The 1153433-nt window shown below is 39.8% G+C and overlaps 7 protein-coding genes across 7 annotated transcripts; 1 reads left to right on the top strand and 6 right to left on the bottom strand.

Annotated features, from left to right (window-relative positions):
- Positions 1 to 1897: 1897 nt before the first annotated feature.
- On the bottom strand, positions 1898 to 12997 carry LOC120528553 (granzyme A-like). The gene is made up of 5 exons (XM_039752732.1): positions 12866 to 12997; positions 12638 to 12770; positions 8080 to 8221; positions 4139 to 4405; positions 1898 to 2160 (listed from the first exon to the last, which is right to left on the bottom strand). The coding sequence occupies exons 1-5, from the start codon at positions 12924 to 12926 to the stop codon at positions 1993 to 1995; spliced, it is 771 nt and encodes a 256-aa protein (XP_039608666.1). The 5' UTR covers positions 12927 to 12997; the 3' UTR covers positions 1898 to 1992.
- Positions 12998 to 30890: 17893 nt separating this feature from the next.
- LOC120528526 (granzyme A-like) lies at positions 30891 to 42723 on the bottom strand. Its single transcript, XM_039752702.1, has 4 exons — positions 42683 to 42723; positions 41148 to 41289; positions 33314 to 33580; positions 30891 to 31158 (listed from the first exon to the last, which is right to left on the bottom strand). Exons 1-4 carry the CDS (start codon positions 42721 to 42723, stop codon positions 31006 to 31008), a joined length of 603 nt encoding a protein of 200 aa, XP_039608636.1. The 3' UTR covers positions 30891 to 31005.
- A 19446-nt stretch (positions 42724 to 62169) lies between these two features.
- Positions 62170 to 74867, bottom strand: LOC120527185 (granzyme A-like). Its single transcript, XM_039750339.1, has 6 exons — positions 74685 to 74867; positions 74245 to 74377; positions 72447 to 72585; positions 66804 to 67067; positions 64834 to 64986; positions 62170 to 62548 (listed from the first exon to the last, which is right to left on the bottom strand). The coding sequence occupies exons 1-5, from the start codon at positions 74743 to 74745 to the stop codon at positions 64837 to 64839; spliced, it is 747 nt and encodes a 248-aa protein (XP_039606273.1). The 5' UTR covers positions 74746 to 74867; the 3' UTR covers positions 62170 to 62548; positions 64834 to 64836.
- Positions 74868 to 163044: 88177 nt separating this feature from the next.
- LOC120527184 (granzyme A-like) lies at positions 163045 to 192854 on the top strand. Its single transcript, XM_039750337.1, has 5 exons — positions 163045 to 163133; positions 163253 to 163385; positions 169827 to 169965; positions 185104 to 185370; positions 192255 to 192854. Exons 1-5 carry the CDS (start codon positions 163076 to 163078, stop codon positions 192405 to 192407), a joined length of 750 nt encoding a protein of 249 aa, XP_039606271.1. The 5' UTR covers positions 163045 to 163075; the 3' UTR covers positions 192408 to 192854.
- Positions 192855 to 207551: 14697 nt separating this feature from the next.
- On the bottom strand, positions 207552 to 230742 carry LOC120528552 (granzyme A-like). Its single transcript, XM_039752731.1, has 5 exons — positions 230558 to 230742; positions 224794 to 224938; positions 216408 to 216546; positions 213096 to 213371; positions 207552 to 207727 (listed from the first exon to the last, which is right to left on the bottom strand). Exons 1-5 carry the CDS (start codon positions 230619 to 230621, stop codon positions 207557 to 207559), a joined length of 795 nt encoding a protein of 264 aa, XP_039608665.1. The 5' UTR covers positions 230622 to 230742; the 3' UTR covers positions 207552 to 207556.
- Positions 230743 to 272193: 41451 nt separating this feature from the next.
- On the bottom strand, positions 272194 to 287178 carry LOC120528551 (granzyme K-like). Its single transcript, XM_039752730.1, has 5 exons — positions 286842 to 287178; positions 280194 to 280335; positions 279089 to 279224; positions 277088 to 277372; positions 272194 to 273011 (listed from the first exon to the last, which is right to left on the bottom strand). Exons 1-5 carry the CDS (start codon positions 286903 to 286905, stop codon positions 272856 to 272858), a joined length of 783 nt encoding a protein of 260 aa, XP_039608664.1. The 5' UTR covers positions 286906 to 287178; the 3' UTR covers positions 272194 to 272855.
- A 200557-nt stretch (positions 287179 to 487735) lies between these two features.
- On the bottom strand, positions 487736 to 1111631 carry adamts12 (ADAM metallopeptidase with thrombospondin type 1 motif, 12). Its single transcript, XM_039750336.1, has 24 exons — positions 1111138 to 1111631; positions 1086657 to 1087009; positions 895281 to 895455; positions 829129 to 829316; positions 828598 to 828681; positions 828362 to 828486; positions 808776 to 808925; positions 808146 to 808289; positions 792412 to 792556; positions 768245 to 768337; positions 740531 to 740676; positions 722490 to 722659; positions 712503 to 712636; positions 683153 to 683273; positions 674308 to 674552; positions 646530 to 646665; positions 632123 to 632249; positions 629267 to 629477; positions 594218 to 595231; positions 574947 to 575099; positions 563401 to 563574; positions 538542 to 538688; positions 525805 to 525958; positions 487736 to 490074 (listed from the first exon to the last, which is right to left on the bottom strand). Exons 1-24 carry the CDS (start codon positions 1111253 to 1111255, stop codon positions 489959 to 489961), a joined length of 4623 nt encoding a protein of 1540 aa, XP_039606270.1. The 5' UTR covers positions 1111256 to 1111631; the 3' UTR covers positions 487736 to 489958.
- Positions 1111632 to 1153433: the final 41802 nt, after the last annotated feature.

The raw sequence follows: 1153433 nt of genomic DNA, 5'->3' as shown, positions 1-1153433 counted from the left end.
ACCAAGGAGCTAGTGGTGGATTTTAGGAGGCCCAGGCCCCTCAATGACCCTGTGATCATCAGAAGTGACTTTGTGCAGAGGGTACAGACCTATAAATACTTGGGAGTGCAGCTGGATGATAAATTGGACTGGACTGCCAATAGTGATGCTCTGTGTAAGAAAGGACAGAGCCGACTATACTTCCTTAGAAGGCTGGCGTCTTTCAACATCTGCAATAAGATGCTGCAGATGTTCTATCAGACGGTTGTGGCGAGCGCCCTCTTCTACGCGGTGGTGTGCTGGGGAGGCAGCATGAAGAAGAAGGACACCTCATGCCTGGACAAACTGGTGAGGAAGGCAGGCTCTATTGTAGACACGGAGCTGGACAGTTTGACATACATGGCAAAGCGATGAGCACTGAGCAGGCTCTTGTCAATAATGGAAAATCCACTGCATCCACTGAACAGGATCATCTCCAGACAGAGGAGCAGCTTCAGCACCAGACTGCTGTCAACATCCTGCTCCACTGACAGACTGAGGAGATCGTTCCTCCCCCACACTATGCGACTCTTCAATTCCACCTGGGGGTTAAACGTTAATATTATACAAAATTATTGTCTGTCTGTTATACCTTTTTAATTTAATACTGTTCTGCTGCTGCTGGAATATGTGAATTTCCCCTTGGGATTAATAAAGTATCTATCTATCTATCTATCTATCTATCTATCTATCTATCTATCTATCTATCTATCTATCTATCTATAAAATCAGGGTGTTATCTGAATATACTAATTGGATTAATTTTGTTATTAAGCAAAAATCAGAATATAAATGTATTTTCAATAAAATAATCTATTTGAGTTACTTTGTAGTTTGCACTTGGAACAGAAAATTCTGTGCCTTACAAGTCAGATCTTGCATATTTCCTTGCAATCGAATGTCACATTTTCTATTGGAATTCGTAGGGGTGAGATGGTAATCATTGGAAAATATTCCAATGGTTTTGGTTCTAAATATGTAAATTATATTTGTGAAACATAAACAGTAGCTAATAAGAAAGAAAAATAACAAAGTGAAAAATTCTGTTTCATCTTGTGACACCACACTGATTTTTCATTCTTATTTCATTCTGTTTACACACGTTACCCAAGCATATGCTTATATTTGGCACTTCCTTTCCATGATACACTAACACTGAGGACTTTTAGCTAATGGATTATTCAGCAGAAGTGTGTCAAGAAATGCAACTGGGGGCTCCTTTATACCAACAGCAATAAATTTGTGTAATGCCTCACTGGGACTGGGATAGTGAAGTCAAGTGTTTTCTTTCTTTTTATCTATCTATCTATCTATCTATCTATCTATCTATCTATCTATCCCTGAGGGGTCGGTGTCCCAAATCTTTTATAGGGAAAAGCTTTGTCTTATGACTTTAGTTGCACAAGAATTTCAAGACATTACATCTTTATTTTTCCACACTATCTATCTATCTATCTATCTATCTATCTATCTATCTATCTATCTATCTATCTATCTATCTATCTATCTTCTGGCTCTACTATCCACAACTGGCTTCATACTGTTCAGTTAGTAAAGAGCTGGTTAGGTGTTGTTCCATGAGGAAGTTTCTCCCACCCACCTTTCCTATAACCCCCCCGAGACCCCGCCCCCTTCACCTTGCACTGCTGTGTGTGTGTGCCAGTTTACTCATTGACTCTTTTAGATGGGGAAGGGTACGGGGTGTGTGTTTTCTTTTTGTTCTTACATAGCCCCCAAAATCATTTATTATTGTTGGCTTGCTTTTACTGTATTCCTGTTTCATTTCATCACTAAAAGCTTGACCACAAAAAATATATATTCTTTAATATTGAAGGAAAAAAACGGTGACTGTATATTGATTTTTGCTTTAATTTTCATTTTATTAAATCATATAAGATGGCACAAACTTCAGGTAAGCAGAGGATCTCAGAAAGTCAGTACATGAATTTGTAAAGAAATGATAGAAATATGTCATCATTCGTAATGCTGAATCGTTTGTTGAATCCACCTGAGATATTCTTCTGTAAGGAGTGTGTACACGCCTGGTTTATGAGCCACTCCACAATTTATACCAAAGGAGACAATCCCTCGATAGATCAAATCACAGCCTTCGTAACACAGCAAAGGGCTTCCTGAATCTCCCTGGAAAAGAAAAGGATGAAATCCTCTAAATTTTGAGAATTTTTCTTTGATTAAATTTATTAAAATTGAAAAGAAAGCATATATAGATCAAATGGGAAGAATAGTAATGAGGCAGTTATTGTGCAAAACTGAATTTGTGGTGAAACAGAGGTTCGCTTTACCAAACATGTCATGAATAGAGAAATTCACACCATCGACGAAGGAAGAAATGTGTTTAGTCCTTGTCTGGAAACACTGACCTACAATTGTTCCTCATGTGCTTACCTGTTATTTAGTGTGCCAATAAATTTTTTCAGTGAAAAATAAAATCATCAAACATAATCATCATCATCATAAAAGTAGACATTTTATTGAGCTGTGAGATGTGTGTTTTCTATACTGGCTTTGAAAGTGGCAGGCAATTCAAAAATAGGAGTGAGGCATAGGAGAAAGAATGCAGTCCAGGCGAAGTGATGGTGAGAACCACAGGTCAGAAAGAGAGAATAGCGGAGCCAAAGTGTAAACCAAAAGGCAGAGCTTTGTTTCAATAACCAGTAATGAAAAAATCAAGGAAAGTGAGTCGCTAATCTCAGATACTGTTTTTGAAGGATATTTATACTGTTATATTGATGACATTACAAACAGTGAAGCCCCAATGCACCATGGAAGAATCCCCATGAAAAAGAACAACATAAAAGCCACAAAATGGTGGCACCCATGGTCCCAAAAAAAATATGGCGTTAAACAAGATGATAAAGAAATCAACTTCAAAATGGAACCTCCAAGTGATATTCTGACAGCAGAACAACAACACTATGATGAATTTTGTAGTGTAAGGAAAACTTAAGAAATATTAAATAAATGAATGAAAAAAATGAAAAAAAGAAAAATGAAATAAATTATAACAATGTGCTTGTTCTGGCAATATGATAGCCACTTTGCCAATTATGATGACAGTTTTAGTGATCCAACCATCCATTTTCCAACCCGCTATATCCAAACTACAGGGTCACGTGGGTCTACTGGAGCCAATCCCAGCCAACGCAGGGTGCAAGGCAGGAAACAAACCCCGGGCAGGGTGCCAGCCCACCGCAGCAGTCTTAAACCCGCTTTGGAGATGGAAAAAGTGTTTGGTACATTCCTCCAAGATGCTTGGAACATGCATAACTTTAGTCTTACATGAATAAATGAACACACAGGAAAGGGCAGTTTGTAGTGACGAGAGCGGGGTGGGTGTCTATGTAGTGTTACTTCCTGCAGGGAAAATCAGTAATGTGCATTAGGGTGCAAAAGTAAAAGAAAAAGACTGAGGGATTAGGGTTAAATTAGAAATAAAAAATAAAGTGTATACAAGAAATACACAAAGGTGTGGGGAGAAATAGCTGAAATCATGTCATGCCATTTTGTAACCTGCTGAATTACTACAATACATATTTACAGTGAAATACAATCAAAAGAAAACATACACACAAGAGCAAAAATATAAGCAAAAAAAAGAAAAAAATGTAGGGCTATTAACCAGATTAAAACCTCTGCTCTTGGGCATTTGCAGCCCTTTAAAGGAAGGATCAATTCTCCATCGACCAACGTACCCTTGCCTAAGAATCTACTGTCAGCCGCATGCAGGGACCATTGAAGCGACTCCACTCAAACTAAACACCACAAAACACAACAGAACACAACTTGGATAAATAAAAGAAAAACAAACCACCAACAGAAACTAACTCTTATCCAAAAAATGACAATAAACTCTGGGAATCCCAGCAAAATCCCTTCAACCAAACGAAAAATGTATCTAAACCAATAGAAAACTCGCCCCATGTCTGTCTTCTGGGGTTTCCATCTGTCTGTGCTTGCATTGGCCAGAGTGCAGCATTTAAAGTCCAGTAGAAGAGAGTGATCATATTAGTAAGCATACATGGTCCAGTAGGCTTATATGAAAGAAGGAAAAATAAAAAAGGAAATGGATAAGGAAAAGGTAAAGAGACTGAGATCTTACCCAGCAGGAGTCTTTTCCTCCTTTAGGGTCTCCAGCACACAGCATGCTCCTTGATATTTCAATTTGTTCATAGTAATCGGGGCCATTGCATGTTTGTCTGTCTATGACGGTTACATTTACTTCTCGCAGTTTGTCTTCCATTTGGTTGCCAAACCTGACAGCACCCCATCCTGCAACACTGCATTTGATTCCTGCTCTGACATCTTTTCCAGAATGGGGTAGTGGAAGAGTTGAAACAAATTTGTTCAAGATCGCACTTTGGTTCAGCTTTTGAAAATACAAATCAGAGGTTTAAATTAATACAAACATTTTATGCATATCATAAAGATAACATTTTATTTTAACATGATCAACCTGAAACAAGACACAGCTTTGTTAAAATCAGGAAGTATGGTTTCTCACATTTATTACATTTTTTCAGTCCCAGAAACCTTTTTTCGATTTAGGTATTGATCACACATCATTATGACGCCTGCAACTAATCCAGAATGCTGCTGCTTGTCTATTGACAAATGTGGCTTTTGTGGTGGCCACTCCCTCTCTTTGGAATTCCTTAACTTATTATATTATATTATATTATATTATATTATATTATATTATATTATATTATATTATTATATCTGCCCCAACGTTTGTTACTGTTAATTCATCATTAAGGACTTATTTCTTTTCACTGGCCTTTAATGTTTGTATGGGTTGTTTCATGTACCTTTTACGATTATGAGTGTGTACTGTATGTGCTTGAATATTTTAAGTGTACGTATATTTTATGTATAGTTTGTCATGTTTGTGATTTTGTTGTGCGTATATATACAGTATTGTCATACGAATGTGCATAGGGTACAGCTGAAGGGCTCTAGTGACTGTAATTCTACTGCTGCTCCAGGTGTTGGCGCTGTGTCCCAATGCCCTTTTCTCTCTCCCTCTACAGACTGAATGATTCACAGCTATAACACATATGATGTCGCTCACGGTGTCTGTCCACCTGAACCCGCCAGAAGCACTTAAAATTGGAAGTTCTGCCATCTTTGTCAGTTCTGTTGTGAACTCACATCTGTAAAGATGTCTCCAAAACAATTTTTTCATTTTTTCAATCCAATTTTACTGGGTGACCAGGATGGTATCCTAACTCTTCATCATTGTTGTTTCATTCTCAAATTTACAATATTTTAATTGTTTCTTATAGCTTATCTTGTTCAGCACTTTGGTTCAGTATGGCTGTTTTTAATGTGCTTTATAAATAAAATTTGATTTAGATTTTTCTATCTATAGAAACCAGCGGGTGTAATTGAATATTTTAATCAATACTGGAATTACTTTTAATGGAGTGAGATTAGGCAGACTTTTGTCAGGTTCAAAACAGCCAAAACCTTTGATGAATATTTCAGACAAAATTAGCTAAATATGCAAATAAAAATGGGATGACAAACAAAATGATATGTGAGCATAAATAAATGTGTGATGAAATATGTTTTTTACCCTTCAATGGCATTGTGTCTGTCCAGAGGCAATATTCCTTATGCTTGCTGGGATAGACTAAAGCGACCTGCGACCCCACTCAGGATTAAACAGGCTTAGAAAATTATATAGTATGTAAATATGCTTTTGTTGCTCATATATGTATGTATTTGTTTAAATATTTTTTAATTATATATTTCAGTGACACTAAACACACCATAATATGGAACACATAAACATGAAATACACCTTGACAAGAAAACTGTTTTCACCCAGCAAAGCTGAGATGGTGGGCTGTAGCAATTGCTGTTTTGTGAATGGTGAATTATATTTAAACATATCCTGAAAATTATGGCTCTGTGCATCAGTGGTGTAAGAAAAAATTTGCCAGAATGACTACATCAAGTGGTTTCTTTAAAGGAATACTCCAACCAAAAATTATATATATATATATATATATTATATATATATTTAAATATGTTATTTATCCCACATCATTTGTAGCGATGGCCAAGAAAACTTTTTACTCTGGTGTTTTTATATAGAACAGTGATAAAAAGAGTTTACAATATAATACAAACCCATTGTGACCAATGTTCTTCAATTGCAAATAATGTGAAAAAGTCCATGGACCAAAGAATAAAATCTCATGTTACTTGTGCCACATTATTCACGTCAGTTATCTAGCTGTATAAAAAATGTCCAAAACACATGCATTTTTATTTTCTAAATTATGGTTAAATCGAGGGTGGCATGGTGGCGCAGTGGTAGCGCTGCAGCTTCACAGTTATGAGACTCGAGTTCACTTCCCGGGTCCTCCCTGCGTGGAGTTTGCATGTTGTCTGCATGGGTTTCCTCAGGGCGCTCCGGTTTCCTCCCACTGTCTAAAGACATGCAGGTTAGGTGGATTGGCGATTCTAAATTGTCGCTAGGGGTGTGGGTGTGTGTGTCCTGTGGTGGGTTGGCACCCTGCCTGGGATTGGTTCTTGCCTTGTGCCCTATGTTGGCTGGGATTGGCTCCAGCAGACCCCTGTGTTTGGATTCAACAGGTCGGAAAATGGATGGATGGATAGTTAAATCAATACTTCCTAAAAAACCAGTGCACATCATAAGCAGGAACCTAAAATCACATTGCTTTGTCTTTTGAATTGAAGAGAGGACTCTTGACCAATGAATGAAGGTGTGAGGTGGACCTGCCATTCAAAAAGGTAATCCTATGTGTCTCCTGTTTATGATATGTGCTGATTTTTCAGGGGTATCTATTTGACAATATTTTAGCAAAAAAATGCACGTTTTGCACTTTTGAGCATACTAGTAGATAAAATTTAAATTATGCAATGCATTTCACATGAGATTTAAAAAAAAAGTTTTTTTCTTTTTTTTAACATTGTACAGCATTGGTCACTGTTGGCTTGTATTATATCATACATTTCCTCTCTACATGAAAATATGAGATTAACATTTTTTCTTTCCTATCACTACAAATTACATGGGATGGGTAACATATAAAAAAATATTTTTGGTGGAGTGTTCCTTTAATTCAAGAAGCTTTGAATTCAGTATCAGAAGTCTGCAATTGAAGTGTCTGCTGAAAATGTGGCCCTTGGTGGCCAAATATTTATGTCCACTCTACTGATGATTCACCAATTTAAACACAATACTTGTTAGAGTCCACCATCTCAACTTTGATGGATGAAAATGGCAGTTGTACTACCAGAACTAAAAACAAAAAACGATTTTTGAAAAGGGCTGGAAGAGAAAACACAACCAGAGGTGCACAAAGTTTGTTTACCAGAAGGCAACCTTATCTTTCTTCAAAACAAAAAGGGCAAACCCAAAATCATAAACCAAAATTTCAAGGAAAGAAATCAATTTAAGTCACAACATTCAAGGAGGTGATCAACAACAGGTTCACAGGTTAATATCCAGTAACAGTTAAATTGGGATGAAAAAGGGCAATCCTTAAATAGTCGCACTGATGATGTCTAACCATACCAGTGAATCATGGGAAATATTACCTAAGTAATGAAGGATACGCCCATTGCTCATACAAAATGGTGTTAAAAGATATCATAACAAATAAGGAACTTTTTAATAAAGCTTTTAGGTAAAACACAAACTGCAAAAATGTCAAACTGCAGAAATGTATTTCTTGGGCCTGAAAAACCCTTAAAGGACATCTAGAAGATATTGATTACTGTAGAAAAGTACATAAAAAATTAAAGAAGAATCCAAAAAGAATCCGCCTTTTTCAAAGGTGACTTACTACATCTGAGACACATTTCTTTTGTTTTTTTCCAGTTGGGGCGCAGGCCGGCTAAGTGACCACAGGAATTATTCAGAAATTGGTGTCAATCTCTTTTTCCACCAGCACTACACTGCCTAAAATTCACTGTCTAATGTATAACCAACCAATAAATATTGTGTTCATTTCACTTTTGTGAATGGAAGCCTTCTAAGAACTGGATAGATAAAATGCATACCTGAAGGAGCATGAGATCATTGGAATATGTTGCAAAGTTAAAGTGAGGATGGACAACAACTGTCTTCACTTGAAATTTCTGTTTGGTGTTTTCATTGTCCTTTCGTGAATGAGCTCCGAGTGTTACTTGAATAGTTTTCAGTCTTAAAAAAAGTGAGAAATGGAAACATAGAATGCACAAAAAGGTAAAATTCTATCTTTTTTTAGCATACCTTAAACAAACTTGCATTATACAGGTGTGTGATTCCAAAGATTCCATCAAATCCTTTACAAAAAGTTTCAGTTCAGATTTGTGGGCCACTAGAAATTAAAATATAAACCCTGGATGGTGGTGTCAGTCAAGTTGAGGAGCACATGTACATACACACCAAAGCTTTATTGTCACCAATCAGCATATTTCCAACAGTACCCAGGGAAGAAGAAGGAAAAAAAAAAGTGGTACATGAAGGGCACATGAAAGAACAAAACCCTACACAGAGCTCACCACATCCAGGAAATGAAATGCAGTTCACTGGAATGTGAAAGAAAACACAACTACTGCTGTGCCACCAGGCTCATCTACAGTCAAAACTTGATTAACTGCATCGTGTTCATTTATGAGAAAAATGAAATACCACATGTTGTTTCAATATTAGTCCTTTGGAACTGATTTAATATGAAGCAATGTCTGATTTCATTTCATCTCCTCGATGATGTCACCCCACCTGATTCAAAAAGAGAGACAGTGGGCTCAAACTAACAAGACATTTATTTAGCTGCTTTGCAAGTGGGACTGGAAATATAAAGTCATCTCTGTATATATAGACAAATAGATTCAATCATATATATGTGCTTTCTGAAATCTGCTTAAATTCAGATTTAGGCAGAAGGTGGGAAACAACCCCGGACAATATGCCATTCCATCATGGAACAGATAGTTAGATAGAGGGATGCTGTCTATCCATTTTCAATATGTACTGCATACCCTCATGAAGTATACCATTAATATAACTATTAAATCATCCCACCAGTTAAACCTTACACGTTGGCATAGAACCTCGGAACACAAACTTAATCCGTTCTAGAAGGCTGGTCGAGTTTCAAACCGAATTTACCCTTAAGAAATAATGTAAATAGGATTAATCCATTCCAGACCCCTAAAGTGATTGCTGATTGCTTATTTATACCTTTCGCAAATGATTGACTCAGAAATACTGTCTCCTGCTAATTTTTTATACAGTTGACACAGGCCTGTTTGGCTTTGTCTCAGCTCTTCAAAGCCGCCTCTTGATCTATAAAAGTTTTATCAGGAGGTTTGTGTTCTGATGTTTTTGATTGTTTGTTGGCAGAAAAAAATCAAACAACCTGTTCATGTTCTGAATGGTTTAAGTCTGGAGACATTTGGGTTCCAAGGTTCTACTGCATATTAAATAGTCACTGTTTGTATTTTGTGTATAGCCCTGTGCTTAACACTTATAGAATAGTTTGCAATTTCGTTTACTGGTTTGCACTATGACTAAATGTTCTATACTGCTAGTGAAGTAAGTGAAATTCCCTTCCTGAGAATTGATCTATCTGTTGTCACGTGTGTGTGCATAGGGGACAGCTAAAGGTCTCCAGTGACTGTCACTCACCCTGAGCCAGTTTACAGTCGCCAATTTACCAAATGAGTATGGGTGCAGAAAACTGGATTATCAAGATTAAGACCCTTTGTAATAGGCATGCAGTGGTTCAGAAAAGTATTCCGACCCCTTCACTTTCCATTTAAAATAAAACAACACAATAAAGTGTGCAGAAAGGTAGTACTTTCTGAACCACCGTAGATGTTTTAACTCCTTAAATGAATTTATGTACTTGGATTGGACATTCCGTGGCATTCAATAATGTAATACTTAGTTTATCTTATTGCATGTGAAATGTTGCTGATACTCTGATGTGTCTTCCAATAGACTGATCTTGCCTTAAGGATGTCCTGTGGCCCATCCCGCCCTTATGTCTACTGTATTTCCAAGAGCACAGTAGATTTTCAAGAGAAATAGCATTGAAAACAACATTAACAGCACAAACTGTACTGTAGAATAGCCAGCAGTAAATACTGTAGGTGGTCAGTTGGAACTTTAGAACATATGAACAGTTGTGACAAGAACAGGCCGTTCAACCCAACAAGCTAATTGCCCAAGTTGGCTGAGGTCTTCAGGTCTCTAACTGTGTCTGACTGTCTTTGATATTGTCTGTTATAACTGATTATGGACCCCTTAGAAGTTCATTTTCTCCAGGGAGGCTTCTGACCAAGTTATCCACTTGAAGCTAAGCATGTTTGGGTTCAGCCAGTGCTTGGATAGGAGAGCAATCAGGAAAAGCTTGGGGTGCTCCTGGAAATGGTGTTGGTGAGGCCAGCAGGCTAGCAGGTGCCTTTATGACATGCCTGTGGTCTGAATGTGGATCCCAATGACCCAGTTCTGTGACAGGGGACACTGTGCTGTAAACATGGTGCCATCCTTCAGATGAGACATAAAATCAAGGTCCTGACACTCGGTGATCATTAAAGATATTCCGATATTTTGGCTAAACTGCCCACCACAGCCTGGTCATTCTCACCCCATAATCATCTCCGGTCTCTAATTAGCTGTCTCTCTCAACCCTTCACCACCTAACTGATAATGTGTGGCTGCCATCTCATCATCCAGGTTGATGCTGCACATTAGTGGTGGTTGAAGTGGCTGCTCACTCACTGTGAAAAGTGCTTTGTGTAGTGAGAAAAGTGTTATATAAATGTAAAAAATTATTATTATTATGATTAATTATAGTTCAACAATGAATTAATGGACATTTATGTTAATCAGTTTTAAATAATATTGTATTCCTGTCTATTAAAACAAGTATGTGTCTTTATGTGTACTTATTACGTAATTAGTAATTTGTAAAGTTTATATTTGTTTATGCCTATGAATTTGTCACAGCACTCTGAGGCTGCACACAGTGAATAGCAGTATATAAAAAAATAAAAAAATAATAAACTAAACTGATTCTTGGAGAGACTCTTGTGCACAACAGAAATGAGAAACAATCATTAAAAAAAGGCTGAATTAGTATAATTCACCGTAATTTGGGGTGTTCATAGGAAATGTATATCGATTTACTGCATGAGGTAGAAGTACATGCTAAAAAACTACTAAAAGTTGTGTTAAATATTTGAAATATTAAAATGTGTGCTTCAGCTTAAAGTTTAAAGTCTAAATGTTGTTGATTATAATAGAGATTTGTCATTTCTCACCCTCTGATAGAGATCCCTAGAGGGCTAAATCCCTAGCAAAGAATCAACAATCAAAAATAGATCAGATTATACTATATTTGTCCACAAGGATAAATTAAAATTAGACAGAAGTTAAAAAATATATATTTAAATAAACATTGAAACAATGACTTCAAGCTTTTGTAATAAGAGAGCTACTGCTGTCAACAATAGGGTTGATTTTGGGAGTAAGATGGTCAAAGCTTCTCAGATGGTAACATCATGATCAGAATCACTGCCCTAGAAATAGTCTAAAACAATACCCCACATGTTTATGTTAGAGATTTGCCATTTTTAATCTTCTAGGAGTGGCTCTTAGAGAGCTATGACCACCAGTACAGAATTAAATATAAAAAATATCATCATATTCATGATCAGCAATGTCAAAATAGCATAAAGGAAAATCCACATCCCAATTTTTTCAAAGTTCTGTAAAAAGGAGTAATTTTGACTGTTCATATCCCATTAGAGGGTGGACCCTTCGGTTCAGTTAATGTGACATACAAAACTTCAAGTGTTTATAATAATTTTTGCTGAGGATTCCTATTGGTTTACTCTTTATCAAAAGGATTTAATTACTTGCATAACCTATGGTCCAAAAAATTAGGAGGTTTTGGATCTAGTGGGCCAAAAATAAGGGGTACCCCAAAAAACGTGACTTCTTGCATAACTAAACATCAAGCCAAGTCGAATAGTAGATGATATGTGAGCGAATCCTAATACCTGTGAGTCAGGAGGTGCTGGACAAAAACAAAAAATGAAACCTGATTTCAAAGCATTCATGAATAACTCTTTTGGACACCAAATAAATGGATGATATTAAAGGTGAAGCCTTCTGCACACATATCCATCAGTTTGTAGCTGTTGGCACCCAGTTAAATGTAACCAAAGTATCACAGAAATAACTGGGAAGGACACCAATAGAATGACCTTAAACAATTTCAACTACAAAAAATCTAATTCAAAATGAACTATAATTACACCAAATTGAGAGCTTTAATCTCAGTATTACGTGTTGCTCATTTTACAGTTCTCTTCTGTGTCCTTAGTTCCCATTTGCTTAACTGTTATTTTATCTTTATTTGTTTGGTCTCCTAACTACCTCACATTCTGTATTGATTTCTTTCTCTTAGCTGGTCCTCTTGTACCTGTTATCAAGACTTTCATTGTAGATCCCCTTGTATGTCCTCATTTGCTGACATCATCCCAAAAAGATACAAGAGTATAATAACTGAAATTCTTCATCCACCCCAAAAACACATAACACCTCAGATATGGCAGTACTCACTTTTTGCAGTGTGCCGCCGACAGCACCCAGTTTGGTTTAATCAAAGCTCCGCCACACAATGTATTAAGGTAAGCCATGTAGGGTCTTGAGTGAGGCAGGACCTCTCTTCCACCAACAATTTCAAAACAATCACCTGTCAAATTGGGCATTTTTAATATTATCAACATAAAGCACCTCTAAATATTACAATTATTCAGCTAGTAAAACATTTAAAATGGACAGACTCACCTTCATGAGTTACAAATGCATAGGCAACAATCAAGAGAGGGAACACAGCCAGCTTCTCCATCGAGTCTTTTTTTTTGATGGTGACCCTGAGGCTGAGAGTTTTGCTGCTAACTGATTGCCGCAGGTGCTACTTTGTCTTTCATTTCATCTGTTGATGGTCAAGATAAAGGTCATGATTTAGAAAAAGATGCCAGATGTCACTAACCTCGTGAGTTTATTTTCATCAATTTCAGGATGTGGTTAAAATGATAGGTGTGGAGCAAGTCAGAAATTTTGCAAAATGCCTTAAAATATTCTAACCGTGTCATCTTTCTCTGGTGCTGCTTTTGCTTCCTTTTAGGTGATGAGTCCCTATGAGGACTCCTTTAGGGTTATCAATTCATTTTGTTATTTAAGCCAAAGCAAACATGTTTCCCATGTTGGAAAAAATGCACGCTGACTTCAGGAGAACATACAAACTCCACAAAGATACTGTAATTGTTAAGCTGGTAGTCTAGCCCAGGTCTCTAGAACAAGGCCAACAGAACTAACAACTGTGCCACTGTAATTGTACATTGCTAAATCAGTGTTCATTTATTTTCCACAGAACTTTTTATGAATAAATAGAAACTAGTTGGAGTGATTCACTAGGGTACATCACATTACATGACATAGAAGTGGGCAGCCAGCTACTTCCAACTTGCTAAGATTATGTGCATGAAGTCTGCAATTGAACATCAGTGGAAAAGTGGCCTATTGTGACATGATCTTTGGTGGACCATGAGGATGGTGGTGGTGGTAGTTGTGATAAGTGGCTTAAATAAGTAATCACACCCCAAAATTGTAGGCTCCAAATAGGGATGGGTGTGTGTGAGTGCGTTTCAGTCCATGGTTAATTGAGGCACTGGTTGACCACGGCACACACGCATGAAGAGGCAGGCAGATCAGTCAGTTGTCTCAATGGTGCCATGGAGGAGGCAGCTTATTACACTTGTGCTCAATTAGAGAGGCAGTATATGAGGAGCCTGCACGACAGAGAGGGGGAAAAACAGAAAAAAGAACAGAAAGAGAGTTATGGGAGCAGTACTGGGTGGAGAGGCAGGACGAGCCAGCCAGCTGGTGTATGAGAGGCAATGCAGTCATTGGCCCTGCAGTGGAGAAAAGGATCAGTGCTCTAGGGGAGGATCGTCCCCACTGATTATTCTAGGGGAGCGGGTACAATCGTGGTTTAAGTCCTCCCCAGGGATCCAAGGCACGTCAGGGGAGTGAAAAGGATGATGGGAGAAAAACGAGTCTGGGTGCTCTGGCCAATACCGCTAGAGGTGGTGAAGAACACGGCCGCTGATGTCTCCACAGGCTGAGTGAGTAATGGGGGAGCAGGGGAGATGAAGAGGGAGTTGTGCTGGGCTCATCTAAGACTGGAAGGAACATTGAGGACGCAATGACTGTATTGGTTTTTACTGTCATTTTAATTCTGGGTTTTAAACTCACAGATTGTCAGTGTTTTAATGGATATTTATATTTTGAAGTTTGCTCTGCACATTGGACAGATTATTTGAATGGTTTTAAATAAATGTACTGTTCACCTTTTTACACCTACCCTTTGCTATGTGTAATTGTCCTTATTTGCCAGACTCATCTCGGTTTAATGACTAACAAAGATGGCGGGTTTGAGAGGCTTCTGAGCACAACAGGAGCATGGTGCCAGCCTGCACAGTTACACTGGTGTTGTGGTTAACTGTCCTGCCTCATGGATTCAACCTCCTGGGCTCACATCCCACACTGAGTGCACACATTCTCATGTAGGTCTTTTTCACAGAGTCCCAGCTGATGCATGGGCTGTTCTCTGTTCTAAATTGTCCCTGTGTGAGTGGACTGACATACCATCTTGGACTGGTGCCTGCCTTGTAGGTATGGGCCATGGTCTCCTGCACTGGGTTAAACAGGTTACAGCAGTGGTTTCAGAGTTCAGTCCTGGAGGATCCTTCTGGCTGTAGGTTTATATACCCACCTATTTTACTATTTTATTTGATCTTTTTTTTAACAAGCTGTCTTTTTCCAAGAATCTGAAATATTTATATTTTTACCAACGCTTAAAGGAATACCTCACCCATAAAAAAAATATATATTTATTATGTATATATATATACGTATATATATATATATATATATATATATATATATATATATATATTGTCACAGATGCACGGGGATACTGCCCGGCCGGGACGCCTGGACAGTCCCCAACTAGGACAATACAGCCGCCCGGGTCTGTTTGGGAGCCACAAAGACGGAGCTGTGATGCCCATGAGAGGCCGTGGCCACCGCCAGGGGGCGCCTGGACAGTTGGAGAATCCTGGATGGCAGCACTTCCGCCACACCAGGAAGTGCTGCTGGAAATAATTCCAAGAAGGCCCGGAGTGCTTCCAGGTGCTTTCCTGACACTTCCGCCACACCAGAAAGTGACGTCAAAGGGAGCACCTGGGGCTCATCCGGGTCATGATAAAAGGGGCCACCTCCTTCCAGACATTGAGCCAGAGTTGGGAGGAAGGAGACGAAGCTTGTGAGGAGGAGGAGGAGGAGGAGAAAGGAGGTCAAAGAGAGAGAGAAAGAAAGAAAGAAAGAAAGAGAGAAAGAAGAAGAGAAAGAGGACAAAAGCAAGAGAGTTGGTGAGAGAAGGCATTGTGGTGCTCAAAGATAAAATAAATGAGTGTGTTTTGGACATCCTGGCATCAGTCTGTCTGTGTTTGGGGATATGGTTTCCACAATACATATATATATATATATATATATATATATATATATATATATATATATATATATATATATATATATATATATATATATATATATATATATAGTGGAACCTCGGTATACGTCCTTAATTTGTTACATGACCTTTGACTTATACCAAACAGGATGTATACCAAACAAATTTTTACTATAAGAAATAATGGGAGAATGATTAATCCGTTCCCATGAAAAAAAAATCCTTTTGCTATTGGCATATTATACATTGATGGGGTTGTATAAAATAATTTAAACACTGCTTAATACTAAAATACATAAATACAAAAGCAATTAGATGAAATAAATGAAAATTTTACATCACTTTACTTTTTAATAACATCTTTGTTGTTCACAATCGTAGATACCGTCGTTCTCGGCAAACGGTATGCAACAGCCATGTCCCGGATAATGTATGCCACCTTCATACTTTTCAACAATCAATTCAAATTTACATGAAAAAAACACAAAATCACGTTGTGATGATGCAGGTTTGCTGTATGCTCCCATCTGCTACTGGGGAGCCCTTGAACCCTACACCGTTGGTTATGTGCCTCACTGCTAACCTCATCGGTAAAGCAAGGGGATGGTGAAAAAGTGCAAAGTGCTTTTATTAAAACAATTAACAAAACAAGGTGTTCAAATTAAAGTGCAGTCTCCAAAGTTCCAATAAATAATCCATAAAATCAGAAGTGAAACGTGGAGGTTTAAAACAATAGAAAAAAGTCTTCTTAAAAACAACGAAGTTAAAATAGAGCAGAAAGCATTCTTTTTACCTGGCGGCCCCCCTGCTTCCCAACCCTACTTGCAGCTGACGTTAATTCTGCCTACTTCAGCTACTTCGCTCGCTCGCTTTCTCTCTCTCTCTCTCTCTCACTCACTCACTCAACCTCCCGTCTGTTCTTTCTTTTTCCTCCCCTTCTAGCCGACTCGCGCTTCTGTTTATCAAGATAAGCAGCCCCAGGAACAATCATGAATGTGGACGGTCCCTCACAAGTGCACTTTGGTGAGAAACGCCCACATTGTGAATCGCCTTGACAACCTTCAGCCACATAACCACCACGCCTCCTCACCAAGCTGCGAGCGCGGTGATTTTTTATTTTAAAGGTAGACTTTGACAGGAGCTGTGGACCCGCTATACCACACACGTGAAAGTTCACAGAGAGTTATAGTTCGGGTTGTTCACTGAATGCTAGCAACTGGCGCACGAACGCTCGTGGACAGTCGTGGCTTTGTCTCGAGAGAGGTAAACAAGGATAGCACGCGAGTCGTATTCCAAGCAAAGGTCGTATACCAAGCAAAATTTTTCGTGTCCAAACAGGACGTATACCAAGTTGGACTTATTCCAAAGCAGATGTATACCGAGGTACCACTGTGTATATATAATATATATATTTTTTTTTTTGCGGTGGGCCGGCACCCTGCCCGGGGTTTGTTTCCTGCCTTGCACCTTGTGTTGGCTCCAGTAGACCCCTGTGAACCTGTAGTTAGGATATAATGGCTTTGTACAATGAATAGATTGATGGATGGAAGGATGGAGGGATGTCTCTTAGTGAGCAAACAAATGAAATGGTATTGAAGCAGCTTCCCTCTTTATAATTTGTTATGTTTGCCCCTGTGTCTGTACTGTTAATTGCTCATTATCAGCATTGGGAAACAATTTGGGGAGAAAACTCAACAGAGGAGGGCAAATTATACAGAAAATGGCTAAAGAAAGCATTTCTAAGCATTTCACTACATATTGTACTGCATGTGTAATTATTATTTGATGAATTTGTTTTGAAGACACTTGAGTGTTTAAAGCTTTTGCAAAGAAGAATTTTCTTAGAAATACTTGTAGGTCAGATAGCTAAACAATGAGATACATTTAAAGTCAGATTGGTGCACTCATCTTCAAAACCACAAGATCAGAGAATATTTCACTAGCTTCAAGTTAAAATAGTAATTTTAAGACTTTTAGTCTGCAATACAATAACGCCATCTCCCACGGAAACAGTCTTTGTATGACTTTGTTTTTCTAATCTTCGTGTTTATCAGTGTCACACAGCACTTAACCAGTTATTCAACATTTAATGTCTAGACGTGGTTAATTCATTTTTGGGTGTCAGAAACAAGTTAAGGCGCTGCTTACCAGAAATGAGTATCAGTGTTTAAAAATGGTTACAAAAAATATAGATGATATCAACATTAAGAGGACATTATTTCTTCTACATTTTATAATGCTGTTTTTAGCACTATGTGCTAATATGTATGCCTAGAAATAATATTTGCACTTTAGGTAAGTTTTTAATGCCAATAATATCTGATTTCAGTGGTGGATGCAGCAACAAACACATTCTAAAAATACAAGGGGATTTTACAGAAAAAAATAATCTTAAGACAAATTTAGGGCAGAACAGATTTCTCTGAATTTAAGCACCACAACAGCAAAGCTTTTCATTCTGTTAATTTGAATTAAGTTTGTGTGTGTCCTACAATAGATTGGTACGCCCACCATCTTCAGTTGGCACATACTTTCTCTCTCAAGTTACCAGAATAACGTATGGACTTTCCTGAAATGAATGAATTTTGCTTAATTTTTATTCTGTGATAATTATAAAATATATGCTCAATGTGACATACCTTGGGAGTCTTCAGTCTGGTCAAAATGTCCTTGATTACATATTGTTATGTTCAGTTACTGAAGATTTTTTCCTAAAATCATTCCAGCCTTTCTGCATGTTTTTTGTAGCGTTGCCCTAATCATTTTGCCTGCTTTCCATTTTCGGAGTCTGCAACATCGGAAGCCTGCAGTTGGCAGTTGTGAGAATATCTGGATTTTGGGTGAGTCTCTTTGGGCAGGCTGGTTAACTTAAGGCCCTGTCTTTATGGTCCTTTTAGGATGCCTCCCATTCATTTTGCTGTGTTTGGGACTCTAAATCAACAACATCTGCAATATTGGATACCAGTTAACCCTCTGATTACTTGTTCATTACCAAGAGCGGTGTTTGGGGGCGGCAACCACCCCAGACCCCGTGCCTATGGAGGCCCTGCTTTTGAAGTCCACGTGTTCCGTTCGAACGGCTTTGTCAAGTTATATTCTCCAGTTATATTTACATAAAGTTTGCGTGTTATCTTGCAAAAATTTAGCTAAATACTGTAATGAGAAAATCCTGTATATGTTAACATTATTTTCATTAAATTTGCGTGCAAGTTTATACAGTCCACACATATTGGTAACAGCGTTTGATGTAACCGGCCCTGCATAGGGTTGGTCAGCTCTAGGCCCGGACCCGCTCACCCCTAAGGCCGCCTCTGCTCATTACAGCGGGTAGAAGGAGCCATCCATCTCTCTGTTATATTCCTTCCACCACAGTGTCTCTCCTGATGATGATTTACGTACTCAGGCACAGCTACACAAGCAAGTGTTGCCAATTCAACTTCCCTGCATCCTCATGCTGTATCATCTGAAACTGCATTCAGGTCCAGCTGGGTCATCTTCCACAAGGTATAGTACTGTGAAAATTGATTTCCTCTCTTTTTATTATCTTTTCAAACCGCTTATTTCATCCTAATAATAAAATTGTCCAATTGGCAATGTGTGAAAAAGTACATGCCTCCATAGCTTAATCACTCCAATTAAAGGTTAATTTATGACCTAACATAGTCAGTCTTAATAAAACATCACTTAATTTGATCCTTAACATCAGAGTCAAGCTCCCAGAACAAAGATTCAACATGATGATAACACCACAATCAATAAATTTTAAATCGAAAGATCAGGAAATAGCTGATAGTTGATATCTACCAGTCAGGGCTACAGAGTGATATCGAAGGCTCTGAGACTCCGCCAAACCGCAGGAAGAGCCCTAATCTCTAAATGGAAAACACCTGAAACATAAATGTGGATCACTGAGATCTTATATTGATTTTTAGAGTCCTAAATAAAGTTGACACTTCCCATTTTGTCATGCTTGACAAGTCGACTGTTTATGAAGTTTTACTCATGGGGTTCTACTATTTCAGTCATTTTTAACAGGGAAATGAGAGGAAAAGTGCATTTAATATGGCACTATTAAATGTCAGAGCTTTAACTAACAAAACGTTTTTATCAACGATCTTATTAGTGATAAAAATAGATCTTATTGCACTAAATGAAACATGGCTGAATTCAGATGCGTCAGTTTTAATCGAATCTGCCTCCGGATTACAGTTTTACTCATTCAAACCGCCAGGGAAAAGGGGGCGGATTGGCTAACATTTACTCGAGCGATTAAAATGTAAAGATGTCAGTTTTGGTAAGTTCAAGTCCTTTGAGTATCTCGCCGTTGTTATTCATGGAGATTCTCAAGTTCTAATACTATCCGTGTATAGACCTCCTAAATATAACGCGTCGTTTTTTGAGGAATTCTCTGACTTAATGTCAATTTTAATTACTAATTATGACACACTCCTAATAGTTGGCGACTTTAATTTTCATATAGATAATCAGTGTGATCTAAAAGTAAAAGAATTTATGAACCTCCTGGATTCTTTTGATTTGAGACAACTCATAAATCAGCCTACACATAAAGCAGGTCATACATTAGACTTAGTGATTACTAAAGGACTGAAAGTTGATATAAAACAGATCATTGATATTGGTCTATCAGACCATTTTCTTCTACTTTTAATATAGAAATAATGATAAAAACACTCATGAGAAGCATATTGTTAAAAACGCTTCTTTGATTCGCAGCAGCTTTAAAACTTACAAACATTTTAAGCAATCAGTCCGTTTATAGTGCCAGCTATAATAGCGAGGACAATGTAAATAGTAAGGTGGAAAGATTTAATTCTAAAGTGAGAGCTGCTGTTGACATAGTTGCACCTGAAAAGACAGTGAAAAAATCTTCTAGCATTGTTATACCATGGAAGACCCAAAGAGTGTCTGATTTAAAGAGAACATGCCGTAGAGCTGAGCGTCAATGGAGGAAGAGTAAACTTACTATCCACCACGAAATATTAAAAGTCAAAATAACAGAATACAATAACACTGTCCGTCTTGAGAGACGCTGCTATTTCTCTAATATTATAAATAACAATGCTAGTAATCCTAGAGTCTTATTTTCAACAATTGATCGCCTACTAAACCCAGGTAGCTCAAAGGAATGCCTCCTAAGTGCTTCCAGTGAAACCTGTGAGGCTGTCGCTGTATTCTTCAATCAAAAATTAATGATATTAGAAATAACATAGTATATCTCCCCAACACTAAGGATCCCCTAAACCCCAACATCCTGTTATAAACAAATTAAACTCTTTCACTAGGATAGATTTACCTGATTTACAAAAATAATATCTCAATTAAAACCCTCCACCTGCGTCCTTGACCCGATACCAACAAGGTTTTTCAAAGAAGTATCAGGCGTGCTAATTGATAATGTTCTTGACATAGTAAATTCGTCACTAGATACTGGGGTCTTCCCAGACTGTCTTAAGACTGCTGTAGTTAAACCCCTACTTAAGAAACATAATCTTGACCCTCAGCTCTTGAAAATTTTAGACCCATCTCTAACTTGCCCTTCTTAAGTAAAGTTCTAGAGAAGGCAGTCATTATGCAGTTAAATGACCACCTAAATAAACATGCTATTCTTGATAAATTTCAGTCAGGTTTTAGAACAAATCACAGCACAGAAACTGCACTCGTTAAAGTAGTAAATGACTTGCGGGTAAATGCAGACAGAGGCCATTTATCTGTTCTCATCCTCTTAGATCTGAGTGCTGCATTTGACACCATTGATCACAACATTCTTAGAAATCGCCTTAGTCAATGGGTGGGCCTCTCTGGCAGTGTCTTAAATTGGTTTGAATCCTACCTGACAGGGAGAAAATATTTTGTTAGTTGTGGGAATTACAACTCAAGACACATGATATCCAATATGGTGTTCCACAAGGCTCTATCCTGGGTCCGCTGTTATTCTCAATCTACATGCTTCCGTTAGGTCAGATTATCTCAGGGCACAACGTGAGCTACCACAGCTATGCTGATGACACACAGCTGTACTTATCAATAGCACCTGATGACCCTGATTCTATTGATTCACTAACACAATGTCTGACTAGTATCTCAGAATGGATGAATAGTAATTTTCTCAAGTTAAATAAAGAGAAAACTGAAATTTTAGTGATCAGCAATAATGGATACAATGAGGCTATTAGAAATAAACTGGATACATTAGGATTAAAAGTCAAGACGGAGGTAAAAAGCTTAGGGGTGATTGTTGACTGTAATCTGAATTTTAAATCACATATTAATCAGATCATTAGGACAGCATTTTTCACTTAAGAAACATAAGTAAAGTTAGACCTCTTTATCACTGAAAGATGCTGAGAAATTAGTTCACGCGTTTGTTTTCAGTCGACTAGATTACTGTAACGCACTCCTCTCAGGACTACCCAAAAGATATAAATCGTTTGCAACTAGTGCAGAATGCAGCTGCTAGAATCCTAACTAGGAAAAAAAAATCAGAACACATTTCTCCAGTTTTGATGTCACTACACTGGTTACCTGTGTCATTCAGAATTGACTTTAAAATTCTGCTTATGGTTTATAAAGCCTTAAATAATCTCGCCCCATCTTATATATCGGAATGTCTGACACCTTATATTCCAAATCGTAACCTCAGATCCTCAAATGAGTGTCTCCTTAGAATTCCAAGAACAAAACTTAAAAGAAGTGGTGAGGCGGCCTTCTGCTGTTATGCACCTAAAATCTGGAATAGCCTGCCAATAGGAATTCGCCAGGCTGATACAGTAGAGCACTTTAAAACACTGCTGAAAACACATTACTTTAACATGGCCTTTTATAACTTCATTTTAATCGTAATTTAACTTAATCCTGATACTCTGTATGTTCAATTCATCATAACAACTATTCATGGTGGCTCTAAAATCGGTACTGACCCCTACTCTCTTTTCTGTTTCTTTTTCCGGTTTCTTTGTGGTGGTGGCCTGCGCCACCTCCACCTACTCAAAGCTTCATGATGCTCCAACAATGATGGACGGATTAAAAGGAAGAAGTCTACGTGACCATCATCATCATCAAGCCCTTCCGTGAGAACCCTAAATCCAAAGAGGACTGTTTCATTTATGTTAGGTAGAATGCCCAGAGGGGACTGGGCGGTCTCATGGTCTGGAATCCCTACAGATTTTATTTTTCTCCAGCCGTCTGGAGTTTTTTGTTTTTCTGTCCCCTGGCCATTGAACCTTACTCTTATTCGATGTTAATGTTGATTTATTTTTTATAATTATGTCTTTCATTTTTCTATTCTTTAATATGTAAAGCACTTTGAGCTACTGTTTGTATGAAAATGTGCTATATAAATAAATGTTGTTGTTGTTGTTGTTGTAATATGACAAGTGACCTCTGTGAATATTTGTTAAAACCACCGGGGCTTTCTAATTGACCTAATATTGTTTTTGGACTCTATCTATGTTGTTTTTATTTTTTTTTTACAATTTTGCCATGGTTTAATTGTTGGTATACATTTTTCTCATTTCTTTCTTGGTATGTGGTGGTGCAGCGGTAGCACTGCTGCCTCTCAGTTAATAGGCCAGGGTCCATGTCCTGGTCCTTCCTGCATGGAGTTTAAATGTTCTCTGCATGTCTGAGTGGGCTGATTCTGGGTGTGCCAATTTCCACTCATCAATTAACATGCATATTAGGTGGACTGGCGATGTTAAACTGGTTCCAGTGTTTGTGTTTTGTATGTGTGTGTTTGCCCTGTGATGGACTGGCGCCCTGTCCAGGCTTTGTTCCTGCCTTGTGCCCAGTGCCAGCCGAGATAGGCTCTAGTACACCCCATGGCCCATTTCAGAACAAAGTGGGTTAGAAAATGACTGACTGACATTATTTACATCTTCACAGCTCTGTTTTGCATCTCTTTTGTCATTTGCACCTTTTGTGTCTTGTTATCCATGACTGTGCCGTTTTGTTGTTAACGACAACACCTGATGCTTGTCACGTGATCTGCAAGTAGCCTGACCTGTTCTGTCATGGCCCCAATGCTATTTAAGATTGCAGACCACTAATTTCTGTGTCCAGGAGGATTTACTTCATTAATACAAATAAAATCAGAAGCTTAGATAGACAAAAGATAACTGTAGTGGGGCTTGTTTCAAAACATTTGCACTTATGAATTTGATGTTTAGTTTTCTTCATGCTCTTTGGTAATCAAACCCAGGCTGACTGCAGGCCACATGAAGTCCAGAAGCAACCTCCAAGTGACCCAGCCCATGGTCTCACCAGAAACGTCGAGAAAAACCAAGAACACATTTCACGATCCTTCAGAAATTCCTACATAAACTCCTGGAGTAGTACAGACCATAAATGCAGCTCTCCGCACAGCCAAGCAGCTTGCTGATGTAACTTTATAGCTAAAATGTGAATACCTGGCCCTAACTTGTATCGACTGTGGTAAACTGTATAAAAGTGCAGATTACCACTGCTTTGGTAACAGGTTAAAGAACAAAAATGACTAAATAAAAGTAAAGAAGCATTTTATTAAGGATCACATTTAGGTACTTAAATGCTGAAGAATCAAGTGTGTTAATTTCAGTGAAAGCATTTATATATTCAAAATAATCTATACTAATAAAAGGCAAAGCCCTCACTGACTGACTGACTGACTGACTGACTGATTCACTGACTCACTGACTCACTGACTCATCACTAATTCTCCATGTAGGTAGAAGGCTGAAATTTGGCAGGCTCATTCCTTACAGCTTCCTTACAAAAGTTGGGCAGGTTTCATTTAGAAATTCTACGCGTAATGGTCATAACTAGAAGCTATTTTTCTCCATTTACTGTAATAGAGTTGAGCGCGAAAGTCGTGGGGGGCGGAGTTTCGTGTGACATCATCACGCCTCCCACGTAATCACGCAGTACGTAGAAAACCAGGAAGAGCTCCAAAAACCGCTGAAGAAAACATACATTATATAATTAAGAAGGCAGTGAAACAATTAGAAGTGAGCGAGTGACATATAAAACCATATTCAGTGGCTCACGTGAACTGACGCAGTGCGCAGACAAAACCAACAGTTCCAAAGAGTGCTGAACAAAAACCGAATTACACTGCTACACTCAAATAGACAAACCACATGCCGTTGCACAATAGTAGAGCCTTCGCTTCTAGCGCCGGCTTCCGGGTTTGATTCCCGAGAGGGGATGCACTAAGTATGTACGCGCACTTCTCGATTCATTTTAGCCTCGCATCCCCTTGGTTTGAGACGTATGAAAAAATATGCGGTAAACGCAGAAAAACAGATCACCAATTGAAGCTTTATGAATAATGGATACTTTATTCGCAATCAATGATTGTTTTGGTAAAGCCATACTTAGTGTATTCATTAGATGAACGGTAAAAAAGTACGAGCGAGGGGAGGATGACTTGTTGAGGCACGCAGGCAAAACCACAATAGCACACGGGCTCGATGTACTGTAGTGCACGTCAACTCGATCTGAATTGCGCGATCATATTTGAAAAAATATATCTTTTCAAGTTCTATTTAGTCCATATGTGTCAAACTCAAGGCCTGCAGGCCACATCCGGCCCGGCGTGTAAATATATCTAGCCCGCAAGATCATTTTATATACTGTATTATTGTTATTAATGGCCCGGGGATATGAAGCGCTGGTAACACAATAAACTACAGATCCCATAATGCAGCGCTTCAGCTGCCTTGCCGAACACTTACTGCGTTAATCAAGTCTAGCTTATGATGCTGCAAGTTATTGTGAAGCTAGCCCACATGATGCCGAAGAGAAAAGGTGATTCTCAACATGGAGCCTTTAAAAACCGATGGGAGGCTGAGTATATGTTTACTAAACCCGTGTGTCTCATTTGTGGAGCTAATGTGGCTGTAATTACAGAATTTAATCTAAGACGGCACTATGAGACAAAACATCAAGATAACCTGAAAGACCTGAATGCAATGCACAAGATACAGAAAGCAGAAGAGTTAAAGAAGAATCTGACACTTCAGCAGACGTTTTTACCCGTGCAAAATCACAAAGTGATTTCAAGTGAAGCTGCTTTTATGGGAGACACAAATGCACCAGTGCAACTTGCCCCACTTTCCCTGTTGCCAAGTAATGTTGAACCAAGTCGGCACAACGGTGTTCCCAAATACGCACTTTGCTGATAAACTGAGCGCACTGCGCACTGAGTTCGCACGGCGCTTTGGTGACTTTCAAGAACAAAAAAAGAATTTTGAGTTGTTTCGCAACCCATTTGCCGTCAATGTGGAAACTGCACCTGTGCACATTCAGATGGAGGTGATTGACCTGCAGTGTAATGGCACACTGAAGGCAAAGTACGATACTACAGTTTATTCACTCCATTCCCGCAAAAATGCTCTAGCTCTGTCTACAGGCTCGTACCTTGTGCATGTTTGGTAGCACGTATCTGTGTGAGAAGCTCTTCTCAGTCATGAAGATTAACAAAACAGCACACAGGAGTCGCCTCACTGATGAGCACCTGCAGTCCATCCTGAGATCTCCACAACACAGAACCTCACACCAAACAAACAAACTTGTTGCCAAAAAAAGATGCCAGGCGTCCAGCTCTGATAAAATGACATAAGAGCAAAGACAACTGAATGATTTGATTTGTTATTGCTGAAAAGAACACATTTTATTTATATTTCCAGGTTTTGTTATGCACCATGTTCATAACAAATGTTCATATTTGAATTTGTATAATTTTGACAGGATATATTTTTATGGAGAGCAAAATCTTTTGGGATATTTAAAATTTAAGTTTATTTTTTATATAAAATTACATAAGAGTAAAGACATTTGAATGTTTGTTCTTTTAACATTTACTTTATTTCTAACTTGTATAATTTAGACAGGATATATTTTTATGGAGAGCAAAATATTATAAGTTATTTAAGGTTTGAGTTGATTTATTCCGGAATAATATTCTGTCGACTAAATAAAAATTCCTTCTATTTAAAATTTAAATAGAACTTCAACATATACGATAGTTGTGTGTGTGTGTGTGTTTGTGAGTATATGTATATATATTAGAACATTAGAACATTAGAACAATCTAGACGAGAACAGGCCATTCAGCCCAACAAAGCTCACCAGTCCTATCCACTTTTTTCCTCCAAGAAAACATCAAGTTGAGTTTTGAAAGTCCCTAACGTCTTACTGTCTACCACACTAATTGGTCGCTTATTCCAAGTGTCTATCGTTCTTTGTGTAAAGAAAAACTTCCTAATGTTTGTGCGAAATTTACCCTTAACAAGTTTCCAACTGTGTCCCCCATACATATGTATGTGTGTGTGTGTATATATATATATATATATATATGTATATATATATATAACTGTATATATATGTGTACATTGGTGTGAAAAACTATTTGCCCCTTTCCTGATTTCTTATTCTTCTGCATGTTTGTCACACAAAATGTTTCTGATCATCAAACACATTTAACCATTAGTCAAATATAACACAAGTAAACACAAAATGCAGTTTTAAATGATGGTTTTATTATTTAGGGAGAAAAAATCCAGACCTACATGGCCCTGTGTGAAAAAGTAATTGCCCCCTTGTTTAAAAATAACCTAACTGTGGTGTATCACACCTGAGTTCAATTTCCGTAGCCACCCCAGGCCTGATTACTGCCACACCTGTCTCAATCAAGAAATCATTTAAATAGGAGCTGCCTGACACAGAGAAGTAGACCAAAAGCACCTCAAAAGCTAGACATCATGCCAAGATCCAAAGAAATTCAAGAACAAATGAGAACAGAAGTAATTGAGATCTATCAGTCTGGTAAAGGTTATAAAGCCATTTCTAAAGCTTTGGGACTCCAGCGAACCACAGCGAGAGCCATTATCCACAAATGGCAAAAACATGGAACAGTGGTGAACCTTCCCAGGAGTGGCCGGCCGACCAAAATTACCCCAAGAGCGCAGAGACAACTCATCCGAGAGGTCACAAAAGACCCCAGGACAACATCTAAAGAACTGCAGGCCTCACTTGCCTCAATTAAGGTCAGTGTTCACGACTCCACCATAAGAAAGAGACTGGGCAAAAACGGCCTGCATGGCAGATTTCCAAGACGCAAACCACTGTTAAGCAAAAAGAACATTAGGGCTCGTCTCAATTTTGCTAAGAAACATCTCAATGATTGCCAAGACTTTTGGGAAAATACCTTGTGGACTGATGAGACAAAAGTTGAACTTTTGGAAGGCAAATGTCCGTTACATCTGGCGTAAAAGGAACACAGCATTTCAGAAAAAGAACATCATACCAACAGTAAAATATGGTGGTGGTAGTGTGATGGTCTGGGGTTGTTTTGCTGCTTCAGGACCTGGAAGGCTTGCTGTGATAGATGGAACCATGAATTCTACTGTCTACCAAAAATCCTGAAGGAGAATGTCCGCCATCTGTTCGTCAACTCAAGCTGAAGCGATCTTGGGTGCTGCAACAGGACAACGACCCAAAACACACCAGCAAATCCACCTCTGAATGGCTGAAGAAAACCAAAATAAAGACTTTGGAGTGGCCTAGTCAAAGTCCTGACCTGAATCCAATTGAGATGCTATGGCATGACCTTAAAAAGGCGGTTCATATGCTAGAAAACCCTCAAATAAAGCTGAATTACAACAATTCTGCAAAGATGAGTGGGCCAAAATTCCTCCAGAGCGCTGTAAAAGACTCATTGCAAATTATTGCAAACGCTTGATTGCAGTTATTGCTGCTAAGGGTAGCCCAACCAGTTATTAGGTTCAGGGGGCAATTACTTTTTCACACAGGGCCATGTAGGTTTGGATTTTTTTCTCCCTAAATAATAAAAACCATCATTTAAAAACTGCATTTTGTGTTTACTTGTGTTATATTTGACTAATGGTTAAATGTGTTTGATGATCAGAAACATTTTGTGTGACAAACATGCAAAAGAATAAGAAATCAGGAAGGGGGCAAATAGTTTTTCACACCACTGTATATATGTATATACTGTATATATGTCTATATTTGTATATGTGTATATGTATATATGTATGTATATGTATATATATATATATATATGATGTGTATATATATGTTTATATATGTGTTTGTCTGTGTGTGTATATATATATATATATATATATATATATATATATATATATATATATATGCCAGCAACACTCATGACAATGACAAAACAATTACATTGTCAATCATGTTACATTATTATTAAAATGTTTCCTTTTCTTTTTACTTCTCCGCTGCCAAGCGCGGGTATTTTGCTATATATATAAATATATAGATATATAGATATGACAACAACACTCATATCAATGACAAAACAATTACATTAACAATCAAGTTACGTTATTTTTAAAATTTTTCCTTTTCTTTTTCATAACTTCTTTAACACAGTACTTCTCCGCTGCGAAGCCCGGGTATTCTGCTAGTTTGATAATAATTATAGTCATGTGAAAAAGTATGTGCACCCCATGAATTGTTTTTTTTTTCAGCCTACTTGGTATCACACACGTGCGCACAGGAGGCAGCTAAAGGGCACAAAGAAAGGTAATTCTACAGGAGACCAGGGGGTAGAGAAGTGCGTTAATCCTTTCTCTCTTTCCACTGCAGACCCGTTATAGGAAATTCTGCCTGGCCTCCATGACATTCCTTTCATTCACAAGCCCAATGACATCACTTCTGGTCATGGCCCTGATGACGTCACTTCCGGATTCAGTCATAATTACCTCACTTCCACTGCTGCACTTTAAAACCCACCATCTCTACGTCACCAGTCGGTTCTGTTTTAGACTCCAACCTGTACATACTTGTACATAAAATCAACCATTTTGCAACCAGGATCAATTATACAGGAGGCTCTCTCAAACCTTTTTTAGCTCCCTTGTCTCATGTTTTGACAAGGTATATATCATGATTTGATCTTCATTTAAACAGTATCCTTAGATGACGTACACGTGCTTTTCCATTTTGTAGCTCATTGTATAATTTAAATAGACAAGATACCGGTTTCACTTTTGGAAACAGTAGGTACAACCCTACATTCATGACAAGGGAAAATACGTAAAATTAGAATCAAATACAAATGATTAGAAGATCATTAGAGCGGATCTTGTGCTACTAAAACCTCAGACATTTTCCTTGGTTTGCCTTTGTTGTTGAAGTGTGTGTTATTACCATACCTACATCGAAAAAACTTTCTGAAACCTTCAAAAAAGAAGGTAACAGATGCTTGTGTGTCTGGGAAGTGATTTAAAAAGATCTCCAAACAATTGGAAATCAGCTATTCCACTATCCGGAAGATCATCTACAAGTGAAGAAGATTTCAACAGGCTGTCCTAGCAAGATTAGCCAAAGAGTAGAACACACCATGCTGAAAGAAGTCTTTACGAACGCCTGGATTTTGTCATGGGACCTACTGGTAGCTCTTGCCACTGTTGATGCCAGGGTGGATGAGTCTGATTAGATGTACATCGGAGTTACGGCAGAAGGAAAACTTTGCTGTCCAGAAAAAACTTCAGGGCAAGACTAAAGTTTACCCATGAACACCCAGGCAAAGACCAGAGTTTCTGGAGCAATGTGCTCCAGTCAGACAAGGCACATAGAGTTAGTTGTCCACAGTATCAGAAGATATATTTAGTGTAAACCAACAGCAGCATTTGGCCAGAAGAACCTGAAACCAAATTGGTGGTGGAAATATTATGGTTTGGGGCTGCTTTGCTGCATCAGTGCCTAGGCAGCTCACCATCATCGAATCTACTGTATGATGAATTTTTCATTTTACCAGAAAATAATGTGAGACCACTTGTTAGAGCCCATCTGAAACTGAACCTTGCAACATGACAATGACCCCACATGAAGCAGCAAATCAACCAAGGAATGGTGGAAAAGAAAGAAATGGAGACTTCTGGAATGTCTGAGTCAAAGCCTGGATGGTGAGAAGTTGTGTTGGGATTTGAGTCAGGTTGTGCACACAAGACACCCCATAAATATCACACTGCTGAAAGAATTATGCATAGGAGATTAAGAAATAACTGATTAGAAGTCAAAGACTGGTAGACAGTTACAGGAAATACCTATTTGAGGGTGCAATGTCAGCTCTTAGATCCAAGGGTGGACACACAGATGAGAATGGCAATTCTGTCCATTTTTCGTGGACTAAATTATTAAAAGATGTTTATCTAAAGATACTGTGTAGAAGAAGATCAAATCGTGAAACGTCCACATATGCGTATGTTAAAAGAGAAAAAATATATTTTCATACTTTGTCACATGACTGTATGTTGCATCAATTAAAACAATAAAAATAATAGCAAGCAACAGCAGCACCATAGAAAGAGAAGCTGATGCATGAAACAAGCATTTACATTTAATAATCCTTAATTTCTTTATGTATCCATCTGAGATACTCTTCTGTAAGGAGTGTGTAGACACCTGGTTTTTTAGGCAGCCCACATTCTCTACGAAAGGAGACAATTCCTCTGTAGATCCCATTGCACAGTAATGGGCCTCCTGAATCTCCCTGCATAAACAACATAGCATTTAAAATGAATGAACGCAGAAATTGACAAATTGCATATATAGAATAACAGTGTGAGAAAGCAAAATGGTTGAGCATACTGTAACATAAACAGTACAAGGTGGACTGTGCATGACCACCTTACTGGTTCATGATCAGCCTTATGTTTAAATGGAAAAGAAGGTACTCTACACTCCTCTTAACTCTAATTGGATTCTGTTTCATAGGCAGAGGATCAAGCATCCTTGCAACTGGCATGGCTACTGGCCATCTAATGTTCCCACAGTGGTCCATACAAACTCTCCATTTCTGACTCTCTCTCTGGTGTCCCTGTTGCTCTTCTGATACATTCAGTACAATGCAGGGATGTACATTTGCCTGGCAGTGCCCTTCTTCTTGACATGGTTTGTGAAATTAGATGTTGACAGTTGGTATATATATATACTTAAGAAATGGTTTCAGCAGGACTGAAGGAATGGAATCTAAGGTAATCTCTCAGATGGGAAGGCAGAATATGGAAAGGAGACTGCTTGCTGGAGCAATAAGTTCCTCCACTTCTGGTTTTGCTTAAGGTTTGTTTCCTACTGGGCCGCATAGTAACTGAAACTGAAACCAAAGTTTAAACCAGAGATCTGTCCAATTGTATGGCACTACCAAAATGCTAATCAAAGAATCTTCATAAGGAGACAAATCAAAGAGTCAGAAAACAGAGGATCTAAAGCACAAAAACTAAACACATACATACATGAGATTGTTTTTAAAGGATATCTACAAACTCAAATAATAATTTGTCTGATGTAGAATGCTTTATATCATCACATCAGTTATGTTAATTATTATATTCCTGGAGATACACTGCAAAGCAAATGTCACTACATTGTAACGATGGCAACTGAAAATGCCGACACCCATAATAAAAAACAAAATTGAGACAGAAATGGTGTAATTAGAACATTAGAACACTCTAGACGAGAACAGGCCATTCAGCCCAACAAAACTTGCCAGTCCTATCCACTTAATTCTTCCAAAAAATATCAGATCAAGTTATGAAATTACCTAAAGTCCTATTGTCTACCACACTACTTGACAGCTTATTCCAAGTGTCTATCATTCTTTGTGCAAAGAAAAACTATGTAATGTTTGTGCGAAATTTACCTTTAACAAGTTTCCAAGTGTGTCCACATGTTCTTGATGAACTCGTTTTATTAATAAGTATGAACAATAAGAGAAGCATAAACAGACACTCAGGAAATGTTATAAGTACACATAATCATCAAAAAAGTTCAGTATTGTGCACTTCCTGGTTGGGGATGCAGTCCAAAAGAAATTAGCATAAAATTAGTTTTAATAATCTTTTGATTATGAATATGCTCTGTCTTTTGACTAAAATTTTGTCTAAAATTGAGGCTATGGTTAAGTAAACTTTGTATCAACTCAAACTATCTTTTGGTATTGATTCCTTTGTTAGTTAAATTTATATCTTCCTGGCCTGGTTTTGACTTAGCTTGTTTTTCTCTGAATATGAACCACATTCTGATTCTGATTTAATTAAAAATTGTTCCTGCTCAGTGCAGTCAATACAAACTGCACTTTGAACAAGCAGCCCTTTTGGACCCTTGGTGCCTCTAGGAGGAGGTCATCACATGCAGCTTCACTGATGACCTGAGTAGCCAGCTGATCAGGAAGTACTTTGGAAGTGGAGATAAGGCGAGAGTTTACCTGTAATTACTGGAGAAATAAGGGATTGAAAATAAAAGAAGAAAGAGGCCTGTATTGTAGAGAACCTGTGCCATAAATGTTTTTCTTTTCCTTACATGTGGTCCATCCAGTTGTGTACTGGGTCAGGGTAGTGCAAAAGAACCCCACATTTATCACCACTATACATATATTGTTATATATACATGTTGGAAGGATCTCCTTATGAACTTTGTCAAGGTATGTTATACCTCGCAAAACTTGTCTTCTTCTTGTACTTATAGCCATAAATGTAATCCAGCTAAATTGCTTCTGTATACAATTTATTTCCAAGATAAATATTAATATCAAGTGCAAATATGGCCACTAATTATATATAACTCAGCAGTTGTAGAAGAAAGGATGATGTCTAAAAATAAGAAAAATGCAACAGAAAGTTCTGAAATTCTGAACAGAGCTTTACCTGACAGGCGTCTTGTTCTCCATTCGGATCACCTGCACACAGCATGCATTTTGTTATTTTTATTTTTCCATAGTAGCTGGGGCGGTTGCACACATTTCTGTCTATAACGGTAACACTTGTTTCTCTCATTTTGTCTACTGGATAACCACCAAAGTAGGTAGCACCCCATCCAGCAACATTGCAGTGGGTTCCTGCTTCGACATCTTCTCCATGTTTGGGAAGTGGAAGGAGTGAAACATATTTGTTCAACGTTGCACTTGCATTCAGCTTTTGAAAATACAAATCAAAGAGAAATGATAAAACTATTATATTCACAATGTGGAACAAGCAGATGACAAATCTACACACACACTTATTTGAATAATTCTGACATATTCAGTGAAAAAGCAGACACATGTCTCAATTTTCAGTCCTAGAATCAATTATCCGTGTTAGTAAATGAAATTCTGCTACAAGGTGTGACACAAAAATAACTGGATTGGTAAAATAAAATATATTTGTTGATGAGTTACAACATTGTAAACATTGTCACCTTCTATATACTCCCCCTCCTGATCTCTACACCACTCCATACATACCTTCCATTGATTGAAACAGTGCTGGAAGTCTTCTTGCTTGAGGCTCTTCAACAGGCTTGCTGTTTCTGTCTTCACTTCATCCATTGAAGAAAAATGTGTTCCCTTCAGATCACTTTTGATTTTCGGGAACAAGTAAAAATCACAGGAAGCTAAATCGGGTGAATAAGGAGGATGATCGAGGACAGGAATGTTTTTATCAGCCAAAAACTGCTTTAAAGCAAAAGCATTGTGCGCGGGAGCGTTGTCTTGTCTTGTCTTCACTGTTTGTTTTTTTTCACGCAATATTGCAGCAGCAACTCGTGTAGCGATTGTTGTGCAAACACTGACTGGTTATTCACAGGATATACCTAGCCAGTCGGCGGTTTGAGGAGGCGTGTAGGAGGGGATATACAGTAGCTCTATGATTCACGTCCAGCTGACCTCCAGACGGTTTTCCAGGAAAGCCCCATGCTCAATCCGGTTATTTTTGTGTCTCACCTCGTATACTTCAGTAAACATAACAGTCTGCGTTCATTATTTAAAATAGTTAACTCATTGGACAAGTATTAAGACTATCTTCACTTTTTTGAAATCCTAAACAGTGCTCATGTCATGGATAAATAACAGACAGGAGTTGGAGTACAGGAAGGTTATGGAAGACCTTGTTTTATGGTCCAGGGAGACCCACCTACAACTCAACATTAGCAAGACAAAACAGCTAGTGGTGGAATTCTGGAGCCCCTGAGACCTGTCACCATTCAGAGGGAGGATATGGAAGTGATGTAGAGCTACAAGTACCTGGGGGTCCACATGACCAACAAACTGGACTGGTCTGACAAAGTTCTATTGTAAACAAGAAGGGCCAGAGCAGATTGTACTTGTTAAGGAAACTTGGATATTTTATTGTAAGCAGCAAGCAGCTATAAATGCTAAATCAGTCTGTAGTCGTCAGTGTGTTGTTCTATGCTGTAATTTCCTGGAAAGCAACACAACCTCTGAAAATGCACAATGCCTGTAACTGTAAAGCTATTGTGGAAAATAAAATGGTGGAAAACTTGAATGCCATCATGAAAAAAAAACCTGAATCCCCTCCAGAGGGCACTGTCTTAGAGCACTTTTAGCCACAACGATGTGCTAAGATATTTTCTGACTGCTGTTATGAGCAGGACCGTCTTAACAGCATTATAGGCCCCGGGCAAAGCATTGTACTGGGGCCCCTACCTACGCAACCACTCAGCAAGTCAAAATATACATAATTAGCATGGGGCTCCTATGCTTGAGGAGCCCCCAGGCAACTGCCCAGTGGGCCCATGCATTAAGACGGCCCTGCAGTAGCTCTCAACTCAATTTTCTTCCCCAGGAGATTACAGTGTAGAACAACACACTGGCTACTGTAGACTATTAAAACATCTCCAGTAGCTTGCTGCGTACATCAAAAGTTCTGAGTCTCCTTAAGAAGTACTGTTTGCAACAATGTGTTGTCAGACCAGTTATGTGAAGCCCCAGCTCTGCACCACTTCCACATCCTCCCTCTGGATGGTGACTGGTCTCAGAGGGTATTTAGCATGACAGAAGCCCACCACCAACTCTTTTGTCTCATTGATATTGAGCTGCAGGTTGTTGTCCCTGCACCACAAGACAATATCCTCCACAAGTTTTCTATACTCCGACTTAACTCCATTATTAATGCAGCCTATGATGGAGGAGTCTTTTGAGAATAGTTATGGGTGGGAAGTGCTGATATTGTGCTACCTAAAGAACTACTCAGGAAGTCACAACATACATAGATTAGCATGGAGCCCTTATGCTCGTGGGGCCTCTGGGCAACTGTCCAGCATGCCCATACATTAAGACGGCCCTGCAGTAGCTCTCTGAATTGGTTAAAAGGAAGTTGAATTTTCAGAATTTTTGGAACGCAATGACTACATCACTGCTGTGTTTTCCCATTTGTATTTCATGTCATGCCATTTTCTAACCTGCTTAATCCAAACTAGGTTCATGGGGGGTACTGGAGCCTATCCCAGCTAGCTTTGGCCCCAAGGCAAGAGCAAAACATGGATAGGGTACCAGCCCATTGCAGGGCAGAACACACACACACACGCCAAATACATACACCAAACACACACACACAAGGTTAATTCACCAATTCATCTAACTTGAATGGCTTTGGATAGAGGAAAGAAACTGGAGCACCCAGCGGAAACCCATGAAGACACTGGGAGAGCATGTGTGGAAGAAATAAATTGGAAATATAGTTAAGAAAGAAATGTGTCCTCAACTAGGCCTCTTTGTGTCAGAAATCAGACAGGAGGAAGCTTGTTCATGCGTCTATAATTTCTCTTCATGAAGAGGGAGCACCCAGTTGAGCAGAGATGTCACGGAATGGTAACAGAGCAAAGACAGAGACTCATACTTGTACACAAGTGAATTTGCATAACAGTGCTGATGCATCATATGACATTTACTCTAATTGGTCTATTAGCTTACACACCCAAATAAACATACCCAAATAAAAGTCTTATTTTACTATCTTCTTGTTCTTCTCAATATCTCTTTTAAGTTCAGCTCTTACCCTTTAATGGAATGTGTTTATGTGACAACTGTCACTGTCAGGTCTTATTGGGTACATGACATCAGCCAATTTCTTAAGCCACCGTAATAGAACACGCTGGCTCTTTATTTAACCCTTTCAGCAGTTCCTTCATGCTAGTTTTGGTAAATTTAAGTCCTTTGAGTATCTCGCCGTTGTTATTCATGGAGTTTCTCACGTTCTCGTATTATCCGTGTATAGACCTCCTAAATATAACGCGTCTTTCCTTGAGGAATTCTCTGACTTAATGTCAATTTTAGTTACAAACTATGACGCACTCTTATAATAATAGTCGACTTTAACTTTCATGTCGACAATCAGTGTGACCAAAAGGTAAAGGAATTCATGAACCTCCTGGACTCTTTTGATTTGAGGCAGCTCGTTAATCAGCCTACACATAAAGCAGGTCATACGTTAGACTTAGTGATTACTAAAGGACTTAAAGTTGATATAAAGCAGGTCACTGATATCGGTCTATCAGACCATTTCCTTCTACTATTTAATATAGAAATAAAGATATGAGAAGCATTTTGTTAAAAAACGCTTCTTTGACTCATCAGCAGCTTTAAAGCTTACAACTATTCTAAGCAATCAGTCCGTTTATAATGCCAACTATAATAGCGAGGATAATGTAAATAGTAAAGTGGAAAACTTTAATTCTAAAGTAAGAACTGCTGTTGACATAGTTGCACCTGAAAAGACAGTTAAAAAATCCTCTAGTATTGTTATTCCATGGAAGACCCAAAGAGTGTCTGATTTAAAAAGAACATGTCGTAGAGCTGAGCGTAAATGGAGGAAAACTAAACTAACTATCCATTATGAGATATTGAAGGCTAAAATAACAGAATACAATAACACTGTCCGTCTTGAGAGGCGCTGCTATTTCTCTAATATTATAAATAACAATGCTAGTAATCCCAGTCTTATTTCAAACAATTGATCATCTGTTAAACCCAGGTAACACAAAGGAATGCCCCCAGAATACTTCCAGTGAAACCTGTGAGAACATTGCTGTATTTTTCAATCAAAAATTAATGATATTAGAGATAACATAGTATATCTCCCCAACACTGCAGAACCTCCAAAGCCCCGTACTCCATTATAAACAAATTAAATGCTTTCACCAGGATAGATTTACCTGAATTACATAGTATAATCTCTCAACTGAAACCCTCCACCTGCGTCCTTGACCCAATACCAACAAGGTTTTTCAAAGAAATATCAGGCGTGCTAATTGACAATATTCTGGACATAGTAAATTGTCATTAGATACGGGGTCTTTCCAGACTGTCTTAAGACTGCTGTAGTTAAACCCCTGCTCAAGAAAATAATCTTGACCCTCTGCCTTTGAAAATTTTAGACCCATCTCTAACCTGCCCTTCTTAAGTAAAATTCTAGAGAAGGCAGTCATTATGCAGTTAAATGACCACCTCAATAAACATGCTATTCTTGATACATTTCAGTCAGGCTTCAGAACAAATCACAGTACAGAAACTGCACTTGTTAAAGTAGTAAATGACTTGCGGTAAATGCAGACAGAGGCCATTTATCTGTTCTCATCCTCTTAGATCTGAGTGCTGCATTTGACACCATTGATCACAATATTCTTAGAAATCGCCTTAGTCAATGGGTGGGCCTCTCTGGCAGTGTCTTAAATTGGTTTGAATCCTACCTGGCAGGAGAAAATTCTTTGTGAGTTGTGGTAATCAAATCTCAAAGACACATGATATCCGATATGGTGTTCCACAAGGCTCTATCCTGGGTCCGCTGCTGTTCTCAATCTACATGCTTCCGTTAGGTCAGATTATCTCAGGTTACAACGTGAGTTACCACAGCTATGCTGATGACACACAGCTGTACTTATCAATAGCACCTGATGACTCCGACTCTTCGATACACTAACACAATGTCTTACTGGTATTTCTGAATGGATGAATAGTAATTTTCTCAAACTAAATAAAGAGAAAACTGAAATTTTAGTAATTGGCAATAATGGATTCAATGAGGTTATCAGAAATAAACTTGATGCACTGGGATTAGAAGTTAAGACGGAAGTAAACAATTTAGGGGTAACCGTTGACTGTAATCTGAATTTTAAATCGCATATTCATCAGACCACTAGGACAGCATTTTTCACTTAAGAAACATAGCAAAGTTAGACCTCTTATATCATTGAAAGATGCTGAGAAATTAATTCACGCTTTTGTTTTCAGTAGACTAGATTACTGTAACGCACTCCTCTCAGGACTACCCAAAAAGACATAAATCACTTGCAACGAGTGCAGAATGCAGCTGCTAGAATCCTAACTGGGAAAAAAAATCCGAACACATTTCTCCAGTTTTGATGTCACTACACTGGTTGCCTGTGTCTTTCAGGATTGACTTTAAAATACTGCTTATGGTTTATAAAGCCTTAAATAATCTCGCTCCATCTTATATATCGGAATATATTCCAAATCGTAGCCTTAGATCTTCAAATGAGTGTCTCCTTATAATTCCAAAAGCTAAACTTAAAAGAAGTGGTGAGGCGGCCTTCTGCTGTTGTGCACCTAAAATCTGGAATAGCCTGCCAATAGGAATTCCCCAGGCTAATACAGTAGAGCACTTTAAAACACTGCTGAAAACACATTACTTTAACATGGCCTTTTTATAACTTCACTTTAACTTAATACTGATACTCTGTATGTTCAATTCTTCATAATAACTATTCACAGTGGCTCCAAAATCCATACTGATCCCTACTCTCTCTTCTGTTTCTTTTTCCGGTTTCTTTGTGGTGGCGGCCTGCGCCACCACCACCTACTCAAAGCATCATGATGCACCAACATTGATGGACTGAAAGCCAGAAGTCTACGTGACCATCATCATCAAGTCCTTCCATGAAAACCCTAAATACAAAGAGGACTGTTTGACTTACAGTATGTTAGGTAGATTGCCCAGAGGGGACTGGGCGGTCTCTTGGTCTGGAACCCCTACAGATTTTTTTTTTCTCCAGCCTTTGGAGTTTTTTTTGTTTTTTCTGTCCACCCTGGCCATCGGACCTTACTTATTCTATGTTAATTAATGTTGACTTATTTTATTTTTATTGTGTCTTCTATTTTTCTATTCATTTTGTAAAGCACTTTGAGCTACATTTTTTTGTATGAATATGTGCTATATAAATAAATGTTGATTGATTGATTGATATTCTCTAACACAAATATTAAATATTTCTTTTTAATGTACACAGCCTACAAAATGCTTCATTCGCAAAAACTATTTACCACTAATCCATCCATCCATCCATCCATTCTCTTCCGCTTGTCCGAGGTCAGGTCGCGGGGGCAGCAGCTTGAGCAGAGTTACCCAGAGACTTCCCTCTCCCTGGCCACTTCTACTAGCTCTTCCGGGGGAATCCCGAGGCGTTCCCAGGCCAGCTGAGAAACATAGTCTAACCAGTATGTCCTGAGTTTTCCTCAGGGCCTCATCCCAGTTAGATGTGCCCGGACTACCTCACCAGGGGAAGCGTCCAGGAGGCATCCTGATCAGATGGTTGAGACACCTCCTCTGAATCCTCTCAATTTTCGGAGGAGCAGCAGCTCTACTCTGAGCTCCTCCCGGATGACCGAGCTTCTCACCCTATCTTTAAGGGAAAGTTCAGACACCCTGTGGAGGAAACTCATTTTAGCCGCTTGTATTCGCGATCTCGTTCTTTCGGTCACTACTCACAGCTTATGACCATAGGTGAGGGTAGGAACGTAGATCGACCGGTAAATTAAGAGCTTTGCCTTTCGGCTCAGCTCCTTTTCACCATGACAGACCGATGCAGAGCCCACATCACTGTGGACACCGCACCAATCCGCCTGTCGATCTCCCGCTCCATTCTTCCCTCACTTGTGAACAATACCCTGAGATTCTTGAACTCCTCCACTGGGGGTAGGATCTCACTCCCAACCCGAGAGGGCACTCCATCCTTTTCCGGCTGAGGATCACGGATTTGGAGGTACCGATACCTATCCCATCCACTTCACACTCGGCTGTGAACCGATCCAGTGAGAGCTGAGGATTGCAGCCTGATGAAGCAAACAGGACAACATCATCTGCAAAAAGCAGTGACCCAATCCTGAGCCCACCAAACCTGACCCCCTCAATGCCCAGGCAGCACCTATAAATTCTGTTCATAAAAGTTCTGAACAGAATTGATGGCAAAGGGCAGCCCTGGCAGAGTCCAACTCACACCAGAAATGGGTTCGACTTACTGCCGGCAATGCAGACCAAGCTCTGACAACAGTTTGTACGGGGACTGAACAGCCCTTACCTTACTCTATTTACCACTTAATGATCCCTTTATTCTCTCGCACATGCAAACTCCATGTAAGGAGAACCCGAGACACAAACACTGGTCTCCTTACTGTGAGGCAGCAGTGCTACCACTGCGCCATCATGATGCCCCATTTGTATTTTGTTCTCTTAATTAAAAAATGTTTCAATAGGCTTTTCATCTGTGCTATATGTGTATTTCTGAAACTAGGATAGTGAAGCTTGCCATGTTTTTTTTACTCTCACTACGTTTCCAACCACTGGTATCTTACTCTTTGGCTATTAAGAGCTCCAAATATCAATATTTAGATTCTATAAATTTGTTTTCAGGTTTAGGAAGACCCTGATTTACATGAAAGCTGGAGAAAAGAACAAAGTGAATACACACCTTAAGAAGCATTATATCATTCACAGATGTATAATTATTAAAGTTAGGATGAGGAACAGCAATCTTCACTTGAAATTCCTGTCTTGTTGGTTCTTTTTCTATTCGTGAATGAGTTCCAAGAGTCACTTCAATATGATTCAACCTTAAAATAAGAATTGAAAAAATAAAATAGACTTTGAATTGAATAACCAGATAGACATCCCCACCCTGTTTTATTTCTAGTGAGGCCAGTGAATAAAGATTTGTGGCAACAGCCTTATGCAGGCATCTCTCCATTGATTGTAGGGTTTTGTTTTTTTTTACATTAAAGAACACTATGAGTGCAGCATATCCCCGGAGCAGAATCAATAAGGCAGGAACTAACAGGATACAAGTCCACCACAAGGCACACTCACAAAATTGATCAAATTCAATGATAAAGGTCTATCGAAGTGAAGAAGGCACAAAAGTCGTTAGGGTTTTCAAGAAACCAGAATCCCAAAAGAAAACCTGCTTGAAAACAAGGATTATGTGCACAGAACTCAGCACAGCCTGGCATAAGAATTTAACTCTGGCTTCACTGGACCTGTGAATTACTTGGAGTGGATGCCAGTCCATCACGGGGCATACTCAGGTACACGGCCATATTGACATTACACCAATTTAGTGTCTGCAGTTAAGCTGGCATGTAAGTCTTTAGGATGTTCAAAGAAGCCAGAATCCTTAAAGATGTCTTAGATAGTGTGTAACTGGACGCTGTATAGAGCCTCACCCGGCACAGACTCACTCTGAGGCACATGTAAAAACACGAAAAGACTTTATTTTTCTTCACCTGTGGGGCAAGTCTTCCCCGTGAACCCTACAGGCATAACACAGTCCCAGTAAGCACTTAAACACCCGAAGCACTCTCTTCTCGAACTACCACTCCTCCCTGGCAACCTTGTCCTCTTCCTCCTGATTCTGGCTCTTGAGTGGTGGTTGCTGGCACTTTTTATAGCCCACCCGGAAGTGCTCCAGGCGCTTGATTACCTGAATCTGATTACACTTCCGGGTGGGGCTGTAGAGTTGTCCAGACCGGCTCAGGGACCCATGCAGCACCCCCAGGCTGCCACCCCAGATCCAAACAGGGCTGTGGCGAACTCCATCTGCCATGGAGTCCTGCGAGAAACTGAGGCACCATCGTCAGCCAGGGTTCCTACAGAACATATGTAGAAGGGGCGTCCCGGCCAGGCATGGGACCCGGCCGCCTGCCACAATAGATAGATAGATAGTAAAGGCACAATATAATAGACGACTGGGGCCGAAAATAAAAGACAAAGAGTAGGACAGCTGCTTTACAGGCTTTTAAATGTTCAAAGCGCAGAGCGAGATGCAGATCATGGGTTGCTTATCAACACATTTTTAAATATTGCCTAACCGGATTTTAGAGATTAACTTTTCAAGAACATATTTATTTATTTATCTGATTTAAGTTATGCCCATCATTCATTCACAGTACATACCACACTGTAGCACTGCTCGGCTCTAAACACGTGGTGTGTGCGGTTCACACTTACTGTGAAGTTCCTTTGTCCTTTTCTCTAAAAAATGACACCATTCTACTCACAGTGAACTCAAAATGGGAAATAAACATTTTTAATTTGTATGACTGTACAATTTAAGTTAGTGACAGTATTTTAGTGTTGCAAAATACATTTAGAAAACCTTCCAAAGCTTAGGTACGTTATATTACCTGTTAATAGAGTTTTTGTCTTACATTCACACTTCATAATGAATAATTAACCCTCTTTTTGCCAGTGGGAGATGTCTTCATTTGGCAAACAATGACTAAATATTTAATCTTTATTTTCTGGAAATGGCAGTACTCACGTTTTGCAATGTGCTGCTGTCAACACCCAGTCTGGTTTAATCAAAGCACCGCCACACCTAGTGCTGAGATACGCCGTGTAGGTTCTTGAATGATTTTGGACTTCCCTCCCACCAACAATTTCCACACAATCACCTGCAGAGTTAAAATTTAAATTGTAAATCACCTCCAGAAATTATAACTATTCTGAAAGCAAAGCTTTTTTATCAGTTTAAATCATTTGGTAAATATTACGAAGCTCAGATGTTTAAAACCATGAAACTTACCCTCATAAGTCACCGACATGAAGGCTACAACTAAAAGAGGAAAACTTGCCTGCTTCTTCATTGTGTTTGCTTTGGCTGGTGGCACTGACTCACTGGCTTTTATTGCTATTGAAGATCCTCTGATAACTTTCAGTTGAATACGTGAAAATTAAGATTGGATCAAGAAAATATCTGCCCATAATTTTTTTATCAGTGTCTGGTTGTGGTTTAGGTAATGACTGCAGCAAGTTAGAAATTTTGAAAATTGTCATGTTGTAGCTAAAGATAGAATGCAAAATTGGTATATGTTTAGATTAAGAAATATCTTTGTTGCTCCTCTACACTTATTCTGATTTTTGTAAGCATTCTCCACATGCGCTCCTTCACTTACAATATAATACAATTTATTTTTGTATAGCCCAAAATCACACAAGAAGCGCCACAGTGGACTCTAACAGGCCCTGCTTTTGACAGCCCCCAGCCTCGACTCTCTAAGTAGACAAGGAAAAACTCCCCCAAAATAAACCCTTGTAGCGAATTAAAAATTGGATGAAACCTTGAGAAAGGCAGTTCAAAGAGAGACCCCATTCCAGATAGGTCGGGCATGCAGTGGATGCCAAAAAAAGGGGGTAAATACAATACAATACACAGAACAGAACACAAGTAATTCTCAATACAATGTAAGTGCAATATTACAAGTACAGGGCAGAATTCAACAGTAGATGATATTACATAATACAATTTGGATTTGTTCAGAGTCCTGGAGACCTCAGCCATCAGACTGCCTCCCCTATTGGCCATTCCACAGCCGAGTCAGTGCTGGGTCAGCCAATGTGAAGAAAGGAACCCTCTATGGGACAATTCTTATGATCGTCCATCAGAGATGACTTTACCTTAGGCAGGCTTCACTTCATCCATGCGTGTTTGAAACTGCCTTTGTCCTGGTCAGAACTGAGACATCACAGCTACCACGGCTTATGCCAGAGCTTGTCCACTTGAAAAAGTGCTGATTGTCCCCAGAAAAGTGATGAAATGAAAAGCGGTTGTCCCCTGTACACCTACATGCCTCTGATAAAGCAAATGTGAAAAAAAGACTAAGTGTTGATTTTTCTACAAAGATATTCTAAAATAGCATGGACATATGTGTCGGTATCCCTAGAAAAGATCATAAATAATTGGATTAGAGTGATTTTTCAAACTAGCTGTTTTCTGTAATTAATATCACGTCTCCAATCCTACACTCAGTCATTTAAAATTTTTTAAATGGAGAAAAGTAGTCACTCTGCTATTTAGTGTCATTGTGTGTCCGACATTGAACAAAGACCAGTAAAAGCAAAGGAGAGAGTTGGCTGAGGGGATCAGAAAGAACATTTTAGATAAGAATGCTAAAAGAAAAGGCTAGAAGACCATTTGCAAGCAGCTTGGAGATAACAGTTGCAAATATTATTAAGAAGTTTAAAGTCCATAGGATTGTAGTCAAGAGGAAAAATCGACCCCGTAATGGGCAGAAGAATGGCGAGAATACAGGAGACAATAAGCTAAGGACAACTTCCAGAGAGATACAAGCTGAACTCCGAGGTCCTGGTCCATCAGTGTCTAATCGCATCATTTGTTGCTTTTTGTGTGACAGTCATTTAATGGAAGAAGACCCAGACTGGAATTTGCTAAAGAGCATTTTGACAAGTCACAATGCATCTGAGAAAATGTCTTTTGGGCAGATGAGAAAACTGGAGCTTTTTGTCAAGTTACATCTGCTCTGTGTTCACAGATGAAAAAAGGAAGCTTTCAAAGAATTGAACACCTTATCTACAGTGACACATGGAGGAGGCTCACTTATGTTTTGAGGATGCTTTGCTGTGTCTGGCATGGGGTCCCTTGATTATGTGCAAGGAACAATGAAATCTCAAGACATGTTGTAGTGAAACGTAGTGCCTAGTGTCAGAAAGCTCTGTGTCAGTTCTCCTGAAACAGGATAAGAATGGATAAGAACAAAACATTGGACTATTCTGAGGTGGCCTTCCATAAGACCTGATCTGAATCCCATCAAGCATTAATGGAATGAACTGAAACATGAAACAGTATGGAGAAGCCCTCTTCAAACCTGACACAGCTGGAGCAGTTTGCTCAGGAGAAGTGGGCCAAACTGCCTGTGGACAGGTACAGAAGTCTCAGGAATCGCTTGATTGCAGCAGTTGATTCTTAACATTGTGTAACAAAATATTAGGTTAAAGGTTCAATAATTTTTGTTCAAACCATTTTCATCATTTGAAATATTCTGTTGAGTGAAAACTGTGTAGCAAAGTCAGATTTTTGTTAAATATGGAATAAACCAGTGGCCTCAAACTCCAGTCCTATAGGGCTGCAGTGGCTGCAGGTTTTAATCCTAACCCTTTTCTTAATTGATGACCAGTTTTTGTTTCTAATTAACTTCTTTTCCTTTCATTTTAATGGACTTTTCTTTTAAGATTTGTTCCCCTGAATTTCTCCATCATTACTCTGAATTGCTTCATTTCTTTCCTTAAATGGCATCTGAATAGAAATGAAATGTGAAGTGAGTCAACTAACAGAAGGTCAACCAAGTCAAGGCCAAATTCCACCCAATTTCATTCCAAGCAGTTGCTTAATTAGGCGCTGAGTTTTGTTGTTAATTAAACCTGTTCTTTAATTTCTTGGCTTGTTGCTGCTCTCGTTGTGCATTAGCATAAATTTCTGAACTACTTGATTTTCTTTTATCTAAGAGCAGTGTTAAAGTGCTTTGTGGTCCTGAGCAGATCAACATTCCTGAGACCTTCATCTTTCTTTATTTTCAGATACTGCATGATGGACAAAGTTTGCTGGTCCTGTTTTGGCTCATTTTGTATCTCATAATTGTTTGGCTGTTAATTAAGAAAAAAGAAACCATTAAGAACTCTGAGTCTTCAAGAGAAATTCATTTAAAATAAATTCAAATCAAGTTAACTGGCATCAAAAACAGGTCAATAATTAAGAAAAAAGTTAGAATGAACACTTGCAGTCATTGTGGACCTCCAGGACTGGAGTTTGAGACCAGTGGAATAGATAATGATGGGTGCCAATTACTTTTGTCAGTTTCAGGTTATTTCATAAATAATTGTGGGTCATTATTTTATGAAGGGGTACCATCACATTTGTCCACATCCATACAGCAGGAACAAACACTTTATTAGACACACAGCCAGCACAGCCACGTCTTGTCTGTTATACCAGCTATTACTTAAATCTGGGTTCCAACTAACATCATACAAAAGAGTGTATGTCTCTTGACTTTCGTAGGTTTCTATAATTGTGAATCATAAGTCATGAGTCATAAGGTTGCTGAACAGTCATAACAAGCATTGTATTCCAGTATATAGTACTTGCAAATACAGGACATATTGTATATAATTGTAGATATATATTGCTTACTATTTATACCTTTTCAAATATATTTTTGCATTGAATTTTTGCCAGCTATTTAGAGGAAATATGCAAGTAAGAGTCTCATTGTATTATGTACACTTGAAAATAATCTTGACTTGACTTGAATGGGACCCTCAACACATATGCCAAAACAGACTGCTTGTAACATTTACGTGTGGCCTAGAGAAGGGATAAATAAATACTGAATGTGCAGAACTTGCAAATCTTGCCCTTTTTGCAAAGATGTTTCTAGCCCAGCACTGTGTTTTATCTCCCCATGTTTTCAGCCTCCTATCAGAATAACCAGAATTAACCAAAACAGAGCTAAGAAAGTTTGATTTATGTGTAGAAAATTGATAAAAGGAACCTTTACCTGGTGCAACAAAAGGCGCTATATATGCGCCAGACCTAACACAGATGGACACGGAGGCACGTATAAAAATAAACAAACTTTTATTTTTCTTCACCCGTGGGCGCACGTCTTCCCCGTGACCCACAGGCAATACACAGTCCCCAAAGCACAACTGTAACTCCAACAATCCTTTTCTCTTTACCACCACTCCTCCACAAGCGTAGTCCTCCTCCTCCCGACCCTGTGCTCCTTGAGCGGTGGTGGCTGGCCCTTTTTATAACCCACCCGGAAGTGTTCCAAGTGTTTGGTCCTAATTGCACCTCCGGGTGGGGCTGAAGATTCGTCCAGCCAGGCTGCTGAGTCCATGCAGCTCCCCCTAGCGGCCATCCGAGCCCCCAACCAGGCTGTAGTCCCGGGTAGGTACTGGACTGCCCGTGGTGGCTCCCCCGGAACATAAGCACCAAGGGCGTCCCTGCCGGGCATGGGACCCAGCTGTCCTTCACACTGGTAAAAGAGGATTAAATCTCTTTTTTTTCTTTCTCCCACTTTTCCATTAAGGAGTCCTTAGGATTTAAACCTGATAACATCAGCCCCAGATCTCAGGGTAAGAAGGAACCCTGAATGGGAGGGAGGACCACTGCAGAACACACTGTGATGGTTCAGGATGCTTTCATGATCCTTGGTTGTTTTCCGGGAGCCTCTTGAACCATCGATAGTCATGAACCGAGATCTATCTATCTATCTATCTATCTATCTATCTATCTATCTATCTATCTATCTATCTATCTATCTATCTATATGATAGATAGATAGATAGATAGATAGATAGATAGATAGATAGATAGATAGATAGATAGATAGATAGATAGTAAAGGCACTATATAATAGATGCCTGGGGTTGAGAATAAAAGACAAAGAGTAGGGCAGCTGCTTTGCAGGCTTTTAAATGTTCAAAGCGCCAAGCGAGATACAGATCACGGGTTGCTTATCAACACATTTTTAAATATTGCCTAATCGGCTTTTAGAGATGAACTTTTCAAGAACATATCTGTTTATTTATTTCATTTAAGTTATGCCCTTCATTCATTCACAGTACATACCACACTGTAGCACTGCTCCGCTCTAAACACATGAGGTCTGTGCGGTTCACACTTACTGTGAAGTTCCTTTCTCCTTTTCTTAGTCTTATTTTTCACTAAAAAAATGACACCATTCTACTCACGGTGAACTCAAATGAAGCATACGAAATGGTAAATAAATATTTTTAATTTGTATGACTGTACAATTTAAGTAAGTGACAGTATTTTAGTGTTGCAAAATACATTTAGAAATCCTTCCAAAGCGTAGGTACGTTATATTACCTGTTTTTGTCTTACATTCACACTTCATAATGAATAGGAACCACCTCTTGAACCATCGATAGTCATTAACCGAGATGAACCGGGGAAATGAGGACACACCTGGTCAACAAGGGATTGGTGCAAAACTGTCCAGTGCTTTTATTAAAACAAAACCCAAAGTGCAAATAGTGCAGTATTCCATCCACTAAATAATTATTAAATAAATAATCCAAAAAAGCGAAGTGATACATGTAGATTAAAATCCCAATAATCCAACAAATACAAAGTTAAAATCACATAAGGAATCTGTCCATCCATATAAAATAAATATGAGCCTCCATGCCTCTCTCTAAAACCTGGCATCTCCTCAGCTTATCACATCAGGATCCTGCGGCATGAGGAGATGCCAGCTGACAGGTACTGTAAAGTCACCCATTAAATCCTGGGTTTTGGGGTCCTAATGCCAGTCTGTCTGTGTCTGTGGTACTCCTTGCTGAACCTTACCCATGTCTCCTTCAGCCAGTCAGTTGTTGTCAGAAGGGAGACACCATACAACGGGGCCACTCCTACTCCTCTCTGTATTTGTTAAGTCAGTGCCCCCTCGCCAGTCCCTCGCTTCACATGGGGCATACTCCTGACCACCTGCCTCCATTTCTAATCGCCACAGGCTCCTCACCATTATATATCTTTTATGTCCTGTAAACCTCAGTACTTTCTCCTCTCTTTTCTTTAATCCTCTTGATCTTTGTTGTCCTCACTCGGCCGTGCAGGCTCCCTTTATACTGCGTGATTGGGTTCAGATGTGGTCCTCTTCCTACACCAAAGTGTGAATGAGGCACCTGACTGATCTCCTTGTACATGAATGCGTGATCAGACAAACTGCCCAATCGTACCTACACCCACACCAGTTTGGAGCCTACACACTATGGGACTCAAATTAGTTATTTAAAAATCATGCTTTGCCAAGGACCTCTTGTCACACACACACAACTATCAACACTTACCCAAATATAATTTCTTTTTTTTTTTTTTAATTTTTATTTATTAATTTTATTACAGTCAATACATAGCAATCAAGTTTTTACAAAAAAAAGAATTATGCTAAGAACAGATCGATCCCCACCCCTGAGAGAGAGAGCAAGCCAAACGGTGTAAAATTTAAGGCTTGTAAAAATACCTAAATTAATAAATTCTCTGTGCTTTATAAACTTATTTTAAAATATTACTGATTAGATCCTGCCATGTTTTGAAAAAAGTCTGTACAGATCTTCTAACTGAGTATTTGATTTTTTCCAATTTTAAATAATATAACACATCAGTTTCCCACTGACTTAAAAGAGGAGAGTTTGGGTTCTTCCAGTTTATCAGAATAAGTCTGCGTGCCAACAGTGTAGTGAATGCAATCACAATTTGTTTGTCCTTCTCCACTTTAAGACCCTCTGGAAGAACCCCAAACACAGCTGTTAATGGGTTAGGAGGGATTGTGAGTCCAAGGCTGTCTGAGAGGTAATTAAAAATTTTTGTCCAGAATAATGTTAATTTGGAGCAGGCCCAGAACATGTGACCTAGTGAGGCTGGGGCTTGGTTGCAACGTTCGCAGGTTGGATCATGCCCTGGAAACATTTTGGAGAGTTGGCCCAAACATAATTTCAAGATGAGAATGAGCTTAGCATTAATCTCTTCGTTTTTTGGGAACTAATCTGTAAAACAAAAATTCCAGAGCAACCTTTATGTTTATATTAAAATATTACTAATTTTGTGTCTTCCAATAATTCAGTCAGTATTCTATAAAGTGTCTTTGACATAAAGGTTTGACACTTGAGTAATGCAGAATGTGCAGATGCAAAAATTAAATTGTGTTATCTTCCAAACCAAATGGGACACACCTTACGAAATGTACACAGCTAGTCTTCCCTCGAACCTGTCACATATTAATGCCAAAAATTAAGGAATGGTCTGGTATGCTGTCATCATTTCTATAGGCCAGAGTCAGTCAGTCAGTTTCCATTTATATTTTCTAACCTGTATAGTCCTAAAGAGGGTTGTGAGGGATGCTGGAGCCTATGCCACCTAGCACAGTGCACAGTGTACAAATGTCTATGAACAAACCCTGGAAGAGGGCACCAGACCATCGCAGACAGCCAAGAGTGCACAAAGTTTAATTCTTGAGGGCTGAGGTGGCTGCTGGTGTTTGAGCAAACCCAGTCGTTTAATAAGAATGGCAACCTCTGTCAACTTCATTTCATTTTATGACTCATTAGTGTTTTCATTTCACCACATGATCTCATTCTTAGAGAGCAGATTTTTTTGTTTATGAGGATATCTTTCGAATGATTGGCAGCCTGATGAAGATCAGTACTTCTTAGTTCTTCATTTTTTTCTCTTCCTTATTATTTCAAATACTTTATTGGTACTAGGGTATTGAATCATGTTAGCCATTATGGATGTAACGAGAAGTCAAGCAAAATGACACCTTTTATTGGCTAACTAAAAAGATGACAATATGTACGCTGTCGAGGCAACTCAGGCCCCTTTTTCAGGCAACGGCAACTTTATTAAAACAGATACTTTGTGATGAACACACACAGTTGTAAATGGGGATCAAGTTAAATGATGACCTGCTGGTTTCTTTGTCATTACGACTAATTGGCATCTGTATGCCAAACAAGGAGCATTACAAACAGTTGTTGAAAATGAAAAGACGCAATTAAGAGTAAGCGAATGAACTACAATGAAGCCCTGCAATGTTGTTTGAGCTTTAAATAGCAATAATTGGATTCTCATAGTACTTGGTTTGATACAAAAGCCTGCAGCCACTGCAACTCACCAGGATCAAACTTGAACATCCCTGTGTGTAGATTTTGCAACATACATTAAAATGCTGATGGTATGGAGTGAAAATAAAAGAATAAAATGTGATTAATATAAAGTTTATGCAATTATGCATAAGCTGTTGATCATGTTTGATTTCAGGTGTAGATCTGATATCTGTCTTGGTACAACAGTGGGTGATAGCAGTATAAACATAAGGTCATTGCATAGAAACTGAGTACCAAAAATACATTTGAAATATGATACACTAATGTGATAAGCTCAGACCTACTAATATGCTACGCTAAGTGCCAAAAAAAGCTTTGATCTGTTTTCCTCATACTGATACATGCAGATGTCAGCAGTTATGAGACAGATAAGCCTTATCTATGCTACACCACAAATTACAACTGAAACGCCTCCTCTGAGGTTTCCATAATTTTGATTTTGTCTGCAAAAGGAAGTTTTTGCTGTCAAAGCAGGCTGCTAAATAGGGCCGTTTTTCTGCTTCTCCAATAGCGCTGGGATCCAGATGAGCAAGGTTAACCTTGATTCAAGTTCTTAACAAGGATAGTGACATGCAATTAGACAGCTGCTGCTATCTCACACTAATTCTTGTTGGTAGTTCTTTTGTATTTGTGCAACAAATTGCTGGGTGCTGCCATTTTAAATAGTGTGAGTGTGGTGACATAATACACCATGTGACTTTTGTGCCACATGACCAGAAAGAACTATAGCAATGGTAAGCAAACAAATGATACAAAACAGCTGCTACAATACCAAACAAAGAGGTGTCACTAGAATAATAATCCTCTTTAATAAAACCCCTGTGTGCGTCCAGGTGTCCATGTGTGTGTGTCTTTTGGTGAAGTGTGCATGCGCGGGGCCACACGTCACGTGTTCAGTCTCTTCCTGTGCATTCCCTGTGCAGAGAGAGAGACACACACAGGCGCGCACGAGACAGACACACACACAGTCGTGCTCGCGACAGTCACACATACACACAGGCACGTGCGAGACACACACACACGCGTGCGCGCGAGACAGACAACACACACACACACAGGCGTGAGAGAGAGACAGACAGACAGACACACAGACAGGTGAGAGAGACACACAGACACAGAGGCGCACGCTTAAGTGAAACACACACACGCGCGCGAGAGACAGACACACACACACACGCAGGTCTTCGAGAGAGACACACACACACACACTGGCACGCGCGTGCATTGTTGCAATGTTACTTTTCTTGGTTGTTTATTAAGTTGTAATGCATAGTGCAAACTCTTGCAGTGTTAGTTTACTCTGTTGTTCAAGGTTTTCTTAGTGTTATTCAGTGTTTTTACATTTAGTTTACTATTACGGTGTGCTTTCAATGGTATAATTAATAATATTTAAAAACAATATATATTTACATACAGTTCATACGGTCTGAAATGGATTAATTGTATTTACATACAATCCTATGGGGGAAATTACTTCGGTTCACGACCAAATCGGGTTAGAATCAGAGTTTTGTAACGAATTATGGTCGTGAACCGAGGTTCCACTGTATTACTGTCAGACAAAATTACAGGCATTTTACGGAAATACAAACCAGTATTACTGAGAGAGAAAATTAAAGGCACACAATACAGTGACACATATTACAGCCACATACAAGGTCCCTTGCCATTTAATATAGACTGTTCCTACTAATGTTTATGCACTGCTGTTCTAGCGCCCGTTATTGTAACGGGCTTAATGTCTAGAATATCATAAAATACTTAATATGCAGAAGTTCCAAAAATGATACAAATCGAATCAGAGTAGTTAAAATGTAGGTTCATGACAGTTTTTGTCAGCTAGTTTACTCTTTCATTTTCTTCTTGTTAATTGTATTTTGTTATTTATAATAATCGTTAAATAAATAGCATTCACATTTTTGTTGGGTTTTATTTTTAGAAGAGTTTTTAAGTGTTTTACATAGCATGTCTTGTGAGTAATTTCATGATAGTACCAGCATCATGCCTAAAGTAGATGAGCTCATTGAGAGTCTGAGCTGATGCCTCTTACAGCTCAAGGTAATATGGCAGAAAGTGAAATATGGTAAAAAGGAGAGTAAGAAAACGATCTTTAGAGCACTCAGTGGGCATTGACTGTACCTCCTCCCCTCATTTGGACCTCAGGGAGCTCAGGTGACTTTTCTATGTAATGTGGCACAATATCTTAAAATACATATAAACATAGTTCAGAATAATTAGACAGTATTGACATTTTTGTGACTTTTGAGGAAGATCCCAAGGTCCATAAAACAATATAAAAAAAACATGAAACCTCTCCAGTGTTCATATTACGTGAAGGAATACATAATATGAACACTTCTATGATGAATGCAGTATTGAATTGGCCAAAACTCAATATATTCCTCCGCATCGAGAGGAGTCAGATGAGGTGGCTCAGGCATCAGATCAGGATGCCTCCTGGACACCTCCCTGGTGAGGTGTTCCGGGCACATCTAACTGGGAAGAGGCTCCGGGGAAGATCTACTGACACGCTGGAGGGACTATGTCTCTCGGCTGGCCTGGGAACACCTTGGGCTTCCCCCGGAAGAGCTAGTAGAAGTGGCCAGGGAGAGGGAAGTCTAAGCATCTTTGCTCAAGGTGCTGTCCCCGCGACCCGATCTCAGATAAGCAGAAGAGGATGGATGGGTGGATGGATAGATGGATGGATATATATATATATATATACAATTTTCATCCATCCATCCATTATCCATCGCTTATTGAGGTCAGGTTGCGGGGCAGCAGCCTAAGCAGGGAAGCCCAGACCTCTCTCTCCCCGGCCACCAGTTCAAAGATTAGATGAACTTGAGTCCAAAAGGCAGGTATGGTCAGTAACTGCCACAAGGCAATCATTGTCGTACGGACATGGTCTTATTGATATGTTATTTCAGAATCAAGCCGAATATCAAAAAGATCAATCCGAATGTCAGAAAGTAATCGCTGAATTGGTTAAATCACTAACTGATCAGAAGATAACACCTGCTCCAGCACCTCCTGCGCCGCGTGGTCAAGTACCACACAGACAGGTCCCTTTATTTTCAGGTGATCCATTGACTTATGCAAATTTCATCAGAGCCTTCGATCACACTGTAGGTGATGTATTAGCAGACACACAAGATAAATTAGATTACTTGATTCAATATACAAGAGGACCAGCTCAAGAAATGATTACTGGTTGTGCACAATTGCCATTAGATCAAGGATATGATAGGCTAGAAAGCTGCTTGAAAGTTATTATGGCAACCAAGTGTTTGTAGTAGATGCGTACATAAGTAAAGCATTGAAGTGGCCTCAAAGAAAACAAGATGATGGAGAGGCCTTGAGAGACTATGCAACCTTTCCTGATAACTGTGTGGACTCCATGACTAAAGCAAGAAATCAAGCTGCATTTAATAGCAATGAAAATTTCTGTACTATACTCTCAAAGCTCCCACATATGTTACAAAATATGTGAAGAAGCGTAGCTTATGAAATTGAAGAAGAAGAAGATGGAGAGATTGACATTCGCGATTTAGCTATCTTTTTACATAAAGAGATGTTTATGCATCCTATTTATGGCAGGACAGAGAAAAGGAAAAAGACAGACAAAGTTAGGTCTCCTTTTAAGTATGGACAGAGATCAGGAGGTATTTTCGCTACGAGTATTTCCGATGCTGCCAAAAAGGGGACTAGAGAAATCACTGCCAAAAAGACAGTTAATGATTCCTGTGTATTTAAAAAGCCTTGTGTATTCTGCAATGGCCAGCATACTCTTGCTGAATGTAATAAAATCAAGGAACTGCCACATGAAGAAAGAATCGACTTTTTAAAATCTAAAGGTTTATGTTTTCACTGTCTCAAACAGGGGCACCTTGGTAAGAACTGTAAAGAAAGAATGAAATGTCAGACATGTTCTTTTCAGCACCAAGACATCCTGCACATCAAAAAAGACAGTGAAGCAACATCTAAAGCTACAGCCAGTGTAGCAACACCTACTGAAAGGAAACAGAGACTGGAACTTGTGCCTTTCCTGGGGCCGGAGAAGAATGCACACTGCAAGTAGTTCCTGTTAAAGTAAAATCAAAGAAAAGTGAAAAATATGTAGAAACATATGCCTTTATAGTCCTCAGCAGTACAGTAACAATCTGCACTGAAAGGCTCCAGAGACAATTAAGCCTTCAAGGGAGAAGAACACAAGTATTCCTCAAAACTATGAGTAACGATGATGATGATTCAAAAATGCTAACCTAATGTTCTGTCTTATCAGATTTACAAGTCTGTGGTCTCAATGATGGTAAATATATTGATTTTTATTGTCTTCACACAGGTCTACATTCCAGTGAACAGAGAAAGTATTCCACTACAAGAAGATATCGATAAGTGGGCATATCTTAAAGAGGTACGTCTATATCATATTGGCTCTGAAGTTGATCTTTTAATAGGAATCAACTACCCAGAAATCTTCGAGCAGTCACGAATCATACCTAGCCAAGGAGGTGGACCTCATGCTATGAAGACTGCACTTGGATGGGTGGTTGGTGGACCATACAAAGAGATAGATGACCCCTCAAAACAAAGTGGTAAGCTGCCCAAACATTCAATCAATCGTGTGTCAATAACAGAGATTGAAGATATGTTGGCTGCAACAGTATAACACAGATTTTCCAGAGCGCAGCTTTGAAGAAAAAGAGGAAATGTTACAGGAGGACATCAAGTTCATGCACTTAGCCTCAGAATCTGCGAGACTGGTAGGTGGCCACTATTGTTTAAATTTACCTTTGAAGGATGAAACACTTAAAATGCCGAATAAACGCTGTATTGCTGAACAGCGTGCTATTGGACTCAAAAGAAAACTGAGCAAAAATTCAGGTTTCCACGAAGACAATAAAGCCTTCATGAAAAACATTATAGACAAGGATTACGCTGTCAAGGTACCCAAAGAAAGCCTGAATTGCAATGAAGGCAGGGTGTGGTAATCCCACATCATGGTGTGTATCATCCAAAGAAAAATAAGATCCGAGTAGTCTTTGACTGCACTGCCACCTACCAGGGGATTTCATTTAATGAACAATTATTAAAAGGCTCTGACCTAACTAACACACTCATTGGCATCCTTACAACCCTTATTAAACATTTGAGTCTGCCTGGTCTGTCCGGCAGCCTCCCGCCGTCTGATCCAACTTACCACCAGGTGATGATCAGTTGACAGCTCAGCCCCTCTCTTCACCCGAGTGTCCAAGACATAAGGTCGCAGATCCGATGACACGATTACAAAATTCGATCATCGTGCTGCGACCTCGGGTATCCTGGCACCAAGTGCACTTATGGACACCCTTATGCTCGAACATGGTGTTCATTATGGACAATCCATGGCCAGCACAGAAGTCCAACAACTAAGCACCACTCGAGTTTAGATCAGGGAGGAAGTTCCTCCCAATCACACCTCTCCAATTTCACTGTCGCTGCCGACGTGAGCGTTAAAGTCTCCCAGCAGGATGATAGAGTTCCCAGGAGCTGCGCCTCACAGTGCTTCTTCCAGGGACTCCAAAAAGGCTGGGTACTCTGAACCGTCATTCGGTGCATAAGCGCAAACAACAGTCAGAGTCCTTCCCCCAACTCAAAGGCGCAGGGAAGCCACCCTCTCGTCCAATGGGGAGAACCCCAACGTACAGGCCTCGAGCTGGGGGGCCATAAGCAAGCCCACTCCTGCCCGATGCCTTTCACCCACAGCAACTCCAGAGTGGAACAAAGTCCAGCATCTCTCAAGAGGAATAGTTCCACAGCCCAGACCGTGTGTAGCGGTGAGCCCGACTATATCTAGCCGGTACCTCTCAACTTGTCAAACATTTTAGAACAAAAAGTTTGTTTTTAGAAAGGTTTCTATGCCAGTCTAATATTGTCCAAGTAGTACTTCAGAGGGTACACAGTAACACTGTCTGTACCAACTCTGCTTTAAGACAGACAGACGGTTTTTAAGTAATCAACAGAAGTTGGGACACCTGTGAAAATATTTTGTGTCAACTTGCAAGGCTTAATTATTTTAACTGCTGTAGAACATCTTTTAGTTGTTCCTTGAAGAATGACCATTTGTAATATTCTGAAATGTCTTTTTTTTGCTTTTTGCTAACCTTTATATTAGGTCATTGATTGCATTTCAGTTAATTAAATCTGAAAAAAAACTGGAAAAACTAAGTTGTTCTAAAACTTTAATATGTAGACTATAATTATAATAGCAGGCCATGTCACTTGCAGAAATTCTTAGGTAATTCTACACTTATGGGGTTGTACTGATAAGGGGGATCTGACATTGACATCCAGAAGAATGGTAGGTTGATTAAAAAAAAGTGTGCTCAGCATGATATCGCGTGTGGATGTGTGTGGTTATAAACTGGAACGGTACCACTTAATGCAGAGCAAAGCAGGCACATTACACCGGGTCATGTATTGCATCCGATCTGACGCCATTGTTTCTGCACGGTGTGCTGCATGCATCCAGACTAAGATTTTTTTTCCGGTATGATAAGAAGTCCCGTCACACAGCCAATCAGATACTTAACTTGAAATCCGCCCAGTTGTCGTTTTAGCCAATCAGAAACTCCAATGGAACCCGCCTATTCTGCTTGAAATCCACCCAGTGTTTTAGCCAATCAGAACAATGCTTTGAAACCGCCCACTGTAATACACTTCCAGTACTTGAAATCCGCCCACTCGGGTCAGCGTGTTCTGCAGAGACACTCTTCTCAGACCACAGAGGCAGAGGTCCTTATAATTCTAGTCTAATAAATTCTCCCAGCTCCAGTCCAGCCTACTTTCTAGTACATGTGGGTCATCTCTGTTCCCTCAGAAGCCTCTTTGAGTGAAATAATGTTGTTGCCTATTAACAACCTGGGGAGATTATTACTGTTGTTGAGTTCCTCCTCACCTGATGACATATGATGGATCTGGCATGTGTACTGTCCCACAGTTCCTATTGACATCTGACTCTCTGGAACATAATTCAAATGGTTTATTAAATGTATTGTTAATCCGGCAACTCCATTTTGTGTTCTGTGTAGAGACCACATGACGCTCCATCTGTATAAGATGGCACAGCTTAACTGCTAATTATCTACAAAGGTTTGTGTTAAGGGCAAAATAAACAAGTTAGCATTAGGAACTTGCTTCACTTTTTGGCCTTCACTCTCCTGGTATTCTGGATAGCTTGGTGCTTAGAGTCCTGCCTCTTGTCGTTAATGTAAGCCTTGGGTGTGAAAGAAATATGAGCCAGTCAGTAACTACTTTTGCCTCTTGTCCCCTTGAGTGGAGAAAGACAATCCTGGTGAACCCACAATAAGCCCGTCCCTTACAGTCCTTCCCATTTTTAAGGAGAAGTGAATACCAGAAGTTGGCATTCATTCTGAAGCCTGCTCTCCAAGATGACAAATCTCCTTTCAAGAACAGCTCTAAAACTGATGGATCATTGGTCATTTGGTTTCTTTCTTCATTTTGTACTTTGTTCCTTTGAAGACTTGCCTCATATGTTGCCAGACTGTTGTCCCAGTTCTTTGACGGTGGCACTCTCTTTTCATTACACTGTTAATCAAAATTAATTTCTGGCTGTACCCTTTAAACCCCTGTCTCTTGATCATTTTCCTTTTCTATAGAAAAATACCTCAATCAATTGCCCATGTGAGATGTTCAGTATTGAATGAAAAAGGCAACAAGCACCAGTAACTAACATATGGACTTCCCAGGCTAAAACCTCTCTGTGGAAACTATTTTATATACTGATTTGTGCATGGTCTCCACTTAGGGAACCAGAATTTACACAGCCATTTTTTTTCTCCAAGCACATATGTTAGATAGTGGATTGGGAGTATTGTATCATGGTAACATCCACAGAAGGTACACAGCAGTACAACGCACCATTTTAGAAGTGGAAGTTCACTTAGGTCTAATGCAATTCTACATGACTGTTAATAACATGAAGATACAAACCTCTCAGTATTAAAGTGGTTTATAATTGTTCAATTTTACTGTCAAGTTCTGGAAGTATTCACCTTGTGGTCAGAACTTGATTGGGAGGAGATGTAATCACACATGCTGGACACAGAGGTGAAACCAATGATTGAAGGAGAAGTGAGAATTCAAGATACCTCAAGAGTCTGTGAACCTTTTTTTAGGAGAGGATGAGAAATACTTCACTATACTGAGTGCAGCACTGTGAGGATGGCGTTTCTCAATTTCTTCAGTGCTTTCAGTACAATCCAGCCATCGATGTTAAGAGGTAAACTCAGAGATATGCAAATGGATGAGCTAGTGGTGTCCTGGATAATGGACTATCTGTGGGGCAGACCACACTTTGTGAGACTCAAGGATTGTGTCTCTGATATGAATGTGAACAACACTGGAGCACCACAAGGAACAGTCCAGTCTCTTTTTTCTCTTTACTCTGTAGACCTAAGACTATAAAATATGAAAGCAGGTAATGTCACTTGCAGAAATTTTCAGATGATTCTCCACTTATGGGGTGTAATGATAAGGGGGTGAGACAGAGGAGAGGAGTCGGGTGGAGAACTTTGTTTCTTGGTGCAGAAAGAATTTGGACAGCTGAGTTATTAGGTAAACAAACAGGCTTGATGGACTGAATGGTCTCATCTCATCTGTCAAATTTCTTGTGTTCTAAAAGTTCTCTACAACTTCACATCACCAAAAACCAAGAAACTTGTTATTGACTTTTGCTTCACCAAAAAGCCTCTATGACATGTCACTATTCAAGGAGTGGATGTATTCAAGTACGTGGGGGTCCACATTAATAACAGGTTGGACTGGTCTGGGAACACGTAGGAACTATATAAAAATATAAGAAAGGACCAATCTCTTTTTCACAGGAGGCTGTGTTCCATTATTGTGGATAGTGACACCCTTCGTATCATTAACAACCCTGTAATGGCCAGTGTGACTTTCTAAGCTTTGTTGAGTTAGGCTAGTAATATCACGTCAAAAGAGGCCCACCGAATCAACCAGAAAATTAAAAGGGCAGGATCAGTTATGGGACACACTCAGGATCTCTCTATCATATAGTGCCTTTCATATCTATCTATCTATCTATCTATCTATCTATCTATCATATAGTGCCTTTCATATCTATCTATCTATCAATCTATCTATCTATTTATTATATAGTGCCTTTCATATCTATCTATCTATCAATCATATAGTGCCTTCCATATCTATCTATCTATCTATCTATCTATCATATAGTGCCTTTCACATCTATCTATCTATCTATCTATCTATCTATCTATCTATCTATCTATCTATCTATCTATCTATCTATCTATCTATTAAATGTCACTATTCAAGGAGTGGATGTATTCAAGTACGTGGGGGTCCACATTAATAACAGGTTGGACTGGTCTGGGAACACGTAGGAACTATATAAGAATATAAGAAAGGACCAATCTCTTTTTCACAGGAGGCTGTGTTCCATTATTGTGGATAGTGACACCCTTCATATCATTAACAACCCTGTAATGGCCAGTGTGACTTTCTAAGCTTTGTTGAGTTAGGCTAGTAATATCACGTCAAAAGAGGCCCGAATCAACCAGAAAATTAAAAGGGCAGGCTCAGTTATGGGATACACTCAGGATCTCTCTATCATATAGTGCCTTTCATATCTATCTATCTATCTATCTATCTATCTATCTATCTATCTATCTATCTATCTATCATATAGTGCCTTTCATATCTATCTATCTATCTATTATATAGTGCCTTTCATATCTATCTATCAATCTATCTATCTATCTATCTATCTATCTATCTATCTATCTATCTATCTATCTATCTATTATATAGTGCCTTTCACATCTATCTATCTATCTATCTATTCTATTAAATGAGCTTCAGTAAAAGGCCAAATTTCCTGTGGATAAATAAAGGTTTATCCTATCTTTTCTTGTCTTGTCTTGCCTTTCCTTTCCTTCTCTTATCTTGTCTTACTTTGTCATTCTATACCCCAGAAGGGCAAGGAAAATTGGAGAAGAAAGTATACCAAGTTTCCGAGTGGCAAAATAGAGTCTAGAGTACTAAAGGGGGTCAATAAGTCATTTACTTTAAACACAATACAACCTCAAGAATCAATTTGCTGAGATCTTTCCCTCCGAACCTTCATTATTACAAGTACAAATTCTGAGCTCGATCACTGACTGTGTGAACTTTGCCTGTGGGCTTTTCTACTTTTGTTCTTGTGTGAGTGTATGCCTCAAAGTAAACCATCTTGCCTTGTTCTATAGAAAAACATACTCTTAAATTGGTAATCTCTATGTATTAGAAAAGTATTAGAAGCACATGAGAAAAGTAGGCACTATATTTTAATAAGTATTAAGGTGTAAGAGCTAGGATTAAAAAGGCTTATGCCTACATATTTTGTATTATCCTGTATGAGGTAGAAACCAACAATAGCTCATTAAGCCAAAGGTTAGACGTGCAGAAGAGCTGGAAAAAGATGGGCCTCTTGCTTAGAGAGGGAATGTGAACTCTTTGGCTGTAAATTATAGTAGCTAGCGGCCAGCTAGGAAGGAGTAAGGATAGACCGTGTCAACCAGAAATGATGGACAGAGAGGAGGCTTGACACCCCCTCACTTAAAAAATATTGTTAGAATTGAGTAGAGGCAAGATTAGAGCAGTGAATTGATAGGAGTCAGATGAGGATGAATAATGGCTTGTATGATAAGAATTGCAATAAATATAAGATGGCTATAGCTGCTTGCTCAGTGAATCTGAATTGAGTCTGTATGTACTTCATACAATAAATGTTGATTCTGCTGCCTGTCCCGAGACTCCAAATGTCTTCTTTGGGGCTGAGGGTGCCTGTGCTGCCAAATCCGCTTCAACAGTTCCAGGTTAGTTCTTGCCTTCTGCCCAATGCAGTGGTAAAAATTGCCAGCCACACTGCAATAAAGGGGTGCGTGTGGTATAAATATGGAAAAAAAATCAAATCATTGCAAAAAAGATTAATGCTGTTTATATATTGCAGTTGAAAGACTTGGACAAATAAACTACAAGCAAATGTAAACATATTTTTAGTTATGATCTTTAAATGGCTGATGTTACATGGTGACTGTTTTTGAAGTTGTTTTCCTGTCTTGTAAGATAAGTTCACTGTATTCAAACTATGAAATTTAGCACACAAAAGAAAGAAAAGCATAAGATTTTTCTGAATTCATAAAAAGAATTACTGTTCAGGCGGATATTGTTTTTTTTAATCCAATCCAGGTATTCATCAGTTAAAAGAGTGTAGATACCGGGTTTCTTCGGGAGGACACAACCATCGCCAAATGACACAATCCCTCTACACCTGATTGGGCCTCCAGAATCCCCCTAAAAGTGTTTAAATACAGATAGTATTATTATTGTTACATTTCTGAACAACAATTTTACACAAAACAACTTACAAAATCATAAACCTAACATAAACTGCTCAAAAAAATAAAGGAACACTTTGAAAACACATCAGATCTCAATGGGAAAAAGAAATCCTCCTGGATATCTATACTGATATAGACTGGGTAATGTGTTAGGAACGAAAGGATGCCACATCGTTTGATGGAAATGAAAATGATCAACCTACAGAGCCCTGAATTCAAAGACGCCCCAAAATCAGAGTGAAAAACTATGTGGCAGGCTAGTCCATTTTGCCAAAATTTAATTGCAGCAACTCAAAATTGTACGCAGCACTTTGTATGGCCCCTGTGTTCTTGTATACATGCCTGACAACATCGGTGCATGCTTCTAATGAGATGACAGATGGTGTTGTGGGGGATCTCCTCCCAGATCTGGACCAGGGCATCACTGAGCTCATGGACAGTATGAGGTGCAGCCTGGTGGCATTGGATGGACCAAAACATAATGTCCCAGAGGTGTTCTATTGGATTTAGGTCAGGAAAGTGTGGTGGCCAGTCAATGGTATCAATTCCTTCATCCTCCAGGAACTTCCTGCATACTCTCACCACATGAGGCCAGGAATTGTCGTGCACCAGGAGCCACTGTACCAGCATACAGTCTGACAATGGGTCCAAGGATTTCATCCTGATACCTAATGGCAGCCAAGGTGCCTTTGTCAAGCCTGTAGCGGTCTGTGTGATCCTCCATGGATATGCCTCCCCAGACAATCATTAACCCACCACCAAACTGCTCATGCTGAATGATGTTACAGGCAGCATAATGTTCTCCATGGCTTCTCCAGACCCTTTCACTTCTGTCACGTGCTCAGGGTGAACCTGCTCTCATCTGTAAAGCACAGGGCACCAGTGGTGCATCTGCCAATTTTGGTATTCTATGGCGAATGCCAATCGAGCTGCATGCTGCTGGGCAGTGAGCTCAGGGCCCATTAGAGGACATGGGGCCCTTGGGTCACCCTCATGAAGTCTTTCTGGTTGTTTGGTCAGAGACATTCACACCAGTGGCCTGCTGGAGGTCATTTTGTAGGGCTCTGGCAGTGCTCATCATGTTCCTCCTTGCCCAAAGGAGCAGATACTGGTCCTGCTGATGGGTTATGGACCTTCTATGGCCCTCTCCAGCTCTCCTAGAGTAACTGCTTGTCTCCTAGAATCTCCTCCATGCCCTTGAGACTGTGCAGGGAGACACAGCAAACCTTCTGGCAATGACACGTATTGATGTCACATCCTGGAGAAGTTGGACTACCTGTGCAACCTCTGTAGGGTCCAGGTATCGCCTCATGCTACCAGTAGTGACACTGACTGTAGCCAAATGCAAAACTAGTGAAGAAACAGTCAGAAAAGAAGAGGGGGGAAAAATGTCAGTGGCCTCCACCTGTTAAACCATTCCTGTTTTGGGGGTCATCTCATTGTTGCCCCTCTAGTGCATCTGTTGTTAATTTCATTAACACCACAGCAGCTGAAACTGATTAACAACCCCCTCTGCTACTTAACTGACCAGATTAATATCCCATAAGTTTCATTGACTTTATGCTATACTCTGATTAAAAAGTGTTCCTTTAATTCTTTTGAGCAGTATATTTTAGGCCTGTTTAAAGCAATTCAAGGATGTGTTGCCCCAGTTCTTTGACGGTGGCACTCTCTTTTCATTACACTGTTAATCAAAATTATTTTCTGGCTGTACCCTTTAAACCCCTGTCTCCTGATCATTTTCCTTTTCTATAGAAAAATACCCCAATCAATTGCCCATGCAAGATGTTCAGTATTGAATCAAAAAGGCAACAAGCACCAGTAACTAACATATGGACTTCCACCTCACTGTGGAAACTATTTTATATACTGATTTGTGTATGGTCTCCACCTAGGGAACCAGATTTTACACAGCCATTTTTTTTTTCTCCAAGCACATATGTTAGATAGTGGAGTGGGAGTATTGTGGACACAGGCATTTGATGACATCGATTTCCCTGTAATATAACTCATTGTAACATCCACAGAAGGTACACAGCAGTAGAACGCACCATTTTAGAGGTGGGAGTTCACTTAGGTCTAATGCAATTCTACATGACTGTTAATAACATGAAGATACAAACCTCCTGTCTTGTCTTTCCTGTCTTTTAAGATAAGTTCACTGTATTCAAACTATGAAATTTAGCACACAAAAGAAAGAAAAGCATAAGATTATTCTGAATTCATAAAAAGAATTACTGTTCAGGTGGATATTGTTTTTTTAATCCAATCCAGGTATTCATCAGTTAAAAGAGTGTAGACACCAGGTTTCATCGGGAGGGCACAACCATCGCCAAATGACACAATCCCTCTGTATATTCCGCTACACCTGATTGGGCCTCCAGAATCCCCCTAAAAGTGTTTAAACACAGATAGTATTATTATTCTTACATGTCTGAACAATGTTACACAAAACAACTTACAGAATCATAAACCTAACATATTTTAGGTCTGTTTAACGCAATTCAAGGATGTGTTGCCCCAGTTCTTTGACATTGGCACTCTCTTTTCATTACACTGTTAATCAAAATTGTATGTGGTGAGCTGCAGCAGTGGGTGCAAGGAAGGAAACAGCCCTGCAGTGGTCTTCAGTCTATGGCAGAGTTCACTTACTCCGTCACACATACGGTCAAGCTGGAATCAACGATCAGTCCAACTATATCGTGGAAAACCCAAGCAGACACATTAAGAACGAGAAAAATTCACATAGACAATGAATGACACCTATGACTCTGAGGCAACACAACCACCCACTACACAATACTTTACAAAACCACGATCAATTAAAACCGTTTACATGCATTTTACCAATTAAATTATAGGATGACATGTTGAGCTGAAATTTGCAGCCTTTGTACTTTAATTTTAACTTTTACACTATGCATAGTGAATAGACTTAAGTGAAATAAAATATTTACTACCATTCAGACTCAAATATAAAAAATGGGTTCTTTATATGTAGTGCCAAACTGGAAATGTGGCAGTCCTCAAGGTTAACTCTTCAGGAGATGACGTGTAATCAAGCCTACCTCTTCGTCAAAACCAGAATGCACATCAAAGTCGAATCAGAAACTTAACTGCTAAGTTGTCTGCCAAAAAACCTTAAACCATTTTTTAAAAATATTTTTATTGATTTTTAATTAAAAAACAGATGACATTCCATATAGTCCAGTCAAATGTAATTAATCAAAGCAAAATTCAACCTCCACTGAAATGTCATCTCACAACCTCTGCGTTAAATCCACTGTACTTTAGAAACTGTTCTGAAATATAATACATTTATATATACAAACTTACTCACTTAAATAGCTTGATTTAGAAACAATTAAATTATACTTACTTACTTCACATGTAATTACAAACACTTTCACAATTAACAAAGGGAGCTTCTGCTCTACTAACGAGAAGCCACCAAACTAAAACTACAATATGCAAAATGGAATGCTCTGATTGGCCAAGTTCCAACTTGGCAGAGACCAACCAGAAAGACTAACAAATTTATTGGGCAATATGACTTTCTTAAAGAGAAACAGCACGTAATAGATGATTGCTATATTGCTGTGTCAACACATTCAATAAAATGAAGATTTGTGTTTTGATAGATTTTAGTTTATCATGGCACCAGAGAGTGGTGATGTGTTGGTCAGACATCCAAGTAAGAATTTCACTGCACACATGACAGTACTACGAATGTTATTACTACAACTGCAACTATAAGAAATAGTGTAGAGCGGATTAAGCATTGTTAAAAGAGCAGAAAAGAACATATTACTAGAAGGCCCCTTTGTTTGACTTTTAACTTAGACACTCAATATTCTAGTACATAGCAAAGACCGTTGGTATATTCATCTTCTCCAGTTCACTGTCCATGGCTATTACTGAAATTGGTCATACAAATGGATTGAGTAGGCTTGGTGGGTTATGCTGGTTAGTGAGGGTGAAAGAGGCCTTAGTGATGCCCACTGGATTATTTTCTACAATGATCCCTTTAATACAGACGTCTTCAATTTCAGTTTTTGTTTTCTAGTTCATTGTTAATTCCTCAATCAATTAATATTTCCTTTGTTTGGTTAAACTTTTTTCCTTACACAGTAATAATTATGTCAAAAAGTTATGTTTAAAATAGGCACATTTGCCTCCTTTGACGGAAAACTTGCAAATATGTTTACCTGACAAGAATCTTTTCCTCCAAGCTTTTCCCCAGCACAAAACATGTTATCAGTTATTCTTCCATTGTAGTAGTCAGGGGTGTTACACAATTCTCTGTTTATACCCGTGACATTAACCTCCCTGAGAACTCTCAACATGTTTTCGGAAGACTGAGTGTTACCCCATCCAGTCACTGTGCATATCTCCCCATTTTTCACATCCTCGCCAGAAGCAGGCAGCTCAAGGAGACTAACATATTTATTCAGTATGGCTTTTTTATTTAGCTGTAAAATATAAAGAAAAGAAATGATACAAAAATGCATTGCACAATAATTGTAAGTAGCACTGCATTACAATTCTTATTTTTTACTGTTCGGAATGTATGCTGACAGTATATTTTGTGCTGATGATCACACATATAGTACATTTGTGATAATATAAACAGATATAAAACTGTAAGAAAACTTGACAAAGACCAAAAGTTTAGGGAAATATGAATATTTATTAACAGTTCATGACAGCAATCATAAACGAAGACAGAAAACTTTATCTAAGTAGATAAAGATGTGGGATATAGCAATATCACTGCTTACACAGTTACTATTTTTACTCCCTTCGAAAAAAGTATTAAGACATTATATTACAACTTTTTCAAAAAATGGCAAATGATTTTTTCAGAATATGTAAAATAATTGAACAATATATTGTACAGTCCCATTAGCACCATGCATTAGCACACGGTTAAACCTGAGCATGAAATATATAAACTGAGCAATACAATAAAAGCAAAGCAAATACCAAAGATATAACATGGCCAGATACCAGGAGGATTTGGGATATGCAGTCGAAAGCAACATTTAAAGTGTTTTATAAAGTTTCCAACAGCCATACTGGAGTAAAAGAATAGATGCCTTGCTGGTAAAGTCAAATTATCCCATGAGCATGCTACTCAAGTAGAAGTTTTAAAGCATCTGATATTAAGTATACTTAAGTTTTAAAATTATAAGTAAATATTGATTTCTAATTTTATGGACAATTAAAAAAGATTCTTACAAACTTAAAATAATTTATGGCTACCTGATTTTTTTGTATGTATTATAATCGCTAGATAATGAGCCAAGCCACTGCAAGTTGAAGCAGTGAAATGCAGAAATTAGATATCAATTTAGTTTCATTCATGGAGGTTTGTAGGAGGAAGTGGTGCAGGTTGGTGGCCATTTGCTTGCTTCAAAATGACTTACCACTGTTGGTCTAGATTATGTATGACTGGACGAGGTTTTAAATTTAATTTTGCTGTAAAACACCTGTCAAATCTGGCAACACTTACTGGATAGTATGTTGTGGAACATTAGAGAAGCGTTTGACACAAAAACTGTCCAAGCAGTCCAGAAGTGGAAGACATTCAAATGAGTGTTGTCCCAGTCACTGGAGCGGATACAGCATGTTCCAAGGCCATGACACCAGGTGGTAGATAGGGTGTACCTTTAAGCCAATACCAGTAAGGGTGCAAAAAGTTGATTCTGTTCTTCTTCTTTATCTAAGATAAAACAGCTTTTTCATACCTTCTATCCTACCTATTGTCTTCTTAAAAATTTAAGTAGGTAATGTCACATATGTCCATCAGAGGGACACCTTAAAAGCTCATCCAAGGTATGCAATACCCCTCCTGGGACAGAGTGGGAGCTACCACTAATAGTCGCGTATTTTTTCTCTTTCTTAGCAGTGAGAAGATGCTATTTGAGGTCAATTAACACTGCCTTCAAGCCAAGCCTGTATAAAAACTTGACGCCATCAATTATCAGTGACATCACTTGAGGGTGGAGCTCCGAGATTCCTTCATGGGCATTAAGTGCTATTCTTGTTAAAGTCAGGAAAGGTGATTTATCTTCTGTTTCACACCCTCGAGCACCTATTTTGTTTATTGCAGAAATTCTCAGTTGATATATATATATATATATACTGTATATAGTAAGAAAGGAAAGAGCAGGCTCTTTTTCCTTAGGAGTAGGCATTCCTTTAATGTAGGAAATTACATCCTTCATATCTTCTACAATTATGTGATGGCCAGTGCAATTTTCTACTCAGTAGAGTGCTAGACTGGTAACATCGCTTCAAGAGAGACCCACGGAATCAATAAGAATATTAAAAGGGCAAGGTCAGTTATGGAAAGCACTCTGGGCCCCGTGGAGGTCGTAGCAAAGGAGAGAATTAACACAAAACTGAGTGTCATTATGAACATTGCTGCACATCCTCTCCATGGCACACTAACACTGATGACTTTCAGACAACAAATTATTCAGCAGAAGTGTGTCAAGAATAAGGAATCCATTCCCGGGCTCCCGAAACTGCTGTAATTCTCGGGAAACCGGGAACTGCCAAACTCGCATATATAGCGTGTAAAAGTGTAAAAATCGATCAAGAAATAACAGAGTTATAGTTGAAAACTGAAGACTTCATTGACGTTTGTCAGACAACAGCTTTGAACAGCAACTTGAAATTGCAATGCGTCAGTCTGTTGCATCCGCATTATCTGTGCCAAGAACTTTGCCATCACAGAATGATGACAAGAAATTGGATGCATCAGTAACAGCTGAAATGGAGGTGTTTCAGAGCAACAGCAAGCGCGGACACTGATTAGAACAAGTGTATCTGTATCTGATGACTGTGTCGCCTACTTCAGTGAAGGCTAAGCGTGCTTTCTCAGCAGCTGGCGTACTCTGCATGAAGTATTCTCTCGCCTGGACGACCGCACGCTGGACAAGTTATGCTTTCTACGCTCTTAATACCGCAACTAACTAGATTGGGGTGCCCACAGTTTTTCGGCTTGTGAGCTACTTTTAAAATGACCAAATCGAAATGATCTACCTACATTAAAAAGTATATATATATATATATATATATATATATATATATATATATATATATATATATATATATATATATATACACACTGAGTATACTTTATACATAAAATATATGTTGTCATACCTTGCATAACTGAACAACCTTTACGGCACAATAACAATTCAATACATTTATGGTCACTACAGTATTTGGATTTAATAATCATCATGTGGGAAAAGGCTGACTCGCATAAATAAGTAGAGCCGAATAATGAAGTCAAGGAGCTTTTGAATTCAGCCGAGTGAAAAATGACGGCTGTCCGATTAACTGCGATTTTAGTTCCCTCTCTTTTCTCTTTCTCAGATCGCTTTTCGGAAGGAAGTCAGTTTCGTAGTTTTTATGAACAGTTCGAAAGTGCCTTTCCACATTTTCCTTCTTTGGAATAGCAATGATAGATTGACAGATCAGACAAACGCACTTCGATTGTGACATTGTGAGAGAAAAGAAATCCTCTTCTAATTCCACATAAAGCCCATAACCTCCCCAAACAATTTTTTTTAAATCCCTTCTTTAGTCGATATAAATTGGAAGGCTAACTAGATCACAGCTGGAGTTTTGCAGTAGCTCACGTGTTTGATTATGTGTGCGTGATAACCCGTGTCTTAGAATAAAGGAGATCTCAGACTGGTTGCCTTGTATATCAATCAAGTGGCAAATGCCATAGGGAGGATATATGATAGACTAAAGTTAAAAAAAAAATTTTTTTTGAACGCAACGTGATATTCCTGCACTAACTTTGCGATCTACCGGTAGATCGCGATCGACGCATTGGGTACCCCTGAACTAGATACATGTACTTGTATGACAACATGAACTGCTTGTAGATAAGGTTAGTCTTATTGGTGTCAACATTTTACAATAGTTTTATTAAAAATAAGTGTTGGTCATTCTAAAACCGTTCACATGTGAGATGCCCGGGCACTGTGTCATCCCCGGGAGCAAGGGATTCCCAGGAATGACATGCAGGATTCCTGAATTCCCAGGAATGGATAAACCTGTCCGGGAATGGATTCCCTAGTCAAGAAACACAACTGGTGTTCTTTATGTCTACAGTAACATGCCTATGTAATGCCTCCCTGGGACTTCCAGCCATGAGTTTTAATTTCTTTCTTTTAGTCTTTCTGGTGTGTTTTCCGACAATAGATAGAAAGATAGTTAGTGTGTGTGTGTATATCTATCTATCTATCTATCTATCTATCTATCTATCTATCTATCTATCTATCTATCTATCTATCGATTGAGCGGCCCGGCTGGCACCTCACCACTACATATGGGCATGTTGTGTTCCTTCCACCAGTCCACAGTTACCACACTATATTTTGAGATGGGTTGGCTGTGATCCTATCCAACAACCAAAGCTGGCATACACTGTGGCTCCACATAATCTTACACTTTGATTAAGAGGTTCAGTCCATGGATAGCTAGTAGGTTGTGTATCCTTGCTACTAAGTCCTGGCCTTCTTGGTGAAGTCTGCATGTTCTCCTAGTCTTTTATGTTTCCAACACAGAATCCATCAAAGTCATACTGCTTGGTTAACTGCTAAGTGAATGTGCCCTTGTTATTTTCTGCTCTTTCTTGCCTGGCATCTTTAGCTAGGTACATATGCCTTTATAGTTCTTAAGTCGAAAAAATAAATTTAAAAAATGAATGGAATTGCAAGTCAATTGAAATAATACAGATAGTCTATGATTTAAGAGACAAGAACAAGATGGAGAAATTAACCTCCAGGTACAAATACTTAAAAGGATGGAAAAGTTCAAATGTCTCACATGAACAATAACAGAAAACAGAGAGGTAGATTTAGAAATAAACCATAGATTGTAATCAGGTCATAAAATAAATTAAAATATATTAGAAGTGTTATGTACAGTGAAGAAACTCTATAAAACCGTGGCCAGACCACATTGTTGCACAGAACAAAAACCTGGGCAGTTGAAAGGATGCTTAAAAGGAAACTGAATGATACAGAAACAAGAATTAACAAGAGGTAAAAATACAGTTAGGGAAATCTCAAAGAAAATACTGGAAAGAGGGTTAAAGTGATACAGTCATGTAACGAAAAGAGGGATAAACAATGTGGGGGAAAGAATCATGCATATGGAGGTGTTGGGACAGAGGAGAAGAGGAAAACTGAAGTATTTGGACAGAACTCCAAGCACTATGTCTGGCAAAGACTGGACACTGCTCATCACCTGCTAAATACCTTCTCGTGGTGAAATATGGTGGTGGCAGCATCAAACAACGGGGTTGCTTCTCAGCAGTAGTAACAGGGAGACTGGTAAGAACGGAGGGAAGGAAGAATGCAGCCAAATACAGAGATGTCCATGAAGAACATCAGCTTCAGAATTCACACGAAGCTTGATGAGATCAGGAATGACAGAATCAGAGGTATAGATAAAGTTGTGGAAATCTCAAATAAAATATTGGAATAAAGGTTAAAGTGATACAGAGAAAAGAGGTGAACAATGTGGGGAGAAGAATCATACATGGAGGGGTTGGGATGGAGAAGAAGAAGATGACCAAAGAGAAAGTGGATGGAATGTGTGAAGAGGGGGTCTAAGAGAGAAAGGTGTTTCAGGTGATGAGAGTTGTGAATGCTAGTCCAATATAGCAAACCCACATGAAAGAGAGAAAAGAAGAAGGAAATAATACACTTTTAGAGATAATTAAGACACATTATCAATTTTGCTAGATTTATTTTAAAGCAGTTTATATATGAAATAATAGGGAGCAGTGACTTGTTTCGGAAAGAAATTACCTGAACGAGCATGATGTCATTGTTATTAGTTACAGAGCTGTATCCGGGGTACATGACTATGTTAGAGATCAGAAGCTTCTGCTGCTGTTTTTCATGTCCAGCCACAAAATGAGCACCAAGCACCACATGTGCATCACACCTGCACAACAGTTATAATTCAAAAGATTCAATGATGTAATATTACATTATATTAACATTTTACAAGACTATATGCATTTTCATTCAAATGTTTGATGTTAAAATTTTTTTACTGATGGTGAATTATACTTGATAAATTTCAATCAGTTGCAATCGGGGGGAAAACATTTACAATTTTAAACAAAACTGTGCTGAGGAAATATTAGAAATAGAGTAAGAGTACATGTACACATAAATGGAAAAAGAAGGTAAGTAATGTTAAAAAACTATGTTAAGAAATAAGAAAAATAAATCAACAGAAGGATATTGTAAAGAAATATTCCATCCATCCATTATCCAACCAGCTGTTCCAAACTACAGGGTCACGGGGGTCTGCTGGATCCAATCCCAGCCAACACTGGGCGCAAGGCAGGAAACAAACACCGGGCAGGGCGCCAGCCCATCGCAGGCAAAGAAATATTTGTGTATATAAATCTTATTACATGTTGAGCAACAACTTACAGTGGATTCAGAAAGTATTAAGGCTTCACTTTCTGCATCCTTTACTAAAGTTGTAGATTTAATTTTAAATGGAGGAATTTCTCATTTTTACCCATCAGTCTCCACTCAAGAACCCATAATGATAAAATAAAAACATGTTTTCAGAAAGTTTTGCAAATGTATTAAAAATCAAAAAGTGAAATCTTTCGGGATGAAAATTCAGATTCAAAATGCTGGACTTGTAAGGCAGCAGTGCTAATCTTCACTTACTATACTGTAACTACAGTATTAGCCCATTAGTGGATATGTGTATATAAAATTCAGGGTGGCAGAAATAAGCAAAAAATCTGTTACATGGGGTAAAATACACTGAAGAATGTAGGTAGTAGATTCTAGGGCTAATTGGACAAATTCATTTGACATTCTGTTTTGCAGTATTGATGGTTAATTATTAAGTCTTTCCTTCAAATGCTGAAATAGGATGAGTTTTTGTAATCAGGAGCATAGCATTCTCATTTTATGTCTGTATGTCTAGACAGATACATGTATAGAAGATAGAATTTTTATTATAAGGGAGTTAAACTCAATAATCATGGTGCCAGAAAGTGTTGGTTTTTTGCATGTTGATTAGCACAAATAGGGATTTCACCGTACTTCACACTACACATGACCGTAATGACCTTATAAAAGGCAAATTTCCCCCTGGGGACAAATAAAGTGCTATCTATCTATCTATCTATCTATCTATCTATCTATCTATCTATCTATCTATCTATCTATCTATCTATCTATCTATCTATCTATCTATCTATCTATCTATCTCTCTCTCTATTTGCCCTCCATGGCCTAGTCATTCTGGCCCCCTAATCATCCCCAGGCTCTAGTTGGCTGTCTCTCTCACCATTTCACCACCTAATAGCTCATGTGTGGTGAGTGTACTGGCATAGAAATGGCTGTCATCACCTCATCCAAGGAAACTGCTACACATTTGTGGCAGTTGAAGTGGCTCCCCACTCATTAAAGCACTTTGAGAAGTTACTTGGTCCTTCAGACCCTTAAATGTGCATTGAGTGGATGGATGGACTACTCATTTCAATACAAAACAACATTAAAATGTAAAATAGAAATTTCATAAAAATCTATAAATCATGCTTAATACTAGTGTTTTTTTTTTGCTTACGAGAAACAGTGGGCAGCTGTCAGCACCCAATCCTCTTTAATCAAAGCCCCTCCACATCCTTTGGAAAAATAAGCCATGAAAGGTCTCGAGTGTGGTTTCACCTCAACTCCACCAACAATTTTGGAACATTCACCTGCAGAGATAATGAAACTGAATGAAACCATTTTATTTCTTTGCTTTGCAGACACTTTTATCTTACAAAAGAGGTTGACATAATAGAGTAAACATCAGTCTGGGGGACTACAGTTTTTGGGAGCAAGTGTTACAGGACAAGGCTACAAAACTGACCATCACAAGATTAACAGTAGAATAAAGGTGTTTTTGTAGTAGTTGGAAATTCTTTTTAAAACTGTAAGAAAAAAAAGGTAATTATAACCAAAATTTAAATTCTTGCCAAATATTTAATGCCACAGGAGAAGAATGAAGAGAGCCAAACTTACCGCCATTATACTGTGCGATTCCAAGGATGGCTGCAATGCCAAGAGCCAGTGCCAGCTTCATATTGCCTCAGGATTCACTAAGCAGTTTGGTTTTAAAGTTCACTGTGCTGTAACGTCTGTGCTCTTAAAATTAAAATGTCAGGTTAATGGAACAGAAAGTGGCGATGTTTAAATAAGGCTGGGCTACTTTATGCAGACAGTTTAAGGGAAGGGGTGGAAGGCTTTTTATTTGATAAGACTTTGCATCTCCTGATTAAATCTTTGGATCAGATATAAAGCTACAGCAGGAATGGTAGCACTTTGTAAACAGTTTCTCAGTATTGCGTTGCATCACACAAGCACAATTACACATTTTAGTGTCTAATTGAATAAAAGAAAGAATTACACTATTTAAATGAGAACTGGGTTAAAACAAAATGTCCTACCTTTTGTAGCAGGTTTTATTCTGCCACACCAGGAATACTGTGTTCAAGTTTAGTCTCAATAGGAGAGCTTAATAGTGTTTTTTTTGGACTCCAAGTATGAGCAATAAGGATAGACTGATAAAACTGAATCAAATTCAAGGTTTACTTTTTTGAATTATGGAGTTGAATGGCAGTTTTTTACTTTAAAAAAGTTCTTTTGGTGAGAACAATAGAGTGCAGACATTAGCTAATACTGCATGAGGGAGGGCGGCACGGTGGCGCAGTGGTAGCGCTGCTGCCTCGCAGTTAGGAGACCCGGGTTCGCTTCCCGGGTCCTCCCTGCGTGGAGTTTGCATGTTCTCCCGTGTTCGCGTGGGTTTCCTCCGGGCGCTCCGGTTTCCTCCCACAATCCAAAGACATGCAGGTTAGGTGGATTGGCGATTCTAAATTGGCCCGTGGGTGTGTTTGTGTGTGTCCTGCGGTGGGTTGGCACCCTGCCCAGGATTGGTTCCTGCCTTGTGCCCTGTGTTGGCTGGGATTGGCTCCAGCAGACCCCCGTGACCCTGTGTTCGGATTCAGCGGGTTAGAAAATGGATGGATGTATGAGGGATGAACTGGGGTCACAGACAGTGTGGACCCAACTCCCTTACCTGGCCAGGAGGCCTTGATAATGGAAGGTCAGGGAGAGAGTGACAATATCTCCTTTCCTTTCCAAGACCCAGATGTGGAAGGCTACTTGGACATTACAGCTACAACTATTGACTTGGGAACTGGGAAGGACAGAACAGTGGGTGACTGCCAGGTGTGGGCAGAGCATCCCCTGTACACTGGGTGGCAGCATCCCATCTGGCAAGCCCCATTATGGATGCCTGCAGGGCAGCATGGGAGTTGTGGTCCCATGGGCCCACCCTGTCAGCTTCTGTGGGGGCTGCCAGTGGGAGATGTTGGATAGTGAGGAGGGGACACTCTTGGACATTCTGACTGTTCTTTTCATTTCGGCTTAAGAGATGCCAGCACTACCACACTTGTATAACTCAGAAATCATTTATTTCCAAGAAGAACCTGATTAATTCATTTAAACAATCCAAAGGTTCAAGAATTAGTGCTGTTGGGGTGGGGTTGGGGAACGAGAACACTCATCTTAAACCCTGAGCTTGTGGGGGCTCCAGAATGGTTTGTGCAGAGATCCATTGTTTTTCGCAATGTCAGCAGCAATAACATCGATTGCAAATGCAGCTATGGCAATTGTGTGGGGCTACAGAAAGTTGGAATGAACAATGGCGTGAAGTGAGCAGGCCACCCTGCAAATCAGCTCCCTGCCTCCAGTGCCCCACTGGCTGCCACAGGATAAGCAACGCAGCCAGATTACAGTTACTCCACAGTGGCTGTCCTAGTGGTCTGAAATACAGTACATGAGAAATTACTTACTTATGGATATCTGATTCTCTCATCTACATGCTCCACAGAGCCAACTCCCACTTGGACAAAGTCAGCACCACAGTCAGGATAATATGTTTTTATTTTTCCAGTGCTTTTAACACCATTTTCCCTCATTGATAGGGGAAAAAGCTCAAGGCTATGCATTTTGATGCCCCACAATATACAGAAAGTAGTTTGTTGAGGATGAGGGACTGTGTGTCAGAAATGGTGTTTGTTGTAATCTTGGAGAACCTCAGGGAACTGTTCTGTCTCCCTTCCTGTTAACCCCTCTAAACAATAGACTTCCAGCACAATATCGGCACTATCCACCCATAAATATTCTCAGATGACTCCTCCCTCATAGGCTGCATTAATAATGGAGATAAGTCGTAGTATAGAAGGTGTGAAAAAGGCGCTATATAGCGCCCTTGAACCCTCAGGGATGACTCCAAACAACGGGTAAAAGTCCAATACTTTTTATTGTGATTCACAGTGCACCAAGCACCTTCCACACTACTCATCCAATAAACTCACTATACTAAACACTCCTCCTCGCCCAGACACTTGCTCCTCTACCTCCCAGCTCAGCTCAGTGTCTGGACTGAGGCACCGTCCTTTTATAGCCCCTGACCCGGAGGTATTCCTGTCCCGACAGTCCATAGTTCCTTACTCCTTCCGGGTCAGGGCAATCAGTCCTTTTCTTTAACCCGGGAGCACGTTGTTAGTTCCTGTCACGTGACCATGACGTACTCCCGGGTCATAGGGCATGAAAGAGCCCATAAGCCCCCCCACAGCGACTCCTGATGGCCCCCAAGGTATCCAGCAGGGTTGTGTAAAAATACTACAAGGTCCATAATGCCCTGCTGGACCTCGGGGCATGATCCTGCTGTCGGGAGAGCTCCTCCTGGCGGCCTGGGGGTGTGGACTGGCATGGAAAGCCGGCAATCCTCCACAAAGGCTTGTGGAGGACTTTGTCTTGTGGTGCAGGGACAACAACCTGCAGCTCAACGTAAACGAGACAAAAGAGTTGGTGGTGGACTTCTGTCATTCTAAAGAGCCTCTGAGACCAGCCATCATCCAGAGGGAGGACGTGGAAGTGGTGCAGAACTGGGGCTTCATATAACTGGTCTGACAACACAGTGGAGCTGAACTAGAAAGGCCAGAACAAACAGTAATTCTTACTTTTGATGTACAGTATGTAGCAAGTTTATGGAGATGTTTTAATAGTCTACAGTAGCCAGTGTGTTGTTCTACACTGTAATCCCCTGGGGAGGCAATTTGAGTTCAAAAGACTTACACAATGCCTGAACAACCTACTTGACCAGGGCTGTCTTAATGCATGGGCACGCTTGGCAGTTGCCAGGTGGTCCCATGAGTATAGGATCCCCATGCTAATCTATGTATGTTGTGACTTGCTGCGTGGTTGTGTAGATAGGGGCCTCAGTGCACTGTTTTGCCCGGGGGCCTATAATGCTGTTAAGACGCCCCTGTTCTTGACACTGTGAGACCATGAGCAAGTCACTTGACCTGCCTGTGCTCAAACTGGAAAATCAAAAAGAAAAATAACAAATTGTATCATAAATGTTGTAAGCTGCCTTGGATAAAGGCATCAGACAAATAAGTAAGTGTAAATGTAAATGTAAGCGAATCCTGCTCTAGCACAGGGCTAACCCTGGACACACAAGTAGCTGTTGTGGAAAAGAGAAATCTGGATGCCATTATGAAAAGTTCCCATCATCCCCTCCAGGAGGCGCTCTTCTTGGAGCAGTTTTAGCCACAGGCTCATTCCACCACCGTGTGCTAAGAAGCACTCCTGGGGCTCTTTCCTGCCCACTGGTATCAGGCAATTCAGTGCTTCCACCCGTGGTCCCCGACTAACTGCTTTTATTCTTTAAATGTTTTTTTCTATTTGTAACAATATACATCAATTTATTTAATGTTTATTTATTTATTAATTTATTTATTTATCTGTTGTGGACTATGGTCGGCAGCTTATCCAACCCAAGACCCCCAAGCCGCCAGATGTAGCCCTCCCTGCAACGTGGAGATCCCCCGAATTTCAGCAGGGCATCATGGACTATGGAGTTTTAATACACAGCCCTGCTGGATAACGTCGGGGCCGCCAGGGGCTGCTGCAGGGAGGCACAGAGACGTTTGTTTTTCATACAACCCGGAAGTACTTCCATGTAACGAGGACGGAAGAAATAAAGTGTTTCCGGGCTGACGAAGAAAATGAGTTTTCACCTGACCCGGAAGTGCTGGGTAATCACATGACCTGAGGGATAAGAAGCACTTCTGGATCCTGGAATATAAAAGACTGTGGGAGATCCCAGACGGACGAGCTGAGTTGGGTGGCAGAGGAGGATTAATTATTGTTTATTGTATTGATTGTATTTATGAGTATAGTGGAGGGTGCTTTGTGCACTGTATAGTTCAAATAAATTAATAATTTGGACATTTATCTGGTGTCTGACGTCTGATCTGAAGGTTCAAGGGGACGACAGTGCCCCCTATCTGTCTATTGATGCATTGTATTATTTGTCCTGTGAGTCTGTCTCTTTGTTTTTTAATTTTTTTTTCTGTTTCTAACAATATACATTAATTTATTTAAGTTTCATTTATTTAATTATCTGTCTATCTATTGATGCATTGTATTATTTGTCCTGTGAGTCTGCCTTTTGTTTTTTTAAGTTTTTTTTTCTATTTCTAACAATATACATTAAGTTATTTAACTTTATTTATTGATTGATTCATTGTATTATTTGTCCTGTGAGTATGTCTCTTTTTTTTGATGGTGTATACATCTAAATTTCCCCTTTGGATTATTTAAATAATTTAATCTAACTGATGTATAAAGAAAGACTGAATGGTCTTGCAATCCTGTCCATCGAATGGGAATCTGACTGACTGTCTGTCAAAGTGAGTTTTGCAAATGTTATTATTGACTTCATAATTGCTAAAGCTCTGTGGTGGACTTTGTAGAAATAAGTGTAGTGAAATACACAGGCCTTGCTATTGACTATATTTGTTTTATATGTTGTTAAAAGGATATTCTGTTGCTTTTGTTTAGCAGTATTAGTACAATTGAGCTGATAATCTCTTGCACTTGGCTTGAAATGTAAAATAGATAAACACTGATAATGTTTGCATTTGAGCTGGAGTGTAGTAATATACACTCACCTAAAGGATTATTAGGATCACCATACTAATACGGTGTTTGACCTCCTTTCGCCTTCAGAACTGCCTTAATTCTACGTGGCATTGATTCAACAAGGTGCTGAAAGCATTCTTTAGAAATGTTGGCCCATATTGATAGGATAGCATCTTGCAGTTGATGGAGATTTGTGGGATGCACATCCACGGCACGAAGCTCCCATTCCACCACATCCCAAAGATGCTCTATTGGGTTGAGATCTGGTGACTGTGGGGGCAATTTTAGTACAGTGAACTCATTGTCATATTCAAGAAACCAATTTGAAATGATTCGAGCTTTGTGACATGGCGCATTATCCTGCTGGAAGTAGCCATCAGAGGATGGGTACATGGTGGTCAAGAAGGGATGGACATGGTCAGAAACAATGCTCAGGTAGCCCGTGGCATTTAAACGATGCCCAATTGGCACTAAGGGGCCTAAAGTGTGCCAAGAAAACATCCCCCACACCATTACACCACCACCACCAGCATGCACAGTGGTAACAAGGCATGATGGATCCATGTTCTCATTCTGTTTACGCCAAATTCTGACTCTACCATTTGAATGTCTCAACAGAAATCGAGACTCATCAGACCAGGCAACATTTTTCCAGCCTTCAACTGTCCAATTTTGGTGAGCTCGTGCAAATTGTAGCCTCTTTTTCCTATTTGTAGTGGAGATGAGTGGCACCCAGTGGGGTCTTCTGCTGTTGTAGCCCATCTGCCTCAAGGTTGTGCGTGTTGTGGTTTCACAAATGCTTTGCTGCATACCTCGGTTGTAACGAGTGGTTATTTCAGTCAAAGTTGCTCTTCTATCAGCTTAAATCAGTCGGCCCATTCTCCTCTGTCCTCTAGCATCAACAAGGCATTTTCGCCCACAGGACAGGATTGTGAAATACTCAGACTGGCCCGTCTGGCACCAACAACCATGCCACGCTCAAAATTGCTTAAATCACCTTTCTTTCCCATTCTGACATTCAGTTTGGAGTTCAGGAGATTGTCTTGACCAGGACCACACCTCTAAATGCATTGAAGCAACTGCCATGTGTTGGTTGATTAGATAACTGCATTAATGAGAAATTGAACAGCGAGCGGAAGCAGAGAGCGGATCAGCGAGCGGAAGCAGAGAGCGGATCAGCGAGCGAAAGCAGAGAGCGGATCAGCGAGCGGCGGCGTCTCCCACAGGCACATAGCCCTTCGAAAGCACCCGAGCAATTTCACCTGAGGTAAAGCCGGCAGCTGACCAGTAGAAATAACCGGCAGTGAGAAATTAAAGTCGATCGCTCAGCGGGTGGTGGAAACTTAAAGCGACGGTGATTCAGCTGAACACGGAAAGCGCCGAAGCACCTATAAAAACGGCAAAGATGACTTCAACACTTAATGTAAGTTCTATCTGCTCTCTGCCCATCGAGGGCACGTTTATATGTTGTGTGTCCTGCAGTATGTACAGCTCAGGTTTTCCGTCCGACAGTGCAGATAGCTTCACCTGCCAAAAATGTTTAGTTAATTTAGAGTTGGTCGGGAAAATACGCAAATTGGAGGACTGCGTTAGGAATCTGATAGCGATTAGGCAAACCGAAAATTGGATCGACTCGGTTTGTTTAGACAATTCGGCTACATCTGATTCGGCTTCAGTCTCTCCAGGTCCCACTGTAGTCAGTGCGAGGCCGAAATCAGCAGCACCAATTCAGCCACAGGGCGAGTGGGTAACAGTAAGACGGGGGTCTAAGAATCCAAAATTTAGTCCCCCAGCACCCAGGTCGCCAATTCGGACCCAGAACAGGTTCTCAGCTCTCCGCAGCGCGCCTGTGAAAACTGAGAATAATAAAGTGCTCATAATTGGCGATTCCATAGTGCGGAATGTTAGAATTCCAAACTATGTTAAACCAGCAGTTAATGTTAAGTGCCTTGCAGGGGCCAAGATTTCTGGCATAAAGGCCGCATTGGACCGTGTTGCTGACGATGAAGTATCTACCTTATTGCTGCATGTCGGCACTAATGATATTTATTTACAGCAATCTGAGGTATTAAAGCGGAACTTCATCTCTCTATGCACCAAAGCTAAAACAAAATGTCGAAATTTAATTGTATCTGGTCCCTTACCAAGATTATATAGAGGGATGTGATTTATAGCAGATTGCATTCCTTTCACTGCTGGCTAGAAACCTGGTGTGCAAATAAAAGCATAGCATTTGTGAACAATTGGGATGATTTTTGGGAAAGGCCTGGATTTTTCAGAAGAGATGGTCTTCATCCTAACTGGAGGGATCTTATGTATTATCCCAAAATATGGCAGCAAAACTGCCTGGTTGACTGATTAGAGCACCATCCAGGCCGCAGTCATGTGATCTTAAATCACAGGCTGTTCTTTATCCCACCTGTTATTTTCCTGAAGCTGTTACCCATAATCCCTGTTGTGGGGCATCCAGTAAATTTAGTCTTGATACAAACCATAAATTAATTGATAACCAAAAATAAGGTGTATAATTAGACCAAGGGATAAAACCAGACACTCCACCAGGGGCATCTGTAATAGAAATTTAATTCAAATTAAAACAAAAAATATATCAGCAGTTCAGAAAGAACCATGCAGTTTTAAATGCTGTTTATTGAACATTCGCTCTCTTGGCACTAAAGCTGTTTTGGTAAATGATATCATATTAAGTACAAAATCTGATCTGTGTCTTCTTACTGAAACCTGGCTTAGTAAATGTGACACTGTTCCCTAGCTGAGGCGTCACCAGATGGATACTCGTTCCTTCATAAGTCTAGAGATTCTGGTCGAGGAGGAGGCCTTGGAATAATTCATTGTAACAAAATGCAAATCACTCCTAAAAATTTAGGCAACTTTACATCCTTTGAGGTATTCATTTTAAATATTAAAACAGATTCCAACACAATTATAGTGCTAGTCTACAGACCACCAGGGCCATATTCATTGTTCATGACTGAATTTAGCAACCTTCTGTCTGATTTGGCTATAAATTATGATCACGTAGTTCTGATGGGGATTTTAATGTACACATTGATGTGGAAACTGACACTTTTAGCAAATGTTTTACTTATTTGTTAAATTCAGTAGGATTTTGTCAGATTGTCAAAGGTCCAACTCATAATCATAACCATACATTAGATTTAATTATAACTTACAAAGTTGAAATTCAAAATTTAAATATTACTCCATTAAATGTAGTTATTTCCGATCACTTCTTAATTACATTTGATTTAGTTCTGCCCATGCCAGCGCACTCACAGATTAAAACAAAGACAGTGCGACATCTAGATTGTAATTCTGCTTCAAAATTTATAGATACCTTGAGTAAGTCGAGTGTAATTGTGGAAAACCATTTAGATCAGTTAACATCAAATGTAAACGTGGAAAACAATTTAGATCAGCTAATATCACATTATAATGTGACCTTGAGAGATGCTCTGGACACAGTGGCTCCCCTAAAACAAAAGTAATCAAAGCACATAGAAACTCTCCCTGGTTTAATGAAAACACTCGAGCTCTTAAATTAGAGTGTCGAAAACTGGAGCGCAGATGGAGAACAACAAAGCTACATGTCTTTCAAATTGCATGGACAGAGAGTGTAATAAATATAAAAAGCCCTCTTTAAAGCTCGCTCAGAATACTATTCTACATTAATAGATAGCAATAATAAAAATCCTAGGGTACTTTTAGAGCAGTGGCTAAATTAACAAATGGGAATTCAGATCAACAGTGCAAAATACCAACAGATATTAGCAGTACAGACTTTATGAACTTCTTCAATGAGAAAATTAAAAATATAAGATCCCAGATCTTAGCATCACAGTACAAACCAAATACTAGCTTAGCAGACCCTGCCACATTGCATTCAGCACTTTAGTAATTTTAATCCTGTAACTCACCAGGAAGTCTTAACTTTAATTACTAAAATGAAGCCCACTACTTGTTCCCTAGATCCAGTGCCAACAAAACTAGTAATAAGTGCAATGGATGTTCTTGCAGCCCTATTCTAACCATTATCAATAGTTCATTACTGCATGGCACGTACCTGATGCACTAAAAGTGTCAGTCATTAAACCTTTACTTAAAAAGTCAGACCTAGACCCACACATACTAAATAACTATAGGCCTATTTCAAATTTACCATTTCTCTCTAAAATACTAGAGAAAGTAGTCGCCAGTCAGAAATTCCAGTCTGGTTTCCGCACTGGTCATAGTACAGAAACGGCACTAACACGGGTTGTAAATGACATTCTGATATCCTCTGATGAAGGAAATTCCACTGTAATTATGTTGTTGGACTTAAGTGCAGCATTTGACACCATTGACCATTCTATTTTACTGCACAGGCTAGAAAACGATGTTGGGCTTACAGGCCCGTGCTCGCTTGGTTCAGTTCTTATTTATCAAATCGATTCCAGTATGTACAGAAATGTGCTGACAGTACTCCATCACTATACACAGAAGTTCAATATGGTGTCCGCAGGGCTCAGTACTGGGACCTTTACTGTTTTCACTTTACATGCTTCCACTGGGATCTCTCATTAGGAAACATAATGTTAATTTTCACTCGTATGCAGATGACACCCAGTTATACCTTTCATTTAAATCAAATGAAGTTTCTCCGATGTTGTCTTTAATTAGTTGTGTTAGTGAATTAAAGGAATGGATGAATGAGAACTACTTGTCTTTAAATACAGATAAAACAGAGATGTTAATTGTTGGAGGGAATGACGCTGATCACAGCAATATTTTGTCGTCATTTAACTCAGTTGGAATCCCAATTAATTTTACTGAATCAGCCCGCAATCTAGGAGTTATCTTTGACTCTAGCATGTCATTTAAAGCACATATTACAAAGTCGTCCAAAACATGTTTTTTCCATCTTAAAAATATTAGGAAATTAAGGCGCTTTCTAAATAAACAGGATTGTGAGAAATTAATTCATGCATTTATCTCTAGTAGGATTGACTACTGCAATGCGGTGTTCACTGGCTGTTCAAACTGTTCTCTATACAGCCTCCAGTTAATCCAAAATGGCTGCAAGAATTATTACAAGAACAAGAAAATATGAACACATAACCCCAGTTCTTAAATCTTTACACTGGCTCCCAGTTAAGTTTAGGGCAGATTTCAAAATCCTCCTTTTAACATATAAAGCATTAAATGGCCAAGGTCCGCTTACTTGTCTGAACTTATCATGACTTACAAACCTGAGCACATTAAGATCTCAAGATGCCGGTCTGCTTAGGATTCCAAGGATTAATAAAATAACAGTGGGAGGTCGAGCTTTTAGTTACAGGGCCCCTAAACTGTGGAATGGTCTTCCTGCTTCCATAAGAGATGCCCCTTCGGTCTCAGCCTTTAAATCCCGGCTGAAGACTCACTACTTCAGTTTAGCATATCCTGACTAGAGCTGCTGATTAACTGTACATACTGCATCTCTGTTGTTAGTCATTAGCACTATAACATAAGTAACATGATAATTATATTTGAATACTAACCCTCACCTATTCTGTTTCTTTCTCGGTACCCAAATGTGGCATTGGTGCCACGCCCACCTGCCAAGTTGTTTGCCTGCCTATGGTAAAGTCATCCCTGATGGAGGATCACAGGAATCATGGGAAAGAGGGGTCCTTTCATCGGAGCAACGTTTCAGCCGTGGCATGGCCAAATGGGGAGGCAGCTAGATGGATGAGGTCTCCAGGACTCTAAAAATATCCAAACCTAATTATGTCATATCATCTACTGTTAAACCGTACTTCTAAAATTGTTATTATTATGCTGTATTAAGGAATTGTTCTGTTCTGTGTATTGTATTGTATTGACCCCCTACTTTTGACACCCACTGCACGCCCAACCTACCTGGAAAGGGGTCTCTCTTTGAACTGCCTTTCCCGAGGTTTCTTCCATTTTTCCCTACAAGGTTTTATTGGGAGTTTTTCCTTGTCTTCTCAGAGAATCAAGGCTGGGGGGCTGTCAAAAGGCAGGGCCTGTTAAAGCCCATTGCGGCACTTCCTGTGTGATTTTGGGCTATACAAAAATAAACTGTATTGTATTGTATTGTATTGTGTTCCTAATAATCCTTTAGGTGAGTTTACATATTGATAATGTTGCGTTAGTAAATTGGCAATATGTTGTGAGGATGAGGCTGAGAAGGGGCCTTTAGTACATATGGTACCAGTTACTGACATGTATTATGGCGCCTCTGTGATTTGAATCCCAGCTTGGTCTTGCCTGAATGGAGAGCTCTCCCTAAATATATTTGGGAATTTAATTTCATCTGCTCTGTTTATTTTTTTTCCCTCAAGGAAATATGAACGTTAGGTGCACTGATGACTCCTATATTGGCTAGTTGTGAGCGAAAGTGTCCTGTGATGAACCTGCGGCCCTGTCAAGTGTTACCGACAGCCTTCCACAAGATAATGTCAGTAAAAGCACTGACCTCTATCCTTCAGTGTGACCCTGAATGGGATTATAATTTATAAAAGATTGGTGAATTCATTGAATTTTAGTATGTGGAAATAATTTTCAGAGGGAATTCATCCAAGGACAAAACATGATTGCTACAGAATGGTGATTTGTTTAAAAGGCATTTTTGGCAAAATACATTTTTTTGTATACAGTATGCCATGTTCCTTTTTACCAACTTGATAAATATTTCAATAATTCAAACCCAGCAGATTTTACTGTTCAACTTTTATCTCTATACTGTTATGTGCTGATCCAGCATAAGACAAACATCTGACATCCTCTAAAAAATGTCTAAAGTTGTATTATCATTGAAAGATAAGGATGAATATCTGATGCTTCATATCAAATATAGTTAATGCTGATTGAGCAGAAAAACAAGAGCCTTGGTAGAATAAAATGAACATAATTCAAGTTCAGCTTGGCATTTAATATTACTACTGTACTTCACTGTGCTAATGTCAAAGATTTGAATCAGAAAGTCTTTGCAAGTCTATGCAAACATCTTTGGACAATCAACTTTACAGAAAAGTTGGGGATACAAACAAGTTTGGCCAGTTTAATTTTTATGAGCGCCCACTGCAAAACACTGGCACCCTATTTTCCATATTATTCTCTCTTGGAGATGCATCTCTAAATGGAAAAAAAGAAATTTGCAAGTAAATTGTTATTCATAATATATAATCTGTGCAATATACAGCTTTCACAGATTTCTGATGTTGAACAACTGTGAAGTTGTTCCATTAAAATCAATCATGAATGCTAGGAAATTTTCTAAACAAGTCAGGATTGAGGTAGTAGAGGATCACAATATAAGAGAACATTTCAAAAATACTGTATGTTCTCCAAAAATATCTTGGAATTCACTCTTCAGAACTGAGATGCGTTTGACTTTATCCACTGTCTCTAAAGGAGTCAAACAGCACGTCAAAAGTAAAGATGAGACTCTCTGGAATTTATATGGGGATTCCTTTAGGAAGAAAATATGGACGTTGAATAATCTAGAAGGAGGCATGGTCCTCTGTGCAGGATGCAAGGAAGAGCAATTTTCTAAAGTTAGTATGAATTATCCAACCAAGTGAAAATAAATGAAAATGTACAAAATACAGTTCCATTCCAAGATTTATTCACGACTGGCCAAATGATGTTTTCTTGGCATTAACCTGCTTGGCGTTAACTCTGAGCATCTCTTGTTCTCAGAATTCTAAGCTAAGACGGTTAAGCTCAAGTGTTTCACAGGTTAGGTTGTTTTGATCCATTGAACAATATTAACATGAATAAAGCACAGGACAGTATTCTGTTTCAATCTACTGGATAAAATGGCGTCATGCTGCAAAAAAATCAGAAATATCTCTATGCATTTTGCCACTCTATGGGAACTCATCAATATTCATGAGTGAGGCAATGCTTTCAACCAAAACACACAATAGCATGTGAACGGGAAGCTGTAAAGCCAGTTATAGAACAAACTGAATCTGAACCATTAGTTGAGTCAAGAGATATTGTTGACAATGTGAATTGGCCATCATACGTCAACACACATAGTGACACTAATGCATATGACACTGTAGGACCAAACTTTTGTGATATGCTTTGCAAGTTTAGTCATGTAATGTAGCATAGCAGTGCAGTATCTATGTGGCCAAAAATCTCCATTAGCACCTCTTAATTAGCGCCTTTTGTTTTGCAAATGTGTCGATCAGCACAAGCAGCAAGCAGCCTGCTATCCCATCCCACCACCGCTGCAGCTCAACTTGGGCAAAAAGTTCTCCCAGCTCAAGTCTGTTTACCTGGGTGTGAGGTGCCTGGAGTTGTGTAGGGTAAGTAATATATCATTATTTGGAACACATGCATTTCATGTGTGTTCCATGTCTACAATGATCTGTAAAAATGTAGGATGACAAGAAATGGGAGGCAAGAAAAACAGAAACTTTTTTCATGTTATGTGTTTATATAAAACGCATTTATATGTTATTTACATAAAAGCCACATCGAATGTTGTTTACCTATATTTATTTACTTATCTTCCTACAGCATATAGTCAAAGTTGACTGCAGAGCTTCCTGTGTTTGATCAACATAGGCATGCTGACAATGCACATGTGCAATGCTTTTCACAAAATTGAAATGAAGGACTTGTGTTTTATGAAATTCTCAGTTTTCAACTTATTAATTTAGAATCTGCGCTATAAAAATGGTATTAAGAGAGGGTGAGATGGAAGGCCCCTTGTTGACCCTGTTCGTATTGCTCGCTGTCCCATCTGCGCTGCCTCTCTATCAATGGCCCTGAGAATTTGAGAATAAGAATTTGCTCCTTTTGGATTCTAGAATTGTGGGTTGTAACCATGAAGGCTGTTATTTCTGGCTAATCTTCTTAGTTCAAGGTGGACAGTTGGTAGTTCTTGAATTATGAAGAAAAGCTGACAAAGCAAGAGTTAAACAACCATTGATTCTTCTTTATGTTGCGCTGTACTTCCATTTTTCATCAAGCCTCACCCAAGGTAGGGTGGAGTGGTGGATCTGAGGCTAGGTGTGCTGGCAATCAGAAGCTTGCCAGTTCAAATCCCATAAATGCCAGAAGTGACTCTGCTCTGTTGGGCCATTGAGCAACACCCTTAGCCTGCAATTGCTCCATCTTGGGTATGACGTTGAATTGCAACCAGCCCTGCAAACTGGTCCTCTAATTTACAGAGAAAACTTGGGGATTGACGGCAGGATTGACTCTCCAGCCATCGTAAAAAATCTCACATTGTTCCAGTGTGGCACTGAGGTGTCTCCTGCTGCACTCGGGTCCCGATCCAGGTGGTGTGGTGTGTACAGCAATGCACTATCAGCATGCTCCCAACTTCCTCTCCCATGCGCAAAAGTGGACAATGCTTCTTTTTATATTACAATAGACAGAAACAGCATGTGACAAATTGAGAATTTGTTCTTTTTGTGTAATTTTTTATTTCTGCTTCACTTGTTTCAAGCCAGATGGGTGCACTGGTGGACAAACTGCAGCACACAGGATTTTTTTAAAAAAAAAGGGATCCCCCCAGTGTCAAAATTTGTGCCTTCCAAAGTAGTTTGCCTTGTCTGTATGGTCCTAGAAAGCAACTATGTAAGGGGATTGTAATACTTTCTCTGAGCCAGCAGGCAACAATGGTGTGCAAACTGAAGCACACAGGATTAAAAACAAATAATAATAAAAATAAAGGGAACCCAATGGTCAAAAAGTATGAGTTCCGAAGTAGTCTGTCTTGTCCGTATGGTCCTAGAGAGCAACTATGCAAAATGTGGTCTAGATCAGTGAAAGGGTGTAGGATTGTAATAGTTGCTCTGATCAGGCAGTTGTCACTGGTGTGCAGACTGCAGCACAGGTAAAATAAAACCCATTGGGACCCCCATTGTCAACATTTTGGTTCTAGAAACCAACCATGCAAAATTTGTTGTAGATCATTCAGAGTGTAGGATTGTAATATGTCCTCTGAGCTGGTAGGTTGTGGGACCCCAAGGGTGAAAATGGTGTGTTGCAAAGAAAGCAGCTATGCAAAATCTTGTCCAGATTGGTCAAAAGTTGTAGGATTGTGTAGGGAACATACAAACAGACAGACAGACATTCTTTTTTATGTATAGTGATATTTTGGGCAGTAAAAAAGTACCAATCTATGACATTTTTAAAACAGTACAATGCCAGCATTGTGGTAAATTCTTTACCAGCACTTTATATAGTTTATATAATGCCCCCCACCACTGCTTTTTGAAAAACTCCAAAACTCAAAAGTCCAAGGGGGGAACCATCCACCCCACCTTGTCGCATGTTCCAAGATTTAATGTGAGTATATAAGTGCGCTTGATAGACTGAGGTGGAAAGCTTGATTAATAAATTATGAGCCTCTGATAAAGGCATAGTGTGGCAGTTGGGTAGCCTTTTTGACCCCAGGGGGTATACAGTATGTGTGTTTGGGGGAGGATAAGGCAGCGTTATTTGCTTCAGTATTATTTTGGTACTGATACTTAGGTACAAAAGCTGGTATTGATACTAACGCCAAAATGTTAGTTATTGATCCAACAGTAATATGTATACATATGGAGGCAGAGAGAAAACATGTATGCATGTGCCTGTAATGTAAAAGTGCAAAAACAACATTCATTACAAGACACATCTATCTATCATGTATACATTTATATACAGTATATGTGTCATCTTAAAATGACAATTAGCAGTATGAAAAGCTGTGTGATTTAAGTTTCTAACTCTCCTAGCAACTTTCCACACCATATAGGATGATAATCTCTTCTCTAGCTTCCCTTTCTAGTCTATGCCTAAATAAGCTTAGAAATGTCTCTGTCTAGGTAGAGCAACTTAAGCTAACCCTGAGTTTACTTGCTACCCTCACAGAAACAGAGCCCTTACAGAATGATTACTTAAAAGAAATCAACAATACTGTCTACCTATCTATCTATCTATATATTGTCACGCACGAGCACATAGGGAGTGGCTTAGGGACCTGCTGGGCGCCGCGATCAGCCGTGCCGGGGGACAAAGGTGAAGTACTGACCTTTCTTCTTTTGTTTCCCTAGAAGGACCGAAACGCCACCGCCATAGACGTACCCGGAAGTCTACAACTCCCTCCAGCTTCCGGGGTCCTTTCTAACCTCCGGTCCCCCAAAGATGACATCATTCTTCCTATCACTCACCACTGCTCTCCCCATCATTTCCTGTGCACCCTTATAAAATGTCTGACCCGGTTTATTTTGACTGTCTGTTGTACTCGATAGAAAACACTGACTGAACTTGCATTTTTTTTGTCTTTTACAGTATACGGGGCTTAAAACACCCCAAACCTTTATGCTTGTCTGTGCTTTTATTACACTATCTATCTATCTATCTATCTATCTTTTTATCTATCTATCTATCTGTAGTTGAAGTGTGTGTACAACTAAAACAATTCTGCACAAAATAAAAGTTGAAAATACAAACAGCAGCTTTACAAAACTCTACAGGTAATTCTTAATGTCAGTTTCTTTATCTTACATAAAACAGTGGGCTGCTGTCAGCACCCAATCTTCTTTAATCAAAGTCCCACAACATCCTCTGGTAAAATAAGCCATGAAAGGTCTCGAGTGTGGTTTCACCTCAACTCCACCAACAATTTTGGAACATTCACCTGCAGAAATGTGCAAAGGAATTTGTGTTTAATTATCATCTAGGGATGGAACAGGCTGAAGTATTTGTTTCTGTTAGTCTAGTTGGAAATCTTTTGGAAATCTTAGAAAAAATGTTTAAAGATGGCAATTAATGTAAAAAAGGTATCTGTTAAAGATACCTGTTAAATAACTGAGAAAAAGAGGACCATCAGAATGAAGCGAATCAAACCTACTATGATTAAACTGAATGATTCCAAGGACGGCTGCAATGCCAAATGCCAGTGAAAGCTGCATGTTACCCCAGGACTCAGGAGTCAGCTTGCTTTATAGATGGTTGTGCTCTGACACCAGCAGGCTTAGATATGAGTTCAGTTGAATAAGAGTGGAAGCGATGCAATGATATTTTACAAGAGGCTGAGGGGTGGAAAGTGTTGGCTTTTATTAAAACTTGCCACTGCTGACTAAATTTTAGATTTGATTAAAATCAAAAGCAGTAATGTTATCCTATGGAAACAATTACTCAGGATTACATTACATAAACTAATTTATTGTGTTAATTAATCTGAATGAGTACATGCAAAACAAAGAGTTTCTTAACAAAAAGTTTAAATGAGTTCTGGGAGAAAAACATATATCCGCTGTTCTCTGGACTTTTTCAAGTAAGAAAAGTCCTTAAGGAAGTCCTTGTTTCAATAGGAAAGTCCTTGTTTCTCCTAAATAACAGGTGCTGGAGTGCACTTGCAGGACAGTAGAGATGAGAACTGAGGAAACACTACAGGAGTTATTCATTTCAGCCTAAGCAAATACAAACTAAGAAGGGATAATATAAATGATTTATGCAGTATCAAACTTGTTTGATCCAATATAACTTGGAATTTGTTATATTTTTTCATTGAATTAAGTTTTTTCTTTTTGTAATCTCAAATAATTCAACCCATTTGAAACTGTCCATTTTTTAAATTGATTTAATAAACTTTGTTTTCCCCTCTGGGATTACTGTCTATTTGCGTGACCTTTGGGGGTTGGATGCAGCACCCATAGAGCAATTTTCAGGTTAAGGGCCATGCTCAAGGGCCCAACAGAGTAAGATACCTTCAACCGTCCAGATAAGGTCATCCAAATTAATCTTTAGGTTCCATAAACATTTATGAAATCACTTCCATTTTTTTTTTTTTAATCTGGTGCCTCCTGATTAATTGGTATGAGAAAACTTCTGCATATGATAATAGTGTTTAACTTGTTTTGATTTGATGTCTACTTACAGTATCTAAGCTGTCGAGCATTTTGGGATGCCCATCTATGATTGGTCCACTACACCCTCATGTTTAGGCTATTTCTGTTCAGGAAATTACACCTTATGACAAAGATTAAACCAATAGTTGTCTTCAGCAAAAATTATCAAAAGCATTTGAACTTATACATGTCACAAAAATAACCCCAGGTGACCATCCCCTTATGGTGTGTGAGGGGTCAAAGTTACTCCTTTTGACAAAACTTCAAAAAGGGGAATTGATCATAAGGCATGTGGAGCATTGTTTTATTTTGAGGTTGCTGATCACAAAAATGATAGGATTTATGATATTTTATTCCTTAGTAGCGGTCTTAGCCATCCAAAAATCACTCCCAGAAGGTTAAAAATGACAGATTTCAAACATAAGCATGTCGCATATTGTTTTAGACTATTTCAAGGTCAATGATTATAAAATATGATGTTATCTTTGATTTTTGTTTGTTTGGTAAGGTCCTAGCCCTCTACCGACCACTATCCAAGGGTGAAAAATGACAAATGTCTACTACAATTGAGAAAGTTTAGATTTTAAACATTTAGATTAAAGCACACATTTTTATATTTCAAGTATTTAAAACAATTGTTTTTGTTTGTTATGTGCTTTGACCACATAGGTATATTTCTCATGAACACTCTGAATTAGGGTGGCTTACACTAATGTAAACTTTAAAAAAAATGAATACTAGCTCAATTTTTGTATTTTTCTTTAGTTTCTTTAGAGTTGTTTTTTATTTTATCTCCACAGAAAATATGTGTATTCTTTTTTGTCACCCATAGCATGCCTAACCTAACTGGAATGGGGTCTCTCTCTGAATTGCCTTTCCAAATGCCCTGTGTTTGTATTCAGTTTAAATTTAATGAACTAACTATGCAAAAAAAAAAAAAAAAAATAGAATAGAATAGGGAACCTCATTTTAATAGTGAGCATAAGGTGTTGTTGCCCCATTGCTAGACTGGAAAATTTCGGTTGCCCATGAGCAAACACACTCGAGGGACAAACAGGACACTGCAGGGCCAATACAGCCAGCCCCATGAGCGAGACACAGGCTTGCAGGACCCAGTATGAGGACAATTTGACAAATACTTTCTAGATAAGAAGCTACATAGAACATATCATAGAAAAATTGTAAAAAACAAAATGCGTGGAGATAATGTTGAGGGTCATTTTAAACATTTTAATAAGTTAAATTACTGAGAGAAGTTATTGTTATAATTTTTTTATATTTATTTTTTGTATTTATATTTTTTTATTTTTTATATTTATCTCTTACTTATTTTTCACAACTGCCACTGCATTAGGAGATAAGTACATTATCTGACAATTATTTGATAACTCTTATCACAGACATTTAATGCTGAATGAGCCGAAGCATAATATTCTTGGAAGAATGAAAATAACACGATAAAACTAATAACAGTTGTGACCAGTACAGGGCATATTTGAGGCCCTAAACCTCAAGACCCAACTACATGACACAGTCCTGGATTCTGCCACAAGATGTTTTTAACCTAAAGTACCTTCACAGACCTTTAAATAGTTTTCCACAACAATATCTTACATATAAACATCTACGCGAGGAAGTGTGTGTGTCTGTGGGCCCGGAAGTGTGAGGTGGCCTGGAAGTATGAGGCTATAGCATGAAGCTCAAAGTAAGCGACTCTGTCGCCAAAGTTAAACCGCCTAGAAAAGAGAAACTTCGTTTAGCTGCTAATGCACAAGCGAAGCGAGCACATTACCAACGAAACCTCCGAGGAGAGAGAAACTTGCTTAGCCGTTGATAAGACAATGGAGGCGAACATGTTGGCAAAACAAAACGGCAAAGAAAACAGAACCTTGCTTAGCCGCTAATGCACAACCAATGCGATTGATTGATTGAAGTGCCACAATCCATGGTTTCTAGGATCCCGGACTTTTTACAGCACTTTTATGCCAGATCTGAGAGTACTTCCAGTGCCACACCATTGCACCTTGGAAGCACTACCGGGTCATGCGGAAATCCTTCAAAGAAGGGGCAAGGTTCCCCAGCTGATCCCAGTAGCAGCCGCCAGGAACCCCAACAGTGCTGTCCCACAGGACTACAATTACTAACCAGTCCTGCAAATATTAACATGGAAGTTCCCTCAGTGGAACGCTGCCACCATGTGTACCTGGGGAACTCATAATCCTGGTCCGTAGACACCTTCTCTTCTCCCGAGCAGGTACCTCATCCTGTTAAGGAACCAGCACTCATCCCAGCCGGTATGCTATTCCATTATGTTGTCCCTCCCAGGCAAGAAGCCATCATCAGTCTGTGTCTGGCACTGGCACTGACATAGTGTATGCTAAAACTGGTGAGATGTTCTCAAATATTCTTTTTCTAGTTAAGATTCTGGCTGCTGCCTTCTGCACTAATTGCAAGTGATTGATGTCTTTTTTAGGTAGTCCAGTCAGAAGTACACTGCAGTAGACTACTCAACTAAAAACAAGACTGTGAACTACTTTTCAGCATTGTATAAATTAATATGAGTTCTAACTTTTGCTTTATTCCTGAGAAAATGCAGACTGGGGCCTCATGTATAAATAATGCGTATGCACAAAAATGTTGCATATGCTCATTTCCACACTCACTTTGAGATGTATAAAAACTAACTTGACATAAAGCCACATACATTTTCACAGCAGCCTCGCACCATGCATACACAGTTTTCTGCTCAGTTTTGCAAACAACGGGTCAGCTTTGTAATTTTGTCTGCAACAGAATTTTACCTTGGCTTTAATATATGACCTCTTCTTTTTTATTTCATGCAGTGTAAGACTTTCTGAACTTGAACTTTCGAGTATCTTCATCTCACTCAATCAACATCCTTTTGTTGCTTATACCACTGCTTAAGCCAACAAATAATGTTTTTCCTTGCCTCCACTGAAATTCTTCATGCTATTGCCATTGTCTTTTACAAAAACACTGAACGGAAGTGGCTATTCATGTTAATTTGCATATTCAAATATGCAAAATTCTGGGAGGAGAAAGGGTGGGGCTGTAGGCAATGCATGTGCGTTAAATTTCATGTTCATTGGGATTTATAAAGGGGAAATGTATGGAACTTGTTATACACACAATTTTATGCATCTGGATTTTTTTTATGCGTACATACATTTCCAGTTTTATCCGCACGCCATAGTTTAGCATAAATTCGATGCATGGTGTTATATGTGAGGCCTCTAGAGATCTGATTAATATGTGATTTAAAGTTCAGAGCAGACTTAATAATTACCCCTACATTTTTTACCTCTAACTTGGCTTTTAAGCCTAAAGAATCAGGTTTACTTTTAAAACTATCCCTATACCAATGTTTGCCAATCACCAAAATGTCTGTTTTTTTTAGTTTGAGAAAGCTACTACTCATCCAATTGGAAATACTGCTAAGACATTGGATCAGACAGCAAAGAGCATCAGGGTCATCAGGCGCCATCAATAAATAAAGCTTGTGCTTTGACATAATCTCACAGCAGACCCAGAATAGAGCCTTGTGGTACACCATATACAATATAATGGGTCTCTGAAGTGTACTCACCCCAACTAACAAAGAATTTTCTACCTGTTAAGTAAGAGTGAAACCAATTTAAGATGCTGCCAGAGAGGCCCACCCACTGTCTAAGGTGATTTTAAAGAATGCTGTTGTCTATGACATCAAATGCTGCACTTAGGTATAAGAGAACAAAAACAGGTATACGGCCTTTGTGTGCATTAATCTACAAATCATTTACTACTTTAACCAGTGCTGTTTCCGTACTGTGATTTGTTCTAAAACATGACTGAAATTTACAAAGAATTGAATGTTGAATCAAGTAATCATTTAGCTTCTTAATTACTAGAAAGGCAAGTTAGAAATTGGTTACAAAGTTATAAAAAACAGAGCAGTCAAAATAATATTTCTTGAGTAGGTGTTTAACAATTGCATTTATAAGACAGTCAGGGAAGACCCCCATATCTAATGATGAGTTTGCTATGTCAAGTACACTATCAATTAGCACATCGGAGACTTTTTTGAAAGTCTGCTAGTCTTGAACACCTGGTTGAGAGGCTTCTGCAAGAAACAAGACATCGGTTTCGTGGACAACTGGCATCTGTTCTGGGAAAGGCCACATTTCTACAGATCAGATGGTCTGCCTCCAAGCAGAATCGGTGCCTAGGTCCTCCCTGACAATTTTTCTCAAAGTTAATACAGTTTATTTTTTTTTTGTATAGCCCAAAATCACACAGGAAGTGCCGCAATGGGCTTTAACAGGCCCTGCCTTTTGACAGCCCCCCAGCCTTGACTCTCTGAGAAGACAAGGAAAAACTCCCAATAAAAACCTTGTAGGGAAAAATGGAAGAAACCTCGGGAAAGGCAGTTCAAAGAGAGACCCCTTTCCAGGTAGGTTGGGCGTGCAGTGGGTGTCAAAAGTAGGGGGTCAATACAATACAATATACACAACAGAACAATTCCTTAAGACAGCATAATAATAAAAATTTTAGAAGTACGGTTTAACAGTAGATGATATGACATAATTAGGTTTGGATATTTTTAGAGTCCTGGAGACCTCATCCATCTAGCTGCCTCCCCATTTGGCCATGCCACGGCTGAAACGTTGCTCCGATGAAAGGACCCCTCTTTCCCATGATTCCTGTGATCCTCCATCAGGGATGACTTTACCATAGGCAGGCAAACAACTTGGCAGGTGGGCCGTGGCACCAATTGCCACATTTGGGTACCGAGAAAAGAAACAGAATAGGTGAGGGTTAGTATTCAAATATAATTATCATGTTACTTATGTTATAGTGCTAATGACTAACAACAGAGATGCAGTCTGTACAGTTAATCAGCAGCTCTAGTCAGGATATGCTAAACTGAAGTAGTGAGTCTTCAGCCGGGATTTAAAGGCTGAGACTGAAGGGGCATCTCTTATGGAAGCAGGAAGACCATTCAACAGTTTAGGGGCCCTGTAACTAAAAGCTCGACCTTAATCTGTCCTTCTTGACTAGGTAAGTTTAGTTCTAATGTTTTTTATAATTCTGTGTCAGGATGGCATAATTCTGTAGTGAGCTCACCTTTAGACGTGCTCTATAATAACAACATTGGGTTGATTGGGAGCCTGCGCTGATAGAGTGTTGCTGCAGCCACCACCCGACAAACCACCTGGATTGGGATTTGAGTGCAGTGGGTGACACCTCTGCACCACAATGAAACAGTGTAAGGTTTTTTACAGTGGCTGGAGAGTCAAACCACAGTCTAAATAAAAACCCAGACAAAGCGGTATAAATGTGAATAACTTAATTACCATTTCACCTTTAGATGTGCACTGTATTAAAACTATAACAGATTATAGATTAAGTAAAAAATCTGCACAAAGTGGTATAAACGCAAATAACTTAACTACTATTTCAAGCTGCCTTAACACTCCCAATTGAGCTCTGCTCTTCCGAAACGTTAAATGTGGATTTACTAAATATTAGAGCGTTAACCACATCTTCATCACTTTCATGTGGAGGGACAGCAAGGTGGACTTGTCTCAAAATAAAATACAAATATGGAATTTATTTCAAAGTATTTGCATGACCATTCCAATTGCTTTAAATTTTTTCCTTTCTCTGAGATATTTTTGCAGTATTACACAGATATTTAGTGATCAATCCAGCCACTACACAAGGCCATCACAGTGAAGCAATCCCAGGCACAAGACAGACAGGAGGTGGCAGTGCATGCAGGAACAGCTGAGGAACAGAGAAGGACAGAGAAGGACAGAGAGCTGTCATGCATCATAACAGTAGGTGAAGTGACAAAAAAAATGGTCTGGCTACTGAATTTTTAAAAACCAAGAGCCTTTTTTTAGTTTTTGAGAAATTGGATAAATAAAATTTGAATAGATGAATGACTCTAGTGTCACAGTAGAAAGTGATTCGTATTTTAGAACAAAAAAATGTAAAGTAAGTTGATATTTTAAAACTCAGTTTAAAATCAGGAGTACTAGCGGTTCCCTGTGGTTCCACCCACATAGTAGTGAAACAGGACAAACTTTAAAAATCAATAATAAAAAAAATTAATTCTGGCCAAACAGAAAGTAGGTACGCTCCATCATTAAACGTTGGCACTGTATCTGATCGTGTTCAGCTCTGAAGGGAGAGTGTCCTCCGTATGGGAACAAAAGCAAGTAGTTGTGATATCTCTGGCAATCAGCAGCTATCCTCTAAAGCTCACATGGCTCTGATCTTTCTCTCTCTCTCTCTCTCAAAACGTTACTCCTTAACAATCTCTAGATGACAATGTCTGCTGAACAAACAGGTATCGCTAGCTAAGCGGAGGCAAGGTTCGCTCCAGCACGTGGTGAGAGGTAGACCGGCTCGAATGTAGGCTGGCATGGGAGTGAGGAGGGCCCTACCACCCTGCCTTCGACTGGCAGCGTCTCTCTCAGATTTGAGCAAATAAATTTATACTGCAAGCAAACTATTATACATGGTGCAATGAGAAAAGTCACAGAGTCAACCGGAATGTTCAAGCAAATTATTGAAAAAAATCAGATCTAAATCTGTTAAGTAGATCTTTCATGAAAAGTGAACAGAGATACATACAGACAGACAAACGTTGGATTATTTATATATACAGTATATATATATTTGTGTAGCAGTGGATATAATGATAAAAGGATCTGAAGTATTTCAATACATGGTTGCACAGATTTAACAACACTATACATCGGTACGAAATTCTCCAGAAAATATTGTACATAGCTATAACTGTCATGTCATGAAAATATTACAATCTGGAAATTTAAAATAAAAGGGCTGCCTGTGGGCACCATTGTTGTAGCGTCACAATATACTGATTTGTGTCATGGCCTCATTTTTTTTCCTAATTGCTAGATGTAGGCTGTTAAATGCAACAAGATAATTAGCTGTTGCTCTTCACTACATTTTTCTGTAGTAAGATGTTTTTAGACAAACATATGAAGAAATGCTCTGTTTTTTGTTGATATTTATATAAAAAGCTTAAAATTAGTTGTTGCCATTCAGTGCCTTAAACGACTTGTATATAAAAGAAATGTTCTGAAATTTTCTGAAATCCTCTTTGGGTTCTTTTATACACGGTATATGGGCCTTTGTGGATTAAATATTTATTCTGTCACAGGACTGGCTTATTCTAGAGTTGAAGATGAAATGGGATCTAATAATAAGTGTATAAGAGGAAAAGAAGAAGTATGGAAAATAAAAATGAAATATGTTAGCAAGAGTTGACATAGTCATGTGAAAAATGGGTTTTGGTGTGCTCTTTCATTTCTAGCAGGACGTCTCCTGTACAGGGATTGAACGTAGTTCACATTTTAAAAAAGAACTCATCCATCAGTTCAGAGACATGCAATCACTAGACAGCCTGAATATGCATGTTCGGTCTGAAAACTGAAAGTACACCTTATGAGAAGGATTTAGGAGTTGCAGGGAACTCAATACTATCAACTCCCTGATGGGGTTCAGAAGATATCAAGTAAGCTAACAGGATATTAGGCTATGAAGCATGATATGTGGAGTCCAAACAGGTTATTCTCAAGCTATATAACACACTGGTTAGGCCTAATCTAGTGCACTGAGTACAGTTTTGGTCTCCAGGTTACAAAAAAGATATATAAGCACTAGAAAAAGTCCAAAAGAGAGCGACTAGGCTGATTCCAGGGTTTCAGGGAATGAGTTATGAGGAAAGAATTAAAGAGCTGAGCCTTTTCAGTTTAAGCAAAAGGATATTAAGAGGTGAAACGACTGAAGCGTTTAACATTATGAATGGAATTAGTCCAGTGGATTGAGACTGTGACTTGAAAATGAGTTGAACAAGAACATGGGGACACAGTTGGAAACATGCTAGGGGTAAATTTCATACAAACAACAGAAAGTTTTTCTTCACTTAGAAAACCACAGACACCAGTTACCAAGTAGTGTGGTAGAGATCTTCAAAAATCGACTTGATGTTATTTTAGATGAGTTAAGTGGATAAGACTGGCGAACTTTGTTGCGCTGAATGGCCTGTTCTCGTCTAAATCCTTCTAATGTTCTAACTTTTAAGTTCAGAATTGAGCATGTCCTGTGATGGACTAATGTCCCACAATAGTGCATTCCTATTGTATGCCTGTTGCCGATGTAACAGACCGTAGCTGTTGGGGATTGAAGGATAGCTCAGTGGAGCATTGAAATTAATAAAGGTAGAAACATTTATTCCATTATCCAGTTAATGTAACTTTGGCTTAACTTTAGAACAGGGGTCTGAAGGTTTTGTTCTTATCCATTTCCTTAATTATTGCTGTTGACGAACTCATTGTTCAATTAATATTTTTATGGATCATTTTAGTGGTCTCGTTTGCTAAGATTCCCACCCTGAATTGCCTATTTTAATCATCTGAAATGGTTTTATTCACTGTTTTTTATTTGCTGCGCAACTGCAATAATAACGTGTAAACAAGGGTTTACTGTATAACTGTGCGGAGAATATTTATAAACAGTGTGGGAGAGTTTCTAAGGGCTTAAAATATATAAAAATAACCATACAGAAAACATATGGTTTCTACTTCGCGGATTTTCACGTATCGCGGTGGGGATATGGCTTCGGGGGGGTCTGGAACGCAACCCCCACGATCGAGGAGGGATTACTGTAAAAGAAAGTAAGTGAAGGACTGAGAATTACTCATTCGCTTCAGGGTACAACATCTGGATAAAATCCTTGGAAAGGGAAAAGTCCATGATTTAAGAGTGACACGGCAGAGTGAAAACATTAACAAGCCATAAAATTTAATAAGATCTGCAAGGTGTGATTTTAAATTAGGCAATTGGATTGGGACAAAAACCTGCAGCAGCTACAGCCCTCAAGAATTGACTTTGCAAAAGAGGTGAGCTGAATGTCTCTGGAAGTTATGATTTAAAAACTTTAAAAAGAAGGCATTGTTCCAAAATCTGTGCAGTTAGTAGGCAGTCAAAAGCAGAACAGACATATCGGAGGGGGATATATGAACAGGAAAAGACTGAAAGCAGTACAAGCAACACCATGCAAGGGCCTGTAGATAAAGTTTATAGTTCTGAACTGAAACCTTGAATTGGAAGAGTGAAGAAGAAGATCAATGTGATAAGACAAGGGGAAGAATACACTAGACAAGCAGCACAGTTCTTGATACAATTTACAATACAATATAATTTATTTTTGTATAGCCAAAAATGGCACAAGAAGTGCCGCAATGGGCTTTAACAGGCCCTGCCTCTTGACAGCCCCCTAGCCTTGACTCTCTAAGAAGACAAGGAAAAACTCCCAAAAAGCCCCAGTAGGGAAAAAATGGAAGAAACATTGGTAAAGGCAATTCAAAGAGAGACCCCTTTCTAGGTAATTTGGGTGTGCAGTCGGTGTCAAAAAGAAGGGGCTCAATACAATACAGTACACAGAACAGAACAAATCCTAAATATAGTATAAAAATAAAAATATTAGAAGTACGGAGCAGAATTTAACAGTAGATGATATCACATAATTTGATTTGGATTTGTTTAGAGTCCTGGAAACCTCATCCACCAAGCTGCCACCCCCATTTGGCTATTCCACAGCTGAAACAGCGCTGGGCCAGCCAATCCGATGAAAGGACCCCTCTACCCCACGATTCCTGCGATCCTCCATCAGGGATGACTTTACCTCAAGCAGGCAAACCAACTTGGCAGGTGGGCCGTGGCGTACCACATTTGAGTTCTGAGAAGAGAAACAGAATAGGTGAGGGTTAGTATCCAATTATAACTATCTTATTACTTGTGTTTTAGTGCTAATGACTGACAACAGAGATGCAGTCTGTACAGTTAATCAGCAGCTCTAGTCAGGATATGCTAAACTGAAGTAGTGAGTCTTCAAACGGGATTTAAAAGCTGAGACAGAAGGGGCATCTCTTATTGTAGCAGGCAGACCATTCCACAGTTTAGGGGCCCTGTAACTAAAAGCTCGACCTCTCACTGTTATTTTATTAATCCTTAGAATTATAAGCAGACCGGCATCTTGAGATGGTTTGTAAGTCATGATAAGTTCAGACAAGTAAGCCGGACCTTGGTCATTTAATGCTTTATATGTTAAAAGAAGGATTTTGAAATCTGCCCTGAACTTAACCAAGAGCCGGTGTAAGGATTTAAGAACTTGAGTTATGTGTTCGTATTTTCTTGTACTTGTAATAATTCTTGCAATAATTCTTGATGAGTTGGTGCTGTTGAATAGAAGCTGTTTGGAAAGAGTTGCAAAACTCCAGATGAGAGAGAGACTGAGCCTGAACAAACATGTGAGATACATACATAGTTATGAACAGTCATATCTTGACCATATCAGTGTTTCCAAAGATGCTGCCTAGCAGAGCATCTGTCAATGGAGAAGCAGAAGGCCAGTATACAGTTTCATACTTGGAGAGATTAAGCCTAAGATCACATAACTTTGGGGTAGTTAGAGATGTTCGATAGACCTGTGGGTTTCAAGAAGGAAATGAAAATATGTGCATCATCAGCAACAAGAGATAAATGAAGCTATGACAAAATAAGAGTTCCTAGGGAGCAAATGTAAAAGATACGATAAGAGATGTTGTAAAGCTGTAAAAAAACAAAATACATAAACATCAAGCCATATACACATGAGTCTTTCATTATGTTTATTTTTGACTGTTTAAAAATCATTTTTACAATCTGGTACAGTAGGACCCTTTTATATTGTTTCATTATAGAAGTCTATTACACTCCTCTCAGTGATTAAATAATTGTATAAAAAAAAAGTACCACCGAGTTAACATCTGTTAAAAGTTACAGCTGATTTAATTTTAATTAATTTTTAGTGTTACCTTGTAATTTGAAATAATTCATTGTTAGTTTGGTGACATCATCACATCACTATTTTGTTTTTCTTTTTTCTTATATGCTTTGCCATTTTCTAGGTTGTTTTGCACAAGCACTGCCATATTGTTTATAGCAAAGACACCCTTTGCTCTCACATTACTTTAAAATATGCTTAGTTATGGCAAGCAGACCTTAGCGTCCAAACTTTAAAAATTATAATGAAAGACTGAGTAAAGAAACAGACAAATAAATGGCTCTTGTCTCTATTTTTGGGTCGTCATTTTGGTTTTAGGGTTTTGGCTAGTCTGTTCCATTCTGTTTGCCATTCTCTCTATGTTGTGACCACAAGGTGGCACCACTGAGTCCCAAATCGAATAGAAAGTCTTTACTGCCATTGTAAAAAAATGACAACAAAATTACGAGCACCACTCCAGCTGGGTACAAAAAAGCAAATGACACTACTTCTGTATAAAAACTACAGCACATAATGCACACAAGTAGAACATCAAAAATATTATTAGTTATTGCACTAAAGGATATTGCACATTTAGCCCTTTTTATAGATAACATTATATTACATATGAAATATATACTTAAAAAGAAATGAAATCAAAGATGAAACCAGTAGTAGTACAATAAATAATAAATAATACCATTTCACTGGGGAGTAGCTGCAGAGGTATGTATGAGTCTATTTCCCAGCACTGACCAAAAATGTTTAACCTGCCTTAATTGCTTATTTTTGTTCAGTGTATTTATGGCCATTGGAAAGAAACTGTGAATGTGTGGGTCCGTGCTTTTGAATATTTATAATGCCGAGGGTTACCAGAGGGTAACAGTTCAAACAGCTGGTGACCAGGGTGTGAAGGATCCTTAATGATATTTGTGGCTCTGGTGAGATAGAGAGAGGAGGCCATGTCTTCCAGAGGCTGTGACTTTTTGTGAGTTTTGAGGTTATGACTCTCAGGAAGGCCTTTTTGTCTTTTGCCATCTGATGTACCATACTGTGATACAGTATACCAGGATTCTCTTGACGGTTGAATGTTAAAAAGCCATCAATAATTTTTGCTCTAAGTTGTTTTTCCTGAGCACTCTTAGAAAGTGTGGTCGCTCTTGTACTTTTTTGACCATTGCAGTGGTGTTTTCAGACTAGGAAAGGTTCTCTGATATGTGAGTTTCCAGGAATTAGACGGTGGGCACCCTTTTCACAAGGTCACTGTTGATGTAGAGAGAAACCGGTTCTGTGCTGAAGTCCAGAATGTGTTCCTTAGTTTTTGTGGTGTTCATCCATCCATTCCTTCATTATCCAACCCGCTATATTCTAGCTACTGGGTCACGGGGGTCTGCTGGAGCCAATCCCAGCCAACATAGGGTGCAAGGCAGGAAACAAACCCTGGGCAGGGTGCCAGCCCACAATGGTTGTGGTGTTCAGTGTTAAGTTATTCAGTCCCAGACAAAATCCAACCTGACACTTCAAAGTTCAAATAAAAATTATTTTATTAATGATGCACTACCTTTTCCAATCGGCACAGCAACACAACACAAATGAAAGTAATATTCAGTTCTTTTCTCTCTCCTTCTGCTCCAACAGGAGAGTGTTGTCCACCACAACTTTGATTCTCTGATAAAGGTGAGCCAGCTTCTTTAATGTTGGACCCAAGAGTACTTCCAGTGCCATTGTAATGCGGCAGAACAACCCATGAACCCCAACATGGCTTCTCTTCCGGTCCCACACAACCCTGCTGGTATCCAACCTGGGATCATGCCAGAGACTTACTGACAACTTACTTGCAACTACTCTTGGGTAGACAAACTCCCCCAGTCTTTCCATTAGACCTTGTCCCCAACTAGACATTATCCAAGCCGGGATGTACCATCATCAGTGCCATCCTTCCAATGCCTGTCCATTCATTATGGCATCTACCGTCTAAAGTCTGCTTTTGTTTTTGGACAAAAATATGCTCTATGTACTACAAACATCTATGGGTTTTGTAAATATGCATTGAACAAATGGAGCATGTGAACATTAATGGATCTACCACCAGGGCATTCTGGGAAAGTACCCAGGGTCCTGTGATTGCAAGGGGCTTTTTCTAATGCTTGATGAAACAATTGAGTATCTGCAAGTTGGAATGGCAATGGGGGACAATGAAGCGATCAAGTCTCAAGTTGAAAACAAAAGTGAGAAATATTGCATTAAACAACTTGGTGTCAACACGCTGCATGATCAACTCTCTTTTAAGGATCTAAGTCATTCAGGGTCTGTAGGGTCTTAGTTCGACCTTGCATGTAAGAGAGAAAATAATGTGTGAGGTATGTGAACCCTAGCTGGGAATTCTGCTTTCTGCTTACCTGGTTACCCTGATGCCCCCTGATGATGAAAGCAACTGAAAGATGTTTTGATCGATAAACAAAAATTTAAAAATCTTCATCAGTGTGCTGTAGTGATCCTCAAGATTCAGGTGTGTCACAAGTTTCTAAGCAATTTATTTATACTTATTCATTTTAAGTCATACATCTCATATGAAACACCCTTACAGCAAATGTCACTTTATAGCTTGACTATGATAGGACAGTCAGAGTCAGTCATGAATTTATATTTAATGTGTGATTGAAGAGGGAAGACCATGGAGAAAGTTTGGGGGGGACCACCCCATATACTTTCAAAAAGAAAAAGAACCGAGATGAAAAATGGCAATCTAAAAGGTACATAGAGTAATCTCTCCAGACTGAGCCTAACATCGACTGATCAGGGTTAAATGCATGGCATTTATATTTGAAATCAGAGAGGAAGAGGTGGGACAAGATGGCTGGAAATGATGTCAGGCACAGCAGTTGATGGGTGTAGCTTCAGGAGGAACCAGAAGTTGTGGTCGATGGTGGAACTTGAAATGAGCTTGAAGGAACTGGAAGTGAGGTTTCAGGAAGTCTTCTTTTCTGAGGATCTGCAGGTGGAGAAGAACAGGCATTATTGCACTTTGCCAACCCCTATCTGGACACACGCCTTGCTCATTTAAGTCCTTTGACTGCCTCCCAAACACACGTGTGTGACAAATGCAATAAGAAAGTGTTAATACTGTATATTACTACCTTTCTACTATAGTCAAAGTCAAAGCTAACTTTATTGTCATCTCAACAGTATACAAGTTGTCAGAGGTGGCGACCTGGCCAGGACGCCCAGGAGGACCGGAGGAGGGCTTGCACCTTCCACAGACCATCTGGGGGCGACCGCCCTGGTTCCTTTGGGGGAGCTTTGAAGCTCCACCCTGTAGGGGCCCGTGGTCACCACCAGGGGGCACCCCCATGCCTTTGGAGCCCTGGACCTCAGCACTTCCGCCACACCAGGAAGTGCTGGGGGGAAGAAGAGCAGGGACACCTGGAGTGCTTCCGGGGATGCAGCCGGCACTTCCGCCACACAGGGGCGTGTCGGCGGGTGATTGACCTGGAGCACATCAGGGTGATGATAAAAGGGGCCGCCTCCCTTCATTCGGGGCAAGAGTCGGGAGTGGACTGAGCTGGAGAAGAGAGAAGGAGGCGGTCTGAAGAGAAATGCATTATGTGGCCAGGACTTTGGGGGTCTGTGGTACACTTGGACTTTGTAAACAGTATAAATAAACGTGTTTGTGGGTGACATGAATGTGTCTGCCTGTCTGTGTCTGGGCCAGTCTGCACAAAGTATACAGACAGACGAAATTGCGAAGCTTAGGGTCCAAAGTGTAACAAAATGAAGTGCAAATAAAAAGTTTAAATAAAATTAAAAATAGAATTAAAATTAAAGTTTAAAATTTAAATTTAAAACACAAACAAGACAACACATTGTGCAAAGACAAGATTGATACAATATACAGTGGTGTGAAAAACTATTTGCCCCCTTCCTGATTTCTTATTCTTTTGTATGTTTGTCACACAAAATATTTCTGATCATCAAACACATTTAACCATTAGTCAAATATAACACAAGTAAACACAAAATGCAGTTTTAAATGATGGTTTTATTATTTAGGGAGAAAAAAAATCCAAACCTACATGGCCCTGTGTGAAAAAGTAATTGCCCCCTTGTTACAAAATAACCTAACTGTGGTGTATCACACCTGAGTTCAATTTCCGAAGCCACCCCCAGGCCTGATTACTGCCACACCTGTTTCAATCAAGAAATCACTTAAATAGGAGCTGCCTGACACAGAGAAGTAGACGAAAAGCACCTCAAAAGCTAGACATCATGCCAAGATCCAAAGAAATTCAGGAACAAATGAGAACAGAAGTAATTGAGATCTATCAGTCTGGTAAAGGTTATAAAGCCATTTCTAAAGCTTTGGGACTCCAGCGAACCACAGAGAGCCATTATCCACAAATGGCAAAACATGGAACAGTGGTGAACCTTCCCAGGAGTGGCGGCCGACCAAAATTACCCCAAGAGCGCAGAGCGACTCATCCGAGAGGTCACAAAAGACCCCAGGACAACGTCTAAAGAACTGCAGGCCTCACTTGCCTCAATTAAGGTCAGTGTTCACGACTCCACCATAAGAAAGAGACTGGGCAAAAACGGCCTGCATGGCAGATTTCCAAGACGCAAACCACTGTTAAGAAAAAGAACATTAGGGCTCGTCTCAATTTTGCTAAGAAACATCTCAATGATTGCCAAGACTTTTGGGAAAATACCTCGTGGACTGATGAGACAAAAGTTGAACTTTTTGGAAGGCAAATGTCCCGTTACATCTGGCGTAAAAGGAACACAGCATTTCAGAAAAAGAACATCATACCAACAGTAAAATATGGTGGTGGTAGTGTGATGGTCTGGGGTTGTTTTGCTGCTTCAGGACCTGGAAGGCTTGCTGTGATAGATGGAACCATGAATTCTACTGTCTACCAAAAAATCCTGAAGGAGAATGTCCGCCATCTGTTCGTCAACTCAAGCTGAAGCGATCTTGGGTGCTGCAACAGGACAATGACCCAAAACACACCAGCAAATCCACCTCTGAATGGCTGAAGAAAAACAAAATGAAGACTTTGGAGTGGCCTAGTCAAAGTCCTGATCTGAATCCAATTGAGATGCTATGGCATGACCTTAAAAAGGCGGTTCATGCTAGAAAACCCTCAAATAAAGCTGAATTACAACAATTCTGCAAAGATGAGTGGGCCAAAATTCCTCCAGAGCGCTGTAAAAGACTCATTGCAAGTTATCGCAAACGCTTGATTGCAGTTATTGCTGCGAAGGGTGGCCCAACCAGTTCTTAGGTTCAGGGGGCAATTACTTTTTCACACAGGGCCATGTAGGTTTGGATTTTTTCTCCCTAAATAATAAAACCATCATTTAAAACTGCATTTTGTGTTTACTTGTGTTATATTTGACTAATGGTTAAATGTGTTTGATGATCAGAAACATTTTGTGTTACAAACATGCAAAAGAATAAGAAATCAGGAAGGGGGCAAATAGTTTTTCACACCACTGTATGGTATTATGCAGCCTAGATACATAAATTTAGTCAATAAATATGTAATATAATAAATAAATAATAGATATAGATAATACAGAAATTATCAGTGTATGATAATAGTTAATAGTTAAATGATAATGTGTAAACAATGACAGGACAGAATGTTTCAAATAATGTAAAAAGTGCAGTGTGCAAAATACTTAAAGGTCAGTATGAGTTTTTCAGTTCTTTTACTGCATGCCCACTCGTCTTTACAGGAAAGTGGCTTGCATGTATAAAAGTTCTGTTTTTAGAGGTGGTTGAGGCAGTGGGGAAGATCCCAGGGAGCAGCCTGGTGTTAAGGAGTCTGACAGCTTGGTGGTAAAGAACTCTTCTGCAGCCTGGAAGATCTGGCTCTGATGCTGCAGTATCTTCTCTTGGATGGCAGAAGTGTGAAAAGTCCATGTGAGGGGTGTAAGGGGTCCTGCTCAATGCTGCAGGCCTTGCGGACACTGTGTTTGTAAAATATGTCCTGTAGTGAAGGGAGAGGCACCCCAATAATGTTCTCTGCTGTCTTCACTCTCCTTTGCAGGCATAAGATAAGCCCCATAAAAACATGCAGTAGTCATGTCATGTCATCTTCTAACCCACTTAGTCCTGAACAGGGTTGCGGAGGTGATGGAAGTAACATAGGGCGCAACATGTAAAAGTATGCAAGCAGTTTAATGATGGAGAAACAAATACATTTTGTAAGTGCCAGCTGATTATAAAATTAAATTGATTATCAATATGGTAAATAGTGTGAAAAGACTTCTATTAGATTGTTATAACTCATCAAAGTGAAAAGCGTGCAGAAACATACTGATGCCAAGTCTCTAAAGCAGTGTGAAGCCACTTATTCACTGGGCAGAATACAACCTGTCAAAAGAGATGATCCTTCAGTAGATGCCACCAATAGAGTCTGACTGCAGGCCTGCTGTGGCAGACCCCTCTGTGTTTGCTCAAGCCTTAGTACTGGGTAGCTGCATTTCACTAATAAATCCTAATATCATACACACACTAAAGAAAAGATCAACAATTTCTGTTGTGAAACTTACTAATTAAAAAAAAGATATATCAATAGAGTCTGACTGCAGATCTCCAGTGGCAGACCCCTCTACTGTTCCAGCCATAGAACTGGGTAGCTACATTTCACTAATAAATCCTAATATCATTCACATGCTCATGAAAAGATCAACAATTGCTGTTGTGAAACTTACTAAGAATATAGATAGATAGATACAATAGATAGATAGATAGATAGATAGATAGATAGATAGATAGATACTTTATTAATCCCAAGGGGAAATTCACATACTCCAGCAGCAGCATACTGATGATAAATATATATATATATATATATATATATATATATATATTAAATTAAAGAGTGATAAAAATGCAGGTATAACAGACAATAACTTTAATGTTTATCCCCCCGGGTGGAATTGAAGAGTCACATAGTATGGGGGAGAAACGATCTCCTCAGTCTGACAGTGGAGCCGGACGGTGACAGCAGTCCGTTGCTGAAGCTGCTCCTCTGCCTGGAGATGATCCTGTTCAATGGATGCAGTGGATTTTCCATTATTGACAGGAGTCTACTCAGTGCCTGTCGCTCTGCCACGAATGTAAAACTGTCCAGCTCTGTGCCTACAATAGAGCCTGTGTTCCTCACCAGTTTGCCTAGGTGTGAGGCATCCCTCTTCTTTATGCTGCCTCCCCAGCACACCACCGTGTAGAAGAGGGCGCTCGCCACAACCGTCTGATAAAACATCTGCAGCATCTTATTGCAGATGTTGAAGGACACCAGCCTTCTAAGGAAGTATAGTCGGCTCTGTCCTCTCTTGCACAGAGCATCAGTATTGGAAGTCCAGTCCAATTTGTCATCCAGCTGCACTCCCAGGTATTTATAGGTCTGCACAATCTGCACAGTCACCTCTGATGATCACGGGGTCTGTGAGGGGCCTGGGCCTGCTAAAATCCACCACCAGCTCATTGATTTTGCTGGTGTTCAGTTGTAGGTGGTTTGAGTCTCACGATTTAACAAAGTCTTTAATTAGATTCCTGTACTTCTCCTCCTGCCCACTCCTGATGCAGCCCACGATAGCAGTGTCGTCAGCGAACTTTTGTATTTGGCAGGACTCCGAGTTGCATTGGAAGTCCGATGTATATAGGCTGAACAGGACTGAAGAAAGTACAGTCCCCTGCAGCGCTCCTGTGTTGCTGACCACGATGTCAGACCTGCAGTTCCCGAGACGCACATACTGAAGTCTGTCTGTAAGACAGCCCACGATCCATGCCACCAAGTATGAATCTACTCCCATCTCTGTCAGCTTGTCCCTAAGGAGTAGAGGTTGGATGGTGTTGAAGGCGCTAGAGAAGTCCAGAAACATAATTCTTACAGCACCACTGCCTCTGTCCAGGTGGGAGAGGGATCGCATATATAAAAATATATATATCAATATAGTCTGACTGCAAATCTCCAGTAGCAGACCCTTCTGTCTGTGACAGGTTTTCATTCTAACCCTTTTCCTTATTGGTGGCCAGTATTCAATACTAATTAACTCCTTTTCCCTTCATTTTAATAGCCCTGCTTTTTAAGGATTCAGTCCTCTGAATTGATTCCTTTCTTCATTAAATGGCAGCCAAACAGCTAAATTAGGACTTTGTTTCACTGTAACCAGTTTCTTAATGAGAAGCCAATTACTCTTGCTATTAATTAAACCCTTCATTTAATTCCATGGATTGATGCTGCTCTCATTCTGCCACAGCGGATATTTCCCAAACTGTTGATTTTCTGTTTTTTTCTAAGAACACCATTAAAATGTTTTGGTCACCTGAGAAATCAGCCTTACTGATACCATCACCTTTCTTTATTTTTAGATATTGTGAGATGTGCACAGGTGAGCAGGTCATATGGCAGCTTGCTTTGTCTCTCATTATTGATTGACTGCTTATTAAGGAAAAAAAAAATAAAAACAACTAAGTTGCTTGGGTCAAGTTAACTAAAACTATGACAAAAGAAGTTAATTAGCAGCAAAAACTGACCACTAATTAGGATGATTAGAATGAAAACCTGCAGCCACTGCGGCCCTCCAGGATCAGATTTCAAAACCCGTGCCTTAGGGACTTCTCCAGCCACAGTAACCTGGCATTGTTTTATGGAAGTAATCACCATATATTTAACATTTTCAGACATTAAATTGTGATATTGTATCACAGAAGTGACATTGCGCTGTAGCAGCCAGTTGATTGTGCTGAAGATGTGTGAGGCTGGATGCCTGATTGACAGTGACCTTTCACACAATGTACATGGAGTGAAGCAATCCACAAGTTTCAGGACTGTTCTTACAACGTTCTACAAGCTGAGGAAGATTCGGGAATGCAGGTAGAGACTTTCAAAGGACTGAACAAATAGCTCTGTGCTAAAGATGAGAATGATCTGGTTGAATGCAGGGAAAGAGCAGAAGATTTGCTAAAATCGTAGCTGCACTACATGACGGGGACAGTGTAAGAGTACCTGTATTTAGTGCCAAGTGTGCATTTGTTATTTTACGAGGCATTTCTTGTTTCCTGTAACAGCACAAAAGTGTGACAAGAGAGGTTGTTAAGTCCATCTTAGTATTTGTTAGAATTTATTTGACATGAGAGTATGTTTTGATATTAGCTAGTTAAATGCACCACAATGTAACTAGTTTTAACACTAGAATTACCAGAGCCTACGAAAAAACTCATAGATCCGGCCCAACTTAAATCCATTCACACCTCTCCATCAGCGTCTTTTGTCCTATAAATGTGCTGATAAAGACAAGCAGCAAACAGCCTGGTATCCCATCCCCCACCGCCACAGAACGTGCACAATGTTCTCCCAGCTCATGCCTTGATTGATTATCTGGGAGTGAAGTGCTGGAGTTTTAGAGTGGAAATAATAGATCATTATTTGGAACACATGCATTTATGTGTGTTCTGTTTCTACAATGATCTGTGTAAACACATTGGTAAAACAGAAACGTTTTTCATATTTTAGTAATAAATGACAAAATGGTAGCATAAACTATATAATTTGTGAAGCCTGCAGTCCGAAAATCAAAACACCACTCACATGTACAGTTATTCCCAGTTTCAAATAAAAACTAACAGTGTCAGATCCCTGGGTTGGGGGGGCGTTAATATGTATCGTGATTGTGACTGAGAGACGCAAACCAAATGTATGTGTGTACTGTATAATATTACCAATAAGATCAGCTCACTACTGAAAACGGCAAATATACTGTAGGTGGAAGTCGGGATTGAACCGGTGACTCTTGATTACAAGTCAGCAAATCTTACCGCTGTGCCACAGAAGCTGTTGTCTCATCCTTACACTTTTTGTAAAAGTGTTTATTTGATTTTCTGACTGCAGGCTTCACACATTTTATAGTTTATGCAGCACAACGATCACGGGACCCCACATGCATCTCATTATGGCATCATATTCAAGCGCTTACAGTATGTAGTATGACAGGTTGGAGCCACCAAGTTTGTGGATAACCTTTACGATACACAAAGTGGTATTATTAGCATCACTCTCACACAGGGCAGCATGGTGGCGCAGTGGTAGTGCTGCTGTCTTGCATTAAGGAGATCTGGCCTCACATTCTGGGTCCTCCCTGTGTAGAGTTTGCATGTTCTCACTGTTTCTGTGTGGGTTTCCTCCCAAATACATTCAGGTTAGGTGGTTTGATGGTACTAAATTGGCCCTAGTGTGTGGTTGTGGTGTGTGTTTGGCATACAGTGGACTGGTGTCCTGTCCAGGGATTGTTCCTGCCTTGTTCCCTATTCTGGCTGGGATAGGCTCAAGCGACCCTGTTCAGGACAAAGCAGGTTATACAATGACTCTTTCTAAGTTTAGATCATTTTGTAAACACATTTATACTTTGATTTCTGGTTAATGTTTTGTCTCAGCCTGCTTAGTTGGATTACTTTGTCTAATTCAGACTTTAGCTCATCTCTAGAGTTTGTTTCTGGCTCCATCTTCTGGTCACTTTTTGTAAATTAACTTTGGCCATTTCTACAGCAATCTTCCAGGCAGATGATAATAAGGATAAGTTGGATGTCCAAATTAGTATGTCATATATGTCTATGGGAAGAAACCTGAACTACACAGAGAACCTTCTAACTTCACAGAGTCAGCACCCAAGACAAGACCAAAGCAACAACAACATTTATTTATATAATTCATTTTCCTACAACGTCTGATGCCAATATTAAGTGCAGATTTTGCTTATTGTGTGTCGCATGCGGCTGGGGGTGGAGCCAAGCCGGGACGCCCGAGGGGACCGGAGGAGGGCTGGTGCCTCCTCCCGACCACGAGGGGGTGACCGCCCTGGTTTTGTTGGTGGCCTTGGTTAGGGGGCTTGGAAGCCCAACCCTGTAGGGGCCCGTGGTCATCGGCAGGCGGCGCCCCGGTGCCTGAAGAACCCTGGAAGAAGAATGGGGACACCAGGAGGGCTTCCGGGTGTGCAGCCGGCATTTCCACCACACGGGGGCGTGTCTACGGAGGAATGCTGGGAAGCAGCTGGAGCTCATCTGGAGTGCTATAAAAGGGGCCTCCTCCCAACAGTCGAGAGCGGAAGTCGGGTGGGAGATGACGGAGCTGGAGAGAGGACTGGAGGTGGCCAGAAGAAAGGCAGAGAGGACTGTGTGAAAGGCCCGGACTTTTGGGGGATCGGTGCTGGAGGCACTGGGTTTGTGCACGGTAAACCGTAAATATTGTAAATAACTTTGTGTAAATAAATGTGTGTTGGGTACATGAGCGATGTCCATCTGTCTGTGTCCAGGGCCAGTTCCACATGTGTTAGCACTAGCATTGCTGGCTTTCAGCTGGATGTAGAGTGGCATGGTGCTCAGGAGACTTCCTACTTCATCCCCAAAAGACTGAAAATCAAAATGGTGTGGAAGTGGGGTGTGTCCCTTGTGGAAACCGGAGCGCTCCAGCTGCCCCAACCCTGACACAGACAGGCACAGACACGAGTTCAGTACTGCACACGTTTATTTACACGCAGGAAACGTGACTCCCTCGCTCCCCACAACAGCACAGTCCCTTCTGCTCTTCTTCCACCCCTCTTTGTCATTCCACCTCCACTCCTCCTCTGGCAGCTCTGTCCTCTTCCACCCGACTTTGGCTTCTTAAGTGAAGTGAGATGGCTCCTTTGATGTTAGTCCTGGGAGTGTTCTGGGTGGCTTGTTAATCAGACATGGAATCACACCCAGATGTGGTGAAAACCCAATGTAGGACTTGGCAGGCCCCCCTGGTGGCCTCCATCGAAACCCTATGGGGCTGTGCCAAACTCCAACTTCCAGCATGTCCTGTGGGAATCCATGATGCCACAGCCATCCAGGAAGGCTGCCCTTTATCATCCTGGGGAAAGTAGTGTCCTGGGGCCTCATGTACTGTATAAACGGTGCGTACGCACAAAAATGTTGCGTAAGAACATTTCCATGTACAAATCGCGATGTATAAAACCTAAACTTAGCGTAAAGCCACACACATTTCACACACGCAAGTTCTTTGCTTGGTTTTTCAGACTGGTGGCACCCAGCATCAAAGCAATGCTACTGTTCCTGTGTGGTTTATCTTTGTTTTTCAGATCCACATCCCTGATGCGGCTTTATAAATACACTGAAATTAACCGCATATTGCTTATTAGTTTAATGCATCTGATTGTAATTAACCTGTAACAATATAATGGTCCACAGAATGGTCAAACTATTCCAAATACCATAAGTGCTTTAGCATTGATACTCTCACTGCACCTTCTTCTTTTTATTCTTTCAGCTGCTCCCGTTAGGGGTTGCCACATCGGAACATCTTTTTCCATATTACTCTCACTGCACCACTCAGAGTATTTATATCACTGTATCTGAGTGTGAATCACAGCTGTACAGCAGCTGATTGGAAAGAGAATTATCGGCATACAGCATCAAGCACACGCTGTCTCAGCCATTCGCCATTTGAACTGCTCTCATCCGACAAAAGCTTCAGAGTCTTTCCTGTACTGACCTAGCGGTTCAGAAACAGTTTCATCACAAGAACTCTAAACGCACTCCATCAGTCCATCAAGTGCTCCCTGTAGAACTGTCTGTACTTATAAGGACAATCACCTCACTGTAAACTTGTGATACAGTTATAATATTGCACAACCTGAGCCACTTTATAAAGTGCGTATGTACATATGATGACAATATCATTTTTAAGATGAAATGCAGCAAAATATGTTTATTATATTATACAGATAAAACTTTAACTACATGGTGCCACAGCACTAGCCAGGAGCTGGAACTTCGTTCACGGATTGTTCCTGCCTCGCGCTGTATTCTTGTTGTGGCTGGCGTGACACTGGAAGGATACAGTGGGATGCAAAAGTTTGGGCAACCTTGTTAATAGTCATTATTTTCCTGTATAAATCAAAATATATCATATAGGAGACACACACAGTGATATTTAAAAAGTGAAATGAAGTTTATTGGATTTACAGAAAGTGTGCAATAATTGTTCAAACAAAATCAGGCAGGTGCATAAATTTGGGCACCGTTGTCATTTTATTGATTCCAATACTTTTAAAACTAATTATTGGAACTCAAATTGGCTTGGTAAGCTCAGTGACCCCTGACCTACATACACAGGTGAATCCTATAATGAGAAAGAGTATTTAAGGGGGTCAATTGTAAGTTTCCCTCCTCCTTTAATTTTCTCTGAAGAGTAGCAACATGGGGGTCACAAAACAACTCTCAAATGACCTGAAGACAAAGATTGTTCACCATCATGGTTTAGGGGAAGGATACAGAAAGCTGTCCCAGAGATTTAAGCTGTCTGTTTCCACAGTTAGGAACATATTGAGGAAATGGAAGACCACAGGCTCAGGTCAAGTTAAGGCTCGAAGTGGCAGACCAAGAAAGATTTGGATAGACAGAAGCGAATGGTGAGAACAGTCAGAGTCAACCCGCAGACCAGCACCAAAGACCTACAACATCATCTTGCAGCAGATGGAGTCACTGTGCATCGTTCAACCATTGGGCACTTTACACAAGGAGATGCTGTATGCGAGAGTGATGCAGAGGAAGCACAAACAGAGCCGCTTGAGGTCTGCTCAAGCACATTTGGACAAGCCAGCTTCATTGTGGAATAAGGTGCTGTGGACTGATGAAACTAAAATTGAGTTATTTGGGCATAACAAGGGGCGTTATGCATGGAGGAAAAAGAACACAGCATTCCAAGAAAAACACCTGCTTCCTACAGTAAAATATGGTAGTGGTTCCATCATGCTGTGGGGCTGTGTGGCCAGTGCAGGGACTGGGAATTTTGTCAAAGTTAAGGGACGCATGGATTCCACTCAGTATCAGCAGATTCTGGAGACCAATGTCCAGGAATCAGTGACAAAGCTGAAGCTGTGCCGGGGCTGGATCTTTCAACAAGACAACGACCTAAAACACTGCTCAAAATCCACTAAGGCATTCATGCAGAGTAACAAGTACAACGTTCTGGAATGGCCATCTCAGTCCCCAGACCTGAATATAATTGGAAATATGTGGTGTGAGTTAAAGAGAGCTGTCCATGCTCAGAAGCCATCAAACCTGAATGAACTAGAGATGTTTTGTAAAGAGGAATGGTCCAAAATACCTTCAACCACAATCCAGACTCTCATTGGAACCTACAGGAAGCGTTTAGAGGCTGTAATTTCTGCTAAAGGCGGATCTACTAAATATTGATTTCATTTCTTTTTTGTGGTGCCCAAATTTATGCACCTGCCTGATTTTGTTTGAACAATTATTGCACACTTTCTGTAAATCCAATAAACTTCATTTCACTTCTCATATATCACTGTGTGTGTCTCATATATGATATATTTAACTGACATTTTGTATTGTAACAACCAACGATTTATACAGGAAAATAATGACTATTAACAAGGTTGCCCAAACTTTTTCATCCCACTGTAGATGGACAGAATAATTAAACATTAAGAAGATATTTCAATGTTCCTTAAATGTTCTGAAGAATCTGCGTTCTAAGTTTACAGATGGCTTAACATCTATTACAGAGGTGATTGTGTGGTGATTTGGTATTTGGAGAAAGAAAAGTAAGGACAGGAATTGGGGGTTAGTATGTTTGAAAGAGACAGTACTGCTACAATAAATTATTTCATCAAAGGTCGTGCATGGCACAGCAAGCATCTTGTGTGAGACATGAACAATCACTGTGCTGCCGTGTTCCCATGTTTAATAACGTGCTTTAACTACTATCATCATGAAAATGATATCACATATACTTCTCAGTATTTTAATTATTCAGAGAACTGTAATATTACGAATGTAATGGATTCTGTGTCCTGTCGGAGGAAGAGAAAGCCGGGAAGCACATACTGATTCACACACATAGAAGATCAAATACAAAGCAAAGCATTTAACATGCTACTTAAGTTACGATGGGATTTGAGAAACTATTAAATGAAATGATTTTAAGATGAACTTTATGATATTCTACTTTAATGACAAAATAAACTATGTGATTAAAGTGGAAATTTTGAGATTAAAGGTGACATTTTGTGCTTTTTCCCCACTGTGCGCCTTTTTTTTCTCTGTACCCTAATAAGCTTTCATATGAAACTTTGATATCTGACAACTTCTTTTTTATTTCGGGCACTGTGCAACTTTGAACTTGAGCTTTCGAGTTTCTCTGACACGCTATGTCACTCAATCAACTTCCTTTTCTTGTTTATACCACTGTTTAAACCAACAAATAGTAAGTTTTTCCTTGCCTCCACTTGGTATTCGCTGACAAAGAAACCGGAAAATGAAACAGAAAAAGAGAGTAGGGATCAGTACGGATTTTAGAGCCACCATGAGTAATTATTATGAGGAAATTGAACATACAGAGTAACAGGATTAAGTTAAAGTGAAGTTATAAAAAGGCCATGTTAAAGTAACGTGTTTTCAGCAGTGTTTTAAAGTGCCGCCTCACCACTTCTTTTAAAATTTGTTCTTGGAATTCTAAGGAGACACTCATTTGAGGATCTGAGGTTACAATTTGGAATATAAGGTGTCAGACATTCTGATATATAAGATGGGGTGAGATTATTTAAGGCTTTATAAACCATAAGCAGTATTATAAAGTCAATCCTGAATGAAACAGGTAACCAGTGTAGTGACATCAAAACTGGAGTAACGTGTTCAGATTTTCTTTTCCTAGATAGGATTCTAGCAGCTGCATTCTGCACTCGTTGCAAACGATTTATGTCTTTCTTGGGTAGTCCTGAGAGGAGTGCGTTACAGTAATCTAGTCGACTGAAAACAAACGCATGAACTAATTTCTCAGCATCTTTCAGTGATATAAGAGGTCTAACTTTACTTATGTTTCTTAAGTGAAAAAATGCTGTCCTAGTGATCTGATTAATATGCGATTTAAAATTCAGATTACAGTCAACAATCACCCCTAAGCTTTTTACCTCCGTCTTGATTTTTAATCCTAATGTATCCAGTTTATTTCTAATAGCCTCATTGTATCCATTATTGCTAATCACTAAGATTTCAGTTTTCTCTTTATTTAACTTGAGAAAGTTACTATTCATTCATTCTGAGATAGCAGTCAGACATTGTGTTAGTGAATCAAGAGAGTCGGGGTCATCAGGTGCTATTGATAAGTACAGCTGTGTGTCATCAGCATGGCTATGGTAACTTACGTTGTAACCTGAGATAATCTGACCTAACGGAAGCATGTAGATTGAGAAGAGCAGCGGACCCAGGATAGAGCCTTGTGGAACACCATATCGGATATCATGTGTCTTCGAGCTGTAATTACCACAACTAACAAAATAATTTCTCCTTGTCAGGTAGTATTCAAACCAATTTAAGACCCTACCAGAGAGGCCCACCCATTGACTAAGGCGATTTCTAAGAATATTATGATCAATGGTGTCAAATGCAGCACTCAGATCTAAGAGGATGAGAACAGATAAATGGTCTCTGTCTGCGTTCACTCGCAAATCATTTACTACTTTAACGAGTGCCGTTTCTGTGCTGTGATTTGTTCTAAAACCCGACTGAAATTTATCAAGAATAGCATGTTTATTTAGGTGGTCATTTAACTGCATAATGGCTGCCTTATCCAGAACTTTACTTAAGAAAGGCAGGTTAGAGATGGGTCTAAAATTTTCAAGAGCCAAGGGGTCAATATTATGTTTCTTAAGAAGGGGTTTAACTACAGCAGTCTTAAGACAGTCTGGAAAGACCCCCGCATCTAATGACGAATTTACTATGTCCAGAACATTATCAATTAGCACGCCTGATACTTCTTTGAAAAACCTTGTTGGTATTGGGTCAAGGACGCAGGTGGAGGATTTTAATTGAGATTTTTTGTAAATCAGGTAAATCTATCCTAGTGAAAGAGTTTAATTTGTTTATAACAGGATGCTGGGGTTTAGGAGGATCCTGATGTTATTTCTAATATCATTAATTTTTTGATTGAAAAAATACAGCGATAGCCTCACAGGTTTTACTGGAAGTACTTAGGAGGCATTCCTTTGAGTTACCTGGGTTTAGTAGGCGATCATATGTAGAAAATAAGACTCTGGGATTACTAGCATTGTTATTTATAATCTTGGAGAAATAGCAGCGCCTCTCAGGACGGACAGTGTTATTGTATTCTGTTATTTTAACTTTAAATATTTCATAGTGGATAGTTAGTTTAGTCTTAATCCATTTACGCTCAGCTCTGCGGCATGTTCTCTTTAAATCCTACACTCTTTGGGTCTTCCATGGTATAACAATGCTAGAAGATTTTTTCTTTTCAGGTGCAACTATGTCAAACAGCAGCTCTCACTTTAGTATTAAATCTTTCCACCTTACTATTTACATTATCCTCGCTATTATAGTTGGCACTATAAACGGACTGTTTGCTTATAATAATAATCACAATAATATATTAAACAATTAATATAAAAGTAAAGTAAAGCAGACTCTGCAACTGCAGGAATAAAAAATTTGCCAGTATAATTTTATTTTGGTGAAGAATTCAGGTAAATTACCACTTTCAGTAAGCAAAAGTGAGTCAAAAGTTGCAAGAGACTTTAGTACTATGCGTAATTTAATACTTGTGCACAAAATTTAATTTACGTAAAGTAAAAACGTTCTCAAATATGTACTGTATGTATTAGCATTTGAACATCAAATGGAAAATTGTGATTATCTTGAAAACCGCTCGTTTTTCGAAAAAATGCAAAGGGACAAAAAATGCTTAGAATGTGTTGCTTTACCATAATATGATGTGAAATTATTAAATTTGTAATATTTTTGAGGAAACGTTTCGGGTAAAGTACCACTTCCGTTGAGCAGAAATAGCTCAAAAGTTGATAGAAATCTACGTTTTGTACCAAATACTTGAATGCAAAATTTGGTTGACCCACGTGAAAATGTACTCAAATTATTATGTTTACACGCACACACACACACACACACACACACACACACACACACAGACACACAAACATAATTTCAAAAATGATATGTTCAGACTCAGAGAGGTCTAAAATCTTGAAATTGAATTTTTTTGTGATTCCAATACTTTACTCCCTATACTTAACTTAGTAAAAATGAATGGCTATTTTTCTGAAGTGACTGAAGTGTAGTGAGTATAACACTTCAAATTTTTAAAAGAAAGTCTTTACATGAATTGTAAGAGCCAATCTTAGAAAGTTGAAGTTTTGAGTTAAACTCATATTAATATTTGCTTAATTTGAATAGAACATAAATTTCTTTCTTAGTCATAACTTATGGTATAGTCTTTTCCCCCTATAAGTTAGTAAGAGACAGTACCTTCTTACTATAACTGAGAAATAATGTGATAATAAACTTAGTTGTGGAAATAACAGGTCCCAGTAAAGAGGGGCTTGAAAGACCCATTTTCTACTCAGAGATGGGATAAGCATACAGTTTTCTGACCGTTTTGAAATGGTATCAAATAGTAACGTTTTGAGATGTAACAAGATTTAAGCTTTGGACTGAACTTTTCTCAACATTATTTTTTCCTTTTTTGTTATTTTAATTATCTTTTTTGTGTGAACTGTTTTACTTTGAAACTTAACTAAACTTTTTAAAATGAAGATATTTTGTTGGTGGAATCATTTCTGCGCATCAGGCTTTTGTTGAATCCCATTTTTTGAGTTAAAACTGCTGAACTTTGGTAACCTTGGGAAAACGCAGTTACATGAATAAAATAACATTTGTTTTACACTAATATCAACTGAATAAAACACCAATGAAGAGGCGTTTTAGGAATCTCTCTCCAAAAAACTAATTTTTACAGTAAATTACCAAGACATTTTAAGATGCACAAGGTTCTTTTGTGCTCCAATCTGTCTGCTGTTATTCTGCTGAGTTTGGATGTTATATTCCATAGCATTTCAAAGTTATAATGTTTAACACAAGGTTTCCCTGATTTTGTAAATACTGTGTCATTTTTTGGAAACATTTAGTCTCCTGCACCTAAGCAATCTCTCAAAACAAGCATTTGCAGGTATATTTATATTTTTTAGAGAAAATATATATATTGTAAACATGAGAGATCATAAAGAGTTGGGGGCACCACAAGTGACCCCACATAATTGATGGAAAAGCAACAAAAAGATTTGCACATAATATAAGCAGACAGGAATCTTCTATTGCCTGCCTCCAGATGCTCACAGCTCTAAGAGGATAACTCTTGGATATCTAAATCAACTTAGATACCGGTCATCATCATCTGTAAATATGTGCTCTCTTCTATTGAATTGAAGTGAATTCCTTTACTGTAATTGTATGCTACAATGAGATTCAATATGAAAATCCTCCATAAACTTATTCTCCTATAAAATTATAAAATAACAATAACAGGTGTGCATGGAAGGCAATTAAACTGCTCAAATGAAGGTAATTCCACACCAGACCAGGGGATGTCAGGGTGCACTGATTTTTTCTTTTTTTCATCGGCTGACCGACCATGAGAAATTTCACCTGAATTCGATGATGTCATTTCTGGTTCCTATCCCGATGGAATCACTTCCCCTGTGTGACTTTAAAACCACCATGTTTGCCTGTTTTTGTTCTTGTTTTTGAACTGAAGTCTGTAAAAAATCGAACCACAACCTTCACTTTCAGCAGCCTATTTGAAGTATACGGACGGCTGCCTCCAAACTTCTTTCTGTATCCTTTAGAGTTCTTTCACAGTGGTGTAGTCGGCAGGATGATGACTCCAGGAAGAATCCTGGAGTAGGGAGTAGGATGTAACAACTCAACTCCAGCCCTTCAGGGTCCAGGTCCTGAGTGGCTGAGTATGGGGTGTGGGTCGCAGGTCGGTAGGACCAGGTGAAAGCCCCATTCCAGGGGTCAGTACATGATACAATCCACAGGAAGTGACATCATCATGGCCGGAAATGGAAATCCAGGTGAAATTTCTCATGGTCGGTCTGCTGATGGAAAAGAGAAAGGATCAGTGCACCCTGACATCCTCTGGACTGGCGTGGAATTATCTTCATTTGAGCACTTTAGCTGCCTCCCATGCGCACATGTGTGACAATATACGAGTTGTGGCAGAAAAGTAATGAGACTGGCAACACTGCAAGTGATCTGGCAACCCTGTGCTGTTGTCCTTGATAGAGCACGTGTATCAGTACCCTCCCATAGCTCAGTGCGAGTTTCAACTCCTTCTGTTAACTACGTGATTTTTGTGACTGCTATTAGCGAAGTTGTGTTTTTGGTTGTGCGTCACGCAAAATGGAACAGCGGAATTTGGAGTAACGATGTGCCGTTAAACGGCAAGTGTGACGTTTGAAAAGTTAAAACAGGCCTATGGGGAACATTCTTTATCCCGAGCTCAAGTTTTTAAGCTGGCACAAATCATTTTGGAAGGCAGAAAACACGTTGAAGATGAACACCGTTCAGGGAGGACTTCAACTTCGAAAACCAATGAAAACATCGAACGTGTGAACACTCTTGTGAGAGCAGACCATCGTTTAACATTAAAATTATTGAGTAAACAATTAAATTTGAACTGATTTACCGTTCATCAAATTTTGACTGATCATTTGCACATGCGAAAGGTCTGTGCCAAAATGGTGCCGAAAAACTGCCCTCTCCATAACAGAATTTTTGACCTCAAAACGCATTCTTGTGGTTCCCCAGCCCCCTTATTCACCTGACCTCAGTCCGTGTGACTTTTTCCTTTTCCTAAACTGAAAAATGCCCTCCAAGGACGTCATTTCGAGACTTTAGAAAACATCCAAAAGAGTGTAACGGACATGCTGAAGACCATACCGGTTGAAGACTTCCAGCGCTGCTACAAACAGTGGGAACAACGTCTCCATCAGTGTGTAGCTGCCCAAGGGAACTACTTTGAAGGGGATAACATTGATGTTTGAAAAAAATAAAAACTTTGGTAAATAAAAAATCAGTCTCATTACTTTTCTGCCACACCTCGTATACTGTATATATATATATATATATATTGTGCTGAGTGGCTGGGGGTGGTACCCAGCCGGGACGCCCAGAAGGACCGGAGAAGGGCCTCCTCCAGACCATGAGGGGGCGACTGCTCTGGTGGCTTTGGGGATCACGGGAACAGAGCTAGAAGCTCAACCCTATAGGGGCCCGTGGTCACTGCCAGGGGGCGACCGGATGCCTGAGAAGCCCTGTGAGGGCCGGCGGAAGGTTATTGGGAGGCACCTGGAGCTCATCTGGGTGAGAATAAAAGGGACTGTCTCCCTCCATTCGATGGCTGGATTCGGGAGCAGAGTAGACAAACTCTTGGAGGAGAGGAGTCGAGACAGGCCTGAAGAAAAGAGAGGCATTCTGAGGCCTGGACTTTGAGGGAGTTTTGGGGTTGTGTGTGGCACTTTATTCTGTATATATTGTAAATAAACGTGTGTTGGGTGAACTAACGATGTCTGCTTGTCTGTGTCCGGGCCAGTGTCCACAACATATATATATATGTATGGATATGTATACAGTATATATATGTTTATATGTGTGTGTGTGTGTATGTATATATATATATATATATATATATATATATATATATATATATATATATATATATAGACAGCAACACTCATCACTCACAACAGTGACAAAACAATTACATTGACAATCATGTTACGTTATTTTCAAAATGTTTCCTTTTCTTTTCATAACTTCTTTAACACACTACTTCTCGCTCTTGCCTTGGTATTTTACTAGTATATATATATACAGTCTTTGGGGTGCGAGCAACTGTTGCTGGGGGTGCCAGAATATTATGAACTATCGTATCTGTTCAAGTTCTATTTAAATTTTAAATAGAAGGAATTTTTATTTAGTCGACAGAATATTATTCCGGAATAAATCAACTCAAACCTTAAATAACTTATAATATTTTGCTCTCCATAAAAATATCTCCTGTCTAAATAATACAAGTTAGAAATAAAGTAAACGTTACATACACACATTATATATATAAACATATATATACATACATATCTACATATATACATATACACACACACACATATAAACATATATATAAATACATATCTACATATACACACACACACATATAAACATATATACATACATATCTACTGTGAACGATAGGGGGCGCTCTCGCTCCCTTGAACCCCTGTCCACAACTCCAGACACCAGGTAAAAGTCCTCAAGTTGACTTTATTTTGTCGCCACAGTGCATAAAGCACACTCTCCACCACAATACTCATAAATCACCAATACAATCAATAAACACAATCTTCCAGCTCCCAGACGCGTTGCCACCCTTCCACCCAGCTCAGCTCATTGTCTGTGAGTTCCCATAGTCCTTTTATACCTCCTGACCCGGAAGTGTTTCTGCCCAATAGTCCACAAGTCCTTATTCCTTCCGGGTCAGGGTAAATAGTCCCTTTCTTCAACCCGGAGGTCCGTCGCTCTTCCTGTGACGAACCTCCGGGTCACAGGGCTGAAGAAGCCCTCGGTCCTCCCTGCAGCTCCCTCCTGTGGCCCCACGGCATCCAGCAGGGCTTTGCATAAAAACTCCAATGTCCATGATGCCCTGCTGGTCTTCTGGGGACCTCCATGTTGCAAGGAGGGCTCCACCTGGCGGCTTGGGGTATCGGCGGGATAAATGGCGGCCATCCATCACAGTATTCCCCCAGCGACGAATTATTATTCGGAGCAGCCTGCCCCTGAGAGGGAAGTCTTCCTCCAAGAGGACGTCCTGTTTGAGCCTTGATTAAAACGAACATCTTGGTCCCTGGAGAACCTAGGGGGAATATTATTCCAAATTGACATCTTGTCCCCCTCTCTCCAAGGACAGTTCCGCCAAATATGGCCCAACCTTGGCACCGTAACACTGCCTCTGTCCTCCTGGTATTCTTCCCCTACGGGACTGAAAACAATAAGGAAATGTTAGGTCCGCCCCTTTTGCTGGGAGAGAAACCCTGCCGCCTCTACCGGTGCTTTTTCTCTTTCTGCTTCTTTTCCTTTGTCAGGAGACCCCCGTTTTATTATCGGGATCTCCTGCTTAATCTGGGGCTTATCTACAGTCCGAGTCTCTTTATTAAGTAAAGAGACCCTTTACTGTTTGCACCCCTTTACTTTTGCAAATTACCGGCGGGGCGTCTTCAGGGCTGCCTCGCTCCGGGAGTCAGCACTGTCTAGCTGCCCCGGATCAATTAGTCCTTCCGCCGACCACTTTCGGTTAGCGTATCGACCTCTCTTGTAGGGTACGCCGTGTATTGGCACCGCAACTTATTAAGCGGGCTCGGATCACACCGCGTCCCTCTATTATGTACGATACGGGTCTCGCTTACCTGTATCACCGCATCATTCATTACGGGAGGCTCCCCACCAAATCGCCGCCACGTAGGCCCTCACCTTCTCCAACGGCTCTCTGGCTGCGCTCCCAAATCCCGGCGATCTTTTCAATGGTCGTCAGGACCTGCAAGACACTCGCTATGGGCTTGATTAGTTTTTGAGCTCCCAAGTTTATATAATTATTTATTTCGACCGGCAGAACACTCACTTCCTTGTTCGCGTTACCTGCCGACCGGGAGCCAATGAGCACGCCTGCTTCAGGCACGTGCTCTAACGGGTCTCGCGGAGGCTTCTGGGACTTGGAGTTCTCAGAGCGGTCGAGTTGCCTTCTTCGGCGAACTGCGCTCTGTCTTTAATATTTTTTCGACATCCCGATCAGCTACTTCCCGACCCTCCTTACCTTCTTGTGGGTTGAGCAATGCCTGCTTCGCCTCCCCTTCCCCGCCGGAAAGACCAAGTCCGTTCCTTGGGCTCGAAGGTGCAAACAGCAGGACGCGGAGCTCCTCCTTCCCAGGATGCACCGGGTTTGCTACCGTGTCCCTCGTCGGCTGCCATCATGCAGAAGTCGATTTCTAGGCGCTCTGGCATCGACAGGAGAAGGCTATCGTCGTCAGGGCAGTCTCCTTTTCCCCTCGGAGCCTCCAGGTGGTCATCTCCAAGGTACATGCATGGGACAAGGTGAGAAACAATAAAAGGATTTTTAATGTCGTTCCGGCCGCATTACCTTAGAGGATCGTTGCTTCCTGGAGGTTTCTCGGACTTGTAAGGCCTCTCCTTAACTCCTCCCGAGTGTCGGCCATTGCACCTACGGCACTCCCGCTGGCGTTGTCGCTTTGCTTGCCCTTCTTTCCCATTTTGGACTCGGTTTTTTCGGGTTTTGGCAATGCTGTGGTGATTCCTGATTCCGTAGTCTTCTCGGGGTTCGTTATCCACAGAAATATTTTATTCAGGTCCTCTGCAAGCGGCGCTAGAGTATCCTGCGGCTACGCCACTGTGAACGATAGGGGGCGCTCTCGCTCCCTTGAACCCCTGTCCACGACTCCAGACACCAGGTAAAAGTCCTCAAGTTGACTTTATTTTGTCGCCACAGTGCATAAAGCACACTCTCCACCACAATACTCATAAATCACCAATACAATCAATAAACACAATCCTCCAGCTCCCAGACGCGTTGCCACCCTTCCACCCAGCTCAGTTCATTGTCTGTGAGTTCCCATAGTCCTTTTATAGCTCCTGACCCGGAAGTGTTTCTGCCCAATAGTCCACAAGTCCTTATTCCTTCCGGGTCAGGGTAAATAGTCTCTTTCTTCAACCTGGAAGTCCGTCGCTCTTCCTGTGACGAACCTCCGGGTCACAGGGCATGAAGAAGCCCTCGGTCCTCCCTGCAGCTCCCTCCTGTGGCCCCCACGGCATCCAGCAGGGCTTTGCATAAAAACTCCAAGGTCCATGATACCCTGCTGGTCTTCTGGGGACCTCCATGCTGCAAGGAGGGCTCCACCTGGCGGCTTGGGGGTATTGGCTGGCCATCCATCACACTACATATATATAAATACACACACACACACACACACATATACAAATAATTAAATGAGCAGGCTATTTCGTATCAGTGCAATACGCTGTTTGTTAAAACGGATGACTCCCGCTCTTACGTGCAAGTCTGCGTGGATATTATGAACTATCGTTTCAGTTCAAGTTCTATTTAAATTTTAAATAGAAGGAATTTTTATTTAGTCGACAGAATATTATTCCGGAATAAATCAACTCAAACCTTAAATAACATAATATTTTGCTCTCCATAAAAATATATCCTGTCTAAATTATACAAGTTAGAAATAAAGTAAACATTAAAAGAACAAACATTCAAATTTCTTTACTCTTATGTAATTTTATATAAAAAATAAACTTAAATTTTAAATATCCCAAAAGATTTTCCTCTCCATAAAAATATATCCTGTCAAAATTATACAAATTCAAATATGAACATGGTGCATAACAAAACCCTGGAAATATAAATAAAATGTGTTCTTTTCAGCAATAACAAATCAAATCATTCAGTTGTCTTTGCTCTTATGTCATTTTATCAGAGCTGGACGCCTGGCATCTTTTTTTGGCAACAAGTTCGTTTATGTTTGGTGTGAGGTTCTGTGTTGTGGAGATTCTCAGGATGGACTGCAGGTTCTCATCAGTGAGGCGACTCCTGTGTGCTGTTTTGTTAGTCTTCATGACTGAGAGGAGCTTCTCACACAGATATGTGCTACCAAACATGCACAAGGTTCGAGCCGCATGTAGGCGGAGCTGGAGCATTTGTGCGGGAATGGAGTGAATAAACTGTGCGGGCCCTGCAGTATCGTACTTTGCCTTCAGTGTGCCATTACACTGCAGCTCAATTACCTCCATCTGAATCTGCACAGGTGCAGTTTCCACATCGATGGCAAATGGGCTGCGAAACAACTGAAAATTCTTTTTTTGTTCTTCAAAGCCACCAAAGCGCCGTGCGAACTCAGTGCACAGTGCGCTCAGTTTATCAGCAAAGTGCGTGTTTGGGAACACCGTTGTGCTGACTTGGTTCAACATTACTTGGCAACAGGGAAAGTGGGGCAAGTTGCACTGGTGCATTTGTGTCTCCCATAAATCACTTTGTGATTTTGCACGGATAAAAACGTCTGCTGAAGTGTCAGATTCTTCTTTAACTCTTCTGCTTTCTGTATCTTGTGCATTGCATTCAGGTCTTTCAGGTTATCTTGATGTTTTGTCTCATAGTGCCGTCTTAGATTAAATTCTGTAATTACAGGCACATTAGCTCCACAAATGAGACACACGGGTTTACCGGCAATGTCAGTAAACATATACTCAGCCTCCCATCGGTTTTTAAAGGCTCTATGTTCAGAATCACCTTTTCTCTTTGGCATTATGTGGGCTAGCTTTGCAATAACTTGCAGCATCATAAACTAGACTTGATTAACGGTAAGTGTTGGCAAGGCAGCTGAACCGCTGCATTATGGGATCTGTAGTTTATTGTGTTACCAGCGCTTCATATCCCCGGGCCATTAATAACAATAATATATAAAATGATCTTGCGGGCTAGATATAATTACACGCCAGGACGGATGTGGCCTGCGGGCCTTGAGTTTGACACATATGGACTAAATAGAACTTGAAAAGAAATATTTTTTAAAATGTGATTGCGCAATTCAGATCGAGTTGACGCGCACTACAGTACATCGAGCCCGCATGCTATTGTGGTTTTGCCTGCGTGCCTCAATAAGTTACCCTCCCCTTGCTCTTACTTTTTTACCGTTCATCTAATGAATACACTGAGTATGGCTTTACCAAAACAATCATTGATCGCGAATAAAATATCCATTATTCATAAAGCTTCAATTGGTGATCTGTTTTTCTGCGTTAACCGCATATTTTTTCATACGTCTCAAACCAAGGGGATGCGAGGCTAAAATGAATAGTGAAGCGCACGTACATACTTAGTGCATCCCCTCTCGTGAATCGAACTTCGGGCGAAGCCTCTACTATTGCGCCACAGCGTGTGGTTTGTCTATTTGAGCGTAGCAGTGTAATTGGTTTTGTTCAGCACTCTTTGGAACTGTTGCTTTTGTCTGCGCACTGCATCAGTTCACGTGAGCCGCTGAATATGGTTTTATATGTCACTCGCTCCCTTCTAATTGTTTCGCTGCCTTCTTAATTATATAATGTATGTTTTCATCAGCGGTTTTTGGAGCTCTTCCTGGTTTTCTACGAACTGCGTGATTATGTGGGAGGCTTGATGATGTCACATGAAACCCCCACGGCTTTCGAGCTCAACTCCATTACAGTATATGCAGAAAAATAGCTTCCAGTTATGACCATTATGCGTAGAATTTCGAAATGAAACCTGTCCAACTTTTGTAAGGAAGCTGTAAGGAATGAGCCTGCCAAATTTCAGCCTTCTACCTACACGGGAACTTGGAGAATTAGTGATGAGTCAGTGAGTGAGTCAGTCAGTGAGGGCTTTGCCTTTTATTAATATATATATATATATATATATATATATATATATATATATATATATACAGTGGAACCTCGGGTCACGACCGTAATTCATTCTTAAGCACAGGGAAAAAATTGAAAACTTGAAAAATCCTTAATTTATACAAAAACTAACCTTAAACAACCAAGAAAACTAACATTGCAGCAAACCGCCATGAATCTTCCTGGTTTTCTCGCATAACATCGCCTCGCTTACACTATCCCCTGTAAGTAGCTTCTCGTTCAACCACACTAGCAACAGTTTATTCCACCTCTTTTTGCACTTGAGGCCTTTGCTTGGTTAACTCTGTAACTCCTTTTGTAACATCAGCTGCTTTAATGGCCTGTTTCTGCTTTAAAATACTTGAAATCGTAGATTTTGACTTCTTGTACTCGGCGGCAAGATCAGTAACACAAACGCCACGCTCATACTTTTCAATAATTTCTTTCCTTAATTCAATTTCAATTTTCTTCTACTGTAACCTTTCTTCTCGCCAACACTACCACTCTTCACTTGCTTAGAGGCCATAGTTAATTGCAAAATGAATGCAAAAGCACACGAAATAGAGCACAGAGTTCACAGCGAATGCATGCACGTCTTACCAAGAACAATGTACAGGGAGAGACTGAACACGTACGGAAATCATCAGCACATACGAACCAGAAGGGGAACTGGCTTGTTTGTCACCCGAGTGTGTGGTCGTGAACAGATGCAAAAGTTTGGCGAAATTTTTGGTTGTAACCCGATTTGTACGTGTTCCGAGACATTCGTGACCCGAGGTTCCACTGTATATATTGTCACAAAACTCACACCAAGTCATAGAAAGGTTTGGGGCATCCACCCGTATAATTTGGTTTCCTGGCTGCAAAAGTCGTTTAAATGAATACTGCACTGATGTGTACATAACTGAGTCCAAGACAGAACTGGGGGGCTAGGGAAAAGGTGTAGGGTTTTAACGGGGAAGACAGGAAGTGAGATCGTAGGGATCGGGCTCATGGTCATTGGTTCGAGTCCGGACGTGACATCACAGGGGCTGGGGCCGGCAAGGTCTTCTTCCATTGGTTCGGTCCCGGAAGTGACGTCAAGAAAGCAAGGTGGGATCTCCCGTGAATGGTCTACAGGACAGGGAGAAAAAGAGTCAGTGCACTCTGCCGCATCCCGGCATGCTTCAGAACCGCCCTTACTCAAGCCCTTTAGCTGCCTCCCATGTGCACGTGTGTGACAATATATGTATGGTTGGTAAGTAAATTATACTGTGTATCCAAATTACAAAACCAATAGTTCAAGATTATGACATAGAAGACAAAAGTTGGCAGACATCCTGGCTGGGGAGCCTTGGTAATGGAAGGGTGAAAAGAAACCACAACCATGGGCCATTTGCTTTACCAGTCTGACAGGTGGCAGCAATTTTCTGGTGGGTCTCCTATATACACACCTGCAGGGTTTTATGGGAGCCACAAGAGACAGCTGTGGGGAGGAGGCTTCATCTTTTTAGGGAGATTCAGCCTGATCTGAAACTGTTTCCTGGATGCAATATGGTAGCACTTGAAGTGCCCAGGGGTATAACATAAAGGAGACTACTCCCCCTCACTCAATAAGTCAGAATTGGGTGAATGATGACAAAGTTCACTGAGAAGGACAGGAACAGAGGAAAGAGACAGAGAAGCAAACTTGTGCAACTTTTGAAGAAGCCAGTGGAAGGTATTTGTGCCCAATAAATCATTTGGTTAAAACCTAGACTTGTGTAGTTGTGGTTGAGTTAAGGGTGTTGCAATGCGCCCTACTGGTCACAATTCAAAAATATCTTAAAAACCATTCTGAAATATAGAAACTGGTAGAGTGGTATCATTTGCAAGCTGAAACAGCCCTGTCATTTAGTAGATAGTAGTCCGGCCGTCAAATTGTATCAGGACATTCAAGAATGCAAACGGGCCAAGGTGTTGCTATGATGCAGCAATTTTGTCAACGTTGAGGGAGGAAACAAAATATTTCAACATGGTATTGAGGTATGCAATAAAGCATTTTAATGGCAAAACACTATACATTAATTACAGCAGTGAGTAAATGAATAATTTTATTCAGGTTTTAAAAAGTTTGCATTATTTTTCGTGGGTCTGAAACAATGGGGCTAAGTTTAAAGCTAAGTAAAAAATAGTGATGTTACACAGTGTGAAACACTCAACTATCCTAACTTTTTTGGAGTACATTGTAGTCATCAGATTTGACATGAGTGTATGTTTAAAAAAAAAAAAAACTATCCACAAGGTAAAAAATCTTTTATGTTGTTGCAGTGTTTTCAATATATAATTTTTCAAACATTATTGTAGACATTTTCCATTGCAAACATGAACCATGTTTTGCACCTTTATTCCTTAAAAATTGAACAACGGTGTGTTGTTATTATATTCATATTAGGAACAAATGAAAAGTGGGGAAACCAAAATAAAAGCACAAACACAGTTCACCTTGGTCCTGCGTGCTAAGTGTAGTCAGTTGTCTGCAAAGTGGGACAAAGTGCTTTTTCAACAGTCTCGCCTTTTTAGGTTTTGTGTTTGGTGTTGTTTTAGTCAGGCTGCTTTACTAAGAAATGTATTTTCATGCCAATATCAAAAATAGTCTTATCTTACGAGTTGTGGCATAGTGCTTCTTGAAAATGCTGCTGTTAATGATTTTGGAGACAAATTAGATTTCCTGAAGATAGGCAGTCCAAAGTGTAAAGGTCAGACTCAACCATAGCAGCATGAATTTCAAATAACTTGTGAGTTTTATTCATGATTTTAGTTTATGAGCTTTTCCTTTATACATAATTAGTAATATTTCCATGGGCATATGGTATAAAATAGCACATTTAAAAGTAATTAGTTGTCACACATGCATGCCAGAAGGTCACCGTCAGCCTCACCTAAAGTAAATAGTACCACCCTGGGATGAGGGGGGGGGGGCACTGCTGCTAACACTCTTGTCTGATTTTTCTGCTCCTTGAGGGCAATGAAGCCAAGGAAGACCCACTTCTTCCAGTATAAAATGAAGATGTTCCCGGAAGATGGCGTTTCATTTCAGACCTGACCATGATAACATGTAATCAGGGCTGTCCAACTCCGGTCCTTGTGGACCACAGTGGTTGCAGGCTTTTACTTTAACTATCTTCTTAGTTAGTGAGCTGTTTTTGCTGCTGATTACCTTGTCTTGCCTTTGTTTTAATTGACGTAACTCAGACCCTTTAGTTGTTTCTTTTTCCATAACAAGCAGCCAAACAATAATGAGACACAAAACAAGCTGCCACATGACCAGCTGACCTGAAAATAAAGAAAGGTGAAGAAGGTCTTGGTCATGTTGGTCTGCTCAGGTCTCCAAAACATCTTGACAGTGGACTTAGAAAAAACAGAAAATCAACAGTCTGCTGTGGCAGAATATGAGCAGCGGCAAGTCATGATATTCAACAACGGCTTTAATTAACAGCAAGAATCGGCTTCTCATTTAGAAACTGGTTGGAGTGAAATTGGCTGGAGCCTGACGTTCCAATTTAACTGGTCATCTGTTGGCTCGTTTCACATCTCAATTCTGTTTGGCTGCCATTTAATGAAAAGGACTGAATCCTTAAAAACAGGGCTATTAAAATGAACGGCAAAGGAGTTAATTAGCAGTAAAAACGGCTGCTGATTAGGAAAAGGGTTACAATGAAAACCTGCAGCCACTGCGGCCCACCAGGACCGGAGTTTGACACCCCTGATGTAGATGGATCTACAGTGTGGCTAGAGGGAGTTGTCCCTCTCAAAGAGTGCCTACAAGTATATCTTTCTTCATTGTTTTCTTTTTGTCTTATGTTGGAATTAAACAGGGTTTGTCCTGTTGGCACCCCAGGCATTTTGGCTTTTGCCCTGCCTCATCATTTGCTCTGCTACACAGCATTAAATATCTTTGTTTAGTGTGTAGTCACCTTAGTGTTATGCTTCCCCTGAAAAAAAAAGTAAGAAAAATTTCTCTTTTCATTTCAAAGAGAAGAAAATAATATTATGTGTAGCTGAAACATATTGTCACACACATGTGCATGTGCATGGGAGGCAGTCTAAGAACTTAACTGAGAGTAAGCTACAGGGACAGGGCTTGATGAATGGTACTAATGCCTTTTCTCCGTCTTCTGCAGACCACCACAGGTGAAATCCAAACTAAGACTCCGCCCATTTTTAAACCCCCTCCCCCTGCAGACCTCATTTCCGGCTGAAATCCCACCCCTTCTTGTCTTTCATCTATAAGAACCTAAGCCTTCACTCTGTTAGCAGTCAACACATGACTCAGTCCTCAACTCAACTCTGTTAGAGTTTTTCAGTTATTTTCCCAAAATTCTAGCTGTGTTGTTGTACTTTCTTTACAATATAAATATCAAAATATTGGCATAAATAGAAAGGTATGTCTAGTGTCAACTGCTGTACTGATCCAGATTTAGTACTCGTTCTTTGTGTGACATGTTTAAAAACAGTCATCAATACATAGTCCAATGTTGCAATCAGGACAGCATCTTTGCACATTTTTTCTTAGATTTTTTTATGTTGCTTGGGCATGAGAGGGTATATAATGCCAATGTCTGAGCCACACAATCAACATGCCCAATGTGTTACTGTAGGCTACCACAGTGCAAGGCTTAAGGACTTCCACATTCTCCATGAACAACAGTTGCAGCGTTGTGACCAGTGCTTATGGAGATAACATTTTTCTTGTCTTTCTACTTGATCACAATCATGTTGCCTTCTTGCCACACACCTACTTGCAAGGTAAACCTTTAGATGACCAAATTCACCTTCAAATCAGTGCTGTTTGCAACGTCTGATGACCAATTCACATTGCCATCGCTATTGTTGGTTCAACTAATGGATACGTTTCAGTTTGTTCTTAAACTGACTTTACAGATTCTCATTTACACTCCATTGTTGAACACTTTTGTGGAAGACTCTGTCCCATTCATGAATATTGATGAGTTACTTTAGAGTGGCAAAACACTTAGGAATATTCAAGATTTTTTGTAGCATTCACTTGATGGCAGTAGAATACTCGAGGTTAACACTGTAAAAGCAGATCATTACTGTAGAAGATTATTTGTGCCAAAATTAAATGCAATTAAAACGTGTTAACTAGATTGAGAAGTAATATTTATGCATATGGTTTGTTTAATTTTAGTAGTTTTTTTATCGGGTCATATTTAAAAACATACCACCCAAATGATTGATTGCTTTTCATTACTCCACACAATTTTCAAGTGAGTTTAAAATGCAATACAAAAGCATATTGCATTTTCAAAAATCGCATGTCATAACTAAAAGCAAAACAAATGTATGGCACTTCACTTAGCAGTAGCTTGAGTGTATTACATTTAATCGTAATTAAATTTTTTTTTGTTTTTTATTTCGCCTTATACAATTTCTTGTATTAGGAATTTGTTAGTTTTCATATACCCCTGGGGGTCAGAGTGCAGGGTCAGCCATTGTGCAGCACTCCTGGAGCAAGTACAGGTTAAGGGTCTTGCTCAAGGGCCCAACAGAGTAGGATCCCCTCTGGCAGTAATGAGGATTTGAACCGGCAACTTTACAGAAACTGGTGCAGATCCTTAGCCTCAGAGCCACATCTGTGCCAGAACTAAATGTAAACAAATGAAAAATCTGCATCAACAGGTGGAGCAAGGGGCGGCAAGAGTTGGGCTAAGAGGCACTCCAGTTTGTAAATATTTCTGTGTTCTGGTGGCAGGCATACGTTTTTTTTAGTGTGGACTAAGGAGTGATTAACCAAAACTGCGAAACATATATTTTAATTCCTTCTGAAAATGTTCACTTTTATGTTATGTTGTTTTCTTTCTATGTACGTTAAAATAAACTGCGTGGTAATATTTTCAAGGTGTAGGTTGTTAGAGGTTTTTGTTAAATACTTAATACTGAATACTTGTTAGCACCACCAAGCTTGGTTTCTTCTTGTACCAGCACTCATCAGTATCATCAGTGTTCAACGACCGTGTAGGATCCCCCTTAACCCTCAGTGGCCGCATATGTTACCTAATGGATTGACCACCTCTGCCTGTTGCCTATTTATAGTGGTCATGCTTTGCTATTGAAGTGAAGCAATTGGCTGTAAGTGTTTTGACACTTCAGAATTAGGTGGAATAGAAAAGGATGAAAAAAAGGAAACAGAGAAACTATTGGATACCAGCACAGACCCTGTAATAAGGCCCCTCTTTAAAAAATGAAATGAATGCTCCATTTCATGGTCCCACACCACATTGGTTGAAGCTTGATTCTGTTTAAAGTTTGTTAACGATGTTGCTTTTTCAGAAAAATGAGGCACAATCCTATGGTAGTACCCTGCTAATCCAAAGAATGTCTGGACTTGCCTTTTGTTTTTAACTAGAGCCATCTTTGAATGGCAGCAATTCTGGACTTCTGAAGCTTGACTTGAGGGAATGAGCTGTTAGGAACTGGCAGAATGTTTTTTTGCCCAAGATGATGACTGGTTTATGAGCCAATTTAGGTTCCCAAGAGCCATTCTCTGACACAGGCTGCCCAAAACTGGCCTCTACCCTTTAATATTCTGGTTTTAATAATGGTTGGCTTCATGGCAACAGGCACCTATCAGAGAGAACTGGCCGACAGGATAGGAATATCTCAGCCAGGCTTCAGCTTCATAATGCCAACTCTGCTGGAATCCATAAATGACTGATGAAGTGCTACATTCAGTTTACGTTTGATGTGGGTGTACATGATGACATAAAAAAGAAATATGCCACTATCTATGGTTTTCCTAATGTAATTGGGGCAATTAACAGCACTCATATCACAATAAGGGCACCTAGCAAGAATGAAGCTGCTTTTGTTAACCATAAGCAGTGACACCCCATTAACTCATAAAATATCTTTGACTCCAAGATCAGACTTGGTGGCCTGGGTCAATCCACGATTCAATTATTTTGAGGCAAAGTAGTGTTGATTCAGACTACTTGCTGAAGGTGTTGTACTTGATGGCTAGCTTGTTGGTAAGATAACTAGCTGATCACTCAGTGTTTCTTATGGCCTATACGGATTCATTGTAACAGCAATCATGTGCTGGGTGATAGTGACTACGAACTCAGACAAAAGTGCCTTACACCATTCTCGGTCCTCAGAGCACAGAGGAGAGGTGCTACAATACCATGAGGAGCCCACCATAGGACTATTCTCCTCAATACAGGTGATGGTGTCTAGATGAGTCAGGTAGGAAGCTGCTCTACCAGCCAGTGGATGTATGCAGCATTGTGATTGCATATGTATGAGGTTCATTAGCATGGCAACCAGGTGGGATTCAAGGCACATTTCACATATGCACATTTACAAAATGATTGTGAGTTATAAAGAGTAAATTGCATTGAAATGTATGTACACCAGGTTTAATAAATCCGATTTTTGTTTTTGGCCTATGCATAATCCTGTTTTTCAATGTAAACATTGTGGACACCAGGGGCGCTCCAGCTCCCCAAATACCCAACACAAGCAAGCTCGGACACAAGTATAAAAAGCAAAGAGTCTTGTATTGTGGGAAACTCTTCCCCAAGCATTTCCCAGCATAGTTATAAGTACGCACAAGTAGAACACAGCACAACTGTTTTCTTCCTTCTCTCTCGGTCACTGGTCACTGCCTCCTCCACTCCTCCTCGTAAGCCTTGTCCACCTTCCACCTGACTGGCTCATCCATGTGAAGCAGACAGCTCCTTTAATGTCAAACTTGGGGGTGCTCCTTGGAAGTGGTCTGGAAACCCCAAGAAGTAGGACTCCCCAGTCCCTGCAGCACTCCCTGGTGGCACCCACAGAACTTAACAGGACCTGAGGGTGTCCCAGCCAGGTAGGGATGTGGGTCATCCCTCGCAACATGTTTGCACACTTAAATCCATGCAAAGTTTTATAAATGATACCCCAGGTTTTTAGCTTTTCCTTAAAGTATTTCTGGCTCCAGTATGCTGCAGTGTCTCTCTAACTTTGTGTCTGCTAATTTGTCCATTATCTACCATGGCTATCTCTGTACCAATCTGCCAAAAGACCTGAGGAGAGTGTTTGCTAAGCAATAGGACAAAAATAACTTTACCATCCAGTCACTTGAGTTTCTGTTACCCTCAGCCACACAGTCATCTTGATAAGGATGTTGAAAGCTGTCACAGCATGATTTCGATTGACCTTCTGAATATTTTTATGTACATTGAGTGTGATGCGATACCAGGGTAGAATTTCCTTTTATACAACTTCATAGTCAGCCATGTGTCTTGTATTCATGTCCAAGTCTTGACTGACTTTAAGACCTCTTCCAATAAAAATGACTCTGGTAAATTAGCCAATTCGTACTGAAGCTAGTGGTGTCTTAGTGCAGGACATTGCTGTACATGGAAAGTTTTTCTTTGGTTTTTTATGTGCCTTTGTCAGATACAGATTGATTCTGCGGATGTTGTATAGAGTGAACCTGCAAGACAGAGAGAGTCAGTTCACAGTTGGCCAGTCAGAGGACAACTGGCCACTGCTCACCACCCCAAGGTTGTGTACTGACTTGATTGGTGTTAGTGATAATGATCCAAGTAGAGCAGAGATAGGCTGCTGAACAGACCAAAGTGCTGGAATAGCAGGAAGGTCTGGCTTAGGCAGGTTGAGCTGGAGATGGTGGTCATTCAAGGTTTCAATATAAGTGAAACATGCAGAGAGTCTAGCTGATATCATGTGGTCTTCTGAAGGGAATGACAGACACAGCTGCATATCATCAGCATTAGCACACTGTTATGAGAACCATGAGACAGTGAGAAGAGAAGAGGACCCTTCTCCGATTCTTGGGGCATCCATGTGCTTGCCTGTTGTTCCTTGACATCTCTCCTACTCAGGACACATTATAGCATCTGCCCACCTGATGGCAATTCCAATGATGTCAAGGTTAGAGAGAATGGAAAGGAGGATCTGATGGATGAATGTGTCAAAGGCAGAGGTCAGATCAAGAAGGATGTGAACAGATGGCATGATGGTGTATTGTGTCAAGTAGAGCTGTCTTAATAGAATGGCCCATATTGAGGCCTAACTGATTAGGCCATTATGTACATGTGACAATAATGACCCCTGTAAACTTATATACACCTGTAATAACTGCAGAGTCCTATTATTTGTTTTCGCCAGCTGAGACATCATGTCCTAAAAGTGTTTTTGCTATATTAGCATTAACTTTACATGTAAGATATAAACTCCCTCAACAGATAAAATGGTTAGTAATTAGTCATCAAAAATTCCAGATAGCCAGGAGATTGTTTAACTGCACAAGCAGATCAGCAGATGACTTCCAGATATTGCATTTGCCATACAACAAAAAAGTGAAAGGCAGGGGCAAAGACCCATAGAAGATACAGCCTGACAGTGCTCGCCTACTAAGTCATGGCGTTTAGACATCTAAAAGTTCCATCCAGGAGCAGGAAGTGGTCATTGCACAGCTTATAATGGTTACGGTGAATACGATTTCAACAATCAATACATTATTTATGTAATGAAGACTTGCATGTGTAAATCTTTCACTCGAAAAATGAAATGTACTGAAATTGGGGCAATTATTTCTTGGAAGTAGCAATTATAGGGTTATGTCAGGAAGGGCATCCGGTGTAAAATTTTGCCACACCAATATGTGGACAACAATTTTAGATGATCTTCTATGGCAACCCCAAACGGGAGCAGCCGAAAGAAGAAGAAGAAGCAATTATTCATTTTTAAAGAGTCAACATTATCTGCCAAAGGAAAGCTTTTCCAAGTAAGATCTTTATTAAGGCAATAATTATTTTTTATTAGCATTAGCAATGAAGTCAAGAGCAATATAACTGCTCTTACCTGCTGCTAGTAAGGTAGTGTCTAAAAGTTAGAGTTGATCTGTGTACATGTTGTTATTAATTTTTAATTCACTATTATTCACCATGCCCTGCGGTGGGCTAGCGCCCTGCCTGGGGTTTGTTTCCTCTCTTGCGCCCTGTGTTGGCTGGGATTGGCTCCAGCAGACCCCCGTGACCCTGTGATCGGATTCAGAGGGTTGGAAAATGGATGGATGGATATTATTCACCATTTGGTATGATCGTATACTTGTTTGTAGGTTTTCTGAGCCAGAGGATCAATTCTTGAATTTATTTCTCGTTTCTTCAAATACTGTAAATTAGAAGTTATGTAATTTTGGCCATCATTTTAAATTCCCAGGGGTGCCACTATTTTTTGTACCCATTGCTAGGTTCATTTCCTGTGTTGTCAGGGGTGTAGCCTTGGAGGTCATGACCTTTTTGTAATCGCTGTAAGGGGTTAAACTTTACCACCCAGTCAGCCGTACGTGCACTTACTTATCCAATCTGTGGATCAAAATTTTCAAAACTTTTTGCTAAAAATTCATTCTTGTTCTTGTTGCTTGGTAATGTCCTTTTGCTTCGACTTTTGACCACAATTTTGTCTTCTGACCTTTTTTGATTTGATACTGTCACACAGTATCATCATGTCAGTACATGTTTAATATCTGTTCTTTTTAATATACATTCATTATTATAATGCATGTAATTTTTTTTATATCATCTTTTCATTGAAAATATGACATTATTTGTCAAACCACGTTCTTTAAGTCAACAGCAAGAAATCTGAAATGATCTGTATAGGCCCAACAACCACTGTGTTAAAATCTGGTAGCAGTAGTATCTGTATTGTTGTTTCTCCAAAACCACTTTGCACCTCCGTCAAAAGTTTACGTGTTACCCTTGACAGTTCGCCTTACTTTGAATCACCTATTAATTTTGCACTTTGGGTCTCCTGTTATTATCTTGGCATCATTTCTTGATCACTTTCCTTCTTATCTTATGCTTTAACTGAAACATTGATCCATACATTCTGTAGCTCCGTTTGTCCCAAATCACCAAAGTTCTGCAGCTTTTAATCTGCTTAACAGCACAGTTCTGGCAATAGTGTGACACATTTAAATAATTAATTAAATAAATAATTCCACAGACCAGATATTTTTGTTTTAAAAGTTTTAGTAAAGTTTCAAAATAATTCACACAAAAATTGATATTAAAAAAACGTTCTTGTTTAATGAAAGTTTTGTTTAAGGAGTTACTTATCTCTTCTCCTGTTTCTCTATGTTTGGTCATACAGTTGTCCTTTCAAATGTTTTTTATCCAAACGGTCAGAAACCTGAATGCCAAACTGCTATTTGCAACCTTATCCAACAGTCCATGCTAGCAATATGACTATTTTCTCACTGGCTAAATTAACACCCCGTTTTACAGCTATACCAAAGAAAGTTCTATTTTGTGTTAACTTTCAGGGGGTGAAAGACTAACCATAATCTAAGTAACAATGAGAAACTGATATTCTATCAATTTAGCATTAACATTACTTTCTAAGATGGGCTCTTACACATTCAATACTTCAAGAGTCAATTATTGCAATGCCCTTTTGCTTTATATTCCTAACAAGCTACTAAACAGGCTTCAGTTGACTCAGAATGCAGCAGCATGTTTATTTAGTTTACATTTGCTATTTTTTTTTGCTTTGCAGACACTTTTGTCCAAAATGACTTACAAAAGAGGTCAACATAATCAAGAAAACATCCATCTGGGGGATTGCTTGGGAACAGATGTTACAGGGCAAGATTACAGAATTGATCGCCATAAGCGAAGAGCTTTAAACCATGCAGAACACAAAATTAGTTCTTCTTTTCTTAGTTCTAAGAACTTATCAAAGTTATCATTATCAATGAGACAAATATTCACAGAACTAAAGAGCCTTAAAATGCTTCTTAAACGCATTCAGAAGGTCAGCTTTTTTGGATGGAGGTAAGAAGTTTGTTCCACCAGCTAGAGGCATGAAAACAGCCTGTACTGAGATCTGATGCCACACATACAACGTTGTAGTTGGCATCACCAGATACCATTCACTAGCAGACCTAAGTGGGCAATAAGGAACATAGGACCTCTCAAGTGTCCACATCTACATAGGACATCAACGATTGACTACTCTGTAGGCAAGCATCAAGGAATTTAACTTAATGTGTGTTGCTAAAAGGAGCTAGTGTAGCGACCTGAAAAGAGGAATAACATGTGCCCATATCAGCTGTTTGAACACAAGACATGCTGCTGCATTTTGCATCCTCTGCAGCAGCATGATAAGAAATGCAGGTTCTTCTTTTAGGAGTGAGTAACAGTAATACAGACATGACAAGACCAATGTCTGGACCACTCCATCAGATATGCTCTGATCTTGTGGATGTTATACAGAGTGAACCGGCATGAATGAGAGACAGCTAAAGAGTAGTCAGTGAAGGACATATGGTCATCAATCACTACCGGAGATTTTGCTCCTTCATCCAGGTTGCTTCAGCAAGACAAGAAATTCTTGACGATATTGTGTGTTCTCTAGGTACAGCTGCGCATCATCGACATAGCACTGATGTGAGAAGCCACGGGACTGGATAATAGGCCATAGTAAAGTGTACAGAAATAAGAGAAATTCTATAAAATTTTAATTGTTCGTTAAAAATTTCACTGCCTGCCAATTAAACATCAGATCAATTCCGCTGGTCAACAAAGATTTTGTAACAAATTATCTTGGGGGTGTAGTGATGTTTTAAAAGTACTTTTTCATGTTGATTTTAGAAATATTTTTCTCTCATCCATGCTTTTGAGTTATTTCTTATTTTTAGGTTATATATACCCTTATTATGATGTATGGGTTTTTTAAAGTTAAGTATCTAAATATTTTTATTGATGTTTGTGAACATTCAATTTTAATTAATTAATTTAATTATTTGGCTGACACCTTTATCCAAGGTGACTTACAACTTCTATGATACAACTGGTTACATTTCTTTTGTTTTTCCAATTGGAGCACAGGCCGGTCAAGTGACTTGCTCAGGATCATACAGTGTCTGAAGTCCAAAGTCTTAATCACTACACCACACTGCCTGCCCACATTTAATAACATTCCAGAGTTTTTCTCTAAAAATCTTGGAGTGGTCAGCAATTATTATGGTGAATGGTTTCATCAGAACATTTTTGAAAATCGACACCAAGGCAAGCGGAGTTCCAGTATGCTTGCTGACTACAGCAGGACCCTTAAGAGGGATATTCCTGAGGCCGAGTACAGCAGAAAATCGTACACTTCTACCTGTTAGGTGAGACACTCCGACATTGTATATTGTCACACACAAGCAAGTAGGAGGCAGTGAACGGGCTCGGCAGAGCGTGGAAAAGTGCAGGAGGGGACTACTAGATAGCGCATTGATGCCTTTCTCTCTTTTTCAGCATGAACAACGAAGATACAAAGCCCATCAAAACATAAACGGACGACTTACCAACAACGCACTTCCACATCAGTCTACAGTCCCCAGGAAAGACTTCATTTCCGGTCCTTCATTGATTTCCTCACTTCCGGCTTTCCACACTGACGTCACCTTCATCACATCTCGCCTCCGTCACCCTCATTTCCCCTACAACTGTACTTCTTCCGGTTTCATTCCATAAAAGCTCCCTCTGGAAACTGTTTTTCTGTCTAACATGTACTTTGTATGCATACAACAGGAACCTCAGCACTACTGCTTGGCCTGAGCTGTACACACTCTGCGGGGACAGTTTCCACCACCCTTTATCGATTCTCCATATATAATATATGGTGAAAATATAAACCGACCAGCCACAACATTAAAAGCACTGAAAGTTGAAGTGAATAACATTGATTATCTGATACAATTGCACCTGTCAAGGTGTGGAATATATTAGGCAGCAAGTGAACAGTCAGTTCTTAAAGGTGATGTATTGAAAGAAGGAAAAAGGGTCAAGCGTAAGATTCTGAGTGACTTTGACAAGGGCCAAATTGTGATGGCTAGACAGCTGGGACATAGCATCTCCAAAATGGAAGGTCTTATGGGATGTTCCTGGTATACAGTTGTTAGTGCAAGGTCGTGGCCGCAAAAGTCTTATTGATGTGCGTAAGGAGTGAAGGCAAGTCTGTCTGGACCAGTCCCACAGAAGAGCTACTATAGTACAAATTCCTGAAAAACCAAATGCTAACCATGAGAGAAAAGGTGTCAGAAAAGACAATGCATTAAAGCTGGCAGCATATGGGACTGTTCAGAGTGCCCATGCTGACCCCTGTCCACTGTCGAAAGCACCTGCAATGGACATGTGAGTATCAGAAGGTGATCTGGTCTGATGAATCATGCTTTCTATTAGGTCATGTGGATGGCTAGGTGGATATGTATCATTTACCTGTAGAAGAGACAGCATCAGGAATGTACTATGGGAAGAAGGCAGGCTGGCTGGCTGTGGCAGGATGATGCTCTGGGCAGTGTTCTGCTGTCACGCATGTGGATGTTACTTTGACATGTATCACCCACCAAAAGATTGCTGCAGACCACATATCCCCCTTCATGGAAATGGTATTCATAATGTAGCAGTGGCCTCTTTCAGCATGATAATGTGCCCTGCCACATTACAGAAATTGTTCTAGAATGGTTTGAGGAACATGACAAAGGGTTCAGCGTGTTGACTTGGCCTCCAAATTCTCCAGATCTCAATCTGATCGAGCATCTGTGGGATGTACTGAAAATCCAATGTCCATGTCCAATCAATGGAGGCCCCCATAATTTACAGGACTTAAAGGATCTGCTGCTAATGTCTTGGTGCCAGATACAAAAGGACACCTTCAGATGTCTTGTGGGGTCCATGCCTTGATGGGTCAGAGATGTTTCGATGGTGCAAGGGAAACCTACACAATGTTAGGCAGGTAGTTTTGAAGTTGTGGCTAATTGGTGTATATTTATTGTAAATTTTAATAGTTTGTCACTTAAAATCCTTGCGTGACAGAGAAAGTCTGATTAGATATTTGAAGTCTTCATGAAACATGCTTTAAGATTCATCTACTGTATATTGTTTCAAGTGACAAAAAAAGTTACATTTTGTTACCCAGTGTTATAAGTTTATCCTACATATAAACAGAGACCTCCATAACATGGTCTGAACTACTTTTTATGGATTTCCTGTAGAATTATGTCCCTTCTCCATTCCTGTGAAGCTGATTTTCTTGCTGTCTATGGTTTCTGACTTTCCGCAATTTAAGCTTTGCTGCTACCAAGCTTTGTAATTCACTTTCCTATTAGGTTAAGTCTTCATACTCAATATTATTGTTTAAAAAGCAACTCAGAAATTACCCTTTTAAATTTTCATTTTCTATGTGTTAGACATTTTACTCTTTTTCTATGATATTTCAAGGCTTTTATATGTTATTTATTAGGGTTTAAAATTTGGTTTGGTGTTTTATGTTTTGTGATGTGTAATAAACAGTATCATCTCCAGACAGAGGAGCAGCTTCAGGCTGCTGTCATCATCCTGCTCCACTGACAGACTGAGGAGATCGTTCCTCCCCCACACTATGCGACTCTTCAGTTCCACCCGGGGTGGGGGATGTGGGGTAAACGTTAACATTATACAAAGTTATTGTCTGTTTTACCTTCATTGTTATCACTCTTTAATTTAATATTGTTTTTTATCAGTATGTTGCTGCTGGAGTATGTGAATTTTCCCTAGGGATTAACAAAGTATCTATCTATCTATACTAATAAAAGGCAAAGCCCTCACTCACTCACTCACTCACTCATCACTAATTCTCCAACTTCCCGTGTGGGTGGAAGGCTGAAATTTGGCAGGTTCATTCCTTACAGCTTCCTTACAAAAGTTGGGCAGGTTTCATTTTGAAATTCTACGTGTAATGGTCATAACTGGAAGCTGTTTTTCTCCATTTACTGTAATGGAGATGAGCTTGAACGCCGTGGGGGCGGAGTTTCGTGTGACATCATCACGCCTCCCACGTAATCACGCAGTACATAGAAAACCAGGAAGACCTCCAAAAAGCGCTGAAGAAAACATGCATTATATAATTGAGAAGGCAGCGAAACAATAAGAAGCGAGCGAGTGACATATACAACCATATTTATGAGTTCTGCTACTTCGGAAAAAAGCACGATGTAAACCTACACTTTAAATTAAGTTCATAGACAGGTTGCCGCTGGCGTTTGTAATTTAGTGCCTGCCCATATAAGGCCGTCCGTCAGCGGCAATCCAATAGCAAACTGCCACTAAATATTCACGGGTGAAGGACTGTGCTTATGCAGAGGAAGATGAGATGGTCAGGGTGGTGTTTGGCACAAACTCAGCGAAACTGCGAGAGAAAGTTTTAAGTGCCAGGACTAAGGTAACATTAAATACAGCCATGGACATAGCAGGAGATGGCACCAGCACAGCTGGGAACCTTCGATGCATGTACACCGGCGGCTCCGTGAACTGGCGAGTGCACAGAAAAGCAACAGTTCCAAAGAGCTGAACAAAACCGAATTACACAATTGAAAAGGCAGCAAAAAATATGAAGCGTCTGATACATACAAGCATATTCATAAATCCAGCTACTGCGGAAACAAAGCACACGGTGGAAAAAGTCAATGTCCGCTAAAGGAAGACAGTGTAAAAAAACCCGTGCATGCAGTGTGTCAGGTCTCAGATAAAGAAGAAGACGAGCTGTTTATTGATGCAGTAAGAAACGAATCGATGAATGAAACCTGTCATCTTTACAGCGATTGACAAACACGGAATGTAACTTGAACACAACACATCCTACAAATACGAACCTGATTGAAAGAAATAATGATAATCAAATCCTTGATGACAGCAACACTCAGTAACACTCACAAAACAAATACTGTATATTGACAGTCATGTTACGTTATTTTTAAAATGTTCCCTTTTCTTTTTCTAGCTTTTTTAACACACTACTTCTCCGCTGCGATACGCGGGTATATATATATGTATATATATATCCCGATCTACATACTCGAATAATGGATACTTTATTCGCCATCAATGATTGTTTTGGTAAAGCCATACTCAGTGTATTCATTAGATGAGCGGTAAAAAGTAAGAGCGAGGGAGGATGACTTATTGAGGCATGCAGGCTGTAGTCGCGTCAACTCTATCTGAATTGCGATCACATTTGAAAAAATATATCTTTTCAAGTTCTATTTAGTCCATATGTGTCAAACTCAAGGGCGGGCCACATCCGCCCGGCGTGTAATTATATCCGGCCCGAGATCATTTTATATACTGTATTATTGTTATTAATGGCCGGGTATATGAAGCGCTGGTAACACAATAAACTACAGATCCCATAATGCAGCGCTTCAGCTGCCTTGCGAACACTTACGCGTTAATCAAGTCTACCTTATGATGCTGCAAGTTATTGCGAAGCTAGCTCACACGATGCTGAAGAGAAAAGTTGATTCTGAAAATAGAGCCTTTAAAACCGATGGGAGGCTGAGTATATGTTTACTGAACCCGTGTGTCTCATTTGTGGAGCTAATGTGGCTGTAATTACAGAATTTAATCTAAGACGGCACTATGAGACAAAACATCAGGGTAACCTGAATGCAATGCAGAAGATACAGAAAGCAGAAGAATTAAATAAGAATCTGACACTTCAGCGGACGTTTTACCGTGCACAATCACAAAGTGATTTCAAGTGAAGCTGCTTTTATGGGAGACACAAATGCAACTTGCCCCACTTTCCCTGTTGCCAAGTAATGTTAAACCAAGTCGTCACTACGGTGTTCCCAAAAATCGCACTTTGCTGATAAACTGGCGCACTGAGTTTGCACGGCGCTTTGGTGACTTTGAAGAACAAAAAGTCCGTCTACATGCGGCTCGAACCTTGTGCATGTTTGGTAGCACATATCTGTGTGAGAAGCTCTTCTCAGTGATAAAGACTAACAAAACAGCACACAGGAGTCGCCTCACTGATGAGCACCTGCAATCCATCCTGAGAATCTCCACAACACAGAACCTCACACAAACAGAAACGAACTTGTGGCCAAAAAGATGCCAGGCGTCCAGCTCTAAAATGACATATGAGCAAAGACAACTGAATGATTTGATTTGTTATTGCTGAAAGGAACACATTTTATTTATATTTCCAGGTTTTGTTATGCAGCATGTTCATATTTGAATTTGTATAATTTTGACAGGATATATTTTTATGGAGAGCAAAATCTTTTGGGATATTTAAAATCTAAGTTTATTTTTATATAAAATTACATAAGAGTAAAGAAATTTGAATGTTTGTTCTTTTAACGTTTACTTTATTTCTAACTTGTATAATTTAGACAGGATATATTTTTATGGAGAGCAAAATATTATAAGTTGTTTAAGGTTTGAGTTGATTTATTCAGGAATAATATTCCTGTCTGTTTTTACCATTCCTACCAAAGATATTTCTGTCGACTAAATAAAAATTCCTTCTATTTAAAATTTAAATAGAACTTGAACAAATACGATAGTTCATAATATCCATGCAGACTTGCACGTAAGAGGGAGTTATCCATTTTAACAAGCAGCGTATTGCACTGATCTGAAATAGCTGTGTGTGTATATATGTAGATATGTATGTATATGTATATATGTTTATATATGTGTGTGTGTATGTATATATATATATATATGTATTTGTGTGTATATAGTGTGTGTATGTATGTATGTGTGTATGTATATGTATGTATATATGTATAGATATGTATATATATATATGTTTGTGTGTGTGTGTATGTAAATATATATATTTATATTTTTATATATATATATATATATATATATATATGACAACAACACTCATCACTCACAACAGTGACAAAACAATTACATTGACAATCATGTTACGTTATTTTCAAAATGTTTCCTTTTTCTTTTTCATTGCTTCTTTAACACACTACTTCTCCGCTGCGAAGCGCGGGTATTTTGCTAGTCTATCTATAAAACAAAACATATATTATATCTACTCTATATATATAAAATCCTAAGCCTCAAAGTGCAACGATTTTGTGCAAAGATTTTATGTGTCATTTTTATGTCACGTTTATAGTCATGCTTTAAATCGGGCTTATTTTAAAATCTACATATATATGTTTGGTATCATTCTTTTCAGAGTTTATCGAACATTAATGTGATGTTGTTAGATTTTCAGATTCTTATTCCATTTTTAAATTATAAACTAAAATATCAAGAAAGTCGTGGTTTTTAATTTCAATTAATCATTATTATTTCAATAATTTATTTTAATAATATAATTCAAAGAATTACATTATTTTTGATCGAGTAAACTTTCTTTCACAGGAACAAACTATTAAAAAAATATATCAATTCAAAACACCAATGTTTGTATTTAAGTTTTTTTAAGTCGAGTTACAATGACTCATTGCATACCACTTAAGTTTTCACGTGATTTTTCCTGTTATTTAAAAAAAAAAATATCTATAAGAATGTCAGTTAAAACAAATCGATATTTTATTTAGTCTCTTATAAATACTTATCGAGCATAGTGGACCTCAGTTCAACGGGAATACTCCAATCGGTAAGAGAGTAAATATTTTATTTTCATTTCATGAGTTTTACTCCATTAAATAATAATTAATTTTTCTTTTACTTATTTATAGAATTTCGTGATTTTGGCTGCAAGTGGGGCGGCCTACTAGGCCGCAACTGGGGGCTTGGCCTCCCTAGTGATAATATAATAAATAATACATTATAAAATAATTCTTGAGTTTGCCATATCTGAGATTAGTCACAAGGCTGTTGCTGCCTGACTGTGTTGTCCACGTAATGCTATTTGACTTGACAGGCCGCTGTATTCTATAAAGAAGGAGGCTGCACGTACCTCCTTTTGAAAAATTTTTAAAAGAAATCCTACATATTATAGAGAAAATGTAATTAAGAAAATGATTCTCATTCACTAAATTACATTTCAGATTTTTTAAGTACAGTAATTTTTGGTTTTTTTTTATCATAACCTTTGTCTTGTCCAATGACATTTTACCAGGGCCTGTTTTTACTTTTTTAGTGTGTTAATGTTCTACGTTACTCTTCCCTTCAAAGTAAAAACTGTTAAGTCACCATTTTATCAGGGACTGCTCTTTCCATGATATTAATTAAATGGGTTAGGGTATCTTTTTTTTTGTGGGTGAGACCATACCTTGCTAATGATATTTTATTGCAGTGAACCTCAAGTTCAAGATCATGTTTATTATAAGTTTTTGTGTAAATAATAATTCTGTTTAACCATGTATTTATTTGTCAATAGTTCTTTTTTTGTTGTTCTTCCCTGGAAATAAAACTACAAGACTTTTTGCAGACCCAAGCATAAATGAGTTAATAGAGGTAATTTATAAAGAGAGAAGCAGCACAAAACTGTGTGTCAAGCCGATGTCAGTAATAAAATGTGAGACTCAGATCTTCCTGTCTGTTATTTTAATTAGTAATTAAAAGAAGAAGTAATCACCAGAATGCATTGATGTGGGTGAAAAATGATCAGTTTAAGAGGCACGCAATAGTCGATTCCAACAGGCAAAGTCGAACAGGCAAAGTCGCAGTATGAAAACTGGACAACTGAACAGAGAAATGTTTACCAAACGTAATTTAACAATTGCTTGACAAATTGACAGACTTGTTTCTTTACTTTTACACAAAGTTTGGACAATGAGTGGTCGCCATGATTTCATATGAATACAGCCAAACATCTCGCATATGTTTTCAGACAGAAACAAAGAGTCTGTAATGGATAGGGACAGACCTAGAAAGTTTTTTTTCTTTTACAGTACCGGTTACATGATAGCTTGCAGTGGGAAATCAAGTAGAATGATGCATTGCGACGGTGCAATCTCTTTTCTTAGCTTCACTGCAATTTCTTTTCCATCCACAAGATGGAGTACACAGCTATGAGATAAATTAAGTGCATGTTTGCTTGTACTTATGTCATTTGTTTGCTGAGGAGGCTCTCCATTACAATATGGTGAATTATGTAGAAAAGACTTTAATGTGGTAGTAGCCTGCTTTGTCAATTTCTCCGTGAATGGAGTTGTAATGAAAGTGGATACAAAATATTTTCATAGTTTGGTAATATTAAATCAACTGTTTATGTTCTGGTTACTCTTTGGTTATTGACCATATACAGTGGAACCTCGGTTCACGAACGTCTCGGTACACGTACAACTCGGTTTACGACCAAAAAGTTCGCCAAACTTTTGCCTCGGTTCATAACCGCACACTCGGTATACGAACAAGCCAGTTTCCCTTTCGGTTTGTGCGTGCCGATGATTTTCGCATGTGTTGCATTGTTCTCCATCAGACGTGCGTTCTTGCACGTGCGTGCGTGCTTTCGCTGTGAACTCTTTGTGCTCTATTCCATTTCCCTTCCGGTTCATACACGTCGATTACTGTATTTAAGCACGTGTTGAGCCGCTCCCTGCTCATTGTTCTCAGTCAGACGTGCGAGCTTTACCTGTGATCTCTTTGTGTATTTTGTGTGCTTTTGCAGTTAACCATGGCTTCTAAGCAAGTGAAGAGTGGTGAGAAGAAAGTTTTGAAGAAAATTGAAATCGAAGTAAAGAAAGAAATTATTGAAAAGTTTGAGCGTGACGTTCGTGTTATTGATCTTGCCGCCGAGTACAAGAAGTCAAAATCTATGATTTTGACTATTCTAAAGCAGAAAGAATCTATTAAATCAGCTGATGTTGCACAAGTAGTTACAGCGTTAACCAGGCAGAGGCCTCAAGTGCTGGAAGAGGTGGAAAAACTGTTGCTAGTGTGGCTGAACGAGAAGCAACTTGCAGGGGATAGTGTAAGCGAGGCGATGTTATGCGAGAAAGCCAGGAAGATTCATGGCGATTTGCTGCAAAACTATCCTTCTACGAGTGCCGAAAGTGAGGATTAGACCGCTGTTTCACTAAGTCTGATCCACCAGCTAAACAGCTAAAAACACCAGAAACCAAAGAAATCACACGAGAGAAAACACCTGAAAGAAAACATCCCTCCATCGCGGAGCCGGACTCTCCCTCAAAACTGTAACCTCCTCTCCACCCAGTTCCTCCTCACTTCATGCCAGAACTCGACTCATGCAAGGTTAGTATTTTTGGTGGTTTATGGTTTTTGTATTACGGATTTTTCAAAAGTTAATTTTTCAGTTTGTAGCGTGAATTGTTGCAATGTTACTTTTCTCTTTTTTCAAATGTTCATTTTTTGTTCCCTGTGCTTAAAACTAATTAAAAAAAGAGTGTTTACAGGGAGTGGTTCGTAGTGTGATTTGTTGTAATGTTACTTTTCTTGGTGGTTTTTTAAATTACAGATTTTTCAAATGTTCCTTTTTTTCCCTGTGCTTAAAACTTATTTTAAAAAAAGTGTTTACTGTACAGTGATCGGGTATTAGCTTGAACTCCTGCAATGTTACTTTCTTGGTTGCTTGTGGTTGGTTTTTAAATAAAGTTTGGATTTGTTCAAATGTTCCTTCCCCACGACCCTGTGCTTAAAACTCATTAAAAAAAAGTGTTTACAGCGATCGGGTCATAAGGCTATTAGCGTGAACTCTTGCAATATTAGTTTTCTCTGTTGTTCAAGGTTTTCTCTGTGTTATTCAATGTTTTTACATTTAGTTTACTACTAGCAAAATACCGCGCTTCGCAACGGAGAAGTAGTGTGTTAAAGAAGTTATGAAAAAGAAAAGGAAATATTTTAAAAATAACGTAACATGATTGTCAATGTAATTGTTTTGTCACTGTTTTGAGTGTTGCTGTCATATATATATATATACACACACACACACACATATAAACATATATATACATACATACATATATATACATACATACATACACATACATATATACACACATACATAAACACATATATATATAATATATATATATATATACACACAGACACATATATATACGTACTGTATATATATACATATCTACATATATATATATATATACATACATATCTACATATATATATATATAGGAAAATCCTGCTTGTGTAAGTACTGCTTTTAAATTTTTATTAAGAAGAAAAGAAAACCTTTTTAAACTGAGGGAAAATATACCAATAATTATTTGTTAAGGATCTCTTGGTATACCACGTTATCAGTTCAGCACTCCGGTTGTAATATGACCAAGCTGTGCGAGCTTACTCTTGAGAATGCAACATATAGTTGTCCAGCAGAAAAGCAATCTTGCCTCAAATTAATGGCAACCTTTTGTAGGGTCTGTCCCTGAAACTTATTAATAGTAATCACGAAGCAGAGCTTTACTGGAAATTGGAGGCATTTGAATTGAAATGAAGTGAATGAAATGAGGTGAATGGGAGGGGAGATGATGACGTGACTCCCCCACCCGCTTTAACTGTCAATCCCTCCACAAATACAGTCTCTCAGATTGTGATGCCCATGGCTTTATTTAATGTTAGCTCAGACCCAGCACTTAAAAGTTTCTGTCGCACTTTTGCTTAGTTTGAGCCAAACATTATTCTATCCCTGACGATCTCAACTCTCCTTTATATAAATCAGTAAAGGAGAGAGGACTAAACACTAAAGAAAAAGAACGGCAAGACTGCGCCAGCTGCAGAGCTCAGCTCGGAGCGAAATGAAGTGAATGAAATGACGTGAATGGGAGGGGAGATGATCACGTGACTCCCCCACCCGCCTTAACTCTCAGTCCCTCCACAAACACAGTCTCTCAGAATTTGCATAAGCACAGTCCTTCACCAGCAATTTTAACTTAGTTACAAAGTGATCAAAACTCTCGTTTATACCCTGCGTCCTCTCATTAAACTTGTATCTCGCGAATATCGTATTAGTCGTGGGCATGACAAACGCTAGTGGCAGTCTATCTATGAACTTAATTTAAACTTTAGGTTTACACCGTGTTTTGTTTCCGAAGTAGCTTCACTCATAAATATGTTTGTATGCGTCACTTGCTTCATATTCTTTTCCTACCTTCTCAATTGTGTAATGCGTTTTTTGAACAGGTTTGATTCATCGAAGTGATCACTCGTACTGCGTTCAGTCAGTTCACGTGAGACGCTCTCTTGTGTGATCTTGCGATGTCCACGGCTTTATTTAATGTTAGCTAAGACCCGGCACTTTAAAGTTTCTCGCTACAGCAATTTTAACTCCGTTACAAACTGATCCAAAGTCTCGTTTATACCTCGTGTCTTCACATTAAACTTGTATCTCGCGAATATGGCATTCGTCGTAGGCATGACAAACGGTTTACAGCGTGCTTTGTTTCCGCAGTAGCTACACTTATGAATATGCTTGTATGCGTCACTCGCTTCATTTTCTTTTGCTGACTTCTCAATTGTGTAATGCACTTTTTCTTCAGCACTCTTTGGAGCTCTTCCTTGTTTTCTACGTACTGTGTTCACAGTCAGTTCACGTAATTACGTGGGAGGCGTGATGATGCGAGACGCAACTCCGCCTCCCACGGCCATCGAGCTGCAGTCTATTACAGTATATGGATAAAAATAGGTTCCAGTTATGACCATTACACGTAGAATTTCGAAATGAAACCTGCCCAACTTTTGTAAGTAAGCTGTAAGGAATGAGCCTGCCAAATTTCAGCCTTCTACCTAAACGGGAAGTTGGAGAATTAGTGATGAGTCAGTCAGTGAGGGCTTTGCCTTTTATTAGTATCGATTAGATGTACATTCTATAGTATAATTAACTATATTTGCGCTTAAAAATCTTTAAAAAAATATATTTACATACAGTTCATACGGTCTGGAACAGATTGATTGTATTTACATACAATCCAATGGGGGAAATTGCTTCGGTTCACGACTAACTCGGTTTACGACCAGAGTTTTGGAACGAATTATGGTCGTGAACCGAGGTTCCACTGTAATGTGTACACTGCAGTCCTGACAGTTAACTGGCAGATAAACGTTTTGAGCAGAACCATGAGATATATGAAGAAAAGCAAAAAAAAAAAAAAAAATCAAAACCAGGAAATCATAACTAGAATCCAAAGCAAAACATGAGAAAAAAATCACAGTTGAAAGAATAAGAAAAGGGTCAAAACTAAAAGAAACACTTGAGTAGAACTATTAGCTAAACAAACGGGACTGAATGGTCTCCTTTCATTTGTCATATTTCTTATGTATGTTTTCGTATGTACAAATGTTTTTGATAGAGTTTTGGTATCTGCTGATCGCATAAGGAGAATAACCTCTAGCCGTCCCTTTATCCTGCCATGTCAATTGCAGACAGGTCACGACCTCCGAGGCCACGCCTCTAGAAATGAACTGACAGGAGCTCAAAATGGAGGCAAATTAGGAAATAAAATGTCATCCAAGATGTTTCTCAAAAACAAAATACAACACCTAAGCCATTGAGAATGTTGAGTAATTAATGACAGAAACAGAATCCTTGACGAAAAAATCTCTAACTCAATACAAGATAATACTAAATAATGAGCAGCAAAACCAAAGACACGACAAATACATTGTAATATTTTTCAAAATATAAAAAGTGATTATACTATATTACATTTTCCACGTCAAACTATTAATTTTGTATGAAACAATTCAACCTTGCATATTTTGACACTGCAAATAGACATGCATCTACAATAGGGAAAATATTGAGTAAATAACAATATTGCAAAGATTCAGTTAATCTAAACTGCTAAGAGTGAAAGTGAAATATGGAAAACCTTAACCATGTTGCTTGACCTTGCCATCACTTCCATCAATGCATTAGGGATGTGTTCAGATCTGTACTAATGTACATTGATTTGGTACAGTATATTGTGGGCATAGGTGCAACTGCCCCCTCAGTGCTATAGTTAATTCCACCTAATCTCTCCCTTCTTAGACACAATACTGGCGCAATGGTAGACCAAAGCTGGAATGATAAAAATGATTTGAAAGTCCATTTCAACTGTGCTTGAATCTACAGTATGCTTTGCTATTGGCTACCTTGGCCAGGCGTGGAAAGAATGGACCGTGACAAATGAGGAATAGTTGGGACACCAATGGGGTTGTCCCTTTTAATTTCTCTTTTTTAACTGAAAGTTAAAGCCTTCTGGTGATAAAACAAAGTGGCCTCAAGGGCAGCAAAATAACACAAATAGTAAGGCTCTCTGTAGCCATTTCTCTATTAGAAAACAATCTCCCAGGGAGATCTGGTTTGGTCAGGTCTTAGTCTCAAAAGGTACCCTCAAAAGAGGTAATTGCCTTCATTGGGCGGTTTCTAGGAGGTGAGGGGAGAGAAGAAGAAGATAGTGTTAGTGACAGCACCACTTTAGCCCCAATGGTTTATCACATAACTTGATTCAGCCAGCAAGGAGATCTTCTGACATGCATGCGTAACACTACTAAGGCTACATTCAAACTGCAACTAAAAGTGACTCAGTTCTGATATTTTGGATCATATCTGAATTTTTACTTGACAGTTCAAATTAATTTTGTTAACCTGTAATTATGTTACCACATTATGGTACAATGCAGCCTTGGTTATGCCCAAGCCTCCACTTTTTTGTTTTGTGATTAGCTTTTCTCTTACAGTTAACTCTGCTGTTTTTTTCATGTATGGTTGAGGGGCACTAAGTTTGGTGTTGCCGTTCATTTTCCTGACAAACAGGTGTGAACAGGCCAAGCCAAATGATTGTGTCTCCTCAACCACATTAGGCCTATTAGGCATAAACTATTTATTATCTATGAAACTTTTGCTACTAATACCATTCACCCTTGAAGCAACTTTGGCCACTCTTAACCAATGTCAGCAACTAGAAAAAAAGGGTTAACAAAATGTCACAATTGCCTGTCTTAAATTTCTTTAGTTCCTCCATTTCCTTGAAATTCTGTAAAACATAGCTTTCTTGGTCAGTAACAGCTTCTCTAAATTAATGCTTCCTTTTCATGTCAGGTTATTGCTTATGTTACTAAAAAGGAATTAAGCATTAAGTTTGTTCACTTTTGAAATTAATTTATATATTCATTTTTAATGTATAGTGGATTTAAGAAAAATTCAGGCCGTTTCACTTATTTCACATTTTGTTATGTTTCAGCCTTTTTCTAAAATCATTTAAATTCATTTTTTCCCTCATCAAGCAACACTCAATACCCCAGAATGACAAAGCAGAAACAGGATTTTAGAAGTGTTTGCAAATTTATTAACAATAAAAAACTGAATATCATATTGACACAAATATTCAAACTCTTTGCTAAGGGACTTTGACTCAGGGGCTTCCCATTCTTTTGATTATCATTGAGATGTTTTTGCACCTCATTTGGAGTCCACCTTTGGTTGATTAATGACCACAAGTAGGAAAGACAAATACAACTGTCTAGAGGAGACATTAATCCATGTGGTCAAAGGAATTGTCTGCAGTGAGCTTAGAGACAAGATTGTATTGAGGCATAGATCTGGAGAAGGCTACAAAATATTCCTGCAGCACTGAAGGCTCTCAACACCACAGTGGCCTTCATAATTCTTAAATGGAAGAAGTGTGAAATAAACACAACCCTTCCTAGAGGTGGCTATCTGTCTAAAGTGAGCAATCTTGGGTGTAGGGATATAGTAAGAGAGGTTACCAAAAACACAATGGTCACTCCAGTGACCCTCTGTGGAAATGGGAGAACTTCCGGAAGGACAACCATCACTACAGCACTCCACTGATCTGGGCTTTATGACAGCATGGCCAGACAGAAGCCTCTCATCAGTAAAAGACACATGGAAGTACGCTTTGGAAGCCTACTTGGAGTTTCTTAAAAGGCACCTAAAGGACTCTCAAACTGTGAGAAACATGATTCTCTGGTGTGATGAAACTTATTTCTTCCAAAAAAATATCAAGTCGAGTTTTGAAAGTCCCTAAAGTCCTACTGTCTACCACACTACTTAGTAGCTTATTCCAAATGTCTATCGTTCTTTGTGTAAAGAAGAACTTCCTAATGTTTCTGTGAAATTTACCCTTAACAAGTTTCCAACTGTGTCCACGTGTTCTTGATGAACTCATTTTAAAAGAACAGTCTCGATCCAGTGGACTAATTCAGTACATAATTTTAAACATTAGAACATAAAATCATAAACAGATTACGCACACTGCATTACGCACACTACACACTGCTCTTCCAACCCAATGACAGCTGAAAACCCGCCTAATGGCGCTGTTGACCTGCCCAGTGAATGAAGCTGTTGATGACCTGGGGGAGTTTTGAGGCTGTAAACATTTTTTCCCCTTTGACGTTTTGACACTATCAACGTCGGAGTTTTATCATTTGGGGTGCCGCACATAACTTTTAAAAATAGCTCAAAAAATCAAAAATATTTGCCCACTCAACACTTTCAAAATGTGCCCAATTTGCTATAAAAAGTCATATTTGGTAACCCTGGCAGCCAGGTGTTTGCTGGTCAGCATTAGGCTAGGAAACAACTGAAAAACTATTTTTTACAAGCATACCTTATCTTTCTGCACCAGGAGGCTGTGCTTTTTCAAATAGGGGCATCATACTTCTGGGGTCTTTTCTACAAAAAAAAGTGGCTTTGGTGGCTTTTTCAAATTTAGGGTAGTTCTCATCAGTGGTGGGTGAATGTCTTGTGAATACTGCATTCCTAATATTGATCTCTTTTCTTTTTTCACATTATTGTGACTACCTTTAAAGGAGCAAATGGCACAGTACTTACTATAACTCTCCTCTCTGGTATGTGCTGCTTGTAAAAAGCTTAAACCAGAAATGCAAACAGACACAATAAAAATACAACAAAAAGAGGCAGTACTCATTTTAATACATATGATGATTTTCAAGCCCCGTTGCTAAGCTGGAAAACACTCAAGCTGCACATGGGTATGCTCACCCACTGCAGTGCCAATGGGTTGGGACCCTCAGCTGGAAGCAGGCTTGCAGCATCCAGCAAGAGGACAACTGCTACATGCTAGAAAAGAAATATATTTCTAGAGAAGTAATTACATTAAGCTTATGAAAGAATTGTTTTTTAAATTGCTTAAGAAAACAAAACAGATTTGTTGCCAAAATTTTAAAAATAAGTTAAATTGCTGAGGTTAAACCATGAGAAACACCCGGTCATTAAGGCAGAAATACTTCTGACTCCATTTCTATAGGTTGATAAAGCATTTTGTGTTACAGAACACAGCAACATATTGATTTTTGATTTCACTCTGCTTAAAGACCTCAGATTAAAAATTCATGTAGAATTGATTTTTAATTCTCTGAAATTAAATAATAACATTTTGCTTATGTGCTTTCCACTAGATTTCTTTTAACTATAGTTACAGTATTTAATATTCTACTGACTTTGTAATAAAAACTGTTTAGGATTTTTGTGAAATTCTGCGGGGTATCAGAGGGATAAAACTGCCATGTTCAATTTCCATTAGAGAAAAAGGGATATTCTGAAGGTTATAAGTTATGTAGTGAGGGGAATCAAGGGGAGGTGGTCTGGGCTTGTGGAGGGAAAGGCGACTGAGTGTAGATATGCACTTTGAAGTACACAGCATAGATGTAGATGAGACCAGTGAAGATCTTAATCAAAATGTGGTGGTGACTGTAACTGTGGTGGAAAGTTTAGTTCACTATAATACAAAGTCTCTTAGCAGTCTTTTTATTCTAAAACTAGCTAAAGTACTCAGTGTTGCACACAGGTGAACAAACGGGGAAATGTTATCTATAGAAAATTCAATATGACTAAATGCAGTTCACAATAAACTGGCAAAACAATGAAACTGATGTCCAGATTAGTTGAAAAGAAAACACTACCTGGGGACTTAAATAAGGTCCCACTTTGGGAGGTACAGAAGCGTTTGTATGCTGATGATGATCTCTTCCTACACAATCCTGCTGCTTGATGGGAACTGCAGTCAATGTGCTACCCCAGATTTTGGGGTTGCCTTCCTCTCATTACAACCCCTCTCCTTGATACACCATATAGGTTAGATTAGATAAACCTTCCATGCAGAAATTCAGATATTTTAAGATAATACCAGTAGCCACACCTATGCAAAATTTCATGAAGATCAGTTCAGCCATTTTATATGGGGTTGGCTGCCAAACAAACAAACAGACATCCAAACAGCTTACAATTTTATTTATACAGATGAAGAAAATAGTTTATTTACATAAATCACTGCACAACTTAGCTTGCCAACACAGACCTTCTGGAACATTTCTGAGCTCTAGACACGTGATAAGTAAGAACACCACACATCATAAAGGTTTGGGGCAGCCACCTGTATAATATGCCCTGGCTACAAAAGATTGAGATTTCAAAAAGAGTTGTTCACAAGACTGAGTCCAAAACAAGATGGCGGCTTTAAAGGCCCATAGAGGAAGTGACGTCGTCAAAGGGGCCGGAACAGAAAGTGATGTTGTCTAGACCGGAAGTGACATCATCAAGGGGGCTGGGACCAGAACTAACGTCATTGGGACCGGAATCTGGTGGGGATATCCCAGAAAGGGTCTGCAAGGAACTGAGAAAGACAGTCAGAGCACCCCACCACCCCCTGGTCTGATGTGGTGTTACAATTACTCAAGCCCTTTAGCTGCCTCCTTCTCACAAGTATGTGACACACTGTTACTAGTGTTCTATAAAGCTCTTGCAAACCTCTTAAGATTTTTATAACTTATAGTCCACTCACAGGAGGTAATTTTAACTGCCAGAAAAGTTTAAGACTCAGTCCTTTAGCTTTCTTTCTGATATTCGGTGTTATGAGCATTTTCTTGAAAAAACATCTAGTAACACTTGATGGAGTTTCTTCTCACAGCATGTCCAAATGCGATCCTCTGACTTTACTTTTGGTGCTCCCTCTGATCCTTTTCTAGGATGTTCAAGGATACCATGTAACTTAAAAGATGTCAGGATCCTGTAGCCTACCTTGACCTCACCAAGTAGAACTTCTAGTGTTCTCAGTGAGTGGTCCCATTCCAAATTGTTCTTTGTTCCCTTTCTGAGGAAAGAGAAGATTTTACCTTGAGGCATCATCCATTTTTTATGGTTGGAAAGAGGAGGAGACGGCTGTAAAAATGATGAAAAACAACTAATGTTAAACCATAAAGTTGTCTAAAGCCACAAAAAGCAGAGGAAGAACATGGAAAACAACTGGCCGTGTTGCATACAGTAAATCTAGATCAGTAGTTCTCAGACTGTTTCTCTCACAGTGTCCCGATAGGTAAGGAAAACAAACTGAGGTACCTCACTAGGTTTGTTGTTACCTTGTCTGTGAAAACTCTGGACGTGAGCTGCCATCTACTGCTATGTTCTTCACTCACGACTCAATCTATTATATGCCAGTTCACATGTTCTCCTTTTCCCACATCAAAAACATGGTGGCTGTGTTAAAATTAATTTTTTACGTACCAGGAATAAAAAACAGTTTTCAAATTTGATTTTTTTCTTAATCACACGTAGTGAAACAATGTGAGTGATTACAAGTATGACATCTTTTCATTGGTTATTTCATAGTTGTCTGCTGAAGACAGACAGTAATTCACATCTGGGAAGCAATATTCAGTATTGTAATAGCAGAAGAGGATCTGTCAAGGTAAAAAGGATATGCAAAATTCAGTAGTCAAGTGTTACTTGGTGAAAAGAGACAGCAATTTATACCTGGGTACCAATATCCAATAGTGTTGCTTTTAGTAGGGTGGTCTTTTGTGTTAAAAAAAGCAAAGAAAAATATCATCAATTGCATTTTTGAATAGAACTTCAGAGTTGCAACAACATAGGCATTTGAAATTTCAGCAGTTTAGGAAAAGTCAAGAAAGGACAGGAGAGTAACATTCACATTGATGAAATAATTACAGAGTTAAAAGCACAACAGCAATTGGTGCTGGCTGTGGCATTTCTAATGCTAAATTATTTTATCTCTCTACTTCTCATGGTGCCCCTTCAAGGAGCTTTCTGTGTGCTAAAGGCACTGTGGTGTATAAATTCACAATTAAAAGTAAATTGCTTTGCTGCTTCACAGCTCCAGCCAACTAGGTTCAGATCCTAGCCCAGTTACTGCCTGTATTGACCTTGCAAACCCACTTCCTACGCTCTTCCTTCCACATTCCAAAACCGTCCATGTTTGGCTGATTAGTAGCTTCTAACTTGTCCTTTATAAGTGAGATTAGATATGTAGGGTCAACAAGTGTCCTGTTCTGGATTGGTTCTTCCTTCTTTCTGATTTTGACAGAATGCTTCAAGTAACCCCAAAACCTGAAATGGACCATTGGAGTCCAGAAAATAAATGGACACACTGTGTTTCTAAAAAAGCATAGCAATATAGCAACAATCTGTGGCTATCAACAGATATCCACTTCTTAGAAACATTAAAGAAATATTTAGAACATTTACTATGAATCTGTTTAGAAATATATATGGCAATTATCATAATATCATGAAAGTATGGTTAAAACCACATCCCCTTTTTTTATATAAAAATGGTAACTGTAAGCAACATTTTAGCGTAAACATGACAGCTTCAATACTTTGTGCCTTGGCCTCGCTTTCCTTTATTCTAATTTCTAAAGGTAGGATAAACCAGGATAACTAGTAACTAATAACTTTTAATTTGTTATGCATTGCTTTATTAATATGCATTCGGCTCTATAATGTTATGGAATAAAGTTTTGTTAATTTATTTGTGTAGGTTACTGTGCAGAAATTGTTGGAGGAACACCATCCATTCCCCACTCCAGACCTTACATGGTTTTTCTGAAGAGTAATTGTGGTGGCACCTTAATAAAGCCTAATTGGGTGCTGACAGCTGCACACTGCTTTACGTGAGTGTTTTTTATTTACTCAAAATTTATTTAGTTTTAGGGATTAGGGGCGAAAATCCCCACAATAGAAAGAAAATGAAAATAAATTGCATTTATGTGAGTTAACACAGTTGAGCACATCTGGTGTCCCCGGTGTGGAGATGGAGTGTTATTAAAATGTGTGAAGGGCATTGAGACACACTTAAGAAACGTGTGGTCAGATGGATTATGTTCTGGTAAGTGTGCCTCTTTAAGTGAGTTTTGTGGTGGACTGATTTCTTAGTTTTGTTATTGACTTTTAGAATAGAGTAGCTTCCAGGGATTGTGAATACTATCAGGCAAATAAAATCCATAAGGAACAAACTGTTAGATGAACTACTTGACTATTTATAGTATATGTGTGGGTGAAAATATTGAAGAATCATTGATGGGTTCTTATAAATCAGTGCACGGATACTTTAGCTTGCTTTTGTTTTGCTTAATCAGCCACTGACTGTGCAAGTTTACTTCAGTTTTTTGCCTAATAGAATCATTTTCCTTCCACGTCGCAAAACCACGCATGTTAAGTTCATTCTAAATTGGTGTGTGTTGATTGTGAATGAAGGTGAGAAGGACCCGAGAAAGCGTTTTCTCTCAGGATTTCTTAGTGCGTTACACTCAGTGCTGCTTAAAAAGGCTCTGGCCACCATGACAATGAGTGGAACTGAAACTGGCAAACAGTATGTGGAAAGAACCTGTAAGAGAAAAGCAAATGTAGGGAGATAAAAATCATCACACGCATTAAAACACAGGACCCAGCATCCGCAAAGCATAGTTTGTGAAATCATTAAAGATGTAGAGCAGGGGAATCAAACCCAGATTGTTGAGGGCGGCAGTGGCTAAGATTTTCACTCAAGTTACTTTTCGTAATTACTAACCAGTTACTCATGACCCTAAACACCTCCTAGCAGCAGTTCTGCTAATTTAACAGACATCTTTTGCCTTAATTATATTTGAATTACTTGTTATTTTTTTAACTCCTTAAATGACAGCCAAACAATAAAGTGGTGCAAAGCAAGTCAAACTGGGGTCTCAAACAGCCTTGGTGGGCTAACATTTCAATCCAATCTCCGATTTAGCTGTTAATAAAACCTCTTATTTAATTCTAGGCGTGGGCGGCACGGTGGCGCAGTGGTGTTGCTGCTGCCTCGCAGTTAGGTGACCCGGGTTCACTTCCCCGGTCCTCCCTGCGTGGAGTTTGCATGTTCTCCCCGTGTTTGCGTGGGTTTCCTCCGGGCGCTCCGGTTTCCTCCCACAATCCAAAGACATGCAGGTTAGGTGGATTGGCGATTCTAAATTGGCCCTAGTGTGTACTTGGTGTGTGGGTGTGTTTGTGTGTGTCCTGCAGTGGGTTGGCACCCTGCCCAGGATTGGTTCCTGCCTTGTGCCCTGTGTTGGCTGGGATTGGCTCCAGCAGACCCCCGTGACCCTGTATTCGGATTCAGCGGGTTAGAAAATGAATGGATGGATTTAATTCTAGGCTTGTTAGTGTTCTTATGTTGCCATACCAGTCATTTCCTAAACTGATTTTCTTTTTTTTCTGTGATTATTATATAAAATGCTCTGTGAACCATAGCAGCTTAACATTTTTCAGACCTTTATTTTTTTTTTTTCAAATATCTTCTTGAGACAAATATTGTATGATACACGAAAGTGAAAACAGAATCTAAGTTAGCCTAATCATCTGTTGGATCAATCTGCATATCATTATTGTTGGGCTGCTGGTTAAAGAAAAAGCAAACTTTTAATACACAAATCAATCGTATAGTCCTCTACGTACAGTAATTATTGGCACCCAGGTAATAGACAAGTAAAACAGTATATAATTAAATAATCTTTTGGAGAATTACCTTAATCTCACACTCTCACAAATAAAAGATACCGAACTGTTAACTAAATAATAAGTAAATTTATTCTGAGAAAAAAATCATTTTTTATCAGGAAATAATTATTTTTAATAAAACCACATGTGCCACAATTATTGGCACCCCTGCACTTAATGCTTTGTACAACCTCACTTTGCCAATAAAACAGCAAAGAGTCTTCTACTTCAGTTAAAGGTTGGTTTTCTCTTTTTTTCAGCGTAGGGTAATCACCAAAAATGTAATCAGTTGAAATGCAATGAATGACCTAAAATGGTGAAAAGGTAAGCAGTAAACTGCCAGAGGTTTAAATTTAAAGTTTAGTTTAGCAAAAACTGAAAAAAAGGAAATTTCAGAATATTACAAATAGGCCTACTACGACAACAACTCATAGGTTACAACTTACAAATGTTTTGCTGAAATTAAAGTGAATTAAGCCTTGCAAACTGAAGCAAACAATTTGCACAGGTGTCCCAACTTCTGTTGATTTCTTAAAAACCCTCTGAAGCAGAGTTGGAACAGACTGCGTTACTACACCCTCTAAAGTACTACTTGGACAATATTCCAGTGATAAAGCCAAGAACACAATTAAATGAATGAGACGGGATCATTATTACCCTTAGAAGTGTTGGCCTTTCATTTAGAGAAACTGACAAAAAAATCTAAAGGTCCGTGAGTCCTACACAATCTAAAGGCAAGTGGCAACTGGAAGAAAGTTTGATAGGAAGAGATCAGGCAGACCCAAGGTCACAATCCAGTCAGAAGACAAGTTTCTGAGGGTCACCAGCTTGTGTGGCAGGCCCCTTACATCAGCACAGCTTCAAGTACAGCTTAACAGTGCAGATCTTAGTTTGTGCTGGGAAGATGAGACATTGTGCTGCAGGTTTGACAGGGTGAGTGGCTGAAAGAAAGCCATTCTTTAAAGGACAAAATAAGAAATCGAGGCTTGCCTGGGCCTACAAAATACCAGCTGAGGACTACTGCAGACTGGAAGAAAGTCTTATGGACCGATGAATCAAAATTTGAAATGTTCTGTTCATCATGCAGGGTGTGTGTACACCATCAAGTTAGTGAAAGGATGGTTCCTCAGTGTGTGACACCAACCATCAAACATGGAGGAGTCAAGTGTGATCATCTGGGGTTCTTTTGCTGGTGGCAGAGTTGGTGACTTGCACACATTGACTGGCATTCTGAATCAAAAGGGTTAAAACAGTTTGGCTGTTATATCAGCAAAAGGTGGCACTTTGATGAATCAAAAAAGTGAATAAAATTCTGTACACTTAATGATTCCTTGACTTGTTTGCCTTTGTTTATTTCTTCTATGGCCTTGATTTCATGAAACATTTCTATAAAAACTGAGGTGTTCCAAAACTTTTGACCGGTATTATATATTGCTGTAGTTTGAAGAGCCTTTGTGAATGAGAGCAAAATTACACATTTTCTCCTAATGGTGCCCATGAAATCAGCTAATGTCAAGGCATCATAACTTCCTCCATTAGCATTAGTAATTAGTTACAAAAGAAGAAAGACTGGAGTTTGGTTAGAGTGACAATGCTGACCCTTAAAGATTGTTTGAGACCACTAAATTAGCTGGTCGTCTGTTAGTTTGCTTTGCATCTCCTTATTGTTTGGCTGCTGGTTAATAAAAGAAGCAAGCAGATCACGTAGGCAAAGGAACTGTTAAATTAGCAGCAGTAACTGGTTACTAATAAGGAAATTGTCTGGAATTAAAACCTACGGCCACTGTGGCCCTCCAGGAATGGAGTCTGAGAACCCAACTTTAAGGAATGGTTTCAAGTTCCTATAATATCTCCTTTGAGCAACCTTTGCTTTAAAGTAACAAAATTTTTAAAACATTGACGTGCCTAAATACTTGTGAAAAACGTGCATAGTTTTTTGCAAATTACTTGTACCATTTCCCTTTAATACATTAATACTGTATCATATTATGCTGTCATACTTTCACTCTATGAACATAAATTACTGTATGCTTTCAAAATAAGTGAGAAAATCAAGTGATACCATGACTCTATGATTCAAATTGAAATCTTTATTTGAGCAAGCAATATGTAGATTTGTTTACCGGTGATTAAAACATTTAGTGACTTGTCCATAGATAATGTCTTTGCATCAAATTTAACTTCTCGTTGCCTAATTCCCTCATCTCCCACCTTTTTCTATTCCAGAAGAAATATTGATCAGTCTTGAAATTTCAGATAGCACCTCTACAATATATAAAACTATTTTAAAGTCCTTGCCTTTTAATGATCCCAGGGTACAGTGGGGAAAGGATCTCTCACTTAACATTTCAGAAAAGAAGTGGAAGGCAGCCATGCACAGAATTCATGCAAGCTCCATATGTGCAAAGCACTCACTCATTCAACTTAAAATCTTTTATCGAGTGAATTTATTTTTCTTGTGCAAAATTGTCCAAAATGTTTTCAGGGCACGATTCAACCTGTGAATGCTGCAATCTAACTCCACCCTCAAATTAATATCATTTTGGACAAAAATCTTTCAATGCCTCTCTGACAGTCTTGGTGTCACAATCCCTCCTAATCCATTAACAGCTGTGTCTGGTGGACTCCTAGGTGGGCTTAAAGTGGAGAAGGACAACAAATCATAACTGCCTTCAGCACACTACTAGCATGTAGATCTTATTTTGCTCAGCTGGAAGAATCCCACCCCACTACTTTTAAGTCAGTGGCTAATGTGAATTTCCCCTTGGGGATTAATAAAGTACACTGTGTGCACAATTATTAGGCAAGTGAGTATTTTGACCATATCATCATTTTTAATGCGTATATTCCAACTCCAAGCTGTATTAACTTGAATGCTTATTGGATTTAAGCACGTCAGGTGATGTGTATTTGTGTAATGAGGGAGGGTGTGGCCTAAGGAGATCAACACCCTATATCAAGGTGTGCAGAATTATTAGGCAGCTAGTTTTCCTCAGGCAAAATGGGCCAAAAAGAAATTTAACTGACTCTGAAAAGTCAAAAATTGTAAAAAGCCTTTCAGAGGGATGCAGCACTTTTGGAATTGCTAAGATATCGGTGTGTGATCACAGAACCATCAAACATTTTGTTGCAAATAGTCAACAGGGTCGCAAGAAACGTTTTGAGAACAAAAGACGCAAATTAGCTGCCAAAGATTTGAGAAGAATCAACGTGAAGCTACCAGGAACCCATTATCCTCCAGTACTTTCATATTCCAGAGCTGCAACCTACCTGGAGTGCCCAGAAGTACAAGGTGTTCAGTGCTCAAAGACATGGCCAAGGTAAGGAGGGCTGAAACCCAACCACCACTGAACAAGAAACATAAGTTGAAACGTCAAAACTGGGCCAAGAAATATCTGAAGACAGATTTTTCAAAGGTTTTATGGACCGATGAGATGAGAGTGACTCTTGATGGACCAGATGGATGGACCTGTGGATCAGTAATGGACACAGAGCGCCACTCCAACGTGGAGGTGGGGTACTGGTAAGAGCTGGTATTTTTAAAGATGAGCTAGTTGGACCTTTTTTGCATTGAAGATGAACTCAAAATCAACTCCCAAGCCTACTGCCAGTTTTTCGAAGACACTTTCTTCAAACAGTGATACAGGAAGAAGACCATGATTTTTATGCAGGCCAATGCTCCATCACTTGCATCGAAGTTCTCCACTGCGTGGCCAGCCAGTAAAGGCCTTAAAGATGAAGGAATAATGACATGGCCCCCTTCCTCATCTGACCTAAACCCTATCGAGAACTTGTGGGCACTTCTTAAACGCTAGATTTACGGGGGAGAAAAACAATACACCTCTCTGAAGAGTGTCTGGGAGGCTGTAGTCACTGCTCCACAAAAAGCTGATCGTCAACAGATCAAGAAACTGACAGACTCCATGAATGGAAAGGCTTATGACTGTTATTGGAAAGAAGGGTGGCTATATTGGTCATTGATTGATTGATTTATTTTTTTTGAAATGTCAGAGATGTTTATTTGTAAGTTTTGAGGTGTTTGTTTATTATTCTCACTATAACAGATGAAAATAAACAAGTGAGATGGGAAAATTTTAATTTTTCCTTTAGTTGCATAATAAATCTGCACACTAATAGTTGCCTAATAATTGTGCGCACATATGTATTCCCCTGATGATGTTCACACTCACATTTCCATTGTGAAACATTCAGGTTTCAGGTTTATTAACATTTTGGATTGACTGCTAGCACTGTGTTTGTTCCATATTAAAATGAATCCTCAATAATACAACTTGCCTAATAATTCTGCACTCCCTGTATCTATCTATCGGTCTATCTAATGGATGTTATATACTATTTGAAATTAGAATAAAATAAAATTCTCACTTAGACGGTCTGTTCAAAATTGTTTTAAATATGGCAGGATCTAATCAGTAACATTTTAGAATTAGCTCCTGCTGTTTTTAAAGATTTGCTCTGGATGTTTGCACTCCTCTCTTTCTCTTGGGTGGGAGTTGAATTTTGGTTTGTTAAAAAAAATGATTTGCTTACTGCATTGATTTTTGCTAATATATTCTGTTCACTTTTCTTCTTCTTAACAGAGTGAATCAAGAAGTACTCCTGGGAGCTCATTCTATTAAATACCCCGAAAAGGAAAAGCAGATATTTTCAGTTAAGAAGTGTGTGAAATATCCACATTACAAAAAGGGAAAATATGAACATGATATCATGCTAATTCAGGTATTACATACTTTTGCAACAAGCGTAATATTTTGCAACTTTAATAAAAACATATATATATTTTATTATTTATGTTATATTTATAATATGTATACATACAGTATGCATCAAAAGTTTGGATATATCTACCCTTTTCTTTATTGTTACTGTTTTCTGTATTTTAGAATAATAGTGAGGCTATCAAAACTATGAAATACAAATATGGAATTATGCAGTGACCAGGGGTGAAACAAATCCAGATTTGTTTGTATTTTGGATTATTCAAAGGAGCCAGGGTTTGCCTTCATGCCAGCTTTGCGCACTCTTGGCATTCTCTTAACTGGATTCATGTGGTGGCCATCTGGGGGGCTTTTCCCTTTACACACTCTTGTTGGATGTTCCACAAGTGCTGAGCCCTTGTTGATGGCTTTTTTTAAGTTTCTCATCTAACTCATCTCATACCATCTTTGGCTTTAGTACGAGTGACTGTGGAGGCCAGGTCACCTACTGCAGAACTCCATCATTCTCCTTATTTTCCAAATTGCTCTTACGCAGCATGCAGGTGTGTTTTTGTTTTTGTTCTATTGAGAAATGAATGCCAGCCCTACTCAGTGCAAACAAGATGGGATGGTGAGTTACTGCAGCATACTGTGGTAGCCATACGTTTGATTGTAAATAAATTGCAGACGTGTCACCAACATAGCACACCCAATTGACATCATCAGATAACTTTCTCAGTACTGGAACCAAAAATATCAAATATAGATTCATCATACCAAAGCACAGACTTCCAAGGCCTGTACTTCTTGGCCCAGACAAATTTATTATTGTCTCCTGCAGCAGTCCTGCCAATAAGGCTTGATTCAGGGTGTCCTCTAAACAATATACATTGAGATGCATTTGCTGCTTGAACTCAATGAAGAGTTTGGGCTGTAATCTGAGGTGTAGGTAACGGTTGATTTTTGAAACGGGAGACTTTGTAAATTAATCCTCACCTATGATGATAATTCCTCATCTGCACTTCCTGTGGTGGTCCTAATGAGAACTGGTTTCATCATAATGCTATTTTTTCTGATTGCAGTTTCAAAATTCTGGAAATTTTCCAGATTGACTGTCCTTTATTTAAAAAAGTAATTATGGGCTGTTTTTACTTTCTCGTATACGAAGTTTAGAGAAAGTATTGGAATCCTCCAAAACTTCCATTTCAAGATTTTGACGAATCTCAGCGTTTTAGATCTCCCGAGTTCGTCCATCTGTGTGTCTGTCTGTGTGTGTATGTGTGTGTATGTAAACACAATAAATTGTGTCCGCTTTCACTTAAGTCAGCCAAATTTTCAATACAAGTATTAGGTACAAAACATAGATTTCTAACAAATTTTGGACTATTTCCGCTAACCGGAAGTGGTACTTTACCATTTATTTATGTAGCTGCAGAGTCTGATTTATTCAGCTTTACTTTTATAATAATTGCTCAATATATTATTAATTGGATTTGCTTTGTTGTTGATGGTTCTTTAATGTACATAATATAACAATATAATCATTGTCTTGTGGTTTACTCCTCAAATATCCATCCCCATATCTGAGTATACCAGAAAGTCTAGGGGAGACCACTCCCGAGTTTTTTTCTTTGCTAATTTGAGCAGTTGTTATCATATTAAGGACTTTAACAGCTAGAAAAATTACCTTCTACCAAACATGGTACTACCATATTGTAACACAACTAATTGTTTAAAGAAATTCCACAAAATAACTTTTAAACAGGTACATATAGCAATTATTTTTTATGCAAACTTTTGTTTTTGAAAGAAATGAATGAATATGCATCAAACTCACTATTTACATACATGCATTTAAGTTTCAGTCTTTACAACTATGAAAGACTTGTATTAAATTAATTATTGTATACACACAATTTTCTTCTGGTTCGTCCTGCTTCCACTTCAAAACTGGTCCCGCCCACATGCAGCCGGCACGGCATTTCTCGATTCCTATTGGTCGTCTTCCATGTCATGCACTATACTGGCCTGCTGAGCGTAATACATCCAACAAGTACTAGAGGTGCTGCCACAACGGTAAAGTAGCTTTACCACCTTTGTGGGAGCCACCTGTGTCTTTACAACAGCTTCTTACACAGCAAACATCAGAAGCTAAAAAATAATCGTGAACACATTTGAGAATACAACTCTTCTCTAGCGTTAGCTTCCATGGGTGCATAGATAATTCAACCTCCTGGCCGCGGACCATACTGTTTTAAAATACACGGGCAAATTTATCATCAAATCTCTCCACTATACGCTAACACTTCTACCTCTCCAGGATATGGACAGTTGTATGTTTTTGACACAGCGCAAGCTACTGCAGTGCGCTTAAAAATAAAGCAAACTCTGCATGCAGCGAAAATGTACTTCTCCAGCTAGATTCCATGCTCCGAACCATCAACCCCTTCGCTAAATCATACAAACACATGCATGAAATCGCTCAGTCCAATCCAACAGCATCTGTACGAATGGTTTTCAAGGAAAACCCTAGGCAGGATTTACGACGATACAATGCCCCGACATTACAGCGATTTTTGTCAGAGAAGATGGCGAAACGCCTGCCGAAAGGGACATTTGCATTTATCCCATACACAACTCCTGTAAACAGATTTCCACGCTCAATATGAATTGCGATCCTATGGTTTACCCACTTTTATTCCCTTACGGAGACATTGGCTGGCACACAGATTTACAACATGTTCCCGATAAACCAAGCAAAGAAGGCTTACTCAATGCCAATTTTACGCATACAGATTAGCAATGAGGAATACATTTAGTATTTTGCACTCCAGCGGCAAACTATTCCAACAGTACATCTTAGATGCGTATGTTAAAACAGAGGGCGTACGTCTCAACTGTCTCAGATTACATCAACAAGATCTGCGTGTGGAACAATACAATGTTTGAATACAGACGCACTGCAAGCAAACGCTGAAAATAACAACGTACGTGTAGGCAAAATGATCATATTACTGTCCACATTTCCAGGAAGTCCAAGATACATGCAACAAAATTATCAGGATGTCATGGCCATAGTACGTAAATTTGGAAAGCCTGAATTATTTATCACTTTCACATGTAATCCTACTTGGCCGGAAATTCTACATGCACACTGTGTCTTTCAATAAGGATTTATTTCTTCTTGATTTCTGAATTCGTTTCTCACTGTTTTCGGTTCCTATTCTTACACACCGTATGCTATGGCGGGCGTCGGCTAGTATGATATATACACAGTATACAGTATATTGATTTCTCTTTTTCTCTTTATATAAAATAAAAATATAAAGAGAATGAGATAAAAAGAAAGTACCTGTTAAATATAATGCAGCGTTCTTCTTCTGGCTGGCATTAAAGTCCTCATTTCATGTCATTTATATTAATTATTTGCATTGCTCCTTGTTTTTGGTATTGCTGTATTACTGTTGCCTTTTCTTTGTGCCTTGTATTTTATGGGTGGTCAACCTGTCAATGACCACCAGGAACTGCCCTCGGCCCTACATTTCTGGAGGGTCTCCCACAGTTTCTGGTGGTTCTTTACGAATGCACTTTGGAGTGGTGAGTTCTTGGGTATTTTATTAACCATGTGCCTTGTGATTTTTCTGCATTTTTTTCCACCTTCTGCTTTGTGTTTTGACCTTGCCTTTCCCAAAAATCATCCCAATTATTCACAAATGCTATGCTTTTATTTGCACACCAGGTTTCTAGCCAGCAGTGAAAGGAATGCAATCTACTATAAATCACATCCCCTCTATATAATCTTGGTAAGGGACCAGATACAATTAAATTCCGACATTTTGTTTTAGCTTTGGTGCATAGAGAGATGAAGTTCCGCTTTAATACCTCAGATTGCTGTAAATAAATATCATTAGTGCCGACATGCAGCAATAAGGTAGATACTTCATCGCCGGCAACACGGTCCATACAATACAATACAATACAGTTTATTTTTGTATAGCCCAAAATCACACAGGAAGTGCCGCAATGGGCTTTAACAGGCCCTGCCTTTGACAGCCCCCAGCCTTGACTCTCTGAGAAGACAAGGAAAAACTCCCAAAAAACCTTGTAGGGAAAATGGAAGAAACCTGGGAAAGGCAGTTCAAAGAGAGACCCCTTTCCAGGTAGGTTGGGCGTGCAGTGGGTGTCAAAAGTAGGGGTCAATACAATACAATACACAGAACAGAACAATTCCTTAAGACAGCATAATAATAAAATTTTAGAAGTACGGTTTAACAGTAGATGATATGACATAATTAGGTTTGGATATTTTTAGAGTCCTGGAGACCTCATCCATCTAGCTGCCTCCCCATTTGGCCATGCCACGGCTGAAACGTTGCTCCGATGAAAGGACCCTCTTTCCCATGATTCCTGTGATCCTCCATCAGGGATGACTTTACCATAGGCAGGCAAACAACTTGGCAGGTGGGCGTGGCACCAATGCCACATTTGGGTACCGAGAAAAGAAACAGAATAGGTGAGGGTTAGTATTCAAATATAATTATCATGTTACTTATGTTATAGTGCTAATGACTAACAACAGAGATGCAGTATGTACAGTTAATCAGCAGCTCTAGTCAGGATATGCTAAACTGAAGTAGTGAGTCTTCAGCCGGGATTTAAAGGCTGAGACTGAAGGGGCATCTCTTATGGAAGCAGGAAGACCATTCCACAGTTTAGGGGCCCTGTAACTAAAAGCTCGACCTCCCACTGTTATTTTATTAATCCTTGGAATCCTAAGCAGACCGGCATCTTGAGATCTTAATGTGCTCAGGTTTGTAAGTCATGATAAGTTCAGACAAGTAAGCGGACCTTGGCCATTTAATGCTTTATATGTTAAAAGGAGGATTTTGAAATCTGCCCTAAACTTAACTGGGAGCCAGTGTAAAGATTTAAGAACTGGGGTTATGTGTTCATATTTTCTTGTTCTTGTAATAATTCTTGCAGCGCATTTTGGATTAACTGGAGGCTGTATAGAGAACAGTTTGAACAGCCAGTGAACACCGCATTGCAGTAGTCAATCCTACTAGAGATAAATGCATGAATTAATTTCTCACAATCCTGTTTATTTAGAAAGCCTTAATTTCCTAACATTTTTAAGATGGAAAAACATGTTTTGGACGACTTTGTAATATGCTTTAAATGACATGCTAGAGTCAAAGATAACTCCTAGATTGCGGGCTGATTCAGTAAAATTAATTGGGATTCCAACTGAGTTAAATGACGACAAAATATTGCTGTGATCAGCGTCATTCCCTCCAACAATTAACATCTCTGTTTTATCTGTATTTAAAGACAAGTAGTTCTCATTCATCCATTCCTTTAATTCACTAACACAACTAATTAAAGACAACATCGGAGAAACTTCATTTGATTTAAATGAAAGGTATAACTGGGTGTCATCTGCATACGAGTGAAAATTAACATTATGTTTCCTAATGAGAGATCCCAGTGGAAGCATGTAAAGTGAAAACAGTAAAGGTCCCAGTACTGAGCCCTGCGGACACCATATTGAACTTCTGTGTATAATGATGGAGTACTGTCAGCACATTTCTGTACATACTGGAATCGATTTGATAAATAAGAACTGAACCAAGCGAGCACGGGCCTGTAAGCCCAACATCGTTTTCTAGCCTGTGCAGTAAAATAGAATGGTCAATGGTGTCAAATGCTGCACTTAAGTCCAACAACATAATTACAGTGGAATTTCCTTCATCAGAGGATATCAGAATGTCATTTACAACCCGTGTTAGTGCGTTTCTGTACTATGACCAGTGCGAAAGCCAGACTGGAATTTCTCAAATAAATTGTAATGCGTAAGGTGTGACTGAAGCTGACTGGCGACTACTTTTCTAGTATTTTAGAGAGAAATGGTAAATTTGAAATAGGCCTATAGTTATTTAGTATGTGTGGGTCTAGGTCTGACTTTTTAAGTAAAGGTTTAATGACTGACACTTTTAGTGCATCAGGTACTGTGCCATGCAGTAATGAACTATTGATAATGGTTAGAATAGGGCTGCAAGAACATCCATTGCACTTTTTACTAGTTTTGTTGGCACTGGATCTAGGGAACAAGTAGTGGGCTTCATTTTAGTAATTAAAGTTAAGACTTCCTGCTCAGTTACAGGATTAAAATTATTAAAGTGCTGAATGCAATGTGTGGCAGGGTCTGCTAAGCTAGTATTTGGTTTGTACTGTGATGCTGAGATCTGGGATCTTATATTTTTAATTTTCTCATTGAAGAAGTTCATAAAGTCTGTACTGCTAATATCTGTTGGTATTTTGCACTGTTGATCTGAATTCCCATTTGTTAATTTAGCCACTGCTCTAAAAAGTACCCTAGGATTTTTATTATTGCTATCTATTAATGTAGAATAGTATTCTGAGCGAGCTTTAAAGAGGGCTTTTTATATTTATTAACACTCTCTGTCCATGCAATTTGAAAGACATGTAGCTTTGTTGTTCTCCATCTGCGCTCCAGTTTTCGACACTCTAATTTAAGAGCTCGAGTATTTTCATTAAACCAGGGAGAGTTTCTATGTGCTTTGATCACTTTTGTTTTTAGGGGAGCCACTGTGTCCAGAGCATCTCTCAAGGTCACATTATAATGTGATATTAGCTGATCTAAATTGTTTTCCACGTTTACATTTGATGTTAACTGATCTAAATGGTTTTCCACAATTACACTCGACTTACTCAAGGTATCTATAAATTTTGAAGCAGAATTACAATCTAGATGTCGCACTGTCTTTGTTTTAATCTGCGAGTGCATTGCCATGGGCAGAACTAAATCAAATGTAATTAAGAAGTGATCGGAAATAACTACATTTAATGGAGTAATATTTAAATTTTGAATTTCAACTTTGTAAGTTATAATTAAATCTAATGTATGGTTATGATTATGAGTTGGACCTTTGACAATCTGACAAAATCCTACTGAATTTAACAAATAAGTAAAACATTTGCTAAAAGTGTCAGTTTCCACATCAATGTGTACATTAAAATCCCCCATCAGAACTACGTGATCATAATTTATAGCCAAATCAGACAGAAGGTTGCTAAATTCAGTCATGAACAATGAATATGGCCCTGATGGTCTGTAGACTAGCACTATAATTGTGTTGGAATCTGTTTTAATATTTAAAATGAATGCCTCAAAGGATGTAAAGTTGCCTAAATTTTTAGGAGTGATTTGCATTTTGTTACAATGAATTATTCCAAGGCCTCCTCCTCGACCAGAATCTCTAGACTTATGAAGGAACGAGTATCCATCTGGTGACGCCTCAGCTAGGGAACAGTGTCACATTTACTAAGCCAGGTTTCAGTAAGAAGACACAGATCAGATTTTGTACTTAATATTATATCATTTACCAAAACAGCTTTAGTGCCAAGAGAGCGAATGTTCAATAAACAGCATTTAAAACTGCATGGTTCTTTCTGAACTGCTGATATATTTTTGTTTTAATTTGAATTAAATTTCTATTACAGATGCCCCTGGTGGAGTGTCTGGTTTTATCCCTTGGTCTAATTATACACCTTATTTTTGGTTATCAATTAATTTATGGTTTGTATCAAGACTAAATTTACTGGATGCCCCACAACAGGGATTATGGGTAACAGCTTCAGGAAAATAACAGGTGGGATAAAGAACAGCCTGTGATTTAAGATCACATGACTGCGGCCTGGATGGTGCTCTAATCAGTCAACCAGGCAGTTTTGCTGCCATATTTTGGGATAATACATAAGATCCCTCCAGTTAGGATGAAGACCATCTCTTCTGAAAAATCCAGGCCTTTCCCAAAAATCATCCCAATTGTTCACAAATGCTATGCTTTTATTTGCACACCAGGTTTCTAGCCAGCAGTGAAAGGAATGCAATCTGCTATAAATCACATCCCTCTATATAATCTTGGTAAGGGACCAGATACAATTAAATTCCGACATTTTGTTTTAGCTTTGGTGCATAGAGAGATGAAGTTCCGCTTTAATACCTCAGATTGCTGTAAATAAATATCATTAGTGCCGACATGCAGCAATAAGGTAGATACTTCATCGTCGGCAACACGGTCCAATGCGGCCTTTATGCCAGAAATCTTGGCCCCTGCAAGGCACTTAACATTAACTGCTGGTTTAACATAGTTTGGAATTCTAACATTCCGCACTATGGAATCGCCAATTATGAGCACTTTATTATTCTCAGTTTCCACAGGCGCTGGAGAGCTGAGAACCTGTTCTGGGTCCGAATTGGTGACCTGGGTGCTGGGGACTAAATTTTGGATTCTTAGACCCCCGTCTTACTGTTACCCACTCGCCCTGTGGCTGAATTGGTGCTGCTGATTTCGGCCTCGCACTGACTACAGTGGGACCTGGAGAGACTGAAGCGAATCAGATGTAGCCGAATTGTCTAAACAAACCGAGTCGATCCAATTTTCGGTTTGCCTAATCGCTATCAGATTCCTAACGCGGTCCTCCAAATCGTGTCTTTTCCCGACCAACTCTAAATTAACTAAACATTTTTGGCAGGTGAAGCTATCTGCACTGTCGGCCGGAAAACCTGAGCTGTACATACTGCAGGACACACAACATATAAACGTGCCCTCGATGGGCAGAGAGCAGATAGAACTTACATTAAATGTTGAAGTCATCTTTGCCGTTTTTATAGGTGCTTCGGCGCTTTCCGTGTTCAGCTGAATCACCGTCGCTTTAAGTTTCCACCACCCGCTGAGCGATCGACTTTAATTTCTCACTGCCGGTTATTTCTACTGGTCAGCTGCCGGCTTTACCTCAGGTGAACTTGCTCGGGTGCTTTCGAAGGGCTACGTGCCTGTGGGAGACGCCGCCGCTCTCTGCTTCCGCTCGCTGATCCGCTGCCGCTCTCTGCTTCCGCTCTTCTGTTTTGGGACTGTGTTTGCTGTGGATTGCCCTGCCTTCTCAGGCAATTCTTTTTGTGCTGTAAGGAGGTTGTTCTGCTACAAAGCACTTTTGTTAAAAAAAAATATTTTATTTTATAAAGATTTTTCAAGGCCACTTCTATTTCTAGTCGAGGTTTTGGAAGTAATGACCCCTTGGGCAATAATGGGCATTTTTGGAAGTATTGATGGGTCTCATGTGCTTTTGCGACTCACAATGTATGACAATTACAAGATGGAGATATCCCCCTCTAGTGGGCATTATTGGAAGTGTTGTAGACTACGTATACTTTGGAACTCTTGGGATTTCCTAGTTCACAACAGTACCAGTTAAATATTTGTATACAACTTCCACATATTATATATATGTATATATATATATGCTAGCAAAATACCCACTCTTCGCAGCGGAGAAGTAGTGTGTTAAAGAAGTAATGAAAAAGAAAAGGAAACATCTTGAAAATAACGTAACATGATCGTCAATGTAATTGTTTTGTCACTGTTATGAGTGTTGCTGTCATATATATGTATATATATATACACATACATACATAAGCACACACATTATATATATCTCTATATATATATACATACATACTGTACATACATACACACACACATTATATATATATATATCTATATCTATCTGTCTATCTGTATATCTATATATATATATCTATATATATATATACACACATACACACACACACATTATATCAATATCTATATATATATATATATATATAGCAAAATACCCCGTTACATGGCCAGTAAGTACTGCCTTAAAAGTTTTATTAAGAAGAAAATTAAACCTTTTTAAACTGAGGGAAAATATACTAATAATTATTTGTTAAGGATCTCTTTGTATACCACATTGTGATTTCGGCCCTCTGGTTGTAATATGACCAAGCTGTGTGCTGAGCTTACTCTTAAGCATGCAATGTACAGTTGGCCATGTGAACAGTAATCTTCTTTCAAATCTCACAGCTTAGATTGCTGCTGTCATAATCGGTTTGAGTTTCATGGTTTGTTTCAATTACGACAGTATTTGTAGGACTTGTGTTGAAGTGACATTCGGCATCTGTCAAGCGTTGTAAGTATACAACCAGTTTCATCGATAACTTCACATCCAGCTTTTGAGAGTTTAAACATTCATAAACATCAAAGTGTCCACTACTGAAATCGTCACCTGTGAATCTAAGATGTTTAAGAGGCATTGGCGGTTGTCCAAAGGTGTAAAATATTTGGTCATTTCGGTACACTTGAAAGCGACAACCGAACAATTCAGCGGCAGCCATCAACTCACATGCAGATGCATAGGTGAAGGGTTTAAGCATTTCACTATTATAGTGCTCCTGTGTAGTATAATTATCTCCTGTACTGTCATCAGTCCACACCTTGAACCTGTCCCAGTCATTCAATACATAAGACACAATGTTCCTCCAGATATCAAGAGTGAGCCTGATATGGCCGTGCAATATGTAACAAAGAGAATGGAAAAGTTGGGTGCCATCTCCGGGCATGGAAACCACTCGGTAAGTGACAGTTCTTTGATCACCTCGATAGACATGTTAATGCGGGTACAGTTGGAATGATAAAGGAAATGGGTACCTGAACAATGTAAAGTAAGTCTAAAATGCCTACACAATAACTATAATCGTAATAAATGAACAATAAAACAGCGGAGAAGCCGTGGATTAAATAAAAAGGCTGTAGTTATCAGCAGGGAGACGTGAATCCCGTGGCGAAGCAAGGAAGGGAATGAAGAGACTGGAGCGACGGACGGCCTTATATAGGCAGGCAGCCAACAACATGGGAGGTGTTGGGATGGGGGACCCAATGTCGCCTCACACGGTGACTGAGCTGCAGGCTATGGATGTATATATGTACGTAAGTAGAATTCAGTTAGCGTTGGGAACCCGTGTACCAAATTTCTTGAAGATGGGCCCATAAGTAACAAAGACTGTTGAAAAGTTCAATATGGTGGCCGACAGTGGCATCATACCACCAAAATAAGTACCAAATTTCAGCCTTCTACCTACACGGGAAGTTGGAGAATTAGTGACGTTGGAAAGTTCAATATGGCGGCTGACAGTGGCGCCATACCACGAAATAAGTATGTACATTGGTTTGGTTAGCTTAGGAAGCTGCCTACCAAATTGCGTGAAGATGGGGCCATGAATAAGAAAGTTCAACATGGCGGACGTTGTTGACCGTTATGCGTAGAATATCGAAATGAAACCTGCTTAACTTTTGTAAGTAAGCTGTAAGGAATGAGCCTGCAAAATTTCAGCCTTCTACCTACACGGGAAGTTGGAGAATTAGTGACATTTGGAAAATTCAATATGGCGGCCGACAGTGGTGTCATACCACCGAAATAAGTACGTACATCGGTTTTGGTTAGCACAGGGAAGCCACCTACCAAATTTTGTCAAGATGGGGTCAGCCTTCTACCTACACGGGAAGTTGAAAAATTAGTGACGTTGGAAAGTTCAATATGGCGGCCGACAGTGGCGTCATACTATCGAAATAAATACGTACATCGGTTTCAGTTAGTGCAGGGAAGCCGCCTACCAAATTTCGTGAAGATGGGGCCATAAATTAGAAAGTTCAACATGGCGGACGTTGTCGACCGTTATGAACGTTACGTGTAGAATTTCAAAATGAAACATGCTTAACTTTTGTAAGTAAGCTGTAAGGAATAAGCCTGCCAAATTTCAGCCTTCTACCTACACGGGAAGTTGGAGAATTAGTGATGAGTCAGTCAGTGAGTGAGTGAGCGCTTTGCCTTTTATTATTATATATATATATATATATATATATATATATATATTGTAATAATCAGACAAACAAGTCATAAAGTTTTGGGGTTTTTTGGGCCCCGTATACTGTAACTAAAGGTCATCAGAATCTCAAAAAAACAGAAAATTGCATCAGACAAACAGGGATGGTTGCACGGACATTATTAAGAGGCGGACCGGAAATTAGGGATGTGGAATGCTGGGAAGGCGTGGTGGTGGATGGGTAGTGGATGTCATCAACGGGGGACCAGAGGAGAGAAAGGAACCCGGAAGTGATGGCATTTTATTTATGCGGGATGGATCATGGCGGCAGCGCTTCGACCTTTCTATGGGAAAAGAGAGAGAGAGAGAGAGAGGTTAGTACCCCACCTTTGTCCCCTGGCACGAGTTTTGGCGATGCGCATCGGGTCCTTCAGCTGCTCCCCATGCGCTCGTGCATGACAATATATATATATAAACACCTGTAGAATAAAATACAGGCAGTCCCCGGGTTATGTACGAGATAGGGGCTGTAGGTTTGTACTTAAGTTGAATTTGTATGTAAGTCGGAACAGATACATTATTTTAATAAATGCTATTGTTGACCAACTGTAACCAAGTGCTCTGCCAATGAATGATGGAGTTTCACCTCCTTCTGACCTTTTTATTAGTTCTAATTTATTTTCAATGGTGATGGTTTTTCTCTTCTTTACTGTATCACCAGCATTTGCATCAGATTTGTGTTTCAGAAACATTCTTGAAGGGTGAAGACAAAAGGTTAAGATGGGCTCTTCTGCACAGCACTGTGCACATTATCACAGCAGGAAGGCACCCGTCGTCAACACGTCTGATGTATATGGTGGTCCAGATCTAATTATGCAATTTTCATTACGCTATAACTTATTCAGCTTATTACATAGAAAATCACCCGAAAAATCTCGGACCATCGAGAAGTGTGCGAACTGATGACATGAAGAATCGTCTTCACGCTGAACTGGAATCGTCCCTGCATAAATCAAAGTCATCCAGACGATCTGGTTCTGCATAATTAGATTTGGCCCACCCTATACTGACAAGAGACAACTTCCTGCTATGCGTGTAACAGTACAAGCAGGCTTGCTATTTAAAATGAATGGGGGCAGTGAGGGGCGGTTCACCAGCCCACCTCAAAGTCACCTCCACTACAGTATTCTGCCTGCAATGTCCGCCGCACCACCTCCCCCATTCAACATGCAGCCATCCGAGGCACACTACAATGCTACACCCCGCTGCCCCGTTCACCCTCAATGGCCTCCGTTCAGCCACAACCAGGTCACTGCTTGCAGCATTACCAGCCGCCCACCTAGAATGAACAGGCAGCCATGTGTGGTAGGCGGGCAGTGAAACCGCTTGCCGCCGGGAGCCGCCCGAGGTGACGCTACACTGCGCGAGCAGCGAAATTGCCCCCCTCCAGCCTCTGTCCAGCCACTGCTTGCAGCGTCCCCAGGCAGGAGATGACAAAGCGGCAGTTACTGAGGCGCATGCGTCACAGCTGCAGCCCCGTTCGTATGTCGTTGGTTGGATGGCCATAACCTGGGGACTACCTGTAGTAAGTTGCTTGAATTCCTTTTTGTCTCATTGTTGGTCTTTTTGTTTGTTTGTCAAACACTCCAAAAAAACAGAACAAAGTTTCACTAAGTTTTGTATGTGCATTGCCTTTAAAATGCTGGCTAAAAGGTGTAATTGGGGAGAGAGGTTTTAATGGAAGGGGAAAATCTAAAAACCAGTACCAACACAGGAAATACATTTCCCATCAGGCTGAAGGATTGTACTGGGGCTGATGGGAGGATATCAGACAGCACACGTACTTACAACATTTACAACATTTTCTTCCCAACTATTTGGTTAACACTTATATTGTCTTGCAGTATTATAGCTTTTGTCTTAGAGTAAGTCTTTTTTCTCTTATTTTGGGTTGTATTTAGCCATGTTGAATTTCCAAAAGACCTTGGCTAGTACGCAGCAGGCTTTAAAGAACTGAAAGATTAATATATTCTGACTTGTAAACATGTTTGCTTCCTTTATTTTTAATATACAACAAATAAAAAATTGAACCAATATTATTTAAACTGTATATTTAAAAACTATCAAGCTTGTTTATGCTATAATAATGAACAGTGTCATTGATTTGTATTGATCCTTTCAGGTTTGCTTTACTTTTATGCCTAAAGCTATCCATCCATTTTCTAACCCGCTGAATCCGAATAGGGTCACGGGGGTCTGCTGGAGCCAATCTCAGCCAACACAGGGCACAAGGCAGGAACCAATCCTGGGCAGGGTGCCAACCCACCGCAGGACACACACAAACACACCCACACACCAAGCACACACTAGGGCCAATTTAGAATCACCAATCCACCATGTCTTTGGATTGTGGGAGGAAACCCACGCAGACACGGGGAGAACATGCAAACTCCATGCAGGGAGGACCCGGGAAGTGAACCCGGTCTCCTAACTGCGAGGCAGCAGCGCTACCACTGCGCCACCGTGCCGCCCGCCTAAAGCTGTATTGTTTATATTTCAGATGCTTAGATTTTTTTTGTTATAAGTAGTTTATCACCAAGGAGAAATTGTCTTTTCCTCTGGAGGACAGAGTGCAGGGTCAGCCATTGTACAGCACCCCTGTAGCAATTTTCACGTTAAGAGCCTTGTCGAAGGGCCAAACGGTGTAGGATCCCTTCTGTAACGGGATTTGAACAAGCAACCTTCCAGATTGCAGCACAGATCCTTAGCCACAGAGCCACCATTCCATTTTCACAGGATACCTTCCTATTGTTTCTTTGTCAGTAACACAATGTCATTTTGACTGTATGACTGTTTTTTTTCATGCCTTCACTATTGTCTGTATGAAAACTTCACCATTTGACTGGAATGGCATTGTAGCGCGGTGGGTAATGCCGCAGCCTCACTGTCTAACCACTGTCTGCATGTAGTCCATATGGTGTCTCAATTTTCTTGATGATCTGTCTGTGTATTCTGATTGCAGCCTTGCATTTAAAGACACACTTGTTAAATCTAAATAACTTTAAGTTGACAGGCACATGTCGCAGTAGAGCATGGGATATTAAGTCACTTCTAAATAATAAGCAGTCTTAATACAGATTATACATTACTACAAATTAAGGTAAAACACAGCCATAAAATAACTTTAAATTGAGTTGAATTAAGGTGAGTGTGGTTGACTGTGCCCTGCAATTGACTAGCATTCCAGCCTGAGTTGTGCAGGCCAGGCTCTGGCGCCAAGTGATCCTCTAATGAACAAATTAAGTTCAGAAAACTGAAGGATGAATGGACAACCTGATTGACAGTAATGGGCTGGATTCACTTCAGAAATTTCTTTTAGAATTCCGAAAACCTGAGAAACCAATTCACTGAACTTTTTTTTTCTATTTCTAGCTGCATGGAAATGCAACCTTGACTGCAGCTGTAGACATTCTCAGCTTGCCCGAGACTGCAAAAGACATTCCACCCAATACCAAGTGTCTTGTTGCAGGATGGGGAAAAACTGCCTACAATGGAACAGTGTCAGACGATCTCAGAGAGGTCAATGTGACCATTATAGATTGGTCAGTCTGCAAAGATTCTTATGAAAAGGTTAGAAAGAAAGTAACCAAGAATATGATCTGTGCCGGCGACAAGAAAGGGAATAAAGATGCCTGCAAGGTAACAAATCAGTTGTGACTCCAATATGTTTCTATGCTATGCCTTTTTTAACCAAGGTTACATAATGATATTAATGTGTCCTGTAGCTTCATTTGGGATGTTTGAGATGATGCAAAGTCATTAGAGTCAGTTATTACTTTAGTTAAAACTTCTCCCAGTTCAAGCCAAGGCTCCTTATCTGTGTGTGAGATCTAGAGTTGTATAGGGTAAATACCACAGTATAATGTTATTTAGAATACATGATTTCAAGTGTGTTCCATGTCTACAAAGATCTGGGTAAGTGTAAGATGAAAGGAAATGCAAAAAATGCTGAATACATACCTAAAGGAGAAACTTCTTTCATGTTATACTAATAATGACATGAAGTGTATAATGTGTGAAGACTTTAGTCCAAATATCAAATAAACATGTGCGCTTTTATTCAAGAATATACAGTGGTGTGAAAAACTATTTGCCCCCTTCCTGATTTCTTATTCTTTTGCATGTTTGTCACACAAAATGTTTCTGATCATCAAACACATTTAACCATTAGTCAAATATAACACAAGTAAACACAAAATGCAGTTTTTAAATGATGGTTTTATTATTTAGGGTGAAAAAATCCAAACCTACATGGCCCTGTGTGAAAAAGTAATTGCCCCCTGAATCTAATAACTGGTTTGGCCACCCTTAGCAGCAATAACTGCAATCAAGCGTTTGCAATAACTTGCAATGAGTCTTTTACAGCGCTCTGGAGGAATTTTGGCCCACTCATCTTTGCAGAATTGTTGTAATTCAGCTTTATTTGAGGGTTTTCTAGCATGAACCGCCTTTTTAAGGTCATGCCATAGCATCTCAATTGGATTCAGGTCAGGACTTTGACTAGGCCACTCCAAAGTCTTCATTTTGTTTTTCTTCAGCCATTCAGAGGTGAATTTGCTGGTGTGTTTTGGGTCATTGTCCTGTTGCAGCACCCAAGATCGCTTCAGCTTGAGTTGACGAACAGATGGCCGGACATTCTCCTTCAGGATTTTTTGGTAGACAGTAGAATTCATGGTTCCATCTATCACAGTAAGCCTTCCAGGTCCTGAAGCAGCAGAACAACCCCAGATCATCACACTACCACCACTATATTTTACTGTTGGTATGATGTTCTTTTTCTGAAATGCTGTGTTCCTTTTACGCCAGATGTAACGGGACATTTGCCTTCCAAAAAGTTCAACTTTTGTCTCATCAGTCCACAAGGTATTTTCCCAAAAGTTTTGGCAATCATTGAGATGTTTCTTAGCAAAATTGAGACGAGCCCTAATGTTCTTTTTGCTTAACAGTGGTTTTGCGTCTTGAAATCTGCCATGCAGGCCGTTTTGCCCAGTCTCTTTCTTATGGTGGAGTCGTGAACACTGACCTTAATTGAGGCAAGTGAGGCCTGCAGTTCTTTAGACGTTGTCCTGGGGTCTTTTGTGACCTCTCGGATGAGTCGTCTCTGTGCTCTTGGGATAATTTTGGTCGGCCGGCCACTCCTGGAAAGGTTCACCACTGTTCCATGTTTTTGCCATTTGTGGATAATGGCTCTCACTGTGGTTCGCTGGAGTCCCAAAGCTTTAGAAATGGCGTTATAACCTTTACCAGACTGATAGATCTCAATTACTTCTGTTCTCATTTGTTCCTGAATTTCTTTGGATCTTGGCATGATGTCTAGCTTTTGAGGTGCTTTTGGTCTACTTCTCTGTGTCAGGCAGCTCCTATTTAAGTGATTTCTTGATTGAAACAGGTGTGGCAGTAATCAGGCCTGGGGGTGGCTACGGAAATTGAACTCAGGTGTGATACACCACAGTTAGGTTATTTTTAACAAGGGGGCAATTACTTTTCACACAGGGCCATGTAGGTTTGGATTTTTTCTCCTAAATAATAAAACCATCATTTAAAAACTGCATTTTGTGTTTACTTGTGTTATATTTGACTAATGGTTAAATGTGTTTGATGATCAGAAACATTTTGTGTGACAAACATGCAAAAGAATAAGAAATCAGGAAGGGGGCAAATAGCTTTTCACACCACTCTACATGTGGTTGTCAATGAGTTAAAAACTGAAATTCAAATGTCAATCGACAGGGAGTTTACACGTATTCTTGAATGGTGCAGAGGTAACAACTGCTGCCTTATAACCCGAAGGTCCCGGGTTTGAGACTGAGCACTCCATGTTTTGAGTAGTAAGCTGCTATTATTATTATTATTTCCAGTATGATTGGATGCCGTTCCAGTGTGCATCTTAAAATCAATGAATGAGAACAAAGTTTCATACTAACTTAAATCACCTCATGATCATTTCTAACTGACTTAGCAAGCACTGCCATCGATCATTTTAACAGTTTTCCATCCACACTGGCTTTTTTCAGACCATTTTCTACAAGTTTATCATCGACACTGAAATGCGAAAAACATGTAAATCTTTTTATTTGGAGGAGATGTGTCATTTATCACTTAACAATAAAATTACCAGAGTCTACAAAAAAACTTGTAGATCAGTACCACCTTAAATCGCTTTTCACCGCTCCATCAGCGTCTTTTGTCGTTTAAATGTGTTGATAACCAGCAAGCAGCCTACTATCACATCCCCCACCGGCGCACAGTTTTCTCAGCTCAAGTCAGTTGCTTAGAGTTGAATAGAATGAGATGTCAAGCAAAGCGACACCTTTTATAAACACTACATCGTTATTTGGAACACATGCATTTCATGTGTTGTCTACAACAATCTGTGTACAGTAAACACATCGTTAAAACAGAAACGTTTTTCATGTTTTAGTAATAATTGACAAAATGTAGACATGAAGTGTAAAAAGTGTTAAGCCTGATTTCCAAATATGAAATAAACACTTTCACAAAAGGTACAAATATAACAGAACAAGTATGCTTCAATTCAAGAATATAACTGCAGAAAAAGAACCTGCATTAGGGTGCGACATTGACATGCATATACTACGACCACTTTGGTGGTGCAACGGTATCAGCTGTTGACTGGTAATCAAAACTTCACGGGTTCGATCCCGGATGAGTCCGTTTTGTGAAGTGAACTGCTCTTATTCTTAATATTTTAGAATAAAAACATACACTTGATTTCAGTCTGTAACAGCCGGTGTAAATGTGTGATACTCATAAAGGTTAGCTTTGTTTTTTTTTTTTTATTCAGTTATATTCTCTCAGTCGTGTTCACGATCCCACTTACCCCCCTCACATTTGACACTGCTGTTTTCACATAAAGACGTGCTATAACAAAGGTGAACTCAGATCATGACGACTGTTCTACATCGGAGCAAGAATGCACTTTTGCCATTGCTGTACTTTGTATATGTACATGGGTTGCTCTGTACTCTACTTGTAGGAAGTAAGTAAATAAACCAAGGTAAATGAATAAATAATATTCGAACTGGCTCTTATATACAAACTACAGTGACGGCAGCTTCCACCTGCAGCTAACTCTTCAGTACGCAAGCGACTCTACACGTTAATGTTTAGATCTGGACGGTGTATGTGCCCCAAAAAAAAGTCTAACTGCATTCTTTTACCATTGCTTGCGTACTAAAGTGTCAGCAGGCACTTTTCGTGGCATTACACGTATTTTTTGAGCATGCCCTCTGCACTCAATTTGTGAGTTTATGCTGTAGGAAGTAAATAAATAACTCAAGGTAAATAACATTTGATCTGACTCTTACATACAAAGGACAGTGTATGAAAAGATGGTGCATATGCCCAAAACATTAATATTTATATGTTACTAACATAAAAACCAGATCGAAATACGTCTATTTTGCCATTACACACACTTTGTGAAATAATTTCTACACATCATTTTTCAAACAAAAAAAACACCAGTATTATTGAGAATCAGAATTTTTGAAAGAAGACCAAGCACACACAATAACTCAGCACTTAGTCTTATTGCACAGCAAGGAGGTTTCCTCTGAAAATACTAAATCAGCATAAACTTTTTATGCCACCTGGTTGGTTTTGTTTTGATTTAATTCCTTATTTATGCAGGGATTCACACAAGAGAATAGAAAACATAATCCCACAATAAGAGAGTAAATAGTACTAGGAATATGCGATAAAAGTATTATTTTCAGATGCCTTTTCTTATCACAAACATGTGTCGGAAGCACAGAATACATGTTTTTCTATATGGAACCTTTTGTCATTTCATTGGTAAGTTTTTAAGATTTTGTTTGCTGGTCATGTTCTGTGCCCCGTAGCTTCCATTGTAAAGTGTCAATGTAGGCAAGATATTTTTTATAAATTTATAACTTACTAAACATGCCCATTTTTCTAGCCAAAAAAGTTATTGAGTACTGATCCACATCTTGAGATTACACCCATTTTGTAAAATAGCTTATACAATATAACATAAAAAAACACCAATATTATGAAATTCAGCTGTTTTAAAAGAAGACCAAGGGCCTCATGTATAAACAGTGTAATTACCAAAAAAAAGTTGCGTATGCCCATTTCCATGCTCACATAGTGATGTATAAAAACTAAACTTGTCATAAAGTCACGCACATTCTCATGCCAGCTCAATCCCTTCTATACGCAAGTTCTCTGCTCAGTTTTGCAAACTGGCGGCACCCAGTGTCAAAGCAGTGCTACTGTTCCAGTTTGGTTTCCCTTTAGTTTTTAGATTCACATCTCTGACGCACCTTTATAACTACACTGAAATGAACCACATTTTGTTTATTAGTTTAAGGCATGTGATTGCAGTCAACCTGTAACCATATAATGGTCCACGGAATGGCCAAACTATTCTAAATACCATCACTGCTTTGGTTGTGTTATTCCCAGTGCACCACTGAGTATTTAACCCACTGTATCTGAGTGTGGAATCACAGCTGTACAGATTATCGGTGTACGGCATCTTGCACATGCTGTCTCAGCCATGCACGCAGTCTATTTGAACTGTTCCCATACGGCAAAGTCTTTCCTGTAGGGACCTCACGGTTCAGAAACAGTTTCATCCCAAGTGCTCTAAACACACTCAATCAGTTCATCAATTGCTCCTGGTAGAACTGTTTGTACTAATAGGTACAATCACCTCACTGTAAACTTGAACTACAGTTATAATATTCCACAATATGAGCCACTTTATAAAGTGTGTATTTACATATGATGACGACTGGCTTCTAAGTTGATTTAGATTTCCAAGTGCTATCTTCTTGGAGCTCTTGATATTATTTTTAAGATTAAATGCAGAAAAGCATGTTTATTACATTATACAGATAAGTTTTAAACTTCATTAAAATAATGTATATTGTTAATAATTAAACATGTGAGGACACGGTGGCACAGCACTAGCTACAAGCTGGCGCCCCGTTCAGGGATTGTTCCTGCATTGCGCTGTATGTCTGTTGGGATTGACGTGACCCAGTATGGATAGATGGATGGAATAATTAAACATGTACTACAAAGATATTTCAATGTTTGACAAAAGTTTTGAAGAATCAGCGTACTAAGCTTACAGATGGCTTGGCATCTACAGAGCTGATTGTGTGGCGATTGGTTACTTGGAGAAAGAAAAGGAAGGACAGGAATAAGAGATTAGTACGTTTGAAAGAGACAGTACTGCTGCAGTAAATTATTTCGTCGAAGATTGCGCACAGCATAGCAAGCATCTTGCGGGAGGCAGGAACAATCTCTAGACAGGGCGCCAGCTCATCACTAATACTGCACCACCGTGTCCCCAAGTTTAATACATGCTTTAATTCTTATCAATATGAAAATGGTATCAAGTATACATCTTAATATTTAAATTGTTCAGAGAGCTGTAATATCATGATTGTAATGTATTCTGTATCCTGTCGGTGGAAGAAAAAGCCTGTTTAAGAAGCACGTAGTGGTTCACACACATAGAGAAAATAGAAGAATGCAAAGAAAGGAGCATTTAACTTGCTACTTTAGTTACGATGGGATCTGAGAAACTAGTAAATTAAAAGATTTTAAGATGAAGTTTATGATGTTCTACTTTGACAAAATTAAGTACATAATTAAAGTGGAAATTTCGAGATTAAAAGTTGACATTTTTCTCAACTGTGTCCCTATTTCGTTTTTCTTTTCTCTGTATTCTAATACACTTCCACATGACACTCACAGTGGGCTACGACTCGCCTTTTCATGGCGACATTGATATCTGATCACTTCTTATTTATTTGTGACACTTTGCGACTTTCTGAACTTAAACTTTCAAATTTCTCTGCCACTTTGTTTTTGTTTGTGTTTATATCACTGCTTAAACCAACAAATAGTAAGTTTTTCCTTGCCTCCACTTGGTATTCGCTGAAATTCTTCTGTTTCCCCTGTGCTTTTGCCATTGTCTTTTCACAGAATGCTGAGCTTAAGGGGCTGTTTATATTGATTTGCATATTCAAAGAGGCATAATTCTGGAAGGAGTTGGGGAGTGGCGGCAGGCTTATGCACTTGTGTTACTTTTCACGCTGACCGGGATTTACGTAGAGGAATAATGTGGAAGTTGGCATACTCACAGATTTATGCATTTGGATTTTTTTTGTGCATACTCACATTTCCGCTTTTGTCCGTATACCATGTTTTAGTGTGAATTCTACGCACAGAGTTATGCATGAGGCCCCAGGTCAATTTGATAACAACTTCAAATCCAGCCATTTAAGACTCTCTACATAGATATTGGCAGATTCGTCTTACCCACCAAAGATGATCCAATACAAACATTTTGAAGCCACAAAGCTCACTAAATAGCAGATCAGCTCTGAAAAGCTACAAACTGGATATGAACACCACAAAGAAAAAAACAGCCTAACAATATTCATTTATAAAGTGGAACACACAGAAGAGCCCTGATTTTTCACTCTCTTGACATGCATAATCTGTGTTTTCTGTTTTAGGGGGATTCAGGAGGGCCATTAATATGCAACAATTCATTCACTGGAATCGTCGCATTTGGTGAAGGCTGTGGAGCAGCAAAGTATCCAGGAGTCTACACACATCTGACAAATGAATACCTGAATTGGATTAAAAAAGTGATACAATCCTACTAAAAACGGGCAACAACAAAACATCGGATAGTGTTCATGTTATCATTACTCTGCTTTTTCATGTTTAAATGAACCACTTAATAGTTTCAGTGATACTTTTATCTGAAGTATGTATGGCTTATTTGTTAGGTAGCACTAGCCTTAAAAATTTTGACCTACTTGTAAAAATAACCCAAAATGTGGTGTTATTTTAGTGCTAGACTGTATGTGTTTTATACATTATGCGTGTGCAAATGTCACATAATGCACTTACTTTGTAATTGCTTTGTAGAAATTATTTTAATTAACTAATTTTAGGGCTAGGAGCTGATGCATTCAACTTTGTTGTATGAATATTTTCTGGAATTTAGAACGTATTATCTACTACTATTGGTGTTTTGTTCAGTTTAGTAAAATTAAATTTTAAAAAAATGTTAGTTTTGTTGACTTATATAAAATAAATGTGCAGGAACAATGAAAAAATCTCTTTATTTAATCAGAAAATTTAGTAAACTCTAATTTTTACCACAGTTTTCTACTATTTCAATATACAGCAGACAAAAATGACAAGAAAGATAACATCATATATAAAATATAAAATAAAAATAGGGTGCACAGTTGAAGTCAGAAGTTTCCATACACTTAGAATGAACTCTTTAAAACTCACTTTATAACTCCTCCACAGATTTTATACTAACAAGTTATAAACGTGGCATATCGTTTATGACATCTACTTTGTGCAGAACAAAAGTATTTTTTTTCCAATAATGTTCATAGACAGCTTATTGACTATACCATAATTCCAGTGAAAATTCCAGAAAATGATGTCAAGCCTTTAGGCAATTAGACAGTTAGCTCCTGATAGCCAATTAGCCCAACTGGAGTCAACGTGTGGATGTATGTTAAGGCCTACCATCAAACTCACTGCCTCTTTGCTTGACAAAATAGGAAAATCAAAAGACATCAGCAAAGACCTCAGACAGAAATTATGGACCTCCCCAAATCTGGATCATCCTTGGGAAACAATTTCCAAATGCCTGAAGGTTCCACGTTCATCTCTACAAACAATAATACGCAAGAATAAACAGCATGGGTCCAGGGAACCAGGCCCCTTCTTCAGGCAAATTAAATAAATATTACAAATTTATAAAAGGTGTCATTTTGGTTGACTTCTCACTATATTCATAATAGCTAACATGGTACAACACCCTAGTACTACAGATAAAGACAATGAAAAGTGAAATACTCTGTGAAAATTGATGGAAAAAATTACTTTTGTCTTTCACAAAGCAGATGCCTTGAATGATACACCAAATTTGTAGTTTGTTAGTATAAAATCTGTAGAGGGTTTATAAAGTGAGTTTTAATGAAGTTAGTTTTAGTGTATGTAAACCTCTGACTTCAGCTGTATATATAGTATAAACACAGATGCACAGTGCATGTCTATGTAGTGTATATATGTAAGAGATTTGAAGGGCTATGTCAGCGTATGTCTGCAAAGTGAAAAAAGTTAAAGGTTATTCCACTACGAAAAGGACAGAGGGTTTAGAGATGCAAACCTGATGAAGTCTAACAGCCAAACTGTTGTGTCTGTTCCCTTCTTTCTTTTTCAGCGTGGAATAACCTTTAGCATTTTTTCTTTCACATATATACATATCACGTCAGTGGACTACTTTCGTCTGGCACTTCTGAGGCACTTCTACAACCCCGGGTCTGAGGGGGCATTTGGGCTAAGTTTGTCATACTTTGTTCCCTCCACAGTACTGAGGAGATGCCCAGTGAGGGCATCTACCTATATACCCCATGGCCACCAGAAGGAGGGGTGATTCTGTATAAAGAGCACACCACAGATTGGAGATCCTAGCTGGTGACTGAATGAGGCACCTCAAGCCTTTTCTCTATTTCTGGAAGCTCTTTTGTTCCCTTCTTGTGCCAGAAAATGTGTGGGTTTTTTTTTTTGCCCTTTTCTTTTGATTAAATGTGGACATCCGGACTGGCACCCCAACATTTCTTCTTGTGGACCTGCAGTAGCTCTTTTGACCATTATACATATATTTAGTCATATGAAAAACTCTGGGAACCCCTCTTAATTCTTTAGATTTTTGTTTATCATTGGCTGAGCTTTCAAAGTAGCAACTTCCTTTTAATATACTGTATGCCATGCCTTATGGAAACAGTAGTATTTCAGCAGTGACATTAAGTTTATTGGATTAACAGAAAATATGCAATATGCATCATAACAAAATTAGACAGATGCATAAATTTGGGCACCCCAACAGAGATATTACATCAGTTCTTAGTTGAGCCTCCTTTTGCAAATATAACAGCCTCTAGACGCTGTCCTCCTATAGCCTTTGATGAATGTGTGGATTCTGGATAGAGGTATTTTTGACAATTCTTCATTACAAAATCTCTCCAGTTCACTTGAATTTGATGGCTGCTGAGCATGGACAGCCTGCTTCATATCATCCCATAGATTTTCAAAGATATTCAAGTGAGTGGAATGTGGCGGCCATTCCTGAACATTGTACTTCTCCATCTGCATGAACGCCTTTGTAGATTTCCAACTGTGTTTTGGGTCATTGTCTTGTTGGAATATCCAACTCCTGCGTAACTTCAACTTTGTGACTGATGCTTGAACATGATCCTGAAGAATTTGCTAATATTGGGTTGAATTCATTCGACCCTTGACTTTATCAAGGGCCCCAATCCCTAAACTAGCCACACATCCCCACAGCATGATGGAACCTCCACCAAATTTGACAGTAGGTAGCAGGTGTTTTTCTTGGAATGCGGTGTTCTTCTTTTGCCATGCAAAGCTTTTTTAGTTTTGACCAGATAACTCCATTTTTGTCTCATCAGTCCAAAGCACTTTGTTCCATAATGAATCTGGCTTGTCTAAATGAGCATTTGCATACAACAAGCGACTCTGTTTGTGGCATTAGTGCAGAAAGAACTTATTTCTCATCACGCTGCCATACAGATGTTCTTTGTGCAAACTGCGCTGAATTGTAGAACGACGTTACATTTAATCAGTATTGAGCAGTGACATGCATTCAAATCAGCAAAATTACAACGGGACCCACATTTTTGCACAGCCAGTTTGTCACATTTGATTTAATTTCATACCATCAAATAATGCTTCACTAAAATTTTTTGTTTGGAAAACACGCTAATACACAGATATTCCTAGGAAATGAAAGACATACCACTGTTATCTTTTTTGTTGAAATTAGAGTAAATTATTATTCGGGCTGAGAAGGATTCCCAAACTTTTTCATATGACTGTATATATATAATATTTATATATAATACACTACTGTGGCTGTTCGCTTGTCTGTCCAGGATTAAATCACCTGTAGCTCGCAAACTGCTTGAACTACGGACCTAAAATTTGGTACACATATACTACATGACGTTTACTATCTGCTTTCGTGGTGATGACTGCCCTACAAAAGTTATTCCTCTTTTTATTTTTATTTTATTGTAGAATCAACTCTTGGCAGCATCCCTACCACATTCACCGTCACTTCCTTTACCTCTTCATATCAGGCAGATTAAAGACTTAAGTGCCATCTTAAGTGAAAAATTAAGGAACACGTACTAAGTAATTGCAACACAAACACTGACTTAATCAGTTTTAAGACGAAAGAAGTAAAGAAACAGGCTGCCAGGGTGGAGAAAAGAAGTGCTGCTCAGGAAGCAGCAAGTGCATCAACCTCTGAGCAAACACATGCTAAACTTACAGAGAAAGAGAATGAAAACTATAAATGCTCAAGTCAAGTGTATTCACTGCACATTTCTCGTGCAGTGCACCGTTACAGGTATTTATATATATATATTGTCACGCACGCGCGAGTAGGAGGCCGCGGATTGATTCGATAGCACCTGGGAAACCATTCGCCGCCAGGGAATGGCGGGTATTAACTTTCTCCCTCTGCTTCCTCATAGAAAGAAAGACCTTCCTGCACCATAGGCCTGGATTGACCGCAGTGCGATACTTCCGCCCTTCCTCCGCCATCTTGCCCTGACGTCATCCTTCCCATCCTCCCTTGCGGTCCTTCCCGCATCCCTCCACTTCCGGCTCCTCCCCAATAAAATGGCGCGACGCCAGGAGTCGGCGGCGCGCTATGAACTGTTTTGTTTATATTTGACCTGTTTTTTTTTCTGTACAATATACGGGGCGGAAACCCCAACCCTTGCTGTCTCCTCGGTCCTTTACATCTGGCGCAGCCGGCAGGATAGAGAGATCCCGGAATGACGGAGGGACAGGACCTCAACACGGTGCTGCAGGAGATGAAAGACCAGCTCCAGGCTGCAGCTGCGCAAGCCGCCACCACCGGGAGCTGGAGGCCACGAAGGCCAGGTTAGTGGAAGCCCAACGGGCGAGACCAGACCCGCCAGGCAGCCGCCTCATCCTTAGTCCGATGGGCCCTTCGGAGGACGCCGATGCCTACCTGGGCATGTTTGAGAGGGCGGCCACCCGAACGAGTGGCAGCGGTCAGTGGGCGTCCATCCTGGCGCCATACCTGAAGGACCAGCGCATGGCCTATTATGACCTCCCTGAGGAGGAGGCGCTAATTACGACCTCCTCAAGCCCGAAATACTGGCCCGCTACGGCATTAGCCCGGGCCAGCAGGCGGCCGAATGGCGGAACTGGGTCTTTGACCCCGAAAAGCCCGCGCGCCCAGGCGCTCGAAGTTCTGGGGCAAGATGGGCGCTGGCTACGGCCAGAGGACCCGACGGGCGGAAAGTGGTCGGCGGGTGGCCTGTGAAGGCCTGGTCAATGCGATGCCCAGTTCCCTCGCCCAGCAGGTCCGGGACACGCCTATCAGAACATGTCGGGCCTCCTCGGCGTCCTGGAGCGTCAGTTGGCGGTCCTCCGACTTGGGGGGTCAGAAAAGCCTGCTCGCGGGAACCGGCAGGGACGGGCGGCCACCCCGAGCCCCTCGGCGCGCTGCAGAAGCGCCAGCCAGAGCCAGAGAGAGGTCGGGTCCGCCGCGCTGTTTCAAGTGTGGCGAGACCGGTCACCTGCTGCCAAACTGCCCCATCACATCGCCCGGAGCCTATGGACTGCAGCTGGACATCGTCGGAGAGGTATTGTACCCGCCGCATCCCTTGGCGAGTCGAATACGGGAGTGGTGTTGCTAAATGGGCACGCCGTGGTGGCTTTGTTTGATTCCGGCAGCAACATTACCATTGTTGCTCGCCGTTTTGTCTTACCGCAACAGTGGTTAAAACAGCATTTGTTGGTCACCTGTGTGCATGGGGGGACTAGGTCATATCGTTCCGCTCACTGCTATGTCACCTGGAAGGGGAACCAATCAAATGACGGTCGCTGTGTTACCTGACCCCCTTCCCAGTGATTTTGGGACAAGACTGGTCTAAAAGAATCAGCGGTAAGCCATTCGCCGCTCCCGGGGCCTCGTTGGATCTTGTTATGAGGGGAAAAGGCACCCCTCCCGCGGCCTCCACGCCGTGCACAAGGGCAGGCCCTATGGGGCTGGTGTCTCGGGGGACCTTTCCGTGGCTACGGACCTTGACCCGGAAGATTCCGCCGGAGAAGGGACTAGCCAGGGAACTCTTCCCGGCCCAGGCCCCAAGACCCTCGGCGGCCTGGACCATCAATTTCGTCCACGCCGGCCTCCTTTAAGAGGGAGCAGTGGAATGATGACTCCCTGCGCTTTGCCGGAATGCGTCGTTCTGCCTAACAGCTCAACAGCGGACGGATCCACACGCGGGAACCCTTCTTTGTCCTTGAGAATGATCTGTTGTACCGAGTAGCTACCCATGAGGGCGAGGTGCGGAAGTTGTTGCTAATTCCGCGTACCTTCCGGCGGGAGATATGCGAGCTGGCACATGCTCACCTCCTAGGCGCCCACCTCGGGGCGAAAAACACTGGAGAGGATTAAGCTCCGCTTTTACTGGCCTGGGATCAATGAGGAGGTCCGGCGGTTCTGTCAATCCTGTCCGGAGTGCCAGACCCGCCAGATTCCTAGGAGGGACCGTGCTCCTCTAGTCCCTATTCCCCTCGTGGACATCCCCTTTGAAAGGATAGGGGTCGATTTGGTGGGACCCTGGAGCCCTCAACCCGTGGCCACAAGTATATCCTAGTCATGGTGGACTATGCCACCCGGTACCCAGAGGCGGGTCCCCTGCGCCCGCTAATACTAAAAGCATCGCACGGGAACTGGTTAATTTGTTTTCACACGTGGGCATACCCAAGGAGGTCCTCACGGACCAGGGTACGCCCTTCACTTCGGATACGCTCAAGGAGGTAGCCAAATTACTGCAGATAAAGCACCTGAAAGCGTCAGTCTATCACCCGCAAACTGACGGGTTGGTCGAACGTTTAATCAGGCGCTTAAGCAGATGCTCGCAAGGTAGTCAGGACGGCAGGAACTGGGACCAGCTCCTCCCGCTCGTGCTTTTTGCCTACCGGGAGGTACCCCAGGCCTCTACAGGCTTCTCCCCTTTTGAATTACTATACGGGCGACAACCCCGGGGAATCCTCGACATCCTAAAAGAAGGCTGGGAGGCCGAGGCTCTTCCCTCCTCTAACATTTTGGAGTACGTAGCGCAACTGCGCGACCGACTCACAAAGATCAGGCCCCTCCTAAAAGAGCACGTGACTCGTGCGCAAGCAGCGCAGGCCGGTGTTACAACCGCAACTCCGTCCTCAGGGAGTTCCGCCGGGGACCGAGTTATGGTGCTCGCCCGACCTCCCACTCGAAGCTGCTGCTCACTGGCAAGGGCCTTACGAGGTTAAGGAGAGAAAGGACTCGTCGACTATTTGGTGAAACAGCCCAATCGTCGACCGAAAGTGAGAGGATCTATCATGTCAACCTATTAAAGCCCTGGAGAGATAGAGAGGAGCCCCCCAGCTCCCATAGGTCACTCTCCCTTTTCGCAAGCACAACTGCCCTTAACCTCGGCGAAGAGCTGACCCCAAGCAGCGGCAGGAGTTAGCCCAAACACTCCGAGCCATCCCGAGGTAGTGAGCGAGTCACCCGGCGGACGCGCTGATTGCCCACGATATAGTCACGGAGCCCGGGGTAATCGTCCGGGAGAGGCCCTACCGACTCCCGGAGGCAAAACGCGCAGAGGTCGAACTGGAGGTGAAACGTATGTTGGACATGGACATAATTGAAGAGAGCCATAGTCCCTGGTCCAGCCCTATTGTCCTCGTCTCCAAGCCAGACGGCTCCTGGAGGTTCTGTAATGACTTTAGACGTCTGAATCAGATCTCCAAGTTCGATGCCTACCCCATGCCCCGCATTGACGACCTCCTTGAGCGGCTGGGTACGGCTCGGTATCTGACTACCCTTGACATGACAAAGGGTATTGGCAAATTCCTTTAACGGCATCCGCAAAGGAGAAAACGGCCTTTAGCACCCCTAGCGGGCACTGGCAGTACAAGGTCCTCCCATTTGGGCTGCACGGGGCCCCGGCGACCTTCCAACGTCTGGTAGATAGAGTGCTGAAGCCCCACCAGTCCTATAGTGCCGCCTACCTGGATGACGTTGTCATCTATTCCGGCACCTGGGAGGAGCATCTACTGCAGGTCGCAGCTGTCCTCCGAACACTGGCTAAAGCCGGCCTCCGCATAAACCCCGGAAGTGTTTTTGGATTAAAGGAGGCCAAATATTTAGGCTACCTCGTGGGACAAGGACAGGTGCGCCACAGAGCTCCAAAGTTAAAGACATCTTAGAATGGCCCGTCCGTACCAAGAAACAGGTGCAGGCTTTCTTGGGGCTTGCGGTTACTACCGCCGGTTTGTTCCCGTTTCTCAAAGAGCAGCACCCTTGACTGACCTGACAAAAGGGCGCTCCCTATACGTGGTGTGGACCGACAAAGCAGAACAGCGTTCAGTGACCTAAAGAAGGCCCTAACGTCGGCACCTGTGTTACGGACGCCCGATTTTGGGCTCCCGTTTATTCTCCAGACCGACGCTTCGGACACAGGCCTGGGTGCCGTGCTGAGCCAAAGCGTCGATGGTGTCGAACACCCTGTGATGTACCTTAGCCGGAAACTGATGGACCGGGAGACCCGCACGCGGCAGTGGAGAGGGAGGCCTTGGCCATTAAGTGGGCAGTGACCCACCTCCGTTACTACCTGCTGGGTCGCGAATTCGCTCTGGTGACTGATCACGCTGCACTTCAGTGGATGTCCCTACACAAAGAGTCGAATCCGCGGGTCACCAGGTGGTTCCTGGACTTACAGCCGTATAAGTTCACTGTCACTTATCGGCGGGCACCCTTCAGGCCAATGCCGATGCCCTCTCGTATTCACGACCTCTCGGTTAGGTCCGCCCGACCTGACGGTCCTGGGCTAAGGGGGATCGTGTCACGCGCGCGAGTAGGAGGCGCGGATTGATTCGATAGCACCTGGGAAACCATTCGCCGCCAGGGAATGGCGGGGGATTAACTTTCTCCCTCTGCTTCCTCATAGAAAGAAAGACCTTCCTGCACCATAGGCCTGGATTGACCGCAGTGCGATACTTCCGCCCTTCCTCCGCCATCTTGCCCTGACGTCATCCTTCCCATCCTCCCTTGCGGTCCTTCCCGCATCCCTCCACTTCCGGCTCCTCCCCAATAAAATGGCCGCGACGCCCGGAGTCGGCGTCGCGTTATGAACTGTTTTGTTTATTTCAAAGACCTGTTTTCTTTTTCTGTACAATATACGGGGCCGGAAACCCCAACCCTTATTGCTGTCTCCTCGGTCCTTCACAATATATATATATATATATAGAGAGAGAGGTGGGCAAAAGTGGGTTTACAGTTGTATGTGAGCCTGGCAATTTGAGCACTTACAGTACGTGATTGTAGTTAAGTGCACTGTGCCATTGTGACATTATTTTGCCTTAATAAAGTTAATAAAGCTATTTTAATAATCATAACCTGTATGTCTTTTTTCATACAAACAACTGAACCTGCTATTGATATACATTACTGGTCAAAGTCTTTAGAACATCTCAGTCTTTCCTTCAAAGTTAATCAGCTGAATTGCACTGAAAGACCTAAAAAGGTTTGAAGATAACCAGTAAACTGCCAGAGGATTACATTTAAAGTTTATGTTAGAAAACGAAAAAGCAGCAAGCAAACGAAACGCAACGGCTGATGCTGCAACAGGCAAATGAAAGGCTGCGACAAGAAATGCAAGTGGAAATTCGACAGGTGCTGGGCAAAATTGAAACGCTTACTGATCAATTGGAGGATTTAAAGGAGACATTCACGACTAGGATTGAATTAGCCGAAAATTTAGCCACCAGTGCTGAAGAAAAAGCAGAAAATGTCAGCTCCGAATGCAAAAAACTCGGAGAAAGACTGGCTGCTTTGGAAGATGGAAGTAGAAGGTACAACGTCAGAATTGAAGTTCTGCCTGAGAATCGAGAAAGTTCAAACCCGGTGAAATTCGCTGCTGAACTTTTTTTAAAATAATCAGGGACGACTTTAAAGCAGAATCTGAGATAGCAGCAACTTACCACGTACGCGGATCAAACACCGTTAGACCCAGACCAAGGTCTTTTATAGTTCGTTTTGAACGATTATCATTTAAGCTAGAGGTAATGGCACTCCTCAGAAACAAGGAAGATATTACATTTGAAAATAACCACATTCGTATCTTTCCTGACTTCTCTCCAGCAACAGCTACTAAACGCGCTGCCTTCTACAACATCAAACAGCGATTACGGCAAGCCAGCGTCAAATACAGCCTCTTGTATCCGGCAAAACTGAAAGTGGAATGGCAGGGTCAATTCTATGTCTTCGCTAGCAAGGAAGATGCAGAAAAGGGATTAAGAAAGCTGATCCCGGGACAATTCTGATACATAATAGTGAGTCATGGCGGTTAATAATCTACTGTCTGATCAACTCGTTTTAAAATAAGGGTTTTTATCAGCACATATTCTCATTTGTTCTCATTATTACTTAGTATTACTAGGGCGCTATCTGTTTATGTTTTATTGTGCTTAATTACTTTTTCTTTCCTTTTTTTTTTTTCTTTTTCTAATTACTTCATCTCTACCCTAAACAAGACTGTTCAATATCATACCCTTGGTTTATTGTTATTGCTATTACTGCATTAAGACTTGTTATGCTTATTTTGGACATATCTTTAACACCATCACCGGTGTTTTTTTTTTTCTTCTTTTCTTTTTTTAAAGACTATATTGGTAACAGATATCTCTATCTTTTAACCCTAAAGCGCCTCTGCATTGGGGCTTGTTTTGCTTTGGACGTACTCTGTCTCTGGGTATGTCAGAGGACTGGGACTATGTGAAGTGGGTTTTAGCCACACTTGGGGAGGCAAAAAGGGAGGGTGGGGGGTTAAGGGGGGAAGAGAAAGAGAGCAGGCTTGATCTATACCTAATCTATCCTATTAATCTTTATAATTATAACTACCAACGTAATAATAAGCTGCATGGCAACAACTCTAGGGGAAATAGGAAATTAAGGCCAAAGCTGTCTCACTTTCAGTTAAGACTATAAAATGACATCAAAAACTCAGAATCAGTGTCTCCATGATGGGACAGTTAACTCGTAAGCTGGAATGTTAAAGGCCTGAATCACGAATTAAAGAGAAAGAAAGTACTCTCTCACCTAACAGGTCTAAATGCTAAAATAGTATTTTTACAGGAAACCCACTTACTAAGCAAGGATCAGTTCCCGCTGCAAAAGACTGGACTGGCCAAATGTTCCATTCTAGTTTTACAAAGAAAACTAGAGGTGGGAATTCTCATACATAGAACAGTACCATTTGTAGCATCAGATGTAGTATTGGATCCTGAAGGGAGATATGTAATGGTCATGGGAGACTTATCTAACTGTAAAATGATTTTGATAAATGTTTATGCACCTAATGTTGATGATAAGGAATTTATACAAAATTTATTTGCATCCATTCCCAATCTGAACACTCATAAAGTTATAATGGCTGGGGACTTTAATTGTGTTCTAAATCCACTTTTAGATAGGACTTCCTCCACAGGGGGAACGGCATCTAACACCGCAAAGATAATTACAAAGTTTATAACTGATCACAACTTATCAGATCCCTGGAGGTTTTTAAACCCAAATTCAAGAACATATTCTTTCTACTCACCAGTACATCATTGCTACTCAAGGATTGATTACTTCTTTATAAACAATAACTTCTTGCCTAAGATTAAATCTTGCAAATACGATGCTATTGTTATTTCTGACCATGCACCTATGATCTTGGAGCTAAAATTGCTAAGCCCCATACACTTACCCCGCGAGAATTGTACTGAATTTATATCCAAACAAATCAAATTCTTTCTAGAGACAAATACATCCCTGAGATCTCTGCAGGAATACTCTGGGAAACTCTTAAGGCCTTCTTAAGAGGACAGATTATCTCATATCTTTCCCACAGAAATAAATCCGAAGCCAAGAAAGTAGCAGAGATAAAAAGCGAAATTACTAAAATAGATGAAGAACATGCCAGACTACCAAGCGAGACTCTACATAGGAGGAGGCAGGCTCTACATTCAGAATTAAACCTCTTGACAACTAAAGAAACTGAACAACTAATTTACAAATCCAGACATCATTATTATGAACATGGAGAGAAAGCTAATAAGCTTTTAGCTCAACAAATTCACAAGCAAGAAGTGCAAGCGCAATCTCGGTAATCACAACACTAACGGAGATAAAATCATCGAACACAAAAATATAATGCACACTTTCAGAGACTACTATAAATCCCTATATACTACTGAGTTTAAAGAAGACAATACACAATCTAATGCATTTCTGGATACATTACAGATACCACAAATAGACGCTTTTAGTGTGGAGGAACTTGATAAACCTCTGCATTATCAGAATTACTAGATGCTATAAAGTCACTCCAAGGTGGAAAAGCAGCAGGCCCTGATGGCTACCCTGCAGAATTTTACAAGAAATTCTCCGCTCAGCTAGCTCCCTCCTATTAGCAACATTTACAGAAGCCAGAGATAACCAATCTCTTCCACAAACCTTTCGCCAAGCACTAATCACTGTTTTCCAAAACAAAATAAGGACTTATTACAATGTGCATCATACAGACCAATTTCACTTCTGAATAACGACGTTAAAATACTCTCTAAAATCATAGCTAGAAGGATGGAGAAAGTGCTCCCTCGTAATATCACAAGACCAAACTGGATTTATTAGGGGCCGCACTTATCTTCAAATCTTCGACGCCTGTTTAATGTAATATACTCACCAACTAAATCAAACACCCCAGAAATATTATTATCATTGGATGCAGAAAAAGCATTCGACATGATTGAATGGAAATACCTTTTACTACATTGGAGAAGTTTGGGTTTGGCCCAACATTTGTGCATGGATTAAATTACTGTATACTAACCCAGAAGCTTCAGTTTGCATCAATAACATTTGCTCAGACTACTTTAAACTAGAACGTGGCACTAGACAAGGATGCCCTTGTCACCGCTGCTGTTTGCATTGCCATTGAACCACTGGCAATACATTGTCGAAATACTGATCAGATAAAGGGGATTAGCAGAGAAGGACTGGAACAGAAAATCTCATTATATGCAGATGACATGGTACTGTATATATCGGACCCAGAAAATTCTGTGCCTGCAGTCTTAGCAGCACTCACAGAATTTCAAAAGCTCTCTGGTCTCAGAATTAATCTGAATAAAAGTGTACTCTTTCCAGTGAATTCTCAAGCATATAATATTAGATTAGACACCCTACCTTTTATCATTGCAGAACAGTTTAAATACCTAGGGGTAAACATCACAAGTAAACATAAAGCTCTTTATCAACAAAATTTGGTCGTCTGCATGGAAAAAATTAAACAAGACTTGCAAAGATGGTCAACCCTTCATCTCACACTAGCTGGAAGAATTAACACTGTTAAGATGAATATTCTTCCTAAGCTCCTTTTTTTATTTCAAAACATCCCAATATACATTAATAAATCATTCTTTAAGCAATTAGATTCAACAATAACCTCATTTATTTGGAATTCAAAACATCCACGCATCAAAAGAGCGACCCTACAAAGACAAAAGGCAGAAGGCGGCATGGCTCTACCTAACTTCCAGTTTTATTACTGGGCAGCAAATATACAGGTGATAAGAACCTGGACACAAATAGAAGAACATACACAGGCTTGGACCACAATAGAAGTAAAATCCTGCAGTACTTCTTTGTATTCCTTGCTCTGTGCTCCAATAAACACACGTTATCGGCAATACACTAATAACCCAATTGTGCTCCACTCACTTAGAATCTGGAACCAATGTAGAAAGCATTTTAAGACGGAGAAGCTTCTTTCTGTGGCACCTCTGCAAGAGAACCACCTCTTTCAACCTTCACAAACATATGCAGTTTTAATATCTGGAAAAATTTGGAATTAACTTGCTTAGAGATCTTTATATAGACAACGTCTTTGCATCCTATGAACAATTACATTCCAAATTTAACATTCCAGCTACACATTTCTTTCACTATCTTCAAATCAGGAACTTTGTTAAACAGAACCTTCCAGATTTTCCTCATCTTGCACCCTCATCCATGCTGGAAAAATATTGCTCAATCTCAAGGACTTAGACTCCATCTCTACAATATATAAAATCATTTTACAATCCCTCCCTTTCAAAGATCCAAGAGGACACTGGGAAAAGGATCTCTCAATTAATATATCAGAAAGGAGTGGAAAGTAGCAATGCAGAGAATTCACTCAAGCTCCATATGCGCAAAGCATACAATTATACAACTCAAAATTATATATCGAACACATCTGTCTCGACTAAAACTCTCAAAATGTTTCCAGGACATGATCCAACCTGTGAACGCTGCAAATTAGCTCCAGCCTCACTAGGTCACATGTTCTGGGCCTGCACCAAATTAACATTATTCTGGACAAAAATTTTAATTACCTTCAGACAGCCTTGGACTCACAATCCCTCCTAACCCATTAACAGCTGTGTTTGGGGTTCTTCCAGAGGGGCTTAAAGTGGAGAAAGACAAACAAATCGTGATTGCATTCACTACACTGTTGGCACACAGACTTATTCTGATAAACTGGAAGAACCCAAACTCTCCTATTTTAAATCAGTGGGAAACTGATGTGTTATATTATTTGAAATTGGAAAAATCAAATACTCAGTTAGAGGATCGTACAGACTTTTTCAAAACATGGCAGGATCTAATCAGTAATATTTTAAAATAAGTTAATAAAGCACAGAGAATTTATTAATTTAGGTATGTTTAAAAGCCTTAAATTTTATGCCGTTTGGCTTGCTCTCTCTCTCAAGGGTGGGGATCGATCTGTTCTTAACTCTATTTTTCTTTTTGTAAAACTTGATTGCTTTGTATGGAGTGAAATAAAATTAATAAAAATAATAATAAAAAAAAAAAAGAAAACGAAAAAAAAAGTAAATATCAGACTATTGCAAATGTGCCTTCTTCAGGGAACAACTAACATGTTACAACCTGCAGGTGATAAAGTAAATTTCAAGCAAGCAATTTGCACAGGTGTACCAACTTCTGTTGAATACTTTAAAACTCACAGTCTGTCTGCCTTAAAGCAGAATTGGGACAGACTGTGTTACGACACCCACTGAAATACAACTTGGATGATATTACACTGTAGAAAGTTGTAAATTCCAAAGATAATGGCAAGAAAATGGCAATTAACAAATTAAATGATAAAGTGCATTATTACCTTTAGAAGTGTAGGCCTTTCATTTAAAGAAATTGCAAAAAAAAAATCTAAGTGTCAGTGACTATACTGTAGTGGTGTCCTTCACAATCCGAAGACAATTGGATCTGATAAAAAGAGATTTGGCAGACCCAAAGTAACAACCCAATGAGAAGACAAGTTTGTGAGGGTCACCAGCTTGTGTGATCGGTGCCTTACAGCACAACAGCTTATTAATACATATTATTTATCATTTTATTTATCATTTTATTGTGAAAGACATGCAAAAGTATGAAAGGATAAGTAATGACAACTAGTCAAATAATGCATTTCTCTTCAGCTTTAGCTGCCACAGAATGTAACATAATGTCAGTTTCAAATACTAATAAAGTGACAAGATATACAAAAAAAGCATCAGTTATACATTAAATCAGTTAAATTTCAAATTGACAAATTAAATATAAATGATTGAAACAGATATATGTTTAAAGAGCATTTATTCCTTTAAATTCACCCCCAGTTATATTATGAATCCACTGGATGTATTTGGGGGTAAGCAAGGTGTAAACCCCTGGTTTTGATGCACATTTTCTGGAACCAAATGAAGTGATGGCTGCAAATTCATTATTACAAATAAGAGGTCCACCTGAATCACCCTGCAGTAGAAAAGAAAAAATGACTCAGCACTTGGAGATGAATTGTTATTCTAATCATGTTTGATAAACATATTATTGTGTTACAATATTTTAGCAACAATTGCTGACAACAGCAATGAATTTCATGACAAAGTGTTATCTGACTTTGTATCAAACAGCATGGTTTTCTGTGATGTTTTACATTTTTAGAAGGGTTTGATAGAAGGTAATCGAGTTCTTTAATTGAATTTTGGCTTAGAGATTGTTTTCAAGTATTGTAAAATAATTTGCAACTTGGCTCACCACCGTGTTGCTTTTCTATATGTGGTACCGTGCTTTTTGCACTTACATCCCTGTTGTCATATGTCTGTGGCTAGAACTGCATAATATGTGACATGGTATAAAAGTGGGACCGTGCATTTCCTGGTCACTTGAGATCATGAATATAAAATAAAACATGAAGTCTATGAGGTGCTGGTCCTGGACAATATGAGTCCTCTTGTGAATAGACCACAGCAGTTTACCTGTTAGACAAAGACTGAAATAGAAGACTCAAGGACTGTGTCTCTGATGTGGATGTGAACAACACTGGACCACCACAACAAACAGTCCTGTCTCCTTTTCTCTTCACTCTATACATCTCCGACTATACATATCACACTACGTCATGTATTTTGTGACATGCACTTATAGAGGTGTACTGACAAGGAGGTGCAGAAAGAATTGTAACTTAACATCGGAAAAACCAAGAAACTGGTTATTGACTTTCCTTGCATCAAAGAGCCTCTAGGTCACTATTCAGAGAGTGGATGTGGAGGTGGTGCACAACTACAAGTACTTTGGGGTGAACATTAAAGACAGGCTGGACTGGTTTTTGCAATACAAAGGAGCTATATAGGAAAGTGCAGAGCAGGCTCTCTTTTCTTAGGAGGCCATTCTTGTTTAATGTGGGTAGTGATATCCTTCCATTTCGTATTATTCTACGATAGCCAGTGTGATTTTCTATGCTGTGGTGTGCTGGGTTGGTAACATCACTTTAAGAGAAGTCCATCAGACCAACAAGGTATTTAAGAAGGCAGGCTTAGTTATGGCACATCCTCTGGACCTACTGGAGGCAGTAGCGAAGGGGAAAATGGGAACAAAACTGAGCACCATTATCAACAACGAGCCAAATTACCTCTCAAAGACAGATAATAGAATAAACAGAAAAATACAGTCGTGCTGATTTGAGGCTGACCAAGTTGAGGCCATTCGACCCAGGGCCTTAGGAAAATAATAGGGTATTACTGTTCTAGAAACTAACAAAACCAGTCGCTACAGACTACATAGGCCATACACTTATTGTCTATCACGTACTTGTGACAGCACTGTCAGCCATAGAGTGAAACACTCTGTATAGAAGCAGTGAGAGAAGTGGTGGTGGTGGAGCTGCAGAGGTAGCAGTCTCCCAGCTGTCTTTCTTCCTGTACTGGTGCTGCAACCAGTAAATGGCCAAAAACTATAAATAAGTTTTATATATATATATATATATATATATATATATATATATATATATATATATATATATATATATATATATATATATATATATATACTAGGCGGTTCTCCCCATCACACTTTGCTTGGCAAACCCCCTGGCCTGCACTATGCACCAGCCACTTCACGTTTCTGCCGCTCGCCTTGTAAAGAGTGGGGCTGAATGCACCCCTAGGAGACATGGTCACTCCTCCGAAACCCCCTCTTAAATGGTGATACAATGGGAAACAAATAGTTTTTTTTACCTCCTCTTTGCTCGATCAGCTGCTGGATTGCTGCTGCTGCTGTACTGCGAGATCTGCATCTTTCACAGCACTTCAATCATTGAAAAGCCTGTACAGCAGTTGTCCTACTCTTTGTCTTTTATTTCCGGCCTCAGGCTTGGTTAAATCTCTTGGCTCAAAGTCTCGTCTCGCGGGACGTGAGTTCTCGATATTTTTTAGTTTATAATTTAAAAACAGAATATGAATCTGAAAATCTAACAACATCAAATTAAAGGTGGATAAATTCTAAAAAGAATGATACCAAACATATAATATATATGTAGGTTTTAAAATAAGCCTGATTTAAAGCGTGACAAAAAACGTGACATAAAAACGCCGCATAAAATCGTTGCACAAAATTGTTGCACTTTTAGGCTTAGGATTTTATATATATAGAGTAGATATATATATATATATATCATTGCACTCACACTGTTTCAATCTTTGGGGCACTAATTTGACAAAGCCATACAGCTTTACTCAGCTGGCTAATCTATTCTGTTTCCAATCTATCCATGAAGAAGAAATAAACGCTATATAAATAGTAATATGTGTTTTGTTATTATTCTTATTTCACAGGGTTTCATATGATTTCTGATTTTTTGATTACCTTTTAAGATTTGTTTTGTTCTGTGTTGCTCCACGTGGTTAATTCTTATGCATTTCTCCTGCACTGATTTCCCTTAGGGCTCATTTATACTTGCCACCTTGATGCCAAAATGTGCGCACGATTGATAACCGACACATATTCTCACTTGTTTATGCCCATTCAATCCATTCAAATACTCTCTTAGTCAATAGGTGACAGTGTTTGGTCAATGTCACATAGCTAATAGTGTCACAGCAGAGAAAGTGAGGCTCTGCCGATAGAAAAAGAGTGGTGTCAATTATTACTAATTTTAATATTTAAAAAACCAAAAGTGGAACATCAGGCCTATTGACTAAAAGTGGTGCTGAAAGTACTAGTATAATATTATTGTGAGTGGAGGACCTACATGCTGAAAAGATGCACTTCAAATATTTTTGAATGTCTTCCTTGTGCTTTGATGACCTGTTGCATCATATTCAGCCATTTATTCAGCATTCTGGTTGGAAAAAATTCAGTGTACAGCAAAACCCTAGCCCACACCCGCCACATGCAGGGCCTTGCTTCTTTGTCTTACATTATTTTTGTTGCATGGCCCTCAGGCCCAAAATGAGTACAAATCAGCCCAGTGTGCATCTGCCAAGACTCAAATATCAGTTTGTGTTACTCCTTACCCAAAGTTAAAGCATGCAGACCCACACCAGAGCCACAGAGCCTCAGATGCAGTGACCTGTACATGGTCAATTTGACATACGGCCAAATGGCTGGTTCCAAATCGAGTCCTAAGTCAGTACACATCTGTATTTGATATCTTTTGCTCTAAGTCTACCTTTGTGAGGTTTTGTATTGTTGGTGAGTGAGGTGCAGTGGGGAATTCTGGAAATAGCTGATTATATTGTTGCGTGTATTTTCTACATCTCTAAATACTAAATACTCCACGTTTTGAGGTCTGCTTGTCCCGTTTGAGCGGATTTGTCAAATTATATTCTCCAGTTATATTATGATAAAGTCAGTTTGTTATCATGCTGAATACTGTAATGAGAAAATCCGGTGTATGTTAACATTAGGGTGGCACGGTGGCGCAGTGGTAGCGCTGCTGCCTCGCAGTTAGGAGACCCGGGTTTGCTTCCCGGGTCCTCCCTGCATGGAATTTGCATGTTCTCTGTGTGGGTTTTCTCCGGTTGCTCCAGTTTCCTCCCACAGTCCAAAGACATGCACCCTGCCTTGTACCCTGTGTTGGCTGGGATTGGCTCCAGCAGACCCCCGTGACCCTGTGTTCAGATTCAGTGGGTTGGAAAATGGATGGATGAATGTTAACGTTATTTTTATTAAATTCGTGCGCAAGTTTATACAGTCCACACATGCCAGTAACAGCATTTGATGTAACCAGTCCCACGTGGAGTTGGTTAGCCCTAGACCCTGCACACCCCTCTGGCTCAGGGGATAAGTAGCGCATAATATAATTGTGTTATTATAAGTGTGTGCTCATAAAGCACAGAGAATTTATTAATTTAGGTATGTTTACAAGCCTTAAATTTCACACCGTTTGCCTTGCTCTCTCTCTCAGGGGTGGGGATCGATTTGTCCTTAACTCAATTTTTCTTTTTGTAAAAACTTGATTGATTTGTATGGATTGCAATAAAATTAATAAAAATATAATAAAGAAAAAAAATTAAAAAAAAATAATTTTGTAAGCTCAGGATATGATTAGATGGTCAGGGCATACTTCTAAAAGAAAATGAGATGATTCCTATGGACACAGGGAAGTCTGGGCCTTTACTTTCAGATGATAGGTAACTGAATATCCTTTTCACCCTGGAGGTGACCCAAAAATGGAAAATCAGCAAGTAAGAGTTAAAAACATTCTTTCACTCAAACAGGCCTGCATCAATACCAGTCCTTCTAAAACAGTAAATTGAGATAATATTCCTTCCTTGAGAAGAAAAGTTCCGGTCAAGATACTATGTAATAAAACACTAAGGTCTGTGTGTCTAGTTCCACTGAGCAATCTGATTGGTCAATTTGGTGTTGATGATGTGACAAAAGAGGAAGTGCGATTGTGAGACGCACGAGGAGGAGTAAAGGCGTGTGAGTAACACTGAGAGAGTCGCCTTCAAAGATGGCAAGTATAAAACCAGACAGCAGGTGAGAAAGTTGCCTCAAAAATAATGACAGAGTCAGAGAGGGAGCACCAGTTAAGAGACGTTCACAAACACAAATACAGAGAAAAGGCCTGAAGGTACACATAGGGCAAAGATAAATATTTTTTAATTACTCTATTACCTGTCTTGGTTAGTATATAAAAACAAAACTCTATTCTGTGTGTCCGGTGCCACCGAGAAGTCTGATTGGTCAGTTGGACATTGTTCTGATTGGTCAGTTAAAATGGAGCACTTCAATGATAACAAAGTGAATAACGCACCAGGCGATGTTGGCTCACTAAATCCTAATGAGTCACTACTCGAGTCACCTTCAGAGACAGGAAGTATTCACAAGAATATAAAAGATGTTTTCACAGTGAGTGGTCACCATTGGTGGTGGTCAGAAAGTGGACAGGAGACAAACAAAGGTGCCTTGAAATGACAGAGTATGAGAAGCAGGCTTTATGGGAATGCAATTGAGAGAGGAAGTGATGGAGTTGAAGCTGACACACATGAGGATACTGATGAGAGGCACAGAAAGAATGCTGAGGATACACATAAGGTAAGAGATATCAAATATTTTTCAATTTATTCTATTACCTGTCTTTGATGGATAACATAGCTAGTAAAATATAAATTATTTGATTGTGACAAAATTGTTTGAATTGATATTTCAATTGATGTCTTTGGATTTAAAAGTATTGCTTAGAATAAACAAAAGCAAAGGCTTAAAACAGTTTCATGTAAGGACTTAAAACAATAATAGAAGTATAAATAATAATAATAAAGCTGTTAAAAAGCACCAGATCAGTAATCATAAGCCTTTGAGTGAAGAAAGAAGGAATTCATTGTAATGATCTTACCTCACAAGTATCCTTTTTGCCTCTTTTGTCTCCAGCACACAACATGTTACGTGTAATGACTTGGTTTTCTTTGATAAAAGTTTTCTGGCATTTGGCCCTTTCTATGACAGTGATGTTGACCTCCATTAACACATCAGAGTCGGAGTTCTTTTTGTTGCTTATTCGTCCCCATCCAGCTGTAGAGCACAGAGTGTTTGCTTTGATGTCTTTGAATGATGAAACTGATGGGAGTTTCAGAGTTGAGACAAAGCGGTTCAGTTTTGCTGGTTTATCAAGCTATGAAACAAATGGATTTGTTAAGTGTCTATAGGAACATTCTCATGACACAGCATTCTCAAACTCACTAACTAGAACCATTGAAAGAATAATTTGATTTTTTTTTATTAATAAATGTAACTTTTACTATTCAATCCCCCCCGAGTGCAGCCTCAAATCTGTTATGGTTTATGTACTATTTTTAAATCTATAATGCTCCAAAAAAAAAAAAAGAATTAAGCTATGTAACCTATACAGTGGATTCAGAAAGTATTCAGACAACTTCATTTTCTGTACACTTAATTGTGTTGTTGATTTAATTTTAAATGACTACATTTTCCATTTTTTCCATCACTCCATACTTACTAGTCCAGGGGTCCTCAAACCCAGTCCTGGAGAGCCGCAGTGGCTGCAGGTTTTTGTTCTGACCTGGTTGCTTAATTAGAAAGCAATTTTTGCCAATAAAGCACTAACAAGCTATGAAATTAAATTAACTCTGCTATGTCAGGTCATTCTCATATCCGAGATTTTCTTTCCCTTTCTATCATGAAAATGATTTGAAGGCTAAAATGGACAAGTAATTCTCAGTCCTTCACTTTTTTTCTCTTCATTTTTCTTCCAAGTATTTAATTAAACCCAATAGTGCAGATAAATACACACAGGTGTTAAATGTAAATAAGCTAAATGGAGAAATGCTGCTTTCTCTTGTCATTTGCATGTTATTGATAATAAGGAGCAATTAAAATAGCTGTTTAAGACAAAATTAAGCAATAAGGGCTCAAAATCACTAAAGTGAAGCAGAAGTGTTACTTTAGCAATAAGTGCTTTTTATTAAGCAACTGGGTTGGAGCAAAAACCTGCAGCCACTGCGGCTCTCCAGGACCGTGATTGAGGACCCCTGGCCTAGTCCATAACGACAAAGTGAAAATATGTTTTCAGAAATGTTTGCAAATTTATTAATAATCAATAACTGATGCTCATTCATATAAGTATTCAGACCCTTAATGCAGCACTTCATATAATCTCCTTTGGCAACAATTCCAGCTTTGAGTTTTCTTAGGTAACTCTCTATAATCTTTGCAGACATTTGGCCAGTTTATCTCATTCTATCCTGGCTTATCTTTTAAAGCTCTATTAGATTGGATTGTAATGTCTGTAAACTGGTGTTTTCAGGTCTCTCCACAGATGTTCTGTGGATTTAAGTCTGTCCTTTTACTGGGACACTCAAGAACTGTCAGAAATTTGCCCTGAAGCCACTCCAGCCTTGTCTAGGCTGTTGTTTTGGATCATCATCATGCTGAAAGGTCACCCCAGTCTGAGGTCATGTGCTTTTTTAGCAGGTTTTCTTCAAATACCTCTCTGTATTTAGCTGCATTCATCCTTCCTTCAATTCTGACCACTGAGAAGCAGCCCCATAGCATGATGCTACCACCCAATGCTTCACCGTAGGGATGGTAGTGGGCAGGTGCCTGGTCTTAGCCAGACATAATGCTTGGATTTCTGCCAAGAGAGTTCCATATTTATCTCATCAGAACAGAGGATCATTTAAACATTCATTTGTCAGTCTACCAATTGATTGGAGTGCTGCTGAGAGGCTCTCTCATCTAGCAGAGGACTTTTGAAGCTCTGTTAGAGTGACCTTTGGGTTCTTGGTCACCTCCTTGACCAAGGCCTTTCTTGTCTGGTTACTCAGTTTGTCCAGAATGCCAACTCTAGGAAGAGTCCTGGTGATTTCATACTCATTCCATGTCACAATTACTGATGCCATTAAGCTCCTGGAAGCAGTAAGAGCTTTAGAAATGGTTTTATTCCTTTATCATTTCCTGATCAATACAATGTGATTATCTACAGAGAGTTCCTTGAACTTTATGGCTTGACTTTAGTCCTGAAATACAGTGTCAATTGTGGGACTTCATATACTGTACATAGATGTGTCTTTCTACTTCAGTCAAGTTCTCAACATATCACAAGGGGAATTAAAGAGAACAGGAGGTGCACTGACCACAGTTTGGAGTGTTAAAGAAAAGGTTCAGAATAATTCTATGAATCAGAGATTTCAGTTTTTGATTTTCAATACATTTGCACACTTCTGAAAACATGTTTTCTCTTTTTCATTATGAGTTATTAAATGTAGATTAATGGGTCAAAATGACAAAATTTATCCATTTAAAATTTAATCCACAGCACAATAAAATGTGCAGAAAGTGAATGGGTTTAAATACTTTCTGATTCCACTGTATAGAGAAAAACACACATTATGGTGATCACACTGTAATGCAATAGCAGTATGAAGTTTTCTGGTTTTATAGCTGTGATACGGCCACGTGACAATGGAGAAAAGGAAAGCAAAAACATACAATGTCTGAGAGCCAGGACCATTTGGCTATTTTATGATATCTTCTATTTATATAAAAGTCAATGTATGTGTGTATGGATGTATGTTCCAGCATCACTTCCGAACGGCTGGAGTGATTTTCAGGAAACTTGGTACACGTTTCTCATTGGTCGACTAAAAATACTGTAGGGTGAAATCAATTCTAACCCACCCACTTCTGGGTAGGGTGGGGGGTATCTTGCAGTCTTGTATGCATGTTATCACCCAGTTGACACTCGGAACGACCACCAGAGGGCGACTGCCAGCATTCTTTATGTTTGAGCACCACCGCGCCACTTTTGCTTTTGAAATGAAATAGAGTTGGCCAGTTCCGAGCGTCAACTGGTTGATAACATGCATACAAAACCGCAAGACAAGCAAATTAGTGAGTCTTCATTGTATGTTAATTTACTTTTATTTTTAAAGTTGTATTTTTTTATTATATTTTTCTCCTACAATTAAAAAAACATATTTTCCTCCCAGGCAATGCTGAGTATTTCAGCTAGTTTGATGGCAAAACAAAATAATGCTGCAGTTTAGCAGTGGATTGTCATTCAACACAATGCTTTCACTGTGCTATGCAGAAAGTATAGTAAGATTTATAAAAATAAAAACTGAACTTGGTTTTGTTTCATCCTTGCTAAATTCAAACTTGAATAAGTTAAGAAAAAATTTGACAGTACCTGGAGCAGCATAAGATCATTTGTTCTCGTTTCGTTGTCAAAGCACTGATGCATAATTGCTTTCTTGACCACAAATATCTGCTTCTCTTTTTCAGACTTTGAAATTGAATGGGCCCCAAGCGTAACCTTTAATTTCTGTCTATAGAAAAAGTAAAAATGCTTTAAATGAAATTTAGCAGGATATTCCTGTAAGTTAACTCTAATTCAGAAGACACTTGTTTAAGAGCTGGCTTTTTGAAACTCACATTCAGATATTCAGAAGGGGCTTAATGTTTCATTGCATCAATTAAAATCTTTATTGAGTGCAAACAGAATATCAAAGAAGAAAACCGGCCACTGCTCCACTCAAATACAGCTCCATCCAGGCGTACTCTATAATCCATGTGCAAAGCATACAATGGTCTGAATCATTCATTCAATGCAAGTTCTCTCCAGAGGTTAATTAATGAAGTAAACACACTTGCATACTGTAAGTCACAACAAATGTGTAAAATGTAAGTAACTATACTTAAAAAAGTAATACAAATAAGTGGAAAGCACTATTGATGGACAATTCATTGATGTTTCTTTCTTGTTGAGTGACGCTTTTCAGGAAATCATACAAATCAATTCACGAGCACAAACAAATTCATTCAGGATTGATGTAGTGCATGTGTGATGTCAACAGGGTCTTTTGTTTTACAGGTAAATGTTTAAAGTACATGTTCAAGTACCGCCAGTCTGATTCTCATTCACTTTACTTATGATTACTTTAAGTTCAAACTGAATCATTATTGAGGTTAGTGTTAGGGTTAGGTTTTTTTTATTTATTTGAGACTCCGTTCCCTAAAAACAAGGAAAATTAAATCCTTCTCCTTGCGTAGGCAAGGGAGAATGCACAGTCTGGCCACAATGCCTGTTTACCACTTCCCAACACATTAAAGTAAGGGTTACGTGAGCCAGAGCGTAGGTTTAACTTTGTTAGGGTTAGAAAGTATTGTTTCTTTTGTACAGTTAGTTACTGCATTCATTTTACAGAGAATATAGAATCATAATAATAAACACATGCATTGATGTCTCTTTCTACATTCAATAAATGATTCACACAAAACTTAATTTCATAAAAAATATCTTCCTAAGTTCTAACAATTTTTTGCTTTCAATTTCACTTCGTTGAATACTTTTTTACCACTCGGTGACTGCACCAAGCATGTGCCATTCACTGATTCTTTGAGTTTTTGAGTTTAAACTTAATCATTACCTGAGAATGAGGCACACAATTCTTGTTCACTTACATTGCACGTCATTACTCAAGAATGAGACCTCATTTATTTGATTCTCAAACTGAATCATCGTTTGAGAACGAGATGCACACTTTTCATTCATTTGATTTGTGAACTGAATCATTACCAGAGAACGAGGTGCATACTTTTTGTTCACTTCTGATTCTTTAATGTATATGCCATATTTGAATTAAGCATTTTTGATATGTTGTCATACTTTGTGCTTTCAAGTAATACAATATGAATTATCAGCATGTTTAATATATAATGCTATATGTCTTATTATGGGTGTATTGTATATTTGTGATGTGGTTCATTCAGAGATTTTTTACTCAAAATAAATAAGAAAAGCAAATCAAAATGCCACTCACTAGAAAGCACAACCTTTTCTCTGTCTTCAAACTGTGTTTAATTTAATTCAGGATTGTGAGGAGTTGGAACTTACTGGACCTTGCAATGATGAGCACAAAATGGAAACCAGTCCTCGACAGGATGCCAGTTGTTGAAGGGTGCACTCATATAGGTACCCACTGAGATATGTTCAATTTAGAAACACTAGTTAAACTAACACATATGAATTTGAAATGTGTGAAAAAAAACCTGAGTGCCAAAAGGTTTGCATATCAAAGTGAACTTAACAGAGAAGAATGAAATTCATATAATAATTACCATGCAGCATGCCATCAGTCTACAGCACTATGATCAACAGATGATGAGAACTGGTGTATAAATCTCTCTGATAGACACTATAGATATTCATCAACTCAAATACATTGTTATTTCTAAAGATCGTTAAAAAATAATAAAAAAATAAATAATTTGCAGAGTGGACATGTTTGAACAGCAACATACTTCTTAATACAGTGGTTTCAAGCTGAGTCCTGGGGGACCCCCCATGGCTGCACATTTTTATTCCAAGTTGCTTTCACGGTTAATGCATCATTTTTACTTTGATTAACATAATTGTTTAGTTATCTAGTTTGCAGATGTTTCTATGAAATTAATTATTTTTGGTATGTCTGTAGTAATAGGGTGTTGTGTCATGTTTGCCATTATGAATATAGTGAGAAGTGAAGCAAAATGACACCTTTTGTTGGCTAACTGAACTTTCGAGGCAATTCAGGCCCCTTCTTCAGGCAAGATGTAATTTTGATGGCATTACATGATGATTACGTCTTGCCTAAAGAAGGTGTCAATAAAAGGTGTCATTTTGCTTGACTTGTATATTTGTCATAACTTTAAATGCAGACATTTATTTTGCTGTTTTCTTTCTAATTTAACCTAATTTGTTCAGTTTTTGTGATTTGGGTCTTATTTTTGTCCAAAGACTGATTATCAGCAATGAGCACAGGATTTCATAGACACTGAGGGATGGTGGGAAGAGAGAGTAGGGAGCAGGGACAAACAACATTAAATACTAGAGGAGGTAATTACTTTATCGTCATTTTCACTTGTCTGCCAAATTGTATTAATAGTGTGTTTTAATGAACAGACAAGAGAATATGCCATTCAAATAATTGTTCTCCATCAGTGCTATCAGTATTTAGATACAATTAAGGAAGCAGACACTACAGAAAATGGCAGCACAGTGGTGCGGTGCTAGCGTTGCTGCCTTGTAGTAAGAAGACCACATTTTCCCTGCATGGAGTTGGCATGTTCTCCCTGTGTCTGCGTGGCTTTTCTTCGGGTGCTCTGGATTCCTCCTACAGTCCAACGACATGCAGGTTGAAGGGTGGATTGGCCCCTCTGTGTGTTTGTGTGTTTGCTCTGTGATGGACTGGCACCCTCTCGGTGGTTTGTTCCTGCCTTGTGCCCTATGCTAGGTTGTATAGGCTCCACCACCCCTGCAGGATTAAGTGGGTTGGAAAGTGACTGATTGACACTAAATAAAAGGGTTAATTAAACAGCAAATGGCCCTTCAAGTTTTGGCAAAATTACAAATATTTCAGAATTTCTTAGAACAATATTAAAGGCCAGCTAACCAAACAATGAGCTCAGTTATAGATAAGAATGACGCACTGGGTGTGAGATTAGGTGGAATTAAGACTTGCATTCATGGAGGTCACCTCAGGACTGGACTTGTCAGACACTATCTTAGCTGAAGTTTTTTCTTTTAGCTTCCAAATTGCATGTTTTAATATTTATTACTATTTATAATTAATTATTTATTTATAATTTCACTGGTCCCATTGTATTTTTCATTTCATGCTTATTACTTTTTCACTGGCCTGCCTTGACCGACACAGCCGTGCCGCTGTTTGTCTGTGCAGCTGTCCATTCCATTTCTTCACGGCCACATCCTGTTCCTGTCTTACGTACCTCTATATAGGTCAGTGCCAGCCAAAGACCTCAAGCAGCCAGCAGCTGCCTTTTTTCTAAGCATTTGTGTCTTTCTGCGTCTTTCCTGTTTGCCCACACCTTGGTGTTTAGAACTTGTGGTGACATTCTAGTTTTGTTAAGAGTTTCTGATTTTGACCATTGCCTTTCCTGTTGATGAGTTCTGATTCCTCCCTGATAAATAATATTAATTCCATTGACAATGCTTGCTTAGTGTTAGTTTAGCACAATTTTGCACAGCGCCCAGGATATTTCTATCAGAGTACAAAGTACAGTGAAATTCTGGAGCTATCAACCTTATCTCAAAACCTAAAGAATCCTAAGAACACCACTTTCAACACTCTCTATCATTAGGATACATGTCACGTTTCATTAAAATGCTTCATTTTAAAGGGTTATCCTAACTCTTTATGTACCGTGTATCCTCATGATGCTTGGTACAAAGACACATTTTTCCTTGATTTACTCTACTTCACAATTTAAAACTACAAATCAAACAATTCAGACATCATGATTAAAGTGCACATTGCAGATTTTCATTTAAGGGGATTTGCAGACATTTCTGTCACACCATCTAGAAATGACAACACTGTTTCTTCACAGTTCCCCCATTTCAGGGCACCAAAATGTTGGGGACACAGCAATGGCAGGTTTTATTAAAGAAGTCGCATTTAGTTCTTTGTCGCATATTCCTTGCATGTAACAACTGCTTGAAGATATCACCAGATGTTGAGGTTTTTCTCTGGTGATGTTCTGGCAAGACTCTCATGAAGCCATCTTTAGCTCCTGCTTATTTTTGGGGCTTGTCACGTTAAGTTATCTCTTCAGCATATGGAAGGCCTGCTCAAATGGATGGCTCAAATAAATTGGTAGATTTGAAAAATTCCTCTGTTGCCTTAAAGGTATGTTTCAGATCTTTATCTTGCTGTAGGGTGAAGCACTGTCCACTGAGTTTGAAGACATTTACTAAAACTTAAGCAGATCTGACATTTCTATGCACCTCAGATTTTAGTGGGCCACTGCCATCAATAGCAGTTTCATCATCAGTGAAGAGAAGTGTACCAGTACCTGTGGCAGCCATAAATAACTGGGCTATAACACCCCCCAGCATCACATTTAGGTGAGGTGGTTTGCTTTGGATCTTGGGCAGTTCCTTTTTGGTCTCCACACTTTGCTCTTGCCATCACTCTGATGCAGGTTCATCTTTGTCTCATTTGTTCAAAAGACTTTTTTTGCTAGAATTCTGCAGGCTCTTTTAAGTCCTTTTTCTCAAACTGTAATCTGGCCATCTTGTTGTGGCTAACCAGTGGTTTGCATCTTGCAGTGTGGCCTCTATTCTATTCTATTCAAGCAGTCTTCAGCTGATAGTCATCTCTGACACATCCACATTTGCCTCCTGAAAACTGTGTCTGATCTTTTGGACAGGCGTTTGGGGCTTAGTGAGGATTATTCTGTCATCAACAATGGAGGTCTTACTCGACCTACCAGTCCCTTTGTGATTACTGAACTCATCAGTTACTTCTTAATGTGTGCTTGGTGTGTGGGTGTGTTTGTGTGTGTCCTGCGGTGGGTTGGCACCCTGCCCAAGATTGGTTCCTGCCTTGTGCCCTGTGTTGGCTGGGATTGGCTCCGGCAGACCCCCGTGACCCTGTATTTGGATTCAGCGGGTTAGAAAATGGATGGATGATATTCCATACAGTTGGCTTAAGTCATCCTAAGGTTTTACTGATGTCTCCAATGGTTTTATTCCTGTTTTCCTGTGTCATAATAGCCTCTTTGACTTTCTTTTTTTATTTTATTAATTTTATTGGAATCCATACAAAGCAATCAAGTTTTTACAAAAAGGAAAATTGAGTTAAGAACAGATCGATCCCTACCCCTAAGAGAGAGAGCAAGCCAAACGGCGTGAAATTTAAGGCTTGTAAACATACCTAAATTAATAAATTCTCTGTGCTTCATGAACTTATTTTAAAATATTACTGATTAGAACCTGCCATGTTTTGAAAAAAGTCTGTACGGATCCTCTAACTGAGTATTTGATTTTTTCTAATTTCAATTTATATAACACATCGGTTTCCCACTGACTTAAAAGAGGAGAGTTTGGGTTCTTCCAGTTTATCAGAATAAGTCTGCGTGCCAACAGTGTAGTGAATGCAATCACAATTTGTTTGTCTTTCTCCACTTTAAGACCCTCTGGAAGAACCCCAAACACAGCTGTTAATGGGTTAGGAGGGATTGTGAGTCCAAGGCTGTCTGAGAGGTAATTAAAAATATTTGTCCAGAATAATGTTAATTTGGTGCAGGCCCAGAACATGTGACCTAGTGAGGCTGGGGCTAGATTGCAACGTTCGCAGGTTGGATCATGTCCTGGAAACATTTTGGAGAGTTTTAGTCGAGACAGATGTGCTCGATAAATAATTTTAAGTTGTATAATTGTATGCTTTGCGCATATGGAGCTCGAGTGAATTCTCTGCATTGCTACTTTCCACTCCTTTTCTGATATATTAATTGAGAGATCTTTTTCCCAGTGTCCTCTTGGATCTTTGAAAGGGAGGGATTGTAAAATGATTTTATATATTGTAGAGATGGAGTCTAAGCCCTTGAGATTGAGCAATATTTTTTCCAGCATGGATGAGGGTGCAAGATGAGGAAAATCTGGAAAGTTCTGTTTAACAAAGTTCCTGATTTGAAGATAGTGAAAGAAATGTGTAGCTGGAATGTTAAATTTGGAATGTAATTGTTTATCGGATGCAAAGACGTCTATATAAAGATCTCTAAAAAGCTTCTTTGACTTTCATTGGCACAGCTCCTATCCTCATGTTAAACAATGGCAACTACAGACTCCAAAGGGTAGACGCAGGTCAAGGTATCTTATGAAGCAATAAAACCCACCTGAACATCACAAACACCTGTGACACCCCACACGTTATGGTGCCCTGAAATGGAGGGACCATGTAGAAAAAGTGCTATCATTATAGCACTCTTAAATGAAAGTCTGCAGTGTGTACTTTAATCACATCTGAATTGTTTGATTTGTAATTGTGGAGCAGGGGAGTAAAGCACGGAAAAGTGGGTCTTTGTCCCAAACATTCTGGTGGGCACTGTATATGTAGATTACATTTGTTCTCTAAAATAGTGGTTTTTACTTTCTCATATATGAAGTATGGGGAAAGTAGTGGAATCGTCCAAAAATTTGACTTTGAGATTTTCATGAATCTTGAAGTTTTAGACCTCCCCAAGTCTGAAAATACTATTTAAGGAATTATGTCTGTGTGTGTGTGTATGTATATGTATGTATGTATGTATATATATATGTAAACATGATAACTTGAGTATGCTTTCACTTAGGTCAACCAAATTTTGCATACAAGAATTAGGTAAAAAAACAAACATTTTTATCAACTTTTAAGCTATTTCCGCTAACCAGAAGTGGTATTTTTCTTGAAAAATTTCTCCAAAAATGCTTTGTATAAAAAATGTGATAATTTCACATCATACTATGGTAAAGCACCACATTCTAAGCTTTTTTTGTCTCTTAAATGCATTTTTTCAAAAAACCAACCAGTTTTCTAGATAATTGCAATTTTCTGTTTTCGACTTTCAAATTACACAAATATTACATTACACACATTACTAAAATCTTTAGCAATTTTTGACCCACTTCTGTTTAATGAAAGTGGTAAATTACCTGAATTGTTCACCAAAATAAAATTATCATGGCAACTCTTTTATTCATACACCTGGAGAGTCCAATTTATTTAACTTACTTTACTTTTATAATAATTGTTTAATATATTACTAATTTGATTTGATTTGATTTGTGGTGGCACAGTGGTAGCGCTGCTGCCTCGCAGTTAGGAGATCCGGGTTCGCTTCCCAGGTCCTCCCTGCGTGGAGTTTGCATGTTCTCCCCGTGTCTGCGTGGGTTTTCTCCGGGTACTCCGGTTTCCTCCCACAGTCCAAAGACATGCAGGTTAGGTGGATTGGCGATCCTAAATTGTCCCGTGTGTGTGTGTGTCCTGCGGTGGTTTGGCGCCCTGCCCGGCATTAGCTTCTGCCTTGTGCCCTGTGTTGGCTGGGATTGGCTCCAGCAGACCCCCGTGACCCTGTGTTTAGATTTAACGGGTTGGAAAATGGATGGATAATTATTGTCTTGTGGTTTACTCCTCAAATATCCATCCCCATATTTGAGTGTACGAGAAAGTCTAGGGGAGACCACTCCCGTTTTTTCATGTTAAAACCTTCATCTGTCAAAAGCTGGATGCGACAGAGCAATTCTGCTGGCAGATTTAAATTCAGCATCCAAACACCTACAGTTTTTGACAGTCTTATTTGACTGTAACATTATTTTAAATATATTATTCTATGTCTCCTCCTATCATTTCTTATCTATAAATTGTACATCTAATTTTGGTGTCTACAGACAAAGTTAAAAGAAAGTTACAGGTAAACTTTAACATGTCGTTCAGCCACAGAACACAGACTTGCACAGACAGCGTGTCAAAATAATGTGAATCTGTGCTAGGAAGAGCAGGTTCATGTTATGTACAAATTGAGGTAGATATCATTTTTGGCTCTTGTTAATACCATAACAGATATTAATATTTTTTTGCAGACAATATTTATTATTATTCTGTAATGCATTATATCCCCCGAGAACCTGCAATTAAAAGCAATGTAGTATGCAGAAATGTCCAGGACACAGAACTCAGTGAATTCAGAAGAATCAGACAATGGACAGGTTCATCAATGTACATTCGTATGCCTGGAATATAATACAAACTTACGAAATACAGTGAGCTGCAGTCAGAACCCAGTTTGGCTTGATTAGAGTTCCTCCACATACTGATGAATTCTGATTTTGAACGAGGGCCATGTATGGTCTGGAATATCTTGCCACTTCTTTGCCTCCAATAATTTCCATACAGTCATCTTAATGGTGAGAAACAAAGAAACAAATCAAAAAATATATATACAAACATTCTAACCACCAATAAATCAGCGCAACAATCAAACATAAGTGATGATGCATTTTAGGGGTTCGTGACGGCATGCTGGATTTAAATGTGGCTGTAGGTGTGGCCTTAGGGTGTTCGCTGTGGAGACCAGCTGATTTCTTGATTAGGTCAGCTGTTCCACATCGGCACTCGACAGATAGTAATTAGAACGCCGGGCCCACAGTAGTACAGAGGTGCCTGGAGAAAGCAAGACAAAAAAGAAAGAAAGACAGAAGGATAAATCAAGCAACAGAGCAGAAAAGATGTCAGACAGGATCATGGCAGAGCCGGTGCTGGGGAGTGGACTTACTGATTGGGGAAGATGTTCCTTTTGGAGCAGTGGCACTCCATGGGGTAAAATCTCACCTATGGAGTGCTCCAGTGGAGCAGGTGACCATTCACTCCAAGGGTCTCATGAACGCTGAGGGATGGTCGGGAGAGAAGGGAGCAGGGCTCAAAGAGTCCCCACAGATACCAAGGGATAGTGATAGGGACACGAGCCATCTGCAGGTTGACCGTGCTTGCTGGTAGGTTATCTTCATTTGCGGAGGAGACCCTACTGGGTGAACAGAGGAGACACTGTTTCAATAGGAGGCACCGAGGCTCATGATTTGGTTTTAATGGATGATCCTAACTGTGTTTTAGACTTTGATTTTAACCCATATTTGTAATTTATTTATTATGATTTTAACCTTCATGTGAACACTGTTTTTATCATGGATTATGTATTTATAATTGACTACACTGTACTTTTAGTTTTAAATGCTTTGTTTGATTGCAATAAAAGCACTAAGCACATTGCACCATCCTTTGCTGTGTGTATGTGTGTCCTCATTGTCAATCCATCCTATGCTTACTTCAATTAATGTCCCGGGATCAAAAGACATATGCCAGCTGCAGGAAAACTGAGTATCATAGCCGACAGTAACACAATTAATTCATTATAAAGGAAATGTTTTCATATGAGCAAAACTAACAATTTTAAATATGATCTAATGTAAATTTGGAAAATAAATAACTTCTGCTTTTGAATAACAAAAAAGGTGTACATTTATCAATTAATTTTCCAAGTATGGTTCTTCTGAGCGATGCCATAGGGAAATCAGTTTTGGTTTCCAAAAGACCCATCCACATGAAGGTTCCAGAAAAAAAACTCTTTATTTATTTAGATATGTAACAGATTTTATAAATAATCATAAATAGATGATAACGGATTTGTGAAGTACCAGAGGATCATGATGTAAAAAGGACTTTTGCTGCATGCAATAACACAGGCCAAGTCCAGGTTTAATTAATCTGGGAAGCACCATCACAGGAAATTGTGGTACAGATCAGGATGTCCACCAATGGATCAGCCAAACATTGGCAGTATTCCAACGCCTGCACCAAATCTGATTGACAATGTCAATCAATTGTGCAACAAAAGTCTGACTCTACAATAGCATTGTGGTGCCGACTGCTATATACGCTAGTGCGACATGGAGGGCAACAAAAGACATTGCCCAGCGCCGCAATGTCCTCCAATAGAGATTGTGCCACAATCTGGTCACCAATGATGAAGTGCTGTGATACGATTAGCAGGCCATGCGCTCAGGCTACCAGAATGCCGTATCCCAAGGACTGCTATAAACAGGACATGCAAAAGAAAATAAGGGCACCCCTTTAAGACCTGATGGGTGACCAGCTGAGAGGATTTCCATGCCACCGGCATCGACTAGGAAGAAGCACCAATGATCACAAATGGTCGAAATCATTGGAAACAACTTGCTGTCCAATGCGCCGTATGGTGTGGGAGGGACTAAGGCTAAGATGCCCTTATCCAAGACAACTTACAAATTTTGAGATAAAATTGATTACATTTTCTTTTGTTTTCCAGTAGAGTGACTTGCTCATGATTATGTAGTGTCAGTAATGGGATTTCAACCCACAATCTCAGGTCCAAAGCCTTACCCACTACGCTATGCTGCCTGTGTAGTTTATTTGCATTTTGTTTTACATATATTTATATTATGTTCCTGAAGTGACCAGAATTTTTTTTAGTATTGTATATTATTAGCTGTGTAAGCCCGTGCTGTAAAGAGTCCTAGAAACTATTGAAATTGTCAGAAAAAAAATTGAAATGTAGAGATGTCAGGTAATTGAAAGGAACTCTTCTGGGCATCTCTCTCCTATTAGGAATTCTTTTGCCGACATGCTTGCATCGTTTGTGAATCAGTGGCAGGAGGAAAAATTAAAAGGATACCGTTTTGCTGATGTTAGCGGCTGAGCGACTTTGTCTTCCGAGGTTTCATTTTACTGACGTGCTGGCCTCACTTGTGTTATTAGCGGCTAAGCAAGTTTTCAGTTTCCTCAGAGGTGGAGCCCTTATGCAGACTCCACTTCTCACTTCCGAGCCAGACAGGCACACACATTTCCACAAATAGACGTTTATATACAGTATAAGATGTGCATTATGTATCTATTATTTTGTAGCCATGTTTATCTATTGCTATTGTTTTTCTCTTGTATTATATTGTATTGCTTTGAGCTACTTTAATGTGTGAAGATGTCCTATATAAATAAACCTGTTGTTGCTGTAGAAGTATTTTTTCCATGTTCGGTTTTCTATTCATTAACAGGAAGTCTGCTTTTTGCAGATTAAAAAACTTTATCTTGATGTTCATGTGAGTATTTCTAAAGGCTATTACAAATGTAACCACATTGTGATTGCTGTTGCTCACTTATTTTTTTTATTCTTCCTCCACCAAAGAGGTGGTCTAAAGTTGTTAAACTGCACAAAGTGATTCTGGGCATGATTTTAGGGCTCTCTTTTACTTATTTTAACTTACTTCCCAGGTCACTTACAACATTTAAGATAGTCATTGTCCAATCCGCTATATCCTAACACAGGGTCACGGGGGTCTGCTGGAGTCAATCCCTGCCAGCACAGGGCAAAGGCAGGAAGAAACCTGGGGCAGGTGCCAGCCCACTGCAGGGCACACGTACACGCACACACCCCAAGCACGCACTAGGAACAATTTATGATCGCTGATGCACCTAACCTGCATATCTTTGGACTGTGGGAGGAAGCCGGGGCACATTTAAGATACAATTGGTTTAATTTATTTCATTTTTTCGTTGTTGGAAGTGACTTGCTTTGTAGCCACGCAGTTTCAGTAGCAGGACTAGAATCCACAACCTTTGTGCTCGAAGCCCAACACCTTAACCACTACGCCACACTGCCTACCTTTCCAAAAGGGTTTTCCAAATAATGTCCAGAAAGATTAAATCAATGCATATTCTCACTGAAAAATACGCTGCTGTCAAAAAGTTTAGAAGAGGATGCTGTGTACCAACCAATAACGTTTATCTCTATTATCACTGAAATCAGCAGAAACAAGATCAGGATCCCCCATAACAATGAAAAATCAAAAAAGAGATCTCAATATCTTTTTAGATTTCTGCTAGACATCAATGTGATCGGAAATAAATAAAACGGAGATATGTTATTTTCTCTCATGCTTCACAGATTAGGCACCTGAGAAAATAAAAATACCCCAATATTCTCAGAAGTGTTTCCTCTTGCGTTTCAGTAGAAATCTCAGCAAAGTCACACAATGGGCTCAGATTTTCCAAGTAATGTTTTGACATTTTTTTCACAATTTGAAAGTATTTGCACTGTGTGTGTTCAGTAATAACGGTGGTGAGGAAACACTTAACAATGATAACAAAACTGTAGTCCTTCCTTCTGAATAATATTATTAGTTGCTCTCATATATATTGCTGTGCTCCAATAGGATCATACTCATTTGGGAAGGAGAGGCATTCAGTGTGGAGTGGTGGTTGACTTTGGACTTCAAACCCTAAGTTTATGCTGTCACATCCCACTTCTGACACCAGTGACCACACAAAAGTCCCTTCAGCTGCCTGTGCTCATATTGGAGAAGCAAAAACAATGTAACTGATCATAGCCCAGATGTTGGAAGCTACCTTAGATTAAAGGCATCAGTCCAACAATAAGTACAAAATGTGACGTCTTGAAAGAGATTAAAACAAGACTAGAAAAATATCTCACAACATATAACATGCTTTTCAATCCAAATTCTAAATTTTGACTCCTTTTACCTCAGTAGTATCTCACATCTCGTTTTTGTCTAAAACTATTAAGGAATTTTAGCAGAAACCATTGGTAACAAAGCTGATTCTTAAATAAAACATAAATGAAAACATCTCTTAAGTCTCATCAGTCATCAACGATCAACCTTTGAGCAATAAATGGGGCATGCCTTTATTTGTTAATTTTTTTTTCATCAGTATTAATACTCTACAGCAGTAATTATTGGGGACTGAGTATGGCTGCAGGTCTTTGTCCAAACAGATTCAGTGATAATAATTGATCTCATTTAATTAACTGGTCTTTTTTTTCCTCTCTTATACTGCACTCAGAAAAGCAAAGCAGTTGGATTTTTACATACAGTATATAACACCTTTAGAAATATTTCCATTTTTGCTATAGATTTAAAGGCTGAGCTGTCTTATATTGATTTTTTATTTTTTTTGCCCCTTTACTGTGTGGTTTGCCCCCCTCATTGTATTCTAATAATGACATTTAAAAACAAGCAGAGCAGATACCCAGGCAAACAACACTGAATGGTGAAAGGCTGCAACTACTACTTCAACATCAGTAAATAGTAATTGTAGTAGTAAATAATGGATTAAGAAAACAGAACACCTGGAAAAGCATAATAAAAATATTGTTAAAAAGTAAAAGAAAAAGTACATTATCTAAATATTACATAGTACATCAGAGGATCAGCTCAAGTTGGGAGACAAAGTCAGAAAGGTGAGATTGTGTTGGTTTGGACATGTGCAGAGGAGAGATGCTGAGTATATTAGGAGACGGATGCTAAGGATAGAGCTGCCAGGCAAGAGGAAAAGAGGAAGACCTAAGAGAAGGTTTATGGATGTGGTGAGAGAGGACATGCAGGTGATGGGTGTAACAGAGGACAGGAAGAGATGGAAGAAGATGATTCACTGTGGCAACCCCTAACGAGAGCAGCTAAAAGAAGAAGAAGACATTTTGCTAAATATTTAACAAACTTGGTTTTGTAATTTCAACATTAACTCCAAAACACAGTGAGAAGTCAAGCAAAATGACACCTTTTATTGGCTAACATAAAAAGATTGTAATATGCAAGCTTTCGAGGCAACTCAGGCCCCAAAACACAGAAACTGTGAATTAGCAGTTGACTTAATTAGGCTAGGAGTCGAATTAAGAACAGAAGTTGGCTGGGACAGAAATCTACAGCCACAGATTCTACAGCAAAGTTTTCTCATCCATCCATCCATCTCTCCATCCATCCCTGAATTCATCTATCTTCTTAAGCCATTTATGTAAAATTTTTCTTGACAGTGGTACTTATACGTAATTTTAGTACTGAGAAGGTGTGCCACATTCTGCTTTTTTAATTGCCTTTGCAGGCAGAATTTAAAGAACACCCGGAGGTATCTCAAATTGCTTGAGCTTATCCTGAACACCATAGAGCTAGAAAACAAAAAATGATGCATACTTTACCTCCTGGCAACCCTAGGAAGGTGACTGTGAAGAGGCACAGAGCATATGCTGAAGTCAGGGTCATCGTGATTTTTTTCAGGTGACTGGCTGGGTAATGTTATCAATGCACTTCACTGGAAAGAAGTGAACTTATCACTTCTGACCATCTAATAAACTAATATTTATGGTAAAGACACACATATATTGCACACTGTGGTTTTCTTTGGAGGGTTACACACTTGATAGTGGGTGGTCTGCATGTCTAGATATGACTTGTCATTGTAACGGAAATCAGCAGCACTAACCAGCAATGGGTTTAGGCAGTTGCTGCTGCTGCTGATTCTTTAAAGTGATTAGCTAAACACACAATTATTTCCATTTAATAAACATCAGAAAACTACAAAGCTAATAAGAATTATTTGAAAATACTTAATTTTTAGAAAGTTCTTTCTAATCATCTGTACATTTTTGTAGAAAAAGTGCTAATTAACTTTATAAAATTTGACAGACATGAATTTAATCCTTAGCTCGGACTCTATGTGAAGTCTAAGAGTTCTTCGTTGTCTGAATTTTCTCCGAGTGCTTGAGATTTCTGTTTTCTACAGCCCAAATACTTGAGGTGAAATGGCGTTTCTAAACTGACCCTGAATGAGTGACTGAGGGGTGTGCATTGCGCAGTGCACATTGGGTTGGACTTGCACTCCATTTGGTGTGGACCTTTGCTTTGTGGCTCATGTTGCTGAAATTTTATTTGTCCACAGAGCTTCAATGAAAAAAATCTGGCAAAGAATATTTATGATTTATTGCGAAAAGTTCACCCTTACAAAATTGTTAAGTCCAAGTAAAAATCAGCTCAACCTAGTTTGGTAACACTTTCATTTAAGTATTGCACAAATACATTTATTACTCAGATACTATTATGTAGGCTATTACAGTATGTTGTTCTGCCTGCCTAAGGTAAAATCATCTTTGATGGAGGATCGCAGAAATCATCGGGTAGAGGTGTCCTTTCATCAGATTGGTTGGCCCAGCACTGACTCAACTGTGAAATGGCCAACAGGGGGAGGCAGCTTGATGGTCGGGGTCTCCAGGACTCTAAAAAAATCTAAATCGTACTTTGGGATATCATCTACTGTTGAATTATATTGCATTGAGGATTACTTGTGATCAGTTCTGTGTATTGTGTTGTATTTACCCCCTTTTTGAAACCCATTGCACGCCCAGCCTACCTGGAAAGGGGTCTCTCTTTGAACCGCCTTTCCCAAGATTTCTTCCATTTTTTCCCTACAAGGGTTTTTTGGGAGTTTTTCCTTGTCTTCTTAGAGAGTCAAGGCTGTGGGCTGTCAAGAGGCAGGGCCTGTTAAAGCCCATTGTGGCACTTCTTGTGTGACTTTGGGCTATACAATAATAAATTGTATTGCATTGTATTGTAAGTGTATTGAAAGTGAAATCCACATACGCGAGCAGCAGAGACGTGAAGTGACTGGCGCATAGCGGAGAGTCGGAGAGCAAAGCTAAGCCCCCTAGTGTATTATAAGTATTCAATTTCAAGAGAAATATGTCTCTATTAAGCCATCTCTGACCATTCCAAAGTGAAGATGTTTCAGTAGGCAGCATTCACATTCAGAGCAGTTATATTCTGTTTTCGTCAGCAGTCGTCATTTGTTCTACTTCCATGATCTGAGCTCTGGGCAGGTTCTTTAATTCTTCCAGGTGAACCCCAAATACTTTGATTTTACTTTCAAATGTAGTCATTTTTTTCCTCTATGCTTACTTGATAGATTTCCTTTCAACTTAATGTCAGATATTGTGTGACCGTACCTCCAGATACTTCATATTCAGGCTCAATTCATCAGTTCTACTGTGTATTCCTTTTATATCCATCTGCTCTGAATTAAGTTTGAGAATATGTTATGTGATGTTGAGCTCATTTGAATCATTAGTTATTGGAGGGAATGATGCTGATGGCAACAACATTCTGTCACTCTTTAACTCAGTTGGAATCACCATTAGCTTTACTGAATGAGCACACAATTTAGGTGTTATCTTTGATACAACCATGTCATTTAAAACAGACGTTACAAAACTGTCCAATACATGATTTTTCCATCATAAAAATTTTGGAATATTATGAAGTTTTCTATATATGCAAAATATGGAGAAATTAATTTGTGCATTTATTACTAGTTGAATCGACTACTGCAATGCATTATTCACTGATGGTTCAAATTGTTCTTTATACATGTTTCAGTTATTTCAAAATGTTGGTGAATAATAATTACATCATAAGTACATCAGAACATTAGATAGACAGATAGTGTGGGATATGGCCTGCCTTTCATCTCAGCCAATACCCCCAGGCTGCCAGGTGGAGCCCTGCAAGCAACATAGAGGTGCCCCGAGTTCCAGCAGGGCATCATGGACAATGGAGGTTTTCATCACAGTCCTGCTGGATACCATGGGGACCTCCAGGGGATGCTGAAGGAAGACACAGAGACTTTGGTTTCACCTATAACCCTGAAGTACCGGGATGAAGAAAAGGACTTTTTATACTTAAGTGATAAGGAATCATGGACTGAAGGATGGGAAACACTTCCGGGTCAGGGACTATCAAAGAGACTAAGAAACACCAGAGCATTGAGTTGAGCTGGGTGGAAGGGTGGCAACATGTCTGGGAGAGGAGGATTATTGATTATTGTATTTGTTTATTGGTTAATGAGTATTGTGGAGAGGAGGGTGCTTTGTGCACTGTGCAATAATAAAAAGTCAACTATTTGGACTTTTACCTTGTGTCTGGCATCTTGGACAAGAGTTCAAGTGAGCGATAGAGCCCCCTATCTGTCACAATAGATAGATAGATAGGTAGATACTTTATTAATCCCAAGGGGAAATTCACAACAATTAGAACAATTTAGATGAGAACAGGCCATTCGGCCCAACATAGCTTGCCATTCCTGAACACTTAATTCTTCCAAAATAACATCAAGTCGAGCTTTGAAAGTCCCAAATGTCCTACTGTTTACCACACTACTTGGTCAGTTATTCCATGTGTGTAAGGTTCTGTGTATAAAGTAAAACTTTGTAATGTTTGTGCAAAATCTACCCTGAAATCGTACCCCGTGTTCTTGATGAATTCATTTTAAAGTCACAGTCTCATTCCACTGTACTAATTCCCTTTATAATTTTAAACCCTTCAATCACGTCTTCTCTTAATCTTCTTTAGTTTAAATTGAAAAGGCTCAGCTCTATTGTAGGCACAGAGCTGGACAGTTTGACATCCGTGACAGAGCGACGGGCAATGAGCAGGCTCCAGTCAATCATGGAGAATCCACTGCATTCACTGAACAGGATCATCTCCAGACAGAGGAGCAGCTTCAGCGACAGACTGCTGTCACCATCCTGCTCCACTGACAGACTGAGGAGATCATTCCTCCCACACACTATGCGACTCTTCAGTTCCACCCGTGGGGGTAAACGTTAACATTACACAAAGTTATTGTCTGTTTTACCTTCATGTTTATCATTCTTTAATTTAATATTGTTCTTTATCAGTATGCTTCTGCTGGAGTATGTGAATTTCCCCTTGGGATTAATAAAGTATCTATCTATCTATCTATCTATCTATCTATCTATCTATCTATCTATCTATCTATCTATCTATCTTTTAATCTTTTCTCATAACTCATCTCCTGTTGCCCTGGTATCAGCCTAGTTGCTCTTCTCTGGACCTTTTCTAGTGCTGCTTTGTCTTTTTGTAGCCTGGAGACCAAAACTTCACAGAGTACTCCAGATGAGGCCTCAGCAGTGTGTTATAAAGCTTGAGCTGAACCTCTTTGGACTTGTACTCTTGACCTCAGGGCACTATATAACCTAACATTCTGTTAGCCTTCTCAATGGCTTCTGAACACTGTGTGGCAGTTGATAGAATAGATTCCACTATGACTCCTAAATCCTTCTCATAAGTTTCGATTATCAGACTTTCCATGGTGTATTATTGCTTCCTATGTGTAATATTTTACAACTACTTACACTAAATTTCATCAGCCACAAATCTGCCCAACCATACATGTTGTCCAGTCCCTCTGCAATGACTCGATGGATTCCAGATTATCTGACATTCCACCTAGCTTGGCATCATCTACAAGCTTAAACAGCTTGTTACTTACATTCCTATCCAAATCATTTATATTAAAAATAGCAAGACACTTAACCTGCAATTGCTTTGCCCTTGGTATGGTGTTAATCTACGTCCACCCCTTTAAGCAATTTACAGGGAAAACTTGGGGTTTGGTGGCAGGATTGACACTCCAGCCACCATAAAAAACCTAACACTGTTCCAATGTGGTGCTGAGGTCTCACCCACTGCACTCGGGTCCCAATCCATGTGGTATGTTGTGTGGTGGGTGCAGCAACATGCTATCAGCACATTCTCCCAGCCCTAGTACTGACCCATGTTGAACACCACTCTTAACATCAGTTCTAATAGGGTTCCACGCACCATAACACTCTGATTCCTGTTCCTGAGCCAAGGAACACATTACTGCAGCGCTGAAGCCCTTATACTGCCTTCCAGTTAACCTTAGGGCTGATTTCAAAATCCTCCAATTAGCATATAAAGCCTTAAATGGCCAAGTGCCTGCTTATGTATCTGAACTTATCATTACCTACAAACGAGAGGACATATTTAGATTTTAATATGTTGGCCTTCTTAAGATTCCAAGGTCTAATAACAGTGGTATGTCAAGCTTTTAGTTACAGGGCCTTGCAGCTCTGCAATGATCTCCCTGCTTTATATAAGAAATGCCCCTTCAATCTCAGGTTTTAAATCCAGGCTGAAGACTCAATACGTTAGTTTAGCATACCCTGACTAGAGCTGCTGATTAGCTGTGCATACTTCATTTCTGTTTGTTAAAGATTTGTATACAAATACACCTATCACAATATTTTTAAACTGTTACTAACCCTCCTCTGTTCAGTTTCTCTTCTCTGTATCTGATTGTGACACTTGGTGCTACTGCTCTACTGCCAAGCATCATCTCACATAAAGGGGCATTGGAATCAGTGGATGGAAAGATTCTCCCATTAGATTAGACAGCCAGTACAGACTCCACTATAGAAAGCCAGAAGGGGATAGGTGGCCAGTTGGCTGAGATCTTCTGGACTCTGAATTTATTTTTGACTTTCTCTTTTATCATTTTAAATTCCACCATTGCCAACTGACCATAGTTTATTAATTAATGAATGGGAAGATATTGTTGGTTTTCAATTATGTTTATTAGTCTCTACCTTGTTCTCTGTGTGTTCTGCACATGTACCCATTCTGTATTTAGTAATTAGTATCATCCATACTTGTATTGTAACTAAGAATTCTTCACAACACTCTGCACCTGCACTCAGTGAAGAGTGCAATACACAAAAATTGAGTAGCTTTGTATTTTACTTTCTCTTTGTTTTATATACTGGTATATTTCAACAGCTAAAAGCCTATCCCTACAAGCCTATCTTGACTTTAAATGTATAATTTATAGCTAGTGTTATTATTCAGTGTGCACCTCATGAACAAATCACTTCAACAGCCTGTGCTCCAATTGGAAAAATAATTACTTTGGCAATGTTTCAGTCACCTTGAATAAAGCTGTCAGCCAGATAAGCAAACATTGCAATTTATCAGGTGGAGTGGTGGCTCTTAGGCTCGGGATCTACACTGGCAATTGGAAGGTGGGCAGTACAAATCCCCAAAATACCAGAAGTGATTCCACTCCGTTGGGCCCTTGAGGAAGGCCCTTAACCTTCAATTGCTCCATCATGGGTATGATGTTAACCTGCACCCAGCCCTACAAGCAGGTTCTCCAACTTGCAAAGTAAATTTGTGGACTGGTGGCAGGACTGGCATTCCAGCCACTGTAAAAAACCTCGCGCTGTTCCATTCCATTCACAATTGTTTGAGGTTGAGGTGTCACATGTTGTACAGCTGCACTCTGGTCCTAATTTGGCATACTGAGGTGATTTGTCATGTGGTGGGTGTGGCAATGTGTTGTATCAGTGCATGCTCATACCTTCTCTCTCTTTACTATTTATCTACATGTATACAAATATAAAGTCATATGAAAAATTTTGGAAACCCCTCTCAACAGGCATAATAATTTACTTTCAACAAAAAAGATAACAGTGGTATGTTTTTCATTTCCTAGGAACATCTGAGTACTGGGGTGTTTTCTGAAGAAAGATTTTTAGTGAAGCAGTATTTAGTTGTATGAAATTAAATCAAATGTGAAAAACTGGCTGTGAAAAAATGTGGGTCCCCATGTAAATTTGCTGATTTGAATGCCTGTCACTGCTCAATGCTGATTACTAGCAACACCAAATTGGTTGGATTAGCTCATTAAGCCTTGAACTTCAGGTGTGTCCAATCATGAGAAAAGGTATTTAAGGTGGTCAATTACAAATTGTACTTCCCTGAAGAGTGACAGCATGGGATCCTCAAAGCGACTCTGAAAAGATCTGAAAACAAAGATTGTTCAGTATCGTGGTTTAGGGGAAGGCTACAAAAAACTATCTCAGAGTTTTAAACTGTCAGTTTCAACTGTAAGGAATGTAATCAGGAAATGGAAGGCCACAGGCACAGTTGCTGTTAAACCCACCTGGTCTGCCAGGCCAAGAAAAATACAGGAGCGGCATATGTGCAGGATTGTGAGAATGGTTACAGATCACCTCCAAAGACCTGCAAGAACATCCTGCTGCAGATGGTGTATCTGTACATCGTTCTACAATTCAGTACAATTTGTACAAAGAACATCTTTACGGTAGGGTGATGAGAAAGAAGCCCTTTCTGCACTCACGTGACAAACAGAGTCGCTTGTTGTATGCAAATGCTCATTTAGACAAGCCAGATTCATTTTGGAACAAAATGCTTTGGACTGATGAGACAAAAATTTAGTTATTTGGTCATAACAAAAAGCGCTTTGCATGGCAGAAGAAGAACACCGCATTTCAAGAAAATCACCTGATACCTACTGTCAAATTTGGTGGAGGTTCCACCATGCTGTGGGGCTGTGTGGCTAGTTCAGGGACTGGGGCCCTTGTTAAAGTCAAGGGTCAGATGAATTCAACCCAATATGAACAAATTCTTCAGGATAATGTTCAAGCATCAGACACAAAGTTCAAGTTACACAGGGGTTGGATATTCCAACAAGACAATGACCCAAAACACAGTTCGAAATCTAGAAAAGGCATTCATGCAGAGGGAGAAGTACAATGTTCAGGAATGGCCGTCACAGTCCCCTGACTTGAATATCATTGAAAATCTATGGGTTTATTTGAAGCGGGCTGTCCATGCTTGCCAGCCATCAAATTGCATAGAACTGGAGAGATTTTGTAATGAAGAATGGTCAAAACTACCTCAATCCAGAATCCAGACACTCATCAAAGGCTATAGGAGGTGTCTGGAGGCTCAAAGGAGGAAAAGAAATCTCAACTAAGTATTGATGTAATATGTCTGTTGGGGTGCCCAAATGTCTAATTTTGTTATGATGCATATTGCATATTTTCTGTTAATCCAATAAACTCTTACTGTGTCTTTTATTCTTCTATTCTTCATTATGTAAAGCACTTTGTGCTACATTTTTTTGTATGAAAATGTGCTATATAATTAAATGTTGTTGTTAATGTCACTGCTGAAATACTGTTCTAATAATGCATGTCATATATTAAAAGGAAGTTGCTACTTTGAGAGCTCAGCCAATGATAAACAAAAATCCAAAGAATTAAGAGGGATTCCCAAACTTTTTCATATAACTGTGTGTATATTTCTTTTTTGATCCTGATGAGCTCTGTCTGCAACATCTATTAATGCTTTTATCATGGCTGTGACACTGAAAATTGTGGTGTTGCTTGTAACTTTCAGTTTATCTCTAAATCTCTTGTCACGTCTCACAGGAGTCCCAATCGGGTTTGTGTGCCAAAGGTCTCATGTTCTTGCCCCTCATATTTTTCCTTTCTCTAACCATTTCATCTGTAAGTATGTGACTAAGCTCACATAGTTTCATTTTTGATCATTAGCACAGCTCTCAGCACTCAAAAGGTGGTTTATTGAATGTTCACAAATTCTTAGAACCCTATAGGTGATTGTGGGTTGAGATGTGAGAGTCTTGCAGGTTTGTTTGAAGATACTTTGAGTTTCATTTTGAAGAGACAGTCAGTTTTTCTGACTGCAACTTTCCTTAAATTCCACTAAAGTAATATTGAATTAAAATAATGGAATATTCTGTTCAAATCTGTTAATAGTCCAAGTCAAACTTAGCTGCAAAAAGAGTAAGACGTACTGTATCTTTCACTTTACAATAACAACAATAAATTCACATTAAATATGTTCAGACAATGGTTGAATGTATGGTTAGATGTTGCCTGCAAAAACATTAAATGATTTAACCAAGGGCATCATGGAGGCCCACTTATCACATGTTGCTTTATGGTTCCAGGGACTTGATACTTGATTCCAGCCTTTGTTCCGTGACTGTGCAGGTTCACTGCTAACTATAATTGCATCTGAGCTGCTGGGACCTGAACTGTTGTTAATGATTTGAATTATTCTTTGTTTCTATTTTTTATGTAAGCCTTTGTTTTGTGTTTTGTGTATTGTGGGTGGTTCCTCCTTCTCATCACCATCAAGCACTGCCCTAAGCCCAATCAAAGTAAAGGATTACCCACAATTCCTGGCAGTTCATTCGAAGTGAGTGTTTATTGTGTTTTTTGCCTGTGCTTACTGTGATTTCTGGATTTTTGACCATCTGCTTTATTGTTTTTGCCTTAGGAAATGGATTGCCGCATTTGCACTTTGTTTGTTATCAGACTACATTTATTACAGGCAGCTCCTTTGTCTTTTGTGCTCTGCAGAGCTTTTTTTTGTTAATATTTGTATTAATAAATCATTTTATTTGTAAAGATTCTACATGCCCCTTTGTGTTACTAGCCAGGGTTTTTTGATGGTGTTTCCCCCTCTAGTGGGTATTTTTGGAACTGTTTTTGGACACTTGTGTACATAACAGAGATCTCACTAGTCAGTTATATAATCTCCCTTGACTTGTACGCCACACCTCATGATATAACTTAACATCCTATTAGCCTTCTTGATTGCTTCTGTACACTGTCTTGACAAAGTCTCAGTGGCACCATGTTCACAGAACAGAAGCAGTGTCAGTAAAAGTAAAAGTTTATAATGCTTACTACATTTTGATTTTTAAGTAAATGACTAACAAAGAGATTTGCAACATGGGCAGCTTAATCAACAGTTCTAATCAGAGTATGCTAAACTAAATCAATGAATTTCTAGCCTGGATCTGAATTGCTACAGTGTCTATAAAAAGTATTCATCCCCTTGGAAGTGTTCACATTTTATGGTTATAAACTTTGAATCACTGTGGATTTGATTAGGCATTTTTGACATTAATCAACAGAAACAAAGACACTGTGAGAAAGAAAGAAAAAATGCACACAACGTCTTGCACAGAGTTGGAAGAAGGTTCTCTGCAGCAGGCTGTGGTGATGTGAGTAAGGGGTTCCTGGCAGTGTGTGTTTTTAGATAGTAACAGTGCAATAGGTCAGGTTTGTGGGTGCAGAAGACCTCCGCTGTGCTGCAATGCTGCTGCATTCGTGTTCAAATAAGAAGTGAGTTCATTGCTATTTATGTGCAGCTACAGTGATCTCAGCTATTCTCCATTGGCATTCTGTGGATCAGCCTGTGGAACCCCCTGCACACAAAATGTATAAAAAGCCGGGGGTGGATTGAGAGGGAGGAAGAATAAAATGGAATTTTTTTTTTAATTGAAATTACAAGAGCTGATATGATTGGATGGTAAGGCAGTGCGGAATGCAGATGGCAAATCATTCCAAGGAAAACCTGTGATGGATCAATATTAGTGGCTCTCCAGGGGTGGATCAGATCGCTCTTTCTGAGTAGTCGACAGCAGGAGTGATTGGATGCTCCTAGGGATCCTGCAGATGCTGAGGGATGGCTTCAGGATGATGGAGTCGGGCTCATCGTGTCTCGGCTCTTTCTGATTGAAAGTAACCAGGACGGGGATTCAGAGAGGGACCAAATTTGCTGGTGTCTTCAATGACACTAGAGAGAGAGAAGAGCACTGCAAAGGAGGGACACCAATCTGTTGGTTTTTAGTTTTTCTGTTTTTTGGTGTTTAACTTCTAATTTTTTTTGTATTTATTTATTCGATAAAGAGTCTTACACCGCACTTTATTTATTGTTGGACACTTTTGATCATATAAATAAATGACACAATTAACATTTTGTTGCACTTACTGTTATGTTTTATGCCCTCATTGACCTGTCCATCTTTGGTCTATGACTATCGATGTTCCAGGTCCAAGCAAACAATGCCAGCTGCGGGCAACTTAGGCATTACACAGGCCTTGGAAACATTTGATTGTAGAAGGCAAAATGAATGCAGTAAAATAGGAGTAAATCAAGTGGATAGCCTGATACAGTCTGCCACAAATCCATACCTTGTTTCACACTGGACATTGACGTTTTTCAGAGGAAACCAAGAGCTGCAAATCATAAGATTTGCAGCTCTGTGACGATGCGGGTTCGGCTCCACACTCCCATCGATGTTTGGGATCAACCCAACACCGTCAATAATGTTACCGAGTGAGCTAGGCAGTGAAGGCAATAACAATCGAGCAAGGTGATGGTAAAAAGTACATAGTGCTTTTATTAAAATAGTCAAACAATAACAGGTGTTCAAATAAAGTGCAGTGCTTCTCAAAATCTTCACTAAATAAATAAATCCATAAAAGAACGTGGAGGTAAAACAATAAATGGAAAAATCTTCTTAAAACAACGAGGTTAAAATGATCAGGAAGCAGTCTTTAAAAACACAACTATAACAAGCCTGGTGCATCTTTTCTGTTAGCGTCTCACCTGCTTCTCCCAGTTAGGCTTTGCAGCAGGCGAGATGCTCTCTGCAGCTGCCCTCTTCAACACATGCACGAGACTGGAGACCTCCCGATCCCTGGCTTCGGTCTGGCACTCATCCCAGCCTCGGAGTCTTGGCTTCCCTGACAACCAGGACGCTCATGCCAGGGAGTTTACCGCCCAAGCCTCCCGACTCCCGCAGCCTTCTCGGCCTTACACGACCAGCCATCCTTCTCTGGTTACTCCCGCGACCTGGTCGCTCAGCGGGAGCAACAACAACTCCAAACGCTGGGTATAGGCCTAACACCCAGGCCCTTACAGCTGCCCACGAGCGCTCGTTTGCTCGCTCTCCACACACACACGCACCGCGTGTCTCTCGCTCTCCCTCCCAACCTCTCTCCCTGTAACCTCCGTTCTCTCTTTCCTCTCTGTTCCTTCTTTGTTTCTGATCTTTCTACATCTGACTCCCGCTTCTTTTTTATAATGCAAGGGGCCATAGCAGCTGTAGCATATTAGCCACGGGAGCAATCACGGATGTGGGCAGTTCCTCACCTGTGCACTCAGTGAGAAACGCCCACATTACAGATCGCCCCGCGGCTTGCTATGGCCCAAAGCCCCCTGGCTACGCCGCCGCGAGAGTGGTGATTTATTTAAAATGGCCTTTGCTAAACGAGCTGTGGACCCGCTATACCACAAGCTCTTGGTTTTCTCTGAAAAACCTCAAAGCCAGGAAACCAGTAAGGAACAAAATGGCTCCGCCGTATTCGGAATGTCTTAAGCTCTTAATGGAAAAATGATAATCGATAACCAGCGTATATTAGATAAAGTGAAGACAGACTTGGTGACCTGCTGAATTACTATTATGAAATATTTTGTCCTTCCATCCATTATCAAATTAACCCTGACAGATTCTATTGATATAGAGTGGCTTTACATTATAAGTAATTCAATTTTTATTATCTTCATTGCTTTGCAACTGCACCAGAGCTAGAAAATCAGTAAGGACCAAAGTGGCACCATCTTTTCAGAATGTCTTAAGGTCTTAATGGATAATAGATAACTAGACTCTATTAAATACAGGTAATGCAGATTTTGTAATCTACTGAATTATTATTAAGAAATATTTTTGCCAACCATCCTTTATCAAATTAACCTAAAAGTTTCAATGGATACAAAGTGACTCGCCTGTTTGTTTTCTCTTTTGTCAGGAAGCCAATGACCCAGGAAGAGAGCTGCCTCCTACCCTGATATCTCATCATGCTGTCGGTCTCGACTGGACCACCAAAGAACACAGCTGATGGCTACAGTGCTATTATTGAAAGATTTCCCTCTTTATCTGGTGGCAAATAAGTAGTGCATACCACCAGGACCAACAACTCAACAACACTTCTCTTTGCTCTTGTATGTCTTTTGGTTGAGGTGTCCGTTTGGAGTTGCACATATTCCAGGAATTGCAGGTTGTGTTTGGTGTGTATTTAATAAAGAAGCCAAATGAGGACCTGTAAGGCATTTGTTTCTGAAATTACACACTCTGAGGTCCTCGTCCTCTTATGCAGCTGTACATTTGGGCCTGTTCCTACTTCTTCTGTCCTAGTTAGATTCACTTTTATGTTTTTTTCAAGACAGTAATAGACAGATTTTGTATAAAACCTTCAGTTTTTTGAAGAAGAAAAACAAAACAATAGACTGAATGCTTTTTTAAAAGCTGTTTAATTTTTTTCAATTTTTGACATCAGAACTGAACTTTGAAAATTCCAGTACCTTGCAATACAAGTGAACAGAATAACAGGCTTCATTGGGATTAATGCTATTACAAAGGTTTCTCTAATAACCACTTAACATCAAAACATAACTAAATAAGGTTAAGCTAATGGAATTTACTATTAAGAAACTGAAAGATCGCCTGCTGAAAATGGGAATATTTCCATTATGTGTGAATAATAAATGAAAAATTATTTCAAGCAGTTAATACCGTATCCATGAGTACCAGTAGTATTCTCTTGGCTGTATTTTTAAATCAATGTAGTGGTATCTTGGTATCAATTTCTATATAGTGAGAAGTCAAGCAAAATGACACACTTTATTGGGTAACTTAAAAGATTACAATATACAGGCTTTCAAGTCAACTCTGGCCCCTTCCTCAGGCAAAGTGTAACACAGAAACTGGAGTTCCCTGTGTTATATACACACTAGGACAAATAAGAAACCTGAAAAACCTTTAAGATAAGATAAGAACTTTATTCATCCCGAGGGAAATTCTTAAGTTATTTGCATGTTCAATGCAACAAGAGAAATAAAGATATAAAAAGAGAAAAATAGTAATTGTGCAAATATACAAAAATATGACAGTTGTGCAAATGTACAAAAATACGATAGCATATAACAAGCATATGTCAATTGTGCAGATATATAAAAAATATATAACATTATTATTAAATACAAATTATTAGTGTTGGTTATGAAAAGTGACTTAGTACTTGTGCCTGAGTAGAATGAGCTAGCTGCTTGTGATGACAGAATGGGACTAACATACAGCCATAAAGGCTGAAAAAGATCACCTACTGAATGAAGAGGATTTATAAACCCTTATTGCCACAGGTAGAAAAGATCTCCTGTGGTGTGAAGTTCTGCATTTGGGGGCAATGAGTCTTTTACTGTGTGTGCTCTGATGGCTCCTCAAGGAGGAGTGCATGGGGTGAGAGGGGTTGTTCATGATACTGAGGAGCTTTTTCAGTATTCTCCTCTCGGACATCTCCGTCAGATCCTCTAGTTTGATTTTTAATCAGCTTGTTCATCCTGTTGTAATCAGCTGTCTTCACCGCACTGCCCCAGCTCACAGCTGCAAAAAACACCACACTCTCCACCACAGAGTGATAAAACATTGTCAGCATTTTCCTGCATACATTAAACGACCTAAGCCTCCTCATTAGATAGAGCCGGCTATTCCCTTTCTTGAGCACAGTGTCTGTGGACTGTGGACTTGACTGTGGACCAGTCAAGTTTACCGTCAATGTGTACTCCCAGGTACCTATAGTCCTCAACTACTTCAACCTCCGTTCCTCTGATAGTGACAGGGGTGGTAGGAGAAGCCCGCTTCCTAAAGTCCACTACCAGTTCCTTTGTCTTTGTGATGTTTAGCTGTAAATAATTCTGCTCACACCACCCAACAAAGCTTTCCATCACACCTATATATTCCTCCTCCTGACCATCCCTGATACAGGCCACAATGGCAGAGTCATCAGAAAATTTCTGTAGGTGACATGACTGAGACCTGTACCTAAAGGCAGACATGTAGATGGTGAAGAGGAAAGATGATAGGACAGTTCCCTGCGGCGTCCCGTGTTGCTCTTGCTCTTCACAGGGGCAGCTCTTCAGTTGGACATGCTGTGGTCAATTGTTTAGATAGTCCGTAATCCAGGCTGCAAGTGGGGCGTCTACCTGCATTTCTGTGAGCTTATTCCCAAGCAGTGATGGTCTGATTGTGTTAAAAGCACTGTAGAAGTCAAAAAACATGACCCTCACCGTGTTCCCAACAATATCCAGATGAGAATGAGCCTGGTTCAGCAGGTAGATGATGGCGTCCTCTACACCGATACGGGCCGGCAAGCGAACTGTAGGGGGTCCAGCCAGGGCTCCACCAGCATACGCAGATGTTTCAGTATGAGTCTCTCCAGTGTTTTCACGACGTGCGAAGTCAGAGCCACTGGCCTGTAGTCGTTGGGTGTCAATGGATGTGTCTTTTTAGGGGCAGGAACCAAACATGATGTTCTTCTAGAGCGACGGGACTCTCTGCAGTTTCAGACTCACGTTATAGACCAAATATAGCATTCCACACAGCTGGGCAGCACAGCACCTGAGGGCCCTGGGACTTTTACATCTTAAATGTAAAAAATTAATAGACCTCTTCAGGCTGATTCATTTAGCAAGAGAGGAGAACAATGTATGGTCAAGATCTTTGGATAAGATAACTGTCCAACAAAGTCTTTTGAAGTTTCTGATGAGTTTTCCCATACAATGTTGGTCTGTAGACAGGTTGTCTTTGTCAGTCTGAGAAATGCAAACAATCCTTATATCAGGCCATAAAACACTTGTCTCTATTCAAACCATGTTGTAATTTGTTCAATTTTAGCATGGGTTTGACTTCCCATTCTTTTCTCTCTTAGCCTGACGAGGTCTATTAATTTTTTACCTTTAAAATATCTCACTTAAAGGTTTCCAATGTTGTTATTTGTCCTAGTGTGTATATAAATACAGGGAACTCTAGTTTCTGTATTACATCTATCCTGAATAAGGGGCCTGAGTTGCCTCAAAAGCTTGCATATTGTAGTCTTTTTAGTTAGCCAATAAAAGGTGTAATTTTGCTTGACTTCTCACTACATTCATAATGACTAACACAGTACAACATCCTAGTAATATCAAAAACATGAAAACTTTTGGGTGAATCCAACCTCTTGACTGGTAGTGTACGTCTTTGGGATAGTTGAGTAAATCTGAAGTATCTGGAAAAAACCTCACAGAGACACTAGAGGAATGTGTGAACATCACACAGATATTGGCAAGGCTGGGATTACAGCCCAGAGCTCTAGACATGTGAGTCATCAGCATTAACTACCTCAGAAAAAGTTCATCTTTGTTTTTTTTCAATTTCAGGTGCAGTTAAAGCAATTTGCCTGATTCAGAATCACACTGTTTTGAAGTGTTTTTGTTAACCACTACTGAGAGTTTCAATAGGAAATGAGTCATGCCTTTGATGTTTGAGTAATTTCAGTTGCACAGCTTTTATAATTAACAATTACTTGTGTCAGAACGATCATAGTATCCCACCAAGCATATTACTCAAAGCTACGTTTCTCCCCAAGATGATAGCTCAATGACCCTATGCCACATGCATAAGCTGCTAATATTGATGTTGTCCACTTGTGTGCCGCTTGGTCCTCCCTCATTGGAAGGCACTATGGGACTACAACATGCATATATCTCAAAGAGAAAGGTGCCATATAATGTAATGAGTATGCTATTGGCACTTGCAATTTTCTTATTATTTTATCAGACCTTTTTAAGGATAAGTCATACCCGAATAGCTGTTATGCACAATAAAGTAAATTCTCCATTAATCCAAACCAGTGAGATACGTTTTTATCCAACAATCACAGTTCCAACATAGAAACATGCGATTTTTAAGAATAGTCACATAACTAACCTTTGAAGCCTTTTAAGCAGCTCATTTCAAAAACCACAGCCCTGCTTAGGAGGAAGTTTGGTTATGGTAGGTTCAGTGGCTTCAACACAAAGTGCACAGAGATGAGAAAGTCTTTCATCTGTACATATGGGACTGCTTTAGCATTAGTGGCAGATAAATTTGAACTTGATAGTAGAATACGATTTATTTATTTTTCCCTAGAGTACTGAGTGCAGGGCATTTCTATATAACCTATAATGATGGAACACATTCAAAACCATTTGTTAGCAATTGTAGAATACAGTTCTCTGAAGCTGTATTCCAAGAAGTGTCTATTAAAGTTCTTCTCAATTGCTTTGGACCGACACCTTATGTTGTCAAAATAACACATGACTTTCTCCACAGTATGTAGTTTCTTATTCTTCTTCCTCTTCATCCTTTTCCACTTCTTTTTTCTATGAGGGACAAGCTCTTATTAATGACATCCTAAATGATGTCTCCTGATAATGATCTGAGAACTCATTCCGCTTCTGCCAGCACTTTAGTTACTCTTTATATAGTATTAACACTTTAAAACCAATCCTTCTATATAAAAGCGGTCGGGTGTCCTTCCATCCCGTGAGTGCTACGCAGGGACAGAGTTTCACACACGCAATGCACGATGGGATTTGTAGTTTCGTTTTTCCAGGTAAAGGATGATTTTCTACTCCAGACTGTACGAGTAGCACAGAGTTTCACACACGCCCCGTCCATTTTGCAATGCACGATAGGATTTGTAGTTTCATTTTTCCAGGTAAAAGATGATTTTCTACTCCAGACTGTGCGATATCTTCTTCTTCTTTCTTACTATATAAAAGCAGTCGGGATGGTCTTTCCGTCCCGTGAGTGGAAAGCGTAGCGGTATTTCGCTTATCACAGACTTACTACTTGCAGCTTGCGGTACGAAGCGACATGATGTGAGCAGAGTTCTGGTGCTCCCATCGTTCCCTTGCTTTTGTGCGCGATGCGCTGGAAAAACAGACAAAATTATGTCTTTGGAAATAATTAATGTTGATGGAGTACAAATGCCTCACCGCGTAGTAAATATCAGGGGGGTTCAAAAGGGCGACCTCAATATAGAAAAAAAGTTTAAATTTCATCACAAAAATAACAGAAACTATGAGTATTAAAGTAATACCGCTCAAATGCAATATAACCAAATTAATGAGTTTGTATAAAATATCAAATTGATCTACATATTGAATTGCCTTAAGAAGTGGTCAACTTAAAAGTCGATCGCCTTAAATGGCGGGTCAGCCTAGTTAAAATATATTCTCTGATGTGCTCAGGCATTATTACACTCTTATACACGTTTATTGAAGAAGTACTGCTGCATGTTCTCATTTTCAGATTTTGCAAACCACACACCTGTTGACTCACTGATAGAAATACACAAATAAATTTTATTCTTTGCCTTTCTATTTAAAGCTATAAGTCATGCACAGTAGCTGTTATTTCTGGTAAGCATTCATTTTAACAATGTATTTTGTGTACAGTTATTTGAGTTATTTGAGGACCTGGAATTGTAGGACCCAAATTGCAGATAATAACCAGACATGGAGAGTCAGGGCATACATCCATGCTCACACTTATTCATCAAGGACTACTTTAGGGTTACTGAATTTTCAGGGATGTGTTTAAATTAGAGCGCCCTAGCTGTCATAGACACGACATGAATGGAACAACTGAGACAGCGACCACCCTGGAAGTCAAAACCAGACGCCCAGAGATGTGAGGCAGGATGTTGATTTTATTGGTGAGAAACCCACAAGTTGGGTGTAACGTACATAAAATCAAATTTCAGGAGTTCAATGGCACTGAAATCAATGGCTGTTTTACGAACAAGATGCCAAAAACAAAACAAAAAAATTCTCATAGGTTACGTAATCTGAAACAACAAATATTTGGACCACATCCAGAAAAATAAGGACTGCTGTACCACCTTCTCAGAGCTATGATTCGGTTTTATATTCAAGTACGTGTGTCATGTCTTTCCAGTGTCTCAAATGATTTTTTTTTGGTTACAACTATTATTGCATGACTACCTTTATGGATTTTTGCTTATTGCTTAGGGCAGATAAAAACTCAAAATATGAAGTGCTATGCCCACAGTGCAAGGCATTCTTGCTTTGAACTTTTTAATACTTTTTTTTACTTACTTCTCTAGAAAGGAGGCAAAATGTGGAGGTGACATATATTAAAATCAGAGGCTGCAAATTCTGGGCATTCTTCAGAGTTGAAAAAGATGAGCTAAACAGCAGTTGTGTGGTGAGTCCAAAAATGGTTTAATTCAATAGAAATTTCGTGAGCACAGCTTGTATTAGTCAATCTAACTTTCTCTCAGTGAGCAAAAGTACACTGCATTGTTGAAAACTATAAATCAGTACACAAAAAATAAAGACAAACAGAAAAAAAAATCAATAACAGGAAGGCTAAAGGAAAGAAAACTTTCACAGAGAAACAATGTGCAAAAACTCTCAAAATAAGTAAACCAAGTGTTAGAAATTTGTTGGGGAAAACATGTTATGAAATTGGAATGGAGCCCCTGAATGTAAATCACAAAACTTGACAGCCTGTCTTAATACTTCTGCATCTTTAATGAACTACACACATACAACAATTCAGCCTTGCATTCTTAGCATACAGTATGTGCACTGTGGCTGGGTGCAAGAATGACAGCTCCACAAAGCAAAAAAATTTGGGGTGCATACCAAATTGTCCCATTTACTGTCCAAAGACAGAAAAAGACAAAACAAAGGAAACGCTCTTCGGCGTATACTTTCTGTTATGCAGGCTTTTGAAGTTAAACAAGTGAGGTTTGCTCGGCTGGTTAGCCAAAGTCATAGTGCTAGCGTAGCTCCATCCGGTGGGTTGCTTTTGCCAGTAAGGATGTCTTCTTCTCGGGGGCCCAGGTTTTAATGGCGACTGAAACAGCAAGGACAGAGTTAGTTGCCCTCACTTGGGCGGCTTCTCTGTACTATGGAAAAATAAAGAGATGAGTGTTAGAGATAGTGCCCCTGGATTATTACATTTATCAACTGAGCCGATAAGGAGGTTCTCCGACGCATGTGTGACACCATGTGTGTTAAGGCGTTTTCACACAAAGTTTGTTTAGAATAATTTTTTTCAAACTCTGGAGCAAATGCCACCATAATGCGATTCTTTTAGAGGAGATATCTTTAGATTATTGACAAGCTCTATGCATGTGAGTTAGGAGGACAGAAGGAGTATGAAAGCACATTTTAGATAGATAGATAGATAGATAGATAGATAGATAGATAGATAGATAGATAGATAGATAGATAGATAGATAGATAGATAGATAGATAGATAGATAGATAGATAGATGAACGTTCAAAAAGTTTCCTCACTTTAGTAACTGGGCATTAAAAAGTTGGTACGATGCTGGGAAAATTGCATTGCAAAGGAAGATGACTATGTAAAAAAATGATGGAATTTGTTTTTGAAACTCTTAATAAATAGATTTAAAAAAGTGTGGAAACTTTTTGAACGTCCCTCACAGATAGATAGATAGATAGATAGATAGATAGATAGATAGATAGATAGATTAGATGCTATATGATAGATAGATAGATAGATAGATAGATAGATAGATAGATAGATAGATATCTGCTCCCTGAGGAAAATGTGAGTTTTTACGGAAGTTCTTTAAATAATTAAATAATAAATAGGTAGATAAGTAAGCAAATAAATAAATACACACACTCACTTTGGTCTGAACACACAAAAAAACACATACACTTGAATTACTATAAAGGAAAGAAAATTTCAAAAGAAAGAAAAGTTCTGACTTGGCTGCCCCAGTCACAATGAGGTATTATGCAGACATATTGCTGCTGGTATAAAGGAGCCCCCCATAGTGTTTCTTGACCCACTTTTGAATAATTTATTATCGGAAAGTCCTCAGTGTTAGTGTGTCACATTCAGGATGTGCAGGATTGTTTATAACGACACTCAGTTTTGTTTTAATTCTCAAATTTGCTACAGCTTCCAAGGGGTCCAGAGTGTATCCCATAACTGAGCCTCCTCTTTTCGTTAGCTTGTTGATTTGGTGGGCATTTCTTGAAGTGATGTGACCACCTTGACATCCACTCCCTGAATTGTGACCCTACATAGAGGCTGTTTGGTGCGGCGAAAATATCCAGTTTCTTGGTTTTTGCTGATGTTTTAAGATTCAGCCAATTCTCTCTGCACCAACAAGCAAAGATCTTCTCTTGACTCCTCTACTCTGTCTCACCCCCTTATCAATACAACCTATAAGTGCAGAATTATCTGATACTTTTTGTAAGCGCCATGACCTGCTCTTATATTTATAGTCACAGGTGTACCGAGTGAATAGTAAAGAAGGCAGGACTGTTCCTAGTGGTGCTCCAGTGTTGCTCACATCTGTATCAGAAACACAGTCATTGAGTCTCACAAACTGCTGTCTACCCAACAGATAACCCGTTATCCAGAGCACCATAGTCTCATCCAATAATGTGAACACACCAATCACACTCTGATGCAGACCGAATTAATACTAGCACCTGATTCAGCCTCAGAGCCTCTTTTTCATTCTCTTACAATCTGTTTGGAAAGCAGCTGACCATGTAAAGAATGGGTGTAGATTCACATGTGATTGTGTAGGTCAAACCGACCACATACAGAGTTGGTGAGAAAAAAATGCCTTTATATTTTTAAAGCTGAGTAGTGTTCTTAATTAATTGTGTTGGTAATTTAAATGATTGCATGGATGAGAATTACTTGTCTGTGAAAACAGAAAAATCTGAAATGTTATTTACTAGGAAGAATGCAGACTGCAACAACTTTCTGTCACTGTTTAACTCAGTTGGACCAAACATTAATTTTATCGACTCCACATACAGGATAATAAGAAAGTAATTCATACAAGTATTTCTAATAGGATTGACTACTGTAATATGTTATTTACTGGGTGTTCAAGTTGCTCTTTATGGAGCTTTCAGTTTATTCAAAATACTTCTGCATGAATCATTACAAGAACTTGAAAGTATGAACACATAACCTCATTTCCTAAGTTCTTATAATGGCTTCCAACTAAGCTTAGAACATTGAACATAACAACATCAGAAATTTAGCAAACTGGAGGAGACCTTTCAGTCCATCAGGCTCATGTGCTTAGCTGTCCCAGTATCTCATCCAGATACTTCTTACAGCTGGCCAAGATTTCTGCTCCAGTTACATGCCACGGCAGTTTGTTCTACAGTCCCATAACTCTTTATGTGAAGAAGTGCTTCTGACTTAAATTCACTTCCCATAAATTTTCAGTGATGTTCTTGAGTATATGATTCAGCTTTAAGCTGGAAGAATGTTGCTGAATCCACTTTATCAATTTCTTAGGGCTGATTTCAAAGTCCTTCTTTTTACATATAAATCCTTACATGACCAAGGCCCTGCTCACTTATTTGAGCTTATCATTCCTTACAAACCACAGTGTTCATTATGGGCATGAAGATATCAGCCAACTAAAGACTGCAAGGATTAATAGAATAACTGTAGAAGGCCAAGCTTACAGTTACAAGGCTTGAAAGCGGAAATTATCTGCCACCTTATATAAGAGATATGCCTTTGGTCTTAGCACTTCTCCTATATTCTTTTCTCTTCTCATTATCTTGTTATGGTAGTTTCTTCCACTGCTCTCTTGTCCATGAAGGACTCATCTGAGATACTGTGGGACATGAAATCAATGGATCAAAACATTGTGTTGTTAGATTAGACAGCCCAGCATTGACTCTACTTTGGAATGCCCAGTTGGCCATTCTCTTTAAGACTCTGAGTTTGTTTTTGATTTTCTCTGTCATAACTGACTGTGGACCTTCCAGGGGCTTACTTTTTACAGGGATGCTGCTGGCTGAGTTTTGTTTCCTCTTCTCTGCTGTCAACTGGCCGTTAACTTCAATACAACAACGGCAACAATTTATTTCTCGTATAGCTCAAAATCACACAAGGAATTAATCCATGGCTTTAAAAAGGAAGGTCAATTCAGAGGGAGACCCCCTTCCAGGTAGATTGGGCATGCAATGGGCGTCAAAAATTGGGGTAAATACATTACAACATAATTAATTAATGGACAGATACCATAGCGTTGGGCTCCATGTATGTTAATAAGTTCTGAAACACTTTGTTTAATGTCTGTTCAAACAATTCAGTATCTCTATGGCTACTTATTACTCAAATAGTAATTGGTAAAGTTGTAGCGATCACGGTGACACTAAGATTTACTCCATCAAAGAGTTGGTTATTTATTTATTTATTTTGGTAGTGACCACAGGAACACACCCAGCCTTGGCCCTACTCACAGACACTAAATTACAGAGACACAGTTAAACAGCACAATAATAAGGTAATAAATTAAATGAAATAGAAATAAAAATTTCAAATTAATAGCTAATCCTCCGTACTCCCCTCCAGCGGTAACAAATAATAATATGAGTCCAAAACACAGTCCAATGTAGCAGAAGTAGTTGACGATGGATGGCGAGTGGAAAATCCTGCGAATACTTCACTGTAGGCAATGTAAAATGTGTCCTACCAGTTTCCTGATGTGGTGTGGGATGAGGTGATTGGGAGCACTTCCTCTGATGAAGACATGCCCAATCCGTACAAACTCACACTAACAGGCAGGCACGATAGAGACCATACATCTAGACAGGAACGGTAATCCAAGATAATTAATGGGTTATCTATGTGAATTTCCCCTTGGGATTAATAAAGTATCTATCTATCTATCTATCTATCTATCTATCTATCTATCTATCTATCTATCTATCTATCTATCTATCTATCTATCTATCTATCTATCTATCTATCTATCTATCTAAATCAGTGAGAACAGCGTTTTAACAGACAGACAAACGATTGCGATCCTTTGGCATTTTGCTGGTTTTCTTTTTAAAGTGCCTGTTGGCTCAATCTTCTTCCCAGCATCCCCTGCACCCTCCAAAAGTGTCCAATAGTGTTATACCTGCCAGGGCTACCAGAATATGCAGTACCTTCTTACGTAGCACTGCTACAAAGATTGTATTTGTATCTAAGTTTGAACTTGTCACATCACTCTGTGTCCACACACAGTGAATAGGGGCTACACAAAAAATATAAATTTAATTGAATAAAATTGAATTAAAGTCGGGGGAAACCTTATTTCTACTTATAAAAATGTTCAGGGGCCTGTAAATACCTAAAAACCAACAATTAATGCTTAAAGGTGCTGCTTGCATGCTCATGTGAGACAGTTTAAAGGTTTTGGTGACAGTAATTCTCTGCTGATGCAGGGATTGGTGCTGTGTGATAATGGTCTCTCTTTTCCTCCCTCTGCAGAAATGAAGATTTAGAGCTCTCCTCAACCAATGTAATGCACTCCCAGGGTCCGCCCACCTGGATGGCCTCTTTCTGCTAGAACATGTCATAACCGAAGAGCCGCCATCTTGGGTAGTCACCCTGAAAGCAGTCAAGTCTGAAGAAGACTCAATTGCATTTAACACGTATTTTCTTTGCTTTGTTTTCCATTCTAATTACTGTATTTGGGGTTTGTCTCATCATACCACAACACACTGACGTAGTCTTATCTTGTGTTACAAACGATTATTTTCTAGCAAACATTAAAAACATCAATTTTAACTATAATAAATTACTTTATAAAATCAAAGAAAAACAAAAAAGAACTCACTGGATGAGGCAGTGCTCATTACATAAGACAAGGAGGAACATCCATCCATTTTCCAACCCCCTGAATCCGAACACAGGGTCACGGGGGTTTGCTGGAGCCAATCCCAGTCAACACAGGGCACAAGGCAGGAACAAATCCCGGGCAGGGTGCCAACCCACCGCAGACAAAGAGGAACATTACAAACAAAATAAAAGGGTAAATTACAGGTGATGCTGAAGTCCAAGTCAAACACCTAAAATTGAAATATCTGGAGATTTGCTGTCCTTAGTGACAGGAGGATAAAACAAGAGGATGCCAAATTTCAATAACTGAGTATGTTGTTTTCAGTGACTCTTTAAGTGCCCACCCATTTTCTTAACCAGCCTAGTCCAGTTCATAGTCTGCCCTGGTATCATAAGGTTCAAAGCAAGAATCAAACCTAAGGAAAGCAGAATACTGTATCTGGGCACACATACTGTAAATATAATTTAAAAGAAACCAATTAAATACTTAAAGTAGTATGAGATATCACATGAACTACTGTTATTGAGAGTGTTTTGATCTTCTTCTGAAGAGGACATGAAGCCACTAAAAACAGCTGTGTATACCGCCTCAGAGAACACAGGATATCATATCTCACATAAACATAAAGCCAACCTCATCTTATCTGACACCTTGAGCACCAACCTATTCGCTTTTCACTCTCCTTTCATCTGATAGCCTTCATAATAGCAAAATAAATAGCAGCAGATACCCACATGCTATCAGATTCATTAACCAATGGTTAATGGGTGAGTGTGCTGTTTGAAAACATGAAATCCATTTGAAACCAACACTCTATAAACAGTTAAGCCTTATCGCAAAATTCTGAATCGATATATCAACAGCTAAACCCACTTCCTGTTAGTTAGCAGGTCTTGGATCATGTTTAATTCACATCTGTCCTTTTACTTCAAAAAATCAATTTTAAAGATTAAAAAGTATTGTAGTGATGGATGACACTGGCTTCCCAGGAGGCTGTGCGGCGCTGCAGCTAAAATTAAACAGTTAATTATAATTTAATTTATGCTATATTTTAAAATAGTTATTGTGTTTAAGAACTATTGAGTCCTGTTGAGAGGAGGTTGGAGTTTGCCTTCCACCACTAACCAATGCTGCCTGGTGTATGAGTCCGGGTATCAGGACTAAAGAGGGGTACTGAAGTTGAGTACAGTGGAACCTTGGTTTGCATGCATAATTCATTCTGGAAACATGCTCGCAATCCAAAGCACTCGTATATCAAAGCGAATTTCCCCATAAGAAATAATGGAAACTCAGATGATTCGTTCCACAACCCAAAACTATTCATATAAAAATGATTAATCTATACTAATAAAAGGCAAAGCCCTCACTGACTCACTCACTGACTGACTGACTCATCACTAATTCTCCAACTTCCCGTGTGGGTAGAAGGCTGAAATTTGGCAGGCTCATTCCTTACAGCTTCCTTACAAAAGTTGGGCAGGTTTCATTTCGAAATTCTATGCGTAATGGTCATAACTGGAAGGTATTTTTCTCCATTTACTGTAATGGAGTTGAGCTAGAAAGCCATGGGGGGCGGAGTTTCGTGTGACATCATCACGCCTCCCACATAATCACGTGAACTGACTGTCAATGCACTACGTAGAAAACCAGGAAGAGCTCCAAAACGCGCTGAAGAAAACATGCATTATATAATTGAGAAGGCAGCAAAACAATAAGAAGCGAGTGACATATACTACCATATTAATGAGTGCTGCTACTTCGGAAAGAAAGGTGTAAACCTAAACTTTAAATTAAGTTAATAGACAATAGCTGGTGTTTCTCATGCCCACGGGTAATGCGGGATACAAGTTTAATGAGAGGACGCAGGATATAAACAAGAGTTTTGATCACTTTGTAACTAAGTTAAAATTGCAGGTGAAGGGGTGTGCTTATGCAAATTCAGAGAGACTGTGTTTGTGGGGGATTGACAGTTAACGTGGTTGGGGGAGTCACGTCATCATCTCCCCTCCCATTTACCTCATTTCACTCTGAGCTGAGCTCCGCAGCTAACGGCGTCTTCCGAAGCAACTTCATCACACTCCCACCAAATACTCACAAAAAAATCCACAAGTTAATACACACGCTGTCTCTAGAGTTTCTCCACACTCAATGTATTCCTCGCGCCCCCTTTATACCCTCTAATCTCCCATTTCAATTCAGATACCTCCAATTTCCAGTAAGGCTCAGCTGCGCGATGACAAGTAATAAGTCTCAAGGACAGACCCTACAAAACGATGCCATTGATTTCAGGCAAGATTGCTTTTCTCCTGGACAACTATACTTGCATTCTCAAAAGTGAGCTCGCGCAGCTTCGTCATATTACAACCGGAGTGCAGCCAGAAACTTTTAAGTACCAGGTCTTAGATAACATTAAATTAAGCCGTAGACATCGCAACATCACACAAGATAGCAGTTCACGAGAACTTACTGAACACAGTACGAGTGATCACTTCCATGCATCAAACCTGTTCAAAAAACGCATTACACAATTTACAAGGTGATGGCTTTCTATGGCGTTCGTTTATAAAGCAGCGGAGAGGCTGTGTGAAGGCAGCTACACAGAAAAAGCAGAGCGCCACACTCTGAATGTATTGCTGGCATCACCGTTATGGATATATATTGTATATATATATATATATACACCCCGATCTACAATACTGTCAAATAAACGACCCACACACCATAACGCAACATGAGAGGCTTCACCTTTAGCGCTGATGTCTTAGGTTCGATTCGTGAGAGTGCGTGCAGTGTGTGTGTACTGCCTGATGAGCCCAGAATTAGGGCAAAGCACGTGCCGCGTACTGTTTGCATTATTTGATAGTAAAACTATTTCAATATATTTAATATATATATATCAGCGCTTAATGATTCATTTTACTCTCGCAACCCCTGTTTGGGAAGAAGTATGAAAAAATATGAGGTTAACGCAGAAAACCAGATCACCAATTTAAGCTTTAGGAATCATAGATACTTTATTCGACATCAATGATTGTTTTGGTAAAGCCATACTCGGTGTAATCCTCCTTCCATGTTATAATATTTCTGCGACTAGCCAAGATTAAATGAACGGAAAAAAAGTAAGAGCGAAGCGAGGGTGACGCAGACAGGCAGGTGACAGCTCAATAGCTCGAATTTGGATATACTACAGTAGGTTCTATTTAGTCGCCAGAAATATCTTTGGTAGGAATGGAAGTTGGATTTAGTCTTTAAATTTCTATGGTGAAGAAAAATTTATGCAATGATGATTAAATTTAACTTTCATTCCTACTAAACATATTTCTGTCGACCAAATAAAAGTTACTTATATTTAAAATTTAAATAGAACTTGAACAAATACGATAGTTCATAATACCCACGCAGCACTAAGTGCACGTAAGATTCGAGTCATCCGTTTTAACAAGCAGCATATTGCACTGATACGAAATAGCCTGCCCATTTAATTATTTAGGAATGGATAGATAAATTAAGATTTTGTACAAATAATGTTTTAAATTTTTCTTCCTCAATGGATTCTGGCACCCCCAGCAACAGCTCCTCGCACCCCAAAGGAGATATGTGTATATATATATATATATATATATATATATAGATATAGATATAGATAGATATAGATATATATATATATATATATATACATATATATATATATATAGATATAGATATACATATATAGATAGATAGATATAGGTGTATGTAAATGTGTGTCTGTATATATGTAGATATGTGTGTATATATATATATATATGCCAGCAACACTCATGACAATGACAAAACAATTACATTGTCAATCATGTTACATTATTATTAAAATGTTTCCTTTTCTTTTCATTACTTCTTTAACACACTACTTCTCTGCTGCAAAGCGCGGGTATTTTGCTATATATGCATATGTATATATGTGTATATGTATATATATATGTATATGTATATATATGCATATATATGTATATGTATATTGTAAAGGACCGAGGAGACAGTAGCAAGGGTTGGGGTTTTCCGGCCCCGTATATTGTAAATCACAAACAAAAAATTGGTCAAAATTATAAACAAAACAGTTCATAATGCGCGACGCCGACTCCTGGCGTCGCGGCCATTTTATTGGGGAGGAGCCGGAAGTGGAGGATGCGGGAAGGACCGCAAGGGAGGATGGGAAGGATGACGTCAGGGCAAGATGGCGGAGGAAGGGCGGAAGTATCGCACTGCGGTCAATCCAGGCCTATGGTGCAGGAAGGTCTTTCTTTCTATGAGGAAGCAGAGGGAGAAAGTTAATACCCCACCATTCCCTGGCGCGAATGGTTTCCCAGGTGCTATCGAATCAATCCGCTGCCTCCTACTGCGCGCGTGACACGATCCCCCTTAGCCCAGGACCGCCAGGTCGGGCGGACCTAACCGAGAGGTCGTGAATACGAGAGGGCATCGGCATTGGCCTGAAGGGTGCCCGCCGATAAGTGACAGTGAACTTATACGGCTGTAAGTCCAGGAACCACCTGGTGACCCGCGGATTCGACTCTTTGTGTAGGGACATCCACTGAAGTGCAGCGTGATCAGTCACCAGAGCGAATTCGCGACCCAGCAGGTAGTAACGGAGGTGGGTCACTGCCCACTTAATGGCCAAGGCCTCCCTCTCCACTGCCGTGCGGGTCGGTCCCCGGTCCATCAGTTTCCGCTAAGGTACATCACAGGGTGCTCGACACCATCGACGCTTTGGCTCAGCACGGCACCCAGGCCTGTGTCCGCGCCGGTCTGGAGAATAAACGGAGCCCAAAATCGGGCGTCCGTAACACAGGTGCCGGCGTTAGGGCCTTCTTTAGGTCACTGAACGCTGTTCTGCTTTGTCGGTCCACACCACGTATAGGGGCGCCCTTTTGTCAGGTCAGTCAAGGGTGCTGCTCTTCGAGAAACGGGAACAAACCGGCGGTAGTAACCGCAAGCCCCAAGAAAGCCTGCACCTGTTTCTTGGTACTCGGACGGGCCATTCTAAGATGTCTTTAACTTTGGAGCTCTGTGGCCGCACCTGTCCTTGTCCCACGAGGTAGCCTAAATATTTGGCATCCTTTAATCCAAAAAAACACTTCCGGGGGTTTATGCGGAGGCCGGCCTTAGCCAGTGTTCGGAGGACAGCAGCGACCTGAAGTAGATGCTCCTCCCAGGTGCCGGAATAGATGACAACGCCATCCAGGTAGGCGGCGCTATAGGACTGGTGGGGCTTCAGCACTCTATCTACCAGACGCTTGGAAGGTCGCCGGGCCCCGTGCAGCCCAAATGGGAGGACCTTGTACTGCCAGTGCCCGCTAGGGGTGCTAAAGGCCGTTTTCTCCTTTGCGGATGCCGTTAAAGGAATTTGCCAATACCCTTTGTCATGTCAAGGGTAGTCAGATACGAGCCGCACCCAGCCGCCAAGGAGGTCGCCAATGCGGGGCATGGGGTAGGCATCGAACTTGGAGATCTGATTCAGACGCCTAAAGTCATTACAGAACCTCCAGGAGCCGCCTGGCTTGGAGACGAGGACAATAGGGCTGGACCAGGGACTATGGCTCTCTTCAATTATGTCCATGTCCAACATACGCTTCACCTCCAGTTCGACCTCTGCGCTGCTTTGCCTCCGGAGTCGGTAGGGCCTCTCCCGGACGATTACCCCGGCTCCGTGACTATATCGCGGCTCAATCAGCGGTCCGCCGGGTGACTCGCCACTACCTCGGGATGGCTCGGAGTGTTTGGGCTAACTCCTGCCGCTGCTTGGGGGTCAGCTCTTCGCCGAGGTTAAGGGCAGTTGTGCTTGCTAAAAGGGAGAGTGACCTACGGGAGCTGGGGAGCTCCTCTCTATCTCCAGGGCTTTAACAGGTTGACATGATAGATCCTCTCACTCGGTCGACGCATTGGGCTGTTTCACCAAATAGTCGGCAGTCCTTTCTCTCCTTAACCTCGTAAGGCCCTTGCCAGTGAGCGAGCAGCTTCGAAAGTGGGAGGTCGGGACGAGCACCATAACTCGGTCCCCGGCGGAACTCCCTGAGGACGGAGTTGCGGTTGTAACACCGGCCTGCGCTGCTTGCGCACGAGTCACGCGGCTCTTTTAGGAGGGGCCTGATCTTTGTGAGTCGGTCGCAGTTGCGCACGCTCCAAAATGTTAGAGGAGGGAAGAGCCTCGCCTCCCAGCCTTCTTTTAGGATGTCGAGGATTCCCCGGGTTGTCGCCCGTATAGTAATTCAAAGGGGAGAAGCCTGTAGAGGCCTGGGGTACCTCCGGTAGGCAAAAGCACGAGCGGGAGGAGCTGGTCCCAGTTCCTGCCGCCCGCTGACTACCTTGCGGAGCATCTGCTTAAGCGCCTGATTAAATCGCTCACCAACCCGCCAGTTTGCGGGTGATAGACTGACGCTTTCAGGTGCTTTATCTGCAGTAATTTGGCTACCTCCTTGAACGTATCCAAGTGAAGGGCGTACCCTGGTCCGTGAGGACCTCCTTGGGTATGCCCACGCGCGTGAAAACTTAACCAGTTCCCGTGCGATGCTTTTAGTATTAGCGGGCGCAGGGGAACCGCCTCTGGGTACCGGGTGGCATAGTCCACCATGACTAGGATATACTTGTGGCCACGGGTTGAGGGCTCCAGGGTCCCACCAAATCGACCCCTATCCTTTCAAAGGGGATGTCCACGAGGGGAATAGGGACTAGAGGAGCACGGTCCCTCCTAGGAATCTGGCGGGTCTGGCACTCCGGACAGGATTGACAGAACCGCCGGACCTCCTCATTAGATCCCAGGCCAGTAAAAGCGGGCTTAATCCTCTCCAGTGTTTTTCGCCCCGAGGTGGGCCTAGGAGGTGAGCATGTGCCAACTCGCATATCTCCCGCCGGAAGGTACGCTGAATTAGCAACAACTTCCGCACCTCGCCCTCATGGGTAGCCACCGGTACAACAGATCATTCTCAAGGACAAAGAAGGGTTCCCGCGTGTGGATCCGTCCGCTGTTGAGCTGTTAGGCAGAACGATCGCATTCCGGCAAAGCGCAGGGAGTCATCATTCCACTGCTCCCTCTTAAAGGAGGCGGCGTGGACCGAAATTGATGGTCCAGGCGCCGAGAGGGTCTTGGGGCCTGGGCCGGGAAGAGTTCCTGGCTAGTCCCTTCTCCGCGGAATCTTCCGGGTCAAGGTCCGTAGCCACGAAAGGTCCCCGAGACACCAGCCCATAGGGCCTGCCCTTGTGCACGGCGTGGAGGCCGCGGGAGGGGTGCCTTTTCCCCTCATAACAAGATCCAACGAGGCCCGGGAGCGCGAATGGCTTACCGCTGATTCTTTTAGACCAGTCTTGTCCCAGAATCACTGGGAAGGGGGTCAGGTAACACAGCGACCGCCATTTGATTGGTTCCCCCTTCCAGGTGACATAACAGTGAGCGGAACGATATGACCTAGTCCCCCCATGCACACAGGTGACCAACAAATGCTGTTTTAACCACTGTTGCGGTAAGACAAAGCGGCGAGCAACAATGGTAATGTTGCTGCCGGAATCAAACAAAGCCACCACGGCGTGCCCATTTAGCAACACCACTCCCGATTCGACTCGCCAAGGGATGCGGCGGGTACAATACCTCTCCGATGATGTCCAGCTGCAGTCCATAGGCTCCGGGCGATGTGATGGGGCAGTTTGGCAGCAGGTGACCGGTCTCGCCACACTTGAAACAGCGCGGCGGACCCGCCTCTCTCTGGCTCTGGCTGGCGCTTCTGCAGCGCTGGCCGAGGGGCTCGGGGTGGCCGCCCGTCCCCGGTTCCCGCGAGCAGGCTTTTCTGACCCCCCAAGTCGGAGGACCGCCAACTGACGCTCCAGGACGCCGAGGAGGCCCGACATGTTCTGATAGGCGTGTCCCGGACCTGCTGGGCGAGGGAACTGGGCATCGCATTGACCAGGCCTTCACAGGCCACCCGCCGACCACTTTCCGCCCGTGCCGGGCTCTCTGGCCGTAGCCAGCGCCCATCTTGCCCCAGAACTCAACGCCTGGGCGCGAAGCGGGCTTTTCGGGGTCAAAGACCCAGTTCCGCCATTCGGCCGCCTGCTGGCCCGGGCTAATGCCGTAGCGGGCCAGTATTTCGGGCTTGAGGAGGTCGTAATTAGCGCCTCCTCCTCAGGGAGGTCATAATAGGCCCGCAGCGCGGGTCCCTTCAGGTATGGCGCCAAGATGGACGCCCACTGACCGCTGCCACTGCTCCGGGTGGCCGTCCTCTCAAACATGCCCAGGTAGGCATCGACGTCCTCCGAAGGGCCCATCGGACCATAGGAGGCGGCTGCCTGGGCGGGTCTGGTCTCGCCCGTTGGGCTTCCACTAACCTGGCCTCGTGGCCTCCAGCTCCCGGTGGTGGCGCTTGCGCAGCTGCAGGCCTGGAGCTGGTCATTCATTCCTGCAGCACGTGTTGAGGTCCTGTCCCTCCGTCATTCCGGGATCTCTCTATCCTGCCGACTACGCCACTTGTAAAGGACCGAGGAGACAGTAGCAAGGGTTGGGGTTTTCCGGCCCCGTATATTGTAAATCACAAACAAAAAATTGGTCAAAATTATAAACAAAACAGTTCATAATGCGCGACGCCGACTCCTGGCGTCGCGGCCATTTTATTGGGGAGGAGCCGGAAGTGGAGGGATGCGGGAAGGACCGCAAGGGAGGATGGGAAGGATGACGTCAGGGCAAGATGGCGGAGGAAGGGCGGAAGTATCGCACTGCGGTCAATCCAGGCCTATGGTGCAGGAAGGTCTTTCTTTCTATGAGGAAGCAGAGGGAGAAAGTTAATACCCGCCATTCCCTGGCGGCGAATGGTTTCCCAGGTGCTATCGAATCAATCCGCGGCCTCCTACTCGCGCGTGCGTGACAATATATACTGTATATATGTATGTGTGTGTGTCTGTGTCTATATATATGACAGCAACACTCATATCAGTGACAAAACAATTACATTAACAATCATCTTACGTTATTTTTAAAATGTTTCCTTTTCTTTTTTCATAACTTCTTTAACACACTACTTCTCCGCTGAAGCGCGGGTATTCTGCTAGTACAAAATATAAAGTAAAAATACATAAAACAAATTAACCTGCACTTTACCTTTAAAAAGAATCATGGCTGGTGTGAGTGGGTTTCTAAACTCATGTGGGATTCCACCCAACGGGAAGACACGCGGAAGAGCGTCCCAAAGCAATCGCAATCTCCCAGCGCTGTAGAAGTTCACGTATAAGCGCATCCAAAAAGATCACAGACATGCTATAAGTGCCTGCCATCAATAGGTGATACAAGGAACATTATAAAGATCCCGCTACAATAAATAACAGCGCTGTTGCTGTTTCAAGCTGAAGACGGCTGGTGTTGTTAAAGTACTGAGACTCAGCTTCATGTTTTGGGGCGCAAGATGGAGACTCGCACTTCACAGCACACACATGTGCGCGCGCACACACACACACACAGTCACAATGCTGTAGTAAACAGTATACGCTTGCACGGATGTTGACTATATGAGTGAGGCACACAGACTCAGACGGAGAATAGGAGACAATTGCCTTCAAGAGAGAGAGAGAGAGAAGAGAGAGAGAGACGCGCTGCACGAGCAAGAGAGAAAAGGAGAGAGAGAGGCGAGTGCGAGAGATAAGGAGAGAGAGGCAGGCACGAGGGAGAGAGATAAGAAGAGAGAGAGAGAGATGTGCTGTGCGAGCAAGAGAGATAAGGAGAAAGAGAGAGACGTGTGCGCGTGAGAGAGAAGAACAATCAGCTCAGTTGTGATCACATGACGCTAAGCAGACAAAGTGTATCCATACTGCTCATATTGCAAGACATCGCTCATTTATCAAGTCAAAATGTATTAAAAAATTTTGCTCGTCTTGCAAAACACTCGTAAACCAAGTTACTCATGAACTGAGGTTCCACTGTATTACAGTTTTGTAGTGTTTGCATTATTTGAATTTACAACTCTACTAGTATTAATAGAAAATGTGCTTTTTTATACATTGAGTGTGTCTATGTTTCACAGTATTGTTAAAACGCACCACACAACACAAGCATCAAAAGTGAAAAAAGGCTAATTGGTATAAGTGGAGGAAGGTGGGGACCACCTTCATGGCTGTGATGAGGCAAGCAATACCACCTTGAAAGGAGAGAAAGCTCTGGCGCTAACATTATCTTCTCCTTACTCCTCCACAGCAAAGAAAAAGAGTTCAAGGGATGATTGACCCCACTCATGGCCCAGGAAAAACTCTGTCTCTTCTGGTCTCCAGCATGAGAATTCAGACCATTCCTACAAAGTGACGCCAGATACTAAGTTGACTAACTCAGAAAACAGAGCTCCTGCTGCCAATCACAACATTTACCCATAAGATATTCTATTTTGGTTTGAGCTTTTATGGGCTCTTTTTTGAGTTCATAAATAAACAAGGTGATCAGGGTGGTATCCCAACCTTTCTTGGCTTCTCTGAATTGTTTCTCTGCCTGGTCACATTTTACAAAGTTTAACTTTCTTACGTTAGCACTATAACAGTTTCAGCTAACCTGTTTTTCATATTTAATGTTCACTCACTCAGTTTCAACAGATGTTGGCATAATGTAGTAGGGAATAAACAAGGTAAATTTGCTGTAATCTTATAAAAATAACTGCATTTGATCTGTGTTTACCTAGCTATCACTCATCTTCATATTGTTTTGTGTTCGTTGTTTCTTAGTTATTGAGTTTCTGCATGACTCACATGAATGTACAGCATTAGATGAGGTTTAAGCTCACACTTCATATCCTTTGTCAGAAAAAAAATGTGTTGATCCCAACACAGCTCTGTTAAGCTGTGTATACTGACAAAAAGAAGGTGTCGTTGCATGGTTGTGTTCTGGTGAGAACAGTGTGCTCTTTTTCGATTGTTGCAGAATCTCCAATATTAACTCTGAGGCGAGCATTTGCCTTGTCAAAAACTGAAACCTTGCTTGATAGGAAACTAAAGTTGTTCCAGCCAAAATGGCACAGCATCAGTTTTATGGCAGACTTTATTTGCTCATTAGATTTGAAGTGCCAGCTACACACATATACAATGGGGGACCCAAAAATAATGAGAATTTTTGTTTTCTGGAGTCTGTAGGGCGTTAGTTCTGGCGTTTGCTGCTAGGTGCGTGTATTAGACTGCCCTCTGCATCATTTGGCCAAGCTGCATCCTTGGGGAAAGGTCTGTAAGGTCAGTTTAATTGTTTTCTTGAGCCTCTCTTACCATCTTCGTCAATTTTGTAATGGCAGACTTGAAAGATTAAAGTGTTTGCCTCAAGTATTGTTTCCTTTTTGGGGAAAACAGCAGCAGAAGCTGTCACAATGCCTCGAGAGGCTTTCAAAGAAGAAGCTTTGAACCCGGCAAGGGTTTTTACCTTAAAGTGCTCAAGCGATTGCGTGATGCTGTGTGGAGAAAATGACCCAAATTGTGGCAATCAGGTGAGTGGCTTCTGTATCACGACAACGCTCCCACCCAGATAGCATTGAGGGTGTGTCAGTTTCTCATGAAAAATGGGATGACGACGGTTCCTCTCCCTCCTACTCCCTGGACTTTGCACCCTGCGATTTTTTCTTATTTCCAAGAATGAAGAGAGACCTTAAAGGAAAGCCTTTTCAGGATGTAGAGGAGATCAAGAAGGCTATCACCTTGTAAGAGTTTCAGAACAGTTTAGAACAATGGAAAAAGTTGTGGGACAAGTGAATTGTGCCTCACGGAGAGTATTTTGAGGGTGATTAAATTTTGGAAATGTTCAGAGAAATATACTGTAATGACCTGGCAGTCAGCTAACAGCCTGGTGCATTATGGGACACGAGTGTTCGCCTGCTTAATGAGCTAGGTACAGCTGCGTGTATGGCGCTGGCATTCCGCTAGCCGATAGCTTGGGGGAAGTGCGCAGCAAAGTTGCGCAGCAAAAACCAGAGTAGCTCTCCACCGTCCACCCCCGGTGCCGAGACGGACAATGACGGACTCAGGACTGAGCCTGGCACGGGTGATAGAACATCAGGAAGGCCAAAGCATGTTCGTCGCCGGCCAGGACATTTGTTGGATTTTGTTGTGGGAGATTAGGGTTGTGGGGACACTTACCCTATTGGGGAGGGGGCTATGTAATGACCTGGCAGTCAGCGCTAACAGCCTGGTGCATTATGGGACACGAGTGTTCGCCTGCTTAATGAGCTAGGTACAGCTGCGTGTATGGCGCTGGCATTCCGCTAGCCGATAGCTTGGGGGAAGTGCGCAGCAAAGTTCAGCTCTGAGAACTTCAATACTCAACTACCAGTTGTTACAGTGGTGTCAGAAGTGGGATTTCAGGCTGTTTAGAAGACGCCGTTATGGAGCAGAGTATTGTCGAATTAGAGCGTGCCATCCGAGAGAACAGCATTATGCTAGAGCGCCTGACAAGTGGGACAATGCAGAGAGAGGTGCCACACTGGCCTGATGGTGCCAGTGTTCCCCGGACAGTGGTACGCTCTTCTAGGCACGGCCAGAATGAACCATCAGCTGCCGCAACGACACCCCAAGTTGCCAGTCGGCCGGGCCTCCTCACACGGTCACCTGCTAAGCTACCGCGATACAGCGGGTTGACGCCTCTGGAGCCATATCTTGCACAGGTAGACCTGGCTGCCCTCCACGATGGATGGAGCTGCGAGGAAGCCGCGACACATTTGGCCCTTGCCTTGGAGGGTCCCGCACTTCAGGTACTCATTGATCTGTCACCTGAGGAGCGTTGTGATCTCCAGGCCCTCACCGCTGCTCTCAACCGTCGCTTTGGACAGAGAACCTCAGCGGAGCACAGCAGAGAGGAGCTGACTAACCGACGCCGGTGTGAAGGTGAGAGTGTGGGAGCATTCGCAGCTGACATCAGGGTCTATGCATGGAAAGGCTACTCTACTTTCCCGGCAGCAGCGAGGGAGGAGCTCAGCCTCCATGCTTTCCTGCGGGGCCTTACACCAGAGCGTCTCCGCCAGCATGTCTGTCTGTTGTCACCCCGAGATCTGAGTGAGGCACTGCGGGAGGCTGAGCGGGCTGAAGAGGTGCTACAGGCTGGGTCAGCGACGGGTCGATCGCCACGCCCACACCGGCTGACGAGAGCAGTTGAACGAGGGGTGGAAGGGGACCAGCCTGAGGAAGTGGAGGTCAGTCGCGCCCAACCAACATCAACCCCCCGATGGAGGCCAAGACTAGACCGCTGTTTCCGATGCGGAGAACCAGGGCACTTTGCCAGGGACTGCCCTGCTCCAAGTCCCCTGCCTTACAACCCCTGTACAACATCATCCCCGGGAAACGACCTCGGAGTGAGGCCGTGAGGGGACCTTCACTCCGTTTTTCAACACCCCTCCACAGTGACTGCCCTACAGTGGGGCGCTGTGGGTTTTCCAGTGAACTGTACTTAGACTGCATTATTGAAGGGCGGCCGTGCAGTGCCCTAATGGATACGGGGTCCACTATTTGTTTGCTACAAAGAGGAGTGTTGCCCGAAACAGCTGGTCCTCCTTCAGAGGACTGGACCCCCACCAATACCGAACTGCGCACTGTTACAGGTGAAAGGACAGTAATGCCCGGAAAGAAACTGTTGTCTGTGGTGGTGGGGATGAACCAGATCAGCCACGAGTTCTGGCTCGCTGACATCAGAGATGAGTGCATTATTGGGTTGGACTTGTTGGCCCACTGGGGAGCACATGTTGATGTGTCAAGGGCCGTCCTCTGCCTCGGTAATGAGACTCTGCCGCTCCGGTCGGGCTGGAACCATCCTGGAAGGGCTGCTAAGCTGAATTCACCTGGACACCCCTGCTCACCGGCTCCCGCCGCTGCTCGGGAGCTACAGGGACTCAAGAGGACCCCAAGGAGAGTATTGCAGCTCAGACCAGTGCATCCCAACTGCTTTCACCACACGACCCCCCATCATCTGAGACAGTTGCCGCTGTGGAGGAATTGGGCCGTCGAAGTGGTGAGCATCTGAGCGCGCCACAGCAGGAGCAACTACAACGCCTACTGAAAGACTTTGTGGACATTTTTGCGGCCCGAGAGGAGGACTGTACCAGGACAGCTCTAGTAAAACATCACATTGACACTGGCCACGCCGCCCCCATTCGTTTGCGCCCCCACAGATTGCCTCTTGCGAAGCGTCAAGCTGCTGAAGAAATGATTCGTGATATGGCAGCTAACGGCATTATTGAGCCTTCGGACAGCCCCTGGGCTGCACCTATGGTCATGGTGCGGAAGAAAACGGGGGGGTGGCGCCCCTATGTGGATTTCCGCAGACTAAATGCAGTCACTCGCAAGGATTCATACCCACTGCCACGCATCGATGATGCATTGGATTAAGTGGCTGGATCCTGTTGGTTCAGCACCTTGGACTTGTGCAGTGGGTATTGGCAAGTAGAACTGGCATCAGAGGACCGGCCCAAAACTGCATTCACCATTGGACAAGGGCTGTGGTTTAAGGTGATGCCTTTTGGACTTTGTAATGCTCCGGCCACCTTCGAAAGACTGATGGAGCGGGTCCTTAAAGACATTCCCCGAACCCGCTGTGTAGTCTATTTGGATGATCTGTTGGTCCATGCCAGAGACTTTGACCAGGCTGTTCACAATTTATGGGAGGTCCTGACAGCCATCCGTAGCGCCAAGTGTAACCTACTCACCCGACAGACCCAGTTTCTGGCACACGTGGTTAGCGAGAGTGGGGTGGCTACCGACCCAGCGAAGGTGGCTGCCGTGAGCAACTGGCCCCCACCAGCCAACATCACTGAGCTGCGGAGCTTTCTGGGCTTAGCCTTGTACTACAGAAGGTTTGTCAGAGACTTTGCAACCATTGCCAGCCCCTTGCACCAGCTGACAAATAAGGGCCAGCGGTTTGGGTGGTCTGAAGACTGTGCAGCAGCCTTCCAGCAACTAAAAGCCGCCCTCATCGGCGCACCTGTCCTGGCTTACCCTGACCCCAACCAACCTTTCCTTGTGGACACTGATGCTAGCAATGTGGGTGTTGGGGCCATACTCTCCCAGAGGGGGGAGACCGGAGAGAGAGTGGTGGCCTACTATAGCTGCAGCCTCAGTCGACCAGAAAGAAACTACTGCGTCACCCGGCGGGAGTTGTTAGCAGTGATCCTGGCAGTACGGCACTTTAGGCCCTACCTCTTGGGTACTAGGTTCACACTTCAGACTGACCATGCTAGCCTTACTTGGATGTTAAATTTCCGGCAACCAGAGGGCCTTGTGGCAAGGTGAATGGAGATCCTCCAAGAATACGATTTTGAGGTACAGCACCGACCAGGGCGGCAGCATGCCAATGCTGATGCCCTCTCCAGGCATCCATGCCTCACCGACGAGTGTCGGTATTGCAGTTGTCAGAAAGAAAGAGGTCTGGGGCCATCATCAGCATCAGCAGGGCTAGGTGACACTGATGGGGGAGGGGAGCCGTTCACCACTGACCAGCTGAGGCAACTGCAGGCAAACGACCAAGTGTTGGTGAAGGTAAAGGGCTGGCTGGAGACCCAAGCACGTCCAGACTGGCAAACCGTGTCCTCCCAGGGGCCTGAGATCAAGTCACTTCACTCCCAGTGGGGCAACCTGGAGTTGCACGATGGCGTGGTCTACAGACGGTGGCAAGCACCAAGGGGGGGAATTGACCGTCTGCAACTTCTGGTGCCCCATGCTCTGCGGTCAGAGGTCCTCCGTTGGGTTCATGGAGCAGCTGGATCCGGCCACTTTGGGAATGCTAAGACAGTGCGACGGCTGCGGCAGCGGTTCTATTGGCCAGGGTGTCGGCAAGATGCAGAGCTGCATGTCCACTGCTGTGATATCTGTACCGCACAGAAAGGACCCGGCCAACGCTCTCACGCGCCATTGCAGCAGTACCTAGTCGGGGCACCCATGGAGAGGATTGGGGTGGATGTCCTGGGTCCTTTTCCTGTCACCGAAGCCGGAAACCGCTTTGTCTTGGTCGCTATGAATTATTTTACGAAATGGCCAGAGGCATATGCAGTTCCTGACCAGAGTGCCTCCACAGCAGCCCAGCGGCTAGTGGATGAGATGTTCACCCGATTCGGAGTGCCGGACGAACTTCATAGTGACCAAGGGCGGAATTTTGAGAGTCGGTTGTTCAGGGAAGTGTGCCAGCGGCTGGGGTGAAGAAGACAAGAACCACCCCCCTTCATCCTCAAAGCGATGGACTGGTCGAGCGTTTCAACCGCACCCTGGCCACCCAACTTGCAATCCTGACCAGTCAGCACCAGAGAGACTGGGACCAGCATTTGCCTTTGGTCCTGTGGGCATATAGAACAGCAGTACAGGAGTCAAGTCAGTGCACACTGGCGGGGCTGATGTTCGGGAGAGAGCTCCGCACGCCAGTGGATTTGGTGTTTGGCTCGCCCCCCCGAGCCCGAGATTGTTGGTGGGCCCGAACTGGACTACTTTAGGCGGTTGAAGGTGCGTCTGAACACCGTCCATCTACTGGCCAGGGAGGCCCTAGAGGAAGCTGGAGCCCGCCAGAAGCGGGCATACGACACACGGGCCGACACTGGGACAAGGGGACAAAGTGTGGGTGTTTTGCCCCCAAAGGAAGTGGGGATTGTCTCCCAAATTGACCCATCACTGGCAGGGACCTGGTGAGATTTTGGACCAAATTTCGGAGGTAGTTTTCAGGGTCCGAATGCCTGGACGGGGCAGACTGGTGGTGCTTCATAAGGACCGGTTAGCACCATATCACCCATTGACCTCAGAACAAGAGGAACCAGAGTAGCTCTCCACCGTCCACCCCCGGTGCCGAGACGGACAATGACGGACTCAGGACTGAGCCTGGCACGGGTGATAGAACATCAGGAAGGCCAAAGCATGTTCGTCGCCGGCCAGGACATTTGTTGGATTTTGTTGTGGGAGATTAGGGTTGTGGGGACACTTACCCTATTGGGGAGGGGGCTATGTAATGACCTGGCAGTCAGCGCTAACAGCCTGGTGCATTATGGGACACGAGTGTTCGCCTGCTTAATGAGCTAGGTACAGCTGCGTGTATGGCGCTGGCATTCCGCTAGCCGATAGCTTGGGGGAAGTGCGCAGCAAAGTTCAGCTCTGAGAACTTCAATACTCAACTACCAGTTGTTACAATACAATTTTTTTCGTATACTGAAACAGCATACAATATAACAAATTGCGGTCCTTTGACTATTTGGATAGCTTTGATCCCTTTTCCTCTCTGTGCTATATCATTCAGAAAGTTGTGAATTCCACTGCATAGGATTACCAGAAGAATGTTTACCCATCGACAAATCCTCCCTGAAACAAAAAAAGAGCCGTAAAAAGAGCCAATTGCTCAAAGTAAAAAGTCCCAACTCTCTGAGGTCTTTAAAGATCCCTGGGCATTTGTAAAAAGTAGGATGCATCCCGATTTACTGGCTAAATTGCCCACCACTGCCTGGTCATTCTGGGCCCCAATCAATCCCTGTCTCTAATTAACTAACTATTTGTCACCCCTTAATCACTTGACAGCTAATGACTGGTGAGCGCACTGGCACAAAATGGCTGCTGTTGCATCATCCATGTGGATGCTGCATATTAGTGGCAGCTGAAGTGGCTCCCCCTCACTATGTAAAGCTTTGAGAAGTGAGAAAAAGTGCTGTTTAAATGTAAAGAATAATTATTATTTTAACTGGACTGGGTTCTGACAAGTTTCACAAATTTTATATCTAATTAGTTGAAAAAGTGATTATTTACAATAATACAGTATAAGAGAAACCAACCGAAGATAACAAGTTCAAATTTATTTCAGCATATAAGGAGTTTTTAAACTTTTGTACAAAATATATGCATTCTGTTTTTTCTTTCTTTTTTTTTAAATAATCTGTCAACACTTTCATTAAATGAGAACACTGGCAAGATTTGAAGTCCCCTTCCATGTGCACAATTCAGATCAGCTTCTGCTTTACATGGTTGTTGTATGCAGGTTGAAAACACATTTGTATTAACGTTTGTGTTAAATTTGTTCAGTATGCTTTTGTGACTCCCTCAGAACCCAGTCACGTTAACATTTACTCCTGTTTCTTATCCAATGCAATTGTGATCGGATCTCCAAAAACACGTTAACATTAGAGGCCTTAGAGTAGTCAGTCTTCATTGAGTGCTCATTTTGGAGAAATGGTGGGAGAGTGGAGGAAACCCCACACCGGCACGTGGAGAGTGTGTAAACATCACACAGATAGTGACTGGGTTTTTAACCCAAACCAGATCCACTAAAGTATGTGAGAATAGCACCAACCACTGTGCCACCTTGTCAATCCTGGCACATCAAAAACATAAATGTCCCTGCTGAAAATATTCCAAACAAAGCAAAACAGATATGAAGATCTTGAAGACCATCACAAAATATTGAACAATATAAATAATAATGACACAAAACTCCCATGCTTTAAACTAGGAGGATTAAAATAAAAAAACAAAAGACAGCAAAGTTTTACAGATTAGATTTGGTCACTTTTTTGATCCATTCGATGTACTTCTTGGATAACAGTGTATATATTCCAGGCTTTTTCAAGAGGCCACAGTGGTGAGAAAAAGATGTAATAGCTCTGAATTCTCCATTGCAGATAAGTGGGCCACCAGAATCCCCCTATAGGAAATAGAACAGAATGTTACAGACATACTTGGTCGTGTTCAGATCACAGAGTCATAGATTTGCTTTATCTACCACTATTATTTGATTCTTCTTCTTTAGCAGCGTTACAAATATAGTAGTTGTAGAATAGGCCATTTTTGTTTTAAACATTTCATTACAGGCAAAGTATCTTTTACCTTAGTTAAAATGATTATTTAGAGAGCAGCTATGAGCAAACGTTAAACTTTAACTAATTAAATTAATTGATTTGCAGCTGATAATAAAACAATTTTTTTGTTTTAGGAATTTGCCTTTTTTCGCATACCCCAACTTACTCTTCAGAGACACACGGAATTTTGGTGGTCAGAGAGCAGGGGCAGCTATTTGTACAGGGACCCTGGAGCAACTGCATGTTAAGGGCTTCGCTCAAAGGCCCAAAAGAATAGGGAGGACCTGTAGCAGGGGGGATAAGAAAGTCTGGGTTGACCTACTGGGCCTACTGCCACTACAACCTCGACAGAGAACTAGTTTCAGATGATAAGATAAGAAGAGTTATGCTTGTCTAAGTTATAGTGATTGAGTGATTGAAATAATAAAGTAAATGCAGTTCATCTGTTGCGGGTAGATTGCCACGTCTTTCCCATTGGGTTAACAGTTGAGGAGGGATGCCTCTAATAATGAACAGTTTGGAAAGGAGTAATACCCTATTGCTATGTGGCAATATTATATTATCGTATTTTTTATCATTATTATTATACTATATTCTTATATCATTATTATATTATTTTTTTTATTTTATTTTATTTTTATTAATTTTATTACAATCCATACAAAGCAATCAAGTTTATACAAAAAGAAAAATTGAGTCAAGAACAGATCGATCCCCACCCCTTTGTGGAAGAGATTGGTTATCTCTGGCTTCTGTAAATGTTGCTAATAGGAGGGGAGCTAGCTGAGCAGAGAATTTCTTGTAAAATTCTGCAGGGTAGCCATCAGGGCCTGCTGCTTTCCCGCCTTGGAGTGACTTTATAGCATCTAGTAATTCTGATAACGCCAGAGGTTTATCAAGTTCCTCCACACTAGAAGCGTCTATTTGTGGTATCTGTAATGTATTGTCTTCCTTAAACTCAGTAGTATATGGGGATTTTATAGTAGTCTCTGAAAGTGTGCATTATATTTTTGTGTTCGACGATTTTATCTCTGTTTGTGTTAGTGATTACGAGATTGTGTTGCGCACTTCTTGCTTGTGAATTTGTTGAGCTAAAAGCTTATTAGCTTTCTCTCCATGTTCATAGTAATGATGTCTGGATTTGTAGATTAGTTGTTCAGTTTCTTTAGTTGTCAAGAGGTTTAATTCCGAATGTAGAGCCTGCCTCCTCCTATGTAGAGTCTCGCTTGGTAGTCTGGCGTGTTCTTCATCTATTTTAATAATTTCGCTTTTTATCTCTGCTACTTTCTTGGCCTGGGATTTATTTCTGTGGGAAAGATATGAGATAATCTGTCCTCTTAAGAAGGCCTTAAGAATTTCCCAGAGTATTCCTGCAGAGATCTTGGGGGATGTATTTGTCTCTAGAAAGAATTTGATTTGTTTGGATATAAATTCAGTACAATTCTCGTCAGCTAATAGAAGCGGGTTGAGGCGCCATCTGCTGGAATGAGTGTATGGGGCTTAGTAATTTTAGCTCCAAGATCATAGGTGCATGGTCAGAAATAACAATAGCATCGTATTTGCAAGATTTAATCTTAGGCAAGAAGTTATTGTCTATAAAGAAGTAATCGATCCTTGAGTAGCAATGATGTACTGGTGAGTAGAAAGAATATGTTCTTGAATTTGGGTTTAAAAACCTCCAGGGGTCTGATAAGTTGTGATCAGTTATAAACTTTGTAATTATCTTTGCGGTGTTAGATGCCGTTCCCCCTGTGGAGGAAGTCCTATCTAAAAGTGGATTTAGAACACAATTAAAGTCCCCAGCCATTATAACTTTATGAGTGTTCAGATTGGGAATGGATGCAAATACATTTTGTATAAATTCCTTATCATCAACATTAGGTGCATAAACATTTATCAAAATCATTTTACAGTTAGATAAGTCTCCCATGACCATTACATATCTCCCTTCAGGAATCCAATACTACATCTGATGCTACAAATGGTACAGTTCTATGTATGAGAATTCCCACACCTCTAGTTTTCTTCGTAAAACTAGAATGGAACATTTGGCCAGTTCAGTCCTTTTGCAGCTGGAACTGATCCTTGCTTATTAAGTGGGTTTCCTGTAAAAATACTATTTTAGCATTTAGACCTGTTAGGTGAGAAAGTACTTTCTTTCTCTTTAATTCGTGATTCAGGCCTTTAACATTCCAGCTTACGGAGTTAACTGTCCCATCATGGAGACACTGATTCTGAGTTTTTGATGTCATTTTATAGTCTTAACTGGAAGTGAGACAGCTTCGGTCTTAATTTCTTATTTCCCCTAGAGTTGTTGCCATGCAGCTTATTATTACGTTGGTAGTTATAATTATAAAGATTGAGAGGATAGGTTAGGTATAGATCAGGCCTGCTCTCTTTCTCTCTGTTGTGTGCGTGTGTCTTTCTGTGTGTGTGTGTTAAGCTTAGTAGGTATGCAAGAGTAGGGCCAAACTATATTGAACTTGGTGAGTCCCATTTAGTCCATGATAATACATGGACATAAAGCAACCAACCCAATGTGTGCCAGATCATTGAAGGCACTTTTTTCTTGGTTCTGCATAATTACACTATACCTTTAGAATTTTATATTTGTTGAGGTGATGTAGATCAAGTCCATCATGTTCACCAGTGCATCTTAACAGTTTTGTTTTACAAACCCCTTTGCACCATATCCCAAAGATGTGCATTAGGTTATCCGGTGACTCTAAATGAATGCAGATTTGTATGCGAGTTTGGCCTGCAATACAATAGAATTTTAACCTTACATACAATGGAAATTATCATATCCAAAGAAAATCTACGAGGACTGTCTGAAGGTCATGTGCATCTAAAAATCTCCTCATGGGCTCGATCGAGGTATGTAATTTCCCACTGCGTCGAGACGGTGCACTGTTGCTAACATTGTCTTCTCCTTCTATCCTTGTAACACCAAAAAACTGGCCCTTAACCCCATTCCTTCTGGTTTTCCAACGCTAAGAGCCCCAACTGTGTTTTTGGCAAGAGCGACTCCCCAGACAGAGTTGACGAGCAAACAAACCCCGATCTTACAGCTGAAGTCTAACCTTTTTTATTTATTTGTAAGCCAGAGGGTAAGATGACTAATGCCACGAAGCATTTGTTTTTTGATAAAATTTTTGTTGAATTGAACAAGATCACCTGGTTGGCGGCCCAAATTTTATCAAGAGATCTGTCATTCCTGCACCCGGCCACAGGACATAAGGAGAATGTTCACACTGGGTAAGCAAATCATACATGGAGGTCTATTAGTGCTGCTTGTTGTACAGGAATTATAGGTTAACTGGCTCTACCCAACTGAGTGCACATGCGACATGTATGAGAAGGTTCATCACCTCATCCGTAGTTGATCTCAGCCTTGCATTCAATGTTATCAGGGCAAATGTCATCTCCCTTTGACTCTGAACAGGATTAAGTAGGGCTGAGAATGTTACTTTATGTCATTAATAAATTGCATAATCAAAGTATGTAAGACAGAATCTGTGACACAGAACTGCCATATTACAAGGCAGAGGAGTGGAGTGCGTAAGGTACTGAATTGTAAACCACTTTGTTACCAGTTAAAACACTTCCTCCAGCAAACTGTAAAATAAAATGCACAGTTGTAATATATATGTCTAATGTGCTTTGTGCTGGATAGGCTGTGGCCTCTGTGAACTCAGTAAATGGGTATGAAAAACAATAAAGCTGGAATTATAAAAGATATTTGTTTTGAAAGATGGCTTAGGAATAGCGATATGCCAAATAAGCAATAACAATATTTAAATATAATAACAATTTATGCATGAAAATGGATTATTAACAGGGTGAGCCTGATGTCTATCCCAGGCCTATAAAAATGAAATGCAATAAAAATATGAAAGCTAAAGAAAAATAGAGGTATTACCTCACAAGCGTCTACTCGTTTTGAATTTTTGCTGCTGTCAGTGCCAGCACAGAGCATGTCGTTGGTTATGATGGGTTTAAAATTGTAGTAATCCATGCTGTTGCATTTCATTCTGTCGATAACTGTGACATTGACAGCTCTCAGAACGTCTGATCCAAATTTATTTATGTTGTTTGTTTTTCCCCAGCCAGCCACATTGCATGTACTTCCAGCTTTAACGTCTGTACTGGAGTTTGGCACTTGGAGGAAAGAGATTGTTTCGCTCTTTTTAACTTCTTTATTCAGCTGTAAATAAAGCAATAATAATACAAATCATTCTTAGGTCATACGTATTATGGTTTAGAAATGTGATTCTATTATACCCTGAGTGTCCACTTACTTCGGCACAGTATCTCTACATTTTCCAACTTAATCGTCTATCTAGTAGGTGTTGCAAACTATGCAATTTAAAATAACATACGAAGCTATGCTGCAGGTGTGTATGTGCAATTCAGAGAGTAAATGGGAAAGTACAAAGTATGAATGCATTTGGAGTATTTAATTAAGCAGGTTTGATAATGAGTGGCTGGAAAGAGGATTTGATTGTGATGATTCTATTGTGAATCACTAGATATTTTATCTTCAGCTTCTGGTTTTATAAGTTTTCCTTAGGTGTCTTTGATACATAAGAGCATTAACTACACTGCTCAAAAAATTAAGGGAACTCTTAATCATTCCATCTTACACCGAGCCAATTAAGTTTCAGGGATATCAATCTGTCCAATTAGGAAGTAAAAACAATTGTGAATCAACTTCACCTGCACTGTTGCAAATGAAAGTGACAACTGGTGCACTGGAGAGGCAATAGCAACATAACCCTTAAAAAGGGAATGGTAATGCCGGTGGTGACCACAGACAATTGCTCTCTCCTTACCCTTCCTAACTGATTCTTCTCCATTTTGCATTTTGCTAATGTCCTTGTCACTACTGGTAGTATCAGGCGATACCTGCAGCCGATTCAGGTTGCACAGGTAGTCCAGCTCCTCCAGAATGGCACATCCATATGTGCCCTTGCAAGAAGGTTTGCTGTATCTTCCAGCATGGTCTCAAGAGCATGGAGGAGATACCAGGAGATGGGCTGTTACACAAGGAGAGCTGGACAGGGCCATAAAAGGGCATCAACCCAGCAGCAGGACCAGTATCTGCTCGTTTGTGTGAGAAGGAACAGGAAGAGCACTGCCAGAGCCCTACAAAATGACCCCGAGCTGGTTATTGGTGGGCATGTTTCTGACCACACTGTCAGAAACAGACTCCATGAGGATGGCATGAGGAGTCAACATCCTCTAGTGGGACCTGTGCTCACTACACATCACTGTGCAGCTTAAATGGCATTCACCAGAGAATAACACAATTGGCAGTTTTACCCTTGGTGCCCCTTTTTCTTCCTAGATGACAGCAAATTCACGCTGAGTTCATGTGACAGACACAAAAGACTCTAGAGATGCCACGGGCTATTAAAGGCCCCAATTCTGCAAAAGTCAACAAAATCTAAGGAGGTCTGTGAATTTTCTGAACCATACTAAAGAGCCCAAGTAATGGCTGCCATTCACTTTACGTGGTGACTATTTTGTTTTCCTTTTTTGCCACTGTGCATTTGTTTTTGTTGAGACTGAAAGTAAATGGGGATGACTGGTTTGGCACCCCAAAAATTCTTCTGTTGTAAAACTGTCATTACTTCAGACCACCACGATAGATAGATAGATAGATAGATAGATACTGTGGTCTCTACATACATCAGAATGACTATAAAGAAAGAATGATAAAATGAATAAATGTAATTATTTTTTGATTAAATAAATATAAAAGTAATTTACATTTATTCAGAAATTAATAAAATCTGGTAAGGAAGTATGGTGGATTGGGTGTTCAGGAGCTACGAGCTATTTGTACCTTTTTTTGCTTGTATTTTATTATGTCATATTTCAGTGAAAAGAAAAATTTATCATAAAAAGCAGAAAATACCTTAAGCAGCATGATGTCATTCATTCCAGTAATGCTGTCAAAGCATTGGTGAGGCACTTTTTTTACAACTTTCCGAATTTCCACTTTTTCATTCTTAGCCAAGCGATTGTGAACTCCAAGTTTGACAGTTTTGCTCCTGTGAGAAAAGTGAATCAATTTAGCATAAAATGCTGAATGTCTAAGCAATTGTACCTGCTGTCTTTACAAGTATTAAACATCTAGCATGTCCCTGCCTGGAGTAAGCATTCCTGTAAATGTAGGGCCACAGGTCGATTTCCTGAAGGCATTGTCACAGCACCTCTCCAAACTATTGAATCATGGGGGTGTACTTAACTTTTTCACACATACCATATATATTCGCATTTAATTTGGGTCTTGAAAAATGAAAAATGGATCATAAAATCAGACCCTGACTTATACGCCCATTCAAAAATGCGACACTTATTTATTTCGTTTTTTTACATCTTCCTGCTTCCTCCAATCTCACATCAGTTTCTCAGATGCATCGAATTTTGTTGCAGCAGCGCATTAACCAATTTCTTTTGCCACTTCAACAACTTTTAATTTTAAATCAGCTTCATATTTTCTTCTGATCGAACGCTCCATCATAGATAAGGGATGCTCTTACAATAAAGGTGTATGCGGGTATGAAATACAAAAAACACAAATCAGTGCAAACGTTGCTTCGGAATTGTTTGGGTATCACTGTGTGGTCACGTAGGCACAATGCATAGAAAAAAAGGCCGTGTGCTCCGTGGTTACTCTCTCAGTTGGGTGTTAGCATATCATAATCTCTTGGAACAATAGCGTGAGTTTTCCGCATTCGACTTATACGATCAACATTATAAAATACCGGAAATTATATGGTAAAATCAAGCCCCGACTTTTCCGTGGGAGAACTTAAACACAAGTATATATGGTAGTTACTTTGTGTTGTGTTACTTTTCATTGAATAAATACTGATACTGAGGTGAGATTTAATCAATTTTAGGACTAGGTGAGGACTAGAAGACAATTAACTACTGTAAACCCATAGACTTAAAACAAAGTATGTTTTTTTATTCATTACCATGTAATTTATTAATGATGGTCACCTGATACTTACGCATCAATACAATGTGCAGCTGTTATAACCCACTTTGGATAAATTAATGCTCCTCCACAAATTCCTTTTCCTTCTAATAGTGCCATGAAACTCTTTGAATGGTTCAGTACTTCTTCACCTCCAATGATTTCAGTACAATCATCTGTATAAAAAAAAGAATAAATAATTAGCGTATTTGCATACTTTTATCTAGCACCACTTATTTACTTACAGATTCATGGAGTTTGAAGTTTACCATAACTGAATGCACAACAGAGACTAAACCTCGTCATCCACAGGCATACTCTCATTCATTTAGTCAAAGCCACCAGTTAAACCATGGATGAAACTGACAGACATGGAAATAACATATAAACTCTAAATTGGCAGGACTGTTAGAGTACAAATGCACGATTACAATTAGAGGTAACACAACTTGCGATTCTCATGACCACTTCTTCCAGTTCACAATCACAGTGAACCACAGACTCTTTTTTGCAGGGGACACAACAGCTCTGAACTGGGTGTTAGTCCATCGGAGGGCCTACTCATGCACATACTCAAACAAAGCCAATTTATAACCATCAACTGGCCTTACTTGTGTGTTTTTGGGGATGTGGAAATTTAGGTATTTAGGTGAAGGGCATAAAGCTTCAGACGTTAACAATGAATGTTACCAGTCTATTCAGCCTGAAAGACGGAGTGGTGATTTTGAGGCTAGGGATCTGTGCTAGTATCTGGAAGGTTGCCTAGTTCAAATCCATTTACTGTCAGAAGGGATCCTACTCTACTGGGCTCTTGAGCAAGGTCCTTAACCTGAAAATTGTTCCAGGGGTGCTGTGCATTGACCGACCCTACACTCTGACCCCCAAAGCTCATGTCAAAAGATAATTTTTCCCTCAGGGATTAATAAGATATAAAGTATATCAAATCACCTGCCTTAACATCAATTTTTGTTATTGCACAAAACACAAACTGCTGATGCCACAATTGTGTGAAAACAATGGTAATCCATTTGTCTAGATGTACAGGGCCTATAAACGGTATTCACCCCTTGAAAGTTTTCACATTTTATTGTTATACAACACAGAATCACTTTTAATTTGGCTCTTTTGACACTGATTAACACAAAAAATTCTTTAATGTCAAAGTGAAAACTTGGTCCCCAAATTAATTATAAATATCAGTCAGTCAATATCCAACCCTCTATATCCTAACACAGGGCCATGGGAGTCTGCTGAAGCCAATCCCAGCCAGCACAGGGCATCAGCCCACCACAGGACACAAATGCACACACAGCAAGCACACATTAGGGACAATTTAGGATCACCAATGCACCTAACCTGCATGTCTTTGGACTGTGGGAGGAAACTGAAACACCCGGAGGAAACCCACGCAGACACGGGCAGAACATGCAAATTCCACACAGGGAGTTCACCCAGGAAGCGAACCCAGGTCTCCTTTCTGCGAGGCAGCAGCGCTACCACTGCGCCACCGTACCGCCCTAATTATATATATAAATTACAAAATAGGCATTTACCTCCTTGCATATGAGACACGTAAATCATCACTGGTGTAGCTAAATAGTTTTAGAAGTAACAGAATTAGTTAAATTGAGACCATCTGTCTGTAGTCAGGGGGTTAAATTTGACTGTTGTATAAATGCCCCTGTTTCTGGAAGGTGACATTGGTAGCCTAATTACACAATGAAGACAAAAGAACACTCCAGGCAATTTAGGAAAAGCATGAGTCGTGGATGGAGACAAAAATATATCCCAGTTACAGAATATCCCTTGGAGTCCAGTTAAACCATTAAGAAATCATTAACACTAGAATCCCTGAAGCCTACGAAAAAAGTCGTAATCCCGGACCAACTTAAATTCCTTTGCACCTCTCTATCAGCAAATGTGTTGATCAGTACAGGCAGCAAGCTGCCTGCTATTCCACCCCCCCAAAGCAGCTGATGTTTTCTCAGCTCAGGTTCCTGGGTGTGAGGTGCCTGGAGTTGTATAGGGTAAATAATATATCGTTATTTAGAGTACATATGTTTCATGTGTGTTCCATGTCTACAACGATCTGTGTAAATGTATGATGACAGGAAATGCAATGGCAGGAATTGTTGAACACATAACTAAAACAGAAACTTCTTCAATGCTATACTAATAATGATGTGAAGTGTATAATGTGTCAAATATCAAATAAACTCGCTTTTATGCAAGAATATAATCAAAGAAAAATTTACATGTTGCTGTCAATGGGAAGAGTATGGCAAAGGTATATATCTACATAGAGCAGGCCATCCACAAAAAGGAAGTGATTGCGCAAGAATAAAACAGCGAGAGAGATCACCAGAGACCTATGACAACTCTGAATTGTTGTGTTATATTTGAACCTTTGATGAAAATGTTTCCTTGCTATTTGGACTTCAGGCTTCATACATTATATAGTTAATGCCTACATTTTGTCATCTACTACTAGAATATAAAAAATGTTTCTTTTTTAACAATGTGTTGACACAGATTACTGTAGAAACGGAACAGACATGAAATGCGTGTGCTCCAAATAACGATCTATTATTTCCACTCTAAAACTCCACTTCACTCCCAGATACTCAATCAAGGCATGAGCTGAGAGAAGTTCGTGCACGTTCTAAATTGGTGGGGGGATGGAATAGCCGGCTGCTCCTAGCTTCTCTTTATCAGCACATTTAGAGGACAAAGGACGCTGGCGGAGAGGTGTGAAGGGATTTTAGAAGCGATTTAAGGTGGGACAGAATTACGAGTTTTTTCGTAGGTGCTGGTAATTCTAGTGTTAAACAACAGCGATTAAGATCAGTGAGACAGAGGAGACAACATCTATTGTCCAGGTGCTTCACCAGTCAGAGCTTTATGAGAGAGTGGCAAAGAGAAAGCCACTGTTTAAAAAATGCAAATGACATCTTAGCACATTTGCCAGAAGGAACACAAGAGACTGTGAAGTCAGCTGGAAGAAGATCCTGTGAGACCAAAATCGACTGTTTTGGCAATCAGACTAAATGGAATCATGCACATTATCAAAAACACAACATGCCCACTGTGAAGAATGATGGTGATAGCATCATGGTATGGGGGTGTTTTCTCTGCAGCAACTTGCGAATGTAGACGTGAAAATGAATGTAGCAAAATACACAAGATCCTGGAGGAAAATATGATGACTTCTGCAAAAAATCTGCACCTTGGGAGAAGATTTGTTTTCCAGCAAAACAACAACCCCAAGCATAATCTAAAGCTACACAGGAATGAATTAAAAACAACAATGTTCACGTCCTGGGTTGGCCAAGTCATAGTCCAGATCCCAATTCAGTTCAGAATTTGTGGCTGAGCTTTAAAAAGTCTGTTCACTCACAAATTCCATCGCACCTGAGAGAGCTTGAGCAGTTTTGCAAGCAGTGCTGATTGAAGCCCATTAAGAGTCCTAGGCAGGGTGGACAGATATTTCCCCTTGGTGTCCATAGCAGGTAGTTGGTATTATTAGAACATTAGAACAATCTAGACAAGAACAGGCCATTCACCCCAACAAAGCTCACCAGTCCCATCCACTTATTTCTTCCAAAAAAACATCAAGTTGAGTTTTGAAAGTCCCTAATATCTTATTGTCTACCACACTAATTGGTCGCTTATTCCAAGTGTCTATCGTTCTTTGTGTGAAGAAATACCTCCTAATGTTTGTGTAAAACTTAGCCTTAACAAGTTTTCAACTGTGTCCATGTGTTCTTGATGAACTCATTTAAAAGTCACAGTCTCGATCCACTGGACTAATTCCCTTCATAATTTCAAACACTTCAATCACACCACCTCTTAATCTTCTTTTGCTTAAAATGTAAAGGCTCAGCTCTTTTAATCTGTTCTCATAACTCATCTCCTGTAGCCCTGGAATCAGCCTAGTCACTCTTCTCTGGACCTTTTCTAGTGCTGCCATGTCCTTTTTGTAGCCTGGAGACCAAAACTGCACACAGTACTCCAGTTGAGGCCTCACCAGTGTGTTATAAAGTTTCAGCAGAACATCCTTGGACTTGTACTCCACACATCGAGGTGCTATATAACCTGACATTCTGTTAGATTTCTTAATGGCTTCTGAACACTGTCTGGAAGTCAATAGCTTAGAGTCCACTATGACTCCTAAATCCTTCTCATGAGGCGTACACTCGATTTTCCGACCACCCATTGTGTATTCAAACCTAATATTTTAACTTACTATGTGTAATACTTTACATTAACTGACATTAAATTTCATCTGCCACAAATCTGCCCAAGCTTGTATGCTATCTGCTAATCCACCTATCTTGGTATCATCTGAAAAATTAACTAGCTTGTTAAATTATTTCAATATATTAAAAATAACAGCAGCCCCAGCACTGACCCCTGTGGAACACCACTCTTAATATCGGCCAATTCTGATGAGGTTCCTCGCATCATCACCCTCTGCTTCCTGTGTCCGAGTCACTTCTGCAGCCATCGGTACTCGGTTCTTGGTACTCAAATGTGGCACTTGGTGCCACGGCCCACCTGCCAATTTGTTTTGCCTGCCTATGGTAAAGCCATCCCTGATGGAGGATCGCAGGAATCATGGGAAAGAGGGGTCCATTCATTGGATTGGCTGGCCCAGCACTGTTTCAACTGTGGAATGGCCAAATGGGGGAGGCAGCTTGATGGTTGAGGTCTCCAGGACTCTAAAGATATCCAAATCTTATTATGTGATATCATCTACTGTTAAATTCTGCTCGTACTTCTAAAATTTTTATTTTTTTGCTGTATTGAGGATTTGTTCTGTTCTGTGTATTGTATTGTATTGTATTGACCCTCTTCTTCTGAAACCCACTGCACGCCCAACCTACCTGGAAAGGGGTCTCTCTTTGAACTGCCTTTCCCAAGGTTTCTTCCGTTTTTCCTTACAAGGTTTTTTTGGGAGTTTTTCCTTGTCTTCTTAGAGAGTCAAGGCTGGGGGGCTATCAAGAGGAAGGGCCTATTAAAGCCCATTGCGGCACTTCCTGTGTGATTTTGGGCTATACAAAAATAAACTGTATTGTATTGTATTGTATCTACACACCACACACTGAACTCCCACTTCTTTTAGTTTGATGCCCAACCTCTCATGTGGCACCTTATCAAATGCTTTCTGAAAGTCAAGATAAATAATATCATAAGTGCCACTCTGATCATATCTTTTTGTTGCCCCTTCATAAAATTTCAGCATGTTAATAAAACTTGATCTCCCTCACCTAAACCCATGCTAACTGTTCAGTAAAACTTCTGTCCTTGCCATGTGTTGCTCAATCTTATCCTTAATAATTCCTTCCATTAATTTCCCTGTGATGCACATTAAGCATACTGGCCTATAGTTGCTTGGATCTGCCCTGTCAACCTTTTTATATAACGGGATGATATTTGCCATTTTCCAGTCCTTTGGAATCTCTCTACTGCACAGTGACATCAAAAACTTATTAGCGGGGTCCACCTTGGTGTTCAGGGCGTGTGCCCCTTCAGTTGCACAAACAGCACCACCTTTGTGTATATACTGTACACTTTTAGGAGCACATGACCCTGCGGTTACGCAGCATGCACACATTTACTTTCACATAGAGGTACCCCAGCAGGTAACAGCTCAGTATCATCAGAGTTCAATGACCCGTGTCATTTAAATAATTAACCGGCTCTCTTTGGCAGGAAGAATGGGGGAAAATGGCAGTATCCAGATGTGCAAAGCTGATAGAGACCTGTGCACTCAGGCTGCAGGCCGTCATGGCTGCCAAAGGTGTGTCTTATGTGATCAATGATTTTGTGTTTTATATTTGTAATTCATTTAGACCACCTTGTAAAGATCTGTTTTCGCTTTGACATTAAAGAGCCAATTTCTATTGATCAGTGTCAAAAACATCAAGATAGATAGTATAGCGGGCGGCACGGTGGCGCAGTGGTAGCGCTGCTGCCTCGCAGTTAGGAGACCCGGGTTCGCTTCCCGGGTCCTCCCTGCGTGGAGTTTGCATGTTCTCCCGTGTCTGCGTGGGTTTCCTCCGGGCGCTCCGGTTTCCTCCCACAGTCCAAAGACATGCAGGTTAGGTGGATTGGCGATTCTAAATTGGCCTTGGTGTGTGTCCTGCGGTGGGTTGGCACCCTGCCTGGGATTGGTTCCTGCTTTGTGCCCTGTGTTGGCTGGGATTGGCTCCAGCAGACCCCCGTGACCCTGTGTTCAGATTCAGCAGGTTAGAAAATGGATGGATGGATAGATAGTATAGCGCTTTTCTAGACACCTTTAATGTTATCTAATAATAAACTGTCAAAACTTCAAGGCGGTGAACAGGCACTAAATAAACCAAATGTGTAATAATAATAATATTTATCAGTTCCATTAACAGGTTACATTTTACTATTATAGACACTATAAATTATAATAAAATTTACATGAAGTAGAATCTACACACCATTCTTCCAGCTTTATTGTGTCCCTTTTAAGTTTCATTTTTAAAAGTTAACTTTTTTGTCACATAACCCTACTTACCTGAAACAACTGAGCTCAGGATGAATGTAAGTGTATATTTCAATGCCACACATATTGAAGTAATTTTTTGCCTTGTAAATGGTTATGCAAGAATGACAATAAAAAATAAACTTTATACAAATTCTCATTACTTACCCCCAGGGATTCTCTGCAGAATGAATGCCGTGATGCAGCATATTAGGGTTGCTCTGTTCAGCATTGTGAAAGCTATGGCTTTTCTTTTACCTTTTTAGTTGTTATTTATGTAGACAAGAAAAGGATGTGGTTTTCTTTTAAGAATGTTTCAGTGACATCATTATAGAAGGAACATTTAACTAAAGTCGACCCTTGTGTTTGAATTATCTGTGGGCTTACATGCACAGGTTAAATTGTGGTTTCTTTAGAACAAACGTCTGTGCTGCCCATTTACAGAAAAAGCTGTGTCACCTGTTGCCATGTTCCTGCTTGACTCACCAGCGCAGCTTTCAGTCACCAGCGTCCTTTTCATTTCCCCTGTAACTCGAGCCCTCAGAGTCAGGCATGTACTGCTGCACAAATCGGAAGTCAGAGCCCCAGAAAAGGAAGCACCTAAAACCAATGCATGTGATACTTTGAGAAGAAAGAAAAAAAGAAACCACAGCCTCTTAGAAAGCTGGCTGGCATATGCCAGGAAAAACAAAATGAAATTAAATTCAATTTACTCTGCCCTTTTCAAACAGGCACGTTCAATTTTCCCTTTTATGTGATCCAGGTGCAAATAAAAGCAATGCAAAATGAAGAATTGAGTTTCCTTTTGTGCAATGCTGTTATTTTTCCATTTATCTTTTAAATAAATGACAGCAATTTCTTAATGTGTTTTTATGTGCAATGACAAGAATGATCGTCTCACAGAATCCATTAGGAATGGAAAACTTTCTTGTTCTTGACTCGAGTTTTTATTTTCTTTTGCAATAATTTCTTAAAATGAAAAGCAGCATTAGAAGGGAGTCACCTTGTAAATTTGTTTTAATGTAAAATGGACTGATTCAGGTCTCCATTACTTCACTTTTCATCCACAAATATAACATTTTTTTTTATCAAGAAATTGCAAATTGCAGTACTATTAGTTTTAAGAAAGGCTTTTAGAACATGTTGTGTATGGATGATGGCTGAGGTTGGTGAAAGGAGCAATAGACATAATGGTTTAATAAGCCACGTCACGAAATTGTAGAGATACTTATGTTTCCATTTTTGTTTCTGGCTGATGCTTTCATCTGAAGCCTTAAAGGAATACTCCACCAAAAATGATCATTTTTATTTTATTACTCATCCCATGTACTGTAGTTTGTAGTGACGGCTGAGAAATAAAATGTAATCTCATGTTTTCGTGCAGATAGGAGATAATAAGATAACTTTCTGATAGAAGCCAATGGTGGTGAATATTAGACAGCAGCAAACACGATCAAAACGTCAATGAAAAAAATCTCGTATCTACTGATGAGTGAACCCTGATGAGCTTGATTCACCTCAAGTTTGGTGAAATGTTTGAGGGAGCCAAAGGAGGCATGAACTAAACTAGTTTGGAGTGGTTAAGTTTGCAGATGATACCAAGATAGGTGGATTAGCAGATCATTTGGAATCCTTATATCGTTGCAGAAGGACTTGGATAGCATAAAGGCTTGGGCAGATTTGTGGTAGATGAAATTTAATGTCAGTAAATGTAAAGTATTACACATAGGATGTGAAAATGTTAGGTTTGAATGCACAATGGGCAATCAGAAAATCGAGAGTACACCTTATGAGAAGGATTTAGGAGTCATAGCGGACTCTAAGCTATCAACTTCCAGACAGTATTCAGAAGTCATTAAGAAGGCTAACAGAATGTCACGGTATATAGCACGGAGTGTGAAGTACAAGTCACAGAAGGTTATGCTCAACCTTTGTAACACGCTGGTGAGGCCTCATCTGGAGTACTGTGTGCAGTTTTGGCTACAAAAAGGACATAACAGCACTAGAAAAGGTCCAGAGAAGAGTGACTAGGCTGATTCCAGGGCTACAGGAGTTGAGTTATGAAGAAAGATTAAAAGAGCTGAGCCTTTACAGTTTAAGCAAAAGAAGATTAAGAGGTGACATGATTGAAGGGTTTTAAATTCGATCCAGTGGATCGATTTATTTTAAAATGATTTCATCAAGAACACGGGGACACAGTTGGAAAGTTATTAAGGGTAAATTTTGCACAAACATTAGGAGGTGTTTCTTTACACAAAGAACGATAGACACTTGGAATAAGTTAACAAGTAGTGTGGCAGACAGTAAGACCTTGGGGACCTTCAAAACACGACTTGATGTTTTTTTGGAAGAAATAAGTGGATTGGACTGGCAAGCTTTGTTGGGCTGAATGGCCTGTTCTCATCTAGAGTGTTCTAATGTTCTAATGTTGTAATAATAATGGTGCTGCGGTCTTTTAAGTGTCCCTGAAGGACTGCCAAGTATGCTGGACTGATTAATGTGGCTACAAATGTGGCCTGAGGTGTGAGGCAGCAGTGCAAACCATTACTCCACCCTAAAATAAAATTATACTCTGAGTTCACAATACTTTTTCTCTCTCTGCATTTCCTAAGCTCCTATCACTATAGACTAATCAACACTAACAGAGCCTCTGATGCAAGGTGTCTGTGTTACATACTCGGGGGTCTGTCCCTGTCACTACCCAGTCTGTGCTACAGAGCCATGAGCATAACATGCCTAAACCAGCAAGCACCAACATACAATGAATCTATTGTGACCACTAGGGGGCCTTGCAGTACTCCAAACCAAAGATACAATCACAGCAACACAAGCCCCGGGTTTAAATACAAGACTTATTCACATACCTTTTAAAAGCTTTTCAAAGATTGCATAAACACAAGTATTCTCTTTCCTCTGTTTCTTTCCTTCCCTCACTCCTCCTAGCCAAGCTTTGTCCTTGTTCCATTTGACTCCTACTCACCTGGGTAAAGCAGTGTGGCTCCTTTTATGCTACACCATTGCTTGTTTTATCTATTGTTCGGTGGCCTTGAGTGTTTAGAAAAGTGCTTATGAATAAATAAAATGCATAAATAAATAAATAAACGTCAGCGAGTACTTCTGGTGCCACATTATTCCCTGTAGAAAGCACTTTTGGGTCAAGTGGAAGTCCCACACTGAATTATGAATTCACGCGTCACCCTCTGGTGGCACCAATGGAGACCAACAGGGCTGCCTTATAGCACTACAGATACAAACATGGGTAACACGACCCAAGGATGCTGTCATCTGGCAGGTTGGCATGTGGTGTCCTCCCCAATTACACCATCCTCAGTGCTGGGTAAAGGTTCTTTGTGCATCCCTTAGAGAGCACTGACATCACTCCTCACATTGTTGGCATCTTCTGCTAACCTCCTGACAAAGACAGGAATTGTTCTGTCTTTCCTTAATTCTGACCTCTCAGGTAACGGACCAGTACATGACTCATGACTTACAAACCTGAGCGCACATTAAGATCTCAAGATGCCGGTCTGCTTATGATCCCAAGGATTAATAAAATAACAGTGGGAGGTCGAGCTTTTAGTTACAGGGCCCCTAAACTGTGGAATGGTCTTCCTGCTTCTATAAGAGATGCCCCTTCGGTCTCAGCCTTTAAATCCCAGCTGAAGACTCACTACTTCAGTTTAGCATACCCTGACTAGAGCTGCTGATTAACTGTACAGACTGCATCTCTGTTGTTAGTCATTAGCACTTAAACATAAGTAACATGATAATTATATTTGAATACTAACCCTCACGTATTCTGTTTCTGTTCTCAGTACTCAAATGTGGCAATTGGTGCCACGGCCCACCTGCCAAGTTGTTTGCCTGCCTATGGTAAAGTCATCCCTGATGGAGGATCGCAGGAATCATGGGAAAGAGGGGTCCTTTCATCGGATTGGCTGGCCCAGCACTGTTTCAACCATGGAATGGCCAAATTGGGAGAGGCAGCTTGATGGATGAGGTCTCCAGGACTCTAAAAATGTCCAAATCTTATTATGTGATATCATCTACTGTTAAATTCTGCTCTTATTTTTATGCTGCATTAAGGATTTGTTCTGTTTTGTGTATTGTATTGTAGTGACCCCCTTCTTTTGACACCCACTGCATGCCCAACCTACCTGGAAAGGGGTCTCTCTTTGAACTGCCTTTCCCAAGGTTTCTTCCATTTTTCATTACAAGGTTTTTTTGGGAGTTTTTCCTCAGAGAGTCAAGGCTGGGGGGCTGTCAAGAGGCAAACAAGGCCTGTTAAAGCCCATTGCGGCACTTCCTGTGTGATTTTGGGCTATACAAAAATAAACTGTATTGTATTATCCAGAAGGAAATGTAGGAAGCCTAAAGTTGCTATCCATCACAATATGCAGAACAATGAAGCATTTTCAGAATATTTTCATTACAGATAGTTAATATACCCCTCAAATTAAGTTACTACATGTTTTTTTTTAATCGATGCATTTTAATCTGGCTGAAGTACGGATCGGGTAGTGACATCACACACACATTTATACACTGTAAATTATTCATGTGTGCATGAAGCAGACAGAGCAGTGTCGTAAAGTGTGAGACGGAATTTGCCTACAGTGCACATGCGCGGAAATCCTGCTCACATGCAAAACAAACCCTGCAAGTTGTACAGGTCCCCATTCAACATGGTTACTACAACTGTTTGACGTCACACTGGCCTCACAAAGTAACATGGGGCACTGGGGAAAAAAGGTTTGCCTAAGTCAGCCACACAGGGAACCTTCAGAGAAAATTTCCGCTGGCAACATCACTGGCAAACCCAGCTGTAAAAAATTTTTGGTGAATTTCACCAATCAGCACTATTCAAGCTACACCCTTCACACGTCAAGTCATGTAGTTGTATACTCACAACGTCCCAACCACATTTACTTTTACTAAAATATTATTAAATAGATCAATTTTGGAAAATGTTTGAACATTTGAATTAAAGGAACTTCTGTTCATTGGTCACAAGTCCAGCCCAGTGGCATCCTATTCATTTTTTAACATTGTGTTTATCGTGATTGTGATATCGACACAGCAAAGTTCATTGGGAGACATGTACAACTGAAGATTGAAATTGTAAGAAAAGCGAGTGAAAGTATTATCAAGAAGAGAATATGCCTCATACTTGTGCTTTTTCGAGATGTTTCAAGAAACAGAAGGTCACTATAAATGAATATACAGTAAATGCAACAATGGAAGCTGGAAGCTTCAGTTGAAAATGCTCATCCACACCTGAGTGTGTTTCATTAAAGACAGTACTTCCTAGAACTGCTTTATTTAACAGCTAATGGTGTCACCTGTTTGACGGATTGAAATCAAAGGAATCAATATAGTCCTCAGCGTTAACATTTGCAGTGCACCATGTATTGGAAAGTATTTTGTGATACATGTAGTAATAAAATGCATTAATACAAACATTTGTAATGTGTTGGAATGATGGAGGCATAACAACTGGATGGACACACAGACACTTATCCTTTTATTAAGGTAGATATCTCTCTATTATAAAAAGAAATCTTGGAAGGAGACGAAATGTGATTTTCTCGGAGAGACACTCACACGTCCTGCAAGACGCGTCTTTGTGCCAAGAGATTTAACCACGTCCAGGCCAGAAATAAAAGACAAAGAGCTGGTTAGAGATAATGGAAGTATGAAAATTCGAAAGTCTCAAAAAGAGGATAGTAAAGATCGCATTAGCGGACACTAATGGAAATTATTACTTTGTGAAATAATGGAACAGCGAAAAGAGATCGAATATATTGTTGGGATTTAAACATTAAGTCGGAGACTTGTGGATCGTCTAATTCGTGATGCCATCAGGGAAAAGAAAAGTAGTGTTTCTTCACAATGAAGAGGCGTTTCTGCGAGAATTAAAAGATTTGTTGTTTGGTGAAAGTGAAATCCTGTGAGAGAAAATTTCAAGCCCTGTGAGACAAGAGCTTATACAAGGAGATTTGAAAAAGTCCTGCCCACATAACCACGCACAGGGTTCAATCATTTTTCATTTTTGTGAATGCTAATTTCAGACACATTTCTTGTAAAGAGAAACGATATTCACTCACGGGCAGTTATACATTGGGTTGTCACGATGTAATTTCAAACACAGAATCAAAATTTAATGTGATATTGATAAAAAGGTAAAAGTGAAAAGAGATTGAATATATAGACATAGGTGATATGAAGTATGTAAATATTGTTTAGCTTTAAACTTTAAGTCGGAGACTTGTGGATCATCTAATTCGTGTTGCCATCACAATGAAGATGTGTATCCGCGAGAATTAAAAGTTTTGTTGTTTGGTAAAAGTGAAATTCACATACACGAGCGGCAGAGATGCAAATTTGCTTGCGCAAAGCGCAGGTGGGACAGGTGTGCAAGGCCCCCTAGTTTTTGTAAAAATACATGTGTTTTGCCCATTGTGCATGTAACTGGATGACTTGATATGTGGATTATACAACACAAATAACGTGATATTTTGTCCTGGACATTTTTGAAATGGCTTGCCTTGTCCAGCATTGGTCTCTACAGATGCCTATTATATCAGAATCTTTGTTGTCTCAATTTTGCATTAAAACATGAGATTAAAAAATTTTCTCAGCCATCACTAAAAACAACATGCTGTAAGAAACATATAACAAAAAAAAATATAACATTTTCCATTAACAAATCCCAAATTCATATTAAAGTTGGTTGTCAGCACACTAGTGCAGTAGTTACTGTCCCTGATTCCCAGTTTCAGAGGACTAGTCCAGTCACTGCTTATATGTAGTTTGCGTGTTCTCTCACTATTCTTCCAAGTAATCCTTTTTTCCACCCACAATTAGGCTGTTTGACCACTCTAAATCGGCCCCATGTGAGTGTGACTTTGTTTCCATTGCCTTTTGGCAGATTAAATGAGTTGCTCTTGACTGCATAGTGGAAATTTCAATGATACTTTTACAGGAAAAAGAAATGCCTGCCACCCAAACTAATTCACCAGCTTCCAATCCAAAAAAAAAATCTACACAAGAATAATAATGCTTGAAACTGAATGGATTGTATCAAATATAGGATATCCTTTAAAATTTTATTGAGGTAAGTGGGTTGGAATACGAAAACAACATGCTTGAAACAGAATACTGTTTATCAAGATTGTTAAATTACAAACTCAGACTTTCCTAATCCGAGTCAGATTTGCAGGTTGGTCAGGACATCAGGGCTTCAACTGCACCAGGCTGGAAACAAAAATGGACAGGAAACTATACAGAAAGCACTCACACGTTCATCCACAACACATTGGGGACAATTTAGTTACCATTTAACAAATCCTCCATGCCCTTGGTGTTGTGGGAGGAAGACCCAGGCAGGTATGGTGAGAAACTCCACATAGACAATGACTGGGTATGGAATTCAAACTCAGGATGCTGGGTCCAAGAAGCAGCAACAGTAACCACTTCCTCATACTGACAACTGCACAAGTGTTTCATTACATTTTGTTTAATGTTATATTTAATGTATGGTACTGTATTCATGCAATGGTTTGGTTCAAGTTAGAGTCTCTTTGTCCTCGTGTAGGAGGTGTTTTAAATTTTCAGCTTGTCAGATGTCAGGTGGTAGGCCTTTACCCTGTGCTTAGTCAACTTGAACAGACGTGCAGTGTATTCTGGGAGAATTGGACTGCATTGCAGGATTTCAGAGTGTTTTGCATAGTTAGGTTATTTATGAGCTTTGACTCCCAGGGGACCAATGTGATGCCCCACATGCTGGAACCATTGCACGCACTTTACCAAGGTGTTTGGTAGGGTGAGTCAAAATTATGGTAACACTAATGGTACCGCTATATATATATATATATACTGTGGCAAGCGGCTGGGGGTGGTACCCAGCCGGGGCACCCAGAAGGACCGGAGGAGGGATTACGCCTCCTCCAGACCACGAGGGGGCGACTGCCCTGGTGCCATTGGGGACCACGGGAAAGGAGCACGGAAGCTCAACCCTATAGGGACCCATGGGCACCGCCAGGGGGCGTCCAGATGAAGGGAAGAAGACCAGGGAGACCCGGAATCTTCCAGGTACACAGCTGGCACTTCTGCCACACCAGGGAGTGCTGGCAGGAGCTCATTTAAAGGCACCTGGAGAATGTCTGGATGGGTTTAAAAGGGGCCACCTCCCTGCATTCAATGGCTGGAGTCGGGTGGAAAAGGACGGAGCTCGGAGGAGAGGAGTGGAGGTGGATTTGAAGAGAGAGAAAGGCATTGGAAGGGCCTGGATTGAGGGTGATTGGTGCTGCGGCACCGGGTTGAGCATACACTTGTAAATAGAGATGTATAATAAACGTGTGTTGGGTGATAAAACATCAGTGTCTGCCTGTTTGTGTCCGGGCTGTTCCCCACAATACTTATATACCATATTTGTTTACAATTTATATGCCACATATGTGTCGAACATGATGGTGAACAGGTTGAGACTTTCCTGTAAATCATGTTGCACATATGAAGTATGTTTTGTGAATAAATTGTTTCAGCCATTCAAATGTTAACATCATTTTGACTCGCCCTCTCTCTCTCTCTACATATATATATATATATATATATATATATATATATATATATATATATATATATATATTGTCACGCACGCGTACTTAGGAGACAACTAAAGGGCTTGAGTACATGTAATTCCACGCCGGACCAGGGGGTGGTGAAGTGCAGACCATTCTAGGGAAATCCCACCCGGCTCTGGGGCAGCCAACGACATCACTTCCGGTTCTGGTCATGATGACATCATTTCCCCTACTGGCCTTTCAAGCTGCCATCTTGTGGATGATAAGGCAGTTCTGTTTTGGACTCGATTGTATACACTTGGCAAAGTTTTATCAACTGTTTTGCAGTCAGGAAAAATTATACGGGTGGCTGCCCCAAACCTTTGCAATGTCTAATGGTCATTCTTGTTACAATACATATATACTGCCATCTGCAGTGACAAGCTGTCAGTGATTGGGAAAAGCAAATGATTAACTGGGACTTTTCTGGCACTGCTCAGAGTAGTGGCTCATTTCTATAACTATTATCTCCACCAGAAAATCATGAACAAATCATAAATAGTCCAGATAATCAACAGACATCAGGCATCTTTAGATTGGGGTTACATGTAAAGGGGCAACAAGGAGGTGCAGGATTGTCAGCAGTAATATGAAGATGACACCAAATATGAACATCGCTGAAACTTGTCAAGTCAAATCTATCAAGTTTCAATTTCACTGTATGTGTCAAGGTCTGGTGACCAATTCACATGGTCATCACTATCACTCAATTCAAGTAATGATTCAGTTTCAGTTTATTCTAAAGCTGGCTTCATAGCTTTTCACTTTACATTGTATTTTTGGTTAAAGGTTTCACCTCATTCATGGACATTGATGAGTTACCATAGAGTTACCATAAAGTGGAGAGTTACCATAGAGTTACACATAAAAATTCATGATTTCTTCAAATATGATGTTATTTTATCCTATAGGGCTTAACACCGTAAAGAAAATCATTACACCTCACCCCAAGTCTGATCTGGGCTTAACCATAATATCACAGAAATTAAGAATCCAAGTCACGCTCGGGTTTAACTTCAAGGAGTTTAACTGTCATTCTGGCAGTATTAAAAAGAGCACAGTCAAAAAGACATTTAACTCAGTGAGAAAAAGAATAGACATATTTAAATATTTGGGACACATCATCAGATTTAAGGCATTAAAAGTTTCAAATTGCTGGGTGAAATCAAGGTAAAGAAAACAAGAGAAAGGAGAGAAACACCATCAGTAGGAAAGCTGTGAGATGGTTCAGGAAAAGCAGGAGTTGCAATGAGATTTTTTATATAGTAAGGGAAACTAACTGGTGAAAAAACACTATCTATCTATCTATCTATCTATCTATCTATCTATCTATCTATCTATCTATCTATCTATCTATCTATCTATCTATCTATCTATCTATCTATCTATCTATCTATCTATCTGTTATACAATGCCTTTCACATATCTATCTATCTATCTATCTATCTATCTATCTACACTGCAAAAATGCATATACAAAAAAATTCAATTGTGAGTTGGTAAGCAAAATTTTCTTGACAAGATTTCATAAAGTAAGATAAATAATCATAAATAAGTCAATAATTCTTACAGTAAGGACAATTAGATTTAATGCCATGATTTAAATACTTTTCTTTTGGCTTAGAATTCATTTTTGCAGCCTATCTATCTATCTATCTATCTATCTATCTATCTATCTATCTATCTATCTATCTATCTATCTATCTATCTATCTATCTACTTGTATCGGACATGGATTCTATTCATTATCAATAAATCTAACTAATGGTGACCAGCAACTACTTACAAATTATAGAACTCACAATTAACCATTTAGTTAAACAACACATAAATTATAAACTCTAGAGCCCAATGCACATGTTCCTATTTTCCTTTGGCAAATGAAAAGTTCAATTTCTGTTATGTGTAACAGCAACAATAACATTTACTTCTATGGCACATTTTCATACAAACAGTGTAGCTCAAAATGCTTCACAAGGTGTCAAAAGAAAGAAAAAAAAACAAGATTAGGTAATAATATTAAAGAATAAGTAATACAGAAAAAACAAATACAGCTATATGATCTTAACAACAGATAAATACCAAGTAGAAGAGTAGCATACGATATCATGATGTAAGTCTCTAAAGATGAGTGTGGTGATAAGGTCAGATGGCCAAAAATTCTGCCGGGGTTCTGACGACAAAAGACCCCCACTGGGCATTCTACTCAACATAGATCTTCTTAATTTATCCCTCTTTGTTATCCAGGTTTCATATCAGAGGAACATCTATTACTCATTTACTGCTATGTAACAAGACCATAACATGCACTTCTTTTGGTCTACATAACACTTACAAAGCGCCGGTAAAGTGTTTATTCATCTCTGTTATGTGACCGACTAACAAAACTTAACACTGGAGTGCCCTGCGGAGGCTGAACTGAGTTGCATGTCTCTTGAAATCCCATATTCAGTTTAAGATCTGTGAATCCTTTATATTAACCTGTCATTTCACCATCATGTCAATATGCCACACTGCACAAAGATGAATAACCAGTCTTTACTAAACATGTAGTATCAAGAGAAACGTGTCTCAATTAAGCCACCTCAGACCACTCCAAAGTTAAGTTCTGTTGGTCGATCACATTGCAGAGATGAAAAAACACTTTACCGATGTTTTATAAGTGTTATGAAAACCAAATGAAGCTTTTGTTAATTTCTTGTTATGTAAGAATAAATAAATAATGGATGCATTTTTGCAACACCTAAACTAAAGTCGTCACCAAAGCATTATTGAACCCTGTTCTAGCACTGAAAGAGAGCTACATACAATGCTTCTAAAGTAAAATCATTGTTGTGATGCATCATAATGGTTTTATATACAGATAACTTCCCTTGACACTCAGAAATGTACAAAATTCCACACAGACAGTTAACCGGCCAAAGTTTAAACTAAGATTTAAAGAGACTTGAGTCTGTAGCCTTCACCATTGTACCATCATGTCACCCAGAGAATAGTTTTTTTTTTATTAAGACAAAACATCCAAGAAAATGAAAAATTATGTTATGCGCTATTACAAGCTTTAGGGACGTTGATTGATGCTACTTAACTCAGAAAGTCAGCAGATTACATTTCACAATATGATCTATTCATCATGTCTCCTTCATTCATTTAAGAAACATCCATCCATCTATTTATTTTCCTTACCTATTTATCTAATTCAGTGGCGTGCAAAGTCAAAGCTTAGGCTGCTAACAATGGGGACTGCGCAGGAATGACTGAACGGTAATTCATCTTAGGACAAACACCCACATACACTGAGCCAATTTAGAAACTGCAGTTTTTCTTAAGTTAGATTTTTAAATACATAATTGAAGAGATTAAACTGATTTGTTATGAAAGATCTGGAAAGAATTATCATCTGTTCCTAAAATGCAAGAGGTCTCATGGAAACATACCGTTATTTTACAAATTGACATTCTGTTATAGAGAAGACGGAGGAAATGAGTAATGCTAATGGTGATTTATATGATGCAAATAAGTTTGTGAACAACACTCTGAGCTGAACTACCCAAAAGTAATAAAGCAATCACCCTGCAATTAAAACTTTCTAACACTTTTACTAGTTATTTACTTATTTTTTTAAACTAAAAAAATTAAAATAAATAAATTCAATGTAATAATTATATCTAACAAGTTTAACCTAAGTCAAGGTCATGGAGTAGTAGAGGCCTTGAATGAACCGAATCTGGAAAGATCACAAGTCCTTAGAGCCCCAGATCCAGTACAACCTTGTTCTTTAGGAAGAAGGACAAAACCTTTTTCTTAAGGGGTGAGAAAATGTGTACCTGTAAATGAACCTATTTAGATGTGCAAGGTCTTTTGAGTGGGTTTCCTACCCCTTTACGTCTGACTCCCAGAGTGCTTGGCAGGGTTCAATGTTACATTGGATTGGCAGGATGTGACACACTGAGGGAGAAAGGGAAGAACTGCATGTTGTATTTAGTACAAGGTGTAACTGTCCTGCAGTTAGGAGCTTCAGTTTTTAATCATCAGCAAAACGTAAAACCTACCTCTGTGTCCAGCTGCATCCAGAGAGAGTTACGACGCGAAGAGTGTCCTTTCACTGATATCCATTACTCATCATTTCGGACCTGTCCTATTGGTAGGATTAACACATTGACTGCTGGACTATTTATTACCAGGATGCTGCATTATAGTTCTATGCACATATTATAAACTAGCCGTCCTCCGTGGCTCCGCCCGCATAATAGTGTAACAGAATTTTGAGGAGCGCCCTGCCCGGCTCCCAACTCCTGACGTCACGCTTCCTCTACCCCTCGGCCTGCAGCCTCTATCTTGGATTAATGCAAATATTTTGCTCCTGCAAGCGAACTATGATTGATGAGAGATGAGAGAAGTCACAAAATCATCCAGAATGTTCTTGCAAATTAAAGAAAAAAACCTGATATAAATCTGTTAAGTAGTTCTCTCGCTAGCTAAGCGGAGGTAAGGAACACCCAGAGGCTGACGTGTGAGTGAGAAGGGCCTCTCCCATGTCCCTTTGCCCCGCTGCGTGTTTCTTGGATTCTTGCAAATAAATTGGTACCGCAAGCAAACTATGATACATAGTGTGATGAAAGAAGTCGCAAAATCAACTGGAATGTTCAAGCAAATTATAGAAAAAACCCGATCTAAATTCGTTAAGTAGTTCTCTTGTGAAAAAATGGACAGACATACAGACAGACAAACGTTGGATTTTAGAGAGAGATAGAGAGATAATAAGCTCTAACAAAACTCATAAAAAAATCAAAGAAAGCAACAGTTTTATTATCAACAGTACCTCTATCAAAAAGTAAAGAAACTGTTAAATACTTTTTTTTATCAGCAACATGACTAAAAGGCTGTGAGGCTGTGAATGTGAGTTCTAGAAGTATGGCACCTCACAGAGTGCAGGCTTAGAAGCACATGTATCACCAAAATAAACTGCACTCTCCATGAATATTTGCTATTTTGTGGCTGTTTGCATGCAGTGGGTGGCAGAATGTCCATGTAGTGCTATCCTGACAGTCATGACAAGTTGGACGTCTTGTTATGAAGAACTACCTTCAGAGCAGCTATCTGTATCATTACCCGAGCTTAAAGGTTTCACGTCATCCAATTGATTGTCACTTTGTCGATTACTGTCATTATCATCAAAATATTCATCTCGCAACAAATCTAGTTGTTTCAAAACATCAGCAGTTTTGTAGCTTATTGTGAAAGCCAATTTATAACACTTCATTACGAGCAGTTCATAACAGGTAACCCACCTGATGCTAAACATGTACTTGGATTGGACACCAACCAGGAAAAGCTTTTTTTCCTGCTGGAAGAAGTGTTGGCGAAGCCAGCAGGTGGCACATACTCTGTGGTCTAAAAGTGGATTCCAATGCTCCAGTGCAGTGATGGGCACATTGTGCTGCAAAAATGGCACAGTCCTTCAGATGAGACATAAAATCAAGGTCCTGACTCTCTGTGGTCATAATAGATCTCTGGGCATCCTTCATAAAAAGTCGGGTGTATTCCAATGTCCTGGCTAAACTGCCAACCTCAGCCTAGTCATTCTGACCCCCTGTCTCTAACAGCATAATTATCTTTCACCCCTTCATCACCTAACAGCTAATTTGTGGTGAATGCTGTACATTGGTGGTGGTTGAAGTAGATCCCCACTCACTACGAGGTGAGACACAAAAATAACCGGACTGGGCTTGGGGCTTTCCTGGAAACGTCTGGAAGTTGGCCAAACGTGAATCATAGAACTATATCCCCTCCTACACACCGTTTCAAACCGCGGACTGGCTAGCAACAGTATATCCTATGAATAGCCCAGTCGGTATCAGCACAACAATCACTACACAAGTTTCTGCGATAATGTTGGGTGAAAAAATCGAACAGCGAATCAACATCAAATTTCTCACGAAATTCAACAAAACGGCCACAGAAACTTATTAAATAATAAAAACAGTGTACGGTGATTAGTTTGTCTCTCACACAAGTTTTTGAGTGGCACAAATGTTTCAAGGAAGGACAAGAAAATGTGGAAGACGTTCAACGCCCAGGTTGGGGGACGGGGTGTTGCTTCACCAAGACAATGCTCCCACGCACAATTCTTTTTCCGGAAAGCAGTTTTTGACTGACAAAAACATTCCTGTCCTCAATCATCCTCCCTGTTCACCTGATTTAGCTCTCTGTGATTTTAATTTGTTCACGAAAATCAAAAGTGACCTGAAGGGAAAACATTTTTCTTCAATGGATGAAGTGAAGACAGAAACGGCAAGCCTGTTGAAGAGCAAGAAGACTTCCAGCACTGTTTCAATCAATGGAAGATACGTATGGAGCGGTGTAGAGATCGAGAGGGGGAGTATATACTGTAGAAGGTGACAATGTTGTAATTCATCACCCATCCATCCATCCATTTTCCAACCCGCTGAATCCGAACACAGGGTCACGGGGGTCTGCTGGAGCCAATCCCAGCCAACACAGGGCGCAAGGCAGGAACCAATCCTGGGCAGGGTGCCAACCCACCACAGGACACACACAAACACCAAGCACAATTCAGAATCGCCAATTCACCTAACCTGCATGTCTTTGGACTGTGGGAGGAAACCGGCGCCGGAGGAAACCCACACGGGAGAACATGCAAACTCCACGCAGGGACGACCCGGGAAGTGAACCTGGGGCTCCTAACTGCGAGGCAGCAGCGCTTACCCACCCACCGTGCCACCCTGTAATTCATCAATAAATATATATTTTTTACTAATCTGGTTATTTTTTTGTGTGTAAAACTTTCTGAGTAGTGAGAAAAAGTGCTATATAAATGTAAGGAAGTATTATTATTGTTTTTATCCATGAGCTGTTGAGACTACAAAAAAAAAAAAATAGCTATCCATTAGGTGGCAGCACTGTAATAGATAACTGAGACCTTCAGTACAGCTCACTACATCTATAATGACAGTATACTGAGATATAAGATATCTCATATGTCGCATCTTGACAGGATCAATGACATACAACTTCACTCTTACCTCACATTCAAAGTGTTAAACTTCACTTTTAACTCATAACTTTTGATTTCACAATTCTGCTACTTTCATGCCACCTTCATCAGCTTTACACTTTTTTTTGGGCTACATCTAATTGCATTAATACAGACTCTCTTTTGTGTCAATTTTGTATTATAATATACTAGCTGAAGTCTGCTGTAGCATACGGTGGTGTAAGAATAGGAACGGAAAACGGTGAGAAAGGAATTCATATAACAAAGGCTTAGGAAACCACCGTCGCAGTATAACTAAAATAGCAAGGAGCGAAACCATTGCCAATGGTCGAGAGAGTACCTTCCTGTAGCAGGCTATGGAAAACATAGACACATATAGATAGACGCCGCATTCACTGTGATGCCCAGTTGACACGATAAGTCAGCGCGTCTGCCCTATTGCGAGTGGTAAAAGTACCATTTAAACTAATACAGGTAGACGTGGAAACCGGGTTTTCTGATAAAAAAATAATAACGTTTTAAACAGTATCGTTTACATACAACAGATTTTGGCGAATCGTTCACATGCAATTATTTATACCATTTATACACTAATAATGTCATTTAATAATTAATTATTATTAAATAATTCCTCCCGTATAAGTAACATTTCTTAGACTGCCTTCTTCCATCTTCGAAACATTTCTAGACTGTTCTTACGCAACACAGTAGTAAAGTATTGGTTAATGCCCGAGTCACCTCACGTATATAGATTACTGTAATGCTATTCTATCTGTCATTCCACAAAAACGTATCCATCACTTACAATTTCTTCAAAATTCTACTGCCAGGATAATAACCTGCTGTTCTAAATCCACTGAACATATTACACTGATTCTCTCTCAACTTCACTGGCTCCTATTAACTACTGAATACAATACTAAATACCACTCTGAACATTTAAAGCTCTCCACAACCTCACTGATCTCCTCCAGACTGACACTCAGATTCTCATCTGCAGCTGTACTTTCTGTACCACACATCAAACTCTGTGCTATGGGAGCTCGAGCATCTCTCATAGTGCTCCTCAACTCGGGAATTCTCTTCTCTCTCATAAACATCAACTCGATTCAATAACACATTTTAAAACTACCCTCAAAACTTATCTTTTCAAACTGGCATACCAATTGTGAATTTGTGCGGAAGTGCTGAGGTCACAAGTCCTCAAAGCATTGGGGCACCTCCTGGCGGTGACCACGGGCCCCTACAGGGTGTGGCTTCCATGCCCTGAACCCGTGGCCCCAAAGCAACCAGGAAGGCGGCCCCCACGTGATCCCAGATGGGCGCACGCCCACTTCCGGTCCTCCACGGTGTCCTTGCCGGGTCGTGTCCCCTGGCATCCTCGACAATAGATATATACTCAGCAAAAAAAGAAACGTCCTCTGACTTTCAACTGTTTTTACTTTCAGTAAACTCCTCCTCATGGACTGGACCAGATTTGTCAGTTCTTGCTGTGAGATGTTACCCCACTCTTCCACCAAGGCACCTGCAAGTTCCTGGACATTTCTGGGGGGAATGGCCCTAGCCCTCACCCTGCGATCCAACAGGTCCCAGACGTGCTCAATTCCTTCGACGATAAACACGAATCCGTCCATCACCCCTGGTGAGACAAAACCGTGACTCATCAGTGAAGAGCACTTTTTGCCACTCCTGTCTGGTTCAGCAATGGTGGGTTTGTGCCCATAGGCGGCGTTGTTGCTGTTGATGTCTGGTAAGGACCTGCATTACAACAGGCCTACAAGCCCTCAGTCCAGCCTCTCTCAGCCTATTGCGGACAGTCTGAGCACTGATGGAGGGATTGTGTGTTCCTGGTGTGACTCGGGCAGTTGTTGTGGCCATCCTGTACCTGTCACGCAGGTGTGATATTCGGATATACCGATCCTGTGCAGGTGTTGTTACACGTGGTCTTCCACTGCGAGGATGATCAGCTGTCCTTCCTGTCTCCCTGTAGCGCTGTCTTAGGCGTCTCACAGTGCGGACATGGCAATTTATTGCCCTAGCCACATCAGCAGTCCTCATGCCTCCCTGCAGCATGCCTAATGCACGTTCACGCAGATGAGCAGGGACCCTGGGCATCTTTCTTTGGGTGTTTTTCACAGTCGGTAGACAAGTCTCTTTAGTGTCCTGCGTTTTTAGAACAGTGACCTTAAATGTCTACTTTCTGTAAGCTGTTAAGGTCTTAACGACCATTCCACAGGTGCATGTTAATTGATTGATTATAGTTAATTGAACATGCATGGAAAACATTGTTTAAACCCTTTACAATGAAGATCTGTAAAGTTATTTGGAGTTTTAAAACATTATTGTTGAAATACACAGTCCTGAAAAAGGGACGTTTCTTTTTTTGCTGAGTATATATCTGCGGTGTGCTGGCGCCCTGCCCAGGGTTTGTATCCTGCCTTGCACCCTGTGTTGGCTGGGATTGGCTCCAGCAGACCCCCGTGACCCAGTAGTTAGGATATAGCGGGTCAGATAATGGATGGATGGATATATATATATATATTGTGATGGATGGCCGGGGACCTTGCCCCACCAGGAGGCCTGGAGAAACAGGGGACTGGGAGAGGGGCAATTCCTTCCCCAGAACGCAAGAGGGCAGCCATCTTGAATTGTGTGGGAGCCACAGAACTGGAAGGATCAACCCTGTGGGGAGCCGTGGCCACTGCCAGGGGGCGCATGAAGGAATCCATCACACCAGGAAGTGCTGCCAAACCAGGAAGCAGGTAACCCGGAGTGCATCCGGGTGCCAACGCAGCACTTCCGCCACACAAGGAATTGCTGCGGGGAGATCATTAGGGAGCACCTGGAGCACATCCGGGTGCATTATAAAAGGGCCGCCTCACTTCATTCAGGGAGCCGGAGTCCGGGTGAAGAGGACAGAGCTTACAAGGAGTGGAGTAGAGGCGGAAATACAGAGTGCAACAAAGGCGCTATATAGGCGCCTGTCCCGACACAGACTCACATTGGAGGCACGTATAAAAATAAACAAACTTTTATTTTTCTTCACCTGTGGGGCACGTCTTCCCCGTGACCCCACAGGCACAACACAGTTCCAAAAGACACAAATAAATATTGTACATTTGTTTAGTCTTCTTATTTTGTTCTTGAATACACTGTACAGTCTTTTTCATTCACTGGGGAGAGTGAAAGTGTTGCCATGTTAAGTCAAGTCAAGTTGAGTGGGCTTTATTCTCATACATTACACAGTGGTATGAAATTACATTTCCCATGGCCACGGTGCAATATTTAGACAATAAATATGGCAAAATAACTCTTCAAACAGGTGGATAATTTTACCTTTGGGAATGTAGAACAAAGAACAACATCCACACAAATCAGCATTATGAAGATAAACAACATTCAGTGATGATATTAGGAATACAAAGGAATGCAGAAGAGAGCAGGGATGTGGGGGTAAAACTGTGTTCAGAAGCCTGACTGTCTGTAGGAAGCAGCTGTTGTTCAGATTGGCAGTGTTGGTCCCCAGACTCTGATACTTTCTGCCAGATGGAGGTAGGAAAAAGGGACTGAGGGAGGGGTGGGAAGGTTCCCCTACAATTTTGGATGCTTTACAGATGCAGTGTTTTGTGAACCTGTCTGTGATAAAAGAGACAGAAGTTTACCTATGATGTTCTCCACAGTGCACACTATCCATTGTATAGACTTGCGATCAGATGCATTATAGTTTCTTCTATATCAGACAGCATGCTTTCAGGATGCTTTCAATGATGCCCCTGTAGAATGTGGTGAGGATATGGCATGAAAGATTGCCCTCTTCAGCTGGCACAGTGGTTAACTGGTGTCACTGTTGTGCTTTCTTGGCCAAAGAGGAGGTATTGATAGACCACATCAGGTCTTCCAGCGCTTGCACAGCAGGTTGTTGCACTTGCACCAGTCTACCATCTGCTCTACTTCTATCTTGTACTTTGTCTAATCATCATTACTGATGAGTCCCACTACCGTTGTGTCATCAGCAAACATGATAATGCTGTTGGAACCATAGGTTGGATGTAATTTAGAAGGTTGTATTTTTGCTTGACATTGGCTTTCTAAGCCCAATTTAAATGAAATAAATGTGTAGTCAACCAAAGGCGGACACTGTATGACTCTGTGGGCTCTACCTGGGAAATTACTTGGTTATGGGGACAATAAACTTTTGCAGGGCATCATTGATCAGCCTGGTGATTTTTACCAAATTATCTCTGTGTTTTGTGTTAACTGTTCGTTTCTTACATTTGACAATTTCAGCATATATATACAGTACTGTATATATATATAAGCCTTTCCAAATGTTCAGAACATCTTCAGACCCTTCACATTTTCACATATCTTAAAAAAAGTCTGCTTCTTTAATGATGTAAAATACATCCTAGATACAGTGGTGTGAAAAACTATTTGTCCCCTTCCTGATTTCTTATTCTTTTGCATGTTTGTCACACAAAATGATTCTGATCATCAAACACATTAGTCAAATATAACACTAGTAAACACATAATGCAGGTTTTAAATTATGGTTTTATTATTTAAGGAGAAAAAAAAATCCAAACCTACATGGCACTGTGTGAAAAAGTAATTGCCCCCTGAACCTAATAACTGGTTGAGCCACCCTTAACAGCAATAACTGCAATCAAGCGTTTGCGATAACTTGCAATGAGTCTTTTACAGAGCTCTGGAGGAATTTTGGCCCACTCATCTTTGCAGAATTGTTGTAATTCAGCTTTATTTGAGGGTTTTCTAGCATGAACCGCCTTTTTAAGGTCATGCCATAGCATCTCAATTGGATTCAGGTCAGGACTTTGACTAGGCCACTCCAAAGTCTTCATTTTGTTTTTCTTCAGCCATTCAGAGGTGGATTTGCTGGTGTGTTTTGGGTCATTGTCCTGTTGCAGCACCCAAGATCGCTTCAGCTTGAGTTGACGAACAGATGGCCGGACATTCTCCTTCAGGATTTTTTGGTAGACAGTAGAATTCATGGTTCTATCTATCACAGCAAGCCTTCCAGGTCCTGAAACAGCAAAACAACCCCAGACCATCACACTACCACCACCATATTTTACTGTTGGTATGATGTTCTTTTTCTGAAATGCTGTGTTCCTTTTACGCCAGATGTAACGCGACATTTGCCTTCCAAAAGTTCAACTTTTGTCTCATCAGTCCACAAGGTATTTTCCCAAAAGTCTTGGCAATCATTGAGATGTTTCTTAGCAAAATTGAGACGAGCCCTAATGTTCTTTTTGCTTAACAGTGGTTTGCGTCTTGGAAATCTGCCATGCAGGCCATTTTTGCCCAGTCTCTCTCTTATGGTGGAGTCGTGAACACTGACCTTAATTGAGGCAAGTGAGGCCTGCAGTTCTTTAGACGTTGTCCTGGGGTCTTTTGTGACCTCTTGGATGAGTCGTCTCTTCGCTCTTGGGGTAATTTTGGTCGGCCGGCCACTCCTGGGAAGGTTCACCACTGTTCCATGTTTTTGCCATTTGTGGATAATGGCTCTCACTGTGGTTCGCTTGGGTCCCAAAGCTTTAGAAATGGCTTTATAACCTTTACCAGACTGATAGATCTCAATTACTTCTGTTCTCATTTGTTCCTGAATTTCTTTGGATCTTGGCATGATGTCTAGCTTTTGAGGTGCTTTTGGTCTACTTCTCTGTGTCAGGCAGCTCCTATTTAAGTGATTTTTTGATTGAAACAGGTGTGGCAGTAATCAGGCCTGGGAGTGGCTACGGAAATTAAAACTCAGGTGTGATACACCACAGTTAGGTTATTTTTTAACAAGGGGGCAATTACTTTTTCACACAGGGCCATGTAGGTTTGGATTTTTTCTCCCTAAATAATAAAAACCATCATTTAAAAACTGCATTTTGTGTTTACTTGTGTTATATTTGACTAATGGTTAAATGTGTTTGATGATCAGAAACATTTTGTGTGACAAACATGCAAAAGAATAAGAAATCAGGAAGGAGGCAAATAGTTTTTCACACCACTCTATATACTTCTCCCAACCATCCAAAAACAGTTTGGTGACCAACAATGCCTTTTCAAGCATAATGGAGCGCTGGGCCATAATGCAAAAGTGATAACTAAGTGACTCGTGGAAGAAAACATCAAAATGTCCAGATCATGACCAGGAAATTCCCCAGACTTTAATCCCATTGACATCTTGTGGTCATTCCTCAAGAGGCGTGTGGATAAACAAAAACCCACAAATTCGGACAAACTCAAGGCATTGATTCTGCAAGAATGGGCTTCCATCAGTCAGGATTTGGGCCCAGAAGATGATTCACAGCATGCCAGGGTGAATTTCAGAAGTCTTGAAAAAGAAAGAAGGGCCAACACTGCAAATGTTGACTTTTTGCATAACCTTAATGTAATTGTCAATGAAAGCCTTTGAAACTTATAAAATGCTTGTAATTATACTTCAGTATACCATAGAAATATCTGACAAAAAGATCTACAAACACTGAAGCAGCAAACGTTGTGAAAACCAATACTTATGTCATTCTCAAAACTTTTGGACATGACTGTAGAGACTGGAGTGAATAAAACTTACAGGCACAATAGTTTCTGAGATGATGGATGCACCGTGTCTGATTTCAACAATGAAACCCTGGTCAAAGCCACTAGAGCACATGACTTTTTGTTTTCTTTAATTAGAGCAGAAAAATATGAGGAGCTGTCTGTTCCAGAGCAATCACTGTCTAGTGCTTTTGAACTATTCAGTTATTAATTGCAGCGTCATTAATGAAATATGAGTTCTTATCTGGAGACTCCGTTCAGAATCAATAATAAATAACTGCACAGTACAAGTACTTCCACCTCATTAAAGAGAGAAAATGTAGAAAATAAAGTCTACCTCATTTTCACCCTTAGTAATAACAAATTCTGCTGTTTTTGGAAACCTTGTCTGTGTACACATGTGTAATGCTGTGCAGCAATGAAGTATAAATGTGGAAAAAGTATAAATTCAGTGATCTGTGAGTTACTTTATGCTGGCTAAGATTTACAGTGAAAAGCACCAATAATTAGCGATGAGATATATATTTTTTAGAACATTATAACAATCTAAGTAAGAACAGTCCATTCAACCCAACAAAACTCACCAGTCCTATTTCCTTAATTATTCTAATAAAACTTTGTGTGTAGTTTTGAAAGTCCCTAAAAAAAAAAAGAAAAACTTCCTAATGTTTCTACACAAGTTTCCAACTGTGTCCCCGGGTTCAGGTTCAGGTCTCAATCTGCTGCAACAGCAAATAACTTTAAACACTTCAGTCAGGTCTCCTCTTAATCTTCTTTTGCTTAAGCTGCAAAGGCTCAGCTCTTTAAATCTTTCTTCATAACGTATCCACTTTAGCCCTGGAATCAGCCTAATTGCTCTTCTCTGGACCTTTTCTAGCGCTGCTATGTCCTTTTTGTAGCTTGGACACCAAAACTGTATGTAGTACTCCAGATGAGGCCTCGCCAGTATGTTATAAAGCTCCAGCATGACTTCCTTGGACTTGTACTGCACACATCAAGGCGCTATATAACCTCACGTTCTCTTAGCCTTCTCAATGGCTTCAGAACACTGTATAACAACAAGTCCACTATGACTCCTACATCCTTCTCATGAAGTGTACTTTTGATTTTCAGACCTACCATTGTGTATTCAGGCTAACATTTTTACTTCCTATAATAATACAACATCATTTTATGCAGCACTCTTCAAAATTGTTACAATTGTAGCATAAGCAATGCTCTTCTTCTTATTCCTGGAAGTGATGAACATGATGGCTTCATGTCACGCAGTAAAGTGTTAGGAATCAATTTTAAACTCTGCTTCTTGGGGCATCAGAACTTATTAGTAAAGTAGAATCAAGTCAAGAATCAAAGATCTACAAAAGAAACGACAGAGGCAGTGAGGCAGCAAAGAGTTAAACACATAATGTAGGTGCCACGCTAGTAGGCACTGATATGGAATGGCAGAATTTAGTCATTGAGCGAGTGAGTAAGTCAACACTGTGGTTAGGAATGCAAAGAGATGATATGAGATAGTGGAGAAAAATCCGTTGATATAAAGATGTTTTCTTATTATTCCTCTTACTAAGTGAGAAAGTCTTAAACATATACATATAGGCTATAAAAAACAACAAAGGAGAGGTAGGTGATATCAAATTAGGAAAAAAGTTTTAATAATCAGTGGTCTGACGACAATGAGCACTAACAGGAAAGTGGGCTTTCTTCCACTCTGAAAAATATAATAATGCATACAGCCAGCTTGACAACTTGCTATTTTCATTCAGTCAGGTGACTTTAATTTTATATAATGCTGTTAACAGCACTAGAACAAATAAAATGCCTATAAAAAGCACTCGCCCCCATTTGATTGTTATATAATGTTGAATCACAGTGAATTTAATTTGACTTCTAGACATTGATCAACAGCAAAAGTCTTTAATGTCAAAGTGAAAACAGACCTGTGAGAAGGGGTCTAAATTAATTACAAATATAAAAACACAAAAAAATGTATTGTGTAAGTATTCTCGCCCTTTAATATGACACCCCTAACTCATCACTGGTGCAGGCAACGAGTCTTAGAAGTCACATAATTAGCTCAGTGGAGATGACCTGCCTGGGGTTTCAACTGATTGTAATATAAGGTAAGGTCCAACATGTGGCGAGTCAGTGTGGTGGCCATACCTACACAATGAAGACAAAAGAACACTCCAACTAACTCCTTAAATGTGATTGAAAAACACAAGGCAAGGGATGGAGACATAAAAAACATTCAAGTCACTGAATATCCAGCTAAATGAATCATGAGGAAATAGAAAGAGTGTGGAACAGCTGCATATTTCCCAGAGCAGGTCATCCACAAAAACTGAGTAAAAATGGAAGAAAAAAGGCTAGCGAAGAAGGTCACCAAGAAACCTACAAGAAAACTGAAGGATTTAAAAGCTACAGTAGCTGTGATCAGAGAGACTGTACAGACAACGACAGTTTCCCGAATGCCTCACCAATTATGAGAGAGGGCAAAGAGAAAGCCACTGTTAAAAAAAGAAATGCATATGACATCTTGGCCACGTCTTGCCAGAAGACGTATGGGTGACTCTGTAGTCAGCTACAAAACAGGTTCAGTAGTCTCATGAGAACAAAATTAACCTTTTTAGCCATCAGCCTAAACACCATATTTGGCACAAGATAAAAACTGCACATTATTAAAAAGAGGCCATCTCCACTGTGAAACATGTGCAGCGCTCTGCTTAGGGGGAAAAGTTGTTTTCATGCAAAGCAAAGAGCCTAAGCATAAAGCCAAAGCTACACAGGAATGGCTGAAAAACAATGTGAATGTCCTGGAGTCAGAGTCCAGATGTTAACCCAACTGAGAATTTGTGGCTGGACATGAAAAAATCTTTTCACTCACAATCTCAACATGGACTAATAAAGCTTGAGCTGCTTTCCAAAAAAGAATTGGGAAATATGGTAATGTCCAGATGTGCAAAACTGTCAGAGACCTATGTACACAGACTCAAGGCTGTCATGGTTGACAAAGGTGCATCTACTAAGCGCTGACTTAATGAGGGTGAATACTTATGCCATTATTTTGCTTTGTACTTTAATTAATTTAGATCACTTTACAGACATCCTTTTTTCACTTTGATACTAAAAAGACTATTAGAAAAGCCAAATTACACACACTTTTTTATTTATTCATTTTCTACACCTTATTCGAGAACAACAGTCTTAGCAGTGAGACTCATATGTCCCATTTTCCATCCTCCCTTTCCAACTCATACTGCAGGATCCTAAATCATTACCAGGACACCTGGGAGATATAATCCTCCCATCAAGACATGGATTTTACCTGGGGTCTCCTCCAAAGAGAGGCAACCAGGAGGGATCCATATCAAATGCCCAAACCACCTCAGTTGGCTTCTCTTGATGCAGAGGGTCAACAGAGCCTCTCCCAGATGTCTGTGCTTCTCACCTTATCTCTAAAAGAGTCCAGTCACCCTGTGGAGAAAGCTTATTTTGGCTTATTTGTATTTGTAGTCATGTCCTTTCAGTCATAATTCAAAATTCATGACATTGGTGAGGGTAGGGATGTAGATCGACTGGAAAACCGAGAGCATTTCCTTCTTCTTCAGCTCCTTTTTCACCACCTCAGATTGGTATAGCGAATGTATAACTGATTGCTGCCCTGACATTTCCATTGATCTCACTATTCCTTTACCCCTCGCTCGTGAACAGACCCCAAGATACTTAAACACCACAACTTGAGGCAGTAACTAAATTCCCACTTGGAGAGGACAATACACCTTTTATCCTACAGAGGAACATTACCTCTGATTTGGATGTACTGATCCTCACCCCTGCCACTTCATACTCAGTCACAAACCATGCCAGGTTTCACAGCCCAATGAAGCCAACAGGACTACATCATCAGCAAAAAGGCCACCGAACGAGACATACTCCCCTCCTCAGATGCACTTTGATACCATTTGCATGAAAATTCCAAACCTAATAGGAGACAAAGCACAGCCCTGGTGGAGACCCACACCCACTGGAAATGGTGCTGATTTAGTCCCAGCTACGTGGACACAGCTCTCACTGGGATTATATACACTGAATAAACCTTATCAAGGGGCCTGGAACCCCATATTCTCCCAGCAACCTCCACAGAATCCCTCAAGGAACACAGTCACACACCTTCTCTAAATCCACAAAACACATGTAGACTGATTGGGCATACTCCTATGCCCCTTTGCAGCATCTTCAAACTTGCGTAAAGAGCTAGTCCACTACTTCACAATCATAATGGAATCCACATTACTTCTCCATTATCTGAGGTTCTACAACTGGATGAAAACTTCTTCCAGGGAGACCAAGGAGTTTGATCCCCCAGTAGTTGGAGCACACCCTCTGGAACCTGTTTTTAAAAATGGGACACAGTTGGACACACAGGGGCACTGCTTTTGATGACCACACAAGATTATAAAAGTGTGTCAGCTATGACAGCCCAACAATGTTGAGCGCTTTCAACATTTCTCGACAGATCTCTACCTGGGTGACCTTGTTCAGGGAAATGGCCATTTATCCTCCATCAGCTGAAAGCTCTGCCAACCTCCATACAGGCCGTATCCTTCAGATTCAGGAACACCTCAAAGTCTTTCTTTCACCAACAGACTACATGTTCAGTCCAGGTCAGCATGTTTCCACAGGATGCTTGAAGCTCTGTCTTCCCCTTCTGAGCCACTTGAGGGTTTGCCAGAACCTCTTTGAGACTGATTGATAGTTGCTTTCCATGTTCTTTCCAAGCTCCTACCACACCCAGGTTTTTGCTTGCCTGATCGACAAGGCTACAGTCCTTTTAGCCTGCCAGTACCCCTCTGCTGCTTCTGGAGTCTCTCGTACTATCCATACACACAACGATTCCTTCTTCACCCTGATGGCATCCCTCACCTCTGGGTACAACCTTAAGAGGCACCTATAACCTTCACACTGCAGCTCTTGGAAGCCACTTCCAGAATAGAGGCTTTGAACATTGTCTATTCGTACTCCATGACACCAGCCATCCACGGGATGTGGAAAAAGCTTTTTCGGTGGTGGGAGTTGAGTTGAAAGTCTTCAGGACACTGTCAATACTTACTTGGGCTTTCCAGATCTGTCTAGACACCTCCCTCACCATCTGACCCAACTCACCACAATGTAGTGATCAGCTGACAGCTCTGCCCCTCTGTTCACCTGAGTGTCCATAATATAGATCTTTGGTTTAATGTGCTCTGGTACCAAATACACTTGTGAGCCACCTTATGTTCACACATGATGTTGGTTATGGACAAACCATGCCTAACACAGAAGGACAACAACAAAATAATATTTGGGTTTGGATCAGGAGGGCCATTCCTTCCAATTTCCTTGTCATTACCTATGTGGGCATTGAAGTCGTCCAACAGAGCTATCGAGTCCACAGCTGAGACCCTTTCCAGGATCTCCTCTATGCACTTCAGGAAGGCCTCAAACTCCAAACTGTTATTTGGTTTGTAAAAACATACGGCAGTCAGAATTCACCCGTCTGTGACCTTCTGCCACACACAGACAGCCCTCTCATTCTCTGGGACAAACTCCAACACGGTATCGACCAGGTAGGAACTCACACTCCTGCCCAACATCTTTCCTACTGGGTAACTTTAGAGTAAAGGAGAGTCCAGTCTCTTTTGAGAGGTTTGGTTCAGTGAATGGGATGACATGAATCCATCTATATCTGCTTGGTAATGCTCTGCCCTCACACACCAGCTCTGGCACCTTTCCCACAAGAGAGGTAACTTTCCATTTCCCAAGAGTCAGTTTATGTATCTGGGTTCCAATCCACCAAGCCCTCTGCCCTTGTGCACCACCAAGGTCAAATCACACCTGGCCGCTATACCTCTTGCAGATGGTGAGCCCACAGGTGGGCAGTCCCACATCATGGGTTTGGGCTGAGCCTGACTGGCCCCCGTGACAAACCCAACTACCAGGTGCTTGCCAAGTGTTTGCTCCCCCACGCCGGGTTTCAGGTGAAGGCCCAGGTAACAGGGTGCGGTACTTATTTAATATTTGTGTTTCTGCAAAATTGGGGGCTGTTCTTCACTCTTCATCTGACCCCTCACCTAAGACCAATTTGCTTTGGGAGGCTCTGCGAGAAGCTTCTGCTCCTGATGATAGTTCCAAGGGTCACGGAGGCATGAGATCCTCTCCATTATATCAAGGTGAAGATTTATTGGAGAGGAATTTGTTTTAGTATTACATATTAATATTAATATTGCATGATTGCTTGCTTTGTGTTTATTTTAATGCTTCTTTGTACAGAACTTTGGTACAACCTATATTGCTTTAAATATGCTTTTATAAATAAATAATCTAATGTGATCTAATAAAATATGACAACTTCCAAGGAGATAAATATTTTATAGGCAATGTAATACTGTGTAAGACTGAACTAAGAAGACAAAAAAAAAAAAAACAGAACAAAGAGATACAAAGAATTTATTGGCAGGCTTTAGATAGATCAAGAGTATGAAATCAAGTTCATTTTAAGCAGAGAAATTGCTAGAAACTAAAGTGAATGTAAGCCCATCTGGTAGATAAACTCATATACACAATTCAATGTTCTAATCCTATTAATTTCTGAAAACCGGTTAATAGATATGATATACACAACCCTCTACTGCCCTCCAATGGCGACAAATGAATGACATTTGCTATTTGCATTTTTAAAATGGATTAAGGAATATGTCTGCAAGAAATCAACACAAGATGGCACCAAAGAATCTTTTACAGCAATATCTTTCTTTCCTAGTTGCTAATGAATTTACATTACATTATTGGTTTACTGTTTTATTTATTTTCTTTAAACATATATGTGGAATTGGAATAATTAGCTAATCAATGTATTAAAAACATCATTGTAGACCACGGTTGTCAAGCTCAGTTCTGGGGACCTCCTGTGGCTGCTGTTTCCCATTCAGTGAGTTGCTGTATCTCTAACTGATTTTATTTAATTAGCTCATCTTCTTTTCTCCTCTCTTATTTTGTATTCAGAAAAGCACAGCAATATGATTTTGTACATTTATAAGACATTTAGATATATCTGTATTTCTCATATAAATTTAATTGCTAAACTCTCTTGAGTCTTATTAATGTACTTTTTTTTCTATGTGGTTTACTCCTATAATTGTATCGTAATAATGACAATTAACAATAAGCAGAGGAGACACCCGGGCAAATGACATTCAATGGTGAAAAGCTGCAACTGCTTTAGCGTCAGACTTACTCGCGAGCTCATCAGAAAATAATGGATTAAATAATGAGGCCACCTGGAAAAGCAGAAATACAATCATGATGATGATGGAAATCTTAAAAACCAAGTTAAAAAAAAACCTGCATTATCTGCGTGAAACAAATTATATATAAATGCTTGGCACATAATAATAAAAACCTACCAATCATAGTTTTTTTAATTCCTATGTTTTCCCAAAAACACAGAATCTGGGAAATAACAGCCTAGGAGTTCAAATAAAACCAGAAGATGGCTGGAATAAAAAAACGTGCAGCAGCTTAGGGTCCCCAGGAGTGAGGTTTTAAGAACCACTTAGGTAAGATAATATTGTAATATGCTACTTAATTCAATTCAGGGTCATAGGGGCCAGATCCCATCCCAGCAGCTTTGGGTGCAAGGCAGGAAAGCATCCCTGGACAAAGTGCCAGATTCCATCTTCAGAGCTCATTTATGCGCACACTCACAATCACACTTACATGTGGCCAGTTCAGATTCAGCAGTTAACCTAAACTGCATTTCTATTTTGAGGATATGTGAGAGAAAAAAAAGAAAAAACTCAGTACTGAGAGCAAATCCAGTAACAATTGACTACTTGCATTCAGATCCGGCAGGTCATTGCTGTGCATAGCAGTGAGTCAGATTGTATTTAGCTGATGTTTTTCAGGTTCCTTTACATGTTGTTGTTCCTTTCCTTGCAGAGAAGTACTAATTCATGTTACAAAAGTCCTTTTCAGTTGCCAACATGAGGTATGCCTGGATCTGTTTGAATGTTTATTACATCTGAGCTTCACCCTTCACTTTGTGGGTGGTGAACCCAAATGGCAGCCCCACGCAGCTTTTCGTTTTCCTAAGCCTGGCTAGGCTATGTGCTCACTAATGAACACTGACCCCAGACCTGGTTTTATGAGTTAGTACTCAGTTCATGGCAAGCAGGGCCGACTCTACCATACATGCAAACTAGGGCAGATTTGGTTTGGTGTGACATTGAGTCAACTGTAATCAGTAGGCCAGTGGCCAGTGACAGAGCACTGAAACCACCAAAAAGGACCTCCCGTCCCCTACTCGATAAAACAGTTGAGTGTCCATGCATCAAAATCACCAATGGGGACCCACTCTCCTCGATGAAACAATCAAGGGTCTGTGCATCAAAATTACCAAGTGAGAGCCACCATACTATCCTAATCTTAGATATGACATCCATGTGTGACTGGCTTGAAACCTCAAAGTAGATTACCACACCACACTGCTCTGCAGACTCCAATAATGTGTATAGCAATTGCTTTCAAGACTCTGTGGTTTGGTCATGACATTTTCACTCTAGCCTAGGGCAGTTAAAAAGCTGGAGCTGGCCCTAAGAACAAGGTTCTCTATGATTAAATTATAGATTTTTCTTTGTCTGGTTCCTCCCCTTAGTCCATGTTTAGTAGACAACTCTACCAGGAATACATTCTTAGACAGCAAAGCTCTAAAGATCGCTGAGACACACAAGCCCATCATAAACACGTCATCATTCAAGCAGGAGATACATCCATCATTATATATATTGCACCCACCATGGGGCACTGCAGAACCCCACAGTCCAGACATAATGGTGAAGACACAAGTCCCTGTGTAATTTAAAGGCTGAATCTTGTGAATACCTTATACAGATGTTTTCAAAGAATACACAATCAACACACTGCAGACCTTTCATCTCTTTTTCACTCCTCCAAGCAAGCTTCACCCACCTCCAACCAACTCCCTGTACTTAAAACGGCTACCCTTAAGCCGTTAAGCCTCCTCCAGACCATGAGTGGGTGACCGCCCTGGTGGCTTCGGGGACCACGAGAACAAAGCTTAAAAGCTCAACCCCATAGGGGCCTGTGGCGGAAGTGCTGGGGGGAAGAAGACCAGGGACACCCGGAGTGCTTCCAGGTGCATAGCCGGCACTTCCACCACACCTGGGAGGGCCAGCGGAAGGTTATCGGGAAGCACCTGGAGCATAAAAGGGGCCGCCTCCCTCCATTTAGGGGCGAGAGTCGGGTGGAAGAGGACAGAGCTCGGAGAAGAGGAGTGGAGGCGGTGAAGAGAGGCATTGTTGAGGGCCTGGACTGAGGGTGAATGGTGCTGCGGCACTGGGGTGTGCTTTGGAACTGTAAATAAACATGTGGTGGTGATTTAGACAATGTCTGCCTGTCTGTGTCCCGGCTGCTCCCCACACAGTATATGAGTAATAAGTGCATTTATGCGGTGCCTAAACTGAAGTGTTACCTTTTTTTAATTATTTAATGGCATATTTCATGGAGTAAATTGTAGATTTCGAGAGGTATTGCCAAATTCTGAAAAAAATATTGCATAGCTTGCATGTTATGAAAACTGTTATTTTTATCTTAAAGGATTTTATTGTGTTTAAAAGAATACTCCACCCGAAAATGATGTATGTTGTCTATGATGTTTCCATGGAGGACAAACATAACATTTCTGACTGAGAGTAAATGGTGACCAATGCTGAATAAAAGCAAACAGTATAAAAAGTCCATGACAAAAATTTCACATTACACAGGCTCATGCTTTAGAATATAAGACAGACCTCTTGACCAATGAATGAGGAGAAGAGGCAGGTCTTCAATTCAAAAGTGTGATCCTATTTTTTGTGGACTACTTTCATTTGGCATAGTTATTTAACAATAGTTTAGCAAGAAATACATGCATTTTGAACATTGTGAGCATAAAATTGAATGACTTGATGTGTTTATGCGACACAAGTAATGTAAGTTTTTTTTGATGAACGTTACTAAATTGTTTGCTGTTGTCCAGTATTGGTCACAGTGAGCTCTCATTCTATAAGAAACATTTTTTATGTCTGTTCTCGATGCACATATGAGATTAAAAGTTTTTGACCATCAGTACTAACTACTACACATGGGATAAGTAACAAATCAAGAAATTATTTCTGGATTAAATATTCCTTTAAACTCCTGTGGTATTTTATCAATGAAAAAATAAGTCCCTAAAGTGCAGAGAGCCTGAAACAGATTCTTGGTTCATGTGATAAAAGGTGTCATGTGCATGTGCATAGGGGACAGCTGAAGACTAGTGACTGTAATTCTACTGCTGTTCCAGGGGTTGGCGCTGTATCCTATTGCCTGTTTCTCTTGCTCTCTCTGCAGACCCGATGCTTGATGGATATAGCACTTCTGATGTCTTTTCCGGTGTTCGCCTCTTCCTGTAGGAAGGACCCAAAACTGAAAGCTCCACCATCTTTGGAAGTTCTCTTCTTATCTTGTGTCAGTAATTATTGTGAGATTTGTCTTTATTTTTTGCAGACTCATTATTATGGGTGACCAGACTGGTATGCCTATACTTCGTCATTGTCCTCTGATTCTCTTACATGCTATTTAATTTTTAAAAGAGTTGAAGATCTTACTACATCTGGCTATATCTTTTTTTTAGACCAAATGTTATTTCTCCAATTATGTTCTTCATTGTGTCACATAATTAAAAGAGTGGATGGATTTGTCTCAGAATACAGAAAAAACAGTAATGGTATCTATTGGGCATATTGATAAAGACCACAGCAGCATTCTAATACTTTTTTAACATTATTTTTAATTGTATTTGCATATAACTTAGACATTTTCTTTGACACCAGTATTTCTTTAAAAAACACACATTACAAAATTAATCCAAATACAATTTTTTACTATCTTAAAAATAGAGAAAATATGGAGGAGAAATGAATTCATGCATCTCTTGTTATTGCATTATTGCATGCTGTTATTGCATGGACTGACTAAGGTAATAGATTATTCACTGTCTGTTCAAACACCTTTCACTTAATTCAAAATCCGTTGGTAGAATCATTGCAGAGAAGAGCCAAGCAAAATGAAACCTTTTATTGGCTAACTAAAAAGATTACAATATGTAAGCTTTCGAGGCAACTCAGGCCCCTTCTTCAGGCAAGATGTAATACAGAAACTGAAGTTTCCTGTGTTTATATCCACACACTAGGACAAGAAACAACAATGGTAAATCTTTAAAGGAAAAATGTTAAATGTAAAAAATTAATAGGTTCACTCAGGCTAAGATTAATTTAACAAGAGAGAGAAGAACAATGTATGGTCAAGAGATTTTTGGATAAGATAACTGTCCAACAAAGTCCTTTGAAGTTTGTGATGAGTTTTTCAAAACAATGTGGCTCTGTTGACAGGTTATCTGTGTCAGTCTGAGAGATGCAAACAGTCCTCATACCTGGCTATAAAACTTGTCTCTATTCAAACCATGTTGCAATGTATTAAATTTTAACATGAGCTTAACTTCTCATTCTTTTCTCTCTTGCTGTGTTCTGATGTTGCCCATAAGCCCTGTGACTTTAAAGTCCCTCTCACAGTGTCCATGGCTGTTGAAGTGGGCCGCTACAGGAACATCTCTGTTGCCATGTTTAATGTGGAACCTGTGCAAATTCATTCTCTGGCGGAGTGTCTGTCCAGTTTCTCCCACATAGAGTGCAGTGTCAGGACATTTCATGCAGAGAATTAGGTAGACCACATTAGATGATCTGCAGGAAAATGATCCCTTTATGTGATGTTCAAGTCGGCAGTGTGGTATAACTATACGGTCTGTATTGTAGATGTGGGAACACGTTTTACATCTTTTCTGTAGGCAGGGAGATGTGCCATTTGCTATCAGTTCATTTAGGGAGCTTTGGACAATAAGTTGCTGAAGGTTTGGTGGTTGTCTATATGCCAGGAGGTGAGGTTCAGGAAATACATTTTTCAGTGTTTGGTCGCAGTTTAGCATTGCCTGAAGTTCTTTTATAATTTTTCGAAGTGTTTCAAGATGTGGGTTGTAGGTGACAACAAGGGGGATACGGTTCTTGTTGTCTTTGTTTTTATATTCCAGAAGGTTGTCTCTGGGTATGGCAGTAGCTCTTCTTATTTGAGTGTCTGTTGTTTTGGGGGTATAACCTTGTTTGATGAAATCTTGTCTGAGCTCCTGCAGTTGTTGATCCCGGTCTTGGCGGGTCTGAGCAAATACGATTGTACCGAATTCATTCATAATGGCTAACACGGTACAACACCCTAGTACTACTAGAATCATTGCAAAAACTAGAAAGTATGACCACATAATGTCATACGTGCAATAGGCAGTGAATTATTTTTAACGAGAAGGGATTAAGAAATGAGACATAGTCGATAATATGTAAAGAATCTAATTTATAAGAGTTGTCTGTCACATAATAACTCGCACATGGCCTGGCTTTCAGCCTTGATCTTGGTCTCAATCAATAGGCAACAACGGAGCCACTCACCTCACCACAATCAGCGATGCAGATGCACATCATAACTGACGTCCTTCTCATGACAGGCAGTGACGCAAACACACACTGTGGCTGACAGGAAAATCACAGCGTTGCACACTGGTGACAGGAACCCCACAGCGAGGGCTTTGAGTCATTCTCACGGCAGGCAGTGATGAGGCCACACACTTGACCACAGGCAGAGACACAGGAGCACACCGCTGACAGAGAAGGCTCAGCGGCTCAAGCCACTATGACAGTGAGGCACACATTGCATGAAAAAAACACACAGCCATAGAGTTGGACGTGTGAGTTGCCTATGGCATGTTAGTGAGCTTCAGGTCCATCAACCACATGGCATGTCTGTCAGAGAAAGAGCCGCAGCGATATGGGATGGCAGTGTAGTGTAGGATACTGCAACAACCTCAGCAGAGTGGCCTGGGGTGCTATGTTTAATGAGAGGCACATGCCCCACTTGTTTAATGAGAGACACATGCCCCACTTTTCTTCAAGGACCGTAGATCCGAGTATTATTAATTACTAATAATAAGTTTATCTGACCAATCAACAAAGCTATTAAAAATAACCCAAAATTACAGTCAAATATTCATAGCCCAAAAATTGTTTGCCAAGGTTCAAAAAGGCAGTAAGAATTTGTATACCACAAAGCAAGTTGTTAACCATAATGCTGGATGATCTGGGTATATCCGTGCAGTCTTTTATGCAATCTCACTGATGACACCATGAGCCTCACACTCCCACGGTCCTCTCTGGAAGAAGTGATGTAGCAGTCATCAACGAAACATCACATATGTAATGCCAGAACCTATAATAAGAAGTCAGCCTGGTACAGTGGTTATGATTTTGGACTCAGGTCATAAGTTCAAATCCTACTACTGACACTGTGTGACCACAAGCAAGTCTGTGCTCCATTGGGGTATAAGGGATGAAACCGGTGTCCCAGCTAGTGTGGACCCCACTCCATTATATGGCCAGGAGACCTTGATAACAGAAGGTCAAGGAGGAAATAGCAATATCTCCTTTCTGAGCCAGGACTCAGATGTGGAAAGACATTACAGTGGGGCTGGCGTCCTAACAGCTACAGAGTGACACCCGGGGTGGACCTGGGAGCCAGGAAGGACAGCACAGTGAGTGCCTGCCTGTACATGAGTGGCAGCATCCTGTCTGGCAAGCCCCATTATGGACGCCTGCAAGGCAACATGGGAATTGTGATCCCATGGGCATGCCCTGTCAGGTTCTGTGGTGGTCTCCAGGGGGAGGTGTCAGATAGTGACCTGGAAGTACTTCCTGGAGTCAATTGATTAAGCACCAGAAGTTCTCCCAGTTCCAGAGTTAAAAGAGAGCCGTCCACTTGGCTCAGAGAGTCGGTTATGGGAGGAAGAAGACAACACTTGTCTGGAAGCATAAAAGAGGGATTAGAAAAGGAAGGAAGGAAGTATTGTATTGCTGTAATTGGGGAAACAAGATCTGTGCAAAGATACTTTGCTTAATAAAAATACCTTCTCTTCAACCCGGACTATCAGTATATAATTGTGTCTGGAGTTTTGGAACTCAGTTACGCTCCTTACAGGCCACATGGGAAATAAAGAAAAGTGTAAGAAATTGTAACTCAAATTTTTGCAAGTTACCGTGGATAAAGGAGTCGGCCAAGTAATAGGTAGTAATAATAAAAAATAATAGTACTGTGGAAAAAGGTGAAAATAAATAAATTATTTTGTTTTCTCACACTAACAAAATTTTAACAAATCACACAGCTTCATCCTTCCTTAAGTCCAGACAAGGAGGTATTGCAGCTCACATGAATACGTTGTGTTTAAAATTGTGGTGTCAAACACAGTGGCAACCCACATGGCACAGCAATAACTTGTGTGGAGTGGACACCATAATACAGTTATAACCTCCAGTCCCAGGAACTCAGATTGCTCCTGTATCCTAACAGCCATATGCGATCTTCCCACATCAAAGATGTCATTGCTGGCATTGACCAGGAAGAAGAGAATGTAGCTGTATGTGTGTAATGGTCTGGCTCCTTATTCGGGTGTTTTTAGAGTATTAGAACAATCTAGATGAGAACAGGCCATTCACTCCTATCTACTTATTTCTTCCAAAGGAACAGCAAGTGGAGTTTGTAAAGTCTTACTGTCTACCACGCTACTTGGTAGCTTATTCCAAGTATCTATCGTTCTTTGTGTAAAGAAAAACTTCCTAATGTTTGTGCGAAATTTACTCTTAACAAGTTTCCAACTGTGTCCCCGTGTTCTAGATGAACTCATTTTAAAGTCACAGTGTCGATCCACTGGACTAATTCCCTTCATAATTTTAAACATTTCAATCATGTCACTTCCTAATCTTCTTTTGTTTAAACTGTAAAGGCTCAGCTCTTTTAATCTTTCCTCATAACTCATCCCTTGTAGCCCTGGAATCAGCCTAGTCGCTCTTTTCAGGACCTTTTCTAGTGCTGCTTTGTCCTTTTTGTAGCCTGGAGACAAACACTGGCCACAGTATTCAAGATGAGGCCTCACCAGTGTGTCATAAACATTCATCATAAGCTCCTTGGACTTGTACTCCACACATCAAGACACTATATAACCTAGCATTCTATTTGCCTTCTTAATGGTTTCTGAAGACTGTCGGGAAGTCGATATCTTAGAGTCCACTACGACTCCTAAATCCTTCTCATAAGGTGTAATCTCGATTTTCAGACCTCCCACTGTGTATTCAGACCTAACAATTTTACTTCCAATGTGTAATACTTTACATTTACCCACATTAAATTTCATCTGCCACAAATCTGCCCAAGCCTGCATGCTATCCAAGTCCTTCTGTAATGATATAACAGATTCCAAATTATCTGCTAATCCACCTATCTTGGTATCATGGTTTGTGTTGACCTTGACTGAGACAGACCACTGCTCCACACAGCCCTGTAACGGATAAGGTGGTTTCTAAGGATGAATGGATGGATTATTGGGTAGACAAAAATCCCATCTGAAAAAAGGACCTGAGATGCACAGTGGCTGTCACTTTCAATAAAACCCAATTCTGTCACCTATAACTCCATGTTTCCTAAGACATCGTGTCAGGAATATTAAGTTAAAGATCAAAGGAACAGTCAATAAGGTTTCACTTTTTCATAGAGACTGCACACTTGCAGCTGACACTTTATTCTCTGGATTACATATTTAGCCAGATGTTGAATTTGAGTCTGGTACTTTGTATTTTTGCATTACACTCACTACTTCCTGCACATTAATGAAACTTTTTCAAAGAGCAACCTACTAGCACCTTCATTTCCTTAATTGTTTGAGTTCCTAAATATTATACTTCTGGACTGAATCATCTCCTTTCTTTGAAAACATTCTGTAATTTCACACTTGGGATACACTACTTGTATCCATTAAAAACATAAAAATAAATCAGTCTGGTTTCTCTGCTGCTGCTGTGAAATGTAAAACCACTTAAAATAAATTTGGACTCTAGCAGGTCAGCTAAAAGATATTAACTGCTACAGATAATCATGGTACAGCTTACATTTGAAGCATATTTTACTTAGAAATATATTCCCGGTATAGTGGCAATGCACTGAATGAGAATGTAGAACACAAAGGGGTGCCAGCTCTTTAAAAAACCTCTACAGCAGGAGTTTTGATTCAATAAAAACTATAATATTCTCTAACTCACTTAATGCAATTTAGAGTGATGGGGTAGAGTCTACCCCAGCAGCATTAAATGCAAAGCTGAAAACAGACCAGGACATCCCAATACATCTCTGGACCCATTCATGCATGGACATAACAAAAAGAGAGAAACTGAAGGCAAACAGATTATGAGGGAAAGGCAGAATGAAAACCTGAAGGCAGAAACAAATTCAATAAACTGAAGCGAAACCTGTCACTAGGGCCTACTTGGTTTGAAGCTAACTGTCATTCATAACAAATTCAAGGGTTTTACCCAAATAATGCCATACCTATATCATCACATCCATTGATGTAAATGATGCGACGATTGCAGTCACGTGACACATCTTCCCTGCCCCTAGCTATATATTCCATGTCTTCCTGGGCAAGGAGTTCCCAAACCAATTGAGAGTTATAATCCCTTTAGCAAGTCCTGGGTCTTCTGCAGGGTCTTTTCCCCATGGGATGTGCCTGGGGCAGTCAAGGAGCATCCTGCTGACAAGCCCAAATCACCACAACTGGCTTCACTTGATCCAGGGAAGCAGCGGCACTACTTTGAGTCTCAACCAAATCGCTTAGCTTCTTTCCCTGTCATGGAGTATCAGTTCAGGCATCATGTGAAGAATCCTTATTTCTGCTGCTTGTACTTGAGATCTCATTCTTTTGGTCATCACCCACAGCTCATTGATCATAGTCAAAGGACAGAACTGTAGATTGACTGGTATACTGAAAGTTTCGCCTTCAGACTCAGGTCCCATTTCACCACTATGGACCAGTACAGCACATGCAGAAGAGCTACCGCTGTTCCAATCTACTTCTACACATCTGGTTGTCTGAAGACCCAGACTGTTCATCTTGCATTGTGTCGCTATGTCTTTTCAATCTTGGTGATAACATAATATAACATAACTTGACATTCTCAGATCTGCTTCATCTAACCAAAGGTTAGGCAGGATAACCTGATAGGATGGCTACAGGTGATCTTTCTGCAACAAGAAACAAAGTCCTTCACCTGATACCTACCTGTATACTCAGTCTCATCCCCCTTGACAATACACCCTATTAGTTTAGAATCATCTGAGAATTTTTGCAACTTGGTCTTTTATTTATAGTCCAAGGTGTACAGAGAAAAGAAGACAGGACATCGTCCTTGCTGTAATCCAGTGCTACTCACATCTATACCAGAAACCTTGAGTCTCACAAACTGAAGTCTTCCTGACAGGTAGTCCATTATCTAGGACACCATAGGCTTATCCACCTGCATATATCTGAGCTTACTCATTAACAGGGATGGCTGGATGGTATGGAAGGCACTGAAGAAATTAAAAACATAATCCTCACAGTGCTGCCAGCTTTGTCCAGGTGAGAATATGCTTTGTAGAGCAGATAGATAATTGCATCATCTGCTCCAGTCTTTGTTCGATAGGCAAACTGCAGTGGGCCCAGGTGGTCTACCACAAGAGAACTCATTATATCCAGGACCAGCTTCTCAAAGGTGTTCTTGATATGACAGGGAAGTGCCACTGACAGTAGGTGTCAGTAGGTAAAGAGGCACCTGCCTTCTTTGTAACAAGGGCAATGCAGGATGATATCCATAGCATTGGCACTTTCTGAAGAACTTAGTGACAGGCGGAACATTAGACAGAGGACTCCATAATGTGGGGGGGTGGGGTTTGGGGCTCATCACAGGCCTGAAGAACTCAAGGACTGAGTCTGTCTGGTCTGGTGGGTTTTCCTGTGTGTAGCCTTTTCACTTGGTCTTCAGTTAAGAACAGCCCATACTGATGATAAGAGATGGACTTATCACTGGCCATTAAATTTGCAGTGGTAGTAGTGGAAATTATGTTTGGGGACTGCTCATTGGAAGGTGGTGGTGGTGATGGTGGTGGAAGGAGAGAAAATCTATTAAAATATTTGGTTCAAGGTGTTAGCTTTGTCCAGATTTCCTTCTAGCACCTAAGCTGTGGATTGCTTGAGTCCTGTAATTATGCTCAGGATAAACAAAATCATTATCTATCTATCTATCTATCTATCTATCTATCTATCTATCTATCTATCTATCTATCTATCTATCTATCTATCTATCTATCTATCTATCTATCATATAGTGCCTTTCATATCTATCTATCTATCTATCTATCTATTATATAGTGCCTTTCATATCTATCTATCTATCTGTTATACAATGCCTTTTACATATCTATCTATCTATCTATCTATTATACAATGCCTTTTACATATCTATCTATCTATCTATCTATTTATCTATCTATCTATCATATAGCACCTTTCATATCTATCTATTTATCTAAAGCTTTAAGATAAACTTCCTAACCAAGTTCTCGCTTATTAATATAATTCATAAGAAATTAACATGTTTCAACTAATATTAATATCTAGATGGGGAACTCATTTCAGTTGATTTTCCCTTTTCATAAATTAGTATCGAAGGTGATTTTATGCTTGTATTGGCCATTTTTTATTATTAGTTATTTTTTATTTTTCTGGGTACTACTCTATTGAGCATATTTTCAAAATAGTTATGTTTAAGAAAATTCAACAACAGTTTGTCACAGACCCTCCATCACTAACACACACATTAATTGATGACATTTTCAGATCACCTATTCAGCCACCACAAGCTTGTTTGTGCTCCATTTTTCACTCCATTGTAAAGTGCTGTTAAAGAGCATGTGTTTGATGTAGTCTGCTAACACATGTAAGTGCATTCTATTATTGCTATTATTTTTGAAAATTATTCATTGTTACAAAAATATTTAATAAACAAAAATGTGATAACTGACTTTTGTCAGTCAATAAAAATGTCATTAATTTTAGCCCCCGAACGCACCTGAAGGTTACACCTTGTGTACTTTTGTAACTTATTTAACCTTCTGCTCTTCCCATCCTATCCATCACCCTTTGTAATTATCTTTGAAAATTGCATGAACTTTCAGCCTCACATTTTGAGTGAATTTAAACCTCGTAATGAATTATTTCCTGTGTCTACCTTTACCTTTTCATTTTTAGATGGCTATAAATATGAATAACGCAGCCATACAGTGCAATAATCCCCTTTTTTCCAGTTTTTGCCGCAACATCTTTTTATCATAGTGAGCACTTAATTAGAGACTGTCAATCACAGACACCTTAGCTTCTCAAAGACTGCATTGCCCCCCAAGCCTCAGTGGCTCTCCAACTTTTTACTTCATAATCTACCAAAGGAGCTTAGCTGAATGGCAACAAAGTAAAAGAAATATAGCAGTATACGTTTAAATGAAGCAGCCAACTGACCTCATGCTTATTGGCAGCAAAAAAAACAAGTAATCCTCTCACTGCAGGCTGCCAGAGGGTTACAAAGCACTGCTAAGGAACACAAAAAGAGCTTTGGCTGTAGTTTGCTGCTCTCAGGTTTTTCTCCATACTGTTCTGCACTCTGCCTTTTCTGGAGATGCTTATCTATGTGCCTTATGCTGTGTTTTTACTTCAGTCTTTTTCCTGGCTCACTAGGGTGTATCCGCCATGCCTTCCTTACTTTGTATTATGTATTTAATCCCCACCAGGTTCCTCCTCAAGCTGATGCACATTTCCTTAGCACACTTCAAGGTATTCTATTTTTTTATCCAAATCCACTACCCTGCTTTTAACAATCAATCAGTCACCTGAGCTATTCTGCACTTCTAAACAACAGACTCACAGATTATGACAAATAGATAGATAGATAGATAGATAGATAGATAGATAGATAGATAGATAGATAGATAGATAGATAGATAGATAGATAGATAGATAGATAGATAGATAGATACTTTATTAATCCCAAGGGAAAATTCACATACTCCAGTAGCAGCATACTGATAAAAAAACAATATTAAATTAAAGAATGATAAACATGAAGGTAAAACAGACAATAACTTTGTATAATTTTAACGTTTACCCCCCCAGGTGGAACTGAAGAGTCGCATAGTGTGGGGTCTCCTCAGTCTGTCAGTGGAGCAGGACGGTGACAGCAGTCTGTCGCTGAAGCTGCTCCTCTGTCTGGAGATGATCCTGTTCAGTGGATGTAGTGGATTCTCCATGATTGACAGGAGTCTGCTCAGCGCCTGTTGCTCTTCCACGGATGTCAAGCTGTCCAGCTCTGTGCCTACAATAGAGCCTGCCTGTATAGTTCTTGCAGAGAGCATCAGTATTGGCAATCCAGTCCAATTTATCATCCAGCTGCATCCCCAGGTATTTATATATCTGTACCCTCTGCACACAGTCACCTCTGATGATCACGGGGTCCATGAGGGGCCTGGGTCTCCTAAAATCCACCACCAGCTCCTTGGTTTTGCTGGTGTTCAGGTGTAAGTGGTTTGAGTCGCACCATTTAACAAAGTCCTTGATTAGGTTCCTATACTCCTCCTGCCAACTCCTGATGCAGCCCAATATAGCAGTAATAGCAAAATAAAGATTTTTCTCTAAGTCAAGTGACTTTTGTATAGATGACAGAAGTAAACCTTATGTTTTCACCTACGAAAATGATCGTGTTTCTCGGGCCCTGTGAATTACATTAGTGGGACAGGCTAATATTCCATACTCTATATGTAATCTTACATCTGTTTAATCAGTCAACAATGTGTATTTGTTAATAAATGTAATTCACTTTTTCGCCCTAAGGTTTTAAAATAGAGCATGCAAAGAAGCACATGATGTGAGTGGATGGGGTGGTAAGTCAGCATATGCACAAAAAGTAGCCAAGCCAAATGTTTTTTACTGGTAGATGTCCAGGTGAGGCATATCATGTAGTCCTAGAAGAGTGTGGTGACCATATTAGCCAGACGAAACTGTGGAAGGTTAGCGAAGCATGTTAAAAGTATAGTGTCAGGTCAGGTCAGATCAGGTTGGGGAGCATGCACTGGTACAGCGCATTGGCACACCCACCACACAACAAAACAGCTCGGGATCCTATTTGGCAACCCCCCCAGGGCAGACACACGGTCCAGTCCCATCTTCCGCAAATGACACTCTATCAGGTATTACATTGGTGTCCCCTAGGCCTGGTCCAGCCATTCGGGTCCTCAACAGTGAGGATCCTACAAGCCAGATCACCATCGGGGAATCGCGCCACATGGCCATAATGCCGTAACTGATGCTCCCTTACAATGTAGGTAATGTGCCTCATTTGGGACTCCATGAGCACCCGCTTATTCGACACAAAGTCAAACCAACGATACCCAAGAATTTTCCAAAGAGACACAGTACCATAGGAGTCCAAAGTATGGTGTGGAGCAGTAGAAATATACAAAAAGGTACCATGGAATATTAAGTCTTAAATAATTTATTAATTATTGTTCTTTCTGTTCTCCTTATTGCGTTCAATATTCTCTTCATAAATTCCTTTGCATACAAATATTATTGTAACTAGTTGCACTTGGAGGTTCATTGAGTCACGACATGGTACTTTACTAATAGGAAATCCATCCATTTTCTAACCCGCTGAATCCGAACACAGGGTCACGGGGGTCTGCTGGAGCCAATCCCAGCCAACACAGGGCACAAGGCAGGAACCAATCCTGGGTAGGGTGCCAACCCACCGCAGGACACACACACAAACACACCCACACACCAAGCACACACTAGGGCCAATCCAGAATCGCCAATCCACCTAACCAGCATGTCTTTGGACAGCGGGAGGAAACCGGAGCGCCCGGAGGAAACCCACGCAGACACGGGGATAACATGCAAACTCTACGCAGGGAGGACCCAGGAAGCGAACCCGGGTCTCCTAACTGCGAGGCAGCAGCGCTACCACTGCGCCACCGTGCCGCCCTAATAGGAAATGCGGTTGTAAATCAGAGGTGGAAGGTTTTGTTCCTAAGTATCCATTTCCCTCTTTAGTATGGATGAGCTGACATCACTTCCTCCAGAAGCCCCACCTCTTCCAGTTTACCCAGTGGTACAGCAGATGCTGTCATTTGACCACGAGAGTCTGTCGAGAGTGGAACTCCTGCATTGCTTTTTGAGACCTGCCAGTGGGCAACAAAACCCTCGATATCCTTAAATGGATTGACTTTTTATTATTATATTGTTTTTCTTCTCATTTTCTGTGCAATACTGTGCATTAAATTAGGCATTCCTACCTGGTGCCCCAGGATTTCTAATTGCTTCTGATTTCTACTGTTTATATTTCACAGTGGCTTGGCAGTTTGGCTTACCAGTAGACATGACAGAACCAGCAAACGCGCCCACCATGGCTGAGATATGGCAGGCACTTTAGTCTCAGTAGGAGTTTGCAGCTGTGTTTATCTTTGAAGATGCAATGTTCATTTGTGACTCTTTTGAATTGGTAGTTTAGATTTTTGCACTTTAAATCCTTTATTTTCTTCAGCCACTAAGTATGGACTGTGAAGATTTAAAATACACAATTTATTTACTGTATTTATTTAAAGAAAGACAATTCACAATAAAAAGATTTGGATATTTCACACTTTGCTGATAACAGTAGTCTGAGTGTCTCAGTTCATGACTATCAATGTCCTGGGAAATGACAGATACCCAAGATTGTGGACACCCAGGATGTCACAGCAACACAATACAGAATAAATATATGACACCTACAGCATTGTGAGGGAATACTGTGATAAGCTAAGCTCAGTGGCTATACAGTAAATAATGCAAATATAGAGACAACCGCTTGGCTTGTCACAGACGTTTGGAAAACAAATGTTAAAGAAATGAAGTTTTAATTTATCTGTTTTAGTGTCCCTTCACAGATTAGCACGGCAGAGGCACACAGTTTTACCTGCAGTTTAAGAACAAGTTGTGGGGGTAAAACTGATGAACGCATCTGAGGCCATTTTTCGAACACGTTAACAGTTTCTGACGGCTGAGTGCAGAGTTGCGCTTCCATACCTGGTGCAGGAAAGAGGGCAAAAGTCAGTCAGTCAGTCAGTCAGTCATCCAACCCACCCAGTACCCTAACACAGGCTCCCGGTGGTCTGCTGGAGCCAATCCCAGCCAGCACAGGGCGCAAGGCAGGAACAAGCCCCGGGCAGGGTGCCAGCCCACTGCAGGGCACACACACACACCCACACACCAAGCACACACTATGGACAATTTTGGATCGCCAATACACCTAACCTGTATGTCTTTGGACTGTGGGAGGAAACCCACGCAGACACGGGGAGGACATGTAAACTCCATGCAGGGAGGACCCAGGATGTGAACCCAGGCCTCCTTACTGCGAGGAAGCAGCACTACCACTGCACCACTGTGCCGAAAGAGTGAAAGTGCAATATTTAAAGTCAGAGAAACAGCTCAAAAGAATAGAGAGCTCAGTTTTAAAGTAGTGGGCAAAAGTAATTCTCACGTGTGGCAAAGCATAGAAGTAAAAGTGGGAGAAAATAAAACAGTACTCACTTAAAAGAGGCTGAACGGAAAGCCCACAAGTCACCAAGACAGAGAAGGCAAGGCACACGAGAACAGGAACATTAAAATAATGTAGGGTGGACTGCACCTGAGCAGCTGTTGACAAATGGTGCCCATCCCAACGTGACTATTTATTGGAAGTCCGTGGGTAATGTAAATGAGGATTGGATGGTCAAAAGGGCTTGTGGTAAAAAACCATGGTTCCAACACCAGGGGTTGTCTTTTGACCAGGTCATCGGGCTTAAATTTGTTTAACTGAGTAGTGGAGATATGTGCCGTTCTTTGTGTATATATAGTAGGTGCTTAGTTTTTAATTTTTTTTATTATTATTTTTTTAGCCTGTCCTTCGTGAACCGTTTTGCAGCCGGGCAAAGGAGGTGGACGTTTTTTTTTTTCTTTTCGTTTTGTTCTTTGACTTTTTACTGTTGGTTTGGAGGGCAGCATGGTGTCTTGTGGGCTTTCCATTCAGCCTCTTTTAAGTGAGTACTGTTTTTACATCTATACTTTGCCACACATGAGAATTACTTTTACCCACTACTTTAAAACTGAGCTCTATATTCTTTTGAGCTGTTTCTCTGACTTTAAATATTGCACTGTTGCCCTCTCGCACGGTGGCGCAGTGGTAGTGCTGCTTCCTTGCAGTAAGGAGGCCTGGGTTCGCTTCCCGGATCCTCCCTGCGTGGAGTTTGCATGTTCTCCCCATGTCTGCGTTGGTTTCCTCCCACAGTCCAAAGACATGCAGGTTAGGTGCATTGGCGATTCTAAATTGTTCCTAGTGTGTGCTTGGTGTGTGTGTGTGTGCCCTTCGGTGGGCTGGCACCCTGCCCAGGGTTTGTTTTCCTGCCTTGTGTCCTGTGTTGGCTGGGATTGGCTCCAGTGGACCCCAGTAAACACGGTTTACGTGGATTGGGTTTGTGGGAGTTGCAGTTTATAATTGCAGACAATGCATATAAAACCAAAAGATAAGAGTAAGACAAGGCGTTTTTTTCTTTTTCACTTGCCTTACACTTACTGTATACTATCAACTGAAAAGACAGCCAGAAATGGTTCAAACAAAAAGGCATTAAAAGGTTAATTTCTCATGCAGTGGTTCACAGTAGTAGCTTTGTTCTCTTGGATAGTCAGTTTGGCATCTGATGTCACCTTCCGCAAACAAGCTGGCTTTATATTCTGGGGACTGGAAGGGGCAGAGTTTCTAGAGTGGTGGGCAGAGTCAGTCGTCCCTCTTGGACGCCTTTTCTTGGGTGCACAGGAGGAAAGAGAAGATAAAGTTAGCGACAGCACTCCCATCTTGTTCTGGGGTGCTATTGTTTACCTCATCAGAGCCTGGAAGATGGTTGTCAGACATGCATACATACAGTATACTATACATAAACTGCTCAAAAAATTAAAGGAACACTTTGAAAACACATCAGATCTCAATGGGAAAAAGAAATCCTCCTGGATATCTATACTGATATAGACTGGGTAATGTGTTAGGAGCGAAAGGATGCCACATCGTTTGATGGAAATGAAAATGATCAACCTACAGAGCCCTGAATTCAAAGGCGCCCCAAAAATCAGAGTGAAAAATTATGTGGCAGGCTAGTCCATTTTGCCAAAATTTAATTGCAGCAACTCAAAATTATGCGCAGCACTTTGTATGGCCCCTGTGTTCTTGTATACATGCCTGACAACATCGGTGCATGCTTCTAATGAGATGACAGATGGTGTTGTGGGGATCTCCTCCCAGATCTGGACCAGGGCATCACTGAGCTCCTGGACAGTCTGAGGTGCAACCTGGTGGCATTGGATGGACCAAAACATAATGTCCCAGAGGTGTTCTATTGGATTTAGGTCAGGAAAGTGTGGTGGCCAGTCAATGGTATCAATTCCTTCATCCTCCAGGAACTGCCTGCATACTCTCACCACATGAGGCCAGGAATTGTCGTGCACCAGGAGCCACTGTACCAGCATAGGGTCTGACAATGGGTCCAAGGATTTCATCCTGATACCTAATGGCAGCCAAGGTGCCTTTGTCAAGCCTGTAGCGGTCTGTGTGACCCTCCATGGATATGCCTCCCCAGACAATCATTAACCCACCACCAAACTGCTCATGCTGAATGATGTTACAGGCAGCATAATGTTCTCCATGGCTTCTCCAGACCCTTTCACTTCTGTCATGCTCAGGGTGAACCTGCTCTCATCTGTAAAAGCACAGGGCACCAGTGGTGCATCTGCCAATTCTGGTATTCTATGGCGAATGCCAATCGAGCTGCATGCTGCTGGGCAGTGAGCTCAGGGCCCATTAGAGGACATGGGGCCCTTGGGTCACCCTCATGAAGTCTTTCTGGTTGTTTGGTCAGAGACATTCACACCAGTGGCCTGCTGGAGGTCATTTTGTAGGGCTCTGGCAGTGCTCATCCTGTTCCTCCTTGCCCAAAGGAGCAGATACTGGTCCTGCTGATGGGTTATGGACCTTCTATGGCCCTCTCCAGCTCTCCTAGAGTAACTGCTTGTCTCCTAGAATCTCCTCCATGCCCTTGAGACTGTGCAGGGAGACACAGCAAACCTTCTGGCAATGCACGTATTGATGTGCCATCCTGGAGAAGTTGGACTACCTGTGCAACCTCTGTAGGGTCCAGGTATCGCCTCATGCTACCAGTAGTGACACTGACTGTAGCCAAATGCAAAACTAGTGAAGAAACAGTCAGAAAAGATGAGGAGGGAAAAATGTCAGTGGCCTCCACCTGTTAAACCATTCCTGTTTTGGGGGTCATCTCATTGTTGCCCCTCTAGTGCATCTGTTGTTAATTTCATTAACACCACAGCAGCTGAAACTGATTAACAACCCCTCTGCTACTTAACTGACCAGATTAATATCCCATAAGTTTCATTGACTTTATGCTATACTCTGATTAAAAAGTGTTCCTTTAATTCTTTTGAGCAGTATATATTATGAGCGTTCATGCAGTGCCTAATTCCCTGGCACAGTTTCAGCCACAGGGAAAACACACTTTTAAACAGCATGCTAACGCAAAAGAAAAACAGCCTCAGAATTTCAAAGGTCGGTGAAGCTACTACCATACCGCGTAAAGAACTTATCAGACGTGGTTGTACTGGTGTGGCTGGGGTTTTCTTTTGTTTAGTATGTCTTATATAATGTTAGTATATGTATATGGGGTCTGTTGCTTTAAACAGGGTTTACGCGGTTTAGGTTTGTGGGAGTTATCGTTTGTAATTGCCGACAATGCATATAAAACCAAAAGATAAGAGTAAGGCAAGGCGTTTTTTCTTTTTCACTTTCCATACACTTAATCGTTAGGATTAGCAAGAAACTCGTTTTAATGCCCACCTTTATAATACAGTATTGCTGGCTAGAACAAAACACAAAAAATAAACACTGCAAGGTCAGAAAAGAAAAAAAACCAAATAAACATAAAGTAAACAGAGACACAGAGCTACTGTAAACGTGCATCAGCTCTCCACAGCACACAGAGAAATAGAACTGGAATAGAACGTTTGAGCTGGATTTGGCAGCACTGCCACCAGGTACAGGGATGGTGGTAGACATTTTTCCCATTTCTGTCTTTGATTGCTCCTTGTGAAAATCTTCTGGACGCTGTTAGTAGGGCTGTATTATATTGACCATCTACGATTCCGTTTCCTATTCTTTTTATTCTCCTCCACTTTCTTCCACGCAAGTGTTATCCATGACCTCCTGACTCCAACTCTCCAAGAGAGGCAGATCAGCTTCCAAAAAATAAATCAATTGATTGCAACGAGTGCAGAATGCAGCTGCCAGAATCTTAACTAGGAAAAGAAAATTCAAGCACATCTCTCTGGTTTTGATGTCACTGCACTGGTTACCTGTGCCATTTAGAATTGACTTTAAAATACTGCTTATGGTTTAAAAGCCTTAAATAATCTCGCTCCATCCTATGTCTTGGAATGCCTCTCACCTTACACTCCAAATCGTAACCTTAGATCTTCAAAAGATTGTCTGCTTATAACTCCAAGAGCTAAACTTAAAAGAAGTGGTAAGACGGCCTTCTGCTGTTATGCACCTAAAATTTGGAATAGCTGACCGATAGGAATTCGCCAGGCTAATACAGTGGAGCACTTTAAAAAACTGCTAAAAACGCATTACTTTAACATGGCTTTCTCATATCTTCATTTTAGTGTAACCTTGATATTCTATACAGTAATCCCTCCTCGATCGCGGGGGTTGCGTTCCAGAACCCCCCGCGATAGATGAAACTCCGCAAAGTAGAAACCATATGTTTGTATGGTTATTTTTATATATTTTAAGCCCTTATAAACTCTCCCACCCTGTTAACATTATTAGAGCCCTCTAGACATGAAATAACACCCTTTAGTCAAAAGTTTAAACTGTGCTCCATGACAAGACAGAGATGACAGTTCTTTCTCACAATTAAAACAATGCAAACATATCTTCCTCTTCAAAGGAGCGCCGTCAGGAGCAGAGAATGTCAGAGAGAGAGAGAGAGATAAAAGCAAACAATCAAAAAATCAATACATGCTTTTAAGTATGCCGAAGCACCACGATAAAGCGGCATTTTGTAGAGGAGCATCCGTATCTTCTAGGCAAACAGCCCCTCTGCTCACACGCCCTCTGTCAGGCAGAGAGAGTGAGAGAGACAGAGAAAATGCAAACAATCAAGCACCGCGCGGGAAGCATAGCTTATATCATTGAGGAGTTTTAGTTAATATGTAATACATGCTCTGATTGGGTAGCTTCTAAGCCATCCGCCAATAGCGTCCCTTGTATGAAATCAATTGGCCAAACAAACTGAGGAAGCGTGTACCATAAATTAAAAGACCCATTGTCTGCAGAAATCCACGAACCAGTGAAAAATCTTTGATATATATTTAGATATGCTTACATTTAAAATCCGCGATAGAGTGAAGCCGCGAAAGTCGAAGCGCGATATAGCGAGTGATTACTGTATATACATTTAATTATCATTTTTATCATATCTCCACAATCTGTACTAACCCCTACTTTCTCTGTTGGTTTTTTTTTCAGTTTTCTGTGGTGGTGATCTGCACCATCACCACCCATCAAAGCACCATGATGTCCCTACGTTGATAGATAAAAGGCCAGAGGTCCACATGACCATCATCATCTAATTCTTCCATGTGACGCCTGAGAACCATGAGGACTGATTGAGCTCATTCATGTTAGGTAGAATGTCTAGTGGGAGCTGAGTGGTCTTGTGGCCTCGGAACTCCTGCAGATTGGAGTTTTTTTTTTTTAATTTGTTTGTATTTTCTGTCCTTGTGGGCATCGGACTTTACTTTATTCTTTGTTACTTAGCATTGCCTAATCTTATTTTTATATTTTTCTTTTTACTGTCTTCATCTTGTAAAGCACTTTGAGCGAAATCATTGGTATGAAAACATGCTATAGAAATAAATGTTATTGTTGCTTTATATTGGACCCAGGAATATGTCCAGTGTTGGAACAGAACACCTGGGAAGCACTCCTCTGCCACTGTACAATATGAGAGTCTCCTCCCTACAGTGCCCCCTGATGCCCCCCAAGGAACCCAAAGAGGCAATCTACCATGAACTATAAATCTCAGGCAGCCCTGTCCAAACTGGAGCTAGACTGGGGGAGCATCTGCCACCTATTGTACTGGGAGAATGATTCTTCCTGGCAGACAGCTTCCCCCACTCCAACCGTCATTTTCTCTCCCTGATTGGGAAACAGAGTAGGACCCAAACAGCGAGAATCATCTTCCATCCCAGTTGGCACAATTAGGGCTATCACAATGTGTTTGGTATGTAATATATTACATGAATTTTGACATTTTTCTGGTGTAGTTGTTAATATTCAGGTGGTGGGTTTGAAAAATACAGTAGGTGTTGTCCAAATTATATCTATTCCTCATTCTACAAGCATAGCAGCACAATTGCTACACAAATCTGTTTGCAAACTCGTCACTACCCAACAGTCAGGGTTTGCTACACACTAAGGTCCAAACTTTTCTTTGTGGACAATTTCATGCATGCGAGTTAGAGTAACCTGCCGAGATGAGAGTGCACACTAACGTTAACTTTGTCTTCTCATTCTTTCCCCACATCACAGAGAAGCCACCCAGTGATCTTCTGGTATAGCCGCCATAAAACCCCGGGTGTCCTGGAAGGAGTCGTCATTTACTGTTTAGAGTACACCTCTGACATGTTATTTCTTTTCTTTGTTTGAATTTCATTGTCTGCACACAATAAAAGGGATGACCCAGTTCCCACCCAAACTTTGTTTTGCTGTCTGGAGCAGGGGTCGCCAAATCCGGTCCTGGAGGACCCCCGTGGCTGCAGGTTTTCATTCTAACCCTTTTTAATTGAGTGCCCTGTTTGTGCTGTTAATTAACTTTTGTGAATTCATTTTAATTGAATTGCTTTTTTAAGATTTGTTCTCTTGAATTTCTTCATCATTCACTTGAAATGCTTCATTTCTTTCCTTAAATGGCACCCAAACAGAAATGAAATGTGAAGTAACTGAGTCAGCAGAAGACCAACTAAGTCAGGGCCTCAAACTCCGACCAATTTCACTCCAACCAGCTGCTTAATGAGGTGCCAATTCCTTTCGTTAATTAAACCCATTCTTTAATTCCTTTTCCTGTTGCTGCTCTTGTGGTGCATTAGCTGACAAAAATTCTGTAATTGTTGATTTTCTCTTTTCTAAGAGCACTATTAAAATGTTGTTTTGTGGACCTGAGCAGATCGACATTCCTGAGACCTTCACCTTTCTTTATTTTCAGATATTGTATGATGGACCCCAGTTGTTTTGGCTCATTTTGTATCTCATTATTGTTTGGCTGCTAATTAAGAAAAAAGAAACAATTAAGGGGTCTGAGTCTTCAAGAGAAAATCAATTAAAATAGGTTCAAAAGAAGTTAATTAGCAACCAAAACAAGTCACTCATTCAGAAAAGGGTTAGAATGAAAACCTGCAGCCACGGTGGTCCTCCAGGACTGGAGTTGGCAACCCCTGGTCTGGAGAACCTGTCATTCTTGCACCCAGCCATAACTGCTTCTGTGCACCTACTTTAATACTTCTGGCAATTTCTTTCATTTATTAATTTTCTGTTTTAGCCACTTTTTCCAAATGCAAAATATTTATTATAATTTTTAATATGCTTAGTATGTGGTTTACCTAATAAAATTATGAAGAAGTCCTGAATTACCACTTCATTACTAGACTAATGGTTACTCTGAGATTCAGGTAAATGGCCTCACATGCTTGACATCTTCTCTAACTTCTATTTAAAAATGTAATACATGAAAGTAGGTCATGATATACTCAGTTTTGTAATGAATACCTCATAATGACCTAGTAGTCACTGTTATAAGCTGTACACCAATATTGGTAAGAAGGCTTTGTGTTTGAAACGCAATTTATATTTAAAAGTAACATAAAACCTCATTCCATATTCTCTTAGTCAGGAAATGAAGGCGCTGTTCATAGCAAGACTGTAATTAGAAAAAAAAGCAGGTGCAGGCTTAGTTCCTGATGGCCTTATGGCTTTCATGTACAGCATTTATACCTAATGTATATTTATGTTGTAAGAAGTGACCAGGCAGGCAAATGACTCTGAGAAGCCAGGGCAGGTTGGGTACCACCCTCGTAGCCCCATTTAAAATCAACTGAAAAGAAAGCCACAAATGGTTCAAACAAAAAGGCATTACAAGGTTCATTTCTCAGGCAGTGGTTTGCAGTAGGAGCTCCGTTCTCTTGAATAATCAGTTTGGCATCAGACGTCACCTTCTGCAAACAAGCCAGCTTTATATTTTGGGGAATGGAAGAGGCAGAGTTTCTAGAGTGGTGGGCAGAGTCAGTCGTACCTCTTGGATGCCTTTTCTTGGCTGCACAGGAGGAAAGAAAAGATAAGGTTAGTGTCAGTACTCCCCTCTTCTTATGGGGTGCTATTATTTACCTCATCAGAGCCTGGAAGATGGTTGTCAGACACACATGCATATACAGTATATATATTATGAGCGTTCATGCAATGCAGTTTCAGCCACAGGGAAAACATACTTTTAAACAGCATTCTAACACAAAAGAAACCCAGCCTCAGAATGACAAATGTCCATTAAGCTACTGCCATACCGTATAAAGAACTTATCACATTTGGCTGGAGTCTTTGAAGCCAATTCACTCCCCTATTGCCCCGTTTTCTGCCACTGCTGTGTCTTTCTATTTACAGTCAAGTCCACTCGAAGACAACATCTGTGGGTTCCTCTAAACTCAAGAACTGGAGTTGATGTAATGGAGACAACTAGAAAATTATCTTCCTTTTGCTGTGCGTTTGACTTAAGGGTCTGATATTGAATAAAAATCGATTACTGTTCACATATTCTCTTATGCGAGTTAAGCATTGACATCAAAACAGAGTTCACTGAAAAGTGTTTATTTAGTAATTCCAATGATACACAATATGAATACACAATAAAGAGTAATGATGTAGGAAAACCTCCCTTTATCACCACCTGGTTAGGAGCTTCAGCCCATAAGCGCAGAGCGTATTTGGAGCATATTTATTTACTAGCTGAATAACAAGTCCATGTTGGGTAGATTACAACGTGAAAACTGTACAAGAATAAAGAGCACTTATATGTTATTTTCCTTTCTCTGTTTTCTTTATAATGTCTATTGATATTATATACAGAAAAATTACAATTAAGTTGAAATAATAAATACACTGCTATTTATATAGTAGCACATTGAGAGTTATAGTTGAAGCCACTGTTGAATTTATGGTGCCCTCCAAAATGTTTGACACAAAGTCACATTTATTTTTGATTTATCGCCTGCTGCACAGTTTAAAATTACAAATCAAATAATTCTGACGTGATTAAAGTGCACATCGCAGACTTTCATTTAAGGGGATTTGCATACATTTCGGTCCCACCATGTAGAAAGGAGAGCACTTTCTCTACATATAATATTTGGGACAATTGGTGTTTCATTGCTTCATAAGATACCTTGTCTTGCTTCTTCTCTTTGGAGTCTGCAGTTGCCATTGTTCAACATGAGGACAAGAGCTGTGCCAATGAAAGTCAAGGAAGCCATTATGAGGATTAAAAACAAGAATAAAAATCATTACAGACCTCGGCTAAACCTTAGGATGACCAAAATCAACTGTCTGGAATATCATGAGAAAGAAAGAACACATTGGTGTACTCAGCAACCACAAAGGTGTTAGTAGGCCAAGGAAGACCTCCACTGTTGATGACAGAAGAATCCTCACTACAGTATGGTAAAGAAAAAGCCTCAATCTGACAGATCAGAAACAGTCTTCAGGATGAAGATGTGGACATATCAGAGATTACTATCCACAGAAGAATTCATGAACAGAAATACAGAGGATACACTACAAGGCGCAAACCACTAGATAGCCACAAAAACTGGGTGCACAGATTACAGTTTGTAAGAAAGGACTTAAAAGAGCCTGCAGAATTCTGGGAAAAGGTCTTGTGGACAGAAGAGGCAAAGATGAACCTGCATCAGAGTGATGGCAAGAGCAAAGGTTGGAGACATAAAGGAACTTCCCAAGATCCAAAGCAGACCACCTCACCTGTTAAACATGGTAGTGGCGGTGTTATGGTTTTCTGCTGAAATGGAACTGCTCATGGCGGTTATGCAATGAAATCTAAGGTGTATAAAAACATCGATTAGTTGTAAAACTAGACTTGCTCGTATGGAATGTTATTTGATTTTAATAAATTCAATAAAATTTTAAAAAGATGAAACATTTTATCTGCTCAAGTTCCAGCAAATGCCTTCAAACTCACTGGATGGCGCTTGATCATACCGCAAGATAAAGATCCAAACACAATCGTAAAGCAACACAGGAGTTTTTCAAAGCTAAAAAATGAAAAATGCTTGAATAGCCAAAACAATCACCCAATTTAAATCTAATTGAGCAGATCTTCCATATGCTGTAGAGAAAACTTAACGGGACAAGCCCCCAAAACATGCAAGAGCTGAAGATGGCTGCATCAGAGGCTTGGCAGAGCATCACCAAGAGTTAGTGATGTCTGTGAATGGCAGATTTCAAGCAGTCATTACATGCAAGGGATATGAGACAAAGTACTAAAAATCACTGCTTCAATAGACCTGCCATTGCTATGCCTCGAACATTATGGTGCCCTGAAATGCAGAAACCATAGAGAACCCGTGTTGTTATTTCTACACAGTGTGACTGAAATGTTTGCAAATCCCCTTAAATGAAACTTTGCAATGTGTACTTTAATCACAATGTCTGAATTGTTTAATTTGTAATTTTAAACTGTGGAGCAGAGGGGTAAATCAAAGACAAAAGGTGTCCTTGTCCCAAACATTATAGAGGGGGATCAATGATGCCCTGGTCCAGATCTAGGAGGAGATCCCCCAGGACACTATCTGTTGTCTCATTAGGAGAATGCCAACCATACTGAGTATGATTTTGGAGTTGCTGCAATGAAGTTTCAGTGAAATGGACTAGCCTGCTGCAGCATTTTTTCACATTGATTTTCGGGATGTCTTTGAATTCGGCCCTCTGTAGGTTGATAATTTTCATTTCCATCAAACGATGTGGCATCCTTTCATTCCTAACACATTACCCAGTCCATATCAGTAGAGATATCCAACAGGATTTTTTCCCTTTGAGATTTGATATGTTTTCAAAGTGTTCCTTTAATTTAATTTAATTGTTTGTAGCCAATAAGATGTATTTTTTGTATTATATAACTGAGATATGCAAATCTGTATTGTGGGATGTGTCGGCATAACTTTGTTCAGGGACCATCCCTTCTGCTATTCTGTTAGCCGCATTTTCACTAAAAGAAATAAAGGCAAATGACAAGCTTCCTCCTGCCTGGTTCTTCGGGATGATTATTTAGGTCGATTAAATGTCTACTACACTCTCCTTGTAACATGTAATAATTCAGCAGATTTTGTAAATTATTCATCTGCATCTTAGCTTCTGACTATTTGGCCTCTTTGGACCTCTGTTAGTTGCCTCATGTTGCTTTGACCAGCGAGTCAAACTTTGCGAGTTTCAGACCACTTCTGTAGTTTGCACGTTCAGTATCACTAACTGGCAATTCACCTTATAAGACTTCACCCACATTTGTATTCAGGATTTAACTTTGTAATGTGTTACTTACATTTTATGTCTATTTTTGTACATTTCAAATCATCTATACTGTAGGTACGGTGTAAATACAGTGTTTGTACTTTTGTAAATTCTTCATGATCAAATATCAGCAAAAAACTTAAACAAACATCACTTCCAGTAATGTTAAAGTAGAATTTAATCAGAACTCTTGGCTTCAGGTTACTGCCAGCACACACATTAGTGTGCTTCAGATTGCAGTCTGCAAATAAACACTTGGTTGATTATCTTTACAATTTCTGTCTATTTTTAGTTTGTATTCTGCTTTTCTTTCTAGTCTATAATTACACATTGCTTTTCTATAGCATATTTACTTTCTCCCTCATTGCACAAGCACTTTACTTTTTCCAGGATTTCCTGACACATATTTTTTGTTATACAGACAATGTTGCAGCACTGCCGCATAATGTATTTTCTGGTTTGTCTTTTGTCTCTCTGTGTTGTCCTCAATGTAAACCCAGTTTCAGCTCAAATGCATATATAAAAGTAGAATGAGACAAAAAAAAATTATTTCAGTAATTTCCGAGAGGTTAACATGATAATGGACGCTAATCTATTGTTAAAAAGGAGTGTGAAAAGGGTAAAAAGCAGGACGATACCACAAGCATTGCAGTGGAGGATACAGGTGTGGACTATCCAAGGTCAGACTGGAGATTGCCTCACTTAGATATCGAAGACTTTTCCAGTTTGGAGTCGTCCTCCTCCAAAGTCTTTATCAGCCAATTGCTACAGAAAGAAGCAGACAGGACATTCAAGAGGGTCAAGATTGCAAAAACAATGCACATGGTAAAGTTTCACAGTTTTAGGAAGTAAGTGGGATACAATGAATTCAAAAAGTATTCAGACCCTTTCTATTTCTACACACTTTACTGGGTTGCAGATTTAATTTAAAATTGATAAAATTGCCACTTTTCCCATCAATCTACACTCAGTAACCCATAATAATAAATCTCTCATTTCTATCAGTATTGAAACCCTTTGCTGTGACACTCCAAATTGAGTTGTGTGAAGAACTTAATTAGAGTCCACCTGTGACAGAGTGAATTGAATGGCACACACCTCTTTATATAAGGCCCCACAATTCACATTTCATACCAGGACAAAAACCAAGCCATGAAGCCCAAGGGACTCTCTGTAGACTTCCATAATCAAATTGTGGTGAGGCATAGATCAAGGCAAAGGGACAAAATCATTTCAAAAGCTTTGAGTGTTATCAAAATAACAGTTGCCTCAACTATTGTGAAATGGAAAAAGTTTGGAACCACTAGAATTCTTCCTAAAGCTGGCTGTCTAACCAAAGGGATTAACCAGGCAAGAAGGGCCTTGTTCAGAGAGGTGACCAAGAACCAATGGACACTCTAAAAGAGCTTCAGAGGCCCTCTGCTGAGATGGTAGAGCCTGTCAGAATAAAAAAGACTGCCTCAGCACTACTTTATCAATCAGGCATTTAGGACAGAGTGACTAGATGGAAGTGTATGGTGAATACCTTTATAATATCCCAATAGTGAATAATGGTGGTGGTAATGTACTCAGCAAAGTATGGGTGATAACTGTTAAATTCAATAAAATGCTATTCTTGTTTAATCAAACTAGTAACAGGTTCATTAATAATTTTATTGACATTAATTGAATACATTACATACAATTTTTACTTTAAAAACAGTAGTGATTTTTGATAAAATTCTTATTTTTCCAACCTGGCAAACAATGTAGGAAGAGAATGAATTTAAACTTGTCCACCCACGGGGTGGCAAAATAATGTAGTGTGCAGTGTATGTTCACTCAGTTAATTAATTATCATTGTAACTTTCGGCAATGCTGGTAATTAATTAAAACAACCAATAAGATGCCCCTCAAGAGATCCATCCATCCATTATCCAATCCACTATATCCTACCTACAGGGTCACGGGGGTCTGCCGGAGCCAATCCCAGCCAACACAGGGCGCTTGCCCACCACAGGGCACACACACACACCAAGCACACACTAGGGACAATTTAGAATCGCCAATGCACCTAACCTGCATGTCTTTGGGCTGTGAGAGGAAACCAGAGTACCTGGAGGAAACCCACGCAGACACAGGGAGAACATGCAAACTCCACACAGGGAGGACCTAGGAAGTGAACCTGGGTCACCTAACTGCTAGGTAGCAGTGCTACCCACTGCGTCACCATGCCTCCCCCCTCAAGAGATGCCAAGTTAAATGTAGATTGATGCAGGGTTAGCAAGGCAAACATGTGGCCTTTCATATACAGGATTCCTCTGCCTTCTATCGTATACAGTCTTCCTCTGCTTCTGATATTTTGCTTTCAATTTATATCTTTAGCAAGGTTTGGATTAATATCATCCCTCATCCAAACTCCTGTTACGGACATTATTCAATTGTTTTCAGTCCAGACCCAATCATCATTTTGGAGTAGAAGGGACTGTTTTCACCTTTGCTATGGCCACTCCCTTTAATAACTGGGGTCTCTACTATGGAGCAGAAACTACAACCTGGTTGAGGCAGTGAGCTTGATGGAGGAAGTATTTGAGTTGGGATCTTACAGGGGAGGGAACAGAGGTCTCATTGGTTTTCTGGATGCACATAAGCCCATCCTCTTGGTTGACTGCTGGTTCCAATTTCTGTCCATCAATGTTACTCATCCTTGATTTATGGTCCTTTATTCAGAACTTGGGTGTCCAGCTCGTGCCTTCGAGAGGCGTCCCCACAATGTTACAAGGTCTGCTATCGATCATCTTATCAGATAAGACACAGAGGCTGCATTCCAACAGGAGGCTCAGTGAATAAGAGGCTGATATCAAAGAGTATCTGGTGGTGACTTGGTAAGCCAAGACTTGGGTACCAGCTTGGCATAATGGGTAATACCAGATGGCTGAGCCATCTTAAAATTTCATGAATCCAAATTTTTTGCGAATTCATATTAGGTGAAAGTGTAGATGTCATTTAATATAACACAGGCCTCCAAATGTAAATAAAAATAACCTGATATTATAACCTGAATAATGTCCTGATGTAGTAGTGAGGGTTACATGCACTATATAAATCCAGTTTAGTAAATATGTTTGAACTGCTGTTTTGATTTTTAAATTTATGCATGGTTTTGTTATGCATTACTTTGATTTTATTCAGCTTTTTACTTGGTCTTGCATGATTTTTCTCAAGAAACAGACAATAACTGCTAGAAGGTCTAATAAAATTGTTTGCTAGAGTTTCCAATTCATCATATATTTATTCATAGGCTTGCTTTTAGAACAAGATAAAGCATATCATTTTCCTTAGGCAGAGAAGCCCCAGGGAGTATAATCAAGGGGTACTTTTGCTCGACACCCTATAACAGAACAAAAAGAGCTAAAAACACAATCTTTGTTAAAATAATGATTTAAAGCAAAAACACACAAAGGAGGGATAAACAGTATTAGACTTCAAAGTAGCAAATAAGTAAACTAGAAACAAGCCTTCAGTGCCTGTCTGTGTTGTGTTGAAAATAAACTTTTTATAAAAATGGAAGACACAAATGAAACAATAAAATACATTTGTGATGCAGAGATGAAAAAAAGCAGCTGATAAAGAGAATAATTTGGAATATCAGGGTCCTTATCAAAATCAGAACTGCTACCAAAAACCAAAGATGGAAAAAAAAACCTCATAAACTAGGAAAAAGATAAGGCAGAAAACTAAATTAAAAACCCTAAATAGAAACTGCCAGGAAAATTAGTTTCTTCATGCCAAATGGTCTTTAATTTAATGCAAATGCAAAGATTTTGACACAAAAGTGCATTCAATTTGGCCTTATAAAAATGGCCACCATAATGTCAAACCCATGGGCACCCACTCTGTGGTTGCATTGGAGCTCAACCACCCCTAAATAATTCAGACATTAAAAATATATAAATGCTACACAGCCTAAAAGCTGTATATCCAGCATGTGTTATTGTTCTATGATTTTCAGAACATTTTGTTATTTTCCAGTTGAAGAAATTTTCCAATTCTTCTCATGGGAGAGACACCATCTGTCTGCTGGTGTTTCTCATTGTTAAACGGGGCGTTTTGGTCTTTGGTGGTACTTTTAGTTCAAGCACAGTTAGCCTGCAGCATTTACTTAATAGTAAAGAGCAGTTTGATTCAATTTATTGATTTGAATACGACAACAAAGTTAAACATTGCATAATTAAAAGAAAATGAGTCAACTTTCCTATTCTGTTTGGATGCATTTAATTCAAATCTCTTTTCTGATAACTTAGCACTGTGTTTTGGGATTTGATGCGTAGGTTGAAAACTTTCCGAGAGTAATGGCCGTGATTCAGTTTCCAACTCAAAAGAAGCAGTGACTGATATCTGCCCTCAGGTCATATAAAGACTACGCTAGGGCCCATTTGAGCAACATAAAGTGAAAAAACACATAATTGTGACAAAATGAAATAATCCTTTATAAGGTTTAGTTTTGTGTGACTGTAATTTAATTTGTTCAATGTACAAAGGGGCATAAACATAGAAATTAAACATATTCAAAAAGTACAAAAGCTATATAAATATTATATTGAGATGTTTGGGTCACAGACTTGCACAAGAGAGAAGGACGTGAGTCCAGGTTTACAAGAAAATATGTTTTATTGTTGTGAAGACAGGAACACTCTCAAGACTTCTTTTCAAATTGGAGCTGTCACATCAGCACTTGAACACACAGCAAACAAGCAGTGACATTGCTTGTCAGTGCATTAGCTCCCTTCTCTAGAATAAAAGAACAGATAGCTTTCTTCATCAAGCAGGATCATTCTGGAGTAGAAATGCCAGAAAGTGAGCACACAGCCAGGTCAGCAGCTGGTTTTAAATGTTCCCTGCATCAACCATCAGGCAACAGACATGTTACACGGTGAGCCTGCGAACATGCCGTTGAATTGGCAGCGGACAACCAATTCCTGCCTGTTTTAGCAGAGTTTCAGCACATTATTAACAGTTTATAAATATCATATTACATATAGTTTAGTACTAATTACAACAACAGAGATGCAGTATGCACAGCTAATCAGCAGTCTAGTCAGGATACAGTTGTCAGTCTTCACCTGGGATTTAAAAGCTGAGACAGGAGGAGGCAGACCATTCCACAGCTTTGGGGCCCTGTAGCTAAAAGCTTAACCTCCAACTGTTATTTAGTTAATCCTTGGAATCATAAGCAGGGAGCCATCTTGAGATCTTAATGTGTGCTCTGTTTTGTCGGTAATGATAAGTTCAGATAAGTAAGTAGGGCATTGGCCATTTATGGCTTTATATGTTAAAAGGAGGATTTTGCCCTAAACTTAACTGGAAGCTAGTGTAAGGACTTGAAGACTGGAGGGGAGGAGATCCCCCACAACACCATCTGTCATCTCATTAGAAGCATGCACCGATGTTGTCAGGCATGTATACAAGAACACAGGGGCCATACAAAGTGCTGCGTACAATTTTGAGTTGCTGCAATTAAATTTTGGCAAAATGGACTAGCCTGCCACATAATTTTTTCACTCTGATTTTTGGGGCGTCTTTGAATTCAGGGCTCTGTAGGTTGATCATTTTCATTTCCATCAAACGATGTGGCATCCTTTCGTTCCTAACACATTACCCAGTCTATATCAGTATAGATATCCAGGAGGATTTCTTTTTCCCATTGAGATCTGATGTGTTTTCAAAGTGTTCCTTTAATTTTTTTGAGCAGTTTATATATAGATATAGATATATATATATTTATATATATAGATATGAGAACAACACTCATATCAATGACAAAACAATTACATTAACAATCATGTTACGTTATTTTTAAAAGTTTTCCTTTTCTTTTTCATAACTTCTTTAACACACTACTTCTTCGCTGCGAATCGTGGGTATTCTGCTAGTTTTTAATAATTTTCTTAATTTTGGGTTATTAATGGTCAGAAATGACAAAGGCATCCATTTAAAAATAAATCTACAACACAATAAAGTGTGTAGAAAGTAAAGGGGACTGAATTCACTGTACCAAAGGTGCAACAATAATAAAATAAATTACCATGAATTATTAAAAGCATTTTAGAAAATGGATGCATGGACAATAATAGCATCAGCTTTAACATTATGTTAAGGTAGAGCATTTATCATCAACATCTACTAAACATGATTGTGGGAAGGGCAGTAGACCATAATAAAATCTATTATCACTGATATTTAAGTGAGTTGAGGATATTTAAGTGAGTTGAGAAAAATGGTTAAATGTACATTTTAACATGTTATTAATTTATATTTTTCAGCCATTTAATGTTCATATTGTTTATATTAAATGTGGAAGATGATTCCAACCAGAAAGATGGTGGTCCTTCAATTGTTTGATAAAAGCTACTGTGTGTGTTATTTAGGGTTGTGCTTTCCATGCTGTTTTGTCTTTTCCATAAGCAAACCAACTTATAAATTAATTATTAGGATTAAATTGATTCATCATCCTTTGAATTACCATAAGGCTTTTACAGTTGGGCATCTAGCCTCAGTGACCATGTTAGGCATTATTATTAAACAAAAAATCAAAATAATGAAATTTTGCAACAAAAGCAGTGGCCCAATGACCACTAAGCCTTATCTTTAAATGCATTATACTCTTTAATTCTGTGTCAGGGTTAAAATTCAATTATGGGCTTATAATTAGAATTTTAAAGTGCAGTCACTTTCTTCCTTTGAATGTTCTTCACATGTAATCATTGTGTGAACCTACAGGAGAGCAGGAAGTAAATTATTTTTTTTAATTGGATTACTTTATCCTCCTTACTCTGCATTTCATATTACTTTGCAATAGATAAAATATATTTTTTCTTTGAAAGCGTATTTTCTTAAAGTATGAAGATATCTTCACTTCATTAATTTAACAAATATACAATACGCTTTATATAAAAGAACTACAAGAAGAGTTCATTCAGATTCTTCACCATATTAACAGACTTCCTCGCCATTCTGATGAGCAGAATAATTACAGGAATTTATAATCAGTTTAAAGAGTTTAAAACCTGCAATGAGTTTTTTTTTGTTGTTTTCCTGCTTAAAGTTTGAATAAAGAAAGTCGGAGAACAAGATTTAATTTCTGATGAAAAATGTTCTAATAAATTCTTTGCTCAGGCTGTTGGGCAGAGGACAGTGCTGCTACTGTTAAGAATGAGAAACTGATATATTCTTCTAATTGGATTTATTTATGTATTTGCCTTAAATATTCTAAGTTTATGTAATATATTTGAGAAAGACTTTAATCATTGTATGCATCATGCTATCATTTGAGTGGCTAGTTAATGGGTCATTAGGAGGCATTGCATGGTAGCTAATGACCTCCTTCTAGAAGGCACCACAATTGCGTCATTGTGACTTGCTAAAACATTCCATCTCATCACTGTTACTGTTAGTCCTATGTCCGAGACTATGGATTCAAACTGTTGGCATTTGCTTAAGGTTCTGATTTCCTGGTAAGAACTCATAGCTTTTTATGTTTTCATTCAATTGTTAGTTATAGCATTTTGGCTCTAGTTGAATCCTTCTGTTTTTGTTAATAATTCCTTGCAATTGATTGTTGACTACAAGAATGGTTAATCATTCTGATTTTTGATAGCAATCCGCAGTCTGTTTTAAAACCAGTTTGTTCAAGTTTCTGTTGTGAAAACCACATAGAACTCCTCGTCTATTTTGTGATGTAATCTCACAAGTGGCCAAAAGTGGCGTGAGGCCTTCAAAAAAACACCATGGGTAACACACCAGAATTCCACCAGCCTGCCTAGAGCTAACTTCCTCTTGAGTGGCTGGCTTTGGCCTACTTCAGGCAAAAATGTGTTTCACTTTCAAAAAGTTCAAAAATACAAAATATCCTGTAATGTCGCAAAACACGCTTAAAATGCACAAAAGGGAGAGGATCAACCTCAACTCTTGGCTTTCATTGAGCAAGTCCAGTTTGCAAAGAACTGAAAAATTCTATTTTCATTTTATCACTCTGAAATATTAAGTGATGCTTGATCAGGAGAAAATTAATTTAAATGAATTTAGCATAAAGCTGCAACATAACAAAATGTGTAAAGAAATGGAGAGGTCTGAATACTTTCTGATGGCACTGTAGTTAGTGCTGCTGCCTCACAGTTCCAAGGACCTGGGTTTGATTCCTGTCTACACAGAGTTTGCACAGTCCTTTTGTGTTTTCATTAGGTTTTGTTCAGGAACACTGTCACATCCCAAGAGCACATATCATAGATGCTTTTTTAAACCTTTTTTAGCTGACATATATGATAATGACTTGGTAACATTTTCTGTGTTATAAGAAAACTGTACAAATGATGGTGTGCTCTGTTAACAGAGGTGAAAGAAAGTAAGCCAGGTGTTTCATGTGTATGAGAAAGGAGAAGGACAGCAGCTGCCTTTTATCAGCCTTTTCAAAAAGAGTTCTTTCAGTTAAGTTGCTGCCTTTTCTGACACACTTTCATAAAGGTTTAAGTTCAGACACTTTTGTAAGGAACTCAGTTCAGTTATTGTTTGGTAAAAAAATAGAACTTTATTTGTCTCCAGGGTGAAATCTGTATTTTTACAGAAAATCATAGATTGATAGACAGACAGATATATAGGAAGGCACTGTATGATAGATGGATAGATAGATAGATAGATAGATAGATAGATAGATAGATAGATAGATAGATAGATAGATAGATAGATAGATAGATAGATAGATAGATAGATAGATAGGAAAGGCATTATGTGATAGATAGATAGATAGATAGATAGATAGATAGATAGATAGATAGATAGATAGATAGATAGATAGATAGCCATTCACACACACTGTGCTGTAAACACACCAAAATGACACAGAGAGAGTGAGAGATAGAGAGAGGTTAGGAGCACACACTGATGCAGTACATTGCCACACCCACCACATGGCAAATCAACTCAGGATCACAGATTAGGACCCGAGTCCAACGGGTGACACCTCAGCACCACACTAGTTCAGATGGAATGGAACAGTGTGAGGTGTTTTATGGTGGCTGGAGTGCCAATCCTTTCGCCAACCTCAAAGTTTTCCCTGTAATTTGGAGGATCTGCTTGCAGGGCTAGATGCAGATTAACATCATACCCAGGGCAGAGCAATTGCAGGTTAAGGTCCTTGCTCAAGGTCCCAATGAAGTAGAGTCACTTTTGCAGTTTTTCAGGATTCGAACCGGTAACCTTCTGATTGCCAGTGGAGATCCCTAGCCTCAGGGCCACAACTCTTCCCATGATGTGAGGAAAGCAGTAAAACACATAAGGCACATACTGTATTGCAATGATAACGGAAGAGATACAGCCTGACATTGTGACAATTTTGATGGATGACATAATTGCTGCAGTTAAGGTCATTGTCACACACACATGCCTGAGAGACAATTTGAGGGTTTGTCGACTGGCAATTCCACCCCGTATCACTGCTGCCTCCCAACGCCTCTTCTCTATTGCCCTCTGCATGTCTGGAGAGTCATAGGCTGATGATGCATGATGTCACTTCCTGAACCCACCCCTTCTTCCAGATTGACTTCATAACCGGCTCCACAAAACAGTCCGAAAATTAATAAGAAAGAAAAAACATCTGACCTGACAGTCCCAGTCTCAGTTAGGCATTATGAAGGCAAATTGCTGTTGGTATAAAGGAGCCCCTGTAGCATTTCTTGAGAGACTTTTGCTAAATAATCCATTGGCTGGATGACCTCATTGTTAGTGTGTTAGAGAGAGGATGTGTGGCATTGTTTTAATGCCACTCAGTTTTGTTTTAATTCTCTCCTTTGCTTTGACCACCAGGGGGTCCAGAGTGTGTGCCATAACTGACCTTGCCCATTTAATTAGCTTGTTGATTTGATGGGTCTCTATTTAAGATATTTTACTGGCCCAACACACCAAAGTGTACAAAATTGTACTGGCCTTTACAGAGTGCTGATGTAAAGGATGTCACTTCCTAGTCTTCTAAGAAAAAAGAGCCTGCCTTGCCCTCTCTTATATACAGTAGTTTGTTTGTGTCTATCTACCTAGAGCAGTGGTGGCGAACCTATGGCACGCGTGCCAAAGGGGGCACTCAGAGCCCTCTCAGTGGGCACGCGCGCCATCGCCCGAGCACAGAGTTCGTTACTATAAAGCCAGAGGAATGCGGGGCCGGGCTACTCCCCTCACCGCTCACCCTCTTCACGCGCGCCGGAGGACTTTTCTCACATCACCCGCCCCTCTGCCCAGCAGCCCAATGGGAGCGCTTCCTTCCTCTCCTGTCTGGGGTAAGGCGGGCGGCACACATGCTGCTTGAGGGTGCGGCACGGACTGCAGCCTTTTGAGTCTGTGATTCCCGTGGTAGGGTTGGAGGGGATGTGGTATAGCGGGTCCACAGCTCAAAATTGAAAAGGCCAGTTTTAACAGATAATTGACGCTCTCGCGGCTTAAAGGGGGTTATGGTAGAGTGGCCGGAGCGGTTTCCGGGAGCTTTGTAACGCGGGCAGTCCTCGCTTAAGCGCACAGGTGAAGAGTCGTCCGCATCTGTAATTATTGCCGGGAGTTGCTAATCGCCACACCTGATCCACGACCCCGTAATATATAATGGAAGCTTTGGGGGCGGAGCTTAATAGGGAAGACCTGCGTGAAACACTTGAGAGGATCGAAGGGATGACAAAGGACAGCACAGTTAGTTATGAAAATGAAATCCTGAAAGTGTGGAATTCTCTGCCAAATAATCTTAAGTCAATGAAGGCACTTGAGATTGCTTTCCTTACTTTGTTTGGAACATCTTATGCTTGTGCGCAGCTGTTTTCAGCTTTGAATTAAATCAAATCTGACACCAGAAACAGACTAACAGGTGACCTGAGTGCTGCATGTGTTGCTCTCAAACTTACAAAGTATGAGCCAAGGTTAGACAAATTATCAGCATGCATACAACAGCAAAAAGCACATTAATTGTTCAAAAGCATACCGAATGCAAACTTTAACCTTTCAACAAAAAGTTGTTTGTATCATTGAAAGCTCTGTTATTATGTTTTTCTTTTAAGACAAAAGATGTTAATGTATGAGTTGCTTTTCTAAACTAAAAGCTCAGTAGATAGACAGACAGACAGAGCATCAGTATTGGCAGTTCAGTCCAATTTACCATCCAGCTGCACTCCCAGGTATTTATAGGTCTGCACCCTCTGCACACACTCACCTCTGATGATCACAGGGTCCATGAGGGGCCTGGGCCTCCTAAAATCCACCACCAGCTCCTTGGTTATGCTGGTGTTCAGTTTTAGGTGGTATTCAGGTTAAATTGCCATGTTGGCACTTTACGATAAATAAGTGGGTTTTGGATTGCAGTTTGGGCACTTGGTTTCTAAATGGTTCGCCATCACTGACCTAGAGCAACTTTGGGATGCCCAGGATCACAACATCCAGAGATGTGAACCTTTGCCTTTGCAAAAACAAGAAGAATTGTAACCAATTGTATCTCAAATGTTGTAAGTCACCTTGGATAATGGTGCAAAATATAATGTAATCTGTCAAAGGCCAGCAACCTCATTAGGCATCCCATAAAATCAGATTCAGAGGTATCAAGAATGCAAGATGACTTTGTTAACTGTCACAGTGGGTATTGTTGTTTGTTGTGTTTGTTATTGTGCTATTTTGTTCTCCCATTATTCTCATATGTGTATTGTTATTTCATCAAAGAAGACTCAGATATCTGCTGAACTGTAAGTGCTGTATTTCTTTTTCTTTCATGATATATAATGTATATCAATTTGACCAGGCCATATAAGTATAACAACTGACTCAGGTCCTGCCCCTAGTGTTCCATGTAGCCCAGCCAGGTTCAGTCCAAAAAACTATATTGAGCTGTCATTAGCACTAAAAAAAGTTATAACGAGAACAGGCCATTCAGCCTAAGAAGCTCATCCATCCTTTTCACTGAGATTGTCCAAAATAATACCACATCGAGGTTTGAAGATCCCTAAAGTCCTATCGTCCCCCACAATAATTTATTTCATATGTCCTGGGTCTTTTATGTGAATATTAACTTTCTAAGAGCTGTGGAAAATTTGCCCTTAACAATTGTTCAACTACGCCCCCCCTGTTCTTGTTGAAGTAATTTTAAAGTAACAATTAGGATCCATTGTATTAATGCCTTTCATAATTTTAAATACTTTTTAAATTTCCTTTCTTAATCTCAATTTGCTTAATGTGTGAAACATTTTCCTCATAGCTCATACCCCTCAGTTCTGGAATCAGCCTAGTGAATCTTCTTTGAAGTTTATCTAGCACCGCTATGTGTTTTTTGTAATATGGAGATCAAAACTGAATGCAGTACTCCAGATCGATGCCTGACCAGTGCATCACTTGACTTAAGCCTAACCCCTCTGTACTCCACACATCGTGATATGTAACCTAACGTTCCATTAGCTCTGCGATGAGTCCAGAATGATTCCTAGGTCCTTCTTATAAGGTTTACTTTCAAGCTTATTTCCTATACGTAATACTTTACATTTGCTTACATTAAATTTTATGTGCCCAAACCCATATTTTATCAAAGTCCCTTTGTAACAATTTAACTGATTCTACATTGCCCGTCCTTCCACTTACAACAACAACAACATTTATTTATATAGCACATTTTCATACAAAAAATGTAGCTCAAAGTGCTTTCCAAAATGAAGAATAGAAAAATAGAAGACACAATAAAAAATAAACATAAGTCAACATTAATTAACATAGAATAAGTAAGGTCCGATGGCCATGGTGGACAGAAAAAACAAAACAAAAAAAAAAACTCCAGAGGCTGGAGAAAAAAAATAAAATCTGTAGGGGTACCCAGACCACGAGACCGCCCAGTCCCCTCTGGGCACTTAGTTTGGTATCATCTGCAAACTTTACCAGCATATTGTTCTTGTCCAGATCATTTATGCTAATTCAAAACAGCAGCATTCCCAGCACTGATCACATGAGGACACAATTTTTAAAACCACCTAATTTTCAAAATGTTCCCTCACCATTACCCTACATTTCTTTTGTTCAAGACAATGTTGTACCCACCTACACACTGTGCCCTGGATTCCCACTTGTTTTAGCTTGAACACTGTGAACAATGAGTTAGTGGAGAAGTGCAAACAAATAGCTAGGGTGCCAACTGGTCCACCCCATTTAATGCTAGGCAACCAAACCAAAAATCAGACTTTTGAATAGAAACAGGCACTGTGTCCCTGAAGTGCGGATCTGGCATGGGATCTCCACCCTGCTCTGAGCAGATGTCCAAAACTGACATCCTCCTTCCAGAGATGTCCAACTTTATATTGCTCCGATTAGAATGGACAAGCCTTCTCTGGGCAATGAAGGCGGAGTCATTTGCTCTCATTGGGTGTCTTCTCGGAGCTGTGTAATGAAGAGACAATACCATTTCTGACAGCGCCACCTCTTGTCCTGAGGTGGTACAGAATACCTAAGCTGAGCCCATTAGGTGATTTTCAGATATCCATGCATGACAACACTAACCCCTGATGTGATACACAACTTTCTGATCGTATGGTTTTGTTGATGCCTCATAGAATTCCAATATATCAGTAAAACATGACCTTCCTTCTCTGAACCCGTGTTCAGTATTTGCAAATACTCCTGGTCTAGACAGGTGCTGCTCAATCTGTTTCCTAATAATTCCTCCCATTAATTTACATGTGATGCACATTATACTTACTAGCTTATATTTACTTGGATCAGTCCAATTACTCTTTTTAACTCTTTCAGGGCTGATGTCGACGTTTGTCAAAATTTAGGAGTTGTGATGAACAGCTGGGTCCCATGCCCGGCCAGAACGCCTCTGCTGCATATGTTCCAGGGGAGCCACCATGGGCAGCTTAATACCTCCCCCGGGAAGCTTGGTGGCAGCCTCCCTGTCCGATGTTCGTTCCCCAGTCTCCCGCATGGCTCCATGGGACATGGAGTCCTCCACAACCTGGGTAGGAGCTGGGGTGGCCACTAGGGGGTGCTGCAGAGACCCGAGAACCCGACTGGACGAGTCATCAGCCCCACCCGGAGGTGCAATTGGGACCAGGTGGTCAAGCACCTGGATCACTTCCGGGTGGGCTATAAAACGGGCCAGCCTCCACCACTGAAGGGCCAGAGTTGGGTGGAGGAGGACAAGGTTGCCTGAGAGGAGTGGTGGTGCAAGGTGAAGAGGTGTTGTTGTTTGTGACAAAGTGCTTTTGGGACTGTCTATTGCCTGTGGGTCACGGGGAAGACGTGTGCCCACGGGTGAAGAAAAATAAAAAGCCTGTGTGACTTTTACACGTGTCTTTGCGTAGTCTGTGCCGGGTCGGGCGCTATATAGCGCCTTTCACAGAGTGGAGTAATCAGCTGTAAACTGCAACAAAACTCACCCTAATGTTTTAGTTTGACTCTCTTTGCTAGAAGGAAAATGGCATGACTGTTGATCTAACCTTGATTCCCTACAAGTGCATGAGCAGTGAACAGCAAACAACCTCTAAAACGGTACTGACATCTGGTGAGACACCAAAGCGAATGTGCAAAGCAAAACACTCCATACTCTGTTTTACGTAAATTTGTTGAATACAACTCTGACTTCTCGAAATCCGAGTTTGATGCGTGATCTGGAGATGGATATCAAAAACAAAAGTTTGGTGCCAGCATCATCTGATTGGTCCCCAGCTGATCGTGGCGCTGAACACTTTTTTGAAGCTGATACGCCTACGCAAACATTTGCTTGGTAGGACCACCACATATGATCTCAAGAGGTACAAACCATATTGTGTCACATTGAGATAGTCAGACAGCTGGCCCACCGTGCATTCCTGCTGACCATCGAGGTGCCCCCATGCAGCCAATGCCGCTAAAGAAATGCTGAACATGTGTCAACAGAAGCCACAGCACATAGCAACAGACGATTTATATTGACTTATGTGTGAAACCGTTGCTTTGTGTGCTTTTTAGAAAATTTTGTTTCTGGGAAAAAATATTCAGCCCTCAAAGTGTTAAACAAAGGTAAAATCTATTCTACCCTCGAGTCCTTAGGATTTTATTTGCAGAGGTTTTCATGTGCCAAAATTGACATGCTGAATGTACTCACCAAATTACTTAAGCGTTTGCGGATAAAATTCAATTGCACCTGCTGATTTGTTAGATTTCAGGCTATTTAACGAAAGCAGTATTTCTCCCCCTACAATCTCCAAGTCACTAAGTACCTCCATAGTAGCCCCTGTTACTACTGGCAGATTATTGACTTCTTCACACATATCCATCCATTTTTTAACCCGCTGAATCCGAAGACAGGGTCACGGGGGTCTGCTGGAGCCAATCCCAGCCAACACAGGGCACAAGGCAGGAACCAATCCTAGGCAGGGTGCCAACCCACCGCAGGACACACACAAACACACCCACACACCAAGCACACACTAGGGCCAATTTAGAATCACCAATCCACCTAACCCGCATGTCTTTGGATTGTGGGAGGAAACCGGAGCGCGGAGGAAACCCACGCAGACACGGGGAGAACATGCAAACTCCACGCTACCACTGCGCCACCGTGCTGCCCTCTTCACACATACTGTATGCACATTAATAAGGTGCAAGCTCAAAGCATTTGTTATGTGATTTTCTAGCTCACCTTTACTATTTGTATTCTTCACCTCGTTCTTGACATTCTGTTACTAGTAAAATATTGAAAGATTCTCTTTGGGTCATCATTTGACTTTTCTACAACAATCATGTTATGTGTTATGGACTCACAAGCCTCAAATCAGGAGCAAAATCAGTCATCTTACAGGTAGGAGTGGATTTAAAATATATTCCCATGGTAATTCTAAATCAAAATGAATAGACTGAGGAAAATATATATTGTATAATAGCTGAAAGCAATTCATCATTATTTGATAAATTACCAATTTTTCATAACTGTCAGTTTTAAAAGCAAGTTTCACAATGTAGATATAAGTAATCAAGGACAAACAGTGCAATATAAGCAGCTAATTTATAACAAGAATGTTTTAAAATGAAAGGAGTATTACAGCAATATGGGAAGACAATTATATGTTTAAAATTTGTAAATATAAGAAGAAGTGATTCACATTTTAGTATTTATTTTTAATTTCAAAATGCAATGAAATATTGTCAAGGTTATAGCTTCCACGTCTGGCTGTTACTTCAAAATGACTTTGCTTTACCATTTCTGTTATTTGAAGATTTGTTATTCTGGAGACACTAAAGTTCTCCTGCCCCTTGCTGTGCGAGGCCTGTATTTTAAAATGTATTGCTACTTAAAAGATGTTGTATTTATTCCTAACAAAAGTGAGCTGAGGATAAGCTGTCCTATAGTGACATGAGTTTCATTACATTAACCTGTAATTTAATGTAGCTGTAACTTGTTTTACTGCAGAAAAGATGTAACACATTACCTGTTATTAGATGTTTTCTCATTACTGTTATCCCAACTATCCCAGTTTTTTCAGTATAAACTATTTCTATTATAAAAAATATTATAATCATTCCTAAACATTGAACTCTTTTGACTAACGGAATTCCTCTTCCATAGTGCAGTCCAGCAGTTTTGTTGTTTTTTATTCTCTTTGTTGTTTTCTTCTTTTTTCATCAATATCTGGTTTCTCAGCTCCATTTCTTATCTTGTGTACATTTTATGCATATGAGCCAAAAAGAAATACCAGATTTCAAATGTTTATTCTACAAAAAAGCTACAAGATAAAATACATTTCATTACGACACAAGACAGGGTTTACAAAATAGATTTTTTTCACTGTGTTTTAAAAACACAGTTGTGGCCATAATTAGTGATACACTTTTCAAGACGATTTCTGAACGTTCGCATGACTCGTTCAGCCATTTCAAGAGGAAGAGCGGTGATTTCGTAGCAGTGTTTTTGAGGTCGGTGTGTGTATACCTTAGCCCTAAGATAGCCCCACAAGAAGAAATCGCACAGAGCGAGAGCATGCGAATGTGAAGGCCACCTGACCTGCTTCCCAGGAAACATCTCCAGCAAAACCTGCATGGATCTCCGTGCTGTATGAGATGTTGCTCCATCCTGTTGAAACCAGGCATCCACCACATCCGTTTCTTCCATTTGGGGCATTCTCTAGCATTTCAATGTAACGTTCTGAAGTGATTTTGACTGCTGCTTCCCCCTCCGCAAAAAGTAAGTGCCTATAGTGGCAAATTCTGCAACGGCGCACCATACTGTAACATGCTCACTGTGCCGGGGTCTCTGATGAAGTTCACAAAGTTTTGCTTATTTATGCAACCATTCAAATGGAAATGTGCCTGCACATGACGATGGCATCTCGATGGACAGTTTGTAGAATGTTCACGCACAACTCTCTACGGCTCTCCCAGTCTCTCTCAGTGAGTTCCTGCACTACCATCATTTTGTATGGATGGAAATTAAGGTCCTCATGCAAAATTCTCCTCAAAGACATGTTGGAAATGCCTAAGGCAGAGGCTTGTTTGCACGCTAAACATGTAGGAGACTGCAAAATTGATGCCCTTACAGCTTGGATGTTTTCAGGCGTTGTTAAAATCCAAGAATGGCCAGGAGATTTTCTGTTCAATGTTGTACTTATCTGTCTAATTTAGCCACCCATTGAGGAACTGTTTTCTGATTTGTGGCGTCACTGTTAGGAGGAAGGCTAAATTGCGTTCGGAAGGCACATTGCATAGTGATGATGGATTCTTTGTTTTAGAAGAACGCTTGAACAGGGAAAGCACTGGACCAAGGCATGTTGCCGACTGAACACTATAAGGGGTTACCTATCAAAGGATCCCAACCCAATTCCAACCCCAACCCCAAGCTACTCGGCTGCCTCTACCTCGTGCGATGACCTTGAAAAATATGGTACTTAATTTTCGCTCACCCTATATTAACATCTAATAGTGAGTCAGCCATGATTTGCTCTTAAACCGTCTTAAATTTATTATGTATGGACTCAACAATGAGTCAAATGTATAGCATAGGGATGTCAGTTCTGAATAACAGTCAATGGGTTCTCATAGAGACTGAGATCATCATTGACTGGGAGAGTCTAAAGTGTGAAAGTCATTGTCATGTTTCCAGAGCTGTACTATGTTTGTGGTGTGGAGCATTTTCAATTGATATATTACCACTATACTGAGAAGATCATTCGGTCCATCAGACTCGTTTGTTTAACTAACAGCTAAGCTGTACCAATACTTCTTAAAAGGTCCCAAGGTTTCTGCTTCAACTTACATGCATTGCAGGCTTGTTGCAGATTCCCAAAATTGTGACTAATGAAGTGTTTCCTGGCTTCAGTCCTAAATTCATTTCCCCTTAGTTTCCACTGATGTCCTTGAGTATGTGATTCACCATTTAGTTAAAAGAATTCTGCTCAATGTACTTTATCGATGTCTTTGAGAATTTTGAAGGCCTGGATTAGGTCAACACCTAAGTCTCTGCTCGAGACTAAATAGGTTTAATTCCCTGAGTCTGTCAGAGTCCTGGGATACACTTTATTGCTCTCCTCTGCACAGCTTCAAGTGCTCCTATGCCTTTCAAGTAGGAGACATATCATATTTTTATTAGGAAGTAAAGGTCAATATCGGTAAGATGGTACTCTAATAAACAAGCCTAGGACATAAAGCCAAAATTGTAAATCAAACAACATAGTAAAGGAGTCTAAAACCAAAATAATTTTGCATATTCAGTGCTAAAACGTACAATGGAAGTCAAAGTGAATTAACAAATCAATTTGTTGCCCAAAAATGGATTGAAACACTAATAAGAATGCATGTTTTGACTTTAATTTTGCAAGATTGTTATTTTGTGTTTCTGTTCTGTATGATTTTACAGTCGCTGTGAGGCAAATGAGGCACATGCCATGTGACCTTCGACATTGTAGTTGTCACGTCATAAAATATAGCCACACATACTGTATTAGGAGTCATCTTTAAGGAATACTCCACACAAAAATTATATATTTTTAATCTGCTATCTACTGTGTGTAGTTTCTAGTGATGGCTGAGGAAAACTTTTAATGTTATATTTTTATGGAAAATAAAAAAAAATGCAAAATTGTTGATGGCAAAGACTTCAATGGAGACCGTAAGAGATTAGACAGACCACAATAAAGAGCTGGGGCACCAACCGGTGACCCTGTATAATTGGAATGCAGTAGTGCAAAGAAAACAAACTGTAAATACAAAAAAAGACATCTTTTCAGACAGCACTTCCACAGTGAGCTGATTTCAAAATGGCCAAACATCAGTCATTGTGTCCTGGCAGGTAGAGGTGGGGGGACACCGGCAGTGATGTCAGAAATCTCACTGCTGTCAATCATCTGGTCTGCAGAGGGAGGATGAGAAAAGGAATTAAAAGACAGTGCCAACCCCTGGATTGGTGGGTAATTACAATCACCAGAGCCCTACAGCTTTTCCCTATGCACATGCATGTGACAAGACTCATCTTGAAAAACAGCAAACATTATCCAGACATCCAACATGCTGGCTCAGAGTACAGGACTGGAGTAGGAAGAAGTACAGAAGTAAAAGATGGTATCATCTGTTCGAAAGCAAGGCAGAGTTGTTTAATGATCAGAGTCGTAGAGCTGTTTCATGTGGCGTTACCAGTAAGAAAGTTTTTTTCCAAGAAAGATGACTAGGTTAGAAAAGTAACCACCTGGCACAAGAGGTAGATCCAGAGGCGGATATACCATCAAGGTGTTCTGGGTGACCCTCACAGCAAGGGGCCTTTTCTCCTATCCCACACCGCCCCAAACCCTCATTCCCCCTTGATAAAAAATTCTGTCACCGCGTCTGTAAATGACTAAAGGGGAGCCCACCGCTCCATAAAACGCTGGAGACTCAGTGTGCTGAAATGACCAAAGGGGGCACCACCGATTAAATGACTGAATCTTTGAATGCTGAAATGACCATGGAGTTCCCACCCAAAAGCTTGATGAAACGATGGAGTCTGTGCACATCCAATGCAAGAGTGGGAAATGCCTGACAACAGTGTCCACATGCTATATTATTAAAAGAATGATCAACGGTCTGTTAAGGTGCTAAGACACCCGATGGCCTGTGCGTGTTTTAATCCGAGCTTGGGGTCCACACTTTGACAACCACTGCTCTAGGTGGTATGTTATACAGTAATCCCTCGCTATATCGCGCTTTGACTTTCGCGGTTTCGCTCTATCGCGGATTTTATATGTAAGCATAACTAAATATATAACGCGGATTTTTCGCTGCTTCGCGGGTTCTGCAGACAATGTGTCTCTTTTACTTCCTGTACATGCTTCCTCAGTTGGTTTGCCCAGTTGATTTCATACAAGGGACACTATTGGCAGATGACTGAGAAGCTAACCAATCAGAGCACGCAGTTAAGTTCCTGCCTGCTGAATGCGGTGTTAACCAGGAAGTCTCGTCTCACTCATTCAGCATCAACGTGTTTCGCTGTGTAAAGAGTTGTGCTCTTTTGTGTTTATCTTTGTGCATAGTCAAGCCCTTCATTATGGCTCCAAAACGATCTGCTGCTGCTTCAGGGGCCGTGCCCAAGCAAAGCGGAAGATGTTAGCGATTGCGAAAAGGTAAGCGTTTTGGATTTGTTGAAGGCTACGATTCTTTTATTTAAAAGTAGGAGAGGAATATAAGATCTACGGCCGCAGTGTCCTTTTAACCAGGGTGCAAAACAAGTTGTAAGTGGATGTAATAAGGCAGTAGTCTGGATGGAATCTGCTTTAGGGATCTGGATTGAAGACTGCCAAAAGAAGAACAACGGCAGTGCTACACAATCGCCTGAAGTGGCTCCTTTAAGGGCTGTAACGCTCTCCTTTGTTGTGCAGTAAAATAAAACTCATTGTTATCGGACAAGTCATTGTGTCATTGTTGGTGAGTAACCATAATTAATTTTCTACTTACAGTATTTAGTACATGTACGTACGTTTAGTGTCACTGTACACACATTTACTGTATACTATTTTTCTTGCATTGTACGTATTTATTGCTGGTGGCATGTCTATCGTAATGGCTGTAACATGTGATATCGGAGACACTCAATATCTTTAAAATAATATTTAGGTTTTACTGTATATAAACAGTGTGTTTATATACATAATTTCAATGAACCTTACCTAATATCTATGAGAATACAACGGGATTATGCTGTATAACTCTGCGGGGAATATTTATAAACAGTGTGGGAGAGTTTATAAGGGTTTAAAATATATAAAAATAACCATAGAAACATATGGTTTCTACTTCGCGGATTTTCACCTATCGCGGGGGAGTCTGGAACGCAACCCGCGATTGAGGAGGGATTACTGTATAATTATAGCATGCAACATGCTTTAGCAGCAACAAACCATTTTTTTTTGTTTCAATGCCTGCAGCTGTGGTCTAAATATTAAATATAATTAGTAATCAGGGCCGTCTTAACGCATGGGCACACTGGGCAGTTGCCCGGGGGCCCCATGAGCATAGGGGCCAACGTTTTTTCTGATGCCTATGTATGTTTCTGTTTTGCTATTAAAACAGGGAAGTTAGTGCTCTACTTTGCCATTGGGGCCTATGATGTTGTTAAGACGGCCCTGTTAGTAACGCCTGTATTTTAGACATTATGGTAAACATGCTTGACTGTTAAGTGCTAAATGAATGTTCAATTTTTCATCTGATATTTTTTGCGCAATTAATATTGCAGTTTTCACCACGCATCTGCTCAGTTCAGATTTTCTGAAGAATTCGTCAGCCCCTACTGGCGCACTGTTGATTAATCACTCTTAGGCAAGCAAAGACAGATCAGCTTAAATAGCAGGCACTGAAAATGAAACATGGGAGACATTCAGGAGGAAGGCCAAAAGGAAAACCATCTTAAAAAACTCCGACAGTATGAGGAAAAAAAAGTTAATGCAAGTTTCCAAATGCCAGAAATCCTGGAAAATATGTCTACTATTTCTTCTCCTTGTTTATAATACAGGGGATTCATTTTACATTTGTCGATACGTAATTTGCATTTTATGCAAATCAGCTGCAGGTGATTTTTTTTTTCTGACAGAAGGTTCTTATGAAATGGAAGGTTATTATTATTTCATTATTGCTTTCATTATCATCTGTCTTGAAGATAAAAGACAGGCTATTATCTTATTGAAAAAAAGTTTAATTCAATCTGTGGATACTTTCATCAAATTTTTAGAAAAGCTGCCCGAGGAATACAAAATATGGAACAATAAAAGATAACATTTGTGGATATAATATGATAATATTATTAAAATGACAATGTCAGCAAATGACATAACAATGTAATATAGTTAATACATACAGTATTCTGTAGCAATGTGAAAGCAATTAATACCCACAGAATATGTATAAATATTTATAAAAATATAAATAAATATGTATGTATTTTTTTTGCTAATAAAATTGATTGAACCAAATAAGATAAAAGGTCTGGGCTTCTCTGCTTAAGCAGCTACCCCCGTGACCTGACCTCGGATAAGGATGGATGGAAGATAAAAGGTAAATCTCTTGGGTGCACTGGGACACATCATCATTGATAACTGGGGTCATTGGGTGTTTCAGGTCTTTCAACATCAGACACCCTCCCCCTGGCGACCCCACCGAGGTTGATCAGACCCCAGTTTGTGTCCCAGCAGCTTTCACCCACGGATCTGCTCTCTTGATCCATAGCCACCTAGTGGCTTGTTTTGTGGTGGCAAGTCTAATGGCTCTTCTCTTTACCTTCCCAGTTATGCCCAGAATTATCAATCATTTACAGAGTTAATGCCATGCAAAACCACATCACTAATGCATAATTAAATTATTGTTTCTTCAAATTTTTATACTTTGTTCATATTAAATTTATAGTAATATTTTTCACATCTGTCAGTCGTGAAGATAAGCTAAATAATCATGTCAAATTAGACAGTAAATCTTTAATCATATGCCCTGATAGTAGGGTTGTAAGAGCACCCCAAAACCCCAAAACACAACTACACCACACAGTCCTGGGTTCAAACTGAGCACATTTTTGTTATTTATACAATACCTCCAAATCCTATCCACAATAGTACAATACCACATCTCCTATGCAGTCTCACCCACTTTTCTCCTGACTCAGAAACCCTGGTGGCACCCATGGACCACAACAGGACTGTCTAACAGGACTGCAATTCCTAGCCTGCCCTGTGGGTGTCCATTCAGACACCACAGCACAGGAAGACTGACACCTATTGTATCGGGGGAGCAAATAGTCTTCTCCTGTCATTCCATTAAATGGCCTCCCGGCTAGGTAAGGGATCTTAAATTCCATTCCGGCTGAAACCCCAGCCCATGCCTGGTGTCAATGACACCAAAATTCAGATTTTTATCAAAATTAAAATGCATAAAACAGAATATTGATAGCTAGATGTGTATTTAACCAGAAACTAAAAGAATGTGAAAATGTAGAAATAATGACAATGGCAGAGTGGGGTGAATAAACAATGGAAAAATGCAAAGTATCAAAGTAAATGACAAAGACAGATTAAGAACTTGCTGTCCAATGGTGTTCTGTCACCCCTGCCATCTCTTTCTGACTCTCTCCATTCATCCCTCACTCATTCTACTTGCCTTCTTTCTCCCTTCCATTCTGCCAGTGATCCTTTGCTGAACTCATCTTTGAATTTTTCTATGACTAGAAGATTGATAAGCAGTATCATTTTTTAAATCTCACCCTAGGATTACTTTTATATCATGTTAGGGACAAGGATGGGACTATAAGGACTATAGGTTGTGGCCATATGCAGAAAAGGCAGGATGAGCAACAGGAAAAAGTTGGGACACCAACCAGGCTGTCCCACACAAACAGTGCCTTAAGGTGAAACAAATCAAATGGCTAGTCGGCTCAAAATAATAAAAATAGGTCTTATTGCTTCTATTCAACAAAGGGTCATTCCCATAGGAGCTCTGTCCAGGGCAGCCGGGTGTGCTATCGTGTGCATCCTAGAAGGGATGAGGCTAAGTGCCCTTGTTGGGTGGCTTCTTATAGCTGCTGGGAGAGAAGGAGTAGAGAACTTACCACCAACCCAGCAACCAAACTGGTCCCAGCAGGTTAAACAGTGTCACACATGTGCATCAGAGGAACACTCTCATGGCTCATCACAGGTATGCAATACCCCATTGGTGCGGCAGGGGGCGTTGTCACTAACATCCTTGTCTTTTTTTTCCTCCTCTACAGCAGTAGGAAGACACACCTTGAGAGGTAATAACCCCGCCCCTTCTAGCAGCAAGGCTATCAATTGTCCAGAGCCTACTGATGTCAGTGTCTCATTTGGACCCGTACTCGCTGGAAGGACGGAACTCCCAATGACAGGCCTACTCTGTGGTGTCAAAGCTTTTTCTACAAGCTAAGAAGGCTGTTTATTTTGTTTCCATTTTTGTGCCCTCGAGCACTGTATTTTGATTTATATATTGGAAAATTAATATGGACTGACCCTGTTGGCACCCCAATATTTTTTGGACTATACTTGAAATTTTCAGCTGTCCACAAAAGCCAGGCCACAAGTGGAGCTTCTTGGGGGGAGACTGGTATGGTTTCCACTTCTAAGCAGAATATACCAGATATACTCATGTATAAGTTGGGTATTGAAACCCAAAAAATCGATCAAAAAATCAGACCCCGACTTATACGCATGTTTAAAAATACAATAATTATTGTTATTTTTTTTTTTACATTTTCTTGCTTCCTCCAGTCTTGCACCAGTTTCTCAGATGCAGCAGCGCAGTTACCAATTTCTTTCGCCACTTCAACGACTGTTAATTTAAAACCAGCTCCATATTTTCTTCTGGTCGAACGCTCCATCGTAGATAAGGGATACTCTTATGATAAAGCTGTATGAGGGTGTGAGATAAAAAAAACACAAAACAGTGCAAACATCGCTTTGGAATAGTTCGAGTATTACTGTGTGGTCACATAGGCACAATACATAGAAAAAAAAGGCTGTGTGCTCCGTGGTTACTCTCTCAGGTGGGAGTTAGCATATCATAAGCTCTTGGACCAACAGAGTCAGTTTTCCGCATTCGACTCATACGACTGACATTATAAAAAAATACAAAAATTAAAAAGTAAAATCAAGCCCCAACTTATCCACAGGAGAACTTAAACTTAACTATATATAGTAACAATAATAATAACTTTAATTATACAGTATCCTTTATACAAATGTGTAGCTGAAAGGACTTTACATGAAGCACACATCATGTAACTGTTGTAGAAAATACTTAGTACTATAAATAAAGTTTTGATTCATCATTACAAATAATTCCATGGATGTCCTTTATTTATACCAACTGGTGGAGGCTCTCCAAAGCAAGTCTGCTTATTCTTGAGAGAAAAGCTCCTGTTATCACTTAGGTCCATTTACATATAGTAGTTAGTAATCATTTCATTCCAACCAATCAGCACTCAGATAAATGGCAGTTTCTAGCAATAACCCTCTTCCTTTAACTAACACCCAAAGGTCCCACAATAATCACTTAACGTCTTGTCTAAACATCTGGTTTACAGTTTAAATGTAAACTGTTATCACAGAGCAAAATACAAAGCGAAATGCTATATCTGGTCCCATTTTTTAATATAAAGTGCACTGGTACAAATGAAGTCGGGATGTGCTAGCTTAACAGGCAGGCAGTTTGAAGCACTTTTTTTTCCCCCTTACAATAACATTCAGGTATGTTCAAAGAATTGGTTAGCTGGTTTGAAAGTTTGAAAGTTTTACTGCATTTATACATTTTCTAATCTCTTCATTGCAACGAGAAGTCAAGCCAAATGAAACATTTACAGTTATTGGCTAACTAAACAGATTATAATATGCAAGCTTTCGACGCAGCTAAGGCCCCTTCTGCAGGCAAGATGTAATCTCATAGGTGTAATTTTAGGAGATTAATAAAATAAGATTAATAAAATAAAATGTAATCTTACACCTTGAAGAGGGAAGGGGACTTAGCTACCTTGAAAGCCTGCATATTGCAGTCTTTTCAGTTACCCAATAGAAGGTGTATTTTTGCTTGACTTTTCATGGCATCCATAACGGCTAACACGGTACAACACTCTTCTACTAATCACTTTGTCAAAGAGTTTGTTATAACTATATATATAATTTTGTCATATTAAAAATAACCATGATAATAAATGTAATTATGTATATTAATAATGTACATAAAATATGTTTTTAATACCCTTTTATAATATCATGTGGCTGAAAATGCTTCCAAGATTCCAAGTTATGTCATGTGAAGATTCATATGTTGTTGTTGAATGTGATGGGGCTGCGACTAACTGTAGTTCAAATTTCTTGCATAATATTTTTCAAAGTGGCCGATGGAGATTTAAAATTGGTGCTGAAGTATCAAGCTTATAAATTATTGTGTCACGAATGGTCCCAAGATTGGCAGCAAAAGGAGGAGTAATGGAAGCAAGGCCAGCATCCTAGCACTGTTGCTACGATAACAGTAAGCAAGAATACGTGAAACTAAGAACTATGAGAGAGCACTGACCCTTCAGTGATGGAGTTGGAGGAAACCAACCCGGGCGTCCTGAGGCTGATGACTTTAGTGCCAAGGTGTCTAGTCATGTTGGAACATAGAATTTATGAACCCTGTACTAATATGAAAATATATGAAACTGGTACAACTCCTGCTGGAAACAAACAAAAATCAATTCAACATTTTGAGAAGTTGGTTTGGAATGATAAATGCAATGCATATGTCTCTGTTATATGCCATTAGGTATGGAATTTGTAAAAGCAATGTCATGCACCATCTGTAGGAATAATTTATTACTGCAACTGTTTGTGATTGAAACATGTAAAGCATAATGTCTCTGTTATATGACATTTGCTGTGGGATTTGTAAAAGCATTGTTAATGTTTGTGATGCTTAATCTGTTTTTAATTACAAATACAATGCATTTTTATTACTATGCATGTCTGTGACACGCCATCTGTTGGCATGACAAATATAGTGCATTTTTATTACCACAAATGTTTGTGATGCACCACTTGTTGGAATGATAAATGCAATGCCTATGTTTCTGTTTTACACCATTTGGCATGGGATTCATAAAAGCACTGTTAATGTCTGTGATACTCCAGCTGTTGGAATGACAAATATGTTGTAGTTTTTATTACTAAACATGTCTGTGATGCGCCATCTCTTCGAATGACAAATGCAATGAATTTGTTTCAGTTATTTGCCATTTGGTATTGAATTAGCAAAAGCTGCTGTTAATGTTTGTGCCATCTGTTGGAATAACAAATGCAATGCATTTTAATGACTACAAATGTCTGTGATGCACCATCTGTTGGAATGGAAAATGTGATGCATTTTTATTACTGCAAATGTTTGCGATGCAGCATCTATTGAAATGACAAATGCAATGCATTTTTGTTACTACGCATGTCTGTGAGGCACCATCTGTTGGCATGACAAATAGAGTGCATTTTTATTACCACAAATGTTTGTAATGCACCACCTGTTGGAATGATAAATGCAATGCATATGTTTCTGTTTTACAGCATTTGGCATGGAATTCATAAAAGCACTGTTAATGTCTGTGATACTCCAGCTGTTGGAATGACAAATATGTTGTAGTTTTTATTACTAAACATGTCTGTAATGCGCCATCTCTTCGAATGACAAATGCATTGAATTTGTTTCAGTTATTTGCCATTTGGTATTGAATTAGCAAAAGCTGCTGTTAATGTTTGTGCCATCTGTTGGAATAACAAATGTAATGCATTTTAATGACTACAAATGTTTGTAATGCACCACCTGTTGCAATGATAAATGCAATGCATATGTTTCTGTTTTACACAATTCGGCATGGGATTCATAAAAGCACTGTTAATGTCTGTGATGCTCCAGCTGTTGGAATGACAAATGCAATGGATTTTTATTCCTGCAAATGTCTGTAATGCACCATCTATTGGAATGACAAATATGTTGTAGTTTTTATTACTAAACATGTCTGTGATGCGCCATCTCTTCGAATGACAAATGCAATGAATTTGTTTCTGTTATTTGCCATTTGGTATTGGATTCGCAAAAGGTGCTGTTAATGTTTGCGATGTGCCATCTGTTGGAATGACAAATGCAATGCATTTTAATGACGACAAATGTCTGTGATGCGCCATCTGTTGGAATGGAAAATGTGATGCATTTTTATTACTGCAAATGTTTGCGATGCAGCATCTATTGAAATGACAAATGCAATGCATTTTTGTTACTACGCATGTCTGTGAGGCACCATCTGTTGGCATGACAAATGCAATGCATATGTTTCTGTTATTTGCCATTTGGTATTGGAATCGTAATAGCTGCTGTTAATGTTTGTGATGTTCTGTCTGTTGGAATGACAAATGCAATGCATTTTTATTACTATATTTGTGATACGCCATCTATTGGAATGATTAATGCAATGCGTTTTTATTATGGAAAATGTCTGTGATGTGCCATCTTTTGTAATGACAAGAATATAGCAACTTGACGGACACATAGGTACACAGAAACGCAGACTCTTATCCTTTTATTAAGGTGGATTGTTCAGCTCAGCCTGTATGTGTGGAAAGGGCTGCTATAATGCCAGCAGTGTTAGGGAAATGTAAGTATAACATCTACAACAGTTTCAGCAAACTCAAATATCATTGTGATGTTCTTGATTTAAATTATGTATTACTCCTGGAGTTTTTATTTTTTAATGAATCAATATTTAGTGCTGTCACCGATTGCAAAAAAAACAAAAACAAAACCCAACAGATTTTGAAAACATGCAAAGTCAATCAGGACAGGTTGAAAATAATGAATATGCAACAAACCCAGAAAGGTCACAGGCGTCAAACTATTTTTTTTTTTGCTTCCCTTTTTTCCAGTTATTTAATTGCTGAGCTCTTGTGATGAAAGATGCTCGCTCTTTTGTTTTTTTCATGAGCCTTGACATCATCTTCATTTTCTTTTTAGCCTAAAGCCAGTGTCAAAGTAGTCAGTAGACTGTTAAAATATGGGCAAATTATTATGAAGTTTGCCTTCAGCAAAAGAAGGAACCATTTGAGGACCCGGGAAATTTGAGCTGACACCTCAGCAACTTAAGCATTTGTTTCCATTCAATTCATCAAAAATGGTGATATGCACAAATTGTATAATGTTAGGTCATCAAAATGAAACAATATCAAAATATAAACAACAAAAATGTTATTACTAGCAAAGGGAATCCAAGGTTCAATCGCCACAATTACGCACATTTTATATGAAGCACAGTCTCTGCATCATGCTTTAAAGAGGTCTGCCAGTGAAGTATGCATACATTAACATGATTTCAAATTTTTAATGTAATGAAGGCTATACGTTAATTTGAATTACAAATAAGGAGTAAATCAGAGGATTGCTAACAATTAAAAATGCTTTAGGACTTAGAATGTGCTGTGAAGTAGGGCTCGGTCTTTGATGCCACTGTTACATCTTTCATAGGTTCTTTAGTTCATCTGCCAATGAAGAAAATATAATCATACAGTACAGTAACGGCATACTGCACGATAATGTGCAGAGAATAGACTTGACTTGAGCATTCATAGTTTTCATTCTCTTTCTCTGTACATTTAGCATTTGTTTGCTCAGAGGTTGATGCGCTTGCTGCTTCCTGAGAAGCTCTTCTTTTCTCCACCCTATTGGCCTGCTTCTTCTCTTCTTCTCTTGGCATCTTTATGCATTAAAACTAATTAAGTCAGTGTTTGTGTTGCAATTACTTAGTACATTTTCCTTAATTTTTCACTTAAGCTGGCACTTAAGTCTTCAATCTGCCTGAAGAATGATTTAAGATATGAAGAGGTAGAGGAAGTGACGGCAAAGGTGGTAGGAATGAGAACGACGCCCATATGCATGCGCTGCACTTCTGCCTTGCTGCCATGAGTTGATTCTACAATAAAATAAAAAGAGGATTAACCCTGGAGGTCAATTATCACCTCGAAAGTAGATAGTAGACTTCACGTAGTATATGTGTACCAAATTTGAAGACAATAGGTCAAATGGTTTGCGAGCTAAAGGTGATTTAAAATCCTCAAATGGACATCCATGGTAGCATATTATATAAAAAGATAAATGCATTACAGTATAAAGTTATAGTCCTGCATTTAAGCCCAAGAAGAAATCTTTTATATCCAAAAGAAAACATTTTTAATCAAAATAGTTTAAGGTATGATGAACAATGGATCAGATACAACTGTATTATTTACACAAGGCCAGTCATGATTCTCAAATGAGAATACACGTCTGGGGGCAACTCACCAAAAGTTTGTTGTGAATGGGGCAAAATCTTCTGCAGAAAAAGCTCTGCCCACATTGTTTCTTCCTAAAAATGTGCCAACAATTTCCAATTTGCTTTAAATGTCTGGGTTGCAATGTCCCATTTCTACTCATGTATTACAAAAAAATTTGGACATGAGCATCAGTAGGCTTTGCGCCCTAGAAACCAAGTTACCCAAACTATTCTATAACACAGGTTATTATGACAGCAATTGACAAGAACAATTCATAATTAATTACAATAGCAACTGACAAGAAGAAATCAAAATTAATTACGATAGCAACTGACGAGAAGAATTCATAATTAATTGCAGAATTATGGTATTTGAGGGTTCCTCTAAAGTGCCTATTTCTCTTGCACGATTTGGCTCAAAAACTAATCAGCACATCATCATCTCATAACAGGCTTAAGTTTTGAGTTTGGTATTTTTCTGTCCAGTTGTTTTAGCTCTAGACCGTTCTCATGAAAAGGTGACACAAAGACAGACCGACAGGATTACTTGGTCACTAAACTGGTCACGACCCTGCCTGACTGCTGTGTCTGTGTATAGGAGAGAGGTAGATCCCGCTACAATAAATAACCGTGCTGTTCCTGTTTCAAACTAAATTAAGCTGGTTTTGCTAAAGTACTGAGACTCAACCTCGTGTTTTGGGGTGCAAGACAGAGACTCACACGTTACAATATGTTTAATAGGGGGTCTTTTTAGGAGACTCCAACTATAGATGGTTCATCATAATCAGAAGCTTTCTGTCTGTTGGAGCAGGTTAACCGGACCACCTCTGATCAGATCAAAATCAGCACCCCTACTTTGACCTCTGCCTTCATGAGGCATTAGATTGGTTTAGAAATGTGACACTCAGTGAGCCATCCAATTGTTCTCACCCAGTTTTAAGCAAAATTCACTCACAGTAGTCTCCAGACACATACAGGTGGAATCACATTGCAACAAAATTCATGGATCATTAACATATTTTGTTATAACGGAAATTTCGTTATAACAGATATGGGAAAAAAACTTATATTATTGTGACTGGAGTTGTCAGCAACTCGCAATCTCTAACAGCAACAGCACAAGTACAGCTCAGTAGCTGCTCTGATATGTCTTCAAAAACAATTATTCAAGTGCAAAGTAATTGATTGTCCTCTGTAGGAACAGATTTAAAGCATAACATGCTTGTTGCACAATGTTCAGAATATTTATCACTGGCGTTTGACCTGCTCTTCCTCACACTCTCCTGGTCTGCCCCAGTGGTGATTCCAAGCCGCTGGTGTTCTTCCAATCTGAAGATGGGAGCAAGAGCAGGACAATTGCCTGCATCATGGCTTCTATTTTGAGTAAAGTAACAGCTCCGAATTTGAATGAAGTCTTGAGACTGTACCCGCTTTCTCTATACAGTAATATAGTACCTGTATTTTCTTTGGAAACCTGGAGTCACCTTCCTGTCTCTCATGAAACTCTGTGAACCAAGTTTGACAATACCTGCATTTAAATAACAGCACTTCTTAAACTGCAAAAAACATTTTATTTGAAAATGAGATGTTAAATGTAACTTTTTTTTATAGAAATAAAAGTATGAATGCAGAACAGTACAGTATCCACACACAAGACAACAACCCACGCAGACGCTTGGTGCAGCACTGACTCAGAATTCGGCTATTAGTATGATGTCATGCCTACACTCTCATGGGGACTCTACTTACTGTCACTTTCTTTTGGTCTAACAAGAAAGGATCTTGCACTGATCTCCAGACTCTGTGAAAAGTGTAGGCGAGCATTAAGTATTTTTTGCATCACATTATTATCTTCTGTGGCAATTTTTGGTCAATTAAAAATTTGTTATACTGAAATTTATGTTTCATTAAAACGAAATCTGTTAAACATGATTTGTATGAGTGTTTGTTTAAGCCCACAAAAAGTATTTGTTATTCTGAAAATTTTGTTACTTCAGTATTTGCTATGATGGTATTTAAGCTGTATATTATACATCAAGCCCTGCAAGAGTGCAACTGTATAGATGATATAACAATGATGATGCATTCCTGGAGTACAAAGTATCAGATAAGATATTCAAGTATAGGTTTTTGGAGTAGTAGACCCCAATTTTGGCATCAGTTTCTTGATCGAAGATTGTTGTTAAATAGCTATATTTCTCGTATATTATGCAATGTTTTAGATCCCTTTTTTCTGGCTTTGAGTTTGATTCATGGTTTAGTGTTTAGATTTTGGGAAAGATCGGACTGATTCTTGGTACTGGATATTTTTCTGGTGTTTTTTTCTCTTGGTCAGCACTATTAATTTAGTTTGTATTCCTTTTTCTTGGCATACTCACATAACTGAAACTTTTTTTACATGATGCCACTATGAAGATCCTATGCAGTGTCCTGTTCCTTAAATGTGTATGGTCATATGTGTTGTTATATGTGTTCTTCACACATGTGCTTAGGAGACAACTTGAGGGCTTACCTAATGGTAAGTCCACCCCGAGTGGAAGGTTGGAGCCGTTGCCTAATGCTTCTCCTCCTCTCTCCATTACAGATCAGACAACCAGACAACCACCAATGATGTCACTTCCGGGACACGGTTTCCTGACTTCACCCCTTCAAGCCTGGCTTCATCTTAAGTGGTTCCATGACCATATTGAGTCAGTGTGATTGTTGATTCAAGTCTGAAAATACAAACTTTTGATTTACAATCTTTTTGTTATTTTTTCCCATCAGTTATATGAATTTTGCCTACAAGGTGCCCCAACTCTTCATCTTGTTTCTGTGTTTTGTTTTACAATATTTATATAAACACACTATAGTCACTCACTCAAGTCATAGTAGCTCTGGTCGCATAGGAAAGATGGGGAAGGATAGGAGAGTCACACAGTCAATAACTGCCTCTACCCCCTTTTCCCTAGAGTGGATGATGACATTATGGATGAACACTGACGTCACTTCTACCATACCACCAGAAGCCCTGACCAGAAGTCAGCATTCATTTTAGACCCTGCTGCTAATAAGGACAGATCCTGAATAGAGGAATCCTAATTTTGAGACTTTTTTGTTCTTATAAAGAACTGTATCATATTAACTCTTTCAGGGCTGATGTTGACTTTTGTCGAAATTCAGGGGTAGAGGATGATAATCGGCTGTAAACCTAGTCAAAACTCACCCTTATGTTTTGTTCGACTCTCTTTGCTTGAAGTTAAGTTACGTAGCTTTGTTGATTTGACCTCGATTCCCTGCACGTGCATGAATAGTGAAGAGCAAACAGCCTCTAAAATGGCAGCGATATCTGGCAAGACTAAAGCAAATGTGCAAAGTAAAATACTCCATGGACGTTTTATGTATTATCGCTGAATTCAGGGTCTGATTTTTCAGACTCTGGATTTGATACAAGTAATTTGGAGATGGAAAACGAAAGTGAGGTACCAGCATCAGCCTATCGGTCCCCAGCTAATTGTGGTGCTAAACACGCTCATGTAGCGGAAACACCTACAGCAGCGTTGGCCTAGGAGGACCACCACTTATGATGACAAGAGGTACAAACCATATCGCGTCACACGGCAACTGTCACCGTTACCCACCTGCTGTGCGAAGACAGAGAGGTAGCTGCCCTGCCGTGCAATCCTGCTGACCATCAAGCTGCCCCTGCACTGCCACTCACTGCTGACAGAGATGCCGAACAGGCACCAGCAGCAGCCACAGCATGTAGCAACAGACGTTTTATGTTAATTTATGTGTAAAACCACTGCATTATGTGCTTTTCAGAAAACTGAGTTTTTTGGAAAAAATATTCAGCCCTTAAAGAGTTAAATGGGATTACTGTCCTAGCTCTCCAAATCTTAGACTATGGCTATCCACACATCTTATCATCTGTATATAATTACAAAGAAAATCATGAAAGAGTTGAAAAGCCAATAAAAAAATCCTGTGTGTTTCTAAACAAATAAGCTGTTTACTTCAGCATACACTCTTAAAAATGCTAGTTCTTTAATGGCACGTTATGGTTCTTTACTATGTTGTGTAAAATAATTGCTTGACCAAGCAGCATTCCATTCTGAGAAGAGTTTTATCGAATATGAAGTTAATTCTTTGTGCTTTAAAAAACTTCTTAATATGTAGAAAAAAAGTATTGTATGATGGGTTTCAGAGACATTAACAGTTTAAAAATACCTGGACTCAGCTTGTGTTAATGGACGTGTGCAGTGAGACCCTTTGGTATTTCACAAATCTGTTGCCATCTATTCATGGTTAGTTACTGTATGGAGTCTGTTGCCAATCTAAATAGATACAGGCTATTTCCGAAACCTTCATGTGAATGGGTCATTTGGGAACCAAAAATGGTTCCCCTATGGCATGGTTCTGACGAACCACTCTGGCACTTTTATTTTTAATAGTGTTGGTGGACTGCTGGTGAGATGTCTGTCCACCACTTCATCGATTTGTTGGTCTAATGGTTAACATTGACTTCCTGTACTTGGCTATTTTATCCCTCATCAGCCAGAAGAGTTTTTGACTAAAGTCTGGGCAGAACTTATATCAGGATTTGTCTGCTGGTGTGTTCTCCTCCACATTAAACGTGGACAATGAGCTGCATAACACCCTCTGACTTTCCCTTTGCACCCTTTGGGGAAAAAAAAAAACATCAAATCTGCATAACTTAATTTAGGATCACAGAAGATGAAGTCTATAAGAGGAGCTCTGGGTAAAGGCAGGATGGAGTGACAGTCAATCTCAGGGCTAACCAAGAACATGTTTATTCAAAGCCAACTTTGTAATTGCTAGTTATGTGTTTTGGATGTTGGAAGAAAACTGTACTATATTAGAACAATCTAGACGAGAACAGGCCATTCAGCCCACCAAAGCTTGCCATTCCTATCCACTTTTTTCTTCCAAAAAACATCAAGTTGAGTTTTGAAAGTTCCTAACATCTTACTGTGTATTACACTACTTGGTAACTTATTCCAAGTGCCTATCATTCTTTGTGTAAAGAAAAACTTCCTAATGTTTGTGTGAAATTTCCACTTAATAAATTTCCAACTGTGTCCCCGTGTTCTTGATGAACTCATTTTAAAATAACAGTCACGATCCACTGTACTAATTCCCTTCATAATTTTTAACACTTCAATTGTGTCACCTCTCACTCTTCTTTTGCTTAAACTGAAAAGTCTCAGCTCTTTTAATCTTTCCTCATAATTCATCCACTGTAGCCCTGGACTCACATGTATCTGCCAGGAGAACTGGAGACAACAAAAATCTCAACACACAGAAGGCCAAGGCATAGGAATTGAATCTATAATGCCAGATTCATAAGCCAGCAGCAATAATCACTGGGTGACTGTGCTTAACGAAAGATTCAACTTTCAAACATTGCTGGAATCGCATCAATGTCAAGCACACATAAATTCAACCTTGCCGAGTAACAGCTCTCCTTTTACAAAGGGTCTAAAACTCACAGAACAAATATTTTGCTATTAAAAATTTTAAGGAAAGGTCACCAGAATTCTCAGAATTATACAGGAGACAAGCTTGCTCATTCCAGGCCCACCATTTACCAGAAAAATCACTTCTCAATAGTCTTCTAATTATTTAATTTAGGGATCGCTTCACAGAATACATCATTATTAACAAATTTTTTCCACTTTTGGAATGTCTGCTGTGTTTCCGTTGCTGTGGCAGTGAAATTATAAACAGACCTAATAAACAGGAATCAAGAGTCTAATATGATGCAAAGTACAAAAGATATCAAACCAGAAAAAAGTAAATGACACTTCTTAAAAAGTGCTTTTAAACTGAAACAAGTAGTTAGCACCAAGAGTAAAAAGGGAATATATTTTATTGAAAAAAACTTGTTATTTCGACATCTAAGTAGAGACCTACTCTATTTGTAACAGCTTCAATATCCTGCGTCATTCTCAGAATCAAAGGCTCAATGTCAGCCAGTAAACAGTTTATAAGACCTTTCCAAGTAGGCATATTACATTACATTTAGTTCTTGATGGAGCACTGGATAAAAAGGAGACAAAAAGAGAAAAAAAAAGAATCGATTAAGAGACAAGCCTGATTTTCCCAGCTCCAAACCGAAGTTCATGATTATGAACATGTCCTGATCATTTGTCACCATTTAAGATGATCATTCCCATCTTTATTTGCTGATGTCGTTCCATATGTCAGTAGCCACTCAAGTATAAGGGGACTGGCTCTGTGTTTCCTTTTTTTAAGAAATATCAAATGCTGTTACTATTTAAAGTTCTGCTTCAGAAAACAATACCCCGAGGACATTAAAATATTGGACATGTTTCAAAGCAACTGTTCTGAGTGTAGGCCCACTAGAATATAATCAAATATTAAGGCAATAAGGACACATCATGTAATGAAGATACGAATAATGCTCAGCAAGAAGAAAAAGGAAGAAAAAAATTCTGAATCCCAGAAGAAACCCTAAGGAGTTCAGAGGGGTCCCAACTTAGGCAAGGCCACCTACTTTCTAAACCCCAAATGTCTCAACTACAAAAATCAGGAGATGAGTGTAGTCAAATGATACACATAAAGGTCAAAACATGGGCATCAAAATCAGAAGGATAGCATGATCTCAGTAGAAAGTTGAGAACCAACCCAGGAACGGGTGCCAGCTTATCACAAGTCACACACAAGTGGGCGCAGTCATTGTAATGACCACTGGCCATTGTAATGGATGGCCCATTCAACAAGGGGTGGCATAGGGCAGGTGTAGGTCCACGTAAGGCCCAAGGAAAGAAAGGGAAGCTTGTGGTAGCAGAAATGCCATAACAAAGATATACAGTAGACAGAGGGACCCTAGAAGTTCAGATTGTGATGTGGTTTGTACAGACACCTGTAATATTCCCTCAGGATGGTAGAGGACTAATAAACCAGGAGTTTCCAAGAATACCTACCTCTCCTTAATGGGAATATTAGCTCACAAATCATGGAGTACATGCCAACATCACCTTTGTGAAATATCTATTTGTTGTTATCATCCCCATATTGACTTATGAGCACTTCTTTTCATAATCCACATTTGGGGGTTGAACAGAAGGGTTTCTTGTTTTCAGTACCTCCATCACAGCATCAATACTCTGCCGCTTTTTCACCAATTATTTAATGATACATTTCACCAGAGAATATTGTTCCACATATTAACTTGAGAGGGAACAAATATGCATTTATGAAATGTCTCCTCTTAACTACACACACAGATACCAGAAGTAACAAAATAAACATTGCATGGGAAACTCCTTGTAGTGTCTGTTTCTACTGCTAAAACCAGGACGAGACTCCTTACTGTACATGCGGCTAGTTTTTGTGTAGACTCTGTAGAGAAAAAGTGAGGCAATAGAGAATTAGCAGAAAGTTAAGAGATCTCCAGGTCAAAAGAGAGCAACACATGATTGCAGACTGTGAGAGGGAGTGAGTTGCCCTTTTAAGTAATAAAGAAGTAACAGTTCTGTCAGAGAGATACGTTTTTGAACACTGGGTCATTTTATTTCTCTCTCTTAGGAAAAGAAACATGTAAATATTACATTTAAAACCCAGCAGATGAACAGGCAATAGGCACTTATTATTTGGACTGAGGCGAGAAGTTAAAAGGCATATTTCCTGGGTTTACCCGTTACTGATTATTATGATGGCTGTCTACAGGATATCGGTATTTGCTGTCTTGCAAAAGAGTCACCACTTTGGAGTTTTAGCTGGTTGAGTATACAAACAATACAAAGTTGTGATAACAGACCTGCTCCTTCCTTGGAGGATGTCTGTATTTACCTGACTTGGAAAATTAACATGTCTGAGAATATTGGTTTCTAATCAGCTGTGTACTCATTGATAGTTGGTAACAATACATTGTTAAAGGAATTCACTCGACACACTTAAAAAGGTATGGGGGAGCCACCCGTATATTATTCCTGGCTGCAAAAGAGTCTTTGTAAAAATATAGAGATGTTCTCTATATCGAGTCCAAAACAGAACTGAAGAAGGGTTGACAAGATGGCGGCTTTAAGGGATAGGACAGGAAGTGATATAAAGGGGACCGGCAGTGATGTTTCTTCATTAGTCAGCTGTAACTGGAAGTGATATTCTTCTAGGCGCCGGAACCGGAAATGATATTCTTCTAGGCGCCAGAACCGGAAGTGACATCATCTGTTTTAAATCAGACAAATTTTCCCGCGGCTGTTCTGCAGAGATAACAAGAGAAGGTTTAGTGCACCCCGCCACCTCCTGGCCTGGCATGGAATAACCTTTGCTTGGTCCATGTGTGTGTGACAACATTTTGTTAAGTTATGTTTTCATTATTTGTTAAACCCAGGAAATTTAGATGTGCCATTGTTTAATCCGATTGTCCAGAACTGATAATGGCAGAGACTGAAGGAGATTTAAACTTCTGGGCAGGAGAAGGCAAAGAGAGGGACAGTCCACTGAGAACACTGCCAAGACACTCGGACAGAGCACAGGGGCTCGCAGGCAGACAAGGGTACGTGGCTGGCACGATGTGAGGCACAAGGACGGCAACACTTACTTCTAGGGAGGAAGAGACAGCTCCACAAGGAGACGCCAGTTGTGAGTCCAGCGAAAGAGGGAAGCCGCATGAAAGGACCAAGCAAAGCTGGCAGACAAGAAATGAGATGTGCCTAGGTCACAGCAACACAAGGAGCCAAGAGTCAAAAAAAAAAAAGGACAAAGAGACACTGACAGGGATTCCAAGATTTTGATAAAACTTCTGTTGGGAAATGAGTGTCAGCACAACTTTATTCCTCCAGGCCAGCTGGCCAGTCAGTTCCTGAGATTTAAACTATACTAGTCCTAACTTTTTAATAGTACATGCAGGTTAGGACTAGTATTTATTTCCAATTATTAATGGTTTCTATAGTATTACTTGTTTTGAAATACATTGTTTCCCTGGTATTATAATATCATAATATTACTTTGTTATCCTCAAGATAAAGCTTTTGTGATTTGGCCAACTGTTAATCTCACTCAAGTTGTTAGTTATTTAATACATTTTGTATTTTTGTATATCTTTGCCCCCTTGGTTCTTCTCCATATAAAAATGGAACAGCCAGAGTTTTTTCAGTGGTTCAAGATTCTTTTCCTTTTACGAGGGGTGACCCGGAAATTACCAGAATTGTCAAAATAAACTTTTATTAGGAAACTTGCAGAAATTTTAGTTACCTTCAAAATACTGTCCCTGAGATGTGGTCATTTTTTCCAATGCATCTTTTCTTAACAGGTCTAGAACCCACAGTATTTTTCTCGTATTTCTTCCATGGCAGTAAATCTTCTTCTCTTCAGTCTCCATTTTAAATTTGGGAACAAAAAGAAGTCACAAGGAACGATATCTGGAGAATGCATAGGAATGGTGATGTGGTGGAGAGGTACAGCATTGTTTTTTGATCAAAAACTCTTTGACTAATAACGTGGTGTGTGTAAGTGTGCTGTCATGGTGAGTTTTTCTTGTGTCACCGCTTCAGATTTTTTTTTTCTTTCTTGATGCTTTCCAGTAGACATCTCAGTGGTTCAGTGTAATGTCACAGATTAACTGTCTGTTAACAAGTAACAAACTATTAACAAATCTTCCAGTGTTCAAAAGCATAATCATCATTGTCTCTTAAAAAATCTGCCCCGGTGGTTTAGAGAAAAAAAAAAAAGAAAAGAAAAAAAAGCCAGAAATATTCACTTCATCAACTCAGCATAATGCCATTTGTCAGACTGAGTATACTTGCAGGCGTACCTAGCAGCATATTTGATAACTACACACTACTCCTGTGCTATTGGCCAATTCAGGGAATTTGTTCTCCAATTTATATATTTTGTAAATTTTACGATTGAGTATGCTTTTTGTACTATGTTATTCTGTTAACAGTATTATACTAGAGTGTTTGCAAAAATTTCTTAAGAATAAAACCGTTAATGAAATGATGATGAGGGAAACAAGAACATCACACATTACAGTAAGAAAGGAGAACATTTTAATAAGTAGTGACTTGTGAGAGGACTGAAGATTAGAATAGTCACATGATTAGTATGGGATGTTATTTCAGTCACTTACAACAGCATGAATATTTACAATACAAAGTGTAACATGAACAGGTTAACAGAACATATTGGATGAGAAGGGAAATGCAGGGCACATGTAAGTCAGTATGTGTGAAGTGTGGCTGTCAGGTAATGCAGTATATCTACGACGTCTATAATAATTGTTAGAAAGAATAATTTGTTGCATAAATGTCATTGTCAGCGAAAATATTCCTCTTTGTGCAACCCGGAAGTACCTGTACGTTTAACCCGGGTTTTGATGTAACTCTGGAAAATGTAGTGTACAACTGGCCATGGGTAAAAACAAGGTCTGGCAAATAAACGTTTAAACATTTGTCTTTGTTAGTTGGTGATGGTCATACAATATGCTAAACAAATGGGGAATTGCCTACGCCATAATGTTAAGGCAATATCTTGTTTTTAGTTGTCAGTGTGGAATCCCTGTATAGGGTGGTCCAGATCTACTTATGCAATTTTCATTACACTATAACTTATTAAGTTTATTACATAGAAAATCACTCGAAAAATCCCAGACCTTCGAGAAGTATGCGAACTGACAACATGAAGAATCGTCTTTGCACGGAACTGGAATCGTCCCCGCATAAATCAAAGTCATCCAGACGATCTGGATCTGCTTAATTAGATTTGGAACACCCAATAGTTTTTCTGTTGCAATGTTTCTTGTTGTCTGGCAGTTTTCTGCTGCTCTTCAGAAAGGTTGTGTGTGTAATTTGTTTTTCATTCAAAGTCTAGGTGCAAGACTTGATCTTCTGTTAATGTCGCTCTGTGGTGTGTCATAAGTTGTCTTTGTTGTTCTAGCATCTTGCCTGTGTTGGTTGGTCTGGTGTGATGTAGATGTTTCTACTTCTGTGCATTGGTGTGAGTACGTAGGCTGGCGAGACCGTTTCTGTTGGTCGCAGCTAGGCCGCATGTGCCTTTTCATTTTATTGGGTGACTTACATAGAAGTGAAAGAAAAAGTAGGTGTAAAATGGTAGTGTCATAATGCAGTTTCTCTGAGTAACAAAGGTAGGAGGCTTACCTTGAAGTGAAGGAAAGAGGAGATGTAAAATGGTAGTGTCAAAATGCAGTTTTGGTCAGTAACAAAGTATGGAGAGAATAAACAGTCAAATACCACAGTCGATAACTGGTCACACTGAAGAATTGAAGATAACCCTCAGATCAAAACTCTTCCAAGAACACCTTGCTGTTGTTGTGGAGGGATATAGTAGTTGTGGCAACCATTGTTTATATAGACCACAGATGGACACAAACAAAATTGTGAAAAAAAGGATTGTTTAATACAGATTTTATGTTTTATATTTATTCTCTTGTATTTGTAATGTTCCTTTTTTTTGTATGTTTAACCTAATAAGGAGGTAGGGCCCCTTTGACAACAATGAGACCTCCCCACCGCCATTTAAAAGACTAGCATTCTGTAAAACTGACCACTATGGCAAACGTGTTATCTACTGTTGCTTATTTCTTCTCCGATTCTGGGTTTTTGGATTTTGATCTTATCGTTGTGTGTGTGCCTTTTTATGATTCCTTGGTGAATGGACTTTGTTATTTGATTTTAGTAAGTGGATTACAGACTGGGCTTGTTTTCTTTTAGGTTTGTCTTTAAGGTATACCTTTTGGATTGATTTTTTAAAAATATTTGTAAGAAATTCTTTCATAATATTAAGGAACTTATTTTTTGTCATTTGGACTATGGCCGCTTTTTGGGGTGTAGGTGTCTGCTTATTTCTTAAGTTTAGGGCTTAGAGGTTTGCTTTTGTGTATATTGCACGGCGGTCCTGGGGAACATTATTTTGTGTCACTCTATGTTGCAGTGCTGTGTATGGGGGGTATGACAATAAAACACTTGACTCCATTTGACTTTCTTGGCCTCGCATAAGTTTCTGAGCATAGATTTCAGAGTTTGAACCTTTTCAGAGTTTTGTGAAGCTGGCAGGTCATAACAGTGACCACTGTAGTGCCTCTTATGTTTATGTACCCCATGTTGACAAAAATGATCAGACTTTAATTTTATGATGAAAACAATCGTCTTCAAAGTTATTTTTAATATTTTGTGTTAGAGAAGAATATGCACTGTACTGCGAGTACAATTCAAAATAAGATAATGCATTTTCACTTCTTATTTTTACAATGCTTTATTATTTCTGTTCTTCTACCGGATATTCATTGATTTTGAGAAGCATACCCCTTAGGAACTCATTTTCTTCTTTTCTCAGTATCACTTCTCGGTTTCCTCAGCTAAAGCCTATCCATCTGAATGGCAAGTATGAATAAATGCAGTGTTTCTTTTTACCAAACGTATCATTTTCATCTCTATTTAGCCTGGATCTTTAGTTTTCTCCACATATTCAAATATAAGCCTTTGGGAAACTGAATACAACAGCTGGTCAAATGTGACAGCTGGAGCTTTAGCTCTCTGTTCAGATCACAAGAGAATTGATATCTATTCCAAGAAACCGTAAATAACTTAATTCAAATGCTCGGTACTGTATATAAAAACAATTGTGGAAAAAGATTTTGAAACCTGTGCCAATATCAGCATTCCATTTAAATAAAGTGAAGTGTTACATACAGTGGATTGGCTTATCTCCAATTCCCGAGTCTACAAAAATCTTCCTAAAACAATAACACATTTCACTGATTTTAACTGAGCAATCAGATGAGATAAAAGAAATTCTGGATCCAACTGTAAAAAAACAAAAAAAAAACACAGCAGTGGCATGTATTAGTACATTAGGTTTGGATTCATGAGTCAATCAGAATGTGAGAAGCGGTGTGTTTATACTGTAAATAGTCACGTCATTCTTATAATAGAATTTGGGTCACAGGGAACCACACACAGGAAAAGATATTCACATGTAAACAACATTACATTTATTTTAAACTGATTACTAAATTTGTTACAGTTAGCCTATTTATCTTTCTTTCTAGTGCTGACACATTCTTCTGTAATGCTGTCTACTGCTTCAATTTAACTGCAAAATTAGAAATTTGAACCAGTGGCACTTTAGAATAATAGTTTAACAGGTTGCTGTGCTGCAGCTATTAGTCACTTATTGCTATGTAACAGAATAAAACATTTTGTTAAGGCTTACCACTTGTAGGTAAATTACTGACAACAATATTTATTTCTTTAGCAAATTTTTAGATAAATGATGTAGCTCAAAGTGCTTTACAACATGTCAAAGAAGTAGTTACATTTAAAGAAAAAGAAATTAAATTTAGATGAGAGTACACACATACAAAAGATAAATACGTAAGAAAGATATGTAATTAAGAGAAGTAGAGTCCTTGAATAGAGAATTTAACAGTCCAATGATAAGGTCAGAAGGTCTGAGTGAACAGAACCAATACAAAAATCTCCACTTAAGCTGGAGAAAAAAAATATTTAGGGGATCCAGGCCAAAAAGACCACCCAGCCCCCAGTGGGCATTCTGCCTAACATTAATATTCTTATATTGTTCTTTATTGGTTTTTGTTCAGGCCTCAATATAGGAAACTTGACGCAAAGGGTCTTGTGACAAGTTGGGGTATTCGCTTGAATTCAGACATTACAGGCGGCTACACAGGACTGTGATCAGACACCACCACAGAATAACAGGAAAAGAAAACAGAGAAAAGTAAAGATTAATAATGATTGCAGATTCACTGAAAAGAATTATCATTCTATGCATATCTAGCAGAGGTGGGTAGAGTAGCCAAAAATTGTACTCAAGTAAGAGATAGCTTTACTTCAAAATAATATTACTCAAGTAGAAGTAAAAAGTAGTCCACCAAAAACGTACTCAAGTAAGAGTAAAAAAGTACTTTAAAAAGACTACTCAAGTACTGAGTAACTGTTTGAACATAATAAATGATTTATTTTTTAGAAATGTTGTAATAAGACAGACAAAAATATAAAATAATGTGCAAATTCTGCTATTTCCAAATAATAAAATAAAAAAATGAGTACAAATAAATCACATCTTTACAATGTGATAAAAATAACACAAATAACACAAGTTCCAAATCTCAGTTTTTCACAACAAAGCTTTTGAAGCCGATACCCTACAGTAGGTAACATGTATGCTTACATTGACGAGATATCCAGTACACTCACAGTACAGTATAATACTGCATATGCACTTTGTGGTATAGCGGGTCCGCGGCTTCAAAAAAAAAAAAAAATCCACAAAGCCGTGTCACTCTCCATGGGTGCAATTGCATGACCACAGGGAGTTAATGAGGTAGTTGGAGCGAGTCGCACCTGCACTTGCAAGTCCAATCATTCTCAATTGCTTTATTAGCTTCCTGCGGCGTGTGATTAAGGCCCACGGAGACGGGAGTGTATATATACGGGTCAGCACAAAAAAGATGGGGGGAATCAAAGAAAAGGTTAAAAGACATGAAAGGCAGGCTTGGGAACGACAATCTGGTTCTTGCAGTGAAGTTGTGACCGTTTAGTAGTGAATAGGGAATCCATTCCCGGGAATTCGGGAATCCTGCATGTCATTCCCGGGTATCCCGGGATGACACAGTGCACGGGCATCTCACATGTGAACGGTTTTAGAACAAGCAACACTTATTTTTAATAAAACTACTGCAGTATGTTGACACCAATAAAAGACTAACCTTATCTACATGCAGTTCATGCTGTCATATAAGTACATGTATCTAGTTCAGGGGTGCCCAATGCGTCGATCACGATTGACCTGTAGATCGCAAAGGTAGTGCAGGTAGATCGTGTTGCATTCAAAAAAAAAATTTTTTTTAAACATTAGTCTATCATATATCCTCCCTATGGCATTTGCCACTTGATTGACATACAGGCCAGTCTGAGATCTCCTTTCTTCTAAGACACAGGTCATCCCGCACGCACGATCAAACGCACGAGTTACTACAAAACTCCGGCTGTGATCTAGTTAGCCTTCCAATTTATATCGACTAAAGAAGGGATTTTAAAAAAATTGTTTGGGGAGGGTATGTGCTTTATGTGCAATTAGAAGAGGATTTTTTTCTCTCACAATGTCACAATTGAAGATCTGTCAATCTATCATTGCTATTCCAAAGAAAGAAAATGTGGAAAGGCACTTTCGAACTGTTCATAAAAACTACGAAACTGACTTCCTTCCGAAAAGCGATTTGAGAAAGAGAAAAGAGAGGAAACTAAAATCGCAGTTAATCGGACAACCGTCATTTTTCACTCAGCTGAATTCAAAAGCTCCTTGACTGAATTATTTGGCTCTACTTATTTATGTGAGTCAGCCTTTTCCCACATGAAGATTATTAAATCCAAATACTGTAGTGACCATAAATGTATTGAATTGTTATTGTGCTTAAAGATTATTCAGTTATTCAAGGTACGACAACATATATTTTATGTATACTCAGTATCCACGAACCATCATCCACGAACCACCGAAAAATCTGTGATATATATATATTTAGATATGCTTACATTTAAAATCAGCGATAGAGTGAATCGAAGCGCGATATAACGAGGGATTACTGTATATATATATACAGTAATCCCTCGTTATATCTACTGTATATATATATATACAGTAATCCCTCGTTATATCGCGCTTCGATTCACTCTATCGCTGATTTTAAATGTAAGCATATCTAAATATATATATATCACAGATTTTTCGGTGGTTCGTGGATTTCTGCGGACAATGGTACATGCTTCCTCAGTTTGTTTGCCCAGTTGATTTCATACAAGGGACGCTATTGGCGGATGGCTTAGAAGTTACCCAATCAGAGCATGTATTACATATTAACTAAAACTACTCAATGATATAAGATATGCATCCCGCGTGGTGCTTGATTGTTTGCTTGTCTCTGTCTCTATCTCTATCTCACCCTCTCTGACATTCTCTGTGCCTGACGGAGGGGGTGTGAGCAGAGGGGCTGTTTGCACAGAGGCTGTTTGCCTAGTGGATACGGACGCTCCTCCAAGAAATGGCGCTTTATCGTGGTGCTTCGGCATATTTAAAAGCACAAAAGCACACGTACTGATTTTTTGATTGTTTGCTTTAATCTTGCGCTCTCTCTCTCTGACGTTCTCTGCGCCTGACGGAGGAGAAGTGAGCAGAGGGGCTGTTTGCACAGAGGCTGTTTGCTTAGAAGATACTGACGCTCCTCTAAAAATGCTGCTTTATTTCAGTGCTTCGGAATACTTAAAAGCATTTTTTGATTGTTTGCTTTTCTTTGCGAGCGCTTGCTCTCTCTCTCTGAAATTCTCTGCTCCTGATGCGGGCACTCCTTTGAAGAGAAGATATATTTGCATTCTTTTAATTGTGAGAAAGAAGAAAGAAGATCTCTGTCTTGTCATGGAGCACAGTTTAAACTTTTGACTAAAGGGTGTTATTTCATGTCTAGAGGGCTCTAATAATGTTAACAGTGTGGGAGAGTTTATAAGGGCTTAAAATATCTAAAAATAACCATACAAACATGTGGTTTCTACTTCGCGGATTTTCATCTATCGCGGGGGGTTCTGGAACGCAACCCCTGCGATCGAGGAGAGATTGCTGTATATGTATATATATATATATATATATAGTTGAAATAGTTTTACTGCCAAATAATGCAAAGAGTACGCAGCATGTGTTTCGCCCTAATTCTGGGCTCATCAGGCGTACACACTCACTGCACCCCTCTCGGGAATCGAACCTCGGATGTCAGCGCTAGAGGCGAATATATATACTTTTTAATTTAGGTAGATCATTTCGACCTGGTTATTTTAAAAGTAGCTCGCAAGCCGAAAAACTGTGGGCATTCCGATCTAGTTAGTTGCGGTAATAAGAGCGTAGAAAGCATAACTTGTCCAGCGTATGGTTCTCCAGGCGAGAGAGTACTTCGTGCAGAGTACACCAGCCGCTGAGAAAGTACGCTTTGCCTCCACTGAAGTAGGCAGCACAGTCATCAGATACAGATACACGTGTTCTAAACAACGCCCACGCTTGCCGTTGCTGTGAAACACCGCCATTTCGGCTGTTACTGATGCATCCAGTTTCTTGTCAACATTATGTGATGGCAAGTTTCTTGGTACAGAGAATGCGGATGCAACAGACTGACGCATTGCAATTTCAAGTTGCTGTTCAAAGCTGTTGTCTGACAGACATCAAGGAAATCTTAAGTTTTCAACTATAACTCTGTTATTTCTTGATCGATTTTTACACTTTTACACGCTATATATGCGAACTTGGCCGTTCTCGGTTTCCTAGGAATTACAGCAGTTCCATTCCCGGGAATGCAGGAATGAAAAATGTCCGGGTGTCCTTGGATTCCCTAGTAGTGAACAGGAGCCCCGCATGACTAAAAAGTCTCTCACAGGCTGCAAGACCCAGGATGTTTGTGTGTAGTCATGTGACTGCATGGCTATGCCTGATTGGTGAAACAGTCATGCAGTAGATCCACTGGCAACTTCTCTCTTGCAAAAATATAGTTTAATGTATAAATGGAAAAAAGTAATGAGTCGAGTGTCGCCCAATGTAGCGGAGTAAGAGTAGTGTTTCTTCTTCACAAATGTACTCAAGTGAAAGTAAAAGGTATGGTGCAGTAAAACTACTCTTAGAAGTAAAATTTTATAAAAAGGCTACTCAAGTAAATGTAATGGAGTAAATGTAACTCGTCACTACCCACCTCTGATTATCTAGTTTATTAAGATTAGAACTAAATTGAAGCTACAGAAAATCAAAATTAAACAAGAGCGGATTTAAAGTTTTTTTTTAAAAACGTTCCACAGTATTAGCCTGGCATATCTCTATTGTTTAGCAACAACAACAACATTTATTTATATAGCACATTTTCATACATATATATATTATATATATATATATATATATATATTATATATATATATATATATGTATATATATTTATATATTGTTAAAAGTATTTCCAGATTTTTGGTACATTACAGTAAAAGGCTACCTCACCACTTCTTCCCAGGTTGGCTCTTGGAATTTTAAGCAGACCACCATCAGAAGATCTAACATTTTGACTTGGAGTGTTAGGGGGCAGGAACCTCAAGATATAGGAAGGAACAAGACAATGTAAGGTGTTATATCCCATTCGTAGTATTTTAAAGTTAATTCTAAAGGGTAACTAGTATAATAACATAAAAACTAATGAGATGTGCTCCGATTTTGTTTTTCTGTTTAAGATTCTTGCTGATGCATTCTGAACTAACCGCAACAGATGTGTTATAGGCACTGTAGCCCCACTTTAATGTCTTCTGTTCTTTATGAGTGTTATTAAGATTGAATTAAGTGCTTTTTAAGGTTGTCTTACATAACAATGACTGACTAACAAATGTCTGTGTGGTTACTATTCTAAAATGTTGCTTTTGAACCTCAGCTCAATTACCGTTTTAAGGGGCTAACCCATGTCTTGCCCTCTTCATGTTTACAGAGAACCAGTCTTGCATTTTTCTCTCCCAAAGTCAACCTCTCTAGTAGAAACACAGCCACTGACATGGAGACTGGTCCGAATTTTGAGAAAGATTAATCCAATTAAGTACTGTGAGGTCCTCGAGAATAACTTGAACAAAGTACACACGACCTCAGACTGAGGCGACTGTTCACCTTTTAGCATGGCAATGACCCAAAGCATTGCACTGCTATGGGTATTAGGCAGGGTATAAAACCAAAAGAAGACACCAAGGAGAGAGTGAACGGATGTAAAATATTATCCTCAAAACAATTAGAACCATTTTAGAACTTATCTCTTAACTACCCTGAAAGAGAAGAAGATGCTTTAGAAACACATAAGTTGAAATCAGCAAAATAAATGACTACAGAAAAATGCACAATTGATCTTAATGAAGTACTATTTCTCTGTCAGGCTGGGTTTGCAAGATACGGTGTAAAAAAAGAGAGAAATACAATGGGTTTTAATCAACTGGCATCCGTGGAGATGTATTGTTGTTATTCTTTTGTCATGTATCATAAATAAAGGCAGATCTTAGCGTTATTTAGCATATGATCACACATTCTCTTTTTTAATATCTAATCTACAATTGTAATCCAAACATTTCAGACAGATAATGCATTCCTACCCTCTGCCTCTTGCGCAAAAACCTTTGAAAGGCACTGAATTACAAAGATGAATCTTCTAATTAGGATGTGAATACTCGTTAATAACTGGCTTGAATATAAAACTGTTAGGTGACATCAAAGCTTTTCAAGTGTACACGAGTAAATCCTGATATGATATCGTAGCATAGGTAGATATATCTGTTAAAGGAAGGTCAAACATTATTGTATTATCAGAATTAATACCTTTATTATTACAATTAGTTGTTAATTTACCAGGCATCTTTAGATATTGGGTGGCTTGGTGGTGCAGTGGTAGTGCTGCTGCCTCGCAGTTAGGAGACGGGGGTTCGCTTCTCGGGTCCTCCCTGCGTGGAGTTTGCATGTTCTCCCTGTGTCTGCATGGGTTTCCTCCCACAGTCCAAAGACATGCAAGTTAGGTGCATTGGCGATAATAAATTGACCCTAGTGTGTGCTTGGTGTGTGTGTGTGTGTGCCCTGCGGTGGGCTGGCGCCCTGCCCGGGGTTTGTTTCCTGCCTTGCGCCCTGTGTTGGCTGGGATTGGCTCCAGCAGATCCCCCTGACCCTGTAGTTAGGAAATAGTGGGTTGGATAATGGATAGATAGATAGATAGATAGATAGATAGATAGATAGATGTCATGGTCAAGAACTATTTAGTACTGCTACTTATGGAACTTGCAAGTGCTTGTTGTTTGTGTTTGCACAGTCTTATCATAGTCCTTGTCAGTTTTGTTCTCACATCCAAAAGAAGTGCATGTTAGATTAATAAGTAATTCTAAATTGGCTCCATTATGTGTGTGACAGACATGATGTACAAGGCTGCTTTTTGCCTTCTACTAAATGTCAACAGACTGGGCTCCTGCCGCACGTTAACCCTGATATGAATTAAACAAGTCTGAGAACTCTAAGTTTTGTTTATCAATGTGCTTGTTTATGTTTCCTCACCTGGGGCCTCATGTATAAACGGTGCGTACGCACAGAAATGTTGCGTAAGAACTTTTCCACGTTCAAATCGCGATGTATAAAACCTACACTTGGCGTAAATCCACGCACTTTTCCACGGTACCTCATACCTTGACGTACGCAAGTTCTCCGCTCGGTTTTGCAGACTGGCGGCACCCAGCGTCAAAGCAGTGCCACTGTTCCTGTGTGGTTACACCTTATTTTCCTGACGCGGCTTTATAAATACACCGAAACTAACCGCATATTGTTTATTAGTGTAATGCATCTGAATGTAATTAACTTGTAACAATATAATGGTAGAGGGAACAGCCATAGTATTCCAAATACCATAACTGCTTTAGCGTTGTTACTCTCGCTTCTTCTTCTTCTTCTTTCAGCTCCTCTTGTTAGGAGTTGCCACAGCGGATCATCTTTTTCAATATTTCTCTCACTGCACCACTCAGAGTATTTATATCACTGTATCTGAGTGTGAATCACAGCAGCAGCTGATCGGAAAGGGAATTATCGGTATACAGCTTCAAGGACACGCTGTCTCAGCCACTGCAAAATGTTTTAAAGCCTTTCCTGTACGGACCTCGCGGTTCAGAAACAGAAACGATATCATTTATAAGGTGAAATTCAGCAAAATATGTTTATTAAATTATACAGATAAAACTTTAACTTCATTTAAATAATCTATATTCTTCACTGGGAGTGTCGTTAAGGATAGAATAATTAAACATGTACTACGAAGATATTTCAATGTTCTTTAAACGTTTTGAAGAATCGGCGCTAAGCTTACAGATGGCTTAACGTCTATTACAGAGCTGATTGTATGGCGATCAGTTACTTGGGGAAAGAAAAGCACTGACTGCAGGACGGCTACGCCAATATATATTGAATATAAAACAGAAAGAGAAATAACAACACAGCTAAAAACACAGCGACAAATTTCGCAAAAGTTAAATGCTTGTGTCATGAGCATGAGGCGGCTATGCAGTGTCCCAACGGACGTGTGCATAAGCTACCTTACTGACGGGCGGCTAAGGAGCCACCGATTCTTCCTCTGCCCAGTGCCACCACAAGCCTAGAGCCGCCCTGAGTACTGCTGCAATAAATTATTTCATCAAGTGAAACACATGTTTAATAACGTGCTTTAACTCCTATCATCATGAAAATGATATCACATATACATCTCAGTATTTTAGTTATTTAGAGAACTGTAATATTACGAATGTAATTGATTCTGTGTCCAGTTGGAGGAAGAGAGCCGGTTTAAGAAGCAAGTAGTGATTCACACACATAGATCACACATAGAAGATCAAATACAAAACAAAGCATTTAACGTGCTACTTTAATTACGATGTGATTTGAGAAACTGGTTAATTAAACGATTTTAAGATGAAGTTTATGATGTTCTACTTTAATGACAAAATAAACTACGTGATTAAAGTGGAAATGTCGAGATTGAAGTTGACATTTCGTGCTTTTTCCCCACTGTGTGCCTTTTTTCTCTGTACCCTAATAAGCTTTCATATGACACTCAGACAGTGGGCTTACAACTCGGCTTTTCACGCGACTTTGATATGTGACTTCTTTTTATTTCCGCACTGTGCGATTTGTGAATGTGAGCTTTCAAGTTTCTCCAACACGCTATGTCACTCGATCAACTTCCTTTTATTGATTATACCACGGTTTATTTGAACAAATAGTATGTTTTTCATTTGCCTCCATTTGGTATTCGCTGAAATTCTTATATTTTCCCCTGTGCTTTTCCCATTGTCTTTTCACAGAAGGCTGCGCTTAAGGGCGATTTATATTGATTTGCATATTCAAAGAGGCGTAATTCTGGGAGGATTTGGGGCGTTACATAATGCGCGTGCACGAGCGTTAGTTTTCACGCTGGTCAGGATTTATGTAGCGGAAGAACGTGGAAGTTGGAGTACGCACAGATTCCTGCATCTGGATTTTTCTGTGCGTAAACACATTTCGGCTTTTGTGCTTACGCCATGTTATAGTGCGAGTTCTACGCACGGCGTTATACATGAGGCCCCTGGTCATTCCTTTAAACTTGGTAGTTATAATTATACAGTAACAAAAATAATATCACCAAAGTTATCCCCTCTGGCATCAGATGTACCCCAAATGTCAAGGTTGCTCTCTAGAGAAGTATGTCTATCATACTTAATTTTTACTTTGATTCTGAGAAATGTACAACCTGAAAGTGAAATGACTGACTCTGTAGGGAAAATCTAAATCATAAATCCCATTCAGTTTAAATGTACTTCATCTCAATGCCATTCAACTTAGGAGAAAACTTTTAACTTCAGAGTTAAAGAGAAAATGTAATTTGTTGTTATATTCCTTTTTTAATTATTGTGCTTCAAATACATTTTTGAAATCAACCTTTCTGTGTCAAACATTTGTTGGGTAGCAATATGAATTAGTGATTAAAATTAGAACATAAGCCAACTAGCTATTAAAAAAAATGTCCTAAGTTATCTGACCTCATGTGTACATTTGCTGTTTTTTAGATTAACTAATCTCAATAGAAAAACACATAGTTTTCTAACAATAAATCTGAAAAAATATATAGAGAGGTTTTCTTCAGTACAATCAATTCATAACAGAAAAGTCATTATCATTTATATTAAAACTAGCTGTGTAAGCCCATACTGTAAAAAGCACAGGGTCCTAAAAACTATTGAAAGCGTCAGAAAAAAATTTGAAATGCAGAGATGTCAGGTAATTGAAGGGAAGTACTTTGGGCATCTCCCTCCTAGGAGGTTTCGTTTTGCCAATGTGCTCGCCTTGCTTGTACAGTAGCGCCGGGAGGAAAAGTAAAAGGGATACCGCTTTGCCAATGTGCTCGCCTCGATTCTGTTAAACAACCTTTTCTAAGATCTTAGTCATAAATGGAAGATTAGAAATTGGAAGATAAAATTTTAGCTGTAAGGGATCTGAGCCAGGTTTTTTTAAAACAGGGGTTACAGCAGCAGTTTTTAAATCACTTGGAACAACACAGGTGCGGAAACTACAGTTGATAAAGTGAGAAATGGGGGCAGTAAGTTTGTCAGTGCAAGCCTTAATCAGAAAAGCAGGGGCAGGATCTAGGTGGCACGTAGATTGATTTAATTTAGATAATACTTCAGCAACATAAGTTGGTGTAGTGGGGTCAAGTTTAGATATATAAACTGTAGATTTAGAAGTATAATCATTTGACAGAGATGAGGAATGGTTAGTAGAGAAACTTTGATATATGGTCATAATTTCTGACTGAAAATAGTCCAAAAATAGATTACAGTGCTCAACAAAGAAATATGAATTTTTAACAGCAGGTTGACAAAGTTTGTTAACTGTATTAAAAAGAGATCTAGGGCGACAAGTACCAAAAGTCAATAAGAGTGGAATAGTACTTTGAACGTGCCGCCGATAAGGCACATCCGTATTCCTTCAGGTGTTCAGTGTAAACCAGGGTGTGAACAGCCAGACCAGTCTTCTTCCAGAGCCTTTCCAAGCGGCGACCAGATTGTTTCATGGTATGCAATTCTGCTGTAAACCATGGAGATGATCATGTAGTAGGAACAGCCAAGGATTTAATAGGTGCATAATGATTCAAAATTTGTGACAATGTGGAATTATATAAAGATAAAATCTGTATAGGGAAAGACAACCCAGAAACATTATGGAGGCAGGAAGCACCAACAGACATAGAGAAGGATAACTGATCAATGTTCTTGATATTACGATAGGTTATTTTGGATTTTAGACTTATTTTAGGGAGGGGATAAGTGAAGCTAAATTCAATCAGCTTGCGATCGGAGATACCAATAACAGTACCGGATGTACAGACATTCTGCAGACCAATGGAACATACAAGATCCAGAATATGGCCCTTAGCATATAAGATACTAATCTTGACAAACATCCTAATTTTTTTATAACTATGGCAAAATTACTATTATGCTACTATTAATCCTCTCCCTTATGCCTCATTTTGTACAATGTACTTTTTGAAAATATTACAATACAATATAATACAATACAGTTTATTTTTGTATAGCCCAAAATCACACAGGAAGTGCAGCAATGGGCTTTAACAGGCCCTGCCTCTTGACAAGCCCCCCAGCCTTGACTCTCTAAGAAGACAAGGAAAAACTCCCAAAAAAACCTTGTAGGGAAAAATGGAAGAAACCTTGGGAAAGGCAGTTCAAAGAGAGACCCTTTCCAGGTAGGATGGGCGTGCAGTGGATGTCAAAAGAAGGGGGTCAATACAATACAATACACAGAAAAGAACAAATCCTCAATACAGCATAAAAATAAAACTTTTAGAAGTACAGAGCAGAATTTAACAGTAGATGATATCATATAATAAGATTTGGATATTTTTAGAGTCCTGGAGACCTCATCCATCAAGGGGCCTTCCCCAATTGGCCATTCCATGGCTGAAACAGTGCTGGGTCAGCAAATCAGATGAAAGGACGTCTCTTTCCCATGATTCCTGTGATCCTCCATCAGGGATGACTTTAGCATAGGCAGGCAAAACAACTTGGCAGGTGGGCCGTGGCACCAAGTGCCACATTTGAGTACCGAGAAGAGAAACAGAATAGGTGAGGGTTAGTATTCAATTATAACTATCATATTACTTATATTTTAGTGTTAATGACTAACAACAGAGATGCAATCTGTACAGTTAATCAGCAGCTCTAGTCAGGATATGCTAAATTGAAGTACAGTAACCCCTCCTCGATCTCGGGGATTGCGTTTCAGAACCCCCCGTGGTAGGTGAAAATCCGCGAAGTAGAAACCATATGTTTGCATGGTTATTTTTATATATTTTAAGCCCTTATAAACTCTCCCACACTGTTTATAAATATTCCCCACACAGTTATACAGCATAAACCCTATGTATTCTGTTAGATATTAGGGTAAGATTCATTGAAATTATGTATGTAAACACATCTATACTAATAAAAGGCAAAGCCCTCACTGACTGACTGACTCACTGACTCATCACTAATTCTCCAAGTTCCCGTGTAGGTAGAAGGCTGAAATTTGGCAGGCTCATTCCTTACAGATTCCTTACAAAAGTTGGGCAGGTTTCATTTCGAAATTCTACGCTTAATGGTCATAACTGGAAGCTATTTTTCTCCATTTACTGTAATGGAGTTGAGCTCGAAAGCCGTGGGGGGTGGAGTTTCATGTGACATCATCACGCCTTCCACCTAATCACGTGAACTGACTGTCAACGCAGTGCGTAGAAAACCAGGAAGACCTCCAAAAAGCACTGAAGAAAACATGTATTATATAATTGAGAAGTCAGCGAAACAATAAGAAGCAAGTGAATAACATATACAACCATATTCTTGAGTGCTGCTACTTTGGAAACAAAGCACGGTGTAAACCTAAAGTTTAAATTAAGTTCATAGACAGGCTGCCGCTGGCGTTTGTCATGCCCACGGGTAATGCAGGATACAAGTTTAATGAGAGAACATAGGATATAAACGAGAGTTTTGTAACTAAAATTGCACGTGAAGGGCTGTGCTTATGCAAATTCCGAGAGACTGTGTTTGTGGGGGATTGACAGTTAAGGCGGGGGGGAGTCACGTCATCATCTCCCCTCCCATTTACCTCATTTCGCTCTGAGCTGAGCTCCGCAGCTAATGCAAGCAGTGTTACGGAAGCCACTTTGTGACGCTGCCACCAAATACTCACAGAAAAATCCACAAGTTAATACACACGCTGTCTCTGAGTTTCTCCACACTGAATCCTCCAGGCACTACTTACAAAAGGTTACATTGACAATCGTGTTACATTATTTTTAAAATGTTTCCTTTTCTTAGCACAAGCACAGCTGAGAAGCTTCGATGCATGTGCTCCATAACGCGTTAAAAAATCATGCATTTAATCACACCTTGCATTCCAAGCAAAGGGGAACTTCTCTCAATGCATGATTTCCTGATACACCGATTACATTGATCAGCGCTTCCCAATTCATTTTAACCTCGCACCACCTTAGTTTGAGAAGAAGTATGAAAAAATATGAGGTTAACACAGAAAAACAGATCACCAATTGAAGCTTTATGAATAATTCGATTCGCCATCAATAATTGTTTTGGTAAAGCCATACTCGGTGTAATCCTCCTTCCATTTTATAATTTTTCCGCCACTAGCCATGATTAAATGAACGGTAAAAAAGTAAGAGCGAAGCGAGGGTGACTTATTCAGGCGCTGGAATATATAAAGTCAAAACTTGAGTATATAAAGACAGCATTGGAATATTTCGGAATATATAAAGTAAGCACTAGAATATATAAAGTAAGCGCTGGAATATCCATCCATTTCCTAACCCATTGAATCCAACCACAGGGTCACGGAGGTCTGCTGGAGCCAATCCCAGCCAACACTGGGCGCAAGGCAGGAACCAATCCTGGGCAGGGCACATGCATCATTTTCAAAACATTAACCGAACAGTGTTCTTTTTAATTTATTTTTCTGAATACGTTTTTGTTCACTTAGTTCAGTTCAGAGTCGTTTCAATCAATAGATTTTGACTTTGACTTTATATATTCAGGAGTGAGTTTTTGCAAAAGTTTGGGAAACCTTGTTAATAGTCATTATTTTCCTGTATAAATTGTTGGTTGTTACGATAAAAAATGTCAGTTAAATATATAATATAGGAGACACACACAGTGATATTTGAGAAGTGAAATAAAGTTTATTGGATTTACAGAAAGTGTGCAATAATTGTTCAAACAAAATCAGGCAGGTGCATAAATTTGGGCACCGTTGTCATTTTATTGATTCCAAAACTTTTAGAACTAATTATTGGAACTCAAATTGGCTTGGTAAGCTCAGTGACCCCTGACCTACATACACAGGTGAATCCTATAATGAGAAAGAGTATTTAAGGGGTCAATTGTAAGTTTCCCTCCTCCTTTAATTTTCTCTGAAGAGTAGCAACATGGGGGTCACAAAACAACTCCCAAATGACCTGAAGACAAAGATTGTTCACATTCATGGTTTAGGGTAAGGATACAGAAAGCTGTCCCAGAGATTTAAGCTGTCTGTTTCCACAGTTAGGAACATATTGAGAAAATGGAAGACCACAGGCTCAGTTCAAGTTAAGGCTCGAAGTGGCAGACCAAGAAAGATTTCGGATAGACAGAAGCGACGAATGGTGAAACAGTCAGAGTCAACCCACAGACCAGCACCAAAGACCTACAACATCATCTTGCAGCAGATGGAGTCACTGTGCATCGTTCAACCATTCGGCACTTTACACAAGGAGATGCTGTATGCAAGAGTGATGCAGAGGAAGCCTTTTCTCTGCCCACAGCACAAACAGAGCCGCTTGAGGTATGCTCAAGCACATTTGGACAAGCCAGCTTCATTTTGGAATAAGGTGCTGTGGACTGATGAAACTAAAATTGAGTTATTTGGGCATAACAAGGGCGTTATGCATGGAGGAAAAAGAACACAGCATTCCAAGAAAACACCTGCTACCTACAGTAAAATATGGTGGTGGTTCCATCATGCTGTGGGGCTGTGTGGCCAGTGCAGGGACTGGGAATCTTGTCAAAGTTGAGGGACGCATGGATTCCACTCAGTATCAGCAGATTCTGGAGACCAATGTCCAGGAACCAGTGACAAAGCTGAAGCTGCACCGGGCTGGATCTTTCAACAAGACAACGACCTGAAACACTGCTCAAAATCCACTAAGGCATTCATGCAGAGGAACAAGTACAACGTTCTGGAATGGCCATCTCAGTCCCCAGACCTGAATATAATTGAAAATCTGTGGTGTGAGTTAAAGAGAGCTGTCCATGCTCAGAAGCCATCAAACCTGAATGAACTAGAGATGTTTTGTAAAGAGGAATGGTCCAAAATACCTTCAACCACAATCCAGACTCTCATTGGAACCTACAGGAAGCGTTTAGAGGCTGTAATTTCTGCAAAAGCGGATCTACTAAATATTGATTTCATTTCTTTTTTGTGGTGCCCAAATTTATGCACCTGCCTGATTTTGTTTGAACAATTATTGCACACTTTCTGTAAATCCAATAAACTTCATTTCACTTCTCAAATATCACTGTGTGTGTCTCCTATATGATATATTTAACTGACATTTTGTATCGTAACAACCAACAATTTATACAGGAAAATAATGACTATTAACAAGGTTGCCCAAACTTTTGCATCCCACTGTACTCCGATGTTGACTTTATATAATCAGGAATGACTTTATATATTCCAGCGCTGACTTTATATATTCAAGTTTTCACTTTATATATTCCAGCGATGACTTTATATATTCAAGTTTTGACTTTATATATTCAGACGCCGACTTTATATATTCGCAAAATCAATTTATTTTCCTGTTTGGCACCCCATAGTATATGTGTGTGTGTATATATGTACACATGTGTGTATATATATATATATATATATATATATATATATATATATATATATATCAGCAACACTCATGACAATGACAAAACAATTACATTTTCAATCATGTTAAGTTATTATTAAAATGTTTCCTTTTCTTTTTACTTCTCCGCTGCCAAGCGCGGGTATTTTGCTATATATATCTATACTAATAAAAGGAAAAGCCCTCACTGACTGACTGACTGACTCACTCTCTCACTCACTGACTCATCACTAATTCTCCAACTTCCCATGTAGGTAGAAGGCTCATTCCCTATGGCTTACTTACAAAAGGTTTCATTTCGAAATTCTATGCATAACGGTCGACAACGTTTTGAACTTTCTTATTCATGGCCCCATCTTCACGAAATTTGGTAGGCGGCTTCCCTGCGCTAACCGAAACCAATGTACGTACTTATTTCGGTGGTATGACGCCACTGTCAGCCGCCATATTGAACTTTCCAACAGTCTTTGTTACTTATGGGCCCATCTTCAAGAAATTTGGTACGCGGGTTCCCAACGTTAACTGAATCATACTTATGTACATATATATGTCCATAGCCTGCAGCTCAGTCACCGTGTGAGGCGGCGTTGGGTCTTTCTACCCTTAGTTTCTACCTTGTTCTTTGTGTGTTTTAATACACTTGTATTTATATGTGAACCAGTTCTGTATTTAGTAATTAATCCATATGTGTATTTTGACTGAGAATTATTCAATGTACTGTGTATATTGTGTGAAGAGTGCATTACTAAAAATAACTACATTGTATTGCACCACTAAGTTTTTTAAAGCCATACTGTTTTAAAATTATTATTTTAAAGACATACTGTTCCTTCAGAATAACTCCTACTGCATTTCTCCTCCCATCCACACCATGATAGAACAATTTGAATCTACCTCTGATCCACTTGGCCTTACTCCCCTTTCATTTAGTCTCTTGAACACACAATATATCAACCTTCCTTCTCTCCATCATATCGGCTAACTCTCTCCCCTTACCAGTCATACTGCCAACATTCAAAGTTTCTACCCTCAGTTCCACTCTCTTTATTTTCCTCCTCTTGTCTTTCCTCCGGACACGTCTCCCCGCCCCCCTTCTTCTCCTTCTCCAGCCAACAGTAGCACAATTTCCGCCAGCACCCTATTGGCTAACAGTAGTGGTGACGGTCATTGTTAACCAGGGGCTCAATCAATCTGGTATGGAATTTTGTCTTGTTGTCCGCATGTTGATCTGGCAAAATTTTACATCGGATGCCCTTCCTGATGTAACCTTCCCCATTCATCCGGGCTTGGGACCGGCACAAAGAAACACACTCCGTTTGCGCATTCCCTGTGGCTGGGTTAAAGGTAAGGCTGCTGTTCAATAAAAAAGAAAAAAAAATGAATCACAGTTAATCACACTGAGCAAGCATCAGGACAATCCTTGGACAGAGTGTCAGTCCATCGCAGGTCAAAGCCCATACACACTCTAGTGACAATTTAGCATTGCCAATCCAGCTAACCTGCATGTCTTCAGACTGTGGGAGGAAACTGGAGCACCCATAGGAAACTTACATAGACAAGAGAAGAATATGCAAACTCCACACAGGGAGGGCCTGGGATGTTAAGCAGCAGCACTTATGAGGCAGCGCCAATGCACTGTCCTCAATGTTCTTATATTAATATAAAAGAATTCTAGATCTGCGTTTTGAGTGTAGAAATGTCTTGTCTCTTGGCTTATTTCTTGCAGATATGCAAGAATGTATTAGATACAGTCCTGTTTCCAATTCCATTGGGCTAGCACTGTCTACCTAAACCTAAACCAAAACCAGAAAATAAATAAATACCAAAGTAAATTTTTGATGCTAAGCATTGATTATTTCGTTACTGTCTTTCTATGACAATTTGTCCCAAATCAAAATTAAATAGAAATTTTTCCATTTTACATCCTATCGTTCTTTCTTTTAGTCCAAATGCCTCAGTTCTCTATCACAATACCAATGAGACTTTTCCTCGACTCACCCTTCGACAGCAGACTCCCTGGCAACCAGCAGAGATCTGACTGTTAAGCCTCAGTGGGTGGCAGTTTCAGAAGTACCCCTTTATTCACTTTCAGAGTAATGAAACTTGTGGAGAATCCAAATAGCCTCCGTGCCCTCTTGCGGTACAGTTAAGGAACTGTAGAACTATTCTATTTAACTAAGCAGTTGGTCATAACAATATTTGATCCGTGTGCTCTTATAAAGAATGCCACCTGCTCCGTACTGAAATCTAACATCATGAGGAATAATGCTAAGTCCATCCCAATCTATCATGAATTTCATTTTGGGGTTTCCAGAGAACTAGACTGTGGAGAGATTTCTATGTTCCCAGTACTTACTGTTCCAAAGTGGCCCCTGTCTCTCTACAGTGGCCTTTACAGAGGATCTCCATATGCCAGGAAAGTTTTTTTAGTTTTGTTTTTATTCTGCATTGCTCTTCACCTGTCATGTTCCATCTCTATACTCTTTGATGCCTCTGGCATAATTTCACCAGCATGCTATAAATACAACAAAGTCGATGCTTATGTTAGGAAAAAGCCAAAACTATAATCTCCCTAAAATATGTACTTGATTTTCTGTTCAAATTAATATTTATTAAACAATTTAAAAAAAGATCAATGTAAGGAATTGAGCAAAGTATGAACAAGTGTGAATGATTAAAAAGTAGAAATAATTAGCAAATTTAAAATTACAAGAAGAATAAAAAAAAACAAGAGATAAAGTAGTCAACAGAAAAGATAAAATAGAGTTCCCAAGGGTTTCCAGACACTCTGTGTGTTTTTCTCTGTTTTGCTTTCCTCTGGGTACTCCCATATCCCAAAAAGTGTGTGACTCATGTTGCATTGTGACTCTGAATCTGCTTTGTATGAGTGGCTGTGAATGAGTGTACCTTGTAATATTTTGGCAGACCATCAACATTCAGATGCTACCCTGAACCTGATGCTCCAGTTCCTGCCCAATAAAGCCCTTTGCTGGAATATTTGGTTAAAGAAAGAATGAATAATTTACAGTATATATATATAATGCAAAGTTTACTGATTGACCGACTGACTTACTCAATGACAAAAACACTTTTTCCTGTTTAGTTTAGATTGTACATCTATGGAACTAGGTATCTGCTAAGAATGGACATTTTGATATCTAATCTAAAAGGTGAGGCACATGCACAGACCTGGATGTCCACTGGCAAACTTAAGACGGGTCTGTACATGGGCCTTTTTGAGCAGGGGGACCTCGCGGCAACAGCAAGATTTCAAACCATTACGGCATAGTGTGTTACCAATGATGTTCTTGGTGACTGTGGTCCCAACTGCCTTCAGATCATTAACAGGCTCCTCCTGTGTAGTTTTTCTGATTTTTCCAGTACCTTCAATACCATCCAGCCATCCTTGATAAGGTGTAATCTAAAAAATATGCAGGTGATGAGCCTGTTTTGCACATAATGGATTATCTGTCCAGCAGACAGCAGTTTGTGAGACTCAAGGACTATGTTTTTGATACGGATGTGAACAACACTGCAGCACCACAAGGAAGAGTCCAGTCTCTTTTTCTCTTTACCCAGTACATCTCAATCTATAAATATAACACCAGGGGCCTCATGCATAACACTGTGCATAGAATTCTCACTAAAACATGGCGTACATCAAAAAAATCCAGACGCATAAATCTGTGTGTATGCCAACTTCCACGTTGTTCCCCTCTATAAATCCCGGTCAGCGTGAAAAGTAACGCACATGCACATGCCTGCTGTCCCATCTGCTAGAATTACGCCTCTTTGAACAAATCAATATAAATAACCCCTAAATTCAGCATTCTGTGAAAAAAAACTGACAAAAGCATGGGGGAAAATAGAAGAATTTCATCAAATACCAAGTGGAGGCAAGGAAAAACGTACTATTTGTTGGTTTAAACAGTAATATAAACAACAAAAGGAAGTTGATCGAGTGATACAGAGTTTCGGAGAAACTTGAAAGCTCAAGTTCACAAAGTCGCACAGTGTACGAAATAAAAAAGAAGTTGTCAGATATCAAAGGTTCCATGAAAAGGTGAGTCGTAGCCCACCGTTTGAATGTCATATGGAAGCTTATTAGGGTACAAAGAAAAGAAAAAATAGGAACACAGTAGGGATAAAAGCTTGAAATGTCAATTTTAATCTCGAAATATCACTTTAATCATGTAGCTTATTTTGTCATTAAAGAAGTACATCATAAACTTCATCTTAAAATCATTTAACTTACTACTTGCTCAAATCCCATCGTAACTAAAGTAGCATGTTAAATTCTTTGTATTGTATGGTTCTTCTACGTGCTCTATGTATGTGAATCACTATGTGCTTCTTAAACGGGCATTCTGTTCCTCTGACAGGACACAGAATCCATTACATTCATGATATCACAGCTCGCTGAACAATTTAAATACTAATACTAGAGGTACAGTTGATATCTTTTTCATGATGATAAGGATTAAAGCATGTATTAAACATGGGAACACGGTGGCACAGTGATATTGACATACAGTGCGAGGCAGGAACAATCCGTGAAAGGGGGCGCCAGCTCATCGCTAGCGCTGCAACACCGTGTCCTCACATGTTTAATTATTAACAATATAGATTATTTAAATAATGTTAAAATTATATCTGTATAATGTAATAAACATACTTTGCTGCATTTCCTTTTAAAATGATATCAAAAGCTCCAAGAAGATAGCGATTGGAAATCTAAATCGACTTAGAGGCCAATCATCATCATATGTAAATACACGCTTTATAAAGGGGCTCAGGTTGTGCAATATGATAACTGTAGCACAAGTTTACAGTGAGGTAATTATACTTATAAGTACAAACAATTCTACCAGGAACACTTGATGGACTGATTGAGTGTGTTTATAGTTGTTGGGATGAAACTGTTTCTGAAGAGCGAGGTCCCTACAGGAAAGGCTCTGAAGTGCTTCCTGTATGGGAGCAGCTCAACAGACTGTGCACAAGGCTGAGGCAGCATGTGCTTGATGCTGTATACTGATAATTATCTTTCCGATCAGCTGCTGTAGAGCTGTGATTCCACACTCAGATACAGTGGGTTAAATACTCAGCGATGCACTGAAAGTAACAATGCTAAAGCAGCTATGGTATTTGGAGTACTTTGGCCATTCGGTGCACCATTATATTGTTACAGATTAATTACAATCAGATGCCTTAAATTAATAAACAATATGTGGTTCATTTCAGTGTATTTGACCTAAAATCTAGATCTAAAAAAGAAAGGGAAACCACAATGGAACAATAGCACTGCTTTGACGCTGGGTGCCGACAGTTTATAAAACTGAGTGGAGAACTTGCGTACACCAGGGATTGAGCTGGCGTGAAAATGTTTGTGGCTTTACGCCAAGTTTAGTTTTTATAAATCGTGATGTGAGTGTGGAAACGGGTGTATGCTACATTTTTGCTTATGGGTGTTTTTTGATTAGGGGAATAAACAAAATATAGGAGTCACATAGAGGCTCCACTATAAAATGATTTAACTGGCTATTTATTTTTTTTAATTTATAGAAAAAGCACAACTTTAGATCATAATTTTGGGCGGCCAATGAATACATACCCTTTTCTGATGAAATAATTTCAACTTGGAAAATACAAAATTTATCCTTTAACCCTACAACTGTTATGAATCTATTTTTTATTTTATGTAAATTAAATTAGTCACAGTTTTGACCATTCTACACTTATATTTTTTAATTGGTTTAATTTTATCATTATTTTCATGACACCAACATGGCACTATTTTTAAAAACCATTTTCTATCAATTGTCTCCATTTTGTGACACTCTTTCCTTTGGGTGAGTGTGGTATGAAATGTTGAGTATAACATCATGGCACCCCACCTATTTAAGATGGTAGCATTCATTCTTTCAAAAATTATATTGATAGACTTAGTTAGTGATAAGAATTCTAATTATTATGAGAAACTTTGCATTGCTTTCCTTAGAGCTCGATTTCTGCTTTGCATACTGAATTTTTACAAATGCTATTTTGATCTTTGCCATTTTTATGACCTCTGGCCCATCTTTCCTCTTTCTAATTATCCATCAGCCGGTTTTCATTAGTTGCTGGTATTTTGTGTCTTGCAAACCTTTTTAACAGTTTCTCGTTTTCTTACTTAAATATGTCAACTTCAGCTCAGACAGCTTCATTCTTTTTTTAGTGTTTTGTAGAGGTGAAATGTTACAACACTGGTTATATTTCTAGAATTAACCTTTGTTTTGTAATGCTGTTAAATGAGTATTAAGAAACGCCTTTCTTTTCTTACATATACGTAAATAAAAAGTGTTCAAACTTTACACGTGTTGACAGGTTTTCTTTGTTTGGTTTGACATTTTGAAGAAATCACTTAAGAAGTTGTTTTCAGTTCGGCAGGCTTGATCAACAGTAAAAGGTGTTCTTTAACTGTTATTAAGTCTTATAGTCTTAATCAATTTCATTATTATTATAATTTTTTTAATTTTTTTGTTCTTTTATCACCTGTCTCCTGTCTGCTTGTATGTTATTAGCTGCAGGGAAATACTGCAGATGACTGTTATTATCAGTCGCTTCAGGCCACTACTTAAAGCTTTCTGAATGCAACTTTAAATTATTAGAATAAGACCAAGTCATGAATACATTCCCACTGCTGCAGGGCCAAGTGACTAAACAAAGAGAACACTTTAGGATACTTCAATATGAGCAGAATTACAAGTATTTTTAATGTAATATAAAATTAATTATTTCAGTGAAGCCTTTCATATAATACTACAACAAGATAGTGTGTGTGCCTATTTAAATAACTCAGTTGGAAAAAAAATTAAAGTTACAGTAAAAAGAATGGGTGGCTAGCATTGTGAGGACTTTTTTTTATTCAAATGGCAGATGTTAAAAGTGAATTGTGAATGATAATCAGGCTGAGCTCATTACCAAAGAGGTACATACATAAGACAAAAAAGGGAAAAAACTAATTTCAAAGTGAAAATGCAAGTCAAGGTCAGCTTCCTGAATTTTTTTTTTAACTTTATTTATTCTTGTTGACTCAAGAAATCTTTCCTTTTTTGTTTAAAATTCAAAACTGTGAACAGCTCTGTCTTTACAGTATTTAATTTAGCACCATGTGTCAAATTTCTCGATTTCTTTTTTGTTAATTTTTTATTCTTTTGGTTAGGTGCTGCAGGAGATGGACAGGTGTCCCAGAGGATAAAGGAAACCAGAAGGACAGGCTCACTGACCGGCTGGGAATAATAATTCTTATCCGACAGGGAGGACAGTATGTTGAGAGGGTCTCATGCATCGTGATGTGCGTAGAATTTGCAGTAAAACATGGCGTACAGACAAGAGTCGAAATGTGCGTACGCACAAAAAAATCAGATGTACAAAACGGTGCATAAGCCAACTTCCACGCACTTGTCTGTATGAAATGTAATGCTCGTGCACGCGCCTGCCGGCCCACCTTGTCTCCTCCAGAATTATGCCTCTTTATATATGCAAATCAATATAAATGTTCCCTCAACTTCAGCATTCTGTGAAAAAACAATGGCAAAAGCATGGGGGAAAAAAGAAGAATTTCAGTGAATGCCAAATGGAGGTAATGAAAAACGTACTATTTGTCAGTTTAAACAGCTGCATAAACAACAAAATGAGCCCACCGTCTGAGTGTCATATGGAAACTTATTTGGGCACAGAGAAAAGAAACAAATAGGGGGACAGTGGGGAAAAAAAGCTTGAAACGTCAACTTTAATCTTAATATTTTCACTTTAATCACATAGTTTATTATCATTAAAGTAGAACATCATAAACTTCATCTTAAAATCTTTTGATTTACTAGTTTCTCAAATCCCATCATAACTAAAGTAGCACATTAAATGCTTTGTATTCTATGTACTCTATGTGTATGTATCACTACTTGCTTCATCTTAAACGGCCATTCTCTTACACCGACAGGACACAGAATACATTACATTCATGATTTTACAGCTCTCTGAACAAGTTAAATACTAAGATGTATGCTTGATATCATTTTCATGATAAAATGAATTAAAGCATGTTTTAAACATAAGGGCACAGTGGCGCACTGTCCAGAGATTGTTCCTGCCTCCTGCAAAATGCTTGCTTACCGTGCTCGACCATTCGATGAAATAATTTATTGCAGCAGTACTCTCTTTTTGAAATGTATTAACCCCCAATTTCTGTCCTTCCTTTTCTTTCTCCAAGTAACCAATTGCCACACAATCAGCTCTTTAATAAAAGTCAAGCCATCTTTAAGCTTAGAACGCCGATTCTTCAGAACATTTAAGGAATATTGAAATATCTTTGTGGCACATATTTAATTATTCCATCGATCTATCCATCCAGGGTCGTGGCAACACCAGCAAGCATACAGCGCCCAGCAGGAACAGTCCCTGCTCAGGGCGCCAGCTCATCGCTAGCACTCTCCACTGTGTCCAGACGTTCAATTAATAATAATTATACATTATTTAAATGAAGTTAATAATGTATCTGTATAATGTAATATATATACTTTACTACATTTCATCTTAAAAATATCATCACATGCCATTTCAATTGTAGACAGAAAAGTATCTATTTTCAGAAAAATTAAAACTAAAGTATTGCATCACCTCAAATGATATTAAACCACAAAGATGAAACTTCTGATTTTTGTTGTTTATTGTTTTATGTTATTTAACAAAGTGAACGGTTACCATTGTTTGGCAGCTCTTAAGCACAGTACTTTAATGCACCATTAATTTACCACAACAGAATGGGACACAGCTTTATAATTAAAGGCCACAGGCAGCTTTATAAGGTGCTACCAAACAAGACAACCTGGAAACCATCTCAGAATCCCACACTGCATATTTCAACCTTCCAGACTGTGACTACATATTTTCTTACAGTGAGTAGTGCAGTTAATAAAATCTAAAGTGGCACATAGCAAAGTGAGTGATAAATAATGAATGAAACTGTAAAATCTGGTCTGTACGCTGATTCAGATCAAGCCTTCACCTCTGTCAGCATTTGTTAGGTGGGCTGCATGTTTCTAAAACCAGTGCATGAAATAGGCCAAGTCTCGATGACATGAATGTACGACTACTTGAGTGTTAATGATTAATGATAACAGCATGTTAATGATAAACATCACCTCTCCAAACTGAAGGTGTCACTGTCACATTGGATTAGCTGATTTTTTTGTAAGTACATGTCTGTGTCTTTTTTAGTTAGTAAATAAATTTTCTTTTACTTCATACTCTGTTCTCACTGTGTTGAAAATGTCTGCTGACTTTTGATAGTGAAGTAAGAAACATTGCAGTGATGGAGAGTTAGGGAAGCAACTGAAGAATTATTTATTTTTTATTGCAGTCTTTTAAACAGTCATTCTGGAGGTAATATATTCTAAAACAATACAACCATATTCAATGCAGTTGAATAACTACATTTTGTCATTTTCTATCAATTAAGATTAACATTAGAATCCCTGAATCTTACAATTTTTTTTTCATTGTCCCTGACTTCCTGTGGTATAGGGGGTCTGTGGCTCTGGCTGGGTTTTTAAGTAACCGATTGGCCGCGTCAGTCTTCGTGGGTGGGTTCTCGCAACTGCGGAGAGGTGATTAGGTAATTGGGGCGAATCACACCTGCGTGTGAGGGTGCGATCATTCAATTGCTCCATTGGCTTTCTGCGGTGCGTGATTGAGACGCTGCACCCACAGAACCATATAAGTAAGGGCCAGCACAGAAAGAGGGGGAGAAATGAAAGAAAGAAAAACGAAAGAGAGGATCCCAAATCTGGAAGAGGCAGTATGGAGCAGGACCTGCACTGTCACAAATGGTGTTAGTGATGGGATGAGCTGGCGATAGGGACTGATGAGTGGAGGCAGAGCAGCAAGCAGGATTGGCGCCAGACTTTTGAAAGAACCCATGGTATATTTTAAAGAACTGAGCTTTTTAGTGGACATTTATTTATTTATTGACTTTTTTATTGTCAGTGCTTATTCTTTTAATGTCCTGGTTTTACAAGGGGGACTTGGGTTTGTTTTAGTGTGGGGATGTTTTAGTGCTTTTATTTATTGTTTTTAGTGCAGTGTCAGAGCCAGGCCCCGGACCTGGGCTGCCAGGTGCACTGGATTGGTAGAGGAGTGGATCTTTCCCGTGCAACTGATGGCTTAAGGGGGGAAGAATATGGTATAGCTGGTCCGTGGCCGGGTTTTAAAATAATCCATTGGCTATGTCAGACTCCATGGGTGAAGGGAGTTAATGAGGTAATTGGGGCATTTTGCACCTGCACATAAGGGTGCGATCTTTCTCAATTGCTTCATCGGCTTCCTGCAGTGCGTGACTGAGACGTTGCTCCCACGGAGTCGTATAAGTACGGGAAGGAACAGAAAGAGGGGGAGAAACAAAAGAAAGGAAAACGATAAAGTAAAACTAAAGAGAGGCTTCCAAACCTGGAAGAGGGAGCATGGAGCACAACCCGCACTGTCACACCTTCTTAAATTTTCCTCACATATGCCAAACAGCTCATAGCTCCTTATCACCACGCTAATAGCCAGCTTTTGTTTTGCAAATGTGTAGATTAGCAAAATGTAGCCTGCTACAAGTTCAGTCAGATGTATGCATCGCCCTGCTGCAAACCTCACAGTTCAAGTCTGTGTTGAAGTGCTTATCTGGCAATGACAGAGGAAATGCGAGACAAGAAATGCTGAACAGAAAATGCTTTCATATGTTATAGTAATAACGACATAATGTTGACTTGAAGTGTAGGATGCGTGAAGACTGAAGCCCAAATATCCAATAAATACTTTCACAAAAGGTGTAAAAAAACAAGTACGCTTTGTGAAATAATCAGCCTCAACACTAGAAATGGTTTGGGGCAGCCACCTATATATTGTCCCAGGCTGCAAAAATGGGTAATTATAACAGAGCACGATGTGCACTTTTTGAGTTCCTGATTGAATTGAACCGGTGATCAAAAGCATGATGATTTTAAGGCCAACACTGGAAGCGACATTCCAGAACCAGAAGTGATATAATTCTGGGTGTCGCAACAGGAAGTGGCGTTCTTCTTGGCTCTGGGACCAGAAATGATGTTCTTCTGGGTGCCGGAACCAGAAGTGATGTCTTCAAGGTTGAATCAGGCAGGTTTCCCGTTGTTTATTTTGCAGAGACAACAGAAGAGGGTTTAGTGCACCCCCTGTCCTGGCGTGGAATTACCTTCACTTGGTCCATACAGCTTCCTCCTACTCGCACGTGTGACAGCTTTTATTCAAGGATAAAAACCACAGGAAAAAAAAAATTGCTCAATTGACGTGTTGCTGAACCCCAACTATCAGTTTATACAAAATATAAGACGTTCACATATGTGTGTGTTTGTGAGTTTCCTTTTCAACTAGTTGTCACAGTTCATAAGCTTCACGGATTCTAATGTTAAGCAAATATAAGCAAATAGTCCATCTCGCACCACATAATTTGTGTGGATAATACAAATAATGGGAGAGTTAAATGCTCAAGAAAAACAACAAAAATTCTTTATTTCATTGAAAAGGTAAATCATAGAAAATGTTCCTTAGAGTAATGCATCTGGGCAGAGACATGCTGGCCACAACAATATTGTGTCACTTTTACTGAATCAGCATGCAATTTAGCCATTATCTTTGACACTAGTATGTTATTTAAAACACATTACAAAACTCTCTAAAACATGTTTATTCATCTTAAACATGTTGACAAAGTAAGCTGAAAGCTATTGGACAAATTAAGATGGTTTCTAAATAAGCAAGATACTGAGAAATTAATTCATGCATTAATTCCTAGCAGGACTAGCTACTGCAATGCATTATTCACTGGGTGTTCAAATCGTTCTTTAAGCAGCTTTAAGTTAATTCAAAATGCTTCTGCAGGAATAATTACAAGAACTAGAAAGTACAAACACATCACTCCAGTTCTCAAATCTTTGTACTTGCTTCCAGTTAAGCTTGTAGCTGACTGTAAAATCCTCCTTTTTACATATAAAGCCTTAAGTGGCCAAGGCCTTGTTTACTTATCTGAATTTATCATTGCTTACAAACCTGAATGCATAATAAAATCTTAAGATGTTACCCTACTTAAAATTCCAAGGATTAATTAAATTACAGTGGGAGGTTGAGCTTTTAGTTACAGGACCCCAATGCTGTGGAGTGACCTAATTTTTAATATAAGAGATGCCTCTTCAGTCTCAGCTTTTAGACCAGGCTGAAGACTCGTGACTTTTGTCTAGTATACTTTGACTAGAGCTGCTGATTAGCTGTTCACACAGCCTAATTTGTTAGTCAGTTCTACAAAAATACGAATCATTCAAGTATTATAAATAAGCACTAACCCTCCTCTATTCAGTTTCTTTTCTCAGTGACTAGTTGTGCCACCTTAGTGCCAAGCTGCTCTCCTACCCATCATCTAAGATACTGGGAGCACTGGAATCAACTGATAGAAAGATTCAATCATCAGATTAAATAACCCAGCACAGACTAATATATAATGGTGGTTTGTTGGCTGAGGTCTCTTACAGCTCACAATGGACCCACCAGAGATTTGTTTTCCTTCCGGGAACGCTGTTGACTGGAGTTTTTGTTTTCCTCCCTCTCCATTGTCAACCTGTCTTAATTCAAGAATTATTTAATGGACAGATATTAGTTGGTTTCTATTTATGTTAATTAGTTTTCAAATGACATTGTTTTCATGTGTATTTGAACAAATCTTTGTCTTTGTAATTCTGTATTAACTAATCTGTAAAATTTATACATACATTCACTGTGGTCTGTACCTACACTCAGCAATGAGTGCAATACAAAAAATAAACTGACATGAACTGAATCGGACATGCACAAAGTCTCACTCTGCAATTATTCTAAAGTGGATATTTTTTGGAAGTAGGAAGAAAACCAGATAGATAGAAAAATGCGACTGTTACTGTGCTTGCACTTTTACTTGGACAATACACAACAGAGGAAGGAACAATTCTTGAATTTTGTTAGGTAACATTTTTTCCATGTAAACATTTCAACGCATTTAGGGGATTGAATATAAACTGAATTCATAACATTAAAGATCATCAAGATAGAATTCTGTGTGATAAGCCTTACAACGGCAGCACTCTAGACTATGTTCAGTACCTGTTTATCCCGGGGGTAAAGTATTTCAATTATCTTACATTTTCAAAATGTAATCACAAACAAATTGCTCTATCAAAATGATTTAAATGAAACTATCAACTTAAATCATGAAATAAAGACAAGAATGAGCTTTTAAGCTAACTTGAGAACAACAGCAGTGTAGTGGCTCTATAACCAAAGTCTGTCACTCTGATATTGAGCTATCATCAGCTTTTACTGCACATCGCATCTGATTTCACTTGCTGCTCAGCTTTCAATTCATTTGTGAGATAGTACAGGTAGTCCTTATGGTAAGGTTGTAGAAAGTGAGATGTACTTTGGAATTAAAACACATCTATTAAGAAGATTGCAGATAAAATATAATTGTGGTTTTTGAGGTTTTAGTTAATGTATCAGACTTATCAGTTCTGCATCGCCGAAAGAAACCTGTTTTCTTTCCTTATTACTGTATGTATGACAGTGGGAATTTAGTAGTATTACAATTTACACCTCAGTGTTGTATGACCAAAGTCTGACTTTAATATTTTAGTTCTAGTTCTGCCTCATTTAAATATATTATCAATTTAATGACACACTCATTTCTTAATATACTTTAAATTTAATTTGTACAGTTTTAAGCACGCAGTTGAGTTTATACTACCATGACACAAGTAACTTCTTAAGAACATAAGTATTTCAGTTTGTAATAGTCAGCCCTGTTTTGGGCTGGTTTGTTCTCTACCTGTATGTAATGGAGTTATACTGATAGGAAATAAACACATAGGATTTACTATAACACATAGGAAGTAAAAATATTAGGTTTGAATACACAATGGGCGGTAGGAAAATCGAGAGTACACCTTATGAGAAGGATTTAGGAGTCATAGTGGACTCCAAGCTATCAACTTCCAAACAGTGTTCAGAAGCCATTAAGAAGGCTAACAGAATGTCAGGTTATATAGCGCCTTGATGTGCGGAGTACAAGTCCAAGGAGGTTCTGCTCAACCTTTATAACGCACTGGTAAGGCCTCATCTTGAGTACTGTGTGCAGTTTTGGTCTCCAGGCTACAAAAAGGACATAGCAGCGCTAGAAAAGGTCCAGAGAAGAGCAACTAGGCTGATTCCAGGTCTACAGGGGTTGAATTATGAGGAAAGATTAAAAGAGCTGAGCCTTTACAGTTTAAGCAAAAGATTGAGAGGTGACATGATTGAAGTGTTTAAAATTATGAAGGGAATTAGTACAGTGGATCGAGACATGTATTTTAAAATGAGTTCATCAAGAACACGGGGACACAGTTGGAAACGTGTTAAGGGTAAATTTCGCACAAACATTAGGAAGTTTTTCTTTACCCAAAGAACGATAGACACTTGGAATAAGCTACCAAGTAGTGTGGTAGACAGTAAGACGTTAGGGACTTTCAAAACTCAACTTGATGTTTTCTTGGAGGAAATAAGTGAATTGGACTGGCGAGCTTTGTTGGGCTGAATGGCCTGTTCTCGTCTAGATTGTTCTAATTTTCTAATGATGTGCAGATTGGGCTGCCGTGGCTGTTTGGCTGACCCTTGTACAACAGTGTGCAATTCACAATTTTAACATACTTAATGCTCTTAAAAAAGAAAAACATACACACACACATAGACAAGGAAAACAATCCATAAAACCAAAAAAAAAGCCATCCTCTATTCATATCAGAGGCCTAAATGGCCCAGTGTGATATTAAAATAACAGTAAAATTTAGGACAACATTAATGATTTCTTGTCAAATTCTAAACAGTTCCTGAATGATTCCTTAAAGACTGAATTTCATTTTTTCCAGTTGAAGTTAATATAACATCACTTACCCATTGAACCACAAGAGGTGCATTACGGTTCTTTCAATTAAACAAAATAACTCTTCATATGAGCAATGTATCATATGGAACTGCATTAGATTTTCCTTTATGTAATGTTATTCTATTTGATCTTATTCCAAACTAGCCGTCCCACATGGCTCTGCCCGTGTAGTAGTGAAACAGGACAGTGAGGAGGGCCCTGCCTGGCTCCCTACTTCTGACGTCACGCTTCCCCCACCCCACCCCCCCTTCGTCCTGCAGCCTCTGTCTCAGATTAGCGCAAATATATTGCTCTTGAAAGCAAACTATGATTCTTAGCACAATGAGAAAATCAAAAATCAACCGGAATGTTCAAGCAAATTCTAGAAAAAAACCCAATTTAAATTCATTAAGTAGTTCTCTCATTCGCTAGCTAAGCGGAGGTAAGGTACACGCTTCAAGATTGGTGCGTGAGTGAGGAGGGCCCTGCCCCCTTCCCCTCGGCCCGCTGCATGTCACTTGGATTTGTGCAAAGCTGCAAGTGAACTATGATACTTAGCACAAAGAAAGAAGTCACAAAATCAACCGGAATGTTAAAGCAAATTATAGAATTAACCCAATATAACTCCGTGAAGTAGTTCTCTTGTGGAAAGCGGACAGACAAACAGACAGACATTGGATTTTATATACTGTATATAGAGATATTGCTGTTAAAGCATTGGGAGTTATTTTCAAAACAAGGAAATTCTGGAAAATATGGTTGTGAATTCCTTTTAAATAAATATCCCAGAGTCAGAAAGCATAGGGTTTGGTATATACAGTATATAATGCAATATAACCCAATTTAATAACTAATGAAAAAAAATTACAAATAGTAAAGAAGATCACAAAATCATAATGCATGTCTGAAGGCCGGGTGATCTCACCAGATGTGAGTTTTTCAGTTTTCGACTTTTGGCTTTGTTTGTGTTTAAGTTTAACCCATGGCGGAAGGGTGAGGCTTCCTGTTCGGTTATGCAAGTGACATTAATGCTGTTCCTGTTGGGAGCCATCAGGCCTGCATTTGAAATGGAAGTAAAGAAGAGTGACATTGGTCACACTCTCTTTAGAAGAGAATTAACTGAATTCTGAGGGTCTTAAAGATGCAAGTAAACATGACAGACAATATTTATTTATTTAATAGTTCAGTCTGGAGAGAGGTAAGGTGAAGCTAAAAGAAATCCTTTGTTCTGTAATAACTATATAATTATACATATTGCATAAATTCTTGCTATACATGGATTCAATCCCTATGGATTCATTATCTGCTATTATAAAATTATAACCTATTTCATTTACAGTATCTACAGTCTAATTTTGCCTAATGACAGTCATGCACAGCAGAAAAAAAATTCCAAGAAGCATGAGCAATATGGGAGACTGAGCAATAATGGGTTTGTGATGCACACTATACTACCCAGTGCCAAGAGAAGTGGGTAACCCATTGAACGCCATCCATGATGGGGACCGGGGCTTGTAATTGTTTCCCATGATCAAGGAATTCCTAGTAAGTGCAGGTCCTTGCCCTTTGTAAAAAACGCCCATGACTGCTACTGATTGGATGGTTTAGTGAAGTCCTCGAATCGGTGCCCTGTTGCAGTCATTTGTGGCCTATGGCAAAACACCCAGAAAATGCAGTCAAACTTGACCATGCAGTAGAGGAAATAAAAGTCATAACAAGTTTTCCAGAACGATAATTTTCGAGGTTGAGGAGTAGTGCTAGGGTATTGTACCGTATTAGCCATTATGAAAGTAGTGAGAAGCTAAGCTAAATGATACCTTTTATTGGCTAATAAGAAATATTACAATATGCAAGCTTTCAAGGCAACTCAGGCTCTTTCTTCAGGAAAGATCGAATAGAATACAGAAACTGGAGTTCCCTGGAAAACCTTTAAGTGAGACATCTTGTATGTATAGTCAAGATCGTTGGATAAGATAACTGTCCAACAAAGTCTTTTGAAGATTTTGATGGGTTTCCCATATAATGTGGCTCTGTAGTCAGGTTGTCTGGATCAGTCAGAGAGATGCAAACAGTCCTCTTATCTGGTCATAAATCTCTCGTCTCTGTTTAAACCATGTGGTAATGTGTTAAATTTTAGCATGAGTTTAACTTCCCATTCTTTTCTCTTTTGCTGTGTTCTGAAGTTGCCCTTAAGCCCTGTGACTTTACAGTTCCCCTCAGAATCTCCATGGCTGCTGAAGTGAGCTGCTACGGGAACATCTCTGTTGCCATGTTTAATGTGGAACCTGTGTAAGTTCATTCTTTGGATGAGTGCTTGTCCAGTTTCTCCCACATAGAGTGCAGTGTCATTTCATACAGAGGATTAGGGAGACCACATTAGATGATCAGCAAAATAATCTCTTTACGAGATATTCTAGTCAGCAGTGTGGTATAACTACATAATCTGTATCATGTACTAGGCTGACCCGCCTTTTAAGGCAACCGACTTTTAAGTTGACCACTTCTTAAGGCAATTCAATATGTAGATCAATTTGATATTTTATACAAACTCATTAATTTGGTTATATTGCATTTGAGCGGTATTACTTTAATACTCGTAGTTTCTGTTATTTTTGTGATGAAATGTAAACTTTTTTTGTATATTGAGGTCACCCTTTTGAACCCCCCCTGATATTTATTATGTGGTGAGGCATTTGTACTCCATCAAGATTAATTATTTCCAGAGACATCATTTTGTCTATTTTTCCAGCGCATTGCGCACAAAAGCAAGGGAACGATGGGAGCACCAGAACTCTGCTCACATCATGTTGTTTCATACCGCAAGCTGCAAGTAGTAAGACTGTGATAAGCGGAATACCGCTACGCTTTCCACTCACGGGACGGAAGGACAATCCCGACCGCTTTTATATAGTAAGAAAGAAGAAGAAGATATCGCACAGTCTGGAGTAGAAAATCATCTTTTACCTGGAAAAACGGAACTACAAATCCCATCGTGCATTGCAAAATGGACGGGGCGTGTGTGAAACTCCGCGCCTGCGTAGCACTCACGGGACGGAAGGACAATCCCGACTGCTTTTATATAGAAGGATGTAAGGACACGTTTTAGGTCTTTTCTGTAGACAGGGAGAGGAGTGGGAGGTTGAGGAGTGATAGTGGAGGGCGGCCACATCCATCTTAACCTGTCTCCCCCTGGTCAGGATCCCATATTAGGGCCGAGTGCAGCCATGCAACGGGTGACACCTCAGCACCACACAAGTTCAGGTGGAGTGGAACAGTGTGAGGGTTTTTATGGTGGCTGGAGTGCCAATTCTGCCACCAACCCCCAAGTTTTGCACTGCAGATTGGAGGGCCTACATGCAGGGATGGATGAAGATTAACACCATACCCAGGACAGAGCAATTGCAGGTTAAGGGCCTTGCTCAAGGGCCCAACAGAGCAGAGTCACTTTTGGCATTTACGGGATTTGAACCGGCAACCTTCCAATTGCCAGTGCAGATCCCTAACCTCGGAGCCACCATTCCGCCTAGAACTATGCACAGTGGAGAAAAAAATGAGAGGTGTAAGTTTAGAGAGCGGTAAAACCTGTTTTTTTTAAGAATGGAATTTGGACCTTGCACTAATCCATAGGGAAGGGCTTGCTCTAGTAAAGATTTCTGCACAAGCCCTGATCTCAAAACATCACAGGTTTGATTGACCTTTTCGCCAGGGAGGACTGAATTGGATACAAAAAGATCCCTGTACATTTGTTGCATATTTTCATGGTTTTGTTTAAAAAAAATCAAGTTTTGTGTTGCAATTATGCCACCAAAGTATATTACAGGTCCTTTGGGCTCTAAGTCTGCTACGTTTGCTGAGTCAGTGATGCATCTTTGTGAGAAATTAAAGGTGTCAGATAAAAATCCTGCCAGAATGTCAGCAGCAAGTTTGGTGTTAACGAATTGACCAGCTGGCTGGAGACATTGAGGCTGCTGGTCCCATTGATGATTGCAGCTTAAACACCAGCTTGCCTCTGCTAAGCTCCCTTAGGCTGTTACACTGAAGGATCTCAAGTGACACATTAGGCAGATGTTATTGACACACCAGTGAGACCTTCACAATCACCAATGCCATCCTCCAGCCGTGAAGGACAGAGTGTTTATTTTCTTAATTGAGATGTTACAAAAAAAGGTAGGGAATGACTACCAAGAAAAAAATTAGAGCAATCTCTACCAAATGATTACAGTTTTTGGTGGTCGCTGGAACTGCCCCTTACTTCCCATAGGTTCAATACATTAACATTTGCATTTTCAGGTTATTATTATTAATAATAATAATAATACATTTTATTTGGAGTGGTGCAGTGGTAGTGCTGCTGCCTCGCAGTTAGTAGACTTGGGTTCGCTTCCTGGGTCCTCCCAGCGTGGAATTTGCATGTTCTCCCCGTGTCTGTGTGGGTTTCCTCCGGGTGCTCTGGTTTCCTCCTACAGTCCAAAAACATGCAGGTTGGGTGCATTGGCAATCCTAAATTGTCCCTAGTGTGTGCTTGGTGTGCGGGTGTGTGTGTGTGTGTGCGCCCTGTGGTGGGCTGGTGCCCTGCCCGGTGATGTGTTCCTGTCTTCAACAACAACAACAACAACAACAACATTTATTTATATAGCACATTTTCATACAAACAGTAGCTCAAAGTGCTTTACATATTAAAGAATAGAAAAATGAAAGACATAATTATAAAAAATAAATCAACATTAACATCGAATAAGAGTAAGGTTCAATGGCCAGGGGACAGAAAAACAAAAAACTCCAGGCGGCTGGAGAAAAATAAAATCTGTAGGGATTCCAGACCATGAGACCGCCCAGTCCCCTCTGGGCATTCTACCTAACATAAATGAAACAGTCCTCTTTGGATTTAGGATTCTCACAGAAGGACTTGATGATGATGGTCACGTAGACTTCTGCCTTTTAATCCGTCCATCATTGTTGGAGCATCATGAAGCTTTGAGTAGGTGGAGGTGGCACAGGCCACCACCACAAAGAAACCGGAAAAAGAAACAGAAAAGAGAGTAGGGGTCAGTACGGATTTTAGAGCCACCATGAATAGTTGTTATGATGAATTGAACATATAGAGTATCAGGATTAAGTTAAATTACGATTAAAATGAAGTTATAAAAAGGCCATGTTAAAGTAATGTGTTTTCAGCAGTGTTTTAAAGTGCTCTACTGTATCAGCCTGGCGAATTCCTATTGGCAGGCTATTCCAGATTTTAGGTGCATAGCAGAAGGCCGCCTCACCACTTCTTTTAAGTTTTGTTCTTGGAATTCTAAGGAGACACTCATTTGAGGATCTGAGGTTACGATTTGGAATATAAGGCGTCAGACATTTCGATATATAAGATGGGGAGATTATTTAAGGCTTTATAAACCATAAGCAGAATTTTAAAGTCAATTCTGAATGACACAGGTAACCAGTGTAGTGACGCTAAGACTGGTGTGATGTGTTCTGATTTTCTTTTCCTAGTTAGGATTCTAGCAGCTGCATTCTGCACTAGTTGCAAACGATTTATATCTTTTTTGGGTGGTCCAGAGAGGAGTGCATTACAGTAATCTAGTCGACTGAAAACAAACGCGTGAACTAATTTCTCAGCATCTTTCAGTGATATAAGAGGTCTAACTTTACTTATGTTTCTTAAGTGAAAAAATGCTGTCCTAATGATCTGATTAATATGTGATTTAAAATTCAGATTACAGTCAACAATCACCCCTAAGCTTTTTACCTCCGTCTTGACTTTTAATCCTAATGTATCCAGTTTATTTCTAATAGCCTCATTGTATCCATTATTGCTGATCACTAAAATTTCAGTTTTCTCTTTATTTAACTTGAGAAAATTACTATTCATCCATTCTGAGATATTAGTCAGCTGGCTGTTGGCTCCAGCAGACCCCCGTGACCCTGTGTTAGAATATAGCGGGTTAGATAAGGACTGACTGACTGACATTTTATTTATATAGCACCACTTTGCTTTCCACTGAAATTTGAGGACTGACTTAGTGTACTGTGTATATATACACAGTATGTATAATATATATTTATATTTATCTTGTATATAAATGTCTACGTATGGAAGTGTGTGTGTCTGTCCAGCCTGGAAGTGAGAGGAAATAAAAAACCTGCTTAGCAGCTAATAATACAAGCGAGACCAGCATATCAGCAAAACAAAACCTCTAAAGAAAGACAAAGTCACTTAGCCGCTAACATCGGCAAAACAGTATCTCTTTTACTTTTCTTCCAGCTGCTAATACACAATCGATGCGAGCACGTTGGCAAAATGAATCCTCCTAGGAGAGAGATGTCCAGAATAGTTCCTTTCAGTTACCTGACATCTTGACATTTTAATTTTTTTTCCTGACAATTTCAATAGTTTCTAGTACCCCAGACTTTTTACAGCACAGGCTTACACAGCTAGTTTATATATATAGCATTGTAAATGAGACACAAAGAACAAGATAAAGATTTGGGGACCCACCCTCATATAGTTGTAAGGTTTGTGTAAAAAAAAAAAAAAAGACATAAATCTCAAGGGAATAATCATTAAAGACGGAGTCCTAACAAAAGACTGACTAAAGGATAGGAATGGTCGTGTGTAATAGGTGGAGAGCAGGAAGAGGCAGGTTCTCAGATAGAGCTATAGTCACTAGGAGGGTGTGGACTGGAGCAGGTAAGTGGGAGAAGCTCTAGGTGGGCTTTTCTTCTGGTGATCTATGGAAGAAGGAGAGAAGGCGTTAGTGCAAGTAGTCAAACACCAGCATCTGTATCTTACTCCCACCTAAGCTGTTAGACTGCCTCTCACACGCATGTGTGATTCAGTACATATATACAGTATATATATATATATATATATATATATATATATATATATATATATATATATATATATATATATATATATATGTATAGTAGTGAAAAGTAGAGGGGGTTGCAACACCCCAAAAACCAGACACAACCACACAGACAAAAAGTTTATTATATAAATACCTTACAAAGGCTTCCTTGTGATAGTAGCACAAACACAATACAGTTCTTTTCTTTCTCTCTGTCTTTTCTCCTTCCACTCCTCCAGTCGAGCTTTGTCCATCCTCCACACCTGACTCCAAGTCAACTGGATGGGTTTCAGTGGCTTCTTTTATCTTAGACCCTGAAAGCAGGGATTGTGAATCATGGTTGCTCCCCCTGGTGGTCCCTTTGGAACCCCACATGACTATCAGTCCACCATGCCCTGAGAGTGTCCACATGGGAATGCTCCAAGCCAGTAAAATACATTAAAAAGAATTTTCATTCATGATGAGGAAGTAAAAAATTGCACAACTTGAATACATTTACTGAATAGCTGACTTCTTTTCCATAACTAAAATTCTTAAAGTTCATTTTCCCATTATCCCCTGAGTTTATCTATGGGCAAAGTCCTGAAAATGTGTTGCTAGTATCAATGCCCACATTTTTATTTAAAATATCTAGTATCATATCATGCAGTACAGACTGGTGTAAGCTGAGCAAATGAGACATATTATTTTACACAAAATGTTTAACTTCCATACTGAGACAATAATGTTTTGCTGGATATTTACACTTATGAGATAGCAGAATAACAAAAGCATGTTGTCTGCATGAAAGTCTCTAAAGGCTTGGATGACTAGTGATTTACACAAAGTGAACAGTGAATAGAAGAATACCAGAATACCAGAAATACATACCAGAAAAGTTGCTTATAGCATCTCTGCCTTAAACATGCCCTATATTGGTACCAAGTCTCAAATGATTGTTGGACCACAGAGACACTGGTAGAGTGATGGTAATTAGAATTATCTGGAGCATATAGTAAGGCAGGCAGACAGCATCTGATTTGCAGACGATTTCCCTTCCATATCTAGCCATACAGCTATGGTTCCACTGCCTCTGGCCCCTTTCTAAAGTCTGAGTGAATGTACTGTATGTTTGTTGCTGTGTATACGAAGAAGGAAGTTAAGGTAACACCAGGACACCCTCTTCTTTACGCCTCTCTAAAATAATCTGAATCATTTTTGAATTTCATATACTGTAAAAGAAGTTACAACTGAGTCGAACTACTGTATATATTCTGGACTAAGCCCCAGACACAGAGAGGCAGACATGTTGTGAAACACCACCACACGTTTATTTACAGTCCGCACTATATACAAAAGTCAACAAGTGCCACACAAATCCCAAGACTTCCCCAAAGTCCAGGCCTCTCACACTCTTTGCCTTTACTCTTCAGGCTGCCTCCTCTCTCTCTTCTCCTGCTTTGTCCTCTCCTCACCCAACTGCAGCCTTGAATGAAGGGAGGCGGCCCCTTTTATCCACACCCGGCAATCTCCCACCAACTCTCTCCAGTGTGGCAGAAGTGCCGGCTGTATCCCCGTGAAGCATTCCGGGTGTCCCTGCTCCTCTTCCCCCTAGCACTTCTGGGTGTGGCAGAAGTGCTGAGGTCCAGGGCTCCAAAGGCACGGGGGTTGCGCCCCCTGGCGGTGACCACGGGCCCCTACAGGGTTGAGCTTCCACGCACCCTACCCGTGGTCCGCAAAGCGACCAGGGTGGTCGCCCCACATGGTCTGGGGAACGCGCAATCCCTCCTCCGGTCCTCCTGGGCGTCCCGGCCAGGTCGCCTCCCTAGCCGTCTCTGACTATATATATATATATATATATATATATATATATATATATATATATATATATATATAGGGATGGTATGAGAGCTTTCAAGGCATATTTATATTGACAGTGTTAATTCTCCCTCCCAGCTAGAGTGATATGGAGGTATTAGCACCTACTAAAATCTTCTTTAATATTTTTTATGAACATAACAAAATGAAATTTGAAATATGTTTAGAATTAACAGATGTGATTACAGTAGATTGGATCCAAGACATAGAGCATGGTATCATTAGCATAAAGTGATATGTTTTTATGCAAGTCAATCTCTTATGATCCTATGAACATGAATAAGCTAAAGGTTTGACAGTAGCCTCAAAAAGGATTGGAGATAATGAGCATCCTTGTCTGGTTCTTCAGTCCAATCTATAATAGTAAGAATGTATTTATTGGATATGAACTAAAGCTTCCAGTTTAGAGTAGAGCAGTGGCTCCTGAGTCCAAGTAACCTTAGGGGCCCTTTTGGCAGCATCTTTTTATTCCAACCAATTTCAAACCCACTAATCATATGATTTAGTGTACTTTTTCTTCTTTTATTACTAAGTAATTCTAAATGTTTGTATCTTTGCCAAAACTGTAAATTTTAAGTTTCCCTTACCATTTTCTTTTTAATTCACCCTTCTCCATAGAGTTTGCTCCCTTAATTGTGTTCAAGTGCTGACAATACTGAATGCTACAGGGGAGCAATTACTTCACTGCCATTTTCACTTCTCTGCTCATTAAGAAACATTTCCAACAAACGAACAGACAAGTGAAAATGGCAGCAAAGTAATAGCTCCCCTGTAGCATTCAATGCTGTTTGCACCTGTGTCTGCAAGCTCACTGGTAGTCGTTAGCTTTTGAATACAACTGAGAAATCAAACTACAAAAAATAAAAAGTTAATTAAAAAGAAAACAGCAAAAGGGACGTAAGCATTTAAAGCGGAGGCGAATAATTCAAATATTTATGTATTTCTTAGAAATATTTGTAGGCCAGCAAGCAAATGACATTAATTAAAATACAAATAAGGCACTGCCAACAACAACAACATTTATTTATATAGCACATTTTCATACAAACAGTAGCTCAAAGTGCTTTACATATTAAAGAATAGAAAAATGAAAGACACAATTATAAAACAAAATAAATCAACATTAACATCGAATAAGAGTAAGGTTCAATGGCCAAGGGGGACAGAAAAAACAAAAAAACTCCAGACTAACTTAACTGGTTAGAATTAAAACATGCAGCCGTGGTTGTTATCCCAGAACTTAAATTGAAAACTTAACACCTACTGGTGTAGATTAACTTAATCCAAGCACATCCTGTATATTGGAGCCAATCCCAAATTTGAGCAATACAGTTAATAGATAACCCCATCTGACTCTATGAGAAGGTCTTTCCTGCATCTAGAAATTTCTTAGCCTGTAGATACTGTAGCAGAGTTTACTACATTGAACAACTGGCAGACATTTGAAACTTTTTGTTTACCCCTTAAAATGTATGTTAGGTTTGATATTCAGATATTAGAAATGACCAGTTCTAAACACAATCCCTACTACATCAACTACTACTACTTCAACTGCAGGGCTGTCCATCCCTTTACTGAAGATCCCATGTGCACACTCATGGGGCAACTAGTGAGTTGTAGTTCTGTTGGGCAGCCCTGCTAGGTGATGTAGGTGCCACCACAGAAAGCAGCCAAAAATAGGCGTCCCTATTGTAAGGTGCTTCCACCTGTGTCAAAAGTGCTTCTGCCATGTAATGCTGTACTCCCACTTCCAGTATAAAAGGAGTCTCGTCGCCTCAATCTCGAGTCGTAGTCATGTGTGGAGGAAGAACAAAGCTCTCTTGGCGGAGTGAAGGAGGAAAAGGAAAGAAGAAAGAAAGGGAAAATGAAAGAGCTGTGTTGTAAAATCCTAATGAAGAATCACGTTTTAATGTATTTCTTTACAATAAATAGGTTCATTTGAACCCCATATTGTTGTTGTCTAAATATGCCTGGGGTTGTGGAACTCTATGTATTTAATGAGCTTCTGTGAAAAGGAATCTTTTAAAATCTATTTATCTGTTCACTCGTTTGTCTGAAACGTTTGCTATGATCTTAATATCAATATTCAGAAAAGAGAATGGCCTATAGGATGCATTACTGTATTATTTTTGGTGCAGTATTATATTTGCTGGTTTCCACATATTAGCACCATTAACATTACTAATTTAGTGGAAATTTAGTGTAAAACTTTTTCAGAACATGGGAGGATATCTGATTGAGCTATTGACTTTCCCACTCTGAAGTAAACTCATAGTATCTTGAAGTTCAGAAAGCATCAATTGTTTGTCTGTCTTCTGTTCAAATTATTTCAAAGTGCGGTACTTGTATTTCATCAAATACTTGAGCTTCACTTTCTTTACACCCTGATGCGCCTAAGGACTTACAGATGTTAAGTCTTATTTATGTTTTCTGATTTTAGTTTTAGCTGCATTGTTAATCAGTGCTATATAAATATAACTTTATCTTTATGTAGTTGCTATGGTAAAATCTTATTGCCACATTTCTAGTGTTTGTACTAATAATGGCACTATACATAGCACTATTGTACTAATAATGGCACTATACATAAAACCTGTGACTTAAAAATAAGTCCAAAACACAAACAAAAAAACAGCTGCAAAAATCCAAAAACATAGCGAGGCTAGCCTTCATGTAAACCCCCAAGGGGACTAATGGCCTTGAATGATATTTTAAAAGATCAAAAACAGTCCAGGCCCTGGTACAGCCTACAAACAAAAATATAGCTCCTGTATAAATTAAGAAAAAACAGTATGCCACACATTGGCTTATAGGAGGTTAAGTTATTCTTACTAGCAACCACTCACTGAGTCATGCAGATACCCTTCCATTTGTGCTCTCAGTCTCTTGCTAACACACTCGTCCAGCACACCGGAGTGCATCATTTGACCCCCTCCACTCATAATCTTGGGGCTTAAACAGCATAGAGCTTTCCAACTTTCAAAGGCTTCTCCAGAAGGGTAGCTTCCTCGCTCCCTGTGCGCTTTTTGTGTGACAGTAAGGCAGAGTCACTTCAGCTTTGGTAGTTAGCGTCAGCCAGGACAAGGAGTCAAGACTCACCCTCTGGTCTTCCCATGTGACGCACAGCCTGTCAGACGAACACACAGCTGGGTCCCTTCACTTCTTCCTCTTCCTCACCTCTTCCTCCTCTTTAGGCAGAGAGAGTGGCAGCCGACACAGGCGCAGGCCAGATTCCAGTGAGTCAAGGCAGTTTCCTCCAGTCATCGCCATCATCTGCTTGGCTTGTTTCTTGGGCCGGTGTCCAATTTTAAAAAGACTTTTATTTGCAATGTTAAGTCCCCCTACTTACCAGCGACATGTTTCTAATATTATTTATTTTTTGTACTTCCTTTTTCTACATAAAGTCTATTAAATAAGTTATTTACATGCAAAGCGGTTCTATTTTCATATTTTATTGTTCTATATAAGTTTTGTAAGTTTTGGTACAAACACAATTTACATGCAAAAGAGTTGTACTTTTATATTATTATTTTATTTGCCTTTATTTATTTTAATCAAATAAGTGATTAAACTATAATAGTAGCATATTGTTTGTGTCTGTCCATCAGAGATGGGGGACTCGAGTCACATGACTTGACTCGAGTCAGACTCGAGTCACAATTTTCAGGACTTGAGACTTGCTTGATTGAAGTAAGAAAATTACTTGACTTGACTTTGACTTGAGAGTAAGTGACTTGAGACTTGACTTCACTTAAAGTGGAAGACTCGACAATGACTTGAACTTTTAAATATAATTAAATATAATTCATTTAATAAAATAATTATGACTCAGCAGCACCATAATTGGCGCCTGCGCCCTTAACCTCTTGTAGACGATTGTCGCGAATTCGCATCAAACCGCTTGCAGGCTGAATGCAGCCGAGGTGGCATGCGTATCCCGCTAATGCCGGTTGCTGCGTATTCGATACGTTCCAAGGATTGAATTGAAAGTGCTTCTGCTCCCATCTAGCGGTCTTAGTGGAAACTACAACCACCTGATTGAAGCGAGGTGTTGGCGTTTCCATGCACGTGGATTTTGGCTGCTCACTTCGCGAAATTCTCCATATCTGAGGTAAATTTTGCTAAGATAAAAATACATATAAGCTTATAGTTTTCTTCTATTGCTGATATTTCAGAATAGACTACATGTGACGAAAATTTCGGAAGTTAGCGCGTTTGCTATGTCGCTTTTTCGCTACATTCGGCAATAATGGCTGCATATGAAAAATAATTGTATTTAGGTGCAATATCAAAGAAATTCTAATTCCTGTGCATAGATTTCAAATGCTTTGCATTTTGATCCTAGTTTATTTCTAGAATTAATGTAAAAATAGCATACTGAGATATAAATGTGATTTCTGCCGTTTATTTTGAGGCAGAACGAAATGAACACATCAACTTTCTATGGAAAGCAAGCTGGTGGACTTCAAATCAGGAATCCACCAGTTGAAAGTGATGACAGCTGTCTCAGTGACAGTGAGGAGAGCGATGAAGACTACATACCTACAACATTATCACAAGGTGATGTTTCTGAAGATGAAAGCAGCAGTAATGACAGTACTGACAAAGAAAGCAGCAGTGATGAAGACTCTGACAGCAATCATGATGCACCTGCTAGCACCAGTGCTACTAGTGCAAGAAGGCGACCAGCTGCTACTGCAAGGAGAACACAGCAAAAGGTAGTGTGGAAGACGGTGCAACAACAGAATTCTGCAAAAGACATTCCAACTTGGCAAGCTGCTCTTCCAGATGCTGATGAAATCAGACTGCCAATTCAGTACTTCCGAGACTTTTTTGATGCTGATCTTTTGGATAGTATTGCACAACAAAGTAATCTGTATTGCACACAAAAAAATCCAAATAGTGCCCTCGAATTGGATCGAAATGAATTGGAGCAGTTTATTGGTACTGTAGTGTACATGAGTGTTGTACATTTACCAAGGCCAAGAATGTACTGGTCCAGTGAATGTCGAGTAGCACAGGTGGCTGATGTAATATCCAGAGACAGATGGGAACAAATTAAAAAAATCATTCATTTCAATGACAACAGCAACATGCCAGCCAACAATGATGGAAATTACGATAAGCTTTTCAAAATCAGGCCAATTATTGATTCACTTCTCCCAAAATTTCAGGGTCTCCCACAAGATCAAACGTTGTCTATTGATGAGCAAATGGTGCCATTCAAAGGTAGATCTAGTCTAAAGCAATATATCCCCAAGAAGCCATACAAATGGGGATACAAAATCTTTGTGCTTTGTGACACAAAAGGACTTGTGCATTCATTTGATATATTTGCAGGGAAAATAGATCCTGTGCCTGGAGAACCTAACATTGGTGCAAGTGGAAACATTGTGCTAAAGCTTGCACAAGTTATTCATGGTGCTCTCAATCACTTACTGTATTTTGACAACTGGTTTTCTTCCTTGGACTTGTTTGTTGCCCTTGCAAACAAGGGAATACCAGCCCTTGGGACTGTGCAGTAAAGTCGCCTGCAAGGGTGCAATTTCAGTGTAGACACCGATATGAAGAAGGGAAGAGGGACATTTAAAGAGAAAAAGGTTGTTGTAGTCAATGTAGAAATAAGAGCAGTAAAATGGTTTGAAAATACAGGGGTGATTGTTGCCAGCACTTTTGCCAGTGCCCAGCCTGTTTCTAATGTAGAAAGATGGGATAGAAAGTCGAAAAAGTGTCGATAGAATGTCCAAACATCATCAGCCTGTACAACAAGTTCATTGGTGGCGTTGATGCTCTTGATGCACTAATTGCATATTATTGCATCCACATAAGGTGAAAAAAGTACTATCATAGGTTCTTTTTTCATTTTGTTGATATGGCCATTGTAAACAGCTGGTTGTTGTATCGACGTGATTGTGATTCACTGGATGTTCCAAGAAAGAAGCAGAAGGATTTGCTTGCTTTTAGAACATCAATTGCACAGGCACTCTGCATGCAAGGCAAGGCTATGTCAAGGAAGAAGAGGGGGCGGCCTTCATCTGATGTTGAAAGGGATTTTGAAAAGAAGAAACATCGAGGTCCAGCTAAGGCTATTCCAACAATGGAAGTCCGTTCAGATGCTGTGGGTCACTGGCCAGTGGTTGAAAGTGGACGGCAATGCTGCGAACGCCCAAATTGTAAGGGCCAGACCGTAAGTCTTACATTCTGCCAGTACATATAGTACATATCATTAAGAAATTGTTTTTTTGAGGAAAACATTTCAGGATTTCTCTCTATATAATGAATATGTATGGCACCCCGAAGTTTGAATTTCCAAAATGCAGTTTAAATGCAGCTTCAGAAGACTCTAAACGATTCCAGCCGAGGAGAAGGAGTCTTATCTAGCGAAACAATCGGTTATTTTCTAAACAAATGGACAATTTATATACTTTTTAACCTCAAATGCTGGTCTTGTGTTGTCTCTGCGCAGTCTGTGTGATTCAGGTAAATACAGTCTTAGATTGCAGCAAAAGTGCAGACACAGTGTTTACACAGTTAACATGCATAGAAGCTCAAATGCCCTTTACAAAAAAAGGTAAAAACAGCATTGCAGAATGTTTTTTATTGACATTAAAGATATAAAAGAGATTGTTGTTTTTTTGACATCTATTAACTGTATTTACCCGAATCACACAGACTGCACAGAGAGGAGACAAGACCAGCATTTGAGGCTAAAAAGTATATACATTGTCAATTTGTTTGGAAAATAACCAATCATTTCGGGCTTTCTGAAGCTGCATTTAAACTGCATTTTGGAAGTTCAAACTTCGGGGCCATACATATCCATTATATATAGACAGAAATCCTGAAATGTTTTCCTCAAAACAAAAAAAAAACAATTTCTTTATGACTGAGGAAAGAAAGACATGAACATATTGGATGACAAGGGGGTGAGTACATTATCTGTACATTGTTGTTGTCAAAGTAAACTAATCCTTTCAGATTGAATTGCATTATACATTTAAGACTGGATTTCTTAGTTTTAAACATTTTGTGTAAGCAACACAATTTTATTTTCGGATATTAATGTAGTACAAATATGCATATAATTTAAATATAGCAATGCAAATAAGATACATAATATATGTATATAAGTTCATCTTTTCTGTAAAAATTTTTCTGTGCAAAAATAAACGTATCGAAAATTTAACCTGTTTGTTTTAGTACTGCAACTTGACTTGACTTGGCTTGAAACTTCTCAGGACTCGACTTGACTTGCTTAGGGTGAACCCTTGACTTGACTTGACTTGCTTGATTTGTCTTAACTGTGACTTGAGACTTGACTCGAGACTTGATGGTTAACACTTGAAACTTGCTTGGACTTGATCATATGCGACTTGTCCCCATCTCTGATGTCCATGTATGGTGATGTGAAGGAAGAGGGGGGAGAGACAGATTTTCTTAACTGGTGCATCAAATAAGTCAGAAACGTCACCAAGCCATTAGTACGTGAATGTGCGTATCACTGAACATATGCTGGCTGCTCCTTGAGCAATGCTTTAGTGAGAGTTACAGCTTCACACCGTGAGTTTGACTTTTTAAATGTCCTCTTTGGCCAGATGAAAGATGTGATTGATTAGTTTTGCTTTCGACTCATGCCTTGTATTCAACTTTGATTCTTTTTTTGGGCCTTTCCTTTTCTTCCTACATTTCTTCAATGGTGTCAGAACAGGAATGATGCCATCACACGTTTTGAGGAGTGTGATGACTTTACTAATGTCATGCCAGTGTGCGTAGAATAATTGAATTTCCAATGACCACTGGGCAGCTTATATGACAGATTACATACAATACATCGAGGTGTGGCAGAAAAGTAATGAGACTGGCAACACTGCAAGCGATCTGGCAGCGCTGCGCTGTTGTCCTTGATAGAGCACGTGTATCAGTACCCTCCCATAGCTCAGTGTGAGTTTCAACTCCTTCCGTTAACTACGTGATTTTTGTGACTGCTATTAGCGAAGTTGTGTTTTTTGTGCGCCACGCAAAATGGAACAGCGGAATTTGGAGCAACGTTGTGCCATTAAACGGCAAGTGTGACGTTTGAAAAGTTAAAACAGGCCTATGGGGAACATTCTTTATCCTGAGCTCAAGTTTTTCGCTGGCACAAATCATTTTTGGAAGGCAGAAAACACATTGAAGATGAACACCGTTCAGGGAGGACTTCAACTTCGAAAACCAATGAAAACATCGAACGTGTGAACACTCTTGTGAGATCAGACCGTCGTTTAACATTAAAAATGTCGAGTGAACAATTAAATTTGAACTGATTTACCGTTCATCAAATTTTGACTGAACATTTGCACATGCGAAAGGTCTGTGTCAAAATGGTGCCGAAAAACTGCCCTCTCCATAACAGAATTTTTGACCTCAAAAGGCATTCCTGTGGTTCCCCAGCCCCCTTATTCACTTGACCTCAGTCCGTGTGACTTTTTCCTTTTTCCTGAACTGAAAAATGTCCTCAAAGGACGTCATTTCAGGACTTTAGAAAACATCCAAAAGAGTGTAACGGACATGCTGAAGACCATACCGGTTGAAGACTTCCAGCTCTGCTACCAACAGTGGGAACAACGTCTCCATCGGTGTGTAGCTGCCCAAGGGAACTACTTTGAAGGGGATAACATTGATGTTTGAAAAAAATAAAAACTTTGGTAAATAAAAAATCAGTCTCATTACTTTTCTGCCACACCTCGTAAATACTTTATTATGTCACACAAATGGTTTCTGTACAATTTGAGAATACTGTGGCACACGAGGACATACCTGCTACCTGAAGACATGCTCAGTGAGGTATTCTGCAAATGCTAGTTTAATCTATTAAAGTCAAATAAGTTTGTGATTCTGATCTCTAAAGAATGCAGAAATTATTCATTATTTTTAAAGTGTTGTAAATGTATGAAATTTTGAAATGATACCTATAAAATTAGAAAACGCTGAAGAAGTGGCTTGAGGTATGTGTCAGTCCCAAACTATAAATTATGCACTCTCTAAATATGAATGTATACCATAAATATTTAAATACAGAACATCTTGTGACACTGTGTATTTATTAAATATTACATTACAGAACTAGTTGTGACCCTGCATATTTTAATTCTAAAGGTGATTCTTTGAAAGGAAGTTCTAACCAGACTGATTAGTTAGAATATTATGACAAAGATAGTTACCAAAAGCGAAACATTAAGAATTGTGCTAATGTCACCATCCAACTGCAGAAAAGCTTCAGAAAATTTCTTTTAGCTTAGCAGGCCATAATGTTGGGTTTAAAATGGAACAAGCCTTCAATGGGCATGCCACTCAAGATGATGCCACATTAGATGACATTTCCAGTGATTTCCATGCGTAGTCTTCATTTACATAATCTTAGAAAGTCCGAGGCAGTCGGCAGCATGCTTCAATGATTCTGGTCATCCAGTATGACATACCCAGCGACTCACTCCAAGTAATCTTCGACCAACGTAGGGGCAGATTTGTGTGCATGACAGCTGACAACCAATGAATGTTCACCCAAGAAGTGTAATTCACATTACACTTGCAGTGACAAGGAACAAGGGGAGCAGATGTTTTGGACCACACAAACAGAGCACAAGCTCATCTGTCTGTGCTAAATGTTTTATATACCATGACAGAATGGAATAAAGAAAAAGAAGAATGAGATTGCAGCTGAACTCACTATACCTGGTAATTATTGCTTCATAAAATACCAGCTCCATCAGGCAGCACGCTATTGGCTTTCAGAAACATAGCTGAGCACGAGTTTGCTAGAAAGTTGTCATGCAGTCGCTAAATTTGACAAGCCCAGTGATTTTCAGGCAATCTGACACAATTCAGTGGCGAGATCAGCAATTTTAATTGACAAGTCTGACATATCCAATGACTAGAAGTCACATAATGTGGTAGAAACACCACTCTTCCATGATGAAGTGTGACTTTAAAATAATACTTTGGACAAATAATATGACTTAGCCCCCAACTTACTTTACAAAGTACACCATGATCAGAACATTCTAATGGTTTGGAGAACTGACTCATGTGTCAGATCCTGTAGCTATTAAGTATCAACCTATGGACCGACCTATCAGTTAATGTTAAAGGTGTCCCGTCAGGGTTAAAAACATCTTATTTGGCTTAGTTAGTATAATGCAAAAGATTTTAAAAAAAGAACTTCTGAGTTGCAAAGTTTTAAACAGCATCTGCAACAATAAAAAAACAAACTAAACTACAATGTACTGTATGGTGTACAACCCTAATGAGTGTGTATAAAAATTGTTAATAACAAAGTCCTTATAAAGTACATGTGAGTATGCTCCTCGGACTACGTTTTCCTCCTACATGCCTTATAACATGCAATTTACATTAATTGTCAGCCTTAAATTAGCCTAATATGAGTTAGTGTGGAGGTGTGTGGGTGTTTGTGAATGTGCTCTGTAATCAACTGATTCTCTCTTCATGGCTGCTTCCTGCCTTGTTTATGATGTAGTCAGAATAGGGTCCAGACCCCATAACCACCTACTGTAATTATTAGACCCAGAAACTGGATTACTTGGGAGACATTTTTTTGAATTTCAATAAGATCAAATTGGGACTGCACTGTGTTGCTTCATTGCACCCGGCCCAATTTTGTTTTTCCAGTTATTCATTTTCATTAATTCAGATTTTTAGAACTTGAGACTATTGCAGCATCCCTGCAGAATCAGGAACAACGCAGAAAACAGTCCTGGACAGGATGATGACAGTGAATTAGTTTTCAGTTCAACCATTTGTTTTGTCTTAGACAAGTTATGTAAATTTACGAGTGTGTGTGTGTGTGTATATATATATATATATATATATGTATACAGTATATATGTACATATAATATATAGTATATATTTATAGCATTAGTAGTCTGAATCACAATCTGATTGTATGTGTGGTTACCTATCAGGTAATGCATGTGGTTGGTCTGCAAGTCGGCAAACATCCTCCACGCCCTCTCGGTTGCGAGAAGCAGATCATAGAATGTTACCTAGTTTACTGTCAAATAATGCAAAGAGTACGCGACACGTGTTTCACCCTTATTTGGGCTCATCAGGCATACACACTCCACTGCACCCGTCACAGGGATCGAACCTCGGACATCAGCATCAGAGGCGAAGCCTCTTTACGCTGCACCACGGTGTGGGGTTCATTTATTTGACAGCCTGGAGATCGGAGTAATTACATTCATAGCATTCGTAGTCTGAATCACGATCTGATTGTGTGGGTGGTTACCTACCAGGTAACGCATGTGGTTGTAAGAGAAGGCCAGAAGGATGGGAGAAAGCAACTTCTTTATGACACTGCCTTCCCCGAGACACTAGATGGCAGCTCCCTGGGATTACAGTGGTGCCCCGGATTCCTACAGGGCAATATGGGACTTGGAGTTCTTTATCTCAGCTATGTTGGGTGATGTGGGTACTATCAGTGGATGCTGTGGAGGGCTTGTATGAGACAAGGTTTTTGCCTAACCCGGAGGTGCTGTCAGGCCATGTGGGCAGAAGAGTAGAAGTACTTCTGAACTGGCCAATATAAAAGGAATAACCTTAAACTCAGTCGGGGAGCCAGAGTCAGGAGGTGGAGGACAAAGCTTGCTGGGAGGAGTGGAGGAGATAAAGACACAGAGAAAATTATTATTACTTGTGGCTGTGAGGTCTGCAATTTTTTTAATTGGAGCACAGGCAGGTCAAGTGACTTGTTCAGGGTCACAAAGTCACAATAGCAGGATTTGAACCCACAACTTCAGGGTTTGAAGCCCAAAGCCGTAATCACTAACGCCACACTGCCTGCACTCCTGGGGCCTCATGCATAACACCGCACATAGAATTCACACTATAACATGACGTAAGCACAAAAGCTGAAATGTGCTTATGCACATAAAAATCTAGATGCAGGAACTGTGCTGTACTCCAACTTCCACGTTCTTCCGCTACATAAATCCCTGTCAGCGTGAAAAGTAACACTCGTGCATGCGCCTTCTGTCCCGCCCTAACTCCTCCCAGAATTACGTCTCTATGAATATGCAAATCAATATGAATTGCCCTTAAGCTCAGCCTTCTGTGAAAAGACAATGGGAAAAGCACGGGGGAAAATATAAGAATTTCAGCAAATACCAAGTGGAGGCAAAGGAAAAACATACTATTTGTTGGTTTAAACAGTGGCATAATCAAGAAAAGAAAGTTGATTGAGAGTGTCAGAGAAACTCGAAAGCTCAACTCCACAAAGTCACACAGTACCCGAAATAAAAAAGAAGTTGTCACATATCTAAGTCGCCGTGAAAAGGCGAGTCATAGCCCAACGTCTGAGTGTCATAAGAAAGCTTATTAGGGTACAGAGAAAAAAAAATAGGCACACAGTGGGGAAAAAAGCAGGAAATGTCAAATTTAATCTTGAAATTTCCACTTTAATCACGTAGTTTATTTTGTCATTAAAGTAGAACATCATAAACTTCATGTTAAAATCGATTCATTTACTAGTTTCTCAAATCCCATCGTAACTAAAGTAATGGGATAAAACTGTGTCTGAACCGCAAGGTCCGTACAGGAAAGACTCTGAAGCGTTTTGCCGTGGCTGAGGCAGCATGTGCTTGATGTTGTATCTTGATAATTCTCTTTCCGATCAGCTTCTGCTGTGATTCCCCACTCAGATACAGTGATATAAATACTCCGAGTGGTGCAGTGAGAGTAATATGGAAAAAGATGATCCGCTGTGGCAACCCTTAAAGGGAGCAGCTGAAAGCAGAAAAAGAAGGTGCAGTGAGAGTAACAACGCTAAAGCAGTTATGGTATTTGGAATAATATGGCTATTCCCTGGACTATTATAATGTTACAAGTTAATTACAATCAGATGCATTACACTACTGTGTGGAGTTTGCATGTTCTCCCCGTGTCTGCGTGGGTTTCCTCCGGGCGCTCCGGTTTCCTCCCACAATCCAAAGACATGCAGGTTAGGTGGATTGGCGATTCTAAATTGGCCCTAGTGTGTGCTTGGTGTGTGGGTGTTTGTGTGTGTCCTGCGGTGGGTTGGCACCCTGCCCAGGATTGGTTCCTGCCTTGTGCCCTGTGTTGGCTGGGATTGGCTCCAGCAGACCCCCGTGACCCTGTATTCGGATTCAGCGGGTTAGAAAATGGATGGATGGATGGATGCATTACACTAATAAACAATATGCAGTTAGTTTCAGTGTATTTATAAAGCCGCGTCAGGAATGTGCATCTAAGAAAAAAAGGGTAACCACACAGGAACAGTAGCACTGCTTTGATGCTGGGTGCCGCCAGTCTGCAAAACCGAGTGGAAAACTTGTGTACGACAGGGTATGAGGCACTGTGGAAATGTACGTGGCTGTACGCCAAGTTTAGGTTTTACACATCGCGATTTGAATGTGGAAACGTTCGTACGCAACATTTCTGTTCTGTTCTGTTCTGGATTTGGGGATTTTCTGCCATTCCTCTCTACAGATCCTGTCATCTTGGATGTAGGTCATCGGTGGGCAGCTGTTTTCAGGTCTCACTAGAGATGTCCGATCAGGTTCAACTCAAGAACATTCCATTTCAATTGTTCCTAAGCCACTCCTCAGTTGTGTTTGCTTTATTCTTAGGATCATTGTCCTGTTAAAAGGTGAACCTTCCACCTAGTCTGAGGTCCAGAGCACTCTGAAGCAACTTATTATTTAGAATATCTGTGTACTTTTCTCTCTTCAGTTTTCTTTCAACCCTATCTAACCTCCCAGTCCTACCACTGAAAAATAACTCAGCATCATGATGTCGCTTACACCATGTTTCTGCGTTAGAATGGTATTGCAAATGTGTTGAGCAGTACCTGGTTTCCTCCAGACATGATCATAATCTTTGTTTAATCAGACCAGATTTTTTTTTCTGATGATCTGAGAAACCTTTAGGTGCCTTTTAGCAAATTCCAAGTTGTCTTCAATGTGCCTTTTAACTCTTTGAGGGCTGAATACTTTTTCCAAAAAACTCTGAATAGCACACAAAGCAATCATAAATCAACATAAAACGTCTGTTGCTACGTGCTGTGGCTGCTGTTGGCGCATGTTGGGCATCTCTGGCAGGAGCCGCTGCGCAGGGGCACCTCAGTGGTCAGCAGGAATGCATGGTGGACCGGCTGCCCGGCTGTCTTCGCACAGCAGGTGGGTGGCAGTGGCGGTCGCAGTGTGACACAATCTGGTTTGTACCTCTTGTTATCATAAGTGGTGGTCCTCCCAGGCAAATGCTGCCGTAGGCACATCAGCTACACGAAAGTGTTCAGCACCACAATCAGCTGGGGACCGATCAGACGATGCCGATACCTCACTGTCATTTTTCATATCCATCTCCAGGTCGGAGTCCGACAAGTCAGAGTCCTATTCAACAAAATCACGTGAAACATCCATGGAGTATTTTGCTTTGCACATTTGCTTTGGTCTTTTGCCAGATGTCAATTCCATTTTAGAGGTTGCTTGCTTTTCGCAATTCACGCACACATAGGTATTCGAGTTTAAATCAACAAAGCTATGTAACTGTCCTTCTAGCAAAAAGAGTTGAAGTGGTGGCTCTGAGGCTAAGGATCTGCACCGGTATCCTGAAGGTTGCCGGTTTGAATCCCAGTCACTGTCAAAAGACATCCTACTCTGCTGGGCCATTAACCTTCAATTGCTCCAGGGGAGCTGTACAATGGCTGACCCTGTGCTCTGACCCGAAGGGGTATGCAAAAACTAACAAATTCCTAATACAAGAAATTGTATAAGGCGAAATAAAGAACAAAAAAAATGTAAGGGTGAGTTTTGTTGCAGTTTACAGCTGATTACCGTCCTCTACCTCTGAATTTTAACAAAAGTCGACATCAACCCTGAAAGAGTTAATAAGGAGAGGCCACTGTGTCATAAAGATTAGAGAAGTGTCACAGTGATGGTTGTCATTCTCAGTTTCTCTCATCTCCATAATTGTTTTCTGTGGCTCAAACAGAGTGCCCATCAGGTTCTTTGTAACATGTCTTACATTGGCCTTTCTCCCACAATTGCTCAATTTGGCTAAGTGGCCAGCTATAGAAAGAGCTGTGGTTGTTCCAGACTTCTTCTGTTTAAGAATTATGAAGGCCACTGTGTTATTTGGAACCTTCAATGTTAGAGAAATGTTTTGTAGCCTTCCCCTGATTTGTGCTTCAACACCCTTTCATCGCTAAGTTCCACAGGCTATTCCTACAACCTTATGTAGTGGTTTTTGCTCTGAAACACATTGTCAACTGTAGGACCATCTGTACACAGGAGTGTGCTTTTCCTGATCATGTACAATCAATTGAATTGACCTCAGGTGGACTGCAAACCAAGGTGTAGAAACATCTCAACGATGATCGATTGGAACGGAATAAATCTGAGCTGAATTTCAAGCTTCATAGCAAAGGGTCTGAATATTAGTGTCAATGGGATATTTCAGTGTTTTATTTTTATTTATAAATTTGCAAAAATGTCTAAAATCCTGTTTTCACTCTATGGTATTAAGTATTGCCTGATGTGGGAAAAAAATAATTTAAATGATTTTAGCACAAGGCTGCAACATAACAAAGTGTGAAAAAAGTGAAGGGGTCTGAATACTTATTGAATCCGCTGTATATCAGAGCAGTCTGGGAGTACAGGAGATCAAGTAATGGAATGTTTATCGCTTATCAAACACTGAACTTTATCAGTTGTGGACTACGTGATACGGCCAAAAGAAAAATAAGAATGGCTACATCTACTCAGCATCCCTCCAATACAATGAGCCACCAGAAGTAATGTATTCTCTTTTAGGACTGTGGGTACCCATGTTTCACTGGTAACCAATCCCATCTTTCTAAAAGTGTTGTTCCACACACTCTTCCCTCATCTTTGGATTGTTAATGATGTTCTACACACTTATACAGAATCCAAGACACCCTCCCTTCACTGACTGTATGTATTTTCTAGGGGCCAGTGCAGTAGGTACAGGCACAGCCAATATGGAGATGACAATCTTTTAACAAGATATGGATTCAGGATCTTCACACTCTTCTTGCCCTCCACAATCCTTCTTTCAGCTTCTTTAGCCAATGAAATATCTGCTTTTCAGCTGTAATCCTGATAACAGTGAGACAGCCGAACAGAATTCAGTTTCTAGCTGCCCTCAACTGGCTTTCGAGTCTGTTAAACAGTGTGATTCCCTGGCATGGCACAAATAGTTACAAAATGATTGGCCTTCTTCTTGTCAACTCTTTACAGAACGAAAACCTGCTGTTAGTTAGGGCTCTTTCAGTTCCCTGGTGCTCCTTTTGCTTCTTCTGAACATGGAAAGATAGATAGATAGATAGATATTGTGAGGGACTAGGTGACGTTCCAGTCTTTACTGAAACCACTCCCTTACCTGTCATGTCAGTACCCAGATGTAAAAGGATATTACAGTGGTTACATCAGGGCTGGTGTTCAACAGCCATTGAGTGACACCTAGGATGGACTTGGCAACCAGCACCCTGGGTGACTGCCTACTATAAGCAACACGTCCCCCTGTACATTGGGTGGAAGCATCCCATTTGGCAAGCCCCAGTATGGAAACCTGTAAAGCAGAATAGGAGTGGTGGTCCCATGGGCCTGCCTTGTCAGATGCTGTTAGGGCTACTAGAGGGTGCAGTGCAGGGACCATTGTGTTTCTGTCCACCCTGGCCATCGGACCTTACTTATTTTATGTTAATTAATGTTAACTTATGTTTATTTTTAATTGTGTCTTCTATTTTTCTATTCTTCATTTTGTAAAGCACTTTGAGCTGCATTTTTTTGTATGAAAATGTGCTATATAAATAAATGTTGTTGTTATTGTTGCTTGACCCAGAAATGCTTCCTGGAGACAACAGATTAAGCATCAGAAGTAGTCCTGGGTCTGGAGTTAAAAGAGAGCCCTCCACACAGCTCAGGGAGTCGGAGTCAAGAGAAGAGATGGACAACCTACTTGTGGGTGGAGTGGAGGAGATCGGAAGGAATGAAGGACTGAAGTATGCAGTATGAGAAAGAAACCTGTGCAACGGTACACTTTGGTGGTTAAATGGGTTTGAAGCTAGGACTGTGTCTGTGGTAGTTATATCTGGAGTTTGTTGTACTGGTAGGACCCCCTAGTGGCTACAATGTATAAACTAAGCAACCATCCCACCCAAAAGACGAAGTGAAAAGTGTACTGTGGCACTGTAAAGTAGATTATTTGGAAAAATAAGATAAAAGAGCAACCATGAACAGATGTCTAATAAACTGAAAGGGTATGTGAATATTCAGACCTTCAAAAGCCTTTGTGGCAGAAGTGTAGCGCACATGTTTTTTCCACTTCCTCACAGGAACACTCCCACTGGCATTATGGAGGCACTCTGCCACAGACGTCCACCTCCATCATCAGAGTGTTTCACTCATATGCCAGATACATTTTCCTTACAGAGCGGAACTATTTTGCAAAACTCAAATACTTCTTCAGATTAATTTCTTGAACAGAAACATGCCTTATTAAGCAAGAAGAAAGATTAATAAAACAGACAATTTTAATTAATTCCCTCATGACTTTTTGCATGCCACCATTTTAACAGGCACTTCATAATGAAGAGACTCAATAAAAAGCGGCTCTACACTATATTTAATTACTGGCCTTGTATAAGATGGAGTTCTTGCATGTCTATGGCTTTTCTGCCAAAAATGAAAATGTCACTTGACAAGAGAAAAGTAGAAATCTGTCCCACTTACAGTTCCTTGCAGTAAATTATACATGAATATTTTATGCTGTGCAAAAGCAAATGTGAAATTCATTACTTCAGTCACTGTCAAGAACAAGAAATGAAATAGATATAAAAAACGAAGCATCATTTTTGTTGAAATCTGAATGTCCAAAACATTTTGAGTAGAGTGGTGTAGTACAGTAGATGTCACTACTGCCCTGGGAGTGTAAATGTCATGACTTAGGATCTCATGCCCATTCCCTGGCTATGAGGAGTTTGCATGGCTTCCCCAAGTCACTGTGGGTTTTCCTACCACATCTTAAAGAGTATTGCGAGGGGGTACCTAAAAATAACCAGAATCTGTACCTGGCACACAATCTAGACTTAATTGCACATTTTGCCGCTAGATGTAGCATACTAACAGTATTCTGTGGCAACCCACCAAGTGACGTTACTCTGTATTGTTCATACGGCATTCTGTGTTGGTTTTTCTTGGTGCTTATTAAGCATGTTCTGTGATTTTTGTGATGGGTGATCATAAAGAACAGTGTGTCCGTGTTAAAGTTTGTTTTCTCTTAGGGAAAACAGCTGCTGAAACTGTAGTGATGCTTGAAACTTCTTTTAAAGAGGAAGCTTTAAGTAAAACTCAGGTCTACGAGTGGTTTTCGTGTTTCAGACGAGGGGAAATGTCACTTGAAGACCAACCAAGATCTGGCTGGCCTTCCACAAGATCGTCGTCGGACTATTGAAGAGATTTCTGAATTGACTTGTGTGTCTTGGAGTTCTTGCCACCTTCCCTACTAGCCTGATCTTTGTTCTGTGTGACTTTTTCTTGTTCCCGCATATGAAAAAAGAACTCAAAGGAAAGTGTTTTTGTACGGTGGAGGAAGTCAAAGAAAAATTGCTGCACTCATTGGACAATATTCCTCTTCAAAAACTATTAACACAATTTCTTTTTTCAAGTCCGGTTATTTTTGGGTACCCCCTCGTATGTTAAGTAAATTGGAAATTCCAAACTGTGTGTGAATGAGTAGACCCTGCAGTAGACAGGCACCCCTCCCAGGGTTGGTCCCTATCCAATACCCCATTGTGCCCGGACAGATTCCTCTCCAGTCACAATGACTGCCTATGGTTGCAAGGAAAAGTAGCTGAACCCAAATATAAAGACCTGAGTGACTTTGGAAATGGCCAAAGCGTTATAGGCCGATGACTCTGATGCTGCCCTTAAGTAACTAGGTCAGTGAGTTAAAGGAGCAGATGGATGAGAATGTCTTGTCTCTGAAAGCAGAAAAAACAGAAATGTTTGTGTTGGAAATGATGCTGACCACAACATTTGGCCACTCTCTAACTCATGACTCATAACTCAGAATCACCATATTCTTACTGACTCTGTACACAGTTTAGGTGTTTTCTTTGACACTAGCATGTCATATAAAACACATTACAAAACTAACCAAAGCATGTTTTTTTCCATCTAAAATGTTGGAAGACATTTTCTAAATATGCAAGATACTGAGAAATTAATTAATGCATTTACTTTTAAAAGGATTGACTACTGCAATGTGGTTTTCCTTTTCTGTTCACTTTGTTCTTTATGCATATTTCAGTTAATTCAAAATGCTGCTGCAAGCATTATTACACAAACCTAAAAATATGAATATATAACTCCAGTTCTCAAGTCCTTACACTAGCTCCCCATTAAGTTTAGGGCAGATTTCAAAATTCTTTTAACATATAAAGCCTTAAATTACCAAGGCGCTGCTTACTTATCTGAACTTGTCATTATATACACACCCAAGTGCACATTGAGATCTCAAGATGCTGGCCTACTTAAGATTTCAAAGGTTAAGAAAACAAATCTGGAAGGTTGAGTTTTTAATTAAAAGAGCCCTGGAGCTCTGGAATGATCTGCCTGCTTAGATAAGAAAAGCCCCTTCAGTCTAAGCTTTTAAATTCAGGTTGAAGATTCAGTACTTTAGTCTAGCATACCCTGACTAGAGCTGCTGATTAGCTGTGCATACTGCATCTCTATTTGATACTCCCTACATACAATACAATATTTTTAAACTGTTGCTAACTCATCTCTATTGTTTTTCTCTTCTCAGTATCTTGGTGCCACTTGGTGCCATTGCCGTATTGCCAGGCTGCTCTCCTGTGTATGGAAGCGTCATGCTGGATAATGAAGTATTGGATTCATTGCATGGAAAGATTCTCTCATCAGATTGGACAGCCAGCACAGACTCCGCTATAAAAAAAACCCATAAGCAGATGGGCAGCAAGTTGGCAAGGACTGGGACTATGTTTTTGACTTTTTCTTTTACACTTTTAACCTCTGATGTCTCTGAGTGTTCTTAAAAATCTCCATTTATATGTGTACCTGTTCTTTATTTAGTAATTAGTATAATCTATACTTTTATGTTGACTGAGAATTGTTCCCTGTGTTCTGTGCCTGCACTCAGCAAATAGCGCTATACAAAAATAAGTTTTGTTGTATTATACTGAGCATTTTCATGACGGTAAGAGTGCTCGCAGTCAGCCATTGGTGAGTACTTACAGTACCATCAGTGGTCTGAGGTGGGAAAAAACACAAACCGCTTGACAGGGTGTTAGGTGGCTAAGACTCATTGAGGGGTCAAAGATCAGTGAAGGCTATCTTAATTTAGTTTAGTTTCTGAATTCCTAAACCTTTGCCTAATTGCATCATACATAAAGATTGCTGTCAAGGAATGCTAATTACTTACTATATTGTAAATTACAGTACTAGCAAAAGAATAATGTTTGACACAGTGCGACATATAAATGCATTGATTAATGAATGTAGATTCATAATTACTATTTTAAACCCTACTTGTGTATTCATTTAAATTGCATTTGTATGCAGTGACTAACAAAATTCATAAGAGCAAAGTACAATTGTTTCCATATTTCTATCAGTGATGCATTAGCAGGTCAAGTGACTCACTTAGAATTAAGTTAGATGCCATTAGTGAGCAGTCATCTGTCAAAGTTCAACTTTGTTGATTCTTTCTTGACTGATTTTTTTCTAGGAGTTTTTTTTTTTGCATACATTCAAAAGTCATAATATTTTCTTTGTATCTTTTAGTGAAATCTGTATTATGCAAAGCCATCCTGTTTATTTCTGGGTGCTACCGTTGGTACTAAGATATGATAACTGATTGTTAGGCTGGTATGGTCTTGAAGGTCATACTGGATGTTATCACTGGCATAATATTATTTAAACTGGTTCTTTGTTGGGGTGGAGTGGTGGCTCAGAGGCTATGGATCTGTGCCAGCAATCAGAAGGCTGCCAGTTCAAACGCCAGAAGAGACTCTACTCCGCTGGGCCCTTGTGGAAGGCCCTTAACTTGCAATTGTGTCATCCTGGGTATGACGTTAATCTGCATGCAGCCCTGCAAGCAGGTCCTCCATTTTGCAGGGAAAACTCAAAGGTTGGTGGCAGGATTGGCACTCCAGCCACAGTAAAAAAAACCTCACACTGTTCCAGTGTGGTGCTGAGGTGTCATCCATTGCTGGCTGCACTCGGGTCCCAATCCAGGTGGTTTGTCGTGTGGTGGGTGCGGCAATGCAATGTAATCAGCGCATATTCCCAACCTCTTTCTCTTTCTCTTTGCTGTCCAGATCTGTGGAGAAAAACTCATAAAAAAAATCAAAGTTTCATATTGTGATTTGCTTGAGCACTCTTGTCAGTATTCTTAACAATTCTTCATTTTGGTGTTGGACACTTCAGTAATGTCTTACCTCTGTAAGATTTAATTTGCAAAGTAAAAAGTGAGCTATAAAAGGTGTTTCAAACTGTAAAGTCTCATACAAATTACAAGTGCATTCATTTCTCCTTCTATTGAGCTTAGTATTTCCATTACAGGATCACGAGGAGCCACAGGCTATCCCAGCATTCTAGGATAGTCATTCACATTGAACCATTCAGCTTTAAAGTTAGTTTCTGACATGCTGTCTACATTCTCTTCCTTTAAAGTAATCTGTTGCTTAATGACAAATTCAGTTACTCTACTAGAGGGCATTCAGCAGCTCAGTATCCAGGTACAAAAACGTGATATTAGTTGTGATGTGTAGCCACTTTTTTACTTGTTTTGTTATACCTTTCGTGAAATATAAAATCCATATATATATAAAATCCAATGTCTGTCTGTCTCTCTATCTGTATGTCTGTCCACTTTTCACGAGAAAACTACTTAACAGATTTAGATTTTCTATTGATGATTTTGCAACATCTCTCTTTGCACTATGTATCATAGTTCACTTGCGGTACTGATTTATTTGCACGAATCCGAGAGACATGCAGTGAGCCAAGGAGAGGTTGGTAGGGACCTCCTTACTCATGCACCAGCCTCGGGGTGTATACTTTACCTCCGCTTAGCTAGCAAACGAGAGAACTACCTAACAGATTTAGATCATGTTTTTTTTTCTATAATTTGCTTGAACATTCCGGTTGATTTTGCGACTTCTCTCGTTGCGCTAAGAATCATAATTCGCTTGCAGGAGCGATATATTAACGCTAATCCTAAACAGAGGCTGCGGGCCGAGGGGGGGAGGAAGCGTGACGTCAAGAGTGAGGAGCCAGGTAGGGCCCACCTCACTGTCCTGTTTCACTATTACATTGGTGGAGCCACAGGAGTCGGCTAGTATTTAATATTTGAACTTCAGTCTTCACACATTATACATTTCACATCACAATTTTATCAACATGAAAAAAGTTTCTGTTTTAGTTAGAGTATGTGTTCAACATTTCTTGCGTTATATTTGCTGTCATCCAACATTTTCAAATAACGATATACTATTTACCCTATACAATTCAAGGAACCTCATGCCCAGATAATGAGACTTGAGTTGAGAGAACTTCATCTTTTTGAGGTGTTGGGAGCTTGGATAGCAGGCTGCTTGTGCTGATTGACACATTTGCAAAATAAAGATGCTGATGATGAGGTGCAAAGGAATTTAAGGTGCTCCGGCATTACAACTTTTTTTGTAGGCTTCAGGGATTCTAATGTTAAGCATGCACATGTAAAACAGAGTTTTAAAAGACAGTGCTGCAAATAAAATTGTTAAAAAACAAATGGGATAGGTGCACAGTTTAGGAAACCGAGCCATTTGATTCTTTATTTGATCTGTTAACGTTTTCATGACTAAAAGCATGTGTGTAAAATATGCTATGTCAACACCAATTGACAAATAGCAATGAGATTTACATAATTCAACAGTTTTGAATAACTTTGGAGTTTGAGACAATCGTAACTTATCTTTAACCAGCGTGATGCAAATCAGACAACAACATTAAATTATTTTTGCAAACGTAGTTTATAGACAAAACACAGAGCAGCATAAAATAAATAGTCCTTGGGTTTTTTTGTTTTTTGACCACATGTGACATCAGAGAGACAAGCCTCTCTTTTGATTGTTAGGTCCAAAACAAACACATTTCTTATTCCTTGTACCTTCATTATGTACATTGTACTTAATACTCACTGGCTGTCAGTCCTCTCACACACACAAGTGCACCCCTACAACTTATGACAAAATCAAACTTGAGATTTTGTTTGATCGGGTTGCTTGGACTGCTTGCACTGAGTCGCAGAGCATACAACGGATGATTATGGGAGCGACCCTGACTCACTAAGACTTTAGTCTGTGAACGAAAATCACTGGAAAATTTGTGTGACTTGGCCTTAAGGACTGGATCAATGGAGGAATACATAAGGGTCATTTATCAAGAATGATTCTTTACAGTTTCGCAACTCTTTCATTTGAACCACTTTCTTAATTAATGACAAGTTTTTGCTGATATTTTAATTCATTTAATTGATTTGCAATTTAAGACTCAGACCCTATAAATGAGGTTGGCACAGTTTTTATTCCAATCCAATTGCTTCATGAGAAGTCATTTATTGCCGATGAACCACTTATTGCTCAAGTGACATTTCTTTGCTTCAATTTAGTCGTCTTGATCGTTAAAATTTTTAACGAATAATTGCTTATTTTAGTCTAAAACAGCTGCTTTCACTGTTTTTAATGGCTCCTTATTAGCAATAATTTGCAAATGACAAAAGAACCAGCAGCTTTCCATCTAACTTGTTTCCATTGACACCTGTGTATATTCATTGTGCACTATTTGGTTTAATTAAGTATTCAGAGGGAAAATGAAGAGAAAGTGAAGAACTGAAAATTACTCCTTCGTTTTAGGCTTCAAATCATTTGGATGATATAATTAGAAAGGAATAAAAAAAATCGACAATTTAAGAACGACCTGACATGCCAAAGGAAAAACGTGTCATGTAATTAAATAAGATCAGTTTTTGGCCAATATTAGTTTCTAATTAAGCACATGGGTTGGAACAAAAACCTGCAGCCACTTCAGCCCTCCAGGACCGATGCTGATCATCTTTTCGTTACATGCATGTGCAGTCCATGTAAAGAAAGTACTGTGAATGGTAAGATTTTATTATTCATATTTAAGGACTGTATAGGCCTGCTCCTTCATATTTTGTTGAACTTTTTAAACCATATTTACCCTCCAGGGCTCTCAGGTCCTTGGATCAGTAATTATTATGTATTCTGTGGAGCCCTGGGTGGGGTGGATTGCCATCACACCATTTTGTCCATAGTGGGTAGTCAGTATTATTAAACTTCAACAATTTATATTCCCCCTTGGTGTCTGGAATACATACCCCTTGAGTAGCACAAACAGCTCCAGTTTGTGTTGTCAGAGATGGCTGGGGTGGCAACCCAGCCCGGATGCCCAGGAGGACCGGAGGAGGGCTTACGCCTTCCCCACACCATGTGGAGGCAACTGCCCTGGTTGCTTTGGGGACCACGGGTACAGAGCTTGGAAGCTCAACCCTGTAGGGGCCCGTGGTCACCGCCAGGGGGTGTCCCATAGCCTAGAGAGCCCTGGACCTCAGCACTTCCGCCACACCCGGAAGTGCTGGGGGGAAAAGGATCGGGGACACCCAGAGTGCTTCTGGGTACACAGCCGGTGCTTCCGCCACACGTAGAGTCGGCGGAGGCTTATCAGGTACATGGAGCTCGTCTGGGTGTGGTTAAAAGGGGCCACCTCCCTCCATTCGATGGCTGGAGTCTGGTGGAAGAGGATAGAGCTCAGAGGAGAGGAGTGGAGGTGGACCAGAGACAGTGAAAGGCATAATGTGAAGGCCTGGACTTAAAGGGGTGATTGGTGCTGCGGCACTGGGTTGCGTTCACCTTTGTAAATATTATTGTGTAAATAAACGTGTGTGGTGTAAAAACATCATGTCTACCTGTCTGTGTCTGGGCTGTACCCCACAGTGTATATAACGCAGACTTTAAGAAGCACATGCCCCTTGCTTTACAGAGTGTGCACACTTTTACTTTTATACAGTACAGGCCAAAAGTTTGGACACACCTCCTCATTCAATGTGTTTTCTTTATTTTCATGACCATTTACAGCCCTCTATCATCTTCTTCTTGGTTAAAAAGCCCTTACACAGCCTGGAGGTGTGTTTGGGGTCATTGTCCTGTTGAAAAATAAATGATCGTCCAACTAACCTGACATCTGCACAACACAACTGCTGGTCCCAGCCCCATTGATAAAGCAAGAAATTCCACTAAATAACCCTGATAAGGCCCACCTGTGAAGTGAAAACCATTTCAGGCGACTACCTGTTGAAGCTCATCGAGAGAATGCCAAGAGTGTGCAAAGCAGTAATCAGAGCAAAGGGTGGCTATTTTGAAGAAACTAGAATATAAAACATGTTTTCAGTTATTTCACCTTTTTTTGTTAAGTACATAACTCCACATGTGTTCATTCATAGTTTTGATGCCTTCAGTGAGAATCTTCCAATGTAAATGGTCATGAAAATAAAGAAAACACATTGAATGTGGAGGTGTGTCCAAACTTTTGGCCTGTACTGTAAATGGCGCCCAGCGGGTAAAAGCGCCCATTGAGTAATTGAGTTTTGCTGGGGGTCCCCCCTATGTGTCTGGAGCATGTGCCCCTTAACTTTCAGAAATGGTGACCCTCAGATGACAGTGCCCTAGATTGCAGTACATGACCCCTAACGGATTGACCGGCTCTATTCCATGAACACATTGGAGTTTACAAGTGACTGAACTTTTACAGCAGTGGCCTGAGCCTTTGAAACACTTCTGTCATATGAAATACTGTAAGAGCTGCTCTCTTGATTAATAGTTTTAAATCCAAAGCAAAAACATTTTTCATTCCCTGGTATTTGGTTCATAGTAATGGATTTATTCTTAAAATGTGTTAAGATTTTTGGGTATTAATGTTCTGTGTAGCTATTTAGTTTTGTATGTATTTGTTTGTATTTATATTATTTTTATTAGCTTTTGGCATCTGGGGTTTGTGTTTTTTTTTTGGGAATCCTGGCTCCATGACAGCATGAACTCCTGCCAAGAAGGAAGGTGCCTTGGGATAGACAAGCAGAAGTCAAAGATAAGGTGGAATTCCATCTCCCATATCTTAGGTGGCAGTGGTCTGCTGGAGATGTCCCAGCTTGGACACCCACAGGTGTTCATGGGAAGTGGAGTCCCTGTCTGCCACAAAAGGGCACCATGCAGGGAGGACTGCCCTCTACTGTAGTTCTCAAACAACCTGGAACTGCTCCCCACAAGTCATGCCAGGTCCACTATAAAAGAAGCCTGCTGGCTTACCTCGAGAGGTCACTGGAAGCAAAGGGAGAGGGAAGAATTTTTCATTGTTTGTATGGTTTTTGGTTGTGTCTTTTGTATGACGTGCTTCATGGATTAAAAATACATTATTTGAACCCATGACATTGCTGGGCAATTTCGGGTCTGGGGTTTGGGGCTTGGAGGCATGCTCTACTGGTTACGCTAGTTTGTAAATCATATCTTGATTTTCTATATCTATTCCAAACAAAGTTTTGGATGGCCTATTTCAAGAATGTGTATAGCACATTGGTCAATGATAAATGACAGCCCCACTGATTAGCTGTTACCACATCTATATATATAATTCACTAAGGCAAGACAACCATGGAAAGCACGCCGGAAGGGGTGTGGATTCACTGAGCTGCCGACAAGTAAGACACCTATGGCGCACGCAGGAAGGAGCCACGCCCACCAACTCCAAGACCATTGGATACGACGACAACTCACAGAGCCATACCCACCAACTCGGACGCGACGACACAGAAGAAACGGCGTCATTTATATTCGTCTGTTGTAGAGGCCACATGCACCTGCACGTTGACTGTTCATAGAGGCATGTTTCTCGCGGAGGTAAATCGCCATATGCAACATGTAAAACGGTTTGCGAGGGGTATCCCATGGGATCATTAAAACAATCCTTTACAACTGAGGTTAAAACACAATGAAGTAAGCAGTCTTTAAAAACCGAGTTTTCAGTTACGACGCACGACCGCGTACACCATAGCAAACTGTTTTACACGCTACATACAGCAATTTGCATCCGCGACAAACATGCGTCTTCTTAGATGCTCCTGCAGAAATACGGAAGACGTTTCCCTGCCCACCAACACTCCTTTTTCACCAGTCTGCGTCTACCCTCGCTCTCTAGGCATTCACACTGACTGCCCATGTGCCCGGGAGCAAAAACTCACCAACCACCCAGTTAGCCCCTTTCGTCTGTGCTAGGAGTCCACATGCACGTCTAAGCCACGTTGACTTTTCATTATTCTTTTCGGTTTTGACACCCGACCGCGTCCACCATGAAAAACTATGCGAAAGGAACAACGAAGCCCCGCCCAGAAACTCTACCCCTCCTCCCACGTGCTCAGGAACGCACCTCAGACCACTGCCCGCCAAATCAAACAGCTCATCAAACACATACTCACTCACTTTGGTCTGTGCTGCGGTCCAAACCCAGCTGTGAGCCACGTTGACTATTCTTTTGCCCTCCATGGCTGCCGCTTCAAATGTATTTCATGGAAACAACACTTCTTTCAATGTTATAGAATTTCCTGCTTCAGGTAACTGTTTGTTTCATTGACGAAACTGTTGCTCTCAAGCTTCGTAACATGGCTGTTAGCTTTGTTTGCCAACATTGGGATAACTTCGGCGAGGTGGTGTCCGTTGTTCTTAGTCACATAGGCATTGTTATACAGTCTGCCCAACAATACGCTGATTACATGAATACGTCTGGAGTCTATGGTGGCGAGGCAGAAATTGTGGCAATGTCCCAAATCCTTCCAGCTACTATCAACATTTACTTCCAAGAACGTCCTCATGCCTCTCCTCGAGTTTACAATCTGGCCCAGCGTCTCTTCATATCCCTGCTCTTTAGCGGTCCTTTGGATCATGGCCATTATGAGGTTCTCATGCCTCTCAGATACCCACGTGATAATCTTCTGGTGACATCTTTTGACTCTGTCGGTAAGGGCACACAGGGGGCACACCCACTTGCTCGCCACACTAATGTGACGTCACCTGCCCACTCTCCTCTTCCTGAAAAACATTTAAAGACACCCTCCCCTGAACACACGCATTCCACAAAGGACTTTCAATGCACCTTTTGTTCCAAAAGCTTCAGAGTGCACAGATATCTGAACGCACATTTGAAAAAACACAATGATGCAATGTGAACATTGCCAACAATGCTTCGAGATAACTCGCGCTCTCAAAAAACACTTACAAACTCATGCCACTCTCACCTTCAATTGCATATTTTGTAACGAGGACTTCACAGGTGAGATGGATCTCCACAACCATATGCAGATCCATTCAACACAAAGATTTGTATGCAAAATTTGTGACAAAACACTTTCACACACGCAGATACCTTACTAACCATCTCAAAACATATTCCCTGATGAATTCTTTTCAGTGTCAACACTGCTCCAAAACCTTCACACATCAGAAATATCTCAAAACACATTTAAACACCCACTCCACTGAGCAAACGCATTCCAAGCAGATCTTTGAATGCACGATTTGTTCAAAAACGTTCAGAGTGCAGAGATTTCTCAACATGCATTTAAAAACACACTCCACTGAATGAATTATGCATTGTGAACATTGCCAGCAATGCTTCGACACAAGTCATTCCAATTCCCTTCAGTGTCAACACAGCACTAAATCGTTCATGCACAAACATCGCATTCACTTTTCTGCAGCTTTTCAAGAAGATACCGCCATTCACGTCCAAGAACATAACATTGGCCTTCCTACCGCACTATGTGCTTCTTGCAATGCTCTTCATTGGCCAGCAGAGGTCAACAAATCCGGACATTACACTAGGTGTTGTCATGCCGGCAAGGTGTCTTTGCCACCACTATCCAAACCCCCTCTTTTATTAGAAGACCTCTTGACTGGCAAGAACCCGCTGTCCCGAAATTACTGTGATCATATCAGGGAATACAACTCTGCTTTAGCTTTCGCGTTAATGGCGCACACATCGCTCAACCATCTGGACAAGGACCATATGCTTTCAGAATCCACGGTCAAATTTATCACCAGGTCTCTCCTTTATATAACAATCCTGACACGTCACCACAATATGGTTAGCTATATATCTTCGATTCTGCTGAGGCTACCAGTCACCGTTAGCAAAAGGAATGTAATAGCGCTTGCAGTGACATTTTGTTGCTTCAACTAGACAACATGATACGACAGGTTAATCCCTTCACAGAGTCTTACATGCAAATGCATGACATTATCACTCACGGTAACCCTGTTACTGCTGTACGAATGGTGTTCATGGAAAATCCTGGTCTGGATATGAGAAGGTATAACGCCCCGTCCTGTCAAACTGATGTTGCTGCTATCTTTGTAGGTGAAGATGGGGAACCTCTTGCACATCGTGACATTTGCTTATATCCAAGGGGAGATGCTTGCAAGCGTATCTCTGTTCTTAATATGAACAGTGACCCCATGGTTTATCCACTGCTATTTCCTTACAGAGATCCAGGCTGGCACATATAATTAACGCATGTTGAGGAAAAGCAAAGCTTTTTCACACAGCTCCAATTTTATGCTTTCAGGATTGCCATGAGATCTTCATTTAGTGTCTTGCATTCCAGTGGCAAACTCTTCCAGCAATACATCGTTGACGCATATGTCAGAACAGAAGGCGCGCGTCTACGTTACCTCCGCTCACATCAACAAGATTTGTGTGTAGAGCAATACAGGGGACTTATGGATGCTGTCACTGCGAAAGCACATCACCATGACCTCTGCCCTGGACAATTGATCATTCTTCCAATTGCGGTCCGCCAGTTTTCAGTCCAGACGATTGTGTGTTGGTTCGTTCCGTGCATTGTTACAATGTTGCTTTTCTTGCTGAATTATTACATTACCGATTTTTCAAATGTTAATTTTCTCCCAGTGCTTAAAAATTATTAAAAAACCGGCCTGATTATGCGGCATATGGTACGCTAGTACCAGTATGGTTGGCTAGTAAATATATATTTGACTATTTAATTAAAGATATTTTATACAGTTGGATACACATAAGTCAAGCAGTGGTGGTACAGTAATTAGCGTAGTTGCCTTTTGTTCAGTATTGAGTTTGTACATTCACCTTGTGTCTATGTGGGCTTTGGTCCCAAAACTCCTGAGGTATGCTGGTTAGGTTAATTGGTCATTCTAAAATAGTGTACTTGTGTCCTGTGATGGACTTACACCTTGGCAAAGCTCGTTTCCCATCTTGCATCCAGAACACATTGAATGGGATCCAGACCCCTGCTACTCTCTTAAAATGAAGGTGCCTAAGTGGTTATTCAGAGTGATGCCATCAGAGAACCATTTTTGGTTCCCAAAAGACCCATCTACAGAACCTTTATTTAGTAAGCTCTGTAACAGTCTCCATGCTGTAAATAAACATGAACACATAGTAAAATATTTGTGAAATACCAATGGGTCATAATTTTAAAAAGACTCTTGCTGCATACATAAAGTAACACAAGCTAAGTTCAGTTTTTCTTAATCTGTTAGCGTCCATGCTAGGTAGCTTATCATACATTAAAGATTTCAGATTCAGATTTAGGAAGTTTTTCAAAGCACAAAGAACCAACTTCATATGCAAAGAATCCTTCCCAGTGTTGTAGCAGTCAAGTGCTACTAAGATTCACACCGTCAATGTGACGGTGATTTATTTATTTTTTATAGTGGATCCCAGGGACGTTCCCAGCCTTGGCTCGACCCGCACACACTCACAACAGAGACAAAAATACAGCACACTGGGGAATAACAATAATTAAGAATATAATGAAATTAAATTAACTCAATGAAAACAATAACACCACCCCTGACCCCTTTGGCGATATTACATTTAACATATAAACGCAAACACCACACAGCAAAGTCCATGGAAAATCCAAACCGGATGAAATGAGAGGTGACGAGATTAAGTCCAGTGTTCCGAATGTTTAAAGGGAAGGGAAAACACAGTCCTACCGGTAGTTGCTGAAAGGGTGACAGTGGATGGATGGTTCAGGAGTGCTCCTTTTCTTGAAGAAAAGCCAATGAATCCAAACACAGTCCTAATTATACAGGTAGACAGACGATAGGGACCCCAACAAACAAATACCATCCAGGACACAATGATGAAATATGGCAGAATTAACAGCAGGCAGTCCGACAGATAAATGCAACACACTATGAACAACAACAAAAACAACTCTCCCTTCTTTTGGCCACCAGCCCTCCTTTTAACCACATTCAACCACCTTTGACCCCAACAGCCCCTGCAGGGACTGCTGGGAAATGCAGTTTTAATTCATAGTAGCAAAGCTACAATATGAAATGGTGTTTTGTCAAGCGATGACAGTATGGGGATTCATAAAACCCAGTAAAGAACCAAACAGGCGCCGTTAAAGAACCAGTAGTTTTAAGAGTGTACCCTGAAGTACAAAAATCAGGTTAGAGAATGTACGTAAGGTGAAAATCATCACTGTCTGAATTTAATCTTTCTGTTTACTTTACTATAAAGTATAACTTTTATGTCTGTGTGTGTTCTCTAAAGGATGTGCATTAAAAGCCGCTCAAAAAAATTAAGGGAACAATTAAATCACACATTGGATCTCAATGAACGGAATATTCAAGTATAAAATCTTTATTGAATGTGTAATTCATTGAGAACAAAATGATGTAACAACGGTCAATGGAAACCAAAATTGTCGTTCAATCGAAGGCTTATTCAACATCAAAAGTCAGTCACAGGCTGATCCACCTTACATGAATTTCATCATGGTAACTCATCATGTGACTCAGTAGTGTGTATGGCCTCCATGTGCCTGTATGCACTCCTGACAATGTCTGGGAATGCTCATGAGATGGCAGATAGTGTTCTGGGGTATCTCCTCCCAGACCTGGATCAGGCTGTCAGTGAGCACCTGGAGTGTCTGTGGCGTTACTTGGCGGCATCAGATGCACCGATACATAACATCCCAGAGGTTCTCAATTGGATTCCAGTCTGGACAACATGCCGGCCAGTGAGTGGCATCAAGGCCTTTGTCATCCAGGAACTGCCAACACCCTCTGGCCACATGAGACCGGGCATTGTTCTGCACCAGGAAGAATCCAGGACCAACTGCACCAGCGTAAAGTCTGACAATGTCTCTGAGGATTTCATCCTGGTACTTAACAGCAGTCAGGGTACCACTGCCTAGCATGGAGTTCTGTGCAACCCCCAAACATATCCTACCCAGATCATCACTGACCTATCACCAAACCAGTCAAGCTGGATCATGTTGCAAGCTGCATAGCATTCACCATTGGCATCTTTAGACTCTTTCACGTCTGTCACATGTGCTCAGTGTGAACCAGCTCTCATTATTGAAGAGAACAGGGCACCAATGGTGGAGCTGGCAATTGTGTTATTCTCTGGAGAATTCCAATTGAGCTGCACTGTGACAGGTTGTGAGAACAGGTCCCATTAGAGGACATCAGGGCCCTAATGCCACCTTCATGGTGTCTCTTTCTGACAGTTTGATCAGAAACATGCAGACCAGTAACTAGCTGGGAATCATTTTGTAGGGCTCTGGTAGTGGTCCTCTGGTTCCTCCTTGCACAAAGGAGCAGATTCCAGTCCTGCTGCTGGTTTGATGCCCTTCTACAGCTCTGTCCCGCTCTCCTTGTGTAACAGCCCATCTCCTCGTATCTCCTCCATGCTCTTGAGACTGTGCTATGAGACACAGCAAACCTTCTTGTGACGGCACGTATGGATGTGCCATCCTAGAAGAGCTGGACTACCTGCACATCCAAAATTGGCTGCAAGTACCATCTCATGCTACCAGTAGTGACAAGGACACTAGCAAAATGCAAAACTAGAGAAGAGTCAGTCAGGAAGGATAAGGAGAGAGCAACTGTCTATGGCCACCACCTGAAGAGCCATTCCCTTTCTTGTAGTTATCTTGCTTTTGCCTGTCCAGTGCACCGGTTGTGACTTTCATTTACACCAAAGCAGGTGAAGCTGATTCACAATCATTTATGCTTCCTAACTGGACAGTCTGATATCCCTGAAGCTTAACTGACTCAGTGTTAGACTGTGATGATTAAATGTTCCCTACATTTTTTGAACAGTGTATAAAGAATGCTTTTCAGCAGATTTGAAACACTCATTTTATTTTAATTTTTAATGGTCCTAGGTTAGATGACAGCAGACATGATTTTATTATCTAAGTTATGAATATTTGCTTTGCGCTATCAGTACTTCACTGGTAATATTTAATGCTGCTTCATCTAGTCTTTCATGTAATGATGCACTTGGGAGGGTCATGAAAGCATTTAGGTGAAAGCAGCTCTTTCATCTCAGTCAGTTAAGGCAGCAGCAGCAGCACACTTCAGCACATTAAAGAGAAAAGAGAAATTGAAACACCTGTTAAATTAATTGCCTCTGAATTAAATAATAAGGATGGATAGTGTACCTGATTAGATTTTTAGCGTTTTTTTTTTTTTTTAAAACCACAACCTTTACTGTCAGGTACTTTGCATGTCTTAAAGAGGCTAGTTATTGACGGTAGCAGGTGAATGGTTAATGTACAGTGCCCTCCATAATGTTTGGGACAAAGACACATTTGTCCTTGATTTAAAATATGATCCACAGTTTAAAATTACAAATCGAACCATTCAGACATGATTAAAGTGCACATAATAGACTTTCATTTAAGGGGATTTGCATTAATTCCGGACACACAATGTAGAAATGACACTTTTTCTACACAGACCACTTTTTTGCAATGCACCATAATATTTGGGACAATTGGTGTCTCAAGTGTTTGTAATTCCTCAGGTGTGTTTCATTACTTCATCGGATACCTCAGCTTGCTTCTACCCTTTAGAGTCTGTAGTTACTGTTGTTCAACATGAGGATAAGAGCTGTGCCAATGAAAGTTAAAGGAGCAATTATGAGGCTGATAAACAAAAATAAAAACATTGATAAAATGTTAGGATTACATAAATCAACTGTCTGGAAAGTGATTAAGAAGAAAGAGCTCACTGGTGAACTAAGTAATCGCAAAGGGACTGATAGGCCAAGGAAGACCTCCACTGCTGATGACAGAAGAATCTTCACTATGGTAAAGAAAAAGCCCGAAACGCCTTTCTGACAGATCAGAAACAATCTTCAGGGGCAGATGTGGATGCATCAGTGACAACTATCTGCAGAAGACTTCATAAACAGAAATACAGAGGCCACACTGCAAGATTCAAACCACTAGTTAGTCACAAAACAGAGTTTGTGAAAAAGGTCTTAAAAAACCTGCAGAATTCTGGAGAAAAGGTTTTGTTGACAGAGGAGACAAAGATGAACCTGCATCAGAGTGAAGGCAAGAGAAAAGTGTGGAGAAAAAAGGACCTGTACAAAACAGACCACCTCATCTGTTAAACATACTGGTGGGGGTCTTATGGCTTGCGCATGTATGGCTGCCACAGGCCCTGACACACTTCTCTTCATTGGTGATGGAATTGCTGACAGCAATGGGACAATGAATTCTAAATAATGATGATGATAATTCTAAACAATGATGACATTGTGATCTGTAGTGATAGTAGGGAGCAGGTTGAGGAGACCCTGGAGAGGTGGAGATCTTCTCTAGAAAGGAGAGGAATGAAGGTCAGTAGGAACAAGACAGAATACATGTGTGTAAATGAGAGGGAGGTCACTGGAATGGTGAGGATGCAAGGAGTACAGTTGGCGAAGGTGGATGAGTTTAAATACTTGGGATCAATAATACAGTGTAATGGGGATTGAAAAAGAAAGTGCAGGCAGGGTGGAGTGGGTGGAGAAGAGTGTCAGTAGTGATTTGTGACAGACGGGTATCAGCAAGAGTGAAAGGGAAGGTCTACAGGATGGTAGTGAGACCAGCTATGTTATAAGGGTTGGAGACGGTGGCACTGACCGGAAAGCAGGAGACAGAGCTAGAGGTGGCAGAGTTAAAGATGCTAAGATTTGCTTTCAGTGTGACGAGGATGGACAGGATTAAAAATGAGAACTTTAGAGGGTCAGCTCAAGTTGTACAGTTGGGAGGCAAAGTCAGAGAGGCAAGATTGCGTTGGTTTGGACACGTGCAGAGGAGAGATGCTGAGTATATTGGGAAAAGGATGCTAAGGATAGAGCTGCCAGAAAAGAGGAAGGCCTAAGCGAAGGTTTATGGATATGGTGAGAGAGGACATGCAGGTGATGGGTGTAACAGAGCAAGATGGAGAGGACAGAAAGATATGAAAGAAGATGAACCACTGTGGCAACCCCTAACGAGAGCAGCCGAAAGAAGAAGAAGAATGGGACAATGAATTCTGAAGTGTGTAGAAACATCTGATCTGCTCAAGTTCCAGTGAATGCCTCCAAACTCATTGGACGACGCTTCATTCTTCGACAAGATAATCGTCCCAAACATACTGCTAAGGGAACACAAGTGATTTTCAAAGCTAAAAATTGGAATGGCCAAGCCAGTCACCCAATTTAAATTCAATTGAGCAGATCTTCCAACAGCTGAAGAGAAAACTTAAGGCTACAAGCCCCCAAAGGAGCTGAAGATGGCTGCATTAGCGGCTTGGCAGAGCATCACCAGAGAAGATCCTCAGTGCTTGGTGATGACTATGAATCACATACTTCAAGCAGTCATTGCATGCAAGGGATAAACGACAAATTACTAAATACAACTGCTTTAATAGACCTGCCATTGCTGTGTCCCAAACATTATGGTCACTGAAATGGGAAGCCATGTAGAGGACATGTGGTGATTTCTACATGATATGACCGAAATGTATGTAAAAACCCTTAAATGAAAGTGTGTAATGTGCACTTTAATTACATTACAATTTATAAATTTATAATTATAAAATGTGGAGCAGAGGGGTAAATCAAGGAAAAGTGTTTCTTTGTCCCAGACATTATTAAGGGCTCTGTAATGAGGACTCTGAAAGAGTTCCACAAATATAAAGAGCTATATATTTTCTATAGACAGCTTTGGTATCACAGACTCTGGGGTATGGAAAGAAAGAGTGTGTGTGGGAAGTGCAAGAGTGAGTGGGTGGTAAAGAAGCATATGTCTCTTCAATCCTGATTTTCTTTTTTATTAGTATTATTTCTAGTTATATGTCAAATGACTTTACTTAAGGAGAATATACATTACAATTACTTATGTTGATTTTTAGCTAAGTGACTTGGTCTGGGTCACACGGTGACATCAAGGAAGCGATTGAACTGTCAAGCTTGTGATGTAAAGTCCAATGCCTCACCATCAGTTCACACAGCCTGCGTTTTGCTGGTTTAGATTTGCTGTTGTGTATCCCAGTAAATAAACAGTTAACATAATAATCAAGTGTGAAATCCACCATATGGTGATTTTCAGGAGTGCACTTGTTTGAAACACAGCAGGGTACATTTGTTGTTATGCAGTGTGAAGAGAGTGCCTGGTTAGCAAGAGGTTGGCACAGGACAGGTGCAAGAATGAGAAGCTGAGAGTGAGCAATCCTTGCAACAAGAAATGTCCTATAAACTTATCTTCACAGATCAAAATCTATGGCGAAGCCTCAGGCACTTGTAGAAAAATGCTGTGAAGCAGGAATGCAATAAATATATTTTTGTTTTAAAATTCATCATAAAACTTCATAGAAAGTGCAGCAAACAGAAAGAAACAATATTTAGTGTGATCGCCTTTTGTCACAATTTTCTTAAGTTTATTTATATGCAGTGTCAGAATATCCTCACATCACCAGATGCTCCAAGCCTCTTGAACAACTTGCCACTGCTCTGCTGAAGACTGTAGCTTGATGATGTTGAGATCAGGGCTCTGTGGAGGCCATAGAATCTGTTGCAGGATTCCCTGATTCTCATTTTATAGTTCTGGCTGTGTGTTTGGGGTTGTTTGGTGCTGTAGAACAAAACTGGGAGAGATCAAATGCCTCCCTGATGGTACTGCATGATGGATAAGAATCTGCCTTAGTAGTGAGGAGACCTTCAGTTTTTCATCAAATCTCCAGTTCTGCTTGTGGTCCCAGACCTGCAGAAACCCCCTACCATGTCATAATGTTGCCTGCAGACATTCATCCAGATGCTGTTCTCCAGACTTTCAGTGGTCAAACTGCCTTCTGTTAGAGTCAAAAATTTCAACGTTTGACTCATCAATCCAGAGCACCAGCTGACATTTTTTTGCTCCCAAGTCTTTGCAATTTCTTTTATTGAAGATTATTTCCATTTCAGTGGAATGGCGTTTTGGTGACAACTCTTCCATGAAGCCCTCTTCTGATAAGACTTCTCCAGATATATAGGGCTTATTAGGGCGTTTCTGCTAGGAGAAGTAGGCCCTATCTATTTCTTGTTTGCTGCTTTCAGGTTCCATGGTTGAACATTGTATTTATAGTCCACAGCCTTCCCCCATTTGATTTTGCTTATACAGATGAGCTTGGATGGCACCTGTCTGCCTCGTAATTTCTACTTGGTAGAGACATTGATGATGCAGGATGACCACCTTGTGTCTTGTCATCATGGGCACGTTACCTTGCTGTATTTTATTTAATTGAAATTATTAAAAGCAAGTTGCATTCCAAGCAATCAAGTCAAATGTAACACCCAAGGGCCAACAGCTAGAGTAAAACTTTAAGAGTAGAAAAGAGGGAAGAGAATCCTTTTTTCCCCAATATAAAAGTTTATTCAAAAATGTTACTGATCAGATCCTGCCAGGTTTTAAAAAGGTTTTGTACAGATCCTCTAAGTAAGAGTTTGCTTTTTCCAAGTTCAAATAGTATATAACATCAGCTACCCACTGACTTAAAAGAATTGGGTTAGGGTTTTTCCTGTTGAGCAAGATAAATCTACATGCCAATAGTGAAGTGTTTGTCCTTTTCCACTTTAAGCCCACCTGGGAGTCCACCAAACACAGCTGTTAGTGGATTAGGGGGGAATGTGACCCCCAAGGCGGTCTGAAAGGCATTTAAAGATTCTGGTCCAGAATGATGTTAATTTGGCGATGACCCAAAACATGTTGCCCAGTGAGGCTGGAGCTTGATTGCAGCGTTCGCAGGTTGTATCTTGCCCTGGAAACATTTTGGACAGTTTTAAACAAGATAGATGTGCTCGATAAAAGATTTTAAGTTGAATAATTGAGTGCTTTGTGTATATGGAGCTCAAGTGAATTCCGTGCATGGCCACCTTCTCCTCCTTTTCTGAGATGTTGAGTAAGAGATCCTTTTCCCACTGTACCCTGGGATCTTTGAAAAGGAAGGGACTTTAAAATGTTTTTATATATTATAGAAATGCTGTATGAGTCCCCAAGACTGATCAACATCTCTTCTGGAATAGAAATTGGAGGGAGGTGAGGGAAATTGTGTAGAATTCATTTAGCAAAGTTTCTAATTTGAAAATAGTGGAAAAATTGTGTTGATGGGAAGCTAAATTTGGGCTGTAATTGTTTGTACGATGCAAAGACTTTATCTATGTTGTGATGTATGGCCGGCCGTTCATCCCGGACAATACCCCCATGCCGCCAGGTGGAGCCCTCCCTGCAGTATGGAGGTGCCCCAAAGACCAGCAGGGCATCATGGACATTGGAGTCTTTATGCACAGCCCTGCTGGATACCATGGGGGCCGCTAGGAGACGCTGCAGGGAAGAACAACGAGTATTTTCATTACGCCCCGGAAGTATGTCCGAGTCACATGGACAAGGGGAATGACGTGCTTACGGGGTGAAGAAAAGGACTTTTTTATCTGACCCGGAAGAGATAGGAGATCACATGTACTGGGGATTGGAACACTTCTGGGTCAGGGATTATAAAAGGATTGTGGGAACTACCAGACGGCGAGCTGAGCTGGCTGGAAAGGGTGGCAACGCGTCTGGGAGTGGAGGATTGTTTATTGATTAGTATTGTGTTATTGAATGAGTATTGCGGAGAAGAAGGTGCTTTCTGCACTGTGCAGTTTGAATAAAGTCATCTATTGGACTTTTATATCGTGTCTGATGTCTTGGACAAGAGTTCAAGGGAGCAATAACGCCCCTCTATCTATCACAATGTACAAATCTCTAAATGATTTAATCTTGTATGTTTTCCTAACATTAAAAACTGTGTAAGTTTGAGAGGGCGGAAAAGGTTGGTTATCATGTAGAAGTGGCACAGATAAAAGCTTTTCTATATTAAAGTACTTCTTACATTGGTTCCATATTCTGAGTGAATGAAGGACAATCGGGTTGTTAGTATATTGACGATACCTTGTTTTTTACATCATGATTTTATGTTGGTTATCCCTGCTCCGTTTCATTCCCACTGCACAGCTCAGACTACACATGATGTCATCAATCACTAGGATGTGTTTTTGACATTTGTTTAATGAAGCAATGGGTTGAATGTCTACAAAGACTGCACATTTATTACCTGGAAAGCAGTCCAATTTGTTTCTTTCTTAAAGGACATACATATATTTTATTGCATTGCTTTGATTTTTTGCAAAAGAAATATTTGTAACTGGGTGGCACAGTGGTGCAGTGGAAGCACAGCTGCCTTAAAGTAAGGAGACCAGAGTTTGCATCACATGTCCTTACTGCATGAAGTTTGCATGTTCTCCCCATGTCTGTGTGGGTTTCCTCCCACTGTCTAAAAACACGCAGGTTGGATGAATTGGTGACACTAAATTGGCTTTGTGTGTGTGTGTGTTCAACCTGCCTTCGACTGACACCCTGTTCAGGGTTTATTCCTACCCTGTGCCAAATTCCAGCTGGCATAAGGTCCAGCATCCCCAAAATTGACCCTGGTTTGATTAAGAACATTAGAAAATGACATGACTGACATGTTTGGAACTGTAAAATAACCATCTGAGACAAATATTTTTGTTAACTATCTAAAGGCTATAAGCCTTTTGCATGTTACTCAAGAGCTGTGGCTCCAGAAAGTGCTGCTGCTGTGGAAAACATCCTGCATTGTTCCTGTTCCGAGGAAGGTATGCAACTTATCACCTAATAACTAGAGACCAGTGGCCCTTACATTTCACATCATGAAGACCTTTGAGAGACTAGTCCCGGAATATAGGAGTATTCTTGTGGTGGACCACCTGGACCCACCTATCAGACAAAGATTTGAATGTAGGATGCAATTATCTCTGCTCCACAAGGCTTATTCTCACCTGGACAAAACGGACAACACTGAGGATTCTGTTTTTTGATTTCTCCAGTGCCTTCAATACCATCCAGCCATCCCTGCTAAATAGTAAACTCAAAGATATGCAGTTTGATGAGCCTATGGTGTCCTGGATAATGGACTATCTGCTGGGCAGATTGCAGTTTGTGAGATTCAAGGACTGTGTCTGTGATATGGATTTGAGCAGCACTGGAGCACCACAAGGAATAGTCTTGTCTCTCTTTCACTTATGCGGTGTATTGATAAGAGGAGTCAGTTAGAGACCTTTGTTTCATGGTGCAAAGAGTATTAGCTGTATTAGTGACTTTCACCACACCAAAGGCCCTCTATTTCAGGTCACTATTCAAGGAGTGTATGTAGAGGTGGTGCACTCCTTCAAGTACTTGGGGGTCCACATCAATGACAGGGTAGACTGGCCATCGCAATATACCATAGATGTACCATATAAGAAAGGGCAGAGCAGGCTCATGTTCCAGAGGAGACTGCATTCATTTAATCTGGGTAGTTACATTCTTCACATTTTCTGCAAGTCTGTAAAGTTTCTAAGCTGTGCTATGCTGGGATGGCAATATCACTTCAACAGAAGCCCACAAAATTAACAAGCTAATTTAAAAGGATGGGCTTAGTTATGGGACACACTCCGGACCACCTAGAGTTAGTAGCAAAGGAGAGAATTAAAAATTATGAACAATCCTGCACATCCTCTCTCTGTGACACACTAACATTGAGGACTTTCAGTCAATGGATTATTCAGTGGAAGTGTGTCAAGAAATGTTAAGGGGGCTCCTTTATAGCAACAGCAATATGCTTGCATAAGGCCTCACTGGGATTGTCAAGCCATAAGTTTTTGTTTTCTTTCTTTTTAAATGTTTCTTCTTTTTAAGTACTTCTGGTGTGTGTTCAGAGCATAGTGTGTGTATATACTGTATATTTCTTTATATATCTGTATTTATATTAAGAGCTTCTATCAAAAGCCAAATTTCCCCCTGGGGACAAATAAATTTCTATCTATCTATCTATCTATCTATCTATCTATCTATCTATCTATCTATCTATCTATCTATCTATCTATCTATCTATCTATCTATCTATCTATCTATCTATCTATCTATCACAAACTCCACACAGAGCCATAGCAAGCTCTGGAGCAGCCACCCGAATATTTGGTTTCCTGGCTGCAAATTGCAAGTAAATGATAGCACTGATGTGCACAAACTGGAGTCCAAAACAGAACTGAGGGAATCAGGAAACGGTAGAGGCTTTTAAAGGTCAGGGCAGGAAGTGACATCAAAGGGGCCATGATCGGAAGGGTCTTCAGGCGTAGGCTCGAGCCCGGACATGACATCAAGGGGGCTGGTGCCGGCAAGTCCTTCCTCTATAGGTCCGGACCCAGATGTGACATCAATAGGGCCAGGTGGAACTTCCCGTGAGTGGTCTGCAGGAAAGTGAGATAAAGAGTCAGTGCACTCTGCGACATCTTGGTCAGATTCGGAAATGCCCTCACTCAAGCCCTTTAGCTACCTCCCATGCACATGTGTGTGACACTATCTATCTATCTATCTATCTATCTATCTATCTATCTATCTATCTATCTATCTATCTATCTATCTAGCTTTCCATGTTCAGAACAAGCAAAAGGAGCACCTGGAAACTGAAGGTGCCCACACTAACAGCAGGTATTCATTCAGTTAAGAGATGACAAGTTCCAGGAAGAAGGCCAATCATTTTGTAACTATTTGCCCCATGCCAGGGAATCCCACTGTTTAATCAACTCGAAGGCCAGTTGAGGGCAACTAGGAACTGAATTCTGTTCAGCTGTCTCACTGCTATCAGAATTACAAGATAATAAAAAGCACCTTTATCAGTGACTTGAGAGGCTGACAGAAGGATTGAGGAGGGCAAGAAGAGTGTGAAGATCTTGAGTCCATATCTACTTGACAGATTGTCTTCTCCATATTGGCTGTGACTGTACCTACTGCCCTGGCCCCTAGAAAATACATACAATCAGTGAAGAGAAATTGTCTTGAATTCTGTATAAGTATGCAGAACATTATTAGTAGTCCAAAGATGAGGAAGGAGTCTAAAAAAATAAATAACAAAGCGCAGAACGTGTAGCCAAAATTGTGGTCAGAGAACAGTCAGAAGCATTAAGTCGCAAGTCAAAAACGATACTCAGGGTAGAAAAAAATTGTTCCCACCAGTAAATTGAAAAAAACTAACAATGTGAAATGATGCAAAGAGTTTTTCTTTCACAAATGCAAATCTTGGATGATTTAGGTAGATGTCTCATTGGCTTTTTACACATCATGCTAGTGAAGTCATAATGTGTGACCTCCCAGAACTGCCACCCAGCAATGGTATACCATGTCCTAACAACCAGTCTTCAGCATCCAAAGTCAAAACAGGAATATAACCACTAAGTTGTTTGGCTTCAGAAACCATGCTCAATTAAATTTTAGAGTCCATGATACAGTTGAAAACAAGATAAGTCTTTAGGTCAGATTATGACATAATTACTCTGATTCCTCCACAAGGGATACCTGATGCTGCTGTCATAGACACTGACTTTCCAAGACCCTTAACTGGACTTAATGAATGGATAGGTGGACAGAAAGAATTCTTAGAACTGGACTGACATACACTTCTTTCTAATCACCCTTTATGTAGTATTAACTTATTGTTTGCCTCAATTAAGATCTTTTGCAGTATCTTGCATGTGTCTTTGCAAATTTTCAATTATATTCTCATTATTTAAAACATACATAAAGCTACAAGTATAATGTGATTTTTGACATACTCACCATATAAAAGATTTAGTCGCTATAAAGCTGACAACATTCATTTTATTAACTTTACTTTTTCATGTCTTAAATGCCTAGAACTAAATGCTTGAAACACGATGCTCTGATGATGCGACGCTGTGTCCATCATTGATTACTTCTTTCCCTTTCATTTAGATGTTTGCACTTTATGGTTGTCTAATCTATTGAATAACACTAGAATGTGTGCCTCACATGCTGCTCAGCCGAAGAATTGCTGACAGGTGGCTCTGATTGAAGTAAAGAGCTTTTTGTGCTGCTGTGACTCTGTGGGCTGCAGGAGGAAATATCAGCATAATATTAAAATGACAGAAAAAAGAAGAAAGGAAAAAAATGTTAAACAAAGAATATATTATTTAAAAATCACATTCAAGTTCAGTTCAATTCAGTTCAAGGTGAGGGAAAAGGTGAAAAATACAGGAGGTCCCTCAATAAACTCTTTGGACCTCCTGAAATCTTAAAAATCAAAATTTGAGGAGGGAAAGAGGTTAAAAATGTAACTGTATTATGGATTTATAAATCACTCAATGCACATTTATGGGTTTGTGAGAAAGTTTTGTAGCTCAGCGGGGGATGATCACTCACTCCTCCACGGGTTCACCAACCACCATGCTGCCTCTAATTCCTTCATTCTGCCTTCTTTTTCTCTACTCTCTTTTCACCGTTTATCTTGTCTCTCTCATTTTCTTTTCTTCTCCTGTCCAGGCTCTCTTTTATAGTTCCTTTGGGATCAGGAGCTGCGATCATGGACTCCAGAATGCTAATGAGACAATTGGCCCCTGCATACATCCACACATGAATGCTTGGCCGGCCAATTATTCACTTACATGCTATAGTCGAGGAAACTGGACCATCTAGGGAATGTTATCAGGGACTGCAAGAAGACTGCATGAACGCACAAGGATTGTATAATTCTTTGTATTCTTTATACTTACTGCTATTGCTTAATATGCAAATAAATATGGATTGCAGGTAAAAGCCTGAAGGCAGTCTCTCTTTCTGATTGTTACTAGCGAGATGACTTCTATAATTAATCATTGTTTGTCTAGCTACAGTCTCTTGGTGGCAAACTGGGTTGAGGTAAAGGAGTGAAAATAAAAGATAGTCCCAGTCAGCGAGCAGCCTGCCATTAACTCTTTGAGGGCAGATGTCGACTTTTGTCGACACAAGGGGTTGAGGATGGATATCGGGGCAGAGGATGAAAGAAAGCTGTAAATACAGTACTGATAAAACTCACTGTTACGTTATAGGTAGACCCTCTTTGCTTGTCGGACTGTTAGACTCGTTGCCTTTTTTTTTTAATTTTTATTGATTTTATTGTAATCATTCCATACAAATAGATCATTTTTTTACAAAAATAGGATTGAAAACAAATCAACCCTCACCCTTGAGAAAGAGAGCAAAAATAAGTAAAAATAAGAAAATTGATGAATTTAATAAGCGGATAAAGATAAATGGAGAAGAAAAAGAAATGGGAAGAGAATCTGATTCCTTAGTGCTTTAAGAGCTTAATCTAAAATGTTATTGATTAGATCCTGTCAGGTTCTGAAAAGTTCTGCACAGATCCTCTAAGTGAGAATTTGATTTTTTCCAATTTCAAATAATATAAAACATCAGTTACTCACTGACTTAAAAGAGGAGAGTTAAGATTCTTCCAGTTGAGCAAGATAAGTCTACGTGCCATTAATGTAGTGAAGGTAATTCCAGTTTGTTTGTCCTTCTCCACTTTAAGCCCATCTGGGAGTCCACCAAACACAGCTGTTAGTGGGTTAGAGGGGATTGTGGAACCAAGGCTGTCTGAAAGGCATTTAAAGATTCTGGTCGAGAATGATGTTAATTTGGTGCAGGCCCAAAACATGTGACCCAGTGAGGCTGGAACCTTGCATTGCATCGTTCGCAGGTTGGATCTTGCCCTGGAAACATTTTGGACACTTTGGAACGAGACAGATGTGCTTGATAATATAATTTTGAGTTGAATAATTGTATACGGGGCGGCATGCTGCCTTAGCAGTTAGGAGACCCAGATTCGCTTCCCGGGTCCTCCCTGCGTGGAGTTTGCATGTTCTCCCCGTGTCTGCGTGTGTTTCCTCCAGGTACTTCGGTTTCCTCCCACAGTCCAAAGACATGCAGGTTAGGTACACTGGAGATCCTAAATTGTGCTTGGTGTGTGTGTGTGTGTGTGTGTGTGTGTGTGTGTGTGTGTATGTGCCCTGCGGTGGCTGCCCAGGGTTTGTTTCCTGTCTTGCGCCCTATGTTGGCTGGGATTGGCTCCAGCAGACCCCCGTGACCCTGTAGTTAGGATATAGCGGGTTGGGTAATGGATGGATGGATGGATGATATCACATAATATAAAGAGTTAAAGGTTCTTGGGGTTGAATATGCAGTGTATAATATGGAGAGGGAGACAGGTGAGAGGTTACAGGTAACATCTGTGTAGCTGATTTTGACATTTCTTTCTATCATCCATTTAGAAAAGAACCTAATAATGAAGTGTCACGCTTGCATCAAAGAGATGCCCTGCAAGTTCTTTCAACAACAATTTATTTCTTGTATAGCACAAAATCACACAAGGAATGGCAGGTATGTGGTACCACTCTAGACAGAGAGGGGTCGCTGCCACTAGCTGTTTTGTCTTTTTTGTTCTTCACAGTGCACAAAAAGCATCCAATGTCAGTGACTGAATCCGCCCCTTCTGTTCCCTGTGCCATACAAACACAACCGCCCAGAAGTAGGTGCCACCTTTTTACCAAACAACCAGAGCAAAGGAGCTCCTCAATCATTTGAAGGCAGACAAAATCATTACTGTTATTCTAGCATGTTATTCTGGTAGCCACAGTTTTTGTTTCATTTTCATGCCATTGAATGTTTTGTTTTTTGTTCAAATTGTTAAGTAAATGGGTACGATTGGGTTGGCATTCCAAAATCCGAGGGGCAGTCAAAACGTTCCCGGAATTGTGTTATAGTGGTACAGTGAGAGACCAGATTACACACGCATAGCTGTGGCGGGGAGCGCAGAACGTCTGAAGACCAGTTACAACAGGTCTGGATTGATTTTAGTGTGTAGTATTGTTTTAATTACCATTGGAGTTAGACGTGTGTATAGTCATTCAGCACAATGTCGCAGTTTGAAGAACATACTAACATCTGCAGTGCTTCTAGCATATCTGAAGCAGACATCCCCAATTTTCACATGAACTTGATGTTATCATGTCGTTTGAACTGTGACATTGCGCCAAATGACAATGTACACGTCTAACTCAAATGGTAATTAAAACAATACTACATTCCGAAACTAATCCAGACCTGTTGTAACTGGTCTACAGATGTGCTGTGCTCCCTTCCACAACAATGTGTGCATAATCTGATCTCTCACTCTCCCGCTATATCACAATTCCGGGAACTATTTGACTGTGCTTCATATATCCTTCTTTGAACCAATCATTCCCTTGGACCACCACAGTGGTTAGTACTTTTCATGTTAGATGCATGTCGCAGGAGATCTTATAACATAACAAACACAAGCCCTCACTTCCCAATAATATAATATTAACAACAAAGCACCTTGGTGTTATTATTGCTCTTTAGGCATCCATGAAAACTCCATGTGCCTTGTTCCTCTCATCGTCTGTTATCGTAAGGTATTCTAGCTTCATTCTTTAAATAAATACATCGTCAAATATAGAAAATACAAAACACTCAGAGCAAAAAGTCAATGTCAATTTATTTATATAGCACAATTAAAACAACATAGGAATGCTGTGGCCAAAGTGCTTTACAATAATAGAATAAAAGAAAACATACAAATAACATAAATAGAAATCAAATATAAGAACATAAATAAAATACATAATAAATAGAAGTAATGTTATATAATCACAATGAGGAAACCATCAGTATTAATGAAGGTCACAGAATGCAAGTGACTAGAAATGAGTCTTTAATCTTGTTTTGAATAATTATAGACGACTCCTTTATATGATTAGGTAAAGAGTTCCACAGGCGAGGAGCAGCAGCTGCAAAGGGCCTGTCCCCCTTTGTTTTACACTTAGTACAAGGGACAACAAGAGACAATTTTACAGATGATCTAAGCACGCTAGATTGCTGGTGTAAAGCACACAATTCAGATAAATAGGCAGGAGCAAGCCCATGTAAAGGTTTAAAAACAAGCAACAAGATTTTAAAATCAATTCGAAAACTAACAGGCAGCCAGTGTAAAGAAGCTAAAATAGGAGAAACAGAGTCATACTTCCTTGCCCCAACCAGAAAGTGAGCGGCAGCATTCTGGACCAACTGTAACTTGCATATCAGGGATTTATTAATCCCAGAATACAGCGAGTTGCAGTAATTGAGGCGAGAAAAAATAAAAGCATGAGTATCTTTCAGAAGATAAAAAAGGCTTGATCTTACCTAATAGTCAAAGCTGGAAAAAGTAACCCTTGACTACAGAATTTACTTGTTTCTCAAAAGAGAGGTTACTGTCAAAGATAATACAAAGATTGCGGACTTGAGGTTTGCAAAAGACAGAGAAAGAGCCGAGAAGTCCAAGACCAATTTGGGCTTTAGCTGATGGACCCACTATAAGCACCTCTGTTTTATTTTGATTCAGACATGCATTTCCTCACAGTAATATAACCACTTTACGTTTGGCTCATTTTGTCTTTTACATTTGAATTAATTTGGCATGGATGGTGATAGGGTAAAAGGTTAAGTAATCCAGACAAAGCTATAATATTTAGGAAAATTTAGAACTTCATTCTTCATTCATTACTTTGCTCTGAATTACTTTCAGAATCCTGACAGTAAAAACCTGAACCTGCTGTGGCTGGCTAGGGCAGTGTTGTGATATTCAACACAAAACAGCAAAACAGGGATCAAAACACAAATGAAAACCAGACCAGGGTTTTACTGTTCAGTCGCAGGGCTTGGCCTCACCCTGGATAGCCTGGCCTCAAAACTTAAACGGCATGCTTCAAGGCCTGAACATGCCCAAAATGGGGTTAAAGCTTTTTAAAGCTTAACATTCTCAAAATTCAAAAATAACCTTCAAAAGAAGGGCATAACCATACGTCTCTGGTTTGAGAAGACAACATGAAATGAAGAACACGAGAAAACATTTTTTACAATAAAGAAAAAGAGAACAAAAATAGCAAAAATGTAAAAGGTTTTGCTTAACAGCCCAAGGCTAACAATTACAATCTGTAATCCAAATGCAGACTATATACAGTAATCCCTCCTCGATCGCGGGGGTTGCGTTCCAGAACCCCCCGCGATAGATGAAAATCCGCGAAGTAGAAACCATATGTTTGTATGGTTATTTTTATATATTTTAAGCCCTTATAAACTCTCCGACACTGTTAACATTATTAGAACCCTCTAGACATGAAATAACACCCTTTAGTCAAAAGTTTAAACTGTGCTCCATGACAAGACAGAGATGACAGTTCTTTCTCACAATTAAAAGAATGCAAACATATCTTCCTCTTCAAAGGAATGCGTGTCAGGTGCAGAGAATGTCAGAGAGAGAGAGAAAAGCAAACAATCAAAAAATCAATAGGGCTGTTGGGCTTTTAAGTATGCTGAAGCAATGTGAAGTCCGTATCCTCTAAGCAAACAGCCCCTCTGCTCACACCCTCTCCTTCAGGCGCAGAGAATGTCAGAGAGAGTGAGAGAGACAGAGAAAAGCAAACAATCAAGCACCGCACGGGAAGCATATCGTATATCATTGAGGAGTTTTATTATGCTCTGATTGGGTAGATTCTAAGCCATCCGCCAATAGCGTCCTTTGTATGAAATCAACTAGGCAAACAAACTGAGGAAGCATGTACCATAAATTAAAAGACCCATTGTCCGCAGAAATCCGCGAACCAGCGAAATATCCGTGATATATATTTAGATATGGTTACAATTAAAATCCGCGGTGGAGTGAAGCCGCGAAAGTCGAAGAGCGATATAGCGAGGGATCATTGTACTGCAAATCGATGCTTACATCAATGTTCTTAACTCCACAACAGTCAGCCTCTAACACACTAAATCAGTGGTGGCGAACTCCAGGCCTAGAGTGCCGCAGTGGCTGCAGGCTTTCATTCTTACCATCTTCTTATTTAGTTACCAGTTTTTGCTGCTGATTACTTTTTTTAATTAACTTGACTCAGGCCCCATAGTTGTTCCTTTTTCTTTAATTAGCAGCCAAACAATAATATGCACAAAACAAGCCACCACATGACCAGCTCCCCTCTGCCCATTACACAATATCTGAAATTAAAGAGAGGTGATGGTCTTGGTAAGGTTGATCTCTCAGCTCACCAAAACATTTTGACATTGGTGCTCTTAGAAAGAACAGAAAAACAACAGTTTTCGAAATGTGTGCTGTGGCAAAATGAGAGTAACAACCAGCCATGGAATTAAATAACAGGTTGAATTAACAGCAAGAATTGGCTTTTCATTAAGAAAGTGATTGAAGTGAAATTGGTTGGAGTTTGAATCCCCAGTTTAGCTGGTCATCTGTTAGCTCGTTTCACATCTCATTTCTGCTTGGCTGTCATTTAATGAAGAAAAGGATCAATTCAGTGGGCTGAACTCTTCTAACAGGGCTATTAAAGTGATGAGGAAAAAGTTAATTAGCAGTGAAAACTGGTCACTGATTAGGAAAAGCGTTAGAATGAAAACCTGCAGCCACTGCGGCACTCCAGGCCTGGAGTTCACCACCCCTGCACTAAATCCTCAGCCAGAATATAAAGACTGAGGGTGGCCCTTTAGCAGTGACATCATGGTGGTCCCACCTCTTGGGATTCCACCTACAGAACACAATGAGAATTGGTAAAAAAAAAAACACAATACATACAATGCCCTCAGAAAGTATACAGATCCCTTCACCTTTTACACTTTTTGTTATGTTGCAACCTTGTGTTAAAATTGTTAAACTCATTTTCTCCTTTCAATAAATAACACTCAAAATCCAAGAATGGCAAAGTGATTATAAATAAACAACTCAAATATCACAGTGGTGGGTCACAAAGACACTGAGTTAAAGGGTTTTTGTTTATTTAGCAAATGCTTAAAATGTATATTTTTTGAAAGGTGCATAATTCTGGCCTCTATGATGACATGTACAGATTGGGAGAATAATATATTTTTTTCTTTACTAGGATGCTTTGCCTCCTGCTCACTTCACTCGCCAACCCCCTAGCCTGCACTACATGCCAGCCACTTCGTGTCTCTGCTGCTCGTGTATGTGGATCTCACTTTCACCAAACAACAAATCTTTCAATTCTCGCAGATAGGCCTCTTCATTGAGAAGAAACACTACTTTTCCCTGATGGCAACACGAATTAGATGATTTACAACTCTCCAACTTAAAGTTTAAAGCAAACAATATCTACATACTTCTGTCATATCACCTATATCCATATATTCAATCTCTTTTCGCTGTTCCGCTATTTCACCGAGTAATAATTTCCGTTTGTTAGCACTTTACTATCAGCTTTTTGAGACTTTCAGATTTTAGTACTTTCATATTCTCTAATCTGCTCTGCATGTGTATCGTGCCAATGTTTTTGAACCTCTTTTATGATTCTTCATTGGAAAGAAACACTACTTTTCCCTGATGGCAACACGAATTAGACAATCTACAACTCTCTGACCTAAAGTTTATAGCCGAACAATAACTAAATACTTTTGTCATACCACTGAGCTGAGAGCGCAGGAACTGTGCCTGACAATAGCATTTGCACGAATGACAAGTGATTGGACCGTGGGCTTGGTTGTAAATGTTTGAGAGGAGTGCGGGACTTGTCAAAATCTCTTGGCAAAAAGTCTCGTCTCGCGGGACCTGAAATTATTTCTCGTGGGAGTTGAAATTATCTCCGAGAAAGTCTTGTCCCAGGATTTTCTTTTATAATAGAGAGACAATTGAAAGTACTAAAACATTCTGAACTGAAGGGATGATGTATATGTTTATGAGATATTCCAGCGTTTAACTTTATCTGAATCACCACATGGAAAAATCTGTGCTTTCTTTGTAATATTCATTGCTAATTTTACTAATCTGTTAATTTCATCCAGTTTCCTGTTGCAACACATTGATAAGAAAGAACAAAGTATAACCACAGCCCACCACTTTAAAGCTTTTGCCCACTTGACAAACTGCCTCATTCAAGTATATTATGATTCCTTAAAACAAAACACATTATTCTGAAGCCAAGTAGATGATAGGATTATAAAATGTGTGCTGTCAACTTCTAAACTATCTTTCAATGCCTTCTTTGACTGATATGTGGTCCTGGCAATGCAAAAAAGCAATGCATGAATGTGAGAAACGTTTTGGTTATCTGCACAGGCATGGCTACGAAGCACATACTAGAAGAATGAAGCAAAACTTTTAAAAAATGGCACTGTATGCTTTAACAAGAGTGAAATTGTGGAAAGCAGTTTCATATAGTTTTGACATGGTTGTTCACATTGTAAGAAATGTAGCAGCTGATAAATGAAATGAGATGTATGAGCTGCACTTAAAACACATTTCTTAACAACTGTGGGGAAAAAGATGAAAAATGATGTACTGAACATGCTTGTACAGGCAGACTTTCACTAATCTGGCACTCCACAGGTCCAAATGGAGACGGATCACAGAATGATCAGCTGTAAACAGTAGTTAAGCATCTCCTCGTGCCTTGAAAATATCATGTGGATCAGTACAAGCTGAATAATAAAGGAAACAGAAATATTGAATGAAAAAGCAAGTGAAATTAAGCCCATCAAATTGGATACATCTGATGAGGTTTAGCAGCCTTATTGTTAGGCGACATACCCAGTCATTTACATCTTTCACAACATACCTTGCATGTCGTTCTCATAAAACAAACTTATGCTTTTGCTAAGATTGCGATTCTCTTACTCAGGAGTAATGACAACTGTTGATTAGCCATCAATCAATCAATCAACATTTATTTATATAGCACATATTCATACAAAAAAATGTAGCTCAAAGTGCTTTACAAAATGAATAGAAAAATAGAAGACACAATAAAAAATAAACATAAGTCAACATTAATTAATATAGAATAAGTAAGGTCCGATGGCCAGAGTGGACAGAAAAAACAAAAAAAAAACTCCAAAAGCTGGAGAAAAAAAATAAAATCTGTAGGGGTTCCAGACCACGAGACCGCCCAGTCCCCTCTGGGCAATCTACCTAACATAAATCAAATAGTCCTCTTTGTATTTAGGGTTTTCATGGAAGGACCTGATGATGATGGTCACGTAGACTTCTGGCTTTCAGTCCATCAATGTTAGAGCATCATGATGCTTTGAGTAGGTGGTGGTGGCGCAGGCCGCCACCACAAAGAAACCGGAAAAAGAAACAGAAGAGAGAGTTAGGGTCAGTAAGGACGTAGCCATGTCTTGTAGTGGATGTGTTGTGTGTGTGGTCAAGTAAATTACTGCAAAACACACAGATAAATGTTGGGGCACCAAACTGGTAGTCACCCCATTTAATTAATTCTGAAAAAAAATCATTGAAAAGAGCTGCTGCATGTGCCAGTAAAATGATCAAACAAAAAACAAAATAAGAAAGCAGTCAGGCGAAGTGAATGGTCACGTTCTTTTAGGTCGCCAGGTGGAACTTCCTGTGAGTGGTCTGCAGGAAAGCGAGAAAAAGAGTCAGTGCACTCTGCGACATCTTGGTCAGATTCGGAATTGCCCTCACTCAAGCCCTTTAGCTACCTCCCATGCACATGTGTGTGACACTATCTATCTATCTATCTATCTATCTATCTATCTATCTATCTATCTATCTATCTATCTATCTATCTATCTATCTATCTATCTATCTATCTATCTATCTATCTATCTATCCATGTTCAGAACAAGCAAAAGGAGGACCTGGAAACTGAAGGTGCCCACACTAACAGCAGGTATTCATTCAGTTAAGAGATGACAAGTTCCAGGAAGAAGGCCAATCATTTTGTAACTATTTGCCCCATGCCAGGGAATCACACTGTTTAATCAACTCGAAGGCCAGTTGAGGGCAACTAGGAACTGAATTCTGTTCAGCTGTCTCCCTGCTATCAGAATTACAGATAATAAAAACCACCTTTATCAGTGGCTTGAGAGGCTGACAGAAGGATTGAAGAGGGCAAGAAGAGTGTGAAGATCTTGAGTCCATATCTAGTTGACAGATTGTCTTCTCCATATTGGTTGTGACTGTACCTACTGCCCTGGTCCCTAGAAAATACATACAATCAGTGAAGAGAAATTGTATTGAATTCTGTATAAGTATGCAGAACATTATTAGTAGTCCAAAGATGAGGAAGGAGTCTTAAAAAATAAATAACAAAGCTCAGAACGTGTAGCCAAAATTGTGGTCAGAGAACAGTCAGAAGCATTAAGTCGCAAGTCAAAAACGATACTCAGGGTAGAAAAAAATTGTTGCAACCAGTAACTTGAAAAAAAAACTAACAATAGGACACTCCACAGATCCAAATGGAGACGGATCACAGAATGAGATGTAAACAGTAGTTAAGCATCTCATTGTGCCTTGAAAATATCACGTGGATCAGTACAAGCTGAATAATAAAGGAAACAGAAATATTGAATGAAAAAGCAAGTGAAATTAAGCCCATCAAATTGAATACATCTGATGAGGTTTAGCAGCCTTATTGTTAGGCGACATACCCAGTCATTTACATCTTTCTCAACATACCTTGCGTGTCGTTCTCATAAAACAAACTTACGCTGTGGCTAAGATTGCGATCCTCTTACTCAGGAGTAATGACAACTGTTGATTAGCCATGTTTTGTAGTGGATGTGTTGTGTGTGTGGTCAAGTGAATTACTGCAAGACACACAGATAAATGTTGGGACACCAAACTGGTAGTCACCCCATTTAATTAATTCCGAAAAAAAAAACATTGAAAAGAGCTGCTGCATGTGCCAGTAAAATGACCAAACAAAAAACAAAATAAGAAAGCAGTCAGGTGAAGTGAATGGTCACTTTCTGTTAGGTCGCAAGGAGCTCCGTCCTGCAGTGCAGTTTATTCTAAACTGAATGCCACCTTCCAGCAGCTACGGGCTTTATAGGTGGGGGACCGGAGGGGGTGGGGTCAGTTTTCTCACTGGGCATTTTCTCAATACAGTGGAAGCAACAAAAGAGGAGAAAGTTAGCGTGAGTATTCTCCTTTTGACCTGGGGTAGATGAACCTGAAAGGTGTGCCACAGACACACATGTGTGACAGTGGAATGAGCACCGTGTAGTACTGCCAACTGCAGGCCAGGCTCTTTTCAGAGATACCACTGTGTAAATCGCCTCACATCAAAATTTTACCAGATTAATGGGGCAGAAAGACTCGGTACCTATAGTCGAGATATAGAAAGGTTGCTTATGAACTGGATGAAGCAGCAATCTAACAATCAAATCCCCATCAGCAGCATGACAAACACTATAAATGTGCTAAGTCTGTTTGTAATGTTAAAAGAAACAGCTGCACCTGACTATGATGTGAACTTTATTGCTGGCTCAGGATGGTTCAAGCGCTTTAAGAAGAGTGTTACATTGCACAATATGAAAGTGAGTGGTGAGACTAAGTGTAGGTATGAAAGCAACTGAAACTTTTGATAAAAAATTGCAAAAACTTACTAGGGACAAAAGGATATTTGTCTGAATTATGTGGGTCTGCTTAATTTTGAAATTGATAACGGATTTTAGTGAGGCGGAATAGTGAAGGTCTACCTGCACAAACACAGTAAAAAACAACAATGCTCCTCAAAATTAGGTGTTCTTTATGGGTTTAAGGGAGATGAGTCAAAATCGTGTAATATAATTTCTCTATCATATTCAATTTTTAAGAGATGAAGGTTTAAAATGAAAAAAAAAAAACAAATCGGACGTGAGCATCAGTAGGCTTTGCGCCCTAAAAATCAAGTTACCCAAGCTATTCTATAACATCTTAGTAATTATTTACTGCTCTGAAGATGATCTTTCTTATCATAACACAAGTTATTATGGTAGCAATTGACAAGAAGAATTCATAATTGATTGCAGAATGATGTTATTTGAGGGTTCCTGTAGAATGCCCCTTTCACTTGTGCGATTTGGCTCAAAAACTAATCAGCACAACGTCATCTAATAACAGGCTTAAGTTTTGAGTTTGGTATTTTTCCATCTAGCGATTTCAGCTCTAGACAGTCCTCAAGAAACTGTGACGAACAGACATAGACACACACAGACATACACACACACACACGTCATCGCAATATCAATGTTTTCAGTATCAGGGAAGCCTAAAACATCGAGATCCATCCCTCATAGACGATAGTTTATGGTGGCGGAGGGCAAAGCAAAAACATTAATTAAGACAAAATATGTAATATATCTTTAAAAAATAATTACACATATAATTACTTTAAATATAATTATTACTTACAAAAACTAGTCACTTGGTTTATCCAGCAGGGGGCGATTGTTCCCTGGGATTGTGTTCTTTTTTGAAGCAGAACAGACTTGAGCCATACATATCCCTTTAGTAACCATGGCTGAAATAATAATAGAGTAATTTAGTACAAATAGAGATGTGTGCATTTAACTTGCTTCAAAATGTTGCTTCCACCCCAAAATACAATGCATAATTATTTATACATACATATACAGGCCGGAGAGAATCCAATGGAACGTACAGTTGTCATTGAATTTCTTCAATGGGGAAGGCTGACAGCTATACGAGTTTGGTACTTGGCGGCGTGGAGAAAACGTCTGGCTTCTCCGTGATTTCTCCTCATTTTACATACTTCAGTTTTTATTAGTCTTTCCAGATATGGGCAACTGCCATCTGGACCAATATAGCACCTTTTTACACCTATTCTAATCACTCATGACCTTTGCCTGAAAGTAATGGGTCAGGCCTGCTATCATTAACTAAAATCCCTGCCCATGGAACTTGTTCACAGAGAAAGCTGGAAGTAGAAGAAAGGGGATTCCAGGCCATGGACCAAATAGGGCAACTGCCTGTTCTGTTTTCCAGTTGTCATCTCATCTCCCTGTCAAGTTCTCTCTGTCAGCTTATTTGTGTGGTTTGAGCTATAAAATGATATATTTGAATAACATGTTTGAAATAAACCTTACAGGTCACAGTGGTGCACTTCAAACCTATTACTACACCTGGTAGTTTTTTTCCTCCAATAATCCTCTGAAGGTGTTTCATACTGGAATGATAATTAGATGTCTGCTAACACACTTTCCATTATAATGTCTCTCCATCCGATTGATGTCCTGGTGGAACTTCTCCCCAGCTTCATCAGACACTGCTCCAATGTTCTTGAGGAAAGGAAAAGAGAAGTTCCTCAATTAGTTTCTCATAAAAATGCAGGCCCTTAGATCTGTGGAATACTTTCATTGGTCATTCTAAACTGGACATGTAACATGAGATGGTCTATATCCCTTATGAAGGAATGGCAAGGTTCTACCCTGCACCCAGCCCTGTTTGCATAGGCAACTCCAAAACTGGATTAACCTTCTTAGCATTATGTTTACCCTTGGAAAAATAATCTAAAAATGTTGAATTGTGTAAACGAGTAAAAAAACAACGGTACTAATGCAGGTTTAGTAACAACAACAACAACAACATTTATTTATATAGCACCTTTTCATACAAAAAGTAGCTCAAAGTGCTTTACATAATGAAAAATAGAAAAATAAAAGACACAGTAAAAAATGTCAACATTAATTAACATAGAATAAGAGTAAGGTCCAATGGCCAGGGTGGACAGAAAAAACAAAAAAACAAAAAAAAACTCCAGATGGCTGGAGAAAAAAATAAAATCTGTAGGGATTCCAGATCATTAGACTGCCCAGTCCCCTCTGTAGTACATGTACTTTGAGTCATATGTTTTGAAACAGTCACCAGGGTAGTGTTCCACAGGATAAGTAGATGTGTGTTTCTTTGCACACTTTTTTTATAACATTTTTTCTGCTTATGCATGAAAGGGTAGAATGTCACATGATCGACCTGCCCATCGTGTTATTGAAGGGTAACCACAGCTCAAGGCTTGGTGACTTCTACATTTCCACTGGCACAGACATTGGTAGTTGCTACATTGTTAGCAGTGGTTAAGAGGCTAATGTCTTTCTATTTGACTGCAGTCATTTTGCCACACACCTACTTGTTTCACATGACCAAATTCACCAGGCATATTTTGGCAGTTTGCTCATACAGTGCTTTATGCATCAGTGTCAATCTCTGATGATCAATTCACATTCTAATCAGTATCGCTTGATTCAACTAATACAGTACTAGAATACCTGAAGTCCACGAAAAAACTCATAACCCTGGCACCTCTCCATCAGTGTCTTTTGTTTTGTAAATGCGTCAATCAGCACAAGCAGCAAGCAGCCTGCTATCCCATTCTCCGCCTTGATGGAGCTCAGCTCAGGCAAAAAGCTCTCCCAGCTCAAGCCAAGGTTCCTTATCTGCATGTGAGATCTGGAGTTGTATAAGGTAAATAATACAGTATATTGTCAAGTTAATGTTGGCATAACAGATGAATGAAGACAATGGCAAATCCCGGTCCGGGAGTGGAGGCTTCTCGGTGTAGAGTCTGTTAGTGTCATCGGTGCAGTTGAAGGCATGTTAAGGAACAGATGATGGTATCTCCCATCCATTCGTTGGCTTCAAAGGTGTGCTCGGCAACACCTTGTGCCTTATATAGTGCCTTTACTATCTATCTATCTATCTATCTATCTATCTATCTATCTATCTATCTATCTATCTATCATATAGTACCTTTCTGTCTGTCTGTTTATCTATCATATAGTACCTTTCTGTCTGTCTGTCTATCTATCTATCTATCTATCTATCTATCTATCTATCTATCTATCTATCTATCTATCTATCTATCTATCTATCCCAAGAGACAGTTGGGGTTAACTGTTTTCATATTGAATTCTGAGTCCGAGAGATGCTTGGGGTTTTTACCAAGGAGGTTAAGTGGCTTTGAGAATGTAATAATTTCTGTCAAAATCATAATAATACATAAAGACACAGCACAAACACATTTGTTGGGATCATAAGCATTTTCTCACAAATGTATTTGTACACAAGTATTTGCAATGCAAATATTGACTAATACCTGAAAAGATCACATCAAACATTAAAGAAAGACCCAAGACAGAAGACACTATAATTAAAATGAACTTTAATATAACTTTGGGGAACAGCATTAAAATACTGTAATAGAGCAAGCCCTGTACAAACTGCAGACAGCCATAACAAAATACTGCATGGTTTTGTACAGCATTCAACCGTAACATAATGGGTATTTTACAACGGTGTTGACCTGCAACACCCCACATCATTTTCAATCCTGCTTTCAGAGAGCACCTTTATTGAGTAGCACCACTAAACAGAAGAGTCAGGCAGGGAACAGAGATAATGAGTACAGCGGCCCCGCTTGAAAAAGCTGCATAGCTCTCAGTTTCTTAGCCAAAGGAATTTAAAGCACATGTCCCATTTTTTTTTTAACTTTCTTTGAAGAAGCTCCCTTGAGATGTATTGAGGAACAGATAAAAACAGAGTTAGAAGACTCATTATCTTTATCCTACGAAACAAAGCACCTTAGTCTTTTTTTCACTTGTCTCTCATAGCTTTGCCCTCGTTTTTAAAAAAGTGAGCGGCAATCCAATTAATAGGAACACTATGTATAGTGTTAAAGGAACACTCCATCCAAAAATGATTTTTATTTTAAATGTTACGTAGTCCATGTACTTTATAGTGATGAGCGAGAAAAAAAAACTTACTCTCATGTTTTCATGCAAAATGAAGCTAATAAAGCTTACTCTTCAATGTAAATGGATGGTGGCCAAGGCTGGAAAGAGCAGACAATATCAAAATGTCCATGAAAACAATTGCATGTTAGTTGTGTCACATATTCCACATAAAGTCATCCAGTTGATCTAATGATGTGTTACATTCACCTCAGAAGCCGAATGTCAGAGCTTGGAATGATGTCACATCTGAGTTGACCACATTCCAGTAAAACATTTAGAAAACCAATATAGACGTGTCCAGGAAAGCCTTTTTTGTGCTTGCTCCATCAGAATAAAAAGCATTTGAGGACAACGCATCATGCAGTACTTTGTGTATCCAAACACTATAGCAATATGTCCATGGATAGAATTTGGATAGTACTGTGAGTACGACTGATTTAATGAGACACAAATACACAGAAGTGCTAATAAACAGAATAATACTACAGCTTTCAGTGAAGTCCACGGTGTACGCTGCCATTTTGGATTGACATAATGATCTGAAGCTGGACAAGCTTTGACTTGACAGACCAACCCAGCGAGTTGGAAATCCAAATTAAGGGGGCATTCCAATTGAAAAGTCTGACCAGGAACTTGGAAATTGTGACTTCCCACTTCAAATGGAACACAGCATAAGCATCCAATAGCTCAGAACTGAAGACCTGACTCTTCCAATGATACACTGGCCAAGAATCTTGTCTTCAATTCAAAAGCAAAATCCATTATCAAAGGGTTCTGGGCTTTGGTCTACTTTAGTTTTTAAAAAGAGGTTTAACAATCGATTTAACAATATTTTAATGAAAAATGTATACGTTTTGCAAGTTTTGAGTAATTGGATGGATGAATTTATGTGGATAATGCGACGCAGGTAACATCAGATTTTCCTTAATGGATGTTTTGATATTGTTTGCTGTTTTCCGGACTGGCCACTGTCCATTTACTTTGAGCATAAAATTTATTACAGTCATCTTGCATGAAAACATGAGATTATAAAACTTTCTCATCACTGTAAAGCACTTGAGGTAAGTAATGGGTTAAAAAATAATTTTTTGGGTGGAGCATCCCTTGAATTGGTCTTTGAGACTTCATGAATTCTGTAAAAGTGTGATTGTGTGTCACTAGCACCAATATTGAAACAGGTGAAATGCAATGAACCAGTTATATTAAAAATGTAGTGTTAACACCCATAGCACCAAAGAAATTGCTTCAAGTGTCAATCAGAGCAGTGGACTGACAAAATATCATTCAAATATATTGCTAAAGTAGTAGCTATGTATGAAAATTACATTTCAATAATAATATGACGGTCACACTTACTGTTTATTGAAACTCAGTCCAATTGAAAATAATAAATTCTTTGTGTATAAAGAAATCCGGTAACACTTTACATTAGGTGTCCATAATTACACTGTAACTGCTATGTAATTACCTGTATAAGTACAGTGTAACTATGAGTTATTACTCCGTACTTACTGTGTAATACAAAGTAATGTTATAGTTAATTACTTAGTTGTCATTGTTATTCCAGTTTATATACAGTAATTACAATGTAACAATTTATCACTGATCCAAAAACAAGTGTACTTACATGGTTACATTGTATTTGTACTTTCAAAATGTAATAAAAACATCAGGGTATGTAACTACAACTATGTAACAAATGTTCCAAGGTCTGGGAAATTGTAATAGAGAATTGCAGTGATAACTGCAAAGGATTTCAATGATATTTCAAGATCTTTTCTAATTGGTGAAAACGCCTTTGAAAAATGGTTAACGCTTCTTCCCAAAATATATAGTGGCACCTCCTTGACATGTTTTGCTTAAAGAAGCATTTGTGACATTCTTGTAGTTGTGTTACACTATTTATTGTTGAATTTTTTGGGCTATTATTATACCCATCCCTAACATAATACTGCCAAACTTGCCTCATTCAATCAAGGTACACAGGGTCGCAGAGCCATTCCAAGCATCACCGGGCACAAGGCAGGAAACAGCCCAGGATGGGGAGCCATCTCATTGTAAGGCCCACTGACAAACATACCAGCAGTCGCGCTCTTACACATATGGCCACGTAACCCAACCTACATGTACATGGGATGTGACAGTAAAACCCCTAAAAAAGACATAGGGACACATGGGTAGAATGTACATATTTTACACACTTATCCATCCATCCATTATCCAACCCACTATATCCTAACACAGGGTCACGGGGGTCTGCTGGAGCCTCTAGACAGAATTCCATCTCAGGATAATGGATCTGTGAGACAAAAGTGTTAACTATTTTGCAAAGGTGTTTTCACCATTTAAAACAGATCTTGAAAAAGCATTGAAAACCTATACAGTTATCACTGCAATTCTCCATTACAATTCCCCATACCATGGAACATCTGTTACATAGTTGTATTTATATACCCTGATGTTTTTATTACATTTTTAAAGTACAGATAAAATGTAACTATGTAAGTACACTTGTTTTTGGATCAGTGATACATTGTTACATTGTAATTATATAAACTGTGGAATAACAATGACAACTGAGTAATTAACTATAGTTACTTTGTATTACACAGTAAGTACGGAGTAATAACTCGTAGTTACACTGTACTTATACAGGTAATTACATAGTAATTACAGTGTAATTATGGACACTTAATGTGTTACTAGAAATCCTTATTATGACCATCAATAAGGTAGAGCTGCTAATAGAAATTCATTCAAGTGAATTTCCCTTTGGGTATTAAAAAATATCTATCTATCTATCTATCTATCTATCTATCTATCTATCTATCTATCTATCTATCTAGTTTAGAATAATGGAGCAATAATATGAAAACATGATGCACAAGACAAGAGCTAACCCTGGGATATTAGTCTTCTGTATATTGCATAGATGCCTATTAGGTACTTTCCCACCACAGTAACTTTATTTCAGCAACCAGGGACTTTTTAGAAACTCAGGAACTTTTGTAACATTTCCATCAGAGGAATGTGAGTAATTTGTAGTTCCTGGTACTTTTTGTTCTACCAGGAACTATAGCAAATGGGGCTGTGGCAATGAATTGTGCTAATGGGTTGACCACAAGCACTGGTTACAAATCTGTTAATAATTTGGACTTTGGAGAGTTAACAGTGAGGATGGAGAATCACTTTTCATAGCCACCTCCCTGGTGCGTTGTGCCATGCCCCCACATCGACACAGTAATCTCCCCTATGAAGTCTAGAAGGCATGTTAACGCAATGAACTTATGAACGCACCTTACTTTGCACCGCATTACCCTTCTTAACATGCAAGATATTTTGCATTAAGGTTACAGTTCCTGTTGTGTGCTAGGAATGCAGCTATAAAAGTGGCAATAAACTTCCCTGTGAAATCACAATCATCCCCTGTGAACTTCCAATTGCACCACGATACTCTTCATAGCTGCTTCCCTGACACACTGCACCAGGTACAGTATTAAAGCAATAATCACCCCCCCAGCATTGAAGTCCAGAACATGTCAAAGCAATGAACTCACGAATGCACCTCACTTTGAAACACATTACCCTTCTTTACATGTAAGATATTTTACATAAAGGTTACAATTCCTGTTGTGTGCTAGAAATGCAACTCACAAAAGTAGCCAAGAACAACAAGTGGCTCACGGCCTACATCATATGGGAACACATTGATTCCTGAAAACTAAGTTTGTGCAGTGGGAAAACACTTATCTACTCAGATTGAGCAAATTTAGAGTTGGTAGTTTAGCTGGTGTTGAAGGGTATGATCCTATGGCTGTGCGTAAAGTGGCTAAAATAAAGAGATGTATTGGAGTGTATTCACACCATGAGCCACGTCTGGATTACAGTGATCCTCAGAAGCAGCCAGTCTACACTTTCAGCTAAAGGGGATTTCTGGCCTCGACCGCACAGATACTGTGCAAGTGGTGAGCTGCCTGGTGATATCAGCTGAGCTGTCTAGTCAGCCTACACCTTACTGCATGGTCAGACCATCACAAGGAGGGCACACATTGATGAGATGTCAAGAGAAGCCACATTAATTACACGTCTGTCTAATTCCCCCCACACCAATGGCATTGACCCAAAACAAGGCAACTAATTCTCAGTACGACTCTGCCTTATTTCAATTTTCATCCACATCCATTGTAACACCTTTATAAAAAGTTCTCCACATACACCCTGGAGGTGCCTGAAGAACATTTTGATTAATAAAAATAATGCATTGTTTGTGGTGTGCTATGGCATCCACCAACTCTTTCACCTGCAGCTTTAATTAAATGGGGTTTTCTCTTTGGGACCCTAACACTTTTTCATGTCCTTCACGTCTTAGCTTCACGCTATATAATATGCACATTCTGGGATTAAGTGGGTTTGATAGCAGATGGATGGATCATACATTTTAAATAAGGTTTAGTTTTCTTTGGTTTTTAAATTGTACTATTCCTAGGGATATGTCTCTGAAGATTTTTTTTTAGTTGATAAACACAGTTGAACTTTAAACAGGCATACATTACAGATCCCAGCTGGAAAACAGAATATTATCCTCATTATGCTTTTTAAAAGTGTATTTACTTAAGGGGCTAAGAAAAAGATCTATGGGTGAGTTGTACTCGATTGCTTATCTGGTAATTACATAAAGTGAACGAGCCAGGTTGAATTCAAACCATAATATTGTAACAATGTGCATAAGCCAAAATTAGAAACTTGTAAAACTTGTAAAAAATAGAAACCTTATAGTGAAAAGAGGTAAAGCCTTCAGTGCCCAGACTGAAATTCAAGTCATTTTATGAAATAGTAAAAGTTTCTTCAAAAAGTAGTAGTTGAGATCGACTTCCATGTTTTTCTTTCTTTTTTTGTGCACTTCACTGTCATTGAGATTATCCAAAGCAAGTCATGCAACATTGTTTTTGAATGCTTGTCAAAGAACATCTTCCCAGCAGTTTGAGTTTCTCACAAAATTTGGGTGACATGCTGTCTTTCCGGCAGGAGGCATCTGGAAGTTACAAAAAAAAAAACAACAAAGCATCAAGTTACTTTAGTTGACTGCACTTGAAATTGCATTACAAGCAAACGAGTAAACAGGATGACAAGGGAGGACGTTTACTGACTGAAAATGTACAGACGTACTGACAGAAGGGAAATTTTCTGGTCTGTCAAAATGTTAATGTGCTACTGTATGGAACAGCAAACTTAAAAAATGAACACACATATGCAAATGTTTTCAGCTTTTGTAGTACAAGTATTTCATGAATATGCAGTATGTAAAAGAAAAAAAAACATTCAACCCTTGGATGTTTTTGTATTTTATTATTCCACAACATTCAATCATAGCGGATTTAATTTGGCAGAAGTAAAAGACGTTTTAATGTCAAAGTAAAAACAGATCTCCGCAAAGTATAAATATTGCTTGACGCCCCAGTTGTTTGAGACCATAATTTAGATTATTTTATTATTCCACAACATCCAATCATAGTGAATTTAATTTGGAAAAAGTAAAAGACTTTTTAATATCCCTATTAGGTTTGCGAGAGCTGCCTTACTCAGCCAAAAGGCCATAATAGGTGGACAGTATAATGGAAAAAGCAACCTGGCTGGTTTCGTTAATAATTCCTATCTCAGTGAGTGCAGTTGGGATGTAGTGAATAGACTGGGATAGTTTATTTCCCAGCACGTGAGGTGGCAGTGCTTCTCCAGTGAACTCCCAGTTTGGACATCCACATTGTATCATGGGACCTGTAGTCTCGAAAGGCAATCCTTTTGGGTCCCTGCGTGCCACTGGAGGGCACTGCTAAAAAAAGAAGCTCTCCGCAAAGTATAAATATTGCTTGATGCCCCAGTTGTTTAAGACCCTAAATTAGATTACCTTGACAAGCATTTGAAATGGGAATAACACCTGTTGAGGATATATGTGTGACCTCAGATCACAGAGCAGTCCAATCCCTGAACCACTAACCATGGTAAGTAGACAATTAGGTTTGGGACTGGCTTCCATAAATCTGGTATCTCGTCCCACTCCTTTTGTCACCAAAAAATTAATTGAGAGCAGCAGTAAAGTATGAAATCTTTAAATACCTCATGTCATGCCACTTGGGTCTTGCTGGATTAATAAAGTCCAGACTCAAACGGGTTCTTCAATGCAAAGCACATTTATTACTGTTCAACCCCCATTACTCCAACAGTCCCTGTATCCTGTCCCTAAGCATCATGGGAACTGTAGTGCTTATCAACTAACTATAAACAATTTATTTATATATATATATATATATGTGTATATATGTATATATATATATATATATATATATATATATATATATATATATATATATATATATATATATATATATATATATGTGTATATATATATATATATATGTGTATATATATATATATATATATATATATATATATATATATACAGTACAGGCCAAAAGTTTGGACACATCTCCTCATTCAATGTGCTTTCTTTATTTTCATGACCATTTACATTGGTAGATTCTCACTGAAGGCATCAAAACTATGAATGAACACATGTGGAGTTATGTACTTAACAAAAAAGGTGAAATAACTGAAAACATGTTTTATATTCTAGTTTCTTCAAAATAGCCACCCTTTGCTCTGATTACTGCTTTGCACACTCTTGGCATTCTCTCGATGAGCTTCAACAGGTAGTCACCTGAAATAACTCCACATGTGTTCATTCATTGTTTTGATGCCTTCAGTGAGAATCTACCAATGTAAATGGTCATGAAAATAAAGAAAACACACTGAATGAGGAGGTGTGTCCAAACCTTTGGCCTGTACTGTATATATACAGTATATGCACATCTCACCACGCCTCATCTGACCTTAGCCTCCATTATTACAGTGTTTCCCAACCACATACAGTGCCCTCCATAATGGGACAAAGACACATTGTTTCCTTGATTTATCCCTCAGTTCCACAGTTTAAAATTAAAAATGATTCAGATGTGATTAAAGTGTGCATTACATACTTTCATTTAAGGGGATTTGCATACATTTCAGTTGCACTGTGTAGAAATGACAACACTATTTCTCCATGGTTTCTCCATTTCAGGGCACCATAATGTTGGTGACATAGCAATGGCCGGTCTATTAAAGCCGTCATATTTAGGATTTTATCGCATATCCCTTGCATGCAATGACCGCTTCAAGCCTGTGATTCACAGATATTACCAGGTGCTGAGGTTTTTCACTGGTGATGCTCTGCCAAGTCTCTAATGCAGCCATCTTCAGTTCTTGCTTGTTTTGACGGCTTGTCAAATTTAAATCAGGTGACTGGCTTGGCCATTGAAGAATTTGAAAAACTCATGTGTTGTTGCTTTAACAGTATGTTTGGACCATTATCATGTTGTAGGGTCAAGCGCTGTCCAATAGGTTTTGAGGCATTTACTAGAACTTGAGCAGATCAGATGCAAATCAAAAAATTCAGATGTGATTAAAGTGCGCAATGCAGATTTTCATAGGGGATTTGCATACATTTTAGTCACAAGTAGAAATTACAACGCATTTTAAGGCACCATAATGTTTGGGACAATTGGCATCATGGGTATTTGTGATTCATCACGTGTATTTCATTGCATTATAAAACACCTCGGTTTGCTTCGATGCCTTGGAGTCTTTTGTTACCATTGTTCAACATGAGAACCATACAGTAGCTGTGCCAATTAAAGCCAAAGAAGATATTATGAGGCTGAAAAGCGAAGAATAAAATCATAGGTAAAACCTTAGGATTACTTAAATCAACTGACTGGGATATCGTTAAGAAGAAAGAACGCACTGGTGAGCTCAGTAATCACAAAAGACAGGTAAGCCCCTCTTCTACTCTCTTTCGCTTGTTTTACATGCTTTTATACCTTGTTCTCTACTGTGTTGTTTTTAACGTCTTGATTTTTCATCCTACTCTTTTCCATCCATTAATGAGAAACGGACGCTGGTGAGTTATTTAGCTGGTACGCTCCTCCTAGCATTAGAACATTACAATATTAGAACAATTTACACGAGAACAGACCATTCAGCTTGCCAGTCCTATCCACTTAATTGTTCAAGAATAACATCAAGTTGAGTTTTGAAAGTCCATGAAGTCCCAGTGTCTACCACACTATGTGGTCACTTTTTCAGTCTTGCTGGAAAACCAAGACCAAAGTTTGATAAATGTCTGGTGGAACTTATTTTATAACTTAACTAGCTGTGTAAGCCTATGCTGTAAAAGCCCAGGCTCCTAGAAATCATGGATTGTGGTAATTCAATCAATCATTTGCATTGGCAGTGCATTAGCGGCTTAGCGAGGTTCTCTTTCCTCTACGGTTTCGTTTTGCCGATGTGCTCGACTCCGTTGTCAATCAGCGGCTAAGCGAGTTTCTCTCTCCTTGGAGGTTTCATTTTGCCGATGTGTTCGCTTCACTTGTGTATTAGAGGCTAAGTGAGTTTCTCTTTTGTCGTTGGTTTCACTTTTACAACAGAGTTGCTTTTTTTGAGCATCACGCTGTAGCCTCGCACTTCCAGGCCGGACAGACAGGCTGACACACACACTTCCACGTGTAGACGTTTATATATAAGATTCTTTTAGAACTTTCTCTGTCCACTATGTCATCTTTGGAAAACAGAATGGAGGCTCTTTTATCCTGTCCTAAGTTGAAATATCTCTAATATATCATCAGTTTCTTGGCAGGTTACTGGAGGTGAAACATTATTAAAGAGAAAATTGAAGGGAGGACAGTTTGTCCTGTAGAAAAATATCACTTGGAATTAATTTTGAGGCTTAAAAGTGATTAAATTAATTTTGACACAGAAAATTAATTAAACAAGGTGGCTCAATTTTCATCCGAGCAAAGCTTTTAATATTATCAAGGGGACCAACTGGAGTCTGTTAGTGGGAGGTCAGTCTATACAACAACAAAAAAAAGAGCTAGATGTTTAAGATTTTTAAATAGAAACTGGCCTCCAGCTGCTGCTGATTTACTGAAGCAGTGAGCTTGCTGAGCTAGCTGCACAACATAAGGAAATTAATTTTTCATCTTTACCTTTTAGTCTTGAGTCTTATTTTTAAACATAATTTGCACATTATAATCTTGATAAAGAACTTCTTAATATAATTACTCACTTTGTTCCTTTAAGTGACACTTTCATTATTCTCCAAAAGTAATTTCTGGTGCTAACAAAAACATTTTTATTTAATAATTAATCATTAATTAAATTGCCTAATAAACAAAACCTTGCCACGTCAGATGGCTTGATATACTTTAGACCCCCTACTGTCATTCTGAGTTTGGGAATATAATAAAAATGTACTCTTGTGTTCATTATACATATATTCTGTCAGGAATTTTTGCATTATCTTCTTCTTCTTCTTTCGGCTGCTCCCTTTAGGGGTTGCCACAGCGGATCATCTTTTTCCACATCTTTCTGTCCTCGTCATCTTGTTCTGTCACCCCCATCACCTGCATGTCCTCTCTCACCACATCCATAAACCTTCGCTTAGGCCTTCCTCTTTTCCTCTTCCCTGGCAGCTCCATCCTTAACATCCTTCTCCCAATATACTCAGCATCTCTCCTCTGTACATGTCCAAACCAACACAATCTCGCCTCTCTGACTTTGTCTCCCAACTGTCCAACTTGAGCTGACCCTCTAATGTCCTCATTTCTAATCCTGTCCATCCTTGTCACACCCAAAATCTTAGCATTTTTAACTCTGCCACCTCCAGCTCTGTCTCCTGCTTTCTGGTCAGTGCCACCGTCTCCAGCCCATATAACATAGCTGGTCTCACTACCGTCCTGTAGACCTTCCCTTTCACTCTTGCTGATATCCGTCTGTCACAAATCACTCCTGACACTCTTCCCCACCCATTCCACCCTGCCTGCACTCTCTTTTTCAACTCTCTTCCACAAACCCCCTTTCATTGGTACTGTTGGTCCCAAGTATGTAAACTCATCCACCTTCGCCAACTCTACTCCCTGCATCCTCACCATTCCACTGACCTCCCTCTCATTTACACACATGTATTCTGTCTTGTTCCTACTGACCTTCATTCCTCTCCTCTCTAGAGCATATCTCCACCTCTCAAGGGTCTCCTCAATCTGCTCCCTACTATCGCTACAGATCACAATGTCATCAGCAAACATCATAGTCCACAGGGACTCCTGTCTAATCTCGTCTGTCAACCTGTCCATAATCATTGCAAATAACAAATGGCTCAGACCGATCCCTGATGTAATCCCATCTCCTACCGCAGACCTCACCACTGTCACACTTCCCTCGTACATATCCTGTACAACTCTTATGTAGTTCTCTGCTGCTCCTGACTTCCTCATACAATACCACAGCTCCTCTTGAAGCACCCTGTCATATGCTTTCTCCAGGTCCACAAAGACGCAATGCAGCTCCTTCTGACCTCCAACAACATCCTCAGAGCAAACATTGCATCTGTGGCGCTCTTTCTTGGAGTGAAACCATACTGCTGCTCACTAATCATCATCTCACTTCTTAACCTAGCTTCCACTACTCTTTCCCATAACTTCATGCTGTGGCTCATCAATTTTATTCCCCTGTAGTTACTGCAGTCCTGCACATCCCCCTTATTCTTAAATATTGGCACCAGTACACTTCTTCTCCACTCCTCAGGCATCCTCTCACTTTCCAAGATTCCATTAAACAATCTGGTTAAAAACTCCACTGCCATCTCTCCTAAACACCTCCATGCTTCCATAGGTATGTCATCTGGACCAATGGCCTTTCCATTTTTCATCCTCTTCATAGCTATCCTGACTTCCTCCTTGCTAATCCATTGCACTTCCTGATTCACTATCTCCACATCATCCAACTTCTTCTCTCTTATTCTCTTCATTCATCAGCCTCTCATAGTACTCTTTCCATCTGCTCAACACACTCTCCTCGCTTGTGAGTACATTTCCATCTTTATCCTTTATCACCCTAACCTGCTGCACATTTTTCCCAGCTTTGTCCCTCTGTCTAGCCAATCAGTACAGGACCTTTTCTCCCTCCTTAGTGTCCAACTTATCATACAACTCATCATACGCCTTCGCCACCTCTCTCTTCACCTTGCGCCTTATCTCCTTGTAGTCTTGTCTGCATTCTGCATCTCTCCAACGATCTCACTTCTTCTTTGCCATCCTCTTCCTCTGTATACTCTCCTGTATTTCCTCATTCCACCTCCAAGTTTCCTTTTCTTCCTTCCTCTTTCCTTTGTTCAGATGTCACGCCAACCATCCTTCTTGCTGTCACCCTTATTACATCTGCTGTATTTTCCCAGCTGTCTGGTAACTCTTCACTGCCACCTAGTGCCTGTCTCACCTTCTCCCTAAACTCAACCTTGCAGTCTTCCTTTTTCAACTTCTACCATTTAATCCTTGGCTCTGCCCTCACTCTCTTCCTCTTCTTGATCTCCCACGTCATCCTACAGACCACCATCCTATGCTGCTTAACTACATTTTCCCTTGCCACCACTTTGCAGTCTTCAGTCTCCTTCAGATCAACTCTTCTGCATAAGATGTAATCCACCTGTGTGCATATTCCTCCACTCTTGTATGTAACCCTATGTTACTCCCTCTTCTTAAAATACGTATTCACCACAGCCATGTCCATCCTTTTGGCAAAATCCACTATCCTCTGACCTTCTTCATTCCTCTCCTTGACACCATACCTACCATCACCTCCTCATCTCCACTGTTCCCTTCATCAACATTCCCATTCAAAAATGGCTCCAATCACCACTTTCTGTCCCTTGGGTACACTGTTCATAACTTCATCCAACTCACTCCAAAAATCTTCTTTCTCACCCATTGCACACCCAACTTGCAGTGCATATGCACTAACAATATTCATCATCACACCTCCAATTTCCAGCTTCATAATCATCACTCTGCCTGACACTCTTTTTACCTCCAAAACACTCTTGACATACTGTTCCTTCAGAATAACTCCTACCCCATTTCTCCTCCAATCCACACCATGATAGAACAATTTGAATCCACCTCCAATCCACCTGGCCTTACTCCCCTTCCATTTAGTCTCTTGCACGCACAATATATCAACCTTCCTTCTCTCCATCATATCTGCTAACTCTCTTCCCTTACCAGTCATACTGCCAACATTCAAAGTTCCTACCCTCAGTTCCACTCTCTTTACTTTCCTCCTCTCCTCCTGTCTCCAGACACGTCTCCCCCTTCTTCTTTGGCCAACAGTATCCCAATTTCCGCCAGCACCCTGTTGGCTAACAGTACATACTTTAAGTTTAGAAAGTAATCAGACCCCTTCAGTTTTTTGACTGCTCTGTTGCAGCTGTGTTCTAAAATCATTTAAATTCCTTTTTCTCTCATAAAGCAACAGTCAATACCTCAAAATGACAAAGCGAAAAGAGGATTTTAAGGAACTTTTTTTACAATTTATTAAAAACTAGCAAAATACCTGTGCTTCGCAGCGGGGAAGTAGTGTGTTAAAGAAGTAATGAAAAAGAAAAGGAAACATTTTGAAAATAACGTAACATGATTGTCAATGTAATTGTTTTGTCACTGTTGTGAGTGATGAGTGTTGCTGTCATATATATTTAAACACACATATAAACATATATATATACATATCCATACATATACACATATATATATACACACACACACATATATACATACATATATATATATATACATATATACACACATATCCACATATATAGCTCTCCCGACAGCAGGATTGTGCCCGAGTTCCAGCAGGGCCTTATGGACTATGTAGTGTTTTTACACAGCCCTGCTGGATACCTTGGGGGCCCCCAGGAGTCGCTGTTGGGGGCTTATGGGCTCTTTTGTGCCATATGACCCGGGTTGAAGTAAAGGACTGATTACCTTGACCCAGAAGGAATAAAGAACTGTGGACTGTTGGGACAGGAACACCTCCAGGTCAGGGGCTATAAAAGGGCGGTGCCTCAGTCAAGACAACGAGCTGTGCTGGGAGGTGGAGGAGCAAAGTGTCTGGGCGAGGAGGAGTGATTGTAGTATTGTGTTCGTTTATAATTAATGAGTAGTGTGGAAGGTGCTTGGTGCACTGTATTAAAAGAAAATAAAAAGTTTTGGACTTTTACCTGGTGTCTGGAGTTATACCTGAGGGTTCCAGGGAGCACTAGCACCCCCTACTGCCATACTGGCGTAGTCGGCAGGATTCTCTGGCCGTCTGTTGGCAGGGGACCTGCATTAAAAATAAATTTCGTGTGGGCAGACAACCCTAAGGAAGACACTCGTCAACACACGGAGGTGCAAACACCACCCGCTACTGAAAACGCTACAGCGGTGAGCGTCATTCCAATTCGGACCGTGATGGAGAAGAAGACGGGAAAAAAGAAGGTCAGTACACATGGGGTACGGAACATGACTGATGCCGAAATGACCTGCACCTATCTGACCGGTAGCGCGGAAGACTGATAGCTAATTCAGGCCGAGCGAGCCCAGGCAGCGCAACTATCAGGACACGGCCAGCGGTCGAGTGCATCGAATTCCCTAGATGCTCCGGGGATATCGCCGCCTGCTACGGAGGTAAGCACAGGTAAAACGCCCAACGTTTTGGGTTTGTATCTGTCATGTTTTGCAGACGCCCGCAGATAGACTATCAGCGGCGTCTCGGATGCCTGTCTTGCGGTCTGGCAAAATGGCCGTGGCTCCCAGAAAGCAGCCGACGACAACAGACTGGTCACCCGCAGTGGATGCTGGGATGGTGAAGGTAACCCGGAGTCCTCCGACGAGGCCGGTCGTCCCCTGACAGGTCCGAGCCTCCTGGAAGGGGAGGTGAAGGCGAGCAAAGCAGCGCCGAAACAAGCTGCAACCATCAAGGAGGGATGGGTTGGGCTGAAGGGTCTGCAGTCGTGAAGGAAAAGGCAGATCTCAGCCGGCTTGTAGTAGCCAGCCATCCCCCTGTGGACTCCAAGTCCCAAGAGCCTTTGCGCGACCCAGCTGAACACGTGCCAGGAGGGGACGTGCTCATTGGTTCCCGGCCGGAGGGTAAGTTAAACGCGGAAGCGCAAACAACGCCGGCCGTAAACATTAACTGTGTAGACTTATGGGGGCTCAAGGAATACCATGCCATTTCTTGCAGGATTTTAAAGAACTGAAGGAACGTGTGGAGGAATTGGGGGTGACGGCAGCAGCACCGTTGGAGGGTCTGCGGGACTTTGTGCAGCGGCTGGGCCGGGAAGCTCCAGTGATGATCGATGCAGGAGTGCAGGTGAGTTCGTCCTGTGTCATAGAGTATAAGGGGACACAGTGCGATCGGGCACCGCAGAGGATGAGTAGCGGTTGTCAAAGCACCGTGTGCCCGACAAGAGACTGGAGCACGATGACCGAATGGTCGGGGACTGGAGCAAACAGCCCGGGGCATGCACGTGACGCGGCTTTCTGGAGCAGTGCAGCCCTCCAGAACCCGACTGGTCTTAAGTGCGGGGTAGTGCCGGTGACCGGAGTGCCAGGGGAAGTGCCGTTTGTGCCGAAGCATCGGATCGATGCGGTGCTAATGACGCCGCCTCTGGGTAAGCGGAAGGTAATGGGTGTGCAGACAGCAAAGAGGCTCTCCTCTTCCCATAGGGAACCTCAAGCTGAGCATAAGCCCCAGATTAAGCAGGAGATCCCCAAAATAAAATGTGGGTCTCCTGACACGACAGAGAGAAGGGCTAAAAGCAGCAAAGTGGCCATAAACCCCTCCTTGGCAGAGAAAGGGGCGGAGGTGATGCTGACGGAATTCCCGAGGTGTTTCTGGTCTCGCAGAGGGAGACACCCAGGAGGACATCGTCGGTGTTACAACTGCCGTCGGCTGGGCCACGAGTGACGAGACTGTTCCCGGAGGATAGGGGAGCGGGTGGATAAAGGATACACCGTTCCCCCAAGGTTCGCTGGGAGACATGGACCACGCAGCCAGGATCCGGCTGACGCGTCCTCTTGTCCACAATATACATATATATATATATATACATATCTACATATACACACATACATATACATACACACATACATACATACACACAAATACATATATATATATATATATATATATACATATATATATACATACACACACACACATATATACACACATATATATATATATATATACACTCTTTGGGGTGTGAGCAACTTTAAATTTTAAATAGAAGGAATTTTTATTTAGTCGACAGAAATATCTTTGGTAGGAATGTAAGTTAAATGTAGGCATCATTGCATAAATTTTTCTTCACCATACAAATGTAAAGAGTAAATTCGCCTTACATTCCAACCAAAGATATTTTTGTCGACTAAATAGAACTTGAAAAGATATATTTTTTCGAATGTGATCGCGCAATTCAGATCGAGTTGACGCGCACCGACGCATCGAGCCCGCGTGCTATTTCGGAATTACTAGATGCTATAAACTCACTTCAAAGTAGTAAAGCAGTTGGCCCTGATGGATACCCAGTGGAATTTTTACAAAACAAAATTCAAATAAGTTAGCTCCACTGTTATCAGCAAACTCTTTGCCAAGCATTAATTACTATCTTTCCTAAGAAGAACAAGGACCTACTACAATGTGTATCACACAGACCAGTCTCTTTTCTGAATAACAATGTAAAGATGCTCATGAAAGTTCTAGCCAGAAAGACAGAGACAGTCCTTCATTCTGTAATATCACAAGACCAAACAGTGTTTATTAAAGGCAGACACTTAACGTCTAATCTTTGAGGTTTAATATAATATATTCCCCCATTATATTTATCACCCCAGAGATCCTATTATCTTTAGATGCAGAAAAAACACTTGATATGGTTGAATGGGACTACCTTTTCCCCACATTACACAAATCTGGGCTCGCCACAAACATATGTGCATGGATCCAGCTACTTTATACTAGTCCAGAACCGTGAGTTTGCATTAATATCATTATTTCTGGTGACTTCAAACTAGAATGTGGTACTCGACAAGGATGTCCCTTATCACATTTGCTCTTTGCAGTCGCCGTTGAACAATTGGCTGCATACTTCTCAGAGAAGGACTTGAACAGAAAATATCGCTATACGCAGATGATATGGTACTGTATATATTAGACCCACAAAATTCTGTGCCAGCAGTCCTAAAAGCATTATTAGATTTTCAAAAGGTATCTGGACTTAATATTCATTTTAATAAAATTTATAAAAATATTTTAAAGTCTCTTCCTTTCAAAGACCCCAGAGTAAATTGGGGAAAGGATCTGTCACTTAATATTTCAGAAAATGAATGGAAGACAACCACGCACCGAATAGACTCGAGCTCATTCAATTTTAAATCTTTTATTGAGTACATTTACCTTGTTTAAAATTGTCCAAAATGTTACCAGGGCAAGAATCAACCCGTGAACATTGCAATCTAGCTCCAGCCTCACTGGGCCATATATTCTGGTTGTGCACCAAATTAAGAAAATTTTGGACAAAACTCTTTGCATGCCTATCTTGCAGCCTTGTTCTTGTCAAAATCACTCCTAACCCATTAACAGCTGTGTTTGGTGGACTCCCGGATGGCCTTAAAAAGGACAAAGAAATTGTTCAGGATTCTGAATTTAAGAAGCAAAGCTAACCACGGTTGCTTACCACTACACCACACTGCCACCCACAATTTTAACTTCTAAATATTATTTTTTATTTCTAGATATTGCTTATTGCCATTTTTTTATGTTGCAGTCTGTGTCTGTTGCACTTTGCTAATAGTATTGTGCAGGGCAAGATTAAAACACACTTATTATTTTGAGAAGGAATGACTAGAAAATAAACAACTACCAAAAGAGGCAGGCCGAACCAAAGTCAAAACTAGGAAAAAATTTGAACGCACAAATCCTGCTTCAAAAAACAAAGAACAAAATCTAAAGTTGAAGTCAAAAATAAAGGTTTCAGGAACCAAATAAAATAGATAAATGGCTTAAGCTTTTTTTTACTATCTACCACTATAATTATAGGGATGATTTTTTATTCTGTCAGTGGAAATGTAATGGTCGGGTGATGCCATTTTATATGATTGAAGTGATGATGTCATCCATGTCACATGACCAAAAGCAGCTGCTCAAGCCACCACCAAGATGGCCACCTGAATGAAAGTGACCTCCCCAAAATGGCACAAAATATTAAAATAGGTAAATGCCATAGAAAACAAATTCAATTAAAAAAATAATATAAAGACAAATAAAGTCCTGTGAAACAACCCAAATTATAATAACAATAGAATGTAAATTATTCATTTAAATACAAAATTTCTCTAATACACTCTTTCAGTCAGTTTCGGAAACAAAATGTGTCCCAGACACAATAAATCTGAAGAGCTTTGGATAAAGCCTGCTGTAGACAGAACTGAAAACACGGTAAAATATACTTCATATCAAAAAGAAAAGGGGGTACAGAAAGAATTTCTATTGCATTTTCTGCAACTCATGTTATCTTAAATAACCATACGTATAACATAGAGAAACAGGTTTGTAATTTGACATTTTTGTATGAGCTATTGTACATTAAAAGCTGTTAAAACAATGAAATCTGAAGATCTAAAAAAAATGTATAAACTAAAGTGTCAAAGCTTGCATAAAAAGCTGCTGCATAAGAAAACCTTGTAGCAAAGCTAAGCAGAAGATATGGCTGACTCAGTCAATGAGGAATGCATACAAAGATAAAGCACAGATGGAGGCTGCGCATCTTTTCATTCAAATGTCATTAATCCTGCCTGCTTCAGACATAAACATTCATTGGCTTGTCTCTTTCAAAATAGAAATTACTGTAAAATGTCACAAGATACAGAGCTGTTGTTGGAGCCCAAAGTGTATTTTACATTTCCATTAGTGTTCTATGCTAATGAATTTATGTTGAGCAATGTATGCTTAGCATAACAAGTGTATGTCTAAATCAACAGTGCGATTATCTGCTTATAACAGAGGAGTGACTGATGTCCCCAGCAATCAACATTATTGATAGATAGATAGATAGATAGATAGATAGATAGATAGATAGATAGATAGATAGATAGATAGATAGATAGATAGATAGATAGATAGATAGATAGATAGATAGATAGATAGATAGATAGATAGATAGATAGATTATTTGTATGTTCTGCCTTCCCCTTGCTTGTTTTGACATTCTGATTGGTGGTTTTTAGCTTGTAGATTCCAAATCATTCAATCTGTTTTTTTTTTCATTTAAAGCTTACTAATAATTTTGCTAATTTATTTCGTTATTTATTTAGTTGAGCATAAATATGACGTGAGTAATAGGAAAACTGCTGATGATAAAATTAAACCTTGAAGAACGTAAGCACTGCATTATAATGAGCACCAAAATGGAAAGTCCGAGACAAACACCGAATAGGAGTAAGGACTGATCAGGAGTATGTTATTTAATAACAAATGATTTACAGCTGTACTTCTAGCAGAATCACCTTTCCGTTGTTAAACCCGTGAGAGACGCCTCTAAACCAGACAGGGTAGTTCTACTCTTACAGTGTCCCTGATCGACATCCAGTGCCGCGTGCCATGTGCCTCTCCATTATGTGTGGCCTCCTACAAAGGCTTCATCAAGTGCATCCTATTTTCCATTTATCCCACGTAATACCTGTCCATTCTAGTGCTCAGTTTATGAAAACTGCTCTCTCCACTACCTGCGGAGATGGACAGTGATTTGGAATTTGAAATGTAATATATTTTGCACTGAAAATGTTTTCCTAAGAAGGAGGATTTGTCATAGCTTCCCCAAGGCGTAATGAAGTATTTTTGATGATTTTGTCGTGCAATTATTATGTATGTTTTTGTTTTTCATTGCTATTTTGTGATGCAATTCTGTTGAGCTTGGGCACAGCCATTTTGTTTGGTTTGCCGTTGGTGATGCCATATTGTTTACTGTAAACATACATGGCTGCTAATCAGATGAATCTTGTCATAGGACCTCTGACATCATGATGCCATTAATATTAAAAAATAGCACACTGTCTTCAATATTCAAGTTTTAGATAAAATTTCTAAAGAAGCAAATCTTTACCAGACAACTGATTATGGAAGGAGTATCACACTGGTTCTGGAACTCTACTTTCTTTATTTTCACTTCTACTTTGCTTTACATATTTTGCAAACATTAGAAAAGTTGTGATAAGAACATTCCATTCATCCCAATGAGATTATCCACACTACTCATCTAGATTTCCAAAATTTCATCAAGTTGAGACTTGAAGGTCCCACTACACTACCTGGTAATGTATTCCATGCGTCTCTAGTTCTTTGCATGAAGAAAAACTTATTTAATCTATCCTCATAGTCCAGAAATCAGCCTATTCACTCTTCTCTGGACTTTCTCTTGTGCTGATATGTCTTTTATTATAATATGGAGACCAATATTGCACACAGTACTCTAGGTGAGATCTCACTAGATTAGTTACATAGCATAGGCATACCTTCCCACCACTTCTACTCTACAACTCATGATATGTAACCTAACATCCTGTTAGCTTTCTTGATTGCTTCGATAACACTGTTTGTTGTTAGTGATGACGATGACTCCTAGATCTTCTCATAAGGTGTTCTTTCAAGGTTCAGACCACCGATTATGTATCCATGTATTCACATTTTTATTTCCTACATGCAATACCTTACATTTACTTCCATTAAATTAAACACAAATATGCCCAAGCCTGTTTGCTACCCAAATTCCTCTGTACCAGTTTAGCTGATTCTATATTACCAGCCCTTCCACAAGGTTTGGTAGTTTTGATCTTCTGGTACTTTCCTTAGCATGTTTCATAGATAATGATTAGCCAGTTTCTTATTATAGTTCTTCTCCTGGTCATTATATTCAGTGAAACCCTTCAGGGATTCCTTCTATTCCTAATGAGATGCAATTATTACAAACATGATCAAAGTAAAGAAAATATATTCTACCATGGAAAATAGGAAATAAAGAGCTAGAATTTTAGATGGATACTTAAGGCCTAAAACAAACCATACTTTAAATCTTCCATGAGCATGAAGGATAGAATGTCATTCTTATCTTTAGATTTATAAGATTGATATTTGAACCACAATCAGGAAGACTTCAACAAAGCCCCTAAGAACACTTTACAAGAAAAGAGAAGGTAATATACTGTATGGTCAATGCAGTGAAAATAGCAGTAAATAATTAATTTTTGTGTAGAAATCTGTACATCATTAATTGAATTCAAAACAATGCATACAGATATATACTTAGTCCCATGTTGCATTTGACCTAGATACAGTACACTTCTGTTTATGTGGAAAAATAAACAGTGTCTTTGATATGCAAATATACAATTTTACATTGCTACATAGTTAACTCAGAAGTATGTTAATGCATTTTGATGAATGGTACGCATGCACAGTAATTCAGTCTTTCAGTAAGCAACAGGTTTGCCTTTAGGAGCCCCACCGTAATGTAGCAACACATACGTTTATTTTTGTTCCAGCCTCATTAAGTTAATGCTCATTCTAAGATAAAAGTAAGAGAATTAATTTGAAGAAGTAGCGTGATTCTGTTTATGACATTACTGTAAACAGTGGACATTATAAAAAAAATATAAAAGGGGGTGTTTTCTATCCACCACTGAAAATAAGAAGGGTCTTATAACTTCCTACCTAAGTAATAATTTGTCAAGGAATAATGTAGAGTGTTTTGGAAAAAGAACGGAAATATCCACTTATCATAGCAGATCTTGTAAACTTATAATGGAAACTACATATTCATAATATTAGAACAGTTGTGACGAGAACAGGCCATTGAGTCCAACAAACTTATCCATTCAATTCATGAAGATTCTGCAAAGTCGAGATTTTAAGTTTCCTAAAGTTATCTATGTGTCTATGGATTCTTTGTGTGGGGAAAAACTATAAAATTTGTGTGAAATCTGCCCTTAGCTTGTTTCCAAACCATGTTTCAGTGTTCCTTTTGCATAATGTATTTTTAAGTAATATTTGGGATGCACGGAAGTAATTCCCTTTATAATTTTTAACACTTTGATCATATCACCTCTTAATTTCCTTTTGCTTTAACTTCAAAAATTCAACTCCTTCAGTCATGCCTAGGGAATCCATTCCCGGACGGGTTTATCCATTCCCATGAATTCGGGAATCCCGCATGTCATTTCCTGGTATCCCAGGCGCCCGGGGATGACACAGTGCATGGGCATCTCACATGTGAACGGTTTTAGAACGAGCGACACTTATTTTCAATAAAACTACTGCAATATGTTGACACCAATAAAAGACTAACCTTATCTACAAGCAGTTCATGCTATCATATAAGTACATGTATCTAGTTAGTTGCAGTAATAAGAGCTTGGAAAGAAACGTGTCCAGCGTGCAGGCGTTCAATCCAGCCGCCGAGAAAGCACGCTCTGCCTCCACTGAAGTAGGCAGCACAGTCATCAGATACTGATACACTTGTTCTAATCAACGCCCGCGCTTGCCATTGCTTTGAAACAGCGCCATTTCAGCTTTTACTGATGCATCCAGTTTCTTCTCATCATTCTGTGATGGCAAGTTTCTTGGCACAGATAATGTGGATGCAACACACTGATGCATTGCAATTTCAAGTTGCTGTTCAAAGCTGTTGTTTGACAGACGTCAATGTAGTCTGCCCCGTCCTGGCACTCGTGAGCTGCAGAAAGCAGACTCCTCCCAATCCACTGTGCTCAGTCTTAGTCGGAGCCGGGAGACTGACTGCTGCTGGTCTGTTTTTGACTGAATTAATTGGCAACCCACTACACCGTCTGCCAAAGAACCGTGCCACTTAATTATTTTCAACTATAACTCTGTTATTTCTTGATCGATTTTTACTCATTTACACACTATATATGCAAGCTTGGTCGTTCCCGGTTTCCAGGGAATTACAGCAATTTCATTCCCAGGAATGCAGGAATGAAAACCGTCCGGGAAGGAGCCGGGAACTTAAGCATAGCCTCCATTGACATGTACATCACATATCGTGATTATAACATAACATCCTATTATCCTTTCTGCTGGCTTCTGTGTACTGGCTGGAAGTAGATAGTGATGAGTCCATCTTCTCATAAGGTGTACTTTCAATTTTCAGACCTGCCATTGTGTATTGAAATCTAACATTACTACTGCTACTACTACTATTACTAGTACTATTACTACTTCCTACACATAATACCTTACATTAAATTTCATCTGCCCAAGTCTGTATGCTCCCCAAGTCCCTCTGTAACAATTTAGCCGATTCTCCATTATCTACCCTTCCATCTAGTTTGGCATCATCTGAAAATGTAACCCCCTTATTCATTATATTCTTGTCAAGATCAATTATGTCAGTAAATAGTTGTGTAGAAGGTAAATGGAATTCTGTCATATTGTCTTATGCATTAGGCATTTGCATTATAATGAAAGGATTGCATGTACAAAGTCTATATAATGTGTTCTGCTTATCTTATTAGGAATGTAACTTCAGTGTAACTGCGATGGGCGGGCGACCTACCCGGGTTTTGTTCCTGCCCTGCGCCTTGTGCTGGCTGGGATTGGCTCCAGCAGACCCCCGTGACCCTGTGTTAGGATATAGCAGGTTGGACAATGACTGAATAACTGACTGACTTCAGTGTAAATAGGGGGCTATTTGAAGAGTTGTACTTTTTTGACCTTATTATCTTTTCCATTTTGAAAAAAACTGTTTCTAAAGTTTAACAGTGTTGCACCATCTTAAGACTATAAATAACCAGTTAGTAGTACTAGAGTGTTGTACCGTGTTAGCCATTATGGCTAACCTGTTAAATCTGTGAGTCTGAACTGTGCAACTCTGTGTCAGTATCATGGTGATGGAGATGCTGCAAATGTTTAAATTGCAATATAATAAATACAGTAATTACCTTTCAAATTGTTGTTTGTTTGCAATACATTGTGTGGGAAATCTTTTAATGCTTCAGTATATATATAATTATTTTTTTTTATGTATCACTACATTACTTTTTTGTTGTTGTTGGAGAATTAATTTGTAATGCGAAGATAAACAAAAATACAAGCAGATTGACCACGGTGCTATATTTACATTTCAGGACTATATAACTTGAACAAGCTGTTATGATAATTTCCAGTTCTTTTTTGTGTTACTGTGGCAACAAATATTTAAAGAACATCATAGTAATAAATTATTCTAAGTACATTATATCCATCCATTAAACTGTACTGTATATGCCACTTGTTTTTGTTGTGCTATTCCAACATTAATGGGTGCCTGAAAGACTCTCCATACACTTGCCCGCACACACTTCCAATTTAGAGTTTATGATTAACTTTATTATACATTATTAACTTATTATACATTATTAACTTTATTATACATTATTATATATGGTATGTATACCACAATTAATAATGTAAGGGTTAAATTCAATTAGCTACCAATTCCATTATTTTATGTTTTTTTATAGAAAACACTGTTATAAAAAAAATACCTGAAGTGGTATGGACATATGACAAGGAGAAACAGTGAATATCTGGGCAACAGAGTGATGGGAATGGAAGTACAGGGGAAGAGAAAGTGAGGGGGGCCAAAACGGAGGTGGATGGATAAATTAAAAGAAGATCTGAGGAGGAGGTTCAGGCTCGAGCAGAATGGAGAAGGCTGATCAAGCACATCGACCCCCACACAGAAGTAAGAAAAGATGAAAAGGAAAAAGAAGAAGACTTTAATAAAAAATTACCAAACAGTCAAAAACAATTTGGTGACACTTTAGTTAATGCAAAAATGCATCTATTTCTCATTTATTCTTAAGTAACAAGACCTAACATACACTTCGTTGGGTTTTATAACACTTAAGTGTTTTATTCATCTCTGTAATGTTACTGACTAACAAAACTTCAGTTTGGAATAGTCTGAGGTGGCTTAACTGAGATACATTTCTCTTGATATACCATATTTAGTATAAGATCTGTGAACGCTTCATATTAACAAGTAATTTTACCATCATGTGAATAAGCCACAGAGGAGGAGGTTAGGGGCACATGCTGATACAGCGCATTGCCGCACCCACCACATGACAAATCAACTCAGGATCCCAGATTAAGGCCCGAGTGCAGCCATACAACGGGTGACAGTGTGAGGTTTTTTATGGTGGCTGGAGTGCCAATTCTGCCACCAACCCCCAGGTTTTTCCCAGCAGGTTGGAGGGCCTACTTGCAGGGCTGGATACAGAATAATGTCATACCCAGGACGGAGCAATTGCAGGTTAAGGGCCTAGAGTAGAGTCACTTTTGGTGTTTTTTATGGGATTTCAACTGGCAACCTTCTGATTGCCAGTGCAGATCCCTAGTCTCAAAGCCATCACTCTGCCCTATAAGCCACAATGCACATTATCAATAACTTATCTCCTGATGTTTTATAGGTGTTATGAAGACCAAAGGAAGCCTTTGTTGGCCTAAATAGTTCCAAGGCTCTACCATATAACATGACGTCTCCAGTGATTTTCAGGTACATAGTCTTAGTGAATCTGAAGCAGTTCTGTCAAGCTTCTGTGACTATCAATCAGAGTCAATCAATCCATGAGGCGACATAGACGGCTGCCTAGAACATTGACATCTGAGGGGCACCATTTATGAAAGTCATTAAACCATGATGATACTGAGTGAGACCTGTTACCAACTGGGCACCATTTATGAAAGTAAAATTTCACCTGCTCCTTACATCCAGGGGGGACATGCTCTTTAAAGTCCACAGTTTATATATACAAATAGGGAGACCCTTGTCATCTAAGTATAATAATACAGTCTACCCATCATAGAAAATTCCGATCAATGGACTTTTTTTTACCACTTGACTTATTATCTGCTGTCTATAAAGTAATTTTAGTCATCAGACACATGAATGAGCTCAGCTTTTAACACTAGAATTCCTGAAGTCTATGAAAAAACTTGTAATCCCGGCCCACCTTAAATCCCTTCACACCTCACCATCAGCATCTTTTGTTTTGTAAATGTGTCGATCAGCACAAGCAGCAAGCAGCCTGCTATCCCATCCTCCCACTGCTGCAGAAAGGGCAAAAAGCTCCCTCAGCTTAAGCCTTGATTATCTGCGTGTGAGGTACCTGGAGCTGTATAGAGTAAATAATATATCGTTATTTGGAACACATGCATGTCATGGGTGTTTCGTGTCTGCAAAGATCTACTGGATGTATGTAAGTGTAGGATGACAGGAAATACAATATGTTGAACACATACCTAAAAGACAAACTTTTTTCATGTTTTAGTACTAACGACAAAATTTTGACATGAAGTGTATAATGTGTGAAGACTGAAGTCCAAATATCAAATAAGCACTTTCACAAAAGGTACAAGTATAACAGAACAAGTGCACTTTTATTCAAGAATATAACCGAACAAAAAGAAATCGGGTTAGTGTACTTCATTGACACGACTGCTTTGGTAGTATAGCAGTAAGAACTACTGAATCATAATCAACAGGTTGTAGGTTCGATCCTGGCTGATTCCCAAAGTAAACATTTTGAGCAGTGAGCTGCTCTTATTGTTACTATTCTACAATAAAAGCATACATTTGATTTGAGTCGGTAAGAGCCGGTTTAAATGTGTGGTACTTGTAAAGGTTAGCGTTTTTTTTTTTTTTTATTCAGTTTTATTCGCTCAGTCGTGTTCACACTCCCCGATCTGACACTGCTGTTTTGAAATAAAGACGTGCTATAACAGAGGTGGACTCAGATGAGGATGAAGGTTCTACGTCAGAGAAAGAGAGCAGAAGCCCTCCCCACAAGAAACATCCTTCTTCTTCTTTCGGCTGCAGTGACACTTTCATTATTCTCCAAAAGTAATTTCTGGTGATAACAAAAACATTTTTATTGAATAATTAATCATTAATTAAATTGCCTAATAAACAAAACCTTGCCACGTCAGATGGCTTGATATGCTTTGGACCCCCTACTGTCATTAGGAGTTTTGGAATATAATAAAAATGTACTCTTGTGTTCATTATACATATATTCTGTCAGGAAAAAGTGATTGCCTTCTTTACTTTTTTTTTTTTGCATTATCTTCTACTTCTTTTGGCTGCTCCTGTTAGGGGTTGCCACAGCAGATCATCTTCTTCCATATTTTTCTGTCCTCTGCATCTTGTTCTGTTACCCCGCAAGAAACATCCACTCGCATATAAGAACAATGCAGCTGCACCAGGTGTAAAGGCGAAAGATAGCACCGTTTGGATGCAGCAACAGGTTGGCCATCATCCTTCCAGTCAGTCTGCCCCACACCTGTCCTTCAACGAAACAGCAGGGTTTACAGAGCTTGCCAAAGTATGGTGCAAAGTTCTGTTTGTGATTTTGTTTTGTGATGGTCTTTATATGAAAAACATGTATGTGTTACTTTATATAAATGCCCAATTGAATGTTGTTTACCTGTTTACCTTAATTATTATTTAGGGAGAACAAAAATCCAAACCTACATGGCCCTGTGTGAAAAAGTAATTGCCCCCTTGTTTATAATAGCCTAACTGTGGTGTATCACACCTGAGTTCAATTTCCGTAGCCACCCCCAGGCCTGATTACTGCCACACCTGTTTCAATCAAGAAATCACTTAAATAGGAGCTTCCTGACACAGAGAAGTCGACCAAAAGCACCTCAAAAGCTAGACATCATGCCAAGATCCAAAGAAATTCAGGAACAAATGAGAACAGAAGTAATTGAGATCTATCAGTCTGGTAAAGGTTATAAAGCCATTTCTAAAGCTTTGGGACTCCAGCGAACCACAGTGAGAGCCATTATCCACAAATGGCAAAAACATGGAACAGTGGTGAACTTTCCCAGGAGTGGCCGGCCAACCAAAATGACCCCAAGAGCGCAGAGACGACTCATCCGAGAGGTCACAAAAGACCCCAGGACAACGTCTAAAGAACTGCAGGCCTCACTTGCCTCAATTAAGGTCAGTGTTCACGACTCCACCATAAGAAAGAGACTGGGCAAAAACGGCCTGCATGGCAGATTTCCAAGACGCAAACCACTGTTAAGCAAAAAGATTATTAGGGCTCGTCTCAATTTTGCTAAGAAACATCTCAATGATTGCCAAGACTTTTGGGAAAATACCTCGTGGACTGATGAGACAAAAGTTGAACTTTTTGGAAGGCAAATGTCCCGTTACATCTGGCATAAAAGGAACACAGCATTTCAGAAAAGAACATCATACCAACAGTAAAATATGGTGGTGGTAGTGTGATGGTCTGGGGTTGTTTTGCTGCTTCAGGACCTGGAAGGCTTGCTGTGATAGATGGAACCATGAATTCTACTGTCTAACAAAAAATCCTGAAGGAGAATGTCCGGCCATCTGTTCGTCAACTCAAGCTGAAGCGATCTTGGGTGCTGCAACAGGACAATGACCCAAAACACACCAGCAAATCCACCTCTGAATGGCTCAAGAAAACCAAAATGAAGACTTTGGAGTGGCCTAGTCAAAGTCCTGACCTGAATCCAATTGAGATGCTATGGCATGACCTTAAATAGGCGGTTCATGCTAGAAAACCCTCAAATAAAGCTGAATTACAACAATTCTGCAAAGATGAGTGGGCCAAAATTCCTCCAGAGCGCTGTAAAAGACTCATTGCAAGTTATAAACGCTTGATTGCAGTTATTGCTGCTAAGGGTGGCCCAACCAGTTATTAGGTTCAGGGGGCAATTACTTTTTCACACAGGGCCATGTGGGCTTGGATTTTTTTTCTCCCTAAATAATAAAAACCATCATTTAAAAACTGCATTTTGTGTTTACTTGTGTTATATTTTACTAATGGTTAAATGTGTTTGATGATCAGAAACATTTTGTGTGACAAACATGCAAAAGAATAAGAAATCAGGAAGGGGGCAAATAGTTTTTCACACCACTGTAAAACAAAATACAAAATCTGACGTTGGCAAAGAAATTAATCGCAAGCTCTGTAAAATTTATTGTGAAAAGCAGAGCAACACACAACAGCTTCCATGCTTTCCATTCCTAGGCCCATATTAGCACATTAGCAGGCGCAGTGTGCTACATATCACTGATAGCCTCTAATTGAAGAGCAATTACTAAATATTCCCAAAGACACAACAGGCGGCATTTTTGCTGCACTCTATCAAAGGTTATGTATGCGGCACCTTTACAAAATCAAAACGTTTTTCTCTTGGTAAAATAGTAATTCATCTTTTCTGACAGCCTGAATTTGATACCACCTTTATAGACTGAGTCAGGGGGGATTTTTGTTCTGTGTAACCCCACATGAAAGGCAGTCTGTTCGCAGAGTGATTGATGAGTAGAGCATTTATCAGAAACTTTAAGAATAAACAGAAAAGTAGCCTAATTTGTAGTGTTTCTTCTGTCTGAGTAAGTAAAAAGGCAGGTTTGGAAATAATGTGTTACAGCCAAGTCAGATGAAACAGCATATTATGTTTTGATAAAATGATTCAATCAACCTTTATACCGTACAGTTGATTTCTTTAGTAAAAGGGCCCGAAAAACCACCCCATAATACATGATGACATGATATAATGTAGCATTCTTAAATTTCTTTAATCTAAATTAAGGTTTTTGTGATCGTATATTCAAGACTGGGTAAAAGGGGCCTCTCCAGAACTGGAAATCACCCTTAGGTACATTCTTAGATGTATTTGAGCAAAAGACAAAAGTACTTATAGCTTCTGTCGTTGTCTGTGTGTCTGTCTCTTAGCATGAAACAACTCAGCTCCCAGTGATCTGGTTTACTTTTAATCTGGTATTCTTCGTAGCAAAAGTATTAAAAAATCAAAAATGTGATATCTCTGACTTTGCAGAAGTACAGTAAATAAGCTATAATTAAAAATTGCTTCAACTTTCAAAAAGTCAACCAAATTCTAAAATGCACCTTAATACTAATGTAGCTGCTGGTGAGTAAGACAGGATCAAGCATGGGTCAAACACATACCCAAGGAAATCTCTCAGTCCAAAAAAAGTTAAAAAAGATAAAGAAAACAGTCCACGCAAGAATAGAGAAAAAGTAGAATAAAAGGCAACAAAAGAGGAAAAATGTTTCTTCTTGTTAAACTTCAATTGTTTCTGTGCTTAAGGATGAGTTATTTCTCTGCGATTTACTTGAGATTTACTGAGCATGTTAATAATAATAATAAGTTTTATTTATGTAGCACCTTTCATACATTTAAGGACACATTAACAAAACAATAGAAATCACATACAGAAAATGAATAATACTCATTGAAAAGATGTGTTTTTAACAGGAGTTTGACATGAATAATAGATTTTTCCTCATCATAAAGGCTGAGAGGGAGAGAATTCCAAATTTTAGGGGCTATCACACTGAAAGCTCTGCCACCCATAGTTACTAACCTGTATTTAGGTACAGTGAGTAATTTAGCGTCCGGTGATCGTAATGCATGGGCAGGAGTGTAAAGAAGCAGCAGCTCAGACAGATAATGAGGGGCTAAACCATGAAGGGCTTTAAAGGTAAGAATAAGAAGATGAAAGTGGTAACCAATACAAATCATAGAGGACAGTGATGTGAGCAGATTTTTTTAGTGTGTGTAAGTAAACTAGCAGCAGAATTCTAAACATTTTGTAATCTATTGACATACTTAGTCAGGAGGCCATAAAACAAAGCATTGCAATAGTCCAGATGGGTAGTGATGAAAGCATGAATGAGTGTTTCATTATCTTTCACACTGAGGAAAGAATGCAGATGAGCAATGTTGCGAAGATGAAAAAAGCTGTCTAACGTGTGATTGAAAAGTAAGAAGCTGATGTGGAAACTGAATGTTCTCTTCGTTCCCTTGTACTAATTCATGTCTGAGAAGTAAGCTTTACTAAACTATATAAAAGCATGCTTTGTTTTAGCAAACAGAAAAATGTTTGTGCAAAGGACTCAAGGTCTGAGCATTCCACACATGAGTCTGCCTTATCACGTTTTCCCTTAGCTTACATCTGAACGCCATAACAAAAGGGGCCAAGAAATCAAGTTGCATAAGGGACATTGAAGGGGCTCAAGGATTGTGTATAATAAATGTGTTGACTGTTGCATTTTATAATGATATTAAATCACGCATTCTAGGAGTATAAAACTGGACTCCACCCAACAGACAGGGTTCAGAAGAGCCCTGACGCTGTCATGTATATTTGATTGTCTGCTTTTATTAAATGCTTCTCACCATGACTCTGAAAATAAAGCTGCTTAAAAACCACACCTGCTGTCTGGTCTGAAACCTTCGTCCACACTGATCAAAGATGACACCCAAATTACGGACTGATGAAGAGGGTTCAACCAGGATTGAAACCGTGTGCTCTCCATGCCTTTCACATGGCAAGACAGGTCACTAACTGAGACTAAACTGTAACCAGAGAGACACAAAATAGAATGTACCAATACAGTTCAACTTGTGGGGGATTATAAGACCCTCCCATATACTATTCACTAATTTATAGGCAAACATATAACATAATTAAAAAAATACTTCTATCAACTTAACGTCCAAAATAACTGGCAAATGGCTCTTACAACTATGCCAAAGTTATCTGCTTTAACACCCTGTGATATAATTCTCACTCAAAATATACAAAACAAAAAGCAAAGCCTGATATTGACAAAAATAATTATTTTCAAGCACTGTTAAATTCACTGTGAAAAGTGGAGCAAAATTAGACGCACAACATCTTCCATGCTTTCCATTACTAGCCCCGCATTAGCAGACTCAGTCCAGAATGTCCAGGATATCTAAGAGGGAGTGACGACTCCGGTTAAAAGTAGTGTTGGGGTAACAGACAAGATTCCAGTTAGCGGAGGTCTGCACCTGGGATCTTCTTTAAGTCCTTACCTCTTTGATCTAGTTATGGATTTGTTGAGTGATGGGATAAAAGACCAATCCCCCCAGTGCAGGCTTTTTATTGATGACATTGTGTTATGCACTATAAAAGAGATAGTGGAGTGGAAATTGGAAGGATGGAGAAGGGCTTAAAGGTAGAGGGTTGAAGATAAATAGGAAGAAGAAAACAGAATATCTGAGGTTTAATGATGATCAGGATTCAGAAGTTAGCCTGCAGGGAGAGCTATTGCAAAAAGGAGATAAAATTAAAAATATAGGATCAAAGTTAGCCCAAGACGGAACACACACAGAGTGCAGTGTGGATAGAACAATTGGCAGAAGGTATCAGGAGGATTGTGGGTAACACTTTACATTAAGTGTCCATAATTACACTATAACAACTATGTAATTACCTGTATAAGTACAGTGTAACTACAAGTTATTAAATTGTATCTATACTTTCAAAATGTAATAGAAACATCAGGGTATGTAACTACAACTATGTAACAGATGTTCCACGGTCTGGGCAATTGTAATGGAGAATTGCAGTGATAACTGCATAGGTTTTCGATGATATTTCAAGATCTTTTTAAAATGGTGAAAACACCTTTGCAAAATGGTTAACGAGCCATTCCAAGCATCACTGGGCACAAGGCAGGAAACAACCCAGGATGGGGAGCCATCCCATTGCAAGGCCCACTGACAAACATACCAGCACTCACGCTCTCACACATATGGCCACATAAGCCAACCTAAGTGTCCCTGGGATGTGGCAGTAAAACCCATGAAGAAGACATAGGGAGACATGGGTAGAACGTACAAATTTTACACACAAATCTCCAGACAGAATTCCATCTCAGGATAATGGATCTGTGAGGGAAAAGCGTAAACCATTTTGCAAAGGTGTTTTCACCATTTGAAAAAGATCTTGAAATATCATCGAAAACCTATACAGTTATCACTGCAATTCTCCATTACAATTGCCCAGACCAAGGAACATCTGTTACATAGTTGTAGTTACATACCCTGATGTTTTTATTACATTTTGAAAGCACAGATAAAATGTAACTATGTAAGTACACTCTTTTTTTGGATCAGTGATAAATTGTTACATTGTAATTATATAAACTGTGGAATAACTATGACAACTGAGTAATTAACTATAGCGTTACTTTGTATTACACAGTAAGCACGGACTAATAACTCGTAGTTACACTGTACTTATACAGGTAATTACATAGTAGTTACACTGTAAGTATGGACACAATATAAAGTGTTACCAGGATGTGTGATCAAAGAGTTAAGGTAAAATTTCAAGTTATGGTTTTTAAGATGGTGATAAGACCAGCAATAATGTATGGAGCTGAGACATGGGCAGTAAAGGGAGCACAGGAGAAGTTATGTGAGGCAGAAATGAGAAGGTAGAGATGAATGTGTGGAGTTACTGAAAAAGATGACAACAAATGAGACAGAGGTACAAGAAAAGTGGGAGAGATATCTAAGAAAGAACAGGAAAGTAGGTTGAAATGGTATGGACATGTGATGAGGAGAGACAATGAATAATTGGGCAAAGAGAGATGGGAATGAAAATACAGGGGAAGAGAAAGTGAGGGAGGCCAAAGCAAATGGATAAAGAAGAAGATCGGAAGGAAAGTGTTTGACTGGTGAGGAGGTGCAGGACAAAGCTGTTTGGAGAAGGTTGATCAAGCAGAAGAAGAGAGATTTGTTATGAAAGTTCAATTTCTATTGATATATCTGAAATGCAGTGTGCTGTACATATAAATTTCAAAAAAGTTCATTTAAAAAGTATTTTTGAAAAGCACTTCTCAATATAAAACAAAAAAATCAGCATGACCTCAATTACAAACTCAGCTTGCGAATGATTTTTTCAGCTTTTTTTGTACTATATTCAGACCTCCTAATAACACCCTGAAGAAAATCAAAGTTATGTCAAGGTCACTGAAAAGGTGATAAATATGTTATACTGTTATAAATTATCCAGTGCCCATTGATCACTTCTAAGAAAATTTTATAGCAGAATCCAGAGCCCTCTTTACAGGCTTTAGGCAGGATGGGATGAGATGAGTATGTCTGGTAGAAGGCTGGGCAGGGCAGGGCAAGATTTGTGACTGGCAGCAACCTGAGGGTATCCTTTAAATATTCTAAGGTCCAAGAAAGAGGATAGAGACTTTATTAGGAAACAAATAAATAAGAACCTCCAGACAAGCTTGCCTTCACGGAGCATCATTTCCTTGATGATGATGAAGAACTTAATGGTGATTGTTCTTAATATGATACTTAAAGCGTTCATGTTTGGGATACTGTGAGGCTAGAAGCATATTGATCCCAGATTTTTTTCATTTTGGAAGTGTTTCCTGTGACCCAAAACAACTGAAAAGTGAAATTAATCAATGCAGCTGGCAGGTCATCGTCACATAAGCCGACTGCACATGGGCAGTTGGACTTCAACCAGGATTTTAACTCTCGTCACACATGTGGGACAACTTATGGACTCGTCCACTCCAAGTTGAGGGTTGGCACTGTTATCTAATGCTTCTTCTCCTTTCTTTTCAACAGATCTGTTGACTGCCAAAGATCTCACTTCCAGGTTTCGGCCCTCTGTGCCTGTGTGTCACATGGCCATCTTGGAGCAGTTTGATTTTTGACTCATGTCTGGAAAGAAGATGTCCTTTTTGCTATTGATTTTTTTTTTTTTATCAAATATATGATGGTTTGCTTTACAGTGTCCTAAATCTTTATGATATCTACCTCGTCTTTCTTCTACAGTCTCTATTATCTCAGGGCACAACGTGAGCTACCACAGCTATGCTGATGACACACAGCTGTACTTATCAATAGCTCCTGATGACCCCGATTCTATTGATTCACTAACACAATGTCTGACTTGTATCTCAGAATGGATGAATAGTAATTTTCTCAAGTTAAATAAAGAGAAAACTTAAATCTTAGTGATTAGCAATAATGGATACAATGAGGCTATTAGAAATAAACTGGATACATTAGGATTAAAAGTCAAGACGGAGGTAAAAAGCTTAGGGGTAATTGTTGACTGTAATCTGAATTTTAAATCACATATTAATCAGATCACTAGGACAGCATTTTTTCACTTAAGAAACATAAGTAAAGTTAGACCGCTTTTATCACTGAAAGATGCTGAGAAATTAGTTCACGCGTTTGTTTTCAGTCGACTAGATTACTGTAATGCACTCCTCTCAGGACCACCCAAAAAAGACATAAATCGTTTGCAACGAGTGCAGAATGCAGCTGCTAGAATCCTAACTAGGAAAAGAAAATCCGAACACATTTCTCCAGTTTTGATGTCACTACACTGGTTACCTGTGTCATTCAGAATTGACTTTAAAATACTGCTTATGGTTTATAAAGCCTTAAATAATCTCGCTCCATCTTATATATCGGAATGTCTGACACCTTATATTCCAAATCGTAACCTCAGATCCTCAAATGAGTGTCTCTTTAGAATTCCAAGAACAAAACTTAAAAGAAGTGGTGAGGCGGCCTTCTGCTGCTATGCACCTAAAATCTGGAATAGCCTGCCAATAGGAATTCACCAGGCTGATACAGTAGAGCACTTAAAAAACTGCTGAAAACACATTACTTTAACATGGCCTTTTTATAACTTCATTTTAATCTTAATTTAACTTAATCCTGATACTCTGTATGTTCAATTTCCTCAAAATAACTATTCATGGTGGCTCTAAAATCAGTACTGACCCCTGCTCTCTTTTCTGTTTCTTTTTCCGGTTTCTTTGTGGTGGTGGCCTGCACCACCTCCACCTACTCAAAGCTTCATGATGCTCCAACAATGATGGATGGATTTAAAGGCAGAAGTCTACGTGACCATCATCATCATCAAGCCCTTCCGTGAGAACCCTAAATCCAAAGAGGACTGTTTCATTTATGTTAGGTAGAATGCCCAGAGGGGACTGGGTGGTCTCATGGTCTGGAATCCCTACAGATTTTATTTTTCTCCAGCCGTCTGGAGTTTTTGTTTTTCTGTCCCCCTGGCCATTGAGCCTTACTCTTATTCGATGTTAATTAATGTTGATTTATTTTGTTTTATAATTGTGTCTTTCATTTTTCTATTCTTTAATATGTAAAGCACTTTGAGCTACTGTTTGTATGAAAATGTGCTATATAAATAAATGTTGTTGTTGTTGTTGTTGTCTATTAGGAACATCTCCAAAAATTGCCTTTCTATGGTAATAAGTGTTGTTTGATGAAGAAAAAAATAATTAATTTAAATGATTTTAGCACAAGGCTGCAGCCTAAAAAATGTTCAAAATGTAAAGGAGTCTGAATATTTCCTGAAGTCCCTTCTCCCACAATTGCTCAGTTTGGGTGGATAGAAAGCTTGAGCTAGAATTGTAGTTGCTGCGTACTTATTCAATTGTAGTTAGGATATAGCGGGTTGGAAAATGGATGGATGGATGGTTGCCGCTATGCTCTTGAAAACGTTCAATGTTACGGAAATTTTTTGTAGCTTTCCCCAGATCTGCACCTCAACATAATTCTGTCTCTAAGCTCTGCAGGCAAATCCTTTGACCTCATGTTTGGATTTTTGGTCTGATACACATTGTCAGCTGTAGGACCTTCTATAGACAGATGTATGCCTTAACTAATCATGTCCAGTCAACTGAATTGACCACTGGTGGACTCCAAACAAGGTGTAGAAATATCTCAACAGTGATCAATGGCAATGGGTGCACCTGAGCTTGCTTTAGTTATTTCTTTAATTAATTTGCAAAAATTTCTAAAATCTTGTTTTAGCTTTGTTATTAATTGTATTGTGTGCTGCTTGAAAAGGGAAAAATTAATTTTAACGATTTCTGCACAAGGCTGCAACATAAAATGTGAAAAACGTAAAGAATCTGAATCCTGTGTGCATTTTTAGGAAGAGTGACAGCTGTTGTTACCATTAGTCATTTATTATATTCTATTTTATACAATTATTGAAACTATTTAATGAAATAATAATTTATTTAATGAGGATTTTGAATATTACAAAGAAGTGAGAGACAGTGCACTAATATTTCATACAGAAGGCTGTGTTGGCATAGTTTAAGTTTTCAAATAGTATTCTGGTTGTCGTTAGTGATGAATGAAATTGGGATGGTTTGACTTGCATACCGTTCTGCTGACATTAAAATTTGTTTAGCTGGCTGCAATTGTTAACTGAAAAACTCACTAAAAAGAGTTTAAGGGAGGTTAAAAATAAGAAATATTGTTCCCTAAAGACTCTTTCACTTTTCAATGTTCCAGGAGATGATAGCTGATGCATATCAAATCTCTCATAGTCAACAGCAAAAAACAGAGCATGCTAACCATTGAGCTTTGCATCTTCCTTGAGCGTTACCAAACTTTTTTCATGTCACAATGTGATCACATCTCTTGTCCAGGGCACCTCCCTATATTTAGTTACCCGTCTACCCTATTGGTTAGTGGTGCTATTTGTGTGGCCAATCAACTGCTTCTTCTCCATCCATATTATAAATAAAGTGCATAAAGAATGCACTCAGCACAACTCAACACACGTAACTTATATTCACATAATGTTAATAAATATCGATAAATAAAAAAGTATTGACCAATTAAAAAAAAAAAGTGTCAGCTAATTTTGTGTTGTCCTTTAATATCACTAGATTTCAATTAAATCTTTCAGAGCATTTTTGAGATTTTGGTGTAGTTTTTCTATTGTTGGGGAGTTAACCCAGAAATATTGATATATCAAAAAGTCCTTTCTTAGCAGATGCCTATTACTTTAGATGTATCATCCTTTCAAATTTCAGCTTTTTAACTAAATGGGAAATAGATGTTTTGCTGGTGAGTGAGTGAACTTGGCATTATATATACTGGTTACTGTCACCTCATAGCTCAGGAAGTTAAGTTAAATTCTCAGCTCAGTCACTATCTTCATGGAGTTTTTATGTTATCATCACATATGTTTTTGTCCCCAGTTTCCTCCAACATATTAAAAATATAATGTTTAGTATATTTAAAAACTTTAAGTACTTTCTGTCAGTCTGTGCAAGATCCACGTGATGGACTGGCGTAAGTCCAAGTTGATTCATGGACAGATCTTATTCCTTGTTAGCCTACATTAGAATAAATTGGATTGGTCGTCATGGGCCAGTTGAATGGCCCCCAAGGTCTCCCGATCTGACCCCCTGAGACTTTTATCTTTGGGGTCATCTGAAGGCAATTGTCTATGCTGTGAAGATACGAGATGTGCAGCACCTGAAACTACAGATACTGGAAGCCTGTGCTAGCATTTCTCCTGCGGTGTTGCTTTCAGTGTGTGAAGAGTGGGAGAAGAGGGTTGCATTGACAATCCAACACAATGGGCAGCACATTGAACACATTTTATAAGTGGTCAGAAACTTGTAAATAACTCATGAAAGAATAAGGTTACGTTAAAACCAAGCACACCATTGTTTTTCTTGTGAAATTCCCAATAAGTCTGATGTGTCACATGATCCTCTTCCTATTGAAAAAACAAAAGTTGGATCCAAAATGGCCGACTTCAAAATGGCCACCATGGTCACCACCCATCTTGAAAAGTTTCCCCCCTCACATATACTAATGTGCCACAAACAGGAAGTTAATATCACCAACTATTCCCATTTTATTAAGGTGTATCCATATAAATGACCCACCCTGTACTTGTGTTGTATTATGATCATGAATATACTGATTGAAAAGTTAAAGTGGAAATTATTAATAATATTTGTTTTTATTTATAAGAAATAAATTATTTTGAAGTCTCATTCCTGCTAGTAGAATATAAGAAAGAATATAAAAAATCTAACAATTGAGAGGAGATCATTCAGTCCATCAGGACTGGTTTGTTTAGCTAACGTTTCTGTTTCAACTACATGTCTCAGTATTTTATTCCAGATTCCATCATTTGCAATTCCAGACATTTGTACTCTAGTAACTGCCAGTGGCCACCCACAAACCAACAATATTTGGATTACAAAGGCCCGCAGAAAACAGTTCCTTTTAAGGCATGAGCTAATAGGAGAAATCCTATGCTCATACACACAGAGATTATCCCAAAGGAATGCAAACAGAGTGCGTCCAGGTTATTTCAACTTAGTTCTTTCACTCAGATCACAAAGCAGAAACATTATGTTCTATCCATCCAGAGGGCAAATCCTTCTGACTACACCAAGTGTTTTAACGTGGAATTACAGAATGATCCATCCTAGTCTGAGTATTTGCACTATGGTAACTGCCAGGGTGCAGTTATAAACCTGTGATGTCTGAATTACAAAGACTCTCGGAAACAGCTGAATTCATGTCATGAACTAATAGGAAAACTCCTATGTTCACGAGTGAGGGAACTGCCTCTAAGGACTGCAAGCTGACAGATTCCAGGTGACGTCATCTGAGCTCTTTCTCTTTCTCTCTGTCTTCTAGGACCTTTTCCACATCACCACCACTACTGTACACAAGGCAAATCCTGCCCACTATGCTGTTTTATCAGGGAATCACACCCCAATCCAACCCATTTTGAAAATTTGCACTACAGTAGCTGCCAGCAGCCATTGATGCATTTAAGGTTAAGGTGGGATTACATCAGGGATCAGCTCTGAGCCCTTACTTATTTGCAATGGTGATGGGCAGGTTGACAGACAAGATTAGACAGGAGTCCCCATGGCCTATGATGTTTGCTGGTGACATTGTGATCTGTAGCGAGAGTAAGGAGCATGTTGAGGAGACCCTGGAGAGGTGGAGATATGCTCTAGATAGAAGAAGAATGAAGGTCAGTAGAAACAAGACAGGATACATGTGTGTAAATGAGAGGGAGGTCAGTGGAGTGTGAGGATGCAGGGAGTAGAGTTGGCGAAGGTGGATGAGTGTAAATACTTGGGATCAACAGTACAGAGTAATGGGGATTGTGGAAGAGAGGTGAAGAAGAGAGTGCAGGCAGGGTGAAATGGGTGGAGAAGAGTGTCAGGAGTGATTTGTGACAGACGGGTATCAGCAAGAGTGGACGGTAGTGAGACCAGCTATGTTATATGGGTTGGAGATGGTGGCACTGACCAGAAAGCAGGAGACAGAGCTGGAGGTGGCAGAGTTAAAGATGTTAAGGTTTGCACTGGGTGTGATGAGGATGGACAGGATTAGAAATGAGGACATTAGAGGGTCAGCTCAGGTTGGACAGTTGGGAGACAAAGTCAGAGAGGCGACATTGCGTTGGTTTGGTGCAGAGGAGAGATGCTGAGTATATTGGGAAAAGGAAGTTAAGGACAGAGTGGCCATGCAAGAGAAAAAGAGGAATACCTTAGAGGGGGTTTATGGATGTGGTGAGAGAGGACATGCAGGTGATGGGTGTAACAGAGCAAGATGCATAGGACAGAAAGAAATGGAAAAAGACGATCTTCTGTGGCGACCCCAAATGGGAGCAGCAAAAAGCAGAAGAAGTATCTGCCAGTAGCCAGCTGCAAGCCTGTCACATCTGGTTTACAAAGGCCCTCAGAAACAGCTGCTTTTACACCATAAGCTAAGAGGAGAACTCCTCCGTTTGTGTATGCAGGGATATCCACTATGCACTTAAAGTGGAGTGCATCTTGGTGATGGCAGCTGAGCTTGCTTTCCTTTAGCCACCACCTTTTTGCACAGCATTGTAAATACTTAACACACATGTCTTTGCAGATGTGGTCACAAAACCTGAGGACCCAGAGAAAGTTCAAGGCAGACAAGAGTAGAACAGGAATACACTCCACAGACAACAACCAGATCTGTGATATTGTATCCAAGGAGCTTAATCTAGAAAACTGCAACTCTAGCCACTACACCAGATCCAAAGACATTGGAGTCTTTTCTATAGTAAAGCATTAATTTACAGTATAATAACTATTGTAAAAAATGTATTAAAAATACATGTGTATATATAATTACCAGTGCAAGAACCCCAGAACAGCTCTGATCCTCTTTATAATAAAGCTTAAACGTAGAATAAATCACAAATGTTTAAATACTTAACTTCAAATCTATCTTCAGTTAAACTAAAATAATGAAGCATGTACAACAAAGAAATATATATTAAGAACAGTCAATCCTCAACTTTTGTGGGGCTAACATTACTTAAAAGGAATATGAAAGTCAAAGATTCAAATGTTAATACATTGAACCTAAAGAAAATAGAGTTTAGGGTCCTACGACCACAAAAAAACTGTAATCTTTTGTTACAGATTGCTCAAATTACACTTTTCTGCAAAACTTTATTTCTGAATATATGTACTTTTCATAACACAGTAACCCTAAAATAATCTACTGTATAAAATCCAGCACACAAAATCAAATAGATAACTTAATTATGTGACATTTTATGCTAACATCTCAATTAAAACTTTAATGACTGTTGTCAGGAGACACCAAGACTGGTGTGGTCTTGACATTGCCTCCGACACTCTGTCCTTCATGATTGATTGTGAAGGACGCACCATCTTAAGATGATCTGTCAGCAACTTCTGCTTCACAAGCCACTTGAAATCCTTAAGGGTTCTGGTGTATGGGATGACAGCAGAGGTGAGCTGACAGTTAATCTGGAGGCTGAAATTGATAATTAAGTCGGCAGCCTCGATGTTGCAAAAGTTAAACACATGAATGTTGCGTATCGACTACAGTTGAACAATTATATGTCAATTTTGTTTTTTGCTTCAGTATCAAATGAGAAATGTGTTTTCGACACTTGTTAAGTTTTCAGGCACTGAAAACATAATATTATTTAAAACTGCATTGGTTAATTATTTCGTAAAATGCAATGGCTAAAAATGAAACATAGGCAATTTATATGTGGTTTATTGAAGTTTGTTAGATACTCCTTTTTCTTTTCAGACATACTTACTTGCACGTTTTTCACATTTCTGAAGATTGCAGTCCTGGAATTCGTTAGGTTTCTTTGTCTTGTCACAAAGGCTGTTATCTACTGCTTTGTTACTTTCTTCATCTATGCACATCACATCTCTGTGTTCTACACCGCCACCACAAGAGACAGAGCACTAATAGGAGAAAGAAATAAATGAGTATTTGCAGGTGCTTTAGAAGACATACAATTATAAACTAAATCTCCTCAATCAGCTATTCAACCAACAGCATCAGCATACTAATATTGCTTAAATAAGAATTTTTGCTACTAATCAAAATTTAATAATGCATTTTTACCATGGTTACCGTCAGAGTGCAAAATACTTTTGTGTTTTGTGGCTACTGATCAAATTCATGTTTTAGGTCTGTTTTCTTCATTTTTCTTTCTTTTGTCTATTCATTTGTTACTTTGGTTGATTATTTGCATTATTTTTTGCTTTTGATTGTGTCTATGTATCTACAGTAAGCTTAGGCAGTTATATTCTGTGTGTTTAATGGATGGTCCCCCAAGAGATGGGACCACCTGCCAATCACCACCAGAAACTGTCCTTCTCTCTATAAATCCAGAGGGTCTCCCACAGATCCTGGTGGTTCATTCCAAACACGCTAGGAGGTTTGGGTGAGTTCTATGTTTTCACTTTGCCTTGTGCTTATTGTGATTTACTGGATTTTTTGACCTTCTCCTCTGTTTCATGACTTCATCTTGGAATTCTGTTTTTAGACTTTGTTTGCTTTGGATTGCCTTTTGGTTTTAGGAAACTCCTGTGTGCCTTTTGTGTTCATTGAGAACTTCGTATGGAGAATTTTTGAAGAAATAGTATCTTTATACTTTTATAAAGTTTGTCTGTTTATCTACTCAGGGTTTGGTAGTATAGCTTTCATGATTTGGGACTTTCAATCGTAACAAGTACTATGTGATAATTGGGGAGCTTTTCTAGTACTTCCTAGTATTCTGGTACTATAGAATGTACTGTGAGATAAATTCTACAAAAATGCTATCATTCAGAATGTCCATATCTTTTATGAACAAACTGCCTGTGTGGAAGAATAATTTTAGGGTAACATAACATTCATCTTAAAGAAATAGCATAAAGGGATAATAAATGTCAGAATCCTGTTCAGGCTCACCAGGAATCCAGATAAAGGTCACGTAAACAACAAAATGTACACTGAAATATAAGAATTGGTTTAGGAATAATACTGAGATGATCAAGTAAATAAAGAATGTACCAGAAGAAAGGTTGATGTAATATACAAAATGTACTGAAGGATGACTAAGAGATGACTAATTAATCAGCAGATGGATACTTGTTGTATGCACAGAAATTTCAAGGGTGGTGGTGCACCTCAAAGGTATAAGATGAACGAGAATATGATATAATAGACTTTTATTTTATATACTCACGTTTAAGTTCTCCCGAAGATAAGTCGGGGCTTGATTTTACCGTATAATTTGGGTATTTTATAATGTCGGTCATATAATTCGATTTTGGAAAACTCACATTATTGGTCGAAGAGATTACGATATGCTAACACCCAACTGAGAGAGTAACCACAGAGCACACTGCCTTTTTTTTCTACTGTATGTATTGTGCCTACGTGACCACACAGTAATACTTGAACTTTTCCAAAGCAACGTTTGCACTGTTTTGTGTTTTTTGTATCTCACAACCTCATACACCTTTATCATAAGAGCATCCCTTATGTACAATGGAGTGTTTAACTAGAACAAAATATGAAGCTGGTGTGAACGATAGGAGGCGCTCTCGCTCCCTTGAACCCCTGTCCACGACTCCAGACACCAGGTAAAAGTCCTCAAGTTGACTTTATTTTGTCGCCACAGTGCACAAAGCACACTCTCCACCACAATACTCATTAAATCACCAATAAATCACAATAATACAATCCTCCAGCTCCCAGACGCATTGCCACCCATCCACCCAGCTCAGCTCATTGTCTGTGAGCTCCCAAAGTCCTTTTATACTCCCTGACCCGGAAGTGTTCTCAATCCCCAGTCCATGTGATCCTCAATCACTTCCGGGTCAGGTAAAATTTCTTTTCTTCAACCCGGAAGTCCATCGCTCTTCCTGTGACGAACCTCCGGGTCACAGGGCACGAAGAAGCCCTCGGTCCTCCCTGCAGCTCCCTCCTGTGGTCCCCACGGCATCCAGCAGGGCTTTGCATAAAAACTCTAATGTCCATGATGCCCTGCTGGTCTTCTGGGGACCTCCACGCTGCAAGGAGGGCTCCAACTGGCGGCTTGAGGGTATTGGCCGGGATAAATGGCCGGCCATCCTTCACACTGGTTTTAAATTAAAAGTCATTGAAGTGGCGAATGAAATTGGTAACTGCGCTGCTGCAAAAAAATTCGGTGTGTCTGAGAAACTGGTGCGAGATTGGAGAAGGCAGGAAGATGTAAAAATAAAAAAAAAAATAAAGTGATGTTTTTTGAACGGGCATTTTTATGATCAATTTTTTGGGTTTCAAGACCCGACTTATACGCGAATATATACGGTAAATCATGTGTGTGTAAACCAATCAACCAACCAGTGTAAAATTGATGTATTAATTGACAATGCATGTAAATTCAAGTTTATAAAATGAACCGCTGTTCTTTGTTTTCTCTGACCATTTTGACTATTCTGACCATTCTGCTGTAACAGACTACTTTTGAACAATTCTCCCTCCAAGGCATTTTGCCAAGGAGTAATTAAAAAATACGATGAACAGCTTTTCTCCTGCCTGATAACTGATTTGTCCTGTTAGGGGATGGTTCTTTCTTTAATAAGATGTTAAATTTCTATCACACATCACACGCAGGTTAGGAATCAGGAAACAAACACTTTGTAATTCTGACCAGCACCATAAAGAAGAGACATTTTTCTGTTATCCAAACAAATTTCCATTTCTTTTTCAGTCTTTTGTGCTTTATCCTGAACGTATCCTAGTATTTCATGTGTCTGAGGACATTTTGAGGAACGCATGATTCATAGTGTTGTTCAACAATGCCATTTTTTTTTTTGGGCATTTTCATATTGTGAATGTTGTTAGCATGATGTGGGTTCCTTTTGCCAGGACTTTGCTCCCTTTTCTTCATCACAGTCTGGTACAACATCTGTAAAACCGCTGTAGATGCACTGATTTGTTGGTTAATGTTATGATCACCTGTACTGTCACTCATGAACAAACTTCTTGTACACTTCCACTCTGAAGGTCTGCTCGCTCCTTACTTTCAGGGAACAATTCACTCTTTTCTGGGAGAGGATCATGTCACTCAAATGCAAACTATTTGTTATAACATCATTAACACAAAACTGGCAAAAAGGGTGAACAAGGCTCATGATTAGTAAAAAGCCAGACCAAGATTCCACCGGGCTAACTCAGAAATAGGCCCTACTGTAGACAGCCTAGGCCCAAACTTAAAAAACAGGCTTCAAGACATGTACTGCTATAACATTATATAAGAGGGTATCTCCGATTTGTAGAGCTCATACAACTTAATCCATGCTTCTGATATCACAAATAGAGTATCAAAAACTGCCACTTAGCATTCAGCAAGTCGCATAAAAACCATCAGAAAGGTAGCTTCAGATTCAAAAGTTAACACTATTGTGTGAACAGCTACAAGTAGATCATCTATTGTGCCAGTGTAATCTCCCTACCTAAAATACAACTAAAACAAAAGCTCTTATCAGTGATGGCCTTCCTAAAAAACCTCTGGTGACGATTATAGGAAAACAGCATGTACAGTAACGTCATACAACACAGTGAAGCATGCCTTCTTAAAAACTCTAAACTTACAAGGCCTCTTTTTACATTTTTCACTTAATTTAAATAGCGCCTTCTGAAATTATTCAGAACTCTTCACTTTTTATACATTTTCTTCTGTGTCAACCTTATGCTAAATTCATTTAAAGGATTTTTTTTTCATTAAACAACACTCACTAACCCAGAATGACAAAGCAAAAGCAGGATTTTAGAACTTCTTGCAAATGTATTAAAAATGAAAACATCTTAACTATCATATTGACACAAGTCTTCAGGCCCCTTTACTCAGTAATTTCTTGAAGCACTTTTGGCATCGATTACGACCTTGGGTCTTCTCGAGTCTGGCATGACAAGCTTCTCACACCTGAAGATACTAGTGTCATCATGGCCACCTCTAGCAGATATTTTTATGAATATGGCTGCAGTGATTTTCTGTAAGGGACCCAATCTGAAACTCTAAAAGTAAACTATTCACTGCCTGACTCAAGTACAAATAAATGTAACAGTCTCTGCTCAGTTCAATCCAGGGTCAAAGTATTAGGAAACCAGCAACCAGCTCATGGCACCTTCGATCAATTATTAAAGACACTTTGTTAGAATAATTGTCCACTTGACATCAGCCCATTACAAAGTACAGTGGAACCTCGGTTCACGAACGTCTCAGTACACGTACAACTCAGTTTACGACCAAAAAGTTTGCCAAACTTTTGCCTCGGTTCACGACCACACACTCGGTATACGAACAAGCCAGTTTTGCTTTCGGTTTGTACATGTTCAGTCTCTCCCTATGCATTTCATGTGCAATGAGTGAGCTAGCAAGCAAGAGAGAGAGAGCGCGACACACATAGGCGCGCACGAGAGACACACAGACACACACACACACAGGCGCGCGAGAGACACAGGCATGCGAGACAGAGGCACACACACACACACACAGGCACGTGAGACAGAGGCGCACACACAGGCGCTCCAGGCTCCCGAAAGAGACACACGCACACACGAAAGAGAGAGAGCGAGCGAGCGAGAGAGGTAATGCTGGACGCATAAGATAGAAAAGGCTTGTTTTTGTTTTCAGTTCTGTTTACAGCGATCGGTTCATAGCGTGCATTGTGGCAATGTTACTTTTCTTGGTGGTTTATTAAATTACGGATTTTTCAAATGTTCATTTTTTTCCCTGTGCTTAAAACTCATTAAAAAAAAGTGTTTTTAGCGAGTGGTTCCTAGCACTATAGCGCGAACTATTGCAGTGTTAGTTTTCTCTGTTGTTCAAGGTTTTCTCATTGTTATTCAATGTTTTTACATTTAGTTTACTATTACGCTGTGCATTCTATGGTTTAATTAATTATATTTGTGCTTAAAAACTAAAAAAATATATATTTACATACAGTTTTTATGGTCTGGAACAGATTAATTGTATTTACATACAATCCTATGGTAGAAATTGCTTCAGTTTACGACCAGAGTTTTTGAACGACTTATGCTCGTGAACCGAGGTTCCACTGTACATGTCCCCTGTGAATAACTACTTAGCATCAGATGTCAAAAGCTAGATCCCAGCTCCTAGACCTCATAAATTAGAGAAAATGAATTGATATGTAGATGGATAAAACGATTAGAACCTAGAGTGATCACCATCGATAACATACTATGGAGCAAAAATCAGAAAAAAGAAAATTTAGATGTGAAGGAAGGAAAGAAAGTGGTGTAAAAGTTAAAAATAAAAATATTTATGAAGAAAGTAACAAAGAAAGAAAGAAAGTTTTTGAACAAATCATTTACATTATCACAAGTAAAGAGAACAAAGAAAAACCCAACTCAGCCCAAAAAGAAAACAACACCTAATTTATATTTCAAATAAGAAAAATCAATTCTTTATCTGAAAGTTTACAATATGCCTCATGAACACATCATCTTTTCACAAAAGAATTCACTTTTACGATCATTTTGTGGAATTTATATTCTAAATAAACTCTGGCTTTCACAAGGCCATGAAATATCCTTATGTCACAATACCTATTTGACTTGACTTTTCATTTTTCTTGAATTGTAAGTGGCCAGCTTGGCCTGCCCAATGAGGAAATTTCCAACCCTGACATTCATCTTGATTACTCTGATTTCCGCTAACACCATAAAAAAAAATATGCAATCATTAAAAGGCAAGTTAGGTACACAAAAAACCGAGTTAAGAACATTTAAAAGAGGCTGAAGTCCAAGACAGAAAAGGAAACAGCGAAGGACAGTCTCTCCCTCTCTCTCTCCACAAAAAGGACAAGTGTCTGTGACTGAAAGATAAATAAGGGAGACATACTTATTTTGTCTTGGTAGAGTTCTATATTACTCTACTTTCCCCTTTTGTATTATTAATGTGTAGCCATTGTCAGATTTCCTCAAATTTCACAGACTTACCACTGTTTATAAGGTATTGTACTTTATAACTTCTCTCCACCTTCCCTTCTACAAGTATAACCTCAGGTAATTAGGTGTAGTAAAAGACAAGCAGGAGTTAAGTTACACTTTAAATATTGTATTATTGATAATATTCATAAATAATAACAACAAGCAAATTCCAAGTGAATGTTGGCAACCTTACAACCTGATAAATGCTAATGTGTAGTTTCAGGCGGCACACACACTTGTTAGTTACTTTAAATGTCTTTAGTTAAGTCATCATTTATGGTTAGCTTTCTTCAGAACAGGCCACATGCCAGTCTCAATATGGCTGCAGAGCTGTGCTCTTCATTGTGTTGTCCTTTTCAGTTCATGGTGTGTGAGATGCTCCTTCATCAGATGGTCGAAAAGAGAGAGGGAGGGGTAAAGGAAGCAAATTTATAGACTCTCTGTCCAAACCCAGCCAATAGGGCATCGTGGAACTTAATGGATTCAGGCAACTTTAGACCAATAGAATTGTGGTGGGACACAATGGTTTCACACTGCCCCAATACCATTTGTTAAGGTGAAGCTTGCCAGCTAAGTGGTTGGCCTCCAAGCGGGGATTGATTGAGAGAGCCCTGCAGAGAATCACTTGCCAAACTGGTTTTAGGCACCCCAACCCTGTTGTAAAATTACAAAGACTCAAACTTAAAAGGGGAGAAGGGGTTCTTAACCATCAAACCAATACTGTTCTTATCTATACTAATAAAAGGCAAAGCCCTCACTCACTCACTCACTCACTGACTCACTCATCACTAATTCTCCAGCTTCTGTGTAGATAGAAGGCTGAAATTTGGCAGGCTTATTCCTTACAGCTTACTTATAAAAGTTAAGCAGGTTTCATTTCGAAATTCTACACGTAACGGTCGACAATGTCCGCCATGTTGAACTTTCTTATTTATGGCCCCATCTTCAGGAAATTTGTTAGGCGGCTTCCCTGCGCTAACTGAAACCGATGCACGTAATTATTTTCGATGGTATGTCGCCACTGTCGGCCACCATATTGAACTTTCCAACGTCACTAATTTTCCAACTTCCCGTGTAGGTAGAAGGCTGAAATTTGGCAGGCTCATTCCTTACAGCTTACTTACAAAAGTTAAGCAGATTTCATTTTGAAATTCTACGTGTAACGGTCATAACGGTCAACAACGTCTGCCATGTTGAACCTTCTTATTCATGGCCCCATCTTCACGAAATTTGGTAGGCGATTTCCCTGCGCTAACCGAAACCAATGAACGTACTTATTTTGGTGGTATGACGCCACTGTCAGCCGCCATATTGAACTTTCCAATGTCACTAATTCTCCAAATTCCCGTGTAGGTAGAAGGCTGAAAGTTGGTACTTATTCCGGTGGTATGAAGCCACTGTCGGCCGCCATATTGAACTTTTCAACGGTCTTTGTTACTTATGGGCCCATCTTCAAGAAATTTGGTACGCGGGTTCCCAATGCTAACTGAATCCTACTTACGTACATATATATGTCCATAGCTTACCTATATACATATACATTCTCGTCCTTGCTTCGCCACAGGATTCACGTCTCCCTGCTGATAACTACAGCCTTTTTATTTAATCCACGGCTTCTCCGCTGTTTTATTGTTCATTTATTACGATTATAGTTATTTTAGACTTACTTTACATTGTTCAGGTACCCATTTCCTTTATCATTCCAACCGTACCCCCATTAACATGTCGATCGAGGTGATCACCATCGATCAAAGAACTGTCACTTACCGAGTGGTTTCCATGCCCAGAGATGGCACCTGCCTTTTCCATTCTCTGTGTTACATATTGCACGGCCATATCAGGCTCACTCTTGATATCCGGAGGAACATTGTATCTTATGCATTGAATGACTGGGACAGGTTCAAGGTGTGGACTGATGACGGTACAGGAGATAATTATACTACACAGGAGCACTATAAGAGTGAAATGCTTAAGCCCTTCATCTATGCTTCTGCATGTGAGTTGATGGCTGCCGCTGAATTGTTCGGTTGTTGCTTTCAAGTGTACCGAAATGGCCAAATATTTTACACCTTTCGACAACCGCCAATGCCTCTTAAACATCTTAGATTGACAGGTAACGATTTCAGTAGTGGACACTTTGATGTTTATGAATGTTTAAACTCTCAAAAGCTGGATGTGAAGTTATCGATGAAACCGGTTGTATACTTACAACGCTTGACAGATGCCGAATGTCTCTTCAACACAAGTCCTACAAATACTGTCGTAATTGAAACAAACCATGAAACTCAAACCGATTACGACAGCAGCAATCCAAGCTGTGAGATTTGAAACAAGATTACTGTTCAAATGGCCAACTGTACGTTGCATGCTCAAGAGTAAGCTCAGCGCACAGCTTGGTCATATTACAACTGGAGGGCCGAATTCACAATGTTGTATACAAAGAGATCCTTAACAAATAATTATTGGTATATTTTCCCTCAGTTTAAAAAGGTTTAATTTTCTTTTTAATAAAAATTTTAAGAAGCGAAGCGCAGGTATTTTGCTAGTCAATGATATAACACTAATGTCCAAGTGTCCACTAATGTTACAAATAAAGGCATAAAAAATATTTATCAACTTATATACAAAATTTCACACCACAACAATACAGTAGGAATTAAAAGCAATGATGGTGGGCAGCATATGCCATTGCAAATCACTAGTACTTTTGTTCAATGGTAGTCTATATAGATTCTGCCAAGCTGTTCCCCCAAGTCTGCTCCTCAAGGGTGTCTCTGGTGTTATGCTCAGTTGTTCCCAGTGATGTGCCAGCACACATATTTTGTAGAGCGTTTCCCCACAGCACTGTCTAAGGAAGTCATTCTATGCTGTAGATGGCATGCCTACATGACTTCAGTATCCTCGAGCTCCAAGACAGCCGCTACCACAGTCACATCAAAAAAGCCTTCTTTGGACTCAGGTTCATCTCTGCTAGCAAGGAAATTTCCAATAAGAGATTTTATTTCACTTGGAAGGTTGGCTTGGATCTTTTGCAGCAGTTGATTAGCCTGCCTCAATGAGTGCAGTGTTAACACCTCCACCATCTTCCCAGTGCTGTACCAGCAGCGCTTTTCTATATATGTTAGATGGCAGACCTGATTCATTCCAGACTTGATTAGTAATGATTGGACTCTAACAGACTGTGTAACTTTAAGGTCCATGACAGGGTATTCTAGAGCCCAAAAGATATTGGCAGAACTCTATTCAACATGAGATTCTACACTCTGAGTATAGTACTTTAAAAATCCAGAAGGTAAGCTGTCTATTGTCTATTGAAAAGAATGTTGTAATCAAGTTCCAGCCTCACTGGGCAACATGTTTTGGGCCTGCACAAATTTAACATCATTCCGGACCAAAATCTTTAAATGAATTTCAGACAGCCTTGGAGTCACAGTCCCTCCTAATAATAATAATACATTTTATTTATATACCCCCTTCCCATGCTCAAGGCGCTTCACAGAGTTTAACTAAGAATGGCAGGGTATACAGTGTATAGCATTTTACTAAACCAGAATAATAAATAAGAAAGTGTAGGATTAAGGCGAATTTTGCGAAAAGTGTTTTTAACAGGGTGTAGCGGCAACAGTATGCTTGCGCCAGCGTTCCCTGCTTTGACTACCTGAACTAACAGATGTGTTTGGTGGACTCCCAGATGGGCTTAATGTGGAGAAGGACAAACAAACTGGAATTGCCTTTACCACACTATTGGCACATAGATTAATCTTGCTCAACTGGAAGAATCCTAACTCACCCATTTTATGTCAGTGGGTAACCGATCTTTGATACTTTTTGAAATTGAGGATCTGTACAAAACTTTTTCAAAACCTGGCAGGATCTAATCAAATACATTTTAGAATAAGCTTTAAATTTGAGGAAGCAGATTCTCTCCCTGCTTTTTTCTTTCTCTGTTTTTACTCTATTTACCTTTATTCATTTATTCATTTTTCTATTTACTTATTTTTACTAGCACAAAGTTTTACTACTCATGGGTGGGGGTTGATTTGTTTCAAATCTATTTTTGTAATACTTGACTTATTTGTATGGGATGTTATTTGTTTTCAATAAAATCGACAAAATTCAAAAAAATAAAAAGAAAGAAAGATTCTAAACTAATATAAATATTACTTTTCTAGTCTTCAACCTCCACTACAGTCAACACAGGCCATATGAGTGTTAAAACTCTCTGTTCTGAAATAGTAGGTATTAAAATCTGTTGTTTATTAAACTCTGACAAATGTGATGTGACAGCATATAGTACGTGTAAATATATTCAAATTGCCCAATGTGTATGGCTATACTTGAATAAAATCTCAACAAGAGTCATGCATCTTATAAGCATGAATCACTTAAATAAAATAAGACAAGAGAAGCTGGCATCCCACACCTCACTGAACAAAACTGCACAGCAAGAATACAATAAATTGGCTAACAGGGCTCCTTGGAAATTGGTGGTTGTACCTGATAAGAGGAAAAAGTTTAGATCTCCTGTTGCTAGCAACCTATTTAGAGAAACTGAATTTTCAATCTCCGGAAATGGGATTGCATTTCTGTATTTTATTCTTTTGCTTGCTAGAGGGTTGGGGGTGGTGTCAAGAGGTCATTTTTAATTAATTTGTTGAGAAGTTTCACAAGTACAATAGATTAATATTCAAAAAAAAAAAAATAAAATAAATCATTGCCTGCACAGATTTCTCTACCTGGCAGGCTGTGTTACTTAGTGGTTACGGAAGGCTGATGGTTCAGTTTCTGCTTCCACTTCATTGTGTGGCCCTGGTAAGTCATATAATGTTCCTGAAGAACTGCAATATGACTCTCTACTCTGTAAAGAATGCTGGGATAGTGTTTGCTACTGAAAGTTGCTAAAATTAGAAAAATGTATTTGTGTAACACATGGTCAGCATTTAAACATGGAATAAGAAGGAGGCAAACACCTGATCAAAAGTGTTACTAGTGTAGGACAAAATGGGCATTGTCCATTATGCTATGCTTTAGTGGCACACCAGGCCTGTTAAGGCTGCAGATTTAGCAGACATCCAGTTGCATAAATCCCCCATTTACATTCCAAACTAACCATCTGAACTCTTTGTACCAGGTTCAGACTGTACTTGATCTGATACCAAAGGTATAAATCAGAGTTGCACTAACATCGTTGGAGCGGCCTGTTTGCAGAGACATCTTGAGCCAGAAGGTGCAAAAAGGACACAATTCAGAACAAAGACCTGTAAATCAAAGAATGAGAACTTGGATGGACAGAAGAACTCGCCAATGAGGAGTCACTGATTTTGTAATTGGAAGTGACTTTAATCCAATCATGAAAGGTTCCACCTTTCTTCATAAACTAGTTACAGTCCCATCGGGGAATACTCTCACTGAATTCAATGAGGATTCTGTCGGTAGGAGAACATCTACAAAATGTCCTTCTGAACAGTCCTTCTGGTTTTCAGTGGGGCCACATGTTTGGAGCATGGAAGCTCAACCAAGCTGGAACCCATGGCCACCACCAGGGGGCACCTGGACCTTACCTCAGCCCTATTTAGCAGCACTTCCGCCACACCCGGACCTGGAGTCCTTCTGGGCGTCGTGTAAGAGGAGTCAGCCGCCACTGCCAGAGTTGGGAGGAGGTGGACGAAGCTTTCCAGGAGAGGAGTGGAGGCGAACGATAAGAAGCAGGAAAGGCTTTTGTGCTGGACTGTATTTGGTGCTTTAGGTACTGTGCTGTGGGGAGCACAGAAAAAGTGCTTCCCCACGTGAATAAACTTGTGTCTCTACCTGTCTGTGTTGGGTTAGGGTGGCTGTACGTGCCCCTGGACTTCACAATATATAGAAATCCACAAAGAGAAAAAAACATATCACATATCTTAAAATAGTATTTTATTCCCGAGCTTTCAACACCTGCCAGGTATCATCATCAGAGGAAAATGATTCAAAAACCTGCTCTAGAGTGCTCTGTCCTAAGCCTGGACTGAAGGTTCTCCTTCCAACAGGACAATAACCCAAAGCACAAAACAAAGGAAACACAAGAATAGCTTCAGGACAACTCTGTGAATGTTCTTGAGTGGCCCAGCCACAGCTATAACTTGAACCCATTCGAACATCTCTGGGGAGACCCAAACAAAATAATCCACTGATGGTTTCCATCCAACCTGAGAGAACTGCAACTGCAGAGAAGAATGACAGTAAATCCTGAAATCCAAGTGTGAGACACTTACTGTATCACAACCTAGAAGACTCCAAGCTATAATTGTTGTCAAGGGCCCTTCAACTAGGTTCTGAAGAAAGGGTCTGATTACTTGTGTCAATGAGATATTTCAGTGGTTTATAATAAATCTGCAAAAATTTCTAAAATCCTGTTTTTGCTTTGTCATTTTGAGGTATTAAGTGTTGCTTAATGAGAATAAAAAAAATTAAATTATTTCAGCACAAGGTTGTTGCATAAGAAAATGTGAAAACAAGAAAAGGTCTGAATACTTTCTAAAGGCACTTCATACAGTATATGAGCATAGAAAGGATTACCTCTTTCCACGAATCCATGACCCACCGCGTACAAGGCTGTTCATTACAAGGCTCTGTGCTGTTTGGCCGTTGTTTGCCATTGCACCGATTATACTGAGGACAGTAGACAAGCCTTTCGCGAAAGCCGACACCACAGGTCTTTGAACACTAGAGAAAAAGAAATTAACAACAACAACAAAAAAAAGTTAATGACTTTAAAAATGCAAGCTTTTACATTTAACTATGTGAGCTGAAAGACAGACTGTTATTCCACATGCATCTTCTGCACGTGTAGGGTGTATTGATTAAGGGGATGAGATATAAAAGTGCAGGAGTCATGGGGCGAATCCTGTGTCTTGGTAATAAGAGAATTGCATGCCCCTTAACATCAGAAAAACCAAGGAACTGGTTATTGGCTTTAGCCACACCAGAGAGCTTCTATGTGCTGTCCCTATTCAGGGACTGGATATAGAGGTGGTCCATTCCTACAAGTACTTGTGGGTCCACATTAATGACAGGTTAGACTTGTCTCGGACTACGGAGGAACTATACAAGAAAGGGCAGAGAAGGCTCTACTTCCTCAGGAGACTGTGTTCCTTTAATATGGGAAGTGACATTCTTCACATCTTCTACAACTCTGTGATGGCCTGTGTAATATTCTACACTTTGGTGTACAAGGCAGGTAACATCACTTCAACAGACGCCTACCAAATCACCAAGCTAATTGTAAATGTAAGTTCAGTTATGAGATGCACCCTGGACTCCTGGAGGTCTTAGCAAACAAGGAACAGATTAAAACAAAACTGAGTGCCATTGTGAACAATGCTGCACATCCTCTCTCTGACAGACCAACACGAAGAACTTTCGCTAACAAATTATTTAGCAGAAGAATGTGAAGAAATGTGACTGGGGGTCCTAAATACTACAAGCAATACGTCTGCATGATGTCGCACTGGGACTGGTACTGCCAAGTCAGATTTTTTCTTTATTTAATTTTCTTGTTTTAAAGTCAGTCTGGTACCGTGTTTAGACCATAGTGTGTGTGTGTGTGTATACCACCACTCAAACATTTTAGAACACCTCCGTTTTTTTCAGTTTTTAAGAAAATGCACACAGTTTAATGTCTTAATGTTTCATGAAATCAAGACACAGCACAAATAAACAATGGCAAATAAAAAAATAAGTCAAGGAATCATTAAAGTAGCCACTTTTGATACAAAATGCCAGTCACTCTGTGCAAGTCACCAACTCTGTATCCAGCAAATGAACCTCAGACAGTCACACTTCCTCCTCTTGTTTGACAGTTGGTGTCACACACTGAAGAACCATCACTTCACCAACTCGACGGCACACAAACACCCTGCATGACGAACCAAAGATTTATCGGCCCATAAGACTTTTTTCTAGACTTCATTTCTATTTCAAGGCCTTATTTTGTTCTTTAAGGAATGGCTTTCTTACTTCCACTTCTCATGTCAAACCTACAACACAAAGTCTCCTCTTCACAGTAGAAAATAAGACTTGCTTAAAGAGCTTCTTCCAGTTTCCATTTGCCTTTGGATTGTGTAGGACATCACTGTACTCAAAAACACTTTGATTTTTTTGCAATTTCTTTAAATGAAGGGCCTACACTTGTAAGGGTAATAACGCTCTGTCTCATTTCATTTGTTAATTGCCGTTTTCATTCCAGTAACAGAGGAATTTACAACTTTCTACAGTGTATTATTGTCCAGGTCGTACTTCAGAGGGTGTAGTAACACAGTCTGTTCCACCTCAGTCTTAAGGCGGAAAGTGAGTTTTTAAGTAATCAGCAAAAGTTGGGCCACTGGTGCAAATTGTTTATTTTAACTTGGAAGGCTTATTTTACTTTAATGGCTGCAGAACATCTGTTGGTTGTAACCTATTTGTTGTTACCTGAAGAAGGTCTCTTTCTAATATCCTGAAATTTTTCAGTTTTTGCTAACCTAAACTATAAATTTAAACCTCTGGCAATTTACTGCTTACCTTTTCACCATTTTATGTTATTCATTGCATTTCAACTGATTACATTTTAAGAAAAATGGAAATAAATTAGGTGTTATAAAACTTTTCATCTAATGGTATATACAGTATTCATCGATCTGTTTTTGTATTTATTTAAAGAGCTTCTGTTAAAAGCTAAATTTACCCCTGGGGATGGATAGATGGATATCTATCTATCTATCTATCTATCTATCTATCTATCTATCTATCTATCTATCTATCTATCTATCTATCTATCTATCTATCTATCTATCTATCTATCTATCTATCTATCTTATCAACAGTTCAATATACACTTTACAAACCTGAGATGATTCTTTTCTTATGCAGTGCAGAAAGAAATAAAAAACAGATTATGAACCTCTCTAGCCAGAGCAGCATGTAGTGATACGTGAATTAGTTTTCTTAACCTGCTTTGTTCATTGCAGGCTTGCAGGGAGGAAGTGCCTATTCAGGCAGCTTTGGGTGAAGGACAAGAAGTGCTGCTAGATGGGAAGCCATGCCATCTTAAGGAAAATTCATGCACACATCCACACTTCCCTCACTTCGAGACAGTATAGAGTTGCAAATAAACTTAACATGTGCATTTTTGAAATGGGGTACAAACTATAAACCCAGAGAAACCTATTCAGATAAGGCAATCTTTACAGAGACAGAGCCATTTGAGACGAGGATGCTGGAGCTGTGAGGCAGTATGATAACTACTTTACCACTGCGCTGTCCACATTTAATGACAAACCTGGTAAATTAGCAATTTTCACTTCTGCAAGGAATCTGCCCTTTTTAAAGCCAAATTATCAGCATTATTTAGTGTCTGTTGAGATTCCTAAAATAAGCACATCTAAAATTAACACTAGAGGAGGTTATCTGGTTCTTTTGAAATGAAGAAGACAGCTCTTAACACAAGCAAAGCAAGTTCCTTTCCGAGTCATGTTATTTGATTCGGCACGGCTGTTTAAACGAAATATCTGATTACTCAATATAGCTTCATCGTCTCTGGGAGATGTGCCTGAGGATTATGAAGATAATTAGGATTTATGAGAGCTGTGCCTTGCTAAAGTCTGGTAAAAGACATTTAAATGAGAAATAATTTGCTCAGGATGATTGTAGACTAAGTGTTTTTACACAGACCATTAGAGTGAGAAAAAATATAAAGATTGACAATAAAAGTAACTGTGAGTGCATTTTGTTGTAAATAAATAACCGTCATAATTTTTTACGGCATTTTTATTTTTATTTTAACATTTATTACATAACCTGACATTCCCACTTAACGTAATGTATGGTCTTAGGATTGAGTGGTTAATGCAGCTGCATTAGGTGCAATACATGATGCTTCCCTGGAGGGCGTGCCAGTCCATCACAGGACCCACTCACATTCACACCCACACTCACATAGGGCAAATTTAGGGCCCTCAATTAGCGTAACAATGGGAAGAAAAATGGACTAGAATACTGAACAAAGCCCACTCAAGGCATCAGGGCCAGGTTAACCATATGGGCAACTGGGTGTGTGCCCGGGGCAGCAGGAGTTGGTGTATGCATCTGCACCAAAATCCCTAAACACAACTCATACTTCACAAAAACCTGCATCAGCATTTGCTGGGGGTATCATAAAAAAAGAATTAGCTTGTAGTGATGATTGAGAAAAAAATGAAATCTTATGTTTTCATGAATAATGAGAAGAAAATACTATAGTTTATAACAGAACACAAGCCAATGGTACCCAGTGCCGTACATTGAGAAACAAATTGAAAAATGTCCACAGAAAAAAGTAAAAAAAAAAAATACACGTTACTTGTGTGACGTAATCCACTTGTCAGTTATCCAGTTGTATGTTCAAAATGTAAGTAAAACACATGAAGGATTAGCTAAAATATTATTAAATGGATACTTCCAGAAAAATCAATATGCATCATAAACAGGGAACTAAATTACACCAATAGGTATATTATGTATGTATTGATAAATTCAGCCAATTAAGTATGTCCTAGGCAACTTAAAGCGCTATATATAAAAAGAAGGATTTCAAAATCAGCCCCAATCTTTCAGCTCTTTCACAAGCACTTCTGGATCTAATAAACAGGCACTGCTCACAATATAATAGCTGAAATGATAATGTAATGCTCCAATAGTCAACCAAGACAGTTATTTAATTCAGCAACTGAGTTAATCAGCTAGCAGTTTGAGTTTCCACCAGCTGATGAATCAATCGATTTCTCAAGAGCTTTGACTGGATGGTTTATTGATCAAGCAATTGGGTAAATCACTAATCATTATATATATATATATATATATATATATATATATATATATATACATACATACAGTGGTTATTCTTTTGCATGTTTGTCACACAAAATGTTTCTGATCATCAAACACATTTAACCATTACTCAAATATAACACAAGTAAACACAAAATGCAGTTTTAAATGATGGTTTTATTATTTAGGGAGAAAAAAATCCAAACCTACATGGCCCTGTGTGAAAAAGTAATTGCCCCTGAACCTAATAACTGGTTAGGCCACCCTTAGCAGCAATAACTGCAATCAAGCGTTGTGATAACTTGCAATGAGTCTTTTACAGCACTCTGGAGGAATTCTGGCCCACTCATCTTTGCAGAATTGTTGTAATTCAGCTTTATTTGAGGGTTTTCTAGCATGAACCGCCTTTTTAAGGTCATGCCATAGCATCTCAATTGGATTCAGGTCAGGACTTTGACTAGGCCACTCCAAAGTCTTCATTTTGTTTTTCTTCAGCCATTCAGAGGTGGATTTGCTGGTGTGTTTTGGGTCATTGTCCTGTTGCAGCACCCAAGATCGCTTCAGCTTGAGTTGACGAACAGATGGCGGACGTTCTCCTTCAGGATTTTTGGTAGACAGTAGAATTCATGGTTCCATCTATCACAGCAAGCTTTCCAGGTCCTGAAGCAGCAAAACAACCCCAGACCATCACACTACCACCACCATATTTTACTGTTGGTATGATGTTCTTTTCTGAAATGCTGTGTTCTTTTACGCCAGATGTAACGGACATTTGCCTTCCAAAAGTTCAACTTTTGTCTCATCAGTCCACAAGGTATTTTCCCAAAAGTCTTGGCAATCATTGAGATGTTTCTTAGCAAAATTGAGACGAGCCCTAATGTTCTTTTGCTTAACAGTGGTTTGCGTCTTGGAAATCTGCCATGCAGGCCGTTTTGCCCAGTCTCTTTCTTATGGTGGAGTCGTGAAAACTGACCTTAATTGAGGCAAGTGAGGCCTGCAGTTCTTTAGACGTTGTCCTGGAGTCTTTGTGACCTCTCGGATGAGTCGTCTCTGCGCTCTTGGGGTAATTTTGGTCGGCCGGCCACTCCTGGGAAAGTTCACCACTGTTCCATGTTTTTGCCATTTGTGGATAATGGCTCTCACTGTGGTTCGCTGGAGTCCCAAAGCTTTAGAAATGGCTTTATAACCTTTACCAGACTGATAGATCTCAGGTACTTCTGTTCTCATTTGTTCCTGAATTTCTTTGGATCTTGGCATGATGTCTAGCTTTTGAGGTGCTTTTGGTCTACTTCTCTGTGTCAGGCAGCTCCTATTTAAGTGATATCTTGATTGAAACAGGTGTGGCAGTAATCAGGCCTGGGGTGGCTACGGAAATTGAACTCAGGTGTGATACACCACAGTTAGGTTATTTTTTAACAAGGGGCAATTACTTTTACACACAGGGCCATGTAGGTTTGGATTTTTTCTTCCTAAATAATAAAACCATCATTTTAAAAACTGCATTTTGTGTTTACTTGTGTTATATTTGACTAATGGTTAAATGTGTTTGATGATCAGAAACATTTTGTGTGACAAACATGCAAAAGAATAAGAAATCAGGAAGGGGGCAAATAGTTTTTCACACCACTGTATATATACTGCTCAAAAGAATTAAAGGAACACTTTTTAATCAGAGTATAGCATAAAGTCAATGAAACTTATGGGATATTAATCTGGTCAGTTAAGTAGCAGAGGGGGTTGTTAATCAGTTTCAGCTGCTGTGGTGTTAATGAAATTAACAACAGATGCACTAGAGGGCAACAATGAGATGACCCCAAAACAGGAATGGTTTAACAGGTGGAGGCCACTGACATTTTCCCTCCTCATCTTTTCTGACTGTTTCTTCACTAGTTTTGCATTTGGCTACAGTCAGTGTCACTACTGGTAGCATGAGGCGATACCTGGACCCTACAGAGGTTGCACAGGTAGTCCAACTTCTCCAGGATAGCACATCAATACGTGTCATTGCCAGAAGGTTTGCTGTGTCGCTCAGTACAATCTTAAGGGCATGGAGGAGATTCCAGGAGACAGGCAGTTACTCTAGTTGAGTTGGACAAAGCTATAGAAGGTCCATAATCCATCAGCAGGACCGGTATCTGTACCTTTGGGCAAGGAGGAACAAGATGAGCATTGCCAGAGCCCTACAGAATTACCTCCAGCAGGCCACTGGTGTGAATGTCTCTGACCAAACATTCAGAAACAGACTTCATGAGGGTGGCCTGAGGGCCCGACATCATCTAGTGGGCCCTGTGCTAACTGTCTGTCACCGTGGGGCTTGATTGGCATTTGCCATAGAATATCAGAATTGGCAGGTCCACCACTGGCGCCCTGTGTTTTTTACAGATGAAAGCAGGTTCAACCTGAGCACATGTGACAGACATGAAAGGGTTTGGAAAAGCCATGGAGAATGTTATACTGCCTGTAACATCATTCAGCATGACCGGTTTTGTGGTGGGTCAGTGATGGTCTGGGGAGGCATATCCATGGAATGAAATCATGGGACCCATTGTCAGACCCTATGCTGGTGCAGTGGGTCCTGGGTTCCTCCTGGTACATGACAATGCCCAGCCTCATGTGGCGAGAGTATGCAGGCAGTACCTGGAGAATGAAGGAATTGATACCATTGACTGGCCCCCATGCTCGCCTGACCTAAATCCAATTGACACTGGGACATTATGTTTTTGGTCCAGTCGACCCCGCCAGGTTGCACCTCAGACTGTCCAGGAGCTCAGTGATGCCCTGGTCCAGATCTGGGAGGAGATCCCCCAGGACACCATCTGTCGTCTCATTAGAAGTGACGTTGTCAGGCATGCATACAAGCATGTGGGGGCCATACAAACTACTGAGTACGATTTTGAGTTGCTGCAATGAAATTTCGGCAAAATGGATTCACCTGCCACATCATTTTTTTACTTTAATTTTCAGGGTGTCTTTGAATTCAGCCCTCTGTAGGTTCACAAGTTCCATTTCCATCAAACGATATGGCATCCTTTCATTCCTAACACATTACCCAGTATCATATCAGTAGAGATATCCAGCATGATTTTTTCCCATTGAGATCTGATGTGTTTTCCTTTTATGTGTTCCTTTAATTTTTTTGAGCAGTTTATATATATACAGTATATATATATTTTTTTAAGTGTGGAAGTGGATGGACTCAACTGAGATTGAGGATAATTCTCTATATGACCGGTAGGCCGTAATAGAAAGACAACAAGAAGGGAGGTGCAACCCGGCCAGGAGGTTTGTCAATGTCTGTCCCAGTTGAGAGAAACTAATAATGAATGGATGAGGAACAAAATGATTTTATTAACAATTTGACCCCCATTGTGACAGATGGTAGTGCTCCTCTGATAGTGAACTAGTTTGGACACCTGCAGCATTGCCAAGGACTTGTCGTGTATGACCTGGAAGTGCTTTCTTTAAGCAGTGTCATAGCACCAGATGTACTACTCCCTGGTCCAGCACCTCAGCTACCTCAGGGTCAGAATCAGGAGTAGTTGGAGGAGCCTTACAGAGGCTGCAGTGAAAGGAGACAGAGATGTTTGCTCTTTCAATTATATTGTATGGGACTGCCTTTTACTCTGTTAAGGTATGATTATAAAATAAACATTATTTTATTTTACCCTTGAAATTGTTTTCAGCTGAGTTGTGTTTAGTGGTTGGAGCTCTGGGATGCCCTCACATTCCACAACACACACAGTATATAAACACTGTATATATAAACAGGATTCAGAAAGACAGGTGGCCAAAGTGAAACTTTCCTCAGGCAGCCACACAAGTACTGCGTATACTGTATATATTGTGGCCGGGTGCAGTAATGATAGCTCTGGACTGGAGCAAGAAATTTTAGGGCAACAACTGGGTTGTTCTTTTTATTTACCTGAAGAGTAAAAAAATACAAAAGAAAAGAACTGAAATGGTGGCACGGTGGCGCAGTGGTAGCGCTGCTGCCTCACAGTTAGGAGACCTGGGTTCACTTCCCGGGTCCTCCCTGTGTGGAGTTTGCGTCTTCTCCCCGTGTCTGCGTGGGTTTCCTCCCACAGTCCAAAGACATGCAGGTCAGGTGCATTGGCAATTCTAAATTGTCCCTAGAGTGTGCTTGGTGTATGGGTGTGTGTGTGTGCACCCTGCGGTGGGCTGGCGCTCTGTCCGGGGTTTGTTTCCTGCCTTGCGCCCTGTGTTGGCTGGGATTGGCTCCAGCAGACCGCTGTGACCCTGTAGTTAGGATATAGCAGGTTGGATAATGGATGGTTGGAGAACTGAAATGGCACTCGTCAACATGTTTCCCTGCAGTGGGAGTTCAAATCAAAGAGAAATTAGAATTTTATCATTCTTTAGGAGACTTCTGTCTCACAGGTTGCTCTGGCCAAAAGTGACACATATAATAGCAGGGCTGGAAGGGGCGGGGCTAAATGCCTTCATAGGACGGCTTCTCTGCATTGTGGGAAAAGTAGGAGGTGACAGTGTCTGCAGCCTTGGCGGGTCGTTACATACCTTGACCGAGCCTGCAAAGAGATATATTATTATTATTATTATATAGGAGATATATTATATATTATTATATATACAAGCTGTTTCCTGCGGCTCAGCCCTAATTTTTGTGAAACAGCAAGTAAAGAGGGCCCTGCCTGGCTCCCCACTCCTGACGTCACACTTTCCCCTCCCCTCGGCCCGCAGCCTCTGTCTTAGATTAGCACAAACTAATCACTCCTGCAAGTGAACTATGATACTTAGCATGATGAGAGTAGTTGTAAAATCAACCGGAATGTTCAAGCAAATTATTGAAAAAACACAATCTAAATCTGTAAGTATTTCTCTCATGAAAGAGGACAGACATACATACATACATACAGACAGACGGTGGATTTTATAGATATTTGCAAAGGTTTCGGCACCCTGCTAAGCCAGTACTTAATAATCCCCCATTTGGCAACAATCATAGTTTTCAAACATTTCTGTAGCCAGACATGAGCATTTTTTCTCTATTCTTCCTTGCAGTTTGTTTGCAGCTGTGAGATATTCTTGGGCTCTCTTGCATGCACAGCATGTTTAGGGTTGTTCCAGAACGTTCCCCTTATGTCCCTTGAGGTACTTCATTGTAGATTTTAAGTTTGTTCTGGATTATTGTCTTGTTAGGGATGCCATCTTTTTTCAGCTTAAGTTTCCTGACTGACTGTCTGACATTCTGCTTAAAGATTTGTTGAAATTCAGGGGAATCCATTTTTCCCTGTACTCACACAATGTATCCTGTGCCACTAGCTGCCACCGGACCCTAAAACATACCGGGCCACCTCCATACTTAACAGATGGCATGATTTTGCCTGCTTCAAATGCCCCCAAACAAACCTTTTTCTGATTTTGGCCAAGAAGTTCAATTTTAACTTCATCTGTCCACAGCACTCAGCATCAAAATGTTTCTGTCTTATGCAGATGTCATTTTGCATACTTTTTGTGATGAGATTGCAGGTAAGTATTCGTTCTGATGTTTCTAGTTACAAATGACGATGGGTTTGTGACACTGATCCCTGCCTTGTTCACAGTGCTGCTGGAACAAGATTAGGTTTTCAATGACTTAACAATACAGAAAGTAGGATGGAAACTAAGTTAATGAATAGTCAATATAATTAACGTACAAGGACCTGTCTAACAGTTGCCTGACAAAATAAGCAAAAATGGGAAAAAACTGTAAAACAGCAGGACTTGTGCAATTGCTTAACAATACATAATGATTGTTGCAAGCCCAGCACTGCTTATTAAATATGATTAATTAAAACAAGTTGCTTGACATTTTAAATCAGTGCTGCTTTATGCCTCTGGTTCACAGTATTGCATTTTTAATTCCACATTGGTGTTTGCTGTTTGTGATCATTTCACTAAAAACTGATTAGGGAAATAGTCTCACTAGATAAAACCATCCAACAAATTCATAATATTTGTTTCTTCAAATTATTTGCATCTTCACATTCACATACAGCCATCCTAGCCTCTCCTTCACACACAGGTTTAAGATTCCTGGATACCAACTTTCGTAGCTGTTTTCTCCAAGCATCCTTGAGCACCTTGCGAACATTTACAGGAAATCTCAGACATTAAAAGATGGTATCCATATGATAAACTTTATTGCACCCTTAGTGACATGCTTAGGTCACTAAAGAAACTCCTTAAAAAGTGAAGTACAATCTTCTGTTAGACTACAGTATAATCTTCTGTTGTTATGACTGCTGTAGGTCAAACTAATTAAGCTGGGATCTAAGATATTTATTGTATGTCTACATGCACTAACACAAGCCATAAAGAAATGAAACAATAATGATTAATGTAAGGAAGTACCATACAGAACAGAGTCTAAAATAATGAATACTAATTGAAAAAAAATTTAATTTAAAAATAAAAAGGGTGCTGATAAATAAAATTTGTGTATAACATTATATGGAAACAACACTCGACTTACAGACAACCAACCAACCACTGGACAAATCCCATGGTGACCTCTAACATCTCTTCTGGCAGCACCCCAAGTCCCACTTCCTCCACCTAGGGGTTATTAAAGAACACCATCGCCAGAAGTCGTCATTTATTTCTTGATTACAACAGAACCAAATGGAGATCTGCAAAGAGAGCCCTTTATATCCTTAGCCTACATCTGAGATAACTTTCCTTTGTAACAGTTGTTTTTATTTCTGTGCACTTTAAACGGGATGGTCCCCAACCCTGACACAGTATATACAGTGTATACATACATACTAGAACAGATAGATAGATAGATAGATAGATAGATAGATAGATAGATAGATAGATAGATAGATAGATAGATAGATAGATAGATAGATAGATATGAAAGGTACTATATAATAGATAGATAGATAGTGTGGTCCCCAGCCGGGGCGCCGCCTGGTGGTGGCCATGGGTCCCTACAGGGCTGGGCTTCCAAGCCCTTTACCCGAGGCCCCCTACATAACCAGGACGGACGCCCCCTCGCGGTCTGGAGGAGGCACAAGACCACAATAGATAGATAGATAGATAGATAGATAGATAGATAGATAGATAGATAGATAGATAGATAGCATTTTATTTGTCCTCAGGGTACTTTTGGCTTATTACAGAAGCTCTTCATTAAGCTTCTGTAAAATATCAAGTGTTTGTTTTATGATATTATTGTTTCTGACTCTTCGGTAACCGTATAACCTGCCACCTGTCTCTGAGTTATTGGTGTGAGTAAGAAATAATACTACAGTACTACTTAATGGTTTATTATTATTATTATTATTACTCTTATACAGTATTACATTTTATTTATCCTGTACGTTTCCTATGCTCAAACTAACCAACAAATAGCCAAAGGGATGCAATAGGAGTAAAATCAAAGAAAAAAGGTCACAAAGTGACACTGGACTGTGACTGTGACTTGAGTTGTGCACATGCAGAGGCCCCCAGGAAGGCAATTAGAGAGACCAAAGGCACAGGGGGTCGAAGATGTGAGACAGCAGTACATTTCAACTTTTCTCATCACAGCATTTCCTGAGAAATAACTAATTTTGTCTTCACGGTTGCTCTTTTTGTGCTGGTAAATTTGTGAAAAAATAGAAGCTCTTAAAAGGATAGTAAGTATTACTTGTAAACCAGTTGCACCTTTCAGGACCATGGCCTTCTCTTTTATGGGTCAAATGATAGCATTACATTGTCTGTCTTCTGTCCATTTCAATTTACTGTGTAGCATCACTCCAAAACTGCAATGAAGGTTTAAGGCCCTAACAAAATCAAATTTAACACATGAAGAATAGTGATGATTGCACAGTGGTTAGCCTCCCAGTACTAGTGTGGTTGATATTGGTGTGAATTTTGTGTGGGCAGCCAAGTTTCAGGACAAATGCCAAAGATGTGCAGTGTTAAGTTGATTACCTCAAGCCTGGATATTTATATGTTTGCGTGGATGTACACGAGTGACTTTGCACTGTAACAGAGCAGTATCACATGCAGATTTGGTTTTAATTTTAAACCCATTGCTGCTGGGAAATGCCACTGCCTTCAATAACTCTAAAGTTTCTCTAAGGTTTGATAAAGGATGGCGAGTACATGAGCACTGAGATGATCTGGTATCATGTCCAGCTTTGGTCTGCATGCAATGTTAGCATTGACCCTGAACTGGATTAAGAGGGTTTAAAAACGAAGGGATGGATCTGTATGTGAGCTGAGTGTGCACTGTGAAGGATGGGTTCTCCTTCTAGGGTTGGCTCCTACATTATACTCCATGATACTGGAGAAGGGTCTTCCTCCCCTGTGACCCTATAAAGCAAACGTAGAAGCATGGAAACAACATTGAAGACTGAAAAACAAATTAACAAAAATATGACATTAAGTAATATATAAATGTCAGCAAGGAACAGCAACAGAAAACATATGGAGAAGAAAATGACGAAAACAGCACATACAGTCAGTCATTCATGTTCTAACCTGCTTAGTCCTAAACAGGATTGTGGGGAGTGCTGGAGCCTATCTCAGATGGCATAGGGCACAAGGCAGGAACAAACCCTGGACAGGGCGCCAGTCTATCACAGGTTGAAGATGGAAACAAACACAATCCCTAACCACACACTACGGCCAACTGATTATTGCCAATCCATCTAGCCCTGTCTGAAACATCTGGAGGAAATCCACAACAGAAATTGTGGAACAAGCAAACTCCATACAGGGAGGACCCAGGACGTGAATCCTGGTCTCCTTAATGCAAGGCAGCGGCACTATCACTGCGCCATCGTACCACCATAGTGCAGGCAGTGAAGTTCAATGAAACCAGTCAATTGCATTACCATCAGTAACAGTAACAGTAGCAAGCCAGGACACTGGCAAAAATTTCAGCCAAAAAAATCATGCTGAAAGACAATCACTCATCCCATAATCACTTCAGTACCTTTCTGTCTATTTAAGGTATAGGCACTTCATGCAATAGTATGTTCTATAATAAGTAAGGATGGTGGTAGGCAAGAATAGGCCCCATGATGGACTGATGCCCTTTCCAGAGTTAGTTCATCTCATGAGTCCGATCTGCACCCCAGAAATCCTGAACTGGAAAACTGAACTGTATTACATTTCTAATCTGTGGTCAACTATGAAGTACTATCTAACTATCTGTTGTTGCACGTGAGCACTTTGGGAGCATCTGAATGGCTCTATCAAGCAAGACAGCCAACCACAGTGTCAAAGCAAAAGCGATCACTAAACACCTCATCTCTCTTTACTGCAGACCTTAGGATGAGTCTCAGGACGGCCATCACATAACGTCCAACTATAACCCAGGGGTCTATTTAAAGGGAGATGGCACTGGAAGTCATTGCCTATGCTCACTGAGTGAAAAGAGCTCCACAATAGAGAAGCTTATTTCCAGATGGAAAGCACATGGGACTTGAGGCATCCATTTCTTTATATACTTTAATAATTCATTTTTATTCTTTTGAATTTTACAAGATACCCAGCTGGTCCCAGCCCTTTACCATTTTCTGTTTTTATTTAATCTATCTATCTATCTATCTATCTATCTATCTATCTATCTATCTATCTATCTATCTATCTATCTATCTATCTATCTATCTACACAGGTGTATAATATCAAGCACCAATCTATGAAGTCTCCATTTAGAAACATCTGTGAAACAAAATTAGTGTTTCTGAAGAGCTCAGAAGTGTGGTACTGTGATAGGATGCCAGGTTTGCAATAAGACAGTTTGTGAAATTTCAACCCTGCTTGATATTCCATGGTCAGCTGTAAGTGGTATGATTGGAAAGTAGAAGGATTTAGGAACAACAGCAACTCAGCCATGATGCGGAAGACACATAGTCACAGAATAGGGTCAACAACTCCTAAGGTGTATAATACGTAAAAGTTGCCAGTGCTCCTCTGATTCCATAGCTGAAGAGTTCCATACTTCCATTGGCATCAAGTGTGCGGTGGGGGCTTCATGGAATGGGTTGCCATGGCCTAGAAGCTGCATGCAAGCCTCACATCACCAAGTCCAATACCAAGCATCAGATGGAGCAGTGGAAAGCAGACCACCACTGGATTATGAAGCAGTGGAAATGTGTTCTATGGAGTGATGAATCACACTTCTCTCTTTGGCAGCCAGAGGGGTGAGCCCGGGTTTGGCGGATGTTGGCTGAACATTACCTGCCTGACTGCACTGTGTCAACTGAGAAATTTAATGGAGGAGGGATAATGGCGTGGGGCTGTTTTACAGGGTTTGGGTAGGCCCCTTACTTCTAGTGAAGGGCAATCTTAATGCTTCAGCATACCAAGACATTTTGGACAACACTATGCTTCCAACTTTGTGGAAACAGTTTGGGAAAGGCCCTTTTCTATTCCAGCATGACTGTGCCCCAGTGCACAGAGCAAGATCCATAAAGACATGGTGGGATGACTTTGGTGTGGAAAAACTTGCCTGGCCCACACAGATCTCTGACCTCCACCCCATCGAATACCTTTTGGATGAACTGGATCAGAGACTGGAAGCCACACCTTCTTGTCCAACATCAGTGCTTGACATTATAAATGCTACAAAATGAATGAGCACAAATTCCCACAGAAAAATTCCATAAATCTTGTGGAAAGCCTTCCAAGAAGAGTGGAAATTGTGATAGCTGCAGAGGGGCAACCAACTCCATATTAAAGTCTATAAATTTGAATGCAATGTCATTAAAGTCCCTTTTGGTGTAATGATCAGGCTTCCCAATACTTGTCTATGTAGTCTATCTATCTATCTAGATAATGTTCAGGTCACAACCCAAATGTGTGTCACTGTGCACTCTAGAAGGGTCATCAGGTTAAGTTTAAATACATAAATAAATTAGTCATCACTTTAGGGGGCTACTGAATGCAGATTTCCGTTTTGCATCCAGTCAAAGGGACATTTTTGCTCCTGCATATTTGGGAACTGAAACAAATGACACATGTCCAGTTACAAGAAGATGACAACATGTTATACATGACATGCTTTATTAAGAAAGCCAACAACCACGGACAAGTTCCTCAAATGCCCTGTAGCATCAACGACTCTAAACTCTTCCAATTTCATATCACAAGATTCATCCCAAAACCTGAACTAAACAGGGATGATGAAAGAACGTACAACTCAGATTTTCTGAGATATAGATTTACCATGAAATGTGGCGAGCTACTGGCATTGTGCTTTATCTGTGGTGTGGTACTACCAAAAGAAAGCAAAAAAAGCTTTATATAATAAAAGGACATTTAGAAACAAAACGTGCTACTTGCAGACAAAAATTGCTAAACTTTTCAAATGAAAATCTTGAGGCTTCATTAAAAAAACATTCCATGGTGTTTGTACAACAAGTCAGCAGACACTCAAACTGTCAAACATAAGAAAGTGCAAACAGGTCCAGAACAGCTCCTCTTGCCTCTTGTGAATGATGTGTGCACCACAATTTAAGATTAGCTAACCAACAGCAAACTAAAATGTAATCCTCTCTGCACTCTCTTCACTTACCTCTGATTTCAACAAACTTGTGAAAACCACACAAGCCCACGTTACTCATTAAAAAGTCAAATGGACACTGCATTTAAATGATGAATGTGTATTTACTGTTATTTATTAATGTGAGCCATTCAGGGGAACATGTTGGCTAGTTTACACTAAAATTACTGGTAATAAAGGGTAATCTCTGTTCAAAAATAGACAAAACTGGGCCATAAGGCCAAAAAGGTAGAGAGGCATCGATACAGATAATGAACTGTTTCAGATCTACTAACTGTACATCCATAATATTATTATTATTAACCTATTTTCAGGAATGTAGTCAAACAAATATATTATTGGTTTCTACATAATGTTATAAATGAAGAAATGATTCCAGATCCTATTTGCTCATTGACTGTGAATGTTATTTTAAAAAGACGGTACTTGCAACAAATTACAGTATGTCTTTATGACTATTTAATTCATTTTAAATCACATAATAAATCTGCACATATTATATCTTTGGGGCTTTCATTATTTTTTTTTTTTTGCTGTTTCCATTTGTCTCACATGACAAAATCTGCTAATTAGTTTTCAAGATACAATTTTAACTCTAGTGTGTCTCTTACCTTGTAGGCTATATAAACAACAACCCAAAATATATTAAATATTTCAAGATAGCTAGATGTACGATAATAGACTTGTATAAGAAAAAGTATTTAGCAAATAATTTTTCAATATATTAATTAGAAATAGGACAAGTCTCTACTGGTAACTCCACCACTCCGCTCTGTACCGGCAATCAGAAAGTTGCCGATTCAAACCCCGTAAACACCAACAGTGACTCTACTCCATTGGGCCCTTGAACAAGGCATGATGGGTATGACGTTAATTTGCATCCAGCCCTGCAAGCAGGTCCTACAACCTACAGGGAAAACCTGGGGGTTGTTGGCAGGACTGGCACTCTGGCCACCGTAAAATACTTCACACTGTTCTAGTGTGGTGCTGAGGTGTCACCCGCTGCACTTGGATCCCAATCCAGGACGTTCATTGCGTGGTGAGTAAGGTAACGTGCTATCAGCGGAGGCTCCCAACCTCTCTATCTCTCTCTCTTGGTTAGAAAGAAAGTGTGAGTTCATCAGACCCAAAAAGAAGAAGTGAGAAATGAGAGAAGTTCTGTAATATTTGGAGGTGGTCTCCTCACCATACACACAGGGGTCAAGACCTCTCTTTGAAACCATTTAGTGCAAAATGGTTTAATTTATATATTCTTTTATTATTTTTTTCTCTCCCTTTGTCTGTTCCTGTCTTGTGTGTTTTATTTAACAAAGGATCTGTTCTTGAGAAAAGTTTGGGCAAAGTGATACCAAGCTGGCAAAATAGAGATGAAGAGTCTCCCAGGGTTTACAGGAAGAAAATGAATCTATCCCGGTTGTCACAGTATGGTTCTGTATCCAGAGTGGACAAGGACAATAGGTGGGAGTCGTAATAAATAGTACTAGTAGTAGTAGTAGTAGTAGTAGTACTACGGTCTTGTGTATAATGAAGTTCATAATTGCCACTCACCTACATCATGATAAACAAGAATGCATTAAAAAAACATAACCTTATTTTAGTCAATAGGAACAAAATCAGCCTAACTGATTTACTCCTTGCTCCTTTTTCTACCTGCTGGAGAGTTAAAAGGTACAGTATGTTAATATTTCAAAATTAGACATAAGAGAAGAATGAAGTACATGGGGGGGGAAATCCAGATGGAGTATGGCAGACTCCATTCAGTGATCTGCTTCACTGTGTCGTGTATCACTCATTAATTTCTAAACCATCTTATATTAGAGTTTTGAAGAGCTATGCCAGTGATATCAGGCTCAAATTGAGGACCAGGGACATAATGGTCACTCTGACATAGCCTCCAAAGTAATCTGCTGAGTTGAGAGAACCTGTCAATAGGATGACCATTTCAGCAATACTCCATCAATCAGGGGATTATGGTAGAGTGGCAAACTCCCACTTGCAATTTGCTAAATTGCATTTAAATGACCCTGAAATCAAGAGGAAAAGATTCTCTGATCTTTTGAGACAAAGACAGGACTCCAAGCACTAGGTCTGGAAAACACCAGGCACTGCTCATCACCTGCCTAATGCCATCTCTATGGTGAAGCATGGTGGTGGCAACAACATCTTATGGGGTGCTTTTCATCAGCAAGGAATAGACAATATGGTTAGAATTGAAGGATGGATGAATGCAGTCAAATACAGAGTAGTCCTTGAAGAAAACCTGCTCCAGAATGCACGTGGCCTCAGACTGTGGTGACGGTTCATCTTTCAGCATGACAATGTCCCAAAGCATTCAGCCAAGACAACACTGGAGTGGGCCAGTCAAAGCCCAGAGTTAAACCCTAAGAACACCAGTGGAGAGACCTGAAGATGGCAGATTACAGACCATCCCATTAAATGTAATGGAGTTCATGAGAATTTGCCAGGAAGAATTTGATAAACTGGCCAAGACAAGATGTGAAAAGCTTGTGTACACTTATCCAAGAAGACTGAAAGCTGAAATTGCTGCCAAAGGGGCTTCCACAAAGTTATGAATTCATTGTCTGAATACTGACATAAATGACATATTTCAGTTTTGATTTAAAAAAAATATATACAGAACTTTTCAAATCTTTAATATGGGTCATTAAATGTCGATTTTAGGATAAAAATAGCAAATATATCTATTTAAAATTGAATCTACAACACAATAAAAGTGTGCAAAAAAGTGAAGATGTCTGAATACTTTCTGAATATACTTTAGATACTGCAGTATTCTCTTTTTAAACGTTATAGTACTCAAAATGTAAGACAACTGATCCCTGTTTAATGTTAATGATGCATTGGGAGAAGGCAAACGTGATCTTCAAAAAAGAGTGACATCATAAAAAGACAGCAAAAATGAATGAAAAATCTAACAAAAAATGTTGAAAAAAAAAATACTTTAAAAAGGCATCGGAAATATCACAAAAGAACAAAAATAATTTTGACATATGGGATACTGGAAGGGCACTGCTTGGTGCTGCTCTTGAGGTGAGCAAGTGGGTGACTCATCCATTAATAGTCAGCTATTAATAGCCAGAAACGGGCTGCCGTTATCATTTTTTTTTTATTCATCTGTCATGCTTATCTTTGATTTATTCCAGTTTTTGCATAGTTTCGTCTTTGCTTGTACTAAGATGTTTACATTTGCTTCATGGCTTCTCTCCCACAATGTTTTTTTTTTAGATGCTATAGACTCCAGATACTAAATAGTTTAAAATGGATAGCATTCAGAAAATGAAATGTTATTTCAGTGCACTGTGCTTCAAATCTATAGTGTGAGCCGCCAAGAAGTAAAGAGCAGTGGTGACATAAGATGTCAGTTGGTTGACATGCGTGTGTAGGACAGAGTTGGATATCCAAGTCTTCACCATTGGAAAACGTTTCTTGAGATGCCAATTCACTGCTAAACAAGAAGAGCCAGTGGTAACACAGGAGACTGAGAATTACTGCTGATATAATGCAGATGAGTGCAATGTTTGCACTTACATATTTACTAAAACACAAAATTACTGACACAATAATGTCAGTTAAATATTAAACAACAACAACAGAAATAAAGGAAAAGTGCATTCAAGGGGTAAGTAATGCAGGAATGAAGGCTGTCATCGCCCGAATGAACACACTCATTACAGAGGAAATGTTGGGGTTACTCATCGAGTTGCACCTTTTTAATCATTTGCCAAGTCCAAACAACTTAAACAGAGCACAGTAATCAGGTTCAAGGTGCTGTACTGTGGTCGGTACTCAGGTGGGAACTCTGTTCTGCAGTCTGCTCTCTCCAGAATGAGATGACCCTCTTTAAAGCAAAGGGACCAGCTCAGGTCAGTTGGGAGTGGGAGTGGGAGAAACAGTAGATGGAACTGTCAGCAACAGGGCCCCTACATGTCCTGGAGTGGTAGTGCTTATTACCTCTGTTGAGCTCAGAAGGTTAACCTCAGAGGCACATGCACAACAGGACTAAACTATGCACATAAACAATATGGGGATAAGATACAGGGACAATTTACCATATATTTTAGACAAGCAGAAAAAACTAACGGACAGAATGAGAAGACTAAATTACAGAATGAGAAGATTAATGGGCAGAATGGTATCTTCTCTTTCTTTCCTATGTTGTTAAGGTTGTAATGAATTCTTTGCCGAGCATTGGCTCTTTGAATCACACTCCTTAATCACGCAGTGGCCTTTGTAGTGTTATTCAACATGAGATGTACACACAATGTTGTAGGAATACTGTGAATCCCCTAGCTTATTGATGTATGGATGTAGTTTGTAGTGATGGATGAAAAGCTTACCTCAATGCCACTCAGCTCCAGAGAGGAAATGTTATTTGTGGGTATGTGACTTTTTAGAGACAATAAATGAATTTCCAAGAATGGTTCTGCCTACTGACTATTATGATTTCAGACAAAGAAACTACAGTGAAAGAACGACCTGGAATAAAATGTGAAAATTGAAGAAAGGATTTAAAAAGTTCAATCACCAAATTCTCAACACTATTCAAAATTGTTGAGTGAAAAATACTAACTTCCTTGTCTATTAGTCTTTCTCTATCTCCTATTGCAAAAAAAAAAAAAATAGTTGTGGAAGAAAGTTGCCTCTTCAGTCCAACATGGAACTGTCTGAAACAGTGTGCAGCCAGCTTTAAATATGGTTAGGGTTAGGGAAATGAAGGCTCGTCATATGGAAGTAACGATGCATAGGAACCATCAACAACATGGAAATGTTCATACCAAAACAAAAAAATAGCAACATCTGTCAAGAAGATGGACAACAAGAAGGAACCACAAAGAAGCCAATGTTACATCTGAAAATATTCACAATTTACAAAAAATGTACTAAATCACAAATTAAAACACTGACTAATATTAATACAACTGTAATGGATACCTTGAAACAATGTGTAATTGACCCAGAGATATCTAGAATCAAACAGGAAAAGGCAATGATTAAGCCATTAACTAGGAATTGGGCAGAATACCAGTAGAGACAGAAAATACCGTATGTCAAAATCAAAAAACACAAAACCACACATTCTACTTCAGATTTATGATGCAAAAATCCTCACACACACTTGTTTTTATTTTTCTCTATGTAACCTTAACCATAGTGTTTCTCTTCATAGTAAATCCAAAAGCTTGGATATAGAGCAGCACACAGCACCATCTAATATAGGCGGACCATGCTGCCAGAATATGCATGATGGCCATCAATCTGCAAAGAGACCATAAAAGTCATAATCACGATCATAGAAAGACAAAATGTTGGCCACCACACAAGAAACAAACACAAAATGTCATCGCCAGATTAAGAACAAACACCCACAAATCACGTGCAAACATTTCTAAAATGAAATGGACTGCCAGGACACTAAAACCTGCAGATTCATTACAATAATAGAGAAACAGTATTTGAGAATGTTAGTATATCGGGAGAAGGATGCTAAGGATAGAGCTGCCAGGGAAGAGGGAAAGAGGAAGGCCTAAGAGAAGGTTTATAGATGTGGTGAGAGAGGACATACAGGTGATGGGGCTCACAGAACAAGATGCAGAGGACAGAAAGATATGGAAGGAGATGATCTGCTCTGGCAACAACTAACGTGAGCAGCTGAAAGAAGAAAAGAAGTATTTGGGAATGTTAGCAGAAGGAAAGGCCTGCCTAATTGGCACCAGTCTGGTTAAGCAGCACTTTATTTCCTTGGCGTTCAAGGATTGTATTTCACAGCCACAATGTTTAAACACAAGGTTGTTCATAAATGTACATAGGACCAGGTGACCTTGGCCCAAAGGTAAATAAATGACATTGCATTGTCAGATCTGAGACCTTTAATCTGGACTCCCGGGTAAACAGATGGTGATGGCTGATAGCATGGCATAAAATCACGTTTGGCAGGCTATGAATCAATTTGTAAGTTCATTCCGACTTGCATTGTTCACCATTTATAACCATTTGGAGGTTCTATGTTATTTGACCAAAGGAAGTGTTCAGATACATTTGGTATTACTAGATATCACATAATATAAATTCCCAAACTGTAGAATTCACACTTGCAGAAAATTGGCGTGAGGGGACCGGGGGAATAGAACAAAATATATTAGCTTCAGATAAAGGTTTATTGTGCAGCAATGCACAGACAGCTCGAACCACATCATCAAGTTCGCTGACGACTCAACTGTGGTGGGCCTCATCAGCAAGAATGATGAGTCATTAGAAGAGATGCAGCAGTTAATGGACTGGTGCAAAGATAACAACCTGTCTCTGAACATAGACAAAACAAAGGAGATGGTCATTGACTTCAGAAGAACTAGAAGTGACCACTCTCCGCTGTACATCGACAGCTCAGGATCATCAAGAGCATCAAATTCCTTGGTATTCACCTGGTCTCTCAACAACATCTCCATAGACAAGAATGCCCAGCAGTGTGTTCACTTCCTGGAAGTAAGCTCACCACCTTCTAAAGAGGGACTACTGAAAGCATCCCGAGCAGCTGCATCAGTGTCTAGTTTGGGAATTGCACTGTCATGGATCGCAAGTCCCTGTAGAGGATAGTGAGGACAGCTGAGAAGATCGTTGGAATATCTCTTTCCTCCACACGTACACAACATGCAGTGTCCACAAAGCCATCAGAATTGTGGAGCATCCAACTCACCCCTTGCATAAATTATTCACCCCTCTGTCATCTGGAAAAGGTACTGAAGCATTCTGGCCTTTACTATCAGATTCTTCCCTCAAGCCCTAAGACTCCTAAACACTCAGGGACTAGACTGATAGCACACACACACCTTTCCACTCAACCACATTATGTCTTTATATTTATTATCATATTTATCATCATACTGTTACTTTCTTTCTACTTCCAGTGTCATGTTTACATCTGTTCCTTCTACTAAGATATTGTCACATTTTGGCACAACCTGCTACTTTTTTTACCTTTAGATATCATAAATGTGTACTGGATGGGGCTGCACTGTATGTCTTTGCATTGTCCTGCAATGTTTGCACATTCTTGAACACATGCACTTTATGTTAAAATGTGTAGCTTTCTGTAGTCCTGTGTTCTTGTGTAGCACCGGGGTCCTGGAGGAACGTTCTTTAGTTTCACTTTGTTCTGTACTACCTGTTAATCATTGAAATAACAAACAAAGGCTACTTGACTTGATCAGAAGACAACTACACCTTTTATTGGCTAACTAAATAAATTACAAATGCAAGCTTTCAAGGCAGCTAAGGCCCCTTCATCATCCATCCATCTATCCATCATCCAACTCGCTATATCCAAACTAAAGGGTCACGGGGGTCTGCTGGAGCCGATCCCAGCCAACACAGGGTGCAAGGCAGGAAACAAATCCCAAGCAGGGTTCCAGCCCACCACAGGGCACACACACACCAAGCACACACTAGGGACAATTTAGAATTGCCAATGCACCTAACCTGCATGTCTTTGGACTGTGGGAGGAAACCGGAGTACCGCAGACATGGGGAGAACATACAAACTCCACGCAGGGAGAACCCGGGAAGTCAACCGGTGTGGCAGCAGGATTACCCACTGCGCCACCGTGCCGCCTTCCCTTCATCATGTTCACGAAAAAAAGATCTTCTCTCAACATACTAAATAAAAAAAATGATTTTATGAGAAAACAGTAGGCTTAATTTATGTCATATTATCATACACAACACAGTTTCATAAGGCTGCTCCTTTCAAAGCTCCAGTAATCACAGATAAAAGTTTTAAAATATGTACATTGGTTTAATGAGCATTTACAAAATCACAAAGTTGCACGTTTGTAAGTCTGCATGGACTGAAACAATTACAGATTATAAGAAAGCTCTCGTTACAGCACTTTCAATTTACTATTCCATATATATATCCCTCACGTTTATTCTGAACAACACCTTACTTGATAAGAGAGAAAACTGACAATAGTGACACAGTTCTTTTTAATACTAGTAGCAACCAATTTATTATTTCTTAATTGATAAACTATTTAACAAATGCTTACAGAATGAGCAATCAGCTTCCAAGTCTGGTAGCAATGTACCATATTTTATGACCTCTTGCTCTAGACACCTCTATAAACTGAAAATAATGACAGAACACTATATATTACGAGGGGGAGTCAAGCTAAAGTTAGAAAATGGGATTTATTAGAAAATGGATTGAACCTTAACAAAACTGATCATGTCATTTCTCAACGGAGTCTCCACCCTTCTCAATGCACTTGCGCCTCCTGCCTGGATTTCAGCAGAATAAAATGTTTTGTCTTGTCCTGACAACCACTCGTGCACCACTTTCTTCACATCATCAGCTGTTTTGAATTGACGACCACCCAGATGCTTTTTTTAGCTGTCCAAAAAGGTGGAAATCACACCGTGCCAAATCTGGCGAATAAGGAGGATGTGACAATACCTCAAAGTTAAGTTTCTCCAGACAAGCCGTGGTGTTCTTAGCAGTGTGTGTCATTGTCCTGCAGCAAAAGGACCCCTTGAGACAGCAGTCCAGGTCGCTTGGATCGAATAGCAGGCTTCACATAGGTCTCCAGCAAGTCAGAGTAACTTGCATTAGTGACTGTAGTACCCCTAAGTATGTAGTGTTTGACAATAACTCGGTTGCACAAGTGGTTGTGAGGACAAGGCAAAACCTTTTATTCTGCTGGAATCCAGGCACTTCCAGGAAGGAGGTGCAAGTGCATTGAGAAGGGTGAAGATGACATTAAGAAATGACATGATCAGTTTTGTTAAGGTTCGCTCCATTTTCTAATAAATCCCATTTTCTAACTTTAGCTTGACTCCCCCTTGTATATGATGAATCTCTACTTATGGGTCAACATTACCATTATTATCATAATCGCATTGTGAGTTTATAAATGGAAGTATACTTAATAGGAATACATTTTATTGGCATTCATGTTTAAAAGAAATCTCAGTGCAAAACGAAACAGCTCAAACATTTATGTACAACCACAAACAATTTTGAATAGTTAAGAGGGTATTATTAAAATGCTCACCACACTCCAAGGTGTCTGGTACCATTCCAAACAAGCTTCACTATTGCAGGACAGGACGGTAGGGGGCTTCATTCCAAGTGCCTGGCAGTGAAATGGCCGAAGGTGTCGTTTTGACTGAGCATCAATGCACTGTACTTCACGGATTTGTGTGCCGCCACTGCATGTTTCAGAACACTGAAGAAACAAGAAGGGCATAGCATTTTTCTTAGTTAATGAAAATCGGTATTTATTTTAAAATTAAAATGATCATGTTGCCTGCCCATACAAGAAAATTAGATCAGCTTAGTGAAATAAATACTCTGCAAAGCTGTTCATATAACATACAGATGCACAAACTGTAGGAGCAGGTGCTGCCTGCAGAGTGTCAAGTGCATATCACAACCCAGCAACTGTTTGGCAGACTTCATGGTGCCTACATCCTCATCCAAATGACATGTGTGTTAGGCTGATTGATATTCATAAATTGGTTTTGTTCGAGGGACTGTTGCTGCATGGGTGAGAGTGTCCTGTAATGGACCGGCATCCCAGCCAGCGTTGGTTCCTGTCTTGCATCCAAAGCTACCGAGATGGGGTTTGACAACACTCACCTATGAGCAGGTTTCAGTAAGTTTAATAAAGAATGAATGGGCAAACACATACAAATACAGTGGAACCTCGGTTCACGACCCTAATTCTATCTATCTATCTATCTATCTATCTATCTATCTATCTATCTATCTATCTATCTATCTATCTATCTATCTATCTATCTATCATTCCAAAACTCTGGTCGTAAACCGATTTGGTTGTGAACCGAAGCACTTTCCACCATAGGACTGTATGTAAATACAATTAATCCGTTCCAGACTGTATGAACTGTATGTAAATATATATTTTTTTAGTTTTTAAGCACAAATATAGTTAATTATACCATAGAATGCACAGCGTAATAGTAAACTAAATGTACAAACATCGAATAACACTGAGAAAACCTTGAACAACAGAGAAAACTAACACTGCAATAGTTCGCGCTACAGTTCTAGGAACCGCTCGCTAAAAACACTTTTTTGTTAATGAGTTTTAAGCACAGGGAAAAAAATGAGCATTTGAAAAATCCATAATTTAATAAACCACCAAGAAAAGTAACATTGCAACAACGCACGCTACGAACCGATCGCTGGAAACAGAACTGAAAACAAAAACAGGCCTTTTCTACCTTATGCATCCAGCCCTCCGACTTTCGCTGGCTCGCTTGCTCTCTCTTTCACTAGCCTGGAGTGCCTGTGTGTGTCTCTCTCTAGCATGCGCCTGTGTGTGTGCGTATGCCTCTCTCTAGCACGCGCCTGTGCGTGTGTGTCTCTTGTGTGCCTGTGTATGCCTCTCTCTCGTGTGTGTGTGTGAGTCTCTCTCTCGCGCGCCTGTGTGTGTGTCGCGCTCACTCGCTCGCTGCACAGGGAGAGACTGAACATGTACAAACCGAAAGGGAAACTGGCTTGTTCGTATACCGAGTGCGTGGTCGTGAACCAAGGCAAAAGTTTGGCAAACGTTTTGGTTGTAAACCGATTTGTACGTGTACTGAGACGTTTGTGAACCGAGGTTCCACTGTATGCTCAACTTATAACAGGCCTGCTTTAATTTTGCACTCTTACATACGAAATGTAATTCCAGTTTAAAACCTGCATTTTCCTTGTGACATATGTTAATTAGTGGCATTTCTGCATTACGAGTTAGTCAGGCACAGCCCCTCCTTCACAATGCTGTGTGAAATAAGTAATAAACCCACCTCAGTAACTTAAATTACCACAAAGGAACAAAAGAACTTTGACAAATGAGGAGTCCATTCAGTCCATCAGGCTTGTTTGTTTAGACAGTAGCTAAGTTGTCCCAGTAACTCATCTAGATGTTTCTTAAAGGTTGTCAAACTACATTTCTTGGTAGTTTGTTCTACATTCCTGTAACTCTTTGTGTAAATGAGTGCTTCCTGGTTTTAGTTCTAAATACACCTTCCCTTAATTTCTACAGGTGTCCTCAAGTATGTGATTCATTCCTAAATGAAAAACATTCTGCTGGATCTAATGTAGCAATGGCGTTGAGAATTTCTGAAGACCTGGATTAGGTCTCTAAGCTGTCTACTCTGCTAGAGACTTATCAGGTTTAATTCTCTGAGTCTGTCACAGTAGGACATGTCCTCAAGTCCTGGGATGCAATTGATTGCTCTCCTCTGCACAGCTTCAAGTGCTGCTATGACTTTCATGTAGTGTGCGAGTGTGAGGGTGACCAGAACTGCTCACAGCACTCCAGATGTGGTCTCAATAGTGCATTATGTCTAAGTATATTATATATGTCTAAGTATATTCAACAGTCTTTATGATATAACCAACAACTTTATTTGCCTTTATAATAACTTCTGCAAATTGCTTAGAGAATGTGATGATGTTTATAACAACTCTCAGCTTTGACTTCCTAAGCAATTTTTCCCCCCAATTTTCTAACAAAGGTTCAGTGTAATTACTTATCTACAAAAGTATAGCTTCTTGTAACATGTGAAATTGTCTCCTTGTCAAACAAGTCTGATTTTCTCCCACCAATGATGAGGACTGTGCTAATTTTGAAAAAGCCACCAAGGAAATCTGTCCATTCCATAAAGCCAGCAGTTTGATGCTCCTGTTTAAAGGAAGTGCAGAATCCTGGAATGGTGTGAAGAAAATCATCTTCTCAGTTGTTTCTAGTAATATTAATAATAATATTTTACATTTATACAGCACTTTTCTCTCTACTTACAGTGCTTTAGTGAGTAAAGAGCCATTAAATGGTAAAGGGGTCAGTGATCGTTAGCCAATTAGAGACAGGGGATGATTAAGGGGCCAGAATGACTAGGCCATGATGAGCAATTTTTCCAGGACGTTGGGATACAACTTACGAAGTTTATGAAGGATGCCCAGGGAACTTTAATAACCACAAAGAGTTGGGACCTTGGTTTTAGGTCTCATTCCCATAGCACAGTGACTCCATCACTGCTCCTAGACATTGGGAACCACACACAGACCACAGACCCTACTGGCCTTACTAACACCTCTTCCAGCAGCACTCCAAAGTTTTTCTGGTTAGTCTCCCATCCAAGGACTGACTGAGCACGAACATGTTTAGCTTCAGGTGGGTGACCTGTTCTGAAATGCATGTGGTATTGCTGCTGGTTTGCTGCTTGTGCTGATGTATGTGGTATTATGTATGATGTATGCGGGATATGTTAACCATATCAGCTGACAGGTCTCAGGTAAATGGCTGAAGCTTGAAAGTACTTGTAAATCTGAGGAGAACTGCACTGTATTCTGGGAAAGCTGAAAGTTATAAAGTGAAGCTTTTAATTCCCATGTTAATTGTCCTTGTGATAATGAATTAGTAATATTCCTGTATTTTGAAAAAAAATTAAAAATGTTAGTCTTGCGTGCAAGATTCTTCCTACATGAGTGACTATTGAATGATTGTAAACTTTTTCATTGGATTTTTAAATGTTTGCATGACTTGGAACATCCCTCTCTGAAGGATATGATTATCAAGTGTATTCTTGTCAGGTTGCTTAGATTGTGGAACAACAACCTGCTGGTTACTCCTAGTGCCAGGTTAAAATATCAGGAATTAGCATTTAGCTGTTATGGTCTGAAGTTCGAAAACTCTTTAATTGACAATGTGAGATATATTGATTATTACTTTTAAAAAGATATTAAACCATTGTGACAGATTTGGGCGCTGTCGTCCCCTTAATCCCTCAGACTAGATGCCAGACACCAGGTAAAAGTCCAATAATAACTTTTATTCGGACAAATACAGTGCAGAAGCACCCCCCAATCCTCTATATTCATAAATCACAATCACTACATAATAATCAATAATCCTCCAATCTCCAAGATGCATTGCCACCCTGACACCCAGCTCAGCTCAATGTCTGGGATCTCCCAGAGTCCTTTTATAGTACGTGACCCAGAAGTGCTTCTGAACTCGCAGACTTTCTAGCACGTCCGGGTCATATGAAAACTCCTCTTCTTCAACCCGGAAGCACGTCATTCCTTTTGTCCATGTGACTAGGATGCACTTCCGGGTTGTATAAAAAATACTTGTTGCCCCTTCCTGCAGCGCCTTCTAGTGGCCCCTGTGGTATCCAGCAGGGCTGTGGATGAAAACTCCATTGTCCATAATCCCCTGCTGGCATTCAGGGCACCTCCATGCTGCAGGGAGAGCTCCACCTGACGGCCTGAGGGTATTGGCTGGGATGACTGGCCGGCCATAGTCCACACCATCTTTATTTAGTCTTGCTTATAATGAATTGTAATTTGTCTTTTGTTTAATATATACTAGTTTAAGGCATAAAGTGTGCTGATTTCTGCATCATGTATTGCAGAAATATCAGATAATACTGAAGAACTATGCACAGAGTAGATGTGCACTTGAAGTGGTGGAGGTGATATTTGTAAAACTATTGCTTCTTCTGGGATTTATTGTTATAATATGGTTATCACTAACTATTGACTGACTCTTGTGAGCTGCGCTCATTGGCAGGAGTACCCTTGTTAATGTAATATTAATGATTTTTTTCCATGCTAATGTTCAGTTCAGTGCACACATATGTGTAATGCGTTTGCTCATGCATTATATATATTTCAATGTATTCATGGATCAGTCTCAGATGCAATGTGCATAATGCATACCAAGCAGTATTAAACTAACCTGTAGAACGCACACTATATGCTGTAGTATCTGATTGATATGTTGGTACCAGACATACTTACTTACCAACCCATTAAAACTATCATGTAAAGGAATTGACTTTTCTTTCATTTATTTTTTTCCCTCACAGGCAACATTTACATTTGGCTCAGTAGCACCCTCTAGAGGGTACAACTGACATAAGTAGTATCAGACTGAAATGGAGGTGCAGGACATACTTACCTACTCACGCAGGAAACGTGCTGTGTAAAGAAATAGATGATTGTTTAATCCCTTGAATTGTTGTAGAATACTGTCTTAATATTGGTATGGTAAAAAAGAAGCACTATATCAATAAAGGTTATTTTTATTACTATTATTTTTCTATTAGGATGCTTCTTTGTGGCTGTAGCAAGGACTGATTCCTGACACCTGTTGCAGCGATAAAGCAGAAACCTTGACAACCATTAAGAAGAATTTGGAAGAGATATTAAGATAGCTTAGCCATTAGTGAAAGAAATGGTCTTGATGGCCTGAATGGTATCCTGTCATTTGTCAAATTTGTTATATTCTTATGGTTCAGTATGAATAGAGCGTGCAGATTATCACCATGTCCTTAAATATTTTCTTTGAGTGTGTGTGTATAAAGACTCCCTATGATCTCCTTCAGAGTCAGTTTCTGCTTGGAGACTCATGCTACTAAGATGGGCTGGCAACAACAATATGGAAGATAAAGAATTTAGAAAACCTCTTAATACGCTAAAGGAAATGAAAGAAGAAAACTAAAATATAAAATTTTCATGGCATTTTAAATATTCTACTTTAATTCAGTCTATATGTGCCAGTATAACAGTCTCTCCTTATCTAATGCAGACCCTTTAATCACAAATTACTTTTACCAAAAACAATTAGCTATATGATTTCTCAGTGTTTGTCACCAGCTGAGCTGATTGGTAATGATTTATTTACATCAAAACTTCTCCAGTTCTGTCTCTTTCATGATTTTAAGGAATGATAAATTAGTGTTTGTATATGATCACTTGCTACTTAATTCAGAGAGTACATATGACACATATGAAATATCTAAAGTTTAAAGAAAAGAACAAAATGCACGCTGATCCAAAGCATAATCTCCATAGTGATGGTCCCAGAAGAATGGTTTTTGCATATACAGTATGAATATAAATTCACCTTCAAATGATTCCATTTGTGTGCTCTGATTTAGACTTGACAGAGTATTAAGAGGGTAGAGTCATTTTCTGTTCTACAGTGTTTCAAAAAGTATTCAGACCCCTGTGCTTTTTACACATTTGAATATGTTTCTGCTTTATGCTAAAATAATTTAAAACCATATTTTCCCTCATCCAACAACACTCAACACCCCAGAATAACAAAGTGAAATAAGGATCTTAGAATTATTTGAAAATGTATGAAAAATAAAAAACTGAAATACGGTGACATAGGTATTCAGATCCTTTCATCATTACTTCTTTGCAGCCACTTTGGTGGAAATTCCAGCCTGGATGTAATCTTCATGGTTTTGACACAACAAGCTTAACACACCTGGATTTTGGGGATTTATTGCCTTTCTTCTCTGTAGATTCTCTCCAGCTCTGTTGGGTTGAATGGAGACCATCAATGGACAGCTGTTGTTTTTTGGTCTCTCCAGAGATGTTTGATTGGGTTCTAGTCCAGGCTCTGCTGAGCCACTCAAGAACATTGACAGTGTTGTCCTTCAGCCACTCCTGTGTTGTCGCTGATTTGTGCTTTGGGTCATTGTCCTGTTGGAAGGTGGACCATCGGCCCAGTTCTGGGCTCTCTGGAGCCGGTTTTCATTAAGGATATTTCTGTACTTTGCTTTGTTCAGTTTACCATCAACCCTGACTACAGTCTTAAAATAATACTTCCTTAATGACACTACATGGTTCCATGATTGTGTGGTTCCTCCTAGAATTATGGCTTGACAAGCATGATTTCATTCTGGGAAGGGATTTTGCATATGAAGTTGATTCTTTGTGCTTTGATAGACTTCCTAGTATGTCGAAAAAAAAGTTAACTCTTTAATATATGGTAGGCTATCTAGAAGGACACTAGAAGATTAAGAAAACCTGGACATAGCCTCTGTTACTATACATATGCAGCAAGTGTCCTTTGTTAACGTTTACTCGCTATTATTTACTGTATGGCAGCCGTTACAGATCTAAATAATATAAAGGTTCTTTCTGGAACCTTCATGGGTTTTGGGAACTAAGAATGATTCCCCTATGGGGAAGAGAGTGTAGTCTACTAGTGCCTGCTGCTGAAAAACAACCCTACAGAATGATCCCACCACCATCCTTCAGAGTTGGAATGGTTTTGGGAGGTGATGAGCGATTCTGTTTTCCCTATGATGTGATGCTTAGAATTGAGGCCAAACAGTTCAGTCTTGGTTTCACAAGACTAGAGAATCTTGTTCCTCACAGTCTGGGTGTCCCTTAAGTGCCCTTCTCCAAATTCCAGCTGGGCTTTTACGTTGTACCTGGTCCCTTTGTCTTAAGGTCTAGATTCATGGAGTTTTGCAGTGATGATAATCCTTCTGAAAATTTCTCCCATCTCCACACAGGTTCTCTGGAGCCGAGACAGAGGGACAATAAGGTTTCTGGTCACCACTCTTAGCAAGGCCTTTATTTCAAATTGCTTTGTTTCTCTAGTAGGAATAATGGTTGCTGCAAACTTATTACATTTAAGAATTGTGAAGACCACTGTGCTTTTGTGTACCTTCAGTGCTGCAGATCTGTACTTTGTGATTGATATTGCGTTTGATATTTTTCTCCCTATCTATCTATCTATCTATCTATCTATCTATCTATCTATCTATCTATCTATCTATCTATCTATCTATCTATCTATCTATGCAATTCCTTCAACCTCATGGCTTGGGTTTCGATAAACTGTAGATCTTTCAACAGAGAGCTGTGTGACTTTCTTAATTACAGTAGGTCTAACCAATTGAATTGGCCACAGGTGGAATCCAATTACTAGATGTTTATATTTCCTCCTTTTTACTATGTTAGCTTTCTAGGGTCATTTTGCCAGGAGACATAATTACACATTTAGGGTGAGTCTTGTTTTCTTTTCCCCATTTCCATTTGTGAAGTTGCTGGGTGAATTTGTTTTGGTATCCATAGACAGGCTCCTATTAGATTTTATTATATCTACTTTAGGCAATTTTATGGAGACTACATTAGAGGCTTTTTTAGCCTGTTTGTTTTCATATTCTTCGCTTTTAATTTTTGCAGCTGTTAAATAACACTTTGAAGTTTAATATCTAACAATGCTAACTTCAATAGAGGGGTCAGATGATGGAAAGATCTACAGATGAACATCATGCTCTTTCATACTTAATTCCTTTTATTATTCAGTGCAGAAATTGTTCTTTAAAATATTTAAATTTTTCTTCTTTGACGGTTTGAATGGGCAAAATTTGTTTTCTTGTGTTATTTTTTTCAAAATACAGCTTCTTCTGTAACAGAACTTATTTGTTTTTACATCACAGTTCCAGCAAATATGCCGTACACTATGTATTTGCCTCATACCATTTGTTATCCATGAGCATTGAGGTATGTAATAACCCGCTGGGACGAGAGGGGGCACTGTCAATAAGATTATCATCTTCTTCTCTCTCCACAGTTTTGAGAAACCACCCAGTGAGAGCAACTGACTCTGCCTCTTCCGGTTCAGCCTCCATAAAAGCTTGAGCCTCACAGAAGGTGGTATCATTTCTGGCAAGAGCAACCCCACTGGACAGATCTCTGCTACCAAAGTGACCTGACTTGTTTCTAAACAGTCTAAATACTTTGTTTTGATTTTGATCTCTTGCTTAGCAGGACACACATGCCAAAAAATGAATGATTTTTCCTTCCGTAGTCTTGAACAATAAACAGGATGACCCGGTTGACACACCAAATTTTTCCAATTTGTGGAGCTGTTATTTTTACACCCAGCCACACCATATATAATTAGATAAACAAAAAGTCATACATATTTATAGTGCCTTTACAATCTAAGTCACAACACTTACAACCTTACAATAGAGAACCAAATCATTTAAGTGGCATTTCTGGGGAAAATTAAAAAAAAAAAAGTGCAAAAAACACAATTATACTAATCCATCTAAAGTATTTATAAACCTAAAATAGAAAATTACTCATTCCATATGTATTCATCTCCTTTTAGTATGACGCACCTGAGCAACATTAGGTATGTACAGCTGTGTTTACCAGGTACATTTTTAGCTTAACAAAGACCACTTGTGTGCGGAGAAAAGTGAAGTTCAGATTTAATACACCACTCTCCGAGAAATTACAGAGCTGCTTAATGAGGCCATTAACGAAACCATTACAAAGCAAAATGTGCATAAAGAAGAATTCCAGGATTAGAAGGAAGTAAGGAAAGGATAAAGAATACCTATATTGTCTCTGAACATTTTACAAGGCAGAAAAAAATTATTTAAATGTCCTAGGACTTCGAAAAAGATTTTTTTTTTAGCAGGAAATGTCCAAAGTGAAGGGGGGTTAAAACATAAATGGCAATGATCCAGATGGCAGAGTCCAAACTCTGACATCAATCAAGTTGTAACACTTGACATGAAAAACTTCAATAACAGATGGACCAGGGGAAGGAGTGGGGCAATACCTCCTCCAGGATGACAAAGTGCAGCCCCCCTGGCATGCTACAGTGCCACAGGTTTGGAGAACGGAAGATCAACCCTGCTGGGGCCCGTGGCCTCTGCCAGGGGGTGTGTGGAGAACAAGTGAGCCCTCATTTGCAGGGCTGCCGCCACATCCGCAAGTGCACACACACACCTGGAGCACTTCCGGCCAGCTGCCACAACTCGAGGAGCCAGAGTTGGGAAGAGGTAGACGAAGCTTACTGGAGGAGGAGTGGAGGCAGACAGAAAGAAGAAAGGGACAGTGTATTTGGTGCTAATTGGTGATTGTACTGCATGCTCTTGTGGGGAGCAAAGGAAAAGGTTTTTCCACAGATGAATAAAGGGGTGTTGTGTGCAACACTTGGCCTCTGTGTCTGTTGTGTCCGGGGTTTAAGGAACTGTATGCCCCCTGTTGTTCACACAGTATATGGCCAAAATGTTGGGGACACCTGACCAATACTCCTATATGAGCTTACCTATACACAAAAAAGAGAAATCAGTAAAAATGAGAAAGAAAAAGAAAGTGAACTGAACAGCTGTTTCACCCAAGTATCTGTAAAGGAAGAAAGAAATAGAATGCCCATGAAAAAGAGCAAACAAAACTTGAGCTCATAGATTTTAAAATAGGAAAGTCTGATATGTTTCAAGTTCTTAATATGTTGAAAACTAATAAAACACCTGGACCTGAAAAAATTTCACCAGTTGTATTAAAAGAAATGAAAGATGTCACCTATAAACCCTTATTATGCATATTTGAGAAGTCATTTAGGAAAGGTGAAGTATCTGAGGACTGGAAAGTTGCAAATGTGACTCCAATCTTCAAGAAGGCAAACAAAATTTGAAAAATTATAGAAACTATAATATGAAATAGAGTAAATTGAAAAAGTACCTCTCTGAAACTATACTAAATAACATCCAATACGGTTTATGAGAGAAAGATCTTGCCAAATCAATCGTTTGGATTTTTTTGAATAGGCAACTGGAATAGTTCACAAAAACATAATTTAAGACTTTCAAAAAGCCTTTGATACGGTCCTACACCAAAGATTGGAAGGTGTAGGCCTCAGAGGTAACCAACAAATCTGAATCTCTAGTTGGTTAACTGACAAGAGACAAAGAGTACAGAAAAGAGGAGAATGCTCAACATGGAGTGAGGTCATCAGTGGAGTCCCTCGGGGGTCTACCCTGGGGTCTTAACATTTTCTAGTTTATAATAATGATATTGACTCTGGTATAGTTAGCAAACTTGGGAAATTCGCTGATGGCTCTAAAATTGGAGGAATGGCAAGCTTGACCTGGACAAGCTTTAGAACTGGGCAAACACTTGGAAAATGTAGTTTAATACAGAAAAGTGCAAAGTGCTTCACGTGGGCCACAGGAATATCAATTAAAAATACAGTACAAGACGAGAGACATTGACCTACAGGAAACAACCTCTGATAAGGATTCAGGGATTTATGTGAACACAACATTTTCGTTGTCTAAGGAATGTGCAGAACCAATGGAAAAGTCACATTTAATGTTGGGTTGTAAACACTCTTGAATTAAAATTGTGGAATATTATGCTTAGACAACATAATTAATGTATGAGTGCAACCACATATGGAATAAGATGTGCAGTTGCTGGTTACCATGCTAGAAGAAAGACATAATGTACATAATGTATGCAAATCAAAATTTACCTGTTTTGCTCATATCTATCTATCTATCTATCTATCTATCTATCTATCTATCTATCTATCTATCTATCATAAAGTGCCTTTCTATCTATCTATCTATCTATCTATCTATCTATCTATCTATCTATCTATCTATCATAAAGTGCCTTTCTATCTATCTATCTATCTATCTATCTATCTATCTATCTATCTATCTATCTATCTATCTATCTATCTATCATAAAGTGCCTTTCTATCTATCTATCTATCTATCTATCTATCTATCTATCTATCTATCTATCTATCTATCTATCATAAAGTGCCTTTCTATCTATCTATCTATCTATCTATCTATCTATCTATCTATCTATCTATCTATCTATCTATCCATCCATGCCCTTCAATGCGTAGGACATTTCTGTACTGTTTTATTTTTAGCTTCCCCACTACCTTTAACTTGATACATAGGACAAAATTTGGATGACTGTGTAGATTGTTTTGAAATTGAAATTGCTTACCTTGCTCCAGTTCCCATTCTTCCAGATTGTGCATAGCTGAAGATGACATCTTCTGGCAGGATCAGGGCGTTTGATATTTTTACAGTCGGTTTCTTTGCCAGTACTGCACTCAACTCTTCTCCAAATGGCTCCTAGTCCACAGGTTGTTGAGCACTGGGAACAGAAGAACACAGAGTAATTCAGTTTACATTTGTGTCATAATGCATATTTGGAAATCTCTTAGTACACAGACATTACCCCCTGTTACAAAGCAAATATTTTGCCCTTTCTTTAATGTGCTGCAAGTGTGATGTAAGATCAATTTGCTACGGAAGCCGAGAGAGGACGTGCAATATCATTATTTTTTTTAATTGTTTCCTCAAGATAACAGACTAATTTTATCGAGATCTTGATAAAACAAAAGATCTTGTTTTCTCGAAATTATGAAATAATTGTATCTAACGTTTAATGTTTAATTTATGGAAGCCATGTCCTGTTTGAAATGGCAGAACAGCAGAACTGTATTGATCAGTGCGTCACATTTTTGTTCAATCAAAGGCTGACACAGGCTGAAATATGTGTTTATACCTTAGTTTAGAAAATAAAAACTGTTAGTGTCCGTCATTTAAGAAGACGGTTAGCAAGGCTTCAGCTGTATAGGCGTTGCAATCTAAGCAAGCCTGATGTCAACAGCAAAAGTTAAGTTTCATTTTCTCGAGATTGCAATAAAATTATTCCGTTATCTCAAGAAATTTCGAGATCTCGATAAAATTAGTCTGTTATCTCGAGGAGACAATTTAAAAAAATAACGATATTGCATGTCCTCTCTCAGCTTCCGTACTTTGCTATAGAAAAAAGGATAGAATTGCAATACACTTAATCAAGACATAATTTTCTTACAGTAATCAAAAATGTCTTTTTTTATACTTATTTTTGAGGTACCTTTGTCACCTCCTGTCTGGTTTTATACTGGCCATCTCTGAAGACAACTCTCTCAGGGTGTCTCATATGCCTTTACTCCTCCTCATACATCTCACATTCGCACTTCCTCTTTTGTTGTGACAATAAAGCCAAACTGACCAATCACATCAAAGCCCAACTAACTAATCAGATTGCTCAGAGGGACTGGTCACAGACCTCAGTGTTTTATTATATGGTTGATAATGCCCGGTGTGTGGTCTCTTCCCCAGTCTTTCCATTAAGAAGGTGTCCCTGCTGGGCAAGGGCAGCGACTGTCCATCTGTCTGCCATGCTATATATTGCGACTGGTGTCACCATCGGTTAGTTGCCCATAACGGTGGTGACCATCACTCATGTGCAGTTCAGTAGTTCCCCTGCTCCATTTTGACTCCCGCATAGCGCCGCCAGCTGCATGCTCTTATGCTCTTAACTGCGAGCAGTCTCTCTGATAAACAGAAAACCTATGGCAAACGAACACAAATACTCTTCAGAAACTCCCTCTTAAACAATATTTCACTGAGAAACAAACACACTCTTACTCATCCCCTTTGCAGTATCACCTACAGGCTAACCGCACAACATGTTTCTTGCATGAGGTTTAGAACATTTAAAAGACCAAACCATGGCCAACCTAATAGCTCACTCTCCTGTCCTCTCTCCCTGAGACTGCATTTGCTCCAGTTGCTGCTTCTGAGGCATTGAACCCGCTAAATGAGGAGGACTTTGTGTTCTTTTGACCTGGAGATGGGTGCTGGAACGCTACATTTGATTGCTGCAACCTGTGTGCTTTTCTGCTGTTGACACGGCCCTTGTGAATAAGGTCTTGTGTTTATACTGCCAGTTCAGCAATGAAGATTTTGATCTTTGGAAGCCTGATCCCTTTTTCAGTCTCCTGTTTAACATTGTGACCCAAGCTTGACTATATACAGTGTGTATATATATACAGTATATATATATATATATATATATATATATATATAGTGGCAGGCAGCCGGGTCCCACACCCCTTCTACATATGTTCCAGAGGAGCATCCATGGGCTCCTCAGTACCTCCCCCAGTACACTTGGTGACAGCCTCCCTGGCAAACTAAGATGCCTCAGTTTCCCACAGGGCTCCATGGGAGATGGAGTACTCCACAGCCCTGTTGGGATCTGGGGTGGCTGCCAGGGGGTGCTGCATGGATCACGGAGCCAGTCTGGACAACTCTACAGCCCCACCCGGAAGTGCAATCAGGAACAGATGATCAAGCCCGGGTGGGCTATAAAAAGGACTAGCAACCACCACTCAGGACCAGAATTGGGAGGAAGAGGATGAGGTTGCCAAGGAGGAGTGGTGATGCTAAATGGGAGTTGTGTGTTGTTTTTTATTAAGTGCTTTTGGGACTGTGTTATGCCTGCGGGGTTCACAGGGAAGACATGTCCCACAGGTGAAGAAAAATAAAAGCCTTTGTGTTTTCATATGTGCCTCTGTCTGAGTCTGTGCTGGGTAAGGCGCTATACAGTATCTATATATATATATATATATACTGTCACACATGTGTGCATGGGGGGCAGCAGCAGGGTCTGGTTAGTGTAAAAAAGCTAGTAAACAGGGCTAGTCATATGCACTAATACCTTTTTCTCCTTACTTGCAGGAACAAGTAAAGCCAGTCTCAACCCCTTTTGCCATCAAACCACACCCCTGGATGATGTCACTTCCCCGCCTCATATTGACATCCCGCCTCTTCCTTCCTTCCTGCTATATAAGCTCACCAGTTATGTGCAACAGCAGTCATGTTTTTGACTCTCCCCAAGACAGACTACTCTTTTGCTCACAAGCAATTTTCTATTTTGTAACGTTCCAGATAATATACGAGGTTCAGCCAAGCCAGGTGGCACAGTGGTAGCGCTGATGCCTTGCAGTAAGGAGACCTGGGTTCTGTTCCTGGGTCCTCCCTGCTTGTAGTTTACATGTTCTCCCCATGTCTGCGTGGGTTTCCTCCAGGTGCCCCGTTTTCTTCCCTCAGTCCAAAGACATTCAGGTTAGGTGCATTGGCGATCCTAAATTGTCCCTAGTGTGTGCTTGGATGTGTTGGTGTGTGTGCTCTGCATTGGGCTGGTGCCCTGCCCGGGGTTTGTTTCCTGCCTTGCGCTCTGTGTTGGCTGGGATTGGCTTCAGCAGACCCCCATGACCCTTTAGTTAGAAAATAGCAGATTGGATAATGGATGGAAGGATGGATATACTAGTCATCCTCCACAGCTTCGCCCACCTATTAGTGAAACAGGACAGTGAGGAGGACCCTGCCCAGCTCTCTACTCCTGACGTCACTCTTCCCCCTGCCCTCAGCCCACAGCCTCTGTCTCGGATTAACACTAATATATCGCTCCTGCAAGCAAACTATGATCCTGAGCGAAATGAGACAAGTCGCAAAATCAACCATAATGTTCAAGCAAATTATAGAAAAAAAAAAGATCTAAATCTGTTAGTTATCTCGTTCACTAACTAAGTGGAGTAAGGTTAATAAATTAGTACCGTAAGCGGACTATGATACTTAGCATGATGAGAAATTCACAAAATCAACAGAATGTTCAAGCAAAAAACCCAATATAAATCCGTTAAGTAGTTCTTTCATGAAAAGCAGACATACATACAAACGGGTCTAAAAAACTGTAAGAAATTTCGCGCTCAGACCACAAAATTTTTAAAAACGTTTCTTAGCAAGCAGCTATGGGCCAAGTGTAACCTACAATCCAAATTTCAACTCCCAAGTCCTCAAGGTTCGGAAGATTTTGTGATGAGTGAGTCAGTGGTATTTGGCTTATATATATATATATATATATATATATATAGATTGTGATGAGTTAGTCCCTGTCTTGCACCCCAAAAGACGAGGTTGAGTCTCAGTACTTTAGCAAAACCAGCTTTATTCAGTTTGAACAGTAACAGCACGGTTATTTATTGTAGCAGGATCTACCGCTCTCCTATACACAGACACAGCAGTCAGGCAGGGTTGTGGCCAGGTTAGTGGCCAAGTGATACAGCTCCTTACATTTACAATGTTGCGCACTTATAGCATGACTGCAGTCTTTTTGGATTTGCCTTCAAGACAACCTGCTACAGCGCTGGGAGCCCGCGGTTGCCCTGGTAACTGATAGGATGTTTTCCACAGACGTGGATATCGTACTTCGGGACATTCCTCGGTGTGTCATCCCATTGGGGGGAGTCCTAAAAGAGTTTAGAAACCTAAAAACAAACAAACAACAATCATCCCTAACACACAGAACTTCTGGCTTAAATAAGAGAGATGCTGTTTCCAATCACAAGCTTGTAGGCAGGAGGAGGGTGTGGTTGGACCTGCTCATTTATACTGCAGCTTTCCATTTAAAGGCATTGACAATCGTAGAGACCAAGTCCAGCTTGTTGTGCCCGCAAAATCAACATGATAATTAAATTGTCTCCCTGGTTAAGTCAACAGCATTCTAAGGTCCGAATGATTCTTACATTAGAATATTAGTACAGAGTGAATCATTTCTGCTTCTGAGTTAATAAACATGATGTAACTTATCTCTCTAGGTAGTAACACGGACAAATTCAGTCAGTATTTCAATGACTGGTGTGGAATATGGCTGGCCAGTCATCCCGGCCAATACCCCCAGGCCGCCAGGTGGAGCCCTCCCTGCAGCATAGAGGTGCCCCAAATGCCAGCAGGGAATCATGGACAGTGGAGTTTCCCTTTACAGCCCTGCTGGATACCTTGGGCGCCAACAGAGGATGCTGCAGGAAGGCCCAGAGATAACCCCGAAGTACGTCTTAGTCACAGCGACAGGAGAAATGACGTACTTCCGGGATGCAAAGATCTGACCCGAAAATGATAGGAAGTCACATGGACTGAGGGATTGGAAATACTTCCGGGTCACAGTATATAAAAGGACTGTGGGAGATCCCAGACGTTGAGTTGAGCTGGATGGCAGGGTGGCAACGCGTCTGGGAGTGGAGGATTGTATTGTGATTGATGTTCCAACAATGATGGATGGATTAAAAGCCAGAAGTCTGTATGACCATCAACATCAAGTGACTCCGTGAGAACCCTAACCCTACAAAGAGGACTATTTCATTTATGTTAGGTTAGAATGCCCAGAGGGGACTGGGCGGTCCCATGGCCTGGAACCCCTGCAGATTTTATTTATTTCTCCAGCCGTCTGGAGTTTTTTTTTTTGATTTTTCTGTCCACCATCAGACCTTACTCCTTTTCTATGTTAACTAATGTCTTATTTTATTTTTTCTTATTTTGTCTTTTATTTTTCTTTTCTTCATTATGTAAAGTACTTTGAGCTACTTTTTGTATGAAAATGTGCTATATAAATAAATGTTGTTGTTGTTGTTTATTGATTAGTTATATGAGTATTGTGGAGAGGAGGGTGCTTTGTGCACTGGATTATTATAATAAATCCAAACTTTGGACTTTTACCTGGTGTCTGGCGTCAAGTCTGAGGGTACAAGGAGACGACAGCGCCCCCTATCTGTCACACTGGATAACACATAAAGCTACCATAACAAAAAATTATGAATTGACAATACGACAGATATCCACATAGCAAAAAACATTCATTAACAAATTGACAGATATTCACAGTTTTCAATCACCTCTTAAACACTTTGAAGGAGTTGGCAGTTTGGATGGAGGTGGGCAATTAAGAGCTACATCTCCATATGCAGAGGTACTGACCCATTGACTATTCTGTTGGCAAGCATCAAGGATTACTACATTAACCTTTAGAAAAGAACAAAGAACTCTCTTGTGTATAAAATGTGGTGATAAAAAGTACAACTCAGAGACCTTCTTTCAACATTCAGGCATATCCTGCAGGGCTTTTAGCTTTCTTCACAACCAAAAAGCTGCATGAATAAACAGAAATCAGAAATTAAAATTACAAACCACTGTGAGATTCCAGATTGGAGACTGAGAAGCCCAAGTATGTAGGAAAAAGAAGAAGTGATTGAAATCAATATAACTTTGCCTCATTTTATACGTAAACATGAGCCTATTCAGTCATATTAAATAGTTCAAGTCATTAGAGACTGCATTCTGTTGTTATAAATGATTATTTACAAGAAAACAAGCAGCAGCTGGAAAGATCATCCTAATTTACCTCATGTAATTATAACTAATTGTAAGCACTCTGTATAGGCTGACAAGTCTTGATCATGGCCCCTGTCTGTTCAGCAGTTGATTGCCTTAACTAGAACAGCAGTTGTTATTCACATCTTTTCTTTAAAGGCAATCTGGCTGCTCCATTTATAATCCTAAAGAATTTCACTTTTACAGTATGATTAAAGAAGATGAGTATCATCTATGGATTTTAGTAAAATCATGTTTTATTATGAAAAATACATGTCTCTTTAATGGCTTCTAGCAATGCACTTCTTATTGTAAAAAAAATATATGTATATGCGCCTGGAAATTCAGTATCTTCAACTTTTATACCTGATTTAAGATAGTCAAGATACTTGAGCAATACAGCAATAAAAGTACAATCATAAGCATAAAAAGATTACATCCATCCATCCATTATCCAACCTGCTATTATCCTAACTACAGGGTCACGGGGGTCTGCTGGAGCCAATCCCAGCCAACACAGGGCGCAAGGCAGGAAATAAATCCCGGGCAGGGCGCCAGCCCACCGTAGAAAAAAATTACATAGTGAATTGTATTGGTTTAAATTGAACAACAATAGGATTTAATTTGCTTTGTGCTAACATGGCATGTACTATATAATTAGAGTGTTAGCAAAGACACAATGACTGCAATTAAAATAAAGCAACAAATATCAAACCAGTTCATGCCCTTACAATATATTAAATTAAAATCCCCCTATATAAAAAGACAGGTGTCTGTGTGGGGGTCTGTGTACCTGTGTGTCCATTTGGTTGCTATGTTTCTTTTACAGTATATACTATTCGGTGTGGGATCTGAAAAGTAGTGCTAATATTTGTGATGCACCATCTGTTGGAAAACAACGCAATGCATTTTATTACTACAAAATACATTCCAATAGAATATAACCCTGAATATGCCCAACACAGAATAAATGCCAGATAGACAGAAATCAGCTTATCCACCTTAATAAAAACACAAGTGTCTGTGTGTGTGTGTCTGCATATCCATGTGTCCGTCTGGTTGATGTGTCTCTTTTATATGTCATATGGTATGGGATTTGTAAAAGCAGTGCTAATATTTGTGATGCGCCATCTGTTGGAACAAAATGCAATGCACTTTATTACTACATGCATTACAAAATACATTCCAATAGATGGTACACTGCAGACATTAATGTTAATATTGAGTACGTCCAACAGAGAGTAACTGCCGGATGGACAGGAATCAGCTTATCCACCTTAATAAAAGGACAAGTGTCTGTATATCTGTGTGTCCGTCGAGTTGCTAGGGTAAGAAAGAGAAATTTTAAAATAAGTAAAAAATGTAGAAGGTTAAAAAAAACACAATGATAAGATACAAAATAAGGGTCTAACAATAAGTAAATTGGTCATATCAGCCTATTCTGTTGTCCAGTGTTATCCATTGTGGTTGCAACTTTCTTGCACCTTCTAGGGATCTGCCAACAAGATTTAAGGCTATAATGTTAATGTGGTGTAGTGGACAATGGATTAGTAAAAATAACGAAAAATTGACATGCATGTTGGGAAGCCAAAATCCCCACACGACTAGGCTAGAGTCCCTAAAACAGGCCAATGAGCTGCTTTACCACTGCATTTCCCCAGCAAGACATTTTGACTATAAGAGTGGACAGTTTAATGAGCAACGGGAAGAGAAAATTGCTAAAATGGATGGCTATATCTGAAGAGGCAGAGTTCGAACAATGCCCATTACCAAAAACTCACCGTTCCTAATAAAAAAATCGGAGATGCTTCTCTTCAGCAAACCCTGGAAGGCTTGTGAGGGTAAAATGAATGCAGCAAAATACAGAGAAATCCTGGGGGGAAGCCTGATACAGATTGTAAAATTCCTATGCCTTGGGAGAAGATTTTTTTTTTCCATTTTAAGCAGGACAATTATTATTACTTATTATTTGGCTGACACTTTTATCTTCTTATCTAATGCCCCAAGAGTCTCTGCCTGCCTTCTTGGACCTTCTGGGACTTGAAAAATGTACCGAGAATATTCCATGGGTTTATGGAAGGCAGAGCTCAGCGTACTTGTGCGACAATTTACTGCCAATTACCCATCCTTCAGGGAAACATGCTGCTCACTACAACACTTATGTGTTGATACTGGGATACTGCTTGTGATTCACATGTGTGTGCTCATCCAGACTTGAGGCAATGATCTTTATGTGCGTGCCGATTGGCATGATTTCCACTTGCCTTAGTATTTCATGTGGAGTGGTTGGGAAATGTATAAATCTGTGTATTACTTCACGTACGGAAAGAGAGTTTAAAGTTTGGTGCAAATTTCGAGAAACGGCTCGTTCTGACACACCCAAATTATCACTATTTGAAAGCTGCATTTTACCAGCACTTTTATTTTGGTTGATAGCGTATGGTTCCTCTGCCTAGATGGAGCAATCATGTGTCATAAAAGGTTTGTTACAAGTGTCACTCCATCTCTCCCAGACACTTGCAAGTTCATTCCGTCTTTCCTGGGGATGTGCCTACTGAGGTCTCCCTGAACACCATCTTATGGCAGCTCCTAGCGAGTTAGGACTGTTCACGAGCTCTTCTAATTCCTGCTGAAATGACAAGGCATTTCCTGAATTAGGAAAATTGATAAAAGGCTTTTATTTCTACTCCTAAGAGATACTTTCCTACTCTGAGATGCTTGACAAATGTGGGCAGAAATCTCAGTCTAGTTGAGAAATTACAGCTGGATTTGAATAAATGGTTGCTCACTCGTAATCCAAATTGCAACCTGAAAGAGATTGAGCAGCTTTGCAAAGAAGAAGAAATGGGACAAAATGCAGCGTCCTAGATTTGCAAAGTTGCTGGAGACCTGTAGACACAGGCTGAGGCAGTCATGGCTGAATACTTACAGTATGCATTCAATCATTTTGTGTTTTTTATGTTTGCATTTAATTTAGATCGCTTTGCAGAAATCTGCTTTGACTTTAACATTCAAGAGTCTTTTTTGGTTGATCAGTGTCAAAAATAGATTTAATGTTGTATAACACTAAAATGATAAAAGTTTAAAAGGAGTGAATACTTTGTATAGGCCAATAATACAATTATTGGTAAGCAGGCAGTGTGATGTAGTGGTTAAGGCTTTGGACTTTAAACCCGAAGGATGTTGGTTCAAATCCCGCTACTGCCAATATGTGACCATGAGCAAGTCCCTTGACGTGCCTAGGCTTCAATTGGAAAAGCAAAAGAAATTTAGTCAATTATGTAGTCAATTCTCTTTTAGGTCAACAGATCAGATGCTTTTACATGTTCCTAAGATATGATGCCAACTCCAAGGTGATCGAGCTTTTTCAATTGCAGCTTCAAAACTCTGGAACGATCTGTCGTTGCACGTTAGGCAGGCTCCTTCATTTGCTATCTTTAAATCCTATTTAAAAACACACCTTTACTCCCTGGCCTTTAACCCAGTAGGATATGTTGACTGTCTGTGTACTTTTTATTATAAATTTCTTCAGCTCTTATATGTTTATGTGTTTCTGTTTCTTTTACCCTTTGGTTATTGTGCGTCTGATATGTTGGGTTTTATTGTAAAGCACTAAAGTGCTTTATAAATAAAAAATAAATAAATAATTGTATCATAAATGTTGTAAGTCACCTTGGATAAAGGCCTCAGCCAAATAAGTAAATGGTAAGCAGTAAATTATTCCAATGTTACTGAGTGTAGATACATGGCTCTCTGCTAAGCTGGTTCATTTGCAGTGCCTATTACTTCTGGGGATAGACTCTGGCTGTTCTTGCCATTATAATAAACATATAAAATGGATGGGTGGATAAAAGAAAAACATTATTCTGCCATTTCAAAGTGTTTTTTGGTTTTCCCAAATTAGTTAAAACATACTGTATATAGTATTAATATATTGTCAGGGATGCCAGGGGCCATGACCCGGATGTGGGTCTGTGCCCACCCTGGATCACGTGGAGGTTGCCTTCCGGGTTGCTCTGGGGGCCACGGGTACAGGGCATGGAAGCTCCACCCTGTAGGGGCCCGTGGTCACCGCCAGGAGGCACCCCAATGCCTTGGGGACCTGTTACCCCAGCACTTCCGCCACACCAGGAAGTGCTGGGGGGAAGATTTAGGACGGCGCCCAGAGAGCAGCCGGGAGGACAGCCGGCACTTCTGCCACGCTGGGGCGTGGCCAGAGGAGGAATGCCAGGAACACCTGGTGCTCATCCGGGAACCATATTAAAGGGGCCGTCTCCATTCATTCGAGGCTGGAGTCGGGAGGAGGAAGGACGAAGCACAGAGGAGGTGTGGAGGCGGCCTGAAGAAAGGCATTGTGTGGCCAGGACTGAGTATTTTGGGGTTTGTGCACAACTGGGTCTTAGTGACCATTATTTGGGTCTGTGTGACCATTGAATTGTCTGTAAATTGTGTAAATAAACGTGTGGTGGTTGAGAACAACATGTCCGCCTGTCTGTGTCCGGGTCAACTTCCACAATATATAGTAATATAATATAGACCAAATGAGGCCATTCAGTTGTCATAGTGGCTAATTATACTATGTCTGTCAGATTTGGTACCTGGTCTTAGTCTCCTGGTGACCCAGATCTCCCACACCCTACTAGGTTAACTGATTTCTGTAGATTAGCAGACTGGCATCTCTTGGATTCGCACAAATGAATTGGTACCAAAGGGGAATTACGATAAGTTGCAAAATCATCTGGAATGTTCAAGCAAATTATAGAAAAATTCCCGATCTAAATCCATTAAGTAGTTCTCTCGTGAAAAGCAGACGGACATAGAGACAGAGAGACAGACAGACAGACATTGGATTTTATATCTATATATAGATACAGATATAGATATCTTAAATTGTAGTGATGTGTGCGAAGACCCTGCCATGAGTGCTGAGATGACACTATTGAATGATTTTACTTAAGTTTTAATTTAGTTACAACTCTTGGTGGCTGAATCTTTTCTAAAGTCTGTCTATTTAACTAACTACTCCTCAAGGTGCCTTTCTTTAAAAATGCTGTTAGTTTTTTGCATCCACAATATGCCATTAACTGGAAATAAGCTAAAATTGGCAAGGAAAATATACATTAGTTTTGGAATAAATACATGGTGATTCATAAAGAAGTGAACACTTACATAAATACTCAATAACAATTTGTAAAGTAACTCTCACAGATTTTGTCTTAATTTTATAAATACTCAAAATATGTCCCTTGTCTCATCTTCTTATGTATATACTACCATGGCTGTCTATTTGTCTGTCCAGGATTTTAAATCACCTGTAGCTCACAAACCGTTTGACCTATTGACCTGAAATTTTGTACACATATCCTATGTGATGTCTACTATCCGCTTTCATGGTGATGACTGACCTCCAAGGATATTCGTCTTTTTATTTTATTGTAGAATCAACTCTCGGCAGTGGCCAGCAGAGAAGCTGTGTGGCTCATGCGTACAGGAGACGTTCTCATCCCTATCACCTTCTCCGTCACTTCCCCTACCTCTTCATATCTTAAATCATTCTTAAGGCAGATTGAAGACTTAAGTAATTGCAACACAAACACCAATGTAATCAGTTTTAAAGCGAAAAAGATGCCGATGAAAGAAGAGAAGAAGCGAGCCGCTAGGGTGGAGAGAAGAAGAGCCGCTCAGGATGTAGTAAGCACATCAATCTCTGAGCAAACGAATGCTAAACGTGCAGAGAAAGAGGATGAAAACTAGGAATGCTCAAGTCAAGTGAATTTACTGCATGATATCATGCAATGTGCCGTTACTAGTACATTAATAATGCAGTGCAATTCACTTTAGCCTCTTTGTAGTACAGTGCATTCAAAATTGCTGCAGGCCCATTAACTTTCTAGGTGCTTTATTGTGTTGTAGATTTAAATCTAAATTCTTAAACTTGCTATTTTAACCCATCAATCTACTATCAATATCTTATAATGACAAAGTGAAAATGTATTTTCATAAAAGTTTTCAAATTTATTAAAAATCAAAAACTTAAATCTCTCATTTATATTAGTATTCAGACCCCTTGCTGTGGCACTTCGAATTCTGGTCAGGTGCATCCTGTTTGCTTTAATTATCCCTGAGGTGCGTCTAGAAAAGACTGGGGAACTCCTGTGGAAAACTGAATTCATTGAACGTCATTTAGAAAGGCACACACCTGTGTATGTAACATCTCACAATTCACACTGCATGTAAGGACAGAAACTAAGCCAGTAAGCCCAAGGGACTCTCTGTAGACTTCTGCGATTGTGGTGTGGCACAAATCAGGGCAAATGGGATAAAACCAGTTCTAAAGCTTGGAGTATTCCCAGAAGCACTGTGGCTTCAATAATTGTGAAATGGAAGAAGACTGGGACCATCAGGACTCCTCTAAGAGTTAGCTTGTCGGCCAAACTGAAGTCCGGGACAAGAAAAGCCTTGGCAGGGAGGTTATCAAGAACCCAGTGGTAACTGTAAACAGAGCTGGTAAACTCTAAACCAGGAGTCCCCAACTCCGGTCCTGCAGGGTTTTTATTCTAACCCTTTTCTTAATTAGTGACCTGTTTTTGCTACTAATTAACTTCTTTTGCATTTATTTTTGTTGACTTGTTTTATTAAGATTTGTTCCCCGGAATTTCTCGTTTCGTTCCTCTGAGTTGCTTAATTTCTTTCCTTCAGTGGCACCCAAACAGAAATGAAATATGAATTGAGTGAGCCAACAGAAGACCACCTAAGTTCCTTTAACTTACTGAAACTTTAATCTCCTTGTGAATGAATGCACTTGTCCCAACAGTTTTCCCCACTAGCGGAAACATTTTTGGAATTGCTGAAGAGGAATGTTGTCCAAGGCCTGCAGCAATTTTTCTTTGACTTCCTCCACGGTACAAAAATGCTTTCCTTTGAGTTCTTTTTTCATATGTGGGAACAACAAAAAGTTGCACGGAGCAAGATCAGGCGAGTAGGGAAGGTGGTAAGAACTCCAAGACACACAAGTCAATTCAGAAATCTCTTCAATAGTCCAACGACGATCTTTATAAATTGCATTACAAACTTTTTCAAGATTTTTGTTATTCCTAATTGTGGAAGGTCAGCCAGATCTTGGTTGGTCTTCAAGTGACATTTCCCCTCGTTTGAAATTCGAAAACCACTCTTAGACCTGTGTTTTACTTAAAGTTTCCTCTTTAAAAGCAGCTTCAAACATCACTACAGTTTCAGCAGCTGCTTTCCCTAAGAGAAAACTAAATTTAATGCAGACTCCCTGTTCTTTATGATCACAAATCACAAAAATCACAGAACACATTTAATAAAGTCCAAGAAAAAATGACACAGAATGCTGTATGAACAATACAGAGTAACGCCACTTGCAGACTGCCACAGAATACTGTAAGTATTCTACATCTAGCGGTGAAATTCGCAACTAAGTCTAGATTGCGTGCCAGGTATAGATTCCGGTTATTATTGGGCACCCCCTTGTACATTTAAGAAACTGTTGATTTTCTCTTTTCTAAGAGCACTGATAAAATATTTTGGGGACCTGAGTAGATCAGCATTCCTGAGACCTCTACCTTTCTTTATTTTCTGATATTGTATGATGGTCACAGTTTGCTGGTCTTTTTTTGGTTAATTTTATATCTCATTATTGTTTGGCTGCTAATTAAGGAAAAAGAAACAATTAAGGGGTCTGAGTCTTCGAAGGAAGTAAATTAAAATTACAGTACAATCCCTCTTAATTGGCCTACGGATTAACCGGCCTGTTAAAGTAAAATAAAATAAAAAAAAAAAATGATCCTGAGTTCTTCTTTATATTATATGTAAGCACTTGCTTCTTTCCTGGAAGGTGAGAGGCCTCCTATGCTCACAGTGTTTTCCGTTTACATATTCCTTTATGAATTTTCCACGATGCCTTCTTCTTTCTATCTGGCAGCTCCCCTGCTTCTCCCATTGGGCTTCGCAACAGGGGAGTCACCCTACCTGCAGGACCAGCTGCCTTCACACTGATCCGGTAGCCAACCAATCCCTGGCTATGTCGGGCTCCATCCGAACCGAGACTTGGGTTCTTTCCCCAGCAGCCAGGGTGCTCACACTGGGGCTAAACCAGTCCAAAACCTCCATGACTGCTGCTGCCTTTCGACGGCCAGTCGTCTTCAATACCGCTCACTCCACTCCTCTGCATCGGTTCACCTCCCAGCTGTCTGTCTTTGCTCTGAATCTGCTCTCTCACTCACTCTCCTGCACCGGTTTTCCTCTATCTTCCTTCTCCATTAACCTCCCATTCTTTCCAGTTCTCCCCCTAGCCGCCTCGCGCTTCTATTTATCACGGGGACGTGGATCAGATGTGGCAATTAGCAGTTCCCGGGAACAATTACGGATACGGACGACTCCTCACCTGTGCACTTAAGCTAGGATCGCCCGCATCATGAATTCCCCAGGAACCGACTACACATACTCGCTAAGCGGCGATTATTTATTTAAAAAGTGGCCTTTTTGACTTGAGCTGTGGACCTGCTACACCACACTGTCTAGTTGTTGTTCGAGAAAAAAATCAGTGTGCAAAATCATGGATGAAACCTTGTGGATATGGTTTCTTCAGGAACATTAAACAGGTACAGTACATACCTTAGAGAAATATTTTTCTATATGAAAATAAGTATGCGTCGGATTAACCAGACAAAATGGCAACCGGCCATGGGTCTAGTCCCGATGTGGCCAGCTAAGAGGGATTGTAATGTAATTCAAAAGAAGTTAATTAGGAGCAAAAACAAATCACTAATAAACAAAAGGGTTAGAATGAAAACATGCAGCCTCCAGGACCAGAGTTGGGGATCCCTGATCTAAACTCTAGCAGAACTTCAGAAGTCTTCTGCTGAGTTTGGAGAACTTCAGAAAGGCTACCGTCTCAGGAGCACCCCATCAATATGGTGCTTATAATAGAGTGTCTAAACATAAGCCACTCTTGAATAAAAGGCAAACTATAGCCCATTTGAAGTTTGCCAAACAACATTTAAAGGACACTGGTCTGATGAAGAAAAAATTAAACTCTTTGGGAAGAACTTCAAGCACATTGTTTGGCAAAGACCAGGGTCTGTTCATCACCTGCCTAATACCATCAATACGGGGAAGCACGCTGGTGGTAGGATCATGCAGGTGCTTCTCAGCAGAAGGGACAAAGAGACTGATCAGAACTAAGGGAAGGATGGATAAAGCCCAATACTGAGAGGTTCTGGAAGAAAATATGCTCAAGAGTGCATGCAGCCTCAGGCTGGGGGGACATCTCAGGAAAGAGAGGGGATTTTAATGTAGTTAATTACCAGTTTTGCCTTTGACAATGCCTCTCTGTTGGAGGCGGTCTCCGGCCATTAGACTTGTATCAAGGAAACTATTATGAAACATAATAACAAATTATTGACATACACAAGGATTATAGAAATATGATAACTACATACACCGATCATCCACAACATTAAAACAACTGACAGGTGAAATGAATAACATTGATAATCTCATTGCAATGGCACCTGTCAAGGGATGTGATATATTAGGCAGCAAGTAAATGTTCAGTTCCTGGAGGTCTTGTGTTGAAAGCAGGAAAAAAATGGGCAAGCATAAGAATCTGAGCGACTTTGACAATGGCCAAATTGTGATGGCTAGATATCTGGTCTAAGCATCTCCAAAACATCAGGTCTTCTGGGGGTGTTCTGGTGGTTAATACCTACTAAAAGTGGTCCAAGGAAAGGCAACTGGTGAACTGGCTGATGGACAGCCAAAGCTCATTGATGCACATGGGGAGCGAAGACTAGTCCATCTGGTCAGATCTCACGAAAAAGCTACTGCAGCACAAATTGCTCATAAACGTAATGCTGTCCATGAGAGAATGGTGTCAGAACACAAAGTGCACCACAGCTTGCAGAGTACAGGGCTGTAGAGTCATAGACCAATCAGAGTGCCCATGATAACCATTTTCCACCACCAAATGCGCTTACAATGGGTAAGGGCGCGTCACAAATGGACCAAGGATTAATTGAAGAAGATGACCTGGTCTAAATAACTTTTTCCTTCAGATCATGTGAATGATCAGGTGTGTGTGTGAAGAGATGGCTGCAGGACACAGTATTACAATCTACCTTGCCACACTGCAAAAAATTGTTCAGGAATGGTTTGAGGAACATGAAAAAGAATTCAAGGTATTGACTTTGCCTCAAAATTTCCCAGAAGAGCTGAATAAACAAGTCCGATCTACTGGGGGACTCACATCGGAACTTACAGGACTTAAAGGATCTGCTACTAATGTCTTGGTATCAGATACCACAGAACACCTTCAGGCATCTTGTGGAGTCCATGCCTCAATGGATCAGAGCTGTTTTTGTAAACATGAGAATGACCTACACAATATTAGGCAGGTGGTTTTAGTGTTGAGGCCGATCAAGACTGACAAACATATAACACAGACGAGGCTGGATGTTTACTTGTTATTTAGAATTCTAATTTCTCTTGGCACAAATAAACAGTTTTTCTGATACCAAGCCTTTAAGGATGAAGCCTGATATTGTGTGGAGTTGTGGTTGCTGTTGCTCAACATTCAAGTGGAAGATTCTTCTTGTAATGGAGTGAACTCTTTCTCTTTACAATGTCCTTTTCTCACTTTGTTTCTTTGCGGTGTCCCCTGCAAATTCACAGGAAAAGCATTACTCTTTCTGGTACACAAATTTGCGCTCTGAAGTTCCCTTCTTGAAGTAATGGATCCTTTTTAAGTCTTCTGAGACTGGGCTCAGGCACTGGCACAAAGCTTGGCTTGGCAGAGTGGATTTCAGCTTTCAGGTCCACAAAGAGTAGAGATCGTCAGCTTTCTGCTCCCAATGTAGAGAGCAGCTCAGCAGCTTTTTTGGTTTTAGAGAGTACAGGAGAGAGAAGAGATGTATGCAGTTACTTTTAAAGGAAGCAGTAACCTCTGGTGATTAAATTAAAGCCACTTTCAGTTACAGAATCATTGCCAGTTCATTTTGCCCATCAAAGTTGTCACTTGTGGAATTATGGCTCTTTGTTTGTGCTTATACATCTAAAATTTGAAATAACTTATCGATAAAAATTTGCCAGGCTAATACGGTGGAGCACTTTAAAAATAAGCTAAAAACTCATTACTTTAACATGGCTTTCTCATAGCTTCATTTTAGTGTAACTCTGATATTTTGTAGGCGCATTTAGTTATCATTTTTTTCATGTCTCCACAATCCGTACTGACCCTTACTTTTTCTGCTGTTCTTTTTCTAGATTTCTGTGGTGGTGATCTGCGCCACCACCACCAGATCAAAGCACCATGCAGTCCCTACATTGATGGATTGAAGCCCAGAGGTCCACATGACCATCATCGTCTAATTCTACCACATGGAGCCTGAAAACCAAGGGGACTTATTTAGATAATTTATGTTAGGTAGAATGTCTAGTGGGTGCTGGGTGGTCTTGTGGCCTCAGAACCCCTGTAGATTTAGTTTTTTCTCCAGCTGTCTGGAGTTTTTTTTTCTGGCCTCCTTGGCCATTGGTCCTTACTTTTATTTTATGGTATATAAAAATAAAATTGGGCAATACTCATTTTTTTTATTTCTTCATCCAGTAAAGCACTTTGAGCTACATCATTTGTATGAAAATGTGCTATAGAAACAAATGTTGTTGTTGTTGAGTGTTCATTTGGCATCTCAAGGAGTCTGCAGAGATGTTAGTTCAGCTCTGATTTGCACCTTTGCTATATGATGATGTACAGGTATGAGCAAGAATACTACAAGATGCACTTAATTCATGTTCTCAGAAATGCAAGTTGGGGGTGAAGCTGGATTTCTGCATCCCTCTTAAATCAGCTGTCTAGCGTGCCACTAAAAGACTGGCAGAATTCCCACTTTGTGCTACACAGCACAACAATGACAAGATGCAGTCAGCTAAAACAATGCTGGAGTGGTTTTGGGACAGAGTGGACCATCCAAAGTCCAGACTTTAAACCCCATAGAACATGAGTGGTCAGACCTGACGATCACACTTTACAGTTGCTTCCTATCCAATCTGAATGAATTTAAAAGGATCTGCAAGGAAGAATGAGATAAACTGTCTAAATCCAGCTGTACAAAATTTGTAGAGACATCCCACCAGCAGATTCGGAGCAGTAATTCCTTCCTAAGGGACTTCTGCAGGGTCTGAATACTTTTATGAATAAGAGAAATCAATTTCTGATTAAATAAAATTGCAAACCTGTATGACAATATGTTTCACCTTTGTTATTATGGATTACTGAATGTAGACTGATGGGCAAAAATGGCCAAATTAAAATAAATCTAAGACGTAATGAAATGTGCAGGAAGGGAAGGGGTCTGAATACTTTCTGAATCCATTGTATAGTAAATAACACATATAATAAAGACAATAGTGTGACAAATATAGTATAATAACAAGAGGGACAGAGATGGAAGTGATGGTCTACTACAATTTACCAGTACTGACAATGCTAACTTAACACCCTCATTCAGGCTTAACACTCAAAGAAGCAACTCCACCGACCGCATAGGTTCTAAAATCAGACACAATGTCATAACAGCTCTTATGGATCATATGCTAAATCCTTGGAATTTGTGTGTGTCGTATTGTAGGTGTGTATATAGATTTCCATTAGAGGGCTAATGGGGCGGTTGGGGATGTTGCTTGAGGGGAATGAGTAATTCTTAACCCCCACTTCAAAAGCCCTGCTATGCCACTGGCAATAACCCAATAATCAATACAGAAAAACACAAATCTTAAACCATAATGTCTCAAACAAAAATTTCAAAACAATCTCTCAACACAGAACTACAAAGTTTAACAAATGTAATGGATGTGTAATACTTCATGGTTTTAACTCCTTTTTATTTTGCTAGCCTCACCTTAATGCTAATAAATCACAACTGAAATTTTAAAAGATTAGGACTAAACTAAGATCTGAACTAAACTCTAACTTATTTAAGTAAAACCTGAGTGGAGTAACCATGGATGGTGGGCATGAAAAACTATAACCAAAAAGAAGCAGATCAGTGTCCAAAACAGATTAGAAAAACAGTGTCCACAAATTAAAAATATTTCATTGCAGCATTAACAATTATGAAATACATTTAAATATTAGGAAAAGATGAATGCATAAAACCAACTTTTAAGAAAAGTGTTATCATTATCTTTATTGAAAGGCAAGGCATTTCCACTCACCTGACTCCAGTTCCCAGTTACCCAATGCACAGCATTGTTAGAATGAGGATTGTTGGAGAAGTGTTCATTGTCTGGTGTGGCGGTAAAAGAATTTTCTTGATCAGGACCATAGCTTCCTGGCATTTCTGTGGTACAAGTATTTGAACCCCGGTTTACAGTCTTCTTGAGATTGCTTTTGAAGATGTCAAGTTTTGGAAATTCTGTTGTTATATTGTAGGGGTTAATATTTTTCCTAAAGATGGGTAGTTTGCTGTCCGGGTGAACTAACTGTGTAGTTTTAGGTGTTTCTGTATTTGTATAAATGTGCCAGCTGTCATTCTCCTTAAGGACAGGTCTCTCCGTTGGGCGATTCACTTTAGATTTGAAACTGGCAGAACTGTTGCTCATTGAAGGCAATGTTGAATTGGTTGATGTGGGATAAATTTCTGTGGGAAATTCTGAAATTTCTTCAGACACTGGCGTGGAGTCATCAGTCAAATAGTCATATCCTGTAGTAAGCCTGATATTTTTTTTATTAATGGTATCAGCTTGACTATCTGGAGTGCTCCCATGTTCTTCACCTAAAAGGAAATTATCTTTTACAGTCTCCTTACTTTTTTCGTAGTCATTTGATAAAGATTTTTTGGAATTATTTACTGGGATTAAGTGTTCATTGTAATATTCATTATTCTTGTCTTCTTCCACGATGGAACTTGTGCTTGACGGAGTTACCAGTGTACTTGGCAAAACAGTTGTCCAAAATGTCTGTGAGTAAGTTGGTGGGACTGTCACATTCTTTATTCTTTTGGGCAAAGGCATATTCCGCACAGGACCGCCAGTTATTTTTTTGGATGGATTAAACAATCGTCTGATCTTTGGGTACTGTGAATGCAACTCCTTTTTATGGAAAGGACAGCTTTGAAGCCCGCAGAGAGATTTGGAATATGGCTTCTTAGCCATATCACAGGCCCCTTTGGGAGTTCCTGCACAGATAATCCTCCTTGTCCTAACTCCTCCACCACATGAGACTGAACACTAGGGAAGAAATGGACAGAAAGAAGGAGCATGCTGTAAATGAATTAAAATAAAAACACTTTGGTAAAATTTTCACTTTCTGGACATTTAATGAAAACATTAAGTTCATTACAAGCATAGGATCTAATCTAAATTAAACATCCATCCAGAGATTGATTGTAGATTGTCACAGATAACCGTAATTGAGACACAGTAAGCTAAACAAAATCCTAGTAATATTGGACGTAAAGAACACACAATTCAAAAACAAGGGCACTCCAACCAATGACACACTGCACCTAAAGAAATATTCACCCTTGGACAATGAACAATAAAAGAAGATAGATAGATAGATAGATAGATAGATAGATAGATAGATAGATAGATAGATAGATAGATAGATACCCACCACATTTTAATATTATTAGATAAAGTTTTGATGTATCGAACAGTTAGTTCTTTCAAAGTTTTAGAGCCCTTATATATTTAATAAGTAATATTTTCCAAACTGCACAAACATCCTGTTCCCATATTCTAAAGGAATACAAAGTGATCCAAACTCTAATACTCTTTATTAGCTTTAATCATTCAGTGACATTTGTGGAAGTCATCTCCAAATTTAACTGTTCTTTGGAAAGTCGAAGAGAACCTCTTTTTGTACCATTTATTATTTTAAAGTTTCTGAATTAAAAAAAAAAATCAATCTTAGTAATAGATTTGGAAATGAAAGTCTATGCATTTCTGTGTCTTATTACAGCCTGTTTCGACATAGCTGATGTAATATTTTTAGAACATTTATCAGATTAAATAATCATCATCCTTATTAAATTAAAGAGTAATGACATAAAGTAACTTTCAGTACAACACACTTTAGAATTCCTTGTTTTAATCATGGTAAATCCTTTTTGCTACTTATCTTGTAAAACATTTATGCTTTGCTTTACAAATCACCTAAGAATTTAGTAGATATTTTGAATTTACCAAGCTCATTGTTCTGTGAGAATTAAATAGCAGCAAAATGTAGCAACTAAGACTATACACAGGATGGCAAAATATTCAATCATTCCTTTTAATCTAAAATAAGGTCAGCATCAGCAACAGAAAAAAGCGGCAAAGTATGCTAGTTTAATGGGGACCACACACACACACAGAGGACATACAGCATTTCGTGTTAACTATTTTCCTAGTATGCATGTGAACAAATGAAGCATAGGTTGCACATAATTATGAGAAAAGGGATGAAGCTGAGAAGTGCCCTTGAGAGCAGAGTGTAACCTGCAGTGGCAGAAGCATTCTGTCCTTCTGATAACGCATCTCATCAAGGTCAGGGGTGCAGGGATACCAGGATACACAAGATGGAGCTTCAGCCTGGTGACCCTGTTGCAGTTACAGAGCCAACCAATTATTCTTAACTGAAACATTAGGATTAAATGCTTTTCAATGCCAGAGGCTCATGGAATGTGGAGCTGAAAGAAAGGATGTGGCATGCTATTTGAAAGAAGAAAAGGCAGGGCTGAGAAAGGCAGAGTTGGGAGTTGGAAAAGAAAGAAGTACTTTTTAAAGGCAGACAGTAAGTGAGATACCCTACCTGAACCCATAATGGATTTCTATGGTGGCTTTTCATTGAAACTGACTGTGGACCTTTCAGAAGTTTATTTTTACGAGACAAATGCAGACTGAATTTTATTTCTCTCCTCCATTGTTAGCTGGTAATAGCACAGTTACATTATTAATGGACATACTGTGTATTGTTAGAATCCATGTATGTTAATCTGATTGGAATTGCTTGGTTACTGTGAGTTTAAACTAATTTATATCTTAATAAATATGCTATGTAATTAGTATTTTTACTAATTGCATTTAACCTTTGAATTTTTTACAGCAACCTGAGCCTACAAATAAATGAGAAGTGCTATAAAAATAAACTTAATTAAATTTAAGAAATGATCAAAGAAGCAATTCAGAATTCAGAAGTGATTAAAATGCATATTGCTGTCTTCCATTTAAGGGTATTTGCATACATTCTGGTCACACCATGTAGAAATGACACTTTTCTTACATGCCCTACCTTCCCATTTCAGGGCACCATAATGTTTGGGACACCGTAACGGCAGACATATTTAGTTGTTTGTTGCATATTCCTTGCATGTAATGACTGCTTGAAGTCTGCAATTTACAGGCATCACCAGGTGCTGAGGTTTTTCTCTGGTGATGCTTTGCCAAGCCTCTATTGCAGTCATCTTCAGCTACTGCTTGTTTTAGGGGCTTGTCCCTTACGTTTTCTCTTCAGCATATGGAAGGCCTGCTCAGTTGGATTAAAATTGGGTGACTGGCTTGGACACTCAAAAATTTCCCTGTGCTGCTTTAGCAGTGTGTTTGAGATCTTTATCTTGTTGTAGGATGACATGCCAGCCAATGAGGTGGGAGGCCTTTACTGGAACTCGAGCAGATCAGATGTTTCTCTATACCTCAGAATTCATTGTGCCACTGCCGTCAGCAGTTCCATCACCAATGAAGAGAATGTGCCTGTACCTGTGGCAGCCATACATGCCCAAGCCATAACATCCCCAGCACTATATTTAACAGATGAGGTGGTACACTTTGAATCTTGCGCAATTCCTTTTTATCTCCACACTTTGCTCTTGCCATCACTCTGATGCAGGTTCATCTTTGTCTCCTCTGTCCACAAGAACCTCCCTAGGCGCTTTACAACACAACAGTCATTCACCCATTCACACACACATTCATACGCTGGTGATGATGAGCTACTATGTAGCCACAGCTGCCCTGGGGCACACTGACAGAAGTGAGGCTGCCGAACACTGGCGCCACCAATCCTTCCGACCACCACCAGCAGGCAAGGTAGGTTAAGTGTCTTGCCCAAGGACACAACAGCTGCATTCTCATGCCGGGAGCCAGGATCGAACCTGCGACCCTCCGATTGCTGGACCACCCGCTCTACCGACTGAGCTACTGCTGCTGTTTGATCTGTCAAGACAGGCGTTTGGGGCTTTTTCTTTACCATAGTGAGGATTCTTCTGTGATTCTTCTGTGATTAACAATGGAGGCCTTGTGGTGTTATGGGTCCACAGCTCACTGAGCAAAGGCCATTTTTAAATAATCACCGCACCCGAGGCGGCTTCGTGAGGGGCGATGTTGTAGCGAGCCGCGGGGCAGTCGTCGATGTGGGCGTTTCTCACCGTGTGCACAGGTGAGGAACTGCCCACATTCGTGATTGCTCCCGTGGTTAATGCTACAGCTGTGATGGCCCCTCACGTTATAAAAAAAGAAGCACGAGTCGGTTGTGGGGGGATGAAAAGAAAAAGGAAAGAAAGGAAAAGAGGATGGAGGTTACAGGGAGCGAGGAAGCATGCGGTGCAAGAGAGAAGGACAGGCGGTGCGTGCGTGCGTGTGGCGAGCGCACGATCGAGGGCAGCTGTAAGGAAGCTGGGGTGTTGGGCCTACACCCAGGCGATTGATTTGGATGTCACTCCAGCTGAGCAATTATGTAGCAGGAGTGACCGAGGGAAGGCGACTGGCCGCAGAGAAGCCGCGGAAAGGCAGCGGAAGTCGGGAGACTTGGTTCTGGAATCCCCAACGTGGGCGACCTGGCCGTTGGTTGGAAACCAAGTTCCCCGAGACTGGGATGAGTGCCATACCGAAGCCAGGGTTCGGGAGGTCTCCAGTCTCATGTGTGTGTTTCAGGAGGGCAGCTGCAGAGAGCGTCTTGCCTGCTGCTAAGCCCAAACGGGATAAGCAGGTGAGACGCTAACGCCAACAGGAAAGATGCACCAGGCTTGTCGTCGTTGTTATTGTTTTAAAAAAAACAGCTTCCTGTAAGAAACATTTTACCTCGTTTTAAAGGATTGCTTTTTCTTATTATTATTTTAACCTCCACGTTTTACCTTTTATGGATTATTTAATGAAGAATTTGGAGCACTGCACTTTACATGGAACACTGTTTTGTTTTGATTGTTTCTTTTAATAAAAGCACTGTTGCACCTTTTGTATACCTTCCCCTTGCTCAGTAATTTGCCTCCATTGACTAGCTCATCGGTGACATTACCGACGGTGTTGGGTTCAAGTGCTTCCAACAGCAATGGGAGTGTGGAGCCAGAACCCACATCGTCACAGGCCTTCCTTGGCTTACCAGTCCCTTTGTGATTATTGAGCTCACCAGTGTGTTTTTCCTTCTTAATGATATTCCAGACAGTTGATTTTGGTCATCCTCAAGTTTTACTGATGTCTCTAATGGTTTTATTCTTGTTTATCAGCTTCTCAAAGACTTATTTGACTTTCACTGGAACCGCTCTTGTCCTCATGTTCAGCAATGACAACTACAGGCTTCAAAGAGTAGAAACAAGCCAAGGTATCTTATGAAGCAATGAAACCTACCTGAGAAATCAAAAACACCTAAGAAGCCAATTGTTCCAAACATTATGGTGACCTGAAATGGGGGGACCATGAAGAAAAAGTGTTGTCATTTCTATATGCTGTGAATGAAATGTATGCAAAAACCCTTAAAGTAAGTCTGCAATGTGCACTTTAATCACATTTGAATTGTTTGATCTGCTATTTTAAATTGTGGACCAGAGGGGTAAATCAAGGAAAATTGTGTATTTATCCCAAACATCATGGAGGGCACTGTACTGTAGATAACAGAATCCCTTTGGTTTTAGGACTCAATAAATGTCTTTGCTTCCTTCTGAAAATATCACTCTGAGACTAATGTCAGGACATTAATAATCATGGGTGGGATTTTCTATTACAGTCTGTAAAAGGCAATTGCTGCGAAATTCACCATAATAAGATAAAATGACTGCACTTTTCCGTTTCTAAAAAAATACGATTTTTAAGTGTAGCATTTAACAAATTTAAAGCCGACTAGACTCGCACATGAATAAAGTCAGGGCAGTTCTATGATAACTAAATTGCATGTGTTAATGTAGCATAGCAGACTCATGAACACTACATTTGAAAAACAGAAAAATGTCTTTAGTTGTTTAAAAAGATTTTAATCGTTACCCGAATACTCATTATTACAAAATTAGAGACTGATAGTGTTTTATTATCGTAGGGTCCTAGGGCGACCCTTATTTCAATTTAAGACTCGTTATTAAGCAGACCTTAATCGAATGCCCCAAATCCCATACTCTTATCACACTGTTTAGTACCGTAGTTCAATACATCTCCCTTTCATTTACATTCAATAACCCTGGGAATTAGACAGAGTACTCCAATAGACAGGAAAGAAAATTACACATTATTCATGAATTATTGATAACAGGCCCAAAATATAATCATATATATCAACTCTATATATATCTGGTGTCCTTGAGTGTTTAGAAAGCCTCCTACAAATAAATAAAATGTATTATTATTATTATTATTATAAAATCCTAAGCTTAAAAGTGAAACGATTTTGTACAAAAATTTTATGTGACTTTTTTTTGTCACACTTTAAATCAGGCTTATTTTAAAACCTACCTCTTTTCAGAATTTATCAAACTTTAATGTGATGTTGTTAGATTTTCAGATTCTTATTCCATTTTTAAATTATAAACTAAAAAATATCAAGAACTCACGTCCTGCAAGACGAGACATTGTGCCAAGAGATTTAACCAAGCCCGGGGCCAGAAATAAAAGACAAAGAGTAGGACAGCTGCTGTACAGGCTTTTAAATGTTCGAAGCACTGTGCGAGATGCAGATCACATGGCATGGCAACTAGCAGCAAGCCAGCAGCTGATCGAGTAAAGAGGAGGTAAAAAAAACCCTGTATTTGTTTCCCATTGTATTACCATTTAAGAGGGGGTTTCGGTGGAGCAACCACATTTCCTTGGGGTGCATTCAGCCCCCCTCTTCACAAGGCGAGCGCCTGAGACACGAAGTGGCTGGCATGTAGTACAGGCCGGGTGGGGGGCTTGGCTAGCGAAGCGAGCAAGGGGGAACTGGCAACCTTTAAAACTTTGAGGGATTTCACTGTTACAGGTTTATGGAGTAAGCCATTACATCATGTTGCATCTCAGAGTGGATAAACTTGTTAATTTTAGGCCTACGAGGGTTAGGATTAGGGTTAGTGTTAGGGTCCGTTCTCGTCAAAATTGTTCCAGTGTTCCAATGTTCTAATCATTTGTAGTGTAGAACAGCACTTCAAGATTCTGTCATTTTGTTTAATGACATTGTTATTTTCCAGACCAAGCTATAAACATTTACACATCAGTTAATTGTATGGTTAATCTGTGCTATAAGAGCCTACAGATGCAGATTTCATTTTAGGAGCATTTGTGAATTTCTGCCACAGAATGCTTCCAAGCAACTTTGATGTGTCTTATAAATGCACTTTTTTATTCACAAGAATAGTTAACCCACACATCATTATGCATATGGAAGAAAACAAGTATTGTTCCATTAGAAAGGACAATAATGAAATATCAAGAAAAATCATTCTTTCCAACATTATAACTTCCCATTTAATATTCAGCCTGATTCTGGCTTTTGTTCTCAATATTACGTCGTTTATTCTTAAAATGAGCACTGTATTTCTATTTTAGACAAAATCGCTCCTAATTAAACTAGATTCAACAAATTCCACTCCTGGGAATGTCAGAAAGGTGAGTGTTTATGAAAATCTACTGAACTTCAAGTTCATCGCCTTTAATTAACCAATCACTTAGTTAGTTTTAACCTAGTCAAGGATGCCAGAGTTGCTTAGTTCTTCAAGTCAATTTACAACAGTAAACTCTGATTGCTCGCACTGCGCCTTCATCCACAGGAAAAACACTCTTCTATACAATATTCTAAAGCAAAAGAAGCACAGCCTTGGATTGCCAAATGCCAGATCAGATGCCGCCATACCATGTAAAACATTTATTACTCATTCTTGTGAGTCTTTAAAGTCAGTTTTCTCATCTTTCCTTCTGTTATTTTTCTATCCTGTGCTGTCTACGTCTGATCCTGTCCCAGCCCCTGCTGCGTCTCTCTCTCTCTCTCTTTACAGCTTAATCTTCTTGCAGAAGACACCTATGGGTTCTTTTAAACTCAAGAAATGGAGCTGGAGTAACGGTAGTCAACTAGGATGTTTGATGCTTTGCAGGATGTTTGCATACAGGCTCCAATATTAAATAAAGCTTGGGGACTGTTCCACAAAGTGCCAAAATAAAAAGATCTGTTTGCTCAGTTGTCTCCTGTCTGCCTTTTGTGCAACTCAGTAGGCCAAGTGTGACAAAACGTAATCCAAACATCTTATTGGATGCCATCAATAAGGTTGTCTCCTGTATCCCGTTTTGTATCTGTTGTAATTGGAAATAAGGTAACAGCTGCAAGAATAATTGAATCAGCAAGAGGTAATGAAGGAGTACAGTAGGACTACTTAAATATACATATGGATTGATTTTATCAGTGAGAAGGACTGAAGAGGCCATATGGTGATGCACGGTTAAGATAGAGAAACAAAACGTTAGGGCAGAATACAGTAATCCCTCCTCGATCGCGGGGGTTGCATTCCAGAACCCCCCGCGATAGGTGAAAATCCGCGAAGTAGAAACCATATGTTTGTATAATTATTTTTATATATTTTAAGCCCTTAGAACTCTCCCACACTGTTTATAAATATTCTCCGCACAGTTATACAGTAAACCCTTGTTTATCGCGGTTAATCCGCTCCAGACAGATAAATGAATTTCCACGAAGTAGGATTCTTTATTTATAAATCTAATATTTTCGCAGTTAGAGCATAGAAAACCTGTTTACGACCTTCTAAATACGTTTTATAACATTATTAGAGCCCTCTAGACATGAAATAACACCCTTTAGTCAAAAGTTTAAACTGTGCTCCATGACAAGACAGAGATGGCAGTTCTTTCTCACAATTAAAAGAATGCAAACAGATCTTCTCTTCAAAGGAGTGCGCATCAGGAGCAGAGAATGTCAGAGAGAGAGTAAAGTAAACAATGAAAAATCAATAGGGCTGTTGCGCTTTTAAGTATGCAAGCACCGAGATAAAGCAGCGGCAATGAAGGGATCAATGCGAAGGTAGCCTTTCAGCATTTTTTACAGGAGCGTCCCTATCTTCTAAGCAAACAGCTTCTGTGCAAACACAGAGAGAGAGTAAAGTAAACAATGAAAAATCAATAGGGCTGTTGCGCTTTTAAGTATGCAAGCACCGAAGGGATCAATGCGAAGGTAGCCTTTCAGCATTTTTTACAGGAGCGTCCGTATCTTCTAAGCAAACAGCCTCTGTGCAAAAAGCCTCTCTGCTCACATCTCCTCCGTCAAGCGCAGAGAACGTCAGAGAGAGAGAGAGAGAGAGAGAGCGAGATTAAAGCAAACAATCAAAAAATCAATAAGTGAGCTTTTGGACGCACCTCGATAAAGCGGCATTTCTTAGAGGAGCGTCCGTATCCACTAGGCAAACAGCTTCTGTGCAAACAGCCCCTCTGCTCACACCCCCTCCGTCAGGCAGAGAATGTCAGAGAGGGTGAGATAGAGGCAGAGACAAGCAAACAATCGAGCACCGCGCAGGAGGCATATCTTATAGCATTGAGGAGTTTTAGTTAATATGTAATACGTGCTCTGATTGGGTAGCTTCTAAGCCATCCGCCAATAGCGTCCCTTGTATGAAATCAACTGGGAAAACAAACTGAGGAAGCATGTACCATAAATTAAAAGACCCATTGTCCGCAGAAATCCGGACATACATATGCTTACATATAAAATCCGCGATAGAGCAAAACCGCGAAAGTCAAAGCGCGATACAGCAAGGGATCACTGTACACCATAAACTCATATCTGTATCTGTTTGAAACAGAGTTAGGGGAATCATGACTGTCACTTTGAAGTTTCATCTGTGTGGGCAAGTCAATACTCAGATAAATATCAATGCAAAAATTATAAAAATGGCAACAAAGTTCTAAATAAGCAATATTCAATTTGTATTACTGAAGAAAACAGAAAGTGAACCATCACATGATCATTACCAAAACTAACTGAAAAACTAGCATAAAAGAATCCTGCCTAAATATACATTATACTGTTTGCCCCTTGCAGCCGCACTGCTTTAAATGAAATATCATAAATGCTACAAGCTGCACTCATTTGTTATTTTACATACTGTAAGCAAACAGATAATTTTTACTTCTATCAAATATTAATTTAATTGGTGAAAATAAAATGGCCATTAATAAATATGTCCTAAGTAGATAGAATAATTTGTTGTAGCCTAAAAAAGTTCAGGGAATTGTGGAAGATTAATGTGTTTTTAAGGAAAGTATATGAAAAATGTAACATTCTAATTATGCTTGCATGTCTAAAAGATTTTATCATGCAATAATTCATTATTCCATTAAATATTTTTGATGAATTAATACAATAATGAGTAGAATTTAAATGTACAGAGTGCAACATCCAGCCAACTGAGATCAAATAATGCATGCTAATAAGGTGCTTAAAATGCTTTTGATAAATTTATTGCTGTTATCACATAGACCTTAACAAATTTATTCTATTAAGAGTCCTAAAAATAATCACTTTGGATGCCAGCCAAAGCAGTGTACACATATTTGTACTTCAGGGGAAGGTTTAAAATAACTACAGCATACTATTTCCCAGTTGATTCCGGGGTTCGTCAGCGGTGTGTTTTTGCTCCTACTCTGTTCAATGTTTGTATGGACTGGGTGTTGGGCAAGGTCGTGGGGTCCAGCGGCTGTGGGGCATCTGTTGGTGAAGAAAGACTCGCGGATTTTGACTTTGCTGATGATGCTGTGATCTTCGCGGAGTCAATGGAGTCTCTTATCAGGGCGCTCGAGAGACTGAGTGAGGAGTCTGAGTGTTCTGGATAAAAACAAGATCCAGGCCTTTAATGACCTCTTGGGCACAGCCATCAGCAGTGTGTCTGTCTGCAAAGAGAGTGTCAACCTTGTTGTGAGGTTTACTTACCTTGGCAGTGACATTCATGTCTCTGGTGACTCTTCCTATGAAGTCAGTAGACGAATTGGGAGAGCATGGGGGGTCATGAGGTTGCTGGAAAGGGGTGTGTGGTGCTCCTGATATCTATGCAAAAGGACGAAGGTCCAAGTCTTTAGAGTCCTGGTGCTTCCTGTCTTGGTATATGGTTGTGAGGCATGGACACTATCCAGTGACCTGAGATGAAGACTGGACTCCTTTGGTACTGTGTCTCTCCAGAAAATCCTTGGGTAACGCTGGTTTGATTTTGTATCGAAAGCGTCAGTTACACCACTACGGCCATGAGGCGCATTTCCCCGAAGGTGATCCAGCTCGTAAGGTCCTCATTGTTAGGGACCCGAGTGGCTGGACCAGGGCAAAGGGGTCGCCAATGTAACACCTGGCTGCGGCAGATAGAGGTTCATTTCCAGAGGGTGGGACTGGGCCGCGTGTCTGCCTGGGGGTTGCAAACTGGGATCCTAAACTGTTTCATTGTGTGGTGGGTGTTGTAATGCACTGTACCAGTGCCTGCTCCCCAACCTGACTTGACTTGATACTAAATACATTTTCATATTCAAAAGTCTTAGTCTTTGAAAAAACTTAGGGTAGGTCAATGACACGTATAACGAGGTGTCTAAAATACTGTTTGGTTATTTGGAGCTTCACCAAATCCTGATAATATTCATGAAGTTGTATGTTTTCCTGTTGTGTTCCTGTTATATTTCTAAACTCTGTTTATTATGTTACGTTACGTCACCAATGTGAACCTCTCCCCGGGTTCACTGTGTTACTGGGAGAGGAGGTAAGCACACTGTTGTTTTCTGTAGAATGCATTATTTTAAACTGCGTGAGTTAATCTTTTTTGTGTGTGTGTGTGACAGTAATGATAGTATGATCTTCTCTCTATATGGTTATTGTTTTGAATGATTGTATATTAGTTTTGGTTATTAGTTTATGTAAGCGTTCAATGGCCTTTCCATGTATTTTTTGCTAATATGAGGAATTGTATTGGCAGAGCATGAATGGTCATTTTTATATGTTTTCTGTCTTACCATTTCAGGTATGTCATTATTATTATTTTTTTGTATAAGTGCAAGATCAAATTTGTAAGGCTAGGAAGTAATTCAGTACAAAATATTCATGCTAATACCGAGGTGTCCAGCTCTTATTCTGGAGGGCTGCTGTGGCTGCAGGCCTTCATTCTAACCATTTTCTTAATTATTGACCAGTTTCTGCTGCTTAACTTCTTTTGCCTTATTTGTAATTGAATTGCTGTTTAAGATGCAGAGACCCTAATTGTTTCTTTTTCCTTAATTAGCAGTCAAACAATAATGAGACAGAAAGTGAGCCAACACATGCCTAGTATACCTGCATCCATCATACAATATCTGAAAATGACGAAAAGTGAATGTCTCAGTAATGTCGATCTGCTCAGGTCCATAAAACATTTTAATGGTTCTCTTAAAAAAAGAAAATCAACAGTTTTGGAAATGTCTTCTGTGGAAGAATGAGAGCCCTAACCAGCCATGGAATTAAAATATAGTAGCAGATTTAATTAAAAAGAATAATCTTCTAATTAAGAAACTTGTTGGAGAGAAATAGGTTGGAGTTAATTGGTCATCTGTTGGCTTACTTCACATATCATTTTTGTTTGGCTGCCATTTAAGGAAAAAAATAATAATTCAGAGAACAGAGTCTTTAAAAACATGGAAATTAAAACAAAGGGAACAGAAGTCAATTAATAGAATAATTTGGTCCCTGATGAAGAAAGTGGCAGGGAGGAAAATCAGCAGGCACAGCAGCCCTCTGGGATCGGAGTTGGACACCACTGCGCTAATACAAAGATATATCCACAAACTTAGACAAGAAAAGGTTACCAGGGCTGATCTTTTAATCTACTGTGTTGATGACGTCAGATGCTACGACCCCCATGACCATGTCCCCTTAGGAAACAGAAATAGCATTTTTAAGTCTCATGAATTGGTAGCCATATGCAAAGTTGGTGTCACGGTATAATGTTAAACCAACTTTCTCAAAACATCTTGTAGATAAATTTATCAAGTTATTTTACTAGATATGAAAGTTATTTTTGTAATCACTGTGTACCAAAACCCCTAAATAGATTTCTCTGTATATATATAAAATGCAACGTCTCTGTCTGTATGTCTGTCTGCTTTTCACAAGAGAACTACTTAACGGACTTAGATCAGGTTTTTTTCTATAATTTGCTTCAATATTTTGGTTGATTTTGCAAGCTCTTTCATCACACTAAGTATCAATTTGCTTACTGTACTGATTTATTTGCATGAATCTGAGAGATACGCAGCAGGCTGAAGGTGGGGTGGTGCCATCCTCTCTCACACGCCAGCTTCAGGGCATATCTTACATCCACTTAGCTAACAAACAAGAGAACTACTTAACGGATTTATATTGAGTTTTTTTATGGAATTTGCTTGAACATTCTGGTTGATTTTGTGACTTCTCTCATTGCCTAAGAATCATAGTTCGCTTGCAAGAGCAATATATTCGTGCTAATCCGAGACAGAGGCTGTGGGCCAAGGGGAGGGGGAAGCGCGACGTCAGGAGTGGGGAGTCAGTCTGCCTCTGTGTTTTAGAGCGTAACTTGCACTGCTTTGCTAGTGATACCTTTTTGTTTATTAATTTTTAAAGTTTGTCCTGTTTCACTACTACGCGGGCGAATCCACGGGGGACAACTAGTACTTGAATAAAATCAGTTCAGGGGAAGCAACAAAAAAATTAATACAGATTGCTAATCACAACAGCCACTACATCAGAATGCCCGACTCACTTGTTGAACAAGTCCTCCTCTCCCATCTCAGCCAATGTGAGAGTACCCAGAAGAAAACGAAAGAATGAGTTTAAAGAAAGCTGTCAAACGTAGCTTATGAAAGACTTGATTAACATATCTAGCAGGGAGAACTTAGGCAGAGGATCTTCCCTGTAGCATTGTCAGTTACACTTCAATATTAGCCTAGATACCTCACTAATGACACAAGAGGATGTGAATATAAACCAAACCAAAATATTTCTGTATAATACATTGGAAACAACTAGAAATGCCTTCCAACAATAAAAGCCAAGTGAGGGAATAAAGAGAGAAAATATATAAAATAAATTAAAACAAATGGAAATAAAACCAACACAGATCATATCTATTGATGGGAAAAATCAGAACAATGGGAGCGTTTAACCTGAAAATAACATAATTTGTTGTGTCATATTCTATTATGACTGGTCCAACGTCTAGGTTCAACTAGTGCAAAAGTACAGTCAAAAGTACACTTCAAAAGGGTATGCAGAACACCTAATAACTGCTCAAGCCACATGAGAAACATGGAGGATAAAAAAGAACTGAGAAGATTGATAAAATAGGATGGAGCTGATGTAAGTACACTCTACCATAAAATCTACCCTTATGTTACAGGGAACCAATGAAAAGAAGGTAACATGGTTGAAAATACATTGTAGATGTCACATGGGCTGGACGGGCATCCCTGCCAGGAGAAGGGTTGGTTCCTTGCCTGGACGTGAGACTCCTAACAGACAAATAAGCATCCCGGCCGGGGGAAGAAAGGGAGCAGACCTGGAAGGAAGAACCAGAAGGGATGGATGGACAGCCCATTGAAAGGAAAATATATCGCTGAGGGTTTCTTACTCCCTCACCACGCTAGATGGCAGCAGCCCCAGATATCGGTGCCCAGTGGAAAGCCATCAGGGCATGCAGGGAGATGTAGTCTAGCAGAGAAGCCCTGCTAGGGTCAATGGGTGCTGCAAGAGGGCTCTACAGGGAGACAAGTTCCCTGCTGTGATGGATTTCCGTATGACCTGGGAGTACTTCCCGTGCCAGGGCCATTGCCCTTAATAAAAGGGACCACATTCCCTTGGCCAGGCGAGTCAGAGCTGGTAAACTCGACTGGAGAGAGAAGAGTGGTGGTAAGAGTTGGAAGGACAGACATTTGTGTATATTGGAGTTGGTTTTGCAACTATGAAAAGGATTTTTGGTGAATAAACCAACCTTTTATTTGAACCTGGGACTGTGTTTGTGTATTTGTGTCGGGGTTTGGGCTCACTGACGCCCTGGTTTCCATCACAACATTCACTTTTTTGGGGGTCAATCAGCACTCTGACATTAGCAGTTTGGACTAACCTTAGATAGAACAGTGATGAGTCACAAACACTGGCCAAAAGGGAGTGGCAACCATCTTAGTGAGACAAAATAAAAGCATGGATAAGCTTTGTCAATTATTGAGAAACAGAAACAGTTTCATCTTAATCATTTCCTTGACATGAAGGGAAAAATAACATTTATCTGTCAGTCAGTACAATCAGAATATAGGTTTAAAATGTCACTGTGCTCTGTGCATATATTTTAAATCTGCTTTTCTTTTCTTCTCGTATGTACAGTTAACACAAAACCAGATTTAGTACAGGGGCCCAGCAATTAGAACTGCTAGGCGAGCATTTTAAGACAAGACAAGTTTGGGACAACTGCGAAATGAGCAACGTGCACTATTTCTGTGTGTCAACTCAGCTTGAAATTTGTATCCTCTTTTTGTCTAATCTGGAATTGTATTATTCACCTAAGTGGGGGCTTGCACATAGAGAAAGAGTATAAAGCCTTGGAACATTGCCCGCCACACCTTTGAAGCCAACGGGTGGATGGGAGATACCATCATCCAATCCGGAAATTCCTTCCAACACAGCGACTAAAATGGCAGACTCTATACATTGGGCCCACTCTTTGGTGATGGTCTTATCATGGCTTCTTTGTGGGGGATGCTGAAGACTATCCTAGCTAGCATAGGGTGCAAGGCAGGAACAAACCCTGGACCAGTCCATCGCAGGGTGAAAACACACACACACACACGAAACACACCCTAGTGCCAATATAGGATCGCCAATTCACTGCATGTCTTTGAATATTTATCTGCTTTTCAAAAATGATACCAAGATTTGTAAGTTGAGACCTGATGTGCTGGGTTTCCTGACCAAGGCTATTGACTGTGCTGCAGCTGAGAAAAACGTTTTTTACATATTCTGATAGAAATGACAAATCTGAGGTAGGATGAAAATTATTGGCAAGTGAGAGGACAAGATGTGCCTTTTTACACAGAAGCTGACTCACTGCTTGTTTAAAAAAAACATGGCAAAGAACCCGGATAGCTATTCCCATACTGGACCTCCCACCTCCACTATGACAAGATCAGACATATTAAGTTGACAGATTGCTGCCATTCTCATTTCAAATGATCTCTGTGACAGAGAGAAAGAATTCCTTTAGTGCATCACTCATCACATTTCTAATTATGCAAAATCGTCTTCTCTGGCTGCAAATCTTTGTAAAGTAATTCAGCTCTAAAATTTAGCATACTGAAGGGAATGATATCAGAGTTCAAAGTGATTGTAGTGTAGCTTGTTATAATGCTTGTTATAATCATGTTGTCTTGATTATATGCCTCAATTTTCTGAAATAATGGTTTAGTTGACAAAAAATAGCCACATTACCCGCAGCTCAGCCTGCTGTTTCATCTTTACATGCAAGATAGTTTAAGTCCTTGTTCAATTAATGGATTAAATTTTATACAGGGTGACATGGTGGCACAGTGCCTCGCAGTCAGGAGTCCAGGGTTCACGCCTTCATGGAGTTTGCATATTGTCTCTGTGTCTGCGTGGGTTTCCTTGAAGTGCTTTGTTTTCCTCCCACTGTCCAAAGATATGCAGGTTAGGTGGATTGGTGATGCTAAATTGGCCCAAAACTGTGAGTGTTTGGTGTGTGTGTTTGCCCTGCGATGGACTGGTGCCTTGTCCAAGGTTTGTTCCTGCCTTGTGCCCTTTGCCAGCTGGGATAGGCTTCAGCACACCTAAACCCAGTTCTGGAGTAAGCGGGTTCGAAAATGACCTGACAAATTTATACGATACAATTTGACTTTTACCTAAGAAACTAGATAAACTCATGCTACAGGATTTTGTTGACCTTGGTTATTGACCATGAAAAACTTGGACAGAGCTAAGCTTTAGTCAAAGTAAATGTACATTTGTATCAGTTGTACATTTCACTCTGCACTAATGTGTAACTGCATTCACCCAAAATCTCAAAACGGTTATAGAATTGGTCTAGAATCAATAAATTAATTTTATGTCATTACCAAGTGACATGATGGCTCATTATATAAAATTCTAGTTTAAGCAAATCAGTTTTTATCTCAGTTTAAATCTACTTTTCATTAAATGCAAAGTCTTCTCTTCCTTTTACATTCACATTGTTGTGAAAACTGAACTATTTTGTAGTTGCCTATGCAATTTTACAGATCAATCTGAAGCCACACGATAATGCTAAGAAGAGTATGGCAAGACTTCAAACTTTTAAACTCTGAAGCATCCGACATTTACATGTCATCTTTGAAAGATATTTAACCTTTAGTCTTCACATTCTGCATTTTCTGAAACCTCGTTTCTCTCCCTCTGAAACATTGCAAAATGAAGATAATTTCTTAGGCAACAGAGTACACTATATCGAACAGCCAGTTCATTCAGTAAATAGATTGTTGTAATGTATTATGGTCTGGCTGTTTGAACTAGTCACCTGCTACTCTATAGATCATTCAAAGCATGGAAGCAAAAATCATAACAAGAAGTAAGTAAATACAACCACTTTGTCAGTCACTTCACTTGCTTTTAGTGATGAGTGAACCCAATTGAATTTGCTTTGCCACTAGTTCTGTAAAAACTCAGAAATATTCTTGGAATTTCATCAATGAAATGCATTGAAGTTAAAGCAGAAGAACAAACTGAACTAATTTGTGTGGATTTAATAGTGCAGTGGTCTTTTAAGTGACTCTGAGCACTATGGAAGCATCTTCCAGCTGTGCTGGGATGATTACCCATTATTTGTATTGTTAGCAAAAATGAGGCCTGTCTAATGCATTTCTGGATGCATTAGAGATACCACAAATACATACTTTTAGTACAGAGGAACTGGATAAACCGTTGGCACTATCAGAATTATTAGATGCTATAAAGTCACTTCAGAGTGGGAAAGCAGCAGGACCCGATGACTACCCTGCCGAATTTTATAAGAAGTTCTCCACTCAGCTAGCTCCCATCCTATTAGCAACAGTCACAGAAGCTAGAGACAATACAATTCTACCTCAAACTTTTCGTCAAGCATTAATCACCATCTTTCCTAAACAAAATAAGGACGTATTACAATGTGCATTATACAGACCAATTTCACTTCTGAATAATGATGTTAAGATACTCACCAAAGTCCTAGTTAGAAGGATGGAGAAAGTGCTGCCTTCAGTAATATCACAAGATCAACCTGTATTTATTAAAGGTCGACATTTAGCGCCCAATCTTCAACGCCTGTTTAATGTAATATACTCACCCGCAAAGTCAAACATCCCAGAGATTTTATTATCCTTGGATGCAGAAAAAGCATTTGATATGATTGAATGGAACTACCTTTCCACTACATTAATGAAATTTGGGTTTGGCCTGAACATTTGTGCATGGATCAAACTACTGTATACCAATCCAGAAGCTTCAGTTTGTATTAACAACATGAATTCAAACTACTTTAAACTAGAACGTGGTACCAGACAAGGATGCCCCTTGTCACCACTACTTTTTGCAATCACCATTGAGCCACTGACAGTTCACTGTCAAAATGCTTATGAGATAAAGGGGATTATCAGAGAAGGGCTTAAAAAGAAAATTTCTCACTATGCAGATGATATGGTACTGTATATAACAGACCCACACAATACTGTGCCCGCAGTCCTAACAGCACTAACAGAATTTCAAAAGATTTCTGGTCGCAGAATTAATTTGACTTTCCAGTGAATTCTCAAGCACACTATATTAGATTGGACACCTTCCCTTTTATCATTGCAGATCAGTTTAAATATCTAGGGGTAAACATCACAAGTAAACATAAAGCTGTTTATCAACAAAATTTTGCTGTCTGTATGGAAAAAAGCAAGACTTGCATAGATGATCAACCCTTCATCTCACCTTAGCTTGAACAATTAACACTGTTAAGATGAATATCCTCCCTAAGCTTCTATTTTTATTTCAAAATATTCCAATATACATCAATAAATTATTCTTTAAGAAATTAGATTCAACTATAACCTCATTTATTTGGAATTCAAAACATCCACATATCAAAAGAGCTACCTTACAAAGGCCAAAGGCAGATGGTGGCATGGCTCTATCTAACTTTCAGTTTTACTACTGGGCAGCAAACATACAACATATAAAAACCTGGACATGGACACAAATAGATGAACATACACAGGCTTGGTCTGCAATAGAAATAAAACCTTGCCGTTCCTCTTTATATTCCTTGCTTTGCGCCTCAATAAATTCAAATTATCGCCAATATACTAATAACCCCAATAGTGCTTCACACAGTCAGAATATGGAACCAATGTAGGAAGCATTTTAAGAGAGAGAATCTTTTATCGGGGGCACCTCTGCACGAGAACTACCTTTTTCAACCCTCTCAAACATATACAGTTTTTAATGTCTGGAAAACATTTGGGATTAAATCACTTAGAGATCTGTACATAGACAACTTCTTTGCCTCCTACGAACAATTACATTCTAAATTTAACTTTCCAGCAACACATTTCTTTCACTATCTTCAAATTAGAAACTTTATTAAACAGAACCTGCCCAATTTTCCTCACCTCCCACCTTCCTCTATGCTGGAAAATATACTGATAAGTTTTAAGGACTTAGACAGCAGCTCTACAATATATAAAACCATTTTACAGTCCCTCCCTTTCAAAGATCCAAGAGGACAGTGGGAAAAGGATCTCTCACTCAACATATCAGAAAAGGAGGGTAAGGTAGCAATCCAGAGAATTCACTCCAGCTCCATATGCACACAGCATACAATTATTCAACTCAAAATTATATATCGAGCTCATCTGTCTTACTTAAAATTGTCCAAAATGTTTCCAGGGCAAGATCTAACATGCAAATGCTGCAATCAAGTTCCAGCCTCCCTGGGTCACATGTTTTAGGCCTGCACCAAATTAACATCAAAATTTTTAAGTGCCTTTCAGACAGCCTTGGTGCCACAATCCCTCCTAACCCATTAACAGCTGTGTTTGGTGTTCTTCCAGATGAGCTTAAAGCGGAGAAGGACAAACTGTCATTACGTTTACTACACTACTGGCACACAGACTTATCTTGTTCAATTGAAATTGGAAAAAATAAAATTCTCACTTAGAGGATCTGTGCAAAAATTTTTCAGAACCGGGCAGGATCTAATCAGTAACATTTTAGAATAAGCTTTTAAAGTACTGAGGAAGCAGATTCTCTCCCTATTCTCTTTTTTTTCTTCTCCATTCATCTATATTCACTTATTAATTTATCTATATACTTGATTGTACTAGGTTTAAGTTTTATTCTGCTGCCCATGGTCTCTTTCTCAGGGGTGGGGGTTGATTTGTTTTCAATCCTATTCTTTTAAAATTGGTATATTTGTATGGAATGTTGTGTGATTTCAATAAAATCAAAAAAAAAAAAAAATGAGACCTGAGCCGTGAGGCAGGAGTGCTAACAAATGTCTGAGATAGAATCATACTTTGAGACCCTAATATTTTGAGGCCTTCAATGACCTCTTGAGCACTGCTTTGGTCTGTGGAAAGAATGTCGACCATGTCAAGAGGTTTACTTACATACAGTGACATTCATGTATCTGGTGACTCTTCCTATGAAGTCAGTAGACAGATTGGGAGAGCATGGGGAGGTCATGAGGTCACTGGAAAGGGGTGTGAGGCGCTTCTCATATCTCTGCAAAAGGACGAAGGTCCAAGTCTTTAGAGTCCTGGAGCCTCATGTATAACTCTGTGTGTAGAACTCACACTATAACATGGTGTAAGCACAAAAGCGGGAATGTGCGTACGCACAGAAAAATGCAGATGCAGGAATCTGTGTGTACGCAAACTTCCACGTTCTTCTGCTACATAAATCCTGATCAGCGTAAAAAGTAACACACGTGCACGCACCTGCTCTCCCGCCCCAACTCCTCCCAGAATTACACCTCTTTGAATATGCAAATCAATATAAATAGCCCTTAAGCTGAGCGTTCTGTGAAAAGACAATGGCAAAACCACGAGGAACAAATAGAACAATTTCAGCAAATACCAAGTGGAGGCAAGGAAAAACATATTATTTGTTGGTTTAAATAGTGGTATAAACAAGAAAAGGAAGCTGATCGAGTGACATAGCGTGTCAGAGAAACTCGAAAGTTTAAGTTCACAAAGTCGTAGCCCACCATCTGAGTGTCATATGAAAGCTTATTAGGGTACAGAGAAAAAAAAGGCACACAGTGGGGAAAAAGCATGAAATGTCAACTTTAATCTTGTAGTTTATTTTGTCATTAAAGTAGAACATCATAAACTTAATCTTAAAATTGTTTAATTTACTAGTTTCTCAAATCCCATCGTAACTAAAGTAGTACGTTAAATGCTTTGTTTTGTATTTAAACATGTGCTTTATGTGTGTGAATCACTACGTGCTTCTTAAACCGGCTTTCTCTACCTCCGATAGGACACAGAATCCATTACATTCGTGATATTACAGCTCTCTGAATAACTAAAATACATGCGTGATATAATTTTCAGGATGATAGGAGTTAAAGCATATTATTAAACATGGGAACACGGTGGCACAGTGATTGTGCGCGCTTCGATAAAATAATTTATTGCAGCAGTACTGTCTCTTTCAAGCATACTAACCTCCAATTCCTGTCCTTCCTTTTCTTTCTCCAAATACCCAATCACCACACAATCAGCTCTGTAATAGACGTTAACGCCATCTGTAAGCTTATAACGCAGATTCTTCAAAAGCTTTAAGGAACATTGAAATATCTTCATAGTACATGTTTAATTATTCTATCCTTCACGCCAGTCCCAGTGAAGCATACAGTGTGAGGCAGGAACAATCCGTGAACGGAGCGCCAGATCCTTGCTAGCGTTGCAATATCATGTCCTTTAATTATTAACAATATAGATTATTTAAATAAAGTTAAAGTTTTATCTGTATAATATAATAAACATATTTTGCTGCATTTCCTCTTAAAAATGATATTGTCCATCATATGTAAATATGCGCTTTATAAAGTGGCTCAGGTTGTGCAATATTATAACTGTATCACAAGTTTACAGTGAGGTGATTGTACTTATAAGTACAAACAGTTCTACAAGGAGCAGCTGATGGACTGATGGAGTTCGTTTAGAGCTCTTGGGATGAAACTCTTTCTGAACCGCGAGGTCCGTACAGGAAAGGTTTGAAGCGTTTGCCATGTGAGAAGCAGTTCAAATAGGAAGCATGGCTGAGGCAGCGTGTGCCTGATGCTGTATACCCATAATTCTCTTTCCGATCAGCTGCTCCGAGTGGTGCAGTGAGAGTAATATGGCAAAAGAAGATCTGCTGTGGCAACCCCTAACGGGAGCAGCTGAAAGAAGAAGAAGAAGGTGCAGTGAGAGTAACAACGTTAAAGCAGTTATGGTATTTGGAATAGTTTGACCATTCTGTGGACCATTATATTGTTACAGGTTAATTACAATCAGATGCATTAAACTAATGAACAATATGTGGTTCATTTTAGTGTATTTATAAAGCCGCGTCAGGGACGTGGACCTGAAAAAGAAAGATAAACCACATAGGAACAGTAGCACTGCTTTGATGCTGAGTGCCGCCAGCCTGCAAAACCGAGTGGAGAACTTGCGTACGACAGGGTATGAGGTTCAGGGGAAATGTGCGTGGCTTTCCGCCAAGTTTAGGTTTTATACATTGCAATTTAAACGTGGAAACGTTCGTACGCAACATTTCTGTGCGTATGCATTGTTTATACATGAGGCCCCTGGTGCTTCCTGTCTTGCTATATGGTTTTGAGACATGGATGCTGCCCAGTGACCTGAGACAAAGACTGGACTCCTTTGGTACTATGTCTTTTCTGAAAATCCTTGGGTACTGCTGATTTGACTTTGTGTTGAACAAGTGGTTGCTCATAGAGTACCAAATGAAACACATTACCTGCATTGTGAGGGAGCATGCGTTACAGCACTTAGGTGGCGTGATTCCCAGAGGGTGATTAGGCTCACAGGATCCTCATTGTTGAAGACCTGAGTGGCTGGACCAGGCCAAGGGGACTCCCATGTAACACCTGACTGCGGCAGATAGATCATCATTTCTGGTGGGTGGGACTGAATGTGTGTCGGCCTGGGAGGTTGCCAACTGGAATCCCGAGCTTTTTTATCCTGTGATTGGTGTGGCAATGCACTGTACCAATGTATGCTCTATCACCTGACCTAACCTGACCACAATAATCTGATTCTTTGATCCATCTGCATCTCATAAGCTCCTATTACTACAATCAACTAACACCCACAGAACCTCTGATACAAGGGATCAGCATTACATACTCAGGGGAGTACCCAATCTGCGCTACATTGCGAGGAGCATAACATGTTGTGAAGACACAAGGTAAAATGAATCTATGCAAAACAACAAAGCATTTTTATAATATTCTCATTATGGTGAGGTAATGTAACCCTGAAAAAAATAGGGTATTTTTTAAAAATGCATGTGGAATTCAAATCTGTCTGGAATACTGATTGGGTAGTGACAAGTGTGTGTATACGCAGTAAATTATTCACACATGCACAAAACAGATCTGGCAGTTACGTATAATGTGAGGAGTATGGAGTATGTTATGTTTCGCACGTGTATAAGTTCTGCGCATGTACAACATAAATCATGCAAGTGACGCCGATTGGGTAATGAAATCCCGATCCAACATTGGCTGCTACATCTCTGTAATGGCATGCCATACATCGCAAATCATCATGGGAGGGAAAAATTCAGTGAACATGAACACCAGTGAATCCAGCCATTTCTCTGCAAAAAATGTTTTGGCAAATGCTAGTTGCTTATTTTTCAAGTTCAGTTCTTTTGAAATTGAAGTTTTTATCTTTATTATTTATTTGATTTTCCAATCAAACTCCTTTCTTAATTAAACAAAGCTATTACTTCCTTACAAGTTATGCTAAATTTTTACTGAATTAAGCAAGTGTCTGTGTGTGTTAGATGGGAATTATTTTTGAAATATTACCTTAAATATTGTATTCTTTTTAATGTTTTTGTTGTTAAATCAATTATTTATTAATAAGCACAAAGGTGTTATGATTTAATGTGTCAAAATGACAAACAGGATTTGAGGCCACTAATACACTCATAGACCATGCCAAGGCCTTTCTGAGCCAACCCATGAAACAGGCTTCAGTCCAGGCAGCCTGATCCAAAACTCCATGGTTAGGCTTTGGTCCTCTTAAGGGCCACACTAGCCGTCTGGTGATATGGTGGCTGAATTCATTCCTCCATCTCTTGCACTCCCAGGTTGTTAAAATATATTTGGGTTCTCTGCTGTTATTATGCGTATGGGGTACCCCATCCTCAAAAACACAAAAGACAATGCAACCTAAAAACAAAATAACTATAATATGAAATAAAACCTTTTTTCCAACTGTTCTAGGAATAAGACATAATACAATCTTTTTTTTTTTTGAGTTGTAGTACTTTTTAGGAGTTAGGAAACCCGGACTCGCTTCCCAGGTCCTCCCTGCATGGAGAGCACCATGAGTAGTAAGAAGAGCGCTATATAAAAGTAAAGAATTATTATTATTACCTTTGTGTATGTATAATTGTTTTTTTGCATTTTATTATTTTATTGTTATTTCAAAGATGCCATATTCTGTTCTGTTTTTTTTTATGTGCTCTCTGGCAATTTGAATTACAATTTGATTTATGCAATGTGCTGAGGATTGCTGTGAGTGGAAAAAAAATTACACTGCACAACAAAGTTTTTTTTTCTTGAACATTGTTGGGTGTTTCTTATAGATTTGTGGGTGCTGATCACGAATATCACATCAAAATTTACCCATCACGTACCATTTCAGTTTTGTCATGATTTTTTCTTCTATTTGTATCCAAACATTTTCGCTCCCGTAAGTGACTTATCAACAGCAGTTTGTGCAACCTGGGCATGTCCAAACATAGAATCATGCCAGGTTGGAAGCTATTCTGTGGAAGTTGACATCCTGGGCAGGTCTGAATGAGCTTGACGCTGTCTCAGCATGCCGTAAAGGTGGCTTGCATACACCGATCGTGCTCATTTGGTTAATATAGATAGTGTGTAAGTATAGCATCAGTATAGTAAAGTATACAGTAGTATCTGTAGCAAGATAACAGTAAGCAAGCTTGATGCTATAGACGTTTTGGTGTCGGGTGATATGTCTCGTCAATGTCATAACAGCCGCGATCATTCTGCTATATCTGTGGCGAATATACACTTGCGCCTCAGAGACATTGGATGACTGCTCTTGTGAAGAAAGCTTATCATCTGTATTTTAGCTGGTGATCAAGACAAGGAATGGGTGCCTCACATTTGCTGTGCGACATGTGCTGTCAGTCTGAGAGCCTGGCTCAGAGGCACTTGAAAGACGACGCTGTTTGCTGTTCCGATGATATGGCGAGAACAGAAAGACTATGTGACAGACTGTTACTTCTGTTTGACTAACGTGTCTGGTTTCTCTGCCAAAAACAAGAAGTGAATTGAATACCCTAATCTGCCAGCAATGAGACCCGTGCCACATGAAGACAGTCTTCTAATTCCAAAACCACCAGAGGATTGGATTTTAGACAAACCAGATGAAGAAATTGCAATGCAGGGTACTGACAGTGACATTGACCCGGATTTTGTACAGTGCTCATCAGGTGATCCATATGTGATAACACAGTTCGAATTGAATGATTTGGTTAGAGATTTGGGTCTGTCAAAAGCAAAAGCCGAGCAGCTGGGTTCGAGACTGCAGGAATGGTGTTTGCTGTCACTAGATACAAAAATTTCTGTGTTTCGAGGCCGACATCATGATATAACCAAATTTTTTGCACAAGTCGACAGTCTCTGTTTCTGTTGTAACATTGAAGGATTGTTCTCAGCCTTGGGTTGTGATCACAACCCGGAAGAGTGGCATCTCTTCATTGATTCATCAATGTTAAGCCTGAAAGCTATTCTGCTACACAATGGCAATGTTTATCCTTCAGTACCTGTTGGCTATGCAGCACACATGAAAGAAACGTATGTGAATATGGAACTGTTGCTGAAGCACATCCAGTATAGCAGGTACAACTGGAATATCTGTGGAGATCTTAAAGTCATTGCTCTGTTGCTAGGACTGCAGTTCGGCTATACAAAGTATTATTGTTTCATCTGTGAATGGGACAGCCGTGCCAAAGAATCACACTATTCTCGACAGAACTGGCCACTCCATAAAAAGTTAGTTCCAGGACAGAAAAATGTGGCACATGAATCGCTTGTCGACCCAGTAAAGATATTTTTGCCTCCACTTCACATAAAACTGGGACTCGTGAAGAATTCTGTGAAAGCACTGAACAAGGAAGGTGAAGGTTTTTGTTATTTAAGACAGATGTTCCCAAGAATAACTGACGCCAAGAACAAAGCGGGCATTTTGGTTGGCCCCCAGATCAGACATCTGATATGAGTGACACGCCGTTTGAAGATCTGTTAGTTGGGCCGGAAAGAAATTGCCTGGAAAGCCTTCAAAGACGTTGTTGAGCATTTTCTGGGCAATTACAGAGCCCCAAACTACATTCAGATGGTAGACAAACTTCTCAAAGCATATGAGACAATGAAATGCAACATGTCACTCAAGATTCATTTCCTCCACTCACACTTGGACTTCTTCCCCGCAAATCTCGGTGCTGTCAGTGACGAACACGGTGAAAGGTTTCACCAGGACATTGCTACCATAGAGAAACGATACCAGGGCAACTGGAATCTGCCAATGCTTGCTGACTACTGTTGGACACTGCAACATTATACACCAGGCATTGAATACAAAAGAAAATCAGGAGCAAAACAGTTTTAATTTTGAATTTAATAGCTTATGTGAAACATAAACGTGACTAAATATGTTATTGTCAGGAAACATATAAACGTCTATTTCTCAGAGTTCCTATGTGCTGCAGTAAAACCAAAACTATATTTGTGCATACCCTGTAGGTACCTGTCACAGTCAGCAAAAACTACTTTTCAGGAAGCAGGTTTTTGAAGCACTTTTCAAAACAATTGTTCAGTGCAATGGATGAGAAAGAAATAAGAAATCATGAAAGGCTAATGACAATCAAAATACCAGAAAGTCGACATGGAAATGAGCAACAGGGACAAAAAGGGCAAAATAAAGTTGTAAGTCAATATAATGACTACAAGTCAAAACGAGAACACCAAATGCTAGGGCCTAATGTAATATAAAACCCAAAAGCACTGAAGAGAAAAAGTCTTTATAAAGGGATAGTAGAGAATTCAAGTGCTGTCATATTTACTCCATCACTTCACGTGCCGTCACATTCTTGACCATCTTAGCTAAGAGCGTAAACAGAGAAAACTAACATTATAAAAAAATTTAAGTCAAGTCACTAAACAAAGTTGGATTCTTCATGTGTAGAAAACCAAAATAAATGTATAGGACTGGCGCACTTTGTTGGGCTGAAAGGCCTGTTCTCATTAAATTGTTTTAATGTTCTAAATAAAATAAATATATACACAAAAAAGGGTGGAATTACTACAAAAGGACACAAAAATGTGCCAACTCAGCACAGAATAAAATATCATTTTAAAATACTGTATATCTTAAATTTTTACATTGGTATAGTGTTCAAATAGTCAGATTTTAATGATTTGTATCTGTATCCATTATAATAACATTGAACCTTTGCTTATTCAATGATAAAAAGAGCAACAAATGTAAAATGATGAGGAGAAGCATGTTCATCTACATTATCAGCAAGTTTATTTTACAGCAGTTTAAAGAAGACATCATACATAAGTAATGGCTAAAAATATATTTTCTGTCTATGTAAGAAGAAAGGTGGAGGGCTTTATTTTCTGAGTTTGACGGACTCTAGAGAAACTTTTGCATATTTTCTTTATAAAAAAAAAAAAATCTAAAGATCCCTTGGTTTCTAATGTTCGATTTATGCTTTTCTACTCCAATTTTTGGTATACATTTTGGTTTTGATGATCTTTCTAGTAGTCTCTTTGGTACAATCACTTACTTGTTTTACAACTCTTCTACTGGTCAGCTCATTAACTTTGGTTGCATTTCAGTATCAACCTTAACATTCCCCAGCCAGGGGTTGTTTCTTCCTTGTATCCAATGAGGTTGGGATACATTCCTCCCCCCATAAAACCCAGAAGTGTACATTTGGAAAAGGATAGATGAATGAATGGATAGTTAGTATATCTAAACCAGCTCAACCTTAAAAAATATCTATTTGGAGTTATCTATATTCAATACTAAGAATATGAACCATTTAAGGAAACATTAATATAATTGTTAAGAAAATTGGGGACTGGCCACAGTGTGCCAACTGAATACTTTAACTGAATACTTTAACTGAATACTTTTATCCATGTGTTTTCTGATTTTTTTACTTTGTTGTTGTCATTTAAATATTATTTTGTGAATATAATTGACTTTGTCTTTGTTCCTTTTTTAAATGTACGATATGAGCAACACTAGTTTTGTTTATTGATAATTTTGTATGTGTAAATGTTTGTTCTTTGGTGCCATGTCTTTTAAATTACCTTTTTTGGTGTCTTGTATGTCAAGCTAAGGGGGCGTGGCCACATAATGTTGCAGCAGAGGAACCGCCTCCAACACTATTTAAGTAGAAGCAGCAGATGAAGTGCCTGCTTTGATACCGAGGACTGCTCCTGACGATATCACTGGTGCTTTTTGGGGTTTCCTTTTGATTCTCGGGTTTGCCCCACCGCTCTTGAATTATGGTTCTGTTTCTTGGTTGTGATTTTTGGTATTGCTTGTTTTTTATGTTGACTTTTTTGGCATAAATATTTTAGATTTTGCATTGTTTTTGTTTGTCCGTTTAGTCTCTTTTTTAATAAGTGTTTAAATATTAAAGGAACATAGTTTTGTCCTTTGACTAGAGAATTTCACAGTTTTTCCTCGCTTCATTGTTGTGGACAATTAATGTTTTTGAAATTTAAAAAGTCTTTTTTGGGCCTGTGCATGCCAAAAGCCTGTCTTTTTGAGATGTGAAATAAGCTGCAAAGAGTGAAGCCTATTTAGTGGGTGTCTGGTTTCTGGTTTTTGAGGCCTGTATCTTTATTTAAGGTTTTGCCTGACAGCGTTAGAATGCTATCAGCCTTTTCATTTTATAAACTTGATCTATTCTTTATGTGGGAAATGGGAATTCATCCTGATAGCATGCAGGGAGTGAAGGAAAATCATGGATGAGGTGCCAATTTATCACATTTCACCAGGGCCGGATTTAAACTTGATAAGGCCCTAAGCTATTTGAGACATGGGGCCCTTTATAAGTCCAGATATTCTATGTAAGTGCCAAATATGATTTGTTTTGGGGCCCCCCAAGAAGGCTGGGGCCATTAGCTATAGTTTGTGTAGCTTATACGTAAATCCTGACCTGCATTTCACAAATATATGCCGAATCACACACGCTCAGACTAAGACAGTGTCAGGGATGCCAGGGGCCATGACCCGGCCGGGACGCCAGGAGGGACCGGAAGAGGGTCAGAGCCCTGCCTGGACCACGTGGGGTTCGCCTTCCGGGTTGCTTTGGGGGCCACGGGTCAAGGGCTTGGAAGCTCTTCCCTGTAGGGGCCCGTGGCCACCGCCAGGAGGCGCCCCAATGCCTTGGGATTTGTTTCCCCAGCACTCCTGCCACACCAGGAAGTGCTGGGGGGAAGACTTAGGACGGCGCCCGGAGAGCAGCCAGGAGGACAGACGGCATTTCCGCCACGCTTGGCGTGGCCAGAAGATTGCCGGGAACACCTGGGGCTCATCCGGGTCCTCCATAAAAGGGGCCGTCTCCCTTCATTCAGGGCTGGAGTCGGGTGGAAGGAGGACGAAGCAGTGGAGAGTGGAGGCGGCCCGAAGAAAGGCATTGTGGCCAGGACTTTGGGTGATTTGGGGTTTGTGCACGTGACTGAGGTCTGAGTGACCATTGGCTGGGGTCTGAGTGACCCGTTATTGTAAATATATTCTGTAATAAACGTGTGGTGGTGTGATAACAACATGTCCGCCTGTCTGTGCCCGGGTGCCGTTCACAACAGTTTAAATCATAAATTAACCCGACATGCTAGAAGATGGGAGGAACCCCAAAGAAAATGCATGAAGTCCTTACAAAAAATGTTCCTTTTTTACATAGTTAGTGATCATGCCAGGAAATGAACAATGGTCCCGGTAGCTGAAAGAGAGATTATGTGTTTTAAAATGATTATTAGAAAATTACACTTAAAAAAGATAATTCTAATGCTTTATAAACTGAGCTTGTGGCTTCAGGGTGGATGCTTATGACAGTATATAAATTATCCTTAGAAGAAGTAATTTGCTTTTAATCAACAGCACCTGTATGCTTGACAGATCATCGAATCCCACTGGATGTCTGGTGACGACAATCCAATGGAATACTTCTACTTCATAGAAATTATTTTTTTAAATTTCACAGATTTATGTTCCTGTCATTTTATCAAAAGGCTGTGAATAAAAGCAGCAATCAAGAAATGTTTCTACTTTTAAAACTTGCAAAGACAGAATGTCAATCTTGTTAAAGAGAATTTTTTAAAAAGAATATCTGAAGCAGCAGACAACATTCTTGGATCAGAGCATCCCACATGGTTCAGTTGACAAAAAGAATAACAGGCAGTCATAAACCACTCGTCTGTGTTTACTCCTGATTGAATTAAGACAAATGCTCAGCAGTCTTCTGTTAGTTAAATGTATTGATTGGCTTTAAAGGCAAGAAGGAACTGTTAAAATGGAGTGACATGCAACAACTTTCTGAAAACATTTAGACTATCATGCACATTTGGTCAAACAGGACTACTTTGAAAACATATAACACTGTAAATTGCCAAATTTCCCCCGGGGCACAAATAAACTTGCTGACTGAATTCAGAATACAGTGATCTATCAACCTTTCTGTTTGGTTGTGAGGTTGTCACAGAGGATCCACACTTCACCTATCATATCCCCTGTTTAACCTCTTTCCATTTTCTACTGGTCAGGTGTCAATCTACTAAATCTTTGACTGTTAACCAATCACAGACAGAGCAAACCAGGCAATCAGATAGTAGAAAGAGTGCACAGCAATCAAGCAGGAGAGGCTTTTCTTCATTTAAGAAGTGTAAATGTTCTTAATTATTAAAATATGCCATGTTTTTCTAGTACAAAGGATGTAATTTGGACCTCCAGGAGGTAGCAGTAAAGAAAAGAAAGCAAAACTGAGTGCCATTATGAACACTGCTGCACATCCGCTCTTAGACACATCAACACTGACGATTTTCAGCCAATGAATTATTTAGCAGAAGTGTGTTAAGAAACACTACTGGGGCTCCTTTATACCAAAGCACAAGGAATAATCTATCTATCTATCTATCTATCTATCTATCTATCTATCTATCTATCTATCTATCTATCTATCTATCTATCTATCATATAGTGTCTTTCACATCTACATATCTTTCTATTGTAAGAACAAAACAGAGACAGTAAGACAGTGTTGGTGTACCTGTAGGCAAACCCCATGTAATTGAATTTCAAAAAGAAATAAAACATGATTGATAAGCATCATAGTGAGGGTCTTTTACCACTACTCCTAAGAGCAAGACCAAATTTTCATCACTCTGAGAATTTACAGCCAGTTAGAACCGTTTTCCTACTCTGAGATGCTTGATGAATTTCAGGCACAGATCTCAGTCCAATTGTGATTGTGTGACAAGAGTTAAAAATGACTGTTCACTCATGAATCCCATGGATCCTAACAGAGCTTGAGCAGTTTTGCAAAAAAGAATGGGGGAAATTTGCAGTGTGTACATGTGTAAAGCTGAAAGTGACTTGTGCACAAAGACTGAAGGAAATTGTGGCTGCCAAAGGTACAGCTACTAAATACTGACTTAATGGGGTTGAATGTTTATTCACTTATTTTGAGTTTTATATTTGTAATTAATTTTGACCACTTTGCAGAGATCTGTTTTCATGGTCACCTTAAAGAGTTTTTGCCAAATTTACCCCACGAGCAAATAAAGATCTATCTATCTATCTATCTATCTATCTATCTATCTATCTATCTATCTATCTATCTATCTATCTATCTATCTATCTGTCTGTCTGTCTGTCTGTCTGTCTGTCTGTCTGTCTGTCTGTCTGTCTGTCTGTCTGTCTGTCTGAAATATTACACAGCTTAAATTTACATAATTTACTGAAGTGGACAAATTTCATTTCAGAAGAACTTTGCTAATTTACCTCTACTCAAAATCAAATTTCAGGTCCTTCATAAATATTTAATTCAATAAGGCACCACACAATATTGTGATGACCACATTGTTTAATATGCTCTGCTTTTTTGGTTCAGATGTGTTCAATGGTGTAGAATGGTGCAAATATGCAGCCCAAAAATCAAAGGCAATAAAATCAAGTCTGATGATATAGTGGGTTCAGCTAAAATACTCTATTCACCAACATAACCATAAGACAAGCATGCCTGACAGCTTTCTACTATTTTGAGTGCACTTTATCTTAACAGCTACTATCACTGACTAACAGGCACATATTGAAGTCATGTTTGGTGCATTCAAAATGGTAGAATTTAGTTGGAACTCTTCAGCAGTTATTTTTAAGTTCCATACATGCAGTAGAAATGATGGGTGTTTGAGCAATTACAAACTTCTAAGATCTTTTTATTAGTTTAATACCAATATGAAATATACAGATGATCCTTTACCTCACTGCAGTGCTGTATCACCAACATAGTTATGGTTTAACTATACAATCGAATAATATGTGAGGCTGGCATTAACCACAGAGCTCAATGATGTTGACCACGTCATCTCCCTCATTTCTTAAGGGAATACTCCACCCAGAAATAATATTTTTTACAGTATATATTACTTACCCCATTTATTTTGTAGTGATAGCCAACAAAAATTTTAAGTCTTATGTCTTCATGCAAAACAAGAGAAAAAGTTTATTATATAATGGATCATAATCGCTACCTGTGTGGTACAGCAGCAAAATGTCAATGGAATAAAGAAAAAACTTCTCACGCCACTTACAGTAGTGTGAAAAACTATTTGCCCCCTTCCTGATTTCTTATTCTTTTGCATGTTTGTCACAGAAAATGTTTCTGATCATCAAACACATTTAACCATCAGTCAAATATAACACAAGTAAACACAAAATGCAGTTTTTAAATGATGGTTTTTATTATTTAGGGAGAAAAAAAATCCAAACCTACATGACCCTGTGTGAAAAAGTAATTGCCCCTTGTTAAAAATAACCTAACTGTGGTGTATCACACCTGAGTTCAATTTCCGTAGCCACCCCCAGGCCTGATTACTGCCACACCTGTTTCAATCAAGAAATCACTTAAATAGGAGCTGCCTGACACAGAGAAGTAGACCAAAAGCACCTCAAAAGCTACACATTATGCCAAGATCCAAAGAAATTCAGGAACAAATGAGAACAGAAGTAATTGAGATCTATCAGTCTGGTAAAGGTTATAAAGCCATTTCTAAAGCTTTGGGACTCCAGCGAACCACAGTGAGAGCCATTATCCACAAATGGCAAAAACATGGAACAGTGGTGAACCTTCCCAGGAGTGGCCGGCCGACCAAAATTACCCCAAGAGCGCAGAGACGACTCATCCGAGAGGTCACAAAAGACCCCAGGACAACGTCTAAAGAACTGCAGGCCTCACTTGCCTCAATTAAGGTCAGTGTTCACGACTCCACCATAAGAAAGAGACTGGGCAAAACGGCCTGCATGGCAGATTTCCAAGACGCAAACCACTGTTAAGCAAAAGAACATTAGGGCTCGTCTCAATTTTGCTAAGAAACATCTCAATGATTGGCAAGACTTTTGGGAAAATATCTTGTGGACTGATAAGACAAAAGTTGAACTTTTGGAAGGCAAATGTCCCGTTACATCTGGCGTAAAAGGAACACAGCATTTCAGAAAAGAACATCATACCAACAGTAAAATATGGTGGTGGTAGTGTGATGGTCTGGGGTTGTTTTGCTGCTTCAGGACCTGGAAGGCTTGCTGTGATAGATGGAACCATGAATTCTACTGTCTACCAAAAAATCCTGAAGAAGAATGTCCGGCCATCTGTTCGTCAACTCAAGCTGAAGCGATCTTGGGTGCTGCAACAGGACAATGACCCAAAACACACCAGCAAATCCACCTCTGAATGGCTGAAGAAAAACAAAATGAAGACTTTGGAGTGGCCTAGTCAAAGTCCTGACCTGAATCCAATTGAGATGCTATGGCATGACCTTAAAAAGGCGGTTCATGCTAGAAAACCCTCAAATAAAGCTGAATTACAACAATTCTGCAAAGATGAGTGGGCCAAAATTCCTCCAGAGCGCTGTAAAAGACTCATTGCAAGTTATCGCAAACACTTGATTGAAGTTATTGCTGCTAAGGGTGGCCCAACCAGTTATTAGGTTCAGGGGGCAATTACTTTTTCACACAGGGCCATGTAGGTTTGGATTTTTTTCTCCCTAAATAATAAAAACCATCATTTAAAAACTGCATTTTGTGTTTACTTGTGTTATATTTGACTAATGGTTAAATGTGTCTGATGATCAGAAACATTTTGTGTGACAAACATGCAAAAGAATAAGAAATCAGGAAGGGGGCAAATAGTTTTTCACACCACTGTATGTTGCATAATCCACATGTCCACAATCCAGTTGTATGCCTGGTTTTGTGGGACCTTTAGTAGCCTAGCAGCCTTTTACTATTTTGATTGCACTGTATCTTAACAGATAGGCACATATTGAAGTCATGTTTGATGCATTCAAAAATGATGGAATTTAGTCGGAACTCTTCAGCTGTTATCTTTTAATTTCCATACTTGCAGTAGAAATGATGTAGGTGTGTGTGATTGCAAGAATCTAAGATCTTTTTCTTAGTATAATACCAACATTAAATATACAGATGATCCCTTACCTCAGTCCAATTACCCACAATCCATTTTGGACCACAGAGCACATCTCTATTGCAGGGAACCTGGAACTTTGGCTTTAGAAGATGTCTGCATTCTGAAAAGGGTAGAGTCTGTTCTTCTTCCTCCACAGTTCGAATGCACAAAACAGTACGTTTTTTGAGACCTGTCTGCCCACAAGTGGCTGAACATGCTTGCCATTCACCAACCCACCATCTGAAAAAAAAATTATATATTACTAAAGTGATGTCTGTTAAGTATCCATGTAAATTAATGAGGATTTTATGTGTCGTTGGTTGTTTTTCTTAATTTTACGTTATTATTTTTATAATTTATGTTATTTCTGCTGGATTAATTTGTAATTCTATAATTATGCTCTGTCTCTTCAGCTGCTGTGCTCTTCATTGTTCTTTACAGGTGGAGCCTCAGGGGGCGGGTCCACCCTGATGCCACCTCTCCTGAGTTCACACTCTAGATGTTTGAGTGAGCCGAGACTGATGGGGAGCAGATTTTTGTTAAAGTTAAGTGAACATTGTGTTTTTTGTGTTTTCTTGATTTCTCGATTTATTAAGATGCACTGTTTTATTGTTTCTAATTTTTAGATTATATTTGCTGTTTTCTAGCTTTTCCTATTTACTTTTCTGTTAATAAATCTATAAACTTGCCCTTTATAATTCAAGTTAATGGTTTACAGTCAGCCCTTCTCTTGTGGGGCTATTGTTATATTTTTGTAAAATTTACAGTTGTTTTTCCAGCTCATAATTTTTCAGCCGGCTTCAGCTGAAGCCAGTAGGCTTTGCTGGGTTAAGGTGAGGCTCCGCTGGACAGACCAGTTAAGATCTTGGCCTCCTTGAATAGCAGCCTAGTTAGGCCTCACACCATTATGTCTTTATGGAAGACCCCACATTATGGCAATGTCTAGATAATTCAAAGTTTTACAATAGTTTTTATTTGGATTTAGTTTTATTTAGATGTGGAGTGATATGAGGATTGCAGTTTACAGACAATTTCCATCCAATCTAATAGAGCTTAAGTGGATCTACCAGGAGGAATAGGATAAACAGTCCAAACTGTGGTGAACAAAGCTTGTAGAGTCTTATCTAAAAGCACTCAAAGTTGTAATTGCTGCTAAAGGTGATTCTACAAAGAATGGAATTAAGGGTCTGGATACTTAAATAAATGATAGTTTTCAGCTTTTGATTTTTAATAAATTTGCAAACCTTTCTGAAAACATGTCTTCACTTTGACATTATGGGTTATTGAATGTAGACTGACTAGCAAAAATGAGACACTTATTCAATTAAAACTAAATACAGTGATCCCTCGTTATATCGTGCTTCGACTTTCACGGCTTCACTCCATCGCGGATTTTAAATGTAAGCATATCTAAATATATATCACAGATTTTTCGCTGGTTCGCGGATTTCTGCGGATAATGGGTCTTTTAATTTATGGTACATGCTTCCTCAGTTTTTTTGCCCAGTTGATTTCATACAAGGGACGCTATTGGCGGATGGCTTAGAAACTACCCAATCAGAACATGTATTATGTATTAAATAAAACTCCTCAATGATATACGATGTGCTTCCCGAGCGGTGCTTGATTGTTTGCTTTTCTCTGTCTCTCTCACTATCTCTGACATTCTCTGCGCCTGACGGAGGGGGTGTGAGCAGAGGGGCTGTTTGCACAGAGGCTGTTTGCCTAGAAGATACGGACGCTTACTCTAAAAATGCTGAAAGACTACCTTCACATTGCTCCCTTCTTTGCAGCTGCTTTATCGTGGTGCGCATACTTAAAAGCCCAACAGCACGTATTGATTTTTGATTGTTTGCTTTTATCTCTCTCTCTGACATTCTCTGCTCCTGACGGCGCTCCTTTGAAGAGAAGATCTGTTTGCATTCTTTTAATTGTGAGAAAGAACTGCCATCTCTGTCTTGTCATGGAGCACAGTTTAAACTTTTGACTAAAGGGTGTTATTTCATGTCTAGAGGGCTCTAATAATGTTAACAGTGTGGGAGAGTTTATAAGGGCTTAAAATATATAAAAATAACCATACAAACATATGGTTTCTACTTCTCGGATTTTCACCAATCGCAGGGGGCTCTGGAACGCAACCCCGTGATCGAGGAGGGATTACTGTATACAAAAATTGAAGTGGCCGTAACAATTTCTGAATCAACTGCAGAGATAGTATGTTATGTAATGATTGAATGTAATTTATAATATTAGGCTTTATTAGTGAAATTCAGCTACATGTATTGATTTATGCTTAGCATTCAAAATGCCTTTTCACGCGCATATGTTTTATTCCAATAAACCAGTCTTTAAGTCCTGAGGACTCACTGAATTCTTTCACGGTAAATCTGTGCAAACACTCTCCACTTCACACCTCCATTTTCAGGCCCCCCTAATGATATCACAGAATTATTTGGTTGAAGCAGCTATAGAGGGGTCTGCAGCCAGACATTTGTTGCATGAAGAGTCAGAATTAACAGGTTAAACAAAACAGGAATTAAAGGAACAGCAAGGAATAAAACATGAATTAAAGAAAACCACAAATGTGAGAAACTACAGGGATAAGAACTGATCTCTAAAATGTGCTTCAGGCAAAGACCTGCTTTATAAAGTCATTTTAGTAGAATCAGGTTAGTGTGCTGCATATGCCATTGCTAGGCAACAACAGGTGCTGCTTTCAGAAAGAGGGTGTGGCCAAAAGCCTTCACTGGGGTGTTGCCTGGCATAAATGCTGTGGCAAAGTTTTGCTCAAAAACAAGAAATATATAAATGTTACCAAATATAAATAACAAATACATTATGTGATCAGTTAGTATTAACTGCAAATTGTTTAAGACTTATATTACCTTGCAGGACAGTCTTGATTTTTACACTTCTTTTGCTTGTCTTCTGGTCGTAGCTGGGGATTGCAATAACTTTCTTCTACAACTCCATTTCCCTTCTCTATGCATCTTGCAGGCTGGTGTTGAACTCCTGAAAGTGATCCATTTGTTTACAAATTAATGGTTTCTGCTGTTTTTAAAAACTTACCCAAAGTAAAACAAGATTTTTTTTTTCTTTTGTTTTAATGTAATAATTGTAAGATACGGTATCTGATGTGAATTTGTGTGTCATGATCTACCAGTTTTTTTCTGGACTGTTCCTGTTGTCTTCTTAACTTTTTCAAACATCATTTCCAGGGGTTTGAAGACCAAGGGTACCTTTATTGACTACTGCAACTTGTTGTTAATGGTGTTGAAAATGAATTTGTTTCTCCCATGGTGCCTTTTCTTATTGTTTCTGAATTCTTAGGTGACAGTGGCTATTGCCTGGCAAAGCAGCAAGGAATCTGGGATGTGTGAGGGCATCAGTGTGACTGTATAAAAGTCAATGTTTTGCATTTTTTGATTGTCTGAGATTTCAGATTTTACCAAAGAAAAACACTCTTATTAGTCTATTCCTGTTACAAAAATTCCTTATGCTTATGCTAATGTATTTGAAATGCTGAATATCAGTGATGGTTGAAGAGGCCCCTGGTTTACTGTGTAAAACGCTTTGAGTAGCAAGAAAAAGTGCTATATAAATGTAATGAATTATTATTTATTATTATTAGTTTGAGGCAGAAAGTTATGAGGTATATAAAGAAAAGAGAATAAAGAACTATTGTTTAATCTTTAGACTATGTGAATGTATTTGAAATGGTAAGTTTTCACACCGAACAACATTACAGTCAGTACATGTAGCAACGGTCACAAGGAACAAAAAGCAATCCAACACGTCACATCAGGCTGTAAACTACTGACACAGACTGACGACATGATCAGGCACAATTCGATGGCATGCATTAGACATTGATAACTGGCACTGGAACACAAAGTAGTAGACAAACACACACCAGATTATCAGTACATCCCACCACCGTGCTAGAAAACGCCATCAATTAACTATACTGAGGCAGACTGACATACAAGGTGTAACACTTGTAGACAAACAAAATGAAACTACATATTATTGACATTGCCGTACCAAATGCACACAACCTACAAAATATACACACAAGTAAAATGCAGAAGTACGCAGAACGATAGAAGAAATACGCCACTTGTGGAAAATTTACAAGGTAGTATCTCTGACAATTGTATCAATCACTGGTGTCATCCTACATACACTACACAAAGGTCTACAGCCATTGTATAAAAAACAATACATTGTGATGGATGGCCAGGGACCTTGCCCCACCGGGAGGCCTGGAGAAGCAGAGGACTGGGAGAGGGGCAATTCCTTCCCCATGTAGCAACAGGGTGGCAATCCTGGATGATGTGGAAACCACGGAGCTGGAAGGATCAACTCTGTGGGGATCCGTGGCCACCGCCAGGGGGCGTCTGAAGGACTATGGAGCCTTGGTCTGCAGCACTTCATCCACACCAGGAAGTGCTGCCGGACCAGGAAGTAGGTACACCCAGAGTGCTTCTGGATGCCCATACAGCACTTCTGCCACACCAGGAAGTGCTGCAGGAAGGTCATCAGGGAGCACCTGGAGCACATCTGGGTGCATTGTAAAAGGGGCCACCTCACTCCATTCAGGGAGCCGGAGTCGGGTGGAAGAGGACAAAGCTTGCGAGAGAGGAGTGGAGGTGGCAGTGAAGTAAAGAAGAAGAGAAGTAAAAAGGACTGTTGTATAAAAGAACATAATAAACGTGTGTGTTGTGGACATCTGGCTGTCTCACTGTTTGTCTGTGTCCAGGCTTCTTTTACAACATATACATGAAATTACAGACCGTAGCCATTTTAAATACAGTGATGAAATCCCTTGAAACAAGCACAATATATATGTACATATAAAAACCACATAAAACTGTCTTATGTCCTGACCTAGGCCTGATATAGGAGGCTTTTGTGTCAGATGTCTGAACCACCTCAATTGGCTCAACTCAATTAGGAGGGTCAATCTGAGCCACCCAGATGTCTGCACTTCTCACCGTAATCTCTAAGGGAGAGCCCAGCCCCCCTTGTTCCCGCAATCTCATTATTTCAGTCTTTACCCAAAGCTTATGACCATAGTTGAGGGGAGGGGCATAGATTAACTGTTAAATCGAGAGCTTCGTCTTTTGACTCAGCTCCTTCTTCCCCACTACAGATTGGTATAGTGACTCAATTGCTGTGCTCGCCACCCCAATCCATCTATTGATCTTACCAACTCTTTTCCCTTATGTTCCTTGTGTGAAATGAGAATGAGTGACAGATAGAAAGAAAGAGAGATTACAGGTTTGAAAAGAAGGGGCTTTTTATACTGGACGAGTGGATGTAGGGTTTTTATTTTGGTTTGGTTTCATTTTTGTGCCTTATGTCACCCCTTCAATCTAGTTACACTCTCCTACAATTTCATAATAAATGAGCAAAGAGGTTTTAACAGGATCTAAAAAAGGCCCAAAGGAGGAAAATTTAGACATTTCTTAAAGTTACAACTGAACTCCAGGAAAAGATGAAGGACTCAGGATTCCTCAAATAATGTTTTTCACTTTCTTTCTTGGTAGGAATGGAAATCACAAGTAGAATCCAGAAGACAGCAGGAAGCAACACCATTTTGAAATGTCAAAAATACATCAGTTGGCCATTTAACCCATGTCTAATGACCAGGGAACGGTATAAAAGAGGTGCCCCAAAAAGACAGAGAAGTCTACTTCTGGATGCTGAGGAAGAAGGAACTCTGCTGAGAACTCGCAAGGAGCGTTTTGTAAGATTAAAAGAGGGACCCTACCCTGCAAACTAAGTGAGAGGCTTTAAGTGAGCCTAATAATAACAGATGAAAGATTTTAGTTTATACTGGCAACAAAGAGCAGCTCTGGAAAAAAAACAGGACTCAGAAGGAAACCTTATTTACCTGTCTATTGACTTTTTTCTCTTTTGAAAAGACTTCAATAAAAGCATCCCACATGCTGGTGATGGAATCCTTTCTTAAACAGCTCATGTTCCAGTTGGTTAAGTACCCTGTAGCGGTCACATTTATCACAAGTATAAAGTCAATACATGTAATAAATAAGTGGAATTATGTAATCTGACATTTACCTTACAATAGGAAATCAGTATCAGAGCACTTGGGTTTTTTTACAACAGGCTTAAAAAAATGAACAGATAAAAGTATTAGCTTACAGTATATTGTAATGAATATTGTGCTGACAAGTTATATCAGCCATGGATGAATCACCCAAGTATGAGCTGGTATTACATCACCAGTGGCAGGGGCACCTACAGTATATAAATGGCAAGCCTGGAAATTCTCATGCTTTTCCAATTAGTGCAGCAAAAGGTGAGTGGTCCTTTTACGGATAGTGAGCCACCTCAAAGAGCCATGTAAAGAGCAGAGAATCCATCCATTGCGGCACTCAGCAGCAGCGTTACATTAATGGTAGCAAAACACTCATGCATATCGCCGTGCATAGAATTCGCACTATAACATGACGTAAGCACAAAAGCCGAAATGTACTTACGCACAGAAAAATCCAGATGCAGGAATCTGTGCCTACTCCAACTTCCACATTGTTCCACTACATAAATCCCGGTCAGCATGAAAAATAACTCTCGTGCAGGTGCCTGCTGTCACGCCCCAAATCCTCCCAGAATTACGCCTCTTTGATTATGAAAATCAATTTAAATAGCCCTTAAGCTCAGCCTTCGGTGAAAAGACAATTGGAAAAGCACGGGGGAAAATAAGAATTTCAGCAAATACCAAGTGGAGGCAAAGGAAAAACATACTATTTGTTCAAATAAACCGTGGTATAATCAACAAAAGGAAGTTGATCGAGTGACATAGCGTGTTGGAGAAACTTGAAAGCTCAAGTTCACAAAGTCGCACAGTGCCCAAAATAAAAAAGAAGTTATCAGATATTAAAGTCGCCATGAAAAGGTGAGTTGTAGCCCACCATCTGAGTGTCATATGAAAGCTTATTAGGGTACAGAGAAAAAAAAGGCACACAGTGGGGAAAAAGCACGAAATGTCAACTTCAATCTCGAAATCACCACTTTAATCATGTAGTCATTAAAGTAGAACATCATAAACTTCATCTTAAAATCATTTAATTAGCCAGTTTCTCAAATCACATCGTAAATAAAGTAGCACGTTAAATGCTTTGTTTTGTATGTGTTCTTCTATGTGCTCTATGTGTGTGAATCACTACGTGCTTCTTAAACCAGCTCTCTTCCTCCGACAGGACACAGAATCCATTACATTTGTGATATTACAGCTCTCTGAATAACTAAAATACTGAGATGTATACGTGATATCATTTTCATGGTAGGAGTTAAAGCACGTTATTAAACATGGGTTTCACAGTGGCGCAGTGATTGTGCATGACCTTCGATGAAATTATTTATTGCAGCAATACTCACGGGAGGATCTAGGCTTGAGGCTGCCCTGGGCAGAGAAAGAATCGGTGGCCCCTTCACCTCCAATGTCAATATGGTATCTTATGCATGGCGGATGGCCACGTCCGTTGCGGACACTGCATAGCCGCCTTGTGCTCATGACACAAGAGTTTAACTTTTTCCGAAATTTGCCGCATGCTTTTAGCTGTGTCGTTATTTTCTCTTTCTGTTTTATATTCCATATATATTGGCTTGGCGGCCCTGTGCAGGTGCACAGTTTGCACATGCCTAAGGCCGCCCTGCAGTACTGTCTCTTTCAAACGTACTAACCTCCAATTCCTGTCCTTCCTTTTCTTTCTCCAAGTAACCGATCACCACACAATCAGCTCTGTAATAGACGTTAAGCCATCTGTAAGCTTATAACGCCGATTCTTCAAAACTTTTAAGGAACATTGAAATATCTTCATAGTACATGTTTAATTATTCTATCCTTCACGTCAGTCCCAGTGAAGCATACAGTGCGAGGCAGGAACAATCGTGAGCGGAGCGCCAGATCCTTGCTAGCGTTGCAACATCGTGTCCTTTAATTATTAACAATATAGATTATTTAATTGCAGTTAAAGTTTTATCTGTATAATATAATAAACATATTTTGCTGCATTTCATCAAAAATGATATCGTCATCATGTGTAAATACTGTAAAAAAAGTGGCTCAGGTTGTGCAATATTATAACTGTAGTGTAAGTTTACAGTGATGTGATTGTACTTATAAGTACAAACAGTTCTACAAGGAGCAGTTGATGGACTGATTGAGTGCTTTTAGAGCTCTTGGGATGAAACTCTTTCTGAACTGTGAGGTCCGTACATTAAAGGTTTGAAACGTTTGCTGTGTGAGAAGCACTTCAAATAGGAAGCATGGCTGAGGCAGCGTGTGCTTGATACTGTATACTGATAATTCTCTTTCCGATCAGCTGCTCCGAGTGGTGCAGTGAGAGTAATATGGAAAAAGATGATCTGCTGTGGCAACCCCTAACGGGAGCAGCTGAAAGAAGAAGAAGGTGCAGTGAGAGTAACAACGCTAAAGCAGTTATGGTATTTGGAATAGTTTGACCATTCTGTGGACCATTATATTGTTACAGGTTAATTACAATCAGATGCATTAAACTAATAAACAGTATGCGGTTCATTTCAGTGTATTTATAAAGCTGTGTCAGGGACGTGGACCTGAAAAAAAAAGATAAACCACACAGGAACAGTAGCACTGCTTTGAAACTGGGTGCCGCCAGTCTGCAAATCCGAGTGGAGAACTTGTATACGACAGGGTATGAGCTACCGTGGAAATGTGCGTGGCTTTACGCCAAGTTTAGGTTTTATACATCGCGATTTTAATGTGGAAACGTTCTTACGCAACATTTCTGTACATATGCATCGCTTATACATGAGGCCCCAGGTGCCTCGGAGCCTCAAAATGGGAACTGAAGCCCAGGGTGGTACATTCTCAGTGTGCTCTGGTAGTTTTTGGTGGGATTTATGAGTATTTTTTCTTTGATTTTGATCTGTGGCTCTCTACTGTTTTTACTCCTGTTACTTGGATTTTGTATTGGGGCAAGCTTAATTTTTGCTCCTGCAAACTATTTTGCTGCATTTTCATATTCCTCTAATAATCCATCTTTCCTAAAGTTTTGTTTGTTGCCTTGCTCTGTAAAAGCCAAGGTTTGAAGGTGATGCCTTTACTTTGTGGGAAATTAATTAATTAATATAATATTGTAACGACCAGCATAATAAGCAAATACAACTCAGAGGTACTGGAGTTTCACTTGGAGTCTTCGTTCCGTAACAAACGGTGTCCTGTCTTATGCTCTGTTAACTGGGTTACAGAGCGCACCTCCAAAACAAAAAAAGAAAGCTTCCCCTGCAAATCAGATTATCTGCTGCCACTCAAATTCTATCCTTCTATCCTAGCCCGTTACAAAACAGAAGCCCTTCACCCAGTCCCATCACTTACACAGTATTCTATCCTTTCTGCTCCCATACAGCGCATCATAAGCTGCCTGCACATCAATATATTAAAAAAACATAATAATAATAATAATAATACATTTTATTTATTTGTAGGTGCCTTTCTAAACACTCAAGGACACCGAACAATAGATAAAACACAGATTATAAACAAAAGTAAAATACAAAAGTTAAAATCAGACAGAGTAATTGTAATCAAAGAGAAAAAGCAGTCTTAAACAAATGAGTTTTATGTTTAGATTTGAAAAGCGAAAATGATTCAGTATTTCTAAGCTCAGAGGGTAGTGACGTCCAGAGCTGGGGAGCAGAGCATTCAGCTGGTAAGACGGACGAAGGGGAAAGTCAAGTGGATGGAGGAAGAGGATCTAAGGGTACAGGAGGGAATGGCAACATGGAGGAGGACAGACAGATATAGAGGGGCAAGGTTGTGGATAGTCTTAAAAGTTATTAGGAGAATTTTAAATTGAATTCAGAACTGAACTAGAAGCCAATGAAGCTGCTGCAAAACGGGAGTGATATGGTGAATAGAGGAGGTTCTAGTAATGATGTGTGCAGCAGAATTCTGGACCAGTTGAAGCTTACAAAGAGATTTGCGAGAAAGAAAAAGGAATTACAATAATCGGGATGAGAAGTGACAAAGCTATGACCAAGGACAGCAGTGGTGTGGGGAGTGAGGGATGGGCGAATACGAAGTGGAAATATGTAGACCGGGAGATGTTATTGATGTGGGACTGAAAGGATAACGTGCTGTCAAGGATGACACCCAGACTCTTAACCCGTGGGGAAGGGGAGACAGAGGAATTATCAATAATAAATAAAAAATTATCAGTTTTGGATAATGTTGATTTTGTACCAATGAGGAGAACCTCAGTTTTATAAAAAATATAACAAAATGTAAAGAGAAAATTACAGTACAGAAGAATATTAAAATTAACACATTAACACAGAATAACATTACTGTCGGTGGTTTCCATTTTCGACACGTTTTTCAAATTTTCATAGCATCACCTTTTATATTGTTCACTGTTGTTCTTTCTGCTCGGTAAATTAAAGCAATACTTGAAGCACTTTCACTGCTTCATAAACATTTAAGCATTTCAATTTTTGTGACAATTCAAACACCACATGTTTATGTTTATTGGCCATAACAATCTATAGTAGATTAATTATAACAAAAGAGAAAAGATACAAAATGTTGTTAACACTGAAGGTACATTAACTGGCATTGTGATTTCAAAATATGGCATGGCATGTGGTGCTGGGGAAGAACACAATGCGCTAGCAGAAAGGAGAGTTGTTCCAATGTGCACAGCTCGCAGCGTACCACACAGCAGTAATAGTACAGTAATATGTAGGTGCTGGTGTGTCCAATTTTTTTTTTCTTTGACCTTGACGGTTAACAGAGACTGACATTGAATCGAGTGATTGGATAATTAAGGTTTTACTATACTGTATGAACTGGCATTACAACACCAGATGCAGGGTTGCCTATATAAATGGCAAGCCTATGGCTGTCGTGGCGAAAAATTCATCATCAGAAGGCTTTTTACCTAAAAAATAAAGGCTATTAGAACTCAAGATAGACAGACAGAATTTTAAGGATTTATTGCAATAAATCAACACAAAAAATAACAAGGACTCAACCCAATACGGCCAAATTAGATTGAGCGACGATCATTTCAGCCAATGAGGCTTTGATAACAATTTCTTATCATTTTGGCTCATTCAATTAGCTGACTCTGCATCTGGTTCAATTGTCCATTGTTCCTCTTGGTGTCTGTTTGGCTTATTCTGATTGGTCTAAGACTGGGTGGATGGCTTCCTCTTTCCATCTTTGGGCTTTCCTGATGTAATTTCCTATCTTTTCTGACCTTGCTCTAATGAGCTGGTTTGCTTACCTTCGCTGACTCCCTCTTACTCCCATCCGACCAAATCTTGAGTTTCCGTGGGAACCCTTATCACCTCTTTAGACTGGTCTGCTAGTGGAATGTGTTCTCTTTCTATTCTGTTACCATTTTTTCTAACTGGCCAAGGCTACTAATCCATATATGGGTTTTCCTCTCTTAGGCTTTCCAAACTTTTTACTATAGTGACCTGAAGCTTAAGCTTTAATTAAAAAGAAGTATAGTATGTGCTTTCATTTGATCATTGCTTGCCATGCTTGATTTGTCTTAATTTCTACACTAAAATTAATTGCTAATATATTCTTATAATATTTTGGCTAATGCCTGCATTTGCTAAGATGCATTACAGTGTGACCTTGCTTGTAGTAAGAGGCCTTTTGTTTCCTTTCTGCTGATTCATCAATCCAGCTGCCTTTAGAGGCCCCTTTTCCATGTTATCTCTTCCTAGCCTTGAATCACAGGTGTCCTCCACTCTTATCCTGTCCAAAACTGGTTTCGCTGTATCTTTTAGCTATTCTTTTCATTACTTTGGAAAATTTTCTGTAAGCCTATAAAATAATGCAATATAACTGATTTTTTAGTTAACCATTTGCTAGACCTATCATATTTTGCTTTTATATTCTAATTTATGCCTAATCTAATGTTTTAGAAGCTTTTAATTACTTTCTATGGCTCTATATGCTAATTTGCTATTTTCTTATGCTAATAAAACATTTTCCTTCTACATGGCAAAATTCAAGCAGTCCATTTAAGAACAGAGAGCCACCTCAAAGAGCCATGTAAAGAGCAGAGAATCCATCTACTGTGGTGCTCAGCGTCAACACTACAATATGTTTCTCCCAATGTATTTGACTAACAATTGCTCCGCTCCTGTTCAATGTTTTATCAATGTCTGATGAAAATGGAAATAATAAGTCCACTTTCTACAAAATAGCAATAGTGTACATATTTGGGGATAACAAAAATGAAGCTAACCTTTCCTTGGCTGAACTTGATATTTGACAGGATTAAAAGGGCAAAGAAAACTCAGGCAAAACTGATCAAAACACATAAACCAATCCCAGATTCTTTACATTTCATTATCACTTATATGGGCCAATTTGGAGACATCTATGTCACATAATATAAAAAATGTTTCATAAAATAACTTGTAAAAATCTCTACCAACTGTATGCTATCAGATGTCTAAAGGTTTTTGCCTCTATCTTAAAAAAATAAGGAAACATTGAGCAAGTAACATTGACCCCACAGTATTCTCTTCTTCAGTCATCATTAATTTATAAATTGTATTCAATAGCTGATTATTCATTGACTTTACAAAATGATTAGGAAAATCCAAGATGCAAATTTCAGCCTACACAGTAGCTGTAAAATATATTCACCCCTTGGAATCTTTTATATTGTACTTTTATGCAATAATAATAATATTGAAGCATGTTGTGTTTAATTTGTTTTTTTGTATTTTTAATTAATTTACACCACTTTGCAGAGACCTACTTTTACTTTGACATTAAAAGAGTTTTTTTTCTGTTAATCAGTGTCAAAAAGCCAAATTAAATTCATTGTGATTCAAGGTTGTACAATAAAATGTGAAAACTTCACTGTATACAGAATATATTACTTCGAATCTTTAATCTCTAAGACATACAGGCTCCAGCCCCCACGATACTGAATATGATTAAGAAGTTTTAAAAATGTTTCTGTACTCTTTGATTGAAAGGACATGGCTCTGCTTTGTTAGAAAGCAAAAGATCCTCAAAAAGAAAAAAATGACTGACATTTGAAGGGAGAGACATTTTCTAAGCATCCCCTCTCAGGGAAAAAATAAATTAACTATTGTGACTATTTCTGAAATAGTATAATGAAAGATTAGTAATATGCAGAACAAAATGCACAAAGGAAACAGAGGCATATCTATGAGGAGGTCCCCTTATGGATGGCAATGTCTGATGAAGCATAAAAAGAATGCATTTATGTGAATTCATTTTCTGTTGATTTCATTTACTCTGGCCTGAGTTCTGCCTCAACAATGAACAAAAAAATTTAAAACAATCAACCTAAGTGGCATAATGATTGGAGAGCTCAAAGAAAATAATGCTTTCATATCAAATTATTGACAAGCAAACCCTACCAAAATTAGGTTTCTTCCAACAAAATGAAATAACACTGGGCTACATGATCCAACTGATAAAGTCCTCCTAAAAATTTTTCATGAAGCACCTAACACTCCACACACCAGTTCTTTATGAAACCTAACTGATTCAGTTTAGGGTCACAGTAGAATTAACTAACTCTGGGTGAAGCGTCAGTCCTTTACTAGGCACACAAGCACACACACACACACCTACTTACACTGAGCCAATTTAGAGTTGCCAGATTAAACAGATTTGTACTCCTTTGGGATGTCAGGCAAAAACTGGAATACCCAAAAAAAAAATATGTGGAGACAAGTAGTACATGGAGGATCCCTGCTAGAAGTGATGGGGTACAACTGAGCAAGTTTACCATTAAAGAAGTATTGTCATGGCAAATACTGACCATTACTTTCGTAAATTACTGTTTTTCGTAAGCTTTGGAGCCAATAACAGATGGGCAATAATACGTTACAATTTCTCCACCACCATGCCTTAGATCTCTGACCGGCTCAGAGAATTAAACATTTGTTTGTACTCAAGCAAAGAAAGCCGAATATGTAAAGGGAACCTAATCCAGATCTTCAAAATTCTCACAGTCATTGTAGAGTAGATCCAGCTGAATTCTTTACAACTTAACAGTGAATGACATACATGAGGATACCAGTGGAAAGTAAGACTGAAGCCAGCAAGTACTTCTTTGCTTAAAGAGTTGTGGGACTCTAGAACAAACTACTGAGACATGGATTTGAAGTAGAAACCTTGACAACTTTTAAGAAGAATCTGGATGAGATATTGGGACCACTTAGTGATTAGCTAAACAAATGGGCTTGATGGACTGAACGGTCTCATCTCGTTTGTTAAATTTCTTATGTTCTTAAAATATCACACAATTAAGCAAGAATGAGAATGTAGTCTTATGTATGTCATTTAGCCTTGGAACACCATAGTGGTGCCTGGATTAGTACAACTTGGACAATCAAATGTATTTTGTATACAACTAAGACCTATTGGTATGAGTTACCCGAAATGTCAAACTATAGACACACAACCAATCCTTCTATATAAAAGCGGTCAGGATTGTCCTTCCGTCCCGTGAGTGCTACGCAGCCGTGAAGTTTCACACACGCCCTGTCCATTTTGCAATGCACGATGGGATTTGTAGTTTCGTTTTTCCAGGTAAAAGATGATTTTCTACTCCAGACTGTGTGATATCTTCTTCTTCTTTCTTACTATATAAAAGTGGTCGGGATTGTCCTTCCGTCCCATGAGTGGAAAGCGTAGAGATATTCCGCTTATCATAGACTTACTACTTGCAGCTTGCGGTACGAAGCGACATGATGTGCGCAGAGTTCTGGTGCTCCCATCGCTCCTTGTTTTTTGCGCGATGCGCTGGAAAAATAGACAAAATTATGTCTCTGGAAATAATTAATGTTGATGGAGTACAAATGCCTCACCACATAGTAAATATCAGGGGGGGTTCAAAAGGGCGACCTCAATATAGAAAAAAGTTTAAATTTCATCACAAAAATAACAGAAACTACGAGTATTAAAGTAATACCGCTCAAATGCAACATAACCACCATCTTGCACCAGTTTCTCAGACACATCGAATTTTGTTTCAGCAGCGTAGTTACCAATTTCTTTCGCCATTTCAATGACTTTTAATTTAAAACCAGCTTCATATTTTCTTCTGATCAAACTATTGTAGATAAGGGATGCTCTTACGATAAAGGTGTATGAGGGTGTGAGATACAAAAGACACAAAACAGTGCAAACATCGCTTTAGAATAGTTCAGGTATTACTGTGTGGTCACATAGGCACAATACAGTTAGGTCATTAAATATTTGGACAGAGACAACGTTTTTCTAATTTTGGTTCTGTGCATTACCACAATGAATTTTAAATGAAACAACTCAGATGCAGTTGGAAGTGCAGACTTTCAGCTTTAATTCAGTGGGTTGAACAAAAAGATTGCATAAAAATGTGAGGCAACTAAAGCATTTTTCAACACAATCCCTTTATTTCAGGGGCTCAAAAGTAATTGGACAAATTAAATAACTGGAAATAAAATGTTCATTTCTAATACTTTGTTGAAAATTCTTTGCTGGCAATGACAGCCTGAAGTCTTGAGCTCATGGACATCACCAGATGCTGGGTTTCCTCCTTTTTAATGCTCTGCTAGGCCTTTACTGCAGCGGCTTTCAGTTGCTGTTTGTTTGTGGGCCTTTCTGTCCGAAGTTTATTCTTCAACAAGTGAAATGCAGGCTCAGTTGGGTTAAGATCAGGTGACTGACTTGGCCATTCAAGAATTTTCCACTTCTTTGCTTTAATAAACTCCTGGGTTGCTTTGGCTGTATGTTTTTGGGTCATTGTCCATCTGTATGATGAAACGCCGCTCAATCAATTTGACTGCATTTAGCTGGATTTGAGAAGACAGGTATGTCTCTGAACACCTCAGAATTCATTCGGCTGCTTCTGTCCTGTGTCACATCATCAATAAACACTAGTGTCCCAGTGCCACTGGCAGCCATCACACTGCCTCCACCATGTTTTACAGGTGATGTGGTATGCTTTGGATAATGATTTGTTCCACACCTTCTCCATACTTTTTTCTTGCCATCATTCTGGTAGAGGTTGATCTTGGTTTCATCTGTCCAAAGAATGTTTTTTCCAGAACTGTGCTAGCTTTTTCAGATGTTCTTTAGCAAAGTCCAATCTAGCCTTTCTATTCTTGAGGCTTATGAGTGGCTTGCACCTTGCAGTGCACCCTCTGTATTTACTTTCATGCAGTCTTCTCTTTATGGTAGACTTGGATATCGATATGCCGACCCCCTGGAGAGTGTTGTTCACTTGGTTGGCTGTTGTGAAGAGGTTTCTCTTCACCATGGAAATGATTCTGTGATCATCCACCACTGTTGTCTTCCGTGGATGTCCAGGTCTTTTTGCGTTGCTGAGTTCACTAGTGCTTGCTTTCTTTCTCAGGATGTACCAAACTGTAGATTTTGCCACTCGTGATATTGTAGCAATTTCTCGGATGGGTTTTTTCTGTTTTCGCGGCTTAAGGATGGCTTCTTTCACCTGCATGGAGAGCTCCTTTGACCACATGTTGTCCGTTCACAGCAAAATCTTCCACATGCAAGCACCACACCTCAAATCAACTCCAGGCCTTTTATCTGCTTAATTGATAAGACATAACGACGGACTTCAACACACCTGCCCATGAAATAGCCTTTGAGTCAATTGTCCAATTACTTTTGAGCCCTTGAAATGAAGAGATTGTGTTAAAAAATGCTTTAGTTGCCTCACATTTTTATGCAATCGTTACATTCAACCCACTGAATTAAAGCTGAAGGTCTGCACTTCAGCTGCATCTGAGTTGTTTCATTTAAAATTCATTGTGGTAATGTACAGAACCAAAATCAGAAAAAAGTTGTCTCTGATCTAACTTTGCATAGAAAAAAAGGCAGTGGAGTTTTCTGCATTCGACTTATACGACCGACATTATAAAATACCAGAAGTTATACGGTAAAATCAAGTCCCGACTTATCCGCGGGAGAACATAAACGCAAGCATATACAGTAACACAGAAATCAGAAATAAAGCCTTTAAGAACAATTTGAATGAGATATTGGGATAGATTTGCTGTTTGCTAATTAAACAAACTTGATGGACTGAATTGTCTTTTCTTGTTTTTTTTTTGTGCTCTTATGTTCTAATCTAATTAAATGAGAGTTGCTGTCTCATTTTGGATCTGACTAGTTAAGGGCTGCACTGTTAAAATGAAAACAACGGAAATCTTTTTAAGTTGGTTTGCTGTTACATACACATACACATAGAAAGCAGAAAGTTCTACCTGTTCCACAAGTGGCAGAGCAGTCCGTCCAAGCACCGAGCTTCCAAATGTATTCCGGTTCCACAATTTCATTTCCATTGGTCTTTTTAATAGTGTATTCATATTCCACTCCTGGGTTTTGCTCTTGAAAAAGAAGCTTAAAATAATGGAAAAAAAAAATATTTTGAATATATGCAAATAAAATAAAGATAATTCATGGTTATATGTTTTTCTGCTCGGCTACCACATCAGCCTCAAACTGCAATTAGTATCTTTTTACTCATATTTATTTGACATTTACAGAAAAAAAGAGAGAACAGAGAGAATTCACATATAATATAATGAAATTTCAAGGAAGGTTACAGAATCCATACCTCTTAATTGTCCCAGGGGAATGACCACCCCTTGGTTTTGGTTTCAAAAACCACAATAAGCACAAAGGACTGTTCACTTTTTTCTCATGTTAATCCGATCATAATGAAACAATTCTGAAAAGCTTAATATACAGGAGGCCATGCAGAACGATTTTTGGAGCTCACAACTGTGTCATGAAAACACATCTAATGGTGACCCTATCAGTACATTAGAACTTTCTTTGTATACCTGAGAATCCGAAAGCTTTGATTTTTGCTCTATTAAGTCACACTCACTAGTCTGTTATGGAAATGCATATGCCATCTACAAGTTGTGTTCACCGTCAGAATGACCTCAAAGTAACTGCGTCTGTGGTTAAAATGCTTCCTCTCTTCTCTTGTCTCTAGTTTAGAAAGTGTTCAAGGCAAAGTCGTGAAGTGGATCCAAAAGTTTATTTACTTATTATAGAATAACCACTTTTTAAACTTATGTTCTTAATATTCCAAAAGCAGAAGCAAACCAAATGGATGTGAAAAGAATACAACCTGGATAGATTTCAACTGTTTTTGCTCAACTTGCCTAGATATCAAGTGTTTCTTTTTATCTTATACTAGCAAAATACCCGCGCTTCGCAGCGAAGTAGTGTGTTAAAGAAGTAATGAAAAAGAAAAGGAAACATTTTGAAAATAACGTAACATGATTGTCAATGTAATTGTTTTGTCACTGTTGCTGGGTGTTGCTGTCATATATATATATATATATATATATATACACAGACACACACACACATATAAACATATATATACATATACATATGTATCTACATATATACATATACACATATATATATATACACACATACATACACACACATATATATATATACACAAGCATACATATATATATACATACACACACACACATATATAAACATATATATACATCTATACTAATAAAAGGCAAAGCCCTCACTCACTCACTCACTCACTGACTCATCACTAATTCTCCAACTTCCCGTGTAGGTAGAAGGCTGAAATTTGGCAGGCTTATTCCTTACAGCTTACTTACAAAAGTTGGGCAGGTTTCATTTCGAAATTCTACGCATAAGGGTCATAACTGGAAGCTATTTTTCCCCATATAATGTAATGGAGTCTTGAGTTGGAGATGGCGTGGGGGGAGTTTAGTGTGACATCATCACGCCTCCTACGTAAGTACGTAGAGCACAAGGAAGAACTCCAAACAGCGATCAGCACAAAACGCCATTTCACAATTGAGAAGGCAGAAAAACATTATGAAGCAAATGATGCATACAAGCATATTCATAAGTACAGCTACTGCGGAAACAAAGCACGGCGTGAACCGTAAGTTTATATTAAATTAAGTTCATAGGCTACCACTAGCGTTTGTAATTTAGTGCCTGCCCATATAAGGCCGTCCATCAGCGGCAATCCAATACAAACACTGCGGTAAATATTCACGTGTGAAGGACTGTGCTTATGCAGAGGAAGATGAGATGGTCAGGGTGGTGTTTGGCACAAACTCATTGAAACTGCGAGAGAAAGTTTTAAGTGCCGGGTCTTAGCTGACATTACGAGATGGCACCAGTACAGCTGGGAACCTTCGATGCAAGAACACCAAGCGGCTCCGTGAACTGGCGCAGTGCACAGACAAAAGCAACAGTTCCAAAGAGTGCTGAACAAAACCGAATTACACAATTGAGAAGGCAGCAAAAAATATGAGGCGTCTTATACATAGAATCATATTCATAAGTGCAGCTACTGCGGAAACAAAGCACGGTGGAAAAAGTGAATGTCCTGCTAAAGGAAGACAGTGTAAAAAAACCCGTGCATGCAGTTTGTCACATCACAGATAAAAGGAAGGCGAGCTGTTTATTGATGCAGTAAGGAACTAATCGATGAATGAAACCTCTTATCTTTACAGCGATTGACAAACACGGAATGTAACTTGAACACATCCTACAAATACGAGCCTGATTGAAAGAAATAATGATAATCAAATCCTTGATGACAGCAACATTCAATAACACTCACAAAACAATTACTGTATATTGACAATCATGTTACGTTATTTTTAAAATGTTCCCTTTTCTTTTTCATAACTTCTACTTCTCCACTGCGATACGGGTATATATATAAATGTATATATATACCCGATCTACAATACATACTTTAGCATAGACAAGCCACGCTGTGGCAATTGTAGAGTCTTAAGCCTCTAACGCCGACATTGAGGTTGATTCGAGAGGGATGTACTGACTATATGCGCGCTACCGATTCATTTTACCTTAGCATCTCCTTGGTTTGGGGCGTATGAAAAATATTAGGTTAGCAGAATCATGTTACGTTATTTTTAAAATTTTCCCTTTCTTAGCACAAGCACAGCTGAGAAGCTTCGATGCATGTACTCCATAGCGTTAAAAATACGCATTTAATCACACTTTCAATTCCAAACAAGCGGGAACTTTTGTCAATGCATGATTTCCTGGTACATCCATTACACTGATGCACACATCACAGCTACAAAAATGTTAGAGTCGGAATAAAGCGCGTTCCTACGACTGATCATTTCGACTACCCGGCGAAGCCTTGATAAAAGCATGGTTTTGTGCACACTGAAAAGCAAGCAAAATTAGATGCATTACAGAAGCGGACTTTGTGGCTCTTACTGGGGATCATTGGACTTCCGTGACCGTTAGTAATTCTAAATACATCTAATTACAAAATGTTCAATGATCACACTGTTTTAGCCTAATGTACAAAATAATTTTGGCTAATGTTACTCAGAGTTTAAAGAGTAAGCTGGTCAAATTACCTTTTATGTTTCTGACTTATTTTTTAAGAAGAAAAACTGCACTTTATGGTGAAATTTTGGTTATTATTATTTAAAGACAATACTATTCTGAAAATGTACTTAAAGTACTTAAACTACCACTTTATTTTTAAGTCTGCCCAATTTTAACCAGGGATGATATTTTTGTTTCTGTTTTGAATTCAAATGCAGTTTAAAGCTTTTTTTCAGAAATTAAAACAGCTTCAGTTTACAATATTCATGTCCATGTCTATTATTTGATTCTGTAAGCCCACTAAAACCGTTTTAAATTAAAAAAAAACATTTGCGATTTGGGGCAAATTTACGTGTCGATTACATACGATTAATCAAGATTAATTCTTACACAGCCTCTAATTAATTATATATATATGTAGATATATATATATGTACATTAATATATATATGTGTATATACAGTATATATGTAGATATGTATATGTTGTATATACAGTATGTATATATGTGTGTGTATATATACAGTATGTGTATATATATGTATATGTATATATATGTATGTGTGTATATGTGTATATATATATATATATATATGCCAGCAACACTCATATCAATGACAAAACAATTACATTAACAATCATCTTACGTTATTTTTAAAATGTTTGCTTTTCTTTTTCATAACTTCTTATGCACAGCTGAGAACCTTCGATACATGTAGTCCGAGCGGCTCACATGAACTGACTATGAACGCAGTACGCAGAGAAAAAGCAACAGCTCCAAAGAGCGCTGAACAAAAAACGCATTGCACAATTGAGAAGGCAGCAAAAGAATATGAAGCGAGTGATGCATACAAGCATATTCATAAGTGCAGCTACTGCAGAAACAAAGCACACAGTGGAAAAAGTCAATGTTCAGCTAAAGGAAGACAGTGTAAAAAAAAACACGTGCATGCAGTGTATGATGTCTCAAATAAAGAGGAAGACGAGCTGTTTATTGATGCAGTAAGAAAGGAATCGATGAATGAAACTTGTTATCTTTACATCGTTTGACAATCACGGAATATAACTTGAACACAACACATCCTCCAAATACGAACCTGATTGAAAGAAATAATGATTATCAAATCCTTGATGACAGCAACACTCATAACAGTCACAAAACAATTACATTGACAATCATGTTACATTATTTTTAAAATGTTCCCTTTTCTTTTTCATAACTTCTTTAACACACTACTTCTCAGCTGTGAAGCGCGGGTATTTTGCTATATATATATATATATATATATATACATATCTACATAACTATATATATATACAATCTACATACTGTCAAATAAATGAACCACACGCCGTGGCGCAACGCAAGAGGCTTTGCCTCTAGCGCTGACGTCCGAGGTTCGATTCCCGAGAGGTGTGCAGTGAGTGTGTACGCCTGATGAGCCCAGAATTACGGCGAAACACATGTCGCGTACTCTTTGCATTATTTGACAGTAAAACTGTTTCAATATATATATATATATATATATATATATATATATATATATATATACATATATTATATATACACATATTATATATACACACACAGACATACATATATATCAGCGCTTCCCGATTCATTTTACCCTCGCACCCCCGTGACGGACGATGCCAATTTCGCACCCTCTTGGTTTGAGAAGAAGTATGAAAAAATATGAGGTTAACGCAGAAAAACAGATCACCAATTGAAGCTTTATGAATAATGGATACTTTATTCGCCATCAATAATTGATAGATATGCGTAGACCGTTATTCAGACCAGCAGGGTTATGATGATAGACTGGCCTTTCGGGTATAAAATGCTATGTGACTGGCCCAAAAACTGGCCTGCCAGGCTCAAAAGGTTAAAAACAATGACACAACAATGTGTAGTCGATGTGCACAATATTGTCTTTTACTACATCCCACACAGAATAAGCTGTGATACATTGGGGACATTCAAGGTATCCCACAGTCCTATTCTGGTCTATTGCCAAATTGTTTGCCTGCCTATGGAAAAGTCATCACAAATAAAGGAGCACTAGAATAGGAGGGCCCTTTCATCTGATTGGCTGACCCAGCACTGACTCGGCTGTAGAATGCCCAGTAGGGGGAGGCGGCTTGTTGGCTGAGGTCTCCAGGTCTCTGACTGTGGTTGGCTTGTCTGACTCCTTTTCTACAATCTGGCTGCGGTTCTAAAATTTAGCTGATTGACAGATAGTGTTGTTTTAATCTATATTAATTAATTTCTACTTTGTTTTTATTCGCCATCAATAATTGTTTTGGTAAAACCATACTCAGTGTAATCCTCCTTCCATTTTCTAATTTTTTCGCGACTAGCCATGATTAAATGAACGGTAAAAAAGTAAGAGCGAAGCAACGGTGACTTATTGAGGCAGGCAGGCGAGAGCACAATAGCACGCGGGCTCGATGTAGTGAGCGTCAAGTTGATCTAAAATGCGCGATCAGATTTGAAAAAATATATCTTTTCAAGTTCTATTTGGATATAAGTAGGTTCTATTTAGTCGACAGAAATATCTTTGGTAGGAATGTAAGTGGAATTTAGTCTTTAAATTTCTATAGTGAAGAAAAATTTATGCAATGATGACTAAATTTAACTTACATTTCTACCAAAGATATTTCTGTCGCCTAAATAAAAATTACTTATATTTAAAATTTAAATAGAACTTGAACAGATACGATAGTTCATAATACCCACGCAGCACTAAGTGCACGTAAGAGCAAAAGTCATCGGTTTTAACAAGCAGCGTATTGCACTGATACAAAATTGCCTGCCTATTTAATTAATTAGGAATGGATAGATAAATTAAGATTTTGTACAAATAATATTTTTCATTTTTCTCCTCAATGGATTCTGGCACCCCCAGCAACAGCTGCTTGCACCCCAAAGGGTATGTATATATATGTGTGTATATATGTAGATATGTATATATATATATATATATATATATGTATATACATATGTATATATGTATATATGTGGATGTATGTATATATATGTATATATGTATGTGTATATATATGTGTATATGTATATATGTATGTATATGTATATGTGTATACTAGCAGAATACCCGCGCTTCGCAGCGGAGAAGTAGTGTGTTAAAGAAGTTATGAAAAAGAAAAGCAAACATTTTAAAAATAACGTAAGATGATTGTTAATGTAATTGTTTTGTCATTGATATGAGTGTTGCTGGCATATATATATATATATATATATATATATATATATATATATATATATATATATACACACACACAGACACATATATATACATATAAACATATATATAAATATATATATAAATATATATATATATACACACTGTATATACAACATATACATATCTACATATATACTGTATATACACATACATATACAAATGTACATATACATACATATATATATTAGGGGTGGGACTCGATTAAAAAAATTAATCCAATTAATTAGAGGCTGTGTAAGAATTAATCTTGATTAATCGTATGTAATCGCACACGTAAATTTGCCCCAAATCGCAAATGTTTTTTTGTTTATTTAAAACGGTTTTAGTGGGCTTACAGAATCAAATAATAGACATGGACATGAATATTGTAAACTGAAGCTGTTTTAATTTCTGAAGAAAAAAAAAAGCCTTTAAACTGCATTTGAATTCAAAACAGAAACAAAAATATCATCCCTGGTTAAAATTGGGCAGACTTAAAAATAAAGTGGTAGTTTAAGTACTTTAAGTACATTTGCAGAATAGTGTTGTCTTTAAATAATAATAACCAAAATTTCACCATAAAGTGCAGTTTTTCTTCTTAAAAAAATAAGTCAGAAACATAAAAGGTAATTTGACCAGCTTACTCTTTAAACTCTGAGTAACATTAGTTAAAATTATTTTGTACATTAGGCTAAAACAGTGTGATCATTGAACATTTTGTAATTCGATGTATTTAGAATTACTAACGGTCACGGAAGTCCAATGATCCCCAGTAAGAGCCACAAAGTCCGCTTTCTGTAATGCATCTAATTTTGCTTGCTTTTCAGTGTGCACAAAACCATGCTTTTATCAAGGCTCTAACATTTTTGTAGCTGTGATGTGTGCATCAGTGTAATGGATGTACCAGGAAATCATGCATTGACAAAAGTTCCCGTTTGCTTGGAATTGAAAGTGTGATTAAATGCGTTATTTTTAACGGTTATGGAGTACATGCATCGAAGCTTCTCAGCTGTGCTTGTGCTAAGAAAGGGAAAATTTTAAAAATAACGTAACATGATTCTGCGTTAACCGAATATTTTTTCATACGTCCCAAACCAAGGAGATGCAAAGGTAAAATTAATCGGGTAGCGCGCGTACATAGTCAGTACATTCCCTCTTGGGAATCGAACCTCGAATGTCGGCGTTAGAGGCGAAGACTCTACAATTGCGCCACAGTGTGTGGCTTGTCTATGCTAAAGTATGTATTGTAGATCGGGGTATATATATACATTTATATATATACCCGTGTATCGCAGTGGAGAAGTAGAAGTTATGAAAAAGAAAAGGGAACATTTTAAAATAACGTAACATGATTGTCAATATACAGTAATTGTTTTGTGAGTGTTATTGAATGTTGCTGTCATCAAGGATTTGATTATCATTATTTCTTTCAATCAGGCTCGTATTTGTAGGATGTGTTCAAGTTACATTCCGTGTTTGTCAATCGTTGTAAAGATAAGAGGTTTCATTCATCGATTAGTTCCTTACTGCATCAATAAACAGCTCGTCTTCCTTTTTATCTGTGACGTGACAAACTGCATGCACGTTTTTTTACACTATCTTCCTTTAGCAGGACATTCACTTTTTCCACCGTGTGCTTTGTTTCCGCAGTAGCTGCACTTATGAATATGATTCTATGTATAAGACGCTTCATATTTTTTTGCTGCCTTCTCAATTGTGTAATTGGTTTTGTTCAGCACTCTTTGGAACTGTTGCTTTTGTCTGTGCACTGCGCCAGTTCACGTGAGCCGCTTGGTGTTCTTGCATCAAAGGTTCCCAGCTGTACTGGTGCCATCTCGTGTAATGTCAGCTAAGACCCGCACTTAAAACTTTCTCTCGCAGTTTCAATGAGTTTGTGCCAAACACCACCCTGACCATCTCATCTTCCTCTGCATAAGCACAGTCCTTCACACGTGAATATTTACCGGCAGTGTTTGTATTGGATTGCCGCTGATGGACGGCCTTATATGGGCAGGCACTAAATTACAAACGCTAGTGGTAGCCTATGAACTTAATTTAATATAAACTTACGGTTCACGCCGTGCTTTGTTTCCGCAGTAGCTGTACTTATGAATATGCTTGTATGCATCATTTGCTTCATAATGTTTTTCTGCCTTCTCAGTTGTGAAATGGCGTTTTGTGCTGATCGCTGTTTGGAGTTCTTCCTTGTGCTCTACGTACTTACGTAGGAGGCGTGATGATGTCACACGAAACTCCGCCCCCCGCGGCCATCTCCAACTCAAGACTCCATTACATTATATGGGGAAAAATAGCTTCCAGTTATGACCCTTATGCGTAGAATTTCGAAATGAAACCTGCCCAACTTTTGTAAGTAAGCTGTAAGGAATAAGCCTGCCAAATTTCAGCCTTCTACCTACATGGGAAGTTGGAGAATTAGTGATGAGTCAGTGAGTGAGTCAGTGAGTGAGTCAGTGAGTGAGTGAGTGAGTGAGGGCTTTGCCTTTTATTAGTATAGATAAGTAGGTTCCAGTTATGACTGTTACGCATAGAATTTCGAAATTAAACCTGCCTAACTTTTGTAAGTAAGCTGTAAGGAATGTGCCTGCCAAATCTCAGCCTTCTATCTACACGGGAAGTTGGAGAATTAGTGATGAGTGAGTGAGTGAGTGAGTGAGTGAGTGAGTGAGACAGTCAGTCAGTCACTCACTCACTCAGTCAGTCAGTCAGTCTGGGCTTTGCCTTTTATTAGTATAGATTGCAATTCTCAGCTGATAGGCCTTTGATCCAACATGGTCTCTGGATGGATATTTATGGGAGGAGAGAGACGGAAAGATGCTGATATGTCCTATATCTATGCCGGCTTTGTTTTTCATTACCTACACCCCTTGGACCAATGGGATGTTGTAGTTTATGGGTCAACTCTACTGTCATGTGCACGCCTCATTCCTTTGAAACAATCCTGGTTAGGTACCACCCCAGCAGAGGAGAGATTTCAGTTTGTGATTTTTAATACATATGCAAGCTTTCCAATAAGACGTTTTCACTTTGTCATTATGACTTATTGAATATAGATTAATGAGCAATAAATGATCATTTTAAAATTAGACCTAGAACACAACAAAGTGTGCAGAAAGTGAACGAGTCTGAATACTCTCTGAATCCACTGTACTTGTTAAATATCACTGTACATTTCCTTTCAGATATGCTAGCATCATCATAACAACAATAATTAATTTCTTCTTAGCCAGAAATCACACAAGGCCATGCCTCAATTTATGCTTTAACTGGCCCTGTTTTGTTGATAGCCCCTATCCTTGTTTCTCTAAGAAGTTTCTCTAAACTTGTAGGGAAAACAATGGAAGAAATCTTGAGAAGGGCAATTCAGCGAGAGACACCCTTCCAGGCAGGTTGGGCATGCAATGGGTGTCAAAAAATGGAGCAAATATAACAAGCAAAACGGCTGCCGTGGAGGTATATACTCGAAAGGCCACTACACCTCTATGCTGTCAAAACCCAGCTGGCCAGAATACCGACCTTCGGTATATTTGACAATACACATAATATACCGCTGTCTAGTTACGCTGTTATACTATTTTTTTTTTTAACTGCGGGTCACTTATGTTTTTTCTTGTTGGTTTCAACAAGAAAATAGAAAAGAATTTCAGTTGTATTTTAGCCTGGGATCAACTCAAAACAATAGATGCTTAGTGTGTGCAGAGAATTACAAGCAGTCAAAGAGAGCATTCATCCTTCTGCTTCATGGGAGGTTTTTTTCCTCCCTGAGCTCGCCTTAGGACATCTGTGTTATGGTGTGACAGATGAACCGACCCAGTCAAACTACCCACATGTCACTATCCCTGGCACGAGTTGCATTGTGCCCGAGGCAGTTCAGGCACGTGATGCCAGAAGCAACAGCCCCGCAGGGAAGGGGAGACATGAGGTGATTGATCAGAAAACCGTGAAAATCATGTGAAGTGTTCTTGTGCATTACTTCTGGCAATAAAAACTGTTTGAAGCATATCACTCATAAAGTTCAGTTTTGGCATCAGGTTTGTACAATGGACTGTAGAAAATGACGAAACTGTGAGACTCTGAGTGGTAAAGCTTGTTCTATAGTATCAATCTGCAGTTATAATATTGTGGCTTATCATATTACTGTAATGTGATGTGACTGTTATTGCTCTGCAGATTGGTTTGTCACAGTGAAATGACCTGTTGGCACAAAATGTATGCCCAAAAAGTGCAGTTTAACTCATGTTCTTTTGAAATGTTGTGTTGTGTGCAATTACCAGGTTTGAATAAATACCATTTTGTTAAATTTAACTTGGCTGTGATTTCCCCCTGTTTTGCATACTAGATTAAAATTGTTCTAATAGAAACCACTAATGAATATCAACAAGAATAATTTAATTCAGACACATGTTGCAGCCTGCAGGGACTACTAGAATCATCATATTGGTGTGATTGTATGAATCAAAAGGTTAAATCAAGCATTTATGAAGTAATTTAGAGGAGATTTTAAAATACTGAGTTGTATATTGTGTATCGCGAAATAGCCTAAAAATATCTGAAATTATTTTTAGGCCATATCACCCAGCCCTAGACTTGGGGCACCAAGTGCCACATAAGGATACCAAAAAGAAGAAAAATATCAATAATTACAAACCGGATTCCAAAAAAGTTGGGACACTATACAAATCGTGAATAAAAACTGAATGCAATGATGTGGAAGTGCCAACTTCTAATATTTTATTCAGAATAGAATATAAATCACGGAACAAAAGTTTAAACTGAGAAAATGTATCATTTTAAGGGAAAAATATGTTGATTTCATGGTGTCAACAAATCCCAAAAAAGTTGGGACAAGGCCATTTCCACCACTGTGTGGCATCTCCCCTTCTTCTTACAACACTCAACAGACGTCTGGGGGCCGAGGAGACCAGTTTCTCAAGTTTAGAAATAGGAATGCTCTCCCATTCTTGTCTAATACAGGCCTCTAACTGTTCAATCGTCTTGGGCCTTCTTGTCGCACCTTCCACTTTATGATGCGCCAAATGTTCTCTATAGGTGAAAGATCTGGGGCCCTCATGTATAACGCCGTGCGTAGAACTCTCTCTATAACATGGCGTAAGCACAAAAGCCGAAATGTGTTTACGCACAGAAAAATCCAGATGCAGGAATTCTGTGCGTACTCCAACTTCCACGTTCTTCCGCTACATAAATCCTGATCAGCGTGAAAACTACGCGCGCACGCGCATTATGTAACGCCCCAAATCCTCCCAGAATTACGCCTATTTGAATATGCAAATCAATATAAATCGCCCTTAACCGCAGCCTTCTGTGAAAAGACAATGTGAAAAGCACGGGGGAAAATATAAGAATTTCAGCGAATACCAAGTGGAGGCAAATGAAAAACATACTATTTGTTCAAATAAACCATTGTATAATCAACAAAAGGAAGTTGATCGAGTGACATAGCGTGTTGGAGAAACTTGAAAGCTCACATTCACAAATCGCACAGTGCCGGAAATAAAAAGAAGTCACATATCAAAGTCGCCGTGAAAAGCCGAGTTGTAAGCCCATTGTCTGAGTGTCATATGAAAGCTTATTAGGGTACAGAGAAAAAAGGCACACGGTGAAGAAAAAGCACTAAATGTCAACTTCAATCTCGGCATTTCCACTTTAATCACGTAGTTTATTTTGTCATTAAAGTAGAACATCATAAACTTCATCTTAAAATCGTTTAATTGACCAGTTTCTCAAATCACATCGTAATTAAAGTAGCACGTTAAATGCTTTGTTTTGTATTTGATCTTCTATGTGCTCTATGTGTGTGAATCACTACTTGCTTTTTAAACTGGCTCTCTTCCTCCAACTGGACACAGAATCAATTACATTCGTAATATTACAGTTCTCTGAATAACTAAAATACTGAGATGTATACGTGATATCATTTTCATGATGATAGGAGTTAAAGCACGTTATTAAACATGTGTTTCACTTCGATGAAATAATTTATTGCAGCAGTACTCAGGGGCGGCTCTAAGCTTGTGGTAGCACTGGGCAGAGGAAGAATCGGTGGCTCCTTCGCCCGCCAATGTCATGCACGGTGGATGGCCACGTATGTTGCAGACACTAGTCGCCTCGTGCTCAATTTAACTTTTGCCGAAATTTGTTGCTGTGTTTTTAGCTGTGTTGTTATTTTCTCTTTCTGTTTTATATTCAATATATATTGGCGTAGCCGTCACTGCAGTCAGTGCTTTTCTTTCCCCAAGTAACCGATCGCCATACAATCAGCTCTGTAATAGAAGTTAAGCCATCTGTAAGCTTAGCGCTGATTCTTCAAAACGTTTAAAGAACATTGAAATATCTTCGTAGTACATGTTTAATTATTCTATCATAACGACACTCCCAGTGAAGAATATAGATTATTTAAATGAAGTTAAAGTTTTATCTGTATAATTTAATAAAAATATTTTGCTAAATTTCACCTTATAAATGATATCGCTTCTGTTTCTGAACCGCGAGGTCCGTACAGGAAAGGCTTTAAAACATTTTGCAGTGGCTGAGACAGCGTGTCCTTGAAGCTGTATACCGATAATTCCCTTTCCGATCAGCTGCTGCTGTGATTCACACTCAGATACAGTGATATAAATACTCTGAGTGGTGCAGTGAGAGAAATATTGAAAAAGATGATCCGCTGTGGAAACTCCTAACAAGAGGAGCTGAAAGAAGAAGAAGAAGGAGAAGTGAGAGTAACAACGCTAAAGCAGTTATGGTATTTGGAATACTATGGCTGTTCCCACTACCATTATATTGTTACAAGTTAATTACAATCAGATGCATTACACTAATAAAAAATATGCGGTTAGTTTTGGTGTATTTATAAAGCCGCATCAGGAAAATAAGGTGTAACCACACAGGAACAGTAGCACTGCTTTGACGCTGGGTGCCGCCAGTCTGCAAAACCGAGCGGTGAACTTGCGTACGACAAGGTATGCGGTACCGTGAAAAGTGCGGGGATTTACGCCAAGTGTAGGTTTTATACATCGCGATTTGAACGTGGAAAAGTTCTTACGAGCGTTTCTGTGCGCACGCACCGTTTATACATGAGGCCCCTGGACTGCAGACTGGCCATTTCAGTACCCGGATCCTTCTCCTACGCAGCCATGATGTTGTGATTGATGCAGAATGTGGTCTGGCAATATCTTGTTGAAAAATGCAGGGTCTTCCCTGAAAGAGATGACATCTGGATGGGAGCATATGTTGTTCTAGAACCTGAATATATTTTTCTGCATTGATGGTGCCTTTCCAGACATGCAAGCTGCCCATGCCACACGCACTCATGCAACCCCATACCATCAGAGATGCAGGCTTCTGAACTGAGCGTTGATAACAACTTGGGTTGTCCTTGTCCTCTTTGGTCCGGATGACATGGCGTCCCAGATTTCCAAAAAGAACTTCGAATCGTGACTCGTCTGACCACAGAACAGTCTTCTATTTTGCCACACTCCATTTTAAATGTCCCTGGCCCAGTGACAACGCCTGAGCTTGTGGATCTTGCTTAGAAATGTATTCTTCTTTGCACTGTAGAGTTTCAGCTGGCAACGGCAGATGGCACGGTGAATTGTGTTCACTGACAATGGTTTCTGGAAGTATTCCTGAACCCATTCTGTGATTTCCTTTACAGTAGCATTCCTGTTTGTGGTGCAGTGTCGTTTAAGGGCCCGGAGATCACGGGCATCCAGTATGGTTTTACGGCCTTGACCCTTACGCACAGAGATTGTTCCAGATTCTCTGAATCTTCGGATGATGTTTTGCACAGTTGATGATGATAGCAATTTTTCGCTGGGTAACACTTTTCTGATATTGCTCCACTATCTTTCTGCGCAACATTGTGGGAATTGGTGATCCTCTACCCATCTTGGCTTCTGAGAGACACTGCCACTCTGAGAAGCTCTTTTTATACCCAATCATGTTGCCAATTGACCTAATTAGTGTTTATTGGTCTTCCAGCTCTTCGTTATGCTCAAATTTACTTTTTCCAGCCTCTTATTGCTACTTGTCCCAACTTTTTTGGGATTTGTTGAAAATTTTGAATCAACATATTTTTCCTTTAAAATGATACATTTACTCGGATTAAACGTTTGATCTGTCATCTACGTTCTATTACAAATAAAATATTGACATTTGCCATCTCCACATCATTGCATTCAGTTTTTATTCACAATTTGTTTAGTGTCCCATCTTTTTTTGAAATCTGGTTTGTAAAAAAAAAATCATTAGTACTTCAAAATGTTAAACTTGGCTTAACATGGATATATGCAGATATTTAATTATATGAATACTGGCTAAGCAAAACCGCCCCCATACTAGTGAAACAGGACAAACTTTAAAAATCAATTAAAAATAATTTAATTCTGGCCAAGTGGAAGGTAGGTACACTGTATCTGATCGTGTTCAGCTCTGAAAGGAGAGCGTCCCCCGCTTGGGGAGAAAAGCACATGGCCATGATGTCTTTGGCAATGAGCAGCTACCCTCTAAAACACATGTAGCTCTGAAATCCCTCTCAAAAATGTCAAACGTTAACAATCTGTAGATGATAATGACTGTGGAACAAACAAGTATTGCTAGCTAAGCGGAGGCAAGGTACGCTCCAACATGTGGTAAGAAGTAGACTGACTTGAATGGAGGCGAGCGCATGGGTGAGGAGGGCCCCGCCTCCCTGTCCTCGGGCTGCAGCGTCATTCTCGGATTCCTGCAACTAAATCGGTATCGCAAGCAAACTATCATACTTAGCGCAATGAGAGAAGCTGCAAAATCAACTGGAATGTTCAAGCAAATTATTGAAAGAAAAATGATCTAAATCCGTTAAGTAGTTCTCTCATAAAAAGTGGACAGACATACTGACAGACAGATAGACGTTGGATTTTATGTGTATATTTATATATATATATATATACATACATATATATATATATATATATATATATATATATATATATATATATATATATATATTGTCACGCTTGGGTCACAGATTTGCACAGAGACACACCAGGTCGTGGAAAGAAGAAGGATTTTTATGCAAACACTGCAAACAAACATTTTGTCTCTTCAAACTTGCTCCTTGACAGAGATGACAATTTCGTTTATCAATTAAAGGGTAGCGAAAGTTCCTTCTTCTTCAAATGAATACGCGTCAGGAGCAGAAGCAGTCTGAGAGAGAGAAAAAGCAAAACAAATCAATACCAAAACTGACAGGCGCTGCGCAAGGCTTTTTAAATCGGTGGAGTATCGCGCGAGGCTTGTATTGCGAGTATTAGCGCAAGGGTAAGGAGCAATGACAGGGTAGCCAGTGTTTCAGGGGTTGTGGTTTTCTCAGGGGCGTCTGTCTCTTTCTGGGGAGGGAGCAGCCCGAGCAGCCCTCCAGCTCACAATATATATATTGTGGCGAGTGGCTGGGGGCAGTACCCAGCCGGAATGCCCGGAAGAGGGATTACGTCTCCTCCGGACCACGAGAGGGCAGCCACCCTGATTGGTATGGGGACAACGGGAACAGAGCATGGAAGCTCAACCCTATAGGGGCCCGTGATCACCACCAGGGGGTGTCCGGATGCCTGAGAAGGGACGTCAGGACTTCCAATACACCCGGAGGTGATGGGGGAAGGAATACCAGGGAGACTTGGTTTGGCGGAAGTGCCGGCGGAAGTTCACTGGGAGACACCTGGAGCACGTCCGGGTAAACATAAAAGGGGCCACTTCCCTCCATTCATTAGCTGGAATCGGGTGGAAGAGGACGAAGCCTGGAGGAGAGGAGTGGTGGCGGTCAGAGAGAAAAAGGCATTAAGAAAAAAGCCTGGACTGAGGGTGATTGGTGCGGGAGCACTGGGTTTTGCATACACTTGTAAATAGAGATGTATAATAAACGTGTGTTGGTGCTTGAACCATCGGTGTCTGCCTGTCTGTGTGTGGGCTACCTTCTACAATATATATACCGTATATATATATATATATATATATATATATATATATATATATATTGTAAGATGCTAGAGTTTGCTGTTGCCTCTTTCAACCCAACAGACACACTGCATGCAGGGTAAAATCACCAAGAAGATATTTAATATTTTTTCTTCTTATTATAGTGCCCTGAAGCTACTCCACCACCATAAACAGGCAATACTATAATTTTAAATATAACCAATTCACAAATCTCTCCTTCACTCTTCCCAGCAAGCTCTGTCCTCAACCTCCCAACTCTAGCTCACTCGCTGGGTCTCCAACAGTCCCTTATATAATTTTTGACCCGGAAGTGCTTCTGTTCTTCTGCCCATGTGACTGGTTGGCACTTCCAGGTCAGATGTAGAAATTCAGTTTTTGGTCAACCTGGAAGTACTTCAGAACTTCTGTCCCCCGTGACTCGATAGTACTTCCAGGCTATGGAAAAGAGACAAGTCTCCAAGTCCCCCTGCAGTGTCTCCCGGTGGCACCCATGGCATCCAGCAGGGCTGAGAAGCCAAACTCCAAATTCCATGGTGCCCTGGGGAACTTGGGGTACTACTATGCTGCAGGGACATTGCCATCTGGCATCTTGGGGGAGGCAGTGTCCCTCCGAAACTGCTTTCCCCCATCTTTCTCCTCTCTGGGTGTCCTGGCCGGGTTGAGCATATATATATTTAGTGTCACAAGAATGAGTCGGAGACATCATAAACAGTTGGGGCAGCCACCTATATATTATTTTCTCGGCTGCAATAGTCATTTTTTATGGTAGCACGATGTGCCTACAACAGAGTCCAAAACAGAACTGCCTATACTGAGGCAAGATGGCAGTTTTAAACATAGACATAGAATTACTAGACGCTACATGACCAGCAGCATTGTACGTCAACGTCACCGCCATATTGCGAGCGGCACTGTTGTGGAGTGAAGTAATGAATAATGTGCTGCTTGGGATTGTACAAACTGCTGTACACTCCAAAACAGATCCTAGGGGATTACATTTCATAGGTAGGGCTGAACAATTGTTTTGGTTATATTTGGCCATTAGAAAATCCCATTTCATAATCTTAGCACTCAAGGTCACCTTACAATAAAATTAAACAACATTAGTAAAATTAAAACAAGAGAATGATAAATCAAAAAGCAATAATTAGCAAACAAACAAAGATAACTGGCAGCAACAGTGCAAAATTCACAATTGGTATGCCAGTTTGAAAAGATACGTTTTGAGGGCAGTTTTAAAATGTGCTATTGAATCGAGCTGATGTATATGAGACGGAAGAGAATTCCCAAGTTGAGGAGCACTATGAGAGACGCTCAAGCTCCCATAGCACAGAGTTTGATGTGTGGTACAGAAAGTCGAGCTACAGATGAGGATTTGAGTGTCAGTCTGGAGGAGATCAGTGAGGTTGTGGAGAGCTTTAAATGTTCAGAGTGGTATTTAGTATTGTATTCAGTAGTTAGCAGGGAGCCAGTGAAGTTGAGAGCGAGTAGGTGTAATATGTTCAGTGGATTTAGAACAGCAGGTTATTATCCTGGTAGCAGAATTTTGAATATGTTTTAAGCGATAGATATGTTTTTGTGGGATGCCAGATAGAATAGCATTACAGTAATCTATACTGTACGTGAGGTGACTCGGGCATTAACCAATACTTTAGTACTGTGTTGCGTAAGAACAGGACGTCTAGAAATGTTTCAGAGATGGAAGAAGGCAGTCCGAGAAATGTTACTTATATGGGAGGAATTATTTAATAATAATAATAATAATATTATTATTATTATTATTATTATTTAATAATTGCCATTATTAGTGTATAATGGATATAAATAATTGCATGTAAATGATTCGCCAACATCTGTTGTATGTAAATGATGCTGTTTTAAACTTTATTGTTTTTTCATCAAAAAACCTGGTTTCCACGTCTACTTGTATTAGTTTAAATGACACTTTTGCCACTCGCAATAGGGCGGACGCACTGACGTATCGTGTCGACGGGGCAACACAGTGAATGCGGTGACTATCTATATGAAATCACGTCATCGGTGCAGGAACTAGGAGTGGCGTCCTCATGCCCAGAAGTGATGTCATCATCGGGGCTGGAAACAGGTGGTATTTCCCGGGAAAGGTCTGGACCGAGAGAGATAGTCAGTACATTCAACCAGAATTCTGGGTAACCAGAATTTTGACAGATTGTGTGTGGTTTTTTCAGTAAGGTTTGCCTTTATACATTTGCGTATTCCAATAAAAAACATGCACTGTAATCACAGCCTATCATTCTGCTTCTAAACCCAATCCACTATTCTAAGATCATAAGAAGTATTTTAACAAGAGCAGACCATGCGGCCACACATATCTTATTAATCTCTAGCCATTTAGTTCTGAAGAAGTTGTCAAATCAAGAGGTGAATGTCATCAAAGCATTAGTATCTACTACACTCCTTTGTTACTTATTCCACATACAGTAAGTGTTGTTTTCTGTATGAATAAATGCTTGTAGTTTACCCTTTTGAAACTTCCATTTGTGCCCCTGTCAAAGTCCTCATTATCAAGTAACAAAGGTGACAGACCTGTCTCCTTCAATTTTCATTGTACCGCTGTGAGAAACAGAAAATAAAGGATATGTCTTACAATGCCACTACGTTTAAGACTGCTGTCATAATAATGGTCATTAAAGCATTATGATGATCAAGATCTATCTGTCTATAATAAAGAAAGCTAGCTGTAGTCTAAATTATTCAAGAAAAGGAAAACAGACACCTAAATCAACTGAAAAACATATGCACACGTTAGTCAATTTGAATACGTACACAGAATAGAATGCCTTTTATTGTTGTTGCACAGATGTACAATGAAATATCGGCATGTCGCCTGAATAGTACACACAATATAATAAAAATTAAACCTTTAACAGATTCAACATATGCTCTGCATTTTAAACTACACACATACATTAATATACACAAATAAAACATTGAATGTGGAAACATATAAACAGTAAATAGTGGAGGAGTTCCATTTTAAAATGATTGCAATGTGTCTCCAAGATGTTGCTTTTGTCCCATTGTTGCCATGGGTGACAGTGAAAGACAAATGATCAAAAGCACTTAGATGTTGTACGTAGGTTTTAAACACAATTTAGTTCTCTAATGTCGTTCGGGGAGAAGATTTTCAGTAGTCTGGAAGTGCATGTCTTAATAGAACTATAATGTCTTCCAGAAGGCAGCAGAGTAAAAAAGTGGTGGCCTGGTTCATATGGGTCCCTAATGATTTTTTTGGCCCTTCATAAACATTGAGTTCTGTGTATGTCCTCCATAGAAGTTTACAGGGTGTTGGTAATTTTTTGTGCTGAATTAATGACTCTTTGAAGAGTGTTCATTTCAGCCATGGAGCAGTCAGCATACCATACAAGGATGCAATAGGTAAGAATGCTTTCCACAGAGCAGTGATAGAAGGACATCAACAGTGGCTTGGACAGGCTAGCCTTCCTCAGCATCCTTAAGAAGCAGAGCAACTTCTGTGCCTTCTTCATCAGAAATGTTGTGTTAACAGACCATGGGAGATGTCTATGCCAAGGAATTTAAAGCTAGGCACTCACTCCACTCTGTCTTCTCTGATGTGTAGAGGAGCAAGCTCCTCTTCCTACCTCCCAAAGCTGATAAGTGTAAAGTTGTTAATGAAGCCCCATTTAGACAGTTTGCTGACCTCATCCCTAGAGACAAACTCATCGCCATTACGTATTAGACCTACCACAGTGGTGTTGTGACAAGTGAGTCATTGTCTTGCACCCTAAAACATGAGGCTGACTCTCAGCACTTTAGCAAAACCAGCTTTATTGAACTTGAAACAGGAACAGCAGGCTTGTTTATTGGATTGGGATCTACGACAGAGACACAGCAAACTGGCATAGTCCGGGCCAGGTCAGTGGCCAAGTTATACTGTTCCCTGTAATTATAATGTTCCATGCATCACCCATTGGCGACAGGCACGTAATGCGTGATCCCGATTGGCTCGCAGTTGTTTGTGCGGCACTATGCTGCAGACCTGTAGTTGCCTTGGCAACAGACAAGCAGTATTCCACAGATGGGGCAGTCGCACTTCGGCACGCCATCCTATTCATGGTCCTAAACGAGTGTCATTTGCAAACATGATGATTGCATTTGTGCTATGATTTGGTGCACAATCGTGGGTATATAAAGAATAAAGAAGAGGACTCAGCACACAGCCCTGTGGAAGAAGTACTATACTGCTTTATCAGAGATATTTTGAGCCTAAGAAGTATCTTTTAAAACCAGCATAGCAGTTGTGTGTATGTACAATATTTTAGTGAAATACAAAATAAGATGGTATCACTGACAAAATTCTAAACACTACTGTATGTCTATTCTCAGCACAGAGAGGACACACAATCTTGAAATTAGCTGCATCTCCACATTCATCTTTCAAAAGCAGAAGAAACAAAAGATCAATTAGTCAAAAAGAGAAGCATTCAGTCAGTCACTCATTTTCTAACCCACTTAGTCCTGCACAGAGTCGCGAGGGTCTGCTAAAGCCTATCCCAGCTAGCATATGGAGCAAGGCAGGAACAAACTCTGGATAGGGCGCCAGTCCATCACAGAAAAAGAGAAACAGAAGGAAGAAAAACAACAGAGGAAATTAATACGATAACTCCAGAGATCATTGGATCTCATTAATATTAACACATGTTCCCTACAAGAGTAGTATAGTTATTGAAATGCCACTCTAGGTGGTACTCTTCACTTGTCCATCTACATATTAAATGCAGTGACTGGAGTTTATTTAAATACTCTGGAATCTCACAAACACGTTCCTGTATTAAGGTATGAAATGAAATTACAAGATGCTGTACATTTCTCGTAAAAAGGTTAACAGAGTTGTTTTGTTATTCAAACAAATTATAACATTTTGAATTTAAAGGGTTTTTTGATTATCCTTTGTAATATAATACAATAAAACTCACTATTAGTTTTTTATGATGGTAGAAAATGTCAAATGTTGCTGGCAAATCTTAACTTATGGAAAGTGTAATAAGCATAACTAATAAAGGCTCTACCATCCAAAATTTCTTTCTGTTCAATTTACAGGTGTAAAAATCTTCCACACTATAATAACTCAGTACTCTGCTTATCCTAAAAACAACTAAAACTCAAGGAAATGATCTTCTCACAATGGCAAAAACTATACTGTTAGGAGTGAACTCGTAATTACATTTTATGGACGACTTTCTAAGATTGCCGATGACACGACTCTGCAGTAAAATTCATTTTGAAAATCTTTTGGCCTTGATCACAATTATCTAGACTACCTGTTTTTTGACTCTTACTTTGTTCTCATGAGTCTTTTTTTCTGGTCCTTCTCTTTTAATTTTGCTAGCGATTCATCTCTTTATATATAATACGCTACCATGGCTGTCTGTTTGTCTGTCCAGGATTTTAAATCATCTGTAGCTAACTATTGACCTGAAATTTGGTACATATATACTAAGTGACCTCTATTGTCCGCCTTCAGGGTGATGATTTTTATTCCTCTTTTTATTTTTATTTTTATTTTATTTTGTTGTAGAATCAACTCTCTGCAGTGGCCAGCAGGGCGGCCATGCCGCGCATGTGTACGGGTGCTGTTCTCATTCCTTACCACCTTCGCCATCACTTACCCTACCATTTCATATCTTAAATCATTCTTTAGGCAGATTGAAGATTTAAGTGTAGGCTTAAGTGAAAAATTAAAGAAAATGCACTAAGTAATTGCAACACAAACACTGACTTAATCAGTGTTAACGCGAAAAAGAAAAGAAGCGGGTCGCTAGATTGGAGAAAACAAGAGCTGCTCAAGAAGCAGCAAGCACATCACCCTCTGAGCAACACTTTAGTGACTGGGGAAAAAGCTCAAGGCTTTGAATCTTGAAGCTCCCACGATCTCCTGGATCATTAAACACCTGACCAACAGACAGCAATTTGTGAAGCAGAGGGACTATGTGTCAGAAATGGTGGTGTGTAACACTGGAGCACCTCAGGGAACTATCCTGTCTCCCTTCCTGATCACCCCTTACACAACAGACTTCCAGCACAATACCAGTATTTGCCACCTACAGAAATTTTCAGAGGACTTGTCCATCATAGGCTGCATTAATAATGAAGACGAGTCCAGGAAGGTTTTGCTGCATTTCAGGTAATACTGTGACATAAATTACTGCATACAACATGTTAAAAAACTCATTGAATGAATTTAATCAACAGATTTAGTATCAGGATATACGTTAGATAGAAATTAATTAGGGGCCATTACAGTCTTAAGCTGACACTAATGAGTAAAATATTGTAGTTTCTTAAGCAGAGAAAGCAAGGAAATTATGGAAGAATTTTTAAATGATTTTTGATCTGTTGAGAAACCAACTGAATTTAATTTTGTCGAGTTTCAGTTCATGTTTTTAATATTATGTGTGCATAATACATAGTGTATACAGTAGAATAAAATCCATATTTGCAGATCGCAACCAATTTATTCAGATTCCACTAAAAAACAAATGTCCACAGAGAGGTGCAGTATTTTGCCTAACCTGCTTATTTTTCCATATAATAATGCTTATATTTAAAAATAGGGATATTTAGTGAATTTTGTTGGTATGGTAAATTTCATCAAAAGATAAAATCACAAAGGTCTTGACAAAGCACAATTCATTTTCATATGCCAAAAATCTCCTATCAGCATACAGTATATTACCATTAAAATTAAGTAAACCTGGCTATTTCAGTTTGTATGATGCTGGGACTTGACGTCCATCAGCACTGGTGCAAGGCAGCTCATGCCGAATGCTCTCACGCAAACAACAAAACAATTTTCTGTCTCCAGTAAGCATTTCTGTTTCTAGGTGCTAGAAAACTGGTTAAAGTCCGACTCCATTTGTTGTGATCAGTCTGCCGTTTCTCCTTGTGTTTTCCCTACACATTCCAAACCTGTGCATTTTTGGTTAATTCAGCATTATAAATTGTCCAAATAAGAGTGAATGTAAATTACAGTGAGCTGGGTACCCTATCTATTGTGGGATACAACTACAAGTGACCATGAATTTATGCATATACACATCTTAAGAAGTTATATAACCATATGCTCTATAAAGAGGATGGGAGGCCAGCGTGACGATGCAGATGGATTGGCCAGCAGAATAAATAAATAGCTTTGTACCCAGCAAATTAATTACATTAATGGAAGGACCAGTGATAGCCGGGAGTTGGGAGCAGTTCAATCCACCATACAGTAGGTGGCAGTGATCCTCACAAAGGAACCCAGTTGAGACAGCCTTAGGGATGCTTGGGAGTTGGAGTCTGGAAATTCAGCACTACGGGAGTCCTGACCCTATAGAGGGCTCTGTTTGGGGAGGCATGCTCTACTGTCTTTGTGTCTTGGTTGAGATCTGCCACCTGAGGTATAGGGGATGGAACTGCTCGCTACTCTTGGCTTCCGCTTTTTCATTTATTAATTCATATCAGCTGGGTATGCAAGTATTTTCCTTTCTCGTCACCCACTTTGTCTTCATCATCATACTGGCCTTCTATCCAGGTAACGTATTTTTCTCCTTCTCACCTGGGATGCCTGTTCTCCTTCTACTATATAAATATGCATGTGTGTATGTGTGTGTAAATACAATATAAAAACATCTGCCAAGGCCTCTTTTAATGGTAATATTTAATCCCCACATGAAACAAGTGATTAAGTGGTCTCTTAAATTTAATGGATGTGGGGAACAAGTTACATTGTTAGAAAAGATTGAGTTTTCATGATTGAATAAACCAATACCGAAAGTGACTTACAACAACATGATTTCAGAATTATATCCTACTGCAATTGTTGTACACATAGTGGTATGGGATTTTTTAAAGTGCAGATGTGTTGTTTAGACATCTAACAATGGCAAGGAAGGGAATTTCCTCACCCAAAATCCCAGTACATTTTATTGCACAGGTAAGAACAATTGGAATGTTAGAAAATTGGTGCTATTTACTCCAAAATATTTCAATTTTATTGATTTCATCATTTATCTACTCTATCAAACTTAATTATGATGAAATAACACCAAACACAGAAGCAATGGGTAACTGCCCTAAATGAGGTACCAGTCTCTTCAGAATGCAGACCTGCTCAACTAAACAAACTAAGCCATGTAATTAAAATTGAAGCTCATGTGAGTCAAACTGCTATTAACTCAAAGGAAACGGGTGTACCCTGATAGAAACACACATAAGAGTGTGTAGACTTTACACAAACATTGATCAGGAATTAGATTTGAACCCAGGGTGCCACCATGTTGTTCATCAAGAATTTAGTTTTCTTTTTTTTTTATTTATTAATTTTATTACAATCAATACATAGCAATCAAGTTTTTACAAAAAAAAAAGAATTATGCTAAGAACAGATCGATCCCCACCCTTGAGAGAGAGAGCAAGCCAAACGGTGTAAAATTTAAGGCTTTTAAAAATACCTAAATCAACAAATTCTCTGTGCTTTATAAAATCATTTCAAAATATTACTGATTAGATCCTGCCATGTTTTGAAAAAGTCTGCACAGATCCTCTAACTGAGTATTTGATTTTTCCAATTTTAAATAATATAACACATCAGTTTCCCACTGACTTAAAGAGGAGAGTTTGGGTTCTTCCAGTTTATCAGAATAAGTCTGCGTGCCAAAAGTGTAGTGAATGCAATCACAATTTGTTTGTCTTTCTCCACTTTAAGACCCTCTGGAAGAACCCCAAACACAGCTGTTAATGGGTTAGGAGGGATTGAGAATTTAGTTTTCTAAAGAACATCTATCCTTCTTCTGAAACCTGCTGATCTCATTACATAATTACAAGGGTCTATCCCAGAATTATTATCTAAAAGGCAGGAGCCATCTCTAAATCGGACAGCAACATATAATTGCCTGTTCTCCTGTACACATCCTCACTTAATTATACAAAGTCAGTTTCAAGTTACCAATACCTATAGGAGATACACCAGACTTCATTGATGTACCCGATACCCAGAAATGACCAAGTACACCATACACACTCTGCCATATTTGTAATATCTGGTAATTACTGGGAACCAGCACTGAGCAAAGAAAACCCAGTGCTGGCATGGAGGTACTTTTTTACCATCTAAATTGTCTTTTTGGTTTCATTGAGTTACATTGAGGAAGACAATGTTTATGGAAACATAATTCTGAGGAATTTTAAAGAGAGCTATCGGAGTGTCACAAGATTTACTTCTATTATATTAATATCACGATTCTTAGGTGAATCAGTAACAAAAATATTGAGATTTTGTTTTCTTGTCTCCAAAAAGTATCTCTCTACTGTATAAAAAAATCCTTCAGCGTGACAAGACTTTTTGAAGACGAGACTTTTTGGAAGAGAAATTTCTTCAAGTCCCACAAGATGAGACTTTTGCCTTGACATGTTTTCAAGTCGCACCCTCCTTTCAAACACTGTCAAACAAGACCTCAACTCTCATTTGTGTGAATGCTTTTGTCAGACACACTTCCTGCACTCTCTGCTCGTATACATTTAACGTTTTCCACACTTTAAGTTCTCAATTAAAGAAGACGTATTATGCCCAAATCTTATTGAAGAATTGCATCACGAAGGGTTATCAATATAAAAAAATGAGTACATGCGCAATTCTAGCACCAAGAAATGCTGACGTCAAACAAATTAACGGCAAAAACGTAGATCAGTTACACATCAAATTGGTTAAATGCATCCAAAAATGTTGAATGGTTACACGGCAAATTGGTTAAATGCATATCAGTAGACTATGCTGAAACAGTTGGTGGTGATTGTGTGGAAGATGAAAACAACAACTTACAATATCCCAAAGAATACCTACAACCGTTGACAACGTCCAGTCTTACAACGCACAAATTACTGTAGAAAGAAGGATGTATCCAAGAAAGGTAATGTAGTACACCTTCTGTGGATAACATTAGACAACAAAGAAGATCTTGATATGCCATTCATATTAAAACGTTAACAGTTTCCGGTTAGAATAGCTTTTGCAGAGACAATTAACAAATCTCAGAGCCAAACATTCGAAAAAGTAACTGTATTTAATAGAGAGAAAGAAATGAAATTCAATCACGGCCAGTTATACTGTACATTGCATTGATGCATATGTAACAATTCCCATGAAAATAAAAATCTGTTTAAATTGTACATCCACATCTCCATACGTAAGTGGCAGAACCGCATAGAGGCTAACACATAGCGCAGGCCGGGGATGTTGGCAAGTGAAGCAAACAGGGGGCAAAGCCCCATAGTTTACTAAAAGGCTCACCATGTCTCATACCTAACCAAATTTTCTATGAGCTCTTTATTTTTTGATGGACAAATGTGATGCACACACATAAATTTGCTGCCATATCTTGATGAAGAGTTTTGGTAAAGGCAGCTAGTTATACTGATAATACTAAGTATTATATTCATTTAGTTGCAATTAAATCTTTATTTCAATCTTAATTTTGCAATTAAAAAGCAAAAAAAATAAAAAATACATAGATTCATGAATCATTAAGTCTATGTGTGCTGGTGTGCCAGTAAGGGAGATGCTCCTTGTTCCTTGGTGGGTAGCCTATGTATCCTTTGCTTACTACGCACAGGACACCTGGTACCAAGCTTTTTCTTTTGTTACTGATGTATATGACTACATGACTATACTTCTTACTCTATATAAACTTCTCAGCCACTTGAAATATTTAAAAATATTGCTTTTACATCTGTTCTAATTTGTTATCTTACCACTTACTGGACCCACTAAGCACACATATAATGTATAATTCAATAATGTAGTGGAGTTTTGGTTTTTTTATAAGCTGTTTTGTGTTTTCATTTTTAAAAACATTTTATCAATATTAAAGTACAGAATTACTTCTATGTCAATTATCATAAAAGAGGTTCAACTGAAATAAAAGTTTTAAAGTACTGAACGTCAGATGGAAACCCTAATATTTATAAAGATCCCATATTCAGTAAATTGCTCAGACTCGTGCTAGCTGGCAGTAATGGACTTTCTCCAAGTCTTTCTCAGAAACACATGAAAAGGGTTGAAAACAGACAAATATAAAGTTTACGTTGATCATGCATGTAGGAAGTGCATGGTAAGTACACTGAAAATATTACTGTAATTACTACCTGCATTATTTCTGGTGTTAGCCATTTTTTCTGTCTCAGGGAATTTGTCTTCACATGATGGATAATAGCACATAATATGGAAAACGTAGTATTTCAAACTTTAACCAAGCACACCTTTCTGTGATATTACTCCTAAAACTGTATATTGGTTTGCAGCCAAATAATCTTACATGTGTTTTCCAACACTAAACAAAGTATTGTGATTCACTACCTGTATATATATTGGTTCATTTACTGGTCCAGGTGATGTCAGATTCTCCAGGTCTCCATTTCGCTCATAAAGGAAAGAAGTTCCAGCCATCTTGTATTCTCCATTCCACTGAATAATGAAATGTCCATTCAGGTGATATACTTCTTGGTCTTCTCCACGCATTGCCAGAAAGTTTCCTGCTTCTCCAATTTCCCTAACAGTTATATGTCTTGCACCTTTCGGGATGAAGGCAACATCAACATACCCTGAAAAAGGATCATGCAAGAAAAATGATAAGCTATGAAGCGGAATATCCTTACTTTGTATTCTATTTAGTTTTGTTAGTCAAAACAGCAAAACCACTAAGGTATCTAGAACAGTATACATTTTTGGATTGAGATTAGAGATGAGGTGCTAGGAAGGAGCCAGCTTTTGATCATGGAGAACACTTATTCACCTGTATCAGTACAATCAGTCCTTTAGAAATGCACTATATAATAGATAGATAGATAGATAGATAGATAGATAGATAGATAGATAGATAGATAGATAATTTGTCCCAAGAGGGAAATTTAGATTTTTACAGAAGCTGAAGAAATATCATAATAAACAAAATGACAGCAATCCCCCTTAAATACACCAAAAAAGAAAAACCTCTGGTTTATCTAAAGATAAAAAGGCAGTCAAAGTGAGGCATTATAAAGGTGTATTATCATAGATATGAAACAGCCCCTGTAACATTTATGGGCACATGCCTGTTGAATAATTTGTTTGTTAAAAGCACTTAATGCTAGTGTGTCAGAGACAGAATGTGCTGCATTGTTCATAATGACCATTAGTTTTGTCTGTACTCATTCCTCTTCTACTACTTCTAGGGATTCAGAGTGGGCTTCATAACTGGGTCTGCCTGCTTAATCAGCTTGTGGATTCGGTGGGCCTCACTTGAAGTAAAGTTACCAGCCCAGCCCAACACAGCCTGTCTATCACAGAGTCATACAATATGTGAGGAATTTCACTAATGACATTAAAAGAATGCAGACTACTGAAAAACAAAAGTGTTTGTTTTGCCCATTCTTATGTACAGTAGCTCCTGTATGTTACTAGACGACTTCATCCTGTCACATCTACTCCCTGAATATTGAATGGATGTAGGGGGCTCTTTGGTGTGGTGAAAGTCAATAATGAGTTCCTTGGTTTTGCTGATGTTAAGTTGCAGACAATTCTTTTTGTACACCGAAACAAAGTCCTCCACCTGACTCCTCTCTTCTGTCTCATCCCCCTTATCAATACACCCCATAAGTGAAGAATCATCTGAGAATTTCTGCAAGTTTTACATTTATAGTCTGAGGTGTACAGGATGAAAAGAAAAGGTGATAGGACAATTTCTTGTGGTGCTCCACTGTTACACACATACACAAGTCCTTGAGCCTCACAAAGTGTGCCCTGCCGGACAGTTAGTTCATTACCCAGGACCCCACTGGCTCATCCACCTGCATATCTCTGAGTTTACACCTTAACAAGGATGGCTGGGTGGTACTGAAGGCACTTGAGAAATCAACACATTATACTCGCAGTGCTATCAGCTTTGTCCAGGAGAGAATAAGCCTTGTGAAGCAGATAAATAATTGCATCTTCCACTCTAATAAGCAAACTGCTGTGGGTCCAAGTGGTCTTTCATAAGTGGACTCATATAGTCCAGAACCAGTCTGTCAAAGAACGTCATGATGTGGGACATAATAATCACTGGTCTGTAGTTAATAGGTGAAGAACTGGAACGATACAAGATGTTTTTACACAGCAGCAGCACTTTCTGGCGTCTTTAGGACAGACAGCAGAGGTAGCACATGGGTGGGAACCATTTAAACCCCTTGTAAATAGGGTTTTCTAGTCAAATAAAGACTCCAAACTAAAGATATAAATTTAACTTGCAGCAGAGAAATAAGAGAAGAAAATGACTTGTCAAAATAATTACTTATGATAAACTTCAATTTATCTTTTAACTTAGTGATTAAAATAATTAGGTCCCTTTATACAAGTAAAATTGCAGTTCATATCCTACATTCAACGACTTCACTGGCTGTATTCCCACTGCTTTGAAAATTACAGTAATTTTATGAATTAGAATCACAATGAATTTCTGCATCTGACATTCACTGTAGACTTCATAAAAAAAAAGATCTGAAATAAAAAAATACAGTTGCTTATGGAAAAACGTACTGGTCCAGTTACTCATAATGGAAATACATCCATATACTATACAATAAAACACTGCTCTCTGTATGTGTGTGTCATGTCCCTCTGTGCAAGCTGATTGGTTAGTTTGGCTTTTGTCTGATTGGTCACTTTACTTTTGGTTGGTCAGTCAAACACGATCAAGACAGGAAGTACCAGCAAGAAAGGCTGACACATAGAGAATATCAAGGAAAGGCGTAGAAGGAACAGTGAGCGTTGCCTTTAAATGTGTGAATTATTTTCAAAAAATACAAATGATGTTTTGACAGCAGGTAATGGTTGCCTGTCTATCATTGGTAGTCAAAAAGTGGACTGGAGGTAAGCAGTGCACCTCAAAATGACTTTACGGGAGAATGATCAAGTGCCTATAACATGAATAATACTCTTATTTTACTAGTAAAAAATAATTTCAAAATTCTCAAATCGCTTTTAATTAGGATTATGATTTCATCATCATTTAAAACTAATCCTGGGTGGCACGGTGGCGCAGTGGTAGTGCTGCCTCACAGTTAGGAGACCTGGGTTCGCTTCCCGGTCCTCTCAGCATGGAGTTTGCATGTTCTCCCCGTGTCGGTGTGGGTTTCCTCCCACAGTTCAAAGACATTCAGGTTAGGTGCACTTGCGATTCTAAATTGGCCCTAGTGTGTGCTTGGTGTGCTTGGTGTGTGTGTGTCCTGCGGTGGGTCGGCACCCTGCCCAGGATTGGTACCTGCCTTGTGCCCTGTGTTGGCTGGGATTGGCTCCAGCAGACCCCCGTGACCCTGTGTTCAGATTCAGCGGGTTGGAAAATAGATGAATGGATGGATTAAAACTAATCCTTTGTCTAAGGTTATTTTTAAGCTATGTTATACTTCATAAGAAATACTTTCTGCCAATGGCTGAGTATGGCAAATCTGCCATACAACTGTTTGGGACTCCTTGGATGGTACTTAAAAAATACATTATGATCATAAATACATTCATTTAAAAATTCTTTAAATAAACTTGACCCAGGTTATGAATTTGGGAAGAAAATTTATAATCTGCCTCTCCCCCTTATTCATTGGTCAAGAGTCTTGTCTTCACTTCAGACACACATTATTATGGAAATGCGTCTTTCCTGTTTACCTTGTAGGCTGACTTTCAGGAAATAATAATATTTTACCAAAAAGTGCATTAATTTTGCCCATTTTGAACATGAGAATGGATAGCAGACATGTGGGTTATGTGACACAAGTTATTTCAGATTTTTTTTCCCCCCAATTCTATCATTTGACAGAACAGGCTTTAAAGGCATTAAATTCCAATGTATCACAGAAATATTTTCTCACCATTCAGCATGGAGACATGACATTATTTTTTTTTTCTTGACCACCTCTACAAACTATACTGTATATAGGCCAAAATCAGAAAAATTTTCTGTTATTTTAACAGTTTCCATTTTTGTGTAAACTGTTTTGCTTTGAATTTTTACTAAAACTTTTAAAACAAAGAATTATTTGCATGCATAGGTGTTCACAAGTCACACCCATTGCCTGAACCCAATGAGAAAGCAAAATCTACTGAATTTTGGGAAACCAGATTCCTTTACTGTTTTAAAAAATTTGTAGTTAGCAGGTTCTGACAACAATTTAAGATTAATGTTTGGCTCTGGTGATGTGTGTTTATTGATTTTCGAATTTCACTATTTTATTTTATCTCTTCACAATTTTTGTTGTGATCTCTTCACATATTATGCTGTGATTTAGGACAACCAAAGCACAGGAGTCCCAAAAAACACCTACTAGAGGAGAACACTGTCAAACCTGGCTAGTAATAAAAGCAAACACATACTTTTATAAAAATAAAACAGTTTTATTTCCACAATGAAGCCGTGTCAAACAATGAAGCTCCACAGAGCACAAAAGACACAAAGACATTCTCTGGACAATAAGACAATACCAAGCAAACACAGTCCCAATAATCACAAGTCCAAATTGAGGTCAAAACACAGGGCAGAAGATCAAAAATACACAATTATTGAAAAGCACAGTAGAAGCACAGAAATTCACCAAATCTCCCAAGCACATTCAAAATGAACCACCAGGCACTGTGGAAGACCCTCTAGATTTATAGGGTGGAGGACAGTTCCTGGCGGTGCTTGGCAGGTGGCCCCGCCTCTTGGGGAACCTCCCACAAAAGACGTGGAACATAACACAACCAGCTTATTAACAATATTAGAAACACAGAATAATGTACATAATGAAAGTGATCAACATTAACATATGGCACAAAAAATGAACTAAAAAGACATGAAACACGAGTTGAACCCCCACCCTTTGTAGGGTCCCAGGCTGAAACATGACATATTGAGTCGTTTATTTATCTTTTGACGTCCCAGTTATGACCCTCTCCTTGTTACTTGGGTTTTGATTCATCGCTGGATCATTTTTCTAATTAAATTTGGCTGATGTCCTGTGTAGTCAGCACACAGCCCAGTTTAGCAGACAGGCAGGACACATTCACTCATTCACTGGACCAGTTAAACGTAGAAACAGAAACGTATCTAATATGCATGTTTTCAAAATGTGATAGGACACCAGAGATTACAAGCTGCTTAAAAGAAATACTTTGTGCATGAGTAGGCACACTAGTGCTTAAACAGTGTTATATATAAATAAAATGTAATACTATTATTATTATGAAAAATCTGAGATGGGTAACTTAACTCTATTAATATCACAGATTTTAATTATAAAACTGAATAATGTAATTCAGTTCATGGCCACACCAAATGTGTTTGTTCTCTAATGACTTTGTGAAATAAAATTTGAGAAATTACACTTTATTGGATACCATTTTTAACCTTTCACCCTCTTAATAATTTTGTATGAACACTAACAAAGTGTGAAAGTAAAAGATCACCTATTAGCCCCAGCTTGAAATTATTGGTGTCAAACTTGCTTCAGCTCTGGCAGCCATCCAGGTACTACTGAATATTTTAAACCACTCATTGAAGCCATCACTTTAGATAAGTGAGTAACAATGCTGCGGTGACTATGGGAGATATACAGTTAGCTGTGTCATTAAACTTGAAAGAGCAGCATGAAATGATTTGTTACTCCTTACATAATACGCTTCTTTGCTTAGTGAGAATCCTCTGGGAGAAAGCAGATGGAAGAGTGTTCTGCGTGTGGTGATCAAAGGTTATTTGTTTCATAGTTATCATTGATTTGCTTACAAAGTAATATGCTCTGCATGGCTTGTATAGCTAAATATTCATGTAAGCCATTAAAGGTCAGGTCACCTTGTTCCAGATAAGCAGATGTTCTTAGGTCATGCATTTGAAAAGAACATTTCTTTAGCCTAATAAAATTCTCTATATGTGAGAAAAAAATAGGAAAAATTGAAATTTTGTTGTAGTAATATAAACAGTAAAAACGGTAAGAAATGGTTACTTTAATATCTGTGATAGTATTTCAGTTTTGAATACTGCTGTAATCAAATCATAATTAGGGTGGAGCTGTTGCTTTGCAGCTAAGAATCTGCTCTTGCATCTGGAAGGTTGCCGGTTCAAATCCCGTTATTGCCAGAAAGGATCTTACTTATAAGCAGGGCCCTTAACCTGAAAGCAGCTCCAGGGGCCCTGTATGATAGCTGACCCTGCACTCTCACACAACCAAGGGTAATGCGAAAAGACAATTTTATAATATGCTATATCAAAAAAAAATTAAAATCAGGGAGGGAAGGGAATAAACAAGGACAGTTCCTATTTCTGTTCAGTGCAGTTTATTGACATTCATTTTTTTTTTCCCTTGAACTTTATTGGTATACTTACTCACTTGAAAACCAGTTTCATCATCTTGCATCAAATGCTGTTATGTTCAACCCTGGTTTATTCACTGGCTTATGTGTATTTTCTTTTTTATTATTGTTATGGATATGATGGATTATTGTTTGGGTTATTTTCTAATTATTTTTCATTTTTCTGTGTCATTTGTGGTGTTTTTATTTATTTAAGATTTTATATCTTTACATGTGCAGCCACATGTTGTGTCTTGTGGGTGGAACCTCAGGAGGCGGGGCCGCCCTTGATGTCACTGCTGCTGGGCCCTCCCGCTGTCTTCAAATTGCTGGAAGAACGAAGGAATAAGTTACATTTCATTTATTGTCTTAAGCTCTTAAGTGCATTAAAATTTATTTTATCTTTCTCGGATTGTTGCCTCTCAATTTGTGGGTTCTCTTTATTAGATTGTGTATTGGGGCTGGGTTCCTCTAGGCTACCCTTTTAGGAAAATCCTTTTGCCTTTTTGACATATTTTTCTTCTTTATTGTTGAGTATTGAAAAAGACGTGTTCTGTCTGGTTTAAAGTTTCCTTTCCGTAGAGAAAGAGTAGCGCTAATATCTAAGAGAATACAAAGGGTTTATGCTGTATAACTGTGCAGGGAATATTTATAAATAGTGTGGGAGAGTTTATAAGGGCTTAAAATATCTAAAAATAACCATACAAACATATGGTTTCTACTTCGCGGATTTTCACCTATCGCGGGGGGGTCTGGAACGCAACCCCCGCGATCGAGGAGGGATTACTGTATTCTCTCAGATATTAGGTATGATTCATTGAAATTATGTATGTAAACACACTGTTTATATACAGTAAAACCTAAATATTATTTTAAAGATATCGAGCGTCTCCGATATCACATATGTTACAGCCATTACGATAGACAGGCCTCCAGCAATAAATACATACAATGCAAGAAAAATTGTATACAGTAAATGTGTATACAGTGGCACTAAACTTATGTACATGTACTAAGTAGTGTAAGTAGAAAATTAATTATAGTTACTCACCAACAATGACACGATGACTTGTCCGATAACGAGGAGTTTAGTTTTACTGCACAACAAAGGAGAGCGTTACAGCTCTTCTAAAGGAGCCTCTTCAGGCGACTGTGTAGCACCGCCGTTGTTCTTCTTCAATCCAAATCCCTAAAGCAGATTCCATCCAGACCTCTGCCTTATTACATCCACTTACAACTCGTTTTGCACCCTGGTTAAAAGGACACTGCGTGCGGCCATAGATCTTATATTCCTTTCCTACTTTTTAAATAAAAAGAATCGTAGCCTCATTGATGCCGTAATGGCGTCCTACAGCGGTGTAGCTTTTTCCCTTCCTTCAACATATCCAAAATGTTTACCTTTTTGGCAATCGTTAACATCTTCCGTTGGTGCTTGGGCACGGCCCCTGAAGCAGTAGCAGGAGCAGTTTATTTTGGAGCCATGATGAAGGGCTTGACTACGCACAAAGATGAACACAAAAGAGCACAAAAGTTAACTCTTTACACAGCGAAACACGTTGATGCTGAATGAGCGAGACAAGACTTCCTGGTTAATGCCACAGTATTGAATTCAGCGCTCTGTCACTGAGCCATTCAGCACACAGGAACTTAACTGCGTGCTCTGATTGGTTAGCTTCTCAGCCATCCGCCAAATAGCGTCCCTTGTATGAAATCAACTGGGTAAACCAACTGAGGAAGCATGTACAGGAAGTAAAAAGACACATTGTCCGCAGAACCCGCGAGGCAGCGAAAAATCCACATTATATATTTAGATATGCTTACATATAAAACCTACAATAGAGTGAAGCCGCGAAAGTCGAAGTGCAATATAGTGAGGGATTAGATAGATAGATAGATAGATAGATAGATAGATAGATAGATAGATAGATAGATAGATAGATAGATAGATAGATAGATAGATAGATAGATACTTTATTAATCCCAAGGGGAAATTGTAGTAGGATTATCATGTATGCTAGTGTACCGCAAATCTTAAAATAAAAAATACATATATTATTACAAGTTAAGTAATAACTAAATGAATAATAAAGCATAGGCTGTGCATCCATCCATCCATCTTCTAAACCCAGGTCACCTTGAGCAGGGTTATATGGGGAAGCTGGAGACCATCCCAGCAAGCATAGGGTGCAAGGCAGGAACAATTAGACAGGATACCAATCCATCTCAGGCTAAAAATATAGACACTGTCACACACACATGTGTAGGGAGCAGTTGACGGACTCAACGAAGCGTGATAAGACAAAGAAAGATGGTTTGGTACAAGGCAATAATATTTCTCTCTTATTCAACAGAAAAACAGAAGAATAAATGTATATTTTAGAAGACTGGCAGATGATCTCGCTTCTACGCGCACAATAACAATGGCATTATTTCCGGCCCCACCTGATGACTTCACTTTTCCACGTTTTCCATGTCATTTGCTCCCTTCCGTTGTTTCCCAGCATTCCCTCTGTATTTAATTCCCTGCCAGTTCACTATAAAAATCCATTCACTTCCCGAAATGTTGTCCTCTGTTTGATTCGTTTATTTGAATGTTTCAGTCTGGAAATGCTTCTCTGGATCTTACACTATATGGGGCTTCCACCCCAAATCTTTACGAGTATGCTGTCTCTAATTCTTTCTTCACCTGCCAATTTAGCATCTCCAATTCAGCATACCTGCACTGGACATATAAACTGTAATCACTGCCACATTTTGTATGATATAATGGATTAATTGAAAGAGCTGTGTAACTTTTTGTGGACTTGATGTATCACGCTGAACCTAAATAACTAGACTTTCACACACACCTAGCCAAAACAGATGTAGTTACCTGTGCCTTCCTTCTGGTCAAACAACTTTTTCACAGTCTGACAAGTAGATCCATCTCCAAGGCAGACCCCACACTGATCCTCAACAGCATTGGAATCGATTGCATGGTCACAGCCTACAGCCTAAATCAATTCAACCAAAAAAAAAATAAAAAATCACTGAATTGAGCATTAAAACTGTATTTTCACAAAAATATGGAAATATCTTCATTTTAGAAAGAAAAACACTACAAGCACAGGAACCGTAAATGGAACAAGTAAAGGCTTATAATGACAACAGTCTGAAAATATAATGGGTTGATATTTACAAATACAGTAAGTCCCCTACATACAAACCTTCAACTTATGAACTTTCACAGATTCGAATGTGAAAAATTAAAAATTCTAGCATAACTTCAAATTTCACAGCAGCACATAAGTTAGATTGCATGTCTGGTGCTAAGCAGAGCGCAAATGCCTTTTCTGCAGCACCCCCTGGCAGCGCCTGTGGATCCCAACAGGGCTGCACCAAACTCCAACTCCCAAGAAGCCCTGCAGGAGTCCGAGGCACCGCTGGAACCCAGGGGGGTTGCCATCTAGCGTCCCGGGGGAGGTAACACTCTGGCCACGCTTGCTCTCCCGGTCATCCCAGCATGGAAGCATCCCGGCCGGGCAAGGGCCCAGGCCACACGCTATAATAAATAATTAAAAATGTTAACATAACCAGGAAAATTAAGTTAATGTAACTTAACTAACTAACATTGATTTCCCATTCTATGACTACAGTAATCCCTCCTCGATCGTGGGGGTTGCATTCCAGACCTCCCCGTGAAGTAGAAACCATATGTTTGTATGGTTATTTTTAGATATTTTAAGCCCTTATAAACTCTCCCACACTGTTAACATCATTAGAGCCCTCTATACATGAAATAACACCCTTTAGTCAAAAGTTTAAACTGTGCTCCATGACAAGACAGAGATGACAGTTCTTTTTCACATTTAAAAAAATGCAAATATATCTTCTCTTCAAAGGAGTGTGCACATCAGGAGCAGAGAATTTCAGAGAGAGAGAGCGAGATAAAAGCAAATAATCAAAAAATCAATACGTGCTGTTGCACACCGCGATAAAGCAGCCGCAACAGAAAGGAGCAATGTGAAGGTAGTCTTTCAGCATTTTTAGAGTAGCGTCCGTATCTTCTAGGCAAACAGCCTCTGTGCGAACAGCCCCTCTGCTCACACCCCCTCCGTCAGGAGCAGAGAACGTCAGAGAGAGAGAGAGAGTCCGAGAAAAGCAAACAATCAAGCACCGCTCGGGAAGCACATCACATATCATTGAGGATTTTTATTTAATACGTAATACATGCTCTGATTGGGTAGCTTCTAAGCCATCCGCCAATAGCGTCCCTTGTATGAAATCAACTGGGCAAACAAACTGAGGAAGCATGTACCATAAATTAAAAGACCCATTGTCCGCAGAAATCCGCGAACCAGTGAAAAATCTATGATATATATTTAGATATGCATACATTTAAAATCCGCAATAAAGTGAAGCCGCGAAAGTCGAAGCGTGATATAGCGCGGGATCACTGTACATTTGTATAAATTGTAATTTTTTTTGCCTTATCTGGATTTATTACATTTATTTATTCACTATGTACGATGTAAAAGGCTACGCGGAGTCCAGTACTTAACTGAAACTCTATGTATAACATTTTGTCTAAAAAGAAAAATTAGGACTATACCTATAATCCATCCATCCATCCATCCAATATCCAACCCGTTATATCCTAACTACAGGGTCACGGGGGTCTGCTGGAGCCAATCCCAGCCAACACAGGGCGCAAGGCAGGAAACAAACCCGGGCAGGGTGCCAGCCCACCGCAGGGCACACACACACATAATCACACACCAATCACACACTAGGGACAATTTTGGATCACCAATGCACCTAACCTGCATGTCTTTGGACTGTGGGAGGAAACCGGAGTACCCGAAGGAAATCCACGCAGACACAGGGAGAACAAGCAAACTCCACGCAGGGAGAACCCGGGAAGCGAACCCGGGTCCCCTAACTGCAAGGCAGCAGCGCTGCCAACCAACTGCACCAGCGTGATGCCCCGTACCTATAATCCTACAGTCTAAATGTTGCCAGTCTAAGTGTTGTTTCAGTATTGTATGAATGATGTTATAGGCTAGAGACCATAATCTTGCTAGTTACCCAAAACAAGTTCAGGAGCCATAGAACTTGGGAAATTGGAGGTAGGAGCTTTCATTTGAGAGCAAGTTCCACAAATTTGGTTTATATTTGTTTTCCATCTGAATTGATTTCTTTTGTCCACCTCTTTCAAAAAGCAATTGGCTTTAAAATGAAGAGCTGCTATATGAATCGGCCAGCACAACAGTAATGTTTGATGCCAATTATCTTCCAAGTAGTGATGATGATCCAGCCTTTAAGAAGGCAGGCCATGAGGATGCCTTTGAACTGCTTTCTGTGGTCACTCTAGATGCCATGATGCTTGGCTTAGCCGGGAGTTGAGGCCTTTTCTATAGAAAAACCAAGCATTTCGACTAGGAAAATGTAGTTCTGGAGAATGGTGACTTTAATATTGGCCATCTTTGACCAAGTGAGGATGCTGTGGTAGGTGTGGTGATTGAACAATTTTCCTGAATTAGCTTGTTTGCTGACTACAGTAGGGAGCCCAGTGCATGCTACCATATACAGCCTAACAGACTGCTAAATTGGTTTCCAAAAGTGCAGTTACCTGAAGGATGTTTTAGCACAGCTAATACAGTCTTCAGCCTTATGAAGGGATTAAAATGCTATTAGTTTAAGAGGCTTACTGGAAGTGATGCAGCTTTTAAGTAACTGAAATATGTAGACAAGACTGTGGAGCTCTTAAGAAAAGGCTAACATTAAATTTAAAATTTTATATTTAACAGGAGCTTAAAATGGTTCCATGCATGATCCAGATTAATAACAGACTGAGGGCTGAAGGAAGTTTCGCAATGATTAGCAGGAATGCTCTAGCAAATATTTGTACAGTATAGTGCCATGGCCACAGATTCATGCTCAGCATTGTGTGCTATTGAACAAGATTATACTATTAGGATAAAGAGGGTGTAGGACATCTGTACGAGGGGTACCCAAAAACAACAGGAATTTAAATAAAAAATGGTTTTAATAATTTTTACTTACTAAAACTTTAGTCTACTTCAAAGTACTCACTATGAGAATGAATGCACTTGTCCCAATGGTTTTCCCACTGGTGTAAAAAATTTTGGAACCACTGAAGAGAAACGTTGTCCGATGCCTGCAGCGATATTTCTTTGACTTCCTCCACAGTACACAAATGCTTTGCTTTGAGTTCTTTTTTCATATGCGGGAACTAGAAAAAGTCACACAGAGCAAGACCAGGCGATTAGGGAAGGTGGCAAGAACTCCAAGACACACAGAAATCAGTCAATTCAGAAATCTCTTCAATAGTCCAACGACTAATTGCAAAGTGAACTTTTTCAAGATTTTCGTCATTCCTAATTGTGGAAGGTTGTGCCAGATCTCAGTTAGTTTTCAAGTGACATTTCCTCTCGTTTAATGCGTGAGAACCACTCGTAGACCTGCGTTTTACTTAAAGCTTCCTCTTTAAAAGCAGCCTCAAGCATCACTATAGTTTGAGCAACTGTTTTCCCTAAGAGAAAACAAAATTTAAAGCAGACTCGCTGTTCTTTATGATCACCCATCACAAAAATTGCCGAACACGTTTAATAAGCACCAAGAAAATCCGACACGAAATGGCACACGAACAATACAGAGCAACGTCACTTGGCAGACTGCCACAGAATACTGTAAGTATGCTACACCTTCTGACGTAATTCACAACTAAGTCTAGATGCAGATTCTGGTTATTTTTGGGTACCCCTTCATATGTTCTGATATTGCACAGATGTCGAACTCCAGGCCTAGAGGGCCGGGTGGCTGCAGGTTTTCATTCTAACCCTTTTCCTAATCAGTGACCAGGTTTCACTGCCAATTAACTTCTTTTCCCTTCAGTTTAGTAGCCTGTTTGTAAGGATTCAGTCCTCTGACTTGATTATTTTCATCATTAAATGACAGGCAAAAAGAACTGAGACATGAAGTGAGCTGACAGATGACCAGGTAAATTGGGGCTTCAAACTCCAACCAGTTTCTTAATGAGAAGTCAATCCTTGCTGTTAATTAAACCTGTTATTTAATTCTGCAGCTTGTCCCTGCTTTCATTCTCCTACAGCAGACATTTCCAAAACTGTTGATTATCTGTTTTTACTTTCTTGTATACAAAGAATAGGGAAAATATTGTAATCGTCCAAAAATTCAACCTCGAGATTTTGAATGAATCTCGACGTTCTAGACCTCCCTGAGTCCGATTTACTTTCTTGTAGGGTAACTATTACAATCGACATAAAATTCGACATTTTAGACCTCCGAGTCTGAAAATACCATTTTTGGAATTATGTCTGTGCGTCTCTCTGTCTGTGTGTGTGTGTGTCTGTAAACACAACAACTTGAGTACACTTTCACTTAAGTCAACAAAATTTTGCATACAAGCTATTTCCGCTAACTGAAAGTGGTACTTTTTTATTCATGCAGCTGCATAGTCTGATTTATTCAACTTTACTTTTATAATAATTGTTCAATATATTATTAATTTGATTTTTTGGTGATGGTTCTTTAATGTACATATTATAAAAATATAATCATTGCCTTACGGTTTACTCCTCAAATATCCATCCCCATATCTGTGTATACGAGAAAGTCTAGAGAAGACCACTTAGTTTTTCTAAGAACACCATCAAAATTTTGTGGTGACCTCGGAGATCAACCTTACTGAGACCTCCACCTTTCTTTACTTCCACATATTGTGTGATGGGCACAGCTTAGCTGCTCATGTGGCAGCTCACTTTGTGTTTGATTATTGCTTGGCTGCTAATTAAGGAAAATGAAGCAACTAAGGGGCCTGAGTTAAGTTCATTAAAATTAATGTAAACGAAGTTAATTAGCAGCGAAAACTGGTCACTAATTAAGAAGACGGTGAGAATGAAAACCTGTAGCCACTGCAGGTTCAACACCCCTACGATTTTGTGTAGTGAAACATAAAATGAGGTGAGGACATCTTGTGGTTGCTGACATGCTGATTCTTGACTAACAAAGTGTATCACATTTATAAAAGTGGGCACTTCAAAGCTTATACTTGACAGTGGTGCTAAGCTTGCCACTTAGAGCAGTGCCCATATAGGGTTTTCACATTTTATTGTGTGAGCCACCACAGGCGCTCCAGCCACCCCAACCGAACACAGACATGAAGAGGCACAAATCCCAGGCTGAGTACATGTTTATTCCAGTGGGAAGCACTTTTTGCTCGCTCCCCATGGCACAGCACAGTACAACACTAAGCACCGTGTACAATGTAGCATTTTCTTTCTTTTCATTCTTCCTCCCTTCCTTTCTTTCTCTCTCTTTCCAACTCCAGTCCTCCCTAGCGAGCTTTGTCTTCTTCCTCCTAACTCTGGCCTCAAATGAAGGCGGGCGGCTCCTTTTATGCTGCACCTGGTAGTGCTCCAAGTGGCTCGTTAGTGAGGGCTGTAATCACTCCCAGGTGAGGTGGAAGCCCAACATAGCAGGGTTCTGCCGTCTCTGTAGGTCCTCCTAGCCACCCCCAAGGAACCCAACTGGGTTGCATCAAACTCCAACTCTCAGCGTGCCCAGTGGGAATCTGTGATGCCATAAGTACCCAGAGGGGCTGCCCTCTAGCATCCTGGTGTAAGCGATTCCTTGTGGATGCTCTCTCCCCGAGTCCTTCCATCCAGCTGGCATCCCAGCCATGGCTAATTGTCACAATTGTTATACATGAAATCACAGTTGGTTTAATTTTTTTTTAGCCATGAACAACTGAAAAAGACTCTTTGATGACAAAATGAAAACAGATCTCTGCAAAGGGGTGTGAATTAATTAGAAATATAAAACACAGGATCATTGATTGCATAAGTGTAATATGACACACCTGAATCATCACTAGCACAAAGACCCATAATTAGTTCAATGGAGATGACCTGTCTGAGGTTTCAGTTGATTGTGGTATAAATAACTTGTGTGGGGTGTGGTGGACGGCTGGGGCCCTTGCATGGCTTGGATGCCTCCACGCTGGGAGGACTTGGGCAGCCAGCCTATCCACAGCGTTACCTGTCCTGAAGGGCTAGATGATTGCAGTGGTGCCTAGGGCTCCCACAGAGCTTCGTGGGAGTTGGAGTGTGGTGCAGCCCTGTTGGGATCCGTGGGCGCTGCCAAGGGGGTGCTGCAATGGCTGCTGAGCCCTGGAGAACAGCTCTTCCACCACATCCGGAAATGCTGCCGGAAGTAGGGCAACAAGCACCTGGAGCACTTCCGGGTGCCTTATAAAATGAGCCAGCAGCCACTACTCGGTGAGCCAGAGTCGGAAGGATGGAGACGAAGCTTGCTGGGAGGAGTGGAGGAGAAAAGAGAAAGAGAAAAGAAAAGGGAAAAAGATTTGTGTATTTTGTGCTGTGCTTTGGGACTGTGTTGTGGCTTGTGGTGAATAGGGAAGACGTTACCAACAAGCGAAGAAGAAAAATAAAAATCATTTGTACTTTGAACTTGTGTCCTACACCTGTCTGTGTCGGGGTTGGCCTTTACACGGGTCAGTATGGTAGTCTAACCTACACAATGAGGATCAGAGAACACTCCAAGGAACTCCATGAAAAAGATAACTGAAAAGCACAAGTCATAGGATGGAGAGAAGAAAATATCCAAGTCATTAAATATCCTTTGGAATCTAGTTAAATCGGCCATTAAGAAGTTGGAGAAGTATGGCAGAGCTGTAAATCCTCATAGACCAAGCCGTTTACAAAACTGAGCGATCGTGCAAGAAGCAGACTAGTGAGGGAGACCAACAAGACATGATAAAGGAGTAAGTCTGAAGGAGTTACAAGCTTCAGTTGGTAAGATTGGAGGACTGGGTAGACAGCAGTCACATGTGACACAGCAGTAAACCTGATAACAGTCCACATTAAAATGGTGGCCATAAGCCCGTTAGCTATGTGCTTAACGTTCTCACTCTACTTACTGTTTTACTGCAAAAAAGAACTACAGTAATCCCTCGCTATATCGCGCTTCGACTTTCGCAGCTTCACTCTATCGCGGATTTTAAATGTAAGCACATCTAAATATATATCACGGATTTTTCGCTGGTTCGCGGATTTCTGCGGACAATGGGTCTTTAATTTATGCTACACGCTTCCTCAGTTTGTTTGCCCTGTTGATTTCATACAAGGGACACTATTGGCGGATGGCTTAGAAGCTACCCAATCAGAGCATGTATTACATATTAACTAAAACTCCTCAATGCTATAAGATATGCATCCTGCGCGGAGCTTGATTGTTTGCTTGTCTCTGTCTCTATCTCACCCTCTCTGACATTCTCTGCGCCTGACGGAGGGGCTGTGAGCAGAGGTGCTGTTTACACAGAGGCTGTTTGCTTAGAAGATACTGACGTGCCTCTAAAAAATGCCGCAGCAAACTTAAAAGCACAAGTATTGATTTTTTGATTGTTTGCTTTTCTTTGCGAGCACGAGCTCTCTCTGAAATTCTCTGCTCCTGAAGAGAAGATCTATTTGCATTCTTTTAATTGTGAGAAAGAACTGTCATCTCTGTCTTGTTATGGAACACAGTTTAAACTTTTGACTAAAGGGTGTTATTTCATGTCTAGAGGGCTCTAATAATGTTAACAGTGTGGGAGAGTTTATAAGGGCTTAAAATATATAAAAATAACCATACAAACATATGGTTTCTACTTCATGGATTTTCATCTATCGCGGGGAGTTCTGGAACGCAACCCCCGCGATCGAGGAGGGATTACTGTACAGTGCCTATAAAAAGAACTCACCACCATGGACATTTTCACATTATATTGTTATATAATAATGAAAAACAGTGGATTTAATTTGCCTTTCTTTATCATTGATCAAAAGGGAATGGCTCTTCAACATCAAAGTGAAAACAGACCTCTGCAAAGTGGTCCAAATTAATTACAAATATTAAACATAAAATCATTGACCACTTACTTATTCACACCCTTTAATAAGACGCCCCGAAACTGTCACAGATGGTATACGAAATGAAGGTCACCTGTCTGGGGTTTTAATATAATTGCCCTTCTGTGGAAGGTCCACCTTGTGGTGAGTCAGTATTATGGACTAACCTACACAATGAAAAATAGAATTCTGCAAAGGACTCTGTGAAAAAGTGATTGGAAAGCACACGTGAGGGGATGGAGAAAAAAAAATCCAAATCCTGGAGAAAAACCTGATGCAAGATGGATAAATCTTTATTTGTCCTAATGGGGAGTTTGCCTTTTCTACAGAATCTCATTAGATAGATAGATAGATAGATAGATAGATAGATAGATAGATAGATAGATAGATAGATAGATAGATAGATAGATAGATAGATAGATAGATAGATAGATATGAAAGTCATATAATAGATAGAGACAAAGCTACACAGGAATGGCTTAACAATGACAATGTTAATGTCCTGGAGTGGCTGAGTCAGAGTCCAGATTGCAATCAGACTAAAAGCCCAAGCTCTAATGTCAATTGACAGAATATTGACACACATTCCTGGGCAGTGCAGAGGTAAGAGCTGCAGCTTTATAACGGAAAGGTTGCAGGTTCGAGACTGGGGGCTCTGCATTTTGAGTAGTATGCTGCTATTATCATTACTATAATATAACCAGTAACGGCGCACTGTACGATAACACACTTGACTTGAGCATTCATAGTTTTCATCCTCTTTCTCTGTACGTTTAGCATTCGTTTGCTCAGAGGTTGATGCGCTTGCTGCTTCCTGAGCTGCTCGTTTTCTCCACCCTGGCGGCCCGCTTCTTCTCTTCTTGCATTTGCATCTTTTCGCAATAAAATTGATTAAGTCAGTGTTTGTGTTGCAATTACTTAGTACGTTTTCCTTAATTTTTCACTTAAGTTGGCAATTAAGCCTTCTATCTGCCTCAAGAATGATTTAAGATATGAAGAGGTTGGGGAAGTGACGAGCGCCATTGATTCTGCAATAAAATAAAAGTAAAAAGAGGACTAACCTTGGAAGTCAATCATCACCCCAAAAGTAGACAGAAATTTCAGGTCAATAGGTGAAATGGTTTGTAAGCTACAGGTGATTTAAAATCCTGGACAGACAAACGGACAGCCAGAGTAGTGTATTATATAAGAAGATAAAAATATACATTTGATTTGAGTCTGTAACACCCGGTGTAAATTTTGGCTTCGTGTAAAATGTTAGCGCTCTTTTTTTTATTATTTCGTTTTATTCTACCAGTGGCGTTCACATGGTACAACGAACTTGCCTCTCCCTCTCTGAGCTGATGGTGTTTATCTCCATTCTTTTCACAAGAGCAGCGATGTCCACAGTGGGTGCTGTGCCTGATGCCTGCTCAGAACTATTTGTTGTACCAGCGTTAAAAGATACGATGTCCCGTGCTTGGCACCATAAGTAAAATGGGACTTCCATCTGTAGGTAAAGTCACTTCAGTACGTGAGCAATTCGCCACGCTAGTATTTAGCGTATTTGGCAGTACCCAAAAAGAAGAAGCCTTTGATTTGAGTCTGTAACACCTGGTGCAAAGTTTTGCTACCTGTAAAAATATTGCTGAAGGGATATAAGCAGACACACAAATTTTGGTGAATCATGTCTTCTTGGTATCTTGTGGTGACGTGAATTATTTGTTTTTCAGTTTTATTCTTGTATAAAAGCACACTTGTTTCGTTATATCTTTGTGAAAGTATTTATTTTATATTCTAGTAACCACTTAACTTTTTCGATCTTGCCCATACTACACATTATGGTGCATGGTACTGAGAATGCAGGCAAGCTTCTTTTTTTTGGGTGCATACACCGTCAGCAGGGTACTGCCAGTACACTAATACACTGCCTAAACACTAACGTAGAGATTTGCACGCCTACTGAAGAGACTTGAGCTGCAGGTGAAAGTTCCCGTCCCACTTTTCTTTATGGTGCCAAGCAGAGCTGTGTTGCGGTACAGCAGGCAATTAGCCAGCAAAAACACTTTGAAGAAGTTGTCTGTTGTTACGGTCCAGTCACTGGACATCATATTTTTGATTGCCGGTACAATAAATAGTTCTGAGCAGGCACCAATCACAGCACCAACTACTGTTGTCATCGCTGCTCTTGTGAAAAGAATGGAGATACATGCCACCAGCACTGATAGGGAGAGGCAAGTTTGTTGTACCACGTTAACACCACTGACAGAATTTACACTTGATACACTTGAGCTCTGAGAATTTTGCGACTTACTTCAGCTCCGTTGGGTGGATGGGATAGAAGGCTGCTTGCTGCCTGTGCTGATTGACAAATTTGCAAAACAAAAGACGCTGATGGAGAGGTGCGAAAGAATTTAAGGTGGCCTGGGATTACGAATTTTTTCATAGCCTTCAGGGATTCTAGTGTTAAAAATCTGGGGACATAATGCATAATTATCTACTGTAGTCTTGATCATATCCTAAAATTAGATCAATCTAACCTCTGGTGACAAGTAACACAGCAAAGTTTATTTTGTTATACTTGTAGAATTGAAAGAAGGTATATTCATTTTTTAGTATTCAGTACCATTCTTCTTTATTCAAGTAAACAGCTATGCCTTATGGGATAAAAAAGGTTAGCTTTTCTTTTTTTTGCCATGTTCATGTTGCAAATAGTTCTTATAAATAAATAAATAAGCTACTGTCCTTTTTGAAGTAATTGTCACTGAGAAGATAAGCAGGCAATCAGCTGAACGTGACTCAAGTAGGGAACAGTCAACCTAAAACAAAACCTGCGTAAATGGCAAATTCTGATATGTAGTATCTGACAAACAAGCTAATGCATCATAGAGAAGGGAGCCTGAAACAGCACAAAGCGTATCATATTTCTGTCTGTGTGCTGCCAATGAAATGAACAGGTGCTAAGACATGCAGCAGGTGACAAAGAGAAAAATGAATCTTGTGTCACAATGCCAGATGGATGGTATTCAGAAGCAATATAGTACATGCGTAAAGCAAAAGTTAACACGCACATCATAAGAATTAGAAGTACATAATGAAACAGGATAAAAATAATCATTTCAGTTGATGCATTGTTAGCTCCCATGCCTGTGATGTTGGTGACAGGTTCTGCAATTTATTTACATAAAACTACCTTCTATTTTTTTGTTTCTGACAGTTGGTGAATGAACTTCTTTTTTATAAGTGTAGTGAAAGTATACGTGAAAGGAAAATAATTTGTCACTATAAGAGAAAGGTAGTAGTATGGCTTCTGAAAGAAACACACCACAACTTCTTACTTTTGCCCATGGCAATGCCACCTACTTGACAGAATGAATACTGCTCCAAATTAGGAAAGAAGAAATAATGATTTCCTTCAAAATATTTTTTCAGTCTCATATTGGGCAATAGGGCGGCACGGTGGCGGAGTGGTAGCGCTGCTGCCTCGCAGTTAGGAGACCTGAGTTCACTTCCCAGGTCCTCCCTGCGTGAAGTTTGCATGTTCTCCCTGTGTCTCTCCAGGTGCTCTGGTTTCCTCCCACAGTCCAAAGACATGCAGGTTAGGTGCATTGGCGATCCTAAATTGTCCCTAGTGTGTGCTTGGTGTATGTGAGCCCTGTAGTGGGCTGGTGCCCTGCCCAGGGTTTGTTTCCTGCCTTGTGCCCTGTGTTGGCTGGGATTGGCTCCTGTAGTTAGGATATAGCGGGTTGGATAATGGATGGATGGATATTGGGCAATATAGCAATAGAGGGTGTGCCATAAACAAAATATAATGACACGTTTTGTCAATTTTGCTTTAAACTTAATAAATAATCAACGGATAAAAGCAAAATAATTTCCTTTTCTTGGTTGACCTGGTTAGGGTTAGGGAATGTTTTTATTTTATACTTTAGGTTACTATGGGTTGTATTTTGTAAGCCATTGTGTTTTTCATGTGTAAGGACAACACAGTTATCACAATTCTACACACAGTAACAGATAGATAGATAGATAGATAGATAGATAGATAGATAGATAGATAGATAGATAGATAGATAGATAGATAGATAGATAGATAGATAGATAGAACTTTTCCAGAAGCTTTTTAAAAAATAAATACATAAATATATTTGAAAACAGCAGCTCCAGCTTGTTATTTCTTCAACAGGTCACAAACTAATAGGAAATTGTCATTGCTTGTTCCAAAGTCACATGGTTGAAGTCACCGCATATTATAACTGCAGGGTCAGACTGAGTTATTATTAAAGAGCTGGTGACAGATTTCAGTTGCTAGGTCCCCATTTGAATTCAATTGAATTAAAACCTTATTTATTTGCACAACTCTCTAGTACAAAGTTAAATGTTACGCACAATATGTAAGGCAGATTTCTTCCTCATTAAATGTTGAGCTTAATTTTAGTATACAACAGTCTGCTTACATTTACACGTTTCCAGTTTATTTTTTCAAGAAACTGTTTCCACTGTTCCTTAAGGATTGTGTGTGTTTAAATAGCAGATGGTGAGTGTTAAACAATAAGACTCTCTCCTACTGTATAGCAAGTTTCAAGAGAAAAAATCAGTTAACCATTTAAAACATGAATATAACCTTGTATTGGTGCCCACTAAGTAGTAATGCCATATTGCTACTATATGGAGTTAATATCACTTAGGCATATGTTACTTAAACCAGTCAATTCAAACTTTAGGATTACATTTATTGAGCACCTTCAGTCTTCTATTTTGTACATTAACATTCCAAGGAAATGTAGGGAATTTCTGATTTAATATATGCTTTCATGTAAATTAAGGCTCTTTGTTGTAATATTTCACCAACTGAAAGATAATTCATAATCTGTAATAATCATATTTGTTGTATTAATAAAAAACTTAAAACATTACATTCTGTATACACAGCACATACCTGTAGAAAATGCCATAAAGACAATCCTGTAATCAAAGCAAAGGCAGCCATGGTCAATTTTGCATTCATAACAACTAATGATGACCCAATCAACTTGACAAATGCTTTTCACTCACATCAAAGGTGATGTTATAGGCGGATTAGAAAGTGGATGAAATATGGGATATCTAAGTGATTTAAGTGAGGGATTGAAATACACATTGTTTGGCAGAATAATATAATTTTTAACTACAAATCAATGCAGAGTATAAACAACTGAACTATAGAGGAACTCACAATCATTTTAAAAGGGAACAAGTATCTAGATTATTTTGATTCACAGTTAGGGTAAGGACTGGAGAGAAAGGGGTGAGTCTTGTAGGGCAGATGAAAGATAGATAGATAGATAGATAGATAGATAGATAGATAGATAGATAGATAGATAGATAGATAGATAGATAGATAGATAGATAGATAGATAGATATTTTTTTTTTATTTTTAAAAACAAACTTTATTGACAAAAACATCAGTCAAATATACAACTTACACATTATATTATTATAAATAGATTTACATGTTAAATTTTTTTTTTTAGATAGATAGAGTGTAAAGGCATTATATAATAGATAGATAGATAGATAGATAGATAGATAGATAGATAGATAGATAGATAGATAGATAGATAGATAGATAGATAGATAGATAGATAGATAGATAGATATGAAAGGCAATATATAATATTTAGGGAAAGTAATATTCATGATAGGTAGATAGATATAAATGCAGTGTATAAAAGGCATTAATTGAAAGGTAGATTTAAAAATTACTGTATAGTTTAGATGGATTGAACTGAAAGGCACTAAGCAAGAGATGGGTATTGAAGATACTATATATGATTAATTAATGTAGAGATAGATGGGAAATACATTATTTAATAGTTATGGAAGGTAATATGCAGTGGGTACGGAAAGTATTCAGACCCCCTTCAATTTTTCACTCTTTGTTATATTGCAGCCATTTGCTAAAATCATTTAAATTAATTTTTTCCCTCATTAATGTTCACACAGCACCCCATATTGACAGACAAAAAAAGGAATTTTTGAAATTGTTGCAGATTTATTAAAAAAGAAAAACTGAAATATCACATGGTCCTAAGTATTGTGGTAGATTAAGGGTTTTCTCGCACCCTTGTACCCTCAGACCACTCGTCAGACACCAGATAAAAAGTCCAATTATTATTTATCATAATAATAATGTGCACAACGCACGCTCCTCTCCACAATTCTCAATAAACACAATAATACAATAAACCAATCCTCCACTCCCAGACGCTTAGCCACCCTGCCTCCCAACTCAGCTCGTCCATCTGGGAGCTCCCACAGTCCTTTTATATCCCCCGACCCGGAAGTGTTCCCAATCCAACAGTCCACAAGTCCTTATTCCTTCCGGGTCAGGGTAAACAATGCTTTTTCTCACCCGAAGCGTCGCTCTTCCTATGACCAACTTCCGGGTCATAGGGCACGAAGAACTCTTCGGTCCTCCCTGCAGCTCCCTTTCGTGGCCCCCATGGCATCCAGCAGGGCCTTAATTCTAAGCGGTATGTGTGGAGACAACCATCATCACAAATCATCACTTGTCCAATACAGTCCCCACAATGAAGCATGGCGGTGGCAGCATCATGCTGTGGGGGTGTTTTTCAGCTGCAGGGACAGGACGACTGGTTGCAATCGAGGGAAAGATGAATGCGGCCAAGTACAGGGATATCCTGGACAAAAACCTTCTCCACAGTGCTAAGGACCTCAGACTGGGCTGAAGGTTTACTTTCCAACAAGACAATGACCCTAAGCACACAGCTAAAATAACGAAGGAGTGGCTTCACAACAACTCTGTGACATTTCTTGAATAGCCCAGCCAGAGCCCAGACTTAAACCCAATTGAGCATCTCTGGAGAGACCTAAAAATGGCTGTTCACCAACGTTTACCATCCAACCTGACAGAACTGGAGAGGATCTGCAAGGAGGAATGGCAGAGGATCCCCAAATCCAGGTGTGAAAAACTTGCATCTTTCCCAAGAAGACTCATGGCTGTATTAGCTCAAAAGGGTGCTTCTACTAAATACTGAGCAAAGGGTCTGAATACTTAGGACCATGTGATATTTCAGTTTTTCTTTTTTAATAAATTTGCAACAATTTCAAAAATTCTTTTTTTGTCTGTCAATATGGGGTGCTGTGTGTACATTAATGAGGGAAAAATTAATTTAAATGATTTTAGCAAATGGCTGCAATATAACAAAGAGTGAAAAATTGAAGGGGGTCTGAATACTTTCTGTACCCACTGTAAATAATAGATGGACAGAGAGATAGGAATTAATGAAAGGCATTATATAAAGTATTGGTAAATATTCACTATATGAAAGGCATCATCTAATATATAAAGCAGAGTCGATGTATGTGTGTATGTTTGTTTGTCCGCCATACAAATCTGCACTGGGCATCCGATTGCCACCAAACTGGGGATGGGGTTCCTTTGTGACCAGCAGGAGGTCATGTGGTACAGTATGATTGGTTGGGAACAACGTTTGTGGTGAAGGGCAAGGCACCTTTTCATTGACACAGCGTTCGGCACCCATCCCCGTAATTATCATCAACAAGATGGCCTCACATTGCAACAGACATTTATGATGGCGCCATCTAGCGGCACCTTTGGTCTCTGTGCTTCGCTCTTTACCCATGTTTCTTTAAATTGCTAACAGATGGTGTAAAAGTCCAAGTATTAGAAGGCCGACTACTTTGATTGGGTGAGGAGGAACTGCCGTATGGATGTAAAACGTGAACGACCCAGTGCACGTGACCGGCTGACACACCCACGTTTCCGCGTGTCACACTCCCACACGCACTGATAGTGCTGTATTTCATTTGCCAATGTTCGTTCTATGGCAGCACATTTGAAGAGAGACTCGACTTAAAAAGACAGCATCCTTCCCCCGCCATTTTCCACACACACAGCAGCGGTTGTATATCACTTCTCTCTGTAGTTACCATCGCCAACGTCCGTTAGATGGCAGCATGGTTCAACACAGACGCTCCTTACTGTGTAATACCACTCGCCTTTGTGTCAAGACTTTCTATCCAAATATTATTGAAGCAACTATCATGACACGTTGCGCAAGACATGAAGACGTTTTCATACCAAGAATACAGCTGATTCCGAATGATTTACCCTTTGATTTCAAACTGCTCCAATTTCCTGTTCGTTTGGCTTTTGCTATGTCAATTAATAAGGCTCAAGAGCAATCGCTACAAGTTTCAGGCATCAATTTCGAAAATCCATGTTTTTCACACGGACAACTCTACGTAGCATGTTCTAGAGTGGGCAATCCTCAGAATTTGTTCATTTTCTCACCACAAGGGAAAACAAAAAATATAGTGTATCCAAAGGCTCTGGAATGAGCACTTATCTTTTATATATATTTCTTTTCCGGTTCGTCCTGCTTCCACCTCAAAATCGGTTTTGCCCACACGCAGCCGACACGGCATTTCTCGCCAAGCTTCTGAAGTACACTTACAAAATAAAGCAAACTCTGCATGCAGGGAAAATTTACTTCTCCAGCAAGATTCCATGCTCAGAACTATCAAACCCTTCGCTAAATCATACAAACACATGCATGAAATCGCTCAGTCCAATCCAACAGCATCTGTACGAATGCTTTTCGAGGAAAACCCTAGGCAGAATTTACGACGATACAATGCCCCGACATGTCACACCAATGTTACAGCGATTTTCTTCGGAGAAGATGGCGAACCGCCTGCCGAAAGGGACATTTGCATCTGTCCCATTGGCAACTCCTGTAAACAGATTCCCACGCTCAATATAAATTGCGATCCTATGGTTTACCCACTTTTATTCCCTTCAGACTAAATGTCATGTCAAGCACACTGTCAAAATCACCCAATCCCTCCGGTAAAGCCTGATGATGTCAGTATCATACTGAGGGGATGCTGCTCTGCAGCAGACCACTGGAAGGCTTGGAAGGGAAATTGGATGCAGTAAAATGCAAGGAAATCCTGGAGGAAAATCTGATGCAGTTTGCAAGAAACCCGCACTTTGAGACTTTTTGTTTTCTAGCAAGACTAACCAAACACAATGAAGACAAAAGAACTCTGTAAACAACTCTGGGAAAAGTTGATTAGAAAGCACAAGTCAGGGGATGGAGTCCTGGAGGAAAACCTATTGTAGTCCGCAAGAAACCTGCACTTTGGAAGAAGACAACAACCCCAAGCATAAAACCAAAACTAGACACGAATAGCTTAAAAACAACATTGTTATTGTCCTGGAGTGGCTGAGTCGGGGTCCAATTGAGAATTTGTGGCTGGATTTGAAAAAGGCTGTTCATTCATAGTCTCCGTGCAAGCTCACAGGGCTTGAGCAGTTTTCCAATGAAAAATAGAGGAAAATGGCGCTGTCCAGATGTGCAAAGCAGGCTGAGAGAAAGAGGCAGACCTGTGCATACAGACTGAAGGCTGTCATGGCTGCCAAAGGTGCATCTACTAAACACTGACTTAAAGGGGCTGAATACTGTACTTATGCAATGAATTATTATGTGGTTTATAATTTTAATTAATTTAGACCACTTTGCAGAGGTCTGTTTTCACTTTGACCTTAATGAGTCTCTTTCTGTTCATCACAGCCAAAGACAGCAATTAAACCCAGTATGATTTAATATTGTATACCGATAAAATGTGAAAACTTCCAAGAGGTGAACAGACACTGTAGATTTGGACACACATTCTGATCAAGTACACTTAATTATCAGCTTCTGGCATGAATGACCTGCAGTGCTAAGAATTGGCAGCAGTAAAGATTTGCCTACTTTTTCACATAATGGCTTTTGGTTCTTATGTTATTTTTGTGTTGAGTAAAAGGCAAAATAATATTTTGCTATGAGTAAGATCCATTTAATTTTAGGACTTAGGTCAGGAATAGATGATTGCAGATTATGTCTCCTTTTTTTTAAAAAAAAAAACTTATAGAATTGAAAGAAGACATATTTATTTTTAGAAATGACTGTGTTCAGTACCACACGTCTTTATTCAGGAAAGCAGGTAAGCCTTACGGGATGAAAGAGATTAACGTCTCTTTTCCTTCCATGATCGTGTTACAAATTTTTCTCTTGTTACTCAACACAAATAAGCTACTGTCCTTCTTGAAGTAACGGTCACTGAAAAAATAAAGTGCCAATCAGTGAATAACGTGAATAAAGAACAGAACTGTCAATCTTATAAATTATAGATGCCCAGAGTGTGGAAGGGCCGGGGGAGAGTGCAGTTGTGGGACAGTATCTCCCCTGGACCAATAGAGGGCAGCCCCTTGGTTCCCAGTGGGGACATGGGTTATGAGCATGGGAGCTTAATCCTGTTTAAGCCCATGGCCATCACCTTTCCTGTCCCTTATTTGGTCATCCTTCCGCCACACCTGGAAGTGTGGCCAGAAGAAGCTTGTTAGGCACCTGGAGTCCATCCAGATGCCCTATAAAAAGGAGCCGCCTCACTCCATAAGTTGGCCAGAGTCGGTAGGAGAGGAGAAAGCCTGAAGAGGAGTGGAGGAAGAAGGACTGGTGGCAAGAAGGGTCTGAATGATATTGGCGTGTTGTGTTGACTGGTATTTTGGGCACGTCAAAGCTGTAAATAAATGTGTGTAGTGTGGCAAAACCTGTGTGCTGCCTCTCTGTGTCCGGGTTAGGGTGGCGGTATGCCCCTTAGCTGCTAACAATGGTGAATTCTGATATGTACATGGTATCTGACAAACAAGTTAATCCAAACAGAAAGGAGCCTGAAACAACACAAAACGAATCACATTTCTGTCTTTGTGCTGCCAATGAAATGAGCAGGTGCTGAGATATGCAGCAGGTGACAATGCCGAAAATGAATCAACAATGTCTTGTTGACAGTTAGGCAGTATCCAGTTGCAATATAGTACACGTTGTCCCACGCGTGTGTAGGGGGAGCAGCTTAAGAGCATTAGTGCTGGTAATTACCCCCTGAACAATGGGTTGGCGCTGTGTTCTAATGCTGCTTTTCTGCAACCCTCTGCAGAATGGAAGATTGATGGTCGCTCCACCACTGACGTCAATTCTGTTGTCTAACCTCCAGGACCTGCCTCTTCCTGCCTGGAACTCATATTATTGGAGGTTCGGCCATTTTGAGAATGGATTGATTCTGAGCTCTCATCTGAAAAGATGCATCCACAACTTGTTGCATGTTTTTTTTTTTTTGGTTTATAACCTTTATAATTATATAGGGTCACCAGTGTGGTGCCCCAACTCTTTGACAATATGTTGTTTCCTCTTTGCAATGCATAGGGCAAAACACAATTTGCACACCGTCAAAATTACTGGTACAAAATGAAACAAAGGAGAAAAACACAAACGATTTCACTTTCTGGATTGTTGGTGACAACGTCTACAATTTGTGTACCTGAAGTACCTTCTATTTGTTTACTGATAGTGGATTGGCTTCTTTTTATTAGTTTAATGAAAGTACACATGAAAGGAAAAAGAATTTGTCACTCTTAGAAAGGCACTAGTATGCCTTCTAAAAGAAACACGGCATACTTTCTTTCTTTTGTCCATGACAATACCACCTACTTGACGGAATGAATGCTGCTTCAATTTAGGAAAGAAGAAATAATGATTTAATTTAAAACAGCACTTTTCCAGTCTTATATTTGGCAATATAGCAATTGAAGAAAAGCCACAGATGAAATAAAAATTGTATTTTTTGTCAATGTTTGCTTTTAAGTCTAAAAAACATTGATTTCAAAGGATAAAAACAAAAAAATTTTCTTTCCAAGGTTGACCTGGTCAGGGATGCAGCTAAGTTTTTATTTTAGATTAGTAGCAAATAAGGGTTGTAGTGTGGAGACTACTGTGTTTTCATGTATTTTGGACAACAAAGTTATTATAACTGTACACATACTGCATAACAATTATGGAACATCAAGTCTTGTGTAATCATAAAGAAAAATGCAGAATTGACAGAGATGGCAAGCACACAAATTTCTTAAGGGACATTGGTAATGTAAAAAAAAACTGGACCATGGCTGTCCGTTTGCCTGTCCAGGATTTTAAATCACCTGTAGCTTGCAAACCATTTGACTATTGACCTGAAATTTGGTGCACATATACTGCGTGACGTCTCCTATCCCTTTTGGGGTGTTGATTGACCTCCAAGATTATTGCTCTTTTTATTTTTATTTTATTTTATTGTAGAATAAACTCTCGGCAGCGGCCAGCAGGGCGGCCGTGCGTTGCATGTGTATGGGTGCCGTTCTCATCCCTACCACCTTCGCTGTCACTTCCCCTACCTCTTCATATCTTAAATCATTCTTGAGGCAGATTGAAGACTTAAGTGCCATCTTAAGTGAAAAATTAAGGAAAACGTACTAATTGCATCACAAACACGGACTTAATCAGATTTATCGTGAAATGATGCTGATGAAAGAAGAGAAGAAGTGGACTACTAGGGTGGAGAAAAGAAGAGCTGCTCAGGAAGCAGCAAGTGCATCAACCTGTGAGCAAACGAATGCTAAACTTACAGAGAAAGAGGATGAAAACTAGGAATGCTCAAGTCCAGTGTATTCACTGCTCGTTAATAATAATAATAATAATAATTCTTTGCATGTGTTGTTACTGGAAGAAGGATAAAGCTGATGTCACACACAATGAAAATTTAGGAAAGGTTTATAGAAAGACATCTTAGAGAAAAGACCACCATAGGGGAGGAGCAGTTTGGTTTTATGCCAGAGAGAAGAACAATTGATGCAGTCTTTGCATGGAGGCATCTCATTGGAAAGTATCAATTAAAACAGAAATGTCTGTATATGGTGTTTATTGATTTGGAGAGGGCTTATGATGAGAACTAAATCAAGAGGTCTGGAGGTCCATGAGAGAGAAAGGAGGGCCAGAGAAGTGTATGAGAATTGTTCATGATATGTATGAGGGAGTGAGGATTTGGGTTAAAAGCAGTGTTGGGGTAATACACTAGATCTCAGTTAGAGGAGGACCAGGGATCTTCTATAAGTCCTGACCTCTTTGATCTGGTTATGGATGTTTTGAGTCATGGGATAAAAGACCAGTCCCCCTGGTGCATGATTTTGTCGGATGACATTGTGTTTTGTGGAGCACAAGGAAAAAGGTAGTGGAGAGGAAGTTGGGAGAATGGAGAATGGCTTTGGAAGACAAAGGAGTGAAGATAAATAGGAAGAAGACAGATGCAGAGATAACCCACAAAGTGCAGTGTGGATAAAACAATTGGAAGAAGGAAACGGGAGTATTGTGTGATCAAAGAATTAAGGTGAAGGTTAAAGTTAACTTTTTTAAGACAGTGGTAATACCAGCAATAACATATGGAGACGATGTGTGGGCAGTAAAGTGAGCACAGGAGAAGAAGCTGGACATGGCAGAAATGAGAACATTGAAATGAATATGTGAAGTTAGAAAACAGCACACAATGAAAAATGAGACAATTGTAGAACAACAAAAGTGGGAGAGATATTTAAAAGTGCAGGGAAGTAGATAGAAGTGGTATAGAGATGTGATGAGTAGAGACAATGAATATGTGGTCAAAAGAGTGATGGGAATGGAAATATAGGGATGAAAAGGCGAGGGAGGCCAAAGCGAATGGATAAAGTAGAAGAAGATCTGAAGGGAAAAGGGTCTGACTGGAGAGGAGGTGCAGGACCGAGCTGTATGGAGAAGGGTGATCAAGCACATAGAAGTGGGAAAAGATGAAAAAGAAGAAGAAGAATGTGATGTAATAAGTTTACATTACAGAATATAGAAGACAGCAATAGAAAATTCAAATAAAATCAAAATGTGTTATTATGCTACCAATCAGTAACTTAATATATCATAAATGTACACAGATATAGAGAAGCCAAATTCAGATCATTAAGAAGCCATTTCATTAAAAAACAAGTTTCATTAACAGAAAGAATGAGTTTCTATTTAAGAAATGTTTGAACAAAAATGGTGGCCCTCCAGGAACTGAGTTAGAGTGCCTGAGTTAGCCGATCATTAGCTGGCTTGCTTTGAATAATATTATTATTTAGCTGCCGGTGAAAGGAAAAAAAGGCAATTAAAAGTTCTGAATATTTAAAAGCAAGGCAATTATATTTATGGAAATAGACCTCAGTTTTTTTTATTAGCAGCAGTGATTGGTTACTAATTGAGAAAGCAACTAGAAAGGAAACAAGGAGACACTATGGCCCTCCAGGACCTTAGTTTAATGACTTACTTACACTGTATAATGCTGATAACTATTCTGTTTATATTTTATTATTGCAAAACATCATGGATTTCTCAGATTTTTTCAGTTTACATTTCGGTGATGTTAGATTTTTCTAAGTCTCAAGGCCCCATGCTTGATCCAGTAAAGTAATATATTTTCCCTTTCTTCTACTTTTCAACAATGCAACAATATGCAGTTTAAGTTCACTTATGATTCTAAATGGGCACAGTGGGCTTGTGTGAGTGTATCCCATGATGGATTGGAATTTCATGTAGTTCTGGTGCATTTTCTAAGGAACATAAACTCTCTGAAAAACAGTTCCTTTTATCTCACAACCAATTGCTAGCTGAAATTCACACATACACTTTAAAAAATATTATAAAACTAGCAAAGTACCCGCGCTTCGCATCGGAGAAGTAGTGTGTTAAAGAAGTAATGAAAAAGAAAAGGAAACATTTTGTAATTGTTTTGTCACTGTTATGAGTGTTGCTGTGATATACTGTATATATACAGTATATATACATACATACATATATGCACATACATACACACACACATATATACATATACATACATATCTACATATATACACACATACTGTATATATAAATACACATATATTATATTTAAACCCTTTGGGTGCGAGCAGCTGTTGCTGGGGGTGCCAGAATCCATCGAGGAAGAAAAATGAAAAACATTTGTACAAAATCTTAATTTATCTATCCATTCCTAAATAATTAAATGGGCAGGCTATTTCGTATCAGTGCAATACGCTGCTTGTTAAAACGGATGACTCCTGCTTTTACGTGCACTTAGTGCTGCGTGGGTATTATGAACTATCGTATCTGTTCAAGTTCTATTTAAATTTTAAATATAAGTAATTTTTATTTCGTCGACAGAAATATATTTGGTAGGAATGTAACTTAAATGTAGTCATCATTGCGTACATTTTTCTTCACCATAGAAATTTAAAGACTAAATTCAACTTACATTGCTACCAAAGATATTTCTGCCAACTAAACAGAACCTACTTATATCCAAATAGAACTTGAAAAGATATATTTTTTCGAATCTGATCGCGTCATTTAAATCGACTTGACGCGCACTACATCGAGCCTGCAAGCTATTGAGCTGTCGCCTGTCAGCCTCAATAAGTGACCCTCGCTTTACTCTTACTTTTTTACCGTTCATTTAGTCATGGCTAGTCACGAAAAAATTAGAAAATGGAAGGAGGATTACATTGAGTATGGCTTTACCAAAACAATTATTGATGGCAAATAAAGTATCCATTATTCATAAAGCTTCAATTGGTGATCTGTTTTTCTGCGTTAACCTCATATTTTTTCATACTTCTTCTCAAACCAAGGGGGTGCGAGGGTAAAATGAATCGGGAAGCGCTGATATATATATATTGAATATATTGAAATAGTTTTACTGTCAAATAATGCAAACAGTTCGCGGCACATGTTTCGCCCTAATTCTGGGCTCATCAATCATACGCACCCACTGCACCCCCTCTTGGGAATCGAACCTTGGACGTCAGCGCTAGAAGCGAAGCCTCTCGTCTTACGCCATGGCGTGTGGTTCGTTTATTTCACAGTATATAGATCGGGGTATATAGGGTGAAAAAGTTTCTTTTTACTGCAGCCACAGCTGCAACACACATAAAAAACATCAATAATAACTCATACACTTGCAATATTATTTAGGAAAATTGCAACATTTTACTCGCCAAAAATTCGGATTATTTGTAAACAAAATCCATCCTCCTCTCTTTCCTCAAAAACAGTTCAATTACTCTGTCGTACGGATTATCCGTGCGCTTCAGTTCCATCAAAATGCCCCTTTGTATCCCACCCTATGGTATTTCTGGCATAAGTTTGAATTCGCTTTAGGGCTGAAAATGTCCGCTCGACAGAAGCAGTGTACACGGGAATGCTCACCGCCAAATATACCAATGTGAACACCTGCCCCATGCTCTCATTCAGATTTTTCTGATGAAGAAAGTCAAGGAGATCAGTGGGAGATCTTCCTGCAAAATCATCCATGGCATACATTACAGTCAGTTCTGTTTTTAGCCGAGACAGATCAAAAAGCGCTCCGTGGCTCTTGTGTTAAACTGGAGAAGGCTGCATACATTAAATTTTTCTTGTATTCCCAAAACTTCTGGGGGTCGAGCGTGACAAACATCAGGTTTTCGTGATCTTGAAATCTGGTCTGTGTCTGGCAAATAATATTGTCCAGAATCCTGCCATGGAGTTGGCCGTAGTGCGCGCAACGATCTTTCGCTCGGACAGTTTGTGGTGCGTTCAGTGGCCTCGTAGAGTTCCTCATATCGGCTTCTATCCAATCAATGGGTCTGAATACGGTGACATTGCCGTACGCCTGCTAGAGGGCCCTACTGACACCAACTCAAAATCTGATTGGTTGAAGCAAAAGGTTAATCGACATTTATTCTTTGTTAGAGTGCCTGCAAAACGGATTGTGAAGGCCTCTCTGCCTGGCAACAAATGATGGCTGAAATGTGATTGGTTAAATGCTTTTATATGAAACTCCGCCTTCCACGGCTATCAAGCTGCAGTCTATTACAGTATATGGACGAAAATACGTTCCAGTTATGATCATTACGCGTAGAATTTTGAAATGAAACCTGCCTAACTTTTTTAAGTAAGCTGTAAAGAATGAGCCTGCCAAATTTCAGCCTTCTACTTACACGGGAAGTTGGAGAATTAGTGATGAGTGAGTAGTGAGTCAATCAGTCAGTCAGTCAGTGAGGGCTTTGCCTTTTATTAGTATAGATAATTCAACATTGCAAAAAAAAATGCAGTTTGACTTTAATATTGATCTAACACCTTAAAACTAATAGCTACTGGGGCACAGGAAGGCAGCGCATCATCCAAGCAAATGTCTCTGGTGCAGCAGGATCTGGTATGGGTTTCTCACCTGCTGCAAAGTCTTTGGAGTCACTTAGTTTGGGGAAAATATCCATGAGATGGATTGTTCACCGAATTCCAACAAGACAACGTTTAGATATTAAATCATTATGTTAAACAGCTATCCAGAAATAGGGCTGATTTTGAATCATCATATCATTATCTTACTCTCCAGCAGACCACACTGTAGCCCAGCACACTAGCCACTATAGACTGGTAGAACATCGCCTGTAACTTCTTGTACCCATTACAAGAATCTGTCCTTTTTGTACAGCATATCTGTGTTATCCCCTTAATCCAACCCACTGTTTAGATGGACAACCAGATATGTATAGGACTGCACCACCTTACCACGTACATGATGGCAATTGATTTTGTGAACGCCCTGACACACAGGAAGTCCACAATCAACTCCTTTATGTTAGCAGTGTTTACTTGCAAGTGGTTCTCTCTGTCGCCATCACCACCTCTCTATTTGTTTTTTTCATCTAAAATGTTGATTCAGTCAGCAATTTGTGTAGGAATAGCTCCTTAGGGACAAGCTGACAGAGATGGGAGTAGATTCATACCTGGTGGCATGGATCGTAGACTATCTTACTGACAAACCTCAGTATGTGCGTCTCGGGAACTGCAGGTCTGACATTGTGGTCAGCAGCACAAGAGCGCCACAGTGGGCTGTGCTTTATCTGGTCCTGTTCAGCCTATATACATCGGACTTCCAATACAACTCGGAGTCCTGCCACGTGCAAAAGTTCACTGACGACACTGCTATCGTGGGCTGCATCAGGAGTGGACAGGAGGAGGAATATAGGAACCTAATCAAAAACTTTGTTAAATGGTGCCACTCAAACCACTTACACATGAACACCAGCAAAACCAAGGAGCTGATGGTGGATTTTAGGAGGACTAGGCCCCTCCTGGACCCTGTGATCATCAGAGGTGACTGTGTGCAGAGGGTACAGACCTATAAATACCTGGGAGTGCAGCTGGATGATAAATTGGACTCGACTGTCAATACTGATGCTCTATGCAAGAGAGGACAGAGTCGACTATACTTCCTTAGAAGACTGGCGTCCTTCAGCATCTGCAATAAGATGCTGCAGATGTTCTATCAGACGGTTGTGACGCGCGCCCTCTTCTATGCAGTGGTGTGTTGGGGAAGCAGCATAAAGAAGAGGGACGCCTCACGCCTGGACAAACTAGTGAGGAAGGCAGGCTCTATTGTAGGTACGGTGCTGGACAGTTTGACATCCGTGGCAGAGCGACGGGCGCTGAGCAGGCTCCTGCCAGTCATGGAGAATCCACTGCATCCACTGAACAGGATCATCTCCAGACAGAGGAGCAGCTTCAGCGACAGACTGCTGTCATCGTCCTGCTCCACTGACATACTGAGGTGATCGTTCCTCCCACACACTAGGCGACTCTTCAGTTCCACCCGGGGGATAAACGTTAACATTATGCAAGATTATTGACTGTTATACCTGCTTTTTTTTATCACTCTTTAATTTAATATTGTTTTTAATCAGTATGCTGCTGCTGCAGTATGTCAATTTCCCTCTTGAGATTAATAAAGTATGTATGTATGTATGAACTGTATGTATCTATCTATCTATCTATCTATCTATCTATCTATCTATCTATCTATCTATCTATCTATCTATCTATCTATCTATCTATCTATCTAAAGAAATACTGTATATGCAGTAGCTGGATTGATTTGTATGTAAAATTGGAGGTGTAGAGGATGAAAACAAAGGAAGAAAATTCCTGGAGCCACACAAACTGCTGCCTGTTCACTACATAAGAGTACAGTAGTATACAGTAACAGTCATCAGACTCCTGAATGTCTGCGCTCACCACCCTATCTCTATGACTGAGCCCAGACATCCTGCAAAATCAACTTGTTTTTTTGCATCTGCGATGTAGTTCTTTTGATCATTACCCACCACTCATGATCATAGGTGAGGGTAGGAACAAAGATTCACCATGACTGATGAGTACAACATCCACCTCACTCATGAACCTAGAGACACTTACAGTCCCCTACTTGAGGCAGAACCTCATCCCCAACCAGGAGAGAGCACTCTACCCTATTCTAGTTGAGAACCATAATCTTGGACTTGGAGGTGTCAATCCTCATCCCAGCAACTCCAAACTTTTTCTCCAAATTGCCCTAGTTTATATCTAAGATCACAGTCTGATGAAGTCAATAGATCCACATTGTCTGCAAAAAGCAGAGATACACTGCTGAGAGTCACCAAACGGGACGCCCTTCACTCCTTGACTACACCTAAAAATTCTGTCCATAAAAATGGAACACTGTATTTCAGCATGTTCATAAATATTTACTTTTTGTTCTGCCTTGTTTTGGAAAATTGCTTGGAGCTATGGAATATGAGTAGTTTTTATTGTTCACTTTAAATCTTTTCCCTGCATGTTTTATTGTATGTGCTTTGCAGTGAGATCAGAGTGCATTAACTTATTTCAAAGAAGCAGATTAACCTTCAATATTATTTTTCTTTCTTGCTTTTCTCAAATATAGATAATATTAAATTACTTTATCAAATTTAAGTAATGCAGAATGACTGGATGGGGCTTTGATCTTTTGGCCTGTGAAACCATACAACCCCTTTCCTCACCTCTATGGGTATCTCACCATAGAAGATATTATCAACTTGGACATTTAAGTTCACCATATTAGCCATCAGACACTTCCTAACTAGGGATTCTCCCATATTACCTCTTTTATAACTGGCATCCTGGCTAGAAAGGAGGATGGTTTCTTACCCAGATGAGAGGCCAGAGTCAAACGACAGATGGAGTGGCCAGTGGGACAAAAAATAACTTTGTGTCTGGCCATTATTATATAATGGATGGAATAACAGAAGCCGAGAGTTCCATCCTCCATATGTCAGGTGGCAGTGGTCCTCATATGGCAGCCCAGTTGGGACACCCGCAGGGGTGCTTGGGAGCTGGTGTCCAGAAGAGCAGCCCTGTCAGGATCCCTGGGTGTTGACAGAGGGCGCTGTTGGAGAGAGCTCTCCCTATTTTCTTTATGACCTGGAAGTGCTTCCTGGAAGACATGGAGTGACACTGGAAGCATTCCCAGGTCTAGCTTAAAATGAAGCTCACAGCCTCACATTAATAAGTCACAGTCGGGAAGCAGAGGGCAACACCCAGCTGTGGAGAGATGGAGGAAGAATTGTTTTGTTATTGTTATTATTGTGTATTGTTATTGTGGCTGATTGCTGGTGAGGCTTGTGAAGAAACCCTGGGGTTCAAATTCATTCCAACCATTGACAGGACTTTTACGGTGAGGTTGTTTTGTTGTCAGGAGGAAGCACAATATCACTACAGCCAGTTTCAATACTGCCGGACTTTATTTTGGACACATTTTTCACCCCATTTTCAATTGCTGTGTTTATCCAATCCATGTTTGTATTTGTGTTATGTGTTTTTGTTGATTGTTTAGGGCCAAGGGAGGGATAATGTAAATATTTGTATATTCGTGTCTTATGTATAGTAATTAGTCACTGGTGTTATAGGCTAAGTGGTGGTTAGCGCGTACATATATATTTATTATTGAATATTTGTCTCTCTTTTATTTTCCAATATATCAGCGTTTAATTTTACATATCTGTTTGCTGTTTCTGGTTATTTTGTCGTGTCGGGAAAAATAAGACAACTTGTAAGGAGTGTGGCATGGTATTAGAGCAAGAAGCCTCAGGTAATCCAAGGAATAAGTCTTGGTAGTGTAGTGGCTGGTCTGGGTAAGGGTTCGGCCATTACAAGTGCTATCAGCACATCCATTAGAAACTCCACTTAGCACAGCCTTATTGAACAGTAAAACTCAGTAACACGTATCTTTGTATTGTTGCTGCTTCATATTTGATTGACCTAATTTTCAATTTCCAATCAATAGTGTTAGTTATGACTCAATTGTGACTTTGTGATATATGTACATTTCCTCAAACAATGCATAAACACATTAACAATAAATAAATGTGTCAAAAGTGGCATTGGACAAATACTGCTCGCCAATTTATTTCATTAATTCAAATGTGGTGAGTGGCTATGGATCTTTTGGTTGACCTTTATCAGTCAAGCCTACATTTTCTCATTCTACAACGAAAAGTCTTTGTAGCTACAGGAAAGAAACATACCCAACAATACCTTACAAACTCCATTCACGCAGATGTTTCTGTTTTTGTTGGCCGTGAAACATGGAGTCCCATCAATTACAGCATCCAGCATTTTTTCAGAAAATTTTCCAGCCTTTGGCTGACAATGGAGTTCACAGGGATATTCTAGTAGAAGAAGAAAAAAATACAGAATAATTTTCATATGATATCTACTAAACATTTTCCTTTTTAAGTCAGGCATTACAAAACTGAGAGCTTATATGAAATGTAAACATTTGCAAACCTTTCTGCAAACTTGTTTTCACCTCGTCGTTATTGAGTGTAGACTGTTAGGAATAAATGCAAACTTATCCATTGAAATATAAATCTAAAACACAATAAATTGTGCAGAAAGTGAAGAGGTCTGAATATTTTCTGAATCCACTAAATATACATTCAGGCAGGTATCATCCTCTAGAGGCAAAGGCAAACTGGAACCGCAAACAACAAAGCCATTGCTAACTCCCTGCAAGTCCTTTAGCAAGTAAATCAAATGTCTGTCTCACAACTGTATAGCATGCAAATGTAGTCTTTTATTATATTAGTGAAATAAACCTAAAATGTTCTGTACACAGTGTCAGGGGAATAAGACAAGGATGACTGCCTTAGGGAGCTCAGGGGGAAGGATTTGACAGTCGCACCATCACTTACTCATGTCCTTGTTTCACTTCTTACCCTCAGCCAGAATGAACAGAACCAAAAAAGAAGCCCTTAACTCGTCCTACAACTCTGCTTCTGCTGTTAAAAATCCAATAAATGCGAACAACCAGAAGAAGATACCATTAGACAGTGACGGAAGAGGACACTGCATGATTTGTCTCGGTTTCCCAATTAGTTGGAACCCCAATCCTTTATCTTTGCTTCGTAATGTTTTTACAGGCGCAAATTCAGATGTATTTCTTGTTTATATATATATCCAACCACATTTAAAATACATGAAAAGATGGCAAGGTTAATTTTTCTCATATTGGGGCAATAAAATCACTTTAAAATGATTATCTCTCGCACCCCGAATCCTAAGTTTTTATTGTTTTGCTTCACATTGTATGCTATATTGTGTTATTTTTAATGACTAAAATACACTTTCTCTTCTCAGTCTGAGAAACGACGTCTAGGAGACTTCTTCATGACTTTGGAGAAAGCAGACCTCCATGTGTACGATGATGCCTGGCACAGAAGCAGGAAATATTTTTGCAAAATAATGCAATAATTACTTCAGAATAACATGATATATTTTCTTGAGTGGCAGGAATAAGTTTCCACGTGATTCAGTAAGTAAGGCAGCAGTAGGGATATAACAAAACTCCATCTACGACAGCCGCTGAATGCAGACAAAACAGCACCAAGAATCTGTAATGAAACTATTATTTCTATTTACCTTTCATTGTAAGAAAGATGCTTCATAAATGCGAAAGTCATCTTTTCATAAATCATAAACATTGTTACCTCAAAGTGGATGCATTTGGCAAGTGTAAGGCTTTTGCTTTTATGTTTGAACATTCGGTATCTTCTCCCCATTATAAACTATGAGCACAGACAAGGTATTTTTTTAAATGTATACAAAGTGCCTTTTAGTACTTTAGAACCAGATTTCATGTGGTAAATGAATATATATCATCATTCTGAAGAAATAACTTTGACATGAAAAATCATTAACTTATGTTTTTAGGGTTGCTGGATAAATACATATTTCTCTTACTTATTTTCTCCAGGGATGTTGCTAACTTTATGTTTTCCTCTCCCCCCTCATGAACTGGCTATAGTTATAACAATCACTTAATGGGCAGATACACTATTGTGTATTATGTATTGTTGGTTTCCATTTATGTTACTCAGTTTCTACTTTGATTTCCACTGTGTCTTTGTGTGTACTAATTCTGTTTTTAGTAACTTGTAAAAGTGGCCCACCTCCACCGAGACGACTCCTGCCTTATCTGCCGTTGGATAGAGTGTAGATGAACATGCTGAAATGGGCACAGAGAAGTATTGACGCACAAGGAGGTCACTTTCAGCATCTTTTGTAAATGTGAGTACCAGATTTGATCATTTTTCTCTTCACCATGTAATGCAGTCGTCTCGGTGGAGGCAGGCCACTTTTTTGTGGACCACCCTGTACTTGCATTTTACCTGAGAACTTGTCACAGCGCTCAGCACCTGCACTCAACTGAATTGAATTATTGTGAAAATGTTTCCAGGGCATGATCCAACCTGCGAACGTTGCAACCAAGCCCCAGCCTCACTGGGTCACATGTTCTGGGCCTGCACCAAATTAACTTTATTCTGGACAAATATTTTTAATTACCTTTCAGACAGCCTTGGACTCACAATCCCTCCTAACCCATTAACAGCTGTGTTTGGGGTTCTTCTAGATGGGTTTAAAGTGGAGAAGGACAAACAAATTGTGATTGCATTCACTACACTCTTGGCATGCAGACTCATTCTGATAAACTGGAAGAACCCAAACTCTCCTCTTTTAAGTCAGTGGGAAACTGATGTGTTATATTATTTGAAATTGGAAAAAATCAAATACTCAGTTAGAGGATCTGTACAGACTTTTTTTCAAAACATGACAGGATCTAATCAATAATATTTTAAAATAAGTTCATAAAGCCCAGAGAATTTATTAATTTAGGTATGTTTACAAGCCTTAAATTTAACGCCGTTCGGCTTGCTCTCTCTCTCAGGGGTGGGGATCGATCTGCTATTAACTCAATTTTTCTTTTTGTAAAAACTTGATTGCTTTGTATGGATTCTAATAAAATTAATAAAAATAAAACAGTAAAAAAAAAAAATATATTATGTAATGTTTGTAGCTTTCACATGTATTTAGTGTGTACTTCTGTATTTCTGAGTAAAACAGCAAGTAAGAATTTCATTGTCCTGTGACCTATGTCAAATAAAGCCTCTAAAAATAATGCGATTCTCAAATGAGAATACCCATCGGGGATCAACCTATTTAAAAACATGTAGTGCACGGGTGTCGAAATCCAGTCCTGGAGGGCTGTGGTGGCTGCAGGTTTTCATTCTAACCATCTTCTTCATTATTGACCAGTTTTGCTGCTAATTAACGTCTTTGGCCTAAGTTTTAATTAACTTGACTCAGACCCATTAGTTGTCTCTTTTTCCTAAATTACCAGCCAAACAATAATGAGACACAAAACAAGCCGCCACATGATCAGCTCACCTGAACCCATCACTCAATACCTGAAAATAAAGGTTGATCTCTCAGGTCACCAAAACATTTTGACATTGCTCTTAGAAAAAACTGAAAAATCAACAGTTTTGCAAATGTCTGCTGTGGCAGAATTAGAGTAGCAACAAGCTGTGGAATTAAATAACGGGTTTAATTAACAGCAAGAATCAGCTTCTCATTAAGAGATTGGTTGGCTCATTTCACATCTTGGCTGTCATTTAATGAAGAAAGAAATAGATTCAGCAAACTGAATCCGTAAAAACAGGGCTATTAAAATGAAGGGAAAAGAAGTTAATTAGCAGTGAAAAGTTGTCACTGATTAGGAAAAGGGTTAGAATGAAAACCTGCAGCCACTGTGGCCCTTCAGGGTTAGAGTTCAACACCCCTGGTGTAGTAAACTGCGGCAAAATCCTGTGTTACACCCACAGAGCTTCTTCATAAAAGATTCTCCCCCAGTTTCTCCAGTCCATGCATTTTAAACCACCACAGGGGTTGCATGGAGAGAGCAAAAGATACTGAACAAAAGACTCGATGCTGAGAGAAAATAAAATGCCATAATTGCTGAAATCCATTCAGGAGCTCAGTTGCACAAGGTAACTGAAGCTTAATAATCAATTTGCATGTTATATAGACAGACACAGACACCCACACACAGACCACCGCAGCTACTGAACTCTACATGTCTGAGAAGTCTCTGTCTGCTATGATATCTTTCTGTCATTTTAACTATTCCATCATTATGTGACACAAAAACGGCAAACAGAGTTTAGGTAAGCATTGTGGTCTGTTTATATACGATGTGTTACAAGGCTTGCAGCTATTTTATCATGGCATGATTACATTTCCAGTTTGACAGTAATATCTTTAGTAATTTGTTTAGACGTGCAGTCAGATGGTGGATGCTGTACAGCCTCATCAGCCTCATCTGCACATCTACTGATGTTGCACAGCAGATTTGTTGATTTGGGTGTTTCGGGTACTGAAATCTACATCTCCTGTGACTCTCTGTATCAGCTCTCTTAATGGCAGTCCATTCAACGGAGCATGACAGACCATTTATTTTGAATGCATATTTTGCAGTGGATATTTTCATTAATATAGCTGCCAATTCTTTCAAGCTTACATTGACTCCTACACTATTGAGAACACACAAAGCACGTGTGGCAGTGCATTGTTCACATTTACCATTTGTCCAGTGATGCCATTGAATGTCAATGTATAATCTGATGCTACAGAAAGGTTTTTTCAGTGCATCAGCTTAATTTTATTAAAACAGGTTATGCTTATTTTAAAAATGTGTAATATGCTCTCTGTACATGCAACACACATTTATATATTGTCACACACGTGTGTTTAGGAGACAACTAAAGGGCTTGAATACATGTGATTCCATGCCAGACCAGGGGGTGGTGAAGTGCACTAATTTTCCCTCTCAATCTTTTGCAGACCATTCTAGGGAAATCCTGCCCGGCTCTGGGGCTGCCAATGATGTCACTTCCGGTATTGATTACATCACTTCCTGTACTGGCCTTTAACACTAGAATTACCAGAGCCTACGAAAAAACTCGTAATTCCGTCCCACCTTAAACTGCTTTTTAAATCCCTTCACACCTCTTCGCCAGCGCCCTTTGTTCTCTAAATGTGCTGATAAAGAGAAGCCGGCTATTCCATCCCCCCACCAATTTAGAACGTGCATGAACTTCTCTCAGCTCATGCCTTGATTGAGTATCTGGGAGTGAAGTGGAGTTTTAGAGTGGAAATAATAGATCGTTGTTTGGAACACACGCATTTCATGTCTGTTCCGTTTCTACAGTAATCTGTGTAAACACATTGTTAAAACAGAAACGTTTTTTATATTCTAGTAGTAGATGACAAAATGTAGGCATAAACTATATAATGTATGAAGCCTGAAGTCCAAATAGCAAAGAAACATTTTCACAAGAATAACACAATTGCACTTTTATTCAAACATATAACTGCAGAAACAAAAAGCCGCCTTAACATGCGACATTGACACCAGTTTTCTGTAACTGACTCTGTGGCTCAATAGACTCAGCCCCTGCTTGGGAATCAAGGGGTCGCGGATTCGATCCTGCGCCCCTCCGTTTTGAGAAGTAAACTGCTCTTATTCTTACTGTTTTAAGATAAAAGCATACATTTGATTTCAGTCTGTAACAGCCGGTGCAATTTATGATCCATGTAAAGGTTAGCTTTTTTTTTTATTCACTTTTCACTCTCTCAGTCGCGTTCAGAATCAATCCATACAACCCCATCTGACACGGCTGTTTTCACTAAAGACGCGCTATAGCTCTGCAGTGTACCACGATGCATACTAACGCACAATCACCCCCCCGGTTCTGACACACAAACGCTGGCGAAGCTGCCTTCTTCGTATCTCACCGTCACAGGAACATATATTGGTGTAAGAAAGTACACTGTCAGGTGCTCATTCAGTGTGATAGAAATCATAGCACAGAGAGGTGTGTGCACTGCAACAATTACACATGTCGTAAATGTAGGAAGGACGGTCCTTGGGTGTGTGGGAACTGTTAATATTTGAATGTGATGATTTCATATAGCACGGAATGAAAATCAGCACTTCTTAGCATTGCACCATGCAAGCTGTCATATCAATCGCCTACTGTAACTTGCTTTCTTTTTCTTCGGTTATACAGGTAGTCTTGCACTTGTTTTGTTTGCGAAATGAAGTGTCTGCGTGCACTTTTCGTGGCATTACACGTGTATTTTTTGAGCATGCCCGTTTGAGCAGTATAAAAGTATTGAAAAGTATAACAAAACAACGGGCAGATGGGGAGTGTCTGATGATTGCATATAGCGCCGAACTTACTGCTCTTTACTATTCTCTCCTCTGCGTGCCCTGGTGTACAAAAGAAACAGAATACAGACGCGCTATAGCTCTGCAGTGTACCACGATGCATACTAACGCCCCCACCGGTTCTGACACACAGACGCTGGCGAAGCTGCCTTCTTCGTATCTCACCGTCACTTGATTTTCTTTTTATTCAGTTTTATTGAGTGTTCCTGCCAGTCCCGCATGTTGCTGTATGCTGGATATGTTCATATGTATTGTCTCTTTCTTTCAGGTGTGTAATAGAAACCACAGCATAGAGAGAAGTGTGTACACTGCTTCTTACAGGAAAAGGCGATGGAAAAAGTGCACTTGAATAAAAGTGCACTTTTGTTATACTTTTACACCAATATATGTTCCTGTGTTTGAACGACACGGGCAGATGGGGAGTGTCTGATGATTGCATATAGCGCCGAAGTTACTGGTCTTTACCATTCTTTCCTCTGCATGTCCTGTAGTACAAAAGAAAAAGCATACAGCAACATGCGGGACTGGCAGGAACACTCAATAAAACGAAAAGCAAGTGACGGTGAGATACGAAGAAGGCAGCTTCGCCAGCGCTTGTGTGTCAGAACCGGGGTGGGGTGAATGTGCGTTAGTATGCATCGTGGTACACTGCAGAGCTATAGCGTCTTTAGTGAAAACAGCCGTGTCAGATGGGGTTGTATGGATTGATTCTGAACGCGACTGAGAGAGTGAAAAGTGAATAAAAAAAAAAGCTAACCTTTACATGGATCATAAATTGCACCGGCTGTTACAGACTGAAATCAAATGTATGCTTTTATCCTAAAACAGTAAGAATAAGAGCAGTTTACTTTCAAAACGGAGGGCGCAGGATCGAACCCGCGACCCCTTGATTCCAAGCGGGGCTGAGTCTATTGAGCCACGGACTCAGTTACAGTAAACTGGTGTCAATGTCATGTTAAGGCGGCTTTTGTTTCTGCAGTTATATGTTTGAATAAAAGTGCAATTGTGTTATTCTTGTGAAAATGTTTCTTTGCTATTTGGACTTCAGGCTTCATACATTATATAGTTTATGCCTACATTTTGTCATCTACTACTAGAATATAAATAAACGTTTCTGTTTTAACAATGTGTTTACACAGATTACTGTAGAAACGGAACAGACATGAAATGCGTGTGTTCCAAACAACGATCTATTATTTCCAGTCTAAAACTCCACTTCACTCCCAGATACTCAATCAAGGCCTGAGCTGAGAGAAGTTCGTGCACGCTCTAAATTGGTGGGGGATGGAATAGCGGCTGCTCCGAGCTTCTCTTTATCAGCACATTTAGAAACAAAGGCGCTAGCGGAGAGGTGTGAAGGGATTTAAGAAGCAGTTTAAGGTGGGACGGAATTACGAGTTTTTCGTAGGCTCTGGTAATTCTAGTGTTAAAGCCGGCATCTTGTCTCCAGAGAATCAGTTCTGTTTTGGACTCAGTTGAATGAACATGTCTTTGTTTGTGAATCAGTTTTGCAGCCGGGAACAATTATAAGGGTGGCTGCCCCAAACCTTCTCAATGTTTGATGGTTGTTTTTGTGATAATATTTAATAGAGTTTTTTAGGAGACTTTTCGACTGTAATCAGAGGCATGTTGTCTGTTAGACCAGATTGACATAAGCACCACCGATCCCGCCCCTACTTTGAGCCCCGCCTTCATTCGATTGGTTTTAGAAATGTGACACTCAGTGAGCCGTCTATATGTTCATACTCAGTTTTAAGCAAAATTCACTCATGGTTGTCTCCGGATGTACAGTATATACAGTATATTGTATGCCTGGCTTCAGCAAGACTATTAGAATGGTAGCATTCCATTTATTTATAATCCATTACAAGATAAGAGAACACGTTAACATATGAGATCTGCATAAAGTAATTTCTCATATTTTCAACAACCCATTTCTGAACAAAATAATAAAGTTAATCATGCAAAAATATTCATAAGGAACATTTGCACTGCCTGTTAGTAAAAGTGTGACATGGAAGCAAACTCAGCTTGTTAGAATGGAGAAAAACAAATGGCTGTGTGTGATCTTTTCAAAGTTATAATTTCAGTAGACTGCAGATACACCAGCGTACATGATGTTATAAATCTGACAGTTTGAACTTTTGATATTTGTAACCATTTTACTTGTGGGCAAAATTAAACACAGAAAGTTGGCTCAATGTACTCAATGTCTATTTTAACAAAAGAATTAAAATGTGTTCTGACAGATTCATATTTCTGTCCTTTCAGAATTGTACCACTTGACTATAAAATGCCTTGGTGAGCAATTATCTACGACATTATGAACAAACAAACAGATAGAGCTGTGGTTTCCTACAGGTAATATAAGGTTACTTGCTTATTTGATATGAATTTAAGAGGAAACCCGGTTATCTAGTTAAAAAAACACATAAAATTGGGGAGAACGTACAAAATTCACATAGCCAATGCCATTGACCAAATCTTGGACAGTGGAGCTGTGAGATGACAGGACCCACTGCGACAATACACTGACACCTCTAGGCTGACCCAGCATAATTAAGTGGGAGTGAGAGTGTGCCCTTTGTGTGATAAATTCTCCAAGGGCTCACTTTTAGTTGTAATGTTTGATGTTTCCAGGATTGACCACAACTCTCTAGCCATAACCCTAAGCCTAACCCTGTTGTCATCTATATGCTACACCGTTCCATCTCCCACCTGGACAGAGGCAGTGGTGCTGTAAAAATTATGTTTTTGGACTTCTCTAGCGCCTGCAATACCATCCAACCTCTGCTCCTTAGGGACAAGCTGACTGAGATGGGAGTAGACTCACACCTGGTGGCATGGATCGTGGACTATCTTACAGACAGACCTCAGAATGTGCGTCTTGGGAACTGCAGGTCTGACATTGTGGTCAGTAACAAAGGAGCGCCGCAGGGGACTGTACTTTCTTCGGTCCTGTTCAGCCTATATACATCAGACTTCCAATACGATTCGGAGTCCTGCCACGTGCAAAAGTTCGCTGATGACACTGCTATTGTGGGCTGCATCAGGAGTGGGCAGGAGGAAGAGTACAGGAAGCTAATCAAAGACTTTTTTAAATGGTGTGACTCAAACCACTTACACCTGAACACCAGCAAGACCAAGGAACTGGTGGTGGATTTTAGGAGACCCAGGCCCTTCATGGCCCCCGTGATCATCAGAGGTGACTGTGCAGAGGGTGTAGACCTATAAATACCTGGGAGTACAGCTGGATGACAAATTGGACTGGATTGCCAATACTGATGCTCTGTGTAAGAAAGGTCAGAGCCGATTATACTTTCTTAGAAGGTTGGCATCTTTCAACATCTGCAGTAAGATGCTGCAGATGTTCTACCAGACGGTTGTGGCGAGTACCCTCTTCTACGTGGTGGTGTGCTGGGAAGGTAGCATAAAGAAGAAGGACGTCTCACGCCTGGACAATCTTGTTAGGAAGGCAGGCTCTATTGTAGGAATAAAGCTGGACATTTTGACATCTGTAGAAGAGTGACGGGCACTAAGCAAACTCCTGTCAATAATGACCACTTAACAGTGTCATCTCCAGGCAGAGGAGTAGCTTCAGTGACAGACTTTTATCACTGTCTTGCTCCACTGACAGACTGAGGAGATCGTTCCTCCCCCACACTATGTGACTCTTCAATTCCACAGGGGGAGTAAATGCTAGCATTATTCAAAATTATTGTCTGTTTTACATGCATTTTTATTACTCTTTAATTTTTTTTTTTTTTGGTATCAGTATACTGCTGCTGGATTATGTGAATTTCCCCTTGGGATTAATAAAGTATCTATCTATCTATCTATCTATCTATCTATTGGACTAAGTCGGTTAATAAAATGGATGTGTATTTTTGATAAAAAAGATATAAATTTAAACAATTATTACAGTTCTGCTTTATTAATATATGACTTACCACTGTTAAAAATAGGAATCCATTCATGAAGTTCATTCCGGTATGGCACAGTGTTAAATTCACTGCACTGCATTTCCCTGAAACTTGGTTTGTCCTCTTCACAGTCTTTGGGATTGCAAATTCGGTATCGCCTGCGCTCACCTGTGCAGTATTTACCACCAAACTGAGGGCTGAAAGAAAGAAAAGCAAAATTTCTGTATTTACATTTTGTCACGCACGTGCACATCAGAGGCAGTTGACGGCCCTCCCTAATGTCATTAATCCCGGATTAGTGAATATGAAGGCCGAGGGAGGTCCCTTAACCACAACACTAATAGCCAAACAACAAGAATACACCTGCATGGGGTATGCTTTGACCTTTTTAACTGACAGATTTCAGGTAAACTGCTAGGCCTTGAATGACTTGTCAAACTGAACAGGAGTGAAGTGTATTCTGAGAAAGCAGAAAGGTAAAGCAGGACCATAGTACGTTTTGTGAAACCAGTCTGTTTGCAGCTTCCCATAGGAATCGACCTTGAGTTTGTGTGGTAACATTCCTATGTAAAAGTTTTAGCGCAACCAAATTCTTTATATCATTGTCTATGACTTTGGTCTTACCTTTTGGCTCTGGTTACTTGAAATTGCTTTATCTACTTTTCCATTATGTTCTTTGATTTACGATTTTGGTTTCATGTCTTAGGCGTGTTTATTAGTGTATCATCTTCCAGCTATTGACCTTTGACTGTTACTAAAACTCAGATCCTCCACTGGATTCCATTATTTTTTAAATGTTGCTGGCACCCAGCAGAGTCAGTCCATCTCTAAAAAGTAAAAGTTTCAAAAGGCAAAAAGGAATAACGTTATGCATTGGGTTGAAGTTATGTGTATTTATGTTTCATTGTAGTTTTTGTTGTTTTATATTTTTCTGTTATAATATAATGTAATTATTTAGTATCGCTTTAAATGTCAGTCATTCAGTCATTGTCCAACCTGCTATATCCTAACACAGGGTCATGGGGGTCTGCTGGAGCCAATCCCAGCCAGCACAGGGCGCAAGGCAGGAACAGACCCCGGGCAGGGTGCCAGCCCACCGCAGGACACCCACACCCACACACCAAGCACACACTAGGGACCAATGCACCTAACCTGCATGTCTTTGGACTGTGGGAGGAAACCGGAGCACCCATGTAGACACAGAGAGAACTTGCAAACTCCATGGAGGGAGGACCCTGGAAGCGAACCCAGGTCTCCTTACTGCGAGGCAGCAGTGCTACCACTGTGCCACCCTGCTTTAAATGTACTTATGCTTATTGTTATTGTGGGTGGAGCCCCAGGAGGTGGGTGTACCCTCACATCACTGCTCCTGAGCCCTCCCTCTGGCTGTTCATATTGAGTGAGACAGCTCATGAGTAGCAAACATAATTGTTATAATATTTCAGCCAGGGTTCTTTCCCGGGCTGGGATTCAAATGCTCTTTTAATTTTAATCTTGCTCATATTCTATATTTAGAGTGCTGATTATTTAGCTTCTTTATATCTGTAATACTACATTTTTCTTTATGTCACTGTATCTGGACAATACTGTTATGAGTTTTATTCACATGTGCATGTTAACTGTGGCACACAGAGGCTCAGCAGTTAGAATTGCTGACCAAGCATTGGATTAGATAGCCAAAGACAACTGGAGGCTTGTATAGTCAGCTTAAACACAGGTTAGGGTATTTCTGTCCTCTATAAGCACAAACCTTCTTTCCTTCTTGGGAGAATGAGAATCGACATGTAAGCACTATGATATTTCTGTATTTTGTGGGAGAGGAATTCAGCCCTTGTTTGGAAACGAGAAGACCAGCAAATGAAGCAAGAACCATATAAAAGGTCTGGACAGTGGCCAGACCCTTCGAGGCTGTGCCAACAATAGGTGTTGGAAACCCTCCCAGCGTAGGGACGGAAAAAATGGCTGACTGTGTTGATCCAGATTCCCACCTGGATAAAGTTTGTCCATATGCCTCCCCGTCTGTAACTGCGTAAAACGTCAGTAAATGTAAGCTAAAAGATATTTTGTCTCATGTGATTCTTGTACCGCGTAATCACTATGGGAGGGATATCGCCTTTTCTGGTATATTATGATATTGTTTAATTATTTAATAAGCCACAATATTAAAAGAACACATTTCCAAGAGAGCTAATGCCTCTGCAGGAAACAATATCAATGTGTATTCTCTTGTATTCTCTGTGTTTTGCGGGTGGACGTCAAAGAAGTAGGGCCATCTGCTCATCACTGTCAAGGGTTTGCCCGCAGTCCTATGAAAGCTGAGGACAACCTACAGTCTTTGTGATTTATGGTGGTGTTTGAGTTTCTTTAGTGATTATTGCTCTCATATGTTTGTGATTCTTTTAGATTTTTTTTAAACTGTACTCTGTTTTATGACTTCAGCTCTTGGATTTCAGATTTGGATCTTGTTCATTTTTGGGACTCGAGTTATTTGCTGGAGTTATTTGTGAGTACTGCTCAATGATTCTGATTAATGAACTGTGTATTGGGACTTTGTTTTGCCTTATAAGCAGCTCCATTGTGTGTCTTTTTGTTCTGTTGAGCATTTCTTTGTATTTTTTTTTTTTAAACAAAAATCTTTGATTTATAAAGGTTCTTTGTTGCCCTTTTTTTGAGAGATTGAAGGTGCTCCTCCTCTATGTGGGTCTCTCCCTGTAACTCCCTGTTGAGATGTTTTTGCTAGCTTCCCATTTTGGGGCCTGCTCCTGATCAAACCACGCTATGCTGGAGTCAATGTTGCCCCTTCAGGGTAGACCAGGCAGCTTTGTGGCCAGCTCCTAGCTATTTTTGGAGGTCTCATCCATTTTTGCCTTGAAGGAAACTCGATTCATAACAAATAAAGAGTGAAAGCAAAAACTAAACTAAAACTCCAAACAACAAAGCCATAACTGTAATACTAAAGCCAACCTTAAACAAGCCGAAAGTCAAAAAAAATTAATCAAAGCAAAAAGGGCCAAGAGACCATAAAGAAAAAAAGTAAAGGGAAGCAGAATAAGAGAAGAAACAAAAAAGAAAAAAAAAATAATAAACCAATATGATTAACCAGATGGAACATGACTCACTGATTATGAAAATAGTTGGAATAAAAACCTGCCAGCATAGGGGTATGCCAGGGCTGAACTCAGGAACACTGGTTTGGCCATAAGGTAGGGTAGACATGCCCCAATACACCTTAGAGACATTGATGGTACAATGGCGCAGTGTTTCCTTGCTTTGACTCCCAAGTGTTAAGGGTGAACAAAGCAATCATGAAATAGTAACATGGCGTAGTCAATACCAAGGTGCTTAAAAAGCATGGAACTATACTATAATTATCACACGCACTCCGGTTATGGGATTTGCTTAGGGTCACACAGTGAGTGACAAGTAGGGCTTTAACTGGAGCTTTGTGACTTACTCAGTAAGCTGTGCTCCCTGCAGCCATTTAATGCAAATCCGAAAGTGCTGACAGACTAAACCTTAGCATTTGTGAAAATGTTTGAAATTCTAGCAAATTCAATTGGCATATACATCTCTTTTGATTTCTGCCTGTATTCATCAGCATAAAAATAAGGTCATACTCTTCAAATATGGCAGCATTTTTCTCATTTTATTATGTAACCTAACATAACCTCCTGAAACCCACAAGATCTAAATCAGGGTGACAGGGGCCAAAGCCAATACTGGTAACATTCAAGGCAAGGCAGGAATCAGCCTTGGATTATAGGCCACTTCATCACAGGATGACACAGAAGACACCCATTTGGTTAAAAAAAAAGATATTTAAAAAGGTGACTTGTTAGACATTTTAAAAAAGATCCATGAAATCTGTTTTGCTGTGAGAGTAACTTCTTTTAAAAATGATTTATTTATGACCTTGAGCAGAGGTTTGAGCAAGATCAGAATATTATATGCGGTACATTCCATGTTCAATAAACACATTCATCAAACTGAACACAGATACACAAGATTGGAAGGAAGATTCATTGTAAATGTGAACTGCAAGAGTACTGGGCCGGTTTTAAGATAATTTGTGATTCTGCTGAGAATGACAGCATTGGGCCATCCCAGATCAGAGAGCTTAAGATTAAAGCTCTTATCTTGTTCATCCAACTTGACATTTACAAAGCTTACCTTGGTGAAGTTCTGGATAAAAATGACTTTTTCAGAGATTAAGTCTTAATGTAATTTAATGTTTTGCTCCTGAAATATGTATGTTGAAAGTTCAGCTGCAGTAGATCATTTCCATGCAAATAGAAAGGTTATTATATAACAGAGCAAGCATGGTGCATAACTAAATGTGTCAATATGGAAGATATATACCAAGATATCTATTGACATTAAAAGAAATGAAGCACCAGACACCGAAGAAGCAGATAAGAAAAATCTAATAAAAAGATAAATATGTGGTCAATTTTAGCTATAATTATACTGGCTAAAAATGATTACTCTTTTACTAGGTAATTTGCTTTTTGGAGCACATGACAGGGTCTTCACCTCCTGGCAGCCCCTGTCTGCCCATAGTAGCAGATAAAGATGCTCCTGTGGCTACCAGCATCAATTACTCTCTTTCTCTCTGACACAGTGTACAGTCCTATGCCATCTTTGTAGCATACTCTCCTCAATCAATTCCTTGCCGGCTGGAGAACACTTCACAGTGTGTACATGTAGAGTATTTACGATGTAATATTCATTTTACGAACCTGTATCCAGGAGCCCCCAAAATGCATCTGCCACTATGTAGCAGGTTGTTTAAGACAGGACTCTTCACCAAAGAATGAGGGGGGTCTTCAATTCAAAGGGGCGATTCCATGTAAAGGGGCTTCCTGTTTGTAGACTACTTTCATTTTCGGGAGGTATTTAATTAAAAAGATTATAACCACAATAAGACATGCATTTTGTACACTATGAGCAAAATTGGATGATGTGGCATGTGAATTGTGTGACACAAGGAATGTGAGGTAGCATTAGTCTATATTCAATTCTCTTTAGAAGTGGGAGGTCTAAAAATCAAAAGCACACCTTGTGGGAAGGATTTAGGAGTTGTAGTGTACTTGAAACTATCGACTGACAGACAGGGTTCAGAAGCCATTAAGAAGAATGTTAGGTTATATAGCACCTTGATGTGTGGAGTACAAGTCCAAGGAGGATCTGCTTAACACTAGAATTACCAGAGCCTACGAAAAAACTTGTATATCCGGCCCACCTTAAATCCGTTCACACCATCTCCGCCAGCGTCTTTTGTCCTCTAAATGTGCTGATAAAGACAAGCTGCAAGCAGCCGGCTATTCCATCCCCCCACCGACTTCGAACGTGCACAAAATTCTCCCAGATCATGCCTTGATTGATTATCTGGGAGTGAAGTGGAGTTTTAGAGTGGAAATAATAGGTCACTATTTGGAACACATGCATCTCATATGTTTTCCGTTTCTACAGTAATCTGTGTAAACACATTTGTGAAACAGAAACGTTTTTCATATTTTAGTAGTAAATGACAAAATGTAGGCATAAACTATATAATGCACTGAATAAGCTCCTGATCTGACTCTAAGTAACAGTGCCAGCATACATTCACACCCGATCTGACGCTGTTTGTTTTCAAATAATATTGCATTAGTGCGATGATGTTTTCACATTGATTGTCTCTTTCTTTCAGATGTGTAATAGAAACCACAGCATAAAGAGCAGTGTGTACATTGTAACAGATACGCATGTTGTAAATGTAGGAAGGATGATCCCTGTGTGTGTGCACTGTTGACATTTGAATCTGATGATTGTATATAGCGCTGAACTTACTGCTCTGTACTATTCTGTCCTCTGCATATCCTGGAGTACAAAAGAAACAGCATACAGCAACATGTGGGGACTGGCAAGATCGGAGGAAAAAAACACATGGTCACTGATTACACACCGCAAGATGAAAGAAAGAGACAATATATGTGAAAACATCATCGCACTAATGCAATATTATTTGAAAACGAACAGCGTCAGATCGGGTTTGAATATACGCCCGATCTGACGCTGTTCGTTTTCAAATAATATTGCATGTACTGTGCGTTGAAACTGCTGCACTGAATAAGCTCACGCCTTCTGTAACAGCTCCAGTGTATATTCAAACCCGATCTGACGCTATTCGTTTTCAAATAATATTGCATTAGTGCGAAAACAGAAGCCCTCCCGCAAGAAACGTCCTCTCATATATAAGAACAACGCAGCTGCACCTGGTAGGGAGGGCTTCTATTTTCTCTGATCTGAGTTCACCTCTGTTATAGTGCGTCATTATTTGTAAACGGCATCAGATCAGAGGGGTGGTGGGGGTGTGTCTGGAAGCTTGAACAGCTGCACCAGGTGTAAAGGAGACAGATGGCATCATTTGAATACAGGATGAAGTCCGGCGTCATCCTGCCAATCACCTGTCCTTCAAAGAAACAGCACGGCTTATAGAGCTTGCCAACGCTACACTGTCCAGATCTAAACACTAGCGTGGTGTATGTGCCCAAAAAAAGTCTACCTGCATTCTTGTACCATTGCTCGCGTACTAAAGTGTCAGCAGGTATTTTTCGTGTCATTACATGTGCAATTTGTGAACATGTCAAACAGATGAAGCTCTGCATGTATACTTGTGCCTTTATGCTGTAGGAAGATAAGTAAATAAAGTAAAACTTTTCAGGGATGCCTGGGGCCATGACCCGGCCGGGACGCCAGGAGGGACGGAAGAGGGTCAGAGCCCTGCCTGGACCACGTGGGGTTTGCCTTCCGGGTTGCTTTGGGGCCACGGGTCAAGGGCATGGAAGCCCTTCCCTGTAGGGGCCCGTGGTCACCGCCAGGAGGCGCCCCAATGCTTTGGGACTTGTTTCCCCAGCACTCCCGCCACACCAGGAAGTGCTGGGGAAGATTTATGACGGCGCCGGAGAGCAGCCGGAGGACAGCCGGCACTTCCGCCACACTTGGGCGTGGCCAGAAGATTGCCGGGAACACCTGGGGCTCATCCGGGTCCTCCATAAAGGGCCGTCTCCATTCATTCGGGCTAGAGTCGGGTGGAAGAAGGACGAGGCAAGAGGAGTTGTGGAGGCGGCCCGAGAAGAAGGCATTGTGGCCAGGACTGAGTGACTGTTTTGGGGTTTGTGCACGTGACTGGGTCTTTGTGACCTAAGTATTGTAAATAATTTGTATAATAAACGTGTGGTGGTGTTTTAAAACAAGATGTCCGCCTGTCTGTGCCGGGTGGCGTTCACAAACTTTTAAAAAAGATGCTAACTTTGACAAGTACTATAAATTTACAATGGCTATTACAGACGCAAATCAAACGTATGCTTTTATTGTATAATATTAACAATAAGAACAGCTCACTACTCAAGATGCTAAGACTTGAACCCAGAACCTTCTGAATTGGAGTCAACAACTCAGTATACCACAACCAGTATACTACACAAGAAGTCAGGACAACATGCAACACTAACCTGATTTCTTTTTCTTCGGTTATAGTCTTGGAAAAAAGCGCATTTGTTCTGTTATACTTGTATCTTTTGTCAAAGTGTTTCTTTGATATTTGGGATTCAGGCTTCACACATTATACACTTCATGTCTACATTTTGTCAATTATTACTAAAACATGAAAAACATTTCTGTTTTAACGATGTGTTTACTGTGCATAGATCGTTGTAGACACGGAACACACATGAAAGGCAAGTGTTCCAAATAGCGATATAGTATTTATAAAAGGTGTCATTTTGCTTGACTTCTCACTCTATACAACTCTAAGCAACTGACACGCAGGTAAAACAGGCTTGAGCTGAGAAAACTGTGCGCCGGTAGGGGGTGTAATAGTAGGCTACTTGCTGTTTGCTGCTCATCAACACATTTAAAGGACAAAAGATACTGACGGAGAGGTGAGAAGCATTTTAAGGTGGGACGGATCTACGAGTTTTTTCGTAGGCTCTGGTAATTCTAATGTTAAGCTTTATAACGCACTGGTAAGGCCTCATCTGGAGTACTATGTGCAGTTTCTGTCTCCAGACTACAGAAAAGGACATAGCAGTACTAGAAAAGGTTCAGAGGAGAGCGACTAGGCTGATTCCAGGACTATAGGAGATGAGTTATGAGAAAAGATTCAAAACTAGACTTAAAAATTAAGTGGATAGGACTGGTGAGCTTTGTTGGGCTGAATGGCCTATTCTTGTCTAGATTATTATAATGTTCTAAAAGAGTTCTAATTTATCATTTAATTCATTATATATTGTTTTTCTCATTTCTCATCATTTATACTAGAATTGTTTCAACATGCTTATAGGATAACTCGGTATATTTTCTGTCTTCCTCATTTTTCTGCATAATCTCCATCCACTTGAATAGACTTGAACTTGAATAGCCGTCAACATCAAGTGACTCTGTGAGAACCCTAACTACAAAGAGGACTATTTCATTTATGTTAGGTAGAATGCCCAGAGGGGACTGGGTGGTCTCGTGGCCTGGAACCCCTGCAGATTTTATTTTTTTTCTCCAGCCGTCTGGAGTTTTTTTCTGTTTTTTCTGTCCACCCTGGCCATCGAACCTTACTCCTTTTCTATGTTAACTAATGTTGTCTTATTTTAATTTCTTATTTTGTCTTTTATTTTTCTTTTTTTCAGTATGTAAAGCACTTTGAGCTACTTTTTGTATGAAAATGTACTATATAAATAAATGTTGTTGTTGTTGTCTCGTGCCAGCAAAAAACAAGAGCAGGTATCCCATTTTTGTATGAATCTGAACTTTGTACTTGCAGCTTCTTCTTCTTCAAACTCCAGGCGGGCTACCATGTGCCTTTTACTAAGGAGTGGCTTCCATCTGGCCACTCTACCATACAGGCCTGATTGGTGGATTGCTGCAGAGATGGTTGTCCTTCTGGAAGGTTCTCCTTTCTCCACAGAGGACCTCTGGAGCTCTGACAGAGTGACCATCAGGTTCTTGGTCACATCCCTGACTAAGACCCTTCTCCCCCAATTGCTCAGTTTAGATGGTCGGCCAGCTCTAGGGAGAGTCCTAGTGGTTTCGAACTTCTTCCACTTACGGATGATGGAGGACACTGTGCTCTTTGGGACTTTCAAAGCAGCAGAAATTTTTCTGTTACCTTCCCCAGATTTGTGCCTCGAGACAATCCGGTCTGTGAGATTTACAGACAATTCCTTTGACTTCATATTTGGTTTGTGCTCTGACATGAACTGTCAACTGTGGAACCTTATATAGACAGGTGTGTGCCTTTCCAAATCATGCCCAATCAACTGAATTTACCACAGGTGGACAACAATTAAGCTGCAGAAACATCTCAAGGATGATCAGGGGAAACAGGATGCACCTGAGCCTAATTTTGAGCTTCATGGAAAAGGCTGTGAATACTTATGTACATGTTCTCAATTTTTTTATTTTTAATAAATTTGCAAAAATCTCAAGTAAACTTTTTTCACGTTCATTATGGGGTGTTGTGTGTAGAATTCGGAAGAAAAAATGAATTTAATCCATTTTGGAATAAGGCTGTAGCATAACAAAATGTGGAGAAAGTGATGCGCTGTGAATACTTTCCGGATGCACTGCACATGACTAGCAGGCAATAGAATACATTTTAAGATATTTGAAATCTCTTGTCCTTTGTGAACCTTCAGCAACTTTACTTGGTATCCTTCTGTGTCTGACCCTCTCTTGACTGAGCCTGCTTCCCAGACTCTATCATTTCACACTGACTTGCCCACCTTCTGCCTGCATTTATACATCCCACATTTGAAGGTGACTCCTTCAAAGTGCACCTCCTACACCTTTACTCCTCTTTGTGTGTCTCACACTCGCACTTCCACTTTCGTTCACATCACCAAAGCCAAACTGACCAATCACAGCAAAGCCAAGCTGACCAATCAGATTGCTTATAGGCTGGACACTCACACACAGCCGTGAGCGTTTTATTATATAGTAGATGAATAAATGTGATGATGGAAATTTTAAACAATGGGAACAAACAAAAAATTGGTTCACCATGCAGTCATTGCACCTTCAGAACAAAGTATGAAGCTTTACCGAACTTGGCATTGCCAATAGTTATTCAGTAGTTTAACTTATAAACATTAACTTATAAACATTTAATGCTTTGTGGCTGTGAAAGTATATATATATATATATATATATATATATATATATATATACTAGCTATGTAAGCCAGGGGTTCTAGAAACTATTGAAATCGTCATAAAAAAAATTGAACTGTAGAGATGTCAGGTAAATTAAATTGAAAGGAACTACTCTGGGCATCTCTCTCCCAGGAGGATTTATTTTGCCAATGTGCTTGCCTTGATTGTGCATTAGTGGTGGGAGGAAAAGTAAAATGGATACCATTTTGCAGATGTTAGTGGCTAAGTGACTTTGTCTTTCTTTTGAGGTTTCGCCTTCTGTTTTTACCGGCTAAGTGAATTTCTGTTTCCACGGAGTAGGAGCTCTTTATCCCGACTCCACCTCTCACTTCCAGGCCGGACAGACAAACACACACACTTTCACGCGTTGACGTTTATATATAAGATTTACCTCACTCTTCAAAAGAAGTAAGTTGCCAGTCTCCTGCAATGTGATTTCAGGAGATATCATTTATGCGTTACAAACATTATTAAGCTATTTTATGACAAATATGTGAAGCAGCTATATTCATGAAGTCTATGAATAACATTTATCTCAATTTAGGATGGATTGTTTAAAAAATACTTGTAAAATAGGTCTTAATGTAAACACTATGGTCTAAAAAACCTAAAAGCTTAATTATTGTGTCTTGTTTTATATTAGACTGCTGACATACAGGTTTGAATCCTGCAAATGCCAAAAGTGACTCTACTTCGTTGGGCCCTTGAGCAAGGCCCATAACCTGCTATTGCTTCGTCCTGGGTATGACGTTAATCTGCATCCAGCCCTGCATGTAGGCCCTTCAAACTGCAGGGAAAAACCTGGGGAATGGAGGCAGAATTGGCACTCCAGCCACCATAAAAACCTCACACTGTTCCACTCCATTCTGAACCAGTGTGGTACTGAGGTGTCACCTGTTGCATGGCCACACTCGGGTCCCAATCTGGTTGGTTTGGTTTGTCATGTGGTGGGTGCAGCAATGTGCTAACAGTGTGTGAGTGCTGACATAAAGTTATATTAATATGTTCATTATTAATAAAAAAATAATGCATTTTTACTTTTATGCTTTTTTGCATTAAATATTTTATTGGTAACAGTACTGTCTTGTTTGTCTTCTTGTTGGAGATATTTTGGTTTTGTTTAATTCATATGCTGATATTTTCAAACTCCATGTATAACATTATTTGGTACTTAAATACAGCACACATTCATTCATACGCCTGCTTCAACTATTAGGATAAAATTCGTCATTAGAATAATCCAGTGGTTCCCAGCCTTTTCCATGTCCTGCACCCCTAGCAAATGTTTGACTTCTGTTCACACCGCCTACAAAAGTGATACCATTTGAAGACAAAGAAGTTAAACTTATAATTTTGAACCCCAAATTAATTGTCATACAGTATCTGCAAGTGAACAAATTAAACAAAAAAAAAAAGCTTTTAACTCAGTGTATCAATTTTAAATATAAATCGAGCAATTTACCTTTACAAATCTCAATAATCTCGTACATGTGTCCCTCCATGAAGCTTAGACATGTAATTGTGGGGAGAGTATCAGATGGAGCATCAAGCACCATGAGAAAATGACACATGATCAATGATTGAGGGGTTTGGGGGATTGGAGACCCCTGTGAAGCAACGGGTATCGGTGCAATGAAACACCGCTGGCGAGCTTTGTCCCCTGATGACACCTGCACTGCTGTTCTAAAAACAGATGTGCCGCAAAGTTAAAATTACTGTGCTACTGCCAGGAACCCCAGCATGAGAGATGGGCTCATTATAAGCAACAGGTGTTGCATCCAATCCAGTCCCCCTCATGCCTCCCCAGCAAAAATATCAATCAGACCTCAAAATCAGTGACATTTCACAATCAGAGCTTGCACAGACATCAATAGTAGACCTCACCCATTTCTATGGATCATTGCAAAGCCCAAATTCCATTAGTTATCTGCCTTTATGAAGACTCCACTTGCAGCAAGGAATGCATAAGAACGCACATTTCCACGTCTTATTTGCAGGTGACAACTGCGTGTAAAATGCTTGATTCTTTTTAAATCATAGAACAGAAGCACTAACTAATAAATGATTTCCAAATGATGGCACACTGCATGACACTGATTGCACCACAATAAATTCAGACAACACACATCATTCAGTTTTGGTGAATTGAGATGCAGCCTTCCTGTTTTAATGCCATCTCACACCCTTTGGTTGGGAACCCCTGAATTAATCAGTTAATTGATAAAATAGTTGATAGATTAATTGTTCACAGCTCTATTTAAAATGCATATTATTACATCACACCATTTTACAAGGCTAGCAGCAAACCCACTATGAAACTACTGCCCTTTGATTTTTATTATCATTACTATTTTGTGTCCTGCGGTCATTGAAGTAAAAACAGGAATCTTACACGGTTTTGAATTCTGTTTTTTACAGAAAACCTTAGGTGTTAAGCATAACTGTCTTCTATATTTGTAAAAATAAGATCATCCCTACTGTGGATCTGCAGAAATAATATGGTTTCTTTCAACTGTCTGCCACTGCTACTACTCTATATTTCCATTTTACTATGGCAGTGCTTTTAAGCGTCTGCTATCTCTTCTAATCTGACACTTTAGGAATTGCTGCTATGTTCATAAATTATGTATTTCCTTGTGGAACATTTATATTCACATAGAATATAACCAGATCATCATCTGTCAGTTGAAGGTACTTCATACTTTTCTTTGTGTTCCATTTTCTAAACCAATAGATTGAATACAGAATCAAAGTAAGACCTGGTAATTCTGCAACAAAAGCAGGATCAGGGCCCAAATTTATCAAACATCTCAGAGTAGGCAAACTGTCCTAATCTCAGAGTGACGCACTTATGGTTCTAGTCTTAGCAGTAGGAGTAAAAGCATTTTATCAATTTTCCTGATTTAGGAAACTATTCCTAAATTCACTGGGATTTAGGAGAGCTTGGGAGCTTGCTAGGGGCTGCCAGAAGATGGTGTTCTGGTAGAGATCAGCACACCTTATTCAGAAAAGCAGAATGTTTGGTAAACGCTGGACAACAATGAACTCGTAAAAACATGCCGAGTTGAAACAAATTGATTATTTATATGACACACAGCTGTATTTATCGACAACACCTAATGACTCTAATGCTCTTGGCTCTCTGATCCTGAGTCTGACTTGTTTTTCAGAGTGGATGAGCAGTAATTTTCTCAAACTAAATAAGGAGAAAGCGGAAATCTTAATTATTAGCAAAAATGGATATGCTGTAGTGAGGGTATTAGAAATAAACTTGATCCCTTAGGTTTAAAAGTCAAGTCCAAGGCAAAGAACTGCAGGGTATCTGTTGACTTTGTCCTAAATTTTAAACCACATATTGATCAGATTACTAGGACTGCATTATTTCACTTAAAGAATATAGCCAAAAATTAGACCTCTCATAACTTTACAAGACAATGAACAATTAGTTCACGCTTTTGTTTCCACTCGACTAGATTACTGCAATGCACACCTTACAGGACCACCTAAGAAAGACATCAATCGGTTACAGTGCAGAACTAGAAAAAGAAAATCTGAGCACATCTCACCAGATTTAGCGCCATTATATTTAGTTACCAGTGTCATTTTGAATTCACTTTAATATACCACTAATGTTTTACAAAGCCTCTCCCCATATTTTGGAATGTCTGTCCCTTTACACTCCAAGTCATAACCTTAGATCTTCTAACAGTGGTCTGCTTAGAACTCCAAGAGCCAACCTGAAAAGAACTGGTGAGGCGGCCTTTTGCTGTTATGCACCTAAAATTTGGAATACTTTACCAATAAAAATTCACCAGGCTAATACTGTTGATCAATTAAAAAAAAACAACAAAAACCCATTATTTTAAATTGCCTTTTTTGTAGCTACGTTTTAGCTGTATCCCTATTAGTCTATATTTGCATTGAATTATCATTTTCCTCTGGGTTCTGCAATTCTCTACTAATCTGTACTATTATCAGCTGTTTTTTCCGGTTCTTCTGTGGTGGCGATCTGCGTCACCACCACCTGATCAAGGCACCATGCTGCCCCCCTGCGTTTACGAATCAAAAGGATTTAAAATTGGAGTACTACGACTCCTAAGGTGCTCTGATGTTCCAATGGAAGGAGGAAGTGGTGACAGTCTGTGTAAGCAGGCAACTGTAAAGATGGAAGTACATATGGAAGAAGGTATGCAGGATAGGAGATCAGAAGGATTTGGCCACATATCTGCAGGTGCACAAAAGAATGTGAGTGTAATTATCCCTCACAAATGTGAAGAAGACAAAACAACGCGAGTCACAGATTTCTAAGGGTTCATATTTGTTATTTAGGATGTGTCCCCCATGGCCCAAAAAGCTGGAACGTTTATTTAGGTGCTTAAGTGAAAACATTGCTTTTTGTTTAATTAACTTTTAGGGCAAATGCATTATTATTATTAAACCTTGATTTTTAATGATATTTTGTGACATTGTGCTGCCATTTTATTTTCTTGTTTTTCTCAATCGTGACACTGTTTTGAGGGCTGAATTGTATGGTGGAGATGCCATGGAGGAAGGACATGCATCTTGTCGGGGGTAAAGCATGGATTCTTGCCCAGACAGGAAGTCATAATGCATGCACTGGGCGAATAGGCATAACAAGTGCAGATCATTCCTCCAAACAATAGGTGGCAGTGTTCCTTAGGGCTAAACCCGATTAGGTTACCCACAGGGTGGCATGGGAGCTGTAGTCCAGAAATGCAGCCCTGTTGGGATTTTTGGGTACCACCAGAGGGAGCTGCCAGGGGAGGACTGCTCTGGTTTCCTAGCAACCTAGACGTGCTCCAGATGATCTGGGCATTACACTGCAAACAGTTCACGGGACAGATTTAAAAAAAGATTTAAACTGAGTCAGAGTCAGGAGCCAGCAGGCAACACTCTACGGGAGGTGGAAGGAAAGGATTTATTATATATTTGTGTATTGTGACTGATGATTCTGTAAGGAAAATGTTGGGGGTAAATGAAACCCTTTTTTATTGAACCTGGAATTATGTTGGGCATTATTGTGTCAGTGGTTTGGGTCTCACTGGCAAAACTCTTGTGGTTACAATGGGCACCTTCATATTGTCTGAATCATTGGTACTTATTGCTACTAATGTGACATGAATGTGGTAGGATGTGGGATGTTATCACACGTCATCTTGAAAAGATGCCAGGGCTCTCAGCAAGACATCCAAACTTTTCAATTTTTTCTTCAAATAAAGGGGATTCAGACACTTCATTTCAATTGATTTTGGCTTTTTGTTTGGTTTTTGGCGTCAGCATTTTGTTTTAACAGCTCTTCATGTATTCACTTTAATCATGTTTAGATCCCTTTCTCTTATACAGCTCCTGCTCACTGACATCTTTGCCATGCAAATAAAATGCATAACAATTTGCTTATATTGAGTTAAACAATAAATGCCTTTCATGTAAGGACTGAACTGCTTATTCTGTGTGGTGTCTCTGACTCTGCATTCTTGGTGCTAGGTACGACATACAGAATGTGAACCGAAACAAACAGTGTTCTGCATATAGATAGACAAATACTTTATTAATCCCAAGGGGATGATAAATTATATCTAAACATACTGTATGAGCCTTTTATGTAAGAGGCACACAATAGTATTCACTTTGATGAACAAGTAGTATGCTGCAGAAAAAAAACGGTCAAAACAAAAAGTACAAATCCTTAATTACAGAAACTCTGAGCGTGACCTTTATATCTGACAAAAGGTCATAGGTTTTAGAGCAAAAGCAAAAAACATGTGACTCTGCAATAAAATGTCTGCCTAAAAGAATGTGCACTGAAGCCTCCACTCTGAAATGGGACACACTTGTCAAATTTATAAGGATGAAGCACCTCATGCCATCAGTGAATCTAACTGTAGCCTAAAAAGTGAAGCATCTTATAAAGAGAACAGAGTATGTAAGTGTGTGTATGTGTGTTTCTGAACACCTGACCATCACACATATATGAGCTTGTTGAGCATCCTATATTAAAACCTTTAGTATTAATATGGAGTTAGCCCCACTGTTGGATGACAAGATCTGACTCACAATCGGCATTCCAATTCACCCCAAAGGTGCTCAGTAGGATTGAGGTCAGGATTCTGGACAGCAATATACCAAAATGTAAACAAAATAAACAAAAAGAAAGGGGAGTAAAACTTATATATTAATAGGGGGAAATAATATTGTCTGTCACGTTATGTGGTCAACACAGTAGGACAGCGGTTAGCATAATATGCATAATATGTCACAATAATATGACCAGAAATGAAATGTAATTATAACATAAGCAAGTAAGGATGACTGGGAACACAGTCATTAACAGTTCCTATGTTGTTTCCACTAAAGTGGAAGAAGACATTACAAGAAAGCACTGACTTCTCTTCTAACCCACAGAACAAAACACCAACCCTTCTGCTTAGTCCTCTCTACAAGCCGAGGAGCAATCAGGAGTTATGTACACTACATGGCCAAATATTTTTGGACACCTGACCATCACAGCTATAAGCTTGTAGGATAACCCATTCTAAAACCATGGGAATTAATATGAAGTTGCCCCCCACCATTATGGCTATACTAGCATGACTCACTTCAGCAAAGGCTTTCCACAAGATTTTGGAGTTGTGTCTGTGGGAATCTGTGCCCATTCAGCCAAAAGAGCATCTCTGAGGTTAGGTACTGATGTTGGACGAGAAGACCTGGCTCACAATTGGTATTCCAGTTCATCCCAAAGGTGTTCACTAGGGTTGAGTGTGCAGTACATGACTCCCTCCATGTCTTTATGGACCTACCTTTACGTACATGTGTACAGTCATGATGAAACAGAATTGGACTTTCAGCAAACTGTTGCCACAAAGTTGGAAGCACACAAATGCCTAAAATGTCTTAGTATGTTGTAGTGCTCTTCACTGGGACCAAATCCTAAAAAAACAACCCCAGACCATTATCCTTCCTTCACCAGACTTTACAGTAGGCACTATGTAATCCAGAAGATACCATTCTCCTGGCAGCTCAGATTTGTCCTTCAGATTGTCAGATAGTGAAATATGATTCATCAGTCCGGAGAATACATTTCCACTGTTCCAGAGTCCAACAGTAGGACACTTTATGCCACTCCAGCCAAAATCTGGCATTGCATATAGTGATCTTAAGCTTGTGTGCAGGTGCTTAGCCATGGCAACGCATTTCATGAAGTTCCCAGCACATGTTTTTTGTGCCGTTACTACTTCCAGGGGAAGTTTAGAACTCTAGGGTGAGTGATGCCACAGAGAATAAGCAATATTTACTTGCTATAAGAATGCACTTCAGCACTTGGCAGTTGTGCTCAATGAGTTTGTGTGATCTTCCAATTCATGGCTGAGCTACTGTTGCTCCTAGTCACTTCCATTTCATAATAATAACACTTACAGTTGACCGAGGTAGTAGAGCAGAAATGTCACATACTGACTTGTGGTAAAGGTGGCATCCTAAGACAGTGCAAAGTTTAAAATTACCGAGCTCTTCAGTAAGACCCATTCTACTGCAGTGTCTGTCAGAGGAGATTTCATGGCTACATTTTTGATTTTATGCACCGGTTAATAATTTGGAGTGGTATCCACTTACAGTACTTTCGGTCATTTAGTGCAACTCAAGAAACACAGACATTGCAAAACTAAAAGACATTGTGATATAATGATCTTTAGAGTTGTTTACTAGAATATAACAACTTTTTAATTGCCAAATCCAATAGGCTGTTATATTGTTTCATTAATAATTGTGGCTTTTACAATTGGCAGCACATAAAGACATCTTATAAGCTACTAAACACAGAACAAGTAAAGTATATTTTAGAATTTGCTCAGAATGTCTTCTCACCTAGGATTGTTGCACAACCTCTCCGCGCTCTGAATTCCACTTCCACAGGTCCGTGTACAGTGTGACCAGGAGCTCCACTCGCCCCAATTGCCATTCACAGTATCAGATCGCTTACCGACTGCAACGCATTCTCCAAAAATACACCACTAGGAGAAGAAACAATGAGAAAGTAGAGATAAAATAAACTGTTCCAGTCCTACAGTACTTATTAAAAATTTGCCTGTTCAAATCTATTTGAATAAAATGAACTTTTGTAATTTTTACTCAATTTCTGTTGGCAGTGTCATTATATTAAAAAGGTACAGTATTATGTTTGAGGACATGGCTGATTTGAGCGGTTTAGAGCACTACATAAAATCTGAGCGACTAGTGCTGACTGTGGTGAAGCATGTTAGGGGTCTGAAATGGTGGTAGACCTTTTAAATAAAATCAGTGAAGCCCAGGTTTAGTGGGTTTGGGGGCACGCAGCTGGAAAGCTTTGTGGCTGTGGGGTGAGGAATGGGGAATTTAGCTGACGCGTGTGCATGTGCAAATGCGATCGGCTTGCTTATTGATGCTCCACTGGTCTTTAAGTAAAGCACCTGCACCCATAGAATATAAAAAGTGTCTGAGTAGGATAGAAAGGTAAATGAAAGAAAAGATAGGAGAAGGAGATCACAAAAGAAAAGAGAAATCAAGATTGATGGTTCAGGAAAGAATAACAAGTAGAGTGGGAGTGTAAGCCGATGAAGTGGACAGGAGGCCTGGCGGTTTGGTGGCCCTATAGGGAGCAAGAGTAACAACGCTGCAGGGGCAAATTGCTTCTGCTGAGCACTGTGAAGAGCAGGAACAGCTGCTGGCTTCAAGGGTCTCTCTGCAAACTCTGAGGGAACATGGTGGTATGACGGAGCCCTGATTTGGTTATCCCAGTGGTAACTGGCTGAGATGAATGGGACAAAGGCTAATTGAGGGATATTTTCATGCCTGCCGGTGTCTCAGTTCCACTAAGAGGTCCCAATCGATATATACTCAGCAAAAAAAGAAACGTCCCTTTTTCAGGACTGTGTATTTCAACAATAATGTTTTAAAAATCCAAATTACTTTACAGATCTTCATTGTAAAGGGTTTAGACAATGTTTTCCATGCATGTTCAATTAACCATAATCAATTAATTAACATGCACCTGTGGAATGGTCGTTAAGACCTTAACAGCTTACAGAAAGTAGGCATTTAAGGTCACAGTTCTAAAAACGCAGGACACTAAAGAGACTTGTCTACTGACTGTGAAAAACACCCAAAGAAAGATGCCCAGGGTCCCTGCTCATCTGCGTGAATGTGCATTAGGCATGCTGCAGGGAGGCATGAGGACTGCTGATGTGGCTAGGGCAATAAATTGCCATGTCCACACTGTGAGACGCCTAAGACATCGCTACAGGGAGACAGGAAGGACAGCTGATCATCCTTGCAGTGGAAGAGCCCGGATCTCAATCCCATTGAGCATGTCTTGCACCTGTTGGATCGCAGGGTGAGGGCTAGGGCCATTCCCCCCAGAAATGTCCAGGAACTTGCAGGTGCCTTGGTGGAAGAGTGGGGTAACATCTAACAGCAAGAACTGACAAATCTGGTCCGGTCCATGAGGAGGAGATGCACTGCAGTACTTCAAGCAGCTGGTGGCCACACCAGATACTGACTGGTACTTTTGATTTTGAGCCTCCCTTCATTCAGGGACACATTGTGAAACATTTTTAATTTGTCTTATGGTGTTGACTCTTTTAGTGTTCATACAAATATTTACACATTAAGTTTACTGAGAGTAAAAACAGTTGAAAGTCAGAGGGCGTTTCTTTTTTTGCTGAGTAATATTTATTGATTTCAACTCCCATGAAGAGCTCTTTTTTATAGATCATTTATTTATTGAAGAATGCACTGGTTTGCTTTGATTTTTATTGTACCCACTGTTTTGCGTCCTTATTGTGCTAGTCCGGCATTTCCCAACCTGTGGGCTGTGGTGGTAATGCAGGTGGGCCATAGACAACCCCAGGTGAAACCCTAACCCGCCCCACCATTCACCACTATGAAGATTGTGCTTGATTCACAGCACCAGCACTGCAGGTAGATCACAGCCGATCCTGGATGACCTTCTCAACCCCAGCGCTGATGATTGCTTCTCTTACCAAGGAGGAAAACCATTGACAATTCTGCTTGACGCATCAAATGTTCTGATTTTTATACATGATTTTGATTTGATTTGATATACTTTATTAATCCCCAACAGGAAATTTTCTTTATGCATTTCCTTTGAGAGTCAGAGCATGGGGTCTGGCATTATACAGCACCCTGATGCTCTGGTGATTGGAGAGAAACCCCAACACTTTGATGATCGATTCACTGAAGGGGGATTACATCTCCCCATGAATTGTACTAAATTCACAAAGGAAGACGTCATGGGTGGGTCGAGAACACACTGGCATTTAAAAAATGGACAGATTATGACATCACAAAGGTTGGGAAGCACTGTTACTATAACTAGTACTATTAAATTAATAGTACTGTAACACTATTGACTATTGATGTCCAGGGAACAGAAGGATGCCAGGCTGTGGGCAACCCGAGGCATCACACTGCCTTGAGATGCAATAAAATCTTGTGCTGTCAAACTAAACATTCCCATATGTTAATAAAAAGTAATGCATTTTCAAGCTTCAGTTGCCATAAACTGAAATATGACTCATCATTAACTATACATCAAGACTGATGAAAACGCTTTGAGCCTGACCTGTTCAGAGAAACATTAACATGTAACATTATAAATATTTTAAATATGCATTTTGTGTCTTTTAGTCATGCTGTACTTGGAATTCTTGCACAGAGCATTGGGCTCTGAAGTGGCTACCAAGAATAAATTGAACTAAACTGAAATATACTAGAACGGCGGTTCTCAACCTGTTGGGTGCGCCCCCCTAGGGCGTAAAAAAGTGAAAAAAAGAAAACAAGAATCGAAAATATGAAAAATACATCTATTGAAGCAAAAACAAATTAACTTAAACTACATTCTGATACTAGAAAAATAAATATAGAGTTAGATAAATGTTGATAAAAGTTAAGTAGGTATAATAAAACTTGTAGTTGTGTATCAGCAGCAAAAAATATCGGAATAAATTTCATTAGGGTTTCAAAATAACGTTAGGGGGGCACGATTAAAAGTGTTATGAAAACTCGGGTCCCAAAAATTTAATGGTTGAGTAACGCTGCACTGGCAATAGAGTCACATCAATTATGTTGAGTGATTAACAGCTTGACTACTGTTGGACTTTGTGTAACTTAAAGAAAGTTTGAGGGATGATTTTCTACAAGTTGATCTAAAAGGCTAAACTTGTTGTGAAAAAATATTTCAAAAGTTACACTGGAGACAAGTTGCTTTATAAACTTGCTTATGGACCTTCCTGTTTTTTGCTTACATTTCTTCAGTGCTACCTTCATTTCTTAATTTCTTAAAACAGACTATGATATGAGGCAGATTCTGATGGAGGCATATTACCGTGTGGAGAATAACATTTAAACAGGGATGATATCATATCTGATGAGGGACAAACAAAAGTTGGAATATATTTGACAAAACATACAAACAAAAGGGACACTGGATACTTTTAACTTTCTCCATTTCCATACATACAATATAAGCCAGTTACTGTCCATTCAGTAGTTATGCTCTGCTGGGATCTTTCAACATTAACGTCTGTGATTTATCATCAATTGTATGGGTGGGTAGCGTCAGTCCTGGAGGGCTGTAATGGCAGTTTTTGTTTCAACTCAGTTTCTCAATTAGAAATCAGTTGTTGATGTGGAAGCACTTACTAATCAAGCAACGCTTCATTTTAGTTGTTTCAGTTGTTGAGATTCTGAAACCCGTGGCAGACGGCCGGGGCCCTTATCTGGCCGAGAGGCCCTGATTAAGGAAGGACTGGGGGAGACAGTATTTCCAGGACAGTTTCTCCTCAAAACCGACAGAGGGTAGCCCCCTTGGTTTCCTGGGGGCGCATTAACATTTGGATGCACTTCCGCCACACCCGAAAGTGCGGCTGGAATAAGCTCATTGGGCACCAAAGAAGGGGCTGGTCGCCAGAAGTCAATAGCCAGAGTCGGGATGAAGTTTGCCCAAAGGAGTGGAGGGAAATAAAGAGAGAGAAGAAGAGAGTATTGTGTTGTGCTGTGGTTGTGGGAAATGGGGGAAAGCGTTTCCCACGAGGGAAAAAGAAGAAAAAATAAAAGCGCGTGCTTATACTTGTACCTCTGCGTGTGTCTGTGTTGGGTTTGGGTGGCGGTGTGCTCGCCTTGTGGTCCACGACCCTTACTTTTATATTTTAGTCTTAAACAGCTGCATTCACTGTGTTTAATTGATCCTTATTAGCAATACAATGCAGACGACCAAGAAAGCAGCAGTTCTCCATCTAAATTGTTTCCATGTACACTTGTGTGTAATACATTGTGAACTACAGTATCTGATTTACTGTAAAATAACATATGGGGAAACTGAACAGATAAAAAGGTGAAGGACTTATTTAGGAAGGAATTATTTGTTCATTTTAGGCTTCAAATAATTTGGACAGAAAAGAAAAACAAATTAAATATGATGGAAGAATGTCCTGACATTACAGAATTAAACATGAGCAAGCCGTAACATTAAATAAGATCTTCTATTGACAAGGATTGTTTTTTAAATAAGAAAACTGGCTTGGAACAAAAGCAAAACCCTGCAGCCATGGGAATTACTGTTAGGCTTACCCAGATAATGTAATGATCAGTACTGAAATGTAGAATGAGTCATATTTATAGTACTGAAGCACCTCATGCCATCAGTGCCTCAAACTGTAGCCTAAAAAGTGAAGCGTATTATAAATAAAACAGAGTATGTACACTGCAAAAAATACAAACGCAAAAACTAGACAAAAAAATCTTTAATTTGGGAGTTGCTTTACTTTTGTTTAGCAAAAACAATATACCAAAAGGGGTAAGCAAAATGTACTTGACAGTAAGTAAGCTAAATATTCGTAAATATATATTTTTTGATAAGTCAATAATTCTAACAATAAGGAAAACAAAATTTAATGTCATGATATAAATACTTTTTATTTGCTTAGATTCCATTTTTTGCAGTGTAAGTGTGTGTGTGTGTAAATCTGTAGAAGTAATAGCTTGGACTGATTGAAATGTGTGTTATGTAGACATGTAGGATGCACTATATGGACAAAAGTTTGAGAACACGTGACCATCACACATATATGAGCTTGTTGAACATCCAATTTTCTGTATTAGACACCATTTTGTGTAACCGCTGTTAGGGTCGCATCCCGTGTTTCTAGATGTGTAGTCTCCGAGGTCTTGACTTTGAGATCATTGGCACGATGGCATAAAAGGTCAGCATATGCATCAAGTTTTATCCAATCTGAGGATAAATCCTTAAAAAGAAAACTCTCTTTGCTAATCGGTTTAATTTTTGCCTTTTGTCTGGGTTTTGGCTGCTTCGTTTATTTTTAATTTGATTTGGTTTTCCTTTTTCACACATCTTCCAGTTTGTCTCAAAAATGAGTTCATCTGTTTGTTGACAAGCCAGGACTGATAAGCAGATGTAGTACAAATGTAATAAAATGATTTTCAGTATTTTATAAGCTTACCAGAGTCTGCAATTCAGCTCCAAAATATTAGATGGCTCAAGCACATAAAAAGGGCAGAATCACTGGGGTGACTTGCGTTTTCTTTGCATGACTCTTAATTACCAAACCTTCAGATCTACTGGTCATTTTTTTGAAGTGTACCTAATCTGACATGCCTCTAACTGTACCATGAAGCTGCTAAGAAATATGAATAATAACAGGGGTAATTCAATGAAAAGCAGCAGAAATGATTCATTTCTATCATAACGTAATCCTTATTACATCAATTAAAATATACAGTATGCACATTATAATTAGTAAATTAAGAGGAAGAAAATAATTACAATTCTATCTGAAAAGAATCCAAACTGTCATGTACTTCTTTTCAAACACTTCAGAAAAAGCAGATTCTTTTTTTTTTTTTTACTAATGAATAATTAAAAGACTAAAAATATCTTGCACTCTTGAACAACTTGAACTTTTTGCCAAATTAGGAGCAAAACAAGAAGAGAAAAAAGACAACACAAGCAAATCCTTATTAGTTATAATGAATGAAGAGGGATGTTCACTGGAATAAGTTGTCTAGCACTGAACTCAAGCTCAATACAGTCACTGCTTACAGTAATTGCTGCTTCTTGGACATGACTGGTGGGATAGGACCAAACCAGCAAACAACTACTACATATATGAGAAAAATAAAAAAAACAAATAGAACAGATAATTAAAAAAAAAAAAAACAGAGAAAAAGACAAAACACTGATTACTAGATTTCAAGATTCCAGTGCATTTAATTAAAATATATTGTACATTAAGCATATCGTTTTATTCATTTTTGAAACATAGAACAGCACAGTAAAAGTCTGTAATTTTATTACAATATAAAATAACTAGCTGTGTAAACCTGTGCTGTAAAAAGCCCGGGGCCCTAGAAAGTATTGAAATCGTCAGAAAAAAAAATTGAAATGTAGAGCTGTCAGGTAATTGAAAGAAACTACCCTGGGTATCTCTCTCCTAGGAGGTTTCATTATGCCGATGCTTGTGCATTAACGGCTAAGTGACTTTGTCTTTCTTTGAAGGTTTCGTTATACTGACGTGCTCCCCTTGCTTCTGTAATAGCGGCGGGAGGAAAAGTAAATGGGATACCGTTTTGCTGATGTGCTCGCCTCACTTCTGTATTAGCAGCTAAGCGAATGACTTTCTTCAGAGGTTTCTTTATGCTGACGTGTTCCCCACGCTTCTGTATTAGTGGAGGGAGGAAAAGTAAAAGAGATACCGTTTTGCCAATGTTCTTGCCTCACTTCTGTATTAGCGGCTAAGCGAGTGACTTTCTTCAGGGGTTTCGTTTTGCCGATGTGCTCGCCTTGCTTGTGCATTAGCAGCGGGAGGAAAAGCAAAAGGGATACCGTTTTGGTGATGTGTTTGGCTCACTTCTGTATTAGTGGTGTCACAGGCGGCTGGGGGTGGAGCCCAGCCAGGACGCCCGAGGGGACCGGAGAAGGGCTGGTGCCTCCTCCCGACCACGAGGGGGCGACCGCCCTGGTTTTGTTGGTGGCCTCAGGTAGAGAGCTTGGAAGCCCAACCCTGTAGGGGCCTGTGGCCACCGCCAGGCAGCGCCCCGGTGTCTGAAGAACCCTGGAGCCCAGCACTTCCGCCACACCAGGAAGTGCTGGGGGGAAGAAGACAGGGGACACCCGGAAGGCTTCCGGGTGCACAGCCGGCACTTCCGCCACACTGAGGCGTGTCCGTGGAGGAATGCCGGGAAGCAGCTGGAGCCCATCTGGGGTGTGATAAAAGGGGCCGCCTCCCTGCATTCGAGAGCGGAAATCGGGTGGAAGAAGGAGCTGGAGAGAGGACTGGAGGCAGCCTAAAAGAGATTGTTAAAGGCTCGGACTTTGGAGGATCGGTGCTGGAGGCACTGGGTCTATGCACTAAAAATACTTGTACATATTTGTAAATAAACGTGTGTGTGGTGGAAGAAACAATGTCCGTCTGTCCGTGTCCAGGTCCCGTTCACAGCGGCTAAGTGATTGACTTTCTTCAGAGGTTTCATTTTGCCGATGTACTGGCCTCACTTGCATATCCTCGGAGGTGGAACCCTTACCCTGACTCCACACCTCACTTTCCATGCCGGACAGGCACGCACACTTCCACGTGTAGACATTTATATAAAAGATAACTGATTTTCTTAGATAGGTTCCTTACACAACAGTTAACCATATTCCAATATGGTTATTAAGAAATAGAGCAGGATTTAAATAGATAAGAAACACTTTTTTAACCCAATGGAAAAATTTGGATGCATACAGCAGCAGAAACATAAAACATCGGCAGTGGTCTCCCCTAGACTTTCTCGTATACTCAGATATAGGGATGGATATTTGAGGAGTAAACTGCAAGACAATGATTATATTTTTATATTATGTACATTAAAGAACCATCAACAAAAAAATCATATCACATTAATAATAAATTGAACAATTATTATAAAAAGTTGAATAAACCAGCAGCTGAATGGATAAAAAAGCACCACTTCCTGTTAGCGGAAATAGCTCTAAAGTTGATAGAAATCTACGTTTTGTACCTAATACTTGTATTCAAAATTTGGTTGACCTAAGTGAAAATGTACTCAAGTTATCGTGTTTACATACTGTGGTGGACAGCCAGGGTCCACGCCCGGCCGGGATGCCCCTTCACTGTATATTCAAGGGGAGCAACCATGGACTGTGCAATATCTCCCCCTGGACGCTAGACGACCGCCCCCTGGGTTGGAGTGGTGCCTCAGTTTCCGCAGGGTTCCATTGGAATTGGAGTTGGGTGCAGTCCTGTTGGGTCCTCAGCCCTTATGGGTAGCCAAAACCTGGCAGTCAAACACCTGGAGCACTTCCAGGTGGACTATAAAAGGGGTCAGCAGCCAACACTCAATGGCCAGAGTCGGAAGGAGAAGGACGAAGCTTGACGGAGGAGAAGTGGTGGTGCAAAAGAGGAGTGTGGTGTGCTTTATTTTGTATGTTCTGGGACTGTGTTGTGCCTGTGGAGATCACTAGGAAGACCTGCCCCACAGGTGAAGAAAAATAAAAGTTTTTGGGTTTTACAAGTGCCTCCGGTGTGAGTCTGTGTTGGATCAGGCACCTATATAGTGCCTTTTACAATACACACACAGACATAATTCCAAAAATTGTATTTTCGGACTCAGGGAGGTCTAAAACATTGAGATTCATAAAAATCTTAAGGTCAATTTTTTTGGATGATTAGATAGATAGATAGATAGATAGATAGATAGATAGATAGATAGATAGATAGATAGATAGATAGATAGATAGATAGATAGATAGATAGATAGATAGATAGATAGATAGATAGATAGATAGATACTTTATTAATCCCAAGGGGAAATTCACATAATCCAGCAGCAGCAAAAAAACAATATTAAATTAAAGATTAATAAAAATGCAGGTAAAAACAAACAATAACTTCGAATAATGTTAACGTTGACCCCCCCAGGAGGAATTGAAGAATCGCATAGTGTGGTGGAGGAACGATCTCCTCAGTCTGTCAGTGGAGCAGGACAGTAACAAAAGTCTGTCACTGAAGCTGCTCCTCTGTCTGGAGATGATCCTGTTTGGTGGATGCAGTGGATTCTTCATGATTGACAGGAGCCTGCTCAGCGCCCGTCGCTCTGCCACGGATGTCAAACTGTCCAGCACCGTGCCTACAATAGAGCCTGCCTTCCTCACCAGTTTGTTCAGGTGTGAGACGTCCCTCTTCTTTATGCTGCTTCCCCAGCACACCACCGCGTAGAAGAGGGCACTTGCCACAACCATCTGATAGAACATCTGCAGCATCTTATTGCAGATGTTGAAGGATGCCAATCTTCTAAGGAAGTATAGTCGGCTCTGACCTTTCTTACACAGAGCATCAGTATTGGCAATACTTACAATACTTTCCCTGTATTTCATATACGAAAAAGTAAAAAGCAACGATACAGACTCACAAGACAGATAATACATCCAATCAATCACTCAATCTATAAATAAATGAATTAAATAAAATAAACTTAATGAGTATATCGGGTGGAAACATTGAATCGCCTGATAGGAGCTGGCAGAATAGACCCCCAGAGGTGCTTCTTAACACACTGTGGTAGAATGAGCCTGTGGTTAAAACTGCTCCAAGAGAGTGCCTCCTGAAGGGGAGTTTTCAAGATGGCATCCAATTTTTCCACCATCCTCTTTTCCACAATAGTTTCAACTGTATCCAGGGTTTGCCCTGTGATGGAGCAGGCTTCCTTGATAAGTTTGATCAGACGTGCTTTTTTTAACCTCAAGTTGCTTCTGCAGTAGACCAAAACACCACACTGGCTGCTATGGGATCAATAGACCCGAGTCCACTCTGGCTTTTTTTCTATAGCCCCACTGTGTTGTCAGATCAGTTCTGTTTGCAGTTCATGTGAACCCAGAGGTACCTCTGCACCACTTCCATGTCCTCCCCCTGAATGTTGACTGGTCTCAGAGGCTCTTTAGCTGTTAGAAGTCCACCGCCAGCTCTTTTGTGTTGCTGATGTTGAGTTGCAGTTTGTTGTCTTTGCACCACAAGACAAAGTCCAACACAACATTCCTACACTCTGACTTGTTCTCCATTATTAATGCAGCCTATGATGGAGGAGTCGTCTGAAAATTTCTGTAGATGGCAAGTGCTGTGCAGGAAGTCTGTTGTGTAGACTGTGAACAAGAAGAGAGACAGGACAGTTTCCTGAGATGCTCCAGAGTTACACACCAGCACAGTCCCTCAGCTTCACAAACTGTGGCCTGGTAGTCAGGTAGTCCATGATCTGAGAGATTCAGGGGTCATCAAGTTTCAAAGCCTTAAGTTTTTACTGCAGTCAATGAAGCAGAATGGTGTTAAAGGCACTAAAAAAATCAAAGAGCATCATCCTGACTGTGGTGCCAGCTTTGTCCCAGTGGGAGTGGGCCTTGTGGAACTTGGAGATGGAAACATTTTATAGTATCACAGTAAAAAAATGAAAAATATTATGATATCTAAAACTGCCCTGAGAGTGAAAAAGTATAACAGAATCTAAGAATCATTGCCATTTCTGGTGGAATACCAAGTTCTATCTGAGTATATATCATTTTTTTTTCATTTTTAGTTTAGTTTAACAGATTAGTTTAAACTCATAGGAAATCAAAGCAATTTCAAACTGATTAACATCAAAGATACCTAATAATACAGTATATAGACATTAATATTACTGTTGAGATATGGTTAGTTGATATGGAGGAATATGTCAGATAGAATAAAATAAATATGCTTTATTATTGATTGAGTTTTAATTAATTAATTAATTAATTTATTTAATTTTTGTCCGTAGTATTCCTCCAAATGCAACGTGACTTACAGCTTGAATTTAAAACCATCACTTCCACTAGTCAAAGCTGAAAGGGTGCAGATTCTTCCACAGAGTGGATGTATGTGCTATGCTCGATTTTGGAATCCTATGGCACTTGCACATGCTTAAAGTTGTGACTGTCCACGTCAAGTACGAGTGCCGGAAATAGTTTGCTCAGAATTCCTGCGTGTAGCCGCTACATTCATTCTATAAACTCCAAATTCATCATTAGGAGTCTGCATATCAAGTGTCTGCTGTAAATGTGGTATTGGATGGCTAAAGGGTTATGTCTGGCATACCGATGGTTGACCAATTAAAACTTAGCACTTGCGAGAGCCCTCCCTCTCAGTTTTAACGAGTGAAAATGACAGTTTTAAATTCAAGCCATACTCCTTGTTGCATTTACAGGAATATTTCGGGCGTACATACTGTAACAAAAGGCGCTATATGGGCACCTGACCTGACACGGATTCACACCAGAAGCACTTTAAAATAAATAAACTTTAATTTTTCTTCACCTGTGGGGCACACCTTCCCCATAATCCCCACAGACACAACACAGTCCCAAGTGTAAATAAAGCACCCAAAACAAAGCAAAGCACACTCTTCTTCTTCCTCCACCACTCCTCTCAGGCAACATTGTCCTCCTCCTCCCAACTCTTGCTCCTGAGTAGTGGTCGCTGGCTCCTGTTATCAGGCACCCAGAAGTGCTCCAGGTGCTTGATTGGCGACACCTGGCTACACTTCCGGGTGCGACGAAACAACTGTCCAGAAGGGCTCAGCAGCTCCCACTGCAGCACTCCCTGGTGGCACCTGCAGAACCCAACAGGGCTGCACCAAACTCCAACCCTCATGAAGCCCTACAGGAGTCTGAGGCACCGCTGCCACCCAGGGAGGCTGCCATCTAGTCTCCAGGGGGAGGCATTGGGTCTACCATCCTTGCTCCCCCAGAACATATGCTGCAGGGCGTCCTGGCCGAGCATGGGTCCCGGCCGCCTGCCACAATACATACAGTGGGTACGGAAAGTATTCAGACCCCCTTCAATTTTTCACTCTTTGTTATATTGCAGCCATTTGCTAAAATCATTTATATAAATTTTTTTCCTCATTAATGTACACACAGCACCCCATATTGACAGACAAAAAAAAGAATTTTTGAAATTGTTGCAGATTTATTAAAAGCAATACATGTTTTGGACAGTGTTACATTGTGTGTTTTAAAAGACAGAGTGCTGTCAGACCTTACTAAGTTCAAATGTGAAGGAATGTTGTTCAGTGTACATCATTTATTACGGGGCAATGAATGAAGCAAAAAATATTGTGGGGAAAGGTTCAGAACCTGAGAAGAGGTATTCCAAATTCAGTTCATGTGCACATGTGTAATTTAGATGTTGAAATACTGACTGAATTCATTCTCATTATTGCTGAGGGAAATTAGTTAAATCACGGTCATTAAAGTTTATTAATTGCAAAAGAAATAATTCATTCTGTTACCAACACTCTTAAGATGAATCATTTTGACACTAGAAAACTAGATAATTACTCTCACCTACAAACCTGTTATCAGATAGCAGCAGCTCTCTTATCATCAAGCCAGAAGTTCTTGTGTGTTTAGGGATTGTGGTTTGTTAGAATATTTGTATTTTTCTTGAGCTTCTGTAAAATTTTAATTTCACATTGAGGACAAGTAAAGATCTATCTATCTATCTATCTATCTATCTATCTATCTATCTATCTATCTATCTATCTATCTATCTATCTATCTATCTATCTATCTATCTATCTATCTGTTACTGTGTGTAAAATTGTGATAACTGTGTTGTCCTTACACAAGAAAAACACAATGGCTTACAAAATGCAAGACTTAGTGACCAACTGTATAAAATAAAAATATTGACACATCCCTAACCAGGTCAACCAAGAAAAGGAAATTATTTTGCTTTTATCCATTGCAATCGATTTTTTTTACAGTAAAAAGCAAAACTGACAAAAAGTCAATAGTTTGTCTATGGCTCTTCTTCTATTGCTATATTGCCAAATATGAGATTGAAAAAAAAATACAGTTTTGACGGAAATCATTATTTCTTCTTTCCTAATTTGGAGTAGTATCCATTCTATCAAGTAGGCCTATCTATCTATCTATCTATCTATCTATCTATATGCTTTTAGCACGATTGTATTACGTGTCTAATCAATACATGCTTAAGAAATAGGAAATACACAGCACATAATTGTTCACAGTCCATCCACACACTATTTGTTTACATACAATATACTGTATATTGTATTTCTATGTATAAGAGTCTATGTCATAAATAAAAATCTATCTATCTATCTGTCTATCATATGCATAGCTGCAAGTATCTGGGGTGCACATAAAAAACAAATACACTGGTCTGATAACAAAGTGGCGCAAACTTTTTGATTTGTGTGGAATGCTACTGGAAATGTTGTACCAGTCCATAGTGGCCAGTGTGGTGTTTTATGCTGTGGTCTCCTGGAGAAGCAACCTAAGTGCAAAAGGCACAATGCCTGAATAAACTTATCAGGAAAACCTGTTCCATCACAGGGCGAATCCTGTGGAAAAGAGGATGGTGGCAAAATTGGATGCCATCATGAGAAATCCTCCCTTGGAGCACTTTTACCCACAGGTTCATTCCATCACAGTGTGTTAAAAGGTGCCACTGGGGGTCTTTTCTGTCTACAGTTATCAGGCAATTCAATACTTCCACCCAATGGACTTGTTAATTTTATTTATTTTTTAAGTGATTGATTGGATATATTATTTGTGTTGTGACTTCAAAGTTATTGTCTGTTTTTTACATGCATTTTTATTACTCTTTAATTTATTTTTTTTTTGTATTAGTATACTGCTGCTGGATTATGTGAATTTCCCCTTGGGATTAATAAAGTAAGTAAGTAAGTAAGTAAGTAAGTATCTATCTATCTATCTATCTATCTATCTATCTATCTATCTATCTATCTATCTATCTATCTATCTATCTATGTTTTTTATGTTTCTGCTACTGTATGCACCTGAATTTCGGATTAATAAAGTTTTTCTAATCTAATCTAATATATAGTATTTTCAATACTTGCATAGTGACTTTCAGTTCTAGCTATCTCAATATATAAATACTTCCCATATCTGTCTTTTAAATGTTGCATTTTATATAGTGTATATATACCTATGCATTATATAGTACCTTTCACTTATACTCTGTCTACCATACATAGTACCTTCTATAACTATTATATAGTGTTTTACATTTCTATCTATCTATCTATTATATAGTCCATTTAACTATCTATTATATAGTGCCTTTCACATCTTTCTATATATCTATCTTTTTTTAATGTCAGAATAATAAACAGACTGGTGTACAGCCAGATGATGTGATTTTTGAGAGACAATTAAAAATTAGTTTGTGATAAAGCAAAATGATTAATATTTGTAGAAGACAAGAAGAATTTTGTACTATTGATAGCTTTAATGATGCAATATTTATATTATCCTGTTAAATTGTAAATGTAAATATGTAATGTGTGATAAAATGAACGGAGTGTTTAAAGAGGTCTGAAATAAAATGTGATTTGTGAATACAAATTGCTCTGCTTTTGTTATAACTTTATATTTTTGATACAATAAAGGTAGGTTAGTGCCTTTCAGTTCAAGCTACCAAAAATATATATAGTACTTTCAATAATTATATTTTGAATGATGCCTTTCATATAGTGAATATTTACCTATACCTCATATAACGTCTTTCATTAATATCTCTCTGTCCATCTATTATTTATATTACCTTCCATAACTGTTAAATAATGTATTTCCCATCTATCTCTACATTAATTAATCATATATAGTATCTTCAATACCCATCTTTTGCTTAGTGCCTTTCAGTTCAATCCATCTAAACTATACAGTATTTTTTAAATCTACCTTTCAATTGATGCCTTTTATACGCTTTATTTATATCTACAGTATCTACTATCATGAATAATACTTTCCCTAAATATTATATAGTGCCTTTCATATCTATCTATCTATCTATCTATCTATCTATCTATCTATCTATCTATCTATCTATCTATCTATCTTTGCACAAGAGAAACTACAGAAGGCAGGTGCACAGCTCAGCTTGAATCCACTCTTGTGCAATGAAATTTAGATTTTTGGAGACCAAATAAATTTTTTCAATTTAATGTACAGTATATAGACTAATTGGCTAAAGAAATGCTCTCATAGATGAATTAACACAAATTTGACTTTTCAAATGAAAAAATGATCATAATTGAGAATTTTAGCTTGCTGTCCTTTGCAACTTGAGGCTCATTTTTGGAATGTACACTAAACGTTGATGATGACAAGAAGTAAGACAATCATAATCAATGGGAATATGACAAACGTCTATGCAAGGGGCATCAAAAAAACTAAAACAGTAGATAGAAAGCAGGATAAGCATTATGACTATTATGAATCTGACTATGCCATCAGGATGTCAACTCTGCTCATGCTGGACATTAAATGGGGTAACATTTTGGACCATAAAACTTCTCCTGTTTTTGCTGTTTTTGTTGACACAATGTACATTAAGTGTTCAGAGTGAAGTCAGATTTCAGGTCAATAAGTGAATTAAATATTATGCATAGAAATACACATTTTATGTATTAATATTAAGATAAGAATGGCTAACTAGAGAAGAGGCTGTGTCCTGAAGCCTACCATTCAGTAACTGGGGCCATAATGTCAGGACAGGCTATGGACTCCAGTGCTTGCCGCTCCTTATAAGGTGTCTGCTGCTAATTATTCCCTCTTCATGCCATTTGTCTTTCACCACACCTACTGTATGTAGTTAATTTGACAAGGCACACTAATTATAAGGCAGCCAATACACGAGTAGGGGCGTATTCATTTAGACAAGAGTTTCACTATTCTGTTTTGCTCGTATGTTGTGCTACTTCATCTCTCTGAGAGCGTTTTGTGTTTCTGCTCAGCATTCTTGTTGTTCTGTTTGGATTTTATACACACATTATAAACCTGCTCTTCAATGTATTGCTAATGTAGCAGACTTTCTGCCTTGCCAAACAAATCTACTTGATTTTTATTGCTCTCCTGACTCTTCACTTCATTTCACCCACATCACATATCCAAATCTGCTCAGCTTACTTCCACACCATTAAGCCGTGCAAACCTCAAACTGTGACTCCACTCAACTGAGAAGCCACACAGGAGAGGGTGGCCTGAGCGAATATGTACAATGAATGTTGAGGAAGAACAAAAAAACTGTGAAAATACTCCTGATATCTGAACATTAAGGAATAGAGAGAACTAAGAAAAAGGACAGTGCATGTCCTGCAAATACTGGCTCAAGACCAAAAAAAACCCAAAAACTATTGCACATAAATCTAGGAAGAGGAATAGACTCAGGTTTACCTGAACAGAATAAAGAGTGGTGAAAAATATTTAAGGACAAATTAGGCTGAAAAACAAAAGGCAACACTGAATAATTCATGCACAGACATTCGACCAAAGAAGAAATGCATTGGAAGAAATGTGTTTAAGTCACACAGAAGAATTGGACTACGTATTTAATTTGCATAATGACTTTGAAAATAAAACCCAATCCTGCTGGGTATCGTCAGTGTAAGGCTGAGATTTATTTTATAGATATCTCGAGAGATGTACTATAATTACAAAACCTAAAATTAAGCATGTGTTTAATGCATTGTGATTCTGTTACCACAAACTTAATAATAATTAACTGACTAGCTAAGATAGATCCTTAAATTCCAAACAACACACATCACTATTACCTCAGTGGGACTAATCTCTGCAAAAACTAGTCACACAGCAAACTAAAATACTTCAAAGACACTGATGCAAAAGGAACTAATAAAATCTTATATCGATTTTCTGGCCATTCTAACACCTCAGTCACAAAGCTTCTCTAAAATGCTTACACAGGCAGAATATCTTTGCTTCAGCTTCTGGCTAAAGCTTGTGTTTTAGAGGCACAGTCTTGTATTTGTTGATTTGTTGATTTTACATCCTAATTAGTGCCTTAATGTCGTTAGACATGGAGTTTGATGAGATAACACAAAAATCAGCATGTTGTAAATACGAGGGAGCTCTTTTATTTTGGGCATCACAGATTGTGCTGGAAGCGCTCAGCAATAAACATAAAGATAACAAAGGAAGAAACGCTTTTTTTTTTCTAGAGAGAAACCTTGCAGAGACATCCAGTATTTGCTTTGAAAAGTATGCTTTAATTCTGTAATGTGTATAACATTTTAAGTATAGTTTTCTAACATTTGTTGAATTCAATGTATTTGAAACTACAATGATGATAGATAGATAGATAGATAGATAGATAGATAGATAGATAGATAGATAGATAGATAGATAGATAGATAGATAGATAGATAGATATGAAAGGCACTGTATCACAGATAGATAGATAGATAGATAGATAGATAGATAGATAGATAGATAGATAGATAGATAGATAGATAGATAGATAGATAGGAAAAGCACTGTATCACAGATAGATAGATAGATAGATAGATAGATAGATAGATAGATAGATAGATAGATAGATAGATAGATAGATAGATAGATATGAAAGGCACTGTATCACAGATAGATAGATAGATAGATAGATAGATAGATAGATAGATAGATAGATAGATAGATAGATAGATAGACTGTAAATAAAAGCCTTGTGACTTACAATCTTACGTTTTCGCCCCTAAACCATTAAAGCCATTGGCATCAGTACACATTACACGTCTTGTCCTTTATTTGTGGGAAATTTTGCTTTTTACAGAATTTTTTTAAATAAATACATACATACATACATACATACATACATACATACATACATACATATATATATATAACATGTACACTTTGGTCTGAATAAAGAAGAAAATTAAAAGGAAAGAAAACTTCAAATGTGGCAGTCCCAGTCTCAGTGAGGCATTATGCAGGAGTATTGCTGTTGGTATAAGGAAGCCCCCCAACAGTGCTTCTTGACTCATTTCTGCTGAATAATTCATTGTCTGAAGGTGTTCAGTGTAAGTGTGCCAGCGAGATGTGCAGCATTGTTCATAGTGGCACTCAGTTTTGTTTTAATTCGTTCCTTTGCTACAGCCACCAGGGGGTCCAGGGTGCGTCCTATAAGTGACTCTGCCCTTTTAATTAGTTAGTTGATTTGGTGGGCCTCTCTTGAAGTGATGTTACCAGCCCAGCACACCACCAGGTAGAAAATTGCACTTATAATCACAGAGTTGTTGAAGATGTTAAGCATGTCACTTTCCACATTAAAGAAACACTAAGGAAAAAGAGTCTGCTTCGCCCTTTCTTTTCTAGTTCCTCTGTGTTTCAAGACCAATCCAACCTGTCATTAACGTGCTGCCCCAAGTGCCACCTCTACATTCACTTCTTGAATAGTGACCGGACACACAGGCTCTTAAATAGTTCCTTAGTTTGGCTGATGTTAAGATGCAGACAATTCTCTTTGCACCATGAAACAAAGTTCTCCACCTGACTCTTCTCCTTTGTCTCACCTCCCTTATCAACAAAAATCTTCAGAGAATTTCTGCAAGTGACATGACCTTCTGTTATATTTGTAGTCTGAGGTGTACAGAATGAAGAGTAAAGGCTACAGGGCTGTTCCTAGTTGTGCTCCAGTGTTTCTCGCATCCACATCAGAAACACAGTCCTTGAGTCTCACAAACAGCTGTCTACCCAACAGATAACCCGTTATCCAGGGCACTATAGGCTCGTACACCTACATTTATATTTCACTCTTTAATGGTTGACAAACTATTATTACTCTCCGGATTGATTAATGTTCATTAAAATGGTCATTCACAACTACTAGTCCACTCTTATTTTTAAATCAATTTATCTGATGTGTGTCATGGTGGTAACACACTAAGTTGGAGAGATCAGACTTCATATTGCCAGCATCAATGATCAGATCTTCCAGGAGAGTGTCCAATTGCTGTAAGGCCATCTGAGTGATTGTCGACTTAATTTCAATTCAGTTCAGTTCCATTTATTCTTAAACCATCACCTTCACCAAGTATAGGCTGAGTGCATGTTACAGTGGATCCAAAAAGTATTTTGACCTCTTCACTTTCTTCACATTTTGGTATTTTGCAGCCATGTGCAAAAATAATTTAAATTCATAATTCACTCAATAACACACTGCATCTCTCTCAGATTCACGCAAATAAATCGGTACTGCAAGCAAACTATGATACATAGCGCAATAACAGAAGTCGCAAAATCAACCGGAATGTTCAAGCAAATTATAGAAAAAAACCTGAACTAAATCTGTTAAGTTGTTCTCTCGTGAAAAGCGGACAGACATACAGACAGACATTGGATTTTATATATAGAGAGATGTTAAATTGAAATATCACAATGACAAAAGTTTTTTGCTCAGGTGCATCCCGTTATTTTGATCATCATTGAGTTGTTTCTCCTCCATTTTTAGAGTCCCCCTGTGGTCAACTGAATTGATCGCACAGGATTAGAAAGACACTTGTCTGTCTACAGAACGTCCCACATTTTGCCAAAAACCAGATCATGAGGTCAAATAATGACTGCAAAGCTTAGAGACAGGACTGAGCTGAGGTACAGATCTAAGGAAGGCTACAACAACATTTCTGCTGCATTGATGGTCTTTAAGAGCACACTGGATTCCATCCATCCATCCATTTTCCAACCTGCTGAATCCGAACACAGGGTCATGGGGATCTGCTAGGGCCAATCCCAGCCAACACAGGGCACAAGGCAGGAACCAATCCTGGACACACACAGACACACCCGCACACACTAGGGCCAATTTAGAATCGCCAATCCACCTAACTGACATGTCTTTGGACTGTGGGAGGAAACTGGAGCGCCCAGACGAAACCCACGCAGACACGGGGAGAACATGCAAACTCCACGCAGGGAGGACCCGGGAAGCAAACCCGGGTCTCCTAACTGCAAGGCAGCAGCGCTACCACTGCGCCACTGTGCCGCCCACAGTGGATTCCATAATTCTTAAATGGAAGAAGTTTGAATCAACCACAACTCTTTCCAGAGCTGGCTGCCAGGCCAAACTGAGCATTCAAGGGAAAAAAGGGGCTGCTGGTAAGAGAGGTGACAATAAACCTAGTAGTCATTATGGCTGAGCTCCAGAGAACTGTGTGAAAAAGGTAGAAACTTCTAGAAGAATTACTAACCATTATTGCAACACTCTAGTGATCTGGGGTTTATGACAGAAGCATCATCTGAGTAAAAGACACATCACTTCATTGTCTTCCTGAGGCAGCGTGTATTAAACACTTGTCTGCAGAGTAGTCAGTGGGTCAACAACAATACTGAATATATGGACACACCTGTGAGGTCCTTCATGCCCACTCAGGTCTGCTGTTAAATAGTGACTTGTGATGCCACCTCTGAATGGCATAAACTCTTTTCATGGGCAGCTTCTAGCTGTTCGAATAAGCTGTCCACCTCCATCTGAAATTCTGAAGTGTTTGAAAACTCTCTTGTTCATTGAATTTCTGTCTAGTTGGCATTAGCTGTGACATCTTCATAGCCAAGGAAGTGTAACTAGCTTGCATTTTGTTTTGAACTTTTCGGTTGTGATGATGAGTTTTTTAACTGAACAATCCTAAACAGACCCCCAGACTGATGTTTTCTCTATTACGTTGTTTTCTTTTGCAAGTTGCTTTGAATAAACGTGTCTGCTAATTGATCAAATGTAAATGTTCTATGCCCCATATGCTGCCAGCTGTTACTGTTATTTGTTCAAATGTGCAAAACCCTTTGTCTTGTCATTTATTAACACACCCGTTAGTCACGTCTCACACTCATAGTGGTGTTATAAATGTCCATTAAGGTAAAGCTCATGAACATCTAAATAGAACGTACCTCTCGTGTCTCAGCAATCTGAATTTCCATCTACGCACATCTCATGTCACAATCTGACCTTGGAAATCACTCGCCTTGTAAGTGCCTTAAATCTTAAAGCTTTATTGTTTATACTGTCTGCTATGTGCTGCTTTGTAAATCACTCTGTATGATTCTGTAATCATCCTGTATATTTTCTTTGTATATATTTCAGTTTACAATGAGGTAAATCCAGTAAAATCTTCAAGAAAGCTCACCCTTATCATTTTATGTGGCTATGCCGAGTTTTTAAGCTCTGTGTGGCCGTGCTGCAGAACAGAGTAGAGTGGGCAGAAAATTAAATGTAAAAGATTATTATTGTGAATTAGGAGTCCCAAGTCATGCAAATCCCAAAACGTTGCAAAAGCACTTCCAAAAATGCCCACTAGAGAGGGATATACTGCCAAACCCTGGCTAGATAAACGGGCAAACACTGTTACTTCATAAAAATAAAAAGGTTTTATTCTTCAAAGAAGATGCTCTGTGTCCCACAGAACACAATGGCAAAATGCAGTAGCCTAAAACCAAAAGGCAATCCAAGGCAAGTGCAGAAATCCCAAGGCGAAGTCAAGAAACAGAGCACAGAGGTCAAAAACCCAGAGAAATCAAAAAGGCACAAAGCACAGAGAAACACAAGAGCTCACCAAACTCCCAGAGTACATTTTATGAACCACCAGGAATTATGGGAGATCCTCTGAATTTACAGGGCTGAGGGCAGTTCCTGGAAGTGATTGGCAGGAGGCCCCGCCTCTTGGGGAACCACCCACAAAACTCATGGAACATAACCAAGGCATAGTACACAGTTGAGATAATAAACAAAAGAAACATTAACATAAATAAATGACACATTGATGAACAAAAAAAAAAAAAAGCACTGGGAACAATACTTTAACCCCCAGCCAGGTGGGGAACCCTGAAACATGACAATTATGTTGTCTAGTCAGGTAAAATCATCCTTTACATCCGGGAAAGAAAAAAATGCTGATACTTAATGGATGGAAAGCTATACATTTTACGGAAGATAACAGAACCAGTGGCGGCCCGAGTCCTCCCAGCGTGAAGTCTGCATGTTCTCCCCGTTTCTGCGTGGGTTTCCTCTGGGTGCTGTGGTGATTTTAAATTGTCCCCAGTGTGCGCTTGGTGTGTGGGTGTGTATGTATGTGCCCTGCAGTGGGCTGACGCCCTGCCCGGGATTTCTTCCGGCCTTGCATCCTGTGTTGGCTGGGATTGGCTCCAGCAGACCCCCGTGACCCTGTGTTTGGATATAGTGGGTTGGATAATGGATGGATGGATAACAGAACCATTTTAACTAAAATTATGAATAAGTGATATGCGAAGTGTAACACCAATCAATATTAAATTGTAATATTGCAAAGAAGTGCTTGGCATAATCTAAAGCCACTTGTCGATGTTCAGTGACCAAAACAAACCTGAAGGAAATAGCAACTGACTGAGCTAAATTGCAAACAGAGATATCCAGTGAAATGTAGTGTTGGCTTCGGGAACTCTTAATGGAAATTCATGGAGTGAAATACAGGGTTCCTCAGGGGTCTGGGACACCCAAATTAAAATTATAGGCATGTCCCTGAAAGTAAGTTTCAAAAATGTGTAAACCCCGTGAAGCCATTAAAAACCAGAAAGTCAAAATTAGGGGCAAGGGTCCTGGAAAATATGTTTTGAAAGCACGTCAGGATGTTATAAACCACTCAGTGCTCTATAACAGGTCTGTAAGAAAGTATTGTAGCAAAGTACAGAAAGCGCTTTTAAGCCATCGCCGGCCTAGAAGGTTTAGTGTCAGTAGGCTCTCTGAAAGGGAAGTGGAGCACATCTTCAGATTCGGGAGGACTCAAGTAAAGTAAATAAATAAGAACTCCATGCGGGTGTTACTGCTTGCTCTGGTTTCAGAGATGCCGAAGCGTGTGATGGTGATTGCCGGTAACATTATATCAACGGTGTTCAGCTTGCAGGAGAGCAGCATGTGACTAGTTGTGTCTTGTTCCCAGTCAGAATGCTCAAAGATGAATTCAAGGAAAGGCCATTGTTATGATGTTTTCTTCTATTTTAGCCTTCTTTCCCCCATCCACATTGTGTGCTTCTGATCTGTGCTCTTAACTAGAGCTGTAGAAAATTGCTTCAATTACCGTAATCTGCACGGTGAACTAGCCATATCAGCAATACAGACACAGCTTTTAAGTGCTTGTATCTCAAAAAAGACGCAGTTACAGGGTGGTGTGGATTTTGTTTGAAGATTGCAAATCTGTGCATGATGCAGTTTGTCTACTAAAGATATGCATATGCTGACTGACAGCACTCTATAGCTAAAGCATTGCATGTTCCAAAGTGCCAGATTAAGATTTCAGTGTTAAGCCAAAAGTGTAACACTAACCAGAACTCTGATAACAAAAGCAAATAGGCTAAATTCTGTGCAAGACGCACATCCTTATTTAATGTTCAATTAACTGGATGACAAAAAGCTAAAGACGGGCAAGAAATCTTCTAAATATGGTGGAGGAATAATGCTACTGGTGAAAAGAAAAGAAAAGAAAAAGGGAGCCCTAAATACACATATCAAATGTAAGCAATCAATGACTGAATTTTGTTTCAAATGATTAACAAAAACCATCATAGCATCTGAATAATGCTATGATATCAGGAATAAATGAATACCAGTAAATGGGCTCAAAAGAGCATGGGTAGGTATCACAGAAAAGAAAACAAAAATCATTTCACTTGTTATTTTAAAGAAGGGCGTAATATGTAAGCCATTTATTTTGACACTATACAGATAAGAATAGTGCTAGATACCCAAATAACATACCGATGATGATCCAGTAACAACAACAACAATATTTATTTATATAGCACATTTTCATACAAATGATGTAGCTCAAAGCAGCGTTAGATACATACATAACATACATACTAAAAGTGCAGTGGCAACCATCTAACCAGAATTCAGAAAAATCACAGAATCTCTTACAAGGCCATGAATAAGTGTAATATGCACAGCCATACTACAGAAAGTAAAAAAGCCCTGACAACACTTTACTAGGAACTGATAATGTGAAGGGCAGGACATGTAATATGTACTTATACCAATATGACCATATAGAGCTACGCCATTTAAAGGTAACATGAGGCTGTAAGTCACAAGGCTGCCAACTTAGTCTTTACTTTTTATTTACAGCTTAGCACTTTACAGTATCTATCTATTGTGAACTTCTCCCGGGCACAGACAGGCAGACATGTTGTTTTTCACCACCACACATTTATTTACAACACTATTTACAAGTTATTAAAGTGCACATACAAACCCCCAAAGTCCTGGCCACACACAATGCCTTTCTTCGGGTCGCCTCCACACTTGCTTCTCCTGCTTAGTCCTTCTTCCACCCGACTCCAGCCTCGAATGAAGGGAGGCGACCCCTTTTATCCACCTGGATAGGCTCCAGGTGCTCCCCGGCAATCACCCGCCGACACGCCCCTGTGTGGTGGAAGTGCCGGCTGTACACCCGGAAGCACTCCGGGTGTCCCTGCTTTTCTTCCCCCCAGCACTTCCTGGTGTGGCGGAAGTGCTGAGGTCCAGGGTTCCCAAGGCATTGGGGAACCCCTGGCGGTGACCACAGGCCCCTACAGGGTTGGGCTTCAATGCCCTCAACCTGTGGCCCCCAAAACAACCAGGGTGGCGGCCCCCATGTGATCCAAGATGGGCGCACGCCCTCTTCTGGTCCCTCAAGGTGTCCCGGCCGGGTCGTCGCCCCTCTCTCTCTCTCTCTCACACACACACACACTCATTTACTCACTCACTCACTCTCTATCTATCTATCTATCTATCTATCTATCTATCTATCTATCTATCTATCTATCTATCTATCTATCTATCTATCTATCTATCTATCTATCTATCTATCTATCTATCTATCTATCTATGTCAGAACCTACAGATATTTGTTTGATTTTTAAGTTGAATGTTTATTCAAGAATAAGAATGGAATTTGCTTTTTATAAACAGATGAATAGAATGGGGGTGTTTGAAAATGTTTGGGGGGGTGCTCAGTTGATGAAGGGGAGCTGAAAATGAACTTCATATTTCACTGTGGTGGGCAAGAGAAAGAGAAAGCATTGGTGGTAATCATTACCACGTGCTTATTAAAGTGTGGAGTAGGAGGAGTGTAAAGGGGGAGTAAAGGTGGTCTTTGTATTATAATGAATTATTAACTGTTGATTTTCTTATTAATGTGCGGAGTAGGAGGAGTGTAAAGGGGGAGTAGTAGGGTCTGATATATGGCTCTTTTGTTTATTCTGGAATTTGTGTTTTTTTTGTCATTTGACTGTGTATATTGTTATGTTGATATTTTCTTCTTATATTTACAATAAAGGTTTTTTTTTTAATTATCTGTCTATCATCATCATATTTTCAAATGTATTGAATTCAGTAATTTTTTGCATGAAAAAAACTATAGAAGGCAGATGCACAGTACACTAAATGCTGACAAAGCATTCCTACCTGGCAGGTAGAAAATTCTAATTTAGTTGTGGTAATTATAACTCAAAGACACATGATATCCGATATGGTGTTCCACAAGGCTCTATCCTGGGTCCGCTGCTCTTCTCAATCTACATGCTTCCGTTAGGTCAGATTATCTCAGGGCACAACGTGAACTACCACAGCTATGCTGATCACACCCAACTGTACTTATCAATAGCACTTGATGACCCAGACGCTGTTACTTCACTAACACAATGTCTTACTTGTGTTTCTAATTGGATAAATAGTCATTTTCTCAAGCTAAATAAAGAGAAAACAGAAATTTTAGTGATTGGCAATAATGGAGACAATGAGATTATTAGAAATAAACTTGATGCATTAGGATTAAAAGTCAAGACGGAGGTAAAGAACTTAGGGGTAATTGTTGACTGTAATCTGAATTTTAAATCGCATATTCATCAGACCACTAGGACAGCATTTTTTCACTTAAGAAACATAGCAAAAGTTAGACCTCTTATATCATTAAAAGATGCTGAGAAATTAGTTTACACTTTTGTTTTCAGTCGACTAGATTACTGTAACGCACTCCTCTCAGGACTACCCAAAACAGACATAAATCGTTTGAAATGAGTGCAGAATGCAGCTGCTAGAATCCTAACTAGGAAAAGAAAATCTGAGCACATCTCTCCAGTTTTGATGTCACTACACTCTTTACCTGTGTCTTTCAGAAATGACTTTAAAATAATGCTTATGGTTTATAAAGTCTTAAATAATCTCGCTCCATCTTATATATCGGAATGTCTGACACCTTACATTCCAAATCATAACTTTAGATCCTCAAATGAGTGTCTGCTTAGAATTCCAAGAGCAAAACTTAAAAGAAGTGGTGAGGCGGCCTTCTGCTGCTATGCACCTAAAATCCTTTAACATGGTTTTCTGATAACTTTCCCTTTATTTACTCCTGATACTCTGTATATTCAATTCATTATAATAACTATTCATGGTGACTCTAAAATCCATACTGACCCCTACTCTCTCTTCTTTTTCTTTTCACGGTTTTCTGTGGTGGTGATCTGCACCATCACCACCTAATTAAAGCACCATGATGTTCCTAAATTAATGGATTAAAAGCCAGAAGTCTGCATGACCATCATCATCAAGTCCTTCCAAGAGAACCCTAAATACAAAGAGGACTGTTTCATTTATGTTAGGTGGACTGCCCAGAGGCTATATTTAATGTGCCATCTAGATTAAATAAATAATGAAAGAGCATAAAAAGATAGGGTATGAGTCAGCAGTGACTACCATAATCTTTATTAAACCGCCATTACCTCTTCTTTACTAGATCAAATCTCAAGGGCTTTGGCTAATTAAAAACAGAGTCAATTTACCAGTAACAATTATATATTCAATGCATAAGATGGGAAGAATGGTTAAGCATACAATTATATCACTCATGTGTGTCAGAGGGTCATCCTCTGAGTTCCTCCCAGTTATGTGGTACCACTCCGGACTGAGGGAGAACAGTTTAATTTTTATTTTCACACCATCATGTGTTGTTGTTTTGTTTAAACCATTAAGTAAATGGGGACAACCGGATTGGGACCCCAAAATGTATTCTTGTTTAAGCCTGCCATTCCCTCAGATGACCATAACAAGTACAGTAGATACAGTATCAGATTGCTGTTTTTACCTGTGGCAAAGAACTAAGTTTCTTCACAAGGGAAAACTATGGAACTTTTGTGCTTAATGTGGCGGATGGCCGGGGCCCATGCCTGGCCGGGACGCACCTTCTGTATATGGTCCAGTGGAACAGACATGGACTGCATTATATTTCCCCCAGGTCGCTGGATGGCAGTCCACCCTGGGTTGCAGTGGTGCATCAGACTCCTGCAGGGCTTCACAGGAGCTGGAGTTGGTTACAGCCCTGTTGGGATCCGAGGGTGCCCCAGAAGTGCTGCCAGAAGTAGGTCAACAAGCACCTGGAGCACTTCCGGGGGTGTTATAAAAGGAGCCAGCAGTTATTACTCCGGGAGCCAGAGTCAGGAGGAGGGAGACAAAGCTGCCAGGAGGAGTGGAGGAAAGAAGATTTGATTTGTGTTTATTTGGTCCGGCTCCGATATAGCTCCTTTGTCACATTATATTTTGAACAACAGTTATTAATTATAGTTTTAGTTATTACTCTGTTGCAGCTCTACCAACATCAAGTTACCACAGATGTTGTAGCCTTTTCCATTGTGCAAATAAATACCTTGTTTTCCCCGCATCTGGTCCCATCTACTGCTGAATCCAACTTTGAACGACACGATCCTCTCACTGAGCACCAAAGGGTTTGACAAACATTCTGCAATGACATATAAATATACATTTTAAATATTTTGGATAAGCTTTTCCCTTTTATAAGAACCTATGTTAAAATATTGCTACAAATAAAACTCTAACTATTGTTGCTTTTGTTTTCTTTCCCTTTTTTCTGCTTCTCCAGCTTCACTGTCTGGTGCAGACATGACCAAGGATAAGTAGCTTGAATGTTTGTGATTGTATTTTAGGATCTGTGTTGTCATTTATGATGTAGATTTCCATGAAAGTCTGAGTAGACAGTCCAAAAAAGTGTGAAATTATGTGATAAAAAATTAATTATAACACAAAATTAATATTAACAATTAAAATTGTGGCAACCCCTAATAGGAGCAGCCGAAAGAAGATGGATCCATAAACCCAAACTGACTTGCATCAACAGTCCATGCTAGTGCTGGTGGTCTAATGTTGTGGAGAATGTTTTCTTGGCACATCTTGGGCCATTTAATACCAATCAATCATTGCTTGAATGCCATGACCTATCTGAGTATTGCTGCTCTCCATGTGTATCCTGTCATGGCCACATGGCGTGTCTTTGGGGATGCCAGATTAGAAACATGGGACACTCTTAAAATCTCTCTCTATATTACTATATACATAAATGTATACATGCCCCCTACACACCCAGACCAATATATCATATAAACGTAGAGAAATAAGTTAAAAATATAAAGGAAGGATTTTAATGGTTCATGAGGAAAACAAAAGTAAAATCATTTGAAAATTATTTAATACATGCTAAAAAATTCTGTAAAAGTGAAATCATTTGAAAATATTTATTTAATACAGACAACAGACAAACATTATTATTATTTAATACAGGTAGTTTGAAAAAAAGTGGGCCGTGGCAAGTAGTAACAACACACTTTGTTGACAGTCACTATATGTTGCAATGCTGATACAGAACTACACAGCAGCGCGGCTGGAGAGCAAAACTGTAACATTGCAGCCAACCATCGCAAGTGAACAAGTTGCAAACAGGCAGCAAACACTCGTTTCCTTGTTACATTTGGGTTATTTTCATCACAAGAATCTGAGAAAAGAAAGTATAATCTATACATATAAAGGAGAGTTGGGATCCGAGAGACTGTGTTTGTGTGTTTGTGGAGGGATGGAGAGTTAAGGAGGACGGTCACGTGATCATCTCCCCTCCCATTCACGTCATTTCATTCACTTCATTTCGCTCCGAGCTGAGCTCCGCAGCTGACACGGTCTTGCCGTTCTTTTTCTTATTGTTTAGTCCTCTCTCCTTTACTGATTTATATAAAGGAGAGTTGAAATCTGAGAGACTGTGTTTGTGGAAGGATGGAGAGTTAAGGCGGGTGGGGGAGTCACATGATCATCTCCCCTCCCATTCACGTCATTTCATTCACTTCATTTCGCTCCGACGCGGTCTTGCCGTTCTTTTCCTTAGTGTTTAGTCCTCTCCCCTTTACTGATTTACTGTTTACTAGACGCAGTACTTACTGAATAGTATTTTTTACTTTAGTGTTTCTTAGTGTTTAGTAGTCGCGGTGTGCCGGTGCTCCCGGCGGGGTTGCGCTTTACTTTGTTTTTGTACTTTAGTGTTTAGTAGACTTTTACTTTATCTCATTTACTGTTGTTTTTTACTGTTGTTCCCGGCGCTGTTGCCTTTTTTTTATTTTATCTTCATTTAGTGTTTGGTAGACTTTTACTTTATCTCATTTACTCTTGTTCCCGACGGTGTTGCCGTTTTTCCCGTTTCTAATTTTTAAGTAGCATGTTCATGAATTAGTCATAGAGAAAATTTATATATATTGGCTCCAGGAGGACAAACCAAAAATGTTGTACAGTATATAAAGAAGCTCTATAAGTCGCATGTAGATACATAATTATTCCAACTACAGCAACTGCAGCGAAACGCACGTGGTCTGCTAGTTACTTATAAAGTTACAACTAAGTATCGTAAGAAAGTAGTAAATATATATTTTTATTACAAAATTTGAAAATGAACTAAATACAGGACATTTGGGTGTCCCTGAAAGGTCAGTACGGGACAGGGGACAAAATTATCAAATATGGGATATGTCCCGTATATAAGGGACGTCTGGCAACCCTACCTGTCTTCTAAAGAATACGTCCAGCATGTTAATGCACCGTATCTCAAAGCAAAAGTCATCTCAAACTGGTTTCTTGAACATGACACGGAGTTCAGTGTTCTTCAGTGGCTTTCACCGTCACCTATAGGATGTAGCAGAATGTGAGATTCACAGCATGAATGTGCAGATGACACATCTGCAGAAATTCTTGAATGCAATCTTGTGAACACGGACCAGAATCTCAAAAGAATATTTCCAGCACCTTGTGGAATTTATGCCATGAAGAGCTGAGGTTGTTTAAAGAGCAAATGGAAGCCCTGACCACTATTTAATGCTCATATTAATGTGCTCAGTGAGTATACAAGGGTTAAACACGTACAGGAGACTTACATTCATTTTATAGAACTGAAGCACAGACATGTTAAGTAAATCTCTGAAGTTTACACTGTGAGTCAGAAGCAGGCAAATGTGGGGTTTTAAGTCCAAATCTCTGAATCTTTACAATACATAATTTAGAACCTACAGAAATATGTATACCTTGTTTGCAAAGAAAGGATCAAGCACATACTACAGCTACCTTGCTGTACACAAAAACGTTCAGTAAAACATATTCCTGCCTTACACCCTATGCTTGCTGGGATAGGCCCCGGACCCCCAAGACCCTGCTCAGGATTGGGTGGACTTTGAAGATGGTATGGTAAGGTATTATGAAATACAGGGTGGTCCAGATCTAATTATGCAGAGTCAGATTGTCTGGATGACTTTGATTTATGCAGAGACGATTCCAGTCCAGCGCGAAAACGATTTTTCATGTAGTCAGTTCACACACTTCTCGATGGTCTGGGATTTTTCGGGCGATTTTCTATGTAATAAGTTATAACGTAATGAAAATTGCATAATTAGATCTGGACCACCCTATACTGTATATATTTGTACAAAAAAATTACATTTTATAATGGTCAATTTTTTTGCTACATTTTTAAAGTGCTCTGAACCTGTCTCTGAAGAACAGCTCTGTTTTAAAAATTATCAGAACTGAATATAACCAGTCTAGTTCTGAGGACTGGATTTAAAAATACTCTGATGTTAACAGCCATTAATGGTTTTATCCTCACTTTACCTTACATGTATCACTAATACTTGTATTCTGATTTAATCACAGTGAGAAAAAAAGCTATGCTTTTTTAAAAATTTGTGGATAAATACAATGATAGAAAGAAGGACTGCCATTAGCTCTATAGGCAATGTAACTCTAAAGTGATCTTCCTGCCAAAGCACTTAAATCCAAAGTGAAGAGCCATTACTGTAGTCGAGTCAGAGCGGACTGCTGGAGTTGATCATAATGTCTGTCACATTTTTAGCCGGGTTATTATTACAGTGACCTCTATAATGTTTGAGACAGACACATTTTTTTTATCCCTTTGCTCCACTGTTTAAAACTACGAATCCAATAATACAGACGTGATTAAGGTGCAAACTGTAGACTTTCATTTAAAGGTACTTGCATACATTTCGGTCAGAAAACTTTTTATACATGGCCCCCCAATAATCTCCATGACATAGCAATGGCAGGTGTGTTAAAGTAGTCGTATTTATTACTTTGTAGCATATCCCTTGCATATAATGACTGCTTGAAGTCTGCGATTCACAGTCATCACCAGCTGCTGAGGATCTAATGCTGCCATCTTCAGCTCTTGCTTGTTTCAGGGGCTTGTCCACTTAAGTTTTCCCTTCAGCTTATAGAAGGCCTGCTCAATTGGATTTAAATCGGGTGGCTGGCTTAGCCTTTCAAGAATTTTCAAATTTTTAAGCTTTGAAAACGCCTGTGTTGTCTTATCAGTATGTTTGGGATCATTATCTTGTTGCAGGATGAAGTGTTGCCCAGTTAGTTTGGAGTCATTTACTGAAACTTGAGCAGATCAGATGTTTTGGTACACCTCAGAATTTACTGTGCAACTGCTGTCAGTAGCTCCATCATCGATGAAGATAAGGGTGACAGTATCTGAGGCAGCCATACATGCCCAATCCATAACACCTCTAGCACCATGTTTAACAGGTGAGGCGGAATGCTTTGGATCTCAGGCAGTTCCTTTATGTCTCGAAAACACTTTGCTCTTGGCATCACTCTGATGCAGATTCATCTTTGTCTCCTCTGTACACAAGAACTTTTTTTCACAATTCTGCAGGCTCTTTTTTTACAAACTATAATCTGACTATCCCGCTTTGGTGGCTAGCTAGTTGCTTGCATCTTGCAGTGTGGCCTCTGTATTTCTGTTCATGATGTTTTCAGTCTCTCAGACATCCAGACATCCTGATGACTGTTTCTGATCTTTCGGGCTCGCGTTTGTGGCTTTTTCCTTTCCATAGTGAAGATTCTTCTGTCATCAGCAGTGGAGGCATTCCTTGGCCTAACCAGTCCCTTTGTGATTACTGAGCTCACAAGTTTGTTCTTTATTCGTAATGATATTCCATACAGTCGATTTAGGTCATCCAAAGGTTTTATCGATGTCTCTAATAGTTTTATTCTTGTTTTTCAGCCTCAGGATGGCTTATTTGGCTTTCATTGGCACAGCTCTTGTCCTCATGTTGAACAATGGCAACTACAGACTCCAAAGGGTAGAAGCAGGCCGAGGTATCTCGTGAAGCAATGAACATACCCCTGAGGAATCAAAAACACTTCTCATGCCAATTGTCCCAAGCATTATGGTGCCCTGAAGTGGTGGGACCATGTATGAAAATTGTGTCCGAAACATATGCAAATCCCCTTAAATGAAAGTCTGCAATGTGCACTTTCATCTTGTCTGAATTGTAGTTTTAAACTGCGGAACAGAGGGATAAATCAAAGAAAAATGTGTCTTTGTCCCAAACAGTATGGAGGGCACCTGTATATTGTTGCAGTACCAGCTCTTCATGCTGCCCAGGGGCCTCATGTATAACGCCGTGCGTAGAATTCGGACTATAACATGGTGTAAGCACAAAAGCCGAAATGTGCTTACGCACAGAAAAATCCAGATGCAGGAATCTGTGCGTACTCCAACTTCCACGTTCTTCCGCTACATACAGTGGTGTGAAAAACTATTTGCCCTCTTCCTGATTTCTTATTCTTTTACATGTTTGTCACACAAAATGTTTCTGATCATCAAACACATTTAACCATTAGTCAAATATAACACAAGTAAACACAAAATGCAGTTTTTAAATGATGGTTTTTATTGTTTAGGGAGAAAAAAAAATCCAAACCTACCTGGCCCTGTGTGAAAAAGTAATTGCCCCCTGAACCTAATAACTGGTTGGGCCACCCTTAGCAGCAATAACTATAATCAAGCGTTTGCGATAACTTGCAGTGAGTCTTTTACAGCGCTCTGGAGGAATTTTGGCCCACTCATCTTTGCAGAATTGTTGTAATTCAGCTTTATTTGAGGATTTTCTAGCATGAACCGCCTTTTTAAGGTCATGCCATAGCATCTCAATTGGATTCAGGTCAGGACTTTGACTAGGCCACTCCAAAGTCTTCATTTTGTTTTTCTTCAGCCATTCAGAGGTGGATTTGCTGGTGTGTTTTGGGTCATTGTCCTGTTGCAGCACCCAAGATCGCTTCAGCTTGAGTTGACGAACAGATGGCCGGACATTCTCCTTCAGGATTTTTGGTAGACAGTAGAATTCATGGTTCCATCTATCACAGCAAGCCTTCCAGGTCCTGAAGCAGCAAAACAACCCCAGACCATCACACTACCACCACCATATTTTACTATTAGTATGATGTTCTTTTTCTGAAATGCTGTGTTTCTTTTACGCCAGATGTAACGGGACATTTGCCTTCCAAAACGTTCAACTTTTGTCTCATCAGTCCACAAGGTATTTTCCCAAAACTCTTGGCAATCATTGAGATGTTTCTTAGCAAAATTGAGACGAGCCCTAATGTTCTTTTTGCTTAACAGTGGCTTGCGTCTTGGAAATCTGCCATGCAGGCCGTTTTTGCCCAGTCTCTTTCTTATGGTGGAGTCGTGAACACTGACCTTAATTGAGGCAAGTGAGGCCTGCAGTTCTTTAGACGCGTTGTCCTGGGGTCTTTTGTGACCTCTCGCATGAGTCGTCTCTGCGCTCTTGGGGTAATTTTGGTCGGCCGGCCACTCCTGGGAAGGTTCACCACTGTTCCATGTTTTTGCCATTTGTGGATAATGGCTCTCACTGTGGTTCGCTGGAGTCCCAAAGCTTTAGAAATGGCTTTATAACCTTTACCAGACTGATAGATCTCAATTACTTCTGTTCTCATTTGTTCCTGAATTTCTTTGGATCTTGGCATGATGTCTAGCTTTTGAGGTGCTTTTGGTCTACTTCTCTGTGTCAGGCAGCTCCTATTTAAGTGATTTCTTGATTGAAACAGGTGTGGCAGTAATCAGGCCTGGGGTGGCTACGGAAATTGAACTCAGGTGTGATACATCACAGTTAGGTTATTTTGTAACAAGGAGGCAATTACTTTTTCACACAGGGCCATGTAGGTTTGGATTTTGTTTTCTCCCTAAATAATAAAAACCATCATTTAAAAACTGCATTTTGTGTTTACTTGTGTTATATTTGACTAATGGTTAAATGTGTTTGATGATCAGAAACATTTTGTGTGACAAACATGCAAAAGAATAAGAAATCAGGAAGGGGGCAAATAGTTTTTCACACCACTGTAAATCCCGATCAGCGTGAAAACTAACGCTCGTGCACGCGCTTTATGTAACGTCCCAACTCCTCCCCGAATTACGCCTAATTTGAATATGCAAATCAATATAAATCGCCCTTAAGCTCAGCCTTCTGTGAAAAGACAATGGGAAAAGCACAGAGGAAAATATAAGAATTTCAGCGAATACCAAGTGGAGGCAAAAGAAAAACATACTATTTGTTCAAATAAATCGTGGTATAATCAACAAAAGGAAGTTGATCGAGTGACTTAGCGTGTTGGAGAAACTTGAAAGCTCACATTCACAAAATCAAAAGTCGCCTATCAAAGTCGCCGTGAAAAGCCGAGTTGTAGCCCACTGTCTGAGTGTCATATGAAAGCTTATTAGGGTACAGAGAAAAAAGGCACACAGTGGGGAAAAAGCACGAAATGTCATCTTCAATCTCGAAATTTCCACTTTAATCACGTAGTTTATTTTGTCATTAAAGTAGAACATCATAAACTTCATCTTAAAATTGTTTAATTAACCAGTTTCGCAAATCACATCGTAATTAAAGTAGCACGTTAAATGCTTTGTTTTGTATTTGATCTTCTATGTGCTCTATGTGTGTGAATCACTACTTGCTTCTTAAACCGGACAACTGGACACAGAATCCATTACATTCGTAATATTACAGTTCTCTGAATAACTAAAATACTGAGCTGTATACGTGATATCATTTTCATGATGATAGGAGTTAAAGCACGTTATTAAACATGTGTTTCACTTCGATGAAATAATTTATTGCAGCAGTACTCAGGGGCGGCTCTAGGCTTGTGGTGGCACTGGGCAGAGGAAGAATCGGTGGCTCCTTCGCCCGCCGTCAGTAAGGTAGCTTATGCACGGTGGACTGCATAGCCGCCTCGTGCTCATGACACAAGCATTTAACTTTTGCCGAAATTTCTCGCTGCGTTTTTAGCTGTGTTGTTATTTTCTCTTTCTGTTTTATATTCAATATATATTGGCGGGGCCGCCCAAGAGTCCTTGCTTTTCTTTCCCCAAGTAACCGATCGCCACACAATCAGCTCTGTAATAGACGTTAAGCCATCTGTAAGCTTAGCGCCGATTCTTGAAAACGTTTAAAGAAAATTGAAATATCTTCGTAGTACATGTTTAATTATTCTATCCATAACGACACTCCCAGTGAAGAATATAGATTATTTAAATGAAGTTAAAGTTTTATCTGTATAATTTAATAAACATTTTGCTGCATTTCACCTTAAAAATGATATCGTCATCATATGTAAATACGCGCTTTATAAAGTGGCTCAGGTTGTGCGATATTATAACTGTAGTGCAAGTTTACAGTGGGGTGATTGTCCTTATAAGTACAAACAGTTCTACAAAGAGCAATTGATTGAGTGCATTTAAAGTTCTTGGGATGAAACTGTTTCTGAACCGCGAGGTCCATACAGGAAAGGCTTTAAAACGTTTTGCCGTGGCTGAGACAGCGTGTCCATGAAACTGTATACTGATAATTGTCTTTTCGATCAGCTGCTGCTGTGATTCACACTCAGATACAGTGATATCAATACTCCAAGTGCTGCAGTGAGAGTAATATGGAAAAAGATGATCCGCTGTGGCAACTCCTAACAGGAGGAGCTGAAAGAAGAAGAAGAAGAAGGAGAAGTGAGAGTAACAACGCTAAAGCAGTTATGGTATTTGGAATACTATGGCTATTCCCTGGACCATTATATTGTTACAAGTTAATTACAATCAGATGTATTACACTAATAAACAATGTGCGGTTAGTTTCAGTGTATTTATAAAGCCGTGCCAGGAAAATAAGGAGTAACCACACAGGAACAGTAGCACAGCTTTGATGCTGGGTGCCGCCAGTCTGCAAAACCGAGCGGAGAACTTGCGTACGACAAGCCATGAGGTACCATGGAAAAGTGCGTGGCTTTACGCCAAGTGTAGGTTTTATACATCGCGATTTGAACGTGGAAAAGTTCTTACGCAACATTTCTGTGCGTACGCACCGTTTATACATGAGGCCCCAGGACCTGCAACAAAATGTTAAAGTTAATCTCAAGAATACAACAGAGAACTACTCACAGTATGTTTAGGAAAATGAAATGGTTTATTCAGATAGGCGCTTTATGCGCAAAATTCTGAGATTCTATTAACTCTTTCAAGGCTGATGATGACTTTTGGTAATCGGCTGTAAACTTGAACAAAACGCCCTTACGTTTTAATTCAACTCTCTTTGCTTGAAGGAAAGTTACATAGCTTTGATGATTTGACCTTGATTCCCTGCACGTGCATGAGTAGTGAAGAGCAAACAGCCTCTAAAATGGCATCGACATCTGGCAAGACTAAAGCAAATGTGCAAAGTAAAATTCTCCAAGGACGTTTTACGTATTATCGCTGAATCAGACTCTGACTTTTCAGACTCAAAGTTTGATGCAAGTGATCTGGAGATGGATATCAAAAACGAAAGTGAAGTATCAGCATTAGCCTATCGGTCACCAGCTGATCGTGGTGCTGAATACGTTCGTGTAGCTGATACGCCTACAGCAGCATTCGGCTAGAAGGACCACCACTTATGATGATAAGAGGTACAAACCATATTGCGTCACACTGCTACTGCTGTGCGAATACAGAGAAGTAGCCGGCCCGTCATGCATTCCTGATGGCCATTGAGCTGCCCCTGCGCAGCCACTGGTGCCAGAGATGCCAAACAGGTGCCAACAGTATCCACAGCACATAGTAACAGATATTTTATGTTGATTTATGTGTGAAACCAGTGCATGATTTGTGACATCTGTGTAAAGCCTTCCTATATTATTCCAAAAAACAAACGTGCATCACATTCAACACTCTACCAGTGAGCAGAAGAACAGCATGACCATGGAGTCAGTGAGTAATAATGCACCAGTGCTGTTTATCATGAATGCCGACTTGCTGTTACAGATACCCAGGAGCTAATCAGAATATTCTACAGTATATAGAACTTATTCTAGGTAAGTGAACAGAATATCACTGTTTACATCCATATTTTAGAATTGAAGCACAGGCAAGTTAAGTGAAATGCTAAAGGTCACACAGTGGCTCATATGTAGGCAACCCTGGGCAATGAAGTCCAGATCTCTTGATTACTCCATGAAATAATTTGGCACCTGATTAAAATTGACTAAGAAATGTGCATATCTTGTTTGCAAAGAAATGGTCAAGTGAGAAAGAATCACATACTGAAACTACCTTTGCTGTACACCAAAAAAGTTAATGAAACACACAAGACTGTGTATTACTGTATATATTTGTACAAATAATTTTTATAGTGTTACATTTTTAAAATGCTCTGAACCCATCTCCAGAGAAGACCTCTCTATAAAAATATATCAAACCTGTCAGGTTCTGAGCACAGGATTTCAGAATCCTCTGATGTTTACAGCCATGAATGGATTTATCCTCACCTTACCTTATAAAATTCAGCAATTCTTGTACTCTAGTGCATATACAACAATATAAAAAAAAAAACATTGAATGAATAAAATAATAGTAAGAAGGACTGCCTTTAGCTATATGGTCAACTTAACTTTAAAGTGATCTTCCTGCCACAGCACTAAGGTAAATGCAAGGTGAAGAGCCATTGCTGTAGTAGTATCAGGGCTCCTGGTAGAGTTGATCATAGAGTTACATTTTTACACAGGCTATTATTATAATAATCAATAATGGCTGGCTATTACTAACTATAGCCTATTCCCCTTTCTTGTTGTAACACCCCTGCTTTTCCTGGCCACAGAAACACAGAAACAGATGGTGGAACAGAACAGGATCCAAAGCCCTACTAAAGAACTCATTGTTGACTTTTGACATATCAAAGAGCCTCTATGTTTGGTCACTATTAAGGGAGTGGATGTAGAGGTGGTGCACTGCGTAAGATACTTGGGGGTCCACATCCATGACTGGCTGGTCTGGCCTCGTAACACAGAGGAATTATATAAAAAAAGGGCAAACAGCATTCTTTTAATGTGGGTAGTGTCATCCTTTACATGTCAAAACACACAGCTAGAAGCACCCAGGAATGGCTAAGGACAAAACATTGGCGTGGTCTGAAGTGGCCTGATTTGAATCCTATCAAACATCTATGGAAAGACTTGAAACATGAAGTCTGGAGAAGACCACCATCAAACCTGACACAGCTAGAAGAGTTTGTGCAGGATCACTGGGCCAACCTGCCTGCTGGTGAGAGGTGCCAATTACTTTCGTCAGTTATTTCAGGAATAATTGTGGGTTTTTCTGTCCACATGTGTACAAGGTGGAGATGACAATAAAGTTTACTTTGTGTTCGACTTTGTTAACATGGGCACAATCTATTGCACCAGTAATGTTTGGGAATTCTATCCTCAGTTTAAATCCCTTCTTAATTGAACCTTGAACTTTAATCAGATAGATAGATAGATAGATAGATAGATAGATAGATAGATAGATAGATAGATAGATAGATAGATAGATAGATAGATAGTTTATTAATCCCAAGGGGAAATTCACATAATCCAGTAGCAGTATACTGATACAAAAACAATATTAAATTAAAGAGTAATAAAAAATGCCTGTAAAAACAGACAATAACTTTGAATAATGTTAGCACTTACTCCCCTGGGTGGAACTGAAGAGTCACATAGTGTGGAGGAGGAACGATCTCCTCAGTCTGTCACTGAAGCTACTCCTCTGCCTGGAGATGACACTGTTCAGTGGATTCTTCATGATTGACAGGAGTTTGCTTAATACCCGTCGCTCTGCTACAGATGTTAAACTGTCCAGCTTTATTCCTACAATACAGCCTGCCTTCTTAACAAATTTGTCCAGGCATGAGGCGTCCCTCATCTTTATGCTGCCTCCCCAGCACACCACCGCGTAGAAGAGGGCACTCGCCAATCAATGGGGTAACTGAGGAACTGTGGTGGGATCCAAACAATAACCTTCACAGAAATGAGCAAGTTTCAGCTGAAAGAAGGCTGAAACACTAATCACCTGTCTGAACCTTTTCTCTAAAGGACCCTTGTTGCAGGGACCCAAGCACATTGAGAACTTACACTTCCACAAGAATATCATGATTGCACAAAGTAGAGCTCTCAAGGGTGGGATGCAGCTGCGAGCAGAGTTCCATAAGGTTGGGTCTTGGAAGCCAGTGATGGCTCTCGGGGTACTGTTTATGATGAGGGATAAAGTTTCACTGGACTCTAAATATGAGTAGCATGAAATTGATGAAATTATCTACTGTACCAGGTGTAGCCATAGCTTATTTCTCTTCAAAGATTTCACTCCATACAAATGGTGAGCATATTAACGTAATTGCATTGATGTTAGACAAGTGAGGTGAATTTGACATTTGAAATGAGTGTGGTTGTTAAGCTAGTCATGTCATTTTCTAACCCTACTTAATCTAGACCAGTATCACGGGGGAACAGGAACAAACCTGGGACAGGGCACCAGTCCATACATACACCCCAAATACTCACACTAGGGCCAATTTTGCTTTACCAATTCACCTAACCTGCGTGTCTCTGGACAGTGGGAGGGAACTGGTCTGCCCAGAAGTAACCCACACAGACATGTGGGAGAATTTGCTGGGAGGACCCAGGATGTGAACTGTGGTCTCCTTACTAGCAGCACTACCACTGTGTCACCACACCACCTGTTGTGAAGTTAGTCCACAGTAAAATCTATGTAATTTTAGAAATACGTTTTAAGCTAAATGAAGTTAAACAGTAATTTATTGCATGCTCTTAATAGCCAATGCCATTCTCACTTTGCTGTCCTATTTCATTTTTTTTATTTTATCTTTATGTTTGCAGGTTTTAGCACTTCAAATTAGCTGAATCTACTGTAGTTTTTTATTTCTTTGTGTTTGCATTTGCATAAATCTCAAACAATCAGATGTAAGTCTCCCAACAGGGAGCAACCTACCTACAGATGTAAATGAAAAAAGTCTGCATGCACGCTTTTCAATTTACATGTGTATTGTGACCACAAGGGGGAACCACTGAGCCGCAAAACTCAGACACATCATCACCCAAGACTGTCCAGGGTTCAAATAAACGATTGTATTACACAAATATCTCACCAAGTGTACACAAACAACCAAACCACACTTACATATCGAGTGAAACTTCATTCTCCCCTTCCACCCCTACTGTTTAAGGTCATTTTAAGCTGGATTTGAGAAGGCTTCCGGTGCCATATTGCATGCTCTTGGAAGCACTTCAGAGTCATTTGGAAACCATGGAGTTCTTTCTACTATAGTGCCCTCTGATGGCACCCAGGAACCTCGACAAGGCTGCACTTTCCGATGTACCCCTGTGGGTGCCCAAACTGGGGCGCCTTTGGTGGACCACTGCCACCTATTGTATGAGAGGTAGAATTGCTCCAAATGACAGATGTCAACTTCAGGCATTGCGCATCCCAGTTTTTACTTCAATTTTCATGGACAACAACATCAATGGAACTTTAGATCAAATCATACAGCAGTCAAAGTTGCTTAGATCATGTGTTCTGTCCATTTTAGGGCTGAACCAAACAAAAAGTAAACCTCTTGACCATTGCAGAAAAAAGATTAGACTTAGGGGTCACATAGTCAATTAGAATAAAGTGTTTTGATTTGCTTCCATATTAAAATATGGCATTATAGCGGCACTACTAGCGAGTGAAAACTTCAACTCCCAGCAGTCCCTGCAATGGCTCTGATTGGTCATTTGCTGAGGGTGCTGGGGCTGCTTGGGACAAAGAGTCTGGTGTGGGATTTAAAAGGAGGCCAGTTATACAGAGGAAGGGAGTTTTTTTTTTATTTTGTTCCATGTCCAGAGTTACCTGTCTGTTTGCCTTCCTGTTCAATGCCTGTGGTTTCTTGTTTTGTCTTGGATCGTCTCCTGTTCGCTGTATGGAAAGTTTGGTGTCTTCCTCATAATAACTACTCATGGTGGCTCTAAAATCCGTACTGACCCCTACTCTCTTTTTCTGTTTCTTTTTCCGGTTTCTTTGTGGTGGTGGCCTGCGCCACCTCCAACTACTCAAAGCTTCATGATGCTCCAACAATGATGGACGGATTAAAAGGCAGAAGTCTACATGACCATCATCATCATGTTCTTCCGTGAGAACCCGAAATCCAAAGAGGACTGTTTCATTTATGTTAGGTAGAATGCCAAGAGGGGACTGGGTGGTCTCATGGTCTGGAATCCCTACACATTTTATTTTTTTCTCCGGCCGTCTGGAGTTTTTTTGTTTTTTCTGTCCCCCCTGGCCATTGAACCTTACTCTTATTCGATGTTAATTAATGTTGATTTATTTTGTTTTCTTATTGTGTCTTTTATTTTTCTATTCTTTATTATGTAAAGCACTTTGAGCTACTGTCTGTGTGAAAATGTGCTATATAAATAAATGTTGTTGTTGTTGTTGTTCATGCTCCATGAGGACTGTATTAGGATCGGTTTTCGACCTGTGAAGAAAGGAGCGCTGCTGATCCCATCACATGAAATGCTGGTATGACTGATCTTTACATTCACATACAGCGATGCTGATCTCTGGCCTATCTATCTCCATCATTTCATTATATCAGTTGCCATTTTTTCTGGACTTCATCGTGTGAGGTTTTTGTTAGTTGTTTATTATTGTTGAATTTGTGTTGATTGTATAATCGCTGGAAGGGAATTGGAGTGGGATTGTTGTAGCTTGCATAGTTATATTTCTTTTTTATTGTTTAATAAATTCTTCAATTTTTGCTTTATTACTGTTTGTTTTTCTGTATCTGTGAGGGAGTGTGTGCGAGTTGGGCCGAGGCATGGGTGCGTTCCTGGGATCCCCACCAAAAAAATAAATAAACCACCAATGTCAATGGCGGTGTGAATCTTAGCTGGGTTCCTTAGTCTGCTATAACATTCATCTTAAAGAAATAGCATAAAGGGTTAAGATCAGGCATATCAAGAAACCAGATAAAGGTCAAGTGAACAATAAAATGTACTGAAAGATGACTAAGAAGTCAGCAGTTGTCCTGTAAAACTAGCTTGCATTTTGTTCTGATCTCTTCACTTGTGACGATCAACTTTGTCACCTTGTCTTGTAACACTTGTTCCCAAACAGTCCCCCAGGTGGCTATTTGCTCGATTATTTTGACCTCTTTTGTAAGTCACTTTGGATGAAAGAATTTGTAATGTAAAACTAAATTGGACATTGCCCTCTTGAGAGTTTGTTGCCTGGATGTGACATTGAGTTGCTAAGGAACAGTTTTATGAACTTTATATTAAGCTTTGAAAAGCAATTTGAAAATTACTATTCAAAATAATACTTAATTGAAAAGCATTTACAGAGTACAGAAAATTAACAGATCACTTTAATGGATGATTGTCAGTTGGCCCTGTATGACTGCCTGCAATTACATGCCTTGCAGTGGACAATACAGGAATGATTGTAGACTTCAGTAGGGCATTGCCAGGGTAAAATCATGACAACACAATGGAATGGAATAAGTGGATTCAAGAAATAGAGAAATGGATGGATTCATGTTTGGATTTACATTTCATTCGATAGTTACAGACGCATTATTCCTAGCTGCATTTGGTAGCTGCATATGTTAGAAGATAGAATAATTGTTGTATATATTGTCATTGTTTAAACATTAAGGATATACTGCATGTTGTCCTGTAATGAACTCTTAAGAGGAATAGTGTATGTGGTAGACTTAGAACATCTTGAGTTGGATTACTGGAGGAAAAGAGAAAATTAAAAGAAGCAAGCAATTTCATTTCTGGGTGAAGATATGAGTTCTGCTTAAGTGAGTTTTCATGTTCCTTTCCTAAACTTGAGCCATTTGGAAATTTCATTTCTGTCTGCAAAATGTCACTACTTTCTCCCAAAAGTGCTATAAAATCTCATCAAAATGTGCAAAAGAAAAACAGGCTTTCATCATTATATAGCTAAGGACTGTCATTTATTTAAAATTCTGTTTTGCACTTACTCTACAGTTTGTGATTCACATGTGGCTGGTGAGCTTTACAAATGTCTTTGATTTAGTTCAAATGTCAGACAAGTTAACTTGCAATTCTTCATCACTGATTTGTAACATTTCTGGGTTTTAGTGTTTATTTAGGGTACCACATTTTGCGTTTCCCTTTATTATTATAACTACTTTAAGTCCCAATTTTTGAGAGTTTTTACAATGTCAGTAATGCTCACTTAGCTACTTCAGTCAGCAAACAGCGAACAGTGGAATCTGCGTCTTGGACAGCTGTTGGTTTGATACACAATTCCTAAAACAGTGAGACATGCTGAAAAATTAATATTAAGCTCACCTGTATCATATTGGGTTGTAAAAAAAGAAATTGAGGTTGGATAGATAGATAGATAGATAGATAGATAGATAGATAGATAGATAGATAGATAGATAGATAGATAGATAGATATAAATAAATAAAAGGCACTATAAGATAGACAGATAGATAGATAGATAGATAGATAGATAGATAGATAGATAGATAGATAGATAGATAGATAGATAGATAGATAGATTTTTATTAATGGCATATAGTCTTATACTGTACATAGTGTCACGCATGCGCGAGTAGGAGGCCGCGGATGGACCTTAAAACACATTGAAAGACGTTAGCCGGCGGGGAATGGCGGGTACTAACCTTTTCCTTTGTTTTCCAGAAGGAAAGACGCTCTGCCATAAGGCACTGTACCGCAGTACGTCCACTTCCGCCCTTCCTCCGCCATCTTCCCTGACGTCAGCAGTTCCGTCATCCCTCACGCCTCCTTCCTAGCATTCCTCCATTTCCGGCTCCTCCCATATAAAATGGCCGCCGACGCCTAGTATGGCGTCACGCAGATGAATGTTTTGCTTTCTCTGTTTTTGACCTGTTTTTTTTATTGTCTGAAGTTTGTAGACAATATACGGGGCCGGAAAAACCCCAAACCTTTTTCTATTGTACTTGGAATTCTTTACAATAGAAATACAATATTCAGTATATTGTATGTAAAAAATTGTTTTGTAAGCTGGTTATTCTTATAAGTTCCAAACTCATTAAATACATACACTATCGTAGTGCACTGCATATTAATTGGCCTTCACTGATGCCAACAATAACATTTAAAAAAGAATGATCTGATTGCAGTGCCAATGCACAATAACACTTGAATGACATGCCGCAAAAAGAGGAGATAATTAACAGACACACAACTGTAAGTGGGGAACCAGGACATCCCTCCCCTTGTGGCACCCTGGGACTCCGAAAGGGTTGCATGTCCAGGCTCCACTTCCCATGAACAAACGCTGGTGTTCAAGCTGGGATGCCTCCAGCAGACTACTGCCACCCAAAGTATGGGAGATGGAACTGCTCCTGGCCTCCGTCTCTGCTCATTCATCTTGGCAAGAGGTCGTCGTTTTGTCCAGACTGGATGCCATCTGTTCTCAATGACACACAGACTGGGTATGCATTTTTATTTCCATAATGTCAGATGTGACTTGGTTTGCCTACATGAATTTTATTATCCCTGTCTTTCACATTTTTCATTTGCCAACCATCAGCTTATATGAAAACCTCCAAGGCTTTATAGCTTAGCTTTCCCTGCAATCTCACACAAGCTCTTTTTGCAGTTTACTATACACCCATTGCTAATTCCAATCCTTTTAAACATGAAAGCATATGATAAATGTCTATGGCATTCAGTAAAAAAATCTTTGATTTCTATTAAATTGACCCTTTTTAGGAAATACAACAGTTATGTTAGATAAGTTTTTAAAAGTGAAATCAATGCTTAAGATTTTTAGTTTATATCTCTTTTTCAGGTAAAAGTAGGCTGCCAGAGTATTGCCTCTAAAGGAGCAAATACCAATGTGTTGTTGCAATCTCTTTAAGTGTTTCACTACTTTCCTGTCAGGAGAGTAATTTTCATTTCAGAATAGATGGAAACTGCAACTCTACCTTTGAAATAAACCTTAGAGACAAACAAGAAATTTTGCCATAATTAAACGCTATCCACATCCAGCCACTCACCATTATAGCCAAGGACAATTCAATTAATTAAATTAAGCTTTTCAGTAAAACTATGAGGAAATAATTATACCTAATTAAGGATAATTAAATTAATATTTTTGAACAAAACTAAGTAGTAATTAAACACCGAGATTTTAAGAGTGCAATGCATAGTAGTTCAGTGGTGCCAGAGGAAAACAATAGAGGCACCTTGAAGTGCAGGCAACACAGCAGAACACCATATTGAAAGTCAGTTTTATTTGTGAAGGTAGAAAAATGGAGGTTTGGCTGCTGTAAGAGATTATCTGGCTGGCAATGTACTTTCAGGGGCAATAGTGCCAACAAGATAGCAGAGGGTGGGGGGCAGTCCAAAAAGGGACCTCCCATAGACAGAGAAATCCAAACTCGTGGTTATGCCACACACCCTGCCAGGGGATGATAACAAAGTGAAACTGGCATGTGCTCAAAAATTAACATTTCAAAGGTGTGGAGAATAAATGAAGCCATAGAGGACTGGCATGAGACCTGTTCAGTGCCTCAAAGTCAGCAGAAATTCCAAGGAAAGTGAAGGTACTAACAGTAATGTTTTTACTGAAACGATACAAATATTCAAGTCAGAAGCAAAAATCAATCCTATCTTTCAACAAAGTGAGAATGTTAAGCAGAAATAATGAGTCAGAAATGAAAGCCAATGTTCAAAAACTGGGAAGTCACAAACAAAGGTGTGGCCGGCATCAATGAAGCTGTCGGAAGCAGGGAGAAATGTCAGAGTACCACTCCAGGAACTCCATTTAATTACACAGAAATAAAAAGGCTTAAGTGCACAACTAAAAAGACGCAGAATTAAGGTCTGTCTTGCAGGCTTTCTCTCTCTTTCTTTCTCTCGCTCTTATCAGACTTTGCTTAAAGACGCCACCTTTCCATGCCATCGGTTTATATGGCGGATCGACCAGAAGGGGCAGGACTTGTTTCATTAATCACAATCGGGCAGGAGTGCCCTCACTGGGCGTCTTCTCTGAGCTGTGGAGAAAGTACATGATACTGCTAGGGATGGTGCCCCCTCGTATCCTGCAGTAGTGTGGCTTACCTTAGTCAAGCTTGTCTGAGGACTCTCAGATATGCATGTGTGACAAAGGATTCTTTTTAGAAGTTCAAACGCTGAAAACTTGGATACTCTGGGAATTTCTAGGGCAATCTTTAAACCATTTCCCTGATGTCATCACAAGCGGTGTCAGTCCTGAAGGATTCTGGGATAATTACCATGACAATGAGTAATGCAAAATTCTTGAAATTCTTGAAATGGCAGAATCTCAATTTCTGCTGAGGCACACAGATAGGAGGGTCACCAACAACATGGATCCATCCACCCAGCCTGACTTACGTCAACAGCCCAGGCAAGTGGTAGTGGTGAAATATTGCGTGGAGTGTTTTCTTGGCACACTTTGGGCCCATTAATACTGTAATAACTGGTAGTTGAGTTATTAAACTTCCCGGAGCTGAACTTTGCTATTTGCTAGCGGAATGCCAGCACCATACACGCAGCTGTACCAAGCTAATTAAGTAGGCGAACACTCGTGTCCCATACACCGCACGACCCAGAGTGTCTCCGTAAATAATTGCATAGATGGAATATCTAGCAAGACACAGCTCTGTCCTTTTTTACCTCTTTATTAGAGCAGAGAGTCAAAAACAAAGCTTAATACATGCAAGGCCACAGCCAAGGTCATTCATCAAGACATCTTTCTCCATAATGGTAACTGTTACACTTTTATATAACTGGGCTGCAAATGAACCAAACTCACCCAAACTAACTTGAACATAAACACATATAACATCTCTAATGCAAAAGAAATCGACTGCCTTGCTTAAACAGCACATAAAGTAAACTCTAAAGAAATACCCATAATGCACCATGCTGTTAGCGCTGACTGCCAGATCATTACAATACTGATTAATCATAGATGGAATTCCACAGCCTTTTCGAGTATTGTTGCTAACCATGTGCATCCCTTCATGGCTGTAATTTAAACATCTTCTAATGGCTATTTTCAACATGGTTGCACACCATCGGAAAAAAGCAAACGTCATCTCAAACTAGTTTCATTGACATGACAAGGAGTTTGGTGTTCTTCAGTGGTCTTCCCAGTCACTGTATCTGAATCCAATAGAACATCTTCAGGACGTGGTAGAACAGGAGATTCACGACAGGAATGTGTGGCTGATAAATCAACTGAAATTACGTGACACATTTGTGTCAACATGGACCACAATAATACAGGAATGTTTCCAACATCTTGTGGAAACCATGTCACAATGAAGTGAGGCTGTGTTGACAGCAAAAGGAGGTCCTACATAGTATTAGTATAGCATTTCTAATAATTTCATTAGTGACTGTATTTTCCCTCTATAATCTGAACATACTCTGGTTAAGTACTTTGCTTAGGTGAACATTGCTTGAAGTGGAACCAGAGTACTGGCGGCACACTGTTTGGTCAGCACCTTGTTCCTTCTCACAAGCTTCGGATGCCAAGATAAAATATCATTCGATCAAACAGCTACCTGTGAAACTTTGACCGCCGAGATAAAATAGCATTAAATTGAAGAGTGGTGATCCTAAGAAATGTTGCCCACTTCAAGCACTAGTAGATGAGAATTAAAAAGACAGTATTATCCAGATGTATGGGTGGAGTGGTGGCTCTGAACCTAGGGATCTGCACTGGCAATCAGAAGGTTGCCAATTTGAATCTCATAAATGCTCCGTTGGGCCCCTGAGTAAGGCCCTTAACCTACAATTGCTCTGTTCTGGGTATGACATTAATCTGCATCCAGTCCTGCAAGCAGGTCCTCCAACTTGCTGGGAAAACCTGGAGGTTGGTGGCAGGATTGGCACTCCAGCCACCATAAAAAACCTGCTGCACAGCTGCACTCGGATCTCAATACAGGTGGTTGGCCGTGTGGTGGGTGCGTCAACGTTCTGTTATCAGCGCATGCTCCCAACGTCTCTCTCTACTCTGTTGTCCAGATGGACACATTGTCTGTTACAGACAATTTAAAGGCAATGTACTCAATTCTTTTAACTGGAATTTAGTTATGTCTCACATCATTGCATGCCATGTGTTAGAAAACATTAAACGTATAAGATTTACACTGAGAAATAATAATATAAAACTGATCCAAGTAGCCAACCCAGTAGGAAGATATTACAACTCAATACACAGTATGAATGACAACTACCTCCAGGCCACACTTCCTAAAGAGGCTTTACACATCATGACATCATCATAACTAAAACAAGGAGAGAGGATTCTAATTAAAATATACAGAACATCATTTCTTGCTTCTGAAGGAATGAAAATAATACAAGGATTAGACTAATTATCAAGTTTGATAATTGGCTTTAAAAGACTAACTTACTTTAAATGGGTTTAAAAAAATGAGGCCTGTGCAGCTATGATAAAATACACAAAAGGGATCTAATTAAAGAACTTAAGATAATGAAAGGATTAAATACAATGAAAAGCAGCAAGGCCTTCCATTTTCTTTCTTCTTTTACTTCTTTAGGAAGTGGACAGCCACATGAGCAACATTTCAATTTTGAGTAATCAGAAGAGAAGAGGGTATAGGTATAGACAATAAATGCTGGAATTAATTTCTTTCCATATACATTTATATGGGGTCATTAGTGCCTTCATGGAATGCAACAGAGATAAACAGCTCTTATGTATGCACGCTACACTCATATACTGTAGTCTGATTTGCTCTTGGTGGCTGAAGTGTGTGTGATCCTCTCTGAAGCCTTCAGAAACAATGTTATAGATGCCCATGAGTCTGAGAAGGGATTTAATAAGGCCTCCAAACAATTGAAAGTCAACCATTCCACTGTATAGAAGATCATCCACAAGTGAAGATTTCAAACAACTGCCATCTTGCAGGGGTGCTCTGGCTTAGACAAGTTCAGCCCGAGAGCAGAATGTAAGATACTGAAAGAAGTCTCTAAGAACCCCAGAATTTTGTTCTGGGACCTAAAGTACAAAGTGCATGAGCCTACCATTAGAAAAAGGCTGCACAAGTTAGATCCACATAGGAGGTGTGCCAGGAGGAAATGTTAGCTTTTAAGAACGAACATCAGGGAAAGACTAAAGGTTGACCCTGAGCAATGAGGCAAAGACCGGGACTTCTGAATCAATGTGCTCTGGACAGACAAAGCAGAGATGAGGATTTTTTCCCCATAGCAAGAACTTTGTTTTCAGGATTTACACTGAGAAATAATAATATAAAACAGATCCAATTAGCCAACCAGTATGAAGATATTTCAACTCAATTGACAGTATGAGTGACAACTACCTCCAGGCCACACTTCCTAAAGAGGCTTTGCACATCCTGACACATTTAGCTAAAACAAGGAGAGAGGATTCTAATTAAAATATACAGAACATCATTTCCTGCTTCTGAAGGACTGATTTGCTCTTTGTGGTTGATATGTGTGTGATCCCCTCTGAGGCCTTCAAAAACAATGTTATAGATGTCTGTGAGTCTGAGAAGGGATTTAAAAAGACCTACAAACAATTGGAAGTCAACCATTCCACTGTCCAGAAGATCATCCACAAGTGGATATTTCAAACAACTGCCATCTTGCTGGGGTGCTCTGGCTTGGACAAGTTCAGCCTGAGAGTGTAAGATGCTGAAAAAAAGTCTCTAAGAACCCCAGAATTTTTTTTCTGGGACCAACAGGTAGCTCTTGATATCAAAGTACATGAACCTACCATTAGAAAGAGGATGTACAAATTAGATCCTCATAGGAGGTATGCCAGGAGGAAATGTTAGCTTTTAAGAGTGAATATCAGGGAAAGACTAAAACTTGCCCATGAGCAACTAGGCAAAGACCAGGACTTCCAACACAATGTGCTCTGGACAGACAAAGCAAAGGTAAGGATTTTTTCCCCACAGCAAGAACTTTGTTTTCAGGAACCAATGAATTCCTATACAATGTAGGACCTGGGCCACTTGGGGTCAACTGGCCACTTTCTTGTGTTCTGTCCACTGCACATCAGGAATCATAATTTTTATGCAAAAATGTGATAAGCAAAGAAGAGTAATGTGGTACAAAGTGGGGTGTGTTTAGGAGTTGCCCCACCACTCACTACTTGGATGCAGTGCATGATGCAGCACACTATGGTGGCAGCTATGAAGTCAGATTTGGAAGATCTTGGGGGACTTATTGCTTCGATATGGTGCATGGCGCGGTGTACTGCAGAGGTGGCTATGAAAAGTGAGGCAGTGCAAAGTTTGGCACAATAGGGAGATCACGGGAGAGATTATTGCTGCAATGCAGTGTATAGTGCACCACTCCATCTTCACTGATAATGCTCCAAAGTCCAAACTACTAACAGATTTGTAAGATCAACTAATCAGCCCAATTTATCGCCTGAGCTCCATCTGCGATAGTTCCTGGTTGAACTAGAGAAGTAGAAACAAAAAGTACCAGGAACTACCTACCAGGAACAACAAGGCTCCTACGATGGGAATGCGAGTTTCTAAAAAGTCCCTCGTTCCTGAAAAAGTTTCCTTCGGTAGGAAAGTACCTATTGAGTTATTTGACTTCAAAGCAAAGCAGGGTGGTGGAAATGTTATGGTTTTGGGCTTCTTTGATTCATTAGGGCCTAGGCATCTCACGATCATAGAATCCAAAATGGAGGATGCTTGAAGATAATGTGAGATCATCTGTCTCAATACTGAATCTCAACTGAAAGCGAACCTTGCAACTGAATGTACCAATTGCCCTAAACATACCAGTAGATTCACCAAGGGAAGGCCAGCCGAGATGCTGGAGTGGATTTGAAACTGACACCCCACAAAACATCTCACAGCTGAAAGAATTTTGCGTGGAGGAGCAAGAAAGTTTTTTTTTGCCAGTCGATAAGGAAAAACTGAGCAAACAATACAAAATTTTCAGTATTGACCACTACAGTATTGCTTAACAATTCTGTAATGTGCTTTTGAATGTGTGCTCCAAACCTGGCAATTGGAATAATTTTGTACATGTGTACATGTGTAAGTAAACCATATTATCCATTCACTCTTTAAATCTTCTACTGCAATTAAAAGATCATTATGTCTAGACAACTTAAAAAAAAAAAATTAAATTTCCACATAACAGTTCAAATCATGCCTAAAAGTGGTCAATTATAGTTAACCAAATAGTATTAATTAGTGTAGAACAACTTAGAATTGAAATAGTGATGTTCAAAATTCTAACACCATTACCAGTCATCCAAATAATACAGTTTACAAAGAGAGTCCAACAAGTGGATTACCCACCTCAACTTCATCACAAAAGGTGGCATTGGGGCCATATTGTAGCTGGCACTGGTGATGAATATCATAGAGGACTCCTGGGGCGACAATTGGGATGGTTAGGTCCTTTTTTGATGGACGATCGTCTAAACAGGCACCCCATCCACGACTTTTTCATGGAAAAAAAGAGAGTCAAAGGAAAGTAAAGTTTAGTTGGCCTTAAAGGCATAATAGCACAACAAGATCTGACAGTTGAAAAAAAATACAATTTGAAATAGCCTTCCAAAAATTATTTTTCACTCACATATGCTACATTTTATTTAGAAGTTGCTTCTTTATAGATCCATTGCTCTAGTGATGTCCACAAAATGTTGAATAGGCCAGAACACATACTGTACATATATCAACCATCAATAATAGAGGTGGTCCACACCTACAACTACTTGGGAGCTCACATTAATGTCAAGTTGGACTGGTCACGGAACGCAGAGGTGCTACAGAAGAAAGGGCAGAGCAGGCTCTAATTCCTTAAGAGACTGTGTTCCTTTAATGTAAGTACAGGTAGTCCCCAGGTTACAGACATCCGACCTACGACTTACGAACGGGGCTGCAGCTGCAACGCATGCACCTCAGTAACTGCCGCTCTGTCATCTTTGGCCTGAAGATGCTGCAAGCGGTGGCTGGACGGAGCCTGGAGGGGGGCGATTTCGCTGCTCATGCAGTGTAGTGTCCCTCAGGTGGCTCCCGGTTGCAAGCGGTGACCCATGGGCCATAGTCACCGGGCCACAGCTATTGCTCGTGTGCAGGACGGAGGCTTGATGGGGCAGTTCGCAGCCCAGCCACTAAACCGCTGCAGCTACTGCTCCTGACTGGACGCAGGCTGGATGGAGCGGAGGGGGGCATTTCACTGCCCGCCCACTGAGAGCGAACGGGGCAGCCCCATTCGTTTTCGGTGGACAGCTGGTAACGCTGCCAGCGGTGACCCGGTTTTGGATGAACGAAGGCCACTGAGGGGTGAACGGGGCGGCGGTAAGGTAGCATTGTAGGGTGGCTGCCTGTTCAATGGGGGCAGTGGTGGGCGATTCACTACCCACCTTCGGCCGCACCATGTTCGTTCTCGGTGGGCGGATGCTGCAAGCAGCATACTGTAGTGGAGGTGACTGTGTGGTGCCTCGCCGCCCCCATTCATTCCCAATACCAAGCCTGCATATACTGTTACACAAATAGAAGGACGTTGTCTCTTGTCAGTACATCAGACGTTTTGACGACGGATGCCTACCTGCTGTGATAACGTGTACAGTGCTGTGCAGAAGAGCTCATATTAACCTTTTGTTTTCACCCTTCAAGAATGTCTCTGAAACACAAGTCTGATACATGTGCTGGTGATACAGTAAAGAAGAGAAAAACCATCACCATTGAAAATAAAGTAGAAATAATAAAAAGGTCAGAAAGAGGTGAAACTCTATCATTCATTGGCAGAGCACTTGGTTACAGTCGGTCAGCAATAGCATTTATTAAAATAATGTACCTGTTCTGACTTACATACAAATTCAACTTAAGCACAAACCTACAGTCCCTATCTCGTACGTAACCCGGGGACTGCCTGTAGTGATATCCTTCACATCTTTTACAACTCAGTGAGTGGGCAGTGCGATTTTCTACACTGTTGGGTGCTGGGTTGGTAAGATCACTTCAAGAGAGGCCCACAATATCAACAAGCCAATCAAAAGGGCAGGCTCAGTTAAAGGACACACTCTGGACCCCCTGGAGATCCAGACAGATTTAAAGGAGAGAATTAAATATACTAAATAACTATAGGCCTATTTCAAATTTACCATTTCTCTCTAAAATACTAGAGAAAGTAGTCGCCAGTCAGCTTCAGTCACACCTTACGCATTACAATCTATTTGAGAAATTCCAGTCTGGCTTTCGCACTGGCCATAGTACAGAAACGGCACTAACACGGGTTGTAAATGACATTCTGATATCCTCTGATGAAGGAAATTCCACTGTAATTATGTTGTTGGACTTAAGTGCAGCGTTTGACACCATTGACCATTCTATTTTACTGCACAGGCTAGAAAACGATGTTGGACTTACAGGCCCGTGCTCGCTTGGTTCAGTTCTTATTTATCAAATCGATTGCAGTATGTACAGAAATGTGCTGACAGTACTCCATCATTATACACAGAAGTTCAATATGGTGTCGCAGGGCTCAGTACTGGGACCTTTACTGTTTTCACTTTACATGCTTCCACTGGGATCTCTCATTAGGAAACATAATGTTAATTTTCACTCGTATGCAGATGACACCCAGTTATACCTTTCATTTAAATCAAATGAAGTTTCTTGATGTTGTCTTTAATTAGTTGTGTTAGTGAATTAAAGGAATGGATGAATGAGAACTACTTGTCTTTAAATACAGATAAAACAGAGATGTTAATTGTTGGAGGGAATGACGCTGATCACAGCAATATTTTGTCGTCATTTAACTCAGTTGGAATCCCAATTAATTTTACTGAATCAGCCCGCAATCTAGGAGTTATCTTTGACTCTAGCATGTCATTTAAAGCGCATATTACAAAGTCGTCCAAAACCTGTTTTTTCCATCTTAAAAATATTAGGAAATTAAAGGCTTTCTAAATAAACAGGATTGTGAGAAATTAATTCATGCATTTATCTCTAGTAGGATTGACTACTGCAATGCGGTGTTCACTGGCTGTTCAAACTGTTCTCTATACAGCCTCCAGTTAATCCAAAATGACGCTGCAAGAATTATTACAAGAACAAGAAAATATGAACACATAACCCCAGTTCTTAAATCTTTACACTGGCTCCCAGTTAAATTTAGGGCAGATTTCAAAATCCTCCTTTTAACATATAAAGCATTAAAGCGGCCAAGGTCCGGCTTATTTGTCTGAACTTATCATGACTTACAAACCTGAGCACATTAAGATCTCAAGATGCGGTCTGCTTAGGATTCCAAGGATTAATAAAATAACAGTGGGAGGTCGAGCTTTTTAGTTACAGGGCCCCTAAACTGTGGAATGGTCTTCCTGCTTCCATAAGAGATGCCCCTCGGTCTCAGCCTTTAAATCCCGGCTGAAGACTCACTACTTCAGTTTAGCATATCCTGACTAGAGCTGCTGATTAACTGTACATACTGCATCTCTGTTGTTAGTCATTAGCACTATAACATAAGTAACATGATAATTATATTTGAATACTAACCCTCACCTATTCTGTTTGTTTCTCGGTACCCAAATGTGGCCATTGGTGCCACGCCCACCTGCCAAGTTGTTTGCCTGCCAAAGGTAAAGTCATCCCTGATGGAGGATCACAGGAATCATGGGAAATAGGGTCCTTTCATGGAGCAATGTTTCAGCCGTGGCATGGCCAAATGTAGAGGCAGCTAGATGGATGAGGTCTCCAGGACTCTAAAAATATCGAAACCTAATTATGTCATATCATCTACTGTTAAACCGTAATTCTAAAATTTTTATTATGCTGTCTTAAGGAATTGTTCTGTTGTGTATATTGTATTGTATTGACCCCTACTTTTGACACCTACTGCGCCCAACCTACCTGGAAAGGGTCTCTCTTTGAACTGCCTTTCGAGGTTTCTTCCATTTTCCCTACAAGGTTTTATTGGGAGTTTTTCCTTGTCTTCTCAGAGAGTCAAGGCTGGGGGGCTGTCAAAAGGCAGGGCCTGTTAAAGCCCATTGCGGCACTTCCTGTGTGATTTTGGGCTATACAAAAATAAACTGTATTGTATTGTATTGTATTGTAATTAAAACAAAAAACAAAACTAAGTGCCACTATGAACAATGCTGCACGTCTTTCAGCCAATAAATCATTCAGGCAAAGCGTTTCAAGAAACGCTACAGGGTCTCCTTTACATCAACAGCAATATGCCTGTTTAATACAACATTGGGACTGTGACAGGCAACTATTCTTTTTAATTTTTGAAAGTGTGTTTATTTATTTATGTGTCTGTATGTATGTATTTAAAGAGCTTCTATAAAAAGCTAAATTTCCCCCTGGGGACAAAAAAAGAAAGAAAGAAAGATAGTCAGTCAGTCAGTCAGTGAGTGAGAAAAGTGTTATTGTGCATTGGCACTGCAATCAGATCATTATTTTTTAAAATGTTATTGTTGGCAGCAGTGAAGGCCAATTAATATGCAGTGCACTACGATGGTGTATGTATTTAATGAGCTTGGAACTTATAAGAATAACCAGCTTACAAAACATTATTTTACATACAATATACTGTATATTGTATGTCATTAATAAAAATCTATCTATCTATCTTATAGTGCCTTTAATTTCTATCTATCTATCTATCTATCTATCAAATAAAATGTTTATTGCCTTTTTCTATTTGGTGGATGTTGATATATGCATATCTGCTGGCCTCATCAACATTTTCTGGATTGAGTGTATTTAATTATATCTGTAATGTACGTGATCTTTTTTGATAAAGATAAATGATGAATCTGGCACCTATATATTTTCTGTATCGTTGACGTGCAGTTCTGATATTGAAATACACATTTGTGTATTGATGAAATTGACATGGTCAATGCATTAGGTTTTGTTCTTCTTTTCTGAAATGCTTTTTTTTTTTTTATAGTCCTAGTAATGGCATGTGGAGTAGAGTTAGAGATAGGCTTATGATTCTTGATTATACACTCTTAAAAATAAAGGTGCCAGAATGGTTCTTCAGAGTGAAGCCATTGAGGAACCATTTTTGGTTTCCAAAAGACTCATCCGCATGAAGGTTCCAGAATGAACTTTTATCTCTTAAGACCCATAACAGACTCCTGAACAGATGGAAACCGATTTGTGAAAAACTAATATGAAATGATTCTAAAAGGACTCTTGCTGCATACAATAACAGAGGCTAAATCCTGATTTACCCCTTATCATTCGGGTCATTTTTGCTAAATCGCTTGTAATTCGACCTCTCCAAACTAGAATCATTGCTGTTATTGAACTATCTGAGTATAAACACATGTTTGGTCTCTTTGTAAAGGTAACATTCTCTAGTTTCACCTTTAGTAGTCAGAATCACTGTAGGTGTGACTGATCAAAAGTTATGCACATTAGAACTCACAAAAAAAACGAATTTTTTTGTTCTCGCCTAAGTTTTTTTATGAAAATAAAGGAAAATAAAGCTACAGTAGGTAGGTGGGGACAGAAACACACTATGTACCAACAGAATAACTTGTTGACTACTCAAATTTCATTATTTTGAAAAGAATACCTGTAAAATGAATTTTTACACCAGTTTTTATGTGGGCATGCCCAGGTGCTTTTAGAGGGACCATTATCCACATTTTGGAACGTATGGAAAAGTGTAATAACTTTTGAATGCTTCAACCCACAGATATCAATAAGGGCTCTACTGAAAGCTTACACCTAAAGGAATCTATATCTACACACAGTGTCACTCTATTAGTTATAAAAATAATAAAAACAATAAAAAATACACATTTCTATGTAAAATAGTCAATACAAGTTATGGGCCAAAAATATATTTATATTTTTATTTTTACTTTTTTTTATAAAATGCACACAAACTATATATATTTCTTTTACAAACTGTTACAACACAGCTCAGCGTTTTTCCATGTGCCACTTGATGGCAGCAATCACTAGCAAGCAGAAAGCACAAGGGCGTGGCACGTCGCTCTCTCCCATTATACCTCCCGTGTGCCGGTTGAATACTTTTGCAACGCTGTACATGCATCTATTATTTAATCGAGCGTTTATTTACGTTTAAACTTCTACTTTTATTCATATTTAAACTGCGAAAAAACTTGGCAAAATCACAATAAACAACCACGCACCAACTCTGCAGACTGGCACAAATGCCACCTTCACGCAGCTCCGATCGTTTTGTTTACAAGTTAGTATAGCAAGTTACATATCAAAATGCTCGGCTGCTCATTGGCTGTAAGTTTTGAGTGTCAGTCACAGTGTCCAATCAAACTGGTAGATTCTACCAGAGTTCAGAGCTATGCGTCACCCTGCAAGCTTTCTGTGACACTGGTTGGCTATACGAGGTGCCAGTCAACCCCAGACCCGTCGTAATTGGCCAACTTAGGTGTCTTTCAAAGCTAACACTTCCGTGTTTCATGCGGTAGTATGGTTATCGCCGACAGAAACAAATTACGTCTAATATGAGCAATATAAGTGAAAAAAATTACGTAGGTGGTCTCAAGTTATGAAACGCTTTCTGGAGTTTTGTCCCTTTGAGAATATATCGTGTGTTTTGGACCTAATCGTTTTACTGGATTATATTCGCTGGAGCCTTACGACACAATGGGATCAATACTGCTCGGAAATATTGATGTTTGACTTGCAGGGGTCTTCAAAGGTAGGCACAGTCAACTCTTAAAAGTATGTACTTCTCTGTAAAAAGGCTTTAGTGTCAGTGCTGTGGTTGTTGTGTGTCAAAATGGTTTATATCATCGGAAAGACGAGACTTTGAAGTTTCATTTGATGGGTAGGGTGTCGAGATGCATGGCAGATGGGCATGCACACATTACTGTAACGTTTTGAACGCTGTTATGTCCGGGACCGGTACATGTGCGCGTTAAGAGGTTTAATCTGCTAGTGTTGTGCTAGGTAACCTACCATACATTAAAGATTTCATTTCTTTCTACATATTAGGAAGTTTTTCAAAGCCCAAAAAAACACTTCATATACAGAGAACCCATTTCAGAATAAAATGGAGTTTTGTCAAGCAATGGCTCTATGAGGAATCACATCACCCATTAAAGAACCATAAGGTGTAATTAAAGAAGCAGGATTTTTATAAGTGTAATGTTACACTTCTCTGCTACAGATACTGGTGTGAGAAGTTTAATCTGCAAGCGACAGTGGGCCTAGTGGCTTTGTAAATTTGGCTTCTTTTCCTTTTCCATCCATTACTGTCAGGTCAATGTTATAATGTAATATCAGGATACAACATATCTTGCATAGTTTGTTTGATAAAAAATAAAGACCCGTCTTGAATTTATAACATTTTAAAATCCTGGCAATCCTTTTCCATGACCCTGCAATTTAAAAGCAGAGGTTGCCTATTTCACTGTTTTATAAACTGTCATCCAGACTGCCAGCAGTGTAATTCTGACTGACACAGGAGAATATGGAATGCGTATTCACCGTTGTTTAATAGGACAGCCACTGGTTACTCAATACATGAAGGCAGCTTTGAAAAAAACTTGGTTTTAGCCAAGAAAATTGAATTTTGCAACTTATTTAGGGCCTTTCTAGTCTGCTGCCCTTTGAAACCATTGCTCCAGCCCATTTCACAGAACAGAACTGCCATGTCAAATTAACCACAAAAGATAGAGATTTCTCCTTGAATACTAAGTCTTTGGCTTGCAGTAAATGGCCATCCTGTTTAATTAGGAGACAGAATATTTTCCTGCCAGCTCTTCTAAAGTGGTGTTTCTCAGGATCCCAGAGGCTCATCTGTTGAAATGTTAGTCAGGCTCCTTTCTACTCCCCATGATTTAGACTCGCCACTAAAGGCAATCTACAGAAGCTACACGACTTATGAAGGCTGCTTGCAAACTACTACTTTATGAATTTCTTTACCTCCTGCAGTCCAAACTATAACCTTTCCATTGGTTTCATACCCTTTGGTGAAAAATAGTCTGATTGCTATTACCAGTTTATAAAATACCAGCATGTGTAAGCCCGTGCTATAAAAAGCCTGGAGTCCTAGAAACTACAGCCATGTGAACGCAGCGATAAAATCTTGCTCTTTCTAGTTGAGGCGGCTGTCAAAAATCAAGCCTGTTTTGTCTAAGCGCAACCTTGAAACAGTGATCCATGATTTTATAACATCTCATCTAGATTACTGCAATGCTCTTCTTTTTGGAATTAGCTAGGCCTCCATTGCTCGCCTACAGCTGGTGCAAAATGCTGCTGCTCAATTTTAACTGGCACAAGAAAGCATGAGCATGTTACCCCGATTTTGGCTTCCCTTCACTGGCTTCCAATTCATTTTTGAATCCATTTTAAGATCCTTGTATGTGTTATTAAATCTTTTAATGGTTGTGCCCCACTTTATTTGTCGGAACTGCTGCACCCTTACGTACCGTCTTGCTCTCTCAGGTCAGCAGACCAGATGCTTTTACGTGTTCCCAAGGCATGATACAAACTCCAAGGTGATTGAGCTTTTTCAGTTGCAGCCCCAAAACTCTGGAATGATTTGCCGTTGCACGTTAGGCAGGCTCCTTCGCTTGCTGTCTTTAAAGATACTCCGATACTGATACTCTGTACAGTATATTCAATTTATTATAATAACTATTCATGGTGGCTCTAAAATCCATACTGACCCCTACTCTCTCTTCTGTTTCTTTTCCCGGTTTTCTGAGGTGGCGACCTGCTCCACCACCACCTAATCAAAGCACAGTGATGTCCTACATTGATGGATTAAAAGCCAGAAGTCTACATGACCACCATTATCAAGTCCTTCCAAGAGAGCCCTAAATACAAAGAGTACTGTTTCATTTATGTTAGGTAGAGGGGGCTGGGGGGTCTCGTGGCCTGGAACCCCTGCAGATTTTATTTTTTCTCTCAAGTCGTCTGGATTTTTTTTTTTTTCTGTCCTCCCTGGTCATCGGACCTTACTTTTTTTTTTTTTTAATTTATTTATTAATTTTATTACAATCAATACATAGCAATCAAGTTTTTACAAAAAAAAAGAATTATGCTAAGAACAGATCGATCCCCACCCTTGAGAGAGAGAGCAAGCCAAACGGTGTAAAATTTAAGGCTTTTAAAAATACCTAAATCAACAAATTCTCTGTGCTTTATAAAATCATTTCAAAATATTACTGATTAGATCCTGCCATGTTTTGAAAAAGTTCTGCACAGATCCTCTAACTGAGTATTTGATTTTTCCAATTTTAAATAATATAACACATCAGTTTCCCACTGACTTAAAGAGGAGAGTTTGGGTTCTTCCAGTTTATCAGAATAAGTCTGCGTGCCAACAGTGTAGTGAATGCAATCACAATTTGTTTGTCTTTCTCCACTTTAAGACCCTCTGGAAGAACCCCAAACACAGCTGTTAATGGGTTAGGAGGGATTGTGAGTCCAAGACTGTCTGAGAGGTAATTAAAAATTTTTGTCCAGAATAATGTTAATTTGGAGCAGGCCCAGAACATGTGACCTAGTGAGGCTGGGGCTTGGTTGCAACGTTCGCAGGTTGGATCATGCCCTGGAAACATTTTGAGAGTTTTAGTCGAGACAGATGTGCTCGATATATAATTTTGAGTTGTATAATTGTATGCTTTGCATATGGAGCTTGAGTGAATTCTCTGCATTGCTACTTTCCACTCCTTTTCTGATATATTAATTGAGAGGTCATTTTCCCAGTGTCCTCTTGGATCTTTGAAAGGAAGGGATTGTAAAAGGATTTTATATATTGTAGAGATGGAGTCTAACTCCTTGAAATTGAGCAATAATTTTTCCAGCGTGGATGAGGGTGCAAGATGAGGAAAATCTGGAAGGTTCTGTTTAACAAAGTTCCTGATTTGAAGATAGTGAAAGAAATTTGTAGCTGGAATGTTAAATTTGGAACGTAATTGTTCATAGGATGCAAAGGCGTTGTCTATATAAAGGTCTCTAAGCAAGTTAATTCCAAATTTTTCCAGATATTAAAACTGCATATGTTTGTGAGGGTTGAAAGAGGTGGTTCTTTTGCAGGGTGCCACAGAAAGAAGCTTCTCCGTCTTAAAATGCTTTCTACATTGGTTCCAGATTCTAAGTGAGTGGAGCACAATTGGGTTATTAGTGTATTGCCGATAACGTGTGTTTATTGGAGCACAAAGCAAGGAATACAAAGAAGTACTGCAGGATTTTACTTCTATTGCGGTCCATGCCTGTGTATGTTCTTCTATTTGTGTCCAGGTTCTTATCGACTGTATATTTGCGCCCAGTAATAAAACTGGAAGTTAGGTAGAGCCATGCCGCCTTCTGCCTTTTGTCTTTGTAGGGTCGCTCTTTTGATGCGTGGATGTTTAGAATTCCAAATAAATGAGGTTATTGTTGAATCTAATTGCTTAAAGAACGATTTATTAATGTATATTGGTATGTTTTGAAATAAAAAGGAGCTTAGGAAGAATATTCATCTTAACAGTGTTAATTCTTCCAGCTAGTGTGAGATGAAGGGTTGACCATCTATGCAAGTCTTGTTTAATTTTTTCCATACAGACGACGAAATTTTGTTGATAAAGAGCTTTATGTTTACTTGTGATGTTTACCCGAGGTATTTAAACTGTTCTGCAATGATAAAAGGAAGGGTGTCTAATCTAATATTATATGCTTGCGAATTCACGGAAAGAGTACACTTTTATTCAGATTAATTCTGAGACCAGAGAGCTTTTGAAATTCTGTGAGTGCTGCTAAGACTGCAGGCACAGAATGTCTTCTGGTCCGATATATACAGTACCATGTCATCTGCATATAATGAGATTTTCTGTTCCAGTCCTTCTCTGCTAATCCCCTTTATCTGATCAGTATTTCGACAATGTATTGCCAGTGGTTCAATGGCAATTGCAAACAGCAGTGGTGACAAAGGGCATCCTTGTCTTGTGCCACGTTCTAGTTTAAAGTAGTCTGAGCAAATGTTATTGATGCAAACTGAAGCTTCTGGGTTAGTATACAGTAATTTAATCCATGCACAAATGTTGGGCCAAACCCAAACTTCTCCAAAATAGTAAAAGGTATTTCCATTCAATCATGTCGAATGCTTTTTCTGCATCCAATGATAATAATATTTCTGGGGTGTTTGATTTAGTTGGTGAGTATATTACATTAAACAGGCGTCGAAGATTTGAAGATAAGTGTCGGCCCCTAATAAATCCAGTTTGGTCTTGTGATATTATTGAGGGAGCACTTTCTCCATCCTTCTAGCTATGATTTTAGAGAGTATTTTAACGTCGTTATTCAGAAGTGAAATTGGTCTGTATGATGCACATTGTAATAAGTCCTTATTTTGTTTTGGAAAGACAGTGATTAGTGCTTGGCGAAAGGTTTGTGGAAGAGATTGGTTATCTCTGGCTTCTGTAAATGTTGCTAATAGGAGGGAGCTAGCTGAGCGGAGAATTTCTTGTAAAACTCTGCAGGGTAGCCATCAGGGCCTGCTGCTTTTCCACCTTGGAGTGACTTTATAGCATCCAGTAATTCTGATAATGACAGAGGTTTATCGAGCTCCTCCACACTAATAGCGTCAATTTGTGGTATCTGTAATTTATCCAGAAATGCATTAGATTGTATATTGTCTTCTTTAAACTCAGTAGTATATAGGGATTTATAGTAGTCTCTAAAAGTGTACATTATATTTTTGTGTTCGATGATTTTATCTCCATTCGTGTTAGTAATTACGAGATTGCGTTGCACTTCTTGCTTGTGAATTTGTTGCGCTAAAAGCTTATTAGCTTTCTCTCCATGTTCATAATAATGATGTCTGGATTTGTAAATTAGTTGTTCGGTTTCTTTAGTTGTCAAGAGGTTTAATTCTGAATGTAGAGCCTGCCTCCTCTTATGTAGAGTCTCGCTTGGTAGTCTGGCATGTTCTTCATCTATTTTAGTAATTTCGCTTTTATCTCTGCTACTTTCTTCGCGGATTTATTTCTGTGGGAAAGATATGAGATAATCTGTCCTCTTAAGAAGGCCTTAAGAGTTTCCCAGAGTGTTCCTGCAGAGATCTCAGGGGATGTATTTGTCTCTAGAAAGAATTCAATTTGTTTGGATATAAATTCAGTACAATTCTCGTCAGCTAATAGAAGCGGATTGAGACGCCATCTGCGGGTGAGTGTATGGGGCTTAGTAATTTCAGCTCCAAGATCATCGGAGCATGGTCTGAAATAACAATAGCATCGTATTTACAAGATTTAATCTTAGGCAAGAAGTTATTATCTATAAAGAAGTAATCAATCCTTGAGTAGCAATGATGTACTGGTGAGTAGAAAGAATATGTTCTTGAATTTGGGTTTAAAACCTCCAGGGATCTGATAAGTTGTGATCAGTTATAAACTTTGTAATTATCTTTGCGGTGTTAGTTGCGTTCCCATGTGGAGGAAGTCTTATCTAAAAGTGGATTTAGAACACAATTAAAGTCCCCAGCCATTATAAGTTTATGAGTGTTCAGATTGGGAATGGATGCAAATAAATTTTGTATAAATTCCTTATCATCAACATTAGGTGCATAAACATTTATCAAAATCATTTTACAGTTAGATAAGTCTCCCATGACCATCACATATCTCCCTTCAGGATCCAATACTACATCTGATGCTACAAATGGTACTGTTCTATGTATGAGAATTCCCACCCCTCTAGTTTTCTTTGTAAAACTAGAATGGAACATTTGGCCAGTCCAGTCTTTTTGCAGCCGGAACTGACCCTTACTTAGTAAGTGGGTTTCCTGTAAAAATACTATTTTAGCATTTAGACCTGTTAGGTGAGAAAGTACTTTCTTTCTCTTTAATTCGTGATTCAGGCCTTTAACATTCCAGCTTACGAAGTTAACTGTCCCATCATGGAGACACTGATTCTGAGTTTTTGGTGTCATATTATAGTCTTAACTGGAAGTGAAATAGTTTAGGTCTTAATTTCCTATTCCCCAAGAGTTGTTGCCATGCAGCTTATTATTACGTTGATAGTTATAATTATAAAGATTGAGATGATAGATTAGATATAGATCAAGCCTGCTCTCTTTCTCTTCCCCTTAACCCCCACCCTCCCTTTTTGCCTCCCCAGGTGAGGCTAAAACCCACTTCATGCAGTCCCAGTCCTCTGACATACCCAGAGACAGAGCACGTCCAAAGCACATCAAGCCCCCATGCAGTGGCGCTTTAAGGTTAAAAGATAGAGATATCTGTTACCAATATAGTCTTTAAAAGAGGAAAAAGAAAGAAAAGAATTTTGCACTTAATATATATATATATATACATATACATATATACATATATATATATATACATACATACATACATATAATCTTCATCAATTTTAGTGCATTAAGATGATATCCCCAGATAATAAACCCAGGTGATGGTGTTAAAGATGTGTCCAAAACAAGCATAACAAGTCTTAATGCAGTAATAGCAATAACAGCAAACCAAGGGTATGATATTGAACAGTCTCATTTAGGGTACACATGAAATAATTAGAAAAGAAAAAAAAAAGAGGAGGAAAACGTAATTAAGCACAATAAAACATAAACATTTAGCCCTAGTAATACTAAGTAATGATAAGTAATAAGTAAGTAATAATAATATAAGAATATGAGAATATATGCTGATAAAAACCCGTATTTTAAAACAAATAGATCAGACAGTAGATTATTAATCCTAGCTTTATCATTTACCGCCATGACTCACAATTATGTATCAGAATAGTCCCGGGATCAGCTTTCTTAACTCATTTTCTGCCTCCTCCTTGCTAGCGAAAACATAGAAATGAACCTGCCATTCCACTTTCAGTTTTGCGGATACAGGAGGCCGTATTTGACATTGGCTTGCCGTAGCGCTGTTTAATATTATAGAAGGCGCGTTTGATAGCTGTTGCTGGAGAGAAGTCAGGGAAGACGCGAATGTGGCAATCTTCATATATAATATCTTCCTTTTTTTTTCCTGAGGAGTTCCATCACCTCTAACTTAAATGATAATCGTTCAAAACGGACTATAAAAGATCTTGGTCGGGTCTGACGGTGTTTGATCCAGACGCGTAAGCGCTGCTATCTCAGATTCTGCTTTAAAGTCGCCCGATTATTTTAGAAAAAGTTCAGTTGCGAATTTCACCGGGTTTAAACTTTCTCGATTCTCCGGCAAGCCTTCAATTCTGACATTATACCTTCTATTCCCATCTTCTAAAGCAGCCAGTCTGTCTCCAAGTTTTTCTCCGAGTTTTTACATTCAACTGACATTTACTGCTCTTTCCTCGGCACTGGCAGCTAGATGTTCGGCTATTTCGATCCGATTCGTGAATGTCTCACTAAGATGCTCCAATCGATCAGCAAGCGTGCTCAGTTTAGCGAGTTTTTCTCAATGCGCTCTTCAATTTTACCCAGCACCTGTCGAAGTTCAAGCTGTACCTCTTGACGCAGCCTTTCATTTGCCTGTTGGATTTCCTGTCGCAGACATTCATTGGCCTGTTTCATCTCCTGTTTCATTCCTGTTTCAGTCTCTCATGTGCCTTTGCCGTTGCTTTCTCATTAGCCTTCTCGCTTTTCTTTATATCTTGCCTGAGCTCAGCGAGCAACACTTTCAGTTCAGATAGCTCAAATGTGCCTTCTTGTACCGTAGATGAAGCAGCAGACTCTGCTGAAGCGGTGTCCCGCTGCTCCAGTCGCGTGATTGCGTAACTGAAGCCGCGGACCTCCCGCCTTTTCCAGTTTCAGGTAATCCTCTCCAATCGGCGAGCTATCCACATCTGCACTCACGATCGCACCTTCGCTCCCCTTTTCGCTCTCAGCAGGCGGCGATGTAGCGGACCGTGGTCCCGAGGAGTCTGTACTTTCGCCCATCTGATCCAGGTCTGTCTCTGAGAGGCCGTATCTCGAACTAGGGCTTGCTGATCGCAGCTTGGATGTAGCTTTAGTCTTGATTCTTTCGGACCCCCTTCTTGTTGGCCATGTTTATATGTGTTTACATATACTGTAGCGGTCCCTCTCGGGTTGAATAAATACAGGATATCTCAGAATAATAAGCAAATAATATGAAAAATAGCACCACTGCTAGCGGAGCTCCACTTCAGACGTCCATCTCTCGCATCGGACGAGACCAAATATGGACCTTACTCTTATTCGATGTTAATTAATGTTGTCTTATTTTAATTCTTACTTTGTCTTTTATTTCTCTTTTCTTCATCATGTAAAGCACTTTGAGCTACATTATTTGTATGAAAATGTGCTATATAAATAAATGTTGTTGTTGTCGATGTTGGTTAAATCCTATTTAAAACACATTTTTACTCTCTGGCTTTTAACCCAGTATGATATGTTGGCTATCTGTATACTTTTTATTAAGAATCTCTTCAGTTCTTATGTGTTTCTGTTTCATTTACCCTTTGGTTTTGTGCGTCTGATATGTTGGGTTTTCTTTTTTTAATTGTACAGCACTTTGGTCAGCCTTGATGTTGTTTTTGAAGTGCTAAATAAATAAATAAATAAATAAATAAATAAATATTGAAATCATCAGAAAAAAAAATTGAAACGTAGAGATGTCAGGTAATTGAAAGGAACTACTCTGGGAATCTCTCTCCAGGAGGTTTTGTTTTGCCGACATGCTCACATCTCTTGTTCATTAGCGGCTCAGTGACTTTGTCTTTCTTCAGAAGTTTCGTTTTGCCGATGTGCTCGCCTCGCTTGTGTATTAGCGGCTAAGCGTGTAATTCTTTCTTCGGAGGTTTCGTTTTGCTGACATGCTGGCCTCACTTGTGTATTAGTGGTGGGAGGAAAAGTAAAAGGGATACCGTTTTGCCGACGTGCTCGCCTTGCTTCTGTGTTAGCAGCTAAGCGAGTGACTATTTCTTCGGAGGTTTTGTTTTGCCGATGTGCTGGCCTTGCTTGTGTATCCTCGGAGGTGGAGCCATTACCCTGACTCCACCTCTCACTTCTGGGCCGGACAGACAGACACACATGCTTCCACGCATAGACGTTCATATATAAGGCAACTTACTATATGCATTGTGAGGATTAAATATAGTATTAAAAGATGGCTACTTACTCAAGAAAACGTGTAATGTACTCCTTGCTACATTTTGACCATTTCAAAGGTGATGCGTCATACTGAAGTTGTCTCGACATAATAAAGTACTGCTTGGCAACTGGGTCACAGTCATTTCCCTGGCCATCATGATATACGCCAAAGCTGCAAAAAAGTAAATTACTCAAAATTAACAGACAAATAAAATAACAAAAGAGACGAGATCTGGAGATATTGGGACATCTTAGTTATTAGCTAAACAAACCGGTTCGATGGATGGAATGGTCTCCTCTCGTTTGTCAAATTTCTTATATTCTTATGTGTTGACTGTGCCTCTGCTGGGCGCACCAGAAGAGCCTGACCTACTACCCAGTCAGTGTGAAGGCCTTGTTGGTGAAAGTTGTGAAGAGTTTCCACACCATAACAGTGTCATTGTTTACTTTACATTTGCCGTCTTTGCCCATCCTTCCCAGTTTAAAAATAAGGCACTTGCCCTACTAAGTGTTTGGCCTGCAGGTATATATTAACCAAAGTGGTATTGTTCTACTTAAAAAATTATAAATACAGAAAACAATGTTATAAATACTTAGATAATCACTTCACAGATTAATAATTCAGATTAAATATTTAAAACATGGAAAACTTAAATACCTGTGACCAAGTTCATGTGATATCGTGAATGCAACAGGGAGTCCTGAATCCTCATTAATGTTACAACTCTTATGGGGCTGACACATCCCTGAAAGATGAGAAAGACCCAAAGTCTCACATGGCTGATTCATTCCTGCACACAGATCTGTTCTGAAGAAAATCAAAGGACAAAAAAACAATGTTTAGAAGTTTTGTTAAAAATGTATATTTGATTAATAATAAACATATTGAGAGTCCCTTTAGTGGGACAATGTGCAATTAAAAGTCAGGCAAAACCAGGAATGGCTAATGCATTGCAAGGATCTGCAGTGTGATTTTAGCTCAAGGTGATTTTTAAAACTAGAATCCCTGAAGCCTACGAAAAAGACCTTAAATTCCTTTGCACCTCTCCATTAGTGTCTTTTGTTTGGTAAATGTGTTGTTCAGCACAAGCAACAAGCAGCCTGCTATCCCATCCCAATTCACCACCGCAGATCAAGTCGGACAAAAAGTTCTCCCAGCTCAAGTCTCTTTATCTGGGTGTGAAGTGCCTGGGTTTGTACAGGGTAAATAATATATCGTTATTTGGAACACGTGCATTTCATGTGTGTTCTGTGTCTACAACGATCTGTGTAAATGTAGGATGACAAGAAATGTGACGCAAGAAATGTCGAACACATACATAAAACAGAAACTTTTTTCATGTTACAGTACTAATGACAAAATTTTGACATGAAGTGTTTAATGTGTGAAGCCTGAAGTCCAAATATCAAATAAACACTTTCACAAACGTACATGTAGAACAAAACAAGTGCGCTTTTATTCAAGAATATAACCAAAGAAAAACAAATCGGGTTAGGGTATTACACTGACACGACTGCTTGAGTAAGAACTGCTGACTCATAATCAAGAGATTGTGGGTTTGATTCCGAGCCCTTCTTAGAATTATCATTTTGAGTAATGAGCTGCTCTTATTGTTACTATTATAGAGTAAAAACATACATTTGATTTGAGTCTGTAACAGCCGGTGTAAATTTATGGTACTTGTAAAGGTTAGCGTTTTTTTTTTTTTAATTATTCATTTTTATTCTCTCAATCACGTTCACGCTTCTCCTGATTTGACACTGCTGTTTTCAAATAAAGATGTGCTATAGGAGAGGTGAACTCAGATGAGGATGAGGGTTCCATATTGGAGAAAGAGAACAGAAGCCCTCCCTGCAAGAAACGTCCAGTCACACATAAGAACAGTGCAGCAGCACCACGCGTAAAGGCGAAAGATGGCACTGTATGGATGAAGCAACAGGTTGGGTGTCACACTGCCAGTGAATCTGCCACACACATGTCCTTCAATGAAACAGCAGGGCCTACAGAGCTCGCCAAGGTATCGTGCGAAGTTACATTTGTGATTACGTGTCTTGATGGTCTTTATATGAAAAACATGTATATTTTACTTATATAAATGCCACATTAATGTTATTTACATTGATTTATTTACTTATCTTCCTGTAGCGTAAAGTCACAAGTAGACTGCAGAGCTTCCTGTGTGCTATAGACAATACAGTACACGAGCGACACTCCACACTAGTGTTTAGATCTGGCAGTGCCATGCTAATGGTGTACGTGCCCAAAAAAGGAAGTCGGACTGCAGTCTTGGTACCATTGCTCATGCTGGTTGCAGCATCATGCCAATTGGTTGATTTTCAGCAGCAGGGACTGAGAAACTAGACAGGACTGAAGGAAAGCTGAACAGAGCCAAGTAAGGGAAATCTTTAATGAAACCTGCTCCAGAGCACTCTGGAGCTTAGACTGGCTGAACAGTTAACTTCCAACATGATAATGACCCCAAGAACAAAGGAAAGACAACACAGCAATGGGAATCTCCTTGAGTTGCCCAATCAGACATATCTGGAGAGACCTGAAAATAGATCTCTACTGATGGTCACCGTCCAGACTGACAAAGCTTGAGAGGATCTGCAGAGAAGAATGGCAGATCAGGCAGATCCAAGTACCTGAAGCCTGTTGTATTATACCAAAGAAGAATCCCTGCTGGGATCACTGCCAAAGGTCCTTCAACAAAGTATTGAGTAAAGGGCCTATTTACCTATGACAATGTAATATTTCAGTTTTTTTTTTAAAAACAACTTACAAAAATTTCTAAAATCTTGTGTTTGTGTTGTCTTTCTGGGATATCGAGTGTTGCTTTGTGAGGGTAAACTGCATGTAAATTATTTTAGCACAAGGTCGCAACATAGCAAAATGTGAAAGAAGTGAAGGGGTATTTTACATTTACAGATCTCTTAAAATAACATCTAGGCCATTCTGAGATCTCTGAAATGCATTTCATGATATCTCAGATATATTTCCAGCTCCCTGTCCATTTTCAGGTAACTAAAATGCATTTCAAGATTATTTCAAAATAACTTCCTGCTTATTTGAAGATATCTCAGATTAATTTCAACATGACATAAAACAGACAGCTAGATCCATTGAAAAGACAAGCAATTTAACAGGAAGGCAAGTTGAGATATCCTGCAAAATCATGAACTAAATTTTAAGGCATCTTGTATTTGATATATGTATTGAAAAGAGAAGATAAAATAATATATCTAGGATCAGTGGTAGGCTGAGATGGAAAATTAGGTGAGATAACCCATAGAGTACAGTGTGGATGGAACAATTGGAGGAAGGTATAAGGAATGCTGCGCGATCTAAGGATTAAGGTGAAGGTTAAAGGTCAGGTTTATAAGACGGTGGTAAGACCAGCAATGATGTAGGGAGCTGAGAAATGGACAGTAAAGGGAGGATTGGAAAAGAAGTTAGATGTGGCTGAAATGAGAAGATAGAGATGGATGTGTGAAATTATAAAAATTAATAAGAGACAACAAAAGTGGGAGAGATACCTAAGAAAGTTCAGGAAAGTAGTCTGTCATGTGCATGTGCATAGGGGACAGCTGAAAGGTTCTAGTGACTGTCATTCCACTGCCACTCCAGGGGTTGGCGCTGTATCCTTATGCCTTTTCTCTTCCTCCCTTTGCAAACCAGATGACTGACAGCTATAACACCTTTCATGTCACTTCCAGTTTCCATCTGAAAATTTGAGTCTCTGCCATCTTTGTTAGTTCAGCTACAACTTGTAACTGAAAAGACCTTTACTCAACGTATCGTGTGCTTTTTTGTTTATGAAGAAAACTTCAGTTACAGGGGGTCATCACGCTGGTACTCCAAATCTTTATCATTGTCTTGTCCTTCTCTTACAAGTGGTACGGACATGTGATGAGGAGAGACAATAAATAGGTAGGCAAAAATGATGGGAAGAGAAAGTGAGAGAGGCCAAAGTGGAGGTGGATGGATTAATTAAAAGAAGAGCTGAACAAAAAAGGGTCTGACTGGCGAGGAAGTGCAGAACATTCTGAGAAACAGGATGTCAGGGGAGTCCTCATGCAAAATAAGTAAGCTTCTTTGTAACAATGCGGCAGTTCACATGTCACATCAATCACTGGCTGCCATCCGAGAATGTAAGTTCTAGCAGCTGAACCATCCACCCTACAGTCCTGAGCTGGCTCCCTTAGATTATCTCCTGTTTTCCGAGTTTTAAAGAAATCTCTCTGTGGACAGCGGTATTCAAGTAATGAAAGCGTCAATGCAGCTGTGACGTCCTGGTTTGGTCAAAGGTCAAAGACAAGATTTTTTTTTTCAAAGGGGTTAAAGTCATTGCAGGAAAAGTGGATGAAGTGTAAGGAGCTATCAGGAGATTTTATTGAAAAATAAAACATTCTTTTGAAAACCCTTCTAAAGTAGATAAATTATTGAACGCCCCTCGTATCTGTAATTCATGTTAAGGTGCTAAAAATGCATTTCCAGATATCATAAAAATGTTTAATTGGGCTTGCCATAGGGTCACAATGACATGTACGTGCCCGCTGTTTGTACTGCTCATGCCCTTGAGTGCCATTACGGCTGTCAAGCTCACTTTCCAGTAAACTGTGTTGCTGTTTCTTGGTCTCCGCACCTATTGTTAAACTCCTTTGTTCTTCTGTTATTTCATCCTTTGAAACCTGGTCTTGTTTTGTTTGCTATGTAGCAGATAAATTACTGCAGGCAGATGCCCTCATCTGTCCCTGGAGGCACATTTCAGTAACATTAACACTTCAGAGTTCATCCAAAGGGCCTCCATAAGCAGTTCTTTTTCAAAGCCAGCCATAGGATCCCTGCACCGCTTTTGTTGTAAACTGTATTCTAAGATTTTTCAGGTAAGGAAGACAAAAGTGTGGATGTAAATGAATTATCCTTATTAATAATGGCTCTGGAAAATGGTGACATGTTGAATGCTGATTAGCACATCCAAGTAAAAATTTTGCTATACTCTGCACTTGGCAATAATGTCATTATAAGCCTATAATACACACAATTATAATCTGCACACTATTTTTTTCATAAAAATTTACACAGTACAAAATACAAAGCATATTTTCCTGTTCAAATCTCCCACCAGTTACATCATCACTCTCAAAGGAATTCCAATTGCCCCCTACCAAATCACTCATTGTACTCTGTGATAGATGGCCGGCCGTTCAGCCCGGCCAATACCCCCACGCCGCCAGGTGGAGCCCTCCTTGCAGCATGGAGGGGTCCCAAATGCCAGCAGGGTATTATAGACATTGAAGTTTTCCTTTACAGCCCTGCTGGATACCATGGGGGCCGATAGAAGGTGCTGAAGGGAGGAGCAGTGACTATTTTCCTTACGCCCCAAAAATACGTCTGAGTCACATGGACAAGGGGAATGACGTGCTTCCAGGGTGAAGAAAAGGACTTTTTATCTGACCCGGAAGTGATAGGAGATCACATGGACTGGGGATTGGAACACTTCCAGGTCAGGGAATATAAAAGGACTGTGGGAGCTCCAAGACGGCGAGCTGAGCTGGGTGGAAGGGTGGCAACGCGTCTGGGAGCGGAGGAATTGTTTATTGAGTGTTTGTATTGTGTTTAATGAGTATTGTGGAGGAGAGGGTGCTTTGTGCACTGTGCTGTGTTAATAAAGTCAACATCTGGACTTTTACTTGGTGTCTGACATCTTGGACAAGGGTTCAAGGGAGTGATACTGCCCCCTATCTGTCACAACCCGCTGCTTTGTTCTTTCTCTCCCAAGAAAAAAAAGCTGTCTTTACTTTGCAAAGCATCCTATAAACCTCTGCCCTTGATTTCTCTCTGGTTCAGAGATCTTTCTCCTCTCCCTTCATCTCTTTCAAAGGACACCGTTCTCTCCAATGTAAGGTTTTGCTCTAGAAACCCAAACTACCATCACACTCAGTTCAAACATCTACACCGACTCTATCCTACTCCCCGCAAGCGGTTTCTGATGGGCTTTACTGCTGATCCTCTCTGTCAATGATGACCCTTGGTTTTCCTGGCACTTTTCTTCACATGTTCTGGCGCCGTCCCCCTGTCTTTTCCTTTTGGACACACGTATGTCACCTACTGTTTTCCTTTCCTTCCTGCAGTATTCCTCTGTTACCTCAAATCTTTCTTTCCAGGTTTCAGACTCTCTGAATGCAAGTTATTCTGTCTGGGTACCCTGGCAGCCAAACTAATTGTTACCTCCTGCTGGAAGACACCTGAGTGTGTCACAGTCTACAACTGGCAGTCCACCTTCTACAACTTAAGTTGTCTGCAGCGCAGATTACTGGTGCTTCCAGTAACGTAACTGAATCCTGATGTGCTGTGGCTCAGTTGTGTAAATCTCATCTTGTAACTCCTTGATTTTTTTTAGCCCTTGGCTCAGGTTGGCTGGGAGAAGGTGGAAATGGGTAGGTTGGGTTACTTTGTATGCCCTGTCCATTTATTGAAATATCCTTTCAATTTGTCTTTACTTAATAAAACGTTGACCACAAGAAAAAAAATAAAGAATTACAATTACTATTATAGCATATCCTATTCCATTACATAGTATAAAAATACTCTTGTTGAAAAGCATTCATATTTCCATATTCTCTTTTCATAACTCAAATCATTTTCTTTCCAAAATATTGGACTAACGTTCAATTCGCATGCATTTATCTTTGATTAAAGAGCAGTTCCCATTAAACACTTCGTTCATCATTCCCCAATATCCACAATCCCCTTAGCAGCTGCGAATCCCCGCTTCTCAATCTCTCTCTTTACTTTCCCTTTAAGTTTCTTTTCCAAACTCTTTTGTACCCAATGCACATCTCTGCTTTATCAGAATACACCTGGCATCCCATATCCTCTTCTTTGCCAGACTAATTATCATCCATTTCAAAAAGGCTTCCCTTGAGCTGCCTGCTAGATCCTCCCCTCTTAAAATTAAATCATAAGACAAATCAACTGAATCCTCTACCATTTCCAATAATCGCTCCCATCAGCCCACACTCCTTGTGCACAGCTGCACTCCCAGAACATGTGTCTAATCGCCTCCACCTGTGCACAGTCTGGCCTTGGACACTTTCTTGTCTGTGACAAACCTTCTATAAACACACTCTCATCCACATAATCTCTCCAAAAACATTATTCAATTTGAGTCCTTAAAGGCATTTTACAGCCCTTTGGCTGTGTCACTGTCCATATTCCCACTTCAGATATTTTCAAACTTTTACCTACCAGCCTTATACAAATCCTTATGTTTGCGGCACAATCCAATTTCTAGATATTCTCAGTGTGTCTTTCTCAATTTTTCTGCATATTCATAACCTCCTGGTCTCTCCTCTGCCTTTGGCATCATATTCGACCACACTGTCAGAGTTCTCCTCAATTATGTGAACCACACAGCCATAAAATGTTGGAATTTATCAACAGATGTGGAAAAATTTGTTAGTACCTCTCCATGAATAAAAAAAAAATAAAATAAAAAATAATAATAATAATAATTTTCTTTGACATAACTTGACAGTGTCAAAAGTAATTGGCACCCATCAGTGTTTATTTGGTACTAGCCATCCCCTGTAGCTCCGTCCGCATAATAGTGAAACAGGACAATGATGAGGATCCTGCCCGGCTCCCCACTCCTGGCGTCACGCTTCCCCCTCCCCTCAGCCAGCAGCCTCTGTCTTGGATTAGAGCAAATATATTGCTCCTTCAAGCAACCTATGATACTTAGCATGTGTGGTCTTTGGCCGGCTTGTCATCCCGGCCAATACCCCCAGGCCGCCAGATGGAGTCCTCCCTGCAGTATGGAGGTGCCCCGAAGACCAGCAGGGAGTCATGGACTATGTAGTTTTTATACACGACCCTGCTGGATACCACAGGGGCCGCAAGAGGGAGCTGCAGGGAGGACTGAAGAATCATTTGTGCCCTATAACCCGGAAGTGCGTCACAGGAAGAGCGACAACAGGAAGTGACATGCTTCTGGGGTAAGAAGAAGGACTTGTACCTGACCCGGAAGTGATAGAGAGTCACATGGACTGGGGATTGGGAACACTTCCGGGTCAAGGTATATAAAAGGACTGTGGGAGCTCCCAGACGGCGAGCTGAGCTGGGTGGTAGGAGGGCAACGCGTCTGGAAGTGGTGGAGAGTATTATTGTTATTGATTTGTGATTGTTTATGAGTATTGTGGAGGAGAGGGTGCTTTGTGCACTGTGGCATAAAAATAAAGTCAACTTTTGGACTTTTACTTGGTGTCTGGAACCTTGCACAAGGGTTCAAGGGAGCGAAACAGCCCCAATCTGTCACACATGATAAGAGAAGTTTGCAAAATCAACTGGAATGTTCAAGCAAATTGTAGAAAAAAACCTGATCTAAGTCTGCTAAGTAGTTCTCTTGTTCACTAGCTAAACGGAATATAAGGTACACCCCGAGGCTGGCGCGTGAGTGAGGAGGTTCCCCACCCTCCTCCCCTCGGCCTGCAGCATCTCTCTCGGATTCGCGCAAATAAATCAGTACAACAAGCGAACTATGATTCTTAGCGCAATGAGAGAAGTCACAAAATCAACTAGAATGTTCAAGCAAATTATAGAAAAAAACCGGAACTAAATCCGTTAAGTAGTTCTCGTGAAAAGCAGACAGACAGATGTTAGATTTTATATATAGAGAGATGTAGCAAAAATCTGACTTTGTTTTATAGGTGACTAGCAAAATACCCGCGCTTCGCAGCGGAGAAGTAGTGTGTTAAAGAAGCAATGAAAAGAAAAGGAAACATTTTGAAAATAACGTAACCTGATTGTCAATGTAATTGTTTTGTCACTGTTGTGAGTGATGAGTGTTGTTGTCATATATATATATATATATATATATATTTACACACACACACATAAACATATATATATATATATATACATATCTATACATATACACATATATACATACATATATATCTACATATATACACACACATATATACACACATATACATACATACACACACATATATACACACAAATACATATGTATACATACATACACACACACATATATAAACATATATATACATATACATACATATCTACATATATACACACACAGCTATTTCGTATCAGTGCAATACGCTGTTTGTTAAAACGGTTGACTCCCGCTCTTACGTGCAATAACAAATCAAATCATTCAGTTGTCTTTGCTCATATGTCATTTTAGAGCTGGACGCCTGGCATCTTTTTTTGGCCACAAGTTCGTTTCTGTTTGCTGTGAGGTTCTGTGTTGTGGAGATTCTCAGGATGGATTGCAGGTGCTCATCAGTGAGGCAACTCCTGTGTGCTGTTTTGTTAGTCTTTATCACTGAGAAGAGCTTCTCACACAGATATGTGCTACCAAATATGCACAAGGTTCGAGCCGCATGTAGACGGACTTTTTTTGTTCTTCAAAGTCACCAAAGCGCCGTGCAAACTCAGTGCGCAATAACTCTAGCTTCGCAATAACTTGCAGCATCATAAGGTAGACTTGATTAACGTGGTAAGTGTTCGGCAAGGCAGCTGAAGCGCTGCATTATGGGATCTGTAGTTTATTGTGTTACCAGTGCTTCATATACCTGGGCTTTAATAACAATAATACAGTATATAAAATGATCTCGGGCGGATATAATTACACGCGGGCGGATGTGGCCCATGCCCTTGAGTTTGACACATATGGACTAAATAGAACTTGAAAAGATATATTTTTCAAATGTGATCGCGCAATTCAGATAGAGTTGACGCAAGACTACAGCCTGCATGCCTCAATGAGTCATCCTCCTCGCTCTTACTTTTTTACCGTTCATCTAATGAATACACTGAGTATGGCTTTACCAAAACAATCATTGATGGCGAATAAAGTATCCATTATTCGAGTATGTAGAGCGGGATATACATATATATACCCGCGTATCGCAGCGGAGAAGTAGTGTGTTAAAAAAGGTAGAAAAAGAAAAGGGAACATTTTAAAAATAACGTAACATGACTGTCAATATACAGTATTTGTTTTGTGAGTGTTACTGAGTGTTGCTGTCATCAAGGATTTGATTATCATTATTTCTTTCAATCAGGTTCGTTTTTGTAGGATGTGTTGTGTTCAAGTTACATTCCGTGTTTGTCAATCGTTGTAAAGATGACAGGTTTCATTCATCGATTCGTTTCTTACTGCATCAATAAGCAGCTCGTCTTCTTCTTTATCTGAGACCTGACACACTGCATGCACGGGTTTTTTTTACACTGTCTTCCTTTAGCGGGACATTGACTTTTTCCAATGTGTGCTTTGTTTCCACAGTAGCTGCATTTATGAATATGCTTATCAGACGCTTCATATTTTTTGCTGCCTTTTCAATTGTGTAATTCGGTTTTGTTCAGCTCTTTGGAACTGTTGCTTTTTATCTGTGCACTGCGTCAGTTCACGTGAGCCACTCGGTGTACATGCATCGAAGGTTCCCAGCTGTGCTGGTGCCATCTCGTGCTATGTCCATGGCTGTATTTAATGTTACCTTAGTCCTGGCACTTAAAACTTTCTCTCGCAGTTTCGCTGAGTTTGTGTCAAACACCACCCTGACCATCTCATCTTCCTCTCCATAAGGACAGTCCTTCACCCGTGAATATTTACCCGTGGCAGTTTGCTATTGGATTGCCGCTGACGGACGGCCTTATATGGCAGGCACTAAATTACAAACGCCAGCGGCAGCCTGTCTATGAACTCAATTTAAAGTGTAGGTTTACATCGTGCTTTGTTTCCGAAGTATCAGAACTCATGAATATGGTTGTATATGTCACTCGCTCGCTTCTTATTGTTTCGCTGCCTTCTCAATTATATAATGCATGCTTTCTTGAGCGCTTTTTTGAGTTCTTCCTGGTTTTTTATGTACTGCGTGATTATGTGGGAGGCGTGATGATGTCACACGAAACTTCGCCCCCACGGCGTTGAAGCTCATCTCCATTACACTAAATGGAGAAAAACTGCTTCCAGTTATGACCATTACGCGTAGAATTTCGATATAAAACCTGCCCAACTTTTGTAAGGAAGCTGAAAGGAATGAACCTGCCAAATTTCAGCCTTCCACCCACACGGGAAGTTGGAGAATTAGTGATGAGTCAGTGAGTGAGTGAGGGCTTTGCCTTTTATTAGTATAGATTCAACAGAATATTTCAGATAATAAAAAAATAAAAATGGCATGGATAAAATAATGGAACCCTTAACCTAATATTTTGATGCACACCCTTTAGAAGCCATCACTGTACACAAGCCATTCCTGGAACTCTCATTGAGACTTGTGCACCAGTCCACAGGTAGTTTGGCCCACTTGTCCTCAGCAAACTGCTCCAACTGTACCAGGTGTGAAGGGAGGGAATCTCCAGACGGCATGTTTCATTTCTTTCCATAGATGTTTGATAGGATTCAGGGTAATCTAATATTTTGCTCTTAGCCATTCTTGGGTGATTTTAGCTGTATGTTTTGGCTCATTGTCCTATTGGAGGGTCTACAACCTGTGACTGGGCAATACACTTCACTCCAGAATGTCTTAATAGTCTTTCATTTTACCCTGCACAGACTCAAGGCTCACCTTGCCAGATGCAGGAAAGCAGCCCCAAAACATAACTGGGCTTCCTCCGTGTTCACCCTGTGATGGACTGGTGCCCTGTCTAAGGTTTATTCCTGCCTTGGGTCCTTATGCTAGCTGGGATAGACCACATCATCCCCCACAACCCCATTCAGGGCTAAGCAGATTGGAAAATGACTGACTGACTTTCCAAAGGACATTCTCCCAGAAGCATTGTGGCTTGTTAATATGCATTTTAGAAAATTCCAGTCTGGCTCTTTTATGTTTTTCATCTTCTTTATGATCTCCTCAGACAACTCTGTCCTTCGCTTTCTCTGGTCCATGTACAGTGCTGAATGCCTGAGTGCACGATGGGACACATGTGTGATACTAATTAAAGACAACAGCTAGCTTGATAAAGTACTAATATACAATTACTTAGGGTCTTGTCTAGGCATAAGAACAAATGTGTCCAGGAAATGTCTGTGTAGAATAAGCACTACGTGATGTCTTTTCACACTTGCTTTGCTTTATTCGAAGACATGACAAAGGCATGCAGGTATACAGGAGACAACTGCTTTTCATTTATTTATTTGTCAGGAGGCATTCGGCACTTTTTCAGTGAGCTGTAAGGGCCCCAACAAATTTCTACTGTCTACATCTGTACAAAGTCCGAATGCAAATACATATTAAAAGCACACTCCATCTTCAGTTGAATGTCTGTGACATCACTATCCACATTTTTCACACTTCATGACATATGAAGTCTTCTTAGTTTCTTGTAGATAGATAGATAGATAGATAGATAGATAGATAGATAGATAGATAGATAGATAGATAGATAGATAGATATGAATGGCACTATATAACAGAGATAGATAGATAGATAGATAGATAGATAGATAGATAGATAGATAGATAGATAGATAGATAGATAGATAGATAGATAGATAGATAGATAGATAGATAGATAGATAGATAGATACTTTATTAATCCCAAGGGGAAATTCACATAATCCTTGTACTTACAAAACAAAACACCATTGCTTTAACTTTCACTCCCAAATAATCAGGAAAAGGAAAACACATCCCTAAGTACATACATGATGACAGCACCTCCATTTTTCACTATTAAGGCCTTACCCATAAAAGTCTAAGTTCTTCCTTTTCACAAATTCAGTCTATGCTCGATCGTTCTTATTTTGTCTTCTTAGTTTCTCTCAAAGGATCTTCATACAAGTCATGTTAACTGAAAGTCCACAAAGTGCATCTTTTCCATTTACCAAATACTGTACTTTGGGTGCTTGAGGACATATCACTCATGTACTCTAGGGGGCACTAGGCAGCTTTCTACACATACTGTAACACTACTCTCCCATCTGTTATTTTTAAATGGAGCCTTGCTACTTCCAGTCTTTCATTCCCAAGTGTTTACTTCATTTGGCAGCTCCAACATTTTGTTTACTCGGTATTTAAAAAAAGAGTTGTGCACTGTTGCCAAATGTTTGGCATGAAAAGTGAAATCCTAAGAAGTGATCACCCATAAGCACCTCTGGCTTACATAATCTTATAACTGAATGCTCATTAAAATGTCCTCAGTGAGAGTTAACAATGCATTCTTTCCCTCTATCAATGTCACAGCAAAGGCAGCCACATTAATAAGGGCCAAGTTTAGTCAACTTAATAGAATACAGGAAGGATAGATAGATAGATAGATAGATAGATAGATAGATAGATAGATAGATAGATAGATAGATAGATAGATAGATAGATAGATAGATAGATAGATAGATAGATAGATAGATAGATAGATAGATAGATAGATAGATAGATAGATAGATAGATAGATATGAAAGGCACTGTATCACAGATAGATAGATAGATAGATAGTGTGATGCTGCCTCAGCAATCCAGCAGTTTAGGTTCAGAAGTGTCATGAACTAGGAGTCCTGAAAAATGTATACCCCAAAAGTGCTTCCAAAAAATGCCCACTGGGGGACTTTCCAGCAAACCCTGAAAAGATATAGGGGCAAACACAAAATCTTTATAAAATAAAAAAAATTGTTTTTCACAAAAAATGCTCTGCAATAATGTGAACCTCTTAGGGATACAATAACAAGCATCCTCTAAGTAAATAAATGTAAAAATGTAAAATTAATCACGTGACTTATTCTGTCGGTCCAGATGACTTACCTGTGGAAGCATGGAGGTGTTTAGGAAAGACTGCAGTGTAGATTTTAATAATATAATATTATATAATATAATAATTTAATGGAATCTTGGAAAGTAAGAGGATGCCTGAGGAGTGGAGTAGAAGTGTACTGGTACCGATTTTTAAGAATAAGGGGCATGTGCAGAGCTGAAGTAACTACAGAGGGTTAAAATTGATGAGCCACAGCATGAAGTTATATGAAACAGTAGTGGAAGCTAGGTTAAGAAGGGAGGTGATAATCAGTGAGCAGCAGTATGGTTTTTTGTCAAGAAAGAGCATCACAGATGCAATGTTTCCTCTGAGGATGTTGATGGAGAAGTATAGAGAAGGCCAGAAGGAGTCACATTGTGTCTTTGTGGACCTGGAGAAATCATATGACAGGGTGCCTTGAGAGGAGTTTTTGTATTGTATGAGGAAGTCGGGAGTGGCAGAGAAGTATTTAAGAATAGTACAGGATATGTACGAGGGAAGTGTGACAGTGGTGAGGCCTATGTTAGGAGTGACGGATGGGTTTAGATCAGGGATCGGTTCTGAGCCCTTTCTTGTTTGCAATGGTGATGGACAGGTTGACAGATGAGATTTGACAGGAGTCCCCTTGGACTATGATGTTTGGTGATGACATAGTGAGCTGTAGGGAGAGTAGGGAGCGGGTTGAGGGGACCATGGAGAAGTGGAGTTATGCTCTTGTGAGGAGAAGAATGAAGGTCAGGAGAACAAGACAAAATACTTTGTGAATGAGAAGGAGGACAGAGGAATGGTGAGGATGGAGGTAGTAGAGTTGGGGAAGGTGGATGAGTTTAAATACTTGGGACCAACAGTACAGAGTAACAGGGATTGTGGAAGAGAGGTGAAGATGAGAGTGCAGGGAGGGTGGAGTGGATGGAGAAGAGTGTCAGGAGTAATTTGTGACAGACGGGTATCAGCAAGAGTGAAAGGGAAAGTCTACAGGACGGTAGTGAGACCAGCTATGTTATATGGGTTGGAGACGGTGACACTGACCAGAAAACAGGAGACAGAGCTGGAGGTGACAGAGTTAAAGATGCTAAGATTTGCATTGGGTGTGACGAGGATGGATAGGATTAGAAATGAGGACATTAGAGGGTCAGCTCAAGTTGGGCGGTTGGGAGACAAAGTCAGAGAGACGAGAATGACCAGAACAAAAGAGATACAGAAAAAAAAATTAGTAAGGGTCTGAACCAGTAGAACAAAAACCACAAGACAAGAACAAGAACAAAAAGGAATACAGAGTTCAAAATCAGCAATAAATCAAACACACACCCTGCGGTGGGCTGGCGCCCTGCCCGGGGTTTGTTTCCTGCCTTACACACTGTGTTGGCTGGGATTGGCTCCGGCAGACCCTCGTGACCCTGTAGTTAGGATATAGCAGGTTGGATAATGGATGGATGAAAATCAAACATAAGTGGAAACACAAGAAGGGTTTTGGAATCCAAGTAGTCAGATAAGGAAGTGAACCAAGAATGAGCCTTTGATGAGTAATGACTGACAGGATCACGACCTCTGATGCCACACCCCCTAATGGGCAACTTAGTGCCCAGATGAACAAAAAATTAAAACGGCCCAAATCAAAAATGAACTTTAAAAAGAAGCATTGAATCCAAAAATAATTTTCCTCAGATTCCTGGATGTCGATTAAGATATTTAGCACTACTAGAGACAGAACATAATTTACAGGATTCCCAGGATCCTGATAATCACACACATATGGGATCGGATGAGAATACCCAGAGTGAGACTCACACAGACACTGTGAGAAAATGCTACATGTAGGTAATGACTGGGCATGAAATTTAAACTCAGGATGTTGAATTCAAATAACCACTTTGCTACTATGCAACTAATATTAATTATAATAAAAAAACATTTTTGGTGCTGGGTAAAAACAATGAATGGTCTTTCTTAAACTATGAAAGTAAATATTGCATGTCAGAAAGATGGCAGCAACCAGTGAATTCCAAACGCATGGTGTAATGAGATCTTAAACATTCTAGATGACAACAAGATTATTAAACTTGCAAGGAATGGAATTTAGTCAATTGCACAAATATTTAGGTTTTAGGATTATTTGTACTTTAATGAAGCTTGCAGATCAGCAAAGAGTACAGGAGGAGGAAAACCATGCAGTCTAATGTCTTAATTAGGTTTGTCCTGTTTATCAGAAGATTAGGTTTGCAATATAAACTTGCTTTTGTCTTTGAAAATCAAGATACATTTGCACATGCCACATTTTCAGTGAAACACTCCTTGACTACATGACGCTGCAACAGGCTGGCATCAAAGTCTTGGCTCATCTCTCAAATATTCCAAGCAAAGTCAGACTCTAATTAGCTGGCTCATTAATAATACTACAGGAACAAAGGGTCTGAGTCACTCTCTGCTGCCCATAACTGAATGTCCTGTTCAGTGACCTTTAGTGTGCATTGAAAACCTAAGTATCTATTTTACACAGAACGTCTGTCTGAATATTATTACTTGTCAGCTTAAAGCTCGAAACACATGGTTGTAGAAGAAAACTCTGTTCTATTAAGCACAAAAAGATAACCGTGAGAGAAAAGAGCTTTGTCATTATGCACAAGAATGATGTAACCTTTTTTGTCATTTAAGAAAGAAAAGAAAAAAAAAAACTGGACAAAAGCTGTAGAGTCTTTCAAAGTAAAAGGTGGGCAGAGCAGTAGCGCAGAGGTCATCACCGCGCTGTTCTTGGACGTCTATTCAAATTCTAGGTGTCTCCATTTGTGCTCATCAACGTCCTGGTACAACATCTTTCTATAGATCAAGGCAACAAAACACAGCATAGGGCATTGAACGTGGCTTAGAATATACACAGCTCGATTCTGTCAGTGGATTAAGTATTCAGGCTCCATCACTTTCTGCACCCCTTATTGTGTTGTGCCAGTTTCGCCCATCAATCCACACTCAATAACCCATCATGATAATGTGAAAATGTTTTTTTGAAATGCTTGCAAACTAATTAAAAATCAAGAAAACTTAAATATCTCATTCTTATAAGTAGTCCAGATTGTTGTTGGGTGCATCCTGTTTGCTTTAATTCTCCTTGAGATGAGTGAAGAACTTACCTGGAGCCCACCTATGGCAATCTGAATTGACTGGACATCATTTAGAAAGGTACACACCAGTGTATACAGTATAAGATCCTACAGTTCACACTGTATGTCAGGATACAAACCAAGCCACGAAGTCCAAGGAAGTCTCGGTAGACCTCCATGATCAAATTTTGGTGATGCATAGACTGGGTCTAGGGGATAAAATTATTTCCAAAGTTTTGAGCACAATGGCCTCAATAACTGTGAAATGGAAGAAGTTTGGAACCATTGGGACTCTTCCTAGATTTGACCATCTGGCTAAACTGAGTAGCTGGGCATAAAGGCCTAAGTCATAAAGCTGATCATAAACCCAATGGTCATTCTAACAGAGCTTCAGAGGTCATCTGTTAAGATGGAAGAACCTGCCAGAAGAATAAAAATCTCATCAGCACTCCATTGATCGGGCTAGAAAGAAATCAATCTTGAGTAAAAGGCATATGACAGTTTAAAGGATTCTGGGATTGTGAGGGAAAAGAGTCTCTGGTCTGATAAGACAAAACCTTAACTCACTAGGCAGAACTCTAAGCACTATGTCTGACAGAGCTAGCACTGTTTATTACCTGCCTAATACTAGCACTACGGTGAAGCATGGTGGTGGTGGCATCAAGTTATGGGGGTACCTCTCAGTGGTAGAAACTGGGAGATTGATCAGAATTGAGGGAATGATGAATGCAGCCAAACACAATCAGGTGAGGCTATCAGAAAGATTTTGTACATGTCTTTGTTTTGTTAGTTCCATTGTCCATGTGCACGATGGACAGAAGACATGCCATATCAATTGACACAGGATATTACAGTGGTGGAGCTGTACACTCACGGAGCAAATATTTTGGAACATCTGTACACCTGCTCATCTATTCAGTTACCTAATCTGCCAATCAATCTGTGGCTGCATTACATTATAATGCATCAAAGCATGAAGATACAGGTCAGGAGATGTAGTTAATGCTCACATCGGACACCAAAATGGCCAAAAATACAATCTCAGGGGTTTCAACTGTGGCATGATTGTTGGTGCCAGATGGGGTAGTCTGAGTGCTTCTATAACTGCTGATATCCTGGGATTTTCACACACCACATGCAACAGCCAAAGACCACGTTATGTTCCTCTCCTGTGAGCCAATAACAGAAAGTTGAAGCTGTGGTGGGCACAGGCTCACCAAAGCTGGACAGATGAAGGATAGAAAAATGTCTGATGAATCTCAACTTCTGCTGAGGCACACAGATGGTAGGGTCAAAATGTGGTGCCAGCAGCATGAATCCATGCAACCAACCTGCCTTATGTTAACAGTCCCTACTGCTAGTGGTTATGTAATGGTGTGGGGAATGTTTCTTTGTCACACTTTGGTCTGACTAATATCAATCAATCATCACTTGAATGCCATGGCCTATTTGAGTATTGTTGCTGACCATGTGCATCTTTTCATGGCCACAATTTACCAATCTTCTAACGGCTACTTCCAGCATGATAATACACCATTTCACAAAGCATAAGTCATCTCAAACTGGTTATTATGAACACAACAATGAGTTCAGTGTTCTTCAGTGGCCTTCCCATCCATCACTAGGTCTGCATTCAATAGAAGAACTTTGGGATATGGTAGAACGTGAGATTCTTAGCATGAATGTGCAGCTAAAACTCCATGATGCAATCAAGTGAACATGAACCAGAATCCCACAGGAATATTTCCAACATTTTGTGGAATCCATGCCATGAAGAATAAGAGCAAAAGGAGGCCCTACCCAGTATTAGTAGAGTGTTCCTAAAAAATTGTTCTGTGAATGCATTCTTGTATGGGCGACACCTGATGGATTTATGAAACAATATCCCTATGCGGCTGCTTCTGTGAAACACACAATTAAAAGTTGGTGAAAAAGTTGTGTACTACTGGTGTTGAGTAATGCATCAAGAAGAATTCCTGTCCATACCTCAGAGATTGAGGGTGCCGTTAATGATGAATGGTATGGAAAGACGCGATTATGAGGGGTGTCATTAAGGGAATGTCAATAAGTACTGTACTATTTATGGGCTACATTTCATGGTACATCCAGTATTTAGAGGATATTTAAAAATGAAAGAGAAATCAAAAATGATCATAAAAATACCACACAAGCAGCTATAAAGAAGAATATTATTGTTTTGGAATGTTCTGTTCTCTGACATTATACACTGACAATAGCAGTATGGTAGTGACATTCTTGAACCCATTTGGACCATATGAATGAAGTTTATAGCTGTGGCAATGGATGAGTGAAAACAACAATAAATCAGTATGCACATTGGGAAAGCAAAGCCCAGAAACGACTAGGCTAGAATGCTAAACCAGGTCAATGTGGTAGCAAACCACTGCCGTATTTTCACAGCAAATCATCATCAGTGGTCAGCCGTGCAATTGGGTGTGCATTAAGTGGCAGACTTTGTGCGGTCAAGAACAAGTTTCCTTCACTGCGTTGTCAGTGCCTGGTGATTTGTTGTTGTGAAGTTGCTCAAGTGCCCTGTCCAATTCTACTTGAAGTTTTCGGTGTCAATGTCTAGGTCATGAGTTGCTTGTGCTGGTGAGACATCATTTTTTGTTTGAGAGTTTGCCGTTTAAAGATGCGATTATCAGGGGTGTCATTAAGCACATGTCAATCGGTACTGTACAATTTGTGGGCTACTTTTCAGGGTGCATCCAGAGTTTAATAGATATTACCTGATGTTACAATACCGAGCTGTCACATGGTTGAGGATTATTTATTACCACCATAAAGACCTCAGGACCTCTACCTGTTGTCGACATATTAGGTGCTCTGAGTGTTGTTACACGTTTGTAAATTTCACTAACCCATAGGCCCTCTTTCTCACTGAATTGTGGAAAAATACAAAGAAAGCAGCTTTGACATCCAAAAAGAGCAATCAGCTCACATTAATTTCAACTGTTGGTTCATTTTATTAGTGGCTAACATTACTCATTCAGCTATCTGCTGTCACTGGAAGGACACAACAAAATTTAGATACATTCATAAGTGCAAGTGATATATAGGGTGGTCCAGATCTAATTATACAACTTTTAATGCAATGCAGGAAAACAATACAAGACAAAAAAAATTGCTGTTCGACTGACAACCGTCTCCCCGCTATTTTGGAATGCAGGGCAGGTGCTGCCATCTATCTACGACAAAAATAATTTCTTGTGAATTCTCTATGTAATAAACCTAATAAGTTATAGCGTAATGAAAATTGCATAATTAGATCTGGACCACCCTGTATTCACATGTTCATTTTTTAAATATCTAAATATTCAACTTCATTTGCTATTATAAAGCAAATTAATTACTTTTAGCATTTACCTGGTTATTAGTATTGCAACATCGTGGTGGGCTGGATGAGTGTCGTTTTTAGGATTGATGTTCCTTTGCCATTTGCAAAAACTTGACAGGGTGTTGTCTGCATGGTGGACAATCTTAAGGCCATTCTGAAAAAGGTTAATATGATTGCCGGTTAAATTCATTTAGCAGTTTAAAACAGAGCAAAAATAAAAAAAGACACCTTACATTATATGCAAATAAACTGAAAATAACTGTACCTCCTCCTTCTCTAGCAGAATAAGCCTCACAACCACAATGTGAATAGCATTCCCAATGCTTGGATCGTGAAATATCCCAGCAACCTGTGTCAATACCAGAAGATACAAATTACACGAGTCTTTTAGTTGGAGACAAGATACAAGAATTTAAAAAAAGAAAAGAATGGCACCATAATAGAAAGTGTGTTCTCCTACAGATCATATAGATTTAAAACTGCCAGTCATTTTCCGCAGTTGTAGTAAGTGGTCATTTGAAATAAGAATGAGCTAAAGAATGACAGGCCACACTCAAGTGACAATTTAATAGATCCTTTTACAAAGACATTCTGTAGCAGATGACAATGACAACAATGGGCTCCACACAAATCCTCTTTCTACATTTAATGCTAATCTTCTGTGAAGCAAATATAAAGAATGGAATCCCCAATTCATAGATTTAGGCATCTCTTTTTAATTGTTCCATCAATACACCACACGTAGACACTTGGTCTAATGTTTTGCTACGAGTACCTATTCAAAGTTTTTACTTACCATGTTCATGATTGTGAAGATATAGGATTCAACATTTTCACTCCCATGATATTCTATCATTTTCGGATCTGCAACCACCAAGGTTTCTACCCATCGCTCCTTGCTGACTGAGCGTCGAGAAAGATGTTTTCTTTTAAAATGTTTCCTTTCCCAGGCTTCCCTTTGTTCTTCTGCTTTGTTGATGGTATCTGTACAATAAAAAAGTAATAATAATATTGTAATGACCCGGCAGTCAGCGCTGACAGCGTGGTGAATTGTGGGTATATTTCTGTAACGTTTACTGTTTGTACTGGGCAAGCAAGGTAATTGATTTCCTGTTCTATAAATGTTACATGTGTTTATGTTTCGGTTGCTTGGGTGGGCTTGGGTCATTTGAAGCCCAGGTATAAGTAAGTGTAACAAGTTACCATCAGTGAGAGGGATGTTTCTATGAATGACCTTGACAATGGCCTTGCAGTGTGTTGAGCTTGAGCTTTGTTTCTGACTATCTGCTCTAATAAAGAGATACAAAAGGACAGAGCTGTGTGTTGCTAGATTCCATCTATGCAATTATGTATGGAGACACTCGGAGTCGTGCGGTGTATGGGACACGAGTGCTCGCTTGCTTAATGAGCTGGGTACAGCTGCGTGCATGGCGCTGGCATTCCGCTGGCCGACCAGCTTGGGGGAAGTGCACGGCAGAGTTCGGCTCTGAAAACTTCAATATTTAACCACGGGTCGTTGCAATATGTATACTTAATGTCCCAAAGAAGGTAATTCCATGCCGGGCCAGGGGGTGGCAGGGTGCACTAAACCTTCCTCTTTTGTCTCTGTAGACTGGACATGGGAAATTCTGCCTGATTCACGCCCAATGACATCACTTCCGTTCCACCCCCAAGAACATGACTTCTGGTTCCGGGCCCCAATGATGTCACTTCCACCTGCCTGCCTTAAATACAAGACAACTTCCTCTGTAACTTCAGTTCTGTTTTGGACTCAACTCTGCACACATCTGTGCAACTTATTTTGCCATTTTACAGCCAGGCATCAAGTACAGGCTATTTTTTTCACAGTCTATTTTATTCTTCCTAGCCTCAATGGCAGTGAGACGTTCCAACTTTTTCTGTAAAGTAAATTGCTTTACTTTCATAAATGGCGGCCTTTGGTATAGCCAGTATTATTAGAGTTCAAGGTCTGGGGGGAAAAGGGTCGAGGGTCCGCCTCAGCGTCTGGAGCGCGCGCAGCCTGAGTTACATAAATGGGGCCCCTTGGGTGATATCGACTAATGGATTGTCTGTCTCTCTCTGGTTGCCGTCTGTTCTTTTGTGAATCACCCTTTTTTTTTTTTTTACCTGAAAATGTTTTACGTAATAAGATCATAATAAAAAAGTTTTGAGGCAATGAAAGTCACATTCGTAAATAAGAATCATTGGATGTATACATTTGCAAGCACAACAGTCACATTCAAATGCAATTTTTTTTTTAAGATTATAGTGTGCAGGTGTTCATAGGGTGTTTATGAAACACGCTGAAAACTGATTGAGTAACATAAACATGAGGGAAGCTCATCAGTGAGTAGCATAAACATAAGGAAAGCTCATCAGTCAGCACTTTCACTGAAGGGCGAGCCAATAATTAACCCTCAGTCTCATCAATGTGTGCTCAGCAACAGCAAACCATACTTTCGAGAAACCTGGAGATAAGCGACCGAACCTCCACAGCCCCTCAAGTACAGCTAAAGTCAAATTTGATTGACAGTCATCCTGCCCCTAGATCTACCCACAATGCCTCAGGTCCGCTGCAAGAGTATGAGGACTATGAAGTATACCAAGTGACATAAACGTGCAAACTAACTGGCTGTTCAGCAGAGCTTTCTAAATCATGACTTTTAGGCTAAGGACAGAAGAAATGCAAGTGTTGTACTGTTTTTTTTTTTATGAAGAATGAATGAGTAATAATTTTGGAGATAAAATAGAGTTTGTTGTAATGTTTCTTAAAAAAGTGTTATGTATGAAATTGGCCAGGACAAAACAAATAATGGTTAAAACAAGGATTTTGTTAAAACCAATACTGTTGTAACAAAAATTTGACCTGTATATGTATAAATCATATGTATATATATTGTGGTATACGAATGGGCATCCCGGCCAGGGAAGAGTATGGATTATTAACTGGATGGGAGGCCCAAAAGAAAAGCCATTGGCCAGCTGGGTGGAAAGATCATATCTTGCCCAGCCGGTATAAAATAATGGAGAGACCACAGAAACCTAGAGCTTGGAAGTTGGTCCATCCTCCATACGCTAAGTGGTCACCATGTTGGGACACCAGCAGGGGTGCTAGGGAAATGGAGTCCAGAAGTGCAGCCCTATAGGGGTCCCTTGGTATCAGTAGAGGGCGCTGCCGGGGGATGTCCACTCTACTTTGTCTAGACGTGGAAGTGCTTCCTAGAGGGGAACGGAATGATACCGGAAGCAATCCCGGGTCCGACATAAATGAAATGAAATGCAGGAGGAAGAATAAGAGTACCCATTAGATCATTGCCTCGATAGTTGGTAGATTATTATTATTGTGATCGGACAAGAGGATTGTGAGAATGTGCCTGAGAAAAGAATAAAAGTCTTTTATTTTATTCTATTAAACATGTGGTGTATTGCTGGGACTGTGGTTTAGGGCTCTGTGATGCCCTCTTGTGGTCACAAATATATATCACCTCATAATTGCTTGGTTTATACTGTATATATATATCTCTCTGTTATAAAAAAATAATCTTGGAAGGCTTGGAAGGAGACGACATGTGATATTCTCGGAAGACAATTTGATATCTCGCGAGAGACACTTTAACGTCACACGAGACAAAGCAGGGAGACAAAAGGACAGCTGCTGTACAGGCTTTTAAATGATCAACGCGCAGTGTGACAAGCAGAACACACAGCTCACCAGCAGCAGCAGAAAGACAGCTGATGATCAGACCCCCGCACCCCCACCCCTTCACAACGTGTGCGGCAGAGACGTGACATGGCTGGAGTTCCGTGCGCCCACGGGGGGGCGGGGGGTGCTTTAGGGGAGGCGGTGGGCGAGCAAAGAAAGCAGGGGACAAAGCCCCCTATTATATATATAAATAAAAACAGGTGGGTTACTGTAAAATATAAGAAACGCAGGTTTTGGTCAGGATGTACCATCTTATAGCAGCTACTCCTGCGTGCTCTTTCATTTCATCTTCATTGATCCTATTCTCCGCTAGATTTCTGCGTTGCTCTACTCCGCTCATTATTTCATCTTCAATTTGTTTTGCATAGTGGGCTCTTGAGAGTTTAAGAATTCTGTCTACTGCTGCCTGCAGCACTTCTTTTGATTTTCTTCTGCCTCTGACTTTCTGTGTTTGATTCTCCTTTAACCTTTTGACTGTTTTTCATAATTGTTTTTGATTTTCAGCATCATTTTCCTGTTTTTTTTTTTTTTCTTCTCCCAAATTCTTCTCAGCACTTTTTCTTTGAGGGTGTAGTGGTAGTGCTGTTGCCTTGCAGTAGGGACACCACGGTTTGTGTCCCAGGTCATCCTGATATGGAGTTTGCATGTTCTCCCCATGTCTGCTGAGGTTTCCTCCAAATCCTCCCACAGTTCAAAGACATGCAGGTTTGGTGGATTGGTGATACTAAATTGGCCCTAATGGGTGCTTAGTCTGTGTGTGTGGTTTACCCTGTGATGGAGTGGCACCCTGGTTCAGGGTTTCTTCCTGCCTTGCACTCCCCCTATGCTAGCTGGGATAGGCTCCAGCATTCCCCCTAACACTGTTAAGGACTAAGTGGGTTAGAAAATGACTGACTGATGACTTTTTTTTTAATTCGTTGCTTTCATAATCTCTTTTGCCTCTTCTCACTTGCATACTATCCTGTCTTCCTCAGTGTTTGTTCCTAAATATTTTCTGCATGGCTCCTTTTCCTCCGCTACCATACTCTTCACTTTGTCATTCCACCATTTTGTTCCTTTTTCCCTCAAGGTCCTGTATTACTGTATTAACTCTGCAGATGTCTATAGCTGTTTGTAACAATATTTATTTAAAGTTTATCCACCTTTTATTTATGTTACCTTTTCTTTGTTACTCATTTCACTTTCTTCTGATTCTTCTCATTTGTCTTAAATTCCTTTCTCTGTATTCCTGTCTTTTGTTGGTTTCTTCAAATGATTCTAATTTAGAATTATTTATTAATTATTCTCTTTAACATGTTTCTGAACGTTCAAATCCATTATTACCATTTTGTTATTTGGTGCAGAGCACTGCTCGCTGATTACTTTGACATTATCACTGCATACCTCATGCGACCAGTGTAAGTGATGTCTATCATGTGTGACTGTAGATGGTGCTATACCAGCACTTAACCTGACACAAACAGACACCGGAGGCATAATACTAAAATAAAGTGCTTTTATTTTTCTTCGCTCATATGGAACGTCTTTCCCATCCCTACGAGCCCACAACACAGTCCAAAGCACAACACTGCACCCTCTTTCTTCACCAAATACTCCTCTCCGGCAAGCTTAGTCCCTTCTCCTCCCGACTCTGGCTCCCGGAGTGGTAGCTGCTGGCTCCTTTTATAGCCCACCTGGAAGTTCACCAGGTGTTTGATGACCTATTTCCAACTGCACTTCTGGGCCTGATGGAAGAACCGCCCACACGGGCGAAGGAACAACTGCAGCACCCCCTGACGGATCCCAACAGGGTTGTAGGGAACTCCATCTTCCATGGAGCCCTACGGGAATCCAAGGCACCACTGCCACCCAGGGGGGCTGCCATCTAGCGTCCCAGGGGAGGTACTGTTCTGACCAGGCTTGCTACCCCGGTTCATACAGTGCAGAGGCATCCTGGCCATCTGTGGAACATGCTTTTATTATCAGTCCTTCTGCTTGCTAAGTAATTTTGTGAATTGTTTTAGGATTGAACCCAATGTTTCTAAATAGTATATAAATATTTACATTCCAGACTTCGCCATTCTGATTAACTTCTCGTTCCAAGCCATGTCTCCCATGTTTCTGGCTACCAATATAGGCATTCCATTCTCCCATTAGTATTACATGATGGACAATGGATTGCATTTTCTCCAAAGCCTGCTGTAGATCTCCATAAAATGCCTCCTTTTCTTTTTTTGCATATAAGTTGATAAATATTTTGTATGTTTTTATTTGTAACTTATAACACTGATGTCTATCATTGATAAGAACAGCAATGGTTTGATGGTTAAGAACCCCTTCTCCCCTTTTAGGAATGAGACTTTGTAATTTTACGACAGGGTTGGGGGAAGTGTCTCAAACAAGTTTGGCAAGTGTTTCTCTGCAGGACCCTCTCAACTAACCCCGACATGGAGGCCAACTACCTAGCTGGCAATCTTCACCTTAACAAGTGGTTTTGGGGGCAGGTGTGAAGGTATTCTATGCCCCATTGGTCTGAAGTATGGCTGTTTGGAATTGCTGTTTCTTTAAAGGACAGGTGATTGGCAGGATGACGTCGAACTTCGTCCTGTATCCAAATGGTGCCATCTTTCGCCTTTATGCCTGGTGCAGCTGTGTTGTTCTTATATGTAAGTGGACGTTTCTTGCAGGGAGGGCTTCTGTTCTCTATCTCCGATCTGAGTTCACCTCTGTTAGCGCGTCTTTCTTTGAAAACAGCCATGTCAGATCAGGGCAAGCGTAAATGCGACTATGAGAATAAAATTGAATAAGAAAAACGCTAACCTTTACAAGTACCATACATTTACACCATCTGTTACAGACGGAAATCAAATGTACTGTATGCTTTTATTGTATAATAGTAACAATAAGAACAGCTCACTACTGAAAACGTTTATTTTGGGAGACGTTAAGACTCGAACCCAGAACCTTATGCATTGGAGTTAGCAGCTCTAACCAGTATACTACCCAAGAATTGAGGACAACAAGCAACACTAACCTGATTTCTTTTTCTTCGATTATAGTCTTGGAAAAAAAACGCATTGGTTCAGTTAAACTTGTATCTTTTGTGAAAGTGCTTATTTGATATTTGGACTTCAGTATTCACACATTATACACTTCATGTCTACATTTTGTCGTTAGTACTAAAACATGGAAAAAGTTTGTCTTTTAGGTATGTGTTCAACATTTCTGTCATCCTACACTTACACAGATTTTTGTGGACACGGAACACACGTGAAATGCATGTGTTCCGAATAACAATATACTTTGTACTTTGTATTTTTTTAGCCTAGGTACCTGACTCACCGATAAACAAGGCTTCATTTGGGAGACGTTTTTGTAGTTTCTCCGGCGGTGGGGAGGGGATGGTATAGCAGGCTGCTTGCTGCTTGGGATTATCGACACATTTACAAGACAAAAGACGCTGAATGGAGATGTGCAAGTGGATTTAAGTTGGGCCGGATTTGCGAGTTTTCTCGTAAGCTTTCGTAATTCTAGTGCTAAGTACCATGATGCCCTATTGGTTGTAGGGTGTGGACAGAGAATCTATAAATTTGCTTGTTTTACCCCTTCTCTCTTTCTCTGATGAACTGATGAAAGACCATCTCACACACCATGAACTGAATAGGACAACACAACACAATGAAGAGCACAGCTCGGCAGCCACATTGAGACAGGCAGGTGGCCTGTTCTGAAGAAAGCTGACCAAAAATGAGGACTTAACTAAAGACATTTAAAGTAACTGACAAGTGTGTGTGCTGCCTGAAGCTACATATCAGCATTTATCAGGTTGTATGGTTGCCAATATCCAAATGTACTTTGCATATTGTTATTATTTTTGAATATTATCAATAATACATTAATTAAAGTGTAACTTAAATCCTGCTTGTCTTTTACTACACCTAATTGCCTGAGGTTATAAATGTAGAAGGGAAGGTGGGGAGAATTTATATGGTACAGTACCTTATAAACAGTGGTAAGTCTGTGAGATTTGAGGTATTCTGACAAAGGCTACATATTAATAATACAAAAGAGGAAAGTAGGGTAATAGATATCACTTAACCAAGACAAAACAGTCCTATGCTCCATTGCAGATTTAGGTCAATCATTATTCTTAGATTTATCGGTTTCCATCTTGTTATCATACAATTATTGCTACTCCTGCAACTGCTTTGCTTCCTACTGGAAATCCCAAAAATCTGATGTAATATCCTTTGTTTTGATTTATCATTCCACTCTTCTTAATTTTTATTTAAAATATTCTTAGAATTTGGGTCTTGTATTTGTTTTTATTTCTTCTACTATTCTCTTTCTTTGAAAGTTAATGTTGTTATACTCAGTATTCCAATTCTTAAACTTGTCTTAGCCAGTGTTCATAACAGTGGTCTGTTTTCAAGGTACATTGTATGTCTCTGAGCCATTCATACCCTCAATGACAGTGGCCCTGTTACTTTAGGACAACTGACCTTTGGTCCATGGCTGCTTACAATGAATATTTACAGTAATCCAATTACTGGGGCTTCGTCCATCTGCCAACTGGAAGATGCGGACCTGGAGGACTCACAGGTTGTGCTCTATAGGAAGGTTTACAATAGCCAGCACTTTCTTGTAAGCACTTCCTTCTTTTAAGATTGACAATCTTGACTGTAGATTCACTCTTACAGTATACTGCATGTCAACAGGACGTTTACAATTGCCAAGAAATGATTGCTAAATAAAAGAGGCTACATGCCTGTCAAACACCACTATTCCTTCTATGCAGGTCTGCGGCAGTGTGCCCAATTGAAAGGCTCAGATGTGATTTGCTTGAGCGTTGACAGGTTGTGCTTGATCTTTTATCAGTCCGCCAACAACAACGCTTTTGTGACAAATCTGACAGCATAATTCATTTTATTCAAATAGCTAGCATCATTTAAAAGAATATTATGTAAGGAATACACAGTTGGGCATAATGGTGGGGGGGAAGACCTCACTCTGCTACTTTCCCAATATATAAAGAAATCTATATAAATGCGTAGGCAGAACAATGATAGAAGATGTAGAACAAAGTATTTAATGACCCACACGTCCTAAACAATTCTAAGGAAAGTTTCTTTTTTCGGTTAAGCACTTCTTGAATTTCAATTACAATAACATTCTCATAGATGCTTGATTGAATGCAGAATTGTGAGGGCCAAAGTGTATCTCAGCAGCAAAGACTGGACCAGTGCATGACAGAGCCTCCTCACTCACACTGAAAACTACCACTCATATGGGGTCATTTTATTGGATTTGGGAGAAAAAACAAAAAATCTAAAGCAAACATGGAGAAATGGACAGAATTTTTTTGGCATGAAGCTGAGTTTTCCAGCTGATAGAAAAAAAAGGCAAAAGAAAGCACTTAAATAAGATTTTTCCAGTACTTCAAAAAATCCAATTACAAATAATTATCCTTTTTGAGAAAAGCAGTCCATGCTATTTAAATTGTGGAAATCTAAAAATGCATACATAATATATTAAACACACTCTGAAGTGCCAAATCAGCCCAGTGCCAAGTTTCACTCATAAAAACCAACACAATGTTCCTTTGAAATATTACATTTCTGAACTTCCTGCTCATTGTATGTAATAGCTTAACTGGCACAAGAAAAGCAAAGGGACATCAACACCCATACAGCACAATGATAATCCGAGTTTTGCACCCACCTGTTAAATGGCAATACCTGATCTCTGACAGGGGGACAGAACCAGATACTCCATTTAAAACTAGAATTTAAATGGGATACCTTGTCCTTAAGAGCTACAGTATAGAGGGACTCAGAGTTGTAAGGACACCAGGGGTGGGGAGTTGGAGCTTGGTACCCATGTAGTTAAATGAGAATTGCTCCTCACCCTGGACATAGACTTTCATGTCATGTCAGGCTACGGTTAAGTGCAAAGTTAGTTGGAGAGCTGGGGCAATGCTTGGAGTCATGACAGGCAGAGAGAGAGAGTTGTGTGGCACTGAATAATTTTCACTGTTTCTGAAGAGAAATGCAAGTAAGAATTTCATTCTACTGACTATAAATGGCAATACACTTAGAATTAAATATGAAATGAAATGTACTACATGTTGTAATGTAGGAAAATAAACAAGCCATTATACCTTATAGCTCATAACTGAAGACCTGATACATATGTGCCAAGGAAGGAGACTAGAGTTTTATTTTATTTTGCCTGTTTTTTTGTATTTTTAAATTCTGAAGTGAAATGAACTATTATTTAATGTTTTGAATTAAATGTACTATTTTAATATATTTGAATTTCTTGGTATTTATCTCAGCTGCAGTAAGATGCCATGAGGGCACTTTCCTTTTTCACACAATCCAGAAGTGCCTTGAGCATGGGAAAGGTGTTATACATATAAAATGTATTATTATTATTTACTATTCTAGTTTTAAAGGTTAAACTGCATCAACATGCAGATAGATAGATAGATAGATAGATAGATAGATAGATAGATAGATAGATAGATAGATAGATAGATATGAAAGGCACTGTATCACAGATAGATAGATAGATAGATAGATAGATAGATAGATAGATAGATAGATAGATAGATAGATAGATAGATAGATAGATATGAAAGGCACTGTATCACAGATAGATAGATAGATAGATAGATAGATAGATAGATAGATAGATAGATAGATATGAAAGGCACTGTATCACAGATAGATAGATAGATAGATAGATAGATAGATAGATAGATAGATAGATAGATAGATAGATAGATAGATAGATAGATAAAAGGCACTATATGATAGATAGATAGATAGATAGATAGATAGATAGATAGATAGATAGATAGATAGATAAAAGGCACTATATGATAGATAGATAGATAGATAGATAGATAGATAGATAGATAGATAGATAGATAGATAGATAGATTGATTGATTGATTGATTGATTGGTCCCTGGATTAAACATATTATTCCTTTTAATGTAAAATGTACTGGGGGTACAGGGGCAACACCCAAAGAAGGGGTCTAGAATTCCAGATGCCTCAAAGCCTCTTATATTTTCTTCTATACATAACTGGAAATACATCATATAAGACAAGACGTAGTAAGGGGACCACATTTTCCACTGAATCAGTCCAGTCTGAGGAGGTTGTAGGGCAGTTGCCCTTTTTATAATGCTGCTGAGGCGTAATATACTATATAACGATGGGAGCTAAATTACATGACACTAATCTATTCTTCAAGATACTTGGATGCTCCGGGCATCTAAGAAATGTTTTGGGACTCTGATGGCCACAAAAAAAAGCAAAATGATGAGCCGATACTTGCCCACCCCCAGGCTGTGACACATCATGCAGACGAAAAGCTGCATAGATTATCTGGACTAAGGCCTTGTGCAAGGCACTAAACATAACAGTGTGTTAACATGACAGCAATAAATCATAGTTTGTTTTTCATTCTCCACTTGAGACACTTTTATTCTCTTTGAAGTTCACCTATTGTATGCATCACCTGCATTCCAATATTCTTCAATGCAGTTACTCAAATGCAGTTTTTGACATCACATAATGGGACATGTGAAATGAGGCAGAAATGTATCTATCAATCTGCCATTTAGGTACCAGGAAACATGTTCCACACAATTACCTCTGCTGCATGAATTTTGCTATAAATCTCATGAACCTGCTCAGCATTGGTCAAACAGGCACAGTCTTTAGCTTGTTTGATTTTCCATATTTTTGTATCATCAGTCAGCTTTTGCAGCTAGTGGTAAATATTTCTGAAATTCCACACACACACACACACACATATATACTGTATATATATATATATATATAAATATATATATATATATATATATAATATATATATATATATATATATATATATATATATATATATAGTGGACCACCGGGGCATATATATAACCCAGACACGCTGGGCACGAGTTCCAGTCCAGCACATGTTTATTTACAGCTGGAGAGCGCTTTTCTCTGCTCCCCACCACACACTACATACAGCACAGCTCTCTTCTTTCTCTTCCTGTCTTTGACCTTTCCCTCCACTCCTCCAGACAAGTTTTGTCCATCTCCCCCTGTTTCCTTCTCTTCGAATGAAGTGATGCGGCTACTTTTATTCAAGTTTTTGGGAGTGCTCCAGGTGACTCATCAATGATACTTGGAATCATTCCCAGGTGTGGTGGAAGTCCACTTTAGAGTTCTGCAGCTCCCCCTGGCAGCCCCCTTGAAAACCAACAGGGCTGTGCCAAACTCCAACTCCCAGCATACCCGGCGGGAATCCATGATGCCACAGCCACCCAGGAGAGCTGCCCTCTAGTGTCCCAGGAAAGATACTACCCTGCTGATGCTGGCTCCCCTGGTCTTTCCAGGCAGTTGGGATCGCGGCCAGGTAATGGTACACAGTATATACATATATAAAATCATATCACTAACCTATCTTGTTCTGTTTTGGAAATTTTAAAATTCACAGTCTTCCAATCATTTGATATATTTCATTGTTAAAGCTTTGTTGGTTGCCTTGGCATCATGAGAAAAGGTGTTACATCATGTGCATTAGGAATAATAATTAAAATCTCGCTCATGCATCATAAATAGATAAATGAATAAATAAAAGAGTCACTATAGCATAGTGGCTTTCCAGATTTTTTTCATAGAAGATACTGAAATCTAGGGCTCTGGTCACTTAAATGTTGCCAAATCTTTCCTTAACTCATGCTAATATCATCAATTTGCAGAGTTGCACCACAATGACTTACAACTTTATGGCAGCAGTTTTTGGATATGTATCTGTAGGGGATTTTCCATATACATATTTTTTCTAAAGTTTCAGCACAAGCAGAAGCCCATGTCACAATAGGTGTGATGAATCTAAATGTTTCACAATTTGTTTCACTTCTGGAATTTATTAATATTTATTGTACCTTCTTTATTAATTATATAATTAATCTGGCCATCATCATTTTGTCTAAGGCCATGTTGTATTCAGTTGCTGTTCTCATTGCTAGTCACATGACATGTGACATCATTAAAACTGCTTATTTGAGATAGAAGTGCTCAGTGTCTTGTTATCCAGGTATTGGAGAGTCTTTGGAGTTAGTGAGGGACTGAAGAAATCAAGTAAGGGTGAGGTCTTTTTGCAATATTTATTTTGAGAAAAATATTTGGCCTGGTATTTTGGTTTTGTTGTACTGTTCTAAAGATTTCTTTGGATTGTATGGAAGAGAAAAAATGTATGTCATAGCATATTAGCATAAATAGCCATAAAAGTAATTAAAAGCTCCTGAAACATTAGATTAAGCATAAATTAGAATGTCAAGCAAATAAGATAGGTCAGACAAATAGTTAACTAAAAAATCTGTCATATTGCATTATTTTTTAAGCTTCAAAAAGAATTGCTAGTGTGGGAAAGGAAGACAGGATGACCTGTAGAAGCTATCAGCACAGAAGAAGTGTCATATACACCTGTTGTTTTAAGTCAGCTGAGAAACGATATCAGTAAAAAAATAGGCCCTAGTAGGCATGCAAGAAGCCAGCTGCAATAGAGAATCAGCAAAGATGGCAAAAAGGCATTGCTGCCAAGGTCAAAGATGATGTAATGTATGGAAAATAACAAAATATATTCTAGCATAAATAAGTTTAGCATTTAACCTTAGTGCAGAAATTAAATGTAAAGCAAGCATGCCAAGCAAATGATTAAATAAAGGCACATGCCATATTTCTTTTTAAATTAAAGCTTAGCTTTGGCCACCAAATAGACTAGGAAGGGAAAATGACGAGAGGAAGCCCGTAAAAGGAAGAAAGGCCTTGGCTCGTAAAAAGCAAAAGCAGAAACTTAAAATGGACAATAGACAGTGGAATAACAGAGGCGATCTGCAGGGAAAGTCAGGAGATAATGATGGTTCCCATGAGAACCCGAGGTATTGGCCAGACAGGTGCAGAAGGGAGTCAGAGAAAAACAGCAAATGAGCTAATTGAACGAGGTCGGAGTGATAAGAAATTACTATACAAGTTTTGAGTTTTGAACTGTTCTAGGCTCAATCTGATTTGGCCGAGTTGGGTTGGGTCCGTGTTGTTGCTTTATTGCAATAAAGCTTTAAAACTCTGTTTGCCTATCCTGAGTCCTAATAGCCTTCATTTTCAGGTAAAAAGCCTTCTGGTGACAATTTTTCGCCACGGCAATTGCTGTCAGGGAACTTACTTTCTTGAGTAAGGAGGGCCCTGCCTGGCTCCCCACTCCTGACATCACGCATCCCCCTCTCCTCGGCCCACAGCCACTGTCTCGGATTCGCACAAATAAATCACTCCTGTAAGCGAACTACGATACTTAGTGCAATGAGAGAAGTCGCAAAATCAACCAGAATATTCAAGCAAATTACAGAACAAAACAACGATCTAAATCTGTTAGGTAATTCTCTCGTGAAAAGCGGACAGACATACAGACAGACAGATGCTGGATTATATATAGAGAGAGATGTAGACCGCTTTACAAAGATTTGTTTTTACTTTGACATTAAAGAATCTTTCTTGTTGATCAGTGTCTCAGAAAAGCCAAATAAAATCCACTGTGATTCAGTGCTGTATAACAATAAACTGTGAAAACTTTCAATGGGATGACAGATTTATAGGGTAGATTAAATAGATTAGGTAGATTTATAGGGTCATCATTGTCATGTGTACAGGGCAGAGATTCTTCTGTGTCCTAATCAGCATGCAACATGTCATTCTCCAGTATCATGATCGAACCTTGATGAAATTAAACTAAAAAATAAAGAAAGTGTAATGCATTTTTGGTTTGTGAACAAAACAATTCTTGCATACAAAATACAACTATGCCATACTTTAAATGTGCAGCGAGAAGTCAATTAATACTTCAAAAAGATTCTTCATTGCAGGTTTTATCATTTTTAATATGCAGGGTGTAGCACTGAGGAACAGCAAAAAGCAGAGTGCATTCAAGGTTTGAGATGTGCATTTGGCTGCGAATCATGCTCAGTACTCTGAGAGCCATTCATTTAACAGCCTGATTGCCGTCCCACAGGGATAGCCGTATGCAATATTAACTGTGACTGAAACTGAAGAGATCACAGAGTACAGCTTTGGAGGAGCGAGGGGATATTTTGAAATATGAAAGTCTTTACATTATAAATTAGAGCCACAGTTATAGAAAAATAAAAGTAGGCTAGCTTTTAAACTTGCTTAAGAAAAATGCTTATTTAAATAAAGATCAACACTAGTTATGGAATATGCAAGCAAGAAGTTTTACACAGGAGGACAAAACTACATTCAATAGGAGAGTAGATCAAGTCCAAGATCGATGCAGATGGACACAAATATGTATCAATATAAACATTATAACAGACAAACCAAACTCCCCCTCAAACACGTGTAAGAACTTCTGGCTTATATAACCGAGACCTTTTGCCGTTAATAACAGGCAGGCATTTAGATGGTCAGACCTGTCCAGATTTACCACGGGTTTGCATTTAAAGGTATCAACATTTCTATACTGCATGTATGACTGAGCAGCGCTGTGCTGCAATGTGTATCAGACTGTTACTTATTACTTTTATGTTTGGGTGCTTTTTTCCCACTCAGCCTGTACATTACTTAATTCCTAAATTTAATAGAAACAAATCATTAAAAATCTGGATTTATTTGTACCTTTAAATATGTTTATATGCTACTCTATTTTTGTAGGTTTCTTTCAAAGTTTAGATTTACTTTTAGTGCATAAAAGTGTCTATTCCCTATATACAGTATGTATTAGGGCTTAGACCAACTGAAATGTGACACCACTTAGTCCGAGGATGCACTCAGGCAGGCGCCTACACAGACATTTAGCCAATACACCTGCAGTAGAGTGATTACAATAACGTATGGGGCATTAGAAGACCATTTTATCTCCATGCAAACATTGGATGGTATTTAGAGTTGTAAGGTAGCAGTTCCAAAAGCCAATATTCTGCCATTTGTTGAGTTTCAATCCATTTTTTCACTTTCAGCCTCATTTCATCAATTTCAGTGTTATTGGGGGGAACATGTTTCAGTCAGGAACCAACCATGGCCAAGGTCCAAATAGATCATAGAACAGACATACCCAAAGTCATTTACAGTTTTTAGGGCTTATTTACAATCCACAGTTACACATAACACAATACTCTCACACCTGACTAGTCCAGTTCAAAGTTTCAGAGGCCCTGACTGCACTGTGTGCAAGCTTGGAAGCAAAGAAATGTCTAACCTCACACAAGACTTATTAAACATGGGGAACTATAGTAAAACTAAATAATAAAACGTGTTGAGAAGTGTGAAGGTCAACTTGTTGTGTCCATGGTATTAGAAGTTTGTTTCATTTAGATTTCCCTGGTTGAAGTCTCCGGTATTCAGAATGAACATTAGAACGATCTAGACGAGAACACATCGTTCAACCCAGTGTGAAAAGAATCAGTCACAACACACATAAAAAGGTTTGAAGAAGCCACCCATATATTGTCCCTTGCTGCAAAAGGGTATTTTGTGATATAGCACTGATGTGCACAACTCGAGTTCCCAAAATGAACTGATCTGGTTTGAGAAATATGTCAGCTTTGAAGGCCTAAACCGAAAGTGATGTCATCTATAGCTGGAACAAGAAGTGACATCATCTCTTGGTACCAGATCCGGAAGGGACATCATCTCTTGGTGCCGGAACCGGAAGTGACATCATCTGTGTTGAATTAGGCAGGTTTTCCCATATTTGGCCTGCAGAGACAACAGAAGCAGGTTTAGCACATCCCGCCATCCCCTGGCCTTGTAGGTAAATTACTTTCACTTGGTCCATTCAGCTTCCTTCTAATCGTGTGTGTGTGACACCAGAAAATCTCACCAGTCCTACCCACTTTATTCTTCCAAAATAACATCAAGCCTAGTTTTGAAAGTCTACCACATCTCTTGGTAACTTATTCCAGGTGTTAGAATGTCGATAGCAGAGTGAATCATTTTTGTTGCCAAACATTAACAACGTGCTATTGTTTTTCCAATAACCATGTATGGATGTGAAAGCTGGACCCTGAAAAAAGTCGACAGAAGGAAGATCGACGGTTTTGAACTTTGGTGCTGGAGAAAGCTACTCCGCATTCCATGGATAGTGAGAGTAACGAACAAAGAAGTGCTGGAGCGCATAAAGCCAGATATCTCGTTAGAAGGGAAAATCACTAGACGCAAACTGACCTATTTCGGCCATATAATAGGATCAAATTCGGTAGAAAAATCAGTCATGTTAGGGATGGTAACCAGCGGACTCGTTGGCTTAACACCATCAAAGCAGACACGGGCATGAGCATAACACAGGTCAAAGAAGCTGTGCAAGATCGAAAAGCTTGGAGAGAGCTAGCTTATTGAATCGCTGAAGGTCAGAAACGACTGAACGGATGACACACACACACACACACATACACAAACATTAACAGGATGATGCAACCCCAACCTCCTTCCATTTGGTAACATGGACAAATTCAGCTAGCATTTCAATGTCTGCATCACACATTTCAGCTTTAGTTGCATTGTGCTTGCCTTTTTATTATTTCTCATTCACATAAATCTCCAGTCCCACTCCTGCTTTTTTCACTCTGTCCGTCTGCATCCAGAATTAAATAGCATCTGAAATAACAGGTTTAAGCCGCTTCTTCCCAGTTCCCGAACTTGCTGTCACTCGCCAAGAGATGTGACAATTCTTTCAACTTAAAAGGCGATTGAATGTTCCTCGTTAAATGGAGGTTGGCCAGTTTCAAATCTTTTTCTACTTTACTTTTATTTCTGCTCTGTATCTTCACCCTTTCCATCCTCAGACGAGCCGTTCCTCTGTTAAACTGTAATAGAGCTTCTTAGGCAGCAGTGATTGTATGCAGTGAGCATGTTCTTTGGAGTCTCTTGCAAACTTAGATGTTGTAGATGTAAAGGTGGCCTTTAGACCCCTTGAAGCTTGAGTCTGTGATGATAGCAGCATATCTTCAATTTAAAAATCCGCTTAAAAAACAATAGTAACTTATAGTAACAAGCCAGAATTCAAACCTTAACAGTAATGATTAATAACATCAATAATTGTAAAAAAAAAAAAAAAAGTTTACCAAAAACTAAAAAAAAGAAAAGAGGGGGAAAGCTTCTGTTCCGGATGTAATAGGCAGAGTAAATCCAAAGAGCAATTAAAACAAAGGTAAAATCAGCAAAGATCCAAAGAAGCCATAAACCGGAAAAGCTCAGACATAATCTGTTGCAAACGCTTTGTGTTCCTTTCTCAATTTTATTTCCTCTTTTTTCCATTTGGTGAATAATGATTTAATAAAAAGATTAAGCAACAGCAACAGACTGGGGGAGCTGTGGGAAAATGGTAGCCAGTGTAGGAGGCACATGAGATGGACGAGCAGCTAGGCCAGGAGTCCAGAAGATCCTTTACCCAGACAAAAGCTCCAAATAAATGGACCATACATGGACTTGATACCTTCCCTGGCCACAACAGGCTGACATCGGGGGACGTTTATTCCCCTCAGGGGTAGATGGCAGCAGCCCTCTGTATCGGCACCCATTCAGGAACCGGCAGGGAATGCCGGGAGTTATAGTCCAGCAGCACAGCACTGCTAGGGTCTGTGGGGTGCCGCTTCAGGGAGATGTACTTCTCAAAATACGGGAGTTCCATATAACATGGAAGTACTTCCATTGGGCAATGGCCCTGGCACCGGAAGTACTCCCGGATCCTTAATAAAAGGGACTGCACTCCCTTATCTGGGCAAGTTGGAGCTAAGAGGACGTGCAGCAACACTAAACTGGAGGAGGGCACTGTGGTGGTGAGAAAAGAGAGAGAGTATTGTGGGAAGAGAGAATCTGTTATATGTGCTTGAGCTACTTTTGGAAGTAATTTTGGTTAAAAAAACCCATTATTTGAACACAGGAACTCTTTGTGTGTTCCTGTTCAGGGTTTGGGGCTCGCTGATGGCCCGGTTTCTATCACACCAGTAAAACCAGGGATGGCCAATCCTGACCCAAAATACTAAATTCAGGACTGGAGTGGAACCACAGTTCATTGCTGACATCCAAGATAAAATCTAATTCATTTGGAATTACGGAAAGTTAACAATCAAATGGCATGAAATCCAGTGAACCTGTAAATAATAATAAACACACGCAAACACTTTAATAAACAAGACAATCAGCAAGCTGCCGTCTGAGCACAGTCTCCAGGCACTATTGGGACGCAACACTATCTATGGCACCCCATTCATTAAAAAGAGCAATTAAATTTAATTGACATCAGGCAGCTGTATAACGGGGCCAACAATTACAAAAACTGTACAGATGTTCTAAAAAGAAGGCCCAATGCCTATAAAAAGTATTCACCCCCTTAGAAGGTTTTACATTTTATCATTATACACCATTGAACTACACTTGATTTTATTTGGCTTTTTGACAATGATCAGCAATGAAAACAGAAGTCTGCAAAATGGTATAAATTAATTACAAATATATAAAACAAATGACCACATAGGTGTTCAACTTTTTAATATGGAACACCTAAATCTAAATTGGCCCTAGTGTGTGCTTGGTGTGTGGGTGTGTTTGTGTGTGTCCTGTGGTGGGTTGGCACCCTGCCCAGGATTGGTTCCTGCCTTGTGCCCTGTGTTGGCTGGCATTGGCTCCAGCAGACCCCCGTGACCCTGTGTTCGGATTCAGTGGGTTGGAAAATGGATGGATGGATGGACACCTAAATCAGCCAATTTTTTTTTTCAGAAGTCTAGTTCAATGGAGAAATGCCTGGCGTGTCAGTTAACACTAGAATCCCTGAAATCTGCGAAAAAAGTTGTAATGCCAGACCACCTTCTCATCAGTGTCTTTGTTTTGCAAATGTGTCAATTAGCACAGGTCTCTTTATCGTGCTGTGAGGTGCCTGGAATTGTACAGTATAGGGTAAATAATATATTGTTCTTTGGAATGCATACATTTCATGTGTGTTCCATGTCTACAAAGATCTGTGTAAATATAACATGACAGGAAATGTGAGGCAAGAAATGTTGAACACATAACTAAAACAAGAACCTTTTTCATGTTATAGTAACATTTGACAAAATGCTGACCTGAAGTGGATAATTTGAGAAGACTGAAGTCCAAATATCAAATAAACACTTTCATTAAAGGTATAACTATATTAGAAAGGACCAGCTTGAGTCAGTATGGTGGCCTAACCTCCACAATAAAGACAAAAGAACACTCCAAGCAACTCAATGAAAAGGTGATTGAAAAGTACGAGTCAAGGGATGGAGACAAAAAAATATCCAGGTCACAGAGTATCCCTTCAGTGAAATTGTTCAGTGAAATCAATCACTAAGAATTGGAATGGCTATGGCACAGTTGCCCACTAAAACTGAGTGATCATGCAAGAAGAAGGCGAGTTAGGAAGGCCATCAACAGGATATACAAGAACTCTGAAGAAGTTACAAGCTACATAGGCTGTGACTGGAAGGACAGTGCAGGCGACTACTTTTGCCCAGTGTCACGTTTCAGCCAAGGTTCCTTCCCTCCTTGTCTTTTTTGCTCATTTTTCAGAATTACTCATTTATCATGTTAGGTACTGATAAGTTTTTATGTAGTTGATATGTTAAATGTAGTATTTGTGTTACGTTTAAGAGTATTCATGTACTGTCTCTTCAAATGTCATTATGTTTCCTGTGTTTCGGAGGTCAAACTCCAAGAAGCTGGACCACCCTTTTCTATCACTACTATGGGCCACTACCATCCCATTAAAGAAAGCTGGGCAGTGAGTCTCTTGTGGGTCAATGCAGAGTGCAGTCTGGAGTTTATTCCTGCAAGTATTCATTTTTCTTTACTATTCTGGTTTTGTGATTTTTGCTCTTTGTCTTTAGTTTGTGGTTTAGGACTTGTTCGCTATAGATTGCCTTTTAAGGAACTCCTTTTTTGCTCCATTTGAACATTTTTAGTATATTTCTCCATTTTACCCTTTTGTTAAGTAGAGTCCTCTTTTTTGAAAAGAATCTTGTAATGGAATTATCTTTCAGCCATTTTTTTTTCCGCAGTGTGCCTCTCTAATTAAATATTTTTGTTATATTTTGGGACAATTTTGATTATTTTGATGAATGTAAGCTTTTTGGTGATTATATTTGGAGCCGCTTTGCGGAGAAAAATGAGGAAAATGTCACTGTTTAGATGTGCAGTGTTGATAGAGAAAGAGAAAAAGAGACCAGTACGCACAGACTCAAGGATATCATGGCTGCTGGTGTAAAAGTAATAACAGGACAAGGTTAGAGTTTTGGGGTACCTTGCAGCCATCCCTATATAATTCTGCGCAATAAATGTAGAGAAAACGTTTGTTATAACTCAAAATCCGGTCATCCTGACTTGTGTCTTAAGTAGACTGATTAGGATAGCGGCTCTTCCACATTTAAAGCATTCTGAGAGGAAAAGGCAGGTCCAGGTGGACAAACCCCAGAGGTGATGTCAGATGGAATGGTGTCAATCATCCTTTCTGCAGAAGGGGAAGAGGATAGATACACAATGTCACCTCCTGTCTCGGAGGAGAATTACCGTCACTCATGCCTTCAAGCTGCGTACACGCGTGACACTGACAACTGTGTATCTCCTAAATACTATCTTGAATAGGGAAAATACTTATTCGATCAATTATTATTTTGAGTTGTATAATTATAATGAATTCAGACCACTTTGCAGTGAGCTGTTCTCACTTTGATATTAAAGAGTCTTTGTCTATTGCTAAGTGTCAGAAAAGCCAAATTAAATCAATTGTGATTCAATGTTGTACAGTAATAAAATATGAAAACGTCCAAGGGGTTAATATTTTTGTAACTTGGCAAGCCGACAGAAATTTTATCTGAGTTCTTCTAAGCTGTTTATGCATGGATGCCTTAAAAAGAGAGGGTCATGGCTTCGTTTAAGGACATGGGCCCAAGAAGACTGAGGAAAACCGTCTTCCTTTTAGCATTCTGAACTGAATGCACAGCAAGTTTAGCAAGGTAAATTTATTGTGGATCTAAAAAATTATTGTAAAGAATAATTTGATGAGACTGTCTATCAGAATTATTATTATTATTATTTTATTACTGGTCTATAAGAAATAACAAAATAAACATGACTAAAAATGAACAAACATTTAACCTGGCTAGAATATAAACTCTGAGCTGCCTGTCAGCATAACTGGCTTTTATATTAGGTATAAAACACAGAAAAATGTTCTTGCCTTTCTGGCCAGTCTGTTCCTCAAGAGCTAATATAATAACCCCAAAGACTCTCTGTTTCCTTCATTATAATTTCATCCCACAAAGAATAATGAGAGTGCAAAAAATGGCCAAGAGTTTCCATTATTTACCTGATCTCTTGATGCAGCATGGCTCACATTCTTAATTTTGACACATCAACTTCAAAAGGAGAACAACCCATAGACCTACATTCCTTACTGAATAAATTATCATTCTAAAGACTTGAAAACAATCTGCGCTGTGGGGGTCCTGTAAAATTCCTTAACAGCTATGAGGAGTGGAAAGAAATGGTGCAGAAATCTTTTGTAAATTTTCTACAATTACTGGTAGGCCTATTCATATTTGCACCTACTTAACAGATGACATTTTTGCTAATTAATCGCTTTTCCATATTCATATTGTAGATTGTCATGTCTTCTTAAGATAACGTATAGCATTACAAGATCATATACAGTAAGTCACAAACATTAGGAAGTTTTTGTTTACATGGAGAACCATAGACACATGGAATAAGCTACCAAGAAGTGTGATAGACAGTAGGACTTCAGTGACTTTCAAAACTCGACTTGATGTTTTTTTTAGAAGAAAGAAGTTGATAGGACTGGTGAGCTTAGTTGGGCTGAATGGCCTGTTCTCGTCTAAATTGTCCCAATCTTCTAAAAACAGTTGTTTACTGAGGCAATCACATGGACCGGGTAACATAATTACATGTGTTCTCTTCAAGCTACCCTAAAAAAAAATCGTGAGTGGTCTCCCCTAGACTTATACTCAGATATGGGAATGGATATTTGAGAAGTAAAGCACAAGACAATGATTATATTTTTATATTATGTACATTAAAGAGACATCAACAACAAGTAAAATCAAATTAATAATATATTGAACAATTATTATAAAAGTAAAGTTGAATAAATCAGACTCTGCAGCGGCATAAATAAAAGGTAAAGTACCACTTACGGTTAGCAGAAATAGCCCAAAAGTTGATTGAAATCTATGTTTTTTACCAAACACTTGTATGCAAAATTTGGTTGACCTAAGTGAAAGTGTACCTAAGTTATTGTGTTTACACACACAGACATAATTCCAAAAATGGTATTTTTTGGACTCGGGGAGATCTAAAACATTGAGATTCATCAAAATCTCAAAATGGAATTTTTGGAGAATTCCAATACTTTCCCTATACTTTGTACTGCATACAAAAAGTCAGGGAGGTCTAAAATGTTGAGATTCATTAAAATCTCGACAACAAACTTTTGGACGATTACAATACTTTCCTTATACTTTGTATATGAGAAAGTAAAAAAGCTAAACAGAGGGTTCAAAACTGAAAGGAGTTAATTTCTCTGGGTTTGTTCTTATGATACATTGTTAGGAACTGCTGCATTTAGTTATCAAGGAAACGAAAAATAATTCATATCTTCTGAACCACAAGAAGTATATCTTGTTTTAAAAATGGCATGGAGGATTAAAAGCAACAACAAAAAAAAAAAAAACAGAGGCAAGGTCGGCTATGCAAGCCTTAGCAATTGTCAGTGTTGTGATCTGGAGATGATGACAAAGAAAGTGTGGAGGTCTCCAAAAATCTCCACAATATCAGGCCGGCCAGAAAAGTCTTACATCAGATACAGCATCTTCCCAACTACTCCCTGCTGGCTTTGGCCCACTCAGGCCCAAAAAGGAAACTAACCTTTGAAATTAAAAACTAAAGAAATGTCCCAATATATATCAAACCCCCACTACAAGAAAGAATGTGTAAACAAAAAGGGCAACAAATGATCTTTATAAACAATTTCTTAAAAAGGTCAAGGAAAAGAAGAGAGTTTTTCTGGGAGAGAAGGAAGGCTTCTGTAGCACCTGATGAAATAAGTGATCATTTATTAATTCACTGCCTGTGTCACGCATGGGTTTTGAGGATCTGTAATACTACCTCAGGGTCAAAGGCGGCATTGTTGCTAACTATAATGTCTCTTTTTCCCTCTGCAGTACTAAGAAATGCCCAATGAGGGCAACTGAGCCCTGCCTACTATGCTCCAGGAAACCCCTTCTGGTCAAGCCCTATACATACTAACATCCCTGGAAGGAGTGGTGTCAGTTGAGAAGCAGGCCTTCTGCATGTCGGACGTCCCTAAATCTGATCAGCTGAACAAATCCATAAAACCAGAGAAGCTGAGTAGGCTACCCAGGCAGTTATTGTGCCACCGAGTGCCTGATGTAGTTCTATTTTTTGGGCTCTTGCATTAAATGGGGTGGCCCAGTTGGACCCTCAAATTTTTTTAGATACTCCTTGGTTCATTTGCCTCTTGACACATTGTTAAAATTAATTTGCCAGATCCTAGTCTTTGTATAGTACAGAAATGGTGGGTTTGTAAGGGAATAAAGGCTCCCAGATTTAATCTAGTGTCAGGTCCAGTCCTAAACCCCAACTCATTGCATCCCTCAATCCTTCTTACATATATTTTAAAAAAAATAATAATAAAATTATTATTTATTCCAAAGAACTTTACCTTTCAATCATCTCTTAAAGATCTAGAAAGGTCATGGACCGATTGGGATAATGCTGGAATTTTAGAGTGTGTTCCAATTGAAACAGCTGCCTGTACACGATGCATTCAGTTAATCGTTTAACTCATACCAGGAGGTGATGCAGTTTATACATATAAATCTCAGATACTTTAGGCTGGGAAAGTTAGAAAATTCTCAGAGTGACAGGTGGCCGTGCAGAGAAATGTGAATTTTAAGCAAGCATCTACTCTGAGGAGGAGTTTAATTGTCTTGAGATCGATAAAATAGCACATCCAAGCCAAGAGTGACTTAAGGAATCATCTGGGTCATGCACAGTACAACAGCTGCAAGAAAAATTATATAATACAGTGTACTGAAAAGAGATTAACTCTGAATAAGATTTAACGCATAGTCATATTGTTGACCTCTCATTGTTGGAAAAATTAAAATAATTGTATAATTAAAACACAAATTGACCGAATTACCATTAATTATAAGAAATAATAAACCAGCACTTTCCAGTCTTTCCAGCCAATTCTTTCATAATGATCAAGAAGATTCAATGTAAGGTTATACTCATGAATCATGGCATGGGAGAGTGGAGACGTGTTGCATGTTGATTAGCACAAGCAAATAATAATTTCACTGTACTCTGTACCCATGACAATAATGAATATATACACCTATAAACCATCAATCTTATATGCATAGAGCCCTTCAGCTCTGTGGGGTTTAGCTCTACATGCTTCTATTTTTTTCAGGTTCCTGTTGTAAATTTACTTCTGTGGTTTGTGATTTGTACGCCTGAACTATCCCATTTCTGGTCAGTGATAGCTGCTGGCTGCTTTTCCTCTGGAATCACCTCCCAGTGGTCATTTAATTGACAGGCTGCCACAAGCTAATGTTGTTCCATGTCCATCTTTACTCTCGGCTTAAGTCAGAGCAAAGCCTTTTCGCAAATACAAGGAGATTTTAGAGTCACTAAGGTTGTGATTTAAAATCAATAACATGCATGGATCTGTAGGAGATCACAGAGACAATGGCAGACAGCTAACTCTATGCACTGTATTCAGACTCCTAAACCCATGTGCAGTGCCTTACATTATTTAGTCACATTTAGGAATCGTATGGCGGCACAGCAGCTTATGCTTTCAGCATTTAGGAGTTTGAATGTTGCAGTAGATTTCTGTCTATGTGAAGTATGTATATTCTCCACATGTAAATATCTATGCAACAGTTTTCTTCCCACATCCCATAAATGTGCACTTTAGGTTAATTGAGGTTTCTAAAATGTGTCTAAATGGGTGTGTACATGAGTGGGATCTGCAACTGTCATCCTGTCTTGTGTTGGTTCCTACATTTCACCCATGTTGTCGGAATAGACTCTGCCCCTGCCAATGCTAAATTTGTTTAGGCGGATTTAAGAAAGTTACGTCACAATAGAAAATCTGAAGTATATTTGCAACAATTTATTTCATGCAGACAGTCATTCCACCTGCATAAACATACAGCAGTACAGTGAAAAATAACGGAGACTCACAGTGGATTCAGAAAGTATTCAGACTCCTTCATGTTCTGCACACTTTATTGTACTGTACATTTTCATTTTAAATGGAGAAAATTGCCATCAATCTACACCCAGTAACCTATAATGAAAAAGTGAGAACATGTTTTCAGACAGTTCTGCACAATTTTTAGAAATCAAAAAATGAAACCTCTCATTCGTGTGAGCTTTCAGAACCTTTGCTCCATCAATCCAAATTGTGGTCAGATGCATCCTCTTTGTTTTAATTTTCCTTGAGATGTGTTGAGAACTTGACTGGAGTCAATCGGTGGCATACTGAATTGATTGGACATCATTTAGAAAGGCACATGTGTACGTGTTTATATAAGGCCGCGCAATTCACACTTAATGTCAGGACAAAAACCAAGCCATGAGGTCCAAGGACCTCTCTGTAGACCTCCGTGATAAAATAGATCAGATCAAGGATTTGAATGAATGGATATCTTTATTGTCATTGCACATATAAAGCGAAATTGAAGGTCAGCCTATCAGTGCAAAACGACAAGAAATTAAAAAACAATAAAAATATATAAATATGAAAAGTTATAAAAACACACAAGTACTAAGATTTATAAAAGGGATTGAAAAGATAAATTAAAATCAGGAATGGACTCCCCTAGACTTTCTCATATACGGGGATGGATATTTGAGGAGTAAACTGCAAGAGAATGATTATATTTTTATATTATGTATATTAAAGAACCATCAACAACAAATCAGATTAATAATATATTGAATAATTATTATAAAAGCTGTATGAATAAAAAGCAAAGTACCACTTCTGGTTAGCGAAAATAGCCCAGAGTTGTTGTTTTGTACCTAATGCTTGTATGCAAAATTTGGTTGACCTAAGTGAAAGAGTACTCAAGTTAATCGTGTTTATACAAACATACAGACAGACAGACAGAAATGATTCCAAAAATGTTATTTTCGGACTCAGGGAGGTCTAAAACATCAAAATCTCGAAATGGAATTTTTGGAGGATTCCAATAATGCTTAAGTGGCCTTGGGACAAGCCTCTGGCTGTCCTTGAGGAGCCCGGCCAAAGCCAGACTTAAAATTCCAAAAAATGTGTGGGGAGACCAGAAAATGACAGTTTGCATATACTTCCATTTCGATCTAATGGAGTTTGAAAGGATCTGCCAGGAATAATGGGATCCACTGCCAAAATATAGGTGTGCAAAGCTAGTACAGATGTACCAAGTTGACATAAAGCTGCAACTGCTGCTACAAAGTATTGCATTAAGGGCCTGAATACTTATATGAATGAGAGAATTCAGATAAGACTTTTCATAAATGTGCAGTCCATTTGGTAAACATGTTTTCACTTTGTCATTATGGGTTAGTGAGTGCAGATTGATGGACAAAAATTGCAGATTTATCCATTTAAAATTAAATATACAACACAATAATGGTGTGGAAAGTGAAGGGGTCTGAATATTTTCTGAATTCACAGGGAACTCCAGTTTCTGTATTACATCTTGCTTGAAGAAGGGCCTGAGTTGCCTCGAAAGCTTGCATATTGTAATCTTTTTAGTTAGCCAATAAAAGGTGTCATTTTGCTTGGCTTTTCTCTGTATATCATCAAAAATCCTTAATTGCCTTATCAATGTTAGCAAATAGAACATTACAGTTTTATCAGCTGGAATGCAGGCCATTCTTTTTTTGTAAAACTGAAGTTGTAGACGTGTGGCAACATATGGTACTGCTCCGCAGTTGGATCCTACTCGACAAAATGGCCAGATCATGTATTTGTGCCTGGAGATCATCTTCCTGGCTCCTGCTGAGGTAAACCATACCACTCTGGGACAAGAGGTGATGCTGTCACTAACAATATCTCCTCTTTTACATGCCATCCGGGACGACGCCTAACCCCACCCATGATTCCCAGTGCAGACTCCATCCATTCTTGTCAGACACCATAAAACCGGATGAGCTCCAGAAGGTGGTGTCTCATTATGACCCAGCAATTATAGAGGACAGAGTTCCAGTGTGACAGCATCCTTTTACTCCCCACTGGAGAATCTTTTGTTTTTGGGCTGCTATACTCGATATTTACATTGATGCCTCATGCACCTTTTGTTTTTCAAGCTCAATATTAAAATGGGTTGCCTGATTGGTGCCCCAGTTCTCCTCCCTGGAAATCTGTCTTGTTCTGTCTTACCCGGTCACAGTAGCTGGAAAAAATTCTTGTTGCTTTATCAAAGAAAACTAAGCTGATGGAAAGTGTGCTGTTTCATATTTAATGTGTGTAAATAGATTAGAAAGTATGGCATGCAGAAGCATTTGAATCCTACAGAGAATTTACTGGACAGCCATCAAGCAAGTTGACTAAATTATATGAAGTGTAAATTATTTGAAGTATGTGTCACTATTAGAGAAGACAACTTTTTTTTTTTCCTCAGTTCTCAGCATGAGCTCAAATCTGATTATGATGAATAACACAGATGTGAGCAAAATGAAGACTCAGTGATTGAGTAACTGCATTCTAGAGGTAATGGAAGCTGCTCTCAGTATATACAGAGGAGTCTGAATGGGCCCCTCTGTATGCCTTTATGGCTCCAGGGTATAAAGGACAGACAGACTATGATAAGTGCCAATAGGTCCATGTAAATTGCCTTGTGCTCCAATAATCTGGTACAGTTATTTCACTGCTGTTACAAGCTACCTTTTGTTATCTGCATTGCATTCTTGTTTGCATTTGAAAGTACCTATTGACAGGTATGGATAGCACGGTATATAGAAAAAGACTCAATGACTGATTTAAGGAGTGCAGTGGAGGAAAGGAGAGACAAGAATATGTGACTGAAATGCATGACCACATTTCTCAGAGGAAACTAATGGGCAGAGGGTTAGGCAACAGAAGCTGACATCTTCAAGGGGTTGAACTGTAAAAAACCCCACAGTGATACCAACAGATGATGAGTGGGTGCCTGCATTCAGGTTCAAGGCTACGATGGCATCAGCAAAATCAGCTGGCATTATAGTTAGGCAGACTGAGAAGAGACACAAGCATAACTGGGCACTAAAATAAGGACAAGGAAACATGGTGAGGAAAAAATCGAGTTAAGGGCTTCAAAGACTTTTCATTCGTCTGTTCTCTTACTTTTTATCTGCTGTAATTACTTTTTCATTTTCAAATATTGTGAAAAAAATCAGTAGTCAACCATCCATTTTCAGACTTGTCTCCTCCATCTTCAAACCTACAGTATATAGTCCAATTTAGGATCACAAGGGCTAAAACAGTATTACTATTCTTCTTCTTTCTCTTCATCTTTTCCCACTTCTTTGTGGGGTCAATGTTTTATAGGTTTCAGTGTGATTTTGTTGCCAACCCTTCCCATTTATCTGAACCTGCTCCAATATTATTGTTATTATTACAAGGGGGTTCCCTCCTGTGTGCTTCACTTGCCAGCCACTTCACGTCTCTGCAGCTCACATTGTGAAGAGGGGGGCTGAACACACCCCAAGGAGATGTGGTCGCTCCTCCGAAACCCCCTCTTAAACGGTGATACAATGGGAAACAAATACAATTTTTTTTTTGCCTCCTCTTTGCTCGATCAGCTGCTGTGCCGCGTGATCTGCATCTCACATGGCACTTCGAACACTTAAAAGCCTGTACAGCAGCTGTCCTACTCTTTGTCTTTTATTTCTGGCCCCGGGTGTGGTTAAATCTTTTGGCATAAATTTCCGTCTCGCGGGAGGTGAATTCTTTATATTTTTTAGTTTATAATTTAAAAACGGAATAAGAATCTGAAAATCTAACAACGTCACATTAAAGTTTGATAATGTATAAAAAGAATGATACCAAACATATACTGTATATATGTAGGTTTTAAAATAAGCCAGATTTAAAGTGTGATATAAAAACGTCACCATTGCACTTTTAGGCTTAGGATTTTATATATATAGAGTAGATTATCTATATATATAATTCACTAAGGCAAGACACCCATGGAAAGCACGCCGGAAGGGGCGTGGATTCACTAAGCCGCTGACAAGTGAGACGCCCATGGTGCACGCAGGAAGGAGCCACGCCCACCAACTCTAAGACCATTGGATACGACGACAACTCGCAGAACTACGCCCACCAACTCGGATGCGACGGCACAGGAAAAACAGTGTCATTTATGTTCGTCTGTCGTAGAGTCCACAGTCTACGTTGACTGTTCATAGAGGCATGTTTCTTGTGGAAGTGAATCGCTATATGCAGCGTGTAAAACAGTTTGCGAGGGGTATCCCATGGGATCCTTAAAAAAATCCTTTAAAACTGAGGTTAAAACACAATGAAGGAAGCAGTCTTTAAAAACCAATAAGCCCTGTTTCATTACCGTCTCACCTGCTTCACCAATGCAGGCCCTGCAACAGTCGAGACGCTCTCTCAGCAGCTGAGCTTCTCTGTGCCTGACCGGTTCACACAGAGGCACCACACGACGCGGCAGGACTACCTAAGAAGAGGCATGTTTGTCACGGATGTAAATCGCTGTATGCGGCGTGTAAAACAGTTTGTTTGTCACGGATGTAAATCGCTATATGCGGCGTGTAAAACAGTTTACGAGGGGTATCCCATGGTCTTACAGTTGATGGGCGGGTCTCTGTTAGTTGTTCTTGCAAGCGGGCACATGACCAGGCAGTGTGTGTGCTTCGAGAACGTGGGTGGACATGACAGCACCATCTAAGAAGATTCATATTTGTCGCGGATGTGATTCGCTGTATGCAGCGTGTAAAACAATTTGTCGCAAATGTGAATCGTTGTATGCAGCGTGTAAAACGCTGTATTGTATGTTGCCCTCTCCAGAGTTACATCTTTTCATTCACCTACAGTCGTATACACAGTGAAGTAAGCAGTCTTTAAAAACCGAGTTTTCGGTTACGACGCACGACCACGTGCACCATTGCAAACTGTTTTACAAGCTACATACAGCAATTCGCTTCCGCGACAAACATGCGTCTTCTTAGATTCTCCTGCACTTTGTACACACGCCCCTCCCATCTCGTTTCTACCGTGGTCGGGTGTCTTGGTTGATTATATACAGAAAGCAATGAAAAGTCTACGTGAGTCACAGGTGCATCTGGACTGTGCAAAGACGAGTGACGAGTTGGAGGTGGGCACATGAGCAGGCAGTGCATACTGGACGAGAAATCAGCAGACTAGCATGACGGAGGGAGCGGAGTGGACATCCTTCTCCTCTCCTCCCGTTCCACCCTTTACGCCTGAGCGCCGCACGGACGATTGTGTGTTGGTTTGTTCCGTGCATTGTGCTAGTCCGTGCTAGTCTACAGACCACCAGGGCCATATTCATTGTTCATGACTGAATTTAGCAACCTTCTGTCTGATTTGGCAATAAATTATGATCACGTAGTTCTGATGGGGGATTTTAATGTACACATCGATGTGGAAACTGACACTTTTAGCAAATGTTTTACTTATTTGTTAAATTCAGTAGGATTTTGTCAGATTGTCAAAGGTCCAACTCATAATCATAACCATACATTAGATTTAATTATAACTTACAAAGTTGAAATTCAAAATTTAAATATTACTCCATTAAATGTAGTTATTTCCGATCACTTCTTAATTACGTTTGATTTAGTTCTGCCCATGCCAGCGCACTCGCAGATTAAAACAAAGACAGTGCGACATCTAGATTGTAATTCTGCTTCAAAATTTATAGATACCTTGAGTAAGTCGAGTGTAATTGTGGAAAACCATTTAGATCAGTTAACATCAAATGTAAACGTGGAAAACAATTTAGATCAGCTAACATCACATTATAATGTGACCTTGAGAGATGCTCTGGACACAGTGGCTCCCCTAAAAACAAAAGTAATCAAAGCACATAGAAACTCTCCCTGGTTTAATGAAAACACTCGAGCTCTTAAATTAGAGTGTCGAAAACTGGAGCGCAGATGGAGAACAACAAAGCTACATGTCTTTCAAATTGCATGGACAGAGAGTGTTAATAAATATAAAAAAGCCCTCTTTAAAGCTCGCTCAGAATACTATTCTACATTAATAGATAGCAATAATAAAAATCCTAGGGTACTTTTAGAGCAGTGGCTAAATTAACAAATGGGAATTCAGATCAACAGTGCAAAATACCAACAGATATTAGCAGTACAGACTTTATGAACTTCTTCAATGAGAAAATTAAAAATATAAGATCCCAGATCTCAGCATCACAGTACAAACCAAATACTAGCTTAGCAGACCCTGTCTCACATTGCATTCAGCACTTTAATAATTTTAATCCTGTAACTGAGCAGGAAGTCTTAACTTTAATTTAAAATGAAGCCCACTACTTGTTCCCTAGATCCAGTGCCAACAAAACTAGTAAAAAGTGCAATGGATGTTCTTGTAGCACCAATTCTAAACATTATCAATAGTTCATTATTGCATGGCACAGTACCTGATGCACTAAAAGTGTCAGTCATTAAACCTTTACTTAAAAAGTCAGACCTAGACCCACACATACTAAATAACTATAGGCCTATTTCAAATTTACCATTTCTCTCTAAAATACTAGAAAAGTAGTCGCCAGTCAGCTTCAGTCACACCTTACGCATTACAATTTATTTGAGAAATTCCAGTCTGGCTTTCGACTGGTCATAGTACAGAAACGGCACTAACACGGGTTGTAAATGACATTCTGATATCCTCTGATGAAGGAAATTCCACTGTAATTATGTTGTTGGACTTAAGTGCAGCGTTTGACACCATTGACCATTCTATTTTACTGCACAGGCTAGAAAATGATGTTGGGCTTACAGGCCCGTGCTCGCTTGGTTCAGTTCTTATTTATCAAATCGATTCCAGTATGTACAGAAATGTGCTGACAGTACTCCATCATTATACACAGAAGTTCAATATGGTGTCCGCAGGGCTCAGTACTGGGACCTTTACTGTTTTCACTTTACATGCTTCCACTGGGATCTCTCATTAGGAAACATAATGTTAATTTTCACTCATATGCAGATGACACCCAGTTATACCTTTCATTTAAATCAAATGAAGTTTCTCCGATGTTGTCTTTAATTAGTTGTGTTAGTGAATTAAAGGAATGGATGAATGAGAACTACTTGTCTTTAAATACAGATAAAACAGAGATGTTAATTGTTGGAGGGAATGACGCTGATCACAGCAATATTTTGTCGTCATTTAACTCAGTTGGAATCCCAATTAATTTTACTGAATCAGCCCGCAATCTAGGAGTTATCTTTGACTCTAGCATGTCATTTAAAGCATATTACAAAGTCGTCCAAAACCTGTTTTTCCATCTTAAAAATATTAGGAAATTAAGGCGCTTTCTAAATAAACAGGATTGTGAGAAATTAATTCATGCATTTATCTCTAGTAGGATTGACTACTGCAATGCGGTGTTCACTGGCTGTTCAAACTGTTCTCTATACAGCCTCCAGTTAATCCAAAATGCCGCTGCAAGAATTATTACAAGAACAAGAAAATATGAACACATAACCCCAGTTCTTAAATCTTTACACTGGCTCCCAGTTAAATTTAGGGCAGATTTCAAAATCCTCCTTTTAACATATAAAGCATTAAATGGCCAAGGTACGCTTACTTGTCTGAACTTATCATGACTTACAAACCTGAGCGCACATTAAGATCTCAAGATGCCGGTCTGCTTAGGATTCCAAGGATTAATAAAATAACAGTGGGAGGTCGAGCTTTTAGTTACAGGGCCCCTAAACTGTGGAATGGTCTTCCTGCTTCCATAAGAGATGCCCCTCGGTCTCAGCCTTTAAATCCCGGCTGAAGACTCACTACTTCAGTTTAGCATATCCTGACTAGAGCTGCTGATTAACTGTACATACTGCATCTCTGTTGTTAGTCATTAGCACTATAACATAAGTAACATGATAATTATATTTGAATACTAACCCTCACCTATTCTGTTTCTTTTCTCGGTACCCAAATGTGGCCATTGGTGCCACGGCCCACCTGCCAAGTTGTTTGCCTGCCTATGGTAAAGTCATCCCTGATGGAGGATCACAGGAATCATGGGAAAGAGGGGTCCTTTCATGGAGCAATGTTTCAGCCGTGGCATGGCCAAATGGAGATGCAGCTAGATGGATGAGGTCTCCAGGACTCTAAAAATATCGAAACCTAATTATGTCATATCATCTACTGTTAAACCGTAATTCTAAAATTTTTATTATGCTGTCTTAAGGAATTGTTCTGTTGTGTATATTGTATTGTATTGACCCCTACTTTTGACACCTACTGCACGCCCAACCTACCTGGAAAGGGGTCTCTCTTTGAACTGCCTTTCCGAGGTTTCTTCCATTTTCCCTACAAGGTTTTTATTGGGAGTTTTTCCTTGTCTTCTCAGAGAGTCAAGGCTGGGGGGCTGTCAAAAGGCAGGGCCTGTTAAAGCCCATTGCGGCACTTCCTGTGTGATTTTGGGCTATACAAAAATAAACTGTATTGTATTGTATTGTATTGTTACAATGTTGCTTTTCTTGCTGATTTATTACATTACCGATTTTTCAAATCTTAATTTTCTCCCTGTGCTTAAAAGTCATTAAAAAACCGGCCTGATTATGCGGCGTATGGTACGCCGTGGGTTGGCTAGTTACCTGTATTTCTTATCTGCCTTAATGACTTTTTCATTTTGCTGAATTCTCTGAAAAGAAGAACCTTTCATTTATCCATTTTCAAATGTGTTGCATAATTCTAATTATTATTAATATCATTTTTATTTACAAATCCCGGTCTTCACAGATCCTGGTATTTGCCACTAATATTTGCTAATTTTGTTAGAAGATTAGCATCTCCTGGGGTAGCAACATCAATGAGAAGGCAGGCCTTTTTGTTGTGAATCACTATATCTGGTTGATTGACTTTCATTGCTCGATCAGCGCTGACAGTTATATCCCACCTGATGGCAGCATTACCAATATTTGTGACACTTTGTAGCTTGTAGTCATACAAGACATTAGGTATTTCATGGCCGAGTTCCTTGTACATCAACCAGTGCAGATAACTAGTCTCTGTGTTATGCTTGTGCAGGTATTTTGTATGCATTAACACTGGGCAGTCAGCCAACATGTGACTTATGTGCTCAACAAATATGTGGCACATTCTGCACTTACTATTGACATTCATCTTAAGGATGCCATTTTGATTGAGTTGAGTTTTGAGTGCCTGATCTTGTGCTGTGAATATGAAACTCTTTAAGTCTCTCGTTTTAATCCTAAGTTTCGAAGCCATGTACAAGATGCTTCTTTATCTACATGCAGTTCTTCTAGTAGCTTAAAGAACTGACCATGCAGTGGTTTCACTTTCAGTCTTGTCTCCTTGCATCTTTGTTCTCTTTCAGATGAGTCTTCAAGGGTACACTCGTAGATTCTTGTAACTGGAATTATTCTCAGAGTTGAAAGGGTGAACGGCAAATTCTTGGGCTTTCCCAGCTTCATGGCTGTACACCATTGTCGTGAGCCCATCTTTGTCCAACTGGATGTGGCCATTGTGCCCAAAGATTGCCTGAAAGCAGACTCCAGTTCGATCAGTCTATGTTCACCATCTTGTCTCTGGACGTACCGTTTATGAATGTCAGTCTTGAATGGTGAATCTCATGCATGGTAAGAAACATTCCCATTTTACTATCAAGCTTCTTAACCTCCTCTTTTCTCCAACTGATGATGGCAAAGCTACATCATTATTATTACCCTTTGACTGATCAAGTTTCAATTTGATGGGGGCTAAAGCATTTTTATTATTATTATTATTGACAAGGGGGTGGAGACAGAGTATCGGTGGAGATCTTTGATGCAAAGAGAATTGTCTGTATGTTAACATCAGCAAAACTACATAACAGGTTACTGAGTATCGCTGCACCAAAGAGCCTCTGTGTCCAGTCACTATTCAGGGAGTGGATGTAGAGGTGGTCCACTCCTACAAATAAGTATTTGAGGGTCCACATAAATGACAGGTTGAACTGGTCCTAGAATGCAAAGGAACAATATAAAAAATGGCAGAACAGGTTCTTTTTCCATAGGGGATTGCATTCCTTTAATGTGGGTAGCGACATCCTTCATATCTTCTACAACTCTGTGATGGTCAGTGCAATTTTCTATGCTGTGTTGTGTTTGGCTGGTAGCATCACTTCAAGAGAGGTCCACTGAATCAACAGGCTAAATAAAAGGGCAGGTTCAGTTATGGGACACACCCTGGACCCCCTGGAGGTTGTAGCAAAGGAGATAATTAAAACAAAACTGAGTGCCATTATGAACATTGTGAACATCCTCTCTCTGACACACCAACACTGAGAACTTTCAGACCACAGATTATTTAGCAAAAGTGGGTTAAGAAATGTGACTGGGGCTCCAACAACAATAAGCCTGTAAAACACCTCACTGGAACTGCCAAATCAGAGGTTTTTGTGCGTTTCTTTTTAAATTTACGTCCTTTTTACTCATTCAGGTGTGTGTATATATTGATTTATCTAACTATTTATTTATTTAAAGAGCTTCTGTAAAAATCCAAATTTTTCCCAGGGTACAAATAAAGGCCTGCCTCTCTCTCTATCTATCTATCATTGTAACTTTAATTATTATCATCATTATCAGGTTTGTAAATTCCTTCATTATTGTTACCACCAAAATTCATCCATCCATCCTTTATCACGCTCACAGGACCAAAATGTTATGTGATTATTATTATTACTAGACATTAAGCCCGTTATAATAACGGGCGCTAGAACAGTAGTGCATAAACATTAGTAGGAACAGTCTATATTAAATGGCAAGGGACCTTGTATGTGGCTGTAATATGTGTCACTGTATTGTGTGCCTTTAATTTTCTCTCTCAGTAATACTGGTTTGTATTTCCGTAAAATGCCTGTAATTTTGTCAGACAGTAATACAGTGAAACCTCGGTTCATGACCATAATTCATTTCAAAACTCTGGTTGTAACCCGATTTGGTCGTGAACCGAAGTAATTTCCCCCATAGCATTGCATGTAAATACAATTAATCCGTTCCAGACCATATGAACAGTATGTAAATATATATTTTTTTAAGTATTAAAGCACAAATATAGTTAATTAGACCATTGAATGCACAGCGTAATAGTAAACTAAATGTAAAAACACCAAATAACACTTAAGAAAACCTTGAACAACAGAGAAAATTAACACTGCAAGAGTTTGCGCTATAGCCTTACGACTTAATTAACAACCAAGAAAAGTAACATTGCAACAATGTATGCACGCGCCTGTGTGTTTGTGTGTCTCTCTCGTGGGCCTGCGTGTGTGTATGTGTGTCTGTCTCTCACGTGTGTGTGTGTCTCTCTTAAGCGCGCGCCTCTATGTCTGTGTGTGTGTGCCTCTCTAGACTGTGTGTGTCTGTCTGTCTCGCACGCGCGTTTGTGTGTGTCTGTCTCGCACGCACCTGTGTGTGTGTGTGTGTCTCATGCGCGCCTGTGTGTGTGTGTCTGTCTCGCGCGCGCCTGTGTGTGTGTGTCTGTCTCGCGCATGCCTGTCTCTCTCTCGCTCTCTCTCTGCACAGGGAATGCACAGGAAGAGACTGAACACGTGCTGTGTGGCCCCGTGCATGCGCACTTCACCAGAAGACACACACACAAGGACACCTGGACGCACACAGGGGTTTTATTAAAGAGGATTATTACTATAGGGTTCCACCCACACAACACAAGAAACATATATACACGATATAAATACTAAATAATATTTAAACAAAACAATATTAAGTAAAAAATGTACAAAATGACAAAATTCTAATAGAAATAAACAACAGAAATTACCAAAAAAGAGAAAAACAGGCGTGAGGCAGGGTTGAGGCCCTGGCTAAAACATAACATAAGCCCATTGCGGGACTTCTTGTGTGATTTTGGGCTATACAAAAACAAAGTGTATTGTATTGTAGTTAATGCTGTTGCTTCTTAGATCCATCCAGGTTCAAACTTCAAGATCAGTCACTGTGTGGAGTTGGTGTGTTCACCTCACGTCTGCTTGTATTTTTCTCCAGGTACTCAGGTTCTCCACCCACTTCCCTATAGACATGCATGTTAGCTTAATAAGGAATTCTAAATGTGTGAGCATACATGTGTGTGTGAATTGGTCCTGAGATGGACTGGGGTGTTGTCCAGGGCTGTTTCTTGCTTTGCACCTGGTACTCTTGTGATAGTTTTCAGCTCCCGTGACCTTGAATTCTGATTAAGTGGGTATGAGAGTATCATATCACATGTCTCCGACCTCTCAGGAGATGACAGAGTTTATTGAATGATACATTCTGTTTAAGGTCACTTTCCTTTCAAAAAGTCATCCCTTTTTTTTTTTTTGCAACAATCACATTCCTCATCAGTTCTTTTGCAAGGTAAGATAGTCAACTTTGTTGACTTTGAAAGTGTTGGCAAAGAAAGACTAAATGGGATACTTGTGTCAGAGAAATTTAGTGAAAAGGTTATATTGAGTGCAACTGACAGCAATACAGTGCAGCAAATTATAAGAACCCTCTGATTTAAACTGAAGTCTTACTTGTCTTACATCCCAAAGTAATCAATTCAATTACAGGCAGAGAATAAAGTGGAACAACACACAGAAGTAAATAGGCATCAACTATGCTAAAGATATACTCTAAGACAAGTGAAGAAGACTGATGCTTGTTTTAATAAACAATTACCCTTTGTGATTCATGGGGGATACAAATGCAAAACCCCTGTAAAAATTTGCAAATACATCTTGGGCCTATGATTACTATATATTGTAGCTTATTGCAATAAATAAGATAAAAATGTTGCAAAAAATGGAAGATAGAATGATCATAGTGCAAGCAAATTATGTGTGTGAGGCTGGCTGCCAAGACAAAGATATGTAGCGCCCCCAGACAATGCATATTTAGTCACTAAATAACTTTTTATAAAATGTAACTTATAATGCATTTGTTTGTATATTTATAGTAGTGAGAAGTCAAGCAAAACTTTTATTGGCTAACTAAAAAGATTACAATATACAAGCTTTTGAGGCAACTCAGGCCCCTTCTTCAGTCAAGATTTAATACAGAAACTGGAGTTCCCTGTGTTCATATAGACACTAGGACACACAGCAACATTGAAAAACATTTGGAGAACAATGTATAATCAAGATCTTTGGACAAGATAACTGTCCAACAAAGTCTTTTGAAGTTTCTGATGAGTTTCCCAAACAAGGTGGATCTGTAGTCAGGTTGTCTGAGTCAGTCCGAGAGATGCAAACAATCCTCATATTGTGCCATAAAACTCTCATCTCTATTTAAACCCTGTTGTAATGTGTTAAATTTTAGCATGTGTCTAACTTCCCATTCTTTTCTCTCTTGCTGTGTTCTGATGTTGCCCATAAGCCCTGTGACTTTAAAGTCCCTCTCACAGTCTCCACGGCTGTTGAAGTTCTAAAGGAACATCTCTGTTGCCATGTTTAATGTGGAATCTGTGTAAATTCATTCTTTGACGGAGTGCTGGACCAGTTTCTCCCACATATGGAGAATTGTGAGGACATTTCATACAGAGAATGACGTAGACTACATTAGATGATCTGCAGGAAAATGATACCTTTATGCGATGTTCTACAGTAGTTAACATTGTGGTATAATTACATGATCTGTATTATAAACGTGAGCACACATTTTACATCTTTTCTGTAGGCAGGGAAATGTGTCTGTTGGTCCACTTTGGGAGTTTAGGACAATTAGTTGCTGCAGGTTTAGTGGTTGTCTCTATGCCAGGAAGGGAGGTTCAGGAAATACATTTTTCAGTGTTTGGTCATTGTTTAGCATTGGCTGAAGTTCTTTTATAATTTTTTGAAGTGCTTCAAGATGTGGGTTGTAGGTAACAACAAGGGGGAATCCGGTTCTTGATGTCTTTGTTTTTACATTCCAGAAGGTTGTCTCTATAAGAATAAGAAGAACATAAATCCGGAGAAATCTGTAATCCATGCAGTGTAATTGATATCCATATATGCAATGAAGAGTTGAAACAAACAAAAAAAAAAAATTATGATCCTGTTGGCTTTTTACAGATTACTTTTAAAACTAGCGCCCTCATGTTTCACCCAGCAACCTTTGCAGCAACTGCCAGCGCTGCCCAATGACGCAGTACTCCTCTGGATACTGGGATTTGTAGTCGATTTTAAGTAAAAGTGCTATAGCATTGTCTGAGGTTTTCCGTAATAGGTCACAGAACTCTTGAAATAATTTCTAATTAATTACACACTAATAGGTAGATCCGAAAATTGTAAATCCCAAGGGCCAACCTGTACTCTGATGGATTACTAGTGAATTAAGGATAGACAGACGTGAAAGTGTGGCATAGGGCAAGAATGTAATTCAGAAAAGTTCTGAAAGAAAGAGAAACCACACACTAGCTGACATAATGCACTTCATCCTCATGTTTGTAGAGAGACAAAAATTTTTCCAGAGGCAAAGAGGGCACCAAATTAGGAAAGGCCATCTCAAAAAACATTTTCTGTAACTCAACCCTCATTTACGTTGTAATGTTGCATATGTGTGAGTGTCCCTCAGTGGACTGCTGCTCCATCCATGGATGATTCCTGTCTTGTGCCCAGTGCTTCCTGCATAAATATTATAATAATTTAAATAGAAAAGGAATGCACAGATGATTGGACATATATGGTATTCTCAATGTATTCCAGTCTAGTTTTAAAGCTTTTCAGATCACTGAAACTGCACTGTCAAAGGTTTTTAATGATCTCTAACCAGCTACCGACTCTGGGGATGCTGACATTCTCATGGTTTTGGATCTGAGAGCTGCTTTCAATCATCTAGACCACAATAACCTCATTCATTGCCTGGAGCTCTATGTGGGCATTAAAGGTAGTGCTTTGGAGTGGTCTAAGTCTTATTTGTCAGATAGAAGTTTTTCTGTTTGCTTTCGTGATGTTGTCTCCTCCTCAGCACCTCTTACTTGTGGAGTTCCTCACGGTTCTGTGTACATGCTTCCTTTTGGGTCGATTGTTAGAGGTTATGGCATCTCGTTTCACTGTTTGCACTGCTATGATTTATTTACCCTTGAATTACAGTACTACAGACTCTTTACAACTCTTGACGGACTGCCTTAAAAAGTATTAAAGCATGGGTGGCCTTAAACTTTTTAAATTTTAATGAGAACAAACCTGACCTTTAATAACTGTGTATTCCATCAAGGTCACTCAGGTCTACTGATCATTTGCTTCTTGTGGTCCCAATATCAAGACTATAACAGAGGGGAGCTTGCGCCTTTGTAGCCCCTAGACTCTGGAATGGGCTACCACATCATGTTGGGCTGGTCCTTACTTTGCCTATATTTAAATCACTTCTTAAGGCACATTTCTATTCCCTGGCTTTTAATTCATTATAATTAGAGAGCTGTGTCTATCTATTTTTGTCTCATTGCTTATTGTCTTTTGTATAGTATTATTCTTGGTTATAAAGCACTTTGGTCAGCTATTGCTGTTTTTAAATGTGCTATTTAAATAAATTTGGCATTGATATTGATTATTTACAATTCAAATTAAATATCTGTCTATCCAAATGGGGGAGATAAGAGGAGTCTCTGAAGGACCAACATAATAACACAAGGACATCGTGCAAAACCTCAGCAAACTCCTTTCACCTACAAATAAAAACAAACTTCAAATATGGTGAGGCACAGATAATACACATGTGCCACTGTACCATCCTCTGTGTATGGCACCTCTCAGTGAGGCTTAAAATGCTTACTTCAGTTCCAATGATCATTTGGCACTTTTATCCAGATAACAGCAGACACCTTCTGATCAAACTCCAGCTGAAAGGGAACAAATTTTAAGCTTATAGCAGGATTTGTATATTCAGCCGCATAATTTAAAAAAAATGCATTTGAATTCTTCTTATCATACAAAATGCCCAGGGCTTTGTGAGGGATTTGGACTTTTGCCTCAAAGATCTAGTGCCCTGGCTGGAACTTAGTTTGTAGTTTGGTTGATGTCTGGTTGAAGTTAGAACATTCATGTTTGTCTTGTGTGGATTTACTAGATAGATAGATAGATAGATAGATAGATAGATAGATAGATAGATAGATAGATAGATAGATAGATAGATAGATAGATAGAAAAGGCACTCTATAATGCAACATAGATAGAGAGAAATGTAGATGTATATTTTATTATACCTACTTAACTTTTATCAACATTTATCTAACTCTATATTTATTGTTCTACAGTAGTATCAGAATGTAGTTTAAGTTAATTTGTTTTGGTTTCAACAGATGTTATTTTCATATTTTTGATTCTTGTTTTCTTTTTTTCACATCTTCGCACTCCCCTTTTTGTTACTTCGGCCCCCCTAGAGGGGCCCACAGGTTGAGAATCACTGACATAAATTATTAAATGAATTAAATTTATAGCCATTTTCAAAATTTAATGAAAAATGAATAATGCCTCCCTGTACCTCCCTATGTGCGTCACTGTTAGTAGATGGCCTAATACAGTCGCGTTCTGCATACTGGTGCCATCTACGATGGGGAATTCCCGTTTCATGGTGATTCCCTTAAACGCCATGTTATGTCAAAATATTGTGAAAATAATTTGATTCAAAACAATATGTTTTATATTTTTAAATGATAGTTAATAGTTGATTAAAAATTATTATCAAGTAATTGTTGTGTTTCGTGAATTATCTGTTATTTAACTTAAAATAAATTTCTAGTGCGTAGAAAGCGTTATTTTCTGTTTTAAGCAAAAACAAAAAATCAACCCAGTTTGAGGAAAAAAATATTCTGGTAAGTCTATTTAATTCTATTCTTGGATATTTTTAAATTCATTTACAATATGTAAAAGTGAAAATTGTACAGCTGATTACTATTGGATAAAATTGTTTATAACTTTTTTTACTAATAAAGATTTATTAACATTTTCATAAAGTATTCTTCAAATCTTGTACTAAGAATATGTGTAAATAGATTTACTAAATTGATACAAAAAGCTATAAATAAATTAAATAATCAAAATGGTAAATCTGCGGTTTTCATGTCAAAATGAAAACCGTACATTTCAAAAAAACCTTTAAAATTGACCCCAAACGTTAAAATTTGTAAAATTTCGGATGCCATTTTCTCTTCAAGTAATGATAAAAACGTGGTCAGATCTTTATCGAAAAGCAGTACCGCACAAAATAAATTTTTAAATCAATTTTTGGGTTTAAAGTCAATTTCTACAGGTTTATGCAGGAGATCGGATATAATTGGTAGTCCTTAGAATAATGGCAAATAAAATTAATATTTGTAGCCATTTAAGCCACTTTGTAGTCACTTTGAGACCTAAAACATCCTTAAATATTATATGCAAAAAATTTCAAAAAAGCTGAAACAAAATCTGCACTAATTGATATTTTGGAATTTGGTTTGCTTCATCAAAAACTAGAGATTTTCACAAAAATTTTGGTCCTAGTCTCATTTTGATACAACAATTTTCACAACCTCTAGGTACTATAACAATTAAAGTCGTTCGGTTTACAACATGGAGGTGGCAGTTTTGCAGTTTTTAATGCATATAACCGCTCTAAGCATTACATTGGCGTACAACTTTAACTGTCATGAATTTTTACCATTTTTATTATTTCATTTATTTATGGATTTTGCATTCATTAGTTAGCAAATCTTTTACACATATTCTTAATATAAGGTTTAAAGAATATTCTGTGAAAATTTTGTAACTAAATCTTTCTTAGTAAAAAAGTTATCAATAATTTTATCCAATAGTAATCAGCTGTACGATTTTCACTTTTACATAATGTAGTTTACAGATAATTCGTTTTCTACTTCCTGCCTAGAATTCATACAATCCTTCATACGGTACTTGTCAGTTCCCCCCTCCCCCCACATTATTCAGCATCAGCAGTAAGCTGAGAATTCAAATGTCTGTATTATTCAGTTTATGAAATGCGTAACTGTGTTGAATACCACATAATAATTCAAATAACATATTCTGGATGCCTTATCTCTATTATGTATAGAAGCAGATGTATTACGTAAGATTGATTATGAAGATCTAATCAAAGAGTTTGCAAGGAAAAAGTAGGAGAAAATTATTAAGATAAAAATAAAATGAAGCATACAAAAATAAATATTTTCCTTCTTACTATGTTTTGTTTAATTTTGAATTTTTGGTAATAAAATAAAATTTTATTTTCTAGTTTGTTATTGTTTTAATATTCTGAATTACTAGTGTAAGGGGGCACCAAAATTACTTAGCGCTTAGGGAATCTAAGGGTCTTAATCTGGCCCTGGTGGTGTCCCATCTGAAGCTGGTTCCTAGTCTGTATCCAATGTGGTTGTGATTGTTTCCAGCTAGGAATGTCCATGTAAAGGAAGTGCACAGGTTCAGAAAATAGCTGATTGATGGTGTTTCTGTCCATGGGTTGCTTTGTGGTACTTGCAGCTCAGCTCTTGGGTGGTCATAAACTAGTTACATTTGATTACTTAGACGCTTCCATCTCAGTGACCAATTAGCAGACAGTGAAGCTTCTCAAACTGCCAGCAAAGTCCTGTCTTGTGACCGAGCTTTCTTTCATCTGCCAACTTCTGCATGATCAGACCTCACCTACTAGAGATGGCATGGACAGACATGCATTTTCTGAACCAACTAATTCCAATAAATGATCAAAGGGAGCCACAGTCTGAAAATTTTAGATGCAAGGCAAGAACCAAACCTGGATTGGCAGAACATCTGGGAAGAGGAATAACAGGAGTCTATAAGGTATTTAAATTTTGTTGTATTGTTCTCAATGCAATGACAATCAGTTTGATTCAATTGCAGAGAAGCAGCAGTACTGCATGCAAATTCAGACAGCATGAAGCAAAAAAATAAAAAAGAAAGAAAAGCCTTACCAGTAAAACCAAACAAGATATTGAATCACAGTTACCTTCTGTATGGAACCTTCCATCCCTAGCATACTAAAACTCCCTATCTCTTTCACAGTTCCTTAGACTCCTCCACCTCTGTAATGAAGGACTCAGAATGAGGGGTTTCTTCATTGATATTAGTCAGCCTTCTTATTTGTGGACAGGGTCTTAAATCAAGCCAGGAGTAGACCTCTTAACATCGACTCTAAGAAGAACCCCAATAATGAAATCCCTCCCATTCCACTTTAACACTCTATCTTTCCCACAGGTCATCAAATAAAATTTCTCTTTATTCCTAACACTCTCATGGTCTCCTTCCACCCACCACCTAACCTAAACAAAAGATTCGTCCACAGTTTACTTCAGAGAGGAGAGCCACCCTCACCATGCACTTTGAGCTGTAGCAGGAGCCACTGTGTCACTTGGAAATATGTCACCAACAATACTCTAGCCATTGGTCCCTATTATAAATCGAATATTAAGCAATGGGCCTATGGGCAGTCTAAAAATCATATATACTTCATTTCTTGTAGGAAATGTACAGCCATCTACCTATGTAAAACAGGACGATGGCTTATAGATCGGTTCAGGGAGAACATTCTATCCATTAATATCAAAGACCTTACAAAGCTTCCTGTAGAACATTTCACAAATCTTGATCAGAGCTACACTGATCTTTTGGTACGTGATCCTTCACAGGGGTTCAAAAAAGAAAAACAAAAAAGCAGAAGCTCATTCTCAGCCTGGGATCACATACAACTTCTCCAGGTCTTTATAACTTTTTAATCTCTCCCTTTATCTTCTCTAGTGGCTGCTTTTCCCATCTTTTCTCCTTTCATCTGTCCTAGCTTTGTTCTCTTCTTCCCCTCCCTCTTATGTTATCTGCTCTTTCCTTTTTTGTTGCATACCTGATTATGGCTAAACAGCAGAAACATGGTCTTTAACTTTCTTTCACGTTCAGTGTTTAAATAACATTTAACCTCTTTTTACTGTGCAGATGCACGCTGACATGGTCCCGCACTAACAAAATATTTTTTCTTCTTACCGAGCCGAATGTAATCCAATTTTAAATGCAGCAACAGCAGAATGTCATCTTGGTAGCACATTTCCTACTGAATTGTGGCGAATCTGAAATAAGCCACATGTAAAATATAAAGTATTGTAGCGACCCGGCAGTCAGCGCTGCCGGAGTGATGCATTGTGGGAAGGTTGTACGTTCACTGCTTTTTATAATGTTTTTCCTGTTGTATTTATTAATGTCTTAACTTGTAAATAATTGTTGTGTTTGTGTTCAATTAGTTGGGTGGGTTTGGGTCATCGCCGTCCGGGGTTATGTATTTTGTAAAAAGTACCGGTTATGTGAAATGTGTCTTCGCGTGCATGACCTTGACCATGGCAGTGCAATAATGTCGAGCTTTGTTTACTGGCTATCTGTGAATAAAGAGATACAACAGGACAGAGCTGTTATTCATTGCTAAGATTTTATCTAAGCAATTAATGCCGAGACACTCGGAGTCGTGCGGTGTATGGGACACGAGTGCTCGTTACTTGAGAAGCTGGGTACAGCTGCGTGCTGCCGAGACACTCGTAGTCGTGCGGTGTATGGGACACGAGTGCTCGTTACTTAAAGAGCTGGGTACAGCTGCGTGTTTAACGCTGGCAATCCGCTAGCCGACAGCTTGGGAAAGGTGCACGGCAGCGATCGGCTTTAAAAACTTCAAGACTCGACCCCAGGTCGCTACATTGGTGTCAGAAGTGGGATACCAGGCTGTTTAGAAGACGCCGTTATGGAACAGAGTCTTGAAGAATTGGAGCGTGCCATCTTAGAGAACAGCGTTACGTTAGAGCGCCTGATCAGCGGAGCTGTGCGGAGAAAAGCGGCAGACCGGCCTGATGGTACCAGTATTCCCCGGACAGTGTTGCGATCTTCTGAGCACGGCCAGAGGGGGCCGTCGGCTGCCGCAGCGATACCCCAGGTTACCAGTCGGACGGTCCGCTTCTCACGGTCACCTGCTAAGCTGCCGCGATACAGCGGATTGACTCCTTTAGAACCATACCTCGCACAAGTGGATCTGGCCGCGATACACAATGAGTGGAACCGCGAGGAAGCTGAGACACACTTGGCCCTTGCCTTGGAGGGTCCCGCACTTCAAGTACTCATTGATCTGTCATCGGAAGAGTGTCGTGATCTTCAGGCTCTCACCGCTGCTCTCACCCGTCGCTTTGGACAAAGAACTTCAGCAGAATGCAACAGAGACAAGCTGACTAGCCGGCGTGGCATGAAGGTGAGAGTATAGGAGCCTTTGCCGCTGACGTCAGGGTATATACACGAAAAGGTTACCCTACTTTCTCGACAGCAGTGAGGGAAGAACTCGGCCTTCATGCTTTCCTGCGGGGCCTCACACCAGAACGTCTTCGCCAGCATGTCTGTCTATCGTCACCCCGAGATTTGAGCGAGGCACTAAAAGAGGCTGAGCGGGTTGAAGGCGTACTACAGGCTGAGTCACCGACAAGACGAACGCCACGACCGAGTCGACTAACAAGAGCCGTTGAACGAAGGGCGGAAGGGGACCTGTCTGAGGCAGTGGAGGTCAGCCGCGCCCAATCAACATCAACCCCCGACAGAGACAACGAGTGGACTGCTGTTTTCGATGCGGAGAACCAGGGCACTTTGCCAGGGATTGCCCTGCCCCAAGTCCGTTGCCTCGTACAGCATCACCGCAGGGAAACGACATCGGGGTGAGGCCGTGAGGGGACCCTCGCTCCGTTTTCAGCACCCCTCAACAAAGACTGCTTCAAAGTTGGGCGCTGTGGATTTTCCACTGGACTATACCTAGACTGCACTATTGATGGACGGCCATGCAGTGCCTTAGTGGACACGGGTCCACTATTTGTTTGCTAAGAAAAGGAGTGTTGCCAGAAACAGCTAGTCTTCTTCCCGAGGGCTGGACCCCCACAAATAGCGAACTACGCACGGTTACGGGTGAACGGACAGTAATGCCCGGAAAGAAACTGTTATCTGTGGTGGTAGGGACGAGCCAGACCAACCACGAATTCTGGCTTGCGGACATTAAAGACCAGTGCATTATTGGGTTGGACTTGTTGGCCCACTGGGGAGCATGTGTTGATGTGTCTAGGGCCGTCCTCTGCCTAGGTAATGAGACTGTGTCGCCCAATCGGGCTGGAACCGTCCTGGAAGGGCTGCTGGCTTGGATTTGCCTGGATACCACGGCTCACCGGCTCCCGACCGTTGTTCGAAGATGCAGAGACTCAAGGGGACCCCCAGGAGAATGTTGCAGCTCAGACCAGTGCTTCCCAACGGTTTTCCTCACGCGACCACCCATCAGCTGAGACAGTTGCCGCTGTAGAGGAATTGGGCCGTCGAAGTGGGGAACATCTGAACGCGCCACAGCAGGAGCAACTTCAACAACTATTGAGAGACTTTGTGGACATTTTGCGGCTCGAGAGGAGGACTGTACTAGAACGAATTTAGTGAAACACCACATAGACACTGGCCATGCCGCTCCCATTCGTTTGCGCCCCCACCGATTACCTCTTGCGACGCCAAGCTGCCGAGGAAATGATTTGTGAGATGGCAGCCAACGACGTTATTGAGCCTTCGGACAGCCCCTGGGCTGCACCAATGGTCATGGTACGGAAGAAAACGGGGGGTTGGCGCCACTGTGTGGACTTTCGGAGGTTAAGCGAAGTCACTCGAAAAGACTCATACCCACTGCCACGCATCGATGATGCATTGGATTATGTGGCTGGATCCTGTTGGTTCAGCACCTTGGACTTGCGCAGTGGGTATTGGCAAGTGGAACTGGCACCAGAGGACCGACACAAAACCGCATTCACCATAGGACAAGGGCTGTGGCAATTCAAGGTGATGCCGTTTGGACTGTGTAACTCACCGCCACCTTTGAAAGACTGATGGAGCGGGTCCTAAAAGACATTCCCCGAACCCGATGTGTGGTCTATCTGGACGATCTGCTAATCCATGCCAGAGACTTTGATCAGGCTGTCCACAATTTAAGGGAAGTCTTGACAGCCATTCGTAGCCGCCGGGTTGCGGTTGAACCCCGTGAAATGTAACCTCCTCTCCCGACAGACTCAGTTTCTGGGACATGTGGTTAGCGAGAGTGGAGTGGCTACCGACCCAGCGAAGGTGACTGCCGTGAGCAACTGGCCCCCACCAGCCAACATCACCGAGCTGCGGAGCTTTCTGGGCTTAGCCTCATACTACCGGAGATTCGTGAGAAACTTTGCAACCATTGCTAGCCCCTTGCACCAACTGACGAGTAAGGGCCAACAGTTTGGGTGGACGGAGGACTGCGCCGCTTTTCAACAACTAAAAGCTGCTCTTACCAGTGCACCTGTCCTGGCTTACCCTGACCCCAACCAACCCTTTATTTTGGACACTGACGCTAGTAATGTGGGGTTGGCGCAGTACTCTCCCAGAGGGGAGACCGAGAGAGAGTGGTGGCCTACTATAGCTGCAGCCTCAGTCGACCGGAGAAAAATTACTGCGTTACCGGCGGGAGCTATTGGCAGTAATCCTGGCAGTACGACACTTCAAGCCTTACCTTTTGGGCACTAAGTTTACAATTGAACTGACCATGCTAGCCTTACATGGCTGTTAAACTTCCGCAACCTGAGGGCCAGGTGGCAAGGTGGATAGAAATACTTCAGGAGTATGATTTCGAGGTGCAACACCGACCAGGACGGCAGCATGCAAATGCTGATGCCCTCTCCAGGCGACCATGCGTCCTCAACGACTGTCGATATTGCCGCCGGCAAGAAGAAAGGGTATGGGACCATCATCATCAGCAGCCAGGCTAGAGGACACTGATGGAGCAGGGGAACCATTCACCATCGACCAGTTACGGCAACTACAAACAGACGACCAAGTGCTAGAGGAGGTAAGGGGTTGGCTGGAGACCCAGGAATGCCCCGATTGGCAAACCGTGTCTTCCCAGGGGCCGGAACTCAAGTTGTTACATTCGCAGTGGGGCAGCCTGGAGTTGCACGATGGTGTGATCTACAGAAGATGGCAGGCACCAAGGGGGTACTGACCGTTTGCAACTTCTGGTTCCCCAGGCTTTACGTACAACGGTCCTCCGTTGGGTTCATGGAGCAGCTGGATCTGGGCACTTTGGAAATGCAAAGACAGTCGTCGGCTGCGGCAGCGATTCTATTGGCCCGGATGTCGACAAGATGCGGAGATGCACGTCCACTGCTGTGACGTTTATGCGCGCAGAAAGGACCTGGCCAACGCTCTCACGCGCCACTACAACAGTATCTTGTCGGGGCTCCCATGGAGAGGATTGGGGTAGATGTACTGGGTCCTTTCCCTATCACCGAGGCAGGAAATCGTTTTGTTTTGGTGGCGATGGACTACTTTACTAAATGGCGGAGGCATATGCCATTCAGATCAAAGTGCCTCCACAGCCGCCCAAAAATTGCTGGATGAAATGTTCACTCGATTCGGGGTGCCGAATGAACTGCACAGCGATCAAGGGCGGAACTTCGAGAGCCGTTTGTTTAAAGAGGTGTGTCAGCGGCTGGGGTGAAGAAGACCCGAACCACTCCCCTTCACCCTCAAAGCGATGGACTGGTCGAACGATTTAACCGCACCCTGGCCGCCCAACTTGCCATCCTCACTAGTCAACACCAGAGAGACTGGGACCAACATTTGCCTCTGGTCTTGTGGGCGTATAGGACGGCCGTTCAGGAATCGAGTCAGTGCACACCGGCGGGGCTGATGTTCGGAAGAGAGATGCGCACGCCGGTGGACTTGGTGTTTGGCTCGCCCCCTGAACCTGAGCTTGTTGGCGGTCACGAGACGGACTATTTCCGGCGATTAAAGAGCGGCTGAACACCGTGCATCAACTGGCCAGGGAGGCACTAGCGGGAGCTGGAGCCCATCAGAAACGGGCATATGACATTCGGGCTCATGGTCCAACTTTCAAGCAAGGGGACAAAGTGTGGGTCTTTTGCCCACAAAGGAAACGGGGGTTGTCCCCAAAACTGACACACCATTGGCAGGGACCGGGAGAAATTCTGGACATGATTTGGAAGTTGTTTTCGAGTCCGAATGCCTGGAGGGGGCAGACGGGTGGTGCTACATAAAGATCGTTTAGCACCATACCACCCATTGGCCCCAGCACCAGAAGGAATTGGAACTCAAAGTGGCTCTCCAACCTCCACACTCGGTGTCGAGACAGACATTGAAAGTCTCCGGACTGAACCTGACACGAGTAGTGGCGAGTCAAGCAGGCCAAAGCGTGTTCGTCACCGACCGGGATATTTATTAGACTTTGAATGTAACGACTAGGGTTGTGAGGACACTAAACCCTCTTGGGAGTGGGCTATGTAGCGACCCGGCAGTCAGCGCTGCGGAGTGATGCATTGTGGGAAGGTTATGCGTTCACTGCTTTTTATACTGGAGAGACTGGAAATCTCTCTAGCTAACTAACTTTCTCTCTTTCTTTCCTAGGTGACGAAGCGAAGCGAAGTAGAAGCAGACAATGGCCGACAGTGAGATGAATCGCGTTGCCGTTGTCGTCGAAGAACTCCAGGCACTCGACAAACAGATTCAGAAACTCCTGTCTAGACGAAGGTACCTCAGAGACTTGAAGACTCGGCTGCTGGACAAACCACACCCAACAACTGAAGTCGGCGTAACATCAACCCCACCTCGTGCCGCTCAAGTCCAAGGGCAAGTAAGCTTCACCCAGCCTCGTAGGAACGACACGCTGATGAAGACCTCGGCGGGTTTCAGCTTTGCAGGCGGGGTTCAAGGCTAGAACACCTCCAGCGGCACAGGCGAGCATTCAAATCCAGAATGATTCGACCCTCTCCGCGTCCCCAGTCTGCCTTCAACCCGGGTGATGTAATCGTGGTAGGTGATTCCATTGTACGAAACCTGAATATCACGTGCCCTAATCAAAAATCCTTTGTTTCTTGTTTTCCGGTGCTCGAGTTCGAGATGTGATGAGGCGGGCGCCGACCTTCTACCAGAAGCACAAGAGGGCAATTAGATCCATCATTCTACATGCCGGCGTAAGCGACATAAGGCACCGAGAGTCAGAGGTTCTCAAGGCTGACTTCGCAGCACTAGTTGAAGACACGAAGGAGAGGACCCCATCCGCAAAAATCTTCATCTCGGGTCCACTACCTCTCGTCAGACGATCGCATGAATACTACAGTCGTCTGCTGGGTTTAAACAACTGGCTGAGAGGCTTCTGCGAGAATCAAGACATCGGGTTTATAGACAACTGGGATCTTTTTTGGGAAAGGCGCTTCTTCAAGCGGGATGGACTGCATCCGAATAGATTTGGCCGGGTCCTCTCCGAAAACATCGCTAAGGTAATTCGTCTATCTTGACTGTCTACTTCTACTGCTAACCCCTTACGTAATGCTACTGGTTTGATAGGACATAATGGCTTAACAGAGTCTTCCGTTAAAGTGCACATCATTAATAATCTAATAACAAATCTTAACACACGTAAAAAATCTAGGCAGTGCGGCATAAACACCAATAATTTAATTGAAATTACTACTTCAGATCAACACTGCATTAAGACTATAAAAACGGATTGTAGATTACATAAAAAGTACACACAGAGCGCGTTAACAAAAATAACTTAATTTTGTTCCGATTACCATAACACGCATAAAATTCAGCTCTGCCCTTCAGAAACATTAAATATGGCACTATTAAATGTTAGAGCTTTAACTAACAAGACATTTTTTATAAACGATCTTATTAGTGATAGAAACATTGATTTTATTGCGCTAAATGAAACATGGCTTAATTTCAATGGGGCGGCAGTTTTAATCGAATCTGCGCCTCCGGATTACAGTTTTACTCGTGCCGACCGCCAGGGTAAAAAGGGGGGCGGTTTGGCAAACATTTACTCGAGCGATTAAAATGTAAAGATGTTAGTTTTGGTAAATTTAAGTCCTTTGAGTATCTCGCCGTTGTTATTCATGGAGATTCTCACGTTCTCGTATTATCCGTGTATAGACCTCCTAAATATAACGCGTCTTTCCTTGAGGAATTCTCTGACTTAATGTCAATTTTAGTTACAAACTATGATGCACTCTTAATAGTCGGCACTTTAACTTTCATGTCGACAATCAGTGTGACCAAAAGGTAAAGGAATTCATGAACCTCCTGGACTCTTTTGATTTGAGGCAGCTCGTAAATCAGCCTACACATAAAGCAGGTCATACGTTAGACTTAGTGATTACTAAAGGACTTAAAGTTGATATAAAGCAGGTCACTGATATCGGTCTATCAGACCATTTCCTTCTACTATTTAATATAGAAATAAAGATAGAAAACGCTCATGAGAAGCATTTTGTTAAAAAACGCTTCTTTGACTCATCAGCAGCTTTAAAGCTTACAACTACTCTAAGCAATCAGTCCGTTTATAATGCCAGCTATAATAGCGAGGATAATGTAAATAGTAAAGTGGAAAACTTTAATTCTAAAGTAAGAACTGCTGTTGACATAGTTGCACCTGAAAAGACAGTTAAAAATCCTCTAGTACTGTTATTCCATGGAAGACCCAAAGAGTGTCTGATTTAAAAGAACATGTCGTAGAGCTGAGCGTAAATGGAGGAAAACTAAACTAACTATCCACTATGAAATATTAAAAGTTAAAATAACAGAATACAATAACACTGTCCGTCTTGAGAGGCTGCTATTTCTCTAATATTATAAATAACAATGCTAGTAATCCCAGAGTCTTATTTTCAACAATTGATCGTCTGTTAAACCCAGGTAACACAAAGGAATGCCCCCAGAATACTTCCAGTGAAACCTGTGAGAACATTGCTGTATTTTTCACTCAAAAATTAATAATATTAGAGATAACATAGTATATCTCCCCAACACTGCAGAACCTCCAAAGCCCGGTACTCCGTTATAAACAAATTAAATGCTTTCACCAGGATAGATTTACCTGAATTACATAGTATAATCTCTCAACTGAAACCCTCCACCTGCGTCCTTGACCCAATACCAACCAGGTTTTTCAAAGAAATATCAGGCGTCTAATTGACAATATTCTGGACATAGTAATTGTCATTAGATACGGGGTCTTTCCAGACTGTCTTAAGACTGCTGTAGTTAAACCCCTTCTTAAGAAACATAATCTTGACCCCTCTGCCTTTGAAAATTTTAGACCCATTTCTAACCTGCCCTTCTTAAGTAAAATTCTAGAGAAGGCAGTCATTATGCAGTTAAATGACCACCTCAATAAACATGCTATTCTTGATACTTTCAGTCAGGCTTCAGAACAAATCACAGTACAGAAACTGCACTTGTTAAAGTAGTAAATGACTTGCGGGTAAATGCAGACAGAGGCCATTTATCTGTTCTCATCCTCTTAGATCTGAGTGCTGCATTTGACACCATTGATCATAATATTCTTAGAAATCGCCTTAGTCAATGGGTGGGCCTCTCTGGCAGTGTCTTAAATTGGTTTGAATCCTACCTGGCAGGAGAAAATTCTTTGTGAGTTGTGGTAATCAAATCTCAAAGACACATGATATCCAATATGGTGTTCCACAAGGCTCTATCCTGGGTCCGCTGCTTTCTCAATCTACATGCTTCCGTTAGGTCAGATTATCTCAGGTTACAACGTGAGCTACCACAGCTATGCTGATGACACACAGCTGTACTTATCTATAGCACCTGATGACTCCGACTCTCATTCACTAACACAATGTCTTACTGGTATTTCTGAATGGATGAATAGTAATTTTCTCAAACTAAATAAAGAGAAAACTGAAATTTTAGTAATTGGCAATAATGGATTCAGCGAGGTTATCAGAAATAAACTTAATGCACTAGGATTAAAAGTTAAGACGGAAGTAAAAAATTTAGGGGTAACCGTTGACTGTAATCTGAATTTTAAATCGCATATTCATCAGACCACTAGGACAGCATTTTTTCACTTAAGAAACATAGCTAAAGTTAGACCTCTTATATCATTGAAAGATGCTGAGAAATTAATTCACGCTTTTGTTTTCAGTAGACTAGATTACTGTAACGCACTCCTCTCAGGACTACCCAAAAAAGACATAAATCATTTGCAACGAGTGCAGAATGCAGCTGCTAGAATCCTAACTGGGAAAAGAAAATCCGAACACATTTCTCCAGTTTTGATGTCACTACACTGGTTGCCTGTGTCATTCAGGATTGACTTTAAAATACTGCTTATGGTTTATAAAGCCTTAAATAATCTCGCTCCATCTTATATATCGGAATGCCTGACACGTTATATTCCAAATCGTAACCTTAGATCTTCAAATGAGTGTCTCCTTATAATTCCAAAAGCTAAACTTAAAAGAAGTGGTGAGGCGGCCTTCTGCTGTTATGCACCTAAAATCTGGAATAGCCTGCCAATAGGAATTCGCCAGGCAAATACAGTAGAGCACTTTAAAACACTGCTGAAAACACATTACTTTAACATGGCCTTTTTATAACTTCACTTTAACTTAATACTGATACTCTGTATGTGCAATTCTTCATAATAACTATTCATGGTGGCTCTAAAATCCATACTGACCCCTACTCTCTCTTCTGTTTCTTTTCCGGTTTCTTTGTGGTGGCGGCCTGCCACCACCACCTACTCAAAGCATCATGATGCACCAACATTGATGGACTGAAAGCCAGAAGTCTACGTGACCATCATCATCAGGTCCTTCCATGAAAACCCTAAATACAAAGAGGACTGTTTCATTTATGTTAGGTAGATGCCCAGAGGGGACTGGGCGGTCTCTGGTCTGGAACCCTACAGATTTTATTTTTTCTCCAGCCTTTGGAGTTTTTTGTTTTTCTGTCCACCCTGGCCATGGACCTTACTCTTATTCTATGTTAATTAATGTTGACTTATGTTTATTTTTATTGTGTCTTCTATTTTCTATTCATTTTGTAAAGCACTTTGAGCTACATTTTTTGTATGCTATATAAATAAATGTTGATTGATTGATATAATGTTTTTCCTGTTGTATTTATTAATGTCTTAACTTGTAAATAATTGTTGTGTTTGTGTTCAATTAGTTGGGTGGGTTTGGGTCATCGCCGTCCGGGGTTATGTATTTTGTAAAAAGTACCGGTTATGTGAAATGTGTCTTCGTGCATGACCTTGACCATGGCAGTGCAATAATGTCGAGCTTTGTTTACTGGCTATCTGTGAATAAAGAGATACAACAGGACAGAGCTGTTATTCATTGCTAAGATTTTATCTAAGCAATTAATGCTGAGACACTCGTAGTCGTGCGGTGTATGGGACACGAGTGCTCGTTACTTGAGAAGCTGGGTACAGCTGCGTGCTGCCGAGACACTCGTAGTCGTGCAGTGTATGGGACACGAGTGCTCGTTACTTAAAGAGCTGGGTACAGCTGCGTGTTTAACGCTGGCAATCCGCTAGCCGACAGCTTGGGAAAGGTGCACGGCAGCGATCGGCTTTAAAAACTTCAAGACTCGACCCCAGGTCGCTACAGTATTACACAAATACACCACAATTACAGGTGTTACCATACATGTGAATACAGTTTGATTAAAATCATAAAATCAAAAGCTGACTTCACATGCACACAGGCTCACGCCACTGCCCTTTAACAACTGAAAGGGGCTCACACGTGTTCGACTCTCACCAGCTGCGTGCACAGGCACCTCTTAGTCACACAGCAATTGAACACAGTATGAAAGAGGCCACATCATTTCTTAGCCCACCCTGCTTGGCTGAGTAACCCTGAGAACAAACAGTAAGGCTGCTTCTGAGAAGATGCAGCCCACTCTTGTACTCGGTGTTGTAAAGGTCACTCTGCCATGGCTCAAGCATCTGCTGTGTTAAAAGAGGGGTACTTGAGGTGTTATTTCTAATGGTACTACTGTATAAACCATCTAAACCATGAATAAAACTATATAACCCAGTCTCTGAATGTGGTACCAACTATGTTAAGCCACTAATTTTAAAATTAAGATTATTATTTTATTACAAAAGACTTGATTCTGCTTAAAAGTTTGTTTAAAAAATGATTAAAATAATTTCTAACCAAGCTGAAGTACACAATAGAACATTCTTACTATTGAACTGAGTTGTAAATAGGCTACTAAGTTTTAATAAGCATCATGTTTTAAAATTGACATGTTAACAAAATTTGAAATCTGAAATGCTGCTTATAATTTATACAAGAAAAATGATGTGTTTCCAGGTATTTATTCAGAAGAAAGCAGAACAGGCTCTGAGGCACCTGGAATTCTCAACGCCTTCATACCGGAAAAGTTCAGAGCAGACTATCTATCTATCTATCTATCTATTGTGGAGGACGCCTGGAGGAGGTGTCGGCACAGCGTCTCTGTGCCTTTTCTCTGTTCTTTTGTTGCAGAACAAGACCATATACTGCAGTATGCTGGCTCCCTACAATGGAGAAAAGCAGCCCTTGCAGGACAGGCCACTTCACCCTACGAGCTTCAGCTCAGGGAGGGGCATTGTGACAGACGATTGGGGACCTTGCCCCACAGAGACGTCTGGAGAGCGGAAGGACAGGGAGAGAGGCAATACCTTTTCCAGGACATGAGAGGGCAGCCCCCCTGGTTTGCATCAGGGCAATGGGACTGGATCTTGGAAGCTCAATCCTGTTGGGGGCGCTTCGACAATCCCAGAGCCTTGGACTGCAGCACTACTGCCACACCAGGAAGTGCTGCTGGAAGAGAATCCGGGTGCACGTTGAGTGCTTCTGGGTGCCAATGCAGCACTTCTGCCAAACCTGGAAGTGCTGCAGGAAAATCATCAGGGTACACCTGGAGCACATCCAGGTGCAACATAAAAAGGGGCCACCTTGCTCCATTCGGCAAGCCGGTTAGATAGCAGAGGACAGAGCTTGCAAGGAGAGGAGCAGAGGCAGCAAAGGAAAAGAGAGGGAAAAAAGGAAAAGAAAGGACTGTGAGTTTGGGCTGTTTGGTGCACTGTGCCATGTGCGGGAAGTACTGTAAAAATAATTGTGTGTGTTTGGAACATTCTTAGTTCGTCTCTGTCTGCGTTCCAGGCAACTTCCACAATATATATAAGCCCGTGCTGTAGAAAGCGCAGGGTCCAAGAAACTATTAAAATCATCAGGAAAACAACTTAAATGTAGAGATGTCAGGTAATTGCATCTCTCTCCTAGGAGGATTAATTTTGGTGGTGTGCTCGCATCTCTTGTGTATTAGCGTCGGGAGGCAAAGTAAAAGGATACTGTTTTGCAGATGTGCTTGCATCACTTGTGCATTAGTAGCTAAGCAACTTTGCCTTTCTTCAGAGGTTTCGTGTTGCAGATGTGCTCGCCTCACTTGTGTATTAGTGGCTAAGCGAGTGACTCTTTCTTCAGAGGTTTCTTGTTGTCTCTGTGCTGGCTCTCCTTGTGTATCCTCGGAGGTGGAGTCCTTACCCCAACTCCACCTCTCATTTCCAGGCCGGATCAACAGACACACACTTCCATGCATAGACGTTAATATATAAGACTAGGGGGCTCCGCCCCCTGCTCGCTTCGCTTGCCAACCCCCAGGTTTGTTTTACCGGATATACAATTTAAAGAGATTATTATCATAAGAATTGTTACAGATGCATTATTTTCACTTTTACTTTAAAACATTTGTAAAAACAATACTTGTCCTTTATTTCCAGTCCCGGGCATGGTTGAAATCTTTCTCGCGGGATGTAAAATGCTACTTGCATTGTGAAGGGGTGGGCTGAACGCACGCTAAGGAGATGCGGTCGGATCATCTGCTGGCTTGCTGCTGCTGCCAAGCTGCGTGCTCTGCTTGTCGTGCTGCATGTTGATCATTTAAAAGCCTGTACAGCAGCTATCCTTTTGCTACTTCGCATCTCTGCCGCTCACGTTGTGAAGGGGGTAGGCTGAACGCACACTAAGGAGATACGGTCAGATCATCTGCTGGCTTGCTGCTGCTGGCGAGCTGCGTGTTCTGCTTGTTGCTTCTTTTTGTTTTAAGAGCTGGGAGCACATGAAGTGTGTCTGCCAAAAGCATTCCAACAACTGCTAGGTTAGACGTCTGTGGACTTGTTTTAAATTGTTTGTAAGTAGGGCATGACGTGCCAAAGTCGCCATCTCACGGGTTTTGCTTCCTAAGGTTGTAATGTCTGGTCTCGCGTGACGTCAAAGTGTCTCTCTGAGATGATCATGTCTCGATCGCTTCGCTCAACCCCCCCCCCCGGAGGCGCACTATGCTCCTGCCACTTCGCGTCTCTCCCACTCGCGTTGTGAAGGGGGGGAGCTGAATGCTTGCTAAGGAGATGCGGACAGATCAGCTACTGGCTTTATGCTGCTCCCGCCTGAGGTGTGTGTTCTGCTTGTCATGCTGCGCGTCGATCATTTAAAAGCCTGTACAGCAGCTGTCCTTTTGTTTCACTGCCTTGTCTCGTGTGACATCAAATTGTCTTCTGAGAAGATCACTTCTTGTCTCCCTCCCAAGATTCCAAGATTTTTTTTTTTTATAATAGAGAGATACATAGAGAGAAAAAGAGAGAGAGAGATTAGATTGGGCGTGACTTGAATTGCCTTGGGAGCACACTGCAAACCCCAAGGTCATAGTTAGCTATCACCTCACTGGCTTAATGAGTAACCTCCTAATAGTCCAAAAAAAAAAAATCTTCCCCATATATGGATTGAGCATTTACCCTGAGCAGCTTGTCCTCAAGTAGTACTGCAAGCTTCAGCCTACTAGGCCCAAATTAAGGAACTGACTTTTAAAGTCAAAATTCAAAGAAAGTCCTAAAATATCCCACATATGTCTTGCAAGGGAGAGAGAAACTGTAAAACAATATAACTTGAGAATTTACTAACCAAAATCAAGAAAGATCAAAAATAGCAAAAAATGCATTTCCTAAAAGGCAATTCAAGGCAAATAAGTCCCAATAATCGATCCCATGGCAAATCTAGAAATAACAAGAAGAGCAATACTCAGAAATAACTCCTACAACATTTAGTGATTCACTGCTGGGACTCTCTCTGACCTCAGTATAGAATGCAAAGAGAGATCTCAGCAGCAGTGATGTCGGGTTGGCCTCTCTGCCTGGGGTTCAATCCGAAAAAACAAAAGGAATGAAGGAACATTTAATGATACAGCACAACAATACAAAATAATAAACACAACTAAAAGAAATTACATAAAACATAAAATCTAAATTCAGAATTAATCAGAGTAACAACAAAATAGAAAATATGCGTAAGCTAGAGAAATCACTCTGACTAATACATAAGACACGGATTTCCAGTTTGTCAATTTTTTGTTTTTCGACACACATCTTCTGGTTTTGCACAAAACCTTTACCTTCTACAGAGAACCGTGGAGACATGGAATAAGTGATCAAGTAGTGAGGTAGACAGTAGAAACTTAGGGACATTCAAAACTTGACTTGATGTTATTTTAGAAGAATGAATTAAACTGGCGAGCTTTATTAGGCTGAATGGCCTGTTCTCGTCCAGACTGTTCTAAAGTCCTAATGATTGTGTCTGGAAATCGGGACGCAGTGGCACACCATACAGCTGTTAGTGTTGTAAAACACTTGGAGTGACTTCTTAACATGAAAATGTGTTTTATATGTATAGAACCTGTTGTTTTTTGTTAAATAGCATTTCTCATTGATTGCTATTATAACCGGCACTGACTCTCTACAACACAAAACTGGAAAAGCAGGTTAGAAAATTGATGGGTGGAAGAATGAGTAAATATTATAATACACCTTAAAAACTAATTAGCAACACTACTGTGCAAGATACAGTAGTCTTTGACAATATAAGACAGGGGAATGACACATTAAATAATGGAATATTAGTATCAAATGCTGCAAAGGATAGAAGGAACTAAAATCTGAATTTTAGAAATGAAACAATTTCAAAGACAAACACTGGAGAAAGTTATTTTTTCCTGAAATTTAAGACTTTTTCATAAAGAAAGCAGTGGCCGGTACACAGTTCAAAGAGTTAATGCCTTCCTTTAAATCCTCAGAACTAAACTTGCTGTGACCTGTAAGTGATGTCAAAACACACTTGTTCTGATCTCAAATGAAGGAAATCTATTTTTATTAAGTCCACCAGTACAGCAGGTTCACACTCTAGTCATCATTAGAGCTCTTTGGTATTTGTCCTTTCATCCCATGTAAACACCAGCTATATACATTTAGCAAGCAAAAGGTCTGATCACAAAAAAAAGCCAAACTGTAACATTACACTCTGTTAGTCACTTTTAGACTTCTTTGACACTCACATTGACTCCTTGATGTGTAACAGTCATCAAATGTTACAGATAAACATTCACATTTTACCCTGTTCCATTTCATGTGCCTTTTATTTTCTTGCTTTGCTCTTTTGACCTAAAGAAAATGGGACAACTTAAAGATACTGGCAAAAGTTTATAAGGAAAAGAAAAGCGTGGGTATGAAAGACAAACTTTCACAAATACCCAGCACTTCACACTACCATTCTGATTCAGTGGTAACAGCAAGGAAAAAGTAAATGACTGTAATTTAGGTCAGTAAAGTGTTCTTTCTTTAGTACGGAAGGCAAACTTCAATGCCAGAATGAAAAGAAACGGCAAATCATATGGAGCAAGACACCCACAACCTTAAACAGGCTTTTAATCTTTTAAATGTCAAAATGCAATTGCCTTCTGCTGGAATCATTTTTATGGATTTGCAATTAGATTTTTACTATATCATTTATTATTATGACACCTATTAACTGTGCTGTTTAAAAGTATAATAATAATAGTAATAATTTTCTTGAAATGAATTAATATAAAAGGCCTGGTAATGCCTGAAATTACAATCCATTTTGGGAAGTTTATCCTTCAGATTGGTGTTTAAGATGCCTTGATGGCATATGTGAGAAATCACTGACCAGATGACATAGGGTTAACTTGGCACTTTGCCTATGAATGTTCTCCTCCCATTAGGTACTCCAGAGACAAATATATTAATTGTTGGGTGCTGGGTCACCTCCTTGACCAAGGCCCTTCTTGCCAGGTTACTCACTTTGGTTAGAAAATCCAACTCTAGGAAACATCCTGGTGGTTGTTAACTTCTTCCGTTTCGCAATTATTGAGGACACTGTACTCCTGGAAACACTCACAACTTTAACAATGGTTTTATCCCCTTGCTCACGCTCATATCTATGCCTTATTACATTCTGATTGTGGCGGTCTACATAGTGTTACTTAGACTTCATAGTTTTTGTTCTGACATATAGTTTGAACTGTGGGACCTTACATATACAGTGCTAAGCATGAACATCAGAGAATCACCTTCTGGGCTCTTTACAGGTAAGCATTACCACTTTGAGACACAAGGGGATGCTGCTGCTGACGATCTTGTCTGTTTTTGCACCCACAGTCCAGAGAAACCACCCAGTGATGGCAAATGACTCGTCTCCTTCCAGTCCAGCAACTATAAAACCAAGTTATTCCCGACACGGGTCGTCTCATTCCAGGACAAGTAGACTGCCGGAATAGGGCTCTGACCTGACATGTGTGACCTAAGTCTTGATCTCCTTGTTTTTCTGCTATTTGTACCATTGAGACCCTGTTTATTTTATGACTTATTAGTTACCAGCCGTCCCCCAGCGTGAATATATCACTTCTGCAAGCGAACTATGATTCTTAGCATGGTGAGAGTAGATGCAAAATCAACTGGAATTTTCAAGCAAATTACAGAAAAAAAGTCTAAATTAGTTAAGTAGTTCTCTTGTGAAAAGTGGACAGACAGACATTAGATTTCATATATATAGAGATAGAAGGGGTGACCTGGTCAGTGCCCCAACATTTCTTTTTGTGGACATTTGTATTCCCTCAGTTTGGTTGACATCTACATTCTGGAATATATTACAAAACATTCTGCAGAGATACAATCAATATATTACAAAAACTATATGTGTAATCATGGTGGTAACACTAAACATCTGTACAGGGGATGCTAGACGCTTTTTCTATGGATGTTGTCCTGGTGTTAGTAACTCCACAGGTGAAAATACTAACAAAGATTAACAGTGGAAGTGTAAGATGTTAAGTAATTGTTGTGGGGTACACATTCTTTAAATTTTGGACAATATTTTCATTATATTTTGTTCAAAACAAAACAACACATGAACATAATACTTGCATGGACAGTTAAGATCAAAGGCAATCTGTTTTACTAAATCACAGAACCATTTGTTTGAACTGACCAGCAATTCAGGAGATTCCTCAGGCTATTGATTAGTTGTAAAGCTGAGATCTGGGACAACAAGTTGCTAAACTGGTTTACAGCCTGTGAAAGGAGGACATGCCAGTAGTACTAAGCAAAATAGTTGGAAAAATAGACGAGTGAATTAATTCATCATATTGACAGCCAGCCAATCTGAATATCTAATAATCACATCTTGCAAAACCCCCCAGTAGAATTTTATAATAAATATGTCTCACCTGAAGCACGTCATCAGAAAAAGAGAACACAGCGATGTCAACGTGCGGCTGTTTCCATCTGATCGTCAGAAAGCATCTCATGAACAACTACGAGTGCTAGATTATAAGCCGCCTGTGACATTCATCCTTCTCATCTTTAACTTTTCGTACGCTTTTTCTAAAGACTATATATATCCAGACTTTACTATCAGTCCTATTTTCTATTATTCTTTGTTCTACTATTATTATTATTATTCCTGTAATAAATACCATGCTACTTTTAACTTTCTATGCTTTGTCTTAATGTCTAGAGTGATTGAAGTAATAAGGTAGATTTCTTTGAGCACCTGGTGCAGCTGGAGGTTTGCCTTTACCTCTTTGCTGCGAGGTTTATTAAGGTCTGAGGGTGAGAGATCCACCTAGTAGTGGAACAGTATGGAAAGTAAGGTATTCTTGGCTGATAAATGGCCTATAGTCAGGTATGCTGAGCCTTTGTATGTTTAAATATATTCAAAAAGCAGATCAAAAGCAGTATTCAGGTCTGAAATATCTTTAAAACATTGTATGTTGTTCGTGCCGATAATAAGTAAGTCTCTTGAAGTTTTGAGAGAGTGACAGGCCGTGTTATACCTAAGGCACTTGTGTGGTTTAAAGTGCTAGATGTTAACCAGTTGTGTGTGTGTCATTCATGGGGCACTGTTGTGGTTAGGGTCTGTGTGTATGTGTATATCTATGTATGTGTTTGACAGTAGAGCAACCCGGTAACGAATCTGATGAGTTCACTTATCCCTAGGTAAAGGGTAAGTAGAGGGATATACCACGATAATACAGTAATGAAGAGGAAACCTTTTAGGTTGGCCCTTCAAACAGGAAATGAGACTCAGGGCAGCAGAGACACTTGGGCCCACAAGAGGGAACTCTGGGAGAGAAGTTACAGGGGTGACAGAACCAGGAACTGACCCTTGGAATTTACCTTCAAAACACATCCATATGTAGTTATTAGCCAGGGCTTTCCCACTACAAACCACTGAACTTACAGTTGGTAGTAGAGATGGACAGTGTCATGTTTCAAACAGGGTGTGTCTCATATGGGTTTGTTTATTTTCCTTTTCTGTGTTTTGCGTTCTTAAGTTTTGTTTTTCATGTGTTTATTAGATTTATGTATTGATTTGTGTAACCATTATTCTTTTTTTTTCTAATTCTAATTATTTACTATCTATGTGATACATGTTCTCCTGTGTCTCTTGTGTTTGTGGGTTGTGGGAGGCTTATCTGAATCATGAATGGGCCTGTCAATTTTTTTCTTAGATAGCAACATTGTTATGTAGTGCTGCAGGCTTCACAGATTTTCTACTCTGTAAACCATGTGACACAAATGTGCAATTCAAATGCTGCTCAGCAGAGCTGCCGATCACAGAGCTCTGGAGGTCTGCAGCTAGTCCATTCTCAACATCTGGGACATTTGTGACATTTTTTGAACTTCTGAAGCCAAAATCCCTTTTAGTCTCATGTAGGGTGAAGCCAGCCAGTAGGAGTTTGGAGTCAGGCTGCCTAAAATGAGGCCTATTACTGGGCAAGCTAGGGAAGGCCTGGCCTGTTTTAATGTTATTTATTTATTTATTTATTTATATATTTATTTATGTTTTAGGCCGGGGGCAGCACAGTGGCAGAATGGGTAGAGCTGCTGCCTTGCAGTACGGAGACCCGGGTTCGCTTCCCAGGTCCTCCCTGTGTGGAGTTTGCATGTTCTCCCCGTGTCTGCGTGGGTTTCCTCTGGATACTCCAGTTTCCTCCCACAGTCCAAAAACATGCAGGTTAGGTGCATTGATGATTCTAAATTGTCCCTAGTGTGTGCACCTTGCGGTGGGCTGGCGCCCTGCCCAGGGGTTTGTTTCCTGCCTTGTGCCCTGTGTTGGCTGGGATTGACTCCAGCAGACCCCTGTAACCCTGTACTTAGGATATAGCGGGTTGGATAATGGATGGATGGATGGATTGTTTAAGCCTCACACTCAGTGCTGTTTTGAGTGCACTCAAACTTAACAAAATGAACCACTAAAAAATAAAAAATACAAAAAAATGGACCATTTTTAGTGTACTGTAATGTATTTGAATTCCTGTTTATTTCCACATAAAAAGGCAGAATAAGTGTATGCCATGCTAATTCAGGGTGTTCATAAGAATTGCAATGATTTACATTACAAGGTAGAAGTACATAGTAAACAAGTAATATTTGAAATATTGAAATGTGTGCATCAATTTCAATGTTTAAAATCTAAATATTCTTAATTGTATGAGAAATCTGTAATTTTTTGCCCTCAGATACAGGTCCAGATTACTAGAGGGCTAAATTACTAGTGAAGAATCATATTTGTAATCACTGACCTTGAAATAGTCTAAAAATGATAGCCTACATGCTTATGTTTGTAGTTTATCATTTTTAATCTTCTGAGAGTCTGTGAGTGGCTCTTAGAGGGCAATGACCACTGGAAAAGAATATTATATATATCGAAAAATAGCAACCTCACAATAGCACAAAATGAAACTCTACATGCTGCGGTGGGTTGGCGCCCTGCCCGGAGTTTGTTTCCTGACTTGTGCCCTGTGTTGGCTGGGATTGGCTCCAGCAGACCCCCGTGACCCTGTAGTTAGGATATAGTGGGTTGGATAATGGATGGATGGATCGATAGACACTCTACATGTCTATATTATCTATCCCCATTTTTTGCAGTTTTGCAGTTTTGCAAAGAGAGATAACTTTAATATCCTATATCCTATTAGGGGGTGATCCCCATGGGTGAGCTGATGAGACATGTACTGATCATTTTGGGTGAAGAAAACTATTGGTTTACTCTTGATCATAAGGGTATACATTTCTGCAAAGAATATGGTGTAAAATGTCCAACAAATTTGGGTTTTGTGTGTTGCTAAGAGCAAAAATAGGTGGGAACCCCAAATAGCTCAACAATTTACAGTCGAATAGTATGACGTATGTGGGGTTTTTCTTATGCCGGTGAGTCAGGAGCTGCCCAAAAAAACCTGAAGTGATTTCAAACTATTTATAAGTAACTTTTATCAACACAAAAAGGCTAATCTTATTTATGTTTTGCTTGGGCCAAGTCAGAAATTAACAGCAACCTTGCATTTTTCCCAAAAATCCAAACAGAAATTATAATGAATACCATGAAATGGGACTCTGACACAGTACAAGAGAATATTTAAAAATAAATAGAATAGGGCGCACAATATGATAAGAGCACTGGCATTTGATATAAACAGGATGTGATATTATAAGACATCACATAATTTGTATGCCATGTGACCAGCAACAGGCATAACAACAGTAAGCAATATGGCCGTAAAAAAATGAGTGCACAATTGCAGGGTCCAGAAAAAAAAATGATGGCATCACCCAAAAAAAATGATAAATTATAATAATTACTAAACTAACAAACTGAAATAAACCAAAACTTACAAGATGGTTTAAACTAAATTAGCCCAAACAGATGATAATATACGGGAAACTGAAGGAAGCCAATAAAAGAAAGAAATCTGACCTTTTAATCCACATTTCAATCCTCTTTTTGAGTCAACGTCACGCTTCTGCCTGGAAGTTGGAAGAGTAAAATTCTGTTTGTAAAGGACATGTGGGTGCGGGCCATCTTGTTCTGTATTGTAACTTTTCAGTGGTTCAATAAAATAGTTTCCATCAGACAATCTCAAGTATCCATTCTAGAAAAAAGCAAAAACATAAAAGCGTTTTTACAAGTTGTACAATAGCAAGTTTGCATGACTTTCATTTTGAAATAAAATTGCATGCTACTCTTATGAATTATTTATACCATACACATTAAAACCTCTGCAAAATCATTATATAACAAAAAGCGTTCAAAGAAAAGAAATGAATTTTTGTGACTCTGTAAAACTTCATTTGCCTATCTAAAACAAAAAGCACCACCATAGAAAGCAGGAAGGCTCTGCCGGTACACTAATGCTTACATTATGTGGTTTTATTTATTTTCGATGAACGCTAAAACAAATCTCATCCATCCATCCATTTTTCATCCCGCTGAATCCGAACACAGGGTCACAGGGGTCTGCTGGAGCGAATCCCAGCCAACACAGGGCACAAGGCAGGAACCAATCCCGGACAGGAAAACAGATCTGTTTCTTTTCAAATTTTATAAATTTTCCGGATTTCTGTGTAATCATTGTCTTAGCTTATTATTCAATTCCGATTCATATGAAGCCAGTGCCTATCCTTTTTAGCATTAGATGCAAGATAGGAACTACTTGATTTTTGTGATTTTGGTTTTATAATCAATTGAAATCAGCAGCTTTTGGATGAAGAGAAATAATTAGGGAGACATAAAGTTTCATGTTTTGTATTAAAGAAAATTATAGTTTCATAGTTGTAATTTAAATAACAAGAAAAAGAAATAAATACAGAAAACATATTTGATTGTCAGGCTGTTGAATCTTAATTCAAACATGGCATCATAACTAGAACTACAGTCGTCCCTCAGTATTTACTGGGATTGGATCCCAGACCTTCGTGCTGTTTTGTCTTGGTAGAGTACTCTATTACTCGACTTTCCCTTTTTGTATTATTAATGTGTAGCCTTGATCAGAATGCCTCAAATCTCACAGACTGACCACAGTTTATAAAGTATTGTACCATATAAATTCTCCCTACTACCCCTTCTACATTTATAACCTCAGGCAGTTAGGTGTAGTAAAAGACAAGCAGGAGTTAAGTTACATTTTAGATAATGTATCTATAAATAATAAAAATAAGCGAAGTACAAGTGAATATTGTCAACCATACAACCGGATAAAGGCCAATGTATAGTTTCAGGCAGCACTCCGACTTGAAGTTACTTTAAATGTCTCTAGTTAAGTTATCATTTCTAGCTTTCTTTAGGACACACTGCATGCCTGTCTCAATATGGCTGCCGAGTTGTACTCTTCATGGCAATGGTGTGACAGAGAGATGCTTCTTCATTGTGATGGTGTAAGAGAGAGAGAGGGGTAAAGCAACCAAACTTATACATTCTAAATCCTTACACCAATAGGTCACTGTGCTACAGAATGGCCCCTGATTCAAACCAATCCCAAACAGCCATGCTTCAGACCAATGGGGGCGCACCTGCCCCCAAAAAACCCTCTGTTGAGCTGATGCTTGCCAGCTAGGTAGTCTGGCTTTTCTGTGAGAGTTGATCGAGAGATTTCTGCAGAGAATCACTTGCCAAACTGGTTTTTAGCACTTCCCCAGACCCTGTCATAAAATTACAAAGACTCAGTCCTAAAATGGGGGTTCATTGGAAGGTTGTCACCAATGAAGCACTAATATTGCATTACTTTGTCTAAGTCACAAATAAGGACATACAAAATATTTATCAACTTATATACAAAACTAGGAGGTTCCCCCCCTGCTCGCTTTGCTCACCAGCCACTTCTCATCTCTGTCACTCGCGTTGTGAAGAGAGGGGGGCTGAATGCACCCTAAGGAGATGCGGTTGCTCCTATGAAACCCCCTCTTAAACGGTGATACAATGGAAAATAAATAGTTTTTTGTTACTTCCTCTTTGTTCGATCAGCTGCTGGCTTGCTGCTGCTGTTGTGCCGCGTGATCTGCATCTCGCACAGTGTTTCAAACATTTAAAAGCCTGTACAGCAGCTGTCCTACTCTTTGTGTTTAAAAATTAAAAATAGAATTAAAATTAAAACACAAAACAAGACAAGACATTGTGCAAAGACAAGACAAAGAAGTAGCAGCAATATTGACGTGTAGTTAGCAATATGAACATTGATGCAATGTATGGTATTTGCAATCTAGATAGATAAATATAGTCAATAGATATGTAATATAATAATAATAAATAAATAGATAATGCAGAAATTATCAGTGTATGATAATAGTTGTTTAAGACATGTGTAAACAATGACAGATCAGAATGTTTCAAAGGATGTCAAAGTGCAGTGTGCAAAATACTTAAAGGTCAGTAGGAGATTTTCAGTTCTTCTCTACATGCACACTTGTCTTTGCAGGAAAGTGGCTTGCATGTGTTTTTAGAGGTGGTTAAAGCAGTATGGAAGATACCAGGGGGCAGCACGGTGGTAAGGAGTCTGCTTGGGGGTAAAAACTCTCCTGCAGCCTGGCAGATCTGGCTTTGATGCTGCAGTATCTTCTCTTGAATGGCAGAAGTGTGAAAAGTCCATGTGAGGGGTGTAAGGGGTCATGCACAGTGTTTACAATGTTTGTAAAATATGTTACAATATGAGCAGTAGAAACATGTTTTTGAGAACTTTCCTTATAATATATACATATTATTTTGCTGCTTGCACATGGTAGTTTGCCAGTGCAGGCTCCACATGACAAACGCGCTCTTTGTGTTAATGTATGTACTAGTCCAGTGATGGCGAACCATTTAGAAACCAAGTGCCCAAACTGCAATCCAAAACCCACTTATTTATCGCAAAGTGCCAACATGGCAATTTAACCTGAATACCACCTAAAACTGAACACCAGCATAACCAAGGAGCTGGTGGTGAATTTTAGGAGGCCCAGGCCCCTCATGGACCCCATGATCATCAGAGGTGAGTGTGTGCAGAGGGTACAGACCTATAAATACCTGGGAGTGCAGCTGGATGATAAATTGGACTGAACTGCCAATACTGATGCTCTGTCTGTCTATCTACTGAGCTTTTAGTTTAGAAAAGCCACTCATACATTAACATCTTTTGTCTTAAAAGAAAAACATAATAACAAAGCTTTCAAAGATACAAACAACTTTTTGTTGAAAGGTAAAAGTTTCCATTCGGTATGCTTTTGAACAATTAATGTGCTTTTTGCTGTTGTATGCATGCTGATAATTTGTCTAACCTTGGCTCATACTTTGTAAGCTTGAGAGCAACACATGCAGCACTCAGGTCATCTGTTAGTCTGTTTCTGGTGTCAGATTTGATTTAATTCAAAGCTGAAAACAGCTGCTCACAAGCATAAGATGTTCCAAACAAAGTAAGGAAAGCAATCTCAAGTGCCTTCATTGACTTAAGCTTATTTGGCAGAGAATTCCACACTTTAAGGATTTCATTTTCATAACTGACTGTGCTGTCCTTTGTCATCCTTTCGATCCCCTCAAGTGTTTCACGCAGGTCTTCCCTATTAAGCTCCGCCCCCAAAGCTTCCATTATATATTACGGGGTTGTGGATCAGGTGTGGCGATTAGCAACTCCCGGCAATAATTACAGATGCGGACGACTCCTCACCTGTGCGCTTAAGCGAGGACTGCCCGCATCACAAAGCTCCCGGAAACCGCTCCGGCCACTCTACCATAACCCCCTTTAAGCCACGAGTGCGGCAATTATCTGTTAAAACTGGCCTTTTCAATTTTGAGCTGTGGACCGCTATACCACATCCCCTCCAACCCCACCACGAGAATCACAGGCTCAAAAGGCTGCAGTCCGTGCAGCACCCTCAAGCAGCATGTGTGCCGCCCGCCTTACCCCAGACATGAGAGGAAGGAAGCGCTCCCATTGGGCTGCTGGGCAGAGGGGCGGGTGATGTGAGAAAAGTCCTCCGGCGCGCGTGAAGAGGGGGAGCGGTGAGGGGAGTAGCCCGGCCCCGCATTCCTCTGGCTTTATAGTAACGAACTCTGTGCTCGGGCGACGGCACGCGTGCCCACTGAGAGGGCTCTGAGTGCCCCCTTTGGCACGCATGCCATAGGTTCGCCACCACTGTACTAGTCAATCAACTGCAATGACTGCAGAATGCAGCTGCTAGAATCTTAACTAGGAAAAGAAAATCTGAGCACATCTCTCCAGTTCTGATGTCACTACATTGGTTACCTGTGCCATTTAGAATTGACTTTAAAATACTGCTTATGGTTTACAAAGCCTTAAATAATCTCGCTCGATCCTATATATCGTAACCTTAGATCTTCAAGTGAGGGTCTGCTTATTATTTCAAGAGCTAAACTTTTTTTTTTTTTTTATTAATTTTATTACAATCAATACATAGCAATCAAGTTTTTAAAAAAAAAGAATTATGCTAAGAACAGATCGATCCCCACCCTTGAGAGAGAGCAAGCCAAACGGTGTAAAATTTAAGGCTTGTAAAAATACCTAAATCAACAAATTCTCTGTGCTTTATAAACTCATTTCAAAATATTACTGATTAGATCCTGCCATGTTTTGAAAAAAGTCTGCACAGATCCTCTAACTGAGTATTTGATTTTTTCCAATTTTAAATAATATAACACATCAGTTTCCCACTGACTTAAAAGAGGAGAGTTTGGGTTCTTCCAGTTTATCAGAATAAGTCTGCGTGCCAACAGTGTAGTGAATGCAATCACAATTTGTTTGTCTTTCTCCACTTTAAGACCCTCTGGAAGAACCCCAAACACAGCTGTTAATGGGTTAGGAGGGATTGTGAGTCCAAGACTGTCTGAGAGGTAATTAAAAATTTTTGTCCAGAATAATGTTAATTTGGTGCAGGCCCAGAACATGTGACCTAGTGAGGCTGGGGCTTGGTTGCAACGTTCGCAGGTTGGATCATGCCCTGGAAACATTTTGGAGAGTTTTAGTCGAGACAGATGTGCTCGATATATAATTTTGAGTTGTATAATTGTATGCATACAAGAGCTAAACTTAAAAGAAGTGGTGAGGAGGCCTTCTGCTGTTATGCACCTAAAATCTGGAAAAGTTTACTGATAGAAATTTGCCAGGCTAATACGGTGGAGCACTTTAAAAAAACTGTTAAAAACATATTATTTTAACATGGCTTTCTCATTTTAGTGCAAACCTGATATTCTGTATATGCATTTAATTATCATTCATTATCATAATCTGTACCAACCCCTACTTTCTCTACTGTTATTTTTCTGGTTTTCTGTTGTGGTGATCTACGCCACCACCACCCCATCAAAACACTATGATGTCCCTACATTGATGGATTAAAGGCCAGATGTTCATATGATCATCATCATCAGGTTCTTCCATGTGAACCCTGAACACCATGAGGACTGATTGAGGTCATTTATGTTAGGTAGAATGCCTAGAGGGGGCTGGGTGGTCTCGTGGCCTTGGAACCCCTGCAGATTTTGTTTTTTCTCCAGTGGTCTGGAGTTTTTTTGTTTTGTTTTGTTTTTTCTGTCCTCCCTGGCCATTGAATCTTACTTTAATACTATGTTAATTAGTATTGCCTCCTAATTTTATTTTTTATATTTTGTCTTTTTTCTCTTTCTTCATGCTGTAAAGCACTTCGATCTACATCATTTGTATACAAATGTGCTATATAAATAAGTATTGTTGCTGGTTCAGTTTCCATTTTCTCTAAAACTGGCTTTACACCTTTTTATTTACAACTTATTGTGGTTTGATTGAAAGCTCCGCCCCATTCGCGAATACTGTTCCAAGCATTATTCAGGCTTAACACTTCACATTGGATAATAGGAGCTTAGCCCAAGAGACACTCTTGCTTAACCATTTTAACATAGAATTCCAAGCCTGAGAGATGCTTTGGATAAATGCCAATAAAGATAAGGAACACGTTATGCCTCTTATAACTCTGCAAGATATTGACAAATTAAATTACACTTATACTGTGAGTGGATTACTGTAATGCACTCCTAGTTGGATTACCTAAGAAAAACATTAATTAGTTTCAATTAGTTCAAAAGTCAGCAGGAAGAGTCTTAACCGTAAGAAGAAATTTTGAGCATTGTTACATCAATTAACCCTTAAAATGCTAATAATGGTATATAAATCTTTAAATAATCTTTCTCCTTCCTATGTTCCACTACATTCCAAGTCATAACCTAAGATCTTCTAGTAGTTTGTTTGCCCATTATTCCAAGAGCTAATAATATTAAAAGAAGTGGTGAGGCGGCCTTTTGTTTCTCTGCACGAAAAATCTGGAATGCTTTATCAAAAGAGATACACCAGGATCATTTTAGAAAATTTTTAAAAAACACACTTTTTTAAACTTGGCTTTTTCATATCTACATTATAGCTGTACTCCTATCAGAATATACTGTACATGCACGGAATAATCATATTCTTCAGGGGTTTTCAATCATTACTAATCTCTACTTTTTTCTGCTTTCGTTTCCAGTTTTTCTGTGCTGGCATTCTGAGCCACCACCACTTGATCGAGGCACTGTGCCCCAGCTGTTCATGTAACTCAGGGCACCGAATCCTTTGGGGTGAAGCTTGAAAAACAATAAGGAATGATGTAAGTACACTTATGTTAGGTAGGATGCCCATTGGGGACTGGATGGGCCTTTGGCCTTGGAACCACTGCAGATTTAATTTTTGATCTCCTTTTTTATGGTTTCATAGCTTGGACACATGTTTTAAATGGGTGCCCATGTCATTGTGCTTCATTTACATTTACTATATTATATATATACTATACTATATATGCTATATTATATATATATATATATAGCAATACAGTGGTACCTCGGTATACGTCTGCTTTGGAATAAGTCCAACTTGGTATACGTGATGTTTGGACACAAAAAATTTTGCTTGATATACGACCTTTGTTAGGAATACGACACGTGTGCTACCCTTGTTTACCTCTCTCAAGACAAAGCCACGACTGCCCACGAGCGTCAGTGCGCCAGTTGCTAGCATTCAGTAAACAACCCGCGCTATAACTCTCTGTGAATTTTCACGTGTGTGGTATAGCGGGTTCACAGCTCCTGTCAAAGGCCAGTTTTAAAATAAATAATCACCGTGCTCGCGGCTTGGTGAGGGGGTGTGGTGGTTATGTGGCTGAAGGTTGTCAGGGCGATTAGCGATGTGGGCGTTTCTCACCAAAGTGCACTGACCAACCTCATTCGTGATTGTTCCTGGGGCTGCTTATCTTGATAAATAGAAACGTGAGTCGGCTAGAAGGGGAGGAAAAAGAAAGAACGAATGGGAGGTTGAGAGACAGTGTAAGCGCGCGCATGAAGTAGCTGAACTAGGCAGAGTGAAGGTCAGCTGCAAGTAGGACGACTCTCCTATTGGGAAGCAGGGGGGCTGCAAGGTAAAAAGGCGCCAGGCTTCTTCTTCTTGTTTTTTTTTTTAAAGAATGCTTCCTGCTGTATTTTAACCTCGTTGTTTTTAAGAAGACTTTTTCTGTTGTTTTTAAACTCCACGTTTCACTTCTGATTTTATGGATTATTTATTGGAACTTTGGAGTCTGCACTTTAATTTGAACACCTTGTTTTGTTGATTGTTTTAATAAAAGCACTTTGCACTTTTTCTCCATCTCCTTGCTTTGTTGTTACTGATGAGCTTAGCAGTGAGGCACATTACCGACGGTGTGGGGTTCAAGGGCTCCCCGAGAAAAGATGGGAGCATACAGCAAACCTGCATCGTCACAATGTGATTTTGTGTTTTTTCACATAATTTTGAATTGATTGTTGAAAAGTATGAAGGTGGCATGCGTATCCAGGACATGGCTGTTGCATACCGTTTGCCGAGAACGACGGTATCTACGATTGTGAAAAACGGACGTTATTAAAAAGTAAAGTGAGGTAAAATTTTCATTTGTTTTATCTAATTGCTTTTGTATTTATGTATTTTAGTATTAAGCAGTGTTTAAATTATTTTATACAACCCCATCAATGTATAATATGCCAATAACAATAAGATTTTTTTTCATGGGAACGGATTAATCATTTTCCTATTATTTCTTATGGGAAAAATTAGTTTGGTATACGTCCTGTTTGGTATAAGTCAAAGGACCTGGAACGGATTAAGGAAGTATACCGAGATACCACTGTGTGTATACTAGAGGGCAAGCCCCCCCACGCCGTTAGTGCCCAACACCCAGTTGCAGCCATAAAATTAATAAAATCTGTAAATGTACAAAATAAAAATCATTTATTGGAGTCAAAATCATGAAATTTTATAAATATGTAAAAGAAGAATGTATTATTATTTAACGGAGTAAAAATCATGAAATGAGAATAAAACATTTATTCTCTTACCAATTGGAGTATTCCCGTTAAACTGAGGTCCACTATGCTTGATGAGTATTTATAAGAGACTAAATAAAAAATCCATTTGTTTTAACTGACATTCTTATAAACCACCACTTTCTTGATATTTTAGTTTATAATATAAAAATGGAACAATAATTTAAAATGTGAAAAAAAAAACCTCATAAAATCATGCACAAAATAGTTGCACTTTTAGGCAAAGGATTTTATATATAGAGAGTATATATATATATATATATATATATATATATATATATATATATATATATATATATATATATATATATATATATATATATATATATATATATATATATATATATATATATATATATATATAGTGCTGTTGTAATTAAGGTTTGAAACAGGAAAGGCTTAAGATTAGCACCATCTAGTGGTGAAATTCAACATTTCTATACTTGAGGAACAGCCTGTCTCTGGGCGATGATGTCATAAAGCTGTGCCCCAGAGAGTAAGACAAACAGAGAGCACATGTTTGTCTCATGTCCTTATGGTTTGAATGTTCAGTTTGGCTTTGTAGGCATTGTTGGTACGTTGAAATGTTTACAGATGTTTATTTCTCTGTATTGATGCATGTTTGTGAGTCTGTTAAGTATTTAAAGTTATTTAATGAAGTATTTTAAAGGTAAAATGTTCTGACAACGTACTGCTGTTATCAGAGTTTTCACTGCATTATAAAAGTACTTGTGAGTGTACCTTTTCAGACCTTCTTAACAGCTTTGTGTGCACAGATAATGTTTGCCATTCAAGTGAATGTTATTTATTTGTTTTTTTTTATATTTGTAAGGAATAAGTAATTCTGCCATTAAGTTTATTGTAAATTTTATTTAGTTTATTGTTTATTGTAAATTTGTACATAAGAATTTCTCACATTATTGCATTTATGATTTATTTGTAGTTTTACCGTATTCCAACTGGCTTCAGTAAAGAAAGCTAACTGGAAAATCTTGTCTGCTTGGTCATTGGAAGGGAGTTTATCTGACTGTCCACTCAGGCAGGGCGCTTGAGGCAGAGGGCAGGACATATATACACACACACTCATTCACACACATGTATATATATATATAACGTCCTCTGACTTTCAGTAAACTTAATGTGTAAATATTTGTATGAACACTAAAAGAGTCAACACCATAAGACATAAACTAAAAATGTTTCACAATGTGTCCCTGAATGAAGGGAGGCTCAAAATCAAAAGTACCAGTCAGTATCTGGTGTGGCCACCAGCTGCTTGAAGTACTGCAGTGCATCTCCTCCTCATGGACTGGACCAGATTTGTCAGTTCTTGCTGTGAGATGTTACCCCACTCTTCCACCAAGGCACCTGCAAGTTCCTGGACATTTCTGGGGGGAATGGCCCTAGCCATCGATCCAAATCGATCCCGCTCCAGGGTACAGGCCTCGGTGTAACGCTCATTCCATTGACGATAAACACAAATCCGTCCATCACCCCTGGTGAGACAAAACCGTGACTCATCAGTGAAGAGCACTTTTTGCCACTCCTGTCTGGTCCAGCAAAGGTGGGTTTGTGCCCATAGGCGGCGTTGTTGCTGGTGATGTCTGGTAAGGACCTGCCTTACAACAGGCCTACAAGCCCTCAGTCCAGCCTCTCTCAGCCTATTGCGGACAGTCTGAGCACTGATGGAGGGATTGTGTGTTCCTGGTGTGACTCGGGCAGTTGTTGTGGCCATCCTGTACCTGTCACGCAGGTGTGATATTCGGATGTACCGATCCTGTGCAGGTGTTGTTACACGTGGTCTTCCACTGCGAGGATGATCAGCTGTCCTTCCTGTCTCCCTGTAGCGCTGTCTTAGGCGTCTCACAGTGCGGACATGGCAATTTATTGCCCTAGCCACATCAGCAGTCCTCATGCCTCCCTGCAGCATGCCTAATGCACGTTCACGCAGATGAGCAGGGACCCTGGGCATCTTTCTTTGGGTGTTTTTCACAGTCGGTAGACAAGTCTCTTTAGTGCCCTGCGTTTTAGAACTGTGACCTTAAATGCCTACTTTCTGTAAGCTGTTAAGGTCTTAACGACCATTCCACAGGTGCATGTTAATTAATTGATTATGGTTAATTGAACATGCATGGAAAACATTGTTTAAACCTTTAACAATGAAGATCTGTAAAGTTATTTGGATTTTTAAAACATTATTGTTGAAATACACAGTCCTGAAAAAGGGACCTTTCTTTTTTGCTGAGTATATATATATATATGTATGTATTTTATGGTATATTAGTATATATTAGTATACAGCTTGTAAAGTGAAAAATCTAATCATTAATAAAATTAATAAAAATACCAGATGTGTATGTGATATGGCAGTACTGGGCATGTTATTCTTTACAGATGTTTCTTCAGACTAAGACAGGTGGCATTCTAGATTTCTTACCTTGATGACAAATCCATATGGTTTGGTTCATAAATCTGCTGTTTGAAGCTTGGCCAGTCAGCCTTTATCTTTGAACTGTCTGACCATAATGAAAAATGTGCCCATGGTATTTACTTTATTTCTAAGTAAACATATGACACTCACATGCTTTACCATCATGTTCTGCAGTACAAATCAATATTAACTAAGAATAAAAATATGAAAAAGGAAAATCTAGAAATAGAAAAATAGAAAAGATATCATATTGTTTGTATAAAATATATAAATAATAGAATAGATTGTTATTTACAGAAGTGTCTGTAATTCTTGTACACTGATTTAATTGTTCAGAATTAAGGTATGGACAGGGCAGCAAGCACTGATCTGACTGAAGTCACTGGTAGAGTTTTAGCATTAGTGCACAAAGTCTGCTTTAACCCATCTAAGAAACTTGTTGGCAAGCATTCAGACAGTATGGGAATGTTGGAGGCATGGAAACTGTTTTCAATACTTCTGATATAATGATTTGTTTTTAGTTCTGCTTCAATATGCCCTAATGGAATGGCTGAAATCCTAAGAGAATGTCTATTAATGCATGCATCTTCTACGCCTGACTCATCTCAATTCATGGGTGCAAGGTAGTTGGTGGGGTACCCCACCGGTACTGAGCCCAGCACATCAATCAATTGTGCAGAGCTGTGTTTCTTAAACTGTTGGTCATGCCCATTTTTCCATGGCCTACATAAACCCCTGAGCGCCATTCGTCTGCAAATCTTCAAGGATGAAAATACCCCCACCCATGGATGACATTCAGTGGTGATTTTCCGAAGAGGACAGGATGATGGCTAATGACAGTTTTTCAAGGGAGAAACCCCACACCCACCAGCAATGGCCGTCAGTGTTTCTCCAACCCAAGGACAATGTTCAGGGGAACAGTGCAATGATTGGCTGCTGTTTCATGGAGATTATGGGTCACAAAGACACAAATAGATAAACACAAATTTAAGAACCACTGCTGAAGAGGATACCAAGACATAATAGGACATTACTTTAGTTACTATTATTATTATTATTAGTAGTAATAATAACAACTATACAGTAGCAGTACTACCAATAAAAATAAGACTCATGAGACCAGTAGAGCAAAATACTCCTTCCTAGCAACGGTAAAGGAAATCAAGATCAAGTGTTTACCAGTTTAGCCTGTTGACCAATTTGAAATGAATTTCAGACTCAAGGCCATCAATGAAACAAAGAAGACTGAGCTGTTGAAAAAAAAGGCCAGTGAACGGCCAATACTAATGTAGCCTTGGCAGATTATTTGTGGACAAAAGTGCAAGTGTGACATGGATGAAGTGTTCCAGGCCCAAGGGAGAGACTGAAAGTCAGGACTAGGCACTCAACACCAGGTACTACCAGTGGAAGATCTTGAAGCATCAGAATGTGCAACTGAAGGGAAGATTGGCTATATCATCACTGGATGTACAATGCTTGCATTAAATGACACCACAGGATTGCCAGATATCTGCACTGCTTGATCTGTGGTGCACTGGATAGAGGAATGTCTGGAAAATGGTACAAGCACATGCTGGAGGCTGTTTTGTAACATTGGAAATACAACCATTTTGTAGCAGTGAACACTTGTTGTACCATTTCAGCTTACTGTCCTGATCGTGTGGCCCATCACAAGAGGGAGGAGCAGTGCCTACTGACTGCAGCTGTCCCAGATCACAACAACATCTTATGGAAAAGAGATTAAAAGCAAAAAAAAAAAAATATATAAAGATCTGGAGATTGAGATCAACAGAGCACCAATGCTTGATGTATAACTGTAGAGGTTGGGACTCTAGGTACCATCAAGAAAGGATTCAAAAAGGAGTGAATTCCTGTGAATCATCTTCTATTATCCTGCAGATACAATGGAAAAAGCCTATTCAGAAAATTAACTGATGGTTTAAATGGTAGCTAGAGTTCCTAGAGACATTCCACTGAGTTGTAAACAATAGGGATGCCTTTGACACACCACAGAACAAAAAAAGGTACTATAGACACCGTTTTGCTGTTATAAAGTGGCATATTTCACAAATTTAAAATATAATGAGGGAACTCAAAGATTCCAAATAAAGGGGGAAAGCAAAAGCAGTATTTTAGCACTTCAACTCAAAGCAAAACACTTCCTGTTCACACCTTCAGCACCTTTTCTCAAATGTATCTGAACCCTTGTCCAGTGCTCCTCCTGACTCCAAATTTAATGCTCCCCTTCTGAGTTCTCCTTTTAACTCTTTGAGGGCTGAATATTTTTTTCCAATAAACATAGTTTCTGAAAAGCAATGGTTTCACACAGAAATCAATGTAAAACATCTGTTGCTGCATGTTGCAGCTGCCAGTTTGCCAAGAACGTGCTACAGGCTTGCTGCCAGGCTGTCTTCACGTGGCAGCAGCAGCAGCGGTCACGGTCGCAGTGCATTGCAATCTGGTTTCTACCTCTTATTATTGCTTAGTGGCAGTTGTCCTGGCGAACATTGTTGTAGGCGTTTCAGCTACATGAACCTGTTCAGCACTACGATTAGCTGGGGACCAGTCAGGTGAAGCTGGAACCTCACATTTGTTTTCGATCATTCGTATCAAAATCAGAGTCCGACAAACTATAGTCCAGTTCAGAGATAACAGGCAAAACTTCTTCCATGGAGTATTTTGCTTCACCCATTCGCTGTGATCTCTCACCATTATGTCAGTGCTATTTTTGCCGTTGTTTGCGCCGTGCTACTCACACTTACAGTGAAGCTAACTTTCCTTCTAGCAATGAGAGTCCAACTAAAACATAACAGTTGGTTTTGTCACAGTTTACAGTTGATTACCGTCGTCAACTCCTCCTTTTGACAAAAGTCGACATCAGCCCTGAAAGAGTTAAGCCTTTGCCCATAAGTAGATTTTCCAGTTCCCTGAGAAACACTTCTGAAGGACACCAGTTCTGAACTTTATCAAGTGGGTCCCGCTATTCCAGCAAGCCCACAGGAGTCTGTCCACAATATGCAGCAGGATCCCCGAGCACAACTAACTATTGCCTGCTGCCTCCAACTGGCCTGACCATAACAGATAGAGTGTCACCATGTTGAGGGAGCTATGAGTAATAAGAGTTAGGACTATTTCAAAGCATTGGATATACACTGATGAGCCAAAACAGAGCACTTCCACATGAGTTCTACTGAAGATGCCACATCATCCACTCTTCATCTGGACTCTGTCCAGTCTGGACAAGAGAGATACTTACAGTATGCTAGAATGCTTTTCATTGACTTCAGTTCAGCTTTCAACACCATCATCCCTCAGAAGCTCATAGGGAAGCTGAACCTGCTATGCTACAACACTTCCCTATCCGACTGGATCCAGGATTTCCTGAGAGACTGACCCCAGACAGTCCATGAATCACCATCTCAAGTGAGCGCTTGTGCCTGTGATGTGTGCCTTTCTAAACAATGTCCAAACAATTCAAGTTGGTGTACTCCAATAAAGTTCTCTAGGCACATCTAAAGGATAACTAAATCAAACAGGGGTTGTCTAACCACAGCATAGGGTCTGAATACATATATAAATGAGAGATTTCAGTTGATGATTTTTTGCAAACCTTTCTGAAAATATGTTTTCACTTTGTAATTTCAGGTTATTGAGTGTAGATCAACGGGTAAAAATGGCACGTTTATCCTTTTAAAATTAAATGTACAGAAAGAGAAGGGGTCTGAATACTTTGTAAATATTCTGTTTCTTCCGTGACTCAACACCTACAGTTTTCAGGACAGTAACCTCCACTTGTATATTTCATCTAAGCAGCCTAATGGCTAATATGTCATACTAGACAGTACGTAAGCACTGACTCAGCCAGCATTGACTTTCATTTGTATACAGGCTGTATTGTACATAATTGGAGTATGCATTAGTGTGTAGCCTTTACCCAAAGGGCCCCCAACAGGCTTAAAATAAAATAACAGACAACTTTTAATAAAGGAGTTGGTGTACTAAAATAACATTTTTGGCAATTATTTACTCAAACATCTCTGTTATTAGGTTAAATAAATAAGCAGCAAACTATCGGGTGGTGTGTAGGTTGTTTAAGTGTAGAACTGCGGTGTAAAATGAAGACTTAACAATATCACCCATCCAATCATTTCCTGTGCATACTGACGTATAGAAAACTGGCGAATTGCAGTTCGCTTGTAAAAGCTGCTGCCTCTATGTGACCCTGCCACCACTGACATCTGCAACCAATTAAAGAGCTCAACACAGCAGAGCTAGTAGGGCTCCGATTAAAATAGCCATAACCTCTAATTATTTCAACAGCCATAAATTAAACATTACTAAAATAAACTATGACACGTACACAAATGAAGGCGGACAGAGCCTTTTCTGAATGACGCAATAAGAAAATGTGGAAGGAAAAGGCAAAAATAAAATACAGTATTTATTCTAAAGTTTAGTACATTCATTTTTTAATTATCTTTATTATAAAAGATAATTATGCGGTGGGTTTGGCACCCTGCCCAGGATTGGTTCCTGCCTTGTGCCCTATGTTGGCTGGGATTGGCTCCAGCAGACCCCCGTGACCCTGTGTTCGGATTCAGCGGGTTGGAAAATGGATGGATGGATAAAAGATATCCATCCATCCATCCATCCATCCATTGTCTAACCGCTGAATCCGAATACAGGGTCACGAATGAATAAAAGATAATTATTTTTATTATAAAAGATAAAAGGCAGGCAGTGTGGCATAGTGGTTAAGACCGTGAGTTTCAAACTCTAATGTCGTGGGTTCAAATCCCAGTACTGACACTGTGTGACTATCAACAAGTCACTTCACTTGCCTGTGCTCCAACTGGAAAAACAAAAGCTATGTGACAAATTGTATCTCAGATTATGTACGTTCCCTTGGGTAAAGGCATCAGTCAAATAAGTAAATGTAAATAAAAGGCTGTGGTTATAATTGCTGCCTAAAAAAAAAACAATTATTCTGGGTTCAAACACCAGCTTGGTATCCTACAATGCCTTTCACAATATTTGGGATTTACCCCACTGCTCCACAAGATAAAATTACAAATCAAATAACTCAGATATGTTTTAAGTTCACATTGCAGACTTTCATTTGAGGGGATTTGCATTTATTTCAATCACACCATGTAGAAATGGCAACGCTTTATCTACATGGTTCCTCCATTTCAGAGCAACATAATGTTTGAGACAATTGCCGTCACTGGCATTTGTGATTCCTCAGGTGTGTTTTATCGCTTCATAAGATATCTCAGCTTTCTTCTATAACAACCCCGCCATTTTAGGGGACCATAATGTCTGGGACACAGCAGTGGTGGGTTTATTAAAGCAGTCGTATTTATGATTTAATTGTATATCCCTTGCATGCAATGACTGCTTGAAGTCTGCGATTCACAGACATCACCAAATGCTGAGGTTCTTCACTGGTGATTCTCTACCAAGCCTCTAATGCAGCCATCTTCAGCTCCTGCTTGTTTTGGGGGCTTTCCCCCATATGTTTCCTCTTCAGCATATGGAAAACATGCTCCTCTGTGTTTAAATTGAGTGACTGGCTTGACCATTCAAGAATTTTCCATTTTTTAGTTTTGAAAAACTCCTGTGTTATCTTAGCAGTAAGTCTGAGATCATTATCTCCCTGTAGAATGAAGTGCCATCCAATGGGTTTGGAGTCATTTACTGGATATTGAGTAGATGTTTCTATCTACCTCAGAATTCATTGTGCCGCTGCTGTCACCAATTCCATCATCAATGAAGAGAAGTGTGCCAGTACCTGTGATGGCCATATATGCCTAAGCCATAATACCCCCAAGCACAGTGTCTAACAGATGAGGTGGTTTGCTTTGGATCTCGGGCAGTTCCTTTTTATCTCCACACTTTTCTCTTGCCATCACCGTGATGGAGGTTCATCTTTCTCTCCTCTGTCCACAAGACCTTTTTCCAGAATTCTGCAGGCTCTTTTAAGTCCTTTTTCACAAACTGTAATCTGGCCATCTTGTTTTTGTGGCTAACTAGTGGTTTGCAGTGTAGCTTCTGTATTTCTGTTGATGAAGTCTTCTGCAGATAGTCATCTCTGACACATCCACATCTGGACTGTTGCTGATCTCTCAGACAGGCATATGGGGTTTTTCTTCGTCATAGTGAGGATTCTTCTGGCATCAGCAGTGGAGGTCTTCCTTGAGTCCCTTTGTGACTACTGAGCTCAACTGTGCGTTCTTTCTTCTTAATGATATTCCAGACAGTTAATTTAGGCTACCCCAATGTTTTACCGATGTCTCTAATGATTTTATGCTTGCTTTTCGACCTCATAATGGCTTCTTTGGTTTTTCACTGGCACAGTTCTTGTTCTCATGTCAATGACAATGGCAAGTTCAGACTCCAAAGGGTAGAAGAAAGCTGAGATATCTTATGAAACGATAAAACACACCTGAGGAATCACAAATGCCAGTGACGGCAATTGTCTCAAACATTATGTTGCTCTGAAATGGAGGAACCATGTAGATAAAGCATTGTCATTTCTACATGGTGTGATTGAAATGTATGTAAATACCCTTAGAATGAAAGTCTGCAATGTGCACTTTAATCACGATGTCTGAATTATTTGATTTGTAATTTTAAACTGTGGAGCAGAGGGGTAAATCCAAGACAAATGTGTCTAGGGTGAGCCACAGTGAAGTACCACATTTCTCAAGGTCATTGTGAGAGGCAGAGGGAGCTGAGTGGGTTGGGGTGATAGTCCTTTGATAGGCGATCCATTGTAGTTTTCAGTCAGCAACATACCCTGGTCCGGTGGGCACTGTGCTTTCGGTGTCGAAGCATTCTTCAAAAAGAACGAATACGTCATCACTAAGCAATGCGCCTTCCGAGCGCACTTTAGCATTCCTCCTAATGTTGATGTCCCAAATCAGAAAACAATTCTTTCGTGGGTGGCTAAATTTAGACAGACGGGTCAATTTTGCAGTCTCCTAAATGTTCAGTGCGCAAACAAACCTCTGCCTTATGTATTTCCAACACGTCTTTGAGGAGAATTTTGCATAAGGACCTTAATTTCCAGGAACCCAGTGAAAGAGACTGGGAGAGCCGTAGAGAGTTGTGCGTGGACCTGATCTCCCTGCGCTGCAATGTCGGATGGCCTTGAGGTTTGCATGATCTCGCTCTGTGCGATTTCTTCTTGTGGGGCTATCTCAAGTCAAAGGTATACACACACTGACCTCAAAATGTTGAAGCCCTCAAGGATGCTATTCGGCATGAAATTGCCACTACACCCCCTTGAAATGGTCAAACGAGTCATGCGAGCATTCAGAAATCGTCTTGAAGAGTGTATCGCTAATTATGGCCACCACCTGGAAGACATCATGTTTAAAACACAGTGAAAAAAATCTCTTTCTTGTGTAGTAATGAAATATATTTTATCTTGTAGCATTTTTGTAGAATAAACATTTGAAACATGGTACTTCTTTTTGGCTTACTCTGCATTATGGAGGGCACTGTATCTGCATTGAACTTGCCTGGCCTGTCCATGTCATTGTGGGTTTTTTGCAGGTGCTGTCATTCTCCTCGCACTTCTCAAATATCACTGCAGCTCTCAGCTGTTCCTGTATAAGTTAGTGTCTTATGTGATGGACTAGCAGTGCTGTGGCGTGAGTCACGCAGTTTTCCTGGGTTGGAATCCTAATCCTGACCACTGTTTGCTTGGGCCAGTGGTGTTTTTTTTTCTTTTCTGGCTTCTCTGGCCTCCCCCACCACATCCCAAACATTTGTATGTTAGGTTAATAAGCAAATGTAAATTGGCCTTATGCGTATGTGAGTGGGCCCTGAGATAGACTGGCACTATGCCCAGGTTTAGTTTTTGCCTTCTGACCGCTGCTGTCAAATCTGAACTGTTGAAACAGATTGATGGATGGATCTTAAGGGTAACACATGTTGTAAACACTTTTATGCACTTAAGGAAAATGACAAACTGCAGGAAACTCACATTATTTTCCTGGAAAGCAATTTTTCAGAAAGTAAAAGCCAGAGTCAGATGTGAATTTCTGATGAAAACAGCAGAAAATGACAAATGGTAGGATGATTAACAATCGAATCAATTAGTTCAACAGAGTCCTGTGAAATATAATGGCTCCTTACCCAGTATTTTGTAATTGAAATAAATAGTAAAACAGAAAACATTAAGAGGAGAGGAAATGACTCAAAACACCCATTACTGCAGCTGGGAGAATACGGCCGAATCACATAGACCAGCAAAACCAAGACGGCTTATGTGCTATGACTCCATCACTAGCCCCCCAAAATAGATTTGGAATTTGCTGCTCTGGTTCAGAAGGTGAATACTTGCAAGTTATCTGTTTCTATGACATACAGTGGATTCAGAAAGTATGCAGCCCTAGGCTAAAATCACTTAAATTAATTTTTTCCCAACATTGAGCAACTCAAAATACCCTAGAATGAAAAAGCTACAGCAGGATCTGAGACTTTTTTGCAAATGTGTTAAAAATAATAAACTGAAACATCACATTGTTTCAGCACTTTTGTCCAGCACTATCTCAACTATCTTCATGTGCTTTCTTCAAAATCTTGGTCCCTTTACATTACCCACAGTCCTTTGTGAGCTGGCTGCTTGGTCAGATTTCGTTCCATATTTCTGTCTATGTAGAGTTTTTACAAGGTTCTTGAGATCATATTGGCTTTCTCTGGATACTCTTTTTTTCCTCCATCCTCTCAAAGACATACAAGTTAGATTAATGGCTAATGGTAAGGTGGGGCTGTGTGCATAAATGACCGCTTTAAAGAATATGGCATTTTGTTGAGGGTTGGATCCTACATTGTGCCCAATACTGTGAAGACTGATGCCAGATCTTTACATTCTAGTAATGGGTAAAGATGGAAGAGAAAGAAAATGGCAGGGTAGTGAGCCTGTGACCTAGCTTTTGTGTTTTCTATTTCTGAAAGTTGAGGAATTAATGACAGATGGAAAGAGAAGTGAATTTTAGTTGTATGTAAGTGTGTAATTGCAATGTCTGCTTCTTTATCTGGTTTCATTATGTTATGCTAGTTGTCCACCGCAGCTCCACCCGCACAGTAGTGAAACAGGACTAACTTTAAAAATCTATTAACAAATAGGTATCGCTAGCTAAGCGGAAGCAAGGTATACTCCAAAACATGGTCAGAGGTAGACTGATTCGAATGAAGGCTGGTGCATGAGTGACGAGGGCCCTGCCCGGCTCCCTAATCCTGACGTCACGCTTCCCCCGTCCTCAACCCAGACGCACTCTCTCAGGTTTGCACAAATAAATCTCTGCTGCAAGTGAACGTGAATGTTCAAGCAAATTATAGAAAAAAAAAATCCCAATCTAAATCTGTTAAGTAGTTCTCTCATGAAAAGCGGACAGACAGACAGACAGACAGACCTTGGACTTTATATATACAGAGATTCACAGTCAGATACACAAATGTTATTGTTGGCTTTACAGGGCAGAAGAAATCAAAGTGCAAGCCCCACAGCAATGTGAGACAAGGGAATGTCAAAACCAGGAAGACAATAATAAATCAAATGTCAAGATATTGGGGAGAACCAAATCTAAGCTAAAGTGAAAATACCAAAATGAACATCTCTACTCTACTAAACCACCAAGAACCACAAGGTAGTGTTTTGTTTATCCACTGAAAGATAATTCTAAGAGCCAATGGTGGCAAATTTATATGCACCAATGTGGCAGGATAAGCCACACATCCGCTCACCTATTTACGCTTCTTATACTTTCAAAGCCCCATGAGGAGTTAAGACCAGTTAAGTGCTCATCTAAATGCATATGCAATTACAAAAAAATATCAGGCTGTAAAGACATTGATCAAACACAAACTGTCTAATATTTTGTATGTCTCTCTCATGCCACCAAAATAGCTTTTATCCATTCAGCCATGGACTCCATCCTTGTGATGGTGTGGGTCAGCTCCTTGCCCCTACTTTATTTTCTTCTGGAAGCCTCTTGAACCCAACACTGTTGATAATGTAACTGAATAAGCAGGGCTGATGAGGACAAAATACATACTGTATGATGCAAGGGGAAGGTGCAAAGTGTTCAGTGCTTTTATTAAAAACAAATCAAAATGTTCCAAAAGTGCTGTGCTGAAAAAAATATTTTAATAAATAAATAATCCAATAAAAAACAAAAGTGAAGTGGAGGTTAAAATCAAAATAGAAAATGCATCCATTAATATGATGCAGGCCTTACACCAGAGGAGTCGCACTAACAGCAGATGCAGCTGACCTTCCTCGGGTCTGGGTCCCTGCCGTCCTATGGCTATGGAAAGGCTCCCTCTCCAGGCCTCAGCCTGGGTCCCCAACAGCCAGGGCGCTCATACTGGGGCTCTCCTCCAAAGCCTGCTCGACGCCCACTGCCTTCCCAGTCTTTCACAGCGAGACGTCTAAACTCCCAGTCACTCCTACTCCTCATTACAGCTCATCCGGAGTGACCCATTCCAACCACACCCCTGAGTGTCAGCCACACACTCCTCTTTGGAGCTCCCTTCAAGCTGTTTGCTTTCTCTCCCACCCTCAAGCCTGCTCCTCAGCTCGCTCACTCCCGCACCAGCTCCTTCCGCCTCCTGCCTACTTCTCTCTTTCTCCCTTTAACTTCTGTATCTTACTTTCTCGATTCCTCCATTCTTGGACCTGCAGTTCACTTTTAAACTGGGTACGTGGCACAGTAGTGGTAATAATTAGAGTTACGGGGCCGTCCACTCTCATATCGCACACAGGAACCGTTTGCTACACTGCAACCCCCCAACACAAAGACGCGAGTGCGCTGTTTATTTATTTAAAACCGCCAAACAGCCGCGGACCTCACTTTACCACACTCCTGTGGTATCTGACACCAAGACTTTAGCTGCAGATCCTTTAAGTTCTGTAAGATGCATGCTGGGGCCTACATGGATTGGACTTGTTTTCCCAACACATCCTACAGATGCTTGATTGGATTCAGTTCTGGGGAATTTGGAGATCAACACCTTGAACTTTTTATCATGTTCCTCAAACCATTCCTAAACAATTTTTGTAGTGTGTCAAGGTGCATTATCGTGTTGAAAAGAAGCCATTAGAGCAGGCATGTCAAACACGCAGCCCGCAACAGAAATCTGCACGCATGACAGATCCTAAATAGCACTGAACTTGTACAAAATGATTACTATCGTTTGTGATTGAATCATTCTGCATCTTCAGCGTTACTTATTGACTTTTCTTACTTCTGCCTTCTGACAAAAACGTGTTTTCCCATGGCATTACGGTACCGGAAACGTCATCTGCTAGTATAGCCACGAGCCTTGACCAAAGTTAATGAGCCGCAACGTCACAACTGAAGTACTAGGCTGCAGAATCGGGCAGCAGGGGCGGCCTTAGGAATGTGCACAGGGCCGTCACGCCTATATATATATTGAATATAAAACAGAAAGAGAAAATAACGACATAGCTGACGGCAATGTGGCCGAAAAACATTGTGTTTCTTATTAATTTGTACGCTGTGTTTACTAATGTCGCTAGAGTTGGAGCAGTAAGCTATATGTAGTATTATAACGTTCTGCCATAATGAGAATATCATGGGCCGCCAATTGGTTTTACAGACATGTGCATATAGAAGTATGTCATGAGCATGAGGAGGCAATGCAGTGTCCGCAACGGACGTGGCCATTCCACCGTTCATAAGATACCATATTGACATTGGCGGGCAAAGGGGCACCGATTCTTTCTCTGCCCAGGGCCGCCACGAGACTAGAACCGCCCCTGCTAGGCTACACTACTGGCCACTGGGCAGAACTGACCATCACGAGAGTAAAAGCCCGCATATTGTAACATTTTTTTTGCTCTAGTTTTATGTAATTTTGTGCTAGTATTGCAACGAACAGTTAGTGCAGACTACAGCTGAAGATGTGAAGTGGACGTGAGGAGTTGGTGAGTTGTTTATTAACATATTTTTGTGATTTTGAGTTTGTAAAATTAGTGAAGGTCAGGTGGCTTTTTGCATATCGGCTTATTTTACAATATAAACTTTGAAGTAAACTTAGTAAAGTAAAATTTGATTTTTGGAGGATTTATTTTCCAACTTGAATTACTGAGCAATGAATTCAGTGAGCCTTTTCGTGATTTCAGTTCCCACAAACAGGACTTTGCACTGTTCTCTTACAACATTGAGAATGCGCCTGAGAATATCCAAATGGAATTGATTGAATTGCAGTCAGATTCTATTCTGGAGACAAAATACAACGAAGTTGGTGTGGCAGGCTTGTAGGCTTACCTGCCACCCTCGTATGTGCAGTAAGTTGGCATCGAGAGTACTGTCTATGTTCGGAAGCACTTACCTTTGTGAGCAATTGTTTTTGAAAGCTATCAAAACCCCACATTGCTCAAGACTTATTGGCGAGCACCTTTCATCTGTCATAAAAGTTGCATCTGCACAAGATTTCAAGCCTGATATTGACAAACTGGTTACTAACAAGAGATGCCAAGTGTCAGGACAAAAGAAATAGATCTTAGACTGTAAGACTCCTATATAAGCAATGAATATAATATAATAATATAAGGACCTAGCTAAGAGGCTAAGACTCTAATTGTACGCTGTTGTATGGAGAGTGTATGGAAATAAATTGCTTTTCTTTAAACTTTAAGTGTTACATTTTTTTAAGTTTTCAGTAACTGTGTATAATAGTAATTTGTTACAGTGCAGCCCACTGACGCACGTATGGCAGTCAAAGCGGCCCACCAATGGTAGTGAGTTTGACATGCCTGCATTAGAGAATACTGTTGCCATAAAGTTGTTTACATGGTCTGCAACAATCTTTAGGTAGGTGGTACATCTCAAAGTGACATCCACATTAATGCCAGGACCCAGGGTTTCACAGCAGAACAGTGGTGGCCAACTCCGATCCTGGAGAGCCACAGTGGCTGCAGGTTTTGTTCCAACCCAATCCTCACCAATAACAGACTTTATTTAATTTCATGGCTTGTTAGTGTTTTAACTTTACCATGTCAGTTCATTCTTAAATCAGAGATTTTTTTTTCCTTTCTAATGAATCTAATGATTCGAAGCCTAAAATAGAGTAGGAATTTTCAGTTCTTTACTTTCGCTTCAGTTTCTATCTCAGTACTTAATTTAACCAAATATTGAATGATGAATACACACAGGTGGAAACATAGACAGGTTATATGTAGAACTGCTGGTTCCTTTGTCATTTGCATCTTACCTATATATATAAAAGTCAATGTATGTGTTGTGTGTATGTGTGTATGTTACAGCATCACTTCCGAACGGCTGGAACGATTTTCATGAAACTTGGTACACATGTTCCTCATTGGTCGACTAAAAATACTGTAGGGTGAAATCAACCCTAACCTATCCCCTTCTGGTTAGGGAGGGGGGGTGATCTTGTGGTCGTGTATGCATGTTGTCATCCAGTTGACACTCGGAACGACCACCAGAGGGCGAACTGGAGGCGACTGCCAGCATTCTTCACGTTTGAGCGCCACCCGCACGCCTGTTGCTTTTGAAATTAAATAGAGTTGGCCAGTTCCAAGCATCAACGGGATGATAACATACATTCAAGACCGAAAGATAAACACATTAGTGAGTCTTCATTGTTTGTTAATTTATTTTTATTTTTAAGGTTGTGTTTTTTTTTTTAAATTATATTTTTCTCAAACAATTAAAAAAAAATACTTTATTATCCTCCTGGGAAATGTTGGGTATTTCAGCTAGTTGCTAATAAGGAGCAGTTAAAACAATTAATACAGCAGTTTAAGACTAAAATAAGCAGTTAAGGGTTCAAAATCTTAACACGACTAAATGATGCAGAATAATGTCTCTTGAGCAATAAGCGCTTCATCAGCAATGAATGATTTCTAATAAAGAAATTGGGATGGAGCAAAAACCTGAAACCACTGCGGTCCTTCAGGACCAAAGCTGTTCAGCCCAGATTTAAAGGGTCTGCATCTTAAATAGCAAATAAATTAAATGAAGTTAATTAGTAGCCAACACTAGTCACTAATTAAGGAAATAGTTAGTTTGAAAATCTGTAGCCACTGTGGCTCTCCAGGATCAGAATTGGCCACCCCTGGCTCAGAGCATCACACTGACTTGCCTGCTTTGCATGGTGCATCCTGCTGCCATCTCTTCCCTATGTAAGCAATACACACACACCACGCTGTCCATGTAATCTAAAAGAAAACGTGGCGTCTAAGCGTTGTTATCTAAATGCAAAATATAATGTTAAAAAGTATTAACGGCATTAAAATTAGCACCGAGTTCCATATAAACAGCAAGATCAGATACTAAGATCAAACATGTATAAAACTGGTTAAAATAATTAAAACAAAAAGAAATAAACCATAGTAATAGCACATAATATAAAGGCAATGTGCGCACAAGAGACTGAATGCTGCGTGTTTACCTGTCAGTCTCTATAAACATTGCAGACAACTCTAAAAAAAAAAATAGAAAAATTATAATTTTAACATTTATAAAATAGCAGGTTAAAAACATGTCAGTCAGTCATCATCCAACCTGCTATATCCTAACACAGGGTCATGGTGGTCTGCTGGAGCCAATCCCAGCCAACACAGGGCACAAGGCAGGAACAAATTCTGGGCAGGGCGCCAGCCCACCACAGGCCACACACACACCAAGCACACACTAGGGACAATTTAAGATTGCCAAGCACCTAACCTGCATGTCTTTGGACTGTGGGAAGAAACCGGAGCACCCGGAGGAAACCCACACAGACACGGGGAGAACATGCAAACTCCACGCAGGGAGGACCCAGGAAGCGAACTCGGGTCTCCTTACTGCAAGGCAGCAGCGCTAGCACTGCACCACCGTTCCACCCCAAAAACATGTCATGATAAATAATTGCACTTTTGAACTTGATCTGTTCATTTCAATTTTTAATTGGTTAAACGAACCAGCAGCACTCTTCTGGGTTGGAAAGTTTTAATTCATTTTACACCTGCTACTTTTTAAAAATAACTAATGCAAATGCTTAGCGGTACTCATCACTGTTCCTCTATGTAACTGTAAATTTATATATCCATCCATCCTCCTAATCTGCTTTTCCAGGCCAGGGTCCCTATCCCAACAGTTATCGGGCAGAAGGCAAGAATAATCCCTGGGCAGAGTGCCAGTCCATCACAGGATGAACACACACTGGTCACTTTTGCACTGCCAATCCACCTTAACCTGCACGTCTTTGGACTGTGGTAGAAAACTGGAGCACCTGGAGGAACTCAACACAGAAACAGGGAGAACACATAAGGGGGCACCTAAGATGTGAGGTAACAGAGCTACCACTAGGCCACCATGCTGTCCAAAATTAAAACAGATGACTTTAACTGTTCATTTAATTATGATTCACTTTTTTATGCCTGATTACACATTAGATAAATGAGCAAACCACAAATCTTTAATACTACTTACTTTGTTCAATCAGAACTTCCTCATTATATATTACAAACAGAAGGGACAAATGATGAAGTTCACTGTGAACAAGTGCAATGATGCATATTTAATAACACCTTACAAGTGAATGCTGTTGTTCTTCTCTTTGCACAGATGCACCACATCTGTTTGGCCTGGAGGAGCATTTTGTCTGCTCGATCAGTCTGAACGGCACAGTCCTTCTAATGCCTTCAACACCTGTTGAAACTAAAATAATCTTAAATCGACTAAAGGAAAAGAAATTGTCTTAAATAACTCTAGATTTGTTTTCTCTACTTCTTTAAATTGCCTGTTGAGGGATCCTTTTCTACCAAGCTCAGGCAGAATCAGTATGCAATGGAGACTAAACTAACCATTGGATAAATCTACTTTGGAATTATTAGCATCATGAAATTACATTTTTAGGTTACAAATTGCACAATCCAAGAAGCTTCAGAGTGGTAAACAAGTCGATATCTTTCAATGACTGTTTAAATTAGATGCAGGAGAATCATTTATACGTTGTTTTTTGCACCTCCCTGACGTTGCTAACATCATCAAAGATTTAAAAGTGCCGGACCACTTTAGGAAGCAGGATGGGCATATTAAATAATGCTGGCCGAGACAAGGCACATTTTTGCACCCCTCCCATCCCATCAATTTGACATGGATAAATTTGTTGGTGCCCCCTGAAAGGGGATGAAATGAAAAGCAATTGTCCCCTGTATACCTGCATGCCTCTGATATGTCATCGAGTAAAGCAAAGCAAGTGTGACAAGAGGTCAAGTATTCCTCATTCCACAAAGATATTCTTAAATGGTCTGGACACATTTGTTGGTACACCTAGAAAAGATCATAAATAATTGGATTTTAGGGTTTTTTTCAAACTGCCGTATATACTCACGTTTAAGTTCACCTGTGGGTAAGTCTGGGCTTGATTTTACTGTATAATTTCCAGTATTTTATAATGTCGGTCGTATAAGTCGAATGTGTAAAACTTACACTATTGGTCCAAGAGATTACGATATGCTAACACCAACCTGAGAGAGTAACCATGGAGCACACAGCCTTTTTTTTTCTTATGTATTGTGCCACACAGTAATACCATAACTATTCCGAAGTGACATTTTCACTGATTTGTGTTTTTTGTATCCCACACCCTTATACAACTTTATCGTTTATTCCTTATCTGCGATGGAGTGTTCAATCAGAAGAAAATATGAAACTGGTTTTGAATTAAAAGTCGTTCAAATGTCGAATTCTGCTGCCACAAAATTCGATGTGTCTGAGAAACTGATGCAAGATTCGAAGAGGCAAGAAGATGTGAAAAAAAAAAATTAAGTGTCACATTTTTGAACGGGCGTATAAGTCGGGTCTGATTTTTTGAACGACTTTTTGGGTTTCAAGACCCGACTTATACACGAGTATATACGGTAGCTGTATTTTTTTAACTAGTATCAAACAGGTCTCAGAGCGTGCAATCAAGCATTCAGTCTATTTAAATGGAGAAAAGTCATCACACTGCTGTTTGGTGTCACATGTGTCCCACACTGAACATGAACCCCAGAAATCAAAGGAGAGAGTTGTCTATGGAGGTCAGAAAGAAAAGTATAGACATGTATGTTAAAGGCAAAGGCTAGAAGACCATCTCCAAACTGCTCGATGTTCTTGTGACAAAAGTTGCAAATATTATGAAGTTTAAGGCCTACGGCACTGTAGTCATCCTCCGTGGACGTGTATACAAGAGGAAATCTCGACCCCAGAATGGGAAGAAGGATAGTGAGAATACGGTAGGCAAAAAGCTAAAGATAACTTCCAGAGAGATTCAAGCTGAACTCCAAGTTCAAGGTCAATCAGTGTCTGATCACACCATCCGTCACTTTTTGAGTGATAGTGGGCTCAATAGAAGAAGATAACTCAGGAGGACTTCATCGTTGAAAGAAAAACATAAAAAAGCCAGACTGGTGATTGCTAAGATGCATACTGACAAGTCACAATGCTTCTAGGAGAACTTCCTTTGGACAGATGACATAAAACTGGAAGTCTTCTAAGAAAAGAGCATCACACCTACCGTGAAACATGAAGATGGCATGGTTATTTTTTGGGGCTACTTTGCTGCTCCTGGCCTGGGGCACCTTGAGTCTGTGCAGAGAGGAATGAAATTTCTGGAGCGAAATGTACTGCCCAGTGTCAGAAAGCTCTGTCTAAGTCACGGGTCATGTATCACACAGCTAGAAGAACCATTGAACTGTTCTGAAGTTGCCTTTGGGGAGCCCTGATTTGAATCCCATCAAATATCGATGGAAAGAACTGAAACATGCAGTCTGGAGAAGCCCCCTTCAAACCTGACACAAATAGAGCAGTTTGCTCAGGACAAGTGGGCCAAACTACCTGTGGACCGATGCAGAAGTCTCTTTCAGAGGTCCAGGAATCACTTGTTTGCAGTGATTGCCTCTAAGGGTTGTGGATCAGATTATTAGGTCAAAGGTCCCATCATTTTTGTCAAATGCTATTTTCATTTCTGTTACTATTTGAAATATTCTGTTGAATCAGAACTCCAAAGCAAAGTCTGATTTTAGGGAAATATGGAATAAAAAATGATGGATGCCAATTATGTTTGTCAGTTTCAAGTTGTTTCAGAGTTAATTGTGGGATCTTCTTTTTTCATGGAGAGGTACCAATAAATTTGTCCACGTCTGTACATATCTTTAATAGGCATAAATTGATACACTTAATCAACAATACGTATTGTGATACAGGCCTCATTATAAAAAATCAATCAATCCGTCCAAATTCTCAACCTGCTTAACCAGGGCAGGGTAGTGGGGAAGCTGGATCTTATCCTAGCAAGCATTGTGCGTAAGGCAGAACCAGCACCCAGACAGAGCGCCAGTCTATTGTAGGGTGAAGTCACTCACACACACTCATCTGGGGCTGGTTGAACAATGCCACTTAAACTGCATGTCTTTGGACCATGGGAGCACCCAGAGGAAACACACGCAGACACGGAGAGCATGCAAAATCCATTCAGCGAGCACCCAGGATGCCTTAGTACAAGGTGGCAGTGCCACCTCTGTGCTACCATGCAATGGGCAAAACAATAAATATTATTATACACATATATACTGTATTTATTTATGACTGCAAAATAGAATGTAAAACCAAACTCTGCTATTTCACTTGTCTTACACATTTATACAATACAATACAGTTTATTTTTGTATAGCCCAAAATCACACAAGAAGTGCCGCAATGGGCTTTAACAGGCCCTGCCTCTTGACAGCCCCCCAGCCTTGACTCTCTAAGAAGACAAGGAAAAACTCCCAAAACACCTTGTAGGGAAAAATGGAAGAAACCTTGGGAAAGGCAGTTCAAAGAGAGACCCCTTTCCAGGTAGGTTGGGCGTGCAGTGGGTGTCAAAAAGACGGGGGTCAATAAAATACAATATAATACACAGAACAGAACAAATCCTTAATACAATATAAAAATAAACATTTTTGCAAGTACTGAGCAGAATTTAACAGTAGATGATATTACATAATATGATTTGGATTTGTTTCTTTCCAACATTGTCCTGCACAAGCTAAAAGAGAATGCCTGCCCTTTCTAACTAAATTGGCACAATGCATACATAAGAGACATCTAACAGACAGTGCACCTGTGATCGACGCCTAAATTCCATTCCATAATTTAACAAAGTTTTATAAAATGACAATCATTACATACACAATGCATCCATCCATTATCCAACCCACTGAATCCGAACACAGGGTCATGGGGGTCTGCTGGAGCCAATCCCAGCCAACACAGGGCTCAAGGCAGGAACCAATCCCGGGCAGGGTGCCAACCCACCGCAAGACACACACAAACACACCCACGCACCAAGCACACACTAGGGCCAATTTAGAATCGCCAATCCACCTAACCTGCATGTCTTTGGACTGTGGGAGGAAACCCACGCAGACACGGGGAGAACATGCAAACTCCACACAGGGAGGACATAGGGAGCGAACCCAGGTCTCCTAGCTGCGAGGTAGCAGCACTATCACTGCTCCACCCTGCCGCCCTACACAATGCAATATGTGAAAAAATCAGGGAAGCAAACACCACTATCACTGACATGTAGATATGAAATAAATACATGTGTGTCATTTGATGCTCAGATGCCCGCCGTTTGGAGAAGTCCAGCAAATTGGTGATCTGCGCTATCTGAAACTTACATCCATCCATCCACCCTTTTTCCATGCCCGCCTAACCAGAGAAGGGTCACTGGGAAGGGGAAGCCAATCCCAGAAAGCATGTGATACAAGGCAGGAGCAGTCTCCAGACAGTGTGCCACATACAAATCACAGTCAATTTTGCATCGCCATTGTACCTAATATGCAAGACTTTGGAGCGTGGGAGAAACTAGCAAGCCCACATGAACATGAAAGAACATCCAAACTACATGCAAAGAGCTCTTAAAATGTGATCCTCAGTTTCCTTGTTGTGTGGCAGCAGCGGTACTACTGCCATAACATGCCAACCTATTTAAAAGTTTAAAATAAAATTACAATTTTCAACGTCAGAATATAAAATAGGCACCTGATATTTAATTCTTATGGTTCGTACTTAACTGTCATTTTCTGTACTATTTATGTAAAAAAAAAATTCCATGTAAATGCCACCCTGACTGAAGTGTCGACTGAGTGCCAGGAATAGCCTTGTCAAATCACCCCATGTGTCTGCCCTTTTAAGAAGATACAGTGGCAAAGTACTGTAGTTAGCGCCACACATCCAGCCCCATTGATGTCTATATTCATTTCCCATGTTACCCTCTGTCTAATTGGGTTTTCCTCCCACATCTCAAAAATGTAAAGTTAGGTAAACTGGTGATTCTAAGTTAGCCCCGTGCTAGTGAGTGTGAGTGTGTACACGAATGGGCCTTTGTGATGGACTGGTCCCAGTACTTGGGTTGATTCCTGCAGCCACCATCAGATTATGCCATTTCAGAATGGTGTGTTCATTTCTTGTTATACTATGTCACGTTACAAGTTATGTCAGACAGCAAAGGTAATATAAAAGACAGCAAAGAGTTATTCCTGTTTGTTTTAAAAGAGTTGTCTCATAAAATCCTTTTCTTCTTTTTTTTAACAGCTCTCACTATGGAGTCGTTAAGACGCTGTGCACTTTGGAGCCAGGAAAGCTGCCGAGTGCCTGCACGATCCCATTAAGGGCCATCAGTGGAATAAGTGCATCTAACTGAGGATGAAATGAAAGCATAGACTGAACATAGTAGTGTGATTCTGCCACTCCAAACGTTCTGATGAAGTTATAAAAAGCAGTCCTTGAGACTCATTCAAATTTCTTTAAATCTTTTTTCTAAAAAGGAGTGGTCATCTAATTATTATAATTAAAACTCTCATAATTTTTTAATCAGTAAAAAGGGTGAAGAGCATCAAAATGTATGGGAGTCCATAATGAGAATGAAAACCACAGTGTATTTCTAAATAAAAAAGAAATAAAAACAGTAGTTAATTAGCGACTTTAAATTGACTCGGCTGCGGTGGGCTGGTATCCTGTCCGGAGTTTGTTTCCTGCCTTGTGCCCTGTGTTGGCTGGGATTGGCGCCAGCAGACCCCCATGACCCTGTGGTTAGAATGTGGCGGGTTGGATAATGGATGGATGGAAACTGACTCGGTGTGAGCGAGCGTAGGTGTCTGTGTCATTGTGCCTGTGACAGACAGACAAACTGTACTGAGCTGAAGCTGATCTCCCTGGATAGACACCTAATTGCATAGGTGGGTTAAGACAATGGCTGGAATTTTGAAGAGACTTTAAGAAGTTGCTGCCTTCCCTACCCTTATTAAGACCTCCTTACATAAAACGAATGATAATGCTTCAGAACTACTTGATAAATGGATATCTAATGGTAAAACAACATCCACCCATCTGCATATTCTTTCAGAGGCTCATGAGCAGATAAAATCTATCTGGGAATCATCCTCCTCCAAGGGACAAATTATCTAGCATTTCAGACCGGTTTAATGGTAATTCATCCAAATGTACTTCTTATTACTAAAAAGAAAGAAAAAAAAAACCCTAAAAATGTCAGCCCATATACACACCTCCCTTGTGCCAACAAAGCAGCTCTGACCTGTTGAGCCATGAACTCCACAAGACCTCTGAAGGTTTCCTATGGTATCTGGCAGCAAGACTTTAACAGCAGATCCCTTAAGTTCAGTTGTGTGGTGGGGCTGCCATAGATCGGACTTGTTTTTCTAGCACATTAGGGGAATTTGGAGGCCAAGTCCATACCTTGAACTCTTTGTCATGTTCCTTAAACCATTTCTCAATCATTTCTGCAGTGTGGCAAGGCACGGGGAATACCGCTGCTATGAAGGAATTTACTTGGTCTACAATAATCTTTAGCTAAGTAGTACATGTCAAAGTAATATCCAGAACCTAAGGTTTCCTAGCAGAATATTACTCAGAGCATCACACTGCCTTTTCATTTCTGCCATCTCTATAAATGACATACTGTACATGCACCTTGCCATCCACATGATCTAAAAGAAAATGTGATTTATCAGACCAGGCCACCTTCTTCCATTGCCCCATGATCCAATTCTGATGATAACATGCCCATTGTAGACACAGGGCTGAACATGGGCACTGTTACCAGTCTGTGGCTACGTAGCTCCACATGCAGCAATAATACTTTTTCTGTCTCGTTCACTGCCTGCACGTGCACACCTCTCACTTGGGGTGAGAGGCAAAAACATCTGCACTCATCTTCCCCAACACCATGAGCTGATCTATGGAGAGATCCTTCCTGGGACTTGCCAGCGGACACATACCCAGGCCAATGGATTTAAGCAGAGGAGAAGTTTTCATAAGTTCTGCTCTTTAAGTGTTTGATCACATCTCTCCCTCACTTACTTTCTCTACAAACACACCCTTGGCACAGCTCCTCAGGATGGCTCTCTCCATTCTGAAAACATCTCTTTCCCAGATCTGTGTGCCTCCACCAGAGTTTTCATTTCAAAAATGTCACTGATAATAATGGCAATAATTATAATAATAATAAAATGCCATTACAGCAGAGCCAATGCACTCTCATGCCACCCTGAATTAGAGTAAGTGAACAATAAGATGTGTCATTCTAGTGATATTAAACCCCAAAGTATCAGTCTAAGACAATTTCATTTTTGCTGAGAGACTTCAAAATATCAGTACTGCATGGACACATTTTTTAAAATAAAATTATAGAGTACATATAAGGTCAAAGAAGATGCCAAAATATTTAACTACAGAATAGAAAACTCCTTTAAAAACCTGCTTTAATGGCAAAATACCAATTGTAAGGAGGCAATAGTTTTGGCTTCTAACAAATAATTTATGCTGTGACTGGGAGGTTTTAAGCACACTAAATTAGAAGGCACTGCGTCTGTTTTCATTGATATACCACTTTATCCCCCTTTTCCTTATGTGTGCCATGCAGGGTGCCTTGGAGGGAATTCATAATTAAAGTCACACTTTACAGGATTAAAGTGTCATCTGTCAGCTTTAGCAGATGATGGAATTATCAGACCTCTGTTTCAAAACAGACACTTGCCAGGATGGCAGCGTTTACTTTGATTTCCTTCATTGCAAGATTCAATTAAAATGAGCTGGTGATGACAGCACAGAAGACAGTCCACAAATTGTCATTGTCACCCTGGCTGCCTTTACAGAGTCTAAAAACTACGATCAGGAGAACGCAAAAGAACACCTTATAAAACAATAAACGTGTATTTGTAATGCATATACAGTACACATGTAGTTCAGGGTCTGTTGTGGTGTGAAATTTTGTATGTACGTCAGCGTTTCTCAACCTTTAGGTATCTGCGACCCGAGTTTTCATTACAGTTTTAATTGCGCCACCCCTAACATTTTTTTTGAAATGTAGATGCATATTGTATTATACCTACCTAACTTTTATCGACATTTATCTAACTCTATATTTATTGTTCTAGTATCAGAATGTAGTTTAAGTTAATTTGTTTTGGTTTCAACAGATTTTTTTCATATTTTTGATTCTTGTTTTCTTTATTTCACATCTTTGCCCCTAGAGGGGCCCGCTCCACAGGTTTTGAGTACGTTGATAAATATTTTGTATCTTTATTTGTAAGTTAGACAAAGCAAATGTAATATTAGTGTTCTATTGATCAGAATAGCAATGCTTTCATATCTAAATAAAGAAACCTCCAACCTGTCTTCAGGGCTGGCTTAGGATGAGGAATTTATTGCAGGGTTTGGGGGAAAGAGCCGAAAACCAGTAAGTGATTCTCTGCTGGACTCTCTCAAACAACCCCTGCAAGGACACCAAACTACCTAGTCAGCAAGCGTCAGCTCAACAAATGGTCTAGGGCGCAGGTGTGAAAAGGCAGTGTGGAGGATGGCACATCAGACCAGCTTGGCAAGATTGGCTGTGTAGGACTGACAGCCAAAAAGCCATAAACAAAACAACTGGAGGGTGAGTTGTACCAAAATTCTGCTGGTTTAAAGCTGGCTGTTTGTTGGTTTTGAACCAGAGGCCATTCTGTACCACCACGCCCTATTGGTGTAAGGATTTTGGACAGTGAATCTATAAATTTGGACACATTACCCTTCCCACTCTCTCTCTCTCTCACACCATGGTCAGAAAGACATCACACTGAGAAGCACAACTCAACAGCCATATTAAGACGGGCATGCAGCCTGTCCTGATAAAAACTGACTAGAAATGATGACTTAACTAGAGGCAATTACATAACTAAAAGTCTGTATGTCATCTGAAACTACACATCTAATATTTATCAGGCTGTATGGTTGCCAATATTCACGTGTACTTTGTGTCAAAGATGACAAAACAGCCACAAAAAACATTTGGGGCAGCCAACGGTGTAATTTTTCCTAGCTGCAAAATGGATGAATTTTTAGCACAGATGTGTACAGGTTCGAGTCCAAAACAGAACTAACTGGTGAGGTTGAGATGGTGGGTTTTTAAAGTGCAGCAGAGGAAGTGAGATACTTATGACCGGCACCGGTAGTGATGTCATCGGCTTCGGGGCCGGAAAGGGCATCTTGTGGACCAGAAGTGACATCATGGGGCTCATGACTGGAAGTGACGTCATGGAGGTCAGGCGGAATTTCCTGTTATAGGTCTGCAGTGGAAAAAGAGTAAGGATCAGTGCACCTCGCCAAACTTTGGTCTGGTGTGGAATTACTTTCCTTCAAGCATTTTAGCTGCCTCCCATGCACACATGTGGGACATTTGTTTAGTGTTATTATTTTATGAATATCCATCCATCCATTATCCAACCTGCTATATCCCAACCAAAGGGCCATGGGGGTCCACTGGAGACAATCCCAGGCAACACAGGGCAGGAAACAAACCCCGGGCAGGGCGCCAGCCCACTGCAGGGTGCACACACACTAGGGACAATTTAGGATCGCCAATACACCTAACCTGCATGTCTTTGGACTGTGGGAGGAAACCCATGCAGACACGGGCAAAACATGCAAACTCCACGCAGGGAGGACGCGGGAAGCGAACCCGGGTCTCCAGCGCTACCCACCGCACCACCACCATGCCGCCCTTTATGAATATTATCAATAATATATTATTTAAAGTTGTAACTTAACTCCTGCTTGTCTTTTACTCTATGTAATTGTCTGAGGTTATAGATGTAGAAGGGAAGGTTGGAATAAGTTATAAAGTACAATACCTTATAAACAGTGGTAGGTCTTTGAGATTTGAAGCATTCTGATAAAGTCTACACATAAAGAATACAAAATTGGAAAGCAGAGTAATATAGAACAATACCAAGACAAAACAATGTGTCTAATTTGCTTATGTCCCCTAAAAGCCCTCAACATACACTCTCAGCATTTATCCTTCTCCACATGAGCTGCATTTTGTTTACTGCCTTTTTAACCTCTGCTTCTTTATTTTTTTTTAAGTTTATTAAGCGTACTGATCACATTACAACTACTACTTCAGCTGGCACACTGCTATACATCTCTACAAAAGAAGAAACATAAGACCTGTAGATGAGAAGAGGCCATTCAGCGGGGTCACAGGTGTTATCCTTCTTGAATGTAGAGTTACTTCCCCTGATGACTCACACACATCCAGCAGGGTCTAATTAGAGCCCTTACTAAATTTCGGTCCTGACCTAAATCAAATATTAAGTAGAGACAACTAGAATAATTGTTCTGTCACTGTAAGGAAAGGCAGAAAGAAAGATATTGTAGCATGGACCAGGAGAAAAAAAATGGCTGATGACAAAAATCAGGAAAATCAATAAATAAAATAACCAAACCCAAATACTTAAACAAAAATTCATGTCAGGACTTTTTAGATGTTGTGGTGATCAAGTAAATTTGTCCCAAAAATAGTTGGGGTGCCAACTGGACCATCCTGTTTAATATCTTTTTCAAAACAAAGAGGTTGCAATTAAAACAGGCTCAAGGGGGCACTTGAACACAAAATATCCTTCAGGTTTGTCTAACTGAGAGTTTGGGTCGAAGTGAAATACTGTGTTCCATGTATTTCAGACTGAAAGGGGCAGGAGTTGAGGGAGCCATGGGGGCGTGGCCTGTTAGCTCCCTGGGTCCCCTTCTCTGTGCTGCAGAGAGAAAATTCAAGATGGGGAGAGCACCCCCTCTCGCCCTGGGGTGGTACTGCATACCTGATCAGAGCTGGCAAGGTGATCCTCTGAAGCACATGCATGACAATGTCAAAAACTCACTGTCTACGCTACAAAACATGTTTGCTTGAAATAAGGAAACTTGTAAAATGTAGGTGGCCCAGTACCATCTTAAATATTGGTGACCTACTGATGTCATACGGTACAAATTCCAGTTAACATTGCTGATAACAATAAAAGTAGAAAATGGCATTGCCCAGGCAAAGATTTGGAAATGCAAAAAAGCAATGTAATAATAAAAATAAAAAATATTTCCAAAGTGAAACAAAACCTAATGCTGTTTAGGAACAAAGTCTCATACATTGTTACTGCAGTTCAGCATGTTTAGAGACTATTTCTGCTTTACTTGAGTATAAAGTTTTCTGTCTATTTTGACTTTTACTTCAGCATATTTTTGAACGCAAATGGTTACTTTTACTTTGATATATTAGACAATGCGATATTCAACTAGAAAATAAATGACCTATGCAACTATGCACAATATTTGCTTGGTCAATTCTCTGAAATACAGGCTTTCCCCTCATTAGGAATAATTTGCTTTAGTAAAATTGATGTACAGTCGTGGCCAAAGACTTTGAGAATGACACAAGTAATTTCCAGCATGATGGGGCACCGGGCAATAAGGCAAAAGTGATAACTAAGTGGCTCGAGGAACAAAACATCGAACTTTTGACTCCATGGCCAGGAAACTCCCCCGACCTTAATCCCATTGAGAAGCTGTGGTCAGTCCTGAAGAGGAGGGTGGACAAACAAAACCCCACAAATTCTGACAAACTCCCAACACTGATTATGCAAGAATGGTGTGCCATCAGTCAGGATTTGGCCCAGAAGTTGATTGACAGCATGCCTGGATAGATAGATAGATAGATAGATAGATAGATAGATAGATAGATAGATAGATAGATAGATAGATAGATAGATAGATAGATAGATAGATAGATAGATAGACAGTGTGGTGTCCAGTGCTGGATTAACAATATAAGCAAAGTAAGCACATGCTTTGGACATCAAGAGTAAAGGGGCACCACAAAAATGCTTCATGGCCAAATTTATTACATAAATTATTAAATGAATTAAATGTATAGCCATTTTCAAAATTTAATGGAAAATGAATAATGCCTCCCTGTACCACCCTATGCCGTCACTGTTCGTAGATGGCGCCTTATACAGTGCGTTCTGCAAACTGGTGCCATCTACGATGGGGATTCCGTTTCATGGTGTTTCCTTTAAACACCATGTTATGTCAAAATATTGTGAAAATAATTTGATTCAAAACAATATGTTTTATATTTTTAAATAATAGTTAATAGTTGATTAAAAATTATTATCACGTAATTGTTGTGTTTCGTGAATTATCTGTTATTTAACTTAGAATAAATTTCTAGTGCATAGAAATCGTTATTTTCTATATTAAGCAAAACATAAAATCATCCCAGTTTAAGGAAAAAATATTCTGTTAAGTCTATTAAATTCTATTCTTGGATATTTTTAAATTCATTTATAATATGTAAGAGTGAAAATCGTACAGTTGATTACTATTGGATAAAATTGTTTATAACTTTTTTTACTAATAAAGATTTATTAACAAAATTTTCACAAAATATTCTTCAAATCTTGTACTAAGAATATGTGTAAATAGATTTACTAAATTGATACAAAAAGCTATAAATAAATTAAATAATCAAAATGGTAAATCTACCGTTTTATGTCAAAATGAAAACTGTACATTTCAAAAAAACCTTTAAAATCGACCCCAAACGTTAAAATTTGTAAAATGTTGGATGACATTTTCTCTTCAAGCAATGATAAAAATGCAATCATATCTTTATCAAAAAGCAGTGCCGCACAAAATACATTTTTAAATCAGTGTTGGGGTTAAAGTCAATTTCTACAGGTTTTGGCAGAAGATTGGATAATTTGTAGTCCTTAGAATAATGGCAAATAAAATTAATATTATCCTCAGTCTGTCAGTGGAGCAGGACGGTGACAGCAGTCTGTCGCTGAAGCTGCTCCTCTGTCTGGAGATGATCCTGTTCAGTGGATGCAGTGGATTCTCCATGATTGACAGGAGCCTGTTCAGCGCCCGTCGCTCTGCCACGGATGTCAAACTGTCCAGCTCCGTGTCTACAATAGAGCCTGCCTTCCTCACCAGTTTGTCCAGGCGTGAGGCATCCTTCTTCTTTATGCTGCCTCCCCAGCACACCACCGCATAGAAGAGGGCGCTCACCACAACCGTCTGATAGAATTGCAGAGGTCTTGAAAAAAAAAAAGGGCCAACGCTGCAAGTATTAACTCTGTGCATAAACTTAATGTAATTGTCAATAAAATCCTTTGAAACTTATGAAATACTTGTAATTATACTTATATATAGAAACATCTGGCAAAAGATCTAAAAACACTGAAGCAGCAAACTTTGTGAAATCTAATACTGCATACTAAGACTCCAGGATGACCTTCAAATGTACTCGACTGGTGCTAACATCCAGTCATTTCAAGTACTCCTCACTGCAGCCTGCAGATTGGGACAGTGCTGGATGTTTGAGGTGGCTATGGACATTCAAGTCTCAGCCTACTTGGTTGTTTTCCGGTTATTTATTATGGATTATGTAGCTCAGGTCCTTGGTCTTATCACATCTTGACTACTGCAACTCTCTGCTGGCAGGAGAACTGACATGGGTCACCAAACCATTGCAGATGATTCAAAATGTAGTGGCATTCCTAATGTTCAACCAGCAGAGGTGGGCATATGCCATTGCTCTTTTCAGATGACTTTCTGTAGCAACATGCATGAAGTTCAAATCATTGATGCTTGTCTACAGAGTAGTCAGTTGGTCAGCATCTGTATATATGGAGACACTTATGAGGTCTTATGTTCCTTCTCGCCCACTCAGGTCTGCTGATGAATGGCATTACATCTCAATCCAGACTCTTTTCATGCGTAGTTCCTAGCTGGTTGAATTAGCTGCCCACCTCCATTCAGACTGCTGACTTTTTTCTAATTGGTTCCCTTTGTTTGACGCAGAAAACAGAAGTATTTGGCAAAAGGTAGAGATTATAAAAGTGTTTTTATTTATGATTCAGTGGGAGAACTGTACTGTAAAGTATAGTGAGAATAAATTGAACTGAACTGTATACAACTGATCCTCAACACAAAACTTCTCATGCAGTTTTATTTTCTAGAAATCAATCAATGCTTACTAGCAGTACAGTATATGAAAATACATGTTATACTGAACACATTCTTCTATGCTTGCAAGTTTTTTGAAGGCTGAGCAGAGTCATTTTAAATTTATTATCATAGTCAACTCACATTAGTAAAATGTAACGTGAAAAATGGGTAAGTCACGGCCTTAGGCTGAAGTGCTGGTATGACAGGCCTAATGACATACTGTTTAATGCATCACTAATGTACTGTATGACACTGAGTGTAGATTATTTAACTTTCTTCAAAGATTCCCATTAGCACTGCTGCTAGGAGATTCTCTATATCAACTTTAAGGATCTTGCATATGAGAGAATGAGAGTAACCATTAAAAAGAATATTATGGAAGTTAAAAGGCAGATAGATAGGAATATTGCAGATAAGGCAAGCGATGATCCAAAGACAGTCTTTCAATATTTTAGAAATTAAAGAACAGTCAAGGAGGCAGACCAGGTCAATCCATTAGGTAATATAGACCATAGGCCAAGGGTGCCATCATCTGAGGGGTGTCATTTATGAAAGTTAAGCGGTGCGTGCTCCGGAGGACCTAAACCCCATGTCTTCAGACTATGATGATAATGATTGGGCACCTTTAATTACAGAAAACCGAAGGGGGATACAACTTTGATTAACTCTGATGATACTGAGTGGGCACCAAAAGTAAAAATGTGCATGCACCAAGGGGGGGAAAGGTCATTGAAGTCTAATAACACCAACTACCCTCAATGGAGAGAATGAAGGGGAATGTTCGTTAGCCCTGCCTAAAGCTCCAAATGGGCATCAACAGGCACTGCAAGGAGGGGTGAAGTGTATCAGGAATAGTAAAGGGAATTTAAAATATACAGACAGTGAGACAGCGAATATGTGATCTAAACATGTGAAATATATTTGTCTTCATAAGTAAAAATGTTAGATTTTATTACACAATGGGAGGTCTGAAAATCAAAAGTACACCTTATGAGGAGGATTTAGGAGTTGTAAAGGACTCAAAATTATCAGCTTCCAGACAGTATTCAGGAGCCATTAAGAAGGCTAACAGAATGTTAGGTTATATAGCGCCCTGATGTGTGGAGTACAAGCCCAAGGAGGTTCTACTGAAGCTTAATAACACACCGGTGAGGCCTCATCTGGAGTACTGTGTGCAGTTTTCATCTCCAGGCTACACAAAAGTCTTAGATGTGTTAAAAAAAAGTCTAGAGACGAGTGACTAGGCTAATTCCAGGACTACAGGGGATAAGTTCTGCAGAAAGATTAAAAGAGCAGACACTTTCCAGTTTAAGCAAAAGAAGATTAAGAGATGACATGACTGAAGTGTTTGAAATAATGAAAGGAAGCAGTACAGAGGACTGAGACTGTTACTTTGTAGCGGTGCTACATGATTAAAGTCGTCTTAAATATAATTCTGTGTTGAGCCGTGTTTTTCGTAACGTTGTCCTGTGCCAATATCGTCCCCTGGAAACAAAGGGAGGGAAGGATAACACCGTGGAACCGTGGTCCTTCGTGATAGTTTGTCCTGTCAATCCTATCATTTGCATCTGGGTCTTTTACTATTTAAACAGGAGGACGAAAAAGAAGAAAACAAATCCCAGTTTACTACACTGACATGAAGAGAGAGCACCGATCAAACCACCTACACCTTCCCCTGCTTGCCACTTTCAACGCCAGACTTGACAACTTCACCATTACAATGCAAAAACCCCGGGGTTCTCCATTATGCTGAGGATAAGAACGGTGAGGCTGTTTTTCATCATTTGGGAGAGGAGCAAGCCATCATTTTCATCCATGTACAATTGCCGTAGGACACTTTCCAGCTGAACAAGGTTCACAATCACTATTCATTCTCTGTTTAATTTTCTGGTATTTTATGTTTTACCGTGTGTCTTATTTGTTTCATGTTCAGTGTGGGGTCAAGGGAGGGTTTGTGTTGTATATTAGTTTTTTTTTTTGCTGCACCTTTTTATTATTATATTCCGCCAGTCACTTTTGGGGTTGGGTGTGATGTGGGGGCTTTGGAGGGACTGAATTATATATTGTTTTGTTTCTTATCATTATTAATATATATACGCTTTATTATTTTACAGACTGTTTGCTTTATGATTATTTAACCGTTGATTGGGGAAGTTTATTTGGAAGAAGTACGGCTTGTCAGGTCTAACATTCCTTAGCTTGCCAGGCCACGGGTCTTGGTGTTGTAGCTGCCATTCAGGGTGAGTGGGTTAGCCATTACAACTTTAAAATGAGTTTAAAAATGTTAAGGGTAAATTACACACAAACATTAGAAAGTCTTTCTCCTCACAGAGAACTATAGACACATGGAATAAGTTGCAAAGTAGTGTGGTGGACAGTAGGACTTTAGGGACATTCAAAACTAGACTTGAAAAATGAAGTGGCTGGGACTGGTGAGCTTTGTTGGGCTGAATGGCCTGTTCTCGTTCTAATGCTCTAATTCCACGCCCATTGTATTATTCTACAAAAGTACTGTCGACCAGCACTGATATCATGAAATTGTAAGAATAATGCATTTGGGTCACCAACTCATATTTATCTAAGTAAGTTCTCTACATCAGACTAAGTAAGTCCTGAACCTGGGCTGTCCTAAGGTAGTGGTTGAAGGACACCCTCAACCCCTACCAAACAAAATGTCAGATTAAAATAACTAGCTGGGAAACCGTAACTATGGATATGCCTTATTGCAATGCATGCTTTGTTAGGTGGTGCTTTGCTTTGTGACTGACCTCTTCTTGGATGAGGTAAACAAAAGACAGCAATAGAAAGGGCGGAGTGGTGGCTCTGAGGCTAAGGATCTGAGCTAGTATCCCGAAGGTTGCAGGTTTAAATCCCCGATCCTACTCTGCTGGACCCTTGAGCAAGGCCCTTAACCTTCAATTGCTCCGGGGTGCTGTACAGTGATTGATCCTGCACTCTGACCCCAAGGGGTATGCCAAAACTAACAAATTCGTAATATGAGAAATTGTATAAGGCGAAATAAAGAACAAAAAAAAAATTAAAAAATTAGGATTTATGCAGATTGCGGACGTGACTTCAAAATTAAAAACTTCCTGAATCCCACAACACAAGGATTTCTGACGTAGGGATTGGCCTCCTTAGCCATCTAATGACACAGATAATCTTGATAGACATCAGGTTGCTAAGAGAAGGGGTCAGAGAGGCATAGTCTCTGGAGGACCCACCCAATTTGTTGAAGCTGTCAGACATAAACATGTATATGCTGTCTGCCCTCAATTAAGCAGGGTCAACTGTCACAACAAACTCATCTAAGCACTCTGGGAACCATTTTGACAGGTTTTGACCACTTGACATTATAGTACTACCCCAGCCTACAGACCCTAGTTTACAAAGAGTAGGATGACTATGCCAGGCCACAATTATTGACAGCAGCTAATCAAGAGGTTTTACTATTACAAGTTTCAATCAGATTTACATATAGATGTCTATGTGGCCAAATCAGAATTGAGTGGAATTGAGCAGTCAAAAAAGTAGGATGGTACTTTTCCTATTATAGAATATGAACAATACAGACAACCAAGATACTAAAGTGGTGCAGCAATGAAAAATCTGAAAGTTTTTTACAATTCATTTTTGACATAGCAATTTTGTAATACAGGGTGAGCCAAAATGAAGTACCCCATTTCTCAAAGTTATTACGCGAGATAGAGGCAGATGAGTGGGTTGTGGGAAGGAGGGTCCTTTAATAGCTGATCCCTTGTAGTCTTCAGTCAACAACATGCCGTGGTCTGGTGTGCACTATGCTTTCACTGTCGAAGTGTTCTTAAAAAACAACAAATCCATCATCACTACGCAACGCGCCTTCCGAAGGGATTTCAGCATTCCTTCTAACAGTCACATCTCAAATCGGGCAAAAAACTATTTTTCAGTGGGTGGCTAAATTTAGACAGACGGGTACAACATTGAACAGAAAATCTCCTCAGACTATACAAAAGCCTGAAAACATCCAAGCTGTAAGGGCATCAATTCTGTAGTCTCCTCGACGTTCAGTGTGCAAACCTGCCTCTGCCTTAGCCATTTCCAACATGTCTTTGAGGAGAATTTTGCATGAGGACCTTAATTTGATTCCATACAAAATGATGGTAGTGCAGGAACTCACAGAGAGAGACTGGGAGAGCTGGAGAGAGTTGTGCGTGAACATTCCATTTGAATGGTTGCGTAAATAAGCAAAACATTAACTATTGGGCTGAAACCAACCCTCGTGAAGTTCATCAGAGATGTGTTAGAGTGTAGTGTGCAACTGGAAGCAATGGATGTGGTGGATGCCTGGTATCAACAGGATGGAGCAACAGCTCATAAAGTGTAGAGATCCATGAAATATTTCAGGAGGTGTATCTGGGGAAGCTGACTTCCCTGTGCAGCCATGTCGGGTGCCCTTCGCGTTCACCTGATCTTACTTCGTGCAATTTCTTCTCAAGTCGATGGTATACACAAGTTATGCGAGTGTTCAGAAATTTTCTCGAAGAGTGTATCACTAATGATGGCCACCACCTTCAAGGCATCATTTTTAAAACTCTGTGAAAATAATCTTATTTTGTATACCCTGTCTTGTGTCTTAATGAAATCTATTTTATCTTGTAGCATTTTTGTAGAATAAATGTGGTACTTCTTTCTGGCTCACCCTGTATATGAATTATTTATTACCAACATCAGCTTGCTAGTGGCTGATCAGATGCAATAAGGAACAGATGCATGGTTATATTCATCCTCTCATTATCAAACATGTTGTAACCAGTAGGGGGCACTGCAGCCGCCCAAACCCCCAGACCCAACATCAGCAACTGTCCTGGGTTCAAATAAAGATTTTATTATTTGCAAATACCTCTCACAATCTTCTCCAAACTGTTCTTTCTTCTCTCTGTCTCTTCCCTCTCCTCACTCGTCCTCAGTGAGCTTCATCCTCTTCCATCTGACTCTGACTCTCTGAGTGAGGAGCAGGAGCAACCTTTATCCTTATGCCCGAGAATACTTCTGATGCTACCACACTTCATCTGGGCAGACATACCAGATTAGGTGGAACATCCCTAGAATGAAAAAACTTCCTCACCACAGCTCCCCCCGGTGGCTCCCACAAGACCTGGCAGGGCTGTCCATCAGAACTTTAATTCCCATGTCGTCCTGAGGATGTGAATATAAGCGATGCACCAAAGAGCTGTCTTCCGCCTGTACTGGGGAGTACATGGCCCTGGGAGGCAGTCTCCTTCCAACCTTCCATTATGAAGAAGTCCCAGCCAGGTAAAGAATCATCTGTCCCAGGTTGGAAGGCCAGCCAACCCCTCTTTTCTATGACAGTGCTTAAACCGGTTAACAATCATGGGAACTGCACTAGGACAAAAGAAGGAAACAAACCTGAATAGGGTGCCTGTCCATGGCCTGTCATCCTAAGCAGCCTCCAATTAACCCAAAATGAACATTTTTAGGATATAACTGGAAAATTGGAATATCAGGGAAAATCCCCACACAGACACGGGGTAACATGCAAACTCAACACAGGCAGTGTGTTTGAACCCAGTCTCTTGAGTCATTGAGGCAACAAAATTAATCACTGCATCAGTACGCTACTAATGATTTTCCATACAAGGAAAATATAATATGCATATTTTTAGGTTTTGGGGATTCATAAATAATCACTAAGTAAACAGCAATGTGTGTACCTTTGTCTGTATTTATTCCCAATGCTAAAATTCCCAGATTCAGAAAGTGTGTTAAATGGTTCCCAAGCAGATGGCTTCCTGCTAGTGTAATCACGACCAAAGACATCAGAATACATAAGTAGGCAAATAATGAGTAATGAAAACGTGTATCATATTTCACATTGTATTAAAAAAATGCCCTTGAGGGCTTTAGAGTAATAACTGTTAGGCTGCTGTAGATCCTTTTAATAACTTTTGAAAAAGTTCAACGAAAATATATAAAGAGACACTCTTGACCTTAATTGAAACTTTTAGAAAGAATGAGTTATCAGCTTTGAATACTGAAGAAGAATTTAGAAAAGGAAGACATTTACAATAGCTATAGAAGACAAGCAGACAGCAACTAAGCAACTTGTTGCCTACAGGGAACATTTGTATTGTGTTCAGGTCAGGGTGAAGAGTATCACCGTAAGTCTTGGTGCCAAACTAAATTTCAAGAGCTGCTTTCAAGTTAGCCTAGCTTTGGTATGAGCAAACCTCAGCATTATAATAACAGGAACTCATAAGTATTAACCAGTTGTTTTCAGATCGAGCCATCGGTGAATGATAGTTGATACCCCGGTGAAGTTCCACATACCACTTTTTTCTGTTACACTACTTTCTTGGTTAATATATAAGTGGAGAAATAAATTTAGCAAGTCAAACATTCAAAATATCTGATAACTTCCCGATAAGAGTGGTGCGTACGATTAGGTCGCCATGCAGTCTCATCTGCTAGACATTAAGCAGGTTTACTTCTCTATGTCTAAATGATAAACCAATTAGAAACCCGGCACTGTATATGATTTAAAAATTAACGTGGAAGCTTTTGAAAACAAGCAACAAAGCCTTAAGTTTGTGTGTCTGGTTTGTAGAGGAATATGTTGAGAAAAATGCCTGAAAACTGGAAGTTGCACTTAATGCAAATTGAGGACAAAATGTAAACCAAAGCAGTTAATTTTCAAATAGTGCACTTCACATTTTTAGTGTGACAAGGGGGCTTCTCACCCTGCTCGCTTCGCTCTCCAACCCCCCGTGTTGTAAGATTTTTTTTTCTTTCAATTGTTGCTATTTCATTAGTTTCACTTTTATTTCAGAACTTCTGTAAAAACCATATTTGTAATCTAATGAGTCCCAATATGCTGAATCTTTTAAATGAAGTCTGTGAGACGTGTGTTTAATGACTTTGTACCATAATTTAGGATAGGTTTCTCTGTTTGGAATTTCAGCACAGACAAAACGATCCACATCATCAGCTGTTAATATTTTTTTTTTGCAAAGTAACCAATAAATGCATGTGAGTTAAACCCCATTTTTGAAATTCTCTGACTTAAACTAATTTCCTTTTGTTTGCGTCAATGCGATCTGTGCTAGCTTTTTTTTTGATACTGTAGTGACTGACATAATAAAGTGTCACAAAAGTTCTACTTTAACAATTGCCGACTGTGTAACCCCAAACACAACTTTCTAGCACCCTCTTCAACCCCTCCTCTCGCAGGTCTCGCCTCCCCTTTACCGCATCAATCAGCACCCAGCTATCACTCTTCCGTGCTGCACTCTGCCCTCCCTTGATCAGACCTAACAGTCACTTAAAACAAAAAAGGCTTCATCTTGGCTGGGACGCTACAATACTTTCGACTGTTACTACTTTCATATTCTGTACCTTTCTCTGCATATGTATTGCGCTTTGGGTCTCTTTTCTCCACTCTGCTCTTTCTTCTCTTTGCTGAGAGCACAGGATCTGTGTGTGCCACGTGACTTTACATGACTGAAAGTTTTGCTGGCTAGATGTCCTCCTATTTGATAAGAAGGGCGTGTCTTGCAAGAAACTTATGTTCCAAATCCCCGCGAGACTGCCCTGAGACAATCTCTTGGCACCAAGTCTCATGTTTACGGTCCCCAAGGCGCGTGGCCAGTCTTTTTTGTCTTGCGGGTCTTTAAAATGTCTTTCGAGAACGTCCGAGAAGATCACGTATCGTCTCCTTGCTTTTCCATGCCACCAGGATTTTTTTTTTTATATACAGAGAGGTATACGTGCGTTTTTTCCATTTTACAAAGCCGCTCATTCCATTACACAAGTATGGGTCAGTTGGATCTAATGTAACAACAGGATCCAACCCTGAATGGAGTGATAGCTCACAGCAAAGCATACTGTGATACATTCACTCTTACAAATTATCTCTTTGGAATGTTGAGAACTATTTGAGCAGCCAGAGACATCAACAACAACATGTGAAGAACATGTCAACTCTTACAGGGAGGGATCAAGCTCTGATTTGAACTAAAGTAATTAAATAGTAATTAGACTTTATTTAAAAAATGCAGTGAATGTTTTTAAAAAAAGAAACATTTATTGCAGTAAAACATTTACAACTACTTGTCACCCTTGTAATAAGTAGAGACGAGAGGCATGGAAAGGTTTGGGGCAGCGACCCGTTTAATGCGGTTTCCTGGCTGCAAAAGTATTTGAGGCATTGTAAATCAAGTTATACAACAGAGTCCAAAACAGAACTGCCTGCCAGAGCAAAGGCAGTGGGCTTTATAGTACAGAGGGCGGAAGTGATGTCGTCCTCTGGGCCGGAACTGGAAGTGACATCATCCTTGGGGTCCGAACCGGAAGTGACCTCATCCTTGGGGCCAGAACCGGAAGTGAAGTGTCCTTCCTGGAAATGGCGGCTCCTGGTGGAATTTCCCGGGTAAGACCTGTAGAGAACTCAGAAAGAGCGTCAGCGTACCCCGCCCCTCCTGGGCAGATGTATAATCAGTATTTTCTAAGCCTTTCAGCTGCCTCCCATGCACACGTGTGTGACACCCTCAAAATACTCTCCTCCACTTCGAATGCACTTATCCCAATGTTCCTGCCACTTTGCGAAGCAGTTCTGGAAGTTTTCTTTCGAGAGTGTCTTTAGTTGGGCTATCTTGGCTGCCTTGATGTCCTCAATGGATTGAAATCGTTTGCCTTTCATGGTCATTTTCAATTTAGGGAACAGCCAGAAGTCATTGAATTGTTTTGCGTTGCTCTTGGATGGTGCTCTGCATCAACAGTCACCGTACTTTTTGATCACACCTCGTGTACCAAAACTTTAATACAATACAAACAAACAAAGGGGAGTAAAACTAAAATATCAATAAAGGAAAATAATATTGGCTGTCACATCACATCCGTGGTGCAGCAGTTATCATAATATTCATGTTATAATAATCTGACCAGAAATGAAATATAATTATAATATTAGCTGGTTAGAAAAATAGGCAACACAGTCATCAACAGCCTCTATGTTGCCAAAAGTGAAAGAAGACATTACAAGCATTGACTTCACTTCTACCCAATAGAACAAGACGCTGCCCCTTCTGCTTAGTCTTTTATACAAGCTGAAAAGCAGCCAGAAGCTGTATACACTACATGGCCAAAAGTATGTGGACACCTGACCATCACAGTGTGATATATGGCTGGCCAGTCATCCCTGCCAATACCCCGAGGCCGCCAGGTGGAGCCCTCCCTGCAGCATGGAGGTGACCCGAATACCAGCAGGGAATTATGGACAATGGAGTTTTCATCCATAGCCCTGCTGGATACCACAGGGGCCGCTAGAAGGTGCTGCAGGGAGGAGCAACGATTGTTTTGCCTACACCCCGGAAGTGCGTCCTAGTCACATGGACAGAAGAAATGACGTGCTTCTGGGTTAAAGAAAAGGAGTTTTTATCTGACCTGGAAGTATTGCCAGTCACATGGACAGAAAGAGCGAAACACAACTGGGTCGAGGACTATAAAGAATTGTGGGAGACCCAGAGCGACGAGCTGAGTTGGGAGGAAGGGTGGCAACGCGTCTGGGAGTAGGAGGATTTGTATTAGTGATTATTGGAGAGTTATTGTATGAGTATTGCGGAGTGTAGGGTGCTTTGTGCATATTATTGTGTTAATAAAACCAGCTTTTGGACTTTTATCTGGTGTCTGGCATCTGGTCGGAGGGTTCAAGGGTACGACAGCGCCCCCTATCTGTCACAACAGCTATAAGCTTGTTGGACATCCCATTCTAAAAGCATAGACATTAATATGGAGTTGCCCACCAATGTTTTAAACAGTCACCACTCTTTAGCGTTGGCTTTCCTCATGATTTTGGGGTGCTGTGGTATAGCGGGTCCACAGCTCTCTGAGCAAAGACCATTCACTTTTAAATAAATAATCCCCGCTCTCGCGGCGGCATAGCGAGAGGGCGTTGGACCATGGCGAGCCACGGGACACTCGGGGTGTGGGCGTTTCTCACCGAGTGCACAGGTGACGAACTGCCCACATCCGTGATTGCTCCCGTGGCTAATACGTTACAGCTGTCATGGTCCTTCTCCATTTAAAAAGAAGCGCGAGTTGGTCAGGAGAGAGAGGAAAGAAAAAGGAAGAAAAGAAAGAGAGAAGGAAAGGGAGGTTGGAAGCAGGAAGGAAGAGAACGGAGGTTAGAGGGAAGGAGGAAGCAGTCGAGCAAGTCGGTGCAGGAGGAAGCGAGCGAATGCTCGCAGGCAGCTGAAGGCCGCCTGGGTGTTTGGCCAACACCAGGGAGAAGTGGTTGTGGTCGCCCCCGCAGAAGATTGTTTTGTAGGGCGGGAGTGACTGGGAAGGCGCAGGACTCTCCGCGGGAGTCGGGACTTGGGATGCGGTGTCCCTAACGTGAGAGCCTTGGCCATTAAGGGATTCCCAAGTCGCTGTCCGGTGGAGCCGACCGGAGCCAAGGACCGGTGAGGCAACTGACAGCAGCAGTAGCAGTAGTAGGAAGAAGGTCAGCTGCAGAGTGAGCGTCTCCCTTGTTGCCGGGCCCTGATGGGTGAAGCAAGAGTGACGCTAGTTTTAAATGAAGGCACCGGGTTTGTTAGTTGTTTGTTGTTAAAGACAGCTTCCTGATCATTTTACCTCTCATTTTAAAGGATTGTTTTTCTAATGGTTTTAACCTCCACATTTCTTTTATGGGATTATTTATGGAATTATGAAAGCACTGCACTTTATTTATTGAACACTGTTTTGTTGAGTTATAAATAAAAGCACTGTTTCACTTCCAACCATCCCCTTGGTTAGATGTTTATTGCCTTCACTGACTAGCTCATCGGTAACATTAACGACGGTGTTGGGTTGAAGGGCTCCCGAACAGCTATGGGAGTGTGGAGCCAGAACCCACATCGTCACAGGTGCGTCTGTGTGAATTTGTGCCCATTCAGTCAAAAGATCATTTGTGAGGTCAGTTGCTGATGTTGTATGATACGAGAATACTTGGCTTGCATTTGGATTTCCAATTCATCTCAAAGTTGTTCAGTAAGTTTGAGGCACTGTGCAAGCCACTTTAGTTCCTCCATGATTTTATGTACCTTTCTTTATGGACATGGGCATAGTCATGCTGGAACAGATTATGAAAAAGTTTGGAAAAAATCAGTTATCTAAAATTATTCATTCAGTCGCAGCTTTTAAATCCAGGCTGAAGACTCTGTACTTTATTTTAGCATACCATGATGAGAGCTGTGTATTAACTGTGAATATTGCATCTCTGGTTGTTAGTCATTAGTACTAAAATTTAAGTAATATAATATTTATAAACTGCTACCAACCCTCCTCTATTCTATTTCTCATCTCAGTTTCCTCATATGGCACTTAGTGCCACTGCTCTACTGCTTGCCTGTTACTTACCTGTCTATGGAAAAGTCATCTTGGATAAAGGAGCACTGAAATCATCGGGTAGAAGGATCCTTTCATCTGATTGGCCAGCTCAGCAATGACTCATCTGTAGAATGGCAATTGGATAAAGCGGAGAGCTTGTTGGCCGAGGTCTTCAGGACTCTGACTGCGTCTGGCTAGCCTTTTCTACAACCTGAGCGCAGTTCTACAATCAGCTGATGGACACATAGTGTTGTTTTTCATTAATGGTCATTAGTTTCTACTTTAATTTTGATGTCCTTGAACAAACCTGCATCTATATATGTTGAGTAATTTGTATTGTTTTAAAGTATTTCTGAGATGGCAATGATAGATCAGCCATCTAAGCTCTGTGAAAAAGATTATTTGTATTCTGTTTCGTGTGTTGTATTTACCCTAGGTATTTACATCCATTACATGCCCAACCTACATGGATGAGAGTCTCTCTCTGAATTGCCTTTCCCAAAATGTCTTCCATTTTTTTTCCTAGAAAGGTTTTTTGGGAGTTTTTTCTTGGACAGGCAAGGCTGGGTATTTTCAAAAAAGCAGTGCCTATTAAAGCCCATTAAGACATTCTTTGTGTTTGGGCTATACAAGAAATACGTTGTTGTTGTTGAATGCTGTAGCAATAACATTCCTCTTTATCTGAACCATCAGACCTAACCCAAATCTCAAAACACAGCTCAAGAGTATAAGCATGTTGTTGATGCCTTCACAATTGGAATTTACTTGCTTTTAATGACATCTCCAATTTTGGGTTATCACTACGACCAACCCAAGATTATAATACTCTTATATATAAACATCTATGCGTGGAAGTGTGTGTGTCTGTCTGTCTGTCTGTCTGGCCCGGAAGTGCGAGACTACAGTGTAATGCTCAAAGAAAGCAGCTCAAACAAAAGAGAAACTCACTAAGCCACTAATACACAAGTGAGGTGAACACATAGGCTAATCGAAACCTCCGAAGAGAGAGAAACTCGCTTAGCTGCTGATTGGCAACAGAGGCGAACATGTTGGCAAAACAAAACCGACGATGAAAGAGACCCTCGCTTAGCCGCTAGCGTACAACTGATGCAATTGATTTATTGAAGTGCCAGAATCCACATCTTCTAGGAGCCTAGGCTTTTTACAGGATGGACTTACACAGCTAGTACCATATAAAAGTGGATTAGCTATCTAGTCACCCAATTCTACATTTGACTGTTCATGTTTCAGGTAATTGGTAGCCTGACTCCATCTTGGCAGCAATGATCTCCTGTAAGGAACCAATTCTTGAGGGGAACATAGTTGTTTAAAATGAAAATGAAATACTCATATGGAGTCTTACTCATCACGGGACAGGCTTAAATCATTATTGACTCTTACAGCATTCCATTTCTAGAAGAGAATGCCATGAGTCTGATAGACAAATCTGTGTTGCCAGCCTGAAAGGTGGTGGGCAGTGAAAAACAGATGACTATTGATCAAATGCACAATGCCAATCAATAAGAATGAAGGATGATTCAGTCAAGAATTTACAATTGATTCTATTGTGACTTTCTACAATTTTATTCCCTTCAGTAAGCACAAAGTACAAAACAAATGTACAAAACAATCCACCAGCTGTTTTTCGGGTGTCTTTTCTAACCGCCTCTGTAATTTTTATTCAAGACATGATCAACTAGCTGGCCTGTAATCTCCAGGTCAGTATCATCTCCTTTTTTAATTTGCAGTTATATAATATCAACCCAGCTTTCAGTCATATGGTCTTTTCAGAGTCTCAAAGGGCTGCAAGAAAATAAAAGATAAAGGATTATGTATGCCACTTCATTCATTTCTTTGAGTACCTGAGGATAAATGCTGTCTGGCCCTAGTGACTTAATTGGATTTCATTTCCTTAGTCTCTCTAATACATCACTCTCTATGATCTCTAAATTATTTAATATAACCTATGAAAGCTGAACAGCCACCAGCATATTTGTGACATCCTTCTGAGTAAATAGTTTAGAGAAATGAATCCCACTGGATCAGAATATGTGCATTTAAGTAGGTAGTATGTCCTCTTATACTTCAATAAATGACAGCCACTTTAGAATACAATGCTGCTTTAGAAGCTTTAAAGATTACACAAGTCTACCTGGACAATTCCACCTTCTTAGATAAAATACACCTACTTTAAAGTTATAAATAATGTCACTTCTCTCTTTCTTTTTTCATTATTTTTTCCCCAGATCAGGGCACCAGAGAACTGGAGTCCCACATGCTGGGAATGTGTGTAAGATAGGACCTGGCATTGGACACAGCAAATTATGATTCAGAGTCTGCGGTCTAAGTGGCTAAATGGCTTTGGAGTATGGTAAGGAAGCAGTCTGAACTTGAGCACACCTAACTGTAGACAGAAGGCCAAGTAGTGTTAGGATGAAAACACTACATGGTGTGTGCTACTGCAATGCTTAGGCTGGGTTTAGTGTATAATGCATTAAGCACAGGCACTGAATGAACCCCTGCTTATCCATGCAGTTATCTAATCAACCAATCATATTGCAGCAGAGCAATCCATAACACCTTGCAGATACGGGTCAGCAGCTTCAGTTAAGGTTCACATCAAAGACCAGAATGGGGAAAAAATTGGATCTCAGTGATTTCAACCATGATGTCATTGTTGGTGCCAGACAGGTTGGTTTATTTCTCTAATTGCTGAACTCCTGGGATTTCCTGCACAACAAACTCTCTAGAGTTTACTCAGAATGGTGTGAGAAGCAAAAACCACCAGTGAGTGGATGAAAATGTCTTGTTAAGGAAATAATTAAGCTCGTCTGCCAAAGAGGGGTCACAAATGGTGGTGGGGGGTGCTCACTTTAAAGTCGATTACACTTGGGATCGGGCTGCTCAAATTGTGCTTTTACTTTATCCTTATAGCACAGTTTTGCATTTTTTACAGCTCTCCTTATGGCTAGGTCTTATGTTTTGGTTCTATCCAAAATTAAGACCTTTTTGGAGGAAGACATTTGCTTACATATACAGTGGTGTGAAAAACTATTTGCCCCCTTCCTGATTTCTTATTCTTTTGCATGTTTGTCACACAAAATGTTTCTGATCATCAAACACATTTAACCATTAGTCAAATATAACACAAGTAAACACAAAATGCATTTTTTAAATGATGGTTTTTATTATTTAGGGAGAAAAAATCCAAACCTACATGGCCCTGTGTGAAAAGTAATTGCCCCTTGTTACAAAATAACCTAACTGTGGTGTATCACACCTGAGTTTAATTTCCGTAGCCACCCCCAGACCTGATTACTGCCACACCTGTTTCAATCAAGAAATCACTTAAATAGGAGCTGCCTGACACAGAGAAGTAGACCAAAAGCACCTCAAAAGCTAGACATCATGCCAAGATCCAAAGAAATTCAGGAACAAATGAGAACAGAAGTAATTGAGATCTATCAGTCTGGTAAAGGTTATAAAGCCATTTCTAAAACTTTGGGACTCCAGAGAACCACAGTAAGAGCCATTATCCACAAATGGCAAAAACATGGAACAGTGGTGAACCTTCCCAGGAGTGGCCGGCCGACCAAAATTACCCCAAGAGCACAGAGACGACTCATCCGAGAGGTCACAAAAGACCCCAGGACAACGTCTAAAGAACTGCAGGCCTCACTGGCCTCAATTAAGGTCAGTGTTCACGACTCCACCATAAGAAAGAGACTGGGCAAAACGGCCTGCATGGCAGATTTCCAAGACGCAAACCACTGTTAAGCAAAAGAACATTAGGGCTCGTCTCAGTTTTGCTAAGAAACATCTCAATGATTGCCAAGACTTTTGGGAAAATACCTTGTGGACTGATGAGACAAAAGCTGAACTTTTTGGAAGGCAAATGTCCGTTACATCTGGCGTAAAAGGAACACAGCATTTCAGAAAAGAACATCATACCAACAGTAAAATATGGTGGTGGTAGTGTGATGGTCTGGGGTTGTTTTGCTGCTTCAGGACCTGGATAGATGGAACCATGAATTCTACTGTCTACCAAAAAATCCTGAAGGAGAATGTCCGGCCATCTGTTCGTCAACTCAAGCTGAAGCGATCTTGGGTGCTGCAACAGGACAATGACCCAAAACACACCAGCAAATCCACCTCTGAATGGCTGAAGAAAAACAAAATGAAGACTTTGGAGTGGCCTAGTCAAAGTCCTGACCTGAATCCAATTGAGATGCTATGGCATGATCTTAAAAAGGCGGTTCATGCAAGAAAACACTCAAAAAAAGCTGAATTACAACAATTCTGCAAAGATGAGTGGGCCAAAATTCCTCCAGAGCGCTGTAAAAGACTCATTGCAAGTTATCGCAAACGCTTGATTGCAGTTATTGCTGCTAAGGGTGGCCCAACCAGTTATTAGGTTCAGGGGGCAATTACTGTTTCACACAGGGCCATGTAGGTTTGGATTTTTTTTATCCCTAAATATTAAAAACATCATTTAAAAACTGCATTTTGTGTTTACTTGCGTTATATTTGACTAATGGTTAAATGTGTTTGATGATCAGAAACATTTTGTGTGACAAACATGCAAAAGAAAAAGAAATCAGGAAGGGGGCAAATAGTTTTTCACACCACTGTAAATCAGTGTCGGATTTACAGTCATCTCAAAGCATCTTACAGCAGTGTTAAGAGTAACATTGGATTGGATTAGACTAGGGGTCCTCAATCACGGTCCTGGAGGGCCACAGTGGCTGCAGGTTTTGCTCCATCCCAATTGCTTAATAAGAAGCACTTATTGCTCAAGTAACACTTCTGCTTCACTTTAGTTGTCTCGTTTGTTAAGATTTTGAACCCTTATTGCTTATTTTAGTCTTAAACAGCTGTATTCTTGGTTTTTAACTGCTCCTAATTAGCAAAAAGATGCAAATGACAAAAGACACCGGCATTTCTCCATTCAGCTTGTTACTGTGTGTATTTATCATGCACTATTGGCTTTAATTAAATACTTGGAAGGAATGTGAAGAGAAAAAAGTGAAGGACTGAAAAATTACTCCTCCATTTTAGCATTCAAATCATTTGGATGATATCCTTAGAAAGGGGAAAAAATCTTGGATATGAGAATAACTTGACAAGGCAGAGTTAAAGCATTGACAAGCCAAGAAATGAAATTATTGGCAAGAATTGCTTTCTAATTAAGCAACCGGTTTAGAACAGAAACTTGCAGCCACTGCGGCCCTCAAGGACTGTGATTCAGGACCCCTGGATTAGACTACCTAGCAGTAAAAGTACTGTGACTTCTGCATTGTTAAGACCTTAACTAATCTTGCTAAACTGGAAGAATTCCAATGTATCCTCCATAAATCAATAGAGAAAACATCTTAAATTACTTAAAACTACAACAGTGCTGCTTTGAAATCTGACAAGAATTTGTTAATGTTTACTCTAAACTAAACCTACTGGGCTCCTGCCAACTGTTTAACACCCTGGTGTTTGGATGAGTATCAGGAATTATTATGTAATGGGCTTTTTCTTATTAATTAAGTATCTGTCTTGGGTATGTTTGGGGTTTTTAGTGTTGGATAAGATAAATGAACCGTAACTCCTTTTGTGATTTACTGGACTGAATGTATTTTTTGATTGAACTGATTTCTTTTTTATTTTTCCTTATAGCAATGTGTTTGATTGTTGAATTATAATTCTTCCATTATCGATCCATCCACTATCCAACCCGCTATATCCTAACTACAGGGTCACGGGTGTTCTGCTGGAGCCAATCCCAGCCAGCACAGGGCGCAAGGCAGGAAACAAACCCCGGGCAGGGTGCCAGCCCACCACAGGACACACACACACCAAGCACACATAATACATAAAGTTTTTGAAAATAAATACAATTTCATTATTTAGAAACTCTTCAGTTGTTTTTTATCCCTGTAACTTCAAATTCCCTTGAGGCCATCTCCACTTTCTTTACTTCTTGCTTATCTCAACTATAGCTTGTAGTCCAGAAATAATCTTAAAGAGTGCAATTGCTTATAATTCCTTTATCGTGAGATCTTATAAAGGATAACAATTAATCTTACATTTGTCAACAAAGCAAGCATACAACAGCATCCAAAAAGTACATTTTTTAACAAAGTCAACCGAATTGATACTCAGTGTGTTAGTACAAATGTACTCTGTTCAGTACAAAATTAATGCTATTCAGAGGCCCTTCATTATTGCCTTTTACTTCTACTGCTGAGCAGGTTTAGGAGCATTATAATTATCTGTGTGCTATTAGCTTAAGCCTACTGTGTTTGTCTATACTTGTGACTTAGATGAAGATCAGGTCACTATTTATGACCAGTTGATGCTGAAAACCTGGCCATTCCTGTCCAGATGAGAGACAAACAGGAGATTTATTTACTGAGCTAACCCAGGGGAAACACATAAAAATAAATCTAACCATCAAACTCTAACAAGAGACAAGAATCAAAGTCAGGAAAACAGGCAAAGCCCAAGAGAAGCACAATAACAAAACATTTATTTCATTTTGGCGGTTTGTATCTACTGCATAGGTCAGAAAATGAAATGAACCCACAGCTGACCTTTAATTCTGTTGTGCTGATTTCCCTTGGGTCATGACCCTAGAAGCCACACCCCTGGCAACACCGGAAGTGGCACCAATGACAGTTCTCAAAACGAAAGTAATAGAAGGACCTAAAAAAACAGCGTTCAAGATGTAGAAAATACTAAATGAATTTACATGAAACCCTCCAACTTGCGGGGAAACGTCTGGGGTTGGTGACAGGATTGGCACTCCAGCCACTGTAAAAATCCTCACACTGCTCAGTGTGGTGCTGAGGTGTCACCCTCTGCACAATTGCACTCGGATCCCAATACCGGGTGGTTCATCGTGTGGTAACCAGCACAAGCTCCCAACCTCTATCTCTCTCTCTAATCATGACAATTCCAAAGGGTTCACATACATTTCTTGCCACATTCTGCTAAATGTCATTTCAACAGCCCTGGACAACATGTTGGCACCTTATTGTGTGTTTGACATTACAACATATATTGCGTCTAAATGAAAGGTGCAAAGATGATTTGTATTGCTCAACATGCTTTGACAAGGAAGAATTCTTTCTCTTAATACTATTTCACAGTGGTTTGATAAATGCAGTCTACTGGTATTGTGAAGTGTGTCCGTTGGATCATTTACAACCATAAGAACACCAGAAAATATGAATAGGGTGAGTCAAGCTGTATAGACGAGCTCTCTGCTTTCACCACAATTTCATTTGGTAGCATTAAATATTTAAGACTGAACTGCACAACGTCAAAGTCTTTCTCAAGATTTCTCCAGTTACCCATCTCTCTATATATAAAATCTAACATGTCTATCCACTTTTCACGAGAGAACTACTTAACGGATTTAGATCATTTTTTTCTATAAATTGCTTGAACATTCCAGTTGATTTTGTGACTTCTCTCATCATACTAAGTATTATAGTTCGGTTGCGTAACCGATTTATTCGCGCAAATCTGTTAGACAGACTGCGGGCTTAGGGGAGGAAGAGACAGGACCTCAGGAGTAGGGAGCCAAGCGGGGCCCTCCTCACTCACACACCAGCCTCCATTCGAGTCGCTCTACCTCTTGCCACGTGTTGGAGTGTACCTTGCCTCCGCTTAACTAGCGATACCTGTTTGTTCAGCAGACATTGTCATCTAGAGATTGTTACGGAGTAACATTTAATGTTTTTGAGAGACAGATCACTGCTACATGTGTTTTAGAGGGTACCTGCTCATTGGCAGAGATATCATGGCCATGTGCTTTTCCCCCCATGCAGGCGACGCTCTCCCATCAGAGCTGAACATGATCAGATACAGCGCCAACGTTTGACGTTGGAGCATACCTGCCTTCCTCTTGGCCAGAGATACGTTGCCAACTTTTTACGTTTTTGGCAAAGAGATCACAGCTACATTATCGCCTCTGATAGTAAAACCAAAAATATTGTATATCGTACTGTATGTATATTGTATATATATGTATATATTGATGCTCCAATAATGATGGACGGATTAAAAAGCAGAAGTCTACGTGACCATTATCATCATCAAGCCCTTCCGTGAGAATCCTAAATCCAAAGAGGACTGTTTCATTTATGTTAGGTAGAATGCCCAGAGGGGACTGGGCGGTCTCATGGTCTGGAATCCCTACAGATTTTATTTTTTCTCCAGCCGTCTAGAGTTTTTTTTTTTCTGTCCCCCCGGCCATTGAACCTTACTCTTATTCGATGTTAATTAATGTTGATTTATTTTGTTTTATAATTGTGTCTTTCATTTTTCTATTCTTTAATATGTAAAGCACTTTGAGCTACTGTTTGTATGAAAATGTGCTATATAAATAAATGTTGTTGTTGTTGTTGATATCAAGAGACCCACCAGATATGAAAGCTATCAATATAAATTCTTCTCAATAGAAATTATTACTTTTGTTTCATTGATTTTTAAAGTTTGTCCTGTTTCACTATTATGTAGGCAGAGCCCCAGGTACACAGCTAGAATAAAATAAAAATAACTAATAAAGTAGTAAATAAAATTACTAATAATTTGGCTATGTCACTCAGCTTTTTTTACTTAATTTACTGAATTATTAAACATAAAACATATTAAAAAAAAGATATCTATACTAATAAAAGGCAAAGTCCTCACTGACTCACTCACTGACTCACTGACTCATCACTAATTCTCCAACTTCCCGTGTAGGTAGAAAGCTGAAATTTGGCAGGCTCATTCCTTACAGCTTCCTTACAAAAGTTAAGCAGGTTTCATTTCGAAATTCTACGCATAATGGTCATAACTGGAACCTATTTTTCTCCATATACTTTAATGGACGTTAGCCCGATGGCCGTGGGGGGGGCGGAGCTGCGTGTGACATCATAACGCATCCCACGTAATTACGTGAACTGACTGTGACCGCAGTATGTAGAAAAGAAGGAAGAGCCGAGGTATAAATGAGACTTTGGATCACTTAGTAACGGAGTTAAAATTGCTGTAGCGAGAAACTTTTAACTGCCGGGTCTTAGCTAACATTAAATAACGCCGTGGACATCGCGAGATCGCACGAGATAGCAGAGGCACAGCTCAGAAGCTTCGATGCATGTACTCCGAGCAGCTCAGGTGAACTGACTATGAACGCAGTACACAGGGAAAGCAAGACCTCTAAAGAGCGCGGAGAGTTTTGCTCACGTGAATGTGTCTGCAAAAAGTGGCGTTTCCTGCACTGCAAAAATACTACAAAAGTCGAGCAGCCGGCGCGCGCGCGCATAGCTGTGCCAGCCTTTGAGACGCTAATTGCGCTTCTGCCTTAAGTCAAAGTGAGCACTTTTAATTTTTTTCATCCTCCCCCTGAGCTATAGCCCAGACAAGTGCAAACACGGGACCCCTTTTCTACACCGCGGCAAACTAATATTAAGACGATTCACACTTTCTTTTGCACGTATACGATTATGAGGTCGTCAGCTTGGATTATGAAGGCATGCACAGGAGTGGAGGACCGACAGTGCCATCCCAGCCGGTTAATGGCAGGGACGTCTCACCAGTCTACACAAGACCCACCGCGACTGTCCCCAAAAGGCGCTCATATCGTCAGCGAACACATCTCTATACTATATAAAAGAAAAAGGCAACTTTCCTTTCTTTACACCTTTTTTCCTTTTATCCCAAACCAAAGCCTTTCTCTCTTAACACTGCAGAGGACACAAAACTAACTTTCTTTAACTGCTGGCAATGCCAGTAAGGCACATTACCAGAGGCAGAAATTTGGACGTTCACATAGAAAATGTAATTTCTATACCACAGCCATCGTGTAGCGCCTTTCAAAAGGGATCTACTACCGAGAAATTATCCATATACATTTTAGCTGCTGTTACTACTACTTACCTGTTGTGTTACACCGTCTTTAAAATGTAGTTTACCCGAAACCACTCCAGTAGTGCTCAATGTACCTGTACTTCTTAAAACGTTAATGTTTTACTGTTTAATAACTTATAGACTACATTGTATTATTTTTCCCTTGCACTCAGTGACCAAAGCTATACACACACATATAGACACATACATATATATACCTGTGTGTATGTATGTATATATATATATATATATATATATATATATATATATATATATATATATATATATATATATATATATATATATATACACACACACACCTATCTACATAATATATACACACACATACATACACACACACACATATATATAATTTGTGTGTGTATATGTATGTATATGTGTATATATATGATGTAGATAGGTATGTGTATATATATATATATATATATATATATATATACAGGTATATGTAGATATGTATATAGATATGTATATACAGGTATGTATATATATATATATATGAAGATATGTATGTGTATATATATATGTATATATGTATGTATATATATATTGTGGTCCCCGGCCGGGACGCCCAGGAGGACCGGAGGAGGGCTTGTGCCTCCTCCAGACTGCGAGGGGGCGTCCGTCCTGGTTATGTTGGGGGCCTCGGGTACAGGGCTGTAGGGACCCGTGGCCACCGCCAAGCGGTGTCCCAATGCCTGCATATCCCTGGAGCCCAGCACTTCCGCCACACCAGGAAGTGCTGGGGGGAAGACGACTGGGGACACCCGGACGGCTTCCGGGCGCGCAGCCGGCACTTCCGCCACACTGGGGTGTGGCTAGGACTGATTGCCGGGAAGCAGCTGGAGCCCATCCGGGTTCCCATATAAGGGGCTGCCTCTCTTCAGTCAGCAGTGGATGTCGGGTGGAAGTGGACAGAGCTGGAGAGAGGACTGGAGGCGGCCAGGAGACAGGCATTGGAACTGTGAGGCCTGGACTTTGGGGAATCGGTGCAAGAAGCACTGGGGTTTGTGGTGCACGTGAACTTGTGTAAATAGTGTAAATAAACAGTGTGTGGTGCAACTATGTTGTCCGTCTGCCTGTGTCCGGGTCCCAGTCCACAATATATATATGTAGACTCAAACCCATTATGACAGCAGCAATCCAAGCTGTGAGAAAACAGTAAAAAGGAGGCGTGTCAGACGTCGTGGTACATTTTCTGATGCAGCTACCGAAAACAACTTTGTGACGCTGCCGCCAAATACACCAAACAATTACTTTGAAAATCATGTTACGTTATTTTTAAAATGTTTCCTTTTCTTTTTCATAACTTCTTTAACACACGACTTCTCCGCTGCGAAGTGCGGGTATTTTGCTAGTTAAACACAAATACTCAATAGTTCAGTAACTCATTTAGAAAGATGTATTGTTACTGATTTTATTGTTACATTTTAAAATGTTATTTCTAAAAAAGTAATGTTAAGACAAGGTAAATAAATTGCATCGACTAATAATTGTTGAAATATTTTTGAAATATGCTATGCAAACAGCAGCCTTTTAACAGAAGCTCTGTGTTCTCTTTTCCTTATCAAACTCAAAACATCTAGAATGTCTGCAAAAAGAAACACACAATACCGTGACATTCTTCAGAACCATAGTTAAAGAGTGATAGTATAAAAAAAATTCAAAAGCCATCATATCCTCATGACCCCCAACTTCCCAAACATTATAAAAAAAAAGGATTTATTTCTCCCAGTGTTATTAAAGCTGACATTAACTATTTACACTGACAGTTATATGCCATTGTCGATTCAGGATAATGAATGATAATTACTGTTTAATTAACCTCGTTGGAGTTCACCCTGACAGTCTCTCAGGCACAGAATTCTATTTAAATATGGTTAACCCCGAAAATCTCTCAGGCTATACCGTGTTTCCCCGAAAATAAGACCTACTCCAAAAATAAGCTCTAGCATGATTTTCAGGCTGCTCTGTAATATAAGCCCTACCTCCAAAATAAGCCCTAGTCAAGATCGTCAGCTGAAAAGTAAGGTGCCTAAGGCCAGGTTTATACTTCACGCGATGCAACATGTGCCTAAAACATCCATCATATTCCGAGAACACCTTGCCACAATATCTCTGAAAAGGACGTGTAATGATTACATCCATCAATTCGGGGATGCGCCCATTCCAACAGCATCGGCGCAAGACAGAAACAAACTGTCATCGCAAGGTGAACACAAGCAAACACATACAGGTACACTGGAGTCATTGCAGCTTCATCATATCCCCAAACCTTCATGTCTTTGGATGGAAAACTGAGCACACTGTGAAAACCCACCAGGAAAACATGCAAACTCCAGGCAGGGATCACAAGAGATGCGTCTCCCTATGAGACAACAGCGCTACCGCTCTGCCACCATGCCACCCCATATGTGTAACTATTAGTAGTATTCATTATTTAAACAAAGTTAACGATTTATCTGTAAAATGTAACACACATATTTTAATGCATTTCATCAGGAAAGTGATATCAAGTATAAATCTAAGAATTCTAAATGTGCAGAGAGCTGGAATATTATAAATTTAATGTATTCTGTGTGGTGATGCTGCTTGTCGCTGCTCTCAGGTCAGAAGGAAGCCCCAGAAATGCGTAGCGATTTAACAACTGGGTCGGTGTTAAGATGACGTTTACGATGGTCTACTTTAATGTTAAAGTAAACTAAGATGACATTTCGAGTTTAAAGCTGAAATTTACACTTTAACCACAAAATAGACATCTTCATTATGTCCTTATTTTTTTTTTCTCTGTGACTCAAATACGCCACCGTACATTCTGATCCTGTTGTGAAGGTGCAAAAAAAAAAAAGATGGCACAGAAGATGGTATGTGAGACTTTTAAAATGTATCGTGTCATTACTTTGGGGAATATGCGACACTTGAATATAAAAGCACTACGGATGCATTTGTATGTCGGCATTTTGCTTCACCACATCGAACCATTCATCAAACATCGAAGCATGCACATCGATCCTGGAAGCTAGAGTAACAAGAAATTCAGGCTGAAATTCAGGGTTTAAATGTGGAGAGTTATGACGATATTCCAGAAGAAGATGACATGACTGTATTTGGATAAATGTATATTGTTGTACATAAATAAATATGAGATATCCCCTGAAAATAAGCCCTAGTGCATCTTTTGGAGCAAAAATTAATATAAGACCCTGTCTTATTTTTGGGGAAACACTGTAGCTGCTATAATCCAGTGTGCACTGTTAAGCCCAAGTAACACTCGGGGAAAGTATCATGAATGTGTTTGTCATTTTAGAGTAACTCATCAGTATTACTAATAAGTTGGGTGGAGTGTTTAACCAAAAAACAATGGTGTGTAAACAAGAAGCTGTAAAGCCAGTTTTAGAACAAACAGAAAATGATCCATTAATTGAATCAAGTGATAGTGATGACAATGTGAATCAGTCATTATATGTTGACACGGGTAGTGAAACTGACGCATACAGCATTGTATGATCAAACTGCTGAGATATGCCTAATGAACTCAGTTGCCTGAATGTCCACTGTGCAAGGATGTGCATGCCTAAAGAGCTAAATTATTGCAATCAAGTGGAAAGACAAAAAAGATGTTAGCCCCCTAAGCATTGTTCACAATGTTTGTGTCAGGGGAAATGTGGAGATTACGCTTAAGAAGGGGTTTTTGAAACCCGAAAAATCAATCATAAAATCAGACCCCGACTTATATGCTTCTATCAAAAATACAAACTTCATTTTTTTTTTTACATCTTCTTGGTTCTTCCAATCTCACATCAGTTTCTCAGACACATCGAAATTTGTTGCATCAGTGCAGATATCACTGCTCTTTCTCCACTTCAACAACTTTTAATTTAAAAACAGATTCAAATTTTCTTCTGATAGAACGTTCCATCATAGATAAAGGAGGCTCTTAAGATAATGGTGTATGAGGGTGTGAGATACAAAAAACACAAATCAGTGCATATCATAATCTCTTGGACCAATACTGTGAGTTTTCCGCATTCAACTTATACAACCAACATTATAAAATACCAGAAATTATACAGTAAAATCAAGCACCGACTTATGTGCGGGAAAACTTAAAAGCAAGTATATATGGTAATAAGTGTTGATGCCTACAGTAATGCATTGGATGCATCGATTGAAGCGTATCAGGCACATACTACCCTCTCATGGACAAGAAACAGAAAAAAATATTATAAGAAAAGTGAAATTAAAGCTCCTGTTTTTTAGAATGGGATGTCTACAATTTGTGCTCAAACAGGTGTGCTAGTCAAGTGTCCACGACTGGCGCATGTCCCAAGCCGCTGCAGCATATCAAGCCATTCTTCCTCAACAGGAGCTAACAGCAGAGCACCCAGAGGAAATCTTACGTATCTGATGCATCTACATGTTTCCATCTGGCCTGGAAATCCAAAGAAACATCATATCATGGTGCATGTCTTTCTGTATCTCTCTCATTGTCCACAGCAGAAACGCTTGGTGAGGGTTAGAGTTTTCCAGTTAAATCAAAGCACATTGAAATCCACTTTCTTCACAAGCATACGCAAAGGCTATGGGATCAGGGTCATTATTTCTGAGACTGCTGATATTTGAGATGTTAAAAATTAGAAACAACACAACAAAAACATGCAAGACAAGAGGCATCCCCATTGTAAACTGGGGTTATTATTACGTTAGCCTCAAACCATTTTTATACCAACAGTACATCCTGGCCTTAGATAATATTAGGTGGGTGGTATATCACCACTATCTTCCTTCAGCTAATACAAGATGGGCACACACATCTCTACATCAACATTTAATAAGCCGACTGAAATTGTATCATATGTACATTTGATATGATATTTACAAGGATATGAACTACTGCAGTTATTAATATAAAGGATATAAAGGCAGACAACAGTCTTTCAAAGATTCTATAATATGTCACTTTTTGTGTATTTTAGACATCCATTTGCTACTTTTTAACTGCTACAATGTATCACTCAAAGTTTAAGAATTTATTGAGTCAGGCTTTCATCCAATGAAAAATACTGTCAATACCTGAGCCAAAATACTGAATAAAACTGAACAGAAAGCCGATAAGTATCAACAAACAAGACCTTGATATGACATTTAGCATTTGAAAATCTAATTCTGTAACTTAATATCATTTGAATTTGATGACTGCTGTCTGCACCAGCTCTGATAGATAAAAATATATTGATACCCTGTTAGAACATTTTCAGAAGGCCTCCTAAAAACCCATTTTATCAACAAAATGAACTAATTCTATGCACTCCACTGATGGGTTTAACTGATACTGACAATACTGTAATAGTCTTCAAACATATATTTGACTGGACAGTTTTAACTCTGTCTTCAGTTTCATTCTGGCAAATAATTGTATTTTGTGCTTCATTGTGTTTCATAGATAGATAGATAGATAGATAGATAGATAGATAGATAGATAGATAGATAGATAGATAGATAGATAGATACTTCTGCCTTGGCAGTCCCAGTCACAGTGAGGCTGTATGCAGGCACCAGTAGCGTTTCTTGGCAAACGTTTGCTGAATAATTTGTTGTCTGAATGTCCTTAGTTTTAGTGTGTTAGAGAGAGGATGTGCAGTATTGTTCACAATGGCACTCAGTTTTGTTTTAATTCTCTCCTTTGCGGCCCATTAATTACCTTGTTGATTCGGTGGGCCTCTTTTGAACTGATGTTAACAGCCCAGCACACCACAGCATAGAAAATCACACTGATCATCACAGAGTTGTAGAAGATGTGAAGGATGTCACTGTTCACACCTCCTAATGAAGAAGAGTCTACTCTGCCCTTTCTTACATACTTCCTCTGTGTTCTGAGACCAGTCCGGCCGGTTATTGATATGAACACCCACGTACTTGTAGGAGTGAACCACCTCTACTGTACATCCACTCCCTGAATAGTGACCGGACATAGAGACTCTTTAGTGCAGTGAAAGTCAATAAGCAATTCATTGGTTTTGCTGATGTTAACATTTGCACCAACAAAGTTCTCCACCTGACTCCTCTCCTCTGTCTCACCCCCTTATCAATACACCTCATAAGTGCAGAATGATCTGAGAGTTTTTGCAAGTGCTATGACCTGATGTTATATTTGTAGTCGGAGGTGTATAGAGTACAAAAGGAGTTGAAAAGGAGACAAGACTGTTCCTTGTAGTGTTCCAGTGTTGCTCACATCCACATGAGAGACGCAGTCCTTGAGTCTCATAAACTGCAGTCTTCCTGACAGATACTCCATTATACAGGACACCACAGGCTCACCCACCTACATATCTCTGAGTTTAACAGGGATATCTGGAGGGTATTGAAGGCCCTGGAGAAATTAAAAAACATAATTCTCACAGGGTTGCCAGCTTTGTTCAGGTGAAAATAAAGCTTGTGGAGCAGAGAGATGATTTCCTCCTTCACTCCAATCTTTGGCTGGTAGACAAACAGCTGTGGGTCCAGGTGGTATACAACAAGAAGACTCCTGTAGTCCAGGACCAGCTGTTCCTCGGAATTGTTGGGGCAAAGATGTCAGGTTAGCTAGCTGGTACCACTAATGCACCTCACTACCCAATCAATCAATTCATCTTTATTCTATGCAGCACCATGAGCAGTATGCATTATCAAACGTGCTTTACATGGTTAACAATTGTAAACATCTATCCATCCATCCATTATCCAACCAACTATATCCTAACTACAGGGTCACGGGGGTCTGCTGGAAGGCAGGGCGCCAACCCACCGCAGGGTGCACACACACACACCCCCACACCAAGCACACACTAGGGACAGTTTAGAATCGCCAATACACCTAACCTGCGTTGAACAGTAAAATAATGTTCAAAGGACATTATCATCTAGAAATTGTTAAGGATTAATGTTTGACATTTTTGAGAGAGAGATCAGAGCTACGTGAGTTTAAGAGGGTAGCTGCTGATTGCCAGAGATATCATGGCCATGTGCTTTTCTCCCCTCGCGGGGGACAATATCTCCCATCAGAGCTGAACATGATCAGAAATACTGGCAACATTTGATGTTGGAGTGTACTTACCTTTCACCTGGCCTAGAATTACATTATTTTTTTCTTATTGATTTTTAAAGTTTGTCCTGTTTCACTATTATGTGTGTGGAGCCGCGGGGGACAGCTAGTTATAAGTATAAAAAACAAAATAACCGATTGCATAAGTATTCAGTCCTTCAAGTGAGTATTTAATAGATGCACATTACCTTTGACAGCCTTCAGTCTGTGTGCACTTCTGGACTCTGATATTGTTTCACATTCTTCTTTGCAAAACTGCTCAAGCCTGGTTTTCCAGGATTCATGGAGATCAAGAGTGAACAGCCTTTGTAAAGTCCCGCCACAAATTTTCAATTGGATTAAGATCTGGACTTTAACTTGGCTACACCGGACCATTAACATTGTTGTTTTGAAGCCATTCCTGTGTAGCTTTGGATTTCATCTTGGGGTCATTGTCTTGTTGGAAAACAAATCTTCTCCCAAGGTATACAGTAGGTTTCTTGAAGACTGGGTCAGGTTTTCTTTTGGGACTTCATGTTTTTTGCTCCATTCATTTTAACCTCTTCCCTCACAAGCCTTCCAGGATCTCCCCCTCAGCCTGATGCTGCCACCACCATGCTTTGTGGGTGGGGATGATGCATTTTTGAAAAAGTGTTCAGTTCCAGACACTGCAGTTTTTCTCCTTTCTTCTTTGCAAAACTGCTCAATCTCTGTCAGGTTGTGTGGGTGCTGAAGAATAATTTTGGGGTAGCATAGCATTCATCTTAAAGAAATGCCACAAGGGTTAAAACTTCAGGCACACCAGGAAACCTGATAAAGGTCAAATGAACAACACAGACAAAAATGTAACACACAAAATGTACTGAAGGATGATTAAGAGATCAGATGACCTGTAGTTACTAAGACTGGATGTGACGATGTGGGTTCTGGCTCCACACTCCCATTGCTGTTCGGGAGCCCTTCAACCCAACACCGTCGGTAATGTTACCGATGAGCTAGTCAGTGGAGGCAATAAACATCTGAGCAAGGGGATGGTTGAAAAAGTGCAACAGTGCTTTTATTTAAAACAGTCAACAAAATAAACAGTGTTCATAAAGTGCAGTTCTTTCTTTCAATAAATAAATAATCCGTAAAACGTGGAGGTTAAAATCAAATAGAAAAAACACAGTCCTTTAAAACGAGGTAAAATGTTTCTTTGGGAGCAGTCTTTAAAACAAACAAACAACAAGCCCGGTGCATCATTTAACTTGCGACTCCCCTGCTTCTCCCTGTCCAGGCTTCGCAACAGGGAGCCACTCTCATACTGCAGTTGCCCTTTTCCCTTCACTGTCACACGAGACTGGAGACCTCCCGATCCCTGGCTTCGGTCTGGCACTCAACCCAGCCTCGGAGACTTGGATTCCCACAACGGCCAGGTCGCCCACGTTGGGGATTCCAGCACCAAGTCTCTCGACTTCCGTTGCCTTTCCGCAGCCTCTCTGCGGCCAGTCGCTTTCCCTTGGTCACTCCCGCTACCTGATCGCTCAGCGGGAGCGACATCCAACTCAAACGCCTGGGTGTAGGCCCAACACCCCAGGCCCCCGCAGCTGCCCGTGAGCGCTCATTCGCTCGCTTGCCCACTCGCTCTTCGCGGCTCTCTCTCACCGACCTGCTTCCTCTCCTGCTCCCGGTAACCTCCGTCCTCTTTCCTTTCGTTTTGTTTCTGATCTTCCCCTTAACCAACTCGCGCTTCTTTTTTTATAATGCGAGGGACCATAGCAGCTGTAACAAATTAGCCACGGGAATAATCACGGATGTGGGCAGTTCCTCACCTGTGCACTCGGTGAGAAACACCCACACCGCAGAACCTCCCGTGGCTTGCTATGGCCCAACGCCCCCTCGTCAAACCGCCATGAGAGCGGTGATCATTTATTTTATATGGCCTTTACTAAGCAAGCTGTGGACCCGCTATACCACACTGGATTGTTGTTATCTGCATAGAAATTTAAAGTGTGGTGGCTCAACCTGAAGGGTATCAGTAGAACCTGCATGTACCAAAATAGACTTTGATTGTATGTAAATCATTTGAGTGTACACCAACGTAACCAACCAGAGTAAATTTGTGCATTGATTGACACTGTTACATATATTCTGTTGCTTAATATTTGACTATTCTGATCATACTGTAGAACAGCGGTGGGCAAAGTCGTTCCTGGAGGGCCACAGTGGCTGCAGGTTTTTGCTCTAACCCAGTTGCTTCATTTTATTGGTCTTGCTTGTTAAGAGTTTTGAACCGTTATTGCTTATTTCAATCTTAAACAGCTCTATTCTGGTTTTAATTGCTCCTTATTAGTACCCGGGTGCTAATTCTATTTACACCTGTGTGTATTTATCGTGGATTTGATTAAATACTTGGTAGGGTAGCGCTGCTGCCTGCTGACTCGCATTAAAGAGACCTGGGTTTGCTTCCCGGGTCCTCCCTGCATGGAGTTTGCATGTTCTCCCTGTGTCAGCGTCGGTTTCCTCCCACAGTCCAAAGACATGCAGGTTAGGTGCATTGGCGGTCCTAAACTGTCCCTAGTGTGTGCCTGGTGTGTGGGTGTATGGGTGTGTGTGCCCTGCGGTCAGCTGGCGCCCTGCCCGGGGATTTGATTGGTTCCTGCCATGTGCCCTGTGCTGGCTGGAGTTGACTCCAGCGGACCCCCGTGACCCTTTGTTAGGATGTAGCGGGTTGAGTAATGACTGACTGACTGACTTGGAAGGAAAGGGAAGAGAGAAAAGGGAAGGACTGAGAATTTCTCTTCCATTTTAGGCTTCAAATCATTTGGATGGTATCCTTAGAAAGGAAAACAAACCTAGGATACAAGAATGACCTGATGTCGCAAAGTTAAAGCATTTACAAGCCATAAAATTAAATTATTGGCAAGGATTGTTTTCTAATTAAGCAACTGAGTAGGAACAAAACCCTGCAGCCAATGCGGCCCTCCAGGACTGACTTTGCCCACCCCTGCTGTAGAAGATTGCTCCCTGTTCAAGCATTAGCTGAAGAGTAATACATGACGCAGTATGACAACCTTTCTTCCTACTTGATTACTGATTTGTCCTGTTAGAGGATGGGGTTCTTTCTTTAATTAAGATGCTGAGTCCTACCACATGGGGGATTGTGAGTGGACAGCCTTTTTAAAGTCACTGGAAGACCACACAACTTACAAGCATGCTGCACTCTGACATGGAAGCACGGCACTTTTATTCAAACAACAGCCCGTGTTTAAATATTCAGCATTAAAAGTGCAGCAAAGATGTTTGGCAGAAGACTGAGTATTACAGGAAACGATATCTACAGAACAGGAAGCACTAAAAGCTGGCACTGTGTGTGACTAAAATAACCTCATTACCATTCTATATTGTTTAAGCAGCTGTCAAAGCAGTCAGTTCTTTTCATCTGCCACAAAGCAAATTTATTCTTTCAATAGGAAAAGAGATTTCATTATACTGAACTTGAACAAGAAACTAAACCAACATTCACGCATCTCTTTCAGACAGAACCAGTGCACCCATCAGCTGATTTTGCTTTCTTTCTTTTCTAGCTGTGCCCTTTTCTGCCAATGTCCATGTGCTAAAAGTGGGGCAGATTAGCAGTATTAAGAGTATGAAGAATTGTTAAAGCTTTACAGCTAATAAATTTGAATATTCACCCTTTCAAACATTTTCTGATGTTCTTAGTTCTATTTAGGGTTTCTCAGGCTGGTATTTATCCAGCCAGTATTAAGTGATCGGGGAACAATCCACTCAAGGCAAAGAACCAGTTAAACTCTATTGTGCTATGAGCTTGGGATGATCCTATGCTGATTTGGTCTTGGTACTGTCAGGTTTCTGAACTCTTTTAGGACCCAACCATGACCCCACCATGAACTGGACAACACCCCGAAGTGCAACTGCCACATCTGTGGAGGACTGCTTCTCCATTGCCGAGGCAACTACTTGTTCACAGTGTAGCAGCAGAGCGCCGAAGAAACAACTACTAGCCAATCTAGATTGCACTATACACGTCTGTCACCGATGGGTGATACAAGGGACATTATAATTGCAGGAAACAGTATAACTTGGTCACTGACATGGCCCTGGCCCTGCCCATTTGCTGTGTCTGTATATAGGAGAATGATAGCTTCCACTACAATAAATAACTGTGATTTTCCTGTTTCATGTTGAATAAAGCTGGTTTTGCTAAAGTACTGAGACAGCCTCATGTTTTGGGGTGCAAGACAGGGACTCACGCATCACAGTACATATTTAAATTAACAGACTAACTCTGGAGTACATCGTTTTTTCCCTGTGCCCCATAGTTGCGGACTAGCAACACACCAGGGGCCTCATGTATAAACGGTGCATACGCACAGAAATGTTGCGTAAGAACTTTTCCACGTTCAAATCACGATGTATAAGACCTACACTTGGCGTAAAGCCACGCACTTTTCCACAGTACCTCATACCTTGTCGTACGCAAGTTCTCCGCTCGGTTTTGCAGACTGGCGGCACCCAGCGTCAAAGCAGTGCTACTGTTCCTGTGTGGTTACTCATTATTTTCCTGACGCGGCTTTATAAATACACTGAAACTAATCGCATATTGTTTATTATTGTAACGCATCTGATTGTAATTAACTTGTAACAATATAATGGTCCAGGGAACAGCCATAGTATTCCAAATACCATAACTGCTTTAGCGTTGTTATTCTCACTGCACCTTCCTCTTCTTCTTATTTTTCTTCTTCTTCTTTCAGCTCCTCCCGTTAGGAGTTGTCACAGCGGATCATCTTTTTCCATATTACTCTCACTGCACGACTCGGAGTATTTATATCACTGTATCTGAGTGTGAATCACAGCAGCAGCTGTTCGGAAAGAGAATTATCGGTATACAGCTTCAAGAACACACTACCTCAGCCACGGCAAAACGTTTTAAAGCCTTTCCTGTACGGACCTCGGAGTTCAGAAACAGTTTCATCCCAAGAACTAGGCTATAAACGCACTCAATCACTGCTCCTTGTAGAACTGTTTGTACTTATAAGTACAATCACCCCACTGTAAACTTGCACTACAGTTATAATATTACACAACCTGAGCCACTTTATAAAGCGCGTATTTACATATGATGACAATATCATTTTTAAAATGAAATGCAGCAAAATATGTTTATTATATTATACAGGTAAAACTTTAACTTCATTTAAATAATCTATATTCTTCACTGGGACTGGCGTGAAGGATAGAATAATTAAACATGTACTACGAAGATATTTCAATGTTCCTTAAACTTTTAAAGAATCAGCGCTCTAAGTTTATAGATGGCTTAACTTCTATTACAGAGCTGATTGTGTGGCAATCGGTTACTTGGAGAAAGAAAAGCAAGAACTGCATGGGCCACGCCAATACATATTGAATATAAAACAGAAAGAGAAAATAACGACACAGCTAAAAATGCAGCAGCAAATTTCGACAAAAGTTAAAAGCCTGTGTCATGAGCACGAGGCGGCTATCCAGTGTCTGCAACGGACATGGCCATCCGCCGTGCATAAGCTACCTCACTGACATTGGCGGGCAAAGGAGCCACCGATTCTTTTTCTGCCCAGTGCCACCACAAACCTAGAGCCGCCCCTGATACTGCTGCAATAAATAATTTCATCGATGGTCGTGCACAATCGCTGCGCTGTAAAACCCATGTTTAATAACGTGCTTTAACTCTTAATGATATCACATATACATCTCAGTATTTTAGTTATTCAGAGAGCTGTAATATCACGAATGTAATGGATTCTGTGTACAGTCGGAGGAAGAGAGCCGGTTTAAGAAGCAAGTAGTGATTCACACACATAGAGGACATAGAAGATCAAATACAAAACAACGCATTTAACGTGCTACTTTAATTATGATGTGATTTGAGAAACTGGTTAAGTAAATGATTTTAAGATGACGTTTATGATGTTCTACTTTAATGACAAAATAAACTACGTGATTAAAGTGGAAATTTCGAGATTGAAGTTGACATTTCGTGCTTTTTTTCCCCACTGTGCCTTTTTTTCTCTGTACCCTAAAAAGCTTTCATATGACACTCAGACAGTGGGCTACGACTCGCCTTTTCACGGCGACTGATATCTAAGCTTTCAAGTTTCTCCAACACGCTATGTCACTCGATCAACTTCCTTTTGTTGATTATACCACGGTTTAATCAAACAAATAGTATGTTTTTCCTTTGCCTCCACTTGGTATTCGCTGAAATTCTTATATTTTCCCCCGTGCTTTTCCCATTGTCTTTTCACAGAAGGCTGAGCTTAAGGGTGATTTATATTGATTTGCATATTCAAAGAGGCGTAATTCTGGGAGAAGTTGGGGCGTTAGATAAAGCGCGTGCACGAGTGTTAGTTTTCACGCTGATCGGGATTTATATAGCGGAGGAACGTGGAAGTTGGAGTACGCACAGATTCCTGCATCTGGATTTTTCTGTGCGTAAGCACATTTCGGCTTTTGTGCTTACGCCATGTTATAGTTCTACGCACGGCGTTATACATGAGGCCCCAGGAGACTAAGACTAAGTGCAGTTGCAGTATTCGTCTTAATAATATATATATATATATTAATAATATTTCAAAATGTATTCTGCATATATCAGACATGTTATAATATAAATATGCCATAAACAATACAGAAACTATATTTTATATTTATTTTTGGGCTGAAGTATAGCATGATCCTGAATCAAATATATTTAACTCAATGCTGCAGAAAAAGACAAGCGATGCATGGAAATACATATTTATATTGTGTTGTATAAGAATTAGAAAAATACGGATCAACATTATTATTTTAATCAGTACATTTTTGTAAATCATTTTTTTTTTTTTTTGCATTAGTAATGGAGACGAGTCAGTGTACAGAAAGGTTTGTTGGGACTTTGTCTTGTGGTGCCTGGAGAACAACCTATAATCCAACATCAGCAAGATGAAAGAGCTGGTGGGGAACGTCCAACATGCCAAGGAGCCTCCGACACCAGTTACCATTCAGGGGGAGGACATGGAGCAACAAGTAAACAACAAACTGGACTGGTCTGAAAACGCAGTGGCACTGCACAAGAAGGGCCAGACTGGACTTGCTAAGGAGACATTTGATGCATGTAGCAAGCTGCAGGAGATGTTCTACCAGTCCATAGTAGCCTGTGTGGTGTTCTATGCAGGTGTCTCCGGGTGTCACGAAAACGACCAAGAGACATAACAAAGGTTTGGTGCCGCCACCCGTATAATATGCCTTGGCTTCAAAATGGGTAAATTGTTGAGATACTTGGGGGGTCTTTCCTGCCTACTGCTATCAGATATTTTAAAACTTCCACTTGATGTACTCATTAAGTTTATTTTGATTTACTTATTTATCTATTGATTTCCAGTATTATTTGTCCTGTGAGTCAATATCTTTTTTTAACATTACTGGAGCTGTGGGAATCCAAATTTCCACTTGGGAATGACAAAGTTTATCTAATCTAATCTGAAAAAAGCACCCTGCCTTGCTTTCGGCGCCCTACCTTGGGCCAGCCCTGGACCGCACACACCATTTTTTAACTACAAGAACATACACAATATTTTCTTATTTCAATTTATAGATAATGCCTGTGGCAAATTAATCCATACTATGATTATGAAAAAAGAATTTTGACTAAAACAATAGAAAACTTATCCTTTAAAATATTACTGTCCTCCTTAGCAGTTGAAATGTAAGTTGCTTGTTTTTGCAGTGTAACAACAGGCCTACTGAAGAAGTATTAATCAATCCTATTGAAAAATACAGAGTAGTGTCACCAGCATTAGCTTCCCATTAACACAACCCAAATTAGAAACTTTGTTAAACAAAATCTTCCTAGTTTTTCTCACCTCACATTTATTTCTATTCAAGAAAAAAATATTGATCAGTCTTGAAGACGCAAAACATTTTAATTTTTATGTCCCTACCTTTCAAAGACCCAAGAGTACAGTGGGAAAAGGATCTCTTACTCAAGTTTTCATAAAAGGAGTGGAAGGCAGTCATGCACAGAATTCATTTGAGATCCATATGCGCAAAGCATTCAATTATTCAACATAAAATCTTTTATCAAGCACATTAATCTCATTTAAAATTGTCCAAAATGTTTCCAGGGCAAGATCCAACCTGTGAACACTGTTATCGAGTTCCAGCTTCACTAGGCCTCATGTTTTGAGCTTGCAACAAATTAACAGTATCCTGGACAAACATTTTTAAATGCTTATCAGACAGCCTTGGTGTCACAATCCCTCCTAACCCATTAAGAGCAGTGTTTGGTGTATTTCCAGATGGACTTAAAGTGGAGAAGGATAAACAAACTGGAATTGCCTTTACTTCACTATTGGCACATAGACTTATCCTGCTCAACTGGAAGAATCCTAACCCACCTTGTTTAAGTTAGTGGGTAAATGATATTTTATATTACTAGCTGTGTAAGCCCAAGGTGTAAAAAGCCCGGGCTCCTAGAAACCATGGATTCTGGTACAGTGGAACCTCGGTTCACGATCGTCTCAGAACACGTACAAACCAGTTTACGACCAAACTTTTGCATCTGTTCCCGACCACACACTCGAACATACTCGAACACACACTGGTATACGAACAAGCCAGTTTCCCTTTCGGTTTGTGCGCACGCCGAGGATTTCCGCATGTGTTCAGTCTCTCCCTATGCATTCCCTGTGCAGCGAGCAAGAGAGAGATAGAGAGAGACACACACAGACACACGTGAGAGAAAGACACGCGTGCACGCGAGAAAGACGAGACACACACACACATACGTATGCGTGAGAAAGAGAGAGAAAGTGAGCGAGAGAGATGGCTGGACGCATAAGGCCGAGGAGGCACCAGGCTTGTTTTTAAAGAGACAAATCCGAGCATTGTTTTAACCTCATTGTACAGGGTGGGCCATTTATATGGATACACCTTAATAAAATGGTAATGGTTGGTGATATTAACTTCCTGTTTGTGGCACATTAGTATATGTGAGGGGGGAAACTTTTCAAGTTGGGTGGTGACCATGGTGGCCATTTTGAAGTCACCATTTTGGATCCAACTTTTGTTTTTTCAATAGGAAGAGGTTCATGTGACACATCAAACTAATTGGGAATTTCACAAGAAAAACAATGGTGTGCTTGGTTTTAACGTAACTTTATTCTTTCATGAGTTATTTACAAGTTTCTCTTTGTTTACAGCCATTGACATGTCGCAGAGGTTAACACGTGAGGAGCGGATAGAAATTGTGTTGATGTCTGGTGAACGCAGTAACCGGGTCATTGCAGCAGATTTCAATGCAAGACACCCTACGAGACCACCCATCTCCCATACTACAGTTAGCAAACTGCTTGCTAAGTTTCGTGAAACTGGTTCAGTGTTGGATTTGCCAAAATGTGGATGCATGAAACATCAGTGGCTGTCCTAGCTTCATTCAGCAAGAGCCCACAGCGTTGCACTCGCCGCATGTCACTGGAGAGTGGCATTAGTCGAACATCCCTTCGGCGGATATTAGCTACTCACAAATGGCACCCTTACAAACTCCAGCTACTGCAGCATCTCAACGAGGATGACCCAGATGGCGCACTGAATTTGCAGAATGGGCAAAACAAAAATTGGAACAGGACCCTCAGTTTACACAGAAGATTTTGTTCAGTGATGAGGCAAACTTTTATGTGAATGGTGAAGTTAACAAACAAAACCACCACTATTGGTCTGACACTAACCCACATTGGATAGATCCCTCCAAGACTGTTGGAACAAAAAAATTGATGGTATGGTGTGGTATATGGGGTACAAAGATAGTGGGGCCATTCTTCATCAATGGAAACCTCAAGGCCACTGGATATGCGAAATTGCTACATGATGATGATGTTTCCCTCTTTATGCACTGAAGCTGGCACGTTCCCTGAGTTTTTCCAGCAAGATGGTGCACCACCACATTATGGGTGTCAGGTCCGAGAATTCCTAGATGAACAGTTTCCTGGAAAGTGGATTGGTCGTCGTGAGCCAGTTGAATGGCCCCCAAGGTCTCCCGATCTGACCCCCTTAGACTTTTATCTTTGGGGTCATCTGAAGGCAATTGTCTATGCTGTGAAGATACGAGATGTGCAGCACCTGAAACTACGGATACTGGAAGCCTGTGCTAGCATTTCTCCTGCGGTGTTGCTATCAGCGTGTGAAGAGTGGGAGAAGAGGGTTGCATTGACAATCCAACACAATGGGCAGCACACTGAACACATTTTATAAGTGGTCAGAAACTTGTAAATAACTCATGAAAAAATAAAGTTACGTTAAAACCAAGTACACCATTGTTTTTCTTGTGAAATTCCCAATAAGTTTGATGTGTCACATGACCTTCTTACTATTGAAAAAACAAAAGTTGGATCCAAAATGGCCGACTTCAAAATGGCCACCATGGTCACCACCCAACTTGAAAAGTTTTCCCCCTCACATATACTGTGCCATAAACAGGAAGTTAATATCACCAACCATTCCCATTTTATTAAGGTGTATCTATATAAATGGCCCACCCTGTATTTAATGAAGATTTTTTTCTATTGGATTTTAACCTCCACTTCACTTCTGTTTACAGCGATCGGTTCGTAGCGTGCATTGTTTCAATGTTACTTTTCTTGGTGGTTTATTAAATTACGGATTTTTCAAATGTTCATTTTTTTTCTCTGTGCTTAAAACTCGATTCGTAGCGCTATACCATGAACTCTTGCAGTGTTACTTTTCTCTGTTGTTCAAGGTTTTCTCAGTGTTAGTCAATGATTTTACATTTAGTTTACTATTACACTTTACATTCTATGGTATAATTAACTATATTTGTGCTTAAAAATCTTTAACAAAAATATATTTGCATACAGTTCGTACAGTCTGGAAATGGATTCATTGTATTTACATACAATCCTATGGGGGAAATTACTTCGGTTCACAACCAAATCGGTTTACGACCAGAGTTTTGGAACGAATTATGGTCATGAACCGAGGTTCCACTGTACTTCACTCAATCAAGTGCATTAGCTGTTAAGCGAGTTTCTCTCTCTTTAGAGGTTTCGTTTTGCCGATGTGCTCGCCTTGCTTGTGTATTATCGGCTAAGTGGGTTTCTCTTTTGTCGGTGGTTTCACTTTGGCAACAGAGTTACTTTCTTTGAGTGTCATGCTGTAACATTGCACTTCCAGACTGGACAGAAAGACACACTTCAACGTGTAGACGTTTATACATAAGATTTAAAATTGGAAAAAATCTAATTCTCACTTAAAGGATCTGTACAGACCTATTTTAAAACCTGGCAGGATCAATAACATTTTAGAACAAGCTTTCATATTGGGGAAAAGGATTCTCCTCCATATTTTCTACTCTTAAAGTTTCACTCTGGCTGTTGGCCTTTCTCTCTTTTTCTTGGGTGGGGTTTGAATTGAATTTAGTTTTGTTAAGTTTGACTTGATTGTATGGAATGTTACATACACGCAATAAAAGTTAAAAAAAATAAAATAAAATAGTACAATCATCCTTAGCAATGGAAATGCAAATTGCTTGTTGTATGCAGTGTAACAACAGGGCCACTGAAGAAGTATTAATCAGTCCTATTGACAAATACAGAATACTGTCATCAGCATTTGAATGAAACATAATAAGACTCCTAATGTTGACAGAGATATAATAACGGATTCTGAGAATTTTTAGGTAAGGAAGACTTATGGTTTGTGGTCAGGTTGTTGCTGGGGAGTGTCATCATGCTGCATAAAACTATAAGCCTTTTCACAGATTGCTGGGATCCTTACCCAGCCGGGATGCCTGGAAGGACTGGAAGGTGGCATTTATGTCCTCCGGCCAATGAGGGGGCAACCGCCCTGGATCGGGAGAGGACCACGGTAGAGGAGGAAAGAAGTTCCAATCCATTGGGAACTGTGGCCACCGCCAGGGGGCACCTCAAGCCTCGTGGAACCCGGGAAACATTTACTTCCGACACACCTGGCAAGATGGAGGAAGATCCTTCCAGGGACGCCCAAAGTGCTTCCGGTGCAAAGAGCCTGGTGTGGCGGAAGTGCTGCCGGAAGAACATCACAGGGCACCTGGAGCACATCCGGGTGGGAATAAAAGGGGCCACCTTCCTACAGTCAGGGAGCTAGAGTCAGGAGCGGGAGCAGGACGAAGCTTCCATAAGGAGAGGAAAGGCGGCCACAAACTGTGAGAAAGAAGCCCGAAATAGAGGTGATTATTCCTGGGAGCATTGTGTACTGTGTAATTGTGGATTAATAAACGTGTGAATTTTATAAAGATGTGGTTTCCAACTGGTGGTGTCCAGGCAAGTCTCACACCTATTTAATACTAGTGGTTAGCAATGTTTAATGCTGGTCAGCTGACCTTTAGCAGCAACTATTTTAAGCATGGCCTGTGTTCTGAAGACAGAGCATTACATAAACATTAAAAAAAGAACATAAAAAAGAGCATGACCTTTATATTTTCAAAATTACACTGAGGTCAGCCTAGGTCAACTCAAACAGCAAAAATAAGTGGAGTAAAGGTTAAAAAATGGAGCAGTCAGGAGTTATTAATACTTTAACACTCTTCTGCAGCTGCCTTGCACATCTTATGTCTTTTATATATCTGATTAACAGTTAAAACAAGTTTCATCTTAGTGTAGGCTTCCATTCATCCATCCATTTTCTAACCCGCTGAATCCGAATACAGGGTCACGGGGGTCTGCTGGAATATCTCAAAATTGTATCAGTCATAAGCATAAAGCAGCACAGGGCCATCATTTACTTTTTTAGTACTGCCTTTTCTATAGAGTAGATGATGTACCATAATGATTTGGGGGCATGAAATATTAGACTTTTTACAGAAGCACCTTAGATAGATAGATAGATAGATAGATAGATAGATAGATAGATAGATAGATAGATAGATAGATAGATAGATAGATAGATAGATAGATAGATAGATAGATAGATAGATAGATAGATAGATAGATAGATAGATAGATAGATAGATAGATAGATAGATAGATAGATAGATAGATAGATAGATAGATAGATAGATAGACTATTATCTGAACACACACCAAAATGAATAAAAACAAAAAAAATGCAAAAAGAAAGTATACCTCTGACCTGGCAGTTCCAGTCCCGCTGAGGCACTATACAGATGTATTGTTGTTGGTATAAAGCTGCGCCCCAGTCATGTTTCTTGACACACTTCTGCTGAATAATCCGTTGACTGAAAGTACTCAGTGTTTGTTTGTCAAAGAGAGGATGTGCAGCATTGTTCATCATGGCACTCATCTTTGTTTTAATTCTCTCCTTCGCTACGACCTCCAGAATGTCCAGAGTGTGTCCCATAATTGAGCCTGCTCTTGCAATTAGCTTGTTTGCATTTAAATGATTTACAAATGGTGCAAAGTGGCATCTTCATGTATGCACTTGGCAGTTTTCTCAAAGCAACGCCACTAACCGACATATGGAGACAGTAGCTGTGGTGACAGTCTCAGACGTGTTCAAATCTAAGTAATCAACATAAACCTCAGCATTATCATTAATGTTTCCTGTGCACCATGCAAGGCAAATGTCTCTGTTTGATGCCATTTGGTATGGGATTTGTAAATGCAGTGGTAATGTTTGAGATGCGCTATCTGTCGGAAGGATAGAGACATTGCAACCAGACAGGCGCACAGACATTTGTCCTTTTTATTAAGGTGAAACATTTTCACATATCAACAGATAGCAAAAAAATGAAACTATTACCCATATAAACTACAAACACATAATCTTATCAGGATAGAGTGTGCTAGAGTAAGTTGCAAGTATCTACAGTGGATTCAGAGAATATTCAGACCACTTTCTGCACAATTTATTATGTTTAAACAGTCTAATGATCTAATTTAACTTTGAATAGATAAATTTGCCATTTTTGCCCATTAATCTATACTCAGTAACCCAGAAAGACAAATAGAAAACATGCTTTCATAAAGGTTTGCAAATTAATTAAAAATCTAAAACTGAAATCTCACATTGTCCTAAATATGCATATTTACTAAAATATTTAGAAAAAAAAAAGCACTCTCGCAAAACAGGAAGGAACACGGGTATACATGCAAAAATGTGTCTGAACTGAAGATCTGCTTACCCCCTCATTCATTGGTCAAGAGCTCTGTCTTCAATTCAAAAGCACTGAATTGTGGGAATGCATTGTACTGTATAACAAGCATGCTGTACTTTCTGGAGGTAAATGTTAATAAAATGATAACAAAAAGTTAATATTTTTTGCATGTTCTGAGCATTCAACTAGATAATGGATATATGGATTATGCAGCACAAGTAAAGTGAGAATTCTTTTTATGTTTTCATATTGTTTGTTGCTGGTGATAGGTTCCATTATATAACTTATTTTCATTTATTATGCTTGAAAACATGAGCTTAAAAACTTTTTCCCAGCCATCACTACTGGACACATGGGATAAATAACATTTAAAGAAAGTGTCATTTTTGAGTGGAGCATTCCTTTAATTAGATCCATGAAAGTAAATGACTTGGGACAACTTAGAAAAACTGGATTAGTTTTCTAAGTGAATATTCTAATGAAATTTTGTCAGTTTCTAAGGGCCCTGATTCAAATTTACTAAACCTGAAAGGAAACTTGAAAGAAACAAAGATGCCTTTTATTTGATATTCGTATTTCAATGCTCACATGAGTAAAATTCATTATGCAAATGTTTTCCTCGGGCTCTCAAATACCTCCAAACTAAGAAGATTTTACTGTGCAGGATATAGAAAAAAGAAAATGTGGGTTTTCATATTTAGCAAAATTAATTAAGGTAATGCATATCTTTCTGGAAGTTTCACAGCTACTCAGAAATTAATATAAAATGCATCTAGGAACTATAGCTTAGAAATATGATCCCATTAATCTCACTCTTAAGTATAATAATTGAATTCCTGTTAAGTTCATTTTAGCTTATAAAGTTTTGGCTTCTATTTACCCTGCTGACAGTTGCAAATGTGAGTGATGGCCAACTGTTGAAACCAGGATTGAAAACCCATAGCTGCAGGATAACGTGGTCACATGAGAGCTGCTCGTGCTGATGAGCAGAATTTCTTCATTCTTTGTGGCATATGTGCATGTTTAGTTATTACTGTACCTACACCTGTCATATCCTCACAGTGCCGGAAATGGACACACACGATTGCCGGTACCTTATGTAAGCACAGACTTCGAGCTTCACAATCCAGTAACATTTGGGGTGGTGGGGAGTCCCCCTTAGGAGTTTCAAGTGGTACAATATGGCAACATTCAAATAGCAGGGAGGGTTTTAGATATGCATGATGCAAGCCGTTATGCTCAAAAACACTGCCAGTATGCAATTGCTGGAAACTGAGAAGTGCTAATTAACTCTGTACCAGTGTGTACTGGCCCACTTCAAGCCAAGTAATTGAGCTTCTTCTTTTAATTTTATCTTTTTCTATCACCTGTGAATAAGTAAATTCTGTTTACTACTTTGTAGAATCTAGTTCAACAGCAGTTTGACAGAGTCATTAGAGTCGGATCTCAGAGCGGGAACTGTTATCACATGTCACCACTCGTGCCTTGAACATCTCAGGGGACATTTCTTCTGTCTGTTCCAAGAATGTCTGCGTTATACATTCTTATCTTCTGTATATGTTTAAAAACAACCAATCCCACAGGGTGATGAACAGCAGGAAAACTTTATTTACCAAAACTGAAACAACCACAAACGCTTATATATCTTTCTCACACTCTGGTCTCTCTATCGCTCATTCCATACACACTGTTTGCTCTAAACTCCACATCCCCTTTTAATATTACATATACGCACATAACCATGCCCTTTACCATAAAAGAAATAACAGGATCCCCCTTGACATTTTACACATCAAGATGAATACATAACATTACATGACAGTCTGTGTGTGTATGGATGTCGTGCTCTTATCGGATCTCTAGCCCTGATCTCATGTTTCTTTGGTTTACCTTATGTTATATTTTGATGATCATTTTATAAAGTTTGTCTCTGTAAATGTTTTTTCCTTATGTTTACTTTAAGAGTGTTTTTTTTAATTTATAAAATGTATTGCTTTTTTTTAATGTGGAACCTAAAGAGGCAGGCCCTCCTCACATAGCACTGCCTGTGGCCCCTTTAAGACCATTTGTTCAGCTCCCTTCGTGATTCCCCTTTTTGGGTTTGTGGTTTTTTTAGGTGCCATGTCTGTCTGTCTCTCTTTTTATGTGTTAGCCAGGGTTTCTGCAATAGATTATGTTTAAATTATTTTTTTAAAAACTTTGATTAATTTATTACAATCAGTTTTGCTCATCATTTAGTTCCTATGTGCTAACATTTGTTCCCTGATGTCCCTTACATTTTGTGGGTGTGTCCTCAGGAGGCGGGGCCACCTGTCCTTCACTATTGTTTCCAGCCTTATAAAAGTTGATTGGAAGCCTCACTGTTCATTAAATGTGTCTTGGTGAAGTGTGGTGTATCAGTAAGTACTGCTGTTGGATTTTCTGGTTTGTTTAACTCTTTTTTACTTTTGTGTAATGATTTTGATTTAGTATTGTGTGTTGGAGTTTGTTTGCTTTCAGGTTGCCTTGCTGGCAACTCCCTTTGCCTCTTTTTGTTCTGTAAAGGCATCTGTTATATATTCAGATTTTTCGGAATAAATGTCAGCTTATAAAGATTTGTTTGCCCTTTTGTCCACATCCTTTATCCCATTGCTTCTCTTTATACAATACAATGCAATACAATTTATTTTTGTATAGCCCAAAATCACTCAGGAAGTGCCACAATGGGCTTTAACTGGTCCTGCCTTTTGACTGCCCCCTAGCCTTGACTCTCTAAGAAGACAAAGAAAAATCCCCCCAAAAAAAAACACCCTAGTAGGGAAAAAAATGGAAGAAACCTTGGGAAAGGCAGTTCAAAACGAGACCCCTTTCCCAGTAGGTTGGGTGTGCAGTGGGTGTCAAAAAGAAGGGGGTCAATACAATACACAGAACACAAATAATCTTCAATACAGTATAAAAATACAAATATTACAAGTACGCAGCAGAATGTAACAGTAGATGATATCACATGATATGATTTGGATTTGTTTAGAGTCCATTTGACCTTAGCCATCAAGTTGCCTCCCCCATTTGGCCATTTCACAGCTGAAACAGCGCTGGACCAGCCAATCCAATGAAAGGACCCCTCTATCCATCGATTCCTGCGATCCTCCATCAGGGATGACTTTACCTTAGGCAGGCAAAACTATTTGGCAAATGGGAAGATGTGGCACCAAGTGCCACATTTGAGTACCAAGAAGAGAAACAGAATAGGTGAGGGTTAGTATCCAATTATAACTATCATGTTACTGATATTTTAGTACTAGTGACTAACAACAGAGATGCAGTCTGTACAGTCAATCAGCAGCTCTAGTCAGGGTGTGCTAAACCTGAAGTAGTGAGTCTTCAGCCGGGATTTAAAAGCTGAGACCGAAGGGCCATCTCTGACATGGCTCCTGACTTGTTGTTCTTGGGTATGATGTGGTTTTTGACACTCTCTATCTCTCTCTCTGTCTCTCTCAGTTTTCTGGTTTAGATTTCTTGAATGTTTTAACAGCTCCTCTCCTGGTCATTCCTTTCAGCTTGGTTGCTTTCTGGTGTTACCTTAACAGTTGCTGTCTATATCCTTTCAAGATGTTTCGATTTTTATATGTATTTGAAGTCAAGTAGTTATCACTTGTCCAATCTTAAAACTCTGTGATACAGTTAATTAAGAACACAAATGGGGTGAGTGCCATTTGGCCTGAAGGAAAGCTATACAGTAAGTATCATCTGAATACAAGTGAAAGTGCATGTTACAGTTTCTAATGATATTCCGCAGGGGCAGCTTGTAAAATGAAAACATCAATAGTGTGAGTACTGAACACTGAGAGAGGCCATGTCAAACATGAGCAGAACTTAAGATATTATTAAATTTTTAAACAGGCTGAAATCAAGTATAAACTACATGAGGAGAGTGCCTGACAGGCTATTATCATTTCTGAATCTGTGCAAGTCTCACAATGTAAAGGTTGATAATACTATGGCAGAGTTTGAAAATAAAGCCTGCTTGAAGGTACTTTTCGTGAGTTATGCATTCTGTAGATTAAAAGTTTATTATTACATGAAGCTGCTTATTTATTTTGAACTCTTACTTTTTGTTAACATTATGATTTACTTATATCAAAATGCCATTTTGTTTTTGGAGTTGCCATCACTTTATGGTGCTGTTCCTAGGGATGTATTGGTCACTTGCTAAGGGTGTATTTCTGGAGGTCTCAGATGGTGATGTCACACACACAACCCTTTCTAACCTGAAACTTAAGAAGCCATTTCATCCAAGTCTGTGAATAAAATGGTCAATTGTGCTATTTTTTTGCACTTTTTTTGATGCCTGAATTTTCTGCTTTTACATTTTTTGACAAAAGATTCTTATTTAGTGAATTGGTTTGACGTCTTGATCACTTAATTTCCCGGTTTTGTTTTTAACCTGTTTCTGGTTTATAATTATGTCTCCTGGTCTTATTATCAAATTATGTTCATGTCTGTTTCAATCAGGCATAACATTTGTAGTGTTAACTTCTCATGAAGACATTAAAATGTCATTGACAAACCAAGTTAATGCTACTTCTGTGAGCAATGTGAAAGCAGGACTGAAACTTTACCAGTAAATTGTAATGACTAAGGTGAGACTGGAAATGTGCAGTTAAAGAAAAAACAGTAAAATTTTATACTCGTCTGTGGTTACTAGCATATGTAGGCCAGCTCTTATTTTATTTGACGTTAGAGCTTTGCTTTTGGAATTGACATTTCTAATGTAAGAGTGGCACGGTGGCGCAGTGGTAGCACAGTAAACAGGCCAAGGTCTGCAGTAAGGAGACCAAGGTTTACATCCAAGGTCCTGTCTATGTGAAGCCTGCATGTTCTCACCATGTATACATGGGTTTCCTCCTGGTGCTCCATTTTCCTCCCACAGTTCAAAGACATGCAGGTTAGTTGGATTGGTGATACCACAGGATGGACTATATATCCATCCATCCATCCATCCTCTTCTGCTTATCCAAGATCGGGTTGCGGGGGCAGCAGCTTGAGCAGAGATGCCCAGACTTCCCTCTCCTCTGCCACTTCTTCTAGCTCTTCCGAGAGAATCTCGAGGCATTCCCAGGCCAGCCCGGAGACACAGTCCCTCCAGCGTGTCCTGGGTCTTCCTCAGGGCCTCCTCCCAGTTGGACGTGCCCGGAACACCTCACCAGGGAGGCATCCAGGAAGCATCCTGATTAGATGCCCGAGCCACCTCGTCTGACTCCTCTCGCTGCGGAGGATCAGCGGCTCTACTCTGAGCCCCTCCCAGATGACTGAGCTTCTCACCCTATCTTTAAGGGAAAGTCCAGACACCCTGCGGAGGAAACTCCTTTCAGCCACTTGTATTCGCAATCTCGTTTTTCAGTCACTACCCATAGCTCATGACCATAGGTGAGGGTAGGAACGTAGATCGACTGGTAAATTGAGAGCTTTGCCTTACAGTTCAGCTCCTTTTTCACCACGACAGACCAATGCAGAGCCCGCATCACTGTGGACGCTGCACCGATCCGCCTGTCAATCTCACGCTCCATTCTTCCCTCACTCGTGAACAAGACCCCAAGATACTTGAACTCCTCCACTTAGGGCAGGATCTCGCTCCCAACCCTAAGAAGGCACTCCACCCTTTTTTGGCTGAGGACCATGGTCTCGGATTTGGAGGTGGTGATTTCCTTCCCAGGAGCTTCACACTCAGCTGCGAACCGATTCAGAGAAAGCTGAAGATCATGGCCTGATGAAGCAAACAGGACAACATTATCTGCAAAAAGCAATGACTCAATCATGAGTCCACCAAACCAGACCCCCTCAATGCCCTGGCTGCGCCTAGAAATTCTGCCCATAAAAGTTATGAGCAGAATCGGTGACAAAGGGCAGCCCTAGCGGAGTCGAACCTTCACTGGAAATGGGTTCGACTTACTGCCGGTAATGCGGACCAAGCTCTGACACCGGTTGTACAGAGACTATATATATATATGTCGTTTCACAGGCTGTAACATTTAAACTACTCCGCAAAAAGTATAGAAAATGGCTTCACTGTGTAGCCTGAGAAAGGGATTAATGATGTGCTGGACCAGGCAACCTCTGCTGTGTTCAAATACACAATGGCGGCAAATTGATTGTCACTAGAGCAGCACGTATATTGTGTATGTTTAAACTCCGCAACAAACAACTACCCAGAGGTGAAACGGAGGACGGCGACAAATCGATTGCCACTAGAGCAACGCGTACATTGTGTGCGTTTATGTTCCGCAACAAACAACTATGTGGTGATGAAACGGAGGATGGCAGTTGAGTTTGGAGGCAGCACATCTTTACTCCCATTCTCAAGCTACACAGTGATGCCATTTTCACTACTTTTTGCACAGAAGGCATGTTCCTGCTTCATGCTCTATGTTATCTGGGGTAGGTCCAGCACCCCAGTGACCCCAGTCTGGACTAAGTGGGTTAAAAAATGACTGACTGACTGACGTATAATGTATTAGGATCTATACCAGTCAACAGAGATCTACAGACAGTGTTGAAAGTGGGTGCTGCCAGAACAAGAACTGAGCTTTCACCCACTTCTCTGGAATTTTGGATAAAGGACAAGTAATAGAAATAAAAAAAAAAAGATTTCCTGTTCAATTATTAGCTTAAAATGATTGAGACATTATGCACAAGGTACGATATTATGGATTACCAACACAATACTAATTCTCAGAATTGACTTTGAAACCTGGAACTTTTATCATTAAAGAAGTTAATTAATTCCGTGCTACTAATATTTGCAAGAATTTTACATAACACTTCAGACATCTGTGACATTTGTAACTTTTTAAAACGATGCACAAGTGGAGTTTCTGTTTGTCATCTATTATTATGAAATATTATTCACAAAAGGCCTAGAAAATGACCTCTTTTCAAACTTTCTCAGTCCATGCTTTGAGAAGTATACTGCTGTAGATGGAGATGGGAGATTTTAAATGGGAAGGAAACAGAAAATGAAACAGGCCAGGATCAAAACTACAAAGCAGAAATGTGCTGTCAAGAAAACCAAACAAAATCCAAGAGAAAAAAGCTAGTTTTAGTACAAGGAAACACTAACCAATACTAAACAAACTGCAATTTGAGGGAATTTACCTCCAATCTCAGATACCAGGAAGTGAATTGAGACAACATTTAAACAGTTATTATAACAATTATAACTATCATGTTACTGATATTTTAGTACTAATGACTAACAACAGAGATGCAGTCTGTACAGTTAATCAGCAGCTCTAGTCAGGGTGTGCTAAACTGAAGTAGTGAGTCTTCAGATGGGATTTAAAGGCTGAGACTGAAGGGCCATCTCTGACATGGCTCCTGACTTGTGGTTCTTGGGTATGATGTGTCTCTCTCTGTCTCTCAGTTTTCTGGTTTAGATTTCTTGAATGTTTTAACAGCTCCTCTCCCTGGTCATTCCTTTCAGCTTGGTTGCTTTCTGGTGTTACCTTAATAGTTGCTGTCTATATCCTTCCAAGATGTTTCGATTTTTATATGTATTTGAAGTCAAGTAGTTATCACTTGTCCAATCTTAAAACTCTGTGATACAGTTAATTAAGAACACAAATGGGGTGAGTGCCATTTGGCCTGAAGGAAAGCTATACAGTAAGTATCATCTGAATACAAGTGAAAGTGCATGTTACAGTTTCTAATGATATTCCGCAGGGGCAGCTTGTAAAATGAAAACATCAATAGTGTGAGTACTGAACACTGAGAGAGGCCATGTCAAACATGAGCAGAACTTAAGATATTATTAAATTTTTAAACAGGCTGAAATCAAGTATAAACTACATGAGGAGAGTGCCTGACAGGCTATTATCATTTCTGAATCTGTGCAAGTCTCACAATGTTAAGGTTGATAATACTATGGCAGAGTTTGAAAATAAAGCCTGCTTGAAGGTACTTTTCATGAGTTATGCATTCTGTAGATTAAAAGTTTATTATTACATGAAGCTGCTTATTTATTTTGAACTCTTACTTTTTGTTAACATTATGATTTACTTATATCAAAATGCCATTTTGTTTTTGGAGTTGCCATCACTTTATGGTGCTGTTCCTAGGGATGTATTGGTCACTTGCTAAGGGTGTATTTCTGGAGGTCTCAGATGGTGATGTCACACACACAACCCTTTCTAACCTGAAACTTAAGAAGCCCCGGTGAGTCATGGATCATGACCTCCAAAATCACACCCCTTACAATGTGTACAGAAGCAATCAAGAAAGTGAATCGGGAATTAGGTTATTTAGCACCAGCTGTGGAGTCAAGGGAGGCTATGCTTCAGTTGTATACTGTAATTCACCAGTAGGACCTCACCTGGATTACTGTGTTCAGTTTTGGTCTCCAGATGACAAAATAGACATAACAGCACTAGAGAAAGTCCTGAGAAGAATGACTAGGCTGATTCCAGGAATAAAAGGAATGATGAGAGAGAGAAGGAACAGAAACCTTTCCGTTTAAGCAAATGGAGATTTAGAGGTGACATGATTGAAGTGTTTAAAACTGTTGAAGGAATTTTTACAGTAGCTTTACTTTAAAATAAATTTTGCAACAAGAACATGGGAACACAATTTAAAAAAAATGTGTTAAGGGCAGATTTCTCACAAATGTTAGAAAGTATTTCTTCACGCAAAGGACCACAGACACATGGAATAAATGACCAAGAACTGAGGTGGAGAGAGTCGAATACGGAAAACTCACGCTATTGGTCCAAGAGATTATGATATGCTAACACCCACCTGAGAGAGTAACCACGGAGCACATGGCCTTTTTTTTCCTATTGTGACAGATAGGGGGAGCTATCGCTCCCTTGAACCCTTGGACCAAGACGTCAAACACTGGATAAAAGTCCAAAAGTTGACTTTATTAATAAACAACAGTGCACAAAGCACCCTCCTCTCCATAATACTCATTAATTATTCCAAAATACACAATAAAAAATTCCTCCACTCTCCCAGACGCGTTGCCACCCTTCCACCCAGCTCAGCTCGTCGTCTGAGGATTTCCCACAGTCCTTTATAGTCCTTGACCCGGAAGTGTTTCGCTCCCTCTGTCCATGTGATTAGGAACACTTCCAGGTCAGATAAAAAAGTCATTTTTCTTCACCCCGGAAGCACGTCATTCCTCTTGTCCATGTGATTAGGACATACTTCCGGGGCGTAGGTCAAATATTCTTTGCTCCTCCCTGCAGCTCCATCTAGTGGCCCCTGTGGTATCCAGCAGGGCCGATAATGAAAACTCCATTGTCCATAATTCTCTGCTAATTCGGGGCACCTCTATGCTGCAGGGAGAGCTCCATCTGGTGGCCTGGGGGTATTGGGCGGGATGACTGGCTGACCATAGACCACACTATGTATTGTGCCTACGCGACCACACGGTAATACCTAAACTATTGCGAAGTGACGTTTGCACTGTTTTTTGTATCTCACACCCTCATACACCTTTATCGTAAGAGCATCCCTTATCTACAATGGAGCGTTCGATCAGAAGAAAATGCGAAGCTGGTTTTAAATTAAAAGTCATTGAAGTAGCGAAAGAAATTGGTAACTGTGCTGCTCACACAAAATTTGATGTGTCTAAAAAACTGATGCGAGATTGGAGAAGGCAAGAAGATGTAAAAAAAAAGAAAAAAAAGTCAGGTTCTGATTTTATGATCGATTTTTCAGGTTTCAAGACCTGACTTATATGTGAGCGTATACAGTACTCTAATGTTCAATTCGCGGTAAAAAAAGACACAAAATGGTGGTGTCTGTGATGCAACATATTTAAATACAGTTTTAAAAAGAAAACTAATCAGATTTAGAAACAGTGTGTTTTAAAAATTTAGAATGATTAAGGAAAAAGACATGTAATTTCTCAGCTCACCATTGTACACTTTAATTTTAGTTGTTCTATATGAGCAGCATTAGTAATCTTAATAAACCACAACCAAAAATCTAATCATTTTTATTCTGAATGTCCCCTGTGTATAATAATATAATAATAATACATTTATATAAGGACTGTAACAGACCCACATTATGGTCATATGTCAAATTTACATTTACTTATTGGGCTGATGCCTTTATCCAAGATGACTTACCACATTTATGATACCTTTTATTGACTAACTAAAAAGATTACAATATGCAAGCTTTTGAGACAACTCAGGCCCATTCTTCAGGTTGCCTCGAAAGCTTGCATATTGTAATCTTTTTAGTTAGCCAACGATAGGTGTCATTTTGCTTGACTTTTCACTAACACGGTTCAACACCCTAGTATTACAAACATTTATGATACAACTTGTTACATTTCTTTCGGGTTTTCAAACTGGAGCACAGGCAGCACAAGTGACTTGCTCCTGGTCATACAATGACAATAGTGAGATTTGAACCCACAGCCTCAGAATTTAAAGTCCAAAGCCTTAACCACTACACTACATGGCCTGCCTATAATCTCTCATCAAATAATCTATATTGTTCTCCAGAATTATGTTTGAGTTTCTCAAAATATCGATGAGCAAATGAAACTAAAAAGTAGATATAAAGTAAAAAGATGATAATGAGCAATTCCCAAGGCTCTGAAGGGAAATTGATTTCTTAACAAAACCATCTTCATCTAAATAAGAAACAAATTAACAAAGTGTCACTGTCAAAGGGAGGATGCAAACTGCAAATTGAGTTATGGTCAATGCTCTTTAGTATAACCTACATGGTGTAATGGCAGATAAATCAATGCTTGGGTTTTATGGGCACCAAGGGAGAACATAGAGCATGGAGTCAAAGTATTAATGGTGTATTGATGAAGACCAGAAAAGAAATAAAAACAATTTAATTTGATGCTAATATGGACAAGTAGGGTTTGTAAGTTCAGACTGTATAAAGTAGATGAGTCAGTGATAATGCAAGCAAAGACTACTTTTTGTATTCTACATTAATATGATAAATGTACGACAAATGCCCAGATGACATTTATGTCAATAAAACTTTACTCATTGATGAGAAAATGTCAGACACTTAATGGAGATTTGTTGCTTCAGCTCAACTGGCAATTCATTTAAATCACTCCTTTCAATGAGACCTCACCAATTGAAATAAAATTGTCTTTGAGAAAAATGTAATGACTTTAGTGCCCCAAATAGCCAAGTCGTTATTAATGTCTCTTTAGCATTGCACGCCTGTTTCCTACTCTATTCTGTTCTGTAACTGAACAGAGCAATTGAGGACATTATGGATTACTTTTACTGCAGTTAACACACCAGTGTCTTGCCAGGCATAACAATTTTAATGTCACTCAGACAGCTGTGGGGAGGAGTTTCTGTAAAATGTTCAAAGTTTCTGAACAGCTTTCCTTTAGTTTTATTTAAACACTACCGACTGGTTCAGTCAAAGACAGATAATAGAGTAATTAAAGACTATTTGCTATCTCTTGCTCTACATGTACTTTCTGTGCTTTTTCTGTGTATTTGCGTGTGTCTGAACCTCTCTTTATTGGCGCTCCCTTTCATTGAACGAGTTCTCATAAAGCCTGCTTTGCAAACTCTTGCCATTATTTTCGAGGTGCCTTCCTCACCTCCTGTTAAGGTGTTATACTTTACGTCTTTGAAGGGGACTCTCTCAACGCATGCCTTTGCTCCTCCTCTATTTCATCAGGTCACTAAAGCCAAATTGACCAATCATAACAAAGCCAAACTGACCACACAGATTACTGTAATACTAGAATTACCAAAGCCTATGAAAAAACTTGTAAATCCGTTCCACCTTAAATCGCTTCGCACCTCTCTGTCAGCGTCTTTTGTCTTGTAACTGTGTCGATAAGCAGCAAACAGCCTGCTATCACATCCCCCCTACTGCCAAACAGTTTTCTCAGCTCAAGTCTGTTTACCTGCGTGTCAGTTGCTTAGAGTTGTATAGAGTGAGAAGTCAAGCAAAAGGACACCTTTTATAAATACTATATCATGATTTGGAACACATGCATTTCATGTGTGTTCCGTGCCTACAACAATCTATTAAACACATCTTTAAAACAGAAAAATAATTGACAAAATGTAGACATGAAGTGTATAATGTGTGAAGTCCAAATAGCAAATAAACACTTTCACAAAAGGTACAAATATAACAGAACAAGTATGCTTCTATTTAAGAATATAAATGTAGAAAAAGAACCCGCATTGGGGTACGACATTGACACCCCTTTGAAACGACCGCTTCGGTGGTGCAATGGTATCAACTGTTGACTGGTAATCAAAACTTCATGGGTTCGACCCCAGGCGAGTCTGTTTTGAGAAGTGAGCTGGTCTTATTCTTACTATTTTAGAATAAAAACATACATTTGATTTCACTGTGTAACAGCCGGTGTAAATTTATGATACTTGTAAATGTTAGCTTTGTTTTTTTTTATTCAGTTTTATTCTCTCAGTAGCGTTCATGTCCCCCCCATCTGACATTGCTGTTTTCACATAAAGACACGCTATAACAGATGTGAACTTAGATGACGATGACGGTTCTACATTGGAGATAGAATGCAGGTCACACTCTTGCTGTCGCTGTACTTTGTATATGTACGTGGGAAGCTCTGCAGTCTACTTGTGACTTTACACTGTAGGAAGTAAGTAAATAAATAAAGTTAAATAAGTAAATAACATTAGATCTGGCTCTTATATACAAAGGGATCGTGTTTGTGTAGTTTGAAGAGAACAACCATCTGCGGTTTTCTGAAAGGTATGGTACTTTGTCTTCTGGCTTTCTGCTGAATAAGGGAAAGAGGTATTAGTGCTCCGCTCCAACCCTGTTTTCCTTATTCTGTCGCACTTCGTTGAGCCCATTGGCTGCCCTCTAATCACACGTGTATGACAATGTAGATACTAAAACAGTAAAGTGCTTTAAAAGAAAAGCTATGTTTGGTAAAAATAAAAATGTGCTCATTTTTTGATCATTTTACACATTTAGGAATACGTATAACTAACCAACAGGTGTCTCATCTACAAATTAGAAAAACAGCATTTGGCTAGAGATTAGTGTGTCTAAGAACTGCAGAAATGTTTCCACTTCTTTTAGAACTCATAGCTAGTACGAGGGACATTCAAAAAGTTTCCGCACTTTTTTAACTCTCTCATTAAGAATTTCAAAAACAAATTACATCACTTTTCTACATAGTCACTTTCGTTTGTAATGCAATGTTCCCAGTGTTGTACCAACTTTTTAATGCCCAATTACTACTTCTCCCGCCTTCACCGTTTCCAACGAAAATATAAAACTTTTTGAACATCCCTCGTAGCTACCATGCTTTGGACAACCTGCTTATATTCTTGTTTTCAATTCATAAGAACATAAAAACATTGTTTCTTGCCTTGCATTCAGGACTTCTGAGACAGGCTGTATCCTCCTATTAGCCTGATACGTAGTAAGCAGTTTGGGTATGCTATGTTAGGTTATGTTAAACAATACTGACACCTTCATATATTATTACAATGTCAGTCTTATTTATTTTTCCAATTAAAACCGCAGCGCATTTTATTATTCAGAAAACACAAGGACACAAAGCTTTAATGAATATTAAATGAGGCAGTGTTGTTTTTGAAGAGTGATCATGATGTTCTCTTCATCCATATCCTTTAAATTTCTGTATTACATAATATGCACCGTGCACAAATGAGCTACAAATAAATCAGACTTGTCTTCAGATAAATGTCACTACAACAAGGCTTATTTCTCCTCCCTACTTGTGAGCACTCCAACTAAAGGATGCAATAACGGCATTGCATAATTGTGTATGATTTTCAAGGAAATGATTTTCTCATAAAGTAATTATGATGACTTTTCATTGGGAAAAAATGTCAAAATAAAACGCATTGGTTCTCCCATAATTCATTCATAATGTTTTTAGATAGATAGATAGATAGATAGATAGATAGATAGATAGATAGATAGATAGATAGATAGATAGATAGATAGATAGTGTGGTCCCCGGCCAAAGACCACACAGGGTAAACCGGCATCGAGGCGCCGCCTGGCGGTGACCACGGGTCCCTACAGGGCTGGGCTTCCCAGCCCTCCACCCGTGGTCCCCAACAGAACCAGGACGGACGCCCCCTCGCGGTCTGGAGGAGGCACAAGCCCTCCTCTCGTCCTCCTGGGCATCCCGGCCGGGGCCACAATAGATAGATAGATAGATAGATAGATAGATAGATAGATAGATAGATAGATAGATAGATAGATAGATAGATAGATAGATAGATAGATAGATAGATAGATAGATAGATAGATAGATAGATAGATAGATAGATAGATAGATAGATAGATAGATAGATAGATAGATAGATAGATAGATAGATAGATTTATTTTATCTCTGTTGTTAAAGCACAATGTCGTTAATCGGGATGTTGCTAACTGAGTCATGACTGTATATAAAAAAAATAAATGGAATCAATGGATTCCTTAGAGTATGAAACCCCCCAAAGATGCAAAAGATATTCAAAACAGAAGACCCTGCCAGTGATATGCTGCATATTTTCCACATAAAGACACTCAAAAAGACACAATCATGAACATTACTGTTCACTGGAAGCAAAAGGAAAATTGCTTTGCAGATTTGTTTCTTAAACAAAACACTGACTTTCACTGGAAATTCAATTATGAATGAATCACTCCATTCATAGTAATGAGCGTAAATTATCAGACTATTCCAAGGCCAGCAACAGTCTGCAGCACTTTCTGGGGAATTCCCTGGCTCTCCCTTGTCAATTGAGACATATGAGATTTCAAGACTGTCTTTTATCTTGAGGCACCTGCATGGCACACCACCACTGGTGTCTAGGGGGCATTCGCATTAAGAGAAAAAACTATGTCAATGAACTAATCTCAATGTTCTAATTTGAAGTGTCAAACTCCACTCTTCATCATCTATAGTATGTTCAGCTAACCTCCTCCTTCTTCAACAGAGCTTTTGCAACATCAGCAGTTTAGGTTTTTAGGTCAGTGTCAACAATAACAGCTACAGATCAAACTACATCTCCTTGGTTATAAGTAAATTAAAGTTTTAGTCTAAGGATTCCTACCATACCAGTACTGTCTGGTACAGTTCCCTCAGTACTGGCACCAATGCACCAGTTTGTTGGTTAATCTCTTGGTCTCAAAAGTCATTTACCAGAACTAAGAAATACTTAAAATTTATCACTTATGTCTGCTGCTTCCCTCTAACCATAAGATAGCAGGTTTCCAAAACTGAATCAGCCACACCTTAATATCCTGATTGTGAAAATCTCAAACAAAACACAAGAAAATCCCTAGCAATGAAACTATTAAACACAATTCAAGTTTTTAGAAGGAGAAATCTCCCTGCACAGATACATGGACTGAATGACCACTTGGCATCTCCGAGATGATAGCTTGGTGCACGCAGTCTTAAGTCTTTACCACATCTACAAAACACATATTCATGGGCTGCAAATAACTCAGATATCCATGCAAAGAAAAAAAAGTTCACTGTTTTATGGTCAGGGAATAATCTTCATTGCCCTTTCTGGATTTTAGGTTTGACTACAGGCCAGAGCCTTCATTCTAGTATCCCCACATAACCTCTCCTGGAGGAAAATGAGGATAAAGCACATACCTCAGGTAAGAAAACAGTAATAAATTAATTTTTACATTTATTTTTTAAGTCATTTTTTTGCCACTAAATACATGTGCAGCAGGTCAGATGTGACCAGTGAGAGCTTTCCAATCTTTTCCTTGAAATCTACATGAGCTCATCTGTACGGATTTCTTGGCATGCATAAAACATTCAGTCAACAAATCACCAGGCTTCCCATACTCCACAATGCTAGTCAGCATGCTGTAACTGCCTTTCCCAAGAAAACAATTAAGGAACGGGAGCAAAGACATATGTAGAAACTCATTTGAAGCAGCTCACGATGAGATTACAGCTGGCCCTTTCCTTTTTGTTCTTAAATATTTATGAATGCATATTTCAAAACATTATCGTAAGAGATGACTGACACAAACACTCTGAATAGTTCAGCAAGGAAACCCAAACACACACGCACACGTTATACTGTACACTGCTCAGCAATTTCTCATTCTTTCACTGATTTAATAAAAAGATATATCACTATAGTTTACAGAAGCAGCATCATTTCACAATCCATTTTCTCATTTAAAAGGAAGCGGGATAACATTTAAACATCCACAGTGGCTGTCAAGCAACCTTGTTCAAAAGTAGAAAGAGTAAAGATCACCCTATAAATTTCCCAAGGGCTGCTATTATACGTACCATCTTTCAAACTGACAGAAGAGGCACCAACTGATTACACATCAGTCAAGACAGGCTGATCTTTGCCTTTCTTCGCTGGAAACCTATTTTCATTGTAAATCATTTGGACAAATTATAAATACAGAATATTTTATATATACAGTACATTATATATATATATATATATATATATATATATATATATATATATATATATACACACACACACACATATACATATATATATAATGCTCAAAAAAATAAAGGAACACTTTTTAATCAGTGTATAGCATAAAGTCAATGAAACTACTGGGCTATTGATCTGGTCACCTAAGTAGCAGAGGGGGTTGTCCATCAGTTTCAGCTGCTTTGGTGTTAATGAAATTAACAGCAGGTGCATTAGAGGGGCAACAATGAAATGACCCCCAAAATATGAATGGTGTAACAGGTGGAGGCCACTGACATTTTTCCCTCCTCATCTGTTTGTTCACTAGTTTTGCATTTTGCCACGGTCAGTGTCACTACTGGTAGCATGAGGTATACCTGGACCCTACAGAGGTGGCACAGGTAGTCCAAGTTCTCCAGGATGGCACATCAATATGTTTCATTGCCAGAAGGTTTGCCGTGTCTCCCAGCACAGTCTCATGGGCATGGAGGAGATTCCTGGAGACAAGCAGTTACTCTAGGAGAGCTGGACAGGGCTGCAGAAGGTCCTTAATCCATCAGCAGGACAGACCGGTTTCTGCTCCTTTGGGCAAGGAGGAACAGTATGATCACTGCCAGAGCCTACAAAATGACCTCCAGCAGGGTAGGCCACTGGTGTGAATGTCTCTGACCAAACAATCAGAAACAGACTTCATGAGGGTGGCCTGAGGCCCTGACGTCCTCTAGTGGGCCCTGTGCTCACTGCCCAGCACCATGGAGCTCAATTGGCATTAGCCACAGAATACCAAAATTGGTAGATCCACCACTGGTGCCCTGTGGTTTTCATAGATGACAGCAGGTTCACCCTGAGCACATGTGACAGACGTGAAAGGGTCTGGGAAAGCCGTGAAGAACGTTATGCTGTCTGTAAGATCGTTCAGCATGACCAGTTTGGTGGTGGGTCAGTGATGGTCTGGGGTGACATATCCATGGAGGGACACACAGACCTTTACAGGCTAGACAACGGCACCTTGACTGTCATTAGGTATCAGGATGAAACCCTTGGACCCATTGTCAGACCCTATGCTGGAGCAGTGGCTCCTGGGTTCCTCCTGGTCCAGACAATTCCCGGCCTCATGTGGTGAGAGTATGCAGGCAGTTCCTGGAGGATGAAGGAATTGATACCATTGACTGGAACCCCACGCTCGCCTGATCTCAATCCAATAGAACACCTCTGGGTGTGACGTTATGTTTCGGTCCATGCGACGCTGCCAGGTTATACCTCAGACTGTCCAGGAGCTCAGTGATACCCTGGTCAAGAGCTGGGAGGAGATCCCCGAGGACACCATCTATCGTCTCATTAGGAGCATGACCGACGTTGCCAGGCATGCATAAAAGCACATGGGGTGCCATACAAACTACTGAGTACGATTTGGAGTTGCTGCAATGTAATTTCATCAAAATGGACTTGCCTGCCTGCCACATAATTTTTTCATTTTGATTTTCGGGGTGTCTTTGAATTCAGCCCTCTGTAAGTTGATAATTTTCATTTCCATCAAACAATGTGGCATCCTTTCGTTCCTTAACACATTATCCAGTCCATATGAGTAGAGATATTCAGCGGGATTTTTGTTTCTCATTGAGATCTGATGTGTTTTTAAAGTGTTACTTTAAATATTTTATTTATATATACAGTCCTACTGTGGTGGGCTGGCGGCCTGCCCGGGGTTTATTCCTGCCTTGCACCCTGCATTGGCTGGGATTGGCTCCAGCAGACCCCCGTGACCCTGTGTTAGGATATAGCGGATTGGATGATGGATGGATGGATGGATATGGTCCTAGCACTTGTTAGACGTTCTTGGGCGCCCTGAAGCCTTCTTCACAACAATTGAATCTCTCTATTGAACCTCAATCAGCACAACAGAGTGATTTCCAACCTTGTCCTCATCGACACTCTCACCTGTGATAACGAGAGGACCACTGAAATGATGTCAGCAGGTCCTTTTGTGGCAGGGCTGAAATGAAGTGGAAATGGATTTTTGGGATTAAATTAATTTTCATGGCAAAGAGGGACTTTGCAATTAATTGCAATTCATGTGATCACTCTTCATAACATTCTGAAGTAGATGCAAATTGCCATCATAAAAACTGAGGCAGCAAATTTTATGAAAATTAATATTTGTGTCATTGTCAAAACTTTTGTCCATGACTGTACACACACACACACACACACACACAGACTTTTTATACATTGAACATTTGAATTTTAAAAGTAAAACTTTTCTTTTTCGGAAGATTAAACTTGGGTAATATGAGAAAGACAAACAAAAGAGAATGCATTAGAAAAAACAAAAGAATTATGACAAGTGCAAACTTCACAATAAAATGGCAGAAGCTTATTTATTTTGGCTCTTTTGTAGGTACACTAAGGAGAAATATTAAGGACAAAATTAAATAAATACAATCATCCTTTGTGATTCGCATGGGCTGAGGGGCACAGGACCCTTGCAAATGTGAAAATCTGCAAATATGTTTTGGGCCCATCACTACACAAGCAAACCATGTGTTAGGATAGCTTCTGAGACAAAAATGTGTTGTAACTCAGCAGTTATTTAGTGAACTGTAACTTTTTACAAAATTTAACTTATTACAATTAATGTGTGTGGCAGTAAATGGCAAAAATTATTTATATTACAAATGCAAAAGAAATCCAACAAAACACTAAGCACAAAATGATACATTCACGATACAGTGTAGTTTCACAGACGCAGATGATGGTGGTATAATTATGAAATGAAATCCCCCGTGAACAGCTTCTTGAATGTTATATAAAGTTTTGTTTTACGGTGATGCCAATGCAAGTGAAGATTTGTAGAAGTTGGGAGCACTCCCAGACAAACTCATTTTCCAACCCTGCTGAAATCACACAAACAAGCAGGCACAGGAAAAGAACATAAAATCAAGAAAAAACTCTGCAAATGTAACAGATGTAATTGTAATCCAATTGTGTAATTAGGCACTGAAACAAAAAAAGACATCATTGATTGTGATCCTGCCAGCTAGTGATGGCTCACTTTTAAAACTATCACCCACATCTTGTTTTACCCAGCAGCCTTTGTGGCAACTGCTGAGGCTGCACAATGATGCATTGCTCCTGGGGTTGTTGGGATTTGCAGTCCATTTAAGTAGCACTGCTATGGCATTGTCAACGGTTTTTCTGCAATAGGTCACAAGACTCGCAAACTAATTAATACTTACTTATTGATGACAAACCGAAATAAGTAAATGTATAATGAAATGTGACATTAAATCAATAAAAATGCCATGATGTGTGAGCATAAATCATTAAATTGGTCATGAAATATGCTTTTACTTGTTTATTTCTTTACCTATCTATTTAAATTATTTCTTCAGTTATTTATTTCAGTGATACTGCACTCAACATGAAATACATCTTGAAATTAAAACTGTCATGAGTGGGTAGTCTCTAGCATGTACTCTATTTTGATTGGTGAATCGTCACCAAAGTGTGCATTAATCTATGGCCATCAAGTGCTACATGTATAGGCAGACACCAAATGTCAGATGAAGACTTCTCAGAGGATGATAAATCTAGATCTTTTTGAATTAAAGCCGCTGCTTCATGCAGTAATTCTACCCAATGTTCTCTTGTACTCAGCGATGATTTTGAGCATCCGCTTTACTAGTCTTGGTTTAAAGATGCTGTACAAGTACTGTTGTGACTGTGAGTGTCCCTTAAACTGATACTGGTCAAAAAAAAAAAAACTTTCTACATACAGACCTGAGGCCTCATGTATGAAACTGGCTTAAGCTTGGTATCACTTTAGATTAGGTATCCATAATTACATTATACTTACCATGTAATTTACCTGAATAATTACAGAGTAACTAGGTGTTATTCCCTAGTTAGTCTGTAATTATACAGGTAATTACTGTACATAGTAAGTATAGCATAATTATGGACACCTAATCTAAAGTGCTGCGGTGGGCTGGCGCCCTGCCCGGGGTTTGTTTCCTGCCTGGCGCCCTGTGTTGGCTGGGATTGGCTCCAGCAGACCCCCGTGACCCTGTAGTTAGGATATAGTGGGTTTACTAATGGATGGATGGATAATCTAAAGTGATACCCCATTTCTTACATAAAATACAGAGTTTACTAAATATGAACATGGCATGAAAATTACAGCAAATTTCGACCATCTATAATTGCTATGCAAACTTTTTTGGTGTTGGTACTTTAGCAACTCTAAGCTACAGATCAATGAGGCAAACAGAAAATGTCACTTCAGTGTGCATTTCAATGACATTCCCAATTATACTAATCACAGGGGATTGACATGTTCTCTCAATACATCTATCAGCAACATTGGTAATAACGCCTAAAGCATACACTTGATATTAACTGCATTGGTGTGTAGCCTATCTGAATCGCCTATAAGAAGAGTGCGCTGTGTGTTACTGGACTGGGAATAGCAGTGTTAGCTCTTTTGGAGGACATCACTAAAGGAAGGCTATGCAAAGAGTGAGTTTTCAAGGATCACGATAATTTTTTGTCTCGACTGGTTTGTAAGCTAGTTTAGATTTCCTGGAGCTGTCCTCGTGGAGTTTATGTTAATTTGGAGCCCATATTACAGGCACCATCATGCAGAAATCAAGTGAAGCCTGGTCTGTTAAACATTTTAACAACCGTAGAGTTGAACTGGCTGACTGCTCAGGAATTTCAGAGTCATCTCTGAGCCGTGTCATGTCATCTGTATGGGATGATATAATTAAGATGCTGCCCAGATACGTGCAACATCCTTATAGTTAGGGTGAGCAAGGTGAGGCAATTTCCAGTGATTGCTCATTTTCCTAATGTAAATCAGCACAACTGACTGCTCACATAAAGGCACCATCATAGAATTACTGTAATTGGCTTTTGTAAACAGTCTTTCATTCAATAAATGCACAACTAATATGTGATGGCTCAAACAGCAAAGTGATGTATTCTTTGTCAACTAAAAACTGTCATTAAAATTAACCATAATCAACTACAAGTGACCACATAGGTGATGTTCTGCTCTCTGGTACATTTCAATTTCCGCCATTTCTTCCTAGTCATAAATGTGATGGATGCTACAGCTTTTACTGTACCTTGGATTTCTTTTCAGCCCTTCATATTTTTATTACTGTAATGTATAAACAAAAAAAAATGAAAGTACTATGGAATCATGTTATGAATATATGAATTTAAATAAGGAACGACCAAAGACTTATGTTCCCTCCTCACAGGACTTAACGTCTTTAAATCCACAGGATGAGATTTAGAATGTCATATGATTTCTTTGGTGCAGATTTAATGCAATATAACTTTACATCCTTAAGATCCATGCCTAAACATACTTTAAAATGATTAGAAAACACCCGGACAACAACCCATTCAACTCTCCTTAAGTAGCAAAGTCACTGGGTAACTTTCGTTGTATGCTGTGTCAACAGATAATCCTTTAAGACAAATTATACTTTCAAATGTAATTTTTGAGAATCAGTAAGCCTCACAATATTTGGTGACAGAACGACATATTCAATAAACACTTCACCTCAACAATATAAATATTTAAACCAAAGTCTTATGCAAGTGTGACATTTTCCAAAACTAATTTAAGCTGATGTAAGCAGGCACTGCAGTCTGCTTGTAAGCAGTTAAAGCAGTTTGGTCGTCTGCTGCTTGAAGCCCCCTTGTAAACCACAGACTGTTTCATTCTCACATGCAAATTTTTACTGCCACTAATATTAACAGCTTTACCGTCTGCTTCCAAAATCAACATGGTAGGCTGTTTTTAGAAAAGTCAAGAATTTCCAATAAAAGTTAAAATATAGTAACATATATTCACTGCCTGAAAACTTGAATGAAACACAGAGTCGCTCCGGACTGGGTAGTGTGATGCCCCATGTACTGGCACCTCTAAGACTCTCAGACTACAGCCATCTGTAGATACACCTGAACAGAGCAGGGGTGGAAAAATTGTAGCACCAACTGCAAGAAAATGTTATGTATTTACAAGTTCCAGCAAAATAACCATTGAATGCATGCATTCAAAATTCAATCCTGCTGTGATAACACGGAATATCTTCTTCTTCTTTTAGCTGCTCCCGTTAGGGGTTGCCACAATGGATCATCTTATTCCATATCTTTCTGTCCTCTCCATCTTGATCTGTCACATCCACCACCTGCATGTCCTCTCTCATCACATCCATAAACCTTCTCTTAAGCCTTTCTCTTTTCCTCTTGCCTGGCAGCTCTATCCTTAGCATCCTTCTCCCAATAAACCCAGCATCTCTCTTCTGCACGTGTCCAACCCAATACAATCTCGCCTCTCTGACTTTGTCTCCCAACCTGAGCTGACCCTCTAATGTCCTCATTTGTAATCCTCATCACACCTAATGCAAATCTTAGCATCTTTAACTCCGCCACCTCCAGCTCTGTCTCCTGTTTTTTGGTCAGTGCCACCGTCTCTAACTTATATAACATAGCTGGTCTCACTACTGTCCTGTAGACCTTCTCAATCACTCTTGCTGATACCCATCTGTCACAAATCACTCCTGACACTCTTCTACACCTACCCCATCCTACCTGAACTCTCTTCTTCACCTCTTTGCCCAACTCCCCATTACTCTGGACTGTTGATCCCAGGAATTTATTAAAAGTAAAAGGACAAAAATACCCAGGTGTTGTGGTGTGAAATTTTGCATATGAGTTGATAAATATTTTGTATGTCTGTATTTGTAACTTATCACACTAATGTCTATCATTGATAAGAACCAGTTCTTTGTAATTTTATGACAGGGTTGAGGAAAGTGCCTAAAACAAGTTTGGCAAGTGTTTCTCTGCAGGACGCTCTAAATCAGTGGTTCCCAAAATTGGTCCTGGGAACCCACTGTAGCTGCAGGGTTTTGTTCCAGCCAGATTCACAATCAGTGATAATAATCGATAACAACTGGTCTCATTTAATTACCTGGTCTTTTTTACTCTTCTCTTATTCTGTATTCAGAAAAACACAACACTGTGGTTTTTATATTTATAAGACATTTAGAAATGCTTTAACTCTCCTTTGTTGTTTTCCTATTATTTTCCCTTTTTCCTATGTAGTTTGCTCCCTTCATTTAACCCTAATAGTGACAACTAACAAGCAGTACAGCAGACACCCAGGATGATGAAAGGTGCAACGACTGCAGTGTTAGACTAACTAATAATCGATTGAATAACCAGAACACCTGCAAACACAGAATGAAAATCACGTTGAAGACGCTGTTAACAACTTAAAAAAAAACCTACATATTCCCATATAACTGCTTATTACTTTTTTAATAAAAATCTACCAAACTTAGTTTGTAATTTCTACATTGACTTCAAAACACAGAAACTAGGAAATAATGACTCACTTAATTAGGCAAAGAGTGCAATGAAAAACAGATGTTGGTTGGAACAAAAACCTGCAGCCATATTGGGTCCCCAGGACCGAGTTTGGGAACCACTGCTCTAAATCAACCTCCAGAGGAAAGCCAATCTACCAACCAGGCAAGCTTCACCTTCACAAATGGTTTTGGAGGAAGGTGTAAAGGTATTCTGTGCCCCATTGTTTTGAAGTATGGCTGTTTGGAATTGGCTGGTAGAATCCTTTAAGTACCATGAAACCCTATTGGCTATAGGGGTTGGACAGAAAATCTATAAATTTGCTTGCTTTACCCCTCTCTATCTTACAAACATCTCATGAAAGAGCATCTCACACACCACGAACTGAAAAGGTCAACACAATGAAGAGCACAGCTCAGCAGCCATATTGAGACAGGCATGTGGCCTGTTCTGAAGAAAGCTGACCAAAAATGAAGACTTAACTAGAAACACTTTAAGTAACTAACAAGTCTGTATGCCGCCTAAAAAATACACATCAGCATTTATCAGGTTACCAGTAACGGCGTACTGCACGATAACATGCAGTGAATACGCTTGACTTGAGCATTGCTAGTTTTCATCCTCTTTCTCTGTCTCTGTTTAGCATTAATTTGCTCAGAGGTTGATGCGCTTGCTGCTTCCTGAGCAGCTCTTCTTTTCTCCACCCTAGCGGCCCACTGCTTCTCTTCTTTCGTCGGCATCTTTTCGCATTAAAACTGATTACATTTGTTTTAATGTTGCAATTACTTAGTGCGTTTTCTTTAATTTTTCAATTAAGCTGGCACTTAAGTCTTCAATCTGCCTCAAGAATGATTAAAGATATGAAGAGGTAGGGGAAGTGACCGCAAAGGTGGTCGTGATTGAGAACGGCGCCGAAACGTATGCACCACACGGCTGCCCTGCTGCGCGCTGCAGAGAGTTGATTCTATAATAAAATAAAATAAAAATAAAAATAATAATAATAAAAATCTTCACCCCGAAAGTGGATAGTAGACGTCACGTAGTATATGTGTACCAAATTTCAAGTCAATAGGTGAAACCGTTTGCGAGCCTTCCAGGGTCTGCTACAAAAGTAGCATCCCACAGACTGATTATGCCACCAGCACACTTCACTAGTGGGGATGGCATGTTTTTGATAAAGATTAAGTGTTTGGCTTACACCAAACATGGTGTTTAGTCTGATGGCCAAAAAACTCGAATTGTGATCTAAACAGACCGTAGAGCCTTCTTGCAGTTGACTTCAGACACTCCCACATACCTTCTGTGCATTTTTAAACAGTGGCTTTCTCTTTATCATTCTCCCATAAAGCTGCAACTGGGGAAGCACACAGTCTCTCCAATCTCAGCCACTGTAGACTGTAACTTCTTCAAAGTTCTCAGAGGTGTCTAGGTGGCCCCTCTCACTGGTCTTCTTCTTACCAGATCAGTCAGTTTTTCTGGACGACCAAGGGATATTCAGTGAATAGGATATGTTCTCATCTCCATCCCCTGACTTGTGCATTTTAAATCCCCTTTTCAAGGAGTTGCTTGTAGTCTTCTTTTGCCCACAATACTGACCTTCCACATACTGGTAGGTGCATTTAGACTACAGTTAACTGAAACATCAGGCAGGTGGTCTCCGTTGACCTAATTCTGTGACTTCTAAAACCAACTGGCTGCGTCAAGTGATGATTTAACAGTGAATACTTACACAATCAATTTGTTTGTGTTATATTTACAGTATTAATTAAATTTAGAGCACTTTGCAGAGATCTAGTTTCAATTTGATGCTAAAGACTCTTTCTCTGTTGGTTCAGTGTCAAAAAGGCAAAATGAAATTCACTGTGATTCAGTGTCCTATAACAATAAAATATGAAAACTTCCAGGACGACAGAATACTTTTTAATGGCACGGTAGCTGTGTTCAGTTGTCTCCTTGAGGTGACTTACTGTATAATGGCACATAATGAACTTCTATATAAGAGCATTTAATGACACATCATGTTTTAAAAATTTGTTTTTTTCTCTGTTAATGAATTCATAAACATGTAAGTGCTGAAATAAAATTCTAACTGAAAGAAATGAATGAATTCATGAATAAATAAATTCAGCACTGAATGAATTAATTACATGAATAAACACTAAATGAATGAACATTAAATGAACAAATAATTAATAATAATTATGTTTTGAAATAATAATAATAATAATAATTATGTTTAAAATAATTAATTATGTTTAATTCAAATGTATGTGCTAAGCTACAGTATTTGCACAGAATGGTTCAAGTTAAAGGCAAAGCCCTGCTTCAGCCTCCCCAAAATGCATTTAAGTTAATTTATTATTTTTATCGCACTCCTCACTGAATACAGGTTACAAGAAGTTGCATGTGTTTATAATTAGATTTTCCATACATGAACACACAAATTAGGTTAAGAGAGCGAACAGTAAACAGAGCAATTACACAATGTACTGGAATATACTTTTACTGCTTCATAGTGATTCGTTAACATTACCCTCGTCAACACCAATTTTGTTTTGACATTACTCTGCATGATTGTCATGATGCACTAAAAATCAAACTAATGACCTCTATGTGTTACACCTGTAGGACTGAATGAGCACAATTTTATTGTCATAAAAATCCCTTTAGTCTTTGCTTGGATAGAAACCACTGAATCGCACACTGCCGATGACGCATTACTTGCAAATCCTCAAAGTGATGCTGTCAAGACATCGGATGTATTACTATACCAATTAGGAGCATGAAGCAACAGCTTCACACTCAGCTTTTGAAGTCACAGAAGAAGACACAATGGTGACTAGAGTAGCACAATTCTCTCGGCTTCTTCTTTAAAGATATTTCTGAACTTTTAAAGCCAGTGTCTAATTTTGGGCAGGCCTAAAAGTCTGACTTTTGACTTTGGGGTTTGGCAGACTGGGGTGAGGCCAGGTTCTAAAGCTAACCAGTGAAGTCCCGGTCAGGTTTTTATTTTTTTGAGATGTTTTCACTTCTTTTCACCATTACTAATTTCTAAACAAAGTCAATCTCTGTCCACACTAGCGCATTCGCATTGTTTACAAAAGGATCTTCGTCCACACTGAAATGACTAAAAACACATATGACGTAGACACACACTTACACTGAGCATGCTTGCTTTGGCAGAGAAATCCCTGAAGTGGGGTAAGGCCGCTGGCCATGGGATTTACTGAAAAACTGTGGAGACTAGTGAATTATTTGCTTTTTGCACATGCATACAGCATTCAAACTATACAAAATGCAATTCAGATTCATACAGGTAAGCAGCCATGGAAAGCAACTCTTCTATACCCAGTCTGTTGGAATATGGTTGAGAGGATACTTGATCCAGGACACTCTTGCAATGACCACTTGGGCACAGATATCAGCAGGGTGACTGTTTGCTGAGAGAGTTTCAACCACGTTGAGAGGTTTACTTACCTTGGCAGCCACATTCATGTCTCTGGTGACTTTTCCTATGAAGCCAGTAGATGGATTGGGGGAGCATGGGGGGTCATGAGGTTGCTGGAAAGGGGTGTGTGGTGCTCCTGATTTCTATGCAAAAGGACAAAGGTCCAGACCTTTAGAGTCCTGGCACTTCCTGTTTTGCTATATGGTTGCGAGACATGGACATTATCCAGTGACCTGAGATGAACACTGGACTCCAATGGTACTGTGTCTCTTTGGAGAATCCTTGGGTATCTCTGTTTTGACTTTGTGTCGAATGACCGATTCCTCATGGAGTCCCAAATGAGGCACATTACCTGCATTGTGAGGGAGCTTCAGTTACAGCACTACGGCCATGTAGCGCAATTCCCCAAGGGTGATCCAGCTCACAGGACCATTATGAGCAGCTGGACCAGGCCAAATGGATGCCCATGTAACACCTAGCTGAAATAGATATATGGTAATTTCCAGAGTGTGGGACTGGACTGCTTTTCTGCCTGAGGGGTTCCCAACCAGGATCCTGAGCTGTTTCATCATGTAGCAACATCCTGTACCAGTGCATGCTCCCCAACCTGACCTAACCTGAAAGGAGACCAGTCAGGGAGTGAAATGTTGTGATGAGCACAATTCAATTAGGAAAGGGTCACAAAATATGAACAAACCAATCAGAGTGAGATTAGAGTCTGAGTTTTCAAAAATCTGTGTTTTTCCCCAACCACACTACAGCACTGAGGCTGCATTTTCAGAAGTATATGTTTGGTCAAAAAACGAAAATGGAGACTAATGTTGACATTTGTAAACAATAATGTAGTAGTGTAGACGAGTCCTAAAACTTGACAAAAGAAATTTTGTCTAGCAGAGATCACATCATCATGTTTTAAACCTGCTCCAGCAGCATTTTTTTTTTCCTAGCTATTTCTTTCCCTTCCATGATGATGACAGCTTTGCTGCTACAATTTTTGCTTTGTTTTCTTAGCACTTAGTAATTGGACTTCATCATTTTTCATTAAAGAATTGATGACAGAGTTAAGAAATGGATGTCTGCAAATTCATCACAATCCAATCTTTTGACAAAAAAAAACAAAAAAGCATAACCGTCTCCACATTAGAGCTTTAAATAGTTTTTAAGTCAACTCCATTAGACAAAGACAGTCAACATCTGGCATCAAAATTACAGCACAAATGACACTTTGTTTTTCACAGCAATACATCAAACAATAATAAATATTTCAAAAAACTGCTTCTCTCCAGTGTGAGGGTAATTAGGTTATTGTACACATTATAAGTATCTTAAATTATTAGCCATTGGAACCTCATTATGTATTTCTTTTTGTTAGCTATGGAAATACAGTAAGTAATGTAACTTAGCAACAAAGAGAAAAATACAGCAAATGAACGCAGCTACACACATTTTAACCAAATGCTCTTGCGTAGTACCTTGGCTTTTCTGTTTTTACAGACAAGCAACTAAACGGGCAGGATTAAATGATACACAGTTTAATTGGCCAACGCCCTGCAATCAATTTATTATCTAATAATTTCTCTGAATGGCCTGATCCTCACATAATGTTTAACCACTACAATCATCATAAGTGGTTTCTGCATCAGGCAGCCATACAAATACACAGCACCCTCTCATCTATTAGTATGTTCTTATTTAAAATACAGCAAGTGACCTTTCAAAACCACTAGGCACCGCTGAGTGAAGAGACTCTGAAGGCTAATCTCTTTTGTCTTTCTCTCTTTTTATTTGTTTATGCTGGGCATGCAAGCTTGTTGGTGACACAAATAAAAAAAATATTCCTGTGAGATTGTGTTTTTAGTGACAGAGCCAATTATATAAAGCGCTGTGAAAAAGTATTTGCCCCTGATTGATATTCAGGATTACTGCAAATGCTCTTAATAATGATGATGATGATAATAATAATTATATACTTTCTTAATTCGTGGGGGAAAACTGTTATTTTGTATGACCTTTGGGGGGTCAGAGCACAGGGTAAACCATTGAACAGCACCCATGGAGTAAATTTTAGCTTAAGGGCCTTGCTATAACACCAAGTCATATCACCTGCAGAAATTCTGAGATGATTCTGCACTTATGGGGTGTATTGATAAGGGGGGATGAGATACAGGAGAAGGGTCAGCTAGAGAGGTTTGTTTCTTGGTGCAGAGAGAATTGTCTGCATCTTAAGGGACTAGTTATTGTCTTTCACTATACCAAAGAGTCTTGTTACTATTCATAGAGTGGATGTAGAGGTGGTCCATTACTGCAAGTACTTGAGGTATCACATTAATGACAGGTTGGACTAGCCTCAGAACCTAGAGAAACTAGATAAGAAAGTGAAAAACAGGCTCTTTTACGTAGGAGACTGCGTTACTTTAATGTGGGAAGTGACATCTTCACATCTTTTACAACTCTGTGATGGCCTGTGCAGTTGTCTAGGCTGTGGAGTGCTGGGGTGGTAACATCATTTCAAATTTTCACCTAATCTACAAACTAATTTAAAGAACACTCTGGAGGTAGCAACGAAGGAGTGCCATTATGAACAATGCTGCACATCCTCTCTCTGACAAGCAAACACTAAAGACTTTCAGTCAACAAGTTATTCATCAGAAGTGTGTCAAGAAACACTACGGGGGCTCCTTTGTACCAACAGCAATACACCTGTATAATGCCTCACTAGGACTGGGACTGCCAAGTCAGAAATTTTCTTTCTTTTTCATTTTCTTGCGTTATAGTCATTCTGATATTTGCTCAGACCAAAGTGTGGGTGTGTATATTTATTTACTTATCTATCTATGTATGTATTTATTTGTTTAAAGAGCTTCTTTAAAAAGACAAATTTCTCCCTGGGGACAAATGAAGTCCAATCAATTGTGAAGGTTGAGTGAATAATAATGGATAAGGAAAGAGCAGTATGGGGTGCCAACATAGCTCTCCCGAGATTCAATGCAACTCAATGCTTCCACTAGTTCTAGTTCAATTTGGGAATGACAAGCCTGTTATCTTGAAAAGCCCCCAAAAACTTCACATTACAGCTGCCATGTGGACTGTATCCTTATTCTTCCTGTGATTTTTTATTGTTTATTATGTCTCTTCTGGTTATATTCCTACTCTGGGGTTTTCATATGCATAAAGTGTTAATATTTTGTCAGAAATGGTGCATTTGGTTTGTTTACCAAGCATGCAATTTGTTTATATTTTGTCACAACTTCATTTGATTTCACTATGAGTGCAGCTATTTTAGAACCTTTAGTATTTGCTGTCTCTTTGACAGCTTTTCCCAGAATACACTGCAATGCACTCATTTGAGATGTTGTTAAAATAATTTCAGCAGTGCCAGGGTGTCCATAAACCCTTGTTTTGCTGCGTCAAAGGATATTAGGATATAGGCAGAGCGGCCTCTCTGAGGGTAAGGATCTGTGCTGGCATCTGGAAGGTTGTTTTTTCAAATCTCATTACTGCCAGAAGGGATCCCACTCCATTAGGCCCTTAACCTGAAAATTCCTCCAGGGGTGCTGTACAACCCTGCCCTCTGACCTCCAAAGGTCATGCGAAGAGACAATTTCCCCTCAGGAATTCACATAGTGTGTTTCTGCGTTTCTTGGTTGACTCTGATTTTCATTTTTCATTTTCGTTTGTGATGTTCAATTGTTGAGGCTCCAAGTTTTGAACTCTCTGCCATTTTTATTTTTTTCCTTTAAGGTCTCTTGCGAGTCAGTACAATTCTACACCAGTTAATTTGAGAGTTTTTTTTTTAATATAGCTAATGTTTAAAACACCTCACAAAATAGAAATGCTCCACTCCCAGACACGTTGCCACCCTTCCACCCAGCTCAGCTCAACCCTGGGATCTCCCATTATCCTTTAAATAGTCTGTGAACCGGAAGTGCTTCTGAACCCTGAGTCCATGTGACTTTCTACCACTTCCGGGTCACATCCAAAGTTTTCTTTTCATCCCGGAAGTACGTTGGTCTCTTTGTTCATGTGACTATGACGCACCTCCGAGTTATATACAAAAGGCTCACTGCTCCTCCCTGCAGCGCCTACTAGCTCCTCAGAGCTTTTTGTATTGTGCTACTCGAGCTTTTCTTTTTATTTTTTTTAAAGATTCCTTGTTGCCCTTTATGTTTCCAGCTGACGGTAATTTACCCAAATTAGTGAGCAATTTTGAGTCATTGTTTGGAACTTTCATATTTTGGGACTTTCAGGTTCATAAACCCTCATGGTGGGTCATCAAAAACCCCACTGAAGATTAGAAACATATATACGTATGGATTGTTCTACGGGCTTCCTTCAGCTGTTTGCATACAGTATATGAGAATGAAAGCCACATTTATATATAAGTTAAACACATCCCTTCGTTCCCATATTGTCTTGTCTTCATACTGTATGTCCGCTGTTGGTGCTGCGATTAATATATTGGCTCAACTATGGCTGCAGTTCCAAAACAAAATTAGTAAGATATATATATTGTTTTATGGGCTTCTTTCAACTGTATATAGTATGTGATTACGAAAGCCACATTTACAGTGAATGTTGATAATACACAAGAAGCCTCCAACCGAAGGCCTAGTCCTTCAAGAGAAGAAAGGTGGTTTAGGCGTGACAATTTCCAATGTGTCAGCGAATAATCCAGAACAATGTTCATCTAAGGTAAATCAGTAAGATTTGGGGCATGTCACCCTCTACCATGAAGACCTGCATTTTTTGCAATAAATAGAATATTTTGGACAGATGGTAAAAATTGTTTAAAAAGTACTTAGGAAATGAATCTGTCTTATAGTATTTTTCAGAAACTCTATTATTAACTGAAGTGGTTAGTCATCAAAAAAGCAACAACTGAAAGCTGCACTAATTTGCAGGGATTTTTCTGTAATGAAATACAATAATAAGGTTTCTTTTATTCAGAGAGAGTTGATGAGCTGAAATTCTCCGTCACTTTATAATATCAAATACTTAGTTTCACAGCTAGCGCTGAGGGTCACAAAAGTATGGCTCACAAAATGAAACACTACACTGTTAGCATCAAGTGAATTAAAAAGCTGTGTGTTTTCAAAACTATTAGAACTTCTTTGAAAAACAATTATTTTTGCAAATTGAATTTTTGACAGTGTTTTACATACTGATGGTATGATATTGTTCAACGTGACATAAATTTAAACTGCCAAACAAAAAAATAGCCTTCGAAAGCCAAATTAAGCTAGGATGTCTCACTTGCATTATGAGAGAATTCAACCACAAAAAGAATAAAAAATAACCATGTTTAAGTCCGAGGGGCTGTAATCAAACTAACCACAGTGCTGTTTTGCCATACTCAAAAAACATTTTACTCATTTTACTTATGAAGGCTCTTTACATTTGAGCACTGAATGCCCATGTGGAGCCAACAGAGTCTGACAGGTATAAGCAGGTAAAGTAGCCTAATTACACAAGCTCCCACTGTTAACAAAGCATTAAATGTCTTAATGCTTCAGTTGCACACATGTACCTTTTTTGAAAGAACTGACGGATATAAAATATTAAAAAATACTACTGAACAGACCTAATGAGTAGGGATAACAGTCTAATTACACAAAAACAGATATCCTGTTAATGAAGCATTTAAGATTTTAATGTAACATTAATTTCATAATGGAAGTTCGTTAATGGAGTAAGTTGGTTTGTTTGCCTATTATTGAACTTATAAAGAATTACAGAAAAACATAATATTTTTAAAGATGTTATTTATTTGAAACAATCAGGAATAAGATTTATCATCACAGTAGACATGAGAGCATGATGATACTGTATGTGTCCAGTTCCTGCAAACAATGTCACCACAATGAACTTCCAGCCTAACAGCGGATATCTACAGCCAGACCCTTCTCAGTGGAGTTCTGAAGTGAAATCCAGGAGCCACAAAACCCAAGCCGGACAGACACACATTACACGTACATGCATACATAGATACAATTTATTTTTGTATAGCCCAAAATCACACAAGGAGTGCCACAATGGGCTTTAACAGGCCCTGCATCTTGACAGCTCCCCAGCCTTGACTAGGAAAAACTCCCAAAAAAACCCCAGTAGGGAAACAATGGAAGAAACCTTGGGCGTAGACATTTATATACAAGATATGTATATTGTGTGTATGTGTATATATGTATATATATATATATATATATATATATATATATATATATATATATATATATATATATATATACTGTATATATAAATATATATACTGTATATATATATATATATATATATATATATATATATTGTGGTCCCCGGACGGGGCTGGAGCCCAGGCGGGACGCCCAGGAGGACCAGAGGAGGGCTTGTGTCTCCTCCAGACCGCGAGGGGGCGTCCGTCCTGGTTATGCTGGAGGCCTCGGGTAGAGGGCTTGAAAGCCCAGCCCTGTAGGGAACCGTGGCCACCGCCAGGCGGCTCCCCAGTGCCTGATTATCCCGGGGAAGACGACAGGGGACACCCGGATGGCTTCCGGGTGCGCAGCCGGCACTTCCGCCACACTGGGGCGTGGCTGAGGAGGAATGCCGGGAAGCAGCTGGAGCCCATCCGGGTTCCCATTTAAGGGGCCGCCTCCTCCAGTCATCGGCAGAAGTCGGGTGGAAGAGGACGGAGCTGGAGTGAGGACTGGATGCGGCCAGGAGAAAGAGAGGCACAGGACTGTGTGGCCTGGACATTGGGGGAATCGGTGCTGGAGGCACTGGGGTTTGTGAGTGCACTGAACTGTAAATATTGTGTACAATAAACGTGTGTTGGGTGGAACTATGTTGTCCGTCTGTGTGTGTCCGGGCCAGCGTTCACAATATATATATGTATATATATACCTTCATCCATTATCCATCCTGCTATATCCCAACTACAGGGTTACGGGGTTCTGCTGGAGCCAATCCCAGCCAACACAGGGCGCAAGGCAGGAAACAAACCCCGCTGGACGCACACACACCAAGCACACGCTAGGACAATTTAGGATCGGCACTGCACCTAACTTGCATGTCTTTGGACTGTGGGAGGAAACCAGAGCACCTGAAGGAAACCCACGCAGACAACAATGGAGAATATGCAAAGTCCACGCAAGGAGGACTGGGAAGCGAACCCAGGTCTCCTAACTGTGAGGCAGCAGCGCTACCACCGTGCCACCTATATATAGTAAACCTAAAAATATATGTTATATATATATAGTTTTATTTATATAGTTTTATTTTCTAAGATAGGCATGCTAACATTGTTTATGTCAGCACTTGTGGGTAACTGAAATCCAGTAGTCTGAGCTTGTTTGACTTACAGAAAGCCATTTGCCAGAAGGAAGGAGAGTGAACAAGTAGTGGGTGGGTTGGAATTTGTCAGATAAGATCTTAATATTTTAATAGTAAATAAATTAAATTATATTACTATACAATATGTATGTTTCTTTCAAAGAAAAAATAATTCTGAGACCCGAACACAGCAAAGGAACAAAAAAAAAAAAAAACAATAAAACATCTTTTGAAGGAATAGGTGCTCCTCCAACTGTATATAATACATCATATTTCCAGTGTTACCTTGGATTAGAATAGATTAGATAAAATAAACTGTATTAATTCCAAGGGGAAATGCATACATGCGTACAGCATGAGCTCAGGTTGCTTCCTCAGGAGACACCAGCATAGAACACCGCACTGGCTACTATGGACTGGTAGAAAATTTCCAGGAGCTTGATACAAACATCAAAAGACCCGAGTGTCCTTGGGAAGTCCAGTCTGCTCTGGCCCTTTTCATACAACGCCACTGTGTTTTCAGACCAGTGCAGTTTGTTGTTCATGTGACCTCCCACCAGGTACACGTAGCTCAGCACAACTTCCACTTCCTCCCCTTGGCTGGTCTCAGAGGCTCCTTGAGAGGCCTAAAGTCCACCACCAGCTCTTTTCTATCCTCATTTGCTTACTAAAAGCAGGAACACATTTTATTACTGATTTAAAGAGAATTTTAAAGGAAGATGACTTTACTTGTAGGATGTGATCTCAAGAAATAGATAAATCTATCTGAAAAAAATATATAATTAGAAGATTTGCTTCAGTACTTAGAGCTTCAACACAATTGCCTCCAGGATGCATGGGGGATTTCAAACCATTGCATTGCAGGAGCAAGAATTAGAAATTACTTCCAGATTTTTTTTTATTTTTTATTTTCTGTCATCTCTGCAACAGAGTTGAACTGGAAAAATGTACGGTAAGTAAAATGCTTTAAAAGCTATATTAGCCTTTCTGGGATCAGAAAGCAAGAAATTCCATTACAAGCTTTAATAACCTGAGTGGAAGCCTGGCGTTATCAGCCCTGGAGCTATCAATCAGATTGACCTCTCTAAGCATTTATAATGGCAAAGTCTACTTGTGTGTGCAAGAAATATCACCGCTCCTTCAGGGTTGGGCTTTAGAGAGGGGAAGCCATTCTCCCAAAAAGAGCTCCTTTGGTACTTTTTATAACTGCAAAAGCTTAGGCTTCTAGTGTTGATGTTGGCAATATTAAAACATTTTAATAGAAGTATACAACTATGTTTTTTAAACCATACTTCATGCTGATTACAAAAATTAAAGGCATAACGGTCGGTTCTTTCCTAGGTCCCCCAATTCAATAACAAATAAAGTGATTAATCCAGTCTAACAAAAAATATTTTAAAAAGTGGAACATACGGCTGCTGTTTGTCAGAATGGGCCTTGACTCCATGATTGGCATCTGTTTTAGTGAGTGTAAGGAAAGATTTTTGAAGAAAAGGCCACTTCGCCGAACATAATTTGTCAATCCTTATGCACTGAATTTTTGTAACGCATTGTCAGTGTTCACCATTCTAGTTTTTATCCTAGTCCAAATCAAATCAAATTCTATTTGTGATATACAAGTATACACAAAGTGCAAAGTGTAGTTAAAAGCTTAGTTACTAAAGAGAAAAGAATACTGAAATATCATAAAAAACAACAGTACACCCCCTGGCACCCTTCACCCCCAACACACATAAGAATTTCTGGCTTGGTTAAAAAAATGAGTTTCTTCTGTTTGACTGTAAGCTTGTATGTGACAGTAAAATGTAGTCAGACCTGTGCAGTTGTATCATAGGTTTACTTTTAAAGGCATTGACTTTTGGATAGAGCAGGTCCGGCTTGTTGTGCCCCAAAATGGAAGCTGCTAATAGACGTTGTTTGTTCTGATGTTCTCCTGGTTGAGGTCAGCAGCATTCAAGGTTCAGAATGATTCATCAATATAGTGTTGGTGACAGTGTGAATTATTTCTGTTGCTGAGTTAATAAACATTAACAAAGGATGATGTAACTTATCACTCTAGGCAGCAATGCATCTATACATCTATACTAAGTAGACATATCTAATTTGTACCCTAAGCCAGGGGTCCTCAATCCCAGTCCTGGAGAGCCGCAGTGGCTGCAGGTTTTTGTTCTGACCTGGTTGCTTAATTAGAAAGCAATTCTTGCCAATAAAGCACTAACAAGCTATGAAATTAAATTAACTCTGCTATGTCAGGTCATTCTCATATCCTAGATTTTCTTTCCCTTTCTATCATGCAAATGATTTGAAGGCTAAACTGGACGAGTAATTCTCAGTCCTTCACTTTTTTCTCTTCATTTTTCTTCCAAGTATTTAATTAAACCCAATAGTGCAGATAAATACACACAGGTGTAAATGTAAATAAGCTAAATGGAGAAATGCTGCTCTCTCTTGTCATTTGCATGTTATTGATAATAAGGAGCAATTAAAATAGCTGTTTAAGACAAAATTAAGCAATAAGGGCTCAAAATCACTAAAGTGAAGCAGAAGTGTTACTTTAGCAATAAGTGCTTTTTATTAAGCAACTGGGTTGGAGCAAAAACCTGCAGCCACTGCGGCTCTCCAGGACCGTGATTGAGGACCCCTGCCCTAAGCCAACTTCTTTTTCTATGGTCATATTCTTGAATAAAAGTGCACGTGTTTTGTTATACTTGTACCTTTTATGAAAGTGTTTATTTGATATTTGGACTTCAGTCTTCACACCTTATACACTTCATGTCTAAATTTTGTCAGTTGTTACTAAAACATGAAAAACATTTGTTTTAGTTATGTGTTCAACAATTCCTATCATCCTATATTTACACAGATCATTGTAGACATGGAACACAAATGAAATGTATGTGTTCCAAATAACGATATATTATTCACCCTACACAACTCCAGGCACCTCACACCCAGATAAACAGACTTGAGCTCTGAGTATCTTCTATGCGACTTGAGCTGCGTCCAGGGAGGGATGGGATAGCAGGCTGCTTGCTGCTTGTGCTGATCGACACATTTACAAAGCAAAAGACGCTGATGGAGAGGTTTAAAGTAATTTTAAGTTACATTTTTTTTTTGTAGGGTTCAGGGATTCTAGTGTTAACTGAGACACATTTCTCTTGATATTTTCATATTTCGTTTAAGACCTGTGAATCTTTCATATTAACAAATAATTTTTCCATCATGTCAATCCGCCACACTGCACAGAGACGAATAACCTATCTACAGATGTTTTATAGGTGTTATGAAGACCAAAAGAAGCTCTGTTAAATTCTTGTTACATAAGAGTACATGAGTAATAGATGCAATTCTGCAGGACCTAATCTAAAGTTTTAACAACACAGCTAGTTAATTTATTGCAAGCCTTTCCTATATAAGCCAATCTTAAGACAGTATGAGTAGATACCTGGCCCTAATTGTTTATAGGGTCTTCATTACAAATGCAGACAGAATTCTATTGCTCACTGTTCTCTAACCCATCTTGTAGTCTTTGTAATAACTGTAGCCATCTATGACAGGGCCATATTCTGCACTAGACTGCTATTTCATCCAGGACTGACTCCTACATTATGCTTGATGCTTTTGCGGTACACCTGACAAGTGTCTAATTCCTGGATGGCAAAACCAGTAAAATTCCAGTAGTCAGGAGTCTAAGAGTTCCTGACCTCTTCATGTTTAATAATGGTCAGGGATGAACGTTCAGAGTTGCAAAATAAAGATCAGATTTGTGGCACAGGCTTGTTTGTTTATTTATTTATTTAGTAAACCCAGGCCCACTTTGGTTGGCATTTGCTGACTTAGAAAAAGAAAACTGTACAGTGTATCCCAACCCCTATACAAATATGACACTCAACAGTTTTTAAACTAGCTTATGAATTATTACTTGGAAGAAATCTGAAGATCAAAGCAATCAGCCTTATATTTATGGGCAGTAGATCTCATTTAATTGGAATGAACCCTTTTGATCTAAATGGAGTTACAACATTTCAAGGAAAAAAAAAGCCACATCAAACTTGATCTTTCACTTTCTTGTGTTGTTAAGGTGAACAGGAAAGTAAACCAGGCTGACTTTCAAGTTCACCCAAAGAAAATTAAGTAGCTCAGTCTTGACAGCATTTTCTCTCTTGTTACATTAGGAAAAAATGGAGTCATGTCTAATATATATATATATACAGTATGTCATGTTATTGTCTTAAATGTGTGACTCAATATTACAATTGTGAGTGCAAATTATATATTGTGATTAAACCAGGGGTGTCAGCGAGCCCCAAACCCCAACAAAAACACACCTGCACATTACAGGGTTCAAGTAATGCAAGGTTTTATTATAAATACATCCAAATGTGTCACAAACACAGGTCTTCCTCTCCACAATACTTTCTTCCTTCCTACCACACTGCCCTCCTCCACTTGTTGCTCCACTACCGCCTGGATAAGGGGGTGCAGTCCCTTTTATTACAAACCCAGAAGTACTTCTGGAGCCAGGGTGAATGCCCGATGAAAGCACTTCCAGGTCACATGGTGGTCGATAATAGGGAGCATGTCTCCCTGCGGTGCCCTCTCATGGCATCTAGTGAACCCAGCAGGGCTGCTCTGCCGGAATACATCTCCTACTGTGCATCGAAATCTGAGGCTGCTGCCATCTAGAATGCTGGGGGAAATAAAAAACCTTCAGCATCGCCTTTCTTTTCCAATGGGCTGTCCATCCATCCCTTTTTGTTCTTCCTTCTGGGTCTGATCCCTTCTCCCCGGACTGGATGCCCATATGCCTGTTGGGTAATCCCATCCAAGTAAGGTACCATCCCCTTTTCTGGCCGGGATGCCCATCCAGGCCATGTGGCATCTACAATACATACACACACACACACACACATACACACAACATATAAGTACTGTACATTTTCTTTAGAGGTAATACTATATGTAAGTACCCTACAGAATAGATGGGCATCCTGACCACGAGTGGGGAAGGTTTCTTGCCCAGAAAGGAAGCGCCATGTAAATGGACAGTTGTCTCTACTAGATATACTTACAATACCTTCCCTGGCCAGGAAAAAAGAGAAGGACAGAGAAGGACTGTCTCAACAGGCTGTTTATTCCTCCAGGAAAGTAGAAGGCAGCAGCCCTGGATGTTGATGCCAGTTTGGACACCAACAGGGAATGCTGGGAACTGTAGTCTGGTAGCAAAAAGGCAATGCTGGGTCATACACTCCCTACTATTTGGGACTCCACATGACTTTGATTAAAGGGACCACGCTGCCTCATCCAGGTAAGTCAGAGCTGGGAGAAAGGAACAAGAGCTGAGGAGAGCAGTGCAGTAGAGAGAGGAAAGGAGGAGAAAGAGATAAAAGACAACTTGTTTTTGTGCTTGTGTATTAATGATAATTGTAATTAAACACCATTTATTTGAACTCGGGACTGTGTTGGTGTATTTGTGTTTGGGGCTCACTGGCTTCCCCTAGCTTTCTCAATATACAGTAAATATGTGTTTTTTTGTGTATATACAGTATATATATATATATATATATATATATATATACATATATATATATATATATATATATATATATATATATATATATATATATATATATCTCCATCATCCAACCCGCTATATCCTAACTACAGGGTCACAGGGGTCTGCCAGAGCCAATCCTAGCCCACCGCAGGGCATGCACACACACACGCACACACACTAGGGACAATTTAGAATTACCAATGCACCTAACCTACATGTCTTTGGACAGTGGGAGGAAACCGGAGTACCCGGAGGAAACCCACGCAGACACAGGAAGAACATGCAAACTCCACGCAGGAAGGACCCGGGAAGCAAACCCGGGTCTCCTAACTGTGAGGCAGCAGCGCTACCCACTGTGCCACCATGCTGCCTTTATATATGTGTGTGTGTTGTGCCAACACCGTTTAATATGTTGCCTCAACAGAATAAAAAATGCTTTACCAAAATGGAGCATGGGATGGCGCAAAAATGATCAGCAAGTTGCCATTTTGTGAAAAGCTTTCAGGCATCCCTGCGACCTTCCTCATGATTCGTCAGGCCTGAACTGAGACAGCATCTCTTAGAAGCATCCCTCCAGATCCGAAGGGGTCGGGCGTCTTTGACATTTTTTGACTAAATGGACAACTTCTTGAGGCTTTGAGGGCAAATGGAGGCAAGACTGTCAGTGACAGCGCCCCTTTCATCCCGGGGTGGTACCAGATAGCTTAGGTGAGGCCGAAAGGCGATCCTCTGAAGCGCATGTCTGAAAATATATATATTGTGGAAGATGGCCTGGTCACAGACAGGCGGACAGCGATGGTTCACCTAACACACATTTATTATACATTTCCTATATACAGTGCAGCACACAACCCCAAACAACTCCCCCAAAAGTCCAGGCCTCTACACAATGCTTCTTTCTTCAGGCCGCCTCCTTTCCTCTCCACCAAACTCTGTCCTTCTCCTCACCCAACTCCAGCCATCGAATGGAGGAAGGTGGTCCCTTTTATCCCCACCCGGGTGTGCTCCAGGTGCCTCCCGACAATCTTCCACCGGTACTCCTCAGTGTGGCGGTACTGGCTGCACACTCGGAAGCACTCCGGGTGTCCCTGGTCTTTTTCCCCCCAGCACTTCCAGGTGTGGCGGAAATGCTGAAGGCCAGGGCTCCTCAGGCATTAGGGCACCCCCTGGCGATGACCACAGGTCCCTAGAAGGTTGAGCTTTCAAGATCCGTTCCCGTGGTCCCCAAAGCCACCAGGGCGGTCGTCCCCTCATGGTCTGGAGAAGGCATAAGCCCTCCTGCGGTCCTCCTGGGTATCCCAGCCGGGTAGCCACCCCAGCCACTTGCCACTATATATATATATATATATATATATATATATATATATATATATATATATATATATATATATATAGCAAAATACACGCGCTTTGCAGAGGCGAAGTACTGCCTTAAAATTTTTATTAAGAAGAAAATTAAACCTTTTTAAACTGAGGGAAAATATACCAATAATTATTTGTTAAGGATCTCTTTATATACCACATTGTGAGTTCAGCCCTCCAGTTGTAATATGACCAAGCTGTGCGCTGAGCTTACTCTTAAGCATGCAACGTACAGTTGGCCATGTGAACAGTAATCTTGTCTCAAATCTCACAGCTTGGATTGCTGCTGTCATAATCGGTTTGAGTTTCATGGTTTGTTTCAATTACGACAGTGTTTGTAGGACTTGTGTTGAAGTGACATTCGGCATCTGTCAAGCGTTGTAAGTATACAACCGGTTTCATCGATAACTTTACATCCAGCTTTTGAGAGTTTAAACATTCATAAACATCAAAGTGTCCACTACTGAAATCGTTACCTGTCAATCTAAGATGTTTAAGAGGCATTGGCGGTTGTCGAAAGGTGTAAAATATTTGCCCATTTTGGTACACTTGAAAGCGACAACCGAACAATTCAGCGGCAGCCATCAACTCACATGCAGAACCATAGGTGAAGGGCTTAAGCATTTCACTCTTATAGTGCTCCTGTGTAGTATAATTATCTCCTGTACTGTCATCAGTCCACACTTTGAACCTGTCCCATTCATTCAATACATAAGACACAATGTTCCTCCAGATATCAAGAGTGAGCCTGATATGGCCGTGCAATATGTAACAAAGAGAATGGAAAAGGTAGGTGCCATCTCCGGGCATGGAAACCACTCCGTAAGTGACAGTTCTTTGATCGATGGTGATCACGATAGACATGTTAATGGGGGTACGGTTGGAATGATAAAGGAAATGGGTACCTGAACAATGTAAAGTAAGTCTAAAATATCTACACAATAACTATAATCGTAATAAATGAACAATAAAACAGCGAGAAGCCGTGGATTAAATAAAAAGGCTGTAGTTATCAGCAGGGAGACGTGAATCCCATGGCGAAGCAAGGAAGGGAATGTACAGACCGGAGCGATGGACGGCCTTATATAGACAGGCAGCCAACAACGTGGGAGGCGTTGGGATGGGGGACCCAACGTCGCCTCACACGGTGACCGAGCTGCAGGCTATGGACATATATATGTGCGTAAGTAGGATTCAGTTAGTGTTGGGAACCCACGTACCAGATTTCTTGAAGATGGGCCCATAAGTAACAAAGACCGTTGAAAAGTTCAATATGGTGGCCGACAGTGGCATCATACCATCGAAATAAGTACCAAATTTCAGCCTTCTACCTACACAGGAAGTTGGAGAATTAGTGACGGAAAGCTAAATTTGGTGGCTGACAGGGGCGTCATACCACCGAAATAAGTACGTTCATTGGTTTCGGTTAGCGCAGGGAAGCCGCCTACCAAATTTCTTGAAGATGGGGCCATGAATAAGAAAGTTCAACATGGCGGACGTTGTTGACCATTATGACCGTTACGCGTAGAATTTCGAAATGAAATCTGCTTACCTTTTGTAAGTAAGCTGTAAGGAATGAGCCTGCCAAATTTCAGCCTTCTACCTACACGGGAAGTTGGAGAATTAGTGACGTTGGAAAGTTCAATATGGCGGCTGACAGTGTCGTCATACCACCGAAATAAGTACGTACATTGGTTTTGGTTAGCGCAGGGAAGCCACCTACCAAATTTTGTGAAGATGGGGCCATAAATAAGAAAGTTCAACATGGGGGACGTTGTCGACGGTTATCGACCGTTATGACCGTTACGTGTAGAATTTCAAAATGCCTAACTTTTGTAAGTAAGCTGTAAGGAATAAGCCTGCCAAATTTCAGCCTTCTACCGACACGGGAAGTTGGAGAATTAGTGATGAGTGAGTGAGTGAGTGAGTCAGTGAGTGAGTGCTTTGCCTTTTATTAGTATAGATATATGAAATATAATACAATATAAATATTTACAAAAGTTAGCTGGATATTGCCTGGTTAAGATACACAAGTGTTCTTCTTATATCCTTACAGTTTTAGACTACAGCACATCTATTAGCTGGATGTTTCTGAGTGACCTGTGACACTATTGCATGAAAATCCCAAATGAGTTTCTGTTTGTGATGTATTCATGCCATCATTTGTGACATCCACCTCACAGCTACAGTAAAAGCCACGTGAATCTTTTTATCAGCTACTTTGTTCAATCAATTGTATGGACACAGAGTGTCACTCATAGCTGACAAATAGCTGTATATATCATGGCCTCTGGTCACTGGTATCCCAGAATTGAATGCACTGGATTTAGGTAATAGATTGATGTCTGCACATACGATATAATGCTGTCACTGATTGAGCATCAATTACATGAGAAAGACAAGTTAACCTAATAAAGAAGTCAGTCCGTATGAAAAAAAACAAAACTTAATCGATTCAGTTGTGACAAGCAATGAAGCTCTGGGAGACTCAGTAGACGTTTATATCTGTCTTCCACCAATGTCCCTCTTCTGCCTCACACATTTCTACTTTTGGGTCTTTCTTCTATACCCCTTGTGAGCTGGAGGGCTGATCGCACCCCAAATAGAGACAGACACCCCTGGGAAAACCACAAAGCCTGAAACACTGACTACCCTCACATTGCTCCTTATCCTTGCACTATAACGCGTAATACAAGCCTCGCGCGGTACTCCGACTTAAAAGCCGTGCGCAGCGCCTGTCATATTTGGAATTGATTGTTTGCTTTTATCTTTTTCTCTGCTCTTAGCGGAACTGTCATCTCTGATTTGTCATGGAGCACGTTTAAGCTCATGTGTTTGCAGTGTTTGAATAAAAATCCTTCTTGTTTCTGCGACCTCCTGTGTCTCTGTGCAAATCTGTGACCCAAGCATGACACCCTTAACCATTATTCACAGGAAGGTATTTTCTGTAGACTCCATTACTATTATACAAATGTAACTTTAACCTCAAGATGGATGTGGTGTCCTTTAACCTTGGGAAAGCTTCCTCACTTAACCTAGTCCTTCCCAAAATCTCTGCAGCGAGAGATCTCTGCAGATATAATACTGCCAAGTGACAAGATCCAGTGCAGTTAGGTTGGACTTGGATCGCTGGGAGTTGATGCCACATTTGTCACCTTCAAACCCCAAGTTAGGACATAGGGTTTGGAGGGGTTTGCCTTGTTCACAGTCTCAAACTGACAATTGTCTATCCAATAATCTCCTACAGAGATCTTTCAAGGTGAGTGGGGGTGTTTGGAATGTGCTATTAATATTAAGTTACTGCAACATTTCCATTACAGTCCTGTTCTCAACCTAGCTTATATTACCTGGTTTTGTATCTATCTCTGTATATTGTTTTGGTTACTGTTAATTAATAAAGATTTGATTTCCAAAATAATTCTGGATGTTCTCCATATGTCTGGCTTTTCCCCATGTTCTCCTTTTTTCCTGCAAAATCATACATGAAAATGCCCCCATGTTAGTAAAGGTGAGTGGCCGTGCATTGTGATGGAATGGCAAAATGCTGCCCAGGATTCTGTAATCTTTTAGCATAATTAGCAGGTTCTGAAAATGGATAATTGATTTTTTGGCTTGCCAAATACTTTATTGTTCATTTAATGTGCACAGATAAAATTTCACAAAGTAGAAGTGTGACTACAATGCAGATGCTTAGCGAGCTACTGCTCAAAATTGGACAATACAAGTATTAAAAAAGATCAGATGCAGTTCACACAAACAACAAACACTCTTATTTTCTGCATCCAAATAATTAGTCACTTGAGCCTTGTTGGTAAACAAAATGCTTAATTAATGTGAATGAAAATTTTCTTTAATAACCACAATTCCATCATTCACTCTGGCCAGTATCACCTTCCTTTGAGACTTCATTTCAGACAGCACACAGATGAACAGTCTATCTATAAACTCTTCCTTCCCAAGAAGCAACTAACAAAATTCAAACTAAGTGTTCAAAAACTTGAAACATATGCCTCTTCAGTCCCTTGATGTCCCAGGTATGGTAATTCTAACTGACTGATGAATATGAAGGCATTCTGTCTGAGTGGCAGTGAACCAGAAATTCTATTTTTACACATGCAGAGCTCAGTACGGACAGGAATTAAATATTGTTTTGGACGTCTGCCTAGCAACAAAACTCTGCTCGCCATTAAATGAAATGAAATGATAGATAGTAATTTAGATGAAAAAAATGCCTAAATGGAGGTTTCATGAAATATAAAGTTATATTCTAAAATATAGGGAATGCTTGTGAACAGACCCCAAACTTTAATGCAGACTCAAAACCAAAGTAATAAAGTAAAGGGCTTTATTCATAAGGAAGCTGCTTAAAAACAGATTTTTGTCCAGAAGGACAAGACCATAAGACACCACTGTCCTTTAGACTCACCTGCAGGGGCAAGAAAAAGTATGCAAACCCTTTGGAAATACATGGTTTTCTGTGTTAACCAGGTCATAAAATGCAATCTGATCTTTATCTAAGTCACAACTATAGGCAAACACAATATGTTTAAGTTAATAACACAAACGATTAAAATCCTTCTTCTGTCTTTATTGTACACACCTTTCAAACATTTACAGTGCATGGTAGAAAAGGTTAATGGACCCTTGGATTTAATAATTGGTCAAACCTCCATTAGCAGCAATAATCTCAAATTATCACAGACAGTAGAAGCAGATAAGACCTGCACAACATTCAAGAGAAATATTGGACCATTCTTCCTTACAGAACTGTTTCTTTTCAGCCATATTTCTAGGATTTCAGGAGTGAACGGCTTTCTTGAGGTCATTCTATAACATCTCCACTGGGTTAAGATCCAGACTGTGATTGGGCCACTCCAAAAGGTAGATCATCTTTTTTGAAGCCATTTTGTAGTAGATTTACTTTGATGTTTATAGCCATCACCAAACATCTACTGAGATTTAGCTGACATGATCATGTAGGACACCTTGATAAACTTGTGAAATCATTTTCCCTTTGATGATGGGAAGCTGTTCAAGGCTCAAATCAGCAAAGTAGTCCCAAATCATGAAGGTCTTTCGGTCAAACTTCACCATTAGGATGATGTTTTCATGTTAGTACGCAGAGCCCTTTATTTGCATATGTACTGCTGGACACTTTCACCAAACAATTCAACCTTATTTAAATCAGTCCACAAAACCTTTACCAAAAACACTGTGGAGTGTCATGGTGGATTTTGGCAAACCTCAGGCATGAAACAGTGACTTCCTCTTTGGTGTCCTGCAATGGAGTGTTTTCCATATGGTTGACTCATGAACAGATATGTTAACTTGGTCCAGTGAATCCTTCAAAACTTTAGCTGTTCCTCTATTGTTCTTTTTAACCTCATTAAGCATTGAACATTGTGCCTCTTGAGTCATCTTGGCTGGGTTCCCTCTTCAAGGAGAGTAGACAAAGTACTAAATCATTTCCATTTATACACAGGTTGTCTAACTGTCGACTAATGAAAATCTAAACTCTTTGACAATGCTTTTTAACTCTTTTCAGCTTTATGCAAAACAATTCTTGATCGTAGATCTTCTGAGTTATCCCTTTTCGGAAGCCATGCGTCACATAAGCAGATACTCCTTATGAATAGCAAACTCAAAATGATCTGAGTCTTTCTTATAGGTCAAATGACCTCTAAACCACACCTCCAATCCCATTCATTGGTTGGTTGCCATCTCCTGACTCCAATTAGCTTTTGTTGAGATCATTAACCTAAAGGTTTACATGGTTCACATACTTTTTCCAACTTACACTGTGAATGTTTGAATGATTTATTCAGTATGTACAAGGAACAATACAATAATTTGTAATTAGTTTAAACAGGATTTTGTTTGTTCATTATTGTCAATTTATATTGTTGTCAGCAACCATACCACCAGGTCATCCACCTGCAGCTAAGTATGTCCTTAGGTGGGAGACCAGCTAAGAAAAAGCTTGGGTTGCTGCTGGAAAGGATGTTGGTGAGGCCTACAAGGGGAACTTACCTTGTGGTCTGTGTGGTGATCCCAATACCCCAATGCAGTAACAGGATCATTGTGGCGTAAAAATGGCACCGTCCTTCAGATGAGACATAAAATCAAGGTCCTAACCCTCTGTAGTCATTAAAGATCCCTCTGTATCTATTTTATAAGAGTAAGGTTTATCCCAAAGACATGGCTAAATTGCTCATCATAGCATTGTCCATTTTGCACCCCTAATCATCCCCTGTCTCTAAATGGCTATCTTTCTTACCTCTTCCCCACCAAATAGCTAATGTGTGGTAAGCGTACTGGCTCAATAATGTCTGCCATCACATTATCCAGGTGGGTGTTACACATTGGTTGAGGTTGAAACGGTTCCCCTCTGTCTATGTAAAGTGCTTTGTTTAGTGAGAAAAGTGCTATAAAAATGTTATTTATTATTATTATTATTATTATTATTATATGAGGATCAAACTATATTTTCAGACAAATCTATATGTAAATCCAATGATTTCCAAAGAATTCATATACTTTTTGTCTCAGTAAAGAGCCTTTATAGCAGGGATGCCCAATGCATCGATCGGGATCGACTGGTAGATTGCAAAGGTAGTGCAGGTAGATCATGTTGCATTCAAAAAACTGTTTTTTAATTGTTAGTCTATCATATATCCTCCCTATGGCATTTGCCACTTGATTGACATACAGGGCGGCCAGTCTGAGATCTCTTTACTTCTAACACACTGGTCATCCCGCACGCATGATGAAACGCGTGAGCTACTGCAAAACTCCGGCTGTGATCTAGTTAGCCTTCCAATTTATATCGACTAAAGAAGGGATTTTAAAAAAAAATTGTTTGGGGAGGGTATGGGCTGGATGCGGAATTGGATTTTTTTTTCTCACAATGTCACAATCAAAGTGTGTTTGTCTGATGTCCGAGGTTCGATCCCCAATGAGGGGTGCAGTGGAGTGTATACGCCTGATGAGTCCAAAATAGGGTGAAACACGTGTCGCGTATTCTTTGTATTATTTGACAGTTAACTATGTAACATTCTATGATCTGCTTCTCGCAACTCAGAGGGCACCCGTGGCAGATATCCGACTTGCAGACCAACCACACGCATTACCTGGTAGGTAACCACCCATACAATCAGATTGTGATTCAGACTTCGAATGCTATATATACAGTCATGTGAAAACATTAGGACACCCTTTGAAAGCATGTGGTTTTTGTAACATTTTTAATAAATGGTTATTTCATCTCCGTTTCAACAATACAGAGAGATTAAAGTAATCCAACTAAACAAAGAAAACTGAAGAAAAGTCTTTTCAAGATCTTCTGTAAATGTCATTCTACAAAATGCCTATTCTAACTGAGGAAAAGATAGGACACCCTCACATGTATTCCCTCTTAAATTGGCTCAGATCTCACACAGGTATATCACACCAGGTGCACATAATTAGTAGATCGTTACTCTGCATGTTGAATGAGGCTTGCCCTATTTAAACCTCAGACATTTAGTTTGGTGTGCTCCTGACTGTTGAAGTGAGAGTGAGCACCATGGTGAGAACAAAAGAGCTGTCAGAGGACTTCAGAAAAAGATTGTAGCAGCCTATGAGTCTGGGAAGGGATTTAAAAGATCTCAAAAGATTTTGAAATCAGCCATTCCACTGTCCGGAAGATAGTCTACAAGTGGAGGGCTTTCAAAACAACTGCCAACATGCCCAGGACTGGTCGCCCCAGCAAGTTCACCCCAAGAGCAGACCGCAAGATGCTAAAAGAGGTCTCCAAAACCCTAAAGTGTCATCTCGAGAACTACAGCAGGCTCTGGCTACTGTTGATGTAGAAGTACATGCCTCTACAATCAGAAAGAGACTGTACAAGTTTAACTTGCATGGGAGGTGTGCAAGGAGGAAACCTTTGCTTTCCAAGAGAAACATCGAGGCCAGACTGACATTTGCCAGAGATAAAGTTGACAAAGACCAGGACTTCTGGAATAATGTTCTTTGGACAGATGAGTCCAAAATTGAATTATTTGGACACAACAGCAGAGGACATGTTTGGCGTAAACCAAACACAGCATTCCAAGAAAAGAACCTCATACCAACTGTGAAGCATGGAGGTGGAAGTGTCATGGTTTGGGGCTGCTTTGCTGCAGCAGGACCTGGTCAGCTCACCATCATAGAATCCACGATGAATTCTACTGTGTATCAGAAGGTGCTTGAAGAACATGTGAGACCATCAGTTAGAAAATTAAAGCTGAAGCGGAACTGGACCATGCAACATGACAATGACCCAAAACATACTAGTAAATCAACCAAAGATTGGCTGAAAAGAAGAAATGGAGAGTCCTGGAATGGCCAAGTCAAAGTCCAGATTTGAATCCCATTGAGATGCTGTGGGGTGACTTGAAAAGGGCTGTATGCGTGCAAGAAACCCTCAAACATCTCACAGCTGAAAAAGTTCTGCATTGAGGAGTGGGGTAAAATTTCCTCAGACCGATGTCGAAGACTGGTAGATGGCTACAAGAACCGTCTCACTGCAGTTATTTCAGCCAAAGGAGGTAACACTCGCTATTAGGGGCAAGGGTGTCCTATCTTTTCCTCAGTTAGAATAGGCATTTTGTAGAATGACATTTACAGAAGATCTTGAAAAGACTTTTCTTCAGTTTTCTTTGTTTAGTTGGATTACTTTAATCTCTCTGTATTGTTGAAACGGAGATGAAATAACCATTTATTAAAAATGTTACAAAAAACCACATGCTTTCAAAGGGTGTCCTAATGTTTTCACATGACTGTATATTATATATATACACATCATTTTTAATGTAGGTAGATCATTTCGATCTGGTCATTTTAAAAGTAGCTCGCAAGCTGAAAAAGTGTGGGCACCCCTGCTTTATACCCTCTATTACAAACATTTCATCTGGCTTCCCCTCCACGGTAAACATGGTTGAGCTCTTGCCTGCAGTTATCTCCCAACTGTAAATTTGAGTGGAATAAGTGAAACGAAAGCCTTTTAAGTTATGGGCTATTCGTACTTACTAGTTACCTTGTAGAAAACACTTCCAGGGTCCTGTATGATGGTCACTGTTGAGGTGTACTCGTGATGGCCAGAATGGCAGTCCTTCACAGTACCCTGAGACTAAAAAACATACTAACTGTAAATGCTTGGAAAACTCAACATTATGTAACTGACAATTCTGTAACAGTAGTATACCACTGTTGTATTTATTATACTGAAACAAACTATTTGTTGGAGGAAAGTAATTCCACAAAAAAGAATTGAGTTATTCAAACTCAGTTCAAATGTGTTACTTTAACCACAGTGGAAGGAATTAGGTAAATGTAACTTATATGATTTGATAAAATTTAATTTGAACTGAGCATGGAAAAGGTGCTATATAAATAAAATGTATTATTATTATTATTGCTGATACGCTCTTTGTTCATTAACCTCAACCACATCATTATTAAATACAAATGCCTAATAACAGATTGAATCAAAGTAATTAACATATTAGAAAGTCTTGTCTCAAGGAGGGGCGGCACGGTGGCACAGTGGCACAGTGGGTGGCACTGCTGCCTTGCAGTTAGGAGACTGGGGTTCGCTTTCCGTGTCCTCCCTGCGTAAAGTTTGCATTGTTCTCCCCGTGTCTGTGTGGGTTTCCTCTGGGTGCTCCGGTGTCCTCCTACAGTCCAAAGACATGCAGGTTGGGTGCATTGGCGATTCTAAATTGTCCCTAGTGTGTGCTTGGTGTGTGGGTGGGTGTCTGCGTCCTGCAGTGGGCTGGCGCCCTGCCCAGGGTTTGTTTTCTGCCTTGCACCCTGTGTTGGCTGGGATTGACCCCGTAGTTAGGATATAGTGGGTTGGATAATGGATGAATGGCTGTCTCAAGGAGAAGAAAAGCCTGCTCATGTCGTGTAGGGTGCGCAATGGGTAGGGATGTTGACATCAGGGGAATAGTAACATTAATCTTGGGCAGTAGACTGAGGGTGGGTGTCCAGCATAGTCTGTCTTTTGTAATGCCGCCATCAATAAAACTGGCAGATGATTTGACAAAAGGCTTTGACCATCAAATGAAGCACCCTAAGAAGGTGCACTGTGTCATTTATAGAGATGAACTGATGCTTCTTGAATTGCTTAATGCCATACACGAAATGAAGCTTCAAAGCATTTCACCAGATGTCTGCATTGTATTGCATATTCTTTTGCATGTTATCAGTCACTGTTACTGGTAGAGTGTTGTTTCAATAAACTAAAATTGATTAAAAAATATCCTCAATGATGCACTGAGAAAGACTGAACAGTCTTAAAATCCAGTCCATTGCACAGAAGACTAAGCATCATGTGAAGTTGTAGTAGTCAGCAGATTACCCTGAAAAACTTAGCAGTGGGTTAATCAAGAGCTGAAAAAGAAACTACAAAAGAGAAACAGCAGTATAAGGAGTACAGTATAAGACTCATAACTCCAATGTGAATTGTACGCCATATGAGGGCATGAGGGCAACCATTAAAAAGAATAGTATGGAAGCTAAAAGGCAGTTGAAAAGGAATGTAGCAGATAAGGAGAAACATGACCAAAAGATATTCTTTCCATATTTTAGTAGTAAAAGAACAGTCAAGGAGGAGGTGAAGTGAATCAAGGATAGTAAAGGGGAATAAAACAATACAGACTGTGAAACAGTAGATACTCTAAACTTGCATTTGTCTGATGTCTTCACATGTGAGAATGTGGATAACCTTCCAGCAGTAAAAGGAACTACTAAGGAAGAACTCAGTGATTTGGAAATTGTAGAGAAGAAGTGCTGCTTTGATTAAATAGGCTGAAATCAAATGGCTGCTTTACTCTTTTTGTAGCATGGAGACTAAAACTACACACAGCACTCCAGATGAGGCCTTACTACTGCATTATAAACTTGAGCATAAACTCCTTTGACTTTTACTCCACACATTCTGTTAGGCTCATTAATGGCTTCTGAACACTGTCTGGCAGTTTACAGTAATGAGTCAACTATGAATCCTAAATCTTCTCATAAGTTTGGCTATGGGTAGACGAAACCCATGATGGATTGCCATCTATAAAAAAAAGCTTATATAGCAGCTAAACATCTGCAGTAATTTTGGGCACAGGTTGCCCTTGCTAGGTCATCCTCAACAGGTTCTTCCATAACATTTACATTAATTTGCACACTCGATACACCATGAGGAAACAGCTAGTGTATTATACGTTGTGTGAACGCTGGCCCCGGCACAGACAGACGGACAACATGTTTTCACCCATCACACCGTTTATTTACACTATATACAATTTCCAATGTCAAAAGTCACGTGCACTCACACCCCAGTGCTTCTCGCACTGAATCCCCCAAAAGTCCAGAGCCCACAGTCTCTGTCCCTTTGCTCTGGCCGCCTCCTGTCCTCTCTCGAGCTCCGTCCTACTGCCTCCCGACTTCCACCAATGACTAGAGGGAGGCGGCCCCTTTTATGGGAACCCGGATGGGCTCCAGCTGCTTCCCGGCACTTAACGTTGGCCACACCCCTGTGTGGCGGAAGTGCCGGCTGCGCACCCGGAAGCTGTCCGTGTGTCCCCTTTCGTCTTCCCCCCGGCACTTCCTGGTGTGGCGGAAGTGCCGGGCTCCCGGGATCAATAGGCACTGGAGCGCCGCCTGGCGGTGGCCACGGGTCCCTACAGGGCTGGGCTTCCAAGCCCCCTACCCGAGGCCACCTATCTAACCAAGATGGATGCCCCCTCTCGGTCTGGAGGAGGCACACGCCCTCCTCTCGTCCTCGAAGGCGTCCTGGCCAGGCTCCATCCCCGGCCAAAGACCACACGGGGTATACCGGCATCGGGCCGCCAACTGGCGGTGACCACGGGTCCCTACAGGGCTGGGCTTCCAAGCCTTGTACCCGTGGCCCCCAACATAACCAGGACGGACGCCCCCTCGCGGTCTGGAGGAGGCACAAGCCCTCCTCTCCTCCTCCTGGGCATCCCGGCCGGGGACCACAGTTGTCACACACGTGCCAATAGGGGGCAACCAATGGGGCCGACGGTGTGGGAAAATAACAATTGAAGGGAATGGACAAAGAACGCTTATGCCTCTCTCTCTTCTCCTCCATTTAAACATGCCTTTTGGAACTCGAACACAGTTACACACATTCACAACACGTAATCCACTTCAGGCTTTTAAAGACACAATGCCACTGTATGACTTCATTTCCGGTCCAACCCCGATGACCTCACTTCCGCCTTTCACCTGTGTCATAATCTCCAGTCCTCTTCCTCCATTACAAATGTTATTTCCTGTCCGTCTATTATAAAAGTCCCGATGGTTCACTCAATCAATGTCGACTGAAGTCTGTTATGTACTCATTATGTGTTACAGAGAGACAAATCAAAGCGACCTACAGTATACGAGACGGTGTCCCAAACCTTCATACGAGTCTTTCTGCTTTGTCTTTCACAATGTTGATGTTACATTAGAAAAAACATGGGAGGGGGAACAGGGGGAAAACCGCCCCATGCTCTAGATCAGGAGTGTTGAACTCTAAGCCTGGAGGGCCGCAGTGGCTGCAGGTTTTCATTCTAACCCTTTTCCTAATCAGCGAACAGTTTTCATTGCTAATTAACTCCTTTTTCCTTCATTTTAATAGCCCTGTTTTAAGGATTCAGTCCTCTGAATGTATACCTTTCTTCATTCAATGAGAGCCAAACAGAAATGAGATGTGAAATAAGCCAACAGATGACCACCTAAACTGGGACATCAAACTCTAACCAATTTCACTCCAACTAGTCCCTTAATGAGAAGCTGATTCTTGCTGTTAATTAAACCCGTTATGTAATTCCATGGCTTGTTGCTGCTATCATTTTGCAACAGCAGACATTTCCAAAACTGTTGATTTTTCTGTTTCTTCTAAGAACACTGTGAAAATGTTTTGGTGACCTGAGAGAGCAACCTTACAGAGACCAACGATTTTCATTATTTACAGATATAATGTGATGGGCACAGGTGAGCTGGTCATGTAGCGGCTTGTTTGGTGTCTCATTATTGTTTGGCTACTAATTAAGGAAAAAAAGACAACTAAGGGGTCTGAGTCTAGCTAATTAAAACTAAGACAAAACAAGTTAATTAGCAGCAAAATCTGGTCAATAATGAAGAAGATGGTTAGAATGAAAACCTGCAGCCATTGCGGCCCTCCAGGACTGGAGTTTGACACCCATGCTCTAGATAGTGTGTAATATGAGGTGTGGCAGAAAAGTAATGAGACTGGCAACGCTGCGCTGTTGTCCTTGATAGAGCACGTGTATCAGTACCCTCCCATAGCTCAGTGCGAGTTTCAACTCCTTCCGTTAACTACGTGATTCTTGTGACTGCTATTAGCGAAGTTGTGTTTTTGGTTGTGCGCCACGCAAAATGGAACAGCGAATTTGGAGCAACGTTGTGCCATTAAACGGCAAGTGTGACGTTTGAAAAGTTAAAACAGGCCTATGGGGAACATTCTTTATCCTGAGCTCAAGTTTTATTATTTAAATTATTTTTGGAAGGCAGAAAACACATTGAAGATGAACACCATTCAGGAAGGACTTCAACTTCGAAAACCAATGAAAACATCGAACGTGTGAACACTCTTGTGAGATCAGACCGTCGTTTAACATTAAGAATGTTGAGTGAACAATTAAATTTGAACAGATTTACCGTTCATCAAATTTTGACTGAACATTTGCACATGCGAAAGGTCTGTGCCAAAATGGTGCCGAAAAACTGCCCTCTCCATAGCAGAATTTTTGACCTCAAAAGGCATTCCTGTGGTTCCCCAGCCCCCTTATTCACCTGACCTCAGTCCGTGTGACTTTTTCCTTTTTCCTAAACTGAAAAATGTCCTCAAAGGACGTCATTTCGGGACTTTAGAAAACATCCAAAAGAGTGTAACGGACATGCTGAAGACCATATCGGTTGAAGACTTCCAGCGCTGCTACCAACAGTGGGAACAACGTCTCCATCGGTGTGTAGCTGCCCAAGGGAACTACTTTGAAGGGGATAACATTGATGTTTGAAAAAAATAAAAACTTTGGTAAATAAAAAATCAGCCTCATTACTTTTCTGCCATACCTCGTACATTTATTTGTCAAAATATTGTAAAACTGGGCTTCAACAACCAAGACTGCTGAGAAACAATGCTCCAGTGATCAGTTTCTAGTTTTCTCTGGGTTATTAAACAAAGTCCCTTGAGCAACCCCTTTAACCTGTAATTGCGCCATCCTGGGTATGACGTTAATCTGCATCCAGTCTTGCATGTAGGCCCTCCAACCTGCAGGGAAAACCTGGGGGTTGGTGGCAGAATTGGCTCTCCAGCCACCGTAAAAAACCTCACACTGGTTCCATTACATCTGAACTAATGTGATGCTGAGGTGTCACCCATTGCATGGCTGCACTCAGGTCCTACTCTGGGATCCTGAGTTGCTTTGTCATGTGGTGATTGCGGCAATGTACTGTATCAGCATGTGCTCCTACCCTCTCTCTCTCTCTCTAAAGCAAAGTGCACTAACCACAGGGTCATGGGGGTCTGCTGGAGCCAATCCCAGCAAACACAGGGCACAAGGCAGGAAACAAACCCCGGGCAGGGCACCAGCCCACCACAGGGCACACACACACACACACACTAGGGACAATTTATAATCGCCAATGCACCTAACCTGCATGTCTTTGGTCTGTGGAGCACCCGGAGGAAATCCACGCAGACATGGGGAGAACATGCAAACTCCACACAGGGAGTACATGGGAAGCAAATCCAGGTCTCCTAACTGCAAGATAGCAGCACTACCACTGTGCCACCGTGCTGCTTGGATGAAGGTTCCACTATCCCATGCACTGTCCTCATCTGTGTGGCATTTGTCCATTTTGCCATTGATTCTCTCATTGATTAATGAGTTTTTTGGTTTTGCACTCAGATCCTAAAGATAAGAGGTTTCAATTAACTGGAGACAAGATGGAGTTTAATGAGAGGATGTGTGTATCTAGAATTGAGCCCTAGATTAGGGAGGCTCCCTGTCCATGTATGATTTCTGCCTCCTGGGATAAACTCTTGAACATGGTAAAGACACTATATAAATAGCATGTATTATTGTAGAGAGTTGCAAAAAAAGTAAACTCGGAAATAAGTTAAGAAAAGGATGACAGGGAAAAATAGACTTAAAAGGTTAAAATGAGGCAGAGAGAAAAGAAGCACCTCTATTCAACCTGTTTATTTATTTTAAGGATTTTGTTTGATTCCACTGTGGCTTAACTGAGTTAAGTGCTATTCCACCTCCAAGTCGTTAGATGGGTGCTCCTTGTGTGGGCAGCATAAAGCAAAGTACAGCAAATAGAGGAAGAATAAATCCTCTTGTGTGAAGCTGATGCCAGCTCAATGTGTGTGCCTGCACTACACGCCAGCCACTTTGCATTTCTGCCACTTGTGTTGTGAAGAGGGTGGCCAAACGCACCCAAGGAGATGCGGTCGCTTCTCCGAAACCCCCCTTAAATGATGATATAATAGAAAACAAATACAGTTTTTTTATTTTTACCTCCTCTTTGCTCGGTCAGCTGCTGGCTTGCTGTGTGATTTGCATTTCGCACGGTGCTTCAAACATTTAAAAACCTGTACAGCAGCTGTCTTTGTCATCTACTCTTTATCTTTTATTTCCGGCCCCAGGCGTTGTAAAATCTCTTCGCACAAAGTCTTGTCTCGCAGGACGTGAATTCTTGATATTTTATAATTTAAAAACGAAATACGAATCTGAAAATCTAGCAACATCACATTAAAGTTTGATAAATTCTGAAAAGAATGAAACCAAACATATATATGTAGGTTTTAAAATAAGCCTGATTTAAAGCGTGACAAAAAAGTGACTTAAAAATCACATAAAATCGTTGCACTTTTAGGCTTAGGATTTTATATATAGAGAGTAGATTTGCGTGCTAACGTACTAATGCAAGTGATTCGTGTAGCGGAGAGTGGTAGGTGGGGAAAGCTAAACCGAAATAACAAACTGACTGCATCTCTGAGGGAAAAGTTTCATGTAGCTGTTAGTGCCCTGGTGGTCTGATGATTGGAAATGGTACTAAAGTGAAAATTCTTTACACTACAAAAAAATATCCATCCATCTTCTAACCCGCTGAATCCGAACACAGGGTCACGAGGGTCTGCTGGAGCCAATCCCAGCCAACACAGGACACAAGGCAGGAACCAATCCTAGGCAGGGTGCCAACCCACCACAGGACACACACAAACACACCCACACACCAAGCACACACTAGGGCCAATTTAGAATCGCCAATCCACCTAACCTGCATGTCTTTGGATTGTGGGAGGAAACCGGAGCGCCCGGAGGAAACCCACGCAGACACGGGAGAACATGCAAACTCCACGCAGGGAGGACCCGGGAAGCGAACCCGGGTCTCCTAACTGCGAGGCAGCAGCGCTACCACTGCGCCACCGTGCCGCACAAAGAAATATTTTGGTGCTTTATTAATATAAAATTCAATATTGTCTCTTTTAGACATTACATTTCCAATAGTTAGTTTTATTGCACTGATTTTTTGGGGGTTAATCAGAATTTAATTTTTCTTTCTGTTAATTTGTTACCTTGCTAAAATAGATGAAACTGCAAAAGCATAGCAGATTAGTTCACAACATGGAAAAATTAAATAATAAACTTCCATCCATCCATCTTCCAACTCGTTGAATCCGAACACAGGTCACGGGGGTCTGCTGGAGCCAATCCCAGCCAACACAGGGCGCAAGGCAGGAATTAATCCCGGGCAGGGCGCCAACCCACCGCAGGACACCCACACACCACACCCACACACCAAGCACACACAATTTAGAATCGCCAATCCACCTAACCTGCATATCTTTGGACTGTGGGAGGAAACCGGAGCGCAGACACGGGGAGAACATGCAAACTCCATGGAGTGAACCCGGGTCTCCTAACTGCGAGGCAGCAGCGCTACCACTGTGCCACCGTGCCACCCAATAATAAACTTTGATATAGAAAAAGATAAATGTTTTATTAAAGTAGGAGACCAGAACAATAAAAATGGTATTTTAATACAATAAAGAGCTATTTCACATTGTTAGAATACTTCTATTAAAACCTGTTAAGGTGTTAAGTTGGTTACAAATGAATTTAGTTATAGCATTTTATGAATACAGTAAAGATACTGTACACTGTTAATGAACCAAATACACATAGCTGTTCATAGATGTGTATTTTGTCAGTGAAGGTGTTACTGGGATACTGCAATATGAGATTGTGTTAAAAGGTCAAATGAGCATAAACAAATTAAGTATGTTCTTTTAAAGAAGAATAAACCCTCCTACGTGAAGCTGACGCCAGCTCAATGCGTGTGCTCTCTCTATTCTTAATCGCAGTTCTAAACACTGGCTGGGACAGAAGAACAGCAGCTCTCTGACTTCTGAATGTTTCAGGGTAACATTATTAATATTAATAGTAACTCAGAACCGGTTAAAATCCACTGTGATTGAATGCTGCATACTAATAAAATGTGTACTTTTTTATAGGCACTGTTCCATTCCATTCAAACGAGTGTAGTGCTGAGGCGTCACCCGTTGCACAGCCGCACTCAGGTCCTAATTTGGGATCCTGAGGTGGCTCGCCGCGCGCTGTGTGCGGTAACGTGCCGTATCAGTGCCTGCTCCCAACCTATCCCAGCAGAGGTGGCTACAAGGCGGTAACAATGCTGACAATCCATGTTGAAACTCTTATGTTCCTTCTTTTACCAAAGCAATTCCAGATACTTAATCTCAGTACTGTGGTGAAGCAGTCAATTCATGAAAGAGCAAGAAAAGACCCGAGGCTATGAACACCCTTCACTTAACATTATAACGGGAAGCTGCTAATTAGCACTATGCAACAATAGTCAGCCTTTGCAAAGAATAAAGAATCTAACATTTCTAAAGCTGTTTTCCTGAAATGCCCAGTGGCTGCGCAGCCTACTGCAGACATCCCAAGAGACCACTAAAGGTGTAACTTTTGTGTTTCTTCCTCTAGCAACAGCTTGGTGGTTCAACTGCAGCACCAAAGGAAGCGAGGATCTTGTGTGAAATAAAGCAGTAAAATGTGCTTGAAGCAAGAAAAAGCCATTTGACCGGCTGAGCTCTCTGCCAGAAAGAAAATGGATCCAAATGCTGACTCAACCGGCAAAACTATTCATTGGACCGATTATAATCCTTTGTGTAAAGAATTTCCTTCAGACTTTAGTTCTAAATGCACTTTCTACTCTGAATTGTATGCACGGGGAGTGACTGTACACTAATAAACTAATCTCAGTGTAACTCAATCCTCGGGACTTGACTATTTGATGTGAAGAAAATCAGTGCACCGTCCGCTGACTCGCTGTTACTCTCAACTACATCTTTTATTCCTCTTTAACTGCAACTTGAGATTAAGGGCTACTGCTAATCAAAATACGCTTGAGTTATGAGAATGAAAAAAGCCCTACGAGTCTCTTTACAGTTAAAGTGAAATGTGAAAATGTAGGAGTGTGCAGCTGCCATTAGGACAGACTGGTGTACTGTTTTAATGAGTCTAATACAATACGACACTCTTAAACCTGCTTTAATTTGGGTTCTCAAAAAGCTGGTGCCTGCCCCGGCATCACTGGACTCAAGCACTCCTGGATAGAATGCCAGTCCATTGCAGGACCGATAGATGCATTTACTCAGGCAAACTAACCCGTGCATCTTTTGTAATTTATGGAGGAAAACCAAATCCACAGAGACACAAGAAGAATGAGCAACAACCACCACACGGCATGGGATTTGAATCCACGGCACTAGATCCATAAAGAAACTGGGCTCACCACTGCATTGTAATGCAGCTGTAAATAATTTTAACTCATCAGTTACATGCCATGTGCAAAAGACGTGAATTCATTAGGCTAAATAGAACCTCAGATGAGGACATTGCCATTTGACACAGCAGTTCACTGTGTACAAAACACCAATCAGTTCAATTTCTAATTCATCTTCTCTGCAGAGTCATAAACATTATAGAAAAGTCATAATGAGAACAGGCCGCTTGGCCCAATAAAGTCCATCGATCCATATTCAAAGAACGCATATAAAATATTGATGAGCCAAAGAGCATTTTGGCAAAATCAGATACACAGCAGGAACAAACCCAGACAGGACACCAGCCTGTCGCAGGGAAAACAACAGCCCATCAGATTGATTTAAAGTTGCCAGTTAGCCTAATGTGTTTCCCCGAAAATAAGACAGGGTCTTATATTAATTTTTGCTCCAAAAGATGCACTAGGACTTATTTTCAGGGGATATCTTATATTTATTCATATACAACAATATATATTTATCCAAATACAGTCATGTCATCTTCTTCTGGAATATCGTCATAACTCTCCACACTCAAACCCTGAATTCCAGCCTGAATTTCTTGCTGCTCCAGCCACTTTGCAGATCAATGTGTGCGCTTCGATGTTTGATGAATGGTTCGATGTGGTGAAGCAAAATGCCAACATACAAATGATTTGTGCTGCCTTTATATATATATATGCGCCGCATATTCCTAAAGTAATGACACAATATATATATATATATACTGAATATATATATATATATATATATATATATATATATATATATATATATATATATATATATACTATATATATATATATATATATATATATATATATATATATATTGTGCGAGTTGCTGGGGCTCGGAAGCTGGGTTGTACGTCCTCCGGGCCACGAGGGGGCAACTGCCCTGGAACAGAGGAGGACCACAGGAGAGGAACAAGGAGGCTTACACCTATTTTAACCTGTGGCCACCGCCAGGGAGTGCCCCGAGTCTCAGAGGGCCCGGGATTGATTTACTTCCGCCACACTTCATGTCCTGCCCGTTGGGGGACAGGAATGGCTGCCAAGGCAGGAGAGCTGCGGACTCCCCAGTGGTCGCTGCCCCCGTAAGAAACGGGGTCGGCACAGCCATGGAAATGGTCGGCAGGCTGTGTGATGTAGCCAACGACGGGATCCAGAAGGTAAGTCCCAAGCCCCGCGACAGTCGGCCCGAGAGGCTCGGTCCGGCGTCTGTCTTTCGAGTGGGGTTCGCCTGGGTCCGCGTCGCCGGCCTGGCTTTGTCGATCCGCATAACGAGGCTGGGGCAGCGACGCTGGAAGAAAGGGAGGATCCGCTGCATCTTGAGAAGCAGCGGCAGAGGTGCTGTAGCCGGTCTCCTCAACCCCTCGGGAGAAGGTGAAGGCAGACCTGAAGGCCCTCCCCGCGACAGGCAAGGGATTGGACGGTGTGTCTTGTGTGCCCACCGATGATTGGAGAGAGGCGGGACCAAGGAACGTCCATCTCGAGCAAGGGGAAGGCAGAGGACCACCCGGAAGTGAGCTCCACAGGGTGAAGCCGGCGAGAGTGACCGATGTACTGGTAAGTCACGCGTTGGCTAACGCCCTGTTTGTGTCTGTGGCTCGGCGTGCTCCGGAGGATTCCCTTCGGCGCACCGAGTCGCTATTACAGGTGGTACATGACCTCTGAGACGGCTTAGCCGAGCTGAAGAGGACAGCAATCGCGCCACGTCAGGGGGCGGAGCAACGCGACACTGGAATCTTTGGCCGGAGGTTCGTGGCGACGCAGGTGAGTGAGACTTGCGCCGTAAATAAAAATGGACAAGCGAGAGACTGTTTCCCGGTATCATGCAATTCCACAGAACAAGTAGCCACAACTCCGACAGTGGAGGCAACGAGAAAGGCTGATCGCCTGGGAGGGGTGGTGCCTAGACACCGGCTGATGAGTGCCAGCATCAGCTGTAGGTCGATCCACACGGGTGCAGACGGCGAGGGGTCTCTTCTTTTCCTGTGAGGAGACTCAAACCGTCAGAGCATCCCAGAAAAAAGGGGGAAACCCGAAGAATAAAAGCGGGGCTTCCCACAAGGTGAAACGAGAGCCTGTGAGCCCGCGCATGAATACAGGCCAGCCTCTGCGTGTGCTTAGGGATGCCTCTGAGTCAGTGGAGGAAACGAAAGAGCGAGCGGACCCGTCGGTTATGGTCGGACAGGCACGGAACCCGCGGAGGGGGTGCCGAAAAGGCAAGTTGCGGGGTGCCGGTCGGAGGGGGGAGCGCTGCCACTTCGCTGTGAGGAGGGACGTCAGGGGGTGGCGTCCAGGCAGCGTTTTTGCACCTCTCTCTGCTTTAATTACAGGACCGGACCCCGGACCCGCACTAGGGCCTGCTCTGTTGGGAACCTGCCCTCACTGGACGGGCCGCTCTAACAGAGGACTCTTCACTGGCAAAGGGGTGTTGCCACAGCTGGCGGAGGCTACTGAGGGGAGAGTGACTCAACCAAAAGGGGCACCAAAAAGGCAAGTCGCAGGATACCGGTCGGAGGGGGGACGCTGCCACTTTGCAATACGCAGGGACATCAGGTGGTGGCGTCCAGGCAGCGTTTCTGCCCCTGTCTCTCTATCTGTTACAGGACCGGACCCTGGACGAGAGGTGGGACCCGCTTCGAGGATGAGCTGCCCTCGCAGGACGAGCCACTTCGACCGACATGTCTTCGCTGGACGGTGGGGCAGTGTGGCGAGTTGCTGGGGCTACGACCCGGCCGGGACTCCTGGAAGGACCAGAAGCTGGGTTGTACGTCCTCCGGGCCACGAGGGGGCAACCGCCCTGGAACCGAGGAGGACCACAGGAGAGGAACAAGGAGGCTTACGCCTATTTTAACCTGTGGCCACCGCCAGGGGGTGCCCCGAGTCTCAGAGGGCCCGGGATTGATTTACTTCCACCACACACGGGAAGATGGAGGAGAATCCCTCCAGGGACGCCCGGAGTGCTTCCAGGTGCTCTTCTGCCACACCAGGAAGTGACATCAGAGGGAGCACCTGGAACACATCCAGGAGAGAATAAAAGGGCCCGCCATTCCTACAGTCGGAGAGCTAGAGTCGGGAGTGGGAGCAGGACAAGGCTCCCTTAGAGAGAGGAAAGGCAGTCCCAGGGAAGTCTCACATACCATCCTATGTCCGAATGTATGGCAGCATATTTAAGCCTCAGAGAAAAAAAATAAGGATATAATTAAAATGTCTGTTTTGTGATTAAAGTGGAAATTTTTGCTTTAAACTCAAAATGTCCTCTTTATCCTCATAGTTTACTTCATCATTAAAGCAGACCCTCGTAAACGTCATCTTAAAACCGACCCAGTTGTTAAATCACTACGTGCTTCTGGGGCTTCCATCTGACCTGACAGCAGCGGCAAGCAGCATCGCCACACAGAACACATTAAATTTATAATATTCCAGCTCTCTGCATATTTAGAATTCTTAGATTTATACTTGATATCACTTACATGATGAAATGCATTAAAATATGTATGTTACATTTTACAGATAAATCATTAACTTTGTTTAAATAATGAATACTGTTAATAATAATAATAATAAAAAAATACATTTTATTAATATAGCGCCTTTCCAATGCTCTAGGCACCTACAGAATTTAAGAAAGAATGGCAGAGTATACAGTATATAGCATTGTACAAACCAGATAAATAAATAAAGAAGATTAAGACAGTAAATTCAGAGAAAAGCCTAACAGACAACACAATTGATGGTCTAGCACACACACATACAGGTTATATGAGCATCTTGACAGAGAGGTAAACTGAGAGAAGAGTAATAAAGTCAAGTAGAACTAAAAGCCTTCCTGAACAGATGAGTTTTGAGTTGTTTTTTAAAAGAATTCATGGAGTCAGCTGATCTGATTAATTTCGGTAGGTCATTCCAGAGTCTAATGAGCACTATACAGCTGAAGGCCCTGTCACCCATGGAGTGAAGATTAGTGTGGGACACAACAAGATTGCCAGAATCAGAGGACCTTAGTGGGCGGGCGGGCACATAGTGATGGAGAAGATCAATGATGTAGTTTGGCGCGAGGTTATTTAAGGCTTTGTAGGTTATCAGTAGGATTTTATATTCGATTCTGTAAGACACAGGGAGCCAGTGAAGATGGAGCAGGATGGGTGTGATGTGCTCACTGCTGCTGGTTTGAGTCAGGACTCTTGCAGCCGAGTTTTAAATAAGCTGGAGCTGTGATATAAGATTAGAGGGGGCACCTGCCAGCAGTGAGTTACAATAATCGATGCGGGATGTGATAAAAGCATGGACAAGTTTCTCAGCGTTAGAAAAGGAGAGGAAGGAGTGAACACGGGATATGTTATGGAGGTGAAAGTAAGAAAGTTTCTTAATGTGATTTATGTGGGTGGAATAAGAAAGGGAGGAATCAAAAATGACACCAAGATTCTTTGCAGTAGTGGCAGGTCTGATGAGATCACCGCCAAGATGGACTGGGAAAGAGCTCATTTTATTAAGTTGCACTTTAGTCCCAATTTTAGGAGGTCAGTTTTGTTACAAATTAATTTTAGAGTTCTGCTCGACTTGATGTTTTTTTGGACGAAATAAGTGGATAGGACTGGTGAGCTTTGTTGGGCTGAATGGCCTGTTCTTGTCTAGAGTGTTCTAATGCTCCACTTGATCTACTCATTTTTTATTTACTTAGTTATTTATTGAGTGATTGGCTGTAATTTTTTATCCTGTGAGTTTGTTCCCTTGTTTTTTATGTTTCAGTTGGTGTATGCATCTGAATTTTCCCATGAGATCAATAAAGTTTACCTAATCTAATCTAATCCTAACCTAATCTAACAACCTAGCCTAATCTGACTTTAACAAAAGCTAACTGGAGTAAGAAGTTAGCAAACCCGGAATCCAATTAATGAATCTACATTCTGCACATTCTATTTTTAATAAATATGCAAACTTTTCTAAAAACATGTTTTCACTTTGTCATTATGGGCTGTTGAGTGTGGATCATGAGGTGAAAATTGCAAATTTTCCCTTTTAAAATAAAATCTACAAAACAATAAAGTATGCAGAAAGTGAAGGCATCTTGTGAAAGTTGTTGAGGAGACCAAGCCCCTTCGTGGACTGAAATGCTGCTGCTGATGATGAAAAGGTATTCCTGAGCATACTCCAAACACGCGAAGGAGAAGGTGTATGTTGACCAGCATTTCTTCAGCACCATGTATTCAGTGTATTTTTAACCAGTTTAGAGAACGCAGTTGCAGTGCTTGAAAGGGTTCCCTCTAGTAAGTCTGCAGTCCTACTGGAAGACAGAATAATGGAGATACTTGAAAAGGCATGACTGAAAGGAACTGCCTGCGTGATCTGAATCCAAGTAATAAACATCTTTTGAACTTTAGGGCTGCTCAAGGAGTGTCCAAGTAATAAACACCATGTTTGAACAAAATATTATTACATCAGAACAATTTGATCCAATTGTGAATACTCAACATTGTAAACAGAATATATGTGTTTAATACTTAGATTAAGAGGAGTTATTTAGACTTCAATTGATGATCAGTTTATGGCAAGATGGCACAGAAAACAGAATTGACTGCTGGACATACTTAGAAACCCAGACAGGTGGTGAGGGTGTCTAAGAAAAGCCTATTTTCAAGAAGCGAACATCCATTGTACATTCTGAATCCTGAACCCTTCTTTAATCATTCAGGGAAAAGCCAAGCAAAATGACGCCTTTTATTAGCTAACTAAAAAGATTACAATATGCAAGCTTTCGAGGCAACTCAGGCCCATTCTTCAGGCAAGATGTAATCAAATACAATGCAAAATGGCCAAACTACTTGCCTTTATTAAAGGATATGAAAATAATATGCTTTGGAGTCCCTACTTTATGAGATCAGAATTTAATTTTAAAGGATTTGTTCAAAGTAAATGACTCTCCTGGATCAGCAATTCTGATCAAGTCCGAGAAGCAACAGAAAGTCAAGGAAATAAGATGAATGGATCAAAGAGCTGGGCAGCATGGTGGCACAGTGGGTAGCGCTGCTGCCTAGCAGTTAGGAGATCTAGGTTCACTTCCCGGGTCTGAGTGGGTTTCCGTTGGGTACTCCGGTTTCCTCCCAGAGTCCAAGGACATGCAGGTTAGGTGCATTGGCGATTCTAAATTGTCCCAAGTGTGTGCTTGTAGTTAGGATATAGCGGGTTGGATAATGGATGGATGGATCAAAGACCTCTCGAAGTGTTGCCAGAGTTCTGCTTCAAAGTATTGTTCTGTGTGACCTTTTTAAGGAACCCAAGGTGGGAAATCCACTATCTGAGCCCATTAATCCACTTCAGGATTTCAAGGAGCTGGAGCTTTGGTATCAATGAGTACAAGGTGGGAGCCAACCCTGGAGAAGTTACCAGACGATCAAAAGACACAGTCACCCACCTTAAGTCAATTTAAATTTATGAATCAACCTAACTGAGACATCTTGGAAAAACAGAAAGAAAAACTTAGGAAGAAAAGCTACAAGTGGCAAAATGGGCAAATCCACACAGACAGTGACTACATGAGATTTAAACCTTGTAGTTTGAAACTATGGGGCACTACACCATCGGTAAAACTCAAAGTAGCAAAATCATTTTTTCATTTATTAAAATATCACTCATCTAACAAGGTTTATTTGCCTTTATATTCGGAAAAGGCTATTCTGCTGTAATTGAAGGCATTGTGTCAGATGTAAATACCTACTCGCTAATACATGTTGAACTTTCTAAGTGTAAGTCCATCACTCAGAATTTCCTTCTGTCGTGTCACATCACACTAACTGCTCTCTTATATCAAGTCTGACAGAATTCCACCCTGTAGCTCTGGAAGACAGCAAAATCAGTCCAAGTAATTAACCTGGCAGACTTTTTCAGCACAGATGGTGCTGTTAATTCTTGCCTAAGCAGCGACAAACTTGTGTGTGGATAACCACAATTTGTCCTTTGGATAGCGAAATTCAGAAGTAGAGTGGAATTTATATCTGTTAATAAAGTGTTACATAAAATAGTTCATTATGATATCTTTGCAAAATTTTTCAGATACTCCCAAGATTTTTGGCTCAGTTTTGTATTCTGTCTATATAGAAGTTTTTCCTCAGGAATCAATAATGGGAGCATAGAAAGAGGGGTAAGGAGTAGAGGTGCAGCAACTGGATTGACAAGGCAGGCAATTTCCTAGGACCCCGAACAGGGAGGGTGACACCTTGAGGGTGTCCGTTTACATAGGTTTTTATTGCAGCATCAGGACCTTCCCTTGAAGCATGACAAACACTGCAAAAACCTGCTTCACCATAAAACAAAGATCCATTGATAAAGCAACATCTCTTTGAACGTTTGGCTGCTACAAGTCATTTGTCCTTGTGGTAATGTTTGTATCTCCTGTATGAAATCCAAACTGTCAGAATGATCATGGGACACAGCCACCATTTTTTTCACTCATATTAAAAATAAAGGTCAAGGGAGGTTTTGCGCTTTTGCACCGTGGGAGGTTTCTGGCCTCACAGAGCCTGCCTTAGGACATCATCTGTACAACATTACAGGCATACTGTGCAGGTCAAACTATCCACCCGCCAATGTGGCTACTGTCAGAAATGAGAGCCTCATGGCACTCTTTTTCCTGCCCCACCAGGTGAGTGGAAAAAAAAAACTATAATGTCAAATTATATTACAACATTTGAACAATCTAGATGACAACGGACCGTTTAGTCCAATAATGTGCAGCAGTCCTATCTACTTAATTCCTCCAAAATAACATCAGGTCAATTTCTGAAAGTCCCTAAAATCTTACTGTCTACCACACTAGTGTATTCCATGTGTCTATGGTTCTCTGGGTAAAGAAAACCTTCCTAATTTTTGTGCGACATTTACCCTTAAAATGTTTCGAACTGTGTCCCCGTGTTCTTGATGACCTCATTTTAAAATAACAGTCTCAATCCATTAAAATGATTCCCTTCATAATTTTAAACCCTTCAGTCATGTCTCCTCTTAATCTTCTTTTGCTTAAACTTTAAAGGCTCAGCTTTTTAGTCTTCCCTCATAACTCATCTCCTGTAGCCCTGGAATAAGCCCAGTTGCTCTTTTCTGGACCTTTTTCAAGTGTTGCTATGTCATTTTTTGTAGCCTGGGGGCCAAAACTTACCCAGTACTCCAGATGAGGCCTCACCAGTATGTTATAAAGCTTCAGCATAACCTCCTGTGACTTGTACTCCACACATCAAGGCGCTATATAACCTGACATTCTGTTAGCCTCCTTATTGGCCTCTGAACACTGTCTGGCAGTTGACAGTGCTGAGTCCACTATGACTCCTAAATCCTACTTATAAAATGTACTTTCGATTATGAGACTTCCCATTATGTATTCAAACATTTTTACTTCCTATGTGTAACTCTTTACATTTACTGACATTAAATTTCATCTCCCACAAATCTGCCCAAGCCTGTATGCTATCCAGATCCCTCTGTAACGATTCAATGGATTCTCAAATATCTGCCAATCCACCTATCTTGGTATCATCTGCAAACTTAACCAGATTGTTACCTATATTCCTATCCAAATCATTTATACAGTATACGAGTATATTGAAAATAGCAGCGGCTCCAGCACTGACCCCTATGGGAGACCACTCTTAAAATCAGCCAAGTCTGATAAGGTTCCTCACACCATCACCTTCTGCTTCCTGTGTCTGAGCCAATTATTGGTTGTTTCACGGGGACAGGCAGACAAACATGATGTTGACAATATTTTCTCTCACATTTTATGCAAATGCACGTAAAAATGATTTCCTTTAGCTGTTACGTGTTACACAAATTTTTTATTTTTTATTTTTCACAGCACAGTACGATTTCATCAGTTCAGCACAACCAGACTTCTTGGTGTCAACACACTGAGTCTTATCATATTTTGTAACTGCATATCACTTTATCTGAACTGACTACATTCACTCATTAATGTTTCAGATAGTTGTTAAAAATATAACAGTTGTCTACAGAGGCTTGGATGAGAATTCCCATGAATACTTGACACTGTTTTCTTTCTCTATATTTCTGAAAATAGAAGGCAGACATAGAGTGTTTGAAAACCTTGTCATGTTGCTCTCACATTCACTTTCAAGAGCTCTTAGCTGGCTTACCCATGAAGCTTAACCCTTGGCTTTTGTGTATATCATTTTATGACTGACATTTTTAAAGTCCTGCTTGCCTTCAATTGTCTGTATTTGCGAACAATAAACATTCTGCGAGTCAAATGTGTGGCCTCAAAAGGCTTATAAACAGATGGTTGAACAAAGTAACGTAATGTCCTTGGTCAGGTTCTGAGATGGACACATTTCTTAGGTGGCTTAACCTGACTGAGAAACTGAGTGGAGTAACACTGCAAATGGCTTCCTGAGGCCACCAATTTGGATTAAGTGGTTTTTGTAATGGGGTGCTTTGGGCTGCCGCCTCACAGCTCAAGAGTTTAAAGTTTCAAATCCCAAATCCTGTCATTATCTGTGTAGTGTTTACACATTCTCCTTTGAACTGTGTGGTTCATTTTCTAAGTGCCCAAGTTTTCATGCTGAGTTTGACAAAGGCTGAGATTAGCAACTGTGATCAGCGAATCTAACATGCCCCACGACAAAATATGACATTGGCTTTATTTGTTTTAAACATGAACAGCTGTTTTTTAATTGTAATAATACCCAGCAGCCATAGCACATGCACTTCAGAACAGGTCATCCACCTGAAGCTAAGCATGTTTGGGCCTAGCCAGTACTTGGATGTGAGACCATCCAGAAAAAGCTTGGGTTGCTGCTGGATGAGGTGTTGGTGGCGATGGCAGGAGGCACTTATGCTGTGGTCTGAGTGTGGATCCCAATGCCAAAGTGCAGTGATGGGGACACTTTGCTGTTAAGGCACCATCCTTCAGAGAGACGTAAAACCGAGACCCTAACTGTCAGTAGTCATAAAAGATCCCGGGGCATCATCCCTAAAGTGTAGGGTGTATCCCAAAGTCCTGTCTAAATTGACCACTATGGCCGGGTCATTCTGGCCTCCTAATAATCCCCTGTGTCTAATTGATTAACTATCTCTCACCCCTTCACCATGTATTAGCTAATGTGCAAAATGGCTGCCATCACATCATCCAGGTGAATGCTACACATTGGTAGTGGTTGAAATGGCCCCCCACTCCCTATGTAAAGTGCTTTGAGTAGGAAGAAAAGCACTATACAAATGTAAAGAATTATGGCGCACTGCACGATAACATGCAGTGAATACACTTGACTTGAGCATTCCTAGTTTTCATCCTCTTTCTCTGTAAGTTTAGCATTAGTTTGCTCAGAGGTTGATGCGCTTGCTGCTTCCTGAACAGCTCTTCTTTTCTCCATCCTAACAGCCCGCTTCTTCTCTTCTTTCATCGGCATCTTTTCCCATTAAAACTGATTAAGTCAGTTTTAGTAAGTTTTCGTTCATTTTTCACTAAAGCTGGCACTAAAGTCTTCAATCTGCCTCAAGAATGATTTAAGATATGAAGAGGTAGCGGAAGTGACAGCGAAGGTGGTAGGGATGAGAACAGCGCCCGTATGTATGTGCCACACGACCGCCCTGCTGGCCACTGCCGAGAGCTGATTCTACAATAAAATAACATAAAAATAAAAAGAGGAATAAACTTGGAGGTCAATCATCACCCCAAAAGTGGACAGTAGACGTCACGTAGTATAAGTGTACCAAATTTCAGGTCAATAGGTCAAACGGTTTGCGAGCTACAGGTGATTTAAAATCCTGGGCCAATAAACGAACAGCCATGGTAGCATATTACGGTATATATAAAGATAAAAACAAGACGATATATGAGAATAAATAATTAAATGTGACTTAATTTTTTTTGGTTGTTTATTTCTTTATGTATTTATTAAATTACTTCTTCATTTAATTCAAACATGAAATTAAAACTGTCATTGATTTGTCAAAGTTGAAAGGGTGTGTTCAGTAAGTACTGTGTTTGATTGGTGAATCGCTGGTGAATTGTGCATAAATCTTTACTCATGAAGTGGTACTTGTATAGACAGACACGACACGTCAGATGCAGACATCTCAGAGGATGATGAATTCAGGTCTCCTTCAATGCATGCATTCTGGCCAACTTTTTCATGTGTTTGTGTGCACCAAGGACGCACAGGGTCAAAACTCTGAGCAGGGGATTTGCTTGCTTTGGAACCCTGTGGTTCACAGACTTGTGCAATAATCTACCAACAATTAACCAATCAAAGCAGAGTACTCAAGGCGACCCAACCTATCCACTTTGACGGGTGAAAATGACAGTTTTCATATCAAAGCTTATTTCAGGGTATGTGTGGTGTCACTGACATAAATAAATGAAGAAATAATTACAGTAAATTACTGCATTAAGAAATAAAGAACAAAATTAATATTTTATGGCATGTTTATTTATGCTTACATAAATGATTTTTTTTAAATTTTCTTATTACCACATTTCACAATACATTTATTTATTTGCAAGTTGTCCTGTCATTTACTAACCTGCCTAATCCAGATGAGGGTTGTAGTGGGGCTGCAGCCAATCACAACTAGCACAGGGCGCTTGGCAGAAACAAACCTTGGACAGGACACTGGTCCATTTCAAGGGAAACACACACACACACACACTAGGACCAATTTAGTGTCACCAATCCACTTACCTCCATGTCTTTTGGACAGAGGAAACTGGAGTAATCCAGAAAAAATGCAAACTCCATATGTAGTAACTGGGACATGAACCTTGGCCACTTTACTGCTTCCACTGTGCCACTGTATTTGCATATTTATTTACATATTCATTTTTGGCCGAAATAATCCCCCATAAAGAAGAGCTAGTGAAGTATCAAGTTTCTTATTTTAAAACTACTCTGCAGAAACCAAAATTTTCTCTGCCCCTATCTACTAAGCTTCTCCTCAAGTTTTAATCCATGTCTTCAAGCAGGTTGTGGCTAGCTTGCATCTGAATCATCTTACTTATAGTTTAAGTTCTTTCATCTGAAGTTTCGTTTTTGTTTTGTTTTTTATTTAACCTCACCCAAACTGCACATTGCTCCTGTCTGTTATAATCCTGCACTCTAAAACCTCTTTCTCTGCGTTTTTCACAGTTGACTTCTTACCTTGCCTGCAGCAGGCAGCCACTTTTCTTAAATGTTTAATAGACCAGTCACCTGCGGAGCACTGAACCGATAAAGGACGCTGTTCCAAATTCAATTGCCTCACAGGGATAGCCCTTCCGAATGGCAAAAATCTCTATGGATCAATCTTTCCAACTGTTGTCAACTGTTTTCTGTTGCAGTAATTTGGAGATTTGACATTTGTTCAGGAAAGGTCCTGTGGCGGGCAGCTGGGTCCCATGCCCGGCCGGGACGCTCCTTCTACTTATGTTCCGGTGGAGCAGCCATGGGCTCCACAGTACCTTCCCCGGGACACTTGGTGGCAGCCTCCCTGGTTCACGATGGTGCCTCAGTTTCCCACAGGGTTTCATGGGAGTTGGAGTTCTCCCTAACCCTTTGAAGATCTGGGGTGTGGGGGGGGGGTGCATGAATCCCGGAGCCCACCTGGACACCTCCACAGTCCCGCCCTGAGGTGCAGTTAGCAACAGGTGATCAAGCATCTGGGGCACTTCTGGGTGGATTATAAAAAGGGCCAGCATTCACCACTTGGGAGCCAGAATCGGGAGGAAGAGGGCGAGGTTGCCTGGGAGGAGTGGTGGTGCCAGTGGAACGATTGCTGTGTTGGTATTGAGGTGCTTTAGGACTGTGTTGGGCCTGTGGGACATGGGGAAGACGTGCCCCATGGCTGAAAAAAAAAATAAAGTCTTGTTATTTGCACACGTGCCTTAGTGTGAATCTGTGCTGGGTCGGGTGCCTATATAGTGCCTTATTCACAGTCCTTAAGCTTTAAATCATATTGCAGTACCATGCTATGAGCAAAGCCTCGTCAAGCAAGATATTATAGTACCATGCCCTAAAATAAGTTGTAAAAGCAAAACAACTGTGATGCATGTGCGTGTGGGAACCATCTCCCAGGCACTGAAGAGGTCAACAGTTCCACCATGGGGCGAGAGGGGTTGCTGACACTAACAGTATCTTCTCTTTTCCCCATAGTACTAAATATCCAATCAAGGGTGACACCTAGCTCTGCCAACAACACCCCAAAGGAGCCCCGCCCCTTTCGGCACCAATGCTATAAAACCGAGCCGTTCCCAGAAGGTGGCATCTCAGAATGACCTGGTGGTTGAGGAGCTCAGAGCTCCAACTCGTGTATAGGCTTCTATACAGCTGACTGAACCCACCTTGCTTTTTGTTTCTGGACCCAAATGGTCGTGTTTTTCCATTAAAAGTAAAAGGTGTGACCTAATTCTCTGTGTATTAAGCTCTGTTTCCTGGCCACATTACACTTCATTCATGAAACTGGAACTGTAATACACGCACGTTTGTCTTTCTAGTTACGTTTTTATGATGATTCAGTTCTTCTGCTATAAGTAAGCAAGTGATCCTATCTACTCACTAACTGTAAAGCATGCATCCGAGTGGGGCTTCTGAAATTATAGTGCAACATGTCGATAACAAAGAGTACAGAGAGACTTTAGAGAAAAGCTGCAGAAATTGAAGTTAGTGACATGTTAAAGCCTTTCTCTGAATGATGAAGAAGAGACTGACATAGGCCTCCATCAGGCAGGTTCCTCCACTGTGGACGACTCTAGGCAGGTACCTGGCCCTCAGCAAGCCCTAAACAAGTCTGGAACTGCAACTTGTCACATTCATGCCTGAAAGCAAAATCAGTGGGTTCCTTCTCTTCTCTGTTGCACACAGATAGTGTTACCCCAGCATCAAAACCAACTGGCTATGCAGTGCTATCAGAGCACAGTGCTAAAGGCTGTACATGTTTTAACTTGGAAAGTGTCCAAAAAAGACACTTCTTTTTTTATTGGTAGATAAGTTAATCCAGGAAATGCCTACATTATTAACCTTGTTTTACAATATGTATGGCTGGCTACCTTTGTTAGGGATTCTACACTAAACCTCTTAACAATGACTGAGGGCACTTTAGCCCCAGTCTTCCCCACTGCAAGGGCTGAACTTCTGTAAACCTTACCAAAGGCCAAGAGTCTGCTTCTGGCAGGATCACATATATCCTTCTGCTCCTAATTCGCTACCTGTGAAAGGATTTGAACAGATACGCTTAATAGGAACTAGCAACCCTTGAAAGGCCTGCATTAAATGCTCTCTAACAGAGGCCAGGAGGTCCTCTACTGCCGGGATCACATATCCAGTTTACAGCCTGTGAAAGGGTTTAACTTGAATGAGCGCTCATTCTGGGGTTAGATTGCTAGTGTCAGTAAACCACAAACAAGTTTCAGTTGATAATACTCAAAATTTACTTTAATCTAAACGTACATCCATTTGCAGATAAACCAGGCATATGCTGAAATGTTAGGTAAATTAATATGAAAGCATACAACCTGGATGATTCAAATCAGACTCACGCAGCAAGCTTGGTATCAGGCGGCTATTGGGCTTTTGTTTGCTACAATCTTTGTCTTCTTAGGCTAGATATGGTGCCTTTTATCTCTTCTCTTGTGATATCTATCTCTCTGTCTCTTCCTACGTCTCTCTCTCTCTATTGGAAATTAAAGGGAAGTGCATCTCAGACTGAAGCCAAGAACCACTTCTTTACGCAAATGGTTGTGGAAATCTGCAACAAACTACCGAGTCATGCAGTTGAAGCAGAAACCTCGACAACCTTTGAGAACAATGTGGATTAGATAATGGGACAGCTTACAACAACAATTTATTTCTTGTTTAGTATAAAATCACAAAAGGAATGCCTCATTGGGCTTTAACAAGCCATGATTTTTGACAGCCCCTCAACCTTAAATAAAGGAAAAAAGTGGGTGTGGAATTGAAGAAATCTTGGGAAAGACAAGACAGTTAGGTTGGGCGTGCAGTGGATGTTAAAAAATGTGGTAAATACAACACACAAAACAGAACACGAGTAATCTTCTTCACTGAGCTAGGTGGTCAATCTATTATGGCCACCGTGGTCCATGGCCGGCCATTTATCCCGGCCAATACCCCCAGGCCGCCAGAGGGAGCCACCCCTGCAACGTGGAGATGCCCTGGGTTCCAGCAGAGCATCATGGACCTTGGAGTTTTTATAAACAGCCCTGCTGGATACCATGGGGACCACCAGGAGTCAGTGTAGGGAGGCTTGAGGAGTGCTATGTACCCTATAACCTGGAAGTACGTCCTGGTCACATGAGCAGTAGGAATGACGTGCTTCCGGGGTGAAGAAAAGGACTTTGTATCTGACCCGGAAGTGATAGGGAAATCTCATGGACTGTATGGTGGATTCACTTCTGGGTCAGGTGATATAAAAGGATGATGGGAAACCCAGACGAGTGAGCTGAGCTGGAAGGAAGGGTGGCTAAGGGTCTGGGAGAAGAGGATTGTGGATTAATTAATTAAAATATTGTAGGAGTAGTGTGGATTGGTGGGTGCTTGGTGCACATAATTATTATAATAAAAATAATAATTATTGGACTTTTACCTGGTGTTTGGCGTGATACCTGAGGGTTCAAGGGAGCAATAGCGCCCCCTACTGCTACACCATCTAAGAATTACAATACAACAGTAGAACTACTTTGTTCTTAAACAGCACTCCCCACCATCTGCAGGCACAGGGCATTGCAACAACTCTCTAGGAAAAATGCAAGAATAGATTATACCACTCACTCACTCACAGAACTATTATAGATATACTCACTCACAAAATAATAATATAAAGACATTATATACATTATATATAATGTATATAATGTAATATAATATATAATAAATATAATAGATTATACTAACTCACAGCTCTAGCTAAGGTTTGATCGACTGATTGGTCTTCCTCACATTTGTCAAATTTCTTACTGTATGTATGTTTCTATGTCAGTTGTGATGGCTCCAACAATGCTTTTCCTTTTCCTTTATAGAATGCTTTGGATATCAAAAATTACATTACCTGAAAGTGGACTGATAATTTCTAATGGTCTTGTTACTTGTCAGTGACACTACTTTTAGCTACCATATATATTTGAGGATAAGTTCTTCCATGAATAAGTCGGGACATATAATTACTGGTATTTTATAATGTCGGTCATATAAGTTGAATGCAAAAAACTCACGCTATTGGTCCAAGACATTATGATATGCTAATGCCCACCTGAGGGACTAACCACAGAGCACACTGCCTTTTTGTTTCTATGTATTGTGCCTACGTGACCACACGGTAATACCAGAAATATTCCAAAATGACGTTTGTACTGTTTTGTGTTTTTTGTATCTCACACCCTCATACACCTTTATTGTACGAGCATCCCTTATCTATGATGGAGCGTTTGATCAGAAGAAAATATTAAGCTGGTTTTAAATTAAGTTGCGAAAGAAATTAGTAACTGTACTGCTGCAACAAAATTTGATGCATCTGAGAAACTGCTGCGAGATTGGAGGAGGCAAGAAGTGTTCCATTTTTGAACGGGCGTATAATTCCGGGACTGATTTTATGATCGATTTTTCGGGTTTCAAGACTCAACTTATACGTGAGTATATACGGTAAGTATGAGAATATGTTAACTGCAAAGTCCCAAATACCTATTTCACCTCTTCTTTCAAGCACATACACACTGGTTAGTTTATCTGTGCCTCTCCCCCTGATTCACTAGTCAAGAGACCTGTCTTCAAAATCAAGTGTGACCCCCATTTAAACCGGATTCTGAGTTTTGGACTACTTTCCTTTTCTGGAGGTATTGATTTAATGGGATTTTAGCAAAAATGTATGTGTTTTACATATTGTGAATATACAACTGGATAACTTGACATGTGGTTTATGCAACTTGAGTAATATGAGACTTCTTTTAAGGACTTTTTCATATTATTTGATGAAGTCCAGCATGGTCATCATTGGGTCCTGTTTTATCAGAACTTTTGTTACTTATGATCTCCATGAAAACATGAGATTAAGATATAGAGTTTTTAGATAGAATGTTTCTTTCAGTCACATTGTGAACATTATGAATCTAGTGAAAAGACCAATATTATTTTAGGGTCATGGATTGTTTTCAAAACATATTGTCATACCTACTATATGATGTTGTTTTCATTTGATTGGGTTGTGCTTAATTTTTGTGTTTTGTTCCTTAAATTAAAAAGGCAAAAATTATTCTAAGATATCTAGATAATAATCTTCAAACCTGCTGTCCTTATATCCGATGGGAACCAATAATGTAATTAAACAACCTGATCAACTCTCTGAGAGGCATGTTTAAGGACAGCAGGGTGTCCACTTCAGCTACTCACTGGAAGCTTTTCTTAGCCTGCCATTCCCATTATAAAGAATCATTTGTAGCCACCAGACGATACTATGACTGCTATTAGTGCTAAGTGCCACAGTTAAGGCACCTTTAAGCTTAAATAGCCCATTTAGCAGTAGGTTTTGTCTGATGAGACTGTGCAATCCAGAGGTCATTCAACCATTTATTCATTTTTTAGATCCAGTGATACCATTTACAACTTTACAATGGCACTGGGTGGCTACGTGACATCATCTCATCATGTTAAAAAAAAAAAAAAAACATTCGGTAAAGAAGTTCTTTTTAAAGTCTGGGAAAATGAACATGCTATTGTTAGAGAAGTGCCAGATCTGTTAAGGTCCACCACAGAAATATCAACTTTTATAGTGAGCAATATCAAATCACTTTATAAAACTACTGTGGAGAATCAGCCCCGGCACACAGACAGACAAACAACGGAAGTCCAAAAATACACACGTTTAATACCCATTTTAGGTTTACAGCACCATACAATGCACTAAATCAGCTACAATTAGCTCACAGTCCCTTTTTCCCTTTATTATTCTTTCAATTCTTCTGCCGCCTCTACTCCTCTCCTCGCAAGTTCCGTTCACTGCCTCCCGACTCCTGTTCATCTAATAGAGTGAAGCAGCCCCTTTTATAATGCCCTGGATGTGCTCCAGGTGCTCCGTGATGATCTTCCTGTTGTGGTGGAAGTGCTGCAGTCCAAGGCTCTGTATTCCGGGCCCCAACAGAATTGAACTTCTAAGCTCTGATCCCGTGACCCCAATACAAACCAGGGCGGCTGCCCTCTCGTGTCCTGGGGAGGTATTGTCCTTCTCCTGGTCCTTCCTCCTTCCAGGCATTCACACTACAATACAAGCTAACTTAAACATCCATTAATATACTGTCAAATCAATATCAGCGTTGCATAGGACAGGGTCAACAGGCAGAGTGTTGGGCACAATTCAGGAACTAATCCTAAATAGTCCATTACTGGACATTCTCAAGCACCTAACAAAATGTACTCATACTGGTCAAGTTAATGGGCGACAACTAACCTAACAGACAAATTTATGAGACGTAGAAGGAAAACTGAAGCACCCTGGGAAAAAAAAAAAACTCTGAGAGACTTGAAGAGACTGTCTAAAATCCAAACAAGCAGTAACAGACTTGTGAAGCAGTAGTGCCAATCACTGCCTCATTGAGCAGCCCCATTAGATTGGAAAATACTCTAAATTTGCTTATGCACATAGCCAGTAGCAATTATTAATAGTGAAATTTCTTCCAAGTTACTTTCAGAAATGGTAGAAATGTACTTGATCACACGTTTGTAATGAACATTGTGTAAAAGTTAAACCTTTTAAGTTAATGTTCATGGTAAATTCACATAAGTTTTTTCTTAATGTGAAAAGAATGTAACTTTTACATAGTGTGGACCACCAAGGGGGCATACCAGCCACCATACCTGACAGAGACAGGCAGACACAAGTTCAAGTCCAGCACACACTCTTTCATTCCCGTGGGGAAGCCCTTTCCGTTTGCTCCCTACTAAACAGCACAGTACAGTACACAAGTGCCACAACACCGTCCTTTCCTACTTTCTCTTTCTCTGCCACCTTCACTCCACTCCCAATAAGCTTCATCCACCTCCTCCCGACTCTGGCTCTTCAAATGGAGTGAGGCGACCCCTTTTATAGTGCACCCGGAAGTGCTTCAGGTGCTCCCAGATCCTCTTCCGGCAGCTGAAGTGCCTGCAACCCAGGGCTCAGAAACTGTCCAAACACTCCTTGGCGGTGGCCACGTGTCCTAGCAGGGTTGAGCTTCTAAGCTCCAAACCAATGGCTCTGCTGTGAGCCAGGGGTGTTTGTCCTCTCGTATTCCAGGGGAGGTATTGCCCTGAAAATGCCCTCTCCCCTGGTCCTTCTATTACAGGGGCATTCAGACTGGGCAAAGGCCCCGGGTGTCCATCTTATAGATAATAGAAGACTCTGCTTTACCCCGTAAGTTAACAAGTTAATGGAATGCCCTTAATACTCAGGTATATCTCTGTGTGACAATAAGGTGATCTCAGATTATAGTTAGAAGGCGAGAAAGAAACATGAACGGTTAGACAGAATGGTAAAAAGTTTTTTGGACCCTTATGTTAACTTTATGTGAGCACAGTCCTAGTTAATGCGATAACATATAAAATGTAACCTAGACACATAAACCTTAAAATGGAACATCATAGGTAAGAAGTTTTTCTCTTTTTTTGTGTGTATTATCAGCTTTCTTCTTTATTTTCAAATAAACTATTTGCTTTGAATTACAATAAAACTTTTAAAAACAGGGACACTTAGATGGTAGCTGTCTATTTGGAAACCCTCAACAAACATTGCTACAACTTGTGTAATAGCATATCATTTTATTTATAATATTTCAACTGGAGCTTTACACATAAAAAAGCATTTACAATAAAGTCACTTTACACTGGACAGCTCAAAAGATTTAGTTCCTGAAAAATGATTATAATAGACAGCTTCAAGCTGAGCACAAATGTAATTTCAGATTGACTGTATCACGTAGGAATTTGGAGAAACATGAAATGAACTTTTATTGAATTTTAGTGTGTTTAATTACTTAATGATGCTGACACATAGCATTAGTTTAATTAAGCTGAAAATGTTTTGCTTCAAATTTTTATTTGTACTCAGCATCTGAAGCATCTCGAGTCAGTGTCTAGGAATACTCAACCAGCATTAATGGATTCTACCTGTCCTTAAACAGTAGCACTTTTCCATCATTGTAATGTACTGGGAAATCCATTCACCGTGTTTTTTACTAACTGCACCGAGATTAGCAGGAAAAAGGCCAACTGTTTGAAAAACAAATCTTTAGAGACATGTTGAGCTGTATGGTTTTTGTATGCTTGAAGCATGTTGTCATCTAGCTAGAGGTAGTTTAACGCTCTGTAGTTGTCACGAAAATTCTCAACAACATCAGTAGTACCAGGGTGTTGTACTGTGTTAGCCATTATGAATATAGTGAGAAGTCATGCAAAATGACACCTTTTACTGGCTAACTAAAAAGATTATAATATGCAAGTGTTTTAGACAACTCACACCCCTTCTTCAGGCAAGATTACAAGATTAAATCAGTGAATGTCTTCTGTAAAATTTCCTCAGGCCAAGGCAAACCTCCAAACTTCGATGATGTGTACGATTTATCAACCAACAAAAACACCTTCCTTAATCTTGGTATCAGTATTTCATGGAAAAATCTGTCTCATCAGTTTCATAAAATGTTTTTCTTTAGTTCAAGTTTTATATGATGAGGAGGCAAAAATATCATTGTTGGGTTGACAAATGGTTCATGCCCTGGAACCAAATGCTTATGGAGCAGTAAGTTCTTATTAATATAATGAAACTCTTTAGCACGACTGTCCCATTCTCAGTACTTGGGATATCTGAGCTTCATTCCTAGATGCATTACCAGTACTTTTATATCACCACATATGTTCTAGTGGTAGCTATATACAGTATGTATGCTTATTATATTAAAGAAAATCAGAAAAATATGTAATTACAGTAAAACTGTATGCGATAGGAGAATATAAAGGTGATTGCAATGATGAACATTCAAAAATCCAAAAGATACACTCAAAAATGTTCAGGAAACAGAATCTTCATGGTCCGGAATTACCAGACAGCAATGTACTATTATTTATTTATTTATTTGTCAAACTCCTTGATCCAAGGTGATTTACAAAGCAGCTTATAATACATACAAGAAGAATTAGACGTGCAACCACCAAAACCAACAAAAGACAAGTTTACAAAACAAGCACGAGGGAATAATACTAATACTTCCATATACTGTAAATATACTTGCAGCTAGACTAAGACAAAAATCAGTGATCTGAACTCTGTCAGAACGACAGCAGCGATTGTGTAGAAGAGACATGAAGCAGTTCCATAATATTCAATGTTAAAAGGTTTGTTGTCAATAATAACTAAACATAAGTGAACTGGATGCATTTCAGACTTGACACATCTGGTAAGAGGACGGACATCTAGTTAACAGGAAGAGGCAGAATGGAATCTTCTTGAAAGGACATGAGAAGAGACCGGAGACTGGAGACTTTGCAGAGCAGAACCATTCAGAGAACTGTAAGTCAAGACAAGAGTTTTGAACTGGATCCCTGTAGCAACAGGAAGCCACTTAAGAGACTGAAACTGGCAGAAGTGAAAGAAGCAACAGATATCAACAGTTGTTGCATTCTGGAGGCACTGGAGAGGACAGTTAGGTGTTGAATGAAGTTGCAAAAGTCCAGCCAAGAGAGAACCATCACCCGAAAATGGACTTGTGTTGCACAATTAATGAAAAAAGGTTGGGTCCTCTCAACATTATGAGGTAAGAAATGAGAAATCACTAAAGAAATATAGTCATTGAATGAAAGTGAGGAGTCCAGAGTCACATGTACTCGACATAACACAGCCCCCTTAAACATTTAATCTAAATAATGGCCACGGGGGACCAGAGCTTAGCTTGGAAATACAGGGCAAAAGGCAGAAAGCAACTCTTGGTGGGCCTCCAGTCCATTGCTGTATCCACATATTAATATAACGGCCAATCAACCTAATACGCATGATCATGAGATGTGGAGATGAAATCCAGAAATAAAAAAACAGACATGGGAAGAAGGTGCAAACTTAACTAGACTGAGTTAAGCGGTGTCCTTGGACACCAACTCAACTTTTATCAACTTTGATCTTTCAAACTTCTTTACTCCCAAACAGGACTTTAGAGGGTGAAGATTAGCTAGCCGCCCTCTATCTCAAAATTAAAATCAACCCAGCCATTTGAGTCCTGCGCCAGCATTGATATTTAATTTATTTTCATCCAGTCCACAGGAGTAGAAATGTTGCAGACATATTGCACAGTTCAGTTAAATGCTGTTACTTCTTCATTTGAGGTTCAGTGTTCAAGTGCCCTGCTTTAATGATGCATGTGCACAGGCTCCTTCTGCAAGGTGTCATTACTTTTAACTGCTGAGCAGGCCGACAGCACCATTGCTTCTGAAGTCCGTACAATTTTTATCTTTGAAGCTGATCAATGAGGCGAAGTGCAGGTTGATTGATAGAGCATTCCACAATGAAAGATGGCTAATGCATTCTTGTTCTGCATTTAATGGCAACTGCACTGAGCAACCAACATCAACATACATTTTTTGATTGAATCAAAAGAAGATTATTATATATATATATATATATATATATATATATATATATATATATATATATATATATATATATTGTAAAGGCAAACCCTGACACAGACAGACGCTGGAGGCACAAATACAAAAAGCACACTTGATTTATTTACAGTTCAGTGTTCCCAACAGCCCAAACACACACTTTCTTTCCTATTTTCATCTTTCTTTATCTCTCTCTTTCTTTCTTTGTCTCTCACTCTTTTTCTCCCAGCCCTTCTATCTCCTCCACTCCTCCGCAGCAAGCTTCATCCTCCTCCTCCCGGCTCTGGCTCTCGGAGTAGTGTCTGACGGCCCCTTATTTAGGGAACCTGGAAGTGCTTCAGGTATCTGATGATGTGTTTCTGGCATCACTTCTGGGTGGGGCAGAAGAACTGCCCAGAAGGAATCAGCAGTAGCTGCAGCACCCCCTAGCAGCACCCATGGATCCCAACGGGGATGTATCAAACTCCAGCTCCCATGCAGCCCTGCAGGGGTCCAAGGCACTGCTGCAACCCAGTGGGGCTGCCATCTAGTGCTCCAGGGGAGGTAATGCTCTGGATACGCTCCCTCCCCTGGTCTTTCCAGTGTAGAGGCGTCACCAACTGGGTAAGAGCCCTGACCATACACCACAACACATAGAATAAGAATAAAAATGGAGAATACGGAAAACAACATTTTAGACGAATAAAGGTAAGCAACACAGCAAGCACTATTGAAAAGCAACACCTCTGTATTATGCATTAATGTGTGTTTTTATGTTGTATTGCTATTTTTGCTGTTTTGGAGTTATTTTTATATTTTTATGCATTTTTTGTGATGTCTGTAAATATGTACCGTTCTTTTCAATTCTCTGATATTCCTTGTGCTTTGTGGGCAGTACCCTAAGACATCAATACTCCTGAGCCCTCCCGCTGGCTATTTAGACAAAGCAGAGGTGGCTCAACAGTAGGAGAACATTCAGTTTGTGAAGGAGTTGTATCATGAGATTTTGTAGTTTTATTTTCTTATTAATTTTGCTTCTGTTACTGGTTTTCTCTGTTGGATTGTGGAATTGAACTTTGTCTTTTAGCCAACTCCTTTTTTGTCTGTTTTTGCCAGTTTGAGCATTTTGCTTGTATTCAATTTTTTCTAATAAATCCTACATTTATAAAGATTCTTTGGTTGTCCTTTACTACACAAACTGTTGTTTTATGGTCTAACTTCTTCTTATAAGTCTGTTCCTATATTTTTTGGACATTTCTTATTATTCTGCCAGCTTGTCTTTTTTGGGGTCCACTAACTTGGATTGGAGTGAATCTCCTTCGCCTAGCTGTTTAGGTTGCCCAGACATTTATGGTCCTTCTAGGAGGCCTCACACTCATCTGGCTATGTTTAGCACTTCTAGTCACAACACTTGGTATCCAACATGCTGAAATTTCTTCCATGAAGACTGACCAATGAGGGAATAAGACATTGTAATAAGAAGGATCCAGTCAGGGAAGGGCTATGTAATAAGCACAAAGCAGTGCGATTAGAGTCTCTGCTTTCAAAACTCTCAGTTTTTACCCATCCACCCTGCGATGTTATGCCAGTGTTTTCATAAATGTTCAGAGAGAGCTTTCAAAAGTCTATGTTTGTGTGGGTTAGAAATGCTGGAGTAGTGTGGGGCACAAGGCAAAAACAGGTTTTTAAACAAAAACATAGCAGTGTGGACTTAGCAAAAGGCACTACACTATAATTCATAAAATTGTTGGTTGAATCCCTAACCCTGACCTATTATGTAATACTGAGAGAGTCATTTAACAAGCCAGGGCTCCAGATGTAGAAGCAAGGAAATTCAACACTTGTGAATTCTAAGCCTTTAGGGTTAAAGACCACCAGCCACACTGCATACTGCCAGTTTGCTGTGTGCCTCTTTCTTTAATATTTTCCATATCTCTTTCATCTTTTAAAGCACGGCCACAGCCAAATTCTTCTGCATAGAACATCCTTTATTGTGAGTGCTATGAGCACCAAGCTTTACAAATCAAATAAAAACAACAACAAACAAAATAAACAAGGTAGCGAATAAACAATGAAAATGTAAATATAGAAATACTCATAGAGATTATATAGTAATAGTGGTAGACCATGTATCAATGCAGTTAATATAGACGTGAACAGATTGAATAACTCAAAAGCCAGTTAATTAGGATGGATCAATGTAAGTGTTAGATGGTTAAGTAATAAGTAGGTATTAGACTTTAAATCTGAAGGCATATTAAAATGTGGTAACCATGCTAAGAACAATAAAAAAAGTCTTAGCATGCTGCGCCGCTTCTTCATTTAGCTTCTTAAACTCATTTTCGACTAACGCCAACAGCAAGATAACCCCTGCAAACCTTCTTGGCCTCTCAGTTATTAATCCTGCTGTCTGAATCTCCCATCATTCTCCTTGTGTACACAATAACAGAACAGAAGTAATATGCGCCCCCTCACTTCACATCTCTTTCCGTTCAATCAAACATGCTCTTTCGAGATGCATCTGCTGTGTAACAAAACGTTCCACCTCACTTCTGCCAAATAGTTAGTGACCCCCTTAACTAAGGGGAGTTTGTTTTTACAGCACATTAAAGCACATTTCCTACCCAACACTAAACTCCTGTCAGCGTTGTGGCTGTGCTATCAATTATTCAGGTACTCTTGTGAGAAGTGTGCAGGAATGGAGTGTGGAGAATGTGTCCATAACTTCTTGAGAAATTAAGTACCATAAAACTGTTCACCGATCCTTCATTCAACATGTATGCCTACAAGCATTCAGTACATTGTTAATTTGTTTCATTAATTGGTTACTTCATGTTTTCAAATCCTTACAAAGTGCTAAAAAACGAAGAATAAAATTCACTAGGTGGATTTGGATGATCTCCCCATGTGTGGTATGGGTGTTCCTCTCAAATGCGAAATATGTGCAGGTTAGACTAAATGCAACTGTAAACTGGACCTGGTGTTTCATTAGGTCCAGTTACTGAATGAATGTGTGTGCCGTAAAATTACCAGCTCCTTCATAAAGGGTTGGCTCTCAGGTTGGGCCTCCTAGGCCTGGCATGAATATCCAAAGTGGTTTTGCAGGACCACAACACAGATAAAGTTTATTTGGATTTTTAGTCCCAGCCGACTGTGGGCAATTGCATGGGTATGCTAAAATGGACTGGGAGATGTGTGTGTTTTCAAGAAACTGCAATGAAAAATATTTAAAAGTTCAGAAACATCATTATCAAAAAACAAAGGGCTAAGCCTTAAACAAAATCTAAACAAGAACTGCCAGAAGTCATTAGCAAAATAACAAGATTATGACCAGAGCCGAGACGCTAAAACTTGACCATTGATAGCGTGAGTATTCACACCCTTCATGTCAGTATTTAGTATATACTCCAATGGTAGCCATGACAGACTTTAGTTTGTGTGAAGGAGGCCTCTGTCTTTCAGCTTTACACATATAGATGCACTAATTTCTCCAATTCTTCTTTACAAAACTGCTCCAGCTGTCAGGTTGCAGGGAGAGTGTGAGTGAACAGATTTTTTCAAGTTCAGCCAAAAATTCTCAATTGGATTGAAAATCTGGACTCTGTCTAAACCACTCCAGGACATTAACATGCTGTTTTTAAGCAATTCCTGATTAGTTTTGGCTTTGTACTTGGGTTGTTGTCTTGCTGGAAAACAAATCATCTTTTAAAGGCACAGGTTTCTTGCAGATTGTATGTTGTTTTCCCCACATTTTGTTGCGTTCATTTTACACTTTATGAGTCTTTCAGAGCCTGCTGCAGAGAAGCATCTCTACAGCAAGATGCTGCCATCACTGTGCTTCATGTTGGGGATGATGAGTTTTTCCATGTTGAAACATGGTGTTTAATCGGATAGTTGAAAGGCTCGATTTTGATTTCATCAGACCATACCACATTCTTCCAGCTGTCTTCTGAGTCTCCCCTGTACCTTCCTGTAAACTCTAACTGAGATGTCATGTGCCACTCTCCCATAAAGCCATAATTGATGAAACAGCAGCTGATATCTGTACAGTCTCTCTAATTGTATCCAGTGTAGCTGAGTTATCAGAGTTCTCTTGGTGACCTCCATCACTTGTCCTCATTTTGTAGAATTATGGCATGCACTATGCAGATTTACAGTTGAGGCATACTCTTTCCCTTTCCTATCCATTGATTTAACTGGACTTAAAAGGATATTCATTGACCTGGATATTTACTTGTCTCCATCCCCTGACTTGTTCTTTTTAATCCCCTATTCAAAGAGTTCCTTGGATTGTTCTTTTGTCTCCATTGTATGGATTATGTCACCATACTGACTCACCAGAGACTGGCCCCCTCCTCATACAGGGCCATTTAGACTATAATCCATTAAAATGCCAGACAGGTGGTCTCCATTTCTGTAATTCCGTGACCTCTATAACCAGTTGGTGCACCAGTGATGATTTTATGGGTCATATTAAAGAGGGTGAATACTTACTTACTTGAATATGATCAATTATTTTGTGCTTTACACATGTAACTAATTTAGAGCACTTTGCAGAGATCTGGTTTCATTACGACATTAAAGAATCTTTTTCTGTATATCAGTGTCAACAACTCCAAATTAAACCCACTGTGATTGAATTGTATAACAACAGAATGTGGAAACGTCCATGTTGTGAATACTTTTGACACTGTAACCCCTCAACACATGCTCTTCCTGGGAAAAAAATTAGATTGTTGTTCTAAGCTGAAGCAATACCTCTTAAACATACTTCTCTCAAGATTCAAGATCCTTTATTTGTCACATAAACAGTTATACAAGTACAACATATAGGGAAATGTGCCCTGAATCAGCCATGAGACTGTGACGATGCGGGTTCTTGCTCCACACTCCCACTTCCCTTTTGGGGGGCTCTTGAACCCCACTCTGTCGGTAATGTAACCGGATGAGCTGGACAATGAGGACACCACAACAAAGCAAGGGGAAAGGCGCAAAAGTGCTTTTATTACAAACAGTCAAAAGCAAAAAGTATTCAAATAAATACTGCAGTGCATCAAAAAGTCAATAAATAAACAGTCCATTAAAAACAGTGAAAATGTGGAGGTTAAAATCCAATGAACAAATTTTTAAAAACGAGGTTAAAATACTGGCTGGAAGCAATACCATCTTTAAAAAAACACGGTGCCTTCTTCAGCTGGCAGCTCCCCTACATCTCCCATCTGGGCCCTGTACCAGGGGAGTCATCCTACCTGCAGCTGACCTTCTATTTCTGCTGGTCTGGTAGCTTCTTGATCCCTGTCTTCATTCAGCTGATCCAGACCGAGACTTGGGTTCCCCAGTGACCAGGGCACTCACGTTGGGGCTTCAACCTCCCAAACCTCAGACTTCCCCTGCCTTCCGCGGCCTTATGCGGTGAGTTAACCACCTTCTGGTCACTCCTGCACCTCACAACAACAACAACATTTATTTATATAGCACATTTTCATACAAATAATGTAGCTCACGGTGCTTAAAGTGCTTGGCAGGAGCAACCACTACTTTCTGCTCCCGAGTGCCAGCCAAACACTCTACTAAGGGGCTCTTCTCCCAGCTGCCTGTCATTTTATTTTTCTCCAGCCGTCTGGAGTTTTTGTTTTTTCAGTCCCCCCTGGCCATTGAACCTTACTCTTATTCGATGTTAATTAATGTTGATTTATTTTGTTTTCTTATTGTGTCTTTTATTTTTCTATTCTTTATTATGTAAAGCACTTTGAGCTACTGTTTGTATGAAAATGTGCTATAGAAATAAATGTTGTTGTTGTTGTTGTTATTAATACAGCGAGCCTGCTCTTCTTCGCTCACACATCGGCTTTCAGCTTCCAGCTTTCTTCTTCCTTAACCTCCATTTTCTGTGTTCTTTCTTTTTGGTTTTTTCTCCCCTCCGCACCCGTGCTTCTCCTATTTATAATGGGGATGTGGCACGGGTGTGGCGATTAGCAGCTCCCGGCATTAACTACGGATACGGAGGATTCCTCACCTGTGCACTTAAGGGAGGAAACGCCCGCAGCACGTCACGTCCAAGAACTGCTCTGGCCACACTAACACGCCCCCTCTATAAGCCGCGAGTGCAGCAATTATTTATTTAAAACTGGCATTTTATTCTGAGCTGTGGACCCGCTATATCACAGAGACTGTGCAATAAAGTTGACAAATAGATCATTCTCTCCTTCCTGTGACTGCTAATTGTTCCCATAAACAGAGCGTGGGCACAATATTTTCTCATAATATATTTTAGTACTTCAATATAGAATCAAATTTTACTTTAAAAAAAATAAAAAGTAAAAAAAAAATAATGTGCAGCTACGGATGTGGGTATATTATCTAAACGTAAGAACACCATTAGGATGCCCACTAGTGATCAGTTTCTAGTTTTCCCTCTGGCTTTTTATGCCAACTGCATGATCTACAAAAGAAAACCACTATATAAGAAATATTTATTTTGACACGAGGAGTGCCCTTGCTTTGCTTATTTATTTATCTTTTCAAAAAGATGGTGGTTCAGTGGTGTTCTGCATCAAATCTCCACACTGTAAAAAAAAAAAAAGTTAAATTTACGGTAAAAAACTGGCAGCTGGGGTCGCCAGGATTTTACCGTAAAAAAGAAGGTAACAATGTTTTTTGGTCTACGGTACACCTTAAAAAATAATGTTAAATTTACGGTAAAATACTGGCAGCTGGGTTGCCAAAATTTTGCTGTAATAAATAAGGTGACAACATTTTTAGGTTTACAGTATAATTTTGTAGTAAAAGCTATTTGGTCTTTGCAACAAACTCCAACAGAAGGGAATGTTTAACCATAACGAAAAATTCATGTTGTGTAAAAAATATGACAATCAATAAACAATATGTACTGACAGGGTCAAACCCCAGTACATAGTTTGCATCAGTTAGTTAACAACAACTAATAGCAAGCATGTGCCATTTAATCAAACACATTGAAAACAATTCAATGTTTAAGGAAGTTACGCCACTTGCCTGGTAGGGAAGTAAAAGTTTTCTCTTTTGTGGTGTATGGTGTCCTACTTATCAAATACAACCCACCATAAATCAGCTTCATAACCTCAAAAAACCTTCAGCACGTGGGGAAAAATAAGTCTGCTAACTTAGGTGAAGTTTTTTTTCCCTACTATTTAAAGGTATGCGGTTCACCAGGAACAATATTGTAAAAAGGGGCGTGTCTTTATGCAAATATCGTAGCCGGTTTTACTTTAACAGTGATTTACCGTTTTACATTTTACGGTTGTTTACCTTCGTTATTTAACAGTTTTACACTGTAAAGTTAACAGATTTTTTTCAGTATAACTGTAATGCATCAATAAACGGTATTTAGCATATTTTGAAGGTACAAAAATATTGATTTTACAGAACTTGGCTGTAAAAAATAATGAAATGTATTGTTTAAGATATAAAGATAATTTTCAGTAGAACATAAGGTAACTTTCCTTTTTTTCAGAAAAGGTCTTTTACCTTCACCATTTACAGTATTTGTACCGTTAAATTTACTGACATTTTTTACAATGCATAGTCCTGTATTCAAACCTCAGACCCGTCATTATCTGCTGTTTGCCATCTCTCCCTTTGGTTGTGTGAGTTTTTTTCTCAGGTAAGTCTGGTTTTGCTCCCTCATCTCAAAGATGAGTGTTTTAAATGAACTGTTAACAAGCTGGCTTTGAATGAGTCAATGTGGGTATCCTGGAGTAGCTCCCTGTCAACATCTCATTTCTGCCTTCTGGGAAAAATTTAGAATCAGATTAAGAACGTTTGAAAACCATGATTCTTCGGGAGGAGTAGTTTTGATTCACATTTTGGTTCATTAAATGACAGACTGTCAGCAAGGGGTACCACGGGTTCCAGCAAGAGTAAAAGGAAAGGTCTACAGGACGGTAGAGAGACCAGCTATGTTATGTGAATTGGAGATGGTAGCACTGCCCAGAAAGCAGGAGACAGAGCTGGAGGTGGCAGAGTTAAAGATGCTAAGATTTGCATTGGGTGTGACGAGGATGGACAGGATTAGAAATGAGGACATTAGAGGGTCAGCTCAAGATGGACGGTTTGGAGACAACAAGTCGGAGAAGCGAGATTATGTTGGTTTGGACATGTGCAGAGGAGAGATGCTGGGTATATTGGGAGAAGGATGTTAAGGATAGAGCTGCCAGGAAATGAGGAAGGCCTAAGAGAAGGTTTATGGATATGGTGAGAGAGGACATGCAGGTGATGGGTGTAACAAAACAAGATGGAGAGGACAGGAAGATAAGGAAGAAGATGATGTGCTGTGGCAACCTCTAATGGGAGCAGCCAAAAGAAGAATAAGAAGAAATTACAGACTGCCAGCTAAGAAATATTCAGTATGGCCGCTAATGTTATTGCAATACTTTTAAACATTTTAATGTATATGAGTTTTATCAGCACACATTTAGTTAGTACTAATGTAAACAGTTTCAAGTTAAAATTCACTGATAAGAGCTGACCCACAACAGCATTAACAATCTTTGTACTTTTGACTTAAGTAATTCAAAATATTCTTAAGTTGCAAGTTCATACTTTCCCATAATATCTCATGTTTATCTGAAGACTAATCAGACCCAGCATAATTCATTCTGACATCTTGCATTAACATTACTGCTCTGACGAATTTACTAAAAAAAACATGATGGATGTGTTTTTTTTTATTGGCAAGAGCAGGAACCACAATAGTACTAGGCATGAGAAAGGAATATGCACTGAAAATAATGACATACAGCAAATTGTCATTGCAGAGAAGGAAAACAGGCATTTCTGGGGATGACATGCCTATAAGTATGCTCGGTTGAATACCTCATGCTCATAAGTGGGTAGTATTTCTACCATCAAGAAACAGTAAAAGTTACTAATGCCATCCTCATTCGTTCACTTCCTACCATACTCTGAACAGCCACTCAGCATGGGGCAAAAACTCACATTTCATTTTATTTCATCATGGCTTATCTCGATTGCACTTAAGTATTACAGATATGCAGGTGTGTGGTGGGTCATGCTCGTGTGCATAAGGGACAGCTGAAGGCCTCCAGTAATGGTAATAATCCGCCGCTTGAGGGGTTGGCACTGTGTATTATTGTCCTTCCTCTGCAGACAGGAAGATGACAGCTTTAACACCACAGACATTACATCTAGATCTGTATTCCTGGACCCACCTCTTCCTGCTGGAAGTCCTCAAAGCCAGAAAGTCTGCCATCTTATGGCAGTCAAGATTTAGACTAGCATCTGAAAAGATGTCTTTTCTCAGCACCATTTGTTTAATGCATTTATTTAAATTTCAATATTACAGGGTTGACCTTCAGGTGCCGCAAAGTAGCTGTCTTGTCAATTTTCTTACAAATGGCAGTGGTTTATTTAAAAATGTAAGGTTTACATTTTTATAGTATCATCAATTTATTTTTATCAATTGTATTTTGTAAGTATATATATATATATATATATATATATATGACAGCAACACTCATGACAATGACAAAACAATTACATTGTCAATCATGTTACGTTATTATTAAAATGTTTTTTTTCTTTTTACTTCTCCACTGCCAGCTGCTGGTATTTTGCTATATATATATATATATATATATATATATATAAATATATATATATAAAATATATATAGTGTGGAGCCGACCCGAACACAGACAGGCGGACATGTTGTTCTTCAACCACCACACGTTTATTTACAATTATAATGGTCACTAAGACCCAGTCAATTGTGCACAAAAACATCCTAATACTCAGTCCTGGCCACAAATGCCTTCTCTTCAGGCCGCCTCCACACTCTCCTCGTGCCTCGTTCTACTTCCACCCGACTCTAGCTTCGAATGAAGGAAGACGGCCCCTTTTATATATGACCCGGATGAGCTCCAGGTGCTTCTGACACTCCCCCAGCAGCTCTCCGGGTATCCTCCTTATTCTTCCCCCCCGCCCTTCCTGGTGTGGTGGAAGTGCTGAGGTAACAGGTCCCAAAGGCATTGGGGTGCTTCCTGGCGGTGACCATGGGCCCCTACAGGGTGGGGCTTCCATACCCTCAACCCGTGGCCCCCAGAGCAACCAGGAAGGCGGTCCCCACGTGATCCAGGGTGGGCATTGACCATCTTCCGGTCCCTCACGGCGTCCCGGCATCCCTGACTATATATATATATATATATATATATATATATATATATATATATATATATATATATAGATATGACAACAACACTCATATCAATGACAAAACAATTACATTAACAATCATGTTACGTTATTTTAAAAATTTTTCCTTTTCTTTTTCATAACTTCTTTAACACACTACTTCTCCGCTGCGAAGCGCGGGTATTCTGCTAGTATATAGTATAAAACTTGTTGATAACGTTTTTGTCCCATTAGCCTCAGCCCACTCCTGCTGCCTGATGGGAATTGTAGTCCCCATGTCAGTATTGGTTTTTGATTTGTTCCCCCTCCATTACAAACCATTTTCCTGATACGCCATTTTTAAGTTGGACCAATGGCAAGACACAAGAAAAATGTTATGAAAATCAGTCTAGGTGTTTTTTTTCCATAATTGGCAAACAAACAGATTATGATTTTATTTATACAGATATGCATATACATAGATGTTTTCTGTTTTTAAAAAGGAGCATTATGTAAAAGCTGAAATATTTGTAACAAGCTGTGTGTGGTCTACAGGACAAAAAACAACCTGAAGACTCCCTATTATATTCATGAACTTGGAGAGATGTCAGCTAACTATTAAGAATTACCAAGTGCAGACGATGTGTACCCACCTGTGCTTGCTGCCCCACTGGCTTTCGTAAGAAGACACTGGCAATACCATATCTTAGCCGTATCACTGGCATGTGAGTCCAGTTAATCTTTGTCTCGAGAAAATACTTCCAGATGGACAATGTTTTAGTGAAAACTTCAAGCTTCGCCCTCCATTGCTGAAGTCTTTCACTTACACATTGCTGAACCTCAGCATTTGCTGCAGACAGCATGCAAGCGCAGAAAAAATGTAAAAGTACAGGCCTGCGCCATCTAGTGGCTGTGGTTGAGAATGAGCAGAGCAGCCTGATCCATACACGCAAAGGCCTTTCTTTTATATATGTTACGGCCAAAACCTGAATTGGCTGGCCATTTCACTTTATGGATGAGAGGTGTAGTCAAAGTCCGAATTACTAGAAATGACCAGAGTATGCGCTACTTTGGCTGGCCATTTCGCAAAGTGGCGAGAACTCTGTGGCCAAAATTTGATGTGCTGATGTAAGACTGTCTGCTCAAGGTGCGAAGATGCTTAAATATTTCAGATGCAGATTCATAAGTTCATTTTCCATTCTGCACGAGAAACTGCTCAAGGCGGGTCTTGTTCAGAAAGCGGACGCCACTTGAGACAGCCTTCCCCTCACCCAAACACTAACCTTAATGTCAATAAAATAGGTCCCTGATGATAAGTCACTATTTTAGGGGTAAAATGATAACAGAAATGTGAAACCTACTTATACAGTCATATGAAAAAGTTTAGGAACCCCTCTCAGCCTGCATAATAATTGACTCTACTTTCAACAAAAAAGATAACAGTGATATGTCTTTCATTTCCTAGGAACATCTGAGTACTGGGGTGTTTTCCAAACAAAGATTTTTAGTGAAGCATTATTTAGTTGTATGAAATTAAATCAAATGTGAAAAACTGTCTGTGCAAAAATGTGGGTCCCCTTGTAATTTTGCACATTTGAATGCCTGTTACTGCTCAATGCTGATTACTTGCAACAACAAATTGGCTGGATTAGCTCGTTAAGCCTTGCACTTCATAGACAGAGGTGTCCAATCATGAGAAAAAGTATTTAAGGTGATCAGTTGCAAGTTGTGCTTCTCTTTGACTCTCCTCTGAAGAGTGACAGCATGGGATCCTCAAAGCAACTATCAAAAGATCTGAAAACAAAGATTGTTCAGTCTCATGGTTTAGGGGAAGGCTACAAAAAGCTATCTCGGAGGTTTAAACTGTCAGTTTCAACTGTAAGGAATGTAATCAGGAAATGGAAGGCCACAGGCTCAGTTGCTGTTAAACCAGCAGGTCTGGCAGGCCAAGAAAAATATAGGAATGGCATATGCGCAGGATTGTGAGAATGGTTACAGACAACCTACAGATCACCTACAAAGACCTGCAAGAACATCTTGCTGCAGATGGTGTATCTGTACATTGTTCTACAATTTAGCGCAATTTGCACAAAGAACATCTGTATGGCAGGGTGATGAGAAATAAGTTCTTTCTGCACTAATGCCACAAACAGAGTCGCTTGTTGTATGCAAATGTTCATGTAGACAAGCCAGATTCATTCTGGAACAAAGTGCTTTGAACTGATGAGACAAAAATGGGGTTATTTGGTCATAAGAAAAAGCGCTTTGCATGGCGGAAGAACACCGCATTCCTAGAAAAACACCTGCTACCTCCTGTCAAATTTGGTGGAGGTTCCACCATGCTGTGGGGCTGTGTGGCTAGTTTAGGGATTGGGGCCGTTGTTAAAGTCGAGGGTCAGATGAATTCAACCCAATATCAACAAATTCTTCAGGATAATGTTCAAGCATCAGTCACAAAGTTGAAGTTACGCAGGGGTTGAATATTCCAACAAGACAATGACCCAAAACACAGTTCAAAATCTACAAAGGCATTCATGCAGAGGGAGAAGTACAATGTTCTGGAATGGCCATCAAAGTCCCCTGACTTGAATATCATCAAAAATCTATGGGATGATTTGAAGCAGGCTGTCCATGCTCAGCAGCCATCAAATTGAACTGAACTGGAGAGATTTTGTATGGCAGAATGGTCAAAAATACCTCCATCCAGAATCCAGACACTCATCAAAGGCTATAGGTGGCATCTAGAGGCTGTTAGATTTGCAAAAGGAAGCTCAACCAAGTATTGATGTAATATCTCTGTTGGGGTGCCCAAATTTCTACACCAGTCTAAGTTTGTTATGATGCATATTTCATATTTTCTTTTAATCTAATAAACTTAATGTCACTACTGAAATACTACTTTTTTCCATAAGGCATGTCATATATTAAAAGGAAGCTGCTACTTTGAAAGCTCAGCCAATGATAAACAAAAACCCAAAGACTTAAGAGGGGTTCCCAAACTTTTTCATATGACTGTATACCAGATCTTAATTATTGTGAAACAACCAAGTGGCGTCTGCTTTCTGAACAAGAGCCGCCAAGGCTACATTCAATGCAAGTGCACTACGTAAGTGCACAACAAATCGCCGCTTATGCCTTCCGAATTTGTCCGATCGCCCCATGCTATTTCGAAAACTGGCTGGCCAAATCCCAAAATCAAGGAGAAGATTGGACATTGGCTGGTCAATTTACAGTGAAATTAGCCATTTCCACGATTTGTCGGGACACTTCCCGCTTTGGCCGATTTCGGGTTTTGGCCATAATATATATATGTCTAATGTAATGGCACATTAATCATTTCCATTTTCAGTACTTAAGAAAAAAATGTCAAGTGTTGCAATTTTCAACAAAAATGGAAAAGTGTTTTTAGTGGAGGAGTAATTATGAAGAGCTGAGGATTTAACAAATCAAACTTTCAACTTCTAATAATAGCATAAGGATAAAAAAAGAAAACTAAGTTAGTTATACTGTCACAAGGTATTTACTTTATTAAGATCATCAATAAATAAAAATAAATAAATAAATAAATAATAGAGTAATAAATAAATAAAATAAAAAATATATTAAGGCATGACTCTGAAATTAGATACCCTAAAGGACATTGAGTAATACCACATTTTCATGCTGAAATCATTTTCTGTTTTTCAAACTGCAAAGTAATTGAATTTTATATAAACTCTATCAGGGCAGCACAGTGGCGGTAAAGAGACTGCGGTTCACACACCTGCTCCTCCATGCATGCAGTTTGCATTTCTCCCCATGCCCATGTGAGTTTTCTTTGGGTGCTCCAGTAACATCCAATGGTCCAAAGACATGCAGGTTAGGCAAATTAATGTAAAATTGCCACTTGTGATGGACTGGCACCCTGTGCAGGGATTAATCCTGATGCTTACAGGGATTGACTCCAGCTTCCCTGCAACCCTCCTCAAGATACAAGCAGGTTTGGAAAGAGGATGGATGGATGGATATAATCTAACCAAATTCCATGTGGAATTTTTTTGAAAACATAAAATTACCAGAAGACCTTGTAATTTGAGGTCTCCTTCCAAAGAAAGGGAGGAAAAAGAAAATAAGATCCTTTTTATTCCATTGTCTTTGTATTTTAAGTAGCATCTGTCTAGGGAATGCTGCACTCTCCTTGCCCGTTGTAATTGTACACAAATTAGCTTTACACCATCCTCTGGAGGAATGTCGTAGCAATATGAGCACTGCAAATAAAGAGATAATAGGCATGTGTGCTGGAAACTTAAAATGGGACAGGTGAGCTCCAACACAATCAGCCTTCCAAAACAAAATGACATACTGCGCTTAAAATAAATAAATAAATAAATAAGAAAACAGGAAATAGTGCAGCAGACAGAATACCGCACCCTCTTTGCAGACAAGATTTACTAACACACTTGATTAAAGGTAAGCAGATGTAGTTAGAAGGTATGTTGAATGAACAGCTAATCTCTTGATCTCTCTGAAGGATCTGCTCCTCTTTCAAGTGACTCTGACAAACAGCCAGTGGTTAAAATACACCCATAAATATATACTTTATAGACAGACAGACAGACAGGCAGGCAGGCAGGCAGGCAGGCAGGCAGGCAGATAGATAGATAGATAGATAGATAGATAGATAGATAGATAGATAGATAGATAGATAGATAGATAGAGAAAGGCACTATATAAGAGAATACGATCAACTTTCTACTCCAGATTATAAGAAAATGTTGAAGTAGTAAAGTTTCATATACTATGTGTGTGTAAGTGTGTGTGGGTGCATACACAGTAAATACTGTGTCATACATATAAATATACAGATGGTCAGCAAATATGCACATCATGTTTTGTCCTGACAACTCTGTTTTCCTCCTGTGTACAGTACAAATAAAAAATATTTATTGTATCCCCTGGAAAGTTTACACATTTTATTGTTACACAACACTATATCACAGTGGATTGAATTTGTTTTTTTGACACTGATCAACATAAAAAGACTTTTTAATGTCATAATGAAAACAGACCTCTGCAGTGAAGTGGCCCTGTGTAAAAGAGTGCAAGTGTGGCAGTAAGTGTGCCTTGTGGCTGACTGGTATGGGGTGTTTGTTTTCTGACAGTATTGAATCTGGACATTTACAGTATTATATTAAAATAAAAGAATTTTAAAAATGAATTACTCAAACATTTTGGACATAACTTGATATTTCCTACGGAAGCTTATTTCTGCCACTCAAAAAATAAATATTACTGTAATATTTTGAATTATTTCACAATAATTATTGTTTTATCTGCAAACGTCCTGCCTGCCACTGCTGCTGTTATGTTCTGGTCATCTGATGACAGCTATTGACAGATTATTTAAGCACATGTGCAGCTTGCATTTAGTCACAAGAACTGAACAGAAGTGATAGGCATACATTAGTTTTAATGAAAGTGAAGTTCAGTACAGATATTTTATTGTTTGATAGCACAGAGCTAACATTCTGCTTCACAGTGCCCGGTCCTCGTTGGTTTTGCATGTTGTCCCTGGTCCTTTCTGGACTGATCAGCATTAGTGAATGTGCTAAACCAGGGGTTCTCAGTCTCAGTCTTGGGTGCCCACTGTGGCTGCAGGTTTTTGTTCCAACCAAACTTCTGTTTTTAATTGGATTGCTCGCCTAATGAAGTGATTCGTTATTACTCAGTTTCTGTGTTTTGGAGTCCGTGGAAAAATTACAAAACTAAGTTTGGTAAATTTTTAATAAAATTTATGAAGCAGTTATATGAGAAAAGTATTTTTTTACTTTTTAACAAAATTTTCACCCCGATTTTCATTGTTCTTTTCCAGATTTTCTTTTTTTTCTAATCCATTATTTACTAATTACGTTAAAAGTAGTCGCAGCCTTTCATCATTCAGTGTTGTTTTCCCAGCTGTCTGCTCCACTTCTTTTTAATCCTCATCATTAGGATACAACAAAAGACGCAAACTACACAGAAAAAAGGTCAAAATAATAGAAAAAAAATAGAGTTGTGCCTTATTGATATTGAAAAATATAAATACTTCTAAATATTTTATAAATATAAAAATCATGCTATTGCGCTTTTCTGAATGTAGAATAAGAGTAGAGAAAAAAAAAACAGCTAATCAAGTGAGATCAATTATTGTGAATCTGGTTGGCACAAAAGCCTGCAGCCACAGAGGGTCCCCAGGACTGAGTCTGAGAACCCCTGTGCTAAACTGTTTAAACCCTAAATACTGGAAATGTGTCAGTAATTCTTCTCAATTAAGAAAACACATTTAGCCCTTTATGTGCAGCGAAAGGGCAGCACGGTGGCGCAGTGGTAGCGCTGCTGCCTCGCAGTTAGGAGACCCATGTTCGCTTTGCATGTTCTCCCCGTGTCTGTGTGGGTTTCCTCCGGGTGCTCTGGTTTCCTCCCACAGTCCAAAGAGATGCAGGCTAGGTGAATTGGTGATTCTAAATTGGCCCTAGTGTGTGCTTGGTGTGTGTGTGTGCCCTGCGGTGGGTTTGTTTCCTGCCTTGTGCCCTGGGTTGGCTGGGATTGGCTCCAGCAGACCCTCGTGACCCCGTGTTTGGATTCAGCGGGTTGGAAAATGGATGGATGGATGTGCAGTGAAGTAAATACCATCCATCCGTCCCTTTTCCCATTCTCAACCCGAGACCCCAAAGATTCCATGTCTGAAAACTAGCTGCTGCGATCACACTCTTGAAAAATATCCATTTGAAAATAACTGGATTAAAACTGGGCTGGTAATATCACTTCAAGAGAGACCCACCGAATTAACAAGCCAGTTAAAAGGGCAGTTATGGAAGCTAATGCAAAGGAGAGAATTAAAACAAAACTGAGCGCCAGGCCAGGTCACTGTTCAGAAAGAAGATGCAGAGATGGTGCACTCCTACAAGTACTTGGGGGTCCACATTCGTGACAAATTGGACTGGTCTCAGAACGCAGACAGAACAACGTAAGAAAGGGCAGAGCAAGTTTTTTTTTGTCTTAGGAAACTGCGCTGTTTTATTGTGGGAAGTGAAATCCTTCACATGTTCGGCAGCTCTTCTATGCTGTGGTGTGCTGGACTAGTAACATCACTTCAATACAGGCTCAGTTATGGGATGAACCCTGGACCCCCTGGAAGTCGTAGCAAAGGGGAGAATTCAAATTATAGCAAAACTGAGTGCCATGTAATGGGAATGCTGCATACCCACACACTAACACTGAGGACTTGCCACGACAGAGTTATTTAGCAGAAGTGTGTCAGGAAACACTATGGGGGGCTCCTTTAATCCAACAGCAATAGGCCTCTACACTGGGACTGGGACCACTAAGTTAGACATTTTCTTATCTTTCTTTTGAAGTTGTTCTTCCTTTGTACTCAGTCTAGTGTATGTTCAGAGCATAGTGTGTCTATCTATCTGTCTATCTATCTATTGTGATAACCAAAATTCAAGAAACCAGATTTACCAGTCAGGGTTTTCTCTCCCTACCTTTTCTTTCCTGTTTAAGTAGCATGCCCTTAATTACCAACTGCTTTGATTTTTACAGACTCGGATCAAATGAACATTTGTAGATGATAACGCTTTCTCTCATGGCAGACGGAGCGGAATGCCGGAGTGGAGTTCAAGTTTTGTCCTTGTCTGTACGTGTTTTCTCTGACTACTCTCAGCTTCCATCCTCATCCTAAATGTAATAAGACAGTATCTCTGTGGATTACTGATAGTAAAATAAATAAACCTGGAGATAAAAAAGGCAAGACTGATTTTGTAGTGGAGGCCAGGCAAAGGTCAAAACCCGAAGAACAAAGAATGGAATCAAATGAATGAAGTGCAGGACCAAATGAAAAATCAAAGTCAGAGTTATAAAGGAGTTGCCGTTTATCTAACTGAGGGGATAACACCACGTGGCGCCAACAGCATATTTATAGCAGACTTCTGAATGACGTTGCAAAAGTGACAATTGCCTTCACATGACACACGTCTGCACATTACGTGAATAAAAGGGAGCCAAAACACAATAAAACATAAATAAAAACTGATTAAAACACAGAAACAAAGTGTACAAATTCAGTCAAGGCTTCAGAGAATCACTAACTTGAAAAAACATGCAAATTAACAACGTGATATCTTTTATATTGAAAACTAAATCAGCTGAAATCACGTGAGATCAAACTTTGCCACTTAACCCTTAAACCACCAGATACTTGGGGGTTAATGATCGGACATCAAATACGTTTTTACTGAACTTTTTCGGTAAGCATCACAATTCACAAAGAAAATGTGAAATTTTAATGGAACACATTTTTTTTCATTCAAAGAGCATCACAATTGCTGCAACACTGATCATTTTACACACTGCCAATGAACTGTAAAGGGTGCATCTGATGCCATTGATGAAATTCAGTAAATCACCGAGCCAACTGTGCTTGAACTGGCTGCACACAAACACACAGAGGTAAGCACTGATGCTGGCAGGCCAGTCTAGTGCAGCGGCTGAATCCCAGGGACAGTGTTGCTGCAGTTTTGCTGGGGCCAGCAGTGGTCATGAGCTGGCTGCTCATCGAATATACGGAACTTAGTGATCATCTCCGGCGTGCTGGCAAATTGCACTGGGAAGCGACTATAGCCGGTTGCAGCATTCAATGAATATATGTCGCTGAATATACTCGGCCCCTGCATGATGGCAAACTGGACTGGGAAACAACTTTAGCCGGTTGTGGTGTTCAATGAATGTATGTCGCCGAATATATTCGGCTCCGGCGTGCTTCCAAATTGCACTGGAAACTGACTTTAGCCGGTTGTGACGTTCAACGAATGCACTTTGCCGAATATACTCAGCTCCGACGTGCTGGCAAATTGCATTGGGAACTGACTATAGCCGGTTAACAGCAAAACAAAGGGTTACAATTGGTGGAATCCATGGTGAAGTACACTACTGTCTAAATATAGACAATAATTTAGTTATTTGATGGGTGGATTGATGCAAGAAGTCTAAATATTTCAGCAATTTAATATATGTACGAACTGTTACAAAAACGCTTGCAGCAATTCCTTTTTAGTCACTGTCAAAATTCTCGCCTTGAGATTCAATACATTTTTCCCATTCCTAACAACATTTCCTGTATTTATCTTGTGTTACCACATCTAGAGCCTCTCGTGATTTTTTCTAGGATTTCCAACATGATAGCAAATTGTATTCCCTTTAGTCTCTTGAAAAAATTCAAAGGAAGCAAAGATCTGCCAAATACGGTTGGTTGTAAAGCAACAACCACATTGTTACGGGTCAAAAATTATTGGATTGACATAGCAGCGTGTTCAGGTATGCATTCATGGTGCCGCTGCTCTGGATGTTTATTGCAGATGCTTTCCTGCAGATGGCATGGAATTTCAGTGCATTGTTGCTGATTAAGATACTGTTCAACAAGTCCGTGAATGTCAAAAATGCAATACTCACCATAATGTTCCATATGACCTGACATGTTTTTTTTTGGTTTGTGGAAAAAACTTAAAGTTGCATGCATGACTATAGAATAAATGTTAGAAATATGCACTTGATCATCCCAGCACAATGCCACTTGGCAGACTTAAGCCTGTGTTAGGTGCTGGATTAGTTGATAACTACACCCTACTCCCATGCTATTTACCAATTCCAGGAATTGTGGGATCCCTTCTTCATATCTAAGGAGCCTTTGGCCTAAAATATTTAATTTGTGTTAATAACTACAATCACATTGCACAGTAGATGCTAAAGATAATATGCTAATAACCATAAAGTAGAACAAACTGCCATCCAGTGATGAATGGCAAGTGTTATATTCCCTGGAATACATTTAGTGATGTTTGTAATTGTGACAGCCAAGTGTCAGAAACTGAAACCAAATCTGACTCATGTTTAAATAAAATCCCGAAATATGAAAATGCCTGCAGGTCAGAAGAAACTCATAATGCTGGGAGAGAGAATAATTATTATCAAGAGAATTTACTCATGAAGGATTTCTACGCTACATTTACATAAGAAGCACTTTTTCTGTCTTTCTTAGCATTATCAAATCTTATTATACCAACACAATGGATCCCCGGCAAAACAAAAGATTTCACATAAACAGGCTCGAGATTGAAATGATCTTCACCACTGGTCATGTCTTTCATGCTTTTGCAATGGTAAAAATTTTCTATTTTTTCCTCCTTTTCTTCAATTTGTACAAAGGCCAACAGGTGAGTTTAACTTATTATGTTGTCTGATAAGCAGTGTAAAGTAGTGTAAATGATCTGAAAACTATCTTATATTAGTCATCTTCAGTATCATTCCCAAATGTAATAGCAGTATTATTAGAAACTGAGGTATAAATACCTTTGATTCATTTACATTTAAATTGGGCCTGCCATTTTAAACTGATACTGTTCCTACTTTCTCTGCAAGGCTTTAGGGAGTGCTTTATTGAGTTGAAAAACCATTTATATATGACATAGTTTTGTCTTTTGGGATTGCAAGATAATTGTTGCTCTTTTCCAGATATATGTCAGGTCTTGTATCTAATGTTCTGATACAGTTACATCCTGGTTATCATAGCATTAAGTAATTATTTAAGGTTTCGAGGTAAGGTGGTTATGCTTAATAATCCGAGACTGGCAAATTGTTGCATGATGATTAGGACACGTAAGTGACAGCTTTATTGTACTTTGTATGTGTGACAATAATGATACTATAAACCCCATAAAGCAGGAGTGGGCAACATCAGTCCTGGAGGGCCACAATGGCTGCAGGTTTTCATTCTAACCTAATAACTTAATTAGAAAGCAGTCTTTACCAATCTCAGACGTTATTTAATTTTAATCTGCAATGTTAGGTTCTTATATCATAGATTTTTTTTCTTTTCCAAGGATATCAACCAGATGATTTGAAGCCTAAAACAGATAAAACTTCTTTAATAGGTTTGATCACAGTAACCCACTCTCACCTCGGAGTACTGCATCCTCCAACCATTCTTCTGCTGATACCAGCATAGGTGAGACATCCCCACCCACAGGTGAGCAGAGAGCTGAAAAGACTTCGTGCCAGCAAAGCAGCGGGCCCAGATGGTGTATCGCCACGACTGCTGAAGGCCTGTGCGTTGGAACTGGGCAGTCCACTACAGTGCATCTTCAACCTGAGCCTGGAACAGGGGAGAGTCCCAAGGCTTTGGAAAACATCTTGTATCACCCCAGTCCCAAAGGTATCACGTCCTAGTGAGATGAATGACTTCCGGCCTGTTGCTCTGACGTCACATCTGATGAAGACCATGGAGCGGCTGCTGCTTCACCACCTGAGGCCACAGGTCCGCCACGCCCTCGACCCTCTGCAGTTCGCATACCAGGAGAAGGTGGGAGCGGAGGATGCCATCATCTATATGCTACACCGATCCCTCTCCCACCTGGACAGAGGCAGTGGTGCTGTAAGAATTATGTTTTGGACTTCTCTAGCACCTTCAACACCATTCAACCTCTGCTCCTTAGAGACAAGCTGACTGAGATGGGAGTAGACACACACCTGGTGGCATGGATCATGGACTATCTTACAGACAGACCTCAATATGCGTCTTGGGAACTGCAGGTCTGACATTGTGTTCAGCAATACAGGGCGCCAGAGGGACTGTACTTTCTCCGGTCCTGTTCAATCTATATACATCAGACTTCCAATATGACTCGGAGTCCTGCCACATGCAAAGTTCGCTGATGACACTGCTATTGTGAGCTGCATCAGGTGTGGGCAGGAGGAGGAGTACAGAAAGTTAATCAAAGACTTTGTTAAATGGTGCGACTCAAACCACTTACACCTTAACACCAGCAAAACCAAGGAGCTGGTGGTGGATTTTAGGAGGCCCAGGCCCCTCATGGACCCTGTGATCATCAGAGGTGACTGTGTGCAGAGGGTGCAGACCTATAAATATATGGGAGTGCAGCTGGATGACAAATTGGACTGGACTGCCAATACTGATGCTCTGTGTAAGAAAGGGCAGAGCAGACTATACTTTCTGAGAAGGTTGGCATCCTTCAACATCTGCAGTAAGATGCTGCAGATGTTCTACCAGACAGTTGTGGCGAGTGCTCTTTTCTACGCAGTGGTGTGCTGGGGTGGCAGCATAAAGATGAAAGACGCCTCACGCCTGGACAAACTTGTTAAGAAGGCAGACTCTATTGTAGGAGTAAAGTTGGACTGTTTAACATCAGTGACGGGCACTAAGCAAACTCCTGTCAATCATGAAGAATCCACTGCATCCACTTAACAGTGTCATCTCCAGACAGAGGAGTAGCTTCAGTGACAGACTTTTGTCACTGTCCTGCTCCACTGACAGACTGAGGAGATCGTTCCTCCCCACACTATCGACTTTTCAATTCCACCCGGGGGAGTAAATACTAACATTAATTTTATTTTAATTCTTTTCATTTTTATTACTATTTAATTTAATATTGTTTCTTTGTATCAGTATACTGCTGCTGGATTATGTGAATTTCCCCTTGGGATTAATAAAGTATCTATCTATCTATCTAATTTTCAGTCTGTCACATTTTTCTATTAAGTGTTTTATTAAACCAAGTTAGATGGGGAACTGCTGACTCCTTTGTCATTTGCATCTTATTGCCAATAAGGAGCCATTAAAACAGTGAATGTTGCTGTTTAAGACTGAAATAAGCAATTCTTAGTGAGGAAACTTAACAAGCAAGACCACTGTAATGAAGAATCAAAATGTCACTTGAGCAACAAGTGCTTAATCATCAGTAATTGACCTCTTATTAAGAAACTGGGTTGGAACAAAAACCTTTAACCCCTGCAGCCCTCCAGGACCAATGCTGCCCACCCTCGATATAAACCGACTAGCCATGTAGGATCCTAGAAACCATTGAAATCGTCAGAAAAAAAAAATGGAATGTAGAGATGTCAGGTAATTGAAAGGAACTACTCTGGGCGTCTCTCCCCTAGGAGGATTCATTTTGTCGACGTGCTCACATCGCTTGTACATTAGCATTGGGAGGAAAAGTAAAAGGGATACCATTTTGCCGATGAGAGTAGCTAAGCGACTTTGTCTTTCTTCGGAGGTTCCGTTTTGCCGATGTGCTCGTCTCACTTGTGTTATTAGCGGCTAAGCGAGTTTTCTGTTTCCTCGGAGGTGGAGCCCTTACCCCGACTCCTCCTCTCACTTCCAGGCTAGACAGATACATACACTTCCACACGTAGATGATTAAATATTAGATAACAAAAAAAGAGCTAGTGTAGAGCAGTGTAGAGCTGTGTAGAGCAGTGTGCATCTACAAAGAATAAAAAGGTTTCATGCTATTTCCATGCTGAAAAGGGAAGAAGGTTAAAGATGACATTTCAGCTGTAGAGGCTTCATCAGGTGTGCAACTGATTAGGAAAGAGAAGGTAAAACATACAGGAGGGGAAGGAATAAATGAAGCCAGGGGAGACAAAAGGAGAAAACATGAGAGTAGATGTTGAAAAACTGCCATTAGAAAAGATGAACGGAGAGATTAAAAGTGAGTTGGTCATTAAGACCAGGGGAAGTATGTGATCCCAGACTGAGAATGAGTTTAGCTACTTCTGTCTTTCTTAGAGAAGTTTCTCTGAAGCCCTGTGACAGAATACAAACAGAGAGATCAGGGTGGCTATGATTAAGGGATGTGACGTGTTCTACCACAGGCTTAGTGAAGTCTTTGCTTTGAACGGCTCAGACGTGCTCACTGAGAAAGTCTGCTATCCATCTTCCTGTTTCACCTATGTAGATGGCTAGACACATCCTGCAAGAAATGCGCAGAAAAGATTTTTAGACTGGCAAGTGGCCCATTTGTTTAATGTTTTATTGACTAGGGTCACCAGATACAAGAGTACTGTTGGTGATATATTTGAATGTGAATAAAAAAAGAGAATTACTAGCCACGCTATCGGTCAAAGACATCTTATGGAAGAATTTTAAAATATTTGGTATTTCTTGCCCTACTTGCACATTCAGCTAATTTCCTTTGTATTCGTGTATGTGTGGAAACATTTCTTCACTGGCGCTCCTATTCTTGAGCGCATTCTTATAAAGCCTGTTCCTCAGACACTGTCATTATTTTCGAGGCGGCTTTCTGACTTTCTCTCAGCTTTCATACTGACTGTCTTTGAAAGCGACTCTCTCCGCACACCTCCCATCCCATTTCTCCTTACCGATGTGTCTGACACTCGCACTTCCACTTTTTTCACGTCATGAAAGAGAAACTGACCAATCAGATTGCTCAGTGAGACTGAACACACAGACTTTACTGTTTTATTATAAAGAAGATGGTATCTACTTTCAATAATATAGTGGACAAAAGATTATGCATTGAGGTTCTATTTCTAATGCTTTACAAACTGAATATCACTGAATACAGCAGCCTAATGACTCACGCACATTATTACAAAATAAAAGTGACATCATATAGTACATTAGAAGTGGGCTTCCTTTTTCAGTTTTTATTGACATTCTCTCATTGTGTTTGCATTACTTCTATTATTTCTTGCTTTGGTTTTTTGGCAGGTAAAAATGAGCAAAAAACAAGGTTTAACTTCCCCTTTATCTATGCCTATAAATGTTTTCAGTGTTTGTGATGACTACACAGGTTAATGTCAGTATAAATATATTTAATTACGAGGGATGTTCAAAATGTTTCCACACTTTTTTTAACTCTATTTATTAAGACTTTCAAAAACAAATGACATCACATTTATACATAGTCACCATTTGCGATGCAATTTTCCCAGCGTCGTACCAACTTTTAATGCCCGGTTACTACTCCTCCCTCCTTTAGCGTTTCTAACGAAAATATAAAAGTGCAGAAACTTTTTGAAAGTCCCTCGTAGAACCAAGAAATTGAACCTCAGAAAATATGCCATGGTCACAAGTGGAAAGTGAAAAAAAATCTTATCAACAAAACCAAGGACATGAATCTAAAGTCGTCGTAGAGATAACAGAGCAAGAGGATCAGAATCGAGAAAAGTTTCATGCAATCAAAGCTGAACAAAAAAAGGCATAAGTTATACTTGAAAACAAAAAAAAATCTAGAAATAATGGTAATAAACTAGCACCAAATATTTTTTGCAAGATCCAGAAACTTGGACAAACTAGGAAGTGTACAACACTGACTTTAATACCTTTGAAACTGTGATGCCACATGCCAGACAACAACGACTGACCTAACAAGTGCTCAGCAACCAGACCAAATATCAACAATACATAATACTGTTTATTAAATTATAATTCACTTACATTGTTATTTTGTTACCAAAGTAGACTGTAGAGTACAATACGTCTGGATATACCAACATATAATTTATAATCCAATTAAAAGTCCTGCAAAACCCCAATTTAAAACCTCATATCTCAAAGACTTCATTTATGGCAATAAGTAAAAACATATATGTCCTTCAAAGTCCATACATATCACCAGTTCCAGATAAGCATAAAGTATAGCAAGTCACATCAAAAATGTAGTGACAAAGAAACGTGTTGGGAAAAATCACATGACTTACCAGCCCAGTGCAGGTGCTCAGAGCTGCAGGTCCATTTGTTAGGTGGGCATCTGTCACAGTGCCAATGAGGTAACAGGAATGATGATTTCTGGGCTGCATCTTAGCATCATGCAGGCTTCCAGATCTCCTCTCGAGGACATAGTTACTAGATATTAAATTGTGGTTTACTGTAAGATTGAGAAATAGATCTTTCCCTTTGTAGTTTACATTGTAATAAACACGATTAAGGTTTGTTTCAATGTTTCTCTTTGTCCTTACATGATGGGGCAGAATATGTGACAAAAATTCTCCTTGTGAACCAACTTTTGTTGGATATACTACTCCATATTCTTCATGATTCTTGAGGAAATCTCCTGTGGAGGGAAAAAAAACACGTTTTAATTGTTATTTACAAAATGTCTATTTTCTTTCCCAGTTTCTGTTTTCTGGAAGAGGGTTACAGGTTTGCAGCCAGTATTTCCCACTGTTGTGCCTCGTTTGCCATTCCTGCACTTCTGATAAGATTCTCAGCACTCGGTACTACATACAGTATGAGTCTAATTCTACTATACATTATGTTTGGAGCTGAGGAGTCCTACTTGCTGTTCATTCAGTGTTTGAAACAGGCCACGTGTAGCATCAGGACGTTTCACTTTAATCTTATCAACCCACATTCTTCAGATGTCAGGTAGGCAGCCTACAGAAGGGAGGCAGAAGACTTGACTGTATTGTGCCCCATAATAACATCCTCTCTCTGAATGTCAACAACACAAAGGAGGTCATTGTTGACTTCAGAAAGAACAAAGGCAGTCGTGTTTCGCTCCACAGCAATGGCTTCCCTGTCCAGACAGTTAGCAACTTCAGGTTTCTGTGTGTCTAGACCACTGACTGTCATTGGTTGTCTGTCAACATGACCTGCATCCTTAAAAAGGTTCAGAAAAGGCTTTTATTCTTGAAAAGGTTAAAAAGTTTTAGGGTGGTATCCAAAACACTAGTTAACTTCTACCACTGCTCAGTTGATTAAGGTGGAGAATTGCCTGTCCCCATCTTGAGTTTCTGCAACTGTGGTACAAGAATTTCACTATGCTCTCACAGCGTATGTGACAATAAAGATTTGTAATCTAATCTGTAAAGATATAAAGTGTACCCTTCCAAACCAGGGATTTTACCTTACCATTCTCCCATATACATCATCCTAATGGAATGGCTTGGGCAGTGCTTACCCATAAACATCATATGCAGTTGCAGTTACTGACTTCAATAGCTCATATAGTGTAATGGTTGCTCTTGCAGTAGCTTTGTTAAGAGGCAACTTAAAAAATGGCTACCCTGTGATAGCAGCAGCAGTTCTGCAATTTTTTCCACTTCTGTACACTGGACCACACAGAACTTAAACAAAAGTTTTGTAAGTTTTGTAAGCTTTCTTACACGTTAACTTCTGTTTCATTAGATTTCTGGCTTCCTTAAAATTTCATCTTAATTTTCAAACTTTCAGTTACAGAATAATTGAAATTGAAAGCAACTGATCCACTAATTTCCAACACAGATGGAGTCATGTACAAATCATTTGACTTTCTCATAAAAGTTTTCTAAGTTTGGATAACTAAAAGGCCAGATTAAGACCCCTTCAAGCCCCAGCATGTCAAAGCTTAAAAGACCCCCATGAGGGACACACACACACACTATGAACATCAGACATGTAAAGAAAAAAATCAGATACAGGGACTGAAGAAGCAAACAAATCCAATATTATTTGGATTTACTATAACAAATTCATTCTATATTTATTTATTTATTTTTTTACAATGGGTCAAGTTCACTTTCCAGTTTTTTGTTTATTAGTAAATTAAAACGAATGCAACAAACATGTTTATGAGTGCAACATCATGCAGAAAATCAACTTTTGATACTGTAGTTAACAAACATCAATTAAACATTTTTAGATAGATAGATAGATATGAAAGGCACTATATAATTAATAGATAGATAGATAGATAGATAGATAGATAGATAGATAGATAGATAGATAGATAGATAGATAGATAGATAGATAGATAGATAGATAGATAGATAGATAATTAATCCCAAGGGAAAATTCACATAAGAAACCTATGTCATTCTTCTTCTTCTTCCGGCTGCTCCTGTTAGTTGTTGCCACAGCAGATCATCTTTTTCCATATCTTTCTGTCCTCTGCATCTTGTTCTGTTACCCATTACCTGCATGTCCTCCTCTCTCACCACATCCATAAACCTTCTCTTAGGCCTTCCTTTTTTCCTCTTGCCTGACAGCTCTATCCTTAGCATCCTTCTCCCAATATACTCAGCATCTCTCCTCCGCACAAACCAACGCAATCTCGCCTCTCTGACTTTGTCTCCCAACCATCCAACCTGAGCTGACCCTCTAATGTACTCATTTCTAATCCTATCCATCCTCGTCACACTCAGTGCAGATCTAAGCATCTTTAACTCTGCCACCTCCAGCTCCGTCTCCTGGAATGGACAGAGCTCACATATTTACACCAAATGAAATAACGGACCCCATAATTATCCCTTTGCTCAGGTTTTGCCTGGTTTAATGCTTCTTATCATCTGCAGTGGCCTCATTATTTGCCACATTGTTGTTGTTCACATCTGTGTTATCAGACTGCGCATTCCTGCTAGAGGCAGCACTGTTAGCTTTTTCCAGACTATCTGTAAAGTCAGCTGCATTCATCTCAACCGCAGCATTGACGGCCTGTTCAAATCAACATTTTGGTTTATTTTCTGAAAAAGCTGCCAGTGTCAGGTATAGTTTTTAGCAAAATGGCATCTTTAGCTTTTTTATCTCTGTTTTAGGTACGTTTACAAATAATACATGAAGCACCTATTGCAATAGCCGACATTTGTCTGTCTGTACTCATAAAAAAATCTCAGCCCCCATGGTTGAATTTTGTTGAAATCTGGCACACTTTTATTTAAAGAAAATATGTCAAGACAGTTTTTTGAAGCAATATCTTGAATAGATTGTGCTGTACGTAGTTTTAAATTTAAAAAAACCTCTGACTGAAAAACATACATTTGGCGAATAAATCATAAACACAGCAGAAATTAAAATTAGTCTATTTTAAAATAAAGAAACATTTTGTGTGACTTCAACTACAAATTAGTTAACTATTTCGATTATACCTTGATAGCTATTACACCAACTTGTTTGTTTCATATTTCACGCTTTTTCACCTCCGTTAGCTGCTAACAACTGCAAACAGATGGCCATAATGAATACCAGGTGAATGCGGCATTCTGATGGTAAATTATAGGATAACCAGAGTTTATAAAGTCCATAACCTGAACACTTGTGTAGCAAGTATGCCCACACATAAAGCCCATCCTCATTTGTTTAATGCCTACTTTATCTCATACCATCATCAGAGAGAGAGAGAGAGATCAGGGTGCACGAAAAAGATACACTTCCAAAAATGAACACATACAATTCCACACAGTGCTTGATATGGAAAGAAATAAATGGCAGCATTGTCTGTTTTTGTCTGCTTCTTTGTGGTCCTAATGAAGCTGTTCATATTTCTCATTAAGGTGTAGTGTATTCTATGCATGGATGCCTTCCACTCCATTTCTTAAATATTAAGTGAAAGATCCTTTTCCCATTGTATCCTGGAATCGTTGAAAGGAAGGACTTTTAATATCTTTTTTATAAATTGTAGAAATTTTATGTTATATGGGTTGGAGACGGTGGCACTGACCAGAAAGCAGGAGACACAGCTGTAGGTGGCAGAGTTAAAGATGCTTAGATCTGCACTGAGTGTGATGATGATGGACAGGATAAGAAATGAGAACATTAGAGGGTCAGCTAAAGTTGGACGGTTGGGAGACAAACTCAGAGAGGCAAGATTGTGTTGGTTTGGACATGTGCAGAGGAGAGATGTTGAGTGTATTGGGAGAAGGATGTTAAGGATAGAGCTGCCAGGAAATGAGGAAGGCCTATAGAAGGTTTGTGGATGTGGTGAGAGAGGACATGCAGATGATGGGTGTAACAGAATAAGATGAAGAGGACAGGCAACCCCTAACAGGAGCTGCCAAAAGAAAAAGAAGAAGTAGAGATGCTACCTGAGTTCTCAAGATGTATCAGTATTTTTTCTGGAATAGAAAGAAGTGTAAGGTGAAGAATATTGGCCAAGTTCCATTTAGCAAAGTTTTTGCTTGAAAGTACTAGGGAAAGTTGTATTGATGAGAAATTAAATCTGAATTTTAATCGTCTGTATGATGCAAAAATATTATTGGACTCTCTAAAGGTTTTAATCCCTGAATTTATCAAACATTAAATACTGGGTATGTTTGAGAAGGTTGAAAAAAGTGGTTGTCATTTAGAGGTGGAACAGATAAGAGTTTTTCTGTCTTGAAGTGCTTCCTACATTGGTTCCAAAAGCCTTTCACTTCTGTTATTTCTTAACATTTGTCATAATTGATTAGCTTAGCGAGTCTTATTTCATAAAAAATACTATTGTCAGACATGCTTAATTAAAGAAGGAATTAATTACAAAAGTCTTTTGTTTCTTTTTTATTCAAGTTGTGTTAATTGGCAATTGCAATTTATTGAGTCTTGAATACATTGTTAAGGCATTTAACACTGTGCAGGCATAACTCAATTATGTAATATAGTATTTCTACAATCTCTGATTTATGTAAAGTATTGAAAAGGTCAGAAGTAAAAATTCCAGGTGATGAAATTTTTGAATTACTTATTAGGTACGCTGTGCAGCAGGGCAGTGCTCATGTCGTGGGATCCCTGTCTCCTCCATGGTCTCTGGAATTGCTATGTACGAGTTATCAATTGACTGCTAAAAGAATTCTCACTCCTTATGCTGCCACTTGTAATATCTCCTTCTCCATGTTGGAACTATATCCTTGTCGCACACATCTTAAATGCTACCTACAGTGAGCTACAATGATTGGTTAGGATGTTTTTTTTTATTATTTCTTAAAAGATGTATTTGTAAATCTACAAGAATAGATGGACCTGAGGATTCTTCATGATACAGATACTGTATATATGTCTGCAGTGGACTGGCATCCTGTCAAGGGTTGATGGGTCTGATAGGAAGTGTCATGTAATGAATAAAATTTAGTATTTCAAACCTTTAATTAAACATTAAATCCCATTTAAATCCAATTGGATTACAATTACACCCATCAGATTAGAACTTTCTCCGGATTTATGTTCTTGTCCTGTGCCTGCTGTCGTGTGATTGTCGAGTTGGAAAATGTCTCCTCCTTGGAGTACGCCCAACTTCCACAAATCATCACAGTAGGATAAACCTTTACATCACTTTCAGGAGGCTGTTTTCAGGGGAATTTATTTCATAACTATACCACCATCATCTGCATCTGTGAAACTGGACTGTCTCGTGAGTGTTTATTATTTTGTGCTTAGTGTTTTGCTGGATTTCTATTATATTGGTAATATTAAGCATTTTTTGTTGTTTATCATAATAAGTTAAAGTCTTTGCTTGCCAACCCCATTGGCCTGCGCTACATGCCAGCCGCTTTATGTCTCTGCTGCTCGTGTTGTGATGAGGGGGATGAATGCACCCCAAGGAGACGCGCAGTTTTAGGCTTAGGATTTTTATATATTGTAATGGATGGCCGGCCATTTATCCCGGCCAATATCCCCAAGCCGCCAGGTGGAGCCCTCCTTGCAGCGAGGAGGTCCCCAGAAGACCAGCAGGGCATCATGGACATTGGAGTTTTTATGCAAAGCCCTGCTGGATGCCGTGGGGGCCACAGGAGGGAGCTGCAGGGAGGACCGAGGGCTTTTTCGTGCCCTGTGACCCGGAGGTTCGTCACAGGAAGAGCGACGGACTTCCGGGTTGAAGAAAGGGACTATTTACCCTGACCCGGAAGGGAAAAGGACTTGTGGACTATTGGGCAGAAACACTTCCGGGTCAGGGATTATAAAAGGACTGTGGGAACTCCCAGACAACGAGCTGAGCTGGGTGGAAGGGTGGCAACGCGTCTGGGAGCTGGAGGATTGGTTTATTGTTGTATTATTGTGAATTATATGAGTATTGTGGAGAAGAGTGTGCTTTGTGCACTGTGGCAAGAAAATAAAGTCAACTTGAGGACTTTTACCTGGTGTCTGGAGTCGTGGACAGGGGTTCAAGGGAGCGAGGGCGCCCCCTATCGTTCACAATATATATACTGTATATATATATATATAGACTAGCAAAATACCCGCGTTTCGCAGCGCAGAAGTAGTGTAGTAGTGTGTTAAAGAAGTTATGAAAAAGAAAAGGAAACATTTTAAAAATAACGTAACATGATTGTCAATGTAATTGTTTTGTCACTGTTATGAGTTTTGCTGGCATATATATATATATATATATATATATATATATACACACACACACACATATATACATATTTACATATATATCTACATATATATATATATATATATATCTACATATATAGATATACATATATATATATTATATATATATATATATATATATATATATATATATATATATCTACATATATATATATATATATATATATATAAACAGAGTAATCAGAGATTTCTTTTGAGAATGCAACATATAGTTGTCCAGGAGAAAAGCAATGTTGCCTCAAATCAATGGCAACCTTTTGTAGGGTGTGTCCCTGAGACTTATTAATTGTCATCGCAAAGCAGAGCCTTACTGGAAATTTGATGCATTTGAATTGAAATGGGAGATCAGATGGTATAGCGGTAATTTGAGGAATACATTCAGAGTGTGGCGCTCTGCTGTTTTTTTGTGTAGCTGCCTTCACACAGCTTCTCCGCTGCTTTATAAATGAACGCCATATAAGGCCATCGTTTCTCCTTGCTTCGCGGTTCTGTACTGTTTTATTGTTCGTTTATTATGATTGTTATAGTTATTGCGTAGCTATTCGAAACTTACTTTACTGCTCAGGTACCCATTTCCTTTATTTAATCTGCGGCTTGTACGCTATTTTTTGTTCGTTTATTACGATTATAGATATTTATTGATTCTTTTCTTTAGCTGACTGCCTGCTCATATAAGGTGCTCCGCTGGTTTTTTTGTAAAGCAGCCTTTACACAGCTTCTCCGCTGTTTTATAAACGAACGACATATAAGGCCATCCTTTTTCCTTGCTTTGCCAAGGAAGCTGCCTTTTTATTTAATCCACGGGTTCTCCGCTGTTTTATTGCTCATTTATTACGATTGTTATAGTTCTCTCCTTATAGCACGTTGTTAGTTCAGCACTCTGGTTGTAATATGACGAAGCTGCGCAAGCTCACTTTTGAGAATGCAACGTATAGTTGTCCAGAGGAAAGCAATCTTGCCTGAAATCAATGGCAACCTTTTGTAGGGTCTGTCCCTGAGACTTATTAATTGTCATCGCGAAGCAGAGACTTACTGGAAATTGGAGGTATCTGAATTGAAATGGGAGATCAGAGGGTGTAACGGGGATGCGAGTAATACATTGAGTGTGGAGAAACTCTAGAGACAGCGTGTGTATTAACTTGTTTGTTTTTCTGTGAGTATTTGGTGGCAGCGTGACGAAGTTGCTTCCACAAGACCGCATTAGCTGTGGAGCTCAGCTCGGAGTATATTCTTTTCCTACCTTGTCAATTGTGCAATGCGTTTTTTGAACAGGTTTGATGCATGGAAGTGGTCACTAGTACTGCGTTCAGTCAGTTCACGTGAGCTGCTCTCTTGTGTAATATTGTTGCGATGTCCACGGCTTTATTTAATGTTAGCTAAGACCCGGCAATTAAAAGTTTCTCGCTACAGCAATTTTAACTCCGTTACAAAGTGATCCAAAGTCTCGTTTATACCTCGTGTCTTCTCATTAAACTTGTATCTCGCGAATAAAGTATTCGACGAAGGCATGACAAACGGCAGCGGAGCGTGTCCATAAACTTAATTTAAACTTACGGTTTACACCGTGCTTTGTTTCCGCAGTAGCTGCACTTATGAATATGCTTGTATGCGTTTTTCTTCAGCACTCTTTGGGAGCTCTTCCTTCTTTTCTACATACTGCGTTCACAGTCAGTTCACGTGATTACGTGGGAGGCGTGATGATGTGACACGCAGCTCCGCCCCCCACGGCCATCGAGTTAAAGTCCATTACAGTAAGGGCTTTGCCTTTTATTAGTATATTATATTATATTATATATATAGTATATTATAATATATATATATATATATATATATATATACACACACCCATTTCTTTATTGAGTTTTAAAGTTTGTCCTGTTTCAACACTATGCAGGGACAGTTAGTCTAAAATAAGTTAAAAATCTGCTATATAGGATCTGCAATGGTTATAAATCCAGATAAGAAAAATATTTTGGCAATAGTTTTATTTTTGGATATTCCCAAGAAATATGCTTTAGTCCAGCAGGGCTTTGGTATGATTCACAATTAGGGAACACTGCATAACATTAGAATAAACTCATATAATCTATGCATATGTGTATATATACAGTATATATTGTCATAGATGCCAGGGGTCACGACCCGGTCAGGACGCCATGAGGGACCGGATGTGGGTCTGCGCCCACCCTGGGTCATGTGGGGGGCACTTTCCTGGTTGCTTCGGGGGGCCACGGGTTGAGGGCATGGAAGCCCCACCCTGTAGGGGCCCGTGGTCACCACCAGGAGGCGCCCCAATGCCTTGGGGACCTGTTACCTCAGCACTTCCGCCACACCAGGCGGTGTCCAAGGGGGGAGTCCGTGAGGACGCTGCCTGGACACGGGCTGCTGAGTGCCCTGGGTCCTAGCGCCCTCCGCCCCGAGTCGGCCGCGGTCTCGCGCCACACTTTAGGGATGCAGATGGTAAAGAGGCTCTTTCTTTGTAATAAGGAGTCTCAAACCGTCAGGGTGTCCCAGAGTGACAGGAGGAATGGCAGGCTGAGTGCCGGTGCCTCCGATATGTTGGGACCCGGTGCTGGGTGCACGCGTGGGTGCTGGCCGCCCTCTGCGGGGCAGAGGGAATCCCTGAGGCCTGCGGGGAGGAACGGAGAGCAGGTGGTTCCGTCTAGCCCAACAAGAGGAGGGACACGGGACCGGCGGAGAGGGTGCCGAACAGGCAAGTGCCGGGGTGTCGGATGGAGGGGAGAATGCTGCCAGTGCTTGGCACGAAGGGACGCCAGGGAAGGGTGTCCAGGCAGTGGCCAGGACTGAATATTGGGGTTTGTGCACATTGGACTGGGTCTGAGTGACCATTATTTGTGTAAATAGTTGTAAATAAAATACGTGTGGTGGTGAGTAACTACATGTCCGCCTGTCTGTGTCCGGGCCGCGTCCAAAATATATATATATATATATATATACATACATACACACTGTATAAATAAAATCCAACGTCTGTCTGTCTGCTTTTCACAATTAAACTACTTAATGGATTTAGATCTGTTTTTTTCTATAATTTGCTTGAACATTCCTGTTGATTTTGTGACTTCTCTCATCACGTTAAGTATCATAGTTTGCATGCAGCAGCGATTTATTTGTACAAATCTGAGCCCTTTAGAGGGTGAGGGGAGTGGGGAGGAGGCCTCCTCACTCACATGCCAGCCTCCATTTGAGTTGCTCTATCTCTCAGCATATGCTGGAGTCTACCTTGCCTCTCCTTAGCTAGCGATACATGTTTGTTCAACAGGCATTATGATCCACAGATTGTTAAGGAGTAATGTTTGACGTTTTTGAGAGAGAGAGATCAGAGCTACATGTGTTTAAGAGGGTAGCTGCTGATTCCCAGAGATATCACGGCCACGTACTTTTGTCCCCACAAGGGGAACGCTTTACTGTCAGAGCTGAAAACGATCAGTTACAGTGCCAACGTTTGACATTGGAGCATACCAACCTTCCGCTTGGCTAGAATTATTATTTATTTATTTTTTTTATTGATTTTTAAAGTTTTTCCTGTTTCACTACTACGTGGTGTACAGCTAGTCTTTTATACAATAAAAAGTAGCAAGAATTGTTATTATTTTTCTAAAAATGTATTGCTAGTTTAAAAGGGCTAAAATAGCACATGTTTATTTCCTTTCATGGAGACACCTCAGCCATTCCTTGGTTTGTTAAAGTCCACCAACAGCTCCCGCGATTCAGACTGATGAAGTAGTGAGTAACCAGAGCAGACGTGCGCTAGTGGTGTAGTTTTCCAAATATATTGTTGTATGGCGTGCTAACCACAGATATTAGGGAGCATCAAGGAGAGGTTTGAAAATGGCGGAGCTAACACACTCTGACAGACATATAGTTATAATTTTGCACAAACAAGTAAATAGTCACTAACTAATAGCACAATAAATTGAATTTTTGAGATGTGGTGACCAACCTATCACAAAGAAATCTGCAGAAAATGGGTAAACTGAGGAAATAAAGCTGGAAGAAGACCCTAAATGATTTCTGCATCTGATACACAGGGCTCAAAGGTCACCTCCTTAAGGGATGGAAGACAATCCATTGAATTGCTTACTGAACATCTGGTCAAATCGTTTGGAATCAATGTACATGTTTCAACTGTGTGATGAAGCCTTAAAACAAATTGTCTTGTATGGATTGTCACAGCTAAGAAACTATCCCTACAAAAAAGAATAAGCAGAGAAATTGAGAAGATCATAAGTTATTAAGCAACAACCAATAGCATCAGGTCTTACAGAGTGACGAGTGCAAATTTGAAATATCTGATTTAGAAAATGCCAATGTGTCAGCTGAAGAGCTGTTGAAAAGTACATGGATGGCAGTCTGCTGCCTTCTTTGAGGCACAGTAGCGGCTGTGTTATAGCCTGTGTGCGCATTTCAGTTAAAAGTAATCAAAATCGGTGGAATGATAACTGCTGAGAAATACGGATGGATTTTGATTAAAAGCTGTACCTTCAGGAAAATGACTTACTGGAAATAACATCTTTCACAAAGATAATAACTCAAAACACACTGTGAACACAATTAAGATCTATCTGAACTGGATGTCTGCAGATGGAGCACTAAGTGTTAGATTGTCCACCAATAAAGCCCTGACCTCAGTATAACTGAAGCTGTTTGGGAAAACTTGGACAGGGAAACAAACAAAAAGCTGCTAAAATCAAAATCAGACTCATGGCAAACCCAGGAAAAAAAGCTTTGAAGAATTTACTACAGGACTTCTTGTAAAAAGTATACAACATTGTGCCCAAGGGAACTGCCTCCGTTTTATATTCTAAGGCTGGCCACCTAAATACCAAGTTGTTTTAAAAATAAAAAACACTGATGTTGCTTTTAATTATATTAGTGTTTGTTTGTGTTAAATTTAATAGTTTGTACGCTTTTAATGAGCAAATAAACATATACAACTCTAATAAACCACTTTAAAAATAATCTTATTGTGTGGCCAAAGGTTTTCATGTAGTCCTGTGCATATTAACAAAATATCATTGTTACTATTATTTTTATTATTTACTGTTTTATGTACAGACCACAGTTGTTGTATAAGGACAGTCATCTACCTTCAACCAATCAGATTTAAAGTTAGCTTTTGAAGTCATAAAAGACTTACCAAAAAACAGTGTTCAAAAAAAGAATTTTTTTTTTCTTCATATTTACAGTTCTTAATTTATGAGGTCAGAGAAAAACTTTAAAGATGATTAGCTATCTGTGGAAGACAATATAAATATGATTCCAGCTTGATGATGATATGATACAATATAAATATGATTCCAGCTTGAAAAGAAACTCTCTAAACCCCTTAATAGGCAATTTATTATCACATAATGGTGTGTGCCCTTTTTAAATCATAATGATAACTGAAATCACCCAAATGGGCCTGATTAAAAGTTTGCATATTCTTGAATGATGGGGCTGATAAAATACTCACAGGTTGACACACAAAGGTTCAAATTAAGGGTAATTTGGGGAAACTCCCCTCACCTGTAACCTCTTTGACTTTCATCAGTGTCTGTGCCTAAATAGTCCATTTAAATTCATGCAGAGCTGCACTGACTTTGCTGGATACCAGGCCAAGGGGAAAGCAAAAGGACAGTCAAAGGACCTGTGAGAAAAGGCTATAAAAAGATATCCGGAGATCTGAAAATGATTGTCAGTAGTGTTCAAACTCTGATAAAAAATTGGAAAGTTTAGGGGTTCTGTTGTCACCAGGCCAAAGTCAGGTACACCAACCGAGATTTCTGCCAGGATCATTTGTTGAGATGCAAAGAATAAAAACACAAGCCACTTCACCTGAAATGTAAGCTTCTCTGCAAACAATTGGTGGTGCTGTTTCAAGATGCATAATTAGGAGGCACTTAAACAAAAATGGGCTATAAGGTTGAGCTACAAGAAAAAGGCCTTTACTGTGCCAACACCACAAAATAGTCCACTTACAATATGCCAAAAAGCATCTAGACAAGCCTCAAAACCTCTGGAACAAAGTCCTTTGGAATGGTCAGACCAAAATTGAACCTTATGGTCACAGCCATAAATGGTATGTTTGGAGAGGTTGCAGCAAGGCCCACCATCACTACCATTTAGCATTGAGGTTGATCTCTGATATTCTGAGGGTGTGCATGGGACGCACATGGATCTTCCAATATAATCACAAAACACAAGGCCTAGTTGACCCTTCGGTGGCTACAGGAGAAAAAAAAGTGAAGGTACTGGAGTGGCCAACATTGTCTCCAGACCTCAATTCCATTGAGCCACTTTGAGGAGATCTCAAACATGCAGTTCATGCAAGACAACCAAAGTATGTGCAGGACTTGGAGGCTTTTTGCTAATAATGTGCAGCTGCACCACCTGAGAAAATCTAGGGCCTTATCCACAACTATAACAAAAGACTGCATGGCATCATTGATGCTAAAGGGGGCAATACATAGTAGGAAGAACTAAGGGTATGCAAACTTTTGAACAGGACCATCTCATCATTTTCCTTATTACTATGTTTTGTTTAATGGTTGTGCTATTTTGTGATGCCTTATACTTTAATTTGGATTCCATTAAAAGCAAATGAAATGTCTTTTCCTGATCAGTCATCTTTTCTTTTAAATTCTGCCAGGGTATATCCACTTGTATATGTGTATGTATGTATGTATATATATTGTGGCGAGTGGCTGGGGGTGGTACCCAGGAGGGCTAATGCCTCCTCCAGACTATGTGGGGGTGACCGCCCTGGTGGCTTTGGGGACCACGGGAACAGAGCCTAGAAGCTCAAACCTATAGGGGCCCGTGGTCACCGCCGGGGGCGCCGAATGCCTGAGGAGCCCTGGCCCTCAGCACTTCCGCCACACCCGGAAGTGCTGGGGGAAGAAGACCAGGGACACACAGAGTGCTTCCGGGTGCGCAGCTGATACTTCCGCCACACTGGGGAGTGCCAGCGGAAGATTATCGGGAGGCACCTGGAGAACCTCCATTCGATGGCTGGAGTCAGAAGAGGAGAAGAACAGAGCTCGGGAGGAGAGGAACAGAGGCGGCCTGAAGAGAGTGAGGCATTCTGTAGAGGCCTGGACTTTGGGGGAGTTTTGGGAGTTGTGTGCACTATTGTAAATAAGCGTGTGTGAGTGAATTAAAACATGTCTACCTGTCTGTGTTCGGGCCATATTCCACAATATATATGTTGTGAATTTTGTCATGAGTTTGGATAGTACTCAGGCCCCTTCACTTCCTATACACTTTATTATGGCCATTTTTGCCCATCAATCTACACTCAAAAACCCATAATGACAAAGAGAAAGCATGTTTTCAGGAAAGTTTGAAAATGCATTAATAATCAGAAACTGAAGTAAGTATTCAGACCTTTTGCTGGGACACTCCAGATTGTGCTCAGGTGCGCGTTCCTTACAGTCCGTGGTATATACACAAAGGGTCACGGTTTGTGCTACTGAAGGGGCATGTGTTACCGACACTAAAGCGGGATTCCACAAGTTATCGAAGTCTAATAATATAAGATACACGCTATGGAAGATGAGTGAGTAGTGATATCCATCCATCTGCCTAGGGCTCCAAATGGTCTTTGACCAGCATTGAGTCAGGGACATTAAAAAAACAAGTACCTAAGTAGAATTAAAATTTCCACCAGGTTGAAGGAGTAAGGCCGGAGTTATACTTCACGCAATGCGACGCATGCTGCAGCGGATGCTCCTGCTACGCAAGCGTTGTAGTGTTCATACTTGCGCGCGTACATTACATAAATCTGGAGTAATCCACCAGGTGGCAGTGCGAGATATTATCACAGTGAGAACATGTTCGGCTTCTCTGTGTTGTGAATTGCCTAGAACACTCATTAAATTCTGATGACACCTTACCGCAATATCTCTGAAAAAGATGTTTATTGATTAAATCCATTAATCCAGGGATGTGTCAATTCCAGCAAGCATTGGGCACGAGTGAGAAACAGTCCATTGACGAGGCCTCAGCTCATCGCAAGGTGAATACAAGCACTCACATACACTAGCGTCATTTTAGCGGCACCAGATCCCCAAATCTGCATATCTTTGGAAGGAAACCGGTGCACAGTGTGGAATACCAGCAGGAAATACCAGCAACGTAACTCCCTGCGAGACAGCAGTGCTGCCGCTCCACCACCGTGACACCCCCATGTGTGTAATTAACAGTATTCATTATTTAAACGAAATTATATGTAAAATGTAACATACACACTTTAATGCATTTAATCATGAAAGTGATATCAAGTATAAATCTAAAGATTCTAAATGTGCAGAGAGTTGGAATATCAGACATTTAATTTGTTCTGTGTGGCGATCTATTGCTGCTTTCCGCTGCTGTTAGGTCCAAGAAGCTCGTAGCGATTAAAAACTGGGATGACGTTCACAACAGTCTGCTTTAATGATTAAGTAAACTACGAGGTTAAAGTGGACATTTCGAGATTAAAGCCGAAATTTCCACTTTAAATCACAAAATACACGTTTTCACCGTGTCCTTTATTTTTTTCTCAGTGGTTCAAATATAACGCTATACATTATGTTGCTGTTGTTAATTTGCAAAAATAAAAAAAATAAAAAAGGACGACACAAAAGATGATATGTGAGACTTTTAAAATGTATCGTGTCATTACGTTCGGGTACTATCTACATGTGACAGAAAGCCTCTATGCCGATCCTACGGGATGGATGCTTCGATGTGGTGAAGCAAAATTCCGACATACAGATGCATTTGTGGTGCTTTTATAGCTTTTATATTCAAGCGTTGCATATTCCCGATCGTAATGACACGATACATTTTAAAAGTCTCACATACCATCTTTTGTGCCGTCTATTTTTCTTTTTCAACTTCACATCGGCAACATAATGTATAGCGCTGTATTTGAGCCACTGAGAAAAAAATAAAAGACACGGTGAAAACGTGTATTTTGTGATTAAAGTGGAAATTTTGGCTTTAATCTCGAAATGTCCACTTTCACCTCGTAGTTTACTTTATTATTAAAGCAGACCATCGTAAACGTCATCCCACTTTTTAATCGCTATGAGTTTCTTGGACCTGACAGCAGGTAAAGTAAAAAAAAATAAAAAATAGACGGCACAAAAGATGGTATGTGAGACTTTTAAAATGTATCGTGTCATTACGATGGGGAATATGCGACACTTGAATATAAAAGCACCATGAATGCATCTGTATGTCGGCATTTTGTTTCACAACTTTGAACCATTCATCAAACAGCAAAGCACGCACATCGATCCCCGAAGGATCTCCATAGAGGCTTGCTGTCACATGTAGATAGTAAACAGAGACTCTGACGTCACGTTCTGACTTTTAGCACACTGCGGCCCCCGACTTTTTGCTGGTACTGCAACTCGCGCACGCATCGCGTTAATTTCTGAGGACCTGCTCAGAGGACGCGTGAAATGAACGCTGGGAATGCGTGGCAGCCATGATGCGGGCGCGTACGCGTTCTGAGCGTGAAGCATAAATCTGCCTTAAGCTGGGGCTAATGGGAGGACCCTTTTCAGCACGGACAACATTATGTACCAGCTAAAGTGGGATCTCATCTAAGACCACAGGTACAGTGTTTTCTTCTTAACTATTTGGATGACAATTTAATTGCTTCACTAGATTACAGCTTTTATCTAAGACTAGCTGTCCCCCGCTGCTCCGCCCGCGTATTAGTAAAACAGGACAGTGAGGAGGGTCCTGCCCGGATCCCTACTCCTGACATCACCCTTACCCCTCCCCTTGGCCCACAGACTCTATCTAGGATTAGCGCAAATATATCGCTCCTGCAAGCAAACTATGTTGCAAAATCAACCAGAATGCTCAAGCAAATTCTAGAAAAAACCCAATCTAAATCTGTTAAGTAGTTCTCTCGTGAAAAGTGGACAGACATAAGACAGACAGACATTGGATTTTATACAGATTGTGTCATTTTATCTCATTGTGGTTTGGTTTTTGGTTTGTCTCATTGGTTGAATTTCCAAACACGTTTCAGACCATTTTGTTAGAAATATTTACAGGTCAAAAAGGGGTTACAGTGTTGCCAAACTCTTAAGGAGCAATATTCCTGTCTTTTTACCCACACAAAAATTGTTAAAACTGCAAAACTTCTTTTTTAATTAGTTTTGCATTTGAGAAAACACATGCAAAATGAGGTTTAGCATCAATATCAGAAAATTGTATACAAAAGGAAACTTAGATGAATCACTAACTGCTACCTTTTATTTTGTGATGTTATCTGATAAACAGGTTTTAAAAATGGCTGGAGAGATGGTGACACGCGCGTGAACACTGAGGACAGACTAAAGGCTGGGGTGCTGGTAATTTCCCATTCCCATTCCCATTCATTAACACTTTCTCTCTTCATCTCTCTGCAGACCAGGGGCCTCATGCATAACGCCGTGCGTAGAATTCGCACTATAACATGACGTAAGCACAAAAACCGAAATGTGCTTACGCACAGAAAAATCCAGATGCAGGAATCTGTGCGTACTCCAACTTCCGCGTTTTTCCGCTCCATAAATCCCAGTCAGCACGAAAAGAAACGCTCGTGCACGGGCCTTCTGTCCCGCCACAACTCCTCCCAGAATTACGCCTCTTTGAATATGCAAATCAATATAAATCGCCCTTAAGCTCAGCCTTCTGTGAAAAGACAATGGGAAAAGCACGGGGGAAAATATAAGAATTTCATCGAATACCAAGTGAAGGCAAAGGAAAAACATACTATTTGTTTAATTAAACCGTGGTATAATCAACAAAAGGAAGTTGATCAAGTGACACAGCGTGTTGGAGAAACTTGAAAGCTCACGTTCACAAAGTCGCACAGTGCCTGAAATAAAAAAGAAGCTGTCAGATATCAAAGTCCCCACGAAAAGGTGAGCCGTAGCCCACTGTCTGAGTGTCATATGAAAGCTTATTAGGGTACAGAGGAACAAAATAGGCACACAGTGGGGAAAAAGCACGAAATGGCAACTTCAATCTCGAAATTTCCATTTAATTAAGTGGAATCCACTTCTTAAAATCGTTTAATTAACAAGCTTCTCAAATCACATCATAATTAAAGTAGCACGTTAAATGCTTTGTGTTGTATGTGATCTTCTATGTGCTCTACGTGTGAGAATCACTACTTGCTTTTTAAACTGTCTGTCTTCCTCCGACTGGACACAGAATCCATTACATTCACACCTCTCTGAATAACTAAAATACTGAGATATATACGTGATATAATTTTCATGATAATAGGAGTTAAAGCACATTATTAAACATTGGTTTCACGGCGCAGTGATTGTGCACGACCTTCGATGAAATTATTTATTGCAGCAGTACTCATGGGCGGCTCTAGGCAGAAAAAGAATCGGTGGCCCCTTCGCCCGTCAATGTCAATATGGTATCTTATGCATGGTGGATGGCCACGTCCGTTGCGGACACTGCATAGTCGCCTCGTGCTCATGACACAAGCATTTAACTTTTGTCGAAATTTGCCGCAGTGTTTTTATCTGTGTTGTTATTTTCTCTTTCTGTTTTATATTCAATATATATTAGGGTGGCCACCCCTGCAGTCCTTGCTTTTCTTTCTCCAAGTAACCGATCGCCACACAATCAGCTCTGTAATAGACATTAAGCCATCTGTAAGCTTAGAGCGCCGATTCTTCAAAACGTTTAAGGAACATTGAAATATTTTCGTAGTATCCCAGTGAAGAATATAGATTATTTAAATGAAGTTAAAGTTTTATCTGTACAATATAATAAACATATTTTGCTGCACTTCATCTTAAAAATGATATCGTCATCATATGTAAATACGCGCTTTATAAAGTGGCTCAGGTTGTGTAATATTATAACTGTAGTGCAAGTTTACAGTGAGGTGATTGTACTTATAAGTACAAACAGTTCTACAAGGAGCACTTGATTGAGTGCGTTTAAAGTTCTTGGGATGAAACTGTTTCTGAACCGCGAGGTCCGTACAGGAAAGGCTTTGAAATGTTTTGCCGTGGCTGAGACAGCGTGCGCTTGATGCTGTAATACCGATAATTCTCTTTCTGATCAGCTGCAGCTGTGATTCCCCACTCAGATACAGTGATATAAATACTCAGAGTGGTGCAGTGAGATTAATATGGAAAAAGATAATCCGCTGTGGCAACTCCTAATGGGAGCAGCTGAAGGAAGAAGAAGAAGGTGCAGTGAGAGTAACAACGCTAAAGCAGTTATGGTATTTGGAATACTATGGCTATTCCCTGGACCATTATATTATTACAAGTCAATTACAATAAGATGCATTACACTAATAAACAATATGCGGTTAGTTTCAGTGTATTTATAAAGCCACATCAGGAAAATAAAGAGTAACCACACAGGAACAGTAGCACTGCTTTGACGCTGGGTGCCGCCAGTCTGCAAAACCGAGTGGAGAACTTGCATACGACAAGGTATGAGGTACCGTGGAAAAGTGCATGGCTTTAGGCCAAGTGTAGGTTTTATAAATCGCAATTTGAACGTGGAAACATTCTCACACAACATTTCTGTGCATACGCACCGTTTATACATGAGGCCCCTGAAGATTAATGACTTTACTACCCGTGACATCACTTCTGATAGTCCTCCCATCTGCTGGAAGTCCGTATCACTGGAAGTTCTGCCATCTTGAATCAGTTACTTTTGAGACTCATGTCTGTGAAAACATTTCTTTCCATTTTTAACAAGTTTATAACCTGCCTTTAATTTCTGATTATACAGGGTTTGTCTACGGGTGCCCCAACTCTTTATAATTTTTTTCTGTTTTCTCTTACAGTGGATAATTTATAAAACCAACGGAGTGACATTTAGACTGCAAGACAAGGACAGTGGTGGCCTGCTTCAGGTTTAACAAAATGTGCAGACAGGAATTTCATTACATTGTGTACATGCGACAGTAAATCTGAAATGAACTGGTGACACCACAGTTTTTATGGAAGAAAAACTTTACATTTTTGAAAAAGCCAACACTATCATACACCTGCATATCATTACTAAGTGCAATAGAGATAAGTCACAATGAAACAGAATGAAATGTCAATATATAGCACATGCCAATTTGGCCTTCAGAATGCTGTAGAAGGAGAACGACTGTGGATGGCATTAGTAGCTGTTACTCTTTTATGATGGTAGACATTTATTTAAGTTAATTTAATGAGGAGGCAGGTATAACTTTAGGCTTCACTACAAGTCAAGTCAACTTGGGGAGCATGCACTGGTAAAGTGCGTTGCTGCACCCACCACACAACGAAATAGCTCGGGATCCCACGGTCCTATCCCATCTTCCAGAAATGACCTTCCATCTACCGCAGCCAGGTGTCACGTGGGCGACCCCTTGGCCTGGTCCAGCCACTTGGGTCCCCAACAATGAGAATCCTACAAGCTGGAACACCCACAGGGAATCATACCACATGGCCGTAGTGCCATAACTGACGCTCCATCACAATGCAGGTAATGTGCCTCATTCAGGACTCTGAGCAACCACTCATTCAACACAAAGTCAAACCAACGGTACCCAAGGATTTTCCAGAGAGACACAGTACCAAAAGCATCCAGTCTTCGTCTCAGATCACTGGTTAGTGTCCATGTCTCGCAACCATATAGCAAGGCATGAAGCACCAGGACTCTAAAGACTTGGACCTTCGTCCTTTTGCAAAGATATCAAGAGCACCACAGACCCCTTTCCAGCGACATCATGACCCCCATGCTCTCCCAATCTGTCTACTGACTTCATAGGAAGAGTCACCTGAGACATGAATGTCACTACCAAGGTAACTAAACCTCTTGACAAGGCCGACACTCTCTCCGCAGACAGACACACTGCTGATGGCTGTGCCTGAGGTCATTAAAGGCCTGGATCTTGGTTTTTATTCAGGACATTCGTAATCCCCTACACTCAGACTCCTCAAGAGCCCTGATCAGACTCGGCGAAGAACACAGCATCGTCAGCAAAGTCAAGATCAGTGAATCTTTCTTTACCAACAGATGCCCCACAGCCGCTGTACTCCACAACCTTGCCCAACACCCAGACCATAAAAGCATTGAACAAGGTAGGGGCAAGAACACACCCCTGACGAACCCTAGAATCAACTGGGAAAAACACAGAGGTTCTGCCTCCACTCTGCACAGCACTCACAGTACCAGTGTACAGGCCGCTCTTAATATCCAGCAACCTCGAAGGGATCCCACAAACTCTCAGGATGTCCCACAGGGCAGCTCGATCAACTAAGTCGAATGATTTACGAAAATCGACAAAGGCTGCAAATATATCAACCGATATTCACGTTTGTGCTCCATGAGAACCCTCAGTGCCAGGATGCGGTCAATGGTAGGCTTCTTAGACCTAAAACCATACTGTTCCGGTCGCTGGTAGGTGAGCAAGTGATCACGGACCCTATTGAGGACGACCCTAGCAAGGACCTTACCCAACACAGAGAGCAATGTTACCCCCCCTGTAGTTGCCTCAATCCAGGCGATCACCTTTCTCTTTCCAGATAGGGACGACAAATCCCATTTTCCAGTCAGTTGGGATGATGCCAGTCTCACAAATGGAAGCAAAGATTGCTTGCATTGCCAGGAGGACAGCCATACCACCAGCCTGGAGAAGTTCACCCCAGATACCACAGATCCCTACAGCCTTGCCTGCCCTTAGCTGGTTCACCACCTGTGTAATCTCAGTGAGATTGGGAGGTTCACCGCTAAATGAAGGATCAGCCCAAAGAATCATGGACCCAGAGATATCCAAGGTCCTAGCCAGAGGATCTGCTTGAAACAGCTGCTCAAAGTAGCCAGTCCAGCGGGTCACAACTGCAGTGTCATTCGCAAGGAACGTTCCATCAGCCGCCCTGACTGCAACTCTCCGAGGAACAGATTCGGATGTGTGTAATGCTTCAATTCCTCTGTAAGCAGGATGTGGATCGCTAGATCACAGATGTTGTGTCACTTGCTCACAGATTCCTCTAACAAACACCTTTTTATCTGCCCTCAGAGCCCTCGCAGCCGTCCTTTTCAGTTCCCGGTAAAGACCAACACAACCCTCAGCAACCTTCAGGATCTTGTCATGGAAGGTCTCCCACATCACATGAGGATCGGCAGTTGCATCCAAATCCACAAGGTCCTCACACAAACTGCTTGCAAACTCATTAGAAATAGCCTGATCCTGGAGTCTGGCCAAATCCAGGCTCATTTTCCTAGTAGGTGGTAATCGACTGGACCTAAGCTGGATCCTAAGAGTAACAACAACAAGTCTGTGGTCAGAATTCACAAACTAGGCACTTCGATGGACCCTGCAGTTTTGCAGGAACCTCCAGCATCTGCCCACGAGGATGCGCTTCACTACAGCTCTGTGATTAGAAGTAATTTCAAGTCAACATTGAATGAATTAACTTTGAGTCATCTTTATAACATTATTAAAAATACTGCCACTAGTGATGTCCCTTATAATAATATAGAATCTTGCAGTGACCTCGGAGGACTCCAGTCCCTTCAAGCTCTGTTCTGTTGATGCTTTCCAAAGTCCATTATTTGAATTATTCAACAGTCCATCCAGTTAGTTAATGTTGGAGCAAGCCCTGATACCATGTGTTGCTGCACCCACCACACAACAAACCACCTCAAGATTCCAGTTTAGAACCCGAGTGCACTCGTACAATGGGTGACACCTTAGCACCACACTAGTTCAAATGGAGTGGAACCATGTGAGGCTTTTTCACAGATAATTAATGCGAGATTAAATATTTATTTGTGAAGCCACACTAAATCAGGACATACAAAGTAGCGTTCATGGTTCCAACATAACATAAAAGTTACTGCAATTATGGAATCCAATCATACACAAAAAGAACTAATTCTAAACTTCTAAATTATAAGAGCAGAGAAGTTGTTACAGTTGTAGAGCAGATGACAAGATGGGACACTGGCATTTTAGGCTGCAATAACAAAAGGCCCAACATTTTAAAAACACAGAACTATTTGTGTTCTTACCTTAACCCATCCATCCACTTTCCTAGCCCACTAATCCAGGACAGGACTATGAGGTAGCTGGAGCCTTTCCCAGCAATCACAGTGTGCAAGGCAAGAACACCTGAACAGGGTGCCAGTCCACCACTGGGCAAACACACACCCACCCACTATAGCCAATTCACCCATATAATACTGAGGGAGTGAGTTAGCAGCTCAAAGCAGGGTTACGTGAAAGTGCATATGCTGACCTCTTTTTCAGTCTTAGAATGGAGTAGGAGCCTTATGAAGAACACCAATGACATCTCCAGCCCTTCTCAGTGCCAGCCGTTTATAGGCACCACGACACCCAGAAGTCAGCATTCATTTTAGGACTGCTAAAGCCACACTAGCCCGCAGAAGTACTATTCGGAATGAAGCCAATCCTTTCTCTTTCTACAGTTTAGTTACTTTATGCTATCAGCTTTACTGCAAATAAATAGGGATCTCGGGGACTTGTTCCGTTTCTCAACACAATATATATCTACATACTCACATCAGGGATCATCTTAGAAACTCCAGTCCACCTAAACTGCATGTCTTTGGACTGTGGGAGATAATCTGTGCTGTAGACATGGGGAGAACATTCATAATCCATGTCGGGGACACCCAGGATGTGAACCTCCGTCTCTTTACTGTGAGGCAGCAGCACTACCACGGCACTACTGTAGCACCCAGAACCCATTATACCGATATACCTGGGCAATGCCAAATACTTCATCTAGTGTTAATACTGTACATACAGTATACTCGTATATGAGTGTGTGTGTGTACATATATATACAGACACACATTGTCAGTTAATTTAGTACCTCCAATTCACCTAAACTGTGTACCTTTAGACTGTGGGAGAAAACCAGAGGACCTAGAAGAAATAGACACCATGGACACAGGGAGAACATTCAAACTCCATGCAAAGAACACCTGACTTGCACACCTCAATCTCCTTACTGCAAGGTAGCAATGTTACCACTGTCCCACCATGCTGCCCTTACCAAAACCGATTATACCTTAGCAACACCAGGTACTTCTGCTATACCCACACATCAGGGGTCAATGCAGCAATCCCCGTCCACCCAACCTGCATGTCTTTGGTTTGTGAGAATAAACTGACACAAACATGAGGAAACCATGCAGACTTCACGCAGGGCACACCAATATCTCCTTATTGTGAGGCAGCAGCATTACCATCCTTACCTGAAAGTATTATACAAATATACCTGGGCAATGCCAAGTTACTTCGGCTAGTGTGTATGTGTGTCCATTTTCAAACCTGCTTATTCCAATTCAGGACTGCAGGTTAAAGAAGAGAGCTGATCTCTGCTTCATGCCTATTTTGATAATGAATGCTGTGATCAGGCAGCCTTTTACTTCTTATATGATGTAGATACAATGGCGCTATATAATACATATTGATATTCATAATAACTCAATAACTATGTGTACATTTAATATTAAGTAAGTTTTAGTATGAAAGGTAATATATGGAAAAATGCCAACAGACGTTGTATGTAAACCCATTAAAATGAGCACAATGTGAAATAACTGTGCCCCTTCCCTTTTTCAGAATCTGTCAAAGACATACTTCTAAAATACGTCAGAAACAAAAAACACACAACTAATTTATTTGCCCTTTACAGATTATGGCGACGCAAGAGTAAAGATTTACCCTGACTATGAATTACAGTATTGCAGAGGAGTGACAATCAGTACGGCTTTTTAAAAAGTTACTATTAATGCAAGAATGATGCTGAGAAAACTGACCGGCAATCGTGTCGCGCTGCCCCCTCACTACTCCCGCACGCGCGCGCACACACAGCCCCTGCCAGTGACTTGTGAATTTTAACACCGGCTTATTACTGTTAATCACAAACTGTACACGGATTTCTGTGCTGCTTCTCTATCCCCTTTTAAGGCAAACTTGATCCCATTGATTACATCTGTAGTCCCAGCACAATCCTCACCGGGGAATACAACTTTGCAGAATGCGATGGCACTGAACGAAAAAAAAAGACAATTAAAGTGGCAATAATTAAAACCGAGCGGTCCTGTCAACCTACTAACCTTGCTCCTGGTCTGGAAAATGGTAATTACCCAGCTGAAGGGAATTAGCATGGCTGATTGCCAAAAAGCAGATAGACTTCAGTAGAAAGGAACTCCAGCGCTCCTGGATGCGTAACATGTTTTAATTGTTAAAAACACCATCCAGGAAAAAAAAGCAAATGGGAGAACAAAAAATAAGTCGCTGAAGCTTGTATTCAGCTGTAGAAACAGTCCAGCAAAAAAGTTTGCATTTAGTTAAAAAAAAGGAAGAGAGAAAAAAGTGCATGACCTAGGGAGGGGAACACAGAATGGGGGAGTGAGAGCAATGTATAAAGTAAAGAAAGCCTAAAGATCAGTGGGGGTGGAGTAATCAAACCTCAGTGTCTTATTTCTGCAGGGCCAGAGAGGGAGGGAATCACTGCGCTGTTGGGCTACTTTGTGCTGACAGACACGGCGAGGGGCTGCCGCTTGCGATCGTCTTTAGCAGGAGCTCGTGCGTGTGTGTGTGTGTGTGTGTAAATGTGAGCGCCTATGCACGTGTGGCCACGTGGTGAAAACTCGCCAGTCGAATACTTTCAACTCCGTGTTAACAAGGAGGGGGTGAGCGGCCGGCGGGCGGGCGGAGAAGAAGCGCTGAGGAGCAATTACTTCGGTTTTAATGGGAGGAAGAGGAAGGACAAAGTACAGAAAAGGAATACTTTTTCATACTTATGATTTTGTATTTAGAACTGACATGGGCTGCTCACTGTAGGGGGTCATCAGTACTCGGCTGCCTCTGTCAGTGACTGGACCGCTACTTGCTTGCGTGTGCCTTTTTTACATGTTAGTTATGCCGTCACTCTGGCGTCTGTTGGTGAAATTCAAAGCTGTGAGGGTACAATTGTACTTTAAAGGACTTCATTACATTAGAACATTACAACATTTGAGAAGAAAACAGGCAATTCAGCCCAGCAAAGCTCGCCAGTCCTATCTACTTAATTCCTCCAAAATAAAATGGTCTAGTTTTGACAGTTCCTAAAGGCGTACTGTCTACCACACTACTTGGTAGCTGATTCCAAGTTTCTATGTTTCTCTGTGTGAAGAAAACCTTCCTTCTCTTTGTGTGAAGTTTACATTAGGCAGGTTTGCATCTGTGTCCCATGTTCTTGATTAACTCATTTTAAAGTAACAGTCTCTATCCACTGTACTGATTCCTTTCTTAATTTTAAACACTTCAATCACGTCACCTCTTAATCCCCTTTTGCTTAAACTGAAATGGTTCATCACCTTCAGTCGTTCCTCATAATTCATCCCCTGTAGCCCTGGAATCAGCCTAGTTGCTCTTTTCTGGACTTTTTATCCAGAACTGCTATGTCCTTTTTGTAGCCTGGGGACCAAAACTGCACTCAGTACTCCAGATGAGGCCTCACCAGTGTGTTATAAAGCTTGAGCAGAACCTCCTGTGACTTGTACTCCACACATCAATCGCTATATAACCTGACATTCTGTTAGCCTTCATAATGGCTTCTGAGTTGATGGGGCCGAGTCCACTAAAGCCGCTTTTCCACTGCATAGTACGGCACGACACGGTTCAGTACAGCTCACTTTTGCGGGGCTTTCCACTGGGAACAGTACCTGGTACCTGGTCCTTTTTTTAGTACCACCTCAGCCGAGGTTCCAAGCGTGCCGAACCGTTACCAAAATGTGACGTGTAAACTCTGCTGGTCACTGATTGGCCGGAGAAAATCGTCATTACTGCGTCACTGGCTATTCTTTTCTTTAAAGGTACACACACGCGGAAGTTTCGAAAGTTCTCCAGCCACTGAGTGTTTGTAAAACCGGGAACAATCACATCCCACCACTCTGAAGCACGGTTAAATGTCCAAACAGATGGTCTGTTGCGACTTTTTGCAAAATGTGGAAGATCTGTAATATACAGAATCAGCATTTTAATGTTACACTGGCAGTTAAGTTCATTTTATGCTTTGCAACAGTGATAAAAGTTAGCTAGTGATGTGCTTTTTTTAGATGCTTAACCTTGCGTGTTGTCGAGCTAAAGTGTTGTCGTTGTCTGCGTGTTGTTGTAAAAGTTCCACGGTGTCACTGCAGCAGAGGCGGCGCAACTATAACGACACGTGAATAATCCCGCCCACTCTAAAGCGGTACTAAACTGCAGTCGAAACGCAAACCGAGCTGAACTGAGCCGAACCAAGGTGAGCTGTACTGAACCGTGTCGTGCCGTACTATGCAGTGGAAAAGCGGCTTTAATCTTTCTCATAAGGTGTACTTTAGATTTTCAGACGGCACATTGTATATTCATACCTAACATTTTTACTTCCTATGTGTAATACTTTACATTTACTGACATAAAATTTCATCTGCCCAAGCCCTTTATGCTGTCCAAGTCCCCCTGTAAGGATTCTACAGATTCTCAAATTATCGGCCAATCCACCTGGCTTGGTATCATCTGCAAACTTAACCAGCTTGTGCCTTATACTCCTATCTAAATCATTTATATAAATCATTAAGTGATGATTGGACGTACATGACCCTCAAGCGGGATTAAGCTTCTTCTGTGTTTCTACAGGCCACCAAGGCTACATTCAAACTGCAGTTAAAAGTGGTTTAATTCAGATTTTTAGCTCATATAAAATTTATTTGTTAGTATGTTCAAATTAATTTTGTAAGTGATTCATATCCAGTAAGACTGTGTACCAATATCTATCCTGAATTCAAAATATTAATAAAATTTAATTCATCATACAGAATGTGGAAGATCAGCCTGGACACAGACAGACACGGAGACACACAAGTCCCAAAACACACACACGTTTATTTCTTTTATGCTTTCTTTACACAACACAGTGCACCAATCAGCCAAAAATGCTCAGTCCTTTTCCTTTCTTTATTCCTTTTTTTCTCATAATCTGCTGCCTCCTCTCCTCTTCCGCAAGTTCTGTCCTCTACCTCCCGACTCCGGCTCCCCGAATGTTGCACCCGGATTCTCTTCTGGCAGCACTTCCTGGTGAGGTGGAAGTGCTGCAGTCCAAGGTTTAGGAATTGTCCAGACGCCCCCTGGCGGTGGCCATGTGCCCCAACAGGGTTGAGCTTCCAAGCTCTGTTCCCGTGTCCCTGATGTAAACCAGAGCAGCTGCTAGGGTCCTAGCCGTCCATTACAAGAAACAACCTAATACAACCAAGAACACCAGTGACTTGCTCACATGACGACTTCAGATTCTTTACAGTTTAGTCAGCACCACAAGCGTTTTAAAGATGCTTTGATTGAAACCATCATTGTGTTATCTTTGAAACCCGAAAACATTAAAGAGGAGCCAGAACTGGTGGGAAGAACATGTGGAGGAGTTTAAAGAAAAATAGTGGCTTGAAAATATCAGAATGTTGAGGGGGAAAAGTCTGACTGAAAGGCTTGAATAAAAATATACAAGCTTGAGGAGTGACATTTCAGAAAGCACATAGCAATTGGGCTGTACTATCAGGATTTCTTGTCTTCTTCTTTTGTCCTTTTTTTGCATTTCACATGTCTCTGAAAAGATCGAATCAGTCACACAAATGAAAAGAATGCCTTATAAATGCTACAAACAAAAGTTCCTCTTTGTCTGAGATATGGCAATTGGGTTATCACTACACATCACTCATTGTTGCCAACAACTGATTTGAGGAGGCATGTACTATCTAATAAAACCAGTAATTGTGGACTGCACAATGACGTGCAGTGAATACACTTGACTTATAGTTTTCATCCTCTTTCTCTGTACGTGTAGCATTTGTTTGCTCAGAGGCTGATGCTCTTGCTGCTTCCTGAGCAGCTCTTCTTTTCTCCACCCTAGCGGCCCGCTTCTCCTCTTCTTCTGTCAGCATCTTTACGCATTAAAACTGATTAAGTCAGTGTTTATGTTACAATTACTTAGTACGTTTTTCTTAATTTTTCACTTAAGCTTGCACTTAAGTGTTCAATCTGTCTCAAGAATGATTTAAGATATGAAGAGGTAGGGGAAGTGACGGTGAAGGTGGTAGGGATGAGAATGGTGCCCATACGCATGCACTGCATGGCCGCCCTGCTGGCAAGAGTTGATTCTGTAATAAAATAAAATAAAAAATAAAAAGAGTCCAAAAGTGGACAGTAGAGGCCACGTAGTATATGTGTACCAAATTTCAGGTCAATAGGTTTGCGATCTACAGGTGATTTAAATTTCTGGACAGACAAACAGACAGCCACAGTAGTGTATTATATCAGACCAGTAACGGCACACTGCATGATAACATGCAGTGCATACACTTGACTTGAGCATTCCTAGTTTTCATCCTCTTTCTCTGTACGTTTAGCAGTTGTTTGCTCAGAAGTTGATGTGCTTGCTGCTTCCTGAGCAGATCTTCTTTTCTCCACCCTAGTGACCCGCTTCATTTCTTTTTCCATCAGCATCCTTTCTCATTAAAACTGATTAAGTCAGTGTTTGTGTTACAATTACTTAGTACGTTTTCCTTAATTTTTCACTTAAGCTGGCACTTAAGTCTTCAATCTGCCTCAAGAATGATTTAAGATATGAAGTGACGGCGAAGGTGGTAGGGATGAGAATGGCGCCCATACGCTTACGCCACACGGCCGCCCTGCTGCCGATAGCTGATTCTACAATAAAATAAAATAGAAATAAAAAGAGGAATAAAAATCATCACCCCAAAAGCAGACAGTAGGGGCCACGTAGTATATGTGTACCAAATTTCAGTTTAATAAGTTTGCAAGCTACAGGTGATTTAAAATCCTAAACAGACAAATGGACAGCCACAGTAGCTTATTATATAAGAAGATGCTAAGGTCTGTATGTGTGTGTGTGTGTGTCTCTCCAGTCCCTGTGAGCAATTTGATTGGGTCAGTTTTTTCTTTGGTGTGATTATTTGATTGGTTTTGGTGCTGTCATCGAAAGAGCATGTGTGAGTGTGAGACAAACAAGGAGGTGAAGAGTTGTAGGAGCCATGCTGAGAGTCGCCTTCAAACACAAGAAGCAGAAAAGCAGAAAGGAGGTGGGCAAGGTGCCTTGAAATGAATGGCTGAAAAGTAGACTTTACTGGAATATGGAGTGTCAGTCAAGAGAATTTCAGACACACAAAGGATACAGAGGAAATGTGCAAGAGATATCACATATTTTCAAATGTATTCTACTAGCTGTCTTTAATAGGTAACATGGCTAGTTATTAATAATTAATATGTTTCCATCTTATCTGTTGGCTTTGAGTAAATGATTGTTTACAATGATGGTGACTCCACAATCATATCCTTATCACGCAATCCCATAAATCATAAAGATATAAATTAGATTAAGGTCTCTTTAATGAAGTGATATCACAAAAATCACTTTAAAAATCAATTTAATTGAAGTATAATGATTATCTCTAAACATTTATCCAATGATTTGTATTTACTGCTCCTCATCAACATATGCAAATAAGGCAATATGATCATCCAGTCAGTGCATGATGTCAGAGTTTTTTCTAACAAAAGACAATGGAGAACTTTTTTGTGTGTATGTGTGACAGGAACAAAGAATGTAATCATGAATAGATTATAATGAACAATAGAGAACTAACCAAAAATAACTGAAATTGAAAAAAAAAATTGTTTTAATAACTTTTACTTACTGAAACTTTAATCTCCTTCAAAGTACTCTCCATGTGAATGAATGCACTTGTCCCAACGGTTTTCACACTGGTGGAAACATTTTTGGAATTGCTGAAGAGGAACGTTGTCCGATGCCTGAAGCGATATTTCTTTGACTTCCTCCATGGTACAAAAATGCTTTCCTTTGAGTTCTTTTTTCATATGCGGTGTGATGTATGGCCAGTCGCTTATCCCGGCCAATACCCCCACACCGCCAGGTGGAACACTTCCTGCAGTATGGAGGTGCCCCGAAGACCAGCAGGGCATCATGGACATTGGAGTCTTTATGCACAGCCCTGCTGGATACCATGGGGGCTGCTAGGAGACGTTGCAGGGAGGAACAACGAGTATTTGCCTTATGCCCCAGAAGTATGTCTGAGTCACATGGACAAGGGGAATGACGTGCTTCCGGGGTGAAGAAAAGGATTTTTGGTCTGACCCGGAAGTGATAGGAGATCACATGGCCTGGGGATTGGAACACTTCCAGGTCAGGGATAATAAAAGGACTCTGGGAACACCCATACGGCAAGCTGAGCTGGGCAGAAGGGTGGCAACGTGTCTGGGAGTGGAGGATTGTTTATTGATTAGTATTGTGTTATTGAATGAGTATTGTGGAAAAGAAGGTGCTTTCTGCACTGTGCAGTTTGAATAAAGTCAATATTTGAACTTTTATATCATGTCTGACGTCTTGGACAAGGGTTCAAGGGAGCGATAGCAGACCCAACCTGTCACAGCGGGAACAAGAAAAAGTTGCACAGAGCAAGATCAGGCGAGTAGGGAAGGTGGCAAAAACTCCAAGACACACAAGTCAATTTAGAAATCTCTTCAATAGTCCGACGATGATCTTCATGAAATTAATTGAGAATTTTCATTCCTTATTGTTGAAGGTCGGCCGGATCTTGGTTGGTCTTCAAGTGACATTTCCCCTAGTTTGAAACGTGAGAACCACTCGTAGACCTGTGTTTTACTTAAAGCTTCCTCTTTAAAAGCAGCTTCAAGCATCAGTACAGTTTCAGCAGCTGTTTTCCCTAAGAGAAAACAAAATTTAACGCAGACTCGCTGTTCTTTATGATCACCTATCACAAAAATCACAGAACACGTTTAATAAGCACCAAGAAAAACCGACACGGAATGCCATATAAACAATACAGAGCAACGTCACTTGGCAGACTACCACAGAATACTGTAAGTATGCTACACCTAATGGCGAAATTCACAACTTAGTCTAGATTGCGTGCCAGGTACAGATTATGGTTATTTTTGGGTACCCTCTCATACATATACTTAAAATTAAATCAGTCTTTAGAAATGTAGTCAAAGAGAAATACACTTTTGTTACTATATTGCTTGTTTAGGCTTCTTTTGTTTATGACCAGGCAGTGCCCATGTTGTTAAATATAGTTTTTGACTACTATGAATATTTTGATTTATAAAATGTATGCAGAATGGGGACCTAAAACAAATCTTGCATCCCCCTTCATAAATGTTTGTGATTCCATCTTGTGTATACAAACTTCCACTCTTAATTGCTGTCCTAAAACTAGACTGAAATCAAGCCTCTACCACTCTTCAAATAAATGCTTCTGACTTTTATAGACTCCCCTGCAGCTGGCACTGACGCGGATCTTTTGAATGATGGGATGCCAGCTCATACTGCTCACTCGGCACTGATGTCTTACTCAGGCAGATGCAACTTGTAAGAGCTGTTGCAGTATCATGCAATTAAAAATCAAGCCCAAATAGGTTAATGGTGGTTGAAGTTATCTATCACAGACACCGCATTTCAACTCAACTGATTCAAAATTGCATAGACCGAAGTACTACATTCACTGGCCACTTTATTAGGTGCATTGTGCTAGTACTGGGTTGGATCCCCTTTTTTCTTCAGAGCTGCCATAATTCTTCATGGCACAGGTTCAACAAGGAATTTTGGTCCATATTGACATGATAACATCATGCAATTGCTGCAGATTTGTCGGCTGCACATCCACGATGTGAGTCTCCCACACCTCCACATCCCAAAGTTGTTCTATTGGATTAAGATCTGGTGATTGTGGAGGCCATTTGAGTACAATGAACTCATTGTTGTGTTGAAGAAACCAGTTTGAGATGATCTGAGCTTTGTGACATGGCACGTTATCCTGATGGAAGATGCCATTAGAAGATGGGTACACTGCGGTCATAAAGGGATGGTTTGGGCATGATCAGCAACAACACTCAGGTAGGCTATGGCTCAGTTTGCTCAGTTTGTACTAAGGGGCCCAAAGTGTGCCAAGAAAATATCCCCCATACCACTACACACCATCACCAGCCCTTAACCGTTGATACAAGGCAGGATGGATCCATGCTATCATGTTGTTGTCACCAAATTCTGACCCTACCATCTGAATGTTGCAGCAGAAATCGAGACTCATAGGGGTGGAGGTTGATTTTTTTTCGAACCTATTTTTGTAAAACTTGATTTATTTGTATGGAATGTTATTTGCTTTTAATAAAATCAATAAAATAAAAAAAGGAAACTGAGACTCATAAGCCCAGGAAACTTTTCCCCAATCTTCTATTGTCCAGTTTTCTTTACCAGGTTGTCTTGACAATGTCTACATGCCTGAATGCATTGAGTTGCTGCCATATGATTGGCTGATTAGATATTTGCATTAACGAGCAGTTGAACAGTTGTACCTAATAAAGTGGCCAGTGAGTGTATATTTCTTATGTAAATTATAAAAACTTAAAGAAATACCACATGAAAAGTTAAAATGTACAGCAGATTGAGATCTGCCCACATGTACACAAGCAGCTGATATGAACGCATGACTCTGCTGGTGTTTTAGTAACTTCTAGTGGGAATCTGTTTTGCCATCACAAGCAGTTTTTGGACAATTAAATGAGGAAAAAATACAATCTGAAAGAAAAAATTTTAAGTAGTAAATTAATTAGCAATTGAGATTGCATCAAATGTTTCTCTGTTTGAAGAAGAAATGATTTTGAAAATCAGCCAGTGTTTTTTGATGAAAAGAAATTTTTGAAAATTCAAAAATTTCTAAATAACAAAGAGTTCAGACAAAAGATAAATCAAATGAGAGGAATACAAACATTTGACTTTTGAATATATTGCTAGGTATTAGAACATTAGAACAATCTAGACGAGAACAGGCCATTCAGGCCAACAAAGCTCACCAGTCCTATCCACTTAATTCTTCTAAAATAACATCAAGTCCAGTTTTGAAAATCCTTAAAGTCCTACTGCCAACCACACTGCTTGGTAACGTATTTCATGTGTTTGATGTGGTTCTCTAAATAAAGATAAACTTCCTAATGTTTGTGCAAAATTTACCCTTAACAAGTTTCCATCTACAGTATGTCCAAGTGTTCTTGATGAACTCATTCTAAATGAGTTGTATTGTATTCTTACAATCAATTTATTAGTCCCCTGAGTAGCATCCTGCTGAGATGGTTGAGTTTATAATTCTCTTATCTCTATATATTGTAAAAGGCACTATATAGCGCCCGACCCGGCACAGACTACGCAGAGGCACGTGTACAAAACACACAGGCTTTTATTTTTTCTTCACCCGTGGGTGCATGCCTTCCCCGTGACCCACAGGCAATACACAGTCCCAAAGCACTATAAATCCCACACAACAACTCTTTCTGGCACCACCACTCCTCCCAGGCAACCTCGTCCTCTTCCTCCCAATTCTGCCCAAGAATGAAGGGAGGTTGGCCCACTTTATAGCCCACCCGGAAGTGCTCCAGGTACCTGACCAGCTGGTCTTAATTGCACCTCCGGGTGGGGCTGGTAAGTCGTCCAATGTGGCGGTTGGCTCTCCGCAATACCCCCTAGTGGCCACCCCATCTCCCAACCGGGCTGTGGTGGACTCCATGCCCCATGGAGCCACGGGGGAGACTGAGGAAGGACCCACAGCCAGGGAGGTTGCCCCCAGGCGCCCCGGGGGAGGCATTGCACTGTCCATGGTGGCTCCCCCAGGACGTATGCAGCAGAGGCGTCCTGGCCGGGCATGGGACCCGGCTGTCCGTCACAATATATAAAATCCAACATCTCTCTGTCTGTCTGCATGTCTGTCTGCTTTTCACGAGAGAACTACTTAACGGATTTAGATCTGATTTTTTCCTATAATTTGCTTGAACATTCCAGTTGATTTTGCAACCTTTCTCATCGCGTTAAGTATGATAGTTTACTTGAGGTACCGATTTATTCGCGTGAATCCGAGAGAGTGATGCAGCATGCCAAGGGGAGGATGGTGGGGTCCTCCTGACTCATGTGCCAGCCTTGGGGTATGTTTTACATCCATTTGACTAGCAAACGAGAGAACTACTTAACAGATTTAGATTGGGCTTTTTTCTAGAATTTGCTTGAACATTCTGGTTGATTTTGCGACTTATCATAGTTCATTTGCAGGATAAATATATTTGCAATAATCCGAGACAGAGGCTGCGGGCTGAGGGGAAGGGAAGCGTGACTTCAGGAGTATGGAACCGGGCAGGGCCCTCCTCATTGTCCTGTTTCACTTCTTCATGGGTGGAGCCACCGGGCATGGCTAGTTTATTATACAATTCTGTGTGCGACTTGGGTGATTATTGTCACCTTGGCAAGTATTTAATGAGATAATGAGGACTGCATCTTTCAACTTGTTCATAGACAGGAATAAACATCCGGAGAAGTGACACGCACAAAAGTGGATATTGCTCGATGTCAACACACCTCTATACAGCACGTTGTTAGTCACAGACTTTCTGACTAAAAACAATGTGGTTGACGAATACAAAAAATGTTAAAAGGAATGGGAGAAGCACTGGGACAAGAGTACTGCATCTCAAGAAGAGGATTTGGATGGTGAATAAAACAGAATTGTGGAACACTTTATAATAAATGTTTCTTGTTAACAATTAGCTGGATTGTGCAACCCCTGTATGTATTATGTGAGTGCCTTATGGGGTTTTATTTAGGTAAACACAGAAGGAAGATCAAGAATGATCACATAGCCCTAAACCGGCTTTACTCTTCCCCTCTTAGAGTGGAGTAGGATACACAGTACAGTTGAGTTCCATTGACGAGGCAATCAAACTGCACACATCTGACAACATTTAGCTGCCTTTGCATTATACATCAGTCATGTTATACAATACATCCAGACATTTGCATCTTTCTCAATATGTCATTTCAAAGCGTTCATCATGTTTCGTCCTCACGTAACATCCTTACACTATGGTTAAGGTTAGGGTCGTGGGAAGGTTGTCTTACTCTGAAGTAACAATTGCTATCATGTAGCTGTGACGTGTAGTAGGGATACCAGGCAGGATGGGGGACAGCAGCCAGATTCTTCTTGGAGTTAACACTTTGTAAATTGTGTGACATAGACACGTGATGTCACTTCAGCTCTACACCTTAATATGTGCCCCGTCTGAAACTCAGTTATAAATAAAGAGCCCTGCCACAACTCCTTTGGCTGACTTAACAAAAATTTTGAACACATTGTTCAGTTTCACATGCACAAAAAAAAAGAATCAGCACTGAATTCCCAATAAATCCCAAATAAATAAGTAATTCACAATAAAGTTCACAAAGCAATTTACTTTTATTCTAAGAGTAAATGAGAGCATTACAGAACTGAGCAGAATGCAGTGATGTGCCTAACTTAATAATGTACTGCTAAAAGATTGTCTATGGCTGCAGTTTAAAACTGGGAAAGTCAAATAATTATGTAGTCCATTAAGGGCATTTGAAATTCAGAATGCTGATCATGTTTATTCATTATACTCAAGTGTTCAGTGTAGGCAGCTTTACAGGAGGCAAAACACAAAACATTGGCAGTGAATCAGAAAGTAATGGCTGGTGGGTCTGACTGAGTATGTTCTTGAAGAACATCCAGTGCCCTCCACAATCTTTGATTTACCCCTCTGTTCCACAATTTAAAAATACAAATCATAAACTTCATATGTGATTAAAGTGCACATGACTGACTTTAATTGAAGGGTATTTACATACATTTCAGTCACACCATGTAGAAATGACAACACTTTTTATACAGGATCCCCCTACATTTCAAGGCACCATAATGTTTGGGACAATTGGTGTCACAGGTGTTTGTGATTCCTCAGGTGGGTTTCATTGCTTCATAAGATACCTCGGCCTGCTTCTACCCTTTGGAGTCTGGAGTTTCAACATTGTTCAACATGAGGACAAGAACTGTGCCAATGAAAGTCAAAGAAGCCATTATGAGGCTGAAAAGCAAAAATAAACCCATTAGAGACATCGGTAAAATCTTAGGATGACCTACATCAACTCTCTGGAATATCATTATGAAGAAAGAACGCACTGGTGACCTCAATAATCACAAAGGGACTCATAGGGCCAAGGAAGACCTGCACTGCTGATGACAGAAGAATCCTCACTATAGTACGGTAAAAAAAAGCCCTAAATTCCTGTCCGACAGATCAGAAGCGCTCTTCAGGAGTAGATGTGTCAGAGACAACTATCTACTGAAGACTTCATGAACAGAAATACAGAGGTGACACTGATAGATACAAACCACTAGTAAGCAACAAAACTATATGACGACATTACAGTTAGTGAAAAACAACTTAAAACAAACCTGCAGAATTCTGGGAAATGGTTCTGTGGACAGAGGAGATAAAGATGAGTCTGTATCTGAGTGATGAAAAGACCAAAGTGTTGAGACAAGAAGATCCAAAGCAGACCATCTCACCTGTTGAACGTGATGGTGTTATGTTTTGAGCATGTATGGCTGTATCTTTACAGATGATGGAACTGCTGATGGCAGTGGCACAATGAATTCTGAGGCGAATATAAATATTTTATCTGCTCAGGTCCTACAACAAGATAAAGATCCAAACCATACTGCTAAGGTAACACAGGAGTTTTTCAAAGCTAAAAAATGGAAACTTCTTGAATGGCTATGCCAGTCACCTGATTTAAATCCAGTTAAGCAGGCCTTCCATATGCAGAAGAGACACCTTAAGGAAACAAGCCCCTGAAACAAGTAGGAGCTCAAGATAGGTGCATTAGAGGCTTGGCGGAGCATCGCCAGAGAAAAACCTCAGCACCTGGCCATGTCTATAAATCGCAGACTTCAAGCAGTCATTGCATGCAAGGGGTATGAGATGAAGTCCTAAATATGATGTCTTTAATAGACCTGCCACGTCTGTGTCCCAAACACTAAGGAGCTCTGAAATTGGGGAACCATGTAGAAAAATTGTTCTTATTTCTGCATGGTGTGACCGAAATGTATGCAAATCCCCTTAAATGAATGTCTGCAATGTGCTTATCAAACATGTGTGAATGGTTTGATTTATAACTTGTGGAGCAGAGGGGTAAATCAAGCAAAACATTGTCTTTGTCCCAATGATTATGGAGGGCACTGTAGCATGGCTGCCATAAAGAAATCACATATGAATGAAAAATGTAAAATGACAAGACAGTTGATTGTTTTCCTCAAAAACATTTTTTTCCTCTTTTCGCAAGTTTTCTTGGATTCTTCTAATGACTTGATGTTATTTTGGACAATCTAAATTAACCTGTTTTGCTGAATCCTTGTCAAAATTGTTCTAATGTTCTCATTTAAAAAAAATAAGTGAATATATTGTAAGGTTTCTAAACTCTTTTTGGACTCCCCCTAATGGGACAACATGCCAAGGAGTGTCCCAAAGCGCAATTGGCGCATCTGTGGAAGACAGCTTCTCCATTGCAGGGGCAACCGCAGGCTCCCAGCGCCGCAGCGGCTAACTGCGAAAGCAGATCCGAGCCGATCACAGTCACACTATAAGCGCAAGTCATCAATGGGTGATGCAAGGAACATTATAAATGCAGGGAACAGTATTACCTGGCCACGATCCTGCTTGACTGCTGTGCCTGTGTATAGGAGAGCGGTAGATCCAGCTACAATATCATGCTGTTTCTGTTTCAAGTTGGAATATAGCTGGTTTTGCCAAAGTAGTGAGACTCAGCCTTATGTTTTGGGGTGCAAGACAGGGACTCACATGTCACAATATTAAGTGAAACAAATAAATGTTTTATTCTTTTCAATGTGTAAGGATGATAGAACAACAAAGTCAATAGTTGGAGTACCACAGTGGTAAACACAATTTCATGGTTCATAAATTAGAGAGTAGAAGAACAAAAAACAGAACAGCCTCAGCCATGGCTGAAGAGAGCTCCATTGCTCACAGATGCAGCTCCCAGACAGACTTGTCACTTAATGTGAGCGGTTCTCCCGCAAGGAGCAACAGTTCGGGAGCTTGAGGGGTCAGGGGGCTTCTGGGAGTTAGCCCTTTGGAATTGTAGATGGAAACAAAACAGGAGTTAGTAACAGTGCCCTCCCTTGCAGGAGCCATGAAACTGTCCCCTAAGTGCTTGTACATTATGAATCGTATCAGGAAAAACTAAGTAGACTATTCCTGGTACAAAAGATCAAATTTGATGTTAATGCACTGTAAAAGAGGAGACAAACAAGGACAAAGAGTTGGGGAACCACCGTGATGACCCTGTAGGTTTTGAAGGTTTTGAAAAACAAAAAAGTAATCAATAATTACAGAGTTGTCTTCTCAGGCCTGAGTTCATGACAGAACTGGAAAGAAGATAGCTGGTTCCTGGGTTATATAGTCGTGTGGCAGGAAGGGACGTATTCAGGCAGACAGACAATGGAAATGGGTTCAGCAATGGAGTGGCTTCAATCGCCCATTCTTGTAATGGGAGGAGAAGAGCATATACTGTATATTCATTAGAACATAGCGCCATCCCCTGGTTGGGCAGGTAATTGCCATCACCAAAGTCTTTGAGCTGTCTTTCAAGCACACACATGTAACATCATCAACCACAAAGGCATGTCACAGAAAGATTCTGAGGGTTTTATAATAAACTTGCACATTGTACCAGCCTCATGATTATTTGTTCATGTTCAAAGTAATTTTAAAATGCCAAGCGACTATTAGTTTGACATGCAAATGTAATTAATTAAAATATCAACTTTTGCATTAAAAAATGATTCTGCACTTTCAGATTATTTTGCTCAAGCTGTCACAATGCATTACAAGCTACTTAATTGGCTAGACGAACATAACAAAAATATGTCAACTATAAGAGTGTTCTTTCCCATTTACCCTTCTCTTAATATCAGTGCAATTGCCTTGTGTAGGAATTCCTGGCACGATCCTCTCGTCTTCCTTGCCTGCGTGTCGCCTTTGTCTGTACATGCAGCCTCACCCCACCCGCCCTAAACGCACTCTAACTGACAGCTTTAGTGGCTTTCAATTTGGAAATTAACCTCAAGCTATGGGTTTGCTTTTAGTTGGTGTTACATTGCTCCTATATTAAATATAATCTGTATGTCTTCAAATCTGAATGAAAATAACAACAACTGGCTAATAAATACTGCCTCTCGCCTCTGATGACATAACTAATACATATTCTCAGTGCAGCTGTGACGACTGTTACTCCCAAACCTAGGGCCGCACACCCACAAGATGATATTCCATTCTTTCTTTTTTAAAGCCATTATGCCTGAAAATGATGATTAGTGGTAGGAAGAGAATTCAATGCAATGAATAAAAGTGAACTAAATGACAAAATAATATATGGTATGGATATAATAGCTAATGTAGACATTATATTTTATTTACCGTCTTTATGTTAAAAATTCATGATACAATGGAGGCAAGCATACAAATGCAACAAAGATGGCACCAGACACTGCAGACAAGAAAAAGCTCACTTGTCTCAGTGCATCCAGAGAATAATCGCACATTATGAAGAAAAATATCACTCTCATGCTAATTATTTTTTGTGCTCTATTGTCTGGTGGCATCCTTCACAAAGGACACCATCACAAGGTGCTTTACAAAGACAGCAAGAAGAAGAATGATAATCAAAACTACAAGGAAAGGAACAATTGAAGGGGAAACAAACTCTTAGAAGAGTCTACGGCAAGAAAAGAACTCTTGGCCCATGGAAGTAGATTGACTGAGTTAAATGGATGCTGATGTTTGCTGATGAGATTGTGATCTGTAGCGAGAGTAGGAGGCAGGTTGAGAAGACATTGGAGAGGTGGAGATATGCTCTAGAGAGGCAAGGAATGAAGGTCAGTAGGTCGGTAGTGAGACCAGCTATGTTATATGGGCTGGAGACAGTTGCACTGACCAGGAGACAGAGCTGGAGATGGCACATTTAAAGATGTTAAGGTTTGCATTGGGTGTGACAAGGATGGACAGGATTAGAAATGAGAACATTAAAAGATCAGCTGAGGTTGGACGGTTGGGAGACAAAGTCAGATAGGCGAGAGTTTGCATTGGTTTGGACATGTGCAGAGAAGAGATGCTGAGTATATTGGGAGAAGGATGCTAAGGATAGAGCTGCCAGGTAAGAGGAAAGGAGGAAGGCCTAAGAGGAGCTTTATGGATGTGGTGAGAGAAGACATGCAGATGGTGGATGTAACAGAGCAAGATGACGAGGACAGGAAGAGATGGAAAAAGATGATCTGATGTGGCAAACTCCTAACGGGAGCAGCCAAACGAAGAAGAAAAGTTTATTGGTGCACAGGTGTTATAGGTGTCACTTAGTCATGAAGCCATCCAGCATGCTTCAGGTTTTTGACTTTACTTCCCTTTCAGAAGGAATACAATAAGTTAGTGATGAGTGAAATAATTAATGCAAGACGCACTAAAAATTCATAAAGTAAATGTTGTTTTGCTTATTTCTCATCTGGAAGAGTTTCCATGAAATAATTCCACAAGCATCATTAAATAAAAATCTCTAATAAAAAAAATAAATCACCAGACACATTTTATGCGACTTTTAGACATGTAATTGACCCAACAGACATGTCTTGAGTTTGTTTTGGTAACAGGACACCCACTTAGCCAATTATGATAACAATCTTGGTGATTGCAAACTGAAGATGAATCAGAGACAGAAATGAAACGCGAGGCTCCACGGCACACGGAGCAAACAAACCCTCAACTGCGGACATCAAGGAAGCAGGAATGACTGGCTGCTAGGTAACCACAGCAGGGGTTAACCTCCTTTGTGTGTAGTGAGGTTTTCCTGTGGAGAAAACACAATAATGTGCAGGGTGGTACAATTTAATGTGTCTTCATGTTGAAAATATGCAGCGTGTCGCATTTCTGGAAACCACACTAATCCTCCATGGAGATGTGAAGAAGAGAAGTGATTTTTTTTTTTTATTAATTTTATTGTAATTATTCCATACAAATCAATCAATTTTTACAAAAAGTAGGATTGAGAACGTCAAACCCCCCACCCCTGAGAGAGAGAGAGCATGGCCAATAGGGTAAAACTTAAGGCTTGTACACATACCTAAATTGATGAGTTTGATAAGCAATAGAGATGAATGGAGAAGAAAATGAAATGTGGAAATAATTGCTTCCTCGGTGCTTTAGAAGCTTATTCTAAAATATTATTTATTAAATCCTGCCATCAGGATAAATAGAAGTGATTTTATTGGTGTGCAAGCGATTAAGAGGTGTGAATGTCTTTAGGGAGCAGAATTCCTTATTATACATTAAAAAAAAAAAAAAAAAACTTTTAAGCCACCCAAGAAAGCATTTCGTATTCCGCCATTGTGAAAATGATAAATAAATGTTAGTGACAGTTTTGTGAAGCTGTGTGCAAATTGAAACTTCCCTGTTTTGCTCATCACTACCCAAGAATAACAATATCCAGTTAGATTAAGTCAAATATAGTTCTGATTTTTTAGTCTTTACGTTTAATTCAGACATGAAAATGTTTCAATATAAATATGCCCCGGTTTATGTCTGACCAAGTTGAGGTCATTCATACTTACGGGCAATGTTTCCCCGATTTTTTTTACTGAAGAATGGGTGTGATCAACAGATCTGGTACTTAGAGTCGGTACTTTACCCCATTTATGACCAATTTCCTCAGTCCCACTACGCTACACAAGCTTTCCCTCTGTGAAGTATCGATTAATCATTGTGAATCACTAACCAATAAATAACAAGCTTTCCCCATGATGTAATAAACATCGCAAAGTCCCAACATATGAATGATAAACAAAAGGGGGTTCCCCATAAATTATTGATTGATCGCCACAAAGCACCGTCACATAAATATTGAATGGTCCTCCTGTGGAGTTTCAGGAGCACAGCTATGCAGCACTTCCAAACTGCTTCGTGTGTGGGGAACTAAGTGGCATATTAGCAACTGAGGTGGCAATTCAAAAGTTCTGCCCTGCACCCTGTAAATAGGCCCCTGAGATTTGAATATCAGTTTGTGCTGCTCCGTCCTGGCAGTTAAAGTATGCATACTGGTGACCCACACCAAACCTATAGGGCCTCAGTTTGCAATGACCTGTACACTTTGTGACTGACATAAGGCTAATATGACATTTAAATGCCTAGTCTCCAATGGAGCCAGCGCATGACTGTACATATAAACTGCTCAAAAAAATTAAAGGAACACTTTGAAAACACATCAGATCTCAATGGGAAAAATCCTGCTGGATATCTCTACTGAAATGGACAGGGTAATGTGTTAGGAACGAAAGGATGGCACATCTTTTGATGGAAATGAAAATTATCAACCTACAGAGGGCTGAATTCAAGGACACCCTGGAAATCAAAGTGAAAAAATGATGCAGCAGGCAGGCGAGCCCATTTTGATGAAATTTCATTGCAGCAACTCCAAATTGTACTCAATAGTTTGTATGGCCCCCACATGCTTGTATGCATGCCTGACAAAATCGGGGGGGGATCGGGCATGCTCCTAATGAAACAATGGGTGGTGTCATGGGATCTCCTCCCAGATCTGGACCAGGGCATCACTGAGCTAGTGGACAGTGGAGGTGTAACCTGATGGCATCGGATGGACCGAAACATAATGCCGCACCCAGAGGTGTTCTATTGGATTGAAGTCAGGCGAGCGTGGGGGCCAGTCAATGGTATAAATTCCTTCATCCTCTAGGAACTGCCTGCATACTCTCACCACATGAGGGCAGGCATTGTTGTGCACCAGGAGGAACCCAGACCCACTGCACCAGCACAAAGTCTAACAGTGGGTCCAAGGATTTCATCCTGATATCTAATGGCAGTCAAGGTGCCATTGTCTAGCCTGTAGAGTTCTGCGCGTCCCTCCATGGATAAGCCTCTCCAGACCAGCACTGACCCACCACCACACTGATCATGCTGGATGATATAATGTTCTCCTCGGCTTCTCTAGACCCTTTCATGTCTGTCACATGTGCTCAGGCAGAACCTGCTCTCATCTGTGAAAAGCATAGGGCGCCTGTGGTGGACCTGCCAATTTTGAAATTCAATGGCAAATGCCAATTGAGCTCCACGGTGCCAGGAAGTGAGCACAGGGCCCACTAGAGGATGTCAGGCCCTCAGGCCACCCTCATGAAGTCTGTTTCTGATTGTTTGTTCAGAGACTTTAACACCAGTGGCCTGCCTGCTGGAAGTCATTTTGTAGGACTCTGGCAGTGCTCATCCTGTTCCTCCTTGCCCAAAGGAGCAGATACTGGTAGGTCCTGCTGAATGGTTAAGGACCTTCTACAGCCCTGTCCAGCTCTCCTAGACTAACTGTCTGTCTCCTGGAATCTCCTCCATGTCCTTGAGACTGTGCTGGGATACACAGCAAACTACCTGTGGACTACCTGTGCAACCTCTGTAGGGTCCAGGTATCGCCTCATGCTACCAGTAGTGACACTGACTGTAGCCAAATGCAAAACGAGTGAAAAAACAGATGAGGAGGGAAAAATGTCAGTGGTCTCCACCTGTTAAATCGTTCCTGTTTTGGGGGTCATCTCATCTTTGCCCCTCTAGTGCACCTGCTGTTAATTTCATTAACACCAAAGCAGCTGAAACTGATGGACAACCCCCTCTGCTACTTAACTGACCAGATCAATAGCCCAGATGTGTCATGGACTTGATGCTATACTCGGATTAAAAAGTGTTCCTTTAATCAGTGTCCTGGCCATCCTTGATGGCAGCAGCAGTTGCTCAAAGATGGCTCGGTGGCTCCTCTGCTCCATAATGGCTGCTGCTGCACACTGATACTCTCTTAGCTGTGAGTGGACTCTCTGTTGAACAGTAAACCAAAGGCAAAGAAACACAGCTGCCCTTCAAAAACCATCTTCTTAACAGTACTTCCTCTTCTGCCTCCTCTAGAACGTGCTCTTTCACCATGAAAAAAAGCCAAAACACTGGAAGCCAGTATTCAGTTGTGAACCAGGAGACCATCTTGGCCACTAGGACTGCTCTTTTTTGTTACAGCTGTGGCTGTGTTTTTGCACCCGTTAGTGCTCTTTAATTTATCTGCAAATTTTTATTTCCAATGTTAAACAGGGCTGTTGCTATGTGCTATTGAACCTGTGTCTCATTGTCTCGCTATACACAGTAATCAGGGGTATCCAACTCCGGTACTGGAGGGCTCAGTTTTCATTCAGTTTTTGCTGCTAATTAACTTCTTTTGCTTTAGTTTGAATTAACTTCACTCAGTCCACTTAGTTGTTTCTTTTTCCTTAATTAGCAGGTAAACAATAATGAGACACAAAATAAGTCGCTGCATGACCAGCTCACCTGTGCCCATCACATAACATCTGAAAATGAAGAAAGGTGAAGGTCTTAGTAAGTTTGATCTGCTCAGGTCACTAAAACATTTTGATGGCGTTCTTAGAAAAAACAGAAAATCAACAGTTTTGGAAATGTCTGCCGTGGCAGCAACAAGCCATGGAATTAAATAATGGGTTTAATTAACAACAGTGTCTGCTTCTAATTATGAAACTGGGTGGAGTTCCAATTTAGCTGATCATGCGTTGGCTCACTTCACATCTCATTTCTATGTGGCTGCCATTTAAAGAAGAAAAGAATCAATTCAGACGACTTAGTAACAGGGCTATAAAAATGGAGGAAATAGAAGTTGCTTAGCAGTGGATACTGGTCACTGATTAGGAAAAGAATGAACACATGCAGCCACTGAGGCCCTCTAGGTTTGGACACCCCTGCAGAATATTTCTATATATATATATATATATATATATATATATATATATATATATATATATATATATATATATCTATATGCCTAACTATCTACAGTATATCTATCTTATATATAAACGTCTATGCGTGGAAGTGTGTGTGTCTGTCTGTCCGGCCCGGAAGTACGAGGCTACTACAGCATGAAGCTCAGAGAGTTAACGAGTTAACGAGCCAGAAGAAGAAAGCAACTCTGATGCCAAAGTAAAACCGCTGAGAAAAGAGAGAATCTCTTACACAAGCGAGACGAGCACATCGGTAAAACGGTATCCCGTTTATTCTTCCTCCCACCACTAATACACAAGTGATGCGAGCACATCAGCACAACGAAACCTAGGAGAGAGATGCCCTTCCAATTCCTTTCAATTACCTGACAACTTGACATTTCAAATTTTTTTCTGACGATTTCAATAGTTTCTAGGACCCCGCGCTTTTTACAGCACGGGCTTACACAGCTACTATATATACTGTATATATAATCCAATGTATGTCTGTCCGCTTTTCACGAGAGAACTACTTAATGGATTTAGATTTTTTTTCCATACTTTGCTTGCACATTCTGGTTGATTTTGTAAATTCTTTCAATGCGTTAAGTATCATAGTTTGCTTGCAGTGCCGATTTAGTTGCATGAATCCAAGAGAGACACCGCGGGCCGAGGCTGAGGGGAGGGGTGAGGCCAAGGGGAAGGGGCGTTGTCGAGGGGAGGGGTGGGGCCCTCCTCACTCACTCACTCATGTGCCATCCTCCATTCAAGTCGGTCTACCTCTCACCATGTGTTGCACTGTATCTTGTCTCCGCTTAGCTAGAGATACCTGTATTTTCAACAGACATTTTCAAATACATATTCTTGACGAGTAACATTTGACGTTTTTGAGAGAGATATCAGAGCTATGTGTGTTTTAAAGGGTAGCTGCTCATTGCCACAGATATCACAGCCACGTGCTTTTCTCCCCATGCAGGGGACGCTCTCCTGTCAGAGCTGAACATGACCAGATACAGTGCCAACGTTTGACGTTGGAGCACACCTGTCTCCCTTGGCCAGAATAAAATTTTTTTAAATATTTGTACAGATTTTTAAAGATCCTCCTATTTCAATAATATGTGGGTGGGCGGGGCCGCAAGAGACAGCTAGTATATACAGTGGTGTGAAAAACTATTTGCCCCCTTCCTGATTTCTTATTCTTTTGCATGTTTGTCACACAAAATGTTTCTTATCATCAAACACATTTAACCATTAGTCAAATATAACACAAGTAAACACAAAATGCAGTTTTTAAATGATGGTTTTTATTATTTAGGGAGAAAAATAAATTTAAACCTACATGGCCCTGTGTGAAAAAGTAATTGCCCCCTGAACCTAATAACTGGTTGGGCCACCCTTAGCAGCAATAACTGCAATCAAGCGTTTGCGATAACTTGCAATGAGTCTTTACAGCTCTGGAGGAATTCTGGCCCACTAATCTTTGCAGAATTGTTGTAATTCAGCTTTTTTTGAGTGTTTTCTTGCATGAACCGCCTTTTTAAGATCATGCCATAGCATCTCAATTGGATTCAGGTCAGGACTTTGACTAGGCCACTCCAAAGTCTTCATTTTGTTTTTCTTCAGCCATTCAGAGGTGGATTTGCTGGTGTGTTTTGGGTCATTGTCCTGTTGCAGCACCCAAGATCGCTTCAGCTTGAGTTGACAAACAGATGGCCGGACATTCTCCTTCAGGATTTTTTGGTAGACAGTAGAATTCATGGTTCCATCTATCACAGCAAGCCTTCCAGGTCCTGAAGCAGCAAAACAACCCCAGGCCATCACACTACCACCACCATATTTTACTGTTGGTATGATGTTCTTTTTCTGAAATGCTGTGTTCCTTTTACGCCAGATGTAACGGGACATTTGCCTTCCAAAAAGTTCAACTTTTGTCTCATCAGTCCACAAGGTATTTTCCCAAAAGTCTTGGCAATCATTGAGATGTTTCTTAGCAAAATTGAGACGAGCCCTAATGTTCTTTTTGCTTAACAGTGGTTTGCGTCTTGGAAATCTGCCATGCAGGCTGTTTTTGCCCAGTCTCTTTCTTATGGTGGAGTCGTGAACACTGACCTTAATTGAGGCAAGTGAGGCCTGCAGTTCTTTAGATGTTGTCCTGGGGTCTTTGTGACCTCTCGGATGAGTCGTCTCTCTGCTCTTGGGGTAATTTTGGTCGGCCGGCCACTCCTGGGAAAGTTCACCACTGTTCCATGTTTTTGCCATTTGTGGATAATGGCTCTCACTGTGGTTCGCTGGAGTCCCAAAGCTTTAGAAATGGCTTTATAACCTTTACCAGACTGATAGATCTCAATTACTTCTGTTCTCATTTGTTCCTGAATTTCTTTGGATCTTGGCATGATGTCTAGCTTTTCAGGTGCTTTTGGTCTACTTCTCTGGGTCATGCAGCTCCTATTTAAGTGATTTCTTGATTGAAACAGGTGTGGCAGTAATCAGGCCTGGGGTGGCTGCGGAAATTGAACTCAGGTGTGATACACCACAGTTAGGTGATTTTTGAACAAGGGGCAATTACTTTTTCACACAGGGCCATGCCATGTAGGTTTGGATTTTTTCTCCCTAAATAATAAAAACCATCATTTAAAAACTGCATTTTGTGTTTACTTGTGTTATATTTGACTAATGGTTAAATGTGTTTGATGATCAGAAACATTTTGTGTGACAAACATGCAAAAGAATAAGAAATCAGGAAGGGGCAAATAGTTTTCACACTACTGTATATATATATATATATATATATATATATACTTACATTACACACCCACACACATATATATATCCATTCATCCATTATCCATCCCGCTATATCCTAACTACAGGGTAATGGGGGTCTGCTGGAGCCAATCCCAGCCAACACAGGGCGCAAGGCAGGAAACAAACAACGGGCAGGGTGCCAGCCCACCGCAGACCTATATATATATATATATATGTAAAGTATATATATTTACTGCACAGTGGTCTCACTGGTCTCACAGTAAAGAGACCAGTGTTAACGTCTCAAGTCCTCCCTGCCAGGAGTTTGCATGTTCTCCCCGTGTTTCACCCAGGTGCTATGGTTTCCTCTCAATGTTCAAAGACATGCAGGTTGGGTGAACTAGCAATGCTAGACTGGCCATGATGTGTGTTTTGTGTGTGTGTGTTTGCCCTGCGATGGACTGGCACCTTGTCCAGGATTTGTTCCTGCCTTCTACCCTGTGCTAGTTGGGATAGACTCAAGAACAATACAGTTAGCACATTTTAAACTGAGTTTTTCCAAAACTGTTGCTACTTTTCAGAAAAGATGAGTGGTTATTAGCATAGCCTAGGAAAACATTCTGCCATGTAAATCATCCCTTTATTGGAATTATAACTCCTAACCTTCATTCCAGCGTTTTAAGATATTACATTTTCAAAAGAACTTAGGAATGGGATGAAGGTGATTATGGAAATGAGTGTTGAAAAACTGGCTTCCAGGAAGCCAGTGTTAAAAATAATTAAAATTAAATGATTTAGTGTAAACAAGAATATAAACAGTTGTACAAAATAAAAAAAGTTTGCTTAATGAATATCAAGAATTACTGTAAACTCAATTTTAATACTGTTTAGCCCTTCTGAGGAATAGTAGCCAGAAACTGAAAAATATTATTTTTGTTTCATTGTTTAAAATGTTCTGTTCTGTGTATTGTATTGTATTGACCCCCTTCTTTTTGACACCCACTGCACGCCCAACCTACCTGGAAGGGGTCTCTCTTTGAACTGCCTTTCCCAAGGTTTCTTCCATTTTTCCCTATAAGGTTTTTTTTGGGAGTTTTTCCTTGTTTTCTCAGAGAGTCGAGGCTGGGGGGCTGTCAAGAGGCACGGCCTGTTAAAGCCCATTGCGGCACTTCCTGTGTGATTTTGGGTTATACAAAAATAAACTATTGTATTGTAAACTGTAAAATAGCTTATAGCTTAACATTCCTAAATCCACTCATTTTAGGCTCATGGGACCACCATTTGGGGCAAGGCAGGAGGCAAACCTCGACGAGCTGATTGCTCTTTCACACACACCTCACTCACATGGACCAAACTTTTACATGTTTGTGATGTGCGAAATAAACCCAGCCAGATACGGGCAGGACATGCACAGGGCACACAGTCACTGCCTGGAGGACAGATCCATGAGGCAGTGGTACTAACCACGACACCATCGGACTTCACATTTTAGTTTTATTCTTTTTACAAGCCGTGCAGCACAAGGTTAAGAAATGCAACAATCCTAAAAATTATATTTCTATATTATTAGCATTAATTTTTGATGCAGTGGCTTCCTTAGTTAGATGGGGTGGGTTGGCCTTCACTGCTGGTTCTGGTGGTTTCTAGTGCAGTCCAGCCATGTTATTTCTTACACATTGACATTTCTCACTGTTACATGTTGGTTAGTTTTATGACATTACTAAAAAAAAATTGCCAGTGAAGACACCTGCAAGTATGCAGAGGGAGCTGTGATACAACTGAGGCCGTGGCACAGAACTGTATTAATGGGCCTCCATCAGCCTCAGCTTCCCGACATGTTGGATATTTAACAGCACCGCTACTAACAGAACATTAGCAACATGTAACTTTTCAACCCAAATGGAAAGCAGGACTAGCATGTGTTTTTTTATTTTACATTTTAAGCCAAATGTTAAACTTTATCAGCTTGTATTTTGTAACACGACAAGCCAAATCCTTTTAGTATGTAATACAAAAACTACATACTGAACAACTTCTCCTATCTTACTGCACTAATTTCAGTGCATCGTTGCCTGTGAGCGCCGTAATGTAACTGAACCTTTTAGTTTAAACAAGAGCAGCTTTAAATATTTGTAAAAGCACCATCGTTAATTTTCATGTGTTTCAATGAGAGTTCTTGTGCGCATGCGAGAAGGGTGTTGTGTGCTTCCAGATGTGGTTTGTGGTCCGAAGGAAATGGAGCAATGCAGACTTTGACAAACTGTTATAAAATTATTTTGTTATTGTTGATCAAAATAAAGTTATTGAACTTTTAAAAGAAGACTATGCTACAGTTTAATTAATTTGAAATTACATCCTGCTTACGAAAGAAGGAGAATCGTCCTTACAGTAATTTCTAGTGCATTTCAGATTATCACTCAGCTAGTCACTGTGGAGTAACTGGCTAAAGTGGCAGGTGATTTTATCCTGTGGCAGGTAGTGGGGCACTAAAAGCAGGGAGCTTATTTGCATATTATTCAAGTCATTATGCCTTCTTGCCATCTGTTGTTGCCGTTACTCTTGCCAGTATTGCCACTAATGGCTCCATTACTAAAACAGTGAATTTCTACAATGACCTTCCTGGGTCCTTCACATGCTCAGGGTCCAAATACCAGGGAGTGACCCTCTGTCTTGCATCAGCCCCTCAGTACGTTCTAATTGCAAAGTCCGTCAAATGTAGTTGACCCATTTAATCTAATTTTATTAATAATTACAGTAGGCACAGGGAGAACATGCAAAACATACAGACTACAAATAGACAAAGAACTGACCCAGGATTTGAACAAACGGTGCCACCTCTAAAATGACTTTTTAAATTAATATTCCCTCCACTGAGGAAATTAAAATTCACATGTAGAGCTACTTTGCTATTCCAAAATGCTACAACATTTAAAAGCAGAAATGGTTTCCAGATGTTTCTTGTATTGCATATTCCAGAATGTTGACCTAGATGAAAGATATTACAAATCTCAAAATATTGCCAGAACATAATTAGTAAATGTAGTTGAAATTCATGTGTGACAAAGAAAAGCTTGCTTTGTCAGTGTGCCACTAAACATTTTATTGAGAATTTGGGGTGATCCCACCTTTCACCCCCTCCCTACCAGGCTCCAATTAGAAACCACACACTTACAAAGATAACAAATTAAACAATGGGCATTTGTTAATTTGCATAGTTATAGTATTTTTGAAACAGATGATGTTCTTCATTTATCTGTCAATTGGCTCTCAGTGTTAATGCATTTACTTTTTATGAAGAGGAAATCCCTGTCATTATTTGTCCTGTAAAAGTTGGCACTGTATATTTTTTCTCTAAGCAGGATGAGACCATTTACAGTTATGCAGTCAGCTCTCGGCCTGGCATGTGACACATAGCCTGAATCAACACTTCCTTAAAAACAAACGGAGTAAAAATGGAAAGGGGCTGCCCATCTAGAAACAGACTGAATAATGTAGAAACAGTGCTATCTTAGAGTCAGAATGTAGTCATGTCAAGTCATATTTATATGGATAGCACATTTACAACAACTGGAAGATTTCTAAAGGGCCTTACAATAAGTAAAGCTGAATTGGAGGTCAGTAATAAAAAAAAACAAACAAATGAAAGTAAGATGAGATAAAAAAAAATTGCCTTTGTCAAACAAGCGTGCTTTGGGGGACTGGGGAGGGAGTGTCACAAGAATGGACAGGAGACATAGAAAGGTTTGGGGCAGTCACCTGTATATTATGCTCAAGTTGCAAAAGGGTTGGATTTTGTGGAGTTATGTCTGGTTCAAAGGCCAAAACAGAACTGATGACATGTGGTAAAGATTTCCGCTTTAACGGTCTGGACAGGAAGTGACGTCATCCTGGAAGGTGGAACCGGAGATGACATCATCACAGGCACCAGACTCTGAAGTGAGTTCGTCAGGCAGGAGGAGATGTAATCATGGAGAGTGGAAACGGAAGTGACATCATCAAGGGCGTTGGAACTGGAAGCGACACTGTCTGTGCAGGAAGTGATGTCATCATGGATGCCAGAACCCTGTGGAATTTCCCGTAAATGGTCTGCAGAGGACTGAGAGAAAAAGTCAGTGCACTTCGCCACCCCCTGGTCAGACATGGAATTACTCGTCATTGCATTTGTGTTCTCAGGGCAGATGAAGTCTCACCGGCATCTTCATTGCCACTAGGCTCTAACACTGGATCGTCATCAAATGGACCAGAGCTATGCTTGGGGACAGAGCTTCGACAGTACAGTGACCTGCGATATATTAATGAGACAAGCATGCATGTACCTCACTCAGTCAACTTGTTTATTACTGTATATGCAACTAGGAGATCACTTCTCCCCTTCCTCCAGTTTACCCATGCACACCCATGGAACATTCTTTCTAAAGCAAGTATTTTAGTACAATATTCACATGATCAAACTCTGTAATAAAATTCTATTAAACAATGCACTACACAATCTTTTTCTAATAATCTCTTCTTTTGACCACTAAGTCAATATATTCCAATTTAATTATTTTTTTCTGGCTTGGCTCCCAAATCTTTACAGTATTCTTTTGTTTTCCTATTAAATCGTATGGCAAAACAATAGAGGAGTAAAAGATGGACATATGTAAAATTACTTAGACTGTACTGTCTAGACTATCAGATTATGCATTTGCTCAAGAGAACCCCACTCACTATCTTAAAGGAGCTGTGTAAAACTGTAATCAAACACAATTACTGTATATACCTCTAATGTGACTAGATTGGAAGAAAGAATAAAAAACAAAACAAAAATGCAGCAAAACCCCCTGTCATCAATGTATAGACCCAAATAACATTATCAGAACTGTACCTCAACAATTTTAAAACTCAGATTCACTATGTGTATATATCATATGATGTACACACTTTCAAGAAGTAATAATGTCTGTACCAATGAACATAACACTCCAGTTCCCAGATAGTCAGAGCTTAGGTGTGTTGACCAAGCAGTCAGGCTGCAAACAAATCAAACTAAACCATACAAAGAAAAGAAAATCAGAGTAACAAGTTCATATCAAAACCCTGTGTTAATGTCTGGGAAAGGAGGATTACTGGCAAAATAAAGAGTTGTGTAAATGTTTACTATCTGCTCTTAAGAAGGCTCTTCAAATCACCGCATCTAAAAGGCAATGGTGTTAGGTCTCTACTTTCATAACATTATAACTCCAGCTGAGATCTCAGGCTCTGTTCAGCTTAAGGCCATCATCCTGTATAATGGAACAACGAGGAGTGATTTTACATTTGCAGTACGACACTGTGGCTTAAGAAATACATCAAATGAGTTTGAACTATTCAATTTACAGTTGGTTACATCCTAAATAAAATTAGATAGATAGATAGATAGATAGATAGATAGATAGATAGATAGATAGATAGATAGATAGATAGATAGATAGATAGATTTAAAATGTTTTTACTTTACACTATTGATTTTTTATTACTCTTTTGTCACACATGCACACTAGAGGTTCATTTTTCAGGTTCATCTAAGGTTTGTGGTTCCACCCCAGGATGGGAGAGGGTGTGATCTTGTTTTCTTTTTCCCCTCACAGCCTCAAGAAACCACCCCTTGAGTACAACAAAGCCAAGGAAACTCTGTCCCTTCCAGTCCATTCAATATAAAATGGAGACACTCCCAGAGCATGTCATCTTATTTTGGAACTGACTAGGGCAGGGGTCCACAACTCCAGTCCTGGAGGGCCCCAGTGGCTTCAGGTTTTCATTTTAACTCTTTTCTTAATTAATTAATTGTGTTCTGTTTCTGCTGCTAATTAACTTCTTTTGAATGAATTTTAATTGATTGGTTTTTAAATATTTCTTCCCCTAAATTTCTTCATCATTCTATCGTATCTCTCTAATAGAGTTTTAATGGGTTTGCATAGTGAGTATGCAAGAAGCAGAATGGTCCTTTCATCAAACTATAGAACAAATTGGATGATAGATGTCTGCAGTGTGTCAGTGTTGGCACTGATGGGCTGGACATATGGATGCATGTCAAGATTGGTGCATCAGAAAGGAGTCTGGGTGCAGATAAGACAGCCAAGGCAGCACTTATCAGAGCCACTGTTACACCAGAAGTATCCACTTGAAACATATATTATCATTTTCATGAAGCAGTTCTATGGACCTAAGATCTCCCTGGTATGACTTCCACTCACTTGTTGTCAACGCTATGCCTGTTGTAGTCCCCAGAATAGACAAATTGGAGGGAGGGATGGTTGTATGTTGCTTTTAGTGATGAAAGCAGCATGGGAATGAGTGATGCTCATGTATGTGACTAACAGATCCACGCCCGAAAAACACGGCTCACACAGGGCATTGTGGGAAGGGTTCTACCAGTTACAAGGTTCATTAACATCTGGTGTTTGTGGAGGAAACAATGACCAGTGCTGTCTGTGTCAGATACATCATCCAGTTGGTTTTTGCATGAAATTGGTTACGTTTAGTTATGTAGATCTTGGTCAGCATGCTCACTGGGTTTCTTTCTAATTAGGCATGTATGGCACTGGATCAGATGGTGTATCTCCCATGCCCAGTCATTGACTATGAACCTTGTCCAGCTGAGCATCCTTGTTGTTAGAGTATGAACTGATATTCCAAAAGACAACATTCACCATCTGTCTGATCCTTTGTATGCCAAAATGCAGGCGTCATTTACAGTACAGGAAGGCTGCAACAAACATTAATTTGCATAGGCTATAAACTGTTACACTCTGAACAGGCCCATCATTGTTGGGCCCGTCCATGAGTGATACTATAGTGAGAAAACAATGCTGTTTTGCATTTTAAAAAATGTGAATTCAAAAAGAATGAAATAGGTATTAACTTTGATTGACAGGCAAACATCTATCGATTATCATTATGCTTCACAACAAGACTTGTTAGTCGGTGCTGGCATGAAACTCACTGTTACCTCAGACAGAAATGTCTGCACACATCAAAAGTCATCAATTTAAATTGATGATAATTACAAAGGAGACCACATTGTTTTTAAAAAATTACAGTATGGATATAGAAAAGTGCCGGAATAGAACACTTGCTGCATTAATTGGAGTTGAGAATGTAAAAGACTCTGCCACTTGATCTGATGTTGTAACAGAAAAAGCCCATGCCAATAGTGACTGATAAGAAATTATAGAAGAATGTTTTAATGAGCAGGTTCAATTCCAAAAATGATGCTTTATCCAGCTTTATTGAGGAAGCTCTGGTTAGGGTGAGGGCTTATTTTCATCTCTCTTTGCTATGGCGTTTATTTTTGTGTCCCATGAGTTTACTGTTTATACTGCACATACACTTGTTTTCTTTCTTGTTGATGCTTTGTTCTGCTATTGAATGTTCTAATATACTCTGTAAACTTTGTTTAATGTTTTTCTGTATTATGCCTGCCTCACCCAATGTGTTTTTAGCTGGCTTCATTTGACCTTGGGTGGTCTGGGCTTAATGCTTTTCTTTGTTTAACTCTAGCTTGCCGATTGAATAAAATATCTGTTCTGTTATTGATTTGTCTGTTAGAGTGCATGCTGATAGAGGCCCTGACCTCTTGTTATGCCAAAATTAAATTCACAGAACAAATTCAGGATGAGAATATCTTCATTGAAACAAGAGTGGAGTCACCACCGTACCATAAAGGAGCTGAATCTTCTTAAACACCCAATTAATTACAGGAGTATATGATTAATGGGCATTTCTAATGTCCTTGCAAGTTACTGATAAATGGACCTTCGGTGTCAGAATTTTATTACTTCGGCTTACAATGCTTTCTTATTAAAACTTAACCTTGTGCAAGAGTTGCAGCGGGATTGGGTCACAGATCAAAAGGCTTTAATTAGAATGGTTTCTACAAGTGCTAAGGGTAAAAGCTAACAGTACAGAGGTTACAATTATCAATATACACACATGGACAAATTTGTTGGTACCGATACATGAGAAAAGAAGAGCCTACAATTATTATTGTCTGTGAAATAACTCTAAACTGACAAAATTATTGGCAACCATTATTGTTTATTCCATATATAACAAAAATCAGACTTGGCTTTAGAATATTGATTCAACAGAATATTACAATTAATAACACAAAAATGGCATGGACAAAGTAATAGCTGCACAACCTTTAGAGGCAATCACTGCAAACAAGCAATTCCTGGAGCTCTGAATGATCAGTTTGGCCCACTCTTCCTGACCAAACTGCTGCAGGAGGTGTTTCAGGTTTGAATGGGACCTCCTCCAAACTGCAGGTTTCAGTTCTTTCCGTGAATGTTATTTTTTGTATTTGATATGTGTTATACCATCTTAATCCTCAAGGGAAAATTGTCTTTTCGCATGACCTTTAGGGGTCAAAAAGCAGGGTCAGCCATTGTTCAGAGCAACTGGAGTAATTTTTTCAGATTACAAGCCAGCGTAGGATCCCTTCTGGCAGTAATGGGATTTTAATCAGCAACCTTCCAGATACCAACGCAGATCCTTAGCCTCAGAGACACCACTGTAGGATAGGATTCATATCAGGGATCATAGAAGGCCACTTCAGAATAGTCCAATGTTTTGTTCTTAGACATTCTTTGTTGTTTTTAGTTGTGTGTTTTAGTTCATTATCCTCTTGGAGGACCCATGACCTGTGACTAAGACAGAGCATTCTGGTAATGGGCAGTACTTTTCACTCCAGAATATACTGATAGTCATGAGATATTATTGTTCCTTGCACATACCCAAGGCACCCATGCCAGATGCAGCAAATTGGCCTTCTCCATATTTCACAGTAGGTATGGTGTTCTTTTCTTTGAAAACTTCATTTTCTCATATTTGGACACAGAGCTCATGTGAATTGCCAAAAAGCTCATGTTTTGTCTCTCCTATCCAAAGGACATTCTCCTGAAAGCATTGTGGCTTGTCAATTTGCATTTTAGAAAATTCCTGTTGGCTTTTTTATGCTTCTCTCAAGACTGGAGTCCTCCTGGGTCTTCTTTCATTGAGCCCACTGTCACTCATAAAGTGAATGATGGTGCTATCAGACACTGATGGACCTTGACCTTGGAGTTCAGTTTGTATCTCTTTGAAGATATCGTTCCTTTTTGTCTACCATTCTCACTATCCTTCTGTCCATTTGAAGGTCTTTTCTCTTGTGGCTGCACTCAGGGAGGTTGACTACTGTCCCATGGATCTTGAACGGATTATTGGATCTGTTGTTAACAGGAACAGCAAGTTTCTTGAAGGTGGTCTTCAAGCCTTTGCCTTTAACATGCTTGTCTTTGATTTTCTTTATGATCTCCTCAGATAACTTTCTCCTTTGCTTTCTCTGGTTCATGTTTAGTGTGGGACAAACGATGATACCAAACAGCAGAGTGACTACTTTTCCAATTGAAATAGGCAGAATGACTGATTGTTCGATTGGAGACATGTGTGATACTAAATCAAGTAAAACAGCTAGTTTGAAATATCACTCAAATCCAATTATTTAGGGTCTTTTCTAGGGATACCAACAAATGTGTCCTGGCCAGTTCAGAATATCTTTGTAGAATAAACAATACCTGATCTCTTGTCACACTTGCTTTTCTTTACTCAATGACATATCAATGGAATGCAGGTATACGGGGACAATTGGTTTTCATTTAATAACTTTTCAGGAGGTATAGAGCACATTTTCAATGAACTGTATGGGTAACATCAGATATGTCCATGTCTGTATAATCAATTGGCGAAAATCGCATTTAACAGTAAAATAAAACTCTGACAGCTTCTAACCATCTACTCAGTCTAGTGCTTGATTGCCTAGTTCTTTAGAATTACTGCTCTTCGTTTAATTTAGGTTTTGACATCTGTGCTTTATTGACATTGTTTTTGGAAACAAGACCGTCATTGATTTGATTTTATACTGGAAATTCATATGGAGTATTGACAGTGATTCAACTGTCTGACTTTAGATTCCGCTTGGGTGATCTGTCTGGCTCTATGTGTCACATAAACAATGTTTTGTTTTGTGTGTGCGTTCCAACTAACTCACATGATTGTCCTACCTGAATCTCATTTCCATTGCTCTATGCCTCTAGGGTGGTCTTTTCTTGTCCTGTACTAATGTAGAATGGATTGGGACTGGAGAATTTTTGGATGGTGCTATTTACATTATGGAGAGAAATTAAGAAATGCCCAGAACAGTCAGTGAAGATTGAGAGTTCAAATATAAGAATAAATCTCTCTATCCATCCATTTTCCAACCTGCTGAATCCGAACACAGGGGTCAGCTGGAGCCAATCCCAGCCAACACAGGGCACAAGGCAGGAACCAATCCTGGGCAGGGTGCAAACCCACCGCAGGACACACACAGGCACCAAGCACACACTAGGGCCAATTTAGAGTCGCCAAACCACCAAACATGCATGTCTTTGGACTGTGGGAGGAAACTGGAGCGCCCGGAGGAAACCCACGCAGACATGGGGAGAACATGCCAGCTCCACGCAGGGAGGACCCAGGAAGTGAACCCGGGTCTCCTAACTGCGAGGCAGTAGCACTACCACTGCGCCACTGTGCCGTCCTAAATCTCTCTATTATATACAAAAATCCTTCGATGAAGGATCATTGAGAAGTTCTTTCAAAAACAAGACCACAGTCCTCTCAGCTCTTATTTGTGTGAATGCTTTTGTCAGACACACTTCCTGTACTCTCAGCTCTTATACATTTTAATGTTTTCCACACTTGAGTACACACGCAATCTGAGCACCGAGAAACGAGGAAGTTAAACGAATTAATGCCAAAAATGTTGATCGGTTACACACCAAACTGGTCAAATGCGTCCAAAAATGTTGAACAGTTACACGGCAAATTGGTTATATGCATATCAATAGACTATGCTGAAACAGTTGGTGGTGATTGTGTAGAACAAAAACTTGCAATATCACAAAGAATATCTACAACCGTTAACAACGTCTGATCTTACAACACACAAATTAAAGTAGAAAGAAGGATGTACCTAAGAAAAGTAATGTAGGACATCTTCAAGGGATAACATTAGACACCAAAGAAGATCTTGATTTACCATGTGTATTAAAACGTTAACAGTTTCCAGTCCACTTTTGCAAAGACAATTAACAAATTTCAGAGCCAAACTTTGGAAAAAGTAATTTTATTTAATAGAGGGAAAGAAATGAAATTCAATCACAGGCAGTTATACATTGCATTGATGCATATGTAACAATTCCCATGAAAATAAAAAATCTGTTTAAATTGTAAATCTGCATCCCCATACATGAGTAGCAGAACTGCAAAGAGGCTAGCGCGGGAGTGAGCAGGGGGCACAACCCCCTGGTACATACTAAAGTTATACTTGAATTTTACCTATGAAAGAGATCTGTGCCTGCATTTGGGGGTCTTCCCAGACTGTCTTAAGACTGCTGTAGTTAAACCCCTACTCAAGAAAAATAATCTTGACCCCTCTGCTTTTGAAAATTTTAGACCCATCTCTAACCTGCCTTTCTTAAGTAAAATTCTAGAGAAGGCAGTCATTATGCAGTTAAATGACCACCTCAATAAACATGCTATTCTTGATAAATTTCAGTCAGGCTTCAGAACAAATCACAGAACAGAAACTGCACTCGTTAAAGTAGTAAATGACTTGCAGGTAAATTCAGACAGAGGCCATTTATCTGTTCTCATCCTCTTAGATCTGAGTGCCGCATTTGACATCATTGATCACAATATTCTTAGAAATCGCCTTAGTCAATGGGTGGGCCTCTCTGGCAGTGTCTCAAATTGGTTTGAATCCTACCTGGCAGGTAGAAAATTCTTTGTTAGTTGTGGTAATTACAACTCAAAGACACATGATATCCAATATGGTGTTCCACAAGGCTCTATCTTGGGTCCACTGCTCTTTTCGATCTACATGCTTCTGTTAGGTCAGATTATCTCGGGGCACAACGTGAACTACCACAGCTATGCTGATGACACGCAGTTGTATTTATCAATAGCACTTGATGACCCCGACTCTGTTGTTTCACTAACACAGTGTCTTACTTGTGTTTCTAAATGGATTAATAGTAATTTTCTCAAACTAAATAAAGAGAAAACAGAAATTTTAATGATTGGCAATAATGGATATAATGAGGTTATTAGAAATAAACTTGGTGCATTAAGATTAAAAGTCAAGGCAGAGGTAAAGAACTTAAGGGTAACTGTTGACTGTAATCTGAATTTTAAATCACATATTAATCAGATCACTAGAACAGCATTTTTCTCTTAAGAAACACAGCAAAAGTTAGACCTCTTATATCATTGAAAGATGCTGAGAAATTAGTTCACGCTTTTGTTTTCAGTCGACTAGATTACTGTAACGCACTTCTCTCAGGACTACCCAAAAAAGACATAAATCGTTTGCAAGTAGTGCAGAATGCAGCTGCTAGAATCCTAACCAGGAAAAGGAAATCCGATCACATTTCTCCAGTTTTGATGTCATTCAGAATTGACTTTAAAATACTGCTTATGGTTTACAAAGCCTTAAATAATCTCTCTCCATTTTGTATATCAGAATGTCTGACACCTTACATTCCAAATCGTAACCTTAGATCCTCAAATGAGTGTCTGCTTAGAATTCCAAGAGCTAAACTTAAAAGAAGTGGTGAGGCGGCCTTCTGCTGTTATGCACCTAAAATCAGGAACAGCCTGCCAATAGGAATTCGCCAGACTAATACAGTGGAGCACTTTAAAAAACTGCTAAAAACTCATTACTTTAACATGGCCTTCTCATAACTTCATTGTAATTTAATCCTGATACTCTGTATATTCAATTTAAAATCATTGCTATTCAGGGTGGCTCCATAATCCTTACTAACCCCTACTCTCTCTTCTGTTTCTTTTCCCGGTTTTCTGTGGTGGCGACTTGCGCTACTATCACCTGATCAAAGCACCATGATGTTCCTACATTGATGTATTAAAAGCCAGAAGTCTACATGACCATCATCATCAAGTCCTTCCATGAGAATCCAAAATACAATGAGGACTGATCATTTATGTTAGGTAGAATGCCTAGAGGAGGCATGGACGGTCTCGTGGTCTGGAACACCTGCAGATTTTATTTTTTCTCTACAGCCATCTGGGTTTTTTTTTTTTTTTCTGTCTCCCTGGCCATCAGAGCTTACTCTTATTCTATGTTAATTAGTGTCTTGTTTTAATTCTGATTTTTTCTTTTTTTTCTCTTTTTTCATCATGTAAAGCACTTTGAGCTACATCATTTGTATGACAATGTGCTATATAAATACATGTTGTTGTTGCATTCAGTGAAGAATGTTACACAAAACTAAACTGAATTGAATTTAATAAAGAATGGATCATAGATCAGTAGATGAATTTCTTGGGACTCAATATTCTCCAAATCCAAAAATGATTTGCTTGCAAGAATAATAGATGTTAACTACTGAATTGAATTGAACTGAATAAAGAATGGATCGTGGATAATTTCAAAAAAGAAACTGTTGCAAGTTGCTTGGGATTCAATCCCTTCCAAATAAAGAAATAACTTCCTTACAAGAATAATAGATGTAATCTTCTAAAAATTCACTATTGTGTGTTTAGAAAAGTTAATAGAAAAAAACAGAGAAATGCTGGCCTTGAGGGATTTTCACCTGACTGAAAGAAGAAAATGTAAAAGACAAATGTCATGTGAGTCATTTCTCAAAACAAGACAAAAAACAAAACACATTTTCCAAACGTATACAAGTATTTAGTTCAGCAGGCTTAACAAACAATAGATGAAGATGACAGAATAAGAATAGGTCAGTGCAGATTCAGTGTACAAATTTGGAGCATTGTCAGGTAGACAATAGCCAATTTACAATATAAGAGGTGTCAGGCTCTGTGAGGTTTTAATATCTGATCATTTTCTTTCTAATGCAGAATATGATTTTAATACAAATTTTATGGATTCTACCCTTATTGTTATGTCTTCACTCTCTTTAATAATTTTCTATGTTGGCCTTATTGCATAGTTGCCATAGGCATAAGTCAAGTTGCGATGTTATTTGCAACATCTAATTTAAGAACCATCCATTGCATCTTTTCTAAACTTAAAATCAATAAAAGAACAACTTTTCAGTTTTTGAACTCAGAGGACTATGATGCTTGCTGATGACATTGTGGTCCATAACGAGAGTAGGGAGCAGGTCAAGGAGACCCTGGAGAGGTGGAGATATGCTCTAGATAGGAGAGGAATGAAGTTCTGTAGGAACAGGACAGAATACATGTGTGTAAATGAGAGGGAGGTCACTGGAATGTTGAGGATGCAGGGAGAAGAGTTGGCGAAGGTGGATGAGTTTAAATACTTGGGACCAACAGTACAGAGTAATGGGGATTGTGGAAGAGAGGTGAAAAAAAAAGAGTGCAGGCAGGGTGGAATGGGTGGAGAAGAGTGTCAGGAGTGATTTGTAGCAGACAAGTATCAGCAAGAGTGAAAGGGAAGGTCTGCAGGACGGTAGTGAGACCAGCTATGTTATATGGGTTGGAGATGGTGGCACTGACCAGAAAGCAGGAGACAGAACTGGAAGTAGCAGAGTTAAAGATGCTGAGATTTGCATTGGGTGTGACAAGGATGGATAGGATCAGAAATTAGGACATTAGAGGGTCAGCTCAAGTTGGACGGTTGGGAGACAAAGTCAGAGAGGCGAGATTGCGTTGGTTTGGACATGTGCAGAGGAGAAATGCTGAGTGTATTGGGAGAAGGATGCTAAGAATAGAGCTGCCAGGTAAGAGGAAAAGAGGAAGGCCTAAGAGAAGGTTTATGGATGTGGTGAGAGAGGACATGCAGATGAGGGGCGAAACAGAGCAAGATGACGAGGACTGAAAGATATGGAAGAAAATGATCCGCTGTAGTAATCCCTAACGGGAGCAGCCAAAAGAAGAAGAAAAAGAAGGGCATTCGCATAGGGTGCAGATCATAAGGGGGACCCAGCCACACAAGTTAGTTACCGAACAGTCAGTTGGCTAACTGATAAGCTTGGCCTAGGGCACAAAATAACCAAGCACTGCCATTGGTCACACCCCTAGACAGCAGTACAAGCAACCACAGTACAAAATGGAGGTAACCATACCTATACAAGATGGTGGCAATAATAGCAAAAATAAAAAGAACAAAAACAATATTAAGGTGTTTATATATAAAAACTGGTAGCTTCATAATATGCAGCCCTAAAAACACCCAGTAAAGGTGTAAAAAGTCAACCACTGACCTAGGACAGGACAGAGTAATTACCAGTAAGAGATTCAGCTTAACAACCAGGATGTGCAGTGTGTTGACCTATGGGCCGCAGAGCTGGTGGCATCTTGGGGGCGCAGGCGCTTGGTATGAGTCCCTAGCAACTCCATAGCAACCGCACCCATACAAAACCAAATAACATTGGGAAACAAGGCAAAAATAATTTAACAACGACAAACTGTAAATTACTTTTAAAACTGAAATCTAAATACTTTTCATTGTAGTTACACTTTATAATAGTACTAACTGACTGTGAACAGCTCCTGAGGTTTACTTTTTTCAGGAGAGCTGTTGACTGGAATCTTCATTTTCCTTCCTTCTGTTGTCATTCAATAAAAACAGCATGAAAACGAAAGAAAAACACCATTCAGTGTGAGCTTATAGGCATTCGCATGGACACCCACACACACAAATATTTTTAATTGGTTTCTTATTTTGGACTCCTTATTTAGCACAACATGAAACATTAACTGTGAAAACAACATTCAAGTGAAAATGTGCTAATTACACATGTTAGCTACTAATAAATAAGTCTGTCCTGTTCTTACCTTTCTTAGCAATTTTCAGCAGGGCATGGATACAAAAAATTAGTTATTGAGGATTACTTTATTAGAACTTACATAAAAATTATATACTGAAATAATCCTACACAAGATTGTGGGAGTGAAAAAGCATAAGCAATGAGTGCAAGGGAAGAAATCACTCTGAATAGGAGAGAAATTTGCAATAACAGGAATTTCATTTTGATAAAAATGTATTTTCTAGTGAATAGATTAAGTGTAAATAATTTAAGCTGTAAATCGGAAAAAAAAATTGTTGTAGGGTGTTCAAAAGTGTGAAATTCAAGTTCGGTAATCAAATAATTAGATCAAATGCATTAGTGTCTTCATGTAACAAATCAAGCCTCAAGCTCAAGAAGCCCTTAAGAGCTGCAAACGGAAGGCTGGGATTTCAAGCAAGCAAGATCCACTATGGAAATTCACATTATGATCCTTGTATAATATCAAAGACGCTGAAAAACAGAGTTTATGAAAAGCAAATTGAAAGTTATGGCTGGCTTGTAACGATTACAGCCTTTGTAATGTTAATATTATTTTTTTGACAAATATGTGTCATAAGCTGACATCTTCTTAATTCAACTGGGGTCTGCCCTCAGTGGACAATTCCAATTAGGCCTTCAAGAATTGTTCAGTAAAAGAGGAAAAATGAAAGCAGATAAGACTGTGCTTACATAATGGTTTCCCAATTTTACTTTCTGGGAGGCGATACCTGTTGGCAAAATTTAAAACAAATAGAAGTAGAAGTAGTTTTAGACCGACTGTAATAACAGTTTTAAACAGGCCAGATTCAATTTTGTTGAAATAAGTAATTGAATTTTGTTTTAGGTGTTTAAATACATCATTAATCCAGAAACTTCAGTTTGTATTAACAACATTTGCTCAGACTACTTTAAACTAAAACTTAGTACCGGACAAGGATGCCCCTTGTCACCACTGCTATTTGCAATCACCATTGAACCACTGGCGGTTCACTGTCGAAATGCTTATGAGATAAAGGGGATTATCAGAGTAGGACTGGAACAGAAAATTTCTCTATTTGCAGATGATATGGCTTTGTATATATCAGACCCAAAAAATACTGTGCCTGCAGTCTTAACAGCACTAATATTATTTCAAAAGATTTCTGGTCTCAGAATTAATTTGAATAAAAGTGTACTCTTTCCAGTGAATTCTCAAGCATACAATATTAGATTGGACACTTTCCCTTTTATCATTGCAGATCAGTTTAAATACCTAGGGGTTAACATCACAAGTAAACATAAAGCTCTTTATCGACAAAATGTTGCCGTCTGTATGGAAAAAATTAAGCAAGACTTGCATAGATGATCAACCCTTCATCTCCCTCTAGCTGGAAGAATTAACATTGTTAAGATGAATATCCTTCCTAAGCTTCTCTTTTCATTTCAAAACATTCCAATATATCAATAAATCATTTTTTAAGCAATTATATTCAACCATAACCTTATTTATTTGGAACTCAAAACATCGACGTATCCAAAGAGCGACCCTACAAAGACCTAAGACAGAAGGTGGCATCGCTCTACCTAACTTTCAGTTTTTTTACTGGGCAGCAAACATACAAGATATAAAAACCTGGACACAAACAGATGAATATACACAGGCTTGGTCCCCAATAAAAATAAAATCCTGCAGTACTTTTTTAAATTCCCTGCTTTGTGCCCCAATTAGTGCAAGTTATCGCCAATATACTATTAAAGCAATTGTGCTTCATTCATTCAGAATATGGAACCAATGCAGAAAGCATTTTAAGATGGAGAAGCTTTTATTTGTGGCACCTCTGCATGAGAACCTCCTTTTTCAACTCTCGCCAACATATGCAGTTTTTAATATCTGGAAAACATTTTGGATTAAATTGCTTAGAGATCTTTATATAGAGAACATCTTTTTATCCTATGAACAATTACATTCCAAATTTAATTTTCTAGCAACACATTTCTTTCACTATCTTCAAATTAGAAGCTTTGTTAAATAGAACCTTCCCGATTTTCCTCATCTTGCACCTTCCTCTATGCTGGAAAAAATATTGCTCAGTTTCGAGGACTCAGACAGCATTTCTGCAAAACTTAAAATTATTTTACAGTCCCTCCCTTTCAAAGATCCAAGAGGACACTGGGAAAAACATCTCTTAATCAATATATCAGAAAAGGAATGGAAAGTAGCAATGCAGAAAATTCACTTGCGCTCCATATGCACAATACACAAAGCATATAATTATTCAACTCAAAATTATATATCGAGCACATTTGTCTCCCTTAAAACTGTCCAAAATTTTTCCATGGCAAGATCCAACCTGTGAATGCTGCAATCATGGGAGACGGAGTCCGATACAGCCCTGTTGGGAACCAGGAGCACTGCCAGGGGGCACTGTAGCTGTTCCTGAGCCCATGTGGGTGGTTCTTCAACCACACCCGGAAGTGCTTCCAGAAGTAGGGCAACAAACACCTGAAGCACTTCCGAGGGAATATAAGGGACCAGTGGACAATATTCTGTGCGCCAGAGTCAGGTGGAAGGTGGACAAAGCTTGCGGAGGAGTAAAAAGAATTTAGTGATTTTGTGCTATTGTTCTTGTGGGACTGTGTTGTGGGCTTGTGGGGACAGGGAAGACACCTCACATGAGTGAAGGAAAAAAAAAGTCTTTGTTTTTATAAGTGTGCCTCTAACGTCTGTCCGTGTCTGGTTGGGTGGCTGGCAAAACCCCTAGAGTTGTTACAGTATGTAGGAACGTGCCTTTGTATGTTGCTTATTAGATCAAAGTGGTTTTCCACTTCTAGGCAATAAAGGTAAGGTACCGCTTAGAACAGACCTGTAGGAAGTTAGCAGACTTATTGGGAGAGCATCGGAGGCGGGGGTCATGAGGTCGTTGGAAAGGGGTGTGTGGCGCTCTTGATATCTATGCAAAAGGATGAAGGTCCATATCTTTAGATTCCTGGTGCTTCCTGTCTTGCTATATGGTTGCAAGACATGGACGCTATCCAGTGACCTGAGATGAAGACTGGACTCCTTTGGTACTATGTCTCTTTGGA

This window comes from Polypterus senegalus, chromosome 4 (assembly GCF_016835505.1).
Source record: "Polypterus senegalus isolate Bchr_013 chromosome 4, ASM1683550v1, whole genome shotgun sequence".
Taxonomy (NCBI): domain Eukaryota; kingdom Metazoa; phylum Chordata; class Cladistia; order Polypteriformes; family Polypteridae; genus Polypterus; species Polypterus senegalus.
The sequence above is the reverse complement of the archived record's forward strand: the minus strand, read 5'-3'. Positions and strand labels throughout refer to the sequence as shown.

Coding starts and splice junctions, on each gene's coding strand:
- LOC120528551 (XM_039752730.1), bottom strand. CDS start 286,905: ATGCTGAACAGAGCAACCCTAATATGCTGCATCACGGCATTCATTCTG. Junction 279,225..280,193: donor GCTGCACATTGTATTGATGC/GTAAGTATCAGG, acceptor CTTTTCTCACAG/GAGCAAAACTGTCAAACTTG. Junction 273,012..277,087: donor AACGAGTAGACGCTTGTGAG/GTAATACCTCTA, acceptor TATTTCCTATAG/GGGGATTCTGGTGGCCCACT.
- LOC120528552 (XM_039752731.1), bottom strand. CDS start 230,621: ATGACCCTGACTTCAGCATATGCTCTGTGCCTCTTCACAGTCACCTTC. Junction 224,939..230,557: donor CTTCCTAGGGTTGCCAGGAG/GTAAAGTATGCA, acceptor CTCACCATTAAG/ATGACTGTATGGAAATTATT. Junction 207,728..213,095: donor GCAAAAAGGATACTTGTGAG/GTAAGATCATTA, acceptor TTTCTACTGCAG/GGTGATTCAGGTGGACCTCT.
- LOC120528526 (XM_039752702.1), bottom strand. CDS start 42,723: ATGGTGTCATTTTTTAGAGAAAAGGACAAAGGAACTTCACA. Junction 33,581..41,147: donor ATGATATAATGCTTCTTAAG/GTGTGTATTCAC, acceptor TATTTTCAAAAG/CTGAATGCAAGTGCAACGTT. Junction 31,159..33,313: donor GAGAACAAGACGCCTGTCAG/GTAAAGCTCTGT, acceptor TTGTTTATGCAG/GGAGATTCAGGAGGCCCATT.
- LOC120527185 (XM_039750339.1), bottom strand. CDS start 74,745: ATGAAGCTGGCACTGGCTCTTGGCATTGCAGCCATCCTTGGAATCGCA. Junction 72,586..74,244: donor ACAGCTGCCCACTGTTTCTC/GTAAGCAAAAAA, acceptor ACTGTTGTGCAG/GTGTGATGCACATGTGGTGC. Junction 64,987..66,803: donor GAGGAAAAGATTCTTGTCAG/GTAAACATATTT, acceptor AAACACTTTTAG/GGGGATTCTGGAGGCCCAAT.
- LOC120527184 (XM_039750337.1), top strand. CDS start 163,076: ATGACAGCTTCAATACTTTGTGCCTTGGCCTCGCTTTCCTTTATTCTA. Junction 169,966..185,103: donor ATGATATCATGCTAATTCAG/GTATTACATACT, acceptor TTCTATTTCTAG/CTGCATGGAAATGCAACCTT. Junction 185,371..192,254: donor GGAATAAAGATGCCTGCAAG/GTAACAAATCAG, acceptor TTTCTGTTTTAG/GGGGATTCAGGAGGGCCATT.
- adamts12 (XM_039750336.1), bottom strand. CDS start 1,111,255: ATGTTACGCATCCAGGAGCGCTGGAGTTCCTTTCTACTGAAGTCTATC. Junction 683,274..712,502: donor GCGTGAATGGAGTTTGTAAG/GTATTGTTGGGT, acceptor GAATTGATTTAG/GCTGTAGGCTGTGACCATGC. Junction 674,553..683,152: donor TGACCAGAAGGAAGGCACAG/GTAACTACATCT, acceptor ATCCTTTTTCAG/GGTATGTTGATGTTGCCTTC.
- LOC120528553 (XM_039752732.1), bottom strand. CDS start 12,926: ATGGAGAAGCTGGCTGTGTTCCCTCTCTTGATTGTTGCCTATGCATTT. Junction 4,406..8,079: donor ATGATCTCATGCTCCTTCAG/GTATGCATTTTA, acceptor TATTTTCAAAAG/CTGAACCAAAGTGCGATCTT. Junction 2,161..4,138: donor GAGGAAAAGACTCCTGCTGG/GTAAGATCTCAG, acceptor TTTCTTTTCCAG/GGAGATTCAGGAAGCCCTTT.